The sequence below is a fragment of the Pseudopipra pipra genome, chromosome 8 (genome assembly GCF_036250125.1).
Source record: "Pseudopipra pipra isolate bDixPip1 chromosome 8, bDixPip1.hap1, whole genome shotgun sequence".
In the NCBI taxonomy this organism is placed as follows: Eukaryota; Metazoa; Chordata; class Aves; order Passeriformes; family Pipridae; genus Pseudopipra; species Pseudopipra pipra.
Window position 1 is genome coordinate 29,076,714 of NC_087556.1, and position 1,153,433 is coordinate 30,230,146.

The 1,153,433-nt window shown below is 38.4% G+C and overlaps 9 protein-coding genes and 1 long non-coding RNA gene across 42 annotated transcripts in view; 5 read left to right on the forward strand and 5 right to left on the reverse strand.

Annotated features, from left to right (window-relative positions):
• The first annotated feature begins 347 nt into the window (after positions 1 to 347).
• On the forward strand, positions 348 to 20,358 carry TDRD1 (tudor domain containing 1). 3 transcript variants are annotated; one of them, XM_064663391.1, is made up of 21 exons: positions 348 to 382; positions 2,655 to 2,719; positions 2,888 to 3,035; positions 3,420 to 3,525; positions 4,631 to 4,670; positions 5,607 to 5,655; positions 7,178 to 7,261; positions 7,606 to 7,782; positions 9,003 to 9,110; positions 9,622 to 9,792; positions 10,509 to 10,757; positions 11,914 to 12,036; positions 13,313 to 13,423; positions 13,614 to 13,784; positions 14,722 to 14,967; positions 15,481 to 15,597; positions 15,819 to 15,929; positions 17,030 to 17,197; positions 17,528 to 17,749; positions 17,923 to 17,969; positions 19,449 to 20,358. In XM_064663391.1, the coding sequence occupies exons 2-21, from the start codon at positions 2,663 to 2,665 to the stop codon at positions 19,539 to 19,541; spliced, it is 2,598 nt and encodes an 865-aa protein (XP_064519461.1). In that variant the 5' UTR covers positions 348 to 382; positions 2,655 to 2,662; the 3' UTR covers positions 19,542 to 20,358. The 3 variants fall into 3 exon arrangements, with proteins under 3 accessions (XP_064519461.1, XP_064519462.1, XP_064519463.1); XM_064663392.1 differs by having other exon boundaries at positions 7,612 to 7,782; XM_064663393.1 differs by lacking the exon at positions 15,481 to 15,597.
• LOC135418254 (uncharacterized) lies at positions 13,613 to 21,910 on the reverse strand. Its single transcript, XR_010432365.1, has 3 exons — positions 21,870 to 21,910; positions 21,351 to 21,766; positions 13,613 to 20,958 (listed from the first exon to the last, which is right to left on the reverse strand). It is a non-coding gene; the product is annotated as an uncharacterized LOC135418254 (long non-coding RNA).
• Positions 21,695 to 42,242, forward strand: VWA2 (von Willebrand factor A domain containing 2). 2 transcript variants are annotated; one of them, XM_064663394.1, is made up of 14 exons: positions 21,695 to 21,779; positions 24,095 to 24,153; positions 24,775 to 24,849; positions 26,772 to 26,905; positions 28,375 to 28,484; positions 32,555 to 32,749; positions 33,119 to 33,249; positions 33,914 to 34,046; positions 34,697 to 34,752; positions 35,576 to 35,683; positions 36,519 to 37,100; positions 37,416 to 37,967; positions 41,065 to 41,187; positions 41,897 to 42,242. In XM_064663394.1, exons 2-14 carry the CDS (start codon positions 24,105 to 24,107, stop codon positions 42,028 to 42,030), a joined length of 2,382 nt encoding a protein of 793 aa, XP_064519464.1. In that variant the 5' UTR covers positions 21,695 to 21,779; positions 24,095 to 24,104; the 3' UTR covers positions 42,031 to 42,242. The 2 variants fall into 2 exon arrangements, with proteins under 2 accessions (XP_064519464.1, XP_064519465.1); XM_064663395.1 differs by lacking the exon at positions 35,576 to 35,683.
• A 4,691-nt stretch (positions 42,243 to 46,933) lies between these two features.
• AFAP1L2 (actin filament associated protein 1 like 2) lies at positions 46,934 to 118,192 on the reverse strand. 6 transcript variants are annotated; one of them, XM_064663386.1, is made up of 20 exons: positions 118,040 to 118,192; positions 74,708 to 74,836; positions 74,114 to 74,191; positions 69,478 to 69,569; positions 65,625 to 65,715; positions 61,825 to 61,908; positions 59,352 to 59,557; positions 58,629 to 58,808; positions 57,994 to 58,083; positions 57,113 to 57,197; positions 55,800 to 55,904; positions 54,946 to 55,157; positions 53,158 to 53,303; positions 52,448 to 52,559; positions 51,537 to 51,776; positions 51,271 to 51,448; positions 50,866 to 51,033; positions 50,413 to 50,594; positions 49,676 to 49,798; positions 46,934 to 49,319 (listed from the first exon to the last, which is right to left on the reverse strand). In XM_064663386.1, the coding sequence occupies exons 1-20, from the start codon at positions 118,053 to 118,055 to the stop codon at positions 49,293 to 49,295; spliced, it is 2,544 nt and encodes an 847-aa protein (XP_064519456.1). In that variant the 5' UTR covers positions 118,056 to 118,192; the 3' UTR covers positions 46,934 to 49,292. The 6 variants fall into 6 exon arrangements, with proteins under 6 accessions (XP_064519456.1, XP_064519455.1, XP_064519454.1 ...); XM_064663385.1 differs by having other exon boundaries at positions 50,851 to 51,033; positions 59,352 to 59,554; positions 118,040 to 118,181; XM_064663384.1 differs by having other exon boundaries at positions 50,851 to 51,033; positions 118,040 to 118,181.
• A 15,283-nt stretch (positions 118,193 to 133,475) lies between these two features.
• Positions 133,476 to 334,558, reverse strand: ABLIM1 (actin binding LIM protein 1). 15 transcript variants are annotated; one of them, XM_064663410.1, is made up of 24 exons: positions 271,590 to 272,030; positions 239,886 to 240,020; positions 226,290 to 226,473; positions 224,662 to 224,771; positions 210,173 to 210,299; positions 208,926 to 209,019; positions 185,933 to 186,020; positions 181,303 to 181,361; positions 178,844 to 178,906; positions 172,151 to 172,228; positions 169,934 to 170,089; positions 165,203 to 165,238; positions 163,795 to 163,924; positions 155,139 to 155,243; positions 152,843 to 152,890; positions 150,406 to 150,552; positions 148,654 to 148,745; positions 148,424 to 148,520; positions 146,368 to 146,429; positions 146,002 to 146,062; positions 145,034 to 145,041; positions 143,689 to 143,763; positions 140,657 to 140,737; positions 133,476 to 139,415 (listed from the first exon to the last, which is right to left on the reverse strand). In XM_064663410.1, exons 1-24 carry the CDS (start codon positions 271,825 to 271,827, stop codon positions 139,302 to 139,304), a joined length of 2,388 nt encoding a protein of 795 aa, XP_064519480.1. In that variant the 5' UTR covers positions 271,828 to 272,030; the 3' UTR covers positions 133,476 to 139,301. The 15 variants fall into 15 exon arrangements, with proteins under 15 accessions (XP_064519480.1, XP_064519479.1, XP_064519475.1 ...); XM_064663409.1 differs by lacking the exon at positions 178,844 to 178,906 and having other exon boundaries at positions 271,590 to 272,022; XM_064663405.1 differs by lacking the exons at positions 133,476 to 139,415; positions 140,657 to 140,737; positions 271,590 to 272,030 and adding exons at positions 161,376 to 161,495; positions 334,431 to 334,558 and having other exon boundaries at positions 142,101 to 145,041; positions 150,406 to 150,588.
• Positions 334,559 to 344,151: 9,593 nt separating this feature from the next.
• On the reverse strand, positions 344,152 to 349,316 carry LOC135418258 (uncharacterized). 2 transcript variants are annotated; one of them, XR_010432368.1, is made up of 4 exons: positions 349,241 to 349,316; positions 346,737 to 346,835; positions 345,543 to 345,626; positions 344,152 to 344,359 (listed from the first exon to the last, which is right to left on the reverse strand). XR_010432368.1 is itself a non-coding variant. In XM_064663414.1 (4 exons), the coding sequence occupies exons 1-3, from the start codon at positions 348,493 to 348,495 to the stop codon at positions 345,561 to 345,563; spliced, it is 504 nt and encodes a 167-aa protein (XP_064519484.1). In that variant the 3' UTR covers positions 344,152 to 344,359; positions 345,543 to 345,560. The 2 variants fall into 2 exon arrangements, 1 of the variants encoding a protein (XP_064519484.1); XM_064663414.1 differs by lacking the exon at positions 349,241 to 349,316 and adding an exon at positions 348,157 to 348,495.
• Positions 348,385 to 382,288, forward strand: FHIP2A (FHF complex subunit HOOK interacting protein 2A). Of its 2 annotated transcripts, XM_064663412.1 has the most exons (18): positions 348,385 to 348,517; positions 356,042 to 356,120; positions 358,038 to 358,207; positions 360,333 to 360,437; positions 360,782 to 360,904; positions 362,266 to 362,304; positions 364,058 to 364,342; positions 365,181 to 365,377; positions 366,568 to 366,682; positions 366,788 to 366,864; positions 366,963 to 367,155; positions 368,370 to 368,539; positions 369,358 to 369,501; positions 371,221 to 371,311; positions 373,059 to 373,202; positions 376,795 to 376,935; positions 377,953 to 378,056; positions 378,147 to 382,288. In XM_064663412.1, the coding sequence occupies exons 1-18, from the start codon at positions 348,473 to 348,475 to the stop codon at positions 378,250 to 378,252; spliced, it is 2,328 nt and encodes a 775-aa protein (XP_064519482.1). In that variant the 5' UTR covers positions 348,385 to 348,472; the 3' UTR covers positions 378,253 to 382,288. The 2 variants fall into 2 exon arrangements, with proteins under 2 accessions (XP_064519482.1, XP_064519483.1); XM_064663413.1 differs by lacking the exon at positions 362,266 to 362,304.
• A 27,751-nt stretch (positions 382,289 to 410,039) lies between these two features.
• TRUB1 (TruB pseudouridine synthase family member 1) lies at positions 410,040 to 438,924 on the forward strand. Its single transcript, XM_064663415.1, has 8 exons — positions 410,040 to 410,222; positions 411,933 to 412,025; positions 415,276 to 415,331; positions 428,816 to 428,897; positions 434,455 to 434,527; positions 435,689 to 435,828; positions 436,944 to 437,000; positions 438,390 to 438,924. The coding sequence occupies exons 1-8, from the start codon at positions 410,078 to 410,080 to the stop codon at positions 438,602 to 438,604; spliced, it is 861 nt and encodes a 286-aa protein (XP_064519485.1). The 5' UTR covers positions 410,040 to 410,077; the 3' UTR covers positions 438,605 to 438,924.
• Positions 438,925 to 497,747: 58,823 nt separating this feature from the next.
• Positions 497,748 to 963,903, forward strand: ATRNL1 (attractin like 1). 9 transcript variants are annotated; one of them, XM_064663416.1, is made up of 30 exons: positions 497,748 to 498,127; positions 535,400 to 535,483; positions 537,497 to 537,610; positions 538,067 to 538,195; positions 541,347 to 541,555; positions 551,951 to 552,125; positions 553,308 to 553,395; positions 563,117 to 563,372; positions 571,106 to 571,289; positions 575,262 to 575,416; positions 586,498 to 586,582; positions 588,389 to 588,597; positions 590,801 to 590,919; positions 598,237 to 598,369; positions 599,646 to 599,827; positions 608,139 to 608,352; positions 610,138 to 610,326; positions 615,171 to 615,380; positions 619,806 to 619,943; positions 638,025 to 638,118; positions 663,070 to 663,122; positions 683,529 to 683,623; positions 684,266 to 684,344; positions 685,561 to 685,718; positions 728,720 to 728,781; positions 748,420 to 748,498; positions 840,933 to 841,040; positions 910,119 to 910,233; positions 940,323 to 940,381; positions 944,990 to 949,984. In XM_064663416.1, exons 1-30 carry the CDS (start codon positions 497,844 to 497,846, stop codon positions 945,119 to 945,121), a joined length of 4,191 nt encoding a protein of 1,396 aa, XP_064519486.1. In that variant the 5' UTR covers positions 497,748 to 497,843; the 3' UTR covers positions 945,122 to 949,984. The 9 variants fall into 9 exon arrangements, with proteins under 9 accessions (XP_064519486.1, XP_064519493.1, XP_064519488.1 ...); XM_064663418.1 differs by lacking the exon at positions 944,990 to 949,984 and adding an exon at positions 941,129 to 942,345 and having other exon boundaries at positions 497,749 to 498,127; XM_064663417.1 differs by lacking the exons at positions 940,323 to 940,381; positions 944,990 to 949,984 and adding an exon at positions 960,073 to 963,903 and having other exon boundaries at positions 497,751 to 498,127.
• A 49,302-nt stretch (positions 963,904 to 1,013,205) lies between these two features.
• Positions 1,013,206 to 1,153,433, reverse strand: part of GFRA1 (GDNF family receptor alpha 1) — a 148,656-nt gene continuing 8,428 nt past the window's right edge. Inside the window, exons 4-9 of the mRNA XM_064663426.1 lie at positions 1,072,510 to 1,072,849; positions 1,055,731 to 1,055,840; positions 1,050,285 to 1,050,419; positions 1,046,227 to 1,046,405; positions 1,023,083 to 1,023,139; positions 1,013,206 to 1,021,106 (exon numbers count right to left, since the gene is read on the reverse strand). Coding sequence (XP_064519496.1) covers positions 1,020,945 to 1,021,106; positions 1,023,083 to 1,023,139; positions 1,046,227 to 1,046,405; positions 1,050,285 to 1,050,419; positions 1,055,731 to 1,055,840; positions 1,072,510 to 1,072,849 — 983 coding nt within the window. The 3' untranslated portion in view covers positions 1,013,206 to 1,020,944. The remainder of the gene's footprint in view (positions 1,021,107 to 1,023,082; positions 1,023,140 to 1,046,226; positions 1,046,406 to 1,050,284; positions 1,050,420 to 1,055,730; positions 1,055,841 to 1,072,509; positions 1,072,850 to 1,153,433) is intronic.

The window sequence follows — 1,153,433 nt, forward strand, 5'->3', positions numbered from 1 at the left end:
TCACCAGCGCCAAGTACAGGGGGATGAATCACTCTCCTGGTCCTCCCGTCCACACAATTCCTGACACGGGCCGGCTGTGCCTCGTGGGCGGCCCCGCATGTGCCGCTATAGGCCCGCGGTGCCCGGGGCTGCTCCGCCCGCCCTTCCCAGGCTGAGATGGCGTCACCGCCGGCTCCCCTCGCGCGCCCGGCACGTGCCACGCCCCGCCCCGAGAGAGCGCGGGCCCGGCCGGGCGGGGCGGCGGGACCGGGACCGGGACAGAGACCGAGACCACACGGCTTGGGACGGGAGCGCCAGGGACTAGCGCCAGGGACTGGCCCCTGCGCCAGGGCAGTCCCTCAGGACTGCCCTGAGGAGGAAACCGCGCCGGAGGCGGTCGGAGGTGAGTGCTGCCCTGAGGGGGGCAAAGGGGTCGGAGGCAGCCGAGGATGAGCGCTGCCTCGATGGGCAGAAGAGGGCAGGGGCGGCCCAGGGGGTTAGTGCTGCCCTGAGTGGGGAGAGGGGCCGGGGCTGTCAGGGGGGAAAGGCGCCGGGCGGGCTGCGAGCTGGGCTGGAGGCCGTGGGGCCGGGGTGTCTAATTTTATTCTTAGTTGAATTAGCTTAATTAAAATAGCATCTAACACTACTGTTCGGGTGCGGAAGTGCATTTCTGGTTGAGTGGGTTGCAGTGTCGCTTCGAAAACTGCTCTGCTTTATCTGCAAGTTCGTTTTAATTTGATTTCGCCTATATACTACAGCAAGACTTTTACATTTAAAATAATTATATCGAGTGTTAACGTTTGGAAAGCAGGTGCCAGAAATTCATCTCAGCAGAGCCCGGTCCGTGGTTCCTCTCAGGCAGCCCGTGTTTGTCCCAGAGCTCCCGGTCATGAGGAACCCAGGAGTGCAGCCTTCCTTTTTATTACTACAAACTTTTTGTACCCAAACTACAGTGAGGTCTCCTCCAGAGAGACACGTCTCTTGTGGATCCATCGAGCTTCATGTGCAGTTGGTGATGGCCACTCCTGCTTGTAGTGTGTTCCTCTCCTGAAGGAATTTTCGTTGTTTAATATGCGGTGTTTGTTTATTGTCAAGGTCTGTAACTTAGAAAGCTTTTTGTTGTGCAGACTAAAGAAACAAACGGTAGAGAATGAGCCTTTCCAAAATGGATGCTGAAATATGGCTTCAGAACATGACCCAAAAATACTTTAATTCGTGAGTCTGCTTGAATTCATCTTTAAATCCATGCTTTTGCAGTTACCTGGCCCACTGCCATCTTTGGTCATACTCTGGTGTGACATGATGGTGAAACACCTTATCTCCAACATAATGAAGTTGCAGGTGCAGATTTAAGCATCAGTGCCAGCTTCCTGTTAAAAGACTTCCAGTTTTGAGTCTGAGTTTTTCATTATCTAACCAAAATCAGTATTTTGTAAGCAAACAATGCGCAATATTTTTTACAAGTGTAGAAACAGTACAGTAGAAAGTTTTAACTGCAGCACAAGTGCAATAAGAGAGACTTTGTCTGAAGCTTAACACAGGTATCTTGACTTTGTTCTTTCATTATTGTGTAAATGCTTGATTATTGATGAACGTCATCAGTACGAGTATGGCTTATAAATGCAACTAGCTCCTAATTATCCAAACCTGTGCAGGCTGAAATGCCTTAGATAATTGGAAAAAAACCAGGATATTTGGAGTAGGGAATTTGGGACAGATATCCACAGTGGGAGTTGGAGTTCTTTTAGCTATGTTTCTTGCCTCATCAGAGGTACTATCTGATCCATGTTCTCCTACTCCAAGCTGAGGAGTGGGAAAGGCTTGGTATACAACCGTCTTGGGTCTGGAGAGTTCATGAAATTTGATTTCATGTTAGGCCAGAGTTCAGGCAAAGTTTACAAGATTAACTTGTTTACAGGTGGGGATAAAAAGGCCACATAAGCTTTATGATGGCTCAGTGGAGATCTCAGGTAATAGTCCTGCCAGACTGGAACAAACTCTGAATGGCATGTATAGCCTACAACTGAAACAAATTCTTTGTGGGCGAATGAGTTGCACACTTATAAAAACAGAGTTCCTAGTGTGTTGGTATGCAGGCTTAGCTGAATGTCTTGTAAGAGTTGTTTCATGGACAAAAAACTCCCAGGAAAGGCTACAAGGTTTATAAGGCACTCACTAGAAAGTCAGAATCTCTTGTTTCGGAGATTTTGTTTCTGAATACTTGCTGATGTGACAAAACTATGCAGAGGTATAACATAGGCCACATTTTCAACAGTAATGAGGAAACTCGTACTGTTTCAGCTACTGTAAAGTTGCCTGTTCTGACTATTGCAAATTATGTAATTTTTTTTTTTCTTCCTGCTAAACAACTTTAATTGAAGCAAATTCATGGGTGGAGGACATTATGGGCATTATATTGAGTGGTAAGCACAGAACAGTTAAAACTGTTGCTTTAATAATACCACTGATTGTATTATTGAATAAATGTAGTATCAGAGTGAAAACAAGAAGTGACTTCCAGAGCGTGTCATGTTCCTAGCATCCCCACGTGCTCAAATGTGCTGGTAGAATAGTAGGAGTAGCCAAGATCCTTGTTTCTTCCTGCAAATACTCCATAACATAGACATGCATTAGTGTTGTTAATCAGATCCCTTTGCAAAAACTTCTGCTTCTAGGAAGTTCCATGGAAGACAAAACTTGTAGAGGAAACTTGACAGCTGCAGCTGATGAAGAAAATACTGTGAGTTATTTCATGCTCCAAGTATTCTGAGCATTTCTGGATAGCAGAAATGATCAGCATATGTGGCTCATTCTAGAACTCTGAAGTTTCGGCTCTTTTTGTTGTCATGTTTTTGTAAATCAGAATACATTTTTCTAGTAAGAATAACTTCAGGTTTTTCTTCCACAGGACTCACATTCTAACTCAATTAATGGGAAGCCAAAGAAAATGCAATGTTTCTCTAAGAATGCTTTTTCTGTTTGCTGTGATGAGAGTCTCTTGAGTTTGTTAGTACCACCCCCTAAAGGTGGGACTTGCCATCATTGTGGTCTGTATGGTAAGTGCCTGTTGTCCTGTAGTCTATGACATACAGTGTATTTGTCAGTGAAAGCGGATCAGGCTTGCTCAGAAGTTTCTTAAAATGAATGTATATTTTTGACTCTGAGACGCAAATACAGACTATTCAGAACATAGTTGGAGTAGTAGAACTGATAAACAGGAGATAGCATCTCCTTATCAAAAGTGGTGGGGTTTTTACCTTAAATGTGGAAGTAATTTGGGACATTTTGGCATTAATGTCTAACAGCTGTGTGTGAATACAAATACCTCTTTGTAGGTGCTTAGAATAGTAGTGGAGCTGTTTTGTAAAGCAATTATCTTAACAGCTCTTGTCCATTCCAATATATGTTTCTCTCAGACTTTTCTGTCTTTTTTTCTTTAGGAACTCTCAGGTGTTCACAATGTATGCAAACATACTATTGCTCTGCAGATTGTCAGAAAAAAGACTGGCCAACACATAGGGTTGTATGTGATCCCATTAAACAGAAGTAAGTTTGTTAAAAGTTCTGCCACATAATCTGCACAGAAAGACAATATCCCTCCCAAAACAACAGAAATGACCATTGGAAGGCACTGTCACAGTAAAATATGTTGCTTGTTCTTAGGCTAGTACTGCATTATCTTACACCTGATGGAAAACTCAGCTCTGCTGCTTCAGAAGGGTTACTTGAAAGATATTTTTGGAGTTCTTAAGGCATATTGTAGTGTGATTTAAAACAAAAGCATTAATTTTACCAGGTGAGGATGCAGTAAGGATACCAGTTTGTCTCATGACTTTGTTATTGCTGTTCTTAACATAGGGAAAGGAGAAACAAGACTCTGCTCTCAGCAGTGTCATGGTTAAGGGATTGCAGGTTCTGAGGAGCACCCTTTGAATCTGGCTGTAATGTCAGTGAAATTCGTGGATATTTATCTTTGATGAGCACAGTTGCAATCAGAAGTAGTTGTTTGAGCCAGACCATTCTCTGGTGCTCATTGTTTTTTACATGCTGGTTTGGATGCTCAATAGATCACTCACTAATCTGTTTCAACTAAAGTAAGCACCATTAGTTTATGACAGAGTACAGATTGACTGGCTGACTTTGGAACAGCTTAGGGGGTGATCTGAGCATTTTAACTGACAGTCTCTAGCAAGGAGTGATGATTGCAGTTCAGCAAATCTGCAGCCAGGTGTACACAAAGGAGATTGTTTTTTTGGACAAGTTTTGCTGCAGTGATGAATGTGGAGGGAAACATGGGGACAGTCTGGCATGTATGTTACCTGAATATTACTTTTGTATTCTACTGAAATAGCAATTTTTTTTTCAATTTTATAGTTCCTGAGGTTGGCTTGGGATTAAGGTGTTAGCAGAACTCCACAACAGTGTCAGATATCTCAATTTTAATCAAAATCAGTTTGTCAGGAAAAACACACCAGGTGTTGCTTAATAGGGAACTAACATATAGTTCATTTTCTTGGATGAGGAATAAGGGTTGACAAAAAACACATATTATGAACACAGCCTTTTATTTCTATTTGCAAGTAGACTGTATTATTAATGCTACTTGTCAGTCTTTGGTTCTTCAGAATTAACATTTTTTCTTTGATTACAGTGCAAGTAAGAACAAAACCAAGGAGGGAGTTTGTCTTAAGGTATGGAATACAATTTTGACTATTTCTTGAATGGATCTGCTGTGAGCGAGATTTAACCTGTACAGGAAAGGAACAAGTTTCTCCTTTTAGAAAGATCAGTGCTTCAAATGAAAAGTTACTGGGGGAAGCATTCAGAAATAGTTACATCTAGAGCCCTTAAAGGCACTATCAGAGACAACTCTGGTATTGTTTGAAAAAACATATGTGAAAAAGTTAAAAATCAAGACATGCATGATGTTGCTGGAGGAATTATAGAAAGGAAACAGATGTAGTGTGTCCAGTTCAGAAAACTTCTGGTGCTTTCTTTTCTGTATAGATCATGAGGTGATGCTTGAAGCCTTGGCAGTTTATTAGAGAAGTAAATTTAATGTAATATTGAACAGTAACAACTGCAGATAAGCTGTTGTTTCTTTGCTGTACCAGGAATTAAAGATGACACAGTTCTCCTTTGTAATATTTTGAAGCCTCTCTTTATCTTACTTTGAGCCTGCAGTCTTCCTATGAACTCTTCTGCAGGAGTTGATTTTTTTGTCTTCGTTGCTTCTTGGGATTGTATTTGTGGAAGGGAATAAACGTGCATGCCTCCAACTAGCCTCGTGTTTGCACTGTACAGAGAACTCCTCTGTCATGTACTCTTTGAAGCTACAGCTGAACAACTGCAGTTTAAACATAACTTATACCTGTTTTAAGTAGAGTAATTCAGCTTCTGTGGATTCTCTTTTTACTTAATTGCCGAATTCTTTAGAAGAGAGTTAAGAAGTTAGTTGAATTGATAGCACTTCAAATCCCAACAGCAGCTTTACCTTTTATAGGCAAGGTGATATTTCTGAAGGCCTCAATTATTTAGTTGAGGGGGCAAACAGTCCTCTACCCATCTTGTTCTAGTTGTAATTCTTTCCAGGCCACTGTTCAGTAACTGTTGTTGATATATTACAGGAGGAAGTGATGTTGAGTTTTGCTGTAGATGTTGTTTTTCCAGAGGCTGGTAAGTACTTAGTTGAGTGTGGGGAAAAAACCCAATACAATTCAGGCTTTTATGTTCACACCCCTCCCCAACACCCTTAAAAGACGAGTGTTTTCTTTTGTTCTCCTTTTGTCACTGTTCCAACTTGCTTTGTTTTACCTTTCCATATAGAGGTATTCTTAAAATGTCAGTGCTCAAAATACCTTGTTAGGCTTAATAACCTTAAATTTTGGTAAGGTTACTTTTCCAGTAGAATAGCAATAAATTCCGTGTGTTCTAAACTAACTTGTTTATTTTTTTCTTTGTTTTAATAGATGCATGAAAATTTGGTACTGTTTTGTTTCTGTATCTCATCCTTTTTTAACTCTTTAAAAATTAAAGTATCATTTTCTAGTTCCATCTAGGATTTTACCAGCTTTTTTATATTTCATACATGCTCACTAAAGTATCCCAAAGAAAGTGCAATCACTGGATGTTGCTGTATCTAGTTGGAGAACTCTGTAAGAATGTTTGTATTTCTGACTTTGCAAGCCTCAGTGGATAGAAACAAGCCAAGCACCAGACCTTTGAGGAGTCAGAATTCAGATTTTCAGTTGAGCTGGGTGGCTTTGATTGTCAGACAAGATCAATACACACAAGGTGTACCTTTTGTCATTATTTGGAGGGCTGTATTGTTTAGGTTTTCTTCTGCCTGGAGAACAAGAACAATATAGTGCTGAGAGCACATTCATTTCATTGATCTACAGCCCACAGAAACTTTGAAGGAGTGATGGTCGATCCTCTTAGCTTGCTAAAGTTCCTCGTGTGCAGGAAGCTTATTCTCTGTGTCATACTCTCTGCAGTCTCTAAAAGGATGGTTCTTCTTAGTCCCATGTATATTCAACTGATTCAGGATTGTGCTGGGCATATTTCCCATTTGATTGCTTTACAGCACACTAATGGCAAAGCAATATATAACTTGCCAACCTTTTGGAGGGAACATCACATAAATATCACTGCATTCTTGAAATGTTCCAGGCATTTATCCCATGACTTCACAAGCAACTTAAACACCTGTATTAAGGTTTTCATTTGAAAATAATGATATTGAAAGCTTGGAATACTGTTCTCATGCATCAGAAAAAGAATATGTAATAGCTAAGAAACTCAAGATTTCTTTATAATTCTTAGTAACTCATTATATAATCAGTGTTTTAAATACTGAGGTAAGTTATGAACCTTTGTGTCTGAAAAGCTCTAACCAGTTTTTCAGTTAACAGTAGTGACTGCAAACAAATGTTGATTGTTACTGCTTTGCTCATTTTATTTTGTCGAAGAGTCTTGGAGCTGTGAATGTGTTCAGAAAACTCAAGTAGTTGAGCAACTCTGAAATTACTTTTATTTTGCATTTTAAACATATTAAGTGCTGAGCAAATAAGTCAAACATGCTCACCTTGTGATAAGGATATAGGGGATATAGGTCAGGCTCAGAGCAGAGTTCTGAAATGAAACTAACTGATGGCTATCTTACATGGTAAATCGCTTTCTCATGTCTGTATTTTAGGCGACTGCCTAAATAAGGCTCCCTTAGAAATGAAGTCTCACTTAATTCCAGAAAGTGATGCCAACAGAGGAGATTCTCCAAGAGGTAAGCAAGCAAATCAAACTAAACTTGGGGAATTTTAGGTCCTTCCATATTGCACCATATTCAAGCTGTTCAGCAGCATCCCCTCACACTTAAAAATATATGCTAGTGAAGCTTCCTTCAGGTCACTAGTGACAGTAGCTCATACACTTCTTAATAGTATAAAATATTAGTGATAATAGTATAAAATTTTAGTGATTATTATGTGAGCATCAGTTTTGTGGATTAAGTGACAGGAGCCTTCAAAGTCTAAAGCGTCAACAAAAAGAATAAACTGTTTCAATATGTTTATATTTTCAAAGTCATCTAGCTTTTGATCAGCAACCTTTTTTCTTTTTTATGTACAGTGTCAGAAAACCATTCAAAGGGAAGTGCAAAGAAAATACCTGAAGATGAAGACTCTCTTCACTGTGCTAATTCAGTTGCAAAGTGTGTCTCTATAAGCATTGGAGACAAATTTTCTGGTATGGTTTCCCACATTCAAAATCCAGACACCTTCTTCTGTCAGCAGATGGACAATGCCTGTAAGTGACATGTTGGGAACAGAATGTAGGATGCCTAATATGGCATTTTTCTCTTCATTAGAGAGTGGCTGGAGGGAGGTGTTGCTGGTCTCATAGTTTTACCTGAAATAGTGATTCCCTGTAGCTTAAGGCCATGCTTCAGTCAGTTAAGAGCCACAGTATTGTAGAGGATAGTTTTTGGCAGTGTTAGCTGTTAATATCACTTACTAACTGCTCTTGTGTTAATTTGTGGGCAGTCTGAGTAGTGCAAAGTACAAAGGTGATATGGCTTGGATTTTAGCAATCTGAAGTCAATTCGTATCACAAATATTTAGTGTTAAATGTGTTCACTCAGGTGTTCTAGAAATGTGTTTTGAGTTTGTAATTACTTTTTTTACTCCTATGATACCTTGTTATTCCCTTTAACAGTGGAGGGAAGTGTTTCCTTAAGACTAGGTGTGTGGACTGAACGTCTTGGATATGTAGTATGAGTAGAATATCTGAGTATGATATCTGAGGAAATATCTGAATATGAGGAGGCCAGATAATAGTGCTTTGGTGCCTCCTGGCAGAATAAAACCTAAGACTGTAAGTGACACTGTAGAGGCCAGAGCGTGAGGCTGCAGGGCCTTCAGGTGCATCTTCCACAATGCCCATAAACAGATGGCTGGGGGACAATGAAAAGCAGAATAAATTGGTGAGATGTGTCCCTCTCCCAGTGCTGACTGAGCCAGTGGGCTTTTTTCAGCTAAAATGGCTTTGGCAGCTGGGTGTGATCTGGTGTATCTCCTGCAGTGGATTTTTCTTTTGTGTACATCTGCAGCCTTTTAACTCTGGGTAGTCCAATAGCAATAGGTCACTCCTTTGGCAAGAAGTGACCGACCTCATCGTCTGCCTGTTGTTTAAAGAGCTGCCTTCCTTGTTTCTTTCTGGCACACCTCCACTAGCTTGCTTTCAATTTCCACTGGCTTCAGTTTTGTTCCTCTGTTCAAAAAGTCCATCACTGGTTTTCCATATTCCTTCTCTTTACTGCTGATTCCTCACACTTGCATGAGGACCCTCTTCAGTCTTACTGATTGAAGAGTTCTAGTCTCATCGCTATTTTGCTATTATGTTAAACTCTTTAAATAATCTCCATTAGACTACAAGATGTTCTTCCAGGCTTTGAGGTTAATATTTGTGTACTTTTGTAATAATTGCAAGACAGGCTATGTTCCAAAACTTATATATTTTAACATTAGGTCAACTTGCTGAGCTTGAAGTGTCTCTTAATGAATATTGTGGCAGATTTCCCAGTAGTCCATCTTTCCATCCTGCTGTTGGAAGTGTGTGCTGTGCCCAGTTCACAGGTAAAAACAGAGTGAAAATGCAAATTCACGTTACTTTAAAATTGCATTCTATAATTATGTTTAAAAACGTTTCACATAGAGTTTATTTCATTTCTGTCTGGTTTTTAGCTGTGGATTATGCTTGGTAATGATTGAAGAAATTATATCTATAAAATACTTATTTAAGAATGACCCTTCATTGAGCAAACTCTTAACACTGGATTTAGATTATTTAGAATAGCTTTTTATGAGGTCACAAAGGAATTTGGGGTTTTGTACATTGCTAAGTATTATCTCCCCATGGCTGGAAATAAATATATACTTGAAATTTCAGATCCCACAAAAGGGACAGAAGAAATGGGATTATATGTAATGATGAGGCTCTGATAGGCTGCTTCTCAAAACGTTATTTAGCCAAGACCTGGTAGTCCCGAATTGTATCAAGACAGATGTATTTTTTATGTCAAAAAAAATCATTCTGTTCTCAGAATTTACAAGTAAATACAATGAACATTTGTATCTTCCTTTCTAGAAGACAATCTTTGGTATCGTGCTGCTGTCACAGCATATGCTTCTGAAGATACTGTTTTGGTGGACTATGTGGATTATGGTAATTCTGACTCTGTTCCGCTGATGAGACTTCGTCCTGTGATTCCAGCATTAATGGACTTGCCAGCTCAAGCCATAAGGTGTTCCTTGGCAGGTAGGAAATAAATTATAAGGTGTTTCAAACTACCTAGAGGCAAAATAAGTGGGATTACATAGCCATCATACCTGTAGTATCTTACATGGAAATATGGGGACGGATGCAGGTTTCAGTAGGCATTATTTCCAGAATTCTTAACTGTAGTGGCATATCTACAAAATGTGACAAATCTATCATAATGTACCTGGTGACTTGAGTTGTATGTCTGGAAAACTGTTACATGAACATGACCATTAGATTTTGCATATGCTTTTGTTCTAAGCACAATCAGTAATTTACTGGATATGTGGAATTCTTAAATCTGTTGTGGTTCTAATACTGCAGGGGAAGGTAGATTTCGTTTTATATCTCCAAATTCAGAGCTGTATTGGTCCCACTCCCCTATGGCAAATCTAGTAAAAGTACTGATAGATTCCTCACCATAGGCTTGTGGAATCTGTGAAGTTGGAAAGGGCATTGACAGTTCCTAGTTCAGTTTTCTTTCTCAGCAAGGATCAATCAATTTATGCTTGTCTTTGTGTAATTTTTAATTATTAAACTAATTAAAAAGTTAAGAATCTAAATAACTGGTTTTGAAATCTTGTTATGGGCAAGAGGAGTAAAGGTGAGTTACCTGGTGTATCTGATGCTTTACATAGCCTTGTTGTGCTTTTCCACACATTGGTGAGACTTGGACTGACCTCAAAACCTTTCCATACTGTGTCACTTTTTAGGTGTGAAGCCACCACTGGGAACTTGGACCTCAGAAGGTACTTCTTTTATGAAAAATCTAGTGAAAGACAAAGTGTTCACAGTAAAAGTAGTGGATAAAGAAGGTTCTACATCTGTGGTGGAGCTTGTGGACACATCAGTTACTCCGGCGATAAATATATCAAGCCTTCTCATAGAGGAAGGCTGTGCAGCTGAGGAGTCAAGGGTGGCCTTACCAGCAGTCACAATGAGTGATGTTAAGCAAGAAAATGGTGAGTATGAGCATGTCCTGCTGAGCTGGCATTATGTAATCTCCCACTGGAGTGGGTACAGAGAATGCAAGCTCTTTGCTGGTCAGAGCTTTCCAGTCTGGCTCATGAAGTGTAGGCTTCACAGCTCAAAGGTTTAGCCATGGCAACTTTGCCATGAAGAAATCGTGTGTCTGTATGTGTCTGTGCATACATAACAAAGTTTGAATTGCCTACTTTTGGAAGTTAGTACTGACTCTGGTTAGAAGTCTTATGGTTTCTAGTTGGATATGACTAGCTAGTACCTGCTTGTTCTTATGCCCTTGTCCATTAGTGCAAAAAGTATTTTCTCTATTTTCATCTTCATTGTCCTATATTTTACACATAAACCCACCTAACTCACTCCTTGAAAATTTGACAGTAGCCTATAGAGCTTCCAGGCTATGCCTAAATTGCCTTTTTTGCATTTAGTGACCGAAGCTTCTATCTGAGACATTTGCAAAAGTTATATTGGATTTCTTTGAAATCTGGGGGAAGATTCCTAGCTTCTCTCTTATGAAGCATGTTAAATCCTTCTTTTCCATCCTGTGTCTGGTAAATGTATGTCTTCCCTCCTGATCCATTGGTTCTGAAAACTGGGGGGAAGTCTTTTTGTCAAGTCTATGTTCAAATCCCTTAATTTTTGATCTTCCCTGATAGACACTTTGTGGCCAAGACATGATTATTGTTCAGAAGGGTAAGGAATGTTACATAAAATTCAAATGAACGGTAACTCCCGTGGCTGCATCCAAACACATTTTGATATGTTGCTCTCATGTCAGACATGATATTGGGCAGATGAAACAGCATCTCAGCATGACCATTCTTGAAGCTCAAGTTCCCCAGGGACCAAGGTTCCCCAGTGTCCCTCTTGCCTAGGCTGTTGCCCCATAGTCTGTACCTCGTTGTATGATTACTCTTCCCTGTTCATCTGTGGCTCACTCCTTTTGGTAGTGAAGAAATACATTAAGCAACTGGCATGTTCCTCTTACTTGATTTTACTCTGCAAAAAAGGCTCTCACTATAGTCTGTCAGGCTATTTATAACAAGAATTTCAAGGATATGAATGAACATTTAAGATGTGTAATTTTTTTCCTGTAAAAACATCTTTTCATTCTCTCTTTTTCTCTGTCTTCTCTAGAGGACACGATAAACAAAAGAACATGCAAGTGGGTTGAATTAACTCTTAAGCAAACAGTCAGTGTCACAGTGTGTACAGTATACAGTCCCGGGGAATTTTATTGTCAGATTTCAAATACCCATGGTAAGTTTATTCTGCTTTTTTCTTCTAGTTTCTTTGCTTCCTGATTTGTCATTTTTTGTAGTTCTAATGAATTGCTGTTTGAAGGGAGCTTATAGCACAAAGGCTTACCTCTGAGTTTTTTATCTAAGAATACAAGTGGAGCGGCAAAGAAATTGGATCATGTTATTTAGTGACTCCAGTTTGAAATCTGAAAATGTTGAAGGTAAGCAGTTGAATAAAAATCCAAGAATGTAGAGGAAAGTGAAAAGAAGTACCGTAACTAGCCAAAGGACATCTAAAATTTTTTTTTTCACAGAAGGAGTGGTCAGGCATTGGAATAAGTTGCCCAGGGAGGTGGTGGAGTCTGAATGTGGCACTTGGGGATGTGGTTTAGGCGTGATTACAGCAGTGCTGTGTTGACAGTCGGACTCAGATGATCTTGAAGCTCTCTTCCAGCCCTGATGATTCTGTAAATAAGAGACATGTTCCCTGTGCACAAACAATATTTACCAGAGCTATCCTCTAGTACTCTCTTCTGATTTATAAAAACTTACAAAGAGATGATAACTGTAACATGAAAATGAGTAAATGCAGCTTTTGAGACTTGACTTCTTCTTGGATAAGCTAAAAAAAAAAAGTCTTGGTTCTCTATCAGAAGTCTCTATAAAGGCTTTTTAACCTGCTAGAAAAAGAACATGACAAAAGTCAGTGCTGAAGTGGAAGCTAAAGGCATTCAAACAGAAAATACGGGGCAGATTTTAAAAAGTGACAGATGTTTATTCTTAGACTTATCTAGGGATAGTATAAATTCCTCATGGTTTATAGACTTCAAATGACCAAAATCCTCCCTAAAAGTGATGTGTATAGAGCAGGCTGAAGGTCTCACTATAAAAAATAAACAAGTAGGGTAAGATCCCATAACTTGTCATATGCACTGGCTGAACTAGGTAGTTTACATGGTGTTATCTAACTGTAAAATATACTTTAGATTTTACAAGAAAGTGTGGGTTTTTTTGGTTAGCAGGAAGAATTACTGGTCATTTTGTTATCATACTGAACTTATGTGTCAGGAAATACCAGCTGTCTCATCATTTCCTGCTAATAAGCCTGTGTAGTGAGTTAAATAGTTAATTCGGTGTCAACAGTGTCCTCATTTTTTCTTTTTATGAAATTCTAAAATTCACAGAAATCTCCCGTGAAATGTTTTACAAATAAGCTATACAGTGGACAGTATTGATAAAGTTCAAGTCAGCTTATTTAGTTGATCTCATATTTTTTTTTTCTTTCTAATTTTCAGAATTGCTTGCTCTAAACTCACTTAACAAATCCATGTCTGAATACTGTCAGAAAACTCCACCAGATGTTTTCAAGCCTGAGAATGGAGAACCTTGCTGTGCTTTTTTCTCTGGCAAGTAACAGCCTGAAATATTTTTGTTTTTACAGGGTGAACACAAAGAAAAAAAAATTAGCTGATAGTTTGCACTGTACAGAGGCTAGAAAAGAATTGGATTTATTTACTGAAAAATGAAAGCTGGTAGACCTACCAAATGTGTGAAGTAATTATTAATTTATTTTTTAAAAAACTTTTTTAAAAATAGAAGATGGTAACTGGTACCGTGCTGTGGTGCAAAACATCACTTCAGGTGGAACTGTTCAAGTGAGCTTTGTGGACTATGGAAATTTTGAGGAAGTACCATTGGATAAAATACGGAAGATCTCACCGTCATTCCTAAAACTTCCATTTCAAGCAATTAAGTGCTGGCTCTCAGGTGTGTCTTATGGGTTCTTTCTCTTAGGAGAGCTATTGCATTTAGAGACTTGCTGCTGTGGGGGAAGGAGGTGATGAAAGCAAATACTGTACAGAATTTTGTTCTTTTGGGGTTTGTTTTGTCTTCCCTGAGGTCCTCCCAGTGCTGGGGAGTGATCTGCATGGACTTCATTTACTGATTTACTGGTCAAAGGGAACTTGTTGTTTAGTTCTGTGTAGTGCTTACTGGCTTTGGGTTGCTGCCTTGAAACACAAGTAAATGTGCTTTTGTGCAACTTTATTACTCAAAATTTTTGCAGGCAAAGGAGCTATTCTGTTTTAATGAAGCAAGTCGGCCTTTCAGTTCTCTGAAATGGGATGTTTCATTTGATTCCTGTAGAGTTTGGCACCATACTTCTGTTTCTTAATTTTCTTAATCTTATAAAAATTCCCATTCTACAGCAAATCACTCAAAATTCTGCACAGTTATCATTTCTTTCTAATGTAGTCTACTTGGTTTAAAAATGAAAAATGTGGAAACAGGAAAAAGCTCAAACTCACATTTCATTGAAGTGTCTGTTGCTGGTGTCCCCCCCGCCCTTAAAACACTTTGGGGTTTTTCTGCTCTTTTGATAAAAAGGCCATATTATACTAATGCATAAACAGTCTTAGTTGTGTTTTCTGTGCAAAGGCACAAGGATATACTTAATAGAATCACAAAATATAGAAAACAAAACTTGGGAGTCCTGAGGAAATGTGTTCATTTCAAAGAAAGGAGGAATAGGGAGACCACTTAAGAGGATGAAGGGCAATGTGTTTCCCTAAGGTAGTAAAATAGCCTTGATATTTCAAGTTATGCTTAAAAAAAAAAAAAAAAGGTTTTTCTAAAGGAAATTATAATGTTGAAGAAAGTCAGCATTACTGAATGGAGATATTTTAACAGTTATTTTACTTCTTAGGTATAAAGCCTCACAATAACAAATGGAATAAAAAAGCTGCAATAAGATTTCATATGTGCACTTCAGGGTTAGAGCTTCAAGCCACCGTAACCTCCCTGTCCAGAGATGGGGCAGGTGTGGTGCTTACGGACAATTCCACAGTTCGTCCAAAAGTGATCAATGACATACTAACTTCTGAAAATTTGGCTGTAAAGGAAGTTCCACAAGATAAAAATAACGTTCCAAACAAGTCTGTTGACCAAAAAGGTAATTAAAGGAATGTTAACTTTTAGATTTTCAGTATTCAAGCTTTTGACTGTGCTCTTGTTGTTTCACTGTAGTTTGATGTCAATAACAAACGTATAGTTTTTGTTATGTTGTCAGTTTTTACAGCTGAACACAAGCTGCCCTGCAGGTGGCATTACAGACAAAAAAAGATAAAAATTTGTGTCTGTCTTAAATGAATGCTGTTTCACTCTTTGAGAGTTAGAGAATTAGAAATTTTTTATGACTGAAACTTTTCTCATGTTTATTTTCCAATATCTTATTTTTTCTGAGGTGTTTTTTTAACTTTAGCTACTTTTATATGCCAATAGTTTGTGAACAGCAAATTAAGCATCAGTTATCTTGGTTTAGATTTGTCTTCCTGAAGGAAAGACATATAGTTGTCTTTGAAATTCAAAAAGATATTATAAATATCAAATAAAGTAGCAGTTACTTATAATATGTATATGCATGGAGGATAGTGGTAACACTTCATTTTCTTACAATTTCTATTAGTAACCTCACTTGGGCACTGGAAGTCATTTAAATTGGCTGTAGGTGAAACCATAAGGGTCTTTGTAACAGAAATTGTAAGCCCAGACTTGTTCTACGCTGTACCAGTTCTAAATGAAGGTAAGAAAAAGTGTTCACTGTTCCTAATACCAGTAAGAAGACACTGTTGCAACCTAGTTAATAAAATGAATGCCTATAGTGAACTGGACCATGTGGAAATGTACCTCAGAGAATAGGAAAATATAAAATATGCCAAAGGTGGGATCAGGGGAGCATAAAACTGAAGTATGCTCTTCATTATACCCAAATGTATTTAACTACCAAGTGTTTTCTTTCTGTAGTTCAAAAGAAGGAGTATAGGGAGCTGGCTGCCCTAGGAACCTATTGCAGATCTTGTAAGAAAGAGCCCTTCCAACCAAAACTGGGTGAAGCTTGTTGTGCCCAGTTTTCAGGTGAGACAATTGTTTGTTCTTGTATTTCCTTGACCAGGGTAAAACAGAGCTTTCATTTTTGCTTTAGAAAAAGGAAAAACGCCAACTTGAAAGTGCTTACAGATCTCTTAATGCTGTTACAAAGGATAGTCTGGCTGCATCTTTAGGGCAAAGAAACTGCCTGACAGTCAGGGAGAGAAAATAAGGAATAGGTTGTGCCCAACAAAATGTATGGAGTTTTAAGTGGGAAGAAAACAAATTACTGTTTAGATTGCCATGAAAGTCATGGCAGAGCAGTGCAGGCCCACTTCTGGATTGTGGGTGCCTGAGTAGTTTTTCACTGTTGCTTTGTGTGAGCGTGGGGCAGTGACACTGGTTATGATCAGCCTTGTTAGGCTAACAAGTTTTCCAGGCTTAGTGACCTCTTAATTCAAGTCAGAAATATTCTTAACAGTGAGGGAATTTTGATTTATTATTTTAGTCTTTCAGAAGAGGGGATACTCTCCTGGTATCTAGCTCACTATTTAAAAAAAAAAAAGTGTTGATTCAAATAAATGTTGAGTGCATGTGGCTTGTTACAAACAACCTGGCAAGTGCTGAAAATTAACCTGGGTGCTAGATCAGGTTCATGGAAAACAAGATAGATGAATTTTAAAAAATGCGAGAATACAAGAGTACAGAGTATACCTAAGTGTTTGACAGTTGTCTTTAACTTCTGATGATGAGTTGTTGTTATTGCTTGTTGCCTTTCAGGATAATTGAGGAAATGAGATTTTTTTAAGTTTTTTATTTTAGTTATGTTTCGAGAGGGAGTGTGTGTTGAAAAACAAAGGTAAGGAGCTAGAAACAGAATGTGCAGACATCCTTAAAACAGTCTTGTAGTAAAAATCTTACCTGTACAAGTTGAAGCAATATTCTCAAAGCAAAACTTGTATCTTTATGAATACAGCAGTCAGAAACTATTCCCTTGTTTTGTGAGCCTGCTTCTTGTCAAGTGGTCTTATATATGTGCCAGAGGGTTTAAAAATTCCTGTAGAACTCTATAGATTCTTGTTCTTGGAATAAACTGTGTTTTTAAGATGATATTTCACATGTGACTATTCTTGTCCCAATCTTTTCAGGTAATGGCCGGTGGTACAGAGCTCTTGTTCTAGAAGCTTCCCAGTCTGCAGTGAAAGTACTGTATGCAGACTATGGGAACACAGAAACTTTACCACTTTCAAGGGTGCTGCCAATCAGTGATTCCTTTTTAAAGCTGCCTTTTCAGACAATTACATGTTCACTTGCAGGTAAAAAAGGTCCCAAAAATAAGCAAAACAAAAACATCCCAAAAACCCCTGACTTGTTTTCTTGAACATTAGAAATCTGTACCTGTTCTGGTGGTAGTTCATTCCTTAATACTGGTAAACAACATGATGATCCCACTGAAATAGTACACTGGTTAACATTGCAAAAGCTGTTTTAGAAAGCATGGTTTTAGTTCATTATCTGTAGCATTTAAGCTATTTATACTTGGAAAATTTAGCATCATATTTTCAAAAATGTAAGATTCAAGTCATATCATAAAGGAATTATTTAGATGACAAACTGGATTGTCTTTTTTTTTTTTTTTTTTGCAGGAATAGAGAAAGTTGAGTGGTCTCCACTACTGCTTAACAAGTTGAAAGAAATGGTATTGAAGCAATTCGTCGCAATTACAGTGAAAGGGTTTAACGGAGATGTTAAGTTAGTAACGGTAGAGAAACACTGTGAAAATGGTGGTCTGAATGTAGCTGACAAACTTGTAGAGCAAGGTTTGATCAAATCCTGCAGTGCTGAAAACTCACATAGTGAATGTCAAGGTACGTACTCTCGCTTAATTACTTCAGTTTACTTATTTTGAAGAACTTGTAAACACATTGGGGTGTTCTAAGTAACTTCCTTCTAAAAATCTTGAATTCCACATGTCACCTCTTAATTTGGGAAGCAGTGCCCATGTGTATTTTACTCATTCACTTTGCTTGGGTTTTTGTAGGTAATGGAGATGAGACCAAATGCTGCTGCACGGAATTAAAAGAGCAAGTAAGATCCAGTCCAAGCAATACTTCCTTATGTTTCTAGAGTTTAAAAGAAACCATATGTGGGGAAGCAAATGGGAGTAGGGAGACAGTAGCTAACTGGAACATGGAAGATATGCAAAGTGTATCCTAACACTTTTTCTCAGTTTTCTATAGGTGCTAATAATTAAAGCACCCTGAGACTGAGGGAGGATAGTGTATAGATCACACAGACTTCATTAGTCTGTACTTTGCCCCACATATGGCTCTTACTTTATTTTTCTATAGTGTGAAGTCTCAGGAGTGTTACTTTGTTGTCTAAAGATAGTTCTGGTGTTTTGCATCACCTGTGTCATTTGGACAAAGGGCAGCTGGATTTTTTCAGTAATATGGCTCTGTTTTGCTGTGTACACAACTTGGCAGACAGTTGCATATGTAAGAAAATTCTTACCATGTGTATTTCAGATAGAGATTAATATTAATATGTGCCACAGTTTCAGTCATGGAGCTAGGCTGAGAATCTGAGTGCAGTAGAAGACTGGAATATGTGACAGGGTTTGCCAGTTGCAAGATTATTTTTTTTCCTTTTAGAAAAAATTGAAATGTCTTACAGATATAGCATATTCACATAATTTTTGAAAGCTTTCTGGTTTTAAGCTTTCTCCTTTGCTATTTTAATTTAGGCTATTTATTAAAAGTTTAGAACTTTAGATAAAGTGTAAAAAAAGTACACCAGAAAAGATGCATCAGCCTTTGTCAAAGTGATGTTCTTTGTCAGAGGAATAAGCAAACGTAATTTTAAAGACAGAAACCCCTTTCAAGGGTGTTTCAAACTTTCCTGTCTTCCCCCAACCACAGGCAGCAAGATGAAAAGCAAAAATGGTATTTTAGAGGTAGGAAAAGAACATTTCTGTTCAAAGTCTCACTGCTTCAGAGTTAGCGTCATTACTGGGAGTTCCCTGGCAGAAAGGCAATAATGTTCCTCGGTGTAGCTGGTTTCTCTGTCCCAGTGTAAGCTGTTGAGCCCCCTTTTCCATTCCCCCTCTGTGTCTCTTTGATCTTCCAGTTTGATCTAGCTAATATGTTTTCTGACTTCAGTTTGATCATCTTCTGTTACACTTCCTTACTGGTTTTGCTCAAGTCTCATGAGAGATGAAGAGAAGACAGATGATTATATTATAAACTGAAAACATAAGAAAATAGACATGGGTGAATAACCAAATTTAAGATTGTGATCTCAGTCCTGATTGGAGTATTTAATCAATTAGGTTTGAGGAAGCTGCTTCAGCAAAAAAAAAAGTGGGGAAAGGGACACATTCACATGGACAGGGAAAGTCAGCTAAAGTTCTGCTGGATTGTCCCCCCTCCAGAAGATTTTACAACAGAAAGGAACCAATATGGGGTTTTGCTGAGTTAGTAGTGTCAGGATCTACCCTGATCTGAAACCAGCAATTAAAAAACCACCAGAATTGTGCATCTCTAATTCTTTCTGCTTATTCCACAGCTTAAAAAGCACGAACAAGTCCTGCTCTTCCTTTTAAACAAGTATGGGAATACAGATGGATTCACTGAAATGAAAAATCTGTTGCAGCCTTAAGTCTCTGACAGGCACCAATTCATTTGTCTGTAACCAGTTCCTTTTTTTGGAAGAGGAAGAGCATCCACCAGCTTAAAAAATGAGTCACTTTGTAGAGATTCTGCTGTTTAAGCACCTATATTTATATGTATGCTTGGGTTGTTATTGTGACATAAGTATGTAACTTGAAGAATTGCAAAGTGGCAAGCTAAAAATTCTATTTTGTTTTATTCCACCATGTCCTGCTAAACTTCTTGCTTTTCCTGTTGAATGCACAGAAGTTTATGAAATGGCCACTACATTGTAAGTCTATTTTGTAAACTTGCATTGGAAATTATTGTAATCATAAAGCTTACTTAATTTTGATACCATTAATGTTACTTGAAAAACTGTATCTAACCTTGATTACTCTTCTTTCAGCTTAATTTCTGGTCTCAAGTTAGACAGATTGTTCTTTATAAACTTGGTTTCAGTATCATTAAAGGTTGAATGTTGTCTTGGACTGCATACAGGTGGTTCTCCCTAAAATCATTAAACACTTTAATGTGCGCTGTTCTTTATTTACACCTATGCTATCTATTATGCATCTGTGAATACTGTTTTGAAGTGAATTGTATTAGAGCTGTTTTGTGTGTAGCTACATCATCAGGATTTCTACCCTATCAAGTTTTCACATATAACAGAAAAAAGATCCATTCTGGGTTATGAAAAAAATACTGAGTCAGATTATTAACAGATGTTCAGTATTTCTGTAGTTGAGTACCTAGTTGTCCTTTCTGACTAATCTAGGAATGTCACATTACTGTTTGTGGAACCTAATAAACATTTGCTCATGAAACTGCAGTCAGCCTTTTTTGTCCACTTGAACTATATATTTTAAGCTTGGGCTTTGTGCAAATTGGACGAATCTTGAGATTAAGCTTGTTGTGCAAGTGAAATATTTTTGTTTGAGTTCATGTTTTATTACCCTTAAATTGCCTCAGATTTTTTTCCCCGCCTCTTAGTTTTTGTTGCATCATATTCTTGCAGTAACTAATAATTAGATGAATGCTTGCACTTGCGTTTCTAGAGTTCTGTTTGTGCCCCTGGTTCTGAACCAAAATTGTAGTTGTGTCAAGTGTCCTTTGACCCTGTCATGTAAGGCAGAAATGTTTTGTCCAAAGCTGGACCATCCTGTATTTTAAATTAATTGCTTGGGTAATGCTTTCTTCCTTGGCTTTTATTGTGGGAGCTGCTTTTTGGTGGCAGGTGGGATCTACCCCAGTTCTGTATCCTTTAGCTCCGAATCAGACCTGTGCAGAACAGAGAACAGCTGGGCAGGGCCTGGGTGCTGCACACACAGCTCATCTTGTGTCCTTTTCTTGCTGGGGAATTCTTGCATTGCTCAGCTTTCAGGGGTAGGGACTCGTTACAGCATGTGTGAGTGGCACCACGTGTCCTGACAGAGAACAGAAGTGAAAAGCACGATAAGGAAAGCTGATCTAGGAATAGGATCCTACTTCAGTATAGCTTCTGTTAGTGAAATAATCTTATTATGTGAATTCCACTTCATTCCAAAAAATTGTAGCTATTTATAACTCCAAAGAATATGATAACGCTTTTCAAAAAATACTGACTTGTAGAGAATTTTTTTCTGCTCCTACGGTTGCACATCTTCAGTTACAGAACAAAACATCCCCCCAGTTAAACAAAAGACCCCAAACAAACAAACCCACCAAAGAGCCAACCAAACAAAACAAAAACAACTCCAAGCAACAAAACATTTTTGAAACAGACCCCCTACATCACTCCTCTAGGTGTAGTATGTGTGAACATGGCACTTTTACTCACCAGTAGAGTGTTTTCTGTGGACAAACAAGCATTAGGAAAACAGTCTCAAAAAAAAAAAAAAAGTTGAATCCTAGGTGAAGCTACTTTAGAGCTGTTAGGAGCCAGAGTAACCCGGAGCCTGTGGCTGTACTTGTGCTCTGTGCTGCTGCCAGGCCTTCTGGCTGTGCTCCAGGAGCGCAGACATTTTCAGCTGTGCGAAGTCCGTGTAAATGAGCGGATACAACAGTGTTGCTCTTAAATCTAACCTACGGCAATGTGGGTGTTCCTGGTGCTGCTTCCCCCGCCCCAATTCGAGGTTGCAGGTGGCAGGATGTGATGGATGGGGAGGAGAGGCTGTCACAGCTGAGCATGGTATAAATTCAAGAGGGGAGGAGGCTATTCGTGAATTCCGTAGGTGCACAAGAGCTGCGCAGAGTCTGCAGAAAAAAGGTAAAGTGCACCTCGGACAGGCTTTTTTTCCTTATATGCATATATACATTATTATTTTCCTTTTTTATTTGATAACATCTTAAACCTTACCTTGGAGGGTAGAGCCCGCGTGGGGAGGCAGAGGTGCCGGGTGGGCTGCAGTCTGCGCCGGCCCCGGGGCGGGGGGCGAGGGCGGCCGCGGCCCGGCCCCTCCGGGCGCCCTGGGGGGGAGCGGAGCCGGGCTGGATCAGGAGGTGATGGAGCCAGGGTGAGCCTTCCCGAGGAGGGCTTGGGCTGGTCCCCAGCGGGGCGGGCCGGTCCCAACAACGAAACCTCTCCGGCCCCTCGGAGGGGTGCGCGGGCAGCGGGATGCGGCCGGCGGGCCGGAGCCCCTGGGCCAGCCGGGGTCAGGGAGGTGCTGGTGGCAGGAGCACCCAAAGGAGCCGGTTGCACAGCTGAGGTCCTGCTCCGGGTCGGGAGGAGCCTGGCCACCGATTAGCCCTGGCGGGTGTGTGCCTGTGGTCCCGCCCAGGGCACAGCTCTGCCCCTGCGCTCAGTCGCGGGGATTTGGGCAGGCTCCACTGCAACAAGTGGTGAATCTGTTCTCTGTAACGAATGAATAGTGCTGTGCTACCTTATTAAAATAACAAACCCCCCCATCACCCAGAAAACCAGACCCAGCGCACGCCCTAGTGCTTGAATGGATTTGTTTCTAGCTCTTCTAGGGTGCGGCCAGGGGAAAGTGCTGAACCTGCCAGGGCAGGCTTTCCAACAGGTTGTGTCCCATGTCCTTAATAAAAATCTTTCTGCAGAAGACGCAAAACCAACTTGATTAAATCTTGATGATCAAGGAAGGACTAAAGGACCTGGAATTATACAGGTAATATGTTTGGACGTTTGTACTTCATAAAGAAACGAGAACGGCTGTTTTCTTTGAATACAGCAACAGCAGCTTTTCCTGCTATGGTGCAATGGGTAGAGGAGGACTCAGGCTGGTTCCTAGTTGTGATACAAATTCATGCACCTGTGAGCAAGTCACTTTGTCTCTTCTTACCTTGGTTTCTGTGTATGTTAAAGAGGGATGAAGATGTCTTCCCCAGTGGCCTGGACTGGAAAGAAAATGGAGATGTCTGGACCCTGCTTCCGAGTTATCTGGGAAAATGTGAACAGACATTAAAATGTGACCTAGTAATTGTGAAAATTATTTCATGGGGACTTGTGCTAAGTTGACTTCCACTTTGTTTTTTTACTTTGCATAGTAAAGATGAGGCATTACCGTGAGACAAGTCCCACATATAACCACATTTTCCCACTTCATTCAGAGAGGGGTGTGCTGTACAGGCAGTGTGTGTGCTGAGCTATCGACCACATCATCTCCTGTGTGTGTTCCTAAAGATATCTGGGTCTTCCAGGAAGACTCTAAAAGGAATAAGTAGATGGAATGACTTAAAAAGTAGGTCTTTTTTGACCCTACTGCAGTTTTGGAAACAAACAAAAAACCATGTGGAAGATTCCTATTTTCTAGAGTAGGGCCTTTAGGAAGAGCCCACAGGCTGCTGTTCTGAAAATGCATGCAGGTATCAGCTTGTACATGTTTGTGGGACTGACACCATGGAGATAATTCCCAGGTTTGTGGTTTGTCTTTGGGGCTCACAGAGATGCAGCAGGAAGATAAGGTGTGCATCAGGGTTAGTTTTGTAAAAGGGGCCAGGTGAGATAATCTCAGCATGTCTCATATTCTGAGAGTTGAATTGAATACCAGAGATGTTCAAAAAGGATGTTTCCTCTCTCCCTTCAGCCTCTGGTTTAGGTAATCACTGCAGCTGACAGGCTTGAGAAAAGTACAGTTCCTCATTTTCGGCAGTATCAAGTGTCTTGGGAAGGGCAGACCAGAATTCTGTTTCCTCGAGAGAGATTCATCACAGCAGTCTCCAAGTCCTTACTCCTGCTTGGGGTTATTACGAGGTTTGTCCTTCCAAGCTGGTGCCTGTAGTTCGAGGCTTGACTTCATCTACCAGCTTGATGCTCTTTAGCCAGTAGTTTGATTCTGCTGCAGACAGCAAACCCCTTCAGCACTGCTGGGAACACAGGCAGGGGAGACTCTTGGGACAGCAAGAGTAGGGAGATTTTCTTTTCTATCTTTCCCTCATTTTCATGTTTTGTCCTTTTGTTTCCCACCCTTCTCCCCAGGGCAGGAGTTACTTTTGCCCCTCAGACAAAATGTTTCTGAGCCCATCACCTGAGATGCCCAGCAAGGAGATGATCAGCTGCAGGTAAAGAAACTGGCTTTAGGAACTGGATTCTTATTGCTCTCTTTTTTTTTTTCCCCCTCCCAGATTTGTCACCATGAGCCTCTTGTCACTTCCATCCATCTGCATTTTCCTGCTTTCCCAAGGTACATTTAAATTCATCATTTTACATTAGTGGTTTTTGTCTCAGGTGCTTCCCCACCTCTGGCCAGAGTTCTTCATTCTGAGGAATGAGAACCAAGTCAGTGCCTCTCCCGGAGGTTTAGTAATAAACTTCTGAAACATAGTTTCACACAGAAGGAGAGAAAATAATATACCTGGAGAAACAGCTTTTCTGAGAATTCGAACATATGTGACTGATCTGTAGGTGAAGTGTCTAATTGATATGGGAAAAGCTGAAGTTGTTATCACAGTAAAAGTGCATAAATTTCTCCAGTGTTTATGACTGAAATCTCAGAAGCCTAAGCTTGGTCTAGCTCTCATTCTTGCACTGTCCCCACACACAGTGAGCATAGGGTCTGTCCTGTGTGCTGGAGTCATGTCCTTGGCATTTTTCATCCTTTCTCTGTCCCTGCTAGAAGGAATTTCCTGTCATAGGTAAGCTGCTGTGTCACCAAATTATTTTTTTGCAAATGTGAAATGTATACAGCAAACCAGAATTTTTGCTATTATAGATTAAAGCAGGTGTGGGGTTTTTTTGGGTTTGTTTTTTTTATTTGTAAGGCAGTTTGTAGCGTTCATGGGTGATTATTTGTTTAATCCCACAGTTTTGCTGGTGTTGGGTGTACTAGAAATCCATGTTGACCAGGAGATGGTCGGCAAGATCTCAGCTGCTGTCAAGTGTAAGTTTGCTTTATAAAGCAAGTCCTTCCTATTTCTGTTTTTCTCCTTCCTTTGTTTTTGTTTTTGTTTCATTTGTTGCACCCATTCAGTCCATAAAGTCTCCAGCAATGATCTGGCAAGCACAGCACAGTGGCTGCTTCTGCCCTAACATGGCTTTCTTCCTCATTGGTGTTGGCTCTTCTGGGATGCAACCTACTCTGTTTTTCCCAAATTGGCTATTTGCCAGCTGGCTGGTGTTTCTGTCAGTTCCTTCAGAGCTGACTTCAAGCAATCCTGATTTAGAGAGCTGTGTTTAATTACAGACTTGATCAGACATCCCACGTGGGTAGTTTTTTCAGGCTGTAAAGCCAGCAGCAGTCACGATGCTGTGAGTAGGGGTGACAGAGCTCTGGCTGGCTGGCAAACCACATTCACCTGCAGCTCCCCGGATGTACTTTCAGTCACTGATAAACTGTATTGTGTGTTCTCCTGCTAACCATTATTTTCTGTTGGCTGTCAAGTGATAAATTACATTTTTTCCTATGCTGGGAATGCCCTCCAGCCCCATCCTACAGCACCATGTGTTCAGTTCAGATATCCCATCTTGAGGTGCTGTGTTTGGGTGTTCCTCACTGCTGCACATCACCACAAGTCCTTGGGTGGGCTGCAGACATCCTACTTACAAGTCCCAGGAAGAAAACTGCATGGCTGCAGCTGGAGCCCCCTCCTCATACTGCTCAACTCCAGAGCAACCTGAGGAGCATTTCTCCATGCTGAGTCCAGTCTGGGCTGGGGGCACAGCAGATTTCTCTGTTCATGCTTAGGCAGGCAGCTGGGGGCAGGGACAACAAACTGGGTTCTTGCATCTCCACATTCAGCCCGGCTCAGAGGACAAGGCTCACAGGCTGGGACAGCGCTGGAAGGGGGGCTGCGCTCCAGCTTGTCCTCAACACGGTGCTCCAGGGCAAGGCTGGGTGCCCTCTTAGAAGAACCAGTGACCCAGAAGGGAATGCTTTACAACTTTCAATCCCTATAATCTGGTATGAGAAAACCATAATTATAAATTCAGGTTTTGGCTAGCAGAAGCGATTTGGAAAAAGTGGTGATAATAAAGAGATTATAATAATGGAGATAGAGTAATGTCACTGGCCAAAATGGTTCAAAGGTTTGGTGTGCTTGCTCTCTGTATTGGGCTTCTGGATTCAGTTTCCCTTGAAGTTGGTTCTGGTAAATGCTGCAGAGGAGACTTTAAAATTTCCATTTAAATGCTTTGAAAATGACTCTTCAGCAAACTGCCATTTATTTATTTATGTCAGTGAAATTATCAAAAGCATAAGCACCTCAGAAACTTGTACTTGGGAGCAGTTGTGTTCATGCAGGCAGGGGTGATACAAGGACACATCTCTGAAGATGAGATAAAAGGCAGATTTTTGTGAGAAGTGTTTCTGTCAGTGTCTGGGAGCTGTTCAGAGAGTTCATGTTTAGAAAAATAAGAGCGTGTTTTGAAAGATGTGCTGCAGATGAAACACTTTGGTCTCCAAGGGACTCTGTGCACTTTGCAAATGCCTCTGTGCCCTGGGCTGGGAGAGCCTGCAGGTCCCACCGGCACAGCCACCTTTCCCTGCTGCTCACCCCTGCAAGTCCTCACAGCAAGAGCAGCTCTCCCTGCGGTTGATGATGCTGCTCCCGTGCTTTCACTGAGCTGGGAAACCAGGCTGGGGACCCGGACTCTAAGGTGAAAGCCTGGCAGACTGTGAGAGCTGAGCTGGAGCTGCTGCAGGCCAGAGCATGAGTGCCTGTGGGCGATGGGATATCAGCACTGGGCTGCCCCCCCGTCTGCAAGTCCATTTGTCTGTCTGGATTTTCACCTCTTGGCTGTCTACTTTCAAAGAGTGGGACTAACAAAGTGCAGTTTCACGGTGTATATATTTTTTATTCCCAGTGATGCAGTGCTCTGCTTCGTTAGATGTCCTTTTCCTCTTGGATGGCTCCTACAGCATTGGCAAAGGAAGCTTTGAAAGGTCCAAGCACTTTGCAGGCAAGCTCTGTGATGCCTTGGACATCCATCCAGACAGAGTGAGTGTCAGGAATGTCTCATCTAAGTTTCAAGCAGGTTGGCAATGTGTGGAAAGGCCAGTGGTAACGTGCTGAGTGAAATTGCAAAATCCAACCTACCAGCTGCCATGAGGTCAGGGTATTTATCCAAAAGCCAGACAGGCTGCGGTTCCTGGTGTGCATCAGTCCCACAACACTACCCTGGTTGAGGGCCTTGGGGTGGGCTGGGATGGTGGTTGTACTTGATTCCCTGCCAGTACCTTTCCAAATAAATGTCAGGTCTTTGGGAAGGTTGTGTCAGAGACATGTGGTCTCTGTGTAGCAGGAAGAGGAACCTGATGCTGGACAGCCTGTGGCTTTGAGGACTCCTGATCCATGTCTGATTGTCTAATTCTCCAGAGAGATCTGGGAGCAAGGCAACAGAGGCAGGTCTTGTGTTTGCTCCTGGTTCCCACAGCTGAGATGCTTAGACTTGTACCCAAAAAACCTCCTCCAAATCAGATACCACTGCTGTTCCAGGTCCTACGATCGAAAGCTGCTGCTCTGCCCCTGTTGCAGAGGGGCTTTCAGCTTTGGACGCTGAAGTCACCATTCCCTTCCATCATTTTTTCATCTAAAAAATCTTTCACCCTTCATGTCTCAGCTAATAGCCACACAGCATAGGAAGCTTTCTGCAGCCTGAACAGTGATGGAAAGGAACCACAATGCATGTGTGAGGCTTTGAGAGATGCTGGGGGGGCTCAGGTTGAAAGGGACATTTACTTCTTGTGGCGCACACTAAATTGACTAAAAGACTTGCATCTAGGGACCAACTGCGATGTAGGCTTAGGCATAAGAATGTAAACATTTACTGTTTGAAGATTTAGTGTTGTGTTTTGTCTTGGTTTTTAAATACCATCCTTCCCCTATTCTTTCACTTAATCCTCACATAGACTGGACTGAAAATCAGTAGCCTTTTTGACTTCAAAGTTGTCACATTCCATAAGACTTCTTGTCAGACATCAGTGAAATATTCTGGATCTACTGCCCAATACAGACAATTTAGTCCATTTGCATTTTCAACTATAGAAAATGGTTTTAGAGGAAGTAGTAGAAAAGTTATTGGTTTGTGTTGCCTACTGTGCTCAGTGCCAGAGGGAGCTGCTCCTAGTAATGGAAAGATTTCCTGCACAGTGTCTAAATGGGTTGGTATAGAAGGTGTTATTTATAAACTTACTGTCTCTGAGGCTACTAGGATCTAAATATAAATCTTAAGCTGCCTGTAACTGCAGCAAAGGCTCCTGTTGCCTGTAGATGAACTTTCTTGCCTTGTTTATAGTCTGTATAGATAATACTGGGGTTTATGCTCTATTTTGAGTTCATTTAGAGTGCCAGTGGTTCAACAGGGAAAGCAGTTTGCCTCTATACAATTTAGTCTTCCCAAATTTGTAAATTGATCAAGAGAGTAAACTTGCACAGACACCTTTCATAATCTTTAACCTTTCTTTTAGGTCCGTGTGGGAATGATACAGTTTAGCTCAACTCCCCACCTTGAATTCCCACTGGATTCTTACTTAACCAAACAAGAAGTGAAAGAGAGAATCAAGAGGACTCTGTTCAGGTCAGCTTATTTTACAGCTCTTCTCTTTTTCTGGGCTATGAATAATTTCTGGATTGAGAGTTTTGTGAGATTCAGACATCTGTTTTGCTGTCCAAACACAATGTGGTGCCCCCTGGGAGAGAGGTGAATGAACACTGTGGTCCATAATCCACAACCTGCTAAAAACATGCAACCTGGTCTGTCTTTGGCAGGGAAAGGGGAGAAAGTTTTCAGAGTCCTACTATAACATGGTAAATTCCAGATTTTTCTGGCCATTTGTGCCAGGCAGTGGGTTACACCCTCCATGGAAAAGCAGGCATGGTGTTCCCTCGTGGCCAAGCAAAGGCAGGACAATGTGCTGCTTCATTTTTTGGTGGTTACAATTTCCTATGTCCTGAGAGGTAGTGACAAATTGCTGGTCTGTAGATATCTGTGCATGAGTGCTTGCTGAATTCAAGAGGATCAGGTTTTCAGATGGAAACCTTTTTTCTTTCTGAACGTTAAGACTTGGATGTCTTCCCATGACCTCAGGAAATGGAGCCAGAAGTTCAAGGAAGCACTGTCCTTAGAGCCTCTTAAAATCCAAACTTTTAATCTCAGAGACATACATTTGGATCTACAAAGGATCTGACAATCACCCCAAAATAAAACTTGTTTTGGTGATAGACAAGGTACTGATTATGGCCTGTGGGTGTCTATTTTTTTAGCTGATCTGCTTTAGGATTAAAGGTTATATCAGCAGTCCTCATGGATGTCTTCTGCTCTCAGAATGATGTACATATTGCAAGTGAATGTGATCACTTTTGCATTTTTCAAGCAAGATCAATTGGCTGGTTTTGCTGTATTTCTTTTGATAAGTTTAGCCAATCAAGAAAACCTCTCGTGTACTGTTACAGGAAAAACTTTCCAGAAAACAAGATACATCCTCCTCTCTGGCTGTTGCTTGAAAGTCTGTGAGAGCAGAGAAAGTGAAGCAGTGTTTGGTGTCTGGCACTGAAATTCCTTCATGACAACAGATGGATGCTGACAGATCAAACAAAAATAATGACCTTGTGCTTGGCTGTTTCATCCAGTTTAAATGAAAAGCTGACATTTTGAAGTAGATAAAATAGTTATGGATGGATTCCAGTTGGCTTCTGAAAAAAAAAAAAAGAGTGTTTGTCATCTTGGTTGAGAGGCTCCTTGATGTGCTTCTGATGAACCTTTTGGCCAGTGAGGCATTTCCTGACTTCAGCCCTGTGCTCCAGGCACAACGCTGACAGCACTTGGAAGGAGACAGCGCTGGACTGAAGTGAAGCTTTTGTGATTTATTCAGAGACTGTTGGTCTCTCTCTGTGAATGCTGTCCAAAGAGCTTTGGAATTCACTGGTCAGTTTCAGCCATATTCAGTGGTAATCTCAGAAGCTAAATTTTATATGAATTTCTTTCATATAAGTCAACAGGAGAGAAACCTACTTAGTGCTGTTCGTAAAGAAAAGCAGCAGGGAAAGTCCAGACCTCTTTTGGATTCAGAAAATCCTTATTGGACTAAAGCCTCAAGCACGCTTCCACTGTGTCAAAACCCAGCACACCTCCAAATGCAAATTGATAAGAAATTGAATTTAATGTGTTTTGGTGGAGAGACTCTTTATTGACTTTTTCCAATCCTCAGGGCTCATATGGGCACAGTGTACTGAGTTTGTCAAGATTTAGTCATCACACTGACTACACACAATGTGTCTTCCCTCATGCATATCACTTCTCACTGAAATGTCTGATAGATACAGATATCTGGTCAGAAAAAGGCAGATTTGAACATGCTATGAATACATGGTCACCGAGTATGCTTTGACATGATGGAGTGCAGAGGAAGTAGTACCTCAAGGAAGAAACTCAAAGCAAAAAGGCCTGGCAGATACTGAATGAAAAAAGTTTCTATGAAAATCAGAGGATAGATGGAAAAATAATGAATTTGGGCATGATGAAATGCTTTTGTAGAACAAGCAAATCAGGAATCAGATGCTGAAGCAAAGGATGGATATTCAGAAAGCAAATGAGGTGTGTTTGTGTCAACGCCGATGTAGGAGAACATGAATCCTCCAAGGAAGGAGTGACACTTCTGGTTTGGTTTCCCTGGCTCTCTCTGGATGGCAGTAAAAGCAGCCCTAAAGGGCAATCACAGAAAGTGATTTATAGCACAGCTCCTTGGACAGAATTAGAGGGCAGCTGGAAATGTCTCTTTTTTGATCTAGTGGCTGTATTATCACCAGATCTGTGCCATATTCCCAGTGAGCTGGAATCAAATATCCAGTTGAAGATTGCACGTTACAGACTGCTTGCGTTATACAGATGGAGAACTAGCAAAAAAGGAAGAGGGAGACTCATGTCCATGCAGGACTTACCCCTTTGAGATAAGCAGAAATTTAGCCCTCCAACCACAAAAAGATGATGCCTTGTAGGCAGGGATTGAAGCTGGCTGAAGAACTTGCAGTGGAAGTTGCCCTCAGTTTTTCCAGGGGACGAAAAGCCTTTACCCAGCGTGTTGTGTTGTAGCAAGGCCTTTGGTGTTGGCTGGGTGGGGAACAAAGGTGGTTGATGTGAGGCTTGAGTTGGTTGTGTCAGGTGGCCATAGCAGGGCCTGAGGTGCCTGGGCAGTCTGAGGCTCTTATTGTGGGAGGTAGGGAGGGAGTTGGGGCATCTGGGAATGATTTCACCCAGTCATCTTGGGATCCACCTGCATGGCCCACCAAACCTCACCCTGCAAGACAGAGGTGAGACCACCTCCTACCTCCTATCCAAGGTCTCTATCATGTTACTCCTGGCTTTTACTTAAATAAAACTTCAGTGTTTGGCTCAAAATGTAATCATTCCTGCCTCAACCTGACAGAGCTCATAGTTTTATATATAATTCTGATGACATTTCATGGGACATAGAACATGTAGTCCAGTCTTGACCAGGCATCTCTAACAGTCATTTAACGTTAAATCCTAAAAGCAGAGGAGGACAGTCCCTGTCCATGGAGCTCACTAATAAGAATTAACAACTAGAGTAAATGTGCAGCCCATGAAAATAACCATACCCTGTCCTTCCCCTCCTAGATCTCTGTGCATGTATAGCACTCCCCTTTTTTATTCCCTTCTCCTTTATTTTTAGCACCCTCTTCAATGAGGAGCTCCTTGCCAGTTCACATCTAGTATGCCATCACCATGCACCTTGCTGTGCAGACACTGGCCATAGCCCTGCCTGCCTGCAGTCAGCATCCCTTCTCTTGAGTGCACTCTGCTGCCAGAGGGACTTCTCTTGTCCCTCCCCAGGCCTTGTGCCGATGTGCAGCACTACCTCCCAGACAGACAGCTGCAGTATCTACACACTCAGCAGGGCAATCAGACTCTCAGGTTAAGGAGGCATCCAGGAGTCAGCAAATCTTATTTTTTAATAATATCAAAATAAATGAGTCTCAGGATTTCTAAAGTATCTTTGACTGAAGCTGTCCTCTGGCAAGCTGTAGCTTATTTTCTACTTATACTGCATTCAAGATTGCTTTTCCTTGGGAGTTATTGCACAGCTGCAAGGCTTGATGTCTCCCCTTTCCTAGTGCTTAGCAGCAGCCCATTTTACCTGCTGATTTATGTCACTGCTGGAATGTGCCCCCTTTGGCACCGGAGTCCTGCTGTGGATTTAGTACTTTGCTACTGAGAGGATTGCTGAGTATTGAACTAATCAGCTTATACCTCAGGAACATTCCCTTCTCCAGGGAATATGGAAATTACTAAAATATGCCAAAATATGAAGGTACATGGTTCCTTGCACCACCAGAAACAGCTTTTGTGGGGCCAGGCAAGAGGGATTAGATGTTTTTGTGGAGAAGAACTTGGGATGAGTGCTCAAATCTGCCTCTGTTGTCTTTGGTCCAAGATGACACTTAGTTTTCATCCCTTCAGAGGTCAGCTTGAACGCCCCTCTATCTCTGTGGATGTGTTGTGTGGCAACAAGCAGAAATATGCTACATTTGCCATTACCAGAGGGGGGAAATTTGAAAACCAAATTTCAAATTTGGTAGCAGAAGAGCTTTGATTTCTGCTTTTCTAATTTTTATCTCCTTGCTTTCTAGAGGTGGGAGCACAGAGACAGGTCGAGCTCTGAAGTACATTCTCCGCAAGGGATTCCCTGGCGGCAGAAACTCAAGTGTCCCTGAAATCCTGATCATCATTTCAGATGGGAAGTCCCAGGGCAGCACTGTGATGCCTGCAATGCAGGTGAAGGAGAGACACATCACAGTTTTTGCAGTGGGAATCAAGTTTCCAAGGTAGGGAACTTTCCAGAGTGGGAAACGGGAGTCCCAGCTAGGCAAATGGCAGGTCCTAGTGAGTGAGGGGTGGTCTTGGGCTAGATATGAGTTTTGGGAAAAGAAAAGGGGAATTTGCAGATTAACACAGGCGTGGAAGAAACACTGCTTTAGTGGCTGATGTAGAAGGAGGACCAGAGTTAGTGAGGGAAGGTTTTCCACTCAGGAGAGCTGTGCTACTGCCTGAGACTAAACAGAGGAGGACCTGGAAAACTATTTGATGAGTGTCATGGTTTTGTGTCAACTCTCTATTTGTTGCACAAGGGTTGGCCTTTGATATGCAATTCTTTGGGGGGAGACTAAGCAGTTGAACCCTCCCTTGCCTGGCAGGTGGGAGGAGCTGCACATGCTGGCCAGCGAGCCCCCCGAGCAGCACCTGCTCTTTGCTGGAGATGCTGATGATGCTGCCAACGGCCTGTACAGTGCCCTGACTGGCTCTGTCTGCAGTACCACTGCTCCAGGTAACCCCTCTCCTGGCTCTACCTTCGTGCCCATGCTTTGAGCTTGGACCATGTCACTGAGTGAGGAAGATGAGGCAGGATTAGGAAGTGTACAGGGGAATTAGCAGGTGTTGCACTTCAGGGTAACCTGCTTCTGGTGCCCAAACTGGATGATGTGCTTGCCAGCTACCTCTTCAAATGCTTCTAAGCTGCAGGACCTTAAATCTTTCTGTCTCTCAGCTCACCTTTGAAAATGACTATATCAGTCCTTGTGTATGTCATGGGGGATAGAGGGATAAATACAATTGTGTGACATTTTCTAATGGACTTGGCTGTGTGTTGAGGGGAAGCACCAGGGGCTTGCTGGAGATAGTAAAAAGATAAAACTAGAGCGGTCCAGAGGTAGAAGAAAATCAAATATATGAATGATAAAGGCAGCAAGGGGGCTGAAAAGCTATAATTGAATCCTGAACTCAGCAGTGCAAGGTTTATAGCAAAGCAAAGGAGGCTGAATAGTGAGCTCCCCAGAAAGTTGAGTAGGCTGGTGAGCTTGTCGACAGAAAATTTCCTTTCTGGGGTCTCATGGAGGCTCTTGGAAGTACTACTTGGTCTGCTGCTGGCAAGTAGTTGAAAATGGTTCTCTTTTCAGGCAATTGATGCTAATTTGCATTTTTCTTTGCCACAGGCTGTAAAGTTGAATCCCACCCTTGTGAACGAAGGACCCTGGAAACTGTGAAAGAGCTGGCTGGGAACTATGTGTGTTGGAAAGGCTCAAAGCAGCCCAATGCAGTGCAGGCTTCGCTGTGCCCCTTCATCAGGTGAGCTGGACACTCACACCTCTACAAGTGAGTGGGGCTGAGAGAACATGAGAGATACAGTAATGAGGCTTTTGTCTGACCTTAACTCTATACTGGGATGAAGACTGATGCAAACATGGTCTCTAGTCGTAGGAGTAGGCTCTGCTCTGACCATTGGCTGATCTGAGAAGCAAAAGGTAAGAGGAGGAACTGAGACAAGCAGAAGAAAATTAGCCCAAGATCACCATATATATTGTAAATGGAATTTGGATTAGTTTCTGAACTAACTGTTGAACTAAGATCTTTTGAAGTTTACATCTCTGTAAATTTCTGTTTACATCTCTCTAGACTGTACTACAGAGGGTTTCTAGGTCCAGCTCCCTGTGCTGGTGCTGGTTCTGTTTTTGTCCACTCAGGCTTTCTTCTTTTCAGAGAAGACCCTTTTCCTTTGCTTGACTACCCTGGGGTAGCTTAGGAAGGACTTTCCTATGGGGAAGTTCCAGTCACTGTCAGAAAACACTACTTAGAATGGATGTTTTCTTTGAAATACTTGTTTTGAAAAATTGTGTTTTCAAAGGAAAATTTGTTCCATTGAAAACACAGTAAGGTCAACCTTGAAGACACCTTGTCAATCTTTGAATTCTTGATGGGTCTTATTCTTCCTGTTTCAGATGGAAGAGAGTCTTGGTAAAATACCCATCCAGATGCTTCCGGACTGTATGTCCAGGTGGGACTTTGCTTTTCTAAAATTTTTATTTACAAAGCAGGAAAGAATAAAAAGATGGGGCTTTGCTTTCAGTTCTAAAAATTTTGTTCTGAGTGAGAGATTGTGATCCTTAGCAAGCAGTTGATAGTTCATCCAGTTTTTTTGTCTCATGAATATCTATGACCAGAGCTCTTCTGGATTAAAATGTCTTCTTGTCATTTCTTCTACTTGAGAAGCCTGTGAATCCTCATCTACTCAAGTGCCTATGGAAAAGGTCTGTGCTTGCAGGGTGCCACTGCTCTCCAGCTAAGGGAGTATGCAGTGATGCCTCCAGCCATCGACCTCTACCCTGAACAGCATCAGTTTAGCGGTGAACCTGAGCCATGATGATTGCCAGCCTTGTTTGTTGTGGCTGTTGAAATAGCTGTGGTCCTTCAGTTCTATTTGCAAATTCAGGTGACAGCAGCTTTATTTTCTTTGTCAGTACAACACTGTTCAAGCAGCAGACCAGACCGACTCATTCACTGCTGCTGTAAATCTGGTAGAGCAGCAGGACCTTTAGTAATTCTGTATTTATATGTATGAAGCTTCAATGGTGTTGTTCCAAAGCAAAGTGAGGTCAGTCTGGTTTGCTTTCTTGTCCTTGCCTGCTGGAGAGCCATCCCAAAATGAAATTGCCATTGAGGTGAGGGTACACATGTCCCTGTGTTAGTTCAAACTCTACAGCAAGAGGGGCAGAGCTGTGACCCCTTTTCCATTAATGGTGATGCTCACACTGGCAGAGGACGGGAAGGGGCAGGCTCCCTGTTGAGTCCTTGTCTTTCTCTCCCCTGGTCCTGTTTAGACCCTTGTGACTCCCAACCATGCCAGAATGGTGGCACATGTGTCCCAGAGGGACTGGACAGATACCACTGCCTCTGCCTGGTGGGGTATGGAGGAGATTTCCACTGTGGTAGGTGTGAACTTGTGCTCTGCCTCCTTCCTTCTCAGCTGTGGTGGGCCTTTGTGGTGCCCTTTGCACTGCCATGGGGATGACTGGGATTGGGCTGCAGTCTTTGGGCTTTTCTCCAGAAGACTGGCTAAGTTTATTCCCATACTGATTACGATTGTGTCAGGCCCAGTGACTGAGTCCTGCTGTTCAGAAACCACGTGGATATGGAGAGCATCAATACTGACAGTCTCAACCTGGTGTGGCTGCCTTTGGGTGTAAATGGAGGTGCCATGTGATCAGGATAACAGAGAAATTGGGAGAGACACATTGATGTGTCTGTTGGTCCCCTCCCTGCACACATGAACCCAGGAGGAAGTCCTGGTTTGGGGAGTTCAGTGTAAGGAAGCCAAGAAGGTCCTGTTATTAGAAAATGCCTTGTACTTACTTTCCCCAGAACCAAAACTCCTACTTCAAAGTGTCTCAGGGTGTTATAGGTGAGAGTTTGGTGCTTGGACTCTCTCCTTTCTTTGTGTGATTGTGTACACTCAGTGTTTTGTCCGCTGTACTAAGAGAGTGAAGTTGTCATTTCTGATTTGAAGTTTGCCACCCAAAAGTTCATGAATTCCCCCAGACCCCAGATAGGTATTTCCTGTCTCTAAAGGCTTATGTGGCATCCAACCAAAATAAAGCTCACTCTTGGCACACTTGTCCTGCAGCTCACAACATGACTGGGTTTGGATTACTGGACACAATGTCCCTTCTCCACACAACAGGGCTCCCAGCAGGCCCCAGCTGAGGTGCCTGGCATGCTTGTCTTCTTGCCCTGTAAATGACTGATTGCTGTCTCCCTTTCCAGCAACAAAGCTGAGCCTGGAGTGCAGCGTGGATCTCCTTTTCCTGCTGGACAGCTCAGTGGGGGTCACACTGGAAGGGTTCCTGCGCTACAAGGCTTTCCTCAAGAGGTTCCTCCAGGCAGCAATGGGCCAGGACTCGCCAATGAACATGGGGGTGGCCCAGTACGATGATGATGTCAGGATACCCATTGAATTGGGCCAACACAAGGATACACTCAGTCTCATGAAGAGCGTTGATGCTTTGGATTTCAGTGGAGGAAGAACCCTTACAGGCAGAGCCCTGCAGTACATTGCAGAGCACGGTTTTAGGAGCACCCCAGTCTTTGCAGATGTGCAGGATGATCTCCCACGTGTGATTGTCTTGCTCACTGACTCGAAGTCCCAGGATTCAGTGGCAGAAGCCCCTCAGTACATGAAGGACCGAAATCTCTTCTTGATTGGTGTAGGCAGCAGTTTCATGAGAGCAGAGCTGACCAAGGTGACTGGCAATCCACAGCAGACAATTGTCTACTCTGACCCCCAGGACCTATTCAACAGGATTCCAGAGCTGCAGAGAAGAATCTGCAGTGTGGACAATGCTGAAGGTAAGGCTGTGGTATGGGCATTGTGGGATGAGTTTGCTAAGCCATGACGAGGTGTTCTGAACTCCACTGGGGAAGAGGGAAGGACAGAATGATAATTGTCCTTGTTTGGTTTGTGTCAGTCACAGATCCAGGGACTAACTTTCCATGAGTGATTGTTTGTGAGGGATCTCTACCTACTGGTGTGAGAGAGACATAGATCATTCTTCACAGTGCAGCGTTGAATTTTGCCCACAATTTCCTCCCGCTGCTTTTTTTTGGTCAGAAAGGAGTACATGTATATTCTGAAAGATACCACGTTTGCACTCTTTTACCCAGGCTGCCAGGCACAGTCTCTTGATTTGACATTTGCTGTGGATGCCTCATCTGGAGTTGGCCCGGAGAACTTTCTGCGTCTGAGGCACTTTGTCAGGAGCAGCTGTTTCCACTTCACCATCAACCGAGATCTCACCCAAATTGCCCTCGTGATCTATGGCAGAAAAGCTCACACTGCGTTTGCTTTGGCCACCCACACAAGCAATTCTGCTGTCCTGCAAGCCATCGACCAGGTGCCTTTCCTTGGGGACTCAGCCTCTGCTGGCAATGCCTTACTGCATATTTATGGTGACATGATGACTGCGCAGAAGGGAGCAAGACCTGGTGTCAACAAGGTGGTGGTGCTGCTCACAAACGGGGGTGGACTGGAGGATGCAGCTGCCCCAGCTCAGCAGCTGAGGCACAGCGGCATCTTGGTGTTTGTGGTTGTCGTTGGGGATGCACAGAGGGACATGATATTGAGAGTTGCTGGGTCTCCCAGCTACCTGGTCCACATCTCCTCCTATGAAGACCTGCAGTATTACCAAGGCTTTATCATTGAAAGAATCTGTGAAGGTAAGAGGACATCCAGTCCTTACTCTGTATGTTGGTGCCACCAGCTGCTGTTATTGTAGGTTTTCTGATTCTTTACCGAATGAGCTTGATACTGTCTTTTGCGTTTTGTTGATGGGGAAACTATGACATAGAGAGGTGGTGACTGTCCAAAGCAGTCCTATAGGAATGGTAAGCAACTAAGATTCGGTCCAGTGGGTGAGACTGGGCATAATATGACTGGCTCTTTCTAGCCCTGCTAGATCTAGGTTCTGCTTTCCCTGAAAGAAAAAAAAGTTTGTTCTTTTTCTGATGTTGTTTTAAATCTGTAGAATTTTCTGTGAGTTATTGTACTACCTGCAGTGTTGCCGGGGGGGCTTAATGGCACATATTTCTCTGATGGTCCCTGAGTGTCTTGCTCAACGGGTTTGTGACCAGATGTTTTCAAAGTGTTGAGTCTGCAACCTCATTACTCCTTTGCTCCTTAGTGTCTCACTACTGAAGTTATGGTGTAGGCTTTCAAGAGTTTATATGTGTTGCACAGGATTTAATCTTAAAATCGGGATCTGCCCATTTTGAAGCCTGTGGACTACTAAACTAGGCCTTCAGACAGCTTGTGATTAATTTTGTTTGCAGGACCAAAGCCTTATCTTCAAAGTGGGAGGGAAGGATTTTCAAATATTCATGTAAAAACTCATGTTTGTGGGGGAAAGAAAAAAGAAAAAGGTGTGCTTTCTTCAAAACTTTGAGTCCTGAGTGCCAGTCCCCAGCTGGGGAAAAAGAAGAGGCTCTAATACTAAGATTGAAACACTTGCATGCTGAGTGTGAGTGCCTGTGTTTGATGAAAATCAGCTTTTCAGAAAGGACAGCGACCTTCATTTTCACATGTTAATGGTGGTGAAAGTGTTTCTAGTTAAAATGCCATGCTTTGTTTCTCATTCAAAATAGCCCAAGTTTAACATCTAGTTATTTACTTTTGTTATGTTTTAACATATTCATAAGACAAAACGAAGAAGAAGCATGTTTTGAGCTTTAGCATAACCAAAGGTCCTTTTCACCTCTGGGAATACCTGTGTCTCCCTCAGGCTTAGAAAGAAATACAGCACCCTCTCTTTGGGGTGAAGAGCCGATCTCCTGGCAGGCTCTGCAGATGGTTTCTACCTGGAGCTTTTCAAAGGGTTTCTGTTGCAGTGGTACTTTCAGCTATGTTATTATAAAAACAATGTGCTGTACCATGAAATTAACTGAAACACCGCAGATGAAGGGGAACAGACAGCAAGGTTCAATGAGTCAGGATAAGAACTTTATCATTTCCTGAGACTGAATTACTGCTTTCATTTTATGTGCAGGTAATCACTGTTTGTACTAGATAAGCCCTTCATTCATTCTTCTACTCCCAAGTCCAAGACTCAATAACAGAACCATGGTCTGTGAAAGGACTTAAAAAAATTTATGACTCATGATAAAAGTATTTGAGAAACAGACCCTGCCTCTGGATGCCTGGAATATGGTATTTATTCTGAGGCTCAGCTGAGAAGTGTCCAGAAAAAAGGACCCAGGGTCTAAGAGAAAAGATCCCGAGCATTAAATGTATACAAACCTAATTAATGGAAATAAAAGTTCTTGGGATCATCAAAGGGTATAATCCTTGAAGTGCAAGAAGCTTATTTTCTCAAATACTATGTTAATGGCAGGCTTGAGTTCAGAGAAAAGGTGTCCTGGTGGAATAGCATTATTCCCCCAGATAAGTGAGGTTATGCTGTGGAGCAGCCATGGAGGGATGTGGTGGACACATGACATGTAGAGCAAGCAGCATGGAAAAGTTCTCTGGGGAACAGCAGCACCTGGAAGATAAGTAGTGTGTCCAAGAGACCTAGCTTTCATTGCCAGTGGCTCTACCCACCCGATGGAAGTGTTCTACACTGTTGGGTAGGACCCCATCTGAGATGTCCCATGGTGACAAAAATGTTTTTGAACCCAGCTTGGCTCCACATAAAATAAACCAGACCTAAAGATTGAGATGTCTCAGGACTGTCAAAAAAAAAAATGAATTTCAATTACAATTTTGGCAGTGTTAGGTGTGGGTTGAGGCTTGATGTGCATGTATCATCATCATCTGTACAGGGAGAATAAGCACCACATGTGTTAAGCTGTAGAAAGCCCCCTGACAGATGGGGGATAATAGTTGTATTCTTTCCTTCTTCCCCATTTTCTATTCCCTCTGTGCTCTTCCTACTCTGGAGCAAAGGGTAAAGCTAGCAGCTCTACACCACACAGTTGTTCAGCAGAGGAATTTCACACTGCTACCAACATGGTGGTGGTATTGCCAGCAGACTGGAAGCAAATCCCTCTGGGATGCTGCTACTTAATCTAATGTATTGGCAGCAAGGCAGCATGAAACACTGCCAGCCCTGCTGACAGCTGGGCTCTGTTGTGTTAAGAGGGTTGGGAAAGCTGTCACATACTTCATAACAACAGGGCTAATAACTTGGGCTGTGGTTGCAGGCTTCTCTCAAACCTCCTAGAAAAGAAGCCCAGAAATTTTTCTTGTGTTGTTTTCCATTCATGCCAGCCTTGCTTCCCAGCTGACTTCTTGTCCTTGTTCTTCTCTGGTAGAAACTTATGTCCTCTCTGGGGCAAGGTGGGGTTTGAACTCCAGTGGCATCTGGGATTATAAACCTCTTGGAGCAGGGCATGTGTCTTTCTCTGCATTGTCAGTGTCTGGATGTGGGGAGCTTAGAAGTGCTCATGTGTTCAGTGCATAGCTCTGAAGATGCTCCATTTTGCTTTTCTGGGATATGCAGCCTAACATGATGTCACTCTTTTAAGCTTTATTAGGAATATTCTCTTCCAGATTACGATATCTAGGAAAGCTTTTCTGTTCTGTAGGTTAAACACAGAGGAGTTTGACACTTGGCACACAGTCCTCTGTATCAAGACAGGGTTGTGAATTTGCACCCTCTGCCACGTTAATGTGTTTTTCCAGTCCCACTAGCCCTAGATGGCATTTTTTGATGGCTGGGATATATAGTTGCTTATCTGCACTCCTGATGGATGTGGGTCCTAGCTATTAATACTCTAGATATGCCTGAGCCTGCTCTTCTCCTTGTGTTTGTTGCAGAAGCAAAAAGCCCCGTGAACCTGTGCAAACCCAACCCCTGCATGAACCAGGGCGTGTGCATCCTGGGGCCTGGGAGCTACCGCTGCGAGTGCCATGGCTGGGAAGGACCCCACTGTGAGAGCAGTAAGGATCAGCAGACAGCAACCACAACACGTCATCCCTTCTGAACAGCCCCTCCAAACAGATCCCACACCACCACCTCTCCCTTGAACTGTTTGGTGCTGATGTGGTCTCCATCAAACAGAAAGTGGAGAGGTTTGGGCTAGTGAGGGGGACAAGGGCTTCTCTCACGAAGCTGTGTCCTGTTTTGTACGTTCACTGAGTTGGCTGCGAGGGGACCCTGAAAAGGTCTAAAAATTTTCGTAATCTTCTGCTCTGTTCTGTTCCTCTTTTCCCTCTGCCCTGCTAGAAGAAACAATGTCTCCTAAACTACCCAGGTAGAAAGATCTGGCTCTCTTTTAATGGGAGGGAGCTATTTCTATTGGAGCATGACCCCCTCCCTATTGCTTTCACTGCTCTCCATGGTGCAAAAGCCTCCCCATTGCCTTCTTCCTCTTCAGCAGTGGAGCAATGGCCAGGAGGTTGGGAGTCACTGGCTCCCTAGAGGGGGCCCTGTGCCCACAGGGAGAAGTTCTCAATTTAAGTGGGTTTCCCTCTTCTCCAGTATTTTGCTTTTTACCTGAGCCCAACGGTTCTGAATTCCAGCCTGTGACCTCTAACACTTGTCAGCTAAGGCCAAGAGAATGCTTATTTGGTTGTCATGGACTGAGCGTGACCCTATCCCTTGGTCCTAAAGCCCTTATCCCACATCTGTGCTTCTCTTCTGCAACAGGAGTTCTCCGGGGTGATTCTCCAAGATCTCCAGTTCTTCCTCCGCACTCCCATGTGCAGTGGAGTCCAAGGGGTTTGCAGCACTTCTCCAGAGCCTTCTGGCACACTGAAAGGCACCTGGATCAGAGACACTGACACAGATGTGCCAAGTGCTCCAGTTCTCCCTCCAGGAACACTTATTGCCACTCACAGGCACAATCCAGCAAGCCACCACTGTCCTTGGCAGTGATGGAGCTGCTGCAGCACAGGGACTGTGCTGAGGCCATTCCCAGTTCCTGCATTGGACAAACTGGGGTTTCCAGTTCTCTCTTTCTTTTATAATTGAAGTAAATATTTGTGTTTAAGTATTTATTTCTGGAATTTTACATTTCCTCATCCAGGTCCTAGGGCTATGGGATTGGTTTTTTAAACAGATTTTGAGAGATCTTTGTGCTAGTTTCAAAATCTGTAGAAGTTTGAGCAATTCTGGAGCTCCTGCTGAAGGGGTATAACACAGATTATACACTTGCAGCCACATGCTGGAGTGAATGGCTTGTTATATGCAGGAAGACAAGAGAAAGGAGAACTGATTACAAGCCTCTATTCTGTTTCAAAAATTGTCCATGCTGCTTTCTTCTCTGAATTTATTTGGAGGGATTGAGTATGGTTTATCTTCATGGGCATTTTGTAGCTGCATATTTTTGATAAGGAGAGGTTTTAAAGAGTGTTTAATGATTGATGCAACTCTAAAGCAGCGCTTTGGCACTCAGTGTGTGTTGCTGGGTTTTTAGTAGGTGTGTTGACTACTTTTCTTTTAGATTTGACCCAGGTCAAATCCCCTGTGCTGCAAACACACTAAGTAAGGGCAATCCCCCAACCATCTGCAACAAAGGTCTGGTCTGTTTAGGCTCTGGATGGAGCCATGATTTGTACCATCCTTTTGGTCTTGGATCTTGGTCTATCTGCTGTGAGGTTTAACTCCACTCCTCCCCTTCCAGCAGCACTTGTATCTGACAGCCACAGGCTGACCTGGAGGGACCAGACCAGGGCAGCCTCTCGAGTGCCTTTGCAGCATGCTGGGAATAGGCCAGAGGAGGAAGGGGCCTGGACCTCTCCCCCAAGTTCTCACCCACCCTTTCTTTCCTTCTCCTGCTGGCCATCTCTGCTCTCTCCTTTGCTGGTGCATGCTTTCTCTTATTTCTTCTCTTTTGCCTATCCCAGGTCAAGTCTCACCTCTTCTTTTTGGTTCTGTTTCCATGGCTCAGAGCTTTGCCATGTCGCTTTGCTCTCGTTTTTCAGCTGGCTGAGGAAAAGTCTGCTTGTCCTGGCCTGAACCTGGACAGATGAGCTGAATTGCATTCCTGCCTTCTCTCATTGTTTTAAGCTGATCTTGTTCCTAGCACAGCAGTGATCTCTGCAGTGGTCTCTAGTGGGCTGTGATGGTTCACATGCCTCCAGAGACAGTTTGGCCACAGGCCTGCATCCTTTGGAGCATCAGCCTCACTGTACCTCGAGATCAATTTGCCCATGAAACTGTAAAATCTACATAACTGCTCCCCCAGAGCCCACGGTTCCCAGTGTTGTGTTCCTGCTGCCTTTCCCATGGTGTCTGTCACATCAGGAGAGCAGGAGCAGGTCTGGAGGAGACTGAGGCAGAGATAAAAACTGTGGCTGCCAGTGCTCATGAGAATACTGTCTGTTGTTCACAGAAGAAAAATCCCCTCACTCAGATGTCCTGGCCCCATGTTTGAATAGTAACATTAGATGGACAAAGAGAGACACAAATTGCTCTGCAGGTTTGTTGTCAAAAGAAGAATGGTCTGAAAGCACTCTCAGGGATAAAAGCTGGCACTGAGACAGGAGCAGCACTGTCATGCCTTGTGGGAGAAACCAGGCTAGGAGAAAGGAGAATTTCCTTTCTTTTCACTGTCACTTTAGTAGGTTGTCTGTGTCCTAAGGCACAGCAGAATAGAGGCTTAGTTGAAGGACTGACATTTGGGATACAAAGAGAATCTAATCTATTAATGTTACTTAGGCATGGCTGTAGCTCAGCACTGCCTCTGTTGTTAAACTGTCAGTCTTCTCTTCCCGTGGGGAGAATGGGCTAGATCAGACCCTCAGCTGACACCAAAGATGTGGTTCGTGTTTTGTGGCACAGAGGGGTCTGTGGAGCTGGCTATTCAGACTGCTCTGAAAAGTCTCCCCAGCCTCCCTGCACGTCCTGTGTTGTATGGAGGGTATGAGGGACCCCAATTCTCACCCCTGCTGTCCTGGGGGGTTTGCAGCTCCCTGGGGGTTTCTCTGCCATTGTTTGTGTAACAGCATCGTTAGTTCTCTCCTCTCAGAGGCATTTGTCCTCTATGGGATCGGTCTGCTCTCTCAAACAGCAGCACATTTGCCTTGTCCAGCACGCAGCTCTGGAGCTGGGATGTGCTTACCTGCCCTCGTACCAGTGCCTAAAGCCATTTCCTGTGGGATAGTTTGTACAGTGCTGCTGAGCACTTTGCCTAGTGGTAAATGTGTTGTGATGTAATCTTAGTTTGTGAGTTCTTTATTTTAATGCACAGCTAGTAAGTATTTTTATGGTGTGTGGGGGCTTTCCTTGGGACAAAGTATGCTCGCTGGGGTCCTGACCCGGTGTTTCTACCATCCTGCTGTTTTAAGCACAGATGCACAAACACCTCTGTAGGATTCAGGAATCACAGACTGCAAAATCTCATGCTGGAGACAACATTTTAATGCTAGATGAGATACATCTAGCCACGTGCATCAGTTTCTCAAGCAGAAATGATACGAAAAATTGGAAACTCATGGAGCAGCTCAGGAAAGCTGGTTTCTAAATCCATCCCTTGGGCTCTGGGAACATCTGGCTGAGGTCTCAGTACCCAGCGTGCCCCAGGGATCCCCATGTGTCAGGGATCTACAGGTACTGTGACTTTTCTCCTGAATGTGACTGATCACTGAAGCCTTGGATGGATCCTCAGATGGATGCTCTGGCAGTGGCAGCGCCCACGAGCTCTCCTTTTTGTATGAGACAAAGCACTTTGCAAGGTAAGAAGGTGGTGGAGCTTTGGAGGAGATGGGATAAGCCAGGCTGATAACAGATTAAGATATATGGGATGGTCTTTGAGAGACCTGCTGATCCCACAGGCAAGCAGGACACCACTGAGCCTTTTTTGGAGCTGTTTTTATTTTCTTTTTAAAAATTTGAGTTTAAGATCTTGGCTAATTTCTAGGCCCTTTCTCTTGCAAATTTTAATTAAGAATAAGTAGGTAAGTGGCTTGGATCTCTGACATGATTCCTTATTAAATTCATTCTCTCAGACTAGCTTTGATTCAATCAGAAATATTTAATGAGACTTCACCTGATGGGAACTCATTCCCTTAAGGCTGGGTCAATGTTTGAGGCTGGCAAGGGCACTGAGGAGGTGGGGTCCCTGCAAAGCCAGCACAAATCCTGTCTGGCATCAGGGCAGTGCAGAGGATGCTGTCTGTGCCAGGTCATCATTAGATGTCTGGGCTGCTGTGACTAACAGAGCCATGAATTATTCTCACTCTGTAGGACTGCTGGGTGAGCCTTGGCTGATCACGAGTCATGTGCTGGCTCCAGGAGAGAGCCTGTTTCTCCTTTAAAAAACTGGGATTTAAGTAAGTTTCATGGATGTCACCCCCTTTAGTCCCACCTCCCCTCAGCAAGCAAAATCATGCCAGTTTGGTGGTAAGTAAATGTGTACGGCACCTGTACTGTAATGGCTGCAGCAGGGAACCTGGGATTTGGATCCCACTGTGCCACCCTCACTGGGTACTGAAGGCCCAGGTCATCCTGCAAGAGGTCTGCTGATGCTCCCCTTAAAGTTAATTGGCTTCTTCAGCTTGGAAAACCCCTGCAGTCTTACTCTCTTCAATAGAAATAAATTAATTTGATTCATACCCAGGACAACTTACATAAATGTTCAGGCCAACTTCTCCACCAATATGAGATTTTTTTTTTTCTTCCTTTAAAAACTGGCACTTCTTAGTTGCAAATCAGTGTGCCCACTGGCAATCTTGATGTGCTAATCGGGAACCCCCGGGAGCTCTTATACGGTTGCTCCATGTATCCACAGGAAGAACTGTGGAGGTACTTAAGTGAGAAACTTGCTAAGAAAAATGGTTTGTAGCAGCAGTTTTCCCTCCAGAAGAATAGGGGCTTCTGCATGAGACACACTGCAGGCCCCAAGTGGCCTGGCTGCATTGTGTACAGGTGAGAATTACACTGGGAGTGACTAACAAAGCAGTGACTTTATCAGCTGGAGCTCATACCCAGGTGTTCTGAATCAGCCACAGGTGATGGGCAGGGCTGCTGGGAGGGAGGAACGCAACTGCTGCTGCTGCCCATTGAGTGCACAAAACCAGCCACCCTAAATGGAGTTGTGCTTTGGGAATTCCTGTGCTCCGAGGCTGGCAGGACACTAACAGCCTCACTGGCAGGTTTGTGTCAGTGGGTGGGCTAGGGGAGACCTTCCCCAGGATTTTGTGCCATAGCTACACTGCCTTCCCAAACTTTCTGCAGGAGTGGAACTAGTGGTCGTACAGCCACCAAAAGGTATTTCACAGAAGTGTCTGGTGTCCAAAGACTGGCCTCAACCACCTTCTTTACTAACTTTTTTCCTTCGTTTCCAGCTAAAGCTCATCCTGGTTCTCAGTGATTGCAGCAGGCGCTAAGCCTGCACACAGTTGCTATCTAGTGGCCAGAGGAAGGTAGTGGAAGCATTTTTCACGGCTGGTTCTGTGGAAGACGGCTGTCTATGGAGATACAGGCAGGAATCCATTACATATATTCATACAAATTGTTGAGGTAACTACTATTTTTCATTGTGTTAGATCTTTGAAAATTGTTTTACTTCATGTTGCAATCACAGAGGAATAAATTATTTAAGCTATAGTCCATTGCAGTTGTAGGCTGCATAGCTAAGGAACTTCATAGGAACTAATAGTGTTGGGGTTTGATATACTTGAAATCTGCTGAAAAGTAGAGCAGGGACAAGCCACATTACAAAGAAAAACACTGATAACATAATATACTCAACATTTTATTATAAAACCCTCTAAAGCGCCACTTGATAGGTCACAGTTACAACAAAGGAAATGCCTTGAGTTAGGAAAACAATGGGGAGGCAGAGACATTGTTTAACATTTCTTGTTTTGGGGAAGTGTGTTGTTCAGGCCTTGCCTATGTTTACCATCCCCTGATGGAGACATCCCAGCAGGATCACTGAAGCTGACTGGGCTGTGGAGGTGAAAGTGGAGCTGTTCTCCTCCATTGCTGTCTCAGTACCACTGTGAAATGTCTGGACAACTTCTGGAGGATGACAGCGGGTGTATGGTGAGGGCATGGTACTACATGTATATTTAGTGTGTAGAGAGGGTCTCTTGCCAGTTCATCATGGGTCAAAACAAAGGCTTCATGTGTCTGTGGCCTTCCTGTGCTGTGGAGAGAGAAATCCCCAGGGTCCTGAACTAGAAGATTCAGTGGTTTATTTGTATGAATTTTTCCTACGTGCAAAACCTTTCACGGGGACAACCTGACAGCTGGGGCTGATACAACTACTCCTGAGGTCTGGAATTAGCAATTTCTCCATCTGACCACAGTGGACACTTTTAAAGTAAAAAAAAACAACATGTGAGCAAGTTCTCTTTTTTTGCTTCCAGGTACCCTGACCAAGTGCTTTGTTGCACCCTGGCTCTATGGCCATGGCCAGCAAGTCCAGAACCCCTTCTGGGCACATTCTCACTCACCCCAGTGCCACCACCAGCTCTAGATGTCACAGCTCTGTGCAACCCCCCGGCTGTTTGGCCTTTGTGTGGAGAAGGAACATCCCTTTAGAGGTCATCTCAAGCCTGTCAAAGATTTTCAAGGGTGAGGAAGGTAAAACATTTTTCCTGTCTGCCTTTACCCTGACTCTGGGTGCTGCTCACTGGTGTAGCTACAGGACTCCAGGAAGAACCCAGCCAGGGAACTGGTGCTGCTTTAACTTTGTAGGGTTGGAAAACACTTCCAGCCCTGTACAGCCAACCCAGTTACTGAGCCTGGGCTCCAGGGCTGAAGGACGATTAGAAGAGACAGGCAGAGGTGTCCCCAGGCCATCAGAGATGACAGCAGGCTACAGGGAGGAGAGTGTGCATAGATTGGTGCCAACCCGCCCCCCCTTCAAATTTCACTGTCTCTAAGTTTAGCAGTTTCAAATATCCGACATTTTCATTAGAAAGCGTGGCTAGGCCAGAGAGGTGTGGGCTTTGTGGGCCACACTGCCAGGCCCCAGTGTTTAATAATTTGGAAATAAGGGTGATAGCACCAAGATGGCCAGCAGCTCACCAGAGATGTGGCAGTGCAGCCTCACTGCAGGGCAGGCTGCTCAGCCCTGCCTGTGTGGAGGGGCCCCTTCTGCACAGGGGTGTCTCCAGCAGATTGTACAGCTGCAGCTCTGTGAGGATCAGAGACCATTACAGCAGGGGCAGGAGGATGTGGACAGCTTTACCTCCCCTCTCCTGGGAAAGGGCAAGCCCTGAAGGATACACTGAGATCCACCTTTCCAAGAAAAGAGCTGAGCAGGCCTTCAAATATGATTTCTCTTTTTTTTTTTTTTTTTTCCCCAGACCAAACTCCTCAGGTGATGGAGACCAAGATCTTCAAGAAAATTAACCGAATCTGCTTCGCAGACCTTCTTTGCCCAGAGCTCTTGGTGCTGCCAGTCTGCAACACAACTTACAGCATGAGAAGGTGACCAGCTCAATACTCTGGCAAATCTGCAGCTGGTAGGAGTAAGCAAATGCTGGAATGCACCAGGACACTGATTAAAAGGCCCTGGACAGGCTTCTGTGTGCTTCTCATTCATGTTTCAAGCATTGCTCAGGTGTGGGAATCATCCTTGACTGAAGGCTGGATGAAATGCAGCTGAATGATGACTGGCAGCAAGGCAGGGGAGACTTTAGTTGACTGCAATTTACCGGGATAGGTTGAAACTCACCAGGGTATAAAGAATAGCAGAGGCCCCTTCTGAACCCACTACAGTCACTAATATAGAAACCTTAATAACTCATTGATAAACCTTCAGAGTAGAAATACACAAACCACCCCTATGTACAGTAACATTCTTGTTTACATCAGCTGGGTTAGGACTTTGATGGAAGGATTGCCACTGGTTGTTATTGTTTTAGCTACGTGATTGGGATTTGTCTGGAAAAGAGCAAGATCATTTGGGATAACTCGTTTTGGCAGCTGTTGAGTCCATTGCTGCATCTGAGGAGTTGGCGCGACGTGGAGGAGGTGCCTGGTGTGTGGTTGTGTTGCACACCCAACCTCCACCTACAGATGGTTGAATCCTCTGGGCCATGCACGGGCAATTCGAGTCTTTAGTCCATCTCTGAAAAACATGCTTCTAACTAGCTCCCTTTTTCTCCCATTCCTGCCAAGGAATAAAGGCAAATTAGTCAAAATGCAAATCTGGCAAGCCACAGTAGCTGTAATGCGCACAGGATCAACGTGATCATCTGGTGCCTCAGTGGTTTTGGCTGCAGGATATCTCTTCATTATAAGCAATACACATATTTATTCATTACATTGCAGGCAAAGCAAACCCAGGTGAAAAGACTGGAGGAAAACCAGGCTGATGTGCTCTGAATGGTTCTTGGTCAGGGGTGCTTCCCAAGATATGAGACCTCCCACAACCCCCTCCCATCACAGCCCATCTGCTCCACTGCAAGGAGGGAAAAGCAGTGGCTGTCCCAGATGGATTTTTCTCCTGTACAACTGATGTGTTACCTTAGCTTTCTGTAGGACTGTTCCCTTCCCCGTGACCATGACAGATAAAGGCCGGTTTTTTAAAGCCGTTGCTGAGTTGACGGGTGAGTTCTCTGCGCTGTTTGCTGGGCTGGCACTTTTTACCTGAATGTACAATAAAAATCAGAGAGATAATGATGACTACAAATTACTGAGAAAGATTGCTGCCTTTTCCCACTTCTCCCACCATTTCCTAGTTACAGTCTAATCTATGTACTGAGGCACATTGTTTCAGTGACGTGCCAATTTCAAAACACCACCAGGATGTGTGTGTGTGGTGTGCTTGGGTGCTGAGGACTCAGGGAGAGGTCCAGAGCAAGGTTCAGGTGGTGAGCATCTCAATTTCATGGGAACCAAGTTCCCAAGAATGAATTTAAATGCCTGTAGCTCCTCCTTGGCTCAGCTGAGTGCAGAAGGAGCTGCGTCCAGACCTGCACAGTCCTGGAGGGTGTTGCTCAAGGCCAACAAAATTAAGCCACTCTCCTGAGCCCCAACCACCTTTCATGACTCCAACACTGCTGTTACCTCATTAGATGATTATTACATTATGTATGTTATATATAACGTAATACTTGTATAAAGTTATAGCATATATGTATTATCTAAGATTACATATTATAATACTGATGTATTATTAATTATTATTAAGCAGGCTCAGACAATGTGACTGCCTAGCTGCCAGAGAGCTGCTGTGCATCCCAGGGGTGCCCCCCACATACCCGTGGGGCTGCATTCTCCAGGTGTGTGGTGTCCACTGCGGTGCCCAGCGTTACTGGGCCAGACTCTGCCTTCTTCAGGTTCTCCTTCACCTCCACCAGGCTCAGCTCCAGGTCCACCCTCTGGCTTTCTTTCCTTTTGCATTCTTCGTCTATCTCCTTCAGCCTCTGCTCCAGGCTCTTGTCTGTGAAAGGAGGAGTATCGTGGTGCTTGCTGGGAACTTGGGGAGCTCATAAGGGGAGGAGGGACCAGGGCATGTCTTGTACATTTTCCTTATGTTTTGCCCTAAGAGAGACTGTGGCAGAGCAAGTTCTGGCCCTAGTGCAACCTGGGCTACATGGTTTGACTCAAAGCACCAAGTTCCCCCTCACCCTTCTGGTCCCAGGTTCATTGCTCCCCTCTTTCCCTGTGGTCCCTTGGCCCATTTCCACACATCACACCTTGCCCTGCTCTACCTGTGCTGCTCCCGAGCATTTCCTTCAGCTCCCGTCTCTCCTTGCGTAGCTGGGTGAGCTGAGCCCGGATTTCATCCTTCTCCTTCTCCAGTCGTTCCTTCTCCTCTGTGAACCGCTTCACCTCTGCCTCCGTCCTGTTCTTGCCCAGCTTGGTTTCCACTGCTGCTGCTGGAAACACAGCACATCAAAACAAGCTCAGCCAGGGGGAAAAAAGCAGGAGGGAAAACCTTTTCAGGTGCTTGGAAGCAACACACATGAGGGTCTGGAAAGTCAGCAACCAGGAGACTCATCAGCCCCTTGGGCACTGTAAAGCTGCTCTACAGCAGCAGCCAAACCACAGTATACCAACTCCCTCCAAGCCCCTGTTGCTGAGGCACTCCCTGGCCACTTGTGCAGCACACTCACCTGGCAGTGGCATCTTGGGCCGGTGTGCAGGCACCAGCTGGGGGCTGCCCGCTGGCACTGGGCCCGCTGGCACCTCGGGGGCTGGCTGGGGGAAGGCGATGCTCTGCTGCTGGGGCTGGATTTTGACAGCAGGCACTCGTGGCACCGCCTCCTCGGGCTCTGGCTTCTCTGGGTGTTTCTAGGGAGGGGAGATGAAGTCAGATGATGTGGTGGGGGGAGCTGGCTCACTGATTAAGCCTGGCCCTGCACCACAGTTTGGACAGTACCTGCTCCAAGGGCTCCATCGCCTTGGTACAGGGCTCAGCTTCCTTAGTCACGAGGGCTGTCTCAGCTGTGGTCTCAGCAGCAGCCTTGGTGGCAGCCCTTTCCAAAGATGGTGAGCTAAGGGGTGAAGGCTGGCATGACATCCTGCCAGCACAGTGGAGGAAGGACTTTACTGGGGTGAGATCCAGATACACTCTGTCTTGGTCCCCTTCCGATTTGCTCTCATTCTTGGGTACTTCTTCCTGCAAAAGGAGAATGTTCCCCGGAAAAGGGACCATCTGCTGCAATCAGAAGTACAAGAAGCATCTCGCTGCAAAGCAGCGGCATCTCACACAATCTGGAGTATTTTCCAAAAACCTTAGAGAAACTAAAACCCCATTGTCTAATTTATTCCATACAAGGCTTTTTGGTGTACTGAAGGAAAGCCCCCTCCTGCTCTCCTTCTTTAGGTTTCTAATAGTAGCAGCAGCCCCATGCAAGTATCTCACACCATTGTACATCCAGCAACCCCTGCTAGATTCTTTGCCTTTCCTGGGATAACAGTCCCTATTCCAGCATGACCCATCATTCTTGCCCTTACACACAGGACTTGGTCTTACAGGCAACAAAAAACCCACTATCTATTAAGAAATAATCCATGCTGTTTGCTGACAGAAACTGGGGGATTTTATCCCAGCTTTCTATAGCACCTTCCTGGAAACCGCTTTCCCATTCCCTAGCAACTCCTCTCCAGCATTTGCTTCTGCTCCATTGCAAAAGCCAGGATTTCCCCAGGGTCTGGGAATCCCCTTCATCACTGTTGGGAAAAACTTCCCCTTTCACTGCTGGCGACTCTCCATGGCCAGATGTTTGCCCGTGGTCCCCACAGAGCTCACTGCAGCAGGGCCTGTGCCTGTGGCACTGGACATCTTACCACAGGCAGGTCTGGCAGATCCACGTCATCGTACAGCTCCTCCTGCTGCACCCGGCCCTTGGGCAGGTTGTCGATGTAGGCGTTGGGCTCAGAGTACTTCCTCTGCATGAGGCTGTGAACAGGCAGCAGGACATCCCATCAGGAGGGATCAGACTTGCTGTGTGGCTCTGCAGTGCTGCATTTTGGGACGTCTTGGCACAGCAGTCCTGAGGTCTGGGCAGAGCCATGCAGACCAGATGCAGGAGATGAGAAGGCAGAGCCATACAAGCAGTGGGATCACTGCTCCTGTTGCCCGTTAAGCAGCGCCCACCCGAGTGGAGCTGCATTTCCCCTCCATGCTTTCCTTTCTCACCCAGCCCTCGGGCACAGCACCCCAGCAGCGCAATCACCCTGCCCCAGTGGCATGGTGAACTGGGGGGCTGCGTGCCCAGAGCCCTGCACCCCCCAGCCAAGCCACCCCACCAACCTGCCTTTGCAAGAGCCACCTGGTCATGTGGCCAAGCTGCAGCTCAGTCTAGATGCACCATGGTAGAACAGTAAGTGTTCTTATTGTCACACACTGAGCTTCTAAAGAAAGAGACTGAGCTGTAGCTGTGAATTCACCACCTGTTCCCACAGCAGCCAGCCTCCCACAAATGGACAGATTCCTGCTCAGGCTTGTTTCCCTCTACCAGCCCCATGCAGCCCCCAACCCATTACCACTGACATACAAGAAGGAATTCTTCGCAGCGCTCACAATGCAGGAAACTCTGTCAGCATCCACATAATCGTAGGTAAATTCCTCTGGGTCTGTTTTCGAACCTGATTCTGACAAGAGAAGGCCCAGCCAGTGGCCCATTTCCTCGGAGGACTTTGCCTATAGGGTGATCAGACAGACAGGACAGGCTGCTGCAGCAGTTTCTCTGCACTCACAAGGCTAAGGCTGGCTAAGCCTTGGGTAGGGAAGTAGGCTGGCAGTTCCCTGGGCTTCCAAGGGGAAAGATGAACTGCTGGGTATTTATAATATATCCGAGGGTGCTCTGCGTATGGACTGATTCACAAATTTGGCAGCTACATACATGCAGCTCTTTGCTTACCTCCTTCCTAAAATTTCTAGTCAGTTTGCATTTACCTTTCACTGGTGATAACTCAGCTGCCTACAAGAGTAAGAGAAGTCTCTGGGGCTGGAGATGCTGGCTGGGAACAGCTTTGGGTGCAGGTTTTATTTTGCGCCAGCAGAGTGCAGCAATGGGATTGCCAAAACAGACAGGCAAGGAGACCCAAGCCTGTGAGGTCCTGATGCCAGAGCCTAAACCCCTTCCAGGGCTTTTTGCACAAGGGGACAGGGGAAGTGAATTGTTTAAAGCATCGGAGAGAGTCCCTTGCTTTAACGTGGTCGAATTCCCAGCTGCGATGAGCAGTTTGACATTTTGCGACAGGAAGAGTTAAATAGTGTGCCTTCAAGTCGGCTCTAGCAAATAGCCATGTGCACCTCCTGGTAGCAGGGATTCTACCTGAAGCAAGAAGTGGGCTGATGCAGCCACCTTCTGCTTTGATTTGAGGAGTCAGAGCAGTGAGCACAAAGTAAAATTCAGGGCAAGGGAATATACATATATACACTTTCCAAACTGGAAAGCATATTTTAAGCTTTCAATCTGTTTTATTTAGCAGACTTCAGTCCCTGGGAAGCCTGCCAGCCAGCCAGTCTGTACATTGAGTCTGACATTGAGTCTGACATCCCAACAAAATACAGATTCTTCCATTCACAAAATGTAAATTTTCTCAGCACCTCTACTTTCACATCTGTAATTGGGCAAAATTTCTTAGATACAGACATACCCTGCACCAGAAGCTAAACAAAAACATCACGGCAAGCCCTCAAAGTCAGTTGTTTAGCTATAAATATTCCACCCACTGGAAAAATACAGGAAATTGCTCACATTGTCCACCTCCTACTATAATCATGCTGTCGTCAGAGAGAACTAAGATTAGAGATAAACAGTCCTGGATGCAGGCAAAGGAAAGTAACAGATGGAGATGAATTCACTTGCACTTTCAGGGGCAGATCCGTGATCAGTTTACTTGGGATGCATGACCCATGGCTTTGGGACTGCATTGTCAAAAGATGAAGTTCTCTGCTCCTCCCAACTACAGACTTAAATCCCTAAAGTGACATTTTTCTTATCTAACATTAACCATCTGGAATGCAGTCGACAGAACTTAAGTATTCAAAGAGAAAGATGGGCATCTCCAAAGGACCCTTCATCCCATTCTAAGATGAGTGCCCAAGATGAAGGCTGAATGGTCCTCTGGAGGCACCAGCATCAGACACAGCCTGGATTACCAGCTAGATGAGACACATCTTAGGTGACCACAGGCAGATGAACCCAAGTCCCACACTTCAGGTTCTGTTTTGCCGGACTGAGGGCTCCTCTGGAGGACCTCACTGGCATTTAGACCTACTAAGGTACCCAAGCTGATGACTTAAAGCAGAGCTTTCTTGGACATATACACCCTACCTCCAAAATGACCCGTTCTTCCCCGTTCTGCAGGATGCGGAAGGAGTAGAGATGATCAGGGCTTGGCTCTGGGATAATTTCACAACCTGCCAGACTTAAGGGCTGCTGAGCCAGTTTGCTTCGGTTCTTGTCCTGGTAGAAATGGAGGTGACCATCTTTTATCTGACACCAACGTGACTTCCACTGGCTGTTCACTAGCACATTCAGGTAACCTGCAAGCAAACAGAGCTTACTTAGACATATTTTCCATCCCTCCAGTTGAGAGAACCCAAATTCATTTGTGTGATGTCTAATGGGTAAGTTATGAGACCACTACACAACACAAAGCCACAGACAAAAATAAAGAGCAAAAGCAGAAGGACAAGCTGTCCTATCCATAGAAAACAGTGTGAAAACCAAAAATATTTTCAAAATGAGACTCTTGAAATTCAGCTTAGGTTTGGAGCAGCAAAGTTGGCTGCAGTGGTTGGACAAAGTTGGTCCTAGATTGTCAAATACCAGCTGGCCACACAACTCTCTCCCTGCGGACTCCCACAGCCTGGGCTGGTGTCAAGGAAGAGCAGCACAGATGCCCTCTGTGTGCATGTCTGGTATTACCTGCCCTTCCTCTTGGGTCACCCTGCTTATTGCCTGCCCTTGTAAGCCCAACAGTCACCTTAATGTGCAGGAGGCACCACAATCTGCTTGGATTTATTGGCAGGGACCAAGCAGACTGTGGCCTCTTTGCTGCCAACAGCAGGACAGTCTGGCACAGGCATGTTTGAGGAGGATGATGCCTGGTGCTCATCCTGCCCTGCACACTGAGATCCAGCCCTGAGACAGGTCCCTGCAGAGGGGCTCACGCTGCTACTTACTTGAAGTCTCCAAGGATCTCTCTGGGCTATCCATGGAGCTGGACTTTTTCCTCCCGAGGTTCATCAGGTTGCTCAGTTTCAGGCCAGTTGTGCCCTTCTTCTTAACTATCGGAAATGAAAAAGACACATGTGTGGCTTTCCCAGCTCACAGCCATACACACAGGCTGCTGTCCCAGCTGGGTGTCCTGCCCCAAAGCTGCCTGTACTGCTGTCCTGCACCCACAGCACAGACATCCCTTGCAGAGGGCAAACCTGTGACTCAGGGACAGGCTGTAATAGTCCCAAGCCCAGGGAGTCGACGAGCAAGATGCCACCAGTAAGCTCAGTTAGTGATTTGTTGAAGATTCTCATCTAAATTGCTTTAAACCTGGGTTAGCTCTGACCAAAGGCCAGTCACTGCAGGAACGGTGGGAAGGCTGCTTGCACAGGTCTTGCTGTGCAAATCTCCCTTCACTTTCTTATACTACAAAGAATTGAATTAAAAACCATTAACCATAAAAATTTACTGCATTCAGTCTTTTCTTCTATAAAACAGGGATGCAAGGTAGGGAGAGGGAAAATTTACGTCCAAAGAGCCTCTTCAGCATTTTCCTACTGAGCACATCAGTCAGCGTGTGCATAAGGTTCTGTCATCATCAGGGAATCCTGGTAAGACATTGACTTGGATTTTTTTAGTCCAGATTTTCCTTCCCACTATCATAACAAAATGACAAAGTCCAAGCATAGAGGGACTCAGCAGCTGAAGTCCATTTGCTGGGTGACTCCAGTGGGTTCACAGCATGGATTTATCTCTCTCCGATATAGAGATGGGTCCCACATCTTTCTAATAGACCATCTCCTCTTTTGCTGTACTTACCTGCCCCAGCTTATATTACACCTTCACACTAGAGCTTCACCCTAGTGTGAAGGTGTAAGTCTCCCATTGGAGGCAGCTCAGCATTTCACAAAGGACTCTATGTTTCTCTGCAGACATCTCTGAGGAAAGTCACTTCAGCTGGCAGTTCTGCCATCTCAAACTGTCCCAGAGTGACTTGCTCAGAGACATGTAGAAACTCTGTGGTAGACCAGGTACCACATCCAGGCTTCTCAAGCCCTATCCTGATCCTGAGAAACCTCAACATCCACCTGTTACTTCACTATGAAAAATGAAGTCAAACAATCAAACTGAAATCAAATTCACAGGCAGTGAATGCACACACAGCTTTCACCCTGCATCAGGTCCATTTGAGGTGGCAGTGACAGAAAAAGCTACACAAACCCTCATGCAGGGTCAAGGGCCCATTCTCCCTGTCATTCCCAGGGTGAGGTTTTACCATCTTTTGTCTCAGCTGTCTCTGGGTGGCCATCCGTGCTGCTCCCGCTCTCAGAGGCTGCAGAGTATCTCTCAGATACCTCCACCTGTCAACAAACACCAGACACAAGCTCAGCAGATGCACGTTACCCATTCCTCCAGATAGAATGTGCCACAAGGACCTTTTTCCCCTCTCTTATATTACAAGGTCCCACCTTGTCTGTAGCAGATGCTTTCACCCACACATCCCCTGCTGGCTCCCTCTCACTGTGCCCTTCCCACTGTTCCTGAGCTCAGCATGGGCAGATCCAGCACACGCACCCCCCCCAGCTGGGCTCATCTCTGAGGTGACATGGTGGCACCACTGATGTCACACTTGGGCCTCCTACCCTGCAGCCTGGCTGGTAGGGGCATTTGACAGTCCCTGTAGGGGGCATGGGCAGAGGAACCAGCCAGGTGCCCAAACAGGTCCATTTTGGGTGTGCACCAGAGACTTACAAAAGTTTCTTTCTCCTCCCTCTGTTTTGAAACAAGCTGCTCATAGGGTAGTGTCACCTAAACCTGGATTAGAGATGGCCTAAGCCCTGGTGTCCAAGGGTCTATGTCCCTCTCAAAGCTCTTGGTGAACACAAACATCCCATTGGATGAGATAGCAGCTGCTGCCCTGTATGGTGGAGACCCACATGTTGAGTCAATCTGGGGGGAAAGATATGGCAACAAAATTAAGATTGCAAAGGAAAATTAAGATTGTTCCAATAATGCTCCTTTTCAGCAGCACAGGGGTCTGGTTACACTCATATCAGTCTTTGCTCAGGTAAAATTAGGGCACCTACACTGTTACTTATTGAAGGAACAGAGTTAAAAAGCCTAAGTGCTAGTTCTCTCTGTAGATACAAGATGTACCTTTGGGTAGCTGAGGCGCTGTGAATCTGGGATGTACTGGTTGCCTTCACTGCCTCCTTCGCACAGCAGACCACTGGTCTCCTGGATTACCTGTGCAGAAGGGGAAGCCATAGCCTGTCAGAGAGCTGCAGGATCTACAGGATCAATACTTCTCCCCCACCCAGCAGCCTGGGAAACCTGTGGTTTACAGTCCCTGCGACCCTGGGGTCTGTCCTGGTGTTGCAGCAGGCAGCCAGCAGGAACTGCTGGATCCAAGTCAGCTGGGAGAGGCTGCCAGCAAAGGCAGCTCCATCGTCTCGCTGCTGTCCTGGGCTCCACAAAGGCTCCTTCTGCTGCTGCCTCAGGGGAAGGGCCACCCCTGCCCTAAGCCAATTTATGCTGGGCACCCACGCCAGACATCTCCCCCATCACAGCAGTTGTGCTGGGAGGCCCCTACATGGACTCCAGCATGCTGAAGGTGGCAGGGAGCTGCAGGAAGAAGCTATCCCAGGACATGAAAATGAAGTGGATTATTTGTATAAAGGCTTGCAGCGAGGAAGGGAGCCAGAGCTCACAAGGACAGGGCTGAGATAAGCAATGGTCTCCCATCAAAGCATGGCAACACCAGCAGGGTAAGTCCTGAAAGTGTCACTGACCCTGAGCCACTGCTCTGCCTGGTCTTTACTCTGCAGCCCCAGCACAATGACGTCAGCATTCGTGGGAATGATCTTCAGCTTGTGCTCTTTCTTCTTCACTTGCTTTTCCTTGTGAATGACAGTGCAGCCCAGCAAATTCACGTCCAGCTGAGGGCTGTGGTCTTTGGAGCTCTTGTAGCACTGGGGAAGGAAGATGGGAGGGGGTGAGAGGCAGAGGAGGAGCCTTCGCTCTCACTCACCAGTGTGAACTCAACCCCGTAAGTGACTCAGTGCCAACTATATGCATTAAGTACACTGAACACAAAAAGGTCCTATAGTTTTTACAAAGCTGTGTCCTACAGAGACTACACACATATTTATGTGCATGCACATATAATCTGAAATACCTCTCACCACCAGAGGGTCAAGTATGTGGTCAGTCTGTGGGATAAGCATCCCTTCTGCTTAACCACCTCAAATAGTTTCCCCAAAAGCATCCCTAGGCATTTTGGGGAATTGGAATTTTGGCCACAAATGCACCCCTGTGCCTCCCTCAGCAGTCCCATGCCTACATTCCTTCTGAAAATGGAATGGAATCTCGAGGTCTCTGGGACACATTTTTTGAAACACTGTTTCTAGAAGTACTTTGCTTCTGCCAGCTTGTTAACATGGCCTGAGGTGCCACTTCCCTTCCCAGCTCACGTAAACAGATTGTTTTAGGCAGAGAATAGAGGATCTACCCACCAGCAACCTGGTGTCCTTGATAACACACAGCTGTTTTGCCCACTGTCCCAGCCACTTCTTTCTCCACAGGAAGGCACAGATGCGGGCATCCTTCATCAGCTCAATAGTGGCCTCCGTGGATGGCCACTGATGGGTTGCTGACTTGCCTTTGCTGCTCTCTTCTTCATCATAAGATTCATAGGAACTACTAATGGCTTCACCATCTTCTATAACAAAAGCAAAGCTCTATCATTAAATACATTTTTAGAATAACTCTGAGCCTAATGCTTTGCCTCAGCCATGCTCACACATGCAAAAGCTTCCAGTGCAGGGATGTGTCTTTTGAGGCTCTCCTACAGGAGGATAATAAATAGGAAAGTAACCCTCATAGATTCTTTTTTCTTTCTACCCCAATATGAATTTCATAGCAATATTTTGTGCCTAATAGCCTCCATTAGCAAACGCTCAAAAGACACTTTTCAGTTGACCACAAATTCGAGAACATTCCCTTAGACATTTTCTGATGTTTGCTGCTTCCTTCCCCCCCTCCAAAAAGATGCTTTTTACATTTTCCACTTCAAGTCAAACACAATTTTTAAGGCAACAGCAAACTACAATCAGCCCTTGTCCTCTGAATGTCAGAAGTACAAATGGTATTTGCAAGGCCATGCAGCAAGCAAGGATCTATTGCATTTGAGATGTCATTCCCCTTTCCTGGGCTAACAGGTCTCTCTCCCTACTCAGCATCTAAGGGACAGCAAGAGGCTTTGAAGTAATACACTGTTGCAGCAGCAATCCATTCTTAAAAGGACTGCTATGTTACTAGGATGAATTGGGATTTTCAATACCCAGATCTAATGTATTGTAGGTTATTGGAGTTTTCAGCTGATCATTGGTACCAGACTCATCAGAAACATTAAAAATGTTCCCTCTGACTGCAGGGGGATTTGCAATGCTCTGCTGGCATTTACAGTACAGCTCTTATTCACAAGATAAGCTCACAGAGCAAGATGGTAAGATTTGGGCAGCATCTGTGTAGGGTTTTGCATTCTTGCCCTACCAAACAGCACAGAGGAATATTGTTAAGTTACTCGCACTGGAATTTAATTTTGATTTTCACCATATCTTAATATCTACATAAAAGTAATATTATCAGATTGGTGCAAATTAAAAAGAGGAAAAGCAGTCAGAAAAGAGACAAAGAAAAAGAAACACATTAGGAGCTCCGGTGAAATACATTTCAGTTGGGTTTATTTGTTCTTAAAAGGAACTGAGATGCAGTAACAAAGCTACAGCCCCACTGAAATCTTACTCTATAACATCCCCTAAGTGATCAAAGCTGTATCAATTAAACTTATTAAAAAGCAAATACTCCTCCCTTTCAAAGTCTCTGAATGGAGCACACTACTGCCTCACCATCTCCAACTCTCCATCTTTTATGGGAGAGTTTATCCCCTTCCATGCATTCTCACTATGCAGACCTTGTCCACAGGCACCCTGTGCAGAAATTCAGATGAAGTAAAAGTGTTGAGGTTTCTCAACCCTACAAACACCAAGAAGCTGAACCTCTGCACTGTTAGGGACTTTTCCTTATGCAGCAGCAACGATGCCTAAGGGAACCTCATCTTCTAAATCTCCCTCTGTATCAACATGGGGCTATTGCTAACTGCCCCTCTGGCCCCTTTTGGGAGTCTCTGGTGTCCCTCATCGAGGCATAAGGTCTCAGGCTGCCACCTTTCTCCTGGGGAAATGGCAGTTTTCTTCCATGCTCTCAGTGAGAGTCCTGGCTGCTCTTTTGTGCATCAACCACAACCACAAGTGCAGTTTCTCAAGAGATGAACTCCTCTCTACTTGAAGAATTGCAGTCGTTGCTGGCCTGGTGACACGGCTATGGCCTCATGATGGAAAGGCATTTACCAGGATGTGTAACAAGGCAAACTGGGCCAAACTTTGCCTGGGTGACTTGACACAACACTGTTGTTCACTACTAAGGCTCATGCAGTCCCATGTCATCAGTGCAGCCATGATCTGGGTGTCTTTACCTAAATCCACTTCTCCTTTTCTGTTTGTCTTCCCATGGCCTCCCAGGGAGCAAAATCAATGCCATGATGCAGGAAGCTCCAACCCTCTCATACACCCAAGCTGCCTCTGCCCCAGCAGAGCACCTTCAACCATTCACCAAACAGCTACTCGTCAATACAGCCAGTGTTACCACATATCAGCTCCACATCAGTGACAGAACCAGCGGAATAAGGGCTAGGGAAGTTCTCTTCATTGTCATCCTGAGCACAGGGAAAGCCACAAAAAATAACACCTTGTGTATGTAAAAGGCAGGGAGAGGGGACAGGCGGTTACCCTCCATGCAGGTAATAGGCAATGCCAGGGGGAGGTACCTGATAAGCTTTGCTAAAACTGAGTTGTTGGGGATTTTTTGGTGGGGTTTTTTTTGTTGTTGTTAAAAAAAGGCACTTTAGGTTTGGAAAGCATGCCATACCCATTGTTATTGTGGCATAAATAACGCCCTCAGTAACCTGCAACCCTGGCCTGGGTCCAGCTGCAGCAAGCCTACCAAAAAGACCTGCACAATCAAAAGGAAAGAGAAAGGGAGACAAAGAGAAAAAGCCACAGATAAGCAAATGCAGAGAACAAGGGCGTCAATCCGGCTGAGCTCCCGGGCTCCCCTCGGCCAGTGAGGCTGTCCCATCCCTACACAACATATGCAAGGTGGAACTTCAAACAGGGACATTTTCAACCCATCCCCTCAAACAAGGCGATTCCCTTTAAAATTGAATCATTGTCATGGTAATTAAAACCAGCCAGGGCAGAGGAGCTGTTTCAGCCAGAATAATTATTGCTCAGTTGGCAGCCACAGCCGCCCCTTGCGCTTTCGCTCCGCTGCTTATCGCACCCTCCAATTATGCAAAGGCGGCGATAACGGTTTAACACATTTCAGCCCGGGAGGGGAGGGAAGGCAGCAGCATTTGCTGGAGCTGTAAAATGAAAGGCAGAGGCGTCCCCAGCGGAGAGGCGGGAATCCTGCTGATGAAAGAGGGACTGCAAGACCCAGTGGACTCGCCTGACTGCTTCATTCTAATTAATACACCCACAGTTTGTTACAGTGCCTCGCACTCCCCACCTCTGATGCTGCACGAAACCTCTATCTCCTCAGCCCATCTGGAAGCTTGCTTTGATGTCCTTTCTTGGCAGTGACCCCACTTATTTTAGTGGTGTTCCTATTTTTGTTTGATTTCACTACGCCCATTTGTTTGGGGACATATGGGTGTCTTCCAAGGCTCATGCTGTAATACTGTCAAAAACAGCATTGGAGACAGACTTATTACAAGATCATGTAGTGACAGGACAATGGGAAACGGGTTCAAATTGAAAGAGAGTAGATTTAGATTAGATATTAGAAAAAAATTTTTTACTGTGAGGGTGACAAGGAACTGGAACAGGTTGCCCAGAGAAGCTGTGGATGCCCCACCTCTGGAAGTGTTCAAGGCCAGGCTGGATGGGGCTCTGAGCAATCTGATCTGGAAGGTGTCCTTTTCCACAGCAGAGAACTAGATGATTTTTAAGGTCCCTTCCAACTCAGGCCATTCTATGAAACATCACCAGCAGCTCCCTGGACTGCTGGCCCCTTCCCTATCCAGCCTGTGGGGAAAGGGGTGAGCACAGAGGGCCTGGGGGGTTACTGGGGTCAGGCTTTGGCATCTTTGGCTAGGGCAAACCCATGCATGTTCAGACTGCCTTTTAGCAACAGCAATCACATCAAGGTCCCAAGGCAGTTTCTAGCAATGAGCATCACTCTGTGTAGGACAGGTACAAGGTTCTATCAGCATCTGATAAGTCAATTTGTGCTTGCTGAAACAAAGGGCAGGACAGGGACCTGCAGGTTTGCCCATGCACCGTGGGACTTGCAGCCTGATCTCAAGGCAAACTGGGGCACCAGCATCCACCCAGCATCGCTGCACAGCCTCCCCTGTGCACAGCACAGCACACTTCACCTTCTCCAGAGCCCCCCAGCCTCCTCCTGCCACACACCTGCTGCTCCACATCTTTCCCTGCTCTTTCTGGCTCAGCCCAAGGCGCCACCTCAAGCATGAAGCTGCCAAAAAGCAGAGACTCTCAGTGACACAATGCTGTCTTCCTTCTCACACAAACCACCTTAAAAACCACCAGCATTGTAGTACACCTGGAGGTTCCTGTGGGAGGGACCTGCTGGGGCCTGCAGAGGGGACCAGTGGCTGAGCAGTCACAGGAGGCAAAGGCACCACACATCTCAGTGGTGAGAGACTGCCTGGAATCCTACATCCCATCTCTGCTGGCTTCACAGGCTCCTATCTACACTTACAGCTGTGACACTGCTCAGTAAAACACTGAACCCACTGGTACAACAGCAGTTCACAGCAGCCCCAGACTGACCCACTGACACCCACAGCTGCCTTATTTTGAGAGTGCTCCCATCATATGGGCTTTTCTCTCTTTTTGCAGGGCTCTGATTTCCCATTTCCTTAGGCATCTGACTGGCCTAGATTTCAGTGGATGGTGGGTGTATTTGCATCTCTGAGCAGCAGGTTACCAAGCAAAAGCAGAGGTGGAAGCTGTGTGTGTGCTTATCGCTCCTGCCAGCCAAGTCTCTGAACTCAGGGCGAGTTTATGGAGCTGCCTGGATAACATAAGCTGGGTATCCCAGCACATGGATCCATGGCTGCACTCCAGCTAATATGGCATATGTCTTTTTATGCCATGGTTCTTAACACATTATCCACTTCCCCAGTGTGCAGCAGGGGAAAAAACCCCTCCGTTTATCTTACAGTGCAGGCAACTGGGACCTCCTGCCATGGGGATGAGGCCACAGCACCCTGAGCTGCCCAAACTGCAGGAGAGGTTCACCTCCTGCGCCCTGTGCATCACAGCCCTCACCTCAAGCCAAACAACACAGAGCATTTCAGCAAAACACGTGGCAGAGCTGGGGGGACCTCTCCTCTGCACATCAGCCATAATGAGCCTGTATCTTTTCTCACCTGAGCTGGGGTCTATATTCTTGTTCACTGCTGTAATGCAGTTGCAGACAAAATGGGATGGTTCAGTCAAACAAAGATCTTTTTACATCTCTCTTGTTTTGTTTAGCACTGTAACTCCTCATGAGAACAGTGACCCATGCTGAGATATGAGCTGTCCTGGAGTGCAAGGTGCTCACAGGCAGTGAGTGCTGTTCAGATACATCAACCCTCGGCCACTTTAAACAGTGGCACAGCTGGTGCTTCCCTGCCAGGGAGCTTCAAAGCTCAGTGGTGCACACTGGGGCTGGAAAGGACTCGGCTTCTCTCACAAGCAGCTCAGACTCAACAGCCAAGGGTTTAGATCCAAATCTTTTATCCTTAACTCACTTCTTTGCCTGCCTCAACTCTCCCCACTCAGCTCTGCCCCACGCCATGCACTCTGCTGCAGACGAGGCTGAGGAGCAGACATCTGCTTCTGCAGCAGAGCGATACAATCTGTCTCATTTGTGCTTAAATGGATTATAAAGCGATGAGAAGATCAGCTCCGCTATCAGTCAGAGGAAGGCAATCTCTCATGAAGGGTGTTCACCAAAAGAAGGATGCAAGAATACATCTTAAAAAGTGAGAATCTGGGAGCTCAGCCTGCATGCAGCCCTCTCCTCCAGAGGGATGGGGAACCCACAGGGGACAGGTGTGGGTGGCACTGCTGAGGACATGGCTGGAGGTGCTGACCCAGGCAGCGAGTGTGTGCAGAGGGAACACACACACTGCCCCCTCACATGGAGCATGGCTTTTTAATCCAGTGTAAAGATGGTTAAACTGCCACAAGAGACAGAGCTGAATAAATAGCCAATTATAAAAACGGTTATCACTCCTCACAGACCAACAGAGCCATGGACTTTGAGCCCCAAGGGGACAATTAGAGCACTAGGACATGAATGCAAGCCACCACAGCTTCACCACTCACTCCTGAATAGAAATTTGTGTTTGACTACAGCTTATCTGCCAGAAAAACATCCAAAGAGAACCTGCAATGATTTTACAGTGATGTTGTATTGACCCAAGCAAAATACTTACTTCTACAGGAAAGTTAAGATTTGAGTAATTCATTAGTCTTTGCTTTCCAACTAGCATGAGATCTGTAGTATCAAGTGTGATGAGCAGCAGAAAACAAACTTGTCACATAAGCTGCAAGAAACGTCTGTGCTTTCATTTACTCATTCTCATAAACCTCAAGTCCTCCATCTCCCACATGAACCCCTGCCCCCCCAAGAGTTTTACGATATACCATTTACAGAGATGTCATATGGCTCAGCCTCTTCATAATATCCCTCTGGGGATTCGATCTTGGGGACTGGAGGTTGTTTTGTTTCGGGAATCTGCAAAACAAATATAGAAAAGAAAAATTATTTAAGGTAAAAACATGTCCTGGAAAACAATGGGGCACTCCTTGTCCTTTGTTTTTTAGCACTCAAGTGCATCCCAGTGGATGAGATCTTTTAGATGTGTACACCAGGATGTGGTACAGTTAGCTCAAATATAAAGAAGTTCTTTGAAATTACTGTATAATTGTGTCATAAATGGTACTTTCTTTCATACTGCTGAAAGCCCTGCAAAGATCAACTCACAGCAGCAATTGCAGCCTACTGGCTTTACCATGAACTGGGGCTTCTGCCTGCTGCACTGACCCCCCCTAAGCTGCTCATCCTCACTGGAGATGATCCCCTGTGCTATGGATTTTTTTATCAGGGAGAACAATTGGTGCAATCTTGGCTTTACACTGAAAGTGCAGCCTGAGCAGTCACTGATCATGACTCCAAGTCTCTGACTGATAGCAAACCAACAGCTAAAAACCTCCCCCTTAGGAGCTATATCAGGAGTCTTTAATTGTGCTCTGAACAAAAAATGAAGGAAATGGATAAACAACACTGATGGAAAATAAGCCTTTGAAAAGAGTCCAAGTTCTGGAAAATCCCTGTGGTGCTTGCCAAACCCCTCCCTAAACACAAGCAAGGACTGGCAGGAAAAACAGCGCCTTGATCCTTTAGAAATACCAACACATGAGGAAAAAAAAGTGAAGTTAAGGAATAATCTTTCTACTTTTCAGGTATTTCACATGTTGAACATGAGAGCAGTCTAAGGCCAGATCAATCCATTTGCAGCATGCCAGTATCATCAAATGCAAGTTCAAAGCTGCCCATCCTGCCCCGGATATTTACACCTGGACATTTACACCTTCCTGCTGCTGGTGCCCAGAAGCAGAAAGGAAGCTTTGAAGGAAAAGGTTTTCTGTCAGCAGCACCCTGGGAAGGAAGCTGCTGAGCCTGTGGGAGTGAGGAACCCTGACCACACCAAAGTCATGCGTCTCTGCTCCCACATGGGCGAGCTGCCCCTGGCTCTGCCAACCTCCCAAACTTCTCTAGTGTTTTGGATCAAAAACTCCTTCTTATGTGGGTCTGCCATATGCTGTGAGCAGACTCTGAGCTTGCATTCTGGAGCCATTCCATTGCTGGAAAACATCTGCCCTCCAAAGACTTAAAGGTTTAGGAACTTGTCCTAATGTGTTAAATTAAAGAAACAAAAACAAACCCAGTCACTCCAAGCTTTACTTAATCCCTTCCTTGGCCAGGGAATGTGTCTGTAATTGCCATCTGTGGTGGCCTCCTGCATGTAGCCAGCTCACATTCTGCTATGACCATAAACAAATTGCCTACACAAAGAAACACTGTGGGTTTATTTGACACCATCCCACAAGTGTCAGGGAAGGGGTTGCTCTGTTTTGTTTTCTACAGACAATGGAAGCCAACAGGGACTAGGTGGGACTGCACCTTAGCTGCCCCAGAAGCTATTTTTTTCTCTTCTCTTTCTCTAAAAGTGTGGAGTTGTTTTCTCTCTACCTTAAGTCAAAGGGTATATATTGTATCATTTAACCATGCTGGCCCTTGCAGAACATGTGGCACAATGAGCATGCAAATATAACCACCTTGGGCATCTGCATCCGCCCCGTGTGACTTTCTCTGTGCATGGCTGTGGAAAGCAAAGGAGCTGCTGCAGAAGAGAGGTCACCAGTGTCTGAGCCACAGCCTGCAGAACTCATTGTTTTAAGGTTGCTTTGGGACAAAGCCAAAGAAATTAGTGGGATCCAGCTGGGCCACCCCTGTTGGGTTGGCCATTGACTGCTGGTGTCAGTGGACACCAGGGACAATCTGCTGTGCAGAGCTTTATCACCAGATTTCTCCTATGTCTCAAAAGACAAGTGTAAAGCAACACCACAGGGTGCCTTAGCATCACCAAACCACAGAAAACTCCACAGAGCTAAAACAGATCTAATCTGAATGCCTCTCCTAAGCTCCCAGTTTCTGTGTAAGGAGTTTACTCCCTCCTCCACCTCTGCTCCTGTCCACACTGGAAGCCGCAAATGCAGATAGGGAAAATCCATTTTCCCACAACAGCAATTTCCACACGTTAAAGCTCTCCCCAGCCCTGCTCCTTGAAGGACACTCAGATACCTCTGCTGCCAACAGCTCACTGACACTCAGATGCTCACAGCAAGGAGGTACATGACTGCTGTATCCAAGGAGGGTTAGTTCTAATGGTAAGAAGGTGGGAGAAGGTCGTTCCCAGCACAGGTCTGTGAGAAGACAGATGGCTTAGGTACCCTTCTCAGCTAAGGTACCCTTCTCAGCTAAAATCCAGACTATCTTTTTCTAATTCCCTCATTTAACTTCCTGATTGCCCAATCAGAAAGCTGGGCTGCACCAAGCACAAGCAAAATACCTTGTGCGCACCCGGCTGCTGCTTCCTCAGTTTTGCTTCCCTTCCACCACTCTGCTGTACTCCTGCCCACCACAAAACCCAAAGCCAAACAACGATTCCTGCTCTGGTCACTGCTCCCAGGCAAATCCAGCTCCAGTACTGTATTTCCAGCCAGCTGTGTGGGCAGAGCCCTCAGGGGTTGGAGCAGCTCCCAGCAGGCAACCACACTGCATCCGGGGGTTTGTCAGCTCATCCCATCCTACCCCCTTGCTTTCCCAGATTCTCCAGCTGACTCCAGCTGAGACATAGCCCTCTGGGTAAAAGTCCTGGGGCCTCACCCTGCCCTCCTTCCTGGGAAAGGAGCAGATCCTTCTTTGTGGTTAATGGATGCACCATCCCATCCTCCTCCATGCCTCCCCCTCCTCCCCATACATATACTCCCTGCCCTTTCCTTTCACATCCTGAAATCCCAGCTACAGCAATTCCTACATTGCATCAACTACTGAACAACATCATCCAGGGTCTCAAGGATGACCTGTGCCTCTCTAGGACAGCCAGGCTGGTTGGCTGGCATGGAGACAACATCTCACTGAAACCTGATGGTGTTTACCTGATTTATAGCTGCCCTACAGAAAAATCCACAGTGCCAGAAACTCCTCCTTGCAGACCTGTGGGCTGTGCAACCAGCATAACATCAGCACCCAATGCAGAGACAGCACCAGGTGCTGCAACTGTAAGCAAACCTCTGGTAATGGCCAAACTGAGGAAGACTCTGCCAGCAAGGGAGATCCTGGTACTTCCCAGGGACCACCCCAGCACCCTGCAGCTGAAGGATTTCTGACTTTTACAAGTTCGTGTCAGCAGTTCAGGCACAGCTGCTTTACCACTCAGGAGATTTCCAAAGCAACAGCCAAGAACCACCGTCACCTTTGTTTCATTGAAAATCTCACTTCTCCTTCTTTGAGCCTGGATTGCCATGCAATGGATATGGGTCTCCCCAGTGGGGAACACAGCCCAATTTTCCCAGTACTCCTGCACACTCACGGGAAGCTCAAGGCTCCCACAGCTACCTGCTCCATCTATGCACAAGCCTTGGGAACCACAGGGGTTTCTGGATGCCCAGCCATCCCAGGCCACCAGCCAGCTGCAGCGCCTGCACCAGCCACACACTGACTTGCAGTCTACATAAAGATGGAACATACAGCTGGAAACCCCTAGTTCAATATTTTATTACTATTTTTTAAATAAAGCTCACCAGGACTCTTTGCCTCACTCACTCCCATGGGCAGAGGTCTCTCCATCCAGCCCTGCTGCACAGTGCATGACAACAGTGAAGCGTCAAGGGGTTCAGATCCCCAGGAAAGCAAAGGATGTACAATACTTACCTTGGGAGGGGGAAGGTCTGGCAGGCTCTTCTGAGGAGGTGACAAATGCAGTCCTGAGTCTCCATTGGTCAAGGAGTTTCTCTGATCCAGCACTGCAAGCCAGAATCACAATTATATTGATGACATGTGGCACCTCCCAGCAGAACACTCGCTACCCTGGGCTGTGCTGGAGCAGCGAGGTGCTATTTCAGGAGGAAGCACAGTGACAATTACAGGCAGGGCTGCAGGGCCACCATGTCATTTCAGGCCATAGCCAGGAATGTGACACTAGGAGACCCAGCAAAAGAGCTGACCTCTGGTTTTAGGGCATGTTTTTCCTTCTGTGAAGGCCAGACCCACTGCTGAGACTTTAAAGGGTCTTGAGAAGCAGCATGGGCAGACACTACACAGTATCTGGAAATTCATGGCACTTTAGTCCTTGTTAGCTCTGATCCTTGCTGCTGTGAGCAGACAGGTTGGTGACTTATCTGCTCCTCTGCTGCCTTTCCCAAAAACTGGACCTAACACCACCAAGCTCCCAGGGCAAATTGCAAAGGTGGCTGTCTAGCTGACTGCACAATGGCTTATAAAAGCCAGCCACAGAGTAATCGCTGCTGAAGAAAGAGCTGCTCTTGAAGCAGCCCAGGCCAAACATGCGAAAGGGCACATGGCAGCACAACTGCTCCAGGCAATCCGTGTCTGCCTCTGGAGGGTCACATTTTCCAAGCAGCTGAATGCAGAGTGATTCAGTAGCTGGAGTGGCACACTGAAGGCTCAGAAAACTTGTGTTCAGCCCCTCTTCCTCCACCACAGAATCCTTGGGTGGCCTCAAACTTAAGTGCCCAAATCCCACGACCTCTGAGATACTGCAGTGCTCGGGAACAAGTGAAGCAAGGCACGAATGGCTGGAAATTTATGGACCTTGAAGGCATTATCTTGTGCAGAGGGAAAGTTCCCTTTTACAGTGTCTGTCGTCAAATACTTTGGAGAAATGAGGCTAAGGTAACCAGATATTGCAAGTCCAGTAAATTAAGTAAGGGAGTTAGCTCCAAAATCTGGAGTGAGCTGATGCTGCAGCTCCCCAGTCACCTGCTGATGCTCCAGCCACATTCCTTGGGCACACACAGAAACCACCAAGACATCACACAGTGCCCAGCAACAGTCAGCACTGTGCTCAGAATATATGAGCAAGAACTTTGCTGCATATTTCTGGGCTTTAAAAATAGAAGTTGAAAACCACATTACTCTGTTCATGGGGCTAGGAAGCCACAATGACAGCTCTGCCCTGCCAGGTTGCAGCCTGCAGCGCCTGGCCTGATGGCACAAAAGTCCAAAACATGTCTCTTGTGACAGATTTCTCCCTTTGATGCTGGTCTCTTGGTCATCAGCACTAGCTGACTTTGATAAGTCATAAGGACATAGAGGTCCATGGATGAACAGACACCATCTCTAAGCAGCTGTTTGCACCCCTCAAGTAGGGCTGCTGGATGCCTTGTAAAGTTCACACTAAAGCAGGTGAGACTGTTCAGAGTAAAGCAGGTGAGCCTATGACAACAACTGATCATGGGGAGATCCACCTACCAAAATACCCCATGATTATACTGCCAGAGTCATACCTGCAGGCTGCTGTTGCAGGTTGTTGGCCTTTTCTGTAAAGGAGCAACAACGTGGCACTCTCAGGGCAGACACCTTCCATCAACAGCAGCTGCTGAGGCCATTGCTACTTTTGTAAGCGCCAAAAACAAGGTTAAGATTTCCTAAAGCCACAGTGGCTATTCCCCAAAAGGGGATTATCTCAGCACTCATGGTTGTCTACACAGGAAACTTTTTAGGGGCCTATTGAGCAGAGAGAATCAGACAAGTCAACTCACATCCACCTGTGTCAGGCAGAGCCTCCCCTGCTCAGCTCCAAGGAGGAGAAATCATTGCAGCAGCAAAAAACACTGTCAAACTCTTCACAAGTGGTGTCCATCTGTCCTTGATTCTCCAGAAAACCTAGCAGTCATCCCACTGAACCTCACTGTGCCAGGAAAATGTTGTTTGATTTCTGTACCAGCAGTTCCTCCTCCTCCTCCCACCAACATTGGAGTATGGGATGGAGACCACAGTTTCAGTCCTCACCCTGCTGGAAACCTGCCCACCTCCATGGACACATGCCCATGTACTCCAGCTGAGGAGCAGAGCAGGATGAGACAGAGCTTTGATTTTCAGGCTCTCTGAAAGAAGAACTGCCACTTTAACCTTCATCCTGACAAGACCCCTGGAAGATGTTCCAGGGTTTTCTGCTCTGTGGTAGCAGAGGGCAGCTATTGCTGTGCCCAGTGTATGAGGACAAGCATCCAATGCCTGCCTTCAGTACGGAGAGTCTACGCAGCAAATGCTGTACAGACCCCTTCCTTCTCTGGCTACATATGCCAGCACCACAAATTACAGGCTGTTTCCTTACTGGGATGGGAGGGAAGGAGTATTTTTCCCTAGATGAGCACTAACACTTTGCAAGTGTCCTCTGATAAAGATGTCTCTCTAAAACCTGGAGTTTGGAGAGAATTTAGAAAAGAGAAGGAAAAAGAAAACCCAGCCAAAATCCTGCTAAAATTCACATCTGTACTAACTGTGCTGCTCTCTGTGTGCTTATCTGTGCTCTCTGTTCTTTGTAAAACTGAATGTTACCTGGTATTTGGGCTAAGAGTCCACCACATCAGTCCCACCTCCAAGACTCCTGCCCCACAGTGCTGACTTCCAGGAGATAGCATCTGGCTCACTGAATAGCCCTGTGGACTTACAGAGTAGAGACTTGCAGTATTTCTCTAGTACATGAGATCAAGTAAATGATGGTGCCTTCATCACCCACAGCAGCAAATTCAATTAATGTGCCACAAAAAGGCACCTCAAAAGCAGTGTTGTGTTCAGCTTAAATCCTTATTGATGAAATTGCAAGCAGATACAGAGAGCAGTCAAATACAGTTTTTGCAGAGATAGCATATTTTGAAGTTTGGAGGTGGGACTTCTGGACCTGATGTACTATCACTTTGGAAAGTACTTCACCCTATGCTGCTAGAGCACACTTGAGCACAGCTACTGTGATGAAGAAACTCTGCAGGGCACAAGAGGTCCTGTTGGCCTCAGCCAGAAAAGTGTTCTCCCCCATCCCATCACAGGCCTTTGATGCACAGACTGGCAGTAGATGAAAAGGGTAAAGGGAGCTGCAGAATCACAAGGAGATCCACATCACATCCCTATCACCAGTGGGCACCAGGGTGCATCTTCTGCTAGACCTGAACCTGCAGGCACAGACCTTTCCATCCAGTTACAGAGGCAGGATCAGGGTGTACACCCAGCTGCAGCTGTGTCTAAGATCCCACACATGTGTCTTAATGACTTCAGCATTTCCAAATAACTCAGAAATTTTACTTGGAATAGGGAGCTTGTTGAAAACAGAGAAAGAGAGAAGTGCCAGGTCCCACAGGGAGTGATGGAGTGGGCAGGCTCATGGCCTTGATAGGGAAAAGTCTGAAATAAAAGAACCTAAACCTAAAAATAAAGTTTCTGAAATTTGCCCTGTGTTTCAGCATGGCGGATGAGTGCAAGCCTTGCTTTATCCACCCAAATGAACTTGCATAAAGAGATATTTCTGTTGCTGCTCAATCATTGGGTGCTACCAGGAAGCTGTGTGATCCTGTTATAGAGCATTACAGCATCACCCAAAGGGCCCTGTCTGGAGATCATGCTGGGCTGCATGTGTAATCTGGGAGGACATCCTGTCTTCAGGGGCATTTGAAGTTAACCCAAATTCAGATGCAGGTAGTTTAAAGAACAAAACAGAGCAAACAAACAACAAACCCCACCACAAAGCAACAAAACCAAAACAACTGCAGAAGTGGAGCAATCCCAACTATTGCAGGACCAGCACATCAACAGCAGGTTGCATAGAGGCATCCTTGTCTCATCCCTTTTGATTGGAAACTCTGGGGTAGGACCAGCCTCTAACTAGGAGTGCACTAAGGACGTGTGTCACTAATAATCGCATTCCACACAATTATCAAGAACAACTTTCACGATGAACTTCAAAGAGGAAGAGCATTTTTAGACAATTATGTTCTTCGCTGCGTTACAAATTCAAAACCTGGCTAATCTAAATTGGAAATGAATATTTTATCTAGGTTTAATTTCTTGGCTTGTACACCACGGAACTCTTGCATCCCTGGGAGATGAAGGTACTCTGCCTGTGCAGATGGTGAGGGTGCAAGCTGTGCCCAGGAACTTGCTTCAGTGATGACACAGAGCATCTGGGCCAGAGCAGAGCAACACAGCAAGAAGACACATACTTTTCGAGGTCTCAAAGAGGTGAAGTGACTTGTTTTGTGGCCAAAGAAAGCATGAAGGCTTCTTTAAATATTTCAGCCACTGGAGCTTCAAGCCTTAGAAGGCAACATTTTTATCCCAAAATAACGACCTCCAAAGTGCTACTTCCAGGAATAACCTCACAGTGCTGGCAAGGACCACTATTTCCAAGAGAATGTTACAAAAATGGCAGTCCTTCCACACCATCAACTGCACCAGCCCTCAGCTGCCAGAGCACCGGAGAGGAAGGCTTTAACTGCGTGTGCCTTCATCACCCTGCTAGACACAATGCAACCATTAATTTTTAGCTCCCTACCTTTGTCTTGATTGTCTTGGTCACCCTGCTGTTTATGGACTGTCACTTTGTTCATATAAATATACTCCTCATCGCCACCTGCAACCAAAGGGAAAAGTGAACTCTATACCCACACATCGCTTTTACAGTGCTAAGTTTTTCCACAAAGACAGATGTAAAAAGTGTCTCTGCTGAGTACATGTGGGGAGAGAATGTTGGTTGAGAAAACGTGCAGGAAAAACCCCAAGCAATAATAAAAAGCTGAAAAAATTAAGTGCTTTATAGTCAGGAAATTCCGTAAGTTAAAATTTCTACTTAAACATTAACTTGGCCAAACAGTACATCCTGTGTATCTTACAAAGTGGATTAAATAAACTTAAGATTTAATATGGAAAACAGAAAGGATCAGGAATCTTGAGAATCCTTTGCTTGTAAAGCTGGACACATAACTATAGTAATTTTACATAAACAATTAGAGGTCACTGCAAAAATAAACTCGGTTTCATTTTCTCCATGTCTCTGCTTCCCACCAGCCTCCAAAAAAATGCTGCTCCAAGACCCTGCAGCAATTCCCATGACAGCCCACTGCCCCATCCATGGTTTTCCATGCCATACCACTGGACTTGGTGTAGACTCGCAGAAGGTCAGACAGGAAGCTTTTCTTCACAACAGCAGTGCTGCTCAAGTTCTCCTTGTCCAGTATCCTCAGAAAATCTTCAAGCTCTGTGAGCAGCTGCTCGAGAGCTACAACAGAAACAGAGACAACTTTTGACAAAGCAGTTGAGTTGTGTGTCAAAAGAGGGCATACATTAATTCCATGTGTTCTGAGACTCTTTGCATTTTTCTGCCCAGAAATAATTCATATTTAATTTTCCAGCTTGAGCCCTACCTCTATTTTTGGAAAGAAAGTGGGTCCCAAACTGAAAAAGTCTCCGACTTCCCTTAGTCTGTTCATACATCAGTGAAATCCTATGTAAGTACCTATTCTTCCAATAGGACTTTTTCCTCAAGTGGAAAACCTGAGGAACTCTGAGCATTTGGGCTGAGATTACATGAAAGCAGCTTGCAAGATCTTGATACCTGCATCGTGAGTCCTGGCAAACATCACTCAAGCCTCATTTGGCTTGGGATCTACCAAAGCCCTGCCTTTTGCTTCCTCTTTCTAAGCCTCCTCCTTGCTTGGGAGGGATGGGGCCCTGGGCAACCTGGTCTAGTGAAAGGTGCCCCTGCCCGCAGAAGGGAGGTTAGAACCACATGATACTTAAGGTCCCTTCCAGCACAAACCAATCTATGATTTTTTGATTCATTCTATGATTATTTCTCTCTCTGTATTGATTTGAAAATGTTTATTATGTGTGTCTTCCAAAAAGAGCACAAAAAATTTCCCAAAACCCCCGCATACATAAACCACAATTCAGGAACTTCTCAAGCTATCTTCCTTGGGTAGTGGCCTCACCGATCATTGTACCATGTGGAACTTAAGACAGCAGCATCTCACAGAGCCTCGGGAAACCCTGTTGTACCAAAGACATCCCTGCGTACCCGAAACAAGCAGCTGGGACACACCACTCCCCAGCACCAGCAGCTGAGCCAGGCCAATGGGTTTGTTTTCCTCCCAGGGAGGTGCTACACAGCTCTGCCACCAACAAATCACTTCTCTGACAGGGCTCACACTGAAGCAACAGACGTTTAATTGCTTGCTTTTGTTCACACCAAGGTTTATCGGGGGCTAATTAGCAGCAGTGGCAGGAGCCCATTCTGAAGAGGAAATAACAGGGTATTATGTGGAGAGAGAGGAAGCACCGGCGCAAGAATGACAGTGTGTGGGAAAAACAGGCCAAACCCAGCGGGGACTGTTCCTCCCCTCTGAAGGCTCCCCTGCTACCCTGCTCCATCGCTCCCTGATGCTGAGGATCTGTGGAGGAGATGGGCAGTGAAGCTTGGGTTTGACATCACCACGCTGCCAGCCAGGAAATGACTCCTCAGCACTCCACCAGGGAATGTGACTTATGGATAACTTAACTGGACAATGCTCCATTCCCTTTACTTACAGCATTTCCACACTGTATGATCCCATGATACCCCTAAGAGTCACAGTTCACAAATACGAACTAGGAAAGTGTTAATATTTTGGTTTCATGATACAAAACATCTGAGTATCTCTAGCTCAAAGAACTATCACCTCCAAAGTCACAAAGAACATTTGTTAAAGGACAGGAGAAAGCCATCACCTTCTTACTCCCCCATCTCTAGCCACGAGGCAACCTTTCCTTGGGTGAATACAAGTTAGAAAATTGATAAATATAGCACAAATTATACTGTAAAGGTTTATGTTGCAAGACACTAATTGAGAAAACTTGCTACTGCTCTCAAATTGTATTAATCTTCACTAGCTTGACTGTAAAAGTCTAATGACTCCAGATCAATCAATAACAGCTCCAGAGGAACTGACCAACTGGTAGTTACTCACACTTCGTTTCATACCCTCTACACCAAATTAATTCTCTTTGGTCTGATTTAGGATCAGTAGGGAGTGGAAAACACCTGCATCGTGCTGTGTTGACTTGAATGGTTTTGCTAGCTGCTGCTCTGGCCAGAGAAAACAAGCATCACTTCAATAAACAGCAGCTTTTTTCCATAAACTGTGAGGAAACAGGTAGTATTTGCTGACAACAATATTAGATGCCACTGATACCACTAAGCAATGAATTGTGAGATTTGGTGTTAAATCTACTCATAACTGGCTCCTCTCAAACTCTAGGGTCCCTGTTTCTTTTAAGTTTAAGAAAACCCCACTAGGGGAAGTCACAGCCTTGCTATATTCATCTGCTTCAGTGGCCCACTTCAGAAAATTTAAATTGAGGTCAGTTCCTGCTGGTCAGGCCAGCTGGACAGGACGTTTATGTGTCGGGGTGATATCAGAAGAAACAGCACAAAGAACACCTAACCTGAATTTGAAGCTTCAGAAGCAGGTCAGCTCCCAACATCTGCTCACGTGGATGTCACGACAGTGGGTTTGCAGGGAAGGGGGTACAATTCCCATTCCCTCTTCCACCCCCACGACTGCAGAAAATGACTTTATTCTTCTCCCAGGCATCCACAGCTAGAGCACACACAGGGCTGAGTGCTTATGAATAGCACAGCCCATACAGTAGGTTACATTTTCCAACCCACCAAAGCTGAACTCAGGCTTCTAGAGACTCAAAGCAGCTCATTTAGGATGTGATCCTGGGGCCACAGAGGTCAGTGGAAAGACTCTGTCAGCCTTGAATGGATTCAGAGTTCAGGGACTCAAGAGAGATTAATCTTGCTCTTCTGCAGCAAGAAGCAGTATATAAACCATCTGCTCCTATGCAAGTATCTCACTGATCTCAGCTGGACATTCCTAATCCAAACCTGATACCTGCAAAAGCAAACCACCACTGACCATTCCTTTTCTTATATCAGAGCTAACAGCACAAGCTAATACTTATCAGACTGATGAATGTGGGAAGTAAGAAGAACTAATACGATGAGGGCCTATAAGATCTTCTGTGCAAGCAAGCATCACAGCAGGTCCCAGCAGGTCCCAGCAGGTCAATAGGATTAAAAACAATAGAGAGCCCTTATACATCAAATGATCTCAGGATTTCAAATGCTGGAAGTTACTGACTGATCTCAGCTAAAGACCTATCATGCTGTGGTGATGATGTATGGAACATGCTCATGGTAAAACCAGGTTGGTGGTTATCCAGAGCAGCCTGAAACAAATGGTTCTCCCTCTGAGCTGCCCTGTTTTGCTCTCCTTACCTTAGCAGTTTAGAAATGAGAGCACATAAAGAGGTAATTCCTGTAGCTAGGTTTGCTCTGCAGGTCAATAGTTGCAGATGCGAGGAACATACTTGCAAAATCAAATGGCTGTGAGCAGCGGGATGAGAGAATCAGAAGTAGACAGAAGCCCAAGTCACAAGGCAGTGCAATTCTTAGAGGTGTTTTTGTGAAACCTTTTTCCACAGCTACATCACTCTTCTCAACTCTCATAGCACTTCTTTGTAACTCAAGTAATCTTTCTGGCACCATCTCAAATAAATACATCCATACCATTTGCTAAAATTCATTTTGCTTCATGGAAAACAGGAGATTACCTCTAAGGTTAAGACTGTCAGAAGAATTAAGAGGCTTGGCCAAGGGCACTGTGAATACCTGTACTGAGTCCAATCCTCTCAAGCCCCAGGATATGACCTACTCCAATTTCTTACAAAGCATGGCCACAGATCTGGGGTACCATTAGAAATCACAGCTCATGTCATGTTCTTCTCCACGGCAACAGGCATCAGTAACTGGATAAAACCCATTAGGATTTCACAATGCACATTGGAGAGAGGTGTAGGAGCATCACAGTCACTGGAAAACCTACAATTTGCATCTGCAGTGAGTAGATGATCATCATTGAAAGGAGTGTATTTTAAAGTGTATAGAAATATCACGTCTTTACTGATGTAATAAGGACTTACGGGGGGGTTTACAATCAGAACTACCAACTCCTTCCTCTTGCATGAACTTAACTGGATGATGAGATATGTTCTCCCTCCTTTTACTCCAAGACAATGCAGCCCTTTTTACAGAAACTCCTGGGCTGCCTCTGCCCACTGCAGACTCTCTGGGTTTGAAGTCTGCAACTTTGGTCACAGCAATAAGCAAAGAAATGCTTTAAACACAACTGATCTGTTTCAACAGCAATTCAGTGGCAGTAGGGAGAGCACTTAAAAGGGCTTCTTTTGGCAGGAGTCTATGCCTTTCTTTGCAGACAGAAAAGTCTCTTGCATTGCAGCAGTGTCTGTCCTAGTTCATGAGAAGCTAGAGCCAAGAATGAAGCAGCTTGCAAAGACCTCATTGAGGAAGCACATTCCTTGCAAAAGAGCTGCCAATTTTGCCTGACACCAAGGTCACTGAAAGGTAAATGACCATTAAACTAGATTATAAAAGCCATTCCTACCAATAACCACTGATCTCTGTCATTGTGCTACAATAACAACCTACATCTACATCTAATTACTTCATGTCTTGGCCTTATGAGGAAATGGAAAGACAGGCTCAGAATGAACTTTCATTCAAGTGTTTTAGTAACCACTGTTACCATTTAATCTAAATTCAATTACTTATTTTATCAAGGTAGAGGGCCCCAGTCATCAGACAAAAAACTGTAATAAGAGACATACTAAAAGATAAACTCTTTTCTCTGCTGAGATGAGAGGTGAAAGATAAGGAGTATCATTTGCTAACAGGAAACTAAGGCATAGAGAGATTAAGTGATTAGTCCAAGGATACTAATAATATATGTTCATATTCTTCAGCAGATCAGGAATATGACCTAGCTTTTCTATGTCCCAGCCTGCAGTTCTTGCTCCCAACTCCCCTGTCCTTGGATCCCAAAGTGCTGGGAGATATCCCACCCTCCTGCCCAAAGCAGGGTCTGGGTTTGGTGCTTTCAGCTTCGCCCTTCCTTTCTAGAAGGGGCTGTGCTAAGCTGCTGGCAAACAGCTCGATTCAGGCACCAAGTAAATACCTGCCGCCTGTGTCACGCCAAGCTTTTTGCTTCAAAAACTTCAGAAACTCCCGAGACTGTAAAACTGGTAAAAGGCTGGTTCATGAAGGCCTCAGTCCACAGGAGCAAAGGGGCTCCTGAGGGGTATCTTGAGGTCCCTGCTCATGCCCAGCCTCCCCAGACTGCCTCCACCTTGCAGTACCTCCCACAGCAACCTCTGGGCCCCCATTTCCTGCTGACCAGCCCCGGCTGGCAGCACTGGGATTCCCCAGGGGCTGCTTTGGCAGAAAGCAGTTCCTTTCTAGCCCTGGTTTCTTTTTTTCCTTTGCTTCATAAAATGAATAGGGCAGCTGACGAGCGTGCAGAGAGGACAGGCGGGCACAGAGGCAGCATTCAGGCTGCTGAATAGCAAGTGCTGTCAGAAGAGCAGGAGGACCCAGCCCAGGCCTCCTTGGCTAATTTGGAATCTTACAGTAACAGTTGGGCTTTGCAAGAGGAAAAAGTCGCCCACGGTTACAGCTAGAGAAGGCCATTCTCCTCAGCTGTGAGGAAAGGCAGATGTGTGGATGGTGACAGCTGTAACAGCTGGATGACCCCTACACCGGGCCACCTTCCAAAACAGCAAAGCAGATCCTTCCTCAGATGAACCAACTCTCCTCATCCTGCTGGCTTCAGGGTCTTGCAGAGAAAGGAGCAGTGAAGAAAAGGGGACAGCAATGCTTTGGCCCTTCTGCAGCAGTTATGTCTCCTCTGCCCTGCTCTGGGTGCCACAGGCTTTGGGACACACAGGCAATGGAATGCAAGGAAGGACAGGTGGCAAATGGCTCGTCCAAATACAGCACTGGGAAGAAGTGATTTCTCTGTTGAACCCAGAAAGCTGCTCCTCTGAGAAACATCCCCTTCACACTGAATCTCCACCAGCCTTCACCCAGGGTGATGAGCAGAATAAACCAGATGAGTGTAGACTATGGTTTACCACTCTGGTTTTGATCATCAGAAACAATGCTTTACTTCCCACACTTGTCCCTACAATGACTGGAGAGCCTTCCTTCTTCTAGCTTTTCATGGGAAGAGAATAAAAATCCAGCCCACTGTTGTCCAGTTGAAACTCCTCAGTTTTTTTCCCCAACAGACAAATAATTATGAATATGTAAATATTTGAAGAAAAAAGAGATCTCCCCACAGCAAAATGAGAAGTGCTGTGTTTATTGAAGGAAAACCCACAAAAACCCTCCTCAAGCTTCTGGTAAACAATGACCTTTCTCACTGGAGAATCACTGCTAGATTAAACAGAAGGCAAAATTCAGAGTCCCGAGACAAGCTAAAATTCCTCAAAATAACAAAACTGTAGAACTAAAGAACTCCTATCAGAGTTTTCCTAATAAGCCAGACAAGTGTCAGACAGTTACAACCACTGTCACAAAGCTGTCTGACTTTCAGACACAGTGAGTGCTCACAAGGAAAAAAAAGAAAGAAAAAGCAAACCCACTCAGACTGCTTCTATTGATGTACCTAAAATCCAGTACCGCCTGGATTCACACTCATGTTGGGAGCATTAGGCTTGTCTTTGTTGCAGAGTATGATTCACAGAAGGAGAGAGGCAAACAATGTGTTTTGTTGGTCGTGGGCTGTGAACTGCGCAGATGAACCCAAGGAGCTCTGCGTGGGCTGCTCTGGAAGTTCGAACAACACTCGTATTGAGAAGTGGCAGCTCTAACCCAGGAACTCTGAACTTTAACAAAACAGCAGCAGAAAATGCACACAAAGCTTTTTTCAGTTAGCTGAGCAAACAACAGACTCCTCTTCCCTCCGCTGGAAGGTGGGAAACAGCATCCAAGAAAAATTAACAAAAAAATAAAAAAAAAAGAGAGAAGAGAAGCAGAACATGAAAATCACTGTGTCATAAGGAGTTTTTACTGAGGATTCTTGTACTTTAGTGCCATATTGCTTTATTATATCATAGAAAGGTTTGGGTTGGAAGGGGCCTTAAAGATCATCTAGTATGCAATGGAGGGTGTATGCATGAAACTTCAATATAGTGATGTCTTTCTTTGCAAAGGGTTTCAGCCTTTCCATGACAGAGCAACTGGTGAGTCACTGGAGGTCTCACACTGCCAAATAAACTTGATGGATGACATCTGAGAGAAGTTGGCATCTCTTCCCTTTGGAGCATGCCATATTAACAGACTGCCCATCAAACTCAGAAGATCCCCAAAGTTTTACTAGGCTACAAACTGGAAGTCTGTGCTCACGTGCTTAGTGATGTACATAGCATCAGCAAATGGGAACATATCACAGAGTGTCATGGAAAACTGTGCTGGGACCTGGGGTGGATCAGACTGTCACCCTGAGACGTGCTGCATCCTCAGCGTGTGGGGGACCGGGTCACATACCACTTGTGTAACACGTTAACTCCTGCTGGGGCAGAACTGAGCCAGGAAAACATCAGGGAAGCAATTAAAGAAACATCAGTGCAGTAGTCAAGAGATGAAATAATGATCAATCCAAATCAAGATATCTGTCAACTAAAAAAATTTGGACCAAGTCATGCAGGGGAGTATGTTAAAGACAACACTCTTTCTAAGGCAAATATCCCCAAGAGCAGGGCCTGGTGGGCTCTCTTCCCAGTGGGGAGGAAAACAATCCCAACAATTTGTGCAAAGCAGAAATCATGTTTTGCTGCCAAGCCCCGGAGTTGAATCCTACAGTGGTGTGACAGAGAGAGACACGATTTCCTCTGAAGCTTCCACCATTGATTCTCTTCTGTCCCTGCAGTCTTTTCTACTGTTTTTTTCCCCTTACTCCTTCAGTTTTGAGCTAAGATTGGTGGTTGGTTGGTTTGGGTTTTTTCTGCCTTGTGAGTGTTGCTCTCCTCTCTCACTCTGTGTGGTTGATTTCACTGGGGGGGGTGGTGGTGACCACCTGACCTGCAACTTAAAGTACATCCGCTGTTTGCTATCCAATGTAATGCACAGCTACATCCAGGAACGGGCTACTAAGAGGCGTCTAATCAAATAGAACAGCTGCTTTCAAGAAAAAGAAACATGCAAAAAACTCAAATACATGCCACAAACACATGGGGCTCTACTGCTGGAACACAGGAAAAGAAGGAAACCCAGAGCTGCCCGCTCAGCACAGACTCGTTCTCCTCTGCCCCAGTGCAGTCTTTGCTCCATGAATGGGGCAACATGTGCTCCCTGGACCTCAGCTCAGGTCTTTGCCAAGGCTCCTGGGTTAAGGAGCATGGTTGTAGGCAAAATGCTATGGTAGACTTTGGGTTATCTGTGTGGTAGACTTGTTCATCACTCTGCACGGCTGCATCTGGAGGAAACATTTCCATCCTTGTCCACATTACAGAACAGCAGCAGAATAGCTGGCACACAACTGTCCTAATGCCTGCCGAGCCTACAGCTACAGGACCCCTCTTTCCCATGGAAAAAGGAAGCCTGGAATACCACATTCCCAAAACAGTGACTGAGAAAATGCAAAGTCCTAACGAGATTAACTATCACAATGATGGTGAACGACAGCCCTGGAATGACACCCTGCAGTTTGTACCACTTCAACACAAATAAAGGAGGTTAACTGCAAAAAATATTTTGAGATGGATTTCTCTCTCTCAGGCAAGACACAAATTAAAGGAAGCTGCCAGATACACATAGGGTTGTGTTGTTTTTTTTAAGAGAGGATAAGCACACACATACACATGCACACACCCTCCTAAGGCCTCATATCAAAGCATTTTCCCACCATTCTCTGTTGATTTAATGGCATCATTTCTCCAACAAACAATAGGAACATAACAGAAGGGGAAAGCAATTATGTTTGAGAAAGCAAAAGCGAGAGCTCTGGGGTCAGAGAGAAAGAGAGACACACAGCCCTGGCGTCCCCAGTCTTTTGCTTGCTGCTTCCTCTGCAGCAAGAGCTCTTCAGGCCACAACAGCCAGGGCTGGGCCTCTGTGCCTAAAGCTGAAAAGCAGAATGACCACACAAGGCTTTTTCACTAATGCAGGTGAAGAACAGGTTCTAAAATTATCCTGAATGTATCAGGATAGGCTGGTAGAGCCCACAGAAATATCATCACTGATTGCTAGAATTCTTTCTTAATAATCTTGCTCAATCCCTTGTCCAAATATTGCACGCAGTCCTTATCCATCCTCTTCAAGGTAATCTGAAAGCCTAAACATGAGGAGGGAGTATCATAAAGCTGAGGTGCTGAGCAGTGTTTTCACGTAGCAATGTGCAAACCAGAGATTGTTTTGCCCTGGAAACCCAGTGTATAATCATCAGCAGAGAAATTTGCTAAAAATCCCACAGACAATACTACCCTCCCCCCCAAAAATATCCCCCCCAAAATTCCCCAATCTACAGACATCACCAAAGACCAAAGCTTACACTCATTCCTAACAAGATTCAAAGCAAAGCAGCATCTACTAAACTTCAGTTTAGGGTTAAGAACTGTGGAAGGGTAAGGTTTAGGAATACTACAAAGAGGCCAAATGACAAACCTTCTCCTGCCATGAGTCACCAGTGCTCAGTGAGAACCTCCCAACAGGGCTCCAACATCTGCCACCAAAGGAGGCCACGGCTCCCACCCACCCTCCCACACACGAGGGGAAGGCATGGCTGCCAGATGACCTGAGGACAGTCTCTACTCTTATATTTAAGAAATGCCACCTTTATTCCTCTCCCACACCTCCACCATGACATTTCACTGAAGTCAGGGTGGCAGAGCAGCCTCCCAGGAGCAGGCAGCTCCCTTGTTTGCTTTGGATTCCCAAGGCAGCTGGGCACCACGAGCTGTTTCAAGACACGTGTGCCCTGTGGAGAAACACCTTGTCCTAATGTGATGCTCAGAGAAAGAGAGGCTCTGCCCTGCTTCACACCCCAAACATCGCTTTCATTACTCAACAGGTTTTCAAATGGGGTTCAAGTTTTTGGTACCATTTGTCATCTGTGTTATTAATTGATGTTGCCAGGAAACTCCCAAATATATTTTCTTAGTGGAGGCTCTCTGTCCAATACTCATAAAAACTAGTATTGGTGACCTTGGGAAAAACAAGTGTCACTCATGAGAAGGAGCCTCAGAAGAGAACCTCTCCCAAGCCACCCAATTTAGGCAATGGCTGCACATACATTACTCTGCCAACACAGGTCCCATTCACCACGTGGAAGAAACATGTCCTGCTAAAACACAGGTGACAATACTTGCAGGAAAAATGGTGATAGTTCTCATAAGTCAGGAGTGTCCTGGGATAAGTTACAGAATACTATGCAAACCAAGGTAAAACCAGGGAAGATAGAGGGTCAGGATGCCAGTGGCCTTGGAGATTACTGGCGCTGCAAACGACTAGCGGCACGAGGAGATACAACGTGAGCTCCCATTTGTCTCCCTACAGATCCAGGCCCCACCTGGTGTGATGACCACACTCCTGGAATACAGATCAGAGAAGCCATGGACATTTACCCACTGAGATAAACAACTTCTACAGTGACCTACCTAATGGATGGCTCCTGGTTTGACCCATGATGACAGACCTGTCCCACTGCATGGGGGACTCTCTTACAAGGTAAGGTAGAGGCAAGTACCCAAAACGCTTCCAAAACTTAGAAATAAACCTTGATTTACCATTAGGGCCACAGGAGAAGCCCCCACCTGCACCCTGACCTTGAGCTCATCTCCAAGCAGCAGTAAGTCAGACTCACAGAGATGTCCAGGGGGAAAGAGGAGGCTCAGGACAAGACAATCATTTTGCACCTCTGCTGCCCTCCCCAGCAGGGCCCGGCAGGAGCCTTGGGGGCTGAGGCACTGGAAAAACAAGACACAGACCAGCATTTCTTTTTTTCCATGTGAATTAGAAAACTTCTCCCTTTCTGTCCTGACTGTGAGGCATGTGAAATGAAAGACAGCTCTCAAAACAGCAAAAAAACCATTCACCGGATAAAAAAGATTTTCTTACTTTGTCTGTCTTGCACTTTGTTTACATGAATGAGAGCCAGTTATCCAGACTGGGAACAATACTCTGAATTAAACCTCTGAAACCCACTACATAAATAGGCCAAAGGTATCACTAATTTAAAAGTTAGATCATTATTTTCATTTACCATTTCAGCAGAAAATACGCGACAAGAAACTGCTGATGAACGAGTTCAAGCCTTTTCAGCAGGTTCAGCTTCCTTGGAACTTTTCTAAACGCACTTTTGACTCTTTCATCTCCCTCTTAAGAGACTTTGAAAGCATCCTTGTAGCTTGGCTATAACTTACGCAGCCTGGCATTTCTCTTTTCTCAGCATTACATGCTAATAAACACTTATGTCATCCTTGGTACCCAAGGATCTCATTCATGGAGCAGTGGTTTGGGATCAGCAGCTCATGCCTGGCTCCCTGTGGTTAGGGCAGGCCCCACCATCCTCACTCAAAACCGCATTGCTGTGTTTTCCATCCAGAAGAGGAACACAATACAGTTTGGCATTGGCACTAATGAATTAGTAACTTTTAATGAGAGTAATAACCTGAAGGAACTCTTTATTTACTTAGTGCTAAGTGCAGCCTGGCTAGTCCACCACTCTGCCTCCAGTGCTGGAAGCTGTTCTCTCGAGGACATGATTAGCATCTTGCATGAAGGAACTGCCCTCGAGATAGTTTTTTAGCACTCAAAGGCATAAAGAGATGCATATCCTCACCACTGCCTGCCAGCTGGGAGGGAACAGCCAGCCCAGCAGCCTTCCCACTGCAGAGAAAACCATTGGCCATTGGAATTGCTGATGGCCCAGAGAAAAAGAGGAGGCAGAGACATTGCTTTGCCTACCTGTTTAGGGAGCAGGACTTCTTGGGCATCACAGGCTGCCACTGCAAACTCCACCTTCTGACTCTCCTTCCACCAACTCTGAACTTAAGCTCCAGCCCCAAAGGCAAAGCCAGGGAGACAAAGCCACAGTCTTTCAATCTTCTTGGGTTAGGAAAAAACCAAAGATTGCTTCTGTTGTGGTTTGTTGCAGTTTCATTTGTTTTATTATTATCTGCTCGTCCAGCCTTTCTAAGAAGCAGTCATTCAGATGAAGGAAAGACAAATGACTAGGAAAACACTCCCCATTTTTAGGACTAGGCATATTTTGTTGCAGAAGTCACTGAAAGCAATTAAAAATGTGTGTGTGTTTGAGATAAAGTAACAATAATATGGATTTCACTTGTTTGTCTCAGGAAAAGAAAACAGAATGAAAAAAAAAGGGGAAAGGAGGAGGCTAAATTTCCCAAAGATGGGGCAGTTGCCCTCTCACCCTTACTTCCAAGGTGGTCAGGTGGATTTAGATCCCTCCCCTAACTGAAAGGATTTGAATTCATCTACTCTGGAGGCTGCTTCATCCACTTATGTTGCTACAGAGGGGCATGGGCTTTCCCCCTCAGAGTCCCAACTCAAACAGCAACTGGGATGTAACTGCCATGTGTCTCTTTCTGTTCCACTGAAAAGCTTCTATATATCGTGGTGCCTAGTCCATCACTTGACATTAGTTAAAAAGAAAAGCAAATATAATCTTTTATTTGCCTCCAAAACAAGGTTTCTTTCAGGCAGTCACCCCAGAGCAGTGATTTCTCTCACATTGACATCAACAGGAGTTTGCTGCCTCCCCACATTCGCCTGGGTGAAAAAATACCTAAGGGGAAAAAGCACTTGGCCTGGCAGCCAGATGGAAAGGGTAGGGAGCAGCAATCAGCTCCATCTCAGCCTTCAGCAGGGACATCTGTTACAGCTGCCTGGGTAAGCTGCTGAGCAGGTCACACACTGCACAAAATGCAGACCAAAAACCACAGGCACAAGAGCTGCCAAGCTCTCAAAGGCTGCTCAAGCATCAAACTCCTCCTTCATGGCATTCAAGAAATGTACGATCTAAATTTCCTCTCCATTTTGAATAACATCATGAAATTTCCATGTGGGACATGCCAACTTATGCTTCTACAAAACCCCCCTCCTGAGGGGCAAGGAAAGTGCAGGAAACTGTTTCAGAGATGTATAAGAGAAACTGGACCTACAGGAACCTCTCAGCAACAAAATAATACATTGCACTTTCCCTACCCACGGTTATCCATCCTTATCTAGAGTTCTGTGCCTGTCTCAGGGCATCATGTCAAATGGGCATTTGAGGCTGGGTGTTGGTATAAAGCAGCAGAAGACAAGTGAAATCCCTGATGCAGGCCAAGACATCTCAATAAGGACCAGTGAGCCCAGCCCCAGCCAGGTGCAGGCAAACCTGGGAAAGGCTTCTGTGCAGTTAAATACTTCAGAGATTTTTCAGAAGTGCACTTTCTTCAATATTTGCCCTTCATCACAGGCAGCCTTTTAGGTCAAAGCACATGACTTCAGCAACAGGGCTGATAACCTAAACTTTGGCAAAGATACACATCCAGCACTCACTGATGCTCAGACTCCGGTTTCACCAAGACATGTTTTCCCCTTAACAAACTTTGCTGCATCCAGACTTCTGCTTCCCACCTCAGTCATCACACTTTTCAAATTTTCTGCCCTATTTGAGGTGCCTGCAGGAACTTGTCTCCTGGCTGACACAAGGCATGCTACCTTTTCTCGCATGAGTCAGCAGGCAGCAACAGGAGAGCTGTTCTTTGTACTTGAAAAAGAATTAAGTGATTTTGAAGCAGGAAAATGTTTTGGACTAGTTAGCTGACCGACAGCGCGAGCGCTTCAGAAGAGGCTGCATTATGAGAAGCAAACTTCAAAGGGAGAAGTGACAAGGCCTGAGTGTTTGTGGTGCCTGAGGAAGTAATTAGAATTTAAAAGGGACACAGATTGGACAAGTACACTAGGCTAAGAAAGATGAACTGCTGCCAAAAAAAGTTTCTTTAGCTTTCCCAGCTCTCTCTAGTTTGTATTAGAAATGCAGTTTCATGAATTTCTGTGTCTCAAAACACTTTTACAGAAAATCCTTGCAGTTGTTGAAAACATGAGAAAGATGCCACCGTCAGAAACTAGATGCCTCCTGCTCCCATTTCTCTTTTTGGCTTATTAATAGCTGTCTTGCTTTCATCATTCCCAAAGAGGAGAGGGTTTCTGCAAACCCCTCAGAGATAAGACATTTCTTAGAGGATGATTTTTTGTACATAGCACAGTTTATCTTCCTTCATCACAGGGTTTGGGGGTGTTTTTGAAGCAAAGGCTTCAAAGACTTCAAGAGTTGGTGAACACTGACGTTTGCTCTGCCGGTGAGTGACCTGCCAGGCCAGGAGCACTGCTCCAGCATGAGAAGTGTGATGTTAGAGATCAAACTGCATGCAAAACTCAGTGGTTTCCAGCTGCCAAGGATTATTGCTAAATTTCTACTGCTGTGAGATCTGTGCTAGGGAGGCTTTGAACTGGTGATTCAAACAAATGTGAGGTTGCAACAGCAAAACTGCAGCTGAAAAAAGCAAAAGTCTGTTCTGGTTTTCCTCAGCAAGCTGAAGTGGCTCACAACAAACTCAACATTTAGCCCCTTCCACCAGGAGGTCTCAACATTTCTGGTAAAGCAAAGGCCAAAGCTAGATCCCTGCAATAAAATCCAAGGACAGAAGAAGTGCAGCTTTGGAGTGAAGCCAAAGTCGGTGTTCCACCAAGGCCATTTCTTCCCAACATCTGTTCTCTACCTGAAGGCATTAATGCCCATTTTCTTGAACCTCTCCCCTATAGTAGAGACTCAACAGTTCATATTCAGACAGTGACTGAGACAACTAAAATGAGTCAACATCTCTCTGAAGGCAAACAGGGCTTGTGTTGTCTCACCAAATGCAGGTGAGATGTGGTGAGTCAGGCTGGAGGAATGAGCTCCTGGCACAGCCAGTCCCTCCTGACTGCCCCACTCCCAGCTCAGTGGGTCACTGCAGTTAAGGCTCTCAAGTTCCTTATCTGTCACGTGAGCAGGAAAAAAAATTGGTGGAAGTTTGGCAAGCTTAAACAGGCTTCCAGTAACTCTCTGAGGAAGCTCACAGGATGTCATAACACAAAGTATTTACTGAAAGTTGTCTCGGCATTTAAGTGTTCCTTATGGATTTAGTTCAAGCTGTGCTGGATCTCATCTGCTTCAAGCTTGTTGATCCAACCATAATCTCAAAGGAATGAAAGTTTTCACCCTATGTCACTTATGCCCACAGGTCTCATGAGGACTCTCTTTCACAGACTCCTGACTCAGTTTTGAGGGAAACAGAACAATCTTTTGTACAAATGCAGCTACTGCTGAACAAAGGCTCATCACAAGAAGGTATACGAAGGGTGCCACATTTCCAGACACAGTGGCAGATTGGCAAAGGAATCTTGCTATGGAAGTGAAGATACCACTTCAAAATTTGCTCCAGGACATATCAGTGGTACCATCAGCTTGACCCATATGCAAGCAGCCACCTGGGTGTTTGGGCCATGAATCAAAGGCAATTGGAATGCTGCTCCCTGTACTCACCTCTGTAGTCAGTGCCTGGAAATGGGTGTTCCTTAGAGGTGTCAGCTCAACGGGCTGAGCAGGTCTACCTGGACTTTTGGACTGGCACTGGAAGTTGGAAGGTTGCACTTAGAATAAATTGGTTTACTTATAAAAGGAACGTTCCTTTGAGAGCACAGAAATGCTTGGAGGATACATCAGTAGCACTGTATTGCTGTGCAATCACCACAGATATCTACTGGAGCTGTATCTCCATCTCATATAGATCTATGCAGCCCCACTGAAGCCTATCAAAATGTTTTAATTTAAGCACAGAGAAGGATGCTCTTTCATCAGGAAACTCCAGATTTATGCAGGCACAAACAGAAGAAGTTTCCCAATTCACATTAGATCCAGATGTCCAGCTCTGGGGATTCCGAAACACCAGAGAAAACCCAAGATGAAAGCCAAACAAATGCAAGCTGTACTTTACTGAAACGGGAAACCACAAACCACTCCATGTTCAATGGGAAGCCCAAACTTTGGGATTTTGTTTGTTTTGAAGAATTAAAAAAAAGACAAAATCCACCACCTTTCAATAGACAACAACCCTACATGCCAAGTAGAGCTTTTCTCTAGGATGGGAGGGACTGAGGACCAAAACCACGCTCAGACTGCACAGCATCATAGGCACCTCCTCTGCATATCAGTTCTTCCAGAGCTGCTCTCTCCCGTTTTCTCTCATTTAAGCCATTCCCCTACATATACATATATACATGCTGCTACTGTTCCTTGGGGTAGGAGCCCCTGCAATACAAAGGCAATGACCTCTGAGGCTCAGAGGCCGGAGACCAGGGTTTCCTGGTCAGTACTGTCACCACAAAGGCTGTTCACACTCAGAAATACCAGCCAGGACCTGAGGAACTTGCACGAAAAATGTTTCTATGCAGCTTCCCATATTAAAAATAAAAAAAACTCAGCAAGCTCCTAATGGGTCAGGATCCAGCAAAACCTTCTACTTGCTGTAAGTGTGAGAGGATACCAGGACCAGACCTTTTCATGCCAGCAGAGCTCCCCTGGGCCAGATTCATCGCTCCAGCGACTCCATCCCAGAGGGGTGCTACAAAGCCCTTATAAGTTCCTGTTAACTGCACTAACAGACTAAGTTTATAGCCCTTTTGCATTAGCTCAAAATCCCAAAGCAGCTGGGAATTACCAATAAATTTGGCCTATGAACTCCAGCTGCATTACTGGTAATCTCTTATTCTCACAGTGACAGGAGAAGGATAGAATTGTTCAAATTCATCTCCTGTAGAAGCGGTGTTCTTTCCTCCAGTAGAGTGGTCAGCGCTGGCCATGCCAGCCTGTGTCCTGGTGCAGCATCCTGCATGGAAACCTGCTTAGATGCACAGTGAGGACCCCCACCTGGAGGCACAGCTGGGAATCCCCAAAACAGCCTCTTCCTGCGTGTCACAGCACATCTCAGAAATTACAGCCTGCTGCAAAGAAGTACTTCCATGGTGTCCTTTTTTCTGCTACAGAAGGAAAAACCTCACTGATGTCCTAAGCTGCCTGCATTCTCCTGCTGCTGACCGTGGTTCTACCAAGCACATCCTACCAAGGTGAGACCCAGCAGCTTCTGCAAGGGGCTTGCCCCCAGGTATTTGCCTTAGGAAACAGCCACTGTGTCCTCAGTCACCTTTCAGAAGGCCCTGTGGACAAAGGTGTCTGTTCCAACCTCCCCTTCATGCAACCCAATTCAGTATGAGCTGCTCCTGGTCTGAATGCTAAGAGTCACAAGGCAACCTTGAACTTCTGTTTGAAAATATTTAGGCAGGATGTCTTGCTGAGCTGACACATCTGGTTTCCAGAAGGACTTCAGATGGGAGTTGTGCTGGACTAAAACATTTCAGGATGCCCACAGAAAGATGGAAACAAGGAGCCTGGGACAGTCATTCAGCAACAGGAAGACTTGGAGCTAAAGCTGAAGAGCCCCAAGGGAGCCACTCCCATGGCTATCCCTGCTCAGCGGGGTTGTGGATAACTTGAAGCAAAGTCCTCTAGTCCCTGCATGTACCAAGCACAGTAGGAGGTGATGTGAAGGCTGCATTCAATTCATCTATTTCCCCTAATCCATCACTAATAAGCCCATTTTTAGCAACTTGGAAGGGCAGATGTATGAAGTGCTGGTGCAACTGGCCTGTCGATGGCCCTGGTTCAACTAAAGCATATGGTTAACTCCATCCCTTCATGGTGAACCCTTGCACTCACAACTCACTCTTAGGCAAGTCTGTGATGGGATCTGAGCCTATGTTCAGGCTGGGGGAGGGATGTCTCAGCAGCAAAGCAGGCAGGAGCAGGCAGGAACATGCCTGTGTAGTCAGTCTAAAACCTCCCAAAGCATCCCAACCAGCCATCAGGGAAGAGAGGAACTCCTAAGATGTATACAGTGCTCATTCCTGACATATTTCATCTTCTAATACAGGCAGGAAGCAGGACCCAAATTTTCAATAGGACAAAAAACCCTTTTCTTTCCCTTGCTACACCAGGTGTGGCTTAGTAGCACCAACCAGGTGAAAAGAATGGGTGGTACCTGCACCAACACAGCCCTCCCTATGCACTTCCCACTCCAACAGGCATCCCTTCTGCAAAAAGGGGAGAGGTGGGTAAGCAGGATGCATTTTGTCTCTTGCTTACCTAATAAAGACATAGACCATAAATTATAGCTGGTTTCCAGGTCCACACTATTGTCCAGCTAACACTAACAAAGACAAGCAGGCAAACTCAGCACGTACCCAGGAGACCTGGAAACACCCAGCCATTCCCAAAATAGAAGCAACTTGGCAAGTCACAGCTGGAGCATGGCTGGGCCCCCACTCCCAGCACTCTGCTCTCCCAGGCAGCGCTGCAAGCAGTGGGTCAGGAGGTGCATTCCTCTGACAAAAATACTATGAGAAAAAATGACCAAGTGGCAGCACCAGCAAAGTTCCCCGCAGAAGCCACAGGAGCTGCACTGGTCCCCTTCATCTCTAGGATGCTATTGGGACTGAGGGACCCCTGGGAACAGGGCTGCTTCTCATGACATCTCTGCAGAGTGCCTGGCATTGCCTTCAGCCCTTTAGGGATGCTGCAGCCCTCAGAAATTGTGCTGGGATCGTGGTTTCACCAGGAAAAAGGGAGATGCATAGCAACACTTATTGTAAAAAAAAAAACCCAAAACCACAAAACCACCAAAAAAAAAAAAGGCCTGAAATCAGCACAAACTCCAACTGCAATCAGCTCATTGCCATAGGAACAGGTTTAGTGTTATGGCATCCAGACAACTAGTGTCCTTCTGGTAACCTTGGGAAAATCATCAGCTTTTAATTACAAATCTGGGGGAACATCGGATATTAGAGTTTGCACTGCCACGTTACATCTTGGCTCTGGTTAAGGGTTCCCTTGGCTCCCAAGGTGCTGGAAGACAAACATGTATTTTCTTTTCATTTCAAGATAGCTGAAAGCCACAGACTGAGCAATGATGAGAACTGTATGTGAGGAATAAATGAATAAAACATTCTTAAACAAACAAACAGAAATCCCCTGGCCTTGAACCCCCAACCAGGGGGACCCCGGGGAGCCAGAGAGATGCAGCAGTGGTGGAAACCATTGGGCCAGCAAGCCTGAATCGATACCTGGTGCTCCACAGCAGAGCAGATTCACGGGCAGCAGCAGCAGCCACCCACCTGTGAAACAGCCAACAGGACACAGGGCTTGGGTCCGCATCTTGGGGTCTCAGCATAGGAAGTTCTGATTCTCAGCATGGCACACAACCCCAACCAGATGGGAGAGTGAGTCTTTACTGAGACACTGCCAATGTCCCCTACAGTCTCCTTCCAGACGGGGCTGCACTGCCCTGCTGAGGGACAGGCTCAAGCTCGCCAGGTGCTGCCTGCAAGACCCCACTGTCCCAGACAGCTGCTGTACAACCCCCCAGGTGCAAGGAGCCCATGTCACACTTGCTTTCTATTTCTTGCAAGTGTGCAGATTAATTTTGCCTGGCCACAAGGCACCATGCAGACTTACTGCTTTGAGCTCTGGCAGATTTGGGTTATATCCAGTTAGCAAGCCCTTTTCACAAGCAAGGTTAAGAGCAGGGATTCTTTGGCCTGAGCAGCATGTCCCACAGGTCACACTCACAGCGGGTGAAGGAGCCCTTTCCTTTATTCACTCACCATTTCCTGCCCATTTGCTTCAGCAGAAAACTTCCTGTTCTCCTAATATGTGTGTGGGATATATAGAGAGGAAAGGAGCAATCCCTCCCCGCTGTACTTCTCCTCCTTCACTGTCTCTACTTCCCCATCACACAGTATCAGGATCACAAGCTGTTTCACCCTGCTCTTTCCAGGAAGGGGGAAGCTTTGCAAACACAGTCCTTCTGCTGAGAACCAGCTTTTTCAGGGAAAGCAGGGACAGAACTAACAGCACCCACAAGCGAGGTTGCACATGCAGTTTATACAAGAAATCAATGCAACAGTGCAGGGGAAACTGCCTCCCCTGGATAAATGGCACCCCCAGGCAACTTTGCTCATTAAGAGGAGATCAGCTGCCAGAGCAGAGGGAAGAAGGAGAGACCCAGCACAATAACCCAAATCTCCCTGCTCTGATTTTGTTATTCCAGGAGGAAGGGGAATGGAAAGGAATGTGAGTAGGCTGCAAAACCACCAGTTAACCCTGAGAGCGCAGGACCAGACTGGGCTCAGCCCCTCTGTGCCACAGCACAGGCTACTCCACTCCAAAGTGGCCCCAGGAGAAGCCCTGGTTCTCCCTCTTGCTTACCCCTTGTGCAAGTGAGATCAAAGTTACATTGCTGCAGGCTGCAGCCACCGCAAGAAGCAGCCAAATTGGCCAGAGCTGTACAGGCATCCTCCCCAGCACCTTGGGTGCTGTGGGGTGAGCGCAACCAGCCAGCTCATCTTAGCTGTGAGCACTGCAAATCTGCAAGGCTCTTCCCCTGTGCAAGCCTTTTTTGTGCTTCTGTCCCTGCCTTCAGCTCACGTGTGAGGCTTTGCAAGGAAAAAACAAGCAAATTAGCCTAGCAGTTTGATGCCTCCTCAGCGGCAATCCATGTCAGCAAGCAAGCCTGAGGACAGGAACGGAATGTGGGGGGAACCCACCACTTCTGGCCAAGATCTCCCAAGCACCAGTCTCTCCTCCCAGCCCCTGCAGTGCTCCAGTGTTTCTGTTTTATAAATACACATGCAGCGCCAGATGACTCAGCCCAGCCCGCTGCTTCCCCTCAGGATTTACAGCCGGGATACAGGCAGCGGTGCAAGGGAAGGTGCAGGGAGTGGTTTTACACCATGTGAAAACAATGTCATTTGTTTTGCTGGGCACACTCGCACCCTCCAACAGGAACACTCCTGCTGGAGAAGCAAAACCGAGCACAGGAGCCAGTGGCATCCTCCATGAGCAGCTGTGCAAGGCCCCTTGCAAGGTGCATCCTGCACAAAGCTACAGCAGACACATGAGATCCTGCCTGACCAAGTCCCTCCAGCAACACAGCTGTGGGTGTCAAAGACACTGACTCAATATACTGTAATTTAAAACAAAACTAATCTCTTCAGTTAAAAAAAAGAATCAGTTATCCCAAAGACTTACAGCCCTTCCCTCTCCTCCTGAAAATTCAGAGATTAACAAGCCTTTGGCTAAGGACTGCTTTGCTGGAGGGATGGAAACCTTGACAGTGGTGACACCTAAGGAGTAACAGATGTTCCTTTCCACTAGAAGTCCCTCCTGCCCAGCTGAACTCCAATATGTGTAGAGACCCAATGTGACAATCCTCTGGTGAGGAGCATCCCAGAGACACTTCCAGATCTCTAAAAGTAGAGGGCAGCCAAGGAAGATCAACACAGCAAACACCACACTTGGCTGGGCTGGAGGGCAAACTGGCCAATAGCTCTGCCCACATCAACCACAACTGGCCAGGGGTGGGAGCTCACCTTTTGTTCACAGCAAAGGAATGGAAAACAGCAGCTTGAAGGGCCTGGGAAGTGACTGACCTTCCAAGAGAGACTTCACACTGAACCAACCAAATAAATAAATGAGTGCATTTTTCCTCCAGCCAAGCAGAACTGCTAATGAAACCACTTTTCTGTATGACACACTTAGCAGTGCTTCGAGGAAATCAGGGAGGCAGTAAATTCATTAGCACAGAAAAGCCTCATCTTCCAGCCCTGACAGCACACTGTCAACACTCAAGATTTGCATCTATAGAATAGCTTTAGAGCCACAAATTCAGAGACACCTGGAGGGTTTCAAAAGCAGATCCAGCGCAGTGGGATGGGTGTTCATCCATACAGCTGTATCACATGTTATAGGAACACAGGCCCTGCTCCAGGAAGCTAAAAATCCGTTGACTGACACAGATTGTGCCACTATGGAGAAACATCGTAGGATGGCTTGTGTGCTCTTTCCTTTAAAAGTTCCTTCTCTGTTACTGAAGATGTAGAAGCATCTGTTAGGACTGGAGTAATGTACACTCCCTGGACTAATGTATGCTCCATCCCAGATTTCTCACCAATCACAGATATCCATTCACAGGGATTGAGCTGGCAACTGAGAGGTTTCACTGCTCCCATGTGTGAGGTGGGCGGGCACCTCTGGAGACTGTCTAATCCAAGCCCCTCTTTGGAGCAGAGTCAGCTGCAGTACATTACTCAGAGCAACTCATTCCAGTTTCCAACAGCCCTCACAGAGAAAATGGAATTTTCCTGTATTCCAGTTTGTGCCGATTGCCTCTTGTCCTTCCACCAGGTGCCACTGATAAAAGCTTGTCTATCTTCTTTACTCCCCCACACCAGGCGTTCATATATATGGAAGAGATCACCCTGAACTGACTATTCTCAAGGCTGAACAGTCCCAGCTCTCTCAGCCTCCCCTCCTGTAAGAGATGCTCCATTGGCTTCATCATCTTTATGGTCCTTTCCTGACCCAGCTCCAGTGTGTTCACTTCTTTCTTGTACCAGGGAGACCAGCATTGGAGCCACCATTCCTCATGTCTCTCACCAGGGACAAATAAAGGGTTAAAAACACCTCTCTCAACACGCTGGCAACCCTGTGCCTAATGCATCACCAGAGGCTGCTGGCCTCTTGGCAGAAGGGCACACTGCTGGCTCACATTCAAACTTGGTGTCCACCAGGTCCACCAAGTGTTTTTTTTGCAAACATGCTTTCCAGCTGGTTGGCCCCAGCACATACAGGCACCTGGAGTTATCCCTCCCAAAGGGCAGGACTTTGCCCTTCTTTCTTGAACTTCGGGAGATCCCTGTTGGCTCATTCCTTCAGGCTAGCGAGGTCCTTCCTAAAAGCAGCACAACCACCTGGTGTATCAACCACTCCTCCCAGTTTGGTGTTATCTACAGAACTGCTAAGGATGTACTCTGCCCCTTCAGCCAGGCCACTAATGAAGGTGTTGAACAGTACTGGTCCCAGTATCAACCCCTGGGGCACTTTACTTGAAACTGGCCTCCAGCTGGATTTCATGTCTCCAGTCACAATCCATTGAGCATGGCAGTTCAACCAGTTTTTGCCTCACCTCACCATCCGCTTCTCAAGCTTGTACTTCATCAAGTTGCCTGGGAGGATGTTATGGGAGAGTGTCGAAATTAAGTCAATAAACACCCACTGCTCTCCCTTCATCTAGCAAGCTGGTTACCAGAGTTTTACACACATCAAGACTGTAAGATAAGAGGGTGTAATAAATAAAGCCAACATTTCCCCAAGCTGTCTAATCATCAAAACCCAAACATAAGTAGTAAGGTGTGTCTGGGGTTATTTAGAGCAAGCAACATTGTGTATCTGTGGGTTGTTTGTATTTTTGTTTTAGGATGAAAATACAGAGAGAAGAATACCCATATATCATCAGAGAGACAGAACATGGTTCCCCAACCTGTATTTCTGGATGATACCTTAAACCAAACAACAGTTGCAGCAGATAGATACTGTGTGGGCTCATTTTAATCAGCATTCACCTGCATTCAGTTTAGAGCAGAAACACTGGCACTGTGTCAAGTTACATCACCCCATTTTGGCAGCATCTGAATGCCTCCCACTAATGCATCACACCTTCTCTCTTGCCCTTTCTTTTCATGGGGTTAGAAGAACATCTTGTTCAGGACTTTTGTATAGTGTATACAAAAATCATACAAATAGGTTGATGTTTCTTTGTTAAAGTCTTGGGCTTTTGGCCTTTTGCCTGAACTTCATCCCAAGAGAACAATTCACTCTACATCAAAGAAACCCTGATTTGAGCTTCACCAATGGACAGGGTTGCTCCAAGTAGACTGACCTATTACAACCAGAGGAAGGAAGTCAACCTGAAGAACTATTACTATACTGACAGCACACACAATATTTATCCCACTGTGAAAGCCACACATGAGCAGCTCCTGGCCACAAATAAGAGCAGCTTTGGACAGACAGGATGTGTATGCAGGGCTCTCACAAAATGGCTAAATACAGTTCACACAGCCTTCAGCCATTCCACTCAGGCAAGGGCCTCTCCACACACCCTGAAGGCAGGAGTTCAGGTTGAGTACAAACCACTATCTTTTTCTTATTCAGCCTCAAAATTTAGCCAGTTCTTTACTTATCTACAAGCTCACCCATCCACAGCCCACCCCCTTGGACAATAACATCCCAATCTGGGCACACATTTGAGGTGGACAAGACCATCCCCATGTCTGAGTACCACCACTGCATCCTAAGCCAGAAAACATCCACTTTTTCATCCAGAGACAGGCTTTAAGACTGGGGCAAACATATTTCTTTTCAATTTACGGTTAACAAAATACTTGCTTTACAGCAGTCAAACAAAATACTTCATATAAACTTTTCTCCATGTTGTGGATGGGGAAGAAAGCTCAAAAAAGCAAATCAGAATAGTTTACTCAGGGGGGCACTTAAAGAAATTGCATTTGCTAGCACAAAGTCATTTTGACAGAGACCTGTCTGCCTTTCCTGGTTTAACCCAGTCTGCTAGATCTAGAGTCTAATTTCCTTGAAGTCAATGGGAGACTTTCAGTAATACAGTGAGAATTTGGTCCTCAGATTGAAGTAACATAAATTATGTATACTATCAGTCAAAAAATCTAATTTAAGAACCATTTTTTAGGTTGAATATTGTATTCAAACATAAACATTATCACAAAGGCCTTGGAGGGCTTGGACAGCTCCAGCCAACAGGCAGAGCCTAAGAGGTTCTGTGGAAACAGGGACAGCAAATTCCCCAAAATTAGTTTATTTGTTGGCAAAGACAGCACAATTCCCTTCTGATTTATTTCTACTTTGAAAAAGACATTCAACACCTTTCCAGCATTAAGACATTTTCACCCTTAAGTCCAAGAAGGGCTTAGAGCTATTTATGCCCATTTACTGTACATTTCCAAAACAGTGTGGAGTCTTGGCAGGCTTCTCAACCAGCTGTGAGCCTCAAATCCACCAGAATGTGAGGAATAAAATATTTTTCCTCCCAAATTTCTGAGCAGCTGTTTCTCAGGAAAGACAATGGCCAGCTTTCAATGGATCTGCATAGCTGCTGGGCAAGAATTAGGACACAATCACTTTAATATTGCTCACAAATCCAAGGGTGTCTTCACCTCTGTAGCATAATTTTAAGTGATTATTCCATATCATAGAGAATATTTCTTAAGATGAACAGGCTTTCTAGAAATGCAAAAGAAATGTATAAGGAAATGAAAATAAGCCTGTTTGCTCTCTTCATGTCAGAACCCCCTCCATATCCTTTCAGTGAGTTCATTTTTGGAAACATTAAGGTTATTTCACAGACCCATAAACCTTCCAAACAAGGAACCCACAGAGCTACTTAAATTCCTGTGCTCCTCTTTCCTCTTTGGCTACATAGCTTCAGCCCTTCCTTGCACTTGGAATGGTATCTATCCTGAGTTTATGACGAGCCACATCAACTCTCATTCAAAGAAAGATACACACAGCAACAAAAGGGTTTGAGTTGTTCTGTTTTGCGGGGGTTTTTTTCTGTGTTAGGTTGGCCAGGTGAATCAGCTCAGAAGGTGGTCTGTCAGAGCAGGCACAGAGCAACTAGAAGTGCCTGGTTAGGGGTAGAGCTAAGGGCAGGGACAGCAGCTCCCCTTTCCAGTGGCTGTGACGTGTTCAGCAACTCAGGTCCTCTCCTGTGATGACCCCCTTAGAAGCCTCACTTACTTCATCCACTCCCTTCAGGCTCTCACTGGGCTGGAAACCATCAAAGGTCAGACCGTCCCATCCCTTTTTATTTCATTACTCTCCCCACCTCTGACATCTCTTAATTCAAAGCCACCCACACGCTCAGTTCATGTGACAGCTCCATCCACTAACATTTAACAGCTGACATTTGCCCCTAATTTGTTGATTCAGAAGCAGGTTTTTATACATAGTAAAACTCAGAATATTGAGCCTATTTCATATGAGGAAAAGTCTCTCATGAAGCCCATTGATTCCCACCAGAAGATCCCTTCTAGTTAATATGGGCCTGATACTCATCACTCAAATGCACCTTCAGTAAGTCACAGTCCACTGTCTCAATGTCCAAGTATCCAGAGCATGAACTTCTTACTAAACCATTACATACTGTGCCTTCCCCATTATTCTCACTTACAAACCAGAAAGAAAACCATCAAAACCCAACCAATCAACCATAAAAATCCCACAAATCCACCACATTCTAGAACCCCCCAAAACCTCATCCTGGCTCTCAAATCAGCAGCAAGGATGCTTGGCTGGATTCTCAGGGCCAGCAAAGTGCCCAATAGCCAGTGGCCAAAGAAGGACTGCTCCCACTGAACCCAAGGAGCTCTTCCAGGTGGGAGGCTCTGTGGCACCGTGCACTCCTGTGGTGCCAATTCCCTCACGTTGCCAGAGCACACACATGTGCACACCTAGGACTGTGCACTGCTGCCACTCCTTCCCAAGGACAGTCCTCCAGTAACATCAGCTAGAGCCTGCTCACGCCAAGGAGCACACTCTGGTGTTCCCTGCACAGCTGCCAGGCTAATGATGGCTCATTTTCAGGGACAAGCTCCAAGACTGCTGCTGCTGCCAAGCCCTGTCACAACAGAACACCAAGCACAGAACTCTCCCAGGTGCCTCAGCTGCATGTCCTCCTCCAGGACAACTCATGCAGCTCATGCAGGGGCTTTTCTTCTGCTCTACATCCCTTCCCCACCGCATGCTCAGTCTCACAGGATCACAGTCATGCCATAGAAAGGCCAGGAAGGTCTTTGGACACTTCCGCAATGGTATCAGTGTGCAACATTTCTGGAATTCCCATTCTCTGGACACAGGAAACACCCCTCTCCTGGGGCCAGGTACAGGCCTTTCCAGTCCACAGGTGGGGGTTCACGCTCCTACCTGGGCAGGGCCTTTCCAAGGCTGCCAGGCCACTGTGGCCCCACTTGGAGGGACAGACAGGTAACCTGTAGTGCAAAAGGCTCAGACAGATAGAAAGAAAGGGATAAATTTCACCCCAAACAACCAGTATGAGGTAGATGTGCATCCCAGGCTCTTACTGTTTGCCATCTCCTACAGATCTTCTAGATTCAGACCCCAAATGAGATTCAGGTTAGTGAAAACCTTATTTACTTCTGTCGGGTTTGGATCAGGCCCCTCCTAGGTAAAAAACCCCAACAGTTAATGGACATGCAGCATACATGGAACTTCCACTCCTATTAGCAGGTCTCTCTGAGACAAAACAATTTTCCATCCATGCATTAAGCCAGTCCAATACTGACATCAGCTCATTTCCATTGATCCTCATTATGTAATAGTGACTTAATTCTCCACAGAATTGAATTTTCCATATGTTTGGATCTTTTGCAGTTGCTACATTACTTCCTTGTTCCCTGCTGAATTTATAATTTATTATCTCTTTGTCCTATACTTAAAATTGTGGCCTTTGCTGCAAGCAGAAATTTCTACAGACTTGTTATGGTTTTCTGATACATTTATGACATCAATTTCCTTCCATCTGAGAGACCTCCATGACAATTCTGCAGTATGGACACTGCTATAGATTTCAGGATTGCCACCAATTCTGGAGTGAAGTTACATTTTGTTACAACATACATTAAGAGTAGCTAATATGGCATCCAAGTTTTTACGTACATTTGCTTTTATTTATAATTCATAAACATCAATTTTATGAGATCTGGAAGTTGTCCAAAAACCCCAACTGACTGCAAAGGTTAAAGTTTTATGGCTGTAGATGAAAATTCTCACTGCATGTGTCCCACCCAATAGACAGAACTCTCTGTCAAGAAGTAAAACAATCACGATCTCTCAGCAGCTTCACTTGGATAACACTAACACCTTTGGTTCAGTCCTTTTGGCTGTTTCCTGGAGAACTGGAGCTCACATTTCCAATCTCTTTGAGAGTGCACACATTTCCAGTGCTACTCACAAGAAAACATTTTTCACATGATGCCACTGGGTAAAGCCATTAACTTTCACACTACTCTTTTATAGTAAAGGCAGTTCCATGCACTCAAGACAGGAGTAAATTGGAGCATGGGAACATCAAAAACACCTCCAGAAACTAGGAGTACACCTGCACTGTCATGCTACAGACTGCTGGAGTTTTATTTGGGTTAGCCAAAACTGCACAACATCTCCACTGACACAATAAGATACAACCCACTTTGTATCCCTGCAATATCCCTTCGCTTCCTTTCCAGATTCATTGAACTTATTTTCCATTTTCTTGCTAACTCTAATCAAGAAACTTTACAAAACTCTACCAGAGCTATTCACATACTTGAAGTTCACAAAAGTACTTCAGGACTTCTGTAGATTAAGGTTTGAGAGATCAATTACAATGTTGATCCAATCTGAGAATACTAGTCAGAGAGCAGGCTAAATTCACCTAACACTTTTCTTCCCATCCTCCTTTCCCATCTTATTTGTATTCACACCCACCTCCCAAATTTCAGGAGTCCAGGCGTAGGCAGTCCTGGTAAAGGAAGGCTCAGATTCCTTGTCAAATCAGCACTTTGTTCAACAAGAACACAAAAGCTGCCCTGGTAAGAAACTCAAGAAAGTTATAGGAAAGGCTACAGCATCTACAACTGCAAGAGCAGCACCCAGTCCCTGGCAATAAGGAGTCGAGACAAAGCAGGAGGGCTCAGCTTGAACAGCTGAAATGGTGTGGGGGGGCTAAGAGCAGCCCTCCAACATCTAGGAGGACACTAAGGAGAAGACCCAGCTCTGTGGACATGATTAGAAACAGGGAGGTCCAACTGGATATATGGGGAAAAAAATTCTCCATAAAAATTTGTTGTGGCAGGTCTGTCCTCTGAGGTTTTCAAGACCTGACAGGACAAATACCCAAGTGAGATGGTCTGAATTCAGCATTGGCCCTGCTCTGAGCATGTGGCTGGGGTAGAGACTTTTCCAAGTCCCTTTAGAGTTGAATAGTAAAGCCTCATTAAAAACACATTCAAAAATATCCTATTGAAGAGATTGAGATTTAGGGGAAAGACAATCTAATAGAAGGATCCTCAGGCTGAAGAAGTCTTTTCTGTTGCAGGAGAGCCACTGTCCACAGTAAGACTACTAATAAAAATAAAATTAAAGCAATCATCTGCTCCTCAAGCCTTCATAGAAGGAAATTCCTTCTGCCTCTGCAGGTCTTTGAAAATGATGTAAGTTCCTGGAAATGCATCATCAAAACAAATCATCATAATGGTATGTACAAAGGGATGTTGGAAGAGGAAGAGAAGCATTTGATGATATCTGGGAGTTCTCAGCCCTCTTTGCTGTAGGATGGACAGCAGGTGCCATCTCCCTCCCACACACTCCAGGGTGGGAGAACCTGTGACCCTGTTCCTTTCTCCCTGAGGAAGGGAAGCAATCCATCAGCCCTGCTGCACACCTGCAAGGAGTCAGTCCCTCGTCCCTCACCTGCACACCCTGCCAGAGGCCGGCAGGGCTGCCCTGGCCGTGTCCTCAGCAGCTGCACTGAGCAGAAAGTCCTCCCAGCCCCACAGGGGTCGTCCCTGCTGCCAGCCTGCAGGCCAGCTCATCACACCCTAAGCACCTCGTTGCCCTCCAGCCACACTCTTGCCACTTTCTGTTTGCAAACCTTGAGCTTCTGCCCCGCCCCATCTCCAAGCACAGTCTCTGCACTCATGTGCGCACAAGCCTGACAAATCACACAGTTATGTCACGGGGGACAGCCACTGCCTGCTGAGTGCAGGTGGGCTGTGACACTGAGAGCCAGGGTGGTTTTGGTTTGGGGACAGCATGCAAGGTGGGCAGCTGCATCGTCAGCACATCCCCTGGTACAGACATACCATCTCCATTTCTCACATCACAGCACTGGTTGTTCTTTGGCATCAATCAAAATGGCTTTTTCCTTGCCATGCCAAGAAAGTATATTGACTCTTCCATTATATATATCCAACACTAATACATGCCCTTACACACCATACTCGTAAGAGTAATAAGACCTCCCAATACACAAGACCTTGAAATAAATGAGGCAAGTCACTTCACTGGGAATATTTTGCATTTAGATAGGGAGAACACCAGAATATGCACACTTTCCAGACAATGGGATAAACTAGATGGCCTAAAGGATCTTTTCCTCTCTAATTTTGTCACCTCCATACGTGCAAAGCTTGGACCACCTAATCAGACTACTACTTTGTAACAAATTCTGTGACTAGGGCTACAGCACAGACAAGGAAAGCCCTTGGACTGGAAGTCCCCGCTGCCAGCCATCACTGAAGGACCTGCACACCCTCAGCATCCTGAGTAAGCCCACTTAACAGTGCTTTGGTACTCAACAGACTGGTTCCTGTCCCCAGCACGCTGTTCCTGCTCCCATTGTTGCCCAGACTGACAGCAAGCCAAACCAGCAGAAGAATAACCTGGTGAAAAGCCAGTAGCTGTCTGTTGGTGAGAAGGAGAACTAATGCCAGAGATGGTGCAGGCAAGGAGCTGAGATTGTGAGGCTGAGGGCTGGGCCATCCTCCTCAGCAGAAATAAACTGTTAATAGCAGGATACTTCACAAGGCAACTGTGCCAAAGAAGTCCCCACCTCCTGCATGCAGTCACTCAAAAGAACTAGGAAACATTCTGAGGCCACCTTCAGGTAGATACCCATTTGTCTGTAGCCTATAGAGCACAGACAGTAGCACAGAACAAAACACAGGTCAGTGGCTGGATAACAAAGCTGCAAAAATAATGAACACCAGTGACACTTTCACACCGGGAATTGCCAGCATCTCTCTGTGTCGAGCCAGATGTGTTTCACCACATCCCCGGGGTGCTGGCCACGCCAGCACGGCTCAGGCCGTGCATGTGAGCTGCAGCAGGCGCAGAGACCCAGCCACAGCCCAGCTGTGTTTATTCTGTCAGCTGCAGTGCCACAAAACACAGCTGCATTGATCAGGGCCCGTCACCTGGCTCCAGATAAAAGCAGCTCAGTAGCAAGATGCTGGCCCATCCCTGCTCCGTGCAACTGGAGCCAACCCAGTGACCAAGCAAGGTCTGGCTGCATCTGCCTTCTCATCCAGAGAGCTGTGAGAGGTGACAAAGGGGATGATGCATTGAGGCAGGGTGAAGAGGGGGCAGCATAGATAGATTCTGGAGCCTGACTTGGGGCCAGGAGATCCCAATTTTTATCCTGGCCTGGTCTGAGCTGTGCTGCAGGAAGTCTTTCCCCTTCCTGCTTTGTCCACATTGCTCATTATTCATATCTTGATAGGAATGATCTTCCCCCACCCCCAGTCCTTTCTGACTTCAGGAAAACTCTTGGCAACCAACATCAGAAGTGGTTTTTTCTCTTTTCAGAGAAGCCTTCACACTTCATTTCAGATGGCTTTTTTATGGTTTTCATTTTCACATAATATATACTATGACTGATGTGTCAAAGCCAACATAGCCTAAATCTTCACATTTTATTTCTAAACTCGCTATAAAGAATAGTTTCCTGCTACTGACTGAGTCATCTCCTCTAGATCAAAGCTTCTCCTGCTCTAACTGAAACAAAACAGTTTGGTATTTGACTCTTTCATCTAGAAGCCAGTTCTGTCTGTACTAAGCAGCAACTCCCTTTACATATTCAAAATGGAATATTCTCCTTCCTTCTGTCAGTATGATGGCAGAGCAGGCCTGCACATTTGGGAATAACTGATAAAAAGCAAGTGTATAAATGAGGGAAGGCAATTGTGCAATCAAGGGCTGAAAGAAAATTTGAAATTCCAACCCAGAATCTGGGACAAGTAAACATTCTTAGGAGCACCATTTCATCTGCAGCTGGAGAGGCTTCAGCCTAAAGGGTCAGAGAAGGTGAAGATGGCGTGGATGCATGGGGTCTGTTCTCCACTGCCAGCTCAGCACCAGGGACCTCAGATCTTGCTGGGATGTCCACAGATGATTTGGCTGCATGTCTCCAGTGCAGTAGAGCCTCCTCATCTTTCACAGTCCAAATAACTGTGTCTGGAGCAAGGGGCAGCCGTGCCAGTGCTATTAGCACCCGGAACTGTGAGCGTGGCTGCTTGGCTAAGAAATTCCTCCTCTATCACAAATCAGCTTTCGTTATATTAAATTCAAAGGCATCTTTATCAAGTGCACCAGAAATATGACTAAGTAATTTCTTAAGTAATGTATCAATAAAAATGGATAAAACTTGCAGTAAACCTAATGTAAATCTTAGATCCAATCTGACCCTTGTGGTCAGCCCATTGTCTACGCTGGAATGACACAAGGAATGAATTTGGCCCTTTCTACCTTGCCTAAATGTGGGTCAAAAGACAATCATGTTCACAGGAAAAACAAGAACATATGCTGGAAACAGAGCATTTCCAAGAAAAACCTCAATCAGGCATAGAAACAAAGCAAACTGCAAAGATTTCATAGCTTATCAGGAGTGTCAGGGTGAAGTTGTCTGACCAGAGTCACATGTTAGAAGAATACCTCAAAGGAAGCATCGGAGTATCATCCAGACCTACGCATTTCTTAATGGAGACACTGAGCAGCCAAATGATGTACGAACGTGGAATCTGAAAGTCGTACACAACAGTCCATGGCCCTTATCCTGGTTTTGGGACAACACTAGTTCCAAAGAGACAGTCAACAGTCTATATTAACTGTGAGGATAGTCTGTTTTATCACCTGCACAGCACTACCAGGACACCCAACATACGACCTTCAAACCCTCTCACACAAGTAACATTCTCTGTGCTCAACACCCAGCTGTGTTCCTGGCGGTCCCTATGGCTTTGGCATTCCTGTGGGAGCTGTAACTGACCACCACAAGAATAAAAGGCTGCCCATAGCTGAAATGGTATCAGCAGCAAATGAAAAAACGCCCAGCACATAAGCTTAGGGGATGTCATTATTTCAGCCAAAGAATTGAAGGAAGGCTGACATAGCCAGTCCAAAGAAATGAATGCGAAATTCCGTGCCGTTTAATACAAAATTTCAGCCAGAGTCAGTCTTTGCCTCTGAGTGCTGCCCCTGCAACTCAGGCCATGCTCCAGCTTGGATGGACTCACCAGTGGTGCCAATGTCCGACTGCTGGACATACCTGCTCTCTCCCTTCCTACAGCACCCCAGGTTTGTCAACTCAGCATTGTCCAAAGCTTGCTGCACTTATTTATAAGTAGTACAATAAACCAAAAGAGCAATGACAGTTTTAAGAGCTCCAGTGAACTATCAGAATTAAAAATAAATCATTCTGTTTCGGGGAATGCTGAGCCTCCTGGGTCTAGAAAGCATTTGTTTCTCTTCTCAGCCAGACATGGGAATTCAGCCTTTAGGATAAAGTATGGGAATTTTGATTGCCATTTCACTTCCCCCCACTCTGCCAACTCCCACTTCAGTTTCCAGAAATAGGTCTCTTCTACACTCAGAGAGCATCTGTTTGAACAACCTAATATGAAAACTACATCCACTGAAGTTAACCAGTGCAGAATGCTAACAGACATGGGCTTAAAGCAACTGCACCCTCGCCCAGGTCTGTTCTGTTTCATATATTGCCAGTTTATGCTGGCTCAGTATAAACCAGTGTAACCCACAGAAACAGATTTGATCAGTATTTTGGCAAATATAGGTGATTAAAGCAAGAGCCTGCTGAGCTGAAGATGTGACAAGCTACCATGATCCAAGCGCTCAGATGACAGACCACATTAACAGAGTCTCAGGAGCTGTGGATCACGATCAGAGAGAGAATTACAACACAATATCCCAGAAATCAAGAGTATATGTTAGTGTAATTAATATACTTCAAGATTGATTTACTGGTGATTTTTTCTAGAACCAAGCCTTGGAGTTCATATGGACTCAAATGTAAGCCAAACCACACTTGGAGCACTGATAATTTTCTGACACACTTTAATGAGTTACAAGGTCTGTACAGTACTGCATTACAGCAGCCAGCACCTAACAAGTCAATAATTCCTTTCAGCACTTGGAAGTCAACCTAATTTCCAGGAAGTATCATCTCACAAGGGAAACAATTTCAAAGCTCTAGCTACAGCAAATTAAACTGAAGTGGCATCTGGGCAACTAGATAATATCATCAGCTAGCACTGCTCATTAGAGAAAGGTGAGAGATATCGTGCATGGATACCTGTGTATCCTGTAACATGACTAGAGGGGAAAAGATGGAATAAAGTTGAAGCAGTAATGGAAACCCGTGTTTACATAAAATAATACCATGCTTAACTCGAGTAAATAATTTACTAGTGTTGCTTTGCTCAATTATATGGTAGCTAACTTCTATTTTCCATCAGTAAGAAGAAACGAGACCTTTTGGTTTTGTTTTGAGGAGAGTGCATCTCCACTGTAAACCTCAGAGAATATTTCTCTTGCTCCTTAACCCGTTCAGCCTTGGCCTTGCAACAGGACAGGTCCTTGTTAACAGAAAATAGATTATATTATTAACTCCTTAGTGTTATGATTACTTAAGGTATAGACATGATTAGGTAACACTCAATTAGAAATGTCACAAGAAGTCCTCATGTCTTCCTACAGCCAAAGGAGGTATTGCTATAGGTATTGGTGGGTGAAGGAGGCAGAGCACACAAGAGGCTGCTCTGCAGAAGATAACTTGTTCCAGAGGTCACTGGAACCGTGACCACACACAGGCTGAGCATGACCAACAACCACATCCAGCTCTGACACTGCTGCTCAGGGAAGCAAGACACAAGTAAGTGTGGAGTACAAATACTGAGGTGGGAGAAAACCAAAACCATCCAAAACTGTCACACACACATTTCACTGGTGACTGCACTGCTCTGGGGCACTTTCAAGTGACCATCTTTCAAAGAGACAGGTGAGGCTGCTGAACTCCAAATGCACTTGCAGGCCCAGCACTGCCTACACTTACAGCCCCAGGCACCAACTGCAACGTGTCCCAGATGAGGTGAATAACCTTCATGGACTGAAAAAATTCAGGAGGAAAAGCACGTAGCCACCATGCTGCCCAGCAGATTGCAGAACCCTGCAGCAGCTGATGGTGGAGCCAGGACCACCCTGCTCAGTGTGCCCCCAGCTCTTCTGTGGCCTCAGGCTCAGGGAGGAGGGCACCTGGACCACAGAGCAGCCAGGCTTGCCTGCCTTTGCCTGGCACCTCCACAACCTCATGAAGTGTCACATACAGTTTGTCTTTTAGCAAAAAGAGCTGCCTTCACCCACATGCATGAGTACAGGGACCAAACACCTGTCTGAGGTTGGATGATATGAATGCACATCCCACCCCTCAGCCCAGACAATGACAGTCAGGTAAAGATCTAACTTAGCTGCTTTATAGATTGAGCTCAATTAGTCAGAGCAGTTCTCTTCTTTATCATATTCCAGCAGCTACCAAGATCAGTCAATTTTATAGCAGATGAGGAACAGTACATTACAATCCCAGCTCTCTGCCAGATTCTGCACACTCCAGGGCAATGGAGAAATCTGAAAAGTACAACAATAAAAACAGCAGAAGTTCTCACCATTCAAGACAACGTGGCACATTTTTAGAGACTACAGTAGAACACAAAGGATCCTTGAAGACACTGGATTTATACAAAGGAGACAGGACATGCTCGCCAGCCAAGCAGCTGGGATGAAGCTGCTGATGGGATGGATGGAACAGACGGCCTCCAGCTGTCACAAGCTGCTGCAGAAGTCTGGGCTTGCCACATCTCCACTTTTAAAGGCAGCCCCAATTTCCACTCTTCTGATATTTTGCTACCAGAAGTGGTGGCCACCTAATTGCTGAGACCATGTATCTGTTACCAGCAGGCACCAAAAAGCATCTCTGCATTCTACTGATTTCAACTCGTTCACAGCAGGACTACCAGAAGTCAGAGTTATTTGGCACTGGGGCTGGACACATACATGGGCTTATTCCAGAGATGACAAACTGACAGTGCTACTGGAAGGCTGTGGGACTGCAGCTGGTTTGGTTGCATTCCTCGGTAGAAGAAAGCTCCACATTTCACACACACTGTTGGAGAGACTTTCAGCTAAAGCCACTAGTGGCATTGTGTAAATCTTGTGCAACTCAGGTTCTCTGTGAGCCAGCTCTTTCTTCCCAAGCCTTAATAGTTGTCATACTTTGCACTGACAAATAGCAATGATGAGATCTGCAGAGCGACTTTGGATCAGAGATTTCTTTGCAGATACCTTATCTCTTCTCACAGTAGCCCGCACACACACTTCCCTTCGCCACCTGCCTGAGCTGCCTGCCTGAGAACACACACAGACTCCAGGACAGAGATCCTCTCCTTGCAGCAGACCAAGACTTGCTCCCCATCTAACTCAGTCCAAGAGGGAAGGGCTCAAGCCACAACTTGAGCATGAACTACAAGAATCTCCTGGCTCAGACCCACCTCTTTCAAAGCACTGCTGCCAAAGTGTTATGCAAACTTCTTCAAAAAGCATCCCAACTGCTTAGTTGCCCACCTCTACACCCCAAACTCAGTGCAAACTCTGGAAAGCCTCATTATTTGCAAGATTTGGAATCTAAAGATACTTTTAAAAAGATTCAGTCTCCTAAGACACAAAAGCGAGTGAAAAAACACATGCATCACACCAGTGATGGGGGTGGCTACTGCTCCTGGTTATCTCTGGAGGAGATCCCAGAAATAAGAAGCCCACAGGCTACACTGCCAGCTAAGACTTGTGGATCCCTATTTCCCAGGCTTTTTCTAAGACTTGTGCTATACTTTTATCCTAAGAGAATCCAAAGGGGAAAAAATCTTCATGCAACACAGAGCACAGTCCACCCAAGGAGGGGAAATACTGGCTTTTATTAAATTGCAAGCGGCCAAGTTATGTTATGCGGGAATTTCAGTCTGATCCCATAATTCTGAGATATTTACTTTCAGATAGAGCTGTTTATAACCAAAGACAATGTTGCCATGCACCAAACCATCCTGAGACTTGCTTTCTATGGAATTTTGCCCAGGAAGAAAGCAATAGGTCAGTGAGGGTGGAGGGAATGTACTTTAGTAAGTCTCAGCCCTTGTCTTTTGAACTTCAGACCAACCCAGCACATCTCCCAGGCCTTCCCTCCACAGCATCCTGCTACACTGTGGGTCCTGCACTGACCTCCACTCCGGCACCCCAGCTCATGGTAGCAATGGGAAGCCAATCTCCCCCTGCAGCAGGAACTATCTTACTCACCTCCTCCAGTGACAGCTGCTCTCCCACCCAGCCTGGCCCACCAGCCCCAAGCCAAACCACTCCCAGTGGTGCCAGACCTGGTTGTTCTCTCCATGGGCTGTGGCCGTAGCAAGAAGCCAGATTTGGACCAAGGGCTCGGCCCCACAGAAGGAGCACGTGCAGGCACTGAGCCAGCACTGCTTTGCTGCAGCTTCTCAAAGGGCTTGGCTCCTCTGGCCACCCTTAGCAACTCGTGTTTGTTCTGGAGGCTTTTCCCTTCTAAAGCTCTGCTCCCTGGGTTTAAGTGAATTTAGTATTTTTATTTTTTTAAAAAATAAGAACTTTGGGTACTGGGAGATCAGCATCTTCCTACTGAACGCTTCTAAACAGATTTTTCTTTTGTGGACTTTTACAGAAATTCCTCCAGTTCACACAAGGTTTTTAACCAGGCACTGTAGCACATGGCAAGAACTTCCCAAATTTAACCCCTCTTCTTCACATTGCAGCACAGTTCTTGCAACTGAAATGCCTTCTCTCAGCTACTACCAGGGAACTTGCCAGTTCAGTAACACTTCTTCCCTATCCAGACCCACAACAGAACCATATAAGTGGCTCCAGCCCAGAAACGGGCTGTATTGGCACCTCCACTAGCAGCTCTTTGGGGCAAGGCCCTGTCAGACACATCTCTGACCCACTGAGCTGTGCTGACAGGTTGCAGTACAGACTGGACCAGTCTGTCTTGTCTGTTGATCTGAGAGAAAAGCACAAATGACTCAGCTTTTAAGATGAAGTAAACAATAATATGCAGGTCATCAAACTGGCTGTGTGACTGCAGGATCCCAATTTACTTGCTGGGTCTGGATCTTTGCTTCAGCCAGGCAGCTTCAGACAGGAACACCTATGCCCTAGGTGCACATGCTCTACATCATCTTTAATGACAGGTGCACCCTTTATTTTTGGTTCCCCAAGATGTCCACTACAGCTCTGGGCTCTCTGGTTCCTATTGCCTGAAGATGCACTTCCCTGCCTTAGATGAATCCTTCCTTTCCAGAGGGTACAGCAAATTAGAGTTTACAAAGACTTCTCAACAGAACAGCATTCCTAATTTCCCTGACCCAGGCAGGATGGTTGCAAGCATAGCACTGACCATTGGTTAAGGAGCTTGGGATTCAGGTCCTGGATTTGCCATAAAACCTTAAGGGATTCAGTTGAGTCACTAAACCCTTCATATGTGCTGTATGTTGAGATGGAAACGTTGAGGAGTAAGTATGCAGCTGAGCAGGCATCCAGAACTCAGATTTAAAAGCCTTGTGGTGCTTTGCTGTGCAGACCTGCAGAGCCTGGGTGACATGAGCTTCCCATTTGCCTGCTTGCCCCCAGTCCATCGTTGCTGCTGGGAGCTGAAAGAGCCAGCAATGTGTCTAAATAAAGCAGTACAAGCATTTTTTGCATAGACACTCCCTGTGTTCCTGGGCTGTGGGTGTTCAATGAAAGCGATCAGTGACAACCCACGAACAATAAACTCATTCACAAGGTACCTCCAGCCCCAGCCCAGCACGGGACACGGAGCCCACGGCAGGGAGTGGAGAAGGTGTGTGAAGGAAGGGCAGCAAGACTGACTTACACACTAGAAGATACCACAAGGGTAAAGGCTCATGCCCTGTCAGGAGCACTCCAAAATCAGATGCCCAAAGGCTCAGAGCTTGTGAGCTAGCTTTTATCCTTTTTTTTTTTTTTTTCCAGGAAGAAAGCTTCTCTCCTAGCTTCAGGAGCAGGGCTCTTGGCAATTTTTGGTAGTTATACAGATGGAGCACAGACCCTAGAATAGCAGGGCTACAGGGGTATTGTCCCACTGCTCTTCACTGCATGGATCCCTGCCCCTTACTCGCAAGAGATGAAGCAAAACTCAGTGACCATTTTGGGGATAGCAAAAGGAGCACCCCAAACCTGGCAGTTACACACACGCCCCCAAGGGCCACCACTGCTCATCAAATGGAGCTGAAGCCAGCATCCCTCCAGCCTCATGCCCATCTGCAGTGAGCCTGTCCTGGTGTGGAGAACCCTAGAGATCCTCATTGTGCCCAATACAAATCAGAGCATCCTCATGTGCCTTGTTTAAATAAGAAACGCAGCTGTGCTAGAAGGGACAGAAATACTACACTGGCACAGGTGACAGTGTGTAGGATGGTTTGGAAGGGTGGACATGGCAGACATATAATTGAGTCAGGCTGTGGTTTCAGTTACATAAAAAGGTTTCATGTCCTCAATCCCTGCAGAGTAAATAACTGCACTCTTGCTGCCTATTCCCCAGCAGAATGTGGGGAGTGTGTTCCATTCTCCAAAACCAATCAGGATCACTCTCACAGAAGTGAGAGTTACTGTATACTTTACGAGGTTATGCATGACATTAATTTTCATCTGCATTTAAAAGAATGCTCAGCCTGGCAGCTGAAAGTTGTATTGGATTTGGCACAGAGCAGTACATTGCCCTGCTTTCTCCACTTGCCACACCAAGACAATGAGCTAAACACAACAGCTGTGTGGATGATCAGCTGAGGAGAAACCACATATGTCTGTACAGAGACATGGGATCATGTTCATATGAATCAATCCATTTCCGACTCTGATTAATAGGAGTTTATTAAGGGCCTCAGATTGCTACCAGGCCAGGGCTCATATCTTTTATTCATGTCTCCACTTTGCAGTTTAATCCCAAGCATATCTATCCCTGTACTTGCAATAACTTATTAAAAAGAACACGTGCCGAAGCCTCAAACAGACTCACCTCCCTTTCCCCTCCCAGTTAAAACATGATAACTAGCAAGAAAACACTCCTCCTTTCTACCAAGTCTCTATTTTAATCCTTATCAACACTAAACTGTTGGCGTATGTTAAGAAGACCACCTCTCCTCCATGGGCAAACAGTGCTCATCTCTGTGGGGGAGCACTGCAAACACTACTGAAGACCCACCGATAAGAGATATGAAACTTGTATCTTTGCTCAACAGAGATAGTAAAACATGAATGCCAAACACCTTTCTTTGAAGAACTGAGCTGCAAGTTGCTCTGATTTCCATTACAGAGCTCTAACACATTAAAAATACAATAATAATCTTACAAATCTCTCAAGGCTCACACCACTTGACATTTTAGACTAACGAGCAAAGCGCTGCATCACAGGGAATCAATCATGACTTCGGTGACAAGGGGTCAGTCTGAGAGGACTTGAAGGGATGACAGATAGATAAAGGTGCCACCAACATACCCCTCATCAGTAACAGCGCATTCAGCACATCTTCCCCTCCAGGAGTGTGGAGATGGCTGGTCATGGACCAGCCAGCCATGTCTGACAAGCATGGCAAGGAGTAGGCAAGAAGCCATAGTGCCCCTGTAACAGGGAGCACAAGATGGGACAGCTGCCATATGTAAAGGCAAAGCACATGAGAAGAAAGTGAGAGAACACTTGCAGAAAACAGAGGAGGAGAAAGAGATGAGCAGCTCTGTCTTTATCACTACACAGCTGTGGGTACAGTGACCGCCCCCACTCACAGCTGCCCTCTGCAGGTCTCCCTCTTGTCCCCTTGGGCTGTTGGGTCTGGTGCTCCTTATGCCTCACATATACTTCCTAATCACAGAGAGAAGGTGGATTTTTAAATAGCATCTTCACCAACAGAAGGCAGTCTTTAGAGTGGCTTGACAGAAAAATCCCTACTGCACTTGAAGATCATCCTTCAGAGCTTAAACAGCCTAACAAGAGTCAAGACACAGTGTCTTCCTGTGCAGCTAGCCTTGCAACCTCATTTGTAGTCACTGGGAAAGGAAGCCCATTCCCAGGAGAGTTTCACAATTCCTCCTTCACTTCCCACCATGCAAGTCCAACAGCCCAAGCGATTCCCACTCCACTGCTATCACCCTGCCAGCCACCAGACGCAGCTTCCCATCCCACCTGGCCCTGCACACTCCACCCATCCAGATTCCTGTGGCTGCTTCACTTGCCATTGAAATAGAAGAGACACCTCCTGCACGTGCCAGGTTGGAGTTCAGAATAATGCACATCCCTACCTGTGTTTAAAGGAAAGAAATGCTGCTGTTTTGCTGATACTTGCAAGCCTAATTTCTTAATAGGAGAGATCTTGCAGTCAAATTCCTGTTCCCCAAACAACAGGCTGTTGTTCATTGCACAACAGCCCTGTTTGAGTCTGTGAACCTCTATCATTACAGGATTTCGCTGCACAAGCACTCTGCCTGGCTCACAGCAAGGATGAAGACTTCCTGAACCATGGCAGCAACGAGTTATTCCCACCAGAACAGACACATATCCCCCTGTGCTTATTAATAACAACTCACTCCTCTGCCTTCTCCACCTGCTCCTCAGGGCTCCCAACTCCCGCATGTTCTCCTCCAGCCCAGCCCTTCCCCTGCACCTCACCAGCCCCAGGTGAGTCCAGTTACACTTCCCACCCACTAACCAACCTGTGGCCATCACCTGTGGCTGCCCCCCAGGGCTGGTGATGCCTTGGTGCCTCATTAACACCCCCCCTCTCCCATGCTCCCAGACTCGTTACCACTCACACAAAAAGCACTGGCAAGGCTCCGTGATCAGTTGCGCTCGCTATTCATTACACATGTGCAGAACACATCCCTGCTGCTCTGAGAGAGCAGTGTGCATATTTAGAAAGACAATATACAAAACATAGCTGAATCCTAATGAATCTACTGCTTTACTACTGGAACTGAATGGAATTGTGCAGACCTTGCCAGCAGGAGGAAGAAAAAAAAGACTACACAATATTTGACTTGTAATATAATCTTTAGCGTCGCTTTTGCAGTACGTTACTATTGTGCTTATCAGGCCTGTAAAGTATCAATTATAAGGAAGAAAAGCACCAAAATGCAACAGGCAGCACAGTGCCAGCCCTGTCAGAATACTAAAGTCAAAAAACCACAGTCCTGGCAAAAATTAACTTCGCACAAATAAAGTCCCCACCAAAGCAAGATTAAGGAACAAGGGCTATTAGTTCAGATGCATCTACTACGTCTAACCAAACCTTCCTGGTTTGATGGTTACAAGTCCAAATGAGGTCAGGCAGGAATACATCTGTTTAGTACCAAGTTCCATACCTAAATGTTCAAGCTCCATGAGGAGAACAGCCGTTACAAGGAGAATCACATTTCCTCTCAACAGGTAAAATTTACTGCAAAGTTACTCAGTGCTACACAAGTGCTGGATCTGCCTTCTCCAGGTGACGCTTTTATGCACCAGCAGGAGCAGAAATCACAGAGCACCCACACGCATCTGAGCGCCACCTGCCCGGGCACCTCGCCCCACCTCCTCCCTCCTCAGCTGGCAAGGAGCGCTTAGGTTTGAGAAGTGTCCAAGAGTGCCCATAGCAGCACGGACCCGAGATGCGGCAATCTCGGTGATTGCGACCAAGCGGCATCACAGAGGAAGCGCCAGAGCCATTGATTGTGGGGAAATAAATGGGCTGTGGGTGACAGCCAGCCTAGATGAGACCTGCCAGGGAGAAAGCTGGGAGCTGCTCGCCTACCCTCTCCCTAACCACTAAAACTATTTGCGTTTAGACAACAGGACACTCAATGTCGAGCCTATTCAGCCTGGGAAGGTGGGAAGTCCGCGAAGATGGGCGGTTTAGGGTGAAAGACGGAGCGGGCAATGTCAGACAACTGAGCGGCTGCAGAAAACGCAACAAGACGCTGCTTTTAAGTGACAAAAAAGGGTCCTGATCTGTGAATCGGGTAAACCGCGAAGTTTCTCCACATCTCCCTCCCTCCCTGCCCGGTGCCCGGGACAAGTACGCAGGGACTTCACATCCCCGGGCGGGACCTGCGCGCGCTGCCCCGCACCTTCCCCGCCGCTCCTGCCGCCCGGTCTCACTCGCAGGGACCGCTCCCCCTCCATCCCCGAGCTGACCCCGGCCCCACTTGCGGGGACCTCGATCCCTGGCCCCACTCCCGGAGACTGCCTCCCCCGGGAGCCGGCTCCCGTCCCTACTATCTCTCCGCCTCCTCCTCCTCCTCGTCGGACCTCTCCCTCGTCGCCCGGTCCCACTCGCGGGACAAACCCTCCCCGGCCCCCGGAACTGCGCTCGGGCTTCACTCGCGGGGACCCCTTTTCCTCGCAGCTGATCCCGGTCCCACTCTCGGGAAACATCCCCTAGGGAGCTGCCCCCCGCCCGCCACATCCCACCACCGTCGCGGTTTCCCACTCGAGGGAACAACAGTGTCAATGGGTCTGTCACCTCCCCAGGACCACCACACCTCTCCTCCTCCAGCGTCGCCCCCGCAGGTTCCCGATGCCACCCGGCGGGCCCCGCGGGACACGGACACGCGTGACGCCTCCGTCCCCTCACCTTTGTATTTCTCCATGGGGGGTGCAGCGGGGCCGTAGCCCAGCGGCTCCCGAGGGCTCCGGGACACGGCACTGCCTGCGCTCAGCTCTGCTCCGCTCCCGTATCCTCCTGTTCCAGCAGCGCCGGCTCCCCCGGCCGGTCCGGGCCGCCCCGCCCGCGCCGCCGCCCCGCCCCGGAGCCGCGGAGCTGGCCGGGATCGGCGCTCCGGGGTGGGAGCCGATCCTGGGGCTGAGATGGAGAGCTGGCACTGGGGGGGGCGGACCCTCTCCGTCGGCCGGTCCCGGGGAGCGGAGCCGGGCTGGGGCCGGTGGCAGGAGAGGAGAGCCCCGGGGTGCCGCGCTGAGCCCATGGGTGGCTCCTGGGGCTCCTCGCTGCTCCCCAGCGCTGTACCCGGGGCGGGGGTGCCCTGCCTGCGCCCCGTGTTCGGGATGGTGTGTGCTCCCGCTGCAGTGGGGCTTTGGGCGCATTCAGAGAAGAGCCCTGGTTATCCCAGGATAGCCGTGTGTGGTCCCGGTCGTTCTCGGTGCCAAGACCCCAGACAGGAGGCTGCCGGGGACCCACCTCCTCGTTGCCCTGGCCTGGCAGGCTGGAAAGTTGGGTTTGCCTTCCGCCTTCCCCAGGGCAGCTGTATCCCAAAGCCAGTGAATTTTCACTCTCCAGTGACTTTATTGAGGATTCCTGGTGGGACCTTCCTCCTGGACAGAGCCGATCTCACAGGAAAATGTTCCTCTCCTTGTGTTCCAGTGACATTTTTGCTGGACTTCCACCAAGACAGCCAGACCTAGCATGTCCGAAGTGCACAAAAAATAACACATGGAGAAGTGGGCGCCCAGTCTGACCTCAATACAAGGCACAGGTGACAATCTATCTTCAGGACAATATTTCAAAGACATTGCAGGGATTTAATGTTTATCTCAATAATCAAAACATTGAAAGTTACGATCGGCAAGGTCTAGGAGGGTTATAGGAGAAATTTTCTCTTCAGAATTAAACTGTCACTGTGAGGAAAAGGGAGCCATTCCTACCTATTACAGGGCCTTTATGGCAAGGTGCCTGACTGGGGTGGGCAGCTCCACCATTCCTGTGGAAAAATATACAACCATTACCTAGAAAATTAACTGCTCTCCTTAGGAGCTGAAAAACAATGAAGCTCTGCATCATTCACCAGAGCTGCATCCACTGGCTCTCTGTGTGAGCATCTCGTCCTCCCTCCGCTGGAAGCCAATGGTCACACCAGGGTCACATCAAGATCATGTTGTTAAGATTAATCCTCATCCTGCTGCTTTGACCCCCTTTGGGGCCTGGGCAGAACAGAGCTTGGGCCTGGCTCAGGATTGAAAGTGTGGGCAGGAATGTGGTGGTGTGGCCTGCAATGGAAACAAACCTCTTCCTGCAGAGGGCAGTGGAACAGATGAGTGGGTTTCCCAAAGCTCACAGTCCTTGCACTTGGACTCTGCTATGCAAGCCAGGTTCTTGGCCATCACGTCTAAAGAGCCTGGAGTACTCAAAAATGGCAATTTCCACATACCCACCTGAGTCAGATGGTAGGGGGAGCATTATTGTTTCTGTGAGATATCAGGGTCATGGTGTCAGCAAGGAGAGTTAGACAAAGCCAATGAAAGGCTCGCAGAAAAAAAAATCTGTATTTCCTAATTTTTGGACCTGTCAGCCCAGAGACCATTGACATCTGTGGTCCAATGCAGCCTTGGGAAAGGTTACTGCTGTTTATGTAGAAAAAAACCCAAGCCTCCATCATATGGCTTTTCTTACATTTTCTGAAAATAGCCATAAGCAGTTTCTCTTGGCTCACATGGAGAGTGAGCAGCCAGGCTGGAAGAACGCTGCCCTGCCACTCCTCAGGTCCCTGTGTGCCCCTCCTGCCCCCACCCTCCCAGGCAGTACTTGACAGGGAGTACACTCTGAACAGGATTTGTGTGGCTGGTGGAACTGGAAAGTGACTTGTGCCACACAGGAACTTTCCATAAAAGAACAAAATTAAATATTGCCACTCAAAGAAGCTGAGACTGGAGCAGCTCCCAGCTCTTACCACTACATAACCACCGCACAAAGAGACAGGCAAGCCAAACACCTGAACCATCAAAGCCAGCAAGAAGATAAAATTCTGCAATGATGGGAAAAAACCAGGTTAAATAAATATGTCTGTCATGTAGGAATACTTCTCTCAGAGCACTTTCCAGATACTTCTGGGCTCTAGCTTTTAAAATCTAGCAGGGTAGGCCCTGGTCTTGCAAATCTTTGATGTGTGGCTCTATCTTGAATCAGGTGATAGTTCAGATTCAACTGAACTATCTGAAGTGATAGTTGAGCAGGTGAGCAGGCATTCTGAACTCAGCAGGAATAATTAAGGATAATACCAGTTAAACAAACTAATTAAAGATGATTTGAAAGATCAAGGCATCAGATACCTGTGATTCCTGTCTTCAGGATCCAGAGCCTTTACATCCCCTGCTTGTCCCTTCCTTCCCCTCCCATGATAAGGATGCTCTGGAATCCCAGGACTGCTGGTTAGGCCCATGGCAATTGCTGGGCAGGTGACAGTAGGACAAATAGTAATGCCAGAGGAATACAAGTTCTTCCTGTTTGCCCCCTTCCTCTTGCAGTAGGAAGTACCTAAATACTTTGGAGTATTCTTTTTTCAAACAGGCTGTTGTGTTCTGGGGCTTAATAAAACTGGGAAATACTCAGACCCTGATTAGCATGAGGAATTAATATTCCCAGTGTTGTTGCTGAAGTCTAGATGTTTGCCACTGTGCTCAGCTAGAGAAAACACTTGTAAACTGGTTTTCTTGCTGGGGCTTCTTGAAGCCAATAAAATAACAGCCATCTACCTGTGCACCCATGTATTCCTTGCTTTTTTCTTGCTTATTGTTAGTGATGCTTATTAGTGATGCTTATTATTAGTGATGACTCAGGTGTGACAAGCCTTGAGGGCCAAGCTCATCCTATTCAACTCTTTTTTTTATGCTGCTGACATCCAATCCTTCAGCACTATAGAGCATCATACTATAGATTACATGGTTTAATACTTTTTTGCCCTGCATATTCATTCTGTAGTAATAAATAATCTGGCTGCTAGTGAGATTGGCATCTTTGGTTAAAGTTCTTAAGTACCCTGCTGTGTCTTTCAACTGATGTAATTCTGCTTCTCTGGCCTTACATCCTGTCATTTTACCACTTTTGCTTCCTGTGAAATAGAGAAGGAATCAAGTATAAATTTAGAAGCCTAAACAAAGCCTATAAACAATTATAATAATTTGCTAAATACCTTGTGCAGAAGCATGATCCTAATCCTCTCTTTTATCCACAGGTGATGTTAAATGCTTTTCTTTTTCCCTAAATATTGACACTAAACAGGTGTATATTGCTTCATTAATATTATTGATGTTACACTTATCTTTTGCATCAGCAAAGTCTTTAATGTCTATATTTGTCTAAATCTATAATATTACTTTCTTCTCTTTGGTTGCATTTGGCTTGCTTTTCCCCTAGTTTAAGCATGCATTGTTTCACAGGGCTCTTCTTTCTCTCTTCCCCATTTTAACAGCTTATCAAAGCTGTTAAAATCTAGTCCAGGAGTTTACTCAGCAAAACCAAGATCAGTCAGAGGTAAAGTGAACTTTCTTTTGTTAAGCTCCTGAAATATGGGAAGTTGTGTCAAATACTCCCTGTGTGCAGGCACCTGGAGGACAGATGGAGAAATAAGATGGCTTGGTAGACAAGAGTTATCAGTGAGATGTGATCAGATCAATGGTGGTGCACCGGTGTCCTCTTTCCTTCCAAATATCATCACAGGTATCCACTTAGATAGGGGTCTAACATCTCTGTGGACAGTTGTGGTCAAGCAGGAATAAAACTATTCCAGAAAGATTTGACCAGAGGTGAGTTTTATGACGGATCTGAGCTGAGACTAAAGCTGAGGTGTATCCCGTAAAACCAAGGAACAAGGAAGCCAAAGGCTTCTTCACTTTAGCGTCCCTGGATGCAATGTTGCCATAATCTGAGGGTAGAGAATTCCTTTTGTCCATATGTGGATCCCTCTGAACAGCAATGAAGCCTGTGGATCCAGCTACAGCTGACCCAGCAAACCACACTGCTGTCTCTGAGAGGGAGAAGTCCTCCTCCCCCTGCTTCTGACCAAATGATCTCTCTCTTCTCAGTATCATTTTCACAGATATTGGACCAACTTCTGTGCTGAAATGATGGAAAACTAAAAATTCTTCTCCCACCTCAGGAGGACAAGTTGTGTTGCAGTAGAGTCAGGCAGGACTGGGACAATATTAGGCAAGCACCTTCAGCTGGATGGAAGGAGGAGACCACATGAGCATGTCCAAGCAAGCGGGTGAGACCTGGGACACAGCTGGGACTAGATAAGAGTGTTCATCAGTCACAAGCTCAGCTGTCTCCTTGAAAGTCCTCCCTGATCTTCCTTCTAGGTGGGAGCATAGAGCAGACACTGACAGGAGTTCAGGATCTTCATGGCGCTCTCATCAATGTCTTTGAATTCTGATCTGCTGAATCCTGCCTGTCTTACAGATTTTCTGATTTAAGGGATAAAGGGAATAGTTGGTGTTGGAAACTTTTAGAGTCCTCTGCTTATTCCCCAAGGAGGTTCAAATAGCTGAACTCTGCTAACTGTCCTGATTCATATGATCAAAGACTCAACACTCCATGCTGAAACTCTGAGCCACCCAGGCCTTGGGAACATGGTGTTCTATCTGGGGCTGTGATAAATTACATTGTCATGTGGCTTACTGCAGAAACATGTTAAAGGTCCTGGGCTACCTGCTTAGGAGCATGAGGAGCAATCTTTCCCCAGAATTAACCTTTATGAAGGCTTTATTGAAGACCACACTGGTTCCTTGATTCCAGGAAGGCACGGGGAGCTTGCCAGGGTTCAGTCAGTGAAGATGGGACAGCATGGTTGTTCCAAGCAAAGCTACTCCCTGGAAAAGGACTAAATACTTCTGAAGAACATGAATCCTTCATCTCAGATAATTTGCAAGTCTATGGGTATTTCTTTTGAGGACTTTCTTCTTTCCTGTGAAGTGTTTCATGATTCTAGCCATAGAAGAAATGACCAAATTCTCCCCCAGCTGAAGCTGGCCTTACTCAGACCAGTGTTGCTCCACTGACTTCTGTCCAGCCACTTCTGACTTTCACTGATGAAAGGCAAGACAATCAACTCTAACACAAACAAACCCAGAGCTGTTTAGCTGCTCAGCTATACAAAAGCTTCATCACTGATACATTCCAGCAATGTTTTGGATTCTCTCAGACATTAACTGTTTCAAAAGAGCATGGTTGGGAAGAGGGTAGCTGGAGGGAGGGGGGGGATTTCCCGTTAAGGACAGCAGGACCAGATGTTTTTTGATGAGCTTCTCTTGGCTTCCCATTCCTTGACATTTCCTTTTCAGTTGTGGAGTCCAAACTGCTTGTAGACCAAATTACAGGGAGCCCTAATAGCATGAATTGTTTTCTTTCCCTCAACAGATAGAACACCTTCTTCTGGCCAAAGGACATGCTGACCAGACAGTGTGCTCAACAGCTACAGCATTTGTTCCTCCTTGAGACATTTCTTCCTTATACTTACTTTCTGCTTCAGACCCTCTACCCCCTCCAGAGAAGCCCCTTAGCTTTCCTTTGACAGTGTTCAATATCAGTTAAAGGAGTCCAAAGCATTAGTTGCTCCCCTTCTCTCCAGCCTCACATCAGCAGACCTCATGGGTTATCAATTTACTGTATTACAGCACATAACACTCACAGGCACCACAGGACATGGCTATCAGCTTCCTAAGAGTCTCTGATACAAATTTCTGACACATAATTAGCCATGTGTGGTGGTGCATCTCCCCCTCCCCCTGGGCCTATGAAATGCTCATTAGGCCTTGGCCTTGGTGAAGAGCACCTGGGCTAAGCTCCTCTGGAGCTTGTCAGAAACATGGTCTGTTCCCAGGAACTTGTGCTGTCTAATGAACTCCTGTTTTTTAAAAAAACAACCTTGGAAACTTATTTTTTCTTGCCTGAATAACAACTCAAGTGGAACGACATTTTTGTTATTGAACTTTCAAAGAAAGTTACTGACCTGAATTGTGGCCAGGATGGAAAATCACTACAAGTAAAGCCAAGTCTTTTGCGACCCTATAAACAGTGGTCCTAAGAGACACCCTTTGAGCTCTCCTGGACCACACTGGGCTGTGACCAGCACCTCCCTCTGAGTGGGGCCTCTCAGAGCCAGTGAACTCTCATGTTTGCTGTACCTTGAGGAGCATCACCAAATGCTGATAGAGCGTGGGCTGATACCCCCACTCCTCGAGGCTCAACCCTTCATCTGTTGAGAAGATGCAAAGGCATCCAATGTATTTCACTGAATTCGAGGAGACTTTTTTCACAGGTATATACCTTGTACAGTCTCTTTTAAGTCTATGCATGTGAGTGTGAATATGCTATACCAATGTACTAGGAATGTTGCTCTCTTAGATTCTTAAGTACTTCAGATTTGTAAGTAAGTTAGGTCTGTGAGTTACTGTTGTGTTTATAGTAAATTCTATATGAATCTTTTGTTAAATTGTTTAACTCGAGCTATTGATTAGGTGCTGTTAAGTTTAAGTGCTGTTACACCTTTCGGACTAAACTGTTGATCAGTTCTGGGGCTAAGTTTGGCAAGGGGGTCCACTCTGAACCTTTTGACTCAATGGAAGGGTCTCCCTTATTCTTTTTTTATCCTTACTCCTTCCCCACCTCCCCACCCCAGTCTCCACGTTGATAATTTTTAGAGTTGATTTTGGTTTTAGATTGATTGACTTTAGATCCTAGTTTGCTTTTTCTCTGTGTGCATTAACCATCTAGTAAGCAGTAGAGTGAACCTTGCCAACGAACTTTAAATGACCTTAAAACACTCATTCATGACACCATGGTACTAGTTTCTGAGGGGATAAGATAGGAAATCATGACTTTCAGCTGAGAAAAATATTAGAAACTTCATCCACACTTATGGAATTCACCAGTAAACCAACACTGAGCAAAATCTCTCCCAAGCTGGAAGAAAAAAAGCTGTGTGGACTATCAAGCTGTCAATTGAGGACTCGCCTCAACAGAGCTGAACTCTTCACACCTTTCAGCACAACTAAAACTTAGCCAGGCGAGAAGAAAAACTAATTTTATCAAAATATGGGAAAACATTAATTTTTACATCTTGCTACATTTTCACTGGGATTTTTTAAGTCTCCCTCATCATCACTGCAAACTGTAGCCTGATGTCAGCTGTGAGCTCACAGAAGGCTATTTATTCTGGCATTTTCCCAAAAAGAGTGATTTTCAGTCCACAGCTTTTCTTTAGGCCTAAACCACTTCTACTCAGTCGAAGTTAAGAAGCAGAGTGTCTGTGGTCAGTACTGCTGAAGTGGGCAAAGGGAAAGAACGAGAACCTCTGGTCCACACAAAAGAGCACCAACAAACCGCTGTTTGTTTCAGTGGAGGCTGAGCACTATGGAGGAGTCCAAGTTTCCTTCCCTGCTATTAATATTAGATGTTAGAGTGTGCCAAACTACCTGCCAAAGTGGGATTGACTACCAGGTAATAGGTTTCACCCATGTCATTTGAGTCTTCCACTTTTTTTTCATTCCTGTGAAAAGAGATTTAATTAAGAGTCAAGAAATCTGCCTCAGTAAATACCAAAAAATGCAGTTTCCCTTTTTGCACGTAGAGCAGTGGAGCTGAATTTCCCCTGCCTTCCCAACTATCATTAAGTATTCTGTTTAAATAGGCCAGCTTCATGCCATCTATAATGAAGTTATAGTGTATTGCTCTGTTATGAATGATGAAGCTGTTGTGTCCTACGGGGAGAAAAATCGCTGTAATCCAACTTTCCTTTTGAAAAGGCCTAATGTATCCACATGAGATCTTCTGGCAGAGACAACTGAGAGAATATAAATAGAAGCTTAAAAGAAGAAGGAGGGGAAGGGGAAAATAACTCCAACAGGGCTGTGTAGCTGAAATTCACAAGTTTAATAGGAAGATGGATGACTGAAGAGCCTGTTCTGTGACACAATTAGGACTTTATGTAGGCCTTTTTCAATTATTTGTAGCTGACAAAATATCACACAAAGGCTATTTCACACTGCAGGCCAGGTGCCCAGAAATGGGCTTTTTGGAGGCGGGAGCAACTGGGAGAGTCGCCCAGGGGCACAGGCCAGTGGGGTCACCACTGGCTAAGTTGGGCAACAGTGTACATCACCTCACGTACATGTGGCAGGAGTGAAGAGTGTCCTGCAATGCCTGAGGCCCTATACACCCAAGCCATCATCTCCCAGGGAGCAGAGAGTTGCAGCCACAACAGATGGTGTGGGGTGGGAGGTGACTGCAGAGATACATATGGTCCATCTGGGATGCACCCTGCTCGTCCTCCCCAGAGACAGACACAGCCAAGGGGATGTGTGGGTTTCTGCTTCAGGAAGAGGTTTCTGCTAATAGACAATTCTCAGAACTGAAGTTATAACAAGATGTCTTGTCTGGGAGCCTGTTCTGTCCCCTACTTGCTTCTCACTGGCCACCCACCAAATATTATTGTTGTTGTGGCACTTAGTTCTCAGCACAAAGCTGCTGTAGTTCAACCACCATGGAACATTTCTTGAAATAACCTGCATGTGTTTGCAGACAGGGTTCACACCTCCAGTGGCTTCAGTGCTGTAGCTTAGGCAGGTGACATAGAACAGAGGAGAGGTGATGATATGGTGAGCTGCAGAGGCTTTAGTATCTCACAGGAGACTTGCAGAAGATCTTACCAAACCTTCAGACTTCAAGTGTCTTACATTTGTTTTGGTTTACTCCATTCCACAGTGAGCTAACCTAACTAAGGCACTTCAATTCAGGCTGAAAACCCCTGGGAAGGGCAGGGGAAATTATTAGTATATTTAGTTTGTTTTAGTTCAGTTAATTTGGGATGAACTTTCCTGGGTATTCCCATAAGGAGAAGAAGTCAAATCCTGGGACCTATAGGGGAGTTAATACTGCTTTGGTGGAACTGTGGTGGGGCAAGGCCAAACCTGTGGGATCAGAGACAGAGTCTGCCAGGCAAAGATAAAGCAGAGGTAATGGGCATGTTTGTCCATATGTAACAATTTGATTGAGAAAAGAAAGACAAGATAAGGGGGACAGGACTTGTGGAGAATGGAGAGTCATGGGAATGTCCCTCCTGGAGGGAAGTGACTCCAGTGGCAAGAGTAGAATGGGGAAGCAGCAAAAGACAGGTATCCTTTGGGCAGTGTTAGCCCTTACTAGGACAAGATTGCCTCTAGGAATAAGTTCTCCTGAGGGCTCATTCTTGGCTCCAGTCTTCAATGGGCAGTTTACAATTTCATTTGAAGACTCAGGTGGCTCAGTAATGCGGTCACCATAGGGATGGGGCAGAGCCCTCCCTGTGCCCACAGCTGTGGTGATTCAGGGCATTCTTCCACTACAGCCTCCACAGTGCCTCTCTGGCCCTCAGTGGGACTGGGAATGGCCAAGGCTACCTGGCAGGGTAGCAGTGGCTGTGACTTCAGCTTACATGTTGTGGACGTGCGCTGCCAGATGTGCTTTCAAATTATTTAGAAACATGTTGCCACTGAGTGGTAATGCCTTCCCTCATCCCTTCCCTTATGTCAGCACTGACAACAGGTTGGCTGCATGTCGAGGCTGATGGGCTTGCTGATATGACTAAAAGCTCCTCATTTTTTCCTCACAGGGTCAGTTTTTCAGCAAGCTTTTCCCCCCAGTCAGATGGGTGATCTCCCTGCCCTAGTGGTACCTTCATTGTCACTCAAACTGGCCGAACACAGGAAAATTCTCCAGAGGGTCCTCTGTTGGGATTTCTCCCAAGGGAGAAAGAGCACAAATGTAATTTTCAGAAAGCTGAACAATTAGTTAATTACAGAAAAACCAAACTTTTAGTGCCAAGAGGTCAGAGCAACATCAGAGCATTGAAGTGTTATGCTCTGGGCTGCCTGAGCACCACGGCACCCCCATTTATCATAGATTCACTTATTTGATCCAATATTTATTGCTCTCAACAGAAGTTTATTTTAAATTACCTGCTATTGTTTCACAAACCTAGCTTGTAAGAGGATTACTTTTTTTTTTTTTTTTCTGGAAGGGAATAGTTAGAGGGAACAGCAAAAGCTAAAACATAAAAATAAAACACACACTTTAAAATGATTCAAAATATCAAACATTGGCTTCCCTCCTCCCACAATATCTGTGCTCTTAAATGCATCATTGCAAGGGGAATTATTCATGTAGTCTCATCAATAAATCTTACTTAAGTCCTTTATATTGCAGTCTTCATTCATCTAGCTGCAACTCCCCTGTAAACGATAATTAGGGTAAGAGCTAACTGAGATACCACAGAGTTTGCTCCTGGCAGTCATTGAACATCCAGAGTATATCAAGGCTGTAAAGTAGGCATTTCTCAGCAGCAGTTCATTCATTGTAAACCCTGATTCAATTATTACCTTGTCTCCTGTTTCACAGCAAACACTTTGGTTCACATAAAGGCTCAGCATTTGTCAATGAATTCCTTGAATGGATTGAGCTGCATTTTGTTTCCTCTGTAGTGTCTAGCCTAAATCCAGAAGAGTCAGCCAAGGGGGAGCCCTTTTTCCCTCTGGCAGCCTTACTAGGCTAGTCTTGCAGAGAAGTTTAGTTCTATAATCAACTCTTCCCTCTAATAACTGGTGTTATGGGGGCTGGGGTAGCACAAATAATGGAAATAGATAAAAGATCTACTCCAAATGTAGAGACCCTGAGCAGCAAAATCAGCCTCCAAATCTGTCAGTCTGTTCCTGCCAGACCTGCCTCGCCTTTTTCTTCTTCATTGGCTGCCCAGGGACACACTATTAATTTACATCCAGCCCCTTACTCTTGCCAACTGTGAATACCGGGAATTTCACGAAGAAGAGCTTTACTCTGTAGAGACCATCTTCTCCTGACTTATGTCCAAACAATTGCCACAGTTTTAGCAAAGACATTATAATTACCACCAAGTGTGCCTAGCGGGGCTCGGTCCCAGCTTCTGCCCTGAACACTAATGTAGCACAGACTGTAGAGCTCTCAGAGCTCAACCTGCTCACCCTCCACCCCCACACTCTTCTTCAGGGTGTCTCTTCCCCAGCCTGACAGGGAAATGGAGACTCTTTAACTTAGCAAAGCCACTTGTAGAGGCAATAATACAAGGACAATGCAAAACTTTTAGAGCTCTTTCCAGTTACCCATCCAGTGTGAGCCTTGGCCCTCTGGCCCACAGACCCTGCCCCTGCGGTTCCCCTCTTGACCAGAGTCTATTAAGGCAAGTGGCAGAAATAGGCAAAAGCTTCTGGCCACACTTGCCGAAGTATTGTTCAATCAAATGCCTTACCGGGTCTTAACCTGCCTCACAGACTGGAGGGATCCATAGGACACATGTTAACTCCCTCTGGCAAAAACAGACCACAAAGGGTATGAGGGAAACCTGAAGGATAGAGAATTTCAATGACTTGCCCAAGTTCAGAAAGCTGAAAGCATTGAACTCATGTGTCCCGACTTGCTGTCCAGCCACAAGACAATGAGGAATACCTAAAGGGGAAAAAAAGACATTGGTGTTTCATCCCCTTGCACTTGGGCACAGTCCTGGAGTGAATGGAACAGTGGCATACAGGATAACATGACACTACAGTGGCTCTCCAAGAAAGGCCTGTCTGCAACTGGCTTCCTTTGCCAGCAGAACAGCCCCCTCTCCAGAAGATGCATGTTGAAGGTGGGATTTAGTCCACCTCCTCCCTTCCCTCTTTCATTCAAGGGCAACAGCTGAAACACTCCTGACTTTGCAAAAATACCTGACTCCAGCAGTGTGAATGTAGAGGGGTTTAGAGACAATGATACCCTTCTTAATTGACTACTTAGTTACCTAAGGTGCAGAGTTACTGCTGGAGGTGAAGGGAGGGCCACCAACTGCCCTCTCTGCCAGGGACTTGAGACTGTGATTTCATGACACACAGAATGCAGTATCACTGGTAGTTTAATGTGTTCTGCTCTGAGTCTTTCTTAAGACCCTGCTGTTCATTTGTGCCCACCCCATTTTTCCTGCCAGCACAACCATTCTGGGAGGCCCCTGCTTAACTCAAAGCAAGGAACTGACTCAGTTAAAAAAAGAATAAACCCCCAAAAACCAACAATGCTATGAAACGAAATAAAAAGTAAAAAAATGTTTTTTTAAGCAGGATCAGTTCCCGAATGTCACTGAGAGCGACCCCACAAGCAGTCATGCTGACATATCTGATGGCAGGAAAAAGCTGTGGGGGCGTGGGAATACCTTAAGCTCGCTGAACAGCCGCCCAGTGCTTTGTCTTATGAAATCACAGCTCATGGAGAGACTGCGCTGTGCTGTTTTCCTGCTCCCCCTCTCTTCCTTTCCCCCCCGAACCCTTGGGCCCCTATCACTGCCATGACTACATCCAGCCGGGGATGTACATTTTAATCTGCAGTGTGTATATAAAAGAGAGCTGGAAGCACTGGCTGTCTGAGACCCACCTGACCTTTGGATGTACAGCAAACTTCCTGTTCCAGAGCTGCCGGCTCTTTAATCTCCCAGTCTTTAAAAAATAAAAGTGAGCCTATGTGAAAAAATGCTTTGTAATGGGAACTCCTGGAACAACTTTTCTCTCTTGCCCTCTGACTGAGCCATAGAAAACAGTAAATATCTCTCCCAAGAGTCCTTTTTTTACAATAGAAAAATGTCAGGCAAAACTGAAGTTTCATTTCCCAGCCTTGGACTCAGGAGCAGACAGGCACAAAAGCTACAGAAAAATAAAACAGCAAGGGGGAAAAAACTCCCACTCTTGTTAATTCAGAGTTTGGGGAGAGTTTTGGTGGAGAATAAGAGTCTTTTGGTGGGGAGCAAGTCACACTTGGGAACTGAGTCTCTCTTCTTGCAGGAGGAAGTGGTCTTGAGCTACACTTGACAGCAAATTAGCATTGACATTTGACTTGTTTTGATCTAAGTTATTTACAATGGCATTATCTGTATATTTTTTACATGCTGTGAAGATTCCCATTGCCAGATGCCTTTCGATGGCTGTAGGATGCAGTGCATTCCAGAGTCATTACTCAGGGGTCATAAACCTTGCATAATTCATGGAGAGGAGGGGAGCAGGGAAAAATGGTCTAACAATTAAAAAAAAAAAGAAACCCTGGACTTAGATTTCACTGGGCTTGTGATTTTAACTGGAGGGAAATTAAAAACGTGCTTAGGCTGGCTGGCACTGTCACACTGTGGGGCTGACGACTGGAATGGATCCTTGTGAATTTGCTCTATGTGGAAGTGCAGTCACAGTGAAAATATTCCCAATGCTCTGTGCTGGGGGAGGCTGTAATGGAGCAACTGCTCCTTTACACTGCTGGGTCAGTAATCCCCAGCTGGGGATTGCTGCTTAGGATCTCCAGAGCTTGGTCTGGCAGGACACATCCTGGGGCTGGCACTGCACTGTAAGTGCTGCTACAGGGAGGGACCCGACACTCAGGTGGTGGATTTTCAAGAGTGCAAATGATTCAAAAGGGAGACTTTGGTTTGGGGTTTTTTTTCCTGTGGTTGGGAAACTTTCAAGAAAAGTTCCAAAGCCAAATCATAGACCTACACTTGTGTGGTAGGCAGGGAATGGGGTCCTGCCCTGCAGAGCAATGAGGAAACCTTTCCATGACATCTAACTGTCCAGGGGAAGAGGAAATAAACAGCATAAAACTTTTTAAAAGAAAAGTCTCAGACTCTGTGTTTGCCCTTCAGATGAACAAGGAGACATTTAAAAACATTCCTGTGTCTTCCTAACTCCCTGGTTGAGGTTTGCCCAGCACTCCCCACCAGTAACCTGCACAGAAGCATGTGCTGTCAGCCCAGGTTTTCTCACAAGAGACAAAAAATCCTGAAGTTTCTCAGAGCTGATCCTAAAAAGAGGAGGATAGAAAATGGGTTATTATGCCCTCATTCATAGCTGGTCTGACAGCTCCAAGGGCTATGAAGCGCTCAGGCAGGAAATGTCTATAAACATGGAGGAAACAGAGAAAGGACGGCTACTGGAACACACGTGCCAATCTGCTGAAGTCCATGGGCTATGCCTGCTGAAAATTAAGACCATTAAATGTTCAAAGCAAAGGTCATCTCCACTGTGCACGCACAAATTGTCCAGTTCAGGATTAGGGCTCTTCCAGCTATGCCCTGCAGCAAACCAGAGAGCAAAAACCTGTGTTTAAATACTTCACTGGAGAGATGCTTCCACCCTTCACTGAGTTGTATGTCCAGAGTTGTAATAAATGAATCTGATTTTCTGATTTTGACTTGATTTTGTCCCACCCACAGCAGTCTCTGGAGTAAGCAATACAAAGAAAGGAAGCATCTAACTGACACCAGGTCATTTTGCTGGATTTATCTCTTCTGCAACTTCCAGCACACTTACAGCAAAAATACAGCTATGGCCTGGGAAGTGAATGGGGCAGATATGAACCTTGCTAAAGGCTAACTTCATGGTGGTGTTGAATTCTTCACCTCTTGCTCTCCAAGCAGGAACCTGAGTCTCCATCTCATCTGAGACTCAGTCCTTAAGCACCCTTAACACATTGAAGTAAAACCCTGGGGAACCTCTACATTTGCTGTGTGAGAGAACCTGTGTAGACTATCAAGGTGGGGCAAGGGCAGGGGTGAGACTCAGAGGGCTGAGGAGTGGAAGAGAAGATGGGGAACATGATATCTGCAGAACACAGATCTTGATGCTGCAGGGGCTTTCTGGAGGCTCAAGGACTGTGCAGGGTGTGTGGCTGCATCACATCCTCTGAGGAGCTGTCTGCCACTATGGTCTGCTGGACACCCAGCTGTTCAGCACATTCACAGGTGTTATAAAACACTCTATTTCCTTGAATGGCATCTTACCCCACCTTCCACACCCAGAATAAGGCTAGGCAGGTTTATACTCCAGGTAATTAAGCAAACACCTAACTTTAAATACTAACACATGTAAATATCTTTCCAAGATGTGTCTAACATTTAATATGAATTTGCAAGGATCAAGAAAGGAAACCATTTAGCCTTTGAAGCTGATGTAACAGCATGGTCTAGTTGACCTTATTGATATCTCTGGTCATTTTAAACCACAACTGACAGCAATACTAACACTTCTGTGTGGTTTGCAAGAGCATCTATTTCTGGTGGCTTAGTTACGAGAAGCCTTGTGTCAATTTTCAAACCTTTTCTCATAGTTTCACAGAGTTTCACTGTAACTGTTATGTGTCTTGCTCTGGTCATTCATATCTCGCCTCTCTGTTTCTTGAGAGCACACCTGTTTTGGAAGAGGACTTTGATATAACTCTGCAAGATGAAAAAAACCCAAACAAAATAAATGAGGCAACATGAATCCAGAAATTAAGAATAAAGCTCCAAACTTTATTCATTGACTTGAGTACAACAGTGATGCAGATTACAGTGGCACAGGAGTGTAATATGTGCTGTTTGCGGTATGACAGTGGAAACATTAATTGTACAGAACAGCAACCCAGCTCAACTTCTCATTATGCATACAAGCAGACTTACTGTGCAGACAAGACATGGATTCACTTTTACAGAGACTCAGAGAGAGAGACAGGTGAATGGAAAACACAGGGACACCTCCCCAAAACGCTGGTTTCTAACATGTGGAGGGAGGAGAAAAGAAAAATAAAATAATAAAAAATCCTATTGCCAAAGTCTACTGATTTAAAGGAAAGAATACCTTTAAAAAATTAGTTTCAGTTTCCAAAGCTTAAAAAAGGCCCCCAGCTGTAAGGCCCCCTTACAGGAAGAGCTGTCCAGACGGACCAAGCCACTTGGACAGGACTGACCTGGGAATGACACACAGAGCTCCTGTGGGTGTGCACGGTGGCCAGAGGCTTTCCTGGCCTGGCCTGCCAGGACAGCCTGGCCCAAGGGGTGCAGGTGCCAGCGAGAGGCTCCACTGCTGTCAGCGGGTTTGCATCTGGGGGGGAAGTGCATTCTGAAGGTGTTCAGTGACAAAAGCCCAGGCAAGTGTCCAGTGGGACCTGTCAAAGCGCCTAAGGGAGCTAGAGACTCAGCCTGGTAAGGCACCGCTGGAATTCCCATAGCTGCTTCTGCTGCTGAAATGCTGCATTTCCTAATGCCCAAGAGGAAGGTCCTGTGGGCCTCAGCTTTGCAAGTCCTGGGAGCAACACTTACATTAACTGTGGTGATCCTGACAGAACAGGTTACTGCTTGCCTTCAGTCATCTCTCTTTCACCTCAAAAAAAGACCACAGTGCACATGGAAGTATTACCTCTTCACACAGACAAGCATTTCTGAGCAAATCATTAGCAGAAATCTATTTCCCTGTTAGAAGCCCTCTGGGCTACAAATAATTTATTTTGCATACAGGCAAACAACATTAATGGCCAATTACATTCCCACTTCCTGCACTGATGCTCACATTAAAATTAATAATACTCCTGCCAAACACGGGCATCACATAGCTCCTACCAGCAGAGTCGTCTGACTGAAAAATGTGATAGATTTTTTTTTTGTTTGTTTCTTATTTTATTAAGCACAAAAAAAGGTGCGTGGGAGAAACCACAAGGCAAAACTCACCAGCCAGAGCAATGCTGCAGCCCACAGTAATAAGGGTGTTTCTACATTAAAGGAGAAAGGCGCATTGTGCTGCTGTCACACTCAGTGCTCAGGAGCTCTCTCTAGCTCTTCATTACACAGCAATGGGGTGAAAACATACCACATATTGTCAAGACCAGCCCTTTCTATGCATCTACCCTGAAGACTATGCTGAACTCTAGCAGGTGTGTTGACAAGGCCAAAGAGTTTGACAGGGCACGAACTGGACCATGACCTGGGGTTTAACTGAATGGGGAAGGCAGCTGTGGATTCAAGCCCTAAGTGTCTCTCTGGCATGGAAAAATGAGTGGCATTTGGGGACAGATTAGTCAATATTCTTGTTTCCTGCAAGTGTTTTATTGCATCATCATTATCACTGAGTATTCTTCACTGCTGTAGGTAACTTTCAGGATGTGGACATTCTCCTGCACAAACACATTCCAAAGGAAAGCAATGAATCATGGAGTGAGAAAAAGGGTGGTTTCCATTTGGTCTACTCTAGGAGGCTATGGTCCAAATATGCCAAGATCTCCTCCTAAATCAGGATGAGCCAAGATAAGTAATTCCATGATGAGTTCAGAGGATGTTCTTATTTTTACCATTCTGGGGCCTAATTTTTCTGTTGTTTGTTCTAACAGCTTCATATCATTAATTTCAGCATAGACGCTCATATGCTGTGAACTCCAAACCTGACTTCCCCACAGTTTGAAACAGGTACTACAGGCTCATACCAGTGTCTTCCTCTAATCCTGCTAAACATCACCCTGCTAAACCCTGGCTTATGCCAGCCCTCCTTCTCAGACCTTTACCCTTCTCTGTCCATTGCTATTACCCTACCAGGAAACACAGGGCTTGTGGAAAAGGATTTCACTTCAAAATGTGTCTAATTTCAGTGTAGCAAAATTTCAGTGTAGTAGTTCACTGTTCTCCAAGCCTAACCTTTCACAGCACACTGCAGCCATGGCCACAACACATCACAAACCACATTTAATGAACTCCAAATGGGGAGTGTGTGTGTTACATGTGCACCTGTGTTTGAGAACCTGCATGTATACATAATTCCATTTTGTACACGTGGTTATTTTGCAATGCTTTGACTGGTCTTTGCTGTTACATCACTCCTAAAGCAGAAAAAAGAAGACAAAAGCAATCAGTTTTCAGTCCTCTTGGTAATGACATTCTGTTGACAGCACTGATGGGATGGGACTTAATCAGAAGCTCAAACGCTTTGCAGGAGATAGAAGAATATAAGCATGTACTTAAGGCATACTCATAGACTCATAGAATGGTTTGGGTTGGAAGGGACCTTTAAAGATCATCTAGTCCAACTCTTGACATATCTCAAGAGAAAATCAAAGAGAGGAATTACAAAGAACTGCTACTCGATTGATACTAGGAGAGTGATTAATTGCTTACAAAGAAAATTCTCCCTGGGGCTACATTTCATTTTTATTAGGTGGGAAGACCAGATGAAAGAACAGAAAATGTTGCAGTGACAATCACTAAGAGCCCACTGCAGAAAACACCCCCCCATGTCTGGCTGCAGTGTGGGTTTTGTGGACAGACAAAAATCGCTTGGGGTGTGTCTACATGTGGATGGCTGGGAAGTAACTACAGGCATGAAACTGAAGCTCAGAAAACCCTTCATGTTCTTAATCAGAAATAAAGCAATATTAAGTCTAGTGCAGAGGGCTGTGAACTGACTGACTGCTCCACACCAGTGAGATGTGAACCAGCAGTGGCCAAAAAAATCCAGCTAGAGATGAATTGTTTCAGCAGCATCTAAGCTGGCTTCTCTTCATTCCTTCCCAAGCTTCAATTACAGTTCTAAATTCTCAGTTGATGAGGCAGTTACAAATTACCATGTCATTCTTCACAGTCTAGGAGGCTTAAGTTCTCTTTTCTTCCCAACCTTTTTTTTTTTTTTTTTTTGCATAGGATGCAGAGGTGAGGAAACAACATTGCTTAGTCATTTCTGAAATGACTGGGTAGTCTATTCATATATGTTGTGAGAAGTTCAATAGTAATCTAGAGATGGGGACAGAAAAATGCAGACTGGCAGCTCACATCCTTGAGAGACCAAATTTTCAGATCTAAAAGGTGTATTGTCAAGGTGACTTGGACTAAAAGACCCGTAATGCCTAACAGTTTGAGAGGCAGCAGCACACATTGTCCACAGGATGTGGGCTGAACAAAATTTGGAGAATTTTAATAATTTAAATGCATTAAAACTCACATGCTCATCTCAAAATTAAGCCACACCTTGCAGGTAACACACCGAATTTCTGAGACCCCACCATTCACAAATTCCCTGACTGTAAAACACTGCTGTTCTGCAATCATATGGATTTGGTTTCAGCAGTCACTCAAAAATGCATCTGCCAGTGCCCCTGACTAGCACCTCTCAGTGCTCCTCTAAAAAGCTTTCAGATGCATGTTCTGAAAAATAAAGTTAAAACATGTTACATCGATTCTTGCTGCAATCTCAGTACTAGCCAGAGAGCTCACTCACTCACAAGTGTGTGTGTCACAGTGTTCACTGCGGACTTCTGTTCAGTGGAGACTGTGGTGCTGGATCTCCATGGTAGGATGTTCTCCAGCTTGTCCCATAGACTCACCATTCCCTCAGCTACAGGGACATGGAGCAGGTGGTGATCCCTGGTCTCTGTCTCTCATATACTGAATCTCCATCTCAGACTTTATCAAAGGAACCACAGTGATCTGTTGCATCGGGACTTCCTAAACCAGCAAAGAAGAGGCAGGATTTGGGTTGCCCTGCACAGTTCATGGTGAAATGTCATTTGGTGATATAGAGAACTCAACACAGTGATACTGAATCTCACAACTACATGGGACTGTTTCCCCTTCCTAACTTCCGGATTTGAACACCAATGTCTCACAGAACAGAAAATACAAAGGTTCTGATGTCTCCAGTGCCTGAAGTTTCTGCATTAAAAAGGAAACCTTGATATTCTTTGACGGACACAGAACCTAAACGACCCCCTCCCGTATCAGGAGACAGGCTCATTAGTGCAGTATGCATTGGCAGTTAAGCACCACAGAAGAGAAAAAGCTGACCTGGCAGCCACAATGCACTCATTCAATTATTTTGGTGCTCATGTCCTCCTATGTATAGGACTTGCCCAGAAGCAGTTAAGGTATATACAGGCAGTTTTTTAAGCTGCAGCATACTGGAAGAAGACTGAAAGCAATAAGGAGTTCAATGCAGCTCAGAAACTGTCTTGCATGATTACTCTGTCTTCAAAAACCAAGTCAGGCACAAAGGGAAATAAAAATAACCAAGGCTGGAGCTTTGATGCTTCAAGAGAGGAAAAAAAAAGTCTGTGCCCTCTTTTCCAAGCACAAGTGAAAAACTACATTAACTAAAAAGAGTGCTTGGCCCCATGCACTGTGCCATATCGACAACAGCAACTGCAGTTTAATCAAAAAGCCTCTATTGGCAGAGCGCGGCACCTCGATGGTACCTTTTAATTCACAAACATCCCTCCCTAAGAGGGATGAATTTGCATGTTAGCTTGCAGAGAACCTTCCCTGTCAATGTAAAATCCTACAACTCCACTGCAGTCTGATGAGCTGTACCAGTAATCACTAGCAGGGAGTTTGTCCCAAAATCTCTGGGTGCAAACCAGGGCACACTTAAAAAAGCATTTTCTCACTCTGTCACTCCCACTCCCACCCCCACCCACCCATCTCCTGGAGTAAATTACAAGAAAACTGACTCTTCTCCATCATTCCCGTTACTTAAGTGATCTTAAATTATTCAAAGGACTGGTTACTCTCCAGCCTTATTAATTCAAGCAGAAAGTGTGGAAAAGGGAAGACTGACAACACACACAGCAATTCACTTCTTATATCCTAGCAAATATATACAAGGAATCCATTTTCCAGCAATCCAACTGGTACGTACTGTAAGTGAGCTGAGCGCCCACCGTTGCAGGTTGTTTCACATGAAGAAGATGCCATTGCAAAAGAGTGCCAAGAAACAGCTGGGTGAAAGACTTATGTGACCATGTGGATAAGTTATAAGGGGCTTCTCCTTCACTACAGAGCACCTATCTATCTTCCTCTCCGTATATACACACATATATACACACACATACACGCACACACAGAGATAGATGGATAGATATAAATACAGGTGTGCACACGGGCAAACACGCATACATATATATATATTTATATATGTATATTTTCATTTCCAGTTCTTGGAGTGGTTACAACTACTTTAGTCTACAAGGCATCCTAAGGGCACTTCCTGGCTCTAGCAATAACGTCCATCATATTGTGGAGAGAAGTAAAGGGAGTATCATTGAGGGAGAAGAACAGAACAGTTTTCTATCTTGTATCATATCATGTAACAGGTCAACACCCCTGAAAACTATCGTTGTTTCTGAGCCCAGATTTTTTCTCTCTGTGTTCCAGGAGGGCAAATGTTCATCTTGTTCAGTTGCTGTGTACAGAGGTGCCACTATGTGATTTTCCCTTTTTGGTGGATAAGTAGTTGCTTCCAAACAGTGTGGACTGTATGATACAGCATCCTATGCATCATTTTTTGTTGGTTTGTTTAAAGGGAGATTAAAAGAGTTTTGCTTTTTTCTTCATGTCGTTGCGTCTCCAGAGAGGTAACTTGTCAAACTCCTGTATCGTCATGCCAAATATTTCTTGAAAAACTTCAGGCGCTAAATGACGCTTTAAAAAAAAATAAAATAAAAAAAAAGGAGAAAAGGCAATGGTCAGTCAAAGCCAAAGAGACACAAGAGGAAGTAGGAGTTCCGTAGGGATTTCATGTTGCTGTGTAAGAGCCATTGCTGGAAAAAACAAGGCTTTTGCAATACATGTATCCAAGTCCTCATGAACTCGGGTGCCCAATGAATCAATTAAAGTTTTAAGTGCGAGAAGTTTACAAAGGAAATCAGTTGCTGAATAAGCAAGAGACAGAAAAATTATTTGTCTGAAGTCATCCAACAAGCACTGATAGACCAGAGAACAAAACTAGCTCCTGCATGCCCCTGTCCCAGGCTTTAGCAAGTCACCTCTGCTTACATGTGGAAGTCCAAACAGACACTGGGTTTCAGGAGAGCTCTGCAGGAGGGTTGCAGGTTGACATAATACATTCAAAGTTCCGAGAAGGAAGATGTCTGGCCAGACTAACTGTCCAGCACACTACTGCTAGTGAAACATTTTTTGGTGCTGTCTGTCCCGTGCACAAGGTACTTCTTGTCCAGCCACTTCAGAGTTCACTGGATGGAACTAGAGTTCCCTGTGACACTAATGTAATACAGCTTTGAATTCTGACTAGTGATCACATACCTAGTAGTCTAAAAATGGGCATAAACCCAAATTACCCAAATTTTTGTGGCTCCTTCCATTCATCTCCACAGAATATTAACCAACTACAAACGACTTAAACATCCCCAGGATTCCATTGGGCTGCTTAAGTCTTTCTAATCCACAAAGTTGTAAACTATTTTTATTTGTTGGCAGAGATTTAAATTCTTGTATTTCTGGATATCATCCAGTCTAACTAAGTCACAGCACTCATGACTTTTGATCGTCAAGGATGGCTGACACTGACTTTTAGGTAAAAGATGATCCAAGATCAAACAAAGTATTGCTCCATTCCAATATGGCACCTATGACACTTGTGCAATTTTGGGCTTTTAACAAATCCACAAGTATATTATTAAATGCTTGAAAACATAAGGGGTGAGAAGTTCAGTCCATGAGCAGGGAGACAGAGGTGTGGGGCTCCCAGCTCAGCACAGTTAATGGAAATAAGGCTGCTTCCTCCCAATGTCTGATTCTTCTTTCCCTGATTAGTGCTGAGAAATCTTCCCAGTCTAGCCAGGACCCACACTTCAGTGTTTCAGCTGTCACAAACGATAAACAACTTCAGCAGGAAAGAGCATTTAGGAACTTGCTTCTCTTACCTCAAGCCTGGTTCTGTCTACATCTTTTAGTATTTTATTTCGCCCTCTGTTGGTCACCATGAGTATTTCATATGGAAAAATCTGTTAACAATGTATAAAAGGGGGAAAAAGAGATATTTATATTTATATTTATAGTCTAAAGCAGAAAGAACAAAATGTGTCTCATTTTCATAAACACACAAACACTTGTTTTCTTTTTCAAAGGAATTAACATCTTCTTTTTTTCTTATCATTTTTTCCTAAAGTTGCATGGAAGACAAGCCCATCTGGACATAGCCAGGGCTTGTTTAGTATTGAACTGCCTCATATTGTGAAGCCACTATGTACTTGTCCACCCCACTCATTTTTATGTTGTATATAATACACTGTCTGGCTTTGGTCAGATAGAGTCCTTTCTAGTCAATACACTTTCTCATCCATCAATGTAAAAATTTATTAAGGTAACTGCATTTGCTGCTCATTGGTCTAATGGTCTAAAGTGTGGACAGCTCTAAGGACAGACAATTAGTGAGCAGACTTCAAAAAAAAAAAGTCAAAAGTTCAGATCTCCGAATCAACAAGATATTAATTTGTCAGTGCCACTGCATTCAATAGAATTTATCACATCATTTTCTTCACCTTTTTGGACAGTTAAAGAATTCAAAAAAACTGCCCACTGTGTTTTCTGGCTGTGCCATACACACATGGATTAAAGGAGATACTTTATTTATATTAAGAGATATCTTAATCTGCTTCAGAAGAGTATGTGTCCAGCTCATCTCCCATTAACATTCCCCTTGATTTCCCTTTACATTGCAAAGAATGTCCAGAATTTATACACAGTCAGACATTGGCACATAATCAATTCCTGATTGCATGTTTTACATGCACAGGTTCTTTGAAGTAAAATGTTTACAGTCAGTGGGTCTCAAATCAGCCTAATCCAATAGATACAATGCTGCTTGGAAAGGATTTGGAAAATCTCAAAATCAGTTTCTGGAATCATCCCTGGCAAATAAAACTCTCTTCTAGGATTTTTCTCCTTGGGCAGACATTTCCATGCCTGGAATGACTTAGGAGAGCTTATGTTCCATCTGCCAGAGCCTCTCTAGAGTCCTTCTCATTGCATGTCTCTGCAGACTGGGAAAGCAGCATTCCCAGACCTCTCATCCAACACCTATTGGGGTCAGTAAAGTTTTTCCGTAAACTTCAGTGGCGACTGGCTCAGCCTTTACTGTCATTTATGGGTCTTGTCTTCCTTGCCCACTGGGAATAGGAGTGAGACCACCAAAACTCTTCTGGAGAAGTAGCTATTATCAAATGTGATTAATTACATTATTTTAACATCAGAAGAAATTCAACCTAATCAATTTTTGTGCAGTACTCAGCAATTAAGTTCATTCCTTTGTTAACAATTGTCCCAATGAACTTTTCAAAAATATAATAAATAACATTCAGGCATCAGTGAACACACCACTGAGTTTATTGTAAGTAATAATAACTTAAATAATGTGTGCTTACATACCAATTGTAAGATATGATTCTTATGAGATTGTGACAATGTCACAATTGTACAATTAAGTCTATACTTGGAATTACATTGTTTATGTTTGATACTGGAAATGGCTACCATATACAGCATTATAGGAAACTAAAATGTAACTTTTCATATTTAAACAGGCAGAGTTTAAGTCAAGATCTACGGTCATAAGTACATTTTATATTTAAATATTCATAACAAGGCATGTCTCAATCTGGGTTGGCAGGATGCACAAATTCTGTCCTTTCTGGAAAACCATTTGGTAAGATTTGGTCCTTCTTAAGGTTACTAATTTTTGCATGTGTTTCATGCTGACTTTGAGTTAGCTTCTTTTACTTTATCAGGTTTAAGTTACTGTTGGCCCATTGACATGAATAAAAATAGTGCCAATTCACACATGCTGAGGGTCCGGCATCACCTTTATAAACATCAACAGAAAGTGTTCTATTATCTCATCAAAATTGCCATAAATTTTATCATTAATAATACTGACAGAATTTGTCACCCAAAATAACATTCCAAATCACTGGGTGCATCAACAGCAGTGGTGGCTTTAAGAATTTCTATTGCACTGAAAGAGAAATTATTTGGAATAAAAAGTAGTAGCTCGGGAGTTGATAATGTCCCCAGGGTCTTATTTATATAATATATAAAACCACTTGCTCTGGGGTCTCAGCTTATAAAGCCAGGGTTATTGCCTTGTACAGTTTGTCTGGAGGTGACTCAGAAGCACACGTAGTGATCTGGTTTGCAAAACCAGCTCCTCACTTAACTGTAGAAATTCTGATCCTTGTAAATTTAGCAAAATCATGATTTCATGGAAGGTTCACCAGCAATAAAGAAAGATTTAAAACACAGCTCTGGTTTAATTCCCTCTATGTATTATGTTCATTTTTGACTCAGGCATCTCTAGACATAGCTGTAAAAGCATTTTAATTTGTATATTAAATTATAATTAGCTGACATCGTCTCTTTTTCCAATAAATCTCCTGGAGAGTTTCTCATATAGGGAATTCAACATTATTGACAGGTGGTCAGGCTAAAAGTGCCAAGAGCTAAATAACAGATCCAGACAGACATCCAATCAAAGATCCATGTATTTCCCTAACTTTTACATTATGACAGCCTCCACAGTGTGTTGTGAGCCACAGTATTCTGCATCACTTTTCAAACTGGACAGATCTGAGATCTTCCCACTGAGTCTGGCCTGCTGCTTTGGCTAGTGAAAGTCTGAGAGAGAACTGCCTATTGAGCACCTTCAGTATCCTTCAGTTTGTCTCTAGAAAAGCTTCCTTATCCCAGGAAGCACCCTGGGCTGCCCTCAGCCTGCCTGAGCACTAACACCTGTTAACAGGCAAAGTCCAGAACAAAGGGAGAGGTTTGGCACATAAGGAGCAGGGACTGAGGTGAGGTAAAGAAAAGTAAGGGAACTAAGACATTTCCCATATTTTATCTGCATTTCACAGTCAAATCTTCACTGTCTTGAAGGAAAGTGAATAACATCTGCACTTGCCTTTGGCTCCAACATGTTAGGCATAGATACTCCTCTGTCCATTCTCATTCCAGGGACATGACCATCCGGGAGGGACTGCATCAGATACAGGTATACATCAGACACATAGGTTACACACACAGAGGGTAAAGGCACTCAAGTAGCGGTGAAAACAAAGGTGAATTTGCCCTGAGGCTTCCTTCAAGTCTTACTACTTGGTCTTATTTTATAGATCATTGCCATGGCTACTACATTGTTACTTCTCTGAGGCTCACAGAGGGATCCTTCAATCCTCTCTGCCACCACAGCCTCCTGTCACTGCCAGGGCTGGTGAGAGCTTCCCACTCACCAGTATCACTTCCCAGCTGGATCTGGGCAACCCAAGAGAGTGGTAGGCCCTTTCCCACCCCAGTGACTAAGTAAAGTTCTTCTCTAGTCAAATACACAGAAACATTAATTCAGATCCTCCCCAACAGCATACAAAGCTCTCTTATATCTCTGGGCTTTCCTTCCTGTTATTTACTGTATCAACTGAGGGACTTTTTTTTTTTTTTGTCTCTACAATGGGAAATTTTTACTATGAACACAAATGGGGATAGGGTAAAAAGGTGCTGGTTTTGACACAGGTACTGTTTCTAAGGAAATAACATTTGGAGCACAATACACAGACAACTCTGCTCCCCTCCCATAATCTTATTCTCTTTCCAATCATCATGATTTTGATACGCCATTAACAAAATATCCAAGTAATTAAACTCTTTCTCAAATTGCAATTTCATATTGTGATTGTGCTGAGGAGCCAGTTAGACTCAAACCATTCTGGAAAAAAACCTGCAGGCAATATTTGAAGTAAAAAGGTTTCTATTTGCAAGCACACCTCTTTCTGGCTCATCTATGATGGCAGCACTGTAGAAAACTATTGATCAGCCATCTTGTCTGGAGAGCAAATTCCAGGGTAAAAATGAAGAGTTCAAAGCTCCTGCTATGGGAAAAAATTGCCTCCAGGAGAGACTTTCTATATGTCTCTGGGGCCAGTACTAGAGAGGCTGAAAATAAATCCACCCTCACATGTCCAGAGATGACTACTACAGATAACTCATGTATAAACAGACAGTGGATTTTACAGAGCAAGTCACAGAACTGGTGTGAGCTGTCTCAACCCAGCTCTGGGGAGGTAACAAGGAGGAATCCGAGGCTGTGCCCATTTTTTTGTTGATAAGAATCTACATTGGTGATTATGCTTAAACATGCAGGAAAATCAAAGCTATTGTCTTAAGAAACCCTTCCCTGTAGCAGAAATTCAGACTTGAACAAGTAGACGCTCTAGGTTCTGCTGTCAGTTGATTGATGAAAACCCGTACTCTACCTGGAAATCTGAAAAGCAAAAGAGAAGTCTCATCAGCTTTGGAGTGTGGAAGAACAGGAATCAGTTACAACCTACCAGATAATCCTTCTGTCTTCTGGTCTACCTGATCTTTCCAAAATCCCACCTGATTCTCTAGGGCTAGAAACATCTCTAGTTTAGGACTTAGTTTGTAGATTCAAACACTCCAAGTATTGCAGTCCTTTTTATTTTGAGCAGGCTTCTCATTCAGGAAAAGCAGGTCACTTTGGAAATATTAAGAGATCCACAGCCACAATCAAGTGAATAAAGAGCCAATAAAAATTCAAATGTGCAGAGCAGGATTCAGCTCAAGTAACTTCTGTCACAAGGTAGCTGTCTAGATTCCTCCACAGCCTATTAAGAGACTCAAGCACCAATAGAAGATGCCTGACCATAGGGTACCTAAGACAGTCAGGATCAATCTCACTTTGGAAAATAGCTCTCTCTCTCAAAACATTTCAAAACATTAACTCTCAATGTTCCATAACTTTCATAAATGTTATTGTCAATTTTTATTAGGCAATGACTGATACCACATCTAGCTCAGTCATAATGAAGATCATGAGCAGCAATGGGGATTAGAAGGCACTATCCTTCTTTCTTCACTGTGGCACATTCTTCAGACTGCATGGTGGATGGTAATTTTCAGAGACAGAAAACACCATGTCAGAACTCAGTTCATATTCCTGATAACACACACATTACTCACTTGCAATCTGATCCAATGCTAAAGCAGTCCCTTGGCATAAACAAGATCAGTTCCACATAGCAGATTTGGCAGAATAAACCCAATATTTTCTACAGGTATTTGAACCGTTTTGAGTTAATTGTCAAATTTACCAGAGGAAGTTAAAAAGTATTGAGCAAATACAAAGTAACCACATCCACAACTTTAAAATAAAACAGCAGAAATGATCCAACACCGTAACAAAAAGGCTCCTCAGCCTTACCTCTAACAGCACCACTCACATCCCCATAACTGTTGTACTGACCAAAATCTGTAGACACCGGCTGTAAAACGAAAAGAGGGATATGCACGTAAATTCACAATTCATGACTTCACAAGCAGGTTGGTATACGGGCAAAATAAATTGCTTTATGTCTTTTATTTCCCTCAGAATTTTCACAACATTTCTTGCATTGGTTTCTTGCTTTTTTAACAATGTCTGAGGGAAGGAAAATTAGGTTTTGTCTGACTTCAGCTGGTCTTATAGGAAATATTAATCAAACTGAAAATCCAATACAGTTAAATATGGAAATAAATACCATGGATAATTAAAGCCACCTTTCACTTCTCAAAATCACCATTTTCTTACCCTGTGAAGTCCATTTTTTCCATACCCAGGGAGCGAAGAGGTTTTGGAGGCTGAAGCATGTGCTGTTGGATGAGGAAGGGAAAATATTTTACTGGAAAAATCCCATGGAAACTCAAAAGTTAGAACATTTGAGGAATGAACTAGCATAAAATACACAGTTAAAGTAGTCAAGCAGATACACAACTGGATACACGGACTTTAAGAAACTAATCTTTCAGCTCAAACTCAACACAAACTTTCATACACTCTCTAAGTTACATGCAGCTTTATTGTGCCATGGAGGCAGATCATCAAGAAAGGGCACTGTGGTTTTGCCAGGTTCAAAATCAAAATATTCTCCACTGAGTTGAAAGTAATGCTCAGGGATCAGCCAACAGTGCAAAATAACTTTTTATTCCTTATCTAGATAAAGTTTTGCTGTGCAACTTAAGATGGGACCAAGATAAAGTACATAGAGAATCCAAGATCAGCAGTATTTGGACAAGTTTCCTGTTAAAATCTCTCATGCAGGTCCATTCAGTTCCACTCTCCTGTGGACGTGTGGTTTATATATCATTATACCCTCTGAGCCTTTCATGAATTGAATGAACCTTTCTATCCTTCCTACTCAAAGATTATTGCACTCATGCTCCCAGTTTCTGCTGCTGCCCAAGCCAAGATGCACATAACCAGCACACTCCATTCTCTCTTACTGACATGCAGCTCGCCACTTGTTGCTACAAAGAAGAAAAGGGTATTAGTTTTGGTCCTGTAACACTGCAGTTGACAGATGTTTGGATACTGACTTCAATAGGAGAACTATGGGAATGGGCAGTGCTAACTGAATTCAAACAAGTTGAGAATTTGGCATTCTAAACAAAAATTATAATTATTGAAATGTCCAGAGTGTGTTTTTAAACATAGATAAAAACGTGGATAAATATAAAGATTGTTAGCATAGCGATCAATAGCAACTCTACAGTTAATACAGTTCCTTCAGACAAGATCCTCCAAATAAAAATGCAATTTTTGGTTTTTAATGTTATTTTTACCACAGGAGGGTGGGGAATGTAGAACTTGAGGCACTATTGCTGCCAGCAATTAGCAGTTTTGGAAAAGATGCCACTGATTCCACAAAAGGCAGCTGATGGCTGCACTGATTATCCCTGCAAAGAGGGACGGACACAAATAAAGGAGTCCTCCATCCTGTGCTAAGGTTAAGAAAGAAATCATAAGCTCTGAGTTGAGCAGGTAGACTCTGGCCCTGTAAAAATTACAGACAGTGAGGGAGAGCCACAGGCATCCTTTCCAAGGCCATCAAGGCAACACACTTATACAACAGGGAACACAAGGAAATCTTGGTCTGCTTGGCAGCTCCTCCAGAGACTCCAAATAGACTCATCTTGTCCCTTCTTGACTCAAAGTACAGCTGCAGTGTTACAATGCACAGTGAATGAAACGAGTGAAATAAAATCTCCAAACCCTTCTCTGGAGGTCTGAGAAGGCCACAAATGTATATCAAAACGTGAGATGAGGCAAAGATTCTAAGGCACCAATTAATCAAAGTTAACTTTTTTGCTTTTGCTCTGGAACAGAATACAGCCAAATCAAAATGTCGGCCAAGGTCAAAACTCTGGCTGTGTTCAAAATATGCAGCTCTTCTGGTCAATGTTGCTGATTTTCTTTCCCTGGGAGAAGAGACTAAATAGGAAGAGGAGCCATCAGTTTAAGCAAAAGGTGTTATTGTAGTTGAATAGCCCAGTCTATTAGCACGTATGCAATGTGACAGTCACCAAACACTTTAGTTCACTCCTTATTTATATTAGAACATCTCTCTCCTTAGAATTGCCTGAAAATCCTCAACTTCATATTTCTTCTAATTAAAATCCAGCCATGACACTCCCACCCTCACCAAAACCAGGTAAAGAATTAGGCCACTCTTTCAGGGCAGATCATCACACATACACATATCAAGCAGTTTCCCAGTTGTCTTTCTTCTGGGACACTGCCTGATATGTGTAAACATGTTGTTTATTATTCACTGTTCATTATTAGCTCTATTGCCTACATTAATTACCTGGAGAATCGTAACGACTGGCAGAAAGGGCTGACCTACCGCGACTCTCCTTTTCCATCTCTTCTTTCAATATTAACTGTCCCAGACCAGAGTTCAGCTATAAATGGCAATTAAAAGATATATCAGTAAAATAAAGCTGATCAAGACAGTGGTAGAAATAGCTTACAGAAAACGAAGGGGCCCTTTCTGCAGGATGTTCAGAAATAGCATGAAGACAAATTCATAACCACCTTCATGAGCTGCTCTTCCTGCAGCTGCCGGCGCCTCTGTAGCTCCTCATCATCTTCCTCTCTTCCACTTGATCTGCGTCTCATGTCAGCTCCTGCTTCCACAAAACCACAGTACAGAGACAGCTTTGTGTACCAGTGCAACCACAGCTTGAAGATTTCAATGTCAGTTCAAAGTACTGGTCAGTCTGATTTGCTGAATATACAAAGCAGTAATTTCTTGCAAAGTCAAAAGACTTTTTCAAAGCTCACTCTTAATAAAACTCACTTGGATAGCCTGCCTTATGGTTATCAGGCTTGCTATAAAATAAACAAGAGCTTAAACTGCACGTGAGCTCCAAACCAAGCAATGGTCCTGGATGCAAAAGCCAAGATTCAATGTAATAGAGAAAAGGAGCTCACATTGCTGGTTCTAGAAAAATGGAGTTTAATAGCACCAGTAACTGGATCAGCGGCTGAAAACTTAAAGTCTGATTTACATTTACACTTTTATCTAGACTCAGAAAAGCAAATCTGAATTAGCATTTCAAATGGAAAATTAAACTACAATAGTCTCCTAAATGAATACTCATATTTGAAATAAACAAGGCATTATTTTTAGTCTTAAATGAAGTAAATTAATTTGATCCATTGGATAAAGCTAAAATTAATTAAGACACAGGTGTTTTACCTTTTAGTTCCTTAGCTTTTATTGAATAATTTTTATTTTCTTGAATATTCTTAAAAAATAATCCAATTTGGATGCCAGGACTCTTCCATGAATACATAGAATGTGATATTGGTGCAACCATTTAGACAGCAGCTGTATTTTTTTCTGCACAGGCTATATCTGATATAGTTATTCACCAACCCTATGCTGGACAAACTCAGTGTTTCAAGTATGTAGATGTTTCAAATATACAGATGTTTTATCCCTGTAACTCACGTTTGTCAGGCTGCAATCCTATCTAAAGGACATGTTCAAAAAATTGCTGCTGCATGTGCAGCCCCTTCAGTTGGTCACTGTGCTCTCCCACCCTGTGTCTCCTCTCCCAGCACTTCCCTGAAGATCCCACTGTGATGAAAGCCATACATTCCTTCACAGAAACCTGAAACAAACACCACCTCAGTGCTTCAGACATGTCTTCATGAATGAATCAGGCTAGACAGCTTATTTTATGCTATAGAGTCAATGAAAATTAACAGAGAAAAAAATACAAAGCAGAAAAAAAATCTAAAATGATGATGCACATGAATTAAAGAAAAAAATATGTGTAGTGCTACGACACAGAAGAAAAATACAAAGTCTCAAAAAACAATAACTCTGAAAATCAGGACTTATTTAGTCTGTTAATTGTTCCAATTCAGACATTGTTTCTTGCCATGAAATTAGTCATGTGGTTGGAAACAATAATATTTTCTGTGGCATAACTACTATTAGCTTAGGACTAAAAGATTAAATAGAATAACTGAAAGAAGTCAGGCTTGTGTGACACACCACATTTTTTAAGCTACTGCACTAGAGTTCACAAAATTTTCCTATGGGCTAATCTGTGTGATCAGTTCCAAAGTCCTTTAGCAAAACCTCTTCTACTCAGCGAAATTCAACAGTTTGAGATTCAGACATTCAGCGGTCTCACCAGAAGAGCTGCACTTCGTGGTGAACATCTGGAGTGGACGCCACCTTTACTACCCATTTTTACAGCTCCACTATTAACCTACTTTGGTTACCAGTACCTTTCAAGCCGCATTGTTGTACCATTTGCTTTTGCATACCTATGGCAGCAAGGGAGGGAGGACCTGGCCAGTGGTCCGTCTCAATCTTTGGTATCTCGTTGGGTGCTGGTGCATGAGCTGCTGGGAACTTGGAGGACTTGATGATATCCTCGGAGGACTTGCTCTGTGCTGCCAAAGCAGCTGCATCTAGATGGCAATCAGGGAACTTAGCTATGTAATAATCTGTATCGATACAAAGGTCTTCCTTACTCTGGCAAAATTTTATACTTTACAAGTAGTTAATTTTCAGAAGTGAACATTTTCATGTTTTGCTATTCTAATTGCAATTTGAAGCAAGGTAATGCCTTTCTCTTGCCAATAGACTGGAATCGAACCTTCCTCTCCTCCCACATTCCCACCCCCAAAATAACCCCAAATCCGCTTTGGATTTTACTAGGGTTTCACAGTGCAAGAATGACTAGGCAAGAGTGAGAAAATTCAGCCTATGAGTATTCATCAATATCTCTTAAGGAGAGCTGATTATTAATGAAGATGAACCCAGATTTATGTAGTGATCTGTCTTCCCTCTAGGGCAAGAAAACATATAGTTCAGAGGAACAGTACTAATTTTAACACTACTGATGATAATTATTTCCTATATTTCTGTGAAAAGCTGCAAACCAAACAAAAAATAGAAACCTGAAACAAATACGTTTAACTAGGGGAATTTTTTTTCTGCTGCATGTTCTTGCTTATAGCATGCAGTAGTAGCAAAAGCAGATGTAAACTTATTAATAAATACTAAACTCCATTCAGATCAACTTGGCAGGGAAAGGCACTTGCAATGCACTGAACCTCATCAATAAAATAGCTCAGCCATGGGCATCCACTTAAGATTCCATTCTAAGCCAAAGTCTCATAAAAGCATGTGAGGATGTGCATTATGGCTTTCACTTCTTGACATTAAAAAGCAAAAAAAATCCAATAGGATTCAGTTTACATTAAACCCAGCCTTAACTACCTCTTAAGATGCAAACTGTTAGCTCAAATCACCTTCACTTACATGAAGCTATTGTATCAGAAGCAAGGGTGCTGGACTTTTTTTCCTTTTCTCTTTTTGTTTTAAAAACAGAAAGACATCTGTTAACGAAGTGATGCCCTGTTTGCTCATCCAACACGTTCAGGGTAGTTTAGGAACATCAGTATTAGATATCATTGGTAATTCTGACCAGTTTATGACTGGGAAAATCTAAGCATAATTGCAGGCATGGAGGAAGCTGGTCAGAGTTTACAAAAGCATGACTTCAAACAGTACTTACGTATTAGAATTGGTGATGTCAGAGGTTAAACATTCACATGTTAATGGGAGGTGAGGAGATACATTAAAACCATAAAAATAAACAGAAACAATGTTAAGACTTTTTCCAAAATGAGCATATGGTTTGAAACTTAAAAAAAGAAAGGAAAAAACCCTGATGCAATTCCAGAGCAGTGTAATTTGCAATTCCTGACTGCAGAATGGACTTTTGGGCTTTCCTGCTCAGCTCAGTTCAATGCCTCTCAGCCAACTGTTCATCTAAACCCGGTAGAACTGCTAATTTGCCACTTAACCCTAAATACACTTCACTGGATAAAAAGTCTGCAAAAGGATGCAAACTCAAGAGTCTTTAAGAAGTGGAGTCATCTGTCTTTCACCACAGTAAATAAAAATCATCCCATATGCACAGTTTTGTGTTCACAGGAGAAGGGAAGAGTGAACACACTCCATTGTAAGGGGACCTTGTCCTGCAGTACTAATGACAGGCAAGGCAGTGGCCTTCTGCCATCACTGGTGTTTCAGATTTGCTATAGCAACATCTACACCAAAAAGTTTAGTTCACTAACACTGCTGTCCAACTCAGAATCCAAACCCCTGGAAAAACAAGTACAGTGTACTACCTGAGCTGTCTCACAGGGCCTGAGAATCAAATTAGCCCTGTCAGTGATAAGTGTCACCTATAATACCTTCACTAATTAAAGATTCTTATTTGAAGCCACAGATACATTCAGAATTCCAGTCTGATAATAGCATCTCCATCTTTGCTGTTGAAGTAAATTATTATACTGTGTTTAAAGTAGGGAAATTTCAAGAATTCCCTGTCAGAGAAGAGTTTGTTGTTAATGCATTTTAACACGGACCAGTACCTGTATTTTGACAATATAAATTTAAAGAAGTGAAATATTGAAAGGCATCATAATGCTAAAGAAGCAGCAAAATCCCAGCTAGTGGCAATTTTGCCATTAATATCCACATGGCCAAGATTAAACCATATGATACAAATGAAACAACATGCTTTAAAACATAACCACTTGGCAGGACATGCAATAACAGCTGTTTCAAACTTTGACTACTAAACTTATGCTTACAAAGTAAAAACTGAATGCTTTTCACTAATCTGCACACCTTATAATTTAGTTGACATTCCAGTTTTGAAATAAAAAGGGAAAGATCATTTACCGTGCTGTTTGTAGATGGGCGGTTTCCTGTAAATGTTGACACCTTGATCTGTGATATTAAGACACAGAAAAAAAGGGAATATGAAAACTGCTTCAGTTGTAGATAAAGATAACTCCAGCACTAAAACAACACACAGGCCAAATCAAGGATGTAAACAAGAAAAAGCCAGAAAGCTATTTCTAGTATTATACAAAATCAGATTATTTAAAGAAAAGAAAATATAAGAACAAGTGAAAAGTCAAAGACATGTGGTATGAAGTCCTTTGGAGCTGATTCTGTAACATGTAGATGCATCAAGTCATGATTTTAAAGTGGAATAAGTTAGAGAAGAAATGTAAGCAGGCAAGACATTTCAATGGTGAAGATACAAGCCATTTGGGGAATGGCTTTTCCCATTCCCAAATAACTTCTGGGGAAAATTGTGCTTCAGCTCAATTTTCTTTCCAACTGACTGGCTGGATTGAGCAGAGAATGCAGTGAGCCTATGATTCACTTCAAAATCCAGAGCACAAAATACCTGCCTAGGACACTGTTTTGAACAGCCACACTTCAGCAAGTCAAAAGGAATGCTTTATACAATGTTAACTGATATGCTACTAATTCTCAAACCACAAGGACAGATTTCCTTTTTTTTTTCTTTTTGGTAACTTTTTTATGTAAGGCCCACCACATTGTATATCATTTATGTAAATCAGAATAAAAACACTTCCCAGAACTCTAATGCAGTAAATCTACAGCATGTCTAAAAGATACCATATTTTTACAAACAATAATCTAGGACAGGAACCGTTTTGTTCTAAACTACCTTCCCACCCAAGCCAACACTTCATGTATTCAGCACAGCTACAAATACAAAAGTTAATCCAAAATCAGTGCTACAGTGAAAAACTGTGCCAAAATCTTATTAGAAGACCAAAATGAGCTACTGGGAATTCGAAAATTAACATCAGAAACCCATTTTGCTACTTTGTTCTGCCTGAAAAAAGTTTTCAGTTACAACAGAATGAAAGATGAAAAGGAATTTCAGAAATACATGCGGTGTATCACAGATCCAATTAAAGTGCTACAGAAGACAACCTTGCCTTTGGCGTTAAGGAAAGCTAACCCTAAAAATCTATTGAAACAGAGGCAAGTCCTGCTCTGCAGAGCCCTACATCCCTAACTATACAGGCAAACGCATTGCACTCAAGGACACTGTGGTATCTCACTCTTGTGTGTGATCTGTTATGGCCACTTGACCAGCAAATAGGTACAAACATCACAAGGGTAGTCATGCAGTGCTTTTGCGCACATCTACACCACAAGGCTCTAAGTGGGACAGGAGCACAGCTCCTTCTGTGGCTGCACCACTCTCCCACCGTGCTCGAGATTATCACAGCTATTCATGCTTCAGCTTACGCAAGTCCAAGTGAGCCAGGTTAGCGTAAGCGTTAAACCAGCCAACCTTAGCCAGGCCAGGTCACGCTGGGGCTGAAGGGAGTGCACACAAACAGTTTATTTGCCAGATTTGAGGAATGGAGGAGGAGCAGTAACCTCTGGCAGCGTGGAGGGACACTAGGCTGAAGGGGACCTGAAGAATAACTGGATACAATAAGGCTTTCAGCTAGCACTGATGCAGTCAGATGCATGTCCACAACCCTATGGGGACACAGCCCCATCCCAGATGATCTTCTCAGATGCTGGAATAACTCTGCAGCTCACTTCAAAACAGAGACTGCCTTTTATAGAGAGGACGTCCTAAGGCATATATATATATCCTCGTGGATCTGCAGGTACGCCTGAGGACACCATGCCATTGCACAAAACAAGTAAAGAAACATCCTCACCTGCTTTAAAAAGAAGGAACACTAAACTAGAATTATTGGGTTCAAGACTGAAACAAGTCACAGCAATCTGAATGTACAACATATGTAATGGTTCACTGGCCACTTCTTTTCTGCATGTCAATCAAAACCAACTCCTAAAATTAGCAGAGCTATGCTGGTGCTCAGATGGTGCAACTGGGAGAAAAATCAAGCCCTGCGTAGCTCATATACAGCTTACAGGCCAAAACCAGACTCTGAAAACCAAGACATTCTAACAGTGAAACACCTGACCAACAGAACAGGCAAAAATCACAACAAAGCCCCATATTTCTTAAGGCACTACTCCTCTCAGCAAGCTGAGAAGCAGTTCCAAACCCTGAGGGCGAAACCCATGGTAAACAGTGTGAAACGATGGAGACAAGACAGAAGTTACAAAGGCTACATTCTACACTGTGACAGGACACCAAGACACATACAGTGCCAGCTCCTACCTGGAACATGGAAATGTTTAGGGGCCTGAGCGTAAGTTGGAGTGAGAGGGCGACTGTCAGGCCGATAGGGGACAGGGGAGTTCCGACCGCTGGACGGCTCATTGCCTCCAATGAAAAAATGGAGAAAACAAAATGAGAAGAGGGAGAGCAATTAAAAAAAAAGAAAAAGAAAAAAAGCAAGCCCAATCACACCCAAACAAAACTGGTGGAATCAAAACTTCCAGGAAGAAAAGAAGTTGAACCAAAAATATAAATACAAACAATAAGGAGAACTGGTAGCCCTGGGTGACTTTTTTTATCTCCCTGATATTCCTGCAGAAACAAAAATTCATGTTCAGGTTGGAGTTGAGGTTTGAGCAGCTCAGACTCATTCTGACGGCATGCAGGCAGGAGCTGTGTGCTCAGAGCTGGTGCTTAGATGGGCAGTGTGGAAAAGAAGAATGGAAGGTTACTTGGCAATCAATTTTTAGTATGGAGATTGATATTTGGAATTCAAAGGCGCAAACATGGAGCATAGTATTAGATATGCAACCAAAAGCAGATAGAAGCAGATGCTGGCAGTTACTACAGTTCACTAAACCAAAAGTGTACAGAAACTAGAAACAGAAAATAGCTGTTAGCTCACTTGGCCCATATCAAAAGGCATAACTGTTCATTACACACTCTTTCACTGGTTTAGAAAAATTCTGATATGCCAAAATAATTTGTAAAGCAATGCAGCCCATTTGGTGGCTGCACCCACATTGCTGGTGACACTCCAAATCTCTGTCAATGCCAAACTGGGCTCTGATGACAATATTTAACCAGTGCTGATTTAGCAAACCTGAATCGAATGCCTAAAAACTTTAGTTCTATTTTGCACGTACTGTTTGTTCCACTTGTAGGATTACTCTTACTGGGACTACTTTGCCTCCTAACAATGCACCTCAGCAATCCAACGGCCCTGGAAGTTCCTATGTCTTGCCAGAGCAAGAGGGCTGTTGCAGAACCATGCTGGTTGATCCCCAAGTATCGAGACTTAGCAGCCAGATGTCCAAACACATGGCTCTGTGTGTACCTTAAAAGAATGCTGCTGCCTTTTACACTGCCATTCTTCATACTAGGGAGAACCATCCGCATGGGTGCTTATTTTACATGAGTGGGGATGATCACAATAGTGAAAAGTAGGGGAACATCAAATCCCTTCTATTTTTCAAATATGCACAAAGGCTTAGAAAACCTTAGGAAAGCAGATTGAGAAAAAAATGGAGTAGGGGGGTGGTGAGAATGATAACAAGTACAGGAGAGCTATAAAACACAAGAAAAAGGAAATTGCAGGCCTCCTTTCACCTACAGGTTTCCTATGTCCTGTTAGACGACCCAAAACCTTGGACTCAGCACATTTCTTATTTATATATTTGGGGTGGGAGATAGGTGTGGGAGCAGAAAAAAAGTTTTCCTTACAATTTAAACAAAAAATCATCTTTTACTTGAACAGGCATCTGCCAATCTAAAAGGCACCAAAAGGGAGAAAAAAATGCTCTTTACAAACCTTGCTGAAAGAGATGTGCCACAGAGGCCTCTGCCAGTATACAAGTTAGCTCATCTGCATATACATGTTTTATAAATTACATGCCCATTTCAGGGGGCTTGGTTGTACAAAATTTTTCCAGAAGAATGCATGTGCAAAATTCTATATTTACCACTTTGACATTTCAGCCCTAAAAGACATGATGTTCTTTCAACCACATGACTTGATAGTGGTTTTCTAATTCGGGTGCAGCAATGCTGAGCTTCTGGCCAAGTAACAGTAAGTGCTAGGTTTACTAACTCTGAAAAGCAGTATGAATGATTAATTAAAACATTTTTGCCATATCTCAATCTATGGTCCGTTACTTAGCAATTCTACTCCTCCAGCCTTTGAGATATTGTGATGGTGAAACACCTCACTTGGTTAAGCTGATTTTAATTATGTCTTTTGTTTGTATTGAGAAATTATGAGTTACTTTTCAGCAAAATCATTATTCTATAAGGCAAAAAACCCTCCATCAATATTGATATAGTCTCAAGATATAGAGACACGTCACTCTGCCTTTCTGCTTCCATTAGCAATTAGTTCGCTCAATGAAAGAGAAGAACAAAAGGGATTTATTGACCTGTGGACTTGTCACAACAAAGGAGTCACAAATACATTTTACCTGTTGGGAACTGGGCGTCAAAATGTGGGCATGTTCAATTTGCAATGCCTCAATCACCAACGCTAAAAATACAGGGAAGAAATCCTTCTTATACCCCTCCCTATTTCAGCTAGATGCAACTAAGTATGCATAAATGTGTGCTGGCTTATCTTGTATCTGGGACACAGATAATTTGTTTAGAGAGAACTGGTAATGCTGTATAATGCATCCAGTACCAGACAATTACTGTGGTACCATCCTGCACATGATGCTTTACAGATGTCTCTGCTGCCTTGTATTTCCTGGGGTTCCTGTGCAGTCTCTCCCTTCCTAATTACTCCTACCAGTAGTGACAAATAACTCTCCTTTACACTTTCTAGGATGGCAGACTCATTACCTCCAACCTCTGCAAGAGGGAATGGTACATCTACTTAGCTTCTCATTAGACCATCCCTGAGGAGACCACTCTCAGAATGAGGCTTAAGTGCTTCAGATGCAGCTGTAAAATTACCCACAGTTTATGGAAGCAGTGCCAACATCTGCAGAGTGTGCATATGCACACAGGCACGCAGAGCTCCTGGCTGCCTGCACCTGCCTCCCAGGGCCTGCTTGCAGCTTTACATAAAAGTAGGGTCTCTGCATGCCCTGAATTTGGGTTCCTTGCTGTGCCTGCACAGGAAAGCCTCTCTCTTACTGTCTCAGATATACCATAACTACTGTTAACTCCCCAAAGCAACAAGAGCACTCCACCAACACCAACGCAGAAAGAACTAGCTCCCACATTCAACATAAAGTTGAATATGCATGTGTATAGGTTGGGGGGGTTGGAGGTTAAGAGATAACAGAATAAACTTAATATAAAAATCAATCCCTAGAGCACAGAAGCCTCAGAAATGAAATTTAGAGGCTTTTTTTTTTTTTCTTTCATTCTCTTTGCTCCATCAGGGAGTTCTTGTTTTCTATAGCTCAATTTGTTAAGGAGGTTGCCATAGCAGTCAGGAATATAATTGCTTGCCTATACACTGCACAGTGTAATGCAGGTTCCTGCTGCCTTCTGAAGTGCTCACCACTGGGCTCACTGTGTGATTCACAAGCTCAGTTCACAGAATCAGGACAGAAAACCCACATGCAAACAACACTGAGCCTTCTGTCAGCTTGCAGTATAGTTGCTCTACTTCTCAATAAACATAGGAAAACAAGCTCAAAAATACCTGAAACCCTAAGTCCTATCCAGGTTTTGTCAAATTATCATTCATCATCTTGTCCAGATGTGTAGCTCTTATTTCACACACATGGAACAGCCAAAATGGCTGTTTTCCAGAGCAGAACTTTCAGCTGCATCCACAAAACCCTGGAAATAGTTATCAGGTACAGAGATGATTTGATTTCAGAAAGATGCCTCAGGGAAGGAAAGCAGGAACCTGTGAAAACCAAGGCCCAAATTCACAATAAAGGTGGGTAGATTCCTCACGGGAAGGGTCTGTGAGCAAAGGAATACACAATACTTTGGAGCTCTCTATATGGAAATCTTATGGGAGCTCTGCAATACTTGAATGCCTTTGAAAAATTCTAGGCATGTGAGATGAAATCCTGGCTCTCAATAAGACTTTTGTCTCTGATTTCAGAAGGGTCAGGGTTTCTTTCATTTGTGGACTTGTTTTGATTCTTTTATAGCAAAGATAGTACTGTATTGAGACAAGACCAAATTCAGTGGGGAGTCCAAATCAGATTAGATGAAGTCTAAGCTGATGCATATTACATGCTTTTCCAGCTTGTTCAACGTATATGTTCCATCAACAAACTCTCACTAAGACTTTCTGAGGCATATTTAGTCCCTTTCACTCCTCCAGTTTCTTGACTTTTGCCTTTAAGCCTTATGTTGTATGAAAACACACTGAAACCAGTCTAAATGTCTACTTTTCTGGCTTGATTATACAAAATAACACAAGTGAAATGTGTCATATAACACTTAAATTATCATTATGCCGTTTGGAAATCACGCCCCTTTACCAAAGCAGTTTAGGCACGATCCATATTTTCTGACTCTTAAAAGAAGAAACCCTAAAACTACAGCTTTATGAGATCTTTCTTACAAACTTACATCAAGTTCACCTTCTTGCTAAAAGTACAAGTGAGAAATGCTGACCAAGTAACAAGGTGACCACATGATGCCTCTTTTTTGAATCACTGCAAATATATCCATCACATCAAATTAACCCCAAACAGTGCTACTGTCCTCATTTCAGATACATTTACAAGTTCTAATTCCTTATTAGACACAGAATTGCTACTCCAGGAAAAGAGTGCAGTTCTTCAAACTGAAAACAGACACCTAGAATACCCAAGGCAAACCCTTAAAGGTAAGAATATCAGGGAGCTCCATTAGATTCTGGCAGCCAGTGCCAGAATGATCTCCCTTTTCTGCTGCACTGTGCTTCTTTCTCTCAACCAGCTATTTGGCTGCTCTTTCAGTTCAGCCAAGTGAATTGCAAGACATGGGTACCTGCTACTTGCCCCTTCTCACATGTATGACATCCTTGGGTGGTGAACACTGTCACAGTGACGTGAACTGGAGCTTTCAGGAGCTTTGCTGAGTTACGACACACAAATGATGCTCAGGCCTTCAGAAAATTGTGGACTCTTACAACATCTTCTGTGGCATATCTGATAAAAACCATCCTCACCCCTTTGCCTACAGCGCTTGCAATCCCACTTGGCCTTTTGTGCCAATAACTGAGAGAGACACCTGATCTATTCTTTGAAATCTGAAAACAATAAGCATGGATTTCCAATAGTTCTTCTCATTTATCTGTTGAAGAAGCTATTTTCTCAACTGAAAAAGAATGAAAATGCCACTTGAAAGAGTGTGAGCATTAATTTTTATTTACAGCAAAGAAATGTTGAAGTTGCAAGGACTATGAATTAACTGCATGCTGAAATGAGCACTGTATCTATTTTTAAGGGTCCCAATTTTTTTAAGTGAGGTATTTTTTTAATAGTGACATAATAGGAAGGTGGACAGTGCAGATTAACAAAAATCATCTAAGAAAAGGCAAGAATAAAATTAGTAATGGTGATCTGAATGCCTAAAGATGTATGATGTTGAGATCTATTATCATTTCTTGAAAGTTCATGGCAACAACTTTCTTGAAACTGCTTTTGATTATCTCCAATTTATGATTAACTACATTCATCAATGCTACCAGATTAGAATCTATGTTCAACTTACTCAGCTGCCTCTTTTTGAGTTCTTGAGGTGATATAAGCTTGTGACCTTCTCCCCCAAAAGAAGAGATGGCCCAGTCAGAGTGCTCCAGTAGAAATTAACATAAAACTACATTCACAAAAAGCAGGAAACAAAACTAAAATCTTATTGAGTTAAAAATGAGTTCCTTGAAGGGATAAAATAAAAGAACAATCCTTCTCCAAAACAAATAATGGGAAATAAAAGATTTAGTAGAAGACTAGATCCTTAAATAATGTAAATCATTGCAATGCTACTGCCTTTAGCAGAGCCTGCCAATTCACACCAGTTGAAGAAAGGCCTGGAGATTTTAATTTTACTTTGCTGGTCTCTAATCATTGCCAATGTGGAAAATAAAGATTAACTGCATTGTTGCCATTGATATTTATATAACCTTTTTCTTCTCCATATTTTTGATCACCTTGCTCTCATTCAGGCAATAGTGTAGTCAATTTTTCAAGGCATGCTTTAAGAATGTGGAACTAATAATTAAATTTTATATGCTAACTGCTGAAGTGATTGTTATGCACTGCTTTAGAAAGAAGCTAAACTAGGCACATACAGGTTCTAAATAGAAAATGACAGTGGTTTTCTGTGTATTTCTAGCAGGTAAATGCTTGGTGGCTCTTCAACTAGGGCCCTTAGAAATGACATATTTCCTCCAAAAAAGGACATTATGTCTATGCTAACGTAGTTCTAAGTGCAAGGGCACATTTCGAGGCATGCTCAGCTACACAGCCAACGACCACCTCACAGAGATACACCTTATCAGCTTTGCCAGAATGCTAATAAATCTCCAGCCTGGAGGGTACTCCCTGGAGAGGCCTGGCTCCTTACCTTTGACATGGGGGATGAAGTGGTGTCGGAAGGGGGAGTTGGGGCGGGAGTCATGGTGAGAGGAGCTGAGACTGCTCGTGCGCAGGTATGACAAGCGCTGCACACCAGTAGGGAGCAGCTCTGCGGCAGCAGGGAGTCGGGGGGCAGAACACAATGAAAACAAAGAAAAACAATAAGAGAAAGGCAGGGAAGGAGGCTTCAGAGGAAGGGAAAGAAAAAAGGCATTGAACAATTAGGATTCTGAAAGGAAGGAAGGAGAAAAAAAAAAAAGGTTAAAGACGTACCAAAGGGTTCATAAATGTTAGACAAAATTACAGGAAGTATTAGAAGAGAGGCTTAGATTTGAACTGCATCACTAATTTTAGCATAACATTATTGGCTTAATGAGCTTCTGATCTATGCCTTGTTACCTGAAAGTAGCTTGCTACCAGCATGCAAACATCACAAACAGTGTCGCTCAAGTAGTTAAGAAAGCAGCTGGTTTGGAAAGTGCCTGACCAAAAAATGTCAGCCAAGAGGCATGCAAGCTGTTTTCTATTGTTTTAAGACATTCCAAAAATGCTGCCAACATCAGCTAGGGCACAGCAGGAGGAAAAGGCTGCAAACTTTTTCAGAGCTTGTATGTAGCACTCAATTTTTGAAGAACCTTATGCTGACAACGTCAATACAGCAGTTCACTTCTCTCTCAAGGGCTAGCTGGGAGCAAAAGAGAAGTTATCTGGGGCCACTGGGTTTATTCAGAGAGAAATTGTTCTTGCAAATAACATGGTGAAAAGAAGTGCCATTAGGAGAAAAAAGGTAAATATACATGTGTTATTATTCAACATGAATAATTATTGTGGGAAAATAATTACTGTAGGAAAATTATTAAATAGTATTAGCAATTACCCCAAAGCAGGGTAGAAAACATCAAATGATGAATTTGATAGAATTACTTCTCTGTCATGTGAGGAACAGTAATAGGTGAGTCGAAGATGAGAACATCTGAGCAGAGATAAGTTTGAACAAATATCTTCTCAGAAAATCCCTTAGGGTGTGGACTTTCTGAGAAGATTTTATATTTGGATCCAAACTGTGGCTTGAGCCCATTCGCCCATCACAAGAGTTACATCAACAGAGACTGTTTCTGGGGAAGGTCTTTGACTGAACACAGACAGTAAAACTCAATCACAGTAGAGTCTGGAATAGGACCTGGATTTGTTCATATCTCTGATACAACTGATATAAATGGAAAAACCCCCTCAGAATTGTCAGAATCAAGAGACAGAAGTTTGCAGCTTTTTCATGCTTTCAAGTCTCTTTCAGTTTCAGTTGTAACGTCATCTTAAAACACAGTCATGTTGTCAGCACCAAGTATCAGACACAATTTGCTTCTGTCCCACCTCCCCTGGGTCCCGTAAATAAGGCATTCACTGACAGACACAATTGGCTGCTTTCAGCCCACCCCCACTAGGAAATGGCTACAGCATTCAAGTTCCACAGTGGTGGCTCTATTATAAATCTTTAATTTTAAAAATGCAGCTCCTATTGCATATGGGCTTTTGGCATCCCAACTGTTCAGCTGTAATCACCAAGGAAGATGAAACCGTGCGATTGTATCACTTAATTTAAAAACAGATTACAAAGATTTAATTCATTACCATACACAATAAAATCAGTCTTGAAGAGTCTTCAATGAATAGCATTTAGCAATACATTTTTACGCTGTTTGGGTGTGGATGAATAGTTCATTTTTATGTCTAGCTTTTATATACACAACCAGTAATTTTGAATGCACTGGGAACCTGAACGACCTGTACATTTTCTAGATTGCACACAGAACTTGTACATCACTGCTAAACCAGAAAATGAAGCCTGTGCTTTCAAGTGTTCCCAGGCAATTGCCTATGGCTTTAATTAAGAAAGATACCTTGTGAACCATGAGTACATGCTTTAAAAAATGACTAGCAATTTGGAACATATGGGTGTTTTGCTGCTGAATATGAGATTCTATGGTGGCACCAAGCTTTAAATGAATTTTTTAGAAGTGAGTAAACCTACATTACTGACTTCTGCATAGTCAAGCCATAATTTTTGCTTCCAATATATGATACTTTTTCCAAATTCCAGAATGAAGTTTGTGATTCACTGCTGCAAATTTTTGCTTGCTTTCAGAAATATACAAATATTTTAAAAATAATTGATTGGAAACAAAACCAGAAGATACATATTTATGACATAAGCAACACTCATAGCCTAGTGCAAAAGAGTACGACAGTCAAGAACAAAAAAACAGGCAGAAAATGAAATATTAAAATACGCAACAATTTTTCAATCCTGAATTTTCACTCCTAAAAGAAACAAGAGCTTCACTGCACCACTAAGTGGCATAATAAAGAAACAAGAGTTTTACACATACTTCTAATGCAGTTGCCCTTACCAGGTCTGTGGAAATGCTGAGGGGAGCGTGACATGGTGGGTGTGTAGCTGTGACGACTGTACACTGGAGAATTGATGGAGCCCTGACTAGTAGACCTGTGAATCATGCGATCCCGGACATCCTGGTAACCCTGCAGAACAGAAGCATTCACTAATAAATGTAAATGCACATTACACACCTTTAGCAGCACTTAATTTCCACAGATCTGAAGGCATCAGCAGAAGGTACTGAAATAGCAATATCCCTTAAACTTTCAACCTACTTCATTATTACTGTTCTCCAGTGATCTGTTCCAAAGAGTTCAATCCATTTTTATAGTGAAGGACAAAGTTCATTCTTGGATGGTTCCAACTCCACCAGTAATTTCTGTTAAATTCTATATAATCCTAGATTTGCCCACATTCCCTGACTCCACAAGGGAAGCTACAGCCAGAATATATCTATCCTGCAATGTCCTGCACAAGACATATGAGCTTGCCTTCAGCTGGTTAACCTGGCAGCAAGAATTCAAAAGCTACAGCACAGAGTCTGCCTAAATTTACCATGTGTCACAACTAGCTACATCAATAGGAATTTACTATCCAAATTAGACTCCCCTTGTATCAGAAAACATGACACCTTCTCATATAGCAAAATTCAATTTACTTGGTTTCCTGGGGAAAAAAGCCAACAAAAGAAAGAAACAAAAAAACCCCCCTCAAAACAAACCCACCCCCCAAAAACCCCACAAAGCAAACCAAACTAGGACAAAAGGGAAATGACTGATGTTAATGCATGAAGATTTACAAGAAATTTTATAGTCACTTTTTAAACACATAGAAATCAGTACAACTTTTAAGTTGCAAAAAAGCAACACTCTCCACCCTCAAAATGATAATGCATAAGCAATAGTATCTATTGTATCCTGACAAATTACTTCCCAAATGTTTCATGTATTAATTTCATTTTATTATGATATTCAAATTAACTCCTATGCAAAACCAAACCAAACCATAGTTCTGTTTTCTTCAAGACAAAACTGCAAATGTTTCAGTAGCAAACATGAGTTATCATTTAGTTGCTTAGAGTAGCATTTTATCTCATGTAAATCATCCAGCTCTCAGGATCAGAATCCGCCTGTGCCACAGGAAGGAGGAATGTACCAGAAGTGACGCCTGCTGGACAAAGGGCTCTGCTTTACAAACAACAATAGAGGAGGAGTGGTTGCTTCATGTTTTGTACAATCTGTCAATAAGAGCTTAAGTTTCCTTCTTAGAAATAATTTTTGTTAAGTTTCAATATTAGAAAACATGTCTATGTGGCAAACAGAGAGGAATCAGACTGATAACAAAACCAACACCCGGATTTGCTCAACTGAATAATTGTAATCACAGTAAGAGACTGCCCCCAAAGGTTCCACCAGACTTACTTCTGCAGAAGGGGTAGGTGATAATGTCCTTGGAGACTGCAAAGACATAAAACATAAGGTTATGAAATATCATTGCATGCACTGGGCCAGAAAATGGTAATCTAAACATCGCTGCAGACACTCTGATATATGGCAATGTAAAGTGACAATGCAGAAATTACTGAGGCCATTCCATCACCAGAATTTGCTTTTTCCACATTGCTCAGGAACTGGTCCATAAATCACTGAAGTTTAAAGTTTCTGGGAGAATCTTTATACGGGTGATTAATTCAGTCAAGTATCATGCAAGATCGTCTTAGCCATCTAATCACTGTGGTAATTAAAACATAGCTGTGAAGATCAAAATCAGAAAGAGTTATTAATTTAATAACCATGCCTGTTATGAAGAAATCTTTAAAATGGAAATCAAAAGTAAATAAACTTAACTCAGAGCTTTGCATGGAAAATCAAAATACAGAATATCTTTCAGGATGAAGCATGTTTTTCCTCCAACGCACACACTGGCAAAAATGCGCTTCTCCCCAAGGCCTTACATTTCATACTCATGCAAAGGAGCACGTAGTTGTCATCAACATTTCTTTGATATGACCTCCTTTAAATCTCTGTGTTCCTCCATGGTTATGTAAGAACAGACAGGAATTACAAGCAAGTGTATTGAAAGAACTGCACAAAGGCCAGTGGGCAGAAATATGCACAATATCATGAAAAGTTTCTATAACACAGATAGGGAAACTGAGGCAAGAAATACCTTTAGAAATGAGACATATGATTATGCATACATTGATGGTATGAACAAGAATAAAAGCCATGTGTAATTACCAGTTATGTGCCCTTTAATCACCAGACAATTTGGAGCTGAAAGATGAGGACTTAATTATTTTCTTTGTGCACAAAACTTCAATATAATAAACTGGGCAAGTGATTATGCTTTTAAATAAGACCATAATTATTACAGAATGATATAGTTTTAAGATAGTATCTCAGAAGCAAAACTGCAGATTCTGGTCTAACTACTACAATAATGTACAACAGCAGTAGTGTAAAGCATATGCAGAACTTCTGGTATTAAATATCCAGCTATATATTTTGCACTGAGAGACCATTAAATCTCACAGAGCTGGTGACACTGGGAATGCAAAGTATCCAAACAAAGGAGCTACATTTTTTTATTGGATACAAAACATCTCCTTTTCAGCAATTTTCCATAAAGCTTTTAAAGACTGCTTTTGACTTTCAGTCAAAGCCTTGAATGTCTTCTACATTCTTATTTTCCTAATTCTTATAATCTAACAACAGCAGCTCTAAAAGCTTTGCTCTACATGAAACGTATCATACACAGTGCTTTGGACCATCATTCTCCACAGAAACCAAGAGCTAACCTAAAACTCTTAATATTAATCAAAAAAACACATGTTGTGAGGTGCATTCCCACATTTATCTACTAGTAACTCATGTGTTACTCTAAATAAACAAATTTCCATCACCTGCTGTGGTTACCTACATGCTAAGGTGGTGGCTACAGTAAAAGGTAGTCACAGGAATCTAAGACTGGGAAGGCAGCCCAGAAAGTAGCCTGCTGAATCCATGTATTTTTTCCTTTCATATATTTTTACTCCCTCACTACCTGACATCATCTCGTTGCTTTTTGGGAAATGGAACCACACTCGCAGCCAAGTTACTGTTTATCATGCACAGGTGAGCTGTCATATCTCAAACTCTGAGGCTGCCAAGGAATGTTTGGTTCAGGGTTTATGAAGTCTTTTAAAACCTGGTGTATTGCAGAGTCTACACTATAATCAGTTTGAAATACATCGTGCAGACAGCTGAGAAAAGCAGCTCTTTTCCAGAACAGTAAACCAGTGGAAATACAGAGTGACAACTCCAGATAGGGAAGAGAAAGAAGAGGAAGGGGAATGGGAAGTGGAAAAAGACCCATTCTGACCAAAGACACAGTGAAACCTCTACTGCAACAGGCCCAATGCCCTATTGCTTTGAGATCTGAGGGTCTGCTCTAATACCTGAAGTTGCACAGGTCATTTTGTGCTCCGGGAAGTTTCTACACACTTTATAGGTGTCCTTCTGTAACACAAGTTCTCGCTGATGCCATTTTAACAGTCTTTTAATTGAACTACCAGGTGGGATGCCTTCTCCATTTTGAAGCATCTATCACATTAGAAAAAACTTTTTCTCATTTTATGACAGCTTGTTTACTGAAAGCTGTTACGGACATTCGCTGCTTTCAATAGACAGAATACATGAAATAAAGGACACGGAGCTAAAATGTTCCTTCTCTCTGTCTCTTTCTCTGTCTCTCTCTCTCCACATATATATGTGTGTGTATATATATATATATATATATATAAACTCAACAAAGATCAGAGCTGAGAAAAGACTTCAGTACTCATCAGGTTGCTGCTCACAGGGCAGAATGGCAGGACCTGAAGAACTTGAGTATCTGACGGTTTCTGGAAACATTATCACTGCGTTAGGGGCCAGCCTCGCTAGCAAAGATTAATTCGCAAATTTCATTCGTATCTTTTAATCTCGTGCACGCTCGGAGCTCACCCGCGAGGGGGAGCTGTGGGAGAGCGCTGCCTCCCGAGCTCCACAAACATCGGCATTCTCCTGAAAAAGGGACCACGAGTGGGAAACCTGGCAGAGCATTTCCCTGCCATTGCAGTGAGGATGACAGTCTCATGCTGTGTTTTCGCACTTTCTGTGGCTAAAGTATGTCATTGTTTTGTAGCTCATTCCTTATAATTAAGGTTTGTCTCCATCCCTGGATCAACTTTGGTGCCGCTTGCACATTTCCCTTGTACACACAGAAATCTTTCTTAGCTGAGACTGGTGATTTTTTTTTGTTTTAATCATGGTGAGGGGCATTTCTAGTGTAGAATAAACTCAGGGTCCCCTTTTATGTAATACCACCACACACACCCCCTTTGCAAAGAGAATGCAGGTTAAATCACTCAGTCTGCAAATCCCTGCCATGACTAAACATGTCACCTCCTTTGCTTTTTAAAGATGATGGTGACTGATGTAGATATACCAAGACTGTTGTCACTCGACTATCACAACACAAACACAAGGTAAGGGACCACTCCACCCCAATGGGCTTGTGTTCTCATTAGGGCAAGGGAAGGGAGGAGAAACAGATACAAAGAGGTGAGATAACTTGCCCAAGGTGACAGAAGTCAGCAGTAGCATTGTGTGAAAACCCCAGTTCTTCTGTTTCCAGAACGAATTTCTGTACTCACTAGAAATTAACTGAATTTAATGCTGGTGAAAATATGATACAAGGAAACCCCAAAGGCTTTTGCTTATTCCCAGAACAAGCATAAAAGCAGGCAACTTACACCATACTGCTTTATCAGCTTCCAACGTACTGCTTTGTCAGTAAGGAGCTTCCCTTTAAGGATGAACAAATAGTTCACCTTCTCTGGTGAAATAAGTTCTTCCTCTGCAACTAACAAGAGACTTGTGTTTGTAGTGGGTTTTGTGGAATGGGTCAGGCCTGTTGGAATTGGTCAGAGGTCACCAATGGTGACCACTCAGTGGTTTTGAATCAGGTGCCAGCTGGATACACTACCAACATAAATCGGAGGGGGGAAATTCTGTAATGTTCTGACCCATTAATCTCTTTATTTTATTCCTGAGCTGAATAGTCTCCTGAATTTTCAACTCATGTTATTATTTAAGAAGCTAACCCTATAAAACATTAAAGGACAAAGGAGAAAAACTGAGGGAGCTCTGACCTGCTGGTGGGCAGAACACTGCTAAGAAAGCAGATTATCAGTCACACTGATCTGGGCATCTACAGACCACTGGTGCTTGAATGATTTACTGTAATTCTTTTCTCCTCAGCTCAAATTCATACTCAATTCAGTTACAATCAGTAAAGTCATTGAGACTGCAAGGAGGTAAATCCATTTCCATGTCCATTTAGATTTGCATTCAGGAAGTCTGATTTACAGAAAGATGGTATCACATGACAAAACCTGCTTCACAGTCTGCACTGGAATCATGTAAATAGTAACTGCAGCTATGGAAATTCACCTGAGAAAACTGGGGACCCTACAGTCTGAAAGATACTTTTAAATACAAATTTAAGAAAATAGAGATACTTTTTCTTATCATTGCATGATACAGGAATCCTTACTAAATATCAGCAGTTTAAAATGTGAGGCAGGTATTTCTATAACACAACTAACCCGCTTTCCCTGGTGGAAGAGCACTTCATCCTGACCCAGTTCAGATTTTATCCAGAATGTCTGGCAAAGTGCTCCAGCAATATATTTCCCTTCAGTATGTGTGAGATAAAGTATCCTGCTGCTCTTAAGTCCTGCTTCTGCCATAGAATATCATGGTATTCCTCACGTTGTGTTGTGAATATCAGTGCTCCCCAGCACAACGTGAGGCTTTTGCCCCACGTTCTGGACTTTGCTGTACCCAAAGACTAGGATATCCATGAGAGTTATGAGGATTCACACAGAGACAGCCTGCAAGCCTCCCCCCTGCCATTCCTCTGCCAGTGGCTGGTGTTGATTTGGTGTCCAATTGTGCAGTTTCACACACGAGGCATCATCATGAGTGTTCCCATTAACCCCAGACAAAACAGACAAAAAGCACTGTGAACAGCAGCAGCAACAGCATCTAGGAGTGTCAATTAGAAGCGAAGCAGGCTCTGTATATAAAGCACACAGCGGAATGAGTTGCTTGTTGGTTCATTACCTCTCCAAGACTCTGTCTCTCCTGTCTGTCCTCGTAGGCGGAAGTGTAGAATGGCTCATAAGTAATTAGGTCTGGACGTTCAATGTCATAAATAGCCTTGACTTTGGGAATGGCTGCTAAATCCTTGTAATCAAGGATTTCATTGTCTACTTTTGCCTGAAGGTCAAAGACAGAAGATAAATTAACTTACACAAATGCACTGGCAATTTCTGTTTTACACAATTTATGATTTTGTGTATTTGTTGTCACACTGTTTCTATGGAAAACTCTTTTTGGTGCTCTACATGCAAAGTGAATGCTTCTTGTTCTTCTCCAGCAGGCCTCCTCTGCAACAGTTCACACTGTTTTCTTGGTTTAGGGAAGAAAGAACATGGCATATATAGTTCTATATACAAAAGTTTCTTCTCCCCAGTAGTGAGCTGAAAACTTCAGCTCTGCAAATGATTCATTTTTTGGCCTCAGGCAAGTATTGTCACCTTTCTGCTCTTGTTTTCCCACATGTAAAATGGTGATAACATCGATTTAGTTTGCAGATTACACAGATTACAAGGGGATTCCATGCTGAAGACCACAGACAGGTATTCAACTTATAGCTGTGCACACAAGAGGAAACAGAACTTATTAAAAGGAAATAAAAAGACAAGGAGGACTGTGAGGACTGGGTATCCAAAATCCCAAATGAAATTATTAAATTGCACTCATCACTCATCCTATACCCAAGCTTCTGACTAAGACATCCACTGCTGACCAACTGCATGGTACTGGCATCAACTATTTTTTCCACTAAGACTGCAAGGAACTCTGGACTAGTTAAAAAATGGAAGTAGGAAATCAGTTCCAAAGTCAGATACATACACTAGAAGGAGCTAGAAAGAGGCCTTATATTAGTTTAGAGAGCTAATATCTTTCCCTATAAAAAGATTTGTAAAAAATATCATCATACATTTTTACCTACCTTACAAAAGAAGGATATTCAAATTGTTTTTCAACACTTCTACTAGATATTTTATTTATTCATAGTGGGCTGCATAACAAAACTCACTCAGTTCTGTTCTTTCTGAGTACTAGAGCCTAGAATTTTCAGATTGATGTGCATTTGCCTTTCCAAGTTCTCTAACAAACACTGGTCTTTGTGGTTCTTAAGCAGTGCCATAAACTAGAAACAGTTTTTCATAGAGAAACAAGGTTTGAAATAGCTGAGAAATTCACTGTCTAAAAAATAGCCTCAAATCTGTTTAGCTTTTACTTGCCAGATATAAACCAACACCTTAAACAAATGTAACCATAAAATATGTAGGTAAATTAACATATGTTATTTCTGTAGTATTTCTACCACAGTCTGTTAATGAGACACAAATATGTCTGGATATTCTTAATCCAAAATAAATAACTACACATATTTTTTGCAGACCCTGGTCTAAGCCACCATGTTGCCCTACAGACTGATTTTGAGCAGCAGTTCAATTTCATAAATGCTACAGTTTATGAAGTTGATATTACCAGCAGAATGGCAGTTCTCCAGGACATGCTCTGTGTTTTGATACCTGCAGTGTGAACACCTTTCACACATCAGCTAATTTTTGTGGTTGTTGAAATGCACAGAAGAAACAGAGTTGAACTCAAACTCAGGACTTGAGATTTGTAATTTTGGTGATTTTTCTGCATTATTATACATGCCACTGATACATTTCTGTGTCTTACATTACATTTTCACCCATATAGTTTCAAGGTTATCTATAAAATCAGTGATTCAGCATTATGGTTAGTTACATTTTTGATCTTAAATTCAAAACACCCTTCTTTTCACAACCAAAACATCCGACTTCTGAAACAGAAGGTATTGGATCAATCAGGCTTCTTTCAGTGTAGCTGACCCTCCTTCTGACATCCTGCAAGTGCAGACAGCAGATCTCTCAAAAACTGTGTATCAAAGTGCACAGATCTCCTCACATAACCCTTACAAAGCCAAATGACCCATCTGCCTTCTGTCCCCCTTCACATCATGGAGTGACTTCAAGAGATTTACTGTATCTTTCCAAGGGAAATGTCACCTGGAAAAGGCCTATTCTGCCCTCGAAGTCCCACAGTTATAAAAGCTACATGGAGAAATAATGATTTCACCACTAGAATGAAGGCACTGGCATCAGTGTAACAGTGATTCATTTCAGTGTGAGAATTTCATGGGCGAGCAGCCTATTCCTCAGAAGGAATACTTACATAGATAGTGTGGCCTGGAGAGCCAGGTATACTGGAACCTGGTCTGGAATAAATGCTTTCTGATGACGTTCTTGTAGGCTGAAAAACAAAAAGGAACTTTTGAAAGCAACCTGAAGCCATCAACATTGGTAATTTTGAGTTTAAATGAAGAAATCTGCACACATCTTGAAATTAACTGAATTTAGGAAAAAATGTCAACACAAATGCAAGCATTCTGGCAAATTTCACAATCTTGTGAGGCAAGTGGGCTTTTTTTTTTTTTTTTGGTAGGGGAAGGAGTGCTGTGAGAGGGGAAAGAGGTTTTCTAAATCAAACAATGTAAAAGACTAGACCGACAACAATAATGAACAAAATCAAACAACACCTGCCAGAGACACTGCAGGAGCCAAAGTACCATCCAGGATAGTCCTGCTGGTCATTTTAGCAAAACGTTAGTTCACAAACCACTAGAGGTATCAGCAGTTCAGCAGACAAAACTGTTGTGAGGAGCACAGCACATACATTATCACTTTCCAGGTGTTCAATCAATGGATTTCCATTATGAATACAGAACTGAATGCAGTCCTTCTAAGTAGAAGGACCTGAAATCCTTTGCTTGGAGCTGTTCCCTATATCTGCAGCACCATCAGGATGCAGCAGGGAAGTCAAACTGCTGGTTGAAATTCCATGATTCCTCATACTGCAAAAGTCATGATGTTTAATGACAACATCTGAAATTCATGAGAACAGTCCCACCCCTACAGAGCGATTGCTATTATGTTTAGTAGATTTTCCAACACTTTGTCAGATCTAAACAGACACTGATGCCCTGGGGGAAGTTTTGTGAGAGGAGAAAACTTATCACCGAGATGAGGGGATCCTGAAAACCTGATAAATTTGAAAAACATCTATTTGATCAAAAGTCACTCTGGCTATTGTGGCAACTACTCCTAACCTTGGCACACAGCAGACACACAAAGGTAGTCAACCATATCCCACTTGCAACTGAGAAACCATAAACAATTTTTGCTCCCTAAGTGGCTGCAAAGAACCAAATCCCGTCGAAAAGCAGTGCATCAGCAGATGACTCTGATGACACCAGTGCACTGGGATACTTCAAAGTCACTTGAAATTAAACCCTGGTAAACAGTCCTTATGTCATCAGCTTGTGACGTTGAGCTAAGGGACCTCCAGGCACACACTGAAGAGAAACAAGGCTTGACAGCCTGGCTCACTGATTTTATATAGGAAATACTGGAGTGAAGACAAAAAGGCTACCGGATCTTTCTTATCTCTAAGCGTACATTTCCTGAAAGGATTTTTCAATTGACCTCAGAGACTTTCTACTTTTAATTTCATAGCCAGGAAATCTATTGGAACCATCCATATATGAAATGTTGAAGACTGATTGTGGATCAGACAGCAGGCTTTCTCTGACTTCATTTGTGGAAATGAAATCACCACACTCAGAGAGCACCAGAGGAATAAAAGGCTTTGAGTATGTGCCACCAAAACCCGTGAAGATTAAGATCAAACAGAAAGCAGATGTGGCTGTGGACTGATAAAGTCACAAATACTCTCCAGAGCACATCTGAGAACACTTTCTCAGCTGGACCTTTACATGTTTCTTTTCTCTCTGTAGCTGCAAATTCCTACATCTCAAAAGGGAACAGAAATTTTTCAGCTGCCCTTAAGCTCCTCCCATGATGCAATCAAACCAAAAAATCCAACAACAACCACTTGTTTCATGGAAATGTTACAAGAATTAAGCTGGAAAATCTGGCTGGTGTTGGGAAACACTTTACTCCCCCTTCCATTCTTCCATTTCACTCTGTTTGAGTGGAGACACATGTAGCATTTTGCTGCAGTTGCTATGGAAAACAATTGTTTTCATTACAACAGAGGGAACAGTATTAAGTACTTGAGGTACTGTTAGGGGTGTCTCTGTTACCTTTGGCTTTTGGCAGACATACTTTAAGAGTTTTGTCTGCTCAATTCTCCATGCTGTAGGAAAACAAGTCTTAGAGGCAGTTATGGCTTCTTCCCATTTGGCAGGCCCTTTGGATCTTCTGTAATTGCTTCAAAAAACAAGAAATTTTCAGCCCTCAGCCCACCTCCTTAGTCTCACCTCAGTGTCACTGCTAAAAATCTTTTCATTTAAGGAAAATTCACTTGCATTTATCACTTCAGTGAATTTATTAAAAAAAGTTAAGACATCTTAAGAAGATAGTTTCAGCCATATCCTGTTAACAGCTTTCTTAGGTGCTCTTAACCCTGGAGTATAGGAGCAGTTGTCAGATGGACCTGCATGTTGTCGCACCTGTTCCTCATTTCCTCACTGTGTTTCTGCTCCAAGTTCCTCATTACCATCCCATTAATAAGGCCATGAGCCAGATATGACACCCTTTAAACCAGTTTTCTATTTTATGTAATTCTTTCTGTGTACATCAATTTTACCTTACATCTTCTGCAAAGCCCCAGACAGCCTGGGCAGGATGCCATCCTGCCATCCACTGCCTGAGCACACGCTGCTCCTTTCCTGAGGAGCTGAATCCAAGCAGACCTGGAACTCTGAGGTTCCTCTCTTACCTCCCAGTCCTGTATCTTGCTTACATTTATAACATAGCCTCAAAGACAGTGCATGAAAAAGGACTTCTACATCTACACTCACCCTTCCTGCCTCACTTTGCCCTATTTCTTGTTTTGAATTACACAGGCTGTTTCCATCACAGATGGCTGTTTCCTACTCTGCTGCTTCCCATATGGAATGGGAATCCTTCACAGCTTTTTCACTTTCCCCTAAAGACAACTGCATTGCACTTAAAAACATTTATGCTGCTTGCCTTAACAAACATGCACTAAAGATTCCTTGATAAAAGCTGTTCCTCTGGCATAATTTTAGTTGCTATGGTTGGCTCCCCTCCTAAGAGACCTGTAATAGCCCCTGACTGAAAATCTGTGACCGGGTATGGCTTTTATTAAATTGAACATTACATTTTCATCAGCATTTGAGAATCCCTGACCCTGTGTAACACCACTGTGACTTTTTACATTAAACAGCTGGCAAGAGACACGCTGGAGGTCAAGTTCTGTGTTGATGTAACTGCAGTAGGGTGTAAATTCCACCGTAGAGGGGAGCTGATCAGAGCACAGATAAATAACAGGAATAGTGGCTAGCCCTTATGTAACCTTTAACATTGGAGATGTGGAGATAACGTGAGCTTGTCTTGCACACATTAGTGGAAAAAAAACAGGTAAAGAAGAAGGAAACAATCTTTAATATGAACACAATAATTTAGAGGTATTTACTTCCATCACAGTAGCCTTCACTTGTTCTACACTCCCAGCAACCAAACAAGTTAAGCTGCCTTACTCCTTCTACAAACAGATCTGGAACATTTTTTGTATCATTGTTCTTTTTCTTGAAGGAAACAAAGTAGAGCTTTTCATAATGCCACCTTTGTGCAGAGAAATTTCAAGAAAAATTCTATTAAGAACTAATCTTTAATTTTTCTTTTCTTGTGGTACATGGCCTTTCTCCACTTTTTCTGAAGAGTCATCACTTTTTTCTTTCATCTTCCACGCAAATGGATGTAACAGTAGTAAATATATCAATATGGGATGTCTGTACCAAATACAGAAACTCTATGAAGTATATGAAAAAAAAGAAATTCAGTCAACAAAAAGTCATGCATGTCATTAAAGGAGCCAAAGGAAAAAAACAGATCACAAAGCATCTAAAGTATCTACAAGACTACTCAGTATTTCCCACTTTATCATAGAGTTCTTATTTTTTTTTTTGTTCTTCATTTCATGCATTTGACTTCAATGCAGAAGTTCTTTACCAGTTTCATTTGCAGACTGGCAGAGGTAATACCAACTGTCATGCTCATCCTCTTATGCTCACTGTGAATTGAGTGCTCAATTATCATATCACCCATGCATATGCCCCAAATTGATAAACTTGATATTTTAATATTGGACTGCAAAGCTTAAGATGTTCATCTGCATTTACCTCTGTTTGTCATGTCATCATGCATGGTGCACCATGTAAATAAATAACTTCTAAAAAAAAAAAGAAAAAGAAAGAATCGAGCCTAGAGCCATTCACATCATCCAAATGCTGCTACAATGTGGTGGCTCTGGCATTCTGAAGTACAGATGTTCAGCATCATGCTCTATAAAAACTTACAGGTGCAGGCAACCAGATCAAAACTGATCCCAAGAACATCTGGTCAAGTGGATGCACTACTGCTTAACAAAGGCATCGTCCCCATTTACAGTACCTGCCTTAATTTTTTGATAGAGTTCATTATGCAAGGCGGTGATAATAGCTGCAGAAGAATGAATATGTTTTCACTTAATAACACTTAACATTATAGCTTCAGCAAATTCTCTAAACCTCAGAAGCTACTTTAAGTGAAGCATGTTTGTAAATAAGCTATTAGAAGTTTAGGATGGAATATCTTCTATTTGGCTGAAATGACTTTGCAGCACCAAGGGATTTGGGATTTCTCAGTACAACACTTGTTACTCTGACTACCTGCTTCATCAATTGCAAGGTTTTGTAGTTATTTAGGACTTGGAACCAGAGTTCACAAAACATAGGCTTCCTACAGATTTCAGTAATTTCCAGTGGCTGTGTACAAGACCAAGAAAGCCCCTCAGTGTCAGAGCATTCACTGCGCCTGTCTGCTATTTAACTGTACCCTCCTCCTTACAAGGGTGTATCCTTCAAATGTATGCATTTCTTATTTCTCTGCACTATATATGCATCAAGACAAAACCAGTGAATGGGTTTAGTTCAAACTCACACAAACACAGATATTAATATGTTACAACTAATTTTTCTTTCCTTTTTAGGCACTAACACCAGAGAGGAGAATGAATTTTCAGCACGTAATCACTGCAGGTATGTTGGTACCAAACAAACTTTTACAAGACTACTCGTGCAAACTTAGCCTTCATCAAGAGTCAGTTAAGAACAAGATAGGAAAGAACAAGAAAATAAAGTGGGAAGTCCAGAACATAATGAATTCAACACAAGCTTCTCAGGAAATTCACAGGCTTTCACCCTACCATTTTCAAACTGCAATCTTCATGTAGATTCAAACCTTTGGCCCACCTTTATAGTAACAGCAATGATACTATCTTTGTGTCTACTCTGCAGAACACTTGAAGCCAAATTCTGCCTTGAGTTACACTTTGTAGCATCCACACATAAATCTAAACAGATTTTAGTACTGCCCAAATTTACACAAGAGGATATTCATCTGACCCTAAGCTATTTGTATCCCACACAGTCTACAAAGCAAGGAAGAGAACATTCCTTTATTTTGACGTGGGCTGCCCCTATTTTGCCTTGCATATTTTTCTCATACATTTGATAGGATTTGGTTTTTTAATCCTAAGGCTCCTGGATTTCAGCACTGGAAACTCAGGCTCATGCATGCTAAGCTGAATGCAAAAGCCACTACACTAGCCTAAAAGATGAGTGAAATGGTCCCACAGTTTGCTGTTCTTAGACTCCAACATTCAATTCCATAAAGCCTAGGACTGAAGAGACATTGCTCTCTTAAGAGCACGGATAACACAGGCTGTATTTTCTTGATACACAGATCTGTAGCTAGCAGAGAGTAATATTCAAGAGTAGTTAAGTGACTAAACTACTGGGCAGGACAGAGAGTACAGGGCTTGCATTAACCCCCATTTAATCACAGAATTGGATCCGACCATCTAAGACCATCCTGCAGACTGGATCTATCACACGCATCCTGCCCTGGCTGACATGTGACCACATCTACTTTGCAATTAGAGATGTGAAGGCCACATGAACTGACACAACGGAAATCCAGTGGCATGGACTCTCTCAGCTTGTCTGCCCACTAAGTCCATACCAGAGCATTCTGTGCTAAGTCCATACAAGAGCATTCTGACTTCATCACCAGGTGAAAACTACCTCAGGCACACCTGCATGCAGCACAGCCACACGTCCCCTACAGCAGACACACCTAATAAATAAGCACTGCCCTGAAGGAGAAGAAATGGAAGTGGGTGGTGTCTGTAAGTGCAAAGCAAACACAACAAAGTCTGAAAGTAGAAAGCTATTCCAGAATCAAGAGGACAGGGAAGACCTTGCAACTGAGATGTGGATGTGCGCCAGATTAGAGAGAGGCAAATGCTCTCAGGCAGCACATGGAATATGCCCAAACCTGGAATTTTGTAAATATTTTCTCAACTAAAGTATTCATGTGTGTTTGGTCGATATATATAAAAAAGGAACTGATTTAACTAATGGGATTTTTTTTCCTAAAAACATAAGTAATTGTTCATGGAAAACAATTTCTTTTTAACCATCGCTTTAAAGTCAGATGCTTTTCACCATTTTCATTTGCTTCATATTTGCACTCTGATTTTTTGTTTCATGAGAAAAACTTTCTGGAATACTGGAAGACCAATACTACAGCCCCCAAAAGCTCATCTGAACCTAAAAAAAATAAGTTAATTTTAAGCATTTCATTCAACAAAAAATGTGAGCATTAACAAGCAACACTGAAACAAGTGATGCAAAATACAGCGTCAGTGCCCATGGTGGCAAGTGATAGCAGGAAAGCTGTGTGGCAGGACTAGTAGCAAGTGCAGCAAATGACAATAATGAAGAATCTTCTCAGTAAAGAAGATCATTATCAACACTATGAAAACACAACAGCAAACCTCTGCAGAGCGTGGCCTGCGCAGAACCAGACTCTTTGGATAAAAGAACTCAGATGAGGAATGCTGTCATGAAACACAAAAGGGAAAAATGAGTGAAAAGGAAAGCAGTTTCCCCAGTTCAGTGGTTAAGCTCTTTTTTCAATCAAGTTACTAATATCTACTTGCGTTATAGTATCCGTGTTACTTACTGATCACTGCAGAATCATGAACAGCCAGACAGTTTTAAATAAACACCTAAACAATATACATTATGGTTGTTCTGTTTTCTGTTTGTTTTGGCTTTGTAATATTCCACAAGTATCCATGGGGGGAAGATCTAAAGCAACCCCTGCTTTAATGAACTCCCTTTCAGATCCTGACCAGCTAGAATGATGATTAGTTTAGATCACAATTCAGTCACTAAAAGAAAACAGAACTTGCTGAAAACTTCTGAAGTTACTTCAGTGATAAAAGGGCTTTTTGTTTTGTTTTGTTTTGTTCCATAGGGAAAGGAAACCCAGCAAGCAAATAGGCAATGGCACTGGCTTTTTGCAGAACCACCAGAAAATCTAGGCCTAACCCTGAAAGTGGCTATTTGTCAACTCAAAAACCAGGTTCCAATTCTCACATTAGGTCTAAATGTATGTCATAAGAAACTGAAATTCAATTAAAATACAATTCCTAATTTAGTGCTGACATGCTCAAATAGCACATAGTTCCCCCAGTTTTGTTTGTTTCTGTACCTACCTGTTTGCTACTTCCTTCATTTGGGTCAATAGAATGAAGCATGTGTCAAAGTCATCAAAGTGAACTCCAACTAATTTTAAAGTGTCTGACTTTGCACCAGAGTAGACAACCTGTGATGTAGTGTTGAAGCTAAAAATGCTCCATCTCTCAGCCAGCTTCAGTATGATGCATTTGTCAATGCCTTTTAAAGACATATTAAACCTCTGCATAGAATCTCTCACTCAGGAACAAGGCAACCTAGGATAGCTGTACTGTAACATTTCTCAGATGTTCCCTCAATACACCTTCTTTTGCTTCACTTTATTTTCCTGCAAGAACTCACTTAAAAAAAGCCTTGCAGGTAAATTAATTAATTTACTTCATTCACTTCAATTAAAATTAGCTGAGAGGGAAGAATACTGATGTGTTAGAATATGTGACAGAAAAAAAGGAAAATACTTGAGGAGGACTATGGCCACTTCCATGGGGAATGGAAGTAAACCAACTGATTTGTAAGGTCCAGCTGGAGAAGGTTCTCAAGGGCCGCAGTGTGGTCAGGAGTGCTTTGATAAGACTCCTGGGTCCGAGTGAAAGGAAGGTATTGTACCCCAACCATTTACCACAAAGCACAAGTGTTCTCACACTTAAGCATGGCCAAAACACTGTCAAATTTACATTCAAATTGTTAAATGAGGAAGAAAATCCAGTCTGGCATAATTTTCCATTTTCTTATGAAAAGTCAGCACAGAACAATGTGTGAATGCTGGATGGCACCTGCATTGATGTTAGGCCATTCTAGACAACATACCCATGAAGGGTCAATTATACTTTTTCCCACACTAATATGGACTCTGCACAACAAGAATTTATCTGCACATTACCTACGATCATCATAAATTCTCTGCGGGGAATGTTCTACAGACCAGTGTACTGGAATAAATGCTAAAGAAATGAATGAAACCCACAGAGAATACAACCCACAGGATACTGTAGGTATCTCCACACCAGTACCTCTTAGTTCCCCTGTCTGAAAGACGTTTTAGTCACATGAAGTCTCTAATTCTCACATCCTGACAAATTAGCAAAATTCAAGGGACCAACTGAGATATCAAAAAGAGTAAAATGTCCAGAAGATGAATTAGTGAATAAGGGCTTAGAATTGCCTGGTGCACACAAAAAGCCAGGCTCTAGCATTCATCAGTGCAGCATTATTGTCAGAATTTGATCCAGAAAGTTTGTCTGGATATGCTGAAGTGACTCCAAGGGTAACTGTGGCTCTTCTTGGCATTCAAATTAGGATCACTTCAGGTTGAGGTTTACTTGTATGGCAAAGGAAGAAGAGTTCATCTTGTCTAAATGCTACAAATAACCACTCAGAACAGGGGATAACTATAAAGCAATTACACAGATGTGCAAACCCACTAAAATATATGGTAGCATTTGCCCTGTTCATATCTTCTCCTTAAGAGTCTCTCTCACAACAACTGAGATATGAAATGAAGTGTCTTAGATACTTTGCCACGTCTGTATGTCAGTAAATGACACTATCTTTAAGGCAGTGCACTGAGACAGGTATGTGAAGGTGGTAAGCCTAAAAATCAGAGCAATACCTCTGAAGTGCCTCCACTGTATATTCTGCCAGAGTTGTGACAGCTATGTGAAAAAAACATGGAAAAAGTCACTCTTTTAAAAACAACATTCAATTATCGTGTGTGCAAAATGTATGGTGTGGCATTGCCATGAATTCAGCTTACCCGGAGCTTATCTTCTGTCTTAGTGGATTGCTTACAGTCGGGATGCCAGACAGTGGAACCTGAGGGAGGAAAGAAACCCATCTTTATTCAGAGCAAAGCAGATGACTTCTGGTTATGATAAGTAAGTTATGAAAGTGAATCACTTCATGGCATCAGGTGGTGAATCTGTATGAACTATGCGAGTAATTCACATTAAAGTCTAGTTTTTGAGAAATACAAGTGAAACTAAAAGATATTCAAATCCCTGGCATATCTACAGCAGCCTTGTCCTGGGGCTGCCAAAGCACTTTGCACACATTCTTAATTAAAACTCAAGCAGTCTCAAGTAGCAAGAGAGTCAGCGAGCACCAGCTGGAGGAACAGAAAGACAGAGGGTTCCTCTGGCAGGATGGAGACTAAGAGCAAAAGAACTGGGCCATGGTTACTTGATCTGTTCTCCCCTAATGTCCTACACCACATGTAAAAAGGAAATTCGGACTCTAAGTCCATGAGCAGTCGGTGTCATATTCAGTTACTGTAAAGTATCACTCAGATTACTTCTTCCCTGCACTTATGCAAAATGAAAAGCAAAATTAGAAAATTCACAACACAGCAGAGTCAGGGCTGTCTACAGGGCTGTAGAGGCCAGTAAGGCAGGTGGTGCAAAGCAGCATGTGAAAGAGCCTCTCCTCAGATCCCAGCACACTGCATATGCCATTGGCACAGACACCACTCCTACTCCTTTGCTCTGCAAGGTCAGTGGCACGTGTGGCTCTGGCATTTCCAGCTATACATCCTACTAAAAAAGTCAGGGCCTCTGCCGTTTGTTTCCCAAAATATGGGATTCTTTCATGCTGTAAAAATGGCTGTTCCCAAGGGCAGAGCAATGTTAGGGGCAAGGAGCATTTTCATCCCATTTCAGTTCTCCTTTGGAACAGAGTATAAAATGTGGTCACTGCTGGGAAGCTGCTGGTAGGTATCAGCCAAGTTGAAACAGAGCAAAAGCTAATGCTGGTTTTTAACACTGACTGCATCTGCAGTCAAATTCATACTTCACTCCAGTCACCACAAAGCCAACACAGAGCCTTGAACTATCTGCAGGGAGGAACATCACCTCTTCACTCTGTCCACAGACAAACCAAACAGAGCAGTCCAGGTCTCCTGCTGGTGACTATTAGCTCAAGTGCAGCCAGAGGAAACCCCACCCTCAGAGCCCAGGGGAGGTATGGGTCAGGGCCCCTGGAAATTTTGTTCTAATGAACCCTTACATGGCGTGGTACAGAAGTAAAGACCAGCAGGAGTCATTTCATTTCCCAGCAGTACACAACATAATCATCATCAGGAGACAGGAGAGAACGCTGTGACTCTGGATCAAGGTCTGAGATGTTTGGCTTTGAGTCCAAGCCGAGGAAGAAGAAACTGTGGGTTTGGCAGGGGGAAACCATCAGTCAACAGGGAGAAGCGTACCAACAGCCTTCTCTGTAAACAAACAGCAGCCTCAGAGCCAGGGCCCCACAGCGCCTGCCAGATCAGGAGACAGGCGTGCCCTGTCCACTCAGGAGGAAGAGAGTTCATGTTGTGAGTCCGTATCATGTTATAAGAAGTGATCTGAGTAACACTTTACTGAACATGACACTTATTGCTCAAGGATGAGCTAAGACTCAGAAGGTTTAGGTTCAACTCTCAAATCCAGCTTTGAGCTTCTTTCCTATGTGGCACTGAGAAAAATGATCCCTATTCCTCTGTGCCTCACTGTTACATTAAGAGTTGGAGTTGATGATCTTAGAGGCCTTTCCAATTTTAATGATTCTATGATTCTTTCCTATTAAACTATCCCCAGTATCAAAGAAAAAGCTGTCACTGCATTTTGGGCAGTATTTATCACGAACTGGCACAATTACAGGGACACCCCAGGAGAATGCTGCAGCTGCTGAAAGTGAACAAGAAATGCAAGTCTGGATGTCATTTTCATGGTGAAATTTAGCTAATGGTTGTGAGTTTTCTTCCACAAAATGATAAGAGATTTGGAAGATGTGAAATTTAAAAACTCAAATCAGATAGAGCAGGTTAGGAAACTAAATGTAAGTATTTTTCATGATCTATTAATCCAAACATGCCAATCTATTTTGAAATGCTTGGAATGGTGCAGATTCTCAAGCTGCATCGCTCCTCTTTTTTTTCTACCAGAAACAGTTCAGCAAATTGTACTTATTCCCATTCTTAATATATGTTTGTTTGCTCACTTGGCAAAGACCAACTTGTTCATTTATTGTTATTCATAGCATGTTCATTTATTCAGCTTTTTACTTTGCATGTACCATTATTTCAACATCAGCATCCCTCTAAATACTGGGCAATATCCTAAGCTCAGCAACAGCCTTCTGGGCAGTCCATATAATAATATAATAATGTATTACCAGGTACTCAATGGGAAAGAGAAAGTTTCTGGCGCTGCTTCTTTCTCATTTCTTGTGTGTTGGAGAAGTGCCAAGTCAGAGTGCTTCTGACTTGTTCAAACTATCCTTAACACAGAAAGCCCCAAGATAGACAGCTTGGTTTTCCATGTTCTCCTTTTGCATATTTCCCACACATTTCTAATAGAAGTTTCTACCACAATCCTGCCAGGCTCCTCTATTCTACAAAGCAAATACCAGCAACAGTGCTTTCATATCCTGGGGAGAGGACAATTAGAAGTGAGATGGAAGCTGCATACTTTTATGTATTTTATCAAAAATGTGATTTTAGTTCTAGCTTCACTGTTGTGGCGTTGTTATTTTTAATTCAGAGAAATGCTTGGAATGCTGTTATTCTGCACCCTAGAGTAAATTATTTGGATGGAGTCAAGATATACATTTCAGCTGAGAGCTCTGCACAGGAAAGGCTTTTGGGTCCTCACACTTAAAAGTACACTGAATTCAGCAAGGAAAGCCTTGGCAGGACAGTCTGGAGCACACTCAGAGATAACACTATTTAGTCAGAAAACAGATTGTGAACAATAAAGCAATTTGGGCTGCTCCTCCCCTGAGACAGAGTGAACACAAAGAACACTGATTCACAATCACAGAGAGAGAGATACAGCTAAAAAGAGAAAAATAGCAGATGAGGCAGCCAGGTTTCTCTCCTCTCCCCTAGCACCCAAACTTGGACAGGACAAAGTCTAGCCTAGTTTAAGTAGAAGCAATGCCTTCTGTCTTAGTTTGACCTGTAGAAACTTACCCCAGAGCCTGCCCAATCAACCTGAACTCCCACTCTCTGCTGCATTCGGACAAACGGCATCAGTCGCAAACAGTTGTTATCAATAACAGCAAAGGATGAACTGATGCTCACCTCAAACTCTGCCTGTACTTTATCACACCATGATGTAAGGAAACTAAGAAGATTACTGGTTGCCAGATGTTGTAACTGCTGCTTTCAAATTAGTCTTTTCAATTTGCCATTAGAAAGCAGTACTTCCTACCCAGCCCTTCCTGCAGCCTCTCCTTGCTCCTGCAATGCAGAGCTGCTACACAACTTGACATCCAGTTCTGTGCACAGCTGGAATAAGATGACTAAGGTAAAAGGTCAGTGAGAGATGAGAGAGACGGACTACAAGGGAGGGCAAACTACAAAATAAAACAAGTTAGCTTCAAAGGAATTCCTTAACAATATTATCTTATTTTGGAACTCCTCCAGAAAGAATCTCTCCTCAGGATTTCAAGAGATGGCTCCATTCACACACTCATAATTTTTTCACTATTTTTCTACAGTCCTTTTCAGGTAGAGCAAACAAGTTTTCTAACCTAAGAGCAATATACAAAACCCAACCCTTTTTCACTTTGATTTCTGGTTTACATAAATGGGTATTATACATTCCTGTACCAACATTAATTAATACTACAGCAAGTAATAACAATAACTGTAGCTTAATACTTAATGGGCTACATTCTCCAAGAGTAAGTGGAATTCAGATCAAGGTTACTTTTCAATCAAGGAAAAGATCAAATTCGTTTTTATGTGAAAAGATCATGAAAAAAACAAGCTTGGCAATACCTGGGAGTGTGAGACTGTTAACAAGAAAGAGGAGATGGAAATAAACATTCAAGAAAGAAGTGACTGTAGAAAGACATAAAAATAAAGTACACAGGAATAAAAAAAGAGACATGACCAGATAGAAGGGCAAATACAATTAAGAACCAGAGGAGATACTCTGTCAATGTGCATGAGGAATGAGACCTATGTGGCTCAAAACAAACTCACTGCAGCCTCTGGAAATTTTTCTTTTGCCTTTTAAAGTTTGGAGTGTGGTCCAGAAGAGCACAGAAACGGACCAGAAGAAATCAGGGGAAACCCCTTCACTTCCTCTGGTATCTCCTATACCAGTGTGGGTGCTGAGCCATCCACGGCATGTGAAATGCTGAGGCAGCCTAATAAGTTTCATTTTTGCTACACAGCTTTAGCAAACACAGTCTGCCTCAGCTGGGGTGCAGAGTCACTGCAAAGCCACAGTTATGACTGCCTAATATAGCAAAAGGGTTTCAAGTGAAAAAGTATGAGAACATGAATTTATTCCTCTTCGGCCATATTACATGGAGATTGTTTATAAACTCCTGAGGTCTGTGGTAGAAAAATTCCAAAGTCTGATTTTCCTGTTTTGGAATGGAGACATCCTTACCTTGCAGATACATTTCTTCTCCTTCTGTGAACATTTGGTTGCACCTGCTGCATCGTGCACAGCTTGGATGATAATGCTTGTCACCTGCCTAAAGAAAAACAAAAAAGGGACATGAGGGACAAACGCATTGCACTGCTTTGTGACAGACCACTATTTGCAAACAGACCATTGTCCTTTTTCTTCCAGTTCACCTGTTATGCTACAACATTGCCCTCATGATGTGACAATAGTGATCAGAATGTAAGCTCTGCCATACTGCTTCAGCCCTGAGGTCTGTCCTGTCCTCAGCAGAGGCCAGCAGCAACTATGTGGGAAAAAAGACTGTAAGAAACAAGACAATACAGAAGAGCCCTTCCTCTTCCCACCTTCCTATTCAAGTAATCAGTAGCTTAAAGTCTTCCTGGCTAGGGGCTACATCAGAATGTATCTGTTTTCCATGATTTGACAAACATCTTTTTAAATCTTCATCTCTCTAAGAGTCCAAGGCAATGGATGTCACACTGCAGTGAGATACTTGTGTAAACCTGCTGCCTTCTCATTTTGTCAAACAGCATGTTTTCTCAACTGCTCCATTGTTACAGAAGAATTTAGACAATGAATGATTTTTCAACCTGCCATTTAATTCTTTGGCCTTCTTCCCAATACTGCTGATATGGCATTAATGGAGAGAGGTTTCTAGAGCCACTTCTGGGACTATTAACTTGATTCACAGATGCCTGACTCCAGAAGCTACACTAGCACAGAGAGCTTGAGCTGAATTTGAACTACTTTATAAAGATGCTAAATACCCTAGATCCTGTTACCCAAATCCAAATCCACTGAGTCATTCATTCTCTTAAATACATTGACACCCATAATAGGCAAAGCTGATCAGATTTCAGGACTATAGGGACAGGAAAAATCAAGGCCCAAATATTAATGTGAATTCTTTTCCTTAGGAGACCAAAGCAATCAATGCACTGGCTTCCTCTCATCAGAAACTAAGCGCACAATGTCCACATCAGACTTTTTAATTGAAAAAGAATTAATCCTACAAATACTGAATAGTGACAAGTAATGCATTCTAAAAGGTTTTAAAAATTGTACCTGACTTTCCAAACAAGTTAACTTCAAATCCTTTTTCACAAGGATTCACAGAATATTCCCTATGCACTGAGCTGTGATTTGAAAAACATATCTGTTTACTCTATAGCTGACTTGTTAAATGTCATCAAAACCATTTCCTACCTCATTATACTTAGGACTATAATATTACTAAATTCAACCTTTTGTTATGTCTATTGAGATGAATAATGACATATTTTTGGTTCACGTCTGACATTGATTATACAGGTTTACTATTTAAAAGTATTTATATGAGAGGATGAAGTGTATGGGTTTAAGTACCTGACAGCTACCAGAAAACCAACTCTACCACCCACCCTTTCTATAGGAAAAGCCACACCATTTAATTTAACAATTCCCATTCAGGAATTTCAACAATACAAGGCCAGAGAAGAGGGCTCAGTGTGCTGTTAGTTTAGCCATACATTTCACTGCTCAGTTGCAAAAAACCTGCACTTCTCTTACTCAGATCCTGCCTCTGTTGGCAGAATTCCTGCTTCTTAGGGGCAAAATCCACCAAATAGGGAGACTAATGTGATTTAGGGTTTTTTGCACAGCATATTTAGAGCTACCAGACAAAAAAAGGTCTCTGATAAAAGGGAGAATGAAAAGTCACTACAAAATATGCCTACACGAGGAAGAAAAGCTAATGAGGGAGAACTGATGTTTGACTTGAAGCAACAAACCCAATATTGAACTGAGAGAGAAAAACACAGTTAATGCTCATTCTCTTTTTTTAATTTTCATTACTGGCTGTCCTCTTCATCTCTCACTCTCTCTAGCAATTATTTAACCTCTGAGCCATCCCATTAGTTTCATTCAAGACTGGAATTTAAGAAAAAGAAAATTAAGAATGTCCAAATGTATCTGAAACTTAACACTGGCATCAAACAACAACTATTCTTACCTTGAGTGCAAACATGCAACAAACAGCTACTTTATATATATATGTACTTTATATATATATATATAAAAATAGCTGTGGATATACATACATACATACATATATATATATATATGCCACTTCAGGCTGTGAATATTGAAGAGGATTCAAAGATAGACCTCCAGTTCAGATAACTCATCACTCAGCAGATACAGACACCCTCTTCTGGATTTTCTGCCTCACGCAAACAATATTGCACGTACAGAGGAACAGCAACTCTATCTGTGTTTGGCAAAAAAAAATAATCCTAACTTTTGAGCATTCCTGAAGTTCTTCAGCAGAGTGAGGCCCACAGAGTTCCTTGTTATGAGTGATTTTAGACTTATTTGATTTAAAGATGATGGCAAATCTGATGTCTTGGGAACCGCTCCCAGTTAATGAGAGATAAAAAATTCCCAAGAAGGCTGAATCACTGCCAAAAAGGATCTTCTCCAAAGAGGAAGACAATAATTGAAAAACAGATTTGAAATAATAAAACAGGAATCTTTTGGGGAGCGGGGCCTCTGACTGTGTCATGAAACAAAAGAATATCTCTGCAGCATAACTGTGTCACTTAACAGAGCTCAAATTTTAGTAAGTACATGGCTTTTTCTGAAATAAAATTTGTACTTTCTCTAAAGATATTCAGCAGGGTAGCTAAGGAGCTACACAGTCTGAACTGGAAGAGTACGGGGTCTGTTATGTTATTTTAAATTAACCTTTGAGATATCCTGTCTGGGATGGGATTGTGTTCTGTGAGATGCTTACCAAATTCCCAGACATGAAGGACTGAAACTTTCCATTGTCAGATGAAGTAGATTTTATAAAGATACAATTCCCTGCCAAGTACCCTGATGCTCAACTAAGGCAATGTAGTTTTAAGAAGGGTAGTTATGATCCAGTAGAGATATCTATAGTAGAGAGGACCATGGCATGTGGACAAAGAAAATCACACATTCACACGGGCACAGTTTCAGCTTCTGTTCTTCCAGTCTGGCCTTTCAGGTGTGGTGGTTTGGGTTTGAGTTTCTTTTGACTTTTTGTTTCCTTGGCTTTGTTTGTATGTCTTTCTTTAGAAACAAGGCCATGTTGCACCTATGTTTTAAACAAATGATGCATCTCTTTTTTATAAGCAGAAGGTGCCAATCCTTTGGGTTTTCCATAGCTGCTCTGACAGTCATATCACAGGCTTCTGAGCTTCCTGTTCCTTGTTTTGGAGTCAATTCATACTAATTTTGATAAGTTACTTTTACTATCATGATCCATACTTTGTCCTAAAAGAGTCTGTATCCAGCCCATCTAGTGCCAAAATTGAGTCTTTCACTTGTCATTATCATATGATAAACATTCCACTTACTTTTCATCTAACCAAAAAGTTTTTTATGAGGATCTTTTAAGAAAGGGAGCCTGGATTCAAGTACTCATCTGTTAATTGCTACAAGCAGTTTACATGGTTTTAAAGCTATTATATATCCTATTAAACTATTTATAGGATAAACAAATCCAGAATTCATCACATTATTATGTGTAGAACTGTGGCCTCTCTGAAGACTTTTTTCCTGGAAAAACCTCTTATATTAAATGATGTAAATCTGCCATCTCTTCAAAGCAGGCAGAGATCAATTTCAAGTTTATCGGGTCTGAAACAACTGGCCAAATTTTAGCCCAGTGTGATGACTGAACACCACACCCCAGATAACACAACCCTGCAAAGTCTCAGTGCTAACACACCCTGCACTGGAGAGGTTTGTGGGGAGTTACACACCACAGCTGCTGCAGATGTTGTTGAGCACTTCCAAAAGAGTTTCATGAGTTTTCAGCCTCAGTAACGTTTCTACAATTCATGAGTGGGAGCCTTTCTACAGTGAATATCCACTGGAAAACATTCTGATCTCAACTAATTCAGAACTAATCTTGCTATGCCTGACTTGCTGTGATCATCTGGGAAAATGGTTGCCACAAATCAGTCATTTATAATGTATTAGGAAAACCTTTTGGATCTACAAGGCAATGAAATATTCACACTTTTTAGACATCTGCTTTTGCCCTTTTAGGGCTACTAAACCTTCATTAAGTATGTCCAGTGTTCAGCTTCCTGTGATGTTATGCTGCTGTGCTCTGAATTATAATATTTGCATCGCAATCCTCACGGCAGTAACAGGTGACATAAATTAAGTGCACATCTGCCCCAAGCATTCTTCAGCCAAGGTGCAAGAGGGTTAAAGATACTTGCCTAGCTCTCCTCACCCCTTCTCAAGTTCACATCCAGAAATCTTTTGCAGTTAGCTGTGCTATACAGCCACTAGGTATTGATTTACCATACTGTTTATGATCCCATCTGAACTATTCCAGATTTGGTTGAGGTTTTCAGGGCTATACAAACCATCAAGCACAAACTGTGACCCACACCTTAGAGGACTGTCCCTAAACTAAGATTGAGCAAGCTAAATTAATTGCTGTAAATACTTTGATTTTGCATAGCTAGAAGTGCTAAAACCAACCACGATAATACTGAAAATTTTTACTGTCCCTTTGTATACAAATTCTTAAATGGAATTGGATGAATTGACAGCAATTTATTGTAAAGTGAAATATTAAACTTGTATGTTGCTGTCACTGCTTATAAAGTCTTTGTTAAATCACCTGGCACTTGAATTAGCCCTAGAAGCAAAGAACATCAGTTATCAATTTATAACAATATACAAGCTCTTCTGACTTTCCTATTTATCTTCTACCCACACTGACAAATCTAAAATAGGTTCTCAGATTAAATCCCATTTGTACACAGTAGACAGAAAAATTAGATTAAAAAAAGTAGTAGTATGTACTCATTTACCAAACATTTACAGAGCCTTAGACTTGCAGAATGAATGAACAGTAGCCAAAGGTATACTGTAAGCATAATTATGAATGCACCTGTATGGATGCTAAATTTGAGTAACCCCATGGCTAAATTTGAGTATTTTTCCAAGGTTCTGCAAGTCTCACTGATTGGTGACTGACCACCAATATATGAGATTTATTTTCTATATACTACTAAATATATATACTATATGCAATATGCACATTACATGCATGTTCATGCAAATAAAATAGCTTCAACACTAGATAGTATTAAGGTTGTATTCATCCTCGTAATTTCAAGACTTACAATGAAATCAAGTCTGCAGCAACACTGAGCTTCAGTCTCCCAAATTACAAAGCAGGTTAAAAAACATTCAGTGTCATATATACACTTTGGAAAAACACTACCAAGGAAAACCATTACAGAAATTTATTCTTCCTGACCAGTCCCAAGAATAAAACCATGTAACCACCTCTCTAAGGCTTATGAATGACAGCTGGAGATTCAGTAACCAGGATTCATGGATGATGGGCTACACAGGGCAGCTGGGTGTGCATATTCTGCAGAGGCCATGTCACAAGTAACGAGCAAAAGTACAAGCTCTATTATGTATTATAACAATACCAAGACCTATAATAATAGTTGATATTGAGAAACTAAATTTTTCGTTGATCACCTTTTGAAACTCAGCAGCTTTAAATTTTCAGCCTTTTTCCAGCATGCTATTCTCCTAAATGACTGCAAGTTGGACATACAAGCCCTCCTTAGCTGATTGAACCATTTTAAAAGCCTCTGTGTACTGTTTACAGAGGGCTTTGAAGGCTCTCTCTAATGGGAGGGGTAATGACCCTGCACAGTTGTGTGGAGTGAGAAAGGTTGCACAACACAGCCACTGCCTTACACCCTGCCTGCATCTCAGCTTAAGAGACCTCTTGCTGGGAGGTATTTGAAGCACCAGTTGAACATCAGGCACTGAGCTCCTGTACAAGCCCTTCTAACACTGCTGATGCTCCAACCTCTTCACAACACACACAACACTCTTTTGCCTTCACGCTGTGGACCTGCTGAAGTCAGCAATGTACTGTCACTCATAGGTGTCACAAAAGGCAGTGGTGGGTATTGCAGGAATTATTCCAACCCAGGAGCTGCAAATAAAGCTGTAGACAAGCTGACACAACATGCCCCAAAAACCCAGCAGAAAAAGTATCTGCATTGAGCTCACATGCAGCATTAACCCCATGGCAATAGTACTTCAAAAGCCAGGGACTGTATTTTCTGAGTCCAACCCCTCTGCCCCCACTTCCCACAAGATTACCTTTTATTCTCTGACTGCTTGTAAAGCTATAGTCTGATTAAATAAATGTTTTCCTCTTTGGTGAATGTGAGAGTTTAAGATTTCCTATTACTCATGCCTTCAGTTCTGTCCTTCCTTCCAGAACAACAGTGAACAAGAGCCAGAGAGAACAATAACAAGAATCCCACTAGGAGACCTCACATGCCAGTGGGTCTGGTAGAGGAAGAACTAATTACCAACAGACATGTTCTGCTGGCCAAAGGACACAATTAAGTGCATATTTGTTGTGTTACATTTGCACAGCTGCATTCGCTCACTCTCCTTTCAAAGATACCTTAGCAGTCACTGAAAGCAGTCACCTGACAAACAGCTACTAAACATGTACAAAGCTTTAATTTTCTAATACTAATTAAATACTACAAAAACTATTACGTAGTTGAAAGAGTACATATAAGAGCAAAAGCAGTCCCCTCTTTGCTTTTTTTTTTAACTTTTATGAACAGGTATACTAGGCCCGTTTGATGAACAAACCTATTCAAATATTTATTTCTACTATGATTCTGAGGAGAACGACCTGATTTCTTAACTCTCTTAAGGACTAAGGAGCAGCACAAAGAATAATTCAGACTCATCTTTCAAACCCCTTAAGGAATGTCATGAATTGTAAAACAGGAACTGTGGCAGTAGCCTACCATTTTCCAGTGAAGCTTTATTTTAATTACTTGCAGAGGTCACAGAACCTTCGACCCTGTTTGATGTTCAGTGTAACATCAAATTCCATTGTTTCCTTCTCTGCAGGCTTCTGTGATCTCACGAGTGGCTGGAACAGCATAAACACTCTGAAGACCAAAATTTGCTTCTAATAACATCCTGACCCAAACTGTCCACTCATTTTTCCCAGGCTCTTATCTGTTTAGCAAGTCACTACAAATATCTGTGCTCAGATACAAAAATAAAAGTGCAGGTCCTCTGCTTCCAAAAGATTTCAGAATCTACCATAATGTTCTCTACTACTACCAAAGGAAGGAAAGTGTAATAAAATTGAAAAAATTCTATTTAAAAAAATTTTCTTTTTTAATATGTATCTTTAAAATTAGGACCTTCTAAAGCTGTTTTTTTACATTACTGTCACAACATCTCAATAGAAACAGCTCTCAGGACAGCCTCTGCCTCATTTCAACCCAAGAGAGGATGTAGCAGCAGGAAGCAGAGCTCACACTGGCAGTTCCCAAGCTGATGGAGCTGCAACACACCAGACTGGGGCAAAGTGGGAAATGGAGCGTGAGGCCCTGACTGTAAATCTGAATGACAACATGCCTGCAAGAGACATGGAAGACCCTCAGAGCCTTGCACTGATTGCTGTGCTGCCTTGGGTAAGACAAAACAGCAGCTGCCCTGCTGTTATGAACACTTGCACTGTTAATTCATGCTCAGATTCTGATTTTATACAAAAATACTTCCCACCATTCCAACAGTGACCACCAGTGTCATGCTAGTATGTTCCTTAATGGATGGACTGTAATAAACTTTGAAACTTATTAGTGTTAATTCCATAGGCACACGATATTGTTACACACATTAGCTGCTGCTCTTTATAACAAAGATGTGAGTAATGATTCAGGCTCAATCCCCAACTGTGCAACTGCTCTACTGTCATGAAGAAACAGTCCTTATGACAGCTGAATATCAACTGGACTTACTTCAGTAAGAGCCTAGCAGTTACTTATGACTGCACTGTCAGCTCTGCTTTGAGTTCTTACTTTCCTGCAACACCCAAAGTTGAGCAAACTGCACACACAGGTGAAAGGTTTAACTATCAATTATGGTCTTTATGGAGCTGTTCATTCTGTCTCTATGGGGCAAATCCACCTATTGCTACACATAGGGCCAAAGTTAAGAATTTGTTACCTACACAGTTAGCAGCAGGAGGTCAGTAAAAAGAATTCCATCAACTAAGAAATGTACCCACTATAGCACAAAGTGACTGGTTAGAATTCTGTGGGCAGTACAGAGGAGCAAAGCAATACCAATTTATTACCTACTGCCAGGATTTTTAACAACATCTCTGTTAGGATCTTCAGTTAGATTTATGCACAGAGAAACCTGATCCTACTAACTGAACATGTAGTTAATCAGAAACAATCCAGAAGAAATATATGTACTACATTTTATTAAGTTCCATTCTAATCTAATTACCATATAAATCTGTGAATTTATTGCTTTCATTACCTTTATTTTAGGTACATATGACGGCAAGATCCAGCACCCACCATAAAATTTTCTTTTAAAGCCTGTTTATTGCAAAGATTATTTTTTTAATTTTGAAACTCCTCAACAGCAAGTATCTGACAAGGCCTGACACAAATCCCTCCTCTATTTCTTCACAATGCTGGAATAGGTCCAGTTCATAACTACAGGTGTGGACTTTCTATACCTTTTGTAATCTTTAGGCTTCACAAACATTCGATAACTAAACATTCCTTTAACCTGTATGCATTCTGTCCAGCATGATTTCTGCCATGAAAAGATACTTCAGAAAGTGAAGGACCTGATTACAGCCACATTCATATTGTTGGATTAGTCTGTCATTAGAATGATCCAGCAAAGCTACTTTACAGTACCTTCACCATAGTGCCAAGGGCCTTTTCAAACAGCCTAATACTGGAATAAGCTGAGATTTTGTCTCCACCAGCCAGCAAAACACCTGTGCTGGCTCCCAAGAGTGCTGTGTAGGTGTGCTGAGCTGCACAGCTGAGTGACCAGCCTCTGCAGCACAGTGTTAAAGCCCTTCCAGACACAGCTTCCAGACTGCTGAAAGCAGAGCAAAGCCTTTAGCCTGGTTTGCTGCTGAGTGTTAGTTCAATGGCAAGTCAAGGGACTGCAGGGAGTCCTGTGAATGGATTATGTACTGGATGCACACAAGAGGCAATCTTTCACAACACCAGGAATCTCCCACTTTCCGAGTTGTCTTCATGCTTTCTTTCATTGGGTGATAACAGGACCACTGAGTTATCAGGAATATGAGTTCAACAGTGAGGCATAACTTTGTTGCTTCTTTTAACTCTCTGCATGAAGTGACTGTTAGTCCCTCAACCAGTTCCTCTGGCTGGGCTTCTAACACAGAGCTTGATATATGTGCATGAGCAGATCTCATTAACTGCAGCTGTATTTGCAGTGATGCAACAGGATGGGAAGGAACATGAACAACTATTACTAGTCTTTCAAGGTATTACTAGTTTATTTCATTAGAAAGAACCTTCTCAGTCAGTAGAACTATAGCTGACTTCACCTTGCTGAAATTTAGCTAGAGAAGTCAGTAACAAGCCTCCTCTATATCTTAAAAAAAAGCCAAAACAACATAAGTATACAATAAATCAGAAAGTTTTGCACCTGACAGCAGGTAATAAACACTAGACCTCATCCTAACATAACAAACTTTTCACCAATTCTAAATATTAGCAATTATCTCCACTCTGATCATGATTTGTTTGTGTATACAGACAAACAGAAATAAAGAGCAGTGTTGGATATTCACATATAATTATTCATGCATGTGGAATTTGAAAAAAACCCAACATATTCCAAGATCTTAAAGTAACCATAAAAGGAAAAACCCTACAATTTTTAAGACACCCTGCTGAATGTCCCAAATTCTGTGTTCTAAAATAGAAACAAAAAAATTATCATGGTCCATATGTCTGATGCACAGAAAAATCATAAGAAATGTGATAATACTAAATGAAAAAAAAAAGGCAATGACTAAGTTGTTAAATTAGAAATAAATATAACAAATAAGAAATCTAAATTTACCAAAGAAACAGTTAGGAACAGTATATTTAAAGATAATGAAAATCTTTATTAAAACATGATGTGAAAAACCCCCAAAACCCCACAGATCAGGCTAAGATTCCATGAGAGCTGTAGATGAAAAATGATGAAAGACGACACAGAAAAGGCAAGAGCATTCAGGACATGTATCTTTAGGGTCTGTATTTGATGATGCCAAAAGATATATATTTTCCTGTTTGATAATGTTTATTGAGCAAGATTTTTTTAAAATGGTGTTTGCCATGAGTCCAGATTTACAAATTAGGAGACCTGTATAATTTGAACTCAAAGAGTCTCAAGAAAACTATAGCTAGACAGTTCTCTGACAGATGGCTCCGCTAGCAGGGGAGACTCTGCTGAGCCAGATACCTCAGCACTTACTTCCTTCCACCCACAGCATGAGGTACTGCTGGCCAAGACTAGAATAAAAAAAACCTTTCCTGATAAGTCTGCTGATGACTCAAAGGCAATGCCTGTTTAAGGTATCTAAACCGAGCAAGTATGTTTTAGTAGTCGTACGTAAAATGCCTGCAAACCGAGAAAGCAGGATCCTGTGAGACCGAGGGCTCTGTTGTGGGCAACAGCAACTGATAGAGGCCACTGGGGAAAACTGTTAATACCCTTCCAGAAAATGCTCTCAGAGTACCTGAAAGGGCTGGGTCTTTTAATGTATCATTTAATGTATACAAAGAATATGAAAGAAAAGCAGAAAAACAGTTTTGCTTTTGACTACAGATACTGCAACATCACCATTGCAACATCAGTTGTGAGCGCGTACGTGGGGATTTACAGGAGAGAGTTCAGTGGAGAACCATCAACACAACGTGAGCCTGGGTCCTGAGGGACTCAGAGTCAAATCATTATTCAGGGAAAGGCTTCAGAGGTGACTAGATCACAGTGACAGGCGATTAAAAGCAGAGAAGGGAGGTAATAGCAGGAAAGAGCATGAGCTTTTCAATCCCATTGAAAACACTGTGACATCATCAAAAAGCTGAAATTAGACGAATTTAACCTCAAAATAAGGTGAAGTTTCTAAAAATCAAGGGTAATTTAAGCAGCAAGAGGGAAAACTTTTGGCCTTATAATCACTCTACAGCCTTCATGATAGGATAATTTACCAGAGGATAAGCTTTAATTTGGTTTCTAGGGAAAAGTGCTACAATTTTGAAAAGATAAGGTCAAGCAAGATGACTTCAGCAGCGCTTCTGACCTTTATCTATTACAATGGGCATTACAGAGAGAGAAGCTTTTACACATACATCAGGCACCTCCTAGGGAGCACAGGTTACACTGGAAAAATTTCCAATTGAGTTAAATCAGTTCACTGAGACCTGTCCTGGCTAAGCAGCAAAATTCCTGCTCTAGCAGGGGCTTTGTGGCTACAAGGCAGCTTTGGCTGATCTGGTTTGTGGTTCACTGAGACAGTTCAAGTGCAAGGCCAGAAGTTCTGGGGTTGGATATGCTGTATTAGCACCAAAATTGCTACTGACCCTGATAGCCCAGCACTGTGACAGGGCTCTGTGGTATGGGGAAGGTTGGGAAAAGAGCCCAATGTGACACTAGACAAAACTCTTGCTAACCAATTGAGTGGGCAAGTGCAAAGCACTTTCTAACTGGTTAAGCAAGTGAGACCTTGGGGATTAAGCAACTCATTCTGAATCAAACTAATGCTTGCAGCAGAGCCAAGCAGAGAACTCAAATTCTCAGACTCCCAGCCCAGGTCTAGCCCGGCTAGACCTCCATGTAGCACAGCACTAGATCTAAATAACTTGCCAATTTTCTTGTTCATCTAACGCAGAACTGTCTTTCCACTTGTCTGTCAGAGGGATGTTTCAGGATCTGTGCAAGCCTTGGCATGCAATTTAGCAAAGTTTGGGCTCCATTCTGATATCTGCACTCACTTCAGAGGGAGTGTCCCAAAAACAACAGAGAAATAAAAGTTGCAAGGGCCAAAGGAGGGGAGAAAGGAACTAAGCATGAGGTCAGACACAGTACATCCACAGCAAATAACCAGAGAACAGAAAACAAAAGTAGCCTGTAAGAAACAAAGTAGACAAGCAACACTCAATTTATGCTAGTTTGTACATGGTAGACTCACAGATTATTCTAATAGGGGAACATCTTATGTGTGAATTGGGCAGGGGATGTTTTTCCTATTAGTGACTAGAGCCCTTGTAGCAAACTGATCCTATTCTAAGTAGTCTGCTCTGGTAATGCTTTAAAAAGTCTACAGGACAAGTTTTATCCCTAATTAATTGCAGTGCTACCTGCTACCTTTGGAAACCTCTTCCAACAACAGGTCACAACAAACAGCAGATGACAACCTAGGAAAGGGACAGATTTTCTTCAAATATTTTTCTTCCCAGTCACTCCAGAGTCAGTTATGAGCCTGGATTTGACTACATCCAGACACTTCTCAGGAATCCTCATTTTGTAATTCTGGCCAAAGAGTTTACGTTACACTAAATCTAAAATGGAAACAACAAAGGCCATCAAGGTAATCAGTGGATAGGTAGTGCAGAAAAATACTTGCTTCTTTTTCAAACAGAACAACTTTGAATACATGTCAGACCACCAACACATGCTATACTAAAAGCAGTCCTTTTTGGCAGAAGTCCTTTTTTTTGTCCTATTTGTCAGTCTTCTAATTGCTGATACACGTGATTTCCCATTACAGCTGCAAAACTACACAAGTACATTTTTTAATCCTTGTTAGCATGAATATCCCATCAGAGTATGTTCTTCAGAGCCAAGCCCCAGGGATTTTCCTCCCTATTCTGTCTTCTTCAGCTCCATATAAAAATCAAGATTTCTATTCCAACATTATTACTGTAGTGATGACCAGGAAAGAGCTGATGGACATAAAGCAAAAATGGATATATAACAATATTTGCTGCCATTTGGTTTTCAATTGAGTAAAGGGTCTCCATGATTTTGCCTAAGGAGCAGTAGTTCAAGAGTGATGGTGAGATATATCTTCTTAAAGTTTTTTACTGCCTCAGTTTTTACTCTCCTCATTGCTAGGAAAAAAAGCATTTTCCAGCCAAGATGCAACTACTCTACAGAAGTAAAGTACTATTCTAAAGTAGTACTGTAAGCAACAGTAAATCCATCTTCATGCATAAAAAATCTCTCTCTCCAAATCCTACTTATAAAACTCAATTTCTTACCATTTTAACTTATATTCAAATGACTTATGACACTCACTTCAGTGACCTCTGCAAACCACAAAAAATCCCAGGCTAATTTCACAGATAGTTTAAATGCTGGAGTATCTGTGTTACTGGTGACAAAAAGGTGCATCTCTTGCTGTGTGCTATTTTTCCCTCTTAAAAAGAGGGCTTTGTAATAAATGTCATTCATCCCAGGTACCTATCCAAAGAACTATTACACCTGGATGATCTTCTAATGTAGCATGAACAAGTAATTAAAATCTACCCACCTTGTCCTCCAGGTGGTCATTTCAAACATTTAATCACCCATAAAATACTCATTTGATTGTATTTCTTCATCTGTAAAACACCTGGTCAGCAAAGACAGGTGTTAATTCTGTGGACTTCAAAGCCCCTGCAGATTCCAAACATATCTTTGGGGTTTGTATTTGTTTTTCTTTCTTTTTTTTTGTTTTTGTTTTCTTCCCCAGGAAAGCACCCTAACGAAGCAGATAAAAGGGGGAAGGGACTGAGTCCTCACAGAGCGCACGCTGGGCACAATACCAGGATGTAGCCTGTTACAAGCAGGTGACAGCTACAGACTTGCCCCAACAGGCTCTTCTCCACTTCTCAAGTTTCAAACATGTTATTGCTGCATTCTTCCCTACAATTACTTTTCATGGGAGATAGTCTAAGTCCTATCCTGGTCTTCTAAAGGTCAGTCGCAAACTCTTCACTCATAGGAAAACTTAAAGCAGGACTTAAAAATGACAAATCACAATCCTGCAAAAAGAACGAAAGGTAACTGGCTGAAATAATTTTATATTGCTGCAGAGTCTACTGTCACATTCCCCTATCACCACATCCCAACTGCCAGTGAGATTATGATGCTGGAGAAAATTCTGGTTTTAGTCTAAATTCTTTGGTGCAGGGATCATTATCAGTTTTATATCTCTGTTGTAGGTGATTGTGGCAGGTAGCACCAGCACAATGCAAAGTTTTAGAAGATGGGCAATGTGGACTACTAAATAAAAATAGAGTATTATGTTTTCCCTGAAGTAGTCTGATCCAAGAGCAGAGCAAGATGTGTTCTGCAGTGACAACGAAGCAACTCTTAATACAGCTACGTAACATGAACAATAAATTCATCCAGGTAAGTTACTCTTCTAAAAACTGGTATGTGTTCTGTGCAACTTTAAGACATGATAAAGCTACTTGTTTCAAGTGTCTGTTGTGTGTTACTGGAATATATGCAATGGCTATATATCACAAATGATGTTTATGGTGGCAAGAAACTTTATGCTACTATAAATGACGCTACTGAAATGTAATTTTTAAAGAATTTTGATCAATCTGCTGAAGTTTTTCAGTAATGTTTAGTGCAAGAAACACACCAGAGAATATATAAATCAGAAAGGTAGACACTAATGATGCTTTGCTAGGAAATACAGATCCTAATCAGCAACACTGTGGTCACAAAAGCAATTTATAGAGATAAGGGATAATTTTATAAGCACCTGCAAGATTTCACAAATCCCTTTGTGGCAATAAGGAAGCTTTAATAGGTTATTTTTTCAAATTACTTGTTACAACCTGCTCTTATTATTCACCATCTCTACATCCTCTTAACATTCCTCCCCTTTCTACTGATGTTCAAATTGACTGAAGGATGGTTTCCAAACCACTGCTGAGAAGTTAATGCCTTGTGATTATGCTGCCATAGCAACTAAACTTCTGTTAGGGCTCTGTCAACTTCAGATATTCTTTTGTCATCTGTATATATGAGGTCTTTCCCAACTACAGATACCCCTCCTGCCAAATACAATGTTTTGATGGAGGTGGAGGGGAAAAATCACAAAAAAATCCTGTTAGATTTTTATATCAAGTGACTTACGTTATTTTTCTGGAAGTATATTTATTCTAGATTTTTGATCCTGTGCATGGTGTGGTGTTCTTGGCAATTACAGTAGCATATTTTTCATCAGGAAAGGGTAGTCTAAAATGAAGTTAAATCTATGCTGCTACTCAGCTACACAGACAACCTGTCTGAACCACTCACCCATATCCTGAGTTATTATCAAACATTTCCCCATTTTTATGCAAACAAACCCCACATTATACAAAAAAACCCCCAAAAATCAGCTTTCTACATTGACTGATAAAACACCCTTCTCAGCAACAGGCAGGGAAACTGGAAACATACACTAACCTAATTTTTATGCAACAGGTCTGCAAAGTGATTAAAAAAGTCAGGAAACTATATCAAGAATTCTTTAAGAGAGAGGATTGTGTTGTTTCTCCATACATCAGCAATCAGTTACAATCAGAAACAGCCCAAGCTCTGTACCATTCTCCTCTCTTCCTGATATTTAAAAAACATATAAGCCGCACTCTCTTTATCTAATTTTAAAAAAATCCTTCTGGTGCACAGGAACAAAAGTACAAGTACCCTATTATGATCCCACTGGCTGCTATTCAGTCACATCACAAAGCTGCACTCCCCTCTCCTCCCCCCAGAAAGCCATCACCCCTTCCAGTTTGTATCCAATTTCACAGGAAGGCGTTTACCTTCTGACAATAATTTTTCAATCCAAGTCCATTCGCTCCTCAGCCCAGTGGGCAGAATTCCTCCACCTCCGTTCAGAGTCGAGCCCCAGCAGAGCGCGGTGCAGCCGGTGTGCGTGCTCACCGAACCAGCTCACAGAGAAGTGCCTGTAGCTGCACCCAGTCCTGAGCCTCACTCCTCCTCTGCTCCCACTCAGCCTCTCCTGCACACACCCACCAAAACAAGCAAATAACCCTCCCTGCGCGTTAAACCCACTCGGGCAGCAACTCGGCCATCCCATTCTGAAAAAGGAAAAGGGGGAAGAACACCAGCCCAGGCAGGGGCAGGACCATTTCTCATCACTTTTGTGTGTCACTATTTGATGTCGATACAGTTCAGAACATTTTTCCCTTGGGGAGAGGCATCTGCTGAGTATGAACTCAGTGCTCTCTTTCTCTAGAAGTTATTAAATATTACTTCCACAGCTTCTGAAGAATTTATACAGCCTCCTGAGTGTTAATATAGTTTTGTCAGAAACAGTTACAGTGAGATTGTATTCTAGCCCAATTCAGACTAAGGCAGGCAGGGTGCTGGGGCCACTTCTCACACTGGTACATGTCATATCCTATTTGCACATTTTGGAGCAAGATCACGCTTCAAATACACTCTAGGAACATTTTATGAGTTTTCAATGGGCCCTGTGCACTGACCCTATCTGATCTCTCACAGGTAATTTCCACAATTGAAAAGGTCCTGTGCTCTGCAGTAAATGCTGACTAAGAGGGCAAATGACCACAGCATGTGCTTCTGCTTTTTCTTATCATTTACCTGGGATGTTCAAGCAACCTGGTCATGTTTTCTCATTTATTCTAACAGCAGTAAAATTAAACACAAACAAAGCAAATCACAGAACTAACAAAGGATGCATTAAGCTCCGCTGCTGCTTCTCATATGCTTTGTGGCCTTTTCCCCTGGATTATTACAGTGTGTGAGGATGACAATGGATAACAGTGAGGATGACAACCAGGAGATAAAGGTTGCAAGCAAAGTCTCTCCGAAGTCTATAAGACACCCAAACCAGTAGTGCTATGAAAACAGAATGGTAATACATTCTTCAGGGATATTATTTTACTAAAACTTAAACATACCACCAAACCTGTTTGGATCCATCCTATCAACAGTCTTTGTTCAGTTCATTAATTGCTTCACTTATAAAAGTGTTTAGAATTTTTGTTCACATCAACCTGTATTACCAGTACAGGTTGCATCATTAAAATCCAGTAAATGACATATTTTGTGATACTTCCTGCATAACTGCTATGAAAACAGCCTTGCTAAATAAATGCTTCCTTCAGCAGAAGAATATATGCTAGTCTTTCATTTAACCTTTCTGAATGGAATTGAAATTAATCTGTTTGTTTTAAGAGATTCTCTGCATAGCTCCTCTATCTAGAAAGTGTTCTAAGAACCCAGACCAGATGCATGACTGTACTGAGGTACCTAACTAAATTCTGTCCTCTTTGCAGAGAAGGTTGATGTTTTCAGGTGAGCTATGAGCCTAAGTCTTCCTAAAATAGATGACTTAAACATACAGGCTACTGAGTTTCCTTGAAAGCCAATCAACTGAAGCATCTGAATGCTAATACTCACATGAGCGAAGCTGCTAATATGGGTAAGTGTTGCCAGAAAGCAACAGTTGAACAACATAGGCAGGCATGGTTCAAATAAATCATTTACAGTTCGTATGGGAACCAGCAAGGTTGTTCTGCCATCTGCCATTTATTTATTTATTTGGAAACAGACTCGTTCACATGGTAAGAATAAGCAGAAACTTCTATGAATCCCTCGCAGCACAGGTTTCTAAATCTAGCTCTGAAAACAACACTTGAAGAAACTGATAGGCACTGCTGGCTCACATGTTTTCCTTCTTAAATATGGATACAATTTTCTTAGACAAATGTAGCAGCTTTTGCCATTTGTTTGGTTTTTCCCTCCCACATTTATTGTTATTTCCTTCTAACTTCAGAAGTCAAGGTGTCTCAGAATTGACATCTTTCAGAGTTAGTTACAGCACAGATGAGGCATCTCAAAATTCTGGTAATTAAAGTAACAGTATCTACAAGTACTAAACCTCCTTCATGTTAAGTACCACATCTTAAATTACTACTCCTCTTTAAAATCAGGAGAAGCTCAGCATAAATTACAGTGTCACAAACATAGAACTTGACTTGACCTTGCTGGCTGAAATCAAGGGAACCTCCTGGTGCCCTGGCATTTCTCTTTTCAGGTCCATCTGTGAAAATGGCACTGTGCCACTGCTTACACGGCGAGGTGCAAGTTTCAACAGTGCACAGGAAGCAAACCCAGGGCAGGCAGCAGCCCCTCAGACCAGGAACTAGAGCTATGCACAGCAAGGAGAAATTACGCAATGGCTTTTTCTTTGCCAATTAATATTAAGTAGGTAGTATTATAAAAATAAATGGGTAATGTAGCAAGATGGTTGAGGGATTTGAGAGCAGATATATGCATCTCTGTCTCTAGATTATGAGATCAAATCCTGTTCATATCAGTTACAGCCAAAAAAAAGTGAAAATTGTAAGACCTCAATCTTATTCTCAAATTTTCTATTTGATTTCATGCAAAATATCTACCTGTTTCTGGCCTCATGTCTTTGTTCTGCAGAACTAAAAGAATTCTACTTAGAAGTTTTGTAAAACACTTTAGATAAACAAAGATGAAATCATGGATATAGGCATGATCCACCATTTTTTTAAGTCAATGGGAAGCTTTTTAATGATTTAAATTATTTTGAATTAAGTCCTGGAGGAATAGTTATATTGTGCATGAAAACTACATTAGACAAAAATTATTTAGGCCAACATCTTTCAAATTGCTAAATACACACTGAAGTTTACTTAGATTTGTGGAGTTGCACATCTACACAGAAATTTGCAGGATTATGCTTAGATAGACATCTTTCAAAGGGCAAGCCTGGAAGCTACGAAAGCCAAAGCTTAGTGAAAAGCTTTGTAGAAGCTCCTCACTCTCACTATGTGTTACTGCCTGCTAAAAATGTTTTTCACCAGTTAATGGGAAATGAGTAATTTTTCATAACTAAAGATTCCTTTCTGATGGAGAAATCCAAGGAAGAACACTGATCTCTGTTGCCTTGACAACATTTCCTGAAACACTCAAGTATTAAAGTATCCAGTATGCTCAAGAAAGTTGCAATATCTATTTCTCATTGGACGCTTACCACATTTATTGTGTTGCCATGCTCTTATCTGTCATCTGTGACTATTTGTCACAGAAAGTTACGTGCCAAATATTACATCAGAAATATCTGAGCTGACTTAAATGCACGTTATTTTTCTTGTGTATTTTCATGGCTATTGAAAGTTGTTAGATCTATGTCCTAGGGGAAAAAAAAAAGGCATTCTTCCATGATTTGTGGATATTACCAAAATAATAATATCTCTTTATAGTAATGCAGTTCTTAACTGAGCAGAGAGATCACCTCTACAGAGTGGCTGGAGGGAGTCAATCCTCTCAAGGCTTGAATCTAAAGGTTTGAGCCCAAACCTTGGCCTTTTTGACAGGCTTTGCTGAGGTGCTGACCAGGGGCACACCACAGCTGCTTCTGAGATGAAGACTCTTAGGTTCACATCAGGAGTGTGTATCTCTCTTGCTGGCTGCTCATTGTAGGAGACTGAAAGCCTGATTTTTCAGAAGTGCTAAAGATATACTGAGGGACAAAATGAGCAGGAGCTGCAAGTCTGAAGTGTTTCAAAAATCTCAACTTCTCTTTAAATTAAAAAGAAGTAGTATTTTACCAGTAAAATAGACAGCACCACCCTCTGTGAATCCATAGCTAAGTTTCATGCTTTCATTTCCCTTCAGTTTTTCTACAGGCTGTCTTAGATGTAATAAGAATAAGCAGAAAATAAAGCTGCACTACAAATGCTTACTGCTAATCACTTCTGATCCATTAGAGGGAAGTTTGTACAATGTACCAGATATTTCCCTCCAATCTCTTCTAATCATTTCTTTGGATGAACTGGATGAGACAGTATACTCTGCTTCTGATATAATGAATTATTTTATTGACAAAATTGAATATACTGATCGATATATTTACTGCAGGACATTTACTACAACTATTTTTATTATCAAAGGCAAAATACAAAGTGTTTTAAGTTTTTTTCTTACTGCATGTTAGTAGGTATAACTTGGGCTGGGCAGTCATAACCTCTACATAGACAATTCCTATAAATGTACTACTTCACACCTAGAATGTGGTTTCCTTCCCAATAGGGAAACAGCAGGACAAGAGACAACCTGCATGATATAAATCACCAAAAATCCTCAAATTTGCCAAAGGAACATTGCCAAAGAAAACAAAGAGGGAAGACAGTAATCATGTCTGGGATTCTCAATCTTCATCTAAATGAAAACTTCAGGTGTACTGAAAAGCTGTGGGTGATCTCCTGTACAGGATAAGGAGATTGTTAATTGTCCTGCCTCAAACAGGACTGCAGCCCTCTCTGAACTGTGGCATCCTGTTCTGTGAACTATCTTCTGCGGCCCCGTGGCTGCTTCTGATCCCTCATCTCCGTTATTACCAGAGGATTTATGTCATGCTCTGACCCCATCCTTTAGACTAACTTTTTTTGCCCAAAGGGGACACATGTGCTGACACAGGATTTTCTCATGCTAAGTTTTGATTTATTTTAGTCCTATTTAGAGGCATTAATCCTGCCCCTTTGGAACTGTGCATCTCTGATAGTCATGAGCCAAGAAACTAGCCTACAGTTCTGATAAACTCCTCTGATTATTGAATGTTAGCTGTCTTCTGAACTTTCAAGCACCACTTAAGGACATAAAGTATTTGGATGTATCTCCTGCATCTGCATTCCCTAATGATACCTGGAGAACACTAATCATGGACTATCCAGGCTGCTAATACATACTGTAATGCAGTTAAGCCAAAGTCTGAATAGCCTCCCTGAACACACAGCACTAATTTTTTTGGTGAAAATTTCTAAGGACTTGGCCAATCTACACGTTTCAGACACCAGTCAGCTTTCAAGAGCTGCAAGGTCTTAGAGGAGTTTGGGCTTAGTTACATACTGAGAACCACTGCTGCCCTCTACTGCAGTATTTTGGGTTATGTCTCTGATAATCGGTGAAAGCCACAAATATTCAAATAAAATTTCTAGTCTAAACAGAACCTATGTTTCCACTGGAAATAATGTTTCCATTATTGACAGGATCATTCAAAGGGTCTGTTTCTAATTCATCAGCAAATTCTGATTCTGCAGGGGCTATGTCAAATGGAAAAATCTTTATCTTTTTTTTTACCTGATTTTGACTCTTAGAACAGGTAGACACAAGAGGTTGGACATGTTTCATTGCTGCAGCAAAATCTTGTCTTATCTTCTGCTAATAAACAGTCATCAGAAGAGTAAGAACTATGGAGTGAGAAACTAAGCTTGGGGCCAAAATGACTGCATCAAAGTTCTGCCCAGGACACAATATCTCTGAAAACCCAAACTTTAGCTTAGAGTATCATGGACAGCCAAGTTCTAGCTCAGTTGAGCTAATCTTTCCTTATTCTTAATCTATCCAGTTCTGATGATCCCCTCAAAGATCTAGCTTTCTTCCTCACTGATGCTACGAAGAGTAACACCAGTGCAACCTTGCCATATTCACATCTACTACACAAAGGGCTCCAGATAGAAATAGCTTATTTTCCCCCAGCTTTCCACAGACTCCAATAATATTCTCTTTTATAATTTCCATCTCCATGCCTCTCAATAGGTTGCATTGCTTGTAGGTTAGAGCACCTATCTTAAAATAAAACACTTCAAATAATTTTAGAATTCTTTCTAAATTATTCTATGTTTCTCAATCTCACAAATCCAATTACTTCTCTCCTGCAGTGCTTCCTGCACTGGAATGCAACTATGGTGTCACCAATACATAACACTAAATTGCAAAACTCATCAGCAGACAAGAATAGATAAACAGATGGTAGCAGACCAGAAGAAGAAAGCCAGAAACATGTCTTCCTACTCAAGAGAAAACTCAGGCTGTTCTCAATAATTATCTGTATGGGTCTCCAAAGGAATTGGATACACATTGCAAAGAAGGCAGACTAAGACTCTGGCTAATGAAAGAACTGTACTTCCTTCTAGTATCATCATCATGGCTGGGCTTCGCGAACGAAGATTTGGGAAAGGTCTCTACCCACGTTTGTCACACGCAGTGACAAATGCACCAGGTGTCCATGTTCTGAGTATCTCATTGGTGGCCAGTTAATATTCTGAATGCTGTACCACAGAGACCTCCAGAACTAAACCACTTTATGTACAACCTGAAACTTCTCATATGAGGGCTGATGCAGACTTCTGTCTGTAGTAGATGGGACACAAAGAAGAGAACCTGTAACACATTCACTAGCTAATTCCAGCTGCTTTTATTTTTCGTAACATTTTTGGGTTTATTTTCAGTTATTCACTGAAAAACATACAGCCCAGCTCCAGACCTGAGCTCAAAGCTCATTGAACAGAGTTTCCTACAGGGAAAAGATAACAGTTTTGCTCCTCATGTCTCAGTGACAAGGTGAGAAGGAAGGTCCTCTGCATTTTGGCCTCTTAAACATTTCAGTAATGACACAGGGGGATCATGCAAAGTTCAAGGATTCCAGCTCAAAGGGGACTTATGACAGCCATGGGAGATGAAGATCAGCACTAACAATGAAAGATAAACATCTCTAAAAAGATTTGACTGGTTTCAATAAGAACATTGAGGACTCCAAATAAGAGTCAACAAAAGAAGTGGTTCAGATGGCTTCTGCCTTCTCATTTCTGAACATATAATTTACCTCTCCAGCACATTTCTCCCTCTCACCTTCTCTTCATTATTCAGATCATGTGTAAACCTCATGTTGCAAGCTTCAGGATACTTATGGTTGCCAAATACGTTTCCAGTTCTCAAATTATTCCTATAAATATATCATATCTGACACAGAATAAAGCAATGCAAATTGATCTGCAGACTTTGCAGATCACCATGAAAATAAAAAATTAGAAACCAAAGATCCACAGAAACTAGTGCAAGTAATTCTATATCACATATTTTTCCTGATGACTGCAGAACTAAACCACTCTCAAAATAAGCAACTTTGCTCTAAAATCAGCTGAAAAACCTTTCCTATGAGAATTTTTGTATTCTCTGCAGTTGCATGAGGACATAATGGGACATGGCCCAATTCTTAGACTCTAGTTTACAAAACACCTACCTCTAAGACTTTCCCAGTAATGAACTGGTGACATGCTTCACACTTGACTCCAAAAAGCACTTGGTAGTCCTTTTCACAATAAGGAGCACCATCTCTGAAAAAGAAAATCCACAAATTACAAACAACCTTTTAATAAACTGCTTACAGTGTAACTTACACTCTTCCTTTGTCTTCAGTCTGGAACTCCTACACACAGCAACAGGCAAATGGAGAGAGTTCAAGAGAAACAGTTTGTATTAGAAGAAAAAAAAAATCTTTCTCACTAGTGTCTCTCAGAATTATTCCTTAAATTCCCATCAAGAAAAGGCATCCAGTACAAACCACTAAAATAAATCATATTATTTAGAGCAGACTCTCTACACCTACAGGTGCAATTATAGGGAATCAGTGGGACTATGTCTGTGGGGATGAGAGGAGATCACAGTCTTTATCATAGGCAGGTAGTTTTTGTTCAGAAAAAAAATAATCTTTGGTAGTTTGCAAGGCTATAAGCCTGCTCTTAAGTGTAAGGTCATGTAGTTTTTTAGTATGAACGTGGAACATTAAGTAAAAGTGGAAACACTAGTCAGCCTAGGAGTATTTCTCAGATGCCAAATTTTTTTTTGAGAAATTACTAACACTACTTTTTATTAAATAGTATACACAGCTGAATGGCAGGTTTGTCAAACATATATTATTTTCTTATTTCTTCTCTTGTTATATGCTTGAAGGGGGGAAAAGAGACTGTATCTTCATTCCCTCTATTTTATTATTATACCACTTTTCCCCACTCTCTTTCTCTGTACTTTCTTCTGCTCAAAACCCCTTTCATTAGTTTCTTATACGGAGATGAGAAATACAGTGCCAGGTCAATCACATCATCAAGGTTACTCTATTTTCTAGCAAAGGTAGGAAGTGGACAGGTTCCTACTTTTTTTCCTTAAAATCACGTGTTGAAAAGCAAAATGGCACAACACTTTATCTGGTGAATACACAAAACATATGCAGCAATCCACCTAATCCTCTGCAGGAACACGGAGATATACCTCCTTTCATACTGGTTTTAAATACAGACTGCTATCATTCAACATCACCTTTCAGTTCCACTTGGCAGTTTACTTTCCCAACTCAGCTCTCACTGACAACAAAGATTTTGGTGCATATGGAAAGGAGGTCAAAACAGGATTCCAAAAACTGAACCTTGTTGCAAGCTCTTCTTTGTTTGCAGCTCGTGTCACAAGTTCAGAAGAGGTGCAGAGGTTACTCACTTGCTGATGTATTCCCCGGTTAGGACCTTCCCACAGGCCTTGCACTTAAAGCACCCCAGGTGCCACTGCTTATCCAGAGCTAGCAATGCTTGCCCATTTTTTATGTCTCTTCCACAGCCAGCACAATCTGCAAATAAACAAACAGATGCATTTGTTGTCAGCTACTTGGTTCATTAACCCTCATTAACCACCCACCCACCACAACACTTGGTAACCAAAGGGGAGAACTACACAGCAAACGTACATCTTTCTTTCCTCAAACCCTTCCTAGGTTCTGTATTAAAGATTCAGTCATACTCAGTAGAAGAGGGAAAGTATCTCTTCTGTCTTTCATGCTGTTTATGGTTCAAAGACTGCCTGGCAAGCACTGTACGGACTTTAGATTTTGTTAGGAACAAACTACAAAAATCATTACTGCAAAAAATTCCTATCTTCTAAAGCAATCTGTTTGTTTGTCAGTTTGCTTTTACCAAGATCCTGACTGCTGAATGGGGGCCGAGCAAGCACCACCAGGATGCTGCATGTCCCCGTGTGGTGGCAGCAGAGCCCCACGCGTCCGCCCAGCTCAGGGGCGGTGGCACATCTCGGCCAGGAACAGAGGAGACACCTTTTTCCAGGGAGGACCCAGGGCACGGGTAACAGCCATATGACAGCAGTGAAGGCTGCATGGAAGGGCATATTGTCTTCCACCTGCAGGTGTGGGTAACTGAAGTTCTCATGATCTCTAATGGGCATAAGGACTCTTGCTCAGGAATTTTGGTACTACCCCGGTAGTCAACACTCAGTTTTCACTGTGATTCTGAAGGACTCTTTGATGGTAAAATGCAAACCTGAAGCCAGGAGCACTGAATGCCCTCTGTCCCAGAGGATGTCACAATATCTCATGTTACATGAGAAATCTCTGGCTCAGCCCCAAGCTTCCATTCCTTTCTACTCAAATGTAAAATACTCAGAGATTTCCTGTTAAGGGGCAATCCAGCACATGGTAAGATTTGAAGAGACTGATGTAGCAGACAGCACTGAACTGCAAGGGTTGTGCTACAGCTTCTGTGCCCAGCCTCAGGGCACAGAGGGACTGAGGGAGGGGAAGGCCTGGAAGCCCAGTGAAGCAGAAAGGGAATGCCCATCAGCTGAGGCACACATGGAAGCCACACAGGAGACAGCCTGGAACAAGGGATTTTCCGTATTTTATTATCCCCAAACTCAGTGTTCCTTTGGTTAATCTAACATCCTCTCTACATGCCTGAAATATCAACAAATGGCAACGAATGGAGACAAATAGAACAGAACCTTTAAAGCTCAGGCAGGAGGGAAAAGATCATCCTGACTCCACTGGCTCAAGCTGACTGAACAGATACAGCCTGAAAACCTTCATCTCCTCATGGATTTATGGCCCAGGCAACCCCATGCCTTGAAAAAGGGCAAGTCTAAGTTTTATTATCACAACTTGTAAAGAGAGGAGAGTCAGTCCTTTTGACTACAGGGCCTGACTTTTGTTTGTTGGATAATGGGCCAAGAGAGCCCCAAATATTTGCTGCACATTCCTGCTATCCAGGTCATCATTTTCAGCATGTCCCTCTTTCTATCAGCATTCTTTTTCTTCTCAAATCCCTTAAAAAAAGAAGGGAAGGGGACTAAGCACCGTGGTATCTCGTGATAAAATGCAAGTCACAGACTTGTTGACATGACTTGGACTTGAAAAGCAACCCTGAGATGTCCTAATACCAGGACTTTTCTCTAGAGGACATATGTTACAAATTGAAATCATGAAATGACAAGGAGTGACACCATGTAATGGATCCCTCTGCTCTGCCGTGACAGCTCAAGGCTCCATGCCATCCTGTAATGACAGCAAAGGCTGGAACAGGTCACTAAGGGAGGCTCTGGAATTTCCAGCATAGGGGTGAGGAAGGGACAAACACGTGTCAGGGTGGCTTTGGTACACTGCTCTTGGCTTTCGTTTTGGGAGGATACCACATGACCTCTCAAGGTCCATTCCAGCCCACATTTTCTTATGCTAAATCTAAAGCATGCATCATGTCTTCAACTGTGACAACAAATGAGATCTTTCCTCAGTCTCAGTGGGTGCTGAACTGCAGTTTTAAAAACAGCACCCATTTCTCAGCTTCCAAGCACTAGTGCTTCTTCCTAGTGTGCCAGCTTCCACAGCCCTGACCTGGGGTCCTGCCAAACTGTGATACACTCCCTGTTACATATTCCCTCAAAAAATCTGCTGTATTGTCCATGCTTTTTTTCATTTTTATCCAAAAAGCTTCCGTGAAGCTGAAATTTCTCAGAAATGGAATCAACAAAGAGATTTTTGAAGCACTTCATTTTGTTTCTAACTGAATTTCTGAGGCAGTGAGAATAGAAAAACTGCCTTACGCAAACAGTCTACCTAGTCCAGTATCTTGATCTTTAGTGATGCCAAGACCATTTAGATGGAGGAAGTAGGGACCTATGAAGTACCTCTGCTTAATTGCTTCTTTGTAAGCCAAAGGCACAGTAAAGTAAGTCTTAGCACCAGACTTAATTTTGTGCTCATGTTTAATACAAGGGGTTGATAACATCCTTTTATTATTCTTTAGCAACAATGACATCTACTTACTCTTTCTGGGTTCCTTGAAGTGTTTTGCAAAAGAAAATTAACATCATTTCCATTCTGCTAATATGAGAGACACATTGAATGTCTAGAATCAAAGTAAACTAATAGCCCATTTCTGTCGTATTAGGCTGAGATGGCTTTTAAATAAACCTGATCTTAATTCCGGCAAAACTGTGGGGTATATACATGAAAAGCTAGCAATTATCATTATCTCCTAAAATAGAAAGGAAATAGGGCTGAGCTGGGCTAAGAAAAGACCATTTGTTCATCCAAATTCTACAAATAAAAGCTATTATGATCTCAGGCCTGCATGAGGCACATTTAAGCCTTTGGCTGGATGTCATCAGCACACAGTGCATGCAGGCAGGATCTCAGTATCACATTCAGCACAATCTGCATCAGTCTAACCTATAACCAGCACATGCTGCAAATAAAAAGGCCATGAGGTAAAAATAGTGGTCCCCAACCATATGCCAGAGCAGACTAAAAAAATCTGAAAACCCCTCCTGAAATTTTGTACAATGGTTCCCACCATGGTTCTCTCTGGCGCCATACCTGGGTCCAACAGACTGCACCCCCTGACCTTGAGCTTTCTTATGTTTTCTTTTTGCAATATAACCTGGATTCTTCCCTACTCCCATTCCCTGCAAATCCCTGTATTCAGCTGTGCCGAGATAACGAAGAGGAGGAGGTGGAAAGTGCAGAGTACCGGTTAAAATGCAGAGTGAGCAGCACAGCTCCTCCATGCACTTATATCTCTGTCATATTTGACGTGTCCAGGTACAAAAGCAAATGCCTGGACAAAATGGCTGTGGTGTGGAATCAGCCAGCCCAAAAGCATGGAAAAGTAGGGGGACCGGGTATGGCACTATAATATGATGAATGATCAAGATTGCCACACTTCAAACACCTTAAGTGGCCTCACTAAAAAGATGCAGGCCAGGGCGAGCTGCCACCTATGACACCTTGTTTGTAAAGATATGAGAAAATGGCTTTCCCTTTTTAGCATCTGCATCACCCCAGACATCCAGGAGTGAAGCATCCTGCACAGCAACCCATTCGTCACTGTCTAAATTAAGCAGTGGATTGTCTGCCTTTGCCTCCCTCCCCTGCTCTCAGCCAATAGTGCACAGGTGGGCTCAGAGCTGACACAGCTGGATTAACCCTCAGCACACAGCATAGGGTTTTACCCGCTCCCATTTGGATAGTTTTGAAAATTTAATAGCAAATGTATCTTTATCCCATATTCTCTGCTCACCCCATATAATTTATGAAAGAGAAATCACCTCTACCTGTTTTGTCCTAACGAACATGGTTATGCAAAGTCACGTGAATGATTTCACCAACTCTGCTCCACGCAGGCTTAGCCCTGTGAACAGAGCTAATAGCAGTCTGACTTAATGATGAATAATTGAGTCACCAAAAAGTTCCTTGCAATCCTCATGACCATTAGTAGCATATGTCTAGATAAAGGTTGAAGCTGCCACAACCCCTACGAGTCACTGGTATTTTGTACTGGTTACACTCCTTTTGTAACTATTTCCCCTCCCTATAAAACACAAATACATTAATTTTATAAAGATAACACCACCAGGCTTCTGCTCTGAAACAGGTAAAGCAGGGCAGAATTGGGGGGGATTTTTATTATTATTTTAATTTTTAAAAGGAACGACAAGTTTTCATTGGAGTTATACAAAAATATATTGCCAAACCTAGCTGGACCCAGAGCGAGTGATTTGGAAATGAAGAAAGAGGCAAATATTATCACTGGAGTCAAGGTCAAGAAATCTCTAATTATAAATAGCTCCTAATCACCTTGAAAAACAACTTATATCCCAGTAATTCTTCTGTGGCAGTTTGAAGGTTGTGCAATTATAATTTCTCATAGCGGTAGGAAGGCCAGAGTTTTTCCTCAGTCATCCTTTAACCACAGGTCAGGCAATGCCTTCTAAAGCTTTGTTTTAAAATTAAAAGGTTTGATGATATCATGCAGGCTTTTCCAGATCATCAAGATATTTCTGTCAAAGCTAAAAATACAAACTCACTACGTTTACAGTATGATAAATGTTTTCAAAGCTTAAAGCATAACCATTTAGACATCAGGACAGTGATGAGTTCTGGAAATCAGAGAAGGACACACATATATTGGGAATTTTACATGCAGGATTTAAATCTGAGTATGTAACTCAATAAATCTGCTGCCAAACCCCTCCTCTTTGCCAGTGCAAGGATGGGAAATGTTTTTCAGACAAATTCACTACAACCCTTTTGCTGAAGGCAAAACAAACCCATGCGGGCAGGCTTGTACTCATGAAATCTAACAATAAGAGGCTGGGTGCATACAATGGAGGGAAATAAATGTCCCATGGGAAATGGAGTATAGCTTTGACAGTTTATTATAAATGGCAAGTTGGGAAAAACTGATATTTTTAAAACAAATTGTTAAAGAAAATAGAATTATTTTAGTTGATTAAATATGGAAAGAAATCACAATGGCATGAACTGGCAACCTGTGCTTGCAATACAAGTTCCTGTAGCCACCTGAGTGCCCTTGACTTGCCTTTTTAAGAAACAGGCTAATATACATCTTGGATGTATCATTAGACCAGTCACTAGTGGTGTCCCTCAGGGTTCAGTGTTGGGCCCAGTTCTGTTTAATATCTTTACTGATGATCTAAGCTATGCTGGAGGGGGAGTTAGTTTGGACATTAGGAAGAATTTTTTCACAGAAAGGGTGATTACATTTCAGAATGGCCTGCCCAGGGAAGCAGTGGAGTCACTGTCTCTGGAGGTGTTTAAGGAAAGACTGGACATGGCACTCAGTGCCATGGTCTGGTTGATATGGTGGTGTTGGGTCACAGGTTGGACTCGATGATCTCAGAGGTATTTTCCAACTTAACAGATTCTGTGATTTGTGTAAATTGCTCTTTCATCATCTGATTTAATTTAAAGTGATTCAGAAAGATGAATGCTTTTCCCCAACTTCAGTTTTGTAACGTGACATAATTTTATCAGAGGAGTTTTTCATTTTTCCCCTCAGTATTGATGTAAGCATTTGTGTTAGTCTTCTACACAGGAAAAGGAAAGGATATTTCCCTTATTTCCACATCTTTCTATACCTCCTTCCCAAAGGAGGCCAAACCAATTGACCTTTTAACCTCTTACTCTTGCAAACTGTCCCTGCAAGAAACAAACCACCAAGGTGGCCTTCTTCCATAACATTAACCCCAGTCCCTTCTTCAACCCAGTCTTTCATACATGAAAACAAAATGGTGAATTAAACAAGAGGAGGAAGAAAGAGCAAATGTGTTACAAACTATCTAAGAGAAGAGCTTTTAATTGTCCTATAAAAGGAAGATAAAATTTTGGAGTATTTTCCCAGCTTAGCACGTGCAGATCCTCAGCTGTAAAACTACTCTGAAGGATAAACAATGGCCAGGTACATCTAAGCTGTTACCCTGTCATTTCTTTTACCACACTTCAGTACTCAGGTAATTCCAGCTGAATTCAAAGTCATGATTCCAACTCACAGTACCCCAAGGGAATTACTCCATTAGCTCAGAGCTTATTGTTTAATACCCAGCTCATGGGCAGCACATTGTGTCTCTTCATCTGCAGACTATTTTGGATAATTTTCAATTGTTACTCTTGGCAAATTAGCAATTCCAACAGGGTACAACCCTCCAAAAATAGGAATGAAACTTATGACAACTTTTAGGAAGGTTTTTATGCCCCCGATAACCCATGGCAAACTAAGGTCTAGCTAACAGCTAATTCACTTTTCACATTCTTTTTAAGTAACCTCTGATTCCTGACTTACTACCTGGCAGGCTTTCTGGACATGACAATTCCCAGATACTCTTATCTCTCGTGATCTCCTCTCTAGTTGTGTTTTCCAAGCTAGTGATGCCTCCTCATGTAACACCCATTTACTGACCTATTCCTTGCACCTCCCCCAGAACTTTCTTTGGAATTAGCTTTTGATTAGCACTCCTCTGGTAAAAGCTAAAGAGACTGGCATGTTTTGATTTCCAAGTTCAAGCTGAGGTTACACTTGGACAAACAAGAACCGATACTTATTTAGTACACTTGTGTGGTCTATTCACAATTGTTTCTGCCCAATTTACATGTAACACAAAAGCAAACGAAAGAAACGGGCAAACTGGGCTGAAAACACCTTCCTGAAAACCAGTAATTTTTGAGAAGGAATTTTCTGAAAGACTTGTAAATCAGAAACTTCCTGCCCTGCCACAACTATATTCTCAATACAGTTGCTGCTCTATCACCCTGAAGTTAGTCTTTAACAAAGCTGCTGCACCTCCAGAGAAGGATCTAAGGCAATTTATAAAGCAGCAGTGAAGATACCAGTCCTTGTAAAGTAAGGAATAACTGAGCAAATGGAGGCCACTTGAGTAATTTAGCCATTTTTAGGAAACATAAGCGAGGACTAAAATTAATCCAAGAAAGCAATTCAAATGATGAAAATGCCTCAAAAATTGCAGACATTCTTCAAAAGAATAATTCATCTTGGAACAATCATACAAATATCTCAGTGTCATTGGAAGAGCTGCATATTCTTAGGCACAATCTAATGGCTTTTGCCAGAAAGGAACTGTGCTTGGGTTTGCATCATTTCTCTGAACTTTATATCACATCATGCATGTTGATTTGCTTCTTTTATTCTTATAAAGGGGGTCATGGTAAAATTTTAGAACCACTGTAAGCTCAATATATTAAATCATAAATGTAGTTGCCCTGCAAGGCTATTACAATCAAATTTAGATTAAAGTAAGGAGAATTAAATAGTGATACTGAAAAAAAGAAAGGATTTAATCTAAAATCAGAATTTAAAATCTTAATTTTAATTAAATCAAAGTTAAAAATCCAAATGGTCTCTGAAAACACAGAGAATAAACTTGCTTTCATCACCTGATGAAAAAAACTTCCTTTTCCTATCTCTGAAAAAAATCAGGTATGATAAGATCTACCACTATTCAAATTTTTAAGGACATGGTGATCCTAAGGAAATAGTTCTATAAGCTACAGAACCTTGAAAAATCATCAGTTTCAGAATTAAATTATATTTTAATTAATTTATGTTCTTCATGTGTCTAGCAGATGTCAGACAGTTTCTAAAATTTAAAAAAATCCACAATCATACATTATGCGTTCTAAATAAATTTTCAACTTCCATTCAAATACAACTTGATATAAATCATGAGCAAAAGTAGTTGTTAGGGAAAAATACAGATGTTAAAGAATATGATGAATTTATGCAGAGGTATATTAATTTATGTGTGTACAGATATGAAGTTTCCTCATGTTTATCAATTAGTATTTTATAATTAAAAATCTAAATGTAAACCAAGGTTACAATCAGTCAATCTAATCAAGGCTTCCTGGGTTCTTAGACAAACCATAATTAAAATCAATGATTTAAATCGCAATGTTTGAAATCAATCCACAATGATGTCTGTGTTATGACTTTATTCTATGGTAACTTAAAAAAAAAAAAAAAAAAGTAGTATAGGACAACATGAGCCCCTTCTGGCAAATTCACAAAAACCTCAACTGAATCTCCAGTACCTAAACACAGGCTTGAATGCCACAGAGATACGTAAGTGCCTCTGTATCTTTAGCAGATAAGCCAAGAATAAAATGAGAAAATCTTCATGTTACAGCACAAAGAAAATATGAAACCCTTAAGGTTCAAAATTATACACAGGATTTTAAAAATTTAAAATTTTAAAAATGCATGTTCACACTCGAAACTGTTGGGCCTGTCTAAGTTCCCCAGGGCATTCACTGAAGTTTATGGATATTGTGGGTGCATATCCCTTAAGGCAAAACTGAGCTCAGTGTCTCACAGACCAAGCCTATCTACATCTGTGCCAAGTACTTGTACAATACCTATACACTATGTAGCTTTGACACAGCGTGAAACTGTAGAATATTTCCTAAGAATAAGCTCAAAATCATGTGTTGGATGTTGTTCAATACCCTTTAAAGCTAAAAATCACTGCAGATAGCTTGCTTACAAACAGCCAGCCAACTTTCCCCTTCACTTTTGAAGTCTTCCCTATGGAACTGAAGGAGTTTTCAGACAGCTCAGAAAAAAAAGGCTAAAGAACAAAATACTGAAAAATGAGTCAAATGTGGCTGAACAGTTACAAATCCAAGCTGCAGACCTTTTCCAAGAGCTATAATTAAAAGGAATTTTGTACCCATTTTAGCTAATTTCTGATGGAGAAATCTGTGATGCTTATAAATCAGCTCTGACATTATTTCTGAATGCTGGCAACGATCATCTATATTTTTATCTAATGAAAGGACAGTTATGTCCTGAATATGGAACTGCATTAAGAATTAGACAGCCTTTAAAGGAGGACTGCAAAGTAAATTTGCTTCTTCTCCATTTTGACGCTCTGTTGTTTCAAAAACAACCTCACTTTCCTGCCACTGTCTGAGCAGTGGGTAAAAGATGACTCCTATTTTTTCCTGCCCACCTTCAACAGGTATGGTATGTTGGCTCTGTTCTACTTCATTATTACCAGAAACCTTGTTGGGAGTTTCAGATATTCACTGGGAGCTTTACCAACTTCATCATTTTTGAAGAGATACGGCTATTGAATAATTAACAAAGATATCTTTCTCCCACAGGTTCGTTAAGCATTAAGCTAATTATTTATATCACAATAGAGCAAAGAACCCCAGTTGCGAGCCAGAATCGAACTGTGTTAGACTCTGTACTGATAGGCATGAAAGCATTTGTCCCAAAGAACTGACATTCTTTGAACCAGAACATAATGTACAAAACAGACAAGGACAAACATACAAAACAGTAATGTGAAATCCCCACGTGGACACCGGCTGGCTGGGGAACAGCTGCACCAAAGATTATTCATGCACATGTAACACTGGCCAGTTTGAAAACTCTGGTCCACGCCTTGGCTGTACTGTAATGATATTAACTCACAGGAGAGACTGTTACAAAGAAAGGGAAGTCGAAATATCTTCCCTGTTCTTCTTTCCAAATCCATCACTGGGTACTTCTGCATGTACAGGACACAAGTATCTATTTCACTGAAGAAGAAACAACTCTGGAAGCCTGTGCCACCATTTTAAAGGTGACTTTTTCAAATAAAAACTCCTGTTAGGTGATTGTAATGCTCCAGTTTCTTTTGGATAAGGAGGTTTGTCCTATCCTTCTAGGAAGCTCACTTTTCATTTGAAATGCAATTTCTTAACTAGTTCATGCACATCACTAAAAAGGCTCAACCCTTCAGCAAAAAGATAATTAAAAATAACTAAAACTTCTGTACCAGCAACCAGATAAGGAACCAACAGAGAAAGGGCTCAACTTCAAGTAGAGGTAATGTAACACATTTATTACTGAAGTGCTTATGCTGAAAATAGTGAAGTGAAATGAAGGAAAAAAAAAATCTCTGTTTGAGGAAGAGGGAAATGTATTAAACTGTGTTCAAAGACGTAGTCTCTTCAGGATTTCACAGATGATGCCTGAGCCAGAGGACTGCTGGCTCAAGTTCCACCAGCACAGACCACTGGCACCACCTCACGTGCCTGTCCCCAGTGTGTGGATCTCTGTATGGCTGCTCTGCTCTCAGATGCACTTTTTAAGACACATCTTGTGTGTTACAAGAAGAAATGCAAGCCAGTGTGGTACTTTTTAAAAATGAAGGTCTGACTAAACTAGAGAATTTTATATTCAAATGTCTGCACCAGGTCATCTACCAGCTGCCTCGATGAGAATTCACTGATAAAATGCCCTAATGGAGGGCATTTTATCTCCACGTGGAGATTTCATGTTACTGTTTTGTATGTTTGTCCCTTTCTGTTTTGTATCAAAGAGGGTAATCTGTAAATGTGGCCAGTCTAGTTGCCTCTGTTCAACATGCTAATGCTAATAAAAATCATGAGAGTGTGCACCCCCAGTCACTCCTCATCTGATCACTGGGGAATAAAATAGTTTGAGATGCTGGGGGCTGGAAAGATGTATTGTAAAGGTCCCCCTGCTCTTTCACAAGTACCTAACCGTAACACAGATGAATAACAAGGATTTAGGCAGACTTTAGGTTCTTCGATTTCTTCTTACACAAGTTAAAATCACACCAATTTTCTAATTTTTATGACTTTAGTGTTCATAAGACTCAGGCAAAAGTGCAATATTTAAGACTGCATCATCTAAGCACCAGACCATTGTCAATTTGCTTATAACCACTACATACTACTAAGCTAAGGCAGCATGATTTTTTTCATTTTGCTGGTAGAAACAAACCCTTGAAATTTAAGTACCTAGCCTGATACATAAAACATATATATAAAAAATAGAAGCTACACTCAGAATTCCCAGATCCAAGGGAAGTAACCACCAGATAATCACTCCTCTGACAACATGGAAACAATAAACCATGAATCCCCAAACAACATAAAATAAAACCAAAAAATTACAACAAAAACATTAAAATTTTTACTTTGACTCTTCTTCACTCTAAATCACAGCACGGAATTAGGGGCAAAAAATGCATAATTTGCAGATTTTTATAGGTGACCTTCAAACCCAGTCCACTGAATATGCAACACAAAATGCTGAGGGACGGTGAAATGAGAGTTTCAGGTATGGAACAGACATATAATACAGGTGATCTTAATTAAAAGAAGGTAAAACAGAGGAGGTGAGGAAGCAGGACACCCATCACCAAATAGCCATGCAGGTTAGTTGCAGTTTTGACTAAAATTTAGAAATAATAGATGCCTGCACAACTGCTTTTCTGGAAAGACAATGGGAACCTTAAACATGTTAGCATGTGGCTAGAACACAACAGAAAGCAGAAAAAGCCTAAGACACTACAAACCAGGCAATCGTGATGCTGCATACAAAACCTGGACACTGTTTAAAAGATAAATATCAATCACTGGGATACATTATTGCATTACTCCTTTGTTGGGCCCCAAAGAAAATAACTATATGTCTCTGACAGAATCTTGAAAACCTTGAACTATCCAAGCCATCAACACCACGCTTTTAATCAGTGTTATCTGGTTGTCCCCTGTTTCTGTGCTGCTCTACAACTGTCCCAGTCACTTTGCTTTACAGATCACATCTCATTTACCAAGCTGTCATATGAAATAAAACAAGAACAAAGCCAAACACCACACATTTCATTTGTCTGCAGAGTTATTTACTGGTATTTGGTATTAGATTCTGTGCTGAATGAATGAAGATCCCAAAGTCTATGTACATCTAACTGTGTCTAAGGAACAGGTCTGTGCAAATTATAAATTAAGATTACTCTATAGCATCTGTATACTGAGAGAGACTGTCTTAGAATAAAAAAAGGAGTCACTGAAATGGTTCTCCAAGAAAATAACTATAATTATTCCAGGTGATATGTGTGCAGTGAAAGAAACATATTATTAATGTAAAGAAGGTAAATAAGTATCATGGACCCAACTAATACTAAACAAAAAAGGAAAATAGTTTTTCGGTATTTTCCCATGTGATTTTCCCTGGTGTGCACGACAAGAGAGTGCAACAATATTTAGGTTCATGTTATTCATGTTAACCCCTGTATTTAGAGGCATTTGATTTTCCTTGAAATCATCCAAGCAAAGCTGTCAGTAAGCTTTCACTTGTGTGAAGTAACAGACACCAGGAAATGTCATGTCAACATTAATGCAGACATTCTAGGACAGAAGACTTCCTTTTGCATGACACAGACCAATCAAACCTGATATACTTACAGTCTATTGAATTCCCTGACTTCAAACTTCCTTTGTTTTAAGGAAAGCTTCCTCTAGTGATCTACCTGAAAGCAATCAGGGGAAGCTGACAGCAATATAGGATATAAAATAGTTGCATAGTGTGAATGAGATTCTCTTCTAAAAGAACTTGTATTAAAAAAATTATTTCAAAAAAGGGCAAAGCATTTGGAAAAAAAATTATATGTCTGATTTAGTTAGCAGGATAGACATGGAAGCAATCTGAAATAACTTACACTAATTGAAATTTGCTCTTTGGTGCCAGCAAGAAAGACTTCTCCATATCTAAGTAAACTTTTGCACAAAGATAAAGCAGCAGCTGGCATATCTTTGAAGACAGGAGATACTTCATTAATATTTTTTTAATTGAGTAGTTCTGAACTTATAAACACATGCTGATCTCACTTTCATTTGTCTGTTTTGGAGAGTTTTGCTCTAAAACGACCAGAAACTCTACACTATACCTTTCTATAAGTCTTTATCCATAAAAGACCAAGAGGTAACACAGCAGGTAGCTGAAGATTTCCAAGCAGTGCACTCCAAACTGTTAGGAGCAGGAGCTCTCTTGCTGTGTATACTGGTAAGGCAGTTTGTCCAGCAGGACCCAATTTTAATTAAAAAGAGCAATAAATCTCATTAAAAGTTGCAGGAAAGGTTACTTATAGTCCTTGTTACCTGTGGCTTCACAAGAAGCAATTCAAGCACAGACTGTGGCTATCAGGAAGTGACTATCCAGCTCTTTTGCTTGCTAACTATCAGACAACTTGAGTGTGTCATTTTTTAGGGACATTTTGGCACCTGGAGTCATGGATGTGGGAAGTGCCACTCTGCTGGACAGGTGTGCCGCCTCTGATGTAATGTGATCCAGATTATTCTATGCTGTGGCAGTGCTTAGAAAAACAACATCAGTACTGTCCAAGGTCCCTATGCTGTGCAGTTGCTTGCCAATTATGCCTCCTAAACATCAGTAATTCATATACAATTGCCTCATCATTCCTTTGTCTCAGAAGGATTCTCTGGGTGCCTGAAAAAATTTTTACCTCATAAATACCTAAATTCTTCCTTAACTGATTAGGCCTGTGCATTTTCAGCTCTAAATCTACAGTTATAGTGGAAAAGCATCACTTAACTGACGGAAAGGCACGATAACAAAAAAAGTCTCTCATTTTCCATTTGTCTAAGTGTTTGATTACATGTTCCGAGGCAAATCAGATAACTTGAGATTCACTTGACTCATCCGCTGAGCACAAACATCATCCATCTTTGCCTTTACATAACACTTTATAATCCTAGGATCTCAAAGCCAAGGACCAGTACAAAACACACAGTGTCTCCCTGAAGGAAACCAGCACCAACGGAAAACTACCCAGTGTCACAAGGAAAGCTGTGGCCATTTTGATTTATAAAACTGCACTGGGTGAGCGCTGAGTACAATCCAACAGTCAGAGAAAGAACCAGAAATCCCCAAAGATCAAAAAAATTAACTACCAGAGGCAGAGATTAATATCAGTAATTTACAAATTATCTTTAAAAAGCATTAAACCCCAATAGCAAGCCAAGTTAATTTCCCTCCCAAACTTTCTTCATTCTCTCTCTTCCCCTTTAACTTGCTTTCTGTCTTATTTATATTTGTTTCTTGAGGTTCTGATCACAGTATCATTGTGGATCAATCTAATGGAAGCACGAGCTTGGTGATACTCCTTTTAAAGGATAATTTAATTAAAGTCTTAAATAGTAGAAGAAAATTAATTTCCTCTGACTTTGTCCTCTTTTGAATACTTAAACCTGCACAATTTTGTATGAAAAAAAGGTAATCTATCAACTCCGAAACCTCAGGTTTTATCAATTAGATACTTTTCAAGTGCCTATCAAAGCAAAATCAGCCCTTCTAAAAATCCAGTCATTGGGGAAAAGTCACTTCTTCATATTGAAATGTGTGTCTCTTCCCACCTGTGGTACCAAGCACTTTATTGAAGAAAAAGAGGAAAAAAAAAATATGGTTCCCAGAGATAGTTCACTTTTTTAAAGGTGAATTACATTAGTTGCAATCAAATGCTGATGAGGGTGGTAAAGTGAGAGCCTTCAGAAATTCAGAAATACTTACTGCTTGAGGCAGACAGTTCTCTTGGACTGGAGGCCATGGGCTGAGCACACATCTGACAGAGACAGTCCCTTCCATTAAAGGTAACGCGATCGCCTGGTGGAAATGGACGCCTGGAAAGTTAAAGAGAAAAACAAATTTTTGCAAAGGTTATGCCAGAAATTTTCCTCTGTTCCCTATGCTTTGAGTTTGCTGCCTTCCTCCAGTGCAATCAATATTTTACAGAAACTCGGGCCAAATAGTTTCTGCAATGTGGCCTTGGCAAAGCCAGGCACTGGAAGAAATCCAATCCATGGATGCAAGCAGAGCAGAGGTTAGACTTGCCTTGTATTTTCATTTAAAAAAGACTATCAAACTTATTTTATCTGAATAGTAGAGACAGTGAAATCTGCTAAGACACAACAGCTACATTTATGATGGTCTCAGCATGATGTTGTGGATAGCAAATGATACAGAAGAGAACTCAAAGGAAGAATTGGAACTGTTCTTGAGGCTAGTGAAGGAATGTGGAGCTAGTCACTCATAAATGTTAAGAATGTGTGTTAGGCAGAAGTTGACATTGCTGTTAACTCTTATTTGGTGCATAAAGCAGAGGATGAAAAACGTTTTTTAACTCCAAATCTTTAATAAGGAGCTTAGCTGCTAAGTACAGACCCCTGCTACACCCCACCTCACTCCAAAACTGCTTAACAAAAGAACAGCTGCTGATTTCAACAAGCCAAAATGTTTAAGGCATTGTTTCCTTTCCACTGCCATTCCTAAGTGGGTCAAAAATAAATCAGCAGCAATAGTGCATTTCATTAATCTATTCCAGTGACTCATCTTTTGTTCATTCAACATAAAAAGATTGATGCAAGTCAATGCACATAAAACTAATGTCATGTTTCATACGATATCATCAGGTTTCACGCTGTCCTTGGGAAATAAAACTGAAACATACACATTATACGACTACCAACATGCAGTAAATTCACACACTATTTAAAAACAGAAAAACAATCAAAATACTTTCAATAGAAAAGGTCCCAGGCCACAGGATAAAGTACTTCAACTACTCATTAGAGATAGAAGTTAAAAATGCCACCTTTCTCCCATCCAGAGAGCCTTAACTAACTTCTTTTTATTTGCTGTAGAACTGAAGACTGGCTCTGTTACTGGGGACAAGAAGCAGCATTTCGGAAGAAGAGGGGGAATCACAGTTGTCCCAAAGCCATGTGTTCTTACATGATGTGAAAATCAGTCTCCAGTATGTTTTCAATTGTTTAACTGTTCTCATAGCCCAAATGTAGCATCCAGAATTTTGCTTTACCTCATTTCTCCAACCAAGCTGGGCTGATCTCCTGAACTCAACTCAACCCATATCATTACCTCAACATCCAAGCCTGATAATTCCTTCAGGCATGAGGGTAACTTTCTGAGAACAGGAACTATATGTAACGCAGCAGCTGCGTCCCCCAAACAAATGAGTGGTATTTTGAAGACCCTTAAAGTTAGATTTACAGCAGATCTTTTCCAGCCAATTGCTTCCAAAAAGAGAAATACGTCTTGAGACTTATGTCTCATGGTGAAACCTTTTTCCCTGTTTTCCTTGTACTGGGTTCACACTATGCTAGTTGAAAGGGATGACTTACTTGCAAACAGTACAGGCAAAGCAGCTTGGATGGTAAGTTTTTCCCAGAGCTGTCACTACTTCTCCTTCCACGAACTCTCCACAGCCATTGCAGCGGGTGCCGTACATGCGCTGGTAATCCAAGGTGCAAAGGTATTCCCCGTTCTTGATGAAAAACCCTCCCTGTGCCAAGTCACACCCACACACTGGAAGGAAAAAACACATCACACAGACAGATTAGAAAAATATACCTACTAAGGATGTCATCTGCTGTCAAATGAGATGACCTTGGTGGTCTTACTCCCTTCTATCAGATTTTTGCTTTCTCCTACTGTCACTACGTGCCTGGACATCCCAGGACATGGCTGGTGTTTTCTGGCTAAAGGAGAGCTTGTAATGAAGATTGTCCTTGTCCACATCATCTTAACTTTAATGTACTTGGTCCTCAGTTGCCAAGAGCTCAGTTACCTTGCATCATCCAGTTAATCGCGTTATCACAGTTATCTGTACCAATGTAATCTTACTTTCGCTTCTGGGGATGGATGTGAGCAGAAGAAAATACATGATTCCATAAATAGAACAGATTTTATTATTTTTTACACTAGCATACATTTTTTATGCAACCACATCCTTTAAGAAGCTTTCAAGGAGCTGATTCTCCCAGAAAATAATTAATACTATTGAAATGTTGCCTGGTTTAGATTAACTACTCCAGTCCCTAGGTAGCACTGAGCTGCTTCACCATTGCTGCACCAATACTTTTAGTTTTGTTTTTAAAAGCATGGTCTTTGAAATATTCAGTGTGATTTTACATTATTAATTTAGACATAAATATTGGGAGAAAGCTGCAGTGAAGAGATAGTCAAACATTAAAAATTTAGCCACATCTCCACTATACAGACTTCATGATATATGCAACCAAACTATATAACAGTATATTGGACACCAAATAAAGTCAATAGAAGATTATTCTCCACCTGTATTCTGAACAAATCAATATCCTAAGAACTACCATTACCTTTGAGTGCCTAATCTGAATTGATCTCACTTTAGTCTTTTATACACTATATTCCCTGTACTTCATGGATTAGGTAAACAACTCTAATATTTGGATAGAGACTTGTGGCCAAGTACAAATTTATTGGGAAAAATAATTGTAACAATAAAAGGGTGAATAACCAGTCAAGGATTTCTGTGACTTGGCAGTTTTTCCACTGTAAAATACTTACTCACCCAAACCAAAACACATCACAACCAGATGCCTTTTTTGCTTTAAGAAAATACTCACAGTGCTACATTGGCATTTCTGGTCAACACAGAGACAGAAAGCAATCCTGCCTATAACAGCCAAATCCCATGAAGAGAGAGTGCCATGGGAGATGGGAGATTGAATTTCACACTGTGCCTTTAGCTTGGATTGTACAAAGAACTTGAAACTACCTACTTAGTGTCTCCCAGTAGCACCAAAAATTTATATGCAGCTGCTCCCAGGTATTTTGGTTTCAGCCACTCCTACTGCTCCTCTGTATATTGCTGTATCTGTGTAATTCAATAAGAGAGACCACTCTTCACAGCAGGCTAGGACATTGGCTTACTCTGCAAGCAATTCCATTTCATCCGTCTTCAAAACATTCAAGTACATTTAGATCAAATATCAGAAATATTGTATATCAGAAATTTTGATTATCAAGGAAAACTAAATAAGAAGCATTCTAGGTCCCTGCAGCTGCAAAGTCCTTGAAAAATTAAAATACGAAATACAGAAAGATTATCAGGGGAACTATGTTCAATTCTTCTTTCTGCCACAAGTCCCAAGCACAACACTGTGCCCAACATTCTTTCTCACTCCCATTATAATGGGCTAATATCTTATAAACTACCTGCCTTGAAAATTAACATTGCAAGGCATTTGGGGCAGGGATTTAAAATTCTGTTTGTCTGTTTTCCAGCCCTGGATATCTAATGACTGTTACTGTAACAATAATTAATAGAACAGTATATACTATAATGCAGCTTAGAATTAAAGCAGTATCAGTACTAGCATTTTTCCAGTTTCACATTTCTACATAGAACAATGATAATATTTCACGTGCAAACAAATTACATTTCATGGTAGCACTAAATCCACAAGCAGCCAAAACTGAATTATCAGTGACTGAGAGGAATTAAAAAGAACTACTGCTCACAAATGTTCCATGCTGGTTTTTAGGTACACCTCCAGAAAAAAAACCCCTCTTTCATTCCTTCGTTTTCTTCTACTGATCTCCATTTTGTTTCAAATATTAGTTTCAAACTAATGGTACAATATCATGTAACCATTGGGCAGAAAGCACTGTGACCTCCACACCACATCACCTTAGACTCTTCCTGAGTTGGCACCACGTAGTAACTTTCCACTGCAGGTCCAGAGGCGAGACCTAAGCCTACTTAAATAGGTTTGCTTCTCTAAGTTACTCTGAGTGGATCCTTACAATTAAGTCATGGAGTAACTGAGAATTCTGCTTTAATGTCAGAAAATTGTTAGAGATTACTTCAGTATTCAGACTATTAGATCCTGTGGTTACAGTGCACGAACTGGAGCATGGTCATGGAGTGGTCAATACCAGATGCTTCAGAAGCTGCTAAATTTCATAAAGAGCTAGTCATGTGTCTGTGCAATTATTTAAACCACATTTTTAATTTAACTTGTAGCTTTAACATCCAAGTCTATATACATTTCAGCCTCAAGCTGAAGTCACTCAGCATGCAGTTGTATCTGCCTCAGAAGCTGCATATATGAACTCTTTGGCTCTTCACTGTGGTCCCCAGTTCTACCAATGAGTCACTTTTTGGAGAACTCATTCGGTCATTGCAGCCCTCTTTACCTGCCAAGGCAATGGTCTAATAGGTTGGGATGATCAAAAGGAACTTTTACTGCCATCTCTGTTCCAGCTTCTTCTGAAAATCCAGCTTCAACGTATCATACAGAGGTCTGTGGCAGATCATAGATTGCAAAAAACACTACAGACTTTGAATGAAAGGGTTCATGCATTCCAGTTATTGGCTCTACCCTCTTTGCATGCATTGCTACAGAGATTCAAGCCTACTGACAAAAATGGGGGCTAAATTATTGGGCAAGTCTTTTGAAGATAGTAATTACTATTATTAAAAAGAAGCTTCCTCTATCGCCCTTTTCTTTCTGAAGTCTCCTTTCCACCCAATCTCTAATTCATTTTGTCAATAACTCAGAATTTCTGAGTTAAACTGTCTCATACTGGCAAGTCATGAATTCAGGCACGAGCAGAAGTGATCCACCAGCAGATTCATCATCTCTGGCATTCTCACAGCAGGAAGCACACACCAATCTGAAAGAATTAAAAGACAAACTCTGGCAACCCCACATTACAACGGATTTTTGCAGTCAATTTAGCACATGTGTTCCTATCACTAATCACAGCTTTAAGCTACATGGGCAAAACAAGGGTCACCCAGACTGTTAACATCCATGGTTGGAAAAATGCTGTTCCAGCCTGCTGCTTTCACTTTGAGTCAGAGATCAAACCAGAAAGGACGAACATGACTGTATCCACACTTGCTGTACAACAGGGAAAGGATTTAAACAGCTTTTTGTTCTTTTTTTTTTTTCTGCTTTTGGCAACTGTGCAGAAGTCATGGTTCTGACAATATAACCCTTCAAGCTGAAACACAGTGCCTTAGCACACATATTTATGACCACTATAGAAGTAACACAGAAAAGATGTACAAATTGTGATTGTTTTTTATTAAAAAGAAAGACCATATGCCCAGCAACATTCATGCCACAAACAGCAGAGGCAGTGAAGAGAAATCAGCTGTGAATGCTACATATGTACAACACATCCTAACGGTGTGACCTAAGCAATTGCTGTGATACACGTATCATGTCATCAAAGAAAAAAATAAACCTAAGTGATGACAGTTAATAGGAAATGTCAAACTATATTCTTGTTTTTTCCTATACTGATGGGAAAAACAACTTTGAAAGAATTACTTCATGGAGCCAATAGTGATGCACAAATCACATCTGAGAAGGCAAAATGCAAGAAGTATTCTGTAAACATCCATCACATAGAAATACTTCTACAGGAGAGTAACATTTCCCCAAGATTCTTCCTTCTCAGTATGATGGGAAGACATTCTGTTTACATGACCAAGATCTCCCTTCTAAAACAGGAGACACTGGGGAGCATTTCTGTTCCCTATGGTACCACAAGCATAGAGACAAAAAAAATCAGCATTTTTCTTTAAATGAAAAAAGAAAATCATTATCTTCAAAAGCTCCAGGAGGAATGCAGCCTTTTTCTCAGAGTCTGTATATCAAAGAATTTCATTTTACAAACAAATAATCCTGCCTCTCTTGTGAATGGAATAAGCTGGAATACAGTTCTGCCTCCCACTGTATGGAAAACACCCACCTGCCAGCTTTTTCTGTCTTGAACTACTCTCTGGAGCTACTTTTTTGCATCCTTAAAGGACAAAAGGATTGGAGACGCTGTCAGTGCTGCTGTCAGCTCTCAAAGCTACAGGGTCTGTGTATGCAAACCTGGGCTATTATGACAAAATGCAGCTGCTCAAGAGCAATCCAACTGCCTGGGATCTCCACGGGACCAGGACCATTCTTAAGATGAGTCACTTCCAAGCTTTAACAGAGATGATGAAAATGAAGAGATCAGATTTTTTCAAAGAGAATGGAAGTAGGATTTGATCCTACTGAGCATTATGCAGGATTTCCTCAGGCTTATTGTCAGTGAGAATTGAAAAACCAGGCCCTTAGTAAAATAACTCTATGTTGACATTAAGTAAAAATTGTTTCAACACTGAAGAAACAAAACCACACAAGCAGACTCTTGCCCTCTTGAGAGAGGGCTCTCAGTTTGCAGAAGTGAATTCTATTTATTAAGAAAAATCTAATGATCTGCTTTGTTACCATGCATTAAATAAGGTGCAAATTCAATTTCCTGTTGGGGTTTTATTTCTTTCTTGTATTTCTAAGCTTCATAGAATAATGGTGCTGTTCTCAAGTAGGGAAATATTCATACAACAGCTATTCTTAGGGCATAATGGATCTCTTGTTTGAAGGTAGAATGGAATTTGGCATTGTTTCAGTTTATCAACATCATCCAAACAAATACACAGGAAAAATCTGTTTCTTTTTTTCGTGTAAGAGTTTAACAAATCCCATATTGATGAAAGCAAGGTTCATGTTCTTATTAAAGTTTCTGCATTTCAAGCCTTTCTCTGCCTTTTTTTTCTTATATCAACACTTTTCTTGATGGTATAAGTAATTTAAAGAATGAATATACATCGAAGCATCATCAAAAGGCCACATGAGAATGATAAATCTCAGAAGCCATGCTGCAGCACTACCACTGCAGAGATTGCAAGGCATCATTAAAAAACAGAAATCCTGATGACCATTTACCACACTCCTGTCACTGGAGACTTTTTCTGTCATACACTGATGAGAGATATACAAATCCCTCCTGAGCAAAAGATAAGTTTGCATTTCTCCCCTCTTCTCCTAAATTGTCTGAGATCCCCTTAGGAATCATCCTCTAGCCTCCAGTCAGGCTCTTCTCCTCTTCCCTTGAAAAATCCTGACCCTCCATTTCAAGCATCCTGCCTGCACAAGTACTGAGTGACACTGTCATTATGACACAAGTTATTCTCAGTGGGGTACTTGAGTGAAACCCCCGGGCATATAATGCAAGCACTCACTCAACTGAAACCAAAAGTGATGTTTTAACTTGATCAACTTCCCAATCAATGCCATGACACTGCCTTCAGTCCTTCAGTCTTCGCTTTTCTCCTTATCACAGGAGATACAAACAACACTGCACAGAGAAACATTTTATATGCATATATTTCAGTCTTCCTAGCAATCTAACAGCCAATAGCTCATACGTGAGCCCAACGGCAAGCAAACAGCTGTATATAATGTAGCAATGTGACAGCTTCCCCACTTTGCCACTGAAACACCAATGTTCATGCATCAGGATGGGAACAATGGCAGGAATCGTTCAACCATTTAAAACACCTTTCACATTAGACTAAGCATGAGGTAGAGATCAAAGTCATTTACGGGTCTGTGGGAAATGAACCTTGAAGAAAATGCAATCAATGGAAAAATGTCAAAGTTTAGCCTGGGATAGCTTGACTGTAACTATCTAGATGAGAGATCTCTCTAAAAAGATTTTAAATAAGCAAATAAAGAATGTAAGAATAGAACAAAACCAAAGCTCATCCAAGTCTGGCAAATGAAGGATGCATTGACAACAAACCCAAGCAACTTTTTGTATTCTCATAAGGATGCTCTGCCCCACTAATCAAGCACCTGTAAAGCATCCTGCAGGCCCTCTACTTTCAAAGGGATCCAGCAGCTTTTTAAAAATCTGACATGGCATCTGTCAGCATTGGTCAACATCAGCCAAGCAGTGCAATTAATTTCGTTTCCTGTCAAATGTTTGGTCACTGAAAGAGACCTCAAGCCCAGCTAAACTAAGATCAGTATCAACTAATTGTCATCACTAGTATTCTAAGTCCAAGAGCAAAGCAAGATCCACTTTACAGAATCACAGAAACACTGAATATCATGAGTTAGAAGGGATCAACAAGGATCATCCAGTCCAACTCCTTGCCCTGAACAGGACCATCCCCAACAGTCACACCATGTGCCTGAGAGTATCAGCCAAATGCTTCTTGAGCTCTGTCAGCCTTGCTGCTGTAACCACTGCCCTGGGGAGCCTGTTCAGTGCCCAACCACCCTCTGGGTGAAGAACCTCTTTCTAATATCCAACTTAAACCTGCCCTGACACAACCTCAGGCCATTCCCTCAGGTCCAGTCACTGGTCATCACAGAGAAGAGATCAGTACCTGTCCCTTCTCTTCCTCTCTTCAGAATGGGAAGAAACTGAACCTGAAGTGAAATACCAATAGGTATCACTGCAAGAACAAGAGCAGCCTTCCAGACACAGCAGCTAAGAGATGCAAATGCAGAAATGGCAATTACTCTCACAGCTGTAACTGAGCCTGAATGGATGAATTCACATCTGAATCCCATTTCCTGACATGGGAGAAATTTTAACCTTTGTTAGCTTCCCAGAACAACCAAATCCCATTTCTCAACTGTTCAAACCTGATTTGCTGTCCTTAAACATGTCTCCCTCCTTTGGTCTCCCTGTGCACACAAAAAACAGTGTGCCCCCCTTTTCACTTTTTCATTAGATTTGTGTACTAATCTCTTCAACAACAAGTACTTCTCTTTCATTTTCACTCTTAAAATCTTAACTTAATCTTCCTCATGTCCTTCTATGGCACTTTCTACCATGGATAAAGGATGTAGAGCTGTAATCCTCCAAATCTTCAGTCAGATCCCCAGAGTCCTGACCATTCAAACCAGGATACTGTAACATTTCTGTCCTTTTTGGTTTTATTTGCCTGTTAGAGCACTTCAGGCTCATATCTTCCAAAATTTTTATATTTTAATGACTAGAAATTACCTTTTCTTTAAATGAAAGCCAAAGCACTCAGGTTTACGGGGAAAAAAAAAGAAAATACAAACACTCTTGATAAAAATTAAAAGACTTGACTTGATAATGTTAAAGGCTGTTTCAATAACCAAGCTGAGAAGGGGAGTTCACAAGCTTCTTCAGAAGTATTCGTGGAAATGCAGAGATCTTTTCAAGCACTGCATGGGATATCTACTATCAGAATGTCTTCATATTTAAACTTTCCATCCACTCACACTGAACTATTTATAGCATTAACTACCCAGCAGCCAATTTGCAGCCTCCTCCTGCTGTCACTGAAAGAATCTGATGACAGATCAAAGGTCAAAGAACTAATGATTTAAAACGCATTCCAACTGTTGATATAGTGTCTGCTTACATGACCCTAACTTCTTCCCAGTCCTTCAAGGGAGGAAGATCCAGTTCAAAGTCACAATCTAAACTTAGGAACCCTCCCCCTTCCCTGTCAAGCCCATTGAACTACAGATGATGTAGTCTTGAAAATCCATCACATAAAAAAACTCAGACCTGTGCCTGGAATCTAAACATACCACACAGAGTTCTGGAAATACATATTGATATGGGCTTTCCTAAATAAGCTTGAAAGAAATGTAACTCAAAGGAGGAAAATTAGCACATTTATTCCATAATTAAGAAACTGCTTTATGCTGATTTATAACAATGTTTTAATAGAAGCTAAAAGTTTTTTCTCAGAGGAATTCTCTAGGATTGTGGAATGCTTTCTGGATGCCAAGACTTGGCTTGGCTTTATAATTAGCAAGATTATTAGCAGGTAATTGCCTTTTGATATTTGATATCACCATAGCACATAAAACATACACAGTGAAACATTTCCACCTGGCATTGCTTAATCAAATTATAGATGTTTATGCCTCATGGCTGTGGCTGCCCCATCCCTGGCAGTGTTCAAGGCCAGGCTGGATGGGGCTTTGAGCAACCTGGTCTAGGGGAAGGTGTCCCTGCCCATGGCATAGGGGCTGGAACTAGGTGATTTTAAGGTCCCTTGCAATCTAAAACGTACTATGATTCTATGATAGTGAGGTCTAGAAAACTTTAGGACACCATCTATATTCTTATGGCAGGACTGCTTATCTATGAGATTAAATATCTTTTAGTTTATATTACCCTATGGAAGGTAACTACATTTTCCAATTTATATTCAACATCAAGAACAGGGACAATGTCTATTTGAAATACTCCTACTGCAAATACTACACTACCTTCTAAATAATGCAACTGATCTCTACGTGTACCAAAATCAAGCTCTGTAAACTTTTACATTGTTACTATGAAAGCTTAAAGCTCTTTCTGTTAAGCAATACAGTGTATTGAAACCAGCATTTCCCTCTAGCCCAGAAGATGAATCACAGGCTTAATAATAAAGCCTTATTATAGCAAGTTTCCTCTCCTAGTGCATGGAATAAGGTAAAATGAACTGTTATCAACTGACAATGGTAGAAAATTATCATTTGTATCAGATCACAATTTAAATTGAGATATTAAAATCTCTGCTCATGCAGAGTAATTTAGGGCCTGTTCCCACACACAGTTACATATGGAACAGCATTGTGGTGAGTAGTCGTAGTTTTTCCAGAAAGGTTATCCTTGTATATACTTAGAAGAAACTTTTTACTTCTTCATAAGCTACGAATTCATTCTTGTTAATTTTAATGCTTATTAAAGACAAAACCAATGATGTCTCCAGCTCAATCTGCTCTCCCTCCAACCTCCTCATTTAACTTTCCCTCCTCTCAGCCTGCTGCTTCCACTGCCTGGTAGACATTAACAAGTTGGTATGGTAAGTGTAGTGTACTCCTACTAAAACAGAACTTAAGACTTATTACAACTGGAGGTAACACAGAATCCAATTAAATTTGCAGTTGTAACACAAACCAGTGTAAATCCTTAGCAAGGCAAGTGACTTTGTTATAAAACAGCAAAAGACAACTGCTCTGAATTGTGCTCCAGGAGCACTCCTAAATCTCTCTTATCCCTCCTCAGTCCATCATTCCCTTGTTAACTCCAGCTCCGAGTCAGCTGCTGCCTGCCTGACATTCTTTGCCTATGGGGGGGGGGGGGGGGGGGGGGCGGCAGAGCTCACCTTCCCGGGGACAGCCACACCATTTTCAGCTCTTTGTTTTTCTACCAGCTCTTATCAGGAGCCACAAATAGAACTGGCCAGCCCTGCCAGGCAGATAGGACACACCAGCGGGACACACGTGGTTCTCAACAGGCAGAGTCACAGCGAGGTGCATCTTATCATGGGGGCATGGGAACACATCTGTCCATGGAGGTTTCACTTGTCATCTTTGTCAGGAAGCTATTACTCTGTTCTGAGAAAGATTCCAGAGATGGATGCAGCACCAAACTACAGGGGAAGACGACTGTCTGATCACATTACATGACGCATGAGCATGTCCTGGGCTGGCTGATGCAGCTCGGAGACTGAAGTCACTGTGTTCCTTCAGTGCAACAGCCATCACTGACATGCATGCCAAGCAGTCATGGAGTGCCTAAGAGGCTCTGACATAACCTAGGGAAGCAGCATTGCAGCATGATGTAAACACAAAGTTGAGAGCATGGATGGCAATAAAAAAAAAGGAAATACATACCAGAGCAAAGAACAGGATCACACTGAAACTCTGCAACTATACAACTAGTGTGACAGCTTTATGAGGAAATGGATTTTTTCCACATCTTCTAAGTCTATGAGTAAAAGTTTCAACACTTTCAGCAGGTATGAAAACAGTTAGACAAGTATGAGCTTGTTCAAGACTTTCATGCTGCAGATGTATGAGTTGAAGTCTCAAGAGCAAAGTTTAGTATACAAAAAAGAGAAAGATAAGGAAGCCACCTGTAGATGCAGCTGATAAGTTCTGTCCCAGTATCAGCTGTTTTCTTTAGCTAACAACTTACTCTATAAACCAAGGAGGGTTTATAGAGTAATACACCTCCTGTAGAGTCGCAGTCATGTCAAATTAAAAACTCATCAGATGAAGAGGAAAAAAACCCACTTACTTGAACTGCTGTGTCCCACTTGTATGAAGCATATGGTCAGACAACATGCAATGTAAGTAAATAACTATATGGTTTAAACAAAAACTGCATTCACTTAAGTAAGAGAGGCAAACAGTATACAAGATCTGCAGCCCGGGTATAAGATTCAAAACAGGATTTGGAGCAACCTCCCATACACACCCTTTTCCTTTCTTTCAGTGAAAGACAACTGAACTCTAAACAGACAACACTCCCTGGCAAACTCAAATAATAAGGCACAAACTGAATGAGCAGCATGGGAAAAGTCTCTTAAGATTCAGCACTGACCTTCTCAGATCAAACTAGAACATGCAGATACTACAACCAGCAGAAGCCACAGTCACCCCCTCCCACTAAACAATAAGTGAACATATGGAACCAGTTACCTTTCACAAACTCAATTTTCCTTAAAAAGTTAATGATATAAATCATAGTTTCATTTGCATGATATTTCTATATCTCTCCTTTCTCTGGTGATCTTCATGTAAACAGTCATGAGATAGATAATATTACAGAATACTAAACCATCATTAGATTGGAAACACTTTCACAAACAGAAGCCAAGATGAGTTTAGATATTGTTCTAGGGTAGGGGAAAAAAATGTAACCTAGTAAACCCAACCAACAGAATAGTCTATTAAACCCAGCTATTAAAAAAAAAAAAAATTAAAAAAAGCAGCTATTAAACCCAAAAAAATTGCAAGATTAATGTGGTGCATTCATCAGGACAAGAATTCCAGAGCCCTGTTCCATCTGCCCCCTTGCTTTATCGGAGGTCCTAAGCACACTGTTTGCTGCCTGGTCTGAATTAGCATTCTCCTTCATGACTCAAAGGGTCTCATCTGGCCTGATGCTGAAAATATCCTAATCCAGTGTCTTCTGTAAATTGAGACCACTACTCACTACAGGCAGAAACAAGAAAAGAAACAATTGCTGGCTTTGAACTGATTAAGGATTATATTGCATCAAGTACTGCTTGAAATACAGCAACTGTAATAGAGAAAGAGATACACATTTCCCCAAAGCATTTCAGAAATAGTGCAGATAGTGCTCCTTGCCACCTTCCACGATAGGCTGATGCCATTCCAGTTTGGCACAGATGAAAGATGTTAATATCGAGGAGAAAGTTAAGCATTTTTTGAGTTATTTAGCTGTATTTAATTAAAAACCACAGGTAACAAACATAATTTCTTAGGTTCTAGCCATTCATTTTTCAACATGCAAGTAACTCAAGTGACTTCTAGTAACATACAAAAACAACTATTTCTATTTTCTGCTATATTCCATATATTCAGAAAGCAGAAGAACTCAGCAATCACACTACAGTACTATTCCACCCACGTTTAGAACATGAAAAATATAACTGAAACTCAGGAACTGGGCTTGAGGCACTTTACAAAGTCTGGATCTGCAGTACATGCACTAGATATGGACTTTCAGAAAAAGTAACAGGTGTAATAGAAGTGAAAAACTACATAATACAGATTCTTCTACTCTGTTTTAGTTGCTCAGTTACTCTGATTTGCTCCAGCACCCTACTCCATGTTTGCCACCAGCTTGGCCACATTCACCTGGAGCCTGAAGCCCTTTGATTGTATCTCTCCTGTGCTATGCTGGAACTGAATCAGCAGGTGCTTCCCTTGTTTCACATGGGCCTGTGTATTTCTCCTTATTCTCACCTTTCATCCTACGTACTGCAGTTACTTAATTCAGCCAGTGCTGCATTGTTGTTCATTAAACAGAAGCTGTATGAAGGAGTCAGGATTGCCTCCTGCTCCAGAACACCCATCTTCAAAGGCCATGAATTCACAAAGCATAGTTCTATAATTATTTAATGCTTCATTAAACCTCTTTTTTGTAAAAAAACACAGTGAGTCTTTGTTGTGGTCACAGAGGGCTCAGTGGTATGAGCTGGAGCTGCCGAGAGCCCTTCAGGTCCTCGCTCTGTGCAACGGGTCGTTCTCTCCCCATTCCCAAGGCAGCTCCACAGCCCAAAGCCTTAGAACCCTTTTGAAGAACCAGGGCTGACAGGAGGCAAAGCTCTTCCCATAACACAGCTGCCTGCAGATGCAGCTTCCTTACACACACAACCAAATTGGGCTCCGAAACAGGTGAGGCCTCCATGAAAGTGTGTGTGCATCCTAGAAAATCCTAGCCAATGGAGAGAGAGGCCCAGAGACTCAAAAGCATGGAAGACCAAGCTTAATTCACTGTCTGGGAAATATATGAAACTCATTGTCTACGTAGAACTGCATGAAGTAAATAAAATTGCAAATAAAATTAAAAAGAGCTAAGTTTTTTTTTTTATTTCTTTCAGGTACAATTTTCTATTGTTTAGCTTGCACCCAGTGTACAGGAGAAAAGAACAAGAATGAACACATAAGTATTCAGAACAGAACGTGCTGTTCCAAGTCTTTGAGTCAGCGGTGCCCTGGCAGCCAGGAGGGCAACCATATCCTGGGGTGCATCAGGCAAAGCATCGCCAGCCGGTCGAGGGAGATGATTGTCCTTCCCTGCTCTGCTCTGGGGAGGCCTCACCTTGAGTGGCAATTTTCGTCACCACAATATAAGAAAGATATTAAGCTCTTAGAGAGCGTGCAAAGGAGGGCAACGAATGTGGTGAAGGGCCTTGATTTGGAGCCGTGTGAGGAGCAGCTGAGGACACTTGGTTTGTTCAGCTGGAGAAGAGGAGACTGAGGAGAGATCTCATGAGGGGAAGAGGAGGGGCAGGCACTGATCTCTTCTCTGTGATGACCAGTGACAGGACTTGAGGGAATGGCCTGAAGTTGTGTCAGGGGAGGTTTAGGTTGGATCTCAGAAAGAGGTTCTTCACCCAGAGGGTGGTTGGGCCCTGGAACAGGCTCCCCAGGGCAGTGGTCACAGCACCAAGCCTGAGAGAGTTCAAGAAGCATTTGGACTGAGCAAAGAGAATATCTGTAACTGGCCAATCACAGGAAGCGCAACCTCTTATCACTGGTTCAAGGTACCAGTGCATAAATACACTCATTTCTAACAGATCAATAGCCAGGTCTTACCTTTGCAGGTGAAGCATTTGATGTGGAAGTGTCTGGCCTGAACACGGAGTACTTCACCTTTACATGGCTCCCCACATTTATGGCAGTGGATGACTGGCTTTTCAGAGGGGTGGTGAGGCTCCTGAGGATGGGCCACTGTAAAACAAACAAACAAACAATATTTCAACCCAAACAAAAAGAATATTTTCTCCTGTACATAACTCTGTGTTCTCAGACACTTTTGACCATAATACAAATGTATCTGGTCCTATTTTAGGCTCATCTAAAAAATCACCACCATTTTATTTAAATATAGTCTTATCATAAACCAGTAGTTTAAGCCATTTACATCAACTACCTCTTTCCACTGAGGCTGCCATGGAAAGACGAGGAAAAACTGTCCCCACAGTTTCAGTGCCACAGAGCATTTCAGAATGCCTACAGTTTTCTATCCAAGAACATGAGTGTGTGCTTCTCCAATGGAGGAGCTAATTTAATTCAAGAAAAAAATATAATCTAAGCAAAAAGGATTAAAGGAAAGCAATGCCAAATCAAGTTCTGGGACACCAGATAAACCAGGCAGTCTATATGAAATGACTACACTAAATATAAACTACAAACATCTCCTTTTTGCTACAGCAGAGACACAGGGAAAGCACTCCTGAAGAGAAAAGAAGACAACATTATTTGTTTCTACTCCCATTAATTCTAGCAGAAATTCCTCTCTGCATTCAACTTAGAGAAACTATGAGTAGGCAGAAATTACCAAAGTATATGCAATATAGTCAGGGAGACACAATTCCAGGTAGTGGTAATCAGCCATCCAACTGTCCTTAGCAGAGCTTGGACAGGAACAGGAAAGGTTCATGTATTTCGTTGTCATAATAAAAGTTTAATTGCTCCACATTTGGCTTCTGTAAAACACATTTAACTTTTTCTTCAGATGTGTCTTGTGGCATCTTGGGGCTCCAACAGAAATGCATGGCTGTAAACCAGAGCAAGATTTAACCTAAACTGTACCATTTGAAGTGAAAAGTATTACCCAGAATGTTCCCAAAGAAACCTATGTTCCTTCAATTCTCCCTCCCACATCCCATTCTAGCAGTAGAAAGTTTGCCTCCTTCTAATATTGTTCTCAAACTAGTGGTGCTCATCAGAACATCTCAGAGAAAACATATCTCTACCCATGCCTCTGTCTTTTACCATTCCTGTCCTACTTTTCCCGGCCTGCGAAGGACTGAGTGCTGATACAGCTACATCCCTCTCACTGTCACTGGGAAGCATCTTCATTATTTTATCTTGGAGTTTTCTGGAGATCTTTTCCTTTCCTGATCAATTCCTGACATCACCCCCACCAGGACTATGCAGTTTTCAGGTTGCTGCTTACACAGCAATAGAAGAGATACCTTGCTTGTATTTACTACACCAGATTCCTCCCCTTCTTCAATGAAGTCCTAGCAATTTCTAGACCCATCACTTCATGAATTTCTTCTATATTACTCTCCTATATAAATGCCTTAGTGAAGAATTGCTGCTATCATTCTGTATTATATAAATACAAGATTAATAATAAAAAGCCTAATATGTGATTAGGGGAGTAACAGCATCAAGAATAAGGAATAACAAATATTCTAAGTAATTTCTGTTATAAGTCCAGCCAAATTAATATGGTAGCTGTTTGTTCTTAACCACCACCACTACCCACACCTCCCACACCAAACTTCAAAGAAAATGAACAGCTGAATTGTTCTACTCAAGCTCAAAGTTTTTAACACCCTCTTCTCTGGTAGCCTCATTTCACCTATTTCCCTTGAGCAGATACTCAGCCCATCCTGGTGAACAGAATGCAGCTGGTAATGCCAACCAGTATTTCAATTAGGAGCTCCAGTGAAGAGCCTAGTGAATGCCTTACCTTGAGTGAACCTCATCTAATAGTCTGCAATGTGATACTATTTCTAGAGTGGAAGTTATTATTCTTCCAAACAAGACTATTGACTGGTAACCAAGGAAACACATAGATTATGCAATGAGAAAGAGAGTAAGAAAGAGAGAAGGAGAGAAAGAGAGAAGGAAAGGAAGAAAGTAGAAAAGAAAGAACCATAGAGACAAGTGCTAGCAAATCAAATTATCATGAGGAAAATTCCCTCTCAGAACTAGATACCCTGAGATGAGCCTGATGCCAGCTGAAAAAAATTAACAGAATGGACTTTTAAAGTTGCTCACAAGAGGAACTGGACCAAGAATTTGGGAAAATGTTCCCTATGATTTATATGGTGCAATGTGAAATCTGCATCTGCAACATTCTGCTCTCTTCAACTCACATGTGGAGGACACTCTAACATTGTGCACACCAGGTTCCAGATCTTCTGCTATTGATCTGAAACAATCTTTTCTCTTTAGGAGAGTAAATAAATGTAAATAACACTGGTCCAGTGATGCAGCTTCTTTCCAGTTCTGCCTTTAAAGCCATTTAAACGAATACAAATACTGTTAGTTGCTATTTTTATGCTGATCTCTTAAGTGAAGCTAATTATGGTGCTTGTCTTACTGGCCTGAATTTGGCACTGTAGGTCAAAACTGAGTAACTGAGTTTTGCCTTCCTGTAAGGAATTGCTTGCAAGCTTTTTCCTTTGGATATATGCAATACACACAAGGCTTTTCAGTGACAGAGGTGACCTTTTATAGTTACCAGTGAGGACAGAACAGGGATTTGAAGGAAAAAAAAGTGAAATACCCTCACAAGCAGCTTACAGAAATGTTTCTGACTGAAGTCCAGCCAGCTTACTGGACATGTCAGTTGTGAACTGCCCTGGGTCTGAAAAGGTGAGCCAGGAGCTGCTTTCATCTCCTTACAGGGATTTCACATCTTGAGAGAGTAAATAATTCAGGCTCTGCCTGCATCAACCCTCCCCATATCAGCTAAATGCTAGAGGATATGTTCTCAGGCATCATGCACTAGCAGCAATGATGCAATAAGGCAACTCTAGATCATGTCTAAGACAATAATAGACTCCAGACAGTATAATTAGCAATAGGACATTAATTTAGGATCTGGATAATCCAGATTCCAACCCCTGCTCTACAACAGGTATCTGGGCTCTTTGGATGACATCCTCTAACTCTAAATGACTAAAGTCAGACAGTTAAGTTCATCTAAGTCTCTGAGCCTGGGACCTACCAGTTTAAAGTTAGGTTATTTGAATTTTTTTGTTTATCTGTGTTTCCAGTGTCTCTGCCTGTAAACTGGGTGTAACAGCACTGTTAATGTCACCCTGCTGTGAGAGTAAATACCATGACAAGGTTCCTGGGCGCTGAGATGGAAAGAGTTGCATAAGCATCTAAGACGTTAAGTCAGACAGTGTCACATATGGTCACATCCATCATATTTCTGGAAGCAGCATTCCTTAGAAAGTGAGTGGACAAACACTAACTTAAGAAGCTGTGTTGCCTTTAATGAAGTTTCACATCCAAATATATCAACACTATGACTGCCTTCCCAGCCAAAAGAAATTAAAAGAACGTAAGTTAACAACTTTCTGAGGGAGAGATGGTACCAGAGCAACAGGTACTTGCTTCAGTACCGGGGCTGATGATTGTCTTCATATCATAAAGTGCATACTTACAGCATGGGTGTGTAACATAAACACAAGTCAGGTATTTGCCAGTTCCAGTAAAACGATTTGAGCTGATACTTGTCTACATGCAAATCATGTCAGATACCAGCTTGGCCCAACCAGTAAAACAAGGTGCACGGACCCTTTTGTTTAAGACTAAACACAGCGTATCTACTGGCCTTGCTCACATCAGCAAAACTTTTCCAAAGTTTCAAGTTGCTGTATAATAGTTTCAACTTCCAATGCTGCTGGGCACAGCCTGAAGACTTCTTTTATTAATGAACAAAATCTCAGGTCAGGGACATACAAAGAAGAATTTTTCAAGACAAGACAGGTGGAGACTTCCACTCCTGCTTTCAAGACCAGCTTAAATGATTAAATAATTAATAATTAATGCTTTCTTAAACTCATTTAGGTTTCCAATAAGACAAATCAATGTCTCATTAAATATCCAATTTACCCAGAGTAACACGTACACTGACTGGGACAACTGGGAAGTCTGAATGACATAATTTAATTTGGGGGAAATAAAGAGAATATAAAAAAATCAATAGCATCTTCATCCATGAGGAAAACAGTCTTTGTGACTGGAGTATTGCTTTGTGCTAACGTCACTCAGCATACATATCACCATGATTTTTGTCATTCCTTATGTTCCCTTGTGAATCATGCAATGTTGATTTCATTACATTTTGCAACAGCACTATATTGATGTAAATTCAAAGCAACTCTAACAGCTTGAGCATATTTGTTACTGCATTTTATCTAAATTTCTCAAAATAATCCCAGATCTGCAAAGAAACAATTAAAAAGAAAAGGAGACAGAAAAGGCCATTAACAACCCAATGTTCATATGAGAAACCAAAGGCATTTTCTGAGCAAAGTGAAAGACTTAATTTGTTGTGTAAAGTTTAAAACTGTCCTGTTGGGGTGTGTTATGTAAAGCAGATCATTGTATGAGGGTTTAATAACAATTATATGTTTTGTTGCATCAGACAGAAAAAAGGACATCAGTTTTTGTACCGAACCTTTTTGGAATGAAAATTACAGCAACTACCTAAAGAGACACAGTTGTTGAATAAAGAAAACAATGAAAATAAATACTGCAGCTTGCTTTATTAATGATTCTCTCCCTGAACACAGAACTGTTAGAAATCAAAGGCTCAAGCTAAGTGACTCTTAGCTGCAGATTCTTGCTGGCAAGACTCCATGTATCTGCTGCAAGCCAGAAAATACCTTGCTTTTTATTGGAAGTCAGGATGAAGCTTCTGGGAAACACCTTGCTATACAAATGCTGCAAGGCAGAGGTCACAGCTAAATATGCTGGGTTCAGCTTTGCTCTAAACTGCAGTAAAAAACCAGCTTCCTCTAAATTAAAAGAAGAGGAGGATATGGGCTATTACTCTTTTAATTTTTGTCATTTTCCCATTTATATGAATACCTTCACAAATGAACCTGAAGCTATGCTCAGTCAACTCTAACCATGTTGTAGAATATGTAACTTCAAACTTTATGCTAGGAAATACAATTTCTATGGCTTACAGTTCCACAACCTCTGGGCTCTTTTGCACAGCACTGAGAACAGGCTGTGCCCATTGCAGCACGGGCAAGGGGGGTCCCAGCATTTCACAGCTATGTCCTTTGTATCTTGAGTGGCCTACCACAGACAGCATGCTCTGAAATGCTAACAGTTCAACTGGCTGCTGTGTTTTCTTGGCTAAAGACTGAACTATTAAGAAGGAAAAAGCAGAAATGTAATGGTATGGAACTACGGTAAGTTTTTTGCTAGCCTGTTTTAAATTTCCTTTCCTTTCTGCTTTCAGGAATGAAATTAAGATGACTGTGCTAGAGATTGCCAAGGCAGTCAATGCAACCAAATCATCCTACAGACAATTCTCTCTGCTGTCTCTTCTCTCCCTGTAATACCTGACATGGTTTTGGAGGCTATAATTTCTTAAATTAATTTACAGGATTTGCAGTTCAAAACTTGAAAAATAAAAATTCCCTCAATCTCTGATGCTGCCAAGTGGCTGCAGTGTTACTTCAGCTGGGCAGCTGCTTGCTTGGGACAAGACAGAGGAAGTCAGGTGGGCACTGTGCACAGGATAACACTGTGAGAAAATCTGTCCTGGGATGAAAGATGCTAGAGAGACACCAGAGGATCAAGTTCAAGAACCAAATCTGCCTTATCGCTTCTCCTCCATGCTCTGTTGTAAAGAGGGGAGAAGTAATTTTCTCCCACCCTTTGTGTTTCTCACAAAGGTGACTGTCTGTAACCTCTGGTTTGTAAAGCCTGTCTGTCTATAACCAGTACAGTCTCCAAGGAATTCCTCTTTTGTAAAAGCCCAGCACAGTGGAGACTGGAGGATTTAGTGAAATACCTATTGAAAGGAAGGGGTGAAAAATGCACTGTCATTTTGCTTATCTGCAGAATGTTCTTGAATCTCAAATCTATAAGAATCCTATCAGCTAAGGTGACCAACAGTGACTCAGACTGAAATCAAACCTCCCAGCTGTCAGAGACTGATAAAAATGTTACTGCAGTCATTAGCCACAGGTATCAGAGAGGGATCTTCAGGAATTCCAGGAAATCCTGGAAGGAGGCACTCCCATAAAGAGATACTAGTGAGCTGCTTGCCTACACATGTAAGAAAAAGCCTAAGGGAAAATCCTAGACTGTAGCTTGCTCATGCTACTGTCATTCAAACCAGATCTGAAGAATCATTATAAAGCTCTCTCTTCCTGTAAATTTATCTGCCTTATTCCTACAGTGTGCCAATTTGTCTTAAAACTAGTTTTGCTGTCTATAGATATCTAGAGTAGCTATTTTTAAAATAAGCCAGAAAAAAAATAAATCTTAAACTTGGTAGCTTTTTGCCATGATTTTTAAACGTTTTCTCATATTTTCCATAAAAGTATTGCCACTTTCCCCTTGCAATTGGTCTGCTGCTGAAAACAGCAGATGCAAACAGGACTGCAGTAGGAATGGGAACATGGTAGGACAGTATCTCTTTTTGCACCACAAAAGTTACTGTCCTCATCATGGTGGTGCTTGGCACTCACATCCACGTGAGAGCACACCAGCTGATGAGTGCATTCATAGTGACAGGGCAAGGCTCCAGACCCTCTCTCCCCATTTTACCTCATACTCTTGTCTTTTGGGGTGTTGGTGGGATGAAAGTTAGAGCTTAGCAAGCAGGACAGTGCAGGAGAGAAGGCTGGATTATGAGAGAAAGTCATGTAAAGATGGGTAGCATAGCCCACGTCTGCTCTGGTTTAGGTCCAGAAAGAATTACTACTAACCCCCACAGTCCTCTGCCCCTGGTCTTACTCTCTACTTACTTAACAAAGAGAAGACCTAAGTAAAACTGATACTTTTCTTATGTGTCCTATTCAATTATCACCATAACACAGGCTTCTCAGCCTCAGTTCTTCAGCTAGAATAAACAAAGTACACCAGAGCTATTTATCCTCAAAACAGCATCTCATGGTCACACATGGGGCTGATTGCAAGGTAGTAATGAACAGACTGGTATCAATTCTTTCCACCCCATCCTCCACAACTCTTGACAGGTTCTGCAGCAACTAAAAGATTTTCACAAAACAGAAGACATGCCACATGTCCACCCTAGGGGTGCATTGCTACTTTGAAAAACGTATTTTTTTAAAGGAAAAACAACCTATAAAGACATTAACAAGTATAACTACATAAATTGAGATTATAGATTAGGGTTGTTCACAACAAAAACATTTGAGAAAAGGTTGTAAGTAAAGATATCAAAATTTATTTGCATGAAAATAGGATGTAAAGGTTTCAATACCAGAAACCAAATTTTAAAAATAAAAGATGAAACATATATAATTTTTAAGTAAGAAAATCAGTATTTAAGTACTGTCCTATTTTTAGATATGCATAACACATGCATGGAGCTAATGCAGCTAACAGAATTAAATACAAAAATTTAGAGATACAAGTGCCAGGTAATAACCCAAAACATAACTGTGGCTTAAAATCCATGTGAGATGACTCCTATGTTATTTACAAACAAAAATAAAAAGCTTTGTGCCACATACATACAAATATGTAAAAAGGCTAGGAAATAATGAGCTTTAAAATACAGCAGGAAAAAAAATCCCATTTGTTTCCTAGTTTCAGAACACAAGTGCAAACATGCTTATTTTCTCTGCTCTTTTTCCTGCTGTTTCCTATCCTCCTCCCATCCCTCCCTGCTACCTAGAGCTTTGATACCACAATTAATTCCCCACAGAACGGCCTACAAGATCAAGCTGAGGCCCTAAGGCCTCAGCTGTATAAAGATTTATGCATATGAATGGTTCAGTATTAAGTAAAATATGTAACACTAGCACTTGCTTGATCCTCTCTGAAAAGATCGCCTACAACATACACAAAAATAAAGAATACAGCTGTGATGGTTCTGCAATTAAAATAAATGTGTTTGATGGATCCAGTTTGCCATGCTTTTGATGGTGATTGAGAGATTAAGAAAATTTGGCTGTGTTTATTTAAGGGTTATAACCTTATCTGGACATACCACAGCTTCTGATAGTCTATTTAGTGCACAATTTCCACAGTTTCTCGGTGACAAAGCATAAATCTTACCGAGTCTTAGTAGGCCCTTTTGCCTAACTACCCAGTAACCTTGGGATATCCTACTCTTGCTTCAAACTCAGCAGGAGCCTGAGTGCTTTCTCAGTTTGTCAGGTAGAAACACACCCCATGGCTAACTCAGCGCTCCAGTTCAGTTAAACTGTAGCAGTGTTATTGATGCTGTTCTCAATACAAAAGCATTAGAGCCTATTTAGAACTATTTGTCATTCTCTATAACAGCAACAGTCAGCAAATGAAGGAACTTCTACCACATCTGTCCACATGTGTTTGCCTTTGGTTACTTGGTAGGTGAACAAAAAACCTTCTAAAGCATCATCTATACTGCAAGAACAAAATGACTTGGCAAAATTATTCCATTTATATTTGTTACATGACATATCTTACACAACAATTATTGTGTAAGAAAAATTATAATCCTTTCAAAGAAGAGTCATGGACAGCTTGTTAACTGGTATTATCAGGAGTTGTTTTAAGCTTAAATAGAAAAAGCAATAGGGAGTTTTAAAACTATTTTCAGTAATGAAAAGGCACTAATCTTCCAATGAAGTATGCAGCAAATTAAGACATGCTGAGAAACAGACGATGTTCAAACAAATGTTGACTAAGCCAAGCCAGTCTTTGAATCAAACCTCCATTCCTGCATTACTCAATGTGATTATTAACAGATGGATTACCAATTAGTGGTTAGCAAACCAAAGGGAAGAAGCACAAAGTGAATTTTGTCTGCTATATTTCTACATCAGCACAGAGTAATTTTTCACAAGACAGATCATGATACAAATTGGGTGATAAGAAGACAGTGAACCCAGACTCTTATCTGATGTTCTGAGAATGCCCTTATCGATCTTCATCACATCCACAAAGGTTCTCTACACTTAGTTACACAACCAACTTACTGAGGGACAGTACTTCAAGATAGTCAACTCACCCTTCAAAACTCTTTACTGAAGGGCTGGAGGATCATGCTAAGCATATGCTTCTCACACCTAACACTTGTGAGTCTAACATGTAGCAACTGTTTATCAGCCTTGTAAATGGCAAAATAATTTTGAGTTATGCCTTCAACACACCCACCATACATGAGAAAATCAGTCACTATTTCAAAAGAGTGTTTTGGTTGGGCTTTCTTCTAACATAGGACAGGGGTAATTGGAAATTCAAGAGCTCCTCAGTGTACTCTGAGCGACCATCGCATACACATCACTTGATGTCCCCATCAAAACCTTACTGACAACAATGAATAAACACAAGTGTCAAGTTATTCACTGCAAATCCTCAAGGATCCTCAAGGCTGCATGAAAGCAAGTTGCTAAAATTAGCAGAAAAAAATAATTTCTTTTTCCAGACAGCATGGAAATTCTGGGTTACTGATGACTGGTGGTTACCCGTAATAGCACTCAAATGTCAAACAGGCCCCTCAGCTACCCAAACAACAACACACAAGGGGATTCCAGTCCGCAGCAACAAACTCGTTAGAGTTCTCCTACGTTTCCTTTTTTCAGGCTGCAGGAGTATTCCTTACAGTAAAATGAATTAAATTCCCTTTTGAGGTAAGTCAATATAAAAATGCTAATTTTAAAAAGCCAATTCTCCCACTGTTTACCCTGAGATTATCTGAAGAGGAACACTGATCTACTTAAGTCAGTGGTCTCCCAGATACTTTCAAAACAGAATCTGTAGTAAAATCTCCCCTCCCTTAACACCATGAACTTCACCAAGAGTTTTGTACAAGACCCTTGCAGAGACCTGTCCTCAGCTAACACTTTTAAACCATGGAAGCTCTCCTTCAATCAAGGATCTTATAAATGCCCACCATTCAGTGCGTCCCTCACTTCTGGCATTTCTACGGGCTGAGCTAAACAGCCTCAAACTAAAACTAGACACCCACATTCATGAGCAACATAACTCTCTACATGGCTCCTGACTCCCAGGACAGTTTGCCATGTACAGAGCTGATAAACCAGACATTTCAGAGGCCCTGCCTTGTGCTCAACTGCCCACGTTGGCACCCAGACCTTATAAACATTGGCAGCATAGAAGTCAGTTTCTTGAGGGATATTATTTCAACAATAAATAACAATGTGCTATTAAAGTCCAGCAACAGGATGAGAGGACATAGTCTTAAGCTGTACCAAGGAGGTTTAGGTTGGACATTAGGAGGAATTTCTTTGGAGAAAGAGTGATGAGACATTGGAATGGGCTGCCCAGGGAGGTGGTGGAGTCACTATCCCTGGAGGTGTTTAAGAAAAGAGTGGACACGGTGTTGGACTTTATGATGTCAGAGGTTTTTTCCAACCTTATTGGTACTGTGATTCTGTGATTCTGTAACTTTTAACACTCTATGGTAGATGGACTATCACAGAGAAAGTACTGACCAATACAGTGCTCCTGAATACAGCCTGTTCCTCTGGACAGCACTTCAAGTGCTGGATAGCAAGTAGGCACTCTCAAGTCTATCAAATCCTGTTTTCAGATGTCTTAGCAGAAAAGAAAATAGATATGCAGCTGCTTCTTTGATAAAGAAGTAATTTATTGACTCTTGTTTGGTCAAGCAGTAATAAAAAATAACCCTCACTAGTCTGCAAGGCTGTACTTATATTTAGATCACTTCCTTAATGTGATATAATTTTAAGATCCTGCTTCTGAACAAGATGCTGGAAACAAAGTTCCATAATATTGCCATGTAGTTTATACTAACATCTGTGATACTGCAGTGGTGCTAATAGTAGTGGGAATTAGGGAGCTACCCACCCTGTTGACACTGTTTATAGAACCTTGCCTATTAGTCTCCTGCATAGCATAAAAGCAACAACATTTCACTTCTGAACAGCTGGCACTACTTGATTTGACCCTCATTTTAGCACTTGCTCCTCACTCTGCAGCTTTGAGGGGATTCCTTAGCTTTCCTGCTTCTGTTTTCCTGTCTATATGGAATACAATAATAGGTAATGTACATGATGATCTACACAAGACTTCTGTCATTTATGGGTTTATAGAACTTTAAGATAAGTCCATAAAAAATCTGGAATTATTTATCTCATTGTTGTCTCTTACACAACAATGCAGCTAATAACACAACACAAAATGACCATCATTTATAAAATGCACGATTTTGCTTCAAAAACATCACAAAGTTTCAAAAAATGGAGTCCAACTTTGAGAAGACACTGAAACACTCACTTAGCTTTAAATCCCAGTGATTCAATTAGACTCAACAAGGCACTCTGGTGAATAGAACAGGCTTAAGACAATGCCTAAGTGTTCTCCTCAGCCAGATCCCTAGTGAGCCTGAAAACTATCCAAGCTGAACGAAGGCAAGGATTAATCATCCTTCTGGGGATACTGACTGTCCTGTAGGTGGAAAATCGACTTTGTTATAAATAATCCTTTTTAAATTAGTTATGGATTGCCCCCAGAAACAAACAAGAACAAAAATCCTGTTCCCACCCAAAGGGCACAGCACATTTTGATTAGTAGAACTTGGTCTTTTCCCCTGGTATACATTAATTTTTCCAGAAAAAGAATTGACACTCCTACAGCGGCAGGCCAAATTATCATCCTAACCTGCAAGCTCTTTCCTACCAAGATTCCTACCTCCCCTCTGGAAAAATATTTCTTTAGCTTAGTGTATTTTAAACAATTTCACTTTGCCAAGACTCTACCTTTAAAAGCGGTGCCTTCTGAATTCTCATCCAAGGAAAGCAACCATATGATTTCCAGTCTAATCAATTGTATTCACCATAACCAGCAGGGCTTCAATAGGGAGGGTGCTGCAGTGGTGACTTGTGTAAGAGGTAGCCAAGTATGGGATTGTGTTGGTCACAGCTGGGCCAACCAACTCAGCAATTGGCAAAATTGATCCACTGCACTTTAAAACAGAACAGAGGAGCAAACAGCACCTCTGCAAAAGCCTATACATACAAACAGATGGCAAACATGGAAAGGACAAACAGCAGGAGATGCAAGAGAGATACCAGAGCACCAGGGATGCTGCAAAACAGAGATGTATATGTATACATATATAAACCTGAATATAAGGAAGAACTCCTTTACTGTGCAGGTGAATGTGCACTGGAACAGGTTGCCTGGAGACATTGTGGAGTCTTCCTCACTGGAGATATTCAAGACCTGTCTGGACACAGTCCTGTGCCATGTGCTCTGAGATAACTCTTCTTGAGCAGGGAGGTTGGACCAGATGACCCACTGTGGTCCCTTCCAACCTGACCCACTCTGTGACTCTGTGAGACACAGGAGACAACGCCAGGGCAGAGAAGACACCAAAGCACAGCTAAGAGTGAAACGAAAATTATGTCAGGGCAGGAGGGTCAGCAGGGTTGGAAGAATGCTGAGGCAAACTAGTTGTCCCAAGCACGAACAGAGAAGAGACTCAAGAGGAGGTACAACTATTAAAGGACTGCAGGCAGCAGAGGAACTTACGGAGAAATAACTGAGTAAGGAAAAAGGAGCAACAGTGGACTGATATCAGTCTCCTGCACCACCCTTGCCTCACCAAAGGCACTGAGTATAATGTGTGACAGGGACTGGAGACCAGCAAGGGGAAGGGAGAAATGTCCAGAGAGAAGCTGAGGTGTGCTTCTCTGAGCATGTGTTGGCTTGCTTTTATCTTCAAAACCAGAATCAGTAATTAGAACTTTATAAATTGTGAAAAAAAGAAATTGATTGAATCTCCCCTACTGAAAATGGGTTTTTTGGCTCACAACACTCATTGTTTCAGATAGAGGAACAGTTAAATTGCCTCTACTGCTACCTGAACCCAGGAACTCTGTGGTCTTAAATTTAATTACTAAAACCACTAAGCCCTCCCCTCCAACAGCAAAAGTTGTCCCATTTCTCAGTATAAACAAGCTGCCATCATATCTTCAGAAAGCTGGATCCTACACACAGCTAGGATGCAAGGAATGTATGGAATTCCACTACTGGGAAGCAATCAGGCATGGCAGGACTGCACATTGTGCTTGCCCAACTCTTAGAATATGAATAGTTGTACACTTATGAACTAAGTACTATTAAAAAAAAAATAAAGAGTAAAATCTCCAGTAAACATGCAGTGCCTGAGCTGGCATCTCCTTGGTTATTTTCTTTCTCTCAGTATCAATGCTGCACACCAGAACTGCAATTTGAAACCTAATATTAAAAATAAATTTAGAAAGAGAAAGTACAGGACAAGCAACACCATAATTTTACCAATTGAAACATAATTCTCTTACAGTTGCTTTGTCTTTAAAAAGTAATAAGATGTTTATAAGATACTCACATAGCACTGGATTTTTTTTTTTGTACAAGCAGAAGTAGTTAAATCCCAAGACTACGATTTCCTTGTCACAGCTGTGAAACAAAGTAAAAGAAACTCTCTGCTCCAAAGACCTCTAATTCAAATAATCAAGGCAGACAAGAAGAATGTTCTTATCCTCATTTTAGAGATTAACACAAGGAGAGATCAAATTACCTCCCCAAGGTCACCTTAAGAGCCTCTAAAGCTGAACTGTTCTACAGTTCAGTACTTTAACTACAAGAGATTTTTTTTAACATCTACTACTATGCATATTTATAAAATGCCCTGTGGCTTGTACAAGGTAGCACACTGACTTAATCAAAACAAAACCCCAAATGCCCAACCCCAAAAGCAAACTGTCAAGCAGAACTAAATCTGAAACTAAGTAAACCGAAGAAAAAAAAAAAAAATAAAACTCCCCAGCCCTTCCTTTGCCAATGTGTGATTGTGTAATTTTGCCATGTGCTCCAAAAGCAACAAACTTGGAGCTTATCCCAGGTCACCTGGGGTTAAAAGTTCCAAAGTCATGAGTTCAGATCAAGACTATGTTTCATTAACAGTCATGACACTGAGACAGTTTTAGGACTCAAATCCCATTATTCAACATTTTCTTGATTAACACAGGGAATAAAAGTTAAGACTGCAAACACAGAGAACACCAGTTCTCTGTGTTGTTCCCAGTAGAAAACGCCTTTAAATTAGCAGACAGGTACCATTTTGCATGCTCTTCAAGGAAAATCCCATCTAAAGCAGCTCCATTTACCACAAAAGGAAAATATTAAAAGCTCCTTTGGAGACTCACAGCTCTTGGGATGGGCAAATGGAAGAGAAGAAGGCTGGAGCTACTGCAAACATAAAAACAATCCCCTTGGTCATAACCTGAAGGAGTATTGGTACCATGCTTTATCAAAAGTATGAAGAAAAAAACAACAGAAAATTAAATCTCTCTGCAAGACTGAACTAGACCATGGGCCAAATGATACAGGAAATACAGTTATCATCTTAGTGAACTGCATCTTCTGCCTCACTTAGTGGGAAAGCCAACACCAAGTGAACATCTACAGAGATAGTTGTAAGAACATGGAAATATGATCTAGCTCACTGCAACTTGGTACCCAGTAGGTGCCAGCACCTTCCCTTAACTGAATCAGTATGTGAAGAACAGAAATCATAAAGCCTCTGTATCTGCTTCCTTAATCCAAAAAATCTTCAACCCTTCCTCTTTTCTCCTTTTATCCTTCAAAGCATGCAGAAGTCTGGCATGAACAGCTACTAATCCACTTTCATAGGTTTGCCCATGGATGATCCAGCCCAAGACCTCATCAGGTACAAAGCTGATTACCAATATGCTTTCACAGACTAGCACTTGAATGCTAGGACAGTCTTCTTATCAAGAAATCAAGAATCAGGGTTAAATCCTTGGTTTATGTCAACTAATGAGGGTAAAAATGAAGCTGCAACACTTTTATCATCCAGAAACCTGGCTAGCAGGCTTTCAACTCACACATTGTCCTCAACACAGAAGCACCAAGAATGCACATTATTCAATATGTGGTTTAAATTGCAGAAGAGAATTAATAACAAGATACACATATGCACATGTAAACTTTCCGTTAAAGGATATAAAGTCACCCTTGGATGCAACACAGTGATAATAATTTAGCTCAGTAACTAGATAATAAGGGCTCATAATTGGAAATAGATAAGTACACAGTCAGAGACATGAAAATGTGGTATCAGTCAGACATAATTTAGGAAGCGCCATTTGGTGTCAGCAAAAAACACCCTGGCCTCAGGATTTTTTTTTGTGTATGAACTAACCAGGCAGACACTGAAATCATTCTACAATATGAGCATAATGAAGCATGCTAATTTGCTAAAAACTGTTACTAACCGTTTTGCAATTCACTGAGTTGGAGTTGGATTTTTCTGGTTGAAACCAGCCCCTCCAGTGCCTAGTTAACATGTTTATGAAATGACACTGGACTGAATGCATTTTCAGCCTGTTCAAACAGCAGTTCAGGCAGTGGCTGGAAGGAAGGGTACCAGCTGTACTGCACTGACTGCATTTTGCAAGAGTATCACTGCAGTGACATTTGTAGCAGTAACTCCTGACCTGCCGACTTAAGGAGAGGGGAAAAAAAGAAAAACAAAACAAAACAAAACAAACCCAAACAAAACAAAAGAGGGGAAAAAACCAGGCAAAGGAAGCAAGGAAGAAATGAAAGGATTAAAAAAAAAAATTGGAGAAATTATTTGGAAGTAATACGGTATAAAATCAAACTACTTAACAGATACTATCCTTTCTCACTCTGCAGCCACGAGATATGAAATATCAGTAATTGTACATCAAAATTAAAGAGGACATTTAGTTATTTTAGTCCATTATCTGTGTGAACAGGAAAAAAATATTTATATCCAACATCAATATTAATAGCCATTGTAAATAATGCATTAAACTTGGTGGGGAGAAGGAAATGAAGCAATTTAAACACAAGTCTTTTGCAGATTTTCAACCATTTATTTCCCACTATTCTAGGAGGCTTTTTGCCTTGCATTTTTTACAAAAATAACAGGCTTGTTTTAATGTTGTTACCGCTATATGACAGCTTTCATGGTGTAAGATTCTGATACTGTATTTACAGAGCATTCCTAAGTACAACCCCCATGTAACACAGGGAACCCAACCAACTGAGCACCAGCTGGGGGAGGGCACAAAAACATATATAAGGATCAAACCTGAATGCTAGATGTATTTTATGTACACTTCAAGAAAATCAGCATCCCTATTTTCAAATGCATCTTAGAAAACTAGCAACAGTTATGATAAGCTGAATGATAATACACTTATTTTTCTGAAAAGATGATTGACATAGTTCATTCAAATGACTGTGAAACCTGCAGTTTCAAGGATTTGGGGTGAAACTGCTACTTAAACCATCCTGGTATGGCTTACTGATATTGGTAGGAGGTCAACAGTTCATGATTGACATTACAGAAATGATCCTGTAAATCTGAAGCAATGGATCCTAAACCTACTAAGCAGTCAATAATATTTATGCTGCTTTTCATCAACAAAAACTGTCAACAGACTGTATAATGTTTATGACATAGCATGGCAGGCTACTGAAGCATTTGTCCTGGTCTCCTCAATCTAATCATCTATGAAGCTAATTTCACTCTTTTTTTTTCATTTACAACATTTAAAAAAGTCTCAATGTGGGTGTTCAGACTTGTAAAACTGCCCACTTTTTACTCAGCATGACTGCTTCTTATTTTGGTTTCTTCCCTCGTTTGAATTTAGCCCACATTATTTTTTACAGAGTCCTCAAAAGTAAAGAACACAGACCCTCCTCTTCACAAAACAGCGACTATGTCTGAATCTATCTGTGATAATGTAATGCCCCAAAACCACATCCAACCCACTACTCAAATACAACTTGGAATGTATTTCACTTCTTCATAATATGATATAGATCACTATTACCACAAGGAAAGATCCCATTTCTAAATTCTTTAACTAGCAAATTATTATGTAGGAAGTTTAAAATGTTGCTTATAGGTAACTGAAACTGATATCTAATTTACTGTTGCAAAATTCAAACATTATGCAAAATCTCATATAATCCATTTATTCATTAAAATTTAAAATATACCCTCTCAAGCCCAGAATTGAATACATCAATGTTTATCTTTAAAATTTTAAACTAGATGCTTCAGTGGTCAAAACTACTTGAACTGTAGCAAATACAGGTAAAAACCAGCAAACTTGGGTTAAATCACATAAAAAACCAAACAAACATGTACATACAGAAGGAACCCAGCTGTGCAGACATGTTAAATAAGGTGTGTTTCAGATTCTAGCCTTATTAAAGCAGGTACATCAATAATCAATGCAATCCACTGCGGGGTTTGGCACATCATTTTTATAGAAAGGAAAACAGTAACTGCCAATCACAGCATGCTCATTTTAAATGTGAAGTTTTAAACCTCAGGTGACTGTGGCTGGCATATTAGGTTGCTCCAGCTCCAGCCTATCAATAAACATAATTACCTTTTTCTTTCACCATGGCAAACAATTTTTCTTCGTAGTGGAAGCAGCAAGAATTAGCTGAAGTAATTTAAACACAATCTCTTTTCCAGCAGTGTTTGGCTGAGGTGGATTTAAAGAAAAAAAAAAAAAGAAAAAAAAAAAGAAAAGAGGCAGCTTATTCCAGATAATTATCTCCCCCGGTCAGATTTCCCAGAAGGTCTGATCAAATCCGATTGCTCATCACTTGTCTCTTTCCTTCTTGTGCCTCTTATCTTCCACTGTGATCCCTGCCTATGGCTAATGGCAGCTCATACCCTGCTCCTGGATTCTGCCCCTTGTGTTGAAGCGACCAGCTACAGCTGCCGCTGTGGAACAAATGCTGAATTCCACCGTCCCTAATTTCCAGCCACTGACACCACCTTGCATTCCTCTGCCCTCGCAGAACGGGGCTGGCAATGTAATCTGCTCCCGAATGACTGGCAAAAGGCTGCAAGTGAAGAGTTGTGAGGGAGAACAAGAGAGCTGTTCCAATGCACACAGAAAGCTAAAGTGGTATTTATGAGTTTCCTATGCTTTTATTTACTTGAACTGAGCCAAGATCAACAGGGGAAATACAAGATGAACACAGGCTAATGCTGAGGGAGGCTGCAGCACAGTGGCATTTCCACGGTGAGCAGTTTATCCATTCCTGGATTTACCTTTAAAGCAATTACTAGACCACAAAACATGCTAAAAAATAGTCTTAATGCCTTTTGACCATAGTACAGAAGAGAGTAACTTGTAATCTGTGCAAGATGCGAAGACCGTCTCTATTCTCTACTTGAAATAACAATAAAAATAATAAAAATGAGAACTGACACCACTCAGTGGGTTCTGAAGCACAGCCAAGGAGTGTCACAGACAAGTTTTTTGCTGTGGGTCAAAGTAAGTGTTGTATTCTGAAATACCAAATAATTGTAAACTATAACACCCAAGTTATTCTTTGTAGATGATAGCTGTAGGTATTCAGGGAACTGAGAAGAGAGGAGCATATTGAAACAGCAGCACTGACACAGGAATTTCACCCCCCCAACACATCCCCAACAAGACAAAGCATCAGTGTCGAATCTGGGCATCAAACTGTCCTTCGAATTTATGGTTTTCCAGGCACTAAACTCTACTGAGAAATGACTGGTCAATAAGCTGACAGACCAACCAAACAAACAGACCAACCCTTTACAATATTGTCAAGTCTCATCATCATATAGCAAGGTTCTCTTTTCTATTAAAAGACGTGGGTCAGAGTCCGATGAGAAACAAAGCTTTTCCTTAATAAGCATCTTTTTATTCACAGTTATGAAGAAAATATTGGAAATATGACTAACCAAAACCCTGAATGCCCATTAAAAACAACTTGTATTTAATACGTATGTACTGTTAGCATCAAGATTTTGGGGAACTTCTATCACTGCTACTATATGCCACTTTTTCCTTATTTATAAATTACTTCATTCCTCATTTTAGCTAGCTACCAGTGACTTCACCAAAGCAAACCTACACCATCACACCTTTGCCTTGACAATAAGCTTTAGTATTTGTGGTTTAAATTGGAGAAAATGTCAAGAGGAGATGAATTGACTTGCAAAAGACAGAGAGGTGACCTCAGCAGCAGAGAACTGGGTCAAATGTAAAGATATTTGGCACTAAATTATGGACAAATTCACTAAATGATAGCTTCAACTTGACCACAACTCAGTGCAAAATGTGCTTTAGATTACATGATGGAAGTGAAATTACATTCATACTGCACCCTACAATTATATTGCTCACACCTCCACAAGGGAATTCCTTCTCAATGCTACTATATATAGGGAGAGAGATATTAATGTAAAGAAACAAGCTGTAGGCATCAGCCAGACAGAGCAGCAGATGGTTGATACCTGCTGGAAAAAAATCAGACCACGCACACAGTGTTAAAAATATTTGCAGTAAATAAATTCTAAATGTTTTGTATAAATGCCACCCAGAACAACGGAAATAAATCAAACAAGCCAGTCTGCCTCACCCGTAAGATCTCTCTTATTCAGTGACATTCTTTAATAAACAAATCACTAAGAGAGAGAAAAAGATAGCCAGAGATACAGGCACATGCTTGGAAAAAAATAGTTATTCTATTCTAACAAATCTAGGCTGGCCTTCTATTGTTAGCAGTCTAACGTGTAAGAGCAGCACAGCCCAGGCAGTCTGACATTCTTGCTTCTATGACTCAGTGTGTTACTATTAATAGCATTTGAGGCTCAAGTGGGGAGCTGGGCTGAACCCCACCAATGCTGAGGCATAATCCATTATGTCACATTTCTGACACATCAGAGATGTCAGGTTGTAACTCAACCTGGCCGTGTTCTTTTTCAAGCAGTATTTTGTAAACAGTTAGGGGACAGCCCCCTGAAAGGGGCACATCTGACCTTCATTCATAAATATTTGATTTGATGTGCAGAGCACAGCCTCTGGACACACACCCATGGATACTGTTAACCCCTTCCAGTGTCGTCAGACACCCTCAAAAGGCTTGCAATGATTATAATTTATTTTTTTGTTCCAGCAGCTGCTGACACAGAAGCTGCCTGTTGGTATCTGGACTTTGTGTTCTCTGAGTCCATTCCTCCATTTTTCACATGTGCTAGAGATTAGCACTGCTGTATCTCATCTCACCCATAGCCTTTCCTCACATCATTCAGCCAGGAAAGCTGCAATGTTAGACTGGAGCAGCATGCACGTAAAAATAAATTTAAAAATACAGACTGCAGTAAATTATGCTGGAGATTTAGGAGTCAAATATAATATGCTCCTGAGTAAAGAGATACAAAGAGCAGACGTTAGTATTGTAAACAAAATCTCTTTACACCAGGATGGTTTTTGGTTTTAATCTCATTGTTTTAAGCCTGAAGACTAAAATTTACCCTGCTGTACAACTCAGAATCTACTCAGATATCCTAGAGATGAAAGAGGAATAGATAGCAATTCTAGAAACAATCTCCTGGTACTTATTGTTATTTAGAAGTGTATATTTTAAAGGAAAGCAAAACAACCCCTTTTCTTTAAACAACTTTTGCACTGTACAAACTACATACAGTCTCCCTTGAACACGGCATGGGTGGAAGAGTCACAAAGAGTACACTATAGCTAAACAACATGCTTATGTTGCTGTTATTTTCTGGTGAAAAATAGTCTGTGCATTCAGCAAGAGGCATGAGAGCTGAGATCACTCCACAAAGGGAAAGAGTTAAAGCAGTTTGTTTTCCTTTTTCTTGTACTTTGATAATGTTGCAAAAGTATGTGTAAGATACTAAGCAGTTTAGCTATGATTTAAGGTTTGTTATTCTCATTTTAAAAGCTGGCTTTCATATTTTTATCTTGCACTCATTCTTCACAGATGAGATCATGGCTCAGAAGTATCAGCACACAGTTTTTATAATATTTCTTCAAAATGGATTGGTATCTCTCGTTCATCAACCAATGAAGGAAAAAGTCAGGCAGAAAACAGAAAGGGAAAGAGGAGAAGTTGTTCTACTAAATAAACCCAGGAATATACCCTCTGTTTAATGTTCTTGCTTCCAGCAACAAGCCTGGAACAGTTTCGACAAGAAAGGCTGCCCCAGGCTTCCACAGCTTAACCACTGTACAACCTAGGTCAACTGAGAGCCATCACTTCTGCGAGGTCTTGATTATGGCATTTTGCAAAATGCTCCCTTCTCCCAAAAGGAAATGTCACTCTCTCCTGAGTGCTCTAATTGTTATCCTGACTTAACTGTGCCTGCTTAGATGAAAACCAATAATGTCAATATGGGATTTCTTGCAAAAGCCCTGTGACCCTGCAGTGGTCCCAGTGCCCTGATGGGAAAGCATTCTCAAAAGCTATATGGTTAAGTATTTCCTGGCTTCTGTTTCTCCTGAGCATACCCTCCTCCAGCAATCCTCTGGTGTCTCTCCCTCAGCCACATGGACAGCTGACAGGTTTTCCATCTTTTGGAAGCAGCTGGAGCAGCAGTGCTCCTTAAGGACTGCAGCAAAGAAGACAACAGACAACTGATCGGGAAAGCCGATGGTGCCAGGAGAGTTTTTCAGATTCACCAGAACCCAATGAGCAGCACTCAACCTGTACCTAACCAAACTGTTCCCCATAATAAATGTGAATAGCTGTGTTTGCTCCTGAAGAAAGACAAGGTGCTTAGTAAGACACATGTTGACCTGTTGTCTCTCCAGGTTCTTACCTACCCCCTGAGCAACCCAAGTCTTCCCAAGCCTGCAGTAAAAGTTCTTCTGTGATACTCATCCTACAGCCTTTCCATACCCTCCACAGCTTTTGCTCTGTAACAGCTTCATCCTGAAGCTTGTGCAACAGTCTTAGGCTGCCAAGCCCTGCTCAACCCCACCTCCTCACCACGCTGCCCTGTGTGGAACCAGCAGAATGTTAAGGAGGCCCCAAAGACTGAACTCCCCACTGCAGATCCTCTGTGTTGCCCTATCACTGTTTTAAACAGTCTAGAGGAGCATACACAGACCCACCAGACTAGAATATGGTTCTTTCTCAGGACATACTATGGTCCTGCAATCCTACTTCTTAGGATAACTGTAATCAGTAAGTGGTTATCCTTACCAATAAGACTGATCTTTAAGTAAATAATGCTTGATGGCCTGGGTCCTACCCAGGCTCTTTCTGCTATGCTGGGCTTTTCTTTGTAGCCTGTGTCATGCCATTTGGAATTCAATCAGGCTGTAATATTCGTGTTTACAATCATGTGTTGTCATTCTTTTAGAGTAAACAAAATTAAATTTCAGAAGATACATCAATCACTTGATTCAGCAAAATAAATAATGTATTCGTTCTGATCTGTCAGGATTTAGGGGTTTAGTGCTTTTTTAATAGGACTATTTCATATTCTTTAAATACTCCTCAAGAAAAAAACATTTGTGAGGTTTGGATTTACTAAGGGGTCTGGATTTCTTAAAGCAAAATTTGATAGCCTGAGGTTCTTGACAGTAGGATTTTCTTAGTAGGCTGCTATTCTGTGTAACAGTAATAGTCTGCAAAATGCAGATAAAACAGTAAGACTGATGTCTAATTTGTTGCAAAACAAAATAAGGAAACCAATACACTTGACTTTGCTCTAAATATCAAGAAGCTTATAATACACATCTTATATAAAAAAGCACCTGAAACCATCAGATCATCTTTAAAAATAGATGAGAAAAGATTATACTGCTTTGCATTATATAATATATACATTATACTGCTTTGCAGTAGCCCCAAACATATGGGTAATCTTCTGACTGCAGGTATGTACAAACATTAACCTCTGAAAAAACATTTATATTATTGATAGAACAGCTGGCTTCCAAATGGCTTATGTTATTGCTAACCCATAGAAAGGAGATCATGCTTTCTTCACACCTGTGTCAACTTTTACACTGTGCACACACACTTGGCACTGGACTGAGCTGTAGTACAGTAATATGATCTAGTGACAATGGTTTAAACTTCATATTGTTTTTAAAAACTACCATATGAAATCATCACTATTCACCTGCTATAAATGGAATTTATCTAGCCAAATCATGATCCCAACCAATACTGTCGCTGATAAAAACATGATAACCATCACTGACAGTAACCACAATTACTGCTGAAAACCACAACTCGCAGGAAGGCAGGAATCCCCAACAGGAAAGCATATATGCAAGTGTCATGCTTTACTGTGCATGCCTAAGGTTAAGGAGATTTGATACTGAAAATCCACTTCAGAATTGGATTAACTGTGTAGAGTAACCCCCACAGCCTGTCTTGGGAGGTTTTGGCTCAGTGAAATCAGCAGGAATGCAGTAAAGACTCACTACTCTAAAGAACTTCTCCCTGAGAGGTCCATGAAACACCAGATCGAAGCAGCTTCCTGCCAATCAGTTAATTTGCAGAGTAAAGAAACAAGTTCTTTGTCTTGCAGTGCCAAGAGACGTCACAGAGTCTCTCACTAAACATTAACCTTTAGCGTATGTCTCAACAATATAGAGAAAAGCAAAGCAAGTCCATCATCCCTGAAGGTGAGGCAACCCACTATGTGGACACTGGATACATAACACCCTTACATTTAAACTGGACCAATCAATATTTACTATGCCAAATGAAAAATTCCTTCTCTTCTGATTCCATATGGAACTATAAATAGGACTCTCAAAAAAGGCACCTAAATCTGTCCTGCAAATGTAGCTCACTCCCAACATGTATTTCACAGTCCAGTGTCCTACCAAATGAACAACAGAGGAGCTCAAAGAAAAGATAAAAAGATGCTTTCCAAATAGATACAACTTGGCTGCACAGTGTAACATTAATATATCCAAACAAGCTTTTACAACACATAAATTTTTTATCACCTCGCTCCAGCTTCTGGAGTGGCTCTGATTTTATCTGCAAGATAGGGAGGTCACTTTTTTGAATGTGAAAAAAGATATTTGAAGCTTTCTTTTAAATTATTTGCTGCTGTTTCAATAGTAGGATCACTATAACAATATTAAGTAGACATAAAACAAATTGATATTCAAAACCAAGTAATTCCAATTCTACATCAACTGGAATTTTTTAACAATAACTACAAAAGCCATTTTGCTGCTGCTCACAGTCAGTTTACACCCATCTAGGGGCTTATTACTGCTGCTCCAAAGGAAAGAGTCACATATTTTAAAAGAGAGTTTGACAACTTAAGAAATAAACAATATGGAATCTTCCGAGTACTGATCTATACTAATAAGCTAATTTGGTTTGTGCTTTCTGCATTTTAAAGTTTAATGGTTCTATGTTTCACATTGAAAACTGCATAGACAGCTGCACTGCCTAATTCATATGGTAACAAATAAATGATGAACAACCCCTGATACCACATGTTTCTGCATCCTACCATAAAGACCCACTGTCTAAAGGAAAATAACTGAAAAATCAAAAGCAGGATAATGCAAAACCTGTAATCACAATCACCCATTCTAACATCATCTTCTTTCCCTCTCAGCTGCACCCTGTCTGCATGACCTGGGTAAAGAACATTCCTGCTTCCCTGTCTTCCCTTCTCCCAACAACTATTTACCCACAGAGATCTACCAAGCATCCATCATTCTCTCAAACTAAGAGCCACTTTTAAGGTCTCTACATACAAAAGTCTACTTAGTGATATCCCCACCTCTCAGGCATAAAGAAGGAGAAGGAGCCAACAGCAATAAGCATTTATCTTCTCCTCAACCAGTACATGGGGGACATATGGGAGTGGATGAAGCAAGGGAAGCCAGACACCAAGCCTCTCACTCCTGTTCTACTCCCTCCATGCCCCAAAATCAAAGCTGCAGTGAGTGATGACAGCCATTTCCTATGCCCTTCTCTCTGCTCTGAAGTTTCCCCAATATTTCACCTTTTGGATAAGCAGAGAAGGCCCAAGGAACAGCTTTTAGAGCAGACGAAATAGCAATTTCTACTTCTCTTTTTCCCATCCCAGTGCCACCAGTATTTTATCTGCTGTCAGAAAGACCAGAACTTCTTCAGCTCGAGACCAGCTTCCATTTCAGATTTACCTGTATCCGTCCTGTCTGCAAAGGCTGTGTTGGCTCTGGACACCCCCAGACCGCGGGAAGAGGGGACACCCCGCTCCCCTGCCCCTTCCAGCACTGGAGGGGAGCCACAGCTGCTGTCCTGCTGCAACCCTGCCCAGGAAGGGGGTGGCATTTCTCTTCGGGTTGTTTGATCAAAATACCAAGGTTATGCAATTGCAAATGACGGACACGGGGAGGAAGTTTCCATCAGATACAGAACAAAGGCAGGACTCCCTGTAAACACCACTGGGAGTGTGCAGCCACAACGTGTGCTTTCCAGCCAGAGCTGCCTGCACTCGTTGGTATTATGGAGTTATAGAGCAAGGGAGATCTTTGCCTCAGTTCCTCTTAACAATCTTCACACTGTTGCTATTGCCTATGGACATAGCACAGAGGGAACCACAACATTTTCATTATTTCTTTCAACTTACAGCTGATTTAGCTCATCTTTCTTGCTAGCACCTAGTAACAGTAAGAACTGCAATTCTGCTCTTGTTTAGGGGATTACAGATAACAAAAAATTTAGGAGAGGGAACAGTGGAACCCTACAGAGGTGAATTCAGTTGCTCTGAACGATGCTCCCTTAATGCAGATTAATGCTAAACCACTGATTTACTACTAAGCCAATTAGCTTAGACTGATCCAAGCACTGGACTGCCAGAAATCTGAAACAGGAAGCCAAGGGTTAAGAAGCTATTAATTGTTCTAATATTTTAAGTAAAAATGTGGCAGTGATTAAATTGCAGTAGAGATATTGAAAATGGGCAGAGGATGAAGAACTGAGCTTAACTGATTACATTTTCTTTTTACATTTCATTAAAAACAAAAAACTCCAAGCTAACTGTGCATATCTAGAGAACCAAAGATTATTAGCACCTAACAGAGATGGAGTTTCAGCTATACTTCTTCCTCAACACGAAACGGCTACTGAGTAATTTTCACAAGAATACTTCTCTGTGCTTTTCAGGACAATGCAGAACATATCTCCATTTGAGAATCCCTAACTCATCTGAAGATTGACTAAATCCCTCACTTATCACTACTCTTCTAGATTGAGCAAACCTAATTCCATTAATCTTTTCTCATAAGTCTTTTTTGCTAATACCATTCCCTCTGTGTTCTACTAATTTCCCTCCAATTTATCAGTACCTTTCTCAAAATGCAATGTTCAAATGTAGAGACAGCTTCCAGCAGAGTTCTCTTCAGTGTCAGGAACAGAGAAAAATTATCTGGCTGCTGTATATAGCACAGCCCAGAATATACATATATATATAAGATCACAGAAAAAGAATGGCAGCAGTATTATAGAGTCAATCTGTATTTACATTGTGGTAAGCATCATTATCCTCCATGTACTTTTCTGGATCAGTGTGTGTTAGTTTCCATTTCTTACCTGTGCTAGTCCACGCTTAACACTTTTAGTCTCTGAAATTCAACTGGGTAATTTCAAACCATTCAGGTGACTTATCAGGACTATTTTGAATTAAGACATTGTCATGCAGAAGGATGAAATAATGTTCCTAAATCTGTATTAGCACAAATTTTAAAAACATGCTCCCTGTTCAATCATATAAGTCAGCATTGTTAAAAAAAATATATTATAGGGACTGAGGCCAGGAGAGATTGCTCACTTGAAGGAATCAATTTGAAAAGCTATCAAAAAGAAGAACCACCTTATCTGCAGTACAGGAGCAGTCTGTTCAGCACCTCTCTGCATCTAAAAAGCACCACCTACTACAATGACAACAGAACCTGGATTTTCCTCTCACACATCACCACTTGCCACATCTGAGATTGCTTAGCTTTGGACACCTGACAAGTTCACACAGCACCCCTAAAATCCTAAGTCTGTAGGTCACACCAAGTATCCATTCTGTGGGGATCTACTGTGAACACCATTAGCAGGTAAGACCAAAGATTAAAATAGGAATTGTTTTTTTTTTATTTGTGACTTCCTTCTTTCTGTTCAAGTAACAATAGGGATTGGTGTTAAAGAAACTGCATCCTTTAGGGTGATCCTGGGCACTCCTTGGTACTAAGAACGGAAAATGGCAGTGGGGTACAGAGAGTTTATTTCCTGACTGGGGGCTCCAGCTTTCTTGCTACAGTCCAGCAAGAAAACCCTACTAATGCAAGAAAGCTGATATGTGGGAGCTTAAATGTAAAACAGCATGTGAAGATTCCAATGTTTTATCCTCCTCTAGTATTTTATAACTGGACATTTTATTTCAAAGTTGTAAAGCCCATTCCTCTCAAGAACACTCTGCCTCTGTGTCTTCCCTCATATCACCATGTTGATCCCTCAGACCCCTCCTCTCTGCAAATACACACACAGAAAAATCAGACCTTCTTTCTCATAAATCAGACTACTATCAAAAAATCAGACTATTATTTCTCATAGAATAAAAAAGAATAGACTATCTCAACTGGATTATCTACAATGATTATCTGCTCCAACTGCCTGACTAATTCAGGGCTGACCAAGTTAAAGCCTGTTAAGGGCATTGTTCACATGTTTCAAACACTGAAAGGCTTCAGGCATTGACCACCTCTTTAGGAAGCCCATTTTAGTGTTTGACCACTCTCTCAGTGAAGAAATTCTTCCTAATGTCAAGTCTAAACTTTATCTGGTGCAGCTTTGAACCATTTCCATGCATTCTGTCATTGGATATCAGGAGAAGAGACCAGCACCTCCCTCTCTACATCCCCTCCAAGGAAAGAGCAATACAATCATAGACTGCTTTAGGTTGGAATGATCTTTGAGTCCAACTCTTAACCTAATGCTGCCAAGTCCACCACTAAACCATGTCCTTAAGTGCTATATCTACACATCTTTCAAATACCTCCAGGAATGGTGATTTCACCCCTCTCCTGGGCAGCCTGTTCCAATGTTTGATAGCCCTTCAGGTTAAAAAAATTTCCTAATATACAATCTAAACCTCCCTTAGTGCAATTTAAGGACATTTTGTCTTTTCCCATGGCTTGTTACTTGGGAGAGGACACCAACCTCCACCTCACTACAACCTCTGTTCAGGTAGTTGATAGAGTTCTACCTGAGCCTCCTTTTCTCCAGGCTAAGCACCTCCAAGGCTCCCTGAGCCACTCCACATTAGACCTGTGCTCCAGACCCTTCCCCAGCTCAGTTGCATTTCTCTGAATGAGGTATGGGGTTGTTGTGACCCAAGTGCAGGACTCAGCACTTCATCTTATTGATCCCCATACAATTGATCCAACCAGTCCAGATGCCTCTGTAGAGCCCTCCTGCCCTCAAGCAGATCTACATTCCTGCCCTACTTGTTGTCAGTAAACTGACTGAGAGTGCACTCAATCCCCTCCTCCAGATCATCAATAATTACATTAAACAGGACTGGCCCCTGTATTGAGCCCTGGGGAACACCACTAGTGACTGGCCTCCAACTGGACTTAAATTCATTCAGCACCACTCTTTGGTCCCAGCTACCCAGGTAGTTGTTTTACCCAGTAAAGGGTAAATAGGACCTTGGTGCTTCACAGATTTTCTTCCACCAGTCCAGCTTGCTTCCTATCTCCCCATTAGGCTGTTTTCCTGCTCTCCAGATTCCTCGCATGCCTTTCTCATCCTCTTAGTTCCTTCTGTCTTCCTTTACATGATCCAACAGAAGCAGCCATTCTCACAAGTGATGCTTTAAATAAAGACCATTACATAAAGAGGTACTAAATTCCTACAAGAGGTCAGTTAGGTAATATGGTGTATATCTCCTTTCCCTCAGGTGTGTATCACTGTGGCAGCCAAAGAGTGATCAGTTTGGAGGGTTGCATAAGGTGTCATTGGTACAAGTGACAGATGACAGTATCTGGTACAAGAAGCAACATCACACAGTTTCAAGCCACTTTTCTCTTTAGAATTCCACTGCTCTTTTGCAACCAATTTTCGACTCTTACTAGTCCTGACATTTTTCCACAGGGTCTTGCCTTCAGAAAATCAAAGCCATGTCCTGAACCAGGCTAAGACAGATTTTGTTGCAGCAAACTACGACTGGCAACCTCTCTAATGGGAAGCATCCTTACCTTCTCCCCTACACACAGGAGGGAAGATGGCTCATCATTCTTTGGCCAAATGAAATCAAGAGAAATACAAAATGAGGGTCCTTTCGGTGATTCAGAGCTGCTTTTCAACTCCTTTTGTTTTAAGTTTTCTTCCATTTTTAGAGTATTTTTTAACTGTCAGTATGATGCTACCATTTAACTTTATGAGATAGGTTTAACCTCCAACATTCCCATTATGAAGGGGATAAATTTCAGGATACAAGTCCTAAGTAAAAGTAAGTCATGGGTTAAATGGATGAGATTCCAAAGGCTCACCTCCTGACCACTAAATAGCTCTGCACCTGTTGATAATTCCTGACCTTCCAAAAACCTAAAATATGGGCCTTTCCTGATGGTTATGATCCACATACAATCAGGAAGGAAAATAATTAGTGAGTCTCCAAATGCCTTGAACAGTGTAATTTCTAATCTCTGTTTGCAAAGCCAAATAGAGACAGCAAACTGTCTTCCAGCAGGGTTTCTAAGCTGCTAAATCTTGTAGTACTTGAGGGACTATAATCCCCAAGCAGCACAAGCTGGCCTAAGAGACAGTCTTATGTGTTCTGCATCTTAAAGTCACATACAGCATTTACAAGCAGGCGGTTTTCAAAAAGCATTCCACTGGTTTTGTTCTAAGCAGATGAGATTCTGATTCCGATTGCTTCACAGGTTGGAGAAAGATGGGACACCAGACATCTTGCAACCTTTCAGTCAGCATTATACACAGCACTGGAAAGCAGGACCACCATATCCACCCTATTGAACAGCAGCACCCATGCTGTAGGATGAAAGGAAAAAAAATCCCAGTGGTTATTTGCATTATCTATTGCAGCATAATGCTAAACAGAACCTGTCCCCCTATCTTTGTAATTGCTTACAAATGAGTGAAGAACTGCAGAATTGCAGATTTCTAGATTGTTTAATCCCATATAAATTCGAAGAAATTTGCACATGTGCAAAAAGGTCGCTCCCACTTTGCTACAATAGCAAAGAATTTCTCTGGAGCCCTGCATGAATTGTTCATACAGCAGGTCACTCTTCATTCAAATAATTTTCACCTCTAAATTGTGGTTTATAAAAATGCCTAATGTGTGTGCTGAAGTTTTCTCCAGAATACCAATGTGAAATACTGTGGGGGCTGGCAATGGAGAATGATAGTTGCTTTTTCTAGTTCACAGCTATATTATATATTTGCCTCATGTTTTAGCAACACTTTAATTAAAATTTTTGTTTTAAAAAGAAAATGATTACTCAGAAGCAGTAACTACCTGAAACAGCATATGGGTTTTGGACAGTTCTATTCTTACAGCGTGAAGTTCACTGGATACAGAGCTGACTAGCAGAAGCTTTTGCACATAAGAAAAAGTGACATACACCAAAGTAAATCTTTGAAGAATACTTGCCTACCAAATACAACCAGTATTAAAATTTTTGAGGAGCTGCACAGAGTGACAAGTATGTGGCAGCTTTCTTGATCTTCTAAGTATAGGCAAAATTCCAGCACATAAGCAGTTTGGATTATCAAAACTGAGGTCCATAAAGCAAGTCCTAGAAGAAAAAAAATCTTTGAAATTTATCTGAAAGCTTCAGATTAACATTTATAGCCAATTTCACAGACTGGAGTTTCCAGAAAACTTTTTTTTTTTTTAAATTTGTAACGGACTGTAACAAATTGGTTAAGCTGACGAATTCCAGATATAAGTTCTCCCACCACTGATAGCTCTATTAAGTAATAAACCAGTGTTCAATGTTAATTAAAACCAAATTTCAGCAACTACCATGAGGAACAAGGAGCATTGTTAGGACTCTGCACATATACCCACATTATGATACATGTTGAACGCAGTTCTATTCCCCAGTTTTCCAAGGGTTATAACAGAATTAGCAAAATACATATAAAAGGATAATCAAAGGCATGGACTGACTCCTGCACAAATGGCATCTAAATAAATTACGATTTCTTATGCTGAAAAAGGAGGTACCTGGAAGAAACGTACAACAGAAGTCTATTACATTCACAAGTGACAAGAAGGTGAACACAGAAAGACTTTTAATCACTTCTTCCAATTCAAGAATGAGGCAGCTTCAAATGATACTCCTTGGCAATAACTTTAAGACAAACAAAAGGGAATATAGTTTTACAGACCACCTAGGAAAGCTCAGAACACACTACTACAGCATGCTGTGCTTTCAAAAGGTACTTTTCTAGCTTAAATACTTCTGAAGTTTACGGTCCCATTTGTCCCAGGATGGCCACATAGAAAGAGCCACATCTATGTCCATCAACTACTTTTGACTATCCAGATTCTAATTTGGCTTTTTATTATTCTTTCCTTCCTCTCTGTCAGTGATAAATATTTCTCCACACCTGAACACACTTACTGTCATAAACTATCTTGCTGCTATGCTAAAAATAAGGTAACTGTAAAGCAATTTAGTCTATTCACCAACCAAAAATCAAGATCCAATGCCAGTCTTCACTTACCCAGATCCTCAGGAGTGTCAAATAACTGCTCACACAAGTAATAGTCATCTGGATTCAAGTAGGGCAGTTGCTTCAGCAAGCTCTGCTTAGGAATGAGATACAAGACCTCTGCAATATTCCCATCCTCAATTACTGACATCCTTCTGACTGAATTTCGAAATTTCACTTTTTCCAGCACCAGTTCTTCACCTGATCCACACAGCTTCCCAAAGCTGTTTAAGATGGGGAAAGAAGGCATTTCTATTCAGAAGAAGGTAGGGAAAGCAACCTGTAGTGCATGCAGTCGGTCCACTACCCACGGCACACTGCCCTTTCCAATCCTTCTCTTTTTCTCTTATCCAGCAAAGGAGATTAAGGAAGATATATTTTTAGTGATTATCTTCAAGAGATCACAACAGTATGCTTGATCAGGTGATTGCCATCTACAACTACTGTAATCAGTTGAATCTCATCCCCACGAATGCAAAAAAATCAGAAACAAAACCATAAAGAGTATCTGAAAATCAGATTAATATTCAGGACAAGAGAAAGAACGTAACTGAGTTATATAAGAGGATTAGTTTAAAATCAAAAAACCTTGCTGTGTCAAAAATCTTATTATGGAAGAATCATCATCATCATCATCATAAGCTACAAAGGCACATCTGTGCATTTAATCTGCCATGGCCCCCGTTCCATGCCAGGTCTGTCTGTGTGCTACAGTGAAAAGGCTGTAGTAAAGGGAGAGCATGTCGATCCTCCTTTTTGAGGAATGTACCAGCACTGGCTAGCACTGCTTCATAAGCAGATTTCTTTGGAGAAATCCTTTCTGCAGCTTTCACTGCCTATTGCAAACGAAAGCACTTAAGCTTTCCCCTAACTACTAAGGATTGGTTCACTTCTGCTCTTCCTCTCCACCTTCCTGCAGAGCTGACAGCAGAAGCTTTGCAGATACTGTGCCAACCCTTCCTGCTTCACTTACAAGAAGTATTTACATTAATCCAATTCCAGTGACTTGCTAATCTAATCATCTAATGAATATTTCTCCCTGGGGAAAGGCAGTGTTAATCATCAACAGGGCACTGGAAAGTCACAGGAAATTCCAAAGCAAAAGATATTAAAAAAAAAAAAAAACAAAACAACCAACAACATTCATCATCTGTAAGAGAAAATTACAGGTAGACCCCTGATCTGGACCTGCTCAGAGACAACTTCAGATTTTTTACTGAGTGAAATTCCCAGAGACAAATGCATAACCAGTGTCTGGCCCAGGTTTTCTCCTTAACACACAGAAGTTAACTATAGCTGCAAAATGACCTGGTGTAATCACCACACTGCTTCCAGTAAGGCTTTTACTAAATTAGCAGGTGAAAAAACCTACCAATAGGCTTACTGAGCACAGTGAGAAACTGTCACTTAATTCTTCCCTCAAAACTCAGAGCTCAAGTACTAACTCCAGATGGGGACAGGCTTTGAAGAGAAGACTGCTTTATTTACTGTTTTAAAGAGAAAATATCATCACATAAATCCAGACTTTGATCATCTCTTATTACAGAGCTCCTATGAGGTCAATCACATTTTATTTCTCAAGTAGTATGACTTCTATATTATCTTGAAAACAAGCCTGAAATCACAGTTCCATTAAACAGCCAGTCTCCTGAGTTTTCTAATCAATCACAGGTACAGTAGGGCAAAGCCAGAATGAATCTGCACACTGTAATAATTTTAATGAGGTGATGTATGTTTGAGGAGGAGCTGGTTCAATAAATATAGCAATTCCAGTTCTGCCTTAGAGTATCTTGTATCAGATCAGACATCTCAGCAAATGCTGTGTTTTAAGCATTCCTCCTAGGAAATGAAGCTTTGCAGCAATTTTTCAATCTCTCCTAGATTTCTCAGCCTACTGACCTGTACACTGCAGCCCCTCAGTGGAAAAGACAGCTCTGAAAATCCAAAACCTTCTGCCACTTCAGCTGAAGGTGGATCACCAGTGCTTAAAGCAGAGGGATGACTCATAGGAGATGGCTGGGTGCACGTTGACACAAGTATCTCTCAGTGCAAGAGCGTCATTTGTTGCTGGATAATCGGTGAAGGATGTTGACATCTGACAACAGCAGTGCCAACTCTCCTCACTGACACGTCATGGTGGACTTTGCCCTTTGAGGCAGGTGAGGCAAAAGCACACATTGCTCATACATGAACTCTGCTGCAGAAGTTAATCCTCATAAAAGCAGAAAGGTGAGCTCTGCAGAAACTGTTTAAACTACGGCAACATTTCCTTGGCTGCCTAAATCCCGGAAGAAAAGCTTGTCCTTCATTGGAGTTTGAACACACTGCTTTGAGACTGACTCCCCATTATCTGCTGTATCCATGCTGATTCCAACCTTCAGCTCTAGTCACCAAGGCAGTCATTATAACAGCTATTGCAGTAAGAACTAAACCAGCATGACCTCTATATCCACTAGAGAAACAGTCAGCCTGTGGCCACTGTAGAAGAGTCTGATGTTGTATCAGTGGCGCACAATCCAGCGTCCTTCCACCACCAAGACACATGGGATTGGTGGGGGACCACAGACCAGAATTTAGGGACCCTAACATGTCACTGCAGAAGCATCCTGCTTAATTAAAAAAAAGATTCTCCTTTCTCTGAGAGAGACTTCTCTAATGCTGCCCCTTTCCAGCTCTGGCTATTGCTGTCGCTGCCTGAGAACCCCCCTTTCAAAGACCATATGCCAGCTGCTCCTTATAACACAAAGCAATATAATTTTTTGATAGTTTTTTTTTTAAGTACAGTGTATGTGTTGAAGAGCCTCCATCCTGTCAGTATGCAATATAAGAGGACAAGCAGTAGAAATGAGCAAAATAAGACCAGGAAGCATCAGTGTGGCTTCCCAAAGAAGACGAAGGACTGTTTGAAAAAGTAGGACAAGGCCTGCAATACACTGTTACCAATCACTGGCATTTAGCCTTAGTCTGAATGAAAAAGTCAGTTGTGATCTCCTACCACTTAAGTAAAGCATTCAATTAAGTGGAAAAGACTGATTTCTAACATTCTGGGTGAAGAGAAAAGAAAAAGGCAGGAAACACAAGGGCACAAGCTTGTTCTTATGTTTCTTGAAAGCCAGTCTCAGGAATCCAGGGCACTCAACTCAGAACTAGTGTTGAGGAAATTTTCTCAATATCTGCCAAGTAGCAAATCATGTTTAAATCACTGCCAATTCAAAGCCACGTCTAATCCAAGTAGTCAGTGTTGGGATCTCGAGCCTTCACAGAGCACAGTGTGAGGTATGGGCACTTTCCAGACTGACAATTTTCACAGGGGGCTGGCTGGATCTGAGACAGGATTAAGCAGAACAGCTACTTTAAATATTTTATCTCATTACCAACTTTATAAATATTTTATTTATAAATATTTCCAGTTGTCTCAAGATCATTTCCTATTCAATCCCCTCTGAATTCACCAAACCAATTGGCTGCCTGGATGATAAAAATACATGTATGTTTCATATGCAACCAGGAATAGAAGCTTCTGCACTAATTCTACTAGAACAGAAGTAACAAAAAAATATGACTGCAATGCACAAATAAATTACAAAACAGAACAGCGAGCAGTGAGTAATAGTAAAAATCAGACAACAAGGGCTAAACAAATTGTAGAAGAAACATCCCTCCATGCTCCAGAGCAACACAGAATTAGACTTGCCCTTCAGCTAAGTGAAAGGCAGAAATGTGTAGTGCACTAATGCTGTCTTTAATTGCTTCTGCCATCAGAGTTAAACTTCTTGCAAATGCATTTCAGTGTGACTTTATTCTTATATTGAAAGCAACAAAAACCCCAAGCAAAAACCCAAGAAATTGAAGTCAGACACACTAGCTCTGCAAAACCTAGCTGCAAAAAATAATCAAAAACACAGGAAGGAAGGTAAAACAAAATGACATTTTCCTTTTCCCTCATACCACTAGGAGGGTAACACATCTATTGCACAGGTAGGTAGCCCCACATAGTGTTTCTTGCATCTCTCCAAGGCCACAGGATTATCACAATTATCTTATTCTCCCATATAAGAATTCTCAAAGATATCAAGAGTAAGGAGGGGAAAAAAAGGGCGTTCATATAAATGAAAAATGAGCAAGCACTATATCTATTTATACCATGAAATATAGTTATCCACACAATAAAATAACTAAAACAGCAAGCGACAGCAAAAAAAATTCCAATATTCAAGTTCACACACACACACACAAAAAAGAAACAAAACCTTGTGGTAAAATTACTTCACACATGAAAATTTTTCACTTTTGACACACACAATTTACTTACTCAAGACTGCAGGATGACGTACAAACCCTCAGCTATTTACTGTAAACTTGAGGAAACACTTCATCCCCACAATGAAGACCAAAAAAATCCACATGCACATCTTAATTTCTTTACCTAAATGTCCAAAACAGGCAGTCATCTTCTGGGCATACTGACATAAGCCCTTCACACTGTAGGGTTCCTCACCAAGGACCTGCTCAGTCATGGCTTCAGAATGAGCTGCCTTTCTCTGCAAAGTCAACCAACTACTGCTTGCTTGAGACTGATAAGACAACAGAGCTTCCTCTTCCAATTTATCTCCATTAATAATTCAGGTCCTACATAAAATTTGCTGAGGTTTAAAAAACGGCAGTGCAAAGCTCTTTTGTGGCTTTTGAAGTAATCATATTTTAGTCCTTAAAAAGTATCTCAGCTATTATATTCCGATAATTTACAGGAAGTATTTTCAAATTGAAACAAAATCCATTCCCTTGCTGCACAAGGGGAAATATTGTTGGGATTATGCTCAGATCAGTGAGACATTTAAAACATTCACCCAGCTCAAATCCAGAAACAGAATGACCAGCACTACTAAAATGTGTTAGTACATATTGTTTAGTGTTTTCAGCAATGACACGGACAGTGGGATCAAGTGCACACAATGAGTGAGGTGAAACACTGGCACAGGTTGCCCAGAAAGGTTGTGGATGCTCCATCCCCGGAAAAATTCAAGGCCAGGTTGGATGGGGCTCTGAGCAACCTGATCTAGTGGAAGATGTCCCTGCTCATTGCAGGAGGGTTTGAATAGATGACCTTTAAATTTTCCTTTAAACCCAAACCACTCTATGATTCCATGATAATCTTGCAAACCGACATGTCCACTGCTATAAGTACACCACTAGTTCACCCTGCACCACTTCTCAGTGCTGTATATCTTCTGGGAACTGAAAACCCCTAAACAGCCCAGGTACAAACATCATTGTGTTTTCTGGTACTTTCCAGCACAGCATATTTCAGAAGAACTAAGGCACCACAGCCAGGAGCAACAGGAAGAGGGTATTTTCTCAGCTCACTCACTGGAGCATGAGGCCCATCTAATCTTGTTGTTATCTTGGTTGAGAAGAAAATACACAAGAACTGACTCAGCAGTCCTGCTGCCAGCCAGCTGCAGTGGCCGCACATACCTATCTCTGTTCTGCTTGCCTAAAAAATCCAGTACTAATCACATCATCAATGAAATCTACTTAGCTAAACACTTGCAGAATGGTTTTGGCTTGACTCGGGTGATGATTACCAGGGAGGAACAGGTGATCCTCACAAGGAAATATGCTCCTTGTTCACTACACTTGGTTTTTGTCCGTTCACTTGACACTTGCTGCTTCCTTACTAAGACCATATCCACTCCTGAAAAAACATTTAGTAGAGATCATATAATGACTGCTGATAGCCACATTAAGCACTGTTACTACTAAGCAGACACTTTAAAGAGAGATCTGTGCTAGTACATCTAGATGCAAATTTTATTCAGAACAGATTGAAAAGCCTAGTTTAAGTATTTAATAATACTTCAACAATTTATTGTCTACAAAAGCATAAGAGGTAGGAATTCTACTGTCCGCCGGTCTCTACCAAGTTGGTTTGCTGGTTTAAACCCAAGTAAGGTTCTACAAGGTAAGCCATACTACTGTTTATGGCAGGAGGAACAGAAAGACCACAAAGCTACAAGGCATCTCTGTGCTGACAAAAAACCAGAGTGGCTCACTGAGAAGGGCTAACTCAGGTTAAAGTGATATCAAAGGCAGAATGGTTTGTGTTATAACTCAGCTGAGCAACACCATCAAGCAGGAGTCTCCCACACAGGCTTGTTACCAAGCTGCCACATCGAATTTTTTCTCCATTGCTATTATAACTGACCTTTGAGTAATCATTAGCCAAATTCCATCCAAAACACCTGTTTCAGCAGCACACACACGTGAAGCACAGTAGTGAAGAAATGTTACAAAGTCTGTCAAGTCGATGAAGTCCTTGAAAGTCTAAGTGAAAGGACAAGTTCAAGCCTGAATAGGGTGAAGCTACTTTTGTATTGTTGTACACTGAGTTAAACTTCAACTCTTTGTAAAAACATCTGGGGATCTCCCAAGGTGGCACACTGCAAACTGAAGCCCAGGTTTATACATCAACAGCAAGACTTGCATGCACAAACTCTTTCGTTAAACTAATTCAGAAATAAGAAAAAGATGTTATTTTATGTACTGGTTTCTTGGTATTCATTCAAAAACATACATGAAACATCGCTTTGCTTTTATTCTCCTGTTACAATTCGTAACCAAGAAAAAACACAAGAGAAAACACAACTGCATTTCTCAGACTTAACTAAGACCATTGTCATGGTTTGAGAAAACTGTTTCCCCCCACCACAACCATGCAGTGACAATTTCCTTTCCCAACTGATGACATTTGCAAAATCTTTCAGCTGAATTAAAGCATTGTGCTCAGCTTCCTGTTATCAACTATGTATGATAACTTCCATGGCACATGAGCCTTTGATAACAAAGCCCAGCTTTGCAGTGCATTGTAACACTGGACAGGCAGCATAACAAGCTCTTGGGAATGCTTTCCCCTTTGCTGTACGCTCAGAAACTGAATCTGACTCACTTCCCTAAATCCCAACAACCACCAAGTTTATCCTCCAGTGAAACAGTGAGCAGAAGGATTAAACAAACAAAGATATCTAAACAATATGCTTGAGGTTACATCAAATCATCTTTTTCTCAGACAAAAGAGAGAGCCATTTACCTTCACATGAAATTATTAACTGGGCTGAAATAGTACACAGAAAATCAATCACCAAATGAAATACTCAAATGATGTTAGGGAAAAAAAAAACCCACCTCAAAACAATAATGTCAGTTAGCAAAGTACTGTCTACTACCTCTCCAAGCCTTAACATGGGATTTGAGAAACATGCTGTCTCTGCTCTCTCACAGACTTGCTGTTCATCCCTAAGCCATTCCCTTAATCTCTTTCATTGTGTTTCCCCCTATCACTTTCCCCCCTCACAAGGGATTTGTAACAATAGGTACATTAAAGACTGAAGTTTTCAGATTCTGTGATAATGGAAACTATAGAAGTACCACAGATAATAACACTAGGAACTCACTGGTCAGCATTAAAAAAGAGGTCATGTAAAGCATAGCTGAGTGCTTCTCCTTGATCTCCATTACCTTACAACTTCATTACCATATTTCCCAACGATTTTCCAATAGATTGCAGCCCTTATTTAACACTAAAAGTGCTCATTTTCCATGGAAAATCAGGTTATCCGGTAAGGCAAAGAGTTAATTCTGTACATCTTCTTGCATCTGAAAATTCCATTTTTAGTTATTCTTCCCCAAACTAGCAAAATCCTGCTACCATGGTTGCTGTGACTAGAAGAGTTATCAGGTTATGACAAAAGCTATTTACCTTACTTTATCAATTCCAATGTTTATTTCAGAGTAGTCATGGAAAAAAAAATAATCTCTTCACATCTATTTTCAGACATAAAATAACAGTGTGTGCATTAATGGATCTGTCTATTGCATTATTACAAGATGAGGTGGCTCAGCATTTTATTTCCTGGCAGCACAAGGCTAATCTATTGATCTACAATGTCAAGAACACTGCACTGTGTATTCTTACAGCAAAACCAATCCTTTTTACTTATATGTGGGGAAAAAAACAAACTGCAATTGCTGACAACTGAAGCAATCTTGTAGGCAGGATATAGTGAAAGCTATATGAAATATAAATATAAAAACTGCTGCACCCCCAAGACTCTGTATGATTGAACAATTGACTCCACAACACAATTTAAGCGCTTGCCTATCTTAAAGTTTATAAATAATCCCACAACTTCCGTGGGGCTGAGCTCTATGCTAGAAGTCAAAGAGATGCCTAAGCCACTCTGGGGAGCAATTAGCCAAAAGGATCCTGCCAGAAGCTGGCAGTCCTTCAGATCTTCAGTAGGAAGCTTTTTTTCTATTCCTCACCAATGCTTAGGTGTCTTTTATTTAAACAGAGCAAAGACTTTCAAGATAACTGTAATTCCTTTAATCATACTTTTTTTCCTTTACTTTTCCTTTCTTGAACTTTGACATTTTTCTTCCAGCTAAAAGGAGAAACTGCTTGTAACATTCTCTTCACAATGCAGACTTCATAGGAACCGAGACAGAAATACTTTGGGAAGCAAAGAGATCAAAGTTGAAAGCTTTATTTATTTCCTGTACCCTTGTAAAGAATGATGTGTTACAAGCATGGCATCAAAGAAAGCACCACTCCATTTGTTATGTATTGAAATAAACTGCATATTATTATACTCCCTTCTGACACATCACATAATTACAAAAATATGCACAGTAACTTTACCGAAATGCTGAACAAAGAATTATACAAGAAGAAAGTCTCCACATCACTGCAGGGCTACCTGAACATCTTAGGTTGACATTACCCCTTCTTTCCTAACAGTAGATCTTCTGCTGTAGATGTAGCACCAGCACACATGATCATAAGAATTAAGTATTTCTCTTGCTGCATCCAATTCACGATGTCTCCAACATCATAGCCATTCTCAGAGCATGGCATAACTCTAAAAGGACAACTTCTGCAGTCACACTGCCCTCTCCTAGCTTCAGTGAAGCTTTAAAAGAGATTCTTTCTTTGTACTACAAGGACTAATTTAAGCCCCTACCAGAAGCCAGTACAAACTTTTTGTCAGTGTCCATCACAACTAAGAATAGGAGGTTACCTTTCTATACAGTGGAAAGCATGGCACTACTACAGGATGCCAAAAATGACATCAGATTACTTCATTCACTGCCAACATTCCTAATAAAAGCAGCTTTAAATATGCTGTGTTGGCTAACCTTTGTCTTCTAATTAAATAAATCCTACAGCACTGCTGAACCCTTCCTCTTGTGGTCAGCACTATCTTATGGTTAAATCAGCTGCACACACACACACAAGTGCTCAAAAGAGCCATGTTAAAAACTAAGAAACTGTCAGTTAAGCAAAATTATGACTCTATGAGCAGCTCACTTCTCACACAGGGATCACATTCTGCACAGGCAAAAATGAGGTATAGTCACATCTGAAAATGCATTGGTGGGGCAGACAAAACACTTGGAATTTGTTTCAATCTATGAATGGCAGGAAATTGCATATAACGTACCATGTACCAACTAGTATTTGATAAAGAGAGGTTTTGGTCCCCCTGGATATTCTGTGGTCATAGAAACAGTTTGCTTGTTTTTTATTGAGAGTTTACTGGAATCTACTCAAATAAGTGCTGTAATCTGGCACCATCAGGAAAAGCAACAGCCAGAGAAACACAGCAAACTTCCAAAGCTGACAGGACATTAAAGAGGAGACACATGTTCTTGATTTGACAACAGGTATAGCTGGGTTTGTTCTTTACCAGTGCCACTCAACACAGGACAAGCCTTATTTTACGATATTTCCCTGACATGTCTGATGTTGTGAAGCCGTGCCTATCAAATCCCATCAGAGTTATTCAAAGATAGCATTAAATCTTGATCCTGTAGAGGAAGTGGAGGGCACTCACAATCTAGCCCTCTACAATTTTAGAAGAGAAGGTAGGAGATAAGGTTTTACAACAGTGGGAAAAATCATTCCAGTGGTATCACAAACTATAGGAATGGTGAATGAGTCAAATGGAGTAGCTAAAAAGAATCTAAGACCACTACATTGACTACTTGACTGACATTTACCCTATTGTATTTGCAGCAATGATTTACAGTAGTATTTCTTCAGCAAGAATTTCTTGATTTTATCCTGACATTACTTGACCAAATGACATCTATTGACATTAATTTTTCTTGTAAGGTTATGTGTGTCATGGGTTACTAAGAAAAGTAGTTTTTCCAGCTAGTGAACTTTAAACACAAGTGTGGGATTTTAATTAATTTTAAATTAACTGTAACTAGAACATAGTGTAAAGTCAAGATGGCCCTGGCCATCTTTGAGGGAGGATCTTCTGCTGCATTCTTAGTCATCATCATGGAGTCTCTGTACTTCTTGTTACTTAAAATATATTAAATGTTGCATCTAGACAGTTGGTTCAGCATGAGAGGCCTGGTTCTTCAGTTTATGTAGAATGCAAACAACTATTAATAGTACATATTAGGAGGTTAGTTTGTTTGGGTTTTTTCAGTGTAAACACTCCCTCAGTCTAAAGCAAAACTTAGTTTCCTTTTATTTGTGTTGACGTTACCACTGTGGTATTTGTTTAAAACACAGATTTACCACTGACACAAATCAACGACCAAGAAAAAAATCCCTTTTCCATGAATTCAGCTTCAAAATTCCTCTGGTATTAACACTCTCTAGTCATCTTTAATTTTTTTGTGGTCAGAGTTTCATTCTGGTTTGATTTAGGAATAGTTCTGCAATGAAGAATAGCAAAACAACAACAACAATTAAAGAAAGTAGGCAAGCCAGCCAAACTGTCAGGCTGTGTGAACAAAAACTGATTGATGAACTATTTCTACCAGCACTGTGCAAAATTTTCAGATGAATCAGTTAAAACAGGTGCTGACCACCACAGCATTTATCAGAAGAAAACCTTATGTTCTAAACATACGTTGTGCATATTTTCAGACTGAAATTAGCTGGCAGCTTCCAGTTACTTTCTTTTTAACTAGGAATGAATTATAAGATAATGCCTTATTTTGTAGTGGTTTTCTGATTCTTTTGTTATTGAGGTTTCCCCTCCACATTCATGCTTTCTTTGAAATCCAAATCCTCCCGGTACTTTTCCTTGAATCAATTAATTCATTCTGAGTAAGTAAAGAATTTCAGTTCTCCAGCTGCTTACTGGGTTATCATCAGAATGAGGTCAGGCCTTCCACCTTAAAATAGACAGCTGACAAAAAGCATTAGTGGATCATTTTTCTAGAATGAGAAAACCAGCACCTGAAATGGATTAAAAATGAAAGTAAAACATTTAATTACCCACTTTAATGAAATGACAAACAATTATCTCTACATATATATGTATTATATTTCAAGATGGTTTGATTCTCAACCCCCTCCTAACGTTAGGGAAGAGAAAGTGCAAAAACCTACAGAGTAGCAGGGAGAAGTAATCAATCATTTCTCCTGTGCTTTCTCAGCGTGGCAGCCAGGAGTTTGTCCACTAGGACCCAACAGTGAGAATAGATTTCCATACCCACCTAAGAAGTCACCAGGACCAACCAAAGCAGGCAGAGATACAAGCAAGACTTCCCCAGTTCTCAGTATATCTGGTCAAGAATGGAGAAACAGATGTTCAGCCTAATCACTCCATAATGAATACCCACAGGACTTGAGGATAAATGTTCATTTGATCAGTGTGTTCACACGATATGGTCATCTCTCACATCACAAGAATATCACAGAATCAGAGAAACACAGAATCCTTTAGGTTGGAAAAGACTTCTAAAATCATGGAGTCCAACCATTGAACCCATCATTGCCAAGTTCAGCACTAACCATGTCCTCAAGTGCCACATATCTGAATATACAGAAACAGCTGATTTTAACCAAATGCTATTCAATTGTACTCTGTGGAGATTAATTTGTATTCATGTAATAAATAAAAAACAGCATTTAAAATAAAATAAAGAAATAAGGAAAGAAAAATAAGTAATTTTGATCACCTACTTCAGCACACATTGGGAGAAACAGAAGAAATAGGACTGTTATACCTAGTTCAACATCAGGTTAAGTGTTTGGCCTACAAAGACTAACTAGCAATAGAAATATTGTTATAAACAGCTGGTAGAATGTTTGGGTTATGTTTTTCTGTTTTTTTTTAAGGTAAGGTGATACTTTTCATAAAGATGTGTACACAGTTCTTTAATATGTCTACCTGTACATATTTTAATCTCCAGACCCATAAAGACAGATGAATCTGTCAGACATTATTTTTAAGAGACAAATATTGGATTAGACAATGCAAAGAAAAACATAGGACTTTACGTCTTCCACCTCCAACCCCTGAAATCAGATGGGTACCCCAAGGGTTTATCTATCTGTCCAAGTATAACAGAGAAAGCAACTACCCACACTTGAGTAACCAAGAAAGCTAAATATATCTTTTATACTTATGCTTCTTCCCCTGCCTTTATCTAAGATTGTGGTATAAAAAAAGAGAAATGTTTACTAAGCAAACTAAGATTTGCATGTCTCTTGGATGCAAAGAGTATTCACTTTGTATCACTTTGTTGGAACTCACCACCACAACTGTGCTGAATGTGCTTTTGGTGTGTAGAAGCAAAGTGCTTCGAGTCTCCCCTCCTGGTAGCTCCTTGCAAGTTGCTACACACTGGCATCCTGTGCTGCACAGTCATTCCTGCAGCACCTCTGAGCCCGGGGAAAAGGGAAAGGCACCGCTCACCAGCCACAGCCGCTGAACACCCCTCCCTGCTGCCTGCCTGTGACAGGCGGCTGCAGGACAGCCAAGAACCCGTAGGTGTGCTCAGACAGTAAGTCACAGATTGCACAACGAGGCTTCTCCAGGTTAAACACCAAAGAAATCTGCCCTCAGAAGCACCCTAACGCGGATCTGTTATCAGCTTTTCACTCAAAGCGTTAATTAGCAGACTCAGAACTCTTATGCCACCTTCCACTACATAACTCTAAAACCTCTTTTTTAACAGAACCCACCCCACAGCAAAAGTATGTTGTCATCATCTTTACCTAGAAGACAGAAAACTGCAAAACAGAGCAGTGAATTCTCTCTTACAAAAATACACATGGAGCTGGATAACAAGCATGTTTAATTCCACTGGGTTATGTGCTGCTCCCTATATTAAGAAATCCAGACCAGGGGAGTAACACATGGGTGCATGCACATGCTGTTCAGCCAGGAAACAAAGTCCACTGTTCGTAAAACACACCAGGCTGGAGAGGTGTTTAACTGTTAAACCATTAAAGAAAAACAAACTGAAATAAAGAAATTGCTTTATCATAAAGATCCCAATTTCAGTCGACAGAAGTTCCTCAGCCTGATTTCCTTCTGTAAATCCAAGAACCAATGTCCTGTGGAAGGCTTAACCTATGTTATTTACCAACAGAGATTTACATAGCAGAGCTATAGTCCAGGACAAACCTTTGCCGTTTGCAGAGCTCTGATGTATTTCTAGTTCCATTTGTGCTCTCAAGCAGTACTGTTTCTGGACCTCAAAAGCTACAGCCTCCCAGAGGACAGATGACAAGCTGGAGAAACAAGTGAGAGCCTTCAGAGGTGCTCACTCTATGGCTCCACTCCTAGAATTTCCTGGGTTGAACAGTATTAAAGGGAGTGGCCCAAGCAGAATAGGTGTGTCTGTGTTCCCAAACAGTTTAAAGGAAGAGTGAATATTTTCCTCTAGATATTCCACTAGTGATCAAGACCTTGGTATGTTGTCTTTCAAACAGTGACATGTTTCAATGTATTGACCATTTCAAAGCAGCTGGTATTATTGATAACTAGCTTTTTCATACAACAGAATCCTAAACAGCCTCAAAGGTTGTCTGCAAACAGACTTGACTTTTTCCTGAGACTGTTTTCTTTCTATTTTACTCTGCATCTCGTCTCCACTCCACTCCTTTTCTTTTATGGCTATATTGCACCTAAACAAAAGAGGAAGAATCTGTGGAAGAAACACTGTTACCCCTTTCCACACACACTTGGAGCAGGGAAAGCTGAAGGGCCAGTCACCTTCCCTCTGTTCCCGGAACACCCCTCCCGGACAGAAGCAATTAGGCTGCTGTAAGTGCAGCAGACTTCCAGGCATTTCCTTCTACGCAGTTGCATATACCCAGAGACAAACTGTTCCATGAGCAGATGAATTAATGAATCTTTCTGTTCTGACTGATTCGCGTCCAACATCCTCAACACCCATCAGGTTTGCCCTACCTCCTTGTAACATCCTCTTAGCAATACTATTCCCAGAATGACTTCCAGTTCCTTTCCATTTGTCTGCTTTCCCAGTTCCTCTCCATGTCCTTTAAATCATCCACAGAACCTTTAAGCTGTCTTCTTTAACTGCTTCAGATTCTCCAATTTCCACCCATACGTTCTGAACCACACATTTTCTTCTTTCACTCTCTCACTTTTCCCCTGTACCCATACTACTGGTTAGTATCTTTAAGTTCTGTTTCCCTGAAAGAAGCAGAGAGGAAAGACTGACAGAGAAGTTGCATAACTCTTGTCCTAGGAAATGTGACTGAAAAGCAGCCAAACACAAGGTGCAGAAGCGACAACTTGCAACCCAAAGGCCTCTCTGGAACACTATTACTGTCCTCTGTACATTAATACGGACTGAGTGATGCTGCTGAAACAAGAATCCAACTTTATCCTTAAGATTTCACCTTAGATGAAAAAAAAAGTAATTTCTCCTCTATCCATGAATGAAAAGATGCCAGAAACACATAAAAACTTCTGGGTTCCTGAGAACTGCTAAATCCTACCAAGTTTTGGCCAAGTACTTTTAATTCCCTTCTTCAAACACTAAATCCAGAATTTCCTGGACTCTTGACTCAATTTTTCCCACAATGAATTGTCATCTTCTCAGCCAGTTTATTAAAAATACAGTCATGAAGATGCATAGACAAATGTAAACATGGGCACAGAATCTGGTCTCTCTACCTTTATTCTCAGCTGGCATTGTCCTCCTCTGCCTTTATAAATTTTATTTGCTGCCAAATTAAGTGGATTGCAGGACAGGGCGTTCACTCCATTTGGACTTTAACGTGCCTCACTGAAAATGAATAGCTCATCAGAAACACTGCTTTATTTTCACCACATTCTTCTTTTTAATACTCAAAGCACTCCAGACTTTAATTACCACTATTAACACTCTGATGTGGTAAGCAGATACAATTATTCCTGCTCTATGGACAAAAAATTAAAGCACTATATTCCCAGGAAGTGTTGACCACTAGAATTTATTTATTCTATTTACTCTGCTCCTATGTATCACTGTGTACTGTGTACCTGTCCCAGGGAAAATGCTGAAGCGGAGCTCTATAGGTCCAGAAATAAGTTATTCTGTCCTCAAGTACACCAGTGTAACTTTTCTGCAGTTTCATTTTTTTTCTCTCTTAGGTGAAGAGATAAAGGGGAAGGAAGATGAGAGTGATTCAATATAAATCTACAAGTCACATACTCACACCAGCTATGCATTATTACTACCTGCAACATTAGACAGTATATTCAAAACATGTACAAATTTAAGTCATCTATATGGCTATGTATGTATGTATGTACATACACATCACCTCTTTAATACAATTGACTCTATATTTATTTTCATTTATGTTAAATTAACTGAACATACCTAGTAGCTTTGTACACCGGGATCACTTCTCACATGCTGTACTAATCCCAAGTCCCATCTCAGGACTTCTGTTGCCTAATGCTGAAGGTCTAGTCTCCAGAAACTCCGGAGTACTTGAAATCTGCCAGTGTGCTGTCATAAACATTGTATGTTGCTCTCATGAAAAAAAAATCAAAAAAACATGCAAAAATCTTGCCAAGAGACAAGACTTGGAAATACTGCAGTGTATTATGCTCAGCAGAGAGATGTTTTTGTTGGCTATTAAAGCTCAGCAGAGACTTTCTGGCTGTTAGTTCTCCAGCAATTTCATCGGATTTAGCTTATTCCATCCTACACAGTTCTCAGGCTTATTGTAATTCCTACAAAGTGATTGAGAATAATCAATCCCTGTGCTGCAAGGGATACACAGACCTACACTGGTGCCAGAAAAACAGAGAGACAGCAATATTCTCCATGACTCCATCACAGTGATCAACAATATGACATTTCTTAAATTTAAAATTTGTAATAATTTGTACCATTTTAATTTTCTTTTATTGCCTCTTTTTTTCTTTCCAGACTTCATGTAACCCAAACAGAAGCACCCACAAACTACCCAGTATCAGAAAACCCACTAATCAAGAATGTGATCAGCCACTTCAGAAAGCCACAGGTCCATGAGTCAGCACATTCCTGCTGCATCTAGTGGGAGACACAGAAGGCACCACAATTTCTCCTTCAAGTTTCAAAAGCTGTTCTTCCCCAATAAGATTAGGCCATATTAGCTCAGCCTGCTCCCTGGAAGATTTTATCCCTGTTGAGATATTCTTTTCATACTACAGATGAGGAAAACACCAGGTAAACTGAATGATCCTCCGGGACCACAAAACTCTATGCCCAGCTTAGAAACTGAATCTAGGTGTCATGAATCCCAACCCAATGGTCCAGCCATTACATCTCCTGTTTAAAAAGAATTATTTATTTAAAACAAAACAAAACCACAGAATTTAAAAAACAACCAAACAAAAACCGAAACACAAAACCAGAGACTTTAAAGGATACCAATAAGCTCTTACCAAAAGAAAATTAACTTACCCTGTTCCCTCATAGCTTATCTCCTTATGTCACACCAAGTCCCATACAATGGAAAATGCCCCTTTCACAGTTCCTGTGGATGTCACAGACTTTTCACCAGAGCTGGTTCGTAAGTGACAGGTGAACCAACAGATCACAGGAGCAAAATTACAAGTAGAATCTTCCTCACTACTTCAGCAAAACACGTCCCTAACCTCTCAGTTTAGGTTGACACTCCTGATTGCTGGTAATTCTTCTTATTTACAGTTTCCAGTGGTGACTCCTCCAGAATTTTTTCCCTATGAAATTATTGCATTGGTGTCATTGTCTCTGTCTTGCAGCAGAAACAAATTTACAGCAACTTCTTCAGAGTTTGTGCACAGCAATTATTTTCAAGTGCTTAGAACAAGTATTATGTCATGTCTCCTGTGCTCCATAAAAGTGAAACTTTATAGACATATAAAGTGTAGCCAAGCAAACATTCCTTTCTTGTGCATTTCTAATTGCATCCTAATGATAGCATTTTACATGCATTTATATACCTTTCATCCTAGGGTATCCCAGAGCATTTTGTAAACTGTCACACGGTTTTAAAAGGAGGCCTATATTAACACAGAACCAGTAGCACCCAGACATCTCTAGAATCCAGTGCAGCAGCCTGTAGATAAATTCATTATGAGTGAGATTTGGGCCAACGGCAGAACACTGAACCTCTGTAGTGAGATAAAGACCTTCCCTCCCCCTTCAGACATCATTTGAAATTCTTGCATATCCATTTCATTTGATGATCTCAATGTTTTAAAAACATTAATTAAATTGTACAGTATTTTAATTAGGTAAGGCATAAACAAAGATCTAAAACCTGCAACAGGAAGTGCTTAAGGGAAAAAGCACAGGAACCAGGGCAAATATTCAGCAATCCTAGATTCTCTCCCACATTGCAGCAAAATGGTGACTTAGCTACCAGATCAGTGTTTAACACTACCTCCAGATCAGTGTTTAACAGCTACCAACGCACCTATTCTTTACTGTTTTTTTTTCTAACTCCTTTTGAAATATATCCCTCCTTTTTGTCACTTTACACTCTGAAATAGTGAGCTCTATCCTGCATCCTAGTGCTATACGAAGAAACACTTTCAAAATGGCTTTTGGTTTTGCTTTTAAGCCTGCTGATTTGATTGAGGCCAAAATTCTTATATCCTCAGGAAAAACAAAACAAAACAAAAAAATCTCCACATGCTTCTTCTGCACAAAGATTCCATAATATTTTATCATATCTCTCAACACCACTCAGTTTTACAGGTAAAAAACCACAGGAGCTAATTTTTTTCCAACAAAATAATCTGAAACAAGGCTTCACATCTGCAAGAATACAAGCTGTTTATTTTTAGATGCCTAATTTTAGGCAGCTCATTTTAAAAATTCCACCCATACAGATGCCAAGTTATTTTCCGAGGTCACATATTGAGCTAGTGACAGCCTTGATGAAAAAGCCCAGGCACCCTTGTCCTTACAATCACTATCAGAAGGCAAGGAGAAGGGGTAAACTGCATGCTCCCCAACATATCCATGCAGGAAGGAAGGAGGTTGAGTCAATTCAACTGGGATTTCAATCTATGCTTGTAAGAAATACAGATATTACAGTTTTTATACACTGAGCTTTAAATAGTTTCTGGACTGAAAGGGCAGTCTCCCATTACACTTCATTTAAAGATCTGCTTAACAATTTTGTCTTTCCTTAAGCTAAGCTAAGCTAAGGTACAAGAACATGTAACCTCCCTCTGCTTTTCCACGCTCAAAGGTAGTTTGGAAACTTGTTGATAGTGAATGCTTTCCCCTGACTTGGCTTTTAATTTAGGCACCAGGCAATGGATCACAAATGGATAACATGAAGATAAAATATTTGGCAGATACTTGACTGTCATATACTTTCTGTTGCCAAGAAACAAAATAGGATCGACGTATTAGAATTATCTCATTAACTAACTTTTCTATAATGCTATTTTTTATTGGCATCTTGTTGGTTAAACAAATGTTTTTTCTTTCAGAAGGAAGGTGTGTTAAGCTTAGAGAGGGACTTCTATTGCATTCAGAGACTGGCATTTAATAGATCTTTACAATAAATAACTTTGGGCCAGATCCTCAGACAGTTATGGTTGATTTGGCTCCCTGGTACTAAAAAAAAAAACACCTTTCTTTTTCAAAAAGATTAGGTTAGTGGAGAGATCAGTTTACACCAGCTGACAATCCTAATTTTATGCCATCTCTTTTCCTTCAGCTTTCAGGAGTTACTAAGTGATTTACTACAGGACTGAAATAATGATCTTTTGTTTCACTCGGTGCCTTTAAAAAGTTGACTACAGAGTTTTTTGAATGCTCCTAATTTTGATACAAGATAGTTGCAACTGTGATCCACTTGCCAAACAATTCTCCAGGAACAGAAAAATAATTACATTCTGTCAGTGGCAGAATAATTTTTACATCCTTAATTTTTTTTCAACCTTTAAAGAAGTCAGGTAAAACCTAAATGAAAGGCCTGGCTGAAGGTTTAATTCACAATGAGTAATAGCTGTAATGATTGTCAGGCAACAAAAAATTGGTCTGTACTACAATAAAATAAAGCCTAGGCCTGTAAGCACTGTACATGAAAAAATGCTTACTGATGTTCACACAGGTATTTTGCACATGTGAATGTTTGCTACAGCAAGTTAAACCAGACCAGAAATGCTGAGGCTACTTTCAGTGTACAACACTGCAAGCACAGCAGCATTTTTTTTTTTAAAAAAAGACATTTTAAACAGTGCCTACATTTTTCCTGTCCACTTATTTTCTTTAATGCCAGTGGAAACTTTTTCTTATGCTCTGAATATTGTTCAGTGTGAGGCAGGGTTCTGTTTATGCTCTGCAACGAGATATAGAAAAACATGGAAGTAAACCCAATTTTCTCTATAAATCCTGCATGATTTATAGAGATCTAGCCGTTGCTAGCCCACAGCATAAACAGCGATAGGCAGGAGTCAATATTGCAAATGTTCTTCTTCAGCCGTAACAAAAGCGGCATTATCTGTGTCAGGATTTTTAGTACAATACATCACACACAACTGTCAGCTCAGGAACTCCTCAGGCTGTGACATAATACACCAGGACATGAGCAATACTCAGTATTATGGGTTCCTGAGACCGTGCCCATTCTCAGCAGCCAGCTTCCCACATGACGTGGTGGGAGTCTTTAAAATGGAAGTTTATTTAATTTAACAGTTTCCTTGTGACATTACATCCTTTGCAAGAATGAAGAGAATATGCTAGTGCAATCTGTAAAGTGAAGAGTTCCCTGTTCTTTTGTATAAGAAATTTAGGTGTGGGACTGAGCAGAAAAGTATCATACCCAGATGGAAGGAATGGATGCAACTTTCCAGTGTATCACATCCAGCAGCCAGCAATCACAGGCTATAACACCACACAACTCCTTACAAAACATGACCAAGTTCCAGCTTAAGTTGATCAGGTTCTGTAAGGAGTTGTGTAGTGAGGTGGGGGCTGGTCTCTTCTCCCAAGTAACAAACAACAAGACAAGAGGAAATGGCCTCAAGTTGTGCCAGGGAAGGTTTCAACTGGGTTATTAGGAAAAAAATCCCCCATGGACAGGGTTGTCAAGCACTGGAACAGGCTGCCAAGGGAAGGGGTGGAGTCACCGACCCTGGAGGTATTTAACAGACCTGTATATGTGGCACTTGGGGACATGTTTAGTGGTGGATGTGTCAGTGCTGCATTAACAGTTGGAGTTGATTTATTAATGGGATGTTCCTAAACTTTTTTCTTGTGATAACTTCATCCATTATTTAAAATGTCTCTTTCTTCTCCCTTCACAAGTGTCATATACTTTTGGATGTACGTCCAGACAGGTACATTTTCTCTTTGACTGGGCTGAAGCTACACATCCTTGTTTAGAGACCTACCCAACCCCATCCTGGCATCAAACAAGGCATCAATGTTCTTTGCCACAGTCATTCACACCCCACTGAACTACTGTACAGCAAAAATCCTTCTTAGCCGCCAAGCAAAGGCCTCTTCCTCAATAAAACTGAATTTCAACCTATTTCTACTACTTGCCCTAAACCTGTCTGTTCAACTTGCTAATCCTCCTTGACACTGAACACACCTCCCAGTGTGTGTCACCAGTACACTTCATTAGCAGACCCTTGTGTTTCTCTGCTCCACCTTATGACTCATGTATGAACTGTAATCTTTTCCACCTTCATTAGTCACTGCTTAAGAATAAATATCCAAGGTTACAAATTTGTCCATATTTCATTTGCCCTGTTTTATATTACCATATTTTTAAAAAGACCCCTTATCAGTCACTCCTGCAGTAAGGTGTTCTGGTGGCTCACAATGGGACAAAAACATTCTGTACACAAAGTGAAAAAAACACAAATAAAACCAAACCAAACCAAAAAAAATTAAAAAACACCAAAAAACCAAAACAAAAACCAAAACGAAACCAAACAAAAACAAACAAACAAAAAACACACCAGAAAAGTTCTGCCCTTGTTCGATTCAGCTGACATCCTCTACATCTCCAGAATACCCACAACTTTGCTTCATGAGAAAACAAGAAGTGTAACCATTTTTATTTCCAAAATGCCTACTGGCTTCTACTGAGTGTAGGACACTATTGGGCTAAGATCTATAAAAAACATAGTAACATTCCTGAGCCAATTAAAACCTGAACAGGTGAGATAATCACTGGATAGAAGACAGAATTAGGATAAAGAAAAAAGTAATTAATTAGTCTAAATCTGCACATCACAGACCAGTAGCAAAGCCAGACAGAACCTAGAGATCTTAGAACATTCTAGTAGGAGTCCACAAGACAGTTTTTTCATTTTGTTTGGTTTAAGTACAGAGGCACCTGATGGGAATATTAAAAACGAGAACAAATGATTAATATAGTCCAACTAAAAAAGAAGTTGTCTTGTTAGTAACTTAGAAATCCTTAGATAAATCACAAATATACCTGAAGATGAAGGCTCAAAAATCTGCTGGAAGGGAAAAATCTGAAACAGTGACAGGTTTTTAGAGTCTTCCATTTGCTTTAAGTATAACGCACAGTTGATAAGAATACTGGAAGAATTCAAGTGATGTCTTATAACTCCTTTTTTTTTTCTTCGCTGCAACCCAATTTTTATCACAACCCTCTGGACTATATTAAAAATTCTTTCATTAAAATTTTATTATCACTGAAATTTCTACACAAGAGATGTGACTCTAGACCAAGAAAATTTTCTTCTTATCACTTGATTAAAGCAAGGTGATACAGAAACCTAACCAAAAGGGTTTTTTTACAACTTCAACATCTGTATCATCAAAAGGCTCACTGGGGGGCGGGAGTATTTTTTTGGTTTGGTTGTTGTTCTTATTTTGTTAGGGTAAGCAGATTAAAATGAAAGTGCTAACATAACAGAGCTCAGGAGTATCTCCACTAAGTTTATTTAACAAATAAGCAGTAAAGTAAGTTAGACAGTCAGAAATACGCAGGATTAAAACTGATAGAGGTTGCTAAGTCAGAAGAAAGGAAGACTTATTCTTCTTTTAATTCATATTCACCTGCTTTTACAACTGCATGGTTTCTTAAGAAATAGGCAATGGCGTTTTTTTCTAATTAAAATGCACAAGGGATGCCTCCCAGAATCACTGGTTCTATTTATTTATTTATCACCTCTGTTTCAAAGGAGAGAAAATGAGAACCATGCCTATTGTTACCTGTCATATCTAAGCAGTAATTCCACATTGCTATTCCCATTACTCAGTGCCCCATGTATTATAAACCACACACTGGGAGAACAGAGAGCTCATCTGAGTGCAACTCCTCATTCCATTCTGCCCAATTTTTCTGCTAGAGCAAGCAGAAATCTGTCGAGGACTTTCACGTGGGACAGGAATATTGAAATTCACACTGACCATCACTCATTTGTCAGGTCATTCACCATGAGGAGGGCAGAGTCTAAAAGGAAGAGCCCTGACGAGCAAGAGCAACGCTTGGGGGATGAAGAAGGAGATCATTGCTGACGTGAATGATGAAACTCCTCTGATGTCAGATCCTACCTCATGGCTTTCTTTTACAAGCAACTCACTGATATCCTCACTGTCGCTTGAGATACAAGTGAGAATAAAAAGATTTCAGCCTAAAGAAGTACAGCCTGTGCCTGCTGAGTACAGACCGTAGTGTGCAGGTTGGATTGCTGAAGGGCAGGAGCCCCTACATTCAGCAGAATCCCAGAGCCTTAAAAGAGAATCACAGAGTAAATCAAGCTGGAAGGGACCTCTGGAAATTTCTAGCTCAACCTTCTGCCCAAAGCAGGGCTATTTTCAAAACCAGATCACATTGCTCAGGGCCTTTTTCCATCAACGTCTGAAAATCTCCAGAGATTGCACAACTTCTCTGGGTAATCTTATCAAGGGCTTGGACATACACATTGTGAAAAAATATTTCCTTCTATTTAGTTGGAATTTCTCTTGGTGCACTTTGTGACTGCTGTCTTCCACCCTTCCACTATGCACCAAGGAGAGTCAGGGAAGGGGGCTATATAGAAAACATGGATCCACTCAGGTACTTGAAACCATCAATTGTACCTTCCCTTAGCATTCTCTTCCCCAGGCCTACACAAAGCCAGTCCCTTCAGCTTTTCCATGTAGGTCCCAAGCTCCAGATCCCTAATCAGCACTCTGCTGCAGTTGCTCATTTGTCAGAACATCATTTTTTTGCACAGCGGGGTGGGTGTAAAACTGGAAAAAAATGGAAACCATCCCAGAGGAAGCCCTCAGTGCTGAGCATAGGGGTACAATCACTTTCCTTGATCTCCCAGCTACATTCTGACAAATTTTGTCCTACTCTATCTGAAGTAAGCTTTCAGTGTCACCAGGACACACTGCTGACTCACACTCAACCTGTCCATCAGGACTCGCTAGTCCTTTTCCGCTGCTCCCAGTCAACTCCGTTATCCCATCCAATGTGCAAGATTGCCACTGTCTTTGCCAAGTGTTGCACATTTCCTGCTGGTCCATTCTTCCAGATTAAGTCCCTCTGAACAGCAGCACTGCTCTCTCTCCAGAGCAGTGACTGTTTCTCCCAACCTGATGTCCTCTGTGAACATGCTAAGGGGACATTCTGCCCCACCATCAATGTCACCGATGAAGAGGCTGAACAGCAGCAGTTCCAGCATAAGCCCTGAAGGACACTGCTTGTCACAGGCTGTTAGGTGGACTTCAGAACACTGATACTTTGAGCCTGAAGGTCGAGCCAGTTTTCCACAAACTTTGTAGTCCACAATCCTCAAAATTATGCTACATGAGATCCATTTCTTTGTGTACTGGCTGGGAGAACAGTGAACATGCTTCTTAAAGCTGCTCCCCTGCTACATACCAAAGTCCAGAAAGAATAGGTTAAAAGAGTGATCCCCACTGGGTGAAACTTAGCAGTTGTTTGTGCTAAGAAAAGCTGTTTCATCATTGCAGAATCCAATCATATGCATGCATCCCAAAAAGAAACAATCAACATTTGGGTCACCAACTGGGAATTCCTTCCTTTCCCTGTATTATTAACATCAGCTTACTCCTTCTGTCCATCTTTTTCCTATTATATTCACCAAAGGGATACCAGCAAGGCCTTTTAACACCTCGTTCTCTTGTTATTAATTAATCCAGTCTCCTGCAAAGAGCAGGAGCAGCTAAAATGTGGTCTGTTTCTTCTGCTTAAAGAATGAGCTGTTATAGTCAGCCATCCACTCCAGATGAATCATTAAACAATTTTACCCTTCAGCCTCTGAGAACCCATGGAACAATTTTATGAACAAAAGTTAATACAAGCAAATTAAATTTAGTTGGCAGTTACGTGAGGGCTTAGTCAGCAGTTTATGCACAGGGGTGACACCCACACATTAATTCTACTACTTTTTATCATGAGTTTCACATTCATTCCATGACAAATCAAAAGTGAAAAAACCCCCACCCAACAAATGGCTGGCCTTTTAGCAGGCTGTTTATGTATGTTAAAAGGGATCAGAAGCCTCCCTCAAGGTCAGCTGTGCTGCCAAAGAAGGCGGTTCAAAACAAATTCCACCTGGAGTTCATGTTTCCCATCAGCAATGTGAAAGGCTGGATAACAAACACACCTACACTGGAAATACAAATCCTTTGTTCCACTCTGAGCATTTGTGCTTTTTATGTAGACACCTTTACAGGGATCACATATTCTTGGAAGCTCAGTTTCCAGATAACTTTATTACAGTGTCACTAATTTTTCCAACTTGGAACTATTTTCAGCTTCAGATCAAATGCTATTCTTAATCTTAAACTCTGGCTCAGTGCTAGGCTTAATTTTATGTACTTAAAGATACATTTAGGATTGTTCATTTGCTTTTGCAGTGCCAAGAAAATTATTATGGTAGTGTCTGGACTAAATTTATGATTATTATTCTTTTTCATCAACAAAATACTAAAGTAATAAGAAACTATGGTGTTATCCATCAATTTAAAAATCCCAATCAATCAAAAAAACAACACCAAAAACCTTAAATGGTGTATTGAGTCTTAAACTCCACAGTTAAAAGAGGCCACTTTATAACAAAAGACACAAGACTTCATGTTCCACATCTGCAGGCCACCCACACTCCAGATCAAGAGGAACCAGAATGTCTTACAGAATTGTCTTTTAAAATCTCCAACTCATCTGACCATACCAATTCCCCTCTCACATCCTAGTCATCTGTCTCAGCAAACATAGACATACTCTTCACTACGATCATAAATTAATTTGCAAAGCAAAAATTCCTGGAGCTCTAGGATGAAAGTCCCATTTTCCAAAAAGTCACATTTGGTAAATCTGAGAGTACAAGCAGCTGCCAAACTAAACAAATTAGTTGGGTCATCACAGAAAGTCATTCTTACTGTTCTTCAATTATCATCACATAAGAAAAGAAAAAAATCTGGTCCTGTGAATCTGGTCCCACAGCAGTTCCTATGTCCCAGTATGCATTTTACACTGTCAGAAATGAAAAACACTGCTCCTCTATGCAGCAGAGGAGAAAAAAAACCCCTATGTTTCTGTCCCATTGCAGTTGTTTAAAAAATAAAAAACTTCTAGCATATAATGCACTTAAAGCAGACAAAAAATCCTGCATCTCTATAAGGCACTGCTTTCTACTCAACTCTGCCATATCAGAACACATGCTCCTTTACAACATAAACACACACCCCCAAATCTAAAGGCATCTTCTCATAAATTTAAATACACATTATGAATAAAACTACTGTAAAGCAATCTGACAGGAGATGAGTTGGAAATACCTTGGAAATACTTTAAATGGGCTCTAGTGCCTTGGAGAGGTAATTAACTGTCATGTCCTAGAACTAAATAATACAGAAGCTGAAATGCATATTTCAGACCTGCCTATAGTGAAATGCTTTAGCAGCTCAGGAGAAAGACATTCTATTTAAGGAAAAAGGCTACTTGTGGGGAAGATGGCTCCAAATATTTTCTTAAATGAATTCTCACTTAGACTTCTTTCCTTGTGTAGGCCCCATTACACACTGGAGCAGAAAGGTCTCTGCAAACAAATACTCCCAGACTCACAAACAAGCTTGCATTGTTGCCAGTCCAAGTGACCTCCAGGTTATGTCCCTGGTTGCCCCATCAGGGGACTATTAAAAACAGTCCTGTGTTCCCTGATGACAGTATCCGTTCCAGAACTGAGGACAAATGCCTCCACCTTTGAGAGACAGAAGATCTTTCTGTCCTCAGAACAGTACGAGAATCACCTACAGAAGCCCTGACACGCTTTAGGAGAATTCTGGGAAGCAGCAGGCATTATCCAGCCTGGCCCACTGCTGGCACGCAGCAGCAGCTGCTGACAGCCGGCCAGCACAGCCCGGGCACCGCAGGCACAAAAACAGCTTAATTAGCGGCCAGCCGCAGTCCACACTGACTCCAGCTCCTGGACAATGGCCATTTAGAACTCTATCCATGGGCTCAGTCGTTAGCCCAGTGTAGCTATGGCTTCACAAGCAAGGCACTAAGGTATCAGGGTACTTGTTGACTTGCTGGTGCCTCTAACAATGGAGACCAGCTCTTTATTTGTGACTCTAACGCACCATCTCATTGCAGCAGATCTCATTACCGTCCTATTCCACGGTAGTACTACTGTGGAAACAATCAATTCAATAGCAAGGGACTAAGACTCTTGGGAAGTCAATGCACTTAACAACTGAGAAGACAGAAGATAAAAATCCAGATCTGCATATCCCTCAGAATTACCCCATAAAAGCAGAGGCCTTTTCTAGGCAGCTCTGAGTATCAGAGATCTCCTGTGATGCTGAATTAGTGCCTGTGACCACCACTAACCCTTAAAAATGCTATATGACAGAGCTCTGAATTTGAAGAGATGTTCAAACAAACATGCTTCTTCAACCAGCAGAGAAAGGAGTCTGTCAGCATATTCTCAATTTTTCCATGTGGCAGAGTGGCACAGGCACAGCATAAGAGTGAAATTCAAGCTGCAATTTAGAGAGCAAACATAAAAAACAGCTCGGAGCAGTTCCCATGCATCCAGCCTTTCCTCCTTTTTCACAGCCTTCCTGAATTTAAAAGGGAGACACAGCTTTTTAAAAACAGTCTTGGCTGAGTCACTAATAAGAACAACAGCAACAACAAAAAATTACATGCTCCGACTAACTGGCAGGATCTGGCAGTACAGGGAGCCCTCAAGGAACAGAGCCAGACAACTGGAGCTCACTGGCCAGGTGGTGCAATCGTTCCTTGGGGAACCAGGCATTAGCCTCACCCAGCAGCTGAACCACAGAATAATTCCGGCTTAAGTGTTGGAAAAAGTGTTTAAAGACTTGCTCTCTCAGCTGTGGGTGAAGGTGGCATGCATCAGAGCCAGGGTAAAGCAAATGTAAATTACTGCACTGGGAGTAGGAGGTAGGCGACATGTACCAGATTTAGAAGGAGTCCTTAGTTCCTGATGCAGGCTTGAGGCAATGGTTTCCCACAGAGGAGAAACTTGGACACTGGGGACATGGCCCACTGAGATTACTGCAGTGGATCCCTCTTTACCACAATTACCTACTGTGGCAGTGAGGACGTACAGACAGATTTATTTTTGAATGCTTGCAGTCTTTACGCAGACTGTAATGGGTTTGCTGCCTGCAGACATTTCAGAAAATTAATTCAAATTAACTTTTGAAATGGATTACAGAAACTACTTTCAGAGCCTTTTGTGGACATTCTCTTTCATAAGAGTGACCTTAATCGATTTCAATTAGCTCATTACAAGAATGAATTAAGATCAATCAGAGCCCCTTTAATTCAGAATTCACTTCTTTATTTAATAAAGATTAATTGTTCCTATGTCTTTCCATCAGACTGTGTCAAACTACAGGGCTGAAGAACAAATGGAAAGAAACAAACATTCCTGCAATATCTTCCTGGTCATTACACTGTGAGCCCCCTGTAACAAACATGTTCTCACATGAGGCTATTACATCCTTGCTTCTAACTCCAAGGTAACCATGGCTGTAGAACTCACTGTTTTGGACAAAGGGAAAATATCCTAGTAATATCTGAAAGTGTTTCATTGCCATTGCGTTACCTGGACACACCACTTCCATTGTTCCATTATCTTCTTCTCTACGGCTCTGACATTCATGAAAGTTCTGAGCACTTGTAACTCCCCCAGGAAGTCTCAGGCCAATGACAGGAGCAGCGACAAACTAGGGAATCTGTCATATCTGAAATCCTTCTGTCATCCCACTTCACTATTCTATAAATCCCATTACCAGAGCTGTTTTTCTATTGGTGACTATACTGATGCATGTGGGAGAGCATATTCAAGTACCATCCACAGCAATACAAAAAAGTGGGAACCGTGTAGTATTTCCCACAAATACTTGGCAGCAAAAGCCTTATGTACTCCCGAAAAGCAACCCTTGCAATAGCTAGGTGCAGCCTTTCTCCCACCCCAAATCACCTGAAAAAGTTAAGCCTGACTGGAGGTCAGTGAGGGACAAGGAACACAGTGTCAGGAGTGACAGGGTTCCGTGCCTTCACTTTAGAGAAAGCAGCAAAAGCCAGTGATGCATCTGTCAGGCCTCACTCCAGAGGCAATAACAGGGGAATGCTGTGGATGATGCCAACTGTGATCTGAGCTGCACTCCACAGCCTTCTCCTCAAGTGCAGACTACATACAGAGAGTACTGAAGGAGCTCAAAGGAATGAACCAAAACAGCCTGCATTTTACAGAAGTCTTCAGTGCTGCAAATAGGCTCAAGGATACGGTAGCAGTCGCTGAGCACTAAGGCTTTTCCTTATAACCAGGGTTGCCAGCTGCCTCATCTGGGGACAGGAATAACTTGTTTTGACAGATTTACTGCTCTTGCTATTTCCCCCTAAACCTTTAATGAAGTTTTTATGAACCATTTCCTTCAAACACCCTTTCACAAGTTGACAATGCAAGGAAGTTACATTTGCAGAGTGGAACAAAGTCAAGCAGACAGATGGGAGGCAAAACAAGCTGAGAAGAAACTCATGCTGCTTGCCAAGCATCTTCCTAATATTTTCCACAACAAGCTGTAAGCAGTATTCCCTACTTTCTCAAGTATAACATCTTTCCTAGGATCACGATTTTTAAGTCACCTTCTACTCACTTACAGCATTACTAAAAGAACAGAATTAGTCAGACAACCTTTTTGCCTAATTGGGAGAGTAGCTTTCTTATACATGTTAAAAATCTGTATTTATCCCTCATGTATCTATAAAGCAGTGAACACTGGAGAAACTGAGCAGCATCCCACTGATAAAACCTGTGTGACACTGACTTCCTAAAGTAAATCACCACAGTGGTAGTGTGTTAACTAAAGGTTTCACCAGTTACTTTGAAATTCAGATGAGTGTAAACCTTTGGGACTCCAGAGACTGAGATGTACCTGAAACAGCATAAGCCCAGGAGAGTTTGTCTTTTTGTTGCCACCTGTTTAAATTACTATGGGTTTGCAAAATGCATGCACGTGGAGTGTGTGTGAGGGGGTCACTGTGATTCTCTCTCTATGTCTTTAGCATTACTCACTATGTGTTGTTGTGGAAGTGCCAACATTACCAGGACACAGCCATGAGCAGAGAGGCAGCAGAAGTGAAGCAGGGAACACCAGGAAGGAGGCAGTAATGAAAAGAATGTCTGAGCTCAAATCCCACCTGTGTCAGAATTCTTAAGGAATCTTGTGCACATCATATCTCTCCCTCACATGTTAAAATGGATGTGTCCTGGAAAACAATGTCTGGTTTTACTTCCCTTAGGTCTAACACTGACAAAACCCTACAAATCCTTAAAGAGTACTTTGTCTTCTTTAATTGTAGATTTCCTGAATGTTCTTATGTAACATTCACACAGCAGATGAAAGAGGAACAGACCAGACTTTATGCTGCCTTACAGAATGTGTGCCAGCAATCCACACTGTCCCCTGAATTACCCATGTAGCACTATTTGTCCCAAAGAACTTGAAAACCCCTTTAAAACTTTAAAGTTTTAAAACTTTAAAAAAGACAATGAAGTAGTCTGATACAAAGCCCTGATACACAGAACTCCCACTTTGGTGAGCAGGAGAGGTCTCACATGCCGAGACCTATCACCTGTTGGATAGGACTTGCCGATGGAGTAGCAGGAGAGTATTGCTTGAGGGTAAATCCATACCCTGAGAGCACAGCAATTGTCTGTAGCCTAAGAACTTCATATTATGATTGAAAGAATTACTTTTAATCATGAACAACTTCTTCTACTTGTTTTACTGTCCATCCACATTTTGTAATAGAATGAAAAAAGGTCAAATATTGACTTTCAGAAACACGTGGATACTCCTATCCTCTTCAAGACAAAAAACCCCTAAAGACAGACCAGGAGAGAAAAGCAGAGATGAAGAGAGGCGAGAATGAAGGTGAACTATCATTTTGCAGAGTTCTACTCACGAATTCAAGGAAGGCAGTCTTGTGTGGGATGACTTGTACCTGTAAAACTGTAACAAAGCAACAGGAAGCAAACTGGCAGGTGCAATAACTGTATAAGCAAACTGGAACACTTACCACCAGAAGCTGTTTATTACATGGGATACAAAAACTTCTTGCAACACTGAGACAAAAAGTGGAAAGTACTACAATGAAGTAACTAGAGCCTGTTATCTGTATAAAGTAAACTACTCAGTGATACATATAAAAATATAGCAAGCAGTTAAATGTGGATTAGGAGAACAAATAGTAACTACAACATTAAATTATAATCTGGAATCTCTGAAACAGTTTGAGGAACTTCAATGCAGTCATCAAGATTTCACAAGGTATCAAGCAGCACCTTGCCAAGGAGCTCACTGATACACTGCAGTGCCATCTTAGACCTGACACAGGGATAAGAGTGTGAACTGCAGCAGTCCAGGCAGCCATCACCTTTCTCCTTTGCCAAAGCTCATTCGAGGTTCAGCCAAGTCTGACACTGCCTTACATTATAAAAATTGCATGAGAAGTGATGTGGTGATGATAGAAGAGATTCACAGAGAACAAAAGACAAACACATTTAAAATTATTAAAGTATAATTGACAAATATCCAACATCAGTATCACTGATAGGCCAAGCAACTGTCATATTCTTTCCTCACAGCAGCTTCCTGATGAGAGCAAAAAACAAAAAGCTCAAAGTAATATACTGTATGTAGTGGAGTGAATTTTATGTCTTCCTTCCCCTATCACATCTGTTCATTACTCAGTGTGTGTTTCTGGCCTTGTCAAAGGGCAGGCAAACACTTGTTACAAGTGCTGCTTCCAGACTGACTGGCTTTGGTACCCCAGTACTTTACAACAACTTTCTCCTCTTGAAAAGACCAAACAAGGAAGTAAAGAAGAAAGCTTGGGGAAACTAAAATGCTATTTGTCATGATGGAGCCTCAAGAGAAAATAGTAAGCTTTTTCTTCCACTCTGTTGCTTCAGTAATTTGCTAGAAGTTTCAAACTCTAAAAGCTCTTCTAAACACTGCTGCTATTACCAGTTCCAAATTCAACTTTATTTGTACTTATCACCTTCAGTGGCAAAAAGGGAGACTATCAGGTATACCTGCATTAAGGAAAGCATTTATGTTGTCGCTCCCACTTTCACCTTATCAGTATTCAGCAAGTGTTCTGGTAAAGCTGATAAGCAACCCTGCTCATGAGTACAGATTCATTTTAGAATACTTCTGAGAGACAGTTTCAGTTGAATAGGAATTATTCATTTAGAAGAGAAAGTTGACAGATCCAGATACAAAGTGCATATTTCTTTAAACCATTCTGTTTAAATTATTTTCTTTCTGTAAATGAATGTTTATATAGGAGTGGATGAGAAGTCTGCCTAGAAAGCATACCAAATATAACACCATATCAGGCTGTCCCTGATACTATTTAAAACAGGCAATGTAGTGTGGTAAAGGAACAGGACAGAGATGCCAATAGAACTGGGAAACAGAACTGCCAGGCAAACTACTCAGTCTCTTGCTTTGCCTAATTAAAGACAGTCTGTTTGTCAGTTCTCAAAAATCAAATTCTAACTACCTGAAATATGCACCCAAAAATTATGATACCCAAATTTAGTAGGTATCCTTAAAAAAATTTGCCAAGTGTTTTTCACAAGTAACAGAAAAGACCCACCCTCACCATTCAATTCCAGTAAAATAAAAATTCAAGGCAAAAATCTCACATACGGACAAAAATACAATTTGCAAGTATTTACCTACACTGTTCAGTATTTCATCTTTTTCATTTGTAAAATGCCACTCTCTTCTCTACTCCCTTACAACTTCATATAGCACTGTTACTGCAGAATCCAACTGCCAGACTACCCAAATTTGTTCAAACCAGCCTTCAGTAGTAAAATTTAAATCCTGTAAAAGACCTTTAAATCTTTGGAGAAAATAGACACAGGCTTATACATATTTTCCCAGCCCCATGCTATACTAGTATACACGTTAGATATGCACACTTGATAGCAGCTACGTGCTTCAGTAGCGACGGATTAAAGCAAATTGTATTTCTTCTAATTAAAGGACACCAATTATTTAGATTTTTAAAATGAGAGAGAAGTCAAAGTCATCAACAATGGCAAGTCAGTTGTTCCAAATTGAAGAAAAGTGATACTGACAACTCTCCAAAATTGTCTAATTCCCCTCCCTGTCACAGGCACTCTGGGAACTCTGTGGGGCAACAGCAAGGAAATTCTAACAGCAGAAAGTAAAGTCTTGTAACTCTGGCATTAAACTCGTACATCTTCACTTCGCTCATCAGGTGAATTTGCTAGACAAGATAAAATAACATTAGGCACTACAGACACAAAGCCTAATAAGCAATATCTGCCTAATTTAACCAGACAGCCAAGAGGCCGGGGACAACTCCTAGGCCCTTCTGGTTCTCTGTTCCTTAGCTGACCCCATAAATTTGCCTATTTATGTCCTGTTTCTCCTACATGAATTGTTACATTTTACCTTGGCTTCTTCTGTGACTTTTTAAAACTTAATTCTATGGCATAACATTAATGTCTGCTCTTTCTGTCTGGTAACATAGTAACACATTATAGCTTTCAAAACAAAAATATTAAACACATAATTTTTGTAACTCCCAGGATTTAGAACTTTCAAAATGGAAAAAAAATCACTGCAGGTACAATTAAAAAAATACTGCCTGAAGATTACTCTCTTTTAAAAGAGAAAATGTTTCGGGGTATTTTTGTCCTAAGTTGTGTACAGCTATGGAGTTCATGCTGTAAAGAATCCAGAAAAGTTTAGGCCTCTTTCATTTATGATTTCGATGATCACTCAGAAGTCAAAAATAAAGAGGGCATAGGCTATGCAAAGTTTAAAAAAAAAATACTTCAAAAAGATAAAATATCTTCCTAATGTCAGTCTCATCTGTCACCTAACCATGCAGCTTCTGTATAGTTTGCCTTTTGCCAAATCCCTTTTATAACTGGTAAAGGAAATGTTATTCATTTGCATGCAGCTGCAAAAATAAAGAAGGTAAGCTTCTTACTCTCATTTGAATATGAAATAAAACCACAATGGTTTAAGAAAACAGACTCTCAGTATTTTGATTAATAGGAACAGATAAGATATTACTGATTACCTAACATACTATACTTTAGAGAACAACTACTCAGAACATCAAGTTAGATAACTGCAGCTACTTGTAATGGGGTATGTCATGGTCCCAGCTCTTGTGAAGCTTCTACTCTGCTGCAAAGTTAGACTGCAAAGAGAAGGAAGAGATGCAAAAGGCAGATGTAATGTTTACTCTTTCACTCCAATCCCATAGAGCATTACAAACTTAACTAATTATTTGTAAACTGTCCCAAATCTTACAAATACTTTGCTAGCAGTGAAGTCATCTTCTGGCATTATCTGTCACTACAGGAAGCTTTCCCTGGGCTAGAACAGTATGGCTAACTGTAGCTAAAAATTTATATATAAGTAAATAAAACAAGCAAACAAAAGATCAACCAGAACACTGGAGAGTTTTTAGGGAAAAGGACAGAAGAGAATACATAAAGAGTTCTGTATCAGAAGCAGTTCAGAAAAAAAAACATTCTTCTCCCTTCTATTAAACAAAGGTCAATAAGAAGTCAAAGAAGTCATGGAAAATATGTGCTTGCTTTACACATCTGTAATTCGAGGCCCCTTAGATAAATATATGGCAGCAATAAAAGAATAATAGTAATAATTAAATTACAGTAATTAAAATTACTTCCAAAATCAAAGGTAAGTCAACATTTCCAAGCCTGTTCATTTCACTTCTAGTATTAGCAACATCAATTACTTGACACAGGATGCAAATATTATCATATGTACAGAGCAGTAGCTAAAGGAAGTTTCCAAAATTAAGTTTCATACAACAGAATTCCATGAAGATTTAACCTACAGAAGAACATATAAGTAAACAAAACACACTTTGCATTTTCCTCATTGCAGTTACAACTTCCTCATGAAGGGAAGAGGAGGGGCAGGCACTGATCTCTTCTCTCCCATGACCAGTGACTGGACCCGAGGGAATGGCCTGAAATTGTGTCAGGGGAGGTTTATGTTGGATCTTAGAAAAAGGTTCTTCCCCCAGAGGGTGGTTGGGCACTGAACAGGCTCCCCAGGGCAGTGGTCACAGCTCTAAGGCTGACAGAGCTCAAGGAGCGTTTGGATGATGCTCTCAGGCACATGGTGTGACTGTTGGGGATGGTCCTGTGCAGGGCCAGGAGCTGGACTTGATGATCCTTGTGGGTCCCTTCCAACTCAGCATATTCTGTGATTCTGTGCTCACAGTTGATCTTCATGACATCTGGACATTTGGAAACCCTACATGGAAAACCTTAAAAATGCTATTAAAATAATGAAGGTGCCACTGTTTCAAAGAACCAGCAACTACCCAAGGAGGACTTGCTGAGCTTCCTAATCAAGTTAAAGGTCTCATGTAGCTCAGAATGCACTTTCTCCACTGCACCAGAAGGAGACACTGGAGAGGACTGACGAATTCACCAAGACACACTTCAGACTGCCAGCAAGTGCCCTCTGGATCCCATTTCTGTGCAGTTTCTATACCATCCCTCTGACAGCCCCTGCACAAACAGGCAGGGCAGTGGGAGCCGCAGGGCTGTACAGCAGCATGTCACTAAATGTTCAGCCACTGAGGTCCTAATGTGAGGGATGCCACACTCATGTCCCCATGTACACACGTGCACAATATGTCTATGCTCTGCAAAAAGAACTATCTTTTCCACAGGCAAAAGGTGAATGTACTTGGAAGGTGGTAACAGGATTAATGCTGCTATTGCTTCAGAATACCCCAAAACCACTTATTGAGCAATGTGTTCTGTAAGTGATTAGCATGCTTGACATCATCTGCTTTTAGAGTATACAAGAGGCACTTTTTGCCAAGACTTCCACAATATGCAGTTTCTTTTAGTGAATTTAGAGGGTTGACAACTGAGAGAATTACAGGACTGGATTTGTGATCAGAACGCACACCTGTGATAAGTATAACACATATTAAAAGATGCATCACAAGGCTAAAATTGTGTAAGTGACATTTTCAAAATACACACACTAATTTGGTCTTGGTGGAACAATCATAGAAGAAAAATACTGTTCTAAAAATGTAAATATACCCTTTCTGAATTTTAAAGTAAGTTCTTATAATGAAAAGCAAAGCCTCCAACTTTAAAAAGAAAAGCAAAGGATATACAGAACTTTTCACACATAAAAAAATTTACTGCACTGGTATTAATACCCTAGTGATAATGCTTTCAATTTTTAAAAGGACATCAAAAGTGTTTTTGCAGAAAAGCAAACTCCTAGGACAGCATTCCTTGTGATGCAGACAGTTGCATAGTTCTCAGGGTTCCACAAGGAAAGCTGATATGAAGGCTACCAAAGGGGAGAATATGGATTGGCAATCTGCAGAAAAAGTACTGGCCTGATCAGGTGCACCTCTGGACATTTATTTCAGAAAGAAGTGCAGCTCAAGTTTGGACAGCTTTAGGAGCCCAGGTGCCATGTCCAAGGCTGGTCATGGCACAGGCATCTAAAACCTGTTTGCTAACACATACTCTTTTAACCTTAAAAAAATGCAACACCACATATAGGTAGAGCACATTCCCTTACCTTCCTCAGTCTTACAATGCTCTTAAGATAGTGTATAAGCATAACCCTCTCACCTCATACTCAGGACATCAGAATCAATAATTTTCTAATTTCCCTAAAACTAGGCATTTGGATGGATTAATCTCACGGACTCAATTTCTTTATTAATTTCATTAATTTATTGATTTCATCAAAAGTCTATTGCAAGGAGTTTCAAAGCTGAACCAACCCCTCTTCAGGTTTCCCATGATTTGTATTTAACTGAGTTCCCTGATATTTTCAAGAGTTAAAAAATAGATGGTCCTTATCTGTCTCTTCTGTACCATTCATAATTTTAGCAACTGATATGACACAGCAAGAGGATGAAGAATGGTGCCTAAGACATTAATCCCAGAGGGGTTTAATCTTTCATCATGGGTTTCCAGCAGAGATCATGTCAGTCTCCCTTTTCTGAACTCTCTAGTTCAAGACAAAGTAATCAGAACTGCAAAATATTCCAGGAAAACACGTACCATGGATTAATAGAAATGAGCAGTGCTTTTTATATGCCACATACCCCACTCCCATTCACTTGCCACTTCAGTCCTTATAAGCAGCCTAAGAAGAGCAAGGGCTTTAAAGATATTAATCTGAACACAAGAGTATTCAAGTCATGATGAATATTTAAGAGAAAAAAAGAAACCTAGTTTTCAGCTTCTATTGTACCGCCTAGCCAATAGTAAACTATTTCTAGTAACAGCTGCTAAGAACTTTGAAGAGTATTTTTAGGATGTAACCAAGCTCAGGGTATTTTTAATCTATGATTATACATTGTCTAAGTCAGATCAGCATCAGTTAGGAGGTTTAGCCAGACTCTGTTCTTGTTATTATACCCTCATATAACCTGAGGCTGCTGCAAAACAAATGTTTATGAAGGGCTGCTTAAGAAAGTGTATAACAGAGAAAATTGAGCAATCCTATAATTTCTTGGGCAAGGAACATATTCAGGGGAGTTTCATCTCTCTTAGACTCTGCAATAATAACAGTAACTCAATAGTAACTGCAGACAGACAGACTGATGTTTTCCTAAGTTTCATAAACCCTAACACTGCTACTTTAGCCATAGTGGAAAAATTCATTAGTTTCACAAGGCTATGTCAAATTTTCTCCAGCGCAGCATGAGATGAGGATGTGGCTGGTCTGACGAAAAACGCAGAAATCTGCAATCTTGAGGAGGGGGCACTGGGTCTTTCCTCACTTGTTTACTTTCCCACTCTTTCCAAACATCAGCCAGCTGAGATGACAGAATAACGTAGCCTCGGTCTTTTGCTTGTATTGCCAGATTCTGCTAAAGATTAAAGACAATTTTCCAATTATTTTTTCATATCTTTGGGATTCTGAGAGAGCCTCTTATGGAAATGAAGAGGTAGGAGGTAACTATCTTTGTCAGAAAGGCAACCCAGCTTTGCACTGAGTAGTAAGGGTATCTTTTCCACCTCCACATTAATTACTCTTCACTTTGCGCAGTATTATGTAACATATTGCTGTGAAACTGTCTTGCAGTTTAAATTTCTCTACCCAAAACAAAGAGGGACCTGCTCCCTTACTGCCACTGAAAGTGTGCACTGGCAGGAAAATAGAACAAATCAGCTGGAGATTTCCAGACTGCACTGCTGAGAGGAAAGAAAGAACAATTTACTGTCAATGGCTGCATGACAGAGCAAAGGGATACCATCCATCCCAGAGTGTTTAACCAAACCAAGAGATCCAAAAAAGTACTGCTTAACACAGAACTGTTAACACAGAACTGAGGGCACAGGAAAAAGGATCTCAGTAAGCCACTATCTCACAATGACAATAGGAAAAGAAATATAAATGATTTTAACCAGCCCTCTCACACTATTCTCCACCATAAGCAGTAGAAACAGGATGCACTTAGATCCTAAAAACTCTGTTATTGTTATAAATTATTTACTGAAACTCTGTTTTTTCTCATTTGTTTGAAGAACAGCTGCTTTTATTACACCAAAGAATAGTAACAGGAAAAAGGAAACATAACAAGGAAAAAAACCACTACTACAGCAGCCAAGAAGCAAGTACCTTGATACCTTCCCCATCCTATTGCTTCAGTGTGATATTATCTGTTATTTCTGAACTATTTCAGCAAAGGGAAGCCCAACTCAACAGGTAAAGGTTAGGGAGGTCCAGCAAAATGTCAGTGTTTCATTTTCATTGGATCTTCTTTACTCTCTCCTCTGGAAGCATGTGCAATTTCACAATGGAGGGAAAGGGTGAGGGTACCAGCCCAGCTCAGACAGACAGACTGTTCACCCCTGACACCTCGGTGTTAACTCTGAAGAAAGACAGATGCTGTAGAAAATGACTCCTACCCAAGGGCACTGACCCTCTTTGGCGAGGGAAAAGAAAAGCGATTAAACAAGTTGGGAGAGTCAAAGAAGGATCACGACTGAAAAAATACCTGGGATGTAGATTCCCCACTCCAAGACTGAACTGACTTTGTGAAACACTGTGCAGAGATCTGTGGAGCCTGAAGTTTCTCCTTATATCTACTACCCTGTGAAACAAGATAAGCCTATTTCTAGAAGAACTGACTTGCCGGTTTCTTTTACAGGTGAAACCTGTAATTCCAGAGTCATCACCTGGAAGGATGGAGGTGCTCACACAGTGCAATTAAAATGCTATGATGTCTGGAGTCAAAAAAGACCAAAGCTTACCTGCTCCAGGGCTGAGCCACCTGTAGACACAGCTTCAAAAGCCTTCATAAACTGAATCATAGGTAGTAAGTTCCTCTGGACACAAGGATGTCTGACAGTGGCCATAAGTCACTTCACCCTTCTATCATTCAAACCCATTTTATAGTTAGGAATGCAAAACTATCAGGAGTTCTGGGATGGCTAATGCCAATCAAATAAGTATCTACAAACAAGCTGCCAGCAAATGCATTGATTTGTTACCAAGGGGTGCACACGAGAACAGCATGAAAGCAAGGTGATTAAATGGAGTGAAAATACAACCATCAGACTGCAACTATTTAGTGCCACAAGTCCAAATCTGGTGAATTAAAAGAACTACTTAAGGATGTCCAGAGACCCTGAAGGAGGCTGAGATTCCATACAATATGCAAAAGCTATCTGCGATGATGTGGGCAGGCTCCAGGTGAGCACTCACCCTGAATCACTATTCATGGTAACTAGAGAGAATCAGCAAAGAGTGGTCAGAAAGTTTGGTACAATGCTCTGAGAAGTCAGTATGTGCAGTCTCGTATCCACACGATCCCTTCACTTCAATTGTCACTAATATCCAGTACTGAACACACAGGCAATGCAGAAAAAAGTTTGAGCAGGATACAGCTACAAAATGGAAAATGACTACCAAATCAGGGCACGTTACATTCAGTGCATGCACCCAAAACAGGAAAATTTGATGATCTTAGAGCAATGAAGAGACTAGCATATGAAAGTCACAAACTATTTAAGAATAAAACACATTAATAATCTATTCAGTAAGAGGCATATCATAAGAATGTGCTAGAAAAACCATCATAATTGTGGTTATTCTTAACAGAAAACAAGAGATCCAAACAATTCTAAATCCGGTTTTCAGATCTAAATGCACAGTCTTTCTGAAAAAAGTTTAAAATAAATAGACTGCATCCCAATACCTCTTTGGATAATCAATTTAAATGAGGAAAATTCAGTACAGGGAGTTTAGCAGTAGCATTTTATGCGGTGCCGCAAAGGAAACAATGAAAGAGCGGCACATTCCGGGATGTCCGAGCGCGCCCGGCCGGGACACCGGGACCCTCCGAGCCGCCACCGGGGGGCACCCGAGCCCTGCCCGGCTCCAGACCCTGCCGCTGGAAGGACATGGAAGAGCTGGAGACGGGAGGGAGCTGGGAAGGGGTTGGAGTACGAGTCCTGTGAGGAGCGAATGAGTGATCTGGGGGTGTTTAGCCTGGAAAAAAGAAGGCTAATGGGGGGTCCTGATCGCTCTCTACAAACACCTGAAAAGAGGCTGTAGTCAGGTGGGGATAAGTCTCTTTCCCAAGTCACAAGACACACGACCAGAGGAAATGGCCTCAAGTTGCACCAGGGAATTAGGAACAATTACATCACTGAAAGGGTTGTCAAGCATTGGAACAGGCAGCCCAGGGAAGTGGTGGAGTCACCATCCCTGGAGGGATTTAAAAGCCATGTGGATGTGGCTCTTGGGGACATGGTTTAGTGATGGGCTTGGCAGTGCTGGATTAGTGGTTGGACTCAATGAGCACAGAGGCCATTTCCAACCTTTATGATTCCATGGTTCCATGAATGCCAGTGTGATTTTTTGCCACAGGCCCAGCAGCAGTTCTGCCTGAAGACACAGGGGCTGGTCTGCCAGGAGGTTTGTTTAAAGTACCTTTCTCTACCAGTTCTGCTAGCAGCTAAGTCAGAACTTAACAGGCTCAGTACTTACACTCAGAAGTGACCTAAATTTGTGGCCACCATCTGAGGATGGCAAATGGCCTCCATACATCAGTTTCTATTTTCAGTTTTTGAGGAAAATATTGATCAATAGACTGATAGGAACTGACGTTCTCTTTGATTCTTACTATTTTCTAAAGATCAGTAGGAACATTAGAGCTAAAATCAGGCAAGGTGTAACTTTATTACAATGTTCTAATCTGAATAACCCAAAGAAATTTATTTAAAATGCTGTTTTTACATGGATTCTCTATGTATCAAGCTGAAATGGCCAAAATTAAAAATATGCCAGACAGATATTATGGTGTATCTCACAACTCTCCTAGTGCAGCACACCACCAGCACATACCTCTGATTAAAAGTGATCCCTGAAATATGCACATCTCCATTTATCTGCAATAAAGAACTGACTACTCTGCCATGCAAAGGGAATTTTATTAACTCGATTCAGAGTCTGTCACTCATTTTTCAACATCTTATATGTACCTATAATATATGTCATGTTTAATCCATTTGATGAACTGTGTTTATTTGTGCTTCTCTGATAAACGCCTGGCAATTTGCCTGCCAGTCCACATCCTTTACAACAACTTATTGGAGTCCAAATTATTAAAAAAGCTTTTTATAGCTTGCTTTATTAATAAATAAGTAAATAAAAAAAGGCTACAGGCTGTTTCTCTGTTTCTGCTGTCTGTTTAAGTTAGCAAGTCCTCAGGCACTGATCTTTTATGGTGTGTAAATGGTGCTTGGCATAATGCCCATTTTTCACCCTAGTCTTGCTGGGCTTTCCAGTGCAAATCTAACAATATAAAGGCTTTTTTTTAGAGCAAGATTCACCTTCTCTATCAGCACTTACATAAAAGGTGAATATAAATTCCATATAATCAGGAATTTATCAGCCTTGTCATACATCTTTTGGGAGGAATGACGCCTTTTATTCCTCAGCAAGCATTCAGGTCAGACACAGCAAATGCCACCTTTATTGTGTGTCAATGTATTGGTGTGAGTTTCCCAAACAAAATACTTGCCTTGAGTTAACTCAGCATAACCAGTGTTAAAGGGAATCTCTACAGTTTTAAAAATGGGGGTAAAAATGGCCTACAATAAAGGATTAAAACAAACAGTAAAAGGAAAAATGTTTCATGTTCAATCCTCACTACCAGGCTACAGTAAGTGGAAAAAAACCCCAACTGTAGGAATTAAGGCAGGATTGGCAGCACACTTTTGGCCATGACTGATGGTTCCACACACTGCTCAGTAAAGGACCACCACAGAGCATACCCAGATGAAAGCTTTGGAGGTGGTTTGATTGCTCCAAAGGAAGCATCTGCACAGCATTTTCACACTGTGTGTATCTTCAGCCTCTTCACCTACTGGGCAAGTGCTCTCTCACATATCATTGTCAAAATCCCCTTGACCGTATGAGTCAGGTTTACTTGAGGCACAAAGCACAATTTCACTGCATGTGACCAGAACTGGATGCAAACAAACAAGCAAAAAAAAGGTAGTTCTGAGAAAATCATTGCCTTCATAGATCAGAGTAGTGTCAAAGAAGGGACAATGGCTTGGAAACACGGTTGGGGTTTTTTTTAAATCTCTTGACCTTGATCATGCCCATCTTAATAAACTGAAATTACTGTTTTGAAGGAAAGACACATCTACAGCAATTCAGCTGTACAGCAATACAGCAAATGGAGTTAGCTCTGGATTACAAGAGGCTCAAGAAATGCAGCACCAGCTGTCCCTAACATCTTTTTAGAAGTTTGAACTTAATACAGATCTCCTACAAATGCTACTAGCTTTGCAACAGCAGACACCAGGGCCCTTCTAGCAGACACCACAGCACTCTACAAGGCAGGTCACTTTTTATTTTAACTTTTCACTACAAAGGCAGGTCATCTGAGCATGATTAAGTACATCTTGGGGAATGCTCCAGCACAGGGCACAGCAAGAGGTTTTCCCAGGTCAGACAGGAAGGTCATTCCAGATTCAGGTGTGCTCCCAAGTACAGACAATGCAGACCTCTCTTTTAGCCATAAGACTGTCATGAAAAATCACTGGGCACAAACCAAATTCTGCAGTGCCCTACTAATAAAACACAGCCCTCCCCTCTGCACAAGAACTCCATGGAAATCAGTTAATTAACAAATGAGGAAGAACATAATTACAAGATTGTAAGGTATCTTTATCACTACGAATATGTCATTGTATTTATCACTGTTTCCTGTCACCACATACAAAGAACATGTCTTCAGTGCAGTTAGTTTAATTTACAAGCTCCAAAATAATAATTTTTCACCTCTATTGACATTTCTGGAAGTTATTTTTGCCTTAAAAAGTCACCATGAGGATCTGTGAGGCACAATACACAAAGCAGTTTGAGGCTTTTATCTGCCTAAACAAGCAAATAAAGATGTTAGAAGTGTCCTTTCTGCTCCCAAGCTCGTTCAGAACCAAATTTCACAAAATAAAAGAGTGACCCAGTTCAGCAATATAAGGACATGTCACCTCACTAGCTTTCAAAGTTTAGCTGAAATAACGTTCAGATGTTACAGCCTGCACTTCAGACAATAAAGTCCATAAATATTCCCTATGATTAACAGGACCAGATAAAGAGACAGTGTGCTGGTTTTTGCTGCAGTAGGGTTCTGACAGACAGTCAGCTCACTGCAGGGGTGAACTGACAGAGGTCACTCCAAAGGCCACGTTCTTATGGCTGAGGGAATCCTATGAGCTGTAGTTCAGATGTCTGCATTGCTTCAAGCAGCAGGTTAGCAAGAGGCACTAAGGAAAGGCCAATAACCTACAGTGAAATCAACATCACCAGAGTGTGCAAACTATTCCCAAAGCCATTCCAGAAATAATCTCTCTATATTTGCTAAGAAAGTCACTCTGGCTATCTTCAATTTATTCCTGATAGGATCTGTCTCCTTCACCTGTGAAAGTAATTTTTAGAAGGTCATTAAATCTGTACTAATTTAATTCATAACGCTTTTTCTTACAGTTGTACTCAGGAGGCAAAGATTTTGTAGAGTCTGATTTGTTTCAAGCACCATCATGCCTTTGAAAACATGAACACATGAGACCTGTACACTAGGCTGAGGATCCGGCAGCCCTCACAACTGTAACACAGCTGAAAAGGACTTTTCAGTCATCAAAACCTTTCCATTTCTCTACAGCTGTTTATAATGAGAGAAAAGGAACACATCATCTTTCCAATCTAACCTGGATGATTAATTAACTGATGCAACAGCAGTGCTGCAGCTGCCTTTGCCAAGTTATCATCCTCAGGACCATAATTAACACAGAAGAAGTTCCAGTGGGAATCAGGCTTGAATGACATCAGTGGTAACAATTAAAAGCTCCTGAAGCTTTTACAGCACTTCAGAGCAGCTTCTTCTCTGAGCAATCCTTCAATTCTGCCAAATGCCTCTTGGAGGCAGCTAAGGCTCAGTATGTTTTTACTCAACTCAAGGATCATTCTGGCAGACAGAAACCTCTGACCTAAGATTTTGCTTCAAAAATAACAGTGCCTTACTTATACTTCCTCTTTATCCCATTTCTTTCATGTAAGCAACCAAAGTACAAGAGAGAAGTCCATAACTAAATCAGGAGATGGGACAGATTTCTCGCTCCAGCCTTCCTTTTGGATTTGCTGGTAAATTCTGTAGTTCAAGGAGGCAAGAGGTCATAATGCTGATTAACTAGACTTACCTATACCCTAGTGTTGTTTTGGCTTTCTTCCACCGCTGTCTAAAACTTTACTGCTCTAAGCCATGGATATTCATGGCTCATGGCATAAAACCCAAACACCAGACTGAAGCAGTATATTATAATAAGTTAACATAGTGGATTTTTAATGTTTCTGTTTTACCTTGTGGAGATATTCTCATTTCCACCCTTGATTAATATATTTTCACCCTTGGCATATTGACCCAGTGTGCGAGATTTCCCAATTCCTCCCAGAAGACACCAGTCTATCCACAGACAGTGGCTCCTAATGAGGCAACACAGCTCTCTCGCCTCTAAAACAAATGCAAAGAGAGGACACCCTTGATCTTCTATTGCCTAAGTGTTTCTGGTGCAATGATCTACTTGCAGCTGACATTTGAAACTTGAAGCTAAAAAGAAACCTGCAGATGGGATTTGAAGGTCATCCAAACACAGCTCTAAACCTGCTGTATTTTGCTCCCTAATGTAGCCTCCATACAAGCCTCTGGTTGTAGGTTATCCTGTATTCTTTTTCCTCCAAATTTATCACCTGTTATACCACTTTATAATTCAGTGGGTAAGAGCAATAATACGTTTACAGAGATTTTCCTAATTATGTTTCCTTTCAAAGCAGTAAACCTGCAAAACTCTGTTTTGTCTTTTAACTTACACTGCTCAAAGGAAAAAAAAACATTTCTCTTTTTCCCTGTAACCACATGACACCTAACTAGAAATAGATTTGCATCATGAAATGTTGTGTTAAATATCTGTTACATCTTTTCAGGACAGTGTCTTAGAGATAGAGATACTGTGACGCTCCTTAGGCTACCAAGTGGTCTTAAAAAAACTTGTATTTGTAATTCAAGTGTTGATTTTTACATCTATCTACATTTGAGCAAAAAGGCTAACTATGTGTTTGCATAAAAAGCAGGCTACAACCCCATGCAAAGGACTAGCCCACATCTGTATGACACTTAAGTCCTACTTAAGCCTATTCCAAATATCATTAACATTCTTCTTGAACAAATAAAATAGCACCATTCTGGATTAGGTAATGGGAGACAGACGGTGGCTGGACTAAATGACAGAGAAGGAACAACATAGCATTACTAGGTTATGGTATCATCTGTGCTTTCTAACCCCCTTGGAAACATCAGCCTCATCTTGTATATCCTCTCCTCTATATCATGGCCTGCACCTGCCTTCACAGATCATGCTAACTATTGATATCTGGTGTTTTGAGTTCCAGATTGGAAGAGAAGCTGCAGCAGTGAGGAAAGTCTGAGTTAGCCTGTACTTAGCAGTGGAGCATCACAGACCTAGGGACAGCTGACATCAGTGGTAACACAGACAAAAAACTTCCTAATCGTGGTGCTCTGAATCCTGTCAAACACACTAAAAATTACTTGCTATAAAGACTCCACTATTTTAAATTACATACTTGCTTAGTAAACTGCAAATTCAGGCTCCACTTAGGAAGTGGACAGAACTAAGTAATACACGTATCTCAAATAAAATCCCAAAAATCTAGTGATGCAAGACACTTCACACTGCAAACTCCAGTCTGAGTTTAAACCACGAGTAAATGTTGCCAGACAAGGCCTTGAGCCACCTCATTTGTTGCATATCCTCAGCAGGCAGCTCTGTTCACTGGACTGCCATGACCCTTCACACTCAAAGGAAAAAGCCAACTTACAAGTGCCAGCTGATGGCCATGATAGGGAGAGGTCATGCTCAAAATGTGTTCCATGACTGCTGTCTCAAATTATTTTCATTCCCAAATTTACTGATTTTAAGGCATCCACCATCACCCAGTCTGACTTCTGACAATAATATCTGTGATGGTACATGTAAGTCTCAGGAAATGCCTGCTGACCAGATACTTTACAATGAACTTCACTAACAGTAGCACAAACCTGTTTTCTCACTGATTCTGTATGTGGTCTATCTACGGGATTCTTCATCTCCCACAATTTGCACTTCTTAACATTTCTCCTATACTAAATCTGACATTCTTGGAAATGCTGGTGAGGTGATTTTGCAGAGCAGCTTCTACAACCTGTCTGAATATTTCTCAGAGCAGCTGAAAAGTTGTTCTGCAGCTCCTGACCCCACCATATGGCAGTGGTTAAACTCAGCCCTCAGATCATCTGCACAATAATAGAAGCACCTGTGTGAAGTCCAGAACTTCTCTTTTGGACATCAGGAAAGGCAGAAAACCACTATGGGCAATCATTTTAATTATTAAAGAGCCTGGTCACCAAATGAGCAAACATTGATTTAACAAAGTTCCTTTGCTGTATTGTGCATTAAAATCATTAATCCTCAAAGCTCTATAAAATGGACAAACACAGCTGTTTGTGAGCAGCTGTCTTCAGCAGGGAAACTAAAGGCCAAAAGGAAAGGAAGTCACCAGGTGTTAGTTAGACTACATGTTGACAAAATAGAGGTAACATCTGATGCTATATACATTTATAATCCTGCTGGTTTTCATTCTGTACAGCTATGCCACACATGGAGAAAACACTCAATGACAGGATGGGCAGCACACTGGGTGGCAATTTGCAAGAATGCAACCAAGAAGGACAGAGGAATTCTGAAATTAATTTCAAAGGTTTGTCTAAAACCACATCAAAGGCACAACCATGGCAGCAGTAGCCATACCCAAACTCATACAAAGGCCGGGAAATAACAACAGTTAATCCATGGTGATATGGATTTCAGCTCAGCCTACTCACCAAAACACACAGGTTCTTTCCTAAAATTTGAGACACAGGGACTTCCCTTGTACTGTTACCCAAACTATCTCAATTAAAGATGTTATGTCATGTGATATGACAAGTTAAAATCACACTCCTGGTCTGTAGACAGCAGCAACAGAAGGCTTTGATTCCTGCATACCTGAACTTCAGCAACAGCAATATAGTTCACACTTGTGTACATGGCACCGTTCCCAGTCCCCTAATCAGACTCTTAGAGAAATCATGACAGTCTCTTTCTGGTTCTATCAAAACAATCACAAGGCCAACCTACAAGTAGAGGGAAAGCATCATGAAAGTCGTAATCTGCCTCACATGGAGATATACTTGAAACACAGATTTGATCTCAAATGGTTCAGGTTCCTAACTAAAAAATGGAGAAGAACACAAGATTCTTTAGAGTTAGCAGACTGGAGACACAGGCCCATCACTGTCTTGTTACAGGAAGTACAAAAAGCAGTTATGGGCTGTTCATGTGATCCAGAGGAAAGCTGGACATCATAGTCATAGAAGGAGGAAGTCTCACCAATAACAATGTTGTGGAATATACACTTTTGCCCAGAAGTGCGTCAATAGCCTCATTTTCAAGGAAATAGAGATACCATTACATAAAGAAACTTGTCCACTGAATCCAATACCACTCCCTACACCCAGGACACAATTGAAGTCAACACACAAACCAGCTGTGAATCATTCAACCATCTAATAACTCTGTATTCACCAACTTCTGCTTTTGGAGCCATCCCTTCTGGAAAAGCTGGGGCAGAGAGCGACAGCAGTGCAGTGCTTGGGGAGATATCTAGAGAATAAGATCCACTCTAAATGCAACCTAAAAGTATAGGCATATGTAAGCACTAGCTCTTGGCCATTTGCAGGTCCAAAAAGTGCCCCACAGAGCATTACCAGCACTTATTATTTGGTTTAACCTGGATAGAGACAAATTACTGGAAACTATTTGATTGGTGTGCAGCAATTTACCACAGGCATCCCAGGGACCTTCACACCAAGCTCAGTGCTGAGAAAACACGATGACATTTCTCAGTAACCTGCATAGCAAACAGCCACCTGAATGACCCAGTCCCATCCTGATGTAACCTTGCTAATTCCACTGTGCTAAAAGTTGAATGTGTCCCCTAGATCCTACATTGCTCCAGTTCACACAGTTAATGTGTGTGACTAAAGTTCTGCTCAGCTCCAGATGGCCAAACGTCAAATAAATTGAAAAACAATGACTGCCAAATCTCTTCTGGAAAAAAGAAACACACACACACACACACACGTATATATATATATATATATATATATACACAGAAGCCATCAAAGAGGGATTATGAGTTCAGCATCAGAAAACATAATGCAACATGTTGCCCTCCCTTTTGTAGCTCAACGTATTTACCTTGTAAAAGGTAATGAAAAGATGCAAAGGTCACAAAAACCTCCAATAATCCCTGTCCTTAGCTACTGAACAGCACCTCAACTCCCTTCCTTCTGCTGACAGACTTTATGTCCTCCAAAACAGGTCACCATGATTTAGATTAGGGGTAAGACCTCCATGCCCCTACTGGCACACAAGCTATTCCAAAGAGGTATTAAAACTAAATATCAATATTCAGATACTCCACTTTCTTTAGAGAAGATAAGGCATGGCTAGAAAGCAAACTATGCACTAGGCAAAAAAAAAAGGGTCCTTGCCCATGGTTCAGTCAACTGAATAAAAGCATCTATATACAATTTGTGGTGTTCCTCATGATTCTAGCAGTTTTCCAATGGGGCTGCCAGGATGGCAAGAGAATTCAGTGGAGCTTCTCAGTTCAGTGCAGAGTTTAACCAAGAGGGAGGAAGGGAAAGAGGGAAGAAGGGACAGCAATATTTTGATTAATATACAGAACTGGAACTCATTAAGAGTAGGATCCATTTCCAGTTTTATACAACTTCTCTTCCCTGCACTAACCTACATCTGACATCAGTCATAACATTCCAGAAACAGCTAGAAGGAATTTTCACACCTTTCTTCTAGGACATCACGTTATCTAGCATGTCCTAGATCAAATAAAGCAGATGGTAGATGCACTACAGGTTTTACCTAGACTCCTGTAACTACCAGGATGAACCATTCCCCAAAGACCACAATGCCCACTGTCATACTTTCAAATGGGGGAAATGCTTATTCAGCTTCCTGTAGCTTATGAATCACTGTATACAATTAATATTCTTTTAAACATGGCAAAGTTTAGAAGTCTATTTAAACTTAGAAGATTTTAAAGTCTTCATTAGCAGTTAAATTTTGAAATAACAATATATTCTTGACACTGTCTGTCCTGCTCACATATACTAATGAATGTACAAAAAACCACTTGTTTTAAAGTCTCCAAAACAGGGGTCCAGACTGAACACACCTGAATAAAACTGTATGTCCCATAGCACAGGACCCTGCATTACTGCTGGGTTTGGCTGGGGTAAAGTTCATTTTCTTCATAGTATCTAGTATGAGACTATGTTTTGGATTTGTCCTAGAAACAGTGTTGATTACAGAGAGATGTTTTGGTTATTGCTGAGCAGTGCTTACACAGAGTCAAAGCCTTTTCTGCCCGTCACTCCACCAGCAAGGAGGTTGGGAGTGCACAAGAAGCTGGAAGGGGACACATAGAGGACAGCTGACCCCAGCTGTGCACAGGGATGTTCCAGACCATTTGATGTCATGCTCAGTTCATAAAACTGAAGTGATGGCATTTGTCTTCCCAAGTCACCATTGTGCACGACAGAGCCATGCTTTCCTGGGGATGGCTGAACACCTGCCTGTCCATGGGGAGCAGTGAATAATTCCTTGGTTTTGCTTTGCTTGTGTGTGCAGCTTTTGCTTTCCCTATTAAACTGTCTTTATCTCAACCCACAAGTTTTCTCACTTTTGCTCTTCCAATTCTCTCCTTCATCCCACTCGGAAGGGAGTGAGTGAGTGGCTGAGTGGGGTTGAGCTGCTGGCTGGGTTAAACTGTGGCAGTTACAAAGTGCTAATGGACAAAGGGCCCTGAAAAAGCTCTGGTCCTGTGCCTTGTCCTGCCTTGTCTGGGATGAACTGTCCCTACAAACGTTCCTATGCTCAGTGTCTTCCTCTGCTTCATATTACACAAAAATCTGACCCATTCCTTTCTCTGACTAGCACAAATCTCGAATTATTCTGCTGCCCCACAGCTATTCTAGATTTACACAACCTAAGAGAATATGGCATGTCTTCCAAGAGCTCCACTACCAAAAATGACTTTTTGTCAATATATTCTTTGCCCCTAAAGTAAGCACTGTGGTTAATAAATAGTCATTCAGGCAAGGAATAGATCAGAAATAAAAGGTATGATGATTATTTTTTGAAGCACTTAAGAAAGATCAAATTGCTGTGTCTGCCTCACCCTCTGATATTGCAGAATATGCTCAAGTGTAACCAACAGTACTGCTGGACGTTTTCAAGATCTTTTCAAGACAGGAAAATAACCATTTTAGAAAGACTTTTAACTTCCAGTTCTTAGTGGAAAATGAATTTGATGCTAAACATTTGTGGTCCCAAGACGAACTATTAATATTAACAGTAGTATGCTTATAGAACACATAAATATTGGCAGTAAATGATGTTGGACAGAATTAAAATTGAATTAAGGATTTCCTACTGGATTATTTTGCATTACAGAAATTAAGAAGGGTGGGGCAGAACATGAAACTTAATAGTGTCCAAAAACTATTTCAGTCCATGATGAGTATTGTTTCTGGAATACAGTTTGGGGAAGAAACATTAATGAATGCTTTACTAAGAACTCCAGGCCTTAAAGAAATTCTGAGCAGGCACACTAACATGCATTATAAGTGGAGCAATGCTCTCCCATGTTGGTGTCAAAACATAACTTTTTATCCTAGAATTTGGAAAAATCTCAGACACACAACATTTGTTGCTGGAAATTAGGATATGTGAACTGAGCTTTCCTGCCAGCATGAAGGAAGATAGATTCTGTCTACAACCATTAAATTTGGAACTGTTAACAGCATTACTAGTGTTCAGGCAGCAGCAGTGATTCCTGTGTACTTTATTTTCTCTTCCAGTTATTCTTTCTGTCTTCCCAATTTCATTTACATGAAGTGTATTTTGTAAACAGAAAACCTACTTGTTACATTCACAGAAACACATTTGATCAGTTCTGGCTGTACATACAGACGTCTTTAGACATGGCAGAAATCAGAAGTACATCATAATTAATCCATTCCCAGGGAGTTAACATAAGACTTCCGTTGGCATGCTTTCTAGTTTCTTTACAGGCCCCAGCTGATGGGGTTTCCTCACTGCCCTAGGAAATCTCTTAATACATCAACTTGCCGTGCAATGAAAGCATTAGTAGAAAAAAAATAAGCTATGTATGCAAGGAAAACAGCAGATCCTACTTTTAAGTAGACTGTGCAATTCAGCAGGATGGACACACACCAGGGCTGGAGCTGTTCAGTCTCACTGAAGATTAGCTCTTTGCTAGGAAACATGGAAACATGGCACCAAACTTAGTTTTATATTTTTCCCCTCAGAAGTCATATGCTTGCACACGTGTTCCCCACTCCCTTTCCAGGCCCTAAGCTTGTGTGATACTGCTAGAGAAGCATAACTTCATAAACTTAATTGCTTAAAAATAGGATCTGGCAGAGCACCAGCTCCCAGATCAGTCTGTGCAGCGTTCAGAGGTTTTAGGCAGCAAAGAGTTTTTCCTCAGGCTACTATATACCAATACTTCCCTCCACTCCCTTCAGAAAATCACAAAAACAATTGCAGCAATTCTAAGGACAGTTGCTCCAGTACATACTCCCCTTGACTGATTGTTAGGCTACCTGGGGTGTCAAAAAAATAAATAAATAAAAATAAAAAGCTTTTTGACATCAGAGCAATTACAACTCCTTTCCATGGCTCTTTAAATGTTCTCAATTCACATTTCTTTTAATCTTTTTAAGATTTAGGGCCAGTGTCAGTTCTGCCTCTGTACCAGCCTGAAGAAGGACTTCCACACACACTCTCTTGCCTCACCCTGCTTCAAGTATGTCTCTGGCTCACCATTCTCAGGTGCCCTCCTATTGCTCTTCTACTCTCTCCAGCTGCTACCATCTCCTTTACTCACTGCTCTCATGACTTCTCAGTCTCTAGAGGAAAGTGTAGGAAGCAAATTAACAAGGGTAGAACAATGCTCAATCTTGACCTTGCTTCCTTGGAAAAATGAGTCATAATCTGTAATAGCAACATACAGATCTTGCTGGATCTGTACATTTGGAGGGAAAGTTCAGCTATGGAAACTGAGTATCTCAGAAAAAACATTTCACATAACTCCAAGAATCTTTTGGGAAGATGTGTGGAACACAGTATGAATTAACCTCCTCCCCTCCTTCAAATGGCTGCAGTGAGCACAGGTGGTTCTAGTTTTTTAGTTCTTTTCTATACATAGACTCCAAATCTGCTTATGTGTACACCCACACATCCTGTGGATGCATCCAGCCACCAAAGACATCTCTGCTGGGGTTACCCCTTCCCTGCAGTCCCAGCCATTGTGCTCATTAGTTCCAGCTGGCTGCTCCTGACCTATCCTCTCCCAGCCACTCCCTTGGGCAGCAGCACCAACAACCTTTACTAAAAATATCTCCTGAGCATCATAAATAGCAAGATGGTAGGGTTCTTAATCCCCCTTCAGGCACGTAGTCTTTTTGCTTTTGATAAATACAGAGTGGCAACAATGGACTGAGAATAAAATGCATCTTACAGTACTGGTCTGCTCGGCCTGTGCCTTGCAGAAAGCAAAAATGAGGACTCCCAGTATCCACAAATGCTGTCAGCAGAGGACAAGAGAAAGGAAGGAGACTGCTACTGCAAAAAGTCACAAAATATCACAAAACAAAATTTTGAACATTTTTAACTCAACAGCTTAATATTACAGTTAATAAGTCAATTTTTAACTCAATAGTTAAATATTATAAATATTATAAACTATATATAAATATAGGACTTACTGCCCAAAACACAAGACCAGTGTTACTATGGAAAACTTCAGATCTGCAGAATACGTGAGTCAAGCAGGGAGCCAAACAGCAGGAAAACTCAAAGGAAGAGAATGGGAAGGTTGGCTCATGCCCTGCTGAACTTTTTTACTACCACAGGCTGTAGAGAACAAGCCAAATGCACACTGCTAGGTTGGCCTGGTGGAAGGGAGAGCAAGATACAGCCCCTTCATGGCACTTTACTCTTGAAACACTTTGCCAAACATTACATGAACCTCTGAACATCCCTGCCACACAGATTTGAAAAAGCCCCGCATTACTGCATTACTGACTGAGGTCATATCTCGAGATAAAAAATATGTTAAAGAATCTAAAATCAGCTGCCACTTCAGTCTAAGTTTTCAGCCATTTTCCTTATTGAATGGGTAGAAATTCAAAGTTCCAAAGAAACTTCACAAGTCTATGATTCCTACAATTCTGGAATATTCAAAAATCTCAATTTACAAAGAAAAAAATGATGAATGCTTTTTTTTTTTAACATCCTCTTGTAAGTTTTATAATACTAAAGCTAGAAGAATTTGCCCCTGTCCAGCTGCAGCTCTAAAGCAAATTCATCACAAGTGGTGTTTCCTATACACACACACACACACACACACACACACACACACACACACACACACACACACACACACGTAGGAAAATATTCACTATGTTGCAAGGATGGAAACAAATATAGTATCACTGTGGCAACTATAACACAGTCATAGACATTACCAATTTAAAAATTTTACATGGTATTTTCAAAATGATAGAAATAAAGACAGTGGTATCAGAAGTTTGTTGCAAATTATTCATATATTCATATACAAATCATATATTCAGATGAACATAATCAGTTAACCAGAGCCTTTTACTCTGAAACACAAGACTCCAAATGTGTACTGCACATCTAAGTACACAAAACATTTTTGTCATTCATCCCAAATTTCCAAATATCAAAACATCTGGCAACAGAAAAAAGTATTTATAGACATTTTCGGACAGAGATTACTTCAGGTCAAGTCTGAAAGCATCCCTAAGCTGCAATCATCGAAATCTTTTATCAGTTATTTTGGATTTAGCTAGTGTTACTGAGAGAGAAATATGACATAGGCTTTTTATAGCAGCTGCCAATTCAACAATGATCAAAGTTTTATTATTCCTCCTTAGATCAAAGTCTGGACTGAATAATTTTGGGATTATCTCCAGCTCATAAAGTAGAATAAACAGTTTTGGATAACCACATTATTATATAAAAGTATTGTCTTCCTGCAACAGGTTTTGCTCTTATTTACATATGCCACAAGTTTTTAATGGATTGTTTGATTATCATTTAATTGTTTTATTGGCTTACTAGGACAATAAAAGAGAAACTTATACAACAGCAGCAAAAGGCCACAGAAACATTCAAATGCTGTTTTGTGCATCTGCATTCATATGCAGAGGATATTCACGAGAAGAACAGGTGAAATTTAAAAAGTAAGACTGGGCACACTTCCAATGAAAGGTAATAGGTTCTACAGCTTTGCTCATTATAAACCACTCAGCACATGTGGAGATCTCCTGTTGTGGAGAGGCATTCACACACACCTTGGCACAGCCAGTCCATGCCTGTACACACCCTTCCGACTGGGATAAAGAAAGTCCTTGTCAGAGAAAATTATGTTGACTTTCATTAACAGGCATAAAATATTACTACATGGATAATGCTCAGCAAAATTCCTTTTGCAACTAAACCTTATTTTAAAGGTGCTTAGATTGGTGTTTCACTCCAGTGTGCTTTCAATCAAGGAAAAAAAGGTTTTTCTCCTTTTGGTTTCCATTCTCCGAAAAGCATTGATTTTCACATTGTCTGTTGACCACAGGATCAACTGTATTCCTGTTCTGCTGAACAAGTATTTACAATTATCTTTGGTGAAACAGCAAGTCCTAAATTCACCTCTCCTTTTACACCCCAATTCTATTAAATTAATTCACCTTACACAGCCTTTATGGAAGTCAGCTCTCCCACAAATGCTGATTAAGAGAAGTGGCAATCCAGGACACCTGAAAAATCAGTACTTTGGCATAAATTGTTTTGCATTATCTGTATACAGGGCCACAGAGAAGTAGAGCTGGAACATCTTTTTCAGAGTTGTTATCGTAGACTCTTAGCTATGTTTCTTTATCATTAACTAGGTTTCAGCTCTTATATAACTTGGTTGTCTCCCTGACTTTCTAATGCCAAAAATAAACTGGAAGCTTTCATCACTAGTTAAAAGGAAACTGTAATTTGAACAGCAGTTTTGCTGACTTCTCTGTTGATCAAAGATGCCTCACATGAGCGTGATGCAACAGAAACAAAATCAGCTTTATAATAACAGTAATTAAAGCAGAATCCTTTCACTGAGTGAAATCCCACAGTCCTTACTTATACAAGACTTACCTTAGAGGAAACAGTAGTTAAAACGAGAGCCCATTTATTAAGTTGAGGTTGGAGGTATAGCAAAGGAAATGACAAGTACTTGAAAAATGTTGCAGAAACTGTTTCAGCTTCAAACTTTTGATTAAAATGTGTCCATATCTCAGGACAATACATGACCTGTTTTGCCATTCCAGAAACAGAATAAAATATATTTATTAGTAAAGAAGCAGTAAACTAGAACTTCTTATCATGCCCTTCCTGTAAAGCCCATAGTGCTAAGACCATTCCCTTCTCTGACCCATCTCCAAAAGGATCACTGTTTAGTGCCATGTCAATAAGTTATCAAGCAAAAAGGATATGAGCATGAAATAGAAAAAGGCATCATTGGCTTCATCAATGAACAGCAACACATACTGCACTTTTCAGCATGCTCCAAAGAGAGCTAAACACAGCTCTAAAGGCTTCAGAGAGTCAGAACCTCATAATTTACTGGCTGGCTTGGACTGGTTTTCTTGCACCACTCTCTAAGTTGAAACTGCAAATACACCACAGGGGGATAAAGCACCTTTTGCCTCACCTTTGAGAACATCATCTTCTCGATGTTTCCTATTTCATGCTTCTGTCCAGAGTGCCCCTCAGTCACAGCTGCACAGAGCAGGCATCTCTCCCATGGATCTCTCCCTGTAATCCTACCAGCTGGAAAACCCCAACATCTCCTCTCTGGACGCAGAGGGCATCCTGGTGCCACAAGACACTGGCTCATCACACTTTTTTGCACACCAGTCTTTTTCACAATGATGACAAGAGATCCTCCTTCCACTTTAAAATGAGAAGTTCAGATGAACAGACAAATAGTTTTCAACAAACATGAAGTGTATGCAATTCTTTCTGTCCCTGAGGAGGTAACTCCAAGGCTATGTAAGACTGGCCACAACGAACTTTGCAGCAGCACAGAAGTCAACACAGGCTGCAGAACTCACACATGAACTTGAGCAGGTATTCACAGGTAGCTCATATCCTGCTCTCCCTAAAGCTCTGCACAATCAGCACCACAGTGAGTTTAGGTCTAACTCAAATATGTGCACGTGGACAGCAGGCACTGCACTGTGGATGTGGCCCTATTTAATCAGTTACACGGAACAAACTGACTCACCAAAGCACTAATTCTGGCTTACAAATAGGAAAAGGAGAACATAAAATAACTCCCTCACAGGTGCACCTTATTGAAGCTTATCTGGTCCAACCTTGTTTACAAACTAAGGATTTCTTTACATAACATATGGGACTGGTAAAAATACAGAATGTAATGCACAAGAATGTTTACAGAATTAGGACTCTTATTTGGGTTTAAGCTTCTAAAAATTTAGTTCTTTCTGAAAACATGACACAATAAGGGCTGAGCATTTTTTAAAAAAAGTGTGTCTCAGTTTTGCTCTGCTATTACTGCATAATGTCTAAGAGTTTTCTTTGAGTTTTAATGGAGAACAACACCTAATTATAAAGATAATGTTGCCTAAACAGCATGTGATTAAAAAAATTAAGGGCTGCTTGCTGGTCTCAGAACTTACAGACGAAAGTCTGCTTTCCACAGCATGTTTCTGCCTTAACATCGCAAAACTAAGAAATCTTACACCAGTCACATGAACTAACCACGTGTGGTTTTCATCTTCAATTACTAACAGATTAGATTTAAAAATAATTTAAAATATTTAATTCAAACCTATTAAAAGAAAAAAAACAAATCCCTGAAAAATTGTTTTCAGAAACTGTGAAATGCATGAGGTTCTGGTGTTCTTCACTATAAGCAATTTTCCTGGCTTTCCCTTCCATAAGCTGATGCTTATTTTCCTTCTTTGCAATTCCTTTCAAAGCCATGCATCTAAAATAGACTCTACCTCATTGTCCCAGTTTCCTCTTGTTGTTGCCATTAGTCTATGCAACTTTTTCCATGCATTTGGGACTAATTTTCATTAATCAGAAAGGCTAAACAGCCAGACAAAGCTTTGTTGAGGGGACTGGGGGGGGAAAGATGGGACAAAGCACCAAAACTTAAAAAGGAGCAGCTTAAAAGAGATACTGCTCTTTAACTCAGGTACCTCTGTAAAATATTCTTTTTCCTGAATGAAACAAAAGCTCCACTAGGCCTAAAGATTCGGGTGCAGCTCCTGACTCTCATGTACAGACAAGTACTGCTTGCAGTGATGATCCAGGTACTGATTCTGAGCTACTTAAGCCATTAAATCAAGGTTCAAGCCCTAAAATGAGTAACTACTGAAAAAAACATAAGTCCTTACATATATTTGGAAGAACTGAAGAGAAAGTACAGACAGGATTAAATAACAGTATGAAATCAGCACAAAAGAAATTCAGGGCAAAAGCTGGGAAGAGAAAAAGCATCAGAGCCAGTTCCAAACCCTGCACTGCATAGGTATTCCGAGTGGGAAACAGCTGTGTCGGCATGACTGCTCACACAGCTCTGCCTCAGGTAGTGCTGCAGAGCAGCAAACCCTGCCAAGAACGCATTCCTTTGGGCTATGGAGCGTTGTACCAAGGAAAATGGTGAAAATCACTGGGACTGGAAGCACTGAAGCTACAATAATTAACTACTCTAAACATGCCAAAATTCTCCACTTCGAAAATTAAGGAGATGTCCAGGCAGCTCACACTGCCCCACTCTCCAGGTCACTCAGCCTGACATAAACTGTTGAACAGAAGCTCCCAGCAGCAAGTTTTTAAACCAGTCAGCACAGATCTCAATCATAAATCATGGTAACAGCAGCCATGTCTACAGCTATCTGAGGAGGACAAGAAAATTTGGAAAAGTAAAGGTTATTAATAGTAGGAACTCAAGATTTAGTATGTAAATTTCTCATGGAAAAATCTGCAATTTCTTCATACAGAAGTTCACATTTGTGAGAGAGATCAACCAATCAATGAGCATGAAGAAAGACCTGTTACCAGAGCAAAACATAATGAGCTGAAATTTATCATCTGCTGCTAGAAATCTATTATCAACTTGTGTAAGAACAAATGAGGAGCCTGAGAAGAGGTCCAGAAGGCAGAAATTCCCCTGTTCTGACCTGGCCCTCAGACTCAGGGAAAAGGAAAAAAAATGTCATCCCAGTTCTTGTTTCACCTGTAAAGTGAGGACAAAACCTCCCTCACACAGCGATTATGGTGGTTTATTTGGCTGAAATAAGAAGTATTTGATCTACATTTGTTAAAAAATCAAATAGGGAAAAACAAGGATTGTAGTATAAAATAAATTCTTAAGCTAAACAACTCTACTACTTTGACTATTGAGCAGGCTAAAAAATGCAACAACCTTCTTTACAATAACCACATGTGCAGCATCAGAGTGGCAGAGTACAACCTGTAAGTATTAGACAGCAATAATATTTCTTTAACACTGGCTTCTGCCAGTGATTTTTGTTGTGAAAAGGAACACACCACTGTTGATAAACCTCCTATTTCACATGCCTTCATTTTCCTGAAGTAGTTGCCTACTGGACTTAATGCAGCTCACAATACTTTTTTTTAAGATTTAAGAAAAAAAATTAGCAAAGATATTTGTATTTGACCATATTAAACATTCCTATTTGTGACTGCCTGCTCTAGCCTAACTGAAGATTATAATAGTTAAAAATAGCCATTTTCCATTAACTTAGACCTTCACGATAACAAGTCGTTTTGACAGTTTTTAAGCAGTGTGAGATAACATGCACAAGTAGGTCACAGTTATCCTTGGCTTTAGAAAAATGTCTTTCATCCAGGGAATTTACAGCTCTTTGCAAACAAGCCCTTAGGTAAGCAACAATCTATAAGGCTTACTCCAACACCCAAATTCACTCATGTATGAGTCCTAATAGCAACTACTTAACTACAGCTGAAAGTAGAATATGAAGCCTTTTGCAAACTGCAAAAGTGAAAAGCCTGACTGAAGTCAACAGCAGATCTCCACTGATCCCAACAGGCTGCAGAGCAGGATGTGAGAGTGCCCTGGGAAGGACTCCAACTTGATAAGGAAAAGTCATTTTTCAAAGTTTGTTTCAGCTCCCAGTTCAGTCTCCACATTTCTAAAATGATTATTTGTTCAAGCTTCTGAGAATACTCATCTATGCTGCTTCATCTGGCATTTGGTCAACACATCTGCTTGAGCCATACTATAAGGAAAGTGGCAGAAGGATGTTAGAGACCTTACATTTACGTAACAGCAAGAGCTGAGGGACAGGTGTGAAGTACTGCTACAACCTAGTCTGTGAAGAGTGGAAGGAAAAAAGGGAAAATTTCAGAAAACTCATCTTAAGGCACAGGTGAGCCATCAGTCCTCACAGCAGGCCCTCTGAAAAAGTTAGCTTCCATTATTTCCATTGTACAAGTAGGGGAGCATGAAACATTTATTCAGAGTTCCATTTAAGGCAAAATTACATGAATTTGTGTTATTAGTTATACTTTATGTATTGACTTATAATCTGTCATAATGTCAGTGACTACATGAGCAGTTTTGGTCAAATAAGACCAGGGAACTAGAGCAGGAGAGTTAAAAGGAACAGTCCAAAAGGGTACTGCTGGATTTCGGGAGTTTTTTCTGTCATCTGTTGCAGTCAGTTCACTACACTCAGTTCAGGCACATGCTGCCTCCTGGAGCAAAAGAGATGAATAGTGAGCTGCACAGATTGAACACCAATAATACTGTGATTCTTTTACTGTCCCTTGAATAACTTCTGCAGTTTAGTAAGAAAAATGGTCCAGGTGAATGTTTAACTCTTTTGCTATTCCAGCTATGCTTGGTATATAATCAACAAGCAGACAGTTCCAAAGTGTCTGATGCATTCAGAATAATAATCACCTTTTGGGCAGCTAACACCACATAAAATATTAACAATCAATATTTGCTGAGCTTGCAGACCATAATGATACAGTGTTTTTAATGAGACTGCATATGCATGAGGTAATCTGCCTTCATGAAGCAAAGGGCTTCTATCTGGCAGTTGAACAAAGCCCTAATCCCTTAAAGACTCACTTCTTACTTGAGCTACATTCTCATGAGTAACCTCATTAAGACTCATCATACCACTTAAGTGTATAAAAATAAGTTCATATGTAATATTTTAATAGCAGTAGTGTTTCAAACTATTTATAGTAACAATGGTCTATAGTGTTTTACACAAAAATTGGTCAGCACTGAATAAATCTACCTCCACAAACTCACATATTTTCAAACTAAATCAATTTGTTAAAATTTAAAATGAGATATCAATAGAAATTAAAATCTTAATCTCTTTCATGAATCTTATTCACTACATCCCTAAAGTCCTATAGGCTGTCTCTCTCTCTCCAATTAATTACTCTGAAAAAACTAGATGGCACAGGAGAGACTGAGAAAGAATTCACTCTTCTTCTCCAGGCAGCTCTCCAGCAGAATCAAGCAGGCATCAAACATCATGTGTTGTGCAGATGAACAGCAAAGAGGGACAGTGAGGGGAGGAAAGGGGAATATGGTCGGTGGAAATTTTCCCTGGCTTCCCATTCCGTACAGTTCAGTTTTAGGGAGCCATCTGCAAAGCTGAAATTGCAAAGTTTTTATGTCGCTTTCTCAAATCCAGGTACCCTTCTGATGACAACAAATCTAATCCATGTCATAAAGCTTTGCTGGGTTTTCCCCACAGGTACTAATGCAGCTTTAGCACAGCACTGATACTCATATACTTAATGTTCTTCCAGAAATGGATTCTTTGGAGACCAATACAGTCCATTTCTTCCTAAAGCAAGAAATCTACTGTTCCATGAAGAATTATGCCACTCTATCACCATTTATTATTTATATCTAAAATGGGTGTGATGCTTTAGGAACATGGTCATAACCACAAAATGCCGACAACCTTTTAGCAGTCACAGGATGTCTTCTGTGTGCACGTAGCTCCTTTGGATGTCAACAGGAATCCAAGCAGGTGAAAGAGCTGGTCCATGCAGAGCAGTATTTAACACATGAAGATGCAGAAAAGTCAAGGGACGCACAAATAAGATGCCTCCTTACATTCAGGGTTTTGTTAATATGTAATATGTAATTTTTATAAAATATTTTTTCAATTCAGAGATAACCAGGGAGTGTTTTCACTTGCCATTATTGTGAAGATAATTTTCTCTCTTCAGGAGATGTTTGCAAGTATTTCTGCTTTGTTATGACAATGTTCAGAAAATGCTTAACTTTATGTTTCCAGTCCTTTAATTTGTACTAAATATAATAAAAAAAAGCATCAGTCTTTCCACCACACCTGCATCAGTTTCTCATACTGGAAGCAGAACTTTGGGACAAGATGGGATCTGCAGTCAATGAGGCTGATCTGTTCATTTCCAGCCCAGAATGAGCAAACACAGAGCCAGAGCCTACACATGAATGCATGCAAAGGACAAAGGCTATTCAAGTTTAGGCCATTATTAAACCAAATGCAAATCTGAAGTAAAACCCAAAACGTTAATTTCAAGCCAGATGCAAATGTCCATCACAGGTACAATCTGATGATTGGATTTACCACCACACCCTACCAGGAGCACTTGCGTTACCAATGACAGGACAAGCCACATGCCTCACCGTGCTCATCAAACCCCCAGTACCAATCCGTTTCCATTCCCTGAGCAGCAACTACGGCCGAGGTCTAACCCTACGCCCACCTTCAGCACCATGTTCCTTTCTCTGCATGCATGTATACGCTCCCACCTTCGTTTAACGCGCACGGAGCCGCCGCACCTTCCCGCACTCCCACCGCCGCCCCCCGTGCAATGGAAAAGGCTGAGCGGGATCCCCCGCCTGGCCAGGCAGGTGCGGCGAGTGCCTGGCCCCGGAGGATGCTCTGCGGCGCTCAGCCCCGCTGCTGCCCGCGCCGGAGCCCCCTGCACGGCCCAGCTGCAAAACAGCACTGGGCAGGCGACGGTCGGCGGGGGCACATCCCCTGGCCTCCCCCTGCCCCGAAATCGCCGGCGCACCCTCGGGGTGCGGGCACCGCAGCGCGGCCGGGCACCAAGGTCAGCGTGGCTCCGGCCGCCCGCAGGGACTCGGCGCTGCCCCGGCGCGGCGGAGACCCACCTCTGGCAGACATGGCTCAGGCTCGGCAGCCGCGGAGCTGCTCCTGCTGCTCCTGCTGCTCCTGCGGCGGCGGCGGCGGCGACAACGCTCGGCCCGCACCGCCCTGCGCCCTCCGCGCCGCGGCGGCCGATGCGGGGGGCGGCGGCCGATGCTGGGCCGGGCCGGGGCGGGCGGGTCCGCTCCGTCCCTGCCCTGCCCTTCCCTGCCCTGCCCGCCGCGGTGCGGGGCGGCGCCGAGGCGTCCCCGCGGGGCGGGAGCGCGCCTGTGTGTGCGGGTGTGTGTGTGCGGGTGCCGGCGCGGAGCGGGGCGGCTGCGGGGCGGGGCAGCGCCGGCGGAGACACCGCGGCCGCAGCCGCTCCTGGACGCGGTGCCTGCGCGGGGAGCGGCCCCGGCGGCGCTCGGGTGCGGCGGTGTCACCGCACGGACGGTGTGCGGGGCGCGGTGCCGCACACGGGCACAGTCGCACCGGCGGCAAAAGCCACGGACGCCGGGGAAAGCAGCGAGGCGGATCTCCAGCTCCTTGGAGCGCTGGATGGGCGGGTCTGCTCCCAGAGCCACAGCGCCTTGCGAAAGCAGCTGTGCGCGTTCGGGACCTGGCGCCGAAATCTGTGGCACAACTTGAAGTTCACCCACCGAACAGCAAAGATACACCTGCATATCTGTATGCAAATTGTATATAAACGTAGAATTTCTTGCAATCCTGTCTAGCAAAGCAGTCTTGGCGTTACCACACAGGAAAGAGCACCCGGCTTCCTCCTGGCACCTTAATAAAAGCAGCGAGCGACTGACTGCAACGCACCAGAAGAACAAGATCAGTATCTGGTGGACACCCCTCCCCATGGTGGCCCAGCCTCCAGCCTAATAAAGCCAAATACTCCCAAGCCACACTAAAAAGAAAAACCCTACGCCACCAGATTATTAGATGCTGGCAAGAGTTAAGGAAAGCAACGATCTAGTTTATCAAGAATGACAGGTTAGAAGACCACATCAGAATAGTGCAATTAAAACACTACAGCAGACTTTTATCAATTTCAGAATGGGCAACTATGAACTAAGAAACAGAAAGCACAATCTGTGATGTTCAGTGAGAAGCCAACATGCAAACTAAACGACAGGAGAGACTGAATCACACTCCTCCACTTTGCTCTACCATATACTGTACATCTTCATTCTAGCAAAGAAGCCTACACAATTTCTCCATCAAAAAAACCCAACAATTACCAAATTATCATATCTAAGAGAAGTGGTGAAGATTACATCAGTGTGTCCACAGAGCAGGAATGGGTGCTAGTAACAGATGTACCACATGTTCCCACTGCTGTTTGCAGGTGCAGCCCAGCCAGTGTATCGGCTCTGTCAGATGAACCCTCTGGCACTGCTGCTACACTGATCACCTTCCCTATCACACCGAGTAGGGAGTGCATATGTGTAAGCAAGTATGGAAGGAGCAGAAGGATGGACAGCACTCACATACCTTCTTATTGGGTGATACATGCACAGAAAATGAATCGGCACATCTGTTTGTCTGAATTTGTGCTCATGCTCACACGTGGCAAAGACTTTTAGTCATATCCAGCTCTATTTGCCCCAGTGTCCCCCCAACACTTCAATCATATTCCTTATGTCATTCTGTTTTCTTGCCCCTTACAAATGTTTCTAAATCCTGCAGCAGGAATAAAATAAATCTGAAGTTGTTCTCCTCCCAAACTCCTATGGCATTATCCTTAGTTGGTGAACTGACATCCACTTGAAAAACAGTTCCTTTCTCAGTCTTCTTTTCTGAAATCAGTGAAGTTTTCCACTTACAAACAACTCAAATTTTCCTTCTGGTCCAAAAGAGCCAAGGTTTTCCTCAATCAATGTAGTGCGACAGGATTTTGTATTTTCAGTTGAGTCATTTCCTATCCACTTCCTTCGGTGAGTTTCTGACTAGCACTATGACAGGTTCTCCTGTGTGGTACTTAATAGATGGCTTTAAAAAGAAGGTTCAGGAACATGCAGAAATTAGCTTTTTAATGAAGAACTTCCTTTCTTTATAGTGCTAGGAAGCAGGAAGGGAAAAGCATTTGTAACTTGGGTTTCTGTGGAACACAAAGAGTTTAATCCATTCATTGTGTAAACTCTCTATGGCAGAGAAGTTCAACAGACGTCTTGGTTAGAGAATTCTAAAATGGGTAAGATACAGCACTCATTTATTAAAAAGAGCTTTTTAGCTGGATTTCTGGAGGAATTGAGGCTGATAGAGTTTTATTTTCCTGTCTGTCCCCTCCATCAAGTCCCCTCCAAGAATTTTCAGGTTTGGATGTAGGGAATTTCTATTCAAGTTGACTAAAAGGTATAATTCAGAACGAGTTCTACATCCCTACAAGTTTTGTAGCAATTAACACTTACAAAGAGAAATTAAAACGAAGGAGAAAAGCTGCAGTGGGAACAGTTACCAGTTCTGGAGGCCACATCTTCATTAGCCACAAGTACCGATCAGGCAATCTGCACGTGGGCAGCTGAATCAGCTCCTGTAGTTGCTGTCTGAGATCCTGCAAATATCTAGGGAATGTGGAAGGAAGCCGAAGAGGGTGGAAAAGGAAGGTACAGACAAGAAATGAGAAACCATTATTACTATTTTACAGATGAAGACCTCAGATAGATAGGAGATGTTGAGTCAGAGAGAGCTTGCTCACACACTATGCACTCCCTCTCTTCTTACTCCAACTGCTGTGCTCCTGATTCCCTCACTGCAGCACTGGTCTGATCCTCACAGAACTACTTTAGCTCATTAATTAGCAAAGAGTTGCTCACTTTCTGTATCCAAATTCACTACATTTACTCTCCGAACCAAAGGCTCAGACAAACACCAGGACATGACAGAAGGCAAGTGCAGAACCGCACAGCCAGGAAGGGTGAGCGGGAACCATTAGAGGGAACAGAAATGGTCCTTTTTAGCAGCAGCAAGCCGTTGAGCTGTTTGATTGAACCATTTCCTGACTACTCTAGAAGTCCATTAGGGAGCAGTGATTGACATTGTTTTATTTCAGGCCTGAGGCTTCTGAATTAGTCAGCCGGGAAGTAGGATCCTACCTTCTGCATTCTCCTATTGACTGTGCAGACAGCCAAGGCTTCTAACTCACAATGTGAAAAGATCCATTATGATCAACATTTTTTAAAGGTGTTCAGGCTTTAAGAGATCCAAACAGGCACCTCGTGATTTTTTAGAGATGTCCAAATATTAATACATTTTACCAAGCAATCATGGCTAGGCTTCGTGAACGAAGATCTGGGAACCAAGCAATAGGTATTTTCAAATCCCCTATTGGTATTCTCAGATTTCTAAATGCCCTTGAGGAGCTAAGTATACTGTCCAAGGTCACAGAGAAAATCTATGTCAAAGCAAAGAACAGAACCTGCATCTTCAAAGAAAAGTATCCTAAATAGTGGACTGTGTTCTCTGTACAGCATATCCTGCTGTCCCTTAGCCATTGTGCGAATATATAAAAGAAAGTTTTCCTTTCATCACTTTTGAACCAGTTTGTCACATTTAAAGTAGGATAGTGGTTTTAAAAATAATTAAGATCTAATCAGTTGTATGTAAATGTGTTTTTTTCCCCTGAAAATCAATGGAGGATGACTTAGCATGGACAAAAAAGCAGGTAAAAGTCAATATTACATCTTTGTCTGATGCAGATAACTCATCAGTCAGAATATACCCATCTTTGCACAATGGAGGATGTTTCCTCTTTTAAGACATTGTGAGAAAAGTGAAGGGGTTTTTCAGAACAAAAGACAAATTCTTACAGAAGTAGACTTCGTTAAACAACTTCGGTAGGCAAGGCAAATGACAAGGATGGCAGGATTGGCCTAAATTATCTGTTTATTTTCCTGAACTGATACTGGAATGCTGAAGAATGATGGAAACCAGAGGAATTTTCTACAAATTTTTGCAACATGTTTCACTATAACTCCACTGGCTCATTTCTTAGGGAAATCAGACCTGCAGCAGTCATACTAGAAAGAAACAAAATCTACAGCATTACTAAGCCTGATAATTTAATCAGAATTTTAATAAGCTCAGAATAAATCGCTCTCTGTGACATGAATGACAAGAAAGCAAGACGGTTTTCTTACTTTAAATGTAAGACTCTTACTGGAATCTGCAATTATTCAGTAATGGGTAGCATATTCACATAAATACATGGCCTTTCACTGATTGCAATGAGCTTCCAGGGCAGTTCCCACTAATCTCTTTTGAGAAATGTTCCCATTTATATATTTCAAAGGAGAACTGAGCCTCAAATTACTCACACCAAATATTAATAGAAATCTTCACTGAAGTTTTTTTCCCCAAATATCCCACATACATATATAAAGAGACTTAACCATCATACAAAAAAGAGGAAACAAACTCAAAAAGATAGAAAATTCCCGAGTAAGACAAAACCTGAAGTCATCTTCCTTGTTTCTTCTTTTTCCAGTTGTCTTAATCCTCTGCATGTTATTCAGCTCTTCAGATTTTCTGTGATATATGCACTTTAATGGCAAAAATTATAATATTGAACCTCTGTTATCCCAAGTCAGTACAGACTACTGGACTTGAATAACCCAAAAACTTTTACACAGATTATATAAGATCATGCCATCACATAAATGATATAGGTTTTATACAACCAAGAAATATTGGCAATCCTGGAAAACTAAGGAAAAGCCCGCAGATAAGCCTATTTATATCTACTCTAGATTGCTTTTCCATCAAAATGACTACTGTGCCTGTGGGAACTTAGGACAGAAAGGCCAAAATGACAATTCATTTCTGAGAGTCAAGTCTGGAAAGATCATCATTGGGCAGCTTACTGCTGAAGAAGTTCAGCATCACCTCTATGTGTGTATCCTTATCAGGAAGATCCCAAGAAAGAGTTCAGAGTCAGAAACTTAATCAGGTTTTGAACCAGGTTCTCACAGGTTCACATATGAAACATGTACTGCAAGTAAGAGCTGTGAATAGAAGTCTATGGGACTTGGATGAGATGCATCCCAGAATCCTGAGGCAATTGCCTGGTGCGGTTCCCAAGCCACTCTCCATGATATTTGAAAACTCAAGTGAAGTCCCTGGTGACTGGAAAAAGGAAAACATCACTCCTATTTTTAAAAAGGGTGGAAAGTAGGACTCTGGGAACTACTGACCTATCAGCCTCACCTCTATGCCCGGGAAGACCATGGAACAGATCGTCCTAGAAGCTATGGTAAGGCACATGGAGAACAGGGAGGTGATTGGAGACAGGCAGCAGGGCTTCACCAAGGGCGGGTCCTGCCTGACCAACCTTCTACAATGGAGTAACTGCATCAGTGGTTGCCTCAGAAGATTTAGAGACAATCCCATAAACTGCCTTTGTTGGTAATTACACATTATAGTTTTTAGATCTGCATCAAGTGAGGGCATTAATTCACTGTGTACCCTACTTTACTGTTTACCCTAAAGAATTTTGCTGTGGCAAAATTGGTTAAATGTGCAAGTGTTTTTACATAGAGTATCTTTTACACCACGTAAAATGTGGCAGGCACTAGTTTGGTCAAAGTTCACCTTAGCAAAGATCTTAATGAACAGCATTGCAAGAATAGCAAAGAATATTCTGAATAAACTAGAGCCAAAATCTCTCAGCACTCCTACACATGGGAAAAGTTTTAGGAATGAGAAGCGAAAATTCACCTGCAGTTGTAATTACAATGAGCCAAACTCTGAGAAGAGTATAAACTACATTCTGCTGTGAACAGCCAGGCTTGTGTGGGGTTACAAGTCTGGGGTCAAAAAAATTAATTATCTAAATAGTTGTGAGAGTTCATCAGTGTGTAATTTGGTATCTGATCATAAGAGATACTTATGTTTCTCCCTGTACTCCTGGAATTCACACATTGCTGAGGCTGTCTTAATTTTTCAATGCTATTTTCTTTATACATATTTTCTGTTCTGAATGCTGTGTTGCAGGGCCCTCTGGCTGAGAAATACAGAACTGGACAGGCTTCCCTTCAGAGCATTTCAAGATCATTCCTTAATTAGCTGGTAGATGCAATTTGATTTGAGAGACACAAAGTACTGGCTCTTTTTCAGGAGCCGTATGCCTTGTTCCTTTTCATAAGTCAAGATACCAAGCCCTGGCACCCCACCTGGCACTGATAAGTTTTATAGCTCAGGCACATGTCTGCATGTAAACACAATCTCTTACACAAAATCTCCTGGAAATTGTGATGGCTGTTTCACAAGGACTTAGGACACACTTGGGAAAGAACACGGGCCAACCAGCCAAAGGAGCAGTCTTATGACTGTAACAGTAACTGTAACAGTAACTGGTAACAATAACTTGAATCCTGAAAGAATCCTGAAGAGATTTGGAAAAAGAGAAAAGCACTTTTCTTCTATTAGTCTTGCCCAGTACATGCAGGTACACAAATTCTGGGTATTTTCCCTCTCTTGCCTTTTAACCAATAAATTTATCTGTTGTACGTGCAAGATATTCAAAACTGAGCTTTCTTATGTAATATTTTTCTTTCGGTATGATTTAAAAAAAATAGTACCAGGTGGTTTAATTTAGCCATGCAATGTTTTTTTTAAGTCCACTTTTGAATCTGTTTGAGCTTAGGGCTGATGCTAATTCTCCACAACATTCAGTTATTTATTCCCCAGCAAGTCATGCTGATAGAGATGCCAGCAGATGACTGAATTCCCAAGTTGAGCACATCACTGGAGTAAAACACGGCATCGGGCTGCCCTCTGTGGGCCGGGATCGGGCTCTGGGATGAGATGTTTTGCAACAGCTCATGGAGACCGATTAATGTCAGTCCAAGATTTCTACATCTGAACATAGAATTTTGACTTATGCTGTACATGCAATGCCAGTATCACAACTGGGTCTCTGCTGCCGAAGAGGAAGCAGGAAATGCAGACTGCTGCAAACTGCAGTGTCTGATGCAACAGTCAGGCACTCCGGGTACTAATCACAGCTCAATATACAGCACCTGGGAATTCCTGGGAGACCCAGACACTGGGGGTAACAGCTCCTGAACATAAAAACAGAGAAACTAAATCGCTAGAAATACTTCGCTTGGCACATGAGCTGCCAGGCAGGAATCAAGTACAGTATATTACAGCACTACTCCAAGATCTAATCAGGAACAGGTTCCATTATATTAGGCATATTACAAACACAGGTCTGCTTACTTCAGCATTGCACAACATGAGGACTTAGTGTCAAACTAGTCCAAATCAGCCTGAGGCAAAAGAACAGGGATGAGCAACAGAAATATTCCTGCATGACACTGGGTCTACTGCAGACTTCATTTTCTTTGCTCAGTCAGTAGTGCCTCCAGCTCAGTTCCTTAAAGGCTTTATCCAAGTACAGACGCTTGCTCCTATAGGGCTGATGACTCAGAAAAAATTACAAAGGATCAAGTTCTACATACTTTTTCTGGAAATGCAGTTTGGCTCAGAGTATACCTTCTGAACATGAAATTCTGTGAGAAAGCGGAGAGGTAGAGGTGGCTCCCTCTACCCTCACCTGCAGGTAAAAGAATGCAATGGAGATGTACATGGTCACTCTCACCTCTGTGGAAACCACATGAGAATTCAATTAGTTGTCAGGAAGGGCCAGTCTCTGAATACAAGACTCTTCCTAAATTCATTGGGGTTTAGTTGTTGCAAAGATGATGCAAAGATGCAAATATCATGTGGCATGTGACAGCCACAGGGGTACGTCAATGTCTTTATAAACTCAAATCAGTCCCGTAGCTTCAAATAACATAATTTGAGAACCAAGCAGGACAAGTGAACTGCTAATGATGGGCTGTCATGTGTAGCAAGCAAAGCTCTTACAAGCCAAGTAATACACAGCAGTTAAGCCCAGAGGCAATATTACTAGTTGACATACTAGTTCATTCTACACGGGATACACAGGGTTATTTTTTTCCCTAAAAACGTTCTATGAAGGAATCACTCTAAATCCTGCTGCTTTGTGTCCCAGAGGTTAAGTCAGGTCAGCTGCGCTCTCTGCTGGTGAGAGCTGGAACTCTCGGGATTCAGTGGCCACCTTCCCGATAAACAACAGATGGAGAACATCGCTGGAATTTTGTCACTCAACTTTATGGGTAGTGAACGCTGGAGAGCGTTGTGACACTAGTATTTGGGCCCTTCTAGATAACTGCGCTATCAATAATTTAAAATTAATCATGAAGCCACTATCGAGTGCCTTGCAACATAAATATTTTAGACACTTGCTTCAAAATTAAGACATTTTACTATGCCAAAATTTCACGTCAGACTCCCTAAGAGATTTCAATTATGCCTCAGGACAGAGATATCTGAATTGAAACTCTAATAAAATCTCACTTTTAATTGTGGACTAATGAGAAAGAGAACTCTGCTGAAAGCTTCTATACTTGCATGGTACTAGTGTGCCTGAATTAATTTGCATAACTCATACAGACTATCAAGATCAGCTTTTGCTTATGATTAAACAGATTATCTGATGACATTTTAGGGATCAACAGATTATAGCCCTTAATCTAAAGATGTAAGTAACAATGAAATCTTATTATGCATTAGAAAACAAACAATGCAGTCAGAGCTTATCTGAACATTACTTGGAAATCTCTCAGTAGGGTCAAGGCTAAGCACCTGAATTCTCCCCAGAAACACAAACAGATTCTGGTTGCCAGATTTCTCTCTCTGCAAACGCTCAGATGAAATATTGAGGGAACCAATTTATAGCAGACAAACAGTCAATTATTTTGTTTCCAGTATTTCAGGGCAACATCCAGTTTTATGTCCATTTATAACATAGACTTTTGCAGTCATTAGTGTTGCAATACAGCATAAACTCAGTAGTCTATCTTTAATCTCTTTGCTTCAGCTTCCACTACCACAAGAACAAGTAAACTTGTGCTCCTGCTAACCTGCAGACTTCAGTGAAATTGGCTAAGCTCTAACTGGTCACATTCAAGTGTATTTTATTTGGTTTCAGTAATTTATTATATGCTAGCATTTGCAGACACCCTGTTGCAGAACATTCATATATTTACTTATGGAGGAAAACCTGGATTATAATGCTTCCAGTGGAATAGAAACATTTCAGGAAAACATGATGTGTTTGGAAAATAAATGTCTCATTTCACTGATAACATGTACTTCTGACCTCCTCGTGGTCTCCTTTACAAGCCATTATATAAGATAAATCAGGGTACAGACAGTGTAACTGAAGCACAAACATAAGCAATAGCTACTGGGCAGGCAATATTTGCCTGGTGTTGAGTCTTCCACAGTATCCGTGAATGTTGGTGTCAGAAGACACTTGCAGATGTGACAGGTAAGCAATAAGACAAAAGATTAATCACTAAGAAGTTTGTAACCTATCAGAAGACAAATGAATATATGCACATAAGGAGCAGATGTGCAGATGTGGAGCAGGATACACATGCCAGGAAATGCCTGAAAATGGGATTTATGAAATACTGCATGAGCTGATTACATGGTGCTGCCAGCAAATCAGCAAGGAGGGAGCTGATGCACACAGATGAGAGCACAGACAACCAGAAATTCATGGCAGAAAATGACCTGAGTTCCACTGCTTGCTCTTCAGTATGTAATGCACAACATGCTTGCTTTCTGTAATAAAATCCAGAATCAGACAGGTATGAAGATGAAGTTAACAATCCCTTTAACCCTCCTAAAAAGCAGAGATCATGCTGAGCCACTAAAACTTCATTCTTTATTTCATCCAAGTAGTCACTGAAAACATAGATGTCAATCTGATTATTATAAACACAATAAAATCCAGAATATCAACAGATACTGGGCACAGCTCTACTTGCAAGTTTTCATCCTAGGATACAAAAATGCACCTTCCAAATTTTCAGTTTCTCTGAAGTGAAAGTCCAGACTGCAGGAAGTTCTTCTGTAATGTAGACAAATGCATCCATTAGACACTGGCTTGATGCCATCAATCCAAATAGCAGAGAAATTTTCAGATAGAAAGGCTAGCCAATTATCTCACTCTCTCACTCCATCTAAATTGATTTAATCTAGACAATTTCATTAATTTGTAAGAAGGAGAAAAGTTCCCAAAAGCTCTATCAATTAGAATAGCCTCACTTTCACACTGTCTTCTCACATTCAAGCAAAACACTAACTCACTGCATGTACTGCCCCCAAAAAAGAACTGCCTCGCCAAAAAAAACCCCAACACCCTCAAACCATCAGAACTCTGCTCTCAAGAGTACTAAAATAGGTAGTAATACTTGTGTTTATTTCGGTGGAAACATTATAAAGCATGAGCAGGTGAAGATGTATTGTTGCATGTGATATGACACTGGTAGCTCGTCCATAACTGCATCATCTCCAATTAAATCATCTCCAGTGAGAACAAGAAGTATCCAAACAAAATGTAACCTTAGCTAAGTTCTTCTGCACTGACACTGGTGAAATAATTTTTCCCTTAGTTTCCAGTGATTTGCATTATTACTGGTCTGTGAATATATATCCAATATTCCCAGCAGTGAGAAATACATACATATACTTGAGAAACTAAGAGACTACTTTAAAAAAACATTCAAAAAGTATATCTATAATTTGCAATAGATATAAGCACTACAGGCTGGATTCTGCATGTATGGCTACACATTCAAGCTCAATCTATTGGTAAATAAATGCAGGCTTATGTGCAGAGACTCAATTTGTTTAATAAGCTTAGGAATAATCATTTAACTGTGGTATTTTCTTTGTTTCCTCTACTGGAAGGCATTTCACATTGAGAAGTCCTAAAAAGAAGTCACTTTTACAATCAAAATCTTAATTTCAACAGCTATGAAATGTTCTGTTTAAATAATAATGAATTTATATACATAAGGCACTCTTAGAAAAGCTTTACCTCACCATCTGTAATTCTGTGACTTACGATTTCCTAAATTGTTACGCACGCTTAGGAATACTCTCAGAGTTATAAAACTGTCTCTTTTTATATCTTCATGATATCTTACTGTTTCTTTATTCATTCTGCTGCTCAGAAATGGGAAGGCCCAGGCACATTCAAAACACATTTTTTCAGAAACAAACAGATTGCAAAGAGCATCTTAAATTACCATGTTCTCTTAGACACCCTAATCAAGTACGTGTGCCTTATATCCACATTTTCTTCTGAAATGATGCAGGCTCCAAAACGGTATCTACGGTGAGAAAAGGGGAAGGTGCTCATTAACATGGTAAATGGCATCACACTGATGGGAGGAAAGTTGTACCACTACTGTGGTTGTGCTGACAAAATTTGCATTAAAAAAACACAACTCATCTTTAACTTTTTAATGAAAGCAATAAGAATTTCAAATAAAAACCATACAAGCAGGCTGAAAGTAACACTTGAACTATACTTATATAAAAATAATAATATAAATAAAATAAATAGCTAAGTATTACATATTAAAATATACATAAACATTAATAATAATCTGGATGTATTGCAAAACTATAGTCGATGACACTTAAATTCATCTGAAGACAGGTTTGTCTCCTAGAGCACACTTAAAAAGTCTAACAGAACTTTTAATGTTAAATGATAGAAGATAGGCACCTTCCAAATGCAGCATCTATCCAGTTAATAATTACCTAAACACAGAGATGGTACATGTGTTTCACCATGTGACTATCCACACAGAAAATTTACATTTCTATATGAACATCTATAGAATAGAACTTGACAAACCACGAGTAAGCAGATTTTAAAAACCCAAGAAGTAACATCTTTTAAATTCTTGTTATTTTATATATATGGATTTTGAGAAGGAAATAGCTAGCCCTGCAGCAGAGTTGTCCACATAAAACTACTATTTACTTCCATAGAGTACCTGGACTGTAGCTCCCTGTGCCTGCAAAGCACAGAGGTAGTAACAGCAACCAGTACAGCAGAATCATGGTAAGACTTTATCACAGGGTCAACAGTCATAGTCTGACTTCCCAGGTGACACAATTTAAAGAACAGAAGTTAAAGAGTAGTTTTGTCATGTCTTTGGATTCATCTCTCTTTGCTTTCTCTCAGCATATGAGGAAGTTGGTGTTCATTCATCTCAAAAAATTAATGAGGCAGCTTTTCTTCATTTGGTACTACAGGTTCTCTTCCTTTTCCCCTACTAGTCTTTCACCTTACCAACATTTCACTCTTTGCCGTGCCAAAGCAATCTTGTTCTCCTAGTGCCCAAATATTATCCCATGAATTGCAGCTGTTCCCAAAACATCACACCACTTGCTAGCTACATCCATAACCTCTGCTCACCCCACCTTACCTCTGCTTTTTGCATGGCACTGGAAAATGTCAGGGATGATCTTTTTCTTTGAAGTATTTGATTTGGAGGTGAAATAAACCCATCTTTGTCTCTTTCTCTCTGGAAAACAAATAAACAAACAAACAAAATAAACAAAAAAAAACAAACAGTGAAATGGGTAATGTGCTCATTGCCACAAGCCCTCTTAGATGTGCTTCTCTGCAAGCCCCAAGCTAACCACAGTCAGACAGGACCATGCCACCCACTCAACCTGCCTTTCACCCAGCAGCAACAAGACTGAATCATTAAGGTTGGAAAAGACCTCCAAGATCCTCAGGTCCAGTGTTTGACCTCACACCACCATGACCACTAAATCATATGGCAAAGCGCCACATCCACTCATTTGGTGGTGACTCTACCGCTTGTCACTGACTTTCTGAGCTTATCACCCTTGCGCTGCTTTGTGGACAGCTGGGCATGTCATCGTATCCTTGAGGATCTCACCGTCCCTGTGGACAGTGACAGACCCAAAATGTTCCAGTAGACTGCAATCTGGGCCTTTGGCCATCCATGCCAGGGCTGTTCCGCATCTGCACCATGCTGGCAGGCGGGTGGAGGTGGCGGTCTCCCCACTCTCATGATTCTGAGGGGCACATGTAGCCCCAGAGACCTTTGTGGGAGCCTGATGGCAGCGTCTGGGCACAGGGACAGCAGAGGTGGGTGCCCCTTCCCCTCACCTGAGCCAGTGTGTACCCAGGCGGCCAAGAAGACAATGGCATCCTGGCTGGGATCAGGAATAGTGTGGCCAGCAGGACCAGGGAAAGGTTATCTCTCTGTACTTGGCACTGGGGAGGCCACACCTCAAGTGCTGTATCCAGCTCTGGGCCCCTCAATTCAGGAAGGCCATTGAGGTACTGGAGTTTGTCCAGAGAAAGCAATGGAGCTGAGGAAGGGACTCGAGCGCAAGTCCTATGAGGACTGGCTTAGGGAGCTCAAGTATTGAGTCTGAAGAAAAGGAGGCTCAGGGGTGACTTTATCACCCTCTACAACTACCTGAAAGGAGGTTGTGGTGGGTTGGGCATCATTCTCTTCTCCCAAGGAACAAGCAACAGGACAAGAGAATATAGTCTTAAGCTGTGTCAGGGGAGGTTTAGGCTGGACATTAGGAAGAACTTCTTCACAGAAAGAGTATTAGATATTGGAATGGGCTGCCCAGGGAAGCAGTGGAGTCACCTTCCCTGGAGGTTTCAAGGAAAGAGTGGACGTGGCACGTGGTGCCATGGTCTGGTTGACCTGGTGGTGTTCGGTCATAGGCTGGACTCGATGATCTCAGAGGTCTTTTCCAATCTAATCGATTCTGTGATTCACCTCCCTGCCCGGGAATTGCCCGCAGAGGCGGGGGCTGGCTCGGGGCTCCCGGGGCTCGGTGCCCGCTGCCAACCTGGGACAGGCGGCCCGGGCGGAACGCGGCGCTCCGGGCGGAGCGGAGCGGGGCGGGCAGGGCCGGCAGGGCCGGGCGGCGTGCGGGGGGTGGCGGCCCCTGCAGGGCACCCGGAGCCTCGGCAGCCGCCGCCGCCGCGCCCGGCGGTGTCAGTGCCACGGTGTCCGCCGGGGAGCGAAAGGCAGCGCCGGCGCCCGCCCGCCCGATCCCCGCGGCCAGGCCCCCGCATGCAGCCCTCACCCTGGAGCGGCGGCGGCGGCGCATCGAGGAGCTCTCGCGGTCCTCCCGGCAGCGGCTGCTGCAGTCGCGGGACAGGATGTTCTCCAAGTTCACCTCCATCCTGCAGCACGCCGTGGAGGCGGTAAGGCCGCCGGCGGGCCCGGCCACGCCGCGCCGGGGCTGCGAGCCGGGCCTAACGCCGAGCGCGGGGCAGGGGCTCGGACGGGCCCGGAGCCCCTTCCCCGTCGCCCCCCGGGGCTGCCGCCGGCCGGGACACCGCGGGGCGCGGGTCCGGACCCGGCTCGGCCCTGCCGCGGGCCGGGGAGGTGGAGGCCGACGGGGAGGCTCCGCGGGGAGCGCGGGGAGGGAGCGAATCGCCCCAGCGCGGCCCTGCAGAGCCGGGGGTGCCGGGGGAGGACGGAGCGGCCGCTGCCCGGGCGGCCCCGGCTCCGCTTCCGCTGTCACCGCCGGGCACTGCCGAGCCCGAGGGCAGCCCAGGCCCGGCCCTCACTCGGCCCGTGCCTTTCGGCCACACAAACAATAAGGGAGGTGAATCAGGAAGCTCCTCAGGATTTTCATATTGTAGCGGCCAGCAGACAATAGCCGCCGTCTCCTGTGCTTCTGCGGGACCGTGTCACTTTCCCAGTGACGTTTTTCACCTCCGGTTTATTGTCCCGCTGGCCGGGGGCACCCGGGGTTGTGTTTGTGCCCCGAGCTGTGCTGGGCCTGTTTGTGAGCTGCCATTGCTGCAGGCCGCGTTCGGCTCTGCCTGTCCATACCGCTTATTTTTGTTTGCTTTTTGCTGAGGCGGGGTCCTGGTGGTGATTCCCTGCCTTTCAGCACCTCTCCCAGTAAGCCAACATACCTGCGAGACTTGAATGTGAAGACATGCTAAAAGCTGGCGGTGAAATACTGCTGGAAGTGAAGGTGGAAAGTGTTGGAGGAAAATTGTTGAAATGGTTGCAAAAAGAGCTTGCAGGCTAAATCCTGATGGTTGTAAGAAGAGCCTGCATGCCAACTGCTGCCTCATGTGAGGGGCAGCCTTTGTGCATTAATGTATGCTTTGTGCATTAATGTGTGCTTCGATACTGCACTGGAGCACATCCTTGGCTTTATGTGTGCCTGTGGATCTGTAGGAGTATTCAGTTTTAAAAGTTAGGCATGTATTAATTAATTGCAATTTGCTCTTTTAGTGGTAAAGTGGCATTTGGAAAGAAATGTTTTAAATAATGACAAAATATCTTATTTGAAAACACTCTGACCACATGAGAATGCCTTCAATAGACAGTGCTTTCTTTGGAGGGGAAACAGAAATTAGTGCCTGCCTGACTAAGGAAAGCTTGTTATGGTGAGCTGTGCCACATTTTGAGTGAGACCGGATGACTGAGAGATGCAGGAGTGGAGGAGAAGTTACTGTTTCAGGCCTACCAATTCAAGAGATCTAATAGAAGTTATTCCTAGAGGAAAGTTTACGTTATTCATATGTGCAAAAATTAACAAAAAGAACAGCATTTATTTGAGATCCATAAAAAGAAAAATAGGAAAAACGAATGAGCTAAATGGAAAAGGAGAAAAGTAGAAATAGTAGGGACTAGACAATCTTTTGATAAAAAAAGAAAAACAAAATACAGAAACAGATTGATACCATCATTTTGCAAGTGAGTGCAGTCGAACAACATGCTATTTGTCCTTGCTCGACTCTGGTGTCCCTTTTGGAATTGCCTCATTCTGCTACCACCAACGTGATGGATCTCCTGATAACAAATACTGCACTAAATTGCATTTACAGAGTTGTGACAAATACTGAGCACCACACACTGGGAATGAGACATGGACTCACAAAAGCAAGAGGATATTAAGAATGTTTCTTACTGGATCTAGAAATTTTAACTCACCAATTCAAGACTGAACTGAGAAATAGAAATTTTTCACCAGTTTGGGGGCTGTATGTGACTTAAAGTGGTTGTTTCATTCTGTCTGTAATGAAAGTATGTGGGCTGCTTGGCTTTGCTATGCTGAAAATGAAAACTAGTGAATCCCAAATATTAGATAAGTCCACTTTGATGCTGTCTGCTGTTTTCAGAACCTAGAGAATTGCTGTTATTGCTGTGGAGCAAATGTAGCTTGTGCAGCCCCAAGTGGACTCTGAACCCTGAATATCAGCAATGGAACTCGTTACTAAGATATCAATTCTCGAAGGTTTTGGGTGCCTGCCTTCCATAGGAATTCAGTTGCAGCTGAACAATTTTCAGCTGAGCTGGACACTTCAATACACTTGAAGAGCCTGGGCTTAGATTTCATGGGTGGGATTACTTTAAATCAAAATGGTTGGTGAAGCCCTTCTCCCCTGTCCTTTCTCCTGCACATCACTTACATAATGCTCCTACCCTGCCTCAGGGCCCACAGGCCTACAGACTTTAGAGAGATGCATTTAAACAGTGCATTACTATGATGTTAGATAATCATTGCTATCTTACCCTCAGTGTGCCGTCCCTCTGAACTCTTGACAAAGAGTTCCAAAGGTTGACAGTCTGATAGACATGGCAGTATTTGCCTTTTACTTGTTGTGAATGTATCACTCTTCAACTGACTGCCTTTGTGACAGGACTGTGCTGAGGCAAACATAAGGGATCAGCTGCTTTTTATTAAGACCTTTTCATACCAGGACTTTTTCCCAGAATGGTTATGGTGGTGTTCAAGGCCAGGCTGGATGGGGCTTTAAACAACCTGGTGTAGTGGAAGATTCCCTGCCCATGGCAGGGGGATATGAACTAGGTGGTCTTTAAGGTCCCTTCCAACCCAAACCAGTCTATGATTCTATGATTCTACATTGAATAACCCAAAACTTTCATTTTTTTCTGCCTAAGTTGCCCAAGTGTTTGAAATCATATTCACGATTTTCATTACAATTGAATTCTAGTTTTTGTCACCTCTTCTGTCAACCCTGCCAGTATTTTAGGTATTTTTTCGCTTCCTGGATTTCTCTGCAGCATCCAGATGAGCAAGCACTACTGTGTTACTGTGCTGACAGAGCACCCTTAAATTGGGTTGGGTGAGTTGGTAAGAATGCTGGACAGGACTGCAGTCCTTGTTCTGTTACCTTACTTCAGGGCAAAACAGAAATGCTGTTGCTTCATGGGGTTAATATTATTGAATCTATGACAGTTTATGTATGGCTTGTCCTCGAGATGTTTTCCATTTGCTATGCATTTCTGATATACTTTTATCCCAAAGGGCTATCCATGAGTGCTACATTCTCAGTAACAATAGAATGTAGTGTACAGTAACAAAGCAGCAAGTTAGACTTCTTTTTCTCTTATCTTGTGCTCTTCACTCATCTTTCCCTGGACAAAATATTTTGTCTGTAAAGTGGCCAGTCACTGTTCAAAGGGCTTTTGTTTGTATTTGATTTTGGCTTTTAGATGTTTCATCTTAATAGTCAACTCAAAGGGAGGTTTTTGAGCTGTGTACCTTGAGCAGGAAAAATATTATTTTGGTTGTTTTGAATTTTGCAATTTCCTGTCAGACAAATATATTTGCATCTCTCTGTTGGTACCAGGGAGTGAATTAAGACTTTGGTGTCTGCTGCACATTCTTGAGACCCCCTTTCTACCAGCCTGTTATTCCACTATATCTCTTACACTGGGAGCTTAACATAATTTTAAGTAGCTTCTTTTCATATTTTTGAGGTGGAACTAAGGTTTGAAAGAAACCGAGTCACTTGGTGTAGGCATTGCTCCAAAATCATGAGCTGCATAACTGATCAGAACAGAATTTATTCTTCTTGAACCCACTTTATTTAATGTAATGACCTCACATTACTCATTGTTTTAATGTTGTGCTGCTTTAACAAATTATGATGACAAAATTTAATACATGGCTTGCAAGCATCTGCAGCCTTAATTTTATATGTGAAAGCAGTGGCCATTATAAACTCTGTGCATCCATCAGCTGAAGATCAAATAAACCTTCAAGCATTAGTCCTTTTACACATTTTCTGTCATCCTAGACATTCACACTAATGCAGTGATAAGATTGAAGAAAAACATCAAGTGACTGCTGTAGTTTTCCTTGTTTCACTCAGGGCAGTGTGTACACTTCCCCTTCCTTTCTCTTTGACCCAGTTTCTGCTTTCTTTTTTACTGTGACATCTGACCGGAAAGTACCTGTTATTTTTTTATACAGTGTTCTCTTTAGTTTTTGTCCAAAAGATACTGATACTGAGGTTGTCCAAAAGATATCACTAGCTTCTGATGTTTCTGTTCTTTTCAGTATTGAATTGCACTTCTGAAAAGCTTACATGAAAAATACATGCACAAAAGAATTTCTATTAAATACTGAATATTTCTAAATGTCTTTGCCCTTGATGTTACTTTTTTTCCTGCCTAAACACAAATTTTATATACTTTTAAAAACTACGTGGAATTGTATTTTGGACAGGTTTTGTAATGAGCAGAGTGTAGTTCTGGTCAAAGATCTCTAGTTCTCCTGAGAATAACACTTTTCCTGGAAGGAGTGGGGTTTGATCTTTGTTTACATATTGTCACCAGAATGATAAGGCAGCATGTGTTAGGTTTAGCTAGCTCACTCCTAGGAAGCCAAACTGCTGGAGTTGGGCACCAGATGGAAGAGCTAATCAGTATCTGCTCCAATGGGCTGGTTTTTAGTGGTGTTCACTGAGTTTTGGCTATTTGATATACTAACACCTGCACTGCAGTCTTGAAGATGTTGGGTTTTTTCCCCAAAGGAAGAGAACTTCAGTTTGAGAGTAGGAATCAATAGCTCAAAATTAGTAAGAACATAGGTAATTACATTAAGATTAATAAAATGGTGAGAAATAACTGTACTTCTAAGGTAATTCCTTCAAATTAGACAAATAGCAGGAATTAATGGCCTTCACAATGAATTTTGGTTTGCTTCAGAATCTGTAGACAAGTCTGAGTACTTATACAATAGAGTGGTTATTCATGATGACGACTGTGACATGTATTTCATCTCAGCTGCTAGCTAATAATTCATCCTAAAATAGAAACTACAACTTCATCCTAGAATTACCTGTCCTGGTAGGGTTAAAGTATGTCAACCAAGTGTTTAGGAGCTGACATTTTTCTAATGCCTTCCAGTGCTTGGCTTTGTTTACATGTAAGGTGGTATCTTGGTCTTGGTCTTTACCTTGATTTTGTGTCTGTGGGGGTTTTTGGGTGTGTCCTTTGTTTGTTTTTTTTCAATTGGTGAAACACTTATTTCAGAATAATGCTGCTGGAGTTACATCTCAGTTGGTGGCAAGGCTGATCATGTGTTCCCAACAGGATACCTGTACACGTCTACAGGTGCACACACCTGCTAATGGTATCTCTATGTGGTATGTCTGGCTTGCAGTCCTCAGTTAGAGGAGACTGTGGAATCACTGAGTGTTTTAATTTAAAAGGGCAGGACCTGTCCCTGAATTACTTTTTCACCTCTGAGAAGAATCCCTGGAGGCATTTGTTGGGAGGGAGAGTGTCTGTATCCCTTGTTCTCTCCCGTGGTAGATAAATTATTGACAGTGCTGAGAAGTGAAATCCTTTTCCTGGCACTGCTCAGAAGCACTTAATTCATCTTGAGGCAGATGAGGCTAGAAGAAGTGGAGAGGAAAATCGCATCAGCCAAGGATAAATCTTTAACGTTATCTATCATGTGTTACTTTGGAAATAGAGTGGTCTGAAAGGCCTTTATTCCTCAAAAGTTGTCTCTGCTGTTTGTCAGCCAGCGTTGAGGTTTTGGTATATTTTTTTTACAGAAAGATGCTAAATGATCATTACATTGCTTGAAATACACATTTACAGCAGCAAGTGTGACATATGAAGTATGATACAAAATAATCACATGCTCAGTCTTCAGTTTGTTCAGTTATTCTTCTGAATTTCAATAACCTCATAAACATCGTAGTAAAATAAACTAGTTTTGTCCAGTGTGTGCTGCCCCGATATTTCTTCTTTGGTAGATGGTGTGCTAAAGTGCTGCTCCCAGTGCCCAGCCATGGAAATGTGGAAGACTTTGTGGGTGCACACTGTCAGGGAGAGGATAAGCACTGTCAGTTTGATTTCCTAGTTGCCATTTTCGAGGGCACATTTCCACCCAGGATGCAGGCGGAGATAGTTGCCAAGCACTACTACTTTTTCAGAGTCTTGCATGTCAAAGTTCTGTGTGCAAAGGGCCATTAACAATTAGCATTCCACTTATCTCACATGGCATGCTGTTCATATACTGGGCTCTACAGCTTTTATAAGATAAATTTAAGTGTCATTAAATTCAAGGCAAAGAAGAGACTGATGTGGAAAATGTCCAGAGCTTTTGCAAAGAGACCAGCACTACCTAGTGAAGACTATACAGACACCTGGACCCTGTGCATGTGTTTGCCCAAGAACAGGGACAACTCAGCACTTTTCAGACCCTACAAGGAGTCACCAGAGGAATTCAGAGTTACTAGTCTCAAATGTGGTATCTGTAGTTTTTTGAGGGAGAAAACTTTCCCACTGTGAAGTTGACTGAACCCTGGCACTGATTCCTGGAGAAGTTGTGGAATCTCCATTCTTTGATATATTCAAAAGGCATCTGGACATAGTCCTGGGCAGTTGGCTCTAGGTGACCATGCTGGAGCAGGGGGACTCCAGAGATATCTCCAGAGACCCCTTCCAATCTCAGCCCTTCTGAGATTCTGTAAAGTGGTGGGGGTTTTCCCTGTAGAATTGCTGATTTTACCAGCTCAGAACATTTTATATTGTGGTCACAAATTCAGTGTTTGCCTCAACTCTTTCTTTGGAGAACAGAGAGGGGAAATGGTTGTGGTCCTCCTTTTTTCACATGCTGCCTATGGTGTAATGGGCCACAGGGCACCAGGTCTCCAGCTGAGTTGGGAAGGAGCAGTGCTGATGGTGACTAAGTGGGAGGCTGTGTTTTATTCTTGCAGCATGTTATTCCTGGATGCTGGTCACACCCAACCAGCCATCCCAGATTCCTCCGGAAAAGAAGAAACTTTCTTTTCTCTCAGAAATGAAATAAGAAATGTGCTTGTTTAAAAAAACAAACAAACAAACAACCTGCCAAGTTCTGGGGATGGGCCTGCTGTGGGGGGAAAAAAACAAAACAAAAAACACAAAACCAAAAAACCATCACCAAAAACTGAAAAAGGTCTTTTGAAAGAACTTGTGGTTAACAGGAAAAAATGCACAGTAAAAACTGTATGAAGCAACTAATTGGTATTTTTAAGGGAATAGAGGAGGAGAGGAGAACAGAGTGTACAAAAAAGGAAAATGGCATCAAGAGCAGATGTAAAAGAACATGATTTTTTCTACAGGACAAAACTGTGATCTAGACTAGAAACATAGGTTTCTAGTGTTGCTTTGCTGTATGAGCAATTGCTTTTGTTGCTTCAAATAGATTGTCTGGTCCTAGAGACATCACAGAGATTATTACTGATATTCACAAGCCAGGCAGCGTGACATGGGGCTCAGCTATGAATAATGTATGTAGGCCTTGTTAAAGGTAAAAGACCAGAGACTTAATTGTAGCACTAGTCTGCAGCAGTTCAGTTCCAAGTATAAGATAAAATTCAGTTTAATCTCTGAGGAAACATGTAAATTTCATTTGTAAATGGTTTTTGTTTGTTGTTTTTTTTTCCCCATAGCTTGCACCTTCCCTTCCATTACAAGAAGATTTTGTTTACCACTGGAAAGCCATCACCCATTACTACATAGAGACCTCAGGTAAAAGAAAAAAGCACTTTGGGTTTGTCTCTTTTGTGAAAACTAAAATTATCAATTTCAGTGTTTTTAAAAAGAAAATATTAAGAAATACTAAAATTAGTCATGTCTTTTATCAAAATGCCAACAATAATAGTTAGTAATCAAAAGTATTGTGTACCTCCACCCCTTAAAAAGTAGGCATGAAAAAGGATTGAAGGAGAGTTCCTAAGTACCACGTAGAGAACTGTACTTTTTCATGTCTGACCCAATTTCTGTCTTTGCATATTTTGTTTAATCTAAACAGACAGCTACAGAAATTTAGTCCCTGCTGTTTACATTTTATTGGTTTGCATCAGGGATTTTTTTTTCTTACCAAGATTTTAATAGAAGTAATTTTGTGGTCATAGATTTTATCAGACACATATGAATGCCATGTGCTTCGTATTAGTTTTTTTTGCTTTAGTGTCTTGTGTCAGTGAAAGGTATTTTGATAAAATAGCTCTGAAAAGTGAATTTGTGAGCAGATTAGAACACGTTTTGTTAAACCTTATCCAGGTGTTATTTTGCTCTTCTAAAAAATGCATATTCTGATGAAATATGGCTGTAGTTGCTTTTTCTTAAACTTTTTCATGGGTTTTCTTTTTTTTTTTTGCAAATTATGCAACTTGTAAATTTTTTATTTTGTTATTAAACTACTGTGTTTTAAAAATGAATATTGCCATGCTTTCCTCAACTGTATTAATTGTGCATTTCTGCTGGAAGAGCTGTTGAATCTGTGTTTGTGTCTGGACTGATGATCTTGTTTATATCAACATTTACTCCTACGAGCTACAACTTGACCCTTGGTTCTAAATACCCGTCTTTTGGAACACTATGTGATGTTTCCTAAGGTGGAAAGGACAGGGTGGTGGGGGAAAAGTGATACCTGCAATGACGTGGTGCAGAATAAAAGCTGACCTCTCTCCCAGACTTTCACAAGTCATTTGAAAAACAAGTTTCCACTGAGTGAATATATTTCTGTCCTCTGCAGTAGGAGCAGAATTATGCCTAGGAAATTCAAGCAAAACACTCCAGGCTACTGGAGGTTGTGGCAGAGACCAAAATCACTCTGACATGGCAGTTTTCCTGTGTGGTCTCATTGCCATGTGCATGCAAGTGACAGTTATTTTTAGGTTATTGCATAAGAAGTAGTAACCATTTCCCTAGCTAGTGGCATAGCTGTTCAACTAGAATTTTGTTGAAAAAAATAAAAGAGGAAAATCTTCATGTTGTGGATATGCTCTACAACATGTTAATACCAACCCCCACTGCCAGTGGCATAAATCCACTGCAGTTTCATGATTTTAGTATAATGAAATCAGTCGTACCCTTTCCTTTGTAAAGTTTGACATAATTCTATCTCAATGCAGACAGCATAAAAGAGAAATTTAAACACTTGTGAAGAATAAACAGCATGGAGTTTGGGTTTTCTTTGTTGTTATCATGAGAAAAAAAAATTTAGTTTTTAAATTTGTAAAAGAACTGATCAGGTGCAAATTAAGCTGATGTTAAAGGCCATTTAGAGCTTTGAGAACACTACATGGAGAGTTAAAGAGGAAGTTATCAAGACAGAGTGGATACTAACCAGCAGATTGAGAGCTGAACCTTTCCCTCCCAAAACTTGGTTTCTGACTGTAGAATTTTTCCTTTTTGACCATGTTTTGAATTTTGGCATTTCCCCTTTTCCCATTGCAAGGTTAAATATCTGCCCAATGCATAATCCAGTTTACATTTCCAGATATGGTTCTGAAAATTTGATTTAGGACATGGTAAAAACTTACTGTATTTAAGATTCTTGAAATGAGTGGTCATGTTTTTAAATCTTAAATTTGGAACTGAACTTAAGAAAAGTGAGGACAATATTTTAATAATTCTGAATTGCCCATCTCTTCTGTTCAGATGACAAAGCTCCTGTGACTGATACCAACATTCCTTCTCACCTGGAACAGATGTTGGATATTCTAGTTCAAGAAGAAAATGAGAGGGAATCAGGCGAAACAGGACCATGTATGGAATATTTGCTACATCACAAGATTTTGGAGACTCTCTACACACTAGGAAAAGCTGACGTATGTACTTCTCAGCAGAGCAGATTATCTTTTGTGTGAGCTCCTAATTGTAATAGGAACTATTATTAATAGAAAAGTTCTACAGTAGGTGGTAGTGTGGGACACTGAACTCCAGCAAAAAGCTGTTTGCTTATGCTTCCAACATATTACAAATAACAGTCTTTTACAAGTGTGATCAAAGTGAGAAAACCAGAGAGATGCTAAGACAGAACTCTGAGATTTGTTACTCGCCACTCTGATAATATGGACTGTGAAACTAAGAGAAACATTTTTGTTCAGTCTAGAATTTTTCTGGCTTCTACAAGACAACATTATCCCTCTCTGTCCTTTGTTGGGAGATTCTTGGGTGAAAAGTGCTGTATTAGATACAAATTTTTGATAAATTTTTCTGAGTGTGGTGTGTTATTGCTCAGAAAGACTTCCATGTCAGAAAGCATTAGTTTAATCTGATCTCCAGACAGTTTTCACATCTGAGTCTTTGGTATGAATGTAGTCCCTGGCACATGTGTGGCACACATGAAGTTCCCTTCATAGTCTTGGTGCATTCTTGTTTCTGTCTTTCTTGACAGACTTCTGAGGTAAAGTGTGTGGGGTTGGATGGGTCATGGGGTGAATTAGCTTGGCAGTCCTTGTGCTAGAACTTTCTGTATCACGATGCGGATGCAGTTAGGGAAGAGTGGTGTATCTTATACCAAGGACAAATGGAGCTCTCCAGGGTTTCATTCTCAGTCTTTTACACATTGTCATGAGTTTTTAATCCACTTGATTTTTTTTTATAAATAGACAACGTAGGATATGAGCAGTCTGAGCCTGGAATGTTCCGTGTTCTGAAAGGACCAGAGATCTGCAATTCTGTTACTATACCACCTGTCCTACAATCAGGCTAAGATACCTGCTGTATTGAAAATACTTGCTCAGAAATACAGCTCATTCAGTAAACTATAAACTTTGTCAAGAAACCAAGATGAAATGGTGACATATGTCAAGTGGGTAATTAGTGGTGTATTTCTAAGAGTTGAGAGAAGTCATTTTGTACTCATACAAATACTCCTGTACAAGCAATTCTTGTAAAGCCTGTCTTTACACTTTGCCACTTGTGAGTTGATATATATGAAGTAAACACACAGGTCAGTGCTTGAAAGATGTTGCAAAGATCTAGTGCAAAAAGAATAATTTCCTTTCACAGCAGTCAGTTAGACTTACTACATTACTGTAGATGTGTCCTGATGGTAGATATTTTGCCATTCTATTCAACATGGATTAAAAATCTAGGAGTAGTTACTTTGAGAGGAGAGTCAGGTTGGGCAGTTGTCATTCCTGGCTGTTGCTACCCCTGCTCCATTCAGCTGTGCAGTGAACCAGAGGAGGGAAATTGTGTGGGTTAAAATTAATTTATGGAGTAACAGCATATATTAACGTGGTAGAACACATGAGTTTTGGGGGATTTAGCAAGAAACAAAGGTACATAAAGGACCACAAGCTGTCAGATCTCATGGAGGTAGGAAAGTACTTTCATGTGATGAGGTGCATGGGGGACAGTAGAACGATATCTGTTCCACAGATATTTGTGATTTATTTTATTTGCTTGTGATTTATATTCTGCTCAGGAAAAACAACAGCTTTCTCTTGTCCTGGAACATCTGTGCATTTATAAATGCCTTATCTGTCTAAGGTTAATTGCTTGTGATTTTAAAAAACCTTTTGTAGATATTAAAATGTTTATAGTTTATAATTCTTTATTTATATGTACTGACTCAGTGAGTGGCTGGATTTTGTGGTACAGTACCCTAAAAGAGACCTGACCTGTAGCAAAATAATTCCAAGTTAATTTCCCCTTATTACTGTAATGATCTGGAATGTTTTCTGGAAGGATTGGTAGAAGTCTGCCCTAGAGCAATGAACTGAAAGTATGAATAATTTGAAAAGGAAAAAAACAATGAGATGCAACATTTTTTGTTGATCTCTGTTATTATCAATAAAGTAATGCGTTAACAGATGATGATTTTAAAAATACTTTTGGATATATTATTGCTGTTTAATTAGCCATTCTGAGTGAAAAATTTGCATCTCTGTTTTTCTCCACATTTGTTATATTTTTGTTATTGTTCATCTGGTTTTGTTTCAGTGTCCTCCAGGAATGAAACAGCAAGTTCTGGCTTTTTACACAAAGCTTCTTGGAAGAATACGGCAACCTCTCCTCCCCCACATAAATGTGCACAGACCAGTGCAGGTACTGTTCAGATCTGAAGGAAACTATATTTTTGCATGACAAGTTTCTTTTATTCTGCTGTACGTAGTGGTATCTTTATTTCTTCCATTGTCAAGTGAATTGAAGAAACTGCTTGAGTGCAGTATTGCTTTTAATGTATTGATGATTAGAGCCATGAACTGCCACTGCAATGTAAGTCATAAATAATAAAGAAAACTTGTTTATGGCAGTCTAAATCTAGAGCAGATGTTCAAGCCAATAATCATACATAATTGTAGTACGTGTATAGAAGAATAATTCAGTCCACTATTCCTAGGAAAACCTATAGCTTACTCTCTGTCTTCATTGTTTGCTTTATGTGACAGAAATTAATCCGATTGTGTGGTGAAGTTCTGGCAACACCAACAGAAAATGAAGAAATTCAGTTTCTCTGTATAGTATGTGCAAAGCTGAAACAAGATCCATACCTGGTCAACTTCTTCCTTGAGGTGAGTAAATTTATTCAGAATTTCTTGAGACATTGTTAGTGTTCTTCCTCAAAATAGCAGGATTCCAATATTAAAAAACAGACATGGAAATCCAGATGATTCCAAATTTAAAAGGGATCTGTAATTGCAAACAATGCTGGCTGTGGAGTTCAGGCAAGCTGATGAACATTTCTTGTAGCTCCTGTTTCCTTCACAGCATTATTGTAAATGTTGTAGCCTAAGGCATTTGTCTTCACAACTTGGGGTGGTTGTTTCCCCATAAGGTACATGTGGTGCAGAATTGTCCTTTAATAGGAAAGAATATTCTTGTTGTTCACATCTAGGCCTCTTAGAGGTGCTGTTGTTGTGACTTGGTCACTGTTTCTGACCTTCAAGTGCACAAAAGGGTAAATTTACACAATTTTTTGTGGCATTTCTTTCTCAAATCTCCAGCACTTATAAACTGAAATGCAGATGGATCTCACCAAATCATCCTGTGCTTATCTGTTAGTTTTGCTTCCTTCTTTGACTGTTCCTGACCAGTTTCTTCAGGATTTTATGGGCATAAAAGAACTGAGTATGTACAAACTCAGGATTTTCTTTGTATGATTCCATATCAATTAGAGTGTTGATAGAATGCTGGTTATTTTTTAGTAAAATCTTTCACCTGTATTGCTTAACCAGTAAAGCTACATGGCATAACTGTCTCTTGGGCAAGTTATATCTCTTGTGGAAATAAGAACTGGAAGAACTTCATTCTGCTTACTTAAAGCTTTAAAAACCCTATACTAATTTTATTTTGGTATTATTGGGCTCTTTTCTTTAGACCGAGTTTTTGTAGCTCTTCTGTAGAGGTAAAGAATATACATTGTAATGTTTGGCTTATTAGCTCTACCTCGGTCATATTTTATGCTAAACTTGCCCCATCTCATCCCATCTTAGGTGAAATACTCCTTGTAACTGATTGTTCCATACAAAGGGACACTTGATTCTCTGTGTTTCAGCTTCTGCTCTTGAGACCTTAAGAAAGTTCTAATATAGTGTCTGCTAGAAAGTTGTACCTTCGTTTTATAAAATGAACAATGGTTTCGCTATTCACTTCTATTTTCAGTACTACAAATTATCAGCTTTACATTTCTCACCACAAATCAAGTAGAGATTCTCATCAGCTGTGATATCAGTCGATTTTTTCACAGAATTATTTTTAAATCTGTCTGAACTTAGACATGGCATCATCCACCACAGATTTTGAAACTGACGGTTACATATCACGAAAATATAAAAGTATATTTTTATATTGTCAACTCTCTGTTGATGCTGAATTCATGAGTACTTTGTATAGGAAGCATTGAATATGTGTTTTATGTAACCTTTTCTATTAGGTCATTCAGGATCCTGTTTTGCACCTTTGCAGGAGGCAGGTGAGCAGCTGAGCTGCAGAATTGCATGATTAGACAATAGGAAGCTTAAATACACACAAAAATTCTGTCTGTGTGTTGTTCAATGTACAAACTGCTTTGTGTTGCCTGCCAATATAAGAGGAATGAGCTGTGGACACATTTCTAGGGGCATTCATACATTTATATATGTTAGGTCTTCTCATCAATGCCCCAGCTAAATAAACAATGGCTTTTCAAATGGCAGAAGAGTCTAGACATGAAGTAATAAGATCAAATAAGTATTTTACAAAATATTACCCAGTTTTTGAGAAAAGTAGCTTTTCCCTTTGACAGCCCTGCCTGCTACCTGAGTGGTAACAGTGTGTAACAGCAACAGTGTGTAACTCAGGAATGAAAGGCTGTTCCAGCCTTTAGTTCTGCTTTATGTGCAAGGGTCATTGTTGAGATCAGATACTTCTGTGTGTTGATAAAATAGATGAGATGATACTGGAGGACTCCAGCAACTTTAGGGATAGATAAACAAGGTTCAGACAGACACATTTTTGCTGCTTTGCCACCTTATGCTTTTACAGTGTCGAAAAAAAAATAGACATATGTTGAAGGACTGATTTTTCTACTGTAGTAAAAAAATCGTACTTATTTTATAGCATGGAGTTTGCTGCTTTTACCACTGTTTGCCTCTCCAGGGAATTGGTTCTATGAGTGTATCACAATGCTCGCTGCAAATTCCCCACAATGAATGCACAGCGATCAAGCAAATGTTCACAGCAGTTCTGGTTTGCTGCCTGAGACTGTCATGTAGTCAGTCCCTGCTGGCTTGTATGTACTAAATGCATTAACCCCAAATGGTTAGTCTTTTAAATAATTAATGCTTGAGATATATTTGTAATAATTTTGGTGTTATCATAGAGAAGGGAAGCATTTGGATTAATAACTTCACTATTGTACTCGCTTGGAAAAAAATGCCTTGTGCTGCAGTCTAATTTATGATTCCAATAAAGTATTATTCACCTGCACATATGCCAGAAGAACACTGATTTTTTGCCTTGCTCTGAGTTTCTTCTTGATATCACAAAGTACAAATTTAAATATCTTTTTATGTGCTGGAGACAGATTTATGGGAAGACAGATGAGTTGCTTTTTTTCAGGCTAAGTAGAGATGCTGTGGAGCTTGCGAGAAGGTTCTCTGTCACCTGTTACAGTATCCAGTGCCCAATGCTAACTTCTAGTATCTTCTGTCCCTTCAATCTACTCAGCTTTTTTCTTCATGAGAAAACACACTTTGAGAGTACCCTGCTGTCTTAAAAGGCGGTTTTTCCTTTTTCCTGTGGAAGATAAAATCTCAAGAAACTTAGAATTATTTTACTTGTGTGACTCCAACTGGAAACAGTGTTTCAGATGTTGGATGAATTTGAGGCCTTGGCCTAGAAAGGGTGTTTTATGGTATGTGCTAAGGTCTAAAGGTGCACCAATAGGGTAAATGAAAAACTTCTATCAAATTGTGGGCAGTCAAGTGAATATGTGCCTTCAGTAGTGAATGAAAAAAGTTGCCATCTCTTTGTAAATGACATATTCAGCCTTGAAGCAAAATGGTGCAGGGCTTAAGAGAACTTTAAGCAGATTTAAAAATGGCCTAGATTTAAACCTTCTATGTGGTTACTGTATCCAGCCTTGACTACTTCAAATGCTGATGTAAAAAAAATTACTTTTAGTAAATTTCTGCTTCAGGATGAACAGTGATTTCAACTGTGTAATTCCAAAAAATGCTTTGCAGAATAAGTTAAAAGCAATGGCTTCCAAAGAATCAGCAAGCGTAATCACAGAAGACATGATAAAAGACCAAGACTCTGTGACAACAGACACAGGACAAGCTGAAGAAATGCCCAGTGCAGCCGGAGTGGAGCACATGGAGAGGGAAGATGAGCTCCCACAACCGGCGGATGATCTCTCCTTCAGTCTGGATGAACTAAATGTCACATCATCACCCGAGTCCTCCACTGTTTGTCCAAATCAAGACTATAATTTAGTGAATTCTCTACTAAACCTCACTAAAAGTCCCGTGAGTTGTTTTTTGGTTTTGGGTTTTTTTTCTGTTTAATGTAATAAAATGAAATAGTTGGATGCTGTGTGAAATGGAGAGAGGGAGTGAATATACACAAATATACACACAGTATTTTAGCTATAAAAGCTAAAATGAGGGTTGTTTTGCAGGCAACTTTTGTAAATTGACAATTTTTTTTGTCAATTCAGATTGAAAATATTATTTTAGAAAATTAATACTAAGTTTGTTACTGGTAATGTAAGTGGGGTGTTTACAGAAATATATATAGGATGCTGTATGTTTCACAGACAAACTACATAGGATAATCAGAAGGTTAAATATATCACGAGAGAATATTTTTAAACCTGCTTTTAATTGTTCTGACTGAACCAAACACATTCTCTTTGTGAGGGCACTGGGCTATCTCTAGAAGTCTGTGTTCTTTAGAAAAACCTGCTGTATGTCTTACCTGGGTCCATCCTCAAATGCAGACCCTTTCAGAAAATGTAGAGGGTTGGGTAAGCCTGTAATTGGTACAGCAGTGTTGGGAGCAGAAAACTGACTCTACCACTGCACTTCGTCATTGTTACATGATTAGTTTACAGGAGATAATATCTTGATCTCAGGGTGACCTACAGCACTAGTTCTGTCAGCCTGAAGGTTGCAGTTGCACTCTTAGTATTTGACAGGTGAGATTCTTTACACCCCAATTCATTAATGACTGAAAAGTCAACAAAAATAAATGCATTCACTCACTGTGGGAAAATGGAGAGGTTTTATTTGGGAGATGTTTGCTTCTTGATTTCAAGTGAGCTTCATTCACCCTCTGATTAATTCTTCCATGCCCTTCTGCCAGGACGGCCGGATAGCAGTGAAGGCCTGTGAAGGCCTCATGCTTTTGGTGAGTTTGCCAGAACCAGCAGCTGCCAAGTGCCTGACCCAAAGCACTTGTTTATGTGAATTGTTGACAGACAGGCTGGCCACCCTCTACAAAGCCCTGCCTCAGTCACTGGATCCCTTAGACATTGAAACAGTGGAGGCAATTAACTGGGGGTAAGAATTTTATTTTTGTATTTAATACCCAAAGTGACTTTACATCCCTCCCTGAAACTAATTTTATAGGTAGATAAGGTATATAAAATATTCACCCCCCCATGCTAAAGCCTCAGAGCTGACCCACAGCTACAGCAGAGTAGTACACTTGGTTGTCCAGTGTACACATGATTTCTGACATGGGGCCAGGTTTGCCTGCCAGTCCTCTGCAGACATTCCTCAGGGGGCAAATTTTTCCACCAACTTATGTTAGCAGTTTGTAGTGGTGTCATTGGAGTATCAGGTATGGATTATGTTCTTGTGCAGATGTCCAGGATTTAGGAAACACAAACTTTTCACTGTACACAGCGGGCACTGTCAGCTGCTGCGGGGGGCAGGAAGGGTGCATTTGATAACAGCCTGCTGTTGCAAAATTTTTGCAGTGAAAAAGAAGAAGGAAAGAGATATTGCTTGATTCATCAGCATGAAGCAGAAGATACATGCCTGTCATCCTAACTGCTTGCATGTTAGATTCCCAAAAGATTTCTCTTCCCCATTCACCTTACTATGAATTACTCATGACCTGTTAGTACTGAGACAAATAGTAGGTATTTGCAGAATGTCTACCAAAATTTATGGTGGTTGGAGTTTGAAATTAGAAGGGGAAAAACTACAACTTTGAATTGTGGGATAAATAACTGTTGGAGTGCTTTACCAAAGAAAATGGTGTATATGTTATTCTTAGAGCCCTTAAATTGAAATAACATGCTTTTTTGTGAAAGATACAATCTAGTTTCAGGTATACACTGCGTGCTTTTGCTGGACTTGAGTTTGCTTACTGAGGTTGCTTACTGAGTAGAGAAGGACAATTGTCTTCATTTTATGGTTCTGTGACTACAGGAGTAATTGATTCAGTTTCTGTGGTCTGTGTTTCCTGGGAGACCAGACTTGGTGATCAGTTTTCCCTTCTGACTGCAGAAATACTTAACCAGAGTTCTTCTGCTGTACATACCGTGCATCCTTCAGCATGTCTCTGAACACCTGTGTAATGATGGCACTGCCAGATTAGTATAGATTGGCAGAAAAGCCTTTCTGATGTTCCCTTCGCTACAAGTAGGTCATTGATTATTCTGTTAGGTTCAATAAGAATGAAGTCCAAGATTCTTCACTTACTTGTAGACTAAATAAATATTTTTCTCTGTGTTCTCTAGTTTGGATTCCTATAGCCACAAAGAAGATGCATCTGCTTTTCCAGGGAAAAGAGCGTTGATTTCGTTTCTTTCTTGGTTTGACTACTGTGATCAGCTCATCAAAGAAGCACAAAAGGTTTGAACTATGTTCAAATGATACAAATATATTCAGCAAATAAGTAGTTCCAGTTGTTTCTTAGCTTTTGAGTTTGAGACACACCATTTTGTACTTCTGTTTCAGATGACTGCTGTTGCTATGGCAAAAGCTGTGCGGGAACGATTTTTCATTGATGTTATGGAACCTCAGCTGATGCAAACGTGAGTAGCATCCTACGAGACACAGAACAGAATCTGAATCAAGCTGATTTTTTTCAGCTGGAATCCATTACGTGTCTGATATGAAATACTTTGTTCAGTTCAGAGATCGGAATCCTCACATCAACTGCGCTATTGCACCGCATTGTTCGTCAGGTCACTTCAGATGTGCTGCTGCAGGAACTTGTGTATTTTATACTTGGAGAACACAGAGACCCGGAAACCTTGGCAGACATCAACAGGCATCCATTGAGACACAGGTTAATCGAGCACTGTGATCATATTTCTGACGAGGTGAGAAGTGATACACAGTAATGTCTGCTGGCCAGTCCTGCCTTGTGGAGAGTCTGCAAAGACACCATTGTGAGGACTTTTCATGTTGGTGTCAACTAACTTTTTTTGCCAAGAGAAAGAGTTCTGACTGCCGGCCTCACAAATTCCCTTTAGAAAATGAAAGTCAAGCTGTTTTCTCCACCTAGCATATTGTAACCTTTACTAAAGATTGTTTTCTAAATTTGCTTGCCCACTATGCATATCTAGTTAGATTTGCTCACCTGTAAGACAGGGCAAACTCAGCATCTGTAATTGCATTTTAATTTGTGCTTTCTTAAATGTTGTGTCACTGTTATTTTCCATGGTGTGTCAATTCTGTGTTGTTATCATATAAGATATAGATTTGGGGTTTAGATGAAGTGTGATCAGAGAATATACACAATACCAATTAAATGATATAACTTCAAACTCTTTACACTCTATAAACATTGTTAAAATAATTTATCTCAGTAAAATCCCTCCTCAGGAGCTGCTTGTTTCATTTTCTCTGTGAAACAACCTCCACTCTGTTTTTTCAAATAAAAACCAAGCTTGCCTGAAATACAGACCTATGCCTTCCCATATCAATTTTTCAGTATGCCTACCTGCTCACCTTGTCAGAATGAGTTATCTGTATAAATTAGTTGATCTTGGCAAAGCTAAGCACTCTAAAGCTGTCTTTTAAAATTATCTCTGTACTGCTTAAAGTCAGTCTCCTTTTAAAAGCCTACATCTCCATGTAAAAATCATAGCCTATAGTTCTAGTCACAATATCCCAGTATTACTTTGTTTTATTCTGGGTATTTGTTACTAACTTTTAAGTCCTGTTCTGTGTCTCATTTGCACAATGATAACGATCTTCGAGCATGGATCTGATTGTAATTTGGAAAGCTAAATTGTGAGTTCTCTGTATGTTCTTTGTATTATGTATATGTTATTTTGACAGATTTCAGAACAGTTTTTGTTTTACAGAAAAAAAATACATTCCCATATTGATTTTCAGATGTGTTTGAACTCTTCATCCATGTTTATACCACATTCAGCATCGCAATTGCCTAATTTTTCGTATGATTTTTGCTTCCTTCTCTAATGTCAATAAGTAATTGCAATGTTCTAGGATTTACAAACCAGATATAAGACCAAAACCATAGGGCAGCAGTGCATCAGTTTATTGAAGTCAACTTTTTATGTTGCAGATCAGCATAATGACTTTACGAATGTTTGAGCACCTATTGCAAAAACCCAATGAGCACATTCTTTATAATTTGGTTCTGAGAAATTTGGAAGAAAGAAACTATATGGAATACAAGCCCCTCTGTCAAGAAGATAAAGATGTGGTAGAGAATGGACAGATTGCTGGAGCAGTGTAAGTTTCATTGTTAAGGGAAGTTTTCACAACAGCTAACTTAGATCCTTATTTTTAGAACAAAATGGGGTTTTTTTCAGTAATTGAAAGAAAAGTGAGCCTGGATAGCACTTGAGTGCTCTTGTGTATTAATCCATATCCGTAAAGTGATGCAGAAATTATTACATCAGCAACTTATGTAAATTCTTAGAACAGGAGTAGAAAAACTAATATTACCACAAGCCTTTGTGCAGAGCAATAGGCACTCAAAGGTCTTTGTATATCAATTTACTTATGCATCTGCCCAGGTTAAGTCTATGCATATTTGTATTGTAATCAGTGAGATTATTCTTGAAGTCAGCCACTTAGGTGCCTTGTTTATATTTATGTTCTTGAATCATTTCTTGATGGAACAACTTTTCTAGGACCCTACATAAAATCCTTTAAAATATCCTATGTAACTCTTCTAACTAATTTTTTTACCAATGGAAGGGTAAGGACTTGCCACACCAGCTATTTTAGTCATCTAAAATAATTGAAATATTTCCTGAGTATAAATCTTTCTCATGTGAAAACTGTGGCTACAGAGTTTAAGTGACTTAATGCAGTGATTTTGTATGAGTCCAAAATGTCTCCTCTGTTGTTCAGAATGTTGGGTATTATACAGGTTGGTGTTTCAGTGTATTAACTAGGTAATAAGATGGATATGGTAGTGTTCTGGAAAACATCCTAGTTGTTCAGAGAAGAAAAACACAGAGTATGCCTTGTGACACAGAGATATTCCTGCCTTCCATAATGTTCTGTCAATAATTATGTTTTTGTCTGATATAATCTCACAGAGACCTGGAGGAAGATCCATTATTTACTGATCTGTCTCCAGATAACACATTGTCAGCACAGGAGTGGCTCAGTGCTTCTCCACCTGTCAGTCCAGAACATCCAAAAAATGATGGGAAGACTGAAGTTCATAAAATTGTAAATAGGTAAGTTGAAACAAACACTTAAAGTAATGTCTGAATGTGTGGGTGTCTGCACACACTGTGCAAATTAAATGTACTCTGTAATGGATGTTATTCTGTGCCAGCTGGGAAAATGACTCTGCAGAAGGAAATTATGTGGCATTTTATCAGAAAACTACTTCTGAAAGATTAGAGCTTGCATAAGTAAAAATAATTCAACATAAATGAGAAAAATCGAAGAACTTTGCAGCTAATGGTCTAGTTGAATAGCTGGAATTCACTGTGAAAGCCTTGTTGATTATAAAACTTGCTTTTCGCAGAAATAATTACTGTTCCAGGACTTCACCTTCCTGGACAAGCATGGGGAGTCTTGCCATAAACATTTTAGGGGAAAAACCAAAACTCAAAACTTCCTAAAGTTCCTTAAGCACATACATAAGAGTAAATAATTGCCATGCTGGAGATAACCTTCTGTTCCCTGAAAATTAGGGAGCACCTCTGTCACCTGTAACCCACCTCAGTGCCTATCAGTCATACTGCAAATTGGATATCACAAGGAGGGCAAGCTCTGCTCTAAGCAACTTAGGGATGGTAATTCTCTTAGGAACTAATATTAGGACAAAGGCTGTTTGCTCTGTTAATACATGGTAGCAAGGCAGCAGTGGTGTATCACAGCTGACCTGTCTGCTTACCCAGAAATAATCAGAGGTGTTGGCCAAAGGAAACAAACAGCCCGGGGACAGTCAGGACACAAAGACATTGTCACTTCTTGCCCTCTTTCCCCCAGTACTGCTATATATAGTTTGTGGTGGACATGGTTTGGAGCAAAGACACAAAGAATATTCTCCTAAATTCATCTCGTGTAATCTCCATCAGTGAATACATTTTTTTTCAGGATTTGCAGTGTTTTGCAAATTTATATTTTTTTGGATAAGATGAACTCCACATGAAAAGTCAGCTACTACATATTTCTGCATAAAAATCTTCCAGGAGCATCCAGGAGTTCTTGGGGTATGGAGAAAGCTGAAATTTGGAATCAGGGTCCAAAGACTGAGGGTTTTTTGTTTTCCAGAAATTTCAGTGGTTCTAATTTTTATTCCTTTTTTTAAGACATTTACTAATATGATTCAAAATTTAATGATGCATTTTAGGTCAGATATTGGTGAAGTAATAAGGACATACAGTATTTACACTACATATTTGGTAAAGGCAATTCAGTTATATTTGTAACTGGGGCATTTATATGCAAATACTCCTGTATATCTTAGATGTTAATTTTTTACCACAGCAAACTATGGTAAATAAAGCTACCTATGAAGTAGGTTTAGAAAAATTTTACCTGTAATTCTCATTCTCTTTTGAGTTGTTTATTGCCAAGTATATTTTTTTTACTTCTAGTAAGATGGAGTCTGGCCTTTAGCAAGTACTTGACTGGTTATGAATATTCCTTTTCATCTCCATTCTACCTGCTGATTCTGAGAAAATGCTTCCGCTGAGGATTTTACCTCCAGTGTTAGATACAAAAGTTCTGAAGTATATGTCTTGTTATTATAAACAGTAGTTGGAATAGACATGCTTAAATAGATTTTGTAGTCTCTGTTCCTAACATAGAGTTATGGTAGAGTCTGTGGATTAATTGGCCAGACAATTCAGTATTGTGTACACTGGTACAGATGATGAAAAAGTATTGATCCATGCTCTGTGGAATGTAGATACTCATTAATGTACTTTTTTTCTCTTTAGTTTTCTCTGTCTTGTACCTGATGAAGCAAAGTCATCATACCATGTGGAGGGTACAGGTTATGATACTTACCTCAGAGATGCCCACAGACAAGTAAGTCAGTGAAGTCTTCCTTGGTCCTTGAAATTTGAAATGCTTATGAGAATATACAAATGGTTCTCTAAATAGTCCTAATAAATGCATCTTTTGGTAATGAAAGATGGGAAAATTCAATTTTCATTTTCTAATGAAAACTTACCTTTGGAGATCTTTTGATGATGAATTCACCTTGTATAGCTCTAGGGGGAATAAGGGATGACATTAAATGCATTAATATTCATATAACAAATACAGTGAGAGAAAATCTGAACCTTGGATGGATTCTTAATTTGCTTTTGCATTTATCTGCATTCTCTTGGAGAATTGCCTGCCAAGCTGTTTGAAAGAACTAAAGAGAAATTAAAATGCTGCATAGGAGTTATGCAATCTGGGACTTTGAAAATAAAAGCTCATCACGGGAAATGCGCAGCCTAAGGCATTCAGGTTGGAAGTTGGGAGGTTGGGGAGCTAGGGAAAGCTTTATGATATACTGCTTTGAAATAAATGCAAGTTTTGTTTTTACAAATATAATATAAAGTTTCCTTGGTCAGAGGACAATGCCTGTTTGCAGCTTTCATATTGAAGCCCTGTGAATCTTCTAAAGTAGAAAAATTTATGCAAAGGAGCACAGTAATTGAGAGCTATATTTGATAGGTAATTCAAAGATTCCATAACCTTGGAATTATGTTATCAGCAGTTTAAGATGGGAAGCTTGGATTTCTCTATTTATTATATTACTTTATCTCCTGAAGTAGTCTCTCCTGAAAAGAAAGGGAATAGAAAACAGGGAATAGAAAATAGGGAATAAGAAAACAAGGGTTGATGTAAAATTCCCCTATCTTCTATTCTTGGATGCCAGAAACCACTTATCATCTTTGTCTTTCTTTCATGCCTTGGGAAAAAGAGTATTCTGGGAGTTATTAGAGAGCAGAATTGGTTTCTGTCACTTCCTGACAATGATATGGCTACTGTTAAAATATATCCCCCCTAAGAATAGCCCTGCCTATTGCTGTTATTGCATCCAAATAGCTGTTTTGCTTCCATATTTCTATTCCTGGAAGGCTGCACAGGTAGGTAAGCTACATGCAGTGCAGAATTTCTGAGTCTGTTTTCTCTCTCTTTTGCTTCTGTTTATTCCTGTGTTCCTTATTTTTTCTGCAATAAGTTGTGCTCCTTTCAAGGTATAACTCCTTGGAAGTGAGACATCAGGCAGCCCAGAGCAAATGAGGGACAGAGGTTGAGAAAGAGTGTTAGGAGTGATAGGAAACAAAAAGAGGCAAGAGGAAACCCTGGAATACTTTTCATTTGTGTGAAAATATATATATATATATTTGCATATACACAGGCCTTTCCTGTCCTGGGAATTAGAGAGCAACACAGTTTGAATAGCAAAACAAGCTACACATCCTATAGTGGAAATGTGGTAATGTATTGACAGGAAGAATGTGTAAGAATGCAATTCCTACTTTAGAAGAACCCTGATCAGGATGTGTATTGTTGGCTTTGCTTTGTGCTTTGGCCCCAGCTGCTTTTTGGGAGCTCTGTTCTCCACTGGTTGTTTCTCAAGCTACCCTAGTAGCAGGAATGTCAAGAAGAAAATGAGGTGCCTGCTGATAGTGTTTACTTTAAAAGGACTGTTCTTTTTGAGCTTAGAGTTTTCATTTAGCTACAGATTATAATTTTAAGGTATATGTACTATTCAAAAGAAATTAAATTGTTTCCATGGAGATTTAAGTCTGTTTTCCTAACTACTTTTTTCTAGTTCCGGGATTATTGTGTCATTTGCTTACGGTGGGAGTGGCCTGGATCTCCCAGACCTTTGGAAAAGTGCAATTTAGAAGCGTCATTTTTTGAAGGACACTTCTTGAAAGTCCTGTTTGAAAGAATGGGAAGAATTCTTGATCAGGTAAGAAAAAACAGGTTAGGAATTCCATTTCTGATACTTTCATCACTGCTAAAGGGCTGATAAGGTCCCATGGATTCCCATCAGTCAGTTTTCTATTATAGTGTCGTATTATTGTGTAATGTCCCATGTCCTTGGTGCAGGTCCCTGTAGATTGCAGGATGTTGCAGTGATCAGTATTATCAGTTTCACAAAAGTAAGAACAAAAACTCTCTTATCTTTGTTAGCCACCTTTTTGTGTACCGAATGTTTTATTGACCAGAAATATCATTTAAATTGAGTAAGGAAAGTATATCCTTAAGATAAAAGATGATGATAAGATAGTATCTTAAGAATTCCTAAGATAGTATGTTAGGAATCATTCAGTCTTAGCATTTTTCTGTTCTGTTTTCATTTTACAGTGTTTGTTGTAAAATGGTTCTCTTTTCATTTTACAGCATTTACACTTAAAAAGCATGTACATATTCCAGTAAATAAAATATGGTACATCATCTTTCTGCCACATTTCAGTGAACTTCAATCTGAAGTCTTGTTCAGGAAGCAGTTTATGTCACTGTGTAAGGTGAAAAGAACTTACTGCATCACTGTTAATACTTTCCCATTTTTTCAGTTTTTAAAAAACTTTCCAGTGAAAGTTTCTATACAGTATTCTTTACTACCTGTAATGTGAAGTACATTTTTTCTTGTTTGATTATCTTCAAATAATAAAAATATATCTGCTAGAGGCAAACAAATGAGGTAAAACCTGACAGGCTCCTTGTTCTGAAAAGGTGGTGTGACATGTCAGATCCAGATTAGTACAAAAGAATTGAAAGAAAGTGACTTTTTCTGATGCCCATTTGTTTCTGTGTTCAGCCAGTTCGCAGAACCTCGACTTTCTGGGGAGAAGGTGAGGGGTCAGGGAGGTGAGAAGAGTTTCCCTTTATGGAAACTTAGTGTTTCTTTGCCTTCTCTAAACTCTAGGCTTATGTTCCTCAAGTCAATATTGCTGCTTTAGATCAAGAAGATAATTTTTCTTTCCAGTGAAAATGAGCCCTGAAAATCTTGATTACCTTCCCTGTAATACCAGCTGGAGCGGCTACAAATGTGGTTGTACCAGTTTCAGAAGCTTGTACAATTTTTTCCTGTTTTGCATATGGAGCTATCTACAGAATAAACCATTGGCTGTGGTAGTGCCAGATTTCCTGGTCATAAGCAGAGAAGAGCCATTTGAACCTATAAATGCACAGGGAACATGTCAGGAAGCCAGTAGCAGCCTTTAGGTCAGCTCTGTGAGCATTCAGGGGAACACTCTGATGTGATTATGATACTAGAAAACTTTGCAGAGGTGGGAGGTACCACTAACATAGTTTCTGTCAGAAGATAGCTGAGGCACAACAAGTGAAGTAAATTGTTTCAAGTACCTCATCTACTAGACACTACCTTCTTCCTCCTGATAATACTATAAATTTCTATGGAACTGACTGTTTGCTAAGAATTTTTTTTAACCTTCCTGAACTTCAAATTTTGCTGCATTTAATCTTTTCAGTTACAGGGAAAGTTTTTAGGATGTTATCTGAAATGGGGCCATCTTGGTTAGTCTGCTGACATATGGACAAAAATAAAAGCTCTGTGTGAAGAAGCAGCTTTCCTTAATGCTCTCAATTAGTTCAAATCACAACAGCAATCTGTCTGAACAATGCAGCACGTGTTACTACTTTGTTTCCTTCTCTTCTTGTGAACATCAGATAATGCTCATTGCTTCAAAGCTTCCTAATGAATTGGCTGATTCAGACAGCTCTAAAGACCTTCTACAGATCAGCTAGGTAGGCAGTGAATGGATTTATGTAAGGAATTTGTGTCTCTCTCTGCAGAGTAGCTCTGCCATAATAACTCAAAGTGTAGTGATCTCTTCTACCTATAACATCTCTGGTCCAGGGTCTTAAAGCTTCATTTGTTAGGAGATTGGGATGAATTTATTGCTGGAGTATCACATACCAAAATAACTGTCACTGACCAAAAGAAATATGTGCTTTCGCTTCAGAAGATCTGTAAGCCAACTTTGCTATGCAACAGTGTGCGGTAACAAATTCAAGAATAAGGTACCTAAATATTTGTTAGGTATCCATGTCTAGTCAGTGGAAATTTTGTGAAAACAGCCCTGGTAGCTCTTATGCTGAAAAGCAGGTCTCTTTTAGTGTAAAGTGGATCACCATCTCAGCTTCTGCAACTGTATGGACTGAAAGCTGCTCTCGGGTGCCTGAACTGAGGTATCTGTTGCCCAAGATATTCCTACAAGCTTGTGGTTACAACAGAGATCTTGCAGGATTCACCATCTGTGGAACCATCAAGAGACCAGCAGATACTCTGAAGCATCTAAGATGGCAGGAGATGATTGTGTGTTGTCAAGTGTATCAAGTGTCAGATCTCTGCTGAGTAGGCTAATGCAAGCTTACACATGTAGACATAGCTAATGTCTTAATAGCTAACTGTCTTAGTCTGAGGGCCAATTCTTCCAAATCTGAAAGAGGCAAGAATCTGTTCTCTGATTGCTCAGTGGGATGTTAACTTGAGAGCATAGAAATGATAATTGGAGGTCATTAAATCACCCTATTCTAGATGTGATTATGCCAGTGAGGATGTTACTACCAATATGCAGATACAGAGATGGAATGAGGGCCCTGTAATCCACTTAAATCGACAAGGTTGATTGACAGAGGTGTGTGTACCAAAGGAATGTTTGTCCATCTCTTGTCAATGTAGTCTGTTCTACCATTGAATAGATAGAAGGAAACTCCATTAGTTTGCAAATTTGGGGCTGAATTAAAGTGTCAGCTTGTTTTCGCTGTGATGAGAAAATCAAAGATGGGAAAAAAGTATTTGGAACATTTAGAAGCTGTGGTGAAAATACTTGCTTTTATGGAAATGAGTTTCTTACTGGGATGGTAAAATCCTTTATACTAGGCCCTAATTTTTTCCTAGAAAATTAGGTACTATTTTTTTCCTTATGACTTATGAGCATCTTCCAGCATCTGACAGTGTTGCATCTCCCATTTGGTTGATTTGCAGAAAGGAGGTAGAGAAGCAGCTCAGACTTTCATGCTGCTTTCCCAGCCCAGGACTGTCTCATCTCCCATAGCATGCTGCCACAAGATGACCAGGCCTTCTGCAATGCTTCTTACCCAGAAAAAATGAAGTAGAAGAGAAATAATATATTAGCCCTAAACATGGATTTGTCTCTGCCAATTTCCTTAGCTCATATGCTTCACAGTTTCCCATCAGAAGCAAGCAGATGTTTAATCTAAGCTGATTCCATGCTATTTGTTTAGCTGAGGAAATGTTTTATGGCAAGAGGACTTACCCTACAATAAACAAGTGTGCAAAAGCTTCAAGTGGTTGTAGCAGTTATACAGATAATAATATCTAATACTCATCTGTCATATTCACATCACTGCTGTTGTGAAAAGCAGAGATTGGGCCTGTCTTCTAATCTAACTTTTTATCTTTCTTTATTCATAACCCTGTATATAAGGTTCTGGTAGTTAAATAAACACAAGCTGGATGAAGAGAAGCCAGCATGAAAATAACTGAGCACTGTGTTTTCCGTGTTTTGCAGCCCTATGATGTAAATTTACAAGTTACGTCAGTGTTGTCCAAACTGTCCCTGTTTCCCCATCCTCATATACATGAATACCTTTTGGATCCCTATGTAAACCTTGCCTCTGGCTGCAAGTCTCTCTTCTCTGTGATTGTCAGGGTGAGTAAACACACAGGTAATACATATGGCTATACAGCAGAAATATATTTAATAACTTTATAGTTAGAGGTACTAGTTGCTGGGTACTTGAAGTTGGCAAATGGTTTCTCTCTGAAAGCAGATACTTACAGTCTTGATTTGAGTCAAGATTTTGGATTTTCTACCAAAAATACTGAAAATTTATTTCATGTCTTCAGAATTTTTTGTTGTTTAGTTTCATTGTGTAGATACAAGATATCCCCTGTGGCAATGCTGGTGCTTTAAACTGGACTAGGTCACATTTCTGTCACTTGCAGGCAAAGTCAGGTAGTGCCATGGGAACAGGCCAGGTTTGCACTTGGATGGGAGAGATGGTTTTGATACACACACAAGAACACTCCTTAATGCCCAGTGCCTGGTTGAGTGTCTCTGCTCAGGCTCCTTTTTTTTTCTGATTAAGGCTGTTGTTGATGATATAGTCCTGGATTTATGTAAAGTCTCCTTCTCCCCCTCTCTGATTCCATCTCTTCCTGCCAGACCTGCATCCTAGAAGTGCTGGCTGGGTGCCTGTCACACTGCAATCTTCCTAGTCAGAATCCCTCGCTTACCCCACGCACCAGCTGTTATTAAGCTGGTCAGCAGCTTGTTAATGCTGCTTGCCCAGTACTGACAGAGGGCTTGGCTCCCTTCTTCCCAGCAGCCCTCCCCATTCCAAAATACAAATCTTCACTCTCTCCCCTTGTGCTTTCCCTAAACCCGTAAATGTACCAGTCAATTGCCTGCGTCAACATTTACTAAGACAAATTAATCATCCACATAATTAAAACAAGTAATGCTATTTGTGACAACAGCAAGTAAGGCGTTTGTATCTCTTTACTTCCTGCTCCTCTTTTGGGGCAGAGCAGCTACTGCACATGTTGTTCTGTGACCCTGTGAGGAGGCTGAAGTGGGTCTGTGTCCTGGGCACTGAAGCTGTCATTAACCTTGCTGCCAGGCACTCTGCACAGGTCGTAACTTTGTGTGTCCATGGCTTTACAGGTCGTCGGGGACCTCATGGTAAGAATCCAACGCATCCCAGATTTCACTCCCAAACTTCTGCTGGTCAGAAAACGCCTACTGGGCTTGGAGCCCGAAGGGCCCATGTGAGTAAATAACGCTGCACGTTGTCCAAGACCCATGGCTGGTTTTGTGCATGCCATTCCTGACTCCCTGCAATTTTCTCTCTGTCCCAGCATTGACCACATGACGTTACTAGAGGGCGTGATTGTGCTGGAAGAGTTCTGCAAAGAGCTGGCAGCGATCGCCTTTGTGAAGTACCACACCTCGGCCACGCCGTGAGCAGCCCTGGGGGGTCAGGCTGGGAAGCCACCAGGCTCCCTTCAGCCACAAGTCCATTGATAACACCCAAAGAGAAGAGGTGGTGCCTCCTGGAAAAATGTAAGGGGACGTTTGGCAGAACTGGAAAACAACTTCCTTTCACCAGATGTTCAGATTGCGAGAGAGGAGGATTCAAGTGGACCTCTAGTGAAGGCATTTTGGGAGAAACCAATACATAGCATTTCTAGCCACTGTGTGAAGAGCTGCAAAAGCTGCATGAAGAACCACAGACATCAGACCTTGGTTATTCTAATGACAATGTTTAGAGAGTTTGGTCTTATGTTCTGGGGCTCACATGTACTTTGTGACCATATTAGTTTTAAAAAGCAAATTAATTTTATAACATTTTTATGTCTTAATTCTTCTTCTTTTCTGTTGGAGATATGAAAGGAAATCATAGTTGCAATGTATGTTATTAAAAACGATGAGGTTCAAAAAATCCACCAATCCATATACAGTAGGATATGTTAATGAGGGGTCATTTTTGTTTTGGTGGATCTTAAAGACAACTCTGAGCTTGATTCCTCAATGGATTACTTCAAGAGATATGTCAGTATAAAATCATACTGATGAAATTAATCCTGATTCGGCATCACATCCATAACAAATATATCTGAAGTGTACATGTTTGTAGCATGCTTGTCTCTGTCATTCCAAACTACTGATCTCAGGTCATCTGCATAACTAGATTTGCTTTAGGTTTTTTCATGAGAATTGTAGACGTTTGACCCATGTCACCTTTACAGAGAGGTTAATTCTAGGTCATTAGTAGTTGTTGCTGAAACAGTATTTTTAATTTCTTTTAAATTGGTATATAGCCTGAATTGCTTTAAGAATCTCCTGTGCCTTGAAAATTGGCAGCATTCTGTTATTTTTTGAGATGTTTCTGTTGCTTACCTAGCCATTACAGTGATGCCAACTCAGTTAAAACATTGATAACTTATACAGGACCAAAATTTGCACCTGCTTTTCATAATGCTGGGATGCAGGAATGCCTTTCAGTGAATCCTTTTCAGTATGAATGCCATCAACCAGGGCAGCTGTTGGCACTGCAAGTGGAGGCCACGTCAGTGTGCTTTGCTTCTGTTGGTGGTAGCCTGCACTTGGCAGAGTTCTTACTGAGCACTGGCAGGTGTGGGGGGCTGTGCTTGAACCTTCCAGTCACACTGGATGTCTGGGGTGAGAGACCTGTCCTGACCTCACACACGTGTGCAGGACCCCTCCTATGAACGTACCATGGGCAGGCAATGTAGAGCTTCACTCCTGTTTACGTTGTGTTTCTTCATTTGTCTTTCCTGCTGCCCTGTTTGCACAGTTAAAGCCCATTTCAGATCTCACTGCTCACATACAATGATGGACTAATTTACTCAGTCACTAGATTTTTTCTGGATTTACATGACTGTAGCAGAGAATCAGATTTTGCTCTGAATCCATGCCTTCGAGGTCTTGTTTTTTAATATTTATGGAGCCTGGATGTTGAGAGGCCTTTTAAGTTAGCAGGTTAATTAGAGCAGTGTCACAGTTAATGGGCTAAATTTATTGTTGTCAGCAGTGTAGAGGGTCCTGCTGTAAAAGCTTCCAGTTCAGGTTCAGCTGGAGAAAGTAGCTATGGAACTGGGGAAACATTTTGGCAAGTAAAACCTGTATGCAATGGCTTCCTGTACTGGGACACTTTTAAAAAGTGTGGTATTTCTCTGGCAAACAAAAGCGTGTTTTACTTCCTCATCTGTTTGTGTGAGGATTCTTTTTCTTATGAATTTAGCCCAAAATTGTTTTCATGTCCAAGTAGCACGGTAGGATATAGTTAATAAAATGACACTTTTTTCATTTTTGTTCTTTAGGAACATACCTTGAAAGCAGCAAATAATTTTTAGTGATCTGTATTGCAGTTGGTCTGCATTAGAAGCTTCATTGATACCTGACACATAGTTTAGAACACGTTGATGTCTTTGCAGAGAGATGTTTAATACATATATTTGTTATAAATAAGGTCCCAATTCAGCAAAACAGTTAAACATAAGCTTAATTTCAAGAATTTTGTCCTTAAATTGCAATTTTTTACATAAACAAAGTTAAGCTATCGAGCACAAATAGTGATGCTTTACTGAATTTGGGTCTTTTTTGATTTTGCTTGAGATTAATTACTTTTTCCTCAAATTTTCTATTTTCATTATTTTTTTTTTAAGTGTATGCTCCAGAGTACTTCTGATGTCCCAGTTTCAGTGGAAACTGGAAGCAGTAATGCTACTATAAATGAAAATGAGAGAAATGTTAAAACTTCTAAGAGCATTCCAAGTAATATAAGAATTTATAATGCCATTCAAGAGATGCCTGATCTCAAATGAAAGCATTAACATCAACCTCTTTTGTTGTCATTGCTGTTTTCACTGATACCTGAGCTCATTACACTGTAATGCCTCTGTGGCATTTTAATGCAAAACAGTTTGCCAAGCTGCAAACACAGTTCCTTAAGCTTGTCCATGAGAAAAATAAGTAGATATAACTATAATCAGTCTGAAATTCAGGCTATAATTGTACAGTCTCCAGTGACATTGGTGATGTTCTTGCAAATCAAATGTTATTTAGTTCATAAATTTATAAGACATGGATCCATCCTGATAGAAGTGAAGCAATCCTTAAAGTTGCTTTAGCCTAAACTGTTCTTGTGAGTGCTGCCTCCAAACCCTTAATTACTATACCTGATGACAATGACCTTTATTTTTGTAAAAGTGATTTAATCTTCCATAAGAGATGGAACTCATTTAATTATTTTTGTGGTGATATTTTTCATGCACTTTTTTTTTTTAACAAAAGGTTAGAAGTTATTTGAGGTCCATGTTTTCACCTTTTCGATCTATGCATGTCATTGAGGTGCCCATTTTGTTTGTGTGTGTGTGTGTCTGTATGTGGTTATTTATTACCCAGAGAGGGCCACCTGAGAAAATATAAGGCCTGAAGAGTTCATGGCATATGCAGATCCTTCAGATGTCAGTGGGAAATGTGAGTGCTTACCCCTTAGAAAATAGGGCCACTAGTATTAGATTGGAATACTTGAGAGGTAATACTAGAATAATTTTTTATTTCAAAAGGCAGACCCCACCCACATTTTAATCCTGATGCACATGTGTGTAAATAGAAGCATTTTTTACATTTTTTCTCATTTATAGTATGTATTTGATTTAGAGTCTGATTTAGAAAATTTTGTAATAAGCCATGTGCTAGCTCTGGTAGAACAAGTTTGTCCTTAGTTTCTCATATGACTGTAATATTCCTGGTATTCAGATTCTGTCTGTGTAATGTTCTTACTATATATTGTCTGTGCAATATAAAAGCTGTGACTTGATACACAGCTTGAGTCTGGCTGTATATCACCTATGTATATATATATATACATATATATATAAAAGGACCAGAATCCCGAGCTTGCTTACACTATGATTAGTGTAAAGATTGCCACACTTGATTTTACAGGGCACAAGTAATCATGGAATGGCTTTGTAATGCATGGTAATTTCTACCATAATCTCACAGATGACATTCTCTTAGCACTCTTTGTCTTGCTAAAAGAAATACTAACCCAAAGTGCTTGGTAAAATCGAAGGGTCCTGTAGTAGACCTGGGGCTACATGGAAAATCCATACCTGATATTGCATATCATACAGGGTTTTCAAAACATGTTCTTCATGCTTACTGTGCCCTGTAAAATAATGTAACTATATAAAATATATACTCCTTGTTTTGCCTCCTGCCTTGTTTACATTAAACAGAGGATATTCAGTAAAAATTTTCTATTAAACTTTGTGTAGGTCACTTACTAACAGTGTTGCCAAGGTTTCACAGGTGTGGGATTTCCAGTGAGGAATTGTTGAAACAGCCACATTACCAGACATACAATATTAAGTTTTATGAAGGAGGTTGTGGTAAATTCAACTTTTTGTGCTAAAAAATGCATGGAGGATTAAAAGGGATATTCTCAAAATAAATTAATTTCAACGAAGCGACTGCTTCTGTTATTACAGAACCCATAATACTTCTCCTATGGATGACCTTGAGACAGAAAATGTTTTAGATTTTACATCATACCTTTGATCCTGAAGTCCTCATTTATTTTGAGTCTGTCACTGCAATGTCTTCTGGGATAAACCTGTACTATCCTGTGCCGGGCTCGGAGTGAATCAGCATGCTCTTGCCCATGAAAATTGGAAGCTGAGGGAAATGGCCAGGTTGGAGCCATCCTGAGCACAGATTAACATCTGCTCTTTCCTGAGAGCCCTGATATCTTTCCAGAAAGGCAGCAGCTGGTCAAGACCTTGGTTTTCTATTGCATTTGAGTGCAGAGTGCGTCAGTTACAACATTAGTTTATTGAATTGGGGACAAATGTCTGTCAGATATATGAATAAGCATAATTTCTTCCTTTGGGGCCTTCAAGGAAGGCTTTTATACATAGGGGGTTATATATGTTTTTATATATTTTTAAATTGCATTCATCATGGGGTTTTTTTTTTCAGTTTTTGCGTCCTTCAAGTTTTCATCAGCCTTTGAAAAATCTTGTCTCTCTGTAGGATCCCCTCTGAGGGCTACACTTGGATGTTAAGCTGTTTCTCCTCAGTATTTAACAGCTGCAAGTGCTCTTGCATCTTTACAAGAACAGTGCTACAGCAAGATGATGCACTTGACAGCTTTTTTTATAGCTCTCTGCATCTTTCCTCCATCCTCTTGGGTTTTGGAGATTGTCATCTACCCCAGATTGTTTATTTGCTGTGCCTGCATGAGGCATTTAGAGATTTAGGAACACTTTGCTTTCCCAATCGGTGAGGAAGTTGTAATAGATTTGAACATTTGGCATCTTCTTGTATTTTTCTCTCACTTTGATATCCTTGAAATGACTGAGTTATTGAAGCATGATAAGCTTATGGCACTTGTGTTCCGATAGAAGATTTTGGGGCTCTACATCCTGTTGGAGAAAAAAATGAAAAACAAACCTAAGAGAGTGTTATCAGTGTGTGGTCTCTACTTCATATTCATTAACTTATTTTACAAATTCTCAGCTGAAGTTCTCAAATAGATACAAATAGCACAGGATCTACTGACTTTGTTAACCTTTAAATATTAGCAGAACTGATGCTGTGAAAGCCTCAAGGATTTTGCTAGTTTGGTATGTGATCCAATTGGATTAAAGTGGATTAATGCTCAGTGAAGTGAATCTGTCACAACTTGTATGAGCCCTTTCAGCCTCAACCCATGTGTTCCTGGTGCATCTTTTATCAGCCAGGTTCCCTTTGAACAGTGAGAAAAAGAACTGAAGAGCAATTTAGGTATCAAGTGAAGCATATGGTGGATTAAAGTTTTCAGGTGTCATAAGCTTCTTGGGAATGCAAAAAAAGAGAATGTGAAACATTACATTTTACACATTAGGACTGGTTGCTGGCACTGCCTTTTGGAGTCACATCTATGAGGATAAAAAGATGCATCTTGGAATGTGGTACCTCACTAGGCCACTTAAATTGCCCTTGCTAGGATGGTATATATATTCTGAACTATGTTTCATTAAACTGGTGGTGTAGAATAAATGCTGCTGGTGGTATAGAATCTGCTAGAACAGTGCTGTGGAATGACAACTTTGTATGTATCTTGTAACTTTGACAAAGCAGATGCATCTTGCTGGCTTTGCCTCTCTCTCCACGGCATCATGTAAAACATGGTGGTAAAAACATATTACATACTGAAAAATAAGGAAATGTGAAGGGAAGAACCCCATTTCTCTACTAGGAACATATTCTCCTAATCACCCTAATTTTCAAAAAGGTGAAACTCATTATATTCTAAAGTGAACAATTTTCTGAAATAACTTCTGAAACGAGGGAGGGTGTCCACAGGGAGTCCTAGATGGTGAGTGTAAACCTGCTTTAGTAATTTGCACTGAGGTTGGCAGAAACAAGACATTGGTGTTACATATTTCAAGGTGTATAGTATCCTGTTTCCAGTCTGGAGAGATGAAGCAGACAAGAACATAAGTGTTTGTGCTGAGTAATACATATAACAAGAGACAGGAAGTTCTGCAGAAAACAGCAAAAGATATCAAACTGATTTTAGAGAGGAGCACAACAGAGGTAACTATATTTAGCATACTTAAATTATGGCTTAGGGTTAGAGGAACATTACTTCCCAATAAAAAGACCTGGAAGACTTAAGCACCAAGACTGAAAGAATTATGAAGCCTTATTTATTGGAATGCAATTAAGAATGAAGTAATGTCACTGAGGAAAACTGATACTCATTATCAGTGAGAACTCCCCAACTGTGAATGCTGCTGAACCAGAAGAGGAAGGAGCCTGTACCCTTATGCTTTTAAAACCAGACTGGACAAAACATTGGATGTTTCCAGAGGGAACCAGCCTGTGTCATTGAGGAGATGAAGTAAACACACATTTACATCCTCGGACTCCCAGCAAATGAATGGTTCCAGAATGACTTGGATTTGTTCTGCTGGGAAGAAGGGAGATGGACTGATCCACTTCTCCTGTGGAGCATCTCCTGTAAATGAAGGAAGTTGCTGCAATCTGAGAAAAGCAATTTTCAGCTTTCTAAAATGCAACTCCCTTACATAACAACCTCTCAGCAGAAGCAGCACCCATTACACCCAGCGGGCGGCACGGCTTGATTAGCAGGGCCAGGATCCCTCCTCCCTCCCCCCCGTGCTGAGCTCCTTGGAGAGGAGAAACAAATTACCTGTTCTCTGAATCGTCATTATCCTTTACTTGAGGAACCCACTTCTGCGTCCCTCATCTCCACATCCACAGGAAGCACCTGTCAAGTTCATATTTCTTAATTTGGGTCATGAATTTTTCTTTCCTAAGGCTTTCAGAGACTCCCGTTTTCACTGTTAGTAGGCTGTCCATCAACACTGCACATTTACAGACAATTTTCCTTTCAGTTTCCTGAAAGGGGAAAAAAATCCTTGTATTGTTTATCCTGGCTTTTAGACTCACATTCTCCTGCCTTGTTAATTCCATCCTTTCAAATCCCTGAAAATGGTTTTTGTCTTGTCCTTCACCTGGAGGATTCAGCAGTCAGCAGTTTGTGCAGCTCAGCATATACGGACAACAGAGATAAAATCAGAGCTGCTTCTGCCCACCCAGGTCCAACTGCAGGATCTGTAGGGGAAATCCCATCTGCATAGCAAACGTGGTGGGCTGGTCGGAAGGAAAACCTGAACACACTGAAATCTATGGAAATTTTGCTGTCAGTTGAAATGCATAGTCTCTACTCTCTGCTTCCCAAACTCAGGATATCCACTAATATTTTTTTTAGAAGGAAAAACAGGAATGAAAAGAAAAAAGTGGATTACTAAAGGAAACTGGATAGCTTGGTCGTGTTTAAAAGAAAGACACCTGAGCAGATGTCTTCTGCTAATTTAAAGAGCGTGTCAGCACAACTACTGACCCAACAACAGTTTCAAGCTTGCCAACAGCCGTGTCTGATACCAGCTCATCACAGGGACAGAGGACGTGGCTTGGCTCAGGCATGTGTGGGACAACTGTTGGCTTGGACCAAAGGAAATGCAACAGTTTGTAACCCTCAGAGGGGATTTTACAGCATTACCACAGAAATAAAGTATTAACAAATGAGAGGAGAAGCTTATTTCATATATATTTATATATGTCATATATGTGAAATATATATTTCATATCTTTTATATTCCTGATTGCTAAAAAGTTTATTATTTTGGTGCTGTTTCTTTGTTCAAATAATCAAACACAAAATACTAAAGAACCTAAGCCTGAAGAGTTTGGGATCAAAATGCAGTCACCTGAATGTCATGGCCTTGCTTACGTTGGCAAAAAATTGTCAGGATCATATAAGATACATATTTAAGCCAGTGATAACTGAAGTATTACCCTTCAGAGAATACACCAGAAGGCTGCTTCTCTGTTGGTAAATAAGACCTTACATTAACAGCTTAGAATTCTGCTGTTCCCTGATTTTTTGCTGAAATTTGGGAGAAGTAATAGTAATACTGGCTAAATCATGCATCAAAATTGTGCAAGGACTTTCATGCTATATATATTAAATGTCTGCTTCTCTGGATCTCAGCTCGGATCATTAAATAAGGAGTTGGTTTATTATAAGCCAACAAATCAAAATAAATCTTGATGTTTCCAGGATGGCAAATATGCTTATCAGACCTTATTTTTACATTCTAAAAGATCAAGAGTGAGCACAAACCTTTTTTCCCCTCTTTTATAATTAATTCCAAATGTCAGTTGGATCTGCTAATATAATTCTAATTGCCAAATTTCTAAAATAGTGTTGCCTTTTTGTTTCTAAATATCAACCAAACGGAATAATGAAAAAATAGATGCCTTAATATGATTAAATATGATCTGATCAACCAGTGGGACAGGCCCACAGCTTCCAAACCTCTCTCTCTAGTTTATGTCTCAAGTGAGATGCTGAAAAGGAGCATTTTGGCTGGTTTTGTCTAAGAGGGGAAAGGTGCAATATGAAAAGTTTCTACCTTTTACTTCTGGGGTAGAAAGCAGAAGTACATTATGATGTGTACTTTTGGATTATGGCATATAAACTTATCCTGGAAACCATTATTTTATTTTATTTCAGAAAGAAGCAAAGGTGTGGGAACTGTAAATAATGCTATGCTAGTAATTCCAGCCAGCATATGCAGCAGTTGTTGCCATTTCAAGGCAAATACTAGTTTTTACCCCTGATCACTATGTCTTGTTCTGCCAATTGTTTAGTTATTTTTAAGCAGTTTGCTTGCTCACCACGCACTGAGGTGATGCTGAGTAATCTGAGCAGTTTTGTTGGGTTTGTGGTTGAGTGGCAAATATGTTTTTTTTCTTCCTGTGACAGATGGATGACTTAGTCTGTAAATAGAGGAAGCTGTCACAGAGGAATTACACATATAGACTTAATTTACATTTTTAAAGTACAAGCTACATAGGTGCAATTTATCTTTTCAGCTCTTGGAAGGGGCTTGACTTCTTAGTCTTGACTCAGTTTTTTGCAGAAACTTTTTATGCTCAGCAGATAAATGAACAATTATCAGAAGCCCCTAAGAAATTGCTCCAGCATTGGCCCCTTTGTTTATTACTTTACTGGAAAAGTGTGGACTGCAAGAGCAAGCTGATACAAGATGCCAGATAAAGATGATCTCCAGGTTGAAACTAAAATTTGATAACAAAAACTTGCACCATCATGAGCCAAGGTCAGCATAATTGTGTTACTCTACTGTTTTAGCAGCTGAAGATTCCACCTGATTAACCTATTTATAGCTTTGTATTAATTCAGTAGCACTTATTCCAGCAGCTCCATGGAATTTCATAAACACAGCCAAGGAGACACCAATCCCAAGTGCATTATGGAATGAGTTGGCTTTCATTAAGTTAACTCCTGATGTTGGGCTGATCTATGTACCTGCAGCTCCCTACCTTGGGCAATGTATTAGCAGAGTCTGAGTTGGATGGGAAACAAATGGGAAACTTCAGAACAGCACAGTAATGCAGCCATGTAACCCTTTTGTGTTGTGTTGCCATTGCTACTAACAGGCCACAGATTTTGTGGTGAATTTGCAAGGCCTCAGGGCTGAGCTGTGACAGCCCTACTTGGTCTGAACTTTATTGACCTGCCTGCAGCTTTGTTTTAATTTGAATTATCTGCAACAGCATTTTTTCTTCTGACCATGTGGTTAGGGCTAAATTCTTTTACTTTGCTTGTCATTGTAATGGTGCTGCTGTACTTCTACAGTTTAATGACACATCTGGGGCTGGTAGGATGGCTGAGGGCTGGAGAGCATCACAGCAGAGGAATACTGGCATGGGGAAAAGAGATGGGGCACAGGCTTCACAACCACAGTGAGTTCAAGAAACACAGACCTGGAGGTGGACAAAGCTGGGTTTAGGGGTAACAAATAGTATCTAACAGATTTAAAAGGTGCTGTACATAGAAAATGCAGATAGGATGTGGAGGTGCAGAACAGTGAAGGAAGAGGAAAGGTATAAATGTGTTAGCAACCACATTAAAATGAGTAAGACAAAACTATCAACGTGAACAACCATAATCTTCCTGGGGAAAGACTCCAGAAACCAATGACCTGCTGCATCACAACCACCACCACCAGAATGACGGCATGGACTACAGACCCTGAGGAGCAGGGGAAGGGACCATCAGGAAACAGAGCAGGACATAGGAAGAGCACTTTTAACAGGTTTATTATTAACATTGAATGTTTTTGTGCCTAGACAAAGCTGCTTTCTGTAATAATTACATCTGAGCTGATGATGACTGTTGGAACAGACTGCAAGTATAGGAAGTAAGAGGATCAAACACACCAGAAGTTCAGTCTCCTGCTGCCAGGGAGAAGACTCTGACAAAGCAGGGACAGATACTTCTATATTCTGATGGAAAATGTCATCTGTTGTGCTGTTGATTTTGATCCTGATGCCCTCCATGCTGTGGAAAAGCTGCTTGTGGGCTTTTCCTGTATGAGAACAGTGACATTTGATCTGAAATCTGTCTGGAACCGAGACTGGGGATATGCATAAGGCTGTTGGTAAATACCATTCTTCAACATTTAAATGGTGCTGTAGCTCCAATTTGGAGACTTTAGCTGAGTGCAGCCACACCGCCCCTATTAAAGAAACAAGGGAACACCTGAGTCCTGCCTCCAACCAAGCATCTTATAACAAAAGCTCTTTTTCTTTCATTTGAATCTGGACGTATCTACTCAAGTCATATTCAACTCTGCTACTGCCTCCAGGTTTAACCAGAATAAAAAATGACTACTGTGACAGTCAGTATGACCAGACTGCTAAAATAGAAACACAGAATTTCATTCGGATGCTCATCATTATTTAATCCAGCAAATATTAAAATTTCATTTTACCAGAACATATTTTGCTTTGGATTGGGTCCCAAATAATTTCATTCTCTGGTTATTGCATTGTTTCAGTGACAACATAACCACAATTATTCTTAGGGGGATCAATGTGCATATGGGAAACAAAGCACTCATCAGTGGGTACCATTCTTAGTATCCATTTGTCTCTTGGTTCCCTGAATCACTGTTATGAAGCATTTCCAGGGAGCTGATACTTATGTTTTAAACCATTATGTTTTCTACCATCTATAAGCATGTCTCAGCCAGAAATCATTCCGTGGCTGTTGCTGCTGCATCCTTCAGGGACAAAATGTTCTAAAGAGCTAATGTTGCTCTTTCATTAAGAAAGCTATTCAGAACCACAGAGAGTGATTTTGACAGTGCAATTGGTAGTTGCTCTAGGGCAGGAGCTTGACAGGAGTCCTATTTTAAGCTAAATGAATGTATTCTGTTTATTTAAAGAAGCAGAGTCAGTTATAGATTTTGGTGTGCATGCACAAATATATACCTGTGTATCTTGTGCACTCTGCCTCTCCAGACTGCACAAAATAATTCTGCCTTGATACACAAAAAAAATAAATTGTTGTTTCTGGACAGCCCTGGCATGGAGAGTAAGAAAGAAACAGGAAAGGAAAAAGGAAAAGAAAATGGAAAAGAGAAAGATGGAAAGAGAAGAGGAGAAAAAGATAAAAATAAAAATTAAAAAGAAAATAAAAGATTCCTACAAACCTTAGATCAGTCATTTTACTCTGTCTTGTGCTTTTCTAGCATAAACATATTTTGCTTTTTCATATAGAATCATAGAATCATTTAGGTTGCAAAGTACCTCTAAGATCATTGAGTCCAACCATTAACCCAAGCCCATCACTAAACCATGTCCCCAAGTCCCACATCTCCATGTCTTTTAAATCCCTGTCTTTTAAATCCCTTCAGGGATGGTGACTCCAGCACTACCCTGGGCAACCTGTTTCAATGCCAGACCACCCTCTTGGTGAGGAAATTTTTCCTAATATCCAATCTTGAGCCTGTTTCCTCTTGTCACCTGGGAGAAGTGACCAACCCCCACCCATATGTTTTGTTGGGTTTAAGTGTGGGTGCAGACAGAAGGACATTTAGTGAATAAGGGAAGTTAAAGTGACGGACGTTAAGGTTCAAAGTGACAGAAGAGATTAACTGCTTGCAAAAATGAACAAGGCTATAGTTTCACGTCAGGGTTCTTCTGGTGGCAGAGCTGGTTTTAAAAAATTCCTATCAGCTGCTGGGCATTGTGTTATATAAACAACATTACACTGATTATTGCACCACAGCCCAAAAAGTTCAAGCAGCACAGCCAAAGGTTATAAACTGCTGCATGAAAGTGGAAACATGAACTGGGGGGGAGCGAGCAGCACATTTCTATTTGTCCTCTATTTGTCCAGCAGAACTGGAAAGAGCAGCAGTCTCTGAGAAGGAAGGATGCTTGTGTGTCTGAACTGAGGTCTGGGGAGCTGGAAGAAGCTGGTGTCTGTTCCTGACCTCTGTCACTATAGCATGGGAGAAATATTACTGGAAGTATTTTCAGAAGGATGTAGTCCTGTCTCATTAATGCAAGTGTAATGGAAGATGGCATAAAAACACAGCATTGTTATCAGTCCCTCTCATCTTTATAAGTGTCACTGCACAGGTAATTGCAGCCTTTCAAAATTTGATCTCCTGGTAGTGCTACCACACACTTACACTTGTGTCTTAGCAAAATGTTCTTTGCAAGGGCTTTGGAGATCAAAGAAAGTCAGAACTTGATTGGAAACCAATTATCTACTGCTCTGTGGACCTTTGAAAAAGAACAGGATTTTTATTTCCTTTATCTTTTGATCCCCAAAATGAGCAATATAAAGATAAGGAAAATCAGAACAAAAGAACAGGTGTACCAAGCAAAGAGTGGAAAGGGAAAGCAAGAATGTGTGCATAGGTTAGTTGGATAAATTTAAGAAAAATTTTAAAAAATCAGGTTTCTGGATTAGAAAACCCCAACAAGCTACAGGCATAAGTAATATATCTTTCAGCTCAGTATCTTTGTAACTCAGAAAAACATCTAAACACGGAGCTGCAGTATGGATTACCCATGGATATCCATAGGAAAGACATTTTTTTGCTCCATATGCAAATTACAGAATTACTTGTGCAGTTGGTGCTACTCAAAGTACCATTTCTCCAGCAGTACATTGATGTACCTTGGATCTCGTTGCCTAATTTCTTTAGCCTTTCTCCTACTCTTTTCCTTGTTTGGCTTCATTTTCCAGGAAGAATCTAATGCCTAGAAGTGTTTTTTACTGCTCCCGCTCTACCTTGTCATTTCCAGTGCTGTCTGCAGTCTGTGGGCCAAGGAAAGCAGATGCAGATCCATCCACTCCTGTAGCCCTGTTACTTTAATTTTAGTTTTGCTGTCTGGGGTCAGTCCTTGTACAGAGACAATTAACACTGAGCATCTGAAATCTGATAGGGATTTAAAGCAGTGGGTGAGTGGTTGCCACCTGGTGAGCGGAGGAGGAAGGAGGGGGAGGATGAATGAGCTGGCCCTTTTCCTTTCCCATCCGGCGCACATTAGTGGATCAATGACTGAAATGGATGAGGGTGCTGCTGAAGTGTCACGGCAGTGTAATGATGTAGCTGCTATTAATGGCTAGAGCTCCAGCCCGGAAATTATAGATGAAGAAATGGAAAAAAATATTTCTGTGGGCTCTGAATTGGTGATTTGAGGACTGTAATTTAGTGCTTGCTATCATATTTCATAAAATGGCTAGTGTGCACATTTTCAGAAGTTCACTTGTTAGTTAAGGAAGGAATAAAGTCAATAAAGTGTGTTTCATCACAATTCTTCCATTTCCCATCTAAGATACAACACACAATCAGCAATGGTGTCTTTCCTTTAAATCAAGGTTCATGTTTTTCAGCTGATCTGTTTGCAGTGGGGCAATGTACCTTCAGCCCTCTGGCTGTCTGGATTTAGAGCAGATATGCAAAATATGGTAGTTTATATAGCCTGTGAACTCAGCATATTTCAAGGTCAAATTCCTATTTCACTAAAATCACTGGCAAACCCATGGTTATCTTCAGGCAGCCTGGATCTAGACATAGTAGAAAACCCCACAACTGATCAAAGCAACCCAAAAATCCCACAGCATAAGCACCTCATCTTGCAAAATTTTTGAAAAGGACAAATCTGCTATTCTCAGCTAAGTCTGTGACCAAAGGGAAGCTGTACCCTTCTACCAGCAGTTTGACCAATACCAGGATCCAAAAGGGTTTTATCCATATTGACTTTCTTTGGGCTGCCCTTCTTCTACAGCAATTGGACAGGGAGAGAGCATGAAGGGAGGGAGTTCAGCTCCCTTTTCACTGGAAATGATGGAAAGAAACATCCTCTGCTTCTGAGCCACTAAAAAGTGAATATACAGAATTCTCTAAGAAAGATGTCTGTAAGAGCACTCTTTCCACCCACATCTTTCAGGCTAACCTACTTTCTGCTGCTTGCTCTGAGGCTTTTCCCTTTGTCCCCGCTGCGGGTGGCTGCTGTAGTTGCTACTGAGGCTGTGGCTGCCCTTTCTGCAAGCAGGGAAGGGGAAAGCATCCAGCATGGATTGGGTGAAACAACTGACCAGATCACTTAGTGGTTAATAGCTGGGCCTGAAAAACAGTTCCTACCTAAAATCCACAGCAGTCAGACCTGCTGAGATGGGGGGAACTCTGCCCTTCACATGCTGAGGCACCCTCTGGTCCCCACTCCCAGCCCTTTCTGCCTGACAATTAATTCTCCACAGCTCTCTTAGTGGAAGCTTCAATGTGTGTCAAAAAGGTTTTTCTCTAATTTCAGCCTCCTAACTTTTAATTTTTGCTTCCTAAATAGCTAAGGCTGTCTGATAAGGCAGCCTGGGTTGAGCAAGGAGAGGAGGCCATGAGACAAACAACAACGGGTGATTGGGCATAAATATTTCAGAAAAATGTGTCATCGTAAAAGGCATGGCTGCAGCTATTCCTTCTCGGGGATCAGGTTGCAAAAGCCTGTTCCTCACTCCTCCAGCATCTGCCTCCCTGGCTCCGAGGTGTGGACACATCGAAGTGCGTAATAAATCTCCAGGATGGGCAAAGCAGGAAAGCAAGTATTTACTTTGCGCTGGTAAAACAGTGATTATAATTCTGCCTTGTGGCTGGCTAATTAAAGCTCACACAGCCAGTTCATCTCCAGTCAAAGGCTGCGAGCCCTGATCATCACCAGGCGGTTCTGCCCCCGTCAGACCCATCCCGATGTGTACCCGAGTGTTTCACTGTAGCTGAGCCGCTCTGTGCGCGCCGCGTCGCGCTCGGCTGCGCCGGCACCCAGCCCTGGGTGAGAATGGGAATTGGCACATCAGCGGTTTGACCCTTTTCTCACAGACTGTTTAATAGAAAACGCTTCGCTGCAACTGGTATTTATCTCGAAATGCGCATTACAGAAGAAAATCTGTAGCACCCTCCCCGAAGGATCCGACACACAGATTCAGTGCACCCTGGGGGTTTCTGCTGCGCTGCTTCAGAAGGCTGCTCTCCCCCCACTGCCCACGGCTTATCTGTCCCCAGAGCAGGGGCAGCAGAAGGGCATGATGCATCTGCTCCTGACCTCCCCTGCTTCCCAGGCCAGCTACTGCCCTAAATACATCTGGTATATCCTGCAGAACTGTAGCACAGCTGTGTTGCACTGCAGGACAGCCAACCTCAGCTTTCAGCTTTGCTGAGAAGATGGGAACATCTTTCCTCTGCTTCATTTTGGTGGGAGCTGGAATCCGAGTCCTTTTATGCAGCCTGTTAGTGCAAAATATCATGTATTAAAGATTGATGAAGAACTGGGGAAATTCCTAAAGGCTGTAGGCTGTACCATGCAGTATGTACACCCTGAAAGTCACACTGGGCCCAAATATTATGTCCACAGAAGCGTCTTTAAAAAACTCAAGTTGTGTGAATTAGAGTACATGTCAGCTTGAGAACTCCTTATGGATGGATTCAAGCAGTGGGACTGCTCTGTAAATAAGAAGGTTGTTCACTGTCCAACTTCATCTAACATTTATGTTTTCTAACAATCAGAATGCCTAGAGGAAAGGAAATGCAGCAACCTCTCGAGTTCTGGGTTCATCTGAGGGCTCACAGGTTCCTCTTGTGCCCTTCAGAGCTCAGCCAGCCTCAGCCCTGCAGCCACAAGGCAAAACATCCTCACTGTGCTCCCGGAAGGAAAAATGCTGCCAGAGACTCGAGGTTCAAAGGCCTTGCTGGTGGAGTATGGGGCATTTTAGAAAAGCTAGGTGGTAGTCCACTACTACTAATTGGTAGTTGTGTAAGACTTTGGAGATCAGGAAACATCCAGCTGTCCAGAGGGTGCTGTGACCAAAATTTGAGTCAATATACAATCAACTCAGCAAACTACTGCCCTTCTCTTAAAGAGCTTGGGCTCATTGATTGACCAGCGTCTCCGAGACAGGTCTGATATTGAACACTACTAAGCCCTGTCTCAGGTTACACCATTTTTTTAACCACTGGAAAGCACTGGTTAGATTGCCTTGCTCATTGATAATTTTCCCTCTGGTTCTCATTATGGAGAATGATACTGCTAAACAGGACATTAGAAAGTCAATCAAATATTGCAAAAGATACAATAAAGGCCTATTATAAAAATATTTCTTTATTTCTAATTTTTTCTTCTGTCTATCTCTGTAAATTCACCTGACTATATTTACGTTCAAGATAGATAATCAAAATAATTTTAAACTCCTTTGTGGGAGGGAGATAGTTACTTTATGAACTAGATGTGTTTTGAGAAAATACAGCCAGAATGTGGATTTTCCTTGTCAAACCCACTGCTTGGAGATAAATGATTCATCTTTGTTTTAACATGTAATTTATTAATTTTTAATTAATAGTACAGACAACACTGGACAATTATTGTTACTTCTTTTGGCCTTTTCCACTTATCATGGAAACCAGAAAAATAAAGCTTAGTATATTCAAAAAGATTCAACAAAATGTTAGTTCTGACCCTGTGTAACTCTCAAGGTCATTTCATGTAGAAAATAAAAGTAAATCTAATATGTATTATTTGAAAGTGTAAGGGCAGAAGCACAGAACCAACACAGTGGTCCCAGCTTCTTGTCCTCTAGAGGTCAGCTGTGAGGATGTGACACTGTTAAATTACCAGGGCAAAAGAAGCTGAAATGCAAAAGAAGCTGAAATGCAAAAGAAAGTATAGAAATACAAAAGAAAGGAAAAGAAGACTTAAATAATTCCAGGTCACTCTATTGTGGTCCTCAGAGCATCCAACTGCTCTTTAAATGCTGTTTAATTTAATGAGCTTAGATTGACAGCAATATTTAATTCCAATTGCATTAGAACAGAATCACTACCTGATGATGATGATTATTATTATTAACTAATTCCAAATACTGCAGAAGAAGCAAACTAGGGGTAGATCTGAATTTACATCCTGATCAAGAATTTATGGTGCAGGTCCAAAAGCATCAAGTCAAAGGACAATATTAATTTGTTACAAGGTCATACAGACCTCCACCTCCTTGATTCATGTTCTCTGCTCCCAGCTTTACAGAAGACCTGTGTAAAGGTCAGCTGCTTAGTCTGAATGTCTTGAAGAAGAATGAAGCAAATATGGTCATGCCTTCAAGTTTTAGCTTCCTAGAGAAAATCTGGTAGTAAATCAAACAGATATTTATCTTGGATGCATGGGGAGTGCATGCATTTTGGTGCATGGGGCAATGGCTGAATGGGAAATCTGACATGACTACAAAAAATGGACTTATGATCTGTAGCAAATGAAGGTCTGTCAGTCAGACAAAATGTGAGACTCTGCTAAACCAAATGGGCTTGTTTATCACTGTAATTATATAGCCTTACAATGATAAGGTATTACATCTACATGTCTTACTCTGTGCCAGGAACTGTTCTGCAGCAACCCAGTAAATTTAATTACTAGAGGTAGAAAAAAATTCCTTTATTTCATGATCTATCCACCCCTGCAATGATTACTCTAGGGAAATTTTCAGTGAAGCCAAGCAGATGGTTCCTACCTTGTTGTACACCCAGCTTATTTTCTTTTAAGCTACGAAGTGGTTTACAATGCCATTTTTCTCTGGAGCTGCCTTGCATTTGGCAGAGTTCTGACTGTGGATGAATTCCTTTTTATTGTATATGTGAATAAATTGCTTGGTTTCTTTTTTAACCCAGATAACAAATCCCATTTTGGATTTATATAAATAAGGACATGAATCAGACAAGTATCTAGTCCAAACACACTTTAAACAAGATGACTCCCACTGACTTTGTTACAAGGGAGTCAGATTTAATGTCACTGTCTCTTGTGCATTTCCACAAACATCCAATTTGAGCTCTTAAACACTTGTCTGTGGACCAATATTGTGTATTTCCGCTTCTGACCAATCCCTTGTTCCCATTTTACACAGATATGTACATTTGCAGCAAACCTGAACAGATGTTGGTTTGGTGAGGGAGCTGCCTGCTTTCCTTGTGCTGCTGGTAACCAACATTGATCCTAAGGGCAGGATGAAATATGCCTGTGATACTCTCCAAGGTAAACTTTGTCCTTGTGTCAGAAGTCAGCTCAAGCCCTACACACTGTTCAAGGGATTTACCAAGGACAGAGGTGTGGTACTGAATTGTTCTCAGCAGAAAGGTAAAATTCTGCTATTTCTCCTTTCTTCTTATAACCATTTCAGGCTAGCAGGGCTCTCAGAAGAAATATCATACAGGTTTTGGAAAAGTGATGAACACTGATGATATATCTCAGGAAACTTTTCTTTAAGTCAAATCTTTGTAAAACTAGAACTGCCCAGATTAAAGGCTAAACCCAAATTGGCAGGTGCCTGATTGAGGAATAGTATATACTTTATCTGATTTGAGACTATGTAGCTCCAAGGAATTCTTTAAAGAGAGATAAATCATTAATCCCCACAATCAGTTCAGAGCAGCCAGAATAGAAGATAAAGTTCCCATGTCTTTGTGCCACATATACCTCCAGGCATCTTCTAACAGATTTCTCTGCGGTTTGAATTCAGCTCTCTACTTCAGAGTCGGAGACACAGAGGGAAGCTATGTTTGAAAGCAAAGAAAATAGCTGAAAACTCTCAAGAGATATAATTTAAAATGGATGGTGAGGGGGGGAAATTTATTTGCAAGCATTATGGCATATTTTTCTCTGATACCCATTAAGGGCATACACAATACCTGGATGACTTAACCTGTGACCATTATTTATTGTAACCTACTTTTTCCCCTGAGTGAATGCCTGACTTCGAATCTTCCATTAATCGCTAAGTGCACTTCTGGGAAGGGTAAATACAACAGCAAAGGCCTGGATCCTCAGGCAAGAAGCACACAGCAATCAAAACCAGAAAGTAGGAAAGTGGTTTTAAGTGTCCTCTTTGCTCCCTGAGCCTGGACAGGCTGTATAAGGCTGGCCCCAATGGAAATGAGAAGACCCTGCAGCTCGCTCATTCTTCTGAGAGTTTGCTTCAATCCTTCCCTTTTTACTGTGGAATAAAGAACCTATTTTCAGGCTTAGGGGAGAAAAACATCCACCCAGGAATGGCTCCAGCACAGTGATTTGTGCGGAGCAGTGATTTCCCACACAGTATCTTTGATGCAGAATTACTGTGATGATCAAAGCAAGTTTAATCAGCTCAGTGGTTTGTAAGTGTTTGCAGCCCCTTCTGCCTGCCTGCAAGTGGCCAGGATGTCTCCTTCACTTTGGACAGCAATGATGCAGGGAAAACCAGTAATAGCTCTGTGGCAAGCCTTCCCTCAGGCATGTTTTCACCCTCATCCTTCAATGGGAGGACAGATGGAAATATGAATTACGAGTGGGAGACATTGCCAACTCTACCCATTGAGGGAACAGCTTCTGAGGGAAGGTCATCCTTTCTATCTGTTCCCTGCCCCATGAAACCTCTCAAACAAGCTCAGAAGGTTTTCAGAAACGTTTGGAAGTGTGTGCCTATGAACTGAAGCTTGGCCTACCAGCATCATACAAGGCTGTTGTTTCAGCTGTTGACCCCAAGCACAAAGCACAGCTAATTTTGGAGACATGATAGTGATTCTCTGACACACAAACACCTTCCTGGAGCATCTCATCTGGCTTCTCTGTCGTTTTTATGCTGGTCAGACAACATGGAGCTTCCTGGGGAAAAAGCAACTGTACTGTGTTGCTGAATCTCACAAACCCCCTGGTTTTCAGTGTTGAAACAGTTGGACTTTGAAGCTAAATCCGGATGAATGCTTCTGAAGAGGAAAGCAGATCCTTTTAGTGTCTGAACCATTAAGCTGTACTTAAAAGAATGAGGAAAAGGTCTCACAAGTCTTGTTTAATACAAGCGCTATTCTAGGCTTCATTCCTCCCCCAGCTGGTATTTCCTGCTCTGCAAAACACAGGGGAAGGCTAAGGCATTATTTAATGGGATTTCTCTGAAAGAGAAATCTTTAAACTCTGCTATGGCACAAGAAACACAGGTGGCTGGGGGAGCTGCATGGCTGGTACCTGCCCAGGAGCGTGTGCTGTGCAGACAGTCCTGGTGAGTGAAGAGCAGAGAGGCTGCACAAGAGGTAAGCTCCCAGCAGCTGGAGCTGCTGGCCATGGAGCAGCTACAACAACTGTTCCACTGTTGCTGAAAAGTAACTTATTAATTTGACTGTCAAATCACAGATTTCTTTGAGTCCCTCTCTTCCATTGCCAGTACTGAATGGGCAGGTTCCCATATTAACTTTTTGAGTTGCTGTCATTTGCAGCAATTTATCTATTCCAACTGTTTTCCCCTTAAGCTCTTTTGGACTGGAACAACTGTAAGCTCTTTGCAGTTCATTCATGGGGGCTCTCACTTTGGCAGAGTATCAGACTGAGCCAGGACAGCCACGGCCACGGGATTTTTTTAAGGACATTTAGTTCCTGCCATCTGTCTGTTGGCTCAACTCTAAGAAATTTAGATTCTGCTGCCTTCCCAACGTTTTTTTTCCCCCTTGGCCTGCTGTCAGGATATGCAATCTGTCTCTGTGAGTCTTCCAGTGAGACAGCACTTGAGATGCAATAAAATTCCTCCAACTCTTACATGTGTTACTGTATTTCTTAGGAACAGGTGACGATAAAGACACAGTACCACACACATCACTTGAAAGGCAAAAAGAACAAAGAGGTTCCAAACTTTTAATGTGGACTTCCTGTATTTTAGGAACAGTGTAACAACACTTTCTCTGCTATTTCCTCATTTGGGCCTTTTAGAGCAGGTTGTTTGGTCAAGTTGAGGTGTGAGATGAGTGACTAGTTTTTGTGCTGCCACTAATCCAGTCTGGAGGCAGCCACAGTGGGGCCATTTTATGCAGCAGTGCAGGCATTGAGGAAAAAGTGGGGCTAGTGCACTGCTCCAGGGATCCTCCTGCTTGCACATAACATAGTTACACCCCACCTTATTTTTCATATCTATTTTCCTCTGAGATGTTTTGAAGGAGGTGGTATTTCACTGATGCTCTGGTACCCCTCCCCTTGAGCCTGGGTTTGCCCATGATGTCTGACAGCCCACTAGACCATAATAGCACTGAGAGACCTCAGAGCCAGTGCCCTGAGCACCTGATCCATTTTGATGCTGGGCTTATGTACATAATGCATTGAAGGTTTAAACTTTGAAGTGGTTTATGAATGATTCCCATGAGAACAGAAAGTCTCTAGTAGAAGATGGGATCGGAGGACACAAGTCTCCTTAAGTGAGCTGTTCTGCTTTTGTGAAAGTTGGGATACATATTTGGCAATCGGGTTTTCATATATGACTTCTAAGAATGGGAGACTCCCAGTGATAAATCTGAAGGTGTGACAGATTCTGTCTGTTTTGGTAAATATCTTGTGAGCCCATCAACATTTACATTATAATTTTAGACTCTACTTGAGGAACCAGCTAGGCTTAGATTAGACCTTTTACCTTACAAGGTTTATTTATTTTAAAGACACTAAAAATGTTACATTGATAGTATGTTTCTGGATCTAACCCATACAAAAGAGACATTTAATTTATAGAATGAAACAATAAAAATCTAAAAATGTGGGAGTGCAGCTGGTTAATATGTGTGTTCTTGTCTAATTGACAGTTTTTAAAAAATACTGTCTTAGCTAGAAAATAAAATCACTGCTTTTAACAAAACACATCTTCACAATCTTACTTGATTGCTGGGCTCACATTTTATATATATAGCTGAGGTCCAACTAAATGATCTTTGTTTTTAGCTGACTGCAGTGCTTCTGCAGAGAATGATGATAAATCTTCAAGTGACAAAAACTGGATGTTTTCAGTTTCAATAAAAATTGGTTATTTTTTTAAAGTGAGAATAACAACAAAGAGGCACAAATTAGACAATGTAGGATTTAGATAAATTTAGGGTTATGACAGCTCGCTTGCCCTCAGCCAGTATAATGAATAATTTAGAGCCAAATTTAGGGGCACTCCAGGACTAAAGTATTATATTATCTAATTTCTGTTGTTACTCTGAAGTGTAAGCAGCAAGCTTATTAAATATGAATGGAGTAATCAGACAAATTCTATGACTCTGTGTGTGAGCTTCTCATTAATGATTCACAATGAGACATCATGAAAGACTAAACAGACTACACTGGATTTAAAGGTAATAAACGTACTGCAGAAACAAAGTAATTTAATGACCTTGCTATGAACGACAGGGCTTAAAGCAAAAGGATACTCAAGCAGAGTATCCTTATTGAAGCACTAACTCAAGTAGATCATCTTAGATCATCTGTGGCACATCTCTGGTCACCTCTTGAATATCAGCCTTGCCATGGTGTGCCTGTTTAATGCCTCTTTCCATGCTACATTTATAGCCTGGTAGTCTCAGCCACCACAGCACCAGGATTCTGGAATGATTACTGGAAACTGGATTCTTAGTAGGACACAGCACGTACCTTCAAGCCAAGTTAGCAATTAGGGCATGATTTTGAGCATCCTTTACCTCTCACTGACTTCAACAGATAGCTCTCCTGGGATCAAGCTCTTCAGCTGTGTAAGTGAATACTGCTTCAAAGGGAAATTTTGAGCTAAAAGAAAAAAATACTTTGGCCTTTTTTCAGCTTTCCAGGAAGCAGTTTTCAATATCTAACAGAGAAAAAGATTCCTTAGTTTATTTTTTATGTGTAAGATTGGGTGCACTGATGTTTCTTTCAGCAGTGGAATGTGAATCAGGATATTGAATATGAACAGCAATTCTTTCCCTCATCAAACAGTTGAAACAGAGATTCAAATTAAACAAAAACAGTTTAAATTTACTTCCTAGGTGTTATCAGATTTATAGTTCTAGCTAATAGGGGTTTTTTTCTAAGCAAAAATATTTTAAATAAACTTCTCATTACCATTTCCTCATAGTGATTACTACTAAACCCAAATGTTCTCTTTGTCCAGCTGTCTAGACAATATCCTTACAAATCCTGCAAGATAAAATAGCCAATGAAGGAATGATAAAAATACATGAAAAACTGGAAGAGATGTCAAAAAACTGACAAATACTCAACTCCATTTTACTTTCTCATTTCAAAGAAAAGTACAGGTCTTCAGACATGACAGGAAAAATACAGTCTCAGGGTCACTTGTTGTCCATGATCAAGATATGAGATGGGATAACCCAGACTGAGTGGAATATTGATCTAGGTATATGTGTTGGCCAAAATATTTATTACTTTGTTCACACAGATGTGGTAAATACAGAATGTAATTTTAATGATTGCAACTCAGAATAAAAAATCAGAACTCATCAACTTTTTGATCTCCTTGTTTTTACCAAGGTACCTCTAAAATCAGTCTTTTTTGTCTCTGCAATTTTAAGTCCATCTTCATGAAAATAAAAAGCAGGCATTATTAGTTTAATCTTACAGTTGGCAAACAGCATCTTTACAGACTCCAAAGACTAAACAATTAAAAGTTGAATAATTTATGGCAAATGGAACAATTCCTGTCAACAGTATTATAACATGCATTTGAAATATACTTTGCTGCCTGGAGCTGCCTGATGATTGATTCTGGAGTGCTCATTAGTGATGCAACTGGAGCCCCCGCCCGTGGGCAATGGCTACTTTTGTTTATCTGCACTTCTGAATTAATTGGAACTAATTCACGGTTACTTGAGCTCATTGAGAGCGAGAATGTGCCAATGAAAGAGGGTGGAGGAAGTGTGCTACGGTTGTCTTCATGCCAGCAGGTTCTGTTCCAGTCAAAACGTGCCAGAATGGCCACTGACTCCTCCGGCCAGGGAACACAGCAGACACTGCCTCAGCTCCAATTTCCTTCTAGGGACAATGGATAGCAAGCTTTGACTTTCTTATCATAGGTAGGTGCTGGTGATGTTTACAAGCCTCTCACAGCAAAACAGGTTTTTAGCTGGGCAGATATTAGAGAGCAGCTACAAGGTGTGAATGATCAGGTAGAGGAATATGGGGACTGTCTTTCTTTGAAATGGTTAAGAGCCAAAAGGATTGAATATTTCTAGGGAATAAAAGCACCAACAAGGTGGCTTGGAGAAAACTGCCAGGTTAAAACGAGGTTGAGAAAGGCCAGTTTCTGCCAACGCGTGGGGGATGTCTCCACTTAGAGGAGAGATTTGTTGATTGAGGTCATGTCTGGGGAGTAGTCATTTACTTAATGATCCTGCTCTTGGTAGGAAGAATCTGAGATGCTTAACCATCGCCCTTTGTGGGGCTTCTGGACAGCTCTTCCCCTTCAGTGTGAGGAGAGATATTTCTTTCTTCTTATGAGCATATGGCAAACCAGAGCTTTTAAGCAATTTTTATATTTTGAGCTATAACTCCATGACCCTCATGTGGAGTGAACCTTCATCTCTAAGCTTCTTCTAACTGCCTTTTGCAGAAGTGCTTTTCAGCTGGCTCTTCACTTTCCTGTGAGCCACCCAGGGCAGGCCATTCCTGGGAAGGGTGTGAAGGCCTGTCAGACTGGGAGGAAAGACATAAGAAAATAATGACATGTGCTATCCTACATCTGCAGAGAATTATTCTTTCCCCCGATAACTGGTGTGTTTGTCCCTCTAAAAGCATCCATGCAATGGAAGATGGAGGATGCAGGGAGAAAGAGAACAGCTCTCAGGCACGAGGCAGCTTCCCTTGCAACACATGAAGTGTCAGTCAGGGAGTGTGGTGAGGGCCTGGGACACCTGCTACCATCTATCCCCTGCTCTGTTAATGATGCTACACAATCTCACAGGTGCAGAAAGAGGCTCTACAGCTGCGCCCAGAAGGTCAAGCTTTACACCTCATAAAGAGGTCAAAAAAATAAATTGGGTGTTAAGAAGTTTAGGAAGGAACACAAAGCGTAACAGAAGGTCTTGTCATGCCGTGCTGTAAAACCGGAGCATGGCCAGATTTTAACTGCTTAGTAAAATACTGGTGATCCCATATCAAGAAGGATGTTGTAAAATCCAAAAATAGATGGAGAGAATAGAATCATAATGATGATTATAAGCCAACAAATAGCCTCTGTCCAAGGAGCGACAAAATAGAGAGCTTCAGAAAGAATTAATAGGATTCTTCACATTGAGAAGAGACAAATAGAGAAGAGCAAGATATGATTTAAGGCCTTTCAAATCATGAGAGAAATGCAGGAAGTAAATGTGTGAATTTTTCATTTTTCATTGTACAGGAATTGAGAGGTACTTAGTGCAAGTCAAGGTAGCTGGAAGTAAAGGACAAAATAAAAAGGACTCCTTCATATAGCCTCCAACTAACTTGAGAAAATCACTGCCACAGATTAAAAGCTGAATGTACATATCGTTTCAAACAATTAGGCAGATTAGACAACAGCCAGAAGATCCATGGATAAGGGGTAAATATAATAGTCTACTTTCCAGCTTTGGCTAAAAGTACGTCCAATTGCTGACCACAAGAAGCCGAGAAGAAGGAAAGTCCTTGGAGTTTTTATTCTTATGCTTTCCCCAAGGATTTGCTCAGGCTCCCAGGCCTTGAGACCTGGGCTTTTGGGTTGTTCGTGCAGTTACAGCACATTAAATCTGGAAGTGCAAGAGTGTTTCAGAAGAGGAGCTTACACAAGAAAATTACACAACATTTATTTAACTTTGATATGAGTTTAATGGTAGATGTTGAAGGCAGCTTTTTTCTAGAGGTACAGTCTCTTCCTTCACTTGAATGAACAGCTGAGGAAAAGAGGTCATCTGAGGAGCTCAGGTATGCACTTTTCTGCACATTCATCATAAACCATTAATCAGTCTATATGTGTGCTCACAAGATGAGAAAGAGTTGCCAAAGGACAGATAATTAACCTGTTTATTTATCTGAGTGCTGAAATTGTACAAAGCCAATTGAGAAAACAGGTATAAATTCGAACTACTAGTGAAGATACAGCTCTTTGTATTTCCTTGTCTCCCACTATCTCCAAATCAAGACTGAATGTTTTCCAAGAAAACACACTCCAGGTCAATCATTGCTGAATTTATTTTCTAGCTGTGGTATTTAGCAGCTTCTCAGTTTTAATTGTGTTTAGGTCCTTTTGACCTTATGTTCTGAATCTAGAGAGGGGCAGGTTGGACTTAAATTGTCCATATAAACAATCCTTTATGTGATGCTTTCTTCCACATATACATCTAGTGAGTTCTTCATCATTCCTAATTACAATAAAGGTAGTTGGAAAATTACTTCTTTGAAAGAAACTGTAATAAGAAACTGTGTAAATTTAAACAAAACCTGAGAATCCCACTGACATTTTCTTAGCAACAAAATCAAAGATTTTCAAAATTTATTTTCTTTTTTTTTTCCCTCAGCATCACTGAATTCTGATTGCATACTATGCTTAGTCCTCTGTCATTATAGACAGACCTGGGCATGTATCAGAGATTAAAAGTTTTTCCAGATCTGTCATCACTAATGCAGTATGTTTATAAAGGGTCCATAAGGAGCAATTGAAATCACATCTGTATCATATTTTTCTGTAGCTCTGCATCTACCAGTGGTGAGGAAAAATTGCTGTGTTCTTGTTTAGCTAACTGCCAAAACTGCATTTCACAGGAAGATGGAATAGCTAAAAACATTTGGATTCTACTGTAGTCTGTCCAACTCAAATTGACACTATAAATGTGCATTAAATCAGCTCACCAAAACCTCCCCTTATCTCAACTATTCGCAATTAAAAAGAATCCCTCTAATATCAAAGAACCCAGAACAAAAATCTAAAGAAAATATTCCTATAAATAAATAAGTCTAGACTTAAAATCCAGATTGGTATAAACGTTAACTACTGATCCTCTTCTGAACAAAATGCAAAAAATCTGCTCATGAAATACTTGCAGTTTAGGCATCTTTTTTCATGAGGAGAATGACTAACAATATTTGCCAAACCTAGATGAGTGTATGCCGTGGGTAGTTCTATCTTTCCCTTGCATGAAGTAACTGATATTCCTTTTTTTCAAAACTGCTGCAGTTCAACAAGATACTGAAGAATTTACCTTTGTTCAAAAGAACCACACACATGATGAGTTATGTGCTTCATGCCTGTTTGAACGGGACCAAATGAACTAACAAGTTGATGTTATTTATCTACACCTTATTATCCAAACAGATGGAACAATTAGAGAGGAAAAAAAATCTACGTATTTCAGACTTTGATAGCTCCTACTACAGACAAAATCCCTCTAGCTGACAAGGGAGCTGTTTACATGACTGTGACCTGAACTTTCAAACAGCTGCAACTCTTCGTTTTACAGGAAGACCACGAGCTGTGATTTACCTTCTTGCCATTGTTTGCTCTGATTTTGCTACAGATGATAAAGCTGGAATATGAAGTGAGCACAAATACAGGAATGGCCTGTTGCTGCTGAATCTACTTCAAAAGCTGTACTGCAGCACCATTTTCCTCTGCATTGTGGTCTGTGAACGTTACCTCATACAAAGCCAGGCTGAAAGCACACAGAGCAGTGAGCATTTGCTGGAGAAGGTAGAAGAAAGTGTTGCATCTGTTCTGCACAAGCAAGTCAGGGATTTCTCCTCCTCTGCAATAGCACTCATCTGCTCTTTGCATGTACAACAGCTACTATCCATTATCTCTTCTGTATAAAGCGTAATTGCACCAGATCCTTGAGGCATTACTCTCTGTAATTCCAGATACATAAGTGGAGGACTTGGCCTGCCTCTAGTAGACCTGTTATGTTCCATGCATAAAGCAACATTGTCCTTTCAGCCATTTACTGAGCCCCTTTATTAAGGTTGCAAATAAAGTCAGTAACTCTAATCATACTTCTGGTTGTTGTGAATCCTGGCTTGGCTAGGAATCATTGGAGATAAACATCTCATTTCAAATCAGCCACTGAGCAGATGGTAATGACTCCTAATCACAAGCAACACAAGGAAAATCTGAAATAAAGCCCTTGAGATGAACACTTTTGTGCATCATTCCCACCATTCTGAATGCTGAATAACCTTGTCCCACAAAGAGAGCCATGTGTGATTTATGTACACATACACTTCCAGCTAACTAAAATACTGACAGTCATTAATTGTTTTTCACAATTCTAACTTTGGGCCCTTGTCCAATGCCCACCGAAGTCAAAGCAAACATCTTCTTTCTAAGCCTTCAAAGACTCCATCTGCTGCAATAACAAAGTGTTGTGTTTTAATTGCGGATGCAGAAGTTTGGGGGACCTACAAGAACTTCCTGCTCAATACTAAAAATGAGACTGGGGCAGTTTCTTTAGACACCTTTCCCCTCCCCCCCAAAAAAAAGAAAAGCAAAGCTTTTTGCCATTTGTGGAAACAGTGCTGGGGGTCAGACACTACCTTTCAGCTCATGGTCTGTGCCTGTGTCAGGTTAATGACATAATTTTAGACTATTCTTAGCTTAGGTCAGTCCTGAGAAGGCAGTACAGGGAGTTTTTTCACAGAACCTGTCTGCCACTGCATTATTTGAAAGTTAAGGTGCTTTTTGTATTAAGGATGATTTTATGCCAAGAGTGAAGCTCTCCTTTCTGTATAATCTCCCTCCAATCCTTTGTGATGTGTTCAGAACAGTCCAGTAACCCAAAGATATTGCTGGTCATGACAGAGTGACAGGTTTGCATTTCAGTCCTTGGGCTCCAATCTTCCTGCTTGGAAGCTCACTAACACTATTTTTTAATAGTCATATTTGAATAGTTTTGCTTGTTCCCACATACAGAGCAATCTGTGTTTAAGCTCTTTTTAGGAGGGAATTGGTGAGAATAGTTTTCAAACAACCTGATTAAACCATGTCTGCAATAAAAATTCCATCACAGTTTACAACATGCCTTCCACAACTCTGCTTAAGTTCTAACTCCATGTAAATCAGCGGTAATTTTCCTGCTGACCTTTCACCCGAGTGTGGCTTTGCTGTTTTATCTTCTGGAGAAGGACTCTGACACCTCACTTCATGTCCTGCAATGACAGCCACATGTACCACTCATTACCGTCCTCGCAGTTTATGGTAATAGCCAGATTACAGCCCTGTAGATGAGATCTAAGCAAATAAGGTGCCTAGTTAATAATACACACAAGAAGTGTGCAGGGGAGGCTGCTCAGCTTTGCTGGGGGCAGGAAGCCATTTCCCATCTCATGGATGCAGTGGTGGCAGCTCCATCTGGAAGCTCCGTGCCCCGTGCAGCTGCTGGGGAAGGTGTGAGCAGGTATGGAGTGAGCCACTGACTCCAGCATGGGCTGAAAACCCACACAGGGACCTTGATCCTGCTCTGCACAGAGATAGCCATTGACTTACAGCAGGAAGATTTGCTTCTCTCAAGATCTGGGAAGGTCTGGGAACACGCAGAGCCCTTAGCTAGCCATGTATTTTTTTCGCTGTAACAGTGTCTCTTCATGATTTCATCTGCAGGCTCTTACAAATGAATAAATGAAATCCATGAATGAAACATCTAAGATCTCAGTGCCTTGCTGGAGCATAGCTTGCTCAAATGCCTTGGGAATGTTGTCAGAGAAATGAGTCTGTACAAATCAGTCCTGAAGAGGAAATCCCACACACTCTACTTATGTATGGAAGTGAGAGATCCAGAAGAAGCCTTCCCAGCATTCTCTTACATGACACATAAGAAGGCAGGAAGATTAATGGACACAGCAACTAGTCAGCAGATTATCACAGAATCAGCTGTGTTGGAAAAGACCTCTGAGATCGAGTCCAACCTATGACCCAGCACCACCATGTCAAGCAGACCATGGCACTAAGTTTCACATCCAGTCTTTCCTAAAACACCTCCAGGGATGGTCACTTCACAACCTCCCTGGGCAGCCCGTTCCAATGTCTAAACACTCTTTCTGTGAAGAAATTCTTCCTAATGTCTAACCTGAACCTCTCCTGGTGCAGACTGAGGCTGCCTCCTCTTATCCTCTCTAATATAATTCTTTCAAGTTGAGCAATGAATGTACCATGACACACTGGTCAGTGAACTCTCCCCGGCAATACCTGCAATACCCTCTGTGTCTGGTGGAGCCACAGTGGGAAGCACTCCACAGCAGACAGCCCACCAGCCAGCCGCTCTCTCCGGCTGCTGGGCTGTGTTGGGGGAGCTCTCCTTGCCACCCAGCAGATCTCTGTGGTGGCGCCTCTTTCCAACCCCAGCATCTCCCCCCAAAGGCCACACCGTGATCTTAGAAATGCTTATTAGGTCTTCGCCTTGACAAACAGCACCTGGGCTAAGCTTCTCTTGAGCTTATCAGAAACATGGTCTGTTCCCAGGAACTTGTACTGTCTAACGAGCTCCCGTTTTTAATGAACAGCCTTGGAAACTTATTTTTCTTGTCTGAATAACAAGCTAAGTGGAATGATATTTTTGTTATCAAACTTTTAAAGAAAGTTACTGAGCTGAATTGCAGCCAGGATGGAAAATCACTATGACTAAAGCCAAGTCTTTTGTAACCCTATAAACAGCAGTACTAAGAGACCCTTTGAGTTCTCCTGGACCACACTGGGCTGTGACCAGCACCTCTCTCTGAGTGGGGCCTCTCAGAGCCCCCATGTAAGTCAGTGAATTCTCACGTATTCTGTACTTTGAGGACCATCACCAAATGCTGATGGAGCCCGGGCTGATACCCCCATTCCTCGAGGCTCAATCCTTCATCTGTTGAGAAGATGCAAAGGCATCTGACATGATGCACTTTCACAGGTACAATACCTTGTACCGACTCCTTTAGGAGTCTGTATGTGCAAGTGTGAATAGCCAAGTGAATAGCAAGTGCTATAGCCAATGTACCATGAATGCTGCTCTCTTAGATTCTTAAATACTTTAGATTTGTAAGTTATGCCTGTGAGTTAATGTACAGCTTATAATAAATTCTATATGAATCCTTTGTTAAATTGTTTAACTTAAGCTATTGATTACAAGTGCTTTAAGAGCAGTTAAACCTTTAGGGCTAAACTGTTGGTGAATTTCGGGGGCTCAGTTTGTCAAGGGGGTCCACTCTGAACCTTGTCATCAACGGGAGGGTCTCCCTTATTCCTCTTAATCCTTACCCTTTCTTATCCTTACCCTTCCCCCCCCCACACACCCTTCCAGCCTTCACATAGATATTTTTTGGAGTTGATTTCCGTTTCAGATTGATTGACTTTACAGATTTCAGTTCGCTTTTTCTCTGCGTGCATTAACCCCCTAGTAAGCAGCAGCGCGAACCTTGCCCACGAGCTGCTCTGTGCTTTCGTTTTTGCGTTAAACCCGCTTTTGCCGAGATCTTTGCCGGTGATTCTTTAAAGCGACCTTAAAAGCCCCGTTTCTCGCCGCCCGGACTCCATGTCCCAGCGGGCGCTCCGGGCGCGCTGCCGGGCGCGGGGCGGGCCGAGGGCAGCATGGCCGCCAGGGAGGCGGGCGGCGCGGTGCTGGGCACGGCGGCCGAGAGGCTCTTCTCGCTCAGCGGGCTCTTCGCCGTCTACAAGCCCAAGGGACCCACCTCGGCCGGCGTGCTCAACCTGCTCAAGGAGAGGCTGCTGGCAGGTGAGGGTGAGGAGAGGCGGCCGGGCCGGCAGCGGCACAGGCGCAGGGATGCCCCGCCCGGCGTGGCTGCGGGATGGGTGCCATGTGCGTGCGTTCCTTGGGCATGCTGGAATCACAATCCCTGACAAGCCCCCGCACCCTCTTTCTCTGCAGTCTGCAAACTGAAGGAGAACTGGGGTTTGGTTTGGATTTTTGTTGCTGTTGTTGTTTCTTGGGGGGCTTTTTTTTCTTTGTTTGGTGGTAGTTCACAGCCATGGCATGGCCCACTCGGGAATGCATCCCTTCCTGGATACGTCCTGGCTCGCTGCACCAGGGGAGGTTCAGGTTGGACATTAGGGAGGAATTTCGTCACACAAAGGGTGATTAGACATTGGAACGGGCTGCCCTGCCCAGGGAGGTGGTGGAGTCGCCGTCCCTGGAGGTGCTTTAGGAAAGGCTGTCCCAGCGAGTCTCCGTGTGTTGGTCCCACTGCACGCGGAGCCGAGACCACATTCACCGCTCTGTCCTGGGGGCGGGCACCTGCTATCGGCTCAGGTACAGCAGGATGTGAACCGTCATTTTGGATGGGGATGAGATCTGCCCCAGCAGAAAGCTGCAGTCCTGCACAGTGCAGGGGATCCCAGCTTGCTTGGAGAGCTGTCCTGTGCCAGGCACAGCGTGTACCTGTCTGCCGGAATGGGTGTCAGCAGCATCTCTGCAGTGCAGTGCTGGCAGTGTGTTCTGCTGCAGACCCACTGCCTATTGCCTCTGAAAAAATATCACCAAACGTGTAGAAACCACGGTGTGCCAAGGAGTTTGAAAGTCCTGGACGCAATCTGCAGAAACTGCTTTTTCAGAGTACGGGGAAACCTGGATGTCAGATATTAGGGAATAACATTGCAAAGGTGTAAGAGACTATGGCCTAGATCTTTTATATAATAAGGGGACTTAATTTATTATGGGGACTTGATCATCTAATCTGGGGTTTTGGGCACTTACTGATGAAGTGAGAGCATACTTTGAGACCAGTGAGTGCTTAGTGATTTACTCTGTAGTGAACTGTAGTGTAGGCACAGATTTCAATCCAGTTTTATATGGAAAAATCTGATTCCCTGAAGTGAAAGGCATAATGGAAAGATAACAGATATAAATAAGGGAGCTTAGGCCATTTTGTCTTATTTAATACTGGTAAATAAGGGACATTGGAGTCCCCAGAATTCCTGGAGTCATCAGCTGCATAGGAAGTTTGGTGGGTTGAGACACTGACAGCTTGAAAGCAGCAGTGAGCAAGTTCAGTTCACTGCAGAGTTTCCATAGGGCTGCAAGCATGCAAATAAACATGTCCCAGTACAAGACAGTAAATACATCAAGAATTGCTCAGATTATGTAGCATAAAAATTTTGTATAATAGATGATTTGTGAACTCAGCTGCTGGTCCTTGCACTCCTTGTAATGAAACTTCACAGGTTTGCTACGAGTATTTTCTGAACATCTGTTTGTGAGAGTATGTGAGACTTCATTAGAACCTAAGTGGAAATAACTTGCAAGTTGTTTGAGGTTGGGAGTAGATATAAATGAATCACTGGTCTTCTGCAGTATAGTAATTTCTGCACTACTAATTAATAGTTTAAATATTTGATTTTTATTTCCTTTAGCAGTCTGAAAATATGTGCTATTTTTTCTATGTTCTGAGGTTATCCTATAATGCTTCCTTTCAATTTCTATTTGCAGAAGCTGGTGTGCAAACAAATAAGAACAAAAGAAATCAGGTTTTGAAAATTGGACATGGAGGAACTTTGGACAGTGCAGCAGCAGGAGTTCTGGGTAATAAAAAACATAATTACAGTCATCAAAAGATGATTTCAGGAAACATTTTCATGCCTATTAAAATCAGAGGTGGAGGAACATTTTGGGATACACGTGGCAGGTTTTGGGGAAAGAACAAATTACTGTGGAAGAGTGGTCTGGGTTAAATTTCCTCTGTATGTACTTTTACATGCATGTAACATGGTTCTTAACAGAAGTCTATATTCTCCCTTCCTGCCTCCCCCTCCCAAGTCCTGAAATAACTTGTGGGTTATTACAAGAAAATATAGGCTCTTGTGTAATGAATTGTAAATTACCTCAGAAATTGATGGCTTTTTAAACTTAAGCTGGGGATTTATAGTCAACATAATTTGTTGAAGTATTTTGTCTCAAAGTAATGCTTTCCTGGGATTTTGAGGGAGCCTTTAGGGCTGTAAGACTTGCCAAATGAAAGATGTATAAGAGCAATTCAGCTGCTGCTTTCTTTGAGGCTCAGTACAGAAACAGTTTTTGCTTCCTGTCCTGTCTTGCTTCATAAAGAAGAGTCACCAAAGATATTTTCTTTTAATTTTGATAGCAATCCCTTTATTGCGTTCCTTTGTTGTATTAAAGAACAGGATGTGTCAATTTGCTGGTGTTTAAAAACTCAGCTGTGGGTGTGTTATTCCCACATCATACTTTGTCACCAATGGTTTTATTGATAAGTAACGTGCAAACTGCAGCTTGCTTAAATCATAGCCTTTTAGCTCTGCTTGGCTTGAAGAAATAACAGCAGTACGTTTTTGCTGTTGGTAATCAACAGGTACAGCTCTGAGCATACACTGAAAGTAAATGCACTGAGTTGTGATGTATGATTTCTCCCCAAAACAATTCAGCTTCAAGGAGAGGTTGTTTTGCTGTGATTGTTGCTGGTAGAGGCCTGTAGGCTGGTAATTGTCTCTGTCAGTTGTGAATACTGCAAAATCTAACCTTGTTGGGCTAGAAATCAGCACTAGCTTGTTTTGTTCCAATTTCCTATAGTGTGTGGCCACTCACAGGAGAATTCTGTGTGCATTGCTGAAGCAGACATTTTCCTTTTACACAGATGTTGCCTTTGAACATACTACTTCTTATTGTGCAAAGTCAACAGCATTGATCCATAGGAAAAGAAAAATCACTTGTGCTTCTTAATTGCTTCTCCTGCTGTTCTCTGATACCCAGTAGTCTCCAAAGCCTGCTTCTGTGGCATGACAAAAAGGGCTTGGGCTTGATGTGCTTGGTAAAGACAAGAGAAGGCATCACCTTAATATGCTACGGATCGATTGAAAAAAGACATAGGATCTTTCATTCCACTGCCATACAAAACATACAGGGAAAAATCAATGGTAGCTAGATTGGAAAGGACAAAACTGGAGAGGAGTGGGAAAGGGAATGTGCCCAGATTTCTTGTGGTAAGGTAATGAGGAGAGAGGGAAGGACACAACGAAAACAAGTCATGGAGAATATGTGTGCTGCTTTTCAGGATGGGCTGGTGGAGCAGAAAGCTTGCTTTCCTCATGGATGGTAGCATAATGGAAGTATTTATTTTCTGAAACCTTTCTTAATCTGTACTGCTGTTTCCCACATTTTATGTACTTCATGTTTATAACTGTGTTCATGGGAATTAGTTGATACTTGCTTAGTGTGCCAAGTGTACTCCAATAACTGAGCACTGCTTTTCATCAAAAATATACTTTTATATTTCTTTTCTTACTGACAGCAAATGTAGATGAGGAAGGACCTTGAAGATAGAGGTCTGTGATCTATGATGTGAGAGAAAGGCAAGGTCAGGTCTTAAAATGAATATCTCATTGTAGGGCTGTGGTTTCAGTTTGGTGTTTGCTGTTGTACAGTGGGAACTGCATTTGACTTGTTTTTGTATGGCAGTAGTGAATTATGCTTCCACAGTAGAAGAAAAAATGAAAAAGTATAAAAAATAAAAATAAAAATTCAGTTAAACCTTGTTATGTTCAGTGCAGTCTGGCAAGTTTAGTTTATGTCACCATTTAATAATACATATACTACTGGTGATTAATGAGAAAAAGTGTGTCTTGTTCAGAAAAGCATTAAATGTCTCTTTAAAATTATTCTATTGAATGTCTTGACACTCTTCATCGAACTTCAGCTCAGCTGTTGAAGTGTCAGTGATGTCATTGTGTTGCAAGAGAAGTGCTTGGTTATAAAGTTTTATCTGTGTGCTTATCTCCTTTTGTCAGCCTTCTTGCAGCTCTTTCCTATCTGGCAAATGACAGGAATGGACTGAACTGAAGGTACACAGAAGTGCAAGCACAAGGACATGTGTGACTAAAACCCTTCAGGAATAAAAGGAGAAATAATTGAGAATAGAAAGAATCTAATGAGTTTCAGAGTGAAAAGATGGAGAAGCATTAGAGCACAAGTAAAATATTTGGGCTTTAAAAAAAAAAAAAAGTTAATTTTCAATTTGATGTTTGTGGTCCTGGCCCCTGGCTAACACAAAGCTAATTTCCAGAAAGCTCCCTTAACTCCTGTAATTTTATTAAAATCAAGTACATAAGCTGATACCTATTCCAAGAGTTGTACACAAAATTAATTTCCTTCTAAAATTTTCTTTGTATTGTTGTATGTGGAAAAAATCAATGGGAAAGCATTTTAAACAAAAGCACCTTGTAAAAAGCTTTAAAGTAAAATATAAACTAGAGCACTTTTTCTGTCCCTTCCATTTATGAAAAGCTGACTGCTGTTTTTTAGAATAGTGGTGTAAGATTGAAATGGCAGTAGCCTGTACATGCACAGTAATAGGAAGGTTTGATTATAAAAGATTTTTTGACTGAGGCAGTTGGACCTTTTGATTATTTTCTTGCTGTAAGCCTGATAAACAATTTCATTATGCTGTCTTGGCTGTATTACTCTTGGTCACTATCAACCTTTAAAAGGGCTATTTGCTAACAGCAAAGGCTACATTCATATTAGTGAGCCATAGCCTTCATCAAACCAGAGAGTGTTAATTGCACTATTCATTTCTTTGGTGATTAGAAGATAAATAAATCTAGGGATTGAATTAAAGTATTTTAACAATAGATGAAGGTTATTTATCTCCTGCTTTAGACTTTTTTTCCTTTCACTTGTCCCATGTTGTCAAAAGTGTTGACTCTCTTCATATGCTAACAGAGAATGTTTCTGACCAGCACAATGTTTAGCAGTGAATGGTGTTGAGTAAGGGAACTGCAGGGCTGGTTTTCAAGTAGCGTTTCTTCTTCTGTCTTTGCAGTGGTCGGTATTGGAAAAGGAACAAAACTGCTGAGAACTATGCTGGCAGGTTCCAAGGTAAGGAATGCTAAATGACTTGTATTAGTGGGGTTTTTTGTTTGTCAGTTTTGTTTTTAATTCCAGTGAAGAGCTGAATCAACATACAAATATGTCAGCCATCCTGCATACTTGGTTTAAATGTGTACTTCAGTTCCTTTTTGCATTTAGTCAGAAATTTGATACCAAGACTTTTATGTCCAGATTGGTTATTTAAAAAACTTTACTTGTCTTGGTTTTCTACAAACTGTTAGTAAATACCAAATTCCTATTTTGGAGGAAGATTTCTATACTATTTAGTGTATTTAAAAAAAAAAAGAAAAAGAAGAGAGAAGAACTGTAATGAAGAAGGCACTGAAAATTATGTTTTTGGGATGTAGTTGTATACGACAGTTCGATTTTTGGTAATTTTCCTTGTATGTAGATAACTTAGTTGTTGTTTAGCTTGCAGTGACAGATGGTCTTTGTTTCTTTTCTGTCTTCTTAAATACCATGAGGCCTTAAGAGGCACCTTTTGGAATTAAGAGTGCTTTGCATTTGTGATAGTAGCTATCGTTGCACATTGCAGCTGCTCCAGATGGGTGGTCCACAAACACATCAATAGGCACGTGTGAGAAGACAAAGGCAGCAAAACCCTGTGGCTGCATGAGATAATCCAGACCAGAACCTTGACAGATAGAAATCTTGTTCAGTGTTGGTTTTGATTAGTTGTACTGTGTCTTTGGTGAGTGCGCTCGAGAAAGTAGGTGTTACATACACAAAAAAGTACAGGTACTCCCAAGAGTAATCTTCTAGTGTTGATTCCTTATTCACAAGTTAGATTCTGTGATTTTAGCCATTGTTTTTACATGACAAGTCTAGGTAAGAATGACAGGCACAGAAATCAATTAAGTCTTCCAAATTTCGTCCTATTTTCAGGGCAAGTCAGTAGTGGGCTTGTATAAATTGACAGCCTTTATAATACATTTTATTCTTCTGTTTTTCCCATTCTCTTCTGGTCTGAACACTTAGGCTCTTTACAGCTGCTGAACTGATAGCTTAAAGGTAGAATTTTATTGACAATCTTCAGTTCAACTCAAAGGCAAAGAATTTGACAGAAGAGAATGCAACAGGGTAAAAGGACATGGCTGTAGAGTCTGATCCAAAACTCACTGTCATCAGTATCAGTCTCTGCACTGACTCTAATGGTTTTGGATTTTGTTTATGTGACCAGTTTTCAGAGGCATCTGTGTTTTGAAACATGCAGGAAGCAGCTGGATTTACAGTGGAAACGTAAGCAGTTACCACCTGACAGTTCCTTTCAAAGAACTTTAAAGTAAAAGAAGTCATAGAGTTACTTCTGCTAAATTAAGTCATCATAGCTAATTGTGTGAAAAATGATGACTCAAAAACACATAAAGCAATTGAAGTATCTCTTAAGCTGATGTTCACAGTGGAAGCAGCTGTGATGGCAGAATTATGCACAGTGTTCCTTGATGACTTCACTATAAAGTCCTGTAGCAAGTAGCAATGTTATGCAGCCAAACCTTGTCCTCAGATTGCTCAAAGTGGTTTAGAGCTGCTGCTGAGGGGCAAGGAAAGAGAAAATGGGCAGGTGGGGCAGTCCAGTGAGCTACACCAGCCAGATCCATCAGCCCTCACCTGGCCTTAGGTTGGTGTGGGCTGTGGGCACTTGATTCAGTGAGGCAAAGGTACATCCTTACAGAGATCAGCAGCTCTTCCACTGCACTTGGTGTGTTCTGATGTGGCACAGAGTGTGGGGTAGCTGACGTCCATGCCAGGTGGCACAGAGTGGCAAGCATTTATTTGGAGCTTTTCCTGTGTCTGCCTTCCTGTTTTCCATTTATGCTTCAATAAATTAGACACGTAATAAATGGGGAGGCTTAAGGAAGTTGAAGGATCTCCTACAGATGTCTGCCTATTTGTTTTTTTTGACCACACTGACAACAACATCTCATAATGTATCAAGAGATAATTCCATGACTGTCTAAATAGGTTTGAGTATCTTTTTGCATCCTGTGCCATGTGCTTGGAGTTTAATCTTATTTCTTTTTTTTTTTTTTTTTTACCATTTTGCATGCTTAAGTGTTTGTCGAAATGTGATGTTTTTCTTTTGTTCCTTTTATTACTATGAAGTTCTGATGAACTGTCTGACCCTCTCTGGACAGGATTTACTGTTTGCTTATAGGAATGTGTCTTGTAAAGAAACAATTCAGTCTATCATTGTTGGCAGCAGAGTTATGCTGAGTGGCCAAAACGTATGTTACTGCAGTAAACTCCATATGGTGACTCTGCCAGAGATTGGACTATTTCTGATTTTTTCCCAAACATTGTGTGAAACTTTCCTGACTCTGTGTGGCAGCTCTGAGCATCATCACTTGATGTGCAACTCATACACATTCTACAAGGAGTGTTACTTTTTCAGTGTAAGCCGAGTTCTTCATTGGTTTGACCTCCTTATGCATTAACTCAAACCAAATAGAAATGTGCAGCCAAGGGCAATACCTTCTTAGTGTTCCATATCTCTCATTGAATTCTTAATATTTATCCAGAAATAAATATATGTACAATCTGGCTTTGTTTGTTTGTTTGCTTTAATTTGTTTCAAATATTCCAAGTGAGAGGGAGAAGCTGAATGCTCTTTGGTCTCGAATTTAAATACTGAGCATTTAATACATGTTCCGTAGGAGAATCACTTTTTCTTCTGGTTTGCTGAGACTTGGACTTGGTCTTGCTTGGACTTTTTGCACCGCAATATTTTGAGAGAATTTTTTTTTATCATGTTGGCAAAATAAAGACAGTAGAGTGAGAAAATATTTCCTGCTTCAGCAGTAAAATAAGTACGATGGGAGTGGACCAATTTTTGCTATAATAAAATGTTTCTGAACAACTCAGTCTTATGGATGACTAGTCTGTCTCAAACATAGTGTAGAAGTGTGTTTTTTATGGGGGAGAATGGGTTCAAAAATGCTACCTTCTGTGCAGTTTCCAAAGTGGTAGTCCTGTTTTAAAACCTCTCATCTACCAGAATGTGCTGCTACATAGAAACAATGAGAGAAATGATCAGGTACTCATCAGAGAAGAAAAAAAAGGAAGAGCAATGAGCCATGAAATTCTGCATTATTCTAGTACTTTCCATAGGGAGGAGATGTCTCCCAAAATGTACAGCCTTTATTTTTAGATGAGATAAAACAGGAGAATTGAAACTTTCAGACTCAAGTTCTGTGCTTAATTTGCATTTTTTTTTTCAGTTAGATAAGACCTGGGTTCACCCTAAGAGAATTTTAGTCATACTAGTATAAACAAAGCCAGAACTTGGCCATCCATCAAACTGTTCTTGAAATCACTGCCTCTCAATGAGCAGAAAACATGGTTTTATTGGTTTTATCTGAGCATGCAACTTCTACTTATGGTCCACATACAATCTGAATGCCCAAGTGCTCGAGTGATGTGAGGGAAATTGCCCGAGTACTTAGCACTGGTTGCACAAGCTTGGGCAATGACTAATTAAAATAGAAAATTCAATCTCAAATTTTGTGCCTTTTTCAGAATGGAACTATCCAAAAAACCCCAAACCACTGGATAGAGTAAATCCCAAATTCCAAGTGTTCATAAAGCCTAGAAGGAGAAAAAGAGATTATAGGCAGAATGAAGATGCATCAGTGACCACTTTCGTTTATTATAATAAACTTTCATTTATTATAATTGTTAAAATTTGAGTTCTTAGGAATCCTGGACAGAATATGAGTGTTAGTACAGTGATTAGGTCTAAAATCTTGCCAGTCACACTTGTATTGTAAGAGAAAGGACTTGTCTGAGCAGCAAGTGGTTCAACTCACCTTAACAGAATTTCTGAGACATGTGAGTTACTTTTTGCAGTGGGATTCTGGGATTAGAGTTTGTGTATTGCAAAATTGCTTCTCTGGAAGGATGGCATCAGATGCCAACAAAGTGTCCATAAAGAATGTTGTTTCTTTAACTCCCATGATTACCTTACTGTCCTAAAAATTTGGCGTTAATTTGTATCCCTTAACTTCTCAAACATAAAGCTTACAAGCTTTCTCAAACATAAAGCTTACAAGCTTTCTCCATGAATTAATTTTTTTTAATTAAGTCCTTAGGTTCCATCTTTTGGCAATGAGTTCAGTGAATTAATAACGCATTAAAAAGCACATCTAGTGGTTCTACAAGGAGCAAAACTAATGAAGCCTTTACTTGTGACTGTGTTTGTTTACAGCTCGTTAGGCACCAAAGCCCCCTGTGGACTTTCTGGTATCCAGTAGTTCAGTGGGGCTCCCTCTGGACCCTTCTTAGCAGAAGCTGCAATAGATTTATTTCCTCTATCTGTCTGTTTTCAGGAGGCTTGTAAGAACTCGGCATCTCCGAGACCTCTATTCTTCTGCCAGTGTTTGTGTGTTTGCACATTGACATGCACACCATGATGGTGTAAGTGCTGTTTCTTTAGAAATCCTCATTTCTTTTTGAAGAGCCTCACCGTGTTGGGTTGTTTGTTTGTTTTTTTTCTCAGTGAGTGTTAAAAGCAGTTTGTGCTTCAGTTCATATATTTGAGTTATGAGTGCAAGAAAATTGAGTTGGCTTTTCTTTTGAACAATCCTCTTGATGGTGTGTGCTCTTACTTTTAATCTTAAAAATTTCTCTAGGGCCGAGCTTCGTAGTGCTTTCTTTTGGAGTTAGTAAAACAAAAGCAATTATAAATACAGTGCACAGTGATGTGTTCTGTTTTCTTTTTCAGATTCTGGTATTTTTAACATTGTCTTGAAAGGGCAAGATTTATGGGCAGTTGTAATAATTTTATTAGACTGATAGGTGTAATATGGAAAACCAGGTGTTTGGATACTCAAGCCCTCTCTCAGATCTAAAATAGAAGCTGTGGACTTTAAAACTAAATTTTAGGTTTGTTTAGAGTTTAGTGAAGTAGGTATCTTTTAGACCATTTCTAAAAAAAAAATATTGTTAATGCTTGTGAGTGTGGTATGAACAATGCTGTGAGGGCAAGCAGTTGTATAGGTAATACCTCCAAGACTGTTCCACAAAGATAGGCTACTTTTTATTACCTGCTTTAATAAAATAGGTTCAGAAAGCAGTTTATCTCCTGAATGGGGTAGCAAGGATTTGTGCACAAGGGATCAGCCAAGCTCCCAGGCACAAGGTGAGGGGGACTGTTATTGCTTGTTTGATGATTCTGCAGATCCCATCTTGCTCGTGTTCATCTGTGGTTTTAGTTGGGCTTTTCCTTCCGAATTGCAGTATTATCATATCCAACTGTCTCTACTTGTCTTGGAGAAATCCAAGTAAAAGTGGTTTGTTTGCTCTTTAGCCTTTTCCCTCGGATATTTTTCAACTGCAGCACCTTCTCATTTTTCACTCTGTGGTTTATGCCCTCTTACATTCTCACATCTCTTTGTTTATGGTATCCCATCCAGCATAACCAAGGGTCAGACTGAATTTCTTTTTGTATTGAGATGGGAGAGGTGAGAAAAAAAAAAGAGTGCAGTATGTGACCTGCCCATTTAAACAAAAGGTGTTGTAGCTACACAAAATGTCATTATTTTGCCTGTGTTCAAGCCCAAAGAAATTATTGTTTCTTTACAAGGGAGGTAGAAGGGAAAGGAGATGATAAGGTTATCTCCTAGAGGAAAGAGAGAGCCTGGTAGATTATATGTTGTGGCATGTGAAGGGGTTAGTGTGAGGTAACATTATAGCGTGCCAGGAATCCAATATCTCTGTTGAGCCCATGGTTTTTTCAGAACCCAGTGGAGTTATGAATTGTAGTTCCCAGGCTTATTTTGAAAGATGTTTTGTAGGTTTCCCTTGAGGAACAGGACTGGCAGATTGGAGGTGGAGTGATTGTTTTATGGGAGATGTTAACCCACGGGCGGATGGATGTGTTTTAGCCCTTGTAGACTGGCTGGGTGAATTCTTCCTGACGTACTGGTTGCTTAATTTCATCCATTTAATTACCATTTTGGGCATTAGATGAAGTATATTATGTTCCTTAAATATAGGTATAGGACTGAGAAGTCTTGACATTTCTGTTACATTTTATTTCCTACATTATTGTGCAAGTATTCAAGGAATACTTCTTCGTGTGTTTGCATATACAGTGCAAAGATGTCTACTAATAAAACTTGTCCTATTTAATATCTGTAGCCTGCAACAGCTACATCCAGGTGCTGCTATAACAGTTTGGTGGGGTTTTTTAACCACTACTGGCACCCGAGAAGGTTTTTGCAGAACCAGATTCCTTGACCTCTTTCTAGAGGAGGGGAGATTGGTTCGGAGACCCATTGTTGTGTATGCAAAGTTAGCTCTAGTTTCTATCTTCTGTGTGTTACTTTACAATGAATTTCATGTTCCCTGAATGCCTCAATATATTAACTAGAGATCAGTGTCAGTTTATGAAAGTGTGGTTGTCCTCCTTATTTTGTCACAAGGAAAATGCCTACATGAAAGGAAGACTGGGAAAATGCATGAATGAGGTTGGTTTTGATGTGTTTTGAGAATGTGTAGAAGGTGTTATCAAAACTTGAAGTGGTGTCTGTACAAAGCAAGATGCACTGAGGGGATGTTAAACTCTCACAGTGGAGGATGCGGGAATCGGGAAGGGCTGAAATGTTAACTGGATGAAATGGCCTTACACACTGTCAACATCTTTAATTACCTGTTACTGCAAAACATAAGATACATTTTGTAACCTGCCTTTTTTTTTTGGTTACAAATCGTAAGAAGAGAAGAGGCTGATTTGAATATGTAGTCTTTTCTGCCTTGCCTGATATCCCCAAAACAAAGTTATAGAAGAAGAAGCAGCTGTTCAGTAGTATAGATATGTACTGTACTGCAGTGTTACTGTTAGTAAGCTGGCTTAACATACTGTGTATTGCTCAAGTCTCTTTTATGCTCACCCCAGAGGCCTAAACTATTAATAGCTCAGCTTCATGCTCTATTAATATTCACACTCTTTTTTTAAACTGTTGGAAATCTTGAAGAGACTGCACCTATTGTGCTGCTCTTTCCTCAAAAATGCCAAATATTTTACTAGCATACTCTAGTGTGATTTTTCTGCTGTTCATTCAGGAGGTCAGTGACACTTTCTTCCCTCTTGACCTTTCTATAATGGTGCATATGGCTGTGCTGCATGCACAGTTCTTGCTTGGATTCATTAAAAAATTAAGGCTACAACTTGGCAAGGTTTTTTTCTCATTCTTAATAAAAATAACAGAAAATAAAAAGAATGGTAGCTGATTTTAAACTGGCCATTCTCCATTGTTTTCCCTAGTGTTCATTTCTAGTAATTTGGAGGTGCTCTAAAAGGTGCCTTTTAGAATTTGCTGCATCTTGGCTTTAGCAATGCCTTTGAATTCAGGCTTTCATGCATTCAGTTGTATCTGTATGTAGCTATCAAGTCTAACCTCTCTGGAAGGACTTACATTTCTGGGCAGAGAATTATGTATTTCCTTAAAACTCTGTTTCCCAGATAGAATTTAGAGGTTGTCTTTGTTTATTTTGTTTTATCTGTGATGTGGGTGCTAGAGGACAGAATAAGGAAACAGGTACTTAAGCTGAGGATGAAATTTAAGAGCCAACCTGAGACATTTTGGTGAGTGAGAGAGGTTTCCACAGAGCACAAGTGCCAGAAGGGTTTCCAGCCACTTTTGCACATTGATCTGCATCCCCTCTTGGATGTTGTGAGCCTATATTTTGTTTACAAATGACATGTGGCCTGATGCTACCTCAGGTGATTTAGCGTTCCTGTTACTGTTGGGATTGTTCTCCCACCTGCCCCCTTTCCTGTACTTTCTATGACACCAGAATTCAAACTTGCTGCAGTTTTTAGCTGACACCTTAAAGTTTCTTTGATCTACAAGTAAAGTATCTTCTGTGGATTCCCCTATTACAGCTGGTTCTAATCCTTCACATGAAAAATCTGGTCACATGTTTGAACATTGTGCAGAACTTTGTGAGTAAGCTGTCATAAGAGGTCAGAAAATCCTGTTTAGTCCACAAGTAAAGATCAGGTAGTTCTTCAGCAATGACAGTACAATTACAGCATCTAGCAGTAAATAAAATGTAGTGCAGGCTTAGCACAAAATCAGCTTTTTCTTTTAGAAGAAAAAAATTAATGGTAGAGAAGTTGTAATGTTTATGTGTATCAAGAGGACATGTTTGGTGTTTGATAATTTTGGATTTGCTCTATCATGAAATATGCGACTCCTCCCTCACCCTGCAGTCTGTATTTTGCCCTCTGTGCAACCTGCTTTTAAGAGATTAGGACTCTGTGCTTTTAATATATTGGAATCTGCTTAGTGAGAGTGCTTTGTTTTGGAAAATAATTGAAACTATGGCAACCCTTGGGTTTTTTTCCCAGCTTATTTGTCTACCTCATGTACTTCTCGGTTTTGGTGGATGATTAGCACACTGGAAACCACTGGTAGCTGCTTATGTTATACAAACAGCAAAATAAGTTATGTAAATATTAAATCCAGAACATGTTATTTGTGCTTTAGAAATCATTAAACACAAACTGAACGTCACCGTAAAACTGAGAGTTTAAGGCCTCTTCATTATCTCAGTGGCCTAAGTCTGCAAAGCTGTAAGTGCAGATGGAATGGGTTTGGCAGAGGAGCACCAATTCTGATCAGTGCTTGCCTGCTGTGTGCTCACTCTGATTTCTGTCAAGTTCTCTAGAGCACTTGTTTTTTGTTTGTTTGTTTTGTGTTCCCTCAAACTTGTTAGCCACATGCAGACATCAGTTTACATAAATTGACTTTCTTTTTCTATCCAATATGGCTTTTCATTCCCAGCTTTGAGTCTCTTGCACAGGGGACCGTAGCCTTTTTTTATTTATTTTCCTTTTACACTTCTGTGTTCAGTTGCTGCTGTGACTAGAAAATGGGTCATCCTTGGATGAACTCTTATGAACTGCCTCTTCCAGAGAGCTTGCTTGCCTGGGAAATTCTTGTAGTGGGAGCCATCTTAAAATCTTCCTGACAGCTACTAGTGACCTTGTTTCATAATTACTTGTGTTTCTGTCTAGCTCTTCTAAAGTGTTGCTTCTCCGTGTTTGAAAAAGCTTTTAAAATATGTTATAATTTAAGATTTCAACTCTCTGGCTTCTTTCCAAATAAAACCTTGATATATTAACAGTTAAAACTGAGAAGCTCTGTTCCATGGTCTGTCTGGCATTTGCACTGATAAGTGGGGCAGACATGCCTGGCAGTCAGCCCAGGGGCTTTAGCCTCCCGGAGGCCCCCCCCGGGTGGGCTGTGCAGCTAAAAGCTCTGCTGGCTGTACTGCCCTGGAACAGGAGGGGATTCTTCTTCCTTCTCCTGCTCTTCCTCCTTTCATTGTTAAATATGTATACTGATAAAGTCTTGCCTTTTTCCTCTCTCTTTTTATGGCTATTCTTTCCCTTTCTATGTTAGTCTAAAGATTTTTCTGGATATGAAATAAAAAAGCCAAATTATAGCTATTCTCTTACTAAAAATATTATTGTAAACATATGGTTTATTATTTATGAAAATGTTGACTGTGCCCTGTGGTTGTGACTCTAAAACAGAATTCCTGTTCCCAAGATCTGTGAGATTTATTAGAGTTTTTGTAATTTGTTTCTTATGGGTTCCTGTAATCCTGTTTTTTCTCCAGTGCTGTTTTTTTTATGGCATGTTTCTTCCTGGTCATGGGTATGGTAGCAAATGCACACGGCCCAAGCATTTCACTGTCTGTCTGGTCTTGCTGAGGTTTTATCCAGCACATCCCCCAGGCCGTGTGACAGAGTTTGTGCATTATCATTGACAGAGTGCAGTGGTTTGGCACTGTAAAGTATCTTCTTAAGGCTATCTCCTCCCTAGTGTGAGTAGAGGAGCTGCTTATGCTCAGGGGCTTCTGATCACTTTGCTGCCCTTTGTTTCGGTTGCCATAATGTCAAGAAAATGTTTTTCTGAAGAGCTGAGAGACACAGCCATTCCCTGATGCTGGAGAGTTTTGGGATGGTCTGTACGTGCTCAGGGTGCTGTTGTACACTTGTGAGGCTCTGCTTTGGGACCATGCAGACCACCACTAAAAGCTGGAATTAATGCACAATACTGCAGCACTTGAGAGTTGTGACTGGGAATGCTTGATCTTGGCTTTTAATGTGCTACCCTTGTGGAATCCCATAGTGAAGTTGAGGTCCTGCTTTTAATCTTTAAATGATTTGGGTCCTGGTCTCTTGAGATGAGTAGAGGGCAAGGATGTAGGGGCTGTTGATTGGCAGAATGTTCTGTGAGGAGCTGCCAATAGAGGGATGTTTTCTGCACTTGCCAGGCTTTTGCACTCCTGCAACACCTACTACCTTCTTTTTTTGTTTCAGATTGAGTGGGATGAAGGCAGGGTGGTTGTGAGCAGTTGCTGTCTATGTTCCTGCAGTGATTTGTAATTTGAGAGTACAGGAAGAATGCTCCTAGATGTATTTTAGAAAACTGGAAGAAATAAATGATTGCCAACAGAGGTGAGAAAAGGTCACTGAAGACTTTAGTGACTCAGAATCCATTGGGTGCTTCTGAGGACAGTGTGAGTGAGAGTCTAGAGAGAGTCAATGCTGAATTTTGGCACAAAGTAAGAGGAACAATAGATTAAGTCTGGACTCTCATATTATCTTCTACAAGCTCCAGGTCCTGCACCCTAGCAAAGGAAAAGTAAACTTTATTAAGGCTAGTAAGAATTATGATATATAATTGTAGATACCCAAGGGTATTCCAGAGACTGATCATAAAACAACTGTAATTCTTAATTTCCTGACCTGTTGTAGCCTTTTTTGTGGATTATTGCATTGATGTCTTGAGTATTTTGTGACTCTATAAAGGCTCCTCTAAGGAGTGGGAACTTTTAAGGATGTTCTTTTTATAAATTGCATACTTTTTTGCCTTTGTTGCAGAGATTAAGTGATGAGATTTGGATTGTATTGTTAATACAGTTATTATCTCTTTATTGCTGGTAGGTCAACTATAACATGTTATTGTAACAGACAGCCTGAAGCAAGATAGCCAAGACCAGAATTAAGAGGAAGTAATTTGAACTGAAGTAGTATGAGTATTTTGATTTGGAAACATCTGAAGATGGAGTGTGAGGTTTTAATTTTTCAGATTTAAAGTTTTACTGAAGTGCTAAGATAATTCATCATGCTGTTATAATGATGATCTGCTCACATGTTTTTATTAACCTCTAGAATAATTGCTGAATAGTGTCTCTTTCTAGCTATGCTATTAAATGTTCAGAACCAGATCATTAAATGTCTTGGAAAGCAGGCAATTTTATGGTCCTGAAAGCACATAATATGCTTGCAAGTTAATTTAAATATTTGTTGTGGAGCAGCCTTCATCCATTCTTCCTTTTGTTTCTTTTTCATGCATTCCAAAAATGTGTAAACTTCAAGAATTTTATTTTAAAATACCCGCCTTTGCAGAGGTATCAGGGGATTCATACATCTCCAATATTTAGGGAAAAAGTAGCCCTGATGTGGTGTTTAATGTGGTTTAACCTGGCAGGCAGCTAAACACCATACAGCTGTTTGCTCACTCCCATCTGAGTGGGATGGGGGAGACAATCAAAAAAAAGATAAAACCTGTGGGTTGAGTTTAAGGCAGTTCAGTAAGGAATGCAAAGCCATGCACACAAGCAAACCCCAGGAAAGCCAGGCTCTGTCAAGTGTATTAGTGCCTTTGGCAGACAAGCACTAATCACTCCCAACATCCCCCTTCCTTCATCTTCCCCCCACTTTATAGTTTAGCATGACACCATATGGTCTGGAATATCCCTATGGACATTTGGGGTCAGCTGTCCTGGATGTGTCCCCTCACAACTCCTTGTGCACTCCCAGCCTGCTCACTGGTGGGATGAGGAGCAGAAAAGGCCTTGACTCTGTGTAGGCACTGCTCAGCAGTAACAAAAACATCTCTGTGTTATCAACACTGTTTTCAGCATAAATCCAAAGCATAGTCTCATACTAGATACTATGAAGAAAATTTTCTCTATCCCAGCCAAAACCAGCACATGAAGTAAGCAAAGAATACAGTTATTTTTATATTAAAGTCTGCACTCTGCTGCCTTTTGTCTGACTGTTTCTGCTGCTGCCATTTTGTGGCAGTTGCTTGAAGAAATACATAGAAGAGGCAGGTTGTCACATGGAACAAAATCAAGGCATGTCTTAGTAGTCCAACGTTGTGGGTGTGATTTATATGCCTACACTGTTATTACTTGAGCTTGTTTGTACTTTGCAAGTACATGAAAAAGGATGCATTGCATCAAAGAGTAGAATGTTAGTGCTTATGCTTGTTTGGATGTGTTCCAGTCGAATTTGGTCAACCAGTTTCTAAAAGATACATCCTTTTATGACTTGGTTCAAATTTGTATTAACTCAGCTGGGGGTGAAGTTAATTGAAATGTTACTGGGATGTAGGCGTGTTGAACACTTTGATTTTTCTCTCTGAGGCTTTATTTTGAAGGCCTCTGGATTTAACATAGGAAGCTGAGGGAAATGGAGTGGCATAGGCAGTGGATCAAACCACAGATCTTAATCCCTGATGGTATCTGCAGACTTGACCTAAACTCACATTAGAGAGTGAGTCTTCGGGTGTTGGTAGCCTTGTGACAAGACATGGAGCAACTGGTTCCTGGGGAGCCTTGTCAGCTCCAGGAGATTGTGCCCTATGCCCACAGCATGGCACTTCTTAGGGTGAAAACATGAAAAAGGGGGGCAGCAGGTGAAATGCAATAAGAACAAGAGCTACTGTCCTGGGAACAGGTCAGTTCCTTCTTGCAAACTACAGGCACATACACTGAACAGTTTTTTAGAGAAGAACCCTGAAAAACCCTGAAACAGAAATATTCAGAGAACTCATGACAAGCAGAGCTGTTGCTCAGTGGCCTTGCACTCCTTGTGCTGGTCACAAGGTCCTTAGCAGATTCCAGGTGATCAAAACTCCAGCTTCAGGCTATTGCATATCGCTGCATTTCCTGGCAGAACTGTTGCAATGCTTTGCCTTGGAAATGGATGTTTTGTTTTCACAAGTAAAGATCTTTGTATGGTTTTTTTTTAATGTGCAAAGGAACAGAAAAATTGTCTGTGAAAGGTACTCTATGTGCCTTGCTTCAACAATGACATATGACACCCCACAGAGACTTTGATTTTACCATCCTATTATTTTCTTTATGGTATTGATGTATTTATAGTAAAAACTGGATTCCATGTTGCTTCTTGCCTGGGTTTTTAAAACCAAAATCACAGGGGTGTGTAACAGGATTTACTTTTGTTTTGTTTCATGTCTTTCCCTCTTGACTTTTGCTTACCCAAAGTTGCTGGATTGACTACTCAGGTAGTATCCTTCTTGTTCTGATTTGAAGTAATTGGTAGTTGCAGTCTTTATATCAAAAAAAAAGGAAAAAGAAGAGAAGAAACAACCTTGAAGACCTGACTCACTAATCTCTCCATCTCTCTTCTTCCTTCCCAGAAGTACACTGCCATTGGAATGCTGGGCAAAGCTACTGATACATTAGATGCTACAGGAAAAGTAACTGAAGAAAAACCTTATGGTAAGTATAAATTATCTGTACACTTGATGTAATTTGAAGGCATAAATGGTCTCTGTCATAGAAAAGCGGAAGAGATGTTTGGGACTCTGAATTAAGTTTAAATGTGAAATTAAACTAAGATTATTTCATCTTCAACTTAAGTGCTCATGTAATTCAAACCAGCTTCATGCAATTATGTCCAACGCAAGTGTTCATTTCTGTTGGAAAAAAAGCAAACCAGGCATTAGATTAGGAGGGAGAAAATAGAATTGGGCAGGACTGTGTCATTTTAAATCTTTGACAGGCTGACAAATGACGTGCTGTGTCCAGTAACATTTTCCTCTCTCCGTGTATAGTCCCATGAGTGCTCTTTTAGTAAAACCCTTCAAGACCAGTGGAGGAATAAAGTACCTGGATCTTCCCTTTAACTACAGACTGCTCAGCACAGAATGAGAATGGCATAAACCACATTCTTCATATGGTCACCTACCAAATCTTGCTCTTGCTTGCAGCCTGTGTTGTAACATCTTTAATAAATGAATTTTTCTGCCCCATAGAGCACAGTGCAAGAGTTTAAGGCTTCAGAACTCATCCTGACTGTGGCTTTGCTGAAGTGGACATTCCACAATACCCAGGGCATTTTAGAAACAATGTAGAACTAACCAGGGACACAGTAAATGTATTTGCCATTACTTCTTTCACAGCCTGGGGGTAAAAAAGAAAACCAAAAAAGGTAACTGGTTGCTTAGCAACTCTACAGGCTCTACACTGTTTGTGGTACCTGGTAATAGGTACATGAAGTAAATTATCTTTTTTTTTAATAGCTTGATGAAAAAGGTAGCCTGGATTTCACTTCTCACCCCCAGTCTCCTTTCTTTTGCAGTTTTAATTTTTGTATGAGACAGGCAAGCATGGGTTTCTTGTCCACATTAACATGATGGATCATTCTAAATAGTATTATTTACTAGGTAGTGTTATTCAGAGATGTTGGATCATTTGCTTCTTCTTCAGGATCAAGTTTTAAATCTCTCTGAGCTTCTGAAGAATTGGGCTGAGCATGCACATGGTGTTAGGAGTTGCCAATGCTTCATGATGGTTGGAAAGGACACTTTCTTGGTTCATTCAAGGTGGAACGTTGTGGTTCTGCTGCACTAATTGGTATTCGTTGCAGATACTTGCTCATATGTAAGCTGTGAAATACCATTTTAAGTGGATGCAAATCCCATAGTTAAATTAAACAAAAAAGTGTTTCTTGTGACTCTGGTTTTACTTTTCTTATTTTGTATTGTTTACTGCAGATAGAATTTAGTGTTGTTTTCAAGTGCATTTCTCTCACTGACTCTACTGTTACAGTAGTTCCCACCTCTGCACCACCTCCTCTGTTATGGTGGTTTAGCTTTTCTGTTAGACTGTGTGCTTGGAGAACTTACTTGGGTTAAAAATACCCCCTTTTTTGGGTTGCTAATCATTTTAAACTGAGATCAGTTGCATTTGCAGTTCTTCAAGTGGTCTCATGAAGAGCAGTATTTCTCTTCTGCTGAGACTGAGAGCAGAAAGAAAACACTCATGAAATTGGTCTCAGTTGCTTTCCATGTTGGTGTAAATCAGTCAGATTTGATTTCTTTGGAAAGAAAAGGAGGGAACATGCATATTCCTTTTTTGTTTTCCATGGTACCTACATGTTTTGTATTTCCTTCCTTCCTCCCATTCTAATAAGACAGATATTTCTCTTCTTCTTCCAATCAGCTTGGTTTTCTGCAGGGTAGTCTGGGTGGCCCAACATCCCTAATCTCTAACCCTTTACAGGTACTCCAAAACCAGATATTTGAGCTGAATTGCAGTTTTCCTTTGATACCTGCAAGGATCTTGGGAGAAGCAGAGCGTCTGCTAGGGAATATAATCCTGCTGTGCCAGGATTGGGCCTTATTGCAGAGAAAGGGCACTAAAACAGTTTCAAGTTATATAAAACTCTTCTTGAATGACTCCATTGGACCACAAGAGGAAAGTGCCTGCAGAAAGGTGCCAGCTATCTTAACTATAAGAAGTGTTACATTTTAGTCCTCAAAGTGTCCCTAGACAGCAGCTGAGGAAGCAAACTGTACAGTTAGTCACAATGAAAGGATGTACTGAAAAGAGTTCCTTGGTTTTAACTCCTCCTGAACTTCTCATAGTTTTTTGATTGTTTCTTATCAGACGAGTTTGCATTTCTGCCTGAAATGGTTTCATACTGCTGCCAGGCTACCAGATGCTGGCTTTGGAAGCACCTAGCATTTAGAGTTCTTCTGATGCCTTTTTGAGCACATTAATGTTTGTAGCCCATTTTTAATATTTGTAACTATGCATAGGGATGTGCATTCTGAAACCCACTTCCTCCCAGCTGCCTACAGGCCATATCCAGATATGGAGAACAGAATTAATGAGGATTTTCTGCAGGTCTCTGCTGATTATGCTGAAATATATGTTTAACAGAGCTACCTGAATAATTTGGAAAATGTAGTAATTTCAGCATTCTGCTTGTCTGTTTTCAAATAATTTGTGCCAGGCCAGGTGGAATTGAGATCATCTGTTGTACTTTTGTTAGACTGTCATGGGTAATTCTTGAGTTCTCTTTAGGTGTTGTTTGTTAACAAGCCTTCAGTGGAGGCTTCTTGAGGTTGTGGCACAGTTGGCACCTTATGGTTTGGTAACTATTTTCCTTCCTTTATAGCAGGAAAAAAAATCAACAGTCACCAGTGTTCAGAAGCACACAACTGTTCTTTGGAATTTTTGTTGTTAGAAACTAATAGCCTTATATTAAATGTTTTTAGAAGCATTGGAGGCCAGAAATTCTGGGTACTTTGGGATACTGGTAGATTCATAAGGAATGATCCACTGGAAGATACGGAGCCTGTGCAGAAACCATGTAACTACACTGCCAGTCTAAGGGCTTAGGAGGAAATTTAGAAAAGAGTCTTGAATGGAATGTATTCCAAGTAGTGTCCTCAGAGGAGGTACAGCCTTTTTGCTCTGAGTTAAGGTTTTCATTATTCCTGGTGACTGGATGAAATTATCCCGTGAGCTAAACCTTGAAAGTCCTTATTGAAATCATTGTGAATCAGGGGGGCAGCCTCCACACCCCTCCCTGGAGGGACACAGAGGTGCAGTTTTGAGGCCAGCTTCCAGCTAAGACTCATGGTCTGCAATACAGCAGATTGAGGATATTTGGTATTTGGAATGAGGACCTTGGGAGGAATAGGTTACTCTCTTTAACAAGGGCAGTGACAGAGGTGTCCTGCAGAAATGTCTCTCAACCCTTTACTCTCAGGGAGTGGAGAAGAAAGTCAAACAGCACGTTTTTGGACATTTCATGCTAATTTGCCTTTATGGATGTGTTCAGATTCAAGTTGATGGAGGGCTGAGTCGAAATGCTGCCCTCAACTTGCTGACCAGACAAGCTGTTAACATAAACCCAAGCCCACAGCTGCGCGAGGAAGACCTGTGGCCAGGGTCCTGAAGGGAAAGAGTTCTGGGCAGCAGGACCACATTCCCCTCTGCCTGTGCTGTGGATGTAATGACTGGGAGCTGAAAGATGGTTCAGAGAGCCTTGCAGAACCACGGGTCCAAACTGGTGCTTGGAACAAATACAGAGTTTAGACATAGTTAAACTGTTTGGGAGAAGACTAATAAAACATTCTGGAGTGCTGGAAAAAGCCCCACCAGCTTGTATGTTGTTCTAGGAGAGGACAAGAATCCAGTACAATCCATTAACACAAAGGCAGTGTTGCCTGTTTACACGAACAACAAACCACATGGGTTTAGGTTTTCAGAATGTAATACTGGCCAGCTTGTGCCACAATGTATTGCAGAAGACAAATATGATTTATTCTAGATCTTAGCAAACTCATCTGTAAATATTTACTTTGATTATACACCACACAACGTTTTTTTGTTAATGGCTTAATGCATCATTCCTCACGTGGGGATTTTTTGTTTATCTCCTGAGACAGAGGTTGCCTATGTTACGAGTGACTTCCTCAGAGGCTGCATGTAACTTCTCAATTGGGGAATATGAGATCAGAGCCAGAACTGAACTCAGGCCTCTCATTAAATGCCTTTGTCACAAATGCGGTTCATGGGATGAAAATTGGAAAGAGAACCCCCAGGGACTCTTATGCTTAGGTCTCAAATACTGAATTCTAACTTGAAGCAACTTGGGGTTCACAAGAAGGCTGACAGGGTCATTGTCACAGAACTGGGTCATGCTAACTTTCCACCGCGTAGTTTTGTTGTGATATAGAAATTTGCTAAATAGAAACAAAAGATTGAAATAACAATGTAAGAAACTCTTCAGAAGATTCAGACTTACTATACAATTGATTTTGTTGTTCCAAGTCTGTATTCTGATGTAAATTGGTCTTTCTCAGCATCCCTGACTGAATTTTGTGCCTCTTGCCAAGGTCTTCCAACCCTGCTGTTAATAACACTTCTTGGGACAGCTGCTTGGGCCTAGGGACATCCCTTCTCTTGAGGCTGCAAAGTGTGCTTTGCAAGACTGAGGTACCACAATACCATCTCCTAAAGCTGCTGTGAAAAGAAATCTTATCTTACTTACTTACAGCATGAAGTACATCTGTTTTGTAAGGCTTGCAATTAAAGATCTGTTCCAAAATATAATGAAGGCTCAATAAATAAATTTGCTTGGTTTCTGTTCCAGAACCCTGTTGACTTAGCAGGGTGACACTAATTGAATATAACTTATAAGAAACAGGACTAGTGAAGCCCTAGACAGTAGAAATGCACTGAAGTGCATTGTGATCACAGATCTTGTGTTTGCACTCTCTAAACAAATTAGGGATGAATGTCATATCTGTTGAATAGAGCTTCAAAGGACCAATGCAATCAGCTACTTAGGTTATAGCCTTTTAATAAAAGTGGGACAGATGTGTATGTGTACTCTTAAAATAGATTGCCTAAAACAGCTGTCTTTCTTTTACAGGATTTCTTTAGTAAAATTACCTTACTTAGTATGTAACTATACTCTGGTGTGCATTTGCAAGTTTGACAGGGGAATTTGATGTGTTGTTCCAGATACAATCTTCTTCACTGAAAAAAAAACCCACAAACAAACAACCCACAAAACCCAATGGTTTTGTTCTCTAATTATCTGTTGTGTTTTCACCAGCAGTTAGGTACTTTTAAAGACAAGTTCCCAAGGTTAGATGAGCATTTTATTCTTTTTGGTGCTTTAACAAAAATTAGAATGTGCCAAATGTTGTAGTTTTGGTCTAGTTCCCAAGAAAGATAGATTTGCAGCCTCAGGTGAGGGAAATTGCAGAAGAAAATTGTGTATATGAGAATTTCTGCCCTTCTGAAAGTGTCCAGACTGTCTTAATCACCTTAGACAGTTTGTTCCACTCTTTTTGTGATAATTCACACTCCTACCTACATTCTGTTTTTTCTCTTTTCTTTGGTGTTTTTCACTCAAGCTAAATTCACATGAGAGGGAACTCTGATTTGTGTCTGTTTGTGGAACGTGATTGATGCCATTAGTGCCATATGAATAATCAGTACTAACATGCTGACTGTTTTCTTTCTACAGACCAGGTAACAAAAGGAGATCTTGAAAATGTGCTGCAAAAGTTCACGGGGCACATCATGCAAGTCCCTCCACTGTAAGTTCCACAATATTCAGACAATCTTGACAGTTGTGTTCAGCTGTCAGGACTTGCCAACAGAAGTCAGTTCTCCCAGAAGTATTGAGACACGTTTTGGCAAGAGGATAGAGGCAAGGCAGTCAGGAGTTTAACATTTGCAAGTGCAGGTCATGCTCGTTTGAAGATCGAGCGCAAATGGTGACCTGGAGTCTGTGGGTGTTTTGGGTAAATGTCAAGCAGCAAAAGTCTTGAACAGGGCTTGATGGCTTCTGTCCTGCCTTCCAATCTTCCTGACATCTCTGTGGAAGTGCCTTAAATGACTTTGAATTAGTTTTCTGCAACCTTAGAGTGTGAATGAGTGATGAATGACTGAGCAAATTTCTTCTGGTCAGGTGAGCCACAGTAGCTGGCAGTGTGCAAGCACTTGGCTTGTGACAGATGGCTTTTATGGTGATTTCAGCTAACATGCTTTCCTTTGCATTTGCCATATGTCACTTACCATGGTTCCAATGTAAGCCCTGTAAGGTCTGGAACTCTGTACGTGTTCTGCTTCATGTGACCTGTTTCAAATTCCTCTTTGAGCAAGACCTTTTTTGATTTTTCTGTGGTCATCTTGCTGTCATGACCAAAGTTGGGGCTTTGGGTAAAGTTCCATATAATCAGTGAAATCAATTTCTTTGGTTCCGTAATGGTTTCCTAAACACCCTAGAACATGGGTACATAACTTGGCAGTTGCTGTTCAGGAAAGACCCTGGTGTGAGACAAGGAAAGGTGCAATGCAGAACTACAGGAGTTGTCTGAGCAACTCCCAGTGCTCAGCTCAGCATAATGCTAGAACAGAGCATGCCCTGCAGACTTCTGAGAGACAGGATGTTAGAGGCAGATGCAAGTGTTGTAACCCTGACAGAAACCCTTTTATTTCATAAACTGCAAATTGAGTGATGAAACACTTTTAAATCTGTGCAGCAAGAGATAAATATAGGACCATCTCCTCTTTTCCAGTTTATAGAGCTGCTGTCAAATGAGATGATTCTGTGTCCAAGAGATTTTGTGAGTTTTTTGTGAGTACTTGGAGAGGAGTAAAATGCTACTCCAGTCCAGTATTAACAGGATCTAGAGAATGGGAAGCTTGTTCTGTTACAACCGTATGACACACATTTTCATGCTCTGTCTGATCAGCTATTCTGCTTTGAAGAAGGATGGAGAAAGACTTTCAACTCTGATGAAGAGGGGAGAAGCAGTTGAAGCAAAGCCTGCTCGGCCAGTGAGAGTGTACAGCCTTTCTCTCCAGCAGTTCCAGCCACCACTGTTCACGCTGGGTAAAGGTCAAAGTTTATTACATAGAGCAATGCTCCCAGCTTGTTAGTGTTTATTTACACTCACAATGGGACTAAGATAGTGAAATGGGTTTCATTTCACTCAACTGCTTATTTTGGTGTCAGCCCATGTGCAGAGACTTTCACTTTGCGTTAAAAGCACCATGTTTTGGGTTTAAGTTAAGCTGATTATATGTAATCTTTCAGTGAGGGAAAATTCTGAGAGACTGGTCAGGGGATTATTTGCATCTGTCCATGATTTTGCAACCTCCAGCTCATTCCTGTCTCAGGTCTGCTTACTCCACTTTGCCCATTCTTTTACACAGATGCCCAGCCCTGCTGGCATCTCTCCCAGGGCGCAGCAGGGACCAGTATCAGTTACTGTCAGACCACTTTCTTCGTTGAGGAGGCAGGATCTCATCCTTCCTTCTGTCATACATCAAGAAACTTGGATAGTACATTAAGAAGCACATTAATAAATAAACCAAAAAGAACTGTTGTAAATGTTTGATGCTCCTGTAAGGTCAAGATAATGTCTTGCATTGATCTGCCTGCCTAGTTGACCTGTGGTCCTCTGGTGGACCAGATGTTACATGATGAGCAGGTATGAGTGCTGTGTTACTTCAGCTCTTACTTTTTGGTTGAATGACTAGTAGCTGATCACTGGCAGAGGGGGAAGGGAAGACCCGAGATAGCAGGGAAAGTTAAAGGTGAATTTTAAAATTTTATGCAGCTGCCTACCTGCAGTATCTTAAAAGCATTGGTAGTCAGTTTAGGCAGTACTTGAAATAACTTGCCTTCATCATTAGAAATATGAATCAACCTTCTGAAATGCTTAAAATGAATAGGATTGAAGCATTTGTTCACATACCACAGCAAGTACTTAAATTCCAGTGAGTTAGTTCAGTTGCCATTTTATTTGCTTTCCCTCCTGTCTGGCTTAGCAATCTCACCCGCACATATGTTACAGGATGAATAATTGATGGTGCATCCTATAAATATTTTATCACTGGGTTGTTTGCTTAGCTCATTTTTACATTTGTGTGGGGGCATGGTTTCTATGTAGAGTAGATTTCACATTGCACTGGCAATTTACTATGTCACTTTTAACATTCCAGATGTTGAATGTGGTGGTGGCTTTTATGTCAGGAGCCTGGTCAGTGACATTGGCAAAGGTAGGCATGAAAAAAAACCAGGACAATTTAAGGAGCGAGCGTGTGTTTATGGAAAAATTCTGTCATTTTGCCTATCTCCAGGAACTAGACCTATGTGTTATTTTGCAGAATTGTAGTGCTATCACTTGTTTTTATATACTAAGGTAATTTTCTTGGGAGCATGGGGGGAATGAAGGCTGAATAATTGCCAGGGGACCTTGGGGGCTGGGGAATAAAAGTGGAGCAGGCAATAGCACTCAGCAAGATAATGCAGGGCAAGGTGGGGATTTTTTTTATTTCCTCCTCCATGTGTTAAAGCTAACTCAGATTAAGGATAAGAAGAAGAAAAAAGACACTGTCTTTTTAAACATTTAAACATTATTCATCACATTTTGAAAAGAGATTGAACAGAACATTACCATGCACATAATAAACCCTATCTGCTGGAAAGACTTCTACATTGGTGATGATTTTTCTAGTGTTTTCTTTCTGCTTTGCCTTAACTGTGAATAGTTTTGCTTTCCCACAGGGTTATTTGTTTTGTGCTCTATATCTATCAAACTGCATGATGGAGAATAGATAATCCATTTCCAATTTTTTTTTTTTAAATTATACATTTGCAGTTCAAGAAGGCAAGTAATGTTGGATAACCCTATGAATTTCAATGTTGTTATTTGTGCTTAGGCAAGTCAAAGTTTCTGTTACTGCCTTCTGATCATACTGGCTTATGTTTAGCCTTTTAATGATAAACCAAGATAAAGTCTGTCTGAAACTGGTTTCTTTTAAAAAACTGAAAATGCAGTGAAAATCTTCCTGCATCAGAAAGGATGGGAGAAATTATTTTAGTGTACCTGTGCACTTATAAGTCAGCTCTGGTTGCTGGTATGTTTTGTCCCCCTCGTTATGTAATTGTGTCCTGCTGGTATTTATTTAACACAGCAGAGCATTTGTATATTTTTTTATTTTTCCTTATCTTAGTTTATATTATCCTGATAGGCAGCACAGGATAAAAATGTCAAAAATTATTCTTGAAGGCAAGAAGTGCTAACGCCTCAAAATCTGTGGAGAAATAGTTCATGGTCACTTGTGAATGCAGAATGTTCTGTTTACATCTTATGACATTATTTCCTCTCTTTTCATTCTGATCGAAATCTGGGAAAATTTTTGACAACTTTCTGTCAGATTCTGAACTCTTTACTACTCCAGAGATCTACTGAAATCAAAGGACTTCCTGGGCTTGCATTTAAGAAGATATAAATGAGTGATAAATCTTCGTCAACTTCCTTCTCAGGCAAAGCAGAATAATGTAGAAGGCTACATATAAAAATACATTTTAAGTGAGCCGCAAATGGTTAAGCTTTTAAAGTTTATCCATGGACTTTTTCCCAATTCCTCTTTTTCTTCCTGCAGAACTCTCTACCTGTGCCACTATGCAGGAGCTGACCCGCACCAAGCAGGGGCCGTTCACGCTGGAGGAACACGCCCTTCACGAAGACAAATGGACAATTGATGAAATTGCCCGGTCCTTAGAGCACTGCACAGCTCTGCTCCCCAGAGAGCCATCTCGTAAAAAATTGAAGACAGAGCATCCTGGTGAAACCGCTGTGATCTGTGAAGATAAGTGATAAGTTGGGTCAAGGAAAAAGACTGAATGATTGAGATATTTTAAGATTGGATTGGTGCTGTCCCGCCTCCTGTGTAAATCTACAAGTCTGTACTGGGAGGGTGACAAACTGCAACACAAGAAAAATGGCTCTTTTGTTTTCTGGGGCTGGAACGTGCACTGAAAATATTCAGTGCTTGCTGTGTCCTGATTGTTTATTTTCCTTTTTGCACAGTGTAAATGGGTCTGCCACTGATGCCAAATCTTCATAAACTTTTAAAGAACTTTCAAGCTGCAAGATAGCTGTTATTGCTAATTCCTCAATAAAGAAAATTATAAACATTGTCTGATAAGTGTGCTCAAAAAAAAACATAATCTTTTTTTTCTTTAATGCTGGTAACCAAATCCTGAAATACCACAATGACAAGACCGTCACTTGAAGGATACAATAATGTGGTGTGGCAGTTTGCTTTCTCGAAGTCCATTTCAGGATATATCCATTTTACCTTAGTTTTTCCTTTGCTTGTTCTTTCAGTCAAATGCTTGCAGAATACGGTAAGTGCAGGTGCTAATATTTTAAGTTCAATCTGAAATGTCAGCATAAATGAATAGTTTTTAAGTATAAACAATCCCTGAAGATAACTGTTTGCTAACAATGCTCTGAAGTGGACAGTCATGATTACAGGTGTACATATCTTATTCTAGTCCAATGTCCCAGTTGGTGGCCATCCATAATTTAAAGTACAGTTAACTGTTGTGCCCATCATAGGGCTTATAAAGTTAATTTTTGCCATCTGTATATTGCTTGATGGATTCTACCATGGATTGAGTAGAAGGCTGATGTGCTTCCAGGCTCTGACTGATTTGATCCTGACTAGTTGTGTGGGCAACAGAGGGACCCCTCCATCAAAGATCCTTGTTGAAGCCATTTTATTTCACTCGGGGCAGTGGGAGCCTGTTCCACAGTTCATGTGGTCAACAGAACTTAATTGCATGGGTTTTATCACCACTGCTTCCCTTGGGATTTTCAAAATTACTAAAAGGCAGTGGTTTGAGAATGGTATAATGCACCCTACTTTGTTTCCATGACTAACTAATCCTGTTATTCCCATACAAGTTAGTAGTGGGTCTGTTTTCCTCTTGTCATAGTGAGGAACATAGTGGTTGAAACAACTGCTCTTGAAACTGTCACTGCAATGTCACCAAGGAGGAATGGACTGACAGCTGACACCGTTTCGTGCTGCTGGTCACCAGGTCTCTGTGGCTTTGTACAACTCCTGCACCTTTGGTTCTGGAGTACAGGGGGTTGACTGAGGGACTGAATGCTGTAGAGTCAAGAGTTTGTGCTGATATTAGGGTGTATCTTTTAGCTAGAGACATGAAAATTTGATTTAATGACTCTGTGTTAGTAGTCTTGCTACTTCCAATGGTAAGTTATCTTGGTATCTGATTACCTCTATTGCTTAAAAGAACCTGTGTTTTATTCCTGACTTGACTTCAATCTCCACGTGCTGTATTTTATGTCTGTGTCTGCACCTTACTAAAAGGTATTATATGAAAGGGTCGAGTCCCAATCTTACCTTCAATCTAAGAAATTAAATAAATATCCTGAAGTTTCTCATTGCAGGATACCTTTCCAGACATCTGTAGTATTTTTTTTGTTTTCTATGCAATAAGAAATGGAAGTCTGTGCAAGAATAATGAAGATTTTGTTTAGAGGGAAGATAGAGGGTTTTTTATTGTTTTATTGTTCAGTAAACAGACAGTTTTTATTTGTGTATTCTTACAAAGAAATTAAAGAAATGTTGAAAATACCACAAGCAAATTGAAATGTTAGAGCACTGTAGCAGCATATATAATATACACTATGGATGAAGTAACTGATATAAGAAATTTTGATTTCAGAGCTGGGAGAAAAGCTTGTGTTCAGTAAGGGAACAGTGGGAGACTTTAGTTGTGTCTTTTTAGGGTGGGTTTTCTGGTACTTTGAGTAGAAACAGAGAAGAAATAGATTATTTCCTAAAGAAATCAAATAAAGCAGAAAATTTCATTTTCCAGTATACTTATCTTGAATGATCAAAGGCTTTAATTGAAACACAGCTTCTCTTATTGTCCAAATCTGTATTTTCCCAAGAACCTAATTTATGTTATCCCAGTGATTTTCTAGATTAAGTTCTAATTTTATTTATCTTTCTCATTTTTAAAAAATAGCACAGTAGATATAATTCTATTAGTCTACTTCTTTTGTCTTCAGGGATTTGTTTCTTTAAAAATTAGTGCAATTGAGAAATCTCTGTATTAATAGGGTACATTTGTATGAAGTGTTATAAGTGTCTAACACATTTTTTATCTCATCTGTTTGTTTAATGCTTACCAAGACTTTCTTGCTATTCCATGTAAGAGCCCCTGATATTTTTAATTTCAAAAGGAGAATTCTGTTTTCATCAACTTTTTGGTTAACTTGCAACTAGTCTGTTGTAATTATTGCTAACAAATCTGTGATCCTGAGAAGACAGGATCTGTTCCATAGTCTAGTCGCTCAAGGGAAATGAAGTAGCAATCAAAAGAAAGCCTCTTGTGGACATCAAGTTCTGGTTTAGGCTGCAAGTCCTAATGCATATGGAAAGCATAGGGAGAGAATGCAGTTGTACACAGTCAGGAATCTACATGCAGTGTGTGGATAGTGTTTCTAAAGACTGGAGATGTGTCAATTTATGAATGCAACTTCCCTCTATGCTTTCATTCTTCTGTGGCAAGTAGAGAATCATGGAATCATTCAGGCTGGACCATCAAATCTGACCATTAACCCAGCACTGTCAAGTCCAACACTTCACCAGCTTTAGCTAGATCTTTTTTCCTGGAATTCCTCTCATCTTCCCCAGTGCATCAGAAATAAAGTCAGAATTTCTTTATCTCAAATTGATGACAAACTTCTCCCCACGTGGCTTGTGTTGAACTACAGAAGGTTTTTCACTTAGAAGCTGGGTATGTGTGGTTGGAGTTGTAAGTGGCTGGACAGCAAACCCATGGCAGGCAGCACTGGGTGTTCTTAGAAAACAGTGTAAAGAGTGCATAAATAACCACTGGTGAGTGTCACTCCATTCCTTTCTTAAACAGTTGAGCTGTCTTTTCAAACATTCAAACTCCTCTGCCTACTTCCCAGTGTTTTTCCTACGTCCTTGGCCTCACTAGCATGCTGTTTCCTAAATTCCCCTGTGCTTTAATGGTTCTCTACCCTTTGAGCCATTAGTTCCAATGAACAGTAATTGGGAAGCCACAGAAAAATCTAGGAATAACTTCTTTAGATATGTTTTATTAAGTGTTTAACCCAGTAGCTTGAAACTATCCAGATCTGGAAGTAAGTGGTGGTGTTCCCATGGGAACCTAGGGAAATACTCATTTTAACTTTCATATTCTTATTAACATGCACATCCCAGGGATACCAGGCTTCAGAATTGTGCTGTATCCACAGAAAAACATATTTTTTTAGAAGAAAATATCCCATGATCTTGGATCTCGATTACTGATGGTCATTGATAGTGCAACAGTAAGTCTATTTAGGGAGAGAGAAGTGTGTATACCATATTTCTGAGAGTAGTAGAAGAGTTAGTACCAAGTTCCTAGCTGAAGCAAATGGTAGTTAATTGGAATTATATGGTAATTTGGCTAGAAAATATGCTTGTCTGTGATTTACCATTTAAAATATACCCTTGACACAGATTGAACATTTTAATGAGCATTGTTCATGGGGAAAGTCCTGGTACATAAGCATGTCCTGCTTTTTGGGCTGAATATGGTCTCTCTTGACTTTGGACTTGCTGTCTTTAATCCACAGCAGTGTGGTTCCATAGCTTGGCTCTGACAGCTCCAGTGCTGCTGCTGCTTCAGTGGGGTTGACAAGGGTTTCATAATTTGTCTCCCTCCAGCCTCTGCCTGGCTGGCTCTATTTCTTCCTTATTTAAAGGGTAGTTTTCACTTTATAATATATTTCTCCTGCCAGTGTGTTGAGCACTTTTTAAATGTTTTTCAAGCAAAATCACTAGGATTTTTTTTAATATTCATCAAGTCTAAGCCATTAGTAAAATATTCTAGGAATGCCTTCATCAATAACTAAGCATTTAGCATCTTACCCTGTGGTTCTGTTTTTGATTTATATGTTTATTAGAAGAAAATAAAACTTTGAATAACTGCCCAAATTTTGGGATACCTTAGGATTTTATTTTTTATTGTAATAGATGGTGAATTTACTATTCTGGGCATGAATGGCTCTACGATTTAATGAGTAGGGTCATGGTGTTTGCTTGGCAGAGTCAAGGAGTGAGTTTGCAATAGTATTAATTTTATTAAAAAGGCCTTACAGAAACAAAGCTAAAGTGCCTGTATATGAGAGTTTGACTACAATGTACAACCAGAGGGAAATCACAGAGACAGTGAATGGATTCAGCCAGCTTGGGCAAAGTTATTGTCTCTATTAAAAAGCAGTCATTGTTTCTAATAGCTGTGGGTTTAATTTGCTTCTTTGTGAGACCTGATTAAGTAAATCACCAATAGTTAAAAGCATGTCAAGCAAACAGGTTTATCGTCTGGATGCTGCTGTCTGCTCTGGGTGATGAGATGCTGTGTCTTCTCTTGCTGTCTCTGGAATCAATTGCTGAGATCATACAGGTATTAGAACAGGCAAAGCAAGAAGCTGGTAAATGGGGGTGGATGGTTGCAGTGCTCAAGTAAAAAATGGACTATATTGCAAGAAGAAAACTATATTTTTTCCCAGTTCTGTTTTTGTGGAAGTGTTGGAGACATTGCCAAGGCTCAGAGAAAGTCTTAGCGTGGCTACCTGAGAAACACCTAATGTTTTTGTTATGGATGTGAGTGTCTGGGACTTTTTTCCTCTTCCCTCCTCACTCCTAGGTTAAAGAAGTGGGTTAAGTCAAAGCTGCAGCCTCTCCCTGACATTTCCATGTCACATTGCTCTGTGTGTTGTGGATGCTGAAACAATCCTGTGCTCAAACTCTGGGCTGTAAGAGGCATTGTGGGTCTTGCCCCAGAAGTTAGGAGTAACAGGATGAGGAGGACAAGAAATGAGGCAATGGAAATTGTAGTATAAGCACAAAGTGGCCGCCTTCTTACAAGGCATATTCATCTTAGGTTACAGCTCTGTGCCTGGCCTTTCCACTTTGCATGCCATTACCGTATCTACTGTTTGAGACAGTTCATCCTAAAACTCTCTTAGCCTCTTTCCCCTCCAGGTTTATGTGAGCCTTGGGATAGTGTGGAGCAAAGATGCTGTGTAGCTTCTGTGAGGACAGGGAAGCTGGTACAAAGTAGAACTGAAAAGGATGAGGAGTGTCTGGTCCGTTTCTTACCGTGACCCTTTCCTAATGAAAACAGAGTTCTGGATGCTTTAGCGCCATTTCTCTGGGACTTTGGATTATTTTAGATATTTCAGAATTAAGTACTCCAAAGTCAAATCTGCAGCTGAGTGCATGCATTAGAAACAAAATGCATCATTTCACAGATGTCATATTACTCTTAGTGGCTTCAGAACATGATTTTACAGCTTAAATTGGAGGGGGATAGAAAAAGAATGGCAAGAGGTAAATGCATATTTCGGTTGTTACATTTTTAAAGTAGATAAGCTTATTTTAGGTAATTATGTAGGAAAATGCACCAAGTGTTCTAATGGAGGAAAGGTAAAGAGAAAGAACAAAATTTTTCCTACCTTTTCTGTTTCTTTTAGCAGATAAAACAATTACCTTAAATACACCATTTCAAAGCTTAAGAAGCTTTTATGTGGAAATGCATGAGAGGTTGTTGCTGATGTGAAAAAAGGCATTTATTTTTATTTCAAAGTTGAAAAGATAGTCTTCCGTGATGCCCTTCAAAAAGCAGTGTTTTGCTTTGCTTATATTGAATTGCCGTAAATCCTTAGCGTAACTTATTTTGTGAGTGGTATTGTCATAGTAAATCATTTCCTGCAGCTGGCTGTCCTAGGGATCAACAAAACTATTTCAAGTTCTGCAGGTACACAGTACCCATTTCCAGTGTAAATGGAACATTGTGTACAAACACTAAATGTATTTAGAAAACAAGATTAATTCTCAGTAATCTTTGCTATGCAGATTGCTGTTGCAGTAAAATATTATCCAAGCGGCTGCTGCTTTGCTGCATTGCTTTGTACACAGTTTCTTCTTACTTTATACTCTAATTTGACAAAGAGCACTGGCAGACTCTGTTGATTTTTTGTCCAGGTGATTCATTTCACCCAGCTGCTGTGCACACAGAGACATTACTGGTTTTAATCTCTGTATTTACTAGTTATGATTTCCAAGGACTGCACTCTGTGGCGCTGGCTGAAGGAATTGTTCACCTCATCTGTCCCAGTCAGAGACTGGTGTGTTTATTTCCTGGTGAAGATAAACTGGACTCTTAGGAGAAGATCATATGTCTCATTCTGTTGCTCTGAAAACCCCCAGCAGAAGACAGAGGGAGCAACCGAGGTTCCAGTAATCCTCCCTCCAAGTGAGAATTGGTTGGAAAGGTCAGCAAGGTGTGTGGGTACAGAGCTAACTTAAAGTGTGTGATTATTTCTTTTGACCTCAGTGACAGGACTCCTGCCCTCTTGTACTAAATTATGTAAGTTATTACTCACTGAATTAAGACCTTTTGTGTTTCATTTTGACCTATCATGTTTTTGTTCTTTTTTTCTTTCTATTTTAGTAATGTGAACTGATGGTTTGAACAATTGTGTTACTTTTTTACAGGAGAAAAAAAAAGACAGTAAAATAAATATTAATGGTGTGGCACAACACTTAGAGTTGTTCCATGTCTAATGAATATGTAACAGTTCTATTTTCTACTCAAACACACCAAAATTGTCAGAATATAATTAGTGTTATTTTTAAAAAATGTGTTTATCTAGGAAGTTAATTTCTCTGGGGAGTGCTGTTAAAGGCTGTGCAGAGTGGGTATACCTACTTGAGTGTGTTGGTGATCTGTTTCTAGAGTTAGGAACTTGTATTTTTATTGAATTGTATACCATATCCCTGCACAAGTTTTTTCTGTCTTTCTTTGCTGTACAGCAGATGTTTATTACTGGAAAGACCGTAGTCATACAATCCAAGCTGGTATTCATCCATTCCTTTCTATCAGTGGAAATAGGGAGCACACATCCCCACTCTGCTCCCCTACATTAAATCCAAAGCTGGTCTGTCAGAATTTTATAGAACTGAGCCAGAAATAAGCCATTGTGCCACAGAGAAGGTGGGGTATGATTAGGTTGTCAGGAGATGAAATTTTTCTGGAAGCAAAGCATGTTTCGTAGTTGCAAAGAAACACGGAGAAAACTCAGCAGGATAGCCTTTTCTGTGAATCTGCAATCTAATCCTGAACATGCCACACCAGAGAGATTTTCCAAGAAGGGCATCTTTTAGAAGGACATCCAGCTGTTGGATCACAGGAGTAAAGCCCCCACCATTTTTCTGTGCCTCAAAATAATTGGTTGAACTCTCCACCTCTCCTTTGCTAAAGGACGTCTCTGAGTCTGTTTCGCTCTCACATTCCAAGGCTGTTTTTCAAGCCCTTCAGTGAGCTCTTGACATTCCCGCAGTTTTCCATGACTGCATACACACCAGATGTGGTTCAGAGAGTATCTCTGACACTCCCTTTTCATTTTCTTAGCTTGTATAGTTTGGGAAGAAAATAAGACGGAATGCCTGGCAGCATCTCCTGTGTTACTGGCATGGACTTTCTGCTTTGTGCCTGTTGTGTGAGGTGAATCTGGCAATAGGAGAGGGCATTCCATGCTTTAATCTCTCCCTGTGTAAGAAAAACACACTTTCTCCTGTCACTTTTGTAACGTGTGCGTGCTTGTTTTTTTGGAGTTGGACAGCTTCTCCCAACTCTTCTGCTCCTTGGTACCCAAGAATCATCTCTCACTGCAACAATCCACTGGTTTCAGAACTGGCCCAAGGCTATAAAGCAAAGTTACAGTCCAGGGATGTTGCTGACTGTGGAATGGAAGAGAGGAAAAAAAATTGGCCAGGAGCAAGTAATTGTTGAGTGGCAGAAACAACTGAGAGCTCTTGGTAAATCAAGAAAAATGGCTGGTGTCTGAAAACAACAGTGTGGTACAAGGCTGGAAAAAAAATGTGCTTCGGCTTTCTAAGGTATTTTTATAGCACTTAGCTTTGTTCTTTCTCAACAATCTAACAATCTCAGAAAAGTGGTTTTATTGGTATCCAGTCAAACATGGTTGCAGGTTTTGGGAAGCTCAATTGACACAGAATTTGTTTCTTTTCTCTCAAGTTTTTATGTATATGTAAATCCTTAAGTAAAATGTAATAGGTAGTCAGCAAAGCTGAAATTCAAACTTACACATGCACGTTTTCCAGTGCACTTCCCAAGGACCTCAGCTCTGAGAGGACTGAGGACCCTGTGGGTGTTCTGTGGCTCTGTTCTGTGGGGTGCTGAGTAATTGTTCAGGAGGGCATGGGCATTTTAAGGGAAGAGGGTGGCTGTGAAGAAAAAGAAATCTTCAGCCTCCATGTTAGTATATTTAATCCTTCACTTAGAAAAATGGCTTTCAGTGTTTGGAGGTAAGGTCAACCCAGTGACTCTTTTATTATATAGAAACCAAGCCACAGACTTTATCTTCCTTTGTGAAGATTTATTTGACCCAGAGAGACCAGTGAGGAGCTGTAGCCAAGGGAAGAAAACACTTTGTTTCTTAAAACTGATAAAATACTAGATGTGTGCCCACAGTGGAAGAAATTTTAGGCTACAATTACCTGAATTAATTTGCATAAAGGAATAAGAAACTTTCTGACATGTTGACTTACTTCATTTCCCAGGATGTTCTCTCACTATGGGGGATTGCTTTGTTGCAATAATTATAACTTAACCCCATTGCTGTTTGTATCCCAGTGGATGGCTTGGTTCTTGCCTCTCAAATGTACTGTCTGTACTGACTCCAGCATAAGCATCTAACCTGAGGAACTGAATGGTAAATACAGAACTTCAACCAAGCACTGCTACTCTTGTTATTTTGGAAAATATTAGTTATTTTGGTAAATATTAAAATCCTGTAAAAGAAAGTGAGTATCAAGAATTATTTGAAAGAGGAAAAAATATTTGCATTTTGAAATATTTTCTTTGGAAAACAAAGCTGCCAGTAATCTCTCAGGGTTGGGAGGGAACTTTTCCAAAACATGGATTAATGTCTGTTTAGAGAGGAGAATCCTTAGACAAGCTGTTGAATATTTTGGTCAGTGGGTTCAATGAGCTCTGGGCCTTGGGCCTGACTGCCAGCTCAGGGGTTGTTCCTAACGGGGTCCTGATAAGTCACCAGTATTTAATTCAAGTTCATGTTTCTGTCATGCCAGGTTGCTCAGAGTGTTGGCTGCTCTGTCAAAGTTACAGCCTGATACATCAAATCTTGAAAGCTGCCACATAGCTGGCTGAGTCCAAGTGATCAAAATTAACTATGTAGGAAAGATGCATCTTATCAAAGAGCACAAGATGGACTAGGCATAGGGTATGCAGGGAAAAAAGTGTGAGGAGAAGGAAACATTTTTTTTTGCTTTAAAAATCTATTTTATTAAAATTTATTTGGCTTTGGTTGTTCAACTTTAACACTAGTCTATGCAGTCTATTGCAGGCTGAAGGTAGAATGAAAAGAAACTGCAAATTCACAGAAATTCTCCAGGTCAAAACTGTTACTGCTAATTGCAGAACTGTCAGTGTCACAAGGTTGCATCATGTAAAGGCACTTTTGAGTATTACTTAATATTTTTATGCTTGTCTTTCACATCTGAAAAATCTTCATCTGCTAAGGTATGCATCCTAAAGGGCAAGCCAAGAAAATGAAGATATTATTATGCTTTAATTTTAGAAGCAAATAGTAGAATCAGGACTGTTGAATCGTGGTCACAAGGATGTCAAGCAGGGCTTTAAGGCAATTATTGAGGCTTTTTGTTCACTTAGAATAGGATCTGGCTTGTGAATGTGAGGCAGCATTAATGTGAAACATTAGTGTTCCTTCCCAGACATTGTGTGTATCACGGCAGACAATGTTTTATCTCTCCATATGTTTCCCAGTTTAAATAGAAAGCCAGGCAAATCATGAGGGGAGGAAATAAACATCCATGTTTATGGATGTGAACTCTTAACAGCAATTAAGCTCAACAGATCTCTTAGTCTGAGATTAGCAGTTACCTGGATCATGACTCTTCTCACCAAACTGAAATTCTGCTCACAATATAATTTAGAATTCATATATAGATGGCTAATGGAAATATGAGCTGGTATATTAGTGTAGGAAATGCATAAAATGTTTAAAACATTAAAAAAAAAATTAAAATATTTTGGGGAGTAGTTTTATGTGCCTTAAAGCCTCCAGCTTGCATGTGATAAAGGCAAATTTGATCAAAACAACATGCTTTTCAGAGTGTGCAGCTGGCTATGTTCCCCTCTCTCCTTAACTAATTGTAAAATATCTGCTTGTAATTAGATCAGTTTTAACCAGGTCTGCTCAAAATTGTCTGTGAAATGGCCAAATATTTCCTTTGACTTTACTGACATTATTCCAAATTTACATTGGTACGATGTAGAGCAGAAATATGCCCTGGAGAATGTGGAACCCCAAAGGCATTCACTAAAGCCATTTTTTAATAATAATAATAAAAAAGGTGTTGAATGTCATTTGTCACTGTCTCCCATTTGCTTGTACCTAGAGGAATGCAAGAAAGCTCTCCCATTAGCTGCTAGTTCAAAACTAGTTCAAAAAGAAGGCCCAGTGCCTCCAGGAATTTCTTTCCAGCAGTTGGCTGATCTCTGCAGGTCGCTGTTCACAGTTACTTTAAATCAGCCTGTCCTTTGGCTTTTCTGGTTGCCAGAACCTGTTATCTGCAATCCTGTTTAACTGGCAACTTTAAAATGTATTTGAGGATGTTATTTTCAAAGCACAGTGCTTTCTGAGAAGGGTTTTGCACTTTAACAAGTTGTCTTCTGATGCAGTGAACACTGACCTTCATCCTGTTCTCGGTAAAGGTAAAGCTAACATGGAAAGGCTCTGGCATTCTTTAAATGTTCCAGCTAAATATCCTTTTATGTTTCTATGGTCAAAAATGCAGATGACATTTCAAAGTCGGTCTTTTATTGTTTTCTTCAAAGGGATTTGCTAAGGAGCAAATTATTCTCTAAGCAATTCCTTTTTCTCTGCACTTCTAAAGAGGTTCAGACATAAGGGCTGTTCTTTTGTGATGTCACATATTTGTATAACACCTCTTGGGGATATAAAAATAATTCACAAATGTTAATTAAGGGTTCCACCCCAGTCAAGTGGTAAGGCATGAACACATTTTCTCTGTGAATAAGTGAGTTAGACAGCAGGTGAGCAGTACAGGGTCCTGGCAATAAGGCAGGTTACCTTTTTACTGACTTAACCTCACCTGACTGCTCTGTGTCTTTGCCCTCCCTTTACCTGCCTCTTTGGTCTGAAGTGATTTATGGCAAAAGTAGCTTCCCAATGTGGACAAAAAAGCCCCTGTTTCATTTTGGAGTTTAGGTACACCGTAACATAAATGGATTTATGCTTGTGGATTCACTGTGGTGTAGCTGCTGGTGGATCTGTGAGAAGCAGCATCTCTTGGGCTGGCAAAGCTCAGGCTGAGCTTTATGTCACGTTTACTGTGCAAAGACTGTGGGTGTGATGGTGCTGTGCCTTCCCTCCCTCTCTGCTCTGCTCTGGTGAGATTCGCCCTGTTAGGTTCCTTTGGAGCCTGCACAGCCTTCTTTCCACTTCTGAAGGTGAGCTGTGTGTCGGGCCAGCAGTGAGGACACCTTTGTTGTGAGCAGCTGGGGTGAGGTGCCCTCAGCTCTGCATCTGAGGAGGGTCTTCCTTCAGCTGGCTGCAAACTCCTCAGCCACAGTGCCACCTCTGGTTTGTGTCCTGGCAAGGTGCTTGGTTGTTATCGTGTCTAATTAGCACTTAAAAATGGCCCACTTACACTGCTCTGTTTTTCAGCAGACTAAGGAAAAGCTTATAATCAGCCCGTAATTAGCCGGTAGTAAATTTTGCTGAGCAATGAGGAAGGATAGTGAAGGACTGTGTTATTTCAAAGAAAGGTCTCTCGTACCTGCACATAGCAGCTCTGCAGCATGGGCTGCCTTAGCAGAGGCTGTAGGTGGGGGAAACCCAAAGCTGCAGGTTCCTGGGATGTCAGGATGGGAAGACATTGAGCAGTTCCCATCTCTGAAGAGGAAACAGGGATGAGCTCTGTGACCCAGCCCTTGCTTTTGCTGGCTTGCTACCCTGACAGAGTGGCTTGCCCACAGCCCTGTCATCACTTGCATTGTGTGAAATGTGGAAGAAGACCCATAGGAGCTGTGATGCCCTGGAGCATTAGGCTTGGTAAGAAAAGGTTGAGAAATTCTGGAAGTGTGCCGGTGATGAAGAGTGAACCTCAGAGCTGTTCCATCAGCAGCTGCAGCTATCAATCATCAGAATATGAAGCAGAAACTTCATGGCTGGAAACTTGTTCCATGATCCTGATCATCCTCATGGATGATTTCTGCTGGGATTTGACCTGGACACCATGATGACCTTCTCCTGCCTTCTCCCTACCACAGACCTGGAATGCTTGGAACAAGTGCTATGTATTATCCTGGGGGAAAAGCCAAAATTCCTTCTAGGTTCACTGCCAGGTTGCAGGATTGTATATTCTGTTAGGAAGATTTAATTTAGACTCTACAGATGATATCTGCAAGCAGGGTTTAAAGGTCAGTCTAGCTTGGATCTCTCTTAGTTCAGGTCTTAACCTGCAGCTGCCTTGGCCCACTGTGGAATGCTGGGGCTGGTTGCTGTTGCAAGGTTACCCTTGGGTTTAGACCAGTGCAGGAGGAAGGAGGGAGTCCAATAGCCTAGGAATTGCAGAAAATAACACTTGGATTTTTCACATGCTCATGAGCATGATTCTGATTTTGCAAACATGTGAGTTTGTATCATATGATGTTCAGGTGATGAGTCTCAATTTTCTGGAGATAAATTGTTTGGTTTTCATTTTATGCAATATCAGAATACAGATGGGCTGATGGTCTTTGTGCCTCTTCATAGATATTCTGAAAGTGGAGATGCTGACCCATCAATTGTACCTAACAGTACCATTACAGGAAAATCTCTTCTGTCAGTAACTACTATATACTGGCCTAGTTTCCTCCCAGCAGCTGCACAGCATGGCACCAGCAGTGTAATTCAAGTCTAAATTTATGAATGTCTGCTAAAGTGTGAGTTGCACTCCTATGCACTGCTTGTTCTCAAACATGTTAAAGCAGTTAGAAAATAAAGGAGTGAATGGAAGGAAGGCACAGAACTGTAATAATAATTGTGGAAAGCACATTTTCCCCTTCTAATTGTCTAAGAAAAAAATGTGTTAAAAGATTCTGAAAGAACGCTGAAAGCATGCGGCTGTAGTACAGGGCTCAGAAATTTTAGAAGGGGAATGTTAATCTGTGAAGACGTTGCCTGCTTCTCACTCAGAAGGGCTGGTGGGCTCAGCTACAGCAGCAAAAGATAATAATTTCTGTGCTCCTTCTGTATTTGGAAGTGTAGTTGAAACCATAAATAACGTGGGATACAAAGACAATGAAGGGCTTCAAGTGGTAGAGAACAAAAAGCTTTCTGGATACTTTTGAAAATCACAGATATTAGCATCACAATCCCTTTACTGTCTGTTCCCATGCACTAATTATTGCTAACATGCTTTGACAGGAACAATCTTTGACCCTTTCTGGGTGAATTCTGTCCCAGGGATCCCCCTGAACATATTTCCTAGTGACCTCTGTAGTTGCAGTGTTAGTTCCCTAGCTCAGCATTTTCTGTTTATAATGGTTTATGGCTCTCTGGTCTCTCCTTCACCCCACTCTGCTGTTTCTATACACATTCTTTCTTTTTTTTTTTTTTTTTCTGTCCTTGCTTGGCTCTGTGGCTTGCCTCAGTTTTGGGGTTTTTTGTTGTTGTTTTTGCTGCAGTAGGAGCCCAAACAGCTGGTTTTCTCCTTTCCTTTATCTGATTGTATTGCCTACTTTTCCTTACACCTTAATGAACACCATACTCCCTAGATTTTCCTGTACAACGTAGGGTAATCAACAGGGATTCTCCAGTCTTTTCTTAAATTATACTGCCCTTAACTGTACTGCTTACTGCTTTTTCCTTCTCTTTATCATGGGCTCAAAAAAGAGAAGCAAGACTTCTGTTGTGATAAGCAAATAGAGAGAGATTCTATGTCAAAGAAGCTGAACATTGGCTGATGAAGGATGGGAGGAAAGATGGGGCCCAGAGTGGTGGTGCTTAGGAAATTTCCTTTTAACACCATATGCTGAACCACAGCACTCTAGTCCCCGAGGAGTTACAATAAAAGTAATAATATGTGTTGAGGATGAAAATATATTCTTAGAAGTGTCTTCCAATATACAGTCATGTACCTGGGAAAATGGGAGGATGAAAACGAGGCAATATTCTCTATTTAAAGTGATTTCCCTCCCCCCCCCCCCCCCCCCTGGTTCTCTACTGATGTCTCTTAGTATTCATTCTTCTCTTTGTCTCACCCTTGCCTATGATCATATAACGGTAAGTGCCCGCTGTAGAAGAAAATGCCAAAGTATTCGATGCTGGATAAGCTCAGACCAAAGGTGCAGTTTCTGCCCCAGAGGACTCACAGGGCCATGCCAACTGCTGGACAATAGGCAGGGGCAGAGGAACAGGATGAGCCTTTGGGATGAGCAGGAGTGGGAAAAGCTCACAGTAGTAAGGTCGCAGAAAGGATCTAGATGAGCATGGGAGTACTGTTTCTTAAAAGTATTACTATATGGATGTGACCTGGGTGACTGTAACACCCACCAAAAGGAGAGCAACTGACTCATGGTCATGAATGGCTACCAGGAAGGCAGTGGTGGGCACTGGGGAGAGGACAGGAACTTGTGGGAAGGGTCTGTGATTGGGAAATGCTGAACTCTGGTTAGTTAGAAGGAATTGCTCGATATCTGTGATGCACTGTTGGGCTGCAACGTTGCTTGAATAAGGGAGACAGATTCCCCTCTCTGGTTTAGACCTGAGTCATCAACAGAAACAGCTGAAGATTACCCAGAGATAAAGCATTGGGGGACATAGGGGGCATCAATAGCACCTCACAGTGACTCTCTTTTCACTTTGCCTCCCTTGCAGGCCTGGAGAGGAAGATGAGCATCCTCCAGAAAATGTGCTGAAGGAGCAATTAAAGAAATACGATTTCCCCTTTTCTCACAGTTTTTTTCATGTCTGTAAATTCTTTTTTTTCAGTTCTCTCTTGCAAACTTGATACTTTTCAGGTGTTCCTGTTGCCTTGTAAATGCTGTTGTTTCTGAGTTTTTCCTTCTGTCTCTTACCTGTTCTCTCTCCAGCATCTACCTCTTTCCAATCTCACTTTTCCATCTTTGAATCACTTCCTGAGAGTTTTATCTGTGTCTTTTCCCCACCTGCAGACTGGGGTAGGTGGGGGCAGTTTTCTTTCAGTGAGAGAAATGTCTGTGGGCATGTACCTTAACTCTCTGAAAAGCAGAAGAAATTGAATTGTCGTTTGTGAGGTTCCTTAGCTCAAGTGATGCAAGGCAGTTTGCCATGTAAGGGTGTTACAGAGAGCTGTAGTCTTAGATTTTGAGTTAGAGATGTCAGCAGTGGTTACCAGGGAAACTTCTAAAATTACGCTGGCAATGTCTCTGCTCAAATACTGTATCAGATCTTGGGGAAATGGCATCAAGTGATAGATAGATTGGGGAAGTGTGTAAGACTCAGGGATGCTTTACCTACAAGTCAAAAAAAAATCCTTTAAGCTTCATGATGATGCAGGGTCTCTAATTCTTCAGTCCTGAACCAGGAAAATAGCAGAAATGAAGTAAAAGCTGTGTTTCTGTTAAAATTTCATAGAGACAATAGCTTTAACGGGTTTATATTTGTTAACCTCCATTTTGGGTTTTGTTTTTCAATGTTAGGAAAAGAAGAGTTGCTTCTGACAGGTAATTAATGAAATTTGTAATTTATTACTAGGAATTATCGGGAGAAGATACCCTGCACTCTGCCACCCCTGAACCCCCAAACAAGATAAGAGTATAGACATGTATTCATGAATATTTAAATACATGCAAATCAGAAAGAACATTTGGGATTAAAGTAAATGTCAGAAACCCATAAAAGGCAAAGTTCCAATTGCACTTCAACAGTTCTTTACCCGAATACTGTAATACCTTCTCTGGCTGAGTAGGTCTGAGCCTAAAGCTACTGGAGATTGGGACAATATTTTAATCACTACCTGTTTTCCCTGTCCTGGTTTTTGTTTTTGGTTACTCATTGAAGGATGGTCATTTACTGGGCTCAGTGGTCTTGGGTCTGACCTGACACGGCTGGGCTTATGTCCGAACATCTGTCCTTCCTGGAGCTGTCAGTCCATTGCTCCTTGTTATCCTGTGCTTGTGCACCTACTGGGCTAAGGGGAATTTTTCTATGGCTGGACTTGAAGTACAAATAGTATTTCCCACATACTACATGTCTAAGTTGTACACACTTGATTTTTGTCTTCACGCATACGAGTCTCTGCTTTAAAATATTTCATATTATTATCTAAAATAGATATTTGTGTATATAAGGAAACTTTGCTTTCAAAACACATTGTCTGGTCAGGTAAGCCACGTATTTATTATTTGATAACAAATGTTGTTGGATCACTCTCTTGATTCAGTAACACTTGTGATAAGTACAGTTACATTTTAATATATGTTAAAAATTCCCCTGGTTGTATTCATTCTTCTCTTTGTCTCACCCTTGCCTATGATCATATAATGGTAAGAGCCCACTGTAGAAGAAAATGCCAAAGTATTTGATGCTGGTTAAGCTCAGACTAAAGGTGCAGTTTCTGCCCCAGAGGATGCAGGGCCATGCCAACTGCTGGACAACAGGCAGGGGCAGAGGAACAGGATGCAGTGTTGATGTATTAACAGGCTGACTTTTGCCACTTCCATGCAAGTGCTCTAAGAGCAGAATCTAAACACATGAGGAATGTACAAAGGAATATGGTACATACACCTCTAGTGACAGATAATAGCCCAGCTTCAGAACTTGGGAACATGCTGCTGTGAGAAGCTGATTGCGATGCTGAATTCAAACCATAATGAGTGCAAGTAATTAATCACCGTATGATTAATCAAAAGCTTATCGTGCTCTGGATGTTATGCATGAAACAAAAACTGCCTTAAGTAGCAAATTCTCTTGGGGTTGTAAGGAAGTTATTCTAGCTGCCACAGCATGAAGAGCAGTGGTGCTGCTGCTGAGAAGAGGTGGATGGCTGCCCTGCCTGACAATGCTGCTGTAGGAGAAGGTGGTATTTTTCTTAATGTGGATGCCCTGGTATAGAAGAGTGACTTTTCTTTTAACACTTACCAATATTTGAAGATAATATCCATTTAAAAATATTAATAAACAATCAAGCTCCATTTTAATTTCACCTTCACAAAATTTTTGCATTTTAGGGGTTTTAGCATGCCAGGATTTGGAGGCAGAGAATGTTCATGCAAGTCTGGTCCTGTGGAGCTGGCAGGAGGGCGGCTTTGAAGGTGAATGGTGAGGTACAGTGAAAGCAGCTAGTTGTTGTAGGAGTAACTTCAGAAGTATGTGTTGACCTCCTGATACCATTTCTTTATGCTTCCTATTGTTTCACCAGGAATAAATTTTTTATTCTTGATGTGAGAAGACGGTGTCCTGAAAACTTCAGCATTTTGAGTCACGGCTGCGCTGAAGGGGAGTTACAGCCTTTTTTTTCTTTTTGTAGCAGAAAGCTACTAATGATGCAGCAGCTCCCTTCCTGAGGAGCAGAGCTGACACACAGATCAGCAATTCTGAGAAGCTGTGGGAACATTTAATGAGATGTACAGCAGCTGAAGCGACTGCAGCCTGCCGAGCTGACAGCCTGTGGGGAAGGGGCAGCCCATCGAGCCCCTCGGGGTTGCTGGTGGTTTGCTAGGTGGGAGTAGGAAGAGCTGCCCATCACTGTGTGACTTCACTCCATACTTTCTTGGCCCACCATGAAGTCTCCTTGCTTAGGTGTGGAGCAAAGACAGTGCAAGTGAATGGTCCTTTTCCTCTGAGAAGCAAAACTGCACTTCAGAAAGAGAAGTGAAGAGTTTTTTCCAGCTCCCCAAAAACCCCGAAGGAGCCGTAGGGGTGTTCAGCATCATGGGCATTTTTTTCTCACTCACAAACTATATTTTAGGTACTCATGACCTACATTTCTGGTATACTTATTTGCAGTACTCTAGTGTAGACAATAAACACACAAAGCTATTTTATGAAACCTTGGAGCTCTTAATTTAAATCCCACTTTCGTTCTTTAATCTCCAGAAAAATATGGAGAAAAGCTGAAAAAAAATGTGTGTGAGAATGTTATAAGATATTCCTGTTTCTTTAGGGTGATGCTTAATGATCAGTCAGTGACTGAGTTTACATACATTAAATATTTATTTTTCTTCTGTAGAGCTGAATGGGGAAATGTGCTCACATTCCTGCCAGATCGCTAATTGGGTAACTGCGGCTGCTCAGGGTGTTTCTGAAGCAGCAGTTCTAGCTGTGGTACTTGTCTCATTAAGGGTTTTACTGTTTGTATTCCAGAAGTCATGAATTTTCCAGCTGGGGTTGGGGCTTTGATAAATTGTCATTTCGTATGCTTGAGATGTAACTTTATTGCCTCTGAGTAATAAAAATTGTCAGTTTGCATTTTTTTTTAACATTTTTACAGCAAAAATTTCTATTCATTTTCAGTGTTTGCAAAATCTTGACTTAGGTGAAATCAGTGGGTTTCTACTAGTTGATCTGACTGCAGAAACAAGGCTATACACACATGGGATGTGTGTGATTACTTGCTGCTCCTCTATTTCTTTAATTTCTGTGCTCAGATTTCTGCTGTGAGGCTTTTTTCAGACCTCCGGTTGTTGTACTCAAATCAGGACCACTCTTCTGGCAGGCACAAAGTTGCCTTGGCTTTTCTTCAGGGGAACAACACACAGGTGGGGAATGGCAGCCACGGGAATGAATCCTTTCTACCTCTTGTTCCGGAGGGATCTGATGCCAGCACCAATCCCATTTTATGTCTCACCCATCCCTGATATATTTCTGGGGAATCCTTGTCTGTGCTGGGTTGAATTGTGCCCCAGACACCATCTCCTCCACCACTGAGGGCAGCAGGATCAGCATTTGTTAGGGAAGATGGATCGAGGCTGTTGTAGCTGATCCTACTGAAGCTGTATTTTAGGTCATCCCATGTACTGCCTGGGCTTTGTTTTTTTCCCCCCATAGGACAAGGATTCCCTTCCAAGCTACTTCCTTATGTATGTCCTAGGCCCAGCTGTGATGCTGGAAGCTTTATTTGTTTTGCTGTCCCCTGCTTTCCACATTCTCTCATTTATTTTTTGCCAGGAAAGCCCTCCTCAGGAACTCTCTGCTTTGTCAGAGCTGAGCTGCACCGTCAGTGTAGCCCAGCAGAAAGGAGCTGAGCTTGCAGGAGGTGTGCAGGGAAGGATCCTGCTGCCCAGGAGGATTTGGGCTCAGCTAATGAGTCACACGTTTCTCTTCTCAGGAGACCCATCTTATCTACTGTTTATTTTATGTTCTGCCTCAGCTACATTTTAAGAGTCTAAAAAATATTTTAACTCTTTCATCAGCTTTCGGTTGGAAAATAATATTCAAGTAGTATATGGGTGCTAAATCTCCCACCTGTTTGCAAAAAGCCCCAAGATACTGAAATATGCACTCTTCAGAGAAAAATATTTATTTATACTCTGTCACCCTTAAGTTGGCACCATTTGCTGCTCTGAATGTTATTGCCTAGCCTAAATACTACTTTAAAAATGAAGCTAATGTTGAGTCTTCAAAAGATTTTTCCCTAATGGAATTTTAAACATAGATAACTGAACACATAACACACAAAGTCTTTTTCTGATTGTTATTGTTGTGGTTTGGTTAATCTTAATTGTTTGCTTAGTTATGACTGGCTTATTCTCCTGTCACATTAACAATATTTATACACAAAGCACTCTAAGGAGGCATCATAGCCAAAATATTTGATGTTACAAAGGGTCAAAGCTGAAATTCTAAGAGCTCAGTTTAGAGTTATGTTAATGAAATCCACAGTTGATCATTTCTAAGGTCACATTGTGCAGGTTTATTATCTCTCTGTAGCCATGAGCAGTCTATTTAATGACTGTTGCTTTGGTATGGAAGAAAAAAAAGTTCAACACAGTTTCTTTGGCACTTTCATCTTTAAAAATATTTAATATTTATGCTATCAAAGTCAAAACTTCCTTAAGGTAATGACTACTGAAATAATTCACAATATCCCTGCAAGAGGTAAGCTGTCAGACTGGTGGCCTGCTTTGGCGTATTGCTTCTCCCTAACCTGCCCATCCCCCTGCTTCTTTCTTGATTTATCTGCCTTGAAGCTTTATCTCATATGAATCTCTCTCCTGCCTGTAAGGTTTTATATAAAATTTTCTTTATGAAACAAACATTGTTTATAGGCTGGGGTTTTTTTGCTGCAGCTAAAAAATTATGATTTATCTGAGCCAATGAAGCACTCCACTGCTATAGTGTCAGCCTTGAGAGCAAGATTTTCCTTTATAACTACATATAACTACACAGAAACACTGTAGTGTATGCTCTTCCACTATTGTATTCATTTATGAAATATTGCAATATAGGAGGCTCAAACCTCTAAATAAAGTAAACAATATGTTGGTGCTTTGATTAGTTCGTTAGATCATTTTCAGTATGTTAAGATCCAAATGAAGGAGATCCAGTCTCAGTGTGTTCTGTTTCAGAATAACCTACTGAATCAATAGTTTCTATAAATAGCTTTAAAGCTAAAGTACACATTCACGGATCTACTGTCATTAGCCAGAGGGTTTCAATGCCTAAATTATGAAATGCATGTCACTTAAAGTGATTTTTTTGAGTAGAGACTGATCTTAATGCAGGTGCCTACAGAAAAGTTGTGAGCTGTTAGTGCAAAGATTTCTTTTTTTTCTCTTCAGATATTAAATACATTCTCTGAGCTTGAGTAGGTGATTTATTTTGGTGGAGTCTGGTGATTTTATGCTGATTTCTGTATTTAAATTTAATGTTAACTGATGGAACAGAAAGATTTACCATTGCTTTATACCCATAGATTAATAGATACAGATATGTACAATAAAATGAACAAATAATGGATTAACACAATGTTGCATACTGAAAAATTATACATAAAACCCTGGAAGTCCCAAAACAAACCACTGAAGGGCAGAGATCAAAGTGGTCCTTGTCTCTGCCGTGGTGTCCAGGTGCCAACAAGGCCAGTTTTACAGTAGTGAAGAGAGTAACACCACTGCAAACCAGTACAAGGTGCAATGTGATTGTTTTTACTGTTTGAACGAATCAGAGAAACACTAGTTTCAGTGGGCTTTGGTTTAACTTCTGAATGCTTTTTTTTGTTTGTTTTTTTTTTAGGATTTTCAATCCTTTATTTGATAAAGCCAACGGATATGATGCACAACTTCAGCATGCATTACAGAAACTGTTTGACAAGAGAGTCGAGTTACAAAATGCGGGTTGTAGCATGTTTATAAAATCTGGGCAGTAAGTGATATTTCAGGCCCTGTAGCAGCATTGCCAGTAGGGAGAGGTACCATTTATTGAGAGTTTAGACCAGCAGATACAGACATTGAGGAGATCTAAGGCCAGCCAGTCTTCTTCCCTTTATCAGCTTGACTATCACTCATCTATAAAATTTCACACTGAAGAAAAAGCAAAGACTGCAGAGCCCCACCACGTCTTGTATTTGAGCAATGTGCATTTGGACAGCAGTTCACAGGAAGTTCTGACAGTTTTGTCAGCCATAAGTAGGTGGTTCCTATGCAGAAGGCTGGAAACCTGAGTGCAGAATGGGACCCTATCTCTTCAGCAAATTAGGTGTACATGTTAACTAATGCCTGACAGATAAGATGTACTGATTCTACTCTGGAATGAATGAAATGTATATTATAAAATCTATGAATTCTGCTATTTCTAGAAAACCCTACATTTTGCCTAGTTCTACCATCATAACCTGCATCCTAAAGCATCCTAAACCTTTCCCAAATGGAATAGCTTTCCTTTCTTTTTCCTAGAAATATTTACTACTTAAGATGCTTGTTATTTTGGGGGAAAAGTGTTGTTTTATTGTGCTTGGCTTTCAGAAAAGGTAATACTTACAGTAGATTAAATCCACTTTTTCCTCCTTTTGTTATTTTAAAGCTTCATCAGGAAATGTTAACGCTTAATGGTTTTGCCTGTTTCTTCAGAGGTCAGAAGGAAATGTATTTCCTTCTGCTCTATTTTTAGAACTTATTTTTGTATCCCCTGTGTATTATCTCAAATTATGGCATATAATTTTCATTCTGTTTTTGGCTTATGGTCATCCTGTAAGCAATGTTCTGTACTGCACGTTGTTCTGTAATCTTCTTAAGTCATCATTTCACTAGTACTGTAAATAGAAATCCATTTCTGTAATTAATGATTTTGTTATTCCAGGAACATTTTTTTCTCTTTAATTGAATTTCTCTTATGCTTAGCTGTCAAACATGCCATCTTTAGCTCAGAGCTATCCAGCATGGTGTGTTTAGGGGCCTGTTCCTTATTGAAGACAAAGTCGAGGCTTTTAGGTAAGAAGCTAGATTTCTGACCTCATAATTATGAGAAAGACAGTGTTTGCTCAAGTCAATGTCTCTGAACGAGCATGAGCTTCCCAGTCTCATTACGTCCACTTAGGAGTCAATCCCAAATCTAACGTATAGACCAGCAATCTATTAAGTCTCTTTTTAAAAGCGTAGGAAAGTGTTGAGACACAAAGCTCACAAAGGAAGGGAAGGGTGCAGAGGGAATCAGTGACTGCCTCATGAAAGAGAAGATGTGGAAGACACTACAGGAAACAAACAGTAATGATAGCAGTGATCCCAAAAAGAAGTTGATCTCAAAAAAATAAAATTGATTATGCTGAATGGAAGAACACAACAATGGAAAACTCACACCTTCAGGATATGCTCAAAATTAAGGGAGTATCTCTGAAGGGTTGTTTATATTTGTCTTTCAGTCTTCATGTCAGTCTTCTCCTAGCAAGAGAGTGGTTTTTGCTGCTGACACTGTAGCATCCTCAGTTCTTACTGTGGTGCATGGACTTTCACCAAACATAGAATCTTTGGTAGAATAACCTAGCTGCACTGTTTGATAAGAGGAAACAAGCACAGTCTCTACCTCAAGCTTTTTTCTACTTTAGCCATAGCTAAAGCAATCCAGAATATCCCTAAATTAAGGTGGGAAAAGATGAAAGTAATTCCAGCTTTACTCTAGAACTATTCATTGATAGGCTTTCATTTCCAGCAAGATGGGAAAGCTCTCCTTACTCCTTTTTAAACAGGAAAGTGGTTTCAGGAAATACAATTTTGAATTCTCTGCTGGCTGTAAGGAAAACGTATCTGTGGTTTTCTCTTGTGCTGGTCCCAGAACTGATTGAAATGCATGCATTTGTCAGCGCATTGATATTTAATTTCTTTAGAGTCCCCTTACCTGAATTTAATATTTTGTATTAAAAAGGAATTACCCCCAACCCTTCATTATAATGAAAAACCAGAAACTGAGAGATGTCAGACGCTGAGGCAACCATATTCTTTTATGACCCTGTCTTGCCCTTTACAAAAGCCAGCTTAAGATGGTTAGAACTGCCTGTGATTGCTCATCTTTTCTAGTCATTACTTCCTGCATACACATAGCAGAAGAAAAGTCTTATGCCAAAGAAGATTAATGAAAATCTACATTACACTTCATTCAAAGCATCTGCCTGCTTTGGAAGTCATGCACTGGCACACATACTAATTAGAGCAGAACAAAATGTGCCTTTTTTTATTCTTTTGGGGAAGAAATTGAAAACCAAGAATCTATTTTCTTCCTAATTTTTTAAATGGTCACACCAGCTGTGCACATTAAATATCTCATATTCAATGTGCATTTTGTAACTGAGACTGCTGCAGGGGTTAAATTAATAATTCCACTTTCTCGGAAAAAGCACAACATAAAATCATCCTTGAAAAGGAAGAAATCTGCTTTTCCACAAATGAAAAAGTCAAAATGATCACTAAAAATGTATCTGCACCCTGGAATCCACTGATGCTCTTGTGTGTAGTGCTATAATACTGGCTGCTGACTAAGGGGGAAAACAGATGGTATATTATGACTAATTTTTATAGTGGGAATAAAGCATAGGTAATAGTATGCCTATTAACAGAGAGGACTGTTGAGGAATTTCCTGAAATTGTGGAATGAAGTGTGCAGTAATTCGTGCTCATTCTAACCAGATTTTCCTGCCTCGTGGCTGGGAGGCAACATATGAAGAGGAAGGTAGCTGGATCGAGGAGAAAGCGAAGGTGTTCTATCAGTGCAGGAGTTGCACTGGGACAAACAATCCTGGTCCCTTTGCTTGTCTATTGGTAGCACATTCATGTCAGAGACAGGGTGAATCCAGTATCTCAACCCTACATGTCTTCCTGGACATGGCCTTGCCTTTGGCCCTGGGAAATCTTTTGCTAAGGGACCAGGATCCAGGAGGTGCAGGTGAGTTGTTGTAATGGAGCATTCCCAAGGGGAAGTCAGCAGAGTCCCTTTGAATTTAGGATATCACCCAATTATCCTGTCAGGTAGGAATTGTCAAGGGTCATCAAGGAAAGCATTGCGTGTGATAGACAAGAAAGAGCTGATTCTAGGCGGTCAACATTCAGGAGAAGATTTTGGAAAAAATAATTGACCATCAAATGTATATATTAAAAATAAAAATAAAACTAATAAAAAACCCATCAAAGAAGTAACATTATTTTACTCCCAGATATCAACTTCCAGAAGATGGATGTGCTTGAAAGAAAAAAACTTTACAGATCTCTTCATCTAGCTTGCTACATGACAGAATAACATCCTTCAGTCTGTCAAGTTTTTGCCATCAAAAGGCTATGAAATTCAAAGAAATGTGTTCTTTATACATTATTCAGTGTAGCTTTCCAGTTGCATACTTTGTAAATAGTATTTTTAGGGGTTTCGAAATGACGAGAAGACAGAGACTGGCCAGTTTTCATTTGATTAGCTTACAATTTTTAGCAGAACACAAAATTCTCCAGCGCTATAGAAAATAGGATAATGCATGAGGAACACTATCACCCATTTTGTCTAAGTGTTTGGCTATAGAAAAAGACCCTTCTGTCAGTGAAATGTAGTTCGAGTGAAAAATCAGACTACATTAGCTATGTGGCTCCAATTTTGTATGTAAATTGCCTTCCCACACCCTCTCTGTATTAGTGCTTTGGTGACAAGCAAAGAATGTAATTCTGTTTTGAGCTTTTTATCTGATGATAAGTCTCTGTTCTCACTGCTCCCTAACTTGTCACCACTGTGGTGAGATCAATTGCATCTGAAGTGCTTCAAGTCATAAGATATTTAACATATTATCATTAAAATTCCTTATTTTCCTCCATTAATATTTTTAAAGTAACTCCCTAAGGTTTTGAGTTTCCCCTTGGTGTTAAAGCTAATTTTCAAGGACTTGTTTCAATAAATTGTTAGAAATATTTGCTTAACATTAATTTTTTTGTCCAAAGGAGATTGTTGCTCTTCTCCAATTCTATTGAAATTGCACGCTCAAGGAGATCCAGCAGACAGTGTTACACTGCAGTAAATTGGCCTGCAAGATTTTACATTGAAAAGCTGGAATTGATTTCACCTCAAAAATTCATGACATAGATATCTGTCTTCAGCTTAGAAAACCTGTACCCAGAAAATAAAAACTGGAGAGCTTGGTTTGTCTATCTTAGCGCAGTCAAGTCAGAGAAAAGTTAATATTGATAGCCATGAAGGAACTGTGGGGAAGAGGAGTAAATGCCAGGAATGTCAGAAGATATTTGAGGTAGAATAAATTGTAACAGTGCCTCTAGTGCTGATAAATAGCCACTTGCCTCAAGGATGGAAATTAGACATTTTTAATGATTAAAACACTTTGCTTTGCAAATGTATTTATAATGGCAGCAGCAAGAGCAAACTATCCTGACAGATGTCAGACTGGTTGATGGTGAATTGACATTGAGAATGTTAGGGCTTTTCTCCTGCAGTTGCAGGCAGCTTAGGCTCAGGGATCCAAGAGCTCTACTTAGTCCTCAGTTTCCAGAAGCTTTGGATCTCATGTAACTGTCAAAAATCAGCTTTGTGCTGGAGGAGGCAGATTCTGAATTTTGGTAGTGTGGTATTTACGGAGTTAAGGTTCTGTCACAGACTGTCTGCTGTCTTACAGAATGAAGGAGAAAAGAAGGAAAAAAGGTTTGTTTGTTTGTAACTGCCAACAAGAATTTTAAAATTATACTAAAATAATTTATAACTTCCTTCAGCATATCTTCATTTCCTCAGCTGCCATTTCCCTCCAATACAAATAAATTGCCCCAATAACCCTGGTGGTAACCAGCACTGTGGCGATGCATGATCAAAATATATTTAAGTGTAAGAAGAGAGACGCCTGACTGGTACCTGTTCGGGTGTAAGTTCAGTGTTTCTTTTAATGGTGCTCAAGCATTTGAAGAAAGAAACTGCACTGAAAGGATGGCTTTACAACAGCATCTTTGACTGCTGTATTGCTTGCATGGGCTTGCAGGCAGCCATTCTCTCAGGATGAAAAATTATATTTTGTTGTGTTTAGAAAGAGACACTTATAAGGCTCTTTAGGGTGAGGTGAGGAATTAACCTCTCTCCTATAAGGCTCTTTAGGGTGAGGTGAGGAATTAACCTCTCTCCTTTCCCCCTAAATGTTGTCATGTCATGAGACACAGTGAAGTTTATGAATAAAGAAGTTCAGCATCAAATTGAAAACCACTGCATAGTCCAAAGAGAGAGCAAAGCAGGAGTTTCTTGATCAGGATCAGTCATGAGGTCTAGGAATCTAAGGAGGTGTTATTTTATCAATGTGCACTATTTCTAATTGTAATGAGTAAAGAAGTTCTGGGAATGGGCTGACAAAGAGTCTTCCTTCAGAACTGGAAATCAGCATCCTGTCACAGCAGGTGCAGGATGAGAGAGAGTGTAGCAGGGCTTTGAACACCAATATTGGCTTCTATATTAAACTCTCACGTTGCAGTGGGGAAAGGAACACAAGGAATACCACAGAAGGGCCTGATAGTAAGTGAGCAGAGAAACCATTTAGCAGAACTAAGACTGGCATAGACTGTAGATAATGCTAATAATGTGCATTAGGTTGTGCTCTCATATCTATCCTCTTTTTATTTTGATTGTTATAAACAAATTCCTAAAATTCCTATCACTTCATTGCCTCTTACACTAAATCTGTTATTAAACTGCTCTCATACACCCTTGATTCTTTCTATATATTAAGATGGCTTGGCATACTGATATATTCAAATTTTGAGATGCTGGAGATGAAAAAAAATTACTTCCTTTCTAAGAGGTGAGGTGGTTTTTTGTCATATTTTTTTTGTTGTTGTTGGTTTTGGTTTTGCTTGTTAGGTGGTTGTTGTTTACTTTTCTATTTCACTTGCTTGTGGTTCTGGGGATGCGAGCAGCCAGAGGCCAAGCTGTAGGTGCAACAGGACACATTTCTCAATTCATGTTTCAAATTCCATATCAAAGATCAACTGAGGTCTGGACCCTATGGGTTCCTTAGCATTGCCCAGAATGAGCAGCGTTCAAGCCATGCACCTGATTTCAGAACAGGCTGAAATTGCTGCAACAACTCAGAAAACAAGTGCATTTCCTAAAACCTGCTCCAGTGTGTCAGGGAAAGACAGCCTAGAATTAGACAAATCTGAAGAATTTAGGCCTGTAAACCTGCAGGAGGCTGCTTAGGATAACAAGTAAATCCAGATTTAAATATTTAAACTTTTAAGTATCAAAAAATTAATGCATCCTTTTGAAGCCCTGTAAATCTGTTTGTCAGCCTGTGTGTAATGTAAGGTCAGGTAAGTTGTATCATCCCGTTTTCTCTGGACTTTCACTGCAGTATTTCACTTCTGTCAAAATCAATTGCTGAACTTTGTGAAGTATTTATTTAATTGTCTCAGTTACTGATGAAAATTCATATAAAATTCCTCTCCTCACTAGAAAGGCAATCTGGGAGAAAAGGAAGGGTGCTCTTAGTTTGTGCATGTTTAAGAAATGATCAAAAGAGAAAAGTCTGTAGGAACTATTAAAAGATATGGTTTTAACTGTGAAATAACAGGAATATGTCAAACTTGACATCGAAGAAATGCTGGGAGTGTAGCTGTGGAAGTATTACCATAGATGTATCTCTGTGTTTCATATATAGACAGTTGTCTTGGGAGAAAACAAGTTCTGATAGAGCTCTTCACTGGAAACACCATGTTTGGATGAATCACTGTATTTTCTGGTGTCCTTTCTTGTAAGGACTTAAATAAAAATGTGCTGATCTGGCTTTGTTTAAGAGCAGGAGAGTGGTCAGAAATGTAATTCTACTTCAGAAATGGACATTGCCCTTCAGCTTCAAGTTTGGCCTCAAATTGTCACATTTATTAGTGTGTGAGTAAGTGGGCAGTGCAGGCTTAAACTATTATTTATCGGTTTATTGGGGTTTTTTGTTTGTTTGTTTTATATAAATAATGGTCTAAATGCTACTGCGAGGCTTAAATCAGAGAAACAATTTGTCACCTCCTAGTGCAGTCAAATAATGCAATGACTGGGAGAGCCTAGTCCCTTTTGATTTAATAAAATAATGCTATATCTGGAAGAAGGTGTAAAATTAGTTCCTATTTATCCACACCCCTGCTGAGACTAAAATTAACCTAAAGAGGTGCTTAATGGCACCCACTAAGCCATCATATTAATTAAATAGCTTTATAACATTTACTTTCTGGGAAAGCACATTTTCTTTTATTTTTCATTAGTTCTTTTATTTGACACTGTAGAAATTATATGTACTAATAACTCTTATGTCACTAGTGACTTTCAACATTTTTTTTGGGAAACAGCTCCCACACTGTTCTTATATATATATATATATATATATATATATATGTATCTTTTCATGAAAGTGGTGCTGGCAAAACATCTCCTGCCATCATAGGCACTGACAGCTGAGGCAGCCTGGAAATGCCAGTTTATTTGGCTATTACAAATTTTATACTAAACTTTATCTCCTTTTTAGTGGCATTTCAGGGATAAACTGAAAGAGAGGAAAAGGCTGGCTGGAAGAGGACATGATAAGAGTCTGCTCATAATAATTCAAACATGGAAAAAGAATCCAACAAAATATAGTGATAAAATATGCTGAAGATGATTGGTGGCAGCTAATATTAAGTCTGTGCTTACGTTTTAGGTTCTTTCAGTATGACATTGTCTGAAGATTTCACAGGTACCAAGGAGTACAGCCTCCTTGCAGCCTGCGAGGCAGAGAGGCACCAGAGGAACAGAGGATAATCACCAAGTCTCTTGCTTCATAGTCCCATATTTGCATTAACAATCTTCTTCTTCTTCTTCTTGTGTGCCATAGTGACACCAGTGCTGCTCTAAATGCATGAGAAAAAATGAGATTTGTGACAGGGAGGTAAAGCTAAGCAGAGGATTGTACCAACATGGAAAGAATCTGTACAGGTACAGGAACATTTTCAGGGATCAGGTTCCCCATTTTCAGCATTCGATTTTAAATGGAACGGACAAACCTGGCTGTCTAAATGTTTCAATTTACTTTCTCTCTCTTCATATATATAGTTGAAAATTGATGGTTTTCGTCGTGAGTAAAGATGCTATACATATTCATGTTTCCAGATTTTTCTGGTACAAATCCCCTTGTGCTTCCTTTGAGCCATTTCAGCAATGCTCATGGTTGTGGATATGCCTTTGACAGAAGCCTGATACCTTTTCCTTACATGGCCACATCTTTCCTAGGAACTTTTATCTTTTTTTCCCTGCTTTACTTCCTACAAGTAAGTAAAAAGTAATTTCCTTTTTTTATTTTTTTTTTAACTTTGTTGCTCACAATTAGCCCATTATTTTTTACACTCAGTTCTTAAATCTACCACAATTTTATTTTAAAGTATAATTTACCTAAGGGATGGATTCCATACTTTCATGCCCCCATGCAATGAAATGGCAGCCTACTCCTATCAAAGGGTGTAAGAGGCTCATGCTGTCAGACTGGATTCAGGGAAAATGTCCAGGTCAGCCTAAGAAACACAGAGCTGCGCAGTGAGAAGGAACGTGGCTGTCCATCCACCAGGGCACAAAGGGATGATTCTGAGTCAGTACATGATTAAAAGAGGAAAACTTTACTCAAAACAGTAATCCTCAGGTTCTTGCTAGTGCCAGCACTAGGAATCCCTTTCAGAAACAATGCTATGCATTCCTAGAGGTAGCACAACCATCTGTGTACATTCTTGGAATTCAGTCCCTGGAATACGGCTGAAGCCTTCTGCATAAAGGAAATAGCAAGTCTGATTTAGGAAAGAAATTAGAAGAAATAGCTACTGGTAAGTAGTTATTGAAAGAAAAAGCCAGGATCCCATGCCAGTTGGCATGCTGAATTATTGACCAGATTTTCATCAAAAGGATTTGGATCATTTTGGAAAACAATGCAGGAACACCTACTTGAGTTGAGTTAACTAATGGTCTAAATCTTTGTATTAAAAAACTACTCAGCTGCAGTTACTGAGTCACTCCTGCCCACCCTAAACCCCTTTCCTTAGCTTGGGTCCCCACAACTGGAGCATCGTAAACTTGGCAAAAAATACCACATCTCTCCATGTATGTTAAAAAACCCCAACAAAACCTACTTTTCAGAAATGATGAATGGTTGAATTCACACTAATTGTCTGTTACATCATAACTTGCATTTACAGATTCCCACTGTGACACAAAAGCTGAAAGTATTTTTCCTTCAGCTGGTTAATGTATTCAGAGTCTTTTAACTATGGCTGAAAGTGATGAAAACATGTCATTTTTCTGACATATATTCTCAACCAAGAACTCTTTACTTGTCTTTTGCAAGTACAATAGACTGTCTATAATAATATCTTAGCTCTAGCTGTGGTATTTTTGAAGCAGATGCTCATGTTAGTCATCAACTCTTGCACATATTAATATGCCTTAGATACACCAATATATCATTGAAGGCAATGAGAGTTTTCATGGCATAGGTACACTCAGACATGAGCTACAGCTGCATTATCCAGCCCCTTGTGTTGAGATCTGTGCCCAAGGCAGAATGTAAAATACTACCAGCAAATGTAGCAAAAGGAAATTGCAAAATTTATCTAAAGCATATTTGTAGTAGCATTCATGGTGCATTTGGGAATGACTTCCATGTGAACTCCGGTTTCTCCAGGCTGGGAAATTCATTCTGAGGAATTAACATTTTTAAATTTTTTTTTTTCTTTTGTGGACAGAAATTAGCTTTTACCTTCTTTTGTTTTGTTTAATTGGAAACAAACAACAAAAGAAGGACTTAGCAGAAATTGTTATTTTGTGTGTGATTTCAAAACCCTTACATTACAGTTTTATATCTATTCATAAGGTCAGCTGGAGCACTTACAAATTATAAAATTATGTCTTATTTGGGGCACTGTACTGGCATTGAGAATGAGCAAAATATAAAGATAAATAGCAATGGATTTTTACACTAGCATACAACTTGTATGATGCATAGAAGCAAAACACTGTTGTAATACCACATCTCCCTCCTTTAAGCTTGACAGCCCACACTTGTGCTCCACTGGGCTGCTCCCATCCTTTACAGATGCTGATGGATTCCAGCTGCCCTGTGACCTTGTTCTTCAAATGCTGCCCAGTGCTCAGTGCTGAGCTCCCTGGGCCACGTCAGCACAATCGTTCGTCGAAACTTGGAGCACAACCTCTATGCACCAATTTGAAATGCCCCAGGTACTGGGGGTGAATACTGAGGTGATGTTGGTGAAACACTGGGAATTGCCTCAAAAGAAAGTTTATCATTGAAACAGAGACAATTGCTTTTGGAACATTTTTCTGGCCCACGTAGCTTCAGGTCAGCTGTGGTTATGGGTGGCCAAACCTGTGTATTTTCAATTATTTGCCTCAGAAATAGTGCTGCATATGATGTACATGGAAGGGAATTAGTTTAGTCCCTGTATGGTAAAATGATTACTTCAGGTATTGTCTTTTATCTTTCTCCTGTGAGCATGGATTTACATATCTACAGAAAGAGCAGTAGAGAATTATTATTTCTAGAAATGCTCACCTTCGAGCTGAAACCGCAGTGAAATGATTAAATTCATCTTAAAATAGGGTTTTTTCAGAGAGTAAGCTGACAGAATGGAAAAGGTTGACTACAGGGCTACAGAAATGATTCAAGGTTTGGAAAACTTACCACGTATTTAGAGGCTTGATTAGCTTACTCTTCTTTAAGAGAAAATTACCAAGTGATATGATCAGCCTACAAATACTTATTTTGTCATTCCTAGTGACAGCTCCTTTCTCTCTTACACAAAAGCATAACAATATCCAGCCAAACTACTCAATGCTTAAAAATAAGAAACAATATTTCTAATTAGATAAGTAGATGGATAACTGGGCATAAGCAGAATGGATACTTGAAATCTTTAATTCAAGACCATTGATTTCCTAGAAGGAGGAATTCAGCTCAACCACAGTTTGATCAGGGCTAAAGGACATTCACCACCAAGGATATCCAAAAGATCAGTCTGCAGGAGGAGGTTTGATGACAACTCTCTCTGCCCTTGTAATCTGTGACTGTGTATAAGGGAGATAGATAGGTAGTAGAGAACTGAGCTTATTTGGAATAGACACTATTTTACAGCCTACTGAAGATTTCAAGGCCAAAGTGAATACCATAATAATGGCAATTAAGGTAGAGCTGGCTATCTTTCCAGGTTAGGCTTTTGAGTTAATCATGCAAAGGTCATTATTAATGCCACTCAAGCACAGCAGAAGCTGAAAAACCATCTCTAACCCACCTCTGACAAAAATGGGTTGCAAGTCTTATCTTTTTCCCTAGTCAATTATAAAGGTGTTCTATATATCTGGTTTTGTAAGCTGCACAGTTTTTTTTTTTTTTTTCCAAAGAATGGCTGCTTTAGAAAATAAGACCCATTCCCAGAGATCTAAAATATTTTACTGAAATTTCAGGTGTACAAATAGAATTTACTTGAAATTGTATCAATTAAAAAAATATGGTATAACAAGTTCATTTAACTTTTACTTCAGAAAAGTAAATAAATACTGAAGTGAGATAAATAAATACAGCCTGAGTAGGCAGGAAGATAGAGAAAGAAAGAGAATAATTTTGGAAGTATGTTGCATAGAATGAATAGATAAAACATGAAATATAGCTTAAAGCTTAAAATATGATTTTTAAAAAAGGAAGCCAATTATACTTCTGTTTTGAAATACAAATCTTGCAATCTGATTCACAGATTTGCTGCCCTCTGTTCAATGCAGATGCAAATTCTTGATGAAAAGAAATATTTTCTTCATCCCTTATAGAGAAGCTCTTTCTATTCAAATACACAGCAAAAGATCTAATTATTAAACCTTTCTCCTCTTAGTTTGTGCTCCCATTGCATAATTTTCTGTCCCTCAATAGCCCTTCACCTCTTCTCCATAATTAGGAAGCAGACACTGTTTGAATTTGTTGGCAGAGCAGGACCTGCATTGTCAGGGGTTGAGTCTTTTGCAGAGGATGAGATCTCTGCTGTGCCTCCGCAAGGAACACGCTGCCAATTATTTCTAGAGAAGAGCCACCTTAGAGTAAACATCTTTCTTTTAATTGTGACAGACTTAGTTGGGAGAGTGAAATAATAAATCTTACAGAAAGAGGGAGCTGACCAAATTATTGAAGGAGAAATCACTCCTGCCAGGTGCTAAGAAATTTGGTGACAATGCAAAAATCTCCAAACCCTGGAAGGTTTTATGCATCTCTTGAATAAGAGTATTTTGCATTTTTAGAGCATTTCATGTCTTCAAGTTGCAGAACAGATGTTTCTTAATTCTCCTAATGGTTCTGTGAAGCAGGTCAGCATTATCTCAGCTTTACAGATGGGCGAGGAGTACAGAGAGGTTGAATGATTTGTCTCGGTCCAGGGTGTGAATCAATGTCAGAACCAGGAATAGGTTTCAGAAGTGCTTGGGAGTACATGCACATGCTGAAACCACTCAACCACACTGTACTCATCATAAGAAATGGAAATTAAATTTTAATATTCCCGTTTCTAAAGTGAGATTTTGGATTTCAGAAAAATTAAATATTTATTTCATTATGTATGACTTCATAGCCCTATAATTTATACCAGATAGATTTATTGGCTTTATTTCTCCATGATAATTATATAGTCCTTGTTGATCTAGTGGGTTTGTGATTTTTAGTAATGTATCCATCTGCCCAAAGAAACAGCATTCCTTGCCTCTTATGAACTTCGGAACAGACTTGAGTGATATGCACATAAAAATCCCATGGAGCTACAATATTAAAATGAAGGGGTTATCCTTCAGGTAAATACATAAAAAAATGCAGGTTAAATATACTAAATTAATTTGCAACTACTTCAGTTTTCTAAGCAAATTTAATCCTCTCATATTTATCAGGCTAGCAGCATCACAGTCCTCTATTTACTTAAAATATTGAGTATTTAAACTGCTGATATGTAGTAATGACACCAGCAGATTGCAAAGAGTTTGCAAACATTAATCACTTTGCCTTTAGGAAGAAAAACAGCCACCCAATGCCTCTGGCTGGGTGGTCATTCAGACTTATGTGCAGGATAGTGACTGACACTGATTGGGAGACAGAACACTCAGGACTGACACAACTACTTAAGAGAGGTTTTCCCTTAATCCCGGCAATCTCCTTTTGCTTCAGAACCTCATGAATTACTTTACTGCTGTTACTATGGCTCTGAAACCACTGCAGCCCTGGCATCACCACAAACATAAGTTTAAAATTCTAGTCCTTCTGCCTGGTGAGCGTCAAAATTAATTTCTTTCCATAACTCATGGTTTTTTTTAAATCAAAAGTATCCCTTTCCAGAGCCACATGGCCCCTACTTTCCCTGCGTAGAAACAAGTCTCAGTGTCCTTGCCCAACAAGTCAAAGACTCCTCTTGTTTCACAGGCCAGTCTTGGGCCCTCAACACTTTTTCCCTAGGTGAAAACCAGATTAAACTGCATCTTTGTTTGTGTGACTAGTATATAGGAAACTGTGAAATCTGTGGCCTTGAACATAGAAAGCCTAAACAGTAGCCTGACCTTTTCCACAAATGAACATTGCATTTTCAGCTGAAGTGAAAAAAACAAATTAAGCATTATTATATTTTTCATTCCTGCATTATTATGTTCATGATAAATCTGGGGAATCTTATGGGTGCATTCAGCCAGAAAGTCAAAAAGAGGGTTTTGCTGAGTATTTTTGAATAAATGTGTCCTTTAAAGGTTAAGTATGAAGGAAAGGATGTAACATTTTTGTTCAATTACACTAATGTTTTAAAGACAGCATTACTGTCGTATAGTTCAAGCCAAATAACATCTTAGGAAAGAGAAGGATGGAGGGAGGGGGAGGAATCTAGACTCCATATAAATATAGGAAAAAAGACAACAGCAGAAAGAGTGAATGGACTAAACTGTGAATGGATTTATTGGTTGTGGTCCTGCTTTTGCTTTTTATTTCTCTTTCAGTCCCAAATTAGACTTTGTCCATCTGGGAGCACACTCATTCCCCTCCCCTGCTTGCCAAATTTCTGCTTCTCATTGCAAGGATCAGAACTAATTACCGAAGCAAGACATTCTCATCTGTTTTCCTCCCTTGACCTCCCGTTGGTGCTCTGTTCCTCTCCAGACAGCCTAAGCACACACACAAGCAAGGATTTGGCCAGCAATGCTGCCAAAAGGAGAAGAGTTTAAAAGGGAGAAAAGCAATGCAGATGGCTAAGAACCACCTGTCAAGGATTCCCAGGGTGCAAACAGATTAGTGATGCTATTTACGGTTGCAATAGATGCAACTCTGTTCTCCACAGTGCTCGACGTGAGCAAGATACTGCTCCAGGGGGGAGTGGTAAGAAAGGTAGTTCCCCTTTTCCTTCACCTATTAGATGGCAGATACAGGGGAGACATTTGAAGCCAAAAGGCTGGAAAAATCAAGCTCTTTATGAGAGTCAATATTTTAGTCACTTCACATGAACTTCTATTTCTCTTATGTTAGATGTAATTATTTCCTTTGTCTTGTATGGATTAAAGGCCATCCTATTGTAGCTGTTTTGACAGTCATATCTTTCTTGTTTATAGCACAATTTGACTGACAATAAGCCAGGGAACTGTGATTTGAACTGCTCATTGTAACTGGCCTGACAATAATCTTTTCCTCACTTATAGTGTAGATTGATTGACAATAATTCAGGGGATTGGCAGCTGGTTAGATTTTTTTCCTTTGAATTCATATTTCTATCTAAGACAAGGCATCTATTCCTAAATAGCTTGGCAGATAATTTGTACAGAATTCTAGAAGGGTGGTATTCCTCAGCATCCTTCTTAAAATAATATTGTTCTTTGGCTTTGTACCAACTTCAGTTTTAAGATGATGGTTTTCTTTTTTTCTCCTCTGCCAGTTGTGTCTCTATTTTTCATCAGTGTTACTAAAGCATTGTAGAATTACAGTTTATATGTTAGTAACTGTTATATGTGCTCTTGACAATTTTTCTTCTTAACAAGTACGAGAAAAGCTATTATCTGCTTTGCAAAAACAGTGTACATGTACTATAATTGGGAGATTTGGGGAATTCTTTTCAGTGGTTACTGCTTGTGTATTAACTGTAGTCCATCACTTTCAGGGTATTTTCTTCATTTTTATAGAGAAGGAATTCTGACACTCACTATGTTGTTGATAAGTATCATCTCTAAAGAAATACACTTTCTCTGACACTTGGCACACTACTGCCTTCCACTAGTGAGTCTCAAAGCCAAAGCCGGCACAGTTTGTGGTGATATAATAGCAAAGGGGTAGTTTGCAGTGACCTTCTTCAAAACTTGGCCAGGAATCAATGTCAAAATGGTCCATGAAACATACCCTATGCAGTAGAATAACAACCTGTCAGGATGCCTAATGCATCTGTACCTTCCCTGCAATGTCCAAAGGCAGAGGAAAGTGAGAGTATGGAAAACATATATCCTAAAATGCATTTTTATTTAGAAAACAAAACAAAACAAAAAACCCAACCCAAACCAACAAATACATATTTGCATATTTCTGCTGCTGTGCAGTTTCAGTCTGATCTTTAGGTGTTCTCAATTGGATATACTTCATGAGAGCAGCCACTGTGGAGGAAGGGCAAGGGAGAAGGGTTCATGGGCAGGAAATCAATAGTGGTGCAATTCCCAGGGTGAGGCAGCAGATTCTGCAGCCACTTATAAGTCCATTATTCACATCAGTTTTGGTGTCCGTGGTTATAAAGGACATATTCTTCATACCCCCTACACACCCACACAAGATGTGTTTAATACAACTACAGAGAAAGACTAGTTTATATTTTTGTAGAGCACCCATGAATATTTTAACTGGAGGGATATGATCTTTCATAGTTTAAATGTCCCACTTTCACATGCAAATATTTTGTACACAAATATTGGAAGGATTTTCTCTAGTCACTAGGTAAATATTCTGCTCAGAAATAGTTTCAGAGTTCTTCATAAAAAATCCAGTCAGTTCATAATTTAAATATGCTTGAGGGACTGAAGATTGAACAAGCAAAAGCATAAATTGCTCTTGAACTACTGAGGAACAAAAAGTAGAACAGGTATGTTTGTGTCTATGCTTGTTACTAAAGGATGAAAGGGTGAAGAAAAACTTTAAATTGGTACTGGAAAGACATTAGATTGCAGAATTCTGATGCAAAAAAATTCAGTAGAACTAGAAGCCTGAAATGAGAGCTAAAGGCATTAAGCCAGAGGATTGAAATGTAAAGTTTGTTCACAGTGGAGAGAAAAATATTTATTCCTTATTTTCTATTCCAAATAAATTTCTTCCTCATGCTGTAATCTCATGCTGCTGTTTATCTCAACCTGTGACTTTGCTTATTCCCTCTTCTCTTCTAAAAATCATGAAGCCAGTCGTGCATTTAATCAGCCTCTTTCCTAGCTGATGCCAAATAGGGAGCATATTCCCATCAAACACTTAAGCTGGTGAATTCCCCCAGTTAAATACCACCATTTTGAACTGGGAAGATTAACACAATAAAAAAACCAAAGGGAACAGAATTAAATTTCAAAGATACTCCAGGCCAACGTAGCACAGTGCTGAGCTCTGTACTCACGCAGAGAGCTGCTGGCCTCGGGCAGGCTAAATGAAACGTGTTTTACATCTGGATCAGAGTTACAAAAATCTTCATACTGCTATCCTTGCTTGGGTTTTTCTCCCTGAACAAATGGCAAAGAATATAGCAGCCACTATTGCTGTAGTTTGGATTTCATAAAATAGAATGGCTGTGCTTTCTCACTCCTATTCACTTATACCACTATTTGGCATTCAGACAGTGATATTCACTATCATATTCTTCAGTTAGCTACTGGTGGGCTGTTTGGGGCACAATAGTAGCCAGTTATGGGGCAGAAGAAGACAAAGTTATTCCCCTTTCCAGATCCGTTAAAAGTGCTTCCTATTCCATCACTAGGGGATAAAACAGCTATTTCTGTGAGCTGAAAAACTGAAGTATCTTTGAACTCTGTCTTCTTTTCTTTCAGGTGGTGCCCTAAGCTATGTTTTCAGTTGTAGGTAAATTTCAAAAATCTTGTTAATTATGGATCCCCCCATTAAAAAATGGAAAAATAGACCATTTTGTTCTCTGATGAACTGTAATGGAAGATCACATTGCAGGCAAGAAAGATACAAGACCAAAATTGGAAGGCCTTAATTTTTGAATGATGAACTCTCTCCAAGGTGACTGTACGAAAAGGGAAAAGAAAAATAACAGCTGTGGACAGACAGCAAAAGAAAACATGGAAACCCAGATTCCCTGCTCAGTAGACTATTCCTAGGGAACACTGCTTAAAGTAAATATGCTAAGACATCAGCAAAATTTACTGTTTTTATTGTCACCTCTCTAAGAAACTGCCAAGAAATCAGCTTCTTCTGATTTATTACATTTATTAACGTTTAGCCATTAAAGAGTATCACAAATAACAGTTATTCCCCCCCCCATACTTCTAATTATCATATCCTAGTTATATGTTCATAGTTTCAAATAATAAGGAATTTCTTATCTATGTGAAAAGCTTAATCTTTGTGTTACCTCAAATACAGGTTCTTGCCTGCTTGTATTTTGTCTCATATAATGCAGCCCAGATAGCACAGTACTTGGGAGACGGATTTGTGTGTGTGTGTGGTTTTTTTTAATTGGTCACTACCATTTTTTATATTGATTTCACTTTTAAGGAGGAAAAGAATGTAGCTTGGCAGAAGAGAAAATTTTCACTCTTTCCACCACTGCTGGTAAAACATACGTTATATGATTGAGAGAATTGACTTTCAGCTCTGAGAGGTTATAAATAGAAGGCATTGTCATTGTCTAGCAGTTCTCCTGCAAAGGAGAGCTAACTGAGTAGATTAATAAAATATTGGCATTAAAAAACCATTTTCAGTTAAATCTTAAAGTAGCTGATGAAATATTTCTATCGCAGTTCTGTCAGCTCATGCTCAAAGTAGGAACCCCTCCTGCTTGTTTTTTTTTTTATTATTTTTTGTGGGAGTTTTTTGAGGTTTTTTTTATTGTTGTTGCTTTTGTTTATTATTTTTGGGGGGTTTTTGTTTGTTTGTTTGATTGGTTGGTTTGGTTTTTTTAAGCAAAAAAAAACCTACCCCAAAACCAAAATACCTGAGCCTGGGGAGAGTGTGAGAATGTTCCATGCTCAGAGTTATAGATTATAGAATGGTTTGGGTTAGAAAGGACCTTCAAAGGCCATCTAGTCCAGCCCCCCTGCAATGAGCAGGGACATCTTTAACTAGATCAGGTTGCTCAGAGCTGCATGCAACCTGACCTTTAATGTTTCCAGGGATGGGGCATCCACCATCTCTCTGGGCAACCTGTGCCAGTGTTTCATCACCCACATCGAAAAAACCCCTAATTTCCTTGTATCTAGTCTTGAATCTACCTTCTTTTATTTTAAAACCGTTACCCCTTGTCCTGTCCTTACAGGCCCTGCTAGTCTGTCCCCAGAGACTTTTTCAAGTTACCTGAGATGGAGACTTCTCCAGACCTGCCAGGATCTCACAGAGGTCCTGTTGAGCTGCTTTGCTCTTTAGTGTCCATTTACAGTCTCAGGTACCCAAACACCAGATATGGTATGGAAGCAGCAAGGGAGTGAGCCTGGGAGATGGTTTGTGCAAAATGGTCCAGATCTGTGGCTGTGTTGTAGGTTGAGGCTCCCTGACGTAGGTGAGCTCACTTCTCTTCTGTGCAGAAAGAGGTGAGTGAAATGTAGAAATGGTCTAGGAGTTTGTAAATACCCTTAATGAGGCATTAGCTTTATTTTATATAAAGTGCAACGTGTGTCATATAAGACCTTGTATTTCAGGGATAGATAATTTAAAATCTAACAGTAATTTACCAGTCTAGCATCAGCCAAACCGTCTCTGTTTGGATTTTAATTCTTCTCCAGCTAAGGGATGACAGCAATGAAGATTAAAGATTTTTTTACTTCTCCTTAAGATCTCAGCAAACTGCAGATTTGAAACACAGAAAAGAGATTGACCTTCATATTAACCTGAATTTCTTTTCCTGTTTCTTCTTGAACATATTTTATTCTCTTTATGCACAGTAGGGCTCTTTTTTCATGTGCTTCGCTGTTGAACGAAATGCCAAAAAGATGGAGTGTGCACTTTTACATCAAAGAAATGATGAGACCATAAAAACTCATTTCCCTTGTGACTTCTTAAATTGTTGCTAAGGAATTGAATGAGTCTCTTTGAAACAATGTGTCCCTTTAAATTCTGTTTTCTTATTTGTCTTAAAACAGAATGCCACCATTTAATGTAGATCATGATACAAAGGCCACTAAGGTCAAGAAAAGATCTTTAGTTACTGCAGTAAGTGTTACGACAGATTTTTCAAGTATTTCATTATGTAAAACACAGGGCAGACAGTTTTAAAAAGAGCTAGTTATCTAAGGGGGAAAAAATGCCTGGTGTATTTTGTTTATTCAGCTAGAAAAATTTTGCCTTCACATGGGCAAGAAAGAATTAAGTGAATTCCCTTCTTACTGCACAGAATGGATCTGACAAGGACAAGAAAGGTCAAGTGGCAGTTAAATTCAGAGATCCAAACCAGCAAAAATATTGATTTACTTCAGTTTTTCTCATACATAAAGGTGATGTGAGGTAGAAACAAACAGTAACAGAACCCACAATATAAACTCTACTGGAGGGAAACCTTCTTCAGTTCTACCTGACAGTTTTGGGTAATCCCTCAGTGCTGGGATGAATAATTCGTTACTGCTTCAGTCCAGGAAGTTGCTAGAAATGGTCTTGATTGGAATGAAAAGGTATTGTAAAGCAATTAAGTTCTGACCATTAACAAAGCTCCCACAGGGTGCATTAATTTTTAAAAGTAGACAAAGACTGCATTTAGTAGCTGTATAACTGTGGCTATACTGAAATATGGGAAAATGCTGCAGCAAGTCAACACTGTTGTAAATATTCCTTATCAGTTTCCAGAAAAAGATTGTGAAGTTCTAATTGAGAAAAGCATTTAAGCATATGATGAACTTTCTTTTGTTTTAACTGAATATAAATTAAACAAACAGCTAAGCCCTTTGCTTAATAAGGAGAAATTTAAATGTCTGCTTATAGCCCAGGTTCAGTTTTCATTGAAGTTTCCATTCCTCTGAATTGGAGCCTTAATCCCCTGAATTTTTATGATATTTTTTGGATCTAGAATCCAGAAAATTCCACTTTTCTCACAGACATAAAGCAACCTCCTTAAAGATATCCATGGTATTCCTTTCCAAAGGTCCAGACCTCTGCTCTCTTTAATTTACAGTTTACTTCTCATTCCCAAGGCATGTAGTAACTTAAGCAGGCAATTTTACAACTTCTCACAATAGTGATTGCTTACTCTACCACTTAAAAAAATTCCAGTGATGGAGAAGATACTAAACCTTCTCTGTGCAGGTCTCTATCTCTGAAGGTGTCCAGTTGCTGACACTCGCCCTCTTCCCCCGCTCTGTACTCACACCCAGTTTCTGGTTGGTCAGTCTCTAGAAATGCCTAGGAAGAGACAGTCTCTGTTATGGTTCCGTGCTGGGATAGCACAACAATGGAAAAACATTGCTACCAGTAAAATATGTTTAACTGTTTTCCAAATGCTGGAGCGAGCCAACACTCCGTATCAAAGCCTTTGCAAAGGCATCAAGCCAGTTTCTCAGATTCCATTGTTTACAATCTCACTTAGGTTATTTCCCAACAACTTGGAAAATGCTGTTTTTGTATCTGAAATGAGTGTGTCCAGTGCCAAAGTGAGAATATGGGATACTTACAAAACAAGGCTATCTAGCATGACTGGCAGTCTTTAGGACTGAGTAACTAAATGGTTCTAGCAATTCCATTACTGAAGGTACTTCAACCATCTTGTGATTTACATATGGGGTTTAGTTTAAGTTTTTTGAGTTGGATTTTTTTTTTTCTTTTTTCTGACAACATGGTTCTGAGCCAAGGGATTGAGCCGGGTTTTGTTCCACACTACTGCTTTCCAAAACTGTCAATGCAGCAGATGCAGGAATACGGGTTGAGAGAATCACAAAGGGATAAGTGGGCAAATTTGCTCAGTGCTGCTGGTTGCAGAGTTTCTTGTGCTAAGCAGTTATTCTCTGGTACATAGAAAGGAGAAGCACAACTGTACAGGTAATTTTTAAAAAAGGCTTTCTTGTAAACTACACTGAAAATAGGTATTTTATACTATCACTTAAAAGTCTGAACATCATAACTTTGGTTTCAAATCCAAAGAAAGCAGGTACCCATTTCCAAATCTTACACATAATATGCTGCCATGTTAGATAATGCAGCCCTGATTCTAGAGGATGGAAGGTCACTAGCTTCAGTGTGCTTTGAAACAGAAGAAAAGCAGTTTTTAAAGGAAAAAGAAACCTTCAGAAGATCCAGTATTTATTTTTAAACCAGTAGGTTGCATTTAATATGCCACCTTGGTATTTTTTTTGACATCAGAAACAAGTATGTATATAGCAAGTTCATATCTCTTAATCTAAGAAAAATTGACAGCCCCTACATTTGGAAAACCTGCTATGCAAACAGCTGAACTGTTCAGATTAATTTAATTACAGGGGTTCTTCTGAGATACTTTTTCCATTTAAAATAATGGTGATTTCCACCTGATGAAACCTTTGGCATTTTTGTAATGTGTAATAAAATAATCACTACCATTGGGTTTGCTACCCAGTTTTCATCATGACTAATTTTTGTGGGTGAAATATTTCAATAAATATGGGTTGGGGTTTTTTTTCAGGCTAAAAAATTACTTTGAAGAAGAGGGAAAAGATGGACTTTCTGCACTGATATTGGAAAAAAATTGTTCTCCTATTTGCAGAGTGCACCAATGCCTTTTGATTAAAACTAAGAGTGAAAAATCTGACTCTAGTTTGAGAGCCTTAGGGGTAAAATTCCTTCAGTGAGCCAGGGAATGAAAAGAGAGTCAGGTAGCAGTGTGAATTTCCACACAGTCTCAAAAATGTGCTGCTCTGGAAGAACAGTTTCCAGCATTTGCCTGCAAACATTCCTGATGCCCTGCCCAGCTACTTAACTGACCTGTTATCTTTTGTGTTCTTTTCCTACAAACTGATGTCCAGCACAAATTACACTGAATTCTAAATTCACTGGCCAATTAACTAATAACTGCTAAAAATCTGTCTTGAAACTGTAGCATGGAACAGAGGTTAACTCTATGTGGAGTTACCAGGCTGATGAGATGATGATAAAAATGAATGAAATGTGCTGTCTTTTTAGAAGGCAGAACCCCTGTTTTCTTTACTTCTGCCCCCAGAATGTCATTGGCTTTTGAAAATATACTAGTAAAGTCCTTCTGTTACTGCTGTGATGCCTCTGCCTGTACTTTGTTGCACTCTAATATATCTTTCTCTTGAGAACGTTTGTACTTGTAAAGAACTGAGTCTGTGGTAACGCAACAGAGCTAGAAAAGACAAGAATGTTACTGATCTCAACCTAGACTTGCAATAAGCTTGGTGGAGTAATTAATGTTATCACCTTGCCACCTGTTTTCATTCCAAATGAGCGCTAGAATGTGGAGTTGCACAGTTTGTATTTCAGAACTTGCCTATAAGACAATAAAGGAACAGCACAACTGAGATACTGAGTGATGGTGAGAATGGTAAGGCAATAATTAATCATAGCTTTAAACTGAAAAGGGACAGGTTTAGATAAGATATTAGAAAGAAATTGTTCACTGTGAGGGTAGAGAGGCACTGGAACAATTGCCCAGGGAAGCCGTGGATGCCCTAACCCAGGTAGTGTCAAGGCCAGGTTGGATGGGACTTTGAGTGACCTGGTCTAGTGGGAGGTGTCCCTGCCCGTGGCAGGGGGGTTGGAAGGAGATGATTTTTAAGGTTCTTTCCAACCCAAACCATTCTATGAATCTCTAACTCCTACTGAGACCTTCAGTAACATTTATTTCTTTCATACCTACTTAGCCATGCAGTTAAAAATAAGACCAATCCTTACTTTGCAGGACTGAAGATTTTGATATTCACTAAAAAAAAAAAAGTCTATAGAGTAACTATGTCCTGAATATCTTCATAAAAGGAGTATTTTCAAGAACATTTCAATATGACATTCTAAAAAATGCAACATCAGAAAGAAGTAAAAAGCATTTGCATAGAAATGATCACAGTCATTCATGGTGGCCTAATTTGTGCCTATGTTTTATTTTTAGACTGTTTATGAAAATTCCAGGGCTGATTACTATATTCATTTCATGAAAATAGTAGAAATGTACTGATTCAGTGCATTACTCTCTTCAACCAGTCATAAGAAAGGATTTATCTCAGTTATCCAGGGTAAAAATTATATTGCTCAATTTCTTCATCTTTAGTGCATGTGATAACACAGAAAAAAACACTTTACAAAGTGCTTTCTATCAAGGGAATTCCAGTCCACAGTAAAGGAGTGCACTTTGAAGTAATGAAAAACATCATTTGGGGCTATTCACAAAAGAAACACTTAGTGTGTTTATGAATGTTTAAGTCTGTTATTCAGTTATGTGCTAGTAAATTATGCTGATGTATAACAAGAGAGCATGCTCAACACTGAGGAAGAAGTTATGACACTAAGGACATGTTATAACTGGAAAAGAATCTTTACCATGGTTGCAATTACCATCAAAGAAATAAAAAAAAAAAAAAAGGAAAAGTAAAGTTAAATAATAAACTTAATTTTGCTTTAGAATCAGTTCCCTTTCAGAATAAAGGAATAACTGTCAAAGGGGCTTTTGGAACAGAGTTGTGAGAGATTTTATAGACCAGTCAGAGGTCTAGAAAATATGATCTCTGAAGAAAGACTGTGAACTGGGACTCTTTTAGATTAAAAAAGAGAAAGCTAGGGCTAGGTGACCTCCCTTCCAGCTTTATATTTCTATGGAAATAAAAGGAACTGAAGGAGGGTCACTGCATCCAAAGACATAATCCTACCTTTCAGGAGATAAAAATTAGTTCTGTATAAAAGTTGAACTGTCACCTAACCCTTTCAGTCACCTATCCTACAAGACTTATATAAAGACATAAGGGGACATTAGTGTCTTTTTATTTCCAGTATAAGCAGGAAAGCAACTTGCATGGTGCAACGAGATTTCATTTATATGCAGAAGAGGGGGGTGTTGAATAAATTCTTGCTAGAGTGCTCTTTGCCTATTGTTTCCTTGTTTTGTTAATATTTACTATATAAATATTTAGCTAATAGATCAGATGATACTTGGAACTTTGTTGTATTAACACAATAAATAACTAATTGGTTTTTAACTGTTGGTGGTAAATATGTTTACAAATACCGTCACAAAGAGCACCTGGCCACCTCAGCAGGTCCTGACAACCTAACTTTCTAGCAAGACTGCTCATCAATTATATACATGAAGTATACACCATATGGCCATATGCTTTTCACTGGGATAATGGATGGTGTTTTGGTTTATGAAAATCATCTTCATAAAATGGAAATGACTCTTGCAAACCATCATATAAAAGGTGGACGAAAGTGAGCCCATTCAAAACTGGTATAAACTAATTGGGAAATTCGCTATTCACTGTTCTCCAAATAGTCTGTGATAACATTCACAGGTCCTTTGTTTGCTTTGCTTATAGGAGTGTACAGAGATGCCTTTTTTGGGAGGGGGGGTGGCAGGGCATTTTGCATATTATATGTGAGAACAGGTAGGCAGAGGTGGGAGAAGATGAGTAGAAGAAAGGGTGCATTGCAAAGGCTGTTTTAAATTTTGAAATTAAAGGCAGATAAATGGAATTCTGTGACCTGACAATATAGAAAATCAGTGGTAGAATCAAGCTGAGGAATCAAATCTGTTGTTTAGTATTTCTGCCATGGTTGTTCCAAACTAATCCTGTTTATCATCCTTGACTGTGCTTGTATATGTAGGTTGCTACTCTCCCTCTGTGCTTTCAATCTGTCCAATGCAATGAAGAGTTAGCAGTATAGAAGGTTTTAAATAGATGCTTTTTCACATTATGTTTGCTTTTAGCTTATTCTTTTTGATACAGCAAGAACACTGAACATGTGAAATTGTTAACATTTTCAGTTGTTTAGATGAAGAAACATCCCAAAAGTTACAGGTTCTATTTCTGAGAAATTCTAGCAATGTGCTTCATCTTTCAGACAGTTGCTGCAGAGACTTGTATAAATCTGGCATATTTGTTCTTGTATTAGTTTTTTTTTTTTTTTTCATTTTATTCTTGAGATTCTGCCTGGGAAGGAGTTGTTTTAAAAATTCATTATTATTTGATTGCAAGTTGGATGTCAGCCAACTAAATTTTTGGATTTGAAAGAAAATGCAGCATCAGCTTCTCTGGCACTATAATGGAATGAAACCCTCCAAGCACTCATTAAAAGGGCTTCTGCCGTCTAGCAAAATTAGATGAGGTGTAAATCACTGAACTACCATATGTGGTTTGAAATGGAATATTTAATTCTATAGAATCCAAACCCAAGGCTAAAGGGAAATTTAACTACATAAGCACAATATTTTGATGATGGAAGAAGTAATACCATTTTAGAGGTTTTATGTTTGATGTTTGAATTTAAAAAATGTCTATTGAGGGAACCTCCATTGATATCCACATTGTTATCTGGCACATAGGCAAATGCTTGAGGAGTAATAATAAAGTACAGTAATGACTTTCCCCACCAAAGAGTTTCTAAGGGCTGTAAAAATATTACTGGAAAATTTTGATTGTAGAGGCATGATCATAATAATTATTTCTTCCCTTAGCTTCGTCTTCATAATTTTGTGCCCTTTCATACAGCTCATATCAGGATAAGTTTGCTATTGCTCCTCAGTTGCTGAAGGATGGAGCTGGTTCCACTCCAGGATGCAGAAGGGATAAGGAACTATGAAACAGTCCTGCCTTTGATTTTGCTTGTATTCAAAATGAAGATGAAAAGCTATAGCTTTTTTCCAATAACAATAACAGTAGAAACATATGTAAATATTTCTATTAATTTTCTATTCACTGACACTTGTTGGGATTGGAGCTTCATTACGTTGATGCCACGAAAGTTTCAAAGAAAAAATGCCTGACCTGAAGTCTTTGTAAACAGACATAAGGAAAGGGATGTGGGTGCATTACCTGAATAAATAAATACATAGCAGAATGTTTCTCACTTTGTTATACATGAAGTAATTTGATTTTGACCCCTTGTGGCTCTATTTGAATTACAGTTTTATGAGGTTATATGGGGGTTTTATAAGTCTTTGCAGTAATTTAAGTTATCAGGCTTTAAGTTATCAGCCTTTAAATCCACTTTTGAGAATAAAGGTGAGATGGTGTTGTTTTATCATTACTATTTTCTAAATGCCTCTATGAGAGTAGGTAAGGATTAATTTCACGTGCTGCAAAATTTTAACTGCACCAACATGAAAACAAGTTTAAACAGAAAAACACTTTTTATTTCTTGTTTATACTGCACATGGGAATGGAACACTTCTGTAGGAAATGTGCTTCCCTGTTATGGCATGGATTAATAGATTCTAGGAACTATTTCTTTGTCTCTTCAAGCCAGACAAGGTGGGACCCATGAATTGCATTTTAAGAGGAATCACTTTGAAGACAAGGGAGAGATCATGTGAGAAAACTGGCATTTGAGGAAATCTTCTGCATAGTTTCAAATTTAAGAATAAAGACATCCTTCAGAAAAGGAATGAGCTTTAAAAGACTCAGAATGCGCAGCACTGTGCTGAGAATAAGCAATAGATTTGGTTCCTTCACATTGTTCTCTGGAGTGGGGAAGCGGAGCAGTGGGAGTGTATTGGGATCAAAGGATGGTTGGTAATTTATTTTGTGTCCTTTTCTACAGCTACTTTGATATCCAGCATAAGCTGAAATGAATAATGTTCATTTCTTGAGGAAAATATGGTGCATTTGAAAACCAGTGTTCAAATGAGCAATAATCCAGTCTGGCTTCCTTTGTGTTATCCAAAGCAGCAGCGTCTTCAGCTTCAGAGATAAGGGTAGGAAGACTGCTTAATTTCAAAGGTTTTCACTTTTATCTTAGACTGGGAAATCTGAATACTTTAATGGGTTTAGGTTTTTAATTTAATTCCAGGTTGCTCATCATTTCACCTTTCAGCTGGGCTATAGAGATAATTCAATCATATTTCCCTTGACAAGTCATCTGAATTATGCTTATATTTCTCTGCAGATGTGAAAATCAGCTGCCATAATAAAGAGTGTGACAGACACTTTTGCCTTCCCTCCCTCTTTCTCCCTTAATTTAGGTACTGTTCTGGTCTTGCTTCATAATGCAGATACAGGCACATGAAAGATAGCCCTTGTATAAAATGTAATGTGGTATTTTTGCATAGACACAATGTCAAAAGTTTTGGCAGGAAGGCCAGAGAGCAGTCATTAGGCAAGAAAAGCATCAAATATGCAAAACAAGCATATTCTGGAGGTAATTTGGGGAATGTGTGCTCTATTTTTGCCCAGAGTTCAAACACTGTACTCATCTGTTTACATACTTCTTCCCTTCCATAATTGTTTTTCAAAAAGACTCCTCCTAATTTTTTTCCAGGGCTATCCTTGCTATCCAGCATATAATCAGATCTTAACTTCTGATGCAAACACTTGAACATGGAGGAGGGTTCTCTGCTCTGATTCTTGATCCCAAATGGGTGATCAAGACACGAAGACAAGGTAGTAATTTCTTAAATTAATGTTTTTACTCTTAGACTTTACAAATTAATTTAGTATGTGAAATGTCTTCTCTTGAAGGTACCCCAAACAAGCTCAAGCATTTCACAGATTTGAGTGAATGCATGCTAAAGCCAATGTCACAACATTTCCATGCTCAGGTAAGGTCTGTCTTTTTAAGTTCATCTTCTTTTTGAGGTCATTAAATATGAAGATTTTTTTTTTTATCTCCAACATTGTTTTTGTCACCTCTGTTTTTTATGCTACCTCTGAAGGTCAAGACAGCCCCAGCTGCTCAGCTGTTAACCAGTGCCACACGGGGCTTTGCTGGATTTAGAACTCCTCAGGTGTGAACTGTCACCATCATTCCTCAGAGGTGTTTCTGCATTCTTTCCCTTAGGCAGCTGACTGTACTAACAGCGTTTTCTTCTAGTTAAGAGGCAAACAGGCACATTAAATACTTTTCCCTTGAGGCCCGGACTGTAATTCCTGAGTTTATTCTCTTTAATTGTAGACCATGCAAACTTGTGAAAGCTCAGTGTCTAAACCTACCCTTCAAGTGATGTGCTGTTGTTCTGCAGCTATAATTTTCTGATATTCTTCAGAAAGAAATGGGCATTCGTTTTTGCCCAAAATACTCACAGGAAACATCCATACTGTCTGCTGTTTATAAAATTGGCATTCATTTTATATTTGGCAGGTGTTCATACACAAACCCAGACATCTAACAGCCTTTTTATTCAAGGCATTATTGGTGCCTTGCTAACAGTAGTCCCTTTCAGAAGGGGAAGTAACACCTGGAACTTTCTACTTCATAAAGGCAGATTCTGGAATAAGGTGTGTATATAGGTGAGGGTATGTGAACTAAAAAAACCCAAAAAAGCCTAGAACAATTACAAAATTTTAGAAGTGTGTTACTGTGTGTGTGTGTGTGTGTGTGCGCACGCAGATTCATGTTCATGTGTGTGCACATCTATGTTAACACTTGAACATTAGGTTAAAACTTTATAACTTGCCTTACGTTATGGTAACTTTTCAGCCAGTAAATTATATAGACAAAGTTTATTATGAAATGTTTCTGCTGGTGTAATTAGACTTCTGAATTATTTAAATGGATGGAAAGAAACTCAGACCAAATTATGATTTTTCTCATTTTGGTTTTTTTTGGTAAACAACAAAGCAATCTTCCTCTAGGTAGAAAAATGGAGGAAAGGATAAAAATACAGAAGCACAAAATACAGTAAACTTACTTATGCTGCTGTATAAAATACTGCTCTGAAATAAGGATATTTTGCAAAAAAAATTTTTTCCATGAGATTTTATTACACCTTCCTTTTCTCAGGCTTTCGTATAGCCTGAAGCTATTTTTCTTCATGGCATAACAACACTATTTGTAGTTAGAGGCATAACCCATCCATAGTGTTACCTTTCAGTATGTGGTTCTCCTGATACTGATGCACAGGTAATAATATTTTTTTTTAGCAATGATGAAGCTACAGATAAGCTCCATGAGACACAGTTGAAAATCATATTTCATAATCTTGTTTTGAACATCACTTTAATATTTAATATGACCACGTGCAGCTCTGGCAGAAGTACACTGTGACACATGGAATTAATTTCAGGAGGCCAGATGCACATCTCATCTTGTAATGATGGTGGACAGTCAAAGTCAGTGTGACTGGGGAAGGCACCTGAAAAAAATGAAACTCCACCATCTGTCTTTGCTTCAAGCATTTGAAATTGCTTTTAAAGGAGTTCAAGAGGTACAGTATCAGTATGAGATGGAGAATTTGGAGAGGAAAATGGGTCGAAAACAACTGACAAGCCATCGTAATGTGGTATAATCCTTGTGGAAAACAGCAGTCTTTGATACAAAGAAATATAGAAGCTACTAATATTTCAAGCACAGAACTCTCCCATTTGAACTGAATATGAATATTATCATACCACTTTTGACCTGTTCTGTGCTTCAGCATTTTCTCATTTTAATCTGGCCTGCTTGGTCTATTTCTTTATATTTATCATAAGATATGTGTCATTTCTTCCCATATTTTATGATTTTTTTTTAGATTTTCAGATTGCTAAAAAATTCCTGATGCAATCATGTTAATTTTTGATGTAATTCTAATCTTTCCTCCATATTAGGATAATTTGCTGTTCTGTCTTTATCTCTTACATTCCTTTTTTCCTTATCACTTCTCAGATACTTGCATTCCCCAGAGCTACTTGAAGTCCATTACCCTTATTTTGTTAGTCACAATTTAAAGGAAGAATGGAAAACTTATCATTTTTATGATCTTCTTCACTTGAATTAACTTCCAATTTAAGATTCTCAACCACTTCCTCCTAAAGAAAGAAATTCTAGACAAAAGGGGTGATTAGACATTGGAATTGGCTCCCTAGGGAGGTGGTGGAGTCACTGTCCCTGGAAGTGTTCCAGGAAAGACTGGATGTGGCACTCAGTGCCATGGTCTGGTAGACAAGGTGGTGTTCAGTTATAGGTTGGACTCAACAATCTCAGAGGTCTTTTCCAACCTAATTGGTTCCACGATTCTGTTTGTGGATCTGTACTTCAGGTGTTCGATGGCTCACTTTGCATTCTCCCTTTCCTGCAAACTTTTCCATTCTCTCCTCTCTCTCCTCCCCTCCTTGGCTTTGGCCATGCACATTCTGAACCCGTAACCTGAAAAGAGAGGGTAGTAAAGCCTGCAGATTATTTTTCACCTTTTAAAACTAGTTTGAAGCCCTGCTCATGCAGAGCAATTTGCCAGGCTGGTGAGAAGGTTTTCCTCAGCAGTGAGCCTCACAGCCAGCTCTCCTGCATGCCCTCCTGTGCACCACCTGTGCAGCCAGACCTCCCCATGGCACAGCCTGAGCCTTTATCCATGGCTGAGGGCATGCATAAGGTCAGCTTATCTCTACTTGTAGCTTCTCTAGCCTCATCCCTGCAGTAACACCAGCACACAAGAGTACAAACAAGAGCTGCCACATGCATCCGTTTGCTTTTTTGTGGCAATAAACCTTGTCACTTCAGAGAAATGAAGTAATCCTTCATAATTATTATTTCTACCATTTTCTGAAAATGTGGAAATTAATGTGTTAAGCTAATTAAATAACTGCTTCTGCGCTTGAAAAAGTATTATATTTATACAAGAGAGTTATTTCTTCAAATTACTGAAAATAGTTGCATTGAATGAATACAATATGCCAATTATATTCCTGGCATATAATGTCTGTTTCGACATGAATACTGAGGGAAAATTTAATCTACTCAATTCTTTTTTGACATCTAGTAGAGAAGACAGAGATCAATGCATGCATAGCCTCTCATTTTTGCCAATTTTATGCAAATCAAATAGCAAAAAAGAGCATAATTTTATTGCATTATTCCATTATGCCTAGTACAATTATTGCTTTGCTATCCTTGTTGCAGTCTATTTGATGTACTTGTTTTTCCATTTTTTTGCAAGTATCACTTTCCAAAGTTTAATAGTACAACTACTCAAGTATTAACTGAAAAAAGGAGGAAGTAATTTTTAAAAAAATACATATAAAGAAAACCCAGGAAAATTCAGTAGAAACTGGAAAGGAAAATATGACTTTAGGAAAAGCAAATTATTTCATTACAGTTAAAAAATATTGAAAAAATAAGTATTAAAAGGTTAGCAAGGTAGCCATTATTAAAAGTTCTTTTAAAAGAAAAGTAAAAAATCTGCATGAGATTATATTGAAGTAGAATCACTAAGACTAGGCAATATCACCCCTAAGGAGCCGAACCACAATATAAAGATAAAAACTGTATTAATCAAAATACTGATTATAGTGCTGATTTAACATTTACCAAACATTTTATTTGATACTCTTTGAAGAATTTGGTGTAGGACTTACAAAGCTCTTGGGTAAAGTATAATGTGTTGAGGAAGAACCAGTAGCCATCAATAATAAATTCATTCTTCCTAAGCCTTGCAAAGAAAAAAATAGTGATAGGAGAAAATTGGAGCATATAGTTTATTTTTATTTTCAAAATCTTTTAGTAAGGCTTTTTTTCAATATCATTTAGCAAACGAGCCAGAAAAAAATGTGGAAACCTCTGCTAAATTCTGAAGAAGAGGTTTAAATCCCAGTAAGGTCAATGGAATTTTATTATCCTCTAATAATTTTTTCAGCATTTTGTTGAAACTTATGAATAAAAAGAATAAATACAGAAACAAAGGCAAAAGAAGAATCTCAAAGATCATTTCCTGATTTAAAAAAGAATGAGAAAAAATAAAGTAAATGCTTTCTAAGCAAGAAAAAAGTCTAATAATGGTGTCCCTTTGGGTTCATTAAAAGGGTATTGGATAAATTCAGTATACCTACTAATGATGTGTAAGGAAGGTTGAATTGTGAGACTGAGCTTTGCTGACAAGGCAAAAATGCCCTAGCTTAGGCAAGATTAAGTAGGATTGTGAAAAACTCCAGAAGGAATAGCAGGGAAAATGAAAGGCAGGAGAATGGATGCAGAAAAATATGCAGCAGAAGGGACATTTGCCTTGGGAAATGTCAGTGCAGGATGCATCAAGGTTTCAGCAATGGCATAAAATTACATATCTATTAATTAGAAAGACTTCTAAAAACTTAGTATTCTAAAAAATAAAAGATTCATTCTAAGAGTCAAGATCAATGTTGGCTGATTTGTTCAATTATAAATGGAAGTGCTCAGATAGGCTACTTAATTTTTAGCATGTGTACAGAAAGTATATAGAAAAACATAGTATGATTTTATTTCCTGGTTTAGTAGACTTTTATTTGAAAGCAAACAGGTGTTTCAAATAATGACAATGTCATTATCAATGCTGGTATTGTCTGGTCTCTGTTTTTCTGAAATCTCTTTCACCTTTAAATGGACCTGAAAACAACTTGTAATTTACCACATTATTCTTCACCCACAGTCCACAACTTAAAAATAAGAATGTAAAAATGTCATTATTTTTTTCTTCATGAAAAAATTCTGCAAATGGACAAATATTTCAGTAAAACTCCAGCCTCTTTCTTTGTAGAGTAGATTTTACACCTCAGCTAATGCATACGCATAAAAAATACAGAACTGACTGTATTTTCTTCAGATACGGATTTTTGAGAAAATTAAATAAACATTAATTTCCCCCTCCTTTGTTTTGTAGACCTTTCTGAGTTTGGTAAGCTTCCTACAGCACCTACAGTCTTTATTTTATGGCAGTTTGCTTCTTGGAGATGATAATTCATGTCGACTTACTGCCATAGCAAAATACATGCAGAGGTGTTAAGAGAGGTAAGACTTTCTATCAAGGTTTCAAGATTTCACTTTAAAAGTATATCAGTGAATTTTCTGAAAAGTTTATGTCTTTCTAAATTTAGAAAAAAATGAGTAGGCAAGGCAAGGCTTATATTTTTAATCTTATAAAATTCATAGCTCCCAAGAGTTGACTTACTGGATAGGACAACATAAACAGAAAATTGTAACACACATTATTCTGTTAGCATTAGAATCTGATAAATAGGGACACATTTTTTTTACCTCATGGAAGAGACTGATAGTTTTCATAATATCAGAAAGGGTTTTATGGAATGGCTCAGGTGACTCAATGTTGCTCAATGAAAATTGAGCATGAAATTCACAAAAAAAAAAAAAAAGCTTTTTGTTGTCCTTCATACAAAGTGTTGGGTGCATATTTGGAAAGAAAAGGGAAAGCTTACACTCAAGTTATCCTTGTAAGGCTCAGTAAGAAGCCTGTACACTGTTCTGGTGTGCTAAGCTCTTCAATCACTCTGTAGCTGTTCCCTCCATTACAGTCATCTACACACTAGTTTTACCAATGTGTCATAAGGCCAACTCAGATCTATATTTCCCTGTCCAGAAGCAGTGCAGAGCTCGGCCCCTTTTCATTAATGAGTCCAATAATATCTGTCCCAAGGAGAAAGGAAAGGGCACAGAAAACATTTGCTTCTCTTAGTATCCTTGCGAAGAGGTCAACCCAAATGATAATCATTTTTCTCCTTCTTCTCTTCAGCTGCTTATATTGTTCTTCTCAACATCACTGCAAAAACACATCTGCACTGGATACTGTAAGTAGGATTAAGCATCCTTAAGGGAAGAGGATGTCTGAAGCAAGGCTTCATCGGTATCAGCCTGTAGGGGAGGGCCAGCAGAGCAGGGAGGGGTGCATGTGTGTGTGCATGGGGGCCAGGGAGGAGAGGATGGTTCCTGCTATATTCTTGTCCTCAGAATCTTGCAGAAATTCTGAACAGCTGAAGAAGTCTGTGTTTGAGGGCTGTTTTGCTTTATCCGTTCCACCCTGTCTCATAACAGCAATCATTGAGATTTTAAATATACTTTAAGCTGTTTTAGTGAATGAACATGAATGTATCGGCATTTTCCCTTGTATATTAGTGCTTAGGTTTTGATAGTAACAGCCTGGAAGCCTTTATATTTGGTTGAGTTTTTTTTGCTTCCCTGCTACAATGGATATATTCTTGGAAGGCTTTGTTCACATCACCTTCTACATCGCTGCTCTAGTTTGTAATCTCATTATCTATTTTTATCCACTCATTTAAAACTTTTGAGAAGTTGTTCAAATGCTTTTAAGTTCTAAATCTACCCAAGATGGTTCAGTACATTAGTTCTTTAAAAGTGTAAATGATTTCTGTGTCAAGAACCGAAAGGATGAAAGGTGTAAAATGTTACACTTGCAAGAAAAGTGGAACTTACAGATATGCATGTAAAAATGAAAGGATTGACAGATCTGACTGACTCCTCACAGCCAGATTTGTTAACTTCATCTGACACCAAAAAAATCCCATGAAATCAGCACAGAAGAGAACCAGTATTGGCATTCGTACATCATTCATTTCCTGGAATTATGAAATATCTACTGCATTGCTGTGACATACAGCAGACAAAAGCTTTGCATTCCTTTATTTTCACAGTGTGTTACTTTTTATTCAGGAGACAGCGGTGCGATGTTTCTTCCTTGATGTTCTAAATCTAGAAACCTTTCTAGTTGTGTTTAATTTTTTTTATGATTGTTTATGCAGTAAAAGCACTATCATGCTTTTACTATCTGCACCTCTTATAACCACTCTAGTACTTATCTGTTGGCCTATTTGTGTTGTTTGTTTTTTTTCTCAAGTCTCACACAATTACTAAAAAGCTGTTTAAGTTTGCTCAACGTAACTTTGTACTTTTTCTGTTGTTGTTTTGGGTTTGGTTTTGTGCTTTTGAATAGATCTCTTGCCTGGTAAAGGGTTGTTGAAATCCTAGCTTTGCTGTGAGTGGTATTTGAATGTTAATTTCAAACATTTTCAAAAATTTGGCTGACTTCTTTAGATCTGAAACAAAATCTTCCTTCAATCTCAGAAAAAGATGGTTCCAGCTTTAGAACTTTTTTGGTTGGTTTAAAGGAATTGAGAAAGTGGAGGAGGAATGTATAACGTTACCCTGTCATGGTAAGCAAAACTATGCTTAAAGAATATTTTTGAACTGACATTGTGTCTTGGACTGGGATCTCCTTTTAACTGCATTTCTGGTCCCATAATGGTGTTTAACAGAGGACAGTTGTTCAGCAGCTTTAATCACATGTGATATTGTATAATTAGCAGACTGTTGAACAAAGGCTTCAGCCTCAGCTTTTTATCATAAAATATAAAGCAGCAACACAATTTCCATTTCCCCTCCTTGCATGAACTCACCAAGTCACTACCAAACACATACAAAGAGATGCCTTATAGCTATTAAATGTGTCTGATGCAGGACAATGAAATGATCTATCTCAGCTGTTAGGAAGACAATGTACAATGTACTCCTGGACTGAGAGCGGCTTTTGGACCTCCTGACATCTTCTGGAAAAATTACTTTTCACCTCTGTTTTCCCCACACACTAGCAAGTGTTCCCTCCATCAAGACTGTAAGCTCCTTAAGGCACAGACTCTTTTTCTGTGATGTTTACTGTGTTTGGCTTTGACATCCTGATCTGGGTTGGCCTCTTTTTTTCACACAAAGCACAAATAGATACCCCTTACAGTAATACTGATTGACTTTGATTTTTTGGGAATTCAGGTTAAGATTTAATGGTGTGCCTAGGAAAACAGGTTAAACCAAACCCCAAACAATTCCTATGTGTCCCAAGGGTAAGAACTTCAGAATCTGGAGACTGGTCAATTTGGATCTGATTCCAGACACTAAAAGTGGTCACTTTGGAGTTACCTATTTTGAGATGGTACCAGGAGATGAAATTAAATACCCTTTCTTCATCTGCTTTGAACAGAGACATCATGTCATAAATTCCCAATTTCAGTGTTAGGAGAAAGTTTCAGAGGGTTTGACTGACTGTAAAATGAAACAGGTTATAGTAAAGTTGGAAGAGATGGACTGTGTATGGAACACGTTTCACGAAAAAAAGAAAAGGACATTTTAGACAACTTTATTACAAGAACTACTTTTGCACAAGAACTTTGTGACTGCTCATGTTATAAGCAGGAGGCAAGGTCTTGATCTGAACCGTAAAACGGGAAGATGGAGTAAACCTTAGGAAGGTGAGGTTTCCAAAACAAGCTGTAACATCTCTTCCAGTACTGACCGGGGCGAGTTCAAAGCAAACCGCCTCTGAACTTTGCAGGACCCGAGGAACACACCGGAGCAGCCCGGCCCGGCGAAGAGAAGCCAAGGTAGCGGACCGGGGGACACCAGAACCTTCGGTGGAGCGGGTCGGGGGTCTCCGGGGGCTACCGGGGCCGCTCCCCCGCTCCCGAGCGCCGGGCGGGGCCGCCCCCGCGGGACCTCCGAGGTGCGGGCGGTGTCCGCACAAAGCCACGGGCGCTTCGCGCCCCGTGGGGCTCCATCTCCCCATCCCCTTGTTTTCCATAGCGTGGGCGGCAGAGTGCGCTGGGAGCGCGGGGGAAGGAGCGGGCGCGGCGTGCGGGAGCTGCCGGTGCGCGGTTCCCCCTCCCCGGGCCGGACCCCGCTTCCCACCCAGGGACGGACCCAAGCGGACCGAGGGGCGGGAGGCGGCTCCGAGCGGAGATGACAATTAGCCTTTAAAAATGGCTGCTTGGAAGCTGTCAGCTGGGACGCGGAGGGGCTGTTAACCCTCCTCTCCCCGCCGCACGCCTCCCTTCTCTGCAGGGCTAATAGCGGAGCGGGGGATAAGAGCTCTCCAGCCCTTTCCCCGCCCCGCCGGAGCTCGATGCCGTAGCGGCTCCGGGGCCCGGCCGCCCTCACTTCCCAGCTGGCTGCCTGGCGAAGGGACGGCGTTCCCCGCCTCCCTCCCCGCGCTGCCGCTGCGTGTGAGCCGCGAGCACCGGGACCACAAAGGAGGAGGGGGAGCCGCGGGATACATGGTCCAGGGTGGTGTGTGCGCGCCGGCGGGGGGCATCTCTGCCGAGGAGGAAACACAAGGTCAAGAGGCGGCTCTTCTCCTCCTCCTCCTCCTCCTCCATGGAAGAAGACGGGAGCGATGAGCCCTGAGGAGGACGGCGAAGAGAAGGGGCGGATGGCTGAGCGCTGCCGGGCTTCCCCTCGGGATTGACGCGGGCGCGGAGAGCTGAAGGGGCCGGAGGAGGCAGCGCTGGGGTCGGGAGGGAGGGAGGGAGGAGAGGAAGGCGAGGAGGAAGCGGGGGGTTTGAATCTCCCTGGCTGGATTATCTCCCTTCAGGGGAAGCTGCCATCGCCGCCCGGCCTCGGCCCGCGGCCCCTGCGGCCAAGATGGACCTGGGCAGCGCCGCCCGGAGAGCGGGAGCTGCCCCCGCAACCCCGGCCGCCTGGAGACCTTTCCCCTCCGCCTGCTGCTGCTGCTTCGCCTCGCTCCTGGATGTGAACAGCTGGCTGCTCTTCTACGGCTTCCTCTACCTGGCTCTCTACGCCCAGGTGTCCCAGTCCAAGTCCTGCGACAAAATCTCCTGCTTTTCGGGTCATTGTGTCAACTCCACCTGTGTCTGCGACCAGGGCTGGGTGGGAGACCAGTGCCAACACTGCCAGGGCAGGTTCAAGTAAGTCTCTGCTTATTACCATTTACTTCTTTTCATCTCTACACCCTTTCCCTCTCATTTCACTTGCCTGTTTTTCGTTTTGACTGTGTCTGCTGTGATTCTGTTCATGTGTGGTGGAAGTATATGGCAGAAGTTAAGGCTCAAATAGGCTCCTCCACCTCTTAAGAGCACAGGATACAGTCTTGCGAAGGAAAATAGTACCTGCTGACTTACCGCTGAAAATAGGCTGCTCCACTTCATGGGAACCGAGAGACAGAAATCGACCTGAAGCTGTGTCGCTGCTGTCCCTTCTGGAAGGGTCATGGAAATGACATGTGCACTCATAGGGCTGCCCAGGGAGCAAAAACTAGTAGTGGATTTTAATGACTTTTTCCATCTGAAGAGTAAAAGTGTTTAGCTCATTCCAGTCTTCCTTTCTTTCAGGTGTTCTAGTTAAGTGGGTATTGCTCAGTTACATTCAGCACAACGTGAGTGCAACTGAGTGAAATGTACATCCCTAAGGACAAGGTTTGCAGGAGAGAGTGGAAAACGTAAACCCCTAACATGTTTTTGCTCAGTAGAGCTCGAACTACCTTCTCATTCTTAAAAGTGAATGTGATACCAAGTCATTGATCAGTATGAAAGAAGCACACCCAGACATTTGCTTTTCTATATGTAGTGGGAAAGAAGACTTAATTTATAGGGCTGTCACTTTCCTCCCGCCCCCTTTGCTATCAGCGTGAAGACTGGATGTGAAGAATACTGCTCGCTGTTATTTTGCGATATAATCTTGGGCAGGACATCTCATCTCATTCCCTTGTAAAACACCCCTTAAAAGCAGGAACTCTATTTATTAAGTATGATGACATATATAGCTAGAAAGTTGTTCTAATATCTGATTAGTAATGAGACATCGGTGAACTTAAGTCTTAGGGAATTCAAATCCTGGCTTTGAAAAATTACTTTTTATAGGTTAACTATCAATAATTGTTTTTAAAAATTTTAATTTAAAAATTGTTTCTAAGTTCAGTTTTCAGTTTTCTCTCTGGAGTACTGAAATTAAGCTATATAATTTACATCTCTTTTAAACATTTAACACGTAGTCACTCATTCTTAAATAAATAAAAAGGTAAATCCACTAACTTGTTAGCTTGGGAAGGAGTAGCTGAGGTCAGACGTGTTAGCTGAAGTAATGTACACACTGCTGAGAAAGTAACAATTCACTGATAATATTTGGATAATATCCCATCAGTACTATTATAACTCAGGTATAAAGGTAATGCAAGAACAAATCTTGCATTTTTCTGCATATGAACTTGATAATAAGGTTTCAAAGCTGGTCATTTTTTGCCTGTATGTACTGGGGGTTTGGGGTTTGTCCTGCTCTGTGCAGTGGAACAATGGGCTAATTGCTGAGGGATTGAGAGTGAGGAGAGGTGGCCCAGGTGAATCTTCTTTGTGTATGTGGATCTGCAGAGCTATAATTTCCTTGCTTTAAAGAGATTACTTGTATCCTTTGTCTTGGTGCCACTCGCAGCAGACCCTGATAATGCAAGGACCAGAGCAAACTGGTCCTTTCAGTTTGAAAATTTCAGTTTCAAAGCTTGTTATGACTTAGTATATTCTCTGAATTGTTACTGGGACCTCTATCCTGTCCTTACAGGTATTATCTTGCTTATCTGTTGAAACATTTATATTTCTTGACATTGGTTGTGTTTGTCAAGTGAGGAAGCACAGTGGTTATATTTTCCTTCTGGTAGAAAGTTAATAATCCATCCCCACCTAGAGGAAGTTCTGCCTGAATGTTGGAAGGGCACCTCTTCTGAGCTGAGCTAACAGAGTGGTTAATCGATGTGCTGTTAGAAGTTTTGATTTCTCATTAACTCCTCTATATTCTTTCATGCTTAGCTTTAGAAGTGATAGTGATACTTGCATTGTGATTTTGATCACGGAAGTAAGCTGTTGGAGACCTATTTTTTACTGAGGACACTTTCATAGCAGTATCTCTAATAGCTCATCTTTAATCTTTATTCTTGGAAGCAAAGTATACTTTGCAATGAAAATAAGCAGCCTAAGATTTAAAGCTTTTCAAGCCCTGTGAGTTGGGGATGGAGTGAAATATGTTTAATGTTTCCTACAATGCAAGCAGCAGCTTGGAGTGGTTGTATTTTGAATCCTGAAAATTCAGATGGGTGTTGAATGGGTGATGAGTCAAGCTCCATGTATTTCCATCTGAAGAGCTGGAAAGAGAATGTTAGTCTGCCTGATGTGTAGGTGATTGAAGACCTTTCTGACCTCTCTGGGAGTTGATGGTTTGACTTATTGTGGTGGAACATTTGCCTATTGTTTCTGTTTTTCTGTGAAGCTGAGCTTTATCCTTAAATAGCCATGGTTGAACTTTTGCAGCAGTTTGACAAGTTCTGTTTAATGTACATCACTGCTGCAGCAGTTACTTCTGTTAATAAGAATTATTATGCAGATTGTTTCAGAATGACAAAAATTGCAACGTGTGTTTTTGTTACGGAGGGTTGTAGATACGATATACAAATGTTAATAGAACCTTTTTTTATTACTCTAAACATTTACATTGTGTCGAAGTTGCAGCTGTTTGAAGTGCCTGCGTGTGTCTCTGTTACCCAAGATTTTAATTGAACTTTTAATAGCCCAAATTGGACATGTGTAAAACCTGTCTCTACGTTATCTGAAGAAACAGATTTTCAAGGATAGGCTTAAAACAGTTGAAAATAAAAGGGTCTTTCTTTTTCTTCATCTAAGTGAAGTATGGTTATTTTTGCTCTCTGTAAATGAGTGACTTGCATTAGCAAGCACCTGAAACGTTATTTTAAGAGGAGAAATACTCTGCCTAAGGGTAACTTGGGACCATTAATTCTTTGGTGAGAGATGTGGAGTATTTTTTACTTTGTTTTATTTCTTTTCTCGATTGAGAAATAATAACATAGCAGAGATATATCAGAAATAATTGATCAATCTTCATAAGCAGGTGTCAATTGACAGTATTATGGTAACCTTGCCTTTTCCCTGTAGGAGAACTTCCGAGTAAGTGGACTGCTTAGCAAATGTTGCTCCGAGCTGAATGAAAGAAGGATGGATGGGTGATAAAATGAGCAGAAAGATTGTCCAGCACCATTTTACCCTTTTCTTACTCTTATTTGCCAACTTTATTTATCCTTTGTATTGTGAAACATGTGGTAACTCATTACAGAAATTGAGATGTTGCTATTCTTACTGCAGTGCATTCACATCTGTGTTACTCACTTTTCAGAATGATCTAGGTCTCATCTCTGGCTGGTGGTAAAGTATTTCACTCTCTGTCCAGACTGGATATCTGAATGGAATTCTGACTTTGTGATTTCTTAAAACCTTTTTTTCCTTCCATTCCTTCCTCTCTGCTCTAAAAGCATACAAAACCTTTTTTTTTTTTTTTTTTTTAACCAAAATAAAAAAGAGAAAATTATTTATGGAAAGAAAGGGAAAAGGAATTCTGCCAGGTGAAAGATAAGAAAACCAGTGGGTGATCAAGTTCTGTTTTTATAGCAGGGAGTTTCAAGAAGTGCAGTTCCCAAGATGTAAACAACCACAAGCATGAAAGGACAGTGCACAATTTTGTTTTGCTAGGTTGATTTATCAAGGAAGCGAAGCTTCTGATGCTACATCTGCCACTTACTCTTCCCCTGTCCTATCTATATCTTTGAATTTGTTGGTCATTTGCAGTTTTCATGATGATATGAGTTTTGGCAGAAGGGAAGGGGAAGGGCTGCCTAGTTGTGTTATGAGACTCCAGGAAATTAAGGGACACAAACATTATGAATGGCCAAACTACAGGAAAAAGTGCTGTCACAGCTTCTGTGACACTTCTAAATACACTTCTGTGTATTTAGATGTCAAAGTCAAGAGTCTTGAGATGCAGCAGTACAGGAAAACAGGTTTCCTTAGTTTTGCTACTCACAGAATGACTTCTGAGAAGAAAAAAAAAATCCCCCAGGTCAGAGCAAAAAGTTTCCCTTTCTCTAGCTCTGCTTTGGACACTGGCATGTAGAAGAGCATTAGATAAAAATTTGCTCATGAAATTGTTCTTCCTCCTAAGGTTTTGAGTACCTGAATGACTAAAAACATCCATTCTTCTAAAGTTCTGCCTTTGAAAAATTAGGTTATGTCTTCAGAGGCTTATTGTTGTTTATTTGATAACTGTGAGTCCCAATTGGCAGATGTGATGAAGCAGATTGTACAAGATAGGTGAGCACCTTTAAGGACCTATGCCTCAGTTAATCTGCTTTACCTAGTCCTAGATATCTAGTTTTTATGGAGAGAGTAAGAACAAATGGATCTATGTGATTATTAAACCTTGTCTCCAGATGTTCTTGCAATTTGAAATTACCTTCTGCATATTCTTAATTTCTAGAGCTCCTATAAAAGATTTTGTGTTCTTCAAGGACAAAACAATTTCCAAGTACAATCACACAACTGAAATGTTAGAAGGGTATAAAATTTTGTTATTCCAGGCAAAATCCTTATTTTTATCTAAAACTCTGAATTCTGTTGTCTGCAGAATGACTCATGCAAGGAAAGTGTCCTTAAATTGCAGATTTTAAATGAATGATAATGTTGTGTAAGAAGAGATCTTTAGAAAAAACTTAGCTTTAACTGCAGCCAGTTGAAGTTCATGCTGCTGTGAAAAGGGGTGACTTTATCCTTTATGCTTCTCTTTGATTACATCTTTCTGCTTCTTGTGTAAGCATTAATATTCCTGCTGAGATTTGAAAAGTATCAACAGGAACATATCTCCCCACCTCTCAGCCAACTTTTTTTTTAAGCTAGCTCAGTTTGCTCAAGTTACTTCACTTGCATAAGCCTCCTGCTGATCCAAAGGAGTTGGCAGCATGAGCAGGTGTAGAGAGGAAAAGAAAATTGTTACTTTTAGAACTGGTACAGACTTAGTTTTCCATAACTTTAATGTAAAACAACATCACCATTAAACTGGTGCAACTTTCATTATAGGATGACTCAGGATTTCACCCTGTATAATTTCAAAACTGCCTTTGTCATCGGCATGACCTGTATCTGATCCAAGACATAATTATTCTTATTGACATCAGTGGAATTGCATGTAAGATTTTGCACCTGCAAATTGCCTTTTTATAACTCAACGTGTGAATGCTAATAAAATTAAAGCAGTGGAAAAACATCAGTGATTATGATTTTATCCTTATAAAACGTGGTCTTTATTTTGAGTTGACTTCAGTGGTGATGCTCTGAAAAATCTTTCTTTCAATGTGAGTTACTCTCTCTGTATTAAAATTTTAAACCACAACTACAGTTTGTATAATCAAGAGACTTTGAATTTTTAAAGAATATTTTTTTATTAAAATCTTGTTTTGAATTGTAGAAGCATAAGCCATATGGCCACACTAAACTCCCCCTACAAGCTAAACAATCTGCACTGAAAAGTGTTTTTTGAAAGGAAAACAGTCTTTTTGCAAATCTTAAATTAATTTTATTATAATGTATTTTTGTTAACGCTTAATACTTCCTTAATGGAAAAGACCTTTAAAAGCAAATAGTCCAACCACTGTCCTAACGCTACTGAGCCCACCACTAAACCATTTTAATGGTTTTTTTTATGGATTTTTGTAAACAAGACCAGAAATTACCTGTTTACCTGTTACCTCTGATTACCTGTTCTTACCACTTGCCTTATGCAGGCTATAGGGTAACTCTTAATTCCTGTTTGAGTTGAGCATGTGCTTTAGAAAGCATTTCACCAAGTCTGAAAACACTTCCATTGACTCAAAGCCAATTATAGGCTTTCAAAATTCTTCTGTTGGTTAGTTATCATCAGTGTTTTATGTAACCAGCAACAACAAATGCAGAATCCCCCTAATCCACAAAATCTTCCCTACCTAATTTTTTCTCTTTTAGTTTTCTCAGTTTTCTCATGCTCTGAGTCAGACCTTTATTGCAGAACCTTTAGTAAGTGAAGTCTCTGTTCCCTGTGTAGGTGTAGATATGGTCCCCTTTTCCTCACTGAGAATGGAGAGCAATGTTCCTTGAGTCATCTCAACATAAAACAGGCTTTTCCATCCTTGATTGCTCTCTTGGTTTATTGCCTCCCCTATTTTATCAGTGTTCTTGAGCTGTGAGTGCCAGAACTAGACGCTTGTCTTTTGGTAGTGGATGTACTGGCGAAACATCGACACAGAGTGACTTCTCCCCTGCTGCTTGGAGTCCTGCTGTGTGCAGCTGCAGAGAGTGCTGCTCAGCTTAGCACCGTGCTGGCAGCTCACACCATTATTTTCTGCTTCACAAGTCTTCTTGGAGTTGCTGTCTCCTCTGTACCAAGGCCCTGCTTTTCTCAAAGTAGTCTGAGAACTGAACACAGCCTCTCCTCTTCGGAGGGATGTTTAATGGTGGAGCTCCCAACATGTATGGGATGTCCTTTTAAAAACACTCCTCTTTCCCCATCAAGCAGTAGATAATTAACAACATACTGTGTCCCTTCCTGTGTGTATCTGAGACTATCTGTAGGAGTGAATCTGAATGCAAGTTAGGCAAAGGGCTGTGGATTCTGGAGTCTGGTTTGTTTGTAGGCTAAGTGGTTTGATACTTGGGCAAATAAGTGTGGGAACAGATGGCTGATGGCCCTGCCAGCCCTTCAGACAGCAGCAAAGGCTGGTTGCCATTGCTTTGGGTGTGTAAAAAGCTCAGTTATATCCATGTATGCTTGTCTACCCGTAAATGATACATAAATGCCTGTACAGGTTTAGCATTTAATATTTATCATGTTTTAAATTTATTTGGCAAATAAATAGTCTGGTGCTGTGTTTCTCTTACTTCCTTTAATCAAAAAGAAGGCCTGATGATCATATTTTGGGAGGCATTACCATAGTTCATGTCATCTTTTTAAAATGAGTATGAGTAGTTTTTGAGATATCAGTCTATCACACTGCACTGGAAATTGATTTAATTTTATCAAAATGTGGGCATAAAAGGTAGGAGGTAATATGAGATACTACAGAAATATCCTTGGGATATTCTTGCACATACTTACAAATACTGATGAAAAAAGACCTTACTTTAAAACACTGTTACATAGACAATATGAATACCTTGGAAAACTCATGCAATAGTGAAGAATAATTATCTGTCAGTGTCTACAAAATTTATTAGCTCTATGGTCTAGACTTAGAAAACATGCTGCTAAGTTCATGTAAGGAGGAATAAATAATGATGATACCTGAAAACATGGGCACTTCAGTGAATGGCAGCTGTTAACAGTAATAAAGGAAAAACAGTGAACTACGGGCTAAGTAGATGTTTTCATGTGAGGTGGATGAGCAGTGGGAATTTTCAAAGTAATATTAGAGGGTGCCATTTATATTCTTAAAAACCTAATGAGTGGACTAAGAGTTGCATTGATTTTAGAGCTACATGTGGATCAAAACCCTATTGAGAAATGATGGAACTAAGCTCAGTATGGTTGGTTACTTAGTGTTCATTCACAAGGTGCAAGAACTGCGTTTGGCTTTGAAGTTTCCTCCAGACAGAAAACCCTAAAGCTTTTAGACCGCTAAAAAGTAATTTAGTCACCAACTATTCCAGGGTAAACATCCTAAATTATCTGTTAATGCAACAGCATTTTTCAAAAAATTAATTCTGCTATAAAACCTCTCCCAAAATTTAGAGCTTATGTTATTCATCTGTAAGAAATGGTTTCTAGGATCTGTTTGAATCAGTATTTTTACATTTCTTAGCTAAGGATGGAAATGTGCTACTACCGTAATCTGATGGCAAAATATCTAATCTGTTCATGCTAGTAATGTTTAGAAACAAGCTAGATGTAGAATATTTCCAAGTTTTAAGCAGCACATATCTGATAACCATGATTGGGGTAGGGAGTTTTGAATCCAGGATATTCTAGGATTACCTGGCAATGGAACAAGTGCTGAATTACTTAAAGATTGGATGCACACACATAAAATGACACTCAATATCTACATTTCCTTATGGATTTCTTCCATAATTTATGTGCTTCAGTGTCTCATCTGTAAAAAGGACATAATGCTTCCTGTTTAAAGACTTGAGGTGACCTATGGCTGTAATCATGAGGCACAACTAATAAGGTAGATCAAATTCTAGAGATTGCATTTCTTCCTAGAAGATGATAAATACTCCGGCATGAAGTACTGTTGTCCAAACTGTACTGTGTATCTCAAACAGATAAGTAAAATCACTTCCTCATTAGGTCAGATGAACCAAAAGCTTGCAGTCTGTATCACTGCAGAATAATATTCTCTTATTCAAGAGATTCCTTAGAAAAAATTGTGCATTGGCTGTCACTGATTAACATCTTTTTTCAGAAGAAAGACCCCTGAAGACCTAACCCTCAAACTTGGATTAAATCTTACAAACAAAATATTGTGATAAGTTGTAGTACTTAATGGATATTTTGAAGAGTTACTGCTCTGCTTGTGGGAATAGAGTATTCTATATTAGTCATGAAATTCCTATGCCAGTATCAAAGAATCATGAATTCCTAATTTGTAGGTTGATTGCATTAATATTATTACAGAATTATGAATCTGGATTCATAGTCTTTAAATGTAGATTTTTTTAATTATAAGTGTGCACTTTTATGCACAGATTTATGTTTGTTACCATGTGTATGAGTTTTTATCTAGTTCTCTGTTATCTTGAAGGCTAATAACTTGCCTTCAATGAAAAAATTGATCATGTTGAGTATGTTATGAGATGAAGAACAATCAGAAGTGTCCCAAAAGGACAAGTTTTTAGCTATGTATGTTACCAGTTGTGGCAGTAAAATGTGAGCAGCAGTGATTTTGGTTATAAGCCTGGGAGGAGAGCTGGGGTTAGTAATATCTTTAAATATTCTGGTGAGCTTTACAGAAACTTTGTTCAAGTAAACCATGAGTATCTCACTGTGGAACAAGAAGACAAATGGTCTTCATTGATTGCCACCCACAATCTGAGGACAGAGATAAATTAGTCAGAAAAACATCTTGCTAGTCATGCTGCGGTTTGAAATACTTTCCTTTTTGTAACAGATAGAAGCGACTAAAATATGGCAAGCTTACTTTTCTTGTTAAGGCATCTCAGCTTTCAAAACTCAAGAAAACTTTGATAAATTCTGACTTATGCAAATATAGTCAAATACTTTGGTAGTTCCAGCTTTATTAGTAAAACTGAAATGCTGATTAATCCAACCATAGGATAATTTGCACCCTTAGTGTTTGGTTTTTTTTGTTGTTGTTGTTGTTTTTTTTTTTTTTAATCTGTAGAATAAGAGTGTGCATATGTTAAAGTATGTATTTCTCATAAGGAAAATCCAAACCAAACACAAAATAGCTCTCAGTCGTGTTTGTGTGTGCAAGCCCAGTTGATGAAGACGCTTTGGAGGATGCTTGGTGATCAAACTTGTGTGTGGTATATGCAAGTACCAAAGCAGTTATGGGGTAGAGGAAAATGAACTGTGTGCATAGGAAGTGTCACAGAGCTGCTTTAATGAAGCTGCTTTTGTAATTCCCTCGGTATCAGCAGATCTGTTTTGTTTGCTTCCTAAGTCAGCTGAGGCTTTTCCAATAGGTAACTTAAAACTAAACCTTGAACAGGAGCTGGAAGGTGGTCTTGAAAAATGAAAAGTACTGGACAAACAAATGGCTGCTTTTGAAAACACACAGATTTGCACTTGTGTGCACAGCTGTTATATTATGTTAAGACAGTTTTGTTAGAAAATATTTTTGCAGATGTTTTCTAAAATCTAATGCTGATATAAGTATTAAATTCAGAATGTGTGTATTAAAATCCATTCCCTTGGTAGGGGCATCTATTTTAAACTAAAAGTGGCACAATTTTTTGAGAGGTTTTAATTTTCAAACAGCTTGTTCTATTTTAACTTTCACAGGGCAAAATACACTCAATCTGTATTCAAGGAAGTACTTACCTCTACTCATCTGTATAGCACTCTGTATCTGGATATCTTATTTAAGCACTAGGTAGCCAGGTGTCACAATAGCCTTGAGAAACACACATTTATTTTTTGAACTGTTTTACACGTAGGAAACCTGAAATCGTGTGGTTGTCTAAGGTAACATAACAAATAAGTGACTGAATTGAAATGGAAGCTTGGGAGTAAATACAATGTTCTGTAATTCTGTCTCAGTCCTCATTTTGGAAAGACTGAGCTGTCTTCAATTTGTATGTTCTTTTTCTGCAAATACACAGTATAGTTTGAAGTTCTTTGTTTTCTCAGGTACCTTTACTGTGTCACATAGTTGGATGCAGGAGAAGATATGAAGTTAATATGTCTATTATTCAGGTATGGATATATAGCTGGGGAGTTTTGCGATATTTTATACTGACGGTTTGAAACACGTACTGCATGTCATTCAATGAGTACGTGGGAGACCTCTGTTAATGCAGGTATAAATAGCAATATAGGTTAGAGGTTGATGAATACTTAGAGAATTGATCTTGAAAGGTGGACCCAGCACATGAAAGCTGGACTGAGTTTGTAGTTAATCTATTGTCCGCATTCGTTTTGTTTGTTTTTTTTTTTTAAGGAGGGTGGGAGTGGTAGTGGAGGCAAGGAACAAGGAAACCACAGCACAGGATATTGAGTTCACAAAAGGTGTTCATTAACAAGGATATTGCTGGATTATTTTATTTTCAATTTTATATTCATCCTTGAAGTGTACCTATAGCATTTGGGGTTTGTATGCATTCAGAAATCTGTTCTCTAACATAGAACTCTGAAGTGGCAGACAGCTGAATATTCCTTTAAAGTTAGACTTGGGTTTTCTAATTTAGATTGACTGTGTTTCTAAGTAGCAGTTGGACTGGAAAGCAGAGACAGTGTCTCTTAGCTTCTCTTGGAATGATGAATGCTTGCAATGTTACCCTGAAATGGAATTTGAGAACATCTTACTCTGAATTTTTCCTTTGAGTTGTCTTGGTAGTTTTGAGGTCACACTCAATAAAGATCTTATAAAGACCTATCTATTATTAATAAAAAAACCCTGTGGTGGAAGTTCTTACCTTCTAAGGGGCATTCTTTTTAAAGAGTCTTATCAGTTCTTTTTAACACTTCACCTGTAGCTCTTCAGAGTTGCTGTTTTATATATCATCCTGATAAATGTGTGTTTTTATTTCCATCTTCTCGTGAAAACCAAAGCAGATGAAGGACAACATCAAGACACTTGATCTTAGTCCTTACTTGTAAATACAGGAATTGAGATTTAGTCTGTTTTTTTTCTGTAATGATCAAGGAGGGCATTGTGCAATGTGTAATCTAGTTGATGTTGTAACTTTGCAATCTACAGGTTTCCTTATTGTCTTAATGTAATTCACAGGGTACGGTGGTAAATTATTGTGCTTCAAGGCTGGGAGAAGCAAAACAAAAATATGCTAATTTTGGTGAATATGGACTTAGTTGCATGTGTTCTTTAATGGAAGAAATATTCTTTTTTGTTCTGATAGTTATGCTGTTGCAGGCTTAGAGTTTAGTGTATCATATCTCTTATTCTCTTATACTTGAAGGCATCCTTTTGAATAAAACATTATTTGGTGAAGGAGATTCTCAGGCATCCTATGTTTAGAAATCTACAATTTTTTTAGGAAGCAGCGCCTTTTGGGTTTTTCATCCCTATTGAGAACTTTTTTCCTTTTCTGTTTGTTTTATTGGTTTTGTTGTTAACACACCAGACGTATTTAGGAGGCTGGCTGAGTTGATGTCAAACTATAAGATAACAAGTTATGCAAACTTATCCTCAGTATATCGTGCTTTTAGCAAATATATGTCTTCTGATATAGTTTAAATGTCCTCATTTTGTGTGCTTCTGTTTTTAAGGACACTTGATCACCCTTCTTGAATTCTCCATTCTTTGCATGTTACATTCTTCTTGGTAGGATGTACTTGCCTAATGGTTAAGATTATTGTAGTCTAAAAGATTTTGTCATCGCTTCCATAGAAAAGTGGAAAATGGAAAATGCTGTGAAAAATCTGTATGGAAATGTCTGTGAGCCTGCAAACTATGGCTCTGAAGGGAATTATGGAACTGAGGTCAGCAGGTTTGTGTATAAGGCTGTTCCTGTGCAAAAAAATCTGCATATTCTGGTCAACACCAGACATTATATGTTTCTTTTTTGTTCATTTACTCAACAGCATATACTGGTGGTGTTCAAGACATCTCTGAACTAGATTTCAGTGGTAACTTGGGTTCTAGGCTACATAAATCTGAGCTTCTTGCTGCTGTGAATCTTAAGGGTGGATTTTTTCATAATAGGGATGAGAATTTTGAAGGATATTCATAGGGTCATAGAACGGTTTGGGTTGGAAGGGACCTTAAGGATCATCCAGCTACAACTCCCTGGCATGGCAGGGACACCTTCCACTAGACAAGGTTACTCAGAGCCCCATCTAGCCTAGTCTTGAACACAGAGATGGGAGGTCACAACCTCTCTGGGCAACAATTGTCTGTGCTTAAGACTATCAGAAGGATTTTTAGTTTTGTTTTTTTTTCTCCCCAATGTTGAATTGTGTTTAGTCCGGATTTGCTTGTGCAATTCTTCAGGGGTTTGTGTACGTGTCTTTTTGACTCTTAAATTATTCACTTGAGCAGCAAAGAGAAAATTGCATTGCCTGTGTGTGTATGCATGATGTCTGCAGATCAGAAATACTATATGTATTTGCTCATCTAATTAATCATGTTGAGTTTTTGGGAGGGGGAAGTAGACTTCTTCAGAAAGTAATTTTCAGGAGCTGTGTGGATAATGAACTCAGTTCAGAGGTTCCACGTACTTGCAGAAGTATTTGCCTGAGGCAGGGTTTGAAAGAAACTCTCTAAGGAGGTCACTCTGTGCAAGGTAAGGAGTGTTGTAGAAATAGATGAAATTTGAGGACATCCACAAAATAAGATTCGGGGCTTGTAATTGACTAAGGATGGAAAACATCTCTTGGTTTTGGAGATGGGTTAACTTTTATGAAGGCATACACCATTGTAGATGTAGCCATAGCTGTAGGATAAAAAAATTAATGTAAATATTTTATTAATAACATAATTATTAATAAAACATTTAACATTAATTTATAAAGAAATAAAATAAAATTAAATTTATATGTGTTCTGCTAAATTAGTATTTATGGTATAACAAGGAATAATAAGGCTGTTCTTAATTTTGCACTTGCAAGTAGACTGCAGGCCTATTGCAGACTCTCAGTTGCTACAGTCTTAAGATGTTGTAATTAATCTCTTTCACCTAATGAACTGTTGGGGACAGTATTTATCTTCCCAGTACTTTTAGAATCAAGCTGTTGAGGTGTTGCCTCATGCTAAGAATGTCTTCATTATACAAATAGTCCTTCAAGCTATGAATTTAATTACATTAGTGTGGTGCTTGGAAGGGAAAATAATTACTAACTTTCTGCTTTTAGTTAGGGTTGTGGTTTGAAATATTTTCCTTGAATTAGAGATGTCCAAGGCAATGTTCTCTTTAGGCATGTTTTATGCATGGGAAGAAAGGGAAATGCTTTTGTTCAAGTAGAATTTCCTGTCCTCTCTTAAAATATTTTTAACTTATCCTTGTCAGAGGCTTCTTGAGAAAAAGAAGAGTTGTTATTATAAAATCTGTGGGTCTTTGGATGCAGAACAGAAATTAGAATTTTACTATGGAACAAAATGGGAACTTGAAAAATAAAACAATAAATGGACTAGAGTGTGTGACTATTATTTTGGAGTAGTTGGGTTTTGAATTTGTGCTAAAGATCACAGAAGGAAAAATGTTCAGGATGAATGTTAGTTTTTGATGTACAGTCATATGCTGAAGGGTAAGAGAAAAGAAATTGAGTAAGTGTGGGGGTTTTTTTGTACAATTAGTATAAAATGTGAATATTTGATTCTGTATCTGTTTAAGCCTGTTTCTGTCGCTTCATTGAACTAATGCAGCATTTTATCAATTGTCTTTGTTTTCAGTAAAAACCCAGTGTCTGCATTGCTCAGTGGTTGTATCTGTATTTGTCAGGAATGTCTGAAGTTATTGCTCTCATGGGAGACACTTATTTCTCAACTCGTATTTTCTGTTATTGGTACTAGATATAACTCGATGTTCTAGGAATTGAGCAACAGTCTTTTGTAGGTGTTCAAAAATGTTATCAAAATGCATTTGTCATCTGATTTAGAGGTGCCAGGACCATATCTGAAGCAGAATTCTGCTGTTTGTGTCATCTGGACTGAATTGGCAGGATTGTATGAGTAGAAAGACCTTTTGTATTTGATAATTTGGCAAATGCATCTGACCAACAAGTACCAGCAGTTAAAGCATCAAACCAGGAAGTTTTTAATTATACATAGAGGGCCATTTCTGGTTGAAATGTGTGGTCACTAAATGTCTTCCAAGGATTTCAAGTTTTTCTGCATTGCGGGGAAAAACAACAAAGAAACAAAGAGGTAGAAAAGTGATGTTTATGAATACCAACAGATTTGATCATCTTTCTTTTTTTTATGTATAAATTTATACTCTGGGTTCTGCTATCTGTACTCTGGAACTGCCATTTTTAGCAGGAGTCTCCACAGTAAGTGGTCTCATTCTGTTGGAAAAATTCCATTGAGGGGGAGTTTCTCTATCCGGCTCAAAGACTGAGGGAAGGTCTTGCAAGAGTCCTTTGACTTTCTAGTGCTTCACTCAGCCTTTCAGAGTGATAGACTTTTCCCGTCTGTGCCCTCAGAAGCAGCTGGAGTTTATTTTATTATGAACAAAAAGCCTCAGGCAGGGCTTTACATATGGTAGTTTTGTATTTTTCCCATATACAGCTGTATTATACTTTAGACATCGTACAGACCAGCTTGCAGTGGATAACAGTTGTGAACCTGCATTAAATCCCTGGTTTCAGTTATTATTCTTAGAAGAATAGCTTTTAGTCTGTGTAACCTTCAGGTGATTTACACATAGAGCTTTATTTGCTTGTCTAATGCTCCTGGGGATAAATGCTGAATTTCTCACAAAACCTGAGAAGCTTGCCTGTTTTCAAGTAGCTTTTCATGTAGCTTTTCCTGTTTGTTTGACTGGCTGCACAAAGGAATATCAAACTACTGTGAACTGTTAATAGTTAGATTGTATTATAATCAAATTGTTCTAAGTGGAGCCTGAGAGAGTGAGGTGATCTGGATGAATTAAATCTCAGTATTTGATGCTACAGTCTGTTTTTGTTTCTTCCTGAGATATCAAATCTTAGGGAAAAGCAATTTTAAAGCAAATAAGTGCCCAACAATCAATAAATACAAGATCGTCATGGAATTTTGAGGGGAAAGAAGTTTTTAAAACAACTGATCAAAAAAATTCCCTTTCAAAACAGTAATCAAATTGTTGTGTTTTTTTAAAGCTCTGAAGTGAGTATTTAGTGATAGTCCCTATTTAAAAACTGCCATGTGACAGTGAGTTTGAGAACTTCATTTCTGTGAAAAATATCTTAGAGGTTTTCTTACTGCCTTTACAATAAATTATATGCTCTCTTTTCCTATATCTTTTACTGCTGTATAAATCAGCAGAGAAGTTATGAATTTGTTTTGTATTGCTGTGTTGCAGATTTGTTGATGAAACAGCTTATTATATCATAAATAGATTTAATTGCATAATCTAATGGGAGAGGGGAGGTGGACTGAAGAAGGGGAAGAAACATCAATAACACCAGAAATTAAAAGATAAAAGGAGGCAAAGTTTTGTTGCTAAACCATAGAAGCAATTCAGTTCTTAGGAAATGCAGAAAGAAAGTTTTTTTTATTTTTCCTCTAACTTAAATAATAATGGTAAATGACAATTTATATGTAAGAAAAAAACCTTATAAATTATAGAAGACTTGGTAGCACCCTTCATAGCATAGCTAAAACTTTACTGATCTTCGAGAGCATTTCTTGGTCCAACTACTGCAGTTTTGTGTTTTGAGATGTCTCCAGTGTGTGTAAGTGCAGAAGTAAAATGCTTTGCTTTGTTTATGACTTATATTTCTATCAGCCACTTGTGAATCTCATATGGGGACTCCTGCTCACCTCACCTCTCTCCTAAATGGGAGGAAAAGAAACTATGCAGCCTCACATGCATTCTGTTTTAATTTCAGTTCCTCACAATTTAGGAGACTGACAATAATCTTTAGATTACTAATCCTGGATCTACAGGTCTTGTGTGTGTTGGTGGGGGTGTTTGTTTATTTATTTATTTATTTATTGAATGATTGAATGAATGAAGTTCTGTGATACTGGAATGTGCTCACTCTGGATACAAGTTTACAAGTATGAAACACCAGTGCACTGAGGACAGGCTTTCACCACCAGTGCACAGTCATCTGAGCAAAATGATATGTTTAAGCAATGACTGAACTATTACTGTGGGTTTAAGATAAAACTAATTACTTAAATTATTAATAGGAGAAAATATGTAGGGTTTCTAAAGTATGCTTCCAATTCATAATGCTCCAATTTTTAACAAAGTTCTGTTAATTTTTTGTCAAAATTTGTTTTCAAAATTTCTTTTCTTCTCTAGATGAACATTGTAGTTGTCTGAAATTGCTATGAAGTTATAATCTTGAATAATGGGGCAAAGAGGTAACTCTGAGTCTTATGGGGGAGGGAGTAGGGAGTTCTAATTTACCAAAAAAAGAAAAAAAAAAAAACCAAAAACCAACATAGAGAGTGAAAATTAGATACTAGACTGTGAAGTTTGAATGAACATAAATGTTGAAATTTCTTTTATTATTTCTATTATGGTTCAGACTTCCTAGGACATTATTTGGCATTGTATTAGGAACTGCAAATAGCAATTATTGTCTATTTGTTGTTGGATAAATGAAAATTACTGGGTCTTGTGCTATGTTAATTTATAGTTGTCAATTGTAGATTTTTGTAATTTTCGGTTATTTAAATGTGAGCTTTTAAAATTGCTATGTTCTTTTGCCTCAACTTTTGAATTTTTTAACATGAAACTTCTTGATGATGTTCCTGAAGTATTGTACATTTTTGTATTTCTTTTTCTTTTTTTCCTTTTCAAGTGCTTTGATTTTTTTTTTTTCTACTGACTTGCCTGCCTGCTCACCATTCTGGCAAATTGGGATTAATTAAGAAGGCAGGCAAGTTGGGATTAATTAAAAAGGCATGCCTGTAAAGCAGCAGGGATTTGTATGAGTTGAAAGGTGAAGCCTTGCATATAAAAGCAAAATATTTCTGAACCAGATAGATCTGTATATATGTGTGAGTGTATGTATCTACTTGTATATCTATGTATGCATATAAAAATATACTTGAAAATAGAATTTTCTAGAGTGTACAAGGACGTACAGATTCCATGCTGTTGGTCCTTTGACTTGAAGCAGCTACACGAGTACTGGAAACCTTCTCTCTTATCTGGGTTTAGTACCCCTAATCATTGCTGCTGAATGACAGTGGGAATGAGGAGGAGGAAGTGTTTCATCATCTCCTTATGTGCTTGTGTTGTCATACCAAATCCCTGCCCCAGCATTTCTGTGAGCTGTGTTCCCAGGCTGCCTGTCAAGATCTCTGAGGAGTTAGGTAGGGAGATTCATATGTCTGTGCAGACATGACATCTGACTTCATCCCACCAATTGCACCCTTTTATGGATGCCTGGAAGCACAGCTGCTGAAGAGTTCACAGCTGCAATGTGGGAAAAAATAAGATAGCTGTGAAGAATAGCTGTCTGCAGGATTGGACAGCAAGGCTAAGCATTTTGAGTTGCAATTTAGGCTTGAATACTTCTGTCCTACTTCAGTTTACAAGCTGTTCTCATCTTCATTTCCCTCCAGTTTTTTGTCTGATGTTACCAGCCAGAGTGATTAAAATTGTTGGCTGGTGACATCTCTGCAAGGGGTTTATCTTTCTTATTTTTTTCCTTCTCTGTTCCCCAACCCTTGAAGGAATAGTAGTCCATGTATGATATTTTTGGGACAAAGACATAAATTGTTTGCAGGGACCTAAAAACTGTGTGAAAACATAGTATAATGCTTTTGGTTTTTTTAATTATTGAGTTAAATTAAGTTCTTGGCTACCTATATGTGGCAAACGCACAGTTCCCCATTATTATACTGGGGGACATTCTTATGGGGAGGGGGTATTATGTGTTTAAAAAAAAAGAAATGGACAAAACCCCACCCCAAACCCTTGCAGTCACCTCTATCTGAAACTTGAGCAGGTATTTCTTAAAAGCATACCTTTGTATACAAGATATAAATAAAAGAATATTTATCAAACTCTTTATGCCATACTCTCAAACTCTGTGGAGTGAAATGGCAGTATTTTGTAACTAAATATGCTAAATATGTAACTAAATATGTAAATATGTAACTAAATAACTAAAATTTTGTAAATAGACATGTTCAAAGCTTCTTGAATCTTATATTTCTGACTGTCTGAATTTAGACGGTTACTCTAAATTTGTTCATGCAATCTCTCTGATCCATGTCTATTTTTGTGTGCATAGTCACTTAGTGAGAGAAGCTGTTTTCCCTCCATTTCCTTTTCCTTTTGTCCTGTTTTTACATACAGAAAGTGTCATATTTTTGCCTTTGACTTCATTATGCAAGGATAAGCAAGTGTCTTCTTACTAGGTTCTTATTCCTTCTGGTCATTCAAGTAGTGTTCCATGTTCATGTTCCAGTTTAATCTTTCCTATTCTGTTTCCTGGATATGGCTTTGCCTTGTCTCCCATGCTGTGATACTGTTTCTGCCTCCCTGCTTCTGGAAATCCCACATCTGGATCACTGCCTGATCTCTGGAAATCCCACACTGTAGGATCATTTCTCTCTCTTTCTGCGATTGTTCCATTGGTGGCACGTAGTCATTCTACAGTCATTCTGGTGCTGTTTTAATTATTATTATCCTTCTCCAGTGGACTAGTTAAAATTATTCCCCTGACTTCTAAGTGCATGACTTTACAGACTAAATTACTAAATTTATTCTCTGTTTTGTTAGTCCAGCATTCACGTCACCTGGTTCTTTGTGTGGGATATGTTAATCTCTAATAGCATGAACAACTTCATGCCATATATAAATTGCACTAGCACATTTGTGTTATCATTGTTAAGTATATTTTTAAGGGCAATTTTTGACTACATCTACCGTCCAGTTGTATTTCCCATATTGGGTTAGATTTTTTTTTTCTGTTAGACAACCTCTTCGTCCCGTTTCTATCTGACTTTTTTTTCTATCTGACTTCCATTATGGTTCTCATATTAACTTGGTCTCCACATATTACTAATTGCACAGGTTATTATTGAACCTTCTTATAATGGTAATTTTCTTTACAGTTGCTTTATCAAAGATAGTGTGCGATGTTAAGAAATTTATGATGCATTTTATTCTGCTTTCCCCTCACATCCATATTTTTAGATTAAATTATGAATATGGAATAATGAGAAGCTAAACTAATGGGTTCTATTAATTCTGAGTAATTCTTTCCTTTTTTTTGCATTAAATTTCAGTATAATATTTGCTGGAATATGACAAATGCTATAGTTTAATATATTTAATAAAGTGCCTATTGCTTAACTTACAAGTTAATGTATTGGTTCTTTTGTTTCCCAGGGCTCTTGTGTTGAGATTCTTTTCTCTGTTCTGGTAGAACAATAAGTTCTTGGAATTTTGTTACTACTAAAAATGTGATATTATCCAATTCTACACACTTCATTCCGTGAGCTATCTTGCTTTCGCTAAGTGATACTTTACATCATCATCCTGGGTGAAAACCATCAAGCATTTTCTTTATTTTGTGTTATCTTTAATTTCTATTGCCTCATGATTCCTGATGTTTTTGTAATTTATTTGACAAGTTTGTAGTCCTATATATATATATATATATATAATATATATATGCACTCATACAAACACACGATCTAACAAATTTCTTTAGCTGAGAACATTATTATTTTCTAAAAATTTGCACATGAACTGGTTGCTCTAGAATTATTAGGGTTTATACATTACAGCTCAGATGTTTTGGTTTCGTGGCTGATTGCCTTGTCATGTATACATTCCTTAAAATTAGAACAAGAGGTAGTACTGACCAAGTTACAGATTATAATCACATTATCTCAATTTTTATTTTGAGTTGTAATTAGATATTAAGTAATCTTAGAATTATCTAGAGTTCTTGGTTATTTTAGACTCACTGGGAGTTTGGGCAGTATTTTAATTTTGACTTGTATTTCCTCATAAAGCAAGTTTCATGTTGGCTCTAAGGTAAATAGCACTAGATTCATCTTCATTGCTTCTTAAAGTTCAACTATTTAGAAAATTAATTCTGCTGAATAGTACTAGAAGTGCACATGTTCTATATTGCTTCCCTATTTACTTTCTATCAATTATCTTAATTATTAATTGTGTAAACGAAACCATTAAGTATTTTGTAGTTTCTATGATTACTGGCTGTCACTGAGAGAGCACATTCTAACTGGCAATAACAAAGAAATAATATCTCATAACAAGTTTATGATCCCATGGAATGTATTCTGCAAAGTAGTTTGCAAAGATAAATTATTCCTGTGCTTGTCTAGTTATTAAAGGTAACAATTTAATCAGTGGCTAATCACTTCAGATTACAGCTGGATTGCTAATGAGTGTGTACAGCTGCTTTGGCTTTTCTATTATGTCCATATGGATACTCAAATTGATACTAGTACCTAATGCGTGGACATAATAGTCTTCCATCTTCTCTGTTCTTTGTTCCCTGTAGTAGAAATGTAGTAGTCACTGATGAAAAATTTAAATGGAAGTATCTAAGACTTAAGGATCATACATCCAGGGTTAAAATGTGCTAATTAGCTGCTCTTGCTATTTAAAGTAATTATGCAATTTGCCCAATATAAAAAGCCTTGGTGCTCTTATATGCTCCAGTAATGGCCTTATTGTTAAATACTTAATGCACCTGGTACATCTAATTTAGTATCTCTGGTTGATACAGTGTCAAAATAAGTATCTTTACTGGAACTGTGTGGCGGGGAAGAGATTTATAATGAATTATATGACTTTTACCTCCCTGAGCACCAATACTGTTTATACAGGAGAAGGTATTATATTGTATATGTATCCAACAGTACTGTTCACATGTGCCTGATTTTCATGAACATCACTCTCATGAAAATATATGAATGAAACAAAACCAAACCTGCATAATCCACCCATATCTAATTTTCTTATGGTAAATTATAACAAAGTTTTTAAAGAGAGGTTCTTTTGTTTTTACTTACAAATCATTTAAAAAACTCCAACTAAGCAGTATGCCCTGTAATCCAAAGAAAATGGAAGTTTGTCACTGTACATCTGAAATATAAACTAGCTTATCACTTCTTTTGTGCGTTTCTGTTGGTTTCAATCTTTATTTCTTGGCAAAAGCAGAGAGATGCAATTTACTACAGAAGAAACCCTCCATCTACACTTCTAAGAAGGAAGTAAATCAGTGTTGGAGGGTTTTTAAAATTTGCTGTTGAGATATTTTACATGCTTATTAACTGTAATGCTAAGATCAGTGGATTAATGGAATTTCATGGCTTTTTTTTTTCTTTTGTGAGATTGAGTAAGTTGTGTGTTGTTTAGGGCAGTGAGTAATAGGAAGATTTCTGGATGATGATGACTTGTGTGTGTTTGGTTCACCAGCAATGTCGTTCTGAGTCCTAAGATGTCTGTGATCCTGATATGTTTATCTCGCTTTTAAAGGGGGGGGGGGGAATACCCAAGCAATATAAAGAAGACCAAGATATTGTGGTGTTTGTCTCTTTGTGAAAGTTGACTACTTTTACTGGATGCATAGGACAGGGAATAAGCTATTCCTGATAAGTGTGAAATAAGTACAGCAGCTGGGCATCCTCTGGGAACATAAGATTTTGAGCCTCGACAATTTTTGAATAGAGGGCTGTCTGAAAACAGCTGGATTTATTCTCATCAACTCTCTGATTTGATAAAGTAACACCTCATGATCAGTTTATTGAAATATTAGCAGAAAAACATTCTGCCATGATGATTTTTTTTTTTAATCATTAGTATGTGATTGAAACAACAGTACAGTATTTGCACCTTCTTTGTAATAACAGGTAACTCTTGCAGATTTATACCAAAGCAACCGAGACAAGGTCTAAGTCCATTTTTAAGCTTGGGAAAATTTTTAGATCCCTTCAAGTTTTTATGATAGCACAGGGTATGTATTGAAATTCAAAAAATATGAGTAAATACTTCCTTAAAGCTCACTTATCAACTGAAAGCTTTTTAAAGCAGCCCTGTCAGTTTAAATTCCCTAAAAGTATCGTATGTAGAATGATACACATGTGCTGTATAATCCTATCGTTAGTAAATGGATTTGCAGCCTAAGAACTTCTGTGAATTGGAACACTTGGATCCTTAGGCTTATTCAAGAAAAAGCATTTTAAAATGTAAAGGGATTAAAAAATTGTATTCCTAGTGATTTTGCAAGCAAAGATTTAGCTTATTTTCTAACTAAATGCAAAAGCTGACATTGGGCTGGCAATTCCCAAACTCCAGGCTGAGGAAACCACCTCAGTCTTGTATATTCAGATGACTTTTAGACTTGATATTTAAAAAGCAGCTATTTTATTAAGCTCATTATTTAGGGGTTACATTTCCTAATTGTATAATTTGAGGTGCTTAAAATATGTCTTGGAGTAATTTTTGTCTCTTTGGAATTTCTGTGGCTATTTTTTCTTTTTGATAAAGAGCATACAACCATAGAGGTGTGTTTTAGCTTTTTGCAGTTTTGAATAACAGTTTATTTTTGGGATGATCCAACAAGTCCTTTGGCTCTTTTTAGGCTGATGATAAATAACTTCCTTACTGAAAAGCAAGCCATGCTAGAATTAGTTTGAATTTTGCTTTAATGATAATATGTTGCAGTTTAATGACCTACTAACAGCCTTGTGCACAATGCTGTCCTCAGAGAGCTGAGGTCAGAAATGATTGAAGCTCAGATGAGTGATTTAAGAGCACCTTCTGGTGACTAATCAAAGGCCAAAAAAAAAAAAAAAGAAAAAAGAAAAAAAAAGAAGCTTGTTTTGGCTTTGGGGTGAATGTTTAGAAATGTATCCAGAAGTATGTAATGAGATTTGATATGTTTTACAGCTTAATGTACTGAAATATTAGCCTTTCTGCTCTTGAACCTTCCCCTCCCCCCAGCTCTTAATCTCTTCTGTGTTTTCAAGCATTGCTGAACAGATGCTTATGCTAGATAAGATCTACCAAAAGAGTACCAATAATCAGAAACTCTGTCAGAAACTGAGGTTCAGCTGTGGTTTAGTTAATGTAAATTTTTTTTTTCCTGAAACAGCATTGAATGTTCTTTTGTCCATAACTCTACTTGAACTTGTTTTGATTTGTAACATCTTTGATTCTGGCAAGACCTTGGTTTGGAGATAGTCACATGTTGAAAGAAGACCGTGTTATATATTGCAACAGTGTTGAAAGCATTTAAGGTCAACTGAAAGTTTAAGGAAAGTTGTTTCCTTCCCTGTGACTTGCTGCTGGTATTAAGCTTTTAAGCTTTGGAATTATTTTCTTTACCAGAGGAATTTTTTTGCATTGATAAGCAAATCAGTTTCAATCATCTAATATTGATGCGATGGACACTTTGTAGTCACAAGTTATCTGAGATAATGGCACAAATGCCAAGTTCTAGTCCACAAACCGTGAACTGAATAAAGGTGATATTAAGACTTTTGTTGTTGTGAGGGGTTTCTTTGTTCTGAATCTGAACCAGTTTTGGAATTCTTGATGAATACTGCTTTCAGACCATGTCAGTAACACAGAATCTTGCTGATGTAGACGGTACTGCTTAAGTCAGTGCATGCCTGCTGTTTGGAATAGTGGACTATGGTACTAAAGAAACCATGTAGTAGAGCAGGTAAAGTCATGTAGGCAAGGAAAGGAAATTTTATTTAAATTAAATTTGTTTTAATTATCATCCTTGCTGCAATAATAATCTTCTTTCAGCTGAATAAATTCCTTCAGATGTCTAAATTCCTTTCAAGTTGTCTTTCAGATGTGCAAACCAGTGTACTTTTTCTGAATTTACTATGTATTCCTGTTTTGTTTAGGCCAATCATACAAAGCAATAGTTACTCTATATTTGTTGTATCTTCCAAAGGCCTTTTCGTAGGAATCCATTGCCAGGAAATTTATTCTGCATTGACTGTTAAATGGCTTGTTTAATGAGGTGATACTTGATGGCATGTTTATAAGCTGGCATATTAAACAAGAAAAGTATCTCTTTTGAACAATTCTGTTTTAGTCTACAGTTGCTGAGAGGAGGGGAAGCTTGTCACACAGTAGGACCCGTGGATTTCTTTGGCATAGGATTCATGAAATTTGGGAGAAGGGGCAGCATCAACCCATCCTTCTCATTCTCCCTGACCATTCAGCTGCGTTGAAACAATTCTCTGCTCTAGTGGATTTAGCTACCTGAATCATCACTTCTTCTCTAAGCCTTAGGGTCACTGCTTTTTCCTGACCCTATTTCAGAGTGATTGCTTGCCTTCTCGTTTCTTTTCCTCTTCTTGTTTTCAGCAGCCTAATTTACTGACTTTAGACTTCAGCGTATGGCTTTGTTGATTCCTGCTGGCTGTTGAACACTAAGCTGTGTATCAGTAGCTCCTCTCTGTGTACAGGTATAATTTGTTTATGCTGTCTTGATGAAGAGTGAATTCTTGTTTCTAATCCATTCTGCTTTGTGTTTGAACTGAGCAGGAATAGATCAGTAGCAGCTCTGAGAGCTTTTTATAGCAGGAGTTAGATGGTCAGCCTCTGACAACCTCTTACCTTAGGAGCAATCATAAGAATTTCTGCTCATGAATGATGGTCCTACACTTTCTATAGCCTTTCACTGATAAGATATGTTGGCTGTGTGTCCCACATGCCTTGCTGTATCACTGTAAGGATAACATGAACAGACCTGTAAGAGTTCTGGTCTTGTAGGTGTGTGTTTTATTGTTGTAATCTGTGAAAGGTAAAGTGGGCATTCCAAGCAACATTTGCCTGACCTCTGTTCTCCTTTCATGGGAGATGAGGGACAACAGTCCCAGGATAAATTTTTGTATATTCTTTCCCTGTTCTTAGCTCCATCTATGTCTTTTGAACAACTGGCTGATACTGATGAGTGCCTTGGCAGAAGGGTCTTGGAAATCTCAGCAGAAACTTTTATGTCTTTGTTCAGTGAATTGGCAGTGTTCTTATCAAGTCAGGATGTGAAGGAAACAAGTTTACTGTTGTAATTTTTATGCCTAGTAGAAAGAAATTCTAAAAAGTAATTTCTTTGTTCAATGCCTATGTGGTGAATAAACCCATGCAGTGTTACATTGACTCTTACTTCAGAGTCATTTCTTTCCTAATTATACTAATATGGTGCCTCATTTAAATCCTAAGCCCATATAAGCCTCTGTAAATGGAATAACGTGCAGTATCAGATGAGTTTTCTCATTAGAAGTACAGGAATGCAAATACATGTGTCAGCTTGCAGGATGCAACCTCTTAATTTTCCTGAATGTGTCTTTTTTTTGGTGTAAAGCTTTAAAAATGTGTATGCCACTTTCCAAACATTCCCATTAGTGTTGTGTTGTATATTTATAGTCTCCCACTAGTTTGTGCTTCATTGCAAATAAAAAAAAAGTGAGGTAAGAGAAAATACTGGAAAAATGAAGTTATCCCCATTTAAATAGCATGATTAATTTTTGTCTTGTAATCTTTTGTGTTTCTGCAGACAGTAAAAACAACACTACATTCTCCTACGACCCCCCCAAAATTGCTCTGCCCTGTGGTGCGGACTAAGACTTACTTCAGAAGGGTCTAAAATCATACAGTTTTGAGGCTGTTAGAATATTTCACAACACCAGCTTTAGAGATGCAAAATCATTGCATTAGCAGGTCTTCTGTTAATAATTCAGCAAATGGGAAGTTTTGTTTAGCTCAGTAACTGATGGACATAACATACAGCAGTTCTGTGTGTGCTCTGTCTTCTAATATTTCTCATCACTATCTGCAAATTGTTCTTGGTGTTTTATTCCAGTTAAGAGCATATGAGCTCAAAGCTAATATTGCTAAGAAATTCTGTTTTTCATTTTAAACTAGACTTGAGTATTTCCTTAATTCTGGTTGTGCATTTAAATACAAATTACAGGCTAGAGATGCCCTCCCCTTGCCTCCAAACAAACCTCCAAACAAAAAAATCTACCCACACAAACAAAAAAACCCCAAACCCCTCTACCAATATATGAAATGTTTGATTCTGTGAGACTGGCAGCTGGAATAATTAGTACTCAAAATATTATATTCTTTTGTTCTTATACCTCTTCATCCACTTCTAGAGGCAGCATTGGAAGTTGCTAACAGCGTTATGACTTACCCATGAATTATAAAGTCAAGCAGAAAATGAGTGGCACGACACCTGGCATAGAGTGAAATGTGTTCTAAAATTATGCTTTCTTATTACTAATAGGAATCTTTCATATTCCCAAACAAGAATGCGTTGTAATACACTAGAGACATGAATACCATTATTTCATTTCTTTACAGCAAAAAAAAGGGATGTGCTTTGTATTTAAGGTGAATGTGTAATGTCCTGATAATTGCTCTAGCCAGAGGAGTCCGAAGTAAGTGATTATCTATGTAATCATCTGAAAGAAAGTACTTGAAACCTAGTCAGTAACCAGCCCTTTGAATTTATTAATCAATTACGTTTTCAAAAGCACTATTATCTCTTCTTATCTCAACATTTGTACTGAGGTTATGTTGAGAGATGGGAGCCTCTTATGAAGCAGCATGTGTGCTGATGGGAAGTGTGAGAGAGGAAGAAGGAATTGGTGTTTTTATATATGTATATGTGTGTGTGTGTGAAATGAAAATACTGAATTTTAAAAAGTGTTGAAAACAAAACAAATCATAAATAATATAAAATAAAAGAAAATTCTGTTATTGTATCCTTAGAGAGGGATGCGAAGAGATAATGATATTTTTGTTTTTCTTTGGAAAGTGTGTGTGTGTCAAAGTTTACTGTGTTTGGATAATTCCAGAACTAATATTGTTAGTGGGAGCTGGTGCTTGCAGCATTCTGGTATGAGGTGGTTTCCTGCCATGGGAATTCTGTCCTTAACAAATGTAAAATCTGATGGTTAGATAGTAATCAATCTAAATGACTGAAAGACAGGAATAGGTGCTTCTTGGTGAGCACAGGTTTTTATCAGAAACTTGATTTAAATACTCAAGGAGAAATTTAGGAGTAGGTGGCACACTGGATTTAGAGCATTTGGCTGTTACCTCAGGAAGCTTAAGTTAAAGCCCTGAACTAGGTCACAAGTGAAAATGAGATTTATGGTGATGTACAGTGAAAAATTGGCACAGTGCTCCTTGTTGCCAAGGATTGTCTGTATAGTTTATGCTCCAGATTTTAAGATCCTGTAGCATGTTTGATCAATTACAGAAGTCTTATAAATACTTATATATGGCTTGGAATGTAAATATATACGTGCATATATATTTTAAGTATATACAAATATGTAAAAAACTATAATAACTTTATTCTTCACTCATGTTAACCTTGTGACTAGATTGAAACCTGTAGACAATCCTACTTTAATGTAGAAACTACTTGGATTGAAATCTATTTAAAGGAAAGGGAAGTAGGTAGCACAAGAGACCCCTTTAGCTTAACTGTGTCTGAATCTGTTGAAAACCAAAAGAGAAGCATCCCAGAGATGGAAAAGCAGACAAATACCTGTTGAGAACTACAAGGGCATTTCCAGGGTGTGCAGAGGTGCAGTTAGAAAAGCAAAAGCTCAGCTTGAATTGAAATTGGCCAGAGGTATCAAAAACCACAAGAAAGAGGTTCTTAAGGTACATAAACAAGCAGAAACAGAACAGAAACAATTGCCTGCTGTTAAACAGGAGAGGTGGATTAGTCACCAACAATGTGGAAAGGCAAAGGATCTCAACACTGTTCAATTCTGTCTTTACTGGCACTGTTGGGCCCCAGTCCCTGGGAACAAAAACTCAGGTTCGTGTAAACACAGACCCGCTGTCAGCAAAGGAAGAATTGGTACCTGAACTATTACAGAGCTTGGCCCCTACAAATCAATGGGCCCTGGCAATATCCACCTGAGGGTGTTAAGAGAGCTGGTTGATGTTGTTGTGGGGCCACTCTACATAATATTTGAGAAGTTGTAGAGATGGGGGACCTTCCAGAAGACTGGAAAAAAGCTAGTGTTAAATAAATCTATAGGAAGGGCTTAAAGGAGGATCCAGGAAGTGAAATTATAGACACATCAGTATTGCTTCTGTCTCTGGGAAAGTCATGGAATGAATTCTCCTGGGGGCTGTCACAAGTAAGATGAAGGACAAAAGTGGGAAAAGGCAGCACAGATTCACCAAGGGCAAATTGTGCTTGACAAATTTGATTGCCTTCTATGGTGAAGTAACCTGCTTGGTTGATGTGGGGTGAATGGTGGACAATGTCCACCTGAATTTCTCCAAGGCTTTCAGTATGGTTTCCCATGCCTGCTGGTACAGAATGGGTCTGTTGTGGTCTAGACAAGTGATCTGTGCAGTGGGTGTGGGACTGGCTGAGTGGCTGCATGTGAACAGCTCCTTTTCAAAGTGATAACCACAAGTGGTGTCCCCCAGGGTTCAATACTGGGGCCAAGATTTTCTTCACGAGTGAACTGGAAGATGGGATCAAGTGTACCCTGATGGACTTCAGAGATGAACAAAATAATGGTAGAACATACACTTAACTATTTTACTTTCGGAAATGGAGGGCTGCCTTATAGAAAACAAAGCCTAGAAAAAAGAGCTGGAGCTATTAAAGAAACCTAAACTATAATTTTTGTTTGTTTGTTTTGAACACAAGGAATAACATCAGGATAATGTGTTACTCTGGGTGATTGTAAAGTAACATAATCTATGAAGGTACAGAACTTTTCTAAATGAAATAATGACAGTATTAATGTGGTAGGAAAAAAGAAAGTAATAGAACCACTTCAGTCTGGTGAAGTATGGTTTATGGAGTATGGAGTATTTTTTTTTTTTTTTAAATTTCTTAATTATCTTTGCAGCATTTGGCCATAAAAATAACTCTTGGCTGAAGCGAGCGTTGTAAAATGTTAGAGCAATGGGGTGTCTCCTTGCTTCCTGGCAGATTTTTTGCTAATTCCTATTTGCTTCTAATAGTAGCTATCTGGATGGATACTTGAGAAAACTTTGGGACTATTGTTAATATTTGTGTGAATCAAGACTGAATTGTCAGAATTTTGAATATCTCAAACCTTACTCTTTTTTCTGAGAAAATGAGTAACCATGACGTGAAACCTTGAGTGCAAGAAGTTCAGTCAGCGAATCAGGTAGATGTTTGTATAAGTTTGTAGGGTTTTATACAGCTTTTTGACCTTTTGGATTTTATATCTAAAGTAGCATACTTAAATGAGATACAGGGGAATATGATGTCTTGTGCTTGTATCAAATGCCAACTTGATTTTCTATCAATTCTCAATTTTAAGTATTGTGGCAGGCCTATTTATAGATAGAATTTTAGATGCCATCTATGAACTAGCCTGGGTATTTCTAATAGAGTACATGCCTGTCTCATATGATTTTGTCCAACCATGATATTAAAATAGTAAATATCAAATGTCTGTAGTATTCCAGGTAAGAGAGGTGAAGCTACATTTCTTTCACTTCATTTCTTTTCACTAAGTTTTTTCCAGGTCAGTGGAGGATATCGTCTACTTACAGTATCTTTTAAAAGGCACTGATTTCCAAGTTGATTTCCATGGAGAACCATGGCCACCTGGAAAATATTGGCAAGATTTGAACTGTTAATTGGTGTAGCAATTCTCTAGAAAATGTAGAGTTCACTGTTGAACTCTGTAGATTGACTCAACTCCACTCAATTTTACAGAAACTTCTCATAAGTATTACATGTAAATCCATCTGTGTAAAACTAGGTAGCATAATTTTTTAGTTGTTGATAACTTGTAAATGTTTGGGGGTGATACAGTACTTAGTAGTTTGGGTTTCTTAACACGTAACAAAACAGCTCTCCTCCTTCTTCCCAAAAAAGAAGGTTTTTACTTAGGAAGTACTTTCTGGGTTCAGGTTAAACCTCAGGAAAAGAGGTCAACCATTTTTCAGTAAAATATGTATACTTGCATACCTGTAGGTCCTTCAAAAAAATGACACCTTGTTGTGAATTGCTTGAATGACTTGAATTATAATACACGAAATTAATGCAACTGTCATGATAGGATCATATGTGCACTCGACTTTTAATTTTTGCTAACACTGACTTCAAGTTAGTGCTTTTTAAGATGAATGAATAATGAACACAAATAATATTCAGAAACTGTTGACATAGTTGAGTAATAGCAAAGTGGCTGTTATGGAAAATATGGGAGTTTTTTTGAAGGACTTTATCACAAATACACACAAATGGAATTTCTGCTCTTCTTGTGAAGTTCATTGATTTTTAAGTAGAGTTTCTCACTAGGCAGTGTGGCCAGAAGCTACTATCTTTTTAAGTGAATGCTTATATCACAAAACAAAAATAGATTTTCCTACTGAAAAAATGATAATAAATGAAACTTTCCATGCAGCAAGTTCTAGCTCATGCAAGCTGCATTGATCCCATATAATACTGCCTGAAAAAAGTCATGCTGACAGAATTGTATTCGAATTTCTACACTTGAGTAGATATAATTAACCTCAGTAAGATGAACCAGAGTAATACCATTTTGTCCTTCTGAGGAAGTCAACAGTCTCAGGGAATTGCAGGTTATATACAAAGCAGCATAAAGGCATCTCTTCTGCTACTTAAATTCAGGATATTATGGATATTAAATAATATTTTGATTGCTATGCTGGTCAGACTACAGCTGGAGTAGTAGGTACCATTCTGAGATGCAGATGAATTGGAAAAGTTCTAGAGAAGGGAAGTCTAGAAAATGACACCTGAGGAATGCTGGATTAAATTGCTTTTTTTCAGAGAAGAAAAGCCTGAAGGTGGATGTTTGTAAAAGATAAGCAGAAAGAGGAAGAATATTACCCAATGTACAGGTCTTTGTTCAGGAAATAACAGGGTTAAGTAAGAAAAAAGGGGAGTTTGACATCTAGAAAAACATTCTAATAGTAAGGATAAGTCAGTACTAAAATAGATTGCCTAAGAAGATTGTAGACTTCTTTCATTGGAATTAAAATCAGATTAGACAAATAACTGTGAAGAAAGATTTCAGTGTGGTTGGGGTAGGTGTTACAGCACGTTGTAACTGAATGCAATTTAGGAGGTTTTGGATAAAAAAAAGTCAAGCTCCACTTTGTGAGGAGGTAGAAGAAAATCTTTAAGTACTCTCATACAGTTTTTTGACATCTATTTCTACACAGCATCCTTTCAGTTGTTTTGGGGACTTTTAAAAAAATTTACTATAGAATAACAACCTTTGTCAGAAACAGTAAATGAGGAACATTTACAGCTGTTGGAGCAAACTTTAAATTAATGTTTTGCACCAATCAAATTTTATATCTCAGATAACTTAGTTTCATTTTTAAAATAAAAGATACATTTGTGCCACACAAGTGTTAAGTTTCTTGAAATACAGGATTTATTCTTATGGGGAAAAAATGTTTTTGTATTCTAGTCTTCATTTCACTTTTCTGGGATTTTTGGATTGTTTTGGAGCACAGTTTTGTTTAAAATAAATTAGAAGGATGAACTCAATTCTTGAATGAATCAGTAGAGACACTTTAGAAAGGAAACTGCTGCTTTGTCAATGAATAAAGTCAGACCTATTTCAGAGCATGTCTGTGATTAGTTGGCATGTGAGAAGTTGTCATGAATGTCCTTAATGTGTTTCTAAATATACATTAATCTATTAATGCAAAGCAGTATGTAACAAGTATAGGAGTGTGATTAGCATATGCAAATATTTTCTTAATGTATTAAATATTTTCTTCTCTTCATTAGTCAATGAAGAAAAATTAGAACTACAGTATGTTCAGTATATTCTGTTTTTGTATGTGTTATGAAAACAAAATTAACCAACAGCAAGTTCTGCAGTAAGTAAAAAAATACAGGAAAATCAAATTCAAATTCTTTGAATTTTTGTCAGGTGTTTGTCAATATTTTATGCCTGGAAAATAAAAGTCTGCTTTGTGGGTTTTTCAGAACATGTTTTTCAGATCTTCCTTTGAAAATAATACTAGAAAACCTTCTTAGTCTATCACATAATGATATGGTATGAGAAATGGCCTCTTGATCAATTCTGCCTTTCTTTCTGATATCACAGTGCTCACTGAGTCAGGTTTGTGCTGTCAGGTGGTCTAAATTTTTTTTCCTTCTTGCTTAATATGTTCAGCTGCTCACATCTCAGATATGTGCAGTCTCTTTCTCTGCTGTAAATGTTAGGTACAAGAGCTTGAGCTAGAAAGGTTGCCAGTACTTCTATTTAAGAAGAATTCGATCTTATAACTTTGAAGCACAGTTATTGATTTTTATTTTTTTTAATAAAACATATTTTCAAAAAAGATGAAAAGCAGATGGAGCAAAATTTTTCAGCAATGGAGAGAATAGGTCTTGACTGGCACACAAATACTGACATTGAGATGAATCCATATAGCAAAATATGCTCTATGTCTTATATTCAGATATGTCTGAAGTAGGAATTGCAAAGTAATCCAGCATTTCATAAAATTCTCAGTAGAAATGTGACACTAAGTAATATAGAGATAAGTGAATGTCTTCATAACCGTTTCTTTAATTTCATAGTGAATATTTATAATATTATGAATGTGCTTTATGCTTTGTTACTTTTAATGTACCTCTATTATAAATCACACCTCTGTCCATCTATCAGCAGTTTTGTGGATCTTCATGTTCTGCTGATGACAGAAAATATCCAATGACTTCTTTGGTTTAAATTAGTGCCCCTCTCAGGAAGATTTGATGATACTATTTTTTACAGGAATATGTAGGAGATGACAAGACTGTGTTTTTCACAGATCTATAAATATTACAGGAAGGAAGGGACATTTTAATAATCTACTCTGACATCTTATGTGTTGTGGAGCATAGATTTCATCTGACTACTCCTTCATTTCTGACTGAACTAGAACATGTTTTTCTCTTTTCCTGAAATGCATCAGTCTTGATTGAAAGTCTTTGCAGTGGCAAATACAAATGTTACCGTTGTACATTTTAACTCAATTATATTTGCCATTATTTTATAACAGTGGTAATATTCCAGGGGAATATTGCACTTTTTGTTTGCCCTGTGTTGGCTTTAGCCCTTTCATTTCTGGTATATCTGTCTGCTATATGAAACACCCTGTAGTGCCATGTGTTTGTCACATAAGCTATTACTGACTGATTAGCTTGGTGAGTGACTGAACTGTCACTGGTGCTTCTGGATGCCTTTAACTCTGCTATGCAGCATCCTGACTTTTTCCTGTTATTTGGTAGATCTGTTTTACAGTACACAGAGATGGGAAATGTTCTCTTGGCGTGCTCCCTCTAATTCTTTATAGGTTTTGATTATAACCTTGCCAACTAAAAACAATATTGTTGTGTTTATGAAAGCTGGTGTGCAATTTAAAATGACAGTATACAACATCATCTACTCCCTGTGCATTCTGTTTAGAAAGCTGGAGTCTTGGTGTTATAAACTTGTGATGCCTAAGCAGGCCACACAAATTGTTCTGGCTTTCTCTCATCACTAAGGCTTTCTCAGCAGTCAGCAAGGATGGGGGTGCAGCATCCAGGCATCGTTCTGGCTCTTCTGCTTCTGTGACTAAAAAGTGTATAGTCATGTTGACTCCTCTGGGTTTTGGTTATTTGACAGAATCACTGCTAGTCACAGAGGAAAACTCTGCCCACAAATACCTGGCTTTATATGAAAGAGAATATTGACCTTGATTTGGTAAGAGGTTACAGGAAAGTAGTTATGCTTAGCTTTGTTATTTGTGGGATTTGGTATTTGATAACATTTGGAACAAAAAATAACACGGAAAAGTTCTTGATATGACTCGAGAAACTGAAAAGAATTCCCATCTGTCTTGCTATCTAATTATTTTAAATAGAACAACCCCTTATCTTACCATTTTCCACAACCATTATTGCAAACTTGTGCTCTTAGTTATTTACTTTTTCCAGCAAAGTGCAATAGCTGCTTCAAAGGCTATCTGCTCTTCCAAAAGAAACTATTTATCAAAAAATTATCAGCTTAGGAGACAAGGGAAATTGTTTGTACCTTACTGGTGCCAAAGGGCTGATCTAATAAAAACAACTCTTGTAAGTCACCTCCATTGCATTATACAGCTACTAAGAAGGCAATGGTCATGACTGCAAATGAATACTAGTGATATTTCACTCTTCTTCCAGGAAAATAAATGTTCTGTGGCTTACTAAATAGGACTTTGCTTCTGTATATAAATGATATGCCAGCACTACAATTACTTTTATTGGAGTCTTGTGCCTTTTATTAAAAAAAAAAAAGAAAGAAAAAATACTTCAGTCTAACACACACTTAAACATAGGACTTGCTCCTGTGATCAGCTTCACTAAGGTTCTGCCAGAGGCCAAGCATCAATATAGCTTGATTTCAAAATCAGTGACCTGAAGCTTAGACGTCCAAAGTATAGGTTGGTGTTAATTTCAGCATTGTCCAAACAATGTAATTATTATGTAAAGAAGCCAGAAATAACTCTGAAAAACCTGTTTGTCATGTGTAGAAGCACTGATGTATACTTTTAGATAAAGTTGATATTTCTCAACAAGAAGAAATGTTGTAAACTTAAACTGTGTGTGTCTTTTGCTTTCTTCAAGCAAAAATGCTCTGTGGCCAAACACTGATTCTAGGGAGAGCACCTGGCAGGAGCGTGGTTAACCTTTCCCTGGCCATCTCTGCAGCTCCTCCAGGCTGCTGGGAGGGAGGAGTGGGAGTTACCAGCCACGCCTTTCTAGTTCGTGCTTTGCTTATGGGCTTCACCAGCATTTGTGTAGCACTTACCAGGATACAGTACTTTTGGGAAGTGGTGTGCTGCAGCCTTCAGACCAGCTCCATGTATTGGGTTTTATGGGGGAAATCTTCTCTCAGCTGTCAGCTGACTAGAGTATATGGTGGGTTTTTTTGTTTTTATTTTTTTCCCCTCCCAATCTGTTGCTCATGTTACCAGCTGTTTACTTGCTTTTCTTGTTTTGATTCAGAAACATACTTTTATGCCTTGAAAATCTTTTGAGTACAGTTATTTGGCCAGTTCCCACATTAGACAGCTTTGTCCCAAAAGGAAAGTACGTGTAATTCAAACCACCAGTGATGGGAACAATGTGCCCAACAATCTGATGCTGGTTCTTGCAGGAAAGGTGAAGGAACTTGTTTAAAAACGTGAGTTTGCACAGACCATGTCTCATAAATTATTCTTTCTTGCTCCCTTATTTTAATTTCATTTCCACGTTTATAATTTTATGTTTGGTTCTCTGTTAATAAGTATGCAATTAGTGTTTGATATGAGTTTCAGTGTAAATAATTTGCAGTAGATGTGGTAATGAATATTTTTAAAATTGGTGCATATATAGTAGGATAGCAGATATTGAATTCCTGTTCAGCTAGACTCCTGATGAGAAAATTTAGCTGTGACTTGGTCATCTTGTTCAGCATTGCCTCTGGATTTAGATCTAGTCTATTGATTTATTTAAAGTAGTGAAATAAAACAGAAAAAACCCTCTTTTTTTATTCAGTGATACTTATTCTTAATGATGATCTTTCAACACTATAGTAAAAAAAGTGAGCTTTTTTGAGTATGTATTTATATTCATTATTATTGTTGTAACATTTTATAAAGTAGGATGGTCAGTTTTCCCAGAGGAGTAAGGCCACTAGAGATGTCAAGACCTGAACTATAGAACATAATCTTAAAGGATGCAGAAAATGGGGTGGATTAGTGAAGTTACAGTGGGCTGAAGATAATAAGCTCTTTCAGAAAGCTTTTATGTTAATAGATTATTGAATTTCATCTGCTATTTTATCACTGCATAGATTAATGCAAAGTAATATATATGAACAGATGAAAAAGGTTCTCTTTCTACATTAAATGAATTCTATACGTGAATATTGAGCTATCTATTATCACTCAGAAAAAAAGTTATAGCAGCTATTCTGTTTAAAATATCAGAATAGTAGTTGTTGAAAGAGCAAATAAAATCTTAAATGGGAATAGAGAATAAAATGGAAATAATATAGCTACTGTACAGATTCATGGTTCACTTGCATCTTGAATACAATATGCTGCTCTTTGTGTTGCAGCTCAGATGGCTCTAGGAGAATAGAAAAGACACATTAAAGGCAGAGAGCAAGGATTTCTTAGGTTGGAAAAGGCTCAGTGGGGGAAAGGAAGGAAACAACACAGACCATTACATTTTGAGTGGGTTCAAGCATATGAATAGGGTACAATTGTTCATCCCTTCATCCAATACCAGACCTAAGGACATAGATGAAACCAGGAGGTAGGCTCAGGACAAAAACAGTTGAGATGTCTTGTGTATGTGTGGAAATCATTCCTTCAGCATCTTCTAGATGCTGCAAGTTTGTGTGAGTTTATGTGCGGTAACTCCTGGGACAAACATGAACCCAAAGGCACAACCTCTGACTAAGAGTGTCCCTGAGATGCAAGTCACTGAAGGTGGTGTAAAGCTGTGTGGAGTATCTGTAGGGATTTAAATTCTTTCCTGCATATCCACTGTAGGCCACTGTGAAGAGACAGGGTACTGACTGGGAATGAGAGAGGAAGAGGCTTACAGATAAACTTATTTAAATTTATGCCTTAATTTTTCTTGATCTAGAACACTTTTCTGATGTCTAATTTCAGAAGTATGTTGCAAGACAATGGCAAAGTAAACAAGCAAGTCAAACCAAAATAATACTTTTAAACAAAACCCCTTTACATTGTCTTGGATACATTTTGTGTGAAGGATAATTTAAATTATTTGCTACTGAATTAGAAAAAGTAGAAATCCTGTGATTGCCTGGGGGAAGAAAGCAAATCAATGATATAGAATAGTCAGAATTCAAGTTTTTATGAATACAAACAATGTGACAAGAAATGTGAAAAGAGACTTTACTGTTTTCCCTACCTCTAATTTTCTTTCCATCCAGAAAGATTCTGTTGGCATGTCTATGATGCATGTTCTGATGTGTTGTCTCCAGTTTATTACAGCACTGTTTTTTCCTCTTGTAGGTTAACAGAACCTTCTGGATATTTAACAGATGGACCCATAAATTATAAATATAAAACTAAATGTACATGGTTAATTGAAGGATAGTAAGTATTTATATAAATTAGATTTTCTGACAATTTGGTGCTGTGTATTCTAGAGGTTGAAAGAACTCCTGAAGTAGAAACTGCATGTGGATACAATATAAACAGTTTTGGTCTTTAGTTTGTTTGTTTTGTTCTTGTTTAAATGTTATAAAGAATTAAAAAAAAAAAAAAAAAGAAGTAGGATTTTCAGGATTCCTCAGAGTTGGCCAAATTCCATTGCCATTCAAATTGCTGGCAGAAGTTAGGCTGACGCTGGAATTTGGCCAGTGCTGCAAGCTCTCGAAACCCAATGATAAATTTGTTGCATGTTTGATTACCTTTACATAAGTTCTACATGTGGTTACAGAATCCCATTATTTCACTCATTATCTTACTAATCTTATTGAACTCATTTCAGTGATAAATCAGGAATGGTCTCAAGTACAGAATGCTTATTCAGTTACATGTTGCTCAAAAGTTAGTGCTCCTATAAAGTATTTTCTTTGGCATTCTAGTATTCCTCATGTACTTAATTTCAAAACAGTTTTGTGCCCACAGTTTAGATGTCTCATCTGTTTCTAATTTTTCAGTTTGTGCAGCACAGAAACACACAGACATGCCCAAAGAAATAATGAGACACATGCATTAGTACGGCTAACTGTTAAAAGCACAAACTGGTTGAATCTCAGTGGGACTCTTCCCCCTCTGGATATGGGTCAGGATTTTGCTGACTCTAGTTCTGAGTTCTACTAACATTCTGGAAGAAAATTAACCTGTTCTGTATTTCTGTGTTGTCATAATCTCAATTACCAGAGATATCTGCTCTGTAGCAGATATCTAAGGTAAAAGTAAAGTAAAAAACAAAGGTAAAAGTTCAGTAAAGGTATCAGAAAAGGTAAAAGTATAGTATCTGATCTAATTTTGTTCTGCTCATATGCAGATAATAATTTAAACACAGTGAAGTTATGGATAATTTGCAAAATTATTTAAATAGAAGCTTCAATATCTAGGTGACCAGACTGTAGCTGAATATCTTTCTGCCCTAGCTAGACTTCTCTTTTTACCCAAGCTGGCTTAGGAATGTTTGCACTACACTACACTGTGCTAAAGTGGAAACATGCCTCAGGAGCACAGGCAAACTCTGCTTTGGAGCTGGTCTTCACTCTGTTCCTCCTCTTCACCAGAGATGGAGTGGGCAGCTGGAGGACACAGTGTGTTGCACAGTATGTGAGAGAGTAAAGCAACCCAGTAACACAGTGCAAAATGTCAACATACAAGGAAGTCACATATATAAAATACTTTGTCTTAAAAAATGAACAGAGAGTTCTCTCAAAGGACCTGTCACAAAAAACCCACGTTTTCCAAACTGACAAATTGCACTCAAGCCTGTCAGAAGCGGGGAGACATAAAAGAAAATAATCATTATGTTTCATGGAATATGTATCGGTAATTTTGCAATACATGAGAAGTCTCCTTTCAGAAAGTTTACAGATCCATCTGGATCTCAGCCAAAAATTAGTGAAATTTGACTCCCAGGTGTTGGGAGAGGGTGGGGGCAGGCACTTGCACTAATATTGCCTGCTATTTTAGATTTGTGTTTTAAGATTTTCAATAACTAGTAGAATACTGGAATGAGGATGTGTAGGTGATTTTTTTTTTCTTGAAAAATTCTTTAAATTTCATAGTCCTGACATTGTAAACTAAAGTTAGTATATTAAAATAAGATATTTTGATTGCTCTAAATTTGTGGTTCTGAATACTAATAAAATCTGATAAATTTAAGTCTCTTATTAACTTTAGGGATTATTAGACTTGGACTGAATATGTTATTTTAAGGTTTTTTTAAGATAAAGTGAAATATTTGCTTGCTCTGACTTTTGTTATTTAACACCTTGAAATGTTTGGTTATTATTATTACTCAAAATGTTTTAATAGAGTTATGCTGGCATGATCAATTTTACTGTAAGTTCTTTATCTTATGAGCTCAATAATTCTGTAAATAATGTTTTACATGGATGTTCTATTTTTTTTCAGCCCAAATGCGATACTAAGATTAAGATTTAATCACTTTGCCACAGAATGTAGTTGGGACCATATGTATGTATATGATGGAGATTCGATATATGCACCTTTAATAGCTGTATTTAGGTGAGTGTATTTATGAATCTTTTAGTCCAAGTATGAACATTTTTAGTTACTGGGGAAAAAATAACATTAGAGGCTCTAATATGTTAACTAGCTTGCTTTCTTTTATTAATAATATGGGAATATGTATTTAAAGTTATATTAGGATGAATTCCAAAGCCTTACATCTTTGGTTAGGTGATCAGAGCGTAAATACATATTGTGACTTGTACTTACTGCTAACATTGGAGTGTTAATGCTTAAACACTGGCATTTTTCCTGGAAACCCCTACCTTACCATGGACAAGTTTTATACACATTTTATGATTTGTTTTTTTAAAAAGAAGTTCTCAAATTATATTTAGGCACCATCTTACTTATATAGTTAACCACCAGAATAGCTAATTCCCTCCTTCCTTCCCACCCCCCCCTTCTCTCCCAAGGATTACTTATAAGCATTTTTCCCATTTTCTTTTCCAGTGGTCTAATAGTCCCTGAAGTGCGTGGAAATGAAACTGTTCCTGAAGTAGTTACTACATCTGGCTATGCATTGCTCCACTTTTTTAGTGATGCTGCTTATAACCTAACGGGATTTAACATTTTTTATTCGTAAGTATTTTTTTAATATGTAATGACTTTTGTTTTTTTCAATGGCATAATGGTTATACTTAGTGGTGTGTTCCTAAAACCAGGGAGCCAGGGTTGTAGTAAGTTATTAAGGTACAAGTTAGGGGGAAAAAAATCTCAGAGATAGAGTGAATTGTTTTGAGTGAAGCCACATGGCCATTCCAAGAGTATGTTTTTCTTATGCCATATGGAACTAAAATGTATCTCTTCCAGTGTTTATCCAACACATGTAGTTGTCATATGGAATAGAAGGGAGATTATATCTGCTGTCATGTCAATTCCCTTCTCTTGAACTAGGATCGGGATTTTTCTTGCTGAATATACTTCTGTGGCTTATGAAACCTCTACTGAAATTCTACTTTGGCTTTTGTGCCAGCCACAAAGATTTTATTCCATTTCTCCTCTACTTATCAGGTACTTTCCCTTCCTATTTTCCATCTCAGTTTGCATTCTGCCTTCACAGTTCTTATCTGCTCTGTCTGTCTTTAGTTCCTCTGATGGCAGAGTCTAATCTGATATAACTATGCTTTATTCCAGTCTCCTTTTCTGTGTCAGCAGTTCTGAAGATGCATCCAATGGATCTGAGCCTCTTCCTTCTTTATGTACCCGCTGTTGATCTCAATTGCTGTCTCATTTGGGACATGCTTGTGGCACATAATGCAACGCTCTTCATACTGGATGCTTTAGGTCAAGAGGGGATTGCTTGGTCCTCTTGGACCTGTTTCTTTATGTGATAGTTTTTCCATGATTGAAGATATACCTGTTCCTTTCTCTCCATTCTTTCAGATTCTGAAATACCAGTTACTGGGATGTGGTGGCCAGCACTGCATTTCTTATGTGGAAGTACATGTAATATTTTTTTCATATTCTTTATTAATTTAAAATTCCTATTTGTGCTTCTGACCATAGCTTTGCTCTTGGCAGAGGTACTTGTTAAATTGTCTATGGAAAGATTGTTCCTGTAATTTGCAGCTTGCCTACCTTTGACCAGATAATAAATGGCTATTCAGAGTTTAGGAAACCTCACTAAATATATTGCATTGGAAATGGCAGTCTAGAAGACTGAGTATTTTTAATTTTTGTCTGTTGACATCAGTAAAATGCAATCACCTGGCAGACTTCTCTGCTGTAATTAGATACATTTTTCAGTTATCCCTGAAGCTTTTATTGCACTTTTTTTTATTTGTCTTGGGAGCAAATGGCAATATGACATGGCATTCTTAAGGAATGAGAGTATGTGCTCTGCATTCTTTCATTACTTGGTAATGTGGTGCACGCTGCATATCATTGCCTAATTTTTTGGGAAGATTTAAAATAAATGAAAAAACCTGCCAGTTTTTAATTCCATTACATATATAACTCATGAAATTTTATGTACTCTGATCTTGTGTTTCTTCTATTGCAATGGATACTTTTAAAATATATATTTTTTAATAAGCCAACAGTAATGATTTTTATGATAAAGAAGTACCTACCGTTACTTTTTATGGCTGCATTAATTTTGTTTCTGTTACTGATCTATTGCACTCTGCTTCTGTTACCCTTTTCCTTCGTTGATTTTCCACTTCATCTTGATGGACTGCTCGTATTCCTTTATTTTGGGAAAGACAGAAACACAAAATCTGTGATTTAAAGTGCCATGCCAGTTGCAAACAACAGTAGTTACTCCAGAACAACCTGAGTAAATTTTGTGTTCCTTGGAGTCAGGCGTCTTGCTTCCAATTCTGCTGATTCAGTTTTTCTCATTTCATTTGAATCCTTAATGAACCTCTTGGACTGGGAATTTGTCTACTTTCAGAGTGCTGGAAAAACTGAACTGTTCATCTCCCTGCAGAACAGTTTCCCTGTGAAGTGGGGGGAGAGGTTCCTCACAGCTGTAACGTGCAGCAGTTAATGCCATAAATGGCTTTAATGCCATGTGTGTTACCAGGCAAAAGCCCAGGATGTTTGCAGTTCAGATGTGGGATTTTCTATTTTAGTAGTGTAACAGAGTCAGTCTTTTGAGATATGAGTGTCTAGAAAACAAAAACATATCTGCTGACAGTCCTACCACAACTACATTTCGTCAAAGACCAGCCTCAAACAATTGTTTGCTAACTTTTCACAGTCCTTTCTTCATTCAGAAAGAGCAACGAAGGCTATGACCAGTATCCATTTCACATCTACAGGGAGTTATTTGTGTTATCATCAGCAGTTTTTATGCAATAACAATTTATTCTGAGTTTCAACCCAACCCTTTGCTATGAGTCATCAAAAAAGGTTTCAAATCCTTTTTGGACTTCAGCAGGCACATACCACCTGGGACTCTGTTCATGGAATCTCTTGGACCCACATACTTCCAACATCCTCCATCTCCCCTCATCTCCAAGGAGTTGCTTGCATTTCTGGAACCACTTTGCTTAATTTTGCAGTCCGATTGCCTGTGATCTCAGTGTTTGGTAGGGTGTATCACAGAAACACTAATTCCCATAATAGTCACAGACTTCTTTCAGCCTAAGCTTTCTTGGTTTTGCAACTCTGACTGCAGAGTTAAGGAGGCAGAGTTAAGGTGGCTCTATTATTAATGCTTCAAAGCATGAAGTGCGACCTGTAGGTAGTTTTGGGATATTAGCCTTGCATCTTGTATTTTTCCTTACATTGTTTTTCCTGTTTTATTCCCCTCAGATGTTAGACATCTGTTTTATAGTATGGAACAAAGCTACTCAGAAAAACCCTTTAAATGTAAGCCTGCGGTGGAGAGTTTAAGCTCAGTCACTACCAGTGGGCTTGTTCCTAGAGATAATAAGCATTTGAAAGGACTGATTAGAGTGCTGATACTGGGACAGAGGAAAAAAAATAGGTGGTGATCTGCCCAGGCAGGGCCTGTCCTCCTGCTTAATGTCAATACTTGTTACAGTGCAAGATATTTGTGACCCTGACTGCATCACAGACTCTGTATGTAAGTCTGGATAAACACTTCTGAACTCATTTGCCTGTAAAATCACCATTAGACTTGTGTTTTATCAGAAAATAGAAATTTTTCACGGTAAAAAGTACTTTATCTAGCAAATGTTGTTGGAGTATTGTCAGATAAAACCACTGTCATCTCGACTCGTCATTCCTTTTATTTTACTTTTTCTTTTTTTCTCCCCAGAATTAATTCCTGTCCTAATAACTGCTCAGAACACGGGAAGTGTACAACCAGTGTGTCTGTACCAAGCCGGGTATACTGTGAGTGTGACAAGTATTGGAAAGGAGAAGCCTGTGATATTCCATACTGTAAAGCCAACTGTGGCAGTCCAGATCATGGGTACTGTGATTTGACAGGAGAGAAGCTGTGTGTTTGCAATGATAGCTGGCAAGGTAAGGTTTTGTTATGTGGAATCAAGTCAATCTATTAAAAAATCTGCTTTTAATGCATCCTATGTAGCATACACATTGGCCTCTCTAAAGAATGAACATAGATGAAATACTAGTTTCTGGAATAAATTTTTGTGTGGATATAGGTATGGGTAACTTAATGCCATAAAAGGCTCACAGCTTTGATATTTTCTGTCTGAAGGTACAGCAGAAATATGTGACCTGGACTTTATTGTGTTGGGCATTTTTCTTTTTGGATCATTAATTTGAAAAAAATAATGACAGTAATTAATAGAGAGTTGTGAGCACTTCTGAAGACTAAATTCCTCCACAACCGAATTTTCTATTCTGTTTTTAAATGTCTAGATAGGTTTGATTTTATTCCTCCATCTTTTAATGTCTTATCATCTCATCATATTTTTAGTGCTTCCTGAAGTGAGTATCCACTGTCTGGTTTTTGGTTGGGTATTATTTGTATGAGCCTCTCAATGGAAAAGGAGGGTAAACTGCTTTTTTATGACAGTACAAGAGTTATGTGTGGACATGTACTGTGGACTAATGGATGTACTTAAAGCATATGCTGTAGTTTACTCCCAGTTCCATAAATAATTGTTTCTCATTACAGATAAATTATTTAAGATCCTAAATGTTTAATTCACTGACTATAATTATGCTAGATGTTTGTGAATTTTGTTTTTATCCTTTACCACTTCTCTTACAAGTCTCAATTGGATTAACTTGCTATGAATTGAAATTGCCATTCTTCTCTTAACAGAAACACTAAAATACCTCCAGATTACTTATCTGATATGCCCTCTTCCTATGACTTCCTGCCTCTACTTCTGTTTTATTGCTGTTTCTTTTTGCCTGTCAAAGGAAATGACTTTTTTACTACTATTAGCTGTCACACCTATTCCTCCAAAGACACAATAAGATTTAATACATTTCTCTTCTTAATAATTAATGAGTTGTTCATTAAAAGGCAGTCAGTGCACCCACAGAAGGGAAGTGGTTTAGCTATATGGTCATTGAATGGAAATAGTGTAGACTTGTTACTGAGTCCTTTAGAACGCACCAGGATTGTAATGCACAGAAGGATCCTGAAAGCTTGATCTCTGTAAGGAAGTTCTGAATAGAATTTGTAGCAAGAATATCATCCTTTTAACTGTGCATGGATTCCTTGCAATTTCAGATCCCTGTGTTCAAAATGGGGAAATGTCACAAATCTTTGGAAATTATTTTTAGTCTATGCCTTCAGTTACAGTGCTAAAAACTTCCTTAGAAGCTTTGAGCACTAAATAAAATTAAAAGTCTAACTTTCTCTGTTAGTACCTTCCTTTCACTTAGCATTTCTGTACATACTGGCTTCTCAATCTTTCCTACAATGCACAGGATGATATAATTTCCTTCATTGTTCCTTGGATTTTCACTGAACCTATATAGATTTAAATTATTTTTCTTTTTTATTCTGTCACAGATGAACCAGCTTGGCTACATAATTGTATTTCCTTACTAAATAAAAAATAATACCAGACTTTCCTTGAGCTCTCTGGGAGACTACTTGCTTCTCAAGTCTATTTCTTTATTTATTTGCATTTACGTTTTCTATAGTTTCTACACTGATAGTATCTTCTGTGTAAGTCATTTGCACTGCTGGAATCATAAATTTCTCTACTTATTTTAAAGGTCTTGCTGTCTGACAAGTTTTTCCTTGTTTAGTAATTCAAACTCAGTGACTAGAGGTCTTGTTCTCTCTGATTTTGAAAACGGTTTTATGTTTTGTTTTTTATTCCCATTTTTTGTTGAATACGTTTAATGCCTATATTATATGACAACAAATCATTGAACTGAATTGATTGAGAAGTATAATAATTAAAATCTATGGTTCAGAACATAAACTCTGGAATTTCCTTTTACAACATGGGGTTTCTTTCTTTTACAATGGTGACATCTTGTGGATATTGTGGAAGGAGCAGCTCTGAAGAACATTTCATGTTTAAAACAAGTATTCTGAGAAAAGAAAACACTGTATTTTGGGGGATAGAAAAATTATTTGAGTGAAAAGTAGGATCCTCTGATTATAAGATGAATTTTCTGGAATGTAATACAAGGATCTTGTAGATACTTGCAGCTGGCTGTTAGTCATACCAATATAGAATAAAGCCATGACAATAATAACTTTTAGATTTGGAAAGCAAATAATTTATGTAATTTTTTTTATTTTTATCAGGCATTGCATTTAGCAAAAAATGTACTTGTTAAATGTAGTGGGTCTTTTTAAATGAAAGCAGTTTTTAAATAATGCTAGTGATGTTAAATGTTTCTGAGATGGTTGGTCTCATATAGGAAGAAAATTTAATATTTATGTGAAATCTGTTTAATTTAAACTATTCAGGCAATGTAAGGGAGGCTGAAGTTTTTGCTAAAGAGTGATTCCTTTGTGATTATTACATCTTATTACACTGTCCCATTACTGGCTAATTTATCTGTATTATATAGCAGAATATGTTGATGCCTGCAGTTACAGGCTTGGATGTAATTCAGGGAGGAAAAAAACATGTCTTTTAACTGCTCACTTGATCTCTTTTTCTTTGCTAGGCACAGGTAAAAGAGAAATGAGGACTCCACCGAGACAAAAGTGGTGGCTCTTGCACTAGTTGACCTATTTAAGAAGTTTATAGAATGATGCTTCTGCTGAATGTATTCACAGCCAGCAAATTCTCTCTGATACTGGGAACACTGTGTCTTAGATTGTCTAGGCTGTAAAGGAGCACAGAGATTTCCAAACAGTTAAAACTTCTGTAACAGGTGTAAAAATTCGGAATAACTGAAAGGATTGTGAACAGTTCCACATTTTTTAGAGAGTTAAATGGACTATCTTCGAACATGCTGAAAATGTTACCAACTACTGAGTGTAAAAAGGAAAAAAATAGAGTTCAAAGCTCTCTTAAATTTAAGAGAAACTTTCTTGATACTTTGATCACTGAACATCAGTACTGTAAGAAAAAGGGGAGTCGGCTTTGGAGGAGTTACAGGGTGTGTTTACAGAGCATGAGTAGGGTACCTTCAAAGCAAATCTGATCCTTTTTGTGTATTGTGTGTTGGATTGCATTGTGAGATTGCTTGAAAACAGAGGAACTGCCTTCCTTTTAGAAGAAACTGCACCAGAAGATGAGCTCTAGGGTTGCACAGAATTCATACCACCCACAAATGGTCATTTGGCCCTACTGCAAAGTTAAAACACCAATAACAATTCTGGAACACGTATAGTTAGTTGATTCTCCCTACAGATCTGCTCCTAGCAGATAGAGATGTAGCAGACCAGATTCTGAAATTAAACTAATTAACTTTGAAATAAGTCCATTAGCAATTCAGGCAGCTTGAGTTTTATAACATCTCTCTGGGGAAAAATGAGCCTTTATGTAAGGAGAAGAGTAAGCAATGAAAATATAAAAGGAACTATGACTACTGCAGTGTAAAATCAGTATTTTACCTTGCTTATTACTGTAGCATTTATTCTAACAACATTTGAGTATAGCCAGAATTGCTATGTCGTTGTGTGTCAATGTACAACTTAGGTTATCCTGAAAGGACTAACTAGAGTTGAGTTTGTTCCCCTTGCATCAGTGGAAAACTTTGAAGTCATACTCCCTTGTTTGGCCTACCTTATTCCTCAATGCCGAGATTTAGCAAAGCTGTGCTTCTGTGGTGCTGGTTTATCTGATTTGTTGAAACCAATGGAGAAGGTTTGAGATGGGAGCTCAGGCAGCTGCAGTTGAAATGTAGCACTGGAAAGAGCTTGTGCCAAATGCTTAGAGGTCTGAAATCTGAGTTTTTGGCCTGTTGTACCTGGGTGTTCTTGGCCAGAAAGCAAACAAGTGTCTAGTTTCAGAGAAGAGGACCTATGGTGTAACGTTTGCTTCAGACAGACCTGTTTTTGGAAGGAAAAAGACAGTAGAGGCAGGTGTCTGATAACTGTTCTGCCCCATGGTAATGCCCTCTTTGTCTGAGTTTTACTTTTCAGGATGTCTCTTGGCCAACTACCAATTCAGTCAAGAGAAACTGAAGTTTTACAGTCTGGGAGATGTCCTCATATATATGTGCATCTATACTATATATGCATAAAAGCACAAACCCAAGGAGTCCTTTCCTCCCACAATTTTAAGTTAAAATCCAATTTATGCACTCCATATTTGTAGACTTTTTTTATGTTTATCACAGAGAGTTGTCTAAGGAGATTTTGCATATATAGAACTGGTAGGAAGGAATAGTCTTATAATGCGTGATTATTTCATATGTACTAGAAATGTTCTTCTGTTTTATTTTCATATGGAATTTAACAATTTGTAAAGCATGCTTGAGGACTGTGCTATTTGTAAACAAAATATAGCTATCATAATTATAAATTTAGTGTCTGAGAATTATGTGTGAGAAAAATCAAGTATCCTTATTGCAAGAGAATGAACGTCACAGGTAAACGAAAAGCTAACTTCAGTTTTAAATACCTTTACGTTGTCATTTGACAATTAGTGAAAGCAAGTTTAGCAGAACTTATCTGTTTCGTTTCAATAAGTGGCTGCATTAAAGTGGTTGATAATGCTCTGTATGTCTAATTATTCTGAGATTTAGGAAGGGAGTCTCCTGCTATTTGTGAGTTTTAATGAAAAATATAATCCATTAAAAATAAATCTATGACCTTCTAAATATTTATTTAAAATGCATACACTTAAGTGTAGTAAGGTAGAACATGCAAACACTTGATTAAATTAATGATTGCATGCAGTACTTTGTTCTGAACGCAAGAAGGGGATAGATAGTGCTGATTTCCCTGATAAGGGGCAATACTAAATTTCGTTCATGATCTGTAGCACCTTCATTTAAGACGAGGAAGAAAGTGATTCCTGCAGCTAAAAACTTGTAAGCTTGATTTCAGAAGTGTCTAAAGTTCTAGATTATAACTTGAGAAAGGAAGCAATTAAAGGTATGCTGTGATTGAATAGTGAAACAGTGGAATTGTGGATTTATCAATGTAGTTTATGCTAAAATAGTCTGTAAGTAAAGGGACAAGAAATTGCAATAGATTTTCTGAACCTCAGCATTTGATGACAGGAAATCATTGAAACTGAAGAAGGCATGTAATATATAAGGAAACAGTGAAAGGAACTCAGCTTCTTAATCATAAAATGTGAGTGTGCTGAGCAAGTAACTTAGGATGGAAAGATATCAGTACTGCTTAAGATCTGATCTTGGGACTGATATTGTTACATACTTATAAGACTGCTAAAGAAATCTGGTAATACAAAGGTGGAAGTTACTTTAAGTTTGAAGGAGGACCAGAATATCTTGCAAAAAAGACTTTGAGTAATGTGTAATTACTTCAGTATAATTGTAAATTAATACATTTAGAGACTAAGAGCATTAAGAAATTGCTTTATAATCTTGGATTGAAGTGTGGAAGGTGACATGGGAGAAAACTTGCCTTTCTATCTCAATTAGAACATGAACTAATGAATATTATTAATTTTATAAACTCTACAAACTATAGGCTGTAAAGTGTCAAGTGCACTAGTAGGAAACTTGAGTTAAAGATATGAAAGCATTACTAGTATACTTTGTTTTATTACTACAATTCTATGAATACAAATAGACTTGGAGAACCATTAGGATAGCCAAGGCTATGGAAGGTACTAACAGAGCATGCTTTTCTTAAACTAGTAAAATGAAGGCTAGGAGGGAGGAGTGTTGCTGTTTATAAACATTTGTGGGGTGTATAGACAGACCAGCTCTTTGAGTTCAGTGATATCAACACTGGTAGAAGAGAAATTGGGATAAACTAGCCATCAGAACATAATTGGAAAACTGGAAGGAGGCTTTTGACTTAGAGCTCTGAAGTTTTCTAGAAGTTAGCAGAGATATTAGAGCTAGATATCCTGCTGCCATTAGCATGGAGCCTCAAAATGTCTAGTCCAATGGGCATTGTCAGCTACTGCTAATCTGAAAAGCTCTGCTTCTTTTAGAGAGTAAGAAGCAAAGCACATTTTTGTTTAAGATGACAAATCTCATGCAAAGTCTACCAAAGAACATACTTGTTCTCAGTCATGAAAGACTAGGAAAGCTTTCTGTGCAATGTGCTGTTAGTAAATACTGCCATGATATCAGGCCTTATTCTTCTGTACCTGCCTTGTTGATCTTGAGTGGGAGATCTGGAGTTAAACAGCTGAAGGGCACCCTTGAGCAGTACACACTGATGGCAGCAGTGCAGCCTCTTTGGCTTGACTGCTCAGACTGACTCTGTGGATTCCCTGTGGCCAGATCTCTCTTGGATGATCCACCTTCCTGGCTGAGGAAACAAATGGGACTGACTAAGAAACCAGATGGCATTTTAAGAACTGCATCAGCTTGTGAGCATTTGGATTTCTGTTTCATTCATGGAGGAGGCTGAGTCCTGGCACAGCTAGCTGGAGACCTAACCAGGATCTCTCTGCCTACCATTGAGTCTCCTTTGAAACAAGACTATTTGCAGGATGGGATAAATAATTACATCCCATGCGGATGTTGCGGAGCTATGCAGTGGCAGCATAGAGATACATAGATACACCTCCTATCAGGATGCCTGTGAGCCATTCCAGAACAACATTTTATTCTCATTTTAAATACTAGCTACATGAAAATACAAAGTTGATACCACTTTTCTTTAAGAAAGGTGATTTACCTGTTGGGGAATTTATCTGGCTCCAGTCACAGCAGTGAAAGTCTCTGGTGCTGGGAGTGTGACTGACAGAGTCTTGTAAATGGTCAGACTGGGAAGTTCCCTTAAAATACTGCTTGGTAAAACTTCTTATAATATTTTTATTGAAAGTATATTAATATATATTCTCTTATCTAAAAAAAGGGGTTTTTTTTAATAATCTCAAATTCATTATCATGCAAAGATTTTATTGGGTACTGGAGAAAAGTGGTATTGGGTTTGTATTTGCGGTTGAAAAGTTATGTTGAAGCAATGATTCTCAACTTGTGATCAAACATCAAACAAATACAGAATGAACAACAAATACTTTATTTAATTGCTTTGATTAGATTGTATGAAAAAGAGGACTGTGAAATTTATATTTGACACATTAATGCTTTTGGGATTTTCTTCCTATGATCCTAAAGGAAAAGATTAGGTTTGAAGACAGTAGATGATATTTAGTCATTAGGTGGAAATTGATCTTATGACTTAAGCTACTGGAATAGATTGTTACTTTGGCTTTTCATGAAACTTCTCAATAAATAGAAATTAGATTCTTTCTCATGTATTGTGTGGATAAATCACTTTTTTAAACCTATAGAATTTTTTCCTACCTTAGAGGATAACATAATTGACTTCCAATTCAGGTTTATAAAGTTGTTTGCTGTTTTTAAATCTTTTTTTTTCTCCCAGTGGTTTGACTGACACACTAGGAAGATAAGAAAGAAATTCAATTTTAAGTAAATAGAGAGAAATCATATTTGCATGGAACATAACAAAACATATTTTTCATTATCTTTGTTCTGCAGCTGTAGTGCTCTCTGTTGCTCAAAAAGCACGTATTTAGTGAATGGGATGTTTCTGAAGAGAAAATGTATTTATGCTGAAATAATGGTATATGTATTCAAGTAGGAAAATCTATAAGTGATATTTAAGAGTCCTACATTTACCTTGCTTTTATAAAGCAGTGGCCACACAAAAGCATTTGCTTTTTAAATGATTCTATTGTTTCGCATTTTTGCAACTACATATTCCGTTTTTGTACTGATTGATATGTAATAGGGTCATCTTTGCCTAAGTCAGGGACTTGGAGCTAGAGGATCTTTAAGGTCCCTTCCAACCCAGGCCTTTCTATGATTCTATGATACATAGTTCCTCCTTTCTATCTCACCTTTCCTGTCGTTCAGTGTTGACCAGCAAGGAAGCCCTGAGGTTGGAAGAGAGTTGTCTGTGACATTATTTCGTCGCTGATCTGGTTCGCAGTGTTGTTGAGATTTTTGCGTGGCTAACTTAGTATAGATAGGTTTTGCTTGTCTTCATTTATTACAGTCAGTGCCATCTCGCTATAATTGGATTTGCCGTACGGATTTTTGCCGCTCCCTTTCTCCAGAAGTGAAAATTCCGGTCGCTTGGCGTGCGAGGAGTTGCGCTGCTTTGCTCGTTGTTGGCCACCAGGGGTCACTGTTGGCCGCGACATCTCGGCGCGGGGTCGCGGTAACAACAGGCGCAAACGCGGCTTCACCTTCTGACTGGGGGCACCGTTTTCGTCATTTTTAAACTCTTCCCCGATCAAAGAATACTTAATCAATTGTTTATTTTAAAGCTCTTTTAGATTCAAATTAAGTGTTTTCTCCAGTGGTTTACCAAATTGCAATTTTACTGAGGTTACAGCTCTATTGCAGTATTAATTATTAATGCTTAAGAAATAATATACTGAATTGTTCATACTCTCATTAGACCTCATTCAAATGCCATTAATCTTTTCTGAGTAGAAGGTATAATGAACTGTGGGAATTGAGTGTCTCCATCATTTAGTGAGTGGAAGGTAATTTGGATACAAGTGGACATCATTCTTCTCAGTGAACTAGGAAAAGCTGACAGCTGGTTAGGTACAGATTGGATGCCTGGTTTTTGTGTATAAGTAACTGTAACAAGTTGCCCCAAAATTTATAATGAACATTGGAAAATATAATCTCCCTTTACTTCCACCCCCACCCCCTCCAAGATAATATGTTTTAGAAATATGAACTTGATGTACATTACTTATTTAGTTTGTTTAGTAAACTTCAGCAACTCTCTCTTCTAAATGTGTGTCTAGTCTCTCCTTGACACAATGTAAATCTTTGCATTCGGAGCATCCTTTGCCAGGGGAGCATCCTTGCCAAGGAAATCTGATACTCTTCCTTTGTTTTGAACATGGCTTCTTCAAGCTGCATTTGATGAATCTTGGTTCTTTATATTCAGAGAGACTATGGACTCTTCACAACCACTCTCCCTTTGACACTTATTTTCTTTTTTCTCCAAGTGAAAAGGTCAGTAGTTCGAAGGAATGCAATGACTTCTGTAATTGGAACATCCTTGTTACTCTGCTGTAAACAGTCTCCAGCTCTAATCTCTCTTTCAGTAGGACACACAGTTTTCTAAGGGTACACAAACCCCAGATTTAAGCAGTAAGGTAACAGTATTCTCTATTCCGACACGACTTATTGTTTTGACCCTTGCTGAGTGGTGATGTAATACTTTCATGAACTATCCTAAGATGATCCTGAAATGTAGCTTACTTAGTTTTCAATTTAACTATGTAGAATTGTTCTGTGGTTCTTCAAAGGCTGATCTGATTCTCTGTGCCCTCCAGTAATTGCCTTTAGCAGCAGTTTTTCCTCACTGTTCATCCTCTTTCAGGATCATAAATGTTGTACAACACTAGTATGCCATTACTGATGGCAAAACTCTCAATTCCATGATTGATAATGCATAAAGTGGAGCACACTGGTGTCCTAAAAATTCAGTGTTCCCCATCTAGAAATAAAGCCAGTCAAGACAAGAGACAAATAGTGCATGTGTTGCCTTTATTTTTTTTTTTCTTTTGGTAGAAAAATTCTGTATATATTCAGGTTTTAAATGACAAGATCTAGAGCATAAACTAATGATGAAAAGATCAGAACAAATTAAAAAAAAACTTTACTCTTCATTATTTTAATTGTCCTATAACTAAAAACCTATGCATTTTTCTGGCTTTTCCTTATTTAACAAAAAATGATTGGTTGAAATATATTTGAAAATAACATATAGCTATGTGTTTGGTGGCTTGTAGAATGATCTATAAAATGTTATAAAATCTAAATATTCAAATACTTCTTTTGATAAAGTGCTTTATAGTGTGTTTTCCACTTGAGAAACAAGGCAGAATGGCATTGGCAAAGGGCAAATTTTTACCACTGAGATTTAATGCAATGTATATTGTAACTTAATTTATTATGTTATTTGCTTTGATATAAGCTTAGTCTGGTTCAAATACAGTATAGTTTTTCTCCAGAGGTAACATACAGTGCATATTGTGCTACAAGTTTTAGACCTCAGTGATAAGTCATCTAAAAATGTGATGTACTTTGCCTTTCTTTCCATTTTTGACTCATACAATCTGTTTTCTTAGAAGGGCACAGAAATGGATTGTTATTATTTGAGCTAATCTAATGCTTTCAAATTGACTGACATCCCATGTTGTCAATTTATTCCTTGAGCATCTGTTAAACATAAAAGTCTATACCATATTTTATCAGAATGAGCAATCCTGACATCTGTAATTAAGCCTCCCCTGTTTCTGCTTTGTTGCCTTTAACGTTCCTGTCTAACAGATTGTACAAATTGCGCATTTGTTTACAAAACAGGTCCAGATTGTTCTCTGAACGTCCCTTCCACGGAGTCTTACTGGATTCTCCCAAACGTGAAGCCATTCAGCCCTTCCGTGGGCCGCGCTTCCCACAAGGCCGTCCTACACGGGAAGTTTATGTGGGTGATTGGTGGATACACTTTTAACTACAGTTCCTTCCAAATGGTGTTGAAGTAAGTGATTTCTCCTTTGTAACATCCTTTCTGATGTGGCTCAGGGAAAACAGATCTTACCCGGGAGACAGCTTCTATCTTGTAATTTAATGGAAAGATTTATATGTTTTTAGATTCTTGTTTAATGGTCTTATTTTCTGCTTGTAGTTTTCTTATGATTACGGAAAATGAAAATATGGGCAACATCAAACTGTATGTGATACTAATGTGTAATTTCTTCAGTTTTGTGAAAAACTGCCAAACATATAAATGTTTGTGGTGGTAGAACAGTGAGAGAAATCCACGTGCTGATGTTTTCAAACAGTACATCTCAAATGTTATCTGCATTATTCAAGTTAATTTATGATTATAGGAGACTTGTATTTAGTGCATGCACTTAGTCAGTTGATGACACGCTAGTCGGGTTAGGCAGGTCAACTGTATTTCACTTCTTTATATGTATGATAGTTTGTATGTATGTGTATCTGACCCCCTTTTGAAAATAAAGTTGAAGCAGCTGTAAATATTGTGTAGCTGATTTTCATGGTAACTTGTATACATGTAGAGGCTGTAAATGGGGTAAATACAAGTGTTAGGATATACTCATTGGTATGTTTACTTCTGGTTTTGTCTACCTCTTATTTTCTTCCATACATTTGCAATCATCCAAAACAAATCCCAACTTCTGTGGTGTTTTTCTTTTCTACCTCTGTCATTTATTTTTTTGCCTCTCTTCCATCTTGTTGTGTGTTAGTGCATTAAGGGATTAATTTTAATTGTTAATTAAATTGTAATGGTAATTAACCATTATAGCTAAGAGGATGCTCAGCAGTAAATCTTCAAAGTAGTGTGAAAATACATGAGCAGTTTAGTCGGGTGTGTTTTTTATGCATCTGATATCAGTGGGCTTAGCAGCCCAGTGTCATAGCTTTCTTATAAATCTGGTGATTTTTATTACACTCCCATTTTCTGAGACTGTTGATGGGTCCCTTAAAGAGCTACTCTTGTTTTGCTTGATGAACATGTGGTACAATATCACAAGTTAGTGCACTGTTAAAAGTGATCATGTTACTGCTGCAAACAAACTACCATGTCAGAGACATAGTGACTGATCAAGTCTGCCAAACACAAGTTAGTCTGAACATACAAACCCCTCTATTTCTCTGCAGGTGCAAAATGTTTACTCTTCTATTTCTCTTCTAGCTACAATTTGGAAAGCAGTATATGGAATGTAGTACCTGTATCCAAAGGGCCACTCCAGAGATACGGGCACACTCTTGCTTTGTATCAGGTATGGACTCTTCAGCATTCTATATAATGAATTTCTTTGTGTGTGCTGTCAGTGATCTTAAAATGACTCCCCGTGACTTTTTGAGGACAATTTAATTTCTAGTCCATAAGTATTTTGTTTTAGTGTTTTCTTCAGTACTTAGATGTATTGCACTTTTTTTGGACAGAGGTTGTGCAATAGATCTAAGTCACTTGTTTGACCACGATCCTCAGAGCTAAACTGCCAATAAAAAGCAGGTGTGTGTGTGTGATATAATTGGAATTGTGGGCAATGTTCTTGCTGACCAGGCACCATCCCCAAGGTCTGAGCCAAGTGCTGGTAACAGGGTCCTTTGGCAGCCCCAAGATGTGGCTGCCAAATCCCGGACCCGGGTCCGGGAACTCTTCGGTCAGGAGCACAAGGAGACAGGACTGGAGAGAAGGCTACAACATATGCCTGAGGTATCCATCAGGGAGACAAGCTACAGATGATGACAAACTTGTTAACTGTGACAGAGAACTACAGAACTTGTATCACAAACTTTCATTTGTTTGCATAAGACACCTCCAGCAGGGAAGGACAAAAAGGATTGTATCAGGTCAGACCAGAGTGTTCATCTCGCCTGGTAACATGTCTTGAACATTGGGTAACAGCAAATGCCTAGGGAAGAATATAAGGAAAAATGACAGGAACGTACACAAGCTTCCTCAGAATACTGTCCTATTTTGCAGCTGGGATTTCCTAAAATAAGGTAGTATTTTAGTGAAAAAAATATGAATAAGTTTATTTTTTTCCAAATGTTTGGACCATATATTTATTTTAGCATTGATATCATCCAGTGCCTAAGAATTCCAGTGTATTTTTTCAAGAAATACCACCTTTTGAGTACTGATACTAGATGGTTTAATTTTGATAATCCCCACTTTTTAATCTCCATTTTATTTTCTCTGTACTACTCATGATTTTCTGTAAGTTCATCACATCCTCTCTCTATCATTTCTTTTTCAAACTGATAATTTCTTGTATTTTTAATAATCGTCTATAGGGAAGATATTTCATGCCTTGGATAACATTGTGTCATTGCCTCTACCTCTTCTAATTCTGTTATATCCCTTCTGAGATAGGGGAAATCACAGTCTTTAGTGTATTCTTACCTCAGAGATTGACATCAATGAATTAGTTAATTTGTTCTATTAGTTCTTCAGGGTATTTTAGCTTTTTGAAAATCTACTGTTGGCTTTAAACTGGTATTTTCAGAGAACTGTCAGTTATAACCTCAAGATCTCATTCTAGTCAATTCAAAACCCATCCCTGACTCATCCCCTGTAAAGACTTAAAATTGTTTTTTTCACATATGCATATTTTCATGCTTACGTACATGAACATTAATTTACCCTTTTTTTTATTCTTGTATTGCACATTCGGTATTAGGAGATTCTTCTGCAATTCCTTGCTTTTGACCATTGCCTCAACTATTTTGAGTAACACAGTATTGTCAAAAAGCATTGCCATTTTTCCTCTCATACCTCTGCCAACTTGTTTTTCAGTATATTGAACAAATAAATCCCAATTGTAGATCTCTGTGGGACACCACTAATGACCTTTATTCATTTAAGAAGTAACTACTTTTTCCCTCCCAAACTTTATTGACTTATTTAGCCTGGTGTTATCTGCCTTGCTTGTCCCAGGGCATCTTAGTTTCTTTAGGGCATGAGGAATGTTATGAAGCATCCATTGGAAATTTTAGATAAATGTGTCAAGTGAACCTTTGATTCCTTCAGGAAAAGCCAATGATTTGCAAGATATAGCTTCCCTTTTCAGAAGTTCATAGCATTTTCCTCAATTTGCTTGCTTTATTCACTGAATTCTGGCCGTTCTGCCTCTTCCTTATCAGTCTTCTGGTATGGACCTGTTTTTAAGCAGGAATTTACATGCTACAGACAGGGGTCAGCTGTTTCATTCTTAAATTCCTTCAGAACTAATCCTGGTGACTTTTTTGCCATTTTTTTCCCCCACTACTTTAACCTTGTGTTTTTGATTTTTGTTATGGAAATACCTGTGAAGTCTGCCATGAAGGACTCATGTGGAAAAGTTAACCTCACTTTATTGCTATGGCTTTATCTTCTCAGAATACTCATTCAGACTGCCTGTTGGCACCACAAAGTATCTAGTTGGCTGTATTGCTAATGCATTTGAAAAATGATATATTAGTACTTTTGATATAAATTTTGCAGGTAGCTCATTAAACTGTTTCATGCCTTGCCTTTATGTGTGTCTGTTTTAGTCTTCTGGAGTTTTGAACCTGTATTTCGAAAAGCCTTTATTTCTTCTAAGTCTCCATTATCCTTCTGCTAAGTTGAGCTTTATTTTGTTATTTGTAATGGGAAATTTTGTGGGTTTTTCTTTAAATAGGAAGCATTCATGTGATCTGAGCAGATGTCCTCGAAATGTCTTCATATTGTCATTAAAGATTTTACCCTTTTAGTTGTACATTTTAGTTTCTTTTTATGTTTGGGTCTTCCTTTTGTATAGTGCTTCCTGTGAAGTCAAGCAGAATAGAAGGCGTGGGTGGATATTTTGTTTTGTTTTCCTGGCATCTGTTGTTCTTCCAGAGATGTTGAATCTGTACATGGCATGTTTAATATTGTAGAGGTGTTTTCAGTAGCAATATGAACTAGATTTTGTGGATGCCCCGACATCAACTCAAAAATTGCTTTTCTTCTCATCTGTTCCCTGATTCATTACTAATGCATTATCTATTCTTTGAAAGCTCAGATCTTTCTGACTGGTATATTTGGTTATCTACACTTCTTGTAGAATGTGGACCTCCTAGTTCAGAAACATGCGAGTAATGTATCATTTAGCAGATCAGAAGAAAGGCTTAAAATATCATTTCACCTTTTTATTTGACAGTGCTAATATTTTCTTCAGACATTCCATTCTAGAAATACTTTTACCAGAAAATATTAAATATAATAGACCTGTGTTAATTCAGAAATCTCTTTGGGTCTCAGTGAGGAAATGCAACTCTTGTTAACAATAATGAAAGCTACAAGCAAGTGTGTAGCGAAGAAGATGTTGCTTGTTGTTGAAGACACATGTAAATTAGCAATCAGTATTCACTAATAAAGAACTTATGTGAAATAATTAACTAATATGCTGATTTTAGTGATTATGTCAAATGTCAAAAATTACATAGGCCAAAAGAAGCTGACCATGCAAGTAGAAGAAATATATCCTCCTGCAATAAGTTCTTAAATTAGCTTACTAGGATAAACTTTTGATGTTTTTCCTTTTAGATCTTCAGTCTCTTGAAAAACCAGAAAAATAGTTTACAATGAAGAGTAGTAGAACATAATACCTAAAGATGGCAGCTTTGAGCTGTGTTTTGAGCTGCATATTAGTAATTGTGTAACGTTTCCTTTATGGTTGAGAGAAAAAAAATATCCACAGAGAAGAAATTAGATTAAGTTTTTGACTTGAGCTCCTGAGATTTCAAAGCCTAGTGCTAGGCTGGAGTGAGAGTGCAGAGCTAGCATTGCCTGATTGTGGTGCAAGGTAAAAAGTGAAACCATGTGATTGACTCTGTGGAGAATGAAATAAGTTACTGTGCCTATTTCTCTCAGAAAGCTTCTTTAGTTAAAATTGAAGTACCGTTCTTCTTTATTCTGAAGAAAAAAGATCAGAAGACTTCCACTGATGTATAGTTATTAATAAGTGACTAAGGCTTTTTATGCATTTGTAGAGGAGAGAGTATAAAAGTACTCTTGCTTTGAGACCAACTAAACTCTTAGTATTACCTTCGGTGCCTCTTTAGTCTGGTTATTGGAAAGGTGCTATTTATTTGTTAGCAATTGGTTCTACTGTATCTCAGAAATTGTATATAGGTCCAGGCATCTTGGTACTGAAAATATCAACATACTTCAAAATAATTTATGTAAGAAATAGGGTTGTAAAGATACTGAAGGAAATGTGAGGTTTTTAAAGTAGGCACATACAGCTTTGCTAAACAGTGACTAGGTAGGGAGTTAGAGAGTAAATTGCAAAATCACTGGAATCGAGTAGAAAGGGAGTTCCCTACAAGGTGTGTATATGGTCACTGCTGGGAATTTACTCAGTAGTGAGTTTGTGGTTTTATCACAGAAGTTGGTCTCGTAATTGAACTTTTCCTAATAGCCCCAAGACAATGGAAGGATGACTGGGCGTTGAGATTTGTTTCCTTCGAGACTGGCAATAGAAATGAAGCAGACAGGCTGATGTAGTAGTAATAATAAAGATATTTTACAGTATACAAGCCATTTTATATGTAGTTGAATTAAATTAAACTCATTGGAGTTTTATGAATGTTACTTTTACTTTTAAAACTTTCTTTAAAAAGGGTATTATTTTGATTCCTTTTTCAAATAATTGGTATTGATGTTGAGTCTACATATCTTGTGATATTTTTTATTAGTCTTATCAAAAACTAGCATTAACAAAGCAAAAAAGAGCAAAAACTTTTCCTCCTTTAATATGAGTGAGATAAAATCTTTCGCCAATTGTTTTATTGTTAGTCTTTTAAAGCCTATTTTTGTTGGCTATTGTAGTATAATTTGAGCAGCACTAGGAATTTCAAAGGATTTTCTGCCTGTTTTATTAGTAGGTGTTTGTACCACTGATTTACCTAGTTTTATTGTTTCAATACTTTTAATTACATCTTGTGCACAATTTGCTTTCTAGTTCTGATTTGCAGAGCTCGAAAGTATGAGAAATAGGTAAGATGAGCTGTCATAACACTTCTGCATGTAGTCTGGACAAAAGTCTATTCAGTGTTCCCTTTGATTAACCAGACCTAATTCATCAAGTGATTGGTTCTTTATGTAGAAGTGCAATATTTTTCATTTGTTGTTTCAAGATTTTATTCCAATTACTTTGAAAGTGAAATCCAACTATCGTCAGCTTAATTAATACCTTTAAATATACCCAGCAACCATGTGGAAAACTGCAAATAATGAAGACATAATGTGGCAGTGTTCTCGATTAAGGTAACATCCTGACATACAAATTGCTGCAGTATGTACTGTCTTGAACTTGAATTTGGTCCTGCTAGGAACTTAGATTATAATATGCTTCTCATGTAACTTAATCAGTTTCTTATTCAGCGAAGATATAGTTTCACAATAAGCTAAGAATATTAATTCAGGCTGCAGGAGAAAGAGTTAAGTGAAGACTGTCCTCCAGTCTGTCAGTCCTGATCTAATGGGAGGATTATTGGATTGAGTAGAAATGTAATTAATCTTTTTCTTTTGATATAATGGATAGAATGTTCTTGATATTGTTACCGTATTCAAGGAGCTAACAGTTTGGGGAAAGGCAGAGGTATTAGACAGTCCTAACGAGGTGACACATGTTGGATGAAGAAAAGAGGATTGTGATGGATGAATTATTGCCAGATGACATTTTTTGTGACTTATATTTTGCTTGGAAAAAAGATATGAGACATTTCTTAATGATGTAAAGATTTGACTAAACTTTTAGTAATTCCAGGTGAAAGTATAGAGAACAAGTTCTGATGAATTTTAGAGTCCTGTTAGTATGTATAAAATTAGTTTCTATAGTAATGCATGGATGCAGTCTACAGGAGAAAAAAGATTGATAATTCTGTTTCAAGAAAAGAGAGAATGACTATTCATGTGGTTTGTGAGTAGCATTTCTTTGGTCAATTCCTCAAGAACAGGTTGGATTTATATAAGAATTATGGCAGAAAACTAATTTCCATGTAGCCATGATACAGTTAGGAAATACAAAATGAAAATGATGTGGTTATTTTAACATTATTGACTTGCTTCCAATTCATTAGAAATGGATTATAAATTACCCTTTTGTTGCATTTTCTTTATACTTTTTTTCTTCCAGTGGTAACTACCAGATAAGGTTCTTTTGGAATGCAGGCAGAATTTGCATAACAGTGTGTAATTCCCAGGTACAGTCAGAGCAGTTGATAAGTATTGTTCTTTTAGGAAAAGTGAAAAATTGTGAAGTCTAAGGAATAAAAATATAAGAAGTTTTAGAAGTCTTGAATTACTGCATTTATATGGAATATAAAATCAATATTAACACTGAAATACGGTGTAGGGAAGACAACCTGTCCAAGGTCAAAGGAAGTAATGATTTTGGCTGTCTGTTCAGGCTTCAGCATGAAGGATATAGAAGAGTTACTGTGGTCTGCTGGATAGTCTGTTGTCTGGGACAGATGAGTGAGTGTTCTTACTTGCTCTTTTGGTGATCTTTTTGACTATCCTCCTTACCCTGTTTCATTTTTTTTCTCAACGTAAAATGAGAAAAAATCTCTCTGTCAAGGGATTTGAAGACTTGTTAAAGGTGTTATGCAAAAGCTGAGTGATAGTGTTTGGGCATGATTGTTTCAGCAGTTGCAAGTACATGGCCTTAGAAGTCAGGAACATGAAACATACTGGATCACAGGTCATTTTTGCAAATTTTTAAATTTTTATCACTATTAAAAATAAATATCCATTTACCTATTTTGTGGAAATTCTGGGGGTTACTTTTTCAGTTTTTATGAAATTTCAAATGGAAAAATTGCCATATTAATTAATGGTTACTCATTTAAAGAGAGATTTATTTTTGGATTTGAAAGATCTATTAATTTACAGAAATCAGTGCTTTCATGTAGAGCCTCAATTTCTTCATTGCTGTAACTAAGGAGAAATGCACACTGTAAGATTTTTTTTCTCTCCTGGACTTCTAAAAGAGTTTTGCCCTCAAATTATAGAGTTCAGGCTGCTAAGCTGATTGCCATTTTACCAGATTTACCAGAACTCTATAATTTTTCCTGTGTCATCTCTTTAGTTGCACTAAGTAAGAAACTTTTCAAGGTGGGGTTTTGTGTTTTGGTTTTTTTTTTCTTTTTTTTTTTTTTTTTTTGGTTGTTGTTTGTTTTTTGTGTTTTTTTTGTTTGTTTGGTTGGTTTTTTGTTTGCTTGGTTGGTGGGTTTGGTTTGTTTTTTTTTGTTTTGGGGGTTTTTTGTTTGTGGTTTTTTGTGTGTGTACTTTTTTTGTTTGGTTGTTTTTTTTTTTTTAGTAGGAAACTATTTTTACTTTTATAATTTGGATATTGTTCACAATCATCGAATGGCTTATTTTTGTTATTGGTTGTAACAGAAAATTAAGTAGGGAAGAGGCTTTTTAGAGGTGGGCTTGTATTAGAAATTTGTTTTTCACAAACTCACAAGGATTAGTTGAGGTTGGAAAGAACCTCTGGAGACCATCTTAACCAACCTCTCTGCTCAAAGCAGGGTCAACTACAGCAGGTTGTTCCAGACATGCTCCAGTTGGGTTTTGAATATCTCCAAGGGCATTCAGTTCCACAGGATCTCAGAGCAAGCAGTTCCAGTCTTGACCATCCTGACTGAAAAAAAGAGAAATGTTTATTCTTGCCTGTAAATTGAATTTCTTGTAATCCAAATTGTGCCCATCACCTCTTGTCAGTTTACTGGAAAACACTCTGAAGAGGCTGGCTTCCTCTTTTTTACCCTCTCCCACCAGGAATTTAATTTTATTTTAATTATTTGGGTATTTAACAAAGAAGATAATGGTATCAATAAGATGAAGAAGTTAGGAGGAATTTCACTGCTGTAAATTGTATTGATTCCTCCGGCAGGATTCAAATTGTGACGGTTTACTTTTTCTCTTGTATTTGAGTTATTCTCTTGGTCTTACTTTGGCTGGTCAAAATGTTTATGTCAGTCATTACCCTGTAAGAAAAATACTAGATCAAATGCATATTTTCTTCTCTTGGGAAATGTGATTTAACTAGTTTGTTGAAATCCTGCCTTTTATCTTATCATTCCTGCCTTCAGCTGCCATCCTCTCTGCCCACAATGCACAGTCAAATATTTACAGATCATATACCTTTTGTCATCTTTCTCTATCACTATAGTTCATCAAAAGTTTCCACTGAAGTAGTTTTCTTGGGGGAAAAACATGATTTGAGAAAATGGAAACATTTATTGGAAAGTTTTGGTTGCACTGAAGCAAATCATCAGTTCCTTGTACCATAAGTCTGAAATTTCTACATGATTGATACAAAATTCTTAGGTAGTTTCTTTATCTTTCAGCCTCTTTATCTGAGGCTCAGTATTTCATGCCAAGCCAGATGTGCTAAACTTGCAGCTTCCTTTTTTAAAAAAAAAAAAGATTAATTTTTTTAATTTAAACCTGGTAAGACTGAATTTAATGTAAACTATATGGTAGTATGCAGAAGACGACTGCCAACTGTACAAACACCATGCAAATGGGATTTGATTCTGGTATGTTCTAGCAAAGACTAAGGATCATTCTTAGAACCGGAGGCAGTTTTTTTTTCTGCGCATTATAAACTCTCCTTGAGCAAGTCTGTGAAGCCAATATGCTAGAATTTGCTCTGTGACTTTGGATACCTTGGTTTGCAACTCTAGATGAAGTGACATTTAGTAGGATTTGATTTCAGTCAATATTTAAGTAAATCATTCATTACTTATCAGAACAGATGGCATTGCTGTTTGAGGTACATGGTTCACGATGGCTGCAAAAGCTGTTTTGCATCCCTTAAAAAGAACTCAAAGTAACTCCCCTATGGGATTTGATTTTAGCAGACGTGTTCAAGAGGAGTGCCAACTGCATCCTGGGCTGCATCAAAAGCAGCCTGACCAGCAGGTTGAGGAATGTGATTCTGCCCCTCTACTCCTCTCTTGTGAGACCCACTTGGAGCACTGTGTCCACCTCTGGGGCCCCCAACATAAGAAGAACATGATCCTGTTGGAGTGAATCCAGAAGGCCACTGAGGGGATCAGAGGTCTGGAGTACCTCTCTAAGAGGACAGGCTGAGAGAGTTGGGGCTGTCGACTTGGAGAAGAGAAGACCTTATAGCACCTTCCTCTACCTAAAAGGGCTCCAAGAAAGCTGGAGAGGGAACTTTGACAAGGGCATGGAGTAACAGGACAAGGGGGAATAGCTTCAAACTGTCTGAGGGCAGGTTTTGTTTAGATATTAGTAAGAAATTCTTCCCTGTGAGGGTGGTGAGGCCCTGGCACAGGTTGCCCAGAGAAGCTGTGGATGCCCCATCTCTGGAAGTGTTCAAGGCCAGGTTGGACGGGGCTTGTGGAAGATGTCCCTGCCCATGGCAGGGAGGTTATAATGAGGTGATCTTTAAGGCCCCTTGCAACCCAGATCATTCTATGATTCCATACACACATTGTCCCTTTTCTTTGGGTTCTGATGACTGTGAGTTTTCTCAGAATTTAAGTTACTTTGCTGTTGAGAGAGAATGTGCTAATGGAAATCCCTATAGACTGAGTGTGTGGAAAATCACATTTTAATTCTATGAATGGTTCCTTAAGAAAACAGTATAATAACCTTTCTGTTTAGCTTTTTTCAAAATAGAGTGCTGCAGTTTGAATTAGAAGAGGCATGTAATTAAAGGTTTTCTGGTTGAAGTAATCTGTTTGAGATTCATTTTGGTGTCATTTTCATGGCTGGGTTTATTTTTCAGAGAAATGGACTCCTTATCATTGTTGGCTTAGTTTAAATATCATTGTTTGGGATTACTGTCTGATATCGAGCTGGTTAATGTAAGATTAAATGTGAAGATTTAAATCAGATAGCTCAGTTATGAAATATTGCACAGCACAGGAGTATGCAGTTCAGATGTTATCTTTCTGTAATCCATTATGTGCTTTCTCCTCTCTCCCTTCCAATTTTTACAGGAAGACATCTACATGTATGGAGGCAAAATTGAAACAAATAATGGCAATGTTACTGATGAACTGTGGATTTTCAACATACACAGTCAAACATGGAGCTCCAGAACTCCTGCAGTACTTGTACATGGCCAGCAATATGCTGTGGAAGGTCATTCAGCACACATAGTAGAGCTGGACAGCAGAGATGTGGTTATGATTATAATTTTTGGATATTCTTCCATATATGGTTACACAAGCATTGTGCAAGAATACTACATCAGTAAGTCAAATAATTTTTATCATATACTGATAAAAAGTACTATTTTTCAAGTCAATATCACTCCTATTTTCAGAAAGAAAAGTATGTATTTTGCAAAATAAATAAAGCCTCATCTTTTTTTCCTTCAAATCATGTAGAGCAGATTTCTTGTTCAGCAATAGCATTTCATACATGTTTGGAGCACCATGACTTTTTCTGTGTATTATTGTGTACACAGTTGTGGTACTCCAAAGGGGATGAAATTTGAAACCAGAAATTCCATGCAGTGGTTATTTTTGTGATCTTTTTAAACACAGACTTACTGTTTTTACCCTAGAGTAGAAGAGCAAAACCAACAATAATGTAGTTATTTTGGATGCTCTTTAAGGTTGCTCTATTTTCATTCTGATTTTTTTTTTAAATATCACAACTTGGTTCATCATTGTATAAAGGGTTCTCTCTGAAGTATATACACTTTGCTGTTAGAGGAAATAATTGCAAAGGAACACTAGTTTTCTGCAAACCACAAGCTGTTCCTAGGGGTGATTTTAAATGCTAGAATTAAATAAACCAAGAGAAATCTTTTTATCATATATATGATACATCTAATGTATTATTTCAATGGAATAACTTGAAAAGTTATTCTACACCTGAAAAGTTTTTAGGAATACTTATATGCCCACTAATTCAAATTATAATCCTCTCCTACTTTTTTTGATTCCTTTTTTCTATTGAATTAATCTGAGTCCTTTAGTTATTTGTACAATCACAGAATGCATAATACAGAATTTCAGAGTAATACTTAAAAACAGTTATAATGCTTTAAAATATAGTTGTTTCACTTAACTTTTTTTTCATGTATGCATATGTATATAGACACTGTTTAAGCAGATTTATAGGTTGGCAAAGTCCCTTCAGAACTGATAAGGTTCTTATTCTCCCTTGCATTATTTCTGATGGCAGTGTTGAAATTTTGTAACAATGTTGAAAAATGATAAAAGTGAATGGTAATAAGAGGAAGAGCACCATGATGTGCTTTATCCACACTGAAAAATTTTGATTTAACTGCATAAAAACTACTATAAAACTCTGGTATTAGAATGATGTTCTCAACATTATTCTAAGATTTTAAAGACAATTTTTTGAAATTAAAAACCATTAAAAGACCATTTTTTGGAAAACCTTAATTTCAGAGAGTTGGTTTTTTAACCTACCAAAGATGATTTTTTTTTTCCTCTTGAAGAGAACAATGTGTTGTTCTAGTTTTCTGCAAGCTCATACACTGTAATGTCTGTTGGAACTTAAAATTATTTGCTTCTTCAGCTGCTGCTTATTTAGTATGGAGTAGAAGTACCAATTTTATTCTCATTTATTACTGTGGTTAGTTTAACTATGAAGAAGGGAACATGATTTGTAGTATAAAGTTTTCTGCCTGGGTGATTTTATTGATGGCCTTATGGTTGAAATGGACAACTTGTTCCTATTTTAATTTTTTTTAATGTTACAACTCTGTTTGTGGAGGATTAATAAAACAGACAATAACTAAGCATATATAACACAAAAAATAACCCCCAAAACCTTTCCTACCGTGGCGACAAGCTTTGAGTAAGAGAAAGCACTTCTGTCTGTTATTATGGTTCTCAGTTATTCTCAAATTTTTGTGTCTCCTTTTTGAGATTGTTTTCACCATGTACTAGTGAGAAATTTAGTTAGTTAATGTGATTCATTTACATCAAATATAAAGGGAACTTGTAACAATATAGGGTATTAATGTGGAAACCCATTGATTTCAGTGAATCTACTCATCTGATGAAGGATTGATTATTGGGGCATGCAGGGCTTTGCAGATCACGGTCTGTGTGCTGTAACTGAACCACTTCTGCTGTGGATAATTCTCATGTTTCATTTTACCTCATTGCATCTTCCTCCTTTCCCTCCTGTCTAAGTTAAATGAATATTTTGGTAAATTTTCCTGAATTCTGTATTGACTGTAGCATTTATCTACAGTTTTGCAGGTGTAGGATTATTTTTAACCATAAAATTCCAGATGGTGGTTTTGAACCAAGACTGACTATTTTCTGGGGAGACTTCAGCAGTTCTGAATCCAAACTTAAAAGACATAAGAAGTGATAGAAGTATTGCTGTGAACTCACCTGAATAGGAAAAAAAAATGATATTAATAAGGGCTTGTGACGTTATAGAAAGAAAAATAAGAACCCAATGTTCTCTCTCTCTACTTGCTTTAAAAACATATGATACCTTAAATTTCAAACTGTAGTGCTCTGTTCTTTCTAAATGTTATCAGTTATGGCTTTTAGTCCTAATGAAGGCTATTGTCAAGCATTTACCAAATGCCTACTGAAAGAAAGAGTGACACAGAAAGAGGCGGCTTAGCTTTTGGTTCGTATGAACTAAAACCTCTAGTGATCCAGTTCTTTTGATGAACTTGATACATGGAATTTACGTGGAATTCTAGTGCTAAAGCCTACTTTAGTTACTGTGACTCTGACTTTCATGGAGTCTGGGTTAAGAAACATCTAAAGAAGTTGCAAAGTGTTTGTAGATTCCCAGGCTTCTCATGTAGGTACATTTTTCTTGTTAACAAAACATGTCAATTGAAGGTGTACATGGTCTGAAAATTGACATTGTCTGATTAGGAAAGAAAGTAATTCCTATCAAAGTGAAGTAAATTCTGGAGTAAATTGGACATGGTTTGTAGTCAGATTTTCACCATGCAAAAGCACATGAATTTATTTCTGCTCTAAATGTATGGTGGATGCTGCAGGAACAAAAGGGCTTCCTGTTGTCCTTTCTTGCTATACCTGGACTTATGATTTTCGAGAAACCAATAAATCCTGGTATGGCAATTATGTGAATGATTTTACTAACTTGAACCGTAAAGCTTTTCCGGGTTACTCCCCAGGAGAATTTATTTCCCTTTAGGTTTGCAATACCTCATAAACCTTCTAAGAGTCTCAATGTGAGTCTCAAGGTGAATATAACAACAGTGTTTTGCTTTAGCAGAGATTTATAAAAGCTCCTTATATATTAAGAAACTTCTGAATAAGTCTTCTGTGATTTTATTTTGTTTCTTTACAAGACAGAGATTTCTTTGGATTAGCAGAATATCATTTTGTTTTTTAGACTGATTTTTTTTATGACTTCAGAAGTAGATTATAGACTGCTTTGGATTATAAGTGCTTATTTGAAATAATGTAAAAAAACCAACCCTGTGATGTAACGTGTCCTTTTTTTTGTAAGTTAGCTTAAATTTCATGGTTGCTTGAAAAAATTTAAAATTTGTCAATGCAATGAAATGAAGATGGCACACTACGGTGCTTCTTGGATATTTTGTGCTTTTTACCTGATCTATTTGAAGATTGTATTGTGGTAAGGACAGATCAGGCCAGTGTATCTACCTTTCCTTGGATTTTTACAGGGTTTATTACTGCATATAATTTTTTTCAACCTTTTTTTTTTTAGAAACAACTTGATCTCAAAATGTGATTTCAGTGTTTCTGTTTTAAATTATAAAATTACTATTGCTCAAATTTGGAGCTTCCTTGATTTGGCAATCCTAAACTATTTCATACAAAGAAATGATTTGGGGAAAAAAAAAAGCTTTTATTTCTTATTTCATTTGTTTTGCATTCTTTGATGATAGAATGGTGTTACACCTTTGGATGTGATTAACTTCTTGCAAGCACAATGTCATTGGAAAATTGGTTATAATTTTAGTGACTAGGCATATTCTAATTCATAGCCCACCTGTATCAGTGGCCTGTTTTATATTCACTTGTTTAATGTAAGCAGCTCACCTCCCTGGGATTGTCTTTGAATTATATTTATAGATACAAATCCTCCCTTCTGCAAGTCTAATTAAGGCAACCTCATCTATTCCACTGTCATTCTAGTAGTTCTCTCTACCTTTTTCACAAGGAGTTCATCTCTCTTGAACATGGATGATTAGAAAAACCTGTGAGATATTCTAGGTGAGATTTGTCTAGTGCCTAATTCTACATTATTAGGAATACCTTAGTTGGTATATAGTAAAATGACATTTGTACTGCATCCTTGAGAAAGTCATTACTGGCTCATAGACTTTCTCTGACGAAGCAGTGCTCCTACTTATTCTTGTTGGTCATTATCAGTTGATGAGCTTCCAATTTATAGAAGTTCATGTGGCTAATCCCAGTGTGTAATACTTTTAAGATATTGTGGAATTTTGATCCTTCTTTTTCTGGTAGCCAAGATCTTACAGTTCATTCTGCATGTTTTTCTGCTACTTCTGTGTATCAATAGAGTCTAAATTTATGCAGTTAGTGCTCCTTAAATTTCTGTCAGTGTCATGCAGTGCACCAATTCTGTTCCTCAAGAAGTCTGCCTGGTGCTAAGTCTCAGCACCTCCCAACGTAGTTCATTGCTGTTTGTTGTTCAGTGGCCAAATCCCAGATACAGAGAACACCTACCCTTCCTTCTCTTGGTAATTTTTTTAGCTAAAGGTGGTGTAAATGGTTTGGCACATTTATGTTGTCCAGTGAAACAGTTTCCCACTATTTCAACATTTTTTATTTATCCTTTTAAAAAGCATAACAAAATCAAACCCTTTGTTCTAAACCTTTGTGTATTATCGAGGTGAGATGAAGGTCTGTAGTAGTTTAGATCTTGCCTCTCCTCCCTCTAGTCTTCACTGTCAGCACTATGATTGCCATTCTTTGGCAATATCTAACCAGCTTTGTTAAGAATGTTTGCTACTGGGCCAGGAGTTTCACTTTCTGTGTCTGTCAGAATTTTGGAACAGTGTCTTGCCCGCAGCTTCAGTTCATTCAATCAATGAGTTTACCTTCTCTCTCAGAGCTGCACTTCCTTTTTCTGTTTACATGTTTTTGTAGATGCCTGTTTTCTCTTTTTCTGTCAGTTGGTCAGTCTTCTGGAAAGGGTCATGTTAAAGCTGGACTTGAAGTTTGGGATTCTGTTGGACAAAGTGACCAGAGTATTGTAGCCTGTAACTCTTGTCTAGTGGTTTGATATCTGAGATCTAATTATCTGAAGTTATCATAGTGGTTTTCCTAAGCACTTAAATAGAAACTTTATGTGGTAGAATTCTCTGGAAAATTGCTCAGATATTGATGAAAAATGTCAAATTACAAATGAAAAGGAGAGGCTTGTATTCTATTATGTGGTACTTCTGCATACCCGTATTATTTTTATGATTATTTTCAAAATTGATTTGACCTTATTTTTACACTCTTAGACTTAAAATTTAAATCTGGAAAGAAAAAAATAATGGAGTCCTATGTGGTCTCCTCTTTCCTTATTTCTGGCTTATTCATTCATGGAGGTCTGTCTGTGCTTGACTTTTTAAACTGTTGAAATCGCAGTTTCACATGACTGATTTGATCAATCAAGTACTTCTTATGGTATAGTGATAGAAAGAGTGGGATGTCTTTGAGTGTGATAAGGGCTATGTAAATGCTTTCAATAAAAACTGAACTTTTGTTTAGAAAATAAGGTGAAGATTCATATCAATAAGTTTCATAAAAAAAGAGATCCTATGCATAGTAATGTCTTTAAATAGAGACAGAAGTGTATTTTTGTCTGAATGATCCAATTTTCAAGATGCTGAAGAAGTGTGAAAGATCAAAACTGTAGGTATACATTTCAGCATTTGAAATTCAGGCAACTCAACTAAATTTTAGAATGGGAAATTGAGGGAGAAACTGTAATACTGGTTTTAACTTTTATTTCAGAGAGATGATGCTGAACCTCTTCTCTCAAACTTAGGTAGTTTTTATTTTGCGAGAAGGAACAGCTCTTCATATTTCTGTGCAAGTCATATAAAGTTATGCAATGTGAATATTACTGTCGTAGTGTTCTAAATGCTACATAGACTCATTTAGGATGGAAAAGACCTCTAATATCATCAAGCCTGACCATTACTACATAAACTATAATGCTACATAAATGTACAAAACAGTCAGATATAAATGCAAAATATTTTATTATGCATATTATCAACATCATTGTGTAAATTTATGTGGGGAAATAGTTCTTTTTCCTGAAAAGCATATATGCCAATCTTTAGGACTGATCATTATTTAAATAAATACATTGAGATGGTGTTGGTAATAGATGGTGTATCTGCAGGTTGACTCCTCACCAACCCTCTTACATAAATTGTATCAAATAAATTTCTTTGTTATCAAAGTAATATGTTTGTAAAATACAGTCTTATTGGTACCAATTTAATATTTGTGTTCAGAGTTGCGCTTCTTAATAGATTGATAATATCCAGTTCAGAGATTGGAATAAAATACTAGTTACATTACACTACACATAAATATACTGTGTCAGATATAAATAGTGTATTACACAAACATCAGCATTCATACACACAAAAATCAGCACAATTCTTCCATATAATCTATAATTTATAACTTTCTATTAGCACTTGTTACTGAAAAAAATGTAACTTATAGAGGCAGCGCCTGGAAATCATTTAATGAAAGGACAGTAGCATCAGTAATAACTGAAAAACATGAGTCTCTTCACTGAACAGAAGAATCCAGAGGAAAAAGAGTTAATGTAAGCTACCTACATAATATCAGATAGAAATTGAAATGGAAAACTAACTTTCAGATGCAGCAAGGTGTATGGTGTTGTGTGCTAGCCTTGGATAAATAACTTTATAATGCTGGCCACTATAGGCTAAGAGTTAGGAGACTGCTCAATTTTGGATGTCCTTGTCCATACTTGCTGTTCTTCTGACATAATCTTAAAAGGCTGTAAGTGAATTATTTCTTCCATGGAACTTGCTCCTAATCATCATAGACTCTTCTGTATAGGCTGCCTTCTACAGGAAATACTTCCTGGCTTGCTGTTTTTGTGACTTATGTTGTCATCTGGGAAGATGAAGGGGGGGAAAAAGGACATTTCTGGGCTGCAGGCAGCAAGAACTCACTTAACATCTCTGTCTTTTTTTTGCTAGGGTAAAATATTTTCCAATTGTGTTTTATTCTTCAGTCATAATAGCTATCGTGTATGGGTTTATCTGGTGTCTCTTTGCAGTTATTAGAGATGTAATGTAAAATGTGGATTTAAATGTCAGTTTAATGAGCTGCTATCAGATTATTCTGTGAGTTATCGGCAACTGAATAGATATATTTGCAGTTAAATAACTAAGAAACAGTATTTGGGAACTGGATTTTAGCTCAATAACTTTGTAGTTACTACCAAATTGTTTGCCTACCCCCATGCATACTTGGAGCTACCTTATGTTACGTGCTTCTCATGGCTCACAGCAGTTCAGTGCCTGTCAGGCTTCTCCAGATTCCCCATGACTGAGCACAGGTGTTCCGAATGCATCTGAAGTAGCTGGAGCACTGAATTCTCATCAGCCATCTCTGGTGAGAATTAATCATAACTCCTAATTTCATATTTTCAGAAAAGTTCAGGCTTTTTGTTTGTTTTGTGTGAATGCTGAAGTCGCACGTGAGAGAGTATGAGATACTGCCTGGCAGCTGTAACAAATGTATTTGTGGTTTAATTAAGAATAGCAGATAATAGTCATTAACAGCATTATCCAATTGCAGATATTTTGATACATTGGTATAAAATTACTTCTTAAAACAAGTCCCTAGTTATGACTGTATTTTAGAATTATAGTGGGAATGACTTTATATACTTAAAACTCCCAGTATTGTGTGTTAGCAGTAGTAAACCTTAAACCTGTGTTTTTTGTCTATCTGTTTCAGGGTCTAATTCTTGGCTTGTACCAGAAACAAAAGGTGCAATTGTGCAAGGTGGATACGGCCATACAAGTGTCTATGATGAACTGACTAAATCTATTTATGTCCATGGTGGATACAAAGCATTACCTGGCAATAAATATGGATTGGTGGATGACCTTTACAGATATGAAGTTAATACGCGGACATGGTAAGTTGGATTTATAATATAGGAAACTTAAGTTATAGGTTACTGAAAGAGGAAACACAGTCATAGAGAGTAGGGTAGGGTAAGGTTCTAGTAAAGTCATGTAGGTGCCTCCATATCCTTTGCGTGTTGCAGAACAACACATACTCTGCAACAAAGTGGAAGAATTGTGGTAAGGGACTAGACTTTAGTCAATGGATTAATGGAGCGATACATCGAAAGAATGGCAGGGAGGAAGCTTTGTGCATGTTCTACAAAGTGAGAAAAGGTTCTCCTATCCAGACATAACCACTAAGCAGAAACACTACACGAGTACTGTTTTCTTATGGTATGAATAAATTGCTAATGTACGGCTGTTATAGAAGTCAATGGAAAACCTTAAGAAGTGTGGAAGGTTATTTTTCACAAAACTACCAGAAATAAGAGAGAAAACTTCCAGTATTGTATTAGTTATTAATGTTCTTGATGCTTCTATTTTTATCAGTTCCTTGTCCCTCAAGTTTATTGTAACTTATGAAGGCTGCTTATATGTTTTGTATAGAAAGGGACCTTAAATGTTTTTTCTTACCCTAGAGGGCATTTGAGATCAAGAGCGGTTTCTCAGAACATTTTTTTCCTTGCGATTTAATATTTGTGTTGAGCACTAATGGCTTAACTTTAAGCACACAAGGCTTGCTCTCAGATGTTGGAAACATGTGGGTTTGATTTCACTGAGGCTCTTGATTTTGAATATCATTAACTCATGGCACATGGAAACATTATTACAAGAATTTTTTGTGCCTTTTAATGTATTTTTAAATCACTGGAATTTTAATGCTTTCTTATACTCTATTTTTGGAACAAAGTCATATTGTATCCTTTGATGGTCTGTTCAACAATATAATAATAATAATTGGAATATTTTTATGCATTATTCATATAAGAACTAATAACGAATGTTTCGATCTACTCTGTCCTAATGTGGCATTCTCTGCAGCTTGTAGAGAACTTAAGTCTTTTATTAGTTTCATGAGCATTACACTGGAAGTGAATTGTACTATGGGATGGAAAACTGACTCAAGGATGGGATAATAATACATAGTAATAAAGTCTTTAAGCCTTTGTTTACTGTATCTGTGACATCTTATAATCAGTATTCAAAGCCCTCAGAGAGGTAACTGAGACTGAATGTGCCACTGGGGAGGTGCAGAATGAGAAGAGTTGGAACTAAGGCATTCTCGTGTCCATATACATGGAATTTCTCAAACTTGCATTTGCTTGTCCTCACTGTTTTTCTCTTGCACTCATTCTGTTCTCTGGCAGAGGTTCATTTGCTTCACTAAGTTTTTTTATACAGAGCTGTTTTCTTGTTTTATTCAGTGGCACATAGGTTTCCATTTCTTAATATCAATTAAACAAGCTTTATGTTTCTTGGAATGCGAGGTGGCAATATTTTAATTCCGAGTGTGAATTGTGTTTCTAATACATGATGGGGAATTACAGTGTTTCTAATACCTTCATTGCTTTGCATTACTTGCCTGCTGCTGCAGCTGGCAATTGGGGGACAACGTGGACTTAGATAATGGCCTGAAACAGTGGAAGCACCTGCTGGCTCCTGGGTGTTTCCATTACCATTATGGAATCATGCTGGTGTGTGCAACGCTTGGCACTGGCACAGTTAATGTGGACTGATGTTTGCAGATACACGTAGATGTGCATAAATAATGAACTCAGCCTGCTGAGACCTCGCAGAATTTGCATGAGGCTGATAGGTGTTGGAGAGTTCTCAAGATTGCCTTCATTAGTGATGCTAATGAATAGTGAAAATCATGGCCAAATTAACAAACTTCCAGTTCTGCTGATTCTGGAGGAAAAGTTGCTGTTACCAAGAGGGATGAAACTTAGCAAACAATATGCAAAAATTAGGAGACATCCTGCCCCACACACACCTTATGCAATGTAGGGACCAGGACTGGGGCAATGTAGTTGGGTCACACATAGAAAAGTGAGTAGCCCTCAAAAAATCCTATGGAGATTGGTGATATATGCAGTGCAGGGAGGAGAGTCTTCAGTTTTCCCCAGAACAGTCTATGTCTCTTTAGGCCTTTAGTGATCAAAACAACTATTTGCAGACAGCTGCAAGGCAGGATAATCAAGGCAGAGCCTAGTGTATAGCAATTAGTGTAAATTAGTCAATAGGGCTTGTAAAAAACTGGTAAAGCACAAGACAGAAAGGAATTCTTAATCTGAATGGATAAGGTAACATGTTCTTAGTATATTATAATTCTTTCAAGTTGTAGCAGCAGTATTCCTCCATTACCAGTAGAAAATAACTTAAAAATAATATCTTGTTCTATTTCCTTGTAATTCCAAATATTCTATGTTGCTAACTGATGAGTAGAACCCAAATATCACATATTTGGGTAGGTACCATAAGTATTCTCTATCAAGCTAATTCCTGGTTAGAAAAACACACTTATGGGGTACTCTGTTTTCAAAGTATGTTAATCAGAGATACACAAGAAAGATGCAAGTTGTTCAGTAGAACAAAAATAAGAAGGACTAAAACCAGAAGCACATGGGTGGATATGCTAGTGGCTTGAAGGAATTGTCACGTTTTTAAACAATAAGAAAGCTCATTTATTTTCATTTAGTCTTTGACATTTCTTTTGATGTTACTTTCCAGAGCTGGGGGGGGAATTTATTTAAATAACAATATGAGAATTTAGGTTTAGTGCCTTCTTTTCAACTTGTTCAAACATACAATCTTTTATTACTTAAAAATATTTCAAGTTTATTGATCGATTTATGTATTATATCAAAACAATGGGATGTACTTTAAACACTCTCTCCTAAACATGATGATGATGTAAAAATATTGAAAAAATATTATGGATGTGATTCAAGAGGACAGCATTATTTAATCAGAAGGAAAGAGTGTTGAGTCAGTTTGTTACAGGAAACAAATGACAAAACAGTTTAATTGTAGATGTGAGCAGTGTGCAGTAGCATAAATGAAAGTGAGAGTCTAAACTTGAAATCTTAGATTATTGAGACAAGTGAAACGTTATTAGGAGAATGTAAGAAATATTTTTTACTGGTGATCTAATCAGTTCTTCACAAACATGTCTGCAGCTGGTTTTCTTAACTGGCAAAACCCACAAATGGTTACTTTCTTCCTTGGTAAGATTTATTTGCTGTGATTGAATCAAGTTTATGTTCTGTTCTTTCTACTAACCCCACATCTGCCACTTTTAAACTGTAGCATTGATAGCTCTTGGCTACTGTTGGGACCATGTTATTGCTGTGGCACAAAGCAGACCACACAGACGCAGGCTAAAGTGAATGAAGAGACATCAAAGGCTCAATGTGTGTGGACTACTTTTTTTTCAGTGCAGAAATTTTGTATGTTTGAGTTTACCACCCTGAATAAGTTTGTGAAGCAGTGCAAGTGTTTTTTATCATACCTAGAATGACTTCTACCATTTCTTTTCCAGGTCTGAGTGTTCAAATAATTAAAAAAAAAAAAAATTATCCTTTTACTATGCTTAGGATAGTCTAAAGATTCCTTTAGCCTTTTAAAGAATTCTTTATTGCAGTTCTTGGGCAAAAGAACAACATGACTAAGGGTATATACAAGTAGGAATTAATAATACGAATGAGTTTTCATTCACTTTTTACTAAAGTTTAGCATATCATTAATCATGTCTGAAGAATGTAAACATGATAAAATTTATTTCAGACACATTATTCAAAAACCTGTTTTTTAATTAAAAAAGCAGGACATTTTAAATGAATGATAAATATATTTGTTGTACCATGAGAATATTCACAATCCTAGAAACAGTATGAATAAATTTCATCATGTTTACTGAACAATAGCTTTAGTTCAGTATTTCCCTTGTGTTTTGTATTTTTTTATCTATAAATTTTCTTGATGTTCATGTACAATTTTTCACATGTTAATATGTATTAATTTGTTCTTATATTTTGTAGGACTATTTTGAAAGAGAGTGGTTTTGCAAGATACCTTCATTCAGCTGTCTTAATCAATGGAGCTATGCTCATTTTCGGTGGAAACACTCATAATGATACTTCACTGAGCAATGGTGCAAAGTGTTTTTCTGCTGACTTTCTTGCATATGATATAGGTATGTATTGTATTCTTCTCATTTGAGTTCTAAATACCACAAAGTTTCTTTCAAGTCCAGATAATATGAATTTTTGATCTCAAACACCTTCAAGTTACTTATAAATTAGACAGGCTTTTGTTCCATAATTGTCTAAAGTTTTTGGTTTGTGGGGCAAAGCATAGTAGCTAAAATGATCAATTTTAAAATATGTGCCTGATACTATTTTATATTATGAATAGCAAATATATTGCTAAATGAATTACAAGGGTTGGTGCATTTTGGTATTACAAAAGTGAGTTGAACACAGACCCTAGCGTTATTATCTCTGAGTGTTTACATATTTTTCATAGATAATATCTACATAGGACTAATAAAACGTGTTGCTGGAATTAAACATAACTAAAAACAACCCTCAAACAAACAAACAAAAATCGACCATTTCCCCCCCCCCCCCCCCCAAAACCAAAACATTTCCCCACAAGTAACACTTGAGGTTCCTAAAAAGGTCTGGAGTTGATGATGCTTTGGAAAATACACTGCCTCCACAATGAGTCTGAATCGAAAATCAGGGAGTGGAGAAGCCAAGGTAGTTGGAGCTCTGAAAGATTGGGGTAGTCAAATGGTGATGCTCAGGCAACTGCGAAAGGGAGAGCTGCCACAAGCTGAAAAGCAATTTGGAAACACAGGAAGTTCACACCACGGAAGCAGAGTGTCGAGAAACAGCCTCTTGGGAGATGGATTGTGGCAGATTAATACACACAGGTTGGGGCCGTGATAGCTGAGTTGTGTGGAGTTTTGCTGGATATCTTCTTCTGACAAGTTGCCCCCCCCCCCACCCCTTCCTGCCTCTTCCTAAGCATTTCCCATCAGAGTATATATTAAAAGTTTCCTGTCTTTGAGACTACATGAATGGTTTGATCAGAATAACTGCATCAGTATTTGCCTGTTTCACATGGAGAAATACCCTACCCACAGTCTAGCATGAGCAGTCTTGCTGAGTGGGAGGAAAATCCCGGGGGATATAGATCTCTCATTTAGATTAATTGAATAACTACATTAAATGAATCCTGGCAATAAAAGGAGATGGAATACTTCTGCATCATGTTATGGATAAACTGTGTTTTGATAGACAACAGTGCAGTGAAAATGTCCCAGCTCTTTGTGCTTGATTTCGTGGGATAGAAGGCAGACTTAGTGCGATGGTGCTAAAAAAGGTTTACTTCTGAAGCACCAGAGCCTGCTAGTATGCAGTGCGAGTGTCAAAATACAAAAATCTTTCCCAGTTACCCAAATTCAAAAGTAGAAGTGAGGAGTAACAAAAGAACACCACAAAACTTTGCCAATAACAGGTGGGGAAGAGACTGGACTGTCATTCAGGGGGAATGAGATGATTGGGAATGACAGTTGTCATGAGATAATGTTTAACGGAACAAGGTGCAGGTTCTACACTTAGGAAATGATAGGAATTTTCTCCTTCAAATTGAAGGAAATGACAGTGGTTTGTGTGTGAGTCAGGAGTGACGTGTGGATGTAGAAATGGCTTATACAGTCCTAATGAAAAGAAGGAAGAAACATTGGTGTCATTCTCGAAGCCCTGGATATTTTTGTAGTATTTTGGCAACACACACTTCAGGAAGAGAAACTCAAAGAAGACTCTGCATGGCAAGTGGTATTAAGGCTGACTGAAGCCTGAGGAGACTTTTGGAGATAATAAAAGGATGTGGTATATTTAATATCTCAAGAGAGTGGCTGAGAGCAGAAAAGATTGTTGTTTATAAATATATGATAAGAATACAGTTTGGAGGAAAACTGTTTAAGATAAGACAAGATGGGTGTCAACTTTCAGTCTGTAGAATGGTTCCAACCATTTGAGTTGTGCACTTATGGAAAAGCCTCCCTATAGGATTGTGAAGGCTATAAATCTAAGGGAATTTAATGAATCCATAGTCTGTTTCTTATCTTGTTTGTTGCCACTGCTGTTTTTACCACAAGTAGTTTTTCCCCTTCCCTGATTTTCACATCCATATTTATGCATAGGCTTTAAATACAAACATACAACTCATGTTTGGGCCAAAAAGCACAATCACTTGTCCTGGGATCTAAAAAATGGGAATTGGAGCAGTCTGGGAAATGGACTCGTGCATGATCCTGGTGAGAATAGCCTGTGGATATTGCCTGTATCTATTTTTGGCAGGCATTTATCAGCTGCCTACAGTGGTAGAAGAGGCTGAGACATGATCCTTTTTATAGGGCTAGTTAATGGCTCTTTATTGCATTCCGTATAGATATCAATGCAATGTGTTTGCTTTAATACAAAAATAATGAGGAAATTAAGTACATGGAACATATATGGGTTATTTGCTGCAGGTTTCATCGAGTGTGTGAATAAAACCTTTGCAGAACAGTTGAATTTTTTTACCCTATCCCTGTATTATGTATTCCATAGCTTCTGGTAGGCATCTGATGATGTGAGCTATTGATTTTGTTGTCACTTCAGTTTACATTTGGTTTTAATTTTTAATGAAACAGAGCTCCCTCCTCATTTTGGAGGATAATATTACTTATTTGTCTACATTTATTTGTAGAATGTGCACTTGCAAATCAAGAGTGTGAGTCTCAGAATCTGAGTGTAACTTCCTGACTTTCACATATCACTACTTTTTTATCCTCCTTTATGAAAGTGTTTTATGCTGGTGTTTTGCTCTTTGTTTTTAAGTGGAACAATATTTTGATTTGTCCAGTCCATCATGCTGTTTTAATATGGTATTTGTACTTTCTTGCAAGTCACACTCTCTATGTGTTATCAAACTGATGAAGTACAAAAGAAATGACTGTAGTAATTACTCTTTGGATGTAGTAATTACTCTTGAAAAAATGAAATCTATGAAGATTGATTTGATTCCAACTTAATCTTCTGTATTATTCATTTCACCGAATTAAAAACACAATTTCACAGACACACTTTTTCAAAAAACATTTAATATTTTACTAAGAATTAAATAATTATGTAATGGGTAGATTTCAGAATTTTATTTATTTTGTATCTTGAGTTTTTGAACAATACTTGGAAGAAAAAATATATGATGCTATCAGCATCACGTTTCCTAGATACCTTACAAGTGATGGTGTGTTTATGCCCTGTCTAGTAAAAAAATGGGTGCTGTCTAGAAACCAGCTGAATCCTGGAGATAGAGTCTGGACTATTTATGTTCAAATTGGGCTATAGAGTACATTTGATTATCTCTCTTACTATATGACATAGTGTTATGGATAGATTGCTTCAGCTTTTTATTATCCATGAAAACATTGTTTTTCATATTAATGTGAAATAACTTTGAGTAGCTTCATCTCAGTTAAGTTAAGCTTTCTAAATTGTTTGTTGCTAATGCAATTTGGTAATCCACTCCTCCTCTAGTCAAGGGAGGGAGATAAGTATCTCTCAGAGAGCAATTAATTTTACCAAGCTTAGAAAAGATTTGCCTTTTTTCCCCCCCCTTTTCTGGATCAGTCATTGCTCTCTAAGTTCTGATCTATACATGTCTATACATGTAAGTTTTTGACATTTAAGTGTGTCATGAGCCAAGAGCTCAATTCAGTCATTAGAAATCCTTACAGCATATTTGTTAAAGCTGAAGACTCAGAGATGTGGAGATGTTATAAAAACTATTACGATTTTCTTCATCTAATATTGTTTGATATAGTTACTTAAATATCAGTTAAAATATGATAAGAAGACTGCTGTGTAACTGAGCTTTAGAAATCTGCCTTTGGTATGCTTTTGTCCTCCTATGATATTTAGCCACCACAATTTCCCCCCAGTTGCTCTGGCAGCTCCTGAAAGATTCACAAATGGTGATTCTTGTAGAGGTGTGAGGTATTTTCCAGCTGTGCTGTTATTGCTTACATTATTCTGAAATCAGAGCAACCTTGGTAATGAGGACAGGGCTGCCACTGGGACCAGTCTCGAATGCTGTGGTTGACCTTTGGTTTCTAACTGATGTAAGTTTTGGCTTTTCTTTATCCAGCGAACTATTGTTCACCAGAGAGCCATAGTTACACATTCGGTGCATTAAAAAAGCAGCTTAAGGGCCTCAGCTGCTGAGATCCTGCCCGTTACAGAGGCGGCATCAGTGCTCAGTCCAGGATGTTTATTCACTTCTTCCATGATAGCATTTTGACAGCAGTTTCCTCATTTAGAAAAGGAATTACCGTAGGTGTGTATAGAAAAATTATATCTGCACTGCTTGTGAAAGTCTGTGCTCTGTGATAGCTCTTTGGGACTCAGGAAGTTACACATGCAAGGGACAGTTTGTGTATAGTCATCATACATAGTAATGACAGTTAATACCCACTGGGATGTGCATGTCTGGAAATCTGGCTGCATACTTGTAATTAATAATAGGGATTTATTCTTTCAAAATACTATGATATCTTTTTCTTTAGTCTTTGCTGTGTAATTGAGAAACTATATATTATGACTGGTACCCTGCGTTCTCCCAACTCCTCAGCACTGCTTGGTAATATATAAAAAATGCATACATTTGGGAGACTGAGATTTGGTAAAGTAGAAGAGTAGACGCTCAGCACTGACTTCAAATTCTGTTAAGTGCTTAGGTCCCACAGAGGTTAGTTTAAATAAACATACAGGACTACATAGGACTAGACAGGAAGTGTGAAGTGTCAGAATTGATGTTTTGCTTATCTTTTCTATTTGGTACAAAGTTAAGTCTGTTTTTCGGGGTTTTTTTGGTTGGTTGGTTTTTTTTTTTTTCCCGTTACTGTTGGCCTCAAGTTCACCACTGTGTTTTCTGCCTATGTAGTGGCAGAGTGGTTCAACTAGACCCGTGTGCTGGGGAGTTTTTTCTGAATACTTGGTTAATTTAATTCTATTCATTGTATAAGGAATAGGAAACACTTTGGAGAGATACCATGCTTGTCTGTCTACAATACAAAGTTCTAGTCCAACTCCTGCTACAAAGTGCTATTGTTTTGCAGAAATTGGTCTAATGAATAACTGGGCTGAATTCTGTGAAAGGTTTAGGGTAGTGAAATAAACAAAGTAGTTCTTAGTTTTTTTAAAAGACATGTAAATAAGGTGAAATCACTTCATGAAGGCATCTCATTCTTTAATCACAAGAAAGGATTATTTGATGCAAGTTAGGAAAATTTGAGAATGCTTTATACATACATTTACATGAATTTGGGCAAAAATAGAACCTGGATCATCTCTCATATGGCTTCCAGTGTAACTGAAATGAATTAAAGACTATTATGGATTCTTCTTGCTGCTATTGGCCTTTTGGTATTGCAGCAGTCATAGTAAGCCCTCCCAGACAAAAGTCTCTGATAATGTCCTGAAAAATAGCAGAAGTAACGCTATGATTATTCAGTCACACTTCATCTTCTGGACTATGCTAACAACCAACTTTCTGGAACCAGCTTATGTCTTGTAACCAGATTTGGAGAAAGAATCCTATCATCATCTGTTCTCTCCTCTAGTCTTGGGAAGAAGGGAGGGGTTCAGCATTGCAGCTTTATTTATTCACTTTTGTCCTCAATCTTTCACAGAATCACAGAATGTGCTGAGTTGGGAGGGCCGTAGAAGGATCATCAAGTTCAACTCTTAGCCCTGCACAGGACTTTGTATCTGGTGGAAAGGTTGAGAAACCATATCATGTGTCTTTCTTCCTTATCCTGCCCTATAATTAATGCTGCAGTGCTGATAAATGTATTGTATAAATCTGATTTATAATTTGTAGGACATTAGCATTATTGGAAAGCTTTTCTCTCTCTAAATGTGTAGATGGGTAGTTGGAAGGCTCTGTCCTCTGTGGGTTTTAATTTTCTGAACAACAGCTCAATTTTCGCCCCGGGGATCCTGTTGAAGTAATACTTGAAAATAATTAAACCTCCCGTGAAATCCACCACCACCACACTATATATTTATATAAATATGTTACATACATATAAATATGTATGCATACACAAATGTTACTTATGTGCATGTTGAAGAACTTGTTTTATGCCATCTTCAGATAAAAATTTTGGAGCTGTACTCTAAACCTTTAGGGATAGGTATGTGAAGTATTAGTTTCTTTGGTTGTTTTTTTTTTTTTTTTTAAATGTAGAACTGTTATACAGGAGCCACCATGTGCTTAAAACTTGCATTTCTATTTCAATCAGGGCTTAGAAAAGTAATTTAGATTATATTTTATGAGTATTTGCAAATAAAAGTAGATTATTAGACAGACAGAATCAGAGTTTAAAACGGATTCTAACTATTGAAACTAGTATTAAAATATGTATGTATAATTAAATAGATGCTTTTTTTAAAGATTAAGGATATTTATTTTAATTCCTGGCCAAATGATACTGTTTGTAAGCATATATCTCTACGCCTAAGTTCCTTAAGTTTCAGTTTATGAAGTATTTAGTCTGTCCTTTTGTTCCACATATTCCAATGCTAAGGTATCTGGATACCCTAGAAATGTATAGAGAAATACTGACAGGGAATCTCTATAAAAGCCAAAAACTGAAGTCATTGCAACATGGCAGCTGTTTCTATGGCAGCTGTTCTCTGGTTGCTGTATTTCAGCATTGTTTGTATCTATGGCAGAAGTGCAATAACACATATATTTACACCAATAATACACTCCACAATGTTTCTTTTGTAATATGCAAATTCAATTGCTTATGAAAGACAATATTACATGTGAAATATTAAGTTTATTCCAGGGTATTCAAACAAAGCTTAAAAGCATTTCCTTTTTTGGAAAAAAAAAAAATCAAAATTATCTCAGGAGATTGACTTTAGTTCCACTTGTAATCAAACCTATTGCTTGTATTTTGTAATAGAATGAATTGTTTATTCATAAATTGTTTGCTTGTAAAAGAGGTTGTTTCACTTCTAGTCTTTGTCATCGACAAAATGAGCAAGTTTAAATGTCTGTAAATTTATTTTTTTCCAATGTAAACCCATTTATTTTTGCAATTCTCCCTCCTTCTGAAGTTACAAATGGATTATCAATGTGCCATCACAAAGAAAATGTAAAGCAGCCGCTGTGAAAGATTAAGTTTTATGTGTTCCTGAGCACTTAAGTCATAAATGTAGTTCTGGTGCAGTCTGTAATAGCAATTACCTCCATATCGCTGTGCTATTAGAAGAGCAAAGCCATAATAATGTAATGCACTAATTGCTCCATTTAATAGTAAAGCTTAAGGTTGTTGGTTTCTTTATATTGCTTAGGGAGTCACTGTTCTGTGTGTAGATGCTGCTGTAGATGTTAGTTCTATAGTTTAAATTCAGTTCATGCTGTTCTGAACATACTTGTCTTCGTGTTTTCCTAAGAGCAAGGAGATTTTTATTATCTTATTAAAGAAAAATATTTATGCAGTGTGGAAAGAATCAGAAAGTAACTTTTTTGTTAGTAACTAACTTTCATGATGTTTTTAGTTGTTTGTGTTTAGTCTTTAGTTGTCTAGAGTCACGAAAAAGAACTAGACAGAAGTATAATGGTGTCCATACTTTGTGAGCCAATATTACTTCTTTTACCAGAGAAAAACTGACTGAGTAATTATTGGAAATACACGAAGAGAAAATAGAAGCATAAACTGCCACTGGATTCTATGTAGAACATGAGGCTGCACTGCCAGTGTTACAGACTGTGATTAAGCAGAATAAATACATCGGGATTTCAAATCTATTTAAATTGTTTGTAATTGAGAAATTATTTGATAATGTAAACATAAAGTAGGTAATTTCATATACCTTCCCTTAAAACTTATCTCCAAGTGTAGTAAGAGTTTGTCACTAAATCAGGCTACCAGTGCAGAAATACCAATTTGATTTTAGAGGTAAAGCATGGAACACTGGTTGCCACTTTTTTAGAGACGTAACAACTTCCTATTTCTAGCAATATTAATTTTTTCTATGTTTTTTTTATCTGTTCAGTGGAACAGCATTAACTTGGCGTAGTGAAAAGTTACCTCACTAGAACAGTGAGGGTACTTTTGCTCAGAGATGAAAACTTTAGGTTTAAATCTCACCAGGTAGGAAATGAACCTTTTTCTCCTACATCTTGGATCATTACTCTAACTACTACTATACTATATAAAGAAAGTCTTTTTCCTTTTATCGTGTTTTGGAAGTATGAACCCTTTCAATTATTTAAAGTGTGCTGTGAGAGTATCACTTTGAGATGGCCATGGTGCTTCTGTTCAGGCTTGAGTGCAGAATTGGGCATTGTGGGGTGGGGGATGAAGAGGAGTTGTAAATAAGCTTCTTTTTAATGCCTACAGTTTTTCAGCTGAGTTTCTATGGTTTTTCCTGCAAGGGGACTTTTTCAGTTCCCTGATTTTCTCTTATTCTTTAGAAAATATTGTAGATTTGGAAGTGAGTTGTCAAGATTTTCAGGGTTATTCTCATAGTTTCTTTAGTTATTGAAAATAATTAAGATGTCCTTAATGCACTTAATAAATCAGATGAAGAAATGGGAGAGCAATCACCTTTGAAACAGCTTGTAGATATGCAGCTCTGTTAGATTTTTCTCTATAAAAAATTAAATTTGAGATAGTTGGGTGCTCATCTTTTATGATTTTCAGAACTGCTTTATTAACTTAATTCAGACATGAATTGAATGGAACTTTGTTAACTTGATTCTACACCAGTTCTGCCCTAGTGTTTAAGTAATACATTGTTCAAAATCAGATATGACTGGCAAGCTCAAACTTTAGACTGCCCTCCACTACTAGACAGGTTTTTAATATTGTGTTCAACTATGTGTCTGAGGAGCAAAAAACATTCATAAAAAGACTTGCACGACTAACCGGATGAGCTAGTATGCTGTATTTGTCCCATTTTTCCTCCAGTCACATCTTGGTAAATTTGGTCTTAGTTAGATTTTTAAAAACAAATCCATGTTTTACTGATATGACAACGTTGATTAGAAATGTGTTAGGTTTTTTGTTTCCCCCCCATAAAATGATAGTGGGAAAGCTTCTAGTAACAAATGTATACTGTTGCAGCACTGAGAGGTTTTCTGTGAAATGTCTTGGTCCTCTCTGATATCAGGAATGCAATATTGACAGTAGGTTGTACATGAGACGTGTTGAGGCCTGACCTGTTGGAGTGTGGACCCTGGAGTGCATTACCCTGTGCAAAGTTCAGTTGGGGTTTTTCTCTGCCAGCATCAGCTGGATTGCTTTAAATCTAGTGCCTTTCTATGGTGTGTTTCATCACATAACAAATTTGTGTGACTGGCAGCTCATTCTGAGAGCCACTTCTGTGTCATCTGGTAACCATTTAATCTACACTGGGGGGGAATATGAACCTTTGTCTTTTAATGATGTAACGTGGTACTGCTTGTTCTTGAAGTAGAAGCCCTAGTAACAGAGAGAAAAACCCCAGTATTTCTCCTTGTACTTTTCAATGACTAAAAATTCTGCAAATCAGTTTGGAATGAATAGTATTGTTCCTTCATCTGCTTAGTTCTATTAAAAGCACTATGTGCTTTCATGTGCTTTATACTGTACTTGGTTACATACAGAGACAATGGTAAATACAATGAATACCGTATCTTCCTTCTCCTTACTATCTGTATAACACCTTAAGAGTGCATAACATTTTATTGAGGAAAGTATTTTATTCTTTGCTCCATAGAGTTAACCATCATTATTAGACTTAATCCAACATACAAAACACACAGAATGCTGTAATATTGATAAATAATGTTGTAATTCATGCTACATTCACTGTTTGGCACTTTCTTCTTGGAGCAGTCCAGTAAAGTCTGGAAATTTGGGTACTTAGGGATGTTTAAAACAAGTTTGAAGATGATGAACAGGAATGAATTCTATTTGATTCTTTACCAAAACCTATGAAGAATCCATTGGCTAAATACCAATATTTTGTATTAATCTGCTTTGTGTTACTAATTCTGACTCTGCAGTTTCTATATGCATGTGCTCTATCCACTTACCCACTTATCCACTTCTCTGTATTAGGAAGAGTATGCTGACCAAATAGGTATTCTTTTTTCTGCATGTCCAAGTTGATAGCTTTGCCACTGGTTTAGAATAAAGTATGTCTCTCTGTATATAAGTAAAGCCATGCTTTTATTTGGATTAAATTGGAGAGGTCTCTCTCCCTTTAACTTGTTTTCAGCTTTGGATTTAATCCCTATCTTTGTGTGTATAGCAGACTTTTTTTTTTTTTTAATGAAAAAGCTGTAACCCTCTGCCTGATCTGAAAGGTTTCCTGAAAGTTTACCCTCCAAAATCTGTTATGACAAATTCTGGAAATGTTTTGCTTGCTCTGTAGAAAAGTACTTCTTTGCTCCATTTTAAAGATATTTCTTTGAAGTTTCAATCTGCAGGTGCTCCTTATTTCTATTGTTGTGGGATTTGAATTTTTGAAGTCTGTAAAGTTCAAGGAGGAAATAATGAAGAAGGAACTAATTGCTCTAAAGAACTAATATTCCAGTCAGGAAAGGAAAATGAAACTACACCAGAACCATATTTGTAAATGTTCCTACAGCAGTACTAAAAGAAATATGCTTGAATGGTTAATTTGACATGGAAATACAGCATTCATCTCAAATATGTGGTGAAAGGAAAGTAAATACTAGCATTCTTAAACCAAAATATCCAAAGTAAGACAATAATGTGTTGGGTTGCACAGGTGAAGGTGTGGTAGTTTGTCTTAAAACGCTTATGAAAAGAACTAAGTTCACTGTCATAGATGTTCCTTGAAAGTGTATGAATTGAAATCCTGTGGCTGATTTGAGAGTGTGTAAATATTAGGGCACTATTACTGATCGCTTGATAACAATGATGGCAGTGCTTGTTGCTTTGGATGTTGAAACTGGCTGTGAAGGCAGAGAACTCTGTGTAATAAAGCAACACTTCCATGAGTGTCCTGTGGCCTTGATAAATGTCAGGATAGATCAGTGTTGCTCACAGGTTCTTGGAGCACCTAGTCAACAAAAGGAGTACATGTCGATTTATTCTTGAGCATTTAAAGTATAGTTTGCATATATTCTGCTGAAAACTTTTCAGATTATTTGATATATGTTTTCATATGTTTTTGTTGTGTCTTTCAGCTTGTGACGAATGGAAGGTTTTACCAAAACCTAATCTGCATCGAGATGTCAACAGATTTGGTCACACTGCTGTTGTCAGTAATGGGTAAATGAAGTGTCTTTTAAATCTTCCTCACCACTTTTCTGAATGAAAAAACCAAAATCCCCGTAGCAGAAATTACACTTTTTTGAAGTATGGTTCAATGACATAGAACTGATCTAAGTTATTAAAGGGAAAAGTAGTGCTTGTCAGAGTCTTTACTTGTCTTAGGTAATCAGTCCAGCTAATCATCATCATAAACTGCCATGCTGTGGAATCTGTTCAATGGCATTTTAAGTTAACCTTCTAGTGTACTGAGGCATTTCCTCAGTATTGTGAGCTACAGTGAATTTGATATTTGGTACCAACTATAACCTTCACCTAGTTGTAGTGGGAGAAATATTTTTTTCTTTGCAGCATGCTATAATTTCTTGTTCTTCTACAATCATAAAGTAACCATGTAACTAAAATTTGTTTGGAAAAAGGCAATATTTGGATGATACTGATACAGTTATCATTTTTAACCACTTGCAGGAGGAAAAGCCTGCCAGCATCTAGACAATAATAAGTATGTTGCTTATCCTCTAGGAAATGTAGCATTCTTTCATGTCATTTCATGTTGAGTAGAGAAGAACAGTAAAGCTTCATCATCTAGAAAAGCAGGTAGAGTGGATCTGGAGTTTTCTGGATTGGGTGGCTGAGCTCTGCTTCTTTTACCCCAATCCCTAAAGTTAAAATTGTAGGACAAATGTCTCCTTTTTACTGGAGAAGTTGTGGAAAACAGAGTTCAGGTTTAAAGGAATCTGTAGTGTTTGCTTGTGCCAGTTTTACTTTTGCTGGTTGCCAACTGGCCTAATGTCTGATAGTTGCAGTGCTCTAGATCATTGTACCTCTTCTACATTATTCATCACACTAATAAACTCAGTATTAAGTATATGTGGGCCACTTAACAGATCCTCTGCCTAGGGATATTGTATAGGTCAGAAATAACAGAGGTAATAAGTAACACTACAAATAAGAGTGTGACTGCATTTAACAAAAATAGCACTAGGTTGTAAGTCTGTACACAGAGCACTTGACATTAATCAATGAACAGATTTATTCATTAAGAGAAAATTGCTTGGAATTAATGAATTCAGCAAGTGATAGTTTTTCATTCGGATTTGTGCCTTTTATGACGTCTCAGCTATGTCTGATACTTCAAGAACTGTCACTCTGAATGAATTATACTCAAGGTGAAAATTCCTTTTTTTTCTTTTTATGTACGAAAAAGTGCAATGCAAGATACTTTCCAGATTTCTGCTATCGGTAACTCTATGATTAATTCTTTTATAAGATTATACGATACAAGAGATACACAGGTTTTCTATTACTATCTTTTACCCAAGATTTTTTGTAATTTTAAATGAGAAGATTAAGGACTCAAGGTCTTGGTTTTGTTGTCAGCAGCTACTGCACCAGAAATATTACCAAAAAAAATATCCATCTTGCCAATTTTTGCTGGCTGTCTTTGAAATCTTTGTGAAGAAAAATGTTCTTGTATTTCATGCTCTGTTCTCATTACTGAGCTGCAAAAATGAAGAGTTTCCTCCAAAGCTCTTCGTTGCTGTTCTTTCCAAAAATTTGGTGTATGCCACTTCCTAATACATACATCACAGTGAGCTTCCAGCAATTTTTTGTTAGTCTAAACTTGTATGGAGAAATAAATTGAAAAACTAATAATTAAAGGAACCACTGACAGAGTGTTTATTAGCGAAAGATGAAGAAAGTTTTTTATAATATTATGTGGGGTTTTAAATTGTATATCAAGACAGATAAATCAATACGATATGTCTACAGTAACAGTTATATTTAACTGATTTTTCCTAATAGGTCCATGTATATATTTGGGGGTTTTTCAAGTGTTCTATTGAATGACATCCTCGTGTACAAACCTCCAAACTGTGAGGCATTCAGAGATGAAGAGCTGTGTAAAAATGCTCGTCCAGGAATAAGATGCCTGTGGAATAAAAAACACTGTGAATCTTGGGAATCTGGACATGCTAATAATATCCTTAGAGCAAAATGTCCTAAGAAAACAGGTAAGTGAATTCCAGTCTTTTAGTGTCAGATTTGCACTGTAATGTAGGAGGTGGGGGGTGGGAAGTGGTGGTGGACAACCCCCAAACGACTCCCAAAAAATGTAACCACGTGGAACCAGTGACTGGAATGTTAAGACTGTTCCTCTCTGGAAATACCCAGTGTAAGAGATTTATAGACGATTTTTTTTTTTTTTTTTAAATCATTCAGTTCTGGAATCTTTTTGTATTTTAAATACAGGGAAGTAGGTGCAATAGAGCACAAGTTTAAGGTGCTGAGGGAAAGCATAACAGCAGTCAGAGCACAAATGGTCACTGCAGGTGATCCCTGACATTACAGGCACATGAAACTCCCATACCTGTATGTGTCAATAAGTGAAAAGGAAAGCAAGGCTGCTTCAAATAGATTGTCTATCAAACAGGAGCATTTGTACAGAAGAATATAGTGCAGTCTCAGCTGGAAAAAAACTTGAGACAAACAATCCCTTTGTTGCAGTATGTCAGAATAGGTTCAAGTTTGTCATATGAATTTCTATCCTGTATTGTTTGAAAGAGCAATTTAGTGTTGTGAATAACTGTACAACTTATTCCTAAAGCATTTTGGCTTGTCATAAATAAATTGCTTGTGAAAGTGTTGTTCTTATGCATCACACGAACAGAATATTTATTGCTGCTACATGAACCTACTACTTTTTCTGTGCATCTTTCCTTTCAACACAGTGTAAAATTGCTTTTGGCTGTGTGCTGTATGTACAAACTGCCATACAATTAAACTGGCAGTCTATGTTAATGCTTACTGAAGAGTTATTAGCACTGCTATTAATCAATACTTCAAGACAGTTTATTTTCCTGTTAGCTTTTGCTAAGTTAGTTTCTGGACTAGCTATAAAGTTGCAAACTCATAAAATAAAAGGTGCATGATATAACAAAAATGTTATCCAGGTGAAGTTCTCTGGAAAACTACTTCTGTACATTTTCATAACATTTAAAGATCTAAAGCGTAATGAGTTTCATATATATATAAAAAATAAAAGTCTTGAGGCATTAAATTCAATACAGATGAAAGTGGATCTTATAAAAAGCTGATCATATCAACAGGTGCTTAAAAAACCCTGAAACAAAACAAGGCACAGACGGAAAGGCTGAAGGAAAATAAAAAAGTTAGAGCAGTTTCTAAAGTACAGCTGCTGCAGTGGCAATAAACTACAACTCAACTTGCAAGATGTGAGGTCTGTAGAATTCCAGTTCCAAAGAAGTTATGTGAACAGCACTGCTTCAATGCTGTCAAATTCTTCTGGTTTCAGGCGGTAATTTTTTGCCAAAAGCCAATTTTTCTTATATTATTTTACATCACTTGGCTCAATTTTTACCTGGTTGAGAATATCATCTGAGAAACTGCTGATGGTCAATATTAAAGGATAAGCAGAAATTTTAGTGAGTTTTCAAAAGATCGATTCTTGGATGGAAAGGCTTCCCTGGCAAGAGAATCTCTTAAACCTGCATGACCCTGAGACTAAAGGAGCCAAACCAAACAGGAGCTAAACACAGTAATCAGGGTAGGAAATGGTACAAATTCTCCTATTTTGGGTCATGATGATGTTTCAGATTTTTATCTCCTTTAAACAGAAGTAACAATTTGTGTCTCAAACTATTTTAAATAATCTGAATTTTAGTCCAAGTATTAGGAATTTAACATGTAGTCTTTCTCAAACATGTTTTGTAGAGAAGGATAGAACTCTAACTCACCATAAAATGTTCATGTGTTGCTAATATCTGTCTTATATTTTTTTTATTTACTATTTTTGTCTTATCTTCTTGCATAGCCATCTAATATTTTTATCAGAAACATGTGTCTTAAGAGAATCTTTCTTCTGTGTTAAAGAAGTGAAGAAAGAATAGTTGAAAAACTTCTTCCTACTCCTAATTTATGCACTGTGCTACGAGAGCTTGTATGCTGTATATCTGAATATTCCTTCAGTTGATATGAAACTTGTGAGCCTTCAGATACAGTTGTTACTAAAGGAATTTTTAAAGGAGTAAATCTTATTAACTGAATAGAATTAATTTCCTGCAGTAAGTTAAACCTTTAAGAATGGTTAGAATTCAAATGGAGGATGTAATGGGAAAAGCTCTAGGCAAGTGTTTAAGAGGTGGTATTATTCTCCTTTTGTGGGACCTTTCTTTTTGACTGTCACTTGTGTTCCAGCTGCTGCAGACGACAGATGTTACCGGTACGCGGACTGTGCGAGCTGCACTGCCAACACAAACGGGTGCCAGTGGTGTGATGACAAGAAGTGCATTTCAGCAAACAGTAACTGTAGCATGGTGAGTCTTTGCAAATCTTTGAGCATGTTATCAGTACTGTTCCTTTTCTAGGTATTGTAGAATAATACTTACTTGTTTTGAGCACAAGCATCAACATGTTTGTCAGGCTTTTGCAGTAAAAATATTGCAGAAGGAAAAAAAAATCTAGGTCAGGGTAAACAAAATTATTCTTTAGGGTTGTGTTTAGCCCATTGTATATTTCTCAGGAAAATATCATTATCTCCTTAATGACATTTGAAAGGTCACAGAATCCATTATTAACTTGTGTTTTCTGCATATGTGGGGTACAGTACGCAGGTAGAAACTGTGGAAACCTGTGAAGGGTGGCTGTTTGTTTTTTTCCTTTCATACAGAACTGGGTCAGTCTCATTAGTCTTGGCATTCTGATCATTGGTCATCGTAGAAACTTTTTTCTTTAAGTCATGGACTTACTTGTCATCTCGTTAAAGGAATATGAGCCTCTGTAACCACGAGAGTAATGGGCTTGTGATGATTTGGTGAGATTGTTCTGATGTTTTTAAGGACAAGCGATCAGATCCCGTAGATCAAGCAAGTTTATAGTTTTCTCTTTTTAATATTGCTTAGTTTTATACTTCATGTTGTTGTTGACGGGCTGCTGCATCTCTTGCGTGTTCATTTGATTTTTGACAAGCTTGTAATAGTGTTTTAGCTTTATAAATTTTGCATCCTAATACTTTTCAGGTAGCTGCAGACACATGGCTGTACTTGAGTTCAAAATCCTTTCTTTACACACTTCCATTAGTAAAAGTAGCTTGCTCTCTGGCTTGAACCTGTTGCAAATCAATCTTGTTCTCCAGACAGACAAATTAGGGTGTGAATTGGATTGACTCTGACTCAAATCTTGCCCATTTAGAGTGAGCACAGCCAGTTCTAATCACTGGCATTTGTAGCTAGTCACTACTAATAAAAGCAATGCAGACACAAATTCATCAGTGGCCACGTTGTAAGTCTGTCAGAGGGATTTCACATTCCAGGCACTAATGGTTAGTTTCCTTTGTGATCTTCAAGGGCTCTTCTTTTCCTGACACATTGTACTATATTAGGTACTAATTTTCTAACCGTGGTTTTCAACTCCTGAGCAAGGAACAGTTGCTAAGGAGCAGACCATCTTCATCCTGTAATAAATATGAAGCACTCGGTATTTTAGCACAAGTTTCTCAGTTCAGTGTCCTTCTCTGACAACCTTTCATGACTAAGATTGTCAGCTTAATTAGCAACTGATGCACTGGTTTTCTCTATATCATTTCCTGTCTTTTATTCAGGCTTTGAAGTGGATAGGAGAGGCTGTTAGTGCAGTTACTGAAGAATGGGATAGTGAAGATTCATCAAAATGATTTCTTAAAAGAGGCACCCTCACAAATTGGAGGTGGCTGTTGCAAAATTAGTCTATTGGCCATGAGATGACGGAGGAAGGATTTTGCATCTTCGATATACATCCACCAAAATAGCATAAACAGAATGGCTCCATGTGAAGAAACAGAATGGATCAGGCTGATTATCCATTTTCATAGACTGCTACTTCTGCACTAGGCCCACAAAATGAAAATGTTGTGACAGCACTGTGATAATATGGGATAACAAGCTGTAGACTCAGAAATATCACAAGGAGAAAGCCCCGTTTTTGCAGCTGTACAAGGGCCTTGATTTATTACTTAGATCATAGAACTCCAGATGAGACAGACAATAACATTTTAGAATCTGCTGCTTTCACCCTGTGGAAACTGGCCAGTGTACTAAAGATATGCTGTCAACCAGTTTGGCATTGGCATCATGGTCACAGATTTTTTGAAAAACAATGATTGCTCTGCTGTTTGGAAGACCTGTAAAATATGAAAATTTCCCTGAAATAATTCTATCTGGACAGATGGACTTCATAAGCAGTGATAACATGCATTGATGATGCACATATACCTGCCTATATTCACCACCTGATGTGAGTCAGAATGTTAACAGGACACTATAGTCCTCTACTGTGCACACTCACAGATCATCAAGGTATATGTCATACTCATATCTGATGTAATTGCAAGCAGAGGCTTGCAATGCCAGGTTGTTCTGGAGGTCTGACTCATTTCAGCACTGGAAAGCTGCTTTGTTTTTCTCTCAGTAAAACTCACAGAAGTGGGATACTTCTGCATACTATGTTGGCCCTGTCATGTCTGATGCAAATGTTGAGGGGTGAATGATCTCTTGCCCCACTGGGAAATAGTTTAAAGCAGCAGAGTGGTTTAAGACGGTACTGAAATTTGAATAGTGAGTAGATTGGAGAGCAACCTAGCAGTAGTGCCTTGTTGGCTGTTTTTGACCATTAATTAGAGGGTTTTTTCTGTTGTAAAAGGATTTTGAAGATTGCCTTGAGAAATTACACCTAATATTTCTGCATAGGTGTCTCTCTAAGCACTACACACCACTCTGTCTTCTTCTAAAATTGGGAGAAACAGCTTTCTGTCATGCTCATATCTGCTTTTTTTTTTTTTCCAGATTCTTTGTCTTGCATCTTCCTTCCTTTTTTTTTCTCCAAAGTTCTGTGTCCTGCTTGTGATATATTTCTGATTTTTGTGGAGTAAATTATGCTGACTTTTACAAGCAGTTCACTGTCCTTAAGTCTGTTGCATTGATTTTGCATTTTGACACTTTCATTTGTACTTTATAATATCCTAAGTGTCTTCCTGGTCCTCACTAGTTCTGAAGCATTTTGCCTATTTCTTTATATAGACGAAAATCTCCAGATCTGAATCTGCTTAATATGTTTATGAATTCACTTTGTATGTCTGCATATGTCTCACATCTTGTGAGAATGATACTCCCTTACTGATGTTGAGCAGAAACTTGACTATACTTAAAATTTATAATGGAAATATTCTCAGAAGTCCTTACCAAAAAAATAAAAGAAAAAAAGAGAAAGCTTTGGGGAGAGATCAATTTCATTTTAGATTGCTGCACCTTTACAAGGTGTCAGTTTTCTTGAGATAGTAGCATGGAAAAATAAACAAAAAATTGATCTGCTCCTCAGGGAGGAGCTGCCCCATGGTAGCAAAATGTTTTTGTACCTTATGAGAAATAAAATGATAAATGACTGAAGAGGGCTGACCAATTGCAACAAAATGCAAAGTTTCCTTTACTAAGGAAGACCTGAGAAGGCTTGAATATTAGAGTAAAAAATTTGCTTTATCCTTTTCTTTTTTTCCTCTTCAGAAATGGAACCAAATAGTAGTTGATAAAGTGGCAGAGAGCCCCAGTATGTTGAGTCGTCTTTTTTTAAGGATAGCAGTATATTAAGTCCACATTCTAGCCATAAAGCTGTTTTGTTTTTTTCAGGCATATGTAGGCACTTTTGAAAATTGTGATTGTATTGAAATCCTGAAAGTACAGGAGTGCTTTTTGCATGCCAGCCTTCCTTAAACTGTGCTTATGCAAGAGATGGTGAGCTGGGTTTGGCCATGTACCATGCCACTTATAGTTCCGATTGGCTCAAGTGTTGATAGACTTATAGGCTGAAAAATGTAAAAATATTTACCTTGTGCACATGTAAGTTGTTACTGGATGATATCTTGACTTCTTTTTTGATATTTATGATGTGAAAGAACTTTAAAGGTTTTGTCTTTTTTGTCTTTTACCTTTTTTTTTTTTTTTTTAATTTCCCTGACCCACTTCTTTGTCTCCTTCCTCACCCTTTTCTTTGGGAAACAACTGGAAATGCTTGCACTAGTTACTAAAAGAAATTGATTTTGATTCTTTATACCCTCAAAATAACTCCTTCTATTTCTACACCAAACTCCAGATGCAAACAGCAATCCTGAGGGGTGCACTTCAGGAACTAATAAAGAATGTCTTCCTTCTCCCATTGTCTTACTCCTCTATAGTAAAAACTGAAGTAATCAGTGGAGATGGGGTAGCTATAACAATGTGCTCCACTGGTCGTCTACATTGTTAGCCTATAATCCTTCAGTTTATAGGAATATTAACTGCCACACTAAAAGATTGCAAATAAAGTAACTTGTCCCCTTAATTACTTAAGGAAAGTATTCTGCAGGCTTGAACTGCAGCAGTAATATAATACTAAACTTTACTTGGAAAGTAGTGTTTTCCTTTCAAAACCATAGAATTGGTTGCATATAAATTGAAAAACCCCACTTATAAAATTTCAGCTCTTATTCTGACTCTTCAGATTAAGCTTGTTATAAAATCTACTCTTTTACTATAACAAACATAGGGGAGGGCAGAGTAAAAGGAGAACACTTACTCAAATGTGATCAAGAACACTTGGCAATAGCATGTGAACATAATATTTTTTTGGTCAGAGTATGGTCTGTGATGTGTCTTTTCAAGTGGAGTACATGTGATTTTTCCTGTTTGGAGAGACTGTGATGGGAAGAGGCACAGCTGAAGTGTTTCTGCATCCACCCTGTATTACATTTTTGAAAGCCTTATTGCTTTCAGAAGCTCCAAAGGGAACATGTTTCTTCTCTGAGACCAACCACACTCTTACCCCCAGTAGCAGTCTCTGAATTTCATTGTCTTGGTCTCCACACATGCAATGTGATAAAGCCCCAGCTGATGTCAGTTATCTAAATACAACACAAATTGGTATGTGATGTGTAAGTATTGTATATCTGAGTGTGGCAACATAAACTAAGCATCATTGAACCCATGAAGGGTATGATAAAGAACATCCTCTTTAGGAATATGGAATCCTGGAGGATGCTTCAAAGAGAACTATAGTCCTACATTGTTAAATATTTTTATACAGTACCTTAAAGACAAGAATAATTTTCTTTTTGTAATGCTCGCATCGCTTCCAGAAACTTATTGCTCTCTTTCATGATGGGAGTCCTTGGGTGATACACTAATACAAATAATAATAATTACAGCAATCTGCCGACATTTGAGGAATTCAAAGAATAGTCAAGAGGAGATGTATAAAGTAGTGGAAGGAAATATGAATAGAATCAAATTTATTGCTAAGGAGTATCCAGTGGCAAGTTTTGGGAGTAGTTTCAGAGAAATAATACAAATATACAAGTTAATAATTTACAGTTGGACTAGACAAACTAGACAAGGTGTACTGTTAACCTGAAAAGTCCAGGGGGAGGAAAGAGGTACATAATTGAATAGGAATTTCTGAGATTCTAAGGTAAACTGTAGTATTTTCATTCTACAGTAAATATTCAGAAAAATCACTGTAAGTCTGTCTATATATCACCATATCAGGGTCAGTACTTAAAAGATCTAAGTAAATCAGACATAAGAAGGAAGCTTTATACAGAACATGATTTACTCATATTTTGGTGTGTAAACATTATAAATATCCTAGAGCAATATAGCACTTCTGTAACAGATGGGCTGTCATCTTTTTAAATTTCATTGAATTTGGTAGCTTAAGTTATAACCTTAATATTGTGTTAATATGAGTTACCTATTGGATTCACATCTACATTGAACTAATGAGATTTTCAGGCAAGCAATGTTTAAATTGGATTTAAGGGAAATAAGTGCTGGGAATAAGGGAATACAAGAAGGAACATTATTATAGAATAGTCACTACTATTTTGAATTTTATTTTAAACATTAAATAACCAGCACATAATAAGCTTCATGATTAGAAAGTAAAAGAACAAATATCTTGGTTTAGTTGGAAAATTGTAATCTGTGTGTAATACCACTGAAGAGCATGTAATTTTAAAAAAAATCTGAATGTTAAGGATATGTCAACATGAAGTGTTAAAGGTGAGTATTAGTTGAAATATTGTAGGGGAGCAGATGATGGTTACTTAGGCTCTAAAATTCACTTCAAAGCATCTCTCAGGAGTTTTGTGAGTGTGCTTCACGATGGAGTGGAACTGAGCGTGGGTTTGTACCAAAGGTTTTTGTGCTTTACTGTCTGTATGCATTTATTGGCCTAGATAGACATTCTGTTACTTGATGGCATCGTCTTTGGCTCTGTTTCGTACTGTGGTGTTGATGCTTTCTACTAGAACTGCTTCTCTGGTTCTTTTTGCCTCACAGTAGCCATTTTTATAGGACAAAAAAATAGTGAGTACCTTTTATAATAAGCTTACTGGTGAGCATCTGATCCAATAAAAGCAAAAAATTAAAATACAATAAGGTCCCTAAACAGCAGTGTTCTTCACCAGGAATGAAGCTGGTTCTGTGTGAGATTGAGAATTCATTATAACAATTGCATTATTTCAGGACTTTGAAAAAAAAAATAAATAAAAGGAGACTTTTTGCCTCCCTCCCTTCCCTCTCAGTGTCCATATTCCAGTACCAGCAACTGTGTAGCTTACTGTCATACTGTCCCTTAATATGTTGTTTAATCATACTCCAGGAGACTATTAGAATGGAAAGCAACCAAAATTTTCAGTAAATCATGCACTTGTAATCCAAGTGCAATCCATTTTTGCTGCTATGCATTAATTTAATCTTTTGTTATTAGAGAGAGACAAGAGTTGTGAGGGTTTGACAAGAAGGACTTGCAGAGGTCCCTTCCAATCTCAACCACTCTGTGGTTCTGTGAGTATAAAGCTGTCTTGCATTAGGACTTACTTCTAATTATTACTGTGAAATTAAGTTGGTAGAGACAGCCTTATGGATGAGCTGGTGCACTGGCTGAGGATTTAGAGCAGTTCATTAAGTACAATATCAATATCATGTCTTAATTAAAAGTACTATGCACAGGGAAGAAAGATTTGTATCCAAAATGCCGAACTTGGAAAGGGAGACTTCAGTTTTCAGGAAAAAAAGATAAAAACCCCACCAACCCCCCCAAGTAATAATTCCTTCAGTGTTACTGCTTTGCTTGTATACTGAGGTAACAGAGATATAATGTTATCCCCGGTTTTATGTCATGTGTAGAGCATATTCTTGCAGCTTTGGTGAATGGTATGTAATTATTTTGTACCTTGTGCATTTTTAAGTTCTGTTTGACTATTATGCTTTCTTTAACCTGCATAGGATGAAATAATTTAGTGAGAGTGTAATTATCTTAGAAACAGAGATTTAGTTTAGTTGTTTAAGCTCTTCCTGGTCTCTCTACAGGGATTGACCTCTTCAAAGTGCTGTTTGACACTCATAGTTGTGTAGAACAGATGGGGTGATTTGTGTTCTAGAGATGCATTTTTTACTTTGAGCAACGGCTAAAGGAATCTGGACAAAGAGCTTAAATTCAGCCTGGCTTTTAGGTGGCCATGATTTTCTGGGAGGGATCCTCCTGCTCTGTATTTCAGTTTTGACTTCTGTCTTTTTAATAGTTTGACTTATGCTTGAGATCCTGTTTTGTCCGTTTTATCTTTATAGTCAGTTAAAAACTACACCAAATGTCACGTGAGAAATGAACAGATCTGCAATAAACTGACCAGCTGCAAGAGCTGCTCCCTGCACCTGAACTGCCAGTGGGACCAGAGGCAGCAGGAGTGCCAGGCACTACCTGGTAAGGGCTGTGGGGTGGTCATGCTGCTTTTCAGAGTTTATTTCAAAACTGAATAAACCTTGTTTGCTGTTGCCAAAGAATATTGATTCAATGAGTAGACCTGGATTTGTTTATTTGTTCTGACTGGCCTTGTCTGTCTGTGCCTGTACAGGTGAACACAGATGTAATTACACCACTGTTTGGGGTATCAATGCTACCTTTAATCTGGTTAGGAGGGATAATAACATTAGCCAAGGCATAATGGCATGTGCCTCTCTGAAAGCCAGTGACAAGCTCCAGCCTATGGGGACCACTGAGTGCAGAGCTGAATTGCCATACTGAGCGTTTTACTGTTACATATGTACGGACATTGTTACTTCTGCTAGCTGGTTTTACTTTATAAATTGTAATTCAATTATACTTCAATTTTCCTGTGCAGATAGGGCCCAAGATCTAGTTTCTTGATTGTCTAATGTTGATACTACTATGAAAGCAGTGAATATTAAAATGCTAATATGAAATATTCTCAGAAGGTGACTGTTAAGATTCTGAAATAATATTTATTCTGTAATTTATATTCATAACTACGTATATGCAGTTAGATGTCAGAACCTTTTCCGTTTGATCTTTATGCCCAGATGAAATTAATGAATACATTTTTTTTACAGAGATCATTCATTAAATAATTTCAATCAGTTTATTCTGTGCAGTTTAAAACTGAATATGTGCATTCTTTGTAAAGGTTGACTATAACAGTTGCTCCGAATTACTTACTTATCTTTTAATAGTTACCTGAGTGTGAATAAAGCTGTAAAATGTTGAAGAGGAAATGTTCTCAAGATATTATCAGAATTTCCTATCATTCTAATTGCATTTGTATTTAGGCAAATATAAATGTGGAGATAGGATGATAAAGGTGGGGTAAAGTAGTGATCTCTTAATTCTACATAAAACTGAAGTAAAGGGATGGGTTAAAACACTATTATTTATGTACATAATCTCATCTTAATGTTGTGCTCAATTCTGAGCAGGGAAGAAATATTGACAAAAGAATATTGTTATGCTGAAACTTAGCATATATCTTTTAAAAATGTAAAAAATAATTTTAAGTTTCTTTCCATAAAAATACACTAATTCGTATGATGCTACTTGGTATTTCAGACTTTATGTGACATGAAAAGGAAAATTGAGTGTGGGATGTATTTGATTTATGATCTTGGGAAGTTAAAATTCAGACTCCCTTGGGTTTTTTAGAAGTTTTTTCAGATCAGCTTTAATCATATGCTTTTTGCACTAGCTCATCTGTGTGGAGAAAGATGGAGTCATATTGGAGATGCCTGCCTCCACATAAATTCTAGTCGTGAAAGCTATGACAATGCTAAGCTGTATTGCTACAACTTAAGTGGAAATCTTGCCTCATTAACAACCTCAAAAGAAGTGGAATTTGTTCTGGATGAAATACAGAAGTATACACTTCAGGTAACTTGAGTAACTGTAATTGATGCTTATGTGAAATAAATTTTCTTGGAGAAATCTGTTTTAGGCTTTTGTCCAAAGACAGGAAAGTTTATGTCTTCAAAGAAATGTAACATGGTGTTAAAGACTGGTATCAGTGCTGTGTAGGTATTAAGCAATTTTCATGTTTAATGCTAATGACACAGCAGTTCTCAAATGTTGTTTCTCCTTACCTGATTTAAATGTTAAAAGTTAGTTTACCTGTGAGAGAATATTTGCTCAAGTGAATGAGTGGATCACTTTGGTGTCCTAGTTTCAGCTGTGATAGAGTTAATTTTCTTTTTGGTGGCTGGTACAGTGCTGTGTGTTGGATTTAGTACAAGAATAATGCTGTTCAGGAGAGGTGCTTGAGGACTGAGAAAAAGCAAATATCACCTTGGTCTTCAGAAAGGGCAAGAAAGAGGACCCAGGGAACTACCAGTCAGTCAGTCTCACCTTAATCCCTGGAAAGGTGATGGCAGTGCTTTGCTCTGGAGGCCATCAGCATCCACATGGATGACAAGTAGGTGATCAGGAGTAGCCAGCATGGAAAATCATGGTTGACAAACCTGATTGCCTTGTACGATGGAACAGTTACCTCAATGGCTGAGGGGAGAGAGTGGATATTGTCTACCTGGTCCCCAGCAAGGCTTTTGACACTGTCTCTCACAACATCTCCATGGTTTCACATATATTGTGAAACAAAATATTCTTTAATTATCCTTTTTAGCATTCCATTTTGAAAAGGAGATACAAACATTGATTAAGTACTTGATGTTTTTACAGAGCAGATTTTTTTTAAATGGAAAGATATTTATTTTTTATTATTTGTTAATAGAGGAGAGAGAGAAAAGTAATTCTATGTCAAAAGTTCTTCCTTGATATTGTACTTAGTGCAGCCCTTGAAACACATTCTGTCTGTCCACTCTTTGATACAAGTTAACATTGAAAATGTAGTTGAAACTAAAGCAACAAAACCTTGTTAGCAACATGCTTACTATAATTATTTAGTTTGCTACCTTTTTTTTTTTCTTTTCTCTCCCCGAATTCCTATTAAAATACTGCACAGGATGCCTTCAAATCTAATAATGTGTGATAGAGTATTGATATGACTGATATTGCCTGGCTGGCTTGAGGTGTAGATGAGAAATAGCTTTTTTTACTGTTTGGAAGCAAGATTTTTCTTACATTTCAGAGCTTAGAACTTCTACAAGGTGACATCCTGCTGAGTGTATCTTTATTTAAATGAAGTATGTCATGAGCCAATGTGGTGATGTAAATTTGAGATACCTCAAATACAGTTTATGCAATTGTAGAGAAATGTATACACTTTAAAAGTATGTCTTGGGTTAAACAATCATTTAGCTATCAGAATCTCTAATGAAATGCTACCATGACTTATCCTGGTGTTTTCAGTGGCAGTCAGGAAAAAAACCTCAATTTCTTTCATTCATATCTGTCCACCCCGTTGCATTTGTTCAGTGTGTGACGGCCTAAATGTGTTATCAGGTGTGACAGAGGCTCTCTGGAACTTCTTGATCTTCTTTTGTCTGCCTTTTCCTCTCAAACTGCAATCATAATGATTTAAGGAGTGAGATTTCATTTTAGATGTCTTATTTCTGTAACAGGTGGTGGTGTGGAAGTTCACAAATGTAGTCAGAGCATCTGTAAGGTGAACATCATGTCTTAAATCTCTTTTATCTGTAGTGGAGTTTGACCTGTGTAGTTAATATCACAGACTTTAAAACCTTTAGCCTGAAAAAAGAAAGGTTTCAAAAGTTTTCAGGATTAATGAATTTGTCAGAGCAACATTTGGAAATAATAATATGATTCTGATTTTATATCTATGTTATTTGGTATTCTTATATTGAGAAAATAAAACCAACTGTTGTTTATTTAACAAACTGTTAAAATAGTAAATACTACAGTCTGGAAGGACTTCAGAGTTCTTTATTGTTCATAGAAACAGTGTGTGACTTTGTTTCCTAATACACAAAGTCCTTGTTCTGGCACAAATTTAGGACAATTTCTTTATCATGTTTGGAATAATACATTGATGCTTTGGAAAGATTCAGCAGGAGGAGGCTGCCATTGTCTCCACACCCTGTCCAGACCTCACTGTGTATAAATAATTTCTCCTAATCCCTATATTGAATTGGAAATCCATAGGTTGCCTCCTTTTAAAGCATAAGGAGAAAGTTCTTTTGGTACTAAAGAAAGGGAAAAGACAAAGATCTTTGTGGTATGAAGTCAAAACACTGTTGATTTTGCAGATGTATTCTGAAACTACCACAGGTAGTTTTAAAATCTAGTTTGTATTTTTCATTAAAAATAAATTAAATTCTTTAAGAGAACACCAAAGTAAACATAGTGGATAGACTGCAGATTACCACACTAAAGCAAAATGACACTTGATATTTTTTCTTATATGCTTTTTTTGACCTAGTAAGCAAAACATTATGAAAGAGAAGATTTGAAGTTTTCTGCAAAGTAGATTAAACAGCAATATGAGGTTAATTAACTGTTCCTGCTAATATTCAAATGTTGTATATTCATTTAAAAGTGCAATTAGCACTCTTGGGAGTTTGCTTGCAACTGTGGGATTTAACTAAAAATAATAATTTTCTTATTAGCATGCAATAAATTCTGAGAAGATGTAGTTTTGGTGTAGTAAGCATAAACAAAGAAGAAAACAGTTTTACACAATGCCTTTCATTATGTAAACTGTTTGCAACTTTTCCTTTGACTCACTGCTCACAAGGCTAAGCATCTTTTTATAAATTACACTTGAGTTCAGGTTGCAGTTAATTAGTGAGCTTTGCCTAGCAATGTTATTCCTTGTTAGTTCAAAGTATTCTCAGAGGGCTGTATGTTTTTGTGGTTTTATCATATGTGTGGTTGTGGTGAAGCTGACATCTACTTTTTTTTTTCTGAATTACTCTCTTTATTACAATTTCTAGCAGTCCCACTTTCCTATTGTGGTTTTGGAAGTCTAATAAATTATTTCAGCACTTTATCTCCATATTAGAGTCATTACATTGAGTGTCCATTGGCTCACCACTGTCTTCCTATGTTCAGGAAGTGAAGCTCAACTCACTTTGGATGCCTGAGAAGAGAACCAAAATTTAAAAAAAAAAATTGTCCCCTATAAATAAGAAAACCCAAGAAGAAACCGAAGTTCCACTGGAATAACAGCTATAATTGTAGATGGAAATTGGGAAGTTCTGGTTTTTTTTCAATTTGCTAGATTGTACATTTTTTTTAACCAATGACACTACAGAACTTTTTAAAAAGAGTAGGAGAATTAAGTGTTCTCATGACGTAATGTGTGACCACCTACTACTAATTGCATCTAGATTTCATCATATGTGTCTAATAGATACCGAAACCCTTAAAAATCAGGAAATTTGTTCCCATTGCTTAAAATGTGTCATTCACTGGGTAAATATTTACAAGATATGAAAAGTGCCAGTATGTAGCATAGTCAGAATTGGTGCATAGTTCAAGAATGGGAACCAAGCAATGTGACTTTACATGGGATGCATGGTTTCTCTTTGTATAGTTGCTATTTGCAGGAAGCAGGTTTTTTTGTTCATAATGATGCACAAGAGAGGCAAATTATCTGCGAGCCCTTCTCCAGTCTGTGAATTTTGTGGAAATATCAGTACCAAGAGGCCACTGTGTTTTAACAAAGTTTAATTATGTGTTTCGTCCTAGAATAACTATGTAACTGGAAATCAAGGAGTTTGAACAATTCTTGACAAGTTTGTTGTGTTAATAATGTGTTGTGAGGCACATAATAGAAAATGAGACAGAATTGTGTCGTACACTTCCAGGACAATTTAAGATCCAAAATAAAAGGAATTAAAGTAAAGGTGGAGATAAATTTTTGAAAGAGATATGAAATTCCTAAGTAATTTGCATAATTAAGAAACAAAAGAGATTTTTGAGCCTCAGTGGTAATTGGCTGTTCAGTAAAGGTAGACTTGCCCACTTCACTCATCTGCAAATTATTCAGCTCTCATTAGATTAGTGCTGAAGCAGCAGTAGTATCTGAAAAAATGTGTCATGACTACAAATGATTCCATTCACTGTAGATCTCAAGGCAACTTAATCTGATTTAAATTCTCTGAGTAAACAGTAGATTTAACATGAAATATCAGCTTTCTAGTAAAGATTACACATTTTTCCTTTCTAATATAGTTCCATAATTACAATTTAAAAGAAAATTACGATTATGTAATTTAGAATAAGAGAAGAGCATATTTTTGAAGTTATTGGTCATCAGTATTTAACCAATTCCTGTGATGGCTAAAAGCTGGCCTTATGTTCAGTTCAATAAGACTGTAGAGGAGAATACAGGATGATCTATTGGTATGCATTTTATGATTGCAATTTTGTTCCTCTGTCAGATGAAAATAAAGCCTTGCCCAAAAATTTTTCTCAGAATTAAATAATTCTGAAATTTTTCTTAATGTAAAGGTTTATTTCTCACTTAAAAAAGTTTTTCACCAACTTGTTATCGATGTTATAAAAGATTGTTTTATGAAAACAGATAAACTGTGACTAACTGTATTTCAAACACAAATATATAGCTTCCAAGATGGGCTGTGGCTTCTGAAAAATAGCCTAGAAAGATATGGATGGGAGGACAAACATATTCTAGTGATGATTCTGAATTTGAAATAGTGTAGTGGGATAAAGCTATGAAATATGTCTCAAGATAATTTGATTATATTCTCCATTGCAACATTAGTAAGGTGCATTACAACTTTTCCCAAGATGGATTTGATCACCTGCTGTGTATTGCATTGCTTTCTTTCACTGTAAAATTTTACTGTAGTAACTTCTCTGTGTTTTTCCTTTGTCATCTTTTTCTTTCATTTTGTTTTTTTAATGATAACTTTTTTTTTTGAGTAAGTTTGGTTGTGGTTGTTGTTGCTTTAACATGAATTGTACATTATGTATAAAGGGAGTTTTTATAAATGTACCTAGATAGAAAGAAAGAAGAAGTCTTCAATCTCTCTGAGGAGTGGCTTTCTTGTTGAGTAAAGATTGTTGAGTAAAGATTGCCTGAACTTCCAGTAAAGCTGGTATACTTGAGAAGAAAAAAATAGGCACATTTGGGGCTGATTTTCTGTCTGCAAGTGTTTTTCTGAAACATTGATTTGTAGTGTACTTTTCACCCACCTGGTTTGATAGCAAATATTTTTCAAGAGGCCTGCGACCTAGAATCCTGCATCAGCAACTTCTGGGTACAGAGAACTGGCAATCTCATTTCCTTCCTGTCTGATCCCCTTCAGAAGCATCTTTGGCAATATATCAAAGTAAAGGAATCAGTTTCCTACATTCATTTTGCATTAAATGAAACAACCACACAGTTCAAGTAAAGGATGTTCAACTCTCATTATTTCTTAGTCCTGAAGAAGAAACTGGATTGGCATTCACATTGAACACATTTGAAGTCCCTCAGTTGCTTCAGGTACTTTGAGACTCCCAGCTATTATGACTGAACCTTTCCTCAGTTTGAGAGATAATTTATAGTAGATTGATGCTTTTCTTTTTGGAAGAAATTAGTTTGATTATTTTGACACCTGGCGGCTTCAGGTGTCCTATGTGCAACTTCTGAATTCTCTCTTCACAGTTGGATTTTTCCTGTGTGCTTTTGTGCAGTGGAGCAGCAGTCATTTTTGCTGCTACACTTTGGTGATACCAACAGACAATCTCTGCTGTTGCCATCAATCTTCACCCGTGGCCCACCACATCATGGAATTGATGCCACATGATTGAATATGCACATTTAGTACATTATTGGGGCATCTGGGTGGCCTTACTTGGATAATCTATCTTTGGCATTCCCAGAGCAGCATAAGCGAGCCTGCAAGGTCAGATAGCACACTCATCAGCGTTCAGGTCTGTATTTTGGTGTCCTGTACTAGCAAAGAGCCAAAGATGGTACATATGGAATTTGAGATGCCTGACATGATGACTATAAGTGTCCAGGGAGTACAGTTATTAAGAATGATTATGACTATGGTATGTGTTGCTTTGATAGCAATCTTTCATTTCAGGGATGCTGCTTTTATCTCCTGTGGCTGCTTTGGCTTTCATGATTCTCTCTGGGACTTCATCATCATTAAAGGGGTTCCAGGACAATCTGTTACTCAAACAGAAGAATTTATCTCCAATGTCACTGCTGCAGTGTCAGTTTTCATTATTGGCCTAACATGCTTTTCACCATAGCTGGAATAGGATCTCTTGTTTTTTATATACTGATACTGAGGCCAAATTATTTGGCAGTGCAATTGAAGCAGTCAGTAATATGTTGAAGGTTCTCTTGGCTGGAATCCCTTGATCCCAAAGTAGGCATGTGTTTGTCAGCAATTCACCCTGCCTAAGACCCTGACATTTTTTTATACATGCTTAGTGTGCACACTCAGCATTCTACAGAGAGATGTCTAGAGATATGCACAGATATCTAAAGTTTTCTGAGGCACATGGACTATGTACATGGACAGCAATCTAGGCAACAAATAAGACAACAGATGTATTGTCTACCATTTTCCAGATGCCCAAGTTGCACTTTGACTGTTTGCATCATGTTCTTTCTGGCATCCAGAATATGGGAGCTCTTACAGACACCTGGAAAGTTGGTCACCTGGGGTAGCAATCAAGTTATGAAGTAAATACAGAAGACACAAGAATGGGCAGTGGCATATTTGCTGGATGTTCTTGTTGCTGTTCAAGAGAAGAGTGCATCACTGCTTATGGAATGGAACATTTCTTAGTAATTTTCTGGTTTATTTAATTTTTTTTTTCTCTTAGGGTTTTTGTGGCAATTTTTGTTTGATCGTGATCTCAACTGATAGTACAGAAGAAGAAGAGAGCATAGGGAGTACGTTTTAGGAAGGTCAGGAATACTGATTATCTATCTACTGAATTTCTAAAAAGATATTTACACACTAGAATTTTTGAAGCAAAATTAATAATCCTTCACATTTCAATTTGGTCTAACAAGGCAGAGGGGAAAGAAAATCAGAGCATTCCTCTGACTGGATGGAGAATTAAGAGTGCTGAAAGATTATTTTTTTTTTTTTTCAGACATGGGTTAAACCTGAGTGGCCAAAGAAAGATGTGAGATCAAAGATGAAAGATCAGTATGACAGAGAATGGCAGTAACTCTTGGTTCACTTGTGAAATAGCACATAGATCTTGAATCCTGGCAGGTCCCCTTTTGGTATATTATAGTGTTTTACTTGCCTTGGCCTGTAAATTAAATCAGTGAAGAACCTAATTCACAATCAGATCAATATATCTGCTCTGGAGTTGACAATGTCTGTTCTCTGTCTGGTGCAGACAGCTGTGTTTTGGCATTCTGGTATTTACCTGCCATCACATCCCTGTGACAGCCCCATTGTCTCTCTGTATCTCACTTCCCTGTGTTTAAACTGGGGTTAATAAAAACTGCCAGCACAGAGATTACTGGTGGAAACGTGTTTGATTTTGGTGTCTTGAGATTTTTACAATGATGGGGGCAAGTAATTTATGTAAATTTGCCCTGGAACAAGCAAAGGCCCTTATTCCTTAAAACCTCTTCTTTGTCTTTGTAATTGTATGAAGATGAAATTATAAAAATTAGTAGAATTTGTGATGTAATTTTACTGATACATCATAATTTTTTTTTTTAGAATTAATGCTTTTAATGTTTTCTAGACTATTTTCTCTAACTTGTAATTTAATAATGAAAGTGTATTCAATGTGTATTTAATGGCACTGGAGTTGTAAATGTGCCACTTTCATCCCTGTCTCTGAATTGCCTAATCAGTATTAGCAATATAGACTTTAGAAGATGGAATATTATCTATCCTTTTCCTGAATTTTGATTTTTCAGAGTTGTTGTTAACTTATGTATATTTTATTATCCACATTGGCCTAGCAATTAGTAATCAGTATAGTTGCCACTGGAAAATAACCAAACAGTTTCATTATGATCATTTGACCCGTATCAAATAATAGTAATCAGAATATGAAAGAACACAGATTTTTAGTAGAAGAAAGGCATCTAGTAGGTGGAGTTTTTGTTCGGGTTGTGTTAGGGGGAGGAGGGAGATGTTCAGCAACATAGAACAGTTAAGAAAAAAATTGTATGGATGTGATGATAAAGTGAGATAAGAACATGATGAATTCTGAAAATGTGAAGTTGTTGCTGTTGAGCTGTTCTTTGAAATGTTTTAAATCAACAAAACAAAAGGCATTTTAAATAATTATCTCTCATTTGTTTCATTCTCATTCATAGAAAATTTCACCTTGGGTAGGTTTACGCAAGATCAACATCTCCTACTGGGGCTGGGATGACATGTCTCCTTTTACAAATACAACCCTGCAGTGGCTTCCTGGAGAGCCAAATGACTCCGGCTTCTGTGCCTATCTGGAGAGAGCAGAGGTGGCAGGTCTGAAAGCAAATCCCTGCACTGCAATGGCAGATGGCCTTGTGTGTGAAAAACCTGTTGGTAAGCAATCTCTTACACCCTGTTACTGATACTCTCATCAATAGCAAGCAGTTTGAGGTTTCATTTGTCTAAGAGGGATTTTTGGACAATTTGGATTAAATAATTACTTTTTTTATTTTTTGAAAAATATGGAGCTGTAATCTAGAAAAAAAAAAATAAAGTTCCTAAAGCAGCAAATATTTATTTGTGAATTGGTTTGCATGGCTTATTTTGTGTTCCACCAGAAACCTTATATTTTGCCTCTAAATCATTAATAGTCAGTGATAACAGTGATTGTAATACGAAAGTGTCTGTGAAGGTGTTAAAAAATTCTGATTTTTCTTTTCTGCATCTCACTGAATATTAGTGAATATCTTAATAGTCTAAAAGACTGACAAAATCAAAATTATTGGTTTGATCTTTTAGGTTTGTGCCTATAGTTCACTGTCACAAATAGTCACTTGACTGTTCAAATTAGCGTTTTCTTTCTCCAATTGGCCTCTGTTTCTCTTCATAGCTGTGAGGTTGAGCATAAGAAGTTCTTTAAATTCTGCCTTCAGATTTATTTTGTGCGTTGCTGTAGTGGGTTGACCCTGGCTGGATGTCAGGTACCTACTAAAGCTGCTCTCTTATTCCCCCCTGCAACTGGACAGAGGAGAGAAAAAAAACCCCTGAAGGCTTCATGGGTTGAGAGCTGGAAGAGTTCACGTACTGATCACCATCACGGGCAAAACAGACTCAAAGTGGGGATATTACTTAAATTTATTACTGACAGGATCGGAGCAAAAGAGTGAGAAGTAAAATAATCTTAAACCACCTTCCCTCCACCCCTCCTTCCTTCCATGTTTTCCCTCCTCTGCAGGGGGATGGGAATGGGGGTTGTGGTCAGTTGTTTCTGCAGCTGCTCAGAGACAGGAGTCCTTCCCCTGCTCCTGTGGGGTTCCTCCCATGGGAGACAGTCCTGGATGGACCTCTCCAGTGTGAGTCCATCCCTCAGGCAACAGCTCTTCCCAATCTGCTGTCCCGTGGGTCACTCCTCCATGGCATGCAGTCCTTCAGGAATGAGCTGTATTGATGTGGGTTCCGTACAGTCCTACCTGGCAAAAAACCTGCTCCAGTATGGGCTTCCCTCTCCATGGGCTGCAGAGGGGTCTCTGCACCCTGATGGTCCCCCATGGGCTGAAGGGGCACAGCTGCCCCACCCTGCTCTGCACCACGGGCTGCAGGGCCTGAGCTCCAGCATCTGGAGCACCTGCTCCCCCTCCTTCTGCACTGACCTTGGTATCCACCTTGTTGTTCCCATGTTCTCACTCCGCTCTTCCCTGGCCTGGAATTCTGCGCAACAACCTGCTGTTCTTAATGTTATCACAGAGGCGTTGCTGTCACTCCTGATTGGCTCAGCCTTGGCCAGCAGCAGGAAGCCCATCCTGGAGGTGGTATTGGCTCCATGGGACTCAACTGGTTATAGATGTCTGAGACATATTTTATGTCATGTAATGTAGGTACAAGTAGCTAAGCTGGTATTTCCAGGCAATGAATATTAAATATTTTGTTTTAATATAGAGATGAAATTGCTGTGAATTTTTTAAATGGCCTTTTAGAGCTATAGTATGACTTATGCTGAGTATTACTTGATATTTTTTATAAAATATGATTATATACAGCAGCATAAATTTGAATGAAATTATCTATAGCTAATTAAAGAGGCAGTCACTTCAATAGAGATTCTTCTAATGGAACATACGATTAAAGAAAAGGGGATTGAACTTGTGTTCATAGTTATAAATGTTTGTGGTCCTTTTCCAGTCAGTCCCAACCAGAATGCCAGACCCTGCAAAAAGCCGTGCTCCCTGCGAACAACGTGTTCCAACTGCACGAGCAATGGTATGGAATGTATGTGGTGCAGCAGCACCAAGAGATGTGTTGACTCCAATGCCTATATCATCTCCTTCCCCTATGGACAGTGCCTGGAATGGCAAACTGCCACATGCTCCCGTGAGTATCTAAAGGAATGTCCATCTTATTAATTATACTTGTTATATTTTTTTTCACTCCAAAGTATGAATAGGATTCAGCACATTCACTAAAGATGAAAAGAATTTCAAATGAATGACCTTATATAGCCACTACTGTGAGAAGTCAGTACGGAGTATGTGTTTTCTAGATCCAGGTAAAATACTGGCAGTTCTTTTATGATAACATATATTTAGGCTTTTGAAACAGTAAAAAGTATATATTGTTTTCATATAAAGAAAAATTATCATGACTGTTTGCATGGCCAGTGTTAGTGTGCCAAATAATGGCCATGAGTCATTATTTAACAGCACGCTGTTAAAATTAAATAAACAATGTGTAGAACTTATATTTATACAACATCAATTTATTAAGAAAAGGAAGTGTGCTGAGTCTTAAGGTTCTGATTTTCAGGTTCTGATTTATTTTTTCACAAGGAATACCATTTTCCTAACATGCAAAGATAAAAGGAAAATTATAATAATTAGAGTGATAGTCTTGAGAATATTGTACCACAAATGCAAACCAAATGATCTTAGTGTTCCTTAGATTCTTCTCCCTTGGAAATGCTGATTATTAACCCTTGCAGATTGTCCTCTCTATGGAAGCAGAAGGAATTCTGTTAGGCCATCAGACAGGTAAAGGAGGTACAGAAAACTTTTGTCTTGTGTGATCAGACTGGGCCAGGCTGCATTAATATTCAGTCGCTCATTTCATCCTTTGGGGATAAAAGGCAAGTGATTTGTTTGTCAAGGAGCAAAGTTATGCCCTGGATATCCCCTTTGGAAGTACATTTCATCAGAAGTTGACACAATGACTCTCTAGGAGAATTAAAAACCTACTCGATGTACCTTTCAGTGTTTATTTCAGCTGAAGTTACTTCTTCCCAATTCTGTAGTGACTGGACCTCATTAAGTTTGACACCATGCAGTTCCAATGTATATCCATGCCATAATTCCTGTAGGTGCTGGAGCAAGCTGCCTGGTGCCTTAGATTCTTGTCTTAGCTGAGGTTTGTTTAGAACAATTCCTCAGTCACCATCCAGAAGACTGCTTCTTAGTAATTAATCTGTCCTTCAAGATTTGATTAAAGTATTTTCTATCTGTAAAGGACTTCAATCTAGTGTCACCCAAACCTTATATATAGGGCTTCTGAAGTGTATCATTGAATTGTCCATATTGCTCTGCTCTGAGAGAGTTTTTCAGTTACTTCTTACTTCCTTTCCCTCTCCATAAGGGATAAGGGTCTTTTGATAACAGCCTCTGGAACATGTTATTTCTGGATATCTTGTGACAGAATTGATGATCTTGACAGCAAGAAGCAACTTGCTTTCAGCATCATAATTAGATCATGATTCTGATTGATTATGGATACAAATTAAAAAAAAGCCCCCAAACAAAACACAAAAGGCAATTACTTGCTTGCACCTAAGCCTGAGGAAAAATATTAAGTAAGTTCTTGACGTGTCTGTAATAGGAACCATTGATATATTCTAATCTTAGGAGAGAAAAATGGCAATATGTACCAGGCTGCTACAGGGTGGTTAGGAATATAAGGCATTGGAAAGCTTTTCTTTCAGGCTAAACTGGTCAAGAGCCCATATTCCTCTTAATTGAGATTCCTTCTTCATCCTTAATAATCACAGAATGTCATGAAACAATAGCATGTTGAGCTGTTATGATAAACCATTGGCTTAGTTTGTAAATTTTAGATATTAATCCAGGTTCTAGTGCCCAGGTCTAGTGGGGACTAGTAGTAGGGTTTACATGTTCCTTGGGACCATCAATCAGTCTATGTTTGGGATAGGAATAAACAAATAATAGGAACACTTAATCTCTTGTCCATATATTTGGAATAATAATGCAGTAATTATATAAAGGTTTCTCTCTCGTGACGATTCACTGAACTTTTTTTTTCCTCTCCTGTAAGGAATCAATTTGTAACTTATAAAATATTGATAATGAGTTGTGGCAGAACATAAAGAGAGAGAAAATTTGAAGATAAAATTGACAGAACACCGCATGAATGATACTTAGGTTTTTAAACTAGCAGATATTATGTCTGCCTGAACTTTCAATTCAGTTTGGGTGTTTGTGTAGTATTTGCACATCATTCAATTTGTTTGAGGAACACAAAAATATTATTCTTAATTTGATCGTACTTTTTGTCAGATCTGTAGAAGTTTATATTAAATAAGGCAAACAGGATTTGCTATATACCCGTTCATCATTATGTAAAGGCAATTTTGTATAAAAATGTATTTTCTGTTCAACAAATTAGAGAAAAACAGGATTGTGTCTGTAAGCAGTTTCCCAGAGTTTTCTAGCATCAGACATTTTGCATTTAAAAAAGAAAATGTATGTCTAAATGAAGCATGGTTCAGACATTGTTTTAGTGTAAATGACTTAAAAATTTTGTTAGGTAGGTATATCGTTATTGCTGCTAAAGTATTAAGTTCATTCCCTTATCAAGGGCTAGTGTTTCTATTTAACTTGGAGTGGACTGTAACTGTACATTTTCAAAAAAATAATTCTTGGTTTTAAAATTCTATTATTATTTTAAATGACTAATTTCTTAGCTTTTGGATGTTTTTCTCTGAATGAAAGAAATTCAGACAAGCATGTGTGATTTAAAATAAAAAATATAACAACTGAGAACTTCACATTTATTTCCACAGCTTGGGTTTAAAATGCAGAATGCTGTTTTATTGGTGACATTTTGTCATTTTAATACCTCCTTGCCAAAAACTTTCATTTCCACTCTTCTCTACATCTTCCATCCATTATGACTTTTGATTGAATAGCTGACAGTGGAACAATCTTGGACCACCTTTAGAATTTCAAGGAAAATAAAATTTCTGCTTTAATATCCCCTTCTTCCATCAGCAATAGCTTCTCAGTTAGCTCTCTTCAGCTAAATACCACCACAGAGAATATATGAGGATTTTCACTTTTGATTCTGTTTTATCTTCCGTGAAGATACTGCAGCTGATACTTCAGAGCTTTATAAATAGCAACATGAGTATAAATAGCAGCACGAGATTTGTTTGGATCATTTACAGTGCATCTCTGAAAGGGCAAGTCAGCCAGTACAGAGTGATGGTCTTTATTTTTCTGCTGATCTTCTAATGTATTCAAACCCCCAAATTTGTATCATTCAGCTTCAGTTCTGATGGTTTAAAACTGATTTGTCATGTGCTTGACAATTTTCAACAACAGTTGAGCTTCTCCTGTCCCGCCTCTTTTCCCATATTTGGGGAAAATTGAAACATTTCCTCCTATTTGGATTGTTCCAAGTTGAATGATGCAAGAGCTCATGCTCCAGCTTCCTGCTCTATTAAAGTGCTTTTGAGATTCACTCAGAACCTTAACTGGCTGTTTTCTTGATATCTCCATGTATCTTTAGACTACAGAGTATTTTTTCCTCTTGTAGTTTCCACTACTTTTAAACTATTTTAATGGTTGCTGAAGTCAGAGAAGCTAGCTTTATTCTGCTCTCAATTTATTAAATTAGTAATAAATCATTCTGCTTAGTATACCCTTTATAGCATGGATTAAAGTATTCCCTTTGTGGACTAGAGTGGTCCATGTAGCTGAGAATATTGGTTGGATGTACTGGCGCAGCTGAGCCAAATTAAGATGTTACACTCATGTAGAAGCCATTTGAGTGTCCTTCAAAAAGCCTCCATGAACCTTTAAACTACTTTCTTCTTTTTAAGAAGAAACTTAGATAATTTTGGCTTCCTGGCAGGAGCTTTCTTACATTCATGTATGCTTTTAAAATTTAATTTTTGAATGCCCATAAAGTTAATGTGAAAAGAGACAGGGACCCATAGTGATCAATGTTCAAATGATTCTGATATTAATTTAATTCAGTGTTAGAGCATTAATTAAAAAAAATTAAGATGTAGCAGAAAAAGCTCAAAGAAGCCTGGTAATTTTAATGGTGTTCCTGGAGATACTAAAATGTTAATTTCTTATTAATAAGAAATGACAGTAGCTTCAGCATGGGAATTTTATTTGGTTCTAAACAGATTTAAAATATGAGGAAGACCAGTTAATTATTCTAAAGGAAAAGAGTATAAAAGATCTAGAAGGAGATTTCAGTTTAAGCATGCAATTTAAAAAAGGAAACCTGATTAACTGATGAGAATCTTAAGATGTAATTCAATTAAAGGGGATTGAGTTATGACTTGTAGCTTAAGATGTGTAGTATGCTAGCTTGTTTCAAAAGTTCTATATAAGGAGACTGAGTCATATTCGTAGATGAATACTCAAGTGAGATCCAGAGGTACTTCATATCCAAATAAATTTTTAGTTTGAGTTTGAATTATCCTGGTTTCATTTTTTGTTTGTTTGTTTTGGAATAATATTATCACTCTTATTTGGATTACTGACCTTGTATTGAATTCTAGAGTTTTCCTGTTAGAAGGGCTGTTTATGTCAGTAAAATTAGTAATATGTGCATTATATATTAATAATAAGGAAAGGATATATATTTTTGTGGGATTTAATGAAGATGTGTAGTATTATTTTTCTGTTTCATTATCTTTGTTTATTTGTAATCTTTATTGTTGCATTGTGGTGTAAAAAACACCTGCTTTGTATTTTGTGTGGAAGTACGACTTTTAAAGAAAACTGAGATATTCTTACTATTGTTACTGATTTTTTTTTTAATTTGCGCAAGGAAATAGAGGTGCTAAATTGTTTCTTCATCAACTGCTGTAAAATGCTAGCATCTAAATAAAAAATACAAACAAAACCCCCCACCCAAACCCCCAAACAAACAGACCCCATTGCATTAATATTGTATTCCATGTAATAAAGCTCAAAACTGCTCTGGACTGAGGACCTGTGGACAGTGTTTGGAACAGCCTGGATGTGGATGGTGCAATGATCCCAGTAACACTGGTAAAGGACAATGTTTGGAAGGATCATCACGAGGTCCAATGAAGCCTGTTGGTAATGAAATGGTGCTTGATGCTGGTCTTTGCCCAAAAGAGAAAAATTACGAGTGGTCTTTTATCCAGTGTCCAGGTAAGGTCTGCTTCCATTCTTTCTTATATATGAAATAAGAGACATTTCTCTGTTTAAGCACACCAAAATAACATAGGTGTTTGAAGTAACACAAATAACATTTGCATGAGAGATTTCTTTTTCCAACATATTTTTTAAATTTATAGTTTGTTAGTCTCTATCTATTGAACACAAATGTGCTTCCTGTCATGTAGGTTCACGTGTGAAATGTAACACAGGTAGTTTAATCAAAACTGCCATTTATTTGTAAATAGGTTTTCACCCACCTTATCCTTCCAATTTTTAAAATCCAACTATATGAATTTGCTTCAGCTCTTGCTTTCTTTTCGCTTCTATATCCATAAAAGAAGAAGTTATCCATAGGCAACTGCCGATGGGCAGGAGCTTCCCTGCTCCTCATGCCCAAGTACAACTGGCTGTGAGAATGGGGGGCTGCCAAATACTTGAGCCTCCAGTCACCCTTTGAGACATTTGGAGTAAAAGAACATATGCTTATGTAATCTTAAAGAAAATCTCTACATTTAATCCATATCACTCTGATTACAGAATTTTAATTTTTATGTTAATTGGAAAAGTAAGGAAGGCACTTGGTGCTTTAGGATGGTGGAAGCTGAGCTGGTGCAGCCTCCTGTGTGGAAATACTCCAACCTTGAAAGCAGCAGTGTAGTACTGCAGGCACATGTAAAGCACACTGTGGAGTTTGACAGTCCTCCAGTAGTAATTTACAATAAATAATACAGCTTAAAAGACAGCTTGGGAACTTTTTTTTTGAATAAATAGTTTACTTGTGCTAAAGGGTTTTTTTCCCAGCAAATGTTCTACTGCTGATAATTTTGGAAACCGGAGCTTCTCAAGCATCAAAACTTTTATGGGTACATGAAACTGTGCTTTCCTGGCTGCTTTTTTTATCAGCGTGTTCTCTGTGTGTGTGTGTGCATATATATGTGCATGTTTATAAATAGAGAGAGAGTAAGTTTTTTTTTTTAAGTTTTAGAATAATGAAATGTAAAACCAAGTGAACACTGTTGAATGTTTTGAGTTAAAACAAAAAAATCCTTCAAATCATCTAATGCCATTCGCTGAACAAAGAAGCCTTATTTGGAAACAATTTCCATTCTATTGTATGAAAACTTTAATACTTAGTCTGTATGTTAAAATAAGCATACATTGATAAGTGCACTCTTAGCCTTTCAGTGCAATGCACAGTTTCTACCACTAGTGAAATTATAAGGGTTAAATATGTTGCTTGTCTAAACTCTGAGTTAGAAGATTTCATTACTGTGTTTAATGTTTTATTCTTCATGGATAAAATTATGTATTCATTGCATATCCTGGTCAAGAATTCACTGAAATTCCAGATGCTTAATTCCAATATTCTCTAACTAATGGGTAATTGATTTATAATTTTTCTAGTCTTCCTAATGCTTAGTTTTGTATGTCTTAATTTTTGTGTTATTTGAAGGATGATGAAAACAACCTTAATTGTAAATTTTAATTTGCTGCAAGTTATAATATTATCTGGTCATATATGACAGTTCTGAATTCTTACATTTTGTTAAGTCAAAGAAAATGGAAGAGATTTTTAAATCAATTTCAAAAAATTATATGCACAATAAGAACCAATGCAATCCTCAACTGACATGACACACCATTGAAAAAATGACATTTCATAATTGCTGATTTGCCTAAAAATATTTATCTCATTGAGAAAAGTGAAAAGTCATAAGAATTGCACAGTTCAATAAATCTCGAAGTTGTTTCAGTGCAATCAAACTTAAGACATCAGTATTAAATATTTAAAATAGTTATTAAAATAATGAGACCCTGTGATGATCATTTAAATAAGAATTAGGAGTTCAGTTTTAAAAAGTTATTTTTTCTTTAAATCCTTTTAATGTACATCACTGGAAGCAATAAATTCTCCTCACACACAAAATTTGCTTTAGCTGAATATTCAGTGAGGCCACCCTGGAGACAAGCAATTTTATGTTTAATTTGCTTTTGACCTCTGTGTTGCAATGGTTGGTGATGCTGACAATTGTTGGTAATTATAATTTTAAGAAAACACTAAAATTAGGAAAATATAGAAAAAAGGATGTCTGCGTTACAATCTTGATCTTATGTAAAGATACTTCATCTAGTTTTAAATGAACTAGTTAGAATCCATTCACACTGCTTTTCAGAGGAGACATTTAGACTTTAAAGAAAATCTTGGGCTTGCATTCTACCTAAACTGCTCTTCTCATGGGAGGAGATGTCAACAATGTTTTTCTTTTCATGTATGGTATTTGCAATTTTATTTATAATAATAGTTCAGTTAAAATAAGAATGTGATAAAATTCTATTCATATAAAAAAAAAATACTATGACAGCTTCTTTGAGGACTATTGATTTCAAAGTGACCAGTCACAAAAATAAATATTTTTAATACTACCTGCTGAATACTAATTTTAAAAATTTGAACAGACAGAAAAGGAGAATGAATTTAAAATATTTATCACCAACACAATTGCCCAGAGGCACTATAAAGAGGATGGATATGGGGATATGGACTACAAGGAAAACTAAATGCATGTATGAATGAACATGAATGGTTTAGCCAGCTATTCATCAGTGTGGCAGAATAATCTTCAAACTATAGGATATAAACTATTTATTTTCATCCAAACCACAAACTGTTCAATAGGCTTACACAGACTTAGTCTTTTTTTAATCTTGTTTGAAGTATGGCAAATGATTGTTGTGCTTAGAATAAAATATGTTGGTATAATTCATTACAGACAATATTCTATGAAAATACCAATAAAAATGAAATTTTGCATCAAGTGAAATTTTAATTCTATGGCTTCTGTAGTATTTTTCCCTTTGCCACATAAAACTAGTGAGTTTCAAACTAAATAAAGCATTTTTTCTAGACTACGATACAGTCTTAATTAGGCAATCTTACTTTAATAGAACAACTATTTAATGTACTCTGGTTTTACTTTTGGTCTTCTGGGCTGTATTTTTTTTTTAACATTTCCTTTAAGTAATTTTATGTGTAAGACATTTACACAAAAGCCAAAATGGAGCTGCAGGTCATGGTACTTTTGTGTAGCTTTTCCTGAGAATGGCAACAAACTGCAGAAGGGGAACCCTCCTGGAGGAGAACACCACAAATGTGTTTGAGAATTAAGTCAAAATAGCAAGAAAACTTAATAGTACAGAAACATTTGATACTTGTTTGCAAGATTCTCTGAGCACAGTTACAAAAGAAGGAAGAGACTGTCAACTGGGGAGGTTTAATGGTTTATGAGCCAAGCCTGGCAATGGCTGTAAATATATTAAGTTACTAAATTATAAAACTGATCTAAAAACTTTTAAATCATGCAGTGAGAATCTTTTTTTTCTCCTAACCAAGACACGAATCATTGTGACATTTAGATTAAAAATCCAAATTTTAAAAAAATACAGTCTTACTGAGATAAGAGTCCTCTGTTGAGTCTTACACCCAGGTTTGCCATGGTCTGACATTTGACAGGCTGCTGTAATTGACAGTTTACTAATCTGCTGAGCATGATGAGCTCTGAGGTCCCACTCTATAGAGAGGTCATCCTTCAAAACCTGGCAGCAGGATCAATGATTCTGGCAGGATTCACGTTGTGATTTTGCTGCAATAGTGATCAGTGCTTTCTGAGTTTTCCTAAAACATGAATCTCTGGAGTGGAGCTATGGTGCAAGATCAGTGGTTTATAGTGCTGTTATTTTACAAAAAGCAATTTTATGCTTTCAAGGTCAGGTGTAAAAAAAAAAAACCCAAAACATATGTCAATAGAGTCCAGTTTTTTTCCTTTCACTGAAATCAGCTGTAGTGAGGAGGGACTGGAGCTGTTTGATGTGGTCCTGATGTCCTTAAAATTGTTTTGTATGCTAAAGCTAAAGAGGGTCAGAACTGTTAAAAATAAGATGATATTTTGTTACTTTATTTTGGAAGTTCTGTCTCCCCGGTAGATAAAAAATTGTCTGCTAGTTGTTCACATTCTCCATCACAGTAGCCTTTCAAATGTTTAACAATGGATTATAGGTATTGGGGTTTTCATGTAGTCTCAGTTTGTGACTTACTACCTCTTAAAAGATTTCTTAAGTAACTGGACAGCATTTAAAAACTATAAGGACTGGATGGCAGAAAAAAATGTCAAAAAACCACTTTCTTACACACTTCAAATTCACATGTGACTAAAAAGTCAGCTTTTGTGGTCTTTTGTGTGGATTGATGTTGCAATGCTATTTTAAAGAGGTTCTGTGTCAAAGTACAAACAAATGCTGGTTATTAGTCAGGACTAAACTACTCAGAATTACATTGTACTGCAATTTTGTAATCACATAGGTATGATTTTGTTCCAAAGAGCTATTTAGTAATGTAGCTTTTAAAATGTTATATTCTAGCTTGCCAGTGTAACGGCCACAGCACCTGCGTCAACAGCAATGTCTGCGATCAATGTAAAAACCTCACAACAGGAAAACAGTGTGAGACGTGCATGCCAGGATATTATGGGGATCCCACAAATGGAGGACAGTGCACAGGTAAGTCCTTCTCCTGGGAGGAAAGAGAAAAATACCAAAATGACATTCCTGTTCAGTGTTTACTTTATCCATTGCTGAACTGGAAGATTCTCCTTGAAGTGAAAGAGAGAACGGAGTCCAGTAACCCAGATAGGTTTTGTATATTGCTGTAGGGCTGCTTTTCTGCTTCCATGGATGGTTTTAAAGTTGACAGTAACTCCTTCCCATAGAAATAAATGGCAGAAGTAGGAATATATTCAATATGAAAACTCACTAAGGTAGTTGACTTTGAATCTAGGAGGGTACTAGAAAGTTTAGTCCCATTCTCCATTACTGATGTTTCTTTAACAGAACCTTTGCTTCTTAAGGTGTATTTATTCATTTAAAGGGTTTGTTTGTTCCTCAGCACTCAGTAGGCAATGCATAAAGCTTCCCATCTGGTAAACTCAGGCACAATATGTAAAAATTGTGTTCAAGGGGATGGAAAGATTAATGTCTACCCCTATTGACAATCGAATGTTTTGCTGGTGCTTTATGATGCTTTAAATAATTCTTAATAGTTCTCTTTTTTTCCTGAAGTTGACAAAATGTTCTTTTGCTGTCTGTATCACCTTTATGGCAAAATGATGTATTCATACAGCTTTTATTCTTCAGGGATACATTAGCTATCAACTGAATAAGCATTCCATCACCTTTAGTGAAATATGCATGGTGCAATAATGACTAAAATCAATTTATAAGACCAGTAACATTATAAATTTTACAACTTATTTTTTCAAACCTAGTCTGTAAGAGTGCATATTTTTATTGGTAGACATGATTTTAACAGGAGCTATTTTGACTAAGGAATGGTTTAAAAATAAAAACGATAATTATTTTGAGGCTTTATCTGCATGGGTATATTGTATTCTGCAGTATAAAGCCCATAATAAATATGTTTATATCTTCAGGATATTTTGAAAAATCGAGTCATTGTGAACTGTTAGATTTTCTTCAGTATCATGATTACTGTCATAGAGGTGCCCAAATTGTGGGCCAGAGATTTCTGCAGGAAAAAATAGCAGTGATCCATAGATAAGTCACATCAATGTTACTGGGATAGAAGTGGAGTTTGTGAATATAGTTGGGATCGGGCACTGTACAAACATAAAGAAAGAAAGTGATGTTTCTGGTTTGTTTTTTTTTTCCTCCTTCAATCTGGTAATGCTTTTGGTAAGACAGAAAAAAATTCTGCATGGTTGCAAGTTAAAATAGAAGCTTATGGAAAAAAATATAAATGGAAGAAAGGACAATCCAGCTAGAAACTGAGCTTATGTGTGACTGAAATAAAGAGAAAATAAGACAGGAAATTATATGAAATAGCCAATCAAAGGACAAAAAAAATCACAAAGCCAGTCATCCTTATTGTTCCACCTTGTGTCACTTTGCTGCTGCCAACTGAGTTTCTGGCTGGACCTTTCTAACTTTTCTTTTATACTAAGACTAAGCCTTCTGTATGAGGTCTGCCTGAGCATGTGGCACATTTTTTCCTCAGAGCTCCTGAGTAATTTCTGTGCGGATCCATACTGAAAACTTTTTAAAGGAATGACACGATAATGAGTATAACTCTTAAAGTACATCTCTAATACTGTAATATTCTTCATATATCAAGTTGCTATAGTTACAAGGGCATAACTTGGTTATGAATTGGAGAGCAGTCAAAGCTGGGAAAAGAGGCTGTACTTGATCTCTGCAGTGGAGAGGTAAAGTGGTGTACATTGGGAGAAAAACTAAGAATTACTTTCCTAACATTCTTATGACATAGAATATTCTTTTCAGAGTGTCCTGACAAAAGTAATTATGTATTCAGTGCACATATTCTGTTTTCTGCTGTCATGATATATATACTTATATGTAAAATATGACCTCCAACTTATTGTGACTGTCAGTGATGCAGATTAAATGATTTGCAAGAAAACCTGCCTTTTCTTTTATAGGCTGGATTAGCCTGTGTTGTTTCTTATATCCCTGATGATCTTGAAAGGAAGGAGAAGGAGATGTATAGCAAGCCTTGTAGTCCTTGGAAAACTTTTTTTCCCCCTTAACTATGTTAATAATTTCCTAAATCCTTTCTGGTTATAATTGTAGGAGGTCATTCAAAAAGCTGTGAAAGAAGCTGACTCTCCACCTCTGAGTGACCAGTTCTGTTCTGACCTTTGTCCAGGGATGGAAAAATTCTGTACTAATATAATTTATTTTTTTTCCTACTTTGGTGATAACGATGGCTTTATAACTGTCATCAAATAACTGATACATTCATAGTGGTATTGCATCGTGTTATGCTATCGAATTACTATGGAATGAGTAACAGTTGTTATAGGAGAAAGATATAATTCATGTTTCAAAAGATTTTGAATAGTTGTGATTAAAGAATGGATAAAAAAATTGACTTTTCTGTATTTTCACTCATTATAATTGCTGACATTTCAATTGCTTTGAAACAGATTTAAGGACTTGCTTTGCATCCTGATATGATGCAGGCTTAATAAATGTGACAAACCTCAAAGAAGGAAAAAGAAAAGATGGAGGCATAATAACAGGCTTCAAATGCATGAAGGGAAGCTGAAAAGGGAGAATGATGATAAAATGCCTTCTCCACCCCTCCCATTTTGGTTGAGGAGGAAGTAATGGTGTTAGACTGCAACAAGAAAGATAAAGGTGGAATACAAGCAAAATTTTCTACTGGCTAAACTGTAAAATAGATTACCTAAAGATGTTAAGAAATCTGCATTATCACACTATATTTTTCAAATTTTCAAACATCTCTAGCTTTGGAAATGGGCAGTGGTGTAGCTGATTCCACGTGTCTTTCTCCAGTCCTAATTTTCAACAGAGTTGTGGGAGTCTGAGATCTAGAAAGCAGGGATTTACTGGGTGAAGATAAAGTATTCCAATTATATAAGAAAATGATCTATATGTAGCCAAACGGCTATGGATATTTACCATACTATGAGTCCTGAATGTTACCAAGATGTTACTAAGTTTCATACTACTTATTTTTAAATCTGTAGCATTTTTGTTATTGTGGAGTTAAAAAGCTTTCCATCTAATGAAGGTTTACTCTGTAACTGGCACTCTGGTTTATTTTTGTGTATGTGTATTTTTATTTATGAAGGGTGTATGTTGGTTGCTGATGGGCAATAATTTGACAATGATCATATTTTTTATAAATAATTATTATTCTTTTTCTTCTTAAAATAATCATTCCTAATACCAGTTACTCATTAAATTCTGTTAGTTGAAGTCTCTTTTCAATACAGAGAATGGGGAGAGTTTGTATTCTGGGTGTAAAAATGAACTTTGTATTCAGTAGGCCTAAGATGTGCCTTGCAGTAAAGATGTATGTGCTCCTTCAGTTCTTTGACATTTCATTGTACTAATATATAGTTTGAATTATTTTATATTTGATTCATTGCTGTATTCTATACAAAAATCAGTAATAAATTACAGAAGTGTTTTAGGAAGTTAAAGGAAGTTCTGTGACTATAATTTATTACAGTTTTCTGTTCTTATACTAATTAAAAATGGTTTCAAGTAGTCTGTGGTTTCAAATAGGTAGCCATAATAGAAAATGAATTTAATTTCTTACCTTAAATTATGAAATAATTTTAGTTGTTCAAAATACCTTCCATTTCTTCTTGGAAATAAATGATAGTGCACAATCATTTGTGGAAGTCCAGACCCCGTACACATGCTTAAGACTTGTAATCTAAGACCCCTGTATGGCAAAGAAAAGTGTGAAACGATAGTACCACACGAAGTTAAAGCATCCTTTTTAGGAGTTATCTCAATGTGCAAGAAAATAAGAGGGAAGGCAGAGGTGAGTTCTGAACATGAGGGAGTGCTCTAGCAAGAGGCAGGTTTGGGGTTCCAGATGAAACAAACCCATGAGCAGCCCTTGGAGTTTTAAATGCAGTGCTGTCAGTCTGTGACAGAAATATTTAAGGACTCAAATCCTCCAGTGAGCAGAATAAGGCACATTCACACTCTGTTGTGGTGTAGCTTAGACAAGAGATGCACAGCTCAGCCTTGTGTGTTTCTGAGCAGGAGAAGCTGTTGAGATATGGGACACCTGGGAAGCCTTTTAGCTTGAAGTGTTGAAGACTTTGAAGACAGACATTCCAAATGACTTTGATTAATTTTTTTCTAAATTTTGGTCGAGTCCCATTTGAGGTACAATTTGGAAGGCATGAATATCAAAATTCAGTAATAGAAAATGCATCATTAAATATTAATTTATTTTGGAAACAAACCAGCTTTACTGTAGATGGGAGCAGGTCCTGGCTTGCTGTCCTGGTGGCTTCTCTTAGTGTTTTGTTTTCTTCAAGGCCATATTCTGTTATGTACTGCATGTCCGGGAAATATACAGTTTTTTAATAGAAATTCTATAGAAATTCTGATAGAAAAAATAGAGTTATATATGTACTACAGACTGCAGCATAAAACAGTTATGGGAAGATTGCTTGGAACAATTTTGTGTCATTTTAGTAACATTTTTTAGCATTGATTTCAAACTTATTAATCATCTACTTGTTGTCAGTGTTAAAAAAAATTGCTCTAGCTACTTATCATCTTGTCATTTTCTTTATGCATGGTATTTTCAAAAAAATTATTCTTAAAATTTATGAGATACCAGGAAAAAATTCTTTACAGTAACTTTTGATACACACAAGGAATGTATAATACATTTAATAATAATATAACATAAGCATTTTGCTGTATTGCACTTTTTTTCTTAAAATGATAGCATCCCAAATAGTGTTCAGTTTTCTCATAATTGCACTGCCAGTGCTGTTGCTTTTGCAGTTGGAGGAAAACTGTGAGTACCAGCACAGCAGGAACATTGTGTTTTAACTTGCACTGATTGTTCTCTGAGCAGCCTTAAAGGCTCAGTGTCTAAGACACTGAAGACCATCCTGTAAAAGCCTCTGACCAGACAGCCTGTTGGGGTGGAGTTTCTTTAAGCAAGTCTGCAGCATTTCTATTGCCTCGAGAGATCTGTCACCTTCTCTGCTATCTCACATTGGACATTTCTAATGCTTCCCCCCAAATTTGCTTTGTAATGATCTTGTTTGACAATGTGAAGTTAATTTTTTACTGGAAACATTAATTTTTTTTACCAGAACTTCCAATTATTGTTAAAAGTGAACCTGTTAGTAGTGAGTATAAACTATGTGTGCATCAGCCAGTAGCACCCACAGCAGCCAGGTGAGAGGTGAGTTTTTTTTCCTCCGGTACGTAGAGAGTAGAACAGAATAAATTTGATCTTTTTTTCTTTTAAAGTATCTGTCTCTGTAAAAGCATTTCTTTTGTGGTGTCTTTGTGTAACTTGGTACTTTTCACCTATATTTTTATACACGTGTTCACCTATATTTTTATATATGTGTGTACATACATCTATGTCTTCCGCATAAACTTTGACATCTACGCATTAGCCATCCAACTTACATATGCCTCAAGAGATTAAAAAGAAATGAGATGGGTATATTTGTTATTTTTGTGTTGCTTAAAATAATAAAAAATAACACTTACTAGTGACTTGTTGACACCTAAGTTGTATTTGAAGTAAGAGGAGGGTAGTCCATGGTGTTCAAATCTTGCTGCTTAGAAAATGTGATTATTCTGCTGAGTAACTGACAGCTGAGACGTGGGGGTTTGAGAGAAGAGGCCAAGGATGGCACAAGTCATTACTTCTTTTGTCTACAAAAGAGAGATGTGAGAAAGATGTTAAACTCATCATGGCAGCAAATTGAAAATGGTCTCCTTGGATTTAGGTTCTGTCCAGCTTTGAAAGATGCCTAATTGGTAGCTTTACAGTTTGTTTTCTCTGGCACTATTTCTGTCTACCTATTCAGCTGTAGCAACCTTTATAGCATTTTTTTTTTTTTGTCATGATACTCCATGGAGGAGCTGATACTGATTTTCTTCCTTTCCTGTCTCTCCAAAACAAATACTGTTCAAAGAGGACAAGAGGAAATGGCCTTAAATTGCACCAGGGGAGGTTTAGATTGGATATTGGGAAAATTATTTTTCATTGAAAGACTTGTCAACCACTGGAACAGGCTGCCCAGGGAAGTGGTGCGGTCACCATCTCTGTAGGTGTCCAGAAACCACATGGATATGGCACTTGAGGGTACAGATTAATGATGATTGTGGTGGTGGTGTTGGGTTGATGATTGAACTTGATCTTAAAGGTCTTTTCCAACCTTGATGATTGTATTATTCTATGAAAATTTTTTAAAAAATAGCTAATTTAACTAGTGTATTCATTTCTTTATTTTCATTAACATTTTCTGCTTCTACAGAAAGTGGTGTTTTTCTAGCCTGTATTAATAGTTGTTTTTAATAGCACAAAAGCAGCTGTTCCCATCTATTAATCTTCAGTGAGCAATGACCTGATGCTTTGTTCATATCACGTATTATTTAGAAACAAAAGACGGATGTTCACAATCCAAATTAATATAACATAATGCATTTCTATGTAAAATGATTATATGAAGAAAACAGGAAAAAATAGAATATCTAAATTTTGGCTCTCAAGCAATTAATCTTTCCTCCTACTGAGGTTGGCAGCCATATAAAATTACTCACTGAAGTCAGGTAAATTAAAAACAAGCTGGATTACCACATTTAGTTTTTTTTTAATAAATAGTGTATGGAGAATAAAAACCCACTAAGATAACTTAAACCCCCACAATTTTCTGCCTTTTTTGAAAGGATTCCTCTGTTGTAAATTTTCAAAAATGGGGATGATGTATTCAGCTGCATGAATCTGCTGCTACTAGAAGTCTTTAGCACAAGCAGGATGCTATGAGATAGAAAGTTCTGATGGGAATCACCTCCATTACTCAGAAGGCAATTTCCACCCCTGTTTGCAATGATATTTTCCTCTTCAAGATGTTTGTTCCAGTACATTTAATCCAGATTCCACCTGTGCCAGAATGCTCTTCTCCTGTGTTGACCATAGATTTCAGCACCCTCACTGCTGTGTAACTAATGAGAAGGACAAAACCCAAGCTCTATCACTATGTAGAGTTTTGTTGATTAGTTTTTAACAGAAAATAATAGAGTGGTATTCAGTGCTTAACTTGATATCAGAATAGAGGTAAGTGGATAAATTCTGCTAAGGTTGTAGACAGCAGCAAATTTGGTCTTTTATCTTCTACAATACATTTCTGTTTCAAAAAGGTTTCTGGTCCAAAAGCCTATGTTGTTGGGCAATGAGTCCTACGTAAGGTAAGACTAAGAATGAGGACAAAAAGCTTTTAATGTCATCTGCCAGAAAAACTTAACAGAAATGTGGGAACACAATATCCTCAACTACAAGTATAAGTAGCATTTTCTTCTACATCTTCCTAAAGTAGAATTAGGAATAGTTTGGATTGATGGGAGTTTTGACTCTCTTAGAGAATGAAATGGCAGCTTGGGATAGAGTTTTTACATAGTTTTTCTGTTTAGCTGTTTTAAGGTCTGGCATGTAGAGAATTGCGTTTATGGAATTCACCAATGCAGGATCATGCATTTGCCATTCCAGTATTAGATGTCTAAAATTTAGAGGAAATTTTATATTAGGTTAAATATTGTGTTCTGGAAGCCCTCTTTTCACAGTGACTGAGTCTATGTAGTTAAAAAGTCAAAAGCATCTCTTAGTCCCAGCACTTTGTGGTTATTCACAGAACAAAAAGGTTGTTTAGTGGATTGGAGGCCTATGGCACAAACCACAGGAGTCTATGTGAATACAGACATTTTATATAAAAATAGCTAAATGTTTATGATAGGTGAAAAAAAATAAGAGTATGGTATTCTTTGTACTGTCTTCAGGTACTATAATATGGAACTGAATTAAGAAAAAAAAAATCCACTTCTATTGTTTGCTTGTATTTTGGTTTCTAAGAAACAGTGGGTCACAAGTTCATAGCAAAACTGTGATAAGAAACTGTAATTTAAGATTATTCAGACAAATAAAAGGTCTCATGTGCTAAATTCCAAAAGAAAATGTGATTCTGTTTATGCTATACAAAGTGAACAAAGGTTTACTTTTTTGAATGAGGAGACTGTCAAGAAATCCCATTTTGCAGTGGTAGTGGTGTTTTGTTTTCTTTAATTTTTTTTCTTTTAAGAATTGTATACAGATGACACAAGTTTTTGTGGTTTTTTTTTTTATAAAATACCTTATTATAGAATCAAAACACTTACTGTTAACTAAAATGCTGGAATTTTGTTTTAGTAGTAGGTAAGATCATAGCACAGTAAGCTATTCAAGAAAAGCTTCATACTGCTTTTTCAAGAGATTGTTAGAATACTCAGAATAAACACACTTTTAAAAAGACTTTTTCCCCCAAAAGTGATTTGCAAATTTATTTTCCTTTGTTTAATGAACGCTGTTTATTGAACAGTGTTCAAAATAGTCTGACCACTGAGTAAATAAAATTTACCTGTACTTGGGCTTAAGTATGAACTTAGATTAAGTTCACTCGAAATAGAATATATTTGAAATAAGTCCTGTGCTACTAAACCAGAAGTGGATTGCCACAGGAAAAACTTAATTGAGGAACTTGGCAAAAACCATATTTGAAAACATATTTAAAAATTACTGTTCCAGTTATTTTTTGACTGCCAAGCAAGATGTGCTTCTCAATATGCTGTTAATTGTTGTGCATACATATAATTTTTTTTGCTTTTTTGTAGATTAGACCTGTATTACAAAGTATGATTTCTAGAACAAGTAACTGTAAATTAAAACAAAAACCTTGAACTAAAATTAGGAACCTTTTTATAGATATATTTGTATTCCATAACCTGCTTATACTCAGAATAATCTTAGGTGAAGGACTTGGAGTTACACTTCAAGGAAAGTGTCAAGTGTCAGTAGACATTCAGATGTCTGTAATTTTATGAGAGAAAAAAAAAGAATAAACTGTTTAATGTAACATGATTAACCCCCAGAGAGACATTATTTGGGTGGGTGTGGGATTTCATAAGGTTTTGACAGGATATCTGTTCAGCATATTTAACATTTCTGATGTTTTTTCCTTGACTGCATAGAGGAGACTTTTATAGTAAGTTAAGTTCTACCCAGTCTTAAAATTCCTGACCATTAAAACTTTTTTATTGTCCTTAGCAGTGATTAAAATAAATTAGTCAAATTGTCTTTTTTATAAGAGAGATTTTTTTCTTGCCTACCAAAGTTTTCTTTCCATCCTGCACGACCACTGTGTAGTGAAATCTGTAGTAACCAGTTTTATTAACTGCAGTTTTGTTCCCTAAGCCTCATGGTTACACTATGTTGCTTTGCCTAAGTGTAACTTCACTATCCAGCAAATTTAATCCTAATTTGCTCAAGTGGAGTGAAAGCAAAGTAGCTGTTTTAAAATGAAAAATAAAAAGACAAGACTTTCTCTGAGGTTTTACAAATGTACAAAGAATTCTGCATATTTAATGAACTTAATCAAAACTCTTCTTTAGATCTCCTATGCAACAAAAATATCTGAACTAGTATGAAGAATAGGGACAACTTGTGGTATCTTAATCTGTTTAAATAGCAGGCATTTTGTGCTTATTCAGCATCTTTTCCTGAGAACTTAGAATTCAGGCATCATTTAATTGATCACCTTATTACTTTTACAGATATTCAAGAGAGACAGCACTTTGATTTATACTATATTCCTTTATCTCTGTGCTTATTTTATCTCTTTGCAAGGATTAATGACAATTCTGTTGCTTTCACTGATGTTGGTGATCAAGTCCTCCTGCGTGCTCCTGTGTAAGATAGTTTTTGACAATGATGAAGGAGTTGCTCTGCCTTCTTATTTTTGTGAGGTTTTTTCAGGTTCACACGCTATAAATTTATTTTATGGGGTAAGGAATATTTATAAAATTTATTTCTGATATGCTGTCTGAACTTTATATCAGTATGTTCACCTTCATGATGAAATGTGTAAAACCATTTGTTTCCAAAAGGTGTTCCTAGAGAAGATAGGCACAGCATGATTAAGGAACTATCAGCTGTCCAGAAATATACTGATTTTGTCAGGCCCTTATAAACAAACCTATTTCACCTTGTGTTGAAAGACATGCCAAGAGTTCATGTAGCTCCTGTGTCTAGCTCAGAAGACACTAACCTGCAACTGAGGGCAGGCAGGTGTGAGTTGGAGATGACATTTTCTTAAATCAGTGTTACTTGATCCTCAGATAAGCATTTGACTACAGCCAGTCTTCTTGTCCCAAATGCAACAGAAAAAGTAGGCATTTTGTTTGTTTGTAATTTCTTCCCTTTGAAATGGTCATCCCTTTTCCTAAAGGTGTCTTGGAAAAAACCCCTTCTGCCTGTTGAGAAAATAGATTTTGAGGCATCATGGAATTAATTTCTCAATTGACTGAAGATTCTCAAAAAAACTTGTAATGGCATTTCTTTTTGATTGCAGTTGATTCTGTCTTCATTTTCTGAGTGCTAAATGCAATACATTACAATGCCAGACCACGTTAGTTATTTAAAGGGAAAAAAAGCTTGGCTTGCAGTTGAATACATTAAAAAATCAGTCCCATTTTGTACCTCCTAATGGCTAAGAGACGGAAATGATTTGATGACTTCTTTACATTTTATGGCTTTTTTGTCTGATAAATTGTGGAAATCATTTCTTTTCTTTGGGCTTTTACTCTGAATGACCAAATAGACACAAATAGTTGCAATCACCAGTTGTTGACTTCAGATGTTTTTCACCTTAGATTGGAATTTTTTTTTACATTTAAAGCTGCTATGAATAACTTCTGAATGGTTTTAAATTGTTTTGCTTTCCATACTGCCTTATAATAATTTTTTGTTATAATTTAGCAAGTAATATATTCTCCTCGGGGGGGGGGGGGGGGGGGGGAAGGAGTAGCATCCTTTTGATGAAAGGTGGTTTTGGGCCAAATTTCCAAGATAGTCAGTAGAGAAACTGCTGTCTTTCTCAAGAAAAATTTAAAAAGACACAGTTTAATTGAAAAAAAAAAGTACTAAGCCTTTTAGTGTCTAAAAAAAATCTTAAACACTTCTTAGTTTGGATATGCAAAGATGAAGGCATCCGATATCATAATTTTGTATTTTTACTTTAAAAATAACTAAACATCAAACCCCAGTCTTTTAGTTTTTTACTAAACCTAATAAAAGATTTAGTCTGTCAGATCTGAAATTACTTATTTTTTAATTAATTCTAATTTTCTCTTATGTTTTCATGTGAGAAATCTCTTCATCTGAGAAAACTAAGAGTAATTTAAGGAATAATATTTTACATCTTGTACGCTTGTGAAAGAAAGATCTCTTTAAATGCTTAGATGCTTAAAGAACTATCCATACATCTGATAAAGAGTTCAGTTTTTCAGTTGGACTCTCAAAATCTGCAGCTTTACCCACTGCAAAATTTGTAGGCTATTTATTTCTTAGTAATGTATTATAGTTAGAAATGAAAAGAATAAATGAATGAAAAGGAAACTGATAAGTATGACACGTTATCTTCTCTCCAAATAAAGTGCTCCTATTAATGTTTTCACTGGAATTTTTTAATTTAGTTAGTATAGAAGTTTCAGTTTTTCACACAGATAACATGGAGAAAATGAAATTGGTGCTACTGTATTTCATGAGTTTACATGGAAATACTTTGGTTCAGCATGTTTTTTTGACAGAAAATACTCTCCACTGTGCACATTATTTCTGACTGATTCCAAAAGCAGGCTATAAAAATTCTGTACTATGGTTCAGTATTGGCATGAAAGATTCAGGCACAGCAAGACTCTTGTTAATTGTTTAAGATTCTACTCAGTTCTTAATGAGAAAAAATATCCTGTCTTTCAGTGCTGATCTTCTGTGTTGCATTTTCATTATCTGCTTGTATAAAACAGAATTATGGTTTTCCAAGCTGTCTCTATGCTGTTAGTTCCTGATGATTAAAGACAGCTTTAGTATGATTGTTTGAGAGGTATTTATTACAAATAAACAAAAAAAAAATCAGTTCACTTTTCTGGATGAGTGCTTTAAACTCAAGGAATAATGAAATACAACCACTGTAGAGCTATTCTACCACAGTAAAAAGGGCTAAAGAACAAATACAAGCCTTTAAATTGTTGAGGTTGCCATAGGATTTGTGTTGGTGTAACCAAACTAAATTTTCTTTTCTGCATCAGAAAATCAGCCTGTTTACTGTTTCCCAGATTTTTTTTTTGGGGGGGGGTGGGTGGTTATTAGGATAAATGTCCTACTTCTGGCATGTATGTGTTAATCCAGAAGGCTAAGGAAATGACACTTGGGATTTCCAGGTTGTTTGACTGTGTGACACGGTGTTGCTTTTCAGGAAAAAGTAACTCTCTGATTAGCAGTTACCTGATCTCAGACTTAGTTCACGGTTGAGTGAAATTCTCTGTGTTTTGCTATGACTATAAATTCCAGAAAAAAAGATAAAATCATATTTAGGCTGGGGTGAATTGCTTTTTTTGAATGGGAAGTGGCTGAGAAGAGCATTTCTGTAATGCCAGGTTAATGCCTTAGAGGCCAGGTTAAGCCTCTAAAATGCCAAGGAAGAGCTGAGGGCAGGCTGTGGTCTGGGACAACTGCTCAAAAAATTGTGTCTAATTTTACAGAAATGTCTGCCAGGGTGATTTGGCATACCTGTCTTTTCCAGAACAAATTTATATCTAGTATTGGTCTGGTAAAATGCTTATCTATCTTGCTTTAAATGGTACATACGTGATACAGGCTTATATATGCGATTTAGGTGGTTGGTGGTTGATTCCTGCATATTTTGCCTATGCAAATTCCATATCTTGGTGACATAAATCCTGAAAGTATGTCTTTTCTGTTCACCTTTTTTGTATGTCTCACAGTCCTTAGTACTGTGTTAATATACATGGTTTTTTCTTTTTTTCTCCAATTGCTTTGGAGACCAAAGAAAGATAAATTGTAAGATAAACTAAGAGGGATGAAAATAAAATCAGTGATACATATATGTGCAAATTGGTCCAATGAGACTGATTTATTATGAAGGTTAATTGTGTTACTGTACAATGACAGTTCCATTTTTGCATGTCCTTTCTAATAGCATTTTTTTCCTTTTTTTTCATACTTTTATTTTTATTGCTTATGGCTTCACAAAAGTTCTTTAGCTTAATTTTAATGCTACTCAATTAGTGATATTGCAAAAGTGTTATTGGGCACATCTGTCTGCTTTTACATTGCCTGTCTCAAAGGTTGAATGTGTGTATTTCCTATAAAAGTAATTGTTGAATGCTCAAAGTGTATCAGGGGCTTCTAGCTAAATACACATTTCTAGAAAATTAAGTGACTAGACAGTTTTGCAATATTACTAATGTAGAAAATAGTCTCTGTAGGGCAGTTCTCATATGAGTAGACTAATGGATAATATAGGTGAACATTTACAGTGAAATTGAGCATTAAAGTGTTGGATTTAATATAAGTTTATACTTGGTATTTCTTACTTAGCCTAGTTACATGAGCAAGACTATATCTCTTTTTTTTTTTTTGATGGAACTTATGCCTTGCATGTTACCAAAATTAACAAAGTAGTACACCTCAGTATTTAATGCCATTGTTACAGCCTCCTTTTAAAAACATTAGCAATGTGTCTTAAAGTAATGATCCATGTGCAGCTACTGCTTTAGCAATCTTTCATGTAAGCAAACGTATTAAAGTACGATTTGTAGTGAGATCTGTTTGAGAGAAAAATTGTGCTTGCAGCTTTGTGTTGGAGATGGGGGCTAAGCAATAAGTATTTTTAAATTCAATTGTTTAAAATGCATGCTTCATGGAAATAGTGGTGGGTATTGTTTTGTTGTCAGCATCAGCAAGAACATTCATATGCTGAGCTAGCATCTCAGAATCAATCATACTGTGGATTTATTATTAAATGAATTCTGTAGTGTTGTGATTTTCGGTATGAATTTACTCCACTGGATTGTATTTTTTCATATAATATTTCTGTTCCACTTAGAATCTGCATGTTGTACAAAAGAGTATCGTGAGCAGCTCTTTCCCTAAAATTAGAGTAGATATTGCCAGGGTGGGTTTTTTCTTGTTGTTTTCAAAGCTCTAATGACATAATTTCATTTAATATGTAAAAAAAACCCAAAATACATTTAAATTCTATATTTTAGTGATGTTTTTTATTGTAAGCAAAAGAGTATTTATTTATTTAAAATATATAATTATTGATAACAAGTTTGCATGGTAATTAAGTGTTTAAAATAACTGTTTAAACAAAGGCATGTGTGCATAATACAAACCCATGTTTGTACACAGATGTATGGGAAGATGAATGTACACAGTAGTATGGGAAGACTCTTGAAGTTGGGCTGAACTCACTGTTTCTATCCAAAGGTGCAGCACAGAGTATATGGAATCATGGAATCATTTAGGCTGGAAGAGACCTCTTAAGGTGATGGAGTCCACCATTAACCCAGCACTGCCAAGCCCTACACTAAACCATGTCCCCAAATGGCACATCTACCCATCTTTTAAATCCCTCCAGGGGCAGTGACTCCACCACTTCCCTGGGCAGGTTGTTGCAATACTTGACAACCCTTTCAGTGAAGAAATTGAAGTGTGGGACCTCAAAAAATGTAGAAAATATAAATTGCATCTCTTGTGCTGAGTTCTGCCAGCTGACAGTGATTGGTACAAAATATGCTTTTAAAACTAATTCCAAGACTTGGCATATTTCTACTGGCATTAGGCTGTGAGAGATACTACCTTAGCTACAGTTTTAACTGTTGACTTACAGTACTATCAGAAGATAAACCATTCACTAAGAGTAGTTAAGCAGAGAAAACCAAGTAGAAAATATTGAAGAAAATAGATAAAGAGGAGTATGGAAATATCAAAGTAAAGAAAGAATGTAAATCTTTTTTTATTGTGAAATCAAATGCAGCTTTAAGTTAATATTTATTAATTAATAAATATACTTCATATTCAGAACTTTTAATTTCTTTTTTGTTATTCACAACTAGGCCAATGGAAAAAAAACCTGCAGTGAGACAAAAAGATTAATATTAATAATAATATTTTTTCCACTGAATGTACTGAAGTATCGTCCTGCTTCTGCTACTGCATTTGTTTGATCACATGTATTCACATTTGCTTCAGTAACAGCAATGATAGTTTGTATGTTTGGGGTTTCCTTTGGTTGCTCTCTACATAGAGAGCCACAGATAGGTAGGACTCCATTTTTCATTACAGACTTGTAAGCCTGAGATTAATTAAAATATGCGTTCATTGCTGTGAAACAAAAATTGTCCGGATGAGATTTTAAAAATGTAAATACAGAGGTGTTGTCCTTTTTCAAGGTGTTATCCAGGGAACAGTTAAATCACTAGGAAATTTCTCAATGAGAGTAATTTATCTTCATCCTTTAATAGAAGAAAATTAGCTGCTGGGCTTGTCAGAGCTAGCTGTTTCATTGACAAAGAATCCAGAAAACAAATATCTGAGACTTCTGAACTCCTCCTTTCTTCTCCTCTTCTATCCATACTGACCTTAGCACTAGAGAAGCTTCATATGTGTCATGAAAATGCAGGTGAGGTAGAGCAGCCATGTTGGTGTCTTTGGTGATGTGAATCTATCCTTTCAGTGAGAGAGACCAAATTATGCATGTATCTGTTATTTGTGTGGGCTGTAAATACAGACAGGTCAGAATGTAGACAGGGGTCTATGGGAAAATTCATTTTTTCAGATTTTTGTGTTAGGTAATGACACTCCAGAATCCTGGAGATTCCAAAGACAAAGTGTAAAACACGATGCAGTTTAAATGGAAGGAGTCTCCTGGCTGGTTCAGCTGTGAATTGCCGTGTGAGTGAGCACATAGAACACTAAAGGGCCCCGTATAGGTGCTGATTTGATTTAGATGTCCCTGGCGACAAGTACTGCTGAAAAGTTTGATTTATCCATCATTTCATGCACTGGGTATACAAGTCATGTCTGAACTGACAAAGGAAGTGGTTTTCCACAAAGTCTCATATAGCTACATCTGTTACTTTTACTGTATAATCCATTTTTACTTCTTCTTTTTTTTTTTTTTTTCCCTCAAGAAGGTGATAAAGATGCATGGTGTCCAAAGGCTTTTATAGCTTTGAGCTTAAATAATTTTACTAAAAAAGCTACTCAAGTGAAGGAAGTTTCACTTTCACATTTGTGATCTACTTCCTATTAAGTGAGCAATAATTGTGGGAGTAACCAATTAAGGTTAGGTGGCAATAGAGCTTCTATATTTGTCAATATATTGACACTTTTTGGAATATGATTTGGAATTCACCCTATTAGTTCCTTTATAACTTTTGTACTGTCTTATAATGATTCATTCCCATTAAGAGCAATTAACCATAATCAGAATAAGCTGTTAAGAATATATTCTTTATTTTTCACTGAAAGTGTAGCAAAGATTTACACAATTAAAATTAGCTTTTGTGAAGAGGCTTTTCCAGCTTAAAGTGCCTAAATAATCATTCCATAAATGTAGAGTGGAAAACATGAATGGATTTAGGAAAACATAACTGATTATATAGTAGCAACACTTCAGTGAACACTTATTGTAGATTGTCAAGATGACAGCAAAATTGCAAAATGTAGGACTGTGTGGTAACTGTAGGTATTTCTCAGGAGTGTTGAAAGAGAGAAAAACATCACACATCACTATGTGCTGCATAGAAATTTCTAGTACGTGTTTCTTGCAGACACTTTGAATGCCTAACCCCTCCTTAGTAAGAATTGCTCCTTCAGCTTCAGCTGGCTATTTAATAAGCTCTGGGGGCAGAACAAACCATTGAAGTCCTGACATTGACATATTCTGTCAATACTATCTTACATTTAATTGTGGTTCTATTCTGTCTATTACCTTTTTCTCTAGTTGTCTTAGGCTGTGGCAGACGGGTGAAAGTGTGTATGTGATGGGACACTCACAGAAGGATTCATTGTGTTATTCCTTACCAGTAGAATAAGAACATTAAAACTCAATCTCTCTGTTCAATATTAGATTAGAAAGTCGAGAAAAAAGTTTTATCTTATACAAGGTCACCACTTACTATCAGATCTGTTCCCAAGCAGGACCCCATATATTAAATCTTTTATCTTAGTCATAATGAAAACTTCAATGAAAGCATAATATGATCATCAAGGTAGGTTCAGAGTTACTTTGTAATAAAGAAAGACTTTGAGTGTACTGTGAATGTTTGCATTCTGGTATGATGAGGAGATGTACTGACACATTTCCCAGAGAGACATTATTAAGTTTTGAATGTTTGGTTGGGAAAAAAAGATGGCTGCCCAAACAAGGTAATAAATCAAATAAACATGGGAAGAAAAAGCAAAAAGAATGCTCAAGGATTGGGAGTGTGAAGGTTTGTTTTGAGGTGAGAATCTCTGAGGCAACAAGAGTGGCGGTGAGCAGACCATTGTGGAGAGAATTAATTCAGCCACTGAGCTTAACATGGAGTACAGTAATGATGATGTTCCTGTGATTCTCCTTCTGTTCAAATTTCTGAAGCTTGTAAAGTTGCCTGTTTCTTGCTTCTATGACATTCTTGTTGTAGACTAGTAGTATTAACCCTGTTTAAATGGTTTCAAAGTTCTCTTTTTGTTCGCTTTTGTCAAAAGGAAGAATTCAAGTTATATTAGATGTTTTACCAAACATGTGCAATAATACTTTAAACATTTAAAACTAAATGAATTTCATCATTGTTTAGGATTTCACCCTGACCAGAAAATACCTATTATTGATAATTTTTTCTCTTGCACATTGAAACAGTAGATTTTAATGACTATTCTCAGACTGCTGTTATTTATGGTGTGGAGAAGAGCCCTTAATGACACAGGAATAGTTGTTAACTCTGCAGAAAATAAACTAAATGATGTGCTAGTGAAATTTCCTGAAAAAACCCTTATAATTGACATAGTAATAGATATATATTTTAAGGCAGCTTGCAGGAAATATGTTTAGGATGAAGTATTAAAATCTATGAAACTTCCTTTAGTTCTAAAGTATGATATGGGTGAAGAAATCTCACTTTTCCATTTTGATTTTACAGCTTGCACATGCAGCGGACATGCAAATATATGTCACATGCAAACAGGAAAATGCTTCTGCACAACTAAGGGAATCAAAGGAGATCAGTGTCAACTGTGAGTACAATTAAATTTAGCCCAAAGCTATTGCAATTCATGACTGGTGTATAATCACTTTTCCCCCTGTTTTTGGTTTTTGTTTTGTTTTGTTTTTATTTTATGTTTGACCTGACAAATGGTCAAACAGTGGTGAATCTAGTGTTCCTTACATTTCTTAGGAAATTTCAGTATTACTTAGACTTTTGTTAAGAATTACATCACAAATACTAGTAATGTTTTGCAGATACTACAGACTTAGAAAAAATAAGTAACGGGAAACTGGATAGCTATCTGTAGTTGTCTTTTTTTTTCTTAGGTTTTTAAAAAATTATATTAAGTAAAAAATGTATGTGAAATAGGTAATTATAGTCAGTACATTCTTATCTTGATAAGAATCTACAGTTATAAGATTTTTAGAGTTTTGGAACCTCACTAAAAGTGTACAGTGTTTCAGACATTTCCCCACATCTTTAAAGCTAGACCAGAGGAATGTGTAGACCTGTCATGGAAAGTACAATTAGTGTATCTTGTTTTGTACTGGAATAGCTTATTGTGCTTAAAGGAAGAGTTAAAATAGATAAGTAGAGCATAAAACATAGAGTACTAAGAACAATAACGTACTGAAGTGGAGCAACTTGTCAAGTAGGAGAAATAACACATTGAAGTTAATTATGAACAGCTTTAAAGATGTTTCTTTCAGTCCATTCTATCCTGTTATTCCGTAGGAACCTTATTCCTTTCACAATTGTAGTTATTTTAATAGTATCTGGCAAAAAAGTTATCTTAGCAATGTTGGTTAGATCTGGGGAAAAAGCATATAAATACAGCTTATTCCTTTCCAGCAGGGAGAGGTGCCAGAAGGTTGTGTTCTGCCTGCCACAAGGCATCTGCTTTGACCAGATTTGTGAATTTGTCTTTGATACACTTAATGAACTGGCTTCAATCCTACCCTTAACGCTTTCCTTGATAAATAGACAAGAAACAAGAATTTCTGGTGCGGAGGCTGTGTGTATATTCGTGAGAAAGCTGTGTTGGCAGGTGTACTGTTTCTGTGCCACCTCTGGGACTTTCTGTCCAGACAATTGAAGAGTCTTGGGATGAGACAGGAAATCAAGATTAGGACTAAGTGATGCATTTTTATAATGACAAAAACTGGAGTGATAATATCTTTAAACTCTGAATTAAGTCTTCACTAAGTATTTTTTCCCCTCTTTTTGTGTCTAAACAGTCAGTTCTAGATGCTAATGAGTGGTTTGATTACCAGCATACTGTGGACTTATATCAATGCCATTCTACCTCTTTACAAAGAATGGGAAGAAAAAACCCAGCAACTACTCCTCAACCTGAACCACAAAACCCAGTTTGTTTGCTCATAACTCCATTTCTCTATCAACTGCCCTCCACTTAAGGCATTTTTAATAGACCTTTTCCCTAGTCTGTATTTCATGTACCTATGTTGTTATTGTTTTCCTTTGTCTTGCGTCCATTTCATCGTTGTTTTTTCCACTCTCATATGGAATTTTGACTCATATGCTTTAGTTGTGCTGCTCAGCTGTATCAGTCTGCTGTCCTGAGTTTCTGTTGTACAAAGATTCATTTACTGAACTAGAAAAGGTTTTCCCAGTTATGAATTTTCCTGGTCAGCAATTACATCAAATCCACAAGACATAAGAAATGGAAATTTGAATTTTGGCTTTTCAAGGGTGAACTTAAAATTGCAATTGCACACTGAAAATCTCTTGTTATTTTTACACTGAAAATTCCTGGTTTTGTCACATCTGATACAATCCCCTTCTAGATTCATACGTAGATAAAAGTCTTATCTGAGGCAAGCTGTGATGTTAAAGCATTTGATATTCCAAATGTTGGGAGTGTTGATATGAGGTATTTTTTACTTATTCATGATGAGCCCAGTCTTTGAGTTTTCAGTTTTTTGTTAAACTTTGGTGTGCCGTTTACTCCATTACCTGGGATGTTTCAAGGGGAATTCCAGCAAAATCTGTAGATCTTGGTGGGTTTAGCCACTGCCTCTTATGTAACTGCCTGAAAATTTTAGCTTACTTCTATAAGGACAGGTTACAGCCCTCTACTAGTTCTCAAAGTGCTGGATCATTAGGTTTTTAAGGAGAACAATAAAATAAAACTCCCACTTCAACATTAAATATATGTTGTAAATGTACTAATTTTCTGCTCTACGTGTAGTAGTTATTGCCAGATCTATCAAGGATTTGAGATACTTTTTTTTTCTGTAATTTATGTTTCTGGCATCAGTCATTTTTGCTTAAATTGCAGCTTTCATTTAAACAATATGTCTAATATCAAAGCTTCAGGACATGACCCAAATGCAGTCTAATGGCTTAAACTCTCAGAAGGCACTTGAAACATTTGAGATCTAAAATTTGAAGAAAAATAAAATGTGGGGTTTGGCAGTATTGTATGTCAATCTCAGCCTTTTTGTTGATTTTCTTTTTCTTTTTTTTTTCTTCTTTCTTTTTTTCTGCAGTAGGCTCTCCTTCTCTGCTTTCTCTGCTTTGGTATATTCAGTATATGATATATAAAGTTCATGAGGCTCTCTGGGATCTTTCAGAGTTGCAGGCTCTCTGTAAATGAAACTACAATTTTGTAACGATTGTTACTTCCAAACATTACATTTTATTCAGGAAATTGCCCAACTTTGTGAAGATAGAGAAGAACTAGAGTCTGAATGTCCTGTATCATTCCTAGAAGGTAGTGTTCTTAGGAAAGAAAGGAGAATGAGGTAGTGGCTAAGGGAGCAGCTGCAAGCAACTTACAGAGACATTTTGGTACTTTATTGTGGGTCAGGTGTGAACATGTGAGATCTGGAGGACACTGCAATATTGGTATTGCAATGTAAAACTGGCTATGTTAGCAAGATACCTCTTGCCAGAAGCTGCATTAAAAATGATACCTGTGATTTTCTTAGGTGTTCTGTTCCCATGAAATATGCCTTTTGTCTTTTTGAGTTCAGTACTAATTATCAGGGAAACAGGAAGTGGTTTGGGCATGAGGGTTTGTCTTTCATGAGAATTAAGTAATTTTGCTCTTGGTTTCTAACTTAGGATCTTCCATAATTGACTGTATGCACATATAAATATGTCTTTTGATTTGGCAAGCTCAACAGAACCAGAATTCTCTCACCACCGGGATTCAGTTTTTTTCTAAGGTTTTTCATAGTCGTTACTTCCTCTTCAGGCTACTTCCAAAAATGCAAAGTGCAGAGCAAAACTGATCTTTGTTACAACTTTTCAGACATTCTTGGCTGTAAAATAGGAATGTAAGCAGTGTCCCTGTCTCTTCTGCCCAACTGGTTTATGTTATTACGCATGCTGGATATAGATTTAATTAAGTTATATCTGCTTGGTTTCCTATTTGAAAAATATACTGTGCTGGATTTTCTTTCAAAATAAGTGAATCAAAATACCTTGTTTATAAAAATTGTTCCTCCAGTGCCATGGCCATGCCATTCAGTGATTGGCATTTGAATAATCTGTTTTTCTTGGTGCACGTTATATCAGTGAAGCAGTGGAACAGGGCAGGCTGCCCAAGTCTTTCACAAAAGACATGCCAGTGAGACCGATTTTAAATTCCACTGCTCAGGATGCATTTGTTATAAAATGCTAGTAATTTTTGGTGCCGAGTGTTGCTATAGTTGCAGTTGTGTAGGGATGTACAGGTAAGGTAATGCTTCTATGTGCTATTTTTATTATACTAAAGTAGCATAGCTGAAAAGAACAGATAAGTTTGCAAGTTCTTAAGGTGTGAAATAGATCCATAAAGATTTGAAGCTAAATATAAGCTGCAGACAATCATTCTGTCCTCAGTTAGATATTGAGTCTGGACTGAGGTGAATTTAGGAGTGGGAGTGATGCAAATGTTTACCTATACAGGAAAAAAGAAACAGGCATAGACTGTGTCCCAGTGGAGAGTTACTGGGAAGAAGAGAGGAAGGGAGGTCACGACTACCATAAAATTGCTTTATTGTTGAGCCTGATTTTCTGTTATCCAGCAAAGTTATAACCTGAGTTTCTATGCTTGTTTTTAGAAAGAAGGAGGGGACAAAGGGCCTTGCTGGTTAGGCTGACTTTACATATTGCCCAGGGCTACCTTTAAAGCAGAATTGCACGTATCTGCATAGCATAATGTTTTGCCTTAGTCTCAGACAGTGTCAGAATAGGTTGCAAAGACTTACAGTTTAAGGAATTTCCCCTCACTTCCAGTTTAAGCTGTTGAAAATGATGGGGCTGTGCTGCATTGCATCCTTCAGGATGTGCAGTGAAGACAGCTGGGAATGCTCCTCTGTGTCCAGGACTAGAACTGCAGTTAAGAGTTAGTGAGGCTGAGTAATATCAATCACATAAGCCAGAAATCAGTATGAACAACTCTTCTTGTAAAGCACCAGCCCAATGGGAGAGGTGCTTGCAGTTGCACCATCCCTTGGTATTGCTTGAGAAAATGTAAAGAGACTGGAGAATTTCTTGTAAGATAGTGCTGTTCAAATTCCAGAAAGAACTTCTAGGAGGTTGCTGACAGTGGAGAGCAAGTTCTTTGCAACATATGGTTCTACCAGCCATTTGTCTCTCCTAATCTGCATAAACATAATACCCCCGTAGTCCATTCTTTGTGTCCATATAAAATGCTGGGGTCTCCAAAAATCATGAATACATTTAGTTTGATTATCATTGTCACTAACTTGGCTAACTCTGTTAACCACAGATATAATTATTCTGTTCTTTTCATGCTGCTGGGTTGGATTATAAACTGTCGTTATTCATGGGAGCCATTATTAACCTCACAAATCATAAATTGCCATGTATAGGATAGCATTTGTGAATCACTCTAGCAGAGTACTTTTTACAGTTCCTTATTAATGAACTGCTGTGATAAAGCCAGGCCTGATCTAACCATTTTACATCTTCAGTATTCACTCTTACTTGCTGTTGGATTCCAGGTATTTTTCAGATAATAACAGCTTGTCCAATTGTTGTCTTGTATGTCTCACACCTGCCCAGTGAATATTGTGATCCAGCCATTTCTGGCCAGAGAAAGTGTTTACACAGTTAGTCCAATAAATGGCTTCGGTCTGTAACTCCCCAGTCATACAAAACACACCTTGGTGACAGTACAAGTGTCTTAGAAGGTCTCCAACAGTGTCGTCCCATGCCACTTAACTGCAACCTGTGTGCTGTATGGGCAGCTCTGGGAGTTGTTCTGGATTTGGGAATTCTGCTTTGAGCAACTGGGCATCAAACAATTTGGTGGTAGATAAGCATCACATCTCCTGTCTCTCTTTGTGGATTTGGTCTCTGATCCACTCAGTTTTGATTCTTTTCTTGTTCCATTGCATCCTCCTCTTAAGGAGACAGTGAGGTCGGAATCTCCCTGGGCAGTTGTCCCTCTTTGAAGTCTGTTAAATCTTTGTTTACAGACTTTACACCATAAAACTAGCTCTTGAAGGTTGGTGTTTTTTTAAGAATTAGAAAGCTTATTTTTTTCCTCAATCTCAAAGGCGACAATACTTAATCCTCCATCACCTCCTAACCCAAACCCCCACTTCAATTTTTGAAAGTTGGAATATTTGCTGCAGGCAGGGGGGAAAAATAACACGTATTTCCAGTGGAGTATGAAGTTAGTTGGCCCTTCCTACTGCTTTTGTTAAAGATAAGTGGTTCTCTTTATAGAATGAAAAGAAAGTAATCAATGGCTTTTCTGGCTACTCATCCTACTGTCATCAGAAAAAAACCCTTCAACTGAGTTGTAACTAAAAAACCCAGATGTTTCAGGGACTTCTTTTTAAAAATTCTACGATGTACTGCTCTATTGTAACTGATTAAATTCAGTGTATGCTATGTTACAGTAACAACCCTCTACCTCACTATTATTATTGCTGACTACTGCTATTGTATTGAGCTTTGGACAATTAACTATGGAACCTTAGGAGGAAAGTGATATTTCCTTTGTGGAAGGGGAATATTTAAGAGGATTTAAAAAAAAAAATTAAGAGTAAACACTCCTACAAAACTTTATGGATGACAAAACATATTCAAGGTGAGAAAAAATGTTACTAGTACAGTTTTTCATGGACTCTGTATTAAACCAAAGGATTTGACATATATTATTCTTTTTGCCTTCATGAGACACAAACACAATGTATATGTACACATTTGAGAAATCAGTGGTATCAGAGTGATTTTAATTTTTTGGTCTTCCTAAGGAGATCTTGGCTACTGTATGAGGTATGGATCCACCTTAAAAATGATTATCTAAATGTTAGGTAACATTATTGGTCCTTTGTGCTGGAAAAGGGCAGGGAAAGAAAGCCAAAGAGTTTCCTGACATGGCCCCATCCTTGCTGATCATAGTCTGATATCAGCACCTTAGACAGAGGCAGTTTTTCAGTTCTAGGGACAGGGAAAAAGGGAGAGAAGTGAAAAGAAGTAGTATTGCTGTCCCCTTAATCAAAATTTTTTTCCTTAAATTAGTTTTGGCTATGTAAAGCCATCAATTTTCAGTTGTTTCACAAACAAGCAGGTTCTTTTTATTAGGTTTCAGTTTAGGTATGATGAATCAATCAAAATTTTCGAAGTTGTGACTGAAGGCAAATAAGAAGTCAATCAGGAGACAAGACTGAATGTCCTTCAGATTCCAGGAGCCACACATCCCTTGACTTTCCTGGACTCCCACTTCTGAGGTGTCTTCTGGGCGTATAGCTCCATCCCAAGGTGTCTTGCTGTTGTTGCCTTGTCTTGCTCCCGCCACAAGCCCTCTGGATTAACCAACTGCTTCTTCCCCTGGTGCAGTGCAGCTGCTCATTGCTTAGAAATGAGCACCAAAGTGAGATGTTAAGTAGCAGATGCTGATAGACTATTCTGGTTGCTACACCTGGAGATATATTATTTGTTTATTGACTTCTTTGTACAGCTTTACCTTTCTCCTGTGGCTTTTACCAGGGATGAAATAGATAATATTTTCTGGTAGGAGCACTTAAATATATTCTAGTAAAAATCCTTAATGAAATTCTTTCCCTGAATCATTCATGGTATTACCATATTGAGGACCTAGCAAGATTTTTTTACAGTATTTTATTAGAGAGAAAGGAGAACTGGTTCATTTTCCTTAAATGATTATCAGCACAAATGAGGTTTGGTTGGCTGAACTTTAAAGAGAGTAGAGTTCTATTGTAAAGAGCATTATGATTTAGTTAAAGACATTGATTTCAACCCACTGAAGTGGTATTTCATTATGTACTGTTAGAATTAAATACTCTGTAGTGGAAACTCCAGTTGTAAGCAAAACAACTAAGAATTGTTGTGGGCCACAGATATATTGATACAGGTAATGTGGTTTCTTCTCATTTGAAACTGATCTGTAAAAATGAGATCATTTCAAAGGAGCCCCAGCTGTTTCTGCACAGAGTAAGTTTTGCATGTTCATGTAAATTCTGACCTTTTTTTGAGGTTTGTGGCAGTGGACTTCATGGTGAGCTTATTAAATTGGATGATTATTGGATGTCCCTCAAAACCCACCTTCTCTGTTTTTGTTGGTTTTGCCTTTTTGTTTTTTTTTTTAAATAAGACAGTATCTTCCTGAAATGACAGCATTCACTGAGACACAAAGCATTGATTCTCAGTGAATGATGAGCAGCACTTATTAGGACTTTTGCTTTTTAAATGACTGAAAATATTTTTTTCCATTTTAATTTAAAGAAAAATCCATTTAAATTGAAATGACTAAGGGATTATTTGACCTGTTCTATATTTAGTATGTTTTTGTATTATTAATAGCCATCATTTTCTTTCTGAGATAGTTGATTAAATATACTCTGAACTTTGTTAAAATTTTTTTTTTAAACTATAAAATTGTATTATATCCAGTAGGAAATAGATATATAGGAATCACTTAAGTAAATTTGTCTCTTGAACTGTCAGGGCATTATACAAATAAAATAAAGCATTAGGATATTCCTGTCAAAATAACTATTTCCCTTACTACTTCAGTATGTGGAAAATTCAAAATATATGCTTAATGGGAGGTGAGTTGGAATTTAACCATCACAACATATATTCCTTTACTAAATGTAACTGATGTAATACACTCCTCTTACACACTCCAAGTTTTCCTTTTTAAGCTGGACATAGCAAGTGTGCAAGGAGAATTTACAATGAAAGTAATGTTTTTCAATAGAATCTCTTTTAAAGTTGTTATTTTAAAAGAAAATCAGATCAAATGATTTGAAGATGATCCTGATTTTATAATTGACAGTTAACTGAAAATATTAGCTGTTATAGAGTTGTTTTCTGTTGAAAACCAGGTTCGTAATACTACAGTAAGTATTTGGTAGCTTTAAAATGGTTGTCTTGCTGATGCTGCTTAATCCAGCCAATTGATCACATCATTTTGACAAGGACTGAGCAAAGGCTGAAGGGACTGTCTTTGTATGTCTGTTGTCAGGACTTGTGCTACCCAAGTCAATACATTTCAGTGGATATACTTTTTATTTCAAGGGAAAACAGTTTTCTAAGGTAGATCCATCCTAAACATCCACATTTTCCTTATTTTCAGAGCACAAGTTCAATGTGTATAGTGATCCAAACATTTTATTCTTTTTAATGAAATAAATCATGAATTTGACAAGACAGGTTTTGTGAGTGTCAGGTTCTCAGTAGATCTACAGTGCTTGTGACTTTTCAAAGCTATTGAAAATTCCTTCATTATTCTCAGATCTTAAGCTGCTGATAAAATAGTATCCATCGTGTAGTGTAGACCAGAGCTTATAGTTTACATCTGATAGGCCATTAGTATGGTAATTAGTAATTGGGACAAGAGTTGTTAGAGTTCAAATAGACATCTGGTTTAATCAATTTGTCATTAAGCTAGTGCAAGTATATAGGTAGCAATGGGAAAAGAAAATACCATTGTGAGAGCTCACAGCTCTCTTACAAGCTATCCACACATAGCTAAGTTTGAAATTGAAATAGTGCCTCTTTATCTTGCTTGATATGGATTGCTCAGTACTCAACTTTCACAAAATACCATGCCCTGTTTTTATTTTAAAATCTATTTTCAAAACCTTACAAATAAGTAAAACAAATGAAGCTACACTGTGATGAAAACCATGGTGATAGATATATCTATCAGCTTCAGCTTGTGATATTTATTCATTTTGTATGCTAACAAAGGGAAGAAAAGCAGGTTTTATACAGCAATAAGGAAAGGCTAGGTCAGGTGGATACTGCAGATACTACTTGTTAGAAATCTCCTGGTGATGGAAAGATAACTTTTCTTCTCCCCTTATGGTCTCTAATAGAAGTAATATGCATCTCCCTACTACTGCTTTCATCTTCTGTTGTCTCTTTCAGTCGATTGTATACCTTTACATATAGATGAAAATTTAGCTGCAATAGTTATATTTCTGGTTTTAAAGTTAGAACATTTTGTTTCACATTGTTGGCAGCTATTAGTTTTATATTGCTTCAGTAGTTGCTGAGAGTGTTAAAAGAATGCACATAAAAGATTAAAACTATGCATAGACAGAACTAAGAAATGTGTTTTGGTATTAAGGCATGGCAGTGAGAAATGTATTACTTCTCATTTCTTTTTCCATGAAGCTTCTGATAATTATATAGACTGAGCACATCAATTATACAGTGTTAAGTCCTGCTTAAAGAGCCCACAATTTGAGGGGCCTGCAAGTTACAACAGACTTGCATTCTGCTGCAGTTGTATGTGCAGACATCTAGAAGTCATGCAGGTTTTCTTATGTGTTGAGTCTTCTTTCCATTTCTTTTTTCCATCTCAACTCTATGTCTGCACTTGTTGCAGAAGAGCCCATGTTCTCACGCTTACCCTGTCTCAAGTACAGGCAGTGCCAGAAAAAAGTTGCCTAGAAAATCGTAGATATTTGAATCGTACTTTAACAATTAACATAAGGAAAAATAGGAGGCTATAAAATCTATATTGCTTGAAGACCTCAGCAACTATGTTGTGGCTGAAGTCCTGTTGTTTAGTTGATCACTGAAATCTAATGTGATTACCCATACTGTTATTCCTCCTTACTGCAGTTTTGTGTATTTAAGAGGGATATTTGTTACATTCTTGTTTAAAAATCTGGAGATAGACTATCTGGGATAATGGATTCTGCAGGCTGAACATATGTAAATATATATGCTTACATAAACATCCTTTTTTCTTCTTTACCTTCAATCTTAGCCTGCATTATCATGTGAAAGACATAAAATAATCAAAACTTGAAAAGACAGTAAGTTAAAATAAACGTTATTACTGAAAATAGTAGTATCTGTAGTATTTTACCTTTTATAATATAAACTCAAAACCTTTGAAACCAAAAGTAAATTCTGTCTCATATGCAAGGTATTTTCAGGGAATGGTAACTGATAAGGCAACAACAAGTAGCATAAGACCAATTCTATCTGTACTCACCAGATGAAAGATGATAATGTTTAAATATTAGAAATGTTTAAATATTAGAAATGGTCCCCTACTCTTTTCTTCTTTTGTACCGAATAATCACCATCAGAAAGTATAAAATATAAATTAAGCTGCGTAACCTTTGCCTGCTTTGAGCTCTCTATTTTTTTTTCTTGTGGATGTATTGAAAAGTAAGTGGTATTCTTTATCTAGCTTACTAGATAATGGGGCTGGGGAGCTTAATTACAAGGACATCAATCCAAGAACCCTGATGATATCCTAAACATCAGCAGTGAAGCCTGACTGCTTTATTAGATTATCACTTCAGAAGGATTGACAGATTTAGTTCTCCATCTCCATCTATTATTTTTATATTACAAGAAAAGAAATTTTTCAGCAATTTAAGAAAAGAACAAAGTACCAGAAGACACAGTAAATACTTAGCTAGGAAAACTGTTTTAAACAGTGTCAGGAGTCTGATTTAGAATCAAAGCAAACTTATAATGACATCTGAAAATTTGATCTGCCACAACACTTTTCTTTCAGTGTTGCAAAAGGGAGAGCAGTGAGAATGGCAAAACAACATAAGAAATCTGTCCGAAAGAGCTCGCTGTCTTGGAAGAAAAGACTTTGGGCTGCTCACAGAGAAGTGATAAGAATTAAAGGGTAAAGGAACAGTCAGATGTGCTGAAAGAGATTTAATAAATCAGATTTCATAAAGAAGGTTTAACTTAAAAAAAAATATTTGCCCTGGAAATGAGTTCTTACAAGATCTGTAGGGAGATAAGGGCAGCAATTACTTTCTAACAGATGCTGCAAAATGACTTTCTAATCCTGTTCTCCTTTAGGCCATTTTATCCTCTCTTACATGTAGTGTTGATTTAATCACAGATTTGGGCCCTGATTCAGATAAATATTTTAATACATGATAACACCTTGTTCCTTAAGTTTAAGAGGAAATATTTCCCTGATTTGGTGAGAACTGGGGAACATATGATTTACTTTTACTTTCCCCTGCTCTTGGGAGGCTGGTTGTTGATTGCTGTGTATGGAAGAGCAGCAAGAGTTTGACAAAACAAGTTCACAAAGTCCTTTCCGCTCCTGATACTTCGCTTCTCTTCATTCATTCATTTTCCTTCTCTTTATTTATTTTTTGTTGGTTTTTTGTACTTGGTAAAGATAAGGAGTTTTTTTGAGAAAAGGTCATGTTGAAGGTGACAAATTATGATTGTAAGAAGAAAAACACATAAATCAAGAAAAAAAATATAAATCAATCCTTCATGTTGAACAAAAAGATTGCCTCCTCTGTATTTATGAATAAAAGAAGAGGTAATAGCACATTTGAACAGATGAACAACTTCACTGCAGTTCAGTGCCAACCACGTATAAGTTAAATAACTCTAAGATTCAGAAGTGGGAATTATGTAAATGCAGTATTTGTGATAGATATGCGTTATTTTAATTTTTTTAAAAAAGAAAATGCTTTTATTGTTCAGTTGTACTTTAGGGTTTTTTTTCTCCTTTTTTTCTCGTGTATTTATGCCACCCTGATGTGTATAAAATCAAATGCATTTTCCAACCCTGCTTTTAGTGTAGAAAAAGGCTAAAACTTCATGACATTTTTGTTTTCTTAATGCTCTTGTCTTTTTGTCATTGACTTTCATGAAACCTTTCCTGTGCCATTACTTTATTGCTTTTGCTCTTGCGTTTTTGGAAAATAGTTAACTGTGTGATTTAATAAATCATTTCACATTTGCCCTTCAGAAGCTTTGGTTAGAGCTTTCCCTATCCTAAGTTTTTTAGAATTACTTTTTGTTTTTCATTGTCTAGTCAATGTTCTTAAGTATTTCTACATGGTTAAAGTTATGATAACATTACAGGTTGTTTTTAGACTTAGTCGTTATGCCACAGGATGTCGATGGCCTTAATTGAAGTATTTGAACCTGTGCATACTCTCTGCCTGTCCTCAGCCTTTGACACTTAATTTCTTCAACCCAAGAATCTCCTGATTCTTTTATTTGTTATGTTTGCATCAGATAAACTTTTCTGCAACAGATGTAATTTAAGTACTGACCTTAAAATAAATAATGATGAATATTCAGCAAACAGTAGTTCTTTCATTGGGAAAAAGAGAATGAAAGAAATTATGACTAATGTCACTTTGTTATAAACATGGTAGAAGTTAAAATTGAATTATTTTGGTTAAATGCAGACCTAGAAGCAAAAGGGAAGCATTGAGTAGTACAACCCAAATGTTATTCTGATACATCTTCTTCCTCCATAGTGGATATATTAAGCTATACTCCAGATATATCCAGATTTATGTTTCTAAATGGTATATTTTACCTGAAATTTTCTTCTGTTATGGCAGTGGGTTTTATGGTGCACATTTTGTTTTTAAAACAGAATATAGTTGTGAGATATTTCTGTCTTTGATATTTTGTCTTTTGAATGTGTGCTCATTTTTATTCCTAATATGAATATTAGGAATAAGCAAATCCAGGATTGCTTGTAAAACATTCTGCCATTCCAAAGTCACTCTTGAAGTAGAGCTTTGAAATCAGAGGGTCATTTCAGTTATATTTTGTTTAAAAATAAAATTTAGAAAGGAAACATAATATAATCATAGAGTGAATTATTTGGATTTTTTTTCCACTCTGATATTGCCAAAAGAGCATTCGCCTCAGAGTTCATCTCTCCACTGGGCTCTGAGTTGATTTCTCTCTCTTGTTTACATAAAATGTAAGAAGTACTTTGTTTGTCTGGCATGATGGACCATTTCAGTCACCAGAATTGTGTTTCAATTGACATTAAAATATTTTGCATTTCTAAATTATGGATAATGTTACAAATTATAGCGTTGATTCTGCATAAATTAGAAACCCAATCAGAAAACAAGTGAGAAAAAAGACCTTGGGAATGCAAAGACAACTGAGGATAGGGTTGTATTTTAAATATTCTTAAAATCATGTATATTACTGATAAATATTGTAACTGAATTTTTCCTCTTAAATACTAACTTTGATATTATCTCTCAGTTAAAAAAACATTTCACAATATTAAAACCATTGACTAAATTATTGGACTGAGGGGGTTTATTATTCTTTGACTTAAGCAAAATGACTTGGGACAGATTTTCATGCTGGCTAGCAGAACAAATTTAATTCAAACTGAGATGAAAGGCGGTTAATGTAATTGTAGCCTATTATCCTATGCAGGCTTGAGTTAAGAAGCAAACCAACAGACAGCCAGAAAATGATGGATAGAAAATAGAAACGCTCAAGGCTGGTGAAATAGAGACTTGTGAGGGGATTATGCCGTAACTGTTCCCACACAATCTCTGCATTGGTAATATCCCACCTCTATCGTATGTCTGGATTACTCAGAAGGATTTTTGTATGCCTCCTGGGTCCTCTTTATTTCTCTCTGACGTCAAAAAAAGGTCCGAGTTTAGTAAATTTCAGTACTTTGTAATCATGACTTTTTTTTTTTTGCCCTTAATCTACCCCCTTCATCAGTCCTAGGGATGCCGTAAAGCATTCTGTTTTCTCTTCCTTCTAAACACCTTTTTCTTTGTTATCACACAGAGTGATGGCAAAGTGGTTGGCCACATAAATAGTTAAAGTGTTTGATCCTAAGCTCTTCTTTGGGGCTCACTGCTAGCAAAAAGATATTATTTTTAGTAGGATATTTAGTTAAAAAGTAGTAAATAATAATCAGCTCTCAGGTTTTTCAACTGTAAGAGTGGCTGTTTTTTTTAGCCACATCCTTTGGATAGGATATTTCAGATGATCAGATGGCTTTTTTCAGGACTGCATTCTGACAGTTTACGTATTTCTTGTTATTCCATTTATTTTTTGGTTTCTTTTTAATATATATCAAATTTTGCACTGCAAGCTTTTAGAAATCAAAAATACTTGTCTTGGTCTCCTCAGAATATCTATAGAAAGGCACTGAATTTTACAGGAATGTTTCAATAGCTTTGTTGCCATTGGCATAGCCAAGGAAGCAGAGAAAGCACATTCTTTCCTGTAAAATAACTGATCATACCTAGTGCAATACATACATTTCAGGAAACTCTAGCAATATCTTGTGTGATGCTTACGAAATACAGGAGATCAATTGCTGCTCAGAAGTCCAGCTAAAGCGGCTGTCTCATAACCTCTTTGTAGAGGGATTGAGTCTTTGAGATATATGGGCTGGAATGATAAAATAGCTTTTAAAGGAGTCTAGGAGTTAGATTTCCCAGTCGTTCCCAGCTGGAATGCAAGAATTTTCTCATCCATTGCGAGTTCTATCACCAGAGCTCTTATAGTACCTAAATAACCTATTTTCTTTTTTCCTTCTGACATTGTTTAGGATGAGATTTTGTGCATTTGAAAAATACTTTATTCTGTGAACTGCCCTTTGGGAAGTCGTTGGGATTACTTAAAGGCTCTGTTCTGTGCTGTACTCACACAGGAGCAAGCACTGCTTTCCATGGCAGTACTCTGCAGCCTGCCTATCAAACCCAATATAAACATAGTTTGAACTGATCAAAACTGACAGAGCAAAACTCCTGTTATGAATTATTTTACAGTACCTTGCCGTGAGGATCTAGTGTCATTTTAGTCAACTTTCTTTACCTTTGTTCCAACCATTCCTTTTAAGTTTCTTTTTAAAGGGCAGATAACTTTTCAAAGAGGGTCGGCCAAGACTGGAAGTGTTGACAGATATAGTATTGTTGTTGCAACATAGTAATATTTATTTCCACTTATCTGGCACTTCATAAAGAAGTATCAGTATCATCTCTGCTCCAGGAAATTCATGAGATTATATGCTATAATGGACTGATGGAGATTTGGGCTCTTCACAGGAAAGGGGGCAGGGAAAAGTGGATGTTTGTATTTACTTTGATACTTTCTCCAGCCACCCAAACACTTTTCTGTGTTCTATTCTTAATAGATATTTCTGTATCTCTAGGATTGATATCTTTTTTAATAAAGTCAAATAAAAGATGGTGCACGTTAGATGAGGTCGATATCCTAGATATTACAAAGGACTTAAAAAGAGTCCAGACATGCTTGTAATGGAGCAGTGGTAGGCAATAAGGCATGAATTTTATAGAGTTCGCCATGCAGGGGTGGGGTAAAAAAAGTTCTTTCAGCCAGAAGGAGAACTACCAGAACAATATATTGGATAGATTTTATAGATATTGATATGATCTGATGGACAAAAATGTGGTATTAAAAGACCAGCAGGACAAGAAGGAAGCTAGGAATCTGGAAAGTGCCATGCCTCCATGTTTGGTTTCCTAATGATGCTCTCCTGGTTCCCTTGTGGTAATTTTTTGGAGGCTCACCATTAATTGTTGTTCAAGAAGGAAGTATGATTCTCTGACAATTTCTGTCAATGCCATAGGAAACAGGTATGGTTAGTAAATGTCCTCGACGTGCTATTTGAATATCTAGTCAGAAACTCTTAAGTCATCTAAGAATATTGAAAGTTACTTGAAAATGTCACATAAGAGCTAGAGTTTTTGCTTCCTAAAAGAATGATAGCTTGCGACTTGCAGTATATATTGTACTTAAACCTCTGTGATATTTATGCTTTGTGTTTGTATTATAACATGTCATTAGCACTTCAGAAGTTGTTGTTGCAGGTGGAGCAATAATTCAGATAACATGACTATTTTCTAAAATTCCTTAATACTGTATAGCTGATGTCCTAGAGGAAGCCATGACATTTTGATTTATTCATACCTTTGTCTTCATTTTGCATTTAGCATTCTTGAATGTCCACGTATAAACAGCATTTGGCCATTGCTAAGCTGCAATCTCCACTCCAAAATGTGCTTTGCTTCTGAATCGTCATTTTTGTCTTGGCTTAGTCAGAATTTCTCAATTTTTTTTAAACATTAATTGCCATATTTTGATAAATTGTAGCCTTAAATTACAAGACAATGATCAAAGTAACCATACATAATTTGAAGTAGAAAGAGAAGTAACTTGCCTGTCTTTGTACTATCTTCTGAAAATTATAGTGTCTGTATGGCATCCTCAAATACATATTTTTGAAATTGCCTTTTCCTTAAATTGCCTCAAAATTATAGCCTTATATAAATAGCGATTTTGTTAAAAAAACACCAATGCATCAAAAACAAAAAAACCCCACCCCAGAATCTTGAGAACAAAGTAAAATGAGTGCAATGAACATCAAAGGTAAACAGATGAGAACTCTATAGCACTCTATAATGCTATAGCACTGAACTTTCTCCATCAAGATTGTAACTGAGTAGTTCTTTGCAATAATTGCCCTCAGAAACTCACCATAGATTAAATTCAACAATAATAAAATAGTCATATTAAAATGCACATTTTTTAAAAACAAGATATAAACTGTTTAATAGTTAAACATACTTTCTACAAATAGACTTAGTGGTAAAATTTTACAATTCAGTAATGACTAACGAAAGTGCAGTAAACCACTTGGGACTTAGTGTGTGTATATATATATTTTTTTATCCGGTCTACTTGATGAAACCATTTACAATACATTTACTCTGACTGTCAGGCCTGTTAAAATATTTAATGTTGCTGAAGTGCTACCTCTCCTGCTCTTTTTGAGAAATGGTTTCTAAATAACAATATTCAAACATCCTTGGAAACTGCCAGAACATCAAGAGCAGTGAATTGCTGATCACAGAATCGCAGAAACTGTCAGGTTGGAAGGGCCCACATTGGGTCACCTGTCCAACCTCCTCAAGGCAGGGTCATCACAGAGCACATGGCACATGATTGCATCCAGGCTGTTCTGGAATATCTCCAGTGAGGAAGACTCCACAGCCTCTCTGGGCAGTCTGTTCCAGTGCACAGTGACTCGCATATATTTATTTTGGATGGTCTTTAAGGTCTCTTCCAACCCAAACCATTCTGTGATTCTCTGAATACTCTATTGTTGATATTAAGTTAACATTTAACACGTTTCAGCAATATATACCTTTTAAAAGAATGAAATATATAAATTTTGTGAAGTGACTTTTGCAGAGTAAAAACTTAGGAGGAGCTGCATTTCAGTTTAAGCATTGATAAGTTTTCATAAACTGTGGATGGTTAATTTTCTCTTTCTTCTATCTAATTTTTCTTTCTAAAGGGAAAGAAATAGTTGAGAAAACTATGCTAATATTTCTTGGAGATGTGATTCTGTTCAGTTTAAACATAGCCTCTTATTTTGAGCTATGGGATATTCTAACATTTACTTTCTAAGGGCTGGAGTAACGTCTGAAATGTCTGATATAGGTCAAAATGTGAGAGAAGAAATGTGTGTATTTCTCCTCCCTGACTTTGAAAGAACAGTGACTGATAGGAGGGAAGTCTGCTTTTCCGAGTTCACCTTTTTACATATATAAAAGTTTTTACATCATTGCCAAAAATATGGTCATTTGTAGAGAAAGGAGAGTGCCAGAGGTAAAGGGTAAGGCCATGGATATGAGGTTTTTCTTGTTCAGAGTAAGTGGCATCAAATCATTCATATGTGAAATCCATTGATTCACGTGTCTGATTCATGAAGATTAACAAAGATAACTTTTTGTCCAGCCAGTTCCAAATGATGGCTATAGGTTACTTAATTCTCGTATAGAAGAGATGCAAATAGAATCTAGAGTTTATTAGAAAACTTAACTTTTTTCTCTTAATTATATAATTATGTGATAAGTGACATCTGTTTGAATGCTTATTTTCTCCTGCATTGCAATGGATATTGTTATTTGAAATATCATTCATTCAAAGAGTATATAAGAACTCCATAATAGTAATTATTCTGGATCTTTCAGGGAAGAAGGATTTGCAAAGCATGGAGGGGTCTGGAAATTGAAATCTTGCTTATGAAGGATATTTTACTTTTCTTTTGATGAGATCAGCCTAGATCTAAAAAAAAAAAAAAAAAAAAAAGACATTGCTGGCCTAGGCCTTTTTCATGAATTATATAAGGAGGAGACTAATTAATCTGCAGGAAAAACATTGTCTCAAGACATAGTTATATGCACTTACAAGAAAAAACAAGTAAATCATTTCCCCACATTATTGAAAAGTCCTAACTGGAAACATAAATCCTAGTACCTTTTACCCATTTAGGTTATCATTATCTTAAAAGGTAGGCTGATAATTCTTTATATCTGAAGTTACTCATGACTGGAAGGATCTTGGCAGTGTGAGAAGTGGAAATGTCCAATTTTTACATTAGAACCAAAGATACGTTATTGTAACTCAAAAAACCTGAGAGATCTCTGACTGACTGACATGACAGTGGATAGCATTGGGACAATATAGTACATAGTACAATGTCAATGCAGTTAAGAAGTAGACCCTTAACTATTAGAGGGATATATTTGCATTCACAGATTATTAGTTCGTGTATTTCATGTATTTCACTTCAGCAAAATAAATATTATATCACAGGATAAAAATCCAATAATAATTAGCAATTAAACCTATTCTCTGCAAAACACAAATCAGTCATTAACATTGCTGATATTAAATATGGCATCTGAGTTCAATTATTGCATCTGAATCTTAGCACTTCTGTGGAAGAATGATGCTGCTTCTGAATCTTTTAAACATTCTTGAACTCGCAGTATATGGCACAGGCTGATGTAGCTTAACTGCTGGTTGTGAGGTCACTAACTTTTATTGCTGTTGACCATGTCTGTTGTTGAGGGTTAGATGATGTGGTTGTTCCTTGGTAATTCTGTGTAAAAGGTATTGAAGCCAAGCAGGCCTAAGGCAAGACCTGAGTCTTGACCACACATAAGTGTGAATCAGGGCATCAGGTATCGGTCACTCCTTGTTCTGGACTAGTTACCAACCTGGGTTATTGCTTTCATCCATGAGTAACCACTCTTGAGCTGAAAATCTGCAGTTTCTGTGGGATCACTTCCAAAATGTTATGAATTACAGCCAGTTATTAACTGTAGTTAAGCATATACCTCAGCTTATTTTCTCATTGCTGGAAAGGTACTTTGAGAATAGGAAGTCTTGCATGATTTTCAAGAAGGGGTAATCAAGAAGCAGCGTAAATACCCATACTGAGCTCAGTGTTACTACATTATTATTAATAAAGGTGCTTTAGGTATCTCATAAGTATCTGCAAAAGCTGCAGTCACATCACCATGGGCATACTTTAATGCTCAGGATGCAGTAATATATAGTGGTATGCAGTAATTCTTCATAGTCCTTTTATGATGTCACAGGCATGTGACAGAGAAGTCTTAGGTTTAGCCTTACAAACACTGTTTGAGCCTCAGATGCAAGGTGCCTCAAATAACCAAATTTTATATATTTGATAGTATTCCACTATTCAACCCCACTCCCCTATAACATCATACCACTGCAGTTCTAGGAAAGTATAAGTACTTTCAATAAAGTATAAATAAACCAGAAGCCTGTTGTGCAAGATCAGTAGTTGGGCCAAGGAGATCAGAGGCAGAAATCAGTGATGGAGAACAGCAGCAGCAAGACCACTGGTTAGATTGGGAACAGCCTGAGAAGTTAAGGCTGGGACAGAGTTTAGCAGTAGTCCTAGAAGATATTCTTACTCATCTAAAAGCTGGGACAACTTACCAGTCAGGGACCAGGGATCCTCTGCTAAAGCAGTCCATTGGTCTGAATTTATCAGGAACCTCTTGTAGATAAAACGCTGAGAACCTGGGCAAAAATCCCAGGCCTGTTTATGACCACCTATAGATCAGAGAGGTGACAGCTCTTCTCCAGACACTATGAAAGTGGTCTGTTAATTTGCAAGGACAAAATATGAGGTAAGGGTCATAAATATCTGTATTATCTAATATACTATACCTTTGTATAGTTGACAAACCGTAGTATGGGCCAGAACAAGAGAAAACTGTCTCATCAGGGAACCAGTTGAATAAAATAATATTGCCTGTTAGAGTGGTCTGACATATGTCTTTGCCTTCCCTGAGAGTTTGGCATTAAAAACAAACTCAGTTAGAGGAAAGTCCATCTGTATTTAGGTTACTTTTCCCCTGTTCCTCTATTTTTGCTTCACTTTTAATTGAATGGATTTACCAATTAGTGATGGCAGCAGAAATGCAGAAAGTCCTGCCTTCGCTGTCAAAGGTTAGATGAATTGTTATAAGAAGGTTTTCACATGTTCAAATCACTCATCTAGAAAGCCATGGATCCAGGCTGGTGTTATACTGACTGTTTTCTTTAGGTGAGAAGCCTGAAGGTATACCCTTCCTTCAGGGACATACCAGTAAGCACAATAAAATTAAACATATGTATGTTCCCCTGCTGCCAGTTCCTTAGCTTTCTTAAGTTTGCAAGATACAGATACAGTGCACAAGATGATACACATTGCTAAGCTTCAACAGAAGTTTATTTGTAAACTCTATCTTACAAAGGAGCGTTTCATTCACTAAAAAAATCCAAATCTGGAAATCTTACTGTAAACATGTACTCATTTACATACATTTATTGTATTGAAAGAGAAAGCAAGAAATTATCACTCACTTGGTTGTAGACATGAGAAAAATTATTTTTTAATGCATTTGTCAATAACTTTTATTTTGAACTTCCAGAAAACGTGGGGAGAAAAAAAGAGAGTGGAAGAAAATGGTTCAGTTTTGAAAGGATAATTGAGAGAGAGTTTGGGGAATAAGTGTTAATAGCAGGCCATCCAAAGGTCAGTGAGCCTGATGAATTGAATACTTTTATATTGGAACAAACCATAGGACTTGGACGCAACCTAGTCAGAGCCTTCCTCCATTTGTCCTTGTAAATGGGAGCTGTGTCTTTGGAGTCATGCCAGAGTGGAACTGCTCATTCATTATTACCACTTAAGGCAAATGGTCATAGCCCTGTGGCACATAAAATAATGAGTGTAGCTCCCATTTCTCAGATATGATGCATGTATTATGCTTCACATATGGTCAAATGTGTGCTGGTTTTAGGAGAAGGTACAAAAATTACTACAATGTGTAAAGCTCTTAAGGAAGCAATTCAGCGAATAGGAAATTTTGTAATTGGAACCATAATCAGTGACTAATGCAGAGCAATAGGCATGTTAATAAAATAGGATAGGATTAAAAGACAAAACTAAATTTAATCAGAACCCAGCATACCTGCTCATGTGAATAATTTCAGATATATTCTTAATCCTATTAGTTTCATCTTTTCCCTCCACTGAAAACTGAGTGTTTAAATAGTATCTTCCATTTGAATTGAAACAGGCTTCCCTAACTAGTAAGAACTTCACCTCATGTTATTCCTGATATACATTATGAAAGTGTTCTGCATGAAAGGTCTGGCAACAAATGGCATAATAACCAGCTGTTTTAATAAGATGGCATAAAAAGAATAACGATAGCAGGTGAATTTTATGCTGCTTCAGTTACTGTGTGCATGCAACACTGGATGGACCCAGCATGGATTTTCCACCAGTGTGCTGCACAGATTCTGTCCAGAGAGAGGGGCCTCCTCCCTCCCATATCATGATGCCTTTTCTCTTGGGTGCAAACACAGCCATGTATCTTTTCCTGACAAGCTGGAAGGTTCTCTTGGATAACACCAGCACACAGCACAGGCTGGCATCGGGCCTTCCAGGACCAGTAGGTCAGACATGCCTTACCCAAGATCACCACCTCCTTGAGTACTGTTACTGCCATGAGGCTCCCAAGACAGAGAATATAATATATATATGATAATATATCAAAATAATTTGCTGTGGTTTAATTCACTGTTCTTTTTTATTATGTATATTTTATCATTTCATCATACATTATGCTGAAACAACTGAAATGCCTGGCTCTAAAATTACATTGCCATTTTATTTTCAAGATATTTGAAGGTCACTTCTATAATTGTCGGGGAATTAGTAATTACTTGGATTTGAATGAATACTTATGAATACTTGTACATTACTAAATATTTTGTACCTAGTAATTCTTGTATTAACCATTCTTTTGTGTGTTCTTGTAAATTGTGAAACCTGTGATGCATTAGATGGAATTTACAGATATTTTTATTTTATGTATTCATGCTTGGGATTTTTTGCTGTGATATAAAAAGAAATAAAAATACCAAAAAGATATATGTGATTTGGGAAATCCCTGGGTTCTGGTAATTATTGATCCACAGCAGGTGGTTTCATCTGATTAGAAGTGCAGCTGAATGGAGAAGGGAAGCTATATGGAAACAGGTGTCTTTTTTTCATAAAGATTTTCAAGATTTAAAAAAAAAAAAAAAGTCATTTAGTCCCTGGGTCAAATCACCACAGGTGAGTGGTGTAGCTGGCCAAGAGTTCTTGGTGGAATTTATTTAGTTTCTCCCTATGGAAAGTTGTGCAGCTTATTGTTACTGAGAGTTGGATATTGCTCTTCCATAGATCAGTGCCGTTAGCACTGAGCAGTAGGGTAAGTTTCTTGCCTTCATCCTCAGGTGTAAAACCCAAACATATTCTGAATTCTGCCTGCATTTAACGTTCTACTTTGCCTCTGAAACAATTCAGAAAAAAAATATTCCTCCTACATTCCTCTCTATCATGTTGTTGTAATTTACTATGTAATATAGTGTCTCATTTATGTGACAATCTTACATATAAGAAAAGGAAATTCTTTTAAGCTCTTCATTCGAAAATGGTCCTTTTCCCTTAGCTGTCTTTCAGAATTCCAAACCTTAAAGACACTTTCAGACATTAAACTATTTTTAGAAACCTAATCCATTTGAGTAGCAAGCTGTTCTCTGAAGAATTTTGTTAGTGTTTTGTGATGTTTAGAAAAAAAACTATGTCAAGAAGACCAATATTATTACTTGAGATGATATTCTCCTTTCCAAGTACATGCAAGAGACTTCCTTTGGAATCAGACCCTCTTCTAAATTCTGTGGAAAGGATTGTAGGGCTGGAGTGTCTTTATGAACAAGACCATAAGTTTTGTGCTGCAGTTACACTTGAAGCACAGGATTGTTTCTATTGCTTGGTGATTTATTATTAAAATAATTATATTCAAAAAGTGTTATATTTCTTTATAATTGACCCTGCAAAGAATTCTCATGCTCGTGTGAGATCAGGAGTGGGCAAGGTCAGAGTCTAGAACATCTGTTTTTCCACTTTTCCATTTTAGTGCTACTGTTGATTATTTTCTTTATGGCATTGTAACAAAGGGTCAGGGAGATTATGTGCTTATTAATAAAAATCAGCACGTTAAGAATCACCAGTTGGAAGCTATTGAGGAGACCAGCAGAAATGCAAACATTACCGTACAGTCTGCAACTTGTTAAATTATATGACATCCAATTTGGAAGGTATTTTTAATATTACTCACAAATAAAATAACATAAAAAACCCCTTGCAAATTAAGTTTCTTAGAATAAAGTAATGAAAAGGTAGTCCAAGATATTAAATGATTCAGATTTCCTCTGGGAAAATATTTATATGAAATTTAATAGGCAGGGATTAGCTTTCTCTTTGTTTAATGAATCATTCTGTATATTTAATAGAAAACTATAATCTTGCTGGAGACTTCTGTGAAATAGCCAAGAAAACCAAAAGCAGGTTAATCATTTTCTATTGAGATACTTGGTGTTTTTAGAGTAATATTATATAACTGAATTTGACCACTCTGAATTTGTGTAGGATATTTCATCTCTCTGAAAAGATCTATATATCTTATCAATAAGAAAGCTATTTCTTCAGCTTTTATTATGTGTACATCTTGTCAGCAGCATCAGTGTATTCAATTTAAATTTCACCTGATGCCCTGGGTGGTTGATGAAGGGGAGCAATTGTTTCTGAAGTTCATCGAGATGAGTAGCTGAGACACTGCTGTACTTGTGTGCCATAGTCCTGGCTACAATTCCTGGCCCCAGAGCCCGGTTCCATGGTCTAGTTGCAGCTGCGTAATTTAGGAGCAGCCTCTCTAGAAAAGACAGCATAGCTCTGGATCCCCCTTAGGTCCTCTGTGATGCTGTGGAAATATATTAAATATTTTATGCTATGGGGATACTTTGGGTTGGTTTGTTGTTGTTGTTTTTTCTCTGTTATTATGGTGTTATTTTTGTTTTTGTTTGAAGAGTTAGTAGTGTATGTTGGAGGGGGTCATATTTGGGAACACTTTCTGCAAGTCAGTGATCCTTCTGGTGGATGCTCAGCTGTTATCTTGGGGAGGGCCAGATCAAAACCAGATGAGGGAGGAAACTATCACTGAGGTTACAGGGATAAAGAGATTCAGTGCTTGGATCCAGCTGCCTGGCTCTCCTTTGTTCATACATGCCTGTGCTAAGTCCTACCATAGGCGCTGACTTAAGGCATATGACTGCAGTTCCTTACTCAAGAGCCTGGTCACTCTGGTGTCTCCAGGAAGTAGCACATCCTAATTAACAACTATATAAAATAATTTCTATTTGCATGTATTTGTGCTACTAGTAATGAAACCCATGCTATTTGAATAAATATTTTAGGTACGTTTTTATTAAAGTTATACAATGTTTAATGGGAACATTTGGTTTTGTCTTTTTTTTCCCCCTGCAGCTGTGACTCTGAAAATAGGTATCTTGGAAATCCACTTAGGGGAACATGCTACTGTGAGTACTTGTATTTTTAATGTTACATACTAAAATGTTGGTTACAAATTGTGTGATAATTTTATTTCGTTGGAAGACCAAAATATTTTTCTTGAGATATTCTGAAGTTGAGCAGATTGATATTTTGACTGGAAAATAAAATGCCCAATTGGGCTTCTCTTACTTTGTCCACAGGAATACAAACTGAAGTCTTCTAAAAGTTGATTCCTTACAGCTGGTTTACAGGGACTGACCAAGGCATGGGGTTATTCTCTGTATCTCAGCATATGTGAATGAAAGGAATAGAAATTGTGTCCTTGATTAAAAGACAGAATCTGTGGTAGGAAAATGCAAATAGGCTAAACAGCACTATTCCCTGGGGACATTATGAATGGTTTAGCCAGTCTGCCTCCCAGGGACAGGATACACAGCTGCTCTCCACAGTATCATAAAATGATACTGGGTGTTGTCTCCATGTTCTTAATGTTGTGGAAAAGGTGCCTCTGGCACATTTACTTTAAAGCATTACAGTTTTGATAGTCATAGGGAAAGACCTGAAGGGATAAGAGTGGTTATTACCCATGTGCAGAAATCCCTTAGTGAGCTGTGCCAATTTTGCTGTGCCAATATCAATGTTAAATAGTAATTTTAATCATCATAAAAACAGATGGGATGTTGGAGAACACTATTTTACCTTTTGTGACTTTTGCACATCCCATCTTAATGTCAGAAAATTGGATCCATTTGTCTATTGTTTCTGACATCATTCCTACTTCAAACTTGAATTTATACATAAAGACATATCACTGAACATATTTATAACATCTGTTCTGATTTTTGGCCTTGCTTTTTAACATTTCTTTTTAGAACATGCACAAAAGCTTTACTTTAGAATATCTCTAAGGCATCATTTACCTAATAAAGTAATGTTTCTTGTCTTAACTAATCTATCTTTCTCACCCTAAATGCTTTGCATCTGCAAGGTACATTTTACAGAATAAAATAGACACATACTATCTTATGGATGCTGACGTATCTCTAGGCCTAAAACATTTATTCCTCTTGCCAGCTATTAAAGAAATTTGGTGTGGGTTGTTTTGATTTTTTTTTTTCTCTCAGACAAGTTAAATTCAAATGTAATACTTTAAACTAGAACATGAATTTTAAATGTTGTAGACTAAGTTGAAAATTCTCCCTGGAGCTGTGTCCTAAAGATACTGTTGATCAATAAAATCGGTTCCGTTTGTTGTTTTTTTTTTTTCTTTTGATAAGAAATGCTTTTTATTTCAAAACAGAAATTTCAGTATTTAGAAGAATAAATTTTTGTATTTATATAATATTTTTTCTATGTTTAAAGCAATATAATGTGTACATGAGAAGTTTGTGCTCTGATGATACTGCTGTTTTGGATATGTGTGTCAATGTTTATTTGTCCTTTAAAAATAAATGTTATTAAATTTAAGAGATGGAAAAGAAATGACAGTAATGAGATTTGTAGACCTGAGGCACCTCAATGAAAAACTGTATTTTTTTTGCTATCATGTTTCAGGCTGGGTCTATAAATCATGTTGGAGACAAATTGTACTATATTCAAGATGCCCTTTCACCTTTAACTCACTGCTAGTATTTGTCTTCTGTCAGATTTCAAAATATTTTAAAGATCTTGTTGTTTTGAAATGATAAATTTTCATTTAATATTTTCAACCACTTAAGTACCACATATAAACAGTTTTCAGAGTTATTTTATCTGGAGGTAATAGGGAGCATGTGCTAATTAAAAATAATGGAATTCTAGGTTTCTTATATTTAGTGAATGGTGCATCATAGTAGGAAATAATCTTTTAATTTATGGATAACTGACTGACCTAAGATCTCAATGACAATTGCTTATCAGCACAGTCCATTACCTGCTAAATCATATATTAAAAAAATATTTACATCATAAAGAGATGCTCCAATTTCTTATCTATATAAGTATTTTAAAATATGACATTACAATGTTTCAGTTTTGTACAAGACAGATGTTTGGATGATATTTTTTCTGTGCTTATTTCACTACTTATTAGAAACTTTTTCTTTAGACACTTATATTGTTTCTTCACTTCTTGAAGTGAATAATATTCTTATTTTTTACAAGACAGGAATAGTTGTTGCTCAAAAGGAAGGAAAATACTGGGGAAAAATAAATTGTATATACTTATGAGCAGCATAAGATTATGAGAAATAAAAATTCTAGGCACTTATGTTTCTACTACTTAGAATCAAAATCAGTGAATTTGATTAGGAATTCAGATAGTGATACTGATTCCAAAATAGGAATACAGATAGTGATTTGCTCTGTGATTAGGGTCTTCTGCAGGAAAGTTTTTAGTCCCATGCTTGAGTTTAGCCATTTTCAAGATGACCAGTTTTAAGCATTTAAATTTTCTTTTTTTTTCACTTATGTAAATACTGCCCCAAATTGGAATGGCCTTCTAAGCAAAACCTTAGAATTCCTTACAATCCTGAGTGTATGGATAATTTCTGTGTGATATTGGATGACCTTGATTTCTCTTTAACAGCAGAATGTGGATTGAGTGATGCTTGTCTTAGAGGAACTTGATGCAACTTGTGATACTGTGAATATCCACTGCCCTAGAAGAGTTCAGCTGTTTTCGTATCTTCCATCTCTGCCCAGCTTACCTAGTCCTCTCCTCCCTCTTGCCTGTCAGTGCCATCCTCAAGCCTAGGAAGTGGGAACAGACAGGTGTTGGTGTAGGTATTGGTATTGACATCACTGGACTATTTAACATAGTAGATAAAAATACAGTTCACCAGTGGGGGAGCACAGATTGTTTTAGTTTCTTCCTTACTTGTTTCCTTTCATAGTGATGTAGAAGAGTAAGCAGAATATTTGTGCTGTACAGGGATCGTGTTGTGATCAAAGAAGTGATCTGAACACGAACAAAAACACAGGAAAATTACAGATGGGTCTAGCATGGTCAGAAAGAATGAGATTTATGTAGGAGGGAACACGCTGAAACATTGCAGGGACTTAACCTACCATGCCAAAAGGATCTACAGAGAGAGCAGCAACACCATCAAATCCTAGAGATAAGAGGAACAGTTCGATAAACATCAGATTTAATTCTCATATAGCATTTCAAAACATGGCAGCACTGTACATGAATCGTTCTTCAACTTTAAATTATCAAAACCTAATAGAAATAGGGTAGGAAATGCATCAGAGGCAGGGCTTGCAGTAGTGTATTATCCAGATTGTGTGAAAATCGTCATTCATGGCTTCTGTAAAATTGTTTTTATTTCATTCTTCATGACTTCACTGTATTACTGAAAATGCACAACAGAGAGAACAAACTTCTCTGAGAGTAAGAGAATGAGCCTCGTAGATACAAAAATTAGAAAAATACTGCATGTATAAGAATATGTGAGCAGCTGCATGATGATCTATAGATTCTAGTACCCTGTTGTCAGAGGTGGCTGAACATGAATGCCAGGGGAAGAGTATAGCAAATGGACAAACACAGTAATTCTCTCTTCACATCCAACAATTTGCAGCTCAGGAACTTTGTGAGAGGAAGGACTTCTTGAGCTAAAAGTGTTCAGTGTGCCATTGTTTAGGAATATCAGAGGAAATCTTACGAAAGCTTTCTTATACATAATAAAAAGAATATGAATGCAAAAGAAAGCTTCGTGATTTAAGAAGCTACGGGTTTTTTTGTCCATATAAATATTCTTGTAGATAGAGTATGTCTGCTTCTGGAGTGTGCCTCTCTGTATTTCTGGTAGGGAGGCTCTGTATCCGTAGGCCTTTCTGTTGGAAGCCAATCTTGCTGTGAATGATCGGAAGCTGATTCATTCCATATAAATGAATTCTGAGTGGAGGCCAGAGATGGTTGTGCAGCTGACTTATGCATGTACACAGACCATAAATATACCATTTTGTTGTGATGCATTTGTATTTGCTGTTGTTATTGTTCTTTGGTATCTCAGACACTGTGATGTATGACAGCGACACTGAGATAGCAAAGTGTGCATCCAAATGGCCGGATTAGTTCCTCTCACGTCAGCATTGGAAATACATTGCTGTCGAAATCAGAGCTCCTGGGTGCAAGGGAACATGCAGCAAAAACAGATGGTTTTAGACAGATTGGGAGGAATCACTGGGACAAATGCCACTTCTTGTGATTTTGACTTGGTTTGTATAGCGACACAAAGCTTTAAATCATAAATGGAGATATAGTTAAACCGATGTTCTAGAGAAAATGAGAGTTTAAATTTACAATTCATGATTTCTTGCTATACAGAGGTTGAATTATAAGCTTGCTAACAGTCACTTATTTTGAAAGGATATGATACTTCCCACAACAAACTTCTCTTAGATAGTTGTATTTCTAGGGTCAAAAGCTTTCCAAAATGTCTGGTTTGTGTACATTGTTTTGAGCGTCACCATTCCAACGCTACATATCAAACAAGAAGTACAACTGATTCTAATACTGCTGCATGCAGAACCGTAAAAGCTTACGACAAATCAGTCCTATGAGTGTTAATTGTGTTGTTTGCCTGCATAGATAGAATTTCCATATGAGCTGAGCACTCAAGATTTGCCCATTCTACTAAGAAAATTCCTAGCTAACGCAATGAAGTTTAAAAAATGCACATGGATTTACATAACTTAGTTTCTTATTCCCTTTTATCCTTAAAAAATGTTTAGAAGCATTTTTTTGCTTATTTCTGAGTACCACCATTAACAGTGAAGAGAGGAAACAAAGAGCTTCTCCATTTGGTCCTGCAGACTGGTTTTTCTTTTAAAATAGGCAGCAGTAGTGAGTTACAGGGCAGCACATTTTTAGAGCTTTCAGGCATTCGAGAAGATTTTCTCAGCAATCCACAGACAGAACGTTTTCAGAACGCAATAAAATTGCAATAAATTAAGAATTTTAATTAATCTAGTGCTCATCTTTGGGCTGGATGGACAGCATTGTGGGACTGGGACTAGCTGTGAACTCAAGGAGAAATCAGGTGCCACTTGTCTTTTGCATTCAGAAGTGCATTATGTATCCAGGGTAACACTATAAAGTTTTCCATGCTGCAGTGCAAGCCCAACCCACTCTTAGGGATTAGAGCCTGACCTTTGAGAAGGATTTGAGAATCCAGAAATTAATAGAGGTCAGGAGGGATGGGTCATTTGAGAAGAGATTTAAAACAGGCAGGGACTGAATGATTTGTAGCTTTTTATAGAGTTAAAACCTATTTATTGATCATATGCCTCTGATGCAGATATTTGCTGGATTTACAGGCTTTAAAAAAGAGGAGTCTGAATATCTGTACCTAAAAAGGCTGGAAGAATGTACAAATTTTATTGTAATTGTTTTCTTAGGTTCAAGATGTTTCCTTCCACAACTCTTTCTAATTTTTCTCTTAACTCAGTGTTTTATGAAATGTCATTTGTGGATGGCTTCACACAATGATTCATCAGCCACTCTTTCAAATGTTCTTCTGGGATGAAGCAAGCAAAGGAGGAAGATGGAAGGTCTATCTGGAGAAGCTTTAAGGGTCGGGTGTACCACAGCACACAGGCACCACTGAGCTTTTCTAGTCAATCTCATGGACACACAGGGAGGAAATAGAAAGCCAGAGAACACATTTCTAAGCTTAGTTTATATATAAAACTGTCCAACATAATTACTAGTGGGAAAAAATATTCATAGGGTTTTTTTTTTCAAATTTTCATTGGATAAATTTTAGTAGCTGCTCTTCTTCTACTTTAAGGAAACCACAGGAAAAATATGTGATCTACTAAATATTTTGCAACAACTTTTTGAGATTGACCCGAATAATTGGTTTATGGCTTTACCATGCCATTCTAAACACTGAGCCATAAAATCATATTGCTATCCTGTCTGTATTTATACCAAGGAAAAAAGCAATGGCATTATGAGCTACAAAGAAATTCCCTCAGTATGTCAGCAACTCACAAAGATTAAGAATGATACTTTCATGTGCAAAATTGGTGAAGAAGTATGAAATGTACATTCAGTAAAAACTCTCAAGATAATATCTGGTATCTGTGCAGGAAGCTGGGGACAAAGAAGGAAATTTTGCTTCTGGCTGAAGAGCCTCATAAGGATTCTAGTCCAGTCCTGAAGCTGTGTTAGCCCCACTACTGCTGACACACCAGGATTTCAAAAAGGGAAAAGCAAAGGAAACTGCTAGTCCTTATTTATAGTCCTTACCATTTCTTAAAGTAAATTTGTATTGTAATTGAAAACTTTTAAATTATATTGTTAGGCAATGTATGTGGTGCCTGAAAAAAACCCCCACCAAACACTGGTTTCTCTTCTATCTGCTTTATTTAAAATTTATCTTCCTTGCTAAAAATTAAGAAAAGAAGTCTAGTTACTTTTTGATATCTGGGCTTTGGACTAAAAGCTGTGTTACTCCTATAGAGATGTTATTATTTTTTTATCTTTCTGGCCATTTTTTTTTCAGTAGAAGTAACGAAAAGATGATTTGATAGAGGACAGATCATTAAATGATAATTTATGAAAACTTCTAGTGACTTTTTAGAAATATCATCTCAATACTTTCTCAGAGCAAAAGGATCAGATTATGCAGACTTATTTATGTTGTCAAAATACAGTTTAGGCTTAATCTGACCTACTGACATGATCTGATAGTTCATCTCATCAGTTTTCCTTATTATTAGAACTTTTTTTTTCTTTCTTGGGCTTGTTCATAGTCAAAGTTTTAATATAATCCAATTTTTAGTAGTACTTGTGTTACGAATGTTATAATTTAATTAAAAAGGAGAATCAAAACTATTAAAAGAAATCTCTATAAGTACTATGCCAAGTTTTATTTTGTGGTCTAGCTGCCTTGCAATAATCTGGCAAAATGAAGGAGCAGAAATCTTGGTCATCCTTTTCACAGTAGAGTGGACATAAGCAAACATGAGGAACCTCTGTGAAGGGAACTGTTCTTGGGGCAGATGGGTACTTAAACTGGAATGAATCTTGGCTCTGGTTGCAGTCAGTTTGTGAGTGGCACACTGGAATCTACCATAAATCACTTTTTGGGCTGTTCCAGCCCTACTGCTTGGAAATTTATTTTTGTGAATGGTATCTTTATGCTTCCTTTTCCCCATCATTCTCCAGCTTTTGTGTCCCATGTAGGGATACCACTGCTGAAGAGTTGTTGCTCCTGGATCCCAGGCAGGTGATCTCAGCAGCATTTAGCTCAGAGCCCATTTCAAGGTGGAATGTCCTCAGTGCTGTAACAGGACTCCCCACCGAGGAGACTGTTTAGAGCTCCATAGGGTCAAAGCTGCAATGGCTTCCCTAATATTTTTCATACTAAACTAACATGATATGTGTTTGGGGTTTTTTTGCTCTTTAAATAATTTGCAGGTTTTTCCTTTTACAACCTCTGTGAGACTTTCAGATCTTACAGCAGAGGAACAGAGTTACAAGATGATTGTGTGTTAGTCAGGAAGTACAAAAATGGGCTAATAACTGTTGAAACATGTAATGCAACCTGTCAGCAAGAAGATACAATGTGATTTTTGAGCATGCTGAGTATGTGTAGGCAAACCTGCATCTGTGTATATGCATTCAAGGACATGAAATATTTCATCAAAAAACGGTAAAAAATTATCCAGTAAAATGTGTACTAGAGGTACCATAAAGCACTAGGTGGCAGACTTGTTACACTTAGGGAAAAAGGAAACTCAAGAACATTCCAAGGAGAGTGTTTCAGAAGATAAATAGCAAGTAGCACTATAAGTAAAACTGTTAGCAGGGATTTTCCAGATATTTAAAAATTATGTTGAAACTTAAGGGGCATAAACAATAAATCTTATCTATTGAAAGGGTGTTTGTTTTAGCTGAGTTGTGAGATGTGTACCAGCAGTTAGATGCTTCACTACTGATTTGAAGAATTCATGTTTCCTTTTGGGACAGTAGTAATTTAAACTAAATACATATTGTAATTGTAAAACTGTCATGCTTGATTTAAAATAATGAGTTCCACCAATTATATCTAACACTGATTGACTTTGATACAGACTGAAACAGTCTGTATTATTTATAAATACGGTAGCAATAATGACTCACATTGTCTTTTGATATATGGGTTTATACAAAAAGAAATTATTTAAAAAAGAATTCTTCTTAGTGTTTAAAGAGTCTAGTGGAACAGATTATAGTTTAAATCAGAAAATTCTAGGATGGTTTGAGAAAAGATTAGCCTCAGCAAACCTACCAACTCAGAACTTATAAAGAGCAACAGACAGAGTCTTTGCCCCGAGCTAAAATAACTGCACAAACCAACTGTCGCCTTCCAGAGAATTAAAACAAAAACAACACCAAGAATCTGAAGCTCCTAATAAAGTATTATGCTCTCACCCCAGGCTCTGTGTACTCATTTGCCAAATGCTAGGTTGGCTTGGAGCTTTGTTGGGCAGGCTAAAGAAGCAGATTTGCTGCCAATCATTATCAGATTTTACTGGGAATTGGAGAATCTTTCCATGTATGTATTTACTTCTCTCTCTTTTTATATATATATATATATGGGATTTTCTTTGCTTAAAAACCCATACTTTTATATGGAATGAAGATTATTTGCTTTCTCTGGTAGCTTTTGCTCATATATCAGTGAATTTACTGATTGGCATCCCCTTACAGATACTACTTAATACCTTTTGCCAAAGTCGACAGTCAATTCAGTGACTATTTATTTAAATATGCTACCCTGTCTCAAAAGAAAATGGGCACTACCCTGGGCAGACTAGCTTTCTAACTGCTAAAGAAAAAAAATGCATATATTATAATGTATGCAGATAAATGTCTGAATGAGAGACCTGTTTCATAGGTTCCATAATAATTTTTATATTATTCTTTTTCTTGCAAAGTAAAATGTACTATTGCAGTATAATACCTATTAGTATAAAATATGACTATTTATAGAACTACAAATTTTGAAAAAGCTTGGTGAGGCAAGAGTGAGAGAGACTCGATGGCTTGGAGACCTCCTTCATAAGACATACTTTGCTTTGTAGGGACTCCAGGCCATGTGTGAAGCAGTGTTTTAAATGAGAAGGAAATGATGCAAGTATTTGCATATATACAACATTTTATTTTTGAGCAGGGGTTCATAGGGATGAATACTTTTTGAATCCTCATTCTGTGTATTCAATGTGCTCAAACATGTCCAAAAAGACAGGACCTGTCACTCCTCAAACACCTGGGAGGCCTTAGAGGTCTCCAAGACTGGAGTTGTGAGAATCAAACAGCATAGGAAAGGATCCATCAGTGTCCCTTTGCCTTCTGACAGGGAAGGGAAAATGTTTGTGGTGGTTTTACAGTTGCATTGCTTCCCATGCTGACTTCCCAGGGAAAGACAATTCTTGATCAGTGGGAAACAGCTATAGTGAAATCTTAAACCAACTGAAACAGGGGAAAAACACACTCTGACTTCCATAAGTAAGTGGTTTATGATATGTGGGGGAATTTGTATTGGTTCCTTGGACTGGGAGTTCTTGGTCAAACTGTTCCATCTCAGCTGGGGTGCTTTTCTCCACTGGCAAATACGAAGCACTTGAGGATAGTTTAGCCACTTGCATTATTACAGGTAGAACGCCTGATGCAGAGGTCCAGTTAGTGTCAGACACACTGTTCAGGTGTCTGGTGTCCTGAACCACCTCGCGCTGGCACCATATTTGTAAAAGTCAAGAGATAAGTCAGTCATGTTCTCAGCTTTAGAATTAGTGTTGTGGAGCCCTTACAGAGTATTTGAGGGACTCTTGTAGGATCATTTAAATAAATTGAGGGTCATTTCTATCTCAAGATGATGACAAAACCTTGGATTATATAAACTTTAAGAAAACTTATACTAGGTTGTATGTGGACATTGTCAAATTCAACTCTCTGACTGGATAACTCAGCTTCATTTCAATATATTGTAAAGTAGCCTATGAATCCTTGATATTAATTTATTGTCACTTTTTCTTAGCTTGAATTGTGAATATTGTTTTAAAATATGTTCCAGAAATATAACCCCTTGACAGCAAAGTGTAGTTTGGTAGTCACTTAATATAAAGGGTAATGCCGACACGAAATGGAAAGCAAACTGTGTAAGGTCAAAAAGCAGTGGTGAACAAGAGCAAAATAGATACAATAGCAAACTAGACATTAAGGGAAAGTTGAAAAATGCATCTGTCAAAGAGTATGAAGATACACTGGTAAAGAAGTAATATATATGTATTTGATTTGTCTTTTTATGTTATGGGGAAATAAATATACTTTACTGTGTTAGCCCTTAAGAAAATGCCACGGCCATCAGAATAATTTTGTAAAAATGACAAGCTATGCAAAATGTGGAAAGAAAAGTCTTAAAAGGGCAACCATATCACTTTTTTTTTATCAATGAAATGAGAATTTTAGAATTCTACTCTTGTTGAATAGAAATAGGTACTGCTTCTGTGTTTTTGAAAATATGGCTAGACTGACTTTAAAGTATTAGAGGCTTTCATGGTGATTTCAATGGGTAATGAAAGGGAAGATGGAGAGGTCATTATTAGAATGAACAACAGACTAAATGGAGGAAAGAGAAAAATGAAAATATTCTAAGGAAGACAATGTATGACTACATCCCACAAACATGTCACTTCATGTTTATAGGCAAGGATTGCCTACCACAAGGATTGCCTGTGAAGGTCAGTTGTAGATGATATGAACAATCAGTGCTTTTGAAATACTAAGAACAGACTGTCAGTATTCACTACTGCTTGCTGTTCCTTTTTACATGCTAATTCAGTTTCTAGAAAAGCTGTGTCAAAATGTTCGTGCCTGATACCTATCAAAAAGTAGTGGCATATCTCAGTAGGTCTGTATTAAGCTAATCATCTGGAAAAAAAAACTAACAAACTCAAAACAATAAAAGAGGAATAGATTTATTCTATTTGCAGTTTTAAGTTAGCAGTACTTTCTCTACATGGCCAAAAAAAAGTCATGAATTAATGAAAACACAGCTGTATCTAGTTCCTGGTTTAGAGAAAATAGTGCTAGGAAAATATAATATTTCTTTTATTATCTGGCAGCTGTTTGAGTTGGAAATTGAGTTTTCCAAGTCACTTTCAGAAAGGTGTCAGCGAGCCCTGCTGCAGTGGCCGATGTGTTCCCTCTCTGAGCCAAATAATAAATCTCCTCTGAAGAATGGGTGGCTGCATTGGAGTTGAGGAGAACAGCCTTTGAGGCTCCATTTTTCCCTCCCCACTTATTTGCTTATTTTAACCGATCTACTTATTACTTGATGTGCCTGACTGCCAGTCCTAAGAGCCGAATTCGTAGGAAGTGGGGGAAGGTTTCTTTTTTCTCAAGCTTGTCACTCTATATTTTTTTCCATACTAAGGGTTGAGGTATTTCCTCCTATCTGTTTTAAAGGCTGTAAACTGGATTGGGAAATATTACAGATATGCAATCTCATTTGTGAAAGTTTGCAATTTTAATATTCTATCAGTATTTTTTGCTGAATTGGCACTCAGTTCTTAGCCTGAGCAATGTAATTAATGAGTGCAAATGTTATTGAAATCAAGAGATTTTACTTTACGCAACCCTGATGGTGTTTGAAAAGACAAAGTGCTTGTATTATATCTTCTTTTCAAAGTTGTAATGCAAAGGTGTTTCTACTGTACAGAGATTTAGCATGTTATATTTTTTACAGTACAATTACCAGTTGCAATTTGCAACTTTAAAGTGGAGGATACTGCTCAGTGAAGTATACAACATTATTTCTGTCCAGTATGAAGTGCAATTCTCCTCAAAGGGTTCTGGATTTATTTGCTATAAGAGATTTTAGTTCTCAGAACTGACATGTTAATGTGGTTTGAGAAACAGCAAAAAATATCAGCAAAGTTGAAACATCTCAGCTTCAAGTTATATTGTGTAGTTCATTCAGGCCACATGGAGTCAAGCAACATGAGGTATGTTCTGGCATTTGGGCTGCAGATTTAAGGTTCCTTAAGCAAAGTTCAGCTAAATAATAAGAAAAAGGGAGGAAGAGAATTTTGAAAATGTTGAAATATTACAGGAGCACCTTATCTGTGTATATTTATAGTCAATTTACAAAGTGAATGTTCTGTCTCCTTTTAAGACCTGATTAACCAGAAGTCGCTTATTTAATTGTGGATATCTGTGTTCAGTTATTTGAGCATCAGAATAAAAGCTCTGCTAATAATCCACATAGAAGTTATTGTGTGGCTTACTTCTGGCTATTCTGAATTTATAGCAAATACATGGTATTTATACTTTTGCCATGCCCATATTATGGGCATTGATCCATGTATAAATGAAATTTTTTTATAAATTTATTTTTAAAAGAGAATGAAGTACTTTTTTTAGGGATTATACAATAAACTGAGCATTATAAGAGCAAGATTTAAAATAACATGAAGATCTGACTGCTTTCATTTACTGTATGACAAGAAACATCTCTTTTTGGCAATAATACATGAACTCAAACAATAATTTAATGTTGTTTTTTCTTAGATGTGCCACTTCTGTTGTCAGAACAAGGAGATCAGAGATCTCTTCAGTGCGTATAGACTGTATAAACTAAAGAAAAAAATTAGAATCAGGTTAGTGAATACTGATTCTAGTTTATTGAAAAATGATATTGCATGGTAGAGTTGTAATATTAATGAGTGTTATAAAGGTGGTGATGCATTTAGATCACTCTGAAGAAATTTGAATTTCTTCCGTAATAATTTTAATGAGATTTGCTTTTCTTGGTTTTGTTCTGTTTGCATTTTTCTCCCACTTTTCTAACACTTCAAGAATATTACAAGAGTTAAGGTATTACAAAGATTGTCCCTTGTGACAAAAGTACCTTTACTGAGCATTCCTTACTATCAAGTAATAGCACTTATACTTTTGATGAATAATAGTGGCTGTGCCATGAGTTTTGAAATGCTCCATCATTGGAGACATCTCCGCTTTTTCCTAAACTTGATGTTTAAGTTGGTGCACTCACTTTGCTTTGTTGTTGCTTCTTATACAAGTATTTTGCTCAAAATATTCCAGTCACTATTTTCCAGACTTTGTTTACAGACCAGGGTCTTGAGCAAAGCTTGAAAAGGGCCTGCAGCTTTTCAAAGAAACCTCATCAGTTGTTCCAATGTTTTCAGTTAAGAGTTTGATGTAATATCTAGGGGGGAAAAAAAAGAGAGATCTGGCTGTAGTCTGTGGTTTAAAAACTTTAGAAACATCATCTTGAGACTGTATGCTTAAAACACCTCAGGTTATTATATATGTACCTCAGTTTTTAGATCTCAGCAACTAGTCTACCCTTGACTATCATAACATTTTCATACCTACATATTTGCTTCTGTGACAGTTATGGTGAGATACATCTTGCCTAACTAGCTTTTCAACACTTATATGTCCAAACTTAATTAACTTCTATATTCATTAAAGAGAATCAAGAGTTACTCTTCTGAACACAGCGCATACCTGTCTTAGATGTCACTCATCTTCTGAAAATTTTAGTCAATATAGAGTAAAAATAGACAGCTAGCAAAATTTAGCTGAATAAAATTCTAATACAGGTCATATTTTTCTGTATCTGGCCCTCCCTTGGGATCAAAACTGACAACTTATTAGACTTTTCTAAATAGCAGCTGAAAATTTCATAAGATAAAAGATTTCTGTTTAAAATAAAATTTAGTTACCCAATTTGCTGATTATGACACTGATCCCTTTGTCTTTCTGTGGGCTTTTTAGCCTAGTACATTTTTCTAGAGTGCAGTAAAAGAAGCGATGAATTCCTGTTGCTTATGTTTTTAAAGATTTTGAACTTAGGCAAAATTCATTCTCACATGCTCTTTCTTTAAATGGAAAAAAGGCATATAAATAGTAAGTACTGGGGTATTTTGAAGCTCATTGAGCTCTGATTACATTTAGAAAAATGAAAGTTTTTAGTAAAGACTTCATAGTAAATGACTTTTTGTTTTATCACAATGAACAAGTAATGTCAGACACCAACATATTCAATATAACGATGGAAATGAGGCAGTGGATACAGAAGACAGGAATGAATCAGACAACTGCTCTGAAAGTTCAAAATAATTATGCTGACTCAAAATAGGTCTGATGGTAACCCCCTGACTTTGGTGTAATACAAACAGAATTTCTTTTGGTCACAAATGAATATGACTTATAGCATTTGATAATGGAGCTTGTTTTCAAAAGCAGCATTTGTTCTGATAGAGAGGAATATGAATAGTTCTGTTCTCAACAGACTCTTGCTGCATATACAGAACAATCACTAGAAAGAGTAGGAGAGAGACAAACTGCCTGTGCAATGAAGAGGTGAGAGTATGAGTTTTAGAATCAGCATGAATAGACAGATCCTTTAATAGAAAACTGTGGGAAGACTGACTGTGATGAGTCTGAAGTTGCAATCATGAGGGAGGTTCTTACAACTTTAAGTGATTTCAAGAAGTAAAAATAGAACAGCACTAGATTTTGAGGTTTCTATTCACAAAATAGATCTTATTAGTTATCAGAAAAAAAAAAGTGAAAAAATCCCACTTTAGTCACCGATTGGGTAAAGATCATGTGATCCTCACCTAACATTTATAAAATATGAACATTAGATTGTAGCTGGGATTGAGACTATGTCGTGGGTTGTCCTGGTTTCATGCTCTGTTTGTATGTCTGGCTGGCATACACTGCACTACTTTTGACTAAGAATTTTTGCTGAACTTTAAATTTGGAACTAAAATGAATAGATATAGTTCTCAGAAATTCTATGTACGTATGAAAATCTTTTCCCATTTTGTTCAGTTTTAGAAATGTGTTTTAAGAAACTACATGACAGGAGCCATGGGAGAATGGCCAGTGATCAAAGCTAGAAAAGCCATGACTGTGCCCAATTATGTATGTGCTTGCTCTCTTTCTGGGAACCCAGGATCATTCTTCCCTCTTTCTGAGAGATGATGTGAACAGGGATGATTTCTTGGAATGATTTGGTCAAAGGCAAAAGCTAGCTCAGAAGTAAAATAGTTCTCTAGAATTTACTCCAACCTGATTCTTAAATTACTTAATAGACCCCCTTTGTTGAAATATGCTATATAGTCAGTGAATGCAGGAAAGTGGAAGAATTAAGGTTGCTGTCACAATAATTTTTTATTTGCTTCTTTACTAGGCCATGATTGTACAGCTTTTAATAGCATGGGTGAATACTAGTTCCCAAGGAACTTTTCCTCTACAATGCACTGAATGAATTTTTTAGGAAATTAATCAGGGATAATGTAATGGAAAGATGAATGTATGTTCCTGTCCTGTTTGTTGTGGAAAGAATTACAATGAATGATGGAAGGAACTGTAAAATAACAATGTTCATATGTAGCATTATATAATTCAAAGTAGTAAGAAAAATCAAACTCCAAGTATTTCAAATTGACTGCTCGTGTTTAATGGATGGTTTTGTCCTTGGTCTCTTTGTTTCATTTTCTGTCCTGTAAAATGATACTAATAATGCCTTCTCATCTACAGTAATGTAACAAATTCATTAACTTTTCTGAAGAACTTAGAAAATGATAGTGATGGATACTATAGAAAGCCACATTAGAAATTAATTCCATCTTTGGAAAAGGGCTTGTGTAGCATGTAGTAAATGAGGCATGGACCCAACACTGGGTACTGAACATAGAACAAAATGTTGAATAGCTGCCCATTAGGTGAGCACTCACCCAAAAATAATTCAAGGCACCCTTGATTGTAGTGGTTCATTTTACAGTCTTAATACTCCTTTGTAACATACCTTTTCATATATAACTTTATTACAAATTTATACTAAGCATATTCAATTTAATTTTTTTTTTTAATAATTATAAGTGTAATTATATATTCTCACAGAGTTCTAGTGGCACTCAGAAATACTGAAGTGCATCTGTCTCACCTTTGTTCTTTTGGGAATATTCTGACATTTTTAAAATCACAGTTTTCTTCCAATACAAAAGTTTGAGTATGGGAATCAGTCTGATCCTTGCTGGATGTGAGTATAAAACTTCCATATTAAACCATCTTAACCATATCAAAAGTCATGGACCTTCATTAAAGAAACAGAGTGGTTTCTTGAAAATTAACAGCAATACTAGGGTTAAAGGATTGCTTTGAAATTTATTTTCTTCTTTTAATTAATCGTCTTTCTTCACCTAATTATTGTTGTGTTCTCACATGCCTTCATTACTGGTGTTTTGAATTGATTTTAATGACTATTTTTCACTGTGAAACCAGTGAAGGGTTTTTAAGAAATCAAAATAGAGATGTGAAAAAACTCAATAACCCTAAGTCCTTGTTATATTTGACCATTGATGATGTCAGGATAGTATTGTGTTCTTATCTCCTGGCATTCTTTTTATACTTTATCCAATGATTTCTTAGACAAAATGAAACAACATACCTGGAAACAGAAATTAAACTGTAAGACACCCCCCACCACCACTGTAATTTGACTTCCAAGAGTCTCTTTCTCTCTGTGTCAATTGAATCTCTTTTCCCTGCTGCTTCTCCCTTGCCTACACTAAGGTGATGGGGCACACACCCTGCCAGGCAAAAGTAGGAGGAGTTGAGTTTAATATTAACAAAAAGAAGGCAGCCTACAATACATTTTCCTGGTGAGAACTCTGAAAAGAAGGCTCTGCTGCAGGGACACGGTGACTGATGTTTGGCAGTGGGAAGGAAAGCTGTTCTGCCTGCTGTAGTCTGTGGAAGGTGAAGCCTTCTGGAGGAGAGGGAGGTGATATTTCCCTGAGAGCTGCTGAATACATGTGGGGGAAGAGTCTCCTAAGATATAGAATGAAACAGATGGGCAGAGTGAGAAAGGATAGTCAGACAGACAGCAGCAGGATGCAGCGGGTCTTCTTTACGATCCCTTTTCATTTGTACTCTCACTTTGCATTTCCCCTTAAATTGGTTCTACTAATTTGTGTTCTAATAAAATCTAACTTTAGAGACTTCCAGAAATTTGGGAACTTAAAGTTAAGAATAGGTTCAGACAAATATTTCTTAAAGTTTTGACCAACCAGAACATATCCTGTGTATGAAAGTGAACATTTTCTCCAAGCTATGAAAGTTCTTCAGCATACTTTTGCAGTCCTCAGAAAGATGGGAAGGAATGCTTACTCAGAGTCAGTTCTTTCGTTTGCACCTGACCTAATTTGCACTGTTGAATCACATAACTGAATTGAAGCAGTTATGCTTCATTCAAGTCATACACACTTTAGGTATCTTCCCTGAATTAGAATTGTCTATGGAGAGATGTGTTTCTGCTTTGCAGCATCCAGTCTATGGTCAGAGATTTAATGGGTTGTCCTATGGCAGATCTCTGTGCAATTAAAGGCCATCATTTGTGTTTGTTAGTGCTTCTGAATAGTTTAGTGAAGATCTCTTTTCAGTTTTCAGGGCTGGCTTAGTGTAAATTGGGATATTGTGGGTGTAAAAGGCTCTATATATAACTAACCCTTACTGTTTTTTCACAATTTACTCTTTCAAGTGTACTGTAGGTAAAAATGCAGTAAAAAAAAAGTGTAAGTATTTTACTTATTTGTTACAGATAGTAAATTTATGAGAGACCATGTAGTTTAACATCTTTTATCAATGTAAGGACTTTTCCTGCATTCCTTGAAAAATAAGTTCATATTTTCTTGGCTGTTATCAAGTAAAACATAAATTTAAAATAATGAGAACAAACAATAACAAAACCCAGGAAAAAAAGATTCCTAATGTTTTAAAAGTAAATGACAAAATTTTTTTTAAACTTGTATGCAAAAGAGCTGTTCATTCATATTACGAGGAGGCAAGAGTCCTGTGTCTATTCCGAATTTGGGGTTTTGATGGGACCTTAACTATATATATCTGATGGTTTTTTGACTGATACTCTGCATCTGTGAGAGGACACAATCTGGGCTTAGAAGACTTTAGCATATTTAAATGGTAATTTGCCATGTCTTGTGAGAAAATCATTGATACTTTGTCCAGTAGGCTTGTCTGTGCTGCTTCTTGCATCTTGTAGCCCTTACTGTAGCCAGAATTTCTGTAGGAGTGCATTCTATGGTGCTGGTCAACCATACCTTTACAAAAAATCTGCAAAGAAGCATGCTAAAACAGTCATCTGTATTTTGCAAGACTCCAAGTTGACAGCATCAGGAGATTTAGTGTATCTGTACATTATCCCCAGCCTTTTGGCCTTGCTGCTTGTGATTATTAAAGGATTATTAATCCATTTAATAGGGGTCAATTTCTACTTGCCATCTTTTCCTGTCCTGTTACCTTCAAATATGTTCTGGTGCAATAGTAATCTTACTGTTAAACATGTAGATATGGCACAATAGAGTCAATGAGACTTATTAATTCGATTTCCATAGCCAGATTTGCATTACTTTTCACCTTTGAAGGTCATGGTAATTCCTTCCATGTAACTCATTTGTGGGTCCCTTCCAACTCAAAATATTTTATGACTCTATGAACCTTTATTTTCTACTTTTCCTTCCACACAAAACAAAACAAAAAAACCCCAACCAAACCCATTTTTTTTAACTGTTAAGACAATAGCATGGACTGTGTTTGTTCTTCATTGACCAAAAGGTTTTTTCTGTTTCTATGTCAGCCTTACCACGAGATACAAGAGTGGTTTTTTTTCAGATGATGTGTTGCTGCAGGAAAGGTGATTGTCAGCAGTAAGGAAACTATTGAGTCCAACAAAAGGCTGACACGGCTTTTTTTTCTGTTTTGGCTCAATCTTTCACTCTCTTTGTATTTACTGATTTTGTTTTTATGATCACATAGTTTTTCTTTCCAACGTACTGCTTGTGTGGTGGTGGTGACTAGCAGAATGCCATCAAGACAGGGATCAAAACAGAACTTCAAAATGATTCACTAGGATGTAGAATCAAAGATGAATTGCCACACTTTAACCATATTTTAACATGTATAAAATAATAATCTAATCATGTACACTTACAATTCATCTCCTTATTTCCTGTGACAGAGGTTAAAAATAATCTTTTGATCCCTGTAGAACTGTAATGGTCAAAGATTTAGAAGATTTATTCTGTTAGAGCTGAAGATATCTGCCCCTGTAACAGAGCATTCAAGATCCATCCACCACACCCACCTGTGACTCACAACTGTTGAACAAGAACCATTTATCTGTTAACACAATTTGCATCTCTGGGGGTTCTGCTGGTTCCCAACTGTCTGACTGAACTGAACATTTGTTACTGGGATTCTACATGGCTCCCTCTATGAATTGCAGCATTTCTTGTGACTGTTTTTTTTACTTACATTATGAAGGTGCTGGAAACCCAATTCATCCTCATGAGTCTGCTTCTACCCCTTCCCCCTGCAGAAAAGTCCCTTTTCAGTCATTCCTTGAGCTATGACCCAAGTAGGGGTTAATCTCGTTCCTCCAGCTTCAGGAACACAGCAGGCTAACTCAAAACTCACATCTTCTGCCTTGTCCCAATGTTTTTTGCTCCTTTCAGGAAGGAGCACGATTTGGACCATCTGAAGATGACTGTTTCTCTCATCTGCACCTATGCAGCTCTAGGGTGTTGTTAGTGTGCAGTGATGGAAACAGAATGCATGGAGCTGCCTGGCAGACTTTGTTCCATTCACAGGTTGAAAGAAAAATGTGTAGAACAAATGCCAGTTGGGAGTGAAATATAATCTTTTTGAGGAATACTGAACAACCACTTGTTTCTCTTGGATGAAACATTTATATCACTTGCGAGTTACAAAATCTTTTAAAATTTAGAAAGGAAACACTTGATGATCACGTAATTTCTCTTAAAAGTTCCATTGTGCCATTAAATTATTAGCAATCTTATTTACTGTAATATCATGCCTTCATGCTATATGATTTTAGTGTAGATGCAACTTTTCCCCCCAAATTTTTAAACCTAGTAATTCTAAAGTTGTGTTATAGTGATGGAGCAGTGTAAACTATTTATATAACACAGTAAAGCACATGAATATAATAAAGAAATAAATATTTAAATGCATTTTGAACAGAATATTTGAATAATTATTTCAGAATAAAATTAAGGAACTAATAACACTAACAACACTTGATACTGTATTTTTGAATAATCACAATGAATGGCTATTTCAAGTTATGTGTAATTTAATTATTTAGTTATTTTTTCTTGATTTTATTTTTTTGGTTACTGCTTCACTTAATTTTGTTTTTTAATTGCTTCAAGACATTATAGTGCAAATACTTAAGCAGTGAAATGTGTGTGAGTAGTTCTGACTTGTAGATTACTTCATGAATTTTAAAATAAATGTGAATGGTAAATTTTTGCATAATAAATAATAATATGTATACACTTTATTATTTTTTAAATTTTTTTTTTCCCCACAGACAGCCTTTTGATTGACTACCAGTTTACCTTCAGCTTATTACAAGAGGATGACCGCCATCACACTGCCATAAACTTTATAGCAAATCCAGAACAGGTAACAAAATGTTAATAACTTCAGTCAAGTTTTGAAGAGTCATGATTAAGATTTCCATTGTATTTGACATTGATTACAGGTTTCCTAAGTGTCTACAAAGCTTTAGAGATAGTTCAAATCTTTTTGAGAACTGAAAAATTATTCATGCATGCACTGAGAAAACTTCCTAAATGGTAGATGTACTTCAGCTCTATCAATACTCTGAAAAATTATCAGTTGATTTATTTTATTGTTGCTCCCATCAATAAGTTTTAGTATCTTCATGAGATGAAATAAAGGGGTATATCTTTCAGTTAAGAAATCTTTTTTTAGATGAGAAAAATAATTTTTGGCTTGTGATTAAAATGTAGGCGTTTGCCATCTGGTTTTTTTCTTTCGTTTCATAAAGAAAATGATTGTTATTCTTCGCAAAATCTAAAAAGCTTAGTGGTGTACTTATATGTTTCCTTTTTCCATGTTCTTATGAAGCAAAAGAGAGAATTGCCTTTGGCAATTACCATTTCTATTTATGTTTAAAATTAAAACCGTAAGATAATTAAAAGGTATATTCAGTTATGTGCAATAGAGTTACATGTGCACAGTTACATGCAATACATTCTGATAGGTTTTTTAACTTTTTCTCTTTTTTTTTTTTTAATTTAGTCAAATAAAAATTTGGACATATCAATTAATGCATCAAACAACTTCAACCTCAATATTACATGGTCTATTGGTTCTACAGGTGAGAGTGAGTTTTGGTATGATGGTTTTTTCCCATACGATTTCATGATCCTCTAAGTTATTTTAACCTGATTGTCTCTTTGTTGCTAATTTTGATAATAAAACTTTACCAAATGTGTTCTTTTGCCATTATCATTATGCCGTTATTAATTATATTATTTAAACCTCAGATGATAATTTGCAATCTGAATAAAGCTTCATTAATATGTTGACTTTCTCTCCTATTCAATTAAAATTGCTTTGGTGGGAAAAGCTTGTAGCCTATTTAAATTTTTGGAATGACTGTGTTATGAAATGCTGTGATTTTAATTAAGATAAATTGCTTCCTTAACTACTGCAGAGACTGAGATTTTATTTCTTTGTTTCAGTGTTCAAGCTAAAAATTTAATTATTAACCTTAACATTGATATCCAACAATAAAGTTCTTCTGTGTATGCTGATAAAAGCAGCTGCTTATCTATTTTTTTTCCAACTTTGAACCCCATTACTCTTCTTTGTTTTAAGAAGAGGGAAGAGAAGCTTTATTTAGATGGTTTTTCTGAACTGGTTCTATTGACTTTCTGAAAACACATCCAAGGAGAAGTATGATGCTTAAAATGAAATCATACAAAAAAAAATCTTGTTAAAGAAGGTTCGGAGTTTGTCTTAAACTCATGAAATTCTTATCAATGAAATTCTGAAGTATTTTAGCATACCATAGTTAGTAAATTTTACTTATTCCTTTATTATAATTTATCAGAGTCATCCATGTATTTGCAAAACATGATAAATATTTATTAGTAGTTATGTTATTAACGCTTTCATGAACAATTAAAAACTCTACAGCAACCATGTAAGATGTAGACAAATTCACTTTCAGGTTCTAATGAGCTATGAGTTTTTACTGTAAGAAAAAGTAAATTATAGAGGAAAGCTTATTATCTGTTCGGCTGACTATAACAACTTTCTTCTAAAATTCACGTAACTTCTGCCACTTTTGTGATTCATATATAATCTTTTGAAACCAAAGTAACAATTTCTGTGAATTCGCTGTATGTATATGGAATATACCTAATGTGCCATGTAAACTATAATAAGGGGATATTAAGTTTTAGAGTGAAGACAACAAAAATAATTAAGAATTGAAGTTTCTTGTACAAATTTACTTTGGCACCTCTAATGATGATTTGTCATAAGTTTATATATCTACATCTGGGGTTTTTCAATATTTTTTTAAGCTGGAACAATATCTGGAGAAGAGATTCCTGTTGTTTCTAAGGCTAATATTAAGGAATACAGAGACAGCTTTTCCTGTGAAAAATTTAACTTTCGAAGCAACCCAAACATCACCTTCTATGTCTATGTCAGCAATTTCTCCTGGCCAATCAAAATACAGGTTAGTGGCTGTTTTGTACTTATAGAGATGTTGTTATTTTAGCTTTACATTGAATTTCATGCTTTTGCTTGTACAGAAATTATGCAAATAGTATTATTTGCATGCTTTATTTCTGTGTATAAGAGTTATATTGTGATGACAATTATTAACATGATTTTAAAGCCAGGCTGGATGGGGCCTTGAGCAACATGGTCTAGTGGAAGGTGCTGGGCCCATGGCAACAGGGTGGAAACTAGAAGGTCTTTAAGGTCTGTTCCAACTCAAACCATTAAATAATTCTATGCTTTTGTTTTTAGTAGTGAATCAGATTTCAGGCTGTTGCTTTTAAAATCTGAAGTTAAAATTATTGAACATATGTGTTTATTTGTAATATAACTTCAGCATAGGGTATGCAAATGTGTATGTACCTAGATGTTTGAATGTAATCTTTTGGTAATGATTAGCTTTCTAAGCCTCTGATTTTTTTTAAATGTGGAATGACTGTATCAGATTACAATATTGCAAACTTCAGTTAAGACTAAGTATGTTTGATTAGAATTTATGTTCTTCTTTGGCTTCACTGGAAGCAATTTCATTCAGTATTTTCTGGAGTACTGAGACACTGTGTAGTGGCAGACTCAAAAAAATCAATGCAATCATGATTCCTCCCTGGCCTCTAAAGTTACAACAATATTTATATTTGCCATTACTAGAGCTACATTTGTATCCCCTGCATCAATGAAGGAGCTTGTTATGTGGATAAGGAGCTTTTGACTATAACTCCCTTACAGAATTAATTCTTTAAAATTGAATTGTTAAAATTATAATAAAATTTCATAAGTCCTAGTGATCTGCTCAGGAAACCAAAACAAGCTCAAAATACTTGCCAGTTAACCAGAAATACAAATATTCTACAGATTTCCATTTTGGTGGGAAAAATCACCCCATGTTTTTCTAAAATATGGAACCTGATTGATGTGTATATGTATATATATATATTTTTTATATATATATATGAGATAAAGTCTTGGATTAAAGCAGTCATCTTCTGAGTAATTGTCAGAGAAATGTTATTACTGTGTTAAGCAAAGCTAGAGTTTTCTTAATCATACAATGAATGTTCACTGTGTTACACAGTGTTGAAGGACAAATTTGTGCAGCTTTTTAACATTTATACATATACTAGTTTATACAAAAAAACCCTGAAGGCTAACTCTTTTACTCCTTCTACTAGGGGTATTTTTTACACTCTGTCCCAATTTCTAAGGATAGAACAAGTTCAGTGGTCAAATAGCCTTCTTAAACAAACCCATGAAGCAATTTAAGCTGTAAACGCATCACACACTCCTTTCACCTTTACCAGTGGAACGCGCCTGTATCATCACTGTAAGAGAAACATTTTTAAGGTGGTGTATTCCTAAGATGCGCAACTCTTTGTCAGATGTTGGCAGATTGCAGGTCCTAGTGCTGTTTCCACTGCAGCATAACACCTTTATGGTAATATGTTTTAGTGCGTGATGAAGGGATTCCCTGATCATTGGTTACATCCTTTCTTTTTTTTTCCCCCCTTCCCTGTTCTGCCATTGTTGCACAGATTTTTTTGTATTTCTTTTTGAAGTACATTGAAATTCATCGGTCTAGACAGTTCTACCTGAGAGGTGGTGGTGCTTGACTATTGCATTCCTTTCCTCTCCTGCTAACTTTTCATAAAAAGATTCTTCCATCTAGAAATTAAGTCACTCAAATTTATTCAGCAGAAAAGGAATGCTAAGGTCCAAATGGGGAAACTGTTTTAGGATGTTAATATTGTCCTCTGTTTTCCTAAATGGACAAGATTATTATTTAACTCTCAACCTTTTTTATGCTGTTATTTGTTCTTTTCCAAGGAAATATCTGAAGTTCATATTACCCATATATATATTTCTTTTGTTTGGTGCTCTAGCAGTAGATAACATCTTCCAGTGATAAATGGAGTAGGGAGCTTTTCAGAGAAAACAAGTTTCATTTTATGTTAATTTTATGATTCTGCACATAACAGAAATTTTAAAAATATATGGATCTTCCTATGACTTAGGGTTAAGAGAGGGAAGCCATCACAGTCCAGAGGTTGAAGTTTCCAAGGCCTAAATGGGCTCATGGTTATTTTTTTTATGTTCTTCTACATCTGCGTCTTTTAGCATACCAGATTTCACCTTCAAAATATTCAAGTGGTTGATGTTAGTCTATTACTTTCTTAGTATCCATTTAAAGGATGATAATACTTAAAAAAATGATCTTAACTGTTATACTGATGAAAAGATTCTTTGAGAGTCAAGATACTGCTGATGGATTTGAGTTCTGGATTGTAATGGAGAACTATTTTAGATGATCTCTGAGTTAATTTTCAAATTGTTTAGAAAGCAGTTTCCTCAATTAGCCAACTTTGCCTTTTCATGGTGATTAGAGAGTTGGCTGTGTGTTCTATTGCAGAGTTTTGGATGCCACAGGAGCTGGCCTATGTGTTAGAGGCCTTAGACACTGAACTAATTGCACTGTAGTCCTTTTCACTAAAATGGTCACAAGCATGAGTCATATCATACTGGGTATAAATGTAGTGATATTTTATATCAACACAGTACTGAAGGCTGTATGTAATCCTGTAGTTTCCGTGAGAGGTATTCTGTTCACTGGAATAAGTAAGATAGCACTATGAAATTTGGCACATGCTTTTTCTCAAAACTTTTGTAGAGAACTAAGTCCTCCAGCACATCTAACGTTTTTCAAATACAGTCTGAGTACTAGTCTTCCATATTTCCATTATTCATCACAACTTGTCGAGAACACATTTTATAAAGAATGAGTTCCTAAGGAAGCAGAAGTAGTGACCTTACTTCCTTTGTAACTGGTATTTGAAGTTGTCTTATTGATATGCATTTCACCACTCTCCTTTGGTGCCTCCTGTTATGCTGGCACTGGAGCTAAGATTACTTGGGTCTTCCATTGGGAAGGATTGAGTTTTGGAGTTACTGCTCTTACCGTTTCATTTTCTAAAGGAGAAGGAGCAGCCCTCCTCATTATACAAGACAGTTTCTTTTTCTGTCAAAGTCACCTATATTATCTCTATTTTAGCATTCATTTCTCATCAAGATTTTCATGACTATGAGGAAAAACTATAAATCCCAGCAGGTGATTGTTTATTTGAATCAATGCCTCACAGTTGCTTCCTCAAGTAGTGTTATTATTCGTGTTACCGATTCAGCAAGCTTGGATTTTTTTTTTCCAAAATGCTGATCCCTGGTGGTTCTAACACAAAGTATCTTCTTTTGAAATACAATTTCCTGGCTTTGAAAAAAGTGTATGTGGTGATTGTGTCAATAAAAATAGTTCCTTAAGGTGTGCTGATCTGTGATAACTCCACTACCAACAACCCAGTGACCCATTTTATTGTTGTCACTGGTGATCCTAATCACCTCAGAATACAAGTTCTTCAGCACTGGATAGAAGTGAATTACTTGCCAAACATAGAGACTGTGTAGGAAATTCTCAGTTTCACATATACTGCTTCTCTCTTTATAAAAATGTACTCTAGGTTCCCATTAGTCCACACCCTTGTGTCTGTGATGGCTGCGGGCACACAGCAGGGTGCTCAGGCAGGGAGAGAGCTCTGCAGCCCTGGAGGGAAAACACTGCATTTAAATTTCCTGATGCTAAAAGCATTTTATTTAGCTATAAAATATCTTTTTCCTTCAAGAAAGGAGAAGCAGAAATGTGACATAGCTGCATGAGGGGTCATTAGAAAGATGGTGATATAGGACATCTTCAGCTTAGAGCTGTTTCCACAAATAGACCTGGGTGTAATATGGGCAGGTACCAGTTTTTTCTCAGAAGTATGTACTAGTTATATATTGGCACACAAAGGTTGGATATTTTCTGTTGAATTACTGGAACAGTTTATACCACACTTTTCTCCATTTTCTCTAAGTAAGAGTTGACTGGAAAGTAAGGATGGATAAAGACCCTTAAGCTTAACTGGCCAGGCTTTCATGAGCACCAGTAGTTTATGCATCTTTTCAGAGGAATTCTGTATAAAGTTCAAATGTCCAAGTAAGATGACATGATTTATCATCCAGACTTACCATCTCTACTGCCTTTGACAGTCCCAACCCTTTAAGTGTACCATGTCTTATATATCAGTTAAAGAAGACTCCATGCTGTTGCCTTACACAGACCAGATTTCTAAACAGAATATGTGACAAAGCCACATAACTTGTTTCTGCTCATTTTTATTTTATTTTGAGAGTAGATGTAATTCAGATTCCACTGTTAATGGAATTTGAAGGCTGTAACATTTCTTGAAAAGCAGTAGCAGACTGTAGTAGCCAGCACCTCAATAATGGTCAGTAGTCCCTGAAGTAGTAAGAAGTCATGAAGCTTGGGCTTCTGACAGCTATGCAACTATTACTAACAGCAGTCACAATGTGTTCTTCAGTCTCAGGAAACTAATTTTATGGCTAGGGATTTTTTTCATTGAAGATGGTAACAGATGTATTTTATTTTTTTCCTCATTTGCTCTCATATTCTGAGAAGTACTGACTGAATGTGGAAGAAGTAAATACCTTTAAAAAGCTGTCCTGGCTATTTGGCTGATCACTGTCCCTAAAGACAGCAATAGCATTCCTGCTTCTGGATCAGCTGCTTTCGTGCACCTCTATCCCTTTATAACTGTCAAACTTGTAAAGCTGATCTCAACTTGTGCCTGAGCAGCAAAATTTTCTACCAGTTTTAAAGCTGCATCTGGAGATAATAATAACAACTTTTCTACTAGTTATCTCCTTTCCTCCCTAAAGTGTAAATGGAAGATTCACAAGCGTCTGAATTTTAATTGGGAGGGTCATTTTAAATTATAAGTTCAACCTCAGCAGCAAAGCACTCCCTGGCAAAATTAGGTTTGCATTTAATGAAAAAAAATAAATCTTGTTATACATTTTTGAACATAGCATAGTTAATCTAACATGTTTCCACGGCATAGAACAACTGTTGTAACAGTGAAGGTAGACACGATGTTACTGTACATGGAGAATCCCCAAATGTGTTGGAAAAAGAAATGTAATATTCTTAAACAAGGCTAGTGCAAGTTTTAGTAGCATATTTCTGAGTCCTATCTTTTTTGCACAGTTGTTTCTGATGAAAACCGTCTTTGGCAGTCTGTATTAGTTTGTATACCAGAACAGAATAATGAATTATGGTGAAGATTTACATTGTATTTGTATGTAGCACAACAAATAATCAAAACTACTTCATATATAAATTTTCAAGTGTTTTTTTTTTAAGCTGAAACTAGTGTTCTTTCAGTTTACTGGCTCCTGTTTCAGAATTGATTTTCTTTCCACCCTTAATAGCCTGCCTGTAGCAACTGAAGGAGTGTAATGTAAATCAAGAAGCATATCTACCCTTGTAATAGAATATACTGTGTAGCATAATTTATTTCAACTTTTTTTGTTTTGTTTTGCAGATCATTTGAGTTTTTAACATTCATGAATGACTTATAGGTTGTAAAAGCTCCAAGAAGTAAAACATGTCAGTCACTGCCATTAGAATTTACAACGGTAGCACAGCCTAATTACTAAATTAACAAATGAATATCAGAGCATTTTTTTTTTTTTTTGACTTTTAAGACCTTTCTGAATTTTGCTAAGGTCATGATTCTGGACCCTTTTCTTGGAAAATATGTATTTCTCCACATATTGTGTTTGTACAGAACCTCTTCCCACGAGTGATTGCATACCTAAATTTAATCCCTATGATTTATGGTGAACAATTCAATTTCTAAGTGCCTTAATGGCTTTCATAGAGTCTGCTGAGTAACTGCATATAGCAATGTGTGAAGACACTATAATTCCTGAAACACTAAACAGGTACTGATGATGAAGTGGATACATTAACTTCCAAAACAACTTTGATGTTTTCTTACAGTAAATATAAAATCCCTATTTAAAAAAGGTTTGAAAGCAGTGTACCACGAACAAAGACTGGGGAAATCCATTGAACTACCATTTAGTGACAATTCAGTGAGGAGCATGAAATTCTTTAGGAACAGAAAAATACTGGGAATAGAGGGCAAACTCTATTCAACAGGGTGGGTTCGTTTGTAGATGACTGAGGTATGGCCTAAAATGGACATATATACAGTCACAGTTTTTAGTAGGGATGATGATACTGATCATAACGAAAAGTCAGGATTGATAATATTAATAATAATTAACATAGAATCATAGAATCATTTAGATTGGAAAAGGCCTCTAAGATTATTGAGTCCAACCCTTAACACTGCCATGTTCAACGCTAAACCACATCCCTAAGTGCCACATCTACACATCTTTTGAATACCTCCAAGGATGAGGACCCCACCCCTTCCCTGGGCAGCCTGTTTGAGTGCTTGACAACCCTTTCTGAGAAGATATTTTTCCTAATATCAGATCTAAACATCACCTGATGCAACCTCAGACCATATTCTTTCATCCTTCACCTTGCTATGAAAATTATCCTCAACAAAGTTAGACTCTGAAGGAAGAGAAATTGCAGGGCAGAAGCAGGAGGGTAAGAACACAAGACTGGAGAAATTCAAATGCCATCTCATACCTGAATGTAGGAAGGAGGTAATTCAGATAGCAACAGATTTAGTAATCTACAGTGCTTTGGAAGAGATTTTGGAAGGAAAGTTACGTTAGTATTTAGTGTTTTTCAGGTTTTATGCATTGAATATAGGCATTAAATTATAAAGTGAATTAGCTGACAGCAGTAAAATGGAAGAATGTAGATCTAGAGAAACAAATTTCAAAAACAGACGACACGGCTGCTGATAATACATTTGTGCTTCAATATTTTGTTATAGTGGCTCATCTAATCACTTTTCTGGCACTTTGTTTATCAAAAAAAAAGAATGGTCTGGAGATTCAGATTTATATCATGCCTAGGATTATTTTTATATATGATTAAAATATATTAAATAGACTTCTTTCTCTACAGTTATTTCTGGAAAAAAACAACTGCTCTAAGTGAAAAAATTAAAAATTATTTTAAAATTGAAATCAGTAGGACAGCAGCATTGAAAGTAAAGTGTCATTTTTTGTATTGCTAGTTTCTAAAACTAAATTCCACTCTGCTCTTCAACACGTTAAATACCATTGTTAAAAATTCTTGTCATAGTTACATTATTACAGGTGTATCTGTTACATGTATAATTATTACATTTTATAAAGTAGTTGAAAATTACTACTCAAATGTGGACTGTTACAGTAATTATGGTTACCTTTTTTCTTTCTGGGGTAATCAAATGTAACACCAGAAACCTACTGGTTCTTGTCTTGGAAAATGGACTATCTGTAATATCTATAATTTATTTCCTTGTAGTTGCAAGGTCAGTTGTATGGAGAATAAATCACAAGACTGTATAATATGCCCAAAAAGCTTGATGTGCTTTTTGATGTGCTATATTGATGTGATCCAATATAGCATTTTCCAAAATGCTTCTCATGAATCCTAAGGTATTGCTAAAATGAGGAGGTGTTTTCTGATGATTAGATTATACTTCTTTTACTTCAAAAAATAACGGTAGAGCAGTTAACATTTGTCTTAAAATATAGCAGAACAAGGTGGCCAGCCATATTGTGCCAACTTCTACACCACTCCAATAAATGTAAATGTTAATTTTATTATTCTCCTGGGTACATTTCTTTTTCCAATCACCTTAGAAAAGGTTTAATATGAGCCACCAGAATATCTGTAAATATTTAACATAGTTGATATATTTCTCAGAAAGCAGAAGCCCTGTTAATAGTTCAGCTGATGATTTAAGGGAACCAAAATACCTAATTAAGAGATAATTAGTCCTCAGTGATGCATAGTTTTAATTGGTGTATAATTTGAATGTCTGAGATAAGAACTCCTATAACTGATGTGCCAGTTGTATGGAGCTTTCTTTTCCAGGCAGAGCAAGGCACCATCTACTGGTAGCTATATAACACAATAGAGATGTATAGATATGGTTATTTGCTAATAAAAATTATCTCTATGATGTTTAGCAAGTAGATATTGAGATTTTGCTTGTAATTTCCATTTTGCTTATATACTTAATTAAGTAAAATGTTGTTAGAACATTCAGAATTAAATAAAAAAATATTACTTAAAGGTAGCTTATATTTATTCAGGACTTATGATTAGCCATAGAAAAATAAATCACTTATTCCTCTTGGGATTTGGGAGGGAACCTATGATGGGATATAGAAACTATTTTTTAATAACAAGAAAAAAAACTTTCAAATATTAAGATTCTCCCTGAAGGAAACATCTATGCCTTGTTAAACTGCAGAAGCCTTTAAAGGTCATACTCAGTGGCTTCAGAATTATTTGAAAGTAAATGTTTGGCTCATAGGGAATCAGAATGGAAATAGGAAGCTGCTAGTGGTAGAGAATAGATATTTTCAACCCATTTATCATGACTGTCAGTTCTAGAAACCTTAGTTGCCCCCTCTGATCAGGAATGTGTAGATAAATGTGGACAACGTGCAGGATTTCTGTTTCTTATATTTTTGTTTAAATTTGGATTTCTGCCAAATCAATGTTTTTCAACATTTCTTAGTAAACAAAATGTCAGCGGCCCAAAATCAGGTTAAAAATTTCTCTGCAGGGTGTTTGTGAAGAAGACATCTCAAGAACCCCACATCTGCTGAGCAGGGATGACAGTCTTGTTGGCCTTATCAACATGATTGTGGTCCTGAGATGGACATGAGTTTCAGGGTTAGGAAAAGTACCTTTTGGGTTTCCTAAACTCCTCTGGGTACAGGTGGTTTTGCTGATCAGTCTGCTCTGAACTGTCACTCAGAACTACAAGGTGCCTGGACTAACTGAATCCCTGGTCTAAAAACACAAAGCAGAGCTCATGTACATCATGGGATTGCCCTTCAACATGTGGTCACTTGTGCCGTGAACAGAAGGCTCTAAATCTGACCTCTGAGCGCTGAACCAACAAGGTATGTCATGCTGAACTGTCTCTGAGACAGTGAAACTGGAAAAAGTGGTTTTTAGCACAAGGTAACCTTGACAGCATAGACTGGAAATAGAGCTCTGGAGTTTTCCTTAGAGCTTCAGAGCTTAATTGCTCAGGCCATGGAAACCAGCTAAAAACTGGTAGGGGTTCTTACAGCTTAGTTTGCAGGGGTCTCTAAATCCCAGCATTCCAAAAGCACTGAAGCTTCAAAAGTTGAGACTGTTTTATCTGCAGGAGTGAGCTAAGATGCCATCAGCATCCTTAGAGTAAGGAGTTCTATTAGAGTAAGCAGACATTCATGCTTAAGATTGTTTTATTTCAGTGAACTGGTATTTTTAATGGCACTCTAATTTGTAGGAGCTACTGCACTCACAGATGCAAGGAATTTGCTACTAGAAGACAATCCTTGAGAATGAAAAATAGTTGCCATATGTTGGTCTTTAGGATCTCTTTAAGGTGTTTTTGATGGGACAAGATATTTCATGTAGACCTCTTTTTTGAAAAGCTTGGTTAATCTTTTAACTATTCAATCAATATATTAATTTCTGTGACAAAATAACAAAATGAAAGTATTATATTACTCACCGAGAGACTCCAGGATTTAAAAATCCAAAGCCATTCTGTGGTTCTTCGTGGATTAACTAATGCATATATGGTTTGAGCTGAGCTAACCAGTGCGAAGATGTGGGGAAGTCAAAAGTCCACGAATGCCTTTCCTGAGAAACACAGAAGGAATAGCACAAAGTGGACTAGAATCACAAGTTTTTTGTTTAGCAAGAAGACAAACTCAGACCTGCAAACTCGACTGTTAGTTGGGCAGGTAGTGGGGAGCTGCTGTGCTCTTTGTTGGATTATAGTGTGAGTGCTCACTTCTTAAGGCTGTGGAAAACAATGTAAGAGTCATGATTCTGTTTGTATTTATTATGAAATACAGATTGTTGGGTTTTAGTTTGAAATGCTTTAAGGACCTTTAAATTGTGATAATGATGTCATTTTAAAAATCTCTTGAATTCTTTATTATCAAAAAAGCTAATTGAATGTATTTTAAAGAAACGAAAAGAAAACCCATCAACTGCTTAGTCTATATTAGGCAAACATATTCTGTGCCTTCAGGGAGACAATACAAACAATTATCAGACATAGATAGCCAGATAAGCATATTAAGGAGGAGGGTGGAAAGCTTGCAGGTCATCTGCTTTTTTTAAAATCTGACTTTAAGTACATTAGTTACTTGTCATTACTTTTTCATGTAAGCACTTGATTTCATTGCTACCTAGGTGTTATAGCTCATAGATGATAAATCCAGAAGGGGCTGCTTTGGTCATATAATCTGACATGAGACATAAACTAAAGCATAGGCTTTCACAAATTAATTGATGTTTGAACTAGACCATATATTAGAAAAAAAATACACTCTTGTCTTAAATATTTCTAAAAATGGGATGTGCACCTGACTGCTACTAAATGGTTCTGTCAATTGTTGCCACTGTTTAAAAACATTTGATTCATGTAACTTTCCATGGACTAGTCTTTAAATATAATTTTATTCTAGAAAGAAGATCTTCCTCCTATAAAGGATGTGATGTTGTTGTAAATAGCATATTTTCTATCACCTTTTCTTTAGCTTTTCTTCAGACTTACTGTCATTCTTCTAGCTTTTCTCTGAACCCTCCAATATTTCAGTATCCCTTGGGAATTGTGGAAGCCAGAACTGACATACTTTTATGAGTGTGATTGCATCTGTTTTGGATACAGATATAATGATGTACTTGAGGGGGCAGAAAAAGGGTGCTTTTCAGCAGCATGGGCACGCTGTGCTGCCTAAGGAACTGGAGCAACCGTAGCTCTGTCTTTTCTGCTCTTTATTCTTGTGATTCCAGTCCATACTTTTTGCAACATTCAATATTTTCCTCTATACACCCAGGAGGAAAATAGCTCTTTCATCACAGCATTGGGAATTTAATGACTATCTACCATAACCCAAATGTTTTTCAGTATCACTAAGTCCAGAATAGCATCCTTGAGAACGATCTTCGTTCTTTGATTCCACATTTATTCTATCAAATGCAGTTTTTACTTCTCTTACCTTCCCATTACCCTCCCATACACTTGGTGAGTGAGTATGATTTTCACTTTCTTACCTCAGCATGACAAATAAAAAATATTAATAATGATATTATTTTCTTGCTAGTTATTGACAAAAGCTTTAAATAACACTAGAAAACTAAGATCCAAGAATCTTGCTTTGCCTTGCATTAGAAACACATTTGCACAAATACAAATCTCTATTTGCAATTACATTTTGCATTAGTTAAAAATTTAATATGTACCATGTTGAATTTTTATTCTAGTTTATCAAAGTGAGCGTTTTGCCAGAAAGACTAGTACAATTTCTTTGCATGTAGAAACAGGAAAATATCCAGAAACAATGTAAGTTCTGTTACACATATTGCTATGTATGTTGTTGGGAATAGGTTAGGAGATCTAGATGTGGATTGGAGCGTAGTGATCTGTGAAAATGTGTAAGAACTGCTGGATGTAGAATACTTGTTTTTAACATATTCTTAAAGCTTATAAGATGAATTTTTAGACCAATGTGCTCTACAGATTTTTCTATTCCAGTCCAACATTATTGTTTATCTTACTTGAAGTTTATTCATTGTTCCAGTCTTTCATTGTTAGCCCTTGATTAATATACCTTACATAAACTGGGGGAAGATGAATCTTGTGCCTTTCTTTCCTTCCTCTTTTCTTTTTGTTTCATGATGTCCTCATTTTACTTTCTTGTCTTTTCCTTTTATTATTATTCCTTACAGTGACAAGAAAAATACACAAGACTGACATTGTTACAGATTGCAGTCTTGTTAAAATTGCCGTATTAACTATCAGGCCAGGTAGTGAAAAACCATTCAAGCTGTCAGATATTCTCAAATGAGTGAAATAAAAGCTGTTTGTATGTGTATAGAATCATCATTACTCCTTTGTCTCCTAATACCATCTTTGTGCAGGCTTTGAATTGTTTTCATTTAAGGTAATTTTAGTTTTGCTTTATTCTCAGTGGTAGTGTCTGAGAAATTCTCTGCTGTGTACATATAAGAGATTTACAAAATGACTAATTTTCACTGATAATGAAGTTTTTCTATTAGTTATCTCTAATGGAAGTGTCAGAAGTTCTGGGTCTGGGAAAGAGAGAATAGTTTGTGTGAGACAAACCTCTGAAGGTCTCCAGTCCAATTCCGTGCTCAGATCAGGGCCAACTTCAAAGTAAGATCTGATTGATCAGATCCTTGTCTAGTCAGTTTTTCTTTCCTTGTATCTGTTGCAGTTTATGTTGATTGTATCTAATCCTCCTTCTGTGCACCTCTGAGAAAACTCTGACTCCATTTTCTTTGCAACCTACTGATTAAGTAGTAGGAGACAGCAGTGAGATCCCTTTTTTGCCATCTCTTTAAGACACTCAAAGTTAGTGACTTACTACTATGTGGTAAAATGTGAGTTCAGTGAATTTACAGAGAACATTAAGATCAATATGAAGAATTCAATGCAATTTACTACATTCTCCTTGAAAGTCCCTCCAACCCCAAGGTTTTGAAAATAATGAAACTAGTTAAAATTTGAGGTAATTATTTTAAATAATAAGTTGTATAATATAAGTACAAGACAGTTTCTTTTGTTGTTTATCCAGTTAGGCCTTTTGAGCCAAATATTTATATCTGCCTTCATAAGGAACAAAATGTTACTTAAATGTTACTTAATAAAATGTTACTTAAATGTTATATCTGAATAGTCTCTCTCCTCCCCCCCCCCCCCCCCCTTTTGGCATTATTATTTTATATATACATTCCTATATTGAAAATTTGACAGTGCTTGTGTGTATACGCGAGAGATTGGAAAGATCAAGGATGGAGTACATCTCTTAACAGTTTGCCTCGATGATTTTAGAGGTGTTTTCCAACCTAAATGATTCTATGATCCTTTGGTAGCAGCAAGGATGAAAGGGGGGAATAGTGTAAAACTGCATTTAAACTGAAATATAAGGGTGGAAGATTTACAATTTTTTTTATTGTTACTGTTAGACTTTGCAGAGTAGGAGGTGAGATGTCAGTGGAGAAAGGATCCATAAAATGTACATTCAAAAGTTTAACAGTAACTTTTTGGCTCTGCTTTCTCGTTGGGGATGTATTATTGGAATACTCCTCAGCATAAGCCTTGGTGTAACTGTATCACTGCATTCATCCCAAACACAAGACATTCATGACATTCTGAAGTGCTTATGTCAGCTCTTCACTGAGGATGTAACAAAAGATGTGTATTCTGCCCTAGGTAACACTCTTGTAGTTAAGACCCATATGCACCAGCAAGAATAGACTTTTCCATAGCTGTTGCCTTATCTTTAGGCATTAGAAAAAGTAAAAAGCTATTTAATTCACATCATACCTATATTAGCTACTGTAAGTTTATAATGCTTTTTTTTTGTAAAATGATAACACTCTTGGATTGTTTTGGTTTTTTTAAACTAATAATGCCTCTTTTATATTCTATGAGCATTAACCACAGAACTTGATTTGTTTTGAAAACCTTTTTTAGCTATATTCATCTGTGGTGTAGTGGTAGAAAAAAAAAATCAATTGCAGCTGTGTTATTTGCAGTGTAATCAATTCTCTTCTCCGTTCTAACTAGAAGAGGCATCCTGAGGAGTTGGGAATATTACACTAATCTGATATGTTTGAATCTTGTCTTTGTTTCATTGTAAAGACTGATACTCATCTCCTTACATCCACTTCCTTTGAATTTTATTTAGAGTTCATATAAATAAGAGCTACTTGAAAATGTCTTGAATATGGATACAGTCACCATATTCTTTTGACAGTCCTTTGTCTTATTTGGTATTATTTTACCTCTTCTTTGGTTCCTCTTCTGTATTAATTATTTGGACCTGAACAATGTCTAAAACTGTGTGTTTAAAGTAATTTCTGGATATATAACGGGATATGTTACCTGGCAAACGTTTTCATAAGCTCTGTTTTTAAAAGCAGATTCCCTCATGATTTGAACTTAAAAGTTTCACAATCTCCTTTATCTCCATAAATATAGTCATTCTTTTTAGACATATTTGCTATTGTGTAGCCATTTTCTATGACATCAGTAGCTCTTCATTCTTCCTGGTGTTTATCCCCTTTTTTGTATTTATGCATGGCAATCCTGTTCCCTGTCAGCCTTTTACACGCCTAAGCAAGCTCTATTCTTTGCATTTAAGATTCATTTCCTGTTCCCTTCCTGGCCACCCTAATGGTTCTTCACCTTCAGTTTGAATCTTTGAATAGAATAACAGTGCAGTGTACAGTTATTAGTCTGTCAAAACATCATTTTGCAGTTAGAAGATTAAATTGCTCAGTACCATTGTTATCGCTACAATTTCGGTTACTCCATTAAGACGCCTCACATTCCATTTGTATTTTTCTTTATGCTTGGCTGGTGTAGTTTGGAGAAGTTGCTTTAGTGCTACTTATTCTACACCTGTTGTAGCAGCCAGATGGAAGAGGGCAAGGACTTCTGATTAAAAAACAAACAAACACCCTACCCCCCCAAACAACAATAACAAAAATTCACATAACAATTCAACAGGAAATAAACTGATTTCATTTGAGGTGACAAACTCAAATTCTGTTCTATATAATAGAATTAAATCTGTTAAGGCAACCAGTGAAATCTGTGTGCATAATGGCAATGCATAGCTGCTTTATCATTGCAGGACCAATGTGAATTTATACTCCTGATTTTACAAATACTCTGTACGATCATTAAATGGAGTTTCATTTGTGAGATGCTTTCTCATGGTTTATCATTCACAGTGATAAACCGAATGATACCATGGTGTTAAACCATCACCAGGTCCACTTACATGCTGTCTCCATTAGCACGAATACTGACTTACTGGAGTTGCATTCACTTTGTATAAAATATTTTGTGTGTGGGTTTTTATATTTGTGAAATAACCTCCTGCTTAAATACTTGCTCATATTTTTAAAACTGATTTTCATGATGTTTAAATGTTACCTTTGTTTAGCCTCAGTCAGTGTGGTGAAATCAAGGAAATTGTGGAGGAAGGAATTTTTTTATTTCAGTATTTTTAATTTAAACTGATAAATATGGAAGATTCAGTAGCGACAATTTGCTAACAATATGATAGCAGATGTCCTAAGGTTAATTGTGTTTTCTATGAGAAGGAACTTAATGGTAAATGCTGCATCATTACAATAATATTTCTAGGGTTTGTAGAGGGAAAGATTCAATTGTTATTAATTATATATAATACTAATAAGGTTTTTAAAGGCTTTTTAAAGTACAGTGTCGCAAAAGCAAGTTGTTATTTAAATGATCATACTAATATTATACTTTAAAATTCTATGGCTAAGCTGGTGCTTCTTGTGTTAATATTGTTCAAACAGTAACTCAGGATGCAAAGAGAACAAAATGAAAAGTAGTACAAAGACATAAAACAAGATTAGTTGCCTTGAAGAACAGTGTTTTAAATGAGATTTTTAGAGCAGTCCTTTTGCTCTACTCGGGTTTTTTGGTTTCAACATCAGATTTCAAAGAATAGTAAAAGTTGCAAAGAGGTTTAGAAAAAATGACTTGAGACAATACTAAAATGGGTTCACTTGTTATCTCATGAAGAAAAGATTTAAAGGGTGATACCACAGCTCAAGTTGTCCGATTGATGATGGGGGAAGGAGACGGAGAGAGAGAACTAGAAGAAGAAATGGGACTAAATATCAGTAGGAGATATTTAGTTTAGACATGCTGAAAGGAAAGGTGACACAGGCAGTTTCTAAAATCCTTAAAATTAAAGGTTTTAAAAAAGCTGGACAGGTTTAATTCTCCTTTAGGGAAGCAGGTATGTCGTGTCTGCTGTAATTGCTGTGCTTTCATTGTGTTTTCAGTGATATAATTTTTTTCAGTAATCCACAGAACTTTTTTCCTTTTTGATGTGAACAATTTGTAACAACAAAAGTGAGGTGATTCCATTGGTTTCATCTTACTAAATGAATGAAATCATCCTTCTCAGGGTATGACAGGCAGGTGTCCTACTACTCATTCTATAGAGGGAAAACAGTAGTGAGGATCAGGAGTATTTACAATTGTCTCTGAAGTTGTTATGAAGGAGCAATAATTCATAATTGAAAACAAAAGTTTCGTAGAACTAAGGAGTGATTACTAGAAAGCAGTTAATGGGTTTTAGAAGAAGTGGATTAAACTGGTCCATTTTCAGCTTCCTGAGTTTCATGTGAACATTTTAAAAACAAATTAAATTGGTCTTTTACCAATTGACTCTTCTGTCACTGCCAGTATGTTGACAATTTGAGCCCTTTGCTCCACAAGGAGCGATAATACAATTGATCTAGTACATACTCTTTAATTGAGTGGACTATTTTGCCCTTCTGCTCAGGGAGTTGATAAATTGCTACAATCTTCTATTCTGAAAGTTTGTGGGGGTTTTGTCTTTTATTTTAGGAATAGAAAGGAAGTATGAAAGAATAGCATTCAGAACTGATTAAAGACATCACTGACTTTGTTTTGACTAATTGTATCATTGCAGTCTTAGTTCTGTGAAATATTTTGGAAATTAATTTGTCATTTCTGTTTCTGATTTAATCATATAGATAAAATAAACTTTCATATTCAAAATGCAACTAGTGGTAGAATATAACTGAGTTTTTTGAACTTTCAATAGCAAAGTTATTTCTCTGATCTGAAAACATTGTTAAGGAGAATCTTTCTCTTAACTACATAATGCAAACATTAATATTGTTTCTGTAAATGGCAGTTGACCTGCAGACACAATATAAATGACATTTTATTATCAAGCAGATTAATTGAAATTCTCAAAGTTATTATTTAATCAAGAAAGTATGAAAGGAATCATATTTTTTTCCAACCAAATTGATATTTTTGTTGATAATTACTAGTGTCTTGCCCCCTTCTTTACAAATTTCTCATATTCTCAAATTCACATATTTCTCAAATTCTGTAAGTCGCAGATCATTACTATGTAGCATTTTTAGGTCATCTGGATGTTTGGATGCTCATTTTCAGAAGAGATTGGGCATCTGGGTACTGTTGATGACTTTTGTGATATCAGCCATTATTTATCTTTGATTTTATTTCATATCCTTTTATGAATAGGTTCTTTACAGGTATTAGGAATGGAGAAAATTCATACATTGGGGAAATGCAAAGGGACCACCTTCATTTGCTTCATACAATCATCATATGAATTTTGGAGAGCTCTGTGAATCTATGTGTCCTCTGCAGCTGAATCCATGGCTGGGTATATTGGAGGATTTAGTGTTATACTACAAAATTTACATACAAACCTACCTATATGATTTTTTTCTCTACTTCAATCTCGATATGAAATTAATTTTTTGGTTATTAGTCAAAACCCTGTACAACCATGAAATCAGCATGAAATATGATTTAATAAGTGATGGAAAGAAGTCTTTCTTCAAAGAAGAGAAGCTATGGTTATGGTGCTGAAAATTAAGAAATAACTTTAATTCATTTTCTCAGTTTCTTCTGGTATTCTTAGTTTTGGTGGTGTGGGGTTTTTTTTCCCCCAATTATGATGACTGTGTAAGTAGACTTTAATTAATCTTTGCATGAAATAAACATGTTTTCAGTAAATTTTAAAATAGGTATTTAGTCTAAGGAAAAGAGTTGTCCTGCCCTTGTGCTTTTATAAAGCACCAGATATTTTTTGGAATTACCTGCCGAATCTCCCATTGCTGCAAGAGATAATATTTGATTAACCCCTGACCAAAGATAACTGTGTCTATCAGGATATACAGAAGCTGAGTTAAACTATTTCATCATGCCTTGAAAATCTTTGCTGCACTGGGCTATTACTGTACTCTGAGAAGATAAGAATGGTGTTGAAAGTGTTTCAGAACTACATACTAGAGCTCAAAAGAGAAATAAAAGCTCTTCAAGGTTAGAGCTAAGAGGTTTCAAGAGGAGAATTGGAGTAGAGTCTCCTTCAGGTCGTAGGCTGAGGTTGCTGTTGTGCTGAAGAAACTAATGGAAGAAAAGGAAAGACATGGAAATATATTAAAAGATATTATAAGGGTTGATAGGAAGTATTATGTTTTTATTGATTGCAGTTTATGAATTGAAATATGTTACAAATCAATTTCATTTTAACTATTAAACTGAGGTAATGGTGGAATTCAGTTTTGAGGTTAGTAAAAGTGCAGCTATGAAGAAAGTGCTTGATAAGCAAAAGAGCATGGTGTTTCTACCAAATGTGACTTTTAAAGAAAATGTTCCTCTTCTTATGTCCTTGTTTACTTTGTTTTTCATGTATGATGACAGTTTTGCTGCCTGACAGTGTAAACTATTGCTCTGTTTCATCCCTCTTTCTCTGAAGATAGCTTATATGAAATGCGTATAAAATACGCTGTGAAGAACCTTGAACTGACCCAGGATTCTTTGAGATCAAGAACATAGATAATACTATTTTTTATATAAATGAGGGTGATACATTAAAAATTTATATTAGGATTTTAAGTCCTAGTAGGGCTGTAATTTTATTTTTGTTTTGGTTTCAGATATTCAAGTGTAAAACATTTGTACCATTGAGTTCCATCTTGCAAAGTAGTCAGAATGATTTATTCGTACATCACAGTCATCAAGGAAGTTTTCAAAGCAAAGTTTAAGCAATTAAAATTCTATGTTCTAATTCCAGATTTCTGTAATAATATAGTCCCATATTTCTGTGCACTTTTTTTCCCTCAGTGAAGCATTCCATTATTCAGAAACAGGAAAAAAAACAAAAGAATTTTCTGTCTTCATCAGTCATCTTGCCTTCCGAAATGAAGGTCTCTTTAATCCTCTGGGTAGGAGGTATAGATGTTTAGTGTAAAAAGTATTCTTTTTGATTATTTTGTTTTCTTTTGAATCATCCCTTGTCTCCACAAACAGAATACTGGTAATTGCTCTGGTTTAAGCATCATTGAGCAGCATGTAGTTACATAACTACTTTTTCTAATCTGAAGTTATATGTTAAGGTCTTCTGAAGAAAAAAAGTAGTGTTTATGTGTGTGCTAAAGGGTAGGCTTTTTTCTGTTTCTCGTGTCTGTGGTCTGAATCTATTTTATCATATAGCATCTGTCTTTTTTGTTTTCCTGCTGTCAAATAAACCTTTTTCTCTTCCCACTCCATTGTCTCACTTTCTACCCATTTTCCTTAAAAAATTCCCCTTTCACACAAGCAGAGGGGGTTAAACACAGGCATTTATTAGTATTATTCTATTGATAAGAATAATTGTGATTTTCTGCCTGCCCTGGATCAAAACTGTAAACAGACAAGAAACGGAAATTGTTTCCTCATTGTCATCTATCTTCTATGTTAGGAATCCAAAATGCCTTTCAACATTACATCAGCACCATCACTCTTCCTGGTGGTAGGAAGCACCACTGACAGTAGCTGTGCAACAGCATCCGCTGTTCTGGCTTCTGCTGAAGTGTCATTGGAACCCCGAGTTTTCTATTTCTCCTCCTTAGCTTTGGAAGATCTATTTTACTTATAGTCTTTTAAGTTGTGTAGAAATGCCTTCATTTGAGAAATGTGTAATGAAACCTTCTAAATGAGTTTTTTAAAGTGTTGCTGTAAGCTCAGTTTTTGTAGAAAATTTAGTTTTAGAATTAGTCAGATTAGGGTAATTTTTTCATGTCTGAGGTACCTTATTTTCAGACCCCTATTATTAACTCAGTATTCATGTCTCAATGAAAACAAATTCTTCCTGTGGTTGGGGGCTGTGATGAATAGCCTGAATATTGAATGTTGATTGCTCACGAATCGCTTTATATATGAACTCCTTATTTTTGCTTTGTATGCTAAAGAAGATATATTGTCTTTTATAAAGAATTGAGTGTAGTTAGTAGAAAACAGGGTATAAGGAATTACTTTTCCTTTTATTCTTGCAGGAAAAAAGGTAGTGTTTTTTAGTGTTTGTTTAATTAGGGAAAGCTAAGCTGTATGGACTTATGAAGCTCATAGGACATTCTGAGACATTTTCAAAAGATACTTTTTTACTGACCTTGTATGAGACGTGTCTGCCAGAAAAGTTAGATTCATATGATATTAAAAGTTAGTTTCAGATTTAAAGCTATTTTTCCTCACCACACAACCATAACAGTTTGCTGTAAAGCAACATCAGTTTTGTGCAATAGAAATATACTAAGCCTTCTTTCACCAGAAACAGATTTCATTTAGTTACAGAACAGATTTAAGTATAAGCCTGAAAATTTTCATAAGGACTGCATCAGTATTCAAATAAACTTGTTCAACAGTATTAACTCTGTTTTATTTAATACCTTCCCCTTGCCTATTCTATTGTACTAGAAATAAAATATGTCAGGAAATTGGTGATAGGCATAAGAATATAATAAATGGAGAAGAGATAAACTGAATGGGAGATATCTAAATCTGAATGTGACCTGGTGGGTACATTTTACTGATGCCATTTACTTTTCACTTATATATGTGTATATATACACACATATATAAAAGGAGTATATATATATATATGTTCCTCGATATAATTATTTTCTGTACATTTCCATATTCACTTCCATATACAAGTCAGAATTACTTCAGTGTCAGAGCAGTATATTGTTACAGTTCTATTTGTCCTGAGTTTAAATTAAATCTGTCCATTTGGGTTGTTCTTATGGAACACTTTGTTAGTGAAATCATCATTTGTGGAATAATGTCATGGAGCTCAATATATTCATCTGGACCATGGAGCAGCAAGCTTTTTGGTGACACTAAACTGGGAGGAGTGGCTGAAATGCCGGGGGGTTGTGCTGTCATCCAGTAGGACATGGAGAGGCTGGAGAAATGGGCTGACAGGAACCTCATCAGGTTCAACAAAGGGAAGTGCAGTGTCCTGCAGCTGGGGACAAAAAAAACCCCATGCACCAGTACAGGAGAGGAGGCTGCCAGGCTGGAAAGCAGCTTTGCAGAAAAGGCTCCAGGGGTTCTGTCGGGCACAAGCTGACCATGAACCAGGAGCTTGCTCTTGTGACAAAGAAGGTGAATGGTATCCTGAGCTGAATTAGGCAGAGTGTTGCCAGCAGGTCATGGGAGATGATCCCGGGAGCAAACTGCTTTCAATGTATCTTGAGTGTTATCATGGCAGTTTTCAATTCTTTAGTGACTATTGCAAAATAAAATTTTAACTAAACTGCCAGATTAATTATTTTAATTGTCCTTTATAGCTTTAGCATAAACACAACCATGTAATTAGAAAATGACAGTCTGATAGCTTTTTCTTGATTTTTAGCATTCTTTTATTTGTGAAAATGTGTTACATACAGATTGCTATAGCTTAGCTTTTTAGTGAACTTCACCTGTCTTGAAGACAAGTAAGTACAACATAGTTTGGGAAAAAACAGCTAGCATTTTGGCATGTGTCTGCACTATTCTTACAGTGTTCTTTTGTTGTACTTTCACTCAGTAGTACTGGAATACAGAAAGATCACAGAATTCTGTAAGGTCACTAAGTGATAATCACATGAAGAATGATGAAGAAATCTAAATTTCAAACATAAGTATATAGCATTTTTGAGGAGCAGTGGTTGTATCTGTATCTTTCACATAAGACACTGTCAGTGTGGCCTGTTGTATAAATTATAGAGTGAATTTGTAGCTTGGTTTGGTTGCAAAAGGGGAATTTTTTTCTGCATTCTAGAAAATTATGATGTAGAGTTAATTGGCACAGATTCCAGATCTAATTTTATTAACATTTGTTTGTATCATTCCTAATACTGTTATATCTTTGGAAAAAAAAATAAAACCAAAAAAAGAGAAATCTACTGTAGCTTAAATAGTAGTAACTTAAGTAGCTGAAATACTTATATTCTTATGCAATAGTCTACTAATCAGCATTTATATATCGCAGCTAAAATTGATTTAAATTAGATTGAAATTAAATTACAAGGTCCTGAGTAAATTGGATTTGGTAATTTACTATTGAGTCAATCTGCAACTGATGTCATAATTTAGATTTTCTTCTTATGTGAGAATGATGCCAAGAATTATTCTTCCCTTAGCAGTTTCAATTTGTGAGCATGAAGAGGAATGGTCATGCTTGGAGTACAAAACTAGAAACTGGCCAGATGTTAATAATGAATATGTAAAGGTGCCATTACAGGTCTTTCACTTTGTCTTTTTTTGAACTTGAGAGAGAAAGTTGAGACTCAATGACTCTCAAGAATTCTCAAAGTAAGAGGGGTGTTATGGTTCGTGTGTATAAAACAGACAAGATTCAAGATGTAGGAGAAATGTTGCAGATGTCTTATTTAGCTGTATTTATAATCCCTGATTTTATGTGCATTGAATGCTGTCTTGAGAGCTTTGAGTTTTTAGTTTTTGACCACTGACCTATTTATGGTTTATCACCCTAAATTCTGACAGTTACCTTACTCCCAGAAAGTGTGGGAAATAATTTTTATAACAGCTATTTGAGGATGAGGTCCATATCAACCTTTTTTTCCATTTTAGTTAGCTTTCAAACTGTATATTTCATTTTTGAATCTTAGAAAGGGCTGGTTTGACATGATTTCCTACTCTCAGATATAAATCAGGAGGCTGTTTTATTAGATAATAGTGTGGCTTGCATAAATGCACTCCATTTATGAAACCTCTTACATATTTAGGGAAATTTCATAATATGCCATATTACTGTGAGTTGTTCTTCCCAGCTAGAACAACGGCCTTGGGCATGAAGCCACACAGTTGGGCAAAATAATGGCATCATTTTATAGCTTGATAATGGCACCATTAGCACAAGATATTATCATATCACCTTTTTATGGATACTTATATTTTAAACCAAGCTCTGCTATATGACATAAGTGCAGCATTGGAACAGACTTCAAAAAATAAAGGTGTAATTTTTCTTTCAGCAAGTTAAATATTGTAACATTTATGTAGCTATTATCTTTATTCTTTATAAAACAGTGAGCTTCTCCTTCAGATGCTTGATAGAAAAATGTATATAAACCCAGCAATTTTGCATCTGAAATAGATACTCAGGTATAAGGTGCTTCTTGACCCATCAAGTGTGACTTTTACTCCCAAACAGATGGATGAAAGCTCTGCTCTTGGCCAAATTGATCTGCTTCTCATTCTTCCAGTCTGATAGAGCTGCTGGTGCTTTGGAGATTACACAAAGGACAGGCTCAAAAAGTTAATTTTTGAGTATTCTGGAACTCAAATTTTTAATTCTAGCCTCAGTTTGTACTTGCTGATCTGCTTACAGACTTCAGCCTGACCTTTGAACTCAGGCTTTGCTTCTTGTAGCACATCTCCAGTTGCAATAAAATGTGGAAGACCTACTCTCTCAGACAAACAGCTTTTTTATGACTGTCCAATCCACAGCAGCAAAGGTTTCTGAGAGATTTTCGGTTCTTTAGTACATCAGTTTTGTCTGTGAATGCACTACAAATACTTTGATGTCTACACACAAACATGTGCTTGTACCATAGAACCTAAACCCTTGGTTCCCTTTAGCGCTCTAGAAATTTTTTGATAAGTCATTTTAGCACCATAGCTTGTCCTTTCTAAGTATGGAATCATGTCTTCTGGTTCTCATCTGCTGAAGCTCCCATAACATTTCCCTCTCATCAAGTTGCCACCAACTCCCTAAACTGTTTGTTTGGTTTTTTCTGCCTCCTACCTGGTGATTCAAGGCTTATTCTCTCTCCTGTTGAAAGTGCAGTGAGGATGTAGTAGTTCATTCCAGACTCAGACAACTAATTGGAATTTGGAGGTTCGTATAAAGACACAGGTTAACAGCAATTGGTCTCAATCCGCACTTGAGTATCAGGATTTACAAATTCAAAATATAACATAAAATAATACAACATAAGCTCAGTACCCTATTTTAGCAAGGTAGAAATATGAAACTGGGAATGTCACTTAGCGCATTAGATAACACATTAGGTTTTGGTTTTTTTAACAGGTGTATTGTGCAATTTATTACCATTGATTGAATAAAATTTAAGATCATCTTCTTATCTGTTCAAAGTTACCTAGCCCAAAGAATAGATGAATTCTTGCTTGAATTATTAGGCAGCTTGGGTTTAAAATAAAGAACATATTTATACTAAATTGTGTTGAAAGAATTATGGAAAATTATTAAGATTTTCCTTTGATTTGAGAGCTCTAACTTTCTTTTCACTTTAATCAGATTCTTACATTCCAAACCCAACATCTTTAACAGGTGTGTCAGAAGGAATATTGGTATAATGACTTCACCTAGGAAGAAGATCAAAACCTATCAATGTCCAATAAAGAAGGAGTTGACCTGAAATTGCACTTGAGTTCTGATATCTTTGATTTCTGTCAGGATTCTAAGTTGTAGCACAACAAATATTTGGAGACCTTGAAGAGTCACTAAAATCTATAGATAGAATTTTAGTAGATAAGTTGCAAAGGGAAATAAGATGGAATTCTTCATTTAATAGGAAAAAGGCATCAGAAATATTTATGGTAGAGATTTGATTGAATATTGAGATATTCATCCCCGGCACGAAGATTTTTTTTCACGATAAAGAAAAAGTTAATAAATATGCAAAAATAAACAAGATAAGAACATAAATACTTCAACAGAGGAGCAGTTTGTATTTTATATAGTTCTGACTGAAAAGATATTACAAAGGTTTTTTGGTAATACATCCATTAATCTTCAATTTCAGAACACTTAAAATCTCTCATTTGAGTTTGTTAATTTTGGAAGGATATTAAGCAGATTTGAATAATTATGGGAATTTTTTTAAGACTAAGATTGGAAACGTATCAATTAAGAATGAATAAACTTCTTTTTTTTTAAGATTATTTTAAAGCTTTAATGACTGTGGCTATTATTGTATTATCTAAGAATCACTCAGTGTTTGAGGTTGGAAGGGGCCTCTGGAACTCACCTTGTCCAACTCCTGTGCTCAGTCAGGGTCAGCTAGTACAGATTGCCCAGGGCCATGTCCAGATGGATTTTTAATTTCTCCAACATTATTAATCAGGTGTTTCCCCTCCCTCCATATGTCCCTTTCTCTCCTTTTTGCCTTCCCTCCTTAATTGATGGGTGTTTTTATTCCCATATAAGATTTTATTTTGAATACTAGCAAATGCATTTTGTATCTGAGCTGCAGCATGAGTCTTCAGTGTTCTGTAGGCCTTGGTAATCTATCCATCATGATGGAATGCCTTTCACTGCAGGGCACAAGATTTGATCACCCTTTCTTGTTCTCCACATTCCTATATTTCTAAGTCACATAAATTTCAATTTTCTCTATGGAAAATTCAACCTGCCATAACTTTCACCTAATCAGTGTAAAAAAGGGTTCAAATGGATGCCATCAGATTTGTAGGCTCAATTAATTGTCGTAAAATGTGATCAGCTTTCCAGTTTGTCTGTTAGGAAAAACAATTTTAACTCTCTAGGTAATTTAAAATTAAATTAATTGTACTGTACAGAGATTGAGTCATTGAGTAGATATCACTTCACAGTGAAATTCTTTATACCACCTATAAAAAGGCAGAGAAGTACTCTTCACAAAGTATAAGCATTAGATTGGTGCTTCTGCAATAGTGTGTTGCAGCAAATATATGTATTAAATTACATCATTGTGTTAAGTATTTGTCATCATTACCAGAATAAGGGCATTTCTTTCAGGAACTTTTGATCTAGCAAACTTCGAATGTCAGTTTCTGTCAAAATATCACTTGATACTTTTTCTTTTTTTTTTCTTGTGATATAACTAGACATTTGCAAGATGTTCCCATATTTTATGCTTTGAAATTAACAAAAAGCATAGCTTTCTTTGGTAAATCTATGGGAAAAGTTAAGTTTCATTTGAACTAGATAGTATTTATTGTTTCGTGTAAGCACTTTTAATGTGTACATCTCTGCACTTGTCAGTTTTGGAGGAATAGAGAGAAAATTAAAATTCTCAGAAATCTTTTTTCTGTCTTGTCTCTTGTTACTGACACAGTAACATATTAGTTAGTAATAACCTACATTAACAACCTGTGAGAAGGGAAATAATCATGCTTATTCATAGAATCACAGAATGATTGGAGTTGGAAAGGACCACCTGGAGATTGTCTGACCCCTCAAGGCAGGGTCAGCTAAACCAAGCTGTCCGGGGCTTTGTTGAGTCAGGTTTTGAATATCTCCAAGGATATTCACCTGTCTGAGCAGCCTGTTCCAGTCTTCGATCATTCTTGCAGTCAAACAAATTTCTTAGTTTTAAATGAAATTTCCTATATTTCAATTTCATTGGATTTAGGTTCAAGTTTAAAAAGGCAATTGTTATATAAAACACTTTTAACTTACCATTTTAAGGACAAAAAATATTATTGAGAATGTATTTGTACTGAATGAATTTTGCAATATAGAACATCTCATTTGTGAAAATCCCTTGTAAGCTTTAAATATGATCACGTGGTTTCGTTATACTGTTTCCCAACAGGATAAGTCAAGATTTTAGTAAACAACATAAATCAGCATTAAGCCTTCTACAGATGCATAAAATAATTGCAAAACCCCCTCACTTGCAGCTAGAAACCAATTAAGCGTTTGTTCTCAGAAACAGTAAATATACAAAATCTCTGTTTTCTTATAAGTATGTTCTAGTCTCAGTGAAAACCGTGAGTATTTGGAGTTCTCATTTGGACAAAAGGGTGCAGAGTAAATTGGAATGATCTGTAATTTCTATAATCAATGAGGAAAAAAACCCCAAACCTTCTTTTTGACTGTAGTCAATGCAGTTAGTGGAAGATATCTTTCTGCTGGATTTTTGTCCCAGAAAACGTATTAAATATCTTTTCTGAAATACTCTGAGGATATTTCTTACATATGACTCTTGGTAAAATAGATACCTTTAAAATCTATACATGAGAAAGTTCGCCCTGCAGGGAGTAAACAGTATGATTTTAGTTTCTTAACTTCATTTCTTCAACACTTATCTGTGCTTGAAGACAGATAGTCTGAATTGTCTCTTAAGGTATTAGTCTCTTTGGGGATGGTATTGTTAATATTTGTGTCCTGCTCCATAGCTCTCTTAAAAAAGCCTTCTCAGGGGTATAGGGTGAAATAATTGGAGTTTGTCAAATATGATGATTTTGTGGAAAAATGTTATGAAAAAATTGTTTTTTTTTAATTTCTATAACTTTCCAGAAAAATATTTCAGGGTTAAACCAAGTTTTCACTTCATTTTTTTTTTTAAAGCCAAACCTTTTTCCATTTGCACACTTTATAAAAGTAGTTTTTTGTTATAAAGGCTCTTTAAAAGTGTTTTATGTTTTTTTTGGGGCAGCTCAGCCACCTTTTGAAAGCTAGTTGCTATGGGAGTGACCAGAAGCTAGTAGCTATGGGAGCAAACAGCAACCTTGAATTTCCTAGGTTTCTGCAGAAAACACCATACTTTGTGCTGATATTTTGTCTAAAATTAATGTAAATAATTTTTGCTTTTATTAGTATTTTCTTCCATTTACTTCTGTGATGTCTGATACCATGCACTTGTGTAAGTATCTTTCCTTCAGCCGGTACATTTAAGGTCATCTCTCTTGTTCTCTCATTAGAAATCTTGTCGGCACTTATTTTTTAAAATCAATCTTTGAGCCCACAGCTGTTCATGGAGGACACACAGAGCTACATTCTGTGGCTTTGATTTTTAAGAAACAAAGCTTCATTGGAGGATTTCCTAGAATTTACCATATTCCACTTTAGAAGCATTTTCCTAATTAAAAGTAGAAATCATTTTGCTGAGGCATAGAGGAAGGCTAGAAGATACCTAATCTTTATTTGGCTAACTCTTCCAAATAGATTTCTTACTTACTGCCCAACTTTTCTATCACATAGTTTCAGTACAGCATATGAGGTGGTTTAGAACTCTGAAGTAAACGTCTGTGTAACAGAAACTGAATTTTTTATCTTTCTGAATTTTTTTTTCATGCAGGATCATGTACTTGTTTTGTTGGAAGATGTTATTCACTATTTTGAGATCAAATTTTGCTCTGCAGACACCCTCTCTATTCCTACTCAAATGAAAAGAATCTAGATAGCTGAACAAGTATCCCGAAAAGCAGATCTTAGTATTTCTGCCTTTAGCTGGTATGAAGTATTCAACATGAGAAAGAAAAAGGCACAGCCTATGTCTCGACAGAGTTCAGGCATTCAGCATTATAATTATGTAGGGTTCTTGAAAAGTATTTTCGTTTGCTCTCTGAAAGCATGAAGTGCTCTAGCTGCAAAAATGTGTTTATTTTCTTAAGATTTTGATTTTGTTAAGGCTGTTCAACAGACAAATGATTACTGTTCATTTGCACATGCCTAATTAAACAATTACAACTTCTGGAAATATATTGGGAAACATGGCTTTTAAAAAGTGAAAATAAAAAGTACTCTCTGTGCTGACAAGTTTGAATACTTGTTTTCTTCTGAACAACTAAGGCCTTAAGGAACTAAAATAAATCTGACTTAAGTTCCTTGCTGTTTGTCCATGAGCCCATTCTGAGCTTTGCGAGCCGCCTCCCAGATCACAGTTCTAGGTGATATGTTTCCTATATTACAGTGCCATTTCGATATTTCAGTGATAAAACTTTTGTTACAAACACTGTAGTTCCATGGGAATGACTGTTGCCAGTTCCTATCCATGTAGTTCACGTGTCATTGCCAAAATGACATGGCTAATCTTGTTTATTTGAGATCAGCTTCAGCTGAGCAGGCCCTGCTCTTTGGTTTTGCATTGTTCTGAGTCTTCCTGAAACCCAGTTACTCATCCACCTTTCCCTACCTAATTTCTTCAATTTTTTTAAAAAATACCATGTCAAAGGTTCCTGCTTGCTACCATTACACGTTTCTCTGCATTTTTTACACTTCTCTGAATCTGACAGCATAGCAGTCAATGATATGATATATCAGTGATATATCACCCTGACTCTACAGAATGCATTGCAAGGCTGAGTACAGTCTAGAGCTGACAGTTGTCTCTACTTTTTTTCGAATTTATTACAACTTGCAATATAATGGGAGTTTCAAATGAGGGATAAAAGTTAAATTAAAGAGAGTAAAATTAACATAACAAAATTGAATCACAATGTGTTCTTTTAATCCTTATAATTTAATTTTAATTTTATTTTGTAAAAGTCTCAGTTGTCACTTTCTGGATTTTGATTACCTCTTCTAGGAAGAACATTAAATTCATTTTCTTCTTTACATGTTACATATTTTCTTTCTTGGTATGCTCAGTGTTTTTTTAGGTTAGTCAACCACTTCCACTTTATTTGAAGCAATTGATATTTTCACATTTATGGGATTTGATGTTCTTTCAGCAGAAATTCTGTTAGAATAGTGCTGTCCCTTGTATAGATAACAGGACATCATTCCTTACATACAAACCCCTATACTGTTCCTTCGGTGGAATAAATATGCAATACAGATAACTTAATCAGTTTGGATTTTTCCTCATATATTTTTATGCTGGATCTTCTGAATTATATAGGTTACTATGTCTCCCCTTGTCTTCACTCTCACATACCCATGTAAATGACTCCCATACCGTTCTTTGTGTACCTCAGTTTCTTTTACTACAAGATGTGGATCTTCAGTAAAAGATTGAAATAATAATAAAGCTGATGAACATTTTCTCTGTACAGTTTAATGAGATTTCTATATCTCCCTTTGTCATCATTTCACAATGATGATAAAAAAGTTTCACTTGGGTACACACAGTCTTGAGAAAGCCCACCTGACTTATCTTTTGGCTAGTTAAAGTCTTTCATGAGAGGCAGGAAGGACTAAACATTTCAGTTTCTTTCCTTACCATTCTGCTCTGAAATCCTGGTATTTCTGAAGCCAAAAGGAAGCTGGTAGATATTTATCACTAATAGTAAAGGTAGTCATCACTAACCTGTGATGAACAGGTTAGAAGAACCTGTTCTTCTTAGAAGAAGGAAGACTATCCTTTTAATTTCATGTGTATTCTATGATAGTTATGTTCATAGGATGAACAAAATTCAAGTGTTTGTACTGTGAATGGCTGCTGCAATGCAGATTCCTTCCTCTTCTCAGAAGTTTAGTTGCATCAAATACGCTCACAATGACTTCTTCTCTCACTGTAGCAGTGCTATGTACATCAAGGAATTAGAGCCTCTGTCTTTCATGGTCTTATCAAAAGGTGAGGAGGAGAACAAGAAAAATACATCAATGAATTTCTCTGCTGACTGAGAATGCTGCTTTTTGGTTGTTTTACACATTAGAGAGGGGAGTCACCAAGCACTGTGCAAAAGATCAGAAATTGTAATTTCTACAAAGTGGTATTATATACATAAATCTTCTGAAAGACAGATACCTTTGGGATATCACAGGCTATAGACTTCTGTGTAATCCATTACCCATGCTGATATAAACCTTTGATTTGTGGGTTTAAACCTGAGGCGGAGTAACCTCATAAATATGCTAATCCACAGTAATCAAGAAAAGTGCTATTGCAAATACAAAATTTTTATTCTGCAGCTCCAACAGCTTTATAGCATGCTCTACATTTATAACAATAAACTTTGGGAAATTACTCTCTTCATGTTTAAGAAAATGCTTTGCCCTTTTCTTGTCATCTCACAATGGGTTTACACACATTATTTTGAATGGCATGATCTTTATGCAAAATTCAGGACATGTTTTGCCTTTTCTAAACAAGTATTTGATTTCTAAAATGAACGCAACATTGCATAAATTTTAAAAATTCAGCTTTTATAACCTTATAAAAATTTTATTATCAGTTTTATTAGGCTGGAGGCCAAGCGGTAGGTTAACTGGTGATTGTCGAGGAACACCAGCTCTACTGTATATGTAAAAAGATAAAGACTGGGAGAATTTTGAAAAAAAAATCTTATCCTTTTTAGTAGCATATTTCCCATGTCTCTTATATGTATTTCTACACATGCAAATAGGCATGAATGTTGTGTAATGCCATGACCATCATATGAAATTCTACAGTTATTCAAACAACTGTAATACAAATACAGTGTAAATTTGTTTATTTATTTAAGAAACTTGAAAAGTATCTTCCATGTAGGAAAGAAAATAGGACATTTTTCCTGTTTATAAACTTCAGAATACAAGACTTCTACTTTTCTTTGGGAGTGCAATTTCTGTGTACTAAAAAATCCTTCCTGAATGCTATACATGAAAAAACAGTTTTGGTTAAAAATCAATCTTTTCAAGATATAAACAGAAGTTTTCTTCAGTTGATATTTCAGTTTTGCAATAATAATATTTACTTGATAGATTTTAGCTAATCTTATTTCTAATCCTTGTCTAAGAAAAATTGAGTTGCTTTTAAAATGGAGGGAGAAAAGACCAGTCAGTTCTGCAATAATTTATTTATTTAGTTCTTATGAAATACTTGTCAAAACTGATTAGTTTCTAGTTTCTGTGATCAGTAATTATGATTTTATTAGGTGCCTGAAAGATTGAAATGTAAACACTGCTAATCTGAGCAATATAGTGTTTTCCAGAGTGTTAGGTTTGTGCTTGCCAGATAACTCTGTAATGGAGTTGTATATCCTTGCGTATATGTCTGATTTTTTTATTAATATAAGTTCAGGGTTCATTTTTTTGGTGACCTGACACAAAAACAACTAATTCACTCTTCACAAAATGAGATTATATATTGGTTTTATGTTTAAATGTGACATTTTGTAAAAACAAGGCTGCTGTTAGCCTCTTTGAAAGCAGGGAGTAGTTCAATACATATTCACTTTAAAATCCCTCGGATGTTTTAACATGAATCTCAGATATTCTTTTAAGTACATTTGGTTTGGTTCAGTACCACCGATTAGATTTCTGTGCATGCACTTTCCACAGGTTGCTCCTGCCCGATCCGTAAACATTTCCATTCAAAAAATGTAGATGAATTGCTTTGATGCCAACTTTCATGGACTGTACAAACTAAGGAACACAGTAGCCTATCTTTGTAGAATTTTGGGTCCTTATGTGGTGCCTGGCAGGACGGTGGTGGGTGCACATGACGCTGCAGAAGGATTCCCTGAGTCAGGGGTGAGTGAAAGGTGGTTCCATGTTGGTGTGTCGAGTGTAGGTGAGGTGGCTCAGTGCAAGTCAGGCATTGCAGGGATTTTTTTTTTTAGCTGCCCTAACAGGAGCTTCTGTTCAACTTGAGTCAATACATCTTGGTGGCTTTTTTATCTGTGCCTGCAGTGCTCTGCCCAAGGTTCACTAGAGAGAGCTGAGGTCTTGCAGTGCTGAGTGCTGTGTACTGGAAATTTGTATTTCCGGAATTTCAGAGATTTTGTTTTTAACTCTTCCTGTAGGAAGAGTTCTGAGCCACTCTCTGTACTTTACAATAACTGCTGTGAAGTGACCCTTTTGCCTCACTGAGATGTTCTCAGATTCATCAGACAACTCTATGAAGTTAAATATGCCCTGTCAAAGTAACATTAACTCTTTGAGTCCAATTTCATCCTCCAGGAAATTTTTTGTTTAATAATCTGTGTGGATTCTTTAAAATATATAATTCAAATGCACATCCCATCCCACCAATAATTTTAGAAATGTAACTTAAAAATTGACTGTTTAGTGGTAATGGCTAGGCATTTTCCTGGATGTAAGAACTCTGGAACAAATCCAATTTGCTTCATCAGCTGCAGCCACAGTTTGACAGAGCAATATGATAGTACTGTGCCAGCACCAGCAGATTTAAACTTGCCCCGCTAATTCAGTTTTGACATTTATGAAAACATCATATGGGTCTTTTGAATTTGAGGATGTATCCTTTTGACTCTCTCGTGAGAGGAGAAGAGATAGCACTTTTGTTTAGCTTTTTTAATGTGATTTTTTTTATTAAACCATTTTTCCTCAGAAATGTATGGCACTTTGTGGAGTGAAATTAATCTGTGTGAGCAACTGGTTGGTGTAGAATCACAAACAATGTATAAAGTTACAGATTTTCTGTGTTTATTTTTTGAATAATATAATTTACAGTTTTGACTTATTATGGTATCCTAGAACCTTGGTAGTTTGCCAGTTGTTTGAATAGGATTTTCTGTTAAGGGCAGGAATTCCTGATGTTTTTCAAGCTTATTGATCATGCTACACTAAATGAGAATGGAGGTATTACTGCACAGCACCCAGTTAGTTTCTCAGACTCTTTAGATATTGTATCACCAGCCTGTGCTTGAGCTAATTTAGGTTTGATAGGGAAAAAAGCTAAATTACATTGTCTGAATGGAAACTTTTTTTCTGAACAGGAGTGAATCACAAAGGGTCTTGAACAAAGGCATATTTGAACATGACTTCTAAGGGTAGCACTGTAAGTCAGAGGACCATGGAATTTTTTTAAGAGAGTTGAAAATGAGCCTGCAGTTGTCAGCATCAAGAAACAGAGAAACAGAAAGGGATCAAGAGTCCATTTTACTTTAAAAAATGGCAACATTAAATATGTTTTGTTTGTCAGAAGACCAAGATGCTTGATGTTGAGAGGGAGAGGTTTGATGTGTCAAATGGTACAGCTTTGATTTAGGGCGACCTTAGGAATTTGAAGATTGGTGCACAGAAACCCCATACAGTCTGACAAGAAGTGCAAAGTCCTAAACTTGGTGGAATTAGCAAACATCAATTTGAATATTATAATATGCTCTGATTCCAGTTCAGGCAACACCCAAGTGTGGGGTCTCATTAAGAGAAAATTACCCTCTTTTACTCAGCTCTGGTGGGGCTGGATGAGGAATGAGACTCCAGTTTTTTGTGTCCCAGTTTAGAAAAGGTATTAGAGAAGGTATAGAGAAGCTGAGAGGGTCCAGTAGAAATGCCACAGAGATTTTTAGGGGCCTGAAGCATACAAGCTGGATTGAAGCTGTGGAGTTTGGTCTTGTCTAGTCTGGCAAAGACACTCCAGTGGTAGGCTACAATTCCTTGTGGAGTAGTTACAGAGGTGGTGAAGCCAAGTTCTTCTCAGTGTAGTTGCAGGCAGTAGAACAAGGGGGAGTGGAATCTGCACCCTGGGGGATTCAGACTGAACATTAGAAAAAATTCATTGTATTAGCAATGCTGCATTGAAGCAAGTTTCCTGGAGTGGCTGTGGAGTATTCGCTCTTGGAGGTTTTCAAAACTTACCTGGAAAAAGACACTGTTGACCTGATCTGATGTTGACAGTAGCCTGGCTGTGAGTGGGAGGTTGAACAACATGAACTTGTGATGCTTCTTCCAGTCCAGAGTTCTGTGACTCTGTGATGATAACATGTAAGAGGACATTCCGTAACAGGTGCAGCTTTCCTAATGCAAAACTCCTTAATTCATCAAGTCGTAATAAGATGTCAGAGGAAGTCATAACAAGAAAGCTGAAACCTGGTGTTGAAAGGAAAATTCAATTCTAGCAAGTGACAGAAATGGCTTTTCCTTAATGTGGTTTGACGAACAAAACCATATCGTCATGCAATGCTTCTCTTTGTAGTAGAATTTAATCATTCAACTCTGCCTGACAAATTCTCTCACTTCATTCCCTTCCCTTCTGTATCTTATTTTCCAGCCTGTCCATTTAATCTAGCCAGGCTTTTAAAAACTAGAGTTTTGGAAGATGTTGTCTAGAAATCTGCTATTACATGCAGTTTTAAGAGATCTCAATCCTGGAAAGATTTATGCCTAAAATAACTTCCCAGTACTATAGGCCTTTGTGTCAATTACTTTTAATCTTTTTATTTTTTTATTTAATTTTGAAACATGTCATTTCTCTCTCATCTACGTATTTTAATTTTCTTTCATTCTTTCATTGACTTTAATATTCAATATTTCAATTTCTTAATAATGTCCACATTAATCATTATAAAAATGTAAAATTTTTTGCATATTGAATAAAAATGTAAGTTAGATAATGGTTCCCCTCCCCCAGATTTTCTCCTTCCCTTCTTGGAGGTTATTAGCTGAGGATTTCTCTGTGTGGTATGTATTTGTTCGTATGTGTACCCAAACACAAAATTAAATAAAGAAGTGAAATAGTGATGTGTGCATATTGAATTTCATAGGCAGAGTGCCTATTAGGTAGGAAAAAAACATCTGCTGTTATAACCTTCCTTAGGAATGTCTTTCATCTCACTTGAATACAAAACTAGATTGTCTTTCAGCCTCTCATGACTCTGAACAGTGGAAATAATATCCTGTAATTATTACATTGTTTGAGAAATGAAGGGGTGGATATTTGGATAATCTAGTGGATGCCACCATGAGAGACAGGACTTCAGCATGCAGAGATAATTTGTGAAAGCTGTTTATCAAATCTGGATGTGAAGGCTGTGATTCTGAGTCTGATTTTATTTGTTATCTTTCATTTTCTATTTATGTTATCAGTATGAATGTTTTGTTATCACTAAATCTTATCATCTGGGAGGACTGTTTGTCAACATCAAACTAAATTCTTTGCAGGCATCAACACAGTAGAAAGCAGTAGGATTCTGCTAGCAGGCACTTAGCTCCATATTGCTTCTCAGATCATTTAATTCCAATAAGATGATATGTTTCTTTTGTCTATTTTATCATTATGTTGTTTTACAGAAATACCCAATCAGTACTTACAAACCATGGGAGAAATTTATTTCACCTAACATTATTTATATTCTAAGTTTGACATTAGGTCTATAGTCTAACCTAATCACAGACTCCCTGTGTTGTTAGCAGAGAGAAATGGCAGCTCCATAGGGTAAATCCTTACAAGTTATGAGAGTCCCACATCTATTTTAGAAACACTTACCTATGAAGTGTCTTCCCATCTCTGATGATTTCTATAAGCTAGCTAACTAATTTTGACTAGGGTCATGCATTTGACTAGATTTGACATATTCCACATGAAAAATTTAGATAAATTTTCTTCAAAATTTCTTTTTCAAGTTCTGGGAAAGCCAACATATAAAATAAATGTGTATCATTTTTAGCCTCCATGTGTTTAATGTTTCCCTTAGTTAGGCAGGGGTCATTTGTTGGTAATTTGTCCTTTTCTTATCATGTTTTCTTGGAAAATATGACTGCAGAGATCTATCTTTCACTCGTGCAGGTCACTCTTCATAGTTAAAGCCTTATTTGAAAGAAGAGTCAGTACTATTTTTTACTCTCTCTAAAAATACCCTAATATATAATAGTATTTATGATTGTAATTATATTTAAACAAAAAATCAGAGTAACTTACTTTTTCCTTTGTAAGTATTGATTATTCAGTAATCATGAATTTAGAGATATCCTTAGATCCCACCAGGCCCTAACAAATTTATTACGTAGTACATAATAATGTCTTTAAAATAGCCTATGCTTACATCTCTGCAGTCATATTTCTAAACTTCACTTCATGCAACAAAAGGTAAGTCTGAAAATTTATTATATATTTAAATTTTCTAACATCCCATTTTCAAATTAGCACAGCATTTGATCTTTTATGTTTTCCTTGTAGAACAGATATACAAAAAAAAGTTCCCATCTACACAAATATTTTTCCACAAATATTTTCCTCAGCTGACTTCTATATTTGTTGTCTAATGTTGCCTCAGTCAAAAAGTGTTCCTCAAGAAAATATAAATGATAGACAATAAAATATGTTAACCTTTATGTTCAGTCAATATCCATTTCTTCTGATTCAGTACATACATAGCACCAGTGTGGGAGTGTATAATAGTTTTATCCAAGAAGAAATTAAATTATGGTTTTGACGATACTGAAGGAAGTAATAATTCTGCAGGGTTTAAGTCTGCATAATCAACACAGTCCAGGCAGTTTAGTTTGGGTTATGTCTGACCTTATTGCATTATGTTTCCAGGTTTAATAATTAGACCTTCTACTAGAGTTTTACCATGTATTTATTTTAGCTTCTCTTATTTGTTCATTCTTAATTTATTAACAGTGAAAGATGAAAGAATTTTATACGGAAGTATTCATTCATTGTTTGAGAGGCTGAGCAGATAGAACTTTAGTGGGTAATGTCATGAAATGGAGCATAGATTAAAATTACTTTTTGTGTACATTGTTTGATTATATGAAACTTTTCATGGATTAGGTTCCTGTTTCCTGCAAATGTGGAATTTTGATTTAGTGAACTCCACTTGTGCTTAGTTTTCCCTTTCTTTTTCCTTTTGCATGATTGGTTTCGTTAGAATTGCAAACACGGCTTCTTGACAGCTATACTTTTAAACTAAAACACAAAATTCTGAGGGCAGACTTACTATTTCCATATGAAAGATGTCCCTGAGTTAGACTTCCAAGATTATCTCATTTTTGTGGTGGAACAGATCTTGACCTATTGTTCTGTAGGACTCTATTATTGCCGCATGTGATAGTCAAGGTGAACATGAACTGGAGCAATGGCAAAAAGATGAATCTATCCCTGCAGACATTAACTTTTGAAGTTGGAAAAATCTCAGTGTTCAAAAGTTGTTCCTGTTCCAAATGATCTATTCCATCCACCATTATTCAGTATAAAGTGTATTTCCCACGTCATGCACGTAACTAAAACATGAAATATTAAGGAATAGCATGCATTGAAATATTGGTTGCAATGAATCCTTGTGTGCAGTGCTCTCTGGCATATCCTGCTGGCTGTCTGACTTTTGAATCCTTAACTGGTGTAAAAGATTTGCCAGCAGTCACAGTGCCTTGTCTTCCTATTAGATCACGTCATGTGAAGAATGTTTGTTTGTTTGTTTTTTCAAAAACATACTTTTTGAAGACTTAAACATGGCAGAGAAAAAAAGATGGGAATATCTTTTGCTTGTTGGAAAAATCCCCACTGTTCATTTATCACTCATCAGCTTTTTCTTCATATACCTTTCTATCTCTTAAGACTGTGAGCTGGAACCTATACATAACACATTTGGCTTTGGAATCTTTTCATTTTGTCTCTGAGTTTCTATGACTCTGGCTTTTAGAGTCTATATTTAATCTGTATATTGGTGTTACTTTGATCTAAAGGAATACAAGCATAGCTCACTATAAGACTGTACATGAAAATTAAATTTTAATATTTTATAACAACAACAACAAAACAACAATAATAATAGTTCATAATAATTTTCAGATCACCCAGATAAAAATCCAAGCAGAAACGTTGATAGAAAAACCACCACTGACAACACTTCCTAAAAGTTAAAATAGTGAAACGGTTTTTGTAGACTGAAGTTTGTATCTTTTATTAAGGCAGGTGGATACCTGGAAAAGTTAAGCTTTCAGACACACAAGCTCTTCATGTCTGATACAGAAGCATCAGACTTTAAAGCTAAATCCAAGTTGAAAGCAATTGCTCAGAGTTTAAATATAGAGCATTTTTCATAAAACACTGCAGTTCTTACCTCTAGGTAAGAACTAGGCTCTTCACAAATCCTGTACAAGATGAACTTTGAGTCTAAGATACAAAAGTCTTGGCTTTAGCAGAAATATTAGCTCTATGTCACATTATGCTTATCCCTTCATGTTTCACAGGTTATAAACTACCTATCACTCTTTCTTGTTACAACTTGCTTACCTTATCAACTCATCTTCCTCCCTCACCCTTCCACTCTACTTCACACGAGAAAATGACACAAGAAAGATCTGATATATGATCTAATATACTAAAATACGCAATCTTCCCAATTTCTTTTTTGGTCTGAATTCCTCTGTTCCAAGCATAAAAAGAGCTTGCATGCTCAAGAGATTGGCTGATTTTGATCTTGTGGAAAAAATATTGATGCATGCAACTCATTCTTATTATCATAGATCCTCATAGCTGGAGTTTCACCACTGTTAGAATATTCCAAACTACCCCACAAAAATTCCTCTTGTCAGTTGCTCAAGGTAGAGATCCTCAAATCATAGGACAGCTTCCATTCTTGATGAAGGTGACTCACAAATGAAGGAAAAGCTCAAACAACTTCTAGGGTTTTTTCTGTGAACCAGGTGTTGAGATTAGACTTTGCCCTGCTGGAGTACAAAGCTGGAATTTCTAAGTCCTTTGGTGTTTTTGTTTCAGCAAATTCACTATAGCCTGATACTCTAATAATCATGCTCTTGTTTTTTTAGCGGCAAGTGACATAACTTGAGGCCAGCTATAAATCAACTGGCATTGGTTTTATTCAAGAGACACCCAAATATTGTAACCAATTTATAAGGAAAAGAAAATTAAGCCATGTTATGAAATCATACTAAAGGTTTTTTTGCATATCTTGTAGCACTCAGAATATTATTCCTTTTTTTGGGAGATATAGTTTTGGATGACATTATTGTGAAAATTATAACTTCTGATTCACCTTAATATTTATAGTTAATTTATTTTTCTTTGCTGTCAATAGCAGAGTATTTAAGAAAAATAAATATCCATTCAGTAGATTTCTGCAAAACCTGTCATTATTTGTGCTTTAAAACAACAATTTTTCTGTCCCAGTATTGGATCATAAAGTCAATGAAAGCTTTGACCTATAGAAAAACAGGGAAAAGAACTTCAACTGTTGTAGTTGATGAGAAGTTTTCTAGTGGTTCCTGTAAAGGTGAGAAAATAGTTTGAAAATATTTATGATAAATGGCTGTCTATTATCTTGGCTTTGAACAAAAAAAGAGATCATGGGAGGTTACTGAAATATCTCTGTACCTCCACCCATATCTGTAGCTGCCACATTAATGTCTGTCCTAACTTTTCTTTTAGAAATCTGATGCTAATGAACGAAAGAATTAGAATCTGCACCTGAAGCTGTATTTCAAATAATGTTTTACAGTATTATAAGTAATCCTACTTCCATTTTTCAGTGTTAAAGCAGAAATGTTGTTCCTCTTTCTTCAAGGGAAATAGGTTTATACTGGAAATTCTGTGTTAACTTGTAGGGGTTATCCTTTGCCATAAAAAGTTATATTCCACATGGCACTTGATTCTATTCTATAGGAAATGATGGAAAGGATATTCATCTTCATTTATAAGAGAAGATAGAGATACTATTTGTGGGATCCACAAGCTTTTTAGATATTTTGAGGAAACTGAAGGCTATTTAGGCATGATAAAAATTAACAAAGGAGATATTTGTCTTCAGTATCTCTTAAGTCCAAAGTGAAAACCTAGGGCTGAAAGAATTTTCCTTGTCTTGTCCCTTATCTATGTAGGCACAAGCAAAAAGACAATAACATTCATATCTATATGAAAACCTCATGGAAATAAATCTTTTTAATTGTATTCTGTTTCTTTGTATCAGTCTTAGGTTCCTGATATTTGCTTGCTTCTTTGTGATCTACTTATAATTAAAATATATATTCTTTTTTTAATGTTCTGTGTTGAAATTAGTCTAAGATGCATGTACCGTTTCTTTAGAAAATGCTGTAGTTCATCTTTTGAACATAAACTGTAATGCAATTATTAGAAGGTGTCTGATTAAAACTGGAAATTACTTCTGGGATGGAACTTTATATTTAACCATGTTTTTACTTTAAAATAGGAGTACTGTCAAGAAAATCCCATACAACCAACCAAGCAAGTTTTACAGACAGGTGTTCTTCCATAGGTTTTGCAAACATGAACTCCAACAAAAGAACATTGCAATTATCTTGAGTTGATGATTAGATTAACAGAAGTTGGAAATTGTAAAATCATTCCTTCTGTGTCCATTTTTGTGCAAAAATGATTCATCCCATCTTGAGTTTGGGAATATTCAAATCATTTAATCATTAATAGGTATATAAAATCAATATTTACTGTGTGTTGAAAAAGGGAAATTAAGGCACTATAGTTTCTTAGAAGAATTTGAGGTAAAACTTTCCTGATATGATTGTGATTGTGATTGCAGGTTTTGATTGCAAACTTTCCCTTGACTGTAGTTGTTTCCAGACTCACAGATGCTGTTATGGAACTCTGACACTTTGAATGAAAATAATCCAAGTAATGCAAAATCTAAATGGTCCTTTTTAAGAGCTTTTTAAGGGATCACAAAAAGCAAACTCTGTGAACATGGGCATGTTTTTATCTCCTTGTGTTAGTCCATTATCTGAAGTATTGTACTTTTAAAAAACATTCTGGAAACACCAGCGGTTAAGTTGAACACCACACAGTATTTGAAGGAAATTCATCCTGCATTTAAAATAAAAAATTGAATTTGGAAAGCCTTTGTTTTTTATATAAGGTATACTTAAACAATTGCTTATGTTTTATATGTGTTTTATATTGGGCCAAAGAAATCTTCTGGTCTTTTCTCAGATACTATCTTTTCTGCATAAAATAAAAGATATGTTGCCATTAACAAGTATTTTGACAATTTTGCTCACTCTGTAATTTCTCTTCAACTTTTTCAGATTTTTACTCCCTGATTTCTCTTCATTTTGGTACAGTATACATCATGAGAGTAGCCTAAGTTAAAGTTTCCGAGAATTAAAAATTTCTGCTTATATTGGACAAATATGAAAACATTTGTTGATTTAACTCAAGTACTGAGTCAGATTTTTTTCTCTCTCCTGCTTAATTCCTAAATGGTACTCAGCTTCTTGTCTTCCCACAGGATCCCAGGCCAGAATGCAGATTTTACTCTTATTCAAGCATAGCAATCTACTTAACCTATGCACATCTAGGAACATATGCTCTCTAGAGAGGAGGCAGATGATAGCACTCTAGAAGTTTAATACACTAAATAATATTCTGATTCCTTTATGAAGTGTCTTTCATGATATTTTGGGCTGAGAAATTTAAAATATCCACTTCCTGTACTGAATTCCAGAGCTCCTAAAATTTTTTTCATTGCTTGGAATTGTGGAATTACTGAAGAGAAAGGGGAAATAACATTTCAGAGATGTGTTTTTGTGATGGTGCTCCCTATGCTTATTTCTGAAATGATGCTGTTTACATACTGTTCATTCCTTAAGCTTTTAAGTAATCTGATTTATGTTTAGCTGTGTTTGGCTGGCACTAGGCACAGTAACACCATTATAATACTGAAGTTCACATTTCAGCTTTGCTCTAAAATAAAAAGAGAGAAAAAAAGTAGCTTTTTGAGTATCATGAGGTATCATTTCAGAAGTTCATGTCAGTTGTGAAAGGGAATCAGAGTAATTTGGTGTAATTACTAGTCAAGATCAGATCTTAAATGCACAAAGATCTCTAAAAACAACCATTATTGAACAGACTGTACAATTCAAAGTAGAAGGTTCTGTATGTCTTCATTTTGATAATTATAGACTGAAAAACTGAGCAAGGCAGGGACTTATGGATATTTGTAGATATTACTTAAATATTAAGTGCTGTTCTTAGTTATAATAGTAATTATAGGCTGTATTGCATGCAAGTGTGAATGTCTGCTTGTATATGCTCTCTTAGAGATAATTCTTAAATCTTCATGAAAAATTACAGCAAGGAGCTGAACTAATGCATGCTCTGGTGAGGCTCTAAGAATGTAGCCCAAAAGAATATTTATTACTTTGTCTTTAAAGTAATTTGCTTTGAAACTGGTTTCTTATGCACCAAATTTATCTTTTTTTATTAAGTTAACACATGCATTAATTTTAATATTATGCAATTATTAATTTTAAGCATTATATGTTGTTCATCTTCTCTAAAACCTTGTTTCAGTGTTGTTATTAAAGTGGAAAATGGTGATAGTCAAAACAGTTAACTAAAAAGAACTCAATTTATAAAAATATGATTTCTTAATATTTTGCATCTTGGTTTTATATGTTTTTATATTGTTTTTATTGTTCATTAAGCAGATATTTCTATTAACTTTACTTCAGTAAAAAAACTATATTCCACTGTTTGCATTTTGACACCAGCAGAGATATGGGGATTAGTTGCTCATCTCACTTTATGATAAATGCAGGTGTGTGCATGCTAGACTGAAATTACACTTGAAACTAATCACCCACAGAGCCATAAAACCCTGGCCTAAAAAGAGCTGTTGAGTCTGAAAATGTTGTAATTTACTTCTATTTTATTTGCAGATTGCCTTCTCACAGCACAATACTATCATGGATCTGGTGCAGTTCTTTGTCACCTTCTTCAGGTAAATTGCTTTTTCTATCTTCTGACTGAAATCGTGATGATTCTTGACCATCAAACCTGTGTCTTAACCAGGCAGCTGCTGGAATCTTTCATGCATTTCATATTCTGTGGTTCAGTCTTCACACTTCATAAAGATTTGTGCTATCTATCACAGTGATTAAGAGAAGCCAGCTAAACTCAAGTCATTTATGTGTGTGATTCTTTTATAAACACTTTAAAAGAATTATTGAAAATGATGGCTCTGTTATTTTTAATAAAGCACACCAAATCACTACTAATGCTTTCATGTGTTAGAGATTAATTGTGAAAGGCAGTAGATGATGCCTGAGATTTGGTTGAGGCAGCAATGTAGGAATGGGCTTCAACTGCAAATGGACAACTATTCTGGGATCTGAACAAAACTCCACTAAAAGACTTCTTGAAAGTTCCACTGTCTTATAAAATGTCACTAACTTGAATATACATGGATTAGTTACAGTGCTTTGAAATCTTGCTGTGAAGATATTCCCCAATAACCGTGAAGCATACACAAAGTATGAACAGTGACAAATACATTCATCAGACTTTCTGTATTTCTGGAACCGCCATGCCTTTATTTCACAAGTTCGCAGTACACCTTTTCTGTTTACTTCAATCACTGTGCTCTGAGGAACTGTACCTGATGAATCAGACTCTTAAATACTGTGAACAGAGCAGTCTGTTTATTGCTGTCACCAAAATGCAAACAGAAATGAGCAGAGCCTGAAGTTTTCTGTGCCAAATATATTGGCTAATGGAGAAGGGTTTAGTAGCTGATGTGAAATACCCCATTTTTCCTCAATCACCGAAAACAGAGCAATAAAATGCTCATTGCCTAAAGATCAGTCTAGTAGTGTTTGGGATTTTAAGTGTTTGGTTGTTGGGGTTTTTCGTGTTTGGGGGTTTTTCCTCTTTTTTTTCTGGGAGGCCATCAAGATCTAAAAAATTATGCAAACCTTAAGATTACAAACTCATCTAGAAGAAAGCACAGTCTGTCCAAGTATGACAGAACAGAGGGACCCAATCACAAATAGCAGAGGTAGACTAAAAGCAGTTTGTTTGTGCTCTATGCCCTAATGCAACCTTAGAAAAGGTAAACTATAGGCTCTTTGATGGTGAAGCCATCTCTATGGATACAGTGCATTACCTCTCCTGGTGTGATTGTCTGTCTCATGCTGCTTGTTCTGTGTAAAGGCAAACTCATCATGATCCTGATGAAAGAAGAAATCTGTCTGCCTGAACAGTAAGCTAATTGGAAACCAAGGCAAACGTAATCCTCCTTAGAAAGAGAAAGACTGTAGGATAGCTGTCAGCTACCCGACCACTGCCTTTGGCTCAACCTCAGTCTAATTACCTAACCAAGGCTTGCAGCTGGCACTCAGTTCAATAGGGCCTTGCAGTGTAACATTAATAGTCCACCTTTGGAACCTAGTTGCAGAAATATGTAAAGGAATCAGGAAATGCTGTGAGTAGAGCATTGCAATGATCCAAGCAAGGTACAAACCTTAATGACAGGGAACCCTCCAAAAACATACAAATCAGGCTAAGGTTTCATGGTTATAATGAGAAATAGAGTGTTTGACAAAATAAAAAAAATTTAAAATATTGATGTAAGGTTGTTATTGTACCCTTCTACATTTGAATTGGTATGAAGGTGTCTGTAGCGATAGGTAGGATGTCTAGGAACTGGAGTTCTCATACTGTGTTTCTAAGAAAAACATAGAGGCAAAAAGAATAGCACAATTTGCAAAGCAGGACCTGAGAGGGGAAGAGAAGGGAGAGGAGAATTTGAGTTGGTTCTGAATTAAATGACTGCATGAAAAAGTTATTAATTGTGTTGCATTCCCAAGACAGGCCTGTTGCTTGGCTAACTGGCTCTTTCCAAGACATGAGCCAGTACCTTCTGTGTATCTTTCTTTCAGTGTTATGCCCGTGGACATGGGGTTTTGACAGGTGTTAAAGTGCATTGATTCTCTTATCACCAAACCAAACCAATCATGGGTAATATCCCAGTGACACTCCCAATGCATAACAGCTGTGAGCATGGGATCCTCACTGACAGCAGAGCTAGCAGTCAGTCAGTCCATGTAGATGTTCCAAAGAAGCAACTATTGTCACTGGACTATTAGTTGCAATGTGTTGTAAGTAAATTTAGGGAAAGTACTTAGTGTGCCCTTTACAGAAAACCAGAATGAAAAGTTTCCAGTCTAGACACCATTAAAACTTTCAGTAGCCATTAAATTGGATGTAATTTCTACAGGATCACCATTCTGAACAACCTGAAGAATATTTATAACTGCAAATCATAGCAATAACTGATTTTTATTTTTTTCACACTAGTGGACAAAGTTGTACTCAAAGGACAAACCTGTGGGATTGTCTTTGCTCAGGGACCAGGGTGTACCTGGTGGGTAATGAGGGAAGATGGGGAGACCCGGTGTGTGCCTCAAGGAGATTTTACCTCGGGGGAAAGGTGATTTGTGTTTTGAGTTGTATGTTGCAGGAAGTAAAGTCGCAGGACAATGAAGAGCGAATTTTGCAAGGACCCCATGGGAGCAGGGGAAGGACTCCAACTCCTCTCCCTGAGCAGCTGCAGAAACAACAACTGACCATAACCCCCATTCTCCATCCCCCTGCACCACTGGGGGGGAGGAGGGAGAACATGGAAGGAGGGGGGGGGGAAGGTGTTTTTAAGACTGTTTTATTTCTCACTCTTTGGCTCTTATCCTGTTAGTAATAAATATAAATACTATCCCCACTTTGAGTCTTGTTTTGCCTATGAAAGTAATCAGTCACTGACCTCTCCCAGCTCTTATCTCTACTCATGAATCCTTGGCTGTTTTTTTTCTCTCTCCTCTGTCCAGTTGCAGAGTGAGAGAGCGGCTTTAGTGGGTACCTGGTATCTGGCCAGGGTCGACCCACTACATTTCCATATTGGTTGATAGTGTTTGAGCCCTTATCTGAAAATTTTGTTTCAAAGATTTGTAGTCTAAAAGAATTATTTTAATAAGAGTTTGTTTCTTTCTTTCTTTTTTTGTGTGTTTTTAGTTTTTTTGTTTGTGGGAATTTGTTTTCCTTTGTTTACTGAGTAGGAATGTGGTGTATTATGACTGTGGCAAATTATGTTGGTAACAGTAATAACCCAGGTCATATTTACTAGGATTATTGATTGAGAAAATAATTGTGTTTAAAGATAATTTGAATGTGGTTGACAACAAAATGTATTTCAACACGCTTTGATAAACGTACATTTGCATTTCTCCCCTCTAATATCATATTTCTCATGTTTCTGAGGATGTGACATAATGCTATTCACCCTGGCTGCTTAACCAAAGCAGCAAATAGGTTAATTTGACAGGAACAGCTTTTCAATAACCATTCAAAAGTATAGTTTAAAATTGTGTGTTCCAAACTAAAAGAAGAAATGAACATTTTACTGCTTGAATCAGAGACATCAAAATAACAAGAATTTGTAGAACTGTCCTGATGTATCAAGATGAACTCTTTTAAAACTATTGTTCTGTAAGAACTTTATTTAAAACTACACATAACAGCAAAAACTCTGTGATTAGCTCTGCAATTAATGCTTGGTCTACCAAGATACTGATATTCTATACCCTAGAACAAAAAAGTTATAGAAATAAGTTATTTTGAAAAAATAAGCAGAATATTTTTGAAGCTGTAGTTCTCCAGACCATGATATGAATAGTTAAAAACCCTACCTTATTTAATTTCATTATCTTTCTCCTGGAAGGTTTCATTGTATCTACTGGTTCAATGACCTTTTCTCTAGAGTAAAAATGCAATCAGTTATGTAAGAGTAGGGACAGGTTACTAACTGTCTTATAGAAAGTTTGGCATCTGTGTTGCTTTACTCAGTGCCTTGAAGACTTTTAGCTGTCACACAAATGGAGAAGTGTCTGACTTTTTTTTCCACTTGCTTTGAAGAAGCACAGATCTCATTAGGAAATTTCACAGGCAGCAAATGTGAATGATTATTCTTCTTACACTGAAGAAATACAGTACCCACAGTTAAAGAAAGTCTGTTCCTGTGTTACCCTGACCAGTAAAACACTTAATATGCTAAAGTTTGGAGCTTTTTTCCTTAAACTATAAGTGATAAAAACATTTTTAGTGTTTTCAAGTCTTACATGAATATATGGTTTTTATATGGTAGGTGCCAGAACACATTTTGGCATTGCATAATTGTATAAGAAGTAGCTTTATTTTCTGAGAACATTATTTATTTTTTTTTTTAGATCATGTTTTATCATGCATAAAAATTGACTGTTCAATAATTGTTATTTTTTATTATATATGATTTGAGTAAATCCAGAATTGAGAGCTAATAAACACTTGATTTCTTAATATGCTTTTAAATAAAATTTTAACAGTATAACAGAATTTATAATAATACTCATGCATTTCTTGGAAAATTATTTGTATTAATAATCTTAAGCAGGTGTTTTGGTAAGAAATGTGTTTTTAGCTCATAATCAGAAACCAGGCAAGCATGAAATCAGTGCAGATAACTTGTGATAGGAAATGATATGCATCTGCTACTGTCATAACTACTTTTTTAAAGCCTGCTTCAAATACATGGTACCAACTACTAACCAATCAGCACTTTCTCTAAGCACACATCCTTATGATGCTCCCAGAACTATTCCTTCTGTTGTCTCTGGCACTTTGGGTGGAGCTGGCAACAGTGGATTTTATATCTGAATGGAGTACTATACTTTAGTCACTTTTATAACATATCTCCTTACTATTATGAATTAAAGAATTTTAAATTTTTAATAAGTAGAGCACTGTTAAATAATATGGATAGTTTGATAGTTTGTTTTCTGTGTGCTTTTAGAAATTCCATAAAAAATTATGGTCATTTAGGATCAGGAGTACATTCTTTCTGATAAATCTTTCTGTAAGCAGTATAAGTGAGAGAAAACAATATTCAAAATATACCTAGTGTTTATTGCAGGAGGAGAAGATGGGCATTAAGGTAAGGACAAGCATGAGCTACAATAGGAATTTCAGCAGATACTGAAGAACGAGGTTTATTTACCCCATATGTACGACTGTGTGCCAAAATCTCTGAACAGTCCCTTCAGTTGTGCTTCCTGCAGTGGGACTGGTGGCTGCATTTCAGGGGCTTGTGTCAGAGCTCCTGAGAGCTGCAGAGCTTGAATCTGCTGTCCTGGGTGTAAATTTGCAGTGGGAGAATTCCCTCTCCCTACCAGCATTCTTTACTCTGTATGCCTGACTTCATGTTTTGTTTTTGTTAAAATGAAGGATGATAAATTAGTGCTAGATTTTGGCATGCTTATCTTCATGAGATCACATATTGATCTCCATAAGAAAGACAAAACAGTATGTCAGAATCAGATCTCATCCACCATGGCTGTGTCCTCGGAAAATGTAGAAGCCTTATAAATCTAAATTAGAATATTTTATGGTAACATGAAAATCAAGTCATCTTAGCAAAATGGATTTTACATTTGGGGCTAGAATAAAATTGATTTTTACTCAGTGATGCGTTAAACAGTTTTCACCTCACTTAGAAGCAAATAGTTGTTTGACTTCCACTGGGACACGTCTATACTGTGGTGGACAATCTTGAGTTGGGTTTCCTTTTTTTAAGTGTTTGTTTTGAAATTTTGACTGTGGCTTTATGTCTTCCACTCTCTGAATCGCACAGAATCTTTGTCATTATTGTAGACTTATTTGATAAATTCATATTTCCTGAGAAGGCAGCCACTGTTATTGGCCTGCAGGCAAAGGAGATTCCCCCGTACATTTGGATCAGTTGCTCTTCAAAACAACGGATGAGTAATTTAATCCACCAGTGAACAGAAATGTATTCCATTATTTTGTTCTTTTTCTTCTTTCTATTTTTTCCTTTGAGTCATTTGGAGGGCATTTGAGTGTACTAGAGCTTGCCATATTTTGATTTCAACAGACACTGTTCCTCGAAATAGGAAACAGTTGCTCAGCTATCTGAAGGTGGCCTATGTACTTGCTTGATGTAAAACAGGTGTGGCTTTTTCCTTCTTTCAAGTAGGTCTATTGAAATTTTTGAATACTCACTTCCTTTATGTATCAAATACAGTAAGTGAGAGCTGTTTGTTGTGCCTCCTGGAGTGCTCAGTCCCAGTTTCTCCTCAGTTCATAATAACTAGAATTAAGTTCTGGAATTGCTTAAGTGCAGAGGGTAGTTGTAGGGTGAAGACTTGTATAACAGTAAAAGGATTTGAAAGAATTTTTCCCCTCTAGTCTTTTTTAGAGAAAGAAAAAAGAGAAAATCTTAAATTGCACTCTTCATCATGTGTGATGCTGTAGCCTAGCACTCCAAAAACCATCTTGTCACCACTTCTTCTTTTATAAAATCTCATTGGAACCAAAGCTGCCACTTCTTTGGTGGTATTCACCACAGAGGTCTCTGAAGGTGGCACCTGAAACACACTTCTCAAGACCCTGAAGAAAACATGTATTTTTTTTTAAGACTCAGTGCTTTGTGGGCTCTCTTACTCTGAGGCAGCTCTGGCATATTCTCCTTTCAAGGATATGTCTTTTTACAGCTGCATTATAATTTTTATCCTAAGAAGCATCGTAGATAATTCACGCTGTGTTTGTTTTGGTTTCCTACATTTTGTGCTGTATTTTCTTAAATCCGATTAGTCAATTGTTTTCGTACACTAAAAGAACATTGGTGCTCGCAGCTATTTTTCTTCTAGACTCCTTAATCCTGGTCACATTTTTTTATGAAACTCCAGTCCACCATGCTTTAAACAAAAGAACTAGAACAGGTTTTCATCTGTGATAAATGGGCTTGAAATTTTGCTTCTGTCATTTTAATTCGAAAGAGAAGGAATTCAGTTTTCTTATGACATTTACCAGTTAACTTCAGAAGTTTGTTTCCAGATATAAGTATACAGTGAAGTGAGGTGAAAGCTGATGAAGGAAAATAATAACCAAAAATAAAGGAAGTACAAAATATTAGTGTTTTCCTTCAGGCAATAATGTCATTGACCATTACAGCAAGTGACAAGCAGCTTTGTCAAGCACCGTGCCAGCCTGTCTCTGCAGACGTGGTCGGTGTGGCATGTTGTGGAGTGAGTGACATCGAAAAAATGAGCAATCTGTTTATGGCAGTAGAGAAGTATTCAGGGTCCCTGTGTTCACTTGTAATATATCACAGAAAGAGAGAAAAGAGAGTGCTAGACTCTGTGTTATGCTGTGATTTTTATGGGTGCTAAAGTATTGCATCTAATTATTAATTTTGAGAAGAGACATCTGAATTCAAAGGAATTAATCTAATAAAATTTATTTACTGAGATACTAATAAAAAACATTCCAGTAAATTTTCCTGGTACCAAATGAAGCACTTTGTGTGGAAGGCTTTGTGGATTTTTTTGATTTATCTCTTGGGATTCAAGGTGAGGATGCTATGTCTTGTCAATAAGAAGCAAAATTCTGGAAATTCTGCCATGGACTCCAAAAGCTGCACATAGAAGAATAACACATAAAAAGCAATTAGGTAATCTATTTAAGTTTTTAATCTGAATTTAATCTGCATATGTGGCCCAATTGTATTCTATGTCATAGTTGGTTTTCGAAGTTTTCTGTAATTTTTTGTGATATTTTAGGAAAACGCATGAAAGTTTCTAAATTATATTTCTTTTTTAATATATTTTGAGTTTTTTCAATTGAAATTCTAAATATCAGATTGAGGAGAATTGGGTTTTGTACTCTTTATCCAGTACGATTACAGAATTTTTAGTGTTCTTGAATGATGCTTCTTTGGCCTGAACTCCTAAAAATCTCCATCTGTTCTTCAGAAAAATTCCATGTTAATAGAGCTTTAATAAGGAATGTTATGATTTTTTTACCCCTACCCCTTCAACTGTATTAGCCTCTGTGGAAAAAGTATTGAAAATGTTACATAATGAAGGGAAAAGTTCTTTAGCAATGTGTAAATCTATAGATTATATTTGAGTCTATTATGCTAAACAATGCTGACATGGTGTGTGACTTTCTAAATGCATTTTATGTTTCTGTGATTTATTATCAGAGAATAACAGCTTTACTAGAGAGTGCAGTGAAAGATAAGAATCAGGGAAAACATAAAAAACCCCCTGAGATAATGTGAATCTTTTGATTTGGAAGGCTGCTGAAATTTGGCATTGGTGACAGTTCTTCTTCCTCAAATTCACTAATTGACAGTAATTAGAATAAAAGAGTAATTTTTCCCCCATTAAGTATTAATTCTGAATTAGTAGAAATCAGCAAAACCATTGCAAAAAAGCAGAAGTGAAAGCACAACCATTTTGAAATAGAAAAAATATGTTCAATTTCTAATGGTTCTGGAAACCTACTGCAGAAAATATTGAATTCTATATTTCATGATTTGCCCACAGATTCAATGGTCATAAATTATTTTTATTTTCTTTTTAGATCTGGGTTGTTTTTTTTTACATACAACATCACTTGTTGAGAGAAATATAGAGTATTTCACCCATGAAGGGCAAACCCATAAAATTATATGAAATATGAAAGTCTTTTCCATGAGTAAAAGAAACATAATCACACTTTATGGATGTGATGTTCTATTTATTCTTTGGAGATTAATTTCAGTTTACGTGAGATTAAACCCGTTTGATTGTAAATCTTTTTTATTTGCTTCTTCAAAGAGGTGAAAGGAAGAACTACTGAGAGTTAAAGTTCACATCTAGAGCTTTATTGCCTAATATATTTCAGAGTCCTTTTACATGGTTCACTTTAGTTTGATATTGTATTGGCAGAATTAAATGGGAATATTGGTCTTCTGGATAGCATCTTGATGTATACTGTATCCATTTTCCCTTTTTAGTTGTATACAGGCTGTTTGTATAACTGAACATTCATTCATACTTTAGTAGCTTTTGGTATGGCTTGTGGTATATTTAAGATGAAAACACAACTTTATGTATTTGTTACATGAATTATGTATGTAGGAAAATAGAAATATAAAATATGTATGTGTGCATTTCTATAGTTACTTTTTAATAATTATTTTCTTTAATAAGGTTATTTAATATCCCGCTCCATTCTCTATAAGATTTTGGTACATGTACTTAATGGAAAAAGATCAATACTTTTTTTCATAGTAATTTTTCCTGTAAATTACAAGTTCCCCATTCAAACATTTCTTTCTTTCTTACTTTCCAGAGGATGTTTCATTGCACAGGAAAGACCAATAAACTCAGGTTTTACCCAGACAGTTGTCAGAGATGATTTGAAGCTATTATAGGAGTTTATGACTCAGGAGTGGAAGGATTAAGTTGCTTTTCTGGATTTAATATATATTAGTAAATTATTTTACATGAACATAGTAGCTGTTCTTAGTAATAAACCAATATGTATTATATTGATATTTCATTGCCACTACATACTTTAAAACATAATTTATATAAAATGCAGTTGACATCATTGATGCTTCAGTCTCTCTGTTTTCTGTTATGCATTCAGAGCTTAAATTGGGAAGCTTTATTAATACCATTATTGATGTTTTAGTTTATCATTTTATTTAATTTGCTCGTATTCCTCTTATGTTTCTAATAGCCATTATAAAGTGCTGCTCTAGAGACTTAGAGCATGCTTTTGGAAGCGTCTTGGTTTTTAAGGCTCATTCCCCTTTCATATTTTTCTTTTAACTGATGTATAGCAGTCCATAAGTCCTGGGCTATATCAGCAGCAGTGGTCCTCTGGAAACCAGTCAGAAAGCTCCGTGGCACAGGGGTACTACTTTCCTCTGCCCATGACCATCATTCTGTTTCCTGTGCAGTGTTACAGATCTCCACTGCCAAAACCAGTCTCAAAACAGAAAGGCTGCTCCCATCACGAACATTTACCACAGCCCCTGAGGCACTGAAAGGCAACAAGCATCTTTTAGTACAATACATCTTCATTACTTCCCAAACAAGTTACACTTCAGGTGCAAAAGAACTGGAGAACCTCAGCCTGGGGATCTAAACCTTTGTTTACACTTTATTGTATACACAGGCAATGCATTGTGCTGCTAAGTGTGGGTGCTTGGGTGAATCCCTGATTGCCTACCATGAATACCATGCTGCCCCACAGGGTACAGGTATTTTTGGTGCAAGTACTTGAGTAGAGGCAGCTCATAGACTTGTCTTTGATTTTTGTTGTTATTTATTTTACTACTTTTTTAAGTACTAAAATGATCATATTCTAAAAGTCCCGTTCTTCTCCCACAATAATACATTATTTTATTATGTTTTATTTTTATATATATCAAATGTATACTCACATATATTTCACACAGGTATACTGGAAATTTTTTTGAGTGGAGTCAAAGTGCACATACATAAATGGTCCAGGCTTCAGTGATGCAAACTTCTTGGATATTTTAGAAAATAGTATAATTGGGATAATTCACACTTACCTTGTGGAAGTAATACTGAGTTTGGATCACACGTGTCCTTCCTTACTTTTTGGTTGTTGTTTTGGCTGGGCAGTTTTTGATGGCCTAATGGTTGGTTAATGAGAATTGCTCAAAAAAGAAAATAGTACAAACTGTGCAACAGAATTCAGCTGCAACAGGTTGATGGTATCATCTCATGATCACAGCCAGGTTAGAGTTGTTCAGGAAGTACCTAAAAGCTAGTGCTGCCTTTGTGAAGTTGGAATAAATTGTTCAATTTGGTATTTGAGAAGATATATGAGATGATTTCTTAAAGGGGCTTTACTTTTAATATTTTATAAGATATAGCTGTAACACAGGTCATACGCTATGAGAAATGATGTTTGGGTCAGATACTGCTAGAGGATATAAAATTCCACACCCTCCGGAGTACTACTGATTCAAAAAATGTTATTGCAAGTTCTGAGATTTAGGCACTATCAATCACTTTTAAAAGACATCCTTTAAGAATTTTTGCTCATGTTTGAGTGTGCCATTCAGTGGCCAGCGTCATGATGCAGCTGTGTGATCTGTAAAGATCAATGGTCTGAGATTTTAGTAGGTTTCTTTACTTTAACCTAAGCTAAAACAACCCTATGTTGTCCACGTAATTTTCTTCATAAGACCAGGAAATGAACTACTTTCTGAGGAATTCCTGTACAGTCTTCCTGCCATAGTCAATAATAGTCCTCCAAGATAGAAGTAAATTTTCATCTTCATATCCATCTACTGTGTGGAAGATGAAATTCTGTAGAAAGATCTGTTATGCTGGTCTGCCAAACTGCTTTCCTTCACAAAAACATTTGGTTCTAATGCATAGAAAATCAGGGATTTATTACACAAGAGTAAGGTTCCCCCTAACCCATTGTCTCGGAAAATATTTTATTTATAAAGCTTGGGATCATCAATGATCAATATCTCATCTGCTGGGGAAAGAGAATGTGTTGTCTTACTTTCTGAACTGAATTTTTACTCAGCAGCCCAAGCAGTCTGTCCGTGGCTCCAACTCATCCTTTCTTCTTTTTATTTTATTCTGAGAACAGGTACCAGTTACATCTGTTTCCAGACAGAAGTATTCAGTTTGTGTGTGATTCTAAGAGACAGATGCAGTATTTTCCTAAACCAGGAATAGGAAATTCTTTAGACATGTCCTCCTGCTCTCCTCAGTTAAAGGAACTGTTCTGATTCTGGGTGGAAATCTTCACAAATGTTTGATGTTTCCTTGGGGTTTAGCAAATTGTCTGTAGTGATGAGATTTGACAGGTGTTAGGCTGGCCTTGAAGAGCACTGTTTTGAAAAGCAGGTATCTAAAATCATTAAAGCCTATTCTTTTGCATTTTCTTTTTTTTTTTTTTAACTAATACAGCCTTTTCTCACCTTGGAATAACTATATGTTAGTGTTTTCTATAGCTGCAGAGATGTTCATGGCAATTCCTTTGCTGTGTGAACTGCAGAAAAGGGCAAACAGATCAGTTTTGCATATATTAAAGAAAAATGTTTTCAGTTGACTCTCCATATATTAATAGAGAGTTTTAATCCATGAGCTAAGATATTTCCATTACATTCTTGTAATGTTTGTAAATCTTTAACTTAAAACCTTGGTCAGAAATTTTATGAACTGTATCTTCGTGCAGATGCTGTTCCTGGTTGATCAACCATGACACAGTAAAACAAATCTAACATGGATATCCTTTTCCTTGCATTCTTACCAAACATAGTGTTCTGCTTGAAAGACTAGATTAACAGAAGGCCATATATTTTTCTTTTTAACTATTAAACTGGTTTTTTATAAGGTTGGTAGTTGTGGACATGCGAGAAGGGGATTTTAAAGGCAGTTGTGTGACTTTCATGAGACACTTCATGCAAGAATTATTTACAGGAATATGTGGATTTTCAGGACTGCATCCAAAAATAACATTTTAATCAGTCATCTGGATAAGAAGAATTATCCATGTAATTAGTTTCAAATGAACTTGAAAGGTGTTGCTTAACTGGTGTGAATTCCATTTGAGACACAAATAAATAAATACAAATTTGCATTTAAATTATTTTTGGTAATACTTGAAGATTTAAATACCATTGTAGGTAATTTACTTCATATTCAGACATTTATTTCAATTTGCAGTTTGGAAAGCAAGAGCTGGGTGCTTGAACCCTTTGTATGGCTTTTGGATTATAAGGTTCACATTTGAATTAAATTTCCCTTGGATTATTTTACCTCATAAAGAAACTGCAGGGGAAAAGTTGAAACTCGAGAACTGTTGCTTTGTTAAAACAACAGAGGCAGGAAAAATCTCAGAATAAAACATAGATCCAGGCTGATGGAAAAAGCCCTGCCATATTTAAGGATGTGCAGCAATGAAATATTTGTAGCTGAAGAGGGAAAGATTGGGGCTGTGAGCTGATCATTCCAGAAAACGGAGTGTGGGAGCCAGTGCATGGAGCTGCTGATGCCAGTAGTATTTCTCCTGATTAGCAAGAATAAGAGAAGGACATTCCTGAATCACCTCAATGGCAATGCTGGCTTAGTTGGCTGTGCCTTTCCTTGGCTGTGCCAGCCAACCAGAGCTCTCTTAGACCGGGAATTCAGCACTACTGGCTGATATGTCTTGGCTCTGCAGCCAAGACTGGTTTCCCTGACCCCACACAGTGCATTACCATGAACTGGAAGATGCACATCCTACTTCTTTGCTAGCCAAGACTACTTTCCTCTAAGTCTTTACAGAATTTATAATTATAACACTTGATTCCCAGAATCGTTCGGGAATCACTGAAACAGTCCTACTTATAATGATGTTTATAAAACTTTATGATTTAGAGCAATTTAATTAATCATTAAAAAAATTTTTAAAAAATTTGTACTGCTGTCATACGTATCAGACTCCTAATATTATGTTTACAGTTCTTTGTGCTTCAGATAATCCTGTTGAAATCTTTGGAGCTGCTTGCCATGTGTATAGTAGTTAACACAAGGATGGCTGAACCCAGCACATCATAATCATAAACACAATGTTCTTGTCAAATACAATGAGAGAAATCAATTGCTGTGACAATAATTGCTATTTAAAGTCATGGTGTTAGAAAAATAATTGTTCAGTTATTTTTATTTTAGCATTGTGCTTGCTTTATAACGTATCAATTAAAATGTTCTCTATTTGCCAATAAAAAGATAGTAAATAATGTGTCAGGAAAGCAGTTCTTAGAAAAACAGTTAATGTGATCTGTTAGAAAACTTTTGCAGTATTAGTTTAAAAACATTAACGTAGGTATGAGACTTTTTTCTTTGCCTGTGTCTACATTAAAAAGATTTATCATAAGTTTGTTTTATCGAATATAATTAATTGTTGCTCATGTTTAAAAATACCATATTTTAAAGGAGAAAAATTAATACAGTGTAGGGCCACTGTTTAGATTGCTGATTAAGGAACTGTACATTTCTGTGCTCTTGTAAAATAAAGTGATGTCAGTGGGCAAGAGGTTTGTGGATCTAGAGGCATATTTAACTATTGTGTCTGCACAGCAAGATTCAAGTAATGAAGCAATAGTTGCCTTGATGGCCAAACTCCTGTCTTCATAAAAAGACTCGGAACTTTTAAAATATGTCTAAATATACACATGTGGGCAGTAAATGAGTCTGCTATGCACCTAAATAACTTTCGTGAAAGTACTTTTGGGTACTTATGTTTCTGTTAGTGAGCAGTGTGGATAAATAGATAACCTGTTGAGTAAAATGGTGCTGAGGACCTGACACCCACACAGTGCATCGTGTGGGGGTTTTTTGCTTTGGGGTTTTTTTTTGTGTTTTTTGTTTGTTTGTTTGTTTGTTTTTTTGCATTGAACTACCTCTAGTTTAGCTTCATGGACTGAAAGGCCATGGGTCTGGAGTGCACATTGCACATCTTCCAGTTGAGCTTCTGCATCATGTCTGCATCACCAAGATAGTCTGACAGGGCAATCAGGGGTTTGTTTAAAAGTCCACTCCAGATCCATGCTAAACCAGCAATGCAGGCACTCCTCTACAAAAGGACGTGTCTGTCACACGTTTGAGCACTGTGACAGTTGAACAGCTGGTAGCATAATCTTGACAAACTGTGCTGGCCCAAATGTGCTGCTCCCAGGGTGGGCTTAACCAGGGGTAGCTTAGGGATGCTGCCTCACACTCAACTGTGTGCTGGTGCTGTGTCTTGTGCTCTGTCATGAGATGAGTAAACGTGATGGGTGCTTAAAGTAGAGTCTTTCATAATTTTTTGTTTTCGTTTAAAGTATACTAGACTGAAGGTAAAGTTCGAAAAAGAGTTTGCTTTAATTCAATGTGGAAATTTATATTGAACTATTATGCAAATGAGTGGCTTAAGTAAAATCATAGGAACAACAATCATTCTTACATGAATGTTTACATACTTTTTTCCCTTAGATTTTAATTTCTCTTTGCGTGTTAAATAATAAGAGAATGAGACAAGAAATAGCAAAGGATGGCAGATTTTGTTTTGTTCTGTTTACCTCCCGTTTACAATATTGGTCCCTAAAATATTTATATTTACTTCAGAAAATAGCTCCTTTTACATCACTGCAAAAATACGTAAATTATTTCACTTGAACACAATTGCTGTTTTCATACAGTAAGTAACTTATAGGCATTAATATATAATGAAAATATGGAATTCTATAGTGTATTTATAATGCATTCATAGAGCTTAAGGCGCAAATGCGTCATTAATTCACCTATTCTAAACATGCTGACCGTTACATTTCACAGCTTTTCCCCTCTATTTATTCTTGTAATTTGAGTTTCTTTAAAGACCCACAGATTTTATTTAGATTTGCACATACCAAGCAGCAACATATCCTCTAATTTCCTTTACAGTTTTCAGTTTGCCTCCTAAACACACACACAGAAACTCATTTCTCGGCTATGGAAAACACTGTTCTCTCCTCAGCCAGTTCTGTGAATAGCATTAAGTATACCTAAATGTCACAGAGTAAGTTAAAAACTTACTCTCTACCTTGCAAAAATAGTTATGCAGGCAGTAATTATTCCTTGCAGTTTTCTTTTCTGTGTTCTATTAAATCAGCATTTCTCTTTTTGTACTACCCAGAGCCATTCTGGAAAGAGCATCTGCCTAGTCTAGACCTCCCTGCTAGGCCCTGTTGGACTCTTGCAGCCCTTTCTTGGCCACTTTCCTCTGCTGTATTGGGCATAAAACATGTTCAAGGCATCTTCCTCTTCGTTCATCTGTTCTCTAATTGCTTATTGTCTCCAAACTAATACTAAGATGATAACTTTCATTCAGCCTGTAATACAGGCCACCAGTGATAAGTTTCTCATTTTCAAACATGCTTTTTTAGTGTTTCCTTCTATTTTCTTCCACATGGTCTGAAGGGGGAACTGTGCAAGGCTATGTCATTATCTTCGGGGGGGTTCATTTCTTTGTTCTAGAGACTACAAAATCCTTGTAATGCTTGGGCTGCTGTGATTTTAAGTGTTTCTTAGCATGACAACTCTCTTACTGGGAAGATTTACATTAATAAATGCAGAAAGTCATTCACTCTGTACTCTGGGTCAGCATTTCATAAACCATCTGCATTGCAAAGGCATTTATACATCTCTGGATATCACTGAGAGTCTCCACTAGAGAGTCAGAAATGGTGGACAAAATCTATGACCATTTAAATTTTGTATTCTCTATTTACCATTGATCCATTTTCTATATCTTAAATTATCTAGTCATTGCAGCATAGTAAAGTCTTCTTTTTTTTCAGTATATGTTTACATTATTTTAGGATACAGAAACATTTATGTGCTGCATAAAGGAGAGTCTTGGTATTTTCTCCCCATGGAAACTCATACACACTGTAGGCAATTTGCTACTTGATCTTTTTGAAAAGTGAAATGATTAGGTTTAAGTCCCTGTCAGTAAAAGATTTTCTCCAACATTTGAATATTTATTGTGATTCTTCTCTTGATTCTCACCATGTTTTCCTATCTTCTTTAAAAAATACAAATACCAAAACTTTAAGAACAAATCTGATAGTATCTGTTGTGACAATACCTTGTAGAGTGATAAACTCTACAAGTGCTGCTTACTACTGTGCACCTGAGAAAGGTTGTTTTAACCCTTTTTGTTTCAGATCCCAGTAGTAATTCATACTGAGTTGGTCATTCACACTGGTCTCTAAATTGTTTTGGGAATTGTTTCATTCCAAGAGGAAAGTAAATCATTTGCAATGTAAATGAGGCCTGGATTCCTTGTTCTCCTAAGTATAACTTAGCAGTGATTATATATATAAAAAAATAAGTAAAAAATTGACCATTGTACAATCTCTTTATCCTCTGTGCCATTACCCATTATTAACCATTTTCTTTTCAGTCTTTGGGTCATGCTCTAATATATTTGTCCTATCAAACTTAGTGCATCTGATACTCTGGGAACCTTGCAAGCACATCTGGAAATTTCCTTTTCTGGTGTTGGTCCCCTTCTAAAAATTCCTATTTTAGCCAATTTTTAATTAATTTATTTTGCACTGCATTTTATTTTATTTTTATCTGTGTCACAAGAAGGAGCTAAGAAATATACTGGAGGATTGGAGAGCATCCATCTATACCACTCCTACCATTACATTTTTTGTGATGTTAATGTCTTCATCATGGCTCACTTCAACTCCCTGTTGTTTTAAAGCTGAAAAGAACTTATTTCTACTACCATTTCATTCCCCAGCCATGTTGACTGTATTCCTTTATACCTTTTAAGTTAGCTTAGTTTTTTTTGAGATGAGGCAGTGGTTACTTCAAGATACAGACATACTATAGATTTATGCACTGGCATCACAAGGCTTTCTGATTTGTTCTTTATTCCTTTTCTAATCTCTTTTAACATCCTATTTTCTGTTTTGACTGCCACTAAACATTCAGTTGATATGTTCAAAGAACTATCTGCAATGACTTCAAGACCATTTTCTTGAGTGGTAATTGCTAATTTAGAACCTATCATTGTGTATTTGTAGCTAGTTGTTGATTTTTTTTTCTTGTGCACATTGCCTTCAGTTCATTGGCACTGAATTTCATTCTCTTATTTTATTGCCAAGTCACTTGATATTGTGAGATCCTTTGCAGTCAGCTTTAATTTTTATTGCCCTAAATAAACCAATGCTATTATCTCACCACAGCCTGGAATCAGGTTAGTTTGACAAAATCTGTTTTCCATGTCTTTTTTCTCTTCATTAACATGAATTTTGTTTTTGTTTTTTTTTTCTTCTGACTATTTATATTTAAAAAAAAACCAATAACAACAACAAAAAAACCCTTAGAAGAAAGTAAAATATTTACTTGCGGGGAAGAGATTATACGAAAGTCACATCATCAATGCTGTAATTTCCAATGATTCATAGTATTTTATGGTTGTGTCTTTGAGACACTCATCTCTGATTTTGATGTTGCATATAAACTAATTGAGGTTTTGACTGATTACAAGAAAATTCAGCATGTGGCCCAGATCCATTGTTGTATAAAGCCCAGAATCAATTTGTCTGAACACTTTCAGCCACAACCATGAATATTTTTTATTCTACTAACTTAAGAGAACTGCAAGAAATTAATAAATGTGTAGGGTAGAATTTTCTAAGGGTAGAGATTCAGTTCCTAGTCATAATAAAGCAGTCACACAGTGCAAGGAACATTTTGTTTCTCCTGTCCAGCTGTCTTGAATGTATTAACCTTTTCCAAAATGCAGGAGCACTGAGTTCATAATTTCAGAGTCGCTGTTGTTTCCCTAGTTAGTGGGTTTTAGAAGGGTCGTGGAGGAGGAGAAGAGTAAGGTAAAGTGGCCTACCCTTACTTCGTGCTCAGAATCCTAGTTTGTAGCATCATGTCAGTATACTGATCTTGCCCCTAAGCATCTGTTGCAGTTACTACCTAGACAGTACAGTGTATAGTACAACTTTCTACAACTTTTCTTTAAAAACATTTCTGGGAAATAGTATTTGTAAGTAGTACTTGATTTAAAAAGCTTAAAAGATGTTGCTATAGAACTGGATTTATTCTAGTGGTCAGTGGAGTTTTTTTTTCTGGACACCAAATATAAATTCACAGTCAACTCGTACTTGTTTTCAAAGGGGACTGGAGAGAGGGAGGCATTGGTGTTATTTTGCATTTATGCACAGTACTCCTCTGAACTGTGCTACTTCAGGAAATCTTGGTATTTCCCATATTAAAGAGTAAATTTTGAAGCTTTTTGCAGAACAAAAAAGTTGTGGATACCTAGCATAATTCAATAGTTGAAGGGTTGTATTAATTGAAACCAGCATGTACAGCAGAGGTGCCAATATGACTGAAAGTTCTTTATGCAACTATTAAATCCAGATAATTTTATAAAAGAAAGTGTCTAAAATGTTAGAAGATCATCTGAGTGCTTACATTTGGTATCAGCTTTAGAAACCTTTTGTCAGTATCCAGAAATTCACTAAAAGAGCTTGAATTCATGATCTTTCTACCAAAATACTTCGTGGGTTAAATGTTACAATACAAAAACATTGAAGCCAGAGGGAAGGCATATGCTCTGATTGTGAATTGCAGGTGTTTAATAATTTTTTTTTTTTTTTTAATCTTTTAATTTTTTAATTGATTTTTAATTTTTTTAATAATTTTATTTTTTTTTTCTTCTGTTGTGTCTTTGGGGCTGTAATGTGGTGATGTCCTTAGAGATGTTTTCCCTGGGGAATTAGCCATAGAAATTCTCAATATGATAAAACAGGCCTATTTTCATGTGCAAACCCAGTTCCTCAAACTAATTATATTCCCTGCGTAGCTATTGTTCCTGCATCTCAGGAAATTATTCAGAATTTACAAAGTGAGAGAAATATAAATTGGTATAATTTTTTAGTATACTTCCTCCTCTTTTCCCATCTACTAAATGTGGAACTTACATTACATGTTTGTTGAGACTGTTGTGGGTATGTGTTCAGTTGTAATGGAGCTTATACTGCGCTGATGGAGACACTAATAACATTTCCAGGAGACAACTACAGTATTAGAGTTGTGCATTTGCTTTTGACTTTGAACATGGGTGGTTGACTTGTTTGTCATCCTGGTAGAGTTTAGTGTTCCTCTATTTATTTGTTTTGTTACAATTTGTTACAATTATTTTTTTTCTTTTGTAATTGCAGTTGTTTCTTATCCCTACTGCTGGTAGCTGCTGTCGTTTGGAAAATCAAACAAACCTGTTGGGCTTCTCGACGGAGAGAGGTATCAAAAACTTTATTGCAGTAGCTTTATCTTTCAGAATAAATTGAGAAATTTGATGAACTATCACACCTCCACTTTCTCCTGTATATGCAATTTAAATATCCTTTTTATACCCTTGACTCTTTATACTGAAGAAGAAAACTTTATTTCTTTCATCTGTCAAGAATTAGATAAATTGCAGCACTAGGCTGCAGAAAGCTAAATTTTCTTTATGGTGGCATATTTAGAATGGAATAGAATATTTCAGTTGAAAGGGAACTACAAGGATAATCCAGCCTGACCACTTCAGAGCTGATCAAAGATTAAAGCATGAGCATTGTCCAAATAACAATATCTTTAACACTGACAGCCTGGAATCAGGCTTGGGACACTGACCACCTCTCTAAGAAGCCTGTTCCAGTGTTTGACCATTGCTCTGTAAATAGATGTTTCTTAATGTCCAGTCAAATGCAGCTTTGAAGCATTCTCATGCATCCCAGGGAGATCTCTGGATCCCAGGGAGAAGAGATCAGCAGCTCCCTCTCCCTGTCCCCTCATCAGGAAGCTGTAGAGAGCAATGAGATTGCTTCTCAGGCTTCTTTTTTCCAAACTAGACAACTCCAGGTTTCTTAGCAGCTCCTCATAGGACATTCTTTCCAGCCCTGTCTCCAGCTTTGTTGCCATCCTCGGGACGCACTCGAGTACCTTCACATCCCTCTTAAATTGTTGGGCTGCCTACAGCACTCAAGGTGAGGCTGCACCAATGCTGAAACACATTTTTTGACTGTTTAATGCATCACAACTCTCTCAATAATCTCAAAATAGTAGTGCAGAAACATTGGCAAGCTGAATGAACAGAGGATCATAGTGTAGCATTTCAGGCTTCCAGTAATTTATTTAATGTTGTGACGCTGTGTTTTTATCAACAGTCATTGGAACACCAAGTAGGAGAAAACTCTCTTGCAAAGAGTTTATACTGTCTTCTTTTTTATTATCTCTTTTTTCTTGTAATATTTTTTTAAATTCTGAGAAAAATTCTTTCTATATGAATATCAGTATTTCCGTCACTAAAACTGTGATACAATTGAAGCCCTTCAATAAACACTCATGCATTAAATCACCTTATTCTGTTGTCTAAATTCTTACAGCTGTGTTCAAAAATTTGGATCAAATATTTGTTCTTATCTTTTTAACAAATCATTACACTTAGATACGATCAAACTTTGGTTATGTATGCTGCTGCATGTATATAGTGTGATTTTTATACTGAGAGTAGTTGTATTTCATTTTGTTCTCATAAATAAGATCTATAATTTTTAGACAGTGATTTTTCATGCCCTCAAAGTTTCTAATCTTGATTTTTGGAAAAAGCACTTGCTTAATGAACTGTAATCTTGATTTTCCTTTTTTTTTTTAAAGGACAATCTTTTGTCTACTTAATTATTTCTTCTTAATGTACAGGCACTATGAATGTTTGAATAACATTTTTTTTACTTATATCTACAGTGAATTTGTATATGCTTTAAAAGTGCCAGGTAACTAGCACTTATAATTTTCCTTCACTGAAATTATAGTGTACTAACACCAAGAGTTAGCTTAAACTGGTGCTACAAAGAAAAATGTATATTATCAGTACTTATTTCCTTCAGGTATTTTTTTAATTCATATGAATATTGTTAAGCATTTTCAACCTCTAAGGGCAAATGCTCATCTATTTGTTATTACTTGCAAAATACAGATAAAAGTTACTTTAAGCTACAGTATTCTGTTCAACTTATTAATATTTCATTCATATTTGTCTCAATATTTAATAGTTCTGTGCAAAATTGTATTGTGATGGAATGTAGTAATTCATTGATTTAATCTCTCATGATAATAAGGTTATTTTATTGATGCATTTAAGAAAAAATACAAACATACCCATTTACAGATCTAGGGGTCTAGTCTGTTTTCTATGGTTGCTTACCTATATTTCTGAAATATTTTTTTAATGCTGTCTCGAGGCATCATCTGATAAAGAACGCATTCTTGTATAAAAATTTCTTGAAGTTTTCCAAGATTTATTCTCTCAATGCCACCAAAAAGCATTTCTAAGATTATATGAAAGTTCATATAAGCTGGTTGATAAATGCAACATTACCGTAAATCAGCTTAGTCGGAAGAGCAAAACAGAAAGACATACTTGGCAAGGGGATTAAAAGTCTCAAAAGTTCATGCTTTCCTTGAATATAACTAGAGAAACTTTGTTTTCTCACATAACTAGAGTGTGGTAGCATCATGAATTAATTGTAAATGTTCAAGAAATTCTCTATTTTCATTCTGATGTTGCACATCAACTGCAGTACATGTCAAGTACAAGTTTTTGATAATAGTTTCCTTTAATGTAGCTCAGAAAACTTATTTTTATATGGAGCCATATTTATAAGGTTTTCAAGTAAGTGATACAGATAAATTGTATGAATAACATAACAGTAGAGGCAACCTATTGTTGAAAAGATTTCTGAAGTATCTACTTTTAAAGCCCATGACCTGGCAGATGAACTTTTCGTCTTTTTCATCATTCATGAAACACAAGACTCTGACTCTTTAGATGTTATCCTCAATAAGGACACAAACTACAGTAAGAAGTGAAATACAACAAGAACACAAACCAATATAAAAAAGCATGCTGTTAATAGCTATGCATCCATTTATTGTTCCTCTCAGTCTGTTTTCCCCTAAAGGAGAAGGAACATTACTACCCAGTTCTTGTGATCTTTTGGTAATTAATTTTATCAGGCTGTTGAGGTAAGCCAATAATTTTTGAAGATTTGTAGAATCATATGTGCAGCTGAAAATTCAGAACCTTGTGCTGTTTTGCCCTCTGACTAATGCTTGGCTACATTACGGATTCCAAATTGAATGTAGCATGACCCCAATCCAATACAAAGCAAGAGCAAGTTGTTTGCATTGTGCAGTGGGAATGTCTCAATTTTCCCAGTAATTTAGAAATTTTCTCTCCAGTTTCTTTCCTCATTCATTGTTCATTCAACAAATATTTGCAGAGCACTGCCCAAATCTTACTGAGCAATTCTAATTTAGGCTCTATTATATATATGTAAGAAACTGTTATGTGTATATGCATATATGTATATGCATATATATATATATATATATATATATATCTGAAAATAAATATATAGGTAGAGTCTTCCAAAATACTTTAACTGATGTTTATCAATACTGGATTTAACTCCCCTTTCTCCATAGCTATTGGTCTTTTAATTTATTTAATTACAATAATTTTCCCCTAAGTCAAGTCCTTGAGTTTTGGTAATTTTTTTTTTTTTTACTCATAAAAAAATTTTGGTTCTAATTTTTTTCTTGCCTACATTGCTGTCTCTTAAGACATACTTTACCTAAGGCTTTTTGAACCTCTATATTTATACTTTAACTCCTGGATGAGCTTCTCTTCTTCTCTCCTGCCTTCTGAGACGGCAAGAGATAGCAGATAGACTCTTTCTTACCTTATACCATCAAAGTTATTCACCTTTTGCATTGAGGGAAAATGGAAAGTATCATTCTTTTATTTTATAGCTCCAAAAAGATCAATGAAACTTTGAGCAGGAGAACATGAGCAGCTTCCTGCCTGCCATCCCTTGACACCTTCCCCCACTCATCCCTCCCATGGATCTGTGTCATTTTAAAAAAGGTTTTTAAGAAGGGCTGAAGTGAGATAGTGGAATATTGCTCATTGAGAGAGCTTGATCCTCGAAAGGAATAATATGGAATATGATGATTTTCAAAGCATAATTCTTATGGCACTATCTTTCTTGAGAAAAACAAACAAACAAACGAAAAACAAAACAGAAGAAACTTGGAACATTCATAACAGAGCAGGATAAAATTTACAGATAAGCATGGAAATTCATGCAGGAGTAGAAAAAGGGCAAGATATATCTGTTTGTCAAAAAAGTTAAAGGAGTTCCTAAGTATTGCAAAGTTTAAGAATAGCAAAACATTTTGCAGTAGAGTCCTACACTATGCTAGAAGATCAGATATGTTCTCTAGGTTATAATCTCCCACCCTTCTTTTTCCTCCAGAGACTCACAAATCTTTCTAGTAGTACGTTTCTCAGTAAAATTTGAGTTATTAGTTCACTGGATGAAAAACCAAGAGCTGTCATCTTCTCCCAAATGATTTGTTAAGCCTCTTGCATTTTATACCCTGAATTCACCCAAGAGCCCATCCATGAAGCTTCAATCTGACTCTGGTTTCCTCCTTTATACAAGAAAAGATATATCACCCAGATTTGCCAAATCAGAAAATTGAAGAGAATATTATTTGTTTTCCCTGCACGTTTCATACCTAAAGTATTCATTCAATATTCTGTTGAGAATGGGTGCAAGACAATCTGTTCTTAGATCATTTTCCTGAAAAGCTTGATAGGTTGCTTGCCAGATTTGTAGTGGCTCAAAGGTTTTGTCTCATGAACTTCTGATTTAAAGATACCACACTGCAGATAAAATTTGCATCCAAATGATTTCTTTTTTGATAGTGTGTTGAGTTGGTTTTTTTTTGCTGGATTACACTGAGGCCACTAACAAACTCATGGATTATAAACCACACTGCCTCTAGTTCAGGTATTTTTGCAAAGCATTTGTCCTTCAAACAGTTGCTGCTCAGATACCCTTTGTGCTATTCGTTCGAACAGATGTTTTCAAAATACATACATGTGCCAATGTGTTGGGTGCCCTTATATAGAATCTTAGAACCACGGAATTGTTTCAGTTGAAAGGATCTTTAAAGGCCATCTAGTACAATCCTCCTGCAATGATCAACTTCAAATAGATCAGGTTGCTCAGAGCCCCATCTCACCTGATCATGAATGTTCCCAGGGATGGGGCATCCACTACCTCTCTGGACAACCTATTGCTGTGATTCACCACCCACATTGTAAAAAATATTTTCCTTATATCTGGTCTGAAATATATATTTGTGTATATTGGATCAGTCAATTAGTTAAAACACAGTTTTACTTTTTTTTATTCATTGAAAATAGCTTTTTTACACGTTATTATAGTTACACACTACAAAAAGATTACATATCAAAAAGGTTACTTAAATTTGTATTTCCTCATATAATACCTTAGGAGTCTCTTCAGTGATGAGGAGGTAATGCATGATTGCACATTTAGGTAAAAATGTTTGAAAGCATGGTGTTGTGTGTGTAAAGTGCTTGCCTAACTTTACAGGTTAATATCATTCCTTTATTGGAATTTTCATATTTATATAAAGCATTTCATTGTACAGTCAGCTGTGCACCATTTCCCTGTCTGAAAGAATAGCATATGCAAACATAAAAACATGGAATTATAGCAAATGCTTGCTTTATATAGTGTGTGGGTGCCACACGACTTATTGCTTCATTTTATTAATTAGGCTTATGTTTGTTTAAAAAAAAACACTTTTCTAGCCTTAATTTTAATATCAAGGTAGTTTTATTCTTTTAAATATTCAAAGATTCTTAAAATTACACAAATGAAACTGAAGTAGACTACTTCTTAATAGCAGTAACAGTTCATGTAATAGCTTTAAGCTCATTTCTATGGTAACCCTAATAGAACAAGAAAGTTCGCTTATGTTGATAGGACTAATGAATGTAGACAATATGTGAATTTCAGCTAGAGCTTTTTTGCTTTCTATTTGAATGGCAATATTTTAAAGTATTCCTTTTAGAAAAGACAATAATGACTTTCAGTGTATACAATATTGTTGAGGGAATGCAACATATTTACTTTAGCAATATTAATGCACACAGAATATAGTGTTTTCTTGAACAACAACCAAAGGAGCAAAAGGAATACTTTGTTTTATCTGTATGTTTTAGTGTGAGGAAGGAACCAACAATAGCAGATGCAAGGAAACCAAGAAATATTAATATGTGTAATTAAAGTACCCCAATGTGTAATTTTATTCATGTGTGTAGGATTATACATTTTATGTTTAAAGTTGTTAACCTCAGAGATAATTTTTCTGTTTTGGTATCTTCTTCTTGTCTGTTGCTTAGCAAATATCTTAAACATCTGTATGTACTTACTCATAGGCTGTGTGAGTAATCCTACTGAAGTCAAAGGAGCTATTCATAGGACCAGAGTCTCAACTTGTTATATTGCTCAAGCTCTTCTGAAATCAATAGAGCTATGACTGCGTATTTCAACTGTAGATCTAGGTTTACCGAGGGTAACCAGGGCATTTATTTTAGGCTGAGGTTTTCTGCATTTTCTCCAACCTAAAATTTAGGTTCCTCTCTGAATGAACCTTTCAAGCAACATGCCTAGATAGTTGACACTAGATATTGTCTCAGGACTCTCTCTGCAGTCAGTATAAAACACGCTTCCAAATGACAGCTTATCCCACCCAGTTTTCACAGTGTTCACTTTGATACTTGTGTTAACGATATAAATAACCCAATGAGTCAAATCACCTATACTGAGAGTTAATCCTTGCTTTAATTTTGTAAAATTAAAGTTGTACTTATAATACTGTCACCTTACAAAAAAAAGGATCTGATTAATTCTTATTTTAGTACTGCTTGAATCATCCTTGTTCATTGTAAAGAGAAATATTAAATGCTGACACTGACAGACTCAATATTATATTGGAAAAATTTATTTTGGGAGGTGAGTTAAAGCTGATCTAAAGCAAATATCTTAAAACATCATATGGTGTATAGAGGTTTGCATGAACAATTATCATAAGAGTAGGGGCATGAGACTGAGGAGCCCATCACCATTATTTATGCCTGTATATCTCCTGTGAGAGGCATTTATCCTAGGAAGTAATCCTAGCTGTCTTGTTTCAACTCTGTTTATGAATTGGCAGCTTGAGTAGGAATTCGACATGAATTCACCTGACTGAGTAGTTAAACCAAGTTTAACCTGTTCTAAAGCCCGGCATCTTTTGGGGGATTGCATGGCCTATGGGGGCAGAGATCTGTTAGAATAGTGTTAAGGTAGTATGTAGACTGAAGGAAATTAACTATTCTAAGAAAATCACGGGGAGATGGGGAAAAAGTAGAAACCAAATTGTGCAATAAGTGAAACGATTCCTTTGAAAACCCTACAGGTAGACAATGGAAATCTTGAAGCATGGGATGTAGTTGTAATCTGGTTTCCTTTGCAGGTCTTCCCTTCCACAAGTTTAATAGTCACCTTAAAATCATCCTGTCCAAGGGAGAATTGAAGAAGATTATATTATACTATATTTAATCTTGTCTCTTGAAGGTGATCTTCTTTAGAACTCATATAGGTATATAATTTTCTTATATATTGTACTACAATATTCTTTACCAGGATAATCAGCAGAATATTTTTTTTTTTTTAATGCTGAAAATTAATCTGTTGGTTGGAAGTAGAGAGTTGACTTTTGACTTTAGCTTTTCTGGTGATCAGTTTTGGAAGAGAAACAAATAAAGTCAAATCAGACATTCAAGGATGTACACCTGAACTATGAAAATTTGTTCCTACCTCTAGCACTTCTAATCCTTTTTTTTCTTAAATTAAGTACATGTGAACATGTTTTTTGAAACAAGTACATGTAAAGCACACTGGAAATCAGTGTGTGTGCATTTAAAACACCCAGCTTTGGGCAACACAAGGTATGTGTTAGCTAAGGTATGAAAGTTTGCTAACAGATCTCTTTCTTCATTCCGTGAAAATTCGGAAGGTAAAGAAGAAAACAGATGACAATAGATTTTAAAACAAAAATTATGATCTACTGCTCTTTATTTAAAAAATAAATTAGAAAAAGGAAACTAAGTAGGTGCTTTAATTATATCTACTTATGACCAGAAGAAAAAAATTGTTCACTTTTCTTAACATAATAACCAAAATTCCTTCTTACATTTGCATAGTGCAGTTAGCCTGAAGATTCCCAAAAGGCAATAATCAAAACAAATTAGTTTCATTATATGTGATTCCTGGGATATGTGTAGAAGGAAGCTTGGGTGTAGTTATTGTTGCTGATAACAGTATTTTAAAATTAATAGTGGTATTCTGTTCAGTAGAATTTATTATCAAAGTTAAGCTTTCTAAATATTAATATAAAATACTTCTGGAGATAATACTAATGTTATAATGGACTGTATTATTTCCTGCTGTCTGCTTAACTCTGGCAAGTGTATTGGGTTAAGTTTTAAAGCTAAAAGGAAGGTAAAAACAAGGTTATTTAAGAGAAAGAGGGAACTGACCCAAATGAAAAAGACTGCCTGAGGCAACTGGCCACTTGGCAGAGCCTGAGGATGCTTTGAGCTACATGGTTGGAGAGTTTTCCATGAGACTAGTTGTAAAAGTAAAAACATTAGGAGCATTTTTAGCTAACTACCTGTCAGCAAAAAGCTGCAGACAATGAGGTAGGCAATCCTTAGTGGGGCCCTGGGAAGGAGCCAGATAACTTCTTTTGAATTTCTGAGATAAAAAAGTAATTTGGATTTTTTTAACGGTGTTAAAGAAATGAGAATGGTGGATGTGTTCTTTGTAAATAAAGAGGATTGCACCAAAATAGATGATTTATTTTTGTCTCTTAACAAAAACAAAAGACCAGGTGTTGAATATTGGCCCAAAGTGGTAATACTCTTTACATTTCTATTTCCTCTGTGTTTGCAGTGTAGTGTCAGTTTTTGTCTGCTATTAAAACACAAACAAACCACTCTTTCCTCAAAGCTCTGGAAGAAAGGAGTGGATTTAGATGCAAACAACAAAAATGTTACAAGAACTCTGCTATGAAGAGAGTGTGAAAATGTTTGACGGTTTACAGAAAGAGCTCTTTGAGAGAAAAATGCACATACTCCTCTGGAGATCATCCGTAACTTTTCTCAGAGTTTGGAGGGATTTTAGTTGCACTAGGTAGACAACTTCAGTCCAGATGTGTCACCTGAAACAAGGGAAGCATAAAGGAAACTCAGTATGAATTGTCCTTCCTCCAAAGAGCAGGGAAGTAACTCAAAGTCCAAGACTAAAAGGCATACATAGCTCCTCTCTATTATTCTGCTCCTCCTTTCTACTTAACATTCTGTTTATTTACATTTGAATGCTAATAATGTATTCTAAAAATTATATTAAATCATGCAAACAATCATTTTGATTGCTTATAACATATGGAACATTTGCTATTGCTTCAACAAACATCCAGCATTTTCTTGCAATTATATGAATTTATTTTTTTCCCAGAGCTGATTTTTAGGTACATTTCTGTAAGTGTGCAACTGATTCGCAGTAAGGAGGGATTAATATCATGCCTGAATCTATTTCAAAGTGTTTGCATTTCACTTTACCCAGTATGGATAGTATGTGCCTTCTAAAATAAGCTCATTGACCCTTTTATCTCTTAAAATTAGTGTTGATAATATACAGACTTATTCTTTCTTTAAAAAAAAAATTGAAGATACTGACATTTCTTACATGTGGATGGCTGCCTGCTAAAGTCAGAGCTTTAATAATCAATGCAAAGCAAATGCAATGATCAATGCAACTGGAAATTACATAACTTCACCAGCTTGTTTTTTCAGTTCATGCACTATTAGTTGGTTTATTCTCTCAGCAGAATGTGTTCAGTGCCATGAATATCAGTATTATTGCTATCAATGAGCTCTGGGGGGAAATTCTTCGCTCTCTGTAGATATTAGTATGTCCAGACATTCCTTGGGGTCATCCCTCTGAGCAAACATTCACTGTGAAGTTCCTCTGGGCACCTTCCAGGCTTCTTCTCGTTCTCTGGATAGAAGGAAATAATAGTAGGTTGATGGTGACAAAATTTGCATAGGTATGCTTATTTCTTGGGGAACCTGCCAACACAAAATAGCAGTGGAACCTTAGGCTGGAAAATAAAGCAAACAAAAATAAAAACAACCAAAAATAACTTTAAAAGGAAACATGGTTGTATGACAGTCTACAAAAAGGTAGAGCAGTTATTCTTTCTCAAGGATATAATGATGCAATGTTTATCCTTCCTGGAGCTATATTTTTCTGTTGCCCCTGCAGTTCACAAACAATAGTTGAGAGTTAGTGTGACCTGATATAAACTAAGCTCATTACATTAATTTTCAACAGATAATTAATAATTAACATATAACCTTTGGCTTTCCTTTAATCTTCAAGTATTGACAGAAGTTGCATAAAAACATACTATGTGTGGAAAAAATGCTTTGAAATGCAAAATTTAATTAAAATTAATGTAATGTTATTTCAGTACAGTTCTATAGTAGCAAAAGTACCATAGGGAATATGAATATTTGAACAGACCATTATTTTTATCCATGCTGCTCAAAACTTAAACAAATAATTTCTGGAAAACAATATCATTTGATCATTGGGATTTATTGCATTGAGTGTACCATGTTAGTTAAATTGTGACATCAGTAAATTAGCCTAGACTGCTTTGATGGTCAGTTGACCCATATGTAATTAACAAAACTAAAACTACCATGAATCCTGTGGACTGAGTTTTTTTGGGTTTTGTGCTTCACATACATTTTGAAAATCACAGTTAATTAGACTTATTATATCTAAATAGCTGTGTTTTCGTAGTTTTTTGTATTTGTGCAGCCACGGCAAGAAGTACTAAGGCAGGCAGAGAATAGAATATCCCAGTTAGGAGAAGTTTGGGTTTGGAAGACAATAATTTGGTTACTGGTGTTATGGGTACCCTTCTGCAAATTGCTTCACTGCCTGGGCCATCAGTTCCCCATCTGTAGAATGGAATCAGTTGTACAGGTCATCTTTGTATGCTTTTCATTAGAAATGCTGTTGCTGTTCCGATGACTGCTCTGTTTTATTCCCCAGTAGTCCTCCTTGTCTCAAGCCAATTTATTTAGGCAGGAAAGATGAGTGAAATGGACACTGAATTGCTCTCTTAATTTTTTCTATGTGTAGAGATATAAACATATTGTGAAATACGGTTTATTATTTTAATGTGTTGTATTTTGTATATGTTTCAATATTTGCTAAAACACATTAGGAGGGTATGAATTATCTCATATGCATTTCATTTTTGGGTTAATTAAAACCAATCACCCATTTCTTTGGGTTTTATGCTTTCTGAATATGTTAATGATGTACAATACTGATTCTACGCTACTTTTGCCTACCATAATAATTTATGCCTTCACAAAGTTATTTCCAGAATAATAGGAGCATGCATATTACAAAAATACCATACTCATGTGTGTGTGACCCACATGCAAGTATCAGACACACCACATTTTGACTTCATACCTTAATATTGTTCATTAGTAATATTCCTGAACTTGTCTACTTCCGCCTTCACATGGAAAGCGGGTCCACATTGTTAATGTTGTTAATGACTAAATCAACCATGCATGAAATGTCCAAGCTTCACCTCTGATTAGAACATCAAGTGTTCTGTAAGCTCACAGGAAACAATGAACATAAATCATTTTAGTAGAAAGGGAGGAAAAGAGGAGCCAGCGAATTACAATCAGAAAGTTCCCGAAAACATCAGTCAACAGAAACTAAGCTGTTTGTAAGCACCTATAAAAAAAACGATTAAAAGCCCAGATGTTTCTTTCATGAACCTAATCACATGAAAAGAACACACTTTTCTTCCAAGGTAGGACAAAAATCCTCTTGAATGGAGGGAAAAATATCTGATGCTTCTTCAGTTGGACATTATAAAGGCTGTAAAAAGTCTATCACATGATACTTTATTAGGTAAGGCAAGGAAGCATTGTCGTGATTACATAGCTGTGGAGTAGGTGCAGAACTGGTCAAAACCCCATTTCATTATCAGTGAAATGAGGTATTAACTGTGTGTGCACTGTAGTTACCTGCATTAGCCTGCATTAGCCACAGGTGAACTCTAAAGTTTTGGCCAAGCTTAGAACCCAACACTGTTTCTATTAATGAGCTAAGTTATGCAGTTGGAGATTACATCTATTAAATCTGCATATTAGGAGCTGGGTAACAAGTGTGTTGCAAGCAGATTTAGATGTCAAAACAACTCAGAAATTGAAGGCAATGTCTGCATTGCTGAATGCAAGTTTTTACATGGTAGAAATCATCATCTTTGCAGAAACAGCATGAGGAAAAAGCTGACTGGGCTGCAATTCTTCAGAACTTATCAATGGCTTATAAAGGTTTGCAAGCTGCATGTAAGTCAATAGCAATCTAGTTACAAAAAAGAATATATTATTGACTTGCATAGGTGGAAGCAGTAACTCTAAGACATCTAATTCTTGTGTTCTACTGAGTATGGCCTGAACTGGAGTACTGTGGCCAGTTTAGACATTAGAGTTCAAAAAGGGAAATTTGGAAATGTTCAGAGGAAAGAAATTGGCAAGTATGTCTGTTTATAGTTGCATACTGTAAAAGATCATGGAGAGATGTGGTAACAACCTTGAAGATAGGGAATGGGTAATGCATTTATCTGTATCTGTCATAGAAAGGACAAGAAGTGAAGTGCCCGTGTTGTGGCAAAGAACATTCAGGTGACACAATGAAAAATAATAAATTATGATGATTAGTAGTGATATAGTTCTGTAGATTATCTTAGAAATTCCAGGTATGTTGTCATTGAAAGCCTTTGAGAGTGGGGTGGGCCAATATAGAACAGAAATTAAAAGACATGGATATATCTCTGCAGGGTGGTGAATAGTCTTTGTAGGTCTCTTTTAACTGTATGTTCTTATGTTTAAAAAAAACAATGGTCAGAGAGAGTATTTTGTACAAACCAGTAGCATTTTTATTTGTCATAGAAACACAAAAGGGTTTGGGTTGGAATGGATGTTTAAAGGTCATCTAGTTCAACTCCTTCTGGGACTCCAACATGAGCAGAGACACCTTCCACTAGACCAGGTTGCTTAAAGCTCTGTCCAGCCTGGCCTTGAGTGTTTTCAAGGATGGGGCATCCACAACTTCTCTTAGACTGACTGCTGCTAGATGATATGACATTACAGCAGCATGTATCTGTAACAGTGCTGTTATAGTACCTGCACTTCCTCATTAAAGACTATTTTAAAATCTACATTAATTTGATATTTATTCTTTCATTGCAAAACTATGTCCCAAATGAGGAGAAAGGCAAGTAATTATTCAGAAGTTCAGTTGTTTTTTTGCATTAAAAAGGCTTTTAAGTAGCAGCTTTCTTCTTCCTCATATGCATAAATGCAGCCTTTGATGTTACTGATGTCATGTACCGTGGTTAAAACTTAGGAATTCTCAGATACTTGAAAATTAGGGTCAAAACTAGCCCCTTACCTTTTATGCCATTTCCATGATGCCCATCCAATGGGCGGATTGAGCCGCTCCGTGATATTTTTGCTTTAACTACTATTTGTATTTTTCGATTTCATGATTTGAGCTGGATTATTAGTTCTGTACCTGACATTGTGTAATTCTGGTGATTTCTGTGTAAGAGTGAGTGGCAAGCAAGGCAAGACAGCTTATTTGAGTTTAAAATTGAAAACCACACGCAAATCAGAAATTGAGCGAGTTTTGTGTGGTTTTGCTTGGCGTTTTTGGGTTTTTTTCCTGTAATATGTATTATTCTGATTCTCCTTTAACTGAACCAGCCTCACCAGTATTTTGAAACACACATTTTTGCAACAACACTGTTTAGCACATAAATAGAATTCTTATAAGAGGTAGAATGCTTTATCTTTGTGAGTCATTCTTCTTGCTTTCCTCTATCTTATGGCAGATGATTTACCTATCCTACAGATGGACAATACATTATTTTTTTGCTACTTTCAGAATGACTGTTGTTTTCTGACCTGAAGCTAACATAATTTAAATATGCTTTTTTCCTTTATATAATTACTAATTTACATATAACCTTTGGCTTTTATCATTGTTGGAAATTGCATAGAATCATGCAATTTGAGCAAAAATTCTCTCAAATGCAAATTCTAATTAAAATTAATATTATGCTAATTTAGAACATTTGTGTTCTTGAAATACAGTGTCTGGGATATCACCAGTATTTGAATATGCCTTTAGTTTTTCCATGTTGTTTGTTGGTTTGGGGTAAAAAATTAAGATTGAGCACAGTGTGACACAAAAGCTTTATTTAATTGCTTTAAATTGTTTTATCAATTGAAATGCATGCAAAGAAAAAATAAAACACATAAAATTTGCTTTCTATTTTTTTTTTTATATCTACTTACAAGACTGTTAGTAATTGGAAATAATGCTATCGTATAAAAGCTATTACCAAACATTTTTTTTGGCAAAAATATTTTTCTACAGGCTGAAAATCTCAATTTTAGTGGAAGGTAAGCATCTTCATTTAGATTAAATTTTTTTTTGATGGGAGAAGCAAGTAAATGTATATTTCTAACATAAAGAAATAAGGTGATTTAGCTGGATTGGAAGCAAAATAGGACATGAAGAAGTATAGTCTATCATCTCAGCAGTTAATAGGTTTTTCTAGTAGTTGATACAGTCAAAATTTCCCTTTCAACCCATATGAAATTCTCATTCATAGCTAAGAGGAGAGTTTATATCCCTCTATTTTGCTCACATTCTGTTCAGGTCAGACTGACATCATAGTTTTGAAAAGTTTCTGCTATCTTTGGAAGATCATTCTCTGATCCATGTATTTTGCAGGATGCTATTTCTGTTACCAGTTTGAGCATTGTATTCACTTTTTCATTGCATCCCAATTCTTAAGCTCTGTAAGTGCCCATTTACTGCTCAATCCTACAGCATTCCAGTACAGATATTCATAGTTTATGAGACTTCTCACTCCAAGACAAAGGAAGTATTTTCTGTTTGTGAGTTTGGGGGTTTTTTCCATTTGTTTCTTCTCCTCTTTGATTCTTAACAACATGAGCTGCAGGATATATCTGTCTAAAAATACTGGCTTTGTTTTTCTCCCCATAATGGAGGGAGGCCTCAGGCAACCAGCTGTCATGCAGCACTTTCATGCTGTTTGACTCAGTGTCCTCCAGGTGGGAAAATAGTGTAAGTGTTTACAAGTGTTCCTCTGATCAAATTCAGCTTCTTCTAGACTTAGTCCCTCAATGGGACTTGGTCCTCTGTTATCAGTTTTGGATGCAGTGAATTCCAAAAGCAGTATTTACTGGACTGCTATGCACCAGTTGAAGAAGCTACTTCTTCACTGAAGTCTGTCAAAGACATGTTAGTGGTATTTGTAGGAAATCAATTGCTTTTTTTTATATTTCATATGAAAAACATTGATTTGGTTCACAAATTTGTATCTGTATGAAAAATCTTGCCTAATTTACTCAGGGCAGTTTTTCCCCAGAGCTGGTGTTAAGAGCGAGCTTTACCTACTCATTGGTGCTCACATGACTATCAGAAAAAAAAGCAGATACAATAAAGATTTTCAAAATACAGGTAAACAGTCTTCTGAATAAAGTATTAGTTACTGCCAGTTAGTTCTGCCTTGTGGGATGAAGTAGCCTGTAATATCACAAACCACAGAGCATATGCTTTTCTCTAGTTTACTGTACACCATGGCACTAGTGGGTAACAAGCAAATGAGGGATATACAAGCATAACTCCACCTACATTTGATGCTTTTTCTACATGTCCTAAGAGGCAGACTAAAATTTTAAACAGATAAAATTGCTAGAAGGGAAATCCTATGGAAGCTATTATTGGATTTCCTATTGATTTAGTAGGGTTAAAGCTTTGCCCTTTAAAATTATTTGATTTGCTCTGATCTAGATAGTTTTATGCTCCATCAGTAAATTGCATATAAGCCTTCTAGCAGCTGAAAAAAGTTGAGAAACACAGGTGACGCAGTGCAGTTAAATTCATGGTGACTTCATATTGAACCCACCTCTGCTGTTACCTCCACATCACGTGGATTCAATTGCTTTGAAGAATCCAACACAATTTGTAGTTCACACCATTCACAGATATTAATTTTATTTTAAGTAGGAAAAAAACCATATTCTAAAAATATTTTTTTTTTTGGAGGGCAAAAAGCTATTTTTTTAATCATCATTTTTTTTTATGATTGTCTTTGATTTTCACACCTCAAAGTGCCATAAAATCAGCTTTTGATCTTCATACATTCTTAAAACAATCTAGTAATTAAGTGAACAAAGAGAAAAGGTAAGAAAGTAAAATTATTTATGAAAGATAGTGAATCAAATGATAAGTAGGTCTTTTTTGTCTGATTAAATTAGAGTAATTTTTTGGATTAAAAAAATTACACTGTGACACCTCCCCACCATACTCAGATAAAAGTTTGTCAAGTGGTGCTTATGTGCTTTTGATTATAATGAACAAAGTTCTGAAGTTCTGGAGAGTTTCATTCTCATTTTAGCTGTTGAGCATATTTATTATGTCTCATTAACGTACTTGTACAGTTTCTTCTTCAAGATAAATGTTTGCTGAATCCTGACTGAAGGTGCCTTTGATGTTGAATGGCTGCTGTGTGTGATAACAAGGGAGTAACTTGTGCAAATTCAAGTACAATCATGTCTTGTGGCAGGTCATTGTTTTGCATGTGTGAGGCCAGCATACTTAGTATGAGTCTCTAAAGAGATAATGTAGCTACAGACATTGAGACCCACTGGAAAAATAAGAAAAAATACATTTTCCAGATGTCTTATGGAATTTATAATCATAATTGTATTCAAAATGAAAACTCATCCTTGACAGAGTGGTGTTCTCTTTGTTTTTTCCTCTTTTAATGGAAAGAATATAATACTAAAAAACCCCAGTTTTTAAAAAATGCCAAGTCTTTCCATGATATTGGTATGAAATGTCATTGTCCCAGAAGGAAAAAGCTGTGTTGCTGGCTTAAAGTTTGTTTTTAAATCTGCACCACTTTGTGTGAATAAAAGGATGTGCTGTACTGCTCAGCTGCTGGAAAGCATGGACAGTCTTTGGCATATACAATCTCTCCTGAAACATAAGTGGCAGCATAGAAGGTAAAAAAAGGTTGAGAGGTCGCTCAGAGTTTTGTATGGACAATCAGTCAGATATTAAAGGGAAAAGGGAAAAGGTTAGAGGTATCTGGGGACATTTATTATAGTGTTGGTGATGTTTACACGTGTATGTTATTGTGACACTTTCTGTTCACTGTCCCCCTCAGGAGCAGGGGAGCTGGGGGTGACCCCAGCATGAGCAGTGTCCTCACCCATGTGATACCTTCTCTCAGGGGCAGAGAAGGATGGTGGAAATTGGGTACACCAACAGCCCCAGCAAGGAGCCAAATCCAAGCACCATTCAGGGAGTCCAGACAGGTGAAAAATGGTGCAGGGCCAGATACAGGGCTGGAGACAAAGCTAAGATAAGGTCTCCAAATCCATCCAGTTACAAGGGTCATGGCAATTAGGACCTCTTAGTGCCCTCAGAGTCCTGACATTTACCCTAACCTTGTTACTATGGTTTAGACAAGGAGAATAGTATATATTTTCAACTAGATAGTTTTGTGGTTTTGTTTTGGTTTTCTTTTTTTTTCCAAAATCACGTTAGCTTTCTTAAGAAATATTGCTTTATTTGTATCATGATGCTGTAAGAATACTACTTTTGTGTTTAGCTGTAATTCAGTTATGCCTGAATATCTGCTATATATCCTGAATATATTATTCAGAGAGCTTTCAGAAGAAAAGATTAGCTATGGCAAAGCTTTTTGACAAGGCGTCTCTCTAAGTAAATGACAAACTTGTACAGCTATATCCATTTTCTTATAATGTCAGTCTCTGCCAGAAAATATGGGAAGAGGTTCTAATAAGCATATTTAATTCATCTTGTATCTTTCTTTCCTTGTCCTCCTGGTTTTGATTATATCTTTGATTTTCCCCCTGTTCTCATTCCCTCTCCCATCACATACATCTATTTCTCCTTTCTGTTATTCATCGTTAGTTGTCTTTTCTATTTTGCTGGTACTTGAATATGCTCTTATGAAACACATCTCAGCTGTGTTGTGTTTTTGTTAAAATTGGCACTTCTAAAAGGTTAGGTCTCTGCCTTTTGGCTGTTATACTTGAACTCAATTGTCAAAATGATTTCTCTAGATTGATGACTCTTTAGAGAAAGCAGTGCTTTTGCCTGAGTGCATTGCTGGTACATAATAATCATTAAAGATTAAACTACTTCTTGACTGTCAAAATCACCATACAAAAAGGTTTAAGAGGACAAAAGGGACAGTGCAACTTGGTGTAATGAAAAAGAGAGGATGCAGAAGTGTAATATTTTCATCCTGTGCTAGGAGAGCACTTGTCTCATTACTCAGGACCAGTGCAGGAAAGGAAATGGGAAACTAAGGACTCTTGACCTTCCTAAATTTGGACATGAGCATTTAGGGCTCTCATTCTTGACAGGAATCAACCTAAGGTTGAGTATGACCACAAGGAAGGTATTTCCAAGTTCCATTTATGCTACACAGTTGTACAAGCCATGGTTTATTACCCATAGAAGGAAGTACAAGGAAGTTCCAATAGGAAGAGATTTATACTGGGTATGGCTTAAAAGTATATACTATCAAAAGGCATCAGATACAAATGTAGTACAACCATAAAATATCTGTCAGTATGTTGGTAGATGCCTTTAATTCTCCAGAAATAGTTCATTTGCTGGAAGTTTTCAAAATAAAAGAAATAACTATTCGAATCCCCAGATGCTTATTTACATTTGACATTTTTTAAATTTAAAGATATCTACAAGCTGCATTTTATTAATGCTTTTAATTCAAAAAATTGTCTTCTCATTAGTGGTACATATACAGAGTAATGTGAAGCAATGGAGAAACTGAAAAAGAAAACTGTAATACTTGGCTTACATAGAAAAAACAAGTTGCAATTTATTAAAATGAATTTCGGTCGCAGCTACAAAGATTGTTGCTTTCAATTCAATGCATTTTGTGGAGGAGCACAGGTAAAGAGGAAAATAGAGAAAGCTCTCATCCCATCATTTTGTTTGATGTTAGGGATGAATTTATAGATTGTTACCAACATATTTTTCCCACAATTATTTGCTTCTGCAGCTTAAGCCACTTGAATGTATACATGTATCTGCTATTGCTGTCTCAGTGACTGTCCGACACGTAGAAGGTGTGCATTTGCAAAAGTAAAGGCCAGCTATGACTGGCAGGAGACTTGCATTGCCCTCTGGAGTAGCATGACTTTGCACTGAGGCCTGAAACTTGATTTAGATACCTAAAAATTACCCTGTATTATAGGAAGTTTACATAAACTGAGAGCAATATGTGATGCAAGTTTCTCATCATAACTGCTTACCCTTGAATCTCTGTCTATATATACACTTGTATATTTATATATTTTTAATTTATGGGTATTCCATACCTTAAAAGAACACCCAGACAACCCCCCTCCTCCAAATAAACTCCTCACCTCACAAAAAGACACCATAGGAGTGGACTGAAGGGCTGAAAAAATACCAGTAAACACTTGTATGACCTTCAGCTTGGGTTTCTGTGGGAGAACCTACTGAAGCTTTGGTTCTTGGAGAAATTACTTGGCTCTGTTAGACAACATGGTAAATGGGGAACTGCAATGTTCACTCTTTTACACCCTCACCCTTAGAACTTCCCCTGTTCCATAGGCTCATCTGCTCTCCTTGGAAAAGATTATTAATATCTCAACCTAGGTTGTATTCTGAATTTAATATCAAGTTTGATTCCATTTCACTGCATAGTGTATCCAATAAATGTTCAATAGCTTGGGAGAGAGTCAGATCCCCCTTGAAATTAGATTTTCAAGTTGTTATTTGCTACTTTAACTTTATTAATATTTTTTTTAATATTTTGTGTGTTTTCTCACCCTTTTTAAAATGAATTTTGGGAACACAAGTCTGAAACACAACTTTGTGTTAGGGGAGTAAGATCTGTGGCAAGTTCTTCCACTGTTAGAATAATTTTATTCAACAGTATAACTAAAATATCTGAATACTCTTCATAGGTTAATAGTTTCATTTTACAACTGTAACAATATATGCTCTGTATATTTTATTTAATTGGCATGATTCAGTCTTTATATGTTAAATTTCATTGTAGATTACACAAAGAAATGAACACTGATTTTGCTTTAAGTAGAGAACGTTTTTGTATCTTTGAGAACTTTTATCTGGTGATGCAGAAGTTGAGAATGTTTCTACAATGAACCTTGGAGATCTATTTTTGTTTTTTCGTAGCATGACTATTTTTAAAGAGTGTAGCAGGCATTTTAGTACCTGAAGCAATATTTTGTGCTTTTCTGAATTGCTTTTGGCATATGTTTGCTCTGATTTTAAAACTTTAGAACGGAAATTATGCATATTTGTCAGATATTTTGAAACTTGCAGATAATTGAGGTACTTAATATTCTATGCTTAGTATTAATTGGTATTTTTCTTTTAGTACAGAGAAATAGACTTAACCAGTGTCACATAATATTTTGGATTGTATCTCTTAAAAATCAATAGATTTGGATACACAATCTTTAAACATTCAAAAATTGACATTGCTGAAAACTAAACAGTTGTTTACCCTTAAAATGTGATGTATCAAGGGCAGCAGCCACAGTCTCCAGTGAATTTGCTTTGCACTCAGTGTTCATGTCCCGCAGTTCAGTTCCTCTTATCAATTGCCCACAATTGTACCAAGTTTATTTGAGGTTTTTTTGTAGCACAGAGAATTATGTACAGTACTTTTGGCTCAAAATGATTCAATTCTGGTGATTTCAGGGAGAGTTAAATTCTGCCCAATTATCTGGACTGATGTCATCACCTTCGACATCCATACCACACATACTTTAGGTGGCAACACTGTAAAAACAACACATCAACATAATTGCAAAGATTGTGTTAGTCATTGTTAGGCAAGATGATACCTGTTACAGTACTCTACATACCTTTATTGAAGTGGAATGAAATGTCATCATGAGTTTCATAAAACCTACCTTAGTAAGAAGTATATGAATAACAGCAATTCCACCCAACAAATGAGCACTGATATAAAAATAACTCATGGATTTTGGGTTTGGGATGTGGTGGTGGGGTTTTTTTCAGGTGATTAGAAAGACAAAAGTACTTTGTGCCCTTGCTACAAAGTTAACAAAGCATTATATTGCCACCTGGCCATCTGTTGGGATAAAATGGTTGTTATTTTCAATGATGTTATGTCGATATTTTTTTCTCCCCCAACTTGTGATTCACACTGCAAATATTATACAAAAGGGCATTTTTTTCCAACGTGCTTTAGTTGAAAAGGTGTTGTTCAGTTTTTTATGCTTGTAGCTAGATAGCCACTTTAACTGTTTGCTGATGGATGGTGATGGATATATTTTATATGCTATTTGAATTCTTATAGAAACAGCTGCCATTTTTTTTTGCTCAGAGTTATGTAAAGCAAACCCACAGAGTTATTTTTTCCCTGAATCAGATTATGTGTGCTTGCAGCCAAGATGCCTTGCCAATTCTTTCAGGTGCACTCTCACCTTTCCTCAGTCCCTCTCCAACTGGCATATGCTCATGTGGCTGTGCCTGCACTGTTCTTTTGGTGGCAGCAGCATAACTCAGGTGACCTTACTTGCACCGGAATGACTCTGCAATTTATTTTTAATTGATATCGCCATAAACATAAATAATTGCTGTTCAGTTATGTATAGCACATTTCACATGTTTTGAGACAGAACAGCTTGCACTACCTCATGTTTTTAGAGACAGATACGCAGCATAGAGATTTTAGGTAAACATTATGTCAGTTTATCCCTTAATATAATTCCGTTGTTTCAGGTCAAGAAAACCCGACAATGAACATATCACTGCACATCTGTATATATTGTGCTGGGCATATTGCTTTTGCTATTTTCTGTAGTTGTGGTGATCAAAAACATGCTTTAAACATACAAAAAGTACAAGATTATGATTAAGCCAGTGTTTCCTTCTACAACCCACAAAGAGGAGATACTGCAAATGATCTATGCAAGAATTACATTCACTTTGTTTGCAGATCTGAGCTCCTTTGTTTTTTGAGGATTATACAAAGTGAACATATGTGGAATAGTGCTACCAGCTTGCATTCGTTGATAAATCCAGACAGGCAGAAGAACGCTGGTGGCAGAAAAGTGTAGAATAATGGTGTTTCTTATGGTTAAAATAAAATCTGGAAATCCTAGTCCTTTTGAAGAACAAATGTCAGTGAGATTAGATCACAAATTATTGGATGAATGTGTTAAATATCAAATGTTAATACAAAATATACTTGTCAATAAATTAAAGTTTTCCATTCTGTGATTTCTATAGATCTTCTGTAGTACACACATGTAGCAGAGATAGAAGCAGACAGATTTTCACCGATAATTAGGGCCAAATAGTGGAGGGTTTACCATAAAACATCTGATTTGCATTGAAAGACTTTTATTATGTCAGCAGACTGCTCCAGCTGTGCTGTAGCTTCCTGCAGCACAGCGGTGGCAGGGGTCAGGGTCTGCCAGTTCAGACCTTTACTGTTCTGCAGACGTGAGCTGGTATCATTACACAGGCTGTCGGTGCCAGTCTCAAACTTCATGGGGTTTCCTGTCACTCTGAGTGACCAGCTCTGGAATATCACTGCTGAGCTGAGAGAGGAGCTATGAGTACTTCAATGAATGTTGTCTAATGTATGACTTCAGAGAACATTTCTCACAAATTTTTGACTAGGGAAATAGAGTGATTTTTCTCTGTCCTCTACATCCTCCCGACACTTTTAATCCACTGATCAGTGTCACAATTACTGCACAAAAAAAGGCTGAAATAGCAAAGATAATTAACTTCAACAGATGTCAGAAAATAAGTGGATGTTTAGAGGACAGAGACCCATCCCATTTCTCTCACTGAGGGAGGGACTAGAACACCTATGCATGTTTGTTTGTCAGTAACCAACAAACCACTCTGTGCATAGATACAGTAAGTGCATCAGGACTCACGAAGAGAACCCAAGGGAATCTGATACCCTTATGAGTGAAAGAAGATGAAGTGTCAGGAGACAAACCCCACAAATCAAAAGGAATCAAAACTTCATTAAATCTGCTTTAATGGAATTTATGTATTACAGCTCTTATTTTGTCCAAGTAGCAGGATCTTAATCATATGGATATTGTGGCTTTTGATAGAATAGATATTCCTGAAAGTGGAAAAACAGGCCTTGTTTACAGATTTTTAAGGTCCACCTTACAACATGCATGACAATGACTAAAGTGTTTGTAGGTTTTTCTCTTCCAGTAAGTAGGACTTGGAATGGGATAGAATCTTATGGTTTTTAACAGAAGTACTTTCCATTTGTATGAGCAAAAATTTTTAATCTGTTTTTAATGGAAATGCATGCTAATAATTTAATTTTGTCATAACAGAGACATTATAATCTGGTTTACTTTGGGGCTACCCATGCTGTGAATTGGTCCTAGCCTGCATTTCCTTGGTGATCTGGATAGTCCTTTGCTGAAAGGCATTGTCAGCATCAAAGCCATTGCAGATAGTTTATCTTTCTACTGTGATTTCTTTGCATATATCAAGGTTCTAGGACATCCTCTTGCTTATTCATTTGGGATATCCCTTCTTTCTCTGAAAGATCAGAAGGAATCTGGAATTAAATCAAACTGCTGAGTAAACTGGCATAATATATTTTGGAAACCTTTAAGTTGCTATGTAAATTCATCAGGATCCATTATCAAAATATTGTACAGAACTTGTCATTAATTTCACCTGTTTTTTCTTACTAGTAATATGATTTAACAGCTTTGTATTTTCTATTAAACTTTTTTGACTATATGTTCTGTAGAATTCTGCTTCCTTAAACATGTTAGCAATGATTCTTTAGATCCATTTTCTTTTCTAGCTGAAACACATTTTAACCTGCACAAGGAAATATTTGAAAGAGAGATCTAAAATTATATATAAGCTTTGAAAATAATACGTATTTTTGTAATATGAAGTATGTAAACATAAAATTATGCCACTTTCAACTCAATGTTCCCTTCAGGAATAAATACTTCTGGGAAAACATCCAATCTTAACTTACCTAACTTTCCGTGTCACTACCAAAATGCCATAGGAAAAACCCCACAGTATTCAAATTTGTATTAGCAAATATTATTTGCCAAAAAGAGAATGGTAACAACCTTCAGCCCGAAGTCGAGCTGAACATCAAAGCATGAGCATACTCTTGCAGTTGTTATCTGACGTCTGCTGCTTAGTGTTGCTGACATCTGGAATATTTCTCAATGTGTTTGTGTAATGTGTTTCTCTCTCTATTATTGATCATGCATCCATTTGCCATGCAGTCAGATTTTCCTAAATGTTTGGAGCCTCAGTTTTATTCTCTCTTCCTCTCTCACTGCAACTATTTTACATTTGTTGAAATTTTCCACAACAAATAGTGGAAAAGGGTCAAAAGTTCAAGAACAGGCCAAAGACAACTACCAAATGGAACTGTTGCACATGGAAAATGTATCCATGGAGGTTCATTTGGAGTAAGGGAATTAATTAGTTTGTGTTACTTCTCTCTGACCAGATCTTTAAGGTAACAATTGAGCAATATTGGCACAGGTTAACAAATATGCTTCATATCTGCCTATACAAGTGGGGTAGAAGGTAAAGAAGTTCAGTCCAGTAGAGGTAGACAAAGGAAGAGTAGATATTAAATGAACCATTCCTATCTTTCTGTTGTATTGGAATATTGACCTCTTTCACTGAGGAATCCTTTGATCGACGTCTATGGTTATAGATTGTCTTGGGTTTCCTTTGAGGTCAGTGTTATAAGAGACACACATCTGCCACTGTTTATTTTTTGTTGAAGAGATTGTGTATCAGTTTAGAAAATTCTATCCCTTTGAAACATTAATGAAAATTTACATTCTATTAACATGCTCCTTTAAATTAGTAGCAACATTTACCTGCATATCCTAATTATCTGTATCATAGTATCCACAATGAGTATACAAAAGAGCGTTTAAACACTTGGAGTAATATCGATTTTTATTTATAGTTTCTTTTATTCCTGTTAGGAAATATTCTCTGTTCTAACAACAAGTATAATTTACCTCGTATCTTGCAAGCATGCAAAGTAGTCTCCTTAAATAAAAATTTGCAAGGTTTTAGTTTGTTTCACTATGATTACTTTTAAGTTTCTTTGAAAGTTTGAGGTAGATTTTGCTAACTCAGCTACTTACTTTCTTTCACATCCTGTTGCTGAAATCTCATGGGCCAGTCTACAAAAGCCCAGCAGCATAGCTACTGTGATAATAAACACTTAGATTCCCTAGTCAGATTTTATTTTAAGTTACTGTGACATGCTCTGCTCTTGAATAAATGTTTTTATTTAAACTGTGTAATTTATACTGAAGTCTTTTATAAATGAATCACTGAATAACCAGAAGACAAGGCCCTGAACTAGCAATAGAAAGGTCAAGAGAACGTGGTCAATAATTATGTGATCATGTTGGGACTTCAGGCAGCAGGCTTTCTGTGTTGCCACAGTTTATCAGGCTTTTTTATGCAATGGGCAGGATTGGAGCTAACAGCCTGTGTGTTAGATCTCTGTCAGGAAGCTTTAACAGAGAAACAAAATCCAATAATACAAAATATAGCACCTAGGGAGGAGTCAAAACAAATGAGTTCAGTTTGACCATTGTTGGTTTGGAAGTGTGGACTGCAGCAGCCTTAAGAACAGATCTGACTTGCAAAGAGTCTAATTGTTAAAAGATTGCAATTTGCTGCCATAGGCTATAAAAATTAAAAAGGTCTAAGTGTTTCTTTCAGACAGAGATGCAGAGACTAATTTTACATGAATGCATATCCTAACAAGATTAGCTGGCTTATTCAGGCGTATGAATTGCACTTCTGTTCTTTGTGTTAAACAAGCTTGTATCATCAGAGCCACTTGGAGCTTATCATGGTCTCAATCAGGCCTGTCCTTTCACTCCATGTTTTCCCTTCATTTCACTATTCTACGACCAGATCTCTGAGGTTATGCCCATTTTCATTCTATTTGTCCTCATTTTCAATTTTTCGTTCTGTATCCTTATATTTCTTTATTTTTAACATATTGTTCTCCTAACAATTCTGTGTATGATGCAAAATGATGTCATAGTTCAGAAACACTGTGCTAATGAAAGAATGGAAATGATTGATCTTTAACAACATTTTCTTTATTGCAGTGCATGGTATATTGCTACAACCTCTGTGGTGCTATTAAGATAGCTGCTGTTTCTGTAGCAACTATGCAAGCAACTAAGAATTCTTTTCCTGCCATGGAATTATAGATTGATTTTATGCGTTGGCTGATGGTGAAACATTAAAAATTACTAGATTATTGCAAATATAAAAAAAATCAATTCTTCTGAAATTTCTTCAGCTTCTAGGATCAAACACAATGTGCTTCTTTATGTTTTATGAAGCAGTTTGGCTGTTGTTTTGGACAAATTTGATTTTCTTTTTTCCTCAGTTTTTACTTTTGCAGTTTATACCTCACCTTTCAATTCAGGATTAATACATGGCATGCATCACCTCACTTGCGTTAGAAAGTTCATATTTTTAATGTATCTTGAAAACACCCATCCATTTAATAAGTCAATTTTTAAAAAAAAACCTAGACCAGAAAGTACATGGGTAACTAGCATTTTCGACATGTTTTCTTTGTCACTTTGTATCCTTACTAACTTGCATATACTTAGTTTTAGTAGTAGCAATACCTGTCATGAATGTGAACTTTAATATCTAGAACCTAAGCAAGGTTTCTGTGTAATAGTTGCTTTACACAGGGAATGTAAACCACTTGTGTGAACCTGTGTGTATGGATTTATGTGTGGCCACATGTGCATTTTCTTACTGTTATAATATTGTCTGGCTGCTAAATGATTTCTCATTTCCACGTTTTTCTAGAAAAATTACAAATAATTTGCTTATATTATTTGAAATTTTATGGAGTTTAGATACAAAGGGAAGAATAATAAAACTTACTAACCCACATATTTATAAAAAAGTTCATAGGTGACAAGGTTTTTATGTTACATGTAGATAACAGTTATTAATAATGTTTCTAATATAATATTAATTTTGTATGAGTTTCTTCTGATTGCATTTAATTATATTCCTTTGAATACAAGTTGAATTCTTGAATACCTTGGAAACCTCCTGTTTTTTTGCCCTGTTTTTATTATTATTCTTGATACAGTTTCTCTGTCATTTGGCCAGACTTTGAAAGTTTAAATCTAGATCTTGTGCCTTAAAAGAAACTTAAAGGAAGAAGCAAGCTGACAAGATAGTGCAAGAAAACATATAGAGATAAATAAGTTAGGTAAAAATCATGCATGAGTATTGAAAACAGTATTAAAAATAGTAATAGAAAAGAACACACAACATTGAATCAGAAAACTGTTTAGGTTGGAAAGCACCTCTAAGACCAACTCTTAACCTGGCACTTCCAAGTCCACCACTAAACCACAGCACCTAACAGTCAACAGAAAAAAATTGCTTCATTTTGAGATGAGGTGCTGTCTCCATAATAGGTAACAGGTGAGATTAAGTTCACACTTTTGTGCCTTGCTTTATGTTTGTTGTTGTTTTTTTTTTTTAATCCATGATTGACAAAGCATATTTTTTTTACTGACTTTATCACTGAGGTTTTCATATGCAAGTATCAGCATATCCAAGCAATAAAACTTGTCTCTTGTGAAGAGATAGATAGCTAGTAAAACAGACTCAGGAGTAGCTCCAAATCCCCATTAGCCATAGCAGCACTTCAGTCCCAGTATCACAAAGCCACATGCCAGGCCTACGGATGTTTGAACTCAGCTATTCAAATTTCAGACTAGGTAAGAATCCAGGCCCCTTATAATACTCTTGCCTTTAGAAAGGGGAGTAATTTTCTGCATAGTTGAATGGGGCTTCAAATAGGGTTTCAGGTACAAAGTGATTGCAGGAATCTGTTCCTGCCTTGACTAGAATGAAGATGCTCTTTGTCCTTGTACTATGGGAGGAGGATTGGAACATGTGGAAGAATAGGTGACAGTGCAAGCCAAATGTTAAGCATATGAAGAAAAATAAAGGTAAGGGCAGGTTTAAAACTCTACTTGCCTCAAGTTCCTCTATATTCTATTGATTGACATCCTATATACTATTTGTCCTGTGTAAAAGTATATGGGCACGTAAGTGACTGAAGATAGAACCTCCAAGGTTCAATCAAAGCCAGCCTGGAATAGCCCTTGGCCATATCGCTGCAGTTTGATGCACCTGGTGTCAGAGCTTGGGTCAGTTACAATTATTCAAGAGCTGCAAGAACAGAAATACTATCCTAGCAGCTCTTAGGATTGTCTTTTTTTCCTTCCTATTGTATGTCTGCTTGCTCCCTGGAAACTTCCTCATCCACTTGGGATTTTCCAAGAGGGAAGGAAAAAAAAAAGTTCTTTATTATTCAGAGCTGGCAGTAAATGTTATCATGAAAGCTGGATATCACACAGCTGCAATAATCTTAGGATGGCTTGGGTTGGAAGGGACCTTAATTTAGTTCCAACCCCCCTGCCCTGGCCAGGGATGCCTTTCACTAGACCAAGTTGCTTAGAGCTCCATCCAACCTGGTCTTGAACACTTCCAGAGATGGGGCAATAATAGGAGATGCATTTTACTAATTTTTTTTATAGCCCTCTGCTGACAGGAGTCTACTGATTTGAGACTGAACTGTTTTCTTTTCATGAAGTTGCACTGTACTATAAACATGTCTTGCAGAATAAAATATGTTTCTGAATCTTTTTTCCAGGCTTTAGCAAATGCCTTATTACAACATTTGAAAGAAATTAAACATTTTGTTCCCTTATGTTGCCTGTTGTGACACATTTAGATGGCCATCTGAAAGCCACATTTTCAACAAACGAATATGTTAAAAGGGTACAGAAATATTTAGACATTTTATGAAAGAGGTATCACGAAGAAGGTCTGTTAAGGAGAGTGGTATCCAACTGTATGGATATAATTTTTGTTTAGAAGAACAATAGCATTTGCTAATTAACTGCTGGAAATTCCCTTTACATTCTATTTATTTGCTTAGTAACATAAAGGCAACCACATTCAAAGTTCTGAATAACCAGCTGGCTGCTTTTCAAATGTACAGCCTTTGAGATTGATTTGAAACTCCTTTGTGCAGTAAAACAAATATAAATGGTTGATGTACTGATGACACTGCACAAACTGCATTTTTGTGAAAGAGCAGAATCAATTATTTTTCCTTTCACAAAATGAATCACCAGGATGTAAACCTAAGCAGGATCTTTTCTGGCTGAGTAGAAACCTCAGATTAGCCAGTGGTTTTTTCCAGAGGTGACATTTATGATTCACGTCTTCTGAGGGCTGATTCATCTTGTTTCTCATACGTTGAATTATATCAACAATTTAGTGATGGATTTCTAATTCTTATAATTAATGTAGTACACAGTTTTCTTGAAGTATATTGCTTGTCTTGAGAAATGCTTGAGAGGATGCTGAACTGTCTCTGTTTTGGAAGCTTTGAATACATGTATGTGCGTTCTCAGATGGCTCAGATGAGGAAGTTCAATGAAGTGATTAAGGACTGTCCTCTGTGGCCGGCTAAGACCATGTTTTCTTACTGTTACATGTAGAAAAGTTTTAGCATGAGTTAGTCAGTAATTCATTAAACTGTTGGACTTTATATAATTATTTTTCTGTCCCGAGGTTATATCATTAGACGTGAGCTACCATTTTTCTGGTTCTGACACTAAAAGTTATTAATAAGTTAGAAAATGGGAGTGAAGTCTTCCTTTGTGCAGAGTGTTGTTATAGCCTTGTCTTTTTCTTTTACCTCTTTAAATCCTGTGCAAAGTAGTTTTGGTATGCTAAGTTAGATGAGTTAATCCAAGTCTTCAAGCTGCAGAGTTGCTACCTCATGATGTTCATTAAGGATAGCTCCAAAATATTTACCTAAATATCAGCTAGCTACTTCAGCTCACTTAGTTTCCATAGTGCTGACCTATAGTGTTATGAAAATCTTGATTAACTTCAAAGCTAACTGAGGTATGTCTGTAGTACTTGGATGAGCTGTACCCTCAGTTATTTCAAGCCATTCTTTAGCGGTTTCATAGGTGATTTACACATCTTCATTTCTAATGTATGTCTAATGAAGTCATGTGTGACGAGGTGTAATACCAGTTTTTATTTATGGGGTTTTTTTCTATATGCATCCCTTTAGGCTTATAGGAAAAGATGAATGCTGAGAAGAGCAAAATATTTTCCTTTTAAAAAATTACCTAATGGGCTAGCGAACATGTCTTAATAGGACTGTTTGTCACAGGCATGGTATGTTTTTGATAAGAGTTTTATTTTTAAATTGTGATCTATAAAATGAAATATTTGGAAGATTTAGAAAGCTAAAGAATTTTTTTAGAAATTTACTCTAAACATCTCTAACGTAGAGATCTGTATCTGAGCTAGCAATCAGCTGCTTGACAGAATTCCTGCTGCTTATTGTCCCTGTTCAGAGCCATGGGAAGCCTAGGAGTACCTGCTGCCAAGGGAAGGGGTGAGGGTATGTGAGGCAACCATCAATACCACCAGATCCTTCTCCAGTGGCAGTAATTTTGAGTCTCTGAGGACACTTTCAGCTCTCCATCCCAGCACAGTGTCTGTCTCCGTCTTTTAAAGGACAGGATAGTGAGAGACTAATTTGACATTGACCTCATCCTTAGAGTGACAAAATGTATTTCTTCTTACCATGCTCAGATTTGGCAACGAGATCATGCAGATGATGTTTTACTTAAACTCAAACCTGTAAAGCTTTTGAACATGCAGCAATATTGTATATGAAATGCGAGGCATCATTTTTAAGGTACCTCCGGCTGACATGTATTACAACCATACTGCCTAATGCAAATGGTGATAGAACAAATTCCCTCTAAGGTGCAGTACATTAGGCAGTCAAACAGATCTTGGCTCTCAGAATCACTGAACTCTCAGCAGTATCACTGTTGGCTTCAGCACTAATACTTTGTGGCATGTGAAGGACAGGAATAATCTTTCTCAGTAACTCTAGTGCATGCATAGGCTTTATTAGAACTTCAGCGTGCAAATAAAAATATGGATATGCTTTGGTGGACTGGGAACACAGAAGAGGAGGAGAAACTCTGTTTTAGCTCATTCTATGTTCTCCTTCAGCTGATTGAAATGAGTTAAGAAAGCATTGCAGTCCTGGCTGTCACTCAGGTGGGTAAATGAGAAAGAATTCACTTTCTCTCTGACTGCTGGAAATCTGGAGGACACAGAGGAAGATCTTCTGAGAGATCTCCTAATCTTGCAGTGCTGTATGTCTTCTTTTGTCTCTCCTCATTTATTTAGACACATTTGTGCCATGTACATCCTAGGAAAAGATATAGAGCTGAGGAGGCTGGAAGTATTATTTATGTTAACTATCACTCATAAAAAAGCAGATATCTTGACCTCACTGGACTAGGCCTGATAGTCTCTTATCATGTATAAATACATAGCTGAGAAACACTTTTTCATTCCAAGTGTGTTTAAGGTCAACTTGGAAAGGAAGAAAGGTTGGAAGAGAGAAAGTAGAAGTTTGTTTAGCATAAGCCTCCCGCTATTTATTTACATACCATATGCTTCCTCATGCACATTTGCACCAGATGATTTTATTTGGATAGACAACTGAAACATCAAAAAAGTAACAACAGTTTTTGCACAGTGTGAGGCTTCTATTACAGCAGCTTGCCATCCACTGCGAAGTTCACTTCTCAGCTGAGCAGTTTTGAATGCAATACAAAGAGAGAAAGCTGGCATTTAGTTTCATTGTCACAATATTGAAAATCACCACAATTCATAACCGTGCTCATTTTTCTTCCTTTAAAACAGTTCCATAGCTTCCAATATTACATTTTAGCTTAGTGGACTGAAAAATACACTTGTGCAAATACTCTGTCTGCTGACTGTCAGTAATTGTTTCGGGACCCAGTTGCCTCCTGCAACTACATTACTTAGATATGGTGCCTAAAAGTTCACCATTTCTGCCAAGAGGTAAGAACTTATTCTACCTCATAGAGGAAGGGAGCTCAGATTTGTGAGGGCAAAGCCAAGAGAGCTGAGCATTAACTGTTCTGCACCCTAACCAGCCCTCTGGCTGGGGACACGTGTTACCCAAACCATCAGCATCACATACCACAAGCACACGCTGCTGCAATGGTGAGGAACACAGGAGGGAGGAGAAGGGGTTATCTGAGGAGTTATTAGAAGTATAGAATGAAGGTGAGAGTCATGTAGGGCCTTTTGTGGGGGGGAGGTGGGTAAGGATTTTACAAGGCCTGTGAATTTGAGGAAGGCTTATGAGTGATGAAGGTGTAGAGCTTATGGAATAATTGAGAAAAAAAAAATAGTGTATCTTTCCTCTCTCCTGCTTCTGCTTCTCTTTCTCTGTGAACTGCAAGCAAGAGATGTTTTTGTATCTGAGCCTAAGAATGGTGGGACTTTATGATACAGGAATAGAGGCATTTGAACCCAAAACCTTTGTGATGTACCTAAAAGCAATTAGATTTAAATTTGTTATATATTTGTTATTTGACCACAACAATATGTTTATTAAGAAAGAAGTATTTAAAAAGAACTGTAGGTTAGTTGGGGTATTTCTTTGTGTGAAAAAGGACAAGTTAGAGGGATGCAATGAAGTGAAAGGGAAAGAAGCAAAGCTTTATGCAGTAACATAATTAACCATTAGCAGATTTTGCTGAGTTCTAAGTGGATAGGTTATTAATTTCATCTTCCTGAAGTGGGACTCAGGTCTTCGAAAGTTGTCAAAGCAGAGCTTTGATACCCATTAAACCTACATAAAGAGATATTGCTTTGCAAATGTTTGCCACTCCAATTTTCAGTGCTGCTTGTCAGCTGAAAATTAGCAACATGCACAAAAGCACTTGCTAACTCAGCATCCCTGGGACTTCCTAAATTCACATCTAAGTGAACAACCTGAATTTTATTTTTTCCCCTATATATTAATATGCTTTTCCTTGCATCACGTAGGCTCTGACTAGTACAAAAGAGAACTTTCTGTGCTGTGATCTAAGTGCCTTCAGTTCAATTTTATAAATGAGGAATGTTTGTTCTGAGTGGCTAAATGAATAAAACTTGGAACTGCTGTACTGAAAATTGAGTTTGTAATCCTAGCATTGCCAGAAGTGAACAATGTGCAACCCGAACTTTCTGCTTTGTAGGGTAAGAGAAATGAGATCTCTTCAACATGAAGGGCTCTGTGTGGACAGAGCAATCAATACCAGTCAGTGGCAATGCTGAGAGGAGAATTCTTGTCCTCCCACTGGAGGACTCCCATCCTCCAAGCCACAGAGATGACAGTAATAGCTACTGTTACTGTTTCCAGAGATGTTGTTCTGGGTCTCCGATGAAAAACCTATTTAGCAGAGGCTTGGAGCATTCTCAGGCTTCAATTCAATGAAATATTGACAAATATATTTTAGACTTATCATTCTGCAACAAAGCATAAAAAAGGAATCCCTGTGTCCCACTGAAATGTATGTTCAGAGGACCAGTAACTCTACCACCTTAGGGAGCACTAAATTCTATCTGATTCAAATAAACACTCTTTGCAATAACAATAATAATTATGGATACATTAATTAGCTGATTACATTGGTTGAACTCTACACATGCCATTAATGTGCACATTTGCACTATGTGACTCAAAAGATCAGGACGTTTCATAAGTATATCTTATTGAGACACTTTAAAAATATTATACTTTCCATTACAATATAGAGGTTTACAGTAATTTGAGTCAAATTACCTGTTATGCAACAATGCCTGGTTTCATTTTCCGGGAAGTTAGAGTGCTTTTGAGACATTTGCATCCATGTGGTAAGATTGGCATTCTGAGAAATGATTTATGAATGATTTAATGGTGGTGATAAAATTAAGGGATTTTTAAATATTTATTTGGGAAGGTTAAGATATTTTTTCTTCTGACAAGAACCAGCGGTATTGATTTATTCTGCTTTCCCATACTGTCCATTCCTACCATGTACAGTTTAGTTTTTCCAAAAGAGTAGTTGCAGGTAGCTCAGGACACTTGCAGACCCATTGGGATTGTAGCATTTATGGTGCACATATGAAAGGGTGGTTTCCTCCAAAGATAATTTAGTGCATGAAGGCTTCTCTGTGAACACAGCCAAAGGCAGAATGAGGAGATTACAGGGGATTAACTCCAAAACCACACTGCTGTGTTGACCAAAATGCTAATGGAACATCCTGTGGACCCCTCTTTCTGCCTTGCCTTTCTGTCCTGTAGAGTTGTGCAACACTTCCATACAAGATGTTTATTCAGAATTGGACCTACATTAAAAAGCCTTTGACTTGATCTCTGTGTTCCTTTTGATTTCGAAATTATTTATGAGATAAACTCTATTTCTTTTGTGGTTTTCACCACCACTGTAACATTTAATTAAACAGTAATAAGAAAGATCAATACATACCAAGTTCTTTGTAGTGAAAATGTTGTTTCTTTTTTTTATTCTGCAGTGTCATTTTTCATATTAAAAATCATTTCACTGTGAAAAAAATTGCTACAGATAGGTGTCAACAAAATTCTTTTTAATCTTTGCTTTTAGATAAGAGCACAAAAGGAAGTCTTTATTTAAAATCTGTTTTATAGGAGGTTTGAGCATGTGCCTAATAAAATTCTTTCTGGACTGCTCTCTTATGTGCTTAGCTTCCAATTTCAAAGCATTCTGAAGTTATAAACCCTCTGAAACAGGGAAATAAAAGAATGTCTAACAGACCATTAAGTAGGGGTAGTATCAAGCGTAGCTATAATGTCATAGAGATCTCACCTTTTAGAAAGTTTCAGTACACAGTGATGTGAATTCTAAGTGTGGTAGTCAAGTATTTGTAACACATTTATGGTCAGACTTAAACAAAAGAAAAATCTTTTTGGTTTTTTCCACTTATTTTGAGTGAAATACAATTTTAAATGCAAGAAATAGACCTTGAAAATTAGCATTATGTATTTATTCAATGTAAAAGCTAAAAACTGAAATAAAGAAATTATCAGGAAGCTACTGTTAAGTATTTAAATTGAGATGTCAAAGTTTTGAGAGACCTCCATAAAAGAATGCTAAATTCATTTAGGATCCATAATCCTCTCTGAAGACCTCTTATGTGGAAGAAGCGCTGAGAAGTAAAAACTAAGAACACACAATACTAACTGCAGATTTCCAGTGAACCTCAGATCACTTGTCATCTCTGTCAAACTCCATTTTCCACTGCACTAAAGTGAATAAAAGAAGTGGTCACCATAAAAATGTCTTTAATATGGCAGTTTCAAGTATCATTAACCTCTGTTCCATCTGCTTAAAGAGAATGTAGCCATCTAATTGCGAAGAATGTTGTTACACGCCAAGCAGCCAAGCATGTAGATTTATCATATAGTATAGAGTCTGAAAACAATCAACTCTCATGATGTTCTACTGCTGTTTGTTGAATTTGTATGAATTAACAAGTTTGTAAGTTCCTCATTTACTGTTTAATCCATATAGAGAAGATAAATAAGCAATTGAAAATCAGAGGGTTTAACTATTTGGTATGTAGTTCATTGTCTCTTGTTGACTCAGTGATTAACTTTTCTTCAGGAACTTTTAAACAATAGGACTCAAAGCACTTTGAGCTTAAGGTAGGGAGGTATCATATTTTTTTAAGCAGTAGATACAAGTCATATTTTTTTACAGATGAAGACAGAGGTGTGACAGTAATAAATCATAGATGAAATAACATGAAATACAATAAGTTTGAGTAAAGGCCTGAGTGTTATCTACTTGTTGTTTCCTTTTCTCTGTACACACATTTTTACTTCCTATCCTTCTCCACACTTTTATTGTTCTGTCCTTCACTTCTCTTTCACTTTGTTTGTTCAAGTTGATGGATCCCAAACACTTTTGAAAAGCCTTTGTTAGGAATTTTAAGTTTAGCATTAAGAACTTAAAGAAAAGGAAAGATCTTGTAGAAGTTTCAAGATTGACTTTGTCAGCTGCCTCTACTGTACACTTGATTTATTTGTCTCTCTGTTACTTTATTATTACCTCCCTCCCTACTAAATTTGCTAAGGAATAAGAAAGGCTTACTGGAAAAAAGGAAAAGGAAGAAAAAATGCATGAAATTAAATGGATGTTCAGGAAACTTGAAATTAAGTGTTCCTAATAAATATCTCTTTAGACATCCCTTTTACCAGGGACATAAAATGGACTATCCCATTTCTTTTCCTGCATCCAGATCAGAATTTTAAATATTTATAAGTAAAAGTATCACATGCCCCAAGTAGTATGAAATGTGCTGTCAACATATTCTGGTGTGCTGGCTGGAAATGCTCATAAGTTAATGAAATTGAACTGATTTTCTTCAAATGTGAGATGTTTTGCCATTCTTGGCAAGGTCAGTAAGTCAGATTTGAGTTTGAAATTTTTAGCTTCAAGTTCTTTGAGTAAAGAGAGAGCCAAAAAACAGAATTAGAACATTCAGGAAATGTATCTCCTTTTAAATACATAAGGAATGACTGAAGCAGTTATAGCCTTGATCCTTTCCCTCCCTGCTCCCCCCCTTCCACCCCCACATTTCATAAAATATAAGGAAAGCTATCCCAAAAGAATTTTTTTGAGAAAGTTTCTGAACTGAAAGTTCAGTTTATTAACTGAATTAAGCATCATTGGCAAAATGTTTAGTATAATATAAATTACAGAAAAACATTTTAGGTAAGAAGGAAATAATATAATAGAATTAACTGATACTATTAAACCAAGCTGTTTCTGATGCTGCAAAAATTAGCTAAAACAGAGACATACCCATAATTACTGTAACTTCTGAATAATTTGTTTATAACTGTATCTCCATACAAACAGAAATTATTTTACTGAAAAAAACCTCTAAAAAGCATAAATAGAAGCCTTTTGAGTGCTCATTTCTCACTTTGTAATGAATAAAAATTTGGTTTGTTCCAGCATGCTGGTTTATTGTAGAACTGCATTAAAAACTTTTGTTTCCTGAATTAAATTGTGGTTTTATAATCCTTTTTAGAAAGAATATTCTTATTTATGAGGGAAAATCTCTATATTTCATCATGCAAGTAAAGCAGCAGCTTTTAAGAGAACGTTGAATTCAACACATGTAGGTAGCACATACCTGGTTAGCTGTAAGGAAAGTTATTATGACTGAGATTTTCATGTTTTGGCAAAAGATTAAAATATTTCTTTGGTTACCGTGGCTGAACTGTCCTTCTTCTAGACTATAGAAGAGTAGGTATCTGTACATCTCAAAGCATTTATATTTGAACAGGGTGATTGAATTTACAACACAGTATGCTTTGAATTAAATGCACACTCATCAAAATAATTAAAGAGGAATTGTAAGCTGGAGTTAGCACTGGTGAGAAGATGCAGTTCTTCTTTGTGTACTTGTCATCTATATGAGATGCAGCACTTGAATGTAATTTTCTGATTTTGAAATGAATATTTAATTAAATTACTTTAGAAATACTTATGGTTAGTGGGAAAATGCAATTTACAGAAAGTGTACCCTTGGAATACTTTTGTGACATTCCAAGCTTGGATCTTCATATGTAAGTATTATGCAAACATTATGGCTTTGGCAAGTGACCTTTACTATGAGTTGTTTTATAACTGATCAAGGTTATTGAAGTCTGTCGATTTTTAGGCTTTTTTTATTTGGTTTTTTTTTTTTACCAGTGGCTTCTGTGACAATGTTATACATAAGACATGAAGACTATTTGCTGACAGTAAAAGCATCTGCAATTGTAACTCATGCTTTTCTGCATTTTAAAATGTCAGGAAATGAAACATTTAAAAATTTTTAAAATTTGCTAGTGCTTCCTAAAATATGTTTGCTATGGATGGCAGCTCATCTTTTCCAGTAAATGTGAGAACTGTGATTGTGTCCAGCTTTTCTTTTCCAGCTGTCACTAGCAGAGTGTCATAATATTTAGAGATACACTCTATACCTGTCAGAGTTTGTTACAGTTCAGTGATGCATGATGAAGTGTGAGGGACATAGTCTTCCTACTCTACTAACAGTATAAGTGCAGTGATGATACTTCACAATGACTCCTTGTTCAAGGTCAGTACAAAGAAACTCATCTGTAGTGCTCAGCAACTCACTAATTGTGTTCTAGAATGCAAGGCCAGTTTCTTTAATATGTCTATAATTTTATGGAAAGATTCCTGCTTATTTATGAGAAATGCAACAAACTTCTGTAACAAGTGCAGTTTTTCCATACAGATTCTTTCAAAATTAACTGATTTAATCATCTGAAATTATTTCCTTGTTCAAATCCTTTGAAATGAAATATGATAGCATTAAGCTTTTGCTATTTTACCTGGGGATTAGTCCTGCTGGTATGTGAAGATATAACTGAAATGGTACCTCTGACTAATACTTATTCTGGTAATTTTTATAACACCTTGAAAAAAAATTAAAACTTGCTAGGTAAGGGATTATTATAAGCATATAAGAATAATATACACTCAACTCATTAGCCTTATTCTTCTGTTTTGCTAAAATATGCAGTTTTAAGGCTTTAACACCTCAGGTGCTCTTGGCTTATTTTGTGAATGCCATTTAAATGCCTGCTAGTGGGAGTTATTCCATTAGAATATTTGCATGTGCTACTTTTCCAGTTGCTAATTATCCAATAAAAATACTTGCTAATTTACAGATGTTCTGTTATTGCACTATTGTCCTGAAAGCTTTTTTTCTCCTACACTGTTCCCTTGAAATCATAGGGCCATAAAGGAGGAATGACTAATTGCATTATTAATGGCATTTTGAGGTGTTTAGATCCTTTGAAAGGCTTCTTTTTAGTTATTTTTTTTCTTCTAAACAAATACATAAAAAAATATTTCAATTTTCCATTAAAGATCTACACTCAGCAAACTTGAGCAACATTTTATTTTTTAAAAAATGGTTTTTAGGAGAAAGTTGTTATTAAAAAATATCTTTAAATGACAATAACTATGAAAAAGCTTTGTGTATTTTCTGTAGAGTATACATCTTCAACAAGCTCTGATGAAATCATCTCAGGAGGTTGTGCCTCCTAATAGAGCAGCAGTAGCAGCATTCACCAAGTTCCTCTGTAACACCTCTCCAAACCTGCAGATGAAGACACCGTGGTGCAGCTGGGGCTGAGATGGATTAGATCCTCTGCGTAGACAGTCTACTATTGCGCATCCTTCTCACCTCCAAGTCTTACTTCCAAGTGTTAAAATTCATAGAATTTCTTGGGGCAGTCAGGGGGTTTGACTCTCCTGATGTCTTTATTCATCATCTGACTTCTGTCTTGTATTGCAGGATTTGAGAGGAAGACATAATTTTTTCTTGCTGTGTTTTGGGGTGGGGGGTTTTTTGTTGGTTTGTGGGTTTTTTTGGTTGGTTGTTGTTGCTTGTTGTTCTTTTTAACTGTACCGAGTATAAAAGAGGAAGAGAAGTGGGGCCACACTGACACAATGTATAGTCTAGTACATCTGCTAGTTTACAAAGGACTTACCTGAGACTCTTAAAGTCAGCAGCCAGCGGGGTCAATTGGTTTCCTGGGCACTCACATGGGACAGGAACAGGGAAATGTGCCCCTACTTGCTACAGGTTTTGACTCCTCTTAACTACCAGGGCAATGATGTGTAGGAGATCAGAACTTCAACTTCCAATAAAGGCTTCCTTTGCAGATTTGAGTGAAAAAAATAGAACCTATTTCTTGTTTACGTAACAGAAGGAAGCATGGAGGCCCATTAAGAGCTGAAGAGATAGTGAGACAGGGTGATTTTGGTGTTCTTTTGCTTTGAGGTTAGTTGACCTACACATCAATTAATGTTGACGTCGTAAGTTTCTGAGTAACTTAAAAATATGCTACAGAGATTATAAAAATTAGTTTAAGGTGAAATTTTGCTGAAGAAATAAACTGCTTTAAGCCCTTAAAACTTTACGCTTATCCTCAGCATTTGTCTTGCTTACTGAAAAGCAACCCAATGTCTATTATGTATTTTGCTATTTGACATTAAAAACAGAAAACCCTAAAGAGCCAGTTCATATAAAGGTGTGAACTGAAGGTGTGTAAAATTAGGCCTGAAACTTAAAGTCCTAACCCTAAAGCTTACAATAATTTAGAGAATATATCCATAGCATATGTTCTTAAAAAATATTTTTATTATAATCCATTAATCAGTTCACCATTTTTGCTCCTTTCCTTAAATATTTATCTGAAATATCTCTGCCTGGATAATTGTAAAGGGATCAACAGAAGAGAGACAAGAATTTGTGTGAGGTTTGGAAAAACGCTTATACAGAGGCTGAAGGTCTCGATGTAGTTGGCAGAATGAAGGTTAAGAGGTGATTTGATTAAAGTTTATCTCCTCTTTAGGGAGAAAATTGCTAGCTTTAAGGTGAGTTCTTTAATTTAGCAGAAAACGATTTAGCAAGATCCTATAAATTGAAATGGAATTTCACAAAGGTTTCAGGGATTCTATCACTAAATAAATGTTGTATGGTTGATGCATAAACTACTGGGGACAATTCTTTAAAGTATGTTACGGATCAAGTCAGACTAGATCGTCGTTATAGCTCCTTGGTGGGCCATTGGTTTGGTCCTATTGTAGGCATTAGAATGTCACCTTCTTCAAAAGTATGCATCATTCTTCTTTTATGCACATACTGATCTATTCTTGCATTTTCTTAGTTTATGAGATCTGGTGTGTCTGATCATGAGGTAGGACAGCAGCTGACAGGTCTCTATTATAGTTGTCATAGCTTACTTGAAGATAATTGCAAGTGGCAAATAACTACAATCAGTTTGTATGACTTCTATTATGTTTATAATCAATACCGGCAAGTGTTTTGCCTTATTGTACTGGATTAACACCTATTTTTCTTTAAACATCACAACCTTTTGCAGTCACATAGCTAAGGAAAATACTGGAATATGTTAACAGTAGATTGTCATTAGTTTTAGTTGGTCTCCTTTCATGAGTGAACTATGTATTGGCTGCCAGGTTATGTGTGGAACAATTTCATTTTCACTGGTGTAGCATAAACCCTGTCATGCAATGACAATTACTGAGACCTATATCCCATAAAATGTACTTTAATTTTTTCTCCCTCTGCAGTGTTTAGCAACAACTTAGACCTCTTGTGCACTTGGAGATTTACACTGAAAATATTGCCACCAAATTGGTTTTTTAAGCATAGATTGCAAATCTTTTAAAGCATTTATTTGAATTTATGTCATATGCTGCAATTAACTTGCCATTACTTGCAGCTGCCCTTTCCACTGAAAAGTTAGGAAGATAGGAATTTATAATCAGGGAACCTCAACACAGCTGTCAGAAAAGACTTGGGATCAGTACAAGTAGTCTCAAGGGACAACTTGAAAGGCAGATTTGAACTGTGAACTTCTATGTCAGAATTTTGATTGCCAAGGACCCTTCTAGGTCACACAACAAGGATAATGAGTGCTACAGACTTAAATGCTCTTGGACAAAAGTTTATTATAACTGCACAGAGAAATAGCCCAAATATGTCACAGTAGATTCATGGTTATTACTGAAACAATGCATTAATGTTGGCAGTCACTTGAAATATGGTATGTATATAATAGTTTCATTTAGTATCACTTAAAGGTCTCTACTGCAAAAAAGGCATGACCTGTCACTGATGTATGCTACTATAACAAAATATGAGTTTTCTCTTTCCTTTGAAAAATTTTCAGATCACTCATCTACTGTACAAAATGAGAGGAATGTAGGATAAGTTGAAAAGAATTTAATTTGGCACTTTTCTGTGTGTCTCTCATTCTAGAAATTCAGATGATTGTCCTCAAAATAAGGAACATCAGAAGATTAGGTATAGTTTTTATTTTAATTTGAAAAAGGAACCATTTACCTATAATGAAAAGAGAAAGTAGCTTTAAAGCTTCTTGGGTTTTAAATTATTTTTTTTGTAATGGCCAAAGGTATTTCATATGAAATAACATTCTCAGATAAATATGTAGTTCCTTCTCAGATTCATAATTCTGAAAAGAAATGTTATATGCCAGAATAAACATATAATAAGAAAGCATCTGTATCTGCCATAGAACTGACAAAAACTAAAAGAAATTATTGTTTTTCTGAAGGAAAGTAAAAGTTGTCTTCTCTAGTTTCTGTCTGCTGTTACCTTTGGAAAGAATCAATGTTTATGTTGCTGTCGAGACATTATGATATGGTTTTCAAACTGACTTGCATGTCATGCCATGATGATTGGGAAGACACTGAATGTCACCAGTTTTCAATACAAATATGGAAAACAAGATTAGTGCCTCACAAATTGCAGTAAATAACTTTGTCATTGCAGCCGATGCTTGGAAGATTGTGAGTTTGTATCTTACCATAAACCCTGATAGCTCTGAAGTGACAGCAATGATTTTAAGATCTCTGTTGCTGCAATTTCTGAATCACTGCAGAAATGAAATAAGGAAAGACTGTGGAAGTTCTTGGAAAAAAACCCAAACCCTACAGCTTTTGTTTTCTATTTAAGAGCAGATGCAGTTTATTCTGATAGTGAAATCTATGAAGTTTGAGTTTTTACTACTAAAAAGTGCAGCCCTGTTGAGGAGACCGTACTGACTGTTTAATTCAGAATGCAACAAAACAATGAAAGAAGAGTTTAATAAGGTGGAACTGATTGGGTTGGACATTTGTATACCTCTGTGAGTATTGTTTAATTGTCCATGAGATTGGGTTGTTAAATAAGCAGACTAAAACAAACTGAGTAACACAAGAAAGAGAACTAATAAGAAATCACAAAATTAATTTTTTTCTAATATATAGTTCTTAATTATAGTGTTCTACACTCAGTGCTGCATGCTTGAAAGCTTACAGTTCATGTCTCTGTTGAAGGAATCAAAATAAATGTTATTTACCAGTACTGAAATTTCTCTCAGGTACATACAAAACATGCTTGAATTTTACGACATGGAGGAATTCTGAGATTACTTGAAATGCTGGTTGACACTGTAGGTGTGCCTGGAAGGTGTAATAGAGAAAAATTTAGGTTGCGTTTTTAATCTTAGTTCACAAATATACAGAATGAGTGGCTGACTGACAATTAGATGTCCTCTTTGCAAGCCCAGGTAATTCTGATTGAAATGGGCCAAGAGAGCCCTGGCAATCCTTTCAGCACAACTGAGAGCCTGGTAACCTCCAGGAGACAGCAATGAGGAGCAGCTGGAGTTAGAAACATGGGGTGTCTGCTGTAAGACTGACTTATTTCATGTGAGTGAACACTCACGGGTTTCTTCACAAGTGGTCCTTTGTAGACTAACATACATGATAAGTAATTTGATTTCTGTTAATCATGAAAACAGCTGTTTCATCAAATCATCATATTTTAAGTCTGCCAACATTAACAAGCATAATGCAATGAAAATGTTTTCCAAGTAGAAACTCTGCAGGATTCTAAATTAACAGAAAGACATCTATGGTTTACACCAAGTAGGATCTGATTCACTCTCATTAGCATTTTACTGATGCACTATAAAAGAGAAATTGATTCTTCATAGTGCTAACAGAGAACGCGAGATGATTTAATGTGTTGGCACTGATGTTTGTGGGAATCAAGAGTCAGAATGAGATGGATTTAAATATCTGTGGTGCACTAGTTGAACTAATCACATGAGTTTACTTTGAAAAAATGCGAGATGATGGGTAAACATTCTACTATAAGGAGTTAGTTCTGTTTGCCCTTTTTGAGACTGTTGGATATGATGGTTTATACTGTAACTCACTCTGAAACCTCAGGATGTCTTTGAATTGCATTATATTGCAAAGCTATAAAATCAAATTCATTACATTAAAAATAATTATTTAAAGTACATTTCAAAAAAAGAAATGTAGAACTTCGAGGACCAACTTTTAGTGTTACTTTTTATATGCCTTTATAGCAGGCAAACACAAACAAGCCAAAAATCAGAACTAGTTCTGCATCATAACAGGACTCAAGCAGTGTCACTAGGATTCAGTAAAGTCAAATTAAATGACAGCAGCTCTGCAGCTATTAGAATAAGTTCATTAACTTGTCAAACTCAAGCATATATATTTTGCATAAATCAGATAAAATTGTGAATTCATAAACATTAATATAATTTTTTCTGACAGAAAGGTATTATAGAGTATAAATAATTAGATTCATAATAAAATGTGGTATTTGGGAAAGCCTCAGATGGGACAGATTTTTTTTCCCTGCTTTCCAGCCTTAGACACTTTCACAAGTGCTCTAAGCAGGAGTTACACTACCTGCTCTGTGTTGAGTCTGGCTCTGGCTGTGGAGGGCAAAGTAGTCTGCATACTCCAGGAGAGTGAGTTATAAACTGCACTGAATTTACTCTACAAGAGAATACTCCCTTTGTATTTTTCTTGGCAACCATTAATAGACACACTTTAAAATACTGCCAGGGCTCCAGAGGATCCTTGTGTACCAATCTTATCTGAGGGAAACATCCGCTACCCTGGTCTTGATCTTCCTCAGGTATTGTGCACTCCAGAATAGCAAATTTCACTCTGCTTAGTGACATGTAGTTTTAATACAAGCAGAGAAAATCAAAATCTCTTGCTAATAGAATATTACAGCAATATAGTAAAGTCAACTGGGATATGCATTAAGATTTCTGTAAGATTATATATTATACCGAGTATAGAGATTTGAGTCTTTTGGCACACCTGTCTGGAAAGAAAGTTGTGTGAAAGAGAAAAGAATGTAGTATTTGTAACAGGCAAGCAAAGTAGTCACTATTTGGTTTACAGATTTACTTACCTTTACTAACAGTGACTCTCCCCATTACTTTAATCAACTACACCTACACCTATTAGTCTTCTTGGTAATTTTTCTACAAAAAATAACAATTTCTAACAAAATATCTTGTACTTCCAGTTTATAAAACTTTTTTTGTTTATGTGTTATGAGATTAGACAATATCAAATTCTGATGCAGACAAATACTATAAGAAAGCTGAATTGCATTTGTGGAGGTTGTGATACAATTACTCCTTTTTAATACATATAAACTCATACAATTTTAAGGGCTGAACCCTTTTCGGGCTGACACTTGAAAATCAACATAAAGAATTAGAATAATTTCCCAATAGGAAATGAGGTGATGTAGACATGAATTTGGCTCCTACTCTTCTCTCAGAAGTTTAACAAAGGCGATAATGGGAAGACTGAAATTTTAGGGTGGTTTATTGACTTGCAGATTTCTCTCAGTACAGAATTCTTTGTAAACTGCCACACCATGGATGTACCTTCATTAATGTGAGAAAGCCCATCAGCTCTTCCAGACAGAAGGAATATTCTTGCCAAATTACCTTCCTGCAGTAGGCTTTCTGGTAATGTGCCAACTATTAATTTTTCTTGCTGAATAGTAATTTTATTTCCTTTTTTTTTCAACACCATATAGAATAACTTACAGAGCACTTTTAAGAAGTTTAGTTTGAACACAAGCATTCTGTTAGGACTCAGAAGTAAAAAGGGCTAAACTCAAGATATTCAAAGATCTCAGGAAACTGGAACTTCATCAAGAATGGATTCCATTCAAGTTAGTGCACTGACAGAGGACATACCAGAGAGGGATCATGGCATCTTCACATGATAACCATGAAAGTGGTTTCTTTGTCTGTTTCTCTTGCTGCTGTTGAAATCTCTGGATATCTACAATTTTGGTCTCCCTGGGAAAAGACAAAACTAGTGACCATTTGTAAGACTGTGTATGTGTAGGTGTTATCCCAGCTGTACTGCTGTGACCAATATTTACCAAATTACATATTCATTTTGAAGTGAAGTCTGTAATGAATGCCTGTCTGTGGCAGAAGAATATATTTCCCTGGTGTCCACAAGGTATGTTCTTTTTAATTGTCAGAGCAGTTAAGTTAATACAGTGTCTGTGGGCAAGGAACATTTTACTGACTGTCACTGAAATAGAGAACCATATTGTTTCTGGCCAGAAGAATCCTGCACCTTTTGTGAAAACACAAGGCAGTAAGAAGGAGCAGATTCTTCCCTCTGTGATCAAAACCAGTTGTGATGGACTGTATGGCTGTATGAGGGACTACCTGGAATCCCAGCTGACCCTCTAAATTAGGCCACACTATCTACCTGTTGAAAGCAATGTAGCTCTTGTGGTACTACTTCTAGTAGAATTTTCCTTAGTGTTGACTGTTTGTTGTAAATGTAAAAAGGCATAATATAATTACAACATTTAGGAATTGTACCCCAGCCAAAGTGGCTTACATTCATTTGAAACATCATCTGTCTCAGTAATTAGAATACTTACAGTTAACAGGGACCTGGCCCAAGCTATTTGTTTTTGGACCGTATTCTGTTTAAGCATCTGCCCTTGAGTTAACTTTTTAAAATTTCTCAGTATGTTCTAGCTGTGGTCTGCATATTTAATTCCTCTTGGATATTTTTATACCATTAGTGGATGCATGATCATTTCAAACTAAAACAATCTTGATATTTTGTGTGTGGATAGAACATAGAACTCTATTATTTTCCATTACGAGCAAGTTTTTTTTGTTTATTTTTTTTCACAAAATTTGTATTTCTAAAAAAGTTTTAAGCCGTTTGGGAATGTAAGTGAAAGAATCCCATTTTCATGCTGATGACTTTCTAGGTTTAAAAAAAAATCATTAAAAAAGGGAAAATATGTGACACTATGAGCAATAAATATTATGCTAGAGTAGTATGTAATTATATGACTTTTGTTATCTTGAAGTACAACCATTTCAGTTCTGTTACAGTATTTTAAAAGTAAATTTTGGGACTAGTTGGATATATGTACCTAATGTTATTTTGCGAGTTACTTTACTGATAGTTCCATTTGACTTGTTTCTGAAGAAGAGATTCAGAAATCTTGTTTTATAATATTAAAATATTTAAGAACATTGAAATAGTTGTAATTTGAGAGATTTTTCTGGACATCAGTGTCTCAAAATCAAATTAATATGGAATATTAATATAATATTTACAGAATTTTAATTCTGGAAAGTTAAAAAACCAAAATTTTAAATATAATTAGTAAATAGAGGGAAAAATTCCAATACCTTTTGATTTCATTCTGGATTTCCTTTCATTCTTCAGAAGGAAAGGGAAAATATGCTTAAAAATAGAGGCTTGTTGATGTAGGTTGAGGAACTCTGACAGAAGCAGTAGAGGCAAAAACTGGGTCAAAAATTGACTTAAGACTCTTCATCTTGTACCATATATAATTGTAATGACACTACAGTGTGCGTGTCTATATCTGCATCTATGTGTATATATTTGTCATACAAAATTCTTATCATACAATTGTCTTGTCATACAATTCTTTTTTCCAAAGAAAGTTATAAGATCATATAGAGATGAAGGAAAATAAGAATTTTGTACTCCTCACTTTTCAATCAAGTATCTCAAACTACTACACAAAAATGAGAATTATCATTCCAGTTACAGCTGTAGAAAATTAGGTTTGGGGTGCTAAATACCACACTCCAGTTCACAGGTTGAATCTGGGCAGAGATGGGAGAACACTGCTTCTCTTACTTCCAAGTTACTGTCAGCTCTGGCAAATGCCATTTAATGTATTCTTGATACCAGATCATTGTTAATGACATTTGAAATGTAGATGTTAAGTGAAAGTGTGAAAAATGCTTAATAGTTGTTTTGTCAGGAAAAAGTTATACATAAAACCACTTTGTACTTTTTATTGAAACAATTCAGCTGTTAAAGCATATTTAACAATTCCAATTTTTTGATGCGTGGTATGCCATAATTACCATCAATTTTTATTATCTTTGGCAAATGACTATTGCTGTACTCTGAATGACTTCACCTAGACAGAATTTTCCATTTCATGCAACACAAAAAACAGTTTGTTAGCTGCTATAGCAGTGCTTATGTTCAGTCCACCATATTAAGCAATGACCTATTAACAGGATGGTTCAAAGGCTTAGCAATACGTGTGTTAGGATTTAGGTTGACTTCCTCTGTCCTAGAAGTTTAAACTCAGTCATTTATAGCTCCTAGGAATCATCTTGGAACAGTGACTTTAGTTTGCCACTGGTTAGTAAGAAAAAAGTATGTAGAAAATCTGTATAATTGAGTATCCTTGAACCCAACAGAGTTACTGTTCCCATACTTCGGAATCCTTAGCCATATCATGTTTTAGTTCCAGTCATCCAGCTTTGGTTTTCCAGTTCATATTCTTCTAACAAAACTGAGTGACTATTGTGAAATGCTTATGTTAACATTTTGACAAACCATCATCTTTTGCATGAGGAAATTTAATTTAAGTATGTTTTAATTTTTTTGGTGTCATGTTTGACCACTCCATTCCCTTTGCCTTCCTTATATAGTGATGACAGCAGAGAAAGAAATTTTAGAGTAAATTAGTACACTTCCAGGCTACTTAAAAATGTTATAGTTCATCTTCCTGATCAAACTGAAGATGAAAATTGGCTTCGTAAATTATGCTTGATATTTAGTTTGGACTGTAGTAAGACATTTTTGTGGTGCCTTTGATTTACATTACATATTCACTGCAATTATATTGACAATACATTGTAAATTGTTTAGTTTTGTGTAGTGTTTCCCTGCTGTGCTATTGTTTTAGAAGTCCATGCTTTCCTATTGGGCTTATTTAATTTCAATAGATGCCAAATTGTCTGTTGTTGATGTAGAGGATTTACTTTCTCATTCATTGAAAAGATAACTCTACAGTCTTCCCAGAGTGATGGATGAGAGGAAATGGCCTCCAGTTGTGCCAGGGGAGGTTTAGATCAGGAAAAATTTCTTCACAGAAAGGGTTGTCAAGTGTTGAAACAGACTGCCCAGGGTAGTGTGGAGTCATCAACCCTGGAAGAGTTCAAAAAACATGTGGATGTGGTACTTGAGGACGTGGTTTAGTGGTGAACATGGTGGTGGTGCTGGGTTGATGCTTGGACTTGATGATCATAGAGTTCTTTTCCAACCTTAATGATTCTGTGATTCTAAGGAGTGTTCTGCTGCTCTTAGAAATGTTGTAGAGTCACAAGGAAGTGACTCTACAGTGATTGGAAGTTTTTCTCTAGAACCTTAGTTGTGCTGATATTTGGTGTGAGGTGAGGACATAGTTCTACACACTGGTTATTATCTCTTATAGGAATTTTGTTCAATTTTGCGTGTAGAGAATTATGGCTTCATTTGTCTGTGTTTTCTTTGTCTTTTTCAGACATAACCAAATGATGTGTTTACAAAAAATATTTGTTTTGAATATTTTGCATGGCTCAAAATTTGATAAGTTTTAGTTGTGCTATAAAAACAAACACACCTCCCTTCCCCAATACAATTATAAAGTTAATATGAGTGGGTTTTTATACTGGTAAGATTCTTTTTTAAGTTTCTGTTTTCATAATTGTGTGTTTTAAAGGAAGAAAGATAAATGTGCAACATACAACTTAGAAGTGTCAATAACTTCCGTTTTGTGAAGAAGAAAAAAGTAGTTTGATGTCATTTTCCCTGTAACTCACATTCGTCATCATGAAAACCATAAGTTGTTGACTTTGAGTAGGAAGGAAGAGAAAGAGAAGGAGAAACTGAACATGTAAAATAGTGGCTCTGGAGACTAGAAGATAAAAAAAGAAATCTTAGAAGTTTTCTTTCAGTGAAATCTTACGGTTTACTTTGTTTACTTCCGGTGTTGTCTTGATATGTGTGGCCAAAGGTGTTCTGACACTACCCTTTCTTTTGTGTCTGAAAATATAAGTTATTAATAGTAAAATTTTTTTAATAGGTTTTCTTAGAAAAGTTTCCTAAGGGAACTTTTATTCTGTTCTATTTTTCTGCCTTTGCTTTAATTGGAGAGCAGAGCTCTCCAAGCTTTAAGCTGAATCTCCTACAGAACTATTATGCCTGCTAATGATGGATACTCAAGCTGTTTATCTTGTTTAGGCCAGAGAGTTTTGAAAAGCAACTGTAAAAATCTTTATTTCACATTAAAAAAAAGTACAGTCTTGTTAAACTATCACTTCTAAGGAAATAATATATGCTCTTTTTGTGCCTTTGGCAAATCTCTCTGGAAGAGTCAGAAGCTTCAAGAGGAGTCAGCATTGCCCTTTACACATTTCTTCCTAGAAAGGGATCTTTCTACCTCTTTTGTTAGGAGAGCCACAAAAATACCAAAACACATTGCAAAAAGATTCGCTGAAATCAGAAAAGGCTCTTTTCATCCTTTTACAAATATATTTCATACAAACATTACTGTATGTTTCATAAAACCTAGTAAGATTTACAGTTGAAATAATGCTATCACAAATTCACCAGAAGCATGCCTTGTGCCTCTGCAATAGTTCCTCACTTAGAGAGGTTTTTGTTTTTCTTGGTAAGGGGTACATAACAGTTAGGGCCATGCAGACTATCTGATGGAATTCCATTCTCTGTCACATTCCATACTCTCCCCTCAGATAGGTAAGAGTGACATCATTGAGGCACTTCTTGCATTCCTGTCCTCTAAGGCTATCTTCTGGGAGGAGAAGGTTTTTTGAATGTGATATTCTTTTGCAAGTTCTTTGTGAGTCCCCTGCTCCCAGAAGGCTGCAGCATCATATTTTATTACTTTTTGATGCAGAGCAGACTTTGTCAGGTCAGTCCTGTTTAGTGTTTCTGCAGACTGAAATTCCACCATCCACAAAGACAGCTTCAGTAATGTATGTGGAATATGGAAAAGAGAAGGAATGGTTAGATGTCTCTGAAGCAACTGCTATTCAGGATGCAGTGCAGCCACGTGTGTACCATTTTTTTGAGGCATACATGTGTTTGGTGTTAGAGCATTTGTTTGCAGAGCTCTTGGGAACTGCTGAGGGGACATTAGCCTTGATTGTTATTGCAGTCTTAGCTAATGGCATTGGAGAATATGGCTGACTCAATTTTCATGTGGTTCTGAAGAAATTAAATGCTGTGGAGGCTACCCAGGAGATGCAAGGACTAAAGACAATGAGAATAATGAAAAAATATTTATTGTTACATTGTGCCATCCTGCATGGTTTTTCTTTTGTTATTTTCAGTTTTTCCTAATGTAACTTCAGCTTTTTGTTGGAAAATAAGCACTTTTCTTTCATAAGCCTATTATCATACTCATAACTCTTCATCTTCTCACCCATAGAAAAAACAACACCGCAGCCACCTACCTAAAAATGCAGGGCCAGGAACTAGGAATGAAGCACCAGTCTCTCTCTGTCCTTTGCTTGATCTTGAAACTTGGACTCTTTCAGGTCATTACACAGACTCTCAAACCATCTGCCTTCCTCCATACACTGCAGAATCACAGTGTCTGAAGCATCCTAACTAGAGATGCACTTCTACAGCTATCACGGGGAGGGCATCAGAGAACTCTGGAGATCTCTGTGATAACCAGGTAGTCTCCCTCACAGAGAAATAGCTCCACTTTTTGGATCTGTGTTCCCTGTCTCATTAGAAGCTTGTTCCCAACTCACTAACCTGCAACTGGTTTATGGCTTATGCTGGTATTGAGTCTAAACCTCCTCCTTTTATCTTAAAGTTATTACCATCTGCCCCACGGCCTTTCACCTTTCTTTTGTTCAATGGTAACTTCTACCATCTGTCCCTTAGGTAATGGCAAGCACTGCCTGCCTATCCCCTTTGCCTTCTTAGACCCTTCTTTCTCCTGTTTGCCCAAAGAGAGAGCTTTCTTCCTTCCTTTCAGTACTTTTCCTTATAGATGGATATTGTCCAGTTGCATTTTCTCTCAGCAAAGTTAATTATCAGCTGTTGTTAATTTATCTCTCTCATATCCCACTGCCATAGTATGGCCAGTAAAATAAGGACAGCCATTTCTCTATGTGTTTTGGTTTTTTGTACTTTTTTCCATTCTTACAATGTGGGCCTAAGTTTTGCAGTAATTTAATTAATTTTGGACAGCATAACACAGGTTTTACTAGTAACTGACCTCCTAAAAGGTGCAGTGGTGAACTCACATGATATTTTATCCCATCATAATTTCTCAATCTAAAAACCAACATCATCTCATGTTAGCCACATAGCTGTGACCCTAATAAAGTTTTTGGGGTTAAGCTACAGACTTTAAGAAAGATAAAAGAGCAAACCTGAAATTCAGTACTTCAGTATCACCATTAGAATGGCACTTTAACTCTTTGCACCCTGTGGTGTGAACAACATGCTGTGTTAGGCACAAGTCAATAGTGGAAGCACCAATATATCAGCAAAAATTCATCCAGCTTTCCTTGGCCTTGGATGCTAATGGGGACTCCTGTAGTTCTTTTGTTAGTAATGGATCTTCATAAGTGGATCTGATCTTCAGATTCCCTAAGGATTATTTTATCCCCTGTGCCTGCTTATCCAGATGATGCCTGAGACTTTCAGGAGTTTTGTCATTGTCTGGCTTTTAAGTAAAGGACATGCTACTGGCTGTGGTCCAAGATAATCCATTCAGTTGCTTGACATCCTGTAGCCTGGTGACAAAGAGAAGGTGACTCCACCAAATAATGAAGACTCTGGTCTTATTGGCTGGATGGTAATTCTGTACAATAATAAAAATAAAATAATTAATGTATCTTAATTATAGTCCTCTCTAAAATCCTTTGCCTTATCATATTTTTCCAGTAATGTGCAACTAAGAGAACAAACTCAGAAAATATACAGATGTAACTTTGTTAATAATTCATACATGTATTTTAAATGCAGCTGGAAAAGGTACAGAAACACAGGAAGTACTGAGTGCTTTTTTTTTCCTTTTCTTTTGAACAACCTGGTTATATTTTCAAGAACTCTTTTCCTCATTGTATTGGTTTGAGGATCATCACTACATATCTGCAGATTATGTTGAAATATGTTAATTTCTTTTAATTACAACTAACTGAAGATCATCATTAAAAATAGCAAAGATTTTGAAAGATACGAGAAGATATCTTCCCTGAGTTTGTTATGCATATTTCTGTACAGAAGAAATTTTAAGAAGCCTTATTATTTGGCATTTCATTTGATTTCATAGATCAGAAAGCAAGTAATTGTAGACTTCCATTCTTTTTCTTCCAAAATTGAGAAAACTAGTGTAAATGATTTAAAAGCAATTAGTTGCATGCATATTGTCCTGGCAAACCATTCTATTCCTTTCCTATGTAAATTTTGAGGCAAGCATCATTCATCTCTCTCATTGATGTGAAACAGGGGAAAACCAAGGCTGCCATACTAAACTGATGTAGGTTATTTTCCATTTTAATTTTATTGTTATAGAAAAATAAGACAATTTCAAAAGCAGTTTGAGTCAATAACAGAGTAATAGCATCCTAAAATGATATTATTATTTATTCATGCTTAGTTAAATATAACTGTAACATGAAATAAATGATTATCTGTTTTGGGTATAATTTCATAATAAGGCCTTTGAAGGTCATTTGGACTACTGCAGTAATTAATGTTTTATTTCCAGCCTTCCTTAATTATTCTTGCCAGATGGTCCTTTATTTATGTTATTGCTTGGAGTTTCCAGCTGAGGTTGTTTGATTGTTGAAGAAAAATATGTGATGGCACCATAAGATAACTGTAATTGAATTGTTAGGTATGTTAGAACATTCAAGCCTTCTGTCCCTGCTTTAGCCACATCTGGGAAATAAGTTTGTTAACAAAGTGCTTTGGCACCTCATTGAATACTTGATGTGATATATGAAAATGTTTAGAGCAAACTCAATTAGCATAAAAGCCTTTAGAAATAGGACTCTGGTAGCTTCTCATTCATTTATGAATTACGAAATCTTCTGGGTAAAATGCACAAATGGGTAAATTACCAGGTGGTTGGTTTTGTTTAGGCTTTTGTTTGGTGTTGTTTGTTAGCATCTGACTCACTTTTCTCATATCTAGACAATATTGCTTTTGGGTTTATAAGAAGGTATCTTTCCAATAGAAAAAATGTGATGAAAGCATAGGTAGTTAACTTTGGTAAATAACATCTCACAAGTGCTTGTTTCTGAAAGGGTTAAGTTCAACACTGGGAGATACCAAATTTGGGACCAAGAATATAAAGGCAGCATTTACAAAAAACTGTTTTGTTTTAATCAGTCATCAGCATTGTTTGCGTTGTGCTAGTATATAAGTATCACACTTATTCTTTGAAAGTTCCATGGTGTCAGGTTCTATATAGCAACAAGTAAACATGCATGTTCTAGAAAAGAAGGATAAATAAGTGGAAAAATGGTGTATGGTAGTACACAAGTGCATAAGTTTGTTCCAACAGTGTAAATAAAATATTTCTCTCTTCTCTTTCCCTTCCAATAATTTTCAGCCTTTTTCTATAATCATTGCAAGGAGCAGTTTTGGGAAATGGAGATGAGTTTACAGCCCTGAAACCAACAAGGAAAAGATATTGAATGTGTTTTACAGATATGTGTGTCAGGGGTAGCTGGGAGGAAAGAACTCTGATGTTTGTGTAGAAAAGTGGTTAATGGATGCATTATTGACACAAAGCTTCAAGATCAGAAAAAAAACATTGCCCCATCTGGAAAGTGAAAAGTGAGATGTGTCTTAGGCTCATTCATAGCTGTGTACTGCAAGAGACTTAGGTAAAATGTTCCATTAAAAAGAGGTGAATCAACTACAAATCAGAAATTATAAGAAAAAGCTTACCATAACAATGAATAATAAGAGGTTGTTGAATAAGAACAGGGTTAGAAAAGATTACTTTTCTCTGTTTTCCTTATGTTTTGTTTTTATTAGAACAATAGAAAATGTTATGGAAGAAAACTATCACTCCAGTTGGGGAAATTAGCTCCCAGTTTTGAAAATATGAGTGTGCTATATAAAGTTTCACCAATCTATCACAGCCTTTAGAAATATTGGTAAATTTTTGTGCTGTCTTTTTCTATTAGAGTACATGTTTAGCAGGCCAATGTATTTCCTTGGCAAATCCTCCTTAATTTGCCACATGTAGTTTTCCTTAGCAGCAGATAGTCTGGGTACTCAGAGAAATACCCTCATCCTCAGCCAGTATCAGAGATGTGGGTTCTTGGCTTGTGAGTGCTCTGAACGTAAAACTCTCTTCAGATGTTATGGAAGATGGGAAGCAGCTGCTGTCTTTCAGAGCACAAATGTAGGGCTTTCAGTGCAGGCTCTGTCTGCCGTGGAGCAGGATGAAGCCCAAACAATGGAGCCCATCACACAGTACAGATGCATCAAATTAAGGCTCTACCCGATTGGTTTTTGCTACTTCCTCTGTAATTCAAGCGTTTTGTGCTTTGTTAACTCGTTCGGCTGTAAAAATGTTATAAATATGCATTTTCTGAATTGCTGCTCTGAAAAATGGGACCCTGGAGTTGGTGGTAACATCTCTACAGCAGTGTGGAATGAGTGGGCACTTCTGTCAGCTGCAGGAGATCTGCCCATTCATATTTAAATCCAGTCCTTGTGCCAAAACAGAAGTGCAGACTGCTCACATGCTCATCTACGGTGTTAAGCATGCAGGTCTCTGAACCACCATCTAAAGAAACAAGTGAATTTCTTTAACGACCACTTAAACTGCCCAGAAACTACTTTTAGCTGCTGGTTGCCCAAATAAGCAAAATAGGGAAAAGAAACAAGAGTACCAAGGGGATTTCACCTTAATAATTTTAAAATTCTTTTCAGTTTTAGCTTTTTTATTTTTCTTTTTATCATTTCATCACTTCCCTGCCTTCCCCCCCTTACCATACAACCCAAATTTCCCCAACAATACTGCGTGGTAATTTTAAATAAAAGTTTTAGGACTATATTGGAACTTCCTTCACTCCTCTTCCCTCTTTTTATCTAGTGTTGCAAAATAATAAATCAAGGCCAATGTGCCCAACTTCCATCACTGCCTTGTCATTCATGTACTGAATTCTGCAGCTTTATAGACAGTGTCTTTTCCAAAGTCTCACAAGAGGTTCTGATTTTGCTGTTTCCCCTTGGCACAGCAGGAAGGAGGGTGGCCAGCTGGGAAGAGAGGCAAACCATAACAGAACTGAGCTGACCTCTGACTTCCATATCTGTGTGAATAGGAGATTGGTCCCAGACAGTCTCTTACCGCAGCAGAATATTCCAGTGTGAAATGCCAGCATGAAATTACTAATTATCATGCTTTTTAACTACAGGATATGCTGCTAACTGTATATATTCGTAAAGTCACCATCGTACTACAGAGATAGGTGCACAAAGAGGTATTATCTTGCATTGTGACATTAAATTGTATCAGACTAATTTAACAGTGTTTTGTAACACTTATTTTAATGCCCTTCCCTTTTATAGGGATTTAAAAAAATGCTGTGCAGAAAAAAAGAGTCCCCGAGCAATTGATTAAGGGGTTTTTTTGACCTTACTATGTAAACCTCTAAATTCTTTGGCATTACATATGGTTTTTCACAGTGTAGAAGATCAATATTAGTGTTTTTTCTTGCCCACAATGCAAGATGTATTACTCAAGGTACATGACATACTACCTCACCAAAGTACCCACTGAGATTTGTAGGTGGTGTTGGGTTACAACTGTTTTTTCCTGGAGGCTAAAATTGCCTAAATCTTGGCTCTCACTGTGCTGGTTTTTTTCCCTCATTATATATTTAAGAGGGTCAAATCATTCATCATTCTCAATTACTGGGATATAATTCACTGCATGCAATGTGAGCTACAGACCAGATGCCTGGAAATTCCTGCACTGACCAATAATCTTAGGTCCCAGTACACATTCTGTTTTTAATACAACAGTAACATGTTTGTTTCCTATTGAATTATTTGCAGAAGATGCATCCCCAATCAAAGCTTTGTCAGGCAGGTGGTTATCAGAATGGGACACAATCAGGGAGACTCAGAGCAATATAAACATTCTGAGCTCTGTTCCTTTTAACAGCCTATAAAATGCCAATAACATTTAAAAGGAATAACTTGATTTTATTAAAGGGCAGGATCTGTCATAGGAACTTGCGACTGCAAGACGTTTAAATGAATTTCTCTTAGTGGACTAGAAGTCCTGCCCTCTGGTACTGCAGGTACTAGAAAATAAGTTATTTCATTTTCTAAGTGTTTCAGCTTGTCTATATTCTCCTCTACTATTGTTGCATAAAATAATTTATTCTTCATGGTGTCATGCAATAAATTCATTGGGCTAAGGTACAGACATCACACAAAGTTCAAAATAATCTCTGTGTGAACAACATGTTCTACTTTTGAATGTTTTAATTTACTGCAGTGTACCAACCTTCATATATTTTGTGTCAATTCTTGAATCATGGCACATGGATTGGCACTTGGGGATGTGGTTTAGGGGTGGTCATGGCAGTGCTGGGTTGACGGATGGACCAGATGATCTTGAAGGTCTCTTCCAACTTTGATGATTCTGTGATGAGATTGTAATGGTGTGGAAATCCATACTCACATTCAGCTCAGCACCAGTGACTTGGTTTAGCCCAGTTTTCTGCAACTGTAGTGTCAGAGATATATTTTAAGGATTGATGGGAAGGTTTACAGTATTTTTTTGGGTAGCCTAAGGGGTAGTGTAGGGGGAGGTACAAATGGTCTTCTAATTTCAGAAAGCAGCATTACTGATTCAGTACCCATTATGAGAGCACATGAGAAGTGCCAGAGAGGAGAGAATAAATTGCAAGGGGTTTTGAAATCGAAGACAAGTGAAAGGTATTTGATATGGTAGGGGAAGCAAGGAGCCAGTGAAAGGATGTTAAGCAAAGGGTGATATGATCAAAGTGATGACAAGATAATGATCTCTCTAGAAATGCCGTGAATAGATGTAAGTGGGCCAGGATTGCATTTGTCAAGGCGAGTGAGAGGGCTGCAGTGGTTGAGTTAAAAGCTGATGACCACATTACTGAGAAACAGAATTGTGAAATATGCTCACACAATTCTGTGTATGCATTTAATCTGTTTTGTTGGTATTTGCAAAACCAGAACTCAAACGAACTAATCCTTCCAGTCCTTTTAAATTACCATTTTATGAAATACTGAAATTGTCAATTTTGTCGTAGTTCATTGACATTCCTAGAAATGGAGAAGAAATTTATTTGGGTCAGCCTATGTGTTTTGTTTTTTTCTTGGATTCTCACTTTTATATAATATCAGGGGAAATTAAATGCCACGTTTAAGATGACATGTATTTTTAATAAAAGCAAAGAAAACTTGGAAATGAAAAAGAATCTCACACTTCAATGCCATTCACAACCTAGAAGAGGAGTAGTTTTCGTCTAAGTTACATGCCTTGTTTAATTTTTAAGACTCTTATGCATGTGTAAGATAGAAAACCACAATTAAAATTATTCCTTTGTCTTATCTGGAGCAGCATGCCCTGACTGCTAAATTAGTACATTCTGGAGCATCACACCCTCTGAACTTGTCTTATTATCAGTTCTAACTGGGGGTAAATATAATTGGATCAAGTAACAGGAAATGATGACTAGTGCCCTCATCAGCAGGCAGAGATGCAAGGTTCCTTTTTTTTTTATGCTGAAGAATAATTTAATTATAGATATGAATTTGAATGGCTTAAAGAGGAGAGACAGGGAAATCTCAGGCTAGCCCATATATAAACAAGAAAAAATTTAAAATAGTAACTGGGAAAAGAAAGGGTGATTGTATTAGCAGGTTTCTTTGTGTTTGGTTTTGCTTTTAAATTTTACATTTGGTGATGACCAAGAGGCTCCTCTAGAAGTTCATTCAGAAGGAGCTGGGTTCAGGTGTTTTGACTTGCCCTGTAGAGAAATTTGCCTTTTTCTGCAGAATACAAAGGAAACAGCATTAGATGTTCAAAGCTACGTGGTACCAGTGCCTACATTTCCCATTGTTACACTGAATCAGCTGTAAGTGGCTCTCCAGTTCTTTCTGCCCTGTTTTGTTCCTGACTACCTCAAGCACATAATCAATACAAATTTTCTCAACCTGCCTCTTCTACACTGAAACCATACGAGAGAAATGAGCCCAGAATTTCTTACAGAAAATCCCATGTTAACTCAGATGGGTCTTCTTTATTTCTCTGACAGTAATATAGGACTGACATTTTCCAGGACTGCAGATATTCTCTTAACCAGGATGGTCACTGGGCACCTAAAAACAGTGTTTCAGGATATATGTTATTATAATTACAAAGAAATGGAAATTTTTGTATATTTGAAATACATACATTTTTAAAGAACGTTCTATTTTAAGTTCATGAAATGAATGACCCTGATGTAGTTAGGAAAATTCAATTAAACAGAAATTGAAGAACTTGAGTTACTTTTGAACATGACAGTATGTCATGTGACATTTTGGCTCAATATCTAGTTTCCAGTTGTCACATAAAGATGATTATGTGCAGACAGGCCTTGTTCCCTCTGGCCTGTATCATTTCTGTCACATGAGTGTGGTGCTTTGGCTGTACTTACTTTTAAGTAAGCAATGTATGGAACAGCACAGCCTTTCCCCTGTCCTTGTGCTGCAGAGTCTGCACGTTTTTCTGTCTCACCTAAACTAGAACTTAGTGTCTTTCCAAATATCTACAGGAAATTTGATGATGTAAATGCTATCAGGACTGAATGATTTAGGAAAAATGAAGTCATATTCAATTCAAATAATGAAGCATGATATTTAAAAACCCAAACCCTCAGTTTTTGGTTGGTCCCTGCCTTTCCCAACAGTCAGTCTACCTCAGTGACAGATCATGTGGTTTATAAAAAGCATGAATTCTTTTATAGTAGCTGTTTGTGTTCAAGTAGAAATCAAAACCCTGAGATTGCAGTGGGCTTCACTGGGAGATTTACAAGACTAATGATTAATCAAAATGGAATAAGGTCTTCAGGTTTTCTTTGGGAAGTTCACCTGTGGGGTTTTTTTTCTAAATAGCATATAGTCTGGTTTGTGTTAATATCTGTAATACTGAAATGAACTTTGAAGATTATCCTGATGTAATGTTTAGGCAAACTGTTCCATTTAACCCGAGATCTGATTGAATAAATAAAGAAGTATTAAAGCAAATGTAAATTCAGTTTCCAAACCTTTCCTAGTCTTCAGCATCAGGGTTTTCTGATTGATCTTAAATGCCAGTGGAAGTTCTGTCCCTTGATTAAAATATCTTCATATCATATATAAAATACTTTTGCACTATTATTTCTGAGTCTTGGCAGCATGCATTAAGAACACTTGTAAAAATAATTTCCTTTAAAAGAGAATAATATAAGTTTTCCATTTAAACAAGAATGAGGGATGATACAATTACATTTGCAATGAATAAAAAAAGAGTTTTGTTTCTCAATTTGAAAATGAATTATGTAGATTTTAATGTTAGTTATATTTGTTTTAAACCTTATGAGGAAATTTATGATGATAACTCTAATAATGAATAATCACTTTATATAAATATATATATGAAAGTATTGTAATTAAGCATTTTAAGATGCACACTTTTGACTCATCTCCTCTATATCACATAGATAGAGGCATTCATGAATAAGGAAATTGATAATTGAATCATGTGATCCTTATCTGAACCTTTTACATTTATCTTTAAAAGTTGTAGCCTTAGGTACTGGATACCCCAAACATTCTGTTCTTAAAGCAATGAAGTATGTACTATTGTGCTGTGAGCTAGCCTTGCCATCCATTTTCTTGAGGCTTAACTAATTTTCACGTGGTCATTTGTGTGGGGGGGTGTGTGTGTGTATATATATATATTTCATCTTTGTTTATGCTGATTCTCTCTCTTTTATTACCCATTCAGGGAGTTTAGTGAGTAGAAGAAAACACTGTCCTCCTCAAGGGCTACACACCTGTCAGGAACAAATAGGAACTAGATAGGGTGCTTGTGCTGTATTTCATGAACCAATTATGAGTTTCAGATGAGTGGTTTTGGTTTTTCTTTTTTTTAATCAAGGATTATGGAGTATTGTAACGTAATTATGGCAAAGCATAGTCTAATGTTCTAACATCTACTTGATTCTTGGGTTCAGGTCTGAATATAGCCTTATTTATATTTAGTTGAGTATAAGGGTTGTTTTTAGGAACTTAAATGTTGGCAATTTTTTATATTCTTGTCTCTATTGCTTAATTTAGATGTAAACCTCAAAAACCTTTTGCAGATTTTGCTGTATGTAGTTTATTGATGGAAAACTGAGATCTGGGAAGACTAAAGTCCTCAAAAGTGTTTAAGTACTCACCTTCTCCTAAAGTAGGGAGGTGAGTATGTCCTACTGGACCGATAATCAGCTTTAACTTTTCATCTTCTATAACAAGTTGGGATGTGGTTGATATGGAGAAAGCAGTAGATATGGAACATACTCTCGTCAGGAAACTGTCAAAGAAAGCTGAAGGAGGCAGCAGCTACATTGCAAAAGAGGATTGTAGTCTTGGAAAACTGGAGAAATATATATTGATGCCTAAGTGTAGTGAATATCAAACTGACCATGATTCAAAAGTTAAGCTGGGGGACACAAAAAACAAGTTCTATATTGACAAATAAGATCTGTAAAAGGCATGAAGCATTTTTTTCACTCTGCTTGATTTAGGCCATATTTCATTGGACTCATGTGTTAACATCTGAGCCCTGCAATTCAGAGTGCAATCTGGCTTTAGAGAATCTAGAGAAATGTCTTCCACTGTGTTTTTTATAATTCTTGACTGTATATCAGATGTCCTTAGAAAAACAGAGTCATGAATCCAGATCTTGCTGTTCTGAAGCAGTGTCCCATACAGGAGACATAACCATAATATTTATTCTTCCTATTATCTAGCCATGGTCCAGATTGGGTTACATTGTTTTCTTTAAATAGACATCCCTATGTTCTATTTGAGATTTTAAGGTTAATTTTGAAAGGATTTTTTCCAGTCCAAAGATTAATTTTTTTTTCTAAGGGTCCAGTGGAAATTATCATACACAAAATATTATGTCACCAGTAGAGAGAGCATACAGTGTAGACTCTACTGTCATCAGTGTGCTGATGACCTGGGGCTCTGTGATTTATTTTCATTAAACTTTATCAGTGAAAGGTCTCCTTTCTCTCCGCCTTCACAGAGTGTCTGTGAAATTGGATTTGGATGACAATGAGCTAGCTGATGCCCTAACTAGGAAAAGCAGTCACTGCTCATTTGGGAACTTGACATCCATTCTTATCTGTAGGGAGCTTCACGAAAGATTCAGTTTGTTCACTGAGATCTAGTAGGCTTGGTGGACCAAAATGGAGTTTTGACACACTTTTGGGTATTTGTCTAGAAGTTTTTACACTGAAATTTGTACTTTGCCACACTAATACAAGTTTATATAACTACTAGGTGATTACTGTGGTGACCTTACTTGTTTTTCCTGAAGCCAGAGAGAGCACTCTGTTATTGCTGCAAAGGCAAAGTGTAGCTATGTGGCTGTCAGGCAGGTGAAGGGTATTGTTTGACGTTGAGTCTTTCGGCAGTCCCTTGGGTTTTCAGGGTTTTTTTTATGCAAGTATGGGACCACAGTCGATCCTTAACAATCTGACATGATTTTGGTCCTGTTACCTATACAGATCTTTGTAACCCGCTGATCCCACTGGCTGTACTTTAAGTGTCTTTTTTGTAGCAAAGGGAATGTTCTAAGAATGATGATCTTCTAAGACATAAATGATAATCTGTCTCCTCTCTCATGAAGATAAGGCCAGCTCTTTCCCTTTGACTCCTACATAAAAGTATAAGGCTGTTCTTTTTTAAATATTTTGTGTTTATCCCCTCAGGAAAACGGTTTGTAGCAGACCTGGATGTTGTGAGTTTTCTGTAGTTAGGTTTTTTTGTTTTGTTTTCTAAAGGGTCTTTTTTGTCTTGTATTTTACTGCAATAATTTTTTTAATAAAGGTTTAAGATACCTTTTTCTTGCTTTGCCTTTTCAGCAGAATAGCTGGGAGGCATCCAGATTTACATCTTGTAGTTCTAGCCAATACCTCATAGAAAGTAAAGAGCATCCAAAACTATACAGGTGATCTGTGCTATCACTTTTAGTATTGTTCTGAATTTACATGAAATAAACATTTCCCAACTGGAAATCACAACCTTTTTTTTTTTTGCTGTAAAGCATATTCTGTTTGAAGGAGAAGGAGCAGAATAGATATATGCTTTATTTACAATAGCACCAGGCCTAAATCTGCTCACATAGTAGAGGCCAAATGACTCATTTTACAAAGTCAGCCATGAGAGCACGTAACTGGGTCATAGGATGTTATCTTTTACTCCAGTTAGTGCCTTGGGCTCTTCCTTTCCATGATCCACTTGAGCTGTAGGTGGTTGGTTGCCACTATTAAGAATATATTGTTTTTAAATTTTATTTTATTTTTAAAGTACAGATCTCAGTTCAGGATGATGATATCTTCAAACACAGAAGATTAAGTTTCAGGTTTACAGTGCATATAACTTAAATTTGCATGGACCTAAAGACTTCAAGTTCTTTCCTGCATTGAGGATGTGCTCTACAGCATGGAAGCAAGTTACTATGAGGATAATCGTTTGCATTCCCAGTTCCTGCAAACCTGTGGTTACATCATGCACATATGGGGCAAATAGAAAGCAAGAAGACAGTAGACAAGCTATTTATTTTAGCAGCTACCACCCAGTTCCTACCTTCTTTGTATAATATACAGATATTGGAAGAAATATTTGAAGTACCGGTATATGTTGTTTTATTTTAAGGTTATGGAATCTTCAGCTCATGGAATTTGTCAGAAAGGGGAAGATCTGTTTGGCTCCAATCCACACTGTATTAGGCACTATAAAGAATGTATACAAAATATAGATTGATCTGTAGACAAATAATTGTCTTCTTTCACTACGATGAAAGAGACAGCTTTAAGATAGACAAACATAATGTTAAGAAGATCTATGAGTGAACTATCATCCTGTAATTTAATTTAGTGTAGTCAAATATTAACTGTTGAATGAAAACTGACACAGCACAGATTTAGCAGGTCAGGCAGCAAAGTGCATCAAAAATTACTTCTTTGAAGCTAATGGAATTTTCTTCATGTATACTTTTGTAGTAAAGTCTTTAATTTTAAGTAACCTACATTTCTGTACTGGTCTTGCTGCTCAGCCACCTGGTTTGCAAGATATCATTAACATTTTCTTTAGAATTAGTCAATAATTAGTTTTGTCAAAGTAAATATATACAAAATATTTACTTTATAAAAATCAATAAATTTTATTTTCAAATAAATATGTATGATTTTAATATTTATTTTAATGCTTAGTTTTGTAAATTATTTTGTAGACACGTAACAATATTATTTGATAAAAAGACACAATAGTGCCTTAATATCACTACAGCACATCAATATTTGTTCTGCTACTTGCTGGTTTGGCATACTGTGAGATAACGTACTTTTAGAAATAAGTTTTAACTTGTGTTCATGTTAACTACAATTTTTTTTCTGTTTTAGTTTTAAAATCTTTAATGTTGTTTGCAATTATCTCAGGGCCAGCCCTGTAGTACCTTGACTTCTGCCTAAATGAGGCAACATGGCATCACAGATAATGTGCCAATCTCTAACAGCATGATGCCAATTTTCTGAAGTAAGGCACCAAACCTTCTCATGCAACTAATCTGAGAGATTAATATGTGTGCCGCGAGTAGATGAATAGGAAGTAAGATTTAACTGTGATTAGAGGTAGCCAAAAGGGAGTGCTATGCAAAGTTTAATCCTATTACTGCCACACCTGTTTACCAGCCAATTTTATAAGAGTTCTAAAATACAAGCTGCAGTAAAAGTATTTTTAAAATACTATAGAAATAATTTCTTTAATGAACAGAATTATTTTAATCTGAAATAATTTCTCCCTAGCAATCATTAATTACAGAAGTCTTTGTGATTTTATACAAATATCGGAATATAGTTTAAAATTAGTCCTTAAAATATCTGATCTGACCTTAAAGTTTCTTTTGCATTAAAATTACTTCCATTTAAATCATACCTTTGAGAAATGCCTCTACAAGGTTTCTTGCTTAATGAACTAGTTGAGAAAATATCTGGATGTTTATTTTGGAAGGTAGAATGTGCATTTTTATTTAATCATTCTGCAACTAGGACAAGAAATTATGCAGACAGGCCAAATTTCTGGAATATTACCAGCACTGTACCTACTGATACAAAGACAGTGCGCTGAAAGGGAAGTTTCTGTCAGTTTTCACAGCCTGATTTTTAACAAAACCCTACATTATTTTTTGCCCATCAGTGAGGTGTGTTTTGTTTTTGTAAGGCAGTGAAGCTAACAGCCTAATGGCTGATATTACACATTCATCTGTGAAAAAGAAATTTAACATACACATTCTCCCTATACATAACACAGTATAAAAAGATGATTTTAAAGTGCAAAGATGTAGACAGATATTTTTTTTCACTGTTGTGTATACCCATAAACATGCTAAGTGGTAGTTAGGCTTGCTGGTTTAAATTGTTATTCTGTGTATGTGTAAGTCTGGGGACTGATCAGTGGCACTTACATTCAAGCAAAAAGCAGGAAATTTTGAGTAGAGTAAGGATACCCTATATACGTACATTTATTGTGTTTTCATAGTCTCTACAATTATCGTACTGTAAGAAAAAGGAGAAGGAATTTCTTCTGAACAACTCCAGATTATACTTTACATATACTTTTTTGCTACACTTTGATGCTTTCGTGACTCAGTTCTGGTAACTCTGCCATCCTACTCTCCATTTACCAATTGTAATGTTTGATCCTGTGATATTCACCTGTTTTCTTTGATTTATGCCTATATTGGGAGCTCTTTGAGGCATGACTCGCTTTTTACTTTTGTGTCTGTAAGACACTTAGTGTTGAGGAAAGGAAATTGGGGCTTGTAAATGGTACTTAAAGGTGCTACCATTACCTAGGTGCTGTCATTACAATACTGTGCCTCACTAGGGATATTTTAGTTTGTGAACATTTGATATTCAGAATTGCATTCCAACTGGTCTGTTTCCATTTTTTTCACTCATAAAATAATTCCTATAATTTTGGCTTGCTAGTCAGACAGTCATAATTTTGTAACAATTGTCCTGAAAAACTGCCAAGAAAAACATCATCTGTATATTCATTGGATCACAAGCCCTCATTCTTTTGATTAAACTGGTAGTAATTTTATGTGCTCGTGTTTGAACACCTTTTCTTGATCCTTGATACAACTTTGTTTTTACATTTTCCTCATGTACTCTAAAGCATTCTGTATGGATGTGAATGTGCTTTGAGTAGGAGTGTTCATTTGTAAATATGATCAGCTATGTTCTTCGAGAAAAGAAAAATCAAACGAAAAAATTTACAGCCATGATATGAGACATGAGTAGGATGCTGAACCTTAAGGTTCAATACTGCAAAATGCAGAATGTCTGTAATGCACCTTGAAGTGAATGACGGTTTTGGAATGGGAGAGCACTACATATTTAAAAATCAGGAATTAGTTGTAGCAAGAGAACATAGAACTGTTGAATAGTTTTGTGAAGTAAAAGCTAAATTTGTTCTCTAATTCCCACATACTATAGAGAATTTGATTTCCCAGCTCTTTGTTCATACAGCTTTGACACTGAAAGGCAAAGCATTGTTTGAAATAATTCTAGGATAAAACAACTATAAGTAATTGCTCTATTTAACCAAAGTAAATTAACTATCTAGTATAGGAATGTCCTTAAAATGAGGGCTGCTTGATTTTTTTTTATGATTGAAATTTTATTCTTGACTATGAAATGTGAATACCTTTTTATATTTTAATTGAACAGAAAGTGGGACAAAACACTTGAAATAAGTCATCCTGATACTTTTCCTGCAAAAATGTTGAATGCTGTATATAACCAGATACACATTTGGGTAGTGAATGCAACTGTCAGATATTTTGCAGGAGTTCTGAAAGAATGGGCTATTTCAGTCGTTCTTCTTAACACTATTCACATACAGCAGTGTCATTGGCAGCCATAACATTTTTGTAATTCCATGAACTTGATCTCTTCAGAGAGAATGAGTTAGCCCTAGCACACAGTACTCATTTGTTTTCCTTGTCTTAACTCTGCCCAGTGATCTGACCAGCTAACTGATGATCAACTGAGACAGTAAAATATTTTGCATTTTTGTATGATCACTCTGTGTATTTCAAAGGAAAGCATCTGGCCCACAATGGTCTTCTACCTCATTCAAGTGAGAAAAGCTACTGCATGTGATTCTTAGTAACTGAGGATAACAAAATACTGCCTTGTTCAGGGTAAGAACAAGTAAGCTCATGTAAATGCGTAAACCAAACCACGAAAGCCAATTGTTTAACAAGACTTAATCATACAGAAAATATTATATGACTCCAAAATACATCACAGACATTCATCTACATGGCATTTTTCACCTTTACTGATGATTGTCGAATATATATAAAACTGTTTCTTGCTTTCAACAGACTTTCATTTGCTTCAGAAAGAAATATAATAGTCTGCTGTCCCACTGGGGCATGGAAGTCCATACTGTAGCTTCTTCTGAACTTAAGGATGGATTTTCTTAAAATTAATTTATTATAATAAAATATTAGAAAATTGTCGAGTACATACAATTGCAGATGGCAAACAAAACCAAGACACGTGGTAGAAAAGGAAGTTATTAATTGTCAAAAAGTCTTTTTTCTTTCATTTTTTTATTTCCAGGTGAAACCTGACAGACAATCAATTCAGAAGTCCATGGAATGTTTTCACCAGAGGTCATAGGTTACCTCTGATTATATATCCTTGCACTGTTCTTCTCATCCCATAAATATCTCTTATTGAGCAGAATCCAAAGAATTACTGGTTGACTATACATTCTTTTAGAACTAGAACCCTTAAATTGTGACTAGTGTTGTTTTAAGTAGAAGAAGTGAAGCAAGTTACAAATACTGCTTTTGTAGCTGCATTTCACCTGTTGTCATGTTATATTTTAAAGCTGGGATTTTTAAAAAGAATTAGTTTTTTAAATCTACCACATGCCTTTGTTGGAAAAGCTACCTTTTTTCTATGCAGATTTTGGCTTCACGTTGCTGTGAGTCTTCAGATAAGATCATGTAAAAGTTTTGTAATCTGAGGGCTTATAGGAGTACGAATGTGATTTCAAAAGTCTTTATGCTAGGGAAGACATTTTACATTTCCTTAATTGAAATATTAGAAAACCTGCAGGGTTTTTATCAATATGGAACTTTTCCAAATCTGTACATGGTAATGAAGAGTCATGACATACCTTTTCAGGGATGTTTTGGTTTGTTTTTTGTTAAATAAATTGTAGCATCCCTCAGTATCAGAATTTCATATAGTAATTCAACATATAAGTCAAAATTAATTTTTCTACCACAGAAGTGAAATATTAAGATAATTATATAGATACATACATGTATGTATTTAATAATGTCTGCCATTTATGATGTTCTATGTCTCATAAAGTAAATCCTGTGCATAGTTGTGTTTCATTCTTCTTGTAGTTTTATTTCATGCATTTTTCATTAAATCATCAAGGCCTTAATGTTTTCCTAAAAGCTGGTTGCTATAGCACTATTTATATAGTCCTGTAGTGTTATTTTAGCTCACTAAATAACTTTCCCTCAGGCAAGTATGATCAAAGTTCTTTGTGCCTTTAGTTATCATCAGTAACCAGGACAGTTGTTATTTGAGTCTTTGGTAAGCTATGATTTATGATGTTTTGCTGGGAGTCACACAGGATATCTTTGTCTCTTGAGACGTGGGGAACTCCCTCATCACTTAAGACAATTTCTAAGTATCACACTTTATTAGCATCTTCATGTATTCACTCTATATCAGTATCTGGAGTTAAGTATCATGATGAAAGCTCTTTGTGATTTTCTATTTTCCCCTAATTGTTTGTTCTAATAAACTAACTTTTGGTGTATAAAATGAACAAGATTCAGAAGTTAATGAGTCTAAAGAAACATCTGTTAGAAGGACCTTCATTACCATACATTTCCAGGGAAATCAGAACATAAGGCAAGACAGAAACTGATGAAGAGCCTGTTTGGCTTAAGCAAATGAATAATGTGGCCCAGGACAGAGGATGAGCTTTTCAGCTAATATGCATTACCTTGTTTTTTGGCAGTTAACCCCAGATGTTAATCCAGCATTAACTGCATTGTTCTGCCTTTTTTTCATGCCAGTGTAATGTGTTCGTCTTGGCAGGATCCATTTTTCCCATCATTTTTTCAAGGAACTAAACCCAATATGTTTTACCCAGTGGGCTTAAAAAATACCTGTCCCTCCTTTAGAATGTAAAATGACTGCCAGTCTAAAATTGAATTCTTAAATCAACTTTATACCATGCTGTAGAATCCAGTGAATGAGGGAAGAAACAGTGGTGTCTTCTGTAGTAAAAAAAAGAAATCGCAAGGGGTTTTGCATAATGTATCTCTTTATTTCTCTCTTTTTCCCTTTATGAAACTGTGGTTGTTAAAAATATGTCTTGTACAAGTGGTTCTAGACAAACAAAACAAGCTTTCACACAACAGACACTCAGATGAAAAAGCAATTGCAACAATACTTCTCAAACGGTGAAATTTAAAGCACATTTATTAACCACGCCGTCCCAGATTTACTGTTCTGCAGCTAGTACTTTTATTCTGACATGCCAAACAATATATAATGAAATAAAATTATGTCTCTAGACAGTTCTGGTATTTATAATGAAGAGACAAGAGTCACTCCTGAAGTTCTCATTGATGCTAGTTCTCCATTATAGCACTGATTGACTTAAACAACTCTTTATTACCCCAGAGACACTGAGCTTCTGAAAATTGGTGAAGTACTTCTTTTTTATCACAGACTAGATGTTTCATGAGAAGTTTGATCGAACCAATACAAAGAAGTTTAAAACTTGAGCGCTGAGAGGGGAGGTGGTAGTGTATTTTTAAATCAGTCTGACCCTGGGAGAGGTGAGAAGTAATGGTATCTACAAAATTAGTGCTAAGAAATACAAATTTTTTTTTGCCATAGCTTGGACTAAGGAGACACTTGAAACTTTTTCTTGATGTTTTCGAGAACAAAAAATAAAACCTGTGTATATGTAAATTGACTTTGCATCTTTTGACTAGCTGATTTTATAAGGTGGAAAGTTGATTGGTGGTAGAGAAAAACGTGCTGAAGAAGGGGATACTAGAAAAGATTCATCTGTGTATAGCAACACATTGTTACCTTTAATCACACCTGTGTTTTAGAAAGTGACAGAATACTGATCCTTTTCTATATAAACCAAAAGCCTTCAGCATCTTTTCACATTCCTTGCTGTGTCCCCTAAATCTCACAGCTGTCCTGATGTACTCCAACCTTGAATTCCAACCTTGAACAACTTCCCCATATCTTGCTCCTGAGCCTAAATATTCTTTTACTGCTAAACAAGCCTATGTGAGATATTTCTTTTGTTGTTATTTGATATAATACAATTGTTCCCATTTGTTTTGAAGCTGGTTTAGCATACCCTGACAGTGCTTAGAATTTCTTTATGATCAGCCTGATCCATTTTGCTTCATTTTCAGAATCGGATATGTTCCTTAATATTAAAGGCATCAAACTTGCTTTCCAGAGCTGTGCAGAGCAATTAAAATGAGAGTTTTCAGGACAATTATTTCTTGATATTTCTCTTCTCTGCTGAATAATAGACTGAGATGATATCACCCAGTGGTGGTGTTATCACAGCACTCTGCAAGTTCATTTTCGCTTACATATAATTATTAAATCTTAAAGTAATTTTAAAGATGAATCTCAAAGCTATTGCATGCAAATGATGAAAAAATGATTGGTTTATTATTAAAATAATATTTTTTGTATTACATCCAATTCTATCGTCCATAGTTTTAAAAGTTGCTATTACTTTTTTAATTTCTGAAGATATGTCTTCCTCTTTTGCTCAAAGGCTTTATTTAATGGGAATAGTGATGACCTAAGCCCTTTACTCATCCTACAATGCATCTTGAGAATATATTTTAATGAGTTTAAAGAAATGTTGCTATTTGTCATGAGGGAGCAGAATCAGACCAGTAACATTTTCATTTAATAGTGGAGTTACTTTTAAGATTCAGATTCAGTTTCAAAAATATTTCATCAATATTTGAAATTTTTACAATCTCACCAGTCACAAGGTTTCTGTAGTGGTTGCAATTCCCCTTCCTGCAGTAGTTATTCACTTGGGAATCTGATTATTGACTGGTAAGAGAGTTCAATTCTAGTATTATATTTAAAATTAAATATTGATGACTACTTGTTTAGCTATATCATCACAATAAATATCTATCATGTTCTACATTTTAATGTAAGATGTCTACCTCGTTTTCAGTGTTTTCAAGAAATTATATAAATGTAGTGTGTCAGGATATAGAACTTGAGATGATGTATTTTACCTGATTATGTGTTTAGTAACTTAGGGAATTACTGATACATGGATAATTTATTGTGTTTTGAATTTAGAGATGTCCTTTAAAGGCAGCAAGCAAGAATCTTGGGAGCACAAATGGACATGATTCAGTATTTCTACTGTTAGAAAAGCACAGTAAACACCACCAGATTTCTCTTTTACCAACCTAGAACCTTCAGGGAGACTTTGGGTCCAGAAAATAGCAGTTGAGCAGTAATGGTAATTACTACTTCTGTTTTAGTTTGAAATAAAATTAGTTTTGCAGTTATAGGAAAAAACATTCTTTTAATGGGTGTTAGTAATTTACAGTCTGTTATCTCTGTGTGCGAGTTTTGTTTGGCTCTATTTTTTTTTCCTTCTGCCACTTTTTTCTGATAGTGGGTCAAAATTCTCTTATGAATAGGCATTATTCCATTGAGGTTAGTAGCAGTTTAGGCATTTACACCTGAAGAGAATTTTATCCTCTTTTCTGTCAGTTTATAGCAATGTTCAGTGTATCTGGTAATAGTGTTTTCCGAACGCAGACTGAGAATTTTAATAGGAGCTGCATTATGTAGCTAAATGCTTTTTTTTTTGAATGCCCGAACAACTCATTCAGATTATCTTTTACTCTTCATCAAAAATTAAAAATTGTAATATAAACTCTCTGGACCATAAACCCCCTCTCTTCTTTGTTTGCACAGCAGCTAATGCAGAGAAGTCCTGGCTCATGGCTTTTAAGCAATATACTGTATATAAAAATAATAATATAATTAAATTCAACTTTAAAGTGAATAGATTATGTGCAGTCAACGTCCGTGACGAGGGGCTTTGCCTCCGTTAGCAGACATGTTGGGTGAATTGGTAGTTACTTTCATTTTATTAGAAGAATTGCATTTCTCTTGCCTTCACATGTTGCTTCCCATTCTGCTACTGCTGTTGAGGCAAAGCTAATGAAAAAGAACAAATGATAATATACAGTGGAGATCAACAGAAATTGTAATCATTTGGCTTTGCCAAAATAAAAAGTATTGGACTATTATTGGAGTCTTAGTCTACTCCTTTTTCTGCTGCCTGCCACTGTGTTAGTACTCTAGCTTTTCAAAAGCAGGAGGCCTTGATGCTCATTTTCGTGCTAGTTTCATAAATATTCACTTTTTTTTTTTTATTTGCAAATATGTGAGCGAGGAATGCCTCTGTGGATTGTTAATTGTCCTTTACTGGTTCTGATTTCTTTCAAATTACTGTATTTAACACAAATTACTCTGGAGTCTGCCTAAATAAATACTGATTGTCCCACAAAATGGATGGTACAAGGGCACACCATCTATGTTACTTTTGTTAAAGTTCTTCAAACAACACCATAATGTGAATTTAATTCAACTATTTCTCCCTTTTCAACTTATTCCTCATTAACATGGGGGCATCCACACCTTCTTTGTGCCCGAGTTCATGCACATTCCCAAAGTGAAGGCAGATACAAATTAATCTTTTTCTCAGTCAGGGGTTTAGCCAGTCCCCTGCTTTTGTGTAACACATGCCAAAACAAGGAGGCATGCAATTTGATTGCATCTCTTTTGCCTAGTAATATTTGATGTAGCAGAGTCCCTTGATAAGCACACGTGCACTGAGTTTAATTCTGTGCTGAAAGCACTGTTGGATATTAGCAGATTCTTATTTCTTTGTTGCATATAAAACCAAAGTCATTTTTCCATCCCTGCAAGCAGTGAATTCTGACATAAAAGCTTTCATTTGTTGTGTTGTTGTAGCAGCCTTGGTCTTACTAAAAACACGCAGGATGCTGTTAGAAGGTGGGATCATATACTGAGACCTTTCTCCATTAGGAATTTGCTGGTGATAATGTACAGGATGGAAAAACTCAGATTCTGAATCACTGGCTCAGAGATAATCAGCAGGCAGATCAAAAAACTGAAGAATGAACTGGAGAACAGCAGCAGTATTCTGAGCTGTTATCAAAAGCCACAGACCCTGAATAAATGTTTCACAGGATAATGTCAGAGGCAACTATCATGTCACGTTTAAGAACATGTCCCAGTTCGTTTCTCTGTACCATAAGTGCTGGATTTTAAATGCTTGTAGTTTTTTAAAGCATTACACCATAAAAATTGGTGAGTAGATTTTTACTCATCCCATGATATTATGTTTGCCTTTTATTGAACATATGTAGGGAAAATAAGACTAGCTTGTCTTCCTTATTTGCATAGGAATTCTTCTGTGCTTGTGCTAGTTGTAGGCTTGTATCAGTGGCAGTAAATTAATACTTGAAATCCTTGTTCTTTGGCTAAATTGCTTTTTATCCCCTTTTTTGGCTTTACATTTTATGTGCTACTTTAATATAGAGACATCTACCTGTACATATATTTATTGTAGTCTTAATTTACCTCAGCATTCTATTAAAATCCACATAGTTTCTGTCCCACAGCTAAGAAGAAACCAGATTAAATTTTCTAAAGCATTATTTTCTTTGGAGAATTACTGCTCTGTGTGTGTATCTGTATGCACTGAGCAATATTTACTGCTGTATATGGATCCTGGGAAAAGCTTGTCATTCCAGAAATCTCTGTATATTTGCAGTGTATTTATTTTCTATTTGAGCAATATCCATGAAGAGGAAAATATTATTATGAATTTATTATGTTTTTTATAATTATTTTCTCACAATATTTGTAGTAGAAGAATGGGAAATTTTAGCTTTTCTCTTTTTGCTAGTCAAATCATTCTTATGAGGGTGACTAAATCTCCTATTTTTTGTTTTGTTCTGAGTAAACTACCAGCATGGTCCAACAGGCCCAAGGGGAATCCAACAAAGGATGTTCTTCTTGTTGTCTCTTTTCCTAAGCTGAGGGAATAGTTGCTGAACCAACCCAACTAGTGTACCACCACCAGGTGCACAGATTGATTTCCTTGTACCATCCTTAATGGCATGAAGTTGTTTCAGAGAATGTTTGGGTTGGATATTAGGAAAACATTCTTCACCCAGAGGGTGAACAGGTTCCCCAGGGCAGTGGTCACAGCCCCAAACCTGCCAGAGCTCGAAAGTTTGGACAATACTCTCAGGCACATGGTGTGACTCTTGGGGCTGTCCTGTGCAGGGCCAGGAACTGGACTTGATGATCCTTGTGGGTCTCTTCCAACTCATAGGATATTCTGTGGTTCTGCCTTGTGAGGGTGCCATCAAGGAGGTGGAGGTGTGAAGGAGAGCAGAAAGTGGTGTTCCTACACCTGTTCTTGTCTGTCAAAAACTGGGAGGTCAGAGGACAAAGAAAGCCTGTCCTGAGCAGGGTCTGCTGTTTCTGAAGGGAAGAGCAAAACCATCCCAAACCTGCCCTTTCTGAGGGCAAGAAGAGAAAGAGAGGGGGCATCATGGCAGAAAAGCAAGGTACTGTTTTATCTGCATATGACAGAGGACAGAAGGGACGGCTCGAGTTCCTGAGGGGATGAGTGGATCAAGGGTTGGACTTGATGATAGAGGTCCTTTCCAACCCAGCTGATTCAATGATTCTATGATTTTATGGCTGCAGCACTGAACTTGGGCTGCACCAGGCTGGAAATGGCTTCTTCCTACAATCTGCTCTGTAAGGGTGATTAGTTGAGAGCCATGTTGCTACCTAAGAATTCAGTTACATACAATATTAAATACATTTTAAATTGGGTGTAGGAGAACTGGGCATCTGAGAAAGAATCTTGAAAAAATTTTTTGTTCATTTCTTATTTGTTATTGCTTTTGTTTTGCTGAGACATTCTTGTGGTTATAATCTCTGTCTTGGTGGCTGGGTTTTTTTAGTTTTTCTATAATTTTTCTTCTTCACAGCATTCCACAATGATTGTATTTACAGTAGTGTGTTGTGATAAAAAAATGAACGGTCTTGTACAGATCAGTATGTGCTGGTTTTATTGACAATAACAATGAATGAATAATTCTTCTATTACTCTAGCTCCCTAGATTAAAAATAATTCTAAGTATTTTAAGTATGTGTTTTTCTTTTGTATAGATTGTAAATATTTTTTAATATAGCATGAAATACTTCCATACCATATTCAGACATTTTCTAGTTTAATATTAAAATGGAAATAATAATAAGCCTCATAGAACCATACAAGAGAACTGAGTTAAATCTCCAAAGTCAGCATGATCAGACAGAAGGGTGAAATACCAGATCTGGTGTAACCCATTTCATTATGCCTCATTTTCACAGTGCTCACACAACAGTGGATGATCTTAAACATCATAATTGAATAATTATGACTGAGGATGTTTTGCCTTAGGGCATAGTTTCAGCCTTTCCTGATGTGGCAAATAATGTACCATGTCATTTTGCATTAAGAAACACGGCAGCAAGGCTCTGAATTGTGCACTAGTAGTTTTAGGCTAACAGCACACAAGTGTTTGCAGTATCAAACTAAAACACAGCCCTCCAAAACCACCTCTGTGGAAATCCAGATACTGAAGAAGACTTTCACATATCCTAAGTCTGATTGATGTCTGTAAACCCTTGCACCAGAGCCTTGTGGGTTTTTTAGCAGAAATAGCAATATGCCCACAAATACTGCCCAGTTATTTGAAGAACTTGTGACAACTTGGTATGAAGGTTGCTTTCTTAACGTGGCTAAATAATTGGACATTTTATTAGAAATTGTATGAAACTGTTGAAAAAGCATTCAAAGCTCAATATATTTATTGAGCCACATATATATATAGTTCCATCACTGATGGCATTTCTTTTAAACAAGTAAATTTACTTTGACAAATGCAGCTGACACCACAGCTGGCCCACATTAAGGTTAGGGATAGAGATTTACTCTTTGAAAAGTAAATGTAATTTATGCCCAGGTGGTGTTAGAAGTCCTTTTTGCATATAGTAAACTGTAGGTCCAGCCTCTGTTTTTCTTCCATGGCACATCACAGCTTGATTCTTCTGCACTGCTGGTGAATTTGCCAGTGGCAGCTGAGGTGACATTAAATGAGTTTGCTTCTGGAGAAGAGGTGCCCCAGGAGAGGAAAATATGAGATCTGTTTTGTACAGCTGAGTCACAGCTACCAGTCTGCAGTTTGTATGTTAAAGGGCCAAAACATTGCCTGGAAATACAAGATTAGCAAAAAAATCCTGGAGTAAATTCAGTAAACTGGGTGTAATCTCTCATCTTGGCTATGTTTTACTCCACACTGGTCAGTTTTGTTTATTTTTTGCATAACAATTCATGTAATTCTTTGATGCAAATTAGGATCAGAAACATTTCTCAATGACTCCAAACTGTGTATAGAATGAGTAAAATCCTTGAAATAATGGCGGTGATCCCTACACTTAATGTTTCTCATTATTTGTTACTAAAGCTAAATAGAATATTTTTATTTTCAGAAATATTACTTTATCTAAATGTCAGCTTTGAATAAGAAATTACATATATCAGGGAAAATTTCCAATGAGTGGATGAAAAATTGAATTATTTTGTTTTGGGCCAGGTAAACATTGATCTCTGAAATGTTCAGGAGGCTGCTATACCTTCTGAAACTTGTAATTCCAGGCAGCCTGAAGTATTGTTCTTTATCATCTGTGTCCAGCTCCAGAGCTGGGTTGCATGTTGGTACAGTATCTTGCTTTGGATCAGATGCCACAGTTCTGTACTGTGTGCAGCAAATGTGATTGATTCCCTGCATCCAAAAGAGTGCATTTCTCTCTGTCACACACTGGCTGACTGGAGAGCTTGGCATTACTGCCCACTGTCATGCACAACATGAGAATGTGTTCTGTGGTTTAGCCTGAGCTTTCCCCCATTTTTGCCCTCCATTGTGTATTTTGACTCTTCTTTTTGCAGAAGAGGAAACTGGCTTACAGGTGTCTTGGGTTGTCTAGCGGACTGTATCCAACATGATTCTTCAGTTGACTTTCTAGCTGTATTACAAAGTCCTGTTCACTCAGCAGTGAAAGCCTAATACGCATTGGAATTAAATAGAATACATGAAATTTTGGACACCTATATCTATGTAAATTGTTTGCATTCATTCTGTGTAAGCCACACTTTGACTTACTGAAAACGAGTCATGTGGTATATTTTAGGCATAACTCAGTGTTTGAAACAACTGTATACTGTGGGAAAGAATAATGCCAATATCCTGCCATCCTCTCCTACTTGTAGTTGCAGTAAGTGCTGCTGTAATGTGTGCTGGTGTGGCCACTAAAACAACTGTATTCAATGTATGTTTTACATTAGATTGAATACATTTTTTTTAAATGTTCTAATTATTCCAAATAAAAACTATCTAGATGCACAATATATGTAGTGGATGAAAACACAATGGCAACATTTTTATTCCATGGGATTTAACTGTGTTTTATGTACTTCTAAACATCTGAGAAAAAGAAATGGGATATTTTTGCAGTTTGTGCTGACTGTTTTCCTTTATTCTGCTTTTCCTCATTAACTCTATTTCTGGTGTACTTGATTCTGGTTTAGCATATCTTGGACCATGTCAGTCTGAGTGACGCTAACTCTCACTGTCAGTCTGGTTCCCAGTGTATGTTTTGTGTTTTCTGAAAATTGGGCAGAACCTGATTAGGGAAGGACCTGATCTCTCCTGTGTGCATTCAGAATTCAGGGACTTGAAAAAAAAAATAATAATTGAGATACTCAGCTGCAGTAAGCCCTGACTCATTGAATATAAATGAAGAAAAGAGGAGTAAGCAGCTGAAGTATTTAGTGTATATGAATTTGTGCTCCAGCATCTGTGAATTCCAATGACTTTTTTTTCCTCTGGACTAATTCAGATACAAACCATTAATTTCTGAGTTGACTACTAAATCATATAAACTGTACTTTTGTAATCAAAGAAGACAGAATTTTTAAAATAAAACCATATTTTTAAATCCATGCTGGAGCATATGTAAGCTGATTGTCAGAAATATGGGGTGCTCAACAAGGGACCTATTTTATTTTCAGGGCAGGAAGAGATGCTACAGATAATAAGACAATTTAAGGTATATATTTTAGAAATTTTTACATTTCTCAGGAAAAAAACCCATGAGGACTCTGATACCAACTGATGTAATATAGAAAAACATATATACTCTGAAATTGTTTTAATCAGTATAGTCACAGTGTGTCTATATTGGTACAGTCAAATGAAAGATTATGGGATGTGACTGGTTTCACTTGTGAAGAAAATAATTTTATATACCTTAATTTTAATTTATTTATTTTTATTGGATCCCGGTTTATTGCACTTGCATTTAAAAAGCCATGTTTAAAAATTGTTGACATCTTTTGCCTTTAAAGAGTCAGAAAATTAGGTCAAAATTTCCCTCCATCAAAGACTGAGAAACTCAGAAACGACTTTTGCCTCTAGGACAGGAATGAAAGCACGTTATTTTAAAGGCCAGTGAAATATAACTGGAAGCAAATCTTTACTGTTGAAATCATAAGATTCATTCATCAGAATTCAAATGGAAGGGAATCAAAATGCTGATAAATTAGAAAGCAAGGCAAATATTCAAATCCTTTTCCCAAATTATTGGTTTTTCTTTTCTAATAAGGCTGTAGTCTTACAATCCATGGTTTGTAGGGGCAAGGGTATCCCTGCATAGAACCAAATTTACTAGTGTTTTTTGCCCACCTTTTGTGTTGGAACGTGGACAAAGCAGTAAATGTCAAACAGCCATTTTGGAGTACTTATATAGAGTGGACTTTTGTATTTGAATCATGGATATTTCTAATTATAACTTCATGCTAAATATATATAGTCAGAAAACAAATATTAAAACTTTTCCTACTTTACCTGAGCATTCATAAAATGTTAAAGAAATAACCTGTGGAAATAATATGATTCTTTGCATTTTGAGCCATGTAGCAGTTTGAAAAATTATTATCAATTGCTAAAAATAACCGGATTATTTGTAGGGACCTCTTTAGAGCTTCTTACCAGGTAAAAGCAGCTCCTATGAAATGACCCTCAAAAATGGCCATATAGGACATAAAGAACATAATATGATTAGAGTAACCTGTGATTGTGTACGTTCTTGAATTAATCCATTTCGTGTGACTGTTCAGTCTCCCTTTGCCTGTCAGCAAGGTGTCTTTCTTTGCTGTTAGATTTTCATGTTGCCTTCTCCTAACACAAACGTTAAGGTTGCATATAAGAAAAATCACAGCTAATGCTCATCTTTCAGACCCATAGCCCAGCAATGCCAAGCTGCCTGTCTCTGATAGCAAACTGGGTCGTCCACATTAGTGTGCAGTTTGGGCACAAGGAATAGTTATATTGAGCAACCAAAGCAGGGCTTCCTACTGGATGAGAAGTTGCAAACCCCTCTTAACGTGATGAGGAAAAATATCTTGCTCTTCTGATGGCATTAGCCGAGTCCATTGGGACCTATTAGCAATGTACTCAATTCCCAGTTTGTCTTAAGCACTGTCAAAAGCATTGGACACTGATGGAGAAAGTTCTCCACCAGTGCAGGGAAACTGCAATGGAGATATTATCCAGAAGTTTTTCCTGTAGTACCTTTAATGACTTCTATAGTCCACCTCTATTTAGGTGTGGCAGAAAAGGATCAGAGAATCCTTTCAGGTCATCACACCCCACCACTGCTCTTGTACTTCACACCTTGTGGTTATTCAGCTCACCTTTACAAATAGGAGTCTGATTTTTGCTTCACACAAAGGAACTGCCTCCTCTGCAGTGTGCGGGGCTTACCAGCTGTCATTGAACCTGTTCTAGAGCTAATGCTGAGAGTGATTCTTATCCAGATGAAAATATGGGAAGTTTGCTGGTCCCCAGTTAGATGGGAAAGAGGATGTAAATGTATCCCTGCAGAGGTGAATATCATCTTTAATTCATATATGTTTTTAAAATGCATCTATTTAAATGACAAAGTTCGTGTAATCAAGAAATATCTTTTTCCATGTTAATAATCAAGCAACCACCACAGCCCCAAGTAAGAAAATCAAAACTTATGTTGAAGGGTTTGAGCATTACATTTTAGAATATTTCCCTCAACTCCAAATAAGTAGGGAAAATTAATTAGCCAGATCATAGTTGTCATGGTCTTTTTAAGAAGCCCCGAGGGCAAGTCCTTGCTTTGCATGCACTGTGATAAATATAGGTCTGTTGAAGAAAATCATTGAGATGTGTGGCACCTTTGACTCATAGATAATATCTTTGTTTTCTTTTGTCTCCCAATTAAGGATGTTATTGCATTTTTTCTTGGTAAATAAATTTCAATTAATGAAATTCCAGCTGTCTTACACATTATAGTGGCATAGATTTGAAAGCATTTAGGAGATGCCCATACAAAAAACCATTAACATATGGCAGGTTCCCTGACATTTTAAACCAGTATGTCTCCAGCTGGAACAAATAACAGAAAACAAGTCCACATTCTTGAAAAATTTAGGGCTCTCTCTAATGCAGGTAAAAGATTCCTATGCAGAAAGGGGCATATTGTAGAAGAATATTAAAATGTCTAATGTTTTCAGTTTTGCAAGAGGAAAGTCATGAGTACTTTGTGTTGTATTCAATTGCTCTTTATACAAACTGTATAAGACTGCATATAAAAAGGAGCCAATTAAGATTCCAGGTAAAAGATAATACTGTCTCTAAGTTTTCGCTCGAACTAATCGCTCCTAATATCACGTGAGGGCCTCTAAAAACTCGCAGTCAGGAATTCTGATAATTTACTTGTCCCTAAGCATTTTGATCTGATACAATTATTTTAAGAAAAAACCTTTAAGACTGCCATAAAAATCCTATTAGTAGTTCACTACTTTAAATCCTACCAGTAAAGTCAAGCTTGTGGAGAAAGTAAAGGAATGGGAAAGATGACCTTGACTTGACTAAAGCTTGCAGTATTTGATTTGGAAACGGGCCATATTAGATGAAAGCAGGTAAAAATGATATGCATGTAATGCAAGTAGGAACAGAAACTTTGATGGAAGAGTATGGAAATATACTTTTGGAAGTCCCTTCTCATTCTGGTGAAGTAATCATTGCAATATGTGCATTTTAAAATTACTATTTTCACTTGCCTGTATTAAAAAAATCAAAGGGTTTTATGAGAAGAGGGAAACCGGATGCTCTGTGGAAAACTTTTTATTCTTTTTGTTTCTTTCTTAGTATTTACTGTGGATAGAAACAGTAAAGCTGACTTTTCATCCTTGTGCAAATTCCTCACTATGCAGAAGGCCCAGTTTCCATTTCAATCCATCTAAGCCTCTAAACTGCAATTTAAATGATACACAGTGCGATCACATCCATAGCAAAGGGATGAATTCTTAATATAAAATGTTTTGTGAAGTTATATCTGTGTAAGGTTTTTCAATGCTTTCCTGTGTTTCACTGTGATTTAAGTTATTGCACTGTCAATGTCTTCAAATAACCATAGCAAATTCAAATTTAAATTCTGTCAGTTGGAAGGAAAATTCCAAAAATTTACTGATAGTAGTTTTACTTTAAGATAGCTAACCTATGTCCTAACCACATACAGTTACAATAGCATTCTACTAGTGTACTCATCTATTTTAAGGATTTAACTGCGAGGGTAAATCACTGTGTAAGGCAGATATATAGAGAACAGTGTAGAAAGGCAGTAACTGCAGAACTGCTAAAAATATGTTTAGCACATTGCTTCCTTAAGTGAGGGTGAGGGTTGTTGGATCAAAGCAAATGAAAGAAACTACAAGTGGCTGGAGTATTTGACCCAGCCAAAGTGGCTGTCCAGAAAAGCCTTCCATTCGGGCCACACAAAAGTGCTGTGCTTCCCTCTGACTGTGTCATTGCCACAATCCTGTACTTGGCTGTCCTTTCTGTTGTAAATTAGAATAGATGAAAGCTGTCGAGCCAAGCCAGTGATGGAGGCTAATTTGATGTGATATAATTGATGAACTCTAAATCGTCCCACTTCTCCCTCTTGAAACAGTCTGACTGGAGCTCAAAATGCCAGAGTACTTTGATTTACACTCTGTCACTTTTCTGTTGAAAGTCTCAGTGTGGCAGCAGTGAGGGATTAACTTCTTCACAGTATTTCTTTCTAATCTGTGGAGTATTCACACACAGATTGGTGCAACCCCTTGTAGGAACACTACTGCGAAAGTCAGGTTTCCTTGTTTGCAGTAGGTTTGTGCACAAAATTATTATGAAGATGAATAGAATAGCAACCTGACTGCTGCTGCTACAGATATTGCCAAGGTAGTCTCTTGGAATTAGTATTGTGCTTCTTACTTCAGAACTGAATTTTAAACTGTAGGATTAGGGTATTTAATGCTTGAAAACCCTCTATTTTTGAAATTCTGATGTAGCTTAAATATTTTAGGAGATTAGAATGGTTCTAGTCCCCTCAGTGTCTGTAGCTTACTAGGTAGGAATTCAACTCTTAAAGTAATTCTCCATTAAAATGTTACAAGCTTCAGACTTTCTTATATCAGCAGTTCCTTGGTTTTCATACTTTCCTGTACAAGAAATTTTAACTCAGAGCTAACTGTTTTGGTTCCTTGGTTCCTTTCAAAGGTAAGGGATGGACAGTGGCCTTGCTTTCTCAGTTCTATAGCAGGAATGGAAAGCTTTACCATCAACTTATTGTTCAAGAATTCTTGAGCAACCACCACTAAAAGTGTAACATCTCACATCTGCTAAATCTGTTGTTTCAACTTTAGACACAACATGAACAAAGGAGAGCTGCTTTAGTGCACATTATTACTCTGATCAGACAGCAGAACTGCATCTGTTTCAGAGCCATTCACTCCCCTGCACAAAATGAGCTGTGGCCACATGCCATTCTCACTAGCAGTGTGTGCCAAATTCTTGCTGACCTGAATGTGCTACGTATGGTGAGCAAATCTGTGAAGTTTGGAATATTTTTTTGGACAAGATTTCAGTATCCTAGTTTTATGTTGCTTAACTAAACCCCTTCTTGCTGAAAATGCTGGGATTCGTTACAAAGATTTTCTGTACATTCTGAATGACCAGAATTTTTTTTTTTCACATTTTCTGATCCTGGCTATATCTTAAAACTATGTCTTTACTAATGATTCATAATTGCATGGTTGATGTGAAAATTACTGGGTATTAACTCTGCTCCTGGATGTGGCAGTTGAGCTAAAAAAGCTATCAGTGGCAGGATGAGTCTCATTTTTTAATGAAAAGGGTGTTGATAACCTAGTAACAGAGTCAAATTTTGTAAGGATTGTGAGGAAGACCTTTACTCATCCAACATGGTACTGTGGCATGCCCATTCAGCTTGTAATAGCAAGGCTATTCAGCTCCTTACAGTGAGGATTCATGGGGATTAGGACATTTCCATCCTGAGACAGGCAGGAATACTGGTAAGTGCACCTCTTTTTGGTCCCCTTTGGAAGGCAGTGAAAAGGAAGATTATTTTGCTTAATACTCTAAGAATTAAAGCTTGAAAGCATTTAAAGACATCAGTCAGTCATGGTACATCACCAGTTTACCTTCCTTAATGGTAACATCGTTTGTGTTTTAAGTAGCTTCTGAAGGACCACTTTAGAATAGTTGTATAATTGGCAGTGATGTTGCACTTAAAACGTTTCATTTACATTGTCACTTCATCAGTGTAGCAGTAATAGATAGTTTTAAAGAACTAGAGGTAATAAAATAAAGCAAACTCCACCTTTGTTGAAGTACAGCCCAGTTTTTCTGCTAATTATTATTTATCTTCTTTCATAATTTTTGTACATGTAAAAATTTAATTTTAAAAAATAGAGAATAAATAAATATAAGCCTTGGATTCCAAGTCATCTGAAAAAAGATGCGAAGACTTTGATTGCCTGAAGTCACTATGTGGTCTAGGGTCTAGGTATATTTCAGAAACTTCAGCTTTTTTGTAAATTGGCATTGCTTCAATTCAGTCATTATAATTCGTACTGCAAATTTCCACATCAGTTCACATAAAAGACAAATCCGGTGCCTACCCTTTTTGTTGTCTTGTAGGTTAAAAAATGCATTGACATTGTTTGCAAACTAAAATGTACTCATCCTGAACTTAAACTTCTCTTTAAAGTAATAGTACATACACCCATTCTTTCTGACTATCTGTGTGCTAGGAAAGAGTCTGTTTTAGAAAGTGCTTTAGTTAAAGCCTCTTTAAAAGTTTGTAAACACCGACAATGAAAAACTGATACAATATCAAGCAGTAAAGTAGAAAGATGGGTAGGAGAGTACTTGCTAAGTATGTTCAAATTGCAAAACCTGATTAAATATATTTTAGAATGTTTGGAGAATTGTCTAAGCACAATGTGATCCCAGAGCTGACAGGGTTCTGAGACTTCAGGTAGGACAAATGAGGTTCAAGCCAGGGAGGATTTTAATTCCTATCTTAGAAAAGAAGAGATAAAAGGAAGGGCTGGGCAATTAGAAATCAACCAATTTATCCTTAATTCTTAGTGAAGTACTGGGATAAACAATTTTTACATGCCGTATAGGAATGTAGAAAAAAGTGAAGATATGAGAGACATTTAATGTTGGGGGTTTTTTCTAGCACAAATTGTGTCAAGCCAAACTAATTTCTTGATACAACAGACTAGCAGACCAATAGGAAGTGAATGTAAAAGTGTATTCTTGGAGTGTTTAGTTATAAGTTGCTGATTGTGAAAAGGGAAAGGTGCATTAAGTGGGCTTCTGCTGGGATCTGATTCTGATGTTGATGTAAGAGATAGAGGGAAGCACTGAAAATGGGAGCAGGAGTGTTGAGGAAACAGTTATATACCCACATTTGTTTATAGTTGAGAAGGTTAAAGGAAAACTTCAGATTTTTAAAGAGCTCCTGTAAAGGACAAGAGAGTTTTGGTGGAGATTTCTTCTCACTTGTAGACAGAGAATGGTCTCCACTGCAGACAGTACAGGAAGCAATTGGCTTAAACGTCAGCATGGAAATTTAATTTAGATTTTTAAAAGATCTTTCCATCATGGGGATCACCAGGTGCTCTGGACTTCTGTGGTGACTGTGGAACCTCCACCACTGCAGCCTTTTTAAGAAACATACATCTGCTGGAAGAATCATAATCACACTGCAACCTGCCTTTGTGTAGGAACAACAAACAGAGGTAGACAAGGTGATCTCATGGGGTACCACTTATATCCAGGTTTTTTTATTAGACCATATTTGCTATCTTTAAAGCAATTTGAATCACTTTAGGAAGAGCTGGGAATTATCATCTTGACATCTGTTGTCTAAGATCTAAGTAACTAAAGCTGGTTTTGCACAGTTGTGATAATAGTGGATAATATTCATGATGCCTCATATCAAAAGCAGCAGCTTAATAATGTTGATAGGATGGAATGAGATTTTGTCAATATAAGGAACTTTCACACTGTGTCTGTTCTATTTCCCTTTTAAAGGTGGCACTTATGTTTTTAAGACTACACTGTTAGTGTTCATAATTCTTTAGAAGACATTTTGAAAGGATTATTTATGTGACACCATTGTAAATGACCGAGTTCCAAGGAGTAGTTTGCATAATATGATATTTGAATCACTCTTTCATATTCTAAAGTAATTAATTTTTAAGATATATTTTATTATATTCACTTATAAATAACTGTCTTTGGGCAAATATGATAGAATGTCTTGTGTGGAAACATTTCAACATCTATAATTAGTGGATCTGGCTCTCTTTTTCTGTGTACACAGAATGACTTTGCAGAACAAGCATTTTTAGAAATTTTCTGTCAACTGAAAATGTGTCTGCTAGCTAACAGCAAAACGTTCAACAGTTGGCTGAAAGGATAACCCGCTTGATTAGGAATAAGAGTACAATTCTTGGGTTAGCAAGGCCTACAGAGAGACTTAAGTACCTCTTTACAGAACTGTGTAGATGTGCAACATGGATTCACAGTGATCTAAGTGAAAGAGATAATAGGATTTGGTCTTGTATAGCGCTTCTTAAATTTTAAAGGAGTGAATTGAATTTTGAGCTAATTATTGATTCTTAGCACCCAAAAAATCTTCCTATGCTAAATTAATCTTTAGGGAAAAATATGAAGGATCAATCACAACTTTATTGTAACATGATCCCCCGTAAATTACTGGTAAATAAGCATCACCCCCAGGGTGCCATTTCCCTTGTAATAATAGCAGCTTGTAATAAGCAGCTTTTCATACTTGGAGTATTAGAGATGGGAATTCTACTCCAGAATCAAAAAGTTCCAAAACCTGAAGTCACCGTAGATTCATATTTTGTTCTTTTCTTGCTAATGTGCAATACATTAAATATCTGTTCCGTGGATCTAGCAGCGAAATGACCTTTTCAGGGCTCACCTTTTTTTCTCATTTTTGATTTGTTCAAGGGAAATTGCAGACGACTGGTATTTGGTTTCCAAAAAGGATACATAAAAACTTGACCTTTTGGAACTGTTATTTTTGGGGGGATGTGTACACTATATTTTAAGTATGTCTTAGCTGTTGTTTGCTAGACTATGTCTAGTTTAAATAACCCTTCATTTTATTCAGTATAAAGCTAGGACAAGAAGTATAACTCCTCTCATTTTTTCCCCTGACAGACCTTTGCACATGCCTGAGCGCACTTTTTCTTCAGGCAATTTTCAAAGAAAGTGACATGGAATAGGCCCTGATATCTTAGGAAGTTTCCACAGATTGTTTTGCAGTGCAAATAGCACGTTATACTATGTCCATCATTGTAATATCTCATTGCCTACCTGAATGCACGCTTGTGTCGGGGCACTTTCCACTTAACAGAGTGGGAAATGAGGCAGAGGGAAATGATTATTTAGGAAGTTCATGACAGAGAGGATGAATGAATCCAGATTGTCAGACTACTGTCATAACTATGGCTATTCCTGCTGCTTAGTTTCCTATGCCAACTTTTATTCATCTCTTAAAACCACTGTATCTCCTGCAATCATGGAATGGTGAGCTTATATCACCTAAAATCCAACAAAATAGTTTAAAGACTATGATAGGCCTTTCCAGTGAAAGCAGCTGATTTGGGAATTAACCAAGTCAAATAGGTTATTCAACATGTAAATGAGAAATTGCTCTCCTTTCCAGCTATGTAAATAGACAATTTAATCTGAAGATATTTGTAACACCAAGAGTTACAGTAAGAAAAGTTACAGAGAAGGCAAGCTTTGTCTTCTGCAAATTAAAGTGAATAATCAGAGCTACATTGAAATATCACTATGTATAATTGAGTTTGAAAATGAGAATTTAATATTTTTGAAGGGAATTAAATTGTGTTTCTAATTAAAATGCCTGTGATCCACTCAGATCTGTGTAGTCATATAAGCCCATATAAGTTACTTCTGTTGATTTGATATGGCAGTAAGAACCCTCAAGAATATGCAATGAGTGGCTGAATTGCATTTCCTATGGAGGCTCTGGTTTTGCAGGGCTGCCCACTTACATACATTTTTGATTTTTTTAAGTTTTGGAGCTTGTCAAATACAGTGTGATCAGAAATTAGTCAACGCCATGAGGTTTTGGCATTTTTTCTCATTGCAGTACTTTTCCTCTAAAACTCAGATTTAGTGCATGGTGTTGTTAATGCTTCTCTTGTAGCCTTTTGATGTTACTCACATCAGCAGGTGACAGCACAGAAACAGGAAAGGAGGAGACCAACTTGCAACTGCAGAAAATTCAGAACTCAGGGATGATTAAGCAGAATAGGAATTTCAAATGAGACATTTGGAAAATCTTTGTCACAAGGAGGGTCATGAAACACTGGACTAGACAGCAGTTTCCAGAGAGATGCAGAATTGCTATCCTTTGTGGTTTTGAATACTCACCTTGACAAATGCATGGATGTGTCCTGGTACATTATTAATAGTGATCTGATCTAGGGAAAAACAAAACATATCTAAGATGCGAAGGAAGAAAAGCTAGGAAACCTAGGCAGTTGTTGCTCTTATTAAAATAACAGGCACCTCTCGACTGCCATATCATTTCTTATTTCTGGGATAATGTATTGAGACTGCCTGGCTCTGAAAAGCCAAAAGGAAAACTCTTCTTTTTGGCAGTCAGAAGTCTCCTGAACATTTTTACTGGTGTTTACCACTTCTTATCCCCACCCTAGTCATCGAGCTCCCTATGAACTTGGACATACACTCTTGTCTGTGCATCCTTCATGGCACACTTCAGCATGTACCTTGCTTGCCAGTGGGCTAAAGTAGCCCATTAGAGGTGCCAAACAGCAACAGAAGGATCTTTGAAAGGATTTTTCTGTTCGTTCTATTATGGCACTAAAATGGCCTCATCCTTTTCAGCTATCCCAATCTATCAGTCTCTCAAGAATGTCTGTTACTGTATAACAAAGAGAAAGTATACCTGTCTAGTTCCTAATGCCTCTTGCACTTTATTAGATTTTTCCAATTAGGGCTTTTCCAGGGCAGCTCCACTGGAAGGTGAAGAGAATAGCATAGAAAAAGCAGTGCTAGTCAGAAGAACAGTATTGAATTCAATTTGAGAGATCAAGTCTTTAAAAAAAAAAAAAAAAAGAAAGAAAGAAAAGAAAAGGGAAGAGAAGGAAAGGAAAGGGAAGGAGAAGGGGAAGGAGAAGGGAAGGAGAAGAGAAATTCCCAAAATACAAAACGTTTGAAACCATCAGCCCAAGATTGCTGGAATATTGTATTCTGTTACTGTTAAATCACTGTAATATATATTTTACATTGAGTGTTTTATTGTATATTAATACAATGCAGGCATTAAAATATTTTGAAAGCAAGTCTGAATGTTATCAACCAAGGAAAAAAATCAAAACATTTCTACTTAAATAAGAACATTTCCTTATAGAAGTTTATATAAAATACTATGGAACATTTTCATTTACTCCAAATTGCATTGAGGAGTATTATCCCTCATGAGAATTTTTTTGATCAATAGTAAAATCGAATTGCATACCTAGGCAAAAACTTTCTTGTGATCTACTTCTAGATGGGAAAGCAGGTCCTATTTCAAAGGTACTTATTTGACTAGCTCACCAAAACTCAAAATTACCATAATCTAAGATGTCTACATGTGCATAGAGAAACAGGTGAAATATATATTTCCATGATATGGAACTAGTTATGCGAAAATTGTTGGGTTTTAAGAATTTTTTCAAATTATATGGGTGTTGAGTGAGAAATTGACCTAATTTATAGTATCCTAACATCTTACTGTTCTTCACTGATGACAGCTAGAATTCTACTTTGAAAGAAAAACTCTTTAATAGGATAGAAATTAATACCTTGAAATTGCTGCAAAATAATAGAGGTGCTTAAAAAATTAATCTTGTCAATAATCTTCTACTTAATGAGATTTAAAATTATGATAGAACTTGAAATCAGTTGTCTGCTCAGTCAAATAAATGCTTATTTAATTTGTCGGTCCTGACGCTGTGAAACTCCCTGCACTGAAAAAAATAATGTTTATAATTTCCCATACCTTTAAGTGAATATTTAGATGCGTGCCTGCATTCTGAATGTTACAAATCAAATTTGGGACAAAATATTCAAATATTACATATTAATAATATCTATCTGTATTATTTCTCCAAGCAAATATCCCTAATTCCTGAAAAAATATGTATTTATTTTTTGTTTGTATGATTTTTAAATGCAGTAATTTTTTTGGACACGAGTGTAGAAGTAACAGCATTATAGTTCCACTTTCCATTTTGGGTTTTTTTTATCTATTTAACTGCTGAAAAGGCAAGGAGGAGCTTTTTCACTCTTTTCATAGTACCCATGTTCAGAGAATTTTCATGTTTCTTGGCCTATGGGTGAATTATAGGAATTCCCCATGACCATATGGGCTACATGAAAACAGCACATAAGTGGAGCACATGATGTCACACCTGAATGACACTCACCACGCAATAATCTGTCTCACAACATGTTCTATAACTGGAATTTGTCTTTTCCCAGTCTTGATATACAGACAGTTGCAGATGGTGGGAGGTAGTGGCCTTTTCCAGACACAAAACTGATTTTAAGCATCATAATAGCTTCCTGTATTTCTCTTCATTGCGTCTCAATTTTCCTGTTCTGCACCTTACAGGGAGCTTTAAAATGCTGAACAGAAAGCAGCTTTATTTTGAACAGAGCACTTATCTTTGATGCGAAAGTGCTCAGCTGCCAAACTCAGCAGCGCTTTATGGGCAGCTGAACATTTTAAAGTTTTCATTCTTGTTTACTGAGATAATTAAGAATCTTTGTGGTACTCTTCTCAAATGACAAAGCATCAAAATTACAGTGACTGTCTTGTGAATGAAAAGGTTTTACTGGATGCCTGACCGGGAGCAGAGTTGAAGAAACCTACTAGCCTTAAAAAACAGCAAACATATCAAATGTACGTATCTTTATGATTCACATTTAGTAAACCTTTTAAATAATGGTTTGCACATTTGGGTCGTAGGTTATTCTGTTCATTTAAGTACTTTCCCCAAGCAATTCTATTTGTTTAAAACAGTGTTTGGTTTCCCATTAAAGAGTAAGCACTTGCCAATAGCTCTGCAGACTTACAATACTCTAATGAGTTCCATGTGGCACGACTGCTCTAATAACACTGTTTTCTTTAATTTTTGTTATTTTAGGAAGAAAAGGAGCTAGATGTAGTAATTTTAGCATGTAGTGACTCAGTATTTTTTGGGCTGTAAAATCTATTAGTATATTGTATTGATAAAAATCAGTGCTGATGTAAATCCTAGACAGAGACCACCGTTTTCATTTTAAAGTGAAGGGATAGAAACATAATTCTTAACCATCTAGGTATTCATACTGGGCTTTTATTTATTCCCAATATAAAACATGCAGTTTCACCCACAGACATATTGATTATCCTCTTGGTATGATATACTAGGGGCCCATTTGTGCAGGTGCTTGCTGACAAACACACTGCCTGGTTATAAAAACCAGGCCTTAGGAATGTACTGGGTATACACTTAGAGACCACTGTACTGGTTTGATTTTAACGTTATGAGTGCGTCTTTAGATGACTATAGACAATCTTAAAAAGCAAGTCAGGGCAACATGCATGAGAAGTATTACAAAACCAGTTTGTTGCTTTGTAACAGGCCTTAAATCAAGGGTGTTTATTAGTAAGCTGCCAGCAAATATTTGCTTGCATATCTTTTATTCTTTCAAAGGCTTTTATGAACAGTATGTCACAGTGATAGTGTCATTTACATTCAAATACCACCTTCTAATGTTTTAAGCTTCCCAGAGATATAAAAGGGAGAAAAACACTAAGAAAATGAAACTTAGATCTTTCCTAATAAAACATTTTTGCAATCATTTTGTCTTTTCAAGATGCTGTGACATCCTGTTCAGCTGAAGGAACACACGACTTGAATTGCACGAATCATTCATCTTAAATATTTAATAATGCTTTTATTAGTTGCACTGAACCAGTGAAGTAAGATCTGTAATATCTAGTGCTGGTCATCATTTTTATACATCATGCTTTAATAAGCATTATAATTACAGATTGAGGAAGAAATATGAGTTAACTTTGTGGTTTTGCTAGGGAATTCTGTGCACACTGGTATGATTGGAAGGGATTATACAAACTCTCTGAGCATAGCTGAGCTTATTCTTAATACATCGATGCAACCTTCCCAATCCTGACATGTTATTCCTTATATAAAAGTAGCTGCAGAAAAGATACTGTGTAAAATTGAGTCCTGACACTATTAACTCCATCTGGCTTAGTTGTGAAATATGAAAATTTGAAGGCCAAGTGGACTTGTTTTTGGCAGGTGTTCTAATGCTTGCATTATCATTGGAATTAGATTTCAACTATTTTTACCAACCATTTCCCATATTTGCTTGCCACTTGCACGAATAGCAAAGTTGTTTAGAGAGAACAGTCAGTTAGGGAAGCTTTCGTTTGGAGATTTTGTCAGAGTTCGAGCTGAAATACCATTTGTAGCCATCATAGCCTTCTGTGCTCCGTTCTCAAGTAAATATAGATGATGATGATGATTTAGTATAACTTTCTCACTTTGATGTTACAAATATGACTATTTGCATGCTATTTGCATTCTTATGTTTTAATGGGAGGTATAGTAGGGCAGACTAATATCTGGTGCATTTTTTAATGTTTTGTTAAAACATCATTTTTTCCTCATCAGCAACTTATGCGGGAGCGACAGCAGATGGCCAGCCGCCCCTTTGCTTCTGTCGATGTAGCACTGGAAGTAGGAGCTGAGCAAACAGACTTTCTACGAGGGCCATTAGAGGTAGGAACAGTGGTGCTGACAAGGGACCATTGTGATTTGCATATTTATATTGCCAGTCTCATCTGCATCTGCTTCTGAAACCAAGCAGCATCTGATTACCTGGAGCTGACAAGTCTCAGCTACGTATGTTATGTCATTTTCAAGGCACAGAGTTTTAATAGCATGACATGAGCTGTAACAAAAGCCACTGGAGAATCTATTAGCCTGGTCTGGAGTGACAGTCAGCTCACCTGGCAGTCCTTTCCTGATGGATGTGAGCTGAAGGAATGCAAGATGCAGGCATTAAGGAGGGAAAAAATGTCACGCTCAGCCCTTCAAGCACACAGTGCCACCTAGTTAGCATCTATCTTAATTAACAGACATTACAGCAAACAAACAAATAAATAAATAAAGCGGCTGTGAGTTGAATTTCAGTGCTGTGTTTTATATGCAGAGGTTTAAAGCATACAGAATATACCACATAGTTTTGTTTGTAGGTAATGGCTACATTACTGCAATCTTTTATTGCAATTGCAGTACATTGGAAAAGAAATAATAATATGCAAAGCAATATGATATTGGAATGGTGTAATAATGCATGAAAGGGATTCTGGAAGTTTACCTGAAAATAGAGGGAAAATTACAATTTTTGGATAATAATGGATATCTAATCTAGGCTGGGCTTTTGGTAGATCAGAATCCTCTATTCCTTTACTTTTATTTACCAGATTGTGTTTACAGTTATTACTTTATCCCATTTATGGTCGGACCTGGGAATGAGGTGTGATAGCTCTGAAATCTTTCGAGATTGTACTCTTCATTGCTGCCAATTCTTCTTAAATTCAAAGTTTCTCTTGCTTTTCTTAATAGCCTATCTCAGTGGAAGATTAAATACAGTTTATCAAATCTCTAAGGTTCATGGAGAAGAAAACAACGTGAAAAACAGATTCATACCAGAAAGAAAGAATCAGATCTTGACTACTTGTCAAACTGATATGCTCTGTCCTGCTACTGTGCAGGAAACAATCACAGTTGTTCTTACTGTCATAATTTAAATATTTGGAATAGCTAGTGAATACAAATGACATATCTCTTTGAAGAAGGTTTCTTATTTTCTGACCAAATACTAGAACTCTCACATTCTTCACCAATATGACCATACTTCTGTCTCCTCTTATCTTGAAAGAGAAGACCTCTCCAGCTCCCCAGGCTGAGGGCACATTACACAGCAGTTAAAAGTTAACTTTATTAAAATGTGATTTCATTGTTTCTACAAACTAGTATCTGGGAACATTTTCTCTGTTGTCTTTTCAAAGGGAGGCAGTGAGTGGAAGCTGAGGCATCCAAACTCTAATTCTGTACATACTGATTATTTAATTAAACTTTAGAAGTAAACATCACAATTTAATTGCCATATTTTCTTTCTCATGTCTTTTACTTAGCACTAAAAGAGGTAGATGCTAAAATATTTTAATTATATTTTACAGTTTTTATTAGCTTTTTCTTCCTAGCCTAGCATTTTCCAGTAATTGTTTAGAATTCAGCATCCATAGTGGTTTTTTCCTAATTAATATGTAGTTAGACACAGAATGAAGTCCATTCAAAGTTTTCTCAGAATTATAATATACTGATCTATATCCAAACAAAGCATTGTGCTGAGGATTCAGAGTATTGATTGTCCTTTAGTATATATTCTCTGAAAAAAAGGAACTATATTAAGCTTCTGGTCCCAGTCTATTGTCAATTTGTGAAAGGACACTAAAAGTTGTAGTTGCCATTCTGTTCTTCATATTCTGCTCTTTTGGACTGAGGGGAATTTAGGTCACACATGTATTTCCAGGATGCAGTGCTTAAGGAATAGAATAGTATCAAATAGCTGTAAACCTCATTTTGTTGTATTAAGTTAAAATAATTTTAATGCTATATCTGATACCTTTTGGGAGGTTTAAAGTTAGAGATATTTTGGTAAAAATGAGAATATACAGTAAATCTCTTCAAAATGGTCTGCTGGCATTGCGCAGATCTTGCACTGATATACCAGGGTCTCCAATTTTAGCCATGGTGCATTGCATTCCCTCACCTCACACTTTTATTGACATCGTGTGTTACTCACTGATACTTTGGACACTGTTGTTATACTTTTATTGACATTGTAATAACTCCAACACTTCCAGTGACATTGTATTGATCCGTGGGTCCTTTAGGCACAGTTTAATGTCATTGAACTCTTCCAGACATTACTGCAAGTCTCCCATTCAGCTGCACAATAAGGCTGCTGTTCATTAATGTCATCTGACTTGCATGATGGTGGTTTTGTACAACTGGTGTTCTGCGTTAATACTGATGTGGTCTGGCACATGGCAGTATTCCTGTGACTGGTAATTCCAGTATGCTGTTTGGTTAACTTTTATTTTATACTTTGCGTTTATTTGTAAATAGTCATAGCAGCTCTTTCACTGGAGAGATTTAGTTTGCAGTTATAAGGCACTTTTTACCTGTTGTTCAGAAAACATAAAAAAACCCCAAGAGTATGCATACTGTACTTAGAATGGTTGCCTAATTTAGATACTTACGATACAACTGATAATATTTGGGTCTATTTCCAGTTAGCAGCAATTTGCAACTGATTAAAATAAAATCCTGAAAACACTACAGAAGAGAATTGAATTTTGGAGTCTCTATCAGCCAGTCTATCTTTCTTAATGTTTTGCCAACAAAATGACAATATCTTGATATTAACACCTTTAAAAAAACTTTAATCAGCATAGTATTGCTCCTGTTTCCTGCTGTCTGAGTAGGATTTTAGGCATTCTCAATAGCCTTTGTTTTACTTATTTAAACAATAACATTCATCAGTCTTTACCTCCTCAGGCTACCTTTCTGACATTAGCAAGTCTCATCTTGTCATCCATTCTGTCTTGCTGTCTTTACAACAACTATTAAATGTTGTATTGTCAGTTTAAACTTAACAGAGAAGAAATCAAACTTGGTTCTTCCTTTGCCCACCTTCTCTCCTGGTATCACATCAACCACTACCTTGCTAATGATATTGACACCATGTTGGTATCTTAATTCTAAATCTACCAAGCAATACCCACTCCCGCTGTGTCATGATATTCATGAGGTTAATCTTGTGCAAATTATCATGTTTAACCCATGCTAGCCCTGATTTGCATCTTCATCTGCTTCCAATATGATTGCCATTTCCCTAGTTAGAAGTGATGAAATCCATGTGAGCCCTTACAATGCAAGGTGAGGCTGGAGTCAGGCCACCCCTCAGTCTTCCTCCTCCCTCTTGGCAAGAATAAGAACAGTCTAAAGATCCTCTGCTGGAGGAGGGTAAGGGAATTCTGGAGGGCAGTGACCCTCTAGATCCCAAGAGGGGAACAGTCAAGCACAGCTACAGTGAAGTTGCCAGTGTCCCAGGGGAAGATAAAAGAGAAAGAATTCCCGAGATTCCCTTGTTAGCAGTTGCACAGAGCATATAGACTGTTAAGGGCAGAACAAGAAAACAGCAGAAACACCCTGTCCAGAGGGTCTGAGAATATTTGCTGTTTTGTAATACCGCCATAATTTTTTTCAGTACCAGAATCATAAAAAATCAAAATAGCATCATAGATCAATAGATACTCATTGCTGAGCTTCTTGACCCTCAGTGCCCTCAGTGTTAAAATGTTTTTTATTCCTTTCATTTCTTTTTTCCAGACATCTAAGCCATTTTTCAGACCTGGTTGCTTTTTGCTTTTCGGTATATACCAAAAGCTAAATCATTTAGGCTATCTTCATATTTTAAGCCTCCTTTAGGCAAAATTTTTTCTCTTCAAAATGTAAATCACTTTTGAAGAGTTCCTTCTACTGTGCTGCTGACAGTCATTCTAGTTAATCTATATGTTAAGTGAAAAGTAATACAAATGTTTTTTCTGTCCCCTTTGCATAATTTTCTGGGTATTTTTCTGTTCATTCAGAGCCCATGGGCTTTTTTTTTTTTTTTTAAACAGGGACAGATTATTTCTTTAAGCCTGCAAGATAAGGTAGGCACTGCTGTAAACTCTAATGTATGTCATGCTGAGTCTCTGGACAGCAGCATCTACTGTTCTACATCTGTTGAGTGAAGATGGATGTGTCATTGCCTGCATAAGAACGAAGAACCAAATGCAGATTTACTTTGTGATGATCATCCATTTGATATCTTTACAGTATTACTTGAATGTCTTTTTTTTTTTTACAAATCAATGTTCTTTCGTAATTAGTTCTGCAGAAAAGCACACAGTAAATCTTTCAATAATTTTCACATCAAGTTACTGCATTTCCCCTAGAATTGTTACAGTTATTAGACTTTTCTCTGCTTTTGACAAAGTAAGATGATGTCAAGATTTTTGAATTTCAAAAAAATCTAGGTTTGTTTCGCTAGCAAGTAGTATTCTCTAGTAAGTAATATTTATGATACATTAAATAAGCTTTGAATTTCAGGCACTTTTGATATGTATGAAGCAAAGATCAGCCATTATTTTTCATTTATTTGAGTAAAAAAATTGGAAGCTGTGCATTGACACCAGCAGCTATCACTATACAAAGAATGGCTGTTGGAAATCCGAGTGACTTACCAAAACACATTAAAATCCTGTACTAGAAGTTTGTGGAGTTTAAGTAATTGAAGTATATATTAAGCTGTGTTGCTGGCTTCTTCTCCCAATAAAGAGACTTTTTAGTTTGGTTCACAAATAAAACCAGTTAAGGTGGGTTTGTTTTCTTGAATAATTTGTATAAACCAAAGTGAATAATTTTTGAAAATGCAATCTAAGCATACTTCATTATTTTGTGCAAAAAGAAACTATTTATATATTTCATCAGGATTGCACCTGCATTATATTGATGACATAATGTCTCATGTCAAGGAACAGACTCTTTCCAACTCTTTGGTACAGGTCATCAGATTGCCCCATGATATTCTCAGTTCCTAATTTTAGTCTCAGTATCAGAGGATAACTTCTCTCCTCTTGTAAAAAAGTAATAATTTATTTAAGATAATGATGCAATTGTCCCTAGAATGGTCAGCTTGTTTCCAGTGACCATAAAAGCAATATGTATTTATCAATAGGAACAATCAAAGACCATTATACTTACATGTCTTGCTTACTTAAAAGTCATGCTAGAGCCTTGAGCTATATTCTGTAGCTCAAGAAGGACCAGAGGAGAGAGAATCTAGATGAGAACAATGTGAGCAATCAGACTTAGAAAATAGAACTACAACGAAAAGTCAAGAAAATTGGAATAGACTATTGAAAGGAGTCAGAATAATAACTCCCAAATATGCAAAAGGTTAGTGGCAATCAGGAGGGCAACAATCTCTTTGGCGTGCACTGCAGGCGTCAAAGGTGTAATGGACTTAAATTGTAGTAGGGAAGGTTTAGGAAGGTATCAGGGAAAGCTTCTCATACTAAAGCTGAATCACTGAAAGCAATTGCCTGGGGAGGTGATGGAATTTCTTTTATTGGAAGCTTTTTAGCACAGTATGGACAAACATTTCTCAGGTACCATGTACCATAGCTGCATTAGCTACCTCCTTTCAGCTCTGTCGTTATTACTATTCTGATTGCTACCTAGTTCTTCCTTCTTCATATTCTCTGAAAACATTCCATTTCTGTTGTTTGAACACTTTAATTACCTTCATTGCAGTGTTAGTTTTCTGTTACTGAATATTTATGACCCTTCTTTTCACTTTTGCTGTTATATTCATTGACTTATGTCCTCGGTTTTCTTGTAAGATCAGAAACTGTTAAGTCATCTCTGACCCCAGTCTCTCCCTGACTGTAGGCCTGCCAAACATGATCTCCATCCATTCTGGAATATCTTCAATATTCTTCTTGAAGTCTGTATTAATGATGTAATTATTTTTGTCTTAACCAGTGCATTACCATTTTTATAGCCTCTCAAAATCCGTGCATCCTAGACTACTAGATCTCAGAAAATTGTAGTTAGATGATACACCTGACATGAGGAGAAGAATCTATATTGGATCACATTTTCTGCTTTTCTGTATTACTCAAAGATCATGTTAAATTTGCTGTCCACTGCCTCAAGAACTCCATTATCTTGTGCTTCACTTCGACCTTGATGGCTCACTGCCTTCTCTGCCCACTCCTTCAGTCCTGTTCATCTTGAAAACTTTCTCCTAAACTATTGAATCACTGTATTTTAAATCCTACTTTCAAATAGTCTTTCCAATTGATTGATTCATCTTGGGTATTCTTTTGTGATACCATGTGCAAGGGATGTTATACCGTATGCAAAATTCACATTTGGTGGTTATTCCACTAGAGAAAAACATTTACCCCAAAGCAGCATTGTTTGGTTTGCATTACCTCCTTCCTTATATGAACTGTTTTTCACGAAATAAGAATTTTAGATTTCATACTATTTCGTTCCTCATTCAGTGGTTACATACAACAGTGTAGCTCTGCCCAGTTAGGCATCTTTACATTTGCATGAGATTTTTGTTGCTTCTCTTTAAATTTATGTCTAGCAATGTGTGAATGTTCTGAGCCTGTGATTCAGAACAAATTCAGAGAAAACACGGAACAAATAACATAGCTGGTCATCCATATGGGTCACAGCTATGGTTTTTTATGTGTTGTGTATACTAACTCAATGTAAAGTGTATCGATGTTCAATTCCTTGCACAGAATCACATTAACAGTATTTTAAGATTCCTAAGTAATATTTTTCTTCTCTGGCATATGGGTAATCTAAAAATAGTCTGAGAAATGTTGCCTGGAATAAGCTGCATGTTTTTTTCATATAGACCAATTTTGTGTGTGTGTTATTGCTAAGATATACACTAACACCTTAAAACCTGTTGATGTTTTGCATGAGTCCTTAACTTAAAGAAAGTATTTTAAAATTCTAGATCAGTTCTGGAATATATTCACTCTCTAAATTTGCAGGAAAAATATTTTCAATCCCTGTATTCTCTGGTTTGCTTGTTTATTTCTGTTGAGTCAATCTACCTTCATGGGCAAACAGACATTGTAAGAATACTTGAAATGTGATGTATAGGATATTTGTCTAGATGCAGTTTGATGTCCTAATATTTCATCCTAACAGGAGAGTAAAGCCTTTGCTTATTAGCTTATGAGCAGTAGAATCTGTCTATTCACAATTAGTTAGGAAAACCTGATTTTGTTCAAGTTTTTTGATAAAATGTATCTTTCCAATTCACAAAATTTATTTGGCACATGTATTGCATAATCAGATGACTACAGAAATTGTGTTGAATAAAATTGCCAAGAAATTTCGTGCTCAATTGGAACAATTAGTAGGAATTTTTGCTTGCCAGCTAAGTGTAGGTGCTTCAGTCATACTGGCATGCTGTGAATACAAGTATTAAATTGTTGTATGATGCAGAATTGCAAATTCAAAGTATCAAAATAATTATTCTGATTGTTTTCAAGCAGAAGTGTTTATATATGTCTGTTATAAATAATGACACTGTACTTTTAATAAATTCAATTTTTGAAAGTGTTATTTCATAAAGTAGATGGGTACAACATTCAGTGAATACAAAAGCAAAATGTATGTATATGTATAAAAGTACCTGTAGGATTGTCTTTGAACAAGGCTTGCTCATGGGAATCTTGCCTTTGGATAGCAAATCCATGACAAGGAGATATTTCCAGAACTATTTAAACTGAACATAACAAAGCATGGAAATAGTTGTGCTATCTGCATAACTAAAAAGCACACAGATGGAATTTTTTCTTTGTTTAATTCGCTGGACCTTTCTGTTAACCTGATTTGTGCATGCCATTCTCTGACATGCTGCTCTTTCTAGTTACATATATTTTCTTAGCATTTTTCTTGGTTTTAGATCAGAAAGTTTTTCTCACCTTTAAAGTAGGACATTTCTCTCTTAAAAAGGAAAGGGGAAGAAGTAGATACAGAAAGTATAATCTTTCATCAGCTATTTCCCATGTTTCCAGGTGGAAATGGGTACTGTAGAGTGCTGTTTGTATTTAGCAACTTGTAGTCCTTAGCCTTGCTTCAGAGACTTTACATTCATGCTGCTTTCTAGCTCTGTAGTCAAGATCTACCTGCTAACAATACATATTGAAACTGCAGTAGACAGAAGTGCACTGCCTTTGCTTTTCTTCACAAAATTTGACAATCTGCATGTACTGTTAGGTAATCATATAGGTTATGCCGATTTTCACTGAAGTTTTATCATTCTATAGCATCTATCAAACTGAATTTGTGTCTGAAGTGAATATCAATTCACTGTGTAGAAGGCAATACCCCTGCCCAGGACAGCAGATGACTAAACCTTCGCCTAAACTTTGGGCCGCCGTCCAATTTCCTTTCTTTGCATGACTATTCAACCGAGCAGGCACTTTCCTACTTGTTCAACAGACTAAGCTTTCAGAGTTATTAGCTAAGCTTTGCCTAAGTCCATGGAAAACACTGAAATATTATCTCTGGTCAGGACTACAACGAAACCGGGAACCTTTTGCACAATAATATAGTGAGAATAGCATTTGTCCATGAGGTGGGAAAGCACTGAGCCTGAGGGGTACTACACCTGTATAGCCCCAGGCATTCTGTGGGAGCACGCTCTTAATTTTACACCTAAAAGGATTAATCAGATGGTGAAAGCAGAACAGATTAGGGGGAGTCTGACTGCCTGGATTACCTGGCCAGTCCTCTAGAAGGGGGTAGATGTAAAATGTTCCCTGTGGGCAGGATCCAGAGCTGCAGAGTATTCTTTTTCCATCTCAGTGTCCAAGTTTGGTTCTGCCTGCTGTGCATTAGACATCATGACTCTTGAATTTCTGTTTGTGTGGTGGTTCAATGTCAAGAAGAAGGATAGAGCTTGTTCCTGTTTAGGTAGAGCGTGAGCCCCCACTGTTCTGCTGTCTCTCGCTTATGGGCCCTATTAAAAATTTGTCCACATGGTTCTTATAAGCTCTCTTAAAGATCTCTTGAGAGCCATCACTTCTCTGGGCTGAACAACCACAACTCTCTCAGCCTTTCCTCATAGGATAGGTGTGCTGTCTCTCTTACAATTTTTGTGGCCCTTCAGAGGTCCCACTCTAACAGGTCCATGTACTCCCCGTGCTGAGGAAGAGGAGAAGTCCTATTTCTTCCCCTGCACATTGTGAAAGACAGTTTCCAGATTTACACCGGTTCTTCAGGAAGGTGTGGGAGTACTACAGGCAGACTAGATCGCTTTGGTGTGAGTAACTCAAATTTTAAAAGACGCTAGGAGGAGGCTGGTTATGTAAGTTATAGGGCATGGATTCCATTCACTGACTTTAGCAAAGCAGAGGTAGAAACACTGTATAAGGTGTTATTTTCAGTAATTATCTCATGAATTTTCATAACAGAAAATAGCAAAATATTGGATTTTGAAAAGTGAGTAGGTTTAATCAGGATTTTAGGCCCAATTGTATGGTTCTTTAATGATCCTGAAAGGAACCTTCTCCTTGTACAATTTCTTTTGGAAATCAAAAGATTATGAATGGCATACTGCAGTAAACTAGACACTGAAGTAAAGTAGAAGTTAAAAAGCCAGTTAGACTGCAGTGAAATTGGAAAGATCAGTAGGTTTGTATCAGGGCTATCTCCTTTAAAAATTGGGCAGTATTTGTGATATGTGATCTCTTCCAGCTATAAATGTAGTGTACTTTACAAATCTATTAGAGCTTACTATAACAAAGCCTGTAAAACATTATTGTTCATTAGTGTGGAGCAGTAAAGTTTTTAAGAGATACCTAAGAAATAAAACTTTCTTTTTTTTGTCTTTGGTATATATATTCATCTTATTGGAATTTTATTGAAAGTAGAGTTTTGCCTTTCCAAATGCTATTCTTTGTACTATATCCTTGGTGAGATGACCTTTTTCTTATCTTTATTATCCAGCTTTCAGTAAGAAACTGGGAAGTTTATAGAGACACTTGCTGTCAGCTTCTTGTCTCAACTGTTTAGGCCTTTAAAAAAGATGTATAAGCGAGACAGAGTTAATAAATAAAATTATTCTTTTCTACAAACAACTTAATGGTTATTAAAGGAAAAGTCACTGGGCTGTTAGAAAAGTAGGCAAGCAATCTATTTTATATTGAGAGTGTTTTCAAGTTATAGGAGTCAGAAGGAATCAAATACCCTTCTGAGCACATTTAAATATCATTTTATGAGCAGAAAAGAGCATTATCCAATGACTCACAAACATAATTTATGTTTTGCAACACCAAACACACAAGTGTAGGACACACTTTAATATCAGCACTAAATATACCAAGAGTCACTGACATGACTTTGGCAATGAAATCCAGTGAGATCATCTCCCTCTGGGCATATGGATGCTGTAAAATGTGTCTTTCTTTTCTATTTATTTTTCATTAAAAATATGTTAAAAAAAGAGAAAATATTAGCATTTTGTTATAAATAAAGTCAAAAAACCATAAAAAATAATCTCCAGAACTTACTGCCATGTACTTCTATGTATCTTCAGGGATCAGTCATGAATGTTATTTGAATTACATTCTACCATCACTCACTTGTTGAACTCAAGAAAGGTAGAGTTACACCAGGTCCAAATGCAGCACAACATATATTTGCCAATATACCATTAAAATGAGAGTAGTGAAATACCATACTTACTCTGATGGATTTGTTGAGGAACAGTGGATTTGTGTGTATGGTTAAATGCAGAGTAATTGCAGAAATATATTTTTTTAAAATGAGAAAATATTTAAGTTTTCACATTTCCCAATATAATTAAATGATAGAAGTACTGCAATCTGAATATTAAATTTTCTTTTTCTCCAGAATAGTTACAGCCTTTGTTTCTATTCTATTAGGACACTTTATTGGACAATATTCAGTGAAATGAGAGCAAAGTACAGTGTGTCTTCATCTAGCAACAGTTTATAACCAGTTTGCCACTATTTTGCAAAATAAATAGCTGAAGAAGTATTTAAATAAACTAACCCAGATGTCTATCTTATTGATGATTTTTATTCTATGAAGATGTAACAGCTCAAGGTGAAAAGGAAGTAAGAAAAGAACTGAAAGGGGTACTCAAACAGTACAGGATCCAGAAAGAAAGCCATAATTAGGGTGGGGTAATACAAGAGGATACTTTAATGCTTTGTGAGCAACAATTATCTGTACATTAAAATGCACAAAACATACACCCATGAAATGACACAAGACTGCTTCTATATCTCTCCCAACATGACCTCTCCGCTAGGTAACGTGTTGATAAAATATACATGCAACCCAAACCATATTTTCTGAAGCCTTGATATAGTGCTAAAATGTGCATATGCACTTCATATAGCCATTAATATTCACAACTGGAAATGGCATAAAACCAGTGCATTTAGTGTGTGATGTCATGCTTTGGGGTTTTTTGATGTATTCGTTTATGTTTGCATTTATATGAGAGAGGGCAAAGTCAGAGAAACTTGCCTAGGATTTGGGGTAAAGGATAGGGAAGTTTGTGAAAGTATGAAGACCAGGTGATGTTTCAGTAACATAAGTGACCTAATCCAAAGGACCTTGTACATCTCTTGTAATACTTGGAATTGGTTTTGTTCCGAAAAGTTCCATTGTGCAAGATGAGAAAAAAAAAAGAAAAAGAAAAAGAGAAAGGTTTGATTACAGACTTCAGGCAGTGTTTTAGATGTGCCGTCTCAGCCACTGAGTATCTTGAGGATAAGGTCTGAAACCCTGAATTTATATTCTTTAGAAAGCCAGCACAGGAAGCAAAGGGTATAGCCAATGTTTTTACAGCAATTGCTGTAATAGCCTTTGCTGCCAAGGTATACTGTGTTACTCTATTTCAGATGCTTTTTCAAAAGGGCTTAAAAAGTCCAAATATATCATAAAACTGAAGTCACCCTAAGAGGTGAAAATAGTGCAATGAACTCATTATCTTCCAGAATGTGGGGCAACAATTTTAAATCAACTGGGAAAGGCAGAAAGCATTATTCAGAAATGCTGCTTAATGAGAGCTGGGACTGAAAGAGAAATTCAAAAGCTTTTCTGTACAATGGGTTATAATTGATCATTGCTTGGTACATTTTCTGTGTAATTATAGGGTCTTCCATATGCTTCCCCCTCCTCACCTGTCTCGTCCATTTTTAACTAGCCAGCTTTTCTCTTGTATGCAGATCTTCTCCAAACACCTTTCTGTTCTAAGATTATGATCACTAGGTTTGTTACATGGTGAGCACTTCTGACAGACAAATGGAGCTATTTCTTAGCTGAGTATTTACAGAACTAGAGATCTCATCTTCTCATCAGCTGTTTTAGAGTCTTTACATTAATAGGACCAAGAAACTGATTCTTGTTTGGAGAGTCCATGTTAAGCTGAAATTCAATATTTTCACTTACTGAATTTGAATTAGGCAGTAAATCTAATCTTTCAAAAATAGCATTCATCATGCACAATGGAATCATAGATAATTTAGGTTGGAAGGAAGCTGCTGTAGTCATGCGTCAGTCAAGGAGACTGGGGATGAGCCAAATCCCAGAGCAAAGTCAATCCACCTTTGGTGAGATTGTTTAAGGCCCTGCTTGATGGTGTTTTGAATATTATTAAGGAATATAATTCTGCAAACTCACTGTTCCTGTTCAAATGTTTGACTTCTGTCACTGTGAAAAGCCTTTTCCTAATATTTCATCAGAATCTCCTTTCTTGAAACTTCTTTCTACTGCCCATTGTCTTATCCCTGCCAGAAAAGGATGGCATTATCAGAATCAGCAATAAGATCCCAACTTAGGCTTCTCCTTTTAACACTGAACAAATCCTGTGCTGCCAGACTTTTCTTCTAATGCCTAGGCTACCTATAACTCGCAATAGAAGACTTCTTTGAGAGTCTTGCTGAAGTCAAAGTTAACACCATGCACTGCTGTCTTGCACTGAGCCTGTCATACCATTACCAAAATTAACTAGGTTAGTGAGGCAAACTTTGTCTTTCATAGATCCATGATGACTATTCCTAATAAAATTCTTGTCCCTTGCCTGCTCAGACAGGGCTTTTAGGGGAATTTCCTTCATAGTCTTTCTGACAATGGTGGGAAGCAGGTTAAGTTGAGCAGTCTGAATTTTCCCAGATCTTCCTTCTTAAAGATATGTGTAACCTTTGCCTTTATATAGAGATCAGGAATATCAGGTGATCACCACAACTAGTCAAAGATGGTAGCATTTTCTCAATTAAATCAGTCATTTCCCAGTATCCCATCTGGTCCTGTGGAGTTGTCTAAATCCAATTGGCTTAAGTGGTTCCCCAACTCATTATCTCTCTCCTGTGGGTACTGTATGTTCTCTCTACTGACTCAACCAGATGTAAAACATTAGCAAAACCCCAAATCTATATTTCTTGGGATTTCAGGCTTTTTTGTATGTTTGGAAAAAACTTGGGTATAAAGTTCTTGCATCAACTAGAAAAGCTTTGATGTTAGTGTAATCAAAGAACTGCTGTAAAGTCACTTCCTTCAGTAGGTTCATGTAAGAGTGGTCAGTGTTTTTCTGCTGGTATTTCTTGGTAAGACATATTTTCTGAGCTTTTCTTCTTATGCCACCCCTACATTCCTTTCTTCTTTTCCTGACCTTATATTTTAGTAGTTGCAATGTGTACCTCTGTACACTATGCCCAGTGTTTTTTAAAGGATATCTTTAGATTTTGGCAGTGCATGTGCAGTTACAAAACACCATTATGAGTTTGTGGCTCCTGTATGGTCAGATGAGTTTGGGCTGGGTTTTTAATGTTTTTTGGTCTAGAGGCTTTGTGATAAACTAGACATAGTTCACAGGGTACCAACCCAGAAAGGATTGCTGAAGATCCCACTCACAGGCCCTTACCTATCCTCAGCTGTGGCCAATTATAGAGCTGTAAAAGCTTAGAGCCCTATAAACACCATATTTGCAGGCTCTCCTGAGAAAGGCTGGTACCAGTTTTGCTGGTAGATGCTCTAGGAAGAACTTTGTGTGAACAGCAATAGTTTACCATGGAAAGCATCCTGGAAATGAGGTGAGCTGTGGGAGGAAAAGTTTCTTTTCTTTCTCTTTTTAATGCAGGATGCCTTGGCTGGAGTTCAATTTAAAATTAAGGGGAAGTATATCAAAGCTGCTTTCTATACTGTGCAAATTGGTAATGCTATTTTAAAGAAGAAACAAAAGAGAAAGTAGTGCTTTTAGTAAATGAGAAAGATTTTTTTTTTTTGTCTCTCTATGTCTGATTTTGTTTGCTTGATTTCTTTCTTTTTTTTTTTTTTTTTTGGTAACATGTGAATCATAGTTTTCTTATTTGTGTTTGCCAGCTGCACTGTAAGAGAGCCTACTGTTAAGAATCATCTCTTTTTAGGGCATGTGACTATTTTTTGCTGAAGCCTCTCTGGAATAAGCTAGCCATTCTTCTTTATTTTAATGAAGTTTTACTTAAATAGACGGTACCTCCTTTTTGGAGTAGGTGCGTTCATTTGACTAATTAAAGAGTGTCAGCCCCATCACAAAGGCATCATCTTCTTTCAGTGATTTATTGACATATTTCAGTCCTTAAGAATCTAGACTGTATATTTTAAGTCAACAGGTGTGTTAACAAATATAATTGATACATACAGACATCTGAATAACATAAACTGTATCTTAGTAATGGCTCTGGTTATCAACCAGGCATGATGGAATTGTGTACTCTTAGGTATTGTAAAGTCATTTGAAATGCCTTTCTCCTAAGCATGATAGATCACAAAACCATATGAACAAAAGAGTCAGTGTGTTAAAAATAAGCTGTAATGGCTTTCACAACAGAGCTGGTTATAGAGCCTGAGCTCTTTTTTAGTAGTATCCTTCAAATCTGTCTTTTCACTACCATCTCTTCTTTTTCATTTCTTTCAACAGATAAGCCATATTTAGTGACAATATTTGCTATGCGTTAACTTGTAGCTGTAGATAATGTAATGCATGTCCTAATCTTCCAAACATATTCATGTGAAGTCCTGTCCTTTGGAAAATAGTCCATCTGACTTAAAAGAAAGTAGACAGCTGCAGTTATGGATATGCATTAAATTCAGAAGGAACAATTTTATAGTCGGTTGCACTGTGATAGAATTTACAAACAGAACTACTTGTGTGATTATTGTATCTCTGTCTTGGGAGCAAACTCTTGAGTATATGATATAAAATAGCTTTTGAAATGGAAAAGTGGTTATCTTGGAAAGTGAATCTACAGAGTTGTATACAAAAATATTAAGGAAAAGTAATTAATTATTTAAGGTACCAATTGAGAAACTGTCCTTTGTCTATGACCTGAAGTTACTAATGCAAACACCGATCTGCTTCTATAGATATTTTAATCTACAATGAATGTGAAAATGAATTTATTTAGTTTTAGTATTGATACCCTTTTCCTTAGTTGGAAATGTCAGTTAAGACAGTGTATTAATAATTATGAGGTACATAGTGAATCTTCTAAAATTTGTATTCAGAAATTCACTGTCACTAATTTAAAGCAATCATAAGCAACTTGAAGTCAATGTGACACGAGAAATGATACTCAAATGTCTCATCTCTAATGAATGACAGTAATTAGCCATATTTCAAGCAAAAGATAATATATCACAGATAAGGAAGTTCATATTTCATAAAGTGCCCATTATCAGAGATGTAGGGCCAAATGAACTCTTATGTTACACTCCTATATAAGCTCTTCTGTCACAGAATATAGTATGAAAATGATGCTTGTAAAGTAAGTTTTAAGATGGAAGAAACTTCTGAAAATTGATTGCTTTAGTGAACCTTCAGCAGTAGTACTTATAAGGACTAATGGAATATTCATGGAATTAAAGAAAGCCTATGCATCCTTGTTGACTTGTCTTCCCCACTGCTAATAATGGCAGTTTGGTTCACCTCTGGTTGTTTTCTCAGTGATTCAGACAGTACCAGCTTTGTCTTTTTAAAAGGGCTACAAATGAAACCATTGTTCTCAAGTATCTAAAAGTTCTTTGCTGCTTATAAAGCCTTGTGTGTATCACTGACCTTGTGATATGTGGGCCTTGGAAATGATCTATGAAATGGGAATGAGGCTTCCCACACTGGGTGGAGATCCAGATCTTTCCCTTCCAAAGTTACAGTGGTCTGAGATTCATAATCAAATAGCTGATTAATACCAGAAGGTAAATTATCTCAGTCTCTAAAACCAGTGGATATGTGGAGTATCTTGTGAATAAAATTGATTCAATTTACCCGCTATAAATAAAAGGGTGGAGAGTTGTAATTAAGAGCTGTGACCTGCAATAAGTGTGATCATAAAATGTATGTAATGCAGGTGAGTGAGAAAGATGTTGCATTTTGGAGGGGGATGGGTAATAGGAAGGCTGTGGAGGAGCTATTGTTACAGTCCTGGGAACCTGCACACAGGTAGGTACAGTATGGATGCAGTCCACTGCTAAAAAGGGACATCAGCTTGAAATATGTGAACAGAAACCAGTTTATGCTGCTTTGTGCAGGAGTGAGGCATCCTCTCTGATGTTAAAAGACAGAATGTAGTCTTATTATAAGAAAACCATGGTGCAATCCTGTTTAATTTCTCGTTTGACAAGGTAACTGTAACTCTCAGTTTATGACTCTGTGTTCAATTTCTAGAAACTCTAGATTAAAACGCAGAATTACTGCATACCTGGCTATGTTCAATAGCATCTTAGTGAAAACAGTCAGTTGTGCCTATGATTTTTGAATGTGACTCTTTAACAATTGTTTTCTAGGAATCTCACACCTGAATAGAGTAAAGGGAGAACAATATCAATACTTCTAGCATTCTGAAATCTCTTAAAATTCATAAGACTTTGTTACTAACTTTGAGGAGAAAACCCAAGTAACTTCTTTTTTTTTTTTTTAGTAAAGTATTTTTCAATCTCTTTGCATAAAGATAAACTGTATAGTCCTTTTTAGGATTAAAGATTTTGTATTAAAATGAATGCGTGAAATTTAGTAGTTTCCTCATAAATTGCCATACTGTTTAAACAGATGTATTTGAGAAGACGTAACTTTTCTTCAGCAGTACGTGCAATGGAGTCATAGGTATTTCTACATGTGATGGGTTCAGATTAAGAGTAGTGATTTCAAAGTAATAAAAGGTATTCTTTGTAGCAGAACAAATATTCCTGTTGTATGAACATGACCTGAAGTCTCCCATTGCTGTGTTTGCATGTTCAGAGAAAATTAACACTGTTATATTTCATGTTTCATTCCTTATAATGTGAAGCTGAGTTACTACTGTGCTAATGGTGCGGCTCCAAAGTTTCTGAAATGCTGGCAATGCTCCAGATTATCTTAAGTGTCACAACTAACAAGGTGAATTTACTTCAGTATTATCTGAGAGTCATTTTAATAAGTTGAGTTAGTGTTTGGGGTACAGAGTCAGGCTTCCTGAAATGTGAATGCCCTTTTGCTGATTTCTAGTTTTGCATCAAGTAGCAAAATCTGAGCAATGCAGATGAGAACCCTTGAAGGAGAGCAAATATTATAGTATTTCAATAACCTTGTAGCTATTTGAAACAGTCTATTAGTAAATGATGCTTATTTTCATGTTTAAATTTAGAAATACTTCTTATATATTAGTAGATATCCATCCCACTCTACACACAGAAAAACTGACAGAGAAAAATTGGAAGCAAGCCCAGGTTTTTTTGTTCCCTGTCTAGTGACCTACTCATAAATGGATTTATATTGGTCCTTTCCATCTTCAGTCTAGATATGGCTTTCAGCATAACAGAGGTCATAAAATATAACCCAGTAATTACTACAGGTTTTCCTAAAAATACAAGGCTTAACTAGAACTCATTCAGAAATATGTTGTTAATTTAAAAACACAGAATGAAATGTTGGGATAAATTTCTCCCAGAAGATTTTGCTATTGTAGTGCCTATTGCTGTAGTAATCCATTTTTAGATGCCTGACTCAGAACTGAATCCAGAGCCATGTGTGGAGCAAAGCCAACAGGGAATACTGAAAAGGGATGCCTCTTCAAAAGTACCTAAAACAGGCTGTAGAAATCTACTTCTGTCAAGTCAGGATTTACATCTAAAAATGGTCTCCTGAAGTTAGGTGCTTGTGCTTCTGCTCTCAAAGAACAGATAGAGGCTTGCTGTGTTTATACTTTGTACAGTAGTTCATTGCCTCAAACAGTCATTGAAAATAGAGGAGATGGGTGTTCCAGGCCATCATCAGCCAGCAGTCAGAGAATCATTTCTATGACATGAATGTAAGACTGTGGGCTGCTCTCGTCATTTGCTGTCATAGCTGTGGCTCTGCTATTGTAGAGAAAAGGTTTCTTGATCTCAACAAATTTGGTGCAAAAATGACCTGTGACCTCAGCTGCTGTCCTGGGAGACAGAAAATGGGGATGGCTTTTCTAATCTCTGCACTGAGTGATGTCCAAGCCTTTAATCCAGTTGTACCGTTGTAATGTGTAGTTCACAAATTGCCCTTCAAGTTAGAATAAAAAATTTTGTCTCTCTCCCTAGAAATATAATAAAAATAGGTTACAAAATTTTACTTTGTTTAGGTGTAATTAGTCCTGAAATTTTCACTGTTCTATAGGAAACTTTAGCAGAAGAATGTTTACTTCTGTATTCATGCATGTATTTATGTAAGACATAAACACTGAAGCCATTAACTCTGTTTAGACTGCAGTAAATTTTGCATGTGTAAAAGTTTCTTGGTGTATCAACAGGAATTTATTTGGTTTTGGACTTAGGTGTCAGTAAAAAGCAGTTATTTGCTGGTTTGTTTTTATTTTTTTGAGGAGGTGGGTGGCTGGGAGAAACAAGTATCAATAGTTTTCTCATTTCTAGACAATTCTCATTTCTAGACTACTTCAGTAACAACTGAACTTTTGGATATGGATCTGGAGTCTTCCAATGGTTAATCCTTTTCACCTAGTTTTATGAATCTGTTAAAAATAATGCATCAACTTGAACTGTGATAAATTTAAGAGCCACTTAAGGTTGTTTTGTCTTTGTCTATTAAAGTGGTCTCAGAGTCTTGTACTTTTATCGGTACTTGTAGATTTTGATTTATAGTCTTTTAGAAGTTGTTCAGTAAAGCAAATAGAGCTGTCATCACTGCAAAGCATGTTTCCCAGACCACAGTTTGTTCTGGAGCTCTTCTCTGAATGCAATGTAGTTCTCCATTTTTTGTCTCCCTCGTGTGGACTAGGACTGGTGCCAAAGGATGAAATCTGAGAGTTAATCAGAAACTGGTGTGTTTTTGTTAATGCTTCATGCTTGGTAGGGTTCTGGTCAAAAATGAACATAATCTTAAAAATGCTGTATAAAAACATCCCTGCACTCCCTTTCCCAGTTCCCCCTTAAGAATGAATGACATCCTCTCTTTAGGTAGGACCTTGCATTCAGCTGTGAATTGTGATGCATATATCTTCCTTAAAGTTGTCTTGCTACATAGTGCCCATCAATGGTAAATAACAATTTCGTACAGATCAATGTTATTTATAATCTGAAAGCTCTATTAGAAAGACTTTATTCCCGTGTAATGATTAAAGTAATGGATTGTATGGACTCAAGTATCAGTTATTATAGGATGCCAATAGAATTACTAGTTGATACTTCATCATAAATACAATTTATTATAACCTGCCTGTATTTTAATGTATACTGTTAGTTGGATCAGTCAATTCTGGTGCTGAACTGAAAGTAAGGTCTGCTCATGGGTTTTCGGTCATGTGCTGATGTCTTGCAACCTTGGAATACGACCTTTTTTTGTTCTGATGTAATTGCAAATTCTTGTAGTTCTAATTTTGTGTGAATTTAACTAATGAAGCATGACTATGTTTCTTTACATAAAATTTCTTCCAAAAAAATTCAAAACTGAAGCATTAAGTGTTTTTTTCTAAGTTCACAACATACTGAGGGATGGGGAGTGCATTTTAAGTCTACTACTTGATTTAGTGAATATAGATAATCTTCCTTTAATGTTTTAAGTGTGGTTATAATAAATATATAAACTCGTAATTTATCCTCCCTCCTAAAAGGAAAATGTCAAGTGCCCTATTTCCCCTTGCCTTTCAGCAATCAAACACTTGCTGACAGGTGGGATTTGATTCCTGACAGCATACCTATAATATGTGAGGTGTTAGCTCCAGTAATGATATTAAATTAGAAGTTCCCATCTCTGATTACCTCCTCATTTGTGTTAGTGTAGCTGTGGATCCATACAGCAAAACACTGAAACAATTTTGTTCAGAAGTAACCCTCCAGGAAAAGGATTATTTCTTTTCTTACCGAAGGCTCCTTGAACATGGTCAAAATAATTCTGACAGGCTTTTTGAATTGAAGTTTTAGAGGTTTCAGTTGTATGTCTGCAAAGTTAAAGTGATAAGGCACACCTGTCCTGCAATGGTCTGCTTCTGAAATGGGCTGCTGTAATCTGTCCTTGCTCTGCTGTACACTGACAGCAGTGTAGGGTGTTCCAAAGCAGTCATGGAAAGAACAGAGTGGCTCCCTGAAGCTGGTTATCCTAAGCTGTTCCTGGAACACTAAGAGCAAGACTATCTCAGAAAATCTATTTCATGTTCTTGGGGAAGGAAATATCACTCTTAGAGACACAAAGAATTTTGAGTTGAGGTAAAATGTTCTGGTATTAGTGTGACTTGAAGCTAAGGCTAAAATACTTCCTCACTTAGGAAGAAGTTTTGAGTGGCATGTAATAAATAGTGATGCTAGTGTAGTGCTGGTTATCTGCTGTTAAATTTTTAACTAGGTTGGTCAACATCTATGTTCAGCCTGCAGCATCTTCCCAGTGGAAGCTCAGTCTGTTAGCTCTAGGATAGGCTTAGTCAATGAATTCCTTTTTGCTAACAGATATGATTTATGGAAGCTCCCATGAGGAGAAAAGTCATGAGGCAAAACCCAGACACCCTTTCATGCTGTAAAAAAGAAGATAGGAAGTAAGAGTCTGACCTATTTTTTTGAGGTGACATTTCAAAGCCTTTGCTGTTGGATTTTCTTTTTTTAATTATTATTATAACAATTCATGTTACTAAAGTTGAAAAGGCTTTCAAAACCTTTTAGTTTATTGCTCCTTGTTTTCAACTATGGTTGATCTTACTTGAAGTCACAGATTACTGGAGAGTATTAATGCTATAGTTATTTTGAAATATAAAGCAATCTGCATCAACTAACGAGTATACTGCATACTAGTGTGAGGTAGCTGCAGTAAATCAATGGAACTGGCAGTAACCTTTATGCTCACTAGTATTTGACAAGCATGAGCACAACTTGGAGTACTCTGTCAGATACCTGTGGCAAGTGTGCTGGTACATTGATTGGTTTCAATGCCTTGTTTGCAAAGTAAAGAAAAAAGGCTGATACTATATTGATTTCCAGGAAATGTAAACTGCTACAAGAACATATATGTACAATTGCAGGCATGGACTGACATGGGTCCTAGATGTAAAGCTTTATGCAAATTAATAAACTCAAATAATTATACCATCTTAATTTGTTTTCATAACAGAACTGCATATTTTGACTTGGGCATTGCTAACTGAAGTTCAGTGACTGTTGGAAATCTGGAAGGGAGGGGTCTTTCCATAAGAGTAATAAATTGTTTCTAGCTGACCGCTTCCTCGGAACCTTTAAGAAACTGATGTTTTGCATAATTTTTCAAAGGCTCCAAGTAGACTGGTTTTTTTTCTTAACTTTCCTTGCTCTCAATTGCCATCAAGTAACCTAAAAGACTTCAGAAAGAGGATGGAGAAAGCATAGGATGAATGGAACCCCTCACTTGCCCCAAACAAGAGGAACTTTTTGTCCATTCACTCTGCTGTGAACCTTCTCTGCATTTTCTTCTTCAGCATCTGGACATCAAATTGTCCAGATATGCTGAAATTAAGTTTATTAAATGCCCCCACATGTGATATATCTGCTAACATGCATGACCTAAGTGAACTCATAAAGTGTTTTGGCTGAGTCAGCCAGAAGCAACTTTGGACACTGCATCCATCCTAGCGTTATTGAAAGCACAGACTCAAGTCTAAAACTGCAGCAGTAGGCAAGCACTTGTGATGAAACATGCTGCCAGTGGGAGGAATGGTGGTGTCAGGATGTTGAATACAATTGCTAAATATTTTCTAAGTAATCAATGACAAAACTGAGTTACAGTCTGCTTTAAATTATTTACAGAAGAATTTAAATTTGCAAACTTAGTACAACAAGCTGCTGCTTTTAACAACACTCAAGTTCTTGAAAATTCAATGCTAAAATGAGTTATTACAAGTGAGTTAGCTGTCTGAAATTAAATTAGGTGATAAACAATTCATTTCTCTGTGGTACATTGGCATTCATGACAACTAGTTCTAGTATGTACCTGAACCCATTATTTTTGGCACTTCATAAAGTGGCAATTGATAGCAATTTGTATTGACAGACTCTTATTGAATATAATTCTCAACAGAAACTAGCTAATCAATTAATTAATCATAGTGTTACTCAAGTTTGTTTTTATGTTGCTCCATCATTCAGAAAATTAACTGTTAACATTGCTTACAATTAATATAACTTAAACGTTTTAGTTTTCATTGGCTGAATTACCAAGCTTAGACTAATTAAGCATTAAAGCTTTCTGAATTACTAGCAAAACTGAAAATTATGTATGCTAAATTGAAAAACACACAACAAAACCTGATTCTATAATACATATCATTTTGCAGTATTTCAAAACAGAATGTTTAGTCTTGCATTTCCTCTTAAAAGCTGCTTGGGTGCATGTGGCAAGTCCTAGCTGCTTCTGAAGGGACTTGAGGGAGTGATCATCAGCAGTATTATGATGAAAAGCGCCATCAAACCATGTTTTCTAAGGCTATCTAATAAATATTTGCATCTTCCCTGGCATTTAAATAAGGCTTTCTTAAAATTCAGAATTGCAAAGGAGCGACTCTATCCTCCTGGCAGGTCATTGTGGACAGATGCTCTAAGTACGAGACTGAAGTGGCTGTGCAGAGAATGCCAAGATTCATCAGTTTGGGTCAAAAAGGCTTCCTTGGAGAGCAAGGGTCTGCTTGTCTGCCTCTGACTGCAGTAACAGAGCCTACATTAAGTACTTTGATTTGTGTTGACAAAAAATTTAGTTACGTAATATTAAAACCTAAAATTCCATTAAATGAACTCTTGTCTCAGTAAACACAAGTCCTGGCCCAGAGCCCTACTTTGCCCATGTAAACGCAGCATTTCTCTGGCAAATTAGGAGAATGACCTTGATCATCTTTATTTGAATAAATTGTGGGAATGCTGGATGTAGAATTTACAAAATGCCAAGTAATCTGTTATATACTGGCAAACTTGTTTGCCAACTCATATACTCAGGAAAATATTTTGAAGTGCATATTTAGATTATATTTTACTTGTACATTGAAAAACTTGTCTTTCATTTTCTAGCGTAGCTTGGTAGAATAAAACCAGCCAGTCATTCTGTGTCTTGGATTTTGTTTGCCAAGTGATAGTTTTCATAGAATAAGGATAAATTAACATTCCATTGATACATTAGTATATCAAGGAAGTATAATTATTTCTTTGTAAAGATATTAAAAGTTTTTTGATTGAGGTCTTCTTTTTTTCTTCAAATAGTTGAGAAAATATTGAGTATTATGAGCAAAGACAATCCCTTCATGAGTCTATTCCCAGAGACAGATGTAATAGGAGACCTTTGGCATGGATTGAATCAGTAGCAATGGCCATCTTCTAAAAGAATGAATTCTCTGTTTTCCTCTATGTGCATCTTTTTCTTTGGGATTCTCATTGTCATTGTATATATTTTGGATTACTTTTTTTCCTTGAGGATTGGCCTGAGGCTGAAAATAAGAAATAAGAAATTAATTTCTGAGTCTTCTATGGATCAAAGTCACTAAAATGTAGAAGTGTTTTTTTCTGGGTTCTCAGGAACCCCAAACCAATAATGACAAAAAGCATCAGAAGCAAATTAATCTGAATTGAATGCGTTTTGTCTTCCTTTCTCTGTGTGCCATCTGACTTAAGTTCAGATAGCTTTTTCCTTTTGTCAGGTATCTTAACAATATTAAGGCTATGTGCCTGACCACTACTGTCAAAAACCCCTCTTTACTAACTGTAAATTTCCAAGACGCAAGGCATATCTAAGCATCACCTCCTGGTAATCTGAACAGCTTTATTAAAAATAACCTCTTAACATGCCCAGGAAAATAATTGGAGATATTAATTAATTGTATCAACACAATAATAAATAATCCAAAGAAAAAGTTTAAAGTAATGGACATTTTCTTTTTTAAAAGGTCACTATAAATATTTTTACAGTGAAAACAAACTAATCCTACAGTTGGAAAACTCATGCAGAAATTAACAGGAGAGAAGGGAAACAGGACTAATGGAGTGGTGGAGTTCAATCCCCTCACGTTACCCCCTGTTCTAATGACTCAATGGAGCAGAGCATCAAGGAGCCTAGAGGAGTGTGCTGCACTGATGGATTTTGTAGCTGCTGGTGTTTGGTCAGTCCATGACTGGCAGAGATTCATGGACAAAGCTGGGTGTCAGGCAGGTTACCCTGGGTGTTGCAGTGCAGTAAGCAATGACTTGCCTGAAGTCCATGTGTTCAGTTGAAATTGTTCTCATTGTTGGGGGACGGAGAGATAATGAAATTCATGGCAATGTGCCCTCTCAAAGTGGGCCATGATCTAGTTGATATTGACAACTTTGGGGAAGATAAAGGTTATTAACTCTCTGTCAGAAGCAGCTGAATCTGCATGTCCAGTTTCTGTGAATCTTGTGGCAAATAGGCTGTATATAAGGATGTTCTGATCCCATCTCCATTTCACATGTTTTTTGGAAGGGAAAGATTTGTGTGTCTCTCTGAAAGAGCCCGAGTCTGAAAGCGTAACAGTGATTGACACTGAAAGCATCTCCTTAATTCTTTGGTAGAATGAATGCTGTGGAACTAATTTTCACCTCAACATACATTTGCATGGGTAGGCATGGGGCGTTCCCTGTCAGATGACAGATGACTTTGTTTGTGGAACTTACTGTTTCTGAGAGAGCTCTAGGATTAAAAGATAATACTGGGGTTATCTAGGTGGCAGTCAGGAGGGTTATATGTTATAATTAGGTCCATGAGTAACATTTGAGTACAATCCTGGTTACCTCTGGTTTTCTTCATCAGTTTGTACTGAGTGGTCTGTATTTGAAAGCTTTTTCAAATATTACGATATATGATGTGTGGAGGGTACCTCTTTATTTCGTCACTAAATAACTGAGTACAATACAAGAATGTTAAGTTAAATAAGATAATTTTGGTCTTATGAGTCACAGTTTCAAGGAAGTGTAAGGTACACAGAAGTCATCCAAATGCCTGCTTTTTTCTCATAGAACTGGCTGGAGGAGAAGCTGGAAGGAAGACTGGGGCTCTGGCTATGTGTCTGAGCAAGAGGTGGTGTGGTAGTTGGGCCATCTCAGAAGGAACACCCCAAATATCTTTTTCTTTGTTGCTTCCTTACCTTAAAAACAATCAAGGATTCTCTCAAAATCACTTCCACTGTCTACTAATTACTATCTACTAATTACTGTATACTAGGAAAAGCATGAGAGATGTTGGACATGTCTCACTGATATATTAATACAATATTAAGGTGGAGGTTTTTTACTTTTCTAGTAGATAATATAATTTAAGTTGGAGTCTGACCTCTGGGGATAGAGGAGGGCTAACGTGAAATGCTACTACAAAATTTCTAGTGCATACTTTTTTCAGACTTCTTTTAACAGAGGAAAGCTAGGATGTGATAAATCAGTTTAGATACCAAAGAACTTGATTGGGATGCTCAATTTTACTATAATAGCCTAATCTAAAACACTCAGTCCTTTTCAGCTCTTCTATACTCTTTTGAAATTTGTTCCCAACAAGAACAATCTCTAAAAATGGGGCATTTGAGACAAGTTAATGATGCTATAGCTACTCAAGATAACCATTGCCTAAGAGTAGCGTTTGCTGCCTAAGCAAAAGGCTGGGTACACCGAATAGTATCAAAGGTGTTCTCTAGCAACTTGGAGAGACTTGAAAAGAAAGATGTATTTGCTATTTGAAATGCCATGCAGTTAGACAAAATCACAGGTTTAAAAAATCCACTACTTCAATGAAAAAAGAAATGCAAAGTGAAAGAGAGGTTAACCTAGTTTTCAAGTTCACTTCTACTTAGATTTTGTATCAAGTTAGAATCCAGGAATTGGGAGTTTCCTTATTCTGTTTAATTTCACTTTCAACATTAATTCTTTGATATTTTTATCAATGCTTATTCCACTAAGTTTGTTCAAAGACAATCTCATTACATCTCTTCCCTCAATCTCTGTCAAAACTTTTCATGCAATTTAAATGCTTGCCTTTCAGTTACTAACTGTGATGGTATAGTGCTGTATTGAAATATGTATCCTGCATAACTTAACTTGCTGTGAAAGTTTGACTTACCCTGTTGATAAATTATATTTAAGTGCTCAGTGTGACCATTAGCAATTTCTCTGTAATTGTGAAAAGTTAAAACAGTATGAGAAAGGAGGCTATTTAGTATTTCAAGAGAGGTTTGTGTGTGAAAGGGAACTGCTGAAAACAAGATTTCTCTATGGAACCGAAAAGGAAAATTAAAATGTTTTTCCCCCAGTCCATTTCTGTTCTTTGCTAACACTGTAATCACTTCAATATTTAACTCAATCTTGTATTCTTTTTGGAAGGGAAGAGAAATGTGTCTGCATATGAGACAAACTGGTTGGGTTTTGTTGGGTTTTGTTTGGGTTTTTTTTGCTTCGTTTTGTTTTTATTGTTGTTTTAGAAGAACAAGACCCCAAACTTTCTAGCCTGAACTTGAGAAGGCAAATGCTGTCAACTTAGACCATTATATTCCTCCTCCAGTAGGTTACCTAACCCAATTCCAGCCTGCCAATGAGAAGGTACATCCCTGAGATGTTCTCTGGCACAGTTTTGCCCATCTTTACCCATTGCCAAGTCTAAATTCTGCTATGAGAGAGGAAGCAGCAGTATTGGAATATCTTTGCAAGTCTCTTTCATTCTGGCAAAGAGACACAGTTGACTCCATTAGTGATAAACATTAGAACACAGCGTGCTTTTTACTTCAGAAGCTCTTGGCCTTCAAGGTTACATATGTATTTCTAATCAATTTAGAAAAATTGAAAGAATCAGGAAAAGCCATATATATTGCATGCAGAGATGACATCATAAGCTATTGTATCTTTTATTTATTAGGGTATTTGAAATTCTATTTCAAAGCCACAAAACTTGCTGCCGTTTTTCATTCACTAGCAAATTAGTCTGTGCAAATAAAGCAGTTGGGGGAAAACAACTTGGTGGGCAGGGAAGAATCTAACTAAGAGTGACTTCTTTTGGAAAAAAATACTATTTACTGGTAACAAAGCTGAATTTTTTTTTTTCTTAATTTTGGGTCAAGATTTGTGAGGCACACAGTCTACTTTCAGAGTGTTGGCACTGGTAGCAGTCAGACTGGTGACTGGGGGGAGGCAATGAATAAAAATAACATTGAGAGCAGTAGATTATCTTAATGAAAACATATGCAGTGATAAGAAAATTTAGGCCTTCTACTTTAAATTATACTACTGCTGGCAAGCTGTTACTGACCCCCTACTAAGTGAAAATGTTGCTGCCTGGTGTTATATACCCCTTCCTGAGCAGACCTGCCTGTTCAGGATAAAAGGATAGGCAGTCACAATAAAGTTTGCAACACCTTCTTTATTTCCATCACCTTGTTTTATTTCATGTTCTTAAGTCCAATCAGAATCTGACCGCAAATTTTCACGTGATTTGAATGAAGGATGGTTTCCCTCCCACTCCAAGAGTGCTATATAAGCACAAACATTTTCAAGCAGTAATATTATCTAGAGTATAGGACTGCCTTCTTCTTCCTTTATATTGCGTGACCTTTCATTGCCATGCCAGTTTAATTAATGTTGCATAATTGCATCCCACTACTGATAAAAAGCTGCAGAGCTGCAGTGTTGTTTTCTTTTGTTAGTCAGGGCCAATTATCTGTAAAGTCACCTTTTTTGATTTTCTACAATCAATCATCACCAATGTACATTAAAAAAAAAAGCTATTTGATCAACATGTGGATTTCCCTCACCCCACAGTTGTGTGCATAAATACAGCAGTGTCCTTTTTGTCATTATTTTTTCCCTTAAGTAAGCAATGACTGACAAAGACTTGCTGGGGCTGGATATCAAGCTTCCTGGATAAACTTTACAAATTTGAAATTTGAAATTTATCATTAGGTTAGTTCCTTCATATAATTAAGATATTTTTCAATGGGGAAAAGCATGCAAGTAGTGCTTTAGTGCATGGGTTGCATGTGCTGTGCTGCTACCTGAAGGTTAGAAGGGACCCCCTGAAGGTCAGGAGCATGGGGAAAGCTAAGCAATCACTGGCTGCTCTCTGGGCCACAAACCTACGGTGACTGCCTGTCCCTGTATGCATGTACTGATTCTAATTTTTGATGGAAATGTAAATTTCTTCTGAATGTCAAGATTTGACTTTACCTTTACATTAATATACATCAAACCTGTCTAATCAAGACACACCTAACACTTTCTATTCTAAAAAGCTTGATGTAATATGAGGAAAAAGTATTTCTTTTTTTGCATACTATTCCTTTTATACCAGAGTCTCTTGTAAACAGTTATTCTTAGCAGATCATCTTGTCTTTCTGAGTTGGTTTCATTTACACCCAATTTAAAAAAAAAAATCAAAATTTTATATATGTTGGTAGATAGTTGTAACTCTAATGTTGTTGACATCCTTCCTAGCTGTACATCTGTATAAGATTTGGCAGGTTTTTTCCCTTTAAAAACAACATTTCTCTTTAGTAATTTCAGTGTTGTCTGGTTGAAGATAAAGAGCTGAAAAGAAAAAGCTACAGATAAAGAAAAACTTGGACTTTAGAAAAGTTGGGCATTACTGGAGGTGGCTGCTATGTTGTAAGAGGTATTTTAAAAATAATTCTGTATGTGTAGTTTGTGCAGGCCAAAATGTAGAATGCCTTAAAGTACAGCTTCAGAAACTCTAGATCTTGATGAAAGTGTTGGAAAGACTTCTACAGTCACTGTCAGTCAGCCTGTGACCCGCTCAGGTTCTAAGCAGAGCAATGATCACAAGTGAGCATTCATCCTTGAGATGAATACAGTAAATTCAGGAGGGAGATGTGATCTAGTGAGGAAATGTGGTACTTTGCTCTTCTCAAATAAAACTGAGCAATATAATCTGACTATAAGTAATATCTATACCCCCTAGCAGAAGAACACATCAAAGCTTTTTATGGCTACTACAGTTAATTGGACTATTCTAAAGATCTGTATATCAATCAACTGGCAAGAGTCTCCTTTAACTATGTAATAAGCAGTGAAAAGCATAAGTTCAGGTATCTAATCCTCTGTAAAACGTTTGTAGGCTCCTCAACTAGTGAAAAAATCTTAATAGAAGTTCATTTAACCAACAGAGCACTGGAATGTTTAAATTACTCATCACATGGGAGCAGTAAGAGGACTCCCATTATCAGCCTGGTTGAAAAGCTAGCTTGCATGCTTTCCTTCATTTCCTCTTCCTATACCTTTCTAATACTTGGATTGATATTGCATAGCACGTGCACTTGTGAGTCATGTTATGAGTGCAGAGACCAGAGTAGTGTCTGGCAGTTCAGTAACACAAACTGCAAATAATGTCACTTTGTGGTGCTGTGACATCTTGTGAAAGAGTAATCAAAGCCTCTTCCTCCTGCTACTCTTAAATATGACAATAGGCAAATGTCCCAATGCTGAAAATGCTCGAGTCAAAGCAGGGCCTTATAACAGGTCAATTATTTCAATTATCTGGAATTCATGATGAAAAACAGCAACAGCTTTCAGGAAATATGCACGAGTCTGGCAACTGCTTGATCAGCTGTGACACTCACTGCCAAATAACATGTCCCATCAGGTTTTGCAAGGGGAAAGCTTGAAACAGGTGGAATATTTTAGTTACCTATGCTCCATGACAGCCCAGTTCTCAAGAGATCTAACAGGCTGCCAATTGCTTGATTAAGTATGACATCACTGGCAAATATCACAAGGTAGTAAGTAACAACAGTATAGGCAGAAAGCAGTACATAGAGCAGATGGATTGCTTCAATTATTTGGGACCCTTGATGAATAAGAACTTCAACTGCCATCAGCAGATCCTGTGGCAGGCGAGTAATAACTGCACTGCTATGACATCACTTTAAAATCTGGTGTGGCTTAAGTGTTTCAACAGCTGGAAAGCTCAGATTTGTCTTAGCACTGGCTTGACCTACAGCTGGCTTTAGTGCTGAGAGGGGAACACTGAGAAAATTGTTTGTGAGTGCTTCCAAGCACTTCATGGCATTTCACAGTTTGTTTTCACACTGCAAGGAGAACATTGACCCAGCCCCAAGCTTGCTGTTGGCACCTTTGGATTTTTTTTTTTTTTTTTTTTTTTTGTACTGCATTTTCCAGGAGTCAGCTGGGGAAAACTGAGAACTACTTACTCTCAGTGCCAGGACAGAAAGCAATAGCTTAGATCTGTTTATAAATAAATTTAGGAAGGCCTCAGCATCCAGAAGATGATCCTTAATTGCGTAATATACTAGGTCTAATATCCGATAGGCCTGAAATTTGTTGGGGGAAAAATGACATAAAAGCATGCACCCTCATTTTGTCTTCGGTCTTCTTCTAGCCTACTGCTCACACAATTATCTTTAATTTCTCTTTTACACTTGTCTTGATGTTAAAACAAGCTTATGATTTTTGCTTTTACAAGAAGATACACTGTACTTTATATCACTATCCCTTTTCAGATAAAAGTTATTTATTGACTCTGATGCACAGAAAACTAGATTACACATGAAAACCTAAAGAACAAAGAACACTAAAGAATTAATGAACTTGAGACAACTAGGGTTGTTGTTTTCTACAAACCAAATCCCATCAGAGTTTTACCAGATTTAAAATCTGATATCTGCTTTGTTCAGGCCTTGAAGGCAGAATAGAGAGGGAATAGGAAGCTTCTGTTTGAGCTAATACAACTTGTTATCATCTTTCAAAAAGTTAATGTTTTAAAGTACTTGATTTTGAACCTTTCAGTGTCTTTAAATTCACCTCAGCACAGAATCGATAGAGAAGTATTTTCTGTAAGTAATTAGCCCAGTTATGTAAATATAGCATAATGGGTATCGCTTATGTTAGAAGATGGATTTCAAAGAATTTATAATCAAAATTTTAATCCTTTCTACTCTTACACTGAAAAAGTAGATAGAACCATAAAAGAAGAATCCTGAGGGCAACTTAACTGTATTAGTTCCGGAACGACATAGAACACAATAATTAAAGGTTTTGGGGAGGCTGAGGGGGAAAAAAAAAAAAAGAAAAAGCAACTTCTTTTTCTTCCCCCTCATCTTTCTTTGAGATAATTAATGAGGGGTATTAATTACATTCCATTCAAGGAAAAAGTAATCCTCATTAATATCCTATATCTGACCTGTTCATTTCCCATTGCAGGGGAAATGGTTTCTAATTGGAGATCAAGAAATGACTTTTGATAGGAACAAATATCACAAACTGATGCAGAAATTTGAGCTTTTTCTCCATTTGCTACTGGTTTGAAATCTGCAAAGTACCAAACCCTTGTCACTGTTGGTCATTTCCATTCAAAATTGAATAAAATTATGAGATAATCTTCTTGCCTGCTTTTACAACTTTAGTGTAACGACTGACATTTTAATGGCATTCATGTGGTCACTGCTTGAGATCAGCTTTCGTTTTTTTTCTTCCTTTCCTTTAATATTCTGACCATACATTATGTACTGTTAACTCAAAATAGTTCAAACTCAGGTATGGATTTAAGTTGTTACACAGTCTGCTCTTCTATTCACATCAGGTTTATGTCTGCCCTGTGAGTCAGAATGCTAATAGTTATACACCTAGCTTAAAAATCAAAGACTTTAAAATATTAGGGTTGAATTATACCCTTTCTCACTTGTGATTCACTTAGCTAAGAGAAGAACATGTTTCATGCTTTTCTTGTAACCATCAAAACTTAAAATTTGCTTTAGAGTGAGTTTTTTTAAAGAATGTCCTTCAAAAGCTGCAGATATAGTAGTAGTAAAATTAATTATTTAAATTATTGTAATAAAATAATGAAAATTGACAGCACTGCTTTTAAGGAGAAGGTTTTTTGTTTTTTGTGTTTTAGTTTCATTTGTTTTTTTTAACTCCAATTTAGTCTTTTCATACTATTAAGACAAGACAGAAACAGTTTGTGTTCTAGAAACAGTTTGTGACCCAGTTGTTTGGTAGGGTCTTGCAATAGCAGAAGCTTGGTAACATAAAAAAAAATAAATTGAAATTACATTTGCTTTGAGTGAAAGAAGGATATGAAGAGAAGAAAAGAATTAAAAAATAATAAAAGCAAAGAACTCAAGGTGACTGTAGGGCAGTAGGCTGAAAAGGGGCAGGAGATCCAGAATGGGTAGAGAGATTCTGGAGACTAAAACAGTTGTGAATGATGCAGAGGGAGAAAGGCCAAGATGAAAATCATAAAGGTGCTCGTGGAATAAAAAGAAGGGTAGCAGGGAGAGGCTACCTGTAGAGAAAAGCTAAAGAAGATATTCGGACAGAAGGAAGAAAGGAAGAGATTAATAGATGGCTCAGGGAAAATATAAAAAAAGTAAAAAGGAAAGAAAGGATTGGAAAACTTCACATATATTAAAAAAAAAGGAGATGGAGAAATTTAAGTGACCTAGATGATGTGGAATAACGATGGACAGGTTAAAGAATGGGATTTCTTTGAAATCCAGATTAGCTGACACATTGGGGGTTTTTAAGGCAATCACAAGTTACAATTGCAGGGTTTTTTTGTTTTGTGTTCTATAGCATTATCGTGCACCATTAAGTAACTTTCTTGTTTCCATACAGAGGAAACTTTGCTTCTCCCTACTCCAGTAAAGCAATTTAAGTGGATACAGAACTCCTCATATTCTAGAGCCTTGTATTGAAAGTACTATGTGCAATACACAGATAGGATCTTACATCACAATTTTTATTTAGAAATGTTTTCGCAGGAAAGCTAACAGGCAGTCTTCTAGACAGCTGTCAGCACAGGAGAAAAATATTGTATTTATATGTGTGGTTTTCCAGAAAGCCTATTTCACCTTGGAAACCTTTATCTATAGAGTTGACCAAAACTAGAACGTCAAAAACTATAGGAAAGCTGTTTCAATGTGCTGTGGTTTTAATTGAAATATCTCTGAATCCATTTTGCACCTTTGACACAATGCTGTCATACAGTGGTCCTAGGGATAAAACCATTGAAGATTGTATTTGAAGGAATGAAGATAGTTTTTATTGGTGTTCTTTTAGGATCGGCCACAAGGACTGAATAATGCTCCCAAAGAAATACATTTGGATGAAGATGACTGAACATGCAGATCCAAAGGCCTTTTAGGATATGGTGAACCTTTGGCCTTGGATGAAGAATGTTCTTGGATGAAAGAACTCCAGCTGAAAGACTTTGTCTTTGCCTTTTGCCTTGAGAAATGCAAAGATATGAAAGACATAAAGGAAACAAAGACTTGCAGCTGAATTCTTGCAGGGTGCAGTGACAGTGGCTGACACGCAGCCAACCTGCCTCAGTATTATGGAATGTCACATGCTTGTATGCCTCACCAGTCTCCTATGGCTCCCCAAAAGCCTCACACACATTTTTATGTTTTTCTGCTTTCTATTTGCAAATTAGATTAGCAAATTTTAATTGCATAGTTTCTGCAGTGATGTTAGCACCTCTGGGATTTATGTGTGTCGTGTTCAGTTCAAAAGGTAAATGCAGAAAATACTTATTATGCTTGGTTCGTCAGATTACAATACCATGCTGGTACCTGCAGCTGAATAGGCAGCTAAGTAATAATCTTAGCTTTTCTTCATGGTTAATGACTTGCCTAAGTTTAAAATGGCAAGAGTTCCCTAACTGAGTCAAGGAACTGACATTCACAGTATGGTCAGCCGTGGCTGCCTGGGCATTCGAACAGATTTCTTACTCAAATGTGTTTAACTATGTTAAGTCAATAGGAGGATATCTAGTGACTTTGTACATTTCCTTACTAAATATTCAAGATACTTGAACCTTGATTATACATTTAATTATTTCACTTCTTGAAGTGTCCTTATTTTCACTTTTAACAAGTCATAGCTCTGCTAGACCAATTATGTTTAATATCTTAGAATGACTTGAACCACAGAGTGCTAAGATTGACCTTCAAAATGTGTCTGTATACAGACATATCACCTAACCATGTTAGTTACCTGAATAATTCTGCTAATGTGTCGAAAAACAATTACTACATACAGAGAAATACTGTACCAAAGTTAAAGGGCTTGCTTTGCCTTTGTTTGTCCTTGAATCAATCCACATGGAGAGAGGTTTAGTGATTTTCACTGTCTTGGGTAGAATTATTAATTCTCCTGTTTCCATACCAACTCTCATGCCATAGTACCTTTTGTGCCAACTGGGCTTGCTTAGTAGGTCTGCAAGTATTTACAGTATCTCTGATCTAAAATGTGACCCCTAGCCTATGTAGTCACCACATGTCTCAAAGGACAGACCTGAACAGAAACTATTTAATCAAAAAATGCATCCTCCTCCAGGGTAGCTTAGGTGAGCCAAGATGAGGACATATTAATTTAATTCTCTAAAATACCCTCTGCAAATTAAAGTCTTTCTTCACCAGCTCTGTTTTTTCTTGTCCTCCCACCTGGTCTAGCTTTACAAATACAGTTCTAGAAGCTGTTTTGAGCCAAGAAGTAGACTTGATAATAGGGACACTGCCTCTTAACAAGCCTTAGCTTTTGACCTGAAGGACTGGGAGACAGGCCTTAACTATTCATAAAAATTGTGCATGACTATTGGAAATGTCAGCTACTGCAGGGTCTCTTTTCCAGCCTGATTAGTATGAAATAATTCCTATTGAGGTATATATGTGTGTGTTCATGTGTGCAAGTTGTTAATATAAGCTGCTACCAACTTGTAAAAATGCATTGAGACCATTGGAATGTGTGTATACATAAAGCAAGCTACAACGTAAGATTTCTAGATGCTGAACAGTTAAACTCCTTTGTTTATCACTGATTCTTAATGTACTGATGCTGTTTTGTTACTGAACTAATAAAAAAAACCTTTACCAATGTTTTGCTATTGCGTAGTGTGTATGGCAAAGAGGTCCAGAGTGTTTCTCAAATAGGACACAAAATACCAGAAGATATGTCTGGCTTGACCAAAGCAACATGTTTTTACAGTAATCATGGCTCAAAACCAGGTAAAGTCAGTCATAGGTTAACTTAAATATCTATATAACTTAACTTTTCCTCTCTATTGGCCACCATTATAATTGAGCAGCATTTCTGATTTTACAAATTTCTTCATTTCAGACAATGTTTTTGTGTGGCTGTGAGCTTCTCCTAAGATTGAATCTACTTCTATTTCTATGCCAGCAGGGGAATATTTGCTTCTTTTACGGAGTTATTTTCCATGTGATTGTTCTAAAGAATTTGCTGAAGATAACAAACCAGATAACTTTGCTGGTTGGATATGTGACTTTCAGTTCGGGTTACTGCTTTTTATTTCTGATGCTAGAGCTACCATGTTCTTTACAGATCTGTTGCTGGTCCCAATAGGTGAATAATAGTCAGATTAGACCACAAGATGTTTCCTTTTTCATGTGTTTTCTAGATGTTCCCCTTATCCACTTTTTTTTCACGTTGTTTTAAGCATCAGTAGTATGGTTGTGTGGCAAAATCTGGTGTGCATTTGTCTCCCAAGTCACTTGTGTAGCTTCCTCTCCCTTTGATAGAAGTTCCCATGCTTATTTACCAATACTCTACCTAATTCAAAGCACTATAAATCCATGATATAATTTAAAAGGAACGTTACAGGGAGAATTTCTAAATAATCCTGTGCGTGAGGATTTCTCATATGTTTCCTGTTTGGGCACATGCTGAGAAGTTCCTTACTTCAATCAGCTCTGATAGGTCTATCTTCACATAGAAAGGGTATGGGAAAAAACTTTTATTTGGTGTTCTTCTTGTCTTCTTTCTTTTTCCTTTTCTTTTTCTTTTTTTTTCTTTTCTTTTTTTATCTTTTTGTTTCAGGAGGAGTACATAATAATCCCTTGTGACTTCCATTGTATCTGAACTTCTGTGTTTGACTCTTGATTAGGAGGTAGAAAAATCCTACTTTGTATGCAAGATGAGACTCAGCTGTTGTTTAGAAACACTGAGCCAACCTTAAGCAAATTTATATGGTGGCTTTCTTTTTGCTCCTGTTTGCCTTTGTTTGTCAAAGAAAAGCATAAGAGGTGACATATCTACTCCACACAGAGTAGATGCTTGGTATTGGGGATTCATTTATCATGAAGACATAACATAACAAGATCCTGAGGCTGAGCCTGAAAGTCAGAGAATTTGATCAGGAAAGATGATGCACATTTTCAGAAGCCAAAGTATTTTATTATTGGAATGCATCATTCTGGGAATATGATAGATTTTCCATTAGTGGAAGTCTTTGATCAAAACTGCATATCTTTCTAAAAGAGGAGCCGTCTCAAGAGCAAGCAACTAAGTCTGATACAAAAATTACTGAATGAGGGAAGTTTGCCCTTTTCTTTATGCAGGATGAGTCAGATATGAGTACCATAATACCACAAACAGTAGTATTGTAGAACAGTGAGATTTGACTTTTGCTCCAGAAGTGGCACTTGAAGAAAATTATTAAAATAGAGCCTAAAGCAACTATATTTCATGCTGCTGGCATCAGAGAATGTGTGTGAGAAATGTTATAGTTAACTTTGTTAAGAGTAACCTTGTGTCCATGCAATCTCAGTAATGTCTGATGAGGCAGACAGATGCCTTTGTGTAGGCAGAAGACTTGAAAAAAAAAACCTGTAACTGCTTTTAGCTTCACAGGTCAGAACTATATGTGCACAGGGATGATGTTACTGTGGAATTTCTTCTTTGGTGGCTTACCAAGAAAGACTTGGGGTTTTAGGTCCTTTTCAGTCTGAAATGTTCAACCCTAACTGTCAGAAGAGGGACACAGCTATCATGGAAATAAGTATGTTGTATGGGTTTTATTATTTGGTGGAGTGGATGGTGCTCCTCAGGCTAGTGCCTGTACTGTGCTTTTTCTGAAGTGACAGCTGAGGCCTAAAGCAGTGGCACCCCTGCTCCAAAAAAGGCTAAATTGCCTGGATTTCAATTGGATGTGTCCACAGGATTCCCACTAAGTAGAAGTCTGCTATCACATGATGCATGTTAAGGTATTAAGTCATAGACTCATCTTTACCACTGCTAGATTACAAACACACTATAACCTTGGCCCTGCATAAGCTTAATGCCTGACAGAAAAACTCCCTTTGGAAATTATGGAGATTTTGTTTTAAATTAGCCAAATTAGACAATTAATTTTGCAAACTGAGGCGTCTTGTGAGTGTTTATGTACTATCATAGTCTTCCCATTGTAGTATCTTATTCTTCATAGTTCTTGTTATTGATGTGGTTAATTAAAATCTTTAATAAATAATCTTAATATAAGTAATACAGAACTTGCCTTTGTCAGAAATTAGGCTATTTTCAAATTTTTGTGTTTTTCACAGGCATCCTCATATAATTTCTGGTTGTTTTCCCAATTTCAGAGATGTTCTAGAGGTGGTTTTCTTTTTCATTCCTGGACCTCTGTGATGGTCACTCATCTCCCAGATCTTACTGATCTTGCTTTTTTTTTTTTTTGGTATGTGTGTCTGACTTGTGCAGAGACAACTGGAACTGGAAAGATTCTGCAATGCTCAATGCAGTTTTGTCTTTCTGGGAGAGAAAGCCTTTCAAGGCTTCAGAGATGAAGTTAGTATGTTATAGGCCTTTCCTTTGCATGGTTTTGACCTCTTTTAATGAATATCTGTGGATTGGTCTTTTAAGCAGTGCTGTTACTTGCCTTTCATCTCTTCGGCTTCACTTTTGCAGCCTTAGTTTTTAGCTAGGAGATATCAGAGAAATGACCAGGTGATGACTTTGTTTATGGTAATCTTTTCTCCTACTGCACCTCTCTTCCTGGAAAAGTTGGAACCTTTTATTTACCTTGTGTATCATTTTATTGTGGAAGTCTGTTACTGTAAATGTGGTCACATTATTAACTTTTATTGATAAATGTCCAATATTCCTCCTTCTGATAGGAACCACTCTGCTTTCATGAGGTGCTATTGCTATGTGATGTGGGAGGAAGGAGAGTGAGGGAGAGAGCAAAAATAATGTGCAGGGAATAATTTTCCTTTGAGAGTCAGGGAATGATTTTCCTTCATTGCAGTAACAGTTTTTTCAGAGCCTGAAAGAGACAATTTGCTCCTAGATACTTTCTGCAGGCAAAGTATGAACCGTAAAACGATCTTGACACCGGTATGAAATGCAGCAACTCTGCTGGTCTCATTGTCCCTTTCTTCTGTTGTCCCACATATGCACATCGTGTCACGGGCAGCTTTCAAGACAAAGTCTTTTACGGTGTATGAGACTAGGCTGCAGTTCTGAAATAAGTCTGTAATTCTTCTTCTTTGTGTGTTGAGCTTTGTAACAAGCCTAGCTACCTCCTTTTTATTAGAGATGTCACGTTTTAACATTTCCTCCTTTGTACAAACTTCTGTGTTCTGTTGCTCTTCAACAATGCTTCAAAAACCTCCAAGGTCCATTCCAACCCCTTAACATTCTATGATAAGTTCTTAGCTATGCTAAAAAAAGGTGTGTACTTCAGAGCCCGACACCTGAGTTATATCATGTTGCTGCTTCCAAGCAAGAAGGGTAAAATAGAGCTTTTAAAACAGTAGATCTCAGACTTGAACATTGTGATTTTTTTTTAAGTACAGTAACTATTATCTGGAAGCTTTATATGGGGTCTTGGAGAGCACTCTGAAGTTAGTGTACAGATTTGGGGAAAGAATGTGTTCACGTAAATTCTATCCCATCTTTTCCGTGGAGGTTTCTACCAAATTTTTAGGTATTGCTCTGCCAATTTCGGCATTATTTTTGAATATTCTGAGGTGGGATGGCAGAGAAGGACCTTGTGCCGTTTTATGACTTAGCTTATATCTAGTTCTAGATTTTTATAGATGTGAATATCACAATAAGAGGTGAAGTGTTTTAATGACCATGAATTAGTAGATTTTTTCCCCTCTCAAGAAAAACATCTTCAAAAATCATTGTTCAGACTGAGATACAAGCACTTTTGTAAACCTTATTTTTTCCTATTTTTATTCTTTATCCACTCACCCCCACCTCACCTCTCAAGATATCATTGCCTTCTCACAAGAATATTTACTGTGCGAAAAAATATCCACAAGGAGAGAGGCTAGAAGTGGTAGTGAAGTGATAGGCTTCATTTTGTACCAAGTCATACACAATTTAGTTTTCAGATAACACAAAAAACCCAAACAAACCCAAAATGCAATATAAGTTGTCAAAAAGCTGACACTCTAAATACCAGAAAATATTAACATCTATTGTCAACAAAAATACAAAGTATGAATCATTCCATCTCCATGACACATTTCTGAACTGCTATACACAGCACAAACTATAGTGTTTGATGGTATCAGGGATAATAGTACTTGAGTTCCTCTCTGAGCACCTACCATTGATGCTAAAATGGTTCAATTGTCTTGGCTTACACTATAGAGCTGCAGAAAAAAAAAAATTATTAAGATTCTGAGGTCATCTTTGCTAAAAATGAAAGCTGATAAAGAATTCTTAATAACTTCAATCGGAGTTTCATATTTTTAATTACACTCTTATTTAAAAAAAATACATCTCTATGTAAAATTTTGATTTATTTTCTTAGTGCCTTGCAGAATATTTCCAATGTGGCATACGCTTTTTTACCAGTTCAGTTATGCCCTACTCAATCCTGTATTTTAATTCCTTCTGTTGTCAGGTTCCTGATAGGCACATCAGGAATGCTTCCTGTGCTAAGCATCCATGTCGGTCCTAAACAGAGGAGTCAGAAATATGTCAAGAAAGGCTAAAATATAAAAATCTTGCCTGTCTGAAAAGCTTATGAGGAATTGTCCTCCTTTAGGAAGGCCATCACCTTCTATTTTTCTTCCATTGCCTCTAGCTGGTGGGTCTCCTGTGCTTTGAGGAGAGAGAGGAACAGCTTCAGAGAGAACTGTAGGAGGTGAAAGTCTTTCTCTAAGTTAGCCTCTTGTTTCAGTTCCAGGGAGAGCACTGAGAGATGCTAAGTATCCAGAGTGGTTCCTCATGTATATTCTGGAACAGAACAGTATTATTTGGCAATACTGAAGGAAAAAAAATTTAATTGTAAAGACTTGTGTGGGGAAATCTCTGTCACTTTCAGAGAACAGTATTCAAAAGAGAAACAGGCACAATACTGGAAGATTTTAAACTATACAGGGGTGGGGGGAGGAGATTTGTTTCATTTAACTCATTAAAAAAATAAATCCGCATTTTGGTGAGTGTTCCGTGGGATTTTTTATGTGGAGCTTGGTGTTTGTGGTGAGTTTTTCGGTTCTCTTAGCAGGCTTTTGGTGGGTTTTCTTGGGGGGTGGGTAGTTGGGGGTTTTTTTAGAGGAAATAATCACAATTCACTCTGGGGAAATTCAAACATAGTAGTAGGAAAGGTACTGTGATATTAATCATGTTTTTTTTTATTTATTATTAATATATAAGAAAAAAATTTAATTTCTGCTTTGAATGCTGACTTTTACCCTAACTGCACTTGTACAATTTCTGCCTCTGTAATGAAAAGTTAGATGGAAAAATCTCTGGGAAGGGTGGTTGCAAAATCCCTGTGGTTACTGAATGTTGAAATGGAGCAGATAGCAAGCAGGAGAAGAGGGTATAGAACATCATAAGGTCTGTTATAAATAGATTAACTTACCTGGAAAGAAAACAAATTAATTGTAAATCAGAAGAGAGAACACTGATACTTACGTAGATTGCCTGGCATACGGTGTGCATTCTTGGAGGATGAAAAGGTCATTGTAAAAGCATTTTCAAAATAGAAAGGCATGTTTTCTGTGTCTCTGGGGTTAACTGCAGTATTAAAAAATACAACAAAAAAGTTTTTTTAATTATGTTCTGTTTAGGTTGTCTTCATTATTACGATGTCCCAATTGCCTCCAGCAGTTCATTAAGGAATGCAAATAGTATGCAACTTGTAGTCTGTTCTTTTGACCCTGCACATATAAAACATCTGAAAAGGATGGCAAGTAGCTGATTCTGTTCAGTTTTGCATTTTCACCAACAGGACTGCATCCCTTTTATCTGATCCCTGGTGCCTATACAGAATTCTAGGAGTCAAGGGACCTCCAAGGGCCATTAGAGACTGAATTACAAAGAGCCCAGCTGAGTGTGCAATTACTACAAAGCCTTTCTTCTTAAACTAGTTAACTGGAAGACATTTGGTGTGGATATAATTAAAGTAGAATGGGAGGCAATACAAATTGTTTGTTTGTTTGTTTTAAAAAGTGAGGTCTGAGGAGAGATTACTTTTGCCCAGTAAGATCTACTTTAGTTCTTTTCCTCTGTGAAAGAATGGAGGATGGTGCTACAATTAAATCCAAAGTCACTGAAAGTGCAAATCACACTTTTTTTAGGAGGAAAGATGCATATTGGATATGATGGTGCAATACAGTAGAATAACTTCCCAACACAATTAATGTAAGTACTGCTGCTGGAAAAAGGTGAATGATGTAGGTTGAAAATTATGGTTAAAAATATGTAGTGTGGAGCAAGACAGTGTTGAAAGAACATTAAAGTGGCCTGTCTATACAATTTCTACCGTGACTTCATGTTATTTTTAAAACTTCTTTTTGGCATAAAACAAGATTGTGCAAACTGATGGTGATATAAGCAGGATGTTGGATGATACAGCCTGAAAATGAATACGCTAAGAAATCTTCAAATCAAATGCAGTTGTGTCCAGGAGGAAACAATTTGCATTAGAAATGTTGCTGTAGCTTGCTGCACAGCCTTGGCAGCCCACACTCCCTCTGCTCTGTGTTATCTCATTAACATTATTATTTGGGAGCCAGAATCAAACACTTGTACTGGGTAATAGTTATGACTACTTGACACAATGTCAGTAAAATGCTTTTTTTTAATACAATTAGAATTTTGACAGGAAAGAGAGGAAGAGGCAGAAAATGAGAAATTAGTTGTTTCCTGTACCTCTGTCATTGCACACATTAAGCTTCATTGGTGCATTTTGCATGATCTCATGGCAGCCTGATCACTGTCAAATTTAAAGGCAGGATGAGCAAAACAAGAGGTGATGAATTAGAAATGTTGCTGGTTAAAGCAGTAGACCATTTAGATTTTGTAAATCACAGGGGGTCTGAGACAGAATACTGTAATTCTGATCCTGCTGGGGATCTGGGTTTATGAAAATAAAAATCTGAATTTTCAGATACAAATTTTTACTCATTAGCCTGGACCCTCTATAGAATGACACTGAAACTTTTTATTATCAAAAGGAAGTCAATGGAAGTAAATTCTAATGAGGATTTAGGGTCACAATAAAATAAAATGTTGTTTGCTTTTGGTTTTGTTTTTTTTCTTTCAGAAAAAAAAGAGGGGTGATTTTCTCACTTAAAAAAAAAAAAAAAGAAAGAGTCATCCTCAAGGTCTTTAATATGGAGCTCAGATTTCAGAGGTCAATGATCTCTGCATACAGACAGACATCTGCTACCAGACCTCCATCTGGGACAGATACTGGTGAGGCTAATGTCACTAGGATTAAAAAAAAAAGAAAAATCTAGTTTTTCCTGTGTCATTTTAGAAGAAGGCATTCATTAAGAACTGATGTGTCTGCTTATAATAATCACATAATAAATAAGATTTTCAGCAAAATGCATTTATTCAGCACTTCTCAGGGCACTATTCAAATCTTCTCCTTTGGTTTTAAAAATCAGATGAATTTATTATTTTTTTCTCTTGCTGCTCTTTCATATCTTTTTTGTTGCATAATTTGGTGAACTGTTATGCTTTATTTGGGTTATTATACAATTGTGATTCCAAGTGAAATTAGAATTCCCAATAAATTACATGTAGTGCAAGTGTGTGGTAAGACCTATTTATTTTATAGTTGAAAAGAATGGGCAAGGAAATGGAAACAGAGAGAGGTGAAGTTACTTAAGGAGGGTCACAGAACAATTAAGTGGCAGAGCAGAGATTTTTTTTCGAGCAAGATTTCCTGAGACTGATCCAATCAGGTGAATTGAACTCAGCAATGTGGAATTTCTCCCTCTGCTTTAGGTAGAGATCTAAAAAAATAAAATAAGTTTGCACAGAACAAAACACTGATTCATATGAAGTAAATAATAGTGAATTCCCTCTCCTGGTTTCTCTGTTCCCTCATTTTTCTTTTTCTTTGTAAGATTCACATATTGCTTCCATATATAAAATTGCTCCATTCATATTTAAAGTTACAAAGTGATTATGGTAGGTCGCTTCTAATTCTTGACTGTCACCTCCTGAAATTTTAAGTAATTAGTTATAGCCTTATGATAGCACTGCCACCTTATTTTTCTTTTAAGATGAGTGCAATATAAAAGTATGTAAGAAAGTATAAAAGTCTACCTTGTTCTTTTCTCCAGTGCTTTTGGAAAAGCTCATCCCAAACTACAAAAAATATTATAACGCACTTCTTTGTGTGCTCCTCCTCCAGGATTGACACTGACAAAAAAACCCCCAAAAATAAACACAGTTCATTTGTTTATTTCACTGAACGCTGAAACTGAATTTTGACAGCTAGTAATGTGGTCAATATTGCAGCTTGCTAATGATTTATGGGTTTAAGTGTGTGTTTTGCTCTTTGGGCTAATGCTGCAATCAATATGTGTGAACTTGTCCATTGTCTGTTTGTACTGTATTATTCAAACTTAAATGCTGGGTTCTATCAGATAATCTAAACAGAATTCAGTAACTCTGCAATATTCATTAATCTCCTTTTCTTAACTCATGTCACTCTTTTAATCAGACAGTCTGATTCACCATCTTCCTCTGACATTTCAAATCTCTGACAGCATGCTATGTTTAGACAGTGTCATGGCACTTTCTGCAGATGACGATAGAAACGTGGGGTTTTTGGTGTCTCATGTTAGCAGATGTGTATGGCTAGATAGTGATCAGGTTAATTAGAATGAAGTGAAATAAATCTCAGCTTGAAAGGATCATATCCCATTGGAACTGCTGCTGTAGCAGATACAGCAGGTGAAGCTTGAGTTGAAAAGTCCCTGTAAACATAATTGTGCCGCCCAAAAGCATTTCATCTCTCAGCTAACAGGAGCCCAGGCTTCAATCTACAAAACCAAACTGCTTTCCTAGTTAGTCATAGCATTTCGTTCATTGGAAAAAACATAACGCTTATGCTTGAAGTGAATCAATGCACACAGTTTTTGGAATTGCCCCTTCCTGTACTAATTTCTCCTAACATATTGATTGGGTCACTCTAAATCCATCAAACCTTAATAAAGTATGAATGTAACTATTCAGGTGATGACTACAGATTTCTCCTAATTAAGAAAGTAATGCAATATTCAAATGACAGTATTCCCTGAATTCTCATACCCTATTCTTCCATAATGATGTTTCAACAAAATGTGGAAAAAAATGAGGTTCAATAAATGTTATGTTTCTTTCCTAAGACTAGCTAAAAATTGTCCTTATCAGAGTCACTTGTTAAAATATTAAGCCTATACCAATGAAAAAAAATGGGAAAAATAATTCAGTTTTATTTTTTCTATATTCTTGCAAAATTTACCAGTAACATTTATCTGGTTTATTATATTAATTGTGGGAAATATATAGGGAAAGGAATAAAATTAAGAAATTTTCACATTTTTAAAAAAGTACAAATAAATAAAATGAACTGGATTGGATGTTTCATGAAACATCAAGCATATGGTGACAATTTCTGCCATTGATTATTCTATAAATAATCAACGTAGAGAACTGTAGAGGGAACTGTAGAGAAGGATCCATTATCACAGTTTTCAAACAGAGGGACTGTGTATATCTTCTGATGCTCTTGTGTTGGAACAGCACTCTCAGAAGGGTCTCATTGGTACTCCTAAAAGTACTCGATGGAAATTTTTTTATAGATTTCACTTTTCACACCAAGAACCATGGATTTTAAGCAACTGGACTCTCCTGTGGGTGTGAAGGTTATGGAACAATTTTGTGTAATCTTTGTAAGGTGTAAAATATTTATCTATATACACTCTGTTCACATGAGACTGTACTGTGAAAGAAACAGCAGCTAATGCTCAAGTTAATGGCTACTTATTTTTATAGGTGTTGCTTGAGGTAGTTAGGTATGTATGTGGATGGTAAAGCGAAATATATATTGTGGCTGAAAATGGCCATCTCCTGCACCACTGTTATCAAGGGATCTGAAAGCCTCTCTGATTTCTGTTACAAAGCTCCATCTTTTTGCCTGTGCATTATGTGTTGGGGTTTATGGGGTTTTTTTGTTGTGTTTTTTGGTTTTGGTTTTGTTTTGTTGGTGTTTTTTTTTTATTTAATTCAGTGCTTTTGGTTAGAAAGTGAAGCAAATTAGCAGGTATTTGCACTGTAGGTAGAACAAAGCATCTGCACAGCTCTATGGAAACCCACAAAAAATTACTGAAACTTCATAGCATCGTACTAACATAAGTACATGATCCAACAGACGTAACTGACAGCTCTATAATTTTACTTTCCAACATAGTATTCTTGGAATCTCATAAAAATGCAAAATGAATTCTTGCTAGCAAATCCACAATGTTATATATGCAGTTATATTCTCCTCAGTTACCAATGAGAATTTTTTTTCAAGGAGGATTTAAAAGTGGATGAAAAGAGGGTCAAATAACATTTAGTCTTGATAAATGTCACAAAAAATAGGAAAATTGTCCTTATAAATTGGATAGATACATTTCAAGTTGTGCTTTGAAAGTCTATTTTTCAGGATCAGTGATATGCAAGTCACTGGAAAATGGGTTGGGGAGTGATTCTTACTCTGATAAAAGTACATTGAAATCTACTAATATTTCATAACAGTATCACAAGGGAAAATAATTGACTGTATCTTGTCATATGGGAATACCTTATAATCTAACCAGAAATCAAACACAATCCTATTAATCTATATGAGATGTTTATAAGGTGGCAGAAATGAAGTCATAGGACAATAATACTAGTTCATAAATCAGTAAATGAGATCAGATAAATAAAATGGTGAGATTTTGTAAGTGCACATGGAGTGCTTTTGTTCTCTTTCTTGGCTTGCATGCTCTTTTTTTTTTTTATCCCCTTTTGGAATTTTTCTCTATTGGCTGACTGTTTAGAAGGAGGAATATATTAAATGTAGAATTTATGAGAGCTTCTGACATTTATGGTATTTTTGATTAACAGTTTTATTAGTCTTGTCTGAAAAATAATTCATTATTTTAGCTTTCTTTTGTAGTTCTCTCAAAAGCTGCCATGATCATCAAATAGATCAGGGCATGTAATAAAAGCCGTACTGCCAGTAGTAGAACATACTGTCATATAACCATTAAGACTGTTCTAAGAGCCAAAATGTGGAAACTGAAAGTATTTTTAATGACTTGAAATAGCTTGAAGTGCTTTCTGAGAGCTGAAGGGTGTTGATTTATTTATCTAGTGTACTTACCTAAATTAATTTGGATAGAGCTACTTTGGGTTTAATCCTCTTACAAGTGAAATTTATGGTAGAATTTTTTAAATGGCATATAATATAATGTCTGATGGAAAGAGTTAAATAATACTGGGCTGAGTATTGTCATTAAATAAAAAAAATGTGAACAAACTGGCCAGAAAAGCATTAAGCAGTGCATCTTACCTGGATTATAGTAATACTTTTTAGAAGTGACTTTGCAGGAAATGCTAAATGTCAGTACTATCTTCTCTCTATCTACTTTTAATTAGTATTTTAGCACAGCAACAGTCAGTAACTCAAGTACGTAAGCAGCTGTTTTAGTAATTTTGTATCATATCTATATGAATGAATTTATTGTAACATCTTTCTTTTCCTTTAGCACGCTGACAGGAAGATTTTATGATTTCAGAAGCCTCGCGGAAAGTGATATCTTTTCATTTCTGCATTTTCTGTTCTGGCATGTCCCAGGCCAATAAAAACTTTCAGTTATTGTGTCACTCATAAGTGAAGGTTATTATGGCAGGATGTGCCTAATTTATTTTCAAATGTGTCAGCATTATGCAATGATTGCCAAAACAGCAGTACCTGGGAACTGAGTTCTAAATGCAGAAAAGTGAGAATTGCCACAGAGCTCTGGAAGCACATAGTGCTTTCACCTTGCTGTGAGCAAGGAGTGAGAGCAGTTACTTTTACATTCTGGTTTTCTTCACTGGTAAAGTTAAGGGGGTTTTTAGATCAAGGAAGATAAGGAGCTGATATATTAAAAAGCGTCTCCCTGGGAGGGAAGTAGTGGCCATTTTTCCTGCAACAGACCTAGTCTTCTAGAGAAAACTGAGACAAGATGGTTAAGAGGTTGAAGATATATATCCTGCTTACATAAAATTTAACTCACCAGCCTGTTAATCACATACTCAGTAGGAAAAGAAAGATTTCCCAGAAAAGCCATATATTTTATTAAACTAACTAATGTATTTCTGAAATAAAAAACAGGCCTGCTTTCAGACAAAAGTCTGAAAAAAGGAATTACAGACTTCCAGTCAAACACAGGTTGTAAAAAATTAGACTAAGTTTGATTAGTATAATAACATAAATAGCTGGTTTGAGAGAAACTAGCTCCTGTAAGCAGAGACAGACTAGCTAAAGAATGTGTAGTTTGATGTTCTTGGCTAGTTAGCGGCACTACTGACTCACAATATTTTCAGTCCTCTGCATCAAGCCTCTATCATTTGTACCTTTCACATGTACACTTTCACTTGTGCCCCCCAATATGCTTGAACAATGATTCTATGAAATGAATGAAGGAATTATTGTACTCTTAAAAAATACCTCAATTTGCCTTTATTTTTCTGGGTTATTTTTAAGGTAGATCATTGCAGCTGTCCAACTTTTAGGGTACGACTACATGAATAGTTGTGCTGGGAAATCCAGCACAGTGTGCTGTGATGCAGAGATGAGAAAGGTAACACCAATTCCCAACTCAAGAACTGAGCAGTTAGTGCACATGAAATTTTAAAGGAGTTACTGTGCTTTAAAACTGGTGTCCTAAGTCTGTTTTCTTTCATATGAAATAATTTACGGTAATTTTTACACTGAAGTACCACCAGCAGACATGGGATGACACAGCAGACAGGAATATATCCTTCAGATTTCAAACTAGGATTTCAACACTGTCATTTAAAAGATTTTCAAAAGTATCCAAAGTCCCTTAAGGCCTGAATATGTTTAGCAGAAAAGAAGGTAACTGGAGCTCAGGTGCAGTAGACCAAAAGCATTTGTAAGGTATGAAAAAAATTGAAATTAATTTGGGTTAATGGCCATAGTCCATACTATTTGAGGTAATCAGGGTATCTGCAGCTCAGTGTAAGAGCCTTTCCATGGAAGTAAACAAGTTAAAAGGCCTCATAATTGCTGTGTACTCTTTACCATAGGTGGCAATATAAATTATGGTAAGGTTTACCGATGCACAACAAGTTTAAATCCATTTGAGCAGAAGAAAAAAAAGGGGGCCTAAATCTCCTAATACCAGAAAAGCAACAGGAAATCTGAAAAGCAGTCCTCCAGTACTCATCAGTTTTCATAAACTCACTTGTGTTACATGAAACCAAGTTGATGGAATAAATTTTAAACCTCTACAAAAAACCTGCAATACTTTCTGTTCCTTTAGTTTTATATTTAATGATTTAGAAATTGTTGAGGTTTGCGGTTGGGGTTTTTCTGGTTGTTTTTTCTGTTGGGTTTTTTTTTCCGTTTAATAGTTAACAAAACTTTGATGCTGGCTATTGTGTAACTTCTGTGCTTTATTGATATGAGTGATCTTTAATTCCCCCCTTTTTTGTTTTTTCTTCTTGCTATAAACACTGGTCTGTAGGGCCTGTAAGGCTGGCAGCAGCCCGGGCTGGCAACCAAACACTTTGTTGTTACAGACACTGACAGATGGAGGTGCTAATTGCCGGAGACAGGGCTGGAGACGGGGTTCTGCTTCCTTCGTACAAAAAGCCCTCAAAGCCCTCTAGCTGAAGATGGGGAGCACAAGCTGGCAGCTCTTTTTGAGCAGGAGAAGTGCCAGCGCTGCCCAGGATGCTCCTGTGCCTTCTGTGGCAAGTGCAGGGGGTTTGCCTCGCATCTGCCTTGCAGTCCCTTGCCAGTAATTCTGTTCCTCTTTGTTCCCAGGAGGAATATATTGTAAGCATCTCCCCTTTCCTCTTCCCAAGGTGTAAGCTGTGATAATGAGGGCACAGCCTCTGAAGACAGGTCGCAGCAAACATCACTTACTGTTTAACTTCGAACAAACACAGCAAACTCCTCTCATGACACAAGTATTAGATATGAGAATAAAATAATCTAATTTACTACTTAATCAAAGGTGAATAATAATATTCACCATCTATAATAAGCAATTTCATTTAATCTGTCATAAAATCATGGCTTTTGTGGCATTTCTCTTTCCTTGGCACTGCTTTCCAGTTAGAGGCTCCCATCCATTAGTTTGCCTGAGGGAAGAGGGGACTCAATTCTTCCATGGGATAAATACTGATTTGTTTTGTTTTCAAGTATTCTTTGTAAGGTCCATATTCACGGATCAAATTTATCAGTATTTCTTACTTCCACTAGCCTTTATAGCATCAGTTGTTTCCAACCTTAAAACTTGCAATTATTTTTTTATATGTTTAGCTCCATTCAGAATTTAAAAGATATTTGACATAGTTGTTGAACCCGTTATTGTCCTCAATTCTAAAAAATCACTTTAATAATAGTCTGTTCAATTTTAAGAAAAGGTTCACCATTAAGGAATAGACTTGTTGTAACCTGAGTTTAAGTGTATTTTTCTCAGCATGCTACCTACTGACTTAACATTCAATACCAAATGCAACTGTAAATTATCCTGTAAGAACTTCAGGTATCAGGAACACTTAAAAGTTTCTCAAATTAGTGAATTTTAAGCTTTAGTAACTACTATATATTGTCAATGAAATCAGAAATGCACCTTCTTGTTTTATTAATTGCAGGGTAATAATCTGCATATAGGAGTAAAGGAGAATTATATAGCCAGTGGCTCTTACATGACAGTAACATAACTTACTTTGATGGTTCACTATTCATACACAACTCCTTCAAAAGAAATGCTCAGGAGCTCTTTTTTTTTAACTCTGAGGTTTTGTGAAAAATTTCTTAAAGGAAAGATATAGACCTTAATGCATAAATTTTGTAGAATGACTGACAAAGTTGAAACTTCATTTCAAAAAGCACTGGGCTTTGTTTAACTCTGTATTTTTAGTATCCAGAGTTACTGAACCAGACTTTACTTAATTAATAACTATAGGATGTGAGGCAGTTCCAGTGCTGCTTTTTCTATTAACTTGCAATTTCCTTTAGGAAATTAATAAACTGAGGAGGGGGTAGGGAGGCATGGCTGCTGAGAATAAATGTGGTAGCACTGTACATGGCCAAATTCATTTGAATGAGTTAAAAAAATATGGTTTATAAATTAAGTAACTTTAAATCTGTAACTCGTGCAACATATTTTTGTAGGAAGAATGAAATCAGAATTTTTAAGATGAATAAGGACCGAGATTAGAAAAGCCAAGAGATTATTTCCAAATGTTCATTAAAAGTCTATTCTAGTATTAAAATTCACTTGCCAGTTTATCACTATCAAAGCCACATGTACATACAATGTTGAGACATATTTCAAATATAATTCAGTTTTTTCAATGTAAACTGTTGTTTGCATTGAATTTGTGTTTTGCCGCTGAAAGCAGCATTTGGAATGCTCCAGCTGATAACAATTTTGTGAGGCTTGGACTAGACAAGAGTTACCTTTGTTTGAGACTGAAAATCTACCATGGAAGTGTAAACGCTGAAGCCTGTGGCTATTTGCTGAAAGCTGTGTTAGAACTAGGAAGACTGAATCTTTCCAAATATTTGCCACATGAGTAAAGAAGAGCAATCCTTATATTTGGTGCTATTTAATGAATAACTTAGTCATAGTTGTACCCATTAAATTCAGGATGCTTATATTTTCAACCTGTGTTTTAAATGCTCTAGTTTCAGGAGGCTATCACTTATTTATAGGGAGGTTTTATAGTTAAGTCATTGAATTAATTGTAGAACTCTTAATTGAAATATCTTGTTTTTGATTGTTATCCATTAAGAATATCACTGAAGCAGCAATGTTATGTGTTGGTAGACACACTGTAAAATTTTCTGTTTTCTCAAATTAAATATTGTAGGACATATATTTATTCCCAATATTGATATTTGTAGGTATATTTGAATAGGAAAGAACCCTACATAAATGCCCATTGAATGTATAGAGTGAGTTTTCCACAAATACTACTTATTGTCTATGTTTATAGTGCACATTCAGTAAATATGATTATTGAAACTAAAGGATTTACAGTTAGGCAGCTATCAGAAATAACACTTAGGAACATACTGATCTCACCTTTGCTGCAGTAGCTAATTGAATATTAGTGCATTTCTCATCTGAAAAACCCCACCCACATAAGAGTTTTTATTACCTACATGTAAACATAGGGCAATAAGCTCCAAATCCGTAGTATCTTCTCTGGGGTAAACCACACAATGAGTCTCAATGTAGTTTGTCATTTAATTTGTGCTCATTAAGGAATCATCTCTGCTTCACGTTTTGGGTTATTAGACACCTATGGTCACTGCCTGTGTTTATAGTCTTTAATATCATAGATTCATCATTCATGTGGGTACCAGTTTAAAACACTTAATTTTTGTTTAATTTAAGCTGTGTATAAGCACCTAGTCAGGTACCTGAAATTATTCCTTGTTCTTGATTAACATGTGCTCGTGAGTTCATCTGAGTGTGTCTTGTTATTAAGCTTCTTTGGTAAAGTCACCTTTTAATTTCCCGAGTTAATTAAAGATTTCTGTTATTTTTGCAATCTCCCTGCTTGTGTGATGGCAAGTGTAGTATGTTGTACTCATTTGGTTTCTTGTAATTTATGATGCTGTCAACTTGAACTTTTACTTCATATTTAGGTATTAGCAATGAGTGACTGAAACAAATGATGTTATAATAGCTAACATATATTTTTAAATGATATTAAAGTACTATCTCTACTTCATGTGGAACATGGGCATTGAAAGAAAAGCAACATTCTATCATTTTGGTCTTTGTCAAGGATGCAGTATAATAGTGTTGGTTTAAATTTAATTTTGCTTGGTTCTAAAGGCCTAACTGTATTTTTTTACATATATTCTTTGATTTTGTGTTCTGCATTTAAACTGGACTAGTGGAAGAACAACCTTTCCTCCCAAAGTTTTGGGCTATGTAATACAACTTCTTAAAATTTTGGATATTTTAAATTTTTAGAGTAATTGTAGTGAGCAACTATAGACAAAAAAAGTCATACAACCTTTTAGCCTTAATTCTTCAAAATTTAGAAAACCTGATCATGTAAAGATCTTCCCCTAATCATTATGTGCTGTGGAGGTGTAGATGGTGAAGGCATTGGATGCCTGTGCATACTGAAAATTGTAGAACCCTGGTACCATCAGGAAAAAGGACATGCTATTAGAAATCCCTCTTATTTATCAAATGCAACCAAGACAGTAAAATGGTTCCTGCTAGATGAAATTATAAACTATAAGAACTTTACCATTTTCTATATTTCAGCACAATCCTGTGGAATGTGCTCTGGGATGACCCTGATTGAGCAGGGAGGTTGGACCAGATGACCCACTGTGGTCCCTTCCAATCTTACCCATTCTGTGATTATGCACTTGAATTAACAGAAACTAAGCCACTGTCTTTAGATCCAGAGATTAAAAAAAACTTGTCTGAGAGGAAACATTTCACATTTCTAAATTACTTCTTTTTCTAAAATGCATAATGTACTTAGAGTGCGTAATTTTGTGCTGTCAGTTAGTGTTATGTTTTCTTCAGCATGACTTGCATAAGCTGTGACATTCAGGAATAATGTGGCCTTCCTAAAGTGATATTTATTGAATGTTTTCATCTTTTATATGTGTGTGAGCGAGAGTTTGGGAGGACTGCATTACTCATAAATGAGCAATATATGAGTTATAGATCACACCAAACAACCATCAATAAAAGCTCTGTAGATCACATTCCCATACATTATGCATATGCCACATGTTTCACAGCAGAAAAAACAGAAATTAAAAACCGTAGTATGGGTTTAGTTCTCATATCCTTAGATTATAGAGGTAATTCCTTCATTTGTATCAGTCTAAATATGAAGACTCAAAGCAAGGGCTGTGTATCCCAGTGGAATGCTGTAAATCTCCCAATTCAGGCTATCCAACCCTTTAATTCCCAGCTCCTCGGATCTTTAGTTAGCAGGCCCAAAAGTGCTCACTGGTGCTCAGTGAAATATCAAGTGTATATATCATGAGCTTTTAGATAAATTCCAGATCTCGAGAACAGAAAAGTGCCTTGGCATTTAGATCTAGGAAAAACTGTTACAAAATGTATTAGGTATTTTTAAAATAAGACTGTCTCCCAAAGAGATTTTTTTTTGTCTCTTAAGTATGGAACAGGTGAACAGAGGTGTGCAATGTATTATATCTGACACAGCAGCTGTGATAATGGTCTGTGTGGGATACAGGAGAACATTAATTTGATAATTTGCATGTACATGGTAATGGGAAGGAAAGACAGTGATAGATGCCATATTGAAGCTCTGGTAACAAGTTTTTAGATGATTTGATGAGTTTACTTTCAGAAGAATCTGAAAAATGCAAAGACAAGATGTCTCATGTTATACAATCTGTTGCAATCAATATGAAATGGATGTGCTCTAACAAAACTGGATCTTGAAGGAAATCACTGAGTCAGAGAAAAGTAGAACTGCAGAAGAAACTTAGATCTCTGATTTGTGGCTCTGCTTTCTCCCTTCATAGATTTCTTTTTCAAACTTTGGTGATTAGCAAGTTCATTTTGCATCTTTATTTTATTTTATTTTCAACTCCTAATGATCCTGCTCAGCTCCTGAAGACTATATAGTAGGATCTAATTACATACAAGTGCTGTCCAGAAAACAGTTCTTAACAATTGGAGAACTAAAGACAAAATAAAGTGTTTTGAACATGAGTGACAATGATCCATTGCTGATATACTGGTGGAGAGCATAGAATAGTACCACCAAAATATTAGTACTAAATCAAAATGAGTATCTGCCTTTAAAATCAGGTTATGTGGATTCTGTCATGCTTTTTGCTCACATGACATGCTATTGAAAAGCAATCACTTCCACATACGTATTTTGTGCAGGTGGTCCAGTACGGTCATCACAGAAAATCTTTTTAGGTGTGGATTAACAGGAATGTAAGTAATACCTGTAATTTTCAATAGTTGTGGTACAGTACTGAACAGAAGAGGGAAGAATGAGAAATAGATATGATGGCAGAACTGGAAGTGCCTCACAGTAGCTGTAATCCCTTCCACGTGATTGAGTGGCACCCTTGATCTGCTTCTCTGTGGTAAAAATGAATAATGCCTACTGACACATGTCAGTAAATTATCTGTTTGTAAGAACAGAGAAGATGGTTTCCTTCTGTGCTAGAAATTGCTCTTAAGCATGGACAATAGCAGTGTCTGTCTCTGTCATGGCTGTGAGCAGCCCATAACAAAAGAGCTAGAGGGTGTACATCAAGTTTTACTGAGCCTACGTGGTCCATAACAGCATGCTGGGAATGGGATACATATATAAATATAGAGTGCCTTAGTATATAATGCCACGTATGCTGTAAAAAAAAAAGATACCCTTGTTGCATTGGCATGCTGAAATGAGCATTCTCCCCAAGAGGGGGTGAGAGACCAGGTTTATTAGGGAGGCTAGTTACCCTTCTTGAAGCTGTTTAGAAACTCCTGTGGTCACTGTAGAGTGTACAAAGTGCTACAGTATAGAATCACGTTGTAAACAATGTTAAAGGAAACTAACTAATAAACTTATTGATTAAAAATCAAAAACGTGAAAGAATTTTCTAGTGGGAGACCATTGGTGTTCTGGAAGACCAGAATATATGAAAATTCACAAAATAATCTGACTTTTTTTGGGGGGGTGGGAGGGGGAACTTATCTTTTTTATCTGTGGAAGTTTATTTTTAAAGACTGGCTCTCTATTACTTTGGTCATAGGAATGTATGTCTTCGCTATCCTTGCTTCATATAGCCATGGAATACACAACTCTTAGTATTGCTGAAGCACCTGGCACCTCATGGAAGCACCTGCAATTTTTAAAGCTTTCTCATAACAATGACTTGATTAGAGAGAATCCAGTGATCCACAATCTAGACTGTGAGTCACTTTGATTACTTTCTGTATATTGAGAGAAGTCAAATATTTACAGCAGAGCAGAGTGGTAGCATGAGGCCCTTACCAGCCTTTGTTACCTCACAACAAATGCCTGTGACCTGTTACTGAACAAGGGTTTGTTTACAGATGGTTAATTAGGGACCTAACTGAATCTTTTAGAAGGACAGATGCAAATTGATTAATATCTATATCATCTACATGAGTAGCCTTTAATAAGAAGCTTTTACAAGAAAAAATAAAGTGATATATCTAATTAAAATCTTCGGCTTGCTCAGCAGTTCACTGAAAATTAGGAAACTCTAATGATCAAAACCAGGCAAACTACAGGCAAATGACAACTATACAAAGAGACCTTTAATGTGGACATAAAAAAATTGTAAATAAAAAAAAATTAAATATGTAAAGAAAATGTAAAAATAAACCTCAATGACATAAAGATTAAATGGGTGAAATATTAATGATCCAAAATAAGTTTGTCTTTATGTATGTGTTCAGATCCTTCCTGTAACTGAAGATTACGGAAAGATAAATTTTTTCTTAAATTAAGAGAAATATTCATCCATGTTTTAAGTTACATTACTTATGTTAAATTCATAGAAGTTTGAATAAGGACAAAACCAATTGGAATGTGAAGGGCAAAGATTGCTTGAGTAAAGAGCGTTAGCTGATAAACAGACCAAAAAAGACAGTGTTTGGAATTGCAAATTTCTACACTAGGTGATTCTGCAAAAACAAGGACTTTACGGCAATCAGAACTGGAAGTCATCCAGAAGTGTCACAGCAGAAGAATCAGGGACAAGGGAACTGGAGAGAGTAGAAACCATTTTGGCAATTTATGATCAAAGAGAACTAAAAGACATCTATTAAATTCTTAAATATATTGATGGCTCTAGAACCTTTTAGTGCAATTCATTTCAATAGACATTTGGGGAATTATGAGAAATTGCTGTGTCTGGGGATGAGGAAGTTTCAAGAAGATTTCTCTTTCAAGACCTTTGTTGTAGCTTTTATTATGCTTTAATTTTTGCTCCAACATAATATTCCAGAGATTGCTCATAGCGCAATTGGAAACAATGACATGGTTTTTGTGTTTGTAGTCTATCTGCATATATGTATAATTGCATAATTATTTTTCTTTACATTATGTCTTATGATTTTAAGCTCTGCCAGGGGAGGTTTAGGTTAGATATTAGGAAGAAATTCTTTACAGAGAAGGTAATAAGGCATTTGAATGGGCTACCCAGGGAAGTGGTGGATTCTCCATTCCTGAAGGTTTTTAAGATGAGACTGGATGTGGCATCAGTGCCATGGTCTAGTAACCACGGTGGTAGTGGATCAAGGGTTGGACTTGATGATCTCAGAGGTCTTTTCCAACCTGACTGATTCTATGATTCTATGTGTCCTCTCTACATGGAATATAGCAAGAAAAAGCTAAGAAAAATTTTTAAAAAACAAACTAAACAAAAACATTAGAAAAGCTAAGTTGCAGCTGCTGAAAGTCACCTTAAGTCAACGTGGCTTTAAATGGAACTTGTTCAATTAAGCTGGGAAGTAGGAGACAGTTGGATTTCTTGCTAGCTGGTGTAATCCCTGGAGTGCCCCTATCCAGCGGATTTGCCATGCTTTGGCCAGGTTAGGCCCAGCTATCTGTAACTACTCCTCCATGGAGAAAGCATGACCTACTTCACAGACACACCAAATCTGTTAAGATGTTTTGAGTATCCATAGATAACTGCCATTTAAAACACAGATTGTGTGTTGTCTGGACCCTTAACTCTCCTGTAACTACTGTGTTTAACCACAGCACTTTCCTCTGGACATTGCTCCACCAGGACATGTGCCATGATTTAATTGCATTCTCTGTATTCAGTCCCACACAATCACTTCCAAATTGTAGCTCTATCTTCATAAAACATACCTGCTTTGTCTGTTACCTTTTTCTAGAATATCTTATGCCACACATTTCTCACACTTCAAATCTTTTATAGATACTTTAAATTTATTATTATATTCAGCATACCATTGCAGAGAGCACAAATCACCACAACTAAAACTTTTAACTGACTCTTTAGTTGCGCTCTTTTGCTTAATGCTTTCCTCACTGTGGTGGTATTGTGTGTTATAATAGATGGCAGTGGCACATGCAGTTCCATACTTCCGTATATTCTTATGGAAATCTGATTGTGCTCTGATTGCATCGCTGTATTTTGAAACAGATTTGTTTTACAATAATGAAAGGCAGGAATCCTTAATGTTACCTGAGTCAAGGCCAAGTTTTAAATAAAATTGTAAGCCCTGGATGGAACTGGTATTAGGAAAAAATTGTAATTTTCCCACATCCCAAAGATAGCTGAGAAGTTTCTAAAAGATTTGAGAAAAATTGCCCTATTTTAACAGAAAGACAGTATAAAAAGTTAAAGATTATGAGAACATGACAGTAAGTTAAGAATGAAAAGAGCTTTGGAATTTTAATTGTAATAATCAGAAGTTGTGAGCATAGGTGTCTTGAACATAACTATATTTTAAAATATTAGTATCGTTTTATCCTTTAGGAGGACTTCTCTATAAACTGAGACAGAAAGCCTCAGACAAAGAATATCTCCAGTATTCACACAGTGCATTCATTCTGTAATAACATTCCTTCTAATTTCCTTAAATAGCCTTAAATAAAATTTTATTTTCCATATGTTAAAACAAGCCAGCTGTCACTTGCTTAACTTCTGTTTGAAGTTTTCCCTGTTACCTGTCTATGGGTAGTTTAATTGTAGCAAGAGGGAGGATTGGTTAAAATCCCAGGCACAGGTTGGGCTAACAGGACTTTACCTGCTCCTTCCCACTGGCACAGGCCGTGGTGCTACCCAGTCACCCAGCAGTGATGGCTGTGACCTGCTCCAGCCCTCTGCCCTGGGGGTGCACTCAGGCTCAGGGATCCTGCACTGCTGAAGTCCCACCATCTTCACTGGAACTGGGATTCAAATTTTTACTCTTCTAGTGTGATTAACAAAGAAAGCAGCAAGTCTGAAACTTCTGGTTAGGATATGACAGGCCACTGAAAGATGCTTTCTGAGTGACGCATGGGCTTCACAAAGTCTACTAAGAATGAAGAATGGTTTAATTGCTAAAGAGGCTGGGGCTGGCATTTAGTAACCACTGCTGGTTTTGTGCTGATGATCTAACCACAGGAATTAGCAGTGGGTTCCTGTTTTTCACTGTTGCTGAACAGGGAAACACTGATTTGAGTGGCTGCCCACAGGAGGGGGGAAATGAAACAGCCAGGAGTTTAGCGCTGAATGAGTACAGTGTGTGTCATTTTATGGATGGCTGGTACTGTGATAGTCTCTTCCAAGACCTATAGAAATCCTGCCTTGTAGTTACTATTGAAAGCAAATAACCAGAAAGAAAATGTGCGCGGTTGATAACTTACCGTGGGAGGCAGTGTTAATGCGGAGCGCTGTAGTTACAGCCCAGGGTAATAAAGAAGTGTTTGTTTGGAATATTTTACAAAGCTTGGTTTCTATAGTAACAATCATCACGAATACTTTCAGCTTCAGAAATAACATCTGCTTGGTGACTGATCTCAAATCTCAACCCTTGTTGAAGTAAATAAGATCCTGCTCCTTCTGCTTATTGTGTCAGTCAGTGGTGCTTGATACAGGGCATTTATTTCCATAGAAAGAGCACCTCAAGACTGGGAAAGATGTTGGGAAGGGATGGAAAAGGGAACAGGAATCAGAAAATAATGGTAAAATGTTTTATTTGACGCTTTAGTCTTTAGTCACGAAAATAAATTGGAGTTTACAAATAGTGCAAAAGTAAATGTGTTATACCATTCTGTTGACTGAAGCACAGGACAAACATGACTCTGCTTTAATCTTTATGCATAAAATTAGGGGAAGAGAAATCATTTGGTTAGATATCAAAAAATATATGAGATGGAGTAGAAATCTTTATGGAATGCAGGGATTTGAATCAAACTCCAATGAAAAGTTCACAAATCTGTGAATTTTCAAGGAAACTTTAAAAAATGCGGTCAGTCTACTGTGAAAATGGTATGTCTCTCAAAGAAAAGATGTTAAAAGTGTCATCACTGCTGCTAAATTTTACAATGTAAAATTTAAAGTGAGAACATTTCCTGAAGCAAAATCACAAGTACTTTCATGCAATAAGGATGGGAACTGTAGAATTCAATGTGAATAATGATTTTTGGTGGTGGTGACTGAGTACTATCTTACTGAAGAGAATAATAAAAATATGACATAATTAGAAGTTCTGCTATGCCATAGGAAATACATGTGGAACAAAAGTGTAGGCTGAGCTGGACTAGGTTTCTGTACCACTCATTTTTCAGTGAGCAATGCTCAAGAGGCTAAGCAAGCTCATATATATAGTTCTAAAAAAAATAAATAACACTTACTTTCCATGTAAGTGGGGCTCAGCAAATACTTTATTCTGTAGATCTATGCTGATTTAATAAAAATGATGCAGGTTTTGTGATATTTTAAAAGAACAGGGGTTTTCCAGTTTTTTTAATTAAAAAACTTGTCTCTAAACCAAAATATTCCATCATGATATGTTTAGCTAACATGAGTAACCAGAATAAATAGTTTCATTCGTGCAAGTAATCCTGTTTGCTTTAATGCGAAGTTTCTCCAAGCACTAATTCTCATGTGTCTAATTATTTGTCAGATTAGATCCTGTAACTTCCATTTTTTGTGGATTTTCAGTGATGTTCCTAATATAAGCACTGTAAGTACTAACAGTCGTAATGGGGAGCATCTTAGAAAGCAACATTAAGTGATAATACTTGAGCTTGAGTTTATTTGCGGAATTTTTCAAGGACACTATTAAGAAATTAATAATATAGTGTCAGATTTTCAGCTGGTATAAAACAACATAGTTCTGCTGCTACTCAGGTGCTGATTTAAGCAGATGATATTTAAGATTTGAATTAATTCTTAAGATTCAAGTGAAAAACTGTACTCAATTACGCTTTCAAATTGGTGAATGGGCAGAGTAGGTGATGGAGGTCCTCAAGAGAGGAGAGTGTGAGGCATGTCTTGCAACACCCAAAAAAGGTCTGGTTTGTGCTTTCACAGGCCTGCCAACCTGCCCTCTCCCTTTCCACCTCATTGGCAGCAACTGCTGCCAAAACAGTTTAACATATGTTGCTGCTACCACTATATAACGCAGCAAAACTAGGTCCCCTTTTGCTGCCATCTCATACCTTTTCCTTAGGTAAGAGAAGTCTTTTATTATTTCCTCCTGCTGCTGGAGCAGCTATGATCTGATCCACAATACTCACACACTAAGATAAAAACTTCTATATATTTGGAAATCTTAAATGAGGGATCATTTGTTTCAGAATGTTTTTGGCTCTGGTGTACACACTTTACAGCTCTCCTTGGGCCATGGCAAGGACAATGAAAATAAAAGTTATGTCATGCTTTCAGATGCATTTAGTGTCCTCCCTACATTCAGCAGGCTGTGATCTGTCTAAGGTGTCATGATAGAAAGTAATTTGTTATTCTGGTGCCATTAACGTTTTTTCCTGCATTAAGAATATTGCCAAGTTTGCACTTTAATCCCTTCTGCTGACAGCTAGTTTTCACAATGTGTCTTGATTTAGTTCTCTTTTTATTATTACAATTCCAAATATAAATGTTTTAATATATCATTCACTAGCATCTTGCATGTGGCCAAGAGGTTAAAAAAGAACTTGAAAAGGCATTGCTGAAGAAAAGTTCACTAAAACTGTATTTTGGATGACATATGGTGTACTATATTTTCTTTCCAATTTTGCAAGAAATGCAAAATGCAGCATAATAATTTCAGGACTCTTGCCTCTCATAACCCTCTAGTCTGGCATAGATCTCCTAAATGATGAACAAACTTTACCTTTTATGACCCTAGGGTGCTGCAGAGCTACAGGAATAAGATCTTGGGGTCACAAAAGGTAACTGTTAGTGAGAACTTCTGAGTTTCATTGTCGCAATGACAGATTGAAATTGTGTGATCCACCTCAAGTGAAGGACAGTCCTTTTGGGCTCCTCATGGAAATTTCAAGTCTGCAGCTGACTCAGTTTGCTTGTGAAAACAAACTACAGTGAAAACAAACTGCACTGTGCACACCCTTACCTCAGCATTACTCTGCCTGCCACCATGGCCACATTGTTAGCCGGTAAGTGAGGCAGGATTTAAACTGTGCCTTGTGCTTCAACTTTCCTAGCCCTGGAAAATTAGTAGTGGCTCTGGAGGGACCATGTCCTCTTCTGTCAGGCAGGGGAAAAGTTAACTTACTTATGGGAGTGATCATCTGGTCTTAAGTGATCAACCCAAGCTCAAACTGTGATGGACTGTCAGTCATTTGACCCCAGTGAAATACGAGTTTTCATAGATGAGCCATTACAGTTAAATTGTGAAGGAATAACAGAATTTTCTACTTCTGTTTCTAAAGCTTGGAGATCAAACAGATATACCCATCTGGGAAACAAATGCCCATTAGCATCACTTCACTGCACAGCACCACTTTGACTAATAGAATGGTAGTCGGAAGACTTTACAGGAAAGTACCTGGGGATACATGATGCTTGGTAAATGCCACAGACACAGAGTCTCAGGTGCTTTTCCCAACAGGACCTACCTAGCTGCTGCCAAAATAAATTTCCTTTCACAAACTGGACACTGGCATTGCCAGCCTTTAATCAGACTCCTGCAGCTTAATAGGGGTATACTCTGAAGGCTCTAGGGGATATCTCTGGCAGTAATCCAGTACAACTGCTACACACACTGTCCACTGTAAGTTGCGTTCAATATTTTTGCTATTAACCTGAAATTACCCTCATTAGTAAGCAAGAGGTAATAGTAAAGTAAAACCAAGTTTATTTAACAGTATGAAGAGATAGGAAACTGCATACATGGACACACAGATAAAGAAATGTAATGTGCCTTGCAGCCACCTAATGTTTTGACTTAACTTCAATGTCTTATGGTCTGTTCAGCCAATGTGAAAAATCAGGAAAATTCCACGATGGTTCACACTGATGTCACAGTTCAGAAAAAGCAACCTCTAGGGAGGAGGATAAAAGCTGAATAGGAAACCTGAATAGGAGTTCCTTCTGGAAACTCCAGTGAAAATAAATGCATCTGCAGTTGTTTCTCATAACTTTGTCTTAATAAATCAGTTTTAATCAAAATGTCAATTCATAACCTACTTGCTAATGAAATGCTCTATGACATAGTATTAGGTTTTGAAATGAAGTCGCTTACTAGATTAACTGAGAGTAACTCTGTTGCAAATAAATATAGTTCTTATAGTAAAAATATCACTCTTCTGAGCATAAACATTTTAAGAGTAATACATAAATTTAACATAAGTACAAAACTAACAACCACATTCTACTCAGAAAAGACTGCTAAAAAGAATGCATCCTGTCATTGTTATAGCTGCTATAGAGAAGCAAGACAATAAATGGAAGGATAACAATGTGGTTTGTGCACTGGGGCCATAATCACAGCTTGGTAATCATAATGTATTCTATTTATTGTTCATTTCCACTGTTTTTCTTATGAAAAATACTGTTCTAATATACTGTAAGATTTCCATTTCCATTTTGAAACAAGGAAATTAATGATTTATATTATGCAAAAACAATGGGGCAGAAGAACAATGGAAAGATAATTCACTGTTAAAAAACTACCTAATAAGAACTGTTAGTATAATTTTGGTCAAGTTGCATTTTATTATCAATAACCCTGTTGATCTCAGCTCAATTAGACATGATAGAAATCTTCCAGGAAAACTTATTCATTGTTAAATAGAGTTGGTAGAGTCCTCCAGGTAAATCGGCACAGCTGGATGTCCTGGTCACAGAAGCAAGACATCAAGTCTCTTTCAGTATAGTTGAAAAATTAAGAGATATGCCTAGATGTTCACCAGCTTTTACTGCTGTAGGTGATGTGGTTGTGTACCTCACACAGGTTAATGGGACCTCATTAACCAAAGTTAGAAATCACTGAGAAATCCTCAGGCAAAAGAAGGTGCAGTGCAGAAACCCTGTAGAAACTGCTGAGCACCATTTTTTGCAGGTTTAAATGAGGTGAAGCTTTCCTCTCACTAATTGCAAGAAGAACTTTATGGGATGTATTAAATGAAAATCTTCAGTAGATGCTTAGAATTTCAGTAAAACCCTAGGGTCATATGAAGAACTTGTGTTTCCTATGCCAGCCACAAAGCAATGTTCAGTAGTCCAGCCTTGCTTATTTATTCTGTTGCAGTGTTTCCTGTATTGTATTTCTCCTGGCACACAAAAGATGTTTTGAGAAAGTTTTTTTTTTTTCATGTTGCAGTCATTAAGACTCATTACTCATTGAATAAATCTATGGAGAAAATTGTCAAAACTTCTGGGTGGGTGGGAAGATCATACTCAAAAGTATGTTAATGAGCGTTAATTCATTAGTTCACCCAACCCTTAGAATAGTAAAGCACCGATAGTCTATGAAAACAGCAGTACTGATGGCAGTCTTTGTTTCTGTCTGAGGCTTTGCCTTAGTTTCAGCACACTGGAAATTCCAGGTTCTCCTTAGGGCAGCAGCAGGTGCTGGGAGGGGCAGACAGCATTTCTTCTTTCCCCTGATGTTACTGCTGTGTTCGACTCTGTCGGCAAATGACCGTGGGAAAAATCTGAAAATGGTCAGAGCAATCACAACATTTGACCCTTCATCTTTAATTAAAGGTCAGAATATTGCACCACAGACACACATTTAGTAAAAGCAGAATAGGACAACAAGGATTTGTCCTCTTACCACAGAGAACAGAGTTAATCTCTGCTTTCAACTGTGTTTTAAAAGAAAGTGGCCACAACTGTATTGTAAAAACCTAATTTGATAAGGATGTTTTGAAAACATCCTAACTACCTAGACTGAGCTCTGCCTCCAGGGCAGCTGCCAGTGAATCCTGAGTGGATGTAGGAGAGATCGGGATGTGCCTGGCAGGTAAAGGAGACCTTCACCTGTTGGGAAGTTTTTAGTACTGATAGTAAGATTAACAGGGTTTTGAGGCTTTTGAGTTTGCATCTGGAGATGCAAGACAGAGGCATCTATATTTGACCAAAATCCAACTTAGATACTCAAGGTGTGAATACTTGTAATATAACAGTCTAAATTTTATGTTTCCTTCTTTTCTGAATCTCTTACGTCTTCAGATGCCACAGTCTTGTTTCTTTTCCTTTTTCCTCCCTCTGAAGTGTTGCACATTGAACTCCAGAAAGCAGCTGTTTACATTCTGAGTCTTGTACTAATCCTGGCACAACAATAGATTTGATTGTTTATTTGCCAAGTCATCTAGCTTAGTTTATGTGGAATTCATGAGATTAATGCTGTTTTAATAACACGATTAAAACCCAAGTTTAAATAGACATGATTTATTATTAAAACAAAAAAGTATAAGTTGAACTGTTTTTTTAAGAAGAAGAGATGCAGTTTTATTTATAATGAATTCTTGTAAGTAGTACTAAGACCATTTTAGTTAGGAAACATTACAGTGATTAATGCATAGTTATTTGCATTTTAATACTTGATTTATGTATCAGATCTATATTTGTGCACACTGTCAAACTTTATTCTGTTCCTGTCAAAATACTTATTACTTCTGACAGGTGTAACATGCTCACATTAATCCTTAATTCCTCAATTCAATTTTCTAATTGCTTTTTTGGCATGAGTTTGGAGCCATTGAGTCTTACATGAACTATTTGTCTTACAGTATAATAATGCACTTTTAAAAATTGGATGCACCTAACTTAGAATGTTGAAAAAAATATATACAGGGATCAGGGATATTACTTAGTACTCAAAATCAGAAGTTTTATAGCACTTCTGAGAGACACTACTTCTTGGAATATAGATAGAGCCAAAACACTTTACACTTTTCATCTTCCCGTATTCACAGTATGAAATATTTTCATAGATACAAATTGATGCTAAAGATTCAGTGCATTTTGCCCAAGGAGATGCTGAACACTTACAGCAGCTCCATGAATATCTCCTGAGTCATTGTTGTGTTCTGCTGCTCTTCTCACCTCTTCAGGCCACTGCTTTCTGTTGCCTGTCCTACCTGCCAAGGGCAACAGAATTCTCAGCTTCTTCTTGATCTACACTCTTAAGCTGCTCAATTCTGTTATTTATAAACAGCCAAATGCAATAATGCAAGATTTGCTGGGGGTTTATGATACAGGTATGAATGTGGCATACACTGTAATGTGTTTTTATGCCAGTAATGGTAATGTTGTCATCTGTCCTTTGTGTAGGGAAAAAATAGCCCAAATTTGTTTCTTATAGACACAGATCCAAAGAATTCTTCCCAAAGCTCAGTATTTCCTCATAAAATCACCTAGCTGGTCTTTGTCTGGGTCTTTTCAGGATTTTCAGAAAAAGATTTGAAGAATGTAGAACCTTTTCGCTAATAAAAATCTAAGACTCCAGGAAGATTACTCCTGACACTTATTTTCTGCAAAGTAATGCATGGCTACACACTTAAACTGTGAATAAAACCTATTCTCTTTCTTTTTTTAATTATTCTCTGTTTTAATCCCTACCCTCTCCATTTATTTCTTCTTTCTATATCCACTGAGTTACTCTTATTTTCTCACTATCAACACTAATATATGTTCTTTCACCCTTTTATTCCTTCATAGTTTTCTTCCAGTCTTTTTCACCTTCCCAACTGACATACCTCTTTCTGTAAGAAAGGGAATATAGGAATAAAAGGTTGTGATTGTCATTTGAGCTTCTTGGCAAAACACATAAGTCACTTTCTGTACAAGGGGAAAAAAAAGATAATTCTAGCACGTAAATCATGGTAGCTTAGTGCTTTGGGCAAACAAACTTGTGCCTTATCTCTTCCAAAAAACCCGTGGAAAATGCATGATAAATGGCACATTTCAGAGAACATGTTATGTCACTGTGAAATAACTTTGATTCATGATTATGTATTTATCTTTAAACAACTGACAAACCTTAGGGTATCTAAATTATTATCATGTGCTCTATGCTATTGTGGTTTTCTGCTAGCAAACCTGAATGATGTGAAGTAAGATAAGACATTTGCTTTTTCAGTCATAATGTTCTATAAAGATCAAATAAGCACAATATTGTTACTGTATTTTATAGTTGGATGAAGTCCTCTGAAAAATATTTATCAGAAATCATTTCCTGCAATTGTGTTTTGAAAAGCATTAAAATAAACTTCAAACAGAAAAGGACAGGGCTTGTTAATCAAAGGTTTTGATTAACAGCAAAAGAAAATATCATCATTTGGATTTATAATAAAGTAATTATTCACAAAATTAAAAGGCATAATGATAAATTTGTTCCTTTCAGTTGTGTGTTTGCATAAATTCTCTTCTGAATTACATTTTAAAATGAAGATTTCATTTTCTCTGCTCTTTCAAATAGAAAGGAATCATGTTATTTGATTTTCTGTTGTGACAAATCAGGAAAGATGACTTAAATGCTCTATTGCTTGCATTAGTAATACCAACTATTTTAATTGTAAATGCTGTATAAGGATTCAGATGTGTATAGTGGAAGAGGGCTTTTCTTTTCCAATAATCCACTGGTACTACTTTCGTGCATGTGAAATCAATGCTGCTAATATTAGTAAGGTTCTTAACCTGTTTCCTCCCATTTCTGCATTGCTTTTAGAATCATATCATCCAGCTGTGCCTGTCTAGATGTTTTGCTGATAATAAGTCTGTGGAAGTCAAAAGATATATAACAGCTTACACAAGTTCAGAATCTGTTCTCCATGTCTGTTCCTTTGGCTTACATTGAGCTAATAAGTTACAAAAAAAGTTGTCATTAAATGGTACAAATACAGTACACTCAGTTTACAACATATTCCTTATGTTGATTTTTTAAAAGCTGGGTTGGGTTTTTTCAGCTGAAGCTTTTGGGGTTTTACTTTTCCTTTTCATCATTTGGTAAAGGTTTTAGTGAATGTAAGTTGTCAGTCATTATGTCATGGCAATTCTAAATTAGTTGACATTTCTCACCCAAGTTATTTTAATGCTATGACCTCAAATCAATCTATAGAAATGCCTTTTAAATATGACCATGAAGTAAAAAAAATTCATATATTTGTCTATTTTTCCATTTATTCTCTGTTTCCTTATCTTCACTGAGCAGTAATAAATGTTGGTTACTTGGAGGTAGAAAAACAGAAAATGATAATCGCTTTACATGATGGAAGTGTCTTTGTTTTCCTTATATCTAGTACTTTGCAGTGTATTTGGCTTGGCTAAGCTATCATTTTTTTCTTAGAATACTTGAATCTGTTGACATTTATGTATACATTGCATTTTGTATGTAAATAGAAAGTTTTATGGCTTTGAATTTTGAATCAAAACGTCAAACTCCTATTTTGCCTTGGTGCATGACAGACATTTAAAACATTTACAAACAAAAAAAGAAAGAAATACTTATACTGATTTTGACGCAATGTTTTTAGAAATATCTTCAGTGGTTGACTAAACATTTAAGCTCTCAAAAGTGAAATGCCTATCTCTTAATGAGCACAAAAGATGGAAACATGCAAATATGGAAACATTGTAAATGGTCATATTAGAAATTTATTATTCTATAGCTTTGTAGACTGCTTTGTTTCTTTTTCAGTTCCTACTATCCTCAGTCTTGGTAAATTGAGAACAATATGGCAGAACCCATTCAGTTGAAAGCTATCTGCAAATTAAACGATCTATATAGTTAATGAGAGTTGGGAAACAGCACAAACCCCCTGCCAGCAAGAGACTACTATCATAGCTTTGTATGAGATAAAATAAGGTGATAATCACACAGACAACATTTTCAGAGAGTTTATATGTAAATATAGTAACACTGCACCTATTTTCTGCATATGCAAAAAAAAAATAAAAATCAGGAAGGTCCTACCTTCAAGAAATCATTTGTTTACTGGGATGGACAGAGAGAAGGCAGAATTACTGGTCTGGGAATCTCAAGAGGTATTGGCTATGTGTAGCTATCAGTATATAACATAGATTTGCTCTCATTTTATAGTTTTGGTATGAGGCAGTAATGGATGCTGTAGAAGCACAATTCTTTCACATGGATACTTCTTAACAGAACAGGGGAAACTGTGCTCCTCTCAGATATCAAAAGGTTTTGCTGTTTTCTAAGCTTTAAGTTGATATTACTACATTTAGTGAACTATAAAAATCAGTATAATTTTGTTGTCTTTATGATCTTTTAATTTTTTTCTGTTTGCTTAGGTCTGCAGCGTGGGCTGTTGAAGCCCATTTTTAAGTCAATTAACAGGGTTAGGACAATCTGTTTAAATGCAACAAACTAACTGGGAAAAATATCTTCCTACTGTTACAGTGAAACTTAAAATAAATTAAAGATGTACAAGTAAAAATGGAATGGAAATCTCAGATGTTACAGAAGTATGTTCCTTTTTCAGGGTGCTCCTAAACCGATTGCCATTGAGCCATGTTCAGGAAACAGAGCCGCAGTCCTGACGGTGTTTTTGTGTCTTCCCAGAGGACCATCAGGAGTCCCCCCGCCTGGTCAGTCAGGTAAGACTTGTTTGGGTGAGTGCTGTGTCCAAAATAATGGCAGAGTGGATGGATACAAGGAGCTACTCAGTCAAGCTGACATTAAGTGTAGCGCCAATGTTTAATGTAGGAATTTTGGTTTGGAATTTGTTGTTGCATCACAATAAAAAGGCCATTGATTAAACCAGGCTGGTGTACAGTTGAACATCTCATTAGAACTTCAGAAACAAATACCTGTGCATGTCTATATGTTCCAACATTGTCTTTCAGGGCAAAAAAATTTCCTATGTTGCCCCTTCTATAGCTTCAATCAAGTTATAAATGAGGCTGTATAGGGAATATCAGTGAGTATTCCCAGTTCAAGCTGATATTTAGTGCAGTCTAGTTTTCACAATGAATCCCAACACTTTGCTGTTGAGGGCACAATTAGAATATTAGTATTTCCCAGAATGCCTGTCAGATAAAACCTGGAATTGTGTGAGTGAATGCTTCATTAGGGAGGTGTTCACTTTGGAAATGATCCCACCTCATTTTAAGGCACCACTTGCATTATCTGAAAGCACTTCTTGTGGTAACTTACATTATATGATCTATTCTAGATCATTGTACAAAACCATTCTCATAAAATACTTCTCAAACAGAAGGTACCTAAATACACTTTTTAAATCCTTTAAATAACTGCCTGCAATGACATGATACAAAGCAGCCATGACAAAAAAGTGTAGACAGTGATGTGACACTGCACATGTGACCAGTTTACTATTTCAGAATTCACTGGAGCTGTTGTCGAAATGAACAACTTTGTAAGGAATAGTAAACTGCATGGTATGTGCCCAAAATGCTCCTATAAACCAGAAAATATGCTTTCAGGCTAACTTTTATCATTAAGAGCCAAAAAGATATCCTTTTAACCTTCAAAAATCCATTTAAGAGATTAAAAAGTATTGAGTAATGATGAGGGCAAACTCAGTTGACTTGTGTTGGAAATAAGCTCAGCTGGGTGTTCTTCTTCTTTTGACCTGATCACTATCTGTTATTTATTTGGGGGGTTTAGTCATTTTTTGAGGGGGAAGGGTGTTATATATTTTTTTCCTCTGAGTTCTAAGATGAGGACTTAGTTCTTAAAATGCTGTTTATGGCTTGGAGTATCATTTTTGGAAGTGCTATGAAAATAAAAGTGTTACTGATGCTTTGTCAAATACATTTCCTGGAAGAAATATATAAATATAAGTGCTCTGGAGAGAGCAATGAGAGAGGGAGGATATTTAGCGTATTCCCTCTTCATGTTTTAAGGAAATGAAGGTGTTTATAGTCTTGCAACAAGAAAAAATGTTATGAAAGGAAATTAAAAGTAATTGTTGAAATTGGAGATTAAAATGGTTTTGGAGGGTTTTTTTTGTTGTTTTCAAATTTACCTATGATGTGCATCTTGGTAGTAAAAATGTATTTATCTGGTTTCTTCATAATCATCTTCTATTTACCATATAAAGGAGTTCTTTAAAAGTAATTGCTATTCTTTGCTGTCTGTAAGTCATTTAAGGAATAGGCTTTTTTAAACAGGACTTTGGTTCAACAACACATCAGATGTGTAATTCTGAATGTTTCTCCATGTATGAAAGAACATACCTATTTTTTACATGTGTTATGTTCTCCTATTCTGCTCTGTCTTCTATCAGCATTTCAGGCATATGTTTGGAATGCTGTTCCTCCATTTGTTATTATGGTATTTGTCAGCTATTTAGTGTTTAAAAATATATAAATGTTTTAGTGCCACAACCTTCCCTTTGTTCAGGGTCAAAAACAAATAGAAATGCTTGAGGTGTGCAGCCATGCTGATTCAACCATTAGAGTGTATTAGATTATATTGCTATAATCATTTTTATCTGGCAGTAATGAATTTTGGTACTCGTGGACTGCTTTCTCTACGTGTAACCATGCGTTGACTAGGCAGAAGCTATTATGCAAGTTTGTTGGCATACCTGTAGCTAATTCACTTCATTCCTGTCCTGCAGCACTACCTGCTGCTTCTTTCCTGGGCTTCCTGGGAGCAGATGCTGTGAACACTGCCAAGTTTTTGGAAATGATGTGGAAACTTTGTGCTGCGCACACGTTTGCTATGCAGTTGGTTTCCCCTACGACCTAAGCTAGATGAAAACAATGATATTTAGGTGGATAAAGTACTGTGTTCAGTAATTATGTTGTGCCAAGTAATATTAGAATCCTCTATTACTTGCCTATAACCATTTTCAAGCTCATTGGGATCATTCAAGGATAAAGCTGACAGTGTGTCAAGCATTTTTGTTTAAATGATATGTCAATGATACTGATTCTCAGTTCACAGTGAGAGACTGTGGATTTCATTTCTTCCATGCAAATCTCTGAAATATAAGAAGGGAATGCCTGTAGTGTTACTGTTTTTCATCCCATTTTTTCCAGAATCAAGGAAGCAAATTCTTTACACAAATAACTAATCTATGCGCCACTGGAGCTGTTAGTTGTATCCCTAATTTTTCAAGTTCTGAATTTGAGTTTTATTTTTCCAAGTTTTATATCAACAAACATTTTGTTAAATGTGCGTCTTTGAATATTAAAAAAGAAAACAACCAAACTAAAAACCCCCAAAGAAAAAAAAACAAACCCTAATGTAAAGGTTGCTCTTTCTGCGGCATATGTTCTATACTTCACCTTTATCAGCAGCTGGAAGAAAAGTTGAAGCTACAGATGGTGGGCTCTGGCCAAAGGCTATGCACAGCAAAAACTTCTCTAGCAGAGACCATATGTCCCAGTGGAAATCTATGTGTTCCCCACTTCCTGCAGAAAATACTCAGAACTTTACAGACTTTCAACAGCATTATTTAGCTCTAAGTGCTAATTCTGTAAGTGTACAAGTAATAGCTTGGTTGACACAGTTAAACTGCTTAAAATTAATCTGTGATTTTAGATAGATTTTATATAGATTGGTCACGCAGCTTTAGTCAAAATATTGATAAAAATGAGTTTATTGCAAAAGAGGAAAACTATTCATTGTGACTCATGTTTTTAAAAGGGACTTTTTCAATGAAGGAACGACTTGTAGAATTAAACATCCTGAAAATCTGAAAAGTCATTGTAGTAGGTATTGAACAGCAGACCTTACGTTTTCTTTTAGGTATAAGCTAAGAATTCAGTTACACTTCTCTGGAGTACCAACTAGTTTTAAATGGAATTTTTCTTGGATTAAGGCAAAAATTAGAACCAAAGTATAAATTAGAATGATCAATGAAAAACATTAAGGAAGTTAAATTTCTCAGGTTTGGACCGAGTGATAGAACATGTGGTTTCTTCATTCTTCAGTTGTCTCATTGACAGCACAGTACCTTTGTAGTCAGATCAAAAATAAAAGGTTCAAAAACATAGCAATTGTCTGTACAATTCCTGTGTGTATCAATATGAATGCATCAGTGTAGTGCACATATTACAAGGTTTATGATACATTTGAAGCTAGAGATCATCACTTATTGCTGTAGTGTCTGACCCCATGCTTTAAATAGCTTATACTCTTCTTAATATCAAAGCAGATCTAATAACGAGAGCAGTTGCAAACAGATCTCTAGAAAGAACTAAATTATACATTACACAGGGTATTGAACAAAGCAGGTTAGACTGAAACAAAACTATAATATATAAAGTAATGCAGAAAAAGGTCCCAATGAGCTACCAGCAGTGAAAGGGCCAAGAATAACTCCTTCAAGGTTTTCATAGAGTTTTGGTGATATATTAGGCAATACAGAAAGAATAGTTTGGTAATATTCTATTAAAAGAACTGTGATCATCTCATCGTTACTACTAAAGCCAACTAAATCCCATGCTTTGAGGTATTGAGTTATTGTGCAATAAGTTTACAAAATAACATTTTTATCATTCTTGGATAAGGCCACTAAATGCCGTAAAGCACAAACAGAAATGAGAATATTAAAGCATTTCAAAATAATTCAGAATCAAGGAGTGTAATTTCTGAATTATTTGCAGGTTATGTTACTTTCACACGGCAGCATTTCCTTATCTATAAAGAAGGTAAAAATGGTAGAACACCCAGTAAAGGAGCTTCCCTATTAAAGCAGTGAGCTGAATGGTCTCTGCAGGTCTGCATATGTGTCTCTCTATTAAACCTTAATGGATATCTAACATCTATATGGCCATGACTAGGTGAGGTGAATCTAACTTAATAGGTAAAATAACACTTGGAAATTAAATGGAAATTAAAATAGAAGACTACGTGCAGTATTCTGTTGCTATAAGTATAAATTAAGATGACAAAATCTAGTGTTCCCCAGGCCTCTCCAACATCCTGTCTGATATCCTTGACTCAAAATAGAATTTCATGTAATTCTGGCCACACTAACTGTGGCGTTCAATCCTACTTAATCAGCAAGCTACAGTAGGATCACAGAGTCAATAAAACTACCATGCCATCTGCCTTCCCTGTGCTCACCATCATAATGAATAACGACTCATTAAGTGTTCTACAAGACAATTAGCTCTGGATGAAAACAGTAACAAGGCCTTCTTGATTCTATTTATAATTTTCTCTGATTAAAATATAAAAAAGCTAATGCATATCTTAAGAGGCACATTAATAAATATGAATTAACTGCTAGTTTTTATAGACTATTTTATTTACTTATATTGCTCAATTTTTATGACCTTTGGAAGCAAAACCATAGGTTATATTTTTCATATGTAGAGTGGCTTCATATGTGTACCTATCTCAGTATGCAGTGAACTAATTGCAGATATACACTGGGGCATGTAAGTCCTATGAATTTCTACCTGCTACAAACACATGCCTTGCTCAGTCCTTTCATACGTGCAAAATAACTTAATAAAATCAGTAGTGCTACAAAGGTGAGTAGAGATTTTGTTCTAGAAAAAAATAAGTAAAAGAGATAGATGAAAATATACTGTAATTAAGACATACAGAAGGTGATTGAATCTCTTATGGGTTTTTTTTTCGTGTTGGAGAATTACAGAATATTAAAGGTGTGAAAATACAGGAAAAATGTATGAAAAAGTAACAGAATACAAAGTGAATTGTACAGTGTGATGTACGGAGTACACATTATTAGGGGGCTGTGTATACATGTTGAGGGTTCTAGCATTTCTCATGTACTCAAAGAAAAAGGCAAGGTAGACATCTGAATCTGATTCTGCACTAACAAGTACATCCATATGCAGACTGAAAAGCTCCTGCTTCACAGAAGTGGATGGGCTGAAGGGTCAAGGGTGAACTTCAGAGCCTTGAGGTCTTTTCCCACCCACTTGATTCTATGATTCTATGATTTGCTAAGGACCACTCAAAAAAAAAAAAATCTCGAAAATCTCAGTTCTGTTAATTTTCTCTGAAGTGCCAACATGTATCTGGAAATAAATCAAACCAGATATCACACAAGACCAGTGTGGATGTCTAGTACTTGTGTTAAAATACAGGGGTGAGTCAGGCATTTTAGTTATTATGCAAAGGTGCACAGTCATATTCATTAGACCAGAAGCTCTACACATAAGGTGGATTATTTTAAAAGACTCAGTGAGGAACAGAAATTTTTGAATTTACCTTTACTGTTTAGACTGTGTGAAGATTGAGTTTAATCTTTCTCTCTAACCTAAGGCACTAGAACATTTTGTATAGAAATGTAATTTTAGTGATTGCATTGAGGGATACTCCATATTAGTTACCAACATGCTGCCAGTTAAATGCTCAAAAAATAGAAAAAGTTAACATTCTGTGAGAAAATCAAAATGGTCTTTGTAAGAGTTTTAATAACTAAAACTAAATTCCTAATTTGTATATTAAGCAGTAACTTCAACTTATTGACACTGAGAGACTGGCTTGTCAATTGCCATGGTCTCACAGGATGTAAAATCTGGAGTTTTTTTCAGTTAACTTAACAAAATAGCTCTAAGACTTGATGTAAACTGAAATAATCTATTCTGAAGATTATTTTACTGAAGGAGTTGCTTTCTTTTAAGTAGTAAGGTCTATTTTCGGAGTGACTATTTTCTGCTTAATTCCATCCTTCTGCACAGCATCAGATGAGGGAGCAGACTGTGTTTATAGTATTGACTGTGAAAAAAACACAGTGGTAAGTGGCAGATGGTGCCAATGATTACTTAAAAAATATTTATGGCAATAGCAAAAACAAAGTAGATAATAGGATCCAGTAGTCACCACTACCCCTTCTCCAACCCAAATCCAAAGCAATTACTTTCGGAACCTGCAGGGTAAAATCTACCTGAAAAGCACTGAGGTTCTTAACACAAGAAGCCTTGTAAGTTATGAAGAATGAGGTAGGTATTGATTTTGCCTGGTCTTTTGCACAATTCTCGGTAGTTTTGTAAAGAATTAGTTTTTACATTATTCTAGCCATAGAACCTTGATTTCTTTAAATTCTGAAGAATTTACTTGAGAACAACATAAATGCTTTAATATGAAAAACAGGCAGTATAATATTAGCAATGTGTCTTCCACACACTTTGGCAAAAGTAGCTTATTGTTTGGACAGTAAACTGCACACTGTGGAGCTATCAGCTGAAAAAAAAAAAAAGGAAAAAAAAAGAGAGCAGGAGACTAGAGGAGGTAGAGATGGTTGATTTACAACTTTATCATTGGACTTCCTGCTGAAGAGGGACTCAATAAAATGAGGCATGTTAATAAAAACTGTTAAGCACTGTGAACAGTTCTTTGACAACTAGTTATTCATTATTCAAAACAAAACTGTCACTGTTTCTCCAGAGTATTAGAAATACCTTTTCTTTTTCTTTTGGGGATTTTTGCAGCTTTAGTTGCATAAAGGGAACTGAAAGAATATCTGAAGAGGGTATTAAATTCTGAACACTGGGAAGTGTAAGTACAATCATGTCTATCTCTTCCACTGTTTGTGGAGGTTGTCTGAGCTATTTTCAGGTTGCATCCCTATGACAGTTTGGTGATTTATTCTCCCCTGTTGTCATGGGGAATAGAGAAGCAGTGATGAATGCTCATGATCCTAAGCTTCTGGACAAGAACAGACACACTAGAACCCAAACTTTCAAACCAAAGGCTCTAACCTGGAAGGAAACACCATCTTTCAACCATACCTGCCTGCTCACCATGAGCTGAAGTACTTGGGGTTATGCTGTTTTCATCCATCATCCGCAATGTTTTAACACAGCAATCATATCTCCTCTCCACCTTCATTTTGCCAAGCCAAATAAGGTCTGCTTTAAACAGACCTTCAGTCTTCTGAGCACCTTTGTAGCACTGTCCCAGTTTCAGCTTCAGTTCATCACTTTTTACCTTGCATGACCAGGTTGTGCTCAGAGTGCCATGTGAAGTCCCATCTGGCATTGCCCCGTGGCGTTAACATTTTGTTGCTTTTAACATTTACTTTTTTTAAACAATTTACTCCCCTTCCAACTTGGTATTTCTGTGACCAACTTCTTACGTCTCTGCCCTTATTTTCTTCCTCAGGCAGTAAACTTTTAGAGTGTAGGTTTCTACTTGTTCCCAAAATGCATGGCTTTGAATTTGCTGTTGAATCTGAGTGCAGGTACATTCCTCAAGTTCTTTAGGTCATGCATCTCTTTCTAGATTATATTCTATGCCTTCTCGGTATTGATGATACATAGAAATGTTTGTCAGGATTGAATTTCAGCAGCTTACTCCTACTTTAATACCAAGCTCTTTAATAAAAACAAAAATGACTGGTAAAAACATTCATTCTTGTTTCTGTGCTCTACCTTCAGCAGCCTTCTTTCTCTTCAAAACTACTCTTTGTCTTCTCTCCTTCATGCCATTAGCTACTCTCCATAGCTCCTTTATTAAACTCTCATTTTGATGATTTATCTGTTGATAATTTCTTACAGTAAAAGATCTCAGAAATCTAGAAAATATTCTCCATGTTCTTACCCAGAAAATCAGTTAATTTATTGTATAAAACTATCAGGTGGTTCTGGCACAAACTTTGATGAAATGTTGGTGCATTTTGATGAAATGTTGGTGCATTTTGACCTGTTTTCCATTTACCTGCCTTTAATTATTCTTTCTTCCAAAGTATCACATAGCTGAGTCTGATTAATAGAGCAGTAAACAACTAAATATTTTTTCCTTGAATCTACGCAATATTTAGTTTGAAATAAACAGCAGTTACTGTTCTCAATTTTTATGCATTTGACATGACAGATTATTAAATTTCCCTGTTACCAGCCTTTGTTTTCTTGTATTCTTACAGAATTAGTGTTCTGATTACCCTAATGTCATTGCATAAAACTTCTGTTTCTTCTGTTTCCATATCCTCATTCCATTATCCATATTGATGGTACAGTCTTTGATAAACATTATGTCCTTCCTTGAAAACCATCAAATAATTCATTCCTGGGACAATCTCTAGAAAATACCTGATCTCTACTTCATTCTTTCTACATAACGACTCTTTCCTTTTTTGGTCTCTTAGTCATATACAGTGAAAATCCTTAGATGCTTGCTTTACTGAACCTTTGAAAAGTCTAACTTATCTTGACTTTTGACAATTCTCACTTGGCTCTTACATTTCTTTGCCTCTAAAACACAACCTCTGTTTCTTGATGCTTTTTAGCCATTTTCATAGGCTTTCTGAATTTAAAAATATGCATAGGCTCCTTTCTTTAGAAGTTCTTTGGCTTCCATATAGCATGGTCATAATGGAATTTTTGGAAGCCAGGGAAGAGTCAAGAATTTTTCTTGATGAATGTACTGCAGAATGTTGATGTTCATCATCATCAACTTGCTGTTGATGTAGAAAGGCATAGATTTCTAGCAGTGATTTGTCCTTTGGAGGGTCTGGGCAAGATTTATGGTAGCCAGGACTTTTTGTTCCCTGCCTTGCCAAATGGCAGGGACAGCCTTAGGATCCTTCAATGAGCTCCCTGTGGAAGGGTGGGGAACTGCTGTTCTTTTATATTTTTGCCTCTTACTACTCAGAGCTCTAGTATCCTCACCATAATCACTTCCTCTAAACAACGTGGTAGTTTACAGAACTTGGTCTTATTTCCTTTCCTAGGTCTTGAAATCCTATACTTGTATTAGTGGATGTGATTTTCTTTTTTTTCTTTTTGCCTATTCTATGATAAAGAAGCCAGAGGATTAGTAGGCTTTGGAAAGTCAGAGCAAAATTGATAGGATGTAGAAAAATAATTCATAAATAGGAAGAAGAAAATGTTCTGTAAACTTAGGTCTTCAAATTTCATTGTCTTCCAGGCAGACCCTTAGGCACTTTGCAAGGCTAAGCTTTCCCTATTTGGAAGAAATCATAGTGTGCTTTTCTTCTTTTGACATGAATGATAGAGATGTCAACAAAGGAAAGAAAAATAAATAAAAAAATTACAAAGGCAACTAACAAACGTGAAGTTGTCACTCGAGAGTTTTGCTGAGAAAGGTCATACAATACTTATGTCTTTTAATAGAAATCTCATGAAAAAATCTTTCAGTAGTATGATTTATTTTATACAAATGGAAACTTGATGATCAGATAATGCTATAAAGCAGCATTTTATTCTACTGCTCTTGATATTAACACAAAGACCCAGTGTTTCTTACTGAAAGGCAATAATAGGGCCTGTCTTGTCTGCATTCAGCCCATGTGAATGTACACCTTAACCTAACAGCATCTTTTTTAATTTTGTGCTGTTAAACTTTGAGGATTCAACAGATGTCTAGTTAGAGCTGAAAAATTAGGTAAAGTGAACAAATCCCCGTGCAAGTGACATGCTGGATGATAAGTGTCCTTCCTATGTGAAAATTGGTGGTCTGGTTTTATATTCAGTCAACACGTACTATGTGGAGCAGATGGCTTACAGCTAAATTAGAATCATAAACCTTTCAAAGTTAAACTTATATATGATTTAAATCTTTCAGCAAGGGTCCCATCACCTATTTATCCTTCCTCTAACTTTGAATTCCCTGAAAAACATCTTTTTTTCTTTAATCAACAGAAGTCAATCTGAGACTAAAAAGAGTGATGTTGAGATCTGTCCTGATTCGTAGTCCTGCCATCATGGAAAGTTTCATTTGTTACAGGAACAATGCAATTGCTCATAATCTACCTTCCAGCATTTATTTTAGCAAGCACACTCTTGGGGTAAGGTGCTTGTACTGTCTATTTTTGGGATAAAGCTGTCCAAAATTATACAGAGACCAATCAGATTTATCATTCTGTGGCATTTGATGGCATCCATCTGTTTATTTACAAAACTGCTAAAGACTTATTGAGTTACTAGACTACAGAGAAAATAAATTGAGTTATCATCTATAGTTAAATTCAGTCCTTACATCTGCTGTCTTTCCAGCCCGCATGGTGTTTTCTGAAATTACACTGGCTTGCAGACCCAGGCTTCAGGAATACATTTGCTTCACAGCCTTTTTTTATGCCATTTCAAGTGAATTTCTAATGCATGAGCAATTTGTGGTTCAGGAAAATGTTGACAGAAGGATGTCAGGGCTTTCAGTTGTTAGCAGTTTAAAAGCATGATAGGGATGGTTCTTGCTTAAAAGTAGCTCTTAAAAGTTTGGAGCTGCTCGATTTCTAGAATCATTTGATCTAACCCCTTTCAGTCAATATTGTATAGCTATTGTAGAAGGCTAGGTTTAAAGCTTATGGACACAAATGAACTAATGTTATTAGTAATAAAACACTTTTAAGATGAGGGATGGAAATGAACTCTCTCTGTGCTCTATATATTCAATTACTGTTGTAAGCAGAAAAGAGAAGACGTAAGGTTTAAAGTTCAAAATTTTCTGTTAGTAAAACTGAATAGCAAACTGAGGAAATATATCTTAATGGGGCACTTTCTTTCTTGTAGTAAGAGTGAATTTGTAACAGTGAACTCGGTTATTGCCTACATCCTTTCTGATTGTGGACTAACTGTCCCATAACAGTGAAATCACTAGAAATGTCCTTCTGAAGAAACTGGTTTGGACTCGGCAAAGATATTAACTCAGAACACCCACAGACAGCTGAGAAGTCTAGGTTTGTGTTAATTAGGTCATGGTTGTTAGAGAAGGGATGTTTCTTGTTATGATAAATCTTCCTTTACCATGACAAATTCTCAACTTCTCTTATTTGTATGCCTTGTGTAGTTCTACTTCATAATTTTGGAATGAGAGGTATAAGGAATATAGTTCAGAGACATCTCCGCGTCAGTTCATGTCCTGTAGGGAAATAGTAGATCCAGGTCAGTACTGTCTGTACAAGACCAGGGCTCAGTTCTGCATCTCTCTGCACTATCCCTTTGCCATCTAGGTCTGACACTGTACCTACATGTAGGACCAGCTAAATAGTGCAATCAGATGACTAAGTCTTTGTGGAACATGAAAAGGGGAACAGTGTAGAAACCATCAAATGCTGGTTTTGGAATGAGTTTGAGACTAGCAAGGCTGTCAGAAGTTGTACAGCCTAGTGAATCATACCTGACTGCAGAGCTGTTCAAGAATTTCTGCAGGATGCACCACTGTGTTCTACTTGTACTAAGGGGGCAGGTTTCTCTGGTATCAAGGCTACTCCTGCTGGCAATTTCCCAGGTTAAAAAATAATATAACCAAAAAAAAAAAAAAAAAAAAAGGTTGGAAGGTGATTTTTATGCTCTTCCTTAAAACATACAGCAAATATAAAGATTTGCAGAAACAATGAAAAGGAATAAGTTTAGGCAGACAGAAATAGCCGTTTTCATATAATGAAACCTGTTTTAAAAAGTATTTTAAAAAAAATCCAAACTAAAAATCCAAGAAGTGGTTAAATATATAAAACAATGAAGATAAGAGAAATATAAAATGAGATGAAGCTGGGCTCCTATGAATGTTACTGGACCTGGCAAGTAAGCCACACACTAAACTGCATATATTTTTCATAATGGAGAAGATGAGCTTGAAAATGACAGAGAGGTGCTTAATATGGAAAAATGGCAGACGAAATAATACATCCAAAAGAGGGACATTTTAAACTGGTAGCTGTATGTGAATCACTTCTAAAAGAATCCCTTTTTATAAACCTGATCTTTCTAAAATGTTTGGATCTGAGAAATTTTAGTATTAAGTGATTTTTCCAAATTGCTAAGCAGGAAGTACGAACCTGAACAGTAGCCAAAAAAGACCCCTCTTGTCACTTGAAGTCTTTCATTTCAATAAAGTTGTCATGAGTGCTCAAAACATGCTAGGGTGTAAGTGAAAGATTACAAAGAAAATTACAATGACAAACTATATTTAGGGTTAAGAGTGACTCAGCATGACACAATCATGAAAAGTTTAGAATGACAATGTATCTATCCTTTTCACCCATTCCATGCTTAATCTATACTATTTATATATATATATTTCTTACTTATAATTCACGATTCAATGATACACAGTCTGAAGTATCTTCTATTAAGTACTCAGTGTCCTCAGCTTCTTTTGAATGCATCTGAACGTAAGTGGGATGTAAAATATCTGGTGCCTCGCATAGGGAAAACCCTGTAAGGCAGTAGACTGGATTGCAGTGATCAAAGGGTAACCTGCCTTATCCTTGTCCTCTGCCAGTGATATACCAGCATGATACCCGTAACTGCTGTTCAAGGCTTTCAAACTTGTCCGTGGTTGTCATTCAGACACTTTTCCAGGTACAGAACTGCTTCAGGCTTGTGTTTTTTCCCCATCAATCCTTCCCCTTCCTGTGCGTTTGCAGCTGCATCTGCCTCTCACTCCTTAGGCTCAAATTCACACAACGGTGGGTTCACCAGTACTTACTCTGTAGTGAAATGGTTTCACTAACTAGAGGTAAGCATGGAAGTTTTAGGTGGCTGATTGTAGTTAATCATATCAGAAAGGAAAAAAATTCTTGCGAGGACTTGCAGTTACTGGAATTTGTACCCAGAGTAAATGCTAGCCCTTGCTCTGTTACCAGATTCACATGTGTTTGTGGATGCATGGTGTTTCTCTATGCTCTCTGTAAAACTGAAATGCTACTTTGTGAGGATGTAGCAGGAATAAATGTTTGAGATGTTCTCAGATTCATTGTTGTAAGTGTAATAGAAAAAAAAAGTAATAATTCATAGCATGGTTGAGTGCATAACATCATTCATTAATTTCCAGATCCCTACGTTGCCTCAGCAGAAAAGTTCAAGTCAAGGACTCTTCTTCACTATTTGTTGTTGAAATTTCAGATCAGTATCTCAATATATAAGATACTCTGTTGTTCCTTTTTGTTGGCTTTTTATTTTTTCCCAGAGAAGTGCAGATGAATCTGTTATTCTTCCTGCAGATAAATGATTCCTGTCAAATATACTCATGCAGGAACCTTTGCCCACAATAGAGAAATACTGATTAGTCATCATGAGGGAAAATAGATAAAGAATCTTTGATAGCATATTGCAGCTGGGAGTGCACAATGAAGTTTTTTGTAGAGATATTTTGGTTACCTGAAAATGTATAAATATGCAAACAGCATAACAAGTTACAGTACAAACTATTAGAGCATAACACATTAAATTCAAGAAGAGACTGCATCTTTTCCTGGGGAAGCAGCAAAGGAATGCTGGTCATAAAATACAAAATAACCTAAGTATAAATGTGAACTTCAGATGGAATTTTCTTTACAATTTCTGGAGACTGAAATTGTTAAATTTTAAATGCCAGTACTGAAGAAATAACCTTTGAATAATTTTTATTTGCGTTTTTATGTGTAGAGGATGAAAATAATATGGGGTTGTTTTTAGAAACCAGCAAACCATGGCTGGCAGCACAGTGAGCCACATCCTGAGCTGAGTCACAGAATTGTTCAGACTGACACAGGAGAAGAGTTACATGTAGCTTTAAATATATCATTTGATTTACTGTTTTCTGATAATTTAAGAGTATTTGCTCGAAAACATATTTAGAGTAGAGAAAGCTCTAATTTCTGTGAAATGATGCATTACAATCAATTACTCATCCACCTAAGAAACATCAGCCACACATCAGCTTCAATTCAGAACAGAATCTGAAGAATGGCCTGAAAGAGGCATCAAATTTCTTCTGCTTTTTAAAGAGCTTGGCAATGCCAGATACTGAGTGTGACAAATGCAGTTAGGTATAAATTACCACCTTTCTTGCACTACTGGAGATCGAGGTCCCACTTCCTTCCACTGAAAGGCACAGTTCCACCTTGGTTTGTACTGGAGGAAATCTGGAATGCCATTACAGAACACTCTGCAAACTCCCATTATTTTCAATAGGAGTGATGCCAAGCTCCTTTCAAAGTTGATTACAGAATCATAAAAAAAATAAGGCTGGAAAGGACTTTTAGAGATCATTTACTCCCATCTCCCCTGTTCAAGGCGATATCAGCTGCATGTAAACAATTTCTGGCAGATGTTTGTCTAACCTGTTCATAAAAGCATACAAAAATGGACTTTGTGCTTCTTACCTAGGAAATTTTTTTCCCCCATGCATTGCTGTGATGTTAAAAAATCTTTCCTAATGGTTAACCTAAATTTCCTCTGCTATGGTTTAAGCCCATTACTTTTTATCATGCCCAAAATGAGCATGGCAAAAAGATTATTTTCTTCCCTCCTTTTCTCTGCAGTATTTTATATTTTTCTGTTTACATTCTATCACCTTTCTCTATATCAAAATAATCCCAGTTCCTCCAAGCTAGTCAAGGTCATGCTTTCTATACCTGATTGTTTTGTGTTAGCCCCCTATATGATACCTCCTATGCAAAGACAGGTGCAGCAGGAGCATAGAATACTCAGGAATGGAGGAGTAAAACAAATATTTTAAAATAAATTCTTACTAAAATGATACCAAGCATTCAGAAGCTTTTTGTTTTGTTTTGTTTTGTGTATACCACTTTATCTTTCAGTCTCTTCTACAGTGTGCCCTTTATATGCACAATATCCATCCTTCCTACACTGTTAATTACTAATGTTTGACGTAGGTCAAAGGCTGGCATACCTAAAATGAGAGTTATGTAATATGTAATTCTGAATTTGGGAAATATGCAGGATTTATAGAGTAACAGGAAAATCAAGGCTGTGGTTGATTCATATTTTCTACTTCCAAAATCTTAATTTTACTAAGTGTCTTGACACAGAAACCAGAAAGCTTACTCCATGCTTCTTCCTAAGTTTGGCTATTTTTAGGATTTCCTGCAGAGATCTTGGCCCTGAGGTTTAATTCCTTCTTCCCACACACATGCCCATCTTTTCCCATACACAGTGGAGTCAATGATTCATGTCTGGTAAAGTCAGCCAGCAGGGATCAGTTATTTCTCCATACAGGGTTGTGGCACTTTGTAGCAAGGTGCAATAAAAAGTCTATTTAATGAAGAGAAATTTGTCTTAGGAAACAAGTGTGGCTTAGTTCCCAGCAGAAGTGAAGGGTGGCAATTTTAGAACTGTGATGTACATTTTGCTTACAAGGATGCATAATTCATTCACAGGGGAATTTGTAAATTATTCAAGTAATCCTTACCTGTGGGATAAATATTGGCCTCTAAGAATCTAATATAGCTTCATAATCTGATAATTTATTCCATCAGGATAGTATTAAGAAATTCTGTAATAAACTTTCACTTTTTGTTATTGGGCAACTAGAGCTTTATTCAAATGCCATTTCCCTGATATAATACTTTCTCTCATTTTTCTCCATTGATCAGTAGTGATATGAAAAAAAAGATTTTTAGAAAGCACCATTCTTCTGCATTTCTTATCATAAATTACTGAGTTTTTTCTTCAATGGTAGGTACATAAAAACATTCCAGGTAGTCAAATGAACAATCAGAAACCGTGTCAAGCATTTAAGATAGTTTTTTTTTTCATTAAATAGAATTTAGTTTTGCCAACTTCAGCATAGGTAATATTTCTACCCTTATAGGAAGCCACTTTGCACTTCTTCTCTGCTGTGACAGTCCCTATGAAAAATTCAAGACATATTGGATTTTGTATCCCAAACCAGATGAATCCCTACGGCAGGACTAGAATGTGAACATTGTAATAATTGACAAACATGACCACAGACACAAGCTGTCCCACCCAGGCAGTATAGCCCAACTATCAAAGCCTGCCAATGGCAGGTGGCATCCTGACACTGTGCTGCACAGAGTTCAAGGAAGATGCAGCACCATTCTTTCTACTGGAGCAATTACCCTGTCAAATCTTACTCAACAGCTCTGGGGCTGCTGAACAGCCATTCCCTCATTAGATCCTATCCAAAATGTTCAAATGTGGAAGTGCTAGCAAATGCTAGCATGGAAATGCTAATCTGGAGTGTCTGACTGATTACTACACAAAGCCTGTAGCTGTCACTTGGCCATCAAGTTGGAAACTGATACAAGGACAGGTACAGTCAAGAGAAAGTATTTCACTTCATCAAGTTCCCTGCTCTGTGTCATCATATTCCATGTATTCTACACTTTTATATCCTCAAATGTTCCAAGTGCATCTATTTCTACAGATACATATAGATGCCAATAAAACACCACAGTGCAGCAGAGTGAACTTAAAATCCATGAAGGACAGAAATTGCTATCTACCAGTAAAATAATATATTTTACAGAATTCTAGTTCTCAGTCCTGAATTATAATAATGTGAATCTATCCAAATGAAAAGGGTAGTTTCCATATCAAAGCAATGCTTTCACTGAATGAAAGATATCTAGATACCTGAAAATTATGAAATTAGTTCCCAAGCTCATCTTCTAAACATATTTTATGGGTATACTTGTGAGGGTTTTTTTCTGGCCTATTTCAGGTGTTCTAGTGAAAGCTGATGTCCCTCCAGTCATATTTCCTATAGTTAAGAGACAGAACATGGTTATAATTGCACTAAAATTTTTGTTCATTTACACACTCACCAATGATACAAAAATAGCATAAATGAAAGCTGAGCATGGACACTCCCAATAAATTAACAAAGCAATTAGATTTGAAAATATTAATTCCAATCAAAATGTGTATGCTCGCCAGTCTCAGTGCAGCCTGGTGCAAATACACCATATACTGAGATAAATCATTAGATTTCTCCTTCAAAAATAAGATATGCCACTGTGGCCACACTTGTATCTGTGGATACATCTCCATAACCTATTCCACCTGAGGGATTGTATCACTATGGTGATACAAATGCCATTAAACCAGAAAAATCTTAGAGAGGTCACAAGAAACTTCAAAAAACAAATAATTTCTGCCTGTTCCTTTTGGTATTTGTTCTTTGTTTTGACTACATCCATTTTAGCCCAGTACCTGGTCTGCCTTTTTTAGCTTGTGTTGTGTTGCTTAGTTATTTCTGATAAAAGTAGTTGTTACCTTGTCCTCTTGCAATTTCCCTACCTAATTGCAATAGCTACTGTCTGAATTTTCTTTTGGAAAGCAGAAGTTGAGACACTTTACTTCCCCAAATTATTTTCCTTTTGATATCAAGTTGCATGCTTGAATTTTAATGTTGCATTTCTTGCTCTGGGAGCTGAAACTTTTGTTTATTCAGCTGAGCACTGGCAGCACTGGTGGTTTTCCCAGCAGGACTCATCAATGTGTCTGCTCCCTTACTTTGAAGGAAGCTGTTTCCACTTATTCCTTAATTCTCCTAGAGAAAATGCCAGCAAATATGAAAGTTGGTAGGGGATACTGTGGTTCTTGTAATAATTTTTCTAGTAGAATGAAATGAAAAAAATACCACATTCATGTTAGAGATCACCAAATAATAATCAGATGGTAATAATCTGTAACTGAAGAAGAGGTCCATGTCCAAGTACTTAACTTGCTTTGTATTCATGAGATTGAACTGAGCATAATTTAAATTTATGAGCTCTTAACTATTGATTGATTTTGTTTGCTTTTTGGTATTATTTATATCTTTTGGATTGTAATACAAAGGGCCTATTGAAAAGTTAGTTATGAATAAGAGACTCAACTTCAAATAAGTAGTTCTAAGCACTCTCCAAAGTATATGGAAGAGAAGGGAATATTGGTTTCTTAAGAAATCATCTATTATGAAATGAAAAACTTAAAGAAGTGGGTTGTGTTACCTTATTGGCAGTGCTTCAAAAAGTGCATTCTGTTCTTTGCTTTTGGATGCCACTTATACCATATTCCTACCAAACTGGAATGATGTTCTGCCAGACCTTGAAAAGGAAGCCTTTTTTCTGTTCAAAACATTTGCAGCGTTTCAAGCTGAACAATTTATGTAGAGGAATAGATCTCTATTTAAAGAAAAGGGAGCAGACTACTCATTATCTGGAATCTTACTTTAACATGTTCTTTGTTTTGGAAGCAAGGCTATGAATTGTGCTCATTTTATGACCTGACCAGTCATGAATGAAAGAGCTGGCTGATTTTGTCTCCATAGTTATGTGCCTTTCTTGTAAACTCTGAGTATGCTGTAATAATATTTTCTTGTCCCAGACTGGTAAGGTTGAAATGTGAAGAAACAAACCTGATTGAACTTGCAGGTCTACTTGTAGTTTGATTCATTCTAGATACAGTTTGAACCAATTTTATGTCCTATTAGTCAAGAATAAAAAAATGATCCAGTATCACATACACTGACTCCACAGATAGATATGCTATGGTTTGATTTCCTGGATCTCTCCTTGACTCAATGAGAAGCATTGTTAGACAAGGCTGTAAAGTCAAATACCCCTTTTTAAGTTGAAATGCCAAAACAGGATCAAATTAGAGCAGACAGCTTTTCTAACTGTGATGTTTCACAATAGTGTAGCAATGCAGTAAAAAGTATTAGGTTGTTCTGGTTTTTTTTTCAAATTCAACATGATGACCATATTGAAAAATATTTAATTGGGAAGAAACTTCTGATGCTGTCCTGCACCCACAGATATCTTTCAAGCTAATGCCTTCTCCTATTTCTTAACAACAAACAGAAGTATAAATGGAAAATTAAGTCAACCCTAGCAATATGTACCATTCCTTCATGGGCAAATTTGATTATTCATTGTCTGCGTCTAGAGTGGTGTGTTCATATCACAGCACAAAATATTCTGACATCTTCCAGACTTTTAGGACACTTCAAGGTGTGATTATGGAAAGTAACATTCAAGAGATTGAGCAAGTGATGTATGACATATTACTTGAAAATGACAAGAAAATGACTACTTTGCTGAGGAGGTAGATGTTGCTGCATGTAAGCATCTCTACACGGAACAGAAAATGCAATTTACTACATTTTTCTTGTGGAAGTGATTATGTTTCTTATTTTAATGGAAAGACAAGAGTCTTACAGTTTTATTTGGTAATAGTAAGTTAGCTCTTCTTTCCACGTATTCAGCTTTCTTTTCCGTATACCTGCAATGCATTTTTTGAAGAACGTGATAGAAAGTGTGGCCCTAAATATAAAGGATTTCTGTCAAAAAATGAGTTATGAAGTTCTAAGTGCCTTTCAGCAATTAAAAAATTATTTCCATAGCATCGTGCCATTCGTTCTATGCATTTTGCCACCACCGAAAATAATTTGTAATATTTTAGAAATGTTGAGACATTTGAGTGTATTTTTAAATCTGTTTCTATGTGCATGTGTGAGCATAGATTAAAAAATTGATAAAATTTTATAGGTTTTAGTCAGCTGAATCCTAACATGCCTGGGAACCCTCTCTTTAGAAAGTTCAAATCTGAAGAAGGGGTTCTGTTTAAAAAAGTCTGTGTTTTTCCAGCTTTATCAAGTGGTCAATACCATCTGTCTATACAAATCCTACCCCAATGTCATTCAGTGATGTATCACTGTGATGCATGATTAAATATTGAACATTGATTATGTAACTGCTGCAGTATTTAGTTTTGTTCACTGTACATAGAGACTCGTGAAACTTGGCCATTAAGTTCCTGTGAAGAAAGGACAGAGGCTCTTTGTGATGCTGGTCTTTTGAACAAAAGTTGTGTAGAAATGAAGAAGTTGGAGGTATAGTTTGCAGATCTTGAGAGAGCTGATGAAAATATGTGATCAGAAGCACCTCAGTTCTCTGAACTTTGCTGATATGAACTAGCTGTGGGAATTAACCCTGTTATTTAAAATATATGATTTTACTTATTTGTGCTTAAATTCTGATTCTGTAGACACTAAGCAGACATTTACTACAACTTAAGGTTGTCTGTGTCTGCAGCTAGCTATTTGAAGCAATTAACAAATTTAAATGCAACTGCTGTCACAGAGGTGCCCATTTCATCATGTTTATAAGCTTGTTTGTGAAGTGTTTGTGTAGCTATATACAAAATATACAAACTTAGGTCTATCTGCTAAGTTTCCCAACATAGTGGAATGAAAGATTTTTGCAGAAAAATATGTTTACTTTCAAAGGAAATTTCTAGCACTTCTGTTGTTCACAGCAGACTTTTAGATGCTACCAGAGCTGCTGTGTCAGCAGAGGCTGCACTGTGAAGTGTTTGAGCTGCTGGAGCAGTGGGGAGAAAGGAGAGGGCACAGTCAAGGCTCTCTGCTCCTCAGCCACACCTCTCCAGACCTGCCATGGAGTTTTATCACTTTGCCGTAACTGGGAGGTCATAGGAAAGACTATTTTCACCCATGGGGTTATAGTTGACAATTCATATATTTGGTCCTGAACATAAAGCTGAAAAACTGAATGATGCAGCTGATATGTCCAGTATCAAGTACCAGAGCACTGGGGAGAGCATGACAGTTAAGCTAGAAAACTTTTAAAGCCTAATCATTCAGCAAACAGCAAACAGCAAAAGTTGTGGGGAAAAAAATGCTTCAAGGGTTATTTTAAAAAGAAATAAACTAAACTGGAAAGCCAAGTTCTTAGAAGTAACGGTTTGCTAGATTTGGCTGTGCAGCCCTTATTTCCTTCCCCTGGGTGAGTGCCTTGTGATACAGCCTTCAATAGTGTAGTATTTGTTCTACGTTTCTGAAGAACACCTGCAACATTTACTGCTTAGATTGGACCATAAGAAAGGACAAAATTATTTTTGTACAAACAGCTGCAATGTTTGAATGTTTGGTGATGCCACTTACATATATCTTAACATATTCTTCTGAAAGTGGATGCTGTTGGATGTACATTTAAGGGTGGGGGAATGTGTGTACATACACATGCATGTACACCTGTAATTGAGGAAATGAGGAGCTTTCTTTTGCTGCACAAAAAGAACTATCAATTTCTCAGAAGAAGAATGCTGTAGGGCCAGCTTAAACATTTTAGTGCTGTAGATGTACGACTTTAAGCCCCGGGTAAAAGCCGACTGAATATGTCATAGACATGATTTGTCTTTCAATGATAGCAGCATCTCTCATAAAGCACTCCACTCAATCTATGGAATGATATTAGTAGTGAATGTGGAGAATGCTCTTTTCCAGTAGCTTGAGGTGTACTTATATGAAGCTAGCTGGTGAGTGACATGGTAAATAAAATCCAGAGGAAAAATGATGTACAGTTAAAGATGTATTTTAGTCACAGGCAGTTTAGCAGCAAAGACAAACAGAAATAGAGCCCTGTAGTAGGTATGCAAAAATAAGAAGAAACAAATGCCTTCAAGAACTAATGGTCCCTTGCATCTTTTATCTGTTATCCCAAATTAGACTGGAAAAGATCTATTTGATGAAAAAAATTCTACTTCATCTTTTACTAAATCTTGTATTTCCCCTCAGTACTCAAACTTATGAAATGCATATTAGGAATAGAATTGTTCCATTTGGAGAAAAATGTATCACACACATATTAACAGTGTGGAGATCTGTATGGGTACATTATCTTACCATCTAGATAGTTTAAACCCCATTTTTTCATGTCTTTCTGACACTAATTCTAGCACCAGAATCACATTAGTCCCCACAGTGGATCTCCATTTCTGACAGTAGATTTCTCAGCAAATGAAAAATCATCCAGTCATTTCTCTCTAATTATGTGTGTCTCTAAATACCTAATTATCATTGGGAAGAAATTGCACGCTACAAAGATAATATTATGGAGAGCTGTTAATCTGTTAAGATGTTGCTTTCGAGTTTTGAACGGTTGATGCAGCTGTTAAAACAGAATTTTTGCCACCTGGACATATCATTACCATTTTATTTTAAAATTCAGAAGCAAAGGATGAGAAGCCAGCATACAGGACTTAGCTTCTTTGGGCATTCTGCTTGTCAGATAAAGGAATGTATCCTTATGTCCTTCATAATCTACTCTTTTCCATATTATAACCTACCCTGGCACTCTTAGAAGCTGAGTCTGTGGCAGCAATAACTATTAAATGTTCTTTCAGGGTTATTTGGTTTGTTAATAGCTTGGTTTGCATTGTCCATGTAAACGTGGCAACACAGAATAACACAGTAGATTCATGGAGTTTCCAGCCAAATACAATCTGCATAGAAATTACTTGTTTCTGTAGAATACTTGACAATTATGCTTAGGTGGCTTAACTGTAATTAATGTGTAATGTGCACTTTGGCTAGAAAAGAGAAATTACCAGGTACTTACCTCGTGATTATTTCAGCATGCACTGCACAGTTAAGCTTTGTGGTCATAGTAGTACAGACTGCTGAACATCCTCAGCTTCTATTGAAGTCTATTGGTGCTGAATATGTCCAGAACCTCCTAGATAAGGTCCTGAATCCCTGAGAAATATATAGTGACTGAAAGTAAAGCATAATATACAGCTGAGTCCTGCATACAAGTCCTGCATAGAAGTCCTGCATACAAGTAATGTTAATTATATCATCAAAAATTTTCCGCTCAAGGACATTCCTGATCACTAGAGTTATAATACTTTATTTGTAGTAAAACCTCCCTTTAGAGCTGAACTTTTGTATTTCCTTATATTTCTTTTTTTCATAGGAATTTTTCAGGCTAAAAGATTCTAAAGGAGACATGTATGAACACATCTATTTGTATTGATCTGTTAATATGAAACCCATAAAAAGGTGGACTGCTAATAAGTTGAGAGTTCAGTTCTAATTAGCAGTCATCATGCTGCCACCTCTTCTATGTAATCAAATCAGCAAAAATACTGGCAATATGAAGGAGAGGTGCTTGAAGAAATCTAAGTTAGCAATCTCACAGGAATACAGCTAAAATTTATGCTCTATTTTACTTTCATGAAAAAGTTAATTAAAGTAATAAGCACTTTAAGAACCACAAGAGAAATACTGTCCCAAATTCTAGTCATCTGTATACAGACAGTCTTGAAATGGGAATGAGGATATAACTATGCTATGTTTCTTGCCAGAATCTGCAGGGGCCTGTGAGGGCAGCCGTAAGTGCTGTGACCTTCCCCAGTTGTGTTGGTCAGTCACAGTGGACTCAGATTCTGCCTCCATGGAGCTTTGGAGATGTTATAGGATTCATCATTTGCTGCATCCAGAGACACATGTGGTGTTTTGTTTTCCTCTGGGGTCTGGTCACACTGGTTTCTTAATCCTTATGTCCTTTCTCAGTAGGGTTTTGACTTGGCTGACTGTGAGTATTCCTTGCACTGTTGTGAGGATCTAGGTGGAACAACCTGAGGAACTAGGCTTTGGAATCCAAGCTGTCCAGGGGCAGACAGAAACCAACACATGAGCTGGTGAGAGAAGCAACAGAGAGATCAGAACTCTAGGCAAGACTGAGATTCTTCCTTCATCTCTTCTTGAAAAGTGTATGAGTCAAGGCATGGTAAAACACACCAGAAGGCTGTGATGCCTTAAACCAGTGAAGAGTGAACATTTCTTTACATCCAAGTTGGCTGCAGGGCAGCTGGCTTCAAACCCCAACTTTTTCTGGTAAAAAGAGAAAGGGAGGCTCTGAGTCTGCATACTTTAGAAAAGCCAAGACATAGGAAGCAGAGCCCTGGTACCTAAAGCCCACAATGCAATACTTTGGCAAGTTTTATTCAGAGAAGACATTATTTAGCTAAAAGCCACAACTGTTAGCTGGATTGAAAAGCAAGAGAGACATGGAGACTATTTTTCAGTGATGACCAAATGGACCAATATTGCCAAGTAATTTAGTTTTGGTGGAATTTGATTCCTCCATGTTGTGGTGTCTGTGAGGCGGCGTCTGTTTCTGGCACTCCAGCTGGGTTATTTGTGAGAATGTTTGCTTTTTTTGTGTTTTTTTTTCTAGTTCTGGGAAGCCCTAATCACTGGTCAAGCCTGCATTGTTTTAGGCACTAAATGAACTCGGAACAAAGAGGCAGTTCTGCTGCCATGGAGTTTATAATCTAAGTACGAAACAAGAGACAGCAGATGGGTCTAGACAGACGGGGGACCATAAGGAAACAATGTGACAGTGCTGGGCAGCCAAAAAGTCAGTGTTCAGAGGAGAGCAGCAGGCCAGCTATGAGTTTTCTATAAGCAACATATCAAAGACAGGATCTGAAATGAGATAATTAAGAGAGTTTTGCAGACAGCTGTAGGGAACTCCTTCTAAGGATGAGGCAGTTTAATGGGGAAGGGCTTTGGAAGTAAAGCCAAACATCTTGTGTTGTAGGGCATAGAAAGTGGGAAATAATGTAGAAAACACTCAGATAGTGGCAATATCACCACGTTTTTTTAGATAAATGCTCTTTTTTTTTTGCAGCGTCATTCTGTATAGGTTGAAGTGAGCTAAAGCTGCATGCCTTTGATCTACTTTGTAAGTGAAGAAGAATGTTAAGAATACTCCTTCTTCTCATCCTCACTGAAGAATTTACTCCTCCATTGTATCAGCAGTCACTTCTTGGTCTCAGAAAGTTTGATGAGATTCACTTTTGAGCACATGAACTACTTTATTTGGCCATAGAAGCTACAGAATACTTTTGTACTCCCAGAATTCAAAGACTACTGAAACAAAAGCCTGGATTTGGAAGTCAGATATATTTTTTTCCTCAAACAGAAAAGGAAAATAATCACAAGACCATGTTTGATCGTATTGGACAGTTGGTAAACAACTTGACAGCAATTTTGCCATACGGTTACATTAGCTATTATTTTATATGGCAGTTGTATTTGGCAAATTACAGTTTCTCTTTGAAAATGATCCTTGGAAAATAATACATGACATTTTAAAGTGCCATGATCCATATATACAAACTAATAAATGCAAGATAACTACATACAGCTTGATGGTGTTAACTGAGTTGAAAGAGCCTTTACTCTCAGATCTCTCATTTTAGTATTTCTGTGTCCCATTGCTTTATTAATATAGTTTTTGGTATTTAAACTAAAAATTGCTTGCAAAAATATATAAGCTTTATGTTTGCTTTGAATTTCTGGGATGTGCATAAAGAAGATAAGAGCATTGAGTATCAACAAAATGAAATCCCTCCATATGGCACCCTTCTCCCATTAAGATCTATAATATGAACCCAAAAAGCATCTTTTAAAATAGTTTTATAGCTGAAATGGGACTTTAGTTTAGCTTAATTTGTGAATTGCCAGAAGCAAGAATTATCTTTAATGCTGTCTGTATAAGGCTGCTCCCACAGCTGTTCTTAAGCAATTCTATATCAAAGTAACCAGGAGCTGTCTCACATTCATCCAAAAGTTAGGTTTCTAATCTAAATTAATCTAAGTTTCCTTGATAGTCAACAGAAAGAATGAAGCACTTGGACAGGACATTTTGTCCTATTCTGTTACATGAGCTCGAAATAAAATTATCTCACTCTTGAGGTGTCTCTGTTCCTCTGATGTCTACAGAGGGAGCTTAGATGATTAGTTTAGTCCAGTCACCTCACTCTAGGCAGCTGGAGTTGGATGAGATTAAAAACAACCTTTGAAACTGAGCTGAACTGCCTTTTATTTCAGCCTATCAAATCTAGTATGGTGATGCAGTTAGCAGACATATCTTTCACCAGCAGGTTTTGGAAGAATGAAAGGAGAGTCTGCATAGAGCCAGGACAGAATAGTTGTATCAGTTAACCTGGGAATTTCACATTTGGAAGGCTGGTCAGGCTTAGCAGTGACTAGTAGTTTTAACAATAAATCACCTTGAGAAGCTCTAATGTTTGATGTGATGTAACACCTATGTCACATATTGAGTGCTATGTAGATAATTAATAGTCTCACACACAATGATTCTTACATTAAGAAGGGGCTTTACTTAAAAAAGCAGTATGTTTTTTCATGACTGGACTGTTCTCGTATCACCCTCATTCCTGCAGCTGTGAGGTCCTCACCTCTCCAAGCACTCAAAGCATCTTCTGTGCGTTCAGTTGCTGCTGACACCGTAGTGTGGCAGCTTCTATTGTGCTACAGAGATTGGATCTGTTGAATGCAAATTGAGAACTTGCAGGAATCTTTTGTCAGCTGTAACATACTCAGTTCTTTGAGCTATTTACTAGATGCAGATACATTTGACTGAGTGCAGGGACCATGATTCTGTCTTACCCGCTTTCAGCTGTAACCTGTTTTATAACTATCTGTGTTAAAAGTTCTGGTAGGTTTGCTGTTTGAAGGACTTTTATATAGTTCTCAGAGCCTGTAAAAGAAGCCTTTTCCATAAATCATATTTTTTTATTTTAAGTGCTGCTCCAAGTGATTTGACATTTTTTCAAAAGTAAGATAAAAGTTTATGTGCTTGGAAATTATGTCCATAAGAAGTATGCGCTTTATATTTTATTTATTTTGATAGCTTATGTTATGATACATTTGATAGATCCTGAAAGACACTGTCAGTTTTAAAGATACAGCCAATAAACTTTTGTTAGTGATGAAAATGCACCCCATAATGATCAGATGCCTCTGTCTATGCAGAGGTTGTATCAGCCTGATGATATTTTCTATTTTCAAACATTTTTGTTGCATGGTTTTGACCTGTGTTGCATAATATATTTGAGAAAAAGAATATTTGACAAACAATGGAAAGAAAGTGAAAAAGCTGAGGAGCACAAATTCTCTGAGATGATAATCCTTTAAAAAAAAAGGTAAAAGAGAGTAAGTTTGATCTTAAAAATTGCAGAAATAAATCAATATATATGTGTATATGTAGTTCTAATACCTACATACTGCAAATAACATCAATTAGGGCTTAAGTAGTTTGCTAGCTAGACAGAAGGAGAACCAGAACCCCAGCTAGCCAAATTTTCAATTAACCCATTGTCTGTAGTAGAGAGCATCCATTAAAACCAGCTGAAGATATGACACACAGCTCTTCTGAAGGCTTCAACATTATCTTTCATAATAAAATATGTTTCTCATGATGGAACAAATTTGAAGGGCAGTGTGGAAATTCAGTGTGTTGAAAATATGAATTAATCACTAATGCTATTTAAAATAACTTTCCTCACAAAAAAACAACCAACCAACAAAAACAAAACCTCCAAAAACCAACCAACAAAACACAAACCAAACCAAAACAAAAAAATCCCAAACAAGGAAAAAAAACCCTCAATGAGATTAATTTTTAAGCTACAAAAAATTGACATGCAATTACCAGGTGGAAAAGTTTAAACAGATATATTAGTTTCTGGCATCCTTCAACCAGTTTGATTGTGGATTACAAGGTGAGAGCAAGACCAACACGAAAGTCTTGTGCATGTACTGAGGTGCAGTACAAGTGAAACTACAGTGTAGAGATAAGAGACTACTTAAACTTCTGCCAAGCAGTTCTTCTGGTTTTGCTCTATTTACACCGATTTGGAGTCAGTGCATGGAAGGATTTTTCTTTGTCTAGCGAAGGACCAATAATTCTGAAATTTCATGAGAGTAATACTGTGGGTTTTACTGAAGAAGGAACCCCCTCAGTGCTATGTGTGCAGCTTTTGCAGGGAGTCAGAGTACAAGCAGTTGTTACTGTCATTGTTTCACAGAATGATATAAAGTTCTTGTTTGCAGGCATATTTTTAAACTGAGAAGAGATTTGAGTGTTTTATAGCTGTAGAAATGTTTGCAATTCTGCCAGAGCTTGTCTACATGTGCAATGCCTCACTAACATCTCCTTTTCACATCCATTCTGTATCACAAATATCTCTCCTCCCCTTCCTACCGAGTGTCACAAAACATTTACTATGTCTGTACCCACTTGATAATAAAAACAATAACAAATTTGAGGGGTTTGTCTGGGAATATCGTTTAATTACCTTTAATGGTAATTTTTGGGGGATAAATTTTCCTTACAATGGTATTTGATTTTTAACACCTTTTCTAGGAGTCTTACTCTCAAAGAAAGCTTCAAGACCAACCCAGTGGAAAGTTGCTGCCATGTGGATAAGAATTATTGCATTTATTTTTTCTTGAGATGGTGGATAATGTACCATGGCGAATTTATGGTCTGCCACAGTGTGCAGTCAAGAAGCATCTCATTTTGGTTTTGAAATGAACCATCTACAGATCTGTGAGTTTAAGGCAGGCAATCACAGGAACCTTGTCCTTTGCAAAGACTTCCACTTGGAAACCCCTGTGCCAGAAGACCCACCCTAGTGCAGTCTTGCAGTGAGAGGGAAATTGCTGATCTCTGCTCAGAGCCCTCCATGGGCAGATACTGTTTCTGAATGACCTAAAGTTTGGACTTCCCTATTACTGCCACAATATATAGGTTTCTTCTGGGGAACTAATGAATTACTTATTTGCATTTAGCCATACCCGTTATATTATACTAATATACTATGATAGAATTCTCTTATTTGTAGAGAGATCCCTACTTTTCCTTCTGTTTTGTTTGGATGTCCTTTTACAGTGATTTGTATTCTAGTTTATTTATGCTCTGAAATAAAGTGTGGCAAAACAGTATACATGAAATTATCTTAACTCTAAAAGCTGAAGTGTTTATAGTTGGCAAACCTAAGTATACTGTATAATTAAAACAATTATTCCATCAAAAGATGCTTTTTAAAATTATTTTGCAATTAGTGCCATTGAAATAATTCTATTGTTTTGCATGCATTTAATTTCTGTTTTGGTCTCTCCAAAGCACATTTTTTGTAGAAGGCAAAACAATTTTATATTTATAATTATAGTTTGAACAGTTAGAGGTATGCATGATCAGATTAAAGACTAAAGTAAACCTTACCATAATGGAACCAAATCACAGGAGAATATACTGTGGTGGATAACTCTGTTTAAGGTTATGAGCATATGGGTTTGTTTACAATATTTTCCAGTTTCAGGGATATTGTGTCACTGTATATTCCCAGTGAGTTGAAAAAAGGATTTCCCACTGCTGACACATACTTTGCAAGTGTTTGCTGAGTAGCACAGTACCGTTTTATATACTGTAACAGTAATGGATCCCTCGTTATGGGTATGTTTGTAATATTGATTTCCTGTCAGTCAGATTTTCTAAAGAGCTTCAGATCCTTGTTGTGCATCTCTGATCTAGATGCTACAGGTGTTAGCCTCAGAATGTGAAAGAGATTTGCAAAGAGAATGTTTTGTGGCACAGTTGCAGAGCCATTCTGCAGTTCTGATGTGAAGTGTCCTGAAACCTGCGGGTAGATCTTTTCTTTCCATAAATATTTTTGTGGAAGACAACTGTAGGGAAGGAAAAAAAATCACATGAATCTCCTGAGAGTGTTACTAGATCCTTGCATTAAGGGATATAGAGCCATCCCCGTTGACAGGATGGGTGTCTGTAAGGTTCTGGTCAAGACACCTGCGTGGAAGTTTAAGTATGTGGTGGATGCACTGATATGAGGGGAACCACATGTGTACATAGCTCCAGGAAGAGCTCAACCTTATGAGGAATATTTTATAAATCAAGAGGAACATTTTGTGAGTCAAAGTTCAACAGGAAATCTATGCAGATCTGTCCTTTCCTTCAGCACTGAAAACCAAATTCTCTTCCGTGTTTGATGTGGCAGACAGGGGGGCGGCTGTTCTGGGACAGCACCAGCTCCCCTCAAAGCTCCCTTTCAAGGGCAGGAAGCAGAGCCCACCTGGTGGTGCCTCCACAGGCTGCTGAGCCCAGTGTGGAGGTTCTCTGTAACTACCACGTCTCCAAAGGAAGACTAGGAATGATCTAATAAGGATGAGTGTAAACAGTGGAAGTTGTGCACCAAAGTCCATCGATCCTTCTGTACCAGAGACAGCAGAACCACAAAGAGAAGGCCTTGTGCATCCATAATTAAACATTCTCTGAAAAGCTTCAAAATGCAATCAGGAGAGATTAGTCATGCAGAAAATGTCTAAAACATAATTTCATTATCTCAGTAAGAACCACAGTGTCCGACTATATGTTTGCTGTCTGGTTCCTGTACAGGGTTTGTACATTCCTGGCATGAAGAACAGGGATTTTTTAAAAGCAGAACACGCAATAAGGTAAAGTATTTCTGAAGGGCTGCAGACCAATTTCTTTTTTCTTTCAAACAAGAATTGCAACTTTTTTTTTACATCTTTTGATGCATATAAGCTTTTGTCCATAATTCCAAATCTAGGAAGACCTTTCTGTAGGGCAGTACATTTTCTGCTTCCTTTTGCCCTCTTCATACTTAAGTTTCAAACATTGGGTTTGTTTCTATTAAGGAACAAGGCTCATCAGGCCTAATTGCATACAGCTTTCAGCACATCACTAGGAGTATTAGAAACCATAGTTACAGTGGGAATATGCAACTGAGTTTCTTTGAAGTTTTTGTGACTGAAATGCAAGTAGATGGTGATGTGAAAAAATATGATATTTGCAGCTTAATTTCGTATGAGATTTGTGTTTGTTGTTTACAGATTGACAAACCTAAAATATAATGACAGTTTGATGATTTCAATTTTGTTTTTCTCATCTAGAGGCTTATTTCATGAGTTTGTTTTCATTTGCTAAAATTATTTTATTTACTAGACAGTGAAGAAATCCATATTTTCAAATAATTTGTTTCTTCCTGAAAATACTGAAATATTTTTTCTTGTTCTTTAGTTGCTGATGTTGACAGAATAAATTTTGAGGACTTTATTAGTGAAATATGTTCAATTGGAAAAACTCTGTATGTGTATATATATACTTGTATATATAAACTGATTTTAATAAGGTGTTTTAGCATTTTTGTAGTTACTCCCACCTACGTACGTTCCTTTCAGTGCCTTTCTCTCATGTTGGCCCTTCTGGTGATCTGCCTCCAAGTCTGTTGACCTTCCAGGTTATCTGCTTGATTCCTTTTTTTTAAGAGAATTTAAATATGAATCATTGACTTACTTACTCTGATGATTTGTTTATCGAAGTTCCTTTAAGTTCACCTCCTTTAAGCTTCCTGAGTTCAGGGTTTAAACCTGTGTGTTAAATCTGTCTTCCTGAAAGGGTGAAAGAGCCTTTGTAGCTTCCAAAATGTAATCAAATCCCTTCCTCTTCCCTGACTTATGAATTGGAGAGCCTTTCTGAAGCTCTGGTTTTGGTATATCCCATATTATTGTCCCAGATTTGTAACTTTATAATTTTTTGCTACAAATGCCATCCTCACCACTGCTGACTGTTCTGTTGTGCCCACCTCTGTCATTGCCACATTTTCCCACAAAAGGCAAGACTGAAGAGCATGGGACCTGTTTGGGGGCATTGTAAGAAAAAACCCATTCAATAGCAATTCCCATGACACCTGGTTTTCCAGATATTTTTGTTTGGTTTTCCCTGCTTTAATCTCTTTTATAGTAGTTCCATATAATCCAAAGGTTTCTCATCATCTGTGCATACTATTTCAGATGTGTTACTAATGTGATTGCTTACGTTTCTTTCTTAACACTTCTGTCAAAGGGCATTTCAGCCCACCTAGTCTTGATTCCTCTTTGGACATGAATCTCTGCTGATTTTTCAAATCTGACAGGATAGCTTCCAGATTTGGATATCTCAGATAAGTGCCTAAAGGCAGATGGGATGAATATGAGATCTTTGTCCCCATTACAAAAACCCAATCTACCTTGATCTGATGGATTTCTCTAATGTAAGCAATCTGTTTCCGCACATGTAATGTACTTCTCTCAATCTTTGCTTCTTAATGTTCTCTCTCTGTCTTTCACAGTTCTGTCTCTGCAATTTATCTCATTTCAGACTATTTCCCAGTTGCCCCATGCTCAGCTTAGCTCCACCACTGCCCCTTTTTTCCCTGCCCTATTAGCTTCATCTCTCCCTGCTTTGCCCATTTCATCTCTGTTCCCTTGAATATGTTGTTTATCCATTTAGGAGAAAGCATATTCTTTCTGTGTTTTAAAAGTCCTGTAAAAACTGATATATCTGTATATATTTTTATAATTATCACGTCACAGTTTCAAATAATATTATGCCTAATTCTCCTATTGTTATTCAGGTTATTTCTATTTAACTAATGCTGTAGAGTAGTATGTTAGGCAGAAAGCTTTGTGCAATAATTGGGTAACAAATTATTATTTTCTTCTCATGTGTTCAGTGAACTGGTTTTGCAGATCTTTCATCTCAATTCATTATGATCAAATGGAGAAGCATTTGTTTCAATAAGATTTTAATCTCTAGGACTATCTTTTGCATCAGTGACTTTTCATTGTTAATTGCTTTCTTGTCCCCCATTAAGGTGTTCTTGCAACTACTTCATCCAAACTAAGCTCCTTTTCTACACACACAATTTTAAAAGACTCTTTTTGGGTGAAATAACCAGTGTTGCCTTCTTAATCTATCACTATGGCTTTTGTGTATTACCCTCCCTTGATTTTGACAAAAAGTGTAGAAAATCACCTCTCAGAAGAAATTTTAGAAATGTCCTGAATTTCCCCCCATGTCCACCAGAATGTAAAAAATCATTTTATTATTTCATAGCACCAATTAAGATCACCAGGGCACCTAGTCTGTGCTGGATGTTTGTGAGTGAATTACCATTAATATTAATGATGCAGTGACTGGAGTATACCCCTGGTGTCTCATAGTCATTCTACTGAGAATGATTTTTAATTACAACTTCTCTGAACCTGTTGCTATTTTAAACTCCATAAAGGGCATAGAAAGCAAAGACTTCAAACTACAATTTTAAATATGTAAAAAAAAATTTACATGCTGAAATAATGAAATTAGAGATGAGTTCAAGCAGTTCTCTCCCTTTGCAAAAAACAATTAGTTGTGAATTTATTATTTTAACACAGCTGACAGAACATACAGAATGAATTCAGTAATGAAAAGCATTTGGGGGCTTTGACAGGTCTTGGCTGAAATGAAGTCCTTTGAGACCAGCATTTGGAGGCAGAGGTGAAAGTAGAAATTGGTTTACCTGAAGATCTCTGTAAATGGAATCTAAATTTTCAAGGGAGACTGCCTGCCAGCATCAGGGCTTATCTTTTGACACATCCAGCCTGAAATCTATCAAAATCTGGAAAGTTCTTTTGGTTGTAATATCTGTACATGTGATTTTCTACACAAAAGTTTGTTTGCTTATGTCCTAAAAGTTTCCTGGAAAATTTGTGCTAATTCAAGTAATTGAATTTTGTGGCTTATTCATATACTAGTTTTCAAAATAATTTAACCCAGTTCTCTCTCAAAAAAAACCCCAAAGTTGATTAATGCAGTCCTATTGCTCCATAGATTTATGAAGCATTTATATTGACAGTTTTTGATGTAAAACAGTATTTTTTTTTACTTGTGTTAGAACTGCAAGACCAATGTCGATAGGCAGGAGTAAGGTAGATTGTGTTCTTTCTTATACATCATTAATAGAGCTATTCACAAAGGGCTACTTGAAAGTAGCTGTGTAACAGGATGTCAGAAATATCATCTGAAGCCTCTGAACTACACAGTGTAACTGAGAGCTGGTAGTGATTTGCAGAACTTTTATTGCTTGGTAGGCTATTACATAAAAGAAAAGTCTAGCTAAATTTTCATGTTCAACCTGAATTTAAAAGCCTGTGGGTTAAGGAGGTCTGAAAGTATGTTTCTATTAACATGAACATTTAAGCAAAGTGAAAAGTTGTTTAAAACTCTTTGCTGCAGTGCTCACATATTACACACAGCACAGTGGATATTTTATCCCTGATGGGGGCTGATGGAGGTTACAGGGAGATGGCTGAGTAACAGTAATAGCAATTGCACTCCAAAAGAAATGAAAACCAGTCATGCTATTCTGAAGAGCCATTCTATCATGCATGCTGTAAGATGTAACATACATAGAATACATTTCTGTGTGATTTTAAATACTATTCTTAAGTGCATCCAACCTAGGAATTGAAATCTGTGCAATAAAATTGGCTGCACTCTAGGAATTTTTGCTCAGCACTCAGAGCATGCACAGAATTATACCATTTAAAAATAATCCTTTCTGGGGGTCACGCTCATATATCTTTGGAAATCAGATTACTAGTTATATATTTATTTACGCATTCAGTATTTACTGTCTAAAAAAATTCAGCCCTGTGTACTTAGGGCACCAAAGGCAGAGCCAAGCCCTGAAGCTCTCAAAGCTGAGTCACATTAGATGGCACAGTCATGCACCATATTCATCCTGAATTGCCCAGACCAGGAGGTATTGTTTGCATTTGAAAATGTTGGCAACAGAGTATGTTAACTCTCATGTGATCACTGGAAGGCTCTGTGCTAGCCTTTGAAAACATAAAATGTTAGAAAAATATGAAAATATGAAAAAGTTCATAACTCCTATCAGACATTGCAATTGCTTGAGTGTTCATCAGGAGTTAAAGATGGATGAAAAGTAAATGGTATAATCCACAGCAAGGAGTAGCAGATGAACTGCATTCAAGACTAATAGATTCTTCATGAAAATGCTGTGACATTTATTTTCTGTATTAAAAATTCAAATGCAACTGTTTAATATGTCTCATACACATCAGCTCTTTCTGTAATTCTGGGACTGGCACAGTTTTGCCCTTAGTCATTTGGGGATTGCTTTTCCATCCACTTTGATCACATTGTGCTTCTGCAATATTCCCAACAGTTATCCTAAGAACTCTGATAACTGAATCTTGTTTCATCTGCCCTAGAAAATAAAATATCATGAAGGAGACTCTCAAATAAAACTGTGGAAGAGGAATAAGCACCAAGCAACACGCCTCCCCCACCCCAAATGCTTATTAGCACCTTTAATACAAACATTGGTATTAATGAGAATTTAACCAAACATCTCAAAAACTTGTGGCATGAATATATGTGTAATGAACAGCCAGCATCTTTCTTTCCTACACAAAGGAAAGCATTTATCATTGTGGTAACACAAGGGACAGAAAACAATGCCAATTCACAAATAAAATCTCTCATGACTTAATATTGTTGGTGTGTCCCCTGCGATCCTAGAATGATAAATATTTTACCTCCTTTTGTCAGTATCAGAAGCATTTTCATATGTGGAATAAAGGTTCATTCATTATGATCTGCTTTTTTTCCAGATTACTTTTTCCAAGCTGGTTCAGTATACATCATGCCAATGATATTGTACCAGTTTCCTTGTGGTCATTTCAAAACTCCACTAGTACCTGTGATGCTACCAGTTTGATTTCTATTTATGACTGGAGTTTTTTTATTATTATTTATATTCTCAAGGCTTTCAGAGTCCTCATTATGTCAGAGACTTCATTACACTGAGAGGTGTACAAATATGTACATAACCTAGCCTACGAGCACTGGAACTGGACATGCCAGTTGAGTGTCCATGGAGTGTGATCTTCTGGGAAGCCCACAGGCAATGTCTCTTTGGTCTCTCACATTTTTCCTCAAAGGAGGATGGAGGTTGTGGACAGTTCTGAGGAGGGGGCAGAATTTTCCACTAACTCAAGTAGTTTCTGTGCTATTTCCCCCTGAGAAGTTGCTGTGAGGGGTCAACGCCCATGAAGTTTATGCAGAACACAGTAGTCATTCTAGGTGAAATGTCTGTAGCTCCATCCTCATCCACCTGCCCAAAACCAATCCATTCTGGTTTTGCTTAATATTGCAATATTTCAGTAACTCAAAACACACCTTGATTTCAAAATATGTCTTCTGCAAATAATGTCAGTACTCTAAATAGACTTACATTATTTTCAATGAGGAATACACAAGCGTTAAGCACGTTATGTTCTAAGGAGAGCTGTCCTGGCTACAGTGTGATGCAAGCCCATCTCTCATTCAATGATGGCATTAGGAAACATAGTCATTGCACTAGACCTAGGCAAACTAGCTAAACACTATATTAGCATGCATTAGTTAATTTGTTTGTAGCAATTTGGAGATAACAAGCTCAGGATTTTAATACAATTTTTCTTCCCTGGACACATCTCTTGTCTTCCTATTTAAACCAGTATGAAAAGGTCAGTAAACATTGAATTTGTAAATGAAAGCTCTAAAACAGGACTTGAAAGAGCTAGTCTTTTGGGAGGGGGGGAAAGTGTGAAAAATCAGCTTGTTAAAATCAGACCTTCAATTTTGATCTCTTAACAGGCTCATATATGGTTAACCATTTTTTTTCCACTAAAAAAATCTCATGTCTGGATCTAAATCTCATTTAGTTTAAAACCACTACCCCTTGTCCTATCACTATCTGCCCATGTAAAATGTTGGTCTCCTGTGACTGAAGCCACATGAAAATGTGAAGACTCCATCATGACTTCATCCCAGGGGAAGCACCTAGTTTTGTGAATTACTGAGCATATGCAGCTTCAGCGGAGAACAGCACAGACATACCTCACCCTAAAAGCTGTTTGTTCTTGCCAGAGCCTCCTGGCCCTACTTCCCTCCCTTTGAAATCCACCCCAGTGGATCTGGAGAGGACTTAAACCCCACTGCCTCAGCCTCTGTGGACATTAAGCAGCTTCATGCACAGTTTTCACTGTCCCAAAGGATAGCTGTATCCTTGAGGCCATCCCAGTGAGAAAAACACATTTTTGTCCCTTTTGCAGCAGGAGTAGTGAAAGCACTGTTAAACACATCAAAGATGAAAAGTTGCATGAAAAATCTGCACTAGTTAGCACACAGCTTTTAAAATCTCAAATGGAAATATTCTTCTTAAGGCACATGTGGGAATCAAATGATGAAATAAAGCTGGCTGTATTTAGATTGTTCACAATCTATTTCATTCCTCTTAAAGAAATAGTTAGGTCGTAGTTCAAATGTTGAACAGTTATTTTTATCTCTCTTTGTAATAGTGGATGTGTGTATTTTTCCTGGAAAAGAATTGCTCACTGAAATGAGAAATCAGGAGGACAAATATATAAATGATTATTAGGATGTTTGCAGCCTTTAAAACCTACCATACCATCATCTTCTCACACGAGTACAATCCAAAATGATGAAAGACAGTAGAAGGGAATTAGAGTAGTCTTAGTAACTAACATCAGATTCACAAAGAGAATTCCTGATTAATGGAAGTCTATGTACTAAGTACTTTATAAAGGCAATTAAATAATGTGGTGGCTGAAGCTTAACAGAAGAAGAAGGAGCAAAAATAAAAATGGAAAATGAAGGGCTATATGGAAGGATGACATTGGAAAGTAGTGTAGGAAAAAGGCAGGAATCCTATATATTCCACTGTTGTTATATTGAATGCTTGTCCAGACAAGATAGAACAAACAAAAATCAACTCACAGTGTCACACATCTGGACACAGGCCTTACGGAGGTTTATATCAATCCCTCTTGTCTCTAACTCTTCCCCTTTTGGGGCATAATACCTTATATTCCTGAACTTTAAGCGTTGCCAAGTCCAATTTTTCCCCCTACATTTTAAAATAGATGTCATAAAATGTGGTGTCCCACCTTTCAGAAGCAAGGTGTAGTTTGCCACTGTTTTCCTGCTTTTTTCATTCTTTGCACCCAAAATTGCAGCAAGGAACTATGCTTTTCATTATCACGTTCTTTTCTATTCTTTATGAAAATCAATGTTTGCTTATGGCAGCTTCAGAGTCTCAAGTGTATGGTGTCTAATGATATTGCTTTAAAGTTTTATATTATATCTTTATAACTTAGGATAATTATTTATAGTTGCAAATCATAATGTAGCAGCATTATAGGAAACAGAATGCTGGATTGCATTTGAAAGGGAGAGCAGATTCAGGGTTTATTATATTATTATATTATTATGTTATTATATTAGAGAAGGCACTTCAGGGGCTACAGAAGAAAGCAACTCAAATTGTAGCAGTTCTCAGAAGCTGGGATAGTACAAAACAGATTTCATTCATAGCACTCTTGTATCATTATCACTGTATATATAGCCATTAAAGTATAATTGAAATATAGAAAATCAGGAAATAAGGGAACTGAAGCTAAGTTTTTCACATGTGATCAAAAAGCATATGGGAAAAAAATAGGGGGGGTGAAGGCCAGCAGTTAAATAGAAAATAGAAGACTCCATGCAATTTCTGCTTTTAAAAAACAGACAGGAGATTTAGCAAAATTGCAGTGAGGGAGTTCTAATGTCCTACTGAAGGTTTGTTTCTCCTTCATCACGTAGTAAAAGCTTTTTGAAAATGCATAAATGAAAACTAGCTCCTAATCACATCCTGGAATACAAAGACACTGAGATGCTTTATATGGCACATCAGGTTTTAATGAAAATTTCGGTAAGAGCAATGCACAGAATTGCTCTGAATTTTGTCCGTTGTCTCAAAGAACCATCCTGACACTGGAAAACTCCAAGCAATATGTATCTCTTAACACATCTTCTCCCTGGTTTCATTTATGCCATTTCTTACTTGCATGACTGGTGCTGAGGATGCGCTGCTGCAGTAACTATTCAGTATCTGATGATGTATTTTCATTGAGTGCCTCTTCAGGGAGCTCACATTGTTGAGAAATGGACTTTGTGAGATTTTCTGGACTGTATCTTTCACTTGATTTCTACCTTTATTTTTCACATCCATTTAGTAGCATGAGTCCTGTTTGACAGGCTATGAGTTAGAGATCTTATTCTGGTGTATTAAGAGGAGATGTGCAAATCAGGCTGAGATTTATGCCAAATTTGATCTCAAGAGAGGAATATTTCGTGGCTCCTGTATCCCTGGTGAATGTTGTTTCTAAAAGGAGAAACACGGAACCTGAATTTGGTGTGTCAGGAGAATCTTTCTCAGTTTTTTCCAGGGGCACTTAGACGAATGTTTTAAATGGCAAAAGTTATAGTTTGGTAATCTTTTTACCAGAATAGAGTTTTTTACTGGATTGGTTTTGGTTCTGTTTTTTTGGGGTTTTTTTCAAAAATTTTAATTTATTTAATGGGTGAATGGGACAGTGAGTGCTACTTGTTGATTTTGAGTACACATAGAGCTAGCTAGCAAGCTGTGACTATGTACTGTCAGTTTTCTAATTCTTCCTCTCCAAACTAGGACACATGCCTAGGGCATGTAATATATTTACAGTGATACCAGTCATTGTATTACTATCTCACAGTTTCAGGCATTTGCTCTACCTGCATATGTCACACAAACAGAAATGGTGCTCTTCTGCTATAATTTTGCTGATATTTATCTATATTGACTGTTCAGGACCAAGTAAGTGTATGTAATCAATTAGGAATAGTCAGTGTTTAAAATGGAATCCTATTTCCATACAATTTGACAGGTCTAAGTCTGTCATTGTGCCTGTTATAGTCATAACACAGTGTTTTCAGTGTAAAATAGAAGATTCAGTAAAGAATAAATGAGTAGCTGGGTAGTTTACCTGGATTCTCATTCAAAATTATTCTCCTTCAGTGCTGACCATAATTCTGGTAGGGCAATTTGTATAAAATCTTTCAGGCTTTAAATGTTTTTTTATGGTGACAACTTTTCAGCATTTTCCAAGATTTTCTGCTGGAATTAATAAAAATCAATGTTCTGTATAAGCTGATGCTGGCTCTGCTGATAGAGCCACCCTAATATTGATAGCAGGGCATTTGTGTATTTTTTTTTTCTTTTTCCTTTTCTTTTCTTTTTCATTGTTCTCAGACATTAATTGTACTGATACTACAAATACCCTTATGTCAGAGATTCTGAGGACCCTAAAGTTGTCACTTTAGTGATATAGTTCAAAATTCTTGGCACGCTTTCTGTCCTGTTGGCTTAATTCTGTGTTACACTCCCAAGATCGTTTGTTTTGTCAGAGTGACTGCTGGCTATGTAGCTGGGGATGTTCTGAATCTCTAATTGTGGAAATCAGCAGCATACTGAAAACTGGCATTTTTATTTGGCAAGAAACAAATTAGCAGCAAAACAGTGGTTAGAGTGACAATATATTGCACCAGTATGGTAAAAATGGACAAATCAACCTTCAAAAGCAATACTTTTAAATGAGAATTCAATATCATGCCTACTACTGATTAACCTGCAACCCTACTGAATTTCTGGTGAACTGTAATAATTTCTTGATATGAACATCTTCAATACTTTCTGGTTTAAGAAGAATTTTTGACAGTGAAAAAAAAAAGCTGGCACCTGCAAATAAAGGTGCAAGAGAGAGAAAAAGGATCTTTGAGGGCTATTGTTCTAATCTGCTTCCTTAAAAGTAAATGATAAAATAGTCTTCTTTTATCTCCATCATGGGCAGAATTGGCCCCTTTCAGGCCCTTAAACCTATTGTCTTTAAGGTGGTGTGTTTTGTCTTGAGGAGGAGAGTAGTAAAGCTGCAAATCTGTTATCACCCAGATGGAACATCAGGGAGGTATTCATAAAAACTAAATTTCACCTGGTGAGGTTTATCACCCCAGATTTCCTCTACAGACAGAAAGAGATCTGCTTTAAATCACCCCTTGCAAGTAAGGCCCCTCTGGAGGGAAGCAAACTCCAGTGAAAACTGCTTCCTTTTCTCCTTCTAACTGTTCTCCTGATTGCTCAGTTGTGTTCCAACCTGTTCTCTGTTTCCCAAATATAGACAGATCTGCACATACACACACACACACATGTGCAGATATTCTGATTACTTAATTACATGAAATATAGTTCAGCAGTGCAATAATGGTCAATCAGGCTCTGTTTATACAGACGATAAATCTCTGTCCCACAGGTGTTCATCCTACTCATGATGTGTAGTAAGGCTTTAGCTTTCATTGCAGTGGTGAAAGCAGCCAATTGCATGAATGGATTTGAATAAAAAGCTTTAAAAATGCTGTAACTCAAGCTCACAAATTTTTTACAGCTTTCATATCTTCATTTTTTCTCTGATTTGCACCCACAGTTCAAATAAAAAGAGATTGAGACAGAGTAAAATAGTGTTATACCAGTAACCTCGAGTGGGCCAGGCTGAGTAGACTTCCGCAATCCAAATGTGTCTAATTACTACAGAGAGGTTCATAAACTAACCTCCAATGGGTCACAACTCTGATACTGACTTCTAAACAAAACCCATTATAATTTTGTTTGTATTAAATCAGGTATCGCTGAAAGTAAGTGAAAATAGAGCTTCTGCACTACTCCAAGTAGGCTTTTTTTCTTTTCTAAAGAAATAGGTTTAGAAGACCAAATTAGATTCTGGCATGATTAATGCATCTCACCAAATTCTTGCAGAGTAGCAAATTAGTTTATAGTGATTTTCTTGAAAACAAATTAAACGGCTGCACAACATCACAAGAATAGAGATGTTCTTCATAACATATGGATAAATGATTCAATTGAAAGGAGATGTAATCAAACCGAAAATGTAATCCAAATGTTTCAAATATTACTGTCCATTATAGAAAAATGTGTAATTACTTGCATTTTAACACATGATGTTTAATCTGCAGTGGCAGAGCAGTGAGGAATTAATCTGCATAAGGTTTGCACATATTCTAATTACAATATTCCTTTTAAAGTGTTTTTAATATCATTCATTCAGTTAAAAACAAAATTCTAATTTTGCTAATAACATATATTTTGTGAACTATAGCTGATTCACCATTCATGCACTTGATTGATGTTTCTGAAAATATTATATAACCTCTAAACTTGCTTTTCCCCCCTCCTAAAAATGTAAACATTTTACACCTGTTTGAGTCTCCAAAACTTATATTCAAAAATGCAGAGTAGAGAAAGTCTCATGGGATGCAATTATTCATACAAAAATCTGCCATTATTTTGTATGAAATTAGATGTGTTGAGAAAGATAATGGAATATTTAGGGGTAATCTCAGATTTCTGTAATGACCACATGTGGTCCAAGGGCCAAAAATTACAGTAATGGAATAAGAGTCTAACAATAGATCATTTGTAACAAGGTAAATCTTCATAGATAAAAACATGAAATGCTTTAATTCTCTTAGCTCCGCTATTGTGTGAGAAAGCTTATTTCCTGACTAAATGTGATGACTGCTTTATTAATTGAAATTTAGTTCTGACAAGTATTGCAGCTTTAGGAACTCTTACTAAACTAGTCTAACTGTAACCATTTTCCAAGACAATTGTAATATCTAAAGTGAGTCAAATAAGAGCTTTTGAGAAGAAAGTTTTATCTTCAGACTTGGTAGTCAACTACAAATCTCTTTCTTTATTTCTCCTTTTTTAGTCTTTAGTCTGTCATATTATCACTGGACTAGTCTGTGACAAGTTTTACCAGAAAGCTCCAATGTATTTGGGTCCAAGAAATAGATAATATACCTAGTAATGTTGTTTAAGCATTATAGATTAAGGTATTCTTTACTCTTCCAATTTAAAGATTTTTTTGTCAATGTAAGGTGTCAGAGATCTTGGGAAAGTATCTGCAGTTCAATTTCTCCCTTTATTTATAGAAAGTGCATTGACTTCTTTTCATGTAGAAATCATTTGTCTGTAGTGGAAGTCTTAATAGTGGAATCCATGCACCTGGATTTGGGTTACCCTTCACCAACAGGTTAGATTAAAGACCAGTTTTATGTAGTCATTTTTCATTCCCACAGCATTTTACATTTCTTCCTATTAATTTGTATTCCAGTGTTTTCCCTTGATTCATGACGCTACTGCCCCTCCCTGTTCCTCCAGTCTTGCCTAAGTATTCTTTGGCTGTCATTCCTTGTGTTCTTCACCGCCAAAGTGCATCTTGCTGATTTCCATTGCTGAAGCTTCTCCAAAACGCCGTCTTCCCTCTGCATCTCAAAACAAAAGCCCTCGCCCTGCTTCTCTGCAGCTTACTTTTCCATTACTGCCACATTGAACTAATACTGTTTTAGTCAGGTTTATTTCATATCTTTCTCTAATTTATTTATTTTTAATCAAGAAATAATTTCTAGTAGGTCCATTGAAACCCTTTTTCCCTTGCCTCAAATACAATCATTCATCATCAAGACCCGCCATGACTTGCTGTTCCCTGCCTATCGTCTCTTACGCAGTTTCAGATGAAAGGTCCTCTCCCAGCTCAGGTCAGACACGATCTCAATCTTCCTCTACCCCTTCTTAGAGTAAGTGCATTTCTACTTCCATCTGTGCTGCCTTCCCTGGGCAGGGAGCACAGGTTGGATTGGAGTACAGGTCTGACAATTCAGTCCAGCTAAATGCAACAGTCTCACATTAGCTCCTTTTAAAATTAATCAGTGAAGGAGCAGCTGAGGGAACTGGGGGTGTTAAGTCTGGACAAAAGGGAGCTCAGGGGGGACCTTATCACTCTACAACTAACTGAAAGGAGGGTGTAGCAAGATTGGGTCTTCTCCTAAGCAGCAAACAATATGACAAGAGGAATTGGCCTCCAGTTGCACCAGGGGAGGTTTAGAGTGACTATCAGGAAAAACTTCTTCACCAAAAGCGTTGTCAGGATTTGGAAGAGGCTGCACAGGGAAGTGGTGAAATTACCAATCCTGGAGGTATTTAATACTTATTCATATATGTAGCACTTAGGGACATGGTTTATGGTCGACTTGGCAGTGTTAGGCTAATGCTTGGACTCGATGATCTTAAGGATCTTTTCCAATCTAAACAATTTTATTATTCTATGATTTTTGTGTTTCAGGAGGGCTCGAGATGAGAAAAGAGAGTGGGAGAAAAAAATCTTCAGTTAATCAATATTAGATTGCCCCAATCCCACTACCACAGTGTCTCCAGCTCCTCCTTAGGTCCAGTTCATCAGGACTCTATTTGAGGTATCCCAAAGTGCATTGTCAAACCCTGCACATCCATATTCAGACATGCCAAAAAGCTCGTGCTGTCTCTTAGCCACTGGCAGGCTGGATAGTTTAAAGGCACCAGATGTTGTACAGACCTGGATTACAGACTAAACTACAGATATCTCACTCTGAAAGGGAAGGAGAACTGCCTAAATGCCTAAATGCACACTAAAAAAAATTTGCTACTGGCCCCTTGGAACACAAGTATTTCACACAAATATGTAGGGCCATTTCCTTTTCAAAATGACAAAGTTTGGGAAAGGCTGAACTTTCTTAAAAGGCACTTTATTGTATAGTCTGTATTTCCCACAAACTGGCAGCAAGTAATTTATAAGTCTATTCTGGGAATAAGAATTTCTTAGTCCCTTATAAATAGCTCTTATTACTAAATAGCAAAGGTATAATAAAAGGGAGCATGACATCTTCCCTCTACTAGTGTGTGGCTATTTAATTCCACACAATTGTTATTTAGTTTATTGTTGTTATGGTCTAAGCTCTGTCTCGTATTTTACTTATTTAATTAAGTTATATGCGTAAGAAAAGAAAAACACACCTCCTGGCCTCTTGGCTGTCTTCCCATCTAGCAAAAATTATCACTGAAAAAAAAATGATGGGGTTACTTCCCCAAAGTAATTTCCTAGTTAGTTTAGTTTGTTTAATATATCTTTCTTATAGTAAGAGTGGTGTCAACTTAAAATACACATTCATGCACCAAACAGGAAGAGAAGCCCATAAAAAGGCTGTGATTTTGAGGTGCTGTCAGCTTGTCCTTTAAAAATAATCTAATTCAAATACAAAAACATTCAATATGACAGGTTATGAAGATACTTATTCTTCTTGGCAGTTGCTTATGATTATTTTTCTCTGTGACTAAGTCTGCGATCTCTGGATACTGTCTAGGCACACCTGCCAGATCAGGAAACTTGGATACACATGACGGATTTTACTGTTTTCTGACTCTGAAATGAACTTAGATCTGTTGTGTTCCTCTAGCCATGTACAGTCTTGAACTTCAGATGACTCTTAATTTGTCTCCTAGAAAGTAGGCACTTCAGTATCAGGTTTGTACTTGCTTAGCAGGAGGTTTTGTGGATCATGCTTTTGAATACCAAGTTTTACTCTGGTTCCATTTTATGTACCTTTTGGATGTCTCCCAACATGACTTGACTATAGCAAAGGAGTATGTAGCACAAATGACATGTTGCCCTTTTCAGTCATGAAAATTAAGCATAAGTTGGTCTGCTTGGAGACAGTTTGGTTGAGAACACAGGAAAAGTACAGGAAGAACCAGAAAATCTTGAAAATATTACCAAACTAAATTGAATAAGACTATTTCTAGCACAATGTCTTATCGAAACTAAGAGAATTTTTCCAGTGGGTATTCAGAAACACTTGCCTAGTAACAATCATCTAGAATTTTATGTTCCTCCACTATTATACACATCATAATTAACATATTTAGTTTCTATGAAGAATAAATGTGTGCAGTCCTAGTATGCATTCATAAAGGTTATGGTGAATGTGATCTACTTCATCAAATTAAGAAATAGATAATACAAAACTTCATTATTAACTGAGGGGGTTGTATACAAAGGTCAGTTGTGCATATATAATACACATTGTGTATTTATAAAACAGTATTTTTATAGACTTGAAATATTGATAAATGATAGAATTCATTAAAATTCCCCACATAATAACTGGTAGTTTTATTGATGAGCAAGAAATTATCTTCACTGGCTTTACTGTGTGCTATGGTCACCTTCATGAGGCATCACAGACTGTAATTCTTATCACTTAGTATATCTTCAAACAGCTCAGATTCATTTCTACAGATATCCATGGGCATTACATCTTCTACAATGGAAAGATTTTGAATAATAGATCCTTTATGATAAAAGGACTCTGTCCACTGTGAGGTGAGCATGTACAGTAACATGTCTTTAAAGAATAAACAAATGGAAGTAACACAAAGACTTCTGGGCACTGAAGGGTGAAGCCATGACTTTAATAGTGTAGCATTTACCCAGTCTTTTCTGTTTAAGTCTCTGTATGGCAGCTGGCATTTTATTTTCATTGCTTAAAGTCACCTTAAGCAGTGACTATAATTTTGGTTAAAATGTCAAACAAATCTAATTGATCTACCTGACTCATTTTATTGTCTTCAGGTTTCTGAATGTTCTGATTCTGCATAACAATGGCATGTGTAGAAATTTAATCAAATGAAGACATCTATCCAAATGTTATGTCTGAATAATACATATTCAATTGAGAAAAACATTTCTAGTTACCTGCCTAACCATGAATCTGAGGTCATTCTTTGTTCCCTCACTTTTAACAAAGGGGATAGTAAGAACTCAATGCATTTCTCATTAAAATGAACAATAGAGGAGGAAAAAAGGTTTTAAATATGCACACCAGCATGTAAGACTAACTTTTTCAATGTAAGGGGTGGTTTTTTGTAGCTGTATACAATCAGAGGAAAAATGTTTAAACATCCCAGCATGGGTATTTCCATTTAAATCTGATTACAGTGAAATAAAACTGTAGCTATTAAAGGTTTAGAAGAACCACAAATACAAGCAGTAAAAGAAGACAGTTAGTAAATGAGGTAGTAAAACATTTCAGCAGGGCAAACAGTTTATAGCACTCAGCCTTCCTATAGCAGACTGTGCTATTCACCACAGACCCGTGCACTGCTCCCCGAACTGCACTTAAACCTGCAATTAACCTTTCACGCCTAATGAAGCTGTTTTGCTGCAAAATTAAAATATATAGTGCTGCCTGTTTTTACAGAGACTAGGAGGAGAGGATCTCAAAATGAATGACTTTTTCAGATGTTTTTGTTCAAATGCAGAATTAAAGTGCTGTTTGTATATAAATTGGGAATGTGCTTTTCGAGGTAATCTCATTTGATATGCTGTATTTTATTCCTCTACTTATTAATGGTTCTGCATTATTGTAAAAAAAAAAAAAAAGAAACAATTCCCGCACCAGTAATTTTATGATTAGATGCTTCCTGAGAATAAACTGTTACCATTTAACTTCCATTAGGAAAGACAATAGTTCTGCTAAAGATAAGTTCATATTGCTTTCTCTGGTATTTTTCTCACTGTGGATGCAATTACCTCTTACAAAAATATACTTTCCGCTTATGTATTTGACTGGGCTCACTTCTTAATGATCTGTGCATATATATCCTTAAAACAAGCTAGAGACAGTTTTATCTGCATAGAACTAGGTCAGGTTATTTCTATAACATTTAGTAGAAAAACAAACTAAATTTAAAAATAGGTCTGGTTCTGCAGCTAGGCTTGGATTTCCAGAAATTAGCCTAGGGAAGGTGACCTGTTGATTCTCCATGTAGGATACATACTGATTCCATTGTTCCTTTCCTCCACATTACTCAAGAGTCAGAAGCAACCAGAGGTCATGTACTGATTTGGAAAATACCAGTTTGGATATTAGGTAAGATATTTAAATAGCAGCCCTCAGAGAAGGCAGGTAAATGTAATAACTTTGGAATTGAGGTAACATATAAATCACTTTGCGATTTACAGTTCCAACTTCAATGACTATAAATGTATTCACATTTGTTATTTAGATAAAAAACTTGTAAAATCAAGGGAATGTTTTGGTTTTTTTTTTTCTTTTATTGAATATTTAAGTCACAGCAATTTTTTCTGTTATATTTTGATGTAAATTCTGCTTGCTTGAAGTGTCTTTGCATACGCTTGACTTGGTAAATTCCTTTAGACTGCCACTCTGAAATAATGAATTGTTCCCCCAGTTAATTGTATTGCTTTGATAACAAGGAACTATGCTGGGGTGTAAAGAACATAATAAATGAATTTCATCAGATGATTTGTGTGACGTTTTGAAAAATGATCTTCTGGAGTGACTCAATTTTAATGGAACTTCATAAACATGCCAGTATATCCCAGTATGTAGTGTTAGATTTGAAAGAAATAGTTCTTCCGTTTTGTTAATTGTCATGTCAAGGGAGGTTAATCTAAAAGCTTCAAATATATTCTAAAATATATTATAAAAGGTAGAAAATCTTTACTAATAATTATCCTTCTGTTTAGCATGCTCCCTAAGCCTAGATGTTAAAGATGGGATTACATATAAGCAATCATTAAAACATTATTTAGGTTTTATCCCTGAATTTGCTAATACCAGATACTGCTAATACTTTAAAGGTGCCTCAATGATTTCAAAAATTTAATTTGTCAAAAGTCCAATTTAAAGCATCACTAGCTCATGCCAGGAAATATCTGTGTATGTGAGAAAAAATGACTTGATTAATCTTGGCTCTTACGTATCTAGAAAAGTATCACTGATAATTGTACTTAGCATTTTACAGTGCCATGCATTTTCGAAAAGCTGTATGCACATCAATTAATTCTTGCAACTTTTTTGTGAGTTAAGAAAGGTAGCGTTACAGATGCAATAGCATAGATTTTTTTCAGGATACTGGAAACCTGAACCAAATCTGACTGTATAGCATATACTAAGAAAGAAAAATGTAGCAACACTTGTAAGTGAAAACCAATTTTTGCACAGTTTCTTAGTAGAAAAGTGCCGTGACAAGAGACTGCGTGAAAAATATTGCAAAATTGGATTCTGTGTAATAGATAAATTGAGTTTGATATTGGCTTGAGAATAACAGCCTATTAGACATGGTGAAAAATATTTTCAAATATTTCCTTGTAGAGTAGTTGGAAATCGAGATGTGTTGGGCAGCATTACCTACATTATGAGTATATGATTTTGTTGCAGTAGAACATTTGAATAACATAAATACTCCTAATTCATTTGATTGCAATATCACCTTTGTGAACTTAAAAACTCAGAACTGCCATGTATTAAGCACGTTCTAATCACAGGATATCTGCAGAAGTCAGTAATTTCTAGAAAGGCTGAAGTAACAAGCAAATGGAAGAATAAATTCTCAACCTGCTAATTTCTTAGGTATAAAGGGGAAGCCAAACAAGGAGCAGCTGAGGTCACTTGGTCTGTTCAGTCTGGAGAAGAGACTGAAGGGAAACCTCATTGCAGTTACTACTTCCTTGTGAGGAGAAGAGGAGGGGCAGACATTGATCTGTTCTCTCTGGTGACCAGTTACAGGACCTGAGGGAATGGCCTGAAGTTGTGTCAGGGGCAGTTTAGGTTAGAGATTAGGAAAAGGTTAGGGTGGTTGGGCACTGAAACAGGCTCCCCAAGGAAGTGGTCACAGCACCAAGGATGCCAGAGATCAAGAAGCATCTGGACAATGCACATGGTGTGATTCTTGGGGTTGTCCTGTTCAGAGCCAGGAGTTGGACTTAGTGATCCTCGTGGGTCCCTTTCAACATAGGATATTCTATGATTCCTAAGCATGCCTGTCCATGCCCTTGGTAATACCCTGTTAGGATAATAAAAGGTCATGACATATCAACAAATTAACCAGAATCTGAAAAAGAAGAGTTTTGGTGAGTTGACAACATATAGAATTTACCCAGGCCAACATCATCATGTTTCACTACCTTTTCAGTAATCTGTGCTTTCTGGAAAGATATATTCTTTTTCTTTTGTTCATGGTATATACTAACCTCTGAATATTCTCCAATTAGGGAGGCATATATATTGCACAGGCAAATATTCAAGGATACAATTTTGTTCTAACTGCAGTCTCAATTTCTCTCTTACTTTTGGATAGTTTTATCCATTCCTAAATGCAATGCACAAACCTTTAATAAGAGAAAATCTTTGTCAGAGAGCCGCTGGTCCATATAACCAAGAAAATGGTGATAAAGAGAGGTCATGCTAAGATCACACAGCAAATCAATAACAGACTGAAATAGAAGTCAGTTCTCCTGATTTCCAGTCTGGTGTCTTAACTGCACTTTTTTTCTTCCACTGTTTCTTCACCAGGTAGCCTTTCAGAAAGTGAGAACTTCTTATCTAACTCTGAAATAAAACTGATCACTTCTGGGAAAGTACAAAAACTTGGCATGAAAGGAACCATCACACTGCTCTGGAATTCTTCTCAGGAAAGCTGAGCATAAATTTTGTTTTTCCTTTATTTATCTTACAGGTCTTGCAATTGCAAGTGCACTGATAGACATTTCACAACAGAAGCCTGCGGACTGTAAAGATAAGAATTCAGGAGTCAGAAATCGAAAACATCACCTTTCAACACGTCAAGGAACTTGTGTCTGAGATTCAAAAACTACAATTGTATATTCTGTAATGTTTTCTTTTTAAATGGCTTCCATTGAAAGCTCTACTACAGCCTCAGTTTTTTATGGAGGCAAATCTATGAATGAACATATGAGGTACTGTGCTCTGTTCTAGTCACACAGCCTGCTATACCCCAAAGCAGAACAAACTTGTGGAAGGTGTGAGTATGTTTGATGAGCTTTAATAAAAGGAGTGGATCCTGGTATCAACAAAATGCTAAATAAAATACCTAGTATTCTTAATCCTGAACATATCAGAGCAGAGAAAATCCTTGAACACAACTACGAAAAACTTTACATTGTTTTGTAATGTAGAAGCAAATTGTATAATTGAAAACTGAGCAAATTCCAGAAAACTAAAGGAAATTTTTGTATAGCTTAATGTAACAATGAGAATTGTACAGTTCCTTCCTTGTAATCAGCATGAAAATTTCTTTCCAGCAAGCAGGAACTAAAAAGGATCATTTGGATTTAGATGTTCTTTTATCATTGCCTGAAATAGATAGGCAGCTTTTGAACTTAGCATAGGTGTAACCCAAGAACACCACATGTTAATATTTGAAAGATAATTCCATTAAAATAGAATAATTTGATCATTTCATGATTGTTTTTCTTTACACTGAAAACACCTCATATACATAATCTGTGCTGCAGTAGAGTGATGGGGGCTTTCATGTCTCTGTACCTAAGGGTTTGTCCTGAATTCAGAATGATGTATTTTACAAAGAGGGTCCTTTATGCCAGCTAACTGATTAGCAAAATTAATTGAGCATGGAAAAGCTTTTTCTGCAGTAAAATTTCCTTTTTTTTTTCTGAGACAGTCTCCAAGATTGCAAATCTAAGGAGAGTTGAACTTGCTGTTATTCAACCTGCTTCCATTTCAATATTGAAATTTGCTGGTCTCTACATATTGTCCTGACCTCTAAGCAGGAGAAATGAATCCCAGTCAGCACTTTGGCCTTTGTTTTTATAATGTAGTATGGGCTTTTTTCCCCCCAGATGCAGAATTTCATCTCCTTCTCACTTTCATACCCGTTACATAAATTAATTAAATAAATAAATACTTAGAAATCCAAGTTGCTTCCAAGAGTGGTTCTCAAATCCAACATCCAGTATGGAACCTCACACAGTCAGTACTCAACAACAAGAAGCAGATGAGTTTCCTTTCCAAAGGACATTAGTCTTTTGGGGGCTCAGTAACCACAACAGATAACCCAGCAAACAGCTTTAATGGCCCTCAGTCTTTTTATTTACTCAAAATTCATGAATATATATAAAAGAGAAGAGAATGTTAAGGGGTAAGTAGCAGATGTGTCATATTCTCATTTACACATTACACATTGACAGCAGTATAATATGAAACTAGTAGTTTTGTACAAGGTTGTTGAAAGTATAGTTTCTCAACTCCAAATTTGCCACCATACTAGTACAGGAGAGTGATACAGAGGTATAAATGTCTCATGTAATGATAGACTTTTGGTAAATATGAAAGATATAAAATGATAATTGATGTTTACTATTATATCTGTATTTTTTATGTTCTTTTTATTTCAGGAAGATGATGACATTTTACTGTTTATAGTTGACTACATAGTTACTTGCATGCCATGGTGGTGCAGTAGCAGTAATAAAGCCCTGTTGTGAGTTGTGTTTATTTCCTAAAGCCATTCATACATCAAAGTACTCAGCTTAATTTGGATGAGGACTAAATGTAAAAAGAATTATAAAAAAGGAACGATTGTACAGTATGTAGTTATATCTTATACAGGAATATTAGGTTGCATCTAACCATCTCTATTGTTTTGATAAATTATGCACTGATGAATTATGGTATAATTAATTCTTATACTGGCATGATTGTTTCAGTATTTTCATATCTTAAAATAAGATTAATATCTTAAAAGAATGCCATCACAAGCTTGTGACTTTTATTGCCTATTCTGACCTCATATAACTTAAAACTTTAAAAATTTCTTTTTAAAACTTCTATTGGGAACTTTCAACAAGTGCTACTTATAATAGGAAAAAAATCATCATTGGAAGACAACTTTCTCCCAGTTTTAAAGTTAATCTGTTCAAATGATTATAAACTGATGGAACTGGTTTATATGATGCATACACTTATGAAAAGGAAAGAACCACTTGTCTGGAATATATTACTAACCCTGTATTATCCTCAACCTAAACATTTCACATGAGAAATATACAGTGTGTGTTTTGTGTATATACTGGAAACTCCATCCACAGAAGGACCATATGGTCCTGTAGAACAGTTTTGCCTGTACTCACTCATAAAGGATTACATTCCTCTGTATCTCAACCAGAGTTTAAAATATACTTGAAAAGCAGGTGTGAGTTTTAAAGGGATTAAAATATTTTATTGCAACACTGAAGATGGGCGAATAACGACCAGCCATTTTACTATGTTTTCAGGTAAAAATGTTATTTTATTGTACAAGAAAAGCATGTTTGTCATGGGATCATTCAGCATTTCCCTTCACTCTGAGAATTTTTTTCTAAAGTATCTTTCTTCTCCCAGGATCCCTGATTGCATGCAAATCAGTAAACTCATATAATAATTAAATAAATAAAAATACTTATATAATGGCCACACTTAAATACAAGAAGTTTGCAAACACATGTCAAACCAAAGTTTCAGAATAACTCTTACAGCCTTCTTTTTGAAAGGTATAAGTAGCCTAAAATGTCTGATAACTACATTTTGTTAGTTGTTGGCAAGTGCAAACTTTTTAGTAATGACCACTGTATATCAGATGAGATGTTTTATGAACTGTCACATTATGATTACTTCATGAAAAGGCCATTTTTTTAAAACTCTTTTCTCCGATTTAACTTTGGAACCCTTTTCTAGAGTTAGAAAATGTTGAATGGCCTGTTTTAATGTGATTTATATTGGATGAAAAATAAATAAGTGCTGTTCTGGTAAGTAAGCCCCAGTGAAGTTCTGACTGTCAGGATTCAACCTCCACCCCCTCAGTCCATGGATTCTGCTGAGGGAAGTTCAGCAGCTATGAATTACTATTCCAAATATGAGATAGACTGTCCATGGTAGCATAGGTTTACTGCTTCAGTTCCTCACTTTACTTGTATATTTATATAAAATCCTGAAACTACTTAAATCAAATTTGTGCACACATAAATAACACTTTGGAATATTTGCTTCCATTCATTGCATTCCTATGAAATGTAATGAAATGTTTGTTCACCTATTAAAAAAAAGGTTATCTGTATGTTGCCACTCTTAAAATGATTTATTAAAAAAATGTCAAATTCTAGATATGTTAAGGCATGAATATACCATTAATAGGGAGCATTCAGATTCGTCTGATTTGAGAATTTTCATAGCTGACTACTCTCTTTATAGATAGAGTTTCTTCTTATTTTCCAAAATCAAAACCATTTCAAAAAGTTCATATTGGGACATCGAATTTGTTGTGAAAAATCTGAAGCAACAATTATTTTCTAAATAATCTAATGTAGAGGCTGGAATCCTGATGGTAAGAATTTTAGTTTGGGATCGCTTTAACAGATGTTCAATCTTTATGCATAATAACTTTCATAGTATTCACATAAATTATAAAATCATTATGTACCTAATTTCATTACCAATTTTTTAAAAAGCATCTGGAAATTTTCTTGACAATAAAGGAAAATTCTCTATTAAAGGTAATTAACAATCCCTCTTTTTTATAAACAAAGAGTTCCTCTAAAGAATGCTTGACATTACTGGGGAAAATTAAATAAATTAATGATTTTTTTCAGTCTCTGAAGTGCAGCATTACCTGAAAAACTGTAGTTTGCTGATATTTATTTCAGATTATCTCTAGAATAAAGTATGGAATATCTAAGGCTATTTTAGGTGCTTATAACAAATAATAGCAAGCCCACTTTGTCTGCAGGTGGCCAGAATTTCCCATGCTGTCTTCAGCCGTACTTGCTCATTAAATACTAAATGAGAAGAACAAAGCTGGGACAAACAGGCCTCGCAGAATCTAGACCTGTATAACTCAGGGCCATATGTTATTTCAGCTTTTCCAATTTGATGCTACTTCACTTTCAGAATGAATGATTTTATTTCTATTTGACTGTCTATATGGCCACATGTGGCCATTTCTATGGCTACAGGTATTTCTGATGTAAAAAATCATCATCTCTTATATATAGTTGAAATTCTAGTGATTCTCTGAAATTTATTGGGAGGCTGAAAGGGGTCTATTATTTCCCTAGGCTTGGTCATGTATGTTGGGGCTCGTTCATGTCTTGGTGCAAATCATCACCTTGCACCTCTTGATATGTTAATGGGTAGCAATGATGGAAAAACCAAACAACCATTTTTAAAGCACACAGGAGGCACATGTGTTTATGTATGTGTGTGTGCGTGTGTGCATATATAAATGTATATATATATATATGATTATGTAATTGGTTTCACAGCTGATCTAAATTAGAACATTTTCTCAGTTTCTTCACATATTCTCACATATTATATTGAATAGTATGAAGACTTTAACTGAATTAGTGACTGTTTATGCCTATAATAACAGCCATTTCAACAGAAATAAAATCTTAAATGTATTTGTCCTTCTCAGTGAGGATATAGAATTTTGCTTGAAATACTGTAAAGAAAATGTTATCTATTATCAATTGTTATTATTGATTTGGTATCAGTATTTTCAGCATGTCCAAGACTGAGTGTAGGAAGAGAGGCAAGTGTCTCCCATTCTTTTGTATTTTTTCTTTTTTAATATATTTTCCTGTAACAGTTTTTACATGCTACGGTCAGAGTTAATAATACAGAAAGAATATGAATGTTGACAGAACTGCTACTCAACAATAACTGTTTATCTTTCTGTGATATCATCAAAGCAATGCTTGGCTATATTATTTTCCAATTTTACCAAATGCCGTTTTCTAAAAGACCTTTCATTAAACAAGAAGCAAGAAAAAGTAAGATGGAGCTCTTCAAGACCTAGAAGATATCACAAACATTCTACTGAAGGTCTGAGTCTTTTTAGCATTTATTCTCAGATCAGTAATTATCAAAAGTCATTGTTATTATATGATTTTAGGGATTAACATGAAGCAAAACTTATTTTTTCATGCGAAGTCCTGAAGTTCTTTTATGACATTCAGTTATAAAATATACTTTAGGAAAAAAACCCACAACTTTGAACATAATGTTTAAGATAACCAGTATGGATGTTCTTATGAAAGAACTCTGCACAAATTGTCTGTGCTGTAATGCTTTCTCTCAGACATGAAATCTGTTAATACTCCTGCAAGTCTCCTCTTCCCCACCTTCCCAAAGCACAAATGGTCAGGTATAAAAATCTTTTAAATGTATTAATATAGGTGATTTTTGTTTTCTGATTCTAAATAGATGGTTAGAATATGGCAAAAAAGTTTTCTAACTGAGTACTTAGGAATGATAAAATTAACCTTACTAATGACATGGGAATATTTAAGATTAATTAATTAATGTTTAGAGAGTACTCAGAGCTCTTTACTGATCTAAAAATAACAGTCACTGTAAGAGTGTATATTTTAGTTATCAGGTTATTTAGTATCAGATTCATTTCATAGTGCTAGATGTTAGTTTTTTAAACAACAACTTGAGACATAATTAAAAAAAAAATATTTTCTGGGAGATATTCATACTCTGTGGCTCTTCACACAATAGCGGTCACAGAATTTGCTCTTGATTTTTCTTATCAGTGTAATTTTCCTATTGTTGGTAAATATTTTACTAATCTGTTCCATTTATTGATATTTTTGATTAATCAGGCTTCTTAGATGTCAGATTTTATATTATTTCTTCTTTGTTTTTCTTCTTCAAATACCCATTTCTGTACAATAACTTCTGCTTCATTCCCAGTTGCTCAGACCATAGGATCCCAAAGGTGCTCCACTATTTTGTTCACTGTAGTCTGAAAATGTCAGTGATTGCATCATTTTAACCATGTCAATGAATATCAAGGATGATTCATTTCCATGCCTTAATCCCTCATTTGTATTAAATGGGACAGAGATTTTACACCTTCTTCATGCTTTATCTTCTTCATTGCAAATTGTGACTATGCCTGTTAAAAAATGTTTTATGGAGTTATAAGTTCCTCCAGTGTATCTCAAAGGCCACGAGACAGCATTGTAAGGTTTCTTAGTCTAGAAGTGTGTGTATTCATTCTAATTATAGTATTATAACTCATTAAATATATCATGAAAATATTTAATATTTGGTAGAACTCTTTTCCAGAATCTCCATTGACATTATTGAAATGTTCCTGCTTTATAAAAATAAACAAATAAAACAAGCAAACTATAAACAAACAAACCCAAGAAAAACCACAAACAAACTAACAACATAAACAACCCCCCCCAAAAAAAATGTAAAGCCTTCTGAGAAAGACTTACAGAAAAAAGACAGTCACTCACTGTACTGTCTTTTACATTGCATTTTTGAAAATCACCTTCCCTTGCTCTTAAAATTTTTCCTATATCAGAAGTCAACAGAATTACTCTGTACAGCCTTTGGCTTCCTTTACCTCTTTCTGCTTTTAATAATTTAATGGCAACCCTGTCAACACATGGTGCCAATTTCTTCCCAAAGGGTTGTAATTGACTCTTGGATCTCTTCAGAGCTGAGCTCCACAAACAACTCAGATCAATCCCTCTGTAACTTCCTTCTTTAAGAACAAAGTATTTTCATTGTTCAGCAGAATTATATTCTTTCCTCCAGGTGAAGATTCTGCTTTCTTCTCAGGCATTAACGTTCCTCCTCTGCCCCATCCTCTCCACCATGCCCTTTAAATATTGTCTTTTGTAGTGGCTTTTTCTCCTGGCATTTTCTTTTGGTTCAATCTCGTCATGATCTCAATCCAGGGTCTGAAGGCACATGCATCCTTGCCACATGCTGATCCTGAATCCTTTACAGATTCTGTTATCTTTCCTCTTGGAATTATGCTGTTGGTTCCTTCAGCAGTTCTCCTGCGATATCTCCAATCATCTTACACTTAGTATCAGCATCATCTGCACACTTCAAATAGAAATATTCCCAAGGTTCAAACCTGTCCTTAGCTGTTGCTCAGCGTTACTTTATGTCTCAGAATTTATGAGTTTTATTTGTAGCATATATGTTTAATTTGTCTCTGCTGGGACAAGGCTATTTCCTGTACAGACCTTTAAAGTCTTAACATCCAACCCACTCCCCTGCACAGCATTTTGGCTTCTCTTGTACCATATGCACTCAAAACATTCCATGACCTCAGGGTCCACCCTTTCCTTAGACCTCTGTAGTTTTATCTGCTTTCCCAAAATTTATTCAAAGTGTTTTCTAAGAATTTATGCTTCTTTGTGAAGAAAAGGCCTTCAAATCCAAGCAATATTGCTTCAATATGACCCGACTCCTTTGGCCTGCCCAGGTTTTTACAGTCAGCAGAGCTTTTAGAGTCGTGTATCCAAGATATTGTGTTATGTTAAGGTCCAAGCAAGTCTAGCTAGAGCTGGGGTGCCAAACCATTGCCTAATTTCTGTGGTGCAGTAGATCTGCGGGATGTTTTGTGCAATATTTGGAGGGCAAGAGGGAAATGCTTGAGAAATTTAAATATTTTAATTGAATAAATCATATTACTGTAGAGGTGTTCTTGTTTTACTTAACCAGATTGCCATTTCATAGGGGTTGCCTCCCACTGTGCTTCTTCTGGTCCCATCAAAAGGAAAACATTGAGTTCTGTTCTATTCACCACTGAGCCACTGATATTGCTAATGGTAGAATATGTTATCATTTGGTTTGTTCAGTAAACTAATCCTTTTTTTCAAAAGGGGCCCTTAAAATTGTACAGCTTAATGGTAGCTCAAAACTGAAGCATTCAGAACTTGCCATTTACCCTGTCTTTGTTCAACCTTCTGTTAGAACAAACTGCTTTTGTTATAGAAATTACCAACCCAAAAGGAGTGCTTTGAAGCTTGGTTGGCTTTTGCCTACTTTGCAAAACCTTGTTTTGATGGCAAACAACACAGAATTGCAAAGGTTTCTTAATTTGTGTTCCTGTGACAGTGCAATGTGCAAGCAATAGTTTTGCTGTCTAGGAATATCAACTTGTTCAATTTATAGGCTCTAAAAATGAAGGCCAACAGAAAGGACATCAGTAGCTATACCCATTAAGATTATGATTTCAACAATGAAACACTGGTTCACTAAATTCTAAATAAGTAAAACTTAAACAAGTGAACAACATTTAGCCTTCTCATTTCTTGCTTGATTGTTAAGAGTGTGATATACAAGTGGAGTTCTGTTTCACAGGAGGAGAGATAAAATAAAGTGCTAATCTAACTCATATTTACTTCTAATGGTACATCTATGCTCACACACACACATACATATATATATATGGATCTCAACTATAAAAGTATTAGTTTGGCTCAAGGTCAGTGATCTTGCTTGCAAATATATAACTTTCTGCATAAAGAGTGCAGTGTCTTCTAGATGCTTCAGGAGTTTTTCAACTTTCTAGTTTTACACAGACTAGATAAAAGGCAGTTTTTCTTTATGAATGGATACCATCCTTACTAATCAGGGAGAAGAATGAGCCCCAATGAAATCTTTGAAATCTTCAGGATTCCAGTTAAACAGAAATTCATGGCTATGGACTGAAAAGAGATCAAGCAAGGTGGTTTAACATAAGTGGCTGGATGGGCTGCTCCTGCAGCTCAGGTGCAAGAGTACTAAGGCCAGGATGTGATATTTAGGTCAAGTTCTTTAACAGACCATAGAATCATCATTCTGAGTTGTGTCAGCAAAAATTCCTTAATGATAGAGTAATGGCACAGGTTTATGGGAACTGGGAGCAAGCCCAAAGCTTTCCTGTGCTGTAGGGACTCTTTTTAAAATTTATTACTGTGGTGTTTATATTTATTGGGATAATCTTGTTATTTCAGCCGCAACCATTGTATTACATTGCATCGGGGTTTTGTTTCCCAAGGATTGTAAGGACACACTTATATAGTGTAATCTAGTATGGTGCAAATCTCTCCAGCTGATTCTAGGTGAGTTAGTCTGAGTAGCAGAAGGGCATAGCTGCATCAGCACTGTCCTGCACCCCTGCTAATAGCTTACTGCTCTGCCGAGCTAATTAACTCCATGAGACACCACAGGATATTGGCACTGGGACAAGCCAGCTTGTTCCCAGCGAGCTCAGGTAGCTCTGCACAGCATTTAATTTTGCTGTCCAGTTTTGCAGTTAGTAACACTTGCTGGATTAGCCTGAATGCCAAAGAAATGTAAATAACAGCCCCACTCCAGAAATACACTCAGTACTATTGAGTGACATTTTCCCGCAGGATTTATTTTATGAGCTGGTGAAGCAAAAGAAATGTTAAAATATTCATATTAGTAAGTATATTGTGCCCTTAAAAAAGTCGTTTACTCCTCCTGTGAAGGCTGGCACTAACTGATCTGAGTCATAGCTTGAAAAAAAAAAGAACTGTGTACCAAAGAACAAGCGACCAAGAAATAGCAAATAATCCTTGGATTCCTTTTGAGCCAGGTTTTATGAAATGCGTTTTGCCTTTCTTCTGCAATTTCAAGGTGCGCGGTTACTCTCTCTACCTACATCTGACATTTTTTTGGGTACTTCTGAGTAAAACACTCCAGCTCCAAAATTACTTCAATTTGTATCAATAACGAACAGCTTTCATTCTTTCTCAGTCAGTGTTGGTATATGCAAAGCAAATTGAAAGCTATGGTCAACATAATAAACTGAAACATCTATCTCTTCCAGTCAGCCATTGCCTTGCCTTTTTTTTTTTCACTTTAGATAAACAATCTACAATGTGTTTACTGAGGCTTGTACTGATATCCCTCAACAGTACAGGCAAGTCTTCTTTTATTCCAGCAGACACAGAGAATAAACCCACGGTGCACAGTGCGTGCAAACCCCTTTGAAACCCAAGATTATTTGTTCTCTGACTGTTCTAAGGTAATTAAGGAGCATTGCATGTTTCTCAATTAATGATTCCTCATTCAGCTGGGGATCTTTGATGCTAATTTGTTTTAATCAGGACAGAGACTGCTAAAAAACTAAACAATTCAGTGAAGAGGAACTAGGAATTTTTAATCAAGTGGAAAAGATCTACATGCTATGAGGGACACATCCATCATAAGTTTTCACTTCTTGTTCATTTAACTTTGTTCTTTCAGGTCTCATAAAATGTTGCGTTAATCAGTGCAAGAAAGTTTGTTAAGATGAAGAACATGTGGTGGTTTTTCCTCCACCTGATGTGAATATTTGTGCAAAAATGAGAAGCTGGAAAAAGAGCTATGGTATTAAAAAGAATTCACCACTGGTTTTTAGTTATGCACTAAATTTATAGTTTTGTGTTTTGTCAAATATCATATAGGAAGTTGTCAATTATTGTGGTCTTAAAAGGCTGGGGAGTTACTGGAAAAAAATAGTGGTTTTGTGGGGATTGGAAGCTCTCCATTTAAATGTTAATTTTTTAATTATTTTGGTATCACACTACATGCATACATTGGGCAAAATTACCTTCTGCAATCTTCTGTACATGGAATTAGTTTTTCAAATGCTGTAAGCCATGCTACATGAAATCACATGGTTTCTGAGTAGACCATGTATATGCTTGATAAACTAATGTTTTATTCCTAAGTACGTTTATTTATAGCCCTGAAGCAAAAGCACTTCACAGTTCTGTCTCTTCCAGCTGCTTTACCACGACAGACTTCATGTCTTCCATCATGCAAATAGTACCAATGTGTGTGTTCTACTCCCATGGTTTTAACAGTGAGGGGGGTGCTCCCAAGCCTTGACTTCCAGGGATCTTTAGCCATGTGACAAAGTTAAAGCAATGAAGGACACCTATGTCTAAAAAGTAAATCTTCCTGAAAAAGCAGTAATTTAGCACCTGTTCAATTAAAGGCAAATTGTAGATGATAAGGAATTTCCATATCAGGAGAGGCATTTTATGGCTTTGAGGTTTTTAGTGTCAGGAAACATTTTCAGATGACTAATTCTCATGTGACCTCCAGCACCTTCCCTTTTACTGGTTTTAATGCATGAATCCTGTTTTGGACTTGTACCTACAGAAAATACAGTTCTGAATCAGTCCCTGGTGAAGTGCTGTGTACTAAGCTCCAAACAACACCAAAAATATGCAGAGACAAGAAATCTAAATGGCTTCCTGCCACCTTGCCCTTCTTTCTTTATGGTTGTGAACCACTGTGTTTATTTTGGAGTTTGGGAGTCCAAATGATCAGAAAAACCCTGCTGATAAATTCCTAACGACCTACCTTATGGATGAACTTTAAACAGTCTAATACCAACTGGGTTGTGGTTTTGGAAGGTTTTTTTGTTTGTTTTTTTTTTTAGTTTTTTTTGTAAAAAGCTTAAATAGATTACAGTCAAAAGCAGAATTCTATGTTAAATGCTTCCTATAAAAATGGAAGCACAGCTACCTAAGAGTTTTCTACAGAAGATCGCTTTTTTCACCAAAAGCTGTTCATACACTGTGAAACACTACTCATGTGTTTGAACTTATGCTAATTGAAAGATCAACATTTTTCCTTCCTCAGTGAATACTCTGCTCTTTTAGTCTTCGAGATGGCTCTCCCATGTGCAAAAAATGAGCTGTAATTATGCCCAGCTCAAGGCAATCTCAGGATCTAAAATATCCTGCCAACCAGTGTGTTCTCAATCTGCCTTGTTAGTTCACAAAATTGTGCATGTGCCTTTGCTACAGTCTCAAACCTGATAATGTCACATCATTGGGACAGGAAGCATCCTCTGATTTTATCTGAAGTGACACTTGCAATTTCAAGTTCTAGCTTGATGAGATCACGTTGTCAGGGCTCCACGTAAGTGTGATCTTTCCTGATTTGCAATTGTATCTGTTTTGAACGGTCTTTACACTGTGCAAGCAAAAGCATATGATAATGTATTTTGTCAGATGCAAGGATAATAAAAGGGTGTTTTTGTGTTCCCACTTTTAGGAAATCCAGTTCATGTGACTAAAATCACTTGGTTTTCTTAACAGTTCCACCCCATCTGTCTAATTCTGTTTGCACCTGGAAACTCTACTACCTGCAAAATGTGAGTATGTCAAGGTAGTTCACCCCCTTCATAAAATAGATGAGACTTATTACCTTCAAACCTCTACTACTTCCATGAAGCTCTGAGCTATAAAATGGTTCACACATGCTAGAGTTATTAAAACATATATTATGCCTTTAGCAAAAATATTTAACATAGTAAAAGCTTGTAAAGTTGAAGAATATTTAAATACCTACATTGTGTTATTGGCAATAAGAAATTCTGTAATATTTAAAACCAGGAGACTTTCAAGTCACATTTCAAATGTTTTTATTCGTGATATTAATTTTCTTTAGATTTACATTATAAGGGAAGGAAAGAGCTGTTATGAATGTTATATTTCCCTTTTTATCGTATAGATTACTGACTGAATCCTGTAACACCAAGTAAAAATATAAGAGGGGAGAAATATTGCCTATGTCTAATCTATTAAGACTTCAGGACTCCCTGAAAAAAACTGTGGTGGTAAGATACAAAGGCTTAGATCTTCAATCCCCATTTAATATGCGTAATGACAGAGTGTACATCAATGCAGATGACTAAGAAAAAGAGCAAGTTTTGACCTCTCTTGTAACAATACCCTGATAGCATATTGATTTGTCTGGATTGTGGCATGTGCATCATAGTAACAAGCAAGACAGACCACAGCTATTTGACTAAATTACTGCAAAGCCAAAAAGTAAAATAGTATTTGTCCATTTAAAGTGGTGAAAATAGAAGGCAATAAGAATCCAGAGTACTTAACTTTTCTTGGATAATAAGACAAGACTGGAGTCTTGGACCTGAAAGATTGGAGAAGTGGAAATAAAGGAATTTCATGGCAAGCAGTTCTGAAATCCATACAAAACCTTTGGCGATTATTTTTTTCAGCTGGTTATTATTCCTGAACAGTCATGTTCAAGCCAGAGGAAACACAATTTCTAGTTTGTAAGAGTTATTCCCATATTGCAATAATTGTATCCCTCCTACTTCAAGTTTAGATAAATATACAGTTCTGTTGTATATCACGTACTGATTTATGACCCAGATAAATCACTAAAAATTAAACCTAAACTGTTGCATTTGGACTGACTAATCCTAGACAAATACTATTTCTTTAATAATGAAAGCAAGCCCAAAATGCATTGTATTGTATTGTAAGGGAAGTGACAGTTCTGCCAAAACCCTGCATAACTTGCAAGATGCAGGCTCATGTGAGATTACTGCATACTGTGCTGACTAAGAAAAAGAAAGGACAGAATCAGGTTATTGTGATGCTACCATATATGTTAGGCCATTCCTGAGATGAGAGATGCATGTGTAGTGCTGCCTCTGTGCATCCCTTCCGGAGTCAAAGCACTCTCCAAGTTTTCCTTGTATTTTGGGGTCAAAGTAGAAAGAGGCCTCTCTCTATACAATGAATAGGATATTGAAAGGTTTTTTGACTGAATATTATCATGGCACATTTATCACAAAGCTACTCAAATTAATGCATTTGAAGGAGAAAGCTGTCTTGCATTTTTTTCTAAGGGACTGGATTTCTCCTAGTTGCACAATGTGGTTTTGTATTTATTCCCATGATGATGATTAGACTTTATGGCTGGATAGTCTAAAATATTATTAGATGGCAACAATAGCTTCCAATCTATTGCCTGGTCAGCTAGATTTTTATTGTTTAAAACAGCTTAACCTTTCCCTACCATTTTACAGTGTATAGAGCTTATTCCAACCATTTTATGTTTTGGCTGAAAGACATATTTAGTAGGTAGATTTCAAAAGCACTGTGATTGAAAATTTGTATCCTATGGAGACATTTGCAGTAATCTGTTCTTAGCCTAATGCTAGTTATTCTTTAGCAATGATCTCAAAGAAAATACAAAATCTCTGCTAGTAAATATTGAAGGTGACATAAAAATTAGTGGAGTGGTAAATAACGACAGGACAGATCATTTCTGTGTTCTGGATTTGCATCATTTCATAAGCTGAGCTCATCTGAACAATATGCATTTTAATGCAGTCAAATACAAAGTCATATGCCTGGGAACAAAGAATTCCAGTCACATGTACAGAATAGCAGAAAAGTACCCTTGAAATAGAGTGATATTGATGAAAATTTAGAGTTTGTGATAAGTAGTGTCTGAATATGAGCTCCCTGTTCAATATAACGGCCAAGAGAAAAACATTAGCTTTGAATGGGTAAGCAGTGAATGTCAAGCAGGAGGGAGATGAGTTCATTGCATGACTGAGATAATTGCTAGCATTCTTTGTCCAGATCTTGTTTTCAGACATTAAGAAAAAATCTGAAAAAAAAGTTAAAAGGTTCAGAGAGGAACAAAGGAATTATTCTGAACATGGGAAAGAGGAGTTCCAATAACATATGATTTAAGAAAATTAATCTATCCAATTTATCTAAGGGTAGGTTATTAGGTGAGTTGTTACCAGTCTTCAATATCTACATAAAATATCTGTTTTACAATTCTGAATATCTGTGAGTACAGCATTAAAAAGGGTAACATTATCTAGTGGATGGAAGCTGGAGTTAAACAAATATGGACTTAAAGAAAACCACGCAGTGGTTTAAAACTGAAGGTAATTGATTACCAGAACAATTTATCCAGTATCAGAATATATTTTCCCCCTCTGAATATCTTTTTGAAAAATGTACTATTGTTTAAACAGAAGTTAATTTAAAATAGATTATCGTAATGATCCCTTTGGTTTTACAATCCATTAAAGAGATATTACAAATCTCCAAATATGACCCAGAATGCAGATTTTTGTTTGAAGAAAATGTTTACAAAATGAAAGACCTATAGGAATATGTGCTTCATTCATTTTAAATCTCCAAGAGAAGTGTTTAAAAGAACTAAGAGACCTCTAGTGATAGCTGCAATGCAAATATTATGTATCAGAATTTAAAAGGGAATCTAGAAGAGGAGTGACAGGAGTTTCTGCTAACTGTCTAAGGTGTCCTAAAATGCTGAAGTAAAATAGCAAACTGGGAAGGCATGGTAGTAAGAACTGAAGGCAGTAGTAGCATAATTATTGGCATATTGCTTATAATAAGTCTTGATTATTGCCCTTTTTAACTTGCCACTGGCTTTCTCTTTTTACCCCTGAATGTAGCTAAGATTGTGAAATAAAACTATAACCATTAGATGAAAGAGTTTTGCTGAGACATTTTTTGAAATATTGGTACCACTGCTCTATATTTCTGTGGCTTGTCATGTGAAAGAAATGAGGAAAAATATTAGTGAGCCATTAGAAAATGTTTGACTCTCTAGTGCTGCTCTGTACTGTCATGCAAAAGAACTGCTTCTGTTGCTGAAGACATACAAGGTAAAAGATATTAGTATGGTAATGACACCAGAAAGGGTCAAAGGATGAAGGAGTAATGAGAACAGACATGTCAGAAGGATGAATAGGTGCGATCATTAATTTCACTTGAAGAGGCAAGATGTAGATTCTGGCAAGATTTAGGGGACAAGTAGAGGCTGAATATGATGCAATACCTATAGGACAGACAAGAGGTGAACACATTTGGATAAGGCAAGAGACAAGAGAAACACTCTTCCTGCATGTAGCATTTATTCTTTTTTACAGGGTAACACCTCATACTGCTGCAGGGTGAGCTCAGGGACAGAAAAGGAAAGAAGGCTGCCAAAAGGCAGACTGCTTTTGTCTGCCAGGTGTAGCTTTTCAAAAACTGCTCACCTCAGTTGATTCAGGGTAGCTCCTGTTTCAGAGCACACGATGCTAAATGCCATGACTGAACGACTTGTGAAAGAAAGTACCTAAGTACAGAAACTCATGAAAGATAAATTTCCTGGACTCAAGAAAAGGAGCAACAACAAGAGAGTGTTCATCATTTCATACCTCTCCTTTGCTTTAGAGCCATTATTAACACTGATCTGTAACGAGAATGTGTATAAATCAGGGGCAAGGATCTCAGCAGGGTCCCATCACAACAGCCCTGGAATCCTAGTGAGTGCATATGTTGGTTTTATAGTATTCTTAAGCATGATACCTAATCACTTTCCTTGCTGGCTACCTACAGGAATGGAGTAATCCTAGAAACGCAGTGAAGATGAGAGGATATGTATATATGTTTTAGTGGCAAGGTCATGAGCACTGATGTAATAGCAATAATTATCCAAACAACTTTGACATTCTGATCAAAGACGCCCAAAAGCAAAGAGTTCAGTTACTTAGTTTAAGCTCCCGCATTTCAATTAACGTTCAAAGAAATCCTTCCTTCTAGGCTGAACAGAAATGAGTTATTGATGTAATTACACCAGTGAGGAGAAAAAACTTTAAATACTAGTTTTACCAACTGATACTAGGAAACTGTTTCTTTTCAATATCCCATTAAATGCTTTTTCTTGTTCTATTTGCCAGGGCCTCAGTTCAGCAAAGCACTTAAATGTTTGAGGTAACTTACTCTATTCAATGAAACACACAGTTTCATACTTACCCATATGTCCCATTGACATTAAGCACATACTTAAAGTTAAGCACACAATTAAAGGCTTAGCTGAACTGGAGACTAAGCTCTTTATAAAAGAAGTTAGTTCACAAAGAGAAAATGAGCAAGGGCTCATTTCTTCTTAGTTGTGCTTTACAGCTAGATCTGTGTTTAAAGAGAACAGTGTCTAGAAAGAAATATTTAATCCTAATTCCTCTCGCAGGAGTCTCCATACAGAGCCAGCTGCAAAGGAAGACTGATTGGAAAATTAGGATTTTAGACTAGCACATCGAGGGGCATCTATTCTAGTCACCCCATTACTGCAGACAACAAAGTTGCCTAGCCCTTGTTAGCTTTTCCTTGGGTATAGTGTCCACATAGATACAGAACTGAGGAACCATTGCCAGCTACCTGCCTAGTTACCTGGACCAAAACTAATATAGAAGCTTGTATTACTGGAAAAGATGTCACACTGTTGTAAAATAAGGAAGGTGAAACAATGCAATATGCATCCCTTTAGATTGTGAAATCTTTAAATAACAGCCATCCTGTACTGCTCTCTCATTTCTCAGAGTTCTTACTTAGATTTAGATGTGCTACAGACCCATCACCATGATATGACAGTGAAGTTCATAATTTACAGCATTAAGGTCTTGTTGCAGTTCTTCAAAAGTGTTTGAAAGAGATAATAATTTTCCTTTTTGAACTGTCAGGCACTTTTCTCCCAAATTCCCTAAACCATGGATTGATATCTAAGTGTATGCCTGTGTTATCTTTATACCTCACAACATACTCATAACTATTTCTGATTACTGATATTAATTTTTGTCATATATCACAGTTTGAGTTTCACATCACCTACAAGTCCTTTTCTTGCAATAAACAACATTACTTACGTATGCTTATCTCATTCAATAAACAAAAGATTCCAAGAGAATCTTTATGCTGCAGTTGGATTCAGATAAATAGTCTTTTCAGCACTGCTATGAGTACAAGTGACATTTTTGAACCAAAACTTAATAGAGAGCGACTGGAATAGCTGACTCCTGATTTTTTGTGGAGATAAAATGAAACTTCAGTCTTCAGACAGTCCTATCATTGATTTTAGTCTTTTATCTCCCATGAAAACATCCCCCTCAAAAATCATTTAGCTGTGGATTTAGCAAAAACAGAAAGCAGATTTTGTCTGTTTTCAAGCTACCCCAGTAATACAGTTATCTGACTTTATTAGGGCATACAGATGCTAGCTGGAGAACAAACCCACTTCTAAGCTGACTTAACCCATTTCTTACCCTGGCAGGAAGAAATATATTTAGAGTGTATCCTTGGCAAGTCACATAGAAAGATCTCAGTGCTGGGAAAAAAAGAGATGGCAAAAAAATAACAAATGGAATAATAAGTGGAATAAGGTATGTGCCAACCTACAGATCAAGGTTCTGCATTCCCAGCAACTCCTTGTGTGTCATCATATCCTTGTGGCTGACTATGTAGTACAGTTCTTCCCTTCCTCTGCCACCCATCCTCCTTGACTGTCATGTTTACTTGAGCATATCTGGTATTGCAAGCTGCAGAGAAGTATTTAATCATGTTTTTCACAGCCTGCCAAGCCTCATCAAGTCCTGGGATAGGCCCATGTATGGTGGAGATGTGGTCCCACTCCTAGTGCATGGGACCACCTACAACTAGGAAGGAAGAGCCAGGAGGTGAATACTGCAAACTCTCATCAGAAATGCTATTGTGCTCTTTTCCCTGCTGACTATGGCCAAAAGCCCTGTCCTCACCAAGGGCCTGTCAGTGTTTCTCTAGAGATGCTGTGTTTTTCCTGGCACACAGATCTGACTGGCCTGTGTTCCCTGCACCATGACCTCTGGGACCCAGCTATTGTTGTGTCAGACCACTTCACCCACATTCTTGTCCTCTGTGCTGCTCCTCATGAGTACATTGTTGATAACCCTCAGGCTATGCACACTTAAGGCAAGGCCATGGAGCAAGGCCATCTATTCTCTGAGTCCAACACCACGCTCTGCTTGGCAGGACAAGTACAGCAGTGTGTAAGCTACTCATGCTCTCTAGCCCCTACACGTGCTCAGAAGTACCACTTGTGACACTGTGATCTAGGAGCACACCTTGTCTTTATCACTGTGGACAATGACTGTGCCTATGTGAAGCTTGCACCTGACTCTGTGGGTACTCTGTGAGAAGAGCCTGTGCTCTGCTTGTGTCACGGAGTACATGGCTACCATTGTGTGCTTTGACTGTCCAGCCCTTATTAATCAGCCTTGTCAATATATGATAGTAGATACCAGACATGAAAGCCTTGGAGTATGGAACATGCAGATTTCACATGCGATTATCCTGGCCAGATCATCCTCTTCTCTACCAGGGACACACAGGCCAGAGTGCTTCCCTAAAACCTTCAGAGTACAGTTGAAAAAGAGTATGGAAAGTCAGAGACTTCAGCTGCACAAATGGGAGCACTACAGCAGGATGATGTGCACAATGCCAGGGAGCCTCTGTATTGCTGCATGAACTTGTTGTTCTGCTCCCAGATTCCTCTACCTGCAGTATTGGACCTTCAAGGCTCAGAATTTGCAGGTGCCTTATTTCAGGAATGTGAGGAAATTCAAGCAGTGGAATGAATTTAGGGATGCTTGGCATGATAACAAGGCAACAGGAAAAAACTTCTCTCTAGTTCAAGACAAACACAGAAGGGAAGGAGAGAGGAAACAAAATTTGCTTATGAATGCATAGTGAAGCCTGAAGTAAGTGTACTGGATGAAGAAGCAGAGAATTTATTTGCATTGCTTAGCTGTGTGTGGTTACATTTGTCTAGTAATTGGGCAACTAAAACCTTTGGGATGTCTTTCCCTAAGAGCAAGTTAAATGAAAGGCAGCAGCTACAGAATGAATGTGTGCAGAGGTGTGAAGAGGAGGACGAGGAGGGTAGAGGTTGGGTTTGTCAGTGTTCTGTGGAGTGTTCAGTGTTCTGAGGTGGGAAACTGCTGCTCTTTGTTTAAATGTCTGATCCCACAGTGGAAATTCTTACTGCTATTAAAAATGCAGTAGGGACTAAATTTAATTGCCTAGTTACTGAAGAGGAGAAAATGGTTACTCTATTAGAAACAATGGTAATAAGGTGATAGCTCAGGATCTTTCTTTTCTGTGTTAAGGTCCTGATTCTCAAAGCTACTGAGTGCTAAGCCAATTTATACAGCAGGATCCGTACGGAAACAGATTGGAAGAGGTCAAGTATTCCATGGTGACCTTTGCTGTCACCACAATTAGCTGGTGCCTTTGTATCACCCAGTATGTCTCAGTGTGTACATCTCACTCACTGTTTTCCCAGAGCTGCACCAGAGCAAGCAGCTAGAGTTGGCATATTTGCCTGTTTGCTAAAGGTAAAATGTTAAGGAAGCCAACTTTTGGTTTCATTTTGATAAAAGTTTGATTATACATCCTGTGCTAGTTGTAACACTGTTCTTTTGCTGTCTGTCTCTACACATGCATCTCGTGCAATCCACTGCTTACTGCAATGCTCTTCACAGTCCCTAGCAGCTGGTGCTGTGAACAAAGAGACTTATTGAGCACTACTTGATGCTAGGCACTGTTCTGGTAGCTGGAGATGAGAGAACCACAAGATGATTCAGTGTTTGTTGGTCCCACACGCACACACCCCCTCCCACAACATGTGCTCGACACTGTCCTGAGCATGAACCCCGGTTTTCAGAGCTGCAGTTCAGCTACCCCATAGAAAGCACCAAGACAACTGCTGGTTGTTCCTTTGAACTGTTACAGCACCATGGGCTCAGGGTAGCAGTCCAAAATAACCCATGTATGATTCCTGTGTCCCCATGGGGACATATATACCCATATTTCTCATCTCTCCCCTTACCTACAGAGTGTGAGGACAGGGACCAGTAAGAGCTGGGAGCACAGCTCCTTCTTCCCTCTTTGCAGAGCACAGGCTCTGCTCTGGTTTCCCCATGCCATTTTGTTTCATTTAGGTTTGTTTTCCCCTCATATAGCCCCTTACAAAAAAGTTATTGAAGAGCTCTAAGTCGTAGGACAGGCCATCCTTCTCAGTGTTTTGTTGCAGCCCATGTCTGCCTGGTGCAGAAAAGTCTGTGTGCAGCCTGAGCTGTGTACAGTACATAACAGATCTCAGAGCTGTACAGTGCTGAGATCATCTTGGAGGTGCAAAAATAACAGTCAGGCATGAAGATCTCTGACAGTCAATACATAACACCAAAACTGGTAGAGGGAGAATGTATGTGAAAGAAAATCATATGCAAAATTTAACGTGAGGTACTGTTTGTTTGTGGGATTTTTTTAAGATAGATATGCAGTTTCCATGGACACTCATTTTTATCTTAGAGTATATTTCCTTTTATTAAATATGCATAACCAGACTTGCTCAGGATGTGAAGTCTGGTGTTTTATTTTCTTTACATTGTCTCTAGGGAATCACTAATAGGCAAGCAGATTTCTGAAGACATTTAGGACAGTTTTACTATCCTGCTATCAAAGATGGTTTAAGCCTTAGGAAGCCAGCCAGATATAAGGACAAAGAATGCAGAGAAGGTAAACTGCTGTATACAGTATGAAAAGCTCATCTTCCCCTGGCATGGCTCATTTTTCTAGTAGATAGATCTTTTCTTTCAACAGGTTTTCCTACTGTCTAGTCCTTCTCTTGTCTTGCCTTTTTTCTTAGCCTTAGTAGCAGCAAATAGTTATTACTGATAAAATCTGATTGTGATGGGACATGTTGGCCATGTGACTTGAGAACTGCATGGGGAACAAGTGTGTGATGCAAAAAGGCCAAGTGTTTAAGAGGGGAGGAATTGGGAGGGGTTTTTTGTTTGTTTTATTTCACATATATCTTGCTTTAGAAGAAGAATGTTTCAAAAGAGAAAAGACCTCATCTGCCTTTTAGGACAGCCTGGGAGGCATGGTGGTGTCTTTCTAAGGTGTCATACTTTAGAAAGCCTAAGCACTGAGTTACACTGAACTTAACACAGTGTATAACCAAAGAGAAAAAGTAGGTGTGTAGGGGAGTGGGGTGGATCCTATTTTTTGATTATTTTAAATTTTAGGGCACAACAATTTTTTCTGGCTTGCTGATAAGAAGGAATTAGAGGTGACAGATTCTTTTCTGAAGTTTTCCTTCTGTTTCCCACTTAGCACACAAGCTCAGAGTTCATGACCATGTCCTCTTTTTAAAAAAAACCGAAACCCAAACCAAACCAAAAGCAGCAGATAACTTCTTTAAATTAATTTATTCTTTCATATTTAGGAAAAAGAACTGGTGCCAAATTCAGCAAGTGTATTAAAAGCTATTGATACCACATTGTTTTATGTTCAGGTCCCCACCTGGTCATATGGCCCAGGTTCATACCAATTTTTACATTATTGCAGCCTTCTGGAATCAGGGAACATACATTTCTCTGTCAGGTTAAATGGTGAGAACATTGTCACTGTCTCACTGATGTGCCATTTAGAAAGGAGAAGGTGAAAAATTCAGAATTATTCTATCAACATCACTTCACTTTTTCCATTAAAAAGGTAGAGTGTAGGGCAAGTTCCCCACAAATGTCATCACTTATATCTGCTTATACTGCAGTCTTCTATCTGAAGGCTCTCATAGTGTTTTTATCCATTAGCCTCTTCTTTATCATGTCCATTTTATATTATCCTGGACACTGTATCAAGCAGCAAACTATGAAAGCTAAGAGACGACCAAAGGGCAAGTGGCATAGAGGTTGATGCAGGAGGTGACTCATTTGGCATTTCATCCTGATCAGATTAATGCATTTAATTTGGACATTGGAATCTGACGTCTTCTGACACTTCTCATGGCAGGAGGAAAGGTGGATGGCAGCAGAAAATTTTGTACAAAGATCTGAAATTCAGCAGGGCAAGAAAGATTTGTTGCCATTCTTTTGTATTGTTACACAGTGGCAAATACAAAATAATTGCATTCTAGCACAAGTATAGTATTTCTTGGCTGTGAGTAGGAGGCAGGTTACACTGAGTTTGGTGTATGACCTTTCTGGCAGTGGAGATCAGGCCTGAAAATGCATCTACAGATTGTATAACTCTATCTTCATGACAAGCATGGACAAAGCGACCGAGTTATATGAGACCCCAGTGGCCTCAGTTCCTTCTCTCTTATACAGCAAGTACAGGAACCTGGTGAAACTCTGTGGTCCAAACAAGTGTATGGCCACATGCCTTCATGTCCTGTTATTAATCACTGTTGCTTTATATCCTGAATGTGAGTCAGGTAGTTCTTCAATAAGGCAGAAATGGATTCTGCCTTGTGAAATCTTGCATTCCTAATCTCAGTGCTGGGATTTCGCAGAATGGGGGAAAAAAATCTAAAAAGGCATAGTTTTTTGCCTTTATCCATGTCTAGGTAAATACACACATCTGTTGCTCACCTGCCTCAGGGAACTCTGTGCATCCTCCTCTTACCATCACTGCCCCGCTGTCTTGCAGCAGGCAGGGAATCACAATTAGCAATTAACATTGTTTCACTAAAGTGCCTTTAGAAGAGATTTTTTTAGCCGAAGCCTCTCAAGTGATAATGATTTCCAGCAGGGCTGACTGCCCAGCAGGGCTGGGGATAAACTGCTTCGATCAGTGCAGCTCGCTGAAGTACATTAAATTTGCACTTAGTGTGGACACAGTTTTGAGTTACTTTTCACACCAATCTCCTTTGGCATGGAAGGGCAGCAGTGAGCTGCATTGCTTAAGGCATACAGACATGATAATACCTGTTTTCATGACAAACAAGGAAGACCCTACTCTAAGAAGGTGGTCTGTGCTCTACAGCTGCCAGTTTTGAGTGTGATTAGTCAGCCCTAATGCTGAGCTATTAATGTGTTCCTCTTCTCTCATTATATCCCTTCTCCATGAGGCAGTCTATCTCTTGCATCAGTAATGACCAGCTGCAGAGCCTCAGGGTTTTCTCTAGCTACTTTTAACTGATCTAGCACTTCTTATTTTTTCCATGCTCTGCCCTTTCCTTGATTGGTAAATTCCCCAATGTCTTTAATCAAGCTGTGTTGAGCCTAGCAGCTCTGGCAAGTTTTCTTTTGTTTTAATAAAAGGTGAGCTTGTTCCCCAGGCAGGTTCTGCCAGCTCAATTTCAACTATTGCACATTTGTCTTAAAAAAGGGGCCTCCCATCCCACAACTACAGGCAATACAATATCCTAGGTGAACTCCTGCAACCTGCCCTTTCCCCTTCAGAGGAAAAAGGGACTTTTCCCTCCCACTTCACTGAGGTCAGTGTTTTTGCTGAGTGCATTCTTCGTTCACAGCTTCAGGCTAATGGACACAACGGGTTTAGTTGTGTGACTGCTGTTCAGCCCAGCCTTAGATCTCAGATGGCCATTTGGGCTCTCCAGAAATGTCCTTACTTAATATTCTGACACTGATAATGTTCAAACCTGTAAAGCCAAAGTTTGACATTTTTTGAGATCTCCATGCCTGTCTCGGTTTTCAGTCTCTCCATTTTTTAAGTAATTGATCAAAGCTGGGAGCAATGTTTCAGGTAATCAGACTCTGGAAAATTTCACCTGAAAGGGAGAAATAAACTTCTTATGATTTTGGTCAGCATAGGTGAGTGGATTTGGTTAGCAGAATTTTTTTTATTATTATTATTTCAAACTCTTCTTGAAATGTTAACTTTGCAGCCCCTCCTAATATTTACAAGCAGGCACACTTGTTATGGAACTGGAGGACAGGTGAGAGGAATCCAAGATAACTCATGAAGACTGAGAAGCCTGCAACTTGTTCTGGCATTCCCTCTAAGATATGATGTTCCTTCTGTCAAGATTCTTGTCAAAACCGTTCTTGGAATTTATATGTGTGGGGGGGTTAAATTTCCAGGCCAAAAAATTCAAAGGGAAGGCTAACTATCAGAATTATTTATTTAGACACTAAAAGCGCGAAAATTGCTATTAAAAGCATCTCTGTAATTCATCTAGCCCTGTATAAATTGAAGTGATAAGTCGAGTGCAATGTATGGCTGTTTCAGGCAGAAGAAATCAAAATTGAAATATTGAACCAAATGATGTGAGAAATCATCAAAATTTACAAAATGCAGTAATTTACTTAGTTCCATGCGACATAAACCAAAATCTGTCACTCTTTAGACACTGATTACAGAAAGCAGGTGATGACTAATTAACAAAGGTAGGAGGGATTTAGAAACCATCCTCCTGTCACTCAGTAGGTAATCAATTAGAATTAGTCACCACAGCGAGGAGAACCAGAAGCTACTTTCCCTGCCTGATGGACTTAGAAACCACCTCCCCACCTTCCAGGAGAAGAAGCTGCTGGATGCTATGGCGGAGCCTGTCCTGCCTGTGTGAAACCTTTCAGCACTCCTCAGAATAGAGAGGAAGGAAGGGTGAGCATGGGAACCCATATAAGGGTTGGTATTTTCATCTGTGATGTGGAACTGCCTCCCAGGTCTTGCTCCAATTAACATTTGCTCATAGTGTCAGAGGAGAAACTACCGCATGTCCCAAGAGGGATGTACGAACCCTTAAATCCAGGATGGGCTGGATCAGATCCTGTGTAGGTTTCCCTTAGGCATCACTGCAGTTACAGATATGTGGTTCAAACAAGACACCTCAAGTTTCTCATTGCTCACCATTCTCTAATGTCTCGCTAGCAGGAAGGCAGGGAAATGAGGGAACCCCTGCAATGGTCCATCTTGGCTGAAAGTACAACATCCAAATCCTGACAGGGTGGGAGATGGCATATTGCTTTCTGCTGAGATGAAGTGGACCTCAGTAAAAATTAACAGAGTGGGTCTGCATGAAATTCTTGGATCAAAGGCAACAAAACCATCTACCAGCTCTTCTAACAGTCTTGGCTCAATATTTTTTTCTCAGATGGAACAATTAGGAAATTTGACCTGAATTCAGGAATAGTTTCTGGACAAGCGAAAATGCGTTTTCTGGTGACTTTATTATTGACTGAAGAAAATAAGTTTACTTAGTACCACAGCAATATAAATAGCTTTTATCTCCATTACAAACAGACTTATTTTATCTATCAATGATGTACTTTAAATCTCATATTTCCTTTACAAAAAGGTTTGTTTTACCAGTGACTTACTTTAAATCTTATAGTACAGTTCTGCCAACCCTAATTTTCTTTATGGCCAGATGCAGAACAAAGAAAAATAGGTGCTATATATTCCACATTCACAATCAGGAAAGTGGTGGGCTCCACAAGCTTTCCTTCTCTGTTCAGACTTCTGTCTGCACAGAACAGAAGGAGAGGGAGATACTGGGGCAATTGCTGAGGCTCTCTAGCCATGGAGGAGGGAGAATTGAAGTCAACTGGTTAAGCGGGGAAGCCCTGCAAATAGTGAGTGAGGCAGAGAGGAGCTCATGCATAAGCCACTGTGCAGGGCTCCAACAACTCTGGTGCTTCCTCTGCATTGGCCACCAATTATACAAATGTCATTAGCTTTAGGACTCTGCTTGTCTGCATAAATAAACCTCCCTGGCCCAGATCAGGAAGTTATTGTTTTTGCTTTCTGAACAGAACAAAGCTTGGTGTGGTGATGAAGCTACACACTTAGCATTGAAGACGTGAATGTATGAAGTCAATTATAAAAGGAAAGCTCTGTGGTGCGCAAATAATTGGTACAAGTACAGTGGCTTTTCTGCATGGAATATATCCTTGGTGTATTGCTGCAGCCTTCCAACACAGCCAAAGAAAAGTAACAGATTAGAAGGAATAAACTCACCCTAAAAAGTAAGTTTGAATGGAACAAAGATGGGAAGTTAGGGGTTAGCAGTGGGATACATATTAATTAATATTTTAAAAGCCCCAACTATGAATTCCATACTTTGAGATATTTGAGGTTCTTTTAAGTACAGCCAGAAGTCAGAATTTTCTGAATCATTAATTGCTGTGGTGATCATTAGTGCTGGGCACCCCGTGAGTGTTAGAAACAAATAAGGACAGTTTATATTCAGAAGTATTTACAATCTGAATTGAAATAGAGCACAGTGAGCGGAAATTTTGACTGAATAAAATACAAGAGAGGGGTTGTTAAGTCAGTTTTGGTAGTACTGCAGTGCTTCAGTGAGACTATTTCAGGTGTGCAGGTTGCTGTGGTATTGCTGCACCACCCCTTTGAGAGGTGTGCTCTTCACTCACTTAAAACCTGTCTGGAAGGCCAGGCCCAGAGAGTGGTGGTGAGTGGTGCTACACCCAGTTGACAGCCAGTCACTAGGGGTGTTCCCTAGGGCTCAGTACTGGGGCCAGTCCTCTTTAATATCTTTTTGATATCTGGACAAGGGGATCAGTGCACTCTCAATAAGTTCACGGATGATGCTAGATGGGGTGGGAGTGTTGATCTGCTGGAGGGCGGAAAAGCTCTGTGCAGGGATCTGGGCAGGCTGGATCAATGGGCCAAGGCCAGTTGTTATGAGGTTCAGTCAGGCCAAGTACTGGGTCTTGCACTTGGGTCACAACAACCCCATGCAGCACTACACCCTGAGGGATGAGTGGTTGGAAAGCTGAACAGTGGAAAAGGACCTAGGGGTGCTGGTCAACAGCAGCTGAACATGAGCCAGTCTGTGTGCCCAAGTGGCCAAGAAGGCCTGTATCAGAAATAGTGTGGCCAGCAGGACTAGGGAAGTGATTCACCCCCTGTACTGGGCACTGGTAAGGCCACACTTTGACTGCTGTGTCCAGTTCTGGGCCTCTCAGTTCAGGGAGGACATTGAGGTCCTGGAGCAAGTCCAGAAAAGGGTCTGGAGTGCAAGTCCTGTGAGGAGCAGCTGATGGAGCTGGGGTTGTTTAGTCTGAAGAAAAAGAGGCTCAGAGGGGATCTTATCACTCTCTACAACTCCCTGACAGGAGGCTGTAGCCAGGTGGGGGTTGGTCTCTTCTCTCAGGCAATCCATGACAGGACAAGAGGGCATAGCCTCAAGCTGCACTAGAGGAGGTTCAGGTGGGACATCAGGAAGAATTTCTTCACTGGAAGGGTAGGTAAGCATTGGAATGGGCTGCCCAGGGAGGTAGTGGAGTCACCGTCCATGGAACTTTTCAAGAAATGACTGGACATGGCACTTAGTGCTATGGTTTAGTTGATATGGTGGTGTTTGGCTAAAGGTTAGACTCAATAATCTTGGAGGTTTTTTCCAACTTCAATGATTCTGTGATTCTCTAATTTTATTATTCTGTCTCTTCTCCACAATGCAGCTTTGCAAAAAGTAGGATCCAAGATTTCACCTCATAAAATTTCAAGGGTATGAAGTATAGGAAAAGTCACATAAACCATAAGAGCACCATGCCCTGAAATCCTTGAGTTGGCTGATCTAATTTAGGCCACAGTGATATCAATGATATCACACTCTGTCAGAGGACAAGTTGCTTCAAAAGCTCTTACCAGTTTGATTCACATCAATAACTCTCCTGGCAGCTCAGGGAGTCCAATCCACCCTCTTCATCCTTTCGTATGTCTCTTGAGTGCTTGATTTCCCTCTCATTGGACACTAAGGTAAGAGGGCTGCAGATAAGCAGGTTCTTGAGGGTGCTTCAGATGACTGAAATCTTCCTGGTGGGAATGCCTAGCAGACAGCACCAGAGCTGGCCATGAGAGTGCTCCAGCTCCTCTTGGGAGCCACTGTACTGGATGTGACCCTCTGCAGAATTACCTATGGGCTGAAGAGGAGAAGCCCATATTGCCTCCACTGAACTGGGTGCTCCCCTGGTGTATCATTCATGAGGTTCCACATTTGGGATGGAAGATTTCAATAGCTAGATGAGATTTTGGGGAAATCTCAGTGCTAAACAGAGCAGTGCTTGATCCCAGCTATATCCAGACAGTGTAAGTACTACATCCCATGCCTCATCCATTATGTGTCACAATAACAGGATAAGTTTAAAACTGTTTAAACCCCAAAAAGACTCACATTAGCTCTTGCTTCAAACAGCAGAGGAACACAAGAAGTAGTTAAACACCATTCATAATCCAGTATTAAACTCAATTTAAATAGGGTTCTTTGTCTAAATGCTAGACAGCCTTTTCCATGGCCATTAGGATAGGAATGGGGCTAGCTTAATGCAGACAAGAAATTAAGCCAATATTAAAAAAGATTCAAATGACATTTCAAAGGAACTCTAGCTGCACACATAGTCGCTTGCACAGTGGATGCTCCATCTGGCAAGTCATTAGAAGTCTAGAGAAAGAGGGAAATGGGCACTGAATGACAAGATAGTACACATTTTTTAGACATGGTGAATTACCAGTCCGTTACTGGTCCATTATCTGACTGTGTTTCCCTCTCTTTCCCTCCTTGTTTCTAAGATTTATAATTTTGTCCACTGAGGGGAATTTGTGGAGTCTTTGCCACTCTCCTTATTTCATTTAATGATGAGAGGGAGAGTTTCTGTCCTATTTAGGCTAGAAGGAGGTGCTGGAGCTTGAGTGGCTGAAGTGACATGTAATGTGTTGGCCACTTCCTTTTGGATGGAGGATGGTGACCATGGAGGAACCCCCAGGTTAGTTGCTATCATAGATGATTATTTCTCTTCAAGAGCAGAACCTGGACAGGCTGTGGGGCTCCGGCAAAGTCTCCTGGCTCACAGGTAGCACAGCAGGATTTCGCCCACTTGTGTCTTCCTCTAGTGTTTCTGCTATATAAGAAACATCCTACCCTGAGCTGCCCTGAATGTGTGCAGGTGAGAAGAGGTTACAAACAGAAGTCTTAATTCTCTGCACAGCATGGAAGTAATATTCATCATCTAGTTGCCAAGGAACAAAGTTCCTCCTAAGGAATAATGAGCAATGGAGAAGCCAAAAATACTATTAGAAACTATTTGGCAATATACCATATTTTTACTTTGTCTCAAGCCTTAATCTTATGATTGCCTTGATAGAGGTCTAGAGCACAGACTAAAATGATGGAATAGGCAAGGAGCATATATCATTTTTTTCCTGTTCTATGTCACTCCTTTGCAGAGAGGATGTTCCTGCCAGGGGACAGGTACATCATTTTTCAAGTTCTGTGTCAGTCTTCTAAAGAAGATATCTGTTGATCATGCTCAAATTTATCTAGAGAGTATATCTATCTCAGCAGAGAGAAAAATAATTCATTCTTTAGATCTGCCAGTCAGAGCAAACATCTGTCCTTACAGTGAGGGGAAATGATAGGATCCATATCCATATCCTCTGTGACAAGCTATTCCCAAGGAAGGCATGAGTCTCACTGTTAACATGATCTGCAGGAGAAACAGTGGTATGCAGCAGCAGCAAGAATCACCTTCCTAAACCAAAGAGTGTTTATCCCTAAAATTTCTGATTTACACTCTGCCTCACTGCTGGGAGAATTTTACACCATTCCCAGAAAACCTTAAACCCTTTTTTGTCTGCATTACTGTTCAGGTTTAAATAAATTGTTTCCCAATGAGAGCTGTCTCACAGACTGCAAGGAGACACTTTATGTCTTTGAGTTTCAGCCACAGGCTTTGGGCTTTGCAAACTTTTGAAGATGTTTAGGATAATAGAGTGTCTTTAAAAAGTAAAACAGGCCTTGAAGTATGAGAACAAAGCTGATCATGTCAAGTGGTAAAACACAGGGGTAAGGGAATAGTGGCTTAGGGATAGCAGAAGGGGAAAAATAAAATGAACTATCATCAAGTTGTCAGATTTACAGTTTTACGATCTGTACAAGCTTAATAGAGTTTAATAGAGTGGAAAAACCATACCTTTGAAGCTGCTGTTGGAATGCATATTTCCTGATGGGGTTAATTGAGGAAGGGCCAGAATTCTGCCAAATATTAATAGTGCCATTTAAATGGGTTAAATATGTGTTCATTGTTATGTTGACAAAATAAAACTATTAAAGCAGTAGCTCATGGCTGTACTCACATACTATTTGCTGCATATTATCTTATGGAACTTTAGTGTGTTTTCTTTTCCCTCCCTGTACACTGGTTCTGTCAAACCATGCCCCTTCCACCTTCCTTGTCCCTTTTGTAACTTAGGCACTGTTTTTTTCTCCTTGCCCTTTCTCTACCCTCAGCACTGCATTCTGCTCCCCCCTGCCTTTACCACAGACTGTAGAGTGTGTTACGTTTTGGAGCCCTAGTTGCAAGACAGTAGAGAGACAAGCAGCAACACCAGCTCTGAAAAGCCCTTTGCTATTGGGATGTCATATTGGATGTCATTGTTGGCTTTGAAAGTTTATACCAACTTGAGAGTGAGCTATTGATAGCCTTTATTACAGGAGGAAGTTTTAAACTTAAGAAACATGGGAACAAGTAGCTGTACTATTTTTGAGAGGAGGGAGGAAGGTTTAGTTGCTTTTCTCAGCTGATGGTTTCAGTTTTGACTTGTTTTCTCTTTACTGGGCCCATTCTGTTAATGCTTCCCTAGGATATACCTGTAAAAATATAGTTCTCAGGGCTCACTAGCTATGTAGTCATATTTAGACTTTTGAAAACAAGCAACACATCCTTAAGGGCTCTTAAGTACACTAGTGATAATGATAACTGAAACAGTGGGTGATCTTTCCTTTCTTGGCAAAAATATTTCTGCAGGACAGTGCCACTGCCTTGGCTACAGTCCACCAGTCTCATCTTCCCTGGCTCACTGTCACGGCTTGCTTGTCTGGAATAAAGCTCTCAGATATGTTGCAAGAAATAAAAAATCTTATAGAGAAAGGGAGTTAATGACCACAGTCAGAATTATTATTAACCAAAGCCGAGTTAAAGGGACATGTGGCAGATCTTTGCACTGGGCTCCCTTTGTGACTCTTTGATCCTGCACTGCTGCAGAACAATTCAGAAAAGTAACACCTGCTGTAAAACAGCTCAGTGACTGTGCTAATTGCTAAACCAAGGGAAAACAGCATTAAATAACACGAGGGTGACCAACCACACTGTTTCTGCCTTCAATCACTCAACAAGAGATCAAACACCAAACTCCGCTGCTGAAACGCAGTGAGAAGGAACAGGAGACCTGGCGCTTGTGCTGTACTTAGAGCCTAAGTCTCATCTGATACCCTCAGGGGAAGAAGTTAAACATAACTATAAAGCATTTGGGGTGTTCAGGGCCATCTTTCCTGTTTTTCTCTCAGTGCAGAATAGGTGCATATTCTGATGAATGTGTTTGAGGGCTGGAAGGTAGCAAGTGTCTGCAAAACCCTAAATGCACATGACTCTGCCCCAGGTTTCTTAGGAAGGAGAGTCAGTGAGGAGCCATGAAATCAGCTTTTTACAGATGGGACAAAACTTCTGACCAGAAGGAGTTTTCTGTGTAACAGTTATTGCCCTGCTGTAAGAAGCCTTTTGGCAAAGAGACCTGTAAAGATTTTACTCTGAGAAATGGAAAGGTAGGTGCTGAACTGAACTACATTGAAAAATGTAGTGGACACCTATCATGGATATGGATAGTTATTATTCAAAATACACGGCAATTTTTATTATGAAATTAAGGTAGATTTGATCTATAGGAGTGGGATATTACCTTACGTGCTTTTCCCCCTTGCAATACACGTTGTACTATTTGCTGTTTGCAGATCTGAAGCAGGCAGGCCTTTGTCAACCTCAGTCACTGTAGGTGACTGTAAGGTTCTGGGGGATGCAACAAGGTAGAGACTAATTTGCCGGTCTTACCTAAAATAGCCCAGTCCACGTATTTTAGAGCATTCCTTCCAGTGTAAGACAGTGATAAATTAGAAATCCCTGCCCCAGTAAAGCTTGTTAGTAAATCTGATACACAGTTAGCTGACAACTCTGATGCATAGAGTTTCAAACCTGCTCTTTGGAAACCCTGCCTTCTGCCCACCTCCCACCTCATTGTGAGAAAATGTATATCCATCAAATTTTCCATGGGATAGCTCATATTGCTATCTGGATGACAAGCAACATTTTCTGCATTAGCAACTCCCTATTGATAATGTCTTGAGGATTGAGAGAGGGAGATTAAGTCTGAATAAATATCCTGTGTTATTCATATTTAATCATTTTACTTAGAGACTGTCTAATCAGTCAAAGCAACAACTGTTACTGACATATAGGTTTCATAAAAATATATACTAAACTGAAGCAATAAGCCTTGTCCCTTTATATTCACCTTGAGCCTGTAAGCAGATCCCAGACAGAACAAACTGACTTCAAAATAGAAACTGATGGCTGTAATGAAAGAGCCATGTTACCAAGGAATGACAAACAGAAAGTTTGGACACATCTACACTGCTGGAGGAAGGGGGAAGGAGAAATTGTCCTTTGGACAGCTTGGTCTGGTAAATAGTATACCTTTGTAACCCTATTAACTTCTGTGTTTTGGACAGATTAAAGGTGTGAAATACATGTACCCAAGTATATGTATTTTAATATCACCAGCTTAGAGTCATTTTCCCCTCTTCATAAATGCCAATAGGATGGGAGGAAAGGAGAAAGCAGCAGGGGGAGAGGGGATGGTTTTAGAGAGACTAAATTGTTTCTGTTTCTCTGAGGACAGACCTATAATACTTGGCAAAAGGCTAGGAAGCAGCATTTGGGGGAAGGAAGAAAGAAACAGTGAAGATGAGCTGAGAGAGGGACAGAGATGGTGATTTAAAAATTTCTGGAAGAGGTGGAGCAGATATATTGCTGATGTGCTGTAAGTAAAGTGCACCATAACCAGTTTGGCTGAGGTGAGCTGGCATATGCTTTCACAATGAAATTTGGCTCCTCCATCACATGAAATATTCTCTGGTTGCTGCCCCATCATTTACCTGCATGGCATTCTACTTAGGACAAAGCAAGCTGTTCTCTACCTTTAGAGACAGTGAGTACGTGTCACTATGTCTTGAATGTTTCCACTGTAGCACAGAATAGAAAGCTTCTCCACTGCAAGCATTAGCAATGCAATTTCATAACTATCTGTTCAGACAGTGCACAGGAGCTTGAAAAACAGCTTGAGACACTTTATTCCCTCCAGGAAATGCCATCCGAGAATATGTTAATCTGACAAATATGCGAAAGGCTGTCCCCTATTGGTGAACCATGAAGAATACCACCTCCTTTTTTTAATGTGCTTGTGAGATATGCTCCTCCCTGCTGAGAGGGGAGCAATCCTTACCCTCTCATCAAACTAGACAGCTGAAAAGTATAAAGACATTGTTCTGCCTCCTTTGCCTTGCAACATGAATTTGATATTATCTGTACCACCTTTGACAATGCACTTGAAATTAATCAGAGGAGAAATGTCTTATTTGATTATATTTAACCATGAACATTGATCAGTTGCATGCAATTTTAACTTCAGAGCTGCATGTCCAAAGTCCTTTCTAAAAAGGGCAAAATGTTACCCAGAGATATATGGGAGCTTGTATAATCTGAGTCTCTGAAAAGACACACTCGGGGAAAATGAGTGTACGTCTGGGAAATTAAGAATAATTTTCTATGAAACTCTCTGTGAGAGATGGACAGTATCAGAAGAAAGATCCCTAAGACATTAATCCTTGCCCATTCCGTATTTTCACTGCAGTTGTGTTAACCCATCTTACTTTCAGATTCCTGCATTAATTTCTGGCAGACTAGAAATTCAGTCAAGCCTCTGAGGAGACCATAGCAAGACCCACAGTTCCTCAGCATTTCAAGTGGCACAGGAAGCATCTGACTTCCCTGCCTGTAATCTGAAAAAAAGACCCACTGAAACGATGTAGTTCTTTAGTCCTTTTTCAGCCTTCCTCTCTGCTACAGGAGACTTGCTGTGGCCTTGGTTACAATAATAATTTGGCATCCTTAGGGCAGATCAGTCAGAGGATCTATCAAGCAGACTCAGACAGAGGCAGGTAAGCCGAGACCTCTACACCTACACAGTATGCAACTTGAAGGCTTTGCTTTGGATGTTGTCTGTACAGCTCCCTAAATTAGAATTCCCCACCAGGAATGTTGTTAAAAGCTCTCCAAGGCCAGGTTACTAATGCAAACAGTCACATCCTCATCAGTGATGAGCACACATTTGGTCCACGCCTGGACCAGAGCTTCAGGCTTAGCTGCCTCCAAAAGCTCCCAAGTTTATCATGCATCAAAACTGCTCCACAGACTGAACCAGCACAGAACTGCCCTGCTTCACTGAACAAAATAGTTATCTTTATGAGTACTTTGTAAGATGGTACCAGAAAACTTTCCACTTTTTTTGCTTGTATCTTAAATAGGTAGAGACCAATCCTTGTCAGTTCTGGCCCTTCTTCCCCCCTGTTTCTTGGGGTAGGGTAGATCTCCCAAATTTTGTCTGTCCCATGATGGTCAGATAGTCCAACACTTTTTACCAGTGAAAATAATTTCAGTTAGGGTGAAAAAAAATAAAGAAAAGCAGAGAAGAGAGACTTATTGTAGTATGTAGTAGGACAGTAGTCTGATGGTCAAAAGATGTCTGCTCCAGTTTCTAGTCTAGAGATTGCGATAACTTATACTCCTCAGCTGCACAGAATATGTGAACTCAAACAGGCACACATGCTCAGGCAAGCTCCTCTTCTCCTAAAAGAGAGTTGGGATTGTCATACTTCTCACACCTTTCTCAGAGACAAGGGACTTCAGTGTGCTGAGGTAGATTTGCATGTCCTAACAGGACCTTTCTTGACTATCTCTCAGACTCATCATTCCTTCATAAAGGGCAATAACTTTTTCTATCTCTCACCCTGTAGCCTTCCTGCTCTCGAGAAACCCTAAGGGTCTTTGATGGCATTTCATGGAGGGAGTAAAGTGTCTCAAGCTGTTTTTCAATAGTTGAGTTCATTGGGGTTTTTTTTGGAACCTGAGAAGGATTTAATATCTCACAAAAGTGACTGGGTGGGTGGAGGAGGGAGCCTGAACACAAAATCCACTTGTTGATTGGGATTCTGGGGTGGAAGGAAAGGAGGAAAGCATTGCAGGGAGTGTTTTCAAGCTCTTAAGAACGTGTTTTTCCAAGTGCTGTTCTTAAGCATAAGACTGCTAATAATAAGAGCACAGTAGGGCAATATACATGACACAAAAGGCACTCTCTCATTGCGAAGCCGAACAGTTTGTGATTTAGTAGATTTTTATGATAAAAGAGACAAAAGGAATAAAAGCTTTTTCCTTCTCAAAAGCTACCATGCTTAGTAACATCTCTTGCTAATACAAAAAACTCAGCCTCCACCCCCTCCTGAGATATGTTCTCACCCAATTAAAGTCCTCCTGCAGGTCTGTAGGCCTATTGACAACTTGTTCCATGGCACTAAACTTGGTTTGCTGCCCTGCTACCGAAATAACAATGCAGTGCCTCCTAATGGTCTTAGTGTCAATAAGTGGCAGAAGAGATGGAGTTTTGCAGACTGCCAGCATCCTACCTTGAATCTTCATTCTGTCATTCGTCTTTCTCTTTGTTTTCACTTCCATCTTGTTTTCAGCAGCAGGGCTTACATACCAGCAGGAAGAGATTCGGTTTTCTTTTTTATTGTAGCGAAACAACTGTTGTTGTTGTTTGCCTTTTTTCTTTTTGCCAGTTTGCCATGGGCAGGCTGGAGATGAGAAGCTCTGAAGTGAAAAAAATTTGCCACAAAGTTGCACAGAGGATGGTATTTGTGAGCGCATGGAGAGGACAAAGAATCTGTGGGAAAGAGTAACCAGTATCTTTAACATGAAATGGGTGTGTAAAATCTTGATAGAAAGAAGGAAACCTTTTTCTGTGCACAATACTAGGAGCCCGATTCTAGTCCAAATTATGAAATCCTCTCAAAGTAGACCTGTAGATAAGCTGCACAAGCAGTGTTAATGCCAACTATCATTTCAGCTGCAGCCCACCAGCTGGTGCAGTTTGTAAATCCGAGTATGCTGCTGAAAGCAAGGCAGTGTTCCCCCATTAGCAGTTCAGCCACCTTCTCATACGAGTGTATGGAATCCAGATAAAACTGACTTCATGCCTTTTCTGACAGAAAGTGTCACAAGTTCAAAATACTGAATTGTTCAGTTGTGTCCTCCTCAAATGTTCTCTAGCTGGCAAAATCTAAGGATTAAACCACACAGCTTTAAGGAGAATATATGACCCTAATCCTACAAGGGGGCTTTCTAGTCATTTCCCATCTCTTACAGACTGTGTGAAAGGCTTGGATGAGTATCTGATACAGTTTCTGTGAGTCATTGAGGTATGTAACTCACTCTGCAGCACGAGAGAAAATACCTAATACAGTATTACCTTGGTCTTTGTTTCATTTTTCTGATTAAAAACAAACCTTTGTCTCCTCCACTGGATGCATTTGTTATCATTAGTTCATTGCCTAGTGCATATACAAATGTTTTTAGCCTCCATTTAAAATGCAGTGAGTTTAAGTATTATGTGTAGAATGCAGCAGGATAAATAAAGACATACTTGAGCAAACATACATTTAGTAATTTATTTTTCTACCAGCAGTTTTAGAGAGCTGTGGGGTTGGTGGTTTTTTTTTTTTAAATCTAATCCATTCAGTCAGCGGTCTCAAGAGTAAAAGCCTCTGCCTCAGCTTGGTGTTGATGCTTGGTTGAGTCTTAAAGCTTCATGGTTTTTTGACACTGCACTAAGTCTGAAGCTTTGATGTCTGAGACTGCTGCCCGCACAGAGTAAATCATATTTTAAGGTTTATCAGTACAAAGAATGTGGCTTTTCTCAGATATACACATATGCATTCATACACAGCATCTTTCCACTTATTTTAGCCATACAAGTTTCTGTAGGATTAAATGATTCTTTCACTTACTATTCCCACATGGATGTTTCCATCTTTAATTGAAAGCTCGCAGTGTTTGTGGGCTAAGGTACTGCACACTTGTGCTTATCAATGCCAATTGAGGGGCAAAAGAGAAATGAAAATGTTTTTCCCATTCCAGTACTGTAGCTGCTGTACCTGGTCAACTTTGGCTACGTATCTCCATGTAAAAGCTGTTGCTGAAACCAGTGGAACTAAGGTGAAGGCCAGATCTGTGCATCTGTAAACCTGCAGCTGTAACAGAGACCAACAGTGACTTTTGGTGTGCAGATACAAACCAGACCATCTTCCATGGTCCTCCAAGGAGCTTGTTCCATGGGTTGGCACAGTGGCTGTGTAGCTCCTTTGGCTGCTTCCCTTTTGACTGTGTCTGGGGAAATGTGTGAGCCACCTCTCCGAAGCTTAGAGTGCCACTAGTTGTGGAAGTTCAAGTCTGCTTTTTACAGGCTAATGGAGCACACCAGGGCATGGGATTAGCAGGATTAGTGGGATCAGTGTCTGAGTTGTAGCTGTTCAAAGCTTTCTTCAGTGTACAGATGACTGCCAGCAGGAAGGGCAAGACACTGACTGAGCAGTCATTTCTGTTGCAACCATTCTCTGTTCCCAAATCTGCTTTACACAAGGAGCAAATACTCTAGTTTGCACGTGTGCCTTTGTGCCAGGTGTAAACTTTTTACCAAGTTATTCAAACCAGTGGCACTTGTGATTGCCTTTGTATATCTCCTGGTTTCTATCCACACAAGTGAGAGCAAGCAAAGAGATTGTGCAAGCTAAAACTCATGCTGAATTTGTTTACACAAAGTTGTAAATCAAAAAGCAGTGCCCACCACAATTCAGTGTATTGAGCACAGAGGGCTAAATATGTTGTTATTCAGTTCAGCATCTTTTGAGGAGACAGTGGAGAGTCAGTAGAATCAGTATCAGAGAGACTACAGAGGAAGGTTGGAAGTGTAATTTTCTGCTGAGAGTACAGTTCAAGTCACAGCAACCCCATGCCCGAGAACCCTTAGAAACATGAGGCCAGGACTCTGAAGAGATGAGAAAACTTAGTTCCCATCACAAGTAAAAAAACCTCTTAGTGTAATAAAAATTTAAACCTAATCCAATATCCCTTGCAGTTATGAAGGATAATGTACAAAATCTGCCGTTCCAGGTGCTAATTGTGGTGTGGCATTTCAGACAAACCTAAGGAATGTAATATTTGTCAGTTGGATTTATGCTCTTAAATCCCATCAGTGCTTTAAAAATAATCCTCATTGACTCCCTAACCATTGTAGTTACCATTGCCAAAGTCTCCTGGAGTGTTTTGCACCTGCTGGGGAATGCCTGGAAGTTCTCAGGGAAAGAAATAAAGCAGAGGGTCTTTCTTCTCCTGTTATTTTTAACAAAACTCTTTATCAGTCATTTTTTAAAGAGCTGGGATACTCTCTCACTTTTCAGCACCTACTGTCTGCAGTTGTCACCCAGAGTAAAAAGCCAAATGTTCAGACTTTCTCTCTCTTTCTTCAGAGTAGCTGCACCGAGCTCAGGGAGAAGTTTATTGAAATACATTAATAACAGAAAACCTCCTCCACCCACTCTATCATCTTGGTATTTTTTCTCCAGCTTATATTTATCATCTGTGTATAGATTCCCTCCATGAAGAAAATTCTTCAAGAATTCATGATTCAGGCTGTAAGGCAGGAGGTAACTTGGGAGAAGGAAAGAAATGGCAGGTAAAACATAATTAATTGTTCATGCTCTGCTTTCTCTCAGCCATCTATATAGCTCTTTCCTATGGAAGTGGAAATGCCTTGGTATAAAGGTCAAGATATTAATGCACTGGGTAGGATTCAGACAATCTTTGTTCAATTCCTGCTATTGACTCCCTGTATGACCTGAGGTAGGTCCCTCATTTCTCTCTGTCTTAAATCTCTATCTGTAAAATAAGGGTAATTGTATTTCTTCTCCTTTTTCTTGTCTATTTGTCAGCTCTTCAAGCCTTGGTCTTAGATGTGGATGCAAACACACACACAGCTATGCTTCTCAAAGCATAATGACAAGAATGCAAATATGTAAGACTGTACCTGAGCTTCAAAATCAGCAGTTTATCTGGCCCCTGTTACTGATTTTGTTCTTATTTGTATTCTTCGTATCAGTTACAGACCATGATTTTAAAACAGCAAACTAGCTATGAGTCCATCTGTAAAGAGAAAGTATTTGTGATAATCTTAAGCCACCTTCAAACCACCGAAGATGGTAAGAAACTTTCCAGCAAGAGGTTCACTTGTAACTGCATCTTTGGGCTGTAAGGACTTTGTCTACAACAAGGCACTGGACTACAAAGATCACAGGCTGATCCAGCATTTCCTTCCCAGTCGTCCTCAAAGGTACTGTAAGAAAATATAGCAGAAAATGGTATGCTATTTAAATTCACAGCAGTAACAGAAATAAAAGGTTTAAATGTCCTCACGAACCAGATTCTTAATATCCCGTCAATGCTACTTTGCTCACACCCCTGCTGTAACTGAGAGGAGCAATCAGAGAGACACGAGTTTCAGCAGGAAAGCTGGCCGAAGATATATTTTCCCCCAGCCAAATCCCACCTCCTTCTTGCAGTTCATCACCCCTCAGCTGTGTTGATACAACAGTTTATTATTAACGTTATTTTCAGACTGTTCATGTCAGGAATCCAGGTTACGGCTCAGCTCCACAACCAGCTATGATGGCACAGGCGAGGCGTGTCGGATGCAGGGGTCAGGAGGGGACGTGCAGCTGGGGAGCAGCGACTTCTGAGGCCGGGTTTGCTGCTGTGCCAGGATGCAGTGCAATGACCCAGGTCTCCCTGCATGCAGCCTGATGTCATCCTGTTAGCTGCATGGGAATGAGTGCATGTGCTTTCCTAAGAGGTTGGGTGCATACCGAATTCCTAAGGCTATTTGTGGCATAGCATTCCTTGGGAGAATATCTATGCTAATTCAAATGTTCATCTCACGGTATCTAGGAGTTGGAGGCACTGCTAGGAAATATAAAACTTCTGGACACGTGTGACACACTGTGACAAAGAATGGGGGCATTGAACACAGACCATTGAGAAATCATAGTCAGAGGAGTCAAACAAGAAAAGTTATATGAGAGGATTTTTCATGAGTTTTTATTTTTCCTTTTATTTTTCTTTTGAGGGTGAGTGGGGATGGTTGCTAACTTTCCAGCTTGTAAGCTATAATTTTAACTTGTGATCTTACTAAAATATTGTTGAACCTCATTACACCTGAGTTACCAAAACTGACTTCAATTTGCATGCTTGTGCAGAAGCTTATGCTAGGTAGAATCACAACATTTATGGTCTCCAGATGGTAGCTGTTTTGATATACGAAGGTCACATCTTTTTAGATCCATTTGTTCTGTATCCATAGGCAAATTGGTTGAGATTTGGGGCTGCTTTGAATCAGAATGAATGGCTGAATAATGGAACCTCAGTTTCCATGCAGAACAAAAGGGTAATGTCTGTGAGCTACAAAGGATATACCTATTGATCAACAGATTGGCCAATGCCAGCAAGCACTTTTTTATCAGGAAAAACAAAGCCATATCTGGGGATACATGCTATGAAAATTACTAGCTGGGAGAGGAAGGAAGTAATTTCAAAAGGAGAATATTGCTAAATTTAATTTTCCCAACAAAAAATGTGGAGATAAACCTCCTGTTTCTGCTGCTATTGGTATTACTTTTCTCTTTCTTAGTTGCAATTTTTAAGAAAGCATTTAATCTCTTACAAATTATATAGTTTTATGTCTATTCGTCTACTTACTTCCATTAGCAAGGGTAGACAGAACTTTTTGTCAGTTATGGCATTAATCCTGGGCTTCCAGGCTTGATTTGACTATTGCGAATGGAGTAACTTCCAGAATCTATTGGATAATGTATGCATCCATGCTTTTCTTGCGCAGAAAAATTCCTCAGCTTTCTGACAAATGCTGTGCATAACAGCCGGCTGCTTTCTCACAGGTGGAACATGGGGACTTGACAAAATCAAAGGGCAAGAGAAAAAACAGGTTGAAGAGAGCAGTACAAAGCTGGTTTCTCAAAACTACTAATTATAACAGGTGCCTAGAAGGCCTGGCTTTCAGCTAGCTTTGAATGTCTAGCCTCTGAGGATTAGAAGCATTTAAGATGTCTCAAACCTGAGCCAAAATCATCTTCAGTCTGAAGTTTGCTCACTGATTCTTCTCCTCTCTTTGGGCTGATGACTTCATTTGTCCCATAGGTCCTTTAAAAATGCATTTCCATATCATGCCTGTAGTCCTTTCATCTTGCCTCATTTCCTGAGAGTGCTAAACTACTTGGAATTCCTTTCTTTTTCCAAATTGAGAGTTCAAAGAATGGATTTGTAATTAACTATTCCTGATGAGTGGTTTCATTAAAAGAACAGAAGGGAAATTGTTCTAATAACCTTCTGTGTTGAAGAGGAGAGGGATGGTGAATTCAAGATCTTATGAATAAAAGGACAGCCTCACACAACACCGAGAACTTCCCAGAATGGCAATGCATTGTTTTCTGCAGAGATAAGTGGATGGTTTGGGCATGCTGCTAGACCTCTGCTTTGTTGAGATCAGGATGAGCTTCACTACTAAAGACAGTGCCTTTCCTTGTTCACAGTGGAGATTATCCCAGTGTGGTAACAATGGTTCATCAGAAATGGGATGATTTCTTCATGAAGATCATATACATAGAGCCAAAATTTTAGTGTATCACAAGCCTCTGGGATCATTAAGAGAATATTTGTACAAGAAAATACAATATTTTCAAGTTCTATGACTACCTTTGGTCCATGCATTTTAGTTGTTGAGCATTCAGTACAGAATATTCCAAGATCACTGAGGGATTGCTGCTCTATGCCAATCTGAACTGTGTCAATAAACACAGTGGGACTTCCTAAAGCTGTTATGGTATCACCCATAGTCTTGATGAAATCTTGTGAAGATTTTCAAATTATTATTAAGATAGATAGGGTCAGATTTATTCTACTGTATTTAAAAGGTAAGACTAAGCTAGGACAGTCTATGGTGTATAAAGCTTAAAGGAAAGGACAGTACCTACTCTGTCACTGGGTCAGACTCTCAGAGAAGTAAAAAGAAAGGGCTGTTAATAATGGATTTTCATGAGTTAACGTTTTATCTTGTCCTTTTCAAAATGCTGTCATATAACATGAGTTATGTGCTACCAGATAATTTTCCTAAAGTGGTTGCAATATGCACCAAAGACAGTTATGCTCTTTGTCTGGACTATCATTTTAGAATACGCTTTAACTGCATCTTCTGTAGGATATAGCCACTCTGGGAATCTTTCATAGACACAATTCACTGCAGACAATCCATCTCTTATGTGTAGTCATGCAACATGAAATAAAACAATTTAAGAATGAAGGCGTCAGTCGACTTTAAATGTATCTGAATTCTTTCTCCCAAGAGAAAGCAGAAAGGGAGTGGTCCTAATCTTGCTGTAGCTTGTACAGCACTTACAATACTGATTAACACTTGTACATGTTCTGCCTGATTTTAGTGGAAATTCTGTGTGGTTTCTGTGAATTCTGAAACCCCCAGATGAGGAATTCATGGAGGGTTACCAGCTACAAGGACAAAACAACTGGCTCAAGAAGCATTGCTTCAGCACAGGAATGCAACATACTCAGCCTGGCTTTGGCTACAGCCAAAGGCTACAGCCCTGTGGTTTGTACATCTCTGAAGGGCACAGTATGAATCTGAACTTTTTTGGACCAAGCAGAGCTTGATCTCTGGGTTTCCCACATTTTGCAGAGGTCTTTAAGAAATGGAAATTAGGCAACGGAGGCAGCACCAGCACAGCACCCTGTGCCAGCAGTGCTTTCCAGCAAGAACTTGGGCAGAGACGAGATGTTTTCTCGTCTGGCCCTGAAGTGTGATACACTTTAGGTGGGAGACAGGTGCCTTTCTACTCCACCCAGGGAGCTTTCCAGCATGCAAAAGTGCTTAATGAGCTCTGGAGCCCAGCATGAATGTGCCCACTGAAGTAAGTCATCTTTTTTTTTTGTGTAGATAGCAAACACTGTACATCACCATCTGAGAGGCTGGCTCCTAACTTCAATTTAATCCCTGTTTAGTCTGCTTGAACCTTTATGTTATCATCCATAAAATGGATTTAACAGCATTTTTCTGCCTCTCAAGGCAGCTGGGTAAGCACACACAAAGATGTGTGCCTTAGCACTAATGAGCTCTTCTAAATACTGTGAATGAGAACTAGATTAAAATGATACAGGGGCTTTTCTTTATTTTGCTGAAAATAACCAAATCTCTAAGGTCACTTATTGGGGGTGTTTTCCAGTAGAAAACTTTATATTTTGTGTAGGAAACAGTGGGACCAGAATCCATCAAATGTAAAGATGCGTGTATAAATACACATAGAACAGTCCAACATTTTCACCCTGGGGAACTAATTTTATTTTACTTTATATTTTAATTTTTTCCACATCAAGAAGTCTCTATTAGAGTCAGCCACACTAGGGAGAGACCTGATGCCTCAGATCACTGTCTTTGGGCTCTGGACCTCAAAAGTGATGCAATAATTCCCTAGAAAGAGAAGGTCAAATGAGAGAAGAAAAAAAATCCAAATTTCGTACACCAATTTTTAAATCCGAATCCACCAATTATTATTCTATGTGCTCACAGACTTTGACTAGTGTGAAACATGGCCACGTCTACTTTATGATAGAATGTATTTCTTGTACAGAATAAGGGGCAAGCATGAGTTAGAACTGCGTATGTAAGAGCAGGCTACATCTGCTTGCCCAGAGAAGCCATTCCTCTCAAACCTGCTTTGCCTTTTGCCCTTTACTCATATGTCTTTCCCTTCTTGTATCTGTTACTTGTGTCTGGTTGATGCAATAACATCTTCATGTGCGGCAAGGTCAGAAAGTGATAACTCCAAACAAGAGAGGAACATCATGGTATAAAATGACTTGAACTTTAAATTGTTACTTGGGGCTTGAATTCAATAGACTTTATTGCTTATAATTAGAAATTGAGCATAGCACTCTCTTACTTTTTTTTCTTTCCCAGGTGTTTTAAATATGATCTTTTGAAGCGTCCTCTGCTGTTTGTCACAAAATCGTCTGCAGAGCAGAAACATGTGAGATGTAAAAGGCAAAATTAATAGAAGTTGTCATTCTTTCTGGTTTGTCTCTTCCTGTAGGTTTTCTGAGGTTCCCTTGCAGAGATATTAGTCATGCGTGATTACAGTGAGTATGTTTATGTCTGTGTGCTTAGTACCAATTTCCAAGCTGAAGACTACGATTTTATTGTGTATTATTTATTAAGTTCCTGCTAGGCCTAATGCTTGCTAATCATTGTTGAATATTTGAACTGAACGTGTCTCATTCCACTTAACAACCCACTTTATCAGCTCAATAATGCCAAACACACTTCCCAACAGGGGATATTTTAACTGTTCCATTACTTTATCAGAAGACTGGCCTTCCTTGTTGGTAAATCCCTTCTTACACCTTGGACTAAGTACACCACCTGAGAAGAGGGTCAGAGTTCCCTGCACACAGTTTAATGTTATATCACCACCAGCATTTCACTCTGGAAACTTTGGACTATTCTCAGTTTCTCAAGTCAGCAATTGGATCATATTTATTTAGAGCTGGCTGTGCAAATATATTGATTTGTAGCCTGTTATTGTTTTGTGCCTTGTATTTATGTGGCTCTAATGGACTGAAAGCGTTTCAAAACTGAAGGAGATTAAAATATAGAGCTTTTTCTCTGAGCAAGTGTAGGGAATATTGTAACTTGAAATCTGTTCTAAAATGTGAATTTACAGCTTATATGTACTGTTATTTTAAACCTAGAGATACTCTGACATCCAGTAATTGAGTACGAAGCCATGAAAATAGTAGAAAGAAACTAAGGTACAGAGAGGAAACAATGAAGTTGGCAACACAAACCCTTGTCAAATGTGAGAAATGAGCTTTGAAACAAGCTCTGACTTTGCCCTAGCATCACTTGCTTGGTCAAATAATCTCACCCCCCAGCCAAACGTCACCATATGGCCGGTGACAACTTTCCATTAAAGGCCTATGGTGTTTATCATCTCCTTTTATATATGGATAAAAAGCAGTCCTGTGACCTGCCCATTGCAGCCAAGAGGTTTATGCTCCTTCTTTAAAAGACATGTGTGCCAAGGCTCACTGCCATCCTTGGTGCTCTAAGTTTCCAAGCCCAGTTTTAGTGTTTTGAACCCCTGGCAACTGCCAGCTCTGAAAACAGGATTGAGCCTGCATCTTCAGCAGTCCCTAGGTACTGAGGATGGGTTTTGGAGAAGCTTAGAGCTCTTGACAGTGCTGAAAATGTAACTGTGCAGTTAACTCAAGCCTCAGATGTTGGTGCAGCTGCTTTGCCTGCCACTTTTGCAAGGGGCATTTTCAGAGCATGGCCTACATAAATATGAATGTTGTGTTGTGCACCTCAACTATCAAGCAAGGAACCTCCTGCATTGTAATAGCACCAGTCACACTTCCTAAGGAGTCCTGGCACCCTTAATGAATGAGGGAAAGATGCTAATGACCCAGTCATCCATTCATTCTTGAGATTGCTTAATCATTATACAACAAATTTGATTACAGGAGTTACTATGTATTTTAAGTTAACTGGATGTCCTTATATGCACGGCTGGGCTTTCCTAGTAATCCTATACAGTGCATGTATCCAAGGCACCATTCAGTGGCTTCTTGCAAATCCCTGCAAAGCAATTACTGTCCTTTCTACATATTCAGGAATTGTCAGTTTCAGCTGCAATTAAAGTAAAATTGCTTTCAGTAGATACTTGGCTATGATGACTTTTGCTGGTCATAATTCTCTCTACACTATGTTGTTTCTTCAGATAAAAATTATATTTCTCTTGTGCCCTGGAATCTCAAGCTCATTTTTGACCCAAAGTATCCTCAGAGAGTTGTAAAACTTAGATGTTATAACTGTACATTACCTAGTAATGAACATTGTGAGAATCGGGCCAGGAAGATGAAGACAAGAGGTATGAATTAATGTTTTAATAATCTTCCTGAGATCAGTACAAGTCATACAGGCAGGAATCCCAGTAGCTGGTGGTGAGCAATGCAGCTCCTCCAGTATGGTCTGATATTGCTTTATAACTCTCCAAGGATATGATACTCCAATGTCTGCAAAGACAGATGGTCACTCAGCTGCCAGTAAAGTTTTGACCTTGTCCCAGCAGTGGGTGCAACTGTGTGCTTTGAACAGAACTGCTATTTACAGTGCCACAGCTTTTGCTGAAGACATAGGAAGCTGATTATTTTATTTTTCTTCTATTTACTCACTCCTAGGCTATGCGAGAAATTCTTTTGTACCCATCCAGGGCATCCACCACTTTTATAACGGAAAGCAAAGACCTGTTCAATTCCTGATAGACTAACACAGGACTTTAATTGAAATACAGGTGTGAATCGTGCCTCTTGGTTCTACAGGGCTATGACAGGGTACTTGTTGAAGGAGTATCTCTTACTGCACCATGCTAGTGTCATCCTTCTCCAGTACAGAAGCCAACCTGTACGGAACATTTTGCAGACCTGCACAATGACAGCCTTCCCACACAGGAAGTCTGCTGCCAGTTAAGATCTGCTGTGCTTGCTCCATGGTTGAAATAATCAAAAGAATACCATCTTGTTCTTGCATTTTAGAATACAAGGAATCTTCAAAGGCAGTGCAAAGACTCTATTCTAGCAACAACCCAAACACAACAGAACTACATACTAGAGAAATAGGTTTAATAGATTAAGTGTTCTCTGGCACTGTGCAAGGTGTTGGACTTTACTGAATCATTCTTTGAACATAGCTTTTCTCTGAGGAAAACACCTTGTCTGGTTTTAAAGATTTTGTTCAATGGTAGAGAACACAGTACAAATCTTGTTTACTTGTTCCTATGTTTACTTACCTTTTCTGTTAAAAATATGACACTTTTCTATTCTGAACTGGTCTAGATTTAACAGCCAACCAGCCTTGTTAAAGCTTTGTCTATGGATGGAAAACTTTCTATTTATTTTTTAATTTCTGTTCCTTGTTAGTTTCCTACAGTCAGTATTCACGACCATACACAGTGGTTTTGTGACGAGATTGCACTGTTAGGGAGGTACTATTAGCCATGTTTTTCACAGACACTTAGCATCACCCTTTTGGCTCTTATTGGAACCATCTTCAATTTTTCAGCACCAGTTTGATGAGATTTACTGAAAAGGAACATCACTGACCCAGATGGCTTCCCACCCAGGGCTTTCAAAACTGGCAACACAACTTCTATTCCATGTGTTAAACTATAAATATAGCAACAAACACTGAAAAGGATTTAGTCTTATATTTTTAAGTACCTGACTGCTGTGAGATTGGTGCGATGCCACAGAATTAGTGCTCAACAAAGCCAGTGTGCTTCAGTTGACCCTATTCCTCCATTTGGTTGATCCGGAAAATATGGTTCAGTACAGAGGTACATTTGCAGTGACTTTACCAGATATAGTTTTCTCTGTCAGTAAACCAGAAAATTGGGAACAGGGGGAAATCAGTGGAGAAACTGTTACTGCTGCAACCTCCCTTGCTTTCTTTAAAATATCCTCTTGATATGTTCTGTGTTCAGAGTTACTTTCCAGTTTGTCAGTCACCATTAGTCCAGTTCCTGGTTGTTGAGTGTTTTAAAAAGTCAGTTAACCAATAAAAATCTCAGCCAAGCTCCAAACAAGCATCTGGCATTGGTTGTTTGGATGTGTCTTTGAGCAATGCCAAGCTACAGGAAAGCCAAGCCAGTATTCAGACATCACTTTTTGGAAATGGGATTTGCTGTGTTATTTATCTTCTGTGTTAACAGAAACGGTCTGGCTTTTGTTTTTTAACCTTGTTGTTTCAATGCCGGAACAGTAGAAATATAAGACAAGTTAAAACAATAGCTTGTAAAAGATGTGATATTTTCTTTCATCTCCTGTTTAGTAAGCAACCTTGGTAGTGCCATTTCATATAAAGAATTGCAAAGTCACAAGGTCTAGAAATACAATAATTCCAGCAATGACAAAAAAAATGACCTGCTTTGTCTTTGTATTGACTATAAATGTGGTGAAAAAGGCCATTCTGCATCCTCAGCCATAACTATTTAATTATTTTCTGTTGTTTTTTGTCGATGTTTCTAACCAACATTAAGTAAAATGTACATTGTGGAACAAACCATCCATACAGTATATGCCATAATTACTGTTTAGCAATTTCACACTAGCAAAAATTTATTAAAACTTCACGACTCATTAATAGTAAGTGATCATAATCGCTTAATAGAAAAGGAAACTGAGCTAATGATAAAAGTGCTGATTGATGTTTTTGACCTTAAGACAGGAAGTCAAGTAAAATTAATGCCACTGGGTGTTGAAAGTTAAGTTATTGTCAAGTGTAGATAGATTATAAGAGAAACCCCCTAACTAACAAATTTTGTGTTCTTCAGGAGAAAACTATTCCTTTCCTACAGTGCATTGTATTTTTAAAAATCTCACTGCTACATTTCAAGTAACCACAAGATTGACTCGTTTATTACAAAAATCAGTTAAAAAAGAAAATTATCTAAACATACGTATAGGCTCCTCCTTCAGGAAGATATCTCACAGAAATACTTAATATGCTAGCAACCAAGTGGCATCATATGTAGCTATTTATCTCTTTTTCTTTTTTCTTTTTTTTTAACAGCATTCCTTTTATGAGCTCAGGTTAAATATTTTTCAAGAGAATAACACAGTACAGCTGACCAGTCAGTCACCTGATCACATATCAGATACTTGGGCACCACTGGACCTGACAGGACAACTATCTTTACAGCCAGCTGTGTGCCTGCAAAGCATCATCCTGAGCTTTGCATCTGGCTGCTTCTGATGCCCAACTGGGCTGGAGCAAGTGATGGTATTTGAGGCACAGCAGGCACTGGACTGCACCAAAAGGTCTTGTAGCATCAGTGTATACCCCAGTGTGCATGGGTCACAATCTCTGAGGTAACACAGGTAGCAGGCTGTATATGGAAATTATTCCTATTTTAGCAGTAAATGTTTTTTATGTGTGGGTTTTTTTCATTTTTTGAAATGAGACATTACTTGAAACAATAGTCATGGGGGCATGATAGTTCTTAATTATGCCACATCCCTGTGTGTTACGTTTAAGGAGGACAAAGGTTATGGACTCTCATAAATTGCTCTAATCCTGTCCCACTCAAGAGGTTAAATGGAGATGGCTCAGCCTTTCACCCAAAAAGGCAAATGTTTTCTAGATGTTAACTCAGGTTTCAAGTACTCCAAAACTCAGTTTGAATAACCTTCTCTGGATTATTCAACAACTCCCATGATGGGCAGAAGGGAGAGACAATTTCTTGCAAAAATGAGCAGAAACACAGTAATGTGTTAGTGAGCTGAATGTTCATTTGACATCAGTCAAAGTCAGAGAGAAGGACAATCCCTTTCTAATAATGTCACTCAATATTTAGCCTACCTACATTTGTATTAATAATAAAGCCCTCAGGCAGTGAGTTATGTGCAGCCACTGCTCTGCTCAAAAGAGCACTGCAGTATTGACACATACTGTTTTGGAGACAAATAAAATCTAAACTGTATTTATATCCACCGGATTCTGACCTCTGACAAACAAGCAAGTATAACTGCACAGCCAGGTTAATGCTACCTTTGAGCCTTCCCAGTCCAGAATGAAGCTAGCAGTGGATTGGTTAATGCAGATTTATTTTAAAATTTTTGGGTTTATACATTTATATCTGTGTGTGTACGTTGTGGAACACTTTCCAACTGCCTCTCTTTAAGATTTTTGTGTTAATGTCTCTTTTAAAAGCAAGAGGGATGTGGCATACTTGCAAACCCAGAGATAAATACCATCTGTTTAGTTAACCTCACTGAGAACATTGGTGGAATGTTGTTCTTTTTTTAAAATACATATACAATAGCAATTCAGAGACTTGAATCGCAGGTCCTTCAAAAGCAATTGACTAACAGACTTTATTTTATAATGCTACAAAACATGAATGTGTTTTTTAATTAGAGACACTGTGAACTAGGTTTTCTACTTCAAAGCAAGAGATTTTCTAGCATCCTCTTTGGGGAGGAAAAAAACCAAAAAACAATCAATCTGAAAAACCTTCTGCACAATTACTATGGAGCAGCATTTCCCAGTCCCTATTTTGGCTTTTTCCTGGCTATTGCTCTGCAGTTTTCTGTAATTAATATAGATTAAAGAATTTGGCAATGCAGAATTAGGCGGTGTAATTTGTATTCAGAGCCAAAAAAGACATGCGTATCACCAAAACAACTGAGTTTACTGTTACCAAAAAATTGTTTCAGGAAATCTCACTTCTGTCTCTGAATGTAAACCAGAACTCAGCATGAAGCAGACAATTACACAGACAGGGTTTTTTGCCAACGCACAGGAGCCATGCAAGTGTCAGGGCTGGCTGATTGCTTGGGCAGAGGATTTTGGAGAGCTGTAGGAGCATGCTTGGAAAATGGTTAGGATCACCTTTCAAAATCCCTTTCTTATGCAGCTTAGACCCTCTGTTGCTTTAATGGCACAGTGGAAATGCATCTCTAAGAAAACTCCAAACAGGAAGGTGTCAAATTTTCCCCCTCTAACATGTCCACCATAGGCCTGCATTGAAGGTGCCAAACCATTCAGCCGCTTATCAGAGTGCCATTTAAAATGTCTCTGCATAACCCACTTAACTGAAATTATTCTATAAATGCCACTAAAAGCAGATAACCCCACTTATCTGGGCATCACTAGACATTACTAACATTCTTACTGAAAGTTAGCCCAAGTGCCAAAGTGTGATGGGCACAGTTTGTTTAACACCTCACATCCAGGACAGTGGAGAGAGAATTTGGTTTCTTCGTGAGGACACTGGTCCTATCTGTAATGACAAGATATTGATGCTATGAGGCATCATTCTTTATTAATAGCATAATATATACATGTGGAAGAAGGGCAGTGTGACACAATGACTCACGTTTGTGCACTTTCTAGGCAGACCCCAGTACTAACCTACCAATTGGCCTTTGTCCAGTAAAAGTAGCCCTGCTGCCATTATCTCTCAATCCAGAGGAAAATTGCCAAAGGAAGCCAAAACTACCTCGACTCTAAATCAACAAAACAAAACCTAAGAATCAAACCCACAGATGATGCACACTGAAAAATCCATCTGGTCATCCGTAACTGGCTGCTTAGCGATGTCAAACACTGCTTGGTTTCATCTGTCCCAGGAGAGACTGCTCAGCAAGTTTGTCATGGAGCTGTACCTCTTGAATGGAGGCTTCACTGCTGTTCCTCCCCCCCATCCTCCTCTTCCACAGCACTGGCGGTGTGGCAGCACAGAGAAGGGAAAGCAGGTAGAAGGAAAATCCAACACTAATTCATACTGGCAAACATTTTGACTGCTTTTGTGCATCACATACTCCAAACGCATCTTTGAAATGGTTAAACACTTAAGAGATGGCACTGCAAGAGCTGAAGAATCTGCAGCCCTTTATGCACAGGACTGTAATAGCAGCAGAATGACTCCAAGCAACCTCCATAGCTGGCCCAGGAACCCAAGCTGAGCTGTTGGATGCTGCCAAACAGAATCTACTGCCTTCCCTTCCCACCTCCTAAAACACAGATCATCTGAGTAGAAAACGATGCCAGGACAGCTAAACATCTCCTGCTCGCATCACCCCATGCAACTCTAGCCTCTTGTGGAGCTGCCAAAGCACGATGATGATTGAACTGGAAAAGTGTTTTCAGCCCTAAATGAGCAGCCCTTTCACCTTTGATTATGTGCATCTCTACCACTCCCATCTTTCCTTCTTGCATCCTGCCCCCAAACCTTGCTTCCCCTCTCTGAGGCAACAGCAATCAAAACTGTCTGGCCTTAAAATGGTGGGAGGCTCTGCCCCGCCCTTTGCTGTGCAGCAGTTTTTTCATGGATGAGTGTGATTCCTCTTCACTCATAATATATGCATTTAAGTCTCAGTTTGAATATGAGTAAATGTTGAGATAATTTTCCTGGTTTCTAGTCATCAAAATGAGGAAGGGCATCATGAAAGCTTGTTTATCCACCTTCTCCTTCCCCTTGCAGCACACTCTGCATTTGTTGAAATATCCTCCCCCAGACCCTTTTGTCTTCAAAGCCTTTGCAGCTCTTTTGCTCCCTTTGTGTGAAAATAGGAGTGAGCCCTTTCTTTTTAGCCTGGCAGGATGAAGGGGTGGGATGGGTGTGGAGGCGTGTTTGTGTGCCAGAGAGTGAACAAGCATGAATAGGGCCAGCTGGCCACTCTTGTGCCCATCTTTCCATCATTTCCCTCTGATATTGCCTGCTCATTGTAATTTTGCAGGCCACATTCACTAACAGAAAAAGACTACAGAGCAAGCAAATGAATAGATATTTAAAGGGAAAAGCTTTATTTCTTAATTTTCTTAGATCATAGTAGACTGCAAAACAACAGGGAAAAATGAGATCAACCTTGTTTTCCTTTTCCTTGTTTTTCTTTTTTTTTTTTTTTTTTTTTGCCAGTCGAGCTTCCTTTTTTTTTTTCTTTTTTTTCTTTTTTTTTCTTTTTTTTTTTTTTTGGTACAAATAAAAACTGAAAAAAACCCGGAAACTGTTCTCACAAAAACATGCTTTTTAATAAAAAAAGAGAATAATGTTTATTGAGAGGGATTGTTTTCTGGATATGTACAGTGCAGGAGGATTATGCCAACAGAAAACGCCAAACATCGTGAGTCGACTTCCAAGGTGTGGACGGTCCAAAGAGCAATGTCCTCAGAGCAATGTCTAAGTAAGTCAACGGGAACAAGTGAACAGTGGTTTTGGTTTTTGACAACAAATAACCAGCCATTATGATTGAAAACCTGACACATAATAACCTGCAGTGAGATGTACAGAAATCCATAAGATGACATACAATTTACACGAGAAGGTAACTCTTTTTGTAAGAATCTCCTCTAGAAAATGGAAGCATGTTCTAGACAGTTTTTGAAAAAAGAGAAAGAAAAAAAAAAGACCAAAAAAAAAAGCAGGAAAATACTAACATTGGATATCCTCAGATCACAGTGAATGCCAGTCTTCCTGGATCCTAATACTACCTGTTACCTTAACTTGCATCCTTTCTTCTTACCCTCAATTAACCCTTTTATCACCATGATGTAAGGAAAATTACTTTTAATGTGAGCTTTCCCCTGCTATTTCCTTTTTGCTGCAGCTCTTGTCAACTTGCACTTTGCACAAGAAGTACAAAATTTGACATACCCTCAGGTGAAAGACATATACACCTTCCCAGTCTGAGCAGGACTAATCACAGCTAATCATTTCAGTCCTAACGCTACACATAGCATCATACAAACCCTGTTAAGCAAATTCAGTGGCAGTAACTTGAGGGGAAGGGAGAACATGGAGATTAATAATTGCCACCAGTTAAGTTTACCATGTGTTGCAGTCCTTTGAAGAAATTTCTTCCACTGCCTGCCTTTTGGATTTCCTTTTTGTTTTTACCCAGAAACAATGGAGGGTTCTGGGAAGAGGTAAGGGACTGATGGTAATGCACCACTTCTACTGTGACCCTCCCAGAGAAGCAGCAATATAAAATTCAAGACCATATTTTTGATTTCAATTTTTACCTCCACTTACTTTTCTGTATAAGCAATGTGTGACTCAGCTCAGTCTGGGCTGTGCACTCCCAACTGCCAGATGCAATCCATTGTAGGGCTTTATTCCATCTCTAACAATTGTCATGAACACTCTTCCTGAATTAACTTTCACTTAAGGGTTAAAGCCCTTGTACCATCCCAAAGCATGCAGAGGACGTCATTACTAATAATCAAGTCTGGGGATGTGAAAGGGAGACCATGTGCTCCCTGCATTTTGGTTAGCATACTCCCAGAAGAATTCCCTCAGCTCTCAAAAGGGGGAAGAGTTTCCATGGGCCAATTCACAAAGTCAAAGAAGTATGATTTCTCTGTCTTACCCTCAGTGGGACACATATTTCCATGTCTCAGGAGTGTGCTTTCTGCAGTATCTCCTGCTAAAATAAATGGTGGTTCCCTGAACAGTAATTTTTGCATCTTCAGGCTTTCTACTGTTTTTGACAAAAGCTTCCTTCTGTCATATATATCCTATTGCATAAACATTACCAGGAGAGGACTATGATGTTTTCAATTTATTTTGAAAATTACTTCAGAGTTTCAGTGGACTTTCTGGTTTCTATGCTTAAAGGAGTTTATATCACCCCATGGTTCAGTAAATCCATGGGGATTAGCTTTTGTAGCATTTAAGCTCTGACCTAAGGACAAATGCAGTGGTCAAAATCAACATTATTCGGTGCAGACCAGCTGAAAAGCTGGAGCTAGCAAGCCTGGCATGACTTATTTGTCGGCCTGTAGTTCCAACAGGTTTATTAGGGTGTGTACATGAGCTCCACCCCAGCTGGACAGGTCTGGCTGATGGAGACACAAAGGCTTGGTACACATCAGCCAGTGCCGATGTACAGCGTGTTACCAGTGCATCTGTGGTCAGCCAGAAGAATGCTGCTGCCTGTTAGTGCCTGCTGTGATACTGCTTTCATGCAGCTGGCCAGTAAATGTGGACTGAGATTACTGACCTGAGATGGACTACAGTTACTGAGACTGACACCAAGACCTGGTTGGCATCAGTCAGCCATTTCCAGCTCTTTGGTGTTTCCAAGCAGATTGAGCAAATGAACTCAGAAAAGGCTGGAGGGGACATCAATTTGCAGAATAAGAAGCTTGAAGAGTCTTGAAAACATACACAGCCTCCTTTACTGGAAGCTGAATCCCCCAAACTCCTGCTCAGTTTGCTAAGAACTGAACATGCTGAGCAGGGGGTATTCAGTGTTTGGAGGATAGGAGTTTGTAAGAAGTCAGTAATTATGGTATTTTGGAAGGAGGAATTTGAAGAAAATTGCCTTTAAATCTATGACTAATTTTCTTCTGGATTCTAGGCAATTCTCCTTTTGACAGATTAAAAAGCAGTGCAAAAGAATTAGTGTGCTGGCATCACTAAGAGCAGGGGAAAAGGAGCTAACGTTTGGCTGCTTTAATCTAGGCAGCAATTAGCTCTAATTCTATGCATGGCAACTGCTATTGGCACCTGAACAAGGTAAAACAGCAGAAACTGGTTTAACTCTGGTTAAATGTGCTCAAAGAACTTTTGGGAGTACTCTAGACAGTACTAATATAGAATACCACTATCTCTACCGATAAGAAATGCTACTGAGAAATTTGTTGACTCTGTGCTCTTTTAAACTTCAGGTAATCTTTAGGCCACATCTTGAATTTGTTGCTCATGCTTTTATGTAAGATAAAAAGAGATGGAACATCTAAGTAGGAGTTTCAGGAGTTAGCTTCCAGCTACTGAGGTGACCATAGCTAATATGTATCTATTAAGTGTAACCATTGCCTGCAGGCAAACACACTCATAAGAGAACATGAAACAAGGGTGTATGGAAGTTGAGATAATACTGAATCAAAAATGGGAATTCATCATCCTCTCTGATTTTACCTTAAAAACGGAGCCATCACAATTTCCAAAGAGACTTCTTACTCTTGAAAAATATTACTACTTAGTGAGACTTTATCTATTTGACTGAAATTCCAACTGGAAAATACAGCAGAAGTACTTAAATATTTCTAATAGCTTGTGAGAGTTTGAAAGTTTTCAATCCTATTCAGTACCAAACTAAATTTTAAATTCCATCTGGGGAATAGCAACATCATGTTTTCGTTTATTCAAGTCAAATCAGTGCTAAAGAGATAAAATAGGAACTTGCAGTTTCCTCCCCTTTAAAGGTGTTCTTAGTTCCATAGACCCATATTCCTGATCATATTTTTTCTTCTCAAAAGTGAAGGCTGTAATTAAAACAGAAAATCCACTGAAGCAAATGTATAAAGTGGAATACTGAAGAATTGGACAAAATGACCTTCCCAAGTTAAAGGAGAAGTTGAAATACTCAATAATTGAAATGTCATAGAAGGAACTAGCTGCTAAGAAAAAGCAAATATTTAAAGATAAGAAATATTTAACAAGTCACTGGATTAATTTCTCTGCCAAGTTCATCAGAAGCAAATATATTTCTATTTGATGTCAGGGACATCAGGTAGACTCTGAGTAACCTTACAGGCATAAAACAACCTTGGAGGCCTCTTTAGCCCAGAACAGTTCTAATACAGAACATGCAGAATGCAGAACAATTTAACACAGAAAGAGAGAATGTCAGTGAACATATATTTTTTCAGTGAGGTAGATCCACCTTGGTGTTGATGACAAAGAATTACATTTTATGAATGTTATAACTGTTGTATGAATAACTGCTCATGCTTCCATCTTTTACTGCTTGCTCTGAAGGAGCTGCTGTTCTAGCAGGATCCAGCTCTTTTATTACAAGCTAAATATGGGATACTCCTGTCACTTGACATACACAAGATTTACCTCCCTTCAGGGAGCTGTTCTGAGTTTTGCTCTTCTCCTTCACTGGTTTCTCATCATCTTTACTCCACGGAAATATCATACTGATTAAGCAACAATTACAAATTTTAATGGAATTGAGATTTCAAGGTGATTCCTGATCTGTTTTCTTCATCTCCAGCCTAATTGCATAGGCTTAAGTAAAGGTGTACACTTTTGTATTTTCAGTCTACTAATTAAAACAGGAAAAAATTGTGAACAGCCTCATATTCAAAAGGTTGGGCCTTAGAGGGACACAACTGTATTTAAAAAGAAATAAGCCTGGGAATAGGTCACCCGACAGTCTGTCTATGCAATGCTTTGAAATTATTAACAATTCCACTTCCACCTAATTCATCCTAATGACACAGTGGGAATGAAGCTGTGCAATGAAAAGTGGCCAGTGCCCTGCAGAAGATAGATGGATGGCTCCTGCTCAGTCCTCAGCACCACATCTCCATTCTTTTGAAGGATCTCAGGGAGCCAAGTCAGTGAAAGGAAGGCTGCACCCCTCCTTACTGACCAAACCACTGCACGGACAATCCTCAGGACTGCTGCCTGCTGCTGGGTGTCACCACACACACTGGGGCAAGGGAAACCCTCAACTGCTGTTATTGTTGCTCATATCTAAAAGATTCACCTTCAGTGCCTCTTTCACTGGACTAGCTTGTGGAATTAATAATTATGTTGAATACTGCAAAACCTTAGCCATGTATTTCAGTTCAGCCTGAATTTTACCTTCATAAAATTTTCCTTGTGAGCTACTCTCAAAAAGAAACATAAACATGCTTTTAATAATACTAACAACAATGTCTGTGCCACTATGACATTGATGAAATTAAATGAAAAATATGATTTTGATATGTTTACAGTAGCCCATGATTTACACCCAAGTGAAACTGGTTAGATTTACAACTGAAACAGCAGGTCACCTCTATGTACATCCTGTATTTGGACAGTTCCTGTCTTATTGTTACATGGATAACATTAATCTTTTAAAGGAATATATAAAGCCTGGACTAAGCTTGTTCATTTGAGAACTTAACATATGGCATTTCAGTGACTGAAAGGGGAAAAAAATGAAAAAGTATTTGCATACTTCAGAACAGTAGTAAATGACTGCACAGATGAGGTCACCATGATAAACTGATATCATCCACACCACATCCTCCCAATATTTGCATGGTGATGCCTGTAAAAACTTTTGTATGAAGTATCAGACTCCTAAGGGTTTTATTCTCTTTTGCTTGTTTAATAAGATGCTTTTTTTCTTTTTTTTTAAGAATTCAGTATGCTTTTAATTTACAGGAGAAAAAGCTTCAGTGTTCTGTTGGGCTTTTTTTGTGGTAACATGGCTACCCATATAAAACACCATTTTTTCCCCTACTATATATGAATGGTATTTCCAAAGGTAACTCTTGTTGACTCAGATAGTTAGCAGTTTCTTTTGTAATAAGAAACTAATAAGTTGTTATTTACAGTATAAGTGACCAACAGCTTTTATTCTGGATCACACAGTGCCAGAACTCTAATAACTGGTATTCAATATAACAGAGATAATTGCAATCAAACCAAATGTAAAAATCTTCAAAAAATATATGCTATACTGGGAGATTATTAAAATTCCTGATACTGCCTAAAATGTTTAATGTGCTGAATACAAACCATATTTTAAAGAAAGCTTTGGGAATCAAAGATGGATTTAGTAATTGTAATGTTTATGAATTTGTTTTGAAAATATTTTTAATTGGATAATGTCAGACTTTTGAATTCTAATACAATGTTCATTAGCATTTCAATAGATTATACTATCAACTTCTTTTGACATAAACGAATTTGATTCATTTTTTAAATCATGAATCTCATAATCTTTTTTCTGCTACCCCTAGTTTTCAATAATTTCATTCTCTTCTACAAGAAGAGCAACGGGAACCACATGGGCTTTGCTGGTAATGATGGGCTATATATCTCTTCTCTGAAAGCAGCTCTGTTCCCTTTGAAAGTAATTTGCAGTTTCTTACCAACACAGAATTAAAGAGTAATATTGTCTAATTTTTTATGTTCAGTGACACAGAGTATCGTAGAATTCTATCCCATACACATCGCTTTGAGATGTATATTACGTGACCATAATCAAAAGTACATAAATGAATTTCAAATTTTATGAAAGTGTTTATTATTAGCTAAGAAAAAAAATCTCAAAAGATGAACGTGTCAATAAGTTTAATAATCTCTTAGTAAGATGTGTATTTTGCACACTCCAAAACTTCAGTGCAGTTTATAAAACAGTAATTTGTACTTTATAGTTGTATTGCAAATAAGTGATCTGGACATTTCAGAGCAGGACAGGCCATAACTGTGTAAGTCTCAACGTAAATCCGTACATTCAACATGATGAACTCCTTGCTTGAGAAGTTATCTTCTACTTCCAATAGAAACAAAAACTGATTACTGCTGATCACTTAGACATAACTGCTTGTAACAGTCAACAAGCCATCACAGTAAGGTATAAAGACAGCCCTTAGGAGAAATGCTGACTATTTCCTGACATTTAAAGCTTTAAAGAATTCCTTCTAGATGCTGCAGGAAATCATCATGAGCCAGCACGGGCTGCCAGTGTCACTGAGTTAGAACCAAGAGATTAAACCATGTATATTGGCAATATTGCCATCCGAACCACCAAATTAATTTATGGGACTGGTCTTGCAAACAGTTCATCATGTCAGCAATGCCAAGGTCTGTAGTAGGAACTACCACAGTGAGAAAATCATGTCACATGGGTGTGTGTGCATGGCGCTGCCTTGTAACTGGGTCAACCATTTTTTGTGTTGATTTTAGCAGTGTAAGAGATAAACCACAATTTAAATAATATCCTACTTCCTCTTGTCCCTCTACAATGTTTTGATAAGAGTAGTAAGGCATGAAGTTCGTGTAACTTTTTGATCTGACATTATCAAGTATGTATAAACAGATAACGTTTTAGTAGAGCAAATAAATTGTATGTCATTTTTTTATTAAACAAACAGTATAATAACTGGACTATATTATCACAATGGAAGCATAGAAGACCATAGACTGTACAGCTGAAACCCTGTAGCAAAATTGTTCCTCATATTTAAAGAAATGTATCTTTATCAAGCTTTCACAATGGCTGCTTCTTGCTAATTTAAAGAATCTTCACTCTTGTTAAGGCTAGATGATTATAATTAAAAGATAAATGTACTGTTAGAAGGTTCTACGCCACACTCTATTTTTATGAGAATTTAACTGAAAGACATACATTATACCTGTATGTGAATTATAATGGCTTCTCAGCAGGAAACGCAGAATCACTTACAGTACGTAAACATTTAAAGAGGAAAATGCTAACACACTGAAAGAGTTTAACATCAGTAGCGATTTATCAAATGAAGAAGTTTCATAAAGTCCACTCTCTGGGAGAACATTCACCATTAGACAAAAGCCTGGCATCCTTGATAGCCTGAAGTTCAACCATTTTGAAAACCAAAACCATTCAATGAGATAAACAAGATCTTAAGAAAACTGCCATCTTCCTTCTCAGATAAAAGCCAGAATTAAAATAATAATTATTAAAATAATCCAACCAGGTCGCTTTACAGGCAAATTTACACACTGTCTCTTTAAAACACTGCATGCCCAAAAGCCTTTTGGGTTTGGAATGTAGCACTGCACCAAGTATTTCACAAAGCCTCTAAATATCACAAGAAGCTTTTTTTAGAGAGAAAAAAAAGTAAAATTCCAGCTGACTGAGACTGTTCTAACAGGTGTGCCTCAGCTTAGCTCCCAGACCTGGAATTCCAGATAAACAACAGAGGACAGCAAACAGATTTTTTTTTTTACACGTCCTTTTGTAATGTAATGCAGCTACAAGACGACTGATGAGCTTAGGGACAAACAGAGTGAGAGTGCAAGTGTCATCAGGGTGAGCTGTGTGCTTAGATAGAAGCTTGTAGGAAGAGCGAGTGAATTCTCCGCAGATATGTGACTGGTGGAGACTCCTGCTGTGTTGTCCTTCCCAATAGCATTCTGTAAGACACAATACTTTCCTTGGTCACCATTACACATTTCCACTGCAAAACATTTAAATCTACATCATGAAATTCACCTTTTGTTTGTTCATGTCCCACCCTCCGCTGATACCAATATATATCAATGTCACAAATTGAAAGGCATTAAAACAGATGTCAAAATGACAATTTTTTGAAATTTAAAAAAATTACTACTTTAGCAATGCTTCAATGTATAAAATGTATGGTAATTTTTTTGTGAATCTGTGTTTATCATGCTAGTTTATTTTAAAATAGCAGAAGCAAGACCCACAGAAAAACTTCAACTTCTGCACAGTCAACAAAACAACTTTGTTTGACAACAAGTTACTTCTGGATAACAATAAATAAAATCTAATTAATGGGCTCAGAAAAGACTGTTTTCTAGCTTACAAAAAATTTTCTTTTTCCCCTTAATTGCTGCATTATTTGCATTCCTTGGCATCTTTGCTACCAATAATTAAACAGTATGCACATGCCAATACAGATTGGCAGATTATAGTGAACTACTTAAGGAGCAGATGTGGCAGAAATATTTCTCATTGCTATCATCCTCAGTAAAAAAGAAAACCTAACAGGTATAATCACAGAAGTGGAACAATTTAGACTAAAGGGACCTCTAAGATCGTGAAGTCCAACCTATTCCATGTGAAGCGGCTCAGATCCTGTCCACTCAAGATGTGAAAATCCCCAAGAATGCAGCTTCTAAAGAGGGGACAAGCCTCTCCAACCCCGGAGAAGCAATGGGCCATGGTACAAGGGACGAGTACCCAGAAGACCAGATACAAAGAACGAGTTCAAAGCATCAGTTTCCACAGGAATGACTGTCTACAGAGCCGGGGAGGTATTCATGGATAAATCTCCATGCCATTCCCTCAGCTGGGTATCACTTGCTAGGACTGGCTAACTGGAACACCTTGAGATGCAAAGTTTTGGAAGTTGTAGAGGCATTGGGGGATTATCACAATATGCTTTCTTTTACTCATCCCTGGGCATCTCCTTTTTGGAAACTGTTGGAGACAGGGTATGGCATGAGATGGACCAGCAGTTCTCATAGTTAGCTACAGTTACTTGACCTTTCTCATCTAAGGTCTTTTAGCCAGCACAATATGCCAACAGATGTGTTAACATTACTGCACTGTTCCTGTACATGTTACTAGGCTTCATTTTAGTACCTACAAGAAATTCTTAATAGAACCTAAAGAATTAGGAATGGGCTATAGAATTTCCATTGTGTAGAAGAACTGGGCAAATTTGGACTGGTGAAGAAGAATCTGAAAGATACTGTCACATCCTTTTGGTGGCTTATGGCTGTACAGCTGGTCTTGTTCCAAAGCCCAGGCTATGTGTTTCCACACTGTAAAAATTATGTACATCACTAATTATTAAGCTTCCTGAGAGACTAGGTACAAAGGATACGGACTTACAGACATGGAAACTGATGTAATGCTTATGTCTGAGAGGGGTCTTTGAGGCCAGGCTGAGCAGACTACTCCAACAGCACTGGGAGTTTTATGTCTTGAGTCTGTCAATCTGTTCCCTGGTGTATAAGCATCACATCTCCTGATATGAATATCATTTAATTCCATAAATTGGTCATTTGTTTTAACCACAGAATGATGACCAGTTTGTTTCTGATTACTTGCTAAAATCCATCTGATCTTGCGCTCCTGCAGATGATTAAACAAGTACACTTGCTAGGTGCAATGGTTATTATTATGGGATCTGACTACACGTGCACTATACAGCTATTAAAATATAAAAGTCAGCAGAGGACACTTTGAGCCCAGTTCTGAACTTCTGAGTAAGGCTGTTCTTTAATACATTATGGTATCCAAACATAACAAAACTGACAAGACAAATATGAGGTAACCCATGATAATCTTGACAGACTTAGAAATCTTATATTATGGAGAGACGCCTGTGCTGTGAAATATATAGGATTCACACTCTTACCTCATTAAGACAGAGCTCTGTATCTACAGATTCATTGGATTTTCGTTTCTTCTGTGCCTATGAACAAATGCAGAATTTATTCCCTGTACAATTTATGCATAAAGCAGCACAAAACACTTAGATAAATTTACATGGGTTGTCATACTCCTATAATTTCAACAGTGATTTGCACATGATTAACAAATCAACTCTCCAAATGTAACTGCATGTTTTCCAATAACATTCACATTCTCATTTGAATTTACAGCAAAATTTCAAACAGTCAACTAAGAGTACTTAGTAATGACAATGATGAGTGCCATCAGCTGCAGAGAACATGTTATCTTCTGTGGCCCCTTAAAAATGGTGTTGGATGTTCATGACAAGAAATGAAATACGACAGTTAATAATTATCATAATACCATTTCGTATTAAAAAATAATCTATCATGTGCCTCAGTTTTAGGAAAATATACAACACAGGAGTATTTTATCCTTAATGATTCTTTCCATTTTTCCAAGTATTACTATAAAAATAGAAATATGATTTTAATATATTTCATGGCTGCCAGAGAGCCTCTTCTACATTACAAAAAGAACATTTAGTGCCTTTTAACATATATACCTCTAAGTCAAATTGAACTGTTTGCTTACACTGTGTTTGCTTATTATCATACACAGAATATTAAATTAAGTGCAGGAATATTTTAGATGATCAAAAATTAAAAAAATTAATCTGCTATAAATTCAGCCATGTCTTATGATGAACAACCACCTTTTGCTATTACTGTGTGCTCTCCACACTGACTCAAATAAGAAACATTCCAGGTGGCATCATACAAAATGAAAGCAATAATGTGCACTCTGTCTAGTGTCAGAAGCTGTTTAATATTTCCAATATTTCAAGTGAACAGGAATGGGCTGGGCGCTTTCTGCTTTTCTACAGGAGCAAGACTAATCCCTGTGCTGTGGAAGATATTTTCAATAAATGGTGCTGTGGTTGACTTAAGCACTTCAGTGATTCTCAATATCAGTTCTTTCTTTGTATATTCCAGAAACATAAACAGCACCCTTTTATAGGAGCTAACGGTGTTCAATGTAAATCAAGGCTTGTAACAGAAGACCTCAGTTTACACACTGAAACTACTGACTGCACTGGACACATCTGATACTTCCACCTGGAAGTTTTGCTGGACTTGCATCTTATTTTCTGCAAGAAATGAAGATCTGAATCTCACTGTGTTGCGTTCATTTTACACTGAAGAATCTCCCTGGTTTTGGCACTGATGGACTGGACTAAAGTTGATGTGAGAAAGTGCTGAGCATTCTGATATTATCCCCTCAAAAAATTAATTTTCACATACAGATGTTTTATTTTGTATCTGAGAGCCACTGGTTCTGCCAGTGAACACAAAATAGTCTTTGACCTAATTACTGATTTTAGAATTCAAATGAAGGAACTGAACTTCTCATAAGGAAACACATTCTCAGGTTTTAATGATACATAAATATATTAGAGATAACTGAAAAAGTGAAGCAGCTGGGATTTAAGAGAAAGACAACTTTGCTATAGTAAGAATACACACTGTATATATGTTGATAGTTTTTATACATATGACAAAATAATAGCTCGATTCATTAATACCCTCCATAAAATTTCTTTTTTTCTACTAATTAGTACCATAAAAGTGGTTATGGTAAGCATAAATTTAACGGTCTAAATAGAAGAAGAAACCCCTAGAAGTAAATCTGCAACAAGAGGAAGCATCCCAGTAAAGCCTTCCTGCCATGTTTGTAGTAGTGGTTGCATTCGCAGTGGTTAGGAAACTTCCTTTAAAATCAGCTGGGTAGATTTCAACTCCTACATGGCTGGGTCCAAGGAGAGGGTTAAAGAAGGAGAAATTAGATTTAAATCCTGATTTTCTTATGTCCTGAACACCCTGCCTTGAATTGGAATGTGAGGCTTCCGATAAAGCTTCAGATTCAGAGCTCAGATCTTGACAGTGTTAACTGTAAGGATCATACAAGCCTCCTATATCTTGGTTTGTCATTCAGTGCTACATTTCCAACTCCACACAAGTGTCTGTTCATTGGGAACACTGTGCTTTGCTGCTTATGCCTGCTTTGGATTCATAGCACTGTTTACACATAGTATTTGGTCTCAACACCAAAGTTAGAATTTATATTCCTTTTGTACTGTGTTTATCAAATGAGAAAAGACAGAAATATAATTATTTTGCTTACATGCAGTAAAGTGTTCCTTTACTTCATTCAGCCGGATAAACAATAGAGTGCAGCAGCTAACACATATTTACCTTTGAGAACACTATTTTAAGGGTAACATCAACAGCCAGAAAAAAAATCACCATAAAAAAAGCTTTTCAATCATTTTGATCAACATTCCCTAGCTTTCATCTGGAAGGTGATACTTCTCTGTATCCATGTACTTATTGTAGACACTGTAACATCAACAACACTTATTCAATGCATCTTCTATTATAACGACCTCCTCTCTTAGATTTGAAAAGCAATTTTAATAATCAGGCAGGCTTTTCTCTTATCAAAGCAGAAAGGACAATATCTTCTATTTAAAAATACAGCAAAATTGCAACCTTTTTGGGGGGAGAAGGAAAAGGGAAAGAAAAAACTGTCATTCTGAGGCTGAGATGAGACATTATCTGCCAAGTTTCAAATTGGAAGAGTACATTTTTAGTGTGGAGTTATAAAGCTGTAAAAATGGGTTATAATGGAAATACTGGCATAGGCTGCACTACTGTAATACAACAGTGCATCACTAAATCACAAGTTATGGGAAAAAAACCCCAAACCCACATGTTGAAGAGAGTGCTGTAGAAAGTGTATGTCCTTTACTTACAACCAAAGGGGAAAATTCTTCCTGCCCTACTCTCAGGCAAAAACAACTCTACAAATAGCAGAACTGCCCTATATGTGCTACACTGAGTGAAAAGCTTATCAGAAGCAAAAAGAAAAAAACATGGCTTAGAGGTTATGCTGACAGCCTTAGGGGAAATACACCCAGACTAGGAGACATGCATTTGAATAACAGAGGATATCCTCGGCTGTTGGATTATTTACTTTATAACATCTTCCATTATCTTAAAAAATTTAAACAATAGAAATGACTGTCCATCACACACAGCTGCAGACAGTTCTGACAAGGAATATCTACCAATAAATTTGGGAAATTAGTTGTATGCTATGCAAGATGCCAAAGATTCACTGCCAATCCCCATCGCAGGTATCCTACTTGCCTAACAAGCAGGCAAGAAGGTACCTTCAAGGTTCTACAAGCACCTAACTCACCTGGAGTAAAACAGCACACACAAATGGCTAAGTTGCCTGTATTCAAACTTGTATTTTTTTTGAATTTTCATATAAAGCTGTTATCTGGTGACAAAAAGATCTATGGGGATTCCATCATTAAATAAAAAAAAAAACAAGAAGTGCTGGGCTCATAATAATAATTAAAAAAAAAACAGTGAAAGAGCTATGAGTTCTTTTCTACTGAGGTAAAACAGCATTTCCTAATGACACTGAGCTGTGACATGCCTCAGACTATAAAACAAAGTTACGTAAGATGGGCTGACACTCCAGCTTTGCAGGGAAGTATAATTCAGCAGTGTGAGCTACTCTGGTGAAGCTGCTTCCATATTGCCAACAGGCTTGAACTCACCAAAGCTTTTATATTTTGTAAAAACAAATACCTGCTTTTCCAGAGAATCTTCTCACTGTACTAGCAGAAGCAACAGATGACATTTAGAGATAACTGTATTCATGCACCTCCTGATGACTTCAGAATGCTGTCTGTTAGTCACACACCAGCCTTGTTTAGGTCTTGCAATCTTTAGGTTTTAATATTAGAACTAAAATATTAAAATATTAATCTTTAGCTTTTAATATTAGAACTAAAATATTAAAATATTAGACTTGGTCAAGGGCTGGTAAAGAAACCAACTGCATGTCCAGAAAACAAAAAATCTCTCATAATGACAGGCAAAATTTTACTTATTTCTTTCCTAGAAAGAAAGGTAAATCAGGACCAGCAGAAGAGCTAGTGGTTTTCTGAAAGGAGAAAGGAATACTGCTTATAGAGATGTTTCTCCTTCAGAAGACTCTGTGGACCTCTGTATTTCCTTCTGATCCCAATGCATCACAGATGAGTTAAATCATATGTCCTTGCTCATACACACCCTAACTAGTCTTCTCCTGTCCTCCACCTAATAACTATCATAGGATCCTCCTAAACCTTGTAACTCTCTGCTTTCCATCCCCCAAATCCTTCTACCTCCATCCTTTGCATCCTATAGCCCTGAATTTATGCCCAGAAATGCTATCTTGTAATTATGCATCCAGCTTCTGCAAATCACAGCACTACATGGTTAATAAATGCATTAAACACTGCAGCAGTATCTCACCAGGAGTCTGTACACACATTTATGGCTTGTCATCCAGCAGTATTTTTATATATCCACTACAGCATGAATTTCTCTGTTACAGCAAGAAAAAGGTCTGACTGGGGATGGCTCCAAATGGAGGTGAGCTTTAATTTGGAGGGAGGGAAGGGAAGGAGAAGGACAACAGAATACATTGGATCTGAATACAAACAGGCACAAGAGAGAGCATCCAAATTCAGAAACCAGTCTCCTTCCTTTGGTACACACTTTGAGTCTTATGTGCTTTATGGGAAGTATTGCTTAGACGTTACAGGGAGAGCCAACAGAAGCATCATTATGACAGATATGTGCTTTGTAGGTTGTTTTTACAGCTGATTTTAATGAGAGCGCCTTTGTCCTCTCCTGAGATGCCTGGTTAGTTATGCCCATATTAACAAGCCTTTCTGAAGAAAAGGGACAAATCTCCCAGAACACATCCTTCAAATGACCACGCTTCTAAAGTAGCTATAACAAATGAGGGTGATTGTTCTTTTTGTTCTTCTCCTGTGTTGATTAGAGAGATTTACTATGCAACTAACCTGCTTTTCCAACAGGACACAAACAATAACCAGAGAAATACACAGACTGTAAGAATGCAGTCATTTTAACTCTTCTGAACACACTAAGTGGATGGTGCATCTATCACAACTGTCAATAGTATTTTCTTATTAGCACAGTAGTACTATGCCACACTGGAGTATAATTACTCTCAATAGGGAAGATGAGCAAAGTGTGGGTCAGAGGCACAGGCCACTAAAATAAGGATCCAATTAAGCACAGAGTAATTCTGAAACCCATATGATACAGTCAGAGTGGAAAGCTATTTAAGTTTACAAAAAATATCAGCTTTGCACAATCCTGTAACAAAGCAGTAAGATCTTTTTTTTTTTGCTTTTTTTTCCCTCTGCTGAATCAACCCTCAAGATACAAGCTCCGGGCATGAAATTATCAATTGCCATTCTGCATAAAAGCGCTACAGCTCTGTCGTGCCACTTTGTAGAGAGAAGAAAGTATCTTCTAGAAACAAAACACTGCTGGTGCTATGTTCCAAAGCTACACAGATAACACCCAGCACAGTAAGAAGCAAATCACAAGTTTTTCAGCTGGGAGACATTAAATAAAGCATCCCCTTGTGCCCACATACACACTGGGAAAACACATACTGAGCTGGTTTTTTTTACTGCATTCCCTTTATCCTCCAACATTAATCAATTCTTGCTGTATTTGAGCACTTGAACATGAGAAACAAGAAAGAGAGGGCAACCTTAAAGCAGGGAAGTTTGTTTTCTGATCAGGACAGAGAAAAAGGGGTGGTGGGTCTCCAGAGATTACCTTCATGCCTTCCTCCAGATTCAAAAGAAGTCTTCACCCCAGAGCAGTCTAGAAGACTCCGCTGGGAAGAGGGGTTGGAACAAATGTATGTTCTTGTCTGCTAAAGCCAGCTTTCCAGCTCTTCAGTCAAGGAGGGAGCACTGCCCAGTCTCTTCTGGACAGGGCCAGGTGGGCTGGGAACAGTGCCTCTTCCTCAGATCGAGGAGCAACAATGAATCAATGCAGCTCTGATTGTGTCTAACAGACACTGCAGACACTTGGGGCTCCTAACAGAGGCAGATGGAAACACACATAGCAGCAGACACTGCTTCAGAAATCTAAGAAACGGGCCTAAGAGTTTGATTAAGTCTGATACGGACAGAGGAAAACTTTCTCCCTTCAACCTCTTTGATTTTCAAATTGTAAGAAAATCTGATTGGAGAGGCAAGAGCTGGGAGTAATCCTCCCAAAGGGAGCAAAAAAAAAAGTATGGAAAGAAGGAGAGATGATCTATATGGTATTAATTATTGCTGGACTATTCCCAGATCCTTATCTTAATAAACATGAGACCTCATTAAGCTTTATTTCTCACTGCACTTATATGGCTGGGACAACATGGCAGAAAAATTGCCTGACAACAATCTTGAAGGTTTTATAAAGAACAGATCCTATCAGAAACACCAAACTGATCAAACGGCTTACAAGGACCAGGCACAGAGATGTTCAAATATTTATTTCAAGCAATTAGTCTCCCGGTGAGCACAGCACAAAAAATGACACCCAGCCAAGACAACTGAACTTACTTACCTTTCATGGCAGTATAGTAACTTGCTAACAACTTTGTTTTCATGTTTAGTCATTCATTTAGATGAGTAAAATGAATTTCAGTAGTCCCAGATTTTTGCTTCCTATTTTTAGGGGATATTATGCAATTCTCCTAATATGGTCTTTTTATGGATTTGCCACAAGCAAATATTTTTGCATTTAGAAGGGCAGAGCAGAAAACAGAATACTAAAAAGCACAGACAGAATAAGTTTTATGAGGTTAATATCTCAGTGGCGTGGGCTGTCTAGGTTGTTGAGTTTTTTCTCTAGTTATAAAACTAAAGAGCCATGTAATCCAAATTCGAGTTGTTTCGGATTTTATTATTAAAACACATTTCCCTAGTGATTCACCACAGCAATCAACCCAGTGCCATACACAGCACTTACAGGTAGCATCTGGCTGCTGCACAGTGAACAGCATCTAAAGAAAAGCAGCAGGAACACACAAAGCCATCACAGTCCCAGTTAAAAGACATACCCAGATTTTAATTTTGAACAAAGGTAAGTAACTGAAGAACTACAGATCCCACAACACTTCTCCAGGCTGGAGTATGTGCCGCTGCATGTCGGAATACACAAACAAAGTTGTTCAGTTCGGCAGCAGGCGAAGTACCTGCCTCCGGTATTAGACAGGGCTCTGTGGGGCACTGGAGTGTGGTGTAAACACTGCTGAGCAGCTGTCAGCCACGGCTACTGGGGGACTAAAAGCAGCTCAGCCAGAACAGCACAGGCCTGCATTGTGCTAATGAGCCTTGAAAAGAGGCACTATGGTAATGTGGCTACAGGGCTCCTACACGGCAGCACACACCTCCAGGTGTGCCCTGGCAGGGAGCTGCTGGCTGGAGTGTGACTGCTCCATGCCAGGCAGCATGCACCGTGCCTGTTTCTTGCTGGAAAGCTCTCCTCCATACCCAACAGGACAGTGTGTGGTGGGACTCCACTAAGGAAAACCAGGGAGGCTCTGAAGCCCAAAGCAGAGTTGCAGGAAGGGAGCTCTGTGGGGATGCTCAGTGCAGTGGTCGGCCTCATGAGACTTCCAGCCCTGAGCTGTCAGAAGGTGGAAGAGATTAAGTAAATAAGGTCACACATTGCCTCAGCACTCAGGCAGCAGGACCAGGGGTGCTGCTCTCTGGTTCTGCAGCTGGAAGGGAAGATCAGACAAGCATGCTTGAACATCAGCCTGCACGGGCCCTTGAGCGCTGAGCACTACAGGAAGCTTCCCTTTGTGCTACTCCAACCTTAAGCAACTGGTATTATTGCTGGTTTTTTGAGCACTGCATTCACTCATAAATTTCAAAAGGGAAGGGAAGAGAATGACCATGAACATCTACTTTTTATTAAGTGGCTAAAAATGTTCAAGACTTTCTATTAACAGTAGCTGTATGCATCTGTGTTATTGTGAGCACTTGGCATGGTGACGCACAGAAAAACAACACAGAAAGCCTTAGAAGGGTTCTGAAAACACTTCAGATAACAAGTGACTTTGCTGCAATTACAGAGGCAAAAGCAAAGGCTACAGTAAAGGAACCCTGCACAGAAAGGCAGAAGAAACCAGCCACTTAGTGAGCACCCACCACACAGCCATGCCCTCCCTGCCTCAGTTTTGTTTGCACATTTCAAGCTCAGTGTATTAATTTCCTTACAACCTCAGTTGTGTGGTGATGTACCCAAGTCCCACTAAATCACAGCATGATTTATAGACCAGTTCTTTTCTTTCAAAGTAATCCAATTATGAACAGTTTTGATTTGGATTAATTTATGAATTTTTCATTTTTGGCACAATCTGCTCTCCAGAAGCGCCACTGCAATAAAATTTTAAAGCATTTTCTCCCTTCTCTAATCCTGTAGCTGAATTTTGCAGGTGCACAGATGTATCCTCAGAACTGGCAGGGCTGAAATTTTACTGAACTTGCTGCAGTACTTGCCTCAGTTCCTTTCTAGCACTGAAAATACCGTTCAGAATAAAAATATAGATAACATTTTTTAAAATAATGTAAACAAATTTACCAAGGTGAGTCTATTAAAAAAAAAGAATAAAAAACAGGTTATGGTATACTGTGGCTTTGACAGGCAGGTATTCCTCAAGAATTCAGATAGAAACACGCATAACAACAAAATTTTCACCCAAATAATTAATCTTTTGAATTCTTTTTTTATGTGAAAGCTAAGACTTCAACTTTAAGCATAGCTGCTAGCAATGTCTATGATAGTTTATTTTTATTTTCATTAGAATATATGCCTTCAAAATTTTCTAGAAAGGTATTCAAATTCAATGCTATCATTCCTGTTTATTAAATTCTGATGGCATTTTAATTTCTAAAAGTGAATTATTATATCATAAAATTTGGATTACTGGCATTTTATTTTCTAACACAAGCATATTTTTCAACAGATTTAAGTCATGACAGAAAAAAAATAAACATCCAATTGGTTGTGTCCACAGATCTCCATTAGCTAAGCTAGACCTTGGTTTGTCCTGTCAGCTTCCTAAACATTATTAAAAGGCCCTTGCAGAATGGATCTTAAAACTCAATACTTGTGAGAGACTTTGATGTAGCATCCTACATTCATTCTTCCCCTGCTGAGGTGAGTGAAGGAGAGAAAAATCATCCCCTCTCAGAAATACTAGCAGTGAAACCCTGACACTAATTCTCTTTAATGGGCTGTAGTATAGTGGACTATACTGTAATGGATGGTATTGTAGTGGCCTTCCGCATATCCATTATTTACACATGAAGGATGCTCTCACACTCAACGGTTACACTGTAATTAATGAAGCTATTCAAATAAGCAGAGAAACTCTTGTGTACGAGGAGCCTGCAGAATCTTGACCTTATTAGAAAGGTGCCTTATTCTTTACTGCTCTGATCCCACCACACCAACAGGAATTCTTCCACATGCCAGGCAGCAGCAACCAAAAATCAAAAGTAACTTCCTACTATTGTCTTCATATATGGTTTCAATTTGAACTCAGTAAGAAGTACAGAGAAATTTTTTCCGTCACTGAAACAATTTCTTAGACACAAGAAGGTACTTTGAATGTTCCATGTTTAACAATTATAACCCTATTAAAACAAAACTGAGCCTATAATAACCAGATTATGCAAATAATTACCAGATTATGCAAAACTGTATTTGCAGGATATAATCCTGCTTTGTTTCATCCCACAAGTCATTTACAGAAGGACAGAAGGCTTAAATTTATGTTTACATTTAATAAGTCAGAAAATAAAAACAAATGAATGCTAATAATGTCAGTAATGGAGATCAACATCTCTTCGCGTATATTTTGTTACGTTTCCATACTAAACTAGAAGAAGCTTTAGAAGATTTATTTTGACTAGTTTGCCTATTTTTGAAGTATTATGTTGTGGTAGACTGGATAGTTCAGGGGATTATTAATGGGATATACAGCCTTAAATTCCAAGGTAGCTAGTTTAATCTAGCTCAGGTCACTACTGACAACTATTCTGTAGTATTTTTGAAATGAGGAGGTGGTTCTGAAGCACTTCTTCTCTTAAGAGGACAGGTTCAATGCACAAAAGTGGCACTAATTTGCACCTCAGACAGTGCACTTCATCAAAGAGACTGAGGAATTAATAGGATATAGGTTTATAATGTCGCAAAGCACTCAGGATGTCTTCCTATGCCCTTCACTTTCCTTTCTGCGAGGTGAGCTGCTGTGTTAAAAAGTCTTCTTCCATCCCCAGATTTGTCTAAATCTACAGCAAACCCTACAATAAAAATCTTGAAGGTGCCCTATGCTACCAAATTTTAACATCCTTTAGTGGGACTCAAGAGAGATTAGAAGGTTTCACCTAAGAAAACCATCTTAAGAGTGCTATCTGAAGAGAATCTTGATTGATGATGGCTGGCAGCAAATATTTCCCTGAGTGCATAATTGTTTGATTAATAGTGCTGGACCAAGCTGAAGCAAGTAGAAAACAGACAAAGTGAGGGGTGTTTTTTGTGATCTACCTACTCAGATGCATCTAATACTCACAACCACCAACTTTGTCTTACTAGCAAGTTTCAGTGTCAATACATTGCCATCAAGTATCCAGAGAGGAAGCCTTAAAAAAATAAATACATCTGGGTGTGTGTCAACTATAGCAGCAATATGGCTTCTTGTGTTACTCTCACCTACAGTCCAGTGGACCAGTGGGTGGAAAGTCAGAACAAACACAGCATGACTAGAGATGAGGGATGGGTGCAATGCAGACTGTGTCTACTGCGTATTAACATATGTTATTGTATATTGACACCAGCACTGATACTGCACTACTGAGCATTACTGACATACTGAACTGTCCCAGGCAGAAGTGAATTTAATGGGTTTAAGAGATGCCTTGCTCAGTGGCCAAAACGTGCTTAGCCTCCCTAGTGTCTGAGAACAGCATCTTTAAAAGGGATTTAGGATATCGCTGGGCTGCTCACATTCGGTGGCCACATGAACAGCATGGGATATCACATTTCTGATGTGCTGAGCACAGATGAATGTAACAGCACTCCAACAGGCTTTGTACATAACAAAGGGCAGCAGATGATGAATGAGGACTTGCAGAGCACATATGAGCAGATGCGTCTCACTGGCTGGAGATTATGTGGAGCTGCAGCTTTGCCAGTTGCTCTCGTTAAATGTCCATGGAACACCAGAGTCCAGTCCCCTGTTACACTGACATAAGCCAGCACAACTTGTATTTTAAGGGCTGTCCCTGTGACATGGACTCAGTTCAGCTCCCAGAGTGCAGAGCTCGCTCTCTCACTGGGGCCATTTACCAAAGAGCTGTTTGCTACTAAATATAACATGAGCCACAAGCCTGAAGGTGAAAAGCCTCTGCCTAATTAATTATTCCTAAGTATCGTCATTAAGCTGTTCTCTGGGTATAGACAGAGTGTGGTTTTGATCTAAACCTGTTTAGCTGTGCCTATGACAATCTGAATTTCTGCTCTGCAAATAACCATGACTGAGTCCTTAGGAATAATCAGGAAATCTTAATCAAAAGTAACAGGGGTTGGGCAAACCCTGGATGAGAGCAGGATTCTGCAAATATTTGCAAGAATTTATTAAAGTTCATAATAACGATGAAAAAAGGGACAATTTTTTTCTTCTGAATTTGCATTTGGCTTCTGAAATTGAATACAAGCAGTTAGGTCCCTCCAGAAAAGATGCCTAAATTTGCCCTCAGAACCAGACCATTACGGTGCGCATGAGACCAAGGTGTGCACAACAGCATAACATCAAAATCATTATGCAGCCGTCTTCAAGAATTGAACTTAGATACACGCAACTGTTAATACACTACTTTTCCTAGAGGAGGGCAAGCCAATGTAAAAAACATCCTGTTCATCACAAAAGATCTGATCAAACCACTTTCTACATTTGCGCAGATACAAATTCAGGGTTTTCATAGATACTTGTAACTGCTTTGCTTTCATCTGGGCACACCTAATTTATATGCCCATTTATCCAACTCTCTGCACAAATTAGGTGCTTAGGACTGCACAAAGCTATTTAGAGCCTACCTGGTACATGTCTTACCTGCCACATACATAAAAAAATTTGAATGCATACATTTAAAATCTGAGCATTAATTTTAGGTGCATGTGGTAATGCATATCTAGCCTTGAATCAGAGGCTACTTGAGCCTTCTGAAAATGTCAAACTGGAAAAACATAGCACAATGTAATGCAGTATTTAGTAAATTACCACCCTGAATACCTAATTCTGTTTTAAGAAAGACATGAGGGAGGATAATCCTCTAATTCTTTAGGAGACCTGCTGAGTGAACCTATGAAAAATAGGTTACACATTGCATTATACACATCAGTCTGTTTACTTGTGACTCACGAAAAGAGCTAAGCACGCAGGAGGGCTTAACCTGAGGTGGGATTATTAGGCCAAGTCCACTGATTAGAAATAGGATTTGGTATGCAATAGTTAGGCTCTCCTCCAAAGTACAGACTAAAACAAACATTTTGAACTCCTATTGATTTGGAAGGCAGGGAACTGAAATGGGTGACAGTGTGTCATGTTCTGGAACTCAACAGCAAATTGAAAAATGTTGTAGAGAAGGTGGTTTGAGGGCAACATAGAGATCAATAATGCAGGTAAAACAGCTGATTAGGAGTCATAGGGATAAAGAGTAAATAGAAAATAAAGGGTGTGATTTATCCACAGTATTTGATTACTAATGTACAGTGAAGACTATAAAATGAGCAGACAGAGTAAAAGCAGCACAAAAATATATTTATGTTCAGCTGTTTTGTTATCATTAATGGGTGGGGTTTTTTAAGAGTATAGATTAGACAATTTGGTTAAAAGATTGAATTTCGTTTTCTGTCCAATAAACTTGGTTTGATTACTTGAAAAACCTATGAATGCTATGGAAAAGGTTCCAAATTTTAGCTCTTCAACAATGTACTATTTGTACAGCTATGCTGCCTTGTCAGCAATGTATGGTTTAGAATGATTACTTATTATTGTATTCTAATTTCCACTGGGTTTTTCTATATTTCATTTGCTGGTAGTAACAAGGAACAAGCTATTCCTAAAAAAACTTCTTTATTATTCCTGAAGTACCTCTGATCATACCTGCCACACAGCAACTGCAATCTGGGTAGTTTATTTTTTAAGAATGTTAGTTTCTGGGTTACACAGAAATATCAAAGAATGATATGCATATATGTATGGGGTAATGGATAATTACAATATACACTTAAAGATAATTGCAATGTACACAACTCTGGAGTAATTCCATTTTTACAAGTCCATAAACAAAAGCAGAATTTGATTAGGTTGTGTGATTGCCTCTTTAAACTCAAATGACTTTACGTGTAAACATACTTCAGGTACTTGGGTTTGCTGCTGGCAGAAGAAGGCAGTGTATCCTCTTTAATCAAGGATAAGGAAGCAGGGTTGTTTCAGACATTTTACCCAAACTGAATGCGGACTTACTCCAATCTCAATTGCACCCCAGCCCACTCAGTGCCCACAACCCCCAGCCCCTATTTGCCCTTCCTCACTTTAACTTCTAAGGAAGCCAAGCCAGTGATCACATGGTGACTACTCCTGGACCATGCAGGCTCAAGAGCCCTTCAGTTCAGTTTTGTGCAGGCTTTTTTTCCCCCATGAATCTGCATTTAGCCATTAAACCATTAGAGGGAATATAGAAAAAATAATGTAGATAAGTTTCATAGCCGATTAAGTCTATGAGGCAATCGAGTACCCAAAGATTACAGAATGGATCTGCAAGATGAAAGGACAAAAAAAAAAAACAAACCACAAAACAAACCAAAACACACACACACACACACACAAACTCCCAACCAAAAAAACCCCACAAACCAACCAAAAAAACCCCAAAACCCCAAAAACCAAACCACACCCACCCAACATCAGATGGGAAAAAGATCTATTAAAGACTAATGGGTAACTGGAAGTGAGTTTTCAGAGATGGTATAGGTATTCCAGTAAATTGAGACTAACAGTCCATCGACTCACCTCACATAAATAGGCAGAACTAGTCTTGGTTATCACTTCCCAAAGAGGAACTTTCCTCCGTGATAAAACAGGGTATCTCTTGAATTATTATTATTTCCAGTAGGAAGGGTTTCCAAGAGTATAGGAAGGTGTTTTAAAAGGATCTTTGTGTTTAGAGCTGCTATCTGTGTACAAGTTTAAGGGAGTCTATGTCTCTAAAAGCAGAGTGATTTCCTTTGCTGGCACTGTGGAGATGTTTAGACCTCCAGCGGAAAGGTTGCAGTTCTCTGCCAGGGAAAAGTAGTGTTGTCATGAGGCTGAGTGTAAGAGGATGAACAAAACTGCCCCATCCACTTCCACAATGGGCATGTTCTGCAAAATGCGTAAAAGAAGAGAATTTGGTAAATGTATTTGAGCCCATTTTCATCCCGCGGGTAGCATCAGGTTATCCTGTCTATTTTTCTGAGGATTGGAGTGCTCAAATTCATACACCTTCCTCAAATCCTTTCACTCCACTGTGATATTCATAATGATTCAGCTAAAACCAGCAACAAAGCAATCTGAACACTTGAAAAAATTAAGAAATAGACAATTAAACATGTGCACAAGACTCCTAAGGCTTGTAGAGAACTCTACTGGCCTGATAACTGCTCAGGATGTACAACAGGGCAGTAGCTTCTGCCCACTACTCAATTCTTACCTTTTTTAAAATTATTTGGGGCTGAAAATAAATCAGAGCTGTGAGTGTAAGATAGGGAGCTTTAATCAACACTTCTCTGTAGCAACAGACAAAATACCATCAATACTTGTCCCAAACAACAGCACAGGTTTGCTGTGCTTTAGGAAACAGATAGCTAATGTATGGAAACAACCTGCCCTTCCTTAAGAAGCACAAAGGTGTCCAGTAGTGTCTGCAACAAGCAGACTGCAGGAGCCATCAAGGGTGACAGTAAATGAGAGAATTATAGCACAATGTGAATGCAGTAGTCATCTGTGAGCTCTTCTCTACCCACTCACACACCCAAGGATTCATAAAAATACTAGGGAACAACTGTTTTGGGAAAATACCCTGGGGCAGACAGCCCCAAAACCCTACTCCCAGCATCAACAACCATTTAATCAATCTTTGGGTTCAAGGAACACAACTGGAGATGAGGCAAACTTCATGACCCTGCACCAGGACTCTGCAGAACTCATCAGGGTCCCTCTCTGGCAGCAAGCCTTCTCCTCAACAGAACAAGGAGGTTGTGCTACGCTGCTCCCCTCAATTCTCACCCCCTCTCCCTACAAGATGGAGAAGGCAGGTAATTCATAAAACAGTATGATCTGTGATTAAAATGCTTTACTATCCAGAATTATTTAGTTTCCACACTGTCATTTGTCTTAAACTGTCACAGTACAAAACAAAACCATCAATACTACTTCAATAACAGTGGTTAAAAGTACATTTCAATTATAAAAGTCTTATTAAATCCCTCTGCTTGCCTAGCAAATAACAATTCTTTGCAAAGATGGCAGAACTGATAAAGATTTTATTTGTTAAACTTTGATCTATTCTGGCAACTGCCGAGCTATTTTCATACCTTAGAAAGAAACATCTCTATTGACAACTGGATTCATTATCTGAGATAGCACTAGTCTTTTACTTTGGTATTCCTCGTGTATCTCTGTGGATATACTTTTTTGAGGATAACCTAACGCATTAGCATAGTTTATAATAGTAAAATATTTATTGTTTCTAGAGAACTGAAATACACTATGTGGTTTTTAGAATAAATAAAGGCTATGTGGTGATAGCTCCAGTGAAGCTAACAGCAATTCATTGGGTTTTTAAGGCAAGAGCACCATTATGAGTCCGTGGAATAGCCAGAATGATGGGATTCCAGTGTATAATAAGGACTTCTTGAAAGCTATTCCAGTTAAGATAAGAAAGTACTTAAGATTTCAAGGATTCTATTCTTGATTTTTGTTCCATTAAAAACCTGATGGCACAATTGATTTTGCCTACACTTGCTTTGCAACAGGGTCAGCCTGCTGACATAACCAGAGCTACTTTCGCTTGTACACGTACAAATGGAAGCAGAGTCATGACTAAAACCTAATATTTGCTAATAGCAAACAATATGTCTTAAACAAAGCACTTTGTCAGGTCCCATAAACGCACAATATATTATGAACTAAACTTCCAAAGACAATACGATTAAACGTGTACCATTGCAATGCAATGACCTAGAATTTTTATTGGTAGTACTTATGTCTTAAAACTAATTTATAATACTGTACTCCATTTTATGGCTGTTTTTTGCAGACTATAGTGAGCTATCTGTTTTAAAAGGGAAATACATGATGGACTAGGTATTTGATTGAGAATTAAAGTTGGCTGACATTAGGAATACATTTAATATGATGAAGAACCATATAAAGTAAATACCAAGGGCTATGAATAGTTCAATTTGGCTTATCTGATGTGATCCAATTTTCTGATTCTGGTTTATTCTAGCACTTTGTATTTCTGTGGGTATTCTTATAAGAGGATACTCACGTGAAATGTAGAAACAACTGTGGCTTAGGGGAACACTGAAAATGCTTTTAGCAGCATTAATTTGCAAAATTCTTTCTGAGGATAAGAACTATAATCTGTCCATAGAAAATTAAATTTTCTGTAAAGGTGTGCAGTACATTTTAATAAAGCTATATTTTTGTAAGTCATTAAATTGGTTTTTAGTAACCTCATACTCATTTTCAATTGAACAATTATTAAACTATAAAACAAAATTGCATGATTCCTAATACTGCAGTCTAGAGTTTTACAGTTTGCTATAAAGCGCTGCATTATTATAATACACTTAAGATGCTCAGACTAGTAAATTATTTTTTTTTAAATGAACCATAAAATATTTTATCATTGATGAAATAATTCTAAAGTATTATGCTCTCCAGTAGTATACATGCACAATATTTTGGTCTAATGAAAAGAATTCTAATCAAAAAAACGCAATTTAAACTGTAGTTTTAATATGTAAAATAAACCATTTCACTGTTTTTCAGTAAGAGAAGTTTATTACACCCAACTTCCAACATAAAAAATGTTTCATCCAAGTATCAATCATTACATATAAAGTCCACTCTTACAGAGAGCTCTACATGCCAAAGAGACTGAGGGTTAAGCAGTGCACGTCTGTGTAGCTCTGGTGATAACAACAGAGATACGATGACTTACACTGTTGTAAAGTTTTAGCTTGTATTTTACTCCACAAATCATGACTGATCTTGTAAGTGGGGCCTGATGTTCAGTTTATAAGTTCAACCAAGTCTGGTAAATGAGAACAATTTTCTACTGACTACTGATGTCAGATGTCTCATAGCAACGCTGACACTAATATGATACATCTGGGCCTATAGGGTATGATACTTGGCTACATTCTCAAACTGTTCCTGTGATGATCAAAAGCGAAGAAAAAGACTCTCCGTACTTAGAAATTAATCAGCTTTATGAATCACATCTTTAACTTCAGCAGGATTTCAACAAGCTTGAAAACAATCTATTGTGTGTGGTCCTGATGTTCATGGGCAAGGATGGTGAAAAACCCAAGCGCATCTTGGAGTGGGAGCACCTACATGATCATACCAGTAATACATATGTATGTAGGTATACATATCTTCACTGCAAACCAGCCTTTTGGCACTGAGATCCACTGTTTCCACAGTAATACAGGTGGACTGCAGCTAAATTTCTGCCTAAGAATACCAAGATTTCCATAACATGTCTCTCACTCATGGTCCCCTCACCACCTCTGGATCTGCTGGACAGGTGCAGGAGTCATGCAGTAAATGAACACACTTTCAGGGAATTGTATACATGACACTTTTTGAGGACCCACTCCAGCATGGTGTTGAAGAAAACAAGGATTAACTTCACTGAAATCAGTGTCAATGAAATCAATGGACAAAGCAGTAGCTGTTGTGGAAAAACGGAATTTCATTTAGTGCTCCCCAAATTAGAAGTGTAAGATTAAAGAAGAAACTCCAAATTATCCCTGGCTGTCAGGTTCTAATCTGAACATACAAACACTCAAGATCTCTTTAGGTACAGGAGAATTGCCACTAAAGCAAATTAAAGGCACTGCTTTTTCAGAAGAATAGTTGTCAATAGGTGTTCTCTAAATCACTTGTACCAGCTGGCTGACCCCATTATGTCAGCTAATCCTGAAAATACAGGAGGTAAATTTAAAGCTTTTCATATGAATTGTTTAGTCGATTTTCGGGTTTTGTTTGTTTTGGCATAGCATTGGAAGTTTTATATTGCTGTCCATCTTTTACCCCAGTCTATAACTTTCTGTGTAGTTGTAATGCCCAGAGGAAGAGATCCAAGCATGACTTTTCCAAGGGACAGAGCAGGCAGGGTATTTGAAAGCATAGTGCTTGTTTGTCACAGAAAAGAAAAAGAAAGATCACAGGCTGTGTGAAGGGATGGAGGAAAGACGGTGCCAGGCATATGGGCGACTTAATACTGTAGCTCAGGGGATAAAACAAGTTCCCTTTGTCTCTACTCCAGTGCACCATCTCAGCAGTTGTACTATTCCCTCATCAACAGCACACCTACATCTGCCTGTGTTTCCTGCTTATGTTCACCCACCACCCAATTACCAGCTCATGAAGATCCATACCTGCTGTGCCTTGATCCTCAAAATGCTACACTGAAGCTTTTAACCCTCTCCAAACACCTACATAATGCTTTATAATAATAATATTTAGCACATGAGAAGGTACATTAAATAATTACAGACGGTACTTAAACCACCAGATTAGCAGATCCTCGCACAGTGCTGAAGATCTGCAACACAGATCTACAAGGGAAAAGCACAGCCATTTTCAGTCTGAGTCATATTTAAGTCCTGCTCTCCTCAGTGGACTGCAACTCTCTCTCCTGATTTTGTCTTAAGACTCTCCATTATAGATATTTTTTTTAAATCCCAAGTATTATGTGAATTTGTGGGAGAATAGCTTGCCATATTACCCACATGTTATAAACACCCACTAATCTTACATGCAAATAGAAAGAATTGACACATTTAAATATCTAGATTTCTCTTTTCCTTTGTTCCCACAAAATGTTTGAGGCTTTCAATTTATGTCTAATAGGTTTTAAATTTTGGTGCTGAGAGTAAACAAAATTTACATACTGGACTTGATTGAAAGTGCTTGCTTTCAGTCCAAAGGGCCACGTATGTCAATGACATGTGTCCATTGCTGTGGTCTTCAAAAGCACAAAACCCTTAAATTCTCTTTGAATGCTGAACTAACGATAACTAGAGCAAAGCTTTTATAATAAATGTGGGAAAACAAAGTACAGAGCAAGCTAGCGAGTTGATAGATTTCGATGCATAAACTTACTTAAATGTCCTTAACCATCTTGACTTCTATCATTTCTGTCTTCTGCAAAATGTCCTCTGAAATATTATAGAAAACCCAGTATGGAAGTCTTAGTTTTTTATTTATCCCTGCAATGACCCAGGAATAAAGGGTCCAATCTAGTCTAATCTATCACTTGAGGTTTATTTCATTATCATCATTCAGGTCTATGTATCTCTCCTAAATGCAGAAGCAGCCTTTTTCTTGAAGAATACATGGTGTGAGTACACATCCAACCTCATTCTTTTGTCCCTTTCAAATAATCCAACATGATGGTTCAGGCGGTGGGGGTAGAACAAGAGACTGAAAGACCATAACCATTCTTTGACTGGCATACTGAATGCAAGTTATGACTAAAAATAAGGGATTAACATATATGTCAGTTAAACAGCAAACATTAGAGTGAAGCTATCAGAAAAAATATACTGTTGGCACTTAATAAAATATGCCTGTATAGGAGCACGCTGTTGGCATTCATCTCTTCTTTTGTTCACAATACTTTATACATTATTTTTCTGTAGAGCTGAGGATCCTTTTCAAGATGTCAAGCATCTCAAATATACTTTACTTGAGCATTTTGTATAAAACTAACTACTATTTACTCTCTGGGTTTAGTAAACTTTGTTAAAATTCAGGTTTATAAGAGAGTTAATAGGATGCTTGACAAAATTAAGCATCTTCCTGGCAAAGATGGAGTGTTGATTTAATTTAGGGATAGAAGAAAGAGCATATTACACAATGCAAGCATATGTAAACATAAAGTAAGCATATAGCAGAAACAAACATTTTGCTGTATCAATTTGAAATAAGAAAATACTCCATAATAGGAGAACTGCAAATTCTCATAGCAATGGTAAGTTGAAATGATGAACAACTTCTAAACAGCATCACTGAAACAAACATAATTTAAAAGTCCAGATCTTCAAAAGGTATTTGAAATAAATACTGAGTACAGGTAAACAAAGAGAATCTCATATTTTCTTTAAGCACCCACAACCCTTCCAATTCCCAGGTTTGCATTTGCAGAACATGGCACAGCGACAAAATGATCAGTTCACCCTTGCTTTTCATACAACCATTTTGAACAAGTCAGAAAGAAATGTATCAAAAATTGCTCAGTCAGTGATGCTTCTGGCAAACTGGGTTAGTGCCCTGTATTTGAAAGCCCTGGGAGGTTAGAATCTGTTCATTTCTATGGCATATTTTCTAATCAATCACTTCCTGCTCTTTCTTCCCTCACTGTATTTATTTCAATGGCAATTTACACTAATCAATCACTTCCTGCTCTTTCTTCCTTCACTGTATTTTTAAATCCACTAACTAGAATATGCAGCCTTGTAGCATCTCAATGATCATCTCCTTATCCCCTCTTGGCCATTGTCTTTTTGTGTTGAGACTAATGCTTTTAATTCGTCTTTCCACAATGTTTAGGCTATACTGCCTTTTCGAAACCTTTCAGCTAAACTGCTAATTGCATAAAAAAACCCTTCACATTGCTTTTGGTCGCACTAGTTCATGTTTTGAAAATACTGTAAAGCATATTTTTCATGGGAGGAGAGCCTTGGAATGAATACACTTCTCTAAATGTCATATGAATGCCTCACTTCTTTTGTAAAATTTGCATTAAGGTTTAAGTCTCACATTCAAAGTGGCACCATACTGTCCAAAAAACACAGGTTTCTTTTTAAAAAATTGTGGGCTTGTTTTGGCTCTATTCGTAAGTTGTTTTTTTGAAAAATACATTAAAATATTAGAGCTTTGTTCTTTGCGTTTTAGTTCTGACAGAAGGAAATAGTAAGCAGAAGAATGTTGTACTTCACAGGAATACAACTGCTTGATTCACGTAACTTCCGTGACCTTTTAGTGCAGACTTATCTACAGTTTCTACAAAACAGCAGAGATTGTTTATTTGAAGGAAGCTGTTTTCCCTACAGACCTTTACTTCTCGTGTCAAGTACATCAGGGGTACACTTGAAGTCACAGCACAGCTTTAAACCAGCACTGATAAACTCATCTGGGATGTGACTTCAAAACACCAGAGTAACAGGAGGAAGGACAGGGAAGAATTTAATTCATTTTGAAAACAAAGGAACATCTCTTTAGGCTTTAGGAACATTTGCAAATTGAAGTGAATCCAATGGGATTTGCGATGACTTGCCATTTCTTCAGTTCTTTATTTATTATGTGTATTTTGGTAGCATCTGGAGGCCTTGCTCTATGGGGGGCTGTACAAATACTGAAAGAAAATGTGATCTCTCCCATAAAACAACTTTTTAATATAACATGAATTGAGTCAATAATATCCCATCAAGGTCTCGTTCTAAATGCAAGACATTCCAAGTTTCTGGTTTAAAAGGTTACATTTCTTTCAGTATATTCTATTTGGTCAAATAATTATCGCAAATATCAATATATACCTATAACTGTCTCTCTCAACAATAACGTACAAGGCTTAAATCATAATGAACATACAGATATGAAAAACAGAAGGACCTAAACGCAGCAACATCTACCACTAACCCCTTTACTTTGTGACCATGAAATTTCTCTGATGTTGATTCATACACAATTTTCAATATGAAATACATGCAGGAACTGAAAAAGGATGAACATGAGAGATGGTGCTGGAAAAATTAAGAAGCAAAACACACTTCCAAAGAATAAAACCTTTTTGTTCCAATGCACATGGAAACTTTGATACAGTTTAATATGAAGAATACAAAATCAATTTTTTATAGGGAAGTGAAAAGTCAATGTTAAAAGAGTGGAAAAGTTTAGGAATCCAGAAAAATTTATCTTAATATCAGATGAGACCTTAAAACTTGGACACTTACATTTGTGTCACATAGCAATTTTCCTTCTGTAAAGACAAAAATAAACAGGAGAAGCTGATCTATCCCTGACCTACTTTTGTATTGAAACCACCAGAAGTTTTTATAGCCCCAGATTCTAATCTGACCTAAGGATGTTTTTAGCTTACAATTCCTGCTGTCTCTTTCCTGCCTTGATTTTGCTGTTGTCTCCTGCCCAAGTTCTTCAGACTTTCTAAGAGTTGCATATACTGTCTTCAGCAAGTGATGAAGCTCTTTAAATCCAGAAGCAATGACGCACTATGAACAGGCTACTTTAGGTGTCAAAGAAAATCACTACAGTCATTGGCCAAAATCACATCATGACCTCAATCCCACTTCAGGAGAGTGCCTGATCCAAAACTGTTTCTATCTTTGTCCAGCTTCTTCACCACATATTCTCTAATATCCAGATCTACTCAGCCAAAAAACCTCTTGAGTTTATTGCCAATAACATAAGAAAGAAGGCAACAGGACATGCAAGCTCATATTAAGGGTTCCCTCTGAATTTGGATTACTCAGGTAATTAATTTATTCTGACATATTCTGGCAGGGTTTGGAGAGTACCGCATTCATATTCAAATCTGTGATAAGAAATTAAATACTACTCCTTTCTGAGTCAGGGAGGCAATAAAGTCCACTTTGAGATATGCATGTTTCTGATATTGAATAAGAGTATCTGATATTTTACCATATGTACAGGTTGTAACTACAACATGGGAATAAACAAATATTGGATTTTAAGCAGGCATCCACTTAAGGCAGTGGGAGACTATAGATATCTATGAAAAACTTTAATTTATGCACTGCAACAAGTACAAAACTCTCTTACCTGCAGGTTTGCACATGCTGGTGAATCATTGTGGGAGGGTATTTCATTGTTGGTGGTCTCTGAACCTGTGTTTTTAAGTCTGGAAGCTGTTGTAGTTGTGGCTGTAGTGGTCTGTACTGGTAAGATTGGCTGCCAGACATTCACATCAGTACCATTGCCGAAGGCCTGAATTGCATTTTCTGTAAAAATAAATTACAGGCAATTTTCTATTTCTAAAAACAAAAGGCAAAAAGCAGAACTGAGTTGTTTTTTTATTATTATTATAAGTAGTACATTGAAAATGTGTATTTAGAGAAACTCAATTTTTATGCTGAAAACTGTGTCTTAATTTTGAATCTATCTGAAACACAAACTCAGAGTCTGGGGTCGTAATTATCTGGTGCAGCCTTTTCTTTGTAATGCTTCCAGTAATTCTTGACAGGCACTCTAGGACTTACCATAATCATATTTGTTACCATCCAAAAGCCTCAAAAATTTACTCTGAGGATTTAAAATACAGTTTGAATGTCATGTCCTAATTCAGGCAGGTGATTTTAGCAAACTGGAAACAGAGAAAAGGCAAAATACTTATTTCTACATCTTCTTGTAGTAAAACTAATATGCCTATAACTACAAAATACTTTAACTAAGGCAATCTTTTCCTTACAGTTTTCAATCAAAATCTGCATAATTAGGTGAAGGAAACATGCTTAAACTAAAACTTTAGAATATAAAAGTTAAAAAGCTTATCACAGTTTCACGGGATTAAAGAGTGTGTTTATAGCAAGAGTAAATTGGTTGGGGCTTTTATAAAACAAATAGAAAAACAGTTTTTAATCAGGTCTTTGGGGATTCAACATGGATTTGGGCATTTCTTATTCCAAATTCTTTGTACAAGAAACCAAACAATTTCACTGGAGACTAATATGTGGAAGTTATTAATACTTCTTCTCAGTAGTATTCCTTGGCTTATAAAATAATTTACATTTAATTTGCAACTGAAAAATATGTATTTTATTATGATATTAGTTCTCAGAACTCCAACATGCAAAGAGAAGAATTTGTAAAAGGCATCACAATCAGCTGGGTTAATGGAGACAAAGTGGGAAGAGTGAAATTATATGTTTCCTTAGTTTCCCCAGAATGAGGCAATATATAAACCAATATTTTCCTATTATTTCCTAAATTGACAGCAAGTCTTTGTTTCCACTATTACAAGAAAGGTCACAGAAATACGTGCAACCCTTCCAGGTTTTTAAGTAACAAGTGGTCTTTACAATTAGTTTTCTTCAATTATTTCATACAGTCATACTCAATGAACCTTACGAGTCTTTTCCAACTTGAAACATTCTATGATTCTATGACAGAATCACAGAATGATTTGGGTTGGAACCATCCTTTTTTTAAGCACTGAAAGGCCAAAATAAGGTCTTTCCAGAGCCTTCTTTCAAGCTAAACAACACCAACTCATAGAAGAGGTATCCCACCCCCTCCTCAGATTTTCACAATATTTGAAATATATATACATATATATGAAATATCTATTTTATACATATAACTTTAATACATATTACAAACGTATTTCAAAAACCATAATGACTTCAAGGAGGTGCTTCAAATGTCTAACTGCTCTAGTAAAGGTCCTCCCAATAATTTTTTTTAACTAACTCACAGGCAGGTGTGAACAAATTCTTTGAACAGATGGGTAGATATACTGAATCCCATTCAGATCAGTAAGAATTCTAGTAAACGCATTCTATCAATGAATGTCAGAGCATTCACTTTCAGAGTAGTGAAAAAAACTCTCAAGATGGATTTCCAGAATTTACAATTGGCCAAACCTTACCTTGAGAGGCAGAAATTAGGAACACTGCACTATTGTCAATAAACTGGCATCTTCCCATAGAGGATAAAAGTAAAAGCAAGGCAATATACAGCCAAAATTTTAGAGAGGAATATATCTTATTTGGGTCCTATTAAACTGGAAATTGGGCTAATTTCACAGTTTTGATACAAACCCATATTCTGCAGGAAAATGCTGAGATAAAGAAACACTTTAATACAGATAAAGAGAAAACAACAAAATGCTTGTCTTCATGGGACTAATTACTAAAACAGACTGGAATTTTCACTTGTTTTTTCACACCCATCTTTTGAAATCAAAACTTGCACTCTGGTTTCAACTTAACATCTTTTGCAAAAGGCATTTCAACTCCAGAGTGTAGTTTCTGGAAAAGTGCATGGGGAGGACCAAGAAAGACCAGGATTTCAGGTGGGTGCATGTGGGACATGGGACACTCAGTTTCATATCCCAGCTCCTCATCAGACACAGTATGAATATGATCCTCAGTCTCCTGCTTTCTAATTTCCCTGGCCTGCAGGGTACAGTCCCAGCTCTTCCATTTTGCATATGTAACTAAAAGGATTTTTATTTAAGTTAGCTTTTCCACATCATCATAAATGTCCCCGATAACTAACTTTTCCCACTCTACATAAAAGAAAAACTTCGTATTAAACCAGAAATGTCTGTAATTGCTTCATGAGGTAGACATCTCTTGCAGCTAAAATGACTATAATTTGTCTCACCGTAACCTCTACTGTCTTTGATTTGTCTTCATTAATGCTTTTGTACCAATGGCAAAAGAAAGGACAAGGAATTGCTCTATGTTCTAAAAGGAACCTGCAACATTCTAGAAATTAATACATTCACAAATTAATACAATCTGAGGTATTACAATACATATAAATGGCAACACCCATTAGGCTTGAAGAAGGTCTGATGGTATATTGTTAAATTTTATCCCATCATAATTTGAACTCTTTTCTCTTTTTCTTTTGCTAAATGATCTTGAGTAATTGATTAACTCTTCCAAAGCTTAATAAATAGTGTATCACACATACAGCTCATGTTTTTGTAGGCAAAGCTCCCCATGTCTTCACCACAATGCTGCCTCTTGAGAAGCTGCCAATGGAGATTTTCAGACCCTGCTAAAACACAGACTGAACCCTGCATTAGCTCAGGTCTGTAGGGCTGGACAGAACAGTCTGGATCACTGAGTTCATTTACCGTTTTTGAAGAAAGCAATGCTGTATGTATGCTTCTTTGCATAAGCTGATGAAATACGACTTTTAAATCCACTTTTGCCCTCTAAACTCCTGCTGGAAGCCTATTTCATGAATTTAGTGTGATGGTTAAAATTTTTCCAATTTTGAGCCTAAATATGTATGGCCAATATCTCCCTTTTTGATCTTATGCCAACACTGTCCTCTAGGTGAAGTAATCCTTTTCCCTCCCTGGGCTTGCCCCTCTAATGCAATTTTTGCGGACAATCACGTATCCTTTCAACTTCTGCTCTGCTGGGCTAGGGAAGCCAAGCTCTTTTGGCCTCCTCATTTATCTGAAATTAAAACTCTCATGCACACTCCACCTCATCCAATTACGCTGCTCCAGGCAGACAGGAAATTTGAAAAGAGAACCTGCCAAAATCGACTCTATTGAGCCATTCTGAAATTTATAATACTCCCTAATTTGGAAGTGAGTCTGACAGGAAAAAAAAAAATCATTTATTTAACAAAATCTTTACAACAGTTACCATCCAGGCTTGTGTTAAAACCAGGCCTCTGAGATCAAATATCCTAAAAACCCCGAAGTTGGCAATAAATTGCAAGCACAATCCAATTTATACTTACCTACAGCAAATCCTTCATATCATAAACTACATGTCTTTTTAATATGAAGTTCTCAAATAGCACAGAAACCCCCCAGGTGTTGCAAGATTTTGGTAGAGACGCTTCCTGACTGTTAGGGTCCAAATATGATCTGTGATGTAAACATATTTCAATACCATACAACTTTGTTATTCGAATTTTTTTTTCCAAGAGCTTGTCATGTTTGCAGTCTTGGCCATAAACCTCAGTATCAGGCATATTTGCTTGTTCTTTTAATTTTAACACCTATAACAGAACCATGCTTACAAAGTGCAAAGAGATGGCCTTGATGTATCGTAACACACTTAAACAGCAAAAAAACCCTAGAAAACATCCTAAAACACATTAAAGACATCTAATTTTGTACTCACTAAGGCATATGTTGTCCTGGAAGAAATTCAGGAACTTCTCGCACTCCTCTCTGTCATTACCACTGTTGCTGCAGTCGCACCACGGGGCAACACTGAGACTGTTTGAGTCTATGTAGTTTGGTGTCATCACGGTGCCTGTTAACAGAGTGAAGCACAGTACTGTGAGCAACCTTTGCACTGAAATGCTCTTTCCATCCTAAGAAGACAGCAAACAGCATCTGGTAAGTCATGTATTCGGGGTTGGATTCACAACACAAACCCACAGCAGGGCTCTGACCTCCACACTTAACAGTTCTGGCTCCTTTTCACCCTGTGACACCCAGCCTTGTGCCACAGTTCACATCCTTGGCTGCTTGAATTGCACTCTAAAAATCTGGTTTTTCTTTCTTGCCTGTTTTTTTTTCCCCATTTTAATTCTATCTGCAAAGAAACAGTTGAAACTAGGTATCCAGACCTGTGCTTCCTCATTGAGTCTGCAGCCAGCCTGAAAAAACATTTCTGAAATGCATGAGCAAGGAGAATGCTAGTCATGCTGAGGGGAGTCCTAATACGTCTTGGAAGAGTGTTAACCTCAGGGTGCTCATTAGGAACCTGCCAACAGAGTGGGTTATGGTGATGAACAGAGCAAAACCCAGCGTGCATGAAAAGGTAACAGACGATTCTTTGCAGGTAATAAATTACTATTAATCTTGCTGTCTCTCTACTTCTTCAGTACAGTGATTATTTCCTAAACATTGTCAGCAACTTCCAGCCACAGGGTTACTTTAACTCCATTACAAGTTCTTGAGTAAATATTCTTACATTTATATGTCAACTCAAGGCTACCAAGAATGAAATGGAACCAAAAAAGGCATTTTTTGTCCTAAAAGATGTACAGTGACTGTTCATCACTCATCTGGATCGGGAAACTCTTACATGATCAGCAATCGCTCAAGCCAGTGGTCTAGCTGAAGGCATCACCCAGCAGGTCAGATATTTCAAACCTCCCTAAGGATTGCAAAGTTTTAACCTTTATTTTATTTGTCTGATCAAAAAGGAAAAATTAAATAAAAAGGGGAAAGTATTCCAGAGCTGTACTGCTGCTTTTTCAGGGAACATATTCCTCACTTGATAATCTGCAGTTCTAGGACAGGTTATATATCATGAGGAAATGTGATCACATCTCCTCAAAACTGACATCAAAGTAGTCATTAATAAGATGGAATAGACAAAGGACAAATGTTAGAGACACAAAGTGTACACTAGCAATGAAAATTTGGTCCATAGGTCCAGGGTCCAATAGTCTGCAATAACACACAGGAAAGGGCTATCAAACATCAAGCTAAAAAAAGGAACATTAGAAATAACACGAATCACAGAACGATGTCAAACAGTCACCAAGGCAGTGCTGAGAACTGAGCAAATCAACATGCAAACTGCTGCATATCCGATGTGGGAGACAAAGGAGAACAGGCATTAGGGCTGGCCTGAGAAAGGCAGTAATGTATGTGAAAACAAATGCAGTCCCATTGCCCAACACACAAAAAGCATCTTTCTTCTTGTTTTGGGATGTTCTTAAATTAGACTGCAGTCCTACACCTTTGTCTACTTCCAGCTTTTAGAAGACAGCTGCATAGTAATAATTGATCAAATTCTACATGAGATTAGCACATGGGTAAATAGCACGGTTCAAAATTTATTAAATCAAGGAGGAGAATTTAGAAAAATAGGTAAATATCATTTGCATCATTAATGAAAACTGGACAGTGGATAAATAAGAAGAGGAATGATGTTAAATTAAAATAAAACATATTAAAATGTCTGTCCCTTATCCATTTGATGGTTCAGTACACTATTTCAGCCATGCAACATGATCTGAAAAGACGTGAGAGAAAATGAAAAGTGGATTTTGCAAATGGAAAGAAAACAGTAAGGCTAAAAAAAATAATTCTAATTAGCCAATGCTTAGTGAAGGGTTAAAAAACCAGAAAGGTATGGAGGAAATTAAAAAGGTCACTGAGGTAAAACTTTCTTATCACAAAGAGGTAATAAGGTAATTAAAATGGGTCAAGACAGGGGTTAAAAGTGTAACAGATACCAAGGTACAATTAGGGTTGATGAATACAGGAAAGACAGGACAAGGAAAGTGTGTACACAGCACACAAATCGTACATCCAGCATAAACAGAGTGGTTGAAAGAGCAGCTAGTAGAAAATCAGTCTGTCATTTAAACCTGGGGGCAGATGTGAACCCAAGCGGATTATATGCTTGGTTTCCTGGGGTGGATTTCTTTTTTCCCTGCAATGTGTGTGCCTTGCCCTACCTCCCTCCCCTTCCCCGCTAGCTGGCATCTTGGAAATTCTGCTGAAGGACACTAACGGATCAGAGAAGCCATGGTGGTTGGCAGTAAAATAGGACATGCTTGGTTTTCTGAGCTCTATGTATCAAATAGTTCTGTGATGGTCTCAGAAGTAAACAGACAGATATTTTCATATTTTCCATATTTTAGACAAAAGCAGAACAGATCCAAACAGCCAAGAGGTTGCTCAAATTAGGGTCTATTAAGAATGAGGAAATGGATGGTGAGTCCAGGAGGAGGAATAAGGGGCTGAAGTTCCTTTGGCCCAAAGCAACTCCATCTTATTCACACAAACTCTCATGGAATTTCTGGGAATGACAGAGAAATTAGATGGATTTTACTAAAGACAAGGGAAAATGTGTCAGAAAGTGAATGCTAAAGCAGATCTTGAAGTCAGCAGTTAGAACAAACTTAATTGATGTGGGAGTGCAGACAGGTCCAGATGGCTTAGCTAGGCTGTAACCAAAGCAGTGACTCTCAAACATGGCTATCCACAGCCTCTTTTTACATTTAATAATTTTTTACTATTTTTGTTATTTTTTTTAAAAACCTATTAACTTATCCCTATACTACAAGGAGCCTAAAGCAATGAATTCAAGTTTTCGAAATTCCTGTAAAACATACATATCTTTAAAATTATGCACATAACACCTTGATGCAAACCTTAAAGCACCCTCTACAGCAAGTTCTCCATTTAATTGATAAAGCACCTCATACAAAAACTGTCTGATACTATTTCCACCTAAGTTATTCATTTTAGGTGAGATTCCTCTAATTTCAGTGAAGTTAACTCTCATTTAAATCCCTGTATATGACAATAGACTCACATTCACTGTACCTTCCATAAAGACTCCTCAGTTTCCTGAACAAACTCTACAGAAGTGCAATTTTTGCTACATTTAATAAAATGGCTAAATGAAATAATATTTTAAGGAAAAATATTTTATCTTAATTAAAAGGAGACTGTGAAGCTCCAGTGAATGAATGGACCTGTAACAGCCTCTTGCCCACAGTCTATCTCTTCTTCCTGTGTATTATATACATTATGAAGACATTTGAAAGATTATTTCTCTCACTTCTATCTCAGGATCTTACAAATTTGATGGTATTGATATAATTTAATCCACTTTCATATCAGATTGCTATCAGAAGCAAGAATTTACTGCTTCAGCAAAAGAAACATTTGTTTTGGTAATTTTCTTGGTTTAACAGAATCACGACTAAGAAGTAAAAACCCTTGGAACACTAGCCAGTTCCTGTTTTGCATGTCTCCAGGGACTAGCAGGAAGGAAGAAAATTGTATATTTTTTCCCTTTGAAAACTAGATCTCCTTTTGATTTCAACCCCTTAGGGATCCATTCCACGTTTCTGATGTGTGACAGTGTTTTGCAGCATGGTCACCCACAGGAACACAAAAACACCTGACAGCAGGAACTGGGTCATCTTTGGGGTTAAACTGAAAAATGAAACCAACAAAACTGCCAGCAAAATTCACTAGGTCCAGCAAGAACTTCTTGGCAGCTCTTACCCAGAAGTATCTATTAGTAACAGTTACTCCTTGCCAGCAGCCAGACTTCTTAATCTCATTGACTAGATCAGATTTCAAGGCTATTCAATTCTGTTTCAGAGTCAAATGACATTCTGTCATAACTGTTCATATGTTATACCCTTTGCATACTGTCCTAATCTCTTCAGTCATAGAAGCATATCCTTTGAAGCCATCACATCTTAGTTTACCCGTTGCCATGTGGACTTGCCTCACTTGTTAGCTGCTAGAGTAATAAGAATGATAACAATATTAATAACAGTAAGCCATTGAATATAGCTTTCAGTCATTTCTCAGCAAACTCGACCTACTTTAGAAATATTTTGGCTTCAATATTATCTCCAGAGACACTTATTTAACAGCAGGATCAACTTCAGGGCCTCAGCTGGCACCTTCATGCCCAACAGAAGGGGATATTACTGCATCACAGCAGGTGCAGCCTGTAAGCTTAAAAACATCTTATCTGGTGGCCTTTAAAATTTTGTTTGTTCCAGAGTTTTGACATTCACTTATTATTTACTGCCCAACTACGGTATTTCTACAACATGTTTGGCTTCCTGACACAATCTCTCTCAAATACTGTGTGTGGCATATGGAATCTTGCTTCTATAAAGGCATCCTTGTGTTGACAGTCAGGAAGGTGGTAACAAATAAAAATAATTATGTGGGGGAGGGAAAAGGATTTCAGAAGATAAATTTAGTCTCAGTTCATCTCACTGACAGGCATCTCAGAAAATATTTAGAGTGGACAGAAGGATATCATGGAAAGAACAGCAGTTGGAAGTGAAACGAGGCTAAACTGATCTACTGTTTCATACCTCAAATGTCCTGTAAACTTTCCCTGAAGACCAGGAGGTATTTACCCAACCTTGTGATGCAAAATCAACCAAGCGGCAGTTTCACTTGTTCTTTTTAACTTCCTACTCCTCTGTCTTGTCCAAATTCAACCATCTTAAGAAGTTCTACTTTTTAATCTTGAATTCATTTCAAATTCAAGCACCTTTCTCTCCTTATCTTCCACCCTTAATTTTCTTGCAATGTATAAATTTACCCCAGGAATCTCTGTAAGGTAAAACAGGGCCAATAGATGGAGAACTAGGCCTAGCACCACACTGGAGAAGACGAGGCTCAGGAGAGAACTTTTCGCTCTCTACAACTCCCTGACAGGAGGTTGGAGCCAGGTAGGGGTCGGTCTCTTCTCCCAGGCAACCAGCAGTAGGACGAAGGGCACAATCTTAAGCTGTGCCAGGGAGGTTTAGGTTAGACATTAGAAAGAAGTTCTTTACAGAGAGAGTGATCAGACATTGGAACGGGCCACCCAGGGAGGTGGTGGAGTCACCATCCCTGTAGGTATGTAGGAAGAGACTGGATGTGGCACTTAGTGCCATGGTCTAGTAGAGAAGGTGGTGCTGGGTCAAGGGTTGGACTCGATAATCTCAGAGGTCTTTTCCAATCTGGTTGATTCTGTGTGTCTGTATAGTACTATATTCCAGTTTTTATTTCATGTGGGCCCTCAAAGTGTAGTTTGAGTATTTTTCCCCCACCCCTCCCTGCCTTCTTACCAATAAGCCCCGAGTAAGCGAGCAGGCAGTCAGCATAGTTCTCCTTCAGACAGCTGCTAACAGACCGTGACTCAGGCTGGCAGTTTGTGAAGAAATCTGCAAGGCGAGATCTGCAACATGAAGAAAAATGCGTATCTTTAAAAATCAAGCCTGCAGGCGTTCTTACCTTTTACACTCTCTTTATTTTTGGACAAGGCTTAATATTCTTTAACTCAAATGCATATTGGACACATTTCAGCCGATGAGAGCCGCTTTCCAAAATGCATCTCTTTCCAGAGTCTATTTTTGTAGTCAGAACAAAAAAGTGTAAGAAAACAGTAAAAAGGGACAGAACAACAGGGCAATGCGTGCCCTTTACTAAAAGAAATGTTCTGCATTTTCATGCCAAGAAAAAAATACAAAGAGTGATTTTATCAGTCATTTTGCCTGGATTTGAACTCTAACTGGAGTCTGTTGTCCTAAAGATTCAGAACACAGTTTCTGCTGTCTTACTGATTACACAAAACTATATGTTTGTACTCACAGAGCCCTCTTACTGCAAGAGTGGAAGCAGGACCTGCTTTGGTAGTGCCCTGAGTTTCCAGGGAATGGGCTTTCCCCTGCTCTGGACTGGCCTGCAGGACCAGCTGGCTGAACTGGGGTAGCAGGCAGAACCAGCTGGCATGGTCTCCACATCCCCCAGAGCCATGGTACTGAGAATCTATTTGTTCTTGTAAATGTGCTTTTATCCGAAGTCTAGAGTGCTGAGTCCAGGGCTGAGGAAAGGGAATGTGTGCTCTGCATCGAGTTCTGCTGCTGAATGGCCATATTATCCTCAGTTCCCTCAGTGGCCCCATGACTAAGAAGAGAGCACTGCTTACTGACAGGAGGTGCTTTAAGACTAGGAGCGAAGCTGTATTGTCATTAACTGATTATTTCTATGTTGGAAAATGAAATAAAAGGACCAGTAGCCATGATCTCTTCTGGTTATTTGTGCTTTAAAGGCCACATAATGCTCCCATTCAGGTCTGTAAAATTTGTGAGGCATTGAGATGAGGTAGGTCAAGGTCCCACAACCTTACAGTTGCTCTCCTGCCCTGCTCAGGCTTATAAACTTGGATCAGTGGCTTTTGTTTATTTATAAAGTATCATTTAGACCTCCATCTCGATGAAAAAAAGATGGAATATCCCTACTTCGATCTTCTCTTCTTTGAAATAGGTACAAAAATGTTCTTTTGTTAAAAAGCCACAGTAATGTCTCAGGATCTGGTGCTTAATCTTTGCAAAGCTCCCTCCAAATCAGAATTGTATGAATTTTCATCACTGCTCTAGCATTATGCAGATTTGCAATATAAATGTTATTTTTTAGTTTTGCAACAAAACTACAGAAGTTAGCAGAAACAAGTGATTTACTTCATTTGCTTACATACTCCAGAGACTAATTATCTTTGTTTACTTTATTGTTTTACCTACCCCAGAATGGGATTGGATACACATCATTAATTGGCCTGAAAGTAATGATGGCAAACTTCAAAAGGTTCACAGGCTTAGTCTGAGAAAGCATCCTATAAATAGACTCTGTGCAACCTACACCTGAATGTATCTGAGCTGTTCTCATGGCCTTTATTTAGTTCCCTCTCTCACCAGCTGTACTGACACCAGCAAATCCATGGTTGCCTTCAAGCCACGAGTCAACTCTAAGCTTTTCATTCCCTCTCTTCCCTCATTTAACCACTTAACCTTGAGATGGAAATTTTTACCCAGTTGCCTTTAATAGCCTTAAAAAGTAAAGTTCTCTACCAATCCTCCAAGATGCCCCGTATGTATACCTAAATTCCTAAATTCACATAAAATCCCTACTTTGCTGGTTAATATATACTGTATCTACCAGGAGACAGGTTGAGAAGAAACGGGTCCCAAGGTATGGAAAGGGATAAACAGCAGCACTACGAAGAAAATCTGGGCAAGGAAACCCTATGTCACTGCACTGATTCCTCTCCCAGTCAATAATTGAGATAGCGGCTCAAATCCAGCCCTTGGATCAGTTGGGAACAAAGACAGTTGACAGTTGCCAAGGATTTCTCTAATTCTGCTACTACCTGTATGAAGTAAGGTTTAGGACAGAATAGAACCTCCTACATCTACCTAGTATGAAAAACCTCTGCAATGGGAGAAAGAGCAAGCCTACTGTATGTGCAGCATTTTTGCACTTCTAAAACAAAACAGCTCCTCACATTTAAATTTCATCATTTATGTGACCACAAATAAATCTTTCTGGAAATGCAATTATACAATCAGCATCTTGATAATCCTGAACACACGCCTTGCAATCATTTCATCATTCTTAAATGTCCAGTTCTCCCTTAGGTTACTAGGTGCACTGGTACAGAGATCATTTAATACATTCCTCTTCTCTAAACGTTTCTAAGGACTGATAAATATGGAATAACAACAGTCATTTACTACCTGGTCTGCTTAAAGAACTTATTTGTTGTAAGCCCTAAAGGCAGCTAAAAATTGCTCTGCTGATCTCCTTTACATACAGCTTGATTTATGTGTGAATTTATGAAGACTTTTTGTGGTCATAAAAGGTAATGATCTGACAATGTTGCACATTTAAGTTTTCTTAAGTCAAATATAGTTCAGACAGCTCTGGTCCAAGCATTACTGGACATTATCATACACCTCTTCCCTAGTGAGTCATCCAAACTTCATACTATCAAAGCTCTCACTCTCTCCTGAGCTGTTAACTACAGCTGATATTTATGTGGATTCATTTCCACCGGAGATAAAGTTAAGACCAGAAAATAAAAACAGAGACAGATCTATACCTATCATAAAATAATTCCAACACTTTCAGTGAAGATCTACTGATTAACACTCACTGCAGATCTAGCCCCAAACATTTTCAGTAGACTGGCACTGATGAAAGTGTGCTCATCAGTTAACACCAAAACAGTGGTACTGCTATTTATCTAGAGAGAGAGACAAATTAGCTTAATGAGAACCATTAATCCTAAAGTATTGTGCATGAATATTAAGAACTGTTTGAGTAAAAGAGACAATCCTTTTAGGGATGCTGAATAAGAGCAATCAGATAATAGCACTCCCATAAAAAAATCTGCATACTGTGTTAACTTAGTGCTCCTTCAGCAGGAAAGAACTTGCAGGTAGTAAGTTGTGGTTAAGTGCCTAACCACGACTGAGCAGTTTTGTTATCTAGAGAACAAACAGAGCTTTCAACACGTACCATAAGATGTGTACAATTTTACATGTGCAATGTACATAGATGTGTCTCTCTACTGGATAGAAACAGGCAGTTTTATATTTTACAGAATGTGTAGCAGGACCACATTTAGAAGGAGCTATTTGTTTATTTTTCTGTCACAAAATCCTCATTATGCACAGCAGCATTAATGGGTTTTTTTCCTTTCCCTTCCATAAAAAAAAATCTTCCCTTTGTAGGGCAGAAACCCCACAAATTAAATTAGTCCTACCTTAGACCTGGAAAATCTCATCAAAGTAAACTGCAGATGTTCTGGAAAGCTTACTTAAAATATTTTGTATACTACTAGCTGAAAAAGTAAGAATAATCCTACTGGCAAATTCAAAGAAAATCAAACAAACAGTCTTTCTGAAAAGAAGACAAAAAAATCCCAAACCTGCTATTCTCCAATGCTTTGTATTACCACCAGTAAAATAATTTGTAACAGTTAAAAATACAATGGAAACAAAGTTAATTTGCTCTCCTTATGATAGTGGTTCTTCAAATACTCAGCAGGATAAATCAAAACTTTCAAATTTTGCTCACAAATAAGCTTTGTTAATAGCAGTATTCTGTTTAATCTGCATATAATTGTTGAGGCAATTTTATATTAGCACAGCCTGTTGCATAGACAATATTGATTAGGTTTTCACTATTTTTTGTTCTCAAGGTTTTGTAAAAGTTCTTTGACATCCTGAAGTTATCTTTGATATTTATCAGTTCTCCCTCTTCAAAGCTGATCAACTCAGCTTTAATACTGGTGCAATATTTAAAAGCGTGATATAGATGGTGAGGTTGCAGAAAAAATTTAAAACTGCATTTTTAGTTTGGATCTGGTATAAATCAGAAAGCAATTCTATGAACCAGAGTCCTCCTGAAGAAGTACCCATATTGCTGGGCTGGTGGATGTGGATTTCCTTTCATTTTTTCTCTCTGACTGTGCAGTTGGTACAGAAGGGCTGAGCCTTCCCAGAGAGCAATCTTCTCTCTCAGCCTTGCCTTTGCATTGGTGATATGCAGACCAAGAAATCCAGATCTCCTGCTGACTGCACACATGTATGGAGTGATGTCCAAGTGAGTGGTTACAACTCCTTGCTCTGTTAGGAACGCAGGGACCGACACTGCTGTCCTCTGCACACACCTCAGGGATGTTAGGTGAAGTCTGGACATGCTCACTGCCACCTCTCTTTACACTGCTGCTTGTGTTTAGGTACCTATTTATAGCAGTAACATAAAGAGTAGGTAAATGCCAAAGCTGAGAGACTGGGGTGACTACATTAATTAGTCAAAGCTGCTCTGGCGTCTAGACACCATTTGGCAGTGCAGTCACGTAAGGGAAGTGCTGCATCAATATTCAAACCAGAAAAGAAGTATAAATCTGACACTGAAAAAACCCAGACTAAGTCAATGAATGTGTGTCATAGTGATAAATGGCACCATTACAGAAAAAACAACAAGTCCAAATACTTGTTCTTCTTTTGTGGGGGTCAACTGCAGTACCCTACTCTGTAGCTACAAATAGCTCCTCTATAGCTGGGGTGGTGCTGCTTCTGCTGGGATGCAATAGTGGCAAGAGGGGTTGGTATGTGGCCAAACTAATGGCTTCATTGTTGGAGGAGAATTTAATTTTCTCTTTCTTTCATAAACAGGGCAGTTAGAAAATGAGGCAAAGGCTACATAAGCAGCTCTATCAACTAGTAAGACGAAAAAAGCCTCAGAGTAGCTCCATAACAAAAGATGACCCTCCCAGCACTTATTAACGTAGCTTTGATCCTTTTGTTTTCATTAAAAGACACTAGAGTTGGGTAATATTAATACATCTCACACCTCCTTAGTTATCTACATACATGATGAGAACCTGTGAGCAACTACAAATGTTGACATTTTTCTTTAAGAGGCCACTTTTACATGTATTTATTGAATAGCAACTCCAGTAAATTTCTTTCAACAAAGAGGTTAAGTTTCTCTTTTGTTGCTACCCCCCTTCTCAAACAATGAGTGTCCAGGCTCTGAGGGCACTGATGTTCCTGCCCACACCCCTGGGGCTTCCCCCCAGCAGTCTGTGGCCCAGGACTCCATTCAGCCCCACAAAGCCTCAGTTGCTGCCCCACCAGTGCTGTAGGACTCAGTCTCCAGCCCCCCCCAGCCTGGCCCTACCCAGCCATGGGCCCCACTGAGCCAGGTCTGCCCACGGGCTGATGTCCCAGCCTATTCCCAGGGAGATGCCTGGGACTGCCCTGCTCCCTAGCTGGGGTGGTGGGATGAGCTCAGCCTGAAAGGTTCTGTCCTGCCTGTCCCTGGGTGTCCCCATGGGCCCCAGGGAGCCCCCAGTCCATGCTGCACCCTGTCAACCAGCTCAGCATTTGTACCCTTTGGGAAGTGGGAAGGAGAGTAAAAGTAAAGATCTGATGCCAGACCATTTGCTACCCAAGACCTGAATACTGAATGCAGTTTCTCTCACATGAGCTGATCAAAATCTTTGGCAATACTGGCAGAAACCATTACAGGATTTTGGATCCCAAATACCAGCTACTAACTGGAAGAAGCTGGGTTTTTATCTGGTTTTGCCTCTGATTTGTTATTTTAAATGACTGGCAGGCTAAACCCAAGCAAATATTTGACTCTGGATTCGATTTATCTCTAAAAACTGTTGTTCATCTGGAAGCAAAATATGGTCAATCCCCAGAGGCAGCCTGTTTGGATTGTGGAATAACTAGATACAGAAACAAACACCACAGACCACAGAAGATTCGTTCAGATCTCTTCTAACATCACAAATGCTTGCTCAGAGCATCGAGCACAAACACAAAAGCCCAACAAAGCTGGTTCCTCCAGATGAGCACCTGCACTCAACCCAAACTGGCCAGCTCCATGTTCCCCACCACGTTTGCCAGCACTTACGCTACTCATGTTTTTTGTTCATCAGGGACCTTCTGGACATCTAGTACCCCAGAAAATGGAGAGCTAACTCTTATAAATTCAGTCATGCAAAAAGAAAAATATTTCCACCTATGCATATCTGTATTTTAAAAATTAAAAGTACAAACATTTTATTCTTTCTATTCTTCTATTAACAAACTATTTTTTTGGACTAACAAGTGCTCTAAAATAAACAAAACCCACACCGATGTACTTTTATTGTATTTTGTGCAAAGCAAAATAAAGTAAGTTCTACACCATTTTCTGTTAATATTATCCTTTCCCCTTGTTCATATCATCTGCTGGAGACCAGTTAGATCCTTTTACACAGTATCTGCTACAGAAAATAAAAAAAAACTTAACAAAACACTAATGTCATAGTTTATCAATGTTAATTAAATCCTCTAAGTGACTCAAGATCATGCATGAGAGTAATTTTAATTTAATATATTAAGTCTCCTTTGGGTTTAAGGGAAACCACTAGGCTCAAATGTGATCATACTTTTAAACAAGTATGATTTATTTGAAATAGAGTTATATAAATATTTTTATACTACTGACCTTTTGTGTAATAAAACCAATTTCAAAAAATATGGTGAAAATTCTGAGCACAAGGTAATGCAATGAAGAATTAATGCAGTGATTTTCAGATGCTGTGACACAAAACAGAATTTTATCTTTCTGTTTACAAAAAAAAAATACCTCACATCATTTTTTAGAGGCCTGTTTGAGAGAACATCTGGAAAACATTCCACAGGAAATCAAACCTATATTAAATATGTTTTGCAGGGCTCTGTTTCCTCGCATCCACCTTAAGCATTCATAACGTGTTTCTGTCTTCTCAGCTGTAAAGAAAACACTTCTCTCAGAGTCTTCTACAGAATGACAGGCTGAACTGTCAGGCTGTGCTTTTATCAGAGAATGCTGGGAAGATTTCTATTTAGTCTACTTGTCTCTGTACCAAAGCCCTCCAATAACATGAACAAATCCACTAGCTGCTTTGCAAATACCATGAATTTGTATACTTTCATTTTATTTCATTTTCTTTATGCTGTTTAATTTGAAGCTTCTAAAGCTAAATGTCTGTCATATTTAAAGATGTCCAAGCCTCAGTGTATCTTGATAGCACGTTACTCAGCAAAGAACTAGTGCATTAGGGGCAGAGTTGTTCTCACTTCATTAGCTGGGCTAAGAGAAGAGACTTTGAATTACAGGCTGGTAACCTAAGAAAACCATTGTCACTCTTGAAAAGCAAGCCAAGGAAAATTAGTGCCACTGCAAGTCCTTGAGCATGCTACTGGATGCTTCAGTGTTTATTAACAACTGTATTGTCACTGCACACTGAAAGGATGTGGTTCCAAGTACCTGAGAAAGACATCCACGGCAATAACATTCTCTGTAACCACTTGAATAAACTATAATAAACTATTGTTGGCTCAAGCAGGAAACTGTTGGGAGTTTGGAGGCAGAAAATAATCTTAAAAGTCCGATAAAAGTTGTCTCTTTACCAGAAAAGTTTCTATTGGTAGATGTACCAGATGTATCAAGTTTCCTAAGGTTATGCAGGGATGCTCTTTGCACAAGAAAATAACTCAGTGGTATGTGTATTGGCATTCCCGAAGGAAACAACTCTGTGTCCCCTTGTCAGAGAGGTGGCTGAAGGAAAGACAGGGTGCTCAGTGTGTCCTTGCACTCAATCATGCAGGGTCTGTAGGTAGCCAGCATGGCCTAAACCCACGCCGAAATACTCTAAATACTGTTCTGACTTCAGGAGTAAGACAACAAACATAAAACCAGAACTACAGCAGATAAAAGCAGATTAGAATCTCTTTTATGTGAACCCATTTTTTTCCATGCACAAAACAACCCCATAAAACAGCAAGTTGAAAAGTTCTGGCAGTAGCAAACCAAGAGAGCATTGATCTTATTCAGCATGTTTTACTTGCTTTTAGAAGTAATATGGATATATAATGATAGTACAAAAAGCACTGATTTGTAGTATAAGATTGGAAAATAAACCATTTTTACCAGTTAAGGATGATGTGCTGTCTTCAGAGCTTTTTTTTTTTTTCACTCCACTGTCAAAAAAACATGAACACACATGAGGCAGAGGGAAAAACATGAGGCCAAGAGTTGATACATCTGTGATCTACCCAGATGCATATGTTGCTCTGTAATGCACTGTCCATTCTGAAGAATATTTTGCAATGCTGCATGATGGCCTGTTACTGACATGTGTCTACAGCATTTCATAATCTGGAAAAGGGAGCATCATAACTGAGAGGACAACCACTGTGATTTATGCTTGAATTGGAACAAAAGAAAGTGAACTGAACAATCAAATGATACAGTTTGAATTTAACAGAGGTCTTAGACCTATGTACTTTAAAGCACAAAAACTTGCCTTAATGGTTTATAGTGTGTGCTTGAACAAATATAATGTAAGCACAAACACGTGAATGTTAGGTCATCTATTAATAATCTTAGACAAGGGTGACAGTCAGCTCACACAGAAAATCTATATTCGACAGTAAACACACATCAGAAAACTCTTTCTGTGTCACTTGTTTTAAAGCCAGCAGATCATTAAAGCATAGAAAACAACCATCACCTCTGCTGAGAAGTCTTGGCAGATACTGGTACATTTACATCTGGCTTCCACCTAACACCAGCTACTCCAGTAACACAGTAGTGCTTATAAAATAATGAAAGCAATGCAATCTCTATTCAGTAAACATAAAAATGCTAGAATCTGAAAATATGCATGTGGCTGTCACTTGCTCTGTTGAGAAACAAAGTTTTATTTTTAGCTCTGGTGCTTACATTTTCTCCCAGCTATTTTAATAGATGAACTGCCACCAGAAATATTCTCTCACTGGGCTCTGATGTAGAATGATATAAATAACCTTTACAAAGTCCAGCATAATGGAATGGTAAAATCAGTTGACATTCTCTTAATTAGCACTGCCTGAAGATTTACCTACACAGAACAGGAACAGCCAAATCCATCCCTGGAATAAATCCACTGAAGTCACTGATGTCAGAGGAAGTACACTGGGAATGGACTTGATAGAATAGCTCTGTTATTCACATTAAACATAGAGCAGCTTCTTGCCTGTAGCATATACATGGCTTGAGGTAAATGAAAAAAACATTTTGATTTATTAAAGAAAATGCTTTTGTGTAATATGTACACCCTTTCTTTGCCCCAGAAACAGCAAGTTAGCCAAATGTGACCAAGTGTACATCACAAGGGATCACAAACCTTCTCTTTACCAGATCTAACAGATCAGTGGGTGGAAACTACTCAGACAAACCAGTGGATACTAAACTCCTCTTTACAGAAATCTCCCAACTACCAATTCAACAAATCAGCAGTAGCAGTACTCTTAGTGGAACCCCATCCAGAAAAGCATTTAAGTGCTTGCTTAACTGTAAGAACATGAGTAGCTCCGAATTTAGATCTCCATTAAAGTTTAGTGCCAAATTTAACTGTCCTGGATTTCAGTATTTTTGACTAAACATGTGTGAAACTGCTTAATTAACATATGTAGTTTAATCTTTCCCCCCTGAAAAATTAACAAAACAAAATGGGTCACATTTGCCCTGCTGTAATCCCTTTCCTGGTTCGTGTTACTTATCCGTAGTCTTCTTATTTCTTAAATTATACAGGCAGGTTTTCTTTCTCACTAACAAAATAAGGCTTTGCAGACAAAATGATACACAGAGAGACCTTAACACTCAGGGAAGACCGTACTGCTCTCTACAACTACCCGAAAGGAGGCTGTAGTGAGGTGGGGGTTGATCTCTTCTCCCAAGTAACAAGTGACGAGACAAGATGAAATGGCCCCCTGCCAGGGGAGATTTAGATTGGATATTAGGAAAAATTTCTTCATGGAAAGGGTTGTCAAGCATTGGAACAGCCTGCTCAGGAAGTGGTGGAGTCACCAGCCCTGGAGGTATTTAACAGACCTGTAGATGTGGCACTCAAGGACACGGTTTAGTGGTGGGTTTGGCAGTGTTAGGTTAATGGCTGGACTTGATCTAAAGGGGTTTTTTCCAACCTGAATGGCTCCATGATTCTATGAAGGACCACATTTGGATAATACAAATCCCCCCCGGTTCTCGGAGCAAAAGTTTAGTGGTGACAAGTACTTCAGCCCACTGCATTGTTCTGACTAAAAAGAGACTGACATGGAAGCAGGGTATCTAAATACAGCCTAAAAAACCTGAATCACTGGTATTTATGATTGCTGTATGTTTACACACGCATACTTTATTCTCACTTGCAACCCTGTAGACAGGTAATAATGAATATTCAGCATTGTTTTTAACCTTAAAAGTAACCAGAAAGGACTAGCAGGACCTCAGCCATGTCAGGGACACTGCTGAAGCCACACCATATAAGACAGAATCAAATATTTGTCTGACTCAAACCGCTCTGAAAATGCTGACGCATAATTCGTGTTTTACAGATAATGAGCACAAAAGAACTGCACTCCCTTTTCGTGGAGACCAGCTTTCAGGAATCAGCAGAGGTTCTGGACGACTGAAGGGATGCTGCCTGGAGAGTTTCAAGCTTGCCTGACAAGGGACCCCAGCGTAAAGAAACTGTCTAGTTACTGCTTCTTGGAGCATAAACCCCCTGTGAGTGAGGCTCTCTTCATTGTTACAGCACAAAGCAAAGTGAAAGTTGGGTGCAGGAATAAGGCTGAGCCATTCTTCTAATTACAATATCCTTGCATCTTTCCTTCTTTCAGGGAAATGTCAATCACCCAACAAGCTTTTAATCTTCAAGACCCTCTTAAGCAGAACAGAGAGAGTATAAATGAGGGCTAGCCAAGCAGATCTTGGCACTGCAAAATGAGACCCATCTACACTTCAAGAGGGACAAAGCAGGCTTGTTTTACTGGATGTTTGGATTTTTTGATTCCAAAGGGATCTATGGAGATATTATAAGGAGGAACTGCTTGATTACTTTTGAGTTTTATTCAGATGGAAGAAATTTTAAATTATCTTTGTTTACGAGCGGGAGGGAAGAGCAATATTCTGTCCATTTACTCTGCTAAAAGAAGACATTGATGTAATGAATCGTATAAGGGACTAAAAGGGGGAAAAAATTATATTATATTGCAGCATTTCCTATCTTTACTTTGCCTTTCTTGAAAGGTTTTTGCTTATTTTGCAGAGACTGCATTAATATTTTTTCCCAGGCTAGCAATTCCCCGCACACATACTCCACTACACCATCATGTTTCCTCTGCAGAGCACACCAGCTTATTGCCCATCATTTTTGAATTTTCTGAACTGTCATCATTCCACAAATGTGGAGATCAGTTCATTAAAATTAATGAATACCTGGGTTTTTTTCACTTAAATAAATATGATACCTCTAGCAATAAAAACATATATGCACGTATTTACATGCTTGTATATACCTATATTTATAAAAATCACTCTTCAAATTCAGGCTATGCTTATAAATGTGATGTGGGCTTTTGGGCATCAGCCAAAAGGTAGATTTACATTTTCTTCTGTCCCACTTGGTATTCTACAGACACAGGAGCTCTCCTGAGTCCAGAGAGCAGGGAGGATCTTCAAGTAGCCTGAGCTCAGGCTACCCTACTACACTGCAAGCATCCTACATCTACTGCAGGGTGAGTCAGGCAGCACATGAGGTTTTTCACCCACTCCCTGACTCAGTCTACAAACATACAATGTAGGCACAGCCTGCACATTGCTAGAAATCAAGAGTGTCCTTTTTTTGAATGTCCTTAACGGCATTACAAAAACTATGATGTTGTCCTGGTTTTGCATAACCACAGCAAACCAGTCATCCCTAGGGGCTGCCAAGAGTACTTTGAATGCCAAACTGATATAAATACCCTGGAGGGGCTCAAATCCAACTCCATTATACAGAACTGGACAATGCTACTGGGTCCTTCATGTAAATGTCCACCAAATGTACTCAACACACAAAACTAGAGTCAGCCTGAGAGCGAGCAGTCAGGCTTTGTAGCTGGCCAAGTGAATTGTCATCAGTATAAGCTAGGAGGCTCAGAAAGGGAGGCAGCACCCATGTTCTCCCTCTCATTTGCTGAATTGACCATGGCAGGCTAGTGAAGGATGAAAAGCACAACATGCAGAGATGCAGGTGAGGAGGTGCCATAAGTGGCTGTAATAGATTTCAAACATGTCAGGGAGCCGGTGAAAGTCAAATAATCACTGGAAGATCTGGAAAGAGGAGATGAAAGGAGACTAAGCAAGCGGAAGAGGCAGGAGAAAAAAAAAGTAAGGGAAAAAAGTGGGGAAAAATGAAAGTCTAAGGATTAGAAAATTTGAAGAAAAGAGCATCATTCTTCTCCCCCTCTTCTATCTCCTCCCACACGTCCCTCCAGCGCACTCCTCCCTGCTATTTGTTAACGCTGTTAACTGAAGATGTCCCTCCTAACACAAGATGCTGGGCTCCCCCACTCCTACAGAAGGACAAAAAAGGTTGCCTGCACATTTATAACATCTCATCATAGACTTGTCTATAGTGCTGAACCACAAGGGTGCAGGGTTTGCAGTCAGCAGGGTACTTGTTGCAGGAACAGCCCATAAGTCTTACACAGAAAAGCCACTTTTACAAACAGGTTATAGATACAAAGCACTTGCAGATTTGCACATGCCTTATGAAAAAGGAGCACAGATACAGTGACTCCCTTTCCAAAGGTAAATTATCATTAAAAGTGTTCAACAGAATATCATGAAGGCAAATTATTTTCTTGTCAGGTTTCTCATGTTTTCAGGAAACATATCAAGCAGTTGAGTTTTAGTTCTAACTTTTACAGTGGATGAACTCTTCTATGCACTGACAACAATGTCTGCATATCTCACACAGTGTTCTGATATTTGTAGAAGCAGATATCTTTCATACAGAATTGAATGGGTGGTTGCAACAGATAGGTAACCAGAAACTGGTCAAGAAGTAAGAACACACCAATGAAAGCAGATTTATAAACATTTAGCTCTCTGGACACACAATGCTGAAAATACCTTTCACTGTATTTTCAAGGAGATGACCTGTCTATTGAAACCTAATAGGGTATTTCATTATTATGCTTCAGACATCCCAGGAGGAGTTATTTAAATATATTATGCAGCCATTTTATTTTTTTTTCAGTAGCAAACAGCCAAAGACAGCAACGTGTACTCTTTGAAGAACTAAAGGCAAAACATCAAGAATTGTATTTTTTTTAGAAAGACAACAAAAACAACAGTCACCAAAAAAACTAAAACAACAAAACAAACAACTGTCTTCTGAAATTAGTTAAGAACTACTTTCTAGCTATTTCAGCTTCAAAAATGAGCCTCAGTGATTTGACCAGACACTTTGAATATAGTGGAGGACAAGAAACATGATGTTACCAGTTTCTTTTATTAATAAAAAATGCTGCCCTTCTTTTCTGATCTTTGCAGCACATGACTGGATTGACACTGTTCTTTCAATAAATAATGGGTCTGTATCATTATCACTTTGGTCAGTGTCTTCTGAACATATCCAGGAAAGAGAGGAGGTATACAAATTCAAAATACAAAACAAAAAGACCAAATTAGTGACTCACAGTTTCATTACTCAAGCAAAATACTTCTTGAAACACTGTCAAATGTGATAGGGGCAAAAATGAAGCACGCTGCCCTGCATTTAAAACATTTTCAAAACATGTCAGTCAGCTTTCTAAAGTTTAATTGTTGGCTGAAGTGATCAGATCAAGAGGTTCCTCAGAGGTTTGTGCTATTCCAGGACATCATTGGTGTAAGTTATTGACAGCATATTCTTTTTCCTTAGAAGATTTGTTTATGTTCATAACAAAAAGGAACTCTAATGGCTTCTTTTTGTTCTGTTATTTTTTTTTCTTTTCTTTTCAGTGAGCATTGACAGACATGCCTGAGAGACTCTGATTGGTTTCAAAGCTGCATATGGACTGGGATACAAGCAGAGGCAGCAGAAAAATGATAATGAAAGTGAACCATTCAGTATTCTGATGAAGCTGAAAAATTAGGACTGTTTACTTAAGTCAAAACTTATTTGCATTTCCTGACATTTCTGGTCTGTTTTTCCCTCTATTAAGAGTTTATGTTATGTAACAGATAGATTAATGAATAAAAAATAAGCAAAGCATCCTGCCATTTCTGTTAGTGGCACCTGCAGCTTGGCCAAATCGCCCCTGCTCTTAACTCTGTTTCAAGAACAGATTCAGTTATATATATACATATATACATATATATATATATACACACACACATATACACATATATATATACACACACACACACATGTATTTACACCAGGATAAGGCTTCTAAAGAGCATCCAATATGGAATACTTGTTTGCACAGGCCCAGGTGATATTTTATACAGATTATGGGCAGATTCAAATCTTGCATTTCTCAGGAAGCAGCATTCATAAAACATTTACTAATGTATTTCCAGAAAACCTTTAGAACTTTTTACCCCTTGTGTTAATCAGCATTATGAGAAGGCTTTAATACATGTAATAGGCATGCAAATATAATAGTTTCTAAATTATATGGTTTTTCAGTAGGCAGGACGTATTTTCAAATTATTCTGCCTTTCAGATACTCTGATTTCAAAATTAAATACAAGTTATCAGAGTTAGAATTACATACCTACTGACTGCTGCTTTTAATTATTCTAAACATATCTGGAATTACTAGGAGGACTGATACTTATCAGTGCCAATACTTTCAATAACAAGGAGGTCATCTCCCATTTCTTTCCTCCCCTGCCTAAGTCTCTGGTTTCCTGCGGGACCAGGGGAACAAATCACCTCATAGCCAGGTCTCACTGAGCCTTGGAAGAGCCCAAACTTTTTAATTTCAGCATTTTAAAGCAAAAGCCACAGGAGGAACCTACAAAGAAATCATTTTCATCCCAGTGCTGGCTGCAACTTCAGTAGAGAATAGAGATTTTACCAAGCTTTCTTCTGCAACATTGCAATGGAGAAAGCACACCAGATTCGTTAAATTAAACAAAATGCCATTAAAAACTTAGCTGCTGAGACAACATTAGATCAAAGCTGACAAAAGAAAAACACAGTCATGAGAGACATAACAGTATTAATTTAACAAATTAATTCCTGAACACTACAACCTGAATAACCGGGACACATCTCTCTATAAAATCCTCTCTCCAATTTCACTGGCATTGTAACACATTGGTAGTTTGGAAGAAAACACAGTAAAGATACTGTAACTCCACTAATTAACAGGGCCTGTGTATAGGGAAGGCAATATATATAAGCAAACATATTAATGGTACAGCATGGAAATGGAAAATGGATTGGTCTAGGCTACGTGTATCCAGCTTTCATTAACTGCAACAGCATCAGCTACAAAGGTGCTGAATGCAAGCCACTGGACTGAAATGAGAACTCTCCTCTGAGTTAAATCTGCTCTTATTGCGGTCAGGAGGAAACTGCCTCCAGATTTCCCTGTAGCCATCAAGGGCAGGGCACTGCTCAACTCTTCACCTCTGAACAACACGCGGGCATATCTGAAGTGCTACAGCTAAAAGCTTAAGACCAGCAGGAGATCTCATAAACAAACTTCAAAGTAAATATTTTACCAGGCACAAGTAAATGCTTATTAAGATTTATATCATATCTTCAGCGTCCTTGACATTTTACAATAGTGTTTATCTCCTTGTTTGCTAATTCACAGAATTGGATAAGCTACAAGAAATTTACACATTACAAATGAGCAGGATTCTTGGGCATGACTTCATAAATATGACATTAGCACAACAACGCTCTAATATAAACAGAAACAATACTAAGTAGGACTAAAGCATTTCCTAAGAGCAGAGGAGGTCCTGTATGCCACTGAATAAGTGCTGTGTGACAACCTGCAGGGACTCAATGAGGGCAAAAGGACCCAGTTTGTCCAGTGGAGCAGTGCTCTGCACTGCCTCTCTGTCCTGAACACACAGAGCAAAGGGGCTGGGAATTAGGTCAGTGAATCAATGAGCCCCAGTTGCAACAGGCCAGCACACTTCTCAGGGGAGGGGAGATAAATTTCAAGACTAAAACAGCTCCATGAAGATTCCAGGAGTTCTGTCTATAAATGTGGACTCCTTTTTTTCCACTGAAGAAAAAACCCAAGTCTATGCATTGTGACCATTTATAAAGTCCAACATGAAGCTTGGACTTAATTCCCAGTTATTAGTGCTCACATGCACAATGAAAATAAACCCCATTATAGTGAAAAATTCTATTTTACCTGGTCATTAACGGGACACAGAAATCAGTCTCAGACATCATTTCATAAAAACACCTAATGTTTCCAACAAAAATCTGTAAAAATTAAACTGGGGGTTTAAAGACTTCTCCGTAATGCGAGGGAGTAGCTGTGAACAGTTTTGGAGAAGGCACACACTGTAAGCAAATGCAGGCTTTTGTTACTCTGTTAAGGATGTCAGAGGCATTTGCTTTCTTCCTTGACTCATCCTTTTTCTTAGTGGATACTGTGACCCTTAGTCCTGGCAAATCCATCAGTACCAAAAAGTTCCCTGTGGTACCTCATTAATCACTCCCCTGCCATGTGCTATCTTACCTGCAGATGTAATTCTTCTTGCAGGATTCTTGTAAATTCAGGCAGTTTGGTTTCTCCCTGTCCTCATATGAACACACAGGAACAATAGTCTGCCGTCTCCTTTCTGTACAGGCTACGTCTCGACAGGAGCAGAAGAGCATCCCGTAGCTGTGCTTTGGGGGGACTTTGTCAAAAAATAGCCGGAGGGCCTTATGACACTTCCGCTTGTTACAGATTTCATTAGACGTGCTGCTGGTGCAGGGGGTTATGTAAGCAGATCTGAACCTCTTGCAGGTATCATTTAGGTTGCAAGCTTTTGCTGCATCCAAGCAATTGTTCCCCTTTGAAAGTACTGGCTCCACTAGAAAAAACAACACAACAGCAGTGAGAAATGCGTCACATTTATACTGTGTTTTGATGTTTGTGGTTATTTCACTGTTCATGAGATCCTCAATACACATACTTGTTACATACAAAACTTTCAGTGTCAGAAACTGCAACCAGTCCTTATGTTTCTCAGGGTAATGGTTTAAGTGAACAAGAGCACAGGCATGCGTTAAGGTCAGAATGCTGGCAAATAAATGACAAATATTCCGGTCAGGCTGCACTTCATCTTCCTTGTAGCAGACATGCAGGATGAATATTGGGTAAGACTTGGTCTCACTAAACAGCCATTAAAATCTGTGGTAAATTGGAAGGGATACGTTTGCCCATTGCACAAGAACACAGTGAGAACGTGGGCTTCTAACTCTGGTTTTGTAAAGCTCTGACATTTGTAATTTCTTCCTTGAACAAGTTAAATGTTCTGTGTCCACCCCAGGTAACATTTAAATGTAATCTGTGTACTTTGCAGAATGTAAAAGCCATGTGCCCATTATTACAGTTTTTGAGGTATGAGAACAGCTCACTCAGACAGAAAGGAAATCAGGTGCAGCCCCACGACTGGAAGCTCTCTGAAGCCACCCACAAGGCCTGCAAGCTCCATGCTTAGGTAAAAACTCTGCTGTAAGGTCTATAGATGCCACCTGAACCCTGGTAAATTTATGAAGTTTACAAGCTTTGAAGAAGCTGACACAGAATTAACAAGTGACTGTGAAAGAAACATTATAAAACAAGGAGTGTGTCTCTTTCTCACACACACACATGCACACACTACCAGAAGTTACAGGAAAAATTAAACTCAGATATAATTTAAGGCTATAATTACACATTTAATTTTGCAATACATTACCCAGATATTATAACCCAATAGATCCTTTGCTTGAAAATGAAGGCAACTGGCATTAGATTGCTAAATTCAATTAAGAATAACCATAATGCTGCTTTGGATATTAGGAAAGCCAACATCACAGATCCAAGAAAATACATTAACTTCCCACTGCTACAGAATTTGCAAGCTGAACAAAACAGTTTGCAAATATCTAAAATCTGCTGCAACTTCTTAGGGGGGCTGGCCAAAGATAAAACACTTCAAACATTTTAAAGCTCTAAATTCCTCTTAAAGCTTTTTCTTCCTAGATCTTCCACCTTTACCCAGAAACTTAGTCCCAGGTCCTTCTACAACTCAGTGCCACTCATCCCCATTCTCCTACCACTCTGCCTTCCATTTCCAGATCAGGACATCGACCATTTCTCTTTTTCCATGGCAGGAAAAGATGCAGCAGCTTGGCTGATGTGCTGCACTGAGGTTCTGCACTTGTTTGAACATACTGTACCCACGATGGGCCTTGGCTGCTCACACACATTTCACATTATACAAATATATCACCTACGTCCCATGCATCTCACCTATCCAAAAATAACACAAAGCATAAGTAGCATTAGATTTGTGTTTCACTCCAGCAATGTGCTGTAACCGTGTTCAGGGGTTTGTACATTTAACCTTTGTGCATTTAACATTCACACTCCAAGTCCTTCCCAATCTCAGCTGCTTGCACAATAAACTGCAACTTTTTCCTTATGTTCATAAATTACAGAATTATAAACATGCAACATTTGAATATAAATTAACAGAGCCAAGCATTTTTTATAATAGCAGCCTACAACAGTTTAAGCAACACCGCACGCAGAAGAGATGAGATACCCAAAATACAACCCTCTCATAAAATTGTAACATTTTTATGTAAAACACTGTACTACATTAGCATACAACTAAAATCTTAACTATGAACTTCCAAAGTTTTTTTAATACAGTATATAGAATTATATGTTTAGTACAAATATAATTACTATGTAATCTGCAGGGCATATAATTAGGCAATATATGAATAGTACATGCTAATTACAATGTGATTGCACAGTAATTACATGGTTATTTGTGCCTCGGAGTCAACTGCTGAATTCCCCTCTTTAAAACAAAATTCTGTGGAAGAGCTCCAGATGGGGTACTGCAAAATGAACAGACACCAGCTTACCGTATTGATATATGCTGCTACAGAATTAAAAAGCACTCTTGAGTATGAGCACCTCAAAAATCAAAAGGGACAGGTTAATCAATTTTTTTTTAAAAGGCAGAACATAAGCCAAATCACTGACAATGCAAGGAGTGGTGAAAGCTATCTTGGATGAAAGTTGAATTAGGTGCAAAGTGTTCAAAAACAATAGTTATGCATATTCGTATCTGTCATCCAATTTATATCTGCCCAAGACCCTCATTCCTCTACGTGTCAACTCTGAACAGAGATCAGTTTTTTGGAGGTTTTGGCTTTTTAAACTAGCCCTGGCTGTAACATGCCACTTGCCTTTTCTGTTTGATACACACGTCCCTAGCTATTGTTTCTGGCATATTTGTCATCACATTTTACAAATTATTTTCACCTTTTAAAACCAAGACTAACTTACAACATATAAGAGAGATGCATCAATTGCATTTGAATTAAAACAGACTGTCTAAACCAACTCATTAATATCACCTTCTCTTAAGCTTTTAAATCATGTTTTAATGAAAAATTTACAATCTAGAACACACTTTATTTTAATTGCAAAAGTGCAACATAACTATTCCTAAGTCCTGTGGTAACTACAAACAGTTAAGAATACTGGGAGTGTTTCTGAGGATTACTTATGCAGCAGTAATATATAAGGTCAAAACTTCATCCAGCTTCTGTTCTGCAAAGCTTAAATTATTAAGACAGGCAGCAGTTTGGCTCTTAACAGGTACTGCCTACTTTAAAAGCAAACAGATCTAATCCAGAGCTACTTTTCCTGCCAGAATCCTTTGGGAAAGGTTTGTATAAGGAGATCCTTTCTCAGTTCCCCCCTCTCTTGGGGCACTTGGATACAGACTGAGGGCAGTCAGGGCAGCAGCCTGGGACAAATAATGATTTCTTCCCACCGCCATTTCCCAACCCAGAGCTTCCCCTCTCCCAAGTCTGCTTTGCCTAGGCCAATTCTGCAAATCTCTGCCAAACCATGCAGCTCTCCACTCCTGCCAAATCACTGCAGACTCCAAGGGAAGTTACTTCCAGGCAGGTAGTAAGTGATGCCTCATGGCTGTGTGCAAGGCACTGGTTCTCGTCTGTGGCACAGGGTCCAGGAGAGCTGATGTGGAATTCCCAGGATGCTGCCTCCCAGCAGACACCTCCAGTAGCTGTGAGCCGTGGATGCTGCCCTGATGGGGTGCAGGCAGAGGCACGGCAGAACACTGCCAGAGCCAGGAGCTGCTGCCTTGGTGGGAAACCAGCAGCTCCCAACAGCCAAAGCATTAGGATGCCTAAACCCACCCTCCTACCAGGCACAACTCTGGAGCAGCAATCACTGGCTTACTGAGTTATTTCTACATTCATCACCAGCTCACAGCCCTTCTGCTGCACATGGAAGACATGCAGGCAAGGTGACATGTTTTACTGATGAAAAAGCAGTCCTTGTACTACAGCACAGGGTGTAACCACTTCAGTGTTTGTTATCTCCCGAATCTCCCCACCCTGGCCCAACATTGCTACAGCTGCAGCACTCCTCGATTCAATCTCCCATATGACCACTAAAAGAAGCCAGCCAAATGCTCCAGTCTTTTATCCAGAGATGTTTCTAAAGTTATAATACGGTTTCCTCTGCCCTATTTGATCTTCCTTATGCTTCACACTCTTTCACAGTCTCTTCACTTTAATCTTTCATCTTCCTTGCATCTCCATTTCTATTTCATTTCTTCACCTACTGTGCCTTTGGCTGTCTCCTCAACTCCAGATAACCCATGCCATGGTGCACAGGAAGGGATTCCATGGATACTGGGAGTTTCTTATTTCTGCTCCCAGTAGACAGAAGGAGCACAAGGACTATTAGTTGTTCTATAAGATTCTTATTAAACAGCAAAACGGACACTTAGTTTTCAATTTTCTTACAGCACATTAAAAGCAATTTACTGAGGTTGTCATTAAAATTACCATTACTATTTGCAAGTAATTAGCATTGGTAGGTTTTCTAGTAGATTTAGTGAAGGGAATGCTATAAAAGAGAGCGATAAATGTTAATGTGATGGAAGGCAAAATTACAAAGTGATAGAGGTGACCACATGGGTATGGGCCTACTCCAACACAGGTGCAGAATATGGCCTACAGGAACCAAAAACTGACCAGAATTAAGAGGGGAGCCATGATCCCACTTTAACAAAAGTGCTGCTATGGGGGTCAACAAAGTACTCTTGCTTTGTAAAAAGAGCAGATTAAAAAACAAGGAAAGCATAAAAAATATTGTCATCTGCCTTTTAATGCATTAAAATAAATTATCATTTTCCTGGACAAACTATTTCTAATCCCAAATGGTAGAGAACAATCCCGAGATTGATACACATAGTATTATTCTGAAGTTCTACTTGGCTTCTGCTCAGTATTTACAGAACAGCCAACCTACTTCAAACTTTTTGCATAATCATAATAAGCAGATGCCTTAATTTGTAAATTGAAGCTAATATATTATCAGCTATAACCAGGGTGTTCAGAGTACTACCAAATATGCATGCTGAAATTAAAGTCGATGGCACCAAGTGACAAGGATGAGCCTGACTCCTGTGTGCCTGTGAAGGGTACAACCAAGGCTACAGCAACAAATAGACCTGAAAAACAAAACTGCCTGAGACTTAAGGTTCCTGAAACCAAAGCTGGAACATTTTACATTCCTGGTGAGTCATAAGTCTTTGATCACACAAATTCCACAGGTCTCTAGAATTCTTTTCTGAATACACCCATAAATTTACTTGAGGAGCCAAATACTGCCTCCTGTCCAAATCATATAGAGATCAAGAACATTTACATTGCTTAGCATGAACCAACAAGCATGATTTGGATGTGTTCATTTACCATGTTGTTTTTGTAAGTGTTTAGCTACCATGTTATGCAAAGTCTTTGGCAACACACCCTGGCCTTTGTTTTTATGAGACTCCACTAGTGAGTCATCAGTTGGGATCTTGCAGACTTTGGGTTCAATGCCTTCCATGACCTGGAGACTCAAAAATGCCGTTCCCATTTCCCAGAAGGGCTCTCAGACCATCTCACTGCAGCGTGTTCTCAAGAAGGTGCACAGGAAATGGTATATATCGCAAAACAAAGAGAGAGCAAGATGCTTTAGCCCAAGAATGACAGCTCTCCCTGGGAGGCAGATTGCTGGGTTCTGGCCTGCTCCCAGGAAAGAGAGTTACTTCTCTTACTAGAGCAACGACTGGAAACCAGGATTGCCTCCCTGAAGAAGACTCCCTTAACTCTAAGCCTGCAGAGGCATGATCCCACTTGTACTCTCTACTGCTAATCCCTCCTAAAAATACATAACCCTTTCTATACTCCATCTCATGCCTGCCCTTCCAGATCAAGCTACTGCCAAACCCACAGGGTACCTTCCCAGGCTTTCTGATATCCTGCAGAGATGAGCCAAGAGCAAAGACATCTAACTTCCTCAGTGACTATTCTGATCACTAACTTAATTACTAGAGCACCATAATATCTTCTGCTAGGTGCCTACTGAAAGAAGAGTGGTTGTCTAATCCCAGAGTGGTTGTCTAATCCCAGGAGCATACACTGACTGCTGCGTGGGCAGGTGCATCTGCTTGAGGCTGTGAATCTGGCTTCTCAGGTCCCAAGTCTTCCAACAAAGCTCAGTTTCTGTATTTCTGCATATCTTTCACCAGACCAGGTAACTTAAGCCCTATCCAATGTGGCCTTGAACACTTCCAGGGATGGGGCACCCACAACTTCACTGGGCAACTGTCCCAGTGACTCATGTCTCTTACAATAAAGAATTTGTTTATTTTTTGTTTGTTTGTTTATTTTTAACACAGTTTTCTCTGCGTATTTTATGAGGATTCAGAGCATCTTGCTCAGGTTTTTAGGTATCACCTGGAAGCAGAGACTCCTGACTTTTAGGTGGATAAATGTATCTCTTGGTCTATTCCTGCAAGTTCAGTTCTACTAATGAGGCCACATGCTCTAAATGCTGCATTTGGCATTGCCCAAGTTCGCCGCTGCATCTCAGTTCTAATACTTGGCAGGGCTCTTGTTGCCATTTAGACTTAGATCCTGATACCTTTAGTTGACTATTTCCTATTGCATTTCATTGACATTGCAGATAAAGGTTGCAAGAAATTGCAACTCCTATGCTGGGTATGTTTTGATGAAAAAGGGGAAAAGTTATTCTTACTATGTCCTTTGATACTTTCATTCTTTTCTGGGGACAAATGAGGAAAGGCTGAGCTCTGTGGGTTGGCTGAGGGACATCAGCTCAATTTGCAGGTTATGTAACAGGAAAGTCTTATAACCCTACAGTGATCTGGTTTAAATTTTTGATCCATGAGAGCAGGGAGGGAGAGGAAACCCTGCTCCCCAGTGTTAACAACATTGTGGTATGCTGCTGAAATTCTGTCTTCACTCACACAAGTCTCCTGATCTATCATCTTTAATTTCAGCTACAAATGGAAGATTATGCTAGTATCCCTAGTTTTCCACATGGCACTGAAGACAGCAGCTGTACATTATATTCATGCCAGCACAGTTCAATCTATTTTATTCACTGGAGTTATTCTGAATTTTCAATAATCTGTCATGGATTTGACTCTTTAAAGCTACTTTTACTTCTGTCTAAAGTATCTCACTTAGGAAGTAGAAATGCCTTAATAAAATCAGAGACTGCTAAACAAAGAAACTAAAGTTGTTACAAACTGATCCAGTCACTGTTTCTCACATTACTGCACCAATTATTTCAGTTCTACCCTAAAGAGTTTTAAGGTGTAAAGATCATTTTAATGTATCTACACTGCACTAGCAGTAGGGATGGATCACACATGACTGGGACCATGTACAGCATACATTTTTTTCTGGGGGAGTCAGTCATTCCATATACAATTCATGCTCTGTACTGAGTGAGAGGCTGGGTTTGTGATGTGGAAGGCTATCACCACAGTTTCAGCTGATTTCTTCTAATTAATTTCCCTTTAAAATATTCTAAGTGTAAATGTGTTACTGCACATGCTATCGTGTTATACAGTTCAGTATTTTATTACTAGCTAAATATTAAGTCAACAGAATTAAGAAAGAACCAGCAGACACAGAAATACAGAATAAATCTGTGAAAATATTCAATCCTACACGGCTGCCATGAGAAGAGATTTACTGCACACAAGTTCTCAAGACACAGTGAGGGACTGTTTTGCCAAAGTCATGCCAATTTACAGGGCAACTTTCAGCATTTCTTTTTATTACTACAGAATTGAATTCACAACTTGTTTCCTCTTTTCCTCAGACTTGATTAATTACCATATTAACATAACTACTGTTCTCCTGCTTATAATGGGCTCCCTCTAAAGTGCTGCCCCAGCAAAATAAACCAGGAGAAAGCTTCTAGCTCTTCGCTGTAGCATTGCAATCCTTTCTAATCTCACTATTTTTCAAATTTATGTTCCATTCCAATAAAGCTTGTGTGAATATTATAGCAAATCAGATAATACAAGGTTATGACCCTTGTAATTGATCTTTCAAGGTTCTTTTTTCCTTTTTTTCCAGTTGACGTGGTAAAAATCACATTTAGCTGTGCTTGTTGACACTTGAGAATTCACTTTGTTGGTCATATACACTGTTCCAGAGAGATCACATTACATAATGATGTATTTCTAGTGCTTTATTTCTTCTATACCTACAACCCCATTAAGCTGTAAGCAAACCTCCTGTGGGGCTGTAAGACTACAAGTATCAAGGGGGCAATGCTCCCATCCTGCTCAGAGGGAGCATAGCTGCAGGAAGTATTATGTGAGGATACAGGGTTAAATATTAGCTACTACTTTAAAATATTTTCAAATAAATAAAAGCAGTTTAAAATAAAAAATTAAATTTCCACTTGTAGAAAAATACACATTTAAATGAATACAGACCATGTATGCCAGCACTAGAAATCAGGTTTCTAGAGCAATAGTTTTCACATGACCACTGGAATAAAGTGATTAATTGGACTGTCTCAGTAAATGCAATCATTACACTTTTAATTAACCTTTTCAACCTCTTACACCTATTCGTTCTGTTATGCATTAGATTTTTACAGTTTTCCAGTTATTATGCTTGACTACACTTAAAACAATGCAGAGTTCTGTTAGAAAGATAAGAAAAACAATTGAAACAGCTCTTACTGTTCTTAACAGGAAAATACCACTGATACTGTCATCATCAGGGTGGTTATAAATCAGGTGGGTGACAGACATTCTGAACTTTGTGGCTGTGTTCCCACCTAATTTTTGTTTTGGCAGCACACTGTTATTTAATGGCTCTGGCTACCAGGAAACTAGCTTTTGAAAATTCTTTCTCAACCTAGTTATAATTACTCCATATAAATCATACAATGATCAATTATAATAATCTTGGCTTCATCCATTATTTAAACTTAGCATTTGAATCTACACAGCAGGAGTGCAGGAAATTCCAAAGTCCCTTCGCTGCTCGCTAACAACTGCTTTGCTCCTGAAGCCATGCCAGTTACAGAAAAGAAGGGGCCAGACATGCTCTTAGCTATGACACTGGAACCTGAAATAACCACAGATTTCAGATAAGGAAGGGTTTTTGCCTCTGAATATAGTATTTTTTGTCTAACCACACTACCTTCCAGTTGGTGAAACAAAGTTCAACATGAGATTTTGCTCTTTACAAATCAGAGGATTTCTACAACTATATACGCTGACAGCACAGTATTATCTTATTTTAAAATGGCCTGGACTTTTCTCTTATAGATGCTTACAAACACATTTGTATACACGTGTATATGTACACAGAATGTTTCAATACTTTAAGTCTCATTTCACAAGATAGCTACTTAGGTATTTATTAATCAGCATAAGAAAAAAATCAAAATGTTTTTGACTAACTTAAGTCTGACTCTAAGATACCTGAGCTCAGTGTGATATGAATGATAAGTCTGATGGAAGAAACTTAAATCAACTTTCACAAAGGCTCAAGCAAAATTTTCAAATATTTTTCAGAAAAACTTCAGAATTATAACTGGATTTTGAAACAGTAACAAAGATTTTTAGAGCTATTTAATAAACTATGTATTTTTGGTTATGCAAAATATTAAGTTTATTATTATCATCACTTTCTGGTACCTTGTCCTATTACAGTCTCAGCCATAATATATGCTATTACATGTAAAGAGAGTGTCTGTTTTGAGGTTTAATATTTTTAAATTTTCAACACATATGCAGTCTTTCAACTGCATGCCAAGAATGGCTTTATCAATAAAGCAATATTTTTCTGGTTTACTTTTTTCATTTCATTAAACCATAAAGCTGTTAAAATGTGGGAAGTGAACATGGAAATAGTGCTAGAATACATTAAAAGAAACAAAGTCGTGCTTTTGCACAGAATCACACTTTTTCTTAGCATCAAAAGAAAGCATAATAGGGAAAGAGATCAGAGGTGGGAATGTCAATACTGTCTGTTACAACAGGAAAAGGGCTGAGAAAGTCCTTCACTTAGAACTATAAGTGTACTTACAAACAGGCAGAACTCGAACACCTGGAACAAAAATATAAATCCCTATGTCCCAACTTGGCCAATCACATGAAATTTGTCCATGGACAGGAGAGAGTAAATGTTCAGTAATGGTGCCTAAGTAAAAATTAATGGGTGGGATTTTCAATTTTTTAAAAAATAAGGGGCACATATGACCCACAGCAACCCTTTTCACAAGATATAAAGTCTTCCTTGGTAGTCTAACTGGGAACTCCATGTAGCTCATCAGATAGATAAATGCACAGTGGAGTAGCCAAGGAACTTGTCTGTGCTTCTCAGCTAAATCTGCTGAAAGCCCCCTGAATTTTGCAACATTTAGATTCAAGTGGACAAAGGAGATATCAAGGAAGGAGAGCTTGTCAAGGGCAGGAGGGAAATTCCAGAAATGCAAGATGTCATATGTGATAAAGCAAGTATTCATGTTTGACCTTAGAATCACAAGGTTGCGAGAGATTTCGCTAGATAATCCAAGCTCCTGCCCAACAGCAAGACCAGCTACACCAGAACAAATCCTGACAAGTCCATAGGATCAGAAGGTGTGTGTGCAAAAGTGCTCCTTATAGGTCTTGGTGATCAGGAGAACTTTTGGATGGCTGGAGTAATCCAAAGGTCACAAATATCTTTAAGAAGGGCAAACAGAAGGATACAAGGATATTAGCCCAACCTCAGCTGCAGAGATGATTACTGAGCCAGCCCTCCTTGATTCTATATCCAAGCACATAAAAGTGATGAAAAAACAGTCAGCATAGTTTTATCAAGGTAAAATCAGTCCTGACTGCCTTCTGGGTTACGATGACTGCTTCAGTGGATAGAGGGAGAGTATGTGTCACTTTATGTTGACTTTAACAAGCCTTTTGATAGTCTCCCATATTAATCCTTGTGGCCATATTGGAAAAAGAGGATCTTGGGTAGGAGGACTAGAGGGTGGAAACTGGCCCTGTTCTGAGCAGGACCTCAGTGACCTCTAAAGGTCTCTTTCCACTTTAATCATCTGCTTAATCTATGCTCTAACCTGTTTTTCAATAGCTCCACAGCCTCTCCCAACAGCTGTCCAGTATTCTCAATGCATCCCATTAACGTTTTTTTCATGGTAAGTAATCTATCACTTTCTGCAACATAATCCCCCTGTCTTCTTCCTAAATTTACTACTTTTCTCTTAACAATGGCTTTTTAACTTCTTGAAAACTCTCATTCTCCCATCACTCTACTCATCTTTTAAGTTAGTCCCCCCGATCTTCTTCCTTCACAACATAAGTCATGTTTTCTAGATATTTAAACTTGCGTTATTTTATTCTCAGATTTGGAAAAAAAAAATAGAGATTACAAAAAACAAAAGAAAAAAAACAACAACAAAAAAAAAATCAAGCAAACCATTGACCAAGAGTTTCTGTACAAGTTGTACTCAGGAGATTGCTACAGACAGACAAAACCTGTTAATTCAGGAGTTGCTGAAGCATAGCTTACTCCAGCCTCAAGCAATACCAGTGTAGGTAGGGATGGTTTACACGCATTGACTGTCTACTGCAGGAGTATATATTAGCTTATCTTTGACAGCAGCTTGCTCCTGATGGCTATAACCTGAAAAAAAGAGTCAAAGTATATAAAACCTTAGTAGAAAAATTATCCTGCTTATTCTGCAGTATTACTCTTTCAGAAGGAAAATCAAGAGAGGACAGTGAGCTAGAGAAGTGATTGTGAATCGAGTCTGACAAGAGCAGCTGATGGGATAAATCAGGAAACATTTAAAAGCAAAGAGTAGGGAAAGATTCTCCCCAACATAATAAGAGGAAAGCTCTACCTTCTCTAGATGAGATGTCTCAGTATCATGACAAAAGTTCACTAGCACAAGTAAAAGAAGAGGCTAAAACCACAGTAAAGGCAGCAGTGACAAATACAGGGCTGTCATGGGCAGACACTCAATTAGTGACAGCAGGAGCAGAGGTGGGGCAGAGGGTGCCATCGTGGCAGTGGAGAGAGCAATAGCGTGAGAGAACAGCAAAAGCCACAGCAGCTGTGGAGGCACCAAATCACCCCCCTTTTTCCTGCTGCCAGTGAAAACCATTTGGGGCAATTATCTGGCCTATCGACCAAACAATATGAGCCTCATTCCATTAATCCACCACCAGATGCTCTTCTTTTCTCTATCAGCTGGTCCCAATGAAATCCTGTTGAATACAAATAAATTCACCATAATGTGAAGACAGCAGCTCTGGTAACTCTTGTCTATTCACAGATTTGCTTACGTGAGCATTGCTCACTATGTTGCTGCTGCTTTCATCGTAAGTCTCGTTGCTGAGACTTCAAGAGCCAGTGACCAAGAAGATGTGTGCATTGAGGCAGGTGTACTTAATGGATCAAGGGAAAAAAGATACTTTGGAAATAAGTAACTTAAATAATACTGCCTTAGAGATTTAATAATGATTATGATGGTCCCTATCCTACTGTGTACCCAGAAGATAATGCAGTACAAAATGAAGGTGAGGCAGCTGTGTATGATATATATCACTTACCTACAATGCAAGAAGGTTTATTAACTTGAGATAATTATGCTATTTAATAAATTCCACCACACTAATAATTAGACCATTGCCTACTTTACACTCTGAATTACCTTTCACTTTCATTTATGCCACATACAACATGTGGCCATAGAAAGCTTCTTTCTGTTTTGTCTTTAGCATTCTTGGCTTTCCCCTGTTCCCTGCAGATCCCTCTCCCTGAGCTAGTCTGGCCCTGAGCTCATCTGGTTTACCTTTACTCAGCTCTTATAAGTGTCCAATGTCTCTTTTTTCCAAATGTGAAAATGTGGTTCTTCCTGAAAAAAGGCAAGGAGGAAATAAATTATTTTGACTTAATTGTTAACTACATAGCATGTGTGCCTCTTTTTTGCGGCGCTGCGCCCATGCCTCAGCTGTTAAGTGTTCAGTCTGAAGTCCACTGAACACAATATTTTGACTTTCGTTTGCTTTAAAAAGCTCTGAATCCAAGTTTTATGCCCTAATTTATGGGCATAAAATGTCCTTAAATCCATTCAAACCAACTAAGCATTTGATTAAGTGCTGTAGTGAACTGGACATCAGCTTACATTCTCCTTGGCTCCATTTTTTTAATTCTAAAATATATATGGAATGTATTGGCTTTTATTTTGTGGACACGCTTACAATACGTAAATATATTTGACACCTATGACTGCACACGTACACAGGAGAAAACTAAAAGCAACTAAAAGAGAAAACCAGTGTTGCAGCAAAATTAATTATTTCAACACTGAAATACTTAAATAAAATGAATATCTTCCTAATTAGTGAGGAGTGATCCTTACTAAGTAAAATGAAAACACTATTTACATTTAAATAGTCTATTTTATTCAGAGTCACTTCACACACATGCACACTACTGAATTGCAGCCAGTTCTGGAGTGGAGAATAATAACTATACAGCACCAGTAGCACTGTCCAAGAGGCACTAGAGGGACATGGATAAGAGATAAATCAATAGTCTATAATACTCCTGTAATCAAAACTATAACATTTATCCAAGTTACTTTTTTTTCATCCTTTTTTCAACGTTCACACTCCTACCTGATCAGGTAAAAAATGTTACTGCTGCCAGGAATTCATATCACGAGACTGACATCCCAACTCACATCCTGCTAGGATGCTTGTGCAGTACTGACTTAAATGGATGGGTTTGAAATACTAATTCACTAGTGATGTATGGCTTCCAGATAGACAAATTGTGTTTAACATATCCCAGTAAGTGAAGAACCCATTTCAGGACAACACTGATATTAACACTATTAATCCCATTCCCTCCACTGTGGGTGCAGCCTGTACAGTGTTGCAGAGGCAGCACTTATGCAGTGCACACCAGTTGTGCAGCGTCGCTCCTCTGGCACACACAGCACTGCCTACTGATCACTTTATGATGTGGTGACATGGAGACTACAGCTCCTGGACCTCCCTTGCATAAACACATCTCTACTTTGTGACCACAGAGCTCTGACTTTCTGTGCCACTGAAGCCATGGGGGCAGGACAGGTGCAGAACCTTTGTATTGCTAATTTCTGCCTGCAAATCTTGATGCTTAACCAAACTGAGCAGAAAACTTTGGTAAGCTTCAATTTCCCAGTTTTTCCTACTGTTTTTCTTGAAGAATTGATTCAGTAACACTGTCAGGAAAAACCTGAGAGACAGTTAAAGTACTTAGATCCAGTGCCCCTCACAGACAAGCTGATGGGGACTTTCTTCTCAGCCCCGTTGGAGATAAGAGATCAACAGCACCCTAGGTATATTTGCTCTTTCTTTGTATTTACTTGCTTCTTCATCCCCATCAAAACCAAGAAAGTTTGCTTTATACCTAATGATTAGTGTCAACAGCAACTCTTGAATATGCTTGGAAATGCATATATTTAGTTTAAAATAGGCTTGAGACCTAAGCACAACACATAGAAGCACTGAGGAGAAAATTGAATCTTGAAATTCCTTACACATTGGATACACACACATTTCTCAATCAGCACCAGCTCTTGCTCTCTAAGGCCCTCCTACAACTGTGAAACTTTCACATGTTCAATTATGTGCACATCCAATACATTATTATAGTTCCCTCTGTAATTCAAGATGATGAGAAAGAATGATTAAGAACACTATTGAAATCAACACCAAAACTTCAAATAAAATGAATCAAATAAAATGAATGTCAAAACTAGAACAATGTAGAAAGGTGAGACATCCACAATACATCAGTGTACGAGTAAATAAATAAAGTACAAAAGTCCCACATATTTGACATTTGAAGAACAAAACTATCCATCAATGTCTTGGCATGGATCGATCAAACAGAATGCTACTGACGAAAATCTAATAGTATGATGGTAATAATGTAGCCATAAAGCCTCTACTCTATAATTGACTGCTTCCACTTCAAGCTAACATGTCTAAAAGAGTGACTAATGTTCACCTAAAGATTTCACTTGCATTGAATGACAATCAGCTACACCTTGCACTATTCTCCACAGATTGCTTATGCTGGGTAATTGCTGAGGGAGAGAAGCCAGAGGGGAAATAGTCTACTTAACTAAGTATATGAAGAATGGTATGATAATCTCAAAGGAAAATACAGTTTCTCATCTGATTTTAAAACACAGTGCAATACTCCAGCCGTAACATTCCTTTCCTACAGCAGAAGCATCAGTGGTGACTCCATAAATAGGTCAGAGTAGGTTTTATATTTAAAATGGGTACTTAAACTTTCAGCAATATATAAAAAATACACTATATGCTTCCCAAAATTACAGAACGTATTTCTGAGAACTTGCAGATAGATTGTACGCTTTGGTCAGATTTTCCTTTGGCAATTTCACTTAAAATCAATAGAGTTCATTAGCATTATAAAACCAAACAGAAGAATACATTTCAGTGACATCTTTATAACTTACTTCTGGGATCTTACAGAGCAGACTATCTTAAAAATAGCATGAGATAGCACACAGTTTATTTAGTTTTAATTCATGAGACTAAGATGAATTTAAGCGTATTTTTGCACTTTCCTAAGTGAAAAGAAAAACTGAAAAACCAAAGAAACAGTTTTCTGTGGTTTTTTATTTGTTTGAAGCCAGAATTAAAAATTTAAATTTGCTTTGTAAGTCTCACTGCAGATAAAAATATATTTATAATTAAAATGTTTGGAACTCTCTAATGGACATGATTGTTACTCAAATTGCTCTGTCGCCTTTGATATATACTTAAAGGTAATTGGCTAGTCTTAGTGATGTATTTTTAAAGAGCTACCTATTGATTAATAATGTTTCAGTACTAATATAACCACTTTGTACGGATCAAGAAACATCAATAGCAGAAACCCATATTTATCCACAAATTAACTGGATATAGATCTGTTGCTTTAAGCCAAATGGGGTGCATTCACTCATTATTTTACAAAAGTAATGAGATAACTGTAAGAGGAAAGACTAAAGTAAAACTTGGTTTTATATTTTAGCAGCATACAATGGATAAAGTTCATGTTTTCATGCTCTTTCAGGATGCATGAAGAAAGGACAAAAAAGCAAAACTCCAAACTACAGGAGTCCATGAAACAGTAGTTTTGTATTTTGGGGCCTTCAGGTCAAATGCTGGACAAAATTAAATGTATAGTACCAACAGAGATGGTTTTTTGTTTTCCTTTTTTGTTTTCTTTTTTAATCCAGTTAAAAATGGATTAAACCAGTATATGATCTTGTAATCTGATCCATATAACCAGGGCTCTTCCAGTGCCATTCATCTCACTGTCACCCAGTAGGCTCCGTAAGGATACAGAGGTTTGCTGATTTATAGAGCTATTTGAAAAGAATACCCCGGCCTGCATGTGATGAGCTTATCCCAGAAATATAAAAAACCACATCAAGTTAATTTCCACAGGAAATGGCAGAAAAAGAGAGTGCTGTGCCTTCCTACTGCCAACACAAATAAATAAATTAAGGAAAGCCTCACTGTCAACTATTTTACCAAGCAGTTCAAAACTTGTGCATTGAAACTTTAGGAAGAACAGAGAAATTCCAGTCTGGAAGGATAACTGTAATGGCTATCTAGTTCATCCCACTGTGGCAAGCACAAACTCATCCTGTCCTTTCCAAATTACAAGTCTCTATCTCCCAGTGGTGGGGATGCTACAGTCTCCATAGTATTACATACAGTGCCTAGTTATTTTTAAAGTTAGATTTCTCTTCTCTAGTGTCTAACCTAAACACCACATACTACAATTCAGTACAATTGACAATTACCCTGTCACACAGGATATTAGACTGCTTTGACATTTGTTCTTAATGAATCCACACTGACCCTCCTTATCACCTTAAATCCCCTAGTTGCTTTTAAATCAATTTTTTTTAATACCCTATTCTATCATGCTTCCAAGCACTGAGTTTGGGAACTGGATCATAATTCCCTGGGCCTTTTTCCTAGATCTATTTTATTGATGGTGTGTGTGCGTGTGTATATACATATATATATATATAAATATATATACACCCACACACAAAATTTAGTGGTTTTTAATAAGGTAGGTACTATGTTAGTCTTTCCCCAACCCCCTTGGGCCTCCTCTTTTTTCCAAGAATTCTCAAAGATAATTGCTAATGGTATAATGACAGCTTCAGTTTGTTTAAGTACTCTAAAATTAATTTAATCAGGCCATCAGAACAAAAAAACCCCTAAAATTTCTTATGTGTTTTTCTTCTTTTCTATTCAAGACACAATTTAACTTGAAATTAAAAAGGATTTTTTTTAATGCCATATCATGTGATAAAAAACTGTATGTTACAGGTCAAATAGCTTAAAACTGCCTTCCTAAATTGCTTGCTGAGCTATGTTGAATTGTTTTAGATGAATTTTTATCAGTAAAGAACAGTAGTTCTCAAAGTCAAGAATCTACTTTTTCACCTCCAACACATACAGAATACACAGAGACAGGAGTGAGGTCTAGAGGTATTGGTAGTCTCCTAAAGGTTGGTTTTCTTGCTACTCTGGAGAAGGAAAACAAACTTTCACTCCAGCTGAGAAGTTAAACCAGATTTCTCGTAACTGTCTCACCACAATGGCCCAGAGAAGTAGAAGCATTCTAATAAATCAGACTCTGAAGGAGAAATAAGTTGGCCAAAACTTTACTACCGTTTGTTTCATTTATGATCAAACATATAAATGAAGAAACTTTTTATTCACATTAACAAAAACTAGCAAAACCAGGATCTTGGAATGTGCACTAACACCTCTAGAGCTTCCAAGCCCTAAGCTATGTGCAGAGTGTCCTTACTGAAGAGTTCACAAAGCCATCAGATTAGGACAACCTACCCGCCCCAGCTGTCCCATCACTCTCTTAAAATGGTCTATGGAGGAACAAAATAAGGACCTCTTGCATCTCAAATGCATGAAACTGCTTGCCTTCTTTCCTATTTTCCTGAGCAGGAAGCTGAAATCTCTCTTAATCTCTTCTGGTCAATAATATATGGGCAAACTATTTGAGCTCGTACAGCAGCGGCTAAGGCTCCTGCTATAGAGAACATGGTGCAGCTAAAGAAATACAGCAAATCCAGGTGGAGTCTTGACAACAGGAAACAAAATAGCACAAACAAGACCACTCACTGCCCACAGCAAAGAGGGTACCTGAGCCATGATCCCCAGTGCTACAGGGCTGTGGATCCAGCAAGTCAGGGACTTCCAAAATGCACATTTTACAGTTAGATCAGCAAAAGACTTTTTCACAGCATCTGTCCTCAACAATGATGGTTTGTTGAGCCTTACAGATAATAGGGCCCTTATATCTGTTTGGGAAAGCAGTGAAAACAAATGGACTAGAGGATCTAATCAGCTCCCCAAAGCCCTATCCCCTCAGAGCTGTCAGTCAGTCAGAGCCTGAGGAACTCCAAACCCATTCTCTTAGCATTTCCTATTCATCTCTAAAATCACAGGAAGCCAGTTAAGGAACAGTGCCAGGAGCAACAGTTTCCATTTCTGAAGGGCTCCTGGAAGAAATGTCAGTCTGCTCAGCATTCAGTCCCTGAGTTGTAGGGAGCTGAAAAGAGATGGGACTAGGGAATACTGCATCAAATCAGATGTAATATGAGGGCCACAGCCATTAAATGATCCCCCAAGTGTGAAACTCTGCAAAGCCTGGATATAAACACAGGAGATCTAGTTCCTGGATGAAGAACATGCTTTTCAATGCAAATTAATGTAGAGTAGAACTCCTACCATGCTAGAATGGCTCCTAGAAGAGTTCCCTTTTCAGTTTGCAGAAGCTTAGAATAAGCTCAATAACAGCGTATCCACGCCACATTATGGTGGAACATGGCCTCCCCACCCCACAATTCATCACAAGCAACAATTTACTTTGGATCTGGATGTCCTAAGATTGCAGCTACTGGTGAAAAAAGAAAAGGACTACCTGCTTCAACAAACATGCAAGTTGCATAAAATTTCCCTGGTTTATTTGTTTCCTAAGAATAAGTCTGCGGTTATTTTTTCCTTTCTGTAAAAAACTAAATAGGCAACTTCTCTAGTTTGTCTTCATCCAAATATTTCTGCAAAACTCATTAATGACTGGACTGCTTCTGAAAGAGTTCAATTTATATGTAAACCTTGCTGCAAAGTAAGTTGTGAAGAAGTAGTATGGCACTACAGCCAACAAAGTTTAACATTTTCCTTATTTCTTTTCACCAATCTCATAGGTGCTCTACATTTTGCTATAATGTTTCTATGCAATGCAGAATCCCAACTCCCAATGACCCACCCAAATTCCCAACAAGTTAACCAGATGCATAAGAAGCAATTCAGAAACAAGCAGTAACTCTTAAGAGAAAAATCCATTAACCATGCAGAGAAAGCTTTTACCAGGGCAAAGGAATAGGTCAAGTTGTGCAAAAAGGAAATATAAGGAGCAGTTTAATGGACTTAAATGCATCAGTAATTTTACAGCATTTGCGCTTTTTTTTATAGTGAAAGGATGTACTCAGTATCTAAAAGCTACTATATTTAACTAGAAAAATGAGTGACCACTGTTTACTACTATAAAATCTAGGTCCTAGGTCCATGAAAAAAAAAAATTAGTGTTTACTTCAAATCAACCAGAAAAAAGGCTTTCATGTATTTTAAATATATGTTTTTCTAAAGCTTCATCCAAGATTCCTCATTGTCATTTTTGAGAAACTGCAGCAAATTAATAAGGATCTCTATCCATGATTGAAAATATTTTCTGTATAACAATGAAGTCATTACTCTTTTTATTTCTGTAAATTCCATGAGAGCAAGAAACAGAAGCACAATAAAAAAATCTTTTTCATAACAGTTGATTAGAAAATATGGCCTGCAGAATTCTAGCTCTCTTTGCACTTTTCACATTAAGAATCCAAATACGTTACCAAAGCTGGGATTTTAACCCCCCACAGCTTTAGCACAAAGAAGCACATTAATAAGATACAATTTAGATTTGCATTTTTTAATAAGCAAGGGGATCAAAGAAAATATGAATGCTGAAGGGATGTTAAATCATGTGCAAATTCAAACATCAAGGTATACTACAGAATGAAGACACATTTGCACTAAAGTGACTGTAGTAAGGCTTTCCAAAAGTTCTGGTGAACAAAATTAACTCCTTTTGAACTGTTTGCGGGCACCTAGTATGTCTAGGATTCAGCAGATGCACTGAAATTGCACCAAATACTTTTTGAATTTGCATATATTAATGGTGGATGGCAAATTAGCAGGGAATGTTGGAGGACCAGCAATGAAAGATTAACCTTTCTAATAACTAGTACTGATCTCTCTATAAAGACTCTGGGCTGTTTCAACATGAATGTATGAATATCTTGAACAAATGTATTTTGATCCAAACATCAGGATGGCATCTCTCATTAAGGTGGCTACCCTGCTGTAATCTGCTGGGTTTAACCATCAGTATGGGCATCCCAAGCACCATGGATTGGTACAAAACACTGCTGATGACCTGCCATTAAAAAGGGCTCTGCATGCACATCTTCACACTTGCAATCAGCAGAATGCAAACCAGGACCAACACTTCTGCCATTTGAACATCTCCAGGACAGCTGACAGGTACATAAAGGGCCATACAGTTGTTGAAAAGGGCACCAAGAAAACAAGGGGGAAATGGCCTTGACAGGATAATGACAAACATTCTTTTCTGTAAAACTGTTTTACATTTTATGAAGAATTGAGTTCAGAAGCTAAAGCTGCCTCCAGGCGTGACCAGCATTTAGTCATCAGATCTCCACAGGCCTCAATGACCTTGGCAGTCTTACAAGGATCATATTTTTACATGGATGAACCGTTCCTGAACCATTTCCTCAAAAAGGATTTCTATCAATGTCAGGCACACTTCTCTTTTCATTCTACTTCCCTTTCCTTGATTAAACGTATCTATAGCGGACATCAAAGGGAGAAAAAACAAGTATTCACTAACATGCAGATTTAATAAAATTAAATCAATCACTCACAGAACTCAAACAGTGTTTGCAGTTATCACACTTGTCACTGCTTGCATGCTTGTCCCTCTGCCTACCCTGGTGATTTACTCTGTAAGTCCATCAAGCCTGGGTTTAACTTGTATTCCATGTTTTCGTACAGCCTGGTCAAGTGGTGCCTTGTTCCCAAATGGCTCTTGAACGTTATGTAATAAACATGATTCATATGTGGATCATCATCATTCTTACAAACAGTGACGAAGATAATACCTTTTGAAGGAATAGCTTTCAACACTTCAGTGTCAGCATGCAGCTTATTTTAAACTTCCAGCCTAGGAGTTTCCCATGCACTCTGAGGATAAAATGCTCATGTAATTGGTGTATAAAATGAGCTATATTCTCTGCTTGCAATTAGACTAAAAAAATCCAGAGTAACTCTGCTGTTATAGGAGATGTCAAATTCTGTCTCATTCCACAGACTTTTCCTATCTTCAGAAAAAAAAAAAAAACATAGAACATGAAATCTAATATACAGCTCTTTAAGCATCACATGAGAAAATGAGGATAGTATTTATTCTTTCTCAGCATAAGAAATGCATAACAGAAATATCTATATTAAATTGAGAAAGAAGTCTGTTCTAGCACCCATGGAGGAGCCTCTACTCAAACACAAATACTGAATTGATAAGCACAATTCAAGATGTAGTTCTTAATTAGAATTTTCTGTCTTGTCTCCACCTGTACTAAAACCAAATTAATTTGATACCATGTCACGTATACGCCCATCTTGCTACAGTGAGTTCAATTGAGAGAAAAAATGTAAAAAATGTCCTGGAAAGCAGGTGTTATAGGTTGTTGTCAGACAGGGATAGATGGACACCTGTTCTGATCACTCCAGAAATCTTTCTATTCCTTAATTCCTAACACATGAATAAATCATAAGAGGCTAAGCAGAGCAATTACTCTATATCAAAATGTTTTACTTTTTTTTTTTCCTTTTTAGTGGAAAATAAACTTGGACAAAAACATCACCAGAAAAACTTCTAAACACTTGCCCTAATGATTGCTAATTTCCAGTAATACATTTATTAAGTCATATTTTTAGTCATAGAAATACCATAACAAATGGACAAATCTGCTGCTTTGAAAGTAACAAATGAGTTAAATTTCTCAATTCAACAACAGTTCAGCTGGTGCCCTCTGAAAATTTTAGAGCTTGGCTGCCTGACTGTAAGACAGCAAGGGTTCACATGGCACAGTAATCATCCTGGATACATACTTGAATCATGCACTGGGAGAGACCTATCAAGCTTTATTGAGTTGGTAAAAACAAATGGCTGTAAAAATCAACTTGGGTTTATGAACCTGGCTCATAGAAAGTAAGAATGAAACATTTACTCAAATCAGTTTCCAGTACAGTAGCTGAAAACAAGCAATAGACAATTAAAAAAACTTGATCTAATACTATTAGATACATTTAGATACATTAGATACATTTTAAATATTTCATAGTATGCACTGTTATATATGTCTTATTGAAAAACTGCTCCAGTTAGCTGTTGAAACAATATGGTATATTAATGCCAAATCTTAGCAAAGGCTGTTTTAGCTCAGCCAAAGTGAAAAACAAACAAAAAAACCCCAAAAAAACCCAACCCAAACCAAACAAAAAAAAACCCACACAAAAAACCCCAAAAACAAAACCAAACAAAAAACCCCACCACAACAACAATAAAAACCCAAACAAACAAAAAACCCAAACATAAAATTGTAACTTTTTTGTACAGCACTATCACTAGATATATAGCATGGATACGGAAGTGTAAACTAACTAGAACAAAAGAATCATCCTTTTAATGAATGTAATTTATCATGACAATGTCAATTTGATTCATGTAATGGGGACACATTTCAGAAAAAAATGAAATTACAGGTTGTTAGGGTAAGTTAAAATTATGTAGCAGATTTGAATGATTTTCTTCACTTTTCTAAGAATTTATCAAATATTTTTCTCACACCATTCTTCTTGCCTCCAACCAGTTTTAATTTGGAAAGTGACAACTGTGAGTCGAAAAGCTTTGCTTGACTATGTAACACCTGCATTGATAAGAAAAGTAATGAAAAAAACCCTCATGAAATCTACTATGAAAAAAAATCCCTTCTTTTTATTAATATAACAATACACACAAGTCCCTTTTTTACCATAGACTTTTAGTAAATGTATAGTTGGGTAAGTTTTGTGCCTTGGAAATACAAACAAAAAATGACAAGCAAGGCAAGGCACAAGAATTTAGAGGACGAAAATGAAGATTCTGTAGGAAGAGGAGGCAGCTTAGGGAAAGTACAATATAAAAGAATAAAATGAAAAGCAAAATGGAATGATTTAATAACATGGGGAAAGGCAGTTTGGACAGAATGTGCATGTAGGGGAGAGCGAGAGACACTGAGGTAGAGACAAAGAGCTTGAATGTGATCTAGTAAGAGATAAGAAGATCTAAAAGATGCACAAAGTTTACAAAAACAAAGAAACCACCAGCCTGCCAAAATGCACAGTTTCATATGTTTCTACTCACAGAGTTTTAAAAAATTAACTGGGTGCTAGGAATGAGATTTTCCTCATTACGGAGGATGGCAGAGAGCATTAATATAAACAGAAAGGAAGCATGGAGCAACTTGGAGCACAGGAGATGCCCCAGAAGGCAGGGATGGATGGAGAAGACATCTATTCATATGAACCTCTAAAAATGTTTTGGGGGCAGAGACCCTGCCTACTAGTTTGTCTTTGGAAAACACAGGAAGGCATAAAGCAAGACTTCTGGAAATCTGGTCCTCTCAAGTAACACTGTGAAAGAAATGTGTTGGTTAAAACCAATTCAGATCACATCACGTTAGTGCACTAAATATTTGAGTGCTATCCTGCACTTGGAGTGCTGTTGCAGAGAGTGGCTGCTTTGCATGTTATACAACCTTTCTGCCCATCCCTCAGAGTTTCAACATGAGGACACAGAGTTTTGTAATCTTCCCATGGGGTTATTTTGTCCCATTATCCACAGCTGTTTTGAAGCAAAATTCAGTCAGGCAAATCATAGATCAACATATCTAAACATAGGGGGTTATATTTTGATGTTTGAGTAATTCTAGTTTTTCTAATAACTGTGTATTTCTTCCTACTTCCATAAATTATTAATGAATTTATGATTTATCCTCCTAATACATCAGAGGGGCAGCACTATAATTCCAATTTATAGCTATGGAATTTAGGCAAGAAGTATTTTTTACTTTGTCAGACCACACGTGAAATCAGTGTATTCACAAGGGATTTAAAAGATACCTTGAGGAGAAATATTGGGTCCTCTGACAATTTGTTAACCATAACAGCATACAAAAATGTGATATATCCTAAGGTCTTTGTTAACATTGCAAATAAATGGACCTAGACATTGTCCCAACCAGTATTAAAAGAAGGATTCTTTTGTGGATCCCCAATTCCAAATTCTAATAAAGCTTTTAAGGTAACTTCATGCACTGTTAAGAAATCTTTTCCATGCATTTTAGGAGAAAAACCAACCAGTCTTGAACGGTGTCCGAACTAGGTTTGAAACTTTTATTTTCATCCAGTTAGTAATTCATCAGTCAAAACCATGTCCCCAGTCTGACAGACTTCCCAGTAACATTTACAGAGGAAGCCAAGGTTAATTTTTTTCAAATGTGGACAGTTTAAATGAACTCTTACCCCAGTTAAGTCTTTTCTTCTTAAAATGACCATGACAGTTTTTGAGGAAACAAACTTGAAAAGGCTGAACACTTCACTTGCCAGTGGTAAAACAATGATTCATAAAACATAAACCAATACACAACATTATACAGCATGACAAAGACTACTTTAAGTCTACTTTGCTCTTAGAGTGATAATTCTAAATGGGTTATAAATACATTGTACTATTTTTTTAAAAAACCACCATATATATACTTTCTTTAAGCCATCATACATTCAGAAATTTCAAAGCAGTATGGAGCACTAGGCATCTAGCCATACATAGATTTATTATATTCTTATGCCTACTGTTTTTAATTACTTATTATTTTAACATGTTCTCTTTGAAAGCAGAGAGGCATATGTCAATAACAACTATGAACGATTAATTCTGTTATAGGATCTTAGTTTACTAAGCCAGTAACCTGAACTTGTCTAAATTGAGTCCTAAGTATATTATAAATGTTAATAGATGGCCAGGTCACCGCCTACATTACTTTAATAAACACAGTGATGTTTTTCATTATTAAAATGTGGTTCCCTGAAGTACAGATTAAAAAAGATGAAAGGACAATAAAAAAACCCCAGAGATCGATGAGGTTCATCTTTGCATTGCATTACATAGAAATAATCTCAGTGGAATGTAATCCAGGACTGCTTCTGAAACTGTCTGAATAGATGAAATGTTTGAATACAATAGACCTCCATCCAGGTGTGCATTGTACTGAGAGAACTCAAGGGAGGAAGGAGTCAGGTGAAGGATATCTACAGGCAAGGTGTGTGAAGCCAAAATGCAGCAAAGGTAGATGGCAGAGCCCTGCCAAAAGGTCTGATGGCACCAGGGCTGCTCTGTCGGTCTTTATATATTAGCTCCAGCGCCCAGAAAACAGTAAGTGCCCCAATCAACTAGAGACATAGAGTACTGAGTGCCTGGTAAGTGAAATATGGCCTCAATAGTACAAAGATATGCAAAATTCATTATCATCTGGGAAAATTATTTTGGTGCCTTTGGATAGCGCAACAATTCATAAGAAGTTAATCAGATTCCTATTTGTCACTAATATTCTTCAATGGCAACATTACTTAAAAACTCTCTTAGCATGCTCTTTAATATTCCAGTTTGGAATGTTACTTCCAAGGATAGTCTTTCAAACAAACCTATTCTTAAAACTAAGGCAAACCACTTTGTGGCTGAGATATGACGTATTTCCATCCGTGATCCAAACTCATGGTTACACAGCCATCATTTATTTTTAAGACTGTTCAGTTAAGCCATCCTTGACTTGGAATGAAAAGGAAAAAAAAACCCCTGACTTTACTGGTAAGAAAAATTGCACATTTTTACCAAAATGACATTTAATGGGTCATGTTCTTATTGCCCATAAATGCATCAACATTATACCACACATGCAAAATACCACACAGACACATACGGGGTATACAGTGGAAGGAGGAACTCAACATACTGCTGTACACTAACATTCTGTAACCAGGATTAGTGCAGTGAGACTTTACATTGTTCAGCTGCTCCAGTAAGCAAGCTGATAATGCTGTTCCTCCATTACCTCATGAGAATGTAAGTACCAAACCACAGCAGTCTCTGCTGTAATGCGGAATACAGAGGGAGACTGAGAGACAATTGGAGGGAGAGTGTGAAAAATGGCAGAGGGCACTTAGTAATGAATAAAGAAAAAAAACAACACAGCTAATTTCCCAAGGGGTGGGTATATTTAACTGTCACATCTGGAGCCCATGTTTAAGTATCATTAAGGGAGTTGGTTTTCAAAGAAAGGTTATAAACTGAAGTGTTCTGAAATCACTATGCAACACTGTTTACATAGTAGAGTGGCTGCAGGTTTTACAGCTGTGTGTTGGATACTGAGAGCCACAGGAACCAGTAACCCCACAGGGATGCTCTCACACTGATGTTCTCCCCGACAAAAAAACCCCACGATGCTCACAAAAGCAAAGCAGCTTAACACCAGCCTAGGAGTTTGAAAGTCTCAGACACAGTTCTAGAGCTATCAGTACAACAATAGCCTCTCCTGGGCCAAAAAAAGCCATGTCAAAGTAGTACTTTATAGATTCTCATCATGATAACTACACTTCAGGCAAGGGAGTGGCTGAAAGAGCCTCAAAGGACAAAAGTAGAGATTTTAGTGATGTGGCATTTGAAATACACTTCACACACAAAAGACTCTTTGTTTTCAGAGGTCTAGCAAAACATAGGCCTCAGTTTGCTCAAGAAAATTTTTGTTCCAAAAAAACATCTAAAGGCATTCAAGGTTACTGGGAGCTCTGAATTGGTAAAAGACCTCGAGATTCAACCTCTATTCATCCGTGCATATACATGCACTTCACACTGAATTCAAAAGCCTCCCAAACAAACAAACAAACAAACAAGCAAACTTCAGTAGTTTTTTTGGAAGGGTCAAAAGGTCTTTGATTACAAACAACACTGGTGAAGTGCTTTGGACTGCTCCTGTAAACATCTTGAGCATTATGGCAAAGGTGAAAAGACAGAGAGCAGCAGACAAGGTACAAACAAAGACACTATATTTCCTTTACAAATGCATACGTGAATGCTGCATGTGCTAGTTTGCTTTGAGCTATGTTAGGTCATGCTGCGTGACACACATTTGACTTGGTATAGGATTTAGAAGGACACACCTATCAAAATATGTTTATAAACTGCTTGCAGAATTAAGTCAACTGAATTTTGCCTACATTTGAAGTAGATGTGGGATGTTTATTTGTAGACCCAAAGGCTAACCTCAGTCAATGAATGCTGCTAGATTCATTTTTTTTGTAGAAAAAACAACTGGTGTTCATTCTATTGCCACCGTATTTATCACTGTTTTTTCGGAATGTTGAACTTGGTATTAAGGTATTAGCATAATACAGTGCAACATCTTTGCTTAATTATTCCTTTCAAATTATAACATGTCAAAGAAAACATAAGACAAATTAAAAACCAAAATGAATTGATCTGTTTACATCTGTATGCAAGAACAGTGGAATGAATGACATTGCCATTATAAAACAACATTTACGCTAGAGTAAATGATGTGTTACAGTCTATTGGAAGAGTAACCTTATCTTGAAGAGCACTGTTTAAAACAGCAGCATAGTTTGTGTTTATAAAAATTCATATTTTCATTTTCATCTGTTAGTGCATGGATCTGTACCAGCCAGTTTTTACCTGATAGTGTTCCCAAAAAGAATGCCTGTGGGCATAGACTTCTTTCTTTTGTGTCAATGTCTTCAGAAAGGGGACAAGCAGAAAAAAAGTGGACGGATTACGGATTAGAAGGGACTTTTCCTATATAAGGGTAGTTTAACATACACTCTCATCTTCCTTTGGTGTGGTAACCCAGTCTGGATTGTCTACCCAGCACCCTAGGACCCACAAACTCCTTTTCTGGTGGTATTTCTAGAACAATGCACCACACACAGCCACGTCTGAGCTTAAGTTTTCAGTCTGCAAGGAGAAAACATGCTCCATAGGTGATGTCTGATGGGCGAGGATAATCTGTCCAATTTTAATTTAGTTGACATATTAGGTGGGATTTTAATTCTGTGTTTATCTGCAGACAAAAGACTACATTCTTAAAAACATGCCTGAACTGTTCAAGTGAAACAGAGATCGAAATGCTAATTGAGTCTTCTCCCAGAAAGGTTTTGCTTAGATCTGTGAGAATAAAAAAGGCCAGTTAATGGAAATATATGCAGTAAATTTTGTTTATTCAGTTCAAATCATATAGACAGGTTAATTAAAAATTCACAAAGGATTTGTTTTCTCTGTATCAAGCCTGGGGGTTCTCGGTCTTGTATTTAAGCAGGTGCATATAAGAGCAATGAATATGATATGATACGTATCCTGAAAGAGGAATTTAAAAAGAAAATCAATATCCCAGGCAAGAGAATAAATGGAATTTATCATTTGTGCATGCAAATGAGAGGGCAGTTGGGATAAGAGCTAATGGAAATTTCATATTCCTTTTGTAGTCCAGTCCATTGCAAGATTTCAAATTTCAGCAACTATAATGAACTGTTAAAGATCTGTATCATGATGTGCTGGGTTTGGCTCTACAACAAGAAGCATGTGAGAGGCAGTGCATCCCTCCCACGGTGCACGGAGGCCACCTTCTTAGGGAGCAGAAGGCAAGGGCCAAGCAGAACTAGATGCTGTCCCTCTCTAGCCCAAAGAGCAAGTAATGCGCTCCCAAGGAAAAGGCAAGTGTGGGTAAATTCCCTTTGGAATACATCTGATATAACAGAACAGCCCCAGCTGGAAGTGACCTTGAAGGATCATCTGGTCTAACCTTACCCATCCTCTGGACTGGAGTGAATGTAACAAAGGAATGTGCACTACAGGTCTAATACTGAGATCAGGTCCAACAGAACCTGGTCTTTTCATGTCCTGAAAACATCTTTTCAACGCAAAGAAAGATCCTTCTTATTTGAACTTATAACTATAACTAAATTCCTTTTCTTATGTCCAGATCCAACATATTTAGGCTCCCAAGAAGCTGAAAGCATCAGGGCTGGCACAGTAACTCAGCATGCAGGTACTTTGTTTGACCAAGGCCCTGGAGTTTTACCTGATTCCCATGGAAGTCAAGAAGAAAAATTCCATAGATTTTATGGGTAAAAACACTGACTGGTCATTGACTGGTATTTTCTATTTTCCCACTGTTCCATAAAATGCTGTTTAATACTCCTATTGTTTAATCTAAGATGGGAAATACTTCTAGCTGGCAAACTTGAAGGAAACAGCTCTGTCTTCCAGAAAAGGAGAGAAAGATCAGCTTTAACCGCCAGAAGACTGTTTTCCTTCAGAACAATTTGACACAAGGGCCACTGAAAAGACAGAGAGCAGCACACAGATCAACTACAAACCACCAAAGAGATGCCTACAGTAGCAGACACCCCAAGCAAGGGGCACAACATTACTATCTAATTGATTCTGTTACAGAAACAGTCTTTCTGCATCCACACTCCAGAATTCTGTATTCCTGACAAAGCAACTTTAAAGAAAAGGAAAGGACGGCCTTAAATGCATGTACAAAGGAGGTAAACCTTGAAGAATGAAGTTTTTTGAGATGGAATACCAGAGGAGAGGTTATGAAAGTAGTATGTGCATGTAGAAAGCATGTGTAAACATATACTGACCTAACAGAGAAACAAATGAAAATGAACAGGTAACAGATCACTCAACATAAGTAATTTAGAAAAGTATTCATACAATATGCAGAAGCACAGCTTAAAAGATATCTAAAAACATTAAACGATAAGTTTTTATATGAAGCATGCTGAGCATGAAAATGGGATTTACTAAATATTGACGTAAAAAGTTTTTCAAGCATATCCTCTTTTCCATTTCTTATGAGTACAAACTTTTACTGTATATTGCCCACTTTTTCTCTGGACACCATTACAATAGCAAAAAGCAAACAAGGACAACTAATATTCCAGCAAGCACAGACAAATCTACTACTACAGGCTGAGCTGGAAGCTCGCTTTGGCAAGAGAGGAATTGCAACCATTAATTCTTTCAGAATATAAACTGTTATGAAAATAAAAAGCACACTGAGAGCAAAATGGTGCACCAGGTTACCTCATGTCATATTTCTCAATAAAAGCAATGTTTTTTCTAGAGGAGCTCATTCTGAGTTAGTGGTAGCTGGGGAAGTATGGCAACTCCGAAAATCACTTTGTTCTGAGTACCTCAAGAGGAACTGAAATGCATATCTTCACATACACAGGCTAGACAAATTTGTCCACTGTTTCCCGGCCCTTATGGTTACAAAGACAACCTTTTCCAAGCAAGTGCACATAAAGCAAATGCAATATTGCCCTGTTAAAGCTGCGTGGAGGTGTTTGACACAAATCAAAGCCCCAACCCAAAAAATAACTGAGGAAAGAACACAACCTCCACCTCTCAGCTGCTGCTTACAGCTTTTAACGTGGAAAAAACCCTAAAATTGACAACACTCCTGTCAAAGCACAGATGCTATTAAGAACTATGCAGGGCTTCTGCAAAGCTTTCAAAGTCATGTCATTTTCATGCTGCTGTAAACTGGGGAATCTGGGAACTGAAGCATGGCTTAGCACCAACTTCACTTTTTTAAGGAAGAAAACACAGTAGAATTGGAGCCACCAGAGTCTACAGTGGCTGAGATCCCTCCTTTCTAAATCCAGAAAATGAAGTAAGACTGAACATTAAACAGCAGAGGGGTTATGATCTTTACCCAGATCAGGACTTAGGAAAATGGAGAAATGTGAAGGCAGAGAAACAACCTGAGAAGGACACTTCACCTTCCATTTTAGGCACGGGTATGCGAATCTGAGAATATGCACAGACAGATGAGAGTGCAAAACAGCAAAAGAGCAGCCAAAAGAGGTGTAATCTTTTAGAGATTAACGCTTAAAAGTTTGTGTCACATCTAGGCTTAGATGGAGCTCATAAACAAAAGCAGGTGAAAGTTTCAAGTGCAAAGAAGGAAAATTACATTCCCTCTGAGGGACTGTCGGAAGGTCAAAATTCTGGCCCTTGGTTTCTTTCTCAACTTTAAATGCACTTCTATCTTAGTAGCCTCCAGAACCAGTTTTCCAGCAACCTTTCAAACACATCTGTGCTATGCTAAGCACTTAACCCAGAATTATGAAGTTCCAGATCCCTTTCTCAGCTGCTACTAGAGACACAAAGTCCATAAGCATTTTATTTACAGCCCCACAGTTTTCAAATGTTTGAGGTTAGACCTTAGGACTTCGGTCACGGCCATATTGCCTCTCTCATGTTGCTAAACCGTATTCCAAGTTCAATCTCTGCACTTGTCCATAACCTCACTGCTAATAGGCAAAGCAGCTTTCCATTTAGCTGATAACAACATCCCACAAGATCCACAAAGAAAATGTTCTCTCTCCCAGACCTAAAAAGCCTAAAGTCTTTTGGAATTTATTTGAACTTGCTTAATAAACTGTGCACTGTTAAAATGTGGTCATTTTAGCACAGCGCCAGGACAGAAAATGAGATAGTGACAGTCATCCGATTCAACTACTTCTGTTAAATGCGTAAGCAATCCTTGGAGCAGGACTGGAACTGTACTCCACTTCCCCAGGAGAAGGCTGACCACTAGGTTACAGAGTCATTATCACTCCTACATCCTCTCATCTCCTTTTTGTCACAGGGTGTAAGTCCTTATGCGGACATAGGGCCTAATTAATTTTGCAAATCTGACATAATGTAAGTGTCCAAATACATTTATGCAGTTCCAGCTATGGGGGGGGGGGGGGGGGGGGGAAGAAAAGGAGGATACTTGAAGCTAGCAAAACTACCCTCCCCCTCAAGTTCTTGAACTGTATCCATCACAGCACTGCCTCCACACTTGAGGGCACAGGAAAATCCTGATTAAATGGACAGGGCTTGGAAGTAATCCAAAACATCAAACCTCAAGCTTAGTTAAAAAGTACCTACTATTGTGTAGGACCTATTTTCAGTGCTATGACGATCTTAAACTAAAATAAAGACAGAATTGTAGGCAGCGTGTTAAAAAGAAAAGACCTTATTTTTTGAGTACAAATTGTATGTGACTTTAATAGTATGAATTCTGTCAAGTTGTCCATAGAATAAATTTGCACACAGTTCAACATAACATGTGCACATTAAATAGGATTTGGCATTAAAAGACCCAACATTGAATGGAAATCGAAAATAAATGCCCACATTCTCCCCAGAAGACTATTCACCCCAAGGCCTTAGGCATTAATTTAAGTGAATGAGGAAGCCACTAGGGCAGCTGTCGGTAGCTTATTTGATTTGTGAATAAACAATGGCTTCATTTTAAATGCTATTTACTCCTAGTACATACTAATGTAAAAACTGAAAACACAAAAAAGAACAGACTACTCAAAACCACACATTTTTAAGAAAGCTTTTATACTGCAAAGTTTTTCGTTTCAACATGGTAGGAAAATAAAATAAGAACCTCTGTTGAATTACTAATTTTAACTGCTGCTAATGTTAAGAAGCCCGGAGATTGTATCTAATACTTAATTGATATTGTGCATTTGGCTGTATATTAATGAGAACTTAGGGTATCACAGGTCATTCCAATAAAATCTTTGGGCTTGTCAGCTTGAATTATGTATCTTTACATCTGTAGAAAACAGTGACAACATGGTAATCACAGCAGTTGATACATGTTGTTATAACTTGTTAGTACAATCAGGTACATCATGTCCAAAGTGCAGATGCCAATCCAGCCTGGCATTAATAATCCATCAAATAGATTATTAATTAAGAACAGTTTCTATGCAAAAAGAAGCGTTTATCTGCACAATGAATTTTCAGATTGGAGCACAGTAATTTCTTCTTGATATTATAAAGACTTAATTACGACACAAACCCACCATCTCTTTGGTACTTCAAGATGAAAATGAAGACCTTTACCCTATACATCCATATACAAACTGCTGAATTTTATGTGTAGGTGTGCCTGTGGGTTTTCAGATAATTACATATATAAGCTCATGCAACCATTTAGGTTTTGTCTGAAACACCTTCATGTTATCAGGATTCATATTTACATGTAGGTTTTATCTTGGACAGAGTTCAGAAAGGAACTGCCTAGAAAGATGCAGTTCTATAGCCTCATCTAGCAGAAGATATGTGCTAAACACTTTCTGGTTTCCATGTGACCTGTAATTTAAAAGACAAAGAAGTCCAGCTGCCCCTTCCTACACTCAATTTCTATTTCACATATAGACATCTTGCCCTATGATCAGACTCTTGCTTGACATGTAATAGAGTTAAGGGAGTCTAGAAGAAGATGAAGAATTTACATAAAAGGAACAGTTCCAAACAATAAGCAAATTCTATCTGTTCACGAAAGCAAAATGTGACTATAAAGTAAACTGAGCTCACAAGTTAAATATGCCTTTGTGCAACTGGCACTTAGAAAAGCCGATAACCTGGGATGAAACTGTCCTTGACAGCACTGCAGCAACAACCTACAGATAAAATTGTTCTTGAGCAATTTCTCCAACATACATTAAACACTAAAAGGCTGTTTTTTAACCCATACCATACAAGTTCAGCATTCTTGGTTTTCCTGGTAAACATGAATAATCAGGAGCAAAGAAAAAAAAGAAAAAAAGTCTCACTGAGCAGCTCCCATGCTGATCTCTGCTTCTAAGATGCAAACCTAGAAAAACTAGACTGAGGTGCAAAAGGTGCTCTAAATTTATAGTCTATAATGGTGGACTCTGCCCTATGTATTCAAATACATTGCCTCCAAAGTCCTTAGGCCCCAGATATATTACATAGGGACAAATATTTCTCCTTATTCATTTAAATTAACCCAGGCTATCCTGCACAAAATACCAGGATTTAGAGAAAGAAAACAAACATGAAGACAAATTTCAGGTACTCCTGTCCACACGCAATGAACCAGCTCAACAGCTCAGGACACCACCATGCACAAGTCAACTGTGCAGCACATGTGGAGGGAGGGAATCCAGCACTTCCCAGCGTTCGCTGTGCGTGGTTATACGAGATCTTATGTGCACACCAGTCCCAGCTGGGCTTCCAGATGTCTGAGATTTATGAACATATGGCAGCCTACACGGTAGCATCTAAACTTCTAGGACTTCCACAAAACCCAGACTAATCTGTTAAACTCTTGAAATCTATATGAACAATAACTCTGTGTGCAAAAGGGAATATGGCCAGGAGCATGCAGATGACTGGTGGCCGACATGGATTAATGGCCCAAACAATCTGCAGTCTCATATTCAGTGAGGAGCCAGGAACCCCACCATTTTTTTCTTTCTAAGTTATGAAGCAGAGCTCGCCAGGTTGCAAAAGGTTATGTTTGATATATTAATAGTGTATTGGCTGTAAGCACGTTTTCTTCCTGAGGTATTGTTCAGGTGGTGCACGTTGCCTCCTACATGGGCTGATATTTAGCACGGGAGGTGCAAAGGAGCCCCAGGTGAGCAGGTCAGAGCTGGTGTATTATGGACAATAAATTCTTCCACCTTCAGTAAAGGATAAGAAAAGAAGGTGCAATGAGTTGCTTGAAAGATTTCTCTCTCGCCTGTGGCCTCAGATCCAAGTCTGTGTTATACAACGTTTCAGCACGTTACCTCTGCTGAGCCACAGCCACTGTCTGGGGGCACGCTCTGGGGAGCAGCATCAGGGCAAATTACATCTGTCGTTAACTTTTGAACCACAGCTTTCTGTGCCAGGCTTCAGAGAAACATGGATCACAGCACAGCTGGGGGAGGAGTTTCTGGCAGCTAATGTGACTTACCAGAACAATGCCTCTAAAGCATCTGTGTTTTCATTTCCTATTTTGGTTCAAGTGTTTAAGCAAAAGAATTCTGCTTCTGGGTTCTTGGATTCCAAAAATTAAGCACTGAGTCTGTATTTCAGTACCTAAACAGAGCTGGCCTGTTTCTCAATACCATCAAAGCTGTACACTTTCAACCAGTGCTTTTCAAGTTCAACTGTTCTTTCCCACTCTTCAAAAATTATTCATCATTTTCCTTGCATAAAGAATGCTCAGATTAATAAGACAAGGAAGAAATGCTGTTGTAAAAAAGAAAAGAGAGAGACGAATATACAGACACCACACTCACTCAGGCCCTAACAACAGATCTTTTCATTAATTATCTTCCTAATGATGCATTCTCCAACAATACTGCAAAATTTCCTTCAAAAATTGAACTACTGACTGAGGAAAGAGAGTATTTTATCTTGTTCCCTCAAGAACTCTGAAGCCATCTTCCTCATATTTATATTCTAATCTTTCTATGCTCACTTGTAAAAGCTGGTAATTAGGAAAGCCTCTTTGATGGTCAGAAGCTACACACTATTTCTGTGTGCATGGTAACAGCATGAATCACTGGCTGCGCTAATCCTGTAAGAGTGTTAAAGGTCCCAAGTGACAGTTACTGTGAATGCTAAACCTGCCCTATATTATGCTATTTCCCACTAATCCTAAGAAAATTAATGTTAATTTATAATGAAAAAAGGTTAATTATACATTTACTTCTGATTTAGGCACATTAGACCAGACTCACAAATAATACTGGGGGCTTTGGGGTTGGGTTTTTTTTGTTTGTTTCTTTGTTTTGTGATATTTTTTATTTTTTTCATGCAAGTTTTCTCTTTTAGCCTGCAATCAGGGACTATATTCCAAAATCATACTGTTGCAGAAGTAGGACAATGACAAGATCCAATGGTAACTCTAATGATCCCTCTGATTCAGTTTGAAAAATCTTTAAAGCAAAACTTGCAACAGTATCTGATTCTTCACTTCTACTAGTTGTTTTCAAGTATAGGTTGAATGCCAATTCTGGTTCAGAAAACAGATTTGAGTTATTTAATTACCTTTTCATTGGTTATTAAAGTAATAACTTGTAAAGCTTGCTCCTTTATGAAAGACTTTATTGTAATTAAACCACAGCATTTAACTGAAAATATAAAAAACCCCCAAAACAACGCCACATGTTTTGAATGATTTATTAATATTAGCCAACCTCAATCCCTAAGTACAATCCTGCAATTTTACCTAAGGTCTTGTAATAGCTGCACTACAAACTATACAAACCAATTTTGAGAGATTGTTCCCTGTTCATGCACCAGAAGCAGAAGCCCCTTGTAACAGGCTGCTTGTGAGGTTGTTCAAAGCCTCACTGACAAAGGAAGAGATAAAGTAATAGAAATATCTTTTGCTGAATGACACCATATATCAATTCCAGTACTGATGTAGTATTGTATCTCTTGGCCAGTTACTCTCCAGAACTACACGTACAATTTCTATGCTGTGGAACATAAGAAGTGTAACTTTTCCAAGTAAAGATATAGTTATATCTTCTATGAGGTACCACAGTTTCCATGACAAGGTGCCAAAAAGGGGCAACTTTTTTTGCCAAGCGTTAACCTAAAATCACATTTCATGTAAAAATGTATTTTTTAAACAAATAGTTGTAATAGCCGCCACTGCCTACAAGGACATCCCTTTTTTCACATTATGCTTAAAAGTCACTTGTATCCTGAGAGCATGTCCTAAAAGATTCCCGTCCTCCAAATGTGTGACAAGGTTAATTTATGATCAAATTCACACCCAGTTTTGGCAGGTGCATCTCCACTAACTACATAATCTTGCATTTTTGTCTGATTTGCCACTCCTCTTAGCTGTTGCAATGAGAAGTGTTTAAAACAATTGTTTTGAGGGCTATTTACAATACTGTTTAGACAGGCTACCTCAGAGTGAAAACAACAGTCCTCTCTCTTCAAAAGTGCATGAAACAAGAAAATAAATGTTTGGGATGTGGGGGTTCTGGTTTTTTTAGTTTTGTTTGGGTTTGGGTTTTTACGATCAACAAGCAATTGGTTTAATTATTAGATTACGCACCTTAATCAACATCCACGTCTTCTAAACATGTTCCAGGTTGACAGGTGGGGGTCAATCTCCTCTCCAAGGGAACAAGTGATAAGACCAGAGAAACTCATCTCAAGTTGCAGCAGGGGAGGTTGGGATTGGGTAATAGGAAAAAAATTCTTCACAGAAAGGGTTGTCAAGCATTGGAACAGGCACCCAGGGCAGTGGTAGAGTCACCATCCCTGGAAGGATTTAAAAGCTGTGTGGATGTGGCTCTTGGGGACATGGTTTAGTGATGGGCTTGACAGTGCTGGATTAGTGGTTGGACTCAATGAGCTTAGAGAACTTCTTCAACCTAAATGATCCTGTGATCTGCATGTTCCTTAAATTTGGCACCATTTGTGAAATACTGCACAGTATCTGCCAGGAGACAGTACCAGTGGGTCACCTGTAGCTTCCAGATATAAACCAACCAAGAAAAGCAATAATTTACATCACTAACATTTCTGTTACAGAAGTTAAAACTCAACTGATCATAAATGGAAGAAGTCAAACAGACATAAACTATATAATTTACATGTATCTCAGTGTTTTCTCTGGTAAATCCTAACTTCTACTACACCACTATTTATAGTTAAATGCATACTTTTATAACATGATGTGGATTGGGTCCAACTAGGACTACTAAAACAGCATTTACATTTTTGCCTACTTTCATATTAGATGTGCCATCACAATGTGTGATGAAAAACCATTTCAAATTCAGCTGCTTTTCAGAAAATTTATAACACCCAATTATTAACAGACACCGTCTATCCTATTTCCTGTATCTTCCAATAGCTTTTTGAAACCATTTCTCTGCTTAATATCCTATAAATTTTTGTTAGAAGCATTCTTCAGTGTCTATGATAGGAAAACTGCGCTGAAAATCAATAGTCTCCATACTTCTTTGCCTGCAATATGTTATATATCATAATCCTGTTTTATAAAAGCTGAAAATGAGCTAAAACAGATTCAATTTTAAGATTCAGAATTCAAACTAAGAGGTTTTAATTTAAGAAAATATCTGTCACTGTGAATAGGCAAACAAATGGATTAGATTCTCTCGTTTTATTCCTTAGGCTATAAGTGTTAATCTCTCAGCAGAACCAACATAACATACCACTAGAGATTATCAAAAGTGACGACTCACTGCCGTGAATTATTCATTTGAAAAGTTATGCACCAGTGATAATATAAATTGTATTTGAAAAATATTCATATAACATTTTAATAAGCTTCAAAAAATTGTTTCTTCCCCAATGTTTAAACTAAAAATAATATTTAGTATCTCAGAAGGAATTATGGATTTGCTGGATGTGTTCAGAAGTCCTGCCATAAGGTATCTGAGACTTAGGGGCAACTGATCATGTAACTGCTCCTCAAGATGTACTTGCTCCATAAATTAAAGATAATACATGTACATTTCTCTCAAAGGTCACTAATCAAATTATTTTCATGTATGTGAAGAGCTGATGACTGTTTACAATTTATGATAAAACCCTGGCGTTCTTGCCTGAGTTGCTGGAAGAAAAGGATCTCAGGGAGAAATTTAACACCCAAGGCAGGCAAGCACATGCACTTGTGTTCTCATTGCAAGGCAAGGCAAGCTCAGGTTCCATTAGCAGCACCTGAACTCAGGTCAATGTTGCCGTGACTCTGCCCTGCTCCCTCCATCATAAGCTATGGTTCTTCAGATTTTGAAAGCACAGCGAGAGGTTTTAAAACAGAGCGATTTGGGGCATGTTACACATGGTAAAAAGTGCCTAATAGACACTGACAAAGAAGCCTGATTTTCTCAGTAGCCACCTACAGAAAAGAAGGTGCTGTTAAAATGCATACAAAAGACATTCTAAAATGGAAATCAATAAAGTTTTTATTCAGGTATTTGATTTGTGGATCAGCTATTTAACACTTGGTATTCACTCCTCTTTCCTACCTTAGTTGTCCCACTGCAGGATTTGATAAGTCAACATTTTCTTTTTCTTCCTCTTGCTTTCACTGATCTCCAGTGCAAAATCTCAGCCAGTCCCCCTACTTCCTACTCCCATCTCAGCAGGTTCACCTGATCTCAGCTTCCAGCACCATTTCGACACTGATGAATCACCAATCTTCACTCGCATCTTTCATTTCCCCTACGTTGCAGGCTATCTCACTTCTCTGCCTCCTTCTCAAACACACGATTTTGATGTCAAAATCAGACTCTTGAAAATTGAACTTCTTATCTTTTCTTCGAATTCTCACCTCCTTGCCACTGCTGTTGACAATACCACTATCTTTCTCAATTCTCTAGATTTGAAATTTCATGGCCCATTCAACTCTTTTCTCCATCACTTGATCACAGCTCAAACTGTCATCATACTTTTCTATGATACCTCCAATATCCACCCTGTCCTTTCCAATCCTTCCACTAAAATACTTGTCCAAGGCTTCACATTACTTGCATCAGTTACAGCAAATTCCCGTTTAAGGTCTTATTCCCCATGCTCCAATACATCTAAAATATAGCTGCCAGAATAATTACCCTCCTTACCCACACTGGCTGTGTCACAATCATCACCCATTAAAAGAAAATTTACATAAAGTTACCCGTTATTTTCAGTACTAAGCTCAAGGTTCTGACTCTTCCAAGGTTTAGTTCATCTCCCCTCTTAGTTAATTTTTCTATATTTCTCTTTTCTGCTCCTGTTTCCTACAAATGCACTTATTCTTCCTTTCTGTTTTTTCTCAAAGCCTCATACATGCCACCACAATGCTGAATATACAAAATATCTTTGTTTCTTCCCTTCCAAAACACAACTCTCTGTTAGGCCTTCTCAAGTATCTCTTCTAAACCTATCCTCTTCCTTCAACCTAAAGTTAACCACTGGAACATAATCCTAGCCTTTATTTTGAAAAAGGAAGTAAGCATTGTAATTGACCCACTTCTTATTCTGTTCAGAGCAGTTTTGCTGCTCCTGCCTGGAGTTTTTTCTTTTAAATAAGTATAACCAAATCACTGCATGAGAGTGACATCTTGGAAGATTTAAAAACAACACAAGAAAACACAAAAAATACCTCAAAACCTTCTCCGCCTAAACAGAAATAATCAGTTTAATTCACAGTGTATCTCACTGGAAAATCAATGCTTACTAACAACTAAAAACCAATCTTTCTTTAGATAAATCATGAGATGGTAACACGCAAAGCAAAATTTAAATCAATTATGCAAATAGAGGCTACTTTAAAGCCAGGATTTAAATCAGGATTGATTAATTAAATTAATCCACTCCATCCCAATACAATACCATAGCAGGTTACTTCACTTACATAGCAATGTGCACATTCAAAGCCCTTTCTATAAAGCTGCAGACACATTTTGTTCTGGAGGAAAGCTGAAGTGATTTTATTCTCATCAATCTGATTGATAAGCTGAGACAGATAGATCAGTCAATAGATCAGTGGCACATCTAAAGCCTTGAACTAAGGTCTGGTGATCAGACAGCTCTGCCTTCCCCAAAGAACAAAGATGATGGTCATCAGTTGAGCCCCCTCAAAGATTGACTTTTGTCTGCACATTTTGATACTGCTACTGAGCCAACAATTAGAAATGTGAAACCTGAACAAAGACTACAGGAACAGACCAATTTCAAGATGATACAATCATAAATTTCAAATGCATTATTTGAGCATGGATATACAATAGTTCCAGGAACAGCTATATAGTGATTTTGACAGTCACCCACAAGGACATGACCTGACCCCTACAGAAGAGACATTATCATGGATCATGTACCTTTCATATAAAATCATCCTTCAGTAGTAATTCGAAGTGAGCTCCCCAGAAGACTCAGAATCATCCCATGACCCACTACAGAAGCTCAACAATAGGGAAAGGTAACATCAGCAAAGGAGCAGTAAGAGTAATTAAGTGCAGCAGTTTCCCCAGGGTCACTAGAGAGATTTCCAGCTACATTTTTGATTGTTGTCACACCTCATTTTCGGAAAAGATTTCCTGGAAAGGAGATGATGTAATTGAGTATTATTATGATCTGTTTTACAAATTTAGCTGTGCTTTATAACAGAAAATACTGGAGGCCAGTATTTAGTAGAGTAGTACAGCAAGCAAAACATTCTCAAAAATGAGACACTTTCCCAAAAATATTCAACTTCTGGATTTTTCAAGATGATGTAAAATATGTAAAAATAAATGTCAGTACACTGATAAGAAACACTTTTTACATCACAAATGAAAGTAGAGCAATAAAATAAAGAGTGTACTGTCCTTCAATTAAGTATTTTACTATTCCATAGGTACAACCCTGAATTTTAATATTACAAACATTTAATTTGAAGGTTTTTCTGACTATGAAGACTCTACTGAGCACTAAAGGAAGAAGTAAAACAGATCTAAAATAAAATTGCAGTGAAGTGATTATGACGGTTATGAATCAGCCTTCCATTATTGAGTCACTTTAGCAGCATGTAATAGATCCTGATTAAGCTCTTTAAGCTGAATTACAATGTACTATTAGAAGACTACTCAATTAGTATTTTTCAAGGACCAGAAGCTAATTTTGCCAGCATCACTAATTTTTACCAAGGTCTGATCAGACCTTACCACATTCTGCTCAGTGGGAGCAATGAGCCAGCTTCACCTTTACCAGGTGTGCTAAAAAAAACCTCAGGATAATGTCAAAGCTCAGAGGTCTGTCACTGTCAGGAAGCTTCGCTCCAGGTCACAGGTAGGAATTCTAGGACTCCCCATGGGAAAGTTACAGACATCACATGCTCGTAACAGAGGCAATTCCTGGACTGGATTTTGCCATTTCAGAAGCCCTGCATTGCTGTAAAGCTATTAGATGCCACTGCAAACATTTAGAAGCTGAGACAAGAACAACTCAAATAAGTTTTCAAATCAGTTTATAGGGTGCTCCTGGCAATGGAAAGTGTGATCACAGCATACTGTTGCTCTTTACTGCACAACAGATTCTGAAACACTGCAATCATTCATGTTCCTGTTGTAAGACACAGTATTATCTCCTGTTATTCACCATATTAGCAGGACTATTCACATTTATTAAAAATGGCTAGGGCTGCAAAAAAATGCCACTGCAGCAGCTCCATCTTCATAAACCCTGGATAGGAAATGACTGTGTCTACCTTAGAGACAGCAAACAGCTGTCTCTGACCAAATGGGTCATGTTAACATCTGGGGAGAAGGAAGGTTTCTTCCATGAAACTCCTGGGAAGATATCCTACTATAACGTTGTAGCTTAATTTTACCTAATCATTTTCATCCTAGTAAACATTATGAATTCTTAGTGTAGGTACTTCAGTCATAAAACTAAGCACATTTTCTCTGGAATCCTTCAAAAAGCTAGTTGTTGTATTGAGAATCATGCAGCCAAGACGCTACAAGTTCAGCACTCGAAAAAGGTTTTGTTCCAAGTTCCCAGATGTACTTCTGCAGCCTGGAGTATTTTACATGCCAGTGAGACTACATGGCACCAAAATCCAAATTTCATTAAAATGTTTGCACACTGAATGCAATGTAGACACAGGCCATCTACACCAAGAGGTCTCTCAGTTTAATGTATAAAGCAGTGCACGGTTAGATGCCAGTTGATGTGAGACAGATCATAAAATCCCTGCAGCCTTGTAATAAAAGGGGTTCCTCAAGCAGGTTTGTCTACATAGATTACCCACAATCATCTCTGGAAACATAATGAGAAGTGTTTACTTTTCCAATCTGCTAAACTGTCATCCATTTCTGACAATGCTGGAGTTATCCCTTATGATTTCTACTAAGTAGAGCCTTTGGAGTCAGGTTCTTCAAGGGTATGGCTTAACTTTGCCACTATCTTTTTTGCATCTTGTCTCTGAAAAATTTCATTTAAGCTTCTAGTACTTATCAGTAATTGACAAAACATGTTTCAGCTTCTCCTTTGGTTTCTCTAGGCTTTTGTTTCACATGGAGCAATAAGTAGCAGGTGTATTTTCTTACAGCCCATAAATATTTATGGATTGTGAATAACAAAGAGCACTGGTTTTAAAAAAATCCTCTGTCGTATTTTACATATAACAGGAGGAAAAGGAAATTTCCCCTCCAGAGCCCATGTGTGGGAGTGAATGTCTTGGCATTGTGTGTCAAGGAACCACCTGAGACAAAAGGCTATGTCCATATTCTTACAGTCATCCAATTATTCACATATATATGTATTCATATAAATCCATGACATCACGCACCTTCAATACATTTCCTATTAATTCAGGCAGCTGGTCTCTGAATAAAGTTTTGAAATCCCACCAGACTGGAGACAGTAGGAATTTGGAACAGATGAGTATGTTGTCCAGGGAATTTCTCAAGTCCTAGACTATGATTTCATTATTTTAGATTTCCATTAAAAAATAATTGGAAATATTTAGCTTACGCATTAAAAACGAATCTTAGTGTTGGTTTAGTGTCAGCTAAATTTGTAGAGTCCCCAGATATTTACAGCTAAACAGTGGCTGGGATATACTTTAGGTGATCTGCACTTCTGTAGCACTGTCTGAGGCTGTCTCTCAAGGAGGGCTTTCTGAATTTGTCTGATCACCAGTGAATAGAGAGCCAAACCTTCCTTTGGAGAAATCATGCAATTTACTCTCTGAAGGCGTTACCACTAAGTAACATGAACAGCTGCACTAAAGACTCATCTGTGAGCTTCCAAGTAGCCTTTGTACTTACAGTACATTTTGGTGCACTGCAATATCAAAATGTGGGGTTCATATGGGTATAAATAAATTATTTCATAGACAAATGGCTACAGTGAGCAGACTGAAAAAACAGTGCCACCAAATCCTTTTTAAGGACTATCATTCACAAATCTGAATAGATGTAAACATCCTAAATCAGATCTGCATTGTCCTCTCCTCAGCATGGAGAGTTTTCCAGGCTTTATGGGTCTTCCAGATCTCCATTTACCTGACTTAGATCTAATTTCCACTTGGGTTTTTATCTTGTCTAGACTTCAGAGAAGCAGGTCTCTGCACCACCATTTTTAGTGGAAGAGCACAGCTTGGAGTCACCCACAAAATGTTCAGCACTATCCACTTACACATCTCTGTAAAGGAAAAGGGAAATTCTCCCACCTACTCCAACTGAAGACCACAGGTGGGTCACTAAAACCTTGTATACCACTGTCACAGAGCTGCTGGAATGTTTACAATAGCTCTGATTTCAATCTGCCTATTTTAATAATAGTTTAGTTGAGATTCTTTTCTTTATATAAAAACTATTATAAGGAACAGGATAAGCTTCTAAGCATGAATTAAAATTGTTTCCTGCAATGTGCCTGACCCCAAATCTGTACATATGGATGGGATGTACTGTCCTTCCTTTGACTCTCAGTTGAAATGCAACAACAGAGCCAGTGACAAAGGCTACACACAAAGTGCCGTTGCACATGAAACACACCCCTTGGAGAACAGAGGAACTGTGTCCTCATAAAAGATGGTCTGCAAAAACACAGGTTTGCAAAGACACTCTTTTGATCTGCAAAGAAAAGGATATTGCAACACTGTCATCTAGCAAGACTGCCCATCTTGTTTACAGCCCAGGCTTACAGTGCTTTAATGATTTCTGGCAGTTTTGTTACTGACAGACGTAACTTCTCTGTGCCCATTCCATCTAATGGATGAACTGCTAAGAGCTCAGAGAAGCCTGCCTGCTAAAAAATCACCAGGAAATGGCTTCCTATTAACCTTCTAAGAAGGTTTAAGTACAAATATTCAAGTAAGAAAATCTTTGTTTCTAAAATACACATTCCCAAATTGTATGACATCTAATTATATTAAACACTGCAGAGTAGGCTGTTTTGCAGATGTGCTACCTCAAGAGCAACCCTTCCTATATGCCTATAGGATAAAAATACATGCTTTTAATTGTAAGTATAAAGATTCTACCCTTCACTTTGTGATATTTTAAAAATTCCATATAGACATCTTGAAGTGTCCAACTATGTTTGTACTCCAGGACAGATGAAATGTGATATTTCCAAACATCAAAATAGCAAGAGGGAGAAAAAGTGTTATTCATATACAGACAGTGACAGTCTCTAATTATTGATGCATCACTAAGCAAGGTTTTGCTAACAGCTAAATGAGCTATTGCACTTACAAAATGAGGGCACGTGGCATATCTGATTAGTTTTACTTATGTCTGTGATATTATGTAATTCTAGAACGTTGATCTCTCTTTATCTTTTGGAAAAATGTGCCACTTAAAGGAACAGTTCCATTAAATGCCATATTGTTTTCGATCCAATTTCCTTTTGTTTTCAACATGCAAATGGAAAAATGCTGAGTGGTCATTTTAAGTCCTATGTATCATCATAATTAATTGTGAGGTTGGTTCTGCTAGCAGTTGTCAGATATAGAGCATAAAAGAAATTAAGTATTCCTGGCAAAAGAAGGTAGAGTATTCCAAGAAATTTGCTTTTTGCAAACTAATGAAACAATTTTTAACAATTTTTATTACAAGCATCTGTGAGCTCCCACCAGGCAGGAGCAACAGAATTGTTTCTGCTTATATTGCTCAGTTCCAAGCTAATGTCCCCTAAAGCTGTTAGGCTGAAAGCCAAGAGAAAATATATCCACAAAGAGACCTGACCCTTACCCCTGCAACTAATAATGTCTCCTGGAAGTTTTAAGTTAATAGTCTATGTGAGATTCTTATTAGTGAAACTTTGCCTTTTTTTCCCCAACCATATTTAGTGAATTATACTCTTCAGGCAGTAGAAATCATAGAATCATAGAATCATTTAGGTTGGAAAAAGCCTCTAAGATCATCAAGTCCAACTGTCAACCCCGGACTGCCAAGTCCACAACTAAACCATGTCCCCAAGCACCACATCTACGCATCTTTTAAGTCCCTCCAGGGATGGTGTCTCCACCACTTCCTGGGAAGCCTGTTCCAATGCCTGACAAGCCAGTAGGAGAAGAAATTTTTCCTAATACCCAGTAGCACCTGCCCTGGTGTAACTTGAGGCTGTTTCCTCTTGTTCTGTCATTTGTTGTTCAGGAGAAGAGGCCGACCCCTACTTGGCTACAAGCTCCTGTCAGGTTTTTGCAGAGAGTGATAAGATCTCCCCCAAGTCTCCTCTTCTCCAGGATAAACACCCCCAACTCCTTCAGCTGCTCCTCATCAAACTCATCATGTACAGGAACCAAACACTGACATAAACACAGGCTGATGGGAAATTCTCTAAATACACAACGTTTGAAGTCTCTTAAATAAACAAAGTCTAAATCCACAATTCTCTTTTCTCCTTTCTATTTTTACTAAGCATGGTTTTACTTTTCCACTTATCAGATCTCAGAAGGTCATCTCTTGAGAATTTGTGTCTATGAATGCTGTTCATAATTTCTTTATTCCCACACTTTAGGTACATGAGAGAATCTTTCTGTGAGCTACAAGACAGCATAAACTGTCAGCCACTGGAATACCACAGTTGTTCGTGGGTTGTAGTGTCATTTTTTGGGGTTCTTTTTTACCTGTATTGCTTCAAAGATTCCAGCAACAGAGGCCAGTGCTTTGACCCTTATCAAATGCCCTTTTTCTTGAGACAATTTTATGTTTCTACTACTGCAACCACAAAAAATACTGGAAAAAATTGCATCTGTAACCTTAGAAAGTGAACAGACTGATTGAAAATATTTGACTTCGCAGTGGGTAAATTATGTGTAGTTGAGTCTCTGAATGCTGGAAACCAAAGAGGAAATAACACCAAAGAAACCACAGAGGTCAAGACTTCTAGAGAAGAAAACTTCAAATTAGGCCTCCTAGTCCATATTTAAGTAGTTAAGGAAATAGTAGTTGGCTCTTCTACAACACCACTGACCTATAATTAAAATTCTGCTAATTATAAGTTGCTGGTTGTTCAGTTGTTTACAGCTGAATTCAGAACAGAGTCTATATGATGACTCTGAAGCCAACACCCTATCTGTAAAAAAGCACTGTCTAACCAGCAACCATTTAATGCATGACTGACAATTCATCTCACAGAGAGAGGCTTAAAAATAAAAATACAAAAAAAAAAAAGAGTAGAAGAAAGAGCTGAAAATATCCACTGTCTGAGCCAATGTGATATGACAACAATTTCAAGGAGTGGATCAATTTCTAACATAAAGCTTTATTTGTAGGTAAGATTTTTTCCTCTGAATACTGTCTCCAAGATCTGCAAGAACATAAACTCCTTACCCCAACGGGCAATAAAAAGAGAAACCAGCACAGTCCTCTCTGAAGCCATTATTTGTACCATGGTGCAGTGCAGATTACCTTGCACAGGACAGGTCGTGGTTTGGACCTTGTTTTCCCCCAGAGGCCAAGAGAAGTGGTAGACCCCAAGGGGTGGAAACCCTTGGAAGTTTTGAAATTCTGCCCAATGGGCGCTCCTGCAGAAATGTAAACATATCACAACCAGACCGGAAGAGAAGAGTTGTAGTTTTGGTGGTTGTAGGAGAGGTGGCCATGTTGTGAGCCACGAGGAAGGGGCTCTGTGCCCCTTGGGGCCTCTGGCCCCCTCCCAGCCCCTGGCTGGGGGGCTGCAGGGACCTGGAACAGCATAAAGCTGGGCTAGGTGCCTGTAGTTATGCTGGGAGATGTTCTCTCCATGGGCGCAGAGCAGCAGCCGACACTGGCCGGAGAAGGTGGCAGAGAGCCAGGAGATAAGAACCTGAACTGAAGGAGCAGCAGAAACAACATGCAGCACCGGAGAAAAGACTCCTGGAAAGAGAGAGAGAGAGAGAACTAGCAGCTGAGAGACAGAGTTTGGGGTAAGAGACTGTACCAGATCCCCCAAAACTCCCTTGGAGACCCTCTTGGAGAAGAGGGACATGGACTCCTATTTTAGAGGAGCCTTGGAGTATGCAGCACGAGAGAGAGAGGAGCTGAGAAGCTCAGGGCGTCCCGGAGCTGGACCGGGATGGCCGGATGGAATGCGGGGGGGAGTTGACCTTGGCTCCCCCCCCCTCGCACTCCTGCCTGGTGGCAGCCTGAGAGACAGGGCACAAAGGCCCTGCAAGCAAGGAGCTGAGTCTCCTGAAGATACCAGACCGTCACGAAGACTCCCCTGTGTCTTCGTGATATGACGTGGTGATACGACCCTGTCTGGGGTTACGAAGCCCACGGAAGACCCCTCGGTTGTGAGGCGATGGGGCCAAGAGAGAGAGACTTGGATACCTCCCTTGTGGGTGCTGGCAGAAAGCCAGCCACAACTGCTGCATGCATGAGACAGAGCAGAAGAGCTTTGGTAAGACTGAATTGAAAGCTGCCTTCAATGTTCTAACTCAAGAGGAGTGAAGATCTACAAGGAAATCCCCTGAAGGCTCGGGCTCGGGGTTGAAATTTCCACAAAGTAAGAACAAAAATCCTGACTGCCACACTTAAATCTGCTGCCTCAGGAAAATGAAGGACACTAACCAGTGCCACAAAAAACTGAAATGAAGGAGCTGTGGCCTGAGGAAGTGACAGAAAGACTTTTCTCTTTTCTTCTTGGACTTTTATTTGGAGGGGAGAGGAGACCTGATCCACTGTAAATACTATATGTCATGGTAGAGATAGTTGTGATCATGTGTATAATGTGATGTTATATTTATTTGTACAGTCATTGTAATATATTCCCTTTCCCCCACTTTGAGTCTGGTGTGTTTTGTCTGGAAAAACCCATCTCACATTAGGTTGAGATGTGGGAGGGGGATGGAGCTAGGGAATTGGATTTGGGGACTATCTCAAACCTTGACAAGCATGAGGGTATTTTTCAAGAGTTTGGGAATTATGGTTTTTCTGAGTTGTGGAATAATTCAAAACTGCATGTTCAGTATGCAAAAATTAAAATACCTGCAAGTCTATCATCATAGATTTCAGATGTATGTGATAACACCATGTTGTGCAAATACCTGCTCATCTCCACCTGTAAATTATTACAGTGTTTACTGATAAAGAAATGCAGATCAAGTGGGGAGATTAATTTAATGAGATTTTATTAATTTAACTCCAAAATATATCTTCCAGCTAGTATACAGGGCAAATATACTTCTAGAGATTAACTAGAGTGTACACTTGCTGTTAAAAAATACTTTGTTTGCTGGAATTTTAGGTGTGTAATGGGGCATAGACAATCTGTGAGGCTTTACAGCTGCCAGAGCTAACAATATCTTATTGATTAGTTGATCCTGAGTAAAATCTAGATTCAGGCTTAATTTAAGGGGTCTTAAATTGTTGTTCTATGTTGTTCTAATTGGTGTTCTATGTTTTTGTTGTTTGGTTGTGGGTTTTTTTTAAATGCTCTTAACCCCCACTAAAGGATTAACCGATGTATATAAAACAACAATTTCACAGAAGGCAGATATACTACCACCTGAGCCCCTGCACTAAGGTGTATATGAGTTTTAAAGCAAACCAAACTACTAAAGAGAAAACAGCTTGGATATAATGAAGTACAATTTATTCTTGTGATGATCAGATGCCCACAGTAAACATTCTGAAAGGTACAAATGGTAATTAAGTACCTAAGTCACATGGGAGTTTTCAAATTTCTACTTCATTAATAAAATTGATACCATCCCAAGAAAAAAAAAGATGTTGCTATTTCACTTTTGCTACACCCCCATATGGACAGAAGTATAGAGGAAAAAGATCTGATAAAACAATATGAATGTTAAGGTTTTAAGTTTGTTCTCTTCCCATACAGTAAGAGAGCAAGTGCTTTGTGCAGAACAGTTTGGCATAAATGAAATAATTTCTAGATAGCTGCCAGTGCTAAGGTTAAAATGCAACATTACAAGGCTTCCATGATGATAGCCTACATCTGTTGAAAATTGCTTTACGTATCATTCAGTCAGCAGAAAGGAAAAAAAAAAAAAGCTTTGCAGTACTAGTTACGTTAGAGCTACGTTGACTCTGTATCTATAAATGAAATAAACTGTAAGCTTATAAAGCCCCCATACAGGTGGCAATCAACATAAAAGCCCAGCATTTCTCTCTGTTTCCTTTGTATCACAAAGTTCTACATATTTTCACCCTGTGCTGCTCCAATAAGTGTGTGTAATTATAAAGGAAGCACGACCTAAGATTTAGATTCAAGTTTCAAAAATTAACTTGAAATTATTTTTTTTTTGACAACAGGCAATAAAGTTTTCAACAGTTACACTCCAAACAAGTAGAAGCCTTAAATCTCCCAACATCAAGTAAAACAACATTTTAACTATACTCCTTTACTCTGCAGGAAATGACAACTTAGGCAGTGCAAGTACTAAATTGTAGTATTTTAACTGCACAATACATGTCTGCCTTTGAAAGTCCACTAAATACATGAAAGTCTTCTACAATAGAAATAAGAATAAAGAACTAAGCCTCAAATTTTCAAAGAGGTCCATACAGACAGTCATTTGACTCTCATTTAAATTAATGGGATTCAATCAGCTACTTCCCAGAATATTGCTTCAAAAACACGAGGCTGTGTGGTCAGAAGGTTTTTTCAATATGGTTAACAAATTAATATTCATATTCTACAACAGCTTTTATCTTTATGTTATCTGTTACTGACAAAGAGAAATTAGAATTCTGATCTGTGTTTTGGTATTGCTGAGCAATTCAAGAAAATATCATTTGTAGTTTCCTTTTTTAAGAATTAGCCAGATCTCCAAGTGAAACTGGATTTAAAGTGATTCTACCCTGTTATCCACGGGTAAGAGTTTATGTAATGCTACTTCAAATATGGCTCATTTTACAGCTTTTCTTATTTTTCTGGACCAACTCTAAGGCAAAGGCATGTGTTTTTGCAACAAATTCAATAATACTTGTTTACTTACATCCACAACACATGGAAAGCCTCTGCAGTTGTGTGTCACTGCCAGCGACCCAAAGTGTGTGTTGATGCTTTTCGTGGTTTATTGTTTTTTAAATTTACGTCTTACCTCTTTCTCAAAAAACTACTGTTTTTCCCAGAAAAATGAGTGTAGACAATCTATTGATGAATTCCTAAATCCACAGAGAATTCATAGCTCCCCTCTTCAAAAGGATTACTTCGAAAGATTCTCTCTGAGACTTTACAGTGAAGTAAAACAGTGAAAAGTGTTATCTGGTATGAATAAAGGATTACTTTATATTAGCTTGATTCATCCTTGTGACAACTGGATAAGTGTTCACTGTAACTCATATAAAGGTAATAGAAAAACTGTTTAGTACTCCAAGCATAAATTGGTCTCTTAAGCCAAATTATATTTATCTATGTCATATTTTAAACAAAGGGGAAAGACAAAAATGGATGTCTGATGCTGGTCTCAATATCTGCTCACATGGTGTAAGAGAATTTCTGTCTCTGTGGTAGCTCATAGTATAAATTTCCCTGTAAGAAGCAGGAACCTCTGATATTGTTTTTATACCACTGGTACAAATTATACTTGGAGATTAAAGCAATGAGTTTTCTTATTACACACTTGTGGAAAACAAACAGCAAAACAGTTTGGCAGAATTATTGTAATTTGAAAATAATTCTTTTTTACAAGACTTTTAGTAATTATGCTCCTACTGGGACCTCACTTTGTTACAAATCCATACTTTTTGCATTCATAATTATAAAAAACACCAAAAAAAAGCTTCTGTAATTCCAGAAATGTTGGTATGGGATTATTTTTTAATTCAATTCTTATTCTTTATCAAGTGTTTCTATCCCTAATTAGTTTGTATACCAAAGTCCAAATTCAGCATACTACAAATAGCTAAAAATGCAGTGGTGTTTTATTTACATTTACACAAAGTGATGTTGATCCTAAATTTGACCTCTCCTATCATTCCAATCAGCCAGTGACTGTCAGCCTTTTTTAGTTCCCCAAAAGCCATGAAAAGAACCCAAATGTCAAATCTGTGCCATCATCCACAAGCTGACTGGAAATGGATACAGAGATGGAGGCAGAAATGCTACATGATACTGACAAATTAAATCAAAGGGAAAAAAACAACCCTAACATTTTATGTAGAAGAGAAAACCCTAAAATTAGTTTTGTACAAATAAACTCTGACTTGACAAGAAGTCAGGCAAATCTAGCTATAGTGGGTGACATGCAGCCATGATATTCCAGATAAGAAGTTTATTTGAAGAGGAGAGATTTCCTTTCTTCAGTTGAGCATCATACAAATATGAGGTGAGAACAACCTCTTGGGCCTTTGGAACAACCATTCCTATACTCCGTATGGCTTTTTTGCTACTACTAATACAAAAGCCCAAATAAAGTTATTATCTGTACAGCTTTTGAGTTTGTTTGGGTATTTATGTTTTTATTTTAGAAGGTGTACAAAGAAAGAAAAGTCAGAAGGAAGGAGAAACATAAGTAACAGGCAAGAGTAGGACTGTGGTGTCAGGGAGGTGCAAAAATTAAGCAGGGAAACAACTGATACCGCTCATCCTCTAGTCCAAAGTCACATAATTATCAAATGTGACATCAGGACACTGTTAATTTGAAAAAAAAAAAAAAACAGAGAGAGAGGCTGCTAGGTCAGAGAGCCCAAAGATCCTCCCCTGAGGAAGCAAAGCTCAATGCAGAGATTAGGGAGGCTTCACTCACCATATGTAATGTCACACAGGGGGTGGAACAGCTGTGGAGCTCTGACATATCTATGCCTGCTACATAGATGCTGTGCTGGGGCACTGGCCAGTAATTTGTATGCTTGCAGGCTTAGCAACTGCTACTGCCAACCTTCTCAGTATCTTCAACACACCGTTGTGGAAAGAGCTACCCTGGAAGTTACAGCTCTCTACTGCTTGCATCTATCCCATACATCTAAATACTGCAGTGGTGGCGCTCTTCATGCTTTCAACACTTGCACTCCAAGGGAAAGAGAGGCTGGATTTGGTCCAAAGGATGTTACATCCATAAGCTTTTAGAAAGATGAAATGGGTATCAATTTCACTTTGACCCTTAATATTATAAAAGCTGTCACCAAAAGATATTAAAAACAGCTAAATGTATGGCAACTGGAAATGAGCTTAAAATCCACTGACTGCTGCAAACACAGAGCTCATCTAGTCCTTTCTTCTTTTATGTGATTTTCAAGCTGTTGTAGTACAGGAAGCACTTCTGGATGAATATAGACTTTGCTTATGAAACACATGTACATACACGTACAGAGCCAGCAGCCTCGTAATTTAGGCTATTATATACCTATTATTACACTTCAGATATCACATCTCTGAATATATTCAACCCTGGTCTAAAACAGGAGATAGGGCAACAGGAAATGGTGTCCAAATGCAACAGCCCTTTCTCAGGGAATGCAAAATGGCATCTCTAACAGATCTAACTCTAAAACTTACAGTCCAGCGGCCCCAGCATTTAAAAACCAATTGCAGGGAGTTTGAGAAGGATATGGATCATGAAAAGATCTCTGTGACAGCTTGGCAGAATTTCTAAACTAGAGAGACATCAGGATGTTATTTATATTCAAGAGTAAAACACACACAAACACACAATTACAAATAAATACTCTACAAGCACAACAGTACTTAACATAAAAATGAAAGTAAATCACGGGTAGGAAAAAAACAGGCATCAGAAAAAAAAAAGGGAATTCACTTACGTTTTACTAGTAAAATAAATACCAATAAAATAAAGTGAGTTGAGTGAAAAAAAACCTCCCTTTTCCAGATCCTTGAGGCCTTGCAAGTGGTCTCAGCAAGTGCTTTCTCCCCTTGTACCAAGAATACGTAGAGTCCCCTACAATACTGACAGTAGCAGTAAGAGACAAGACAACCCCAAGTGCGGGGACTCCCAGGGAGAAACTCAGGGATCTGCTGTGTTGAAAAAAGAATCCAAAGTAGCCACTGATACTTTCCATGCAGGCTAAGAGCTGCAGCTACAGCTGTAGGTTGAATTTCAATGAAACAACAACAAACATTATTCAACATCTTGCTTCTCCAGCAGCATAAAGCGTAACCATGCCAAATCCATCCTTTTTACAGCAACACAGCAGAAGCTGCTCTGGGGATGAATTCGGCCCAGGCAGGGTTTCTTTGCAGAGTACTCAGGACCAAGTACAGCAGCAAACTCTGCACCAGAGGGTACCAGGTGGTACCAGGCTGCCAGACAGCGAGAGGGAGCACAGATGCCAAGTGTCTCTGCGTGTGTCCTGTCTAGTGGCCGATGGAGAGGCATTTCCAGCAGCCTCACCAACAGCTCATTTCACACACTGGCCAGAGGGCAAGTGCTGGTTACAGCAGCTGGGAAGGAGTGTGCGGAGAATGGAAATAAAAATGGGAAACATGGAAGGCCTCACCAGCCAAAAGAGATAAACACACACACGACACACAAATAATCACTGCAGCTTCACAGCTCGTTGGAAAGCAGCACAAGGCTGTGATTTCTAGATCTTTCTGTCATAGTCGTAATACTCAGAAACGAGCATAATGGAGAAGATTAATTTTAGAGGATTTCTTAAGGTTGCAATATTAACTGGGGCGAGAAGAACGAAAAAGCCCCCACAAAGGTCTACTGTAGGACTTATGCAAATATTTCCATCTGGGTTTAGAATAAAAATCAAAGTCCTGAACCAACCAGCAAACAGTTTCATGCACTGCTAATGAAGAGAGAATTCAATTCTCCTTTTTGCTGAAATGAATACTAAACTTGTTTCCTAATGTTTTACAAGACTACGGTATGTGTGTAAAAGCAGGAGTTTCACAGACAATTGCAGGAGCACTGGTAGATTCCCTTAATGCTTAAGGGTTGGATCATGGCTTCAGCCTGAGACGTGAGTAAAGGACACTGAGTAGCTACGTCCATACCTAATAATATTTGAATTTCATACTGTAGCCAATAGCCAAGCCCCTACCTTGTAATATTTGAAATTCACGGAGTAGCTGACAAGATAGCAAGGTGCTGGTCTGCCCTTGGCATGGCCCCCTTCCCTACTAAATGGATAAAACATACAGAATGGGATACATTTCACAGCAGCACAAGCTAACCTATATGCTAACACATGCTCTGGCACCTGAACCTGCCAGCTATTTTTCTCAGAAAAAGGATGGGGAAGAAGCTGAGCTGCAAGGAGCCCATCCAGCACCTAGGGAGAGTGACAAAGGTCCAGGTTCCCATCACTGGGCAGCAATGGATGAGCACAAGCACGTTGCTCATACAGCAGCCTGGCAGCAGACAGCAAGGGCAGGATTAGGAAAGGAGGGGAAAAATCTGTTGTTTCACAATGGTGACAGAAAAACTGAAAAAAAATGGTAGGATGATAGATGACTCATAAGTGTCAGACTACTGCCAACAGCAGTAGATTTGGCAGCGATGTAAGATACGCTGCCTCAGGAGAGTTGTGCTTCCGTCCCTCCCTCCAGTGGGGAAGTGAGATGCATGAGCTCCCACCCAGGGCAGATTCCTTCCATCCTGCCACAGGTTCCATTGTACCACCCTGAGTTTGCTCTCTGCAGCATGACAGTGATGTCACTAGCCTGTCTTTTCCTCCTTGATCCCAATCCTGAGATAACACTTCAAGTAAAAATCTGACAGTAAATTAATAAAGGTACTCCGACACTCCTAAGTTTGAAATGGTTTATAAATCCAATGTTTTTCCCCTTGTCACATAATTACAACTCTGCTTTCCTTCCACCCTCCTTCACTAAAATCTTTTGTCACAAATTTTTTCATTTGTGGCATGTGAACTTGGGATGCTTTCCCCCCTCCCAAAACTGTTCAATATAAATCAGACAGGCATTTGGGAAATAAAGGAGATCTGAAAAATGAGGGGAGCTGAACTTTTGGAGATGTGCCAAAAAAAACTCCAGACAAAATTAAGGCCATAAATACATATCGATTACTCAGGGGAAACTTTTTACAACGTTTTATCAAAGGTCACCTGCTCCCAGTCCTTTCTATTCTAAACCCTTATGCTCCCAAACCACAAAACCGCTTCAGCATGTGTCCACTCTTTAAATACAAGACTACAAACTGACTCTCACTCACCATACACAGGCAAACAACTAAACAGACACTGCTTTGCTTCAGATGCACATATGTTAACTGCAAGTCACTAACAACTTTGTCAATCCCTCCTTCACCCATAAATGCAGGTTACTGATGTAGCAATACATTAGGAGACCCTGGAATATCAGGTTCCATATCTGTGAGGTGTTTGGCACAGGCTGATAACAACAATGTTCATTCATATCAACACACGTTTTACTATCTTTTTGTAACAGGCACTGTTTGGGCCACAGAGCTGCAAAAAAATGCAGCAAAAGTCACATTTCCTGCTGGTACTTGAGAGTACAACTTTTTTCAAACAGTCTCTTGAAACACAGTAAGCAAGTGGTGTCCTCCTGTAATTCTGAAGAAGTGCTTTAAGGTAAAAATAGACAGCCAGGTGGGTTGATGATTCTGAATAGGTCTAGCGGTCTGAGGAGGAGACATTCAGAGAGTCAAGGACAAGAGAAGTGTCATGTAGCTTTCAGATTCAGGGAAAGCACAAGCCCATTGAGACTCCTTCACCCACTTGATGAAGGCTGCTGTTGTACAAAAGGTTATTAATGAAAAGTTGACTTTACATATACACTTGTGTGGTCTTCCATAGCCTTCTGACAATAGTGTCTAATTGAAGATTTCTTACTGGCATTAGGAACTCCCCTCCATAGTTTTGATTCCTGTCTTACACCAACATTAAAGCAGAAACCGAGTCACCAGCCCATGCAGCTCCGACTTGAGTGGCTGGAGTTAGGAAAGCTCAGTCCCTGCATGGCCTCTGAAGTAAGAATGAAGTAGTTATTGCAGCTGAAAGTGGCATATGCTCCCCACCTTTAGGCAACAGGAAAATTGATACCACTATTTTGCAGGCTGAAGTCATCTTTTGAGTTGTTAACTTTTCCTTACTTCTATTCGGAGCCAAAGAAAACTCTCGCAGTGACCTTCACGCTGTGGGCTTTCTAGCCCCGAAAAGCTACAGTGCAGGTGGTGCAGCAAAGCAAACATCCTACAGGCCCAAGTTAAGGGCTGAGCAGGGCTTCCCTCTGTTTAACTTGTACCAAAGGCCATGACAGGAGGGGAGGCAACAATATTGGTAGTATGAAGGACACCCTCATTATCACATCTGAAGTGATTTACGGCTGTACTTACATCAGTCAGTGCTCAACACCAGAATCCATCAGCTGCTCTTGCAGTTCATGTGCACAATGTGCTCCCATGGGTGTTTCAAGGCCTGCCCAAGCCGTCCCTTTTTTGAAGGTTTCATCCCATCTAAGAGCACTTCTGACACTTTAGGAGAATTTTAGTATTTCCCTGAGAAATTTCAGAACTCTAGATATTTTAACCCATATTTTATCAACCCATTCCTTCCAGAAACTTATCAAAGAAGGAAATAACAAGTATAAAAGGAATTAAAGTAACAAAAAAATATTTACAACAGATTTATGAGACAATTAAGTATTTTGGGAATGAGGGCTACAGAACTTGAGCAATTATACGCAAATTGACAAATAAAGATAATTTTAAAAATTCTTAAGTTTCTCAAAAAACATCTCCTCAGATATTAACCAGTTTTAAATATCCACAAATAATCTAAAAAAGACTCTGTGGCTGTGCACTGAAAACTTCTTCAAAATACCATCTGTTGTGTCCATCATATTTTGACATATGTGCAGGTATATGTGCAGATACAGTATTCAGGTGCCTGGCTATGGCCCTTTCATTAAAACATAAACAATTCTACCACTCTTTCTTGCTTTCTTAATATTTCTTTTCTCGGATGTTCAGAATTAAACTGTCACAAAATATAAAATTCAGATTTCATATGATACTGGTGAACATCCAGCACACAACTGTGCAATGTGTCATTCAGAAAGAAGTTGTATTTATAATTTTTCAATTACGCTTGCTGAACTTAACTCCAACTTTATTTTGGTTGTTTTTTCAATGTTCTAAGCAAAGACTGAATTAAAATAGCGAGAGCAATAAAACATATATCAAGCCCAGCATCTCTTAACTGCCTTATATCTCAAAACAGAAGAAAACTATAAAGCCAGAATTTCTATACCTTTATACAGTGACTCCTAAAATACTGCCTTGCAAAGAGCAGAAATTTTTAAATTGTGTTTCTTAATTTAGTGTTTGTAATCTTACTAACTCCCTCCAAGAGGAATATTCCGATAGGTAAACTGTTCTCTGATAGTTATGTGAGGAAGTAACACTATAACAACTGCTCCAGTGTTTAAAAAAATGCTACTGAGTTTCCAAGTATGAGAAATTTTCAAAAGATTACACTTAACAGCCTATCATGTTACTGACTGGCAAGTCCTACCACCAGAAAGGCAAATTTTATAAAGTATGGCAAGCTATTTAGTAATAAATCTTAATTTATTCTTTGCACTTCAGTGGTGCTCACAAATTAGGCACTTAGATTTTATCATCATACATGATAAATGTATCTTGTGTTTTGCAAACAGGAAGACTGTTCACAGTATAAATAGATACTGTGGTAACATAAAGAATACAATCTATACTCTTGGTTGTGGTTATTTCTAATTTATAAAACATACTATAGCCAAAAGCTGTCTTAGATGGCTCAAGTCAATTAGAAAGATTCCCAATAGATATGCATTCCCACAACAGATATTTCATTAAAAACCAAGCCTCATCCCCTTTTCAGTTTTGTTTGTTCAACCTCAACTAACTGAAACTTCTAATGCAACTTACAGGATGTTGGGTTATATACATTACACAGAAAAGTCTCTGTAGGTAAAAAAACTTATTACATAGCCTCTGGAAATAAACAATGTATAGCCTACAAACAGTAAGCACCTTCTTTCCCATGCCTTATGCTCCCAGCAATCATTAATACATCCTGACATTCAGGAGACAGACAGACAACTGTGTAAATAAACAGACTACTATGAAATGCATTTTGATAGCTATATAAATGAAGAGTGCATTCACTATTTAATTAATCTAATTAACATACCAGCTTCCCAGATCTTTGGGAAAACATCAACATGCCTATAGCTATCCATTCCCCAAGTCTGGTATTTCATTTATTAATCTTAAAAGGATGTCAAAAATGGATGTCAAAGATCTGCAACAGAAGCCAGGAGATACTGAAATCTTCACCACTTGCTTGGTGGATCAGTTCTCCCCACCACAGCACATACCCTTCACTGAAGGGTCTCTGAAACAAAGTAAATCAGTGACGAGAAACGTGAGTCATCCTTCTCTCCACCTCTTGCCCCCAACGTCCTTGGAAAGCACAGTGAAAAACACTCAGGCCCAATCTGATTTGATGAAATGTTTTCTGCCCATTGTGCACAGGGACAGTGACTCCATAAAGCAGAAGGCAATAGAGACTATGACTCATGAATTGTGAATGAGAATTCTGAACCTCCCCTCTGTGGATGGCAGAACTTGCGATGACTTTCAGCCATGAAGAACTGGCCTTCCATTACAATCTGTTATTCATACACAGAGTAATGCCATATTACAGCATAATGAGATCTGTATATTACACCCAGATACCATTTAGGAAAAACAGTTTTGCCTTATTTAACAAATGCAATATACAAGTATTCTCAAATATTGTTGATTGTTTGTTCATAAAAATCATAGAATAGTTCAGGTTGGAAGGACACTGAAGGGCTCTGCAGAAAGCACTGCTAAAAGCAGACTCAGCTATAGTATCAGACCAACTTGCCCAGGGCTTACCCAAATGTTTTGAAACTTCCAATGATGGAGAGTGGACTTCAATGTGTATTTTATAATCAGCTTGCAGGGACATAAGCAAATAGATAACCTGTGCAACCGGCTAAGCAAACACTCTATCAGAAGACAGCCAGGAGATATGCTGGACAAAGAGCTGAGGAGCTGAATTTAGTCCTTTGTCCAGAAGGCCCTGTGCCTTCTTAATGGCCAAGTACATTTTCCATCTCTGGGAGACTCCGCCTTGCCTGCTCTGTGAGCACTAAAGGCTGTCTCAATCTTCTGTGTAAGTCATCACAATACTTGCTGTGCATTGACACTGATCACTCTTCAAAAACCAAAACTTTGTCTTTAAAAATATCAGAGATTTGAGAAAAATCACCACTCATGCTACCAAAGTGCATTTCTGCTTTTACAAAAATATCCCCCTATTTACAAGAATAAGAAAAGGAGCCTTACACAAAAATAATCCAGAATACAGCTTTTTATCTCAGGATCCTCCTCTAAATGGGCACGGAACTAACTCCAATCCATAAAATTTTCTCCTATGTTCTCATGCAATAATAATACTGAAGAAACTAATAAATCAGGATGAATTTTTTTCCAAAGATCCATTATTATATCAATAAAGCTTTTGGTCTCAAACAAAGAGGGCAATATGAAAGCATGAGCTCAAGGTTTCTGCATGTTGAATAAAGCTTTTGAAAACGTTTTTCTCTAAAACAAATGCTGGCAATATGAAATCTGATGATCTTAGCAGCAAGCAATTCTAGGTAACTCTATATGAAAGATGAATTCGAGGCCAAGGGGTATGAGTCTTTTGAAGACAAAATATCCATTCCTGGAGTTGCTGTAGAGAAGTTGTTTCAAGAATTCTCTCTTTTCATATGTCCTGTGAACAACAGACAGCTGTATACAACATAGTTGGAAGATTTTTAAGAGTTATGTGAGGTTCTTCTGCTGGTTTTTTCAATGCTTGTTTTTCTTTTCTTTAAATTTTCCTTTGTCTGTTTCAGATATATTTTGTATGCATAAATTTATATGGGACATTCGTATCCCTTGTCTCCTCTTTTCAGGGTGTATAATAATTGCCCTTTTCTGCAAGAACTTTCACCCTCACACCTTCACATTCTGCCTCTAGTAATTGATTTTTCACTGTCACCCAAGATCTATTAATTTCTCTAAGGATCAAGTGTATCCAAGAGAATACCCAAACATTTCAAAATGCTTTATCTAAGAAAACTGAGATTTACCATGACAAAATCTCAGAGATCATTTATATTTGGGAACGGAGATACAGCTCTTAATGAACTACTACGTACTATGACTATCCTATGTCCTACTATAATATTAAAACAACCCAACCTGGATCTGCTTTTCTCTGTCCTATACACAAATCATCACAGTGCAGCTCAGAAGAGAAAACACATATGATCTCAACCAATCTGGTCAAAGAGAAAAGACTCCTTTACAATTTTAAAAAGACTCCAGTAAATTGAGATACACATTTGGACACAAAGTTCTCTGTCTTCAGCTGCAAGATCCAAGAAGCTGGAGTAGCACAGGGAAAGTGTCATGCTGGACAGGAAGCCAGTTCATTTCTGTGTCAGATGAACCTGATCAGATGAACTAGGAGACTTCCTTGCTTAAGAAGTATCTCCTCCTTCCATACTGAAACACTAACAACTTCTACAATCAAGCAAAGATCAACCTTCTACCCTGTAAGCAAGGGTAAAGTAAAACGGACTAAGGAACAAAACTTTTCCTCCAAACCAAATTGAATCCCGTACTAAGCTCTCCCCCTGCACTTAATCATTTCAAGAACTGCCCTATTTTGAGTTTTCACAAATTACACAGTTCCACACGCTCTTTTACAGGATCTGTGTGCTTCATACCATGTCTTGTTGCCTCTACCACACAATTACTCTCATTCTCCTTTTATCTAAGTCAGAGTTTAATCACATTTGCCAAGTAAGCAAGCATTAAGCTGTATCCCTGGGCGAGCTTCTAAAGCCAAAAGCATGCAACAAAAGGAGAATCCCACCACTTTATTGATTGTCTCACAGAAAAGCCAAAACCTGATTTAGCATGAATGGAAGCACTTCTTATGTTTAAAGGCTATATCAGAATGAATGCTTACACTGCTTCTGTACATGATCTGGAGAAAAGAGGATCACATTGCTCAAATATATAAAGTTAAACACAATACATATTAAATCCATTTCAAAAGTTCCCCAAAATTGGCTAATGATTTGATTGCAATATGGGAAATCAACTAGAAAGGTACAAAACAGGATGATAATCCTTTTTCTGAAAAAAACTACATTCATCAGAATATTAATTTAGTCCACTTAAGATGGTAAATCATATCATAAAGTTCAGGGATATAAAAGCTGTAACTTTACATAAAAAGGACCAAGCAAACCACTTTTCTTAGAATAAACCAAAAGGTATTTCTAAAATAACAGTGTAAGAGCATCAGCCTAATGCTTATTTTACACTTGGATGCTTCCTAATATCCAGACGAGAGAGTGCAAATTGGTGTACTTCATAAAACTAATTAAGAAGACAGGATAGAAAATCTAGACATTATAAAGATTTTAGGCAACTGATAAAGCTTCTTCATCTTTTCTTAATAGATGTGTTCAACTATATTTCCACCCACACAATCATTCTGAAGAAAGATTACAAAATGCATTTATAAACAAACTAAAATACAAATATGAAACTCAACAGACAACCACATTTTTGGTTCATTTTAAAAAATAAGATTCAGAAGGAAATAATACAAGATGACACAACAGAAGAAACATCACCCTTTTTGCAGATCATTACACTATGACTTTATGGGGTTCCTGCCAGAAATTAGTTGTATTAAATGGAATTCATTGGTGGTGATGTAATTTAGGGATGAGAGACAGGCTGCGAACAAGGAGAAGTAATTTCTTTCATGTAGGGGCATGGGTGCTTATGATACTTAACACTACTTCACAAAAAGCTATTAGTATGTTTTATCTGTGATCCAGACATCTGATTCCTGCCTGCCCTGTCCCCTACTACTCCCTAGGCTGAAAAGCACCAAACCAAGCAGCTTAACTGCAAAGATGGTCAGTTCAGACAGATGTGCTCTGAGGCAAAGGGCCTTGCACTGTCACACACCACTGCCTGCACCCTGTTCAGTCTGCAATGCACTTCTGTGGCAGTTTTATAGATCTATAGGCAGGTATATAGATAGGTATATATATATAGATCTCAGTGTGGGGCAGAGAGAGGGAGAGGGAGGAGGAGAGAGAGAGAGGGGTAGACAGGGAGGGGAGAGAGACTGAGAAGCTCTATGTACTGAATATAGCACTTCCCAAAGTGAGAATGAGCTCTTCCCATACACACAGAGCATTACAAACATCCCAGCTTCACTCCAACTCGCAGCTTGAGAGAAGAATCTCTTGTCTTCACTGTATCCTAGAGCTGGGAGACAAAGCTCTGCCAGTGTTCAAAGAAGGCCTGAGCACCTTTTAAAACATTGGTCAGGATCTGTCTTTTGTACAAAAGCAACTAATCAAGTAACTTTATTTCTTCTCATATTTCATTTGGGAGAAATCACAGAAATTCTAATGTGCTTTATACAAAATATATCTGAATGAAGAAAGGATGAAGTGGGATGTCTCAGTGTGGATCAACAAAAAAGAAAAGAATATCAGTGCTCAGTATCAGCTTACAGCGTAACTACTGACAAAGCACTCTGCCTGGCATTTGAGGCCCTTACTGAGAATATTCAACCACTGGAGCAGTAAGAGTTCTTCACAAGGACACAATACGTCAGCAGCAAAGTTAGGACAAGTCTGAAGTCTAACGCTTAGAACACAATTTTTTTCTACAGCAGAATTTAAAGAAAAAAAAGAGCATTTTTTAAATACATCTAGTCAAAATATCAGACTAATTTGCATTTATTGGCATAAGGAATTCAAGTATTATTAAACTCTCTGGGCTACAAAAATATATTCAACTCCATCCCTGCAGCAGCTACTGATGACTTATCTGAGTCTAGTAAAGCAATACAGATTAATTTTTTTTCCAAATACCTTGGCAAGGTCACTTGCTTGAGAGTTGAAATGTAAATTACTTATATTACAGCAGTATCCTCAAAAGTTCTCATTTTGTGCATTAACTCTCCCTCATTCCATCTGTGCTATTTTAGGATTGTGAAGTCTGAAATGATTGTTTTCATAAAAAGACATGTTAGGGCAGAACTGAGACAATAAGACCAAAAATGAGTTTCCCTTAATGTTACCAGTGTGGCCAGGTCCTCCCACTGCCAATCCTTCCTCACCGTTCTTCACCCTTGCCTTACATAACTTTATGGAACAGTTAAACTTCCTTTGCTCCCTATGGCCTCTATTCCTCTAATCCCTCAAGGTCATTGCATTTTGGCCCAACCACATTCCTGATCCATCTGGTTTTGTGTCCCCAAAAAATCTGATCATTGTTGAAAGCGCATCAAAGAAATACCCATGAAAGAAGAAGTGAAGCAGCTGTAGATCAGACAGAAAGGCAATAGTTTATAGTCTCTATCATGAAAAGAGCTTCTGTAAATGCACCTATCCAGAAGAGTCAAACACTACTTGAGAATCAGCACAAACTTCACTTGTATAACCGATGCAGCACACCAGCATGGACTGTCATGAAATTTGTCCCCAGAAAGGCATGTATTGTGAAAAGGATCTTTCTCAAAGTCAGGTCACTGAAACAGAAAGTGAGTGTTTCACTAAATGATAAACTGTGTGATATCCTCTGTGAAGATAAAAACACATGTAAAAAGGTAAACAGATACAAATATGCATTTGAAATATGCATTTGTAAGACCACCTTCTTTAAGCATCCTTTTCTTTGAAACCGATATTCCACTTCTTTCTCCAAAACCACAGGCCAGAGGTAAATACTTCTGCAGTACAACTGGTATGTCCCAAGCCAACAATGGACTGAAGTTGCCAAACTTCACAGATCTTTCTTTCTAACTTTCTGAGAAATGCTCTTTCAGCTGTATTTATGAGTCAACTGGTAATTAAATCCCCCATATATTCCCTAAGGAAAATACGTGAGGTATTTCAGAGGTCCTATTTGGTGTTTAAACAGCAAGTAAGTCTGAAATCAAATAAAATGGTGACTGACACTGCACATACTGTGTTACTCTTGCTTAGCATTTATTTCAACATCCTATTTTACAAATAAATCTGGAAGAAAGACGGTAACCATTACAATGTTAAATTGGCAACAAAATATTGTGTTATCAGGATCTCTGGATGTGAAATGCAATAAATGCTTAGATACCGATTCAGTTCCTAGCATCGAATTCTTATTGTGATGCCATGGCCCTAATCAATATCCAGAAAGTTTTACTGGTATAAATTGTAACTGCATTGATAATGATTTTATACTTATCATCTCTCACATTTCCTTCAGAAAAATTCTCAGTATTTTACCAAACACACACATATTTAATGCGTATCACCGACACCCACATATTTTTTAAGAGGATGCAAGTGACAGTCCTCCTGCGCAGCAACAGGTCTAAATTTCAGATTCCTGTAAGGAATGGAGGTGGAAGACTTCAGAAGACAGGAAAAAAAGTCTTGATTTGGATGCAACACCACAGCAAAGATTTCACAAAGAATAGCGAAATATAAACTGATGGTCACTTTGGAAAGTCTAGAAGAAACTATGACTAGTTACATTTTCTTCTGTTGAATAAATTCTCTGCCTTGTGCTACCACAAGATGCAGCTGGTTTCAGTAAGTCAGTGAGAAGATACCCAACAATATTTAATGAGACCACCTTTGTTTTTCTCCCATATACTATCACAGTTTTCCTGAGCAAGGAAATACCAAATACAGCAGCCAGTAAACCTAAAGACTAACAAACCCCTTTGTCTCCCATCTGTCCTAACTATTGGCATCTCAGCCAATAGTTAGGATTGAGTTAGATTTCTTTGCCTCTTTCTTTCCCATTCTTTGATGTTTACATCCTACAACATACTGTTCTAAAACTGGAAATTTCAGGATTTTTAGTAACAGTAATAATGACATTAAACTCATAATGTGGCCAGTCAAGTCCCAACTCTTATAAGCCTCCAAACACCAAAATGTGTTGGCCCTGGAAACAAAACAGAAGGAAAGAAAAGGAATGCAAATTATCCATGTGCCCTTCCTTTGTTCCATCTCTTTTCCAGTCTATGTAAAAGCAAGACTTCTGTGTTAAAAGTGGTTCCAAAAATAATGCAGACATTAATTTTTTTAACTTGAAAACATTTTTTTGTTGTTAAATCCAGTCAGAAGTAAATACTAAATACAGCCAGTTTATAAATTTTTAAAAGCTGTTCTTTATTCCTGAAAGCAATATGTGTTCCAAATCCTAGAAACTATAATATACTCAATTTGTCCACATCAGTTACATTTCATGGCTTTACGTGGCAAGGCGTGAGACAATGTGCTCAACTACAAAACAAGCAAACAAATTCTTGAGAGAAATGGAACTTTTCCAAAAGTAGAGATGATGAAGAAAAAGCCTACAAAATTACATCTAAATTATTTTTTGGTTAAAACCAAAGGCAACTCTGGAAGTGACTTGAGAGACAATGACTGAGAAGATCTGGTATTTTGAAAGAGAAGGGTTTGTGAGTATCATAAATCTGATGTAGTGATTACACAGAGTAATAAGAATCAAGCACGCTATTGACAAGTTTTATTTAGCTTAACGTGGAAGCCAACCTCCTTTGAAGCAATGCAAAATATTTGAAAGCTCAATAATATTGGCAAAAAATATAATAAGAATTAAAAGTCGAGGAAGGAAATGCAATTGTCAAGTACCTCAGACAAAGAACACAGTTGTCCTTTATGCTTGGGAAGTTTCATCTCCATCAAGCCTGGACATAACCAGACACACCAGAGGTGTTGGGGACTGTGCAGTGACAGTCAGCAGATGCTGCAGGTTCACTGGACAGGCTGTGAACTACAGGGGTAATACACACAGCACCTCCTCCTTACAGTGAATCCACTCACTTCAGGGTTTCCTGAAGAATCCTTATTCCACCTGTGGCACCTCTTCTTCCTCAATGAGTTAACCATTGGAATAACATGTCTACTACTACAGGATAATTTCTGCAGTCTATATACAAAGTACACTAAAGCAGACAGAAAAAATATACATACTAAACCAGTGCTGTGCTGTAGTGAGTTGACCATGGCCAGATACGAGGTACCCACTAAAGCCACTCTCCCACTCCCCCTCTGCACCTGGACAGAGGAGAGAGCAAAAAAAACCAGCTAAGAATTCATGAGCAGAGATAAGAGCTGGGAGACGTCAGTGACTGATTAACTTCACGGGCAAAATAAGACTCAAACTGGGGATAGTACTTTTATTTGTTACTAACAGGATAAGAGCCAAAGAGTGACAAATAAAATAGCCTTAAAAAACACCTTTCCCCCACCCCTTCTTCCTTCCGTGTTTTCCCTCCTCCCCCCCAGCAGCGCAAGGGGACAGGGAATGGGGGTTGCGGTCAGTTGTTGCTTCTGCAGCGGCTCAGAGACAGGAGTCCTTCCCCTGCTCCGGTGGGGTCCCTCCCAGGGGAGACAGTCCTGGATGGACCTCTCCAGTGCAAGTCCATCCCTCAGGTGGCAGCTCTTCCCAACCTGCTGTCCCATGGGTCACTCCTCCATGGGGTGCAGTCCTTCAGGAATGAGCTGTACTGACGTGGGTCCCCCCTAGGGGCCACAAGTCCTACCTGGGAAAAAAACCTGCTCCAGTGTGGGCTTCCCTCTCCACGGGCTGCAGGTCTCCAGCAGGACCCCACTCCATCCTGGGCCTCCCACAGGGTCACAGCCTCCTTCATGCATCCCCCTGCTCCAGCAGGGGCTTCTCCAAGGGCTGCAGGTGCGTCTCTGCACCCTGATGGTCCTCCACAGGCTGCAGGGGCACCGCTGCCCCACCCTGCTCTGCACCACAGGCTGCAGGGCCTGAGCTCCAGCACCCAGAGCACCTCCTGCCCCTCCTTCTGCACCGACCTCAGTGTCCACATTGTTATACCCATGTTCTCACTCTGCTCTTCCCTGACTGGAATTTCTTCTGTGAAACAATCTTCTCAACTATGTTATCACAGAGGCATTACTATCACTCCTAATTGGCTTGGCCTTGGCCAGCAGCAGGAAACCCATCCTGGAGCTGGCTGGCATTGGCTCCATGGAACAGGGGAAGCTTCTGGCAGCTTCTAACAGAAGCCACCCCTGTAGCCACCCCCCAACACACACCAAAATCCAGCCACAGAAACCCCACTACATGTGCACAGGATACAGTGCATTGTTTTAAACAGTTCTTAAACAACGATGGTGCTTCAATTAGATCCCTTAAGTGTCTAAATTTAATTGCTCTCAGCCCCTTTATTAAATACAAGATTTTGGCACAGTAGGGAGTGTCTATACAGTACAAGTATACATTAGATAACTCAAGTTCCAGATAGCTGCATTAGCACTTTGTTTTATTCAAATTAATTAGCCCTACTGAAAAGATGTGCCTTTCCCCACAGTCTGTGATTAAAATCTGACTTCTGATTACAATTTCAGTTATAAATGAATAAATAATAAATAGGATGCTATATGCCACTAAATCTTTTTTCAACACTATTTTTTATAGAGAATGATTTTATTTAGACTTTAAATGGTAATTAACTTAGGAGTACACTCGGCAGTTGTAAAATTCATGCTGTTCTGCACTTGTAGAGGTACAAAAGGTCCCTTGTTTGCAGTACTACACTGATTGATTCCTATGGCAGAGCTGTTGATTCTCTGCATGAGTTTTCTCAGATACCACGTGGCCTTTTAAATACTGGTGCACAGAGTATTTATAAAGCATATATTTTCTAAAGATAAGCTGGGCAAAGAAAGCTTATTGACTTTGATAATTTTTCAATGTTTGATTAAAACTTTGTAATTTAAATCAAACATTGAAAAATTATCCACATCTTATACAACATATTTTTCAACTACGAAGGCAAGTTTCATAATTACAAGAATGACCAGTATCAAAGAGAAATATAGTATAAATAGCATTTATAAACTGGAAATCTGAGATACTTAAAAAATGTATTTGTGACAGATACACCCAAATTTGCTTTAGTATAGCAAAAATAGTATTTTTTTCCTACAAATATCTCCAATTTTTGCACTATTGTGGCCAATGAGGCTGCAATACAATATATCATCAATAGGCAAGCACCTGAACTGCCTGATCCTGGCACTTCCTAAGGTCTATGCCCAGCTTAGTGTATTGCTGCATATAGGACCTTGAATTTCTACTGCTTCTACAAAGAGATAGAAGGAGTAGTTACTCTCTCTCCTTTTTCTTGGAATTCCCATATTTTGTTAGCAGTGTACTTCAACTGACTACAGCATCTTGAACAACTGAGGCGGCCGTAGGAGAGCTGTCTTAATTTTCCTTTGGGTGAATGCCAGCATAAAGCCAGGCAAGAGTGACTGCTAAGCTGCAGCCTTTTTAGAGTGGTGGCATGAAAAGTGACAACACTATCAATTAAACAAAGATGGGAATACTGCTCTCCCAGTGCATCAGCTCTGGATCTAGCAGCTGCTTACTTTACAAATATGAGCAGCTTGTTCTGTTTGAGAGTCTTCTAACTTTCATAAACTAGACCGTTTTACAAACAGGACAAGATGCTTCCGAGGTTCTGGCACTGAAGGAAAATACAGCTGCTAACTCATTGCTGAGCTATGAACTGAGTTTTTCACATAAATAATCCTCTCCATCTGTAGCATGAAGTGTAGGTGAAAAACATAAGGCTACCAATTCTGCTCTGCAAAATTCTGGCATCACTATTATGAATGAATTTCATACAATGTCTCAATCCTATTTGTTCCTGCTAGAGAAAGGCATATAGCTTTTATATGAAAACTGTCTAAAGCTTGCTTGCTCTCCTGAAATAAATACCAATTTTAAGACAGATCAGACAATGATCACAGCAGTGCTTAAAATACACACAAGATGCATGACAAGCATCACAAACAGGACATTAAAGTGCTCCACAAAAACCTGTCTTGTCACTAAAAGGGTCTTCAAGGTTTGACCAGTATGAGATGAAGTAAAGTATTGAGCAGTGACACACACATGTTACTATCAGATGAACTTTTATCAGTGTAAGAGTATGGAACATCCTATGCACTGTAAATAACTACAGAACTTTAATTTCAAGACTTGCCTACATGGAAAATCTCCTGTGTTTGGAAGGAATATTCTTGACTCTACGTGATGCAGTCTCCTTATCAGATTGCTCAAAGCAAAGAAGCAGCAGTCATAATATGAGAATAATTACCAAGAACAAGTCCTGTTTTGTGGAAGAGATCTCTCTAAGATTATCTGTCCTAGGCATCAAACTACTGCATGAAAGCCTACAAAAAACTTCTAAGACCTTTTAATCTATATTTTTTATGAATAATGAAAAATAACATTTAGAATTAAACCAATGGCATGAAAAAATATTTTTTAAATGTTATGGAGCTTAGATATATATCACAGAAGGTAAACACAATTCTCTTTCCTCACATAACTTAAGACAGAAGGTAATGGCTGTGTCCCTGTTACGTGTGAATAGAGCAGACACAGCACACACATGGAATTTCAAAAGATGCAATTAATCAAAACATCTCAAGGTCACACAGACAAGGTATATTTGCAACCTGGAATACACAAAGCTACATCATCGTTCATAGTGGTTATATCCTGCAGCTTGCTTGGGAAAGCTCCATGTGATCTTCACAAAAAATTTTACCCAAGGAGGAACTAAAAATTTGATCTAGTGAAGCTGATTTTGATTCAACTCTGATGGAAAACAACTGGAGGCTTGATGGCAGCAGAGGGCCTAGAGGACTCATAACGAGACCCTGATAATAGAATGTAAATGGTATCCTGTGACTAAAAGCAAGAGTTAACTCTGCTGCAGTTAACTATAAAGCATATTTGTCATAATTTAATGCTATGAATATGGGATCTGCAGATTAAAACAAATTCTTTCCAGATGAAGCAGCAAAATAATACAAAATGTATTTTGTTCCAGTGTTCCAACATACATGAACGGAAAAACAATGAGGAGCCAATTTCACAGTGGCTGATACCATCCTCACAAATAAAATAATCTGTAATTAAAAGAAGTAATTGGCATACTACTTAATTACTGCAAAATATATTCTGCAAATAACAATGTGACCTGATGAAATAAACAGGTTTAAGCAGGCAAGCATCACTTTTCTCCCTCTGCCAACTATCCTTAAGAACTACTATTTACCTTGCAAAATAGCTGCTGCAATTTGACTGGTGTCCCTACAACCTAATTTCTCTGTAACATATCTCTTAAGTTTCCCATTAGTGGCCAACTGACAACCAGTGGAAACAGCAACAAATAGAAAAACATTTATGCTTCATTACCCACTAGGAATGATTGTATAAGAGTATAACATAATACCAGAGTATATCAAATTCTGCAAAAAGCAAATTGGTCATTTCTTTCTCTCCAACACCAAACAGAGGCACTACTTGCTCTCCCCTCCAGGAATAGGTTGCCACCTTTCAAGTTTTGGTACTGAGTGGAGTAGCTTTTTGATATACATGAGAGTGAAAGCAATGAGAGGATTTTCTGTTTAAAGATGTCTTTTACACTACCTGAAGCTCTCCAATTTAGAGTCTGACAAACTCTTTAGTTTTATTCACATGCAAAATGTTGCCTTCTTCCCTTCTACTTGTCTGCCTCATTCCAGGCGTTACTTCTTTAAAATTATATTTCAGTTGATTATTCAACATTTACTTGCCACCAGTGAAGAAACTACCAAAACTCAGGTATTTAAATTCCAAGTATAGCATAAAAACTAATGCTGTATGACAAGTCATCACAGGATACATTCTCTAAACAGCAAAAGACAGATTTTCCTTATGAAGCAAATCCAACTTGGCACTTCCATGTTTGTTTTATTAAGTAAAACTGCAGTATGATTGTCTATCTGAAGAACAATTCACTTTATTAACTTTAATAAAATAAATGGCCTCTGAATGCCAGATGTGAGATGGGACTTCTGCATACTTATTTCTTACCCACTACACCCTTAAACTGATTTCACTATGATGCAACAGGTATAGGCAGAAGGATTGGTACAGACAGGTATAGACAGAAGGAAATACACTGGGATATGGGTTACAACAGCAACACACTGCTTTGAGAATATTCAGCCTTACAACGCCTGTGCCCTGAAACACATGCTGACCTAACATCCTATGGTTTGAGGACACCCCCCTGTATTACAAACAGGAAGGTTTGGCTCGTCACAAACTGCACAATGCTGTTCAGCTCTGTGAAAGGTATGTGCACGTATCTCCTGTACAGCACACAAACTGGTAGCCCTTCTGATGCCACTTGTGAAGGTTTTGAAAACTCCTAACAGGAATGAAAATGCAGTCTCACAGAATGACCCACCTAGATTACAATCAGGAAATGAGGATAACTGAGGGTTTTTTTCCAAATGGAAAAGAGCTATTTCTGCAGACAGGTCTGGAAGTTTACACAGATGAGCCTCCTAACCTTTCTTAAAGTAAACCTGCTGTTGAATGATTTACAGAAAGAAACTTTCCAGCCAGCCAGGCCCAGAATTAGAGATGTGTTTGTACCTTGACTTTTCCTTTAATACACGTATTAATCAGATTTTAACTACATAAGTAAAGGTGATCTTAGGCACTGCTAGAGCACTGATTCATACCACATACTGGAAAAGGAGTGTTTAAATGTAATTTCAAGCCCGTGTCAGAAAGGAACTGCACAAGAGAGAAAAAGCTAAAGTCGTAAGTTTCCTGACCTCCAAAGTGCTTGTGTCTGCCAAATATACATTAGTTCTGCTTTTATATTTAATATGAAAAAAGCTAGAGTCCTGTCAGCACCTATTCACTCAAGTCTTAAAACAACTAAGGATAAAATAGTCAAGAAAATTAACTCAGCCACATCTTTTTCAAACCTCACAGCTCCTCATGCGAGTGTTATGTGTGAAGAGAAACAACCTGGGCTAACACTTGGGTGTTATCATGTGAAACAGATAAACATTTCACAATTAAACTTAAAATGATCTTCCACAACAAATACCAATACACCTCCACACACCTTCCAGGTGAACTCAAATCATTTCAAGTAAATCTGGGGTACTTCAAAGTACACAGAAGAAATGTGAACAGCAGGAGTCCCCCAGTGGTAAAAATACCTCAAAGAAACCTTCTCTTCCTCCAAAATACCTACCATACAGTATTTTGGGCAGATAGCCAAAACCTTGTCTTTAAATAGCTGTAGAGTGATTTACAAACGTATTTTAATACTTCTGCCACTCTTTAAACAGTTCAAAATAATACATTTACTGCAGACTAATAATACACATCTGAGAAGTTATCACCTTTAAAATAACCTTTCTAGCTTTCCTACTGTAGCCTAATAAATCATTCCCAATATGCACAGTAATTTCTAGAATTTTATCAAAATACTTTTCTGCTATTGGATCTTTTCACACAACAGAAAGTCACTACCCAGAATTAGACCACTGCACTCAGCTACGATCTGGGGAAAACACGATTTGTAAAGTAATACTCTGAAATACCAAGGTTTTCTGAGTTTAAACAGTTTTCAAATATTAGAAATCCCTTTAAAATTCTGAAAACCAGGAGGAAGGATAATGTTAAGCCTTAATTCTCTATGACATGCTCCTTGAGACTCTGATCTTGTTCAACATGTAGCATTCATGCTCAGGAACATTATGAATTGTCACCCTAATCTGTCAGCAACGCTCTTTGCCACAGAAGAAGTACAACCTGCTCAGTAGATAGAAGAGCTATACAAGCACTTGACATGTCTCCCATTCTGATAGCTGCAGTGGGAAGTAGCTCTTCTCATCACAGTCCAGGTCCAGAATCATTTATTATGTTTCTCAGTCTGGCTACAGACAGAAACTAGTCACTTTAAGTACTCTACAATCTTGAATATTGACTCTTACAGTGCAATCCCTCAATTAGCAGGTATTAGTGCTCAAGGGGAGTAAACTATTGGCTCTATTTTATTCTTTTTGAGACAGAATAATTCATTCTGTAACTTGTAAATTACATTTTTCTTCACAGTCTAAACCAGATATTGCATACTGCCTGCATTACAGAAATCTGGGGCTTTTTTTTTCTGAATATCCTAATGAGAACAGCTCTACAGAAAATGTTGCCATTGATGAGATTAATTTCTTTTCCCTCCCCTTAGTGTCCTAGGTACAGTCGCTTACTGATTATCTTTTAAGTAGGAATTTAGTTTTATTATGTCTGGTTATGTAGGATTAAATACATATTTAAATCACTGAGTTAATTTAAAATAATAGTTAAAATCAGTATATACAGTTGCAATGCTACAAACACCACTGTTTTCTTAGCCTGACAAAGTATTAATATTGGGAAGATTTTTAGGATGACATTTTCCTCCCTAAAGCAGGACCAAAATTTTGAAACATTTAAATCCTTGACTGACCGCAACAGGAAGGAGATAACTCTCTTTTTAATAATTTGAGGAATTTATAAGTTTATTTGCAATTAGCATAAATGGAAGCTAGTATCAGAATGTATAATTACTGCAGAGCAATGCAGTACCTAAGCCCTAAAGGTGACAGCCTCACAGGTGCACCCAGTCTCTGTCTTGCTAAGTGAATGATTTAAAGGATAAATGATAAAAGAACACTGCAGAGTGGCTGCTTGCAGTGGGTATCACTACAAGTTATCTGTTCTCAGAAGTATCTCAGTAACATCTGGGAAACCCAAACACCACCACTTTGTTAACGAATAGATAAATAAATAAACCCTAACCACCCCAATTACTCACCGCTTATGGCTGTGGTTATGTCACTGACAATGTCTTTACTACAGTGACAACGTCACCTTTTAGTCACTAATTATAGTCCAAGAGGGTAATGACCGAAGGTATTTATACAGCTAAAAGGTGAACCACACAGAGCAAGCTGAGGATAAAAGGGGAACGTTAAGGGACAGATAACTGAGCTACAGAAGCCGTCAATTATAAGGCACCTTTGTTGGCAGCTTCTGCAAGGAGGGGAAGGAGTGAGCAGAGAACGAAAAAATGAACTACTACATCTCCAGGGCTCCCAGCTCTAGCAGCAGGGTGCTCTGCTCAGCTCTGCCAGACTGGACATGTAGGACTGACAATTCCAATTTGCACACAGCGAAGGCATTTGGTACCATTTTTCTTCAAATAGGCTAATTCTAAATTCATTCTCATTTATGCTTTTGAATCTTCCCACAGCTCCTAGAGAAAGGTCAAGGGCATGTAGATAAGATATTTTTGGCTATGGAGAAAAAAATGTTTTAAAAAACTAAATGGAGCTCCAAGTTAGATCCAAATAATTATTTACCAAATTAAAAACATTGTATGCCTTTCTCCCTAAACATTAACACAGCTACAGTTAATATATTTACTTTCTACTCAACCCCAAAGAAAGCTGTCTAGATTTTTTTAAACTGTGCAAAAATTAAAAAAGAAACAACACATCACCAAACCCTGTGTTCAACAATTCTCACACCAATTTATAGACAAGATTTAACACACTAACACACCACACATTTCTTTGCAAGTCTCTTTTAATTTTCTATTGCAAAGGTAGGATGTTTGGCAAGGGGAAGAAACATCTCACACATCAGCAGCCTTGGGGAATGTTTGCTTAGAATCACACACAGTTTGACCTCTCAGAAGATCAAAGTAGTTTACTTCATCAGGTCACAAGTGGTATCAACCACTGCAAGTTTGTGTCATTATTTCACTGATTAGGAGACTAAAATTAAGAAAATAGATTATCAGAGGAAGAACTGACACAATTTCTCAGTCTATATGGGTTGATTTCAAAGCTATAGTTTTCATGACTTTTCAAATGAGAATACTATAGGCAGTTCTTATCCATGCAATTCTTTAAAGAAATCTGACAAGCAAATTTATCAATTTCTAATAGAATTTCAAATACTGCTGACACCTCACTATTTTCAATCATGGCTTGTTTCATAACTGTGTATGTGGAGAAAAGTCATGTTTGTCTGGGTCCTAATGGATGTACATTCCCATGGCAATATAAAATGAACTACAATAAAAATTATAATTTACTTTGCTGTCAGGTGCTGATCCTGTGGGTGTGAAGGAAAGCAAGTAAAGCTGCAGGGGCTGGATTTTGATCTGGTATTGTATTTAAATACTCTGTAGTTGAGATCTAATTGCACTTAATCTGCTCAATAAAATCATCTTCACTGCTATTAGTATCCCAGAATTGTGTTACTATATAATCCCAACCTATTTTTTAAAGAGACATTTTAATCTGCTGCTTAAGTGTTCATTAATGCAAAGCCACTGCTGTGCAGAACACATTCCACTCTGTTTGCAAGCAGCAAGCCTGGAGAAGTCAGGGTATTTGGACATGAATTCTTTGAAACTACTGCCAAATGTTAGTATTGCCTTTCTTAATCTTCTTTATGACCTCATGACGACAAACATCACCAAAACTTAATCATTAATCCTAAAAACACTCCATCTGAAGTAGAAGATGACTCTAAAAATACAATGTTATTTGTAAACACAATGTGATACCATCCGAATAGTCAAATGCAATATATGTGTTCATATATAATAGCTTCTGGATGGGTCCTTTCTTTGTTGTTACATTTCTAAATCTGAATAAATAATCTTCATGCCAACTAACATACATGCATGAGTTGTCTCTCATTTTGAGAATCCTGAGATGTTCAGTTATCTAATACAACTGCCAGCCATTGGCTGTACTTAATTGCCTGTACGTTTCAAGTCCACTGCATGTTTGTTTATATCACTTGCATGACACACTAGATGTTTTATGAGACTAGAATGAGATATGTCACAGTCTAATGCTTAATGATATGGTAGGAATCATATTTGCTTTTTTAATCATGATTTTCCAAGGAAATGTAAGTAAATGGAATATTAGTCTCTGTGTTCTCCACATCCCTGCAGCTCCTAGTGATTTTTTTAATCCATAGGACATACTTGAACAAATTTGACAGAGGAATGAATATGAAGTTCTTACAGATTTTAAGAAAAACCACAGTTTTAGACCCAAGAAGACTTGCCTGACACAGCACATTGCCTCTGGCTCTGAGCCATTCCAAGAGGGAACAGGGGCCCACCTGCCTGCCACACAGTCCTGCAGCACAAGTGTAACCCCCAGCCAGCTGCAGCACACGCTGCCCCACAGACAAGAGATGTGGGACAGAACTAAGGACCAGAGAAGAGGTAAGGGAGCACATGTAGAGAGGGCACAGAACAGGGAAAGAATACAGGAGCTCTTTTTGTGCAAAGAGTGGGGGCATCCAGGGGATGGAGGACTCTGATAGGATACTGGGCTTTGTCAGTTCCTTCACTCAGGAACAATTCCTTTTATTAGACCACATCTCAAACTCTTCACAACTGTAAATTCAACAACTGTACAGTTGAGAAAAAAAATGGAGAATGTTGGGTAAAAACAAGCCTAATCAAAGTTTGCAAGGAGCACAGAAGGTGGTGTTTCACCAGAAATACTGGACAAGGGAGGACAGGGAGGCATTGGGGCAATGGAGAACAGGAGAGCAGGGCAGGGGCAGAGGCAGACTGCAAAGCAATGACATCAGGCAGGAGAGTGAAGACAAGGCTGTCGTACAAAGGAATGGGAAAAACTGCAATCAGATTTCTGAGAAGTGAGTAGCTGAGGTGGAAAGCAGAGCCACTCCATGCTGCAGTGACAGAGAAGGAAACCCCTGAAGTCCTACAGCTGGAGGAGTTACGGTTCAGAGAGAACAAAGCTGACAATCAAAGAAGGGACAGCAGTATATTGAAAAGACACGTCCAGGCAGGAATGAGTTGGGGTATGAGGTCACAGCAGTGGTCAGCACTAGCCTGACTGCAAACCCAAGAAACACCAGCAGTGGGCTGGAGGCTGTAGGACTGGGAAGTAGGGAGAATCACTGTGCTGTCTCCAGTGGAGGAGGGAGAGAAACAGCTATTTCTGAGTTTGCTGAACTGAGCTTTAGTACTGAATTTAGGGTGAGAACTTAAAAAAGAAGAGCACGAAGTTTTTAACACTTCTGAACCTCATCAGCTGCATGACAAGACATTAATGGGAAGATGCATTTTATGGACACTAGACAGTGATAAAATAATATAAGCACTGAATGCAGAAATTCATCTTTATTTATGGGTTCCTACTCAAACTGTTTGATATCTTCAAGTCTCTTTACAATCCATTATTTCTGCAAATTTCTATGCAGGAAGAGTTATCTCTATGCCATTACACTTTGTGTCATGCCTCTCTCATGTTAAATTTCAAGCTGAGTGCAGATTGTACAGGACAATACCCTGACACTTATAAAAATTGTCAAAGCATTATAGTAACTAAAGAACTACTCCAAAAATAACTTAATGGTGTTAATGCCCACTATACTGACAGCATTGTTGCTGCATTAGTTTCATCCATGGAAAATGCAAGAATTAAAAACCACCACCAAAAATAATATGAAATAAATTACAGAATTACTCTTCATGAACAAAACCAGTCACATTTCTAAAAACAAAAGTTGTGAACACATTCTAAAAGTTAAAACAATATAATGTACATCTTAAAACAAGAAATGTTGGAGACTTATCACAAATAAAGTATCTGCCTTGCAATCCAGAAATTCTGATTTCTTTTCATTATATACAAGCATTTTACTCTTAGCGTTTTTAACGTACTGTCAAACTCCTGACAGATACCAGTGGCTTTTCCAAGATTATTATAAAAAAAAATTTTTTTAAATATTTTAAACTGTAAAGAGCCAGCATGCAAATCACCTGCTATAAACTGCACCTTGCTGTGCCATCAAGAGACAGAAAGCTGCAGGATGCTGCTCTTATGGTTTCACCAGGGGACACAGATTTCAAACAAGGCATTTCAGAAGCCCTACAAGGAAGACTGACATAAAAATATGAGTACTCAGTGCAGCCTTGTCTTCTGCACCAGTTGTCACACCACCTTTGTCACTGCAGTACTGCCACCAGTATCCTCCCCATGTGAACCACGGGCTATTTCTCTCACCACGTCATGCCTTCAGCTGCCCCATCAGCAGGCTCACTGGATCCAACCACTCACCCCTGTGACACAGCAGGGTGACAAAACCCAGAACCCGGCAAGTTCTGTGTTTCTGGGGTCCCCAGCAGCCCACACCTGTTCCTGCTCATCACATCCCTGGAACAGTGGTACCTCTACTCATAGGTGACTGGATTCTGCTTCCCTTCCCAGGGACAACTACCTGATCTCTCCTCATAATCCCACTAATACCACTAGCAGTACCTGTGTGCCTTGCTCCTACTTCAGAGTAACTCAGGTGGCACTTAAGCAAACCACAAAGCTGGCCTGTAACAGGAAACAAGAATATATAATTTGCTGCCCAAAATACACAGGCATTTTTCATTTAATATATGACCCCCGACACCATAACTGAGGCTTTCCTGCAAAGCACATTGAGGGATGGCAATTCCACTCTCCAAAGGTGCTACTCTAGAAAAGATGTGGTCCACTGTACACATCATATATGGTAACAAACTACCTGGCCATGCTTATTCAACAGGCTGTGTCCCAACACTTTCCTTTGAGGTTTCAGGAAAATCCTGCTTTCCTTCCAGTTTCCTCCTAACTATTCTCTCTTACTACTCTCAGCATTAATGTAGATGCTGAGTGTATATGCTTATATGTCTGTGTTGTATCATCAGATGCTTCCTCCTTCCGTGGAATGGATTTCATCTTGTTTCCCCATGTTTAAACAGGTTGACAAAGCCTGCCTAGACTACTTGGACAAGCAGAAGCTCTACATTTGCTCAAAGCTGTGCATTTTAAATACTTCAGGAAAAAAAGACCTTTTCTTCTGTTTTACAGCTCTTCAAAAAAATTAGCAAAAAGGTTCCAGTAATCTTACCACTGAAAGCAATGTGCACAACCGTTTACATATTCCTATTTTCAAGGCCTGTTCATGATCCTGCTGAAGGTAAAGTGCGTAGGCACTGCCTGTATAGGCCAGTCAATCAGCAAGGTACTTAATTCCCCCCTCATAATCAGATCTAGCTTCAAGAAATGCAGAAAACAGGAAATTCAAAGAGCTCCTGCAAGCCAACAGTCACCAAAGTGATTTTCTTTTGTGTGAAGTCCAATCTGATTATAAAAATGCAGAAGTGGAAATCTGGTATCTATGCACCCTCGATAACTTGTTATCTGACTGGAAGCCAGCCTAGTTGTCTCTGCAAAGAAAATCTGCAGACAGAAATGTCAAAGAACACAAACACTGGACACACTCTGATTTATTTTTATCAAACTATTTTCATTTTGTTAAATGCAGCTAAAATAGATGCCTGTGTTGTTTGGTTTTTTTCTTGCAACAGGACATAAATTCTCACTGGGAAAAAAAGAGTTAGTCTGGATTTGTGCAAAACCAGTACTGTATATTGGTCCAAGGGCTATTATTGCAATATATTACCTTACAAAGCAAAACACAGTTTGCATGTGTATGTGACAATCTAATGTAGGTTAAATTTAAAAAGTTTTTACTTTTCTGTTATCAAAAGGCTTGACCACATATCAGAAAACCAGAACTAGAGCCCTCAAAAAATTATATCAGGAAACAGAATATATCATAATCAAATAAAAAGATTTTGATGTGTTTTGCTTACTTCAGTGGGAACAGAATCAGACTGCAAGATTCCTGTTAACCTAATAAGATCTGGTTTATTTTTCATGAACTTGGGTGTATGTGCAAGGTAACTAACATGAAGTATCTGGCTTTTTTAACTGAACTACTATGATATGGGAGATCAGACCTAATAAGAGCACTGTAAAGAGTCAAGAGAAATCAACATTTTCAACATTTTGTAAATTAAAATTGCCTCTCTAGAAATGTGGCATCTCAAATAATCTTAAAGAAATGTCATAAAAAGACATAGTGTTAAATTAGAAAAATATGTGGCATTTGAAATATAT

Excerpts from the sequence above, each read along its gene's own strand:
- TDRD1 (XM_064663391.1), top strand. The coding sequence starts at position 2,663 with ATGGAAGACAAAACTTGTAGAGGAAACTTGACAGCTGCAGCTGATGAA. Across the intron at positions 12,037-13,312 it reads TCAGATTTCAAATACCCATG|AATTGCTTGCTCTAAACTCA; the intron begins GTAAGTTTATTC and ends TCTAATTTTCAG. Across the intron at positions 13,424-13,613 it reads TTGCTGTGCTTTTTTCTCTG|AAGATGGTAACTGGTACCGT; the intron begins GCAAGTAACAGC and ends TTTTAAAAATAG.
- VWA2 (XM_064663394.1), top strand. The coding sequence starts at position 24,105 with ATGAGCCTCTTGTCACTTCCATCCATCTGCATTTTCCTGCTTTCCCAA. Across the intron at positions 32,750-33,118 it reads GTGGGAATCAAGTTTCCAAG|GTGGGAGGAGCTGCACATGC; the intron begins GTAGGGAACTTT and ends CTTGCCTGGCAG. Across the intron at positions 37,968-41,064 it reads CATTGAAAGAATCTGTGAAG|AAGCAAAAAGCCCCGTGAAC; the intron begins GTAAGAGGACAT and ends TGTTTGTTGCAG.
- AFAP1L2 (XM_064663384.1), bottom strand. Across the intron at positions 53,304-54,945 it reads AAGAACGGGTCATTTTGGAG|GCAAAGTCCTCCGAGGAAAT; the intron begins GTAGGGTGTATA and ends ATCACCCTATAG. Across the intron at positions 51,777-52,447 it reads ATCTGCCAGACCTGCCTGTG|GAAGAAGTACCCAAGAATGA; the intron begins GTAAGATGTCCA and ends CTCCTTTTGCAG.
- ABLIM1 (XM_064663410.1), bottom strand. The coding sequence starts at position 271,827 with ATGCCTTCTTTCCCCATCTTAAACAGCTTTGGGAAGCTGTGTGGATCA. Across the intron at positions 210,300-224,661 it reads AGAACTGTCTGCCTCAAGCA|ATTGTGCTGGCTGTGGAAGA; the intron begins GTAAGTATTTCT and ends GTTTATTTGCAG. Across the intron at positions 139,416-140,656 it reads TAGACAGAACCAGGCTTGAG|CGTCATTTAGCGCCTGAAGT; the intron begins GTAAGAGAAGCA and ends TTTTTTTTAAAG.
- FHIP2A (XM_064663412.1), top strand. The coding sequence starts at position 348,473 with ATGTTCTCCAAGTTCACCTCCATCCTGCAGCACGCCGTGGAGGCG. Across the intron at positions 358,208-360,332 it reads ACACACTAGGAAAAGCTGAC|TGTCCTCCAGGAATGAAACA; the intron begins GTATGTACTTCT and ends GTTTTGTTTCAG. Across the intron at positions 364,343-365,180 it reads TAAACCTCACTAAAAGTCCC|GACGGCCGGATAGCAGTGAA; the intron begins GTGAGTTGTTTT and ends CCCTTCTGCCAG.
- LOC135418258 (XM_064663414.1), bottom strand. The coding sequence starts at position 348,495 with ATGGAGGTGAACTTGGAGAACATCCTGTCCCGCGACTGCAGCAGCCGC. Across the intron at positions 346,836-348,156 it reads GCCCGGGCCGCCTGTCCCAG|AGAGAAAGAGACAAAGATGG; the intron begins GTTGGCAGCGGG and ends TTTGTTTTCCAG. Across the intron at positions 345,627-346,736 it reads GTGCCATGCAAAAAGCAGAG|ATACCGTTTTGGAGCCTGCA; the intron begins GTAAGGTGGGGT and ends TTCTCACCGTAG.
- TRUB1 (XM_064663415.1), top strand. The coding sequence starts at position 410,078 with ATGGCCGCCAGGGAGGCGGGCGGCGCGGTGCTGGGCACGGCGGCCGAG. Across the intron at positions 410,223-411,932 it reads CAAGGAGAGGCTGCTGGCAG|AAGCTGGTGTGCAAACAAAT; the intron begins GTGAGGGTGAGG and ends TTCTATTTGCAG. Across the intron at positions 428,898-434,454 it reads AACTGAAGAAAAACCTTATG|ACCAGGTAACAAAAGGAGAT; the intron begins GTAAGTATAAAT and ends TTCTTTCTACAG.
- ATRNL1 (XM_064663416.1), top strand. The coding sequence starts at position 497,844 with ATGGACCTGGGCAGCGCCGCCCGGAGAGCGGGAGCTGCCCCCGCAACC. Across the intron at positions 535,484-537,496 it reads ACATGGTTAATTGAAGGATA|CCCAAATGCGATACTAAGAT; the intron begins GTAAGTATTTAT and ends ATTTTTTTTCAG. Across the intron at positions 563,373-571,105 it reads TGTGCAAGAATACTACATCA|GGTCTAATTCTTGGCTTGTA; the intron begins GTAAGTCAAATA and ends TATCTGTTTCAG.